The sequence below is a fragment of the Schistocerca piceifrons genome, chromosome 7 (genome assembly GCF_021461385.2).
Source record: "Schistocerca piceifrons isolate TAMUIC-IGC-003096 chromosome 7, iqSchPice1.1, whole genome shotgun sequence".
Lineage (NCBI taxonomy): Eukaryota > Metazoa > Arthropoda > Insecta > Orthoptera > Acrididae > Schistocerca > Schistocerca piceifrons.
In genome coordinates, this window is record NC_060144.1 from 39,046,145 (window position 1) to 39,958,062 (window position 911,918).

Here is a 911,918-nt window from a genome sequence, read left to right on the forward strand (position 1 = left end):
ACACATTACTTGTTTATTTTTGTGGACTGTGCATACCTTCCCATTGTGTGAGCTCCTGACACAGGCAGTGTGAGGTGCACGCTTGAGTCTCAGGAAATGTGCTAGCTGTGCATTTCATTTATTTCAAGTGTCAACTTCGCTTCGCAGTTTCTCAGGATGTAATTGACATATTGCGATGCAACCAATGCCATGATTTTTGTGATTTTTCGTGCTATTGATTGCATATTAAATAATAGGGGGTGTCCATTTAGAAATACACAAGTTAGTGCTGAAAATAGTATTTGTTTACGTTGTAAAATTTTGCATAGTATCTGGTTTCCTAAGCCCCTGCCATACGTTCATGCTGGTGAAAAACGTTTTTGAATATCTATTGTTGTTCCAGAGACATTTGAGGTGGCAGAGTTAGGTGAGACACCCTGTTTAGTAGGAAAAACACAGTATCCTGATTACAGCACAACATGATTTCCAGAAAGGGAAATCTACAGAAACTGCTATCTCAGGCCTAACAGAATCTGTTACAGAGGCATTAGACAAAAGTAACTCTGCATCTCCTATGTTTATGGATGCTTCTAAAGTTTCCACACAATTGCCTATTCTACACTAACTGAAAAACTTGAAAGATATGGCATGTGTGCACATACACTGCAATCGATAAGATTTTATGTCCATACTAGAAATCAGTATGTGACACCAGAATCTGGATGCAGATCTCAAGCCAGGGATATTCAGTATGGTGTACCTCAAGGATCTGTACTTGGCCTGTTGCTGTTCAACCTCAAAAAATACCGTATGCAGATGACATGACATTGGTAAATGTAGAAAAAATCTGAAAACATTCAAGAGAAATGCATTTACGTTGATAAGTATCACTGTACAGTGGCTCATATACCATGAGTAAATCATAAATCTAAAAATACATGTTCATGGTGTTCACAAACAGAGAAGAGGAAGATTACTTAGATATTTTCATAGATGAAACAAGACTGGAAGAAATTACCTCTATAAAATTTTTGGGAACTACAGCTGACAATCAGCTCCAATGGAGAAACTCCAACAGCAATAACACAAGAATTTTTGTATTGCAAAAAAGGGCCATTAAGACTATTTTGAATAAAAAATACAGATGGACTTCTGCACAGCTACCTTCCTAACCTAAAAACACTGATTTTCCATTGATTTGCATATACAAAACAATAATTTCTTTCATCAAAGGCAATACAGTACTAGAAAAAGAATGCCAATGTTCATTCACATAACTCAAGAAATGAAATCCAGCTGAGAAGTATACTATGCACACTAAGAGCTCCTGAAAGAGGTCCACAATAGTCAGTTGTACAACTGATGAAGTATCTTCCCAAGAATTTACAGGTTAGTATGAGTAACAGAACATTCAAGAAACTTCTAAGGGATTACTTAATCGAAAAAAATAAATAAATATATATAAAAAAATTATAGTGTGGAGGAGTATACTGGATGTATAAAAAAGAATCATCCAATTTGGCACATCTGTATTTCTGAAACTAATAAACATGTACGGCAAATTTTGTTTTATGATGAGCAGTAAACTCAAAAAGTTTTTTTTCATACCTTTTTGTAGGTGTTCAAAATGCCCCCGTTAGATGCATGGCATATGTCATTGCTGTATTCAAATTGTTCCCAAACTGCAGAGAGCATGTCAGCTTCCACAGCTGCTGTTATGTGATCACTCATTTCATTCATTGTTGCTGGTAATGGAGACACACAAACAGAGTCTTTTATAAACCCTCACAAGAAATAATCAAATCCAGTCAGATCTAGTGACCTCGGAGGCCAGTAATGTAAGGCTGAATAATTTGGTCCCATGCAACCGATTCATCATTCAGTAATCCTTTGATTAAAAAATTCCTGCACTTCCAGATGCCATTGTGATTGGTGCCCCATCCTGTTGCTAAATGAAGTCATTTAAATTAGTGTCCAATGGGGGAAAAGAAAGTTCTCAAGCATATCAAGATATGTGATTCCTGTAACAGTGTTCTTGGCAAAGAGAAATGGACCATACAACTTTTCCCATGAAACTGCACAAAACACATAAAATTTTGGAGTCTTGGTTCAAATGGCTCTGAGCACTATGGGACTTAACTTCTGAGGTCATCAGTCCCCTAGAACTTAGAACTACTTAAACCTAACTAACCTAAGGACACCACACACATCCATGCCCGAGGCAGGATTTGAACCTGCGACCGTAGCGATCGCGCGGTTCCAGACTGTAGCACCTAGAACCACTCGGCCACCCCGGCCGGCTTTGGAGAGTCTCTCTCATATTGTACAACTTCATGTTGTTATTCTGTACCCCGTATTCTCTCATTATGATGGTTCACATTTCAATTGAAATGGAATGTTGCCTTGTCACTAAAGACTAAACACAGAAGAAAACAGTCATTCTCCATCTTGCTAAGAATGAAATTACAGAAATCCACACGTTGTTGTTTGTCAACTTCACAAAGAGCCTGTAGTAGCTGGATTTTGTATAGTTTCATGGGTAAACATTGAAGCAACACATGCCAGGAGGACACTGAGTACATGCTGAGCTGTTGAACTGCATGGCAAACAGATTTCTGTGGACCCCTTGTGAGACTATGGCAGATGCATTCGACTTCTGTGTCAGACACTTGGGGATGGCCCTGCGATTTTCCTGTATATAAACAACCTCTTTCTTGAAATTGTTCATGACATCGTGCTGCTCTGTGCTGTAGGAAGATCCACACCATACCCAGTACAAAAGTGAAGCTGAACAGTTACTCCCGCACTGTGCAAAACATAGGCCACAAAATGTTTTCTATTGTCCCAGCACCATTTTTTCTAGATCTGACATGGCCACACACTGCTGCTACCTAGCGAGAACCATATAAAACTCGAGATTTTACTCTTTCCAATAGTACATTGTTCACACACATATCTCAAGTAACATGATAGTTATGATTTTTAAAAATCAGCTGATTCTTTTTGTTACACCCTGTATATGTAAATGGGAATGGGGAATATATTGTAATTAGCTGAAAATATTGTAGTATGATGTATCTAAATAACTCATAGTATGTTATTTTATATTACAATTGTAGGTTAAATATTTTGATATATTAGGTTTAAATTGACCATCCTATATTAAAAGTACACATCCTGTAGATAATGTAATTGACACCATCCTATATTAAAAGTACATATCCTGTAGATAATGTAATTGATTTGGACTAAATAAAAATCAATCAGTCAGTCTTTAGGGAAGAATGAAATTTCTCACCTACCATTTCCTCTCTAAAAATTACTTTGCTTTGTTCACCAAGTACATTCTCTCTTATAATAAAGCCGAGTCCCTATATTGATTATTTGAACCTTTCTTGGCTAAATATGATTAAATGGTGGGGGGGGGGGGGGGGGGGTGCTTTATCATTAAAATTTGACCATCATGGTTAGATAAGCCATTTAATTTGGGGCTCACATTGGTTTCATGAAAGGAACAGCTAGCAATAAATTATCAGTTCATGTTCATCATCTTGGATCAGATGCAGGAGCTGGCAGTCATGTGGGTTTGAGGTGTGCTTGCTCGTGTGTGTCAATGTTGTGTGTGTGTGTCTCTCCTTACTGCTGAAGGCTGTAGCCAAAAGCTACATGTGAGTGTTTTTTAATTGTGCCTCTCTGCAACTTGACATATCTTCTTTATGATAAGTAGCAAACTGTCATTTCCTACGTTGTTTAATTCATTTCATGTAGGGGTGACTGTACAATGCAGGTACTCCTATTTAGTAATTCCACAAATCTAATACTGCACAGCATTTAAAGAGCAGTTTGATGCAGCATTCTTTCTTGTCTGTGGTCTCTGGCTTTATTCCATTTTTTGTGTAGATAGACACTCCCTCTTTTCATACATTATTTTTGGATCGAATTGATATCAACATCTAGCCATTAGGTGCATCTTCTGAGTATATATGTCATCCACATGATGTTCTCTTGTTTTCAGTTCCCTGTAGTGATGTGAGAGTAGCAGATAGGCACAACAAAAAGACTGCCAGAAAGTTAGCTTTTGGCCAACATGGCCTTTGTCGAAAATAGACAAAAAACACACACACACACACACACACACACACACACACACACACACACACACACATACAGTCACACAAACGGATGCTGGGGTGGGGAGCGTGAGGGACGATAAACTGCTGCTTGGGGGAGTGAGAAGGGAAGAGGTGGAGAGAGGGTATGGCAGCTATGTGCAATCAGGAGGTTAGATGGAGGGCAGGTGGGCAGTTGGTGGTGGGGGAGGGGGAGGGAGCAAAGAAGGAGAGAAGAAGTAAAAATACTGTGTGCGATGGTGGAATGAGGGCTTAGTAGTGCTGGAATGGGAAGAGGGAAGGGGCTGGATGGGTGAGGACAGTGACTTACTTAAGGATGTCAGGAGGGTTATGGGAAAACAGTATATACTGCAAGGAGCATTCCCCACCTGCAGAATTCAGAAAAAAGCTGGTGTTGGTGTGAAGGATCCAGATGGCACAGGTTGTGAAGCACACATTGGAATGAAGAATGTTGTGTTGGGCAGTATGCTCAGCAACAGGGAGGTCCAGCTGTTTCTTGGCCAGTTTTTCAGTGGCCATTCATGTGGACAGGCAGCTTGTTGGTTATCATGCCTACATAGAATGCAGCACAGTAGTTGTGGCGTAACTTGTACATCACATGACTGGTTTCACAGGTAGCCTTGCCTTTGATGGGATAGGTGATTTTTGTGACAGGACTGGAATAGGTGGTGGTGGGAGGATGTATGGGACAAGTCTTGCATCTAGATCTAATACAGTGATATGATCCATGAGGCAAGAGACTGGGAGCAGTGGTTGTGTAGGGATGGATGAAGATTTTGTGTACATTCAGTGAGCAGTGGAATATAGCTGTGGGAGAGGTGGGAATAATGGTAGGAAGGACATTTCACATTTAAGGGCATGACAAAAGGTAGTCAAAACCCTGGCAGAGAATGTAATTCAGTTCTGCCAGTCCTGGGTGGTAGCAAATCACGTCTGTGACTAGGCGGTGGGTCTTTGGGAGGTGGTGGGTGACTGGGAAGATAAAGTGTGGGAGATTTGTTTTTGTACAAGGTTGGGAGCGAAATTACGGTCTGTGAAGGCGTTAGTGAGACCCTTGGTGTATTTCGAGAAGGACTGCTCATCACTACAGATGAGATGGCCATGATACTGTATGGAAGGGACTGGGTGGCGGCTGTCAAAGTGAAGGTATTGTTGGCAGTTGATAGGTTTGATATGGACAGAAGTAGCAATGTAGCCATTTTTGAGATAGAGGTCAAGGACGCTGGCTTGCTGGGTTGGCTACGACCGTGTGAAGCAAATAGGGGAGCTGGTGTTAAGGATATGGCGTTCTCACCCTCAATCGAGATCACAAAGATGTCATCAACGAATGTGAATCAGATGAGGGATTTGGAATTCTGGGTGTTTAGGAAGGTTTCCTCTAGATGGCCCATGAATCAGCTGACACAGGATGGTGCCATGCATGTGCACATAGCCGTACCCCATATTTGTTTATAGGTACTGCCTTCAAAGGAGAAATAATTGTGGGTGAAGATACAGTTGGTCATGAAGACTATGAAGCAGGTTGATGGTTTGGAATCTGTCGGGCATTGGGATAGGTAGTGTTCAATAGTGGTAAGGCCATGAGCATTAGGGATGTTAGTGTAAAGAGAGGTGACATCAATAGTGATGAGCAAGGCACGGTGTGGTAATGGAACAGGGACTGTGGAGGGTCAGTGGAGGAAATGGTTGGTTTTATACATCTACATCTACGTGATTACTCTGCTATTCACAATAAAGTACCTGGCAGAGGGTTCAATGAACCACCTTCAAGCTGTCTCTCTACCGTTCCACTCTCAAACGGCACATGAGAAAAACGAGCACTTAAATTTTTCTGTGCGAGCCCTGATTTCTTTTATTTTATCATGATGATCATTTCTCCCTATGTAGGTTGGTGCCAAAGGAATGTCTTTACAATTGGAGGAGAAAACTGGTGCTTGAAATTTCATGAGAAGATCCCATCGCAATGAAAAACACCTTTGTTTTAATGATTGCCACTCCAATTCTCATATCATGTCTGTGACACTTATCTCCCCTATTTCGTGATAATACAAAATGAGCTGCCCTTCTTTGTACTTTTTGATGTCATCTGTCAGTCCCACCTGATGCGGATCCCACACTGCACAGCAATACTCCAGAATAGGGCGGACAAGCATGGTGTAAGCAGTCTCTTTAGTAGACCTGTTGCACCTTCTAAGTGTTCTGCCAATGAATCGCGGTCTTTCGTTTGCTCTACCCACAATATTATCTATGTGATCGTTCCAATTTATGTTATTTGTAATTGTAATCCCTAAATATTTAGTTGCATTTACAGCCTTCAGATTTGTGTGACTTATCGTGTAATCAAAGTTTAGTTGATTTCTTTTAGTAATCATGTGAATAACTTCACACTTTTCCTTATTCGGGGTCAATTGCCACTTTTTGCACCATACAGATATCTTATCTAAATCATTTTGCAAGTGGTTTTGATCATCTGATGGCTTTACAAGATGGTAAATGACAGCATCATCCGCAAACAATCTAAGACGGCTACTCAGATTGTCTCCTCTGTTGTTAATGTAGATCAGGAACAATAGAGGGCCTATAACATTTTCTTGGGGAACACTGGATATTATTTCTGTTTTACTTGATGACTTTCCATCTATTACTATGAACTGTGACCATTCTGACAGGAAATCACGAATCCAGTCGCACAACTGAGGCGATAGTCCGTAGGCACACAGTTTGGTTAGAAGACGCTTGTGAGGAATGGTGTCGAAAGCCTTCTGGAAATCTAAAAATATGGAATCAATTTGACATCTCCTGTCAATAGCACTTATTACTTCATGAGTATAAAGAACTAGTTACGTTTTTCACAAGAACAATATTTTCTGAAACCGTGCTGACTGCGTGTCAATAAATCGTTTTCTTCGAGGTATTTCATAATGTTCGAATACAGTATATGTTCCAAAACAGGAAGGTACATTGTAGGTAATAGACTGAAGGTGGTGGTCTATGAAAGCAGAGATTCTCTCCATAGGGACAAAGTAACCGGCCACATCCTGGATGGTTGGGTTTATGGATTTTAGGAAGCATGTAGAAGGTAGGAGTATGGGGAGTGGTAGGTGTGAGGAGAGAGATGGACTCTAGGGACAGGTTCTGACATGGATCTAAGGATTTGAAGAGAGACTGGAGATCCTGGTGGATTTCTGGGATGGCAGGGTTTATATGTAGATGAATCAGATAGCTGGCAGAGTCCTCCTGTGAGGTAATCCTTGCTGTTCGAACCAACAGTGGTGGAGCCTTTGTCGGTAGATAGGATTATAAGGTCAGGATCAGTTTTTAGGTGGTGGATTACAATTCCTCCAGCAAATATAAAGTTAGTTTGCATGGTGAGGGATTTGGGGAATGATGGTTAGGCAAGGTCCAAAGTTAAGAAAGTTAACAGGGGATGATTTTGGGCAGTAGGGGTGGATCATGGTTGGATGGAGAAGTAAACTGAATCAGGCAGGGTTCAACGTTAATCTTTGGTCGAATCTGATTGGTATGGTTGGTGGCGAGAAAGTGTCTCTGCTGAATGGACCAGGAGAAGGGGAGATCTTTAACAAGTGCTGCGTGACTGAATTTGTGAGTGGGGCACAAGATGAGGTCTTTGCAAAGGACTGATGCCTCTGCAGGGCTAAGGGGTTTGGAGGAAAGCTTCATAACTGTGTTCTGGGTCTGTTTAGGTTCTTTATTCTGTGTGGTGGCAGGAGGGAGTTGTTGAGGGTGGGCTAAAGGTAGTAGGTCTGGGAGACAGGGTTTGTCAGCTATGAGGGGACATGGGATAGGTTTTAGAGGTTGTTGTTGTAGAGATGGTGGATAGAGGTAGTCCAAGGCTGGAATAGGAAGTGAACGAGGTGGAGAGTTTTTTGAGGTGTCATTGTGCATGTTGCTCGGGGCAAGAATTTCAGTGTGTGTTATGGGAGCTAGGATTTTGGGACTGCATAGTAAGAGAATTTTACAGATAGAGAGAAATTATTGCGAGGAGATTTAAGTCTGATTGACATGGCTTTTGCAGGATTGTTGGTGATGGTTAAGGATTGGTGGAATCTGAACAGATGGAGGTCACTGTGGAAGGAAGGGTGGCAGTTGGAGATGGGTAATTTGATGGTATGGTTGTCTGGGAGGGTTCTGTGAGCCAAGCAACAATCAAGAACAATATGTTTGACTGGGTTCTGGCTTCAAGTTAAACTGCAACTACTGTGCTGCATTCTATGTGGACATAACAACCAACAAGCTGTTCATCCACATGAATGGCCACCAACGAACTGTGGCCAAGAAACAGCTGGGCCACCCTGTTGCTGAGCATGCCACCCAACATGGCATTCTTCATTTCAATGACTGCTTTACAGACTGTGAAGCTAGATCCTTCCCACCAACACCAGCTTTTCTGAATTAAGCAGGTGGGAACTCTCTGCAATATATTCTATGTTCCCATAACCCTCCTGTCCTCAGCCTTCGTTGGTCATTGTCCTTACCCATCTAGCCCCTTACCTATTCCCATTCCAGCACTACACAGCCCTCTATTTCACCAATCCGCCCAGCCACTTTACTTCTCTCTTTTTCGACTACTCCTTCTCCCCCACCCTCCATCTAACCTCCCAACTGCACCTAGCTGCCGTACCCTCTTTCCATCTCCTCCCTGTTCACTCCCACAAGCAGTGTGTACCATCACCCATCCCTACCCTGCTATACCTCCTCCTCCCTGCCCCAGCCTCCTCCTTACCCCCACCACCTGGTTTCCCCTCCCATCATGCACTGCAGCTTGCAGTCCGGCTTCAGCTGCTAGAGACTGTGGTCATGTGTGTGTGTGAGTTGTGTATGTGTGGTGTCTATTTTTGACAAAGGCCTTGGTCAAAAGTTCACTTCCCAACAGTCTTTTTGCTGTGCCTACCTGTGACTCAACATCTCTACTATATGGTGAGTAGCAACTATCCTTTTTAGAATACTGTGACATTTCTTCCTGGACTTTCTAAATTTATTTTCATTGTTATTCTTTGTATTGTCCAAGCTGCAATATTTTCCCCATTAATTGGTACTACTGTGTCTATGGTTATTAAACAGTTCTGTCTTTCAGAATCAATTGCCCTAAAGAAAGGACTGCAAAGCAGTTGGGATTGGCAGGCACAGATTTGGTTATACTAAATCTACCAGTGAAAGACTTCAGCACAGGGGTGCCCTTTGTATGATATGTATCTCATTTTCTTGTTTACTATTTACACTTGCAAATGGCTTGACAAAGCTCCATAACTCTTTATGAAAGAGGCGTATATAAAGTAATTTTCAAGCTGTTTTTAATAAATCGATCTCTGTCTTTATATAGATCACAGTTTTAAAACTTTAAAAGAATTCATCTTTGTAATCTCTTTAATAGTGGTGTCCTACAATGTTGATTAGTTGTGCCTGTAGTGCTTTTATGGGTGACGCTAGGAAATCTGTCTTTGAGTCCTTAGTTTTAGTGCAAATGTTTTCTTCCACTGATACAAACTATTTATTCAATCTGGAGATCAATAAGTTCATTCTGTTATTATATATGAAACACACACACACACACACACACACACACACACACACACACACACCCCGACCGGTGTGTTCATTTATGAAACAGCTTGTCAAATTCTAAGTAATACACAAAGAGGTAAGAAGAATAACATTTATTTCAAGAAGGAAAAATATAAAATTCTGCAGTACAGTATAAGGATTTAAAATTTTTTACAGTAGGTTGGCAGATTTTTAAATGTCAAAAAATGTGGTTGTGTAACCACACAGCAACTGCATGAGTACATGAAGTGTAAATTCAGGTTTTGGTTTGACAGGGAGTTTCATGCAGAATCGCTTTCTACATATGAGTTGAGGCTGTAAAATAACAGGATTGATGCTATCACAGAGTGAGTACGCATGTGCCAATGATGAACGACCAACAGCTGCAACTGTGAAGCTTTCTCAGTTCAACATGACATCTGTGGTGTCTGTGCACAAATCAGTATGGCCATAGCCTTTGTTTGTGAAAGAGATGTTATTTTGTTTCACCAGAAAAATGATAGGTGTAATAATACAGCAAAGAAATGTTGTGAAGTTTCACATGAAACTTGTAAAAATTCATACTGAAACATATCTGTTACTAAAAGAACTGTATGGCAAAGACTGTTTACATTTATGTGATTTTTCGTGTGGGTCAAGTGTCTCCAAGACAGCCAAGAAGATGCTGAAGATGTGTAATGCCTGGAATGCCCTTCAACATCAAAAACATATGAAAATATTGAAAAAATAGGTAACCTCCAGAATGAAATTTTCACTCTGCAGCGGAGTGTGCGCTGATATGAAACTTCCTGGCAGATTAAAACTGTCTGCCCGACCGAGACTCGAACTCGGGACCTTTGCCTTTCGCGGGCAAGTGCTCTACCATCTGAGCTACCGAAGCACGACTCACATCTGCTACTCACAGCTTTACTTCTGCCAGTATCTCGTCTCCTACCTTCCAAACTTTAAAGAAGCTCTCCTGCGAAACTTGCAGAACTAGCACTCCTGAAAGAAAGGATATTGCGGAGACATGGCTTAGCCACAGCCTGGGGGATGTTTCCAGAATGAAATTTTCAGTCTGCAGCGGAGTGTGCACTGATATGAAACTTCCTGGCAGATTAAAACTGTGTGCCCGACCGAGACTTGAACTCGGGACCTTTGCCTTTCGCGGGCAAGTGCTCTACCATCTGAGCTACCGAAGCATGACTCACGTCCAGTACTCACAGCTTTACTTCTGCCAATATCTCGTCTCCTATCTTCCAAACTTTACAGAAGCTCTCCTGTGAAACTTGCAGGAGAGCTTCTGTAAAGTTTGGAAGGTAGGGGATGAGATGCTGGCAGAAGTAAATCTGTGAGTACCGGACATGAGTCACGCTTTGGTAGCTCAGATGGTAGAGCACTTGCCCGCGAAAGGCAAAGGTCCCAAGTTCGAGTCTCGGTCGGGCACACAGTTTTAATCTGCCAGGAAGTTTCATATCAGCACACACTCCGCTGCAGACTGAAAATTTCATTCTGGAAACATCCCCCAGGCTGTGGCTAAGCCATGTCTCCGCAATATCCTTTCTTTCAGGAGTGCTAGTTCTGCAAGTTTCGCAGGAGAGCATCTGTAAAGTTTGGAAGGTAGGAGACGAGATACTGGCAGAAGTAAAGCTGTGAGTACCGGACGTGAGTCGTGCTTCGGTAGCTCAGATGGTAGAGCACTTGTCCGCGAAAGGCAAAGGTCCCGAGTTCGAGTCTCGGTCGGGCACACAGTTTTAATCTGCCAGGAAGTTTTTTTTTTAATAGGTAACCTGATTCAGTCTGACCAATGGTTGAGTATTCGATCAATTGCTGAAACTGTAGGTACCAAAAAAACCATGTAATACAAATTTTATATAAGTAATGTAAAATAAAAAAAGTGAGTGTGAAATTGGAGCCAAAAATTCTCAAAACTGAAAAAAATAGACACTCATGAATATATTTGTACTTTGAATTCCACAGAAAATGCCCCTAACTTCTTGGAAATTGTGACAATATACCATAAATCCTGGTTTTACACTTCTGATCCGATCCAGAAACTAAGTGCCAGTACATGCACTGGAAGGGTCCAACTTCACTGGGAGCAAAAATAGCTTGAATGAGCAAATCGAGAGAAAAAGCGATGATGGTTTTTTTCTTTTTTTCCCATGAAACTGTGTATACTCACTAGGTTCAAACTATTAATCAACATTACTAACTTGAAATACTTGCTCAATTTTTTGATAAAATAAGAAAAAAACCAGTTGTGGAAGAATAAGTGATGGGTTCTGCATCAAGATGACACCAGCTCGTACAGTATTATCTGTTAAGAGGTTTCTAGTGAAGTACAGCATGTCATTTTTTTTACCACTCATCTTATTCACCTGACATAGCACCACGCAAATTTTATCTTTTCCCCAAGGCCAAATCTGTATTAAAAGGAACAAGATTTCATTACATTGAAGCAGTAAAAGAAAAAGTGACACACTTGATCAAGGAGCTCATGCAGGAAGACTTCCAGCACTGCTTTCATGAATTGAAAGTTTGCATGTAATGTTGCAGCGACAGAGGGAGGGAGAGGTCAGTATATTGAGGGTGAAAATATCTAAATATGTATGTATGTTTTACACCAATAGTCCCGTTATTTTATACCTGCACCTCATACTTCTTAAATTAACCCCTCTTTTTCACAACCACCGTGCTGTAGTATTCAATTGCAGTATCCTTTTTTCCAAGTTTTTAGTACATGAAGAAAAATTAGATCTCCATCCCCAATAACGAGCTTCGAGAAATAACAGTGCTTACAATACAAAACTGGAGAAATTTAAAACTGGAGAACTTGACTGGCATTATATTAATCCTAATTAATGAACTTCTTGGAATTTAATGCATATTTGTATGTTTCTAGACATTCCAGCACTGTATAATACAGAGATTAATTCTTGGACAACCATAAAATGATGGTTATTGTTGCTTCCCTGTCATTTCTATGCTTACAGAGACAGATGAACAATATATGCGAGTATGTATATATTAACGAAAGAACATATTCCATTAACACTTTTTGCTGACATAGCTTAGGTATGTTTATCACAGAATATAACTGTATCCATGCATCGCACAAAATGATAAGTTACAATGAAAGCAACTACATATTTGCAGCTTTTTCAACTAATATTCCAGACACCTTATCACAGTGTGTAATTGTCAGTTTAATGCAACTCATAAAATAACAATGTAAGACACACAAAAATCATTTTTTGAATGATGATATCAAAGACACTGGCTTACTGTACATCATTAGTATACATTCGTGCAGTATTTGTGGAAGTTAAACAAAATTTGACTTTCACTGTTATTTTTTAAAATATAAGTACATTACTGAATAATACTCATTTTTCGTACTATAAGTAGACTGATGATTTTTTCACATAACTCTTGATTTTGTCAATATGCAGTTTCTCCATTTGTCACGATGCATGTACCGTGCCATAGATGAAGGACCACTAAGTTCACTCATTAATTTCAATAGTTTCAAGTATGTTAAATGTGTGAACTAACAAAAAGAATACGAAAATAGTGTAATATACAATGTAGATAAACCCGGACCCTTTTATCACTCCTCACTACAATTGAATGTTTCTTATTACAAATAAGGAAGAGAAGTGTGATGGAAGAAACATACTATAATCAATGTCTTTGTATTATAAAGGTAACAGCTAATTCTACACTGTTGTTACATCATAGCAATAAGTGGCACTATAACTATTATTCTGAAATTAGAAGTGAGTTTACATACAATTGTTAAGAGACTAGTGAATACTTTCTGGGGAATGCAGGTATTTAAATAGTCTTTTCCAAAATACATAAAAATAATTCATACTTTCATCAAATCTGATATATAGTAGTCACAATAACTTATCCTGGTAGTAGGCTTGCCAAATGATAAAGCCAGTTCTACCAGGTTTTTGGTGTTTAGTCCTCATAGACACAGCTTACTCAAGTGCTAATAAACAAAAGGCACTTGAAATTGCTTTACAAGTACAGTTAACATAACATTACACATGTATCAGAAATAACTCATTAAAGTAATACATACTTCTCAATGTGCAATACAAGATTTTTTGGAATTAATTTTTATTAAGTGTTCCCTTTGCTAAAGACCGAAATATTTTTTTTGTTTCTGGGGATTGAACTTTGATGTGAAATGCAATACTGAAGAATCTATTACTAATAAAATGCATCTTAAACTGTTTTAATCAGATTTATGGGATTGTAATCTACTTTGTCATTCATAACTGACTAGTATCTTGTGAATGTTCACCAGAAATTTGTCCATTTAGGACAATAAAATTCTTATCGTAACACTATTGATAAGTTTCAATTTGAGTACAATTTCATAATAGTCCTGTTCGCAATATACAGGATGTAAATTTTAAGTTGACAAACCAGAATAACTCAAAAAATAAACTTCACACAAAAAATGTGTAGAATCCAAAGTTGATTATTTTTTAGGGGGACATCTGCTGGTGCTAAGATCAGCTTGCCATCCCAGCCCCCTGGGGGTGGAGCAGGAGGCAAATTTAAAATTTCGTATGGGAACCCCCATTTTTTATTGCAGAATCAGATTCTACATAAAAGCTATGTACATTTTGTCTTAAACATTTGTCTTGATTCTTGGTAGTTGGTGCTGTAATTCAAGAAAATCCATGCTCTCATTTTTTCATGGAAAATGGTTATGGATAAATAACAATACTTATTTACTTCATAAATTTTGATTTGCTAAAACTAAAACTCTCCCTCTCTCCCCATAGGGTGGGGTTTGAGAGAGAAGAATTAGAGTTTTACAAATGTTGACCCAAATCCGAATCTGTGGAAAAAATTAATATATTTTCACGCAAAAATGAGAACATGGATTTTCTTGAATTACAGCGCCAACTACCAAGAAAAAAAAAAAAAAATTTAAGACAAAATGTATGAAGTTTTTTTATGTAGAATCTGATTCTACATAAAAAATAGGTGTTCCCATTTGAAATTTTAAAGTTGCCTCCTGCCCCACCCGCAGGGGGCTTGGGTGGTGGGCTAATTTTAGCACCAGTAGATGTCCCTCTCGAAAATAATCAACTTTGGATTATACATATTTTTTCATGTGAAGCTTATTTTTCAAGTTATTCTGGTTTGTCAACTAAAAATTTACCCCCTGTAGTACGAATATTTCAGGATATCTTCATTGCGACACCTCCTTCAAAGTTAGTGACATTCATACCTTATAATCAATAGAAAATTACATCTGCATGTGCAGAGAATTAATTCTTAATTTTCTTCAGTAATACAGAAGAGCAAAACTTGCATCAATATCATTAAAAATGTTATCTTATATGATAAACTGATAGGTATACGTGTCATTAGTTTGTGCAGTATGACTACTTAAAATTAAGCTTTTCCTTGTGATATTGCTGCAAAGTTTTTTGAAAACCTGAACTGTTTTTGAGAATAATACAACTTCCATGGGGGGAGGGGGGATTATGAGAAAACAAGGAACATTACACAGATAAAGATGTAAAATGAACTAATTAACCCAAATGCTAAGACCTAGCATTTACAATACCATATCTATTGTCATCAATAACAAAGATTATGGGGAAAAAGTGGACATAATTTATTGTTGTTACTCATATTTATATGTGGTTTTGACAGTATCTATAGCTCACCTGAGAGTAAGAAACACAGTTGAATCAAAGAGAGCTCATCACTTTTCGCAATTATGTAAACAGGTCTTTGTTGTCTCCACATCTGGTAATTCACTTCTTTCTCTAGGGTGTTACAGTTGCAGCCACTGAGTACAATGACCAGGATCTCAGTCCTCATTTGCCTTTGCTTTATTTCCTCTCCACATATTTTATAACAGTTTCTCCGACCCCTTTAAACTTCCTCAATGTACACCAAATCCATGTTCTTAAAAGGTCCAAGTATAGGCAACATATAGTACTAAACATGTCAAACAAAACTCTTCAGCAAGATTTTCCTTAATCTCATTTCCATATTATGACAGAAATTTGACTCTGAGAATGTCAAATTTGCTATTGTTATTTTGGATATGTCACTGCTGTATTTCCAGTTCCTTTCTGCTTTATTTCCTAAATCCTCAAAATAATACGTGTTTTCCGATTTCTCTCCATGCAGCATAATTTTTACACTTTCATTTTCCCTTATTTTCATTTTATCATATTTTCCAGCAGTTTTACTTCATTGAACCATTTCATGCAATTTTTTTTGCCATTTCTCATCAGAAAATTAATATTGTCTGCAAATCATAATTGCATGTTATCTGGCCCCCTCCCCCATTTGCAAACAGTGCTCACTTACATCTTTCAAATATATGTTGAAAGGAGAGGGTGCAAACCACCAATCTTGTCCTATATCTACTGTACCCCTTTATTTCTCAGTAAGATGTAAGATAATGCCAAGAAAATCCTTTTGGAATGAAGTTATTAGTGTATTAGTTTTATTAACCCTCTGACTAAAAAAATATTTTTATGACATACCAGTTAAGAAGAGTTTCCGTTATTAGCAAATCAGAAGCTATATTTGAAGCTGTGGATGTATATCTATGTTTACAATTTCTCATGAGAAAACTACTTTCTGTCACATTATCAAATGGCCATTTAATTGACAAACAATAAGTATCATAATGCAACTGTTCTTGTCAGAATACTATTCACAATCCCTTAAACACTTTTGTTAGCACTCTTGCACAGAAATGATAAACTATCAGCAGTTTGCAAATTAAGTTCATTAATGTCTATTACTGTCTTCATTTAATTTTTGTTAAGTTTTCATGTGTCAATAGAGAAAACTCTAAATTATGTGCCATGCTTTTACTTAATGATATAATAATATAAATATAAGCTATGATGCATAATTTAATATTAACATTCTGCATATTAAGAGATACCTGCATGTGCACAATGAAGTCAATTAAGACAAAAAATGTATACAATATGTTTCTTCATCATGCAACACTACTTAGTCAATATATTGTGTATAAATACATGTTGCCAGTTTACAAAGCAGTTTTTTTCACACTAGTATCGTTAACTGCAGACACAGTCTTGTTTCAGCTACAACTAAAGACACTGGAAGCACTAGTAACACACATTTTTAATAAGCATGATCTGCTGTGCTAAATACTGCAAGAGAATATCTTCTGCAGTACTATTGTAGGCCTTAAGAGCAAGGGATACCCCAATAAACTCCAAACTACAAAACAACATTTTGTGATGTATATTACTAATATTTACATTCATACAAAATACTGATGACTGTACACAAACCTTATGACAGCCAGAATGGTTTGTAACATGGACGATAGAGGAAATTGAAAAGATTGCTTTCATTCACTAAAATATTTATAAAAATAATTTCCATTCACAACTGTATTCATAGACTTCAAAGTATGATATGTAACCTGCATTACAAAACAACTTATTGCCTTATTAAATGAAAACAATACATAATGTGGATTTATTGACATTCCTTAGGTTCACTCAAAATTATCTTTTAGTAATAAATCATTATTTAAAAAGCCATTATTACAATGATAAAATCCATGGTCTTCAAATTGTTGGTTAAAAATGGGGTTATGTAAGAAAACTGAATATTTTCATAACATAATTCTATTTATACAAAAATTTGAATCCTGCTGCAACAAAAATGTTTGTGTACTTTTCGTTCCATACATGTTACAGTGCTTATTGTTCAGTTCATATTTTTATACTTTTAAAGATACATGTTAGGAAAGCTTGATAACAAAAAGGAAGCAAGAAGATCAGTTTTTAATATATGTTACAGATGGCAAAGACATTATTAACACAAAATGCAACAGATAACACATTGATAGTACTAAAATACATACTATAGTATCTGGAAAAGCACGTGATGCTAATTCATAGAAATATAACACAAGTAATAGTAGAAGGTCTTTAGACATTAATAGTGTGAAATGTGGACACCTCAAAGCAGAAGTTTTATTAGTTTTTTGTCATAAAAAAATGACAAGGAACTTGACTACAAGCTGTAGAACTTTGTTTAAAGATTTGTGATCATCATAAACACATGCAGCTCAACCAAGAAATGGCAACGTAAAAGGGAATTAAAAATTAAGAACAAAACTGCAAGTGTCTAATTTAGGGGCTACATTACTAATTCATTAATAAGTAAAATGAAACAAATTAAAAATTTACATTTCACAGGTGAGTCAAGGCCTACAGCAGCACAATGCAGTTACAGACAAGTTCAAATTCTGTTTCAGACACAATACCTTGGTCATTTTGTCACTGTCCCAGTTTTTAATGTCTTGTTGACTGTGGGTATGGTCTGCCTTCTTTTTGAAGGTAATTATGTAATTATGGACATTCAATGGAGCACCACATAAATCAATTGGATAAAAAGACATTAAAGTCTCAGTTAAGAAGGTTGAACCAGTTTAATTTTTAAGGCCTGAAGGCAAAACAGAAGTCATCCCTTCATGTGTAACATTACAGCCTAATAGACATTGTAACCAGAATTACTCTACCTTTCCAAAATTAGTTAAGAAAATAATGAAGTAGAAATAACAGCAGCATTTTCTGCTTCCTGCAAAGCAACAGAACTTTCCGATTTAAGAAAAATGAATTGAAACAAACTTTTGTGACCATGTGAATTTGAAATTTATTCTTCAGCTTAGTATGGTTACCAACTTTACCATTTTTAAATATACAGTGTATAAAAAACAATAGCAGCAAAGCACTTAAAAAACTTAGTCAAAAGAAAATGTAAACTGCAAATAATTTTATTTTATCCCACTATTCTATAATTAGCTCTGAAAGGCGAGAAAATGCAATATTGCATTCCTATTCCCAAATGAAAACCATAAGATAACTTTCTAAAATTACTGCTACCCTCCTACTTTTGTGTTCCTTTCCTGTTATGTGCTGACAAAGGGAAGTCTGATTTGAATTTGACTTTTTATTTGTCCTTGTACTAATAAACAAGTGGGTTAGACATTTGTATTAAAAGTGAAGTTTATGTGTGCATGTATGTCTGATTAGCAGTGACACAGGGACATGATGCAAAAGAATATACTGGCAAATATCTGATTGTAATCAAAATTGTTTGCACAATTTTAAACAGAGGCAATGGAAACTCCAGGCTCAAATATCAACAATGTAAGGAAAAGATAGATTGCTACTTACTGTAAATATGACATGCTAAGGTGCAGACAGTCACAACTAAAAGACAGTTACACTTCAGCTTTCAGCCACAGCCTTTGTCAGAAAAAGAAATACCACACATTCATTCACACAAACGAGCACACCACATGAACACATGACTGCCATCTCTGGCAGCTCAGACCAGAATCTGGGTAATGGCAGTATGTGTGTTTCTTTTTCTGATAAAGGCCTTGGCTGAAAGCTAATGTGTAAATGTCTTTTAGTTGTGCCTGTCTGCAACTTAATGTGCCATCTTTACAGTAACTAGTAATCTATCTTTTCTTTACATTGTCAATTTTAAAAAGAAATTGATTTCACCTTTTATTGCAAGTATGATTTTATGTTAGACTGTGTAAGTCCTTGCCCCATGTTCTGTTGATGATAAGTTGATATTAAGTAGCCCACACAGGTTCACAGGAAGACCTATCTTTGCTGATCTTCCTAGTAGAGGTGGTAACAGAAATAACTTGCTGTCAAACCTAAAAATGTGTTGGTTTGTCTTACACACCTTGAGTAGGCTTCATACTTAAAGTTGCTTACGTAGATTACTAACATCAAATGTAAGACAATAAATTTAGTGCTATATTTTTTTTTATAAAAGTATCAGGAATCTAGTAATGTAGTTATGTAGAGCACATCTCATATTTCAGTGATATGATCTCTCAGTCCTCAACCTAAGTTTTGAGTGTACTGTTCACACAGTAAAATTTATGCCTGAAGTAACAGGGCACCAAATATGCAATAAATATCAGTATGTTGTAGTTAAAATTACATGTGATTGCCACTGTAGTATTTGCCAAGGCAGTAGTTACTGTTTCCATTAGGTGTTTCTGCAGTCTCAATAATGTGAGCAGTGGAGCTAATGTTGTAATTAGGACAAAATATTCATCTATATTCAGAAAATCATGCACTAGGTGCATCTTGATATTTTGTGCACCTCCATGAGATTTATACATTTTTAATATGCTAATAGCTGTATAGTGATATATGTATTTATGTTTTATTAACTGAATGGGTAGTTTTCAAATACAATGACTGATTTCCAAAAGAGATTAATGTTGAAGGACATTGAAATTGAGTTACCTCAGAAATGATGTATAGTCAAGACGCCACACTTTATATATTGTCCTCATAGTTTCAAAAATAAAGTTCTTAGCATAAAGGTTCTCAAATTATCCTATGGTCACTAGAACTGTAATCAATTACTTGATGATGTCAAAGTAATGGGAATGAATATAGCAGCATCCCAAGGAGGCTTTAAACTCTTCGCAAACAGTGCTGGTAATGAAATGTGGAGTCAACAATGATGAGGTGGTTCTGAAAATAGTATTGTTTTGACATTCCCTGTTAGAGTGGAGAAGTGTACATTGTACTTCACAAATATGAAAACTGAAAATACGATTCTTCAGTTGCAGATGAAGTTTGAATGGCAAATTGTCCACCTTAAAGACGTTACACCCATATAACCTCACTAGTTTTGAATTTCCATTCTTCTCATAGTATCGCACACCTGTATATTAATGGAGCAGCAGAGTTGCTATGACCACAGAGAGTCGAATACAGGTGCCTCCATTTGCATGTGTGTTTATATCACACTAATATGACAAGGTAAGTCTGTGTCTGAAAAGTTTTTTGAATGGTCTCAGAAAATAAAGGAAACAGGAGTTGTAAACAAAATCCTTTACTGGCCTTCAAAGCAATAACTATTAGTTGCAACACATTTCTGACATCAGTTGTAAAGCTGTTGGAAACCGTCAGAAAAATGCATCTTGTGGAATCGCTCAAAGTACAATGGTCACACATTGCTGGATATCTACATCATTACAGATAGATTATATAATGGTAAGACAGAGACTTAGGAACCAGGTTTTCATCTGTCAGACATTTCCTGGGCCAGATGTGAACTCTGATCACAATCTATTGGTTATCAACTGCAGATTAAAATTGAAGAAACTGTGAAATGGTGGGAATTTAAGGAGATGGTATCTGGATAAACTGACTAAACCAGAGGTTGTACAGAATTTCATGGAGGGCGTAAGGGAGCAATTGACAGGAATGGGGGAAATAAATACAGTAGAAGAAGAATGGGTAGCTTTGAAAGATGAAATAGTGAAGGCAGCAGAGGATCAAGTAGGTAAAAAGATGTGGGCTAGTAGAAATCCTTCAATAACAGAAGAGATATTGAACTTAACCAATAAGGAATAAATATAAACATTCAGTAAATGAAGTAGGCAAAAAGGAAAACACACGTCTCAAAAATGAGATCAACAGGAAGTGCAAAATGGCTAAACAGGGATGACTACAGGACAAATGTAATGATGTAGATGCTTATCTCACTAGGAGTAAGATATTGCCTACAGGAAAATTAAAGAGACCTTTGGAGAAAAGAGAACCACCTGTATGAATATCAAGAGCTCAGATGGAGAACCAGTTCTAAGCAAAGAAGGGAAAGCAGAAAGGCGGAAGGAGTATATACAGAGTCTATACAAGGGCGATGCACTTGAGGGCGATGTTATCGAAATAGAAGGGCACGTAGATGAAGATGAAAATGGGAGATATGATACTGCATGAAGAATTTGAAAGAATCTGAAAGACCTAAGTCGAAACAAGGCCCCAGGAGTAGACAACACTCCATTAGAGCTACTGATAGCCAGAGCCAGCCCTGGCAAAACTCTACCACCTGGTGAGCAAGATGTATGAGACAGGTGAAATACCCTCAGACTTCAAGAAGAATATAATAATTACAATCCCAAAGAAAGCAGGTGTTGAAAGGTATGAAAATTACTGACCTAACAGTTTAAAAGTCACGGCTGCAAAATACTAACATGAATTCCTTGCAGACGAATGGAAAAACTGGTAGAAGCTGACCTCGAGGAGGATCAGTTTGAATTCTGTAGAAATGTTGGAACACGTGAGGCAATACTGAGACCCTACCACTTATCTTAGAAGATAGATTAAGAAAAGGGAAACCTACATTTCTAGCATTTGTAGACTTAGAGAGGGCTTTTGACAATGTTGATTGGAATACTCTGTTTCAAAATCTGAAGGTGTCAGGGATCAAATACAGGAAGCAAAAGGCTATTTACAATTTGTACAGAAACCAGATAGCAATTATAAGACTCAAGGGGTGTGAAAGGGAAGCAGTGGTTGGGAAGGGAGTGAGACAGGGTTGCAGCCTATCTATGATGTTATTCAATCTGTATTTTGAGCAAGCAGTACAGGAAACAAAAGAAAAATTTGGAGTAGGAATTACAATCCATGGAGAAGAAATAAAAACTTTGAGGTTTGCCAATGACATTGTAATTCTGTCAGAGTCAGCAAAGGACCTGGAAGAGCAGTGAAATGGAATGGACAGTGTCTCGAAAGGAGGATATAAGATGAACATCAACAAAAGCAAAAGAAGGGTAATGGAATTTAGTCTAATAAGGTGATGCAGAGGGCATTAGATTAGTAAATGAGGTACTTAAAATAGTGAATGACTTCTGCTATTTGGGGAGCAAGATAACTGATAATGGTCAAAGTAGAGAGGATATAAAATGTAGGCTGGCAATGGCAAGAAAAGTGTCTCTGAAGAAGAGAAATTTGTTAACATCGAGTATAGATTTAAGTGTCAGGAAGTCTTTTCTGAAAGTATTTGTATGGAGTGTAGCCATGAATGGAAGTGAAATATGGACGATAACTAGTGTAGACAAAAAAAGAATAGAAGCATTCAAAATGTGGTGCTACAGAAGAATACTGAAGATTAGATGGGTAGATCACGTAACTAATGAGGAGGTACTGAATAGAATTGGGTAGAAGAGGAATTTGTGGCAAAACTTGACTAGAAGAAGGGATTGGTTGGTAGGACATGTTCTGAGGATCAAAGGATCACCAATTTAGTATTGGAGGGCAGTGTGGAGGGTAAAAATCACAGAGGGAGACCAAGAGATGAATACACTAACCAGAATCAGAAGGATGTAGGTTGCAATAGTTACTTGGAGATGAAGCAGCTTGCGCAGGATAAAGTAGCATGGAGGGTTGCATCAAACCACTCTCTGGACCGAAGACCACAACATAACATACAGCAGATGAGACCTGTTGCTACCAATTTGGTCTGGAGACTAAGCGATAGTCCTACCACAATGTTCATCATCTTCCCCACCTCCTAAAAAAGTCAGTAGACAAAATCCAGGGTTAAGATCATTCTGATCACCTTCTTCAACAGCAAGAACTTGATCCATCATGAATTTGTACCAAAGGGAGGTAGGGAAGATGATGGAACATCATGCCACCAACTGTCACCTGGTTCCAGATTGTACTCGTAGCATCAGCTCTCATTCCTGTAATAACATAGATATCCAACGACAAATGACCGTGGGTCTTCGAGTGATTCCACAAGAAGCATTTGCTGACAGCTTCCAACAGCTTCACAACTGATGTCACAAGTGTGTCGTAGCTAATGATGATTATTTTGAATGCCATTAAAGGCATTTTGTTTTTAAATCCTGTTTCGTTTATTTTCAGACACCATCCATGAAACTTTTTGGACACATGTTGCAAAAAATATGGAAGCTAGTGACTTTATGTGAGCTTTTAAGTTTTGCTATACACCACCTGCTATTCAGTCTCCCATTTTGGAATTGCCATCACCATTAAGGCAATATGTGAGAATCCTGATATCCACACTAGAGAACAGTCAAGGTCACTGGAAGAACTGTTCCATTTGCAATAATGTTAGAAGACATAATGCAGATAGTGAATGTGACTGTGACAGGTGGTACCACCATCATTGCAACTCTTGCTGGAACATATTGACAGAAGAAAAAGTAGAGAAGAAGGGGAGAGCTTAAGACATAAAAATGTGTAACAAACTCTTCAGCTAAAATATATTTCAATCATGTCTAACATAAAACACTCAATTTTTTCAGCTACTCTACCATGAAACTACAAAAACATGGTGTAATATCATCACTAAGTAATGACTGTCATGCAAACAGTTGTTAGAGAAAGGATTAACTGCAGGAGGACCTTTAACAGCGGTGTGTCCATGAGAACTGGATGCAAACTGCACAAGATGGAGGAACTTATAAGGTCACAGTCCATGATCAGCAATTGTATGTATGTATGTGGTACTTCATTAATTTGCTCTGTAACAGTATCGTAAGAAATTAAACTTTCTAACAATGTTTTACAGCAGTAAGTATGGTGACAGCTTCAATGCTTCTGCAAAGAGTAGCATAACTTTACATACAAAGCAGAGTAAAGAGGACAAAGAAAACTTGGTCCACAGCTCACACTGCTATAAGACAATGTGACATAACACACAAACATCCAAGTTCAGGCAGTACAAGAGCAATTTTAAGTCATTTGGGAAAACCATTTCTGTTGCAACAGGATTTATCAGAACAGTCCTAATTAGCAAATTAAGACAGAGGATATAATACCATATTTGAAAACTATTGTGTGTTTGTTGATATGTGCCAACAGTGCCATAAAAGGCATGTATACTGGAAAGCATATTCTAATTTGGCAAGAGTTGAGTATTCCAACCACGTTTATGATTGTCATCCATTACTGTGTTTGATACAATAAAATATTATTTACCTGCATCAGCTTACAAAAATGACAAAATGGGCTATAATTGCAGATGCTATATTGAGCACGAATGGGAAGAGCTTGATAATGACATACACAAAAGACTGCAGATAGTTAACAGTATCTGTCTAATCTTAGCATGTAAGGTAGCCTAATATTTTGTACTCACATTGAAAAGTTACATATATGCATTTCATCTGCACCGTGTTGAAAGCTTGTTCTCTGTTCTGAATAATACAGTTTACATGCAGATTAAAACAACTGCAGGTAACTTCTCCCCCATAATAGAATTTCACACTGCTTGAACAGCACATTGCTGCCATAAAGCATACTATGAAATGAAACACAGAACAGTTTCAGAATGATATACAGGAACTTTTTGTTATAGTGAAACACTCATTGTTATTAAAGGAATGCTTCACTGTATCTATCTAAATGAATCTTATTGTTAACTATTTTTACAAATTTGAATTTTTTTCAGAATATTAAATAACATAATTTTTAAGTCTCACTGAGTATGATGTGTGCTATGCCATGATATACTGCTGTCTTCGTTCAGGACATACAACAAAACTCCTTTGAAGTATAGCTCAGTTTGAAGCATTCAAGAAATATTTTTTCACTGAATGCGTGAAAAAATACAGTTTCCTTCTTACATTATACTTTGTCACTACTTTTCCTTATACAAATTGCCTAGAGATGGCAAGATTATCTTTCCAGTTAGGTATAAATTCTCATCTATTTTTCAGGTATTCTTTAAAGTCCTTTTTAGGACTTTCTTTAGTCAAAGAACACCTGTACATAGGACATAAAATTGTATTTTATAAGGAACTTACACATTCATGTACATCAGTAACATACACTACCTATTCATATACATGAGCAAGGAAAAAAGTAGTTGACTCTTTTCACATCTAATTAAAAAAAATAGTTACATATTGAGGAGAAAAATGTCTTTATCTCAATGTCCATAAACCCTGTCTAAAACAGACTAAAGAAGACATGTTCCTTAATGCTGACACCTACTTCACCAAATTTATTCACTAAATCATACTATCGCAGATCACATAGTCTCAAGTGGTATCTGAGATACAAGAGGATAGTTACAAACTGAAGCTTCATTTGGAGATTAAAAAAAATTTCCGATGCTGTTTCTGAAGAAGTTCATTTCTTCATGTAACAGCACTTCCTGAAACATATCCAAAAAGAGCCCAGGTAAAATAAACACCAAAGTGAAATATATTTATAGCTTGTAAAATCTGTATGTATTTGATTTTATTTTGAGTTTTGTGGATGTATGGAGGTGAATTTATTAGATACAGAGTAAAAGAACAGAACAATATGAAAAGCCAAGTACCACCAACATAACGTTTCTACATAGGGTCAATCAACCACTTTAAAATGATACTATTATGTGTTTCTAAAGATGAAAGATTAGAAATGAAATTAATGAAAAGTAAAACAAACCATACTTAAGAAGAGAAGGCTAATAATTGTCCAAATTACTGAGCACTGGCATTAATAAGCCATGCTTAAAATATTCTAGTCAATATTGTGAAGGAAAGATTACAAGTTACGATTAACCATTTAGGAGCACACTGATTCAGGAAAGGGAAAGGGATCAAGGAAGCTACACTGGCACTATGAATGATATTAGAACATGAAATTGGGAAACCATATGCCACATTAACTTACATACATAAGTGGATTGAAAGATACTTTTTTGAGAACTGGATAACAATGGAATAGAGCAAAGTGGTACAAATTGGTTCTCATTCTATATAGAAATCAGATGGAAAGACTGAATGCTGGGGACAGCACTGGATGAGATTTGAGAACTTGAGGTAATAAGCAACACAGAAATTACTGACAAAACATAATCCAAGTGTTAATAAGAGCAGAAAGCTAAGTGTGGAAGTGATGGCTGACAAAACAAAGACAGGTCAGAAAATAAAACATACAAAAAAAAAATCAAATGGTGCAAATAAAGGATTAGTTACAGAAAAGAAATCCTGAAACCAAAGAAATTAACGTAAATTAAGGCTAGGTGGGTAGTGAGAACCAAGGATATGTTGTAATGCCAGTTCCCACTAATACTACTACTACTGACCCCTAGATAAAACAACTTAGGAGTACACCTCTTGTCACTCAGTACTACACTGGTCTGGAATGTATAAAACATCTACTCTGACTAGGTTATGACTTCCTAAAATCATGCCCTGAAATGAGGCCCAATCTGTATGACATTTTGCCCGCCATGCCGAGAATATTTTTCATCCCCTCTTGATATCGATAATTCTCCTCAGTGCAGCACTCCTTGAAGAATGGGCTGCCATTCCATAAGAAACCTTCCAGAACCTGATTAAATGTATGCCTGTGAGATTGGAAGCTGTCATCAAGGCTAAGGGTGGACCAACACCATATTGAATTCCAGCATTACCGATGGGAGGGTGCCACAAACTTGTAAGTCATTTTCAGCTAGAACATGCTCTGCAACACGATACCATGTGTTGCCAGTATCCACCCTTTCTGTATGCCCACTCAACCTAACTGACAACTTTGTGGTAATCGTACCACTGTAAAGGATCAAACAGTTTACATTACAGCTGGTACATGGAATGTGACGTTTCACAGTGGCTCTCCATTTCATAGTATATTTTTGCCAGTAAGACAAGTAGATTTTTTAGTGATCAGTGTGCTTGTGAATTAATGGTGAAAGCTAGTTCACTTTTAGTTACAATTGTATAAATAACCCACTAGGAAGTTTCGCACTACTTATAAGGAATGTGGATTCCTTATTGAGATAGCTGTCAGACAGCAGCAAGCAGTTAATAGTCTGTGGTGACTTCAACGCAGAGTTTGTACAGGATTCCGATAGGAAAAAAAGATCTGGAGACCTTATTTGGAACCTAAAATTTTGTCTTATAATTAACTTTCCAACACGTATGGGTAAAGACAGCACAAATACAAATACAAATGCTTTATTTAACATTTGAGCATATTTACATGCAATCAGTGTCATCAAAGTAAACACAATAATAAAAACAATAATAATAATATAAACCTGGGAAAATGTCATTAACTACAAGAAAATTATCCAAGATAGACATGCTTCATATTTAAATAAATGCCAATAACAACGAAAAGTTTCCTAACGGAACAATTACAAATGAATGACAAAGATGTTAAGTAGTGACACAGATAATTGACAATAAGTATATGAAACAACAATAAAATAGTTACACAGTGTGGCACATGAAAAGTTTGTTGTTTAATTTATTGTTCCTTTTCATAAGAAATGTTGGTCATCTGACACACACTCAAGAATCTCTCCAGCAGAGAATATTACTTTACTTTTCAAAATGTTCAAATGTGTGTGAAATCTTATGGGACTTAACGGCTAAAGTCATCAGTCCCTAAAGCTTACACACTACTTAGCCTAAGTTATCCTCAGGACAAACACACACACACCCATGCCTGAGGGAGGACTCGAACCTCCGTCGGGACCAGCCACACAGTCCATGACTGCAGAGCCTTAGACCGCTCGGTTAATCCCCTGCAGCTACTTTACTTTTCTTCAAACTTGAAAGACAAGTTTTAAATTTATTTACTGGCACTGTATATGCATTTTAAAGTAGTTTGTTGAACTAGATAGCACCAAGATTTTATAACTGTTATGAGTCTTTGCAGCATAGGATATAGCACGTTAATTGTATGTCCACTTCCTCTGTTATGGTCATGAACTGTGTTCCTTAGGTCAACTTTACTTAGAAAACACAAAACAGTTGCAAATTTACAGTGTAGGTAATGTCATTATACGTAGTTTATTAAAATAATCTCAACATGATTCATGTGGACTAACCTGCAGTGCACCTTACAGCTTTCTTTTGCCATTTACACACTAATTTTGAACCTACAGAATTGCTCCATAATAGTATCTTGTAACTTGGGTGGGAATGAAAGAACGCAAAATATGCATATAATAGTAGTTCTTTACTGCCACTGCTCCTCTGCTTGTACAGGAGGTAGATGACACTTACTAGTTTGCCACATGATTTCACTATGTCTGTGAAATCCTAATAATTTGACTGTTTTATTATCATGACTGGGAGCATTCAGACTGAATATGTCTTCCATTTTACCATTATTATTCTGCAGTACATTTGCCTCTAATCAAGTAGTACGTCTCTACATTGCCACCGCCAAGCTGTGTTGCATATTTTATAGGTTGGTACCATCTGCAAATAGCACTGCATCACTTTGTACAACTACAGGTAAATCATTTATGTATGTAATGAAAAGGAAAGTCCGAGAACAGATCCTTGAGATACACGCTTTACAACTGGAAGACATTCTGTCATTTGATTATTTACCTTAACTAACTTTTTATATTGTCCAAGTAAGACTGCATTAGGTGCAGAGCATTTTCCCTCACCCTACAGTGATGAAGATTTTGAGAGACCACATCACAAGCTTTCCTGAGGTCCAACGGGGTTGTGATGATAAAATCTTTATTTCAAAACAGTTTTATATTTTTGGTACCATGCTCTCAACTGCATTGACTGTAGAAAGACTGGATCTGAATCCATACTGTGAGGAGGTAGGTATATCACTACATTCAAAATACTGACTCTTCTGTTTATGCATGCAGTATTCTATTATTTTAGATATTGTGGATATAAGTGGTATAGGTCAACAGTTATCTTGAGATGCTATATCTTCTTTCTTACATACTGGTTTAACTACAGATATTTTACAACGTACCATGTAAATGCCTTCCTGTCACCTCGACACCTCCTCTATGTGGTGAGTAGCAGTCTACTATTTTCTCAAAATAATATACTTAGCCTAAGTTTGGATTTCAAAAGTGCCCCTCCACAGAACATGAATCAGATCACACAAAATTTGAATGGTATAATACTGCCAACATTATTTTCTGTAAGTTTCAAAAACATCTGATTGAGCAATTCATGGCATGCTCCCAGAGAAGCTAAAATATCATTTCCCATGACTGGTTTTCATATTACTTAACTGCAAGCACGCGGATTGTTGCAGTAAGAAATCCAAAGAGACAAAATACCATCTCCAGAGTGAGGAGTGAATTTCTACAAGTTTACCACAGGAATCAATATCAGGTCCACTCTTGTCCTTGTTACATATGTAGCATATATACACTGAGGTTACAGAAGTCACAGTGATATGCACATATACAGGTGGTGGTAGTATCACATACACAAATAAAAGGGCAGTGCACTGGCAGAACCATCATTTGTACTTAGGTGTGGATATGATTATGGGTGCATGATTGGAATTAACACACTTTTAATGTGGAATGGTAGTAGGAGCTAGGCGCATGGGACATTTCATTTCAGAAATTGCCAGGAAATTCATATTCCAAGAGCCACAGTGTCAACAGTGTACTGAGAATACCAAATTTCAGGTATTACCTCTCACTATGGACAATGTAGTGGCCAATGGCCTTCACTCAACAACTGAAAGCAGCGGCATTTGCAAGAGAAAAAACAAGATTGTGTAAAATAACAACAGAAATTGATGTGGGACATAAGATGAATGTATCCTTCATAACAGTATGGCGAAATCTGGCATTAATGTGCTATGGCAGCAGACAACTGTCATGAGTGCCTATGCTAATAGCATAACATTGCTTGCAACACTTCTCCTGGGCTTGTGACCATATCAGTTGGACCTTACACGACTGGAAAACTGTAGCCTGGTGAGATGAGTCTGAATTTCAGCTGGTAAAAGCTAAGAGTACGGTTTGAGTGTGGTCCAGACATGATGAAGCCACTGTATTTACATGAAATGGACTGGGTCCTCTGATCCAACTGAAGCAATCACTGACCATCTGCAGCCATTCATGGACTTTGTGTTCTCAAACAACAATGGAATCTTTATGGATGACAGTGCACCATGTCACTAAGCTACAATTGTTTGCAATTGGTTTGAAGAACATTTTCAATGATTTGGCCACCCAGATCACCCAACATGGATCCCATCAAACATTAATGGGACATAACTGAGAAGTCAGTTTGTGCACAAAACCCTGCAGCAGCAACACCTTCATCATTATGGATGGCTATTGAGGTATCATGGCTCAACATTTCTGCAGGAGACTTCTAACAACTTGTTGAGTCCATGCCATGATGAGTTGCTGCATTGCACCAGGTAAAATGAGGTCTGACATTATATTGTCAGGTATCCTATGTCTTTTGTCACCTCAGCGTAGGTGAAGGATATCCTATCCACATCACCCAAAACAGTTCACCACCCACCCAACCTACAGAATATCCCCATCCATCCCATTTCCAATCCTCTTCAGAATCCTGCATACCATGTGTCATTCCCCTGTGGGCCACCCTTGAGCACAACCTGTTCAGATGGCCACCTACCACTTCTTACCAGTAACCAATCACAGCCATTTCTAACCCAAAAATGGCAGAGCCATGTGTGAAACCAGCCATGTTATATGCTTGTCCATCCAGGAGCCAAATATGCTGCACACTACAACACAAATGATTTTAGCAGCTTCCCCATGAATATGTAATTTGGATATTGTCTTCCAGCACAAGTTTCTATGAACTACACAGGTGGGAATTGTTTCTCCAGCAGATTCTGGGTTCTCACAATCCCCATGGCCTAAAATCTCTGATAATCTCTTCCCCATTACCTGACTTTTTCCCTTTCTTTTTATGTAATTGTCCACAGCACTCCTCACCCATTTAGATCATGTACCACCTTCTCCTACCATACTGCCTTCTACCACATGTGGGTGTTCCCCCCCCCCCCCCCCCCCCCCTGCCATCTCACACCCAACCTCTTTCCACATATCTCTCCTTCTCTCTCCCCTGCCTGGCTACTTCTCTATCTTGAGCTCTTACCCTTCTCCACCCCCCCCCCCCCCCTTCTTCTCTCTATATCTTTTAATTGCTGTATCCCCTCAGAACTCCTTTCATCGTGTTGTGCAGCAGCTAAGTAATTTGTCTTTCTCACTCCTGCCTAGCACTATTCTCCTGCCCCTCCTTGCATCATTCCTCCTCTGTCCTCTCCCCACAACCATCAGTCATGGCAACTTCTCTCTAATAATCAGTGTCGTCAAGGCCACAGTAGTGTGTTTTTTTTGAGTGTCTGTATGAATGTGAATTTGCCAAAAGAAGAACAAGAGCATGAAAGCTAATTAATATTGTGTTCTGTTATGTGTGTCTATGCACCACAAATCAGTGTATTAAAGGTATGTGGTTGCCTTTCCTTTATTTTACATCTTGCTATATCCCCTAAATGATCTGATAACATCTGCCCAAGAAGCAGAAATAGCTCTCTGTACTAATGATGCAAGTATTATAATCAAGAGACTTTAACAATTGAACATGTAAATACATCTTTCTTGAAAAATAATAACTGATATTCAGCAAATGGACTGACACTGGACTTAGATAAAACAAAATATGTGTAGTTTATGTACTGAACAATGCCTGACCACACCACTAGAAATAATGCATTAGAGGAAATCAGTAAATGAAACAGAATATTTGAAATCCTTTGGTGTTTATGTCATACTTGTACCTGGGCCTGAGCCTGGACTAGAAGTCACACATCACCAACCTTAAATGTCTAAGCTCTGCAACTTTCATGTTATAGATAACATCAGATTTTAAAAGTGAAACTGTTGGAAAGCTGAATTACTTTTCCCATTTTCATTTGTTAATGCCTTATGGCATAATATTCTTGGTAACTTATCGCCAAGGGAAAAAGTTTCTTGCAGGGAAGCATGTAATATGGTTAATATGTGTTGCCCATTCTATAACCTCTTGTAGTCAGTTCTTTAAACATGTGGATATACTAACAACATCATCATAATACATTTATTCCCTTATGAAGTCTGTAATCAACAATCAATTGCTGTTTAAAAATAACAGCAATGTTCATAAATATAATACTAGAAAGAGAAATGACTTATACTATCCATCAGTCAGCCTCAGTGTGACACACACAGGAGTTAGCGTTATTCAACAAAAAAATCTTTGATAACTTACACAGTAATGTGAAGAATTTAATAGGTAATATAGTTAACTTCAAATACAAACTAGAATTTTATGTGCTTGACAAATGCTTCTTGTCCAGCAAAGAATTTCTAAATGTGTAATAATACAAGTGGGAAAAGAGAAAAATATGGAGAATATAGTACAGTAGGAAACACTGTACCATATGTAAAAACGGTAGTTAAAGAAAACCATGTAAATGGCTAGCATGTTGCAATACCTTTCACTGAGAAAGTGTATTATAATTATACAACTGTATCATTTCACATCACAGCAAAAGGTCACAATTATGATCCATGGAACATGCAAATACCTAATTAAACTAAACTATTTGCAGTATGTAGAAATGGTACTTTTTAAAAACAAAAATGTAGAAATGGGGATTTTAAAAGCAAAACTACTGTACAAAAAAAGCAATTTTTATTTTTCAATTAGTCAAAACAATTCAAGAAGGTAGACAAAGAATGTTATTTCCTTATACCTGTGAATATTAGTGCTCACTCACCTACTTCAGAATGAATATTTATGTGCGAGGAGGTGTCTGTGACAATGGCAGCTGTGCAAGAGCTGCAGAGCTCAGTCTTGATGTACGAGGTTCAATTTCCAAAGAAATTCTGTATAATTCATCATCATCAAGAAGCAAAGAAGGATCCAACAGATAATTTGTCACCTTTGTTATAAGCTCAATTTTATACGGTGTCTGTTGAAAGTGACGGATTTCCCGTATGACATGTGCTATCTGTAATTTTAAAAAAATATTGTATCCTTCAGAAACAAACATTATATGAATATTTATTTACTGTATGATTAAACACACACACACATACTCAAAACTACTTCATCAGTCACCATTTGACATATACTGTTTGATTACAACTTTCTCGACAGATTTTTGTGGTCTTTAGCCTGCATGCTTTCAAAGGCCAGATACCCACCATCCATTGTATCTTCATCTCACTTAGTCTTTTCATATATCCCTTGGAATCCAGAAGAGAACTTCCTTCTTTGGTTTCCCAGTTTAGGGTTGTGAAACTTTCAGCAGGACTATTAAGAATACATTTGGTGATTTGGATTCTTCTGGTCTCATGTGTGTAGTTAAATGGCCTACTCAACTCCATTTCATTTTCATTGTGGTTAGAATAATGTCTTCCAGTTAATTATGTTCTTTGATCTACTTGTTTGTCTTTATTTCTTTCCTAATAATTACCAACATGCATCTCTCTATTGCTCTCTGAGCAAGCCTCTGTTTTTGGCTGCTTTTCAGATTAAAAATCCACATCTAAAGCACTAGATCAAAATTGGCTCTACACATTTGTTGGGTGCTTTCCTTCTCAGAGATACTGGAAGACTGGTTTTCACAATACCATTTAGTTTATCAAATGTACTTCAGTCCTTGCATACCCTTCTGCTCATTTCTTTAGACATTTAATCAACAGTTGCTTCCAGCTGCCCTAAATATAAAAACAGTCAACATTTTTTATTTTTACCATGTTTTGATGTGTTTGTTGTACATTGTTTTAGAATTATTTTAACAAATTTTTCAGGCTTTTTCTCTTAAGTTGTTCCATTTGTTTTGAAGCTCTTCTGTACTACAGGCAAATGATACAACATGATCAGCCATTCAGTGGTGATTACAATATTCTCCATTAACATATTTCCTTCTTTGGTTTCCCAGTTTAGAGGTGTGACACTTTCAGCAGGACTATTAAGAATACACTTGGTGATTTGGATTCTTCTAATCTCACTCATATTTAATTTTGAATTTACATGTTGTAAATATTGATTGTATTGAAGCTTGAGTCAAATGCTTTCTCAAATTCTGTGAATGCTACACAAAGTGGTAACTTATACTCATTGCTTCCATCTATAATTTTGTTCAAGATTGCTAATAGTCCTATTTACTATGTTTCCTAACCTTTTTTTTTTTTTCATTTCATGAAAATCCTATGGCTTACTGTAAACTGGTGACAATTTTAGTGAATATATTATACGTCATGGAGAACTGTCTCATAGATCTACAACTTTTGTGTGGCCTGTCTGTCTTCTTGTGAAGTACAATAATGAAAGCATTGTTTCAGTATTGGGGTGATGCCTTCCTCAACATATATTCTGTTCCTTTTCCTGTTCCTTTCCCTCCTCCTTCAATCATCCCAATTAAACACTGTCCTCTCAAGATACCTTTCCGTTCTTTGTATCTGGAATGAATTTATGCACCTTATGTGGCATTAGTTCTATAATGTAATTATGTCATTTTTCTGACTCATCTCTTGAACTATATTTTTTAAGAAAACTTACAATGCTTGGACGATTCCCTCTATTGTCAGTTATAGTACTATCTGCCGTAACTAATGATAATAGAAAATATTATTATCACCAATGTTTTTATAGAAAACTGTATCCACACTTCAGAATGTATTAAAGATATAACGAGACTTAAATGTTTATTTAATTTTTATTTTGCATCAACTACACAAGCTCGCAGCACACTTAATAACATATCCACGAATAATTAAAATATACAGATAAGTTCAGGATAATAAAACACGAAACTATGAGACTCCACAATGAAAATACTACTACTACTACTACTACTACAACAGCTACTACTACTACTGCAGCTGCTGCTAATAACATAAAAAGTACAGATATTCCAATAGATAACAAATTTTAGAGCACAGATTAACACTGTTAATTAACACTTTATCAAGAGCAAGACATATAATCATGTAAGTAACATCAATGTTGTTACATTTTATTTTTTTCCCTAAAAAAAGCAGCAGTGTCATGGATTCACAATACCATCATCTATTTGTCACTTGTAAATATCAAGTCACTATAACATTGACTTTAGTGTAGATGTGCTCATCATATCAGATCTTTATAACCAGAGGGCAAAGTTAACCAGAGCAAAATTGTGTAATTTTACTGACCAAAGATTTTCATAACAGTTTTTCAAATAGTTTATAATGTGTACTGATTGAAGCTTCTTATCTCCAGTACATTGTTTACTAATAGTACAGTCTTGGTGTATGATCATTCACTTATTTAGTTTAGAAAAGGAAAGAGCAAAACAGTCTTCAACATAGGCAAAAAACTGCAATATTTATTAACTATACGTATAGCCAATATATTTTTGGTCACCGTGCTTGACAACAAATCAACATAGATATATAGTTTCAGACTATTGTACACTGTAATATCAACAAATTTAATTTCGAGAATTATGATACTTAAAATTGAGCAGATTCTTCTTACTATTGCTTTGGAGATGCTTATTCTAAATTTCTGTAATTCTTTCTACAGCACTATAATATCAATAGAGGTATAGGTGAGCTATGGGAAACTGAGTAGTTTGTATGGTTATATTTTGTCTAGACCAAATTTTCATTCCAAGTTTAAAATTCTGTTGGCAGTGATCCAGGATTTTCGAATGCTGGCTAAGCCTTCTGTGAGCAAGTTCTTGATCTTGTCATCTTCCACATCTGCTGCATTAAACTGTCAATTCGATGAAGAATATTAAAGGTAGGTGGTTTTACCAGAAATTACAACAGAAGATCATTACAAAATTTACAGGAAGTCAGCCACAATCAACAATAATTTGTGTCACCAAAGCATCAATGGGTTGAATGAGGCAGATGAGCTCCTTGTATGTTTGGAAAAGATTTACAGTTCTGAAAAGGCCTACCTGAATATCATGTAACCTAAGCACTACAAAAATTAATCAAATGTAGTTACACACAGTAATCTTCCTCATGTAGGCTAATTTCATTACTACCTACACAAAAGGAAGAAAATTAAAAAGAGACAGACTTTACAGATATCAGCAGGGAGTCACTTGCACTTTTGGGTTGAAACAGATGGGTGTGGAAGTGCATGTTCCACTTAAAATAAGTTGAAATAGATTTAATTTGGAAAGGTTGAGCCTTTATTATATGTCTCATATTGCATTTTGTTACAGAATCTGTTACATAATAAAAGAAGTCTGTGGTAATTTGCAATGCTCATTTCGTAAAGAATTTTAATGGATTTGTTATCTACAAGAACCATTTTGGCATTAGTTTGATTTCAGTGACAAATTTATTAAGTCTTAAAGTGAAGGAGCTCTTGGAGATAATAACTCCATAGGTAAATGTTGTGTACATAGTTCCGCATAGTCAGCGCTTGCACAACTTTCCCAATAGAGCGCGCCCCGCTAAGCACAACAGCGCAGGCGCAGTGCTCGTCCATCTCCGCACTACGAGATGGCGCTGTCTTAGAGACGGACCAAATTCTGCTTCCGCTGATCCGCGTATTAATTTGTAATGCAGCCAATGAGATTGCTGCTAACGTAGAACCTTTTCCCCTCGCGGATCACACTCATGCAGTGATACCTGAATGCGCAAGGTATTATAACGAGTGTACAGGCCTCCAATTAGTCAGTCTGCATTAGTCTGTACCAGTCTATAGTCAAGTTTCAGTCTGCGCCTAATAAGATTATCGTATTCCTGTACATAGCCATGGAGAGAAATGTATAGATACTTTGTAAAGTATCAGAGATATGTGAGAATAAGATTAATGTACCAAGACCAAAGGAACTTCAGACTGTCAATTGTAAACAGCATCCAGAATCAAGTTAAGTAATTTCTATCCTTTTTATTATTTTAATAAATGTGTGTGAAAATTAATCAAGTTCTGTTTAAAGTTGGTCACCGTCAATCTGCTACTCTAAGTGTGCAAGTGGCATTTCTATCGTCTGACCTAATGGCAGAAGATAAACACGCCACGATAAGACCACGAGACATATTGCTGACACTCGCCTACTTCGCTAGAGTGACAAGTCAAATAATCTGATGGTGTGTGTACCGAAGGTCTTACAGTATGCACACCACAGTAAAGTTTAAGGGAATCTCATTATTGTCAACACAATAGTGTATGTACTTTTGGAACATGTGTACAAGATACACAAAATATTATCATACAGTATTGACACACTGCTGTTAGTTACATATTCCACAAACCAAACTATCATATCACTGTGATGGTGGGACATATCAATTTAAGAAACATACAATACATATTTTTAAGAACAAAAAGAAATGTTTATATTGCCACATGCATGCCATTTACAGCTGTCTCCTGTATAAATGTCTAATTATTTCTGTTCAAGTATTCCTCTGTGGTATAGAAGGAGGTGTTAAGGAAAAAAATATTTATCTACAGTTGAACACATTTCTGCTGTCCATGAGACATTTTATTTCTAGGGGTAGATGGTCAAAGAGTTTTACAGATGCACATTACCCTTCCTGCACTGCAGTTAGATTAATTAGGGGGTAATGCAGATCGATTGTCAATAACAAATTTCATATGTGAACAAAAGTATGTAAAATATGTAGTGAGGGTAGAGGACAGGTACGATTTAATTAAGGTATGACATGACATGGAACAATAACAATGCTTTATTGCACAAATATTTACACTTAGTACATGTCTGTCCTGCTTGGAACCTAAAAACTTTAGTACATGTCTGTCCTGCTTGGAACCTAAAAACACACTAAGATCTGTGGTCAAGTCACAGATATTTCACTTATCATCATATGTCAGTGATGTATATTGTAGTGCATGAACCCCCCCCCCCCCCCCTCCCTTTCCCGTCTCACGTGCCCCCCATCACCACAGCACCATACTCTCCCCTGAAGGGAAGAGCAAAGAGCAGCAAACAGAAGATGAGAGTGGGATCAGTGACTGCTTCATTGTAGGGTACTAATGTGAATGACCAGTTATGTCGTGAGTGGCATGTTCAAGAGACTTGACAGGACCATTTTTCAAAGTGATTCTGTGCAGATTCACATACAGCCACGTTGTGCCTGGCATTTTCATGAGACATGAGTGGGCCACTTCTTGAAGTGATGCTGTGCCTATGCATGTGACCAGTCCTGCCACAGGTGGCACTTTCGTGAGATACAAGTGGGCCATTTCTCAAAGTCACAGTGGGCATGTAGGAATGCTGAACAGGTAGTATGTGTTGTGGTTGGCAGAAGAGCCAACACCGCGTTACTAGAGGAGGCCAAAATGCATGCGTTTTAGCTCACGTAGGGTGGCGTGAGGTCTGGAACAGGACAAGGAAATTAGAATTTAGAAAAACGGACGTAGCTGGTGGAATACTTAACTTTAATCCATTAATGATGAACGTCGGTCCTGACGGTACATGATTCACAATATCAATAGTAACTGATAATGGCGCCTTGCTAGGTCGTAGCAAATGACGTAGCTGAAGGCTATGCTAAACTATCGTCTCGGCAAATGAGAGCGTATTTTGTCAGTGAACCATCACTAACAAAGTTGGTTGTACAACTGGGGCGAGTGCTAGGAAGTCTCTCTAGACCTGCCGTGTGGCGGCGCTCGGTCTGCAATCACTGATAGTGGCGACACGCGGGTCCCTCATATACTACCGGACCGCGGCCGATTTAAAGGCTACCACCTAACAAGTGTGGTGTCTGGCGGTGACACCACAGTATGGCTGTAGGCAACAGCTTGCAGTGTGTTCACACAGGACACTGGTGGTATGACTGAAGGACAAGAGCTTGTGGAGGCCATATGTGTGAGAGAAACTGATCTGATCAAATGGGCTGCATATGTTGAGGGTGAAGTGTGGTTGACATAAGCTGGTAATTTATCTGCTGGAGTGTACTTCTATGGGCATCGTCTGTGCAGAGGCCAACTGTGGCAGAGTGGGGGCCATGGGGAGGCAGGAATGCAAGGCACCAATGTGTGTTGTGGTTGATGTCTGTGTTGATGGAGGTGCAATGACAGAGTCCACCTTTGTTGTGGTGAACTCATGTCAGGAAGGGGTACTGAAATTATCAGTGGAGGCTGAAGGTGATTTACACAATTGAAAGTGGTCGAAAAAGTGCCTTGTTATGTTTGATGTGTCTAATGTGTCCTGAACGTGGCATTCTAAAGCATCACCAACCTGCAGTAGGTGTGTGGTAATCAAATGTGGAACCAGGTAAACACAGCCGGTGGGATCGGTGCTGTCATGTGAATATCAGCAGCAGGCAATAGCCGAACTACATGGCGATGAGTCATGTTGGAGAGACATGGCGATGGTGGGCTGTACAGCAAGGGCATTGTGCCTGATGATGCCAGCCGTGGAGTTCCCAGATGACAAGCTAGAACACGGTATACAAACGTAAACGGCTCACTACGTATCCAAAGACAGTGACAGTGCAAGTACCGAATAGACCAGGGAATAGGCACAGCTGGGTGTCGGGCAGGCGTGACTGGTCAGTGGGATCAGGGCCAAGTCTGTGCTCCCCTCCTTGATGTCATGAGAGTTGTGTGCCAAGTCTGTGAAATGCTCGCAGATCAGGGCAGGGGCAATGGATATGACATTATTACATTGTAGGAGCAATGTGTCCTTTATAAAGAGTGCATCCAATAACACAAGACAGTTGATGTAATGTTGATGAATAACCAAGAACTCATAAGTTGAGGAGGCACACTGCTTGAGTGTGTCAAAGGTGCACGATAGTCTTTCTGTTATTCCTTTTGAACGGTCAATGATCAGGTAAGGGTGTGGGCACCATGGTGAAAGCTCCTGAGATGCACTGGCCCATGTCAAAGTGCAGGAGTGTGGCATGTTGTATGACCATGGAGAGGTAGAAATGGTGTAAGAAGTTCATCCCTTAGTACGGTTGTATGATGTATTTAAGAGAAAATGTCCACGTGAGGGAGTGAGACAGTGACCGTTGTATGGTCTGGGTCATGGATCTGTGTACTGACTGATGAGCTGGTAGCTTTGTATAGTTCCAATGTCACAGGTTCATTCTTTGTCCACAAGCCATTGAGTAGTTGAGAGTTAAACTTAAGTCAGCCAAAAGGCGATTCATCGGAGCGAAGGAGGCAGGTAGCACAGTTAAAAATATGGTTCTCAGAAGTAGGATAAGTGGAGGTGGAACACTCATCAGAGTCCAAGTTGATGAGAAGGTCACGTCCATGTGGGAAATTGGAGATTTGAAGTCTGGTAGCAGTCATTGTTGGTGGAGTGATAGAAAATCCGCTGCTGTGGGAGCAATGAGGCAACCATAGTAGTCTTCTTGAATAGATGAACCTGCTGCCGGCATTAGCAAGCAGTCACAAGGCAGGCGACCACTGTGCACAATGTTGTCAAACTTTTCCTGCTTGTACATGAAGGAACATGAGATATGATTGCTTGGCATGCAGTCATCTATGTTGGCTGGGTGGAGGGCACTGCACCAAGTGGCGGTGGTGTGTATGTTGCTTGATGCCAGCAGGAACGGTTCTGCTCAGGGGCAGCATGGTTGGTCATGCATTGTGGCTGTGTGGGCATGAATCTACATCTACATCTACATACATACTCTGCAATCCACCATACAGTGCGTGGCAGAGGGTACCTCGGACCACAACTAGCATCTTCTCTCCCTGTTCCACTCCCAAACAGAACGAGGGAAAAATGACTGCCTATATGCCTCTGTACGAGCCCTAATCTCTCTTATCTTATCTTTGTGGTCTTTCCGTGAAATGTAAGTTGGCAGCAGTAAAATTGTACTGCGGTCAGCCTCAAATGCTGGTTCTCTAAATTTCCTCAGTAGCGATTTAAAGAATGCCTCCTTTCCTCTAGAGACTCCCACCCGAGTTCCTGAAGCATTTCTGTAACACTCACATGATGATAAAACCTACCAGTCACAAATGTAGCAGCCCACCTCTGAATTGCTTCTATGTCCTCCCTCAATCCGACCTGATAGGGATCCCAAATGCTCGAGCAGTACTCAAGAATAGGTCGTATTAGTGTTTTATAAGCGGTCTCCTTTACAGATGAACCACATCTTCCTAAAATTCTACCAATGAACCAAAGATGACAATCTGCCTTCCCCACAACTGCCATCACATGCTTGTTCCACTTCATATCGCTCTGCAATGTTACACCTAAATATTTAATCGACGTTACTGTGTCAAGTGCTACACTACTAATGGAGTAGTCAAACATTACGGGATTCTTTTTCCTATTCATCTCCATTAATTTACATTTATCTACATTTAGAGTTAGCAGCCATTCTTTACACCAATCACAAATCCTGTCCAAGTCATCTTGTATCCTCCAACAGTCACTCAACGATGACACCTTCCCGTACACCACAGCATCATCAGCAAACAGCCACACATTGCTATCCACCCTATCCAAAAGATCATTTATGTAGATAGAAAACAACAGCGGACCTACCACACTTCCCTGGGGCACTCCAGATAATACCTCCGATGAACACTCACCATCGAGGACAATGTACTGTATTCTATTACTTAAGAAGTCTCCGAGCCACTCACATACTTGGGAACCAATCCCATATGCTCGTACCTTAGTTAGGAGTCTGCAGTGGGGCACCCGAGTCAAACGCTTTCCGGAAGTCAAGGAATATGGCATCCATCTGATACCCTTCATCCATGGTTCGCAAGATATCATGAGAAAAAAGGGCGAGTTGCGTTTCACAGGAGCGATGCTCTCTAAAGCCGTACTGATGCATGGACAGCAACTTCTCTGTCTCAAGGAAATTCATTATATTCGAACTGAGAATATGTTCGAGAATCCTGCAACAAACCAATGTTAAGGATATTGGTCTGTAATTTTGAGGATGTGCCCTTCTACCCTTCTTATATACAGGTGTCACCTGTGCTTTTCTCCAGTTGCTCAGGACTTTACATTGGGCAAGAGATTCGCAATAAACGCAAGCTAAGTAAGGAGCCAATGCAGTAGAGTACTCTCTGTAAAACCAAATTGGAATCCCATCAGGACCTGGCGATTTATTTATTTTCAACCCATTCAGCTGCTTCACAACCACAGAGATGTCTATCACTATGTCCTCCATACGGGAATCTGTATGAGACTCAAACGGTGGTATGTTTGTACGATCCTCCTGCGTGAAAGATTTCTCAAATGCTAAATTTAAAATTTCAGCTTTTGTTTTGCTGTCTTCCATTGCCAGGCCAGACTGATCAGTGAGTGACTGGATGGAAGCCTTCGACCCGCTTACCGATTTTACATAAGAGCAGAATTTCCTTGGGTTTTCAGCAAGATCTTTTGCTAAGGTATGACGGTGGTAATGGTTGAATGCTCCACGCATCCCTCTTTTTACAGCAGCATGAATCTCTACTAACTTTTGCCTGTCCTCATTCTCCCGATCTTTCTTGTACCATGAGTGCAACTGCCTTTGCTTCCTGAGCATTCTCCGAATTGCACTGTTAAACCACGGTGGGTCTTTTCTGTCCATAACCCACTTTTTTGGCACATACTTGTCCAATGCATGATTTACAATGTGTTTAAAATTTTCCCATAATTCTTTCATGTCCATCGTACCGTAAGTAAATGAAGTCGATTCATTTACTACGTGGGATGCTAACAACTGCTTATCTGCTCTTTCTAATAAGAATACTCTCCTAGCCTTCTTGACCGACTTTTTGTAACCATAGTTATAATGACAACATCATGATCACTAATCCCTGTCTCAACACTGACAGCGTCGATGAAGTCTGGTCTGTTCATGGCTACCAGATCTAAAATATTTCCATTATGCATTGGCTGTCGATTTAGCTGCTCAAGACAGTTTTTGGATAACATGTTCAAAAGTAATTCACATGACAGCTTGTCTGTACCACCTGTAATGAATCCATAGACATCCCAGTCTATACTAGGTAGGTTGAAGTCGCCTCTGACTTATATAGCTTGATCCGGGTACTTTTGCGATACAGAATGTAGACTCCCTTTGAATGATTCTCGTAGGTCATGTTCTGTGTAACTGTGTGTGCAGTGTGCTCTCAAGCATTCTGTGCAGGCCTAGGTGTGACACAGATGGCGGGGAAGCAGAGCCTGTTGATGTCACATGAACATCATCACTCCTGGCTGATGCATTGACATGAAAAAATTGAAATACCATGTGGCAAGGGCCTCCCGTCGGGCAGACTGGTCACCTGATGCATGTCTTTTTAGTTGACACCACTTTGGTGACTTGCTTGTCAATGAGGACAATATAATGATGAGGACAACACAACACCCAATCCCAGAGCAGAGAAAATCTCCGACCCAGATGGGAATCGAACCTGGGCCTGAGAGTCAGACATGAGAGTTAGAAGCGATCGGTCAAAGTCAGTCGGACTTGCCCTCTGCATGGAAGTAAGCATGCTGAAGCTGGTACTGAAGTGAAAGGTCACCAGCATTGTTGTTAGTGGTACAAATGCACTGTTGGTGATTGGTGGAATGTTCTTGATGCAATTGTTGATCCACAATGCCAATAATTACAAATAAGTTGTCAACAATTGTGGACCAGGCTCAAGGTTGTTCAAGGCAAAACTGAGGATCTCCAACATCTGACCACATTGTGGCACAAATGATAAAAATCCAGGCAGGCAGCAGCAGCAAAGGCAGGCTGAATGAAATTACAAATGGTGCAGAAGACAAGTGACTGTGGCAATGTTACCAGTGAGGTGTCTGTGTATGTGCGGATGGATATGTGTGTGTGTGTGCGAGTGTATACCTGTCCTTTTTTCCCCCTAAGGTAAGTCTTTCCACTCCCGGGATTGGAATGACTCCTTACCCTCTCCCTTAAAACCCACATTCTTTCGTCGTTCCCGCTCCTTCCCTCTTTCCTGACGAAGCAACCGTTGGTTGCGTAAGCTTGAATTTTGTGTGTATGTTTGTGTGTCTATCGACCTGCCACCACTTTCGTTTGGTAAGTCACATCATCTTTGTTTTTAGATATATTTTTCCCACATGGAATGTTTCTCTCTATTATATTCATATTGTTATATACTTATAGATATGTCTAACAAACTAAATTATACTGTATTACAAAAATTAATAGCCAGGACTTCTAAGATGAACACATGCAACTGCTTATGTTAAATGTTAATACTGATCAGGATACAAAATCTACTAAATCAACATTCAGGAGGTTAGTCAGTAAGCCAAAACTTTACTATTTTTAGGAAACTCGTAGAGACATTAGGATTATTAGAGGGAATGGAACTAGACATTCATGTAAACCAATATTTAAAGCACTTGCATGTTTATTCTTAACATGCTAATGTGTATTAAAAGAAATGTAATTGGAAATGATAACAGTATTAGAAAAAACTGTGACTTAGATAGAAAAGTAATTTCATTTACTCCCAGCTAATACTTGTTTATACTGAGAAAGATACATGCTATTGGGAATGAAATTATTCAACAAGTTGTCAAATGATATAAAATGTATAGGTGCAGTGTCAGGAGGCTGTGCTTGGGGGGGTGGGGGTGGGGGTGGGGGCGGTGGTGGTGGTGGTAGAGGGAGAGAGAAGAGAAGAGAAGGTGAGAAGACCAGTGGAAGTGTTGGTGGGATAGAATAACTGTGTAGTATTTGTGGGATAGAATGACTGTGCCATATTCGAGTAGTAGCAGGGAAGGGGACAGGTGGGTAGGAAGGATCCAAATGGCACAAGGGCAAAGGCTGTGAAGCAGTCATTCACATGAAGCACTTTGTGGTCATTCACATGAAGCACTTTGTGTTGGGCAGCATGTCCAGCAACTGGGTGCTGTAGCTCTCTTGGCCACAATTTGTTGGTGGCCAGACAGCTTGATGATTGTCATGCCCATGAAGAGAGCAACACAGTATATGCAGCTTAGTATGTAGATCACATGATAATTTTCACAGGCAGTCCTGCTTCTGATGGTGTAGGAGATGTTCTGTGACAGGAGTGTAATAGGCCGCACTGGGAGGACATGAGGGAGGGATTTTGCATCTAATTCTATTACAGGGGTATGAGCCATGAGGCAAGGGGTTGGGAGCACAATTGGAATAGAGATGGACCGTGATATTGTGTACGTTAGTTGGGGACAGAATACCGTTATGGGAGATGGGGAGTATATTCCTAATTTCAGGGCATGTCAAGAGGTAGTTGAAACACCGGTGGAAAGTGTGATCCAGTTGCTCCAGTAGTGGATGGTAATGGTTACCAGAATAGCGTTTGTTTGAGGCTACTCATTGGGTATGTGGGAGGTGACTGTAGAGAGAAGGCATGGGAGATCTGTTTCTGTACAAGACTGGGAGGGAATTTTGGTCTGCGAAAGGCTTAGTGAGATTCCTGGCATATTTTGAGAGGGGCTGCTATCACTGCATATGCAATGACTGTGAATGTCTAAGCTCTATGGAAAGGACTTTTTGGTATGGAATGGGTGGCACCAATAGAAGAGGAGATATTATTGGTGGTTGTTAGATTTGATGTGGACAGAGGTACTGAAGCAGCCATCCTTGAGGCGGTGGTCAATTGTTGGGTTGAGGATGGCCAGGCAAAGTAAATGGAGGAGAAGTGTTTAGGTTCTGAAGGAATGAGGATAATGTGTCCTCACTCTCAGTCCAGATCACGAAGGTGTCATCAATGGATCTGAAACAGATGGGAAGTCTGGGATTCTGGGTGGTTAGGGAGGTTTCCTCTAGATGGCTCATGAATAGGTTGACACAGGCTGAAAACTAAACTCCGCCTAAACAGGCCATGAAGGCCCAATGGTACAGACTAGCCACCATGTTATCCTCAGCCTACAGCATCACTGGATGCGGATATGGAGAGGCATGTGGTCAGTACACCACTCTGCTGGCTGTATGTCAGTTTACGAGACCAGAGCCACTACTTCTTGATCAAGTAGTTCCTCAGTTTGCCTCACAAGGGCTGAGTGTGCCCCGCTTGCCAATAGTGCTCCGCAAACCAGATGAAGGTGTTGGTCCACAGAAGCAGATATTCTCTCTGTGAGAAAACAGTAACTGGCCACTATGTGGCATCTTGGGTGATTGACTTTATGGAGTTCAGGAAGCATGTAGAAGGTAGGTCTGATATCCCAGTTCACAAGTTTGAAGGTCCACTGGAAGGTATGGAACATAATGACAGCTGCTAGACAATGCTACTACACCTGAAGGCACTAGTGACACCACTGCGAGCACTGTCATGAAGACATGTCCACCTCCATGGCCAGTCAGCACCTGCAGCAGCTCTTTGAATTCAGCAGCATAGGAGCTCAACAGTCAATCATGTATTCTCTGTGCTGTTGTACTGATGTGACTTTACATAGTTGTTTTGTTTTAGTATTTGCTACATCTTAGGTATTTGATCTTGGTTTACTTACTGAATTTGTTATTTGTGTGCTATCTCTGTTGTTTGTCTTTCTTGAGTTTCTGTCCATGTGTTTCATCTCCAGTGACTTGCTGTGATGCCCTCAGCCAATCAGCCTGTTCCTACTGGTTCCCAAGTCCTGCAGCAGTAGTTGCAACAGAAGTTCCAACAGCAGTTTCAAGAGCAACAGCAGCAAACTAACTTCCTCCAACAGGAAACTGTGCTTTCATTGAAAGGTCAGGTTTCATAAACCATGCAGGCTGTGGTCACTTACCAGATGGAGAGCCACCCATCCACATTTCCGTCATTTAACAATGCCGAAGAGAATTGGAACACATATTTGGAGTGGCTGGGAAAGCACTTTGCTCCTTTTCATGTTTTGGATGATGCTCTCCAAAAGTCATTCTTCCTTTCTTGAACTTCCCTGAGACACTTTTCTTACTAAAGAAGTTGGCTCTACTCTTGAATCCCATCACACTTATGTCTGAGGAGATGTGTTCATTGCTGTCCAATCATTATTCACAATGATTCCATGTGGTCATGTCATCACATCTATCAATACTCCCAGAAACCAGGTCAGTTGTACCACTCATGGGGGACAGATTTTGCAAGGGTTGAGTTTATGTTGCAGTTTCACTTACAGGAACCCAGTCTGCAGATTCTTTGATTCACAACATAGTGTCCAATTGGCGTCCAATCCAGTAGTACATAATGGAGTTCTCGAACTTGACAACGCTTTTTGAAGAAGATTTTCAAGTTTATGAACTCAAAAGAGTACTGTTTCCTTGGATGGTATTTTCAAAATCATATACTCTGTAGCAAAGGCAGAAAATGACGCATCATGGTTCAACCCCAAGTAGTGGTGCACCAGCTGCCATCTCAGGGGCAGAATTGTCATAAGTTCTTTTCCCAATGGCAGCACCAAGATTTGCTGATTTCAGACATGTCACTGGCCTATGAACAATCTGTTATACTCTGTTAGCGTAAGCAGCAGGGTCTTCCATCATGTCCTGACTGCTTCACAGCACACACTTGTGCAAACAGTATGGATCGCTGGGCACACTGCAGCCAATGTGAGGATGATGGTCACCTTTACACCATGTCACCAACTACTGGGACAGTCAAGTGCCACTCCACACATTCAAGGGATGATGCATGAACGTCTTGCTGTTGTTTCTCAGGGGAATACTTCTGCTACCTAGTTGTTTATGAACCTCACAATCGCAAACCAGGAAATCCAATTTCACTTGGACATACACAATACCATTTCTTTGATTTGCCTCCAAATATATGCTTGTCTTGGTCACCCTGACTTGACCCCAACGACCTGCATGTTGGTTGCATATGGTTAAAGTCTGATTCTCCTCTGCAGTCAATTCACAGTCAGTGCTGCATACAAAAAGTTTCTATGGCTAGTAACTCTATTCGCTGTTGATAGTAACCCAGCTGGTAACATTTTTGGTCTGGGTGCCTTCTTGCTGCTTTGATTCTTGATCACTCACAAGGTTCAGGTCATCTGAGACATGGTTCCCTTCCTCTGTGCCATCTTTGTGCCTCTATCCAAATTTGGCTTGGAGTGCACCATGGATTTCCAGGCTCATATTTCTTTATGTCAAGATGCAGTGTCCCTTTCCTGCCAAGCACAACCTATTCTTGTCTCCTTACAGGTGGTCATTAAGCAAGAACTTGATCATTTTCATGAAGCTGGGGTAACTGAAACTGTTAAAATTAGTGCTTGGGCAACAACTTTGGTAGTAGCCAAGAAACCTAATGTGTTGATATGTGTAGGTTTTAAATCAACATTCAATTCCAGACACAAGTGGAAACCTACCACATTCACATCCAGAGGAATATTTTTCTACGACAGACCTTGCCTATGCATATTTGCAGATCCCACTGGATGAGTAATTGCAACATGTTATGGTGATCAACACTTCCTTTGGCTTATACAAATACAAGTGCTTGCCTATTGGGATCTCAGACACTCAGGCAATCTTCCTAAGGTGCCACGGACAGCTAAACATTTCCATCTCTGCTTGTACCCACAGTCTCAACTGTTTAAGTGTCACGGGCACTACACAATAGGACCATCTGTGCCGACCTTCATGCACTTTTTACTGTTGTATGATTCAGGACTCAAGTGCCGCTAACACAATAGCATATTTTCATGAGCAAATGGAATATCTTGGGCACTTGCTTAACAAAGAAGGGATAAAGCCCACTGACTGCATTGTTCCTGCCACTGACTCTGTACCCCACTTCCAAAATTTACAAGAGCTGCAGGCTTTTTCGGGAAAGGTGAATTATTATTCTAACGTCCTTCCCCATGTGACCCACATTATGCATCCACTCAACCAGCTGTGAAAGAAGAACATTCAGTACAGCTGGACGACTGCCTCCTTTCACATAAATCAAGTGTCTGCTGCACTTGGCATTCTGCCTTAGGTCCTTTTCTCAGTCATGTCCACTGGTTTTGGCTGCTGATGCTTCTCTCTATGGCACTGGTGTGGTGCAAGTACAATGACAATACTGAGCAATCAATTGTCTATGCATCAAAGAAGCTGACACCCGCTCATGAGAACTATTCGCAGATCGAAAAAGAAGACTTGGTGGTCATCTTTGCCAAAAAGAATTCTATGTTTACTGATTCAGGACCAAGCTTACCCACATTACCGACCACAAACCACTAGTGGTACTCACTGTGCCACATTCTCAGCTTTTAGCAAATAGCACAGTGGCTTCAACATTGGGTGCTATTCCTCAGTTGCTTACAATTATACCATTAAACACAAATCCATGGCACAAAACACAAATGCAGATGCTATCTCTTGTCTCCCCTCGAGGCCCAACCCTTAATTTGACCAATAAATAATCTCCTGTCTCCACATTGACATGGAATGACAGCATGCCTTGTTCAGATTTCCCATTACAGCTGTTCACATTGCTCCACACAAGAGTTGCAATCCTGTCTTATGGTGTGTCATGCACTATCAAAGTCCAACAATCAGGAACTCCACACCTGGGCTTGCCTCTCTCACCATTTGTTGGTCATCTCCAATGTTCTCCTACTTCACACAGAGATGGACTCTCATCGTGTCATCATCCTGTCTACCCTGCAACCTCAGGTTTTTGCAACTCCTCACTGTGGGCATTGGGGGATTTTGTTGATAAAACCTAGTCTTCATTCACTAGCCCAGTCCCCATCACCCCTAGAACTGCATTCACCTGCAGTTTTCTGGTCACTTTCTAGGATCTATGTGGCTCACTATCATGGACACTTATCCTAACTACCCATATGTGGTCAGCTTAATGTCAGCCACCAATGATGGCACCCTCAATGGCCTTGTACAGATTTGCACCATTGAAGGGCTTCCCCATACTGTAGCATCAGACAGTGGGCCCCAATTCAGAGTAACATCTTTCAATGAGCTCTGCATTTCCAATGGCTTCAAGCACTTATTTAATCCAACATTTCATGCATCCTCCAATGCTGGGATGGAGCATATGGCATGAAAGTGTAAACAACAAATGAAATTGATGGGCACTTCCACCACAGCTGCACTCATGATGTTTCTGAGCACATACAGGAATCAATGATGACCATAACCATAGCCCAGCACTGCTCCTCCATGGATGTCAGACACATACTCCCCTCCACCTCCTGGCCACACAGCCCACAGAACCCTGAAACTGGCATGAAAAGTACTTTATGCCAGCCCCAGCCATGGGGACATGCTCATATGGGGCAAACACTCATGGATGCTGGGCACAGTGATTGCCACAAATGGGTGGCACTTTATGAAGGATGACACTCCAAGGGCTTTTAGTGCTGGCAATCCAACCAGGTCCAGCCCTGCATACAAACTGTGCCACTGCCATCTGATCAATCAGACTCGGGATGCCTGCCCTTGCCACTGTCAGATCTGCACAGTTACAACTCACATTCCAGGGCACCAGTGATAGTTCCTGATGATGCAGGCATGAAAGTGGAAGTCTCAATGCACCCTCCCCTTTCTCGCCCATCATTGCCCACACTGTCATACCCATTTCACCATGCCCCAGTACATTGACAAGTGTCCCAGTTTCTTTCTCCCAGGTGGCAGGCTTCTGTGTTGAGCGTCAATCAGTTCCAGCAGTTTGTTTTCCAAAGCATCATCTGGGGTGCTTGCAGGTCCATGCACCCATTCCATATGTGGAGGAGGGTGGGGGGTGGGGCAGGATCTGTTATCCCAGCTCAGTGAGTTTGAAGGTATGATGGAACTTGATGACAGCTGCTAGACAGTGCTGCTATGTCTGTGGGTGCTGGTGTCAAAGCTGCAAGCACCACCACAAGGATAAACCCACCTTGATGGCCTACCAGCACTTGCTGGGGCTCTCTGAAACCAGTAGCATGGCAGCTTTGCAATCAGTCATGATTTATCTGCAGTACTGTATTGATTTTGCTATACAGCAATGTCTTGGTGCCAAAATCGCTATATCTTATCGATCTTCGTTTACTCACTGGACTTATTATTCTGCCATGCTGTCTCCACTGTTTCTCTTTCTTAAGTTGTTGCTCGACTGTTTACTTTCCAGCAACTTGCTGTGAGGCCCTCACTAGCCTGTGACAGTGCTCTCGGTGAAGAAGAATGGCCCATACAGTTTTCAATGTGACACGGCACGAAAAAGATTTACCTTGGGGAATCACGCACAAATTCAATGCTTTTGTGTGGATACTTTGTACCCCAGACTTGATAATTATGCCCGTTCACTTTCCCATTAATGTGAAAAGTGGCTTTGTTGCTAAAAATTAAGAGATCAATAAGGCCATCCCCAAACTCATTCAATTGTTGCAACTGTGAACAAACTCAAAATGCTTGTCTTTTTCTTCATCATTGAGTTTCTGAACTAGCTCCAATTTGAATGGTTTCATAGACAGCTTCTGTCACAGGACTTTCCACACTGTCATTGGAGTCATTTCAAGTTCATGGGATGCATCATGCATCGATTTCTTTGGACTCCTTATGAATGTCTCTCATACGCTCTCTACATTCACTCCAGTCACACTGGGATGTCTGCTTCTCTTTGCGAGATACATGTAACCCATCGTAACGAATTTGTTATGCCAGTGGTAAATGGTCTTCCTTGTTGGTGGCTTCTTACTGTACTTGATTCTAAACATCCACTGAACAGCTGTAGCGCACTTGTTTTTGTTGAACTCCAACACACAGAAAGCTTGCTCTGCACCTGAACTTGCCATGTTTGTCACTATTGCTGAGTAGTTGCAAATTACCAAACTACACTGTGGCGGTATACATGGAAAAACTTTCAGGGTTTCTCTTCAAAATGATATGTGTATCATACCTGTACAATGTTTTGTTCTTGTGCAATAAAAAATTGAAAGTGTCCCCAGACTTTATGTACACCCTATATTTATTTACCATATGCGGAGCACTGTTTCAAACATATTAAAGATGCTCAGCTCAAAACACAGTTTGACACATTTTCACCTCACTTGTGGTATGCTCTTTAACGCTGTTGAGTTAGATCATACCATATCGTAGTCTTTCCCACAGGACTGGTAATTTGGTCCACAAAAACATGAATCAGACCAAATCATATTATGTACACCATAGTTGGTGGTTCAGAAGGTATTATGTTCAGTAATCAGTCTTGTGTTGATTCCATGACAGTGCTCAATCAATCACCATGGGGAGGACAATTTCACATGAGAGTGTGATCAAAAGGAACCTCAATGAGAATTACAGCTGCAAAAACTAAAAGGCAGCATGAAAAGGAAACTCAGTGAGTAATAATACCTGACGTACTTTGCAAATGATCATTTTTCATGCAGTTTGTAATGTCGGTACATTGGTGCGTTTTTACACTTTAATTAAGCTTTACTACATGTAGTTATGATGTGACAAAATGTATTTCACTTCAGGTACTTCAGCCAAGATCCATATATAAGCACTTTTGAGCTGCATTATAATCACAAAGAAGGCGATTCCAGTGTGGAAGCATCGCAGTATTCTACTTGCCAAAAGCAACTGAACAAAGTGGAACAAGGTTGCAAACTCAATTATAAGATGACGGTTACATCTTCAAAACCTTGAAGAACTGCGCAGTATTATGCAGTACAGCACAGTTGAATTTCACTGTTGTGTCTAGTGATATAGGTTACAGTGTTGTTTATAATACTTCTACTAAAGTGTTAAATTGTCTTGCCGTTTTTGGTATATCATTATCATGTTGCAGTAAACAGCTAACTAACTCATTATTATAGAACAATAAGAATCTGACACCTGATCCATCTCCAGCATGACAATGAAGGACTAAGTGCATGACTGTAACACATTAATCTATGATCAAAAAAATGTTAACAGCTTTATTTTCTCATATCATGGTCTGTGTCCAACAACAAAATCAGTATAAAGAAACGAAAAACAAACTGGAATGTATGTCTTAAACCACAGTATGTGAATACATGATTGAATCAAAATGTATTTTATTTAAATGTATTTGTTCAAAACATATTAAGTGCAATATAGAAATTAAAATTGCACCTTCATGCATTGGGAAATGAATTCAATAATTATTAATTCTCCCAAGTAATCTAAGTAACTAGGTCCTGCCATTGAGAATTTTGTCATCTTTCCTTTGGTTAGGAAACAAAACGTTTTTTTGCTTCCTGTAAATTTATGATCTGCACACTTAATATGATTTGAGACAATACTCCTCATATATATTAAAAAAGTATGTAGCCAATGTCCATCTGAAAGTTTATTAGAGTATTGTGCAAAAACAGGAAATAAATTGGTGAAAAATTTTTCATGAGTTTTACTAGCAATGTTTCCCCTTTATATATATATTACATATATATTTATGAACAATATGTATTTTAAAATATGTATCCCATATCTGTCCAAATATTTATTAGAGTATCACAAAAATATTTGAAGTAAATTGGTCAAGAATTTATTAGCTTTTTGGTGGCAATGATTCCTTTTTATGTATTATCTATACAATTATAAACCATATATATTAAAGAATATGTAGGCTTTGTCCATCTGAACATATACTGGACCAACATTTTAACATTTAAACTTAATCGGTCAAGCACTTTTTGAGATTTTTATTAAGCATAGTTTTCTCTTAAAGTATTATGTATACATTTATATAACATATATATTTAAAAAATATGCAGTCTGTGTCTTCTGAATTTTATTGCAGCATAGTGTAAAAATTTGAAATTAATTGGTCACAAACTTTTCAGGGTTTTAGATAAAAATGTTTCCCCATTGTGTATTATATATTTATTTATATACCATCTATATATTTGAAAATTGTGAAGCCTATGCCTGTCTGGAAATTTATTGGAGTATAGTGTGAAACTGAGGCCTCAGTTTCCTGAGACTGCAGTCCTATGTGTGTGAGTGTGTATGTGTGTGTTTGTCATCTAATTCTAATGAAGGCCTTACTGGCCGAAAGCTATATTTATGACAGCCTTCTTGTTGTGCCTATCTGTGGCTCAGAATCTCTGCTATATCATGAGTAGCAACTTTCCTTTTCACAATACTGTTACATTCCATCCTGGATTCTCCATTGTTTAAAAAGTGCAAGTTGTGTTTCACATAATTGATATTTTTGGAGCAATCTCAGCTGTTTTTCAACAACATTGCCGCTAAAATTTATGTCATTCATGTTTGCAGTAGTGCAAGAATTAAACTGGGGCAACACAACCAGATTTTAATTTTTTAACAAATATTTGAAAATAATTGAGTGTTTCTATGTTTGCTTTGCTAATCTCAATTTCAGTCCCTGTCTCATCCATGAGTGTCTGGACTCTAGCTTTGGCATCATTACCTGCCTTTACATATGACTAGAATGTCTTTTGGTTTTGTCAGAGATTGTTTGGTAATATTCTGTTGTGGTAGTCATTATAAGCTATATGCATTGCCCTCTTGAAAACCAAATGCACTTCTTTTAGCATCTCCCTCTCTACAGATCTGTCATTTGTTTTACACTCATTACACAATAGTCTCTGCTTTTTTAGAAGTATCTTTAGAGTTACTGTATACCATGGAGGGTACTACTAGGTACATATCCATCAAGCATATGGTCAGCTAATCTCCTATATCTAAGCCACCCTTTTTTACATCAGCAGAGCTAAATGTTTCAAAGTCCTTATTCAGATAGATACTGTTGCCTCTATATAAAACCATCTGCTTGTTTTAGTTGCCCTTTGTACTACAGTAATCAGTGTTGTTACAACTGCCTCATGGTCACTGATACCAGTTTCAGTGAGGATATCATCAAAGAGGCAAGATCTTTTTATTGCTACTAGATCCAGTATATTTTTATCATGAGAGAGCTTCTGGACAATCTGTTGTAGGTAGTTACCTGACAATGCATGTGGTAATGCTTTACAGGACATCTTGTTTATGACCACCATTTATGAAACTATAATTTTCCCAATTGGTTGTTGGATGATTAAAATACCATCCAATTAAGACTCAAAATTATTAAGAAAAGTTTTTAAAAATCAAAGAACATGCAATTATGGCAGAATTCAGTAATTCTAAGAACTAGCTTAAGGCTATGAGGAATGTCATGAAACAAGAGGCAGGACAACTGGCCAAAGAACAGAATAACATCACTGTTGGCTTACATAGAAGACCTACATATGATAAGTCACGGGTAGTTAATGCATTTAATAATCATTCATTAAATATAGTAGAAAATGTACAGACAAATAGTCCAAGAGAAAAGAAAAACCACAGCAGTATGTTGAGAAAGCTATTCACAAAATTCAGTCACATGAAATGTATCACCAAAATCTCCCTCTGAAAATAAGAAAATTATATATTCCCTCAAAAATTAAAACTCATATGGCTTTGGTGGAGTTTCCAAAAGAGTACCAAATATTTGTTCCCATATCGTAATGCCTGTCTTCTCTGAAATATGTAATGTGTCACTAGCTCAAGGCATTTTTCCAGAAAGATTGAAATATGACATTTTGTTAAAACCCTCTACAGGAAAGATTATAGGAGAGATGTCAATAACTACCAACTTGTTTCACTGCTGACACCATCATCCAAAATTTTTGAGAAGTTAATGTATTCTAGAATTGTATCCCACCTGAGCAACACTAATAGCCTTAGCAAATCACAGTTTGGATTCCAGAGGAGTTGCTCAACTGAGAATGCCATTTTCATGTTCACTGGTCAAATTTTACAAAACAGCATTAGTTGGTACTTTCTCTGAGCTATCTGAAGCATATGATTGTGTGAACTGCAATATAATTCTAGATAAACTGAGGTTTTATAGAATTGATGGTACAGCCAATCAATGGATAATGTTAAATCTAACCAAAAGAATGCAGAAAGTTAACCTTAGTAATTCAACTAACATAATCAGAGAAGATTCCTCTGACAGGAGAGACATCACATATGGAGTTCCACAAAGCTCAGTCTTACATCTGCTATTGTTCCTCATGTATGTAAATGATACTCTCGCTAACGTACAACAAGCAGAATTAGTTCTTTTTGTTAGTGACTATAGAATTGTAATCAGTCCAAGCATCTGGATGGCAACAGAACATCTGGTAAACAATGTCTCTGTGACTGGTTTTCTACGAATGGTCTCACTCTCAATTTTAAAAAGACGCAACATATTTAGTTCTGCGTATCTGAAGATACTACACCAATCATATTTGTTACACACAGTGAGCAAAGAATAAATAAGGTGGAAACTTCAAAATTCTTAGGTGTCCATTCTGAAGAGAATTTTGACAGGAAAAAGCACATTTTAGAATGTCCAAAACAAGATAGTTCAGCCATATTTGCACTTAGAATCAATGCAAGTTTTGGGAAGAGCCTTATCAGTAATTTGACATATTTTGCATATTTTTGTTCAATAATGTTCTATGGAGTAATCTTCTGAGATAACTCATTTTTAAGAAAGAAAGCCTTTATTGCTCAAAAATGTACTGTAAGAATAATATGTGGTACACACCCATTATCAAATTAGAGACATTTCTGCACAGAGTTGGGCATTATGACTACTATTTCACATTATATTTATTCCCTCAAGTATACTTCATTCATCATAAGAATAAAACTGATGTAACACAAATGCAAACATGATGACTGGTCAGCAGCTGTAGCAAACATACACTGGCATTGTTACGCTCTTGAAAGTAGGTACTACTTATGTATTAGATATCTTATCACTGTGTTACAGTAAATGAAACTTTACAATATTCTAATGTATTAGCAGCCATGGATACTTTTCTTAAACAGAGTTTAGCTATGTGCTTTTTATTCCGAAAATTGTGTACCATTACAGTCTCTGTACTGTGGGGCACAGCTTGTCATGCTGTTAACACATAGTGTGAAAATGGTTGACACTGCGTCCTACACTATAGTGAAACATATGCTTGTAACACTATTAAAAAGTGGAGGTTGTTCTAAATGTTTTTCACAAGTCAATAGTCAGCTTCGAAGTTTTGAGGAACTGTATTTACTAAAATTAAGGGATGCTTGTGAATTGGATGTATAACTGAATTGGTAGCATTGGTGAATGGTAATCTGGTACAATCCACGATTCAAATCTTCCTTTGGTGTTTCTTTCATTTCATTCAATTCGGAATACCTGCATATTTTAAATGTAAAGTTTATGAAATACTGCCAAAAAAAGAATAGTGCACCCCTTTCAAGGTTTCCAGTACAATCAAGATTTATTGTTGCAGTAGTACATATGGGGTACATGAAATGATTACATTTACAGATCAATAGCACAAGTGGTTCTGAGGTACCAGGTATCAATCATGCTGAAACACCCAATTTAGTACATAGTGTAGCCTCTGCAGGTCACAAAGCGGGCATTGACTCTAGCACCCATCAGCTGTACAGATGGTGAATACTCTCCTGGGATATGTTATGCCATGCCTGCTTGACATGATCATGTAATTCTGTAAGAGTTGTTGGTTGACAAGTCACGCAAGTCACTTTTTGTCCCACCAAACCCCACACATGCTTGTAGGAGACAAATCCAGATGCTGTACTGGCCAGGGAAGTTGCTGCATATATTGCAGAGCACTTTGGTTTTGACAAGCAGTGTGTGGGTGTGCATTATCTTGTAGGAACAACACATCACCTTCCCATTTCAATAACGGCAAAAGAACAGGTCTAACAATATTCTTCATGTACCAAAGGCTGATTAGCACCCCCTCCAGAAACAACAAAGGTGAATGAGAGTTGTAGCTTATCACACCCCAAACCATAAGGGCTGGGGTGGGACCAGTGTGGCTCAGATGAGTGTACTCTATGAGGCAGGACTTATCAGGTCTATGTCATACATGCAAATGACCATGTCTTGCATGCAAGTAGAATCTGCTTTCATTGTTGAAGTCCACAGCACACCACTGTATCTTCCATGTGATACTCTAATAGGACCTGTTGAGACGTGCAAATTGATACTGTGGTGTGAATCAAAGATAGGATAGAGCTGTGCATGGCAGTAGTCCCACCACTAATAACCAGATTGTGACAGTTCTTGTTGATACATCTGGGCTCACAAGTTCTCCTATTGGTGATGTGGTAGCTACAACTGCTGCCCTTACAATACAACAATGCTGGCAGGCATCTGTGCTACGTGGACATCCGGAACGTCATCTATGGATCTAGGAATGTTCACATGACCACTGATACCAGCATCACTGCACAACTGATGCAGCATATCCATTGCACAACTGAGGCAGCACATCCAACTTTCATGGCAGTTCTCCTAAAGGACCATCATGCCACTCAAAAGGCCACACTTTGACTGCTTTCAAACCAACTCAGTGGCTGTAGGAAGCACAAGTGAGTCTACATTGCATGGTTGCTTGTTTGTTTCACACATCCACGTGACACTGATCCTTCTGGCTGTGATCATTTCCTATTAAAGGGTAGACATAGATGGCATCCTGGTAGCTGTGTGGAGGATGCTGAAACCGTTACAAGTACTTCTACTATGCCCCAGGTGGCATATGCCATCGTCCATGTGCACTCAATTTGTTTCTGGCAGTGTATATGCTAATTAACACACATCTAATCATAATTTTTGATGAAAAGTGCATATCTTAATGTTTCTAATTAGACATTGCACACAGAATTCCCATTTTCATTACAAATATTAATTCTTAATTATCAAAATTTATAAATGATTGTTAATCAAGGTTATTTAAATTCAGAAAACATAATAAGTCAATTTTTTTTGCAAACATGAAAAACCAAATACTCTTTATTTAGACTATTTCATTGTTTTATGACACAGATGTGCTCTCAGATGAGCAAGAGTGATAAGCATCACAGAAACATGGAAAACAATAATTTTTATAACAGTGAGCACACCATACAAAAAGCTGCATTCTACAGGAACCCAATAGATCTGATCTGGAGAGAGTTTAAGGGATTTGTGTAGTGAAATGACAAGGTGTTTAAGCTGCCAGACATACTGGAACTATTGTGCTAAGCTAACTGGCCAGTGCTGTTCAAGCTAAATGCACAGAAAAGTAGTTGTCCCATATTATAACCTAGTCGATGTCCATGTGTGTGTAACGCACAGCATAAAACTTATCCTTATTATTGTACTTGACTGTACTCAAGATAGCCTGGCTTCCACTCCACATGAAATGAAATCCAATGAGATATCATCAAATGTGGAAGAATACAAGTTGTAATTTTTACATCAGGTTTACACTTATACAAAGAATAGTTTGTTGTAAAAGGAACAATGATTTATATAATTACAATACCAGAAGGAAAATGATGTTCATTACTCCACATTAAGGTTATCTACAGCACAAGAAGGGGTGCACAGCACTGCAACTAATTGTTTGATTACTTACCCAGTAGTATAAAATGTCTGACTGACAGGAAAGTAAAATCTGAGAGAAATTCCACAGAAGAATTTCTATTATTGTCTTGTGTAAAAGGTGGTGGTTAGGAATTTCTAACTCAAACCTGTATATTTAATAATGAAAATAAAATATTATAAAATAAAATACCTTGTAAATGTTCAGCAGGTAACCATATTAAAAATTAATTTGTGATATGAATGTAAAATGACTTGTTTCCAAATCATTAAAATTTATCATGGGGTGCGAAGTGTAGGCAACCTCCAAAATGATGCACTGTGGACAGCTATTTATTTATTCAAAGTGGCAAAAAATCTACACACATGGCAGCTGAATTAAATATATCATGACCATAAGAAGCAGAATTATACAAAGAACCAAAAAATTAGTTCTTGTGAGAACTCATTGAGAAAGGAAAGAAGACCACAGATCAGAATTCTGCAACTCAATATAGAACCTAAGCCAAGACAAAGGAGAGTAACTGAGCAGAATTGCTAAAGAAAACAAGACTGACGTTATCACATTCCAGGAAATGCACATACTGGACAAGGAACAGCCCTCCGGACCAAAAGTTCCTGGATATTAAATCACTGGAGGCAAAGCCTAAAAAACTCATGGCTCCACAATGTACCTTCACAACAATATGAAACAATATATAGTTGCTGACATTAACACAGAATATGATATAGAGTCTATCTTCCTTGAATTATCAGGGCTAAGAGTAATGTCTATTTACAAATCACCTAATACTAATTGGCCAAATCCACCACTGCCAACTTTAAAGAACCAACATTAGACACTTCAACTGTCATCATATCAACTGGGAATATGCCCCAACCAGTGCAAATGGTTAGGAATCACCTAGAGCTAACTGGACACAAGCTAACATATTAAGGAAACAAGTTGTTGCTACCAGGGGTCTAATGCAAACACCTTACAAGCTACAGCACAAGCACTTGGGTACCCTGACATTGAATACTTTTCTCCTGGTTAGGGTTGACATAGGAATGTCAACAAAATACAGGGTTATTACAAATGATTGAAGCGATTTCACAGCTCTACAATAACTTTATTATTTGAGATATTTTCACAATGCTTTGCACACACATACAAAAACTCAAAAAGTTTTTTTTAGGCATTCACAAATGTTCGATATGTGCCCCTTTAGTGATTCGACAGACATCAAGCCGATAATAAAGGTCCTCCCACACTCGGCGCAGCATGTCGCCATCAATGAGTTCGAAAGCTTCGTTGATGCGAGCTCGCAGTTCTGGCACGTTTCTTGTTAGAGGAGGTTTAAACACTGAATCTTTCACATAACCCCACAGAAAGAAATCACGTGGGATTAAGTCGGGAGAGCGTGGAGGCCATGACATGAATTGCTGATCATGATCTGCACCACGACCGATCCATCGGTTTTCCAATCTCCTGTTTAAGAAATGCCGAACATCATGATAGAAGTGCGGTGGAGCACCATCCTGTTGAAAGATGAAGTCGGCGCTGTCGGTCTCCAGTTGTGGCATGAGCCAATTTTCCAGCATGTCCAGATACACGTGTCCTGTAACGTTTTTTTCGCAGAAGAAAAACGGGCCGTAAACTTTAAACCGTGAGATTGCACAAAACACGTTAACTTTTGGTGAATTGCGAATTTGCTGCACAAATGCGTGAGGATTCTCTACCGCCCAGATTCGCGCATTGTGTCTGTTCACTTCACCACTAATAAAAAATGTTGCTTCATCACTGAAAACAAGTTTCGCACTGAACGCATCCTCTTCCATGAGCTGTTGCAACTGCGCCGAAAATTCAAAGCGTTTGACTTTGTCATCGGGTGTCAGGGCTTGTAGCAATTGTAAACGGTAAGGCTTCTGCTTTAGCCTTTTCCGTAAGATTTTCCAAACCGTCGGCTGTGACACGTTTAGCTCCCTGCTTGCTTTATTCGTCGACTTCTGCGGGCTACGCATGAAACTTACCCGCACGCGTTCAACCGTTTCTTCGCTCACTGCAGGCCGACCCGTTGATTTCCCCTTACAGAGGCATCCAGAAGCTTTAAACTGCGCATACCATCGCCGAATGGAGTTAGCAGTTGGTGGATCTTTGTTGAACTTCGTCCTGAAGTGTTGCTGCACTGTTATGACTCACTGATGTGAGTGCATTTCAAGCACGACATACGCTTTTTCGGCTTCTGTCGCCATTTTGTCTCACTGTGCTTTCGAACGCTCTGGCGGCAGAAACCTGAAGTGCGGCTTCAGCCGAACAAAACTTTATGAGTTTTTCTACGTATCTGTAGTGTGGCGTGACCATATGTCAATAAATGGAGTTACATTGAATTTATGAAATCGCTTCGATCATTTGCAATAGCCCTGTAGATGTCCACCTAAATGATGCAATGAGGATTGTGACAGGAACTCTTAAATCGACACTAACACTATAGCTGTCAGTGCTTGCCAATATTGCCTCTTCAAACCTCTGATGACAACAAGCAGTAACAGATGAATCAACAAAACTCAAAAGATCCAGAGACTTACCTATTCATGAAACATTGAACAACTTAAAACATACTGATTAAAATCTACAGAAATAATCTGGTTAAACACTGGATAACTCACCACAGAAAGCTATGAAGAACTCAGTAGACATCCTTCCATGATCATAAGAATTCAGGAATACAGACCAAACCACCCAACTCCCATGTGTGAACCAATATCAGAACTGACCATGCAATGACCAAAGCAATACTACATAAGAGGGGAATTACCGATGATCAATGCAATTGCAGAACATTGGAACAAAGCCTGGAACATATTTTGAATGACTGTCCAGAGAGAAAATTCATGGGTATCTGGAAACACTTTGTAGAAGCAACAACTGCAGCAGTTAACTGGTTGCAGTCTTTGAATATCCAACTATGAAGAAAAACATATCTCGGAACTTCTTTTTTCTACTGCCAGCTCTCCAGCTTTCTTACTATCTATACAAGTAATTGTATATATAATAAATCAACTAACCAAGTGGCAGCAGGAGAATACAACTATAAAAGCTATTACAATTTGCTCACTTTCATAGCCAGTGACTCCTCCTTTTGGCAGCAGTGTTGAAATGGGAAGGAAGAGCAGTGAAGGAAAGGAACTGGCGAGGTTTAGGAAAAGGGGTAGAGTTTGGAAAGGTTATCCAGAACCCCAACTCATGTGAGTCTTACTGGACAGGATGAGAAGGGAAGTGATTGTTGAGGACTGCACCAGATAAGATTTAGAAAACCAATAGTTTAAAGGTGGAAGATATGGTACATGCAAGACAGGGATAACTGCCAAAACATTGTGCATGCATGAATAAGAGCAACAAACTAAGTGCAGTATATGTGGTAGAAGTGGGAGGGGGACATAAAAAAACAAAAAAATAAAATAAAAAGAAGAAGAAGAAGAAAAAGACAGGTCAAAAAGTGAAAGATGTAGGAAATTAAAAGAAAGTGAAGAAAGGAATATCTGTTGTGAAGAAATGCTGAGACCGAAGAAATTAACATAAAAGCTAGGTTGGTGGAGAAAAGCCAATACACATTTTGACAGTTACCATCCTTTCCATATCAAACTTTCCCTCCCACACAGCCTTGACATTTGAAGCAAACTTATTTGTTCAGATGCAGACTCTTTACAGCAATACACCTCCATTCTCACCTCAGCCTTCACTGGATGTAATTAACCCACCAGGCTAGTTCAAAAGCAGATTTCCCATGCCATTACATCCAATGCTGGTACTGCTGATCCCTCCAAAAAAATATTTAGGAGAAGACCTCTGGTCACTCAATATTACCCTGGTCTTGAGTGTATTAATCAGCTGCTTTCACAAGGCTATGATTTCCTAAAATCAAGCCCTGAAATAAGGTCCATTATTTCAGAGATTTTTCCCACCATACCTAGAACAGCTTTCTGTCACCCTCCCAATATCCTTGTCAGACTCTATATCCTACACCTGTCTCACTGCCCTGTGGCTCCTATGCCTGTGACTGTCCCTGCTGCAAGACTTGCCCTATGCACCCTCATGTTATCTACCAGCCCTGTAACTGGCAAGAAAATACTATCAAAGGGAGAGCCACTTACATCAGCATGACTACCACCAAGTTATCAGTTAGAATGAATGAGCATAGGCAGATCATGTATACTGGAACATACAATATCCTGTTGCAGAGCATGCTCTTCAATATGTCATGCCCTTGGTGCCTCTTTCACCAAAAGTGCTATCTGCAATCTTTCCCCCAGACACCAGTTCCTCAGACCTCCACAGGTGGGAACTGGCACTACAACATATTTTTGGGTCTTGCCACCCACCTTGCATTAATTTCTTCGATCTCAGCATTTCTTCACAGCAACTATTCCTTTCTTTGCTCCCTCATAGTTTTCTACATCTTTCATTTTCTGACCTGTCTATTTTTTGTCATCCCCCACCCATCTCTATCACATACAATGTACTTAGCTTTCCACTTTTATTAACTCATGCACAATGTTTTGGCTGTTATCTCTGTCTTCCATGTACCCTATCTTCCACCTTTAAACTACAGGGTTTCAAATCTTATCTGGTGCAGTTCCCAACAATTAGTCTTTAGTCTTACCTTCTCATTCTGTCTGGTAAGACACATCTGACTCGGGGTTCTGGATGACTTTTCCAACCTCTATCCCTTTTCCTAAACCCCACCAGTCCTTTTTCTTCCCCCTCTTTCTTCCCCTTCTGCCAGAAGAAGGAGTCACTGGCCTAGAAATACACACACACACACACACACACACACACACACACACACACACACACACACACTAGCTTAGCACCTGCTGCTTTGTTTGTGTAGTCTGTATGGTCTGCACAGATCTTTTTTAATCAAATTTTTATGTTGTCCACAAATTGCAGCACCTTCTTAACTTTTCACGCAAATTAAGGCCATACAGGCAAGAACTTTTCTGAATGTACTTCTGATCAAAAAATGATTCTGGTAGCTGGAGTCCCAGTTTTTTGTTTATCATGCTTTCTGCATCCTTGTGCTGATATGTCCATAGGAACATTCACCCCCTAACACATATTTCTGTACATCTAACCAAGAAGTGAAATACCAATTTTCATAGATTTAGCTTTAAAAGTTTTTTAATGTAACAAAATAATATCTTAAAAATTTTCACCCCTGAAGGTGTTGAATTTACAAAAACAGTGAAACACACAATTTTTTTTTCTAATAGAGAAGCTAAACATAAATATTCATAGCTTTAGCTTTGAAATGTTTTTATAATGAAATAATTTCATAAAATTTTTCATCTCACCTTTAATTCCCTTAGGGGGCTGGATTTCCAAGAACAATGCAACATGTATCTATTTTTTAATTTTTTTTATTTCTTACTGAGGAACGAAAAACCAATTTTCATAGTTCTGTCTCCAAAATTTCCCTAATAATGATATATTTTCAAAAAGCTTTTCATTCCCTATTTCACCCCCTTAGGAGAGGAAATAGGAACCAAACCTTCTTAAACAATACCTACAATATAAGATCCACACGCTGTAGAGAGGCACCCTCCACTAGCATTACCAGAAGTTATCGATACCGAAAATACTTTCTACCTTTTAAACAGATTAATATTATCTCAGTTGTTTACTAAAAGAATTTCATATGATTTTGAATACGATATATTTCAGGATAAAATGTATAAAAAATTATTACTTTATTTTCTTTGTTACAATCAATATGTACAAACTCTGTATGTACAGTTAAAACTACTCTTCTTTTAGAAACATTTGAAACTGCGAAATGTTCAGCATACTTTAAATTCCTGTTAATAATTACGCAATCTGACACATTATTAAATTTATTTCTTGATTCATTTATACAATTAGAAATTAATAGAAAGTCAACTGTCAACAAGATCTGTAAACTCTTTGGTATATTCCTGAATGAGATTTTCACTCTGCAGCGGAGTGTGCTTTGGAATATTGTTAGTGCTGCAGAATGTATTAGATGTGGGCATGCCTCTGATGTGATTGGATGTGTTTTTAATTTTGGCAATAACTGTGTAATATTCGATTTGAAAGTGGAGATGTGAAGGCGGTGTGAAGCTGAAAAATGTAAAAAAAGTAAAATCAAGAGAATAACAGGCAATTCTTCAGTAGTTGTCATTTGGAACCTACAATATGAAAAATTTCAGGCTTAAAAATAACACCCTAGATGTGAAGAACTGGTACTAACTATGAGAAAAGAAGATAAGTAAAAAAGTTTACTGTTAATCTTACTCCTCTTGAAGTTTATTAAAAGAGTTTATTTTGAAGAGTGACACTCAACAGATGATGTAAAGGAGGGTAAGATTACAATGCTCTCTAAATTTCAAATTTCTATCCTTAACTGTTTCAGCTGAGTGATGATGAGTCGGTGAGTAAGTCTGGCAAGAAATTATTCCCTTTGGGGTTGAATTTTCATAAACAGTGAATTGTGAATTTATTTCTTTTTTAACTGAGAAGCCAAATACCAATTTTCATAGATTTAACTTTAAAAATGCTTTCACAATGAAATATTTGCATAAAACATTTAACACCCCTACTTCCCCCCCCCCCCCCCCATCCCCCTCCCCCCATTAGGGACTGAATTTCTGAAAAGAGTGACATGCACATTTTTCTTACTTCTAATAAAGAAGCCAAATGTAAATGTTCACAGATTTTGCTTAAAACATGCTTGCATAATGAAATATTTCAACAAAGACTTTCATATCCTATTTCACATCATATGGACTGAATTTCCAAAAACAGTGACACATATATTTTTTATTTCTAACCTAGAAGCCAAACACAAATTTTCATAGATCTAGATTTGGAAATGCTTTCATAAGGAAATAGTACATAAAAAATTTTATATCCTATTTCTCATCTTAGTTTCCAAACACACTGAAACACATATTTGTTTATTTGTAACTGAGAAGTCAAATACCAATTTTCATAGATGCAGCTTTAAAAATAATTTAGTACTTCTTTGATAATGATTCATTTTCAAAAGCTCTGTCACCCGTTATTTCACCCCATGGGGTTAAATTTCCAAACATTCTGAAACACGTATTGCTTTACTCCAAACCAAGAAACCAAATACCAATTTTCATACATCTAGCTCCAAAATTGCCTTATGAGTGACATATTTTCAAAAACCATTTCATCCTATACTTCACCTGCCTTAGGGTTGGAATTTTGAAAAATTCCATCTCATCTTCAATTATGTCTACAGTATAGGGTCAACACCCCCTCCAATTTCTATCATGAGTGGTTTGGGCTGGGCCGTGGTGAGTCAGTGAATCAATCAGCTGGGACATTGCCTTTGCTACATAGAGATGTATCTATTTCTACTGATTTATAACATTTTATCTTATCTTATATGAGCTTAATTGTATACACTTTTAAAATGTAATTGTGTAAGTCATATGCCAAATAATAATGATGTGTTGCGTAAATGATCCATGGAACATATAATCACTGTTCCATTACCACTTCCAAAACTCTCCTGTCTGAGACACACAAATTGGACAAATGGGAACAGTGTTCCAGAACACCCTATGACTCCACAACACTCATTTTGTGATTTCCACTCTGTCATACATGTACATCCAGAAATGTTCCCCTCCATTCACCAATTCCCCTGCAGTGGTACCAAATGGAATCCGTATGCTCCACTTGTTCACTTCACATCATTTACTGTGGTTCAGATGTTTATAATTCCACATATCTTTGTTCCAGAGTTCGCTCTCATCCCCGCCCCCTTCCCACCACTATCTCCACTGCTGAAAATCCTTCTCCTTCTCTCCCCAACTATCCCATTATTCAGACCTGCACTGCCACTCACCATATATCATCATGTAAGGTATGCTGCTATTAAGTTAGCAGCTAACAGCCAGAGTCCCATGTCCTTCACATAGCAAACAAAGGTCAAAAACTCAAATCCGCTGGAAGCCCAGGAAATTAACAAACATCTGTCTCACAATCCAGATCTAATCTTAAATGATCAGATACAGTTTAATACTTCCACTCTTCTAATCTTCACACAATCCTCTCAGTTTTTCATTACTTCCCACACTGTCTATTCCTTCATATTTCTCCATTTTCCTGTATTCATTGAGTTCTTTTATTTTATTGAAATTTCCTATGTAATCCATATAGACCAGAGATACAATTGTTAAGTCTTTCTTTTAATTGGTACTTGTATTACTTCCCATGTTTAATACCTCTTGAAGTTGTCTTGTCAAGTACAGTTTTTCAAACAATGGAAAATCCAGGATGGATATTATGAAATAGCGGAGATGCTGATTCGCAGATAGGCACATCAAAAAACTGTCTGAAAGTGAGCTTTCAACCAGCAAGGACTCCATCAGAAATAGACAAAATACTCACACAAACACAACTCACACACACGTGACCACAATCTCAGGCTGCTGAGGCCAGACTGCAACAGCAGCACATGGTGGGAGAGACAGCCAGATGGTAGGGGTAAGGAGGAGGCCGCAGCAGGATGGGGGAGGGATAACAGGGTAGGATGGGAAACAGGAAAGTACTGTTTGTGGGAGTGCACAGGGATGAAGTAGAGAGATGACGGGCAGCTAGGTGCAGTCGGGAAATAAGACAGAGGGTGGGGAGGGTTGGGGAGACAGAGGGGTAGTGGAAAAGGAGAGAAGTAAAATGACTGTGGGTGCATTGGTGGACTAGGGGGCTGTGTAGTTCAGGAAAGGAAACAGGGAAAGAGCTAGATGAGTAAGATCAATCACAACAGAAGTTTGAGGGCAGGAGGGTTAGGGGAAGGTAAGATACACTACTGGCCATTAAAATTGCTACACCACGAAGATGATGTGCTACAGACGGGAAATTTAACCGACAGGAAGAAGATGCTATGATAAGCAAATGATTAGCTTTTCAGAGCATTCACACAAGGTTGGCGCCGGTGGCGACACCTACAACATGCTGACATGAGGAAAGTTTCAACCAATTTCTCATACACAAACAGCAGTTGACCGGTGTAGCCTGGTGAAACATTATTATGATGCCTCGTGTAAGGAGGAGAAATGCGTACCATCACGTTTCTGACTTTGATAAAGGTCGGATTGTAGCCTATCGCGATTGTGGTTTATCGTATCGCGACATTGCTGCTCACGTTGGTCGAGATCCAATGACTGTTAGAAGAATATGGAACTGGTGGGTTCAGGGGGCTGCTGGATCCCAACAGCTTCGTATCACTAGCAGTCAAGTTGTCAGGCATCTTATCCGTATGGCTGTAATGGATCGTGCAGCCATGTCTCAATCCCTGAGTCAACAGATGGGGACGTTTGCAAGACAACAACAATCTACACGAACAGTTCGACGATGTTTGCAGCCCCATGGGCTATCAGTTCGGAGACCATGGCTGCGGTTACCCTTGACACTGCATCACAGACAGGAGCACCTGTGATGGTGTACTCAATGAGGAACCTGGGTGTACGAATGGCAAAATGTCATTTTTTTCGGATGAATCCAGGTTCTGTTTATAGCATCATGATGGTCACATCTGTGTTTGGCGACATCACAGTGAACACACATTGGAAGCGCGTATTTGTCATTGGCATACTGGTGTATCACACGGCGTGATGGTATGAGCTGCCATTGGTTACACGTCTCGGTCACCTCTTGTTCACATTGACGGCACTTTGAACAGTGGACATTACATTTCAGATGTGTTATGACCCGTGGCTCTACCCTTCATTCGATCCCTGCGAAACCATACATTTCAGCAGGATAATGTACGACTGCATGTTGCAGGTCCTGTACGGGCCTTTCTGGATACAGAAAATGTTCGACTGCTGCCCTGGCCAGCACATTCTCCAGATCTCTCACCGGTTGAAAACGTCTGGTCAATGGTGGCCGAGCAACTGGCTCGTCACAATACGCCACTCACTACTCTTGATGAATTGTGGTATCGTGTTGAAGCTGCATGGGCAGCTGTACCTGTACACACCATCCAAGCTCTGTTTCACTCAATGCCCAGGCGTATCAAAGCCGTTATTATGGCCAGAGGTGGTTTTTCTGGGTACTGACTTCTCAGGATCTATGCACCCAAATTGTGTGAAAATGTAATCACATGTCAGTTCTAGTATAATATATTTGTCCAATGAATACCCGTTTACCATCTGCATTTCTTCTTGGTGTAGTAATTTTAATGGCCAATAGTGTATATTGCAGGGACAGTTCTCATACGGGCAATTCAGAGAAGCTGGTGTTGGTGGAAGGATCCAGGTGACACAGGCTGTGAAGCGGTCATTGAAATAAAGAACACTGTGTTTGGCGAGGGGCGCAGCAAGGGCATGGTCCAGCTCTTTGTTGGCCACAGTTTTTTGGTGACCATTCATGCAGACAGGCAGCTTGCTGGTTGTCATGCCCACTCAGATTGCAGCACAGTGGTTGCAGCTTACCCTGCAGATCAAATGACTGATTTCAAAGGTAGCCCTGCCTTTGATGGGACAGGTAATGTTTGTGATGGACTGGAGTAGGTGGTGGTGAGAACATGTATGGGACAGGTCTTGTATGTAGGTCTATTACAGGGATATGAGCCATTAGGCAAGGGCTTGGGAGCAGGGATTGTGTAAGGATGGACGAGGATATTACATAGGTTCAGTTGGTGCTGAAATACTACTGTGAGAGGAGTGGAAAGGATAATAGGTAGCAAATTTCTCATTTCAGGATACCACAAGAGGTAGTCAAAACCGTGGTGGAATGTAATTCAGTTGCTCCAGTCCTAGGTGGTACTGAGTTACAGGGCAAATACTCCTCTGTGCTCAGATGGTGGGACTCTGGGAAGTGATGGTTGACTGGAAAGATGAGAATGGGAGATCTGTTTGTGCACAAAGTTTAGAGGGTAATTATGGTCTGCAAACACCTCAGTGAAGCCCTCGGTATATTTTGAGAGGGATTCCTCATCACTACAGATGTGACAGTCATGGGCAGCTAGGCTGTATGGAAGAAGGGATTTTTTGATATGGAATGGGTGGCAGCTTGTGAAGGCATTGCTAATTATGCATATAAAATTTTTTGCCATGATTTTCTTTAGTTTTCTGTTTTCTCTTTTGTTCCTACCAGCATATGCAATTATGATGATGTAATGAACTACTGTGGTTTTTAAATGTAAAGATGTAAGTGCGGTTATTTTGTTTGCCAATGGATAAATGTGTTTCTTGCTTTGTAACTGTGGAAAAGTTTGTAAATTTCTTTTTTGGTATATTATTAACTGTGAAAAATGTAGTCAAGAACATTTATAAAGATTTATTTAATTTACAATAATGATATTACATCTGTAGACAGGTGACAGTGATAGCGACATGGACAGTCGTACAGAGGATGTGTAGTAGAAGGTATGGTGGACGATGCACCTGTGAAGCATGCATGGGAAAATGAGATTATGTTTTTATGAAAAGCATCTGGAATTGTATGGAGTGGGATACTAAACTATGAGAATGTCAATTCGCTTTACCATTGTGGTATGTAATGCCATTGCCAGCAAACTTTAGGAGGAAATAAACTGGACTGTGAAAGTGCTGCTAACAAGACTTTGTTGTGACTGACACGAACAGTGGTTTTATGTGAATGAACCTTGCTGGCATTGATATTCAGGGGGTGATCTATTGTCTTTCACTTTCTATCAAGTGTAGACTTTAATGAACTGTGCAGTATCCGACATTCAATGATCTTATAGAAGTTTCAACTGTGAGAACAGAGTGGATATTGTTTACGGTGTGCATCACGTAAAAGAACAATTCTATGAACTGTGTATTTGTGGCTATATGAATGTGACAAACTGTGTAGTAATAGATGAAAGTGTCATGGACAATGCACAAAGTGTAGAAATGTCCACTGTCTATGTAATGTACTTTGCGAGAGGGGAGATGTCAACAACAGTTGCATACCAGCGTCTTGTGGTTTGTTAATCAGCTCTGGGTTACTGACACAGCTGTGCAGAAACTTTGTTCACTCTTCTCCAGAGAAGATTAACAAGCAGAACTACCTGTATCTAGCTCACAACATGGTAACCCGCTAATGTCATGCTGCCCATTGCAATGCTTCGTATGCAATAAGAAGTTAAGGTATTTGGACAAATGCTATCCTCTGATCTAAAAACTTTCTTTCTCTATTATAAGTAGTAGAATAATGGACTCTATTCAAATCAATTTCCTGCTTTGAGCGCGAATCATATATATCAAATTCCAAACCACGTGGGGAATGTTTACACAGTATTAAAAGCTTTGATACTGAATTGCTACAAGTTGTAGTACTGAGAGATGCTGATTATACTAAAAAGTGGGTAGATGTATCGTGAACCCCTCAGGGTTCATTGAAATATTAACAGTGTTGCACGTGATTTATATAATTTTGTCACCTTTTCTAAATTCTGTCAGATATTGTATTTGACGTTTTTAAAGTTTTGGAGGGTATATACACAATTTTGTCGACTCAGGTTATTTCCAAGAAGTTTCTCATAAACAATTGGTTTTTCATTTCATAAATAAAGTGGGATTGTAACCAAATTTGATCAATAGTTTGGTTTTCCAGCTAGAATTTTGGGTGACTTCACAGTTCTGATTTTGATAATTATTTTTTCTACTGGGTCAGGTAATCACAAGCTGTTGAAGTGGAGATATTGCTGGCAGTTGGTAGGTTTGATATGGACAGAGGTACTGATATAGCAATGTCTGAGGTCAAGATCAACATCCACGAAGGTGGCTTGTTGAGTTGAATAGGACCAAGTGAAGCAAATGGGGGAGAAGCTGTTCAGATTCTGGAGGAATGTGGATAGGGTGTCTGCCCATTCCAAACCATGAAGTTGTCATTAGTGAATCTGAACCAGATGAGGGGTTTGGGATTGTGGCTGGTTAGAAAGGATTCCTTTAGATGACCCATGAATAGGTGGACATAGGATGCTACAGTGTCGGTGCCCATAGCAGTACCCCAGATTTGTTTGTAGGTAATGCCTTCAAAGGGGAAATAATTGTGGGTGAGGATATAGTAGGTTGTGGAATGTAGGAGGGAGGTTGTAGGTTTGAAATCCATTGGCAGTTGGGAAAGGTAATGTTCAACTGCAGTAAGACCATGGACATTAGGGATGTTAGTGTAAAGGAACATGGAATCATTTGAGACGAACTGAGCACAATATGGTAAAGGAACAGGAACTGTGGAGAGTCAGTGGAGGAAATGGTTGGTATCTTGTATATAGGAGAGTAGGTTGCACGTAATAGGCTGAAGGTGGTGTTCTCTGAGTGCAGAGATCCTCTCAGTGTGGGCACAGTAACTTGATGGTTGGGATTATGGACTTAAGGAAGCATGTAGAAGGTAGGAGTGCAGGGAGTGGTAGGGGTGAGAAGAGAGATGGACTCCAGGGAGAGGTTCTGGGATTGGCCTAAGGATTTTACAAAAGATGGAAGATCCTGCTGGATTTCTGGAATGGCGTCACTGTGGCAGGGTTTGTATGTGGATGAATCTGACAGCTAGCACAGTCCTTCTTCCAGGTAATCCTTGTGGTCCAAACCAACAGTGGTAGAGCCTTTGTCAGCAGGTAGGATTATAAGGTTGGGGTCAGTTTTTATGTGATGGACTGCAGTTCTTTCTGCAAATATAACATTAGTTTGCATGTTGATGGATTTAGGGAATGATGGTGAGACAAGGTTCAATTACGAAAGTTAACAGGGGGTGATTTGGGGACAGTGGGAATGGATCGCAGCAGCACAGAGGAGTGAACAGTCAGGCACAGTTCAATATTGGTCTTTGGTTGAGTCTGATTGGTAGGGTTCATGGCAAAAAAATGTTTCTACTACAGGGACCGGGAGCAGGAGAGAAAGTCTTTTTCACAAGTCCTGCTTCACTGAACTTGGGAGTGGAGCAAAAGGTGATGTCTTTGGGAAGGACTGATACTTCTATGTAGCTCAAGCTTTTGGAGGAAAGGTTCATGACTGTGTTTTGGGTCTTTCTAGGTTCTGGATTCTGTGTGGTGATGGGAGAGAGTTTCTGAGGGTGGGGTAAATGTAATGGGTCTGTGGTACAGTATTTGTCAGCTATGAGTGGATGTGGATGAGGTTTGGAGGTTGTTTTAGAGGTAGTGGATAGTGGTAGTCCAAGGCAGGTGTAGGAGCTGAACAGGGTGGAGAGTTTTTTGAGGTGGCCTTGTTCATGTTGCTCTAATTCCTGGAAGACAAGAGTTTCAGTGCTCCAAGAATTTGGGGTTGCATAGCAGGAGAATTTTAAGGATGGAGAGGAAGTATTGCAAGGAGATTTGGGCCTGATTGATATGGTTTTGTAGGACTATGTTGGTGAGGGTTAAGGACTGGTGGAACCTGAAAAAAGTGAGGTCTATGTGGGAGGAAGGGTGGAGCCAAGCAACAACACAGGATCAGTATGTGGGGCAGGGTTCTGGCTAGGGATATAGAAACTTATCTATAGTGGGAGGAGCCAGGATCCATGTGGAGGATAAAAATTTGTAAAAATACATAAATAACGTGAAATATGTCTGAAAAAATTCGCAAAAACACACCCAAACACGTGGGAAAAATCACGAAAAGTATGAAACAGATGGAGCAGGGGAAACAAGACAAAATCTGAGGGAGTAGGTCGATAGTGAATGGCGAAAACCAACTGGAATTGGCGTGAAGACACAGTGAGATCAAAGAAAAAATACATAAAGAGATTGTAATGAGGGTTGTTGGTTGATAAGTGTGAAGAAGGGGGACAACGGGTGTGACTAGATTAGGTGAAGTTAGTACGTGCGAACTGGAATAGAGAGGGAAAGGAGTAGGGACTGGGGAGTCGTTGGTAGGGTGACATACAAGTTTGTGTGCCACAGGAGGGTACAGGAAACAACACATAAAAATATGCAAGAGTGATCAGTTCGAAGGTATAGGATTAATAATACCAGCAGGAGTAATGTGGGACATTAGATGCTGCACCAACAATCAGCTCGGTCTTGTAGCCATATGCTGTGCACGGCTAAGATGGTTGCTACAGTGTGGTTTGCAAGGTGACAAGGGAAACACAGGAGAGAAGAAAAAGAAGAATGGGCACTGACTACAGTAATGCATTAGAAAATAATGACAATGGAAAATAGCACCGGGAACTGTTTTTACTTCACCTGGTTCATTTATTTAATGCAAACTGTTTTTAAGTATAACTTTCATGTTTTTCATGTTTGTTCTCTTTATATTTGTATATTATTCAACTTTTTACTTTTTATAAATGCAGTACCATCACACTCTGAAAGATGGCATTTACTGTATGTTCCCTCACATTCCTCCATTTCCCTGCATTTAAATATTTCTGTTTATCTTATTGATATTGCTTTAAGTTCTTCATATACTCTATTGATACAATAGGTAATTCTTTCTTTGAATTTGATTTGGGTATCACTCCATGATTTATACATCCTGAAGTAGCCTTGTCAAGTACTAATTTTATTTTAGTTTTTGATTTTGTTTATTAACCCTCCGTTACATGCACCGCGGACTGTGAGTCCGCAGTTTTATCTTTCCAACAATCACTTATAAATTCAAGATTTCCATTAGCAGCTTTTTCTACCTCCCCCTCCTTCCATAATGAATTATTGGCAACAATTGAAGTTAGTCATTATTGTCAGAAGCAGCAGTCTCGTGAGGTGCGGAGTGTCAGTCCGCGTGTGTGCATTCGTGTAGCACGGTTCTATCATCAGTTCTTTTACGATGTATTGCAGGTAAGGAGGTTTCTTCCTTTATAATATTACAAAACATAGACAGTTATGTTTAGAAACTTTTTTATCTCTTTATTATCCAAACTGTCATACAATTATGAGCCTTTTCATTGACCAATACCGGTTAGTGAAATAAGTCATAGACTTTTTTTTTTTCAGAAGAACAGTGGATGACGATCAGGTTTTGCAGTGGTTGGACAAAGAGCTTGGTAATGAAGAATGTAGTGATCTGGAGTCAATATTCGAAAGTGATCACTATTCAGATAGTGAACAGTCGCTGGACGAAAGTGATTCTATCGAAAAATTTGACTTGTATTTTGGGAAAGACAGTATACAATGGAGCCATCGACCTCTAATCCAAAACAGAAGAGTAAGAAGACCTCAACATAATACTGTCAAGCACTTACTGGCAGTCATAGGCGAAGCAAAAAATGCCAAGCATCCAATTGATTGTTTACAATTTTTCTTCACAGACGACATTTTAGAAGAAATTGTTCACTACATTAATATTTACATTGCTACCATCTGTTCTAAATATTCCAGAGAAAGAGACGCTGCAGACACTAACATTACACAAATCAAAGCTTGTTTAGGACTCCTTTTCATTTACTAGATCTCTGGGCTGCAGATGGTACTGGAGTGGAGTACTTCAGACTTTCAAAGGGCATAAACCATTTTCATTTCTTGCTGATATGTCTGAGAATTTATGATGTCAGAAACAGAGCTCATCGGAAGGAAACAGACAAATTAGCTGCTGTCCAATTCTCGATAGATCAGTACAATGAAAATTGCAAGAAACATTATAGGTTATCAGAACTAGTTACAGTAGATGAAATGCTGGAAGCATTCAGGGGCAGATGTGGATTTATACAATACATTCCATCGAAACCGGCAAAATATGGTATAAAAATGTTTGCACTTACAGATGCAAGGATGTTCTATACCAGCCATTTAGAAATATACTGTGGAAAGCAAGTGGATGGGAATTATCTATGTGATAACACACCTCATGCTATTGTCAAAAGAATGGTGAAATGCATATCCAAATCTGGCAGAAATGTAACATGTGATAATTGGTTCACATCAATTCCACTTGCGTCTGAGTGGTTGGAAAATGACAAGCTGACAATGATCGCAACAATTCGAAAAAATAAACATGAAAGTTCTCCATTTATGACAGTAGCAAAAGATTGTCCTGTGGAATCCAGCATTTTTGCATTTAGGAAGAATATGACACTGGTTTCATATAAACCTAAGAAAGACAAGGTTTTTCTGGTACTGTCTACTTTACATGATGATGACAGTATTGACAGTGATTCGGAAAAGTGCAAGCCGAAAATAATAACATTTTACAATGAGACTAAATCTGGTGTGGATAAAGTTGATGAGATGAAATGTACATACTCTGTGACAAGAATTACCAGAAGATGGCCATTTATAATTTTTTCCTCTCTTCTAAATATTGCTGGAATCAATAGATACATAATTTACAAGAGCAATTCGGATTAAACAATTCCCAGAAAAGACTGTCTAAAAGATCTTGCCAAAGAACTATTGCATGATTATACGACAATGAAGGTCAATCATCTAAGTACATTGGTGAATATCAAGAATCGTATCAAGGAAATTTTGGGATTACCAACAGCCAAAGCTCTTCCTAGACCTCCACAAACAACAGCTCGAGGAAGAAGCAACTTCTGTGATAGACAAAAAAACAGACCAATGAAATTTTCCTGCAATGTGTGCAATAAATTTGTATGCCTGGAACACGTCGGTGCATATCTGCGCAGTGAGTGCAGTGAAAATGGCAACCACCACTAGTGATTTACTCGAATTGACAGTGAGGCTGTAATCTATAGTTTTCTGAAAAAGTTTCTGAACTAATTTACTTGCGATAAGTGTTGGTTAATATTCATTTGGAAAAACAGTGAAAAAACAGAATGAACATAAATTTCAGCAAGTAGAATAAATGTTCTCATTGGTTAATGGGTAAATTATGAGTTAAAATATTTGATGTACACTACTGACTCTGAAATACATGGTGTTTACGATTTCATTGTTTTATTTTTGTTATCCAGACTCGAATATATTATATTTGTCAACTTTAATATCAGAATTGTTCATGAAAATAGTATAAAATGCAATGCGGACTCTCAGTCAGCATGCGTGTAGCAGAGGTAAAAAAAATCGCACGTGTAGTGGAGGGTTAATATAAACTATTACGCAGGAATGGTTTTCCAGTTTTGTGTTTAAGTTTTACCTGTTACTCCCTTAATGTTTACACTACTGGCCATTAAAATTGCTACACCAAGTAGAAAGCAGATGATAAACGGGTATTCATTGGACAAATATATTATACTAGAACTGACATGTGATTACATTTTCACACAATTTGGGTGCACAGATCCTGAGAAATGAGTTCCCAGAAAAACTACCTCTGGTCATAATAACAGCCTTGATACGCCTGGGCATTGAGTGAAACAGAGCTTGGACAGTGTGTACAGGTACAGCTGCCCATGCAGCTTCAACACGGTACCACAGTTCATCAAGAGTACGGAGTGGCATATTGTGACGAGCCAGTTGCTCGGCAATCGGTGAGAGATCTGGAGAATGTGCTGGCCAGGGCAGCAGTCGAACATTTTCTGTATCCAGAAAGGCCCGTACAGGACCTGCAACATGCAGTCGTGCATTATCCTGCTGAAATGTATGGTTTCGCAGGGATCGAATGAAGGGTAGAGCCACGGGTCGTAACACATCTGAAATGTAATGCTCACTGTTCAAAGTGCTGTCAATGTGAACAAGAGGTGACCGAGACGTGTAACCAATGGCAGTCCATACCATCACGCCGTGTGATACACCAGTATGCCGATGACAAATACACGCTTCCAATGTGCGTTCACTGCAATGTCGCCAAACACGGATGTGACCATCATGATGCTATAAACAGAACCTGGATTCATCCGAGAAAATGACATTTTGCCATTTGTGCACCCAGGTTCGTCGTTGAGTACACCATCACAGTTGCTCCTGTCTATGATGCAGTGTCAAGGGTAACCGCAACCATGGTCTCCGACCTGATAGTCCATGCTGCTGCAAACATCGTCGAACTGTTCGTGCAGATGGTTGTTGTCTTGCAAATGTCCCCATCTGTTGACTCAGGGATCAAGACGTGGCTGCACGATCAGTTACAGCCATGCGGATAAGATGCCTGTCATCTCGACTGCTAGTGATACACGGCTGTTGTGATCCAGCACGGCATTCCATATTACCCTCCTGAACCCACCAATTCCATATTCTGCTAACAGTCATTGGATCTTGACCAATGCAAGTAGCAATGTCGCGATACGATAAACTGCAATCACGATAAGCTACAATCGGACCTTTATCAAAGTCAGAAATGTGATGGTACGCATTTCTCCTCCTTACACACAGCATCACAACATGTTTCACCAGGCAACGCCGATCAACTGCTGTTTGTGTATGAGCAATCAGTTGGAAACTTTCCTCAAGTCAGCACGTTGTAGGTGTCGCTCTGAAAAGCTAATCATTTGCATATCACAGCATCTTCTTCCTGTCAGTTAAATTTCACGTCTGTAGCATGTCATCTTCGTGGTATAGCAATTCTAATGGCCAGTAGTGTATTTATTGTTCAACTTTTTACATTGCATTATTACCACTCTGTGAAACATTTCATTTATGTGTGCTTTTGCTTCAATCTAGATGTGCAACACCTTGTCCAATGTGCTTTACAAACATTGTAACTGCTTTGGTGACAATAGTCAGTAAATGTTTGTTAATGGCCTTGTAAGACAAAAATTGGTCAACATAGTAAATTAATACTGTAGAACAAAACAAACTAGAGCTTTTAATTTGTTATGCTGCTATTTGTCTCTGCATTGCAAAATTTCTTTGGTGTCTTCTTCTACACCCTTCTTCTACTGTCCCTCTGTTTCCTGGCCCTGATCCTTTTCTCTTCCTCCCTACTCCTCCTTTGATCTGTTCCTTGTTTACCTCACCTACCTCATTCACTGTTTTCCCTAGGACTGAGACAATTCAGCTATATGAGTAAATAGGTCCTTCGACATAAAAAGCAAGCTTATAAATTGAGCTACTATGGCTCAGTTCAATTATTTTTTAGTTTCACTTGCTCCCTGTCAAATCCATTTTCTATCTTTTCTTTCTGGTAAAATGTATCAAGGACAAACACACAGTTCTTTGCAGTAATCCTACAAATGTATAACATCTAGCAATGGAAGGTCCAGATCTGAATATCAACAATTATGGAAAGGATAGATTGCTACTCACTATAAAGGTGACACACTGAGTTGCAGACAGGCAGAATGTAAAAGATTGTTCACATTAAGCTTTTGGCCAAAGCCTTCACAAGAAAAGAGAAACACACACACATTCACAAAGCAAACACACTTCACACACACACACGTGACAGCTACTTCTGGCTACTCAGGGCAGACTGAAGTGCATCAAATGGGAAACAACAATCCGGGGTGGAGCTGGGAAGAAGGACTCATGGCAGGGTGTGGATGGGGAGGCTGCCTGGTGAGATGAAACAGTGCTGTCTGCCAGAATGTGGACTGCTGGTGGCAGATGGTACTGAGTACAGTGTCAGGAGGCTGTGAGGAAAGAAGCAAGCAGAAAAAAGAGAAGCAGTGGAAAACATTAGTGAGTGCACTGGCAGACAACAGTACAAAAAGGCAGTGGAGGCATGAATTGGTTTGTTTTACCATATCCCTAACTCAGATGATGCAGTTGAACAATTCAAAGAAAACTTGACTCTTATTTCAATAGGTACACCAGTCATACAACTATAGTTAGTAGTGACACCCATCTACCTTTGATATATTGGCGAAAATGCATGTTTAAGGCTGGTGGCAGGCATAAAAAGTCTTCTGAAATTGAACTGAAGGCCTTCTCAGAAAATTGTTTTGAACAATGAGTTACTTAGGAATAAAGAGCTGACTTACCAAAAGGCAGAAGTGCTGTACCATTGACAGATACACAAACAAAATGTGCAGAGCTTTAGCTATGCTTTGCTAGCTTTTGGAGTGACAATCCTTTCTCAAGCTGTAGGAGAAAAACACACACACACACACTCACACTCACATGCACCTGCCTGTCTCCTTGCACTGTGCTCATTTGACAGCTAGCTCTTTCCTACCCCACAATGAATGTACTATGGTGAGGTGGAGGTGCAGTGTAGGGTTGAGTGAGGGATGGAGAGAGGCAGAGGCAGGGAGGGGGTTGGGGGGAACCATCCAGTGGTCTAGTGGCTAGTGGGAGGTGGGGCAGCCATCTGTGGGCTAGCCAGGGATGCAGATAGAGGGGGCAGGTGTCAGAAAGCTGAGCACACAATTTTACAGGTTAGTTTACGACATGGCAGCACACAACTAAGGTAACTCGCTGTCCCCCCAGCCCCACCAAATTGTGCACGCGCGTGCTTGTGTGTGTGTGTGTGTGTGTGTGTGTGTGTGTGTGTGTGTGTGTGTTTGCTAGTTGTGTACTCCCATCTCACGCCCTAATCTGTGAAATCGTATGCTCAGCCATCCAACCCTGCCCCCCTGACTGCACCCGTAGTTAGCCTACGGATGGATCTCCAATCTCCCATGAGCCGCTAGACACTTCCCCCAACCCCGTCCCTGCCCTCCACCTCTCTCCACCCCTCACCCTACCCCACCTTCACCACCACCCAACCCCAGTGCACCCACTGTGGGGCAGGAAAGAGCTGGCAGTCAAATGAGCACAATGGGGAGACAGGATTGTGCGTGTGCGTGTTTGCGTGTGTGTGTGTGTGTGTGTGTGTGTGTGTGTGTGTGTGTGTGTGTGTGTGTGTGTTTCCCTACAACTTGAGAAAGGAATTTCATTCCAAAAGCTAGCAAAGCAAAGCTTTGTACCTTTCGTTTGTGTATCTGTCGATGGTGCACGGTGCAGCACATCTACCTTTTGGTGAGTCATCTCTTTATTTCTAAATAATTCATTATTCTCAACCAGAACTTTCTGTGCATTATAAGCATTATAATTGTTTTGAACAATTAGTTCAAGAACCCAATCAAAGTGTAAATGCTTGTGAAAACAGCGACACTGAACACCGTGACATTAAAACCTACCAAAAATACACCCAAAGTACTTAAAAAAGCAGATAAAAATTTGCTTGACACTTTTCTAAGAGACAGTAACCACTCCTTCCAATTTGCCTATGTAAGCATTGACCATGTGCGATTTGAGTTCAAATGAATAGTATTGATGACAGTGCCACTAAAGCAGAGTTACAAAACGAGGTTTTCAGAAACCCTTCACCAATGAAGACAAAGTAAATATTCTGGAATTCAAATCTGGAACAACTGCCAACATGAGTAACCTAGAAGTAGATATTTCCATTGTAGTGAAGCAGCTTAAATCATGTAATAAAGATTAGGCCTCCAGTCCAGGTTGTACACCAGTCAAGTTCCTTTTGGAGTGTGCTGATACAATATCTCCATATACAATAGCAATGGTATACAACCATTCACTCATTGAAAGATCTGTACCTACAGAATGAAAAGTTGCACAAGTCACACTAATATTCAAGAAAGGAACAGGAGTAATCCTGTAAGTTCCATACCCCTACCACCAACATCGATTTGCAATAGAATTCTGGAAAATATAAATGTTCAAACAATTTATTGACAAATAGTGCAGATTCAGAAAATATCATCATTCTTCAAAAACAACTAGCTCTCTCTTCTCAAGAAGCAGTGAGTGCTATCGGCAAGGGATGTCCAATTGTTTTCATATTTTTAGATTTCCAGAAGGCTTTTGACAAAAGCATCTTTAATTGAATTGTGTGCCTGTGGCGTATTGTCTCAGTTGTGTGATGGGAGTCATGATTTTCCATCTAAAGGTAACACTTCATAGTAAATGATGGAAAGTCATTGAGTAAAACAGAAGTAATATCTGGAGTTCCCCATGGAAGTGTTATAGGCCTTCTTCTGTTCCTGATCTACTTAAACCAGTGGTGGGCAATAGTTTTTGCTTGAGGCCACTTTGAGGAAGCAGAGGTTAGCAGATGGCTACACCTTTTAAAATGATTGCATGCATTAGTTAACTTTGCATGCTGCCTTTTATGATCTCGTTAAGTCATCAGATGATAAAACCAATTGCAAAATGATTTAGACATGATGTCTGTATGGTGCAAAAAGTGGCAGCGGACTCCAAATAATAAAATGTGTGAAGTCATCCATGTTAGTACTTAAAGAAATCTGCTAAATTTCAGTCAGACAATAAATCACACAAATCTAAAGGCTGTAAATTTAAATAAATACTTAGGGATTACAATTACAAGAAACATAAACTGGAATGATCACACAGATAATGTTGTGGGGAAAGCAAAGGATAGACTGTAATTTATTGGCAGAACACTTAGAAAGTGCAACAGATTTAGGCTGCTTACACCACACTTGTCCAGACTCTTCTAGAGTATTGCTGTGCAGTGTGGGATTCACATCAGGTGGGACTGATAGAGGACATCAAAAAAGTTCAAAGAAGGGCAGCTCATTTTGTATTATCATGAAACAGGGGAAAGAGTGCAATGGACATAATACTTGAAATGAGGCAACAATCATTAAAACTACGGTGTTTTCCATTGTGGCAGGATCTTCTCACAAAATTTTGACCACCAACCTTCTCCCCCAATGGGGAAAATACTCTGTTAGTTCCCACTTAAATCATATAGATGTAGAGGTGGTAGGAGAGAAGTGCACAAACTGTAGGGTTGAGGTTGTAGGGACTGTAGGCATTGATTGAGGCTGGGATGATTTTGGGAGCAGAGAATGTGCTGTTCAGAAAAGCTGGTGATGGAGAAGAATTGGCAGTGGCCATTCAACCTGGTGGATAGCTGACTGGTAGTCATAACAATATAAAAAGCTGAACAATGACTGCAGCAGAGCTGGTACAAAGCATAGCTGTTCTTACATGTGGTCCAGCCTCTGAAGGGTTAGGATAAGCTTGTGATAGGGCTGGTATAGAAAGTGCTCGGTGCGTGGATTGGTTATGTCTTGCACCTCAGTCTTCCACTATCAAGGAGTCAGAGGGTCGGGGATTAGAGTCACATAGTGATGGACTAGGACACTATGGAGATTGGGTGGGCAATGATATACCACTTTAGGAGGGGTAGGAATGATCTGGGTAGGATGCCTTACATAAGGGCATGACGATAGATAATCAAAGCCATAATGAAGGATGTGCTTCAGCTGTTCCCAGGTTGGTGATGGGGAGTGGGAGGCTGCTTCTTTGTAGCTGGGTTCATAGAGGAGATGGGAGAGTTGGAGATGTGTGGGGATATGACATGGGAAATCTGTTTGTGGACTAGGTCTGAAGGCCTGTATGTGAAGGCCTTTATGAGACCTTCAGCATTCTGGACAAGTGTACTGCCATGACCACAGATATGTCATTTCTGGGGGGCTAGGCTGTATGAGACGGATTTTTTGGTGTGGAAGAGATGACAACTGTTGAAGTGCAGATACCGTTTATGGTTGGTGGACTTAATGTGGACAGAAGTATGGATGAAGCACTCAGAGAAGAGGAGGTCAATGTCCATGAAATTGGATTGAGATGGACAAAGTGAAATGGACAGCAGATAAGGTGCTGATGTTGTAAAGTATGAGGACAGGGTGTCTTGGCCCTGAGTCCAGATCATGAAGATATCATCAGTGATACTGAATCAGACCAAGGTTTGGGGTTTCCTCTAGACAGCCCGTAAATAGGTTGAGACTGGAGGGTGCATGCCATGCAGGTGCCTATGACTGTGCCACAGATTTGTTTGTAAACTTCCCCTTCAAAACAGAGGTAGCTGTGTGTTATGATATAGATAGTAAGGAGTATGAGGAGTGGGGTAGCAGGTTTGGGGTCTGAAGGACATTGGGAGACATAGTGTTCAATAGTGGCAAGACCATGGGCATGAGGGGTGTTAGCGTATAGGGAAGCGGCATCAACAGTGACAAATAGGGATTCAGAAAATAAAGGGATAGGGATGATGGTGAGCTGGTGAATAAAATTGGTGGAATATTTGATATGGGAGGCTAAATTTTGAACAATAGTTTGGAAATGTTGGTTAATGAGGGCCGAAATCCTTTTTGTGGGAGCATAATAACCAGCTACACTTGAACATCCAGGATGGTTGCGTTTGGATTTGGGGGGGGGGGGGAGGTTCTGGGAAGGATCTGAGACTTCAGGCAGGGATTTAAATTTATGTTGGACTTCTGGGATGGGGTCACTGATGCAGAGTTTATAGGTGCATGAGTCAGCTGATTAGTGGAGGCCTTGTCCAAGATAGTCACTGCAATTCATGATGACAGTGGTGGATCTTTGCCAACAGATAGGAGCATTAAGTCATGATCTGTTTTGTGACTGTGTATGGCTGCCCTCTCTTCTGCTGAAAGGTTCGTTGTTCTTAAGAAGGTATCTGTGGAAGGATGGTAAGGCCAATTTGGAGGTAAGGAATTCCCAGAAGGTGATCATGGGGTAGTTCAGTGGAAGAGGCGTAAATACTTGTTGTGTAGATCTCTACCCTGAAGTCTCTGGAAGAGATATTCAGACATATAAAATATCAGCTGCAGTGTCAGCATTACACAGGGCTCTTGCAGGAAGATATCTGTTTTTTATAAACTAAATGGAGTTATTACTGACTCTAATATATGCTGCAACCAACAATTAATTATTGTGGGAGACTTCAATATCTGTAAGGGTAACTAACATTGCAGAAGTTAATTTTCCCTCTACAGGGAGCCTTATCAATAAATTCACACTGGCATAAGCAGGAGCAGTTTTGTTACTATAAGTTAAATCCTGAGTGTCTGAATGGAAAAAAATTATGCTAAAAATGCATAACATCAATGCATAAATGTCACCTCCAACAAGTGGTTAGAAGTTTGTGAATGTAAACAAATTTAATGTCCTTTCTTCTACCTGCAATATCCCTGTGACTGGCTCAGAACCAAAGTTTAATTCAAGTGTTAAAGTGTCAAAAAGCAGAGTTATCATAAAAAAGTTGTGGCTGATAAACCGAAGCCTAATCCTTCCAGCGTTGCTGAATTTGTCTGAGGTTTTCCTGACTGGTCTTAGTCTTTTCTGAACTGTATTGTTTGTTCTGAATGTTATTGGGATCCCTTGCTTTTTCAAGATGTTTCCTATTCTATGTGCTACTTTGTTATTGTATGTTAGTGTGTACCATTTCTCTCTTATATCTGAATTGGTGTGGTCTGCTGTGTTGTCTGTGTGTACTGCATGTTTCCGTTTTATCTTGTTATACCAAGTATATATTGCTGACATACGAAGTTTACCTTTTAGTATTTTGTTTAATAACAGCTGCTCACATGGTTGCAGATGACATGATGTTTGATAAGTAAAAAATGGCAACGGAAAAAAAGAGCACAGGAAACATGTTGCAAACTGCGCCAATAATTGCTTAAAACGTGTTGTAACAGACAATAAATAAGGTAGTATGAAAATATCCATGGAAAACTATATTTCAAAAGGTGAATAGTAAAAATGTAATAATGTTTTACTGTGTTTGTATAACCATGCTATTTTCTAAATGTTTTAGATTTAAAAACCCCCACTGATGATGGCGTTATTTGTCGCCAAAACTAGTTAGGGATAATAAAGAAATAAACAAATAACAAGGTGTTTTGCATCAAGGCGGACTCAATTTATGATATTACTGTTTTCCCATGCAAACATGGATCAAAATGGAAGAGTTCAAAGATAAAATCTTTGTTACCAAAAGTTATTTCTACATCTGATATTGACTCTCCATCCAAGATAACTTGATCCAAAAATCTCAGTGCTGTAAACTTCAGGTTTTAACCAGATTTCTGTTCCAAGTTTTATGTGAAGTTTACTGCTTTTTAGGAGTTCTCTCGCTCACTCCCAAAGTTAATCCCTAGGATTTTAATATTCTTGCTTGTGGGGAGGTATTTCTTTGGATCTTACACTTATACTTCTAGGTATCCTGTTGAGCAGCAGACTCTCCAACAATTTGTAACAACAGCATAAAGGAGTTATTGGTCTGTAGCTTTCTTGCTTGTCATGTTTTTTGTATGCTTTTCGTTTGGCCATTAACTTTGTAGTTTTAAAAGATTTTGGTAATATTTGTTTGTATGAAACTTGGTAAGCCATTTTTGTGTTGTTTTACCACAGTGAAAAAGAAACTTACGGTATATTCTGTGACAATATGGTGTTTTGCTTGTTTTAAAGTCATTTAGAGCAGTCTATAGTTCTCTGCTGACAAAAGCACCTGGAAATTCTGTTTTAAGCAGTTGTTCTTTATATGGTCTAGCCCAGCATTACAGCTAGGTGTTTTTACATGGGTCAACTGCTTTTCCCAAACTTTTTCAATAGACTCTGTGTTTGTTTGCTAGACATTTGAAAATTCATGTTCTCAGTTATCTTGATCCATATTTATCTGCACACATCATCCAGTTTTTCTAGAAGCTCCTCTGCAATATCAGCGTTACATTTGTCCACATAGGCATTATAACACTCTTCACAGTTATTATTCCATTCTGGAATTTATTAATTTTAGAGGTCTCTTGGAATCCACTTTTTAGATATCACAATGATGGCAATAACACATCTGTCACAATTGTCCATTGTATATGGAGTCCATCTTACAACCTTATCAAGGTCTTATGGGAAGGCAATCCAGTTTGCTTTCTGGAAATTCCACCTTGGTTTTTGAATGAAGCTAACAACAGTTGCACAGGAAAGGCAGAACTGACTATTTGGGAAGTCTCCAAGCTCTTCTCTAGTCATGAGAAAAGATCCATTTAGAGCATTTTCGGTTTAAAAGCAGTCAGGATTGTACTCCCTGTTCCATAATGCTTTTTTTAGAAGTATGAAGTTTAGGTTTCTTTCTTCAGCCCATTTTGCAAGTTTATTTCCATTTTAATCATTGTTGTACTTTCACATGGAATGATGGCTACTAAAATTGCCAAACGTGCAATAAAGATTTTATATCTGCATGTCAGCAACATATTTGGGCTCGTATTGAAGGAGAACAAGTAACAAAACAAAATGCCTTATGTCTGCAGCTAGTGGTCAAGTGGTTAGGGTTGCTGCCTCTAGATCACGGGGCAGCAGGTTCAATTCCTGGCCAAGTCAGGGATTTTCTCCACTCCAGAATTGGGCATTTATATTGTCCTCATCATTATATCATTCAGGAAACTGGTGACAGTGGACTGGGTAATGATTGGGGATTTGTACAGGCACTGATAACCACACTGTTGAGTGCCCCACAAACCAAAATCATCATCATGTCCCAAGACTGAGGTCTCATTGTGAAAGTGATGGGGAAGGAGGAGAGGGAGTGTAATCTCGTAAAAAAAAAAAAAAAAAAAAAAAAAAAAAACCAGGGGCTCACCTGACCCAGGTGATAGTACCCTGTAAGGGCTCCATTCTAGGATTACAGTGAAGACTTTCAGGATAGTGAAGGTGGAAAGACTGGATCTTGGAACAATTGAACTAGCAGAAGAATAAACACAAGAAAAAAATCAGCAATGCATCTGACCTGCAACAAGTAGCAAAGTGGTCAGTGCCTGTTCACCACAAGTGCAGCTGGAAACATGTTCCTCAGAGATAATAAACTCAAAAGTATCTTTAGGGGACTTGAGCCCCTAAATTAACTAGCAATCAACAATGGAAATGGGATTTGTAAGAGATTTTACTCTACAAGACACCCAATCTCCCACTTCCAAGGAAATGACAGGTAGGCATTCAGATTCTGGGGGCCTTCGACACTGTGCAAAGAAAGTTGGAGCATTGTGAAACCTGCCTTAAGCAACAAATACCTATATGAGTGTTGTCCATAACATGAGGTTCCTAAAAACCTGTAGTCACAAGAAACCCTTAAACGCGATCTGACAACAATGACACGTGGCTTCGTTCCCACTCTGCCATTTCCCACTCTGTTGTGCTGTCTGCAATGATCAGTCCTGGCATGGCAACCACCAGAGATGGAGCTCCCAATCGCATCTCATGCCAGCTGCAAATGATGCTCTGCGGTTCATTTTTTGTATCCCAAAGAGACTGCACTGGTCAACATTCATTTACACAATGTGAAGTCTATGGAGACACATGCAGGCAAATGGCACAGAGAATCCAAAGATGGTGGTACAGATGTCCATGATGAACAGTGTACTGGATGGCCATCAGTTGTGGATAAAATGAAAGCAAAAGTGGAAGAAACAATGCTGAAAGATTAGAAGGTGATGGTTTGGGATATCAGCAAGACCAGCACTGACAAAATTTTGACAGACCATTAAGGGTATGCCAAGATCTGTGCAAGTTGGTTCCTGATAATAATTACTGAAGACCAGAGATGGAAATGTGAGGAAGAGGCCCATGAATTTCTTCAGGCATACATAACTGATGAATTCTTGGACTCTATTGTTACTGGGCACAAGACCTGGGTCCATTACACAATAACAGAAATGAAACAATAATTCTACCAGTAGAAACATCCAGCATTGCTCAAGCCATGCAATTTTAAACAAACACTCTGCCAGCAAAGTGATGGTACACATGTTTTGAGACTGAAATGGGTTAATGTTGTGCAAATTCCTGCCAGCCAGTACAACAATCTTGAAACATTGAAGAAGCTTTGCTGCACGATCCAAAAGAAGAGGGTTTCTTGGCTCTCAGTCCAGATCATCAATGAATCTGACCAGAGCAGGGGTATGGGGAGGCTAGGGAGATTTCCTGCACGTTGCCTATAAAGACTTTGGCATAGGAGGGTGCCACGTAGGTCACCATAGTCATGCCATGGATTTGTTTGGATACCTTCCCTTCAAAGATGAAATAGTTATGTCTTACAATAAATTTAGTTCAGTGTATGAGGAATGAAGTAGAGGGTTTGCAGACTGAAGGATGTGCTGAAAGATACTGTTCAATAGCAGCAAGATCGTGGACATAAGTGATGTTGGTGTAAAGGGAAGTGGTGTTTCCAGTGACCAGTGGAGAACCAAGAACCAAGAGAAAAGAAGTGGGGATGGTGGACACTCAGTGAAAGAAGTGGTTGGTGCCTTTGATGTGGAAGACTAGGTTATGGGCAAACTGGTTGGAGATGTTGCTCAGTAGGGGCTGAAATTCTTTCAGTGGGACACAATAACCAGCTAAAATGGATGGTCCTGGATTGTTGGTTTTATGACTTTTGGAGAACATGTTGAATGTGGGCATGCATGTTGACATTGGGGGGGGGGGGGGGGGTGAGGAGGGAAATGGATCGAGGGGAGATGTTCTGTGAAGGGCCTAAGGCTTTAAACGTGGATTGGAGGTTATGTTGGACTTTAGGGATTGGATCACTTTTGCAGAGTTTGTAGGTGGACAAGTCTGACAATTGGCAGAAGCCTTCGGCCAGGTTGTGACTGTAAATCACCATGACAGTGGTGGAACCTTTGCCTTCAGGAAGGGTGATTAGCTCAGGATGTGTTTCGAACTGTGTATGGCTGTTTTTCCCTCCACTGAAAGGCTGGTGTTATTAGGAAGGAACCTGTGCAAGAGCCAAGAGACCAAGTGAGACCAGGAATCTGCCAGGAAGTTTTAATATCAGCACACACTCTGCTGCACAGTGAAAATCTCATTTTGGCAAATGAGACCAAGTTGGAGATAAGGAATTCCTGGAAGTGAACAGGGAGCAGTAGGTAGGAGGCAGGTGTGGGTGGAGAAGGAAGCAGATCACAGTTGGGTAGTGCTATGAACAGGTAGAGGTAGGGTTCAGTGCTGGAATTACATTGGCTTTGGCCAGAGGGGTTGGTAGCCAAGTAGGATTTCGACTGTAGTCATCAGGAGAAGGAGAGTAGAACTCTGACGAGTCCAACGTGTTTGAACTTGGGTGAAGGGCTAAAGGTGAGACCTTTGAATAGGACTGAAATTTCTGTGGGGCTGAGGATTTCAGTGGAAAGGTTGACAAGAGTGATTTGGGATTGTTTAGGTTCTGGATCTGGATCTGAAATTCTGGTAGTAAGTTTTGGGGAGATGTGGCAAGTTGAAAAGTCCAGGTGCTATGAAGGGCTGATGAGGAGGGACACTGTGGGTAGGACAGGGGTTCAACAGTGGTGCCACAAGGCAACAGTACAATGTCAGCAGATTGGATAACTTATGGAGTTGGTGTCTGGAATGCTCTCCCAGGTTCCCACATGCTGGTGAGCAAAGGATTTGATTTCAGAGATGTGATGTTTGTACTAGGGATTGCAGAGTGGCAGTGTTTTGGAGACAAAGTAGAGGTGGTTCTGTGATGCCTGTGCCATTGAAATGTGTTTTTGCAGTACCAGGTTTGTCATGGACATGGTCTGGCAGAATCAGAAAAGGTGAAGATTACTGTGAAAATGGACTTGCACCCACAGAACAGAATTTTTATGATTAGGTCATTGTGGAGGGAGAGGGTGGGAGGGGGATTCCACAGTTTATGCAGCATTTAAGGAACAGAATGTGGCACTGGGTTCTAGTCAGGGAAATCATTGCTTTTCTGAACTAGCGCAGAAAGATGGAGCAGAGGCCCATTGTGGCACGGATGGCCTTGGGAAAACAGGAAATTGGCAAATGAAAGTGATAGCTAGTTATTAGGAGAGATGGATAACAGAAAAAGACACATAAAAATATGTACAGGCACGCAAACTACACACAAATAAGCAAAACAGGCACAAATAAATGAAAATACCTGAAAATATGCAAAACCACGTACAAATATGCAAAGAAAAACATACAAAATCTAGGTTAAAAAAGGAACTGATGAGAGATAGGAGTTCCTGTGGCACAGACAGGTATGGGTAATAAAATGCAAATATACAAAAGGTAGTGGGAGGAAATACCATCAATTGGAACATTTGTAATTATCAGCCAGAAGAATTTGCAGCATGAGATGCTGCGCCAACACTCCACTCAGTCACGTGGCTGTGTGTTATGCACAGACGAGATTGTTTTACAGTGGGTAAGTCAGGGAGCATATGGTTTAGGAGCGACGAAAAAAACCGAGATGGAAGAGAATGAACAAACAATGAGATGAATTATGCTTTAGAGAACAATAACAAAGGAAAATGACAGAGCGTTGCGAGGTGGAAGAAAAGCTGTTAGGCAAAATCAATCAATGGAAATGCCAGGATTCATTTTCCACATCTGGCAATGCTACACTATCTTCCATAACTAATTGGTTCTTTTTCCCACGTTTTTGTACATTTTTTCAGTGTTTGTGCGTATTTTTTAATGCATTTTCACTTATTTGTGCGTGTTTTTGCCTGCCTGTACAACTTTATCTGTTATCCAGCTCCTCTAACATCCACTTAACGCCTTCATTTGACAATTTTCTAAGTCACACCCTGTTTCCCCAATGCCATCCATGCGACAGTGAACTCCTGCTAAATCTTTCAGTACCAGTTCAGAAAAGCATCTCTTTCCCTGGCTAAAAGCCAGTCCCATATCCTGTTCCTTAAATGCTGCCTGAACCATATATTCCCCCCCCCCCCCCCAACTCTACAAGACTAAAATGTAGAATTTCTTTTCTCTGGATCCCACCCCTTCTTTCACAATCACCTATACATATTCAGATTCCACCACTTCCAGTCACTCACAAACCTACAACCACCCCATTTCAATGGCACAGGCATTCCAGGACCGCCTCTACTATGTCCACAAGATAATGCTACTGCACAATCTCTACTACATACATCACACCTCTGTAACTCAATTCCTTGCTTTCCAGTGCCTGGAAGAGAACTACAGAACCATCTATGTAAGTTATCCAACCTGTTGATGTCCTGCTACTGTCTTGGGGCAGCATGATCCAAACCCTATTCTACTCACTGTATTGTTGTTGTTGTGGTCTTCAGTCCTAAGACTGGTTTGATGCAGCTCTCTATGCTACTCTATCCTGTGCAAACTTCTTCATCTCCCAGTTCCTACTGCAACCTACATCCTTCTGAATCTGTATAGCGTATTCATCTCTTGGTCTCCCTGTACGATTTTTACACTCCACGCTGCCCTCCAATACTAAATTGGTGATTCCTTGATGCCTCAGAACATGTCCTACCAACCTATCCCTTCTTCTAGTTAAGTTGTGCCACAAACTTCTCTTCTCCCCAATCCTATTCAATACCTCATCATTAGTTATATGATCTACCCATCTAATCTTCAGCATTCTTCTGTAGCACCACATTTCGAAAGCTTCTATTCTCTCCTTGTCCAAACTTGTTATCATCCATGTTTCACTTCCATACATGGCTACGCTCCATACAAATACTTTCAGAAATGACTTCCTGACACATAAATAAATACTTGACATTAACAAATTTCCCTTCTTCAGAAACGCTTTCCTTGCCATTGCCAGTCAACATTTTATATCCTCTCTACTTCAACCATCATCAGTTATTTTGCTCCCCAAATAGCAAAACTCCTTTACTACTTTAAGTGTCTCATTTCCTAATCTAATTCCCTCAGCATCACCTGACTTAATTCGACTACATTCCATTATCCTTGTTTTGCTTTTGTTGATGTTCAGCTTATATCCTCCCTTCAAGACACTGTCCATTACGTTCAACTGCTCTTCCAAGTCCTTTCCTGTCTCTAACAGAATTACAATGCCATCGGCGAACCTCAATTTTTATTTATTCTCCATGAATTTTAATACCTACTCCGAATTTTTCTTTTGTTTCCTTTACTGCTTGCTCAATATACAGATTGAATAACATTGGGGATAGGCTACAACCCTGTCTCACTCCCTTCCCAACCACTGCTTCCCTTTCGTGCCCCTCGACTCTCATAACTGCCATCTGGTTTCTGTACAAATTGTAAATAGCCTTTCGCTCCCTGTATTTTACCCCTGCCACCCACTGTGTTACTCCTTGTCAATCCCTCATAGCACCCGGACCGTGCCTAGTGGATCTTTTCAACATGCCAAATCCCGCAAAACTCCCTACCAACACTCCAAATCCAAATCCAGCACCTAAACAATCCCAAATCACTCTTGTTAACCTTTCCACCAAAATCTTCAGTCCAACAGAAGTTTCAGTCCTATCCAAAGGCCTCACCTTTAGCCCTACTCCCAACTTTAACCATGATGGACTTGTCAAAGACCTACTCTCCTTCTCACAATACCTGCAATCGCAACACTTCTTTGCCACCAATTTCTCCAACCAAAGCCAACCTAATTGCAACATTGAACCACACACCTTGGCCTGTTCATACCACCATCCAGTTTCCAGTTTTGATTCTATCCCCCCCCCATGTGCGACACCCATTACTTCCAACTTGGCCTCATCATCATTCCCCAGTACCTTCCTAAGAGCGCCAACCTTTCAGGAGAGGAAAGTACAGCCATACATAGTCTCAAAACGCATCCTGACCTAATCATCCGCCCTGCAGACAAAGGTTCCACCACTGTCATGCTGAACTGCAGTGACTACCTTGCAGATAGCCTCTCCCAATCGTCTGACTTGTCCTCCTATAAATTCTGCCAGAGTGATCTCATCCCCGAAGTCCTATATAACCTTCAATCCCTGTCAAAAGTCTCATGATCTTCTGTAGAACCTCTCTGCTGAATCCACTGTCCTCCTCACCCCTTCCTCACCATGCACACCCATCTTCTACATGCTCTCCAAAATTCACAAATTCAGCAGTCTAGGACACCCCTTTGCAGCTGGTTACTGTACCTTCACTGAAAGGATTTCGGCACTCACTGACCAACACCTCCAACCAACTTGTCTGTAATCTTGTTGCCCATGTCAAAGATACTAACCACTTCCTGAAGGAAACCCTCCACCATCCCTACCCTTTTCCTCTTGGATCTCTACTGGTAACTGTTGACATCATTTGCCTTTACACCAACATCCCTCATGCCCATGGTCTTGTTGCTATTGAACACTACCTTCCCCAACGTCCTTCAGACTCTAAACCCACTACCTCATTACTCATACACCAAACTAACTTTATCCTAACATATAATTATTTCTCCTTTGAAGGGAAGGTATACAAACAAATGCATGAGCACCCACATGGCAGCCTCCTATGCCAACCTGTTTATGGACTATATACAGGAAACCATCCTAGCCCCCTAAACATTGGACTGATTCAGGTTCACTGATCTGGACTCAGGGTCAAGAGTTCCTATCGTCATCCCTTCACAACCTCAAACACCTTCTTTCCCATCCACTTCACCCAGTGTGCCACCATCCCGGATGTTGAACTCCTCTTCTCTGATGGCTCCATCCACACCTCTGTCTGCATTAAACCCACCAATCACCAACAGCACCTGCATTTCGACAGCTGCCATACCTACCATACCAAAAAATGACTCCCATAGAATCTCACATTCACATTGACAGAAACTCACTTTCCCATATGGCTGGAAGTCTCACCAAGGCCTTCACAGACAGGCACTATCCCCCAGACATAGTCTGCAAACAGATTTCCCACGCCATTTCCCCACATACACCCAGTCCTTCTGGCACTACAAAACACCTACAAAACAGTGTCCACTTCATGACCCAGTACCACTGCAGACTGGAGCAAGTGTACCACATCCTTCGTCAGGGCTTTGAGTATATATCATCATGCCCTGAAATGAGGGACATCATACCCAAGAGCATTCCCACACTCTTAAAGTGATGTTCAGTTGCCCACCCAACCTCCACAACATCCTAGTCCATCCCTATGCCACTCCCAATCCCAACCCATTGGAATCTTTGTGGAAGAGCCAATTGCACCCACAGGTTGGCATAGGAGGCTGACATGTGGGTGCTCATGCATTTGTTTGTATACTTTCCAGTCCTGTCACAGGCTTACCTTACAAAAATCGAGGCAACTGTGAAAGCACACACATCATATTACAGTTCTGCTGCAATGATTGCACAGTTTTTTTTCTTTTTCATGTGACTACCAACCAGCTGTCCATCAGAATGAACGTCTATGGCCAAACTGTGACCAAGAAAAACACAGACCACCACCAGCTTTTCTGATCTGCGGAGATGGGAGTTATCCTTACAACACATTTTCTGCTCCCAAAAGTATTCAGGCCTCAACCTATGGTAATCTTTTGTCCCCACATCCTCCACCCATCATTTCCCACATCCTCTGTCCTATCATTACCTCCTTTTCCTTGTCCTCCCCCTCCCTAATTGTTTTCCTCCCTCTGCTAATGCACCTACCCATGCTTTTACTTTCCCTGCTCCCCTACTTTCCCATACCTAATTTTTCTCCTGGCACCCCACTTCCCAATATCGTGCCTCACATGCAGTGCCATGAAGAGCACAGGGTGCAGCCAACTGCAGGTGGTGGCTCACATCAGTACCAATGATGTGTGTCACTTTGGATCAGAAGAGATTCTCTCTGTTTTTGAGTGGATAACAGAAGTAAAAGGCTGCCAGTCTTGCTTGCAAGATGAAAGCAGAGCTGATCATTTGCAGCATAGTCGACAGGAACAACTGGGGACCTCTGCTACACAGCCGAGTGGAGGATCTGAATCAGATGCTCAGACGGTTCTGCGACCCTGTAGGCAGCAAATTCCTTGACTTGCGCCAAAGGGTTGTTGGGTTTCGGGTTCCACTGAATAGGTCAGGTGTCCACTATATGCAGGAGGCAGCTACATGGGTAGCAGGGGCTGTGTGGCATGGACTGGGCGGTTTTTTAGGTTAGAGGGTCTCAGGAGAACACAAGAAGGGCTTCAGTCACAAAGGCTGCAGGCTGAACACAGGAAAAACATAGATACAGGTACCATTGGTATAACAGTTGTAAATTGTCATAGCTGTGTTGGGAAAGTACCAGAGCTCCAAGCACTAATAGAAAGCACTGATGCTCAAATTGCTATAGGCACTGAAAGCTGACTAAAGCCTGATATAAGCTCAGCCGAAATTTTTGCGAAGAACGTAACAGTGTACCGAAAGGATAGGCTAAACACGGTTGGCAGTGGCGTGTTTGTTGCTGTCAGAAGTAGTTTAACTTGTTGCGAAATTGAAGTAGATACTTCCTGTGAGTTAGTATGGGCAGAGGTCATTGTTGGCAACCAGAATAAAAGAATAATTGGATCCTTTTAGCGACCTCCCAATTCAGATGATACAGTTGCTGAAAAGTTCAAAGGAAACTTGAGTCTGACTTCAAACATGTACCCGACTCATACAATAATAGTTGGTGGTGACTTTAATTTACCCTCGATATGTTGGCGAAAATACATGTTTAATTCCGGAGGTATGCATAAACTATCATCCGAAATTGTGCTAAACACATTCTCTGAAAATTATTTTAAGCAGTTAGTTCATGAGCCCATGCGAATAGTAAATGGTTGTGAAAACACACTTGACCTCTTAGCAACAAATAATCCTGAGTTAATAACGAGCCTCAAAACCGATTCAGGGATTAGTGAACCAGGGTTGTCGTAGCGAGAATGAATACTGTAATCCCCAAATCCTCAAGAAATAAGTGAAAAATATACCTATTCCAAAAAGCAGATAAAAATTCACTTGACACCTTCCTGAGAGACAATCTCCACTCATTCAAAATTAATAATATAAATGTAGACCAAATGTGGCTTAAATTCAAAGAAATAGTATCAGCAGCAATTGAGAGATTTATACCAAATAAAGTAACAAACGAAGTAGCTGGTCCTGCTGGTACACAAACAGGTTAGAACAATGTTGCAGAAACAATGAAACACACATGCCAAATTTAAACAGATGCAAAATCACCAGTATTGGCGATCTTTTACAGAAGCTCAAAATTTAGCGCGGACTTCAATGCGAGATGCCTATAACAGTTTCCACAACAAAACTTTGTCTCAAAACCTGGCAGAAAATCCAAAGAGATTTTGGTCGTATGTGAAGTATGTTAGCGGCAAGAAACAATCAATGTCTTCTCTGGATGATAGCAATGAAGATACTATCGAAGACAGTCCTGCCAAAGCAGAGTTACTAAACACAGCCTTCCGAAATGCCTTCACAGAAGAAGACAAAGTAAACATTCCAGAATTTGAATCGAGAACAGCTGCCAACATGAGTAACGTAGAAGTAAATATCCTCAGAGTAGTGAACCAACTTAAATCATTTAATAAAAGCAAGTCTTCTGGGCCAGACTGTATACCAATTAGGTTCCTTTCTGAGTATGCTAATGCATTAGCTCCATACTTAACAATCATATACAACCGTTCGCTCAATGAGAGATCCATACCCAAAGACTGGAAAATTGCACAGGTCACACCAATATTCAAGAAAGGTAGTAGGAGTAATCGACTAAATTACAAGCCCATATCGTTAACGTCGATATGCAGTAAGGTTTTAGAACATATATTGTGCTGAAACATTATGAATAACCTCGAAAAAAATGGTCTATTGACACACAGTCAACATGGGTTTAGAAAACATCGTTCCTCTGAAACACAACTAGCTCTTTATTCACATGAAGTAGTGAGTGCTATTGACAAGGGATTTCAGATCGATTTCGTATTTCTTGATTTCCGGAAGGCTTTTGACACAGTACCACAGAAGCAGCTCATCGTGAAATTGTGTGCTTATGGAATATAGTCTAAGTTATGTGACTGGATTTGTGATTTCCTGTCAGAGAGATCACAGTTCATAGTAATTGATGGAAAGTCATAGAGTTATCAGAAGATCAAAACAAACTGCAAAACGATTTTGGTGCAAAAAGTGGCAGTTGACTGTCTGAAATATAGACGGTAGTATGTTGAACTAAACATAATGAAGCCCTCGAGAACAGCCAGCACTGGACAGTCTTCCACACAAACCATAAATCAAGGCATTTCCCAAGGTATCACATTATTTTTACATTATATAAATGATCTTTCACATAGTCTGTCAGACACCAAAAGCCTTCTGTTGGCCAATGATACCACTATTCTCATATCAACTACAGAAGAAACTCTCCAGTCTGCTGTAGATAGAACCACAGAGTAATTAAACACATAGCTTAAAGATAATAGGCTGCTTCAGAATGTAAAAAAGACAGCTGAACTAACTTTTCACACTGTCCAAAATAGAAATCCACTGGTACCACCTATATTACTGGACAATAATAATGTTGAATTAGGCAATGAGACTAAATTATTGGGGCTTTCTATAACTGACACCCTTTGTAGGAAAATGGACATTGATTTAACTAGCACAAAACTCTGTAAAGTAGTTTTATGATCAGATCAATAGAGAATGTTGTAAACATGAGTACACTGATACCAATGTATTTCTCTCTTTTACATTTGACACTTAATTATGGATTTATTTTTTTGGGGTCAAAGTTCTGTGTCAGTTAAGTTATTTAAATTTCTAAAGAAAGTAGTCAGAACAATTTTGTTCAAACAGCAAAGAGAAACAAGCAAACCTCTACTTGTGAAACTGAATATGTTGCCCACCCATGCTAATACATACTAAAAATACTACATTTCACTGAGAAAAGCATTAACAAACTTGACAGAAATACAGATTGGCACAAGATCACAGACCTCTTTGAGACTAATTCCCCACTCAACGAACTTGGACAGTAATGGTGTTAAATGTATGAGAATAAAATTATATAGTCACTTTCCAGCATCAATAAAAGAAATTCAGGAAGTCAATAAATTTAAAATGAATGTAAAATATCTCTGAATAAAACACTGTTTTTACACCATCCAGGAATTTTTGGAATCTGATCTGTCCTAATAAACAAAAGTATATAAAATAGTCATCACTTAAGCTGTTTTCATGCACATCTTATGCTCTCTGTAGAAATAGAAGTAAATGAATTAAAAAATGTTACTACTTGTATATAAAAGGCATCTTGTCCACTACAACAATTACAGTGGTCCAGCCTGAGGTTTGTAAAGAACCTCTACTAAAATTTTCTAAAAACGCTGTATGATATTCATGTTGTATATGTTGTAACATTTTGACTTATATCATATTAAATGTACAAGTTACTGTGCTGATGTGATGCCTGAGACAAATAATAATAAATAAAATAAAAAAATAAAAATAAAACCAGCCTGATGTTTGTAAAGAACCTCTACTAAAATTTTCTGAAAACGCTGTATGATATTCATGTTGTATATGTTGTAACATTTTGACTTATATCATATTAAATGTACAAGTTACTGTGCTGATGTGATGCCTGAGACAAATAATAATAAATAAAATAAAAAAATAAAAATAAAAAAATAAAATCTACTTTCTCCAAAAGCCTCCTAGGAAAGTAATTACATGGATATCACTAAATCTGATCTGTGGTGAAAAACAACTTATCATGTTGCTATATGTAGACACTCTGCAATGGAGGTACACAATGTAAACATTATGGTGAGCACTGATTTTGATTAAATCTAGCATTAAATTCAAGGTTAACCAATATGTAGGAAAAGGAACTAGTACCATTCCAAAAAGTTTGGCATGCAGAAGTTATTTAGAGAAAATGATTATGAAATGCAGGTGGAAAAAAGTTTACATAAATGTTGGGAGCAACTTCAAAAAGAGATGTTGGGAACAATTTCAAAAATACATTTTTCTGATGGCAAAAAGAGACCATTCCTCTTAAAAAGAAATAGAAACATGCCTGGTGGAATTGTGATTGTGATAAATTAATGAAAAAGATACAATGAGCATGAAATATACGTAATGCGAATACAAATAATAAGATTAGCATAAATCTTGTAGAAACAAGGTAAAATGAACGAAAAGTTTTCGAAAGGATTGGAGTACAACATATGAAAGAACAACTGAAATTCCCTTCATGCTTAAAAACAGCAAAGCTGAAACCACTGTTCAAAAAAGGAAATCCAGAATGTGTTTAAAATTATAGACCATTAGCCCTACCGCCTGTATTTTCAAAAATTTTAGAATTTTTTTTTTTTATAAGAGATTGTCTGATTTCCTAAATAAAAATAAAATTCTCTCTCCCTCACAGCATGGCTTCAGGAAAGGCTATCCACAGAAAGTGCAATATTTGAATTTCTTAATGAAATCTATACTAAACTGGATGCAAGTGAGTTTGTGACGGGCATATATTTTGAGTTATCTAAAGCTTTTGACATCATTGACCATAATGCCCTACTGCAGAAGCTTGATCAATTAGGAAATAGAGGTATATCCAATGAGTGGCTCAGGACATACCTATGTGGTCGCAAATAGGTAGTTGAAGTGCAATGTACTGACCATAACAAAATCAGCTACTGCTATTCAGGATATGAAATATGGAGTCCCTCAAGGATCAGTATTAGCACCCATTCTGTTTCTCCTCTATGTCAATGATCCTATGTACAACAAGTATTGCCAAACTACCCTCCAATTTGCAGACGATACAAGCTTCCTTATTAGTGGTAAAATAGAAGAAAAACTAAAAGACTCCGCTACCCAAACAATGAACAGTGTAGAACAGTGGTTCAGATACAACAAGCTAATTATAAACAAAGAAAAGACAGTAGATTTAAACTTCTATAATGTAAAAAGAAGACACCACCCAAACATACAAATAGAATTGAATATTTGCAAAGGAAACTAAGCAAAACCTGTGCCACGATAAGGATCTTAAAAACTTGTTGTAGCAAAGCCAGCCTGTTAAATGTGTAATACTCCTATGTGCATTCTGTAATTAAATATGGCATAATATTCTGGGGCAATGCAACAACAAATATTAAACTTTTCAGGATGCAAAAGAGAATATTAAGAATTATTGAAGGGATAAACAATACGAAATCATGCAGACCCATATTCAAAAAACTGTCAGTTCTTCCTCTTCCTTGCATTTTTATCTACGAAACATCAGTTTTCATCAAACAATATATTGATAGACACCCAGATATCTTATTAAAAAATGAAGATATACATGCACACAATACAAGGCAAAAATCTGACCTTCATATGAAACAGGTGAGAACATCATTGTGCCAAAAGGGCACACTACATACTGGGATAAAGATTTACAATAATCTGCATAACCATATTAAATCAGTAGGTAAACTCTGTAGTTTTAAGGCTGAAGTAAAGGCATATTTAATTGATCATTGCTTTTACCGTCTGACAGAGTACATAGAAGCCAAACAACAAAATAAAGATGCATTATGAATATTCTACTTTGTATGTTGCCTCTAGTGTTTGTTGTATGTATGATTCTTTGCTAAATTACTTCAATATTTAGTCCTTAGGATTGCAATAAAACTGTATTTTATCTTGTAAATACCTAACCATGTCCAATATCCTTGTGGTTCCAGAACAACACAAAATGGGAGGTATACATTGAATAACGTAGGGTTTGAAGGACTAAATAAAATTAAAGAAATAAGACTGAAGTCACATTTTAAGCAGAACAACTTGAAGAATTTTTACAAAACAATCAAAAATAATTTGAAGAAGTACACACTACCAAGTTTACTGTTTATGGATCCAAAAACACAGAAGACTGCATATAATAACAATGAGAACTGTGGAATACTTGTGGACTACTGTGTCCACCAAACAAAGAATTTCAGTTTCATAATTCAAATACAACCAGACACCAAGCTGCTAACAATAGCAAAAATCAGATAAATTATAAAAACAACTTAAAAATAACATAGCAGTAGGAGGAGATAATATAGGTGTTGAATTGAGGAAACACTCTAGTGACATATTATTCTATGTCAAAGACAAAACATTAATGAAACATGAACAACAAAAAGCTTACCATCAGAATAGGTACTGGCATTAACACATCCATTACATAAAAAGGAAAGAAAGCTGATCCTAACAGTTATAGAGGGATATCCCTCTTGACAGTGACGTATAAGATCTTGTCCATGGCACTTGTAAAGAGAGTTGAAGGAATACTTGACCTACAACTAGGAGACTGTCAAGCAGGGTTTAGGAACGGAAGGTCTTGTCCAGAGCGAATACTATATCTAAAGGACATAATAGAAATGAGGAAAATCAGAAACTTGAAGTATGTGATGATTTTTGTAGATTTTAAAAACGCATATGACACAGTTAAAAAAAATGCATTAATCAACCTTGTTAAGGAATGTGGATGCAACAACAAAATAACAGATATAATTAAATGAATTTTAATAAACACAACATCAAAAGTAAAATTTATGGTTAACTGCTCAAACCTTTTAAAATAAAAACAGAAGTAAGACAGGTAGAGAGTTCATCACCCCTAGTTTCCAACTGTGCCTTAGAGAAGGTAGTAAGAGAATGGAGAAAATCCATTAACACTAAGGGTGTTCAGCTAGGAAGAAATCACCATAATTTGTCTAGCTTTTGCAGTTGACGTGGCATTAATTACTAACTCACAGAACAGTGGCAAAGAACAAATCACAGGACCACAGAAACAAGCCAAATGACAGGACCACAGAAACAAGCAGAGAAAACAAGACTAAAAACATCGTTTGAAGAAACACACTTCATGACAAATTTCAGTGATTCTCCTACATATCTTAAAATTCATAACAACACAATATCTAAAACGACTGTGTTAAATGCTTAGAATGGATAACTAGCAATGCACAAAAAAAGATAGCCATACGAAGCAGAGCACACGGCCAGAGAAAATACAGTACATAAAAAGGAAAGGGCATTCCTAATTTTTTAAAAATTTGTCCTGGAAGCTAAGACACTATCAAACAGTGGTAAAACCTGAAATACTTTATACAGCAGAAACACTTAAACTATGAAGATTTGGGGATTCTGAAAAACGGCAAAAATTTTAAAGAAGAATTCTACAGAAAGTACTGGGCCATAGAGGTAGTAGTAATGTTGAATACAAGTTAAAATCAAACAAGAGCTCTATTTGAAAATGGGAAAAACTAACTGACACAATGAGCAAAAGAAGACTACAGTCTTATGGACACATATATCAAATGGATAATAACAGAGTAACTAAGCAGATCTTCAACTTACAGCCACACATCCAAACCCACATGGTTCACCAAAATTGACAAAAATATGAAAAACATTGGAATTATAATGGAAATAATAGATAACAGAACACTTTTTAGAGAAGCAAAGATTTCAGGAAAGAAAGAGGTCTGCAAAAGAAAAAATGTGGACCAAGAAGAAAAGGAAAACACTCTTAGAGGATGAAGGAAGTCTATAGGTAATGAAAATTAAACACAATGAAGCAAAAGTAAAGATGGTTTACTGTACTCTCCAAAAGAGTTATTCGAATAAATAAATAAAAACAAACTAACAACCATACTAAATACAGGCTGTTTGAAATCAAAATATGCTACTGGATAGCATGCAATATCATGTTACTACACCCTGTGAACCATTACTGATTCTTGGATCCTCTTTGGAACGCTGTCTGCATCATGTCACACTCAAGCTTGTTCCACTCATTGACAGCTTCCTGAGGTAATCAAATGGCATGAGGAAGCTTCTGTGAGAACAAACTGCAAGTTTCAACTGAAGTGCTTTTAGTTGGGTCCATGCCAGCACACACCACAGGCCATTTCATGAAGTTGGTTGGTTCTTGTCGGCAGGAGGAAGGTGGAACAGTGTACACCTGCATTATTATCCTGAAAAATGAACCTGTCACCAAAATGTCACCACCATCAGTACTGATACCAGTGCAAAACATGACTGACCCATCTCCCACATGGACCTGTGGACTGCATACCTGGTCACCTTCACACACCTCTATAACAATGATCAGGGATCACATACATCTTTTGCTCATCATTGAAGAGAACCTGGCATCATTGAGTCAGTGTCCATACCGAATGTCCCCTGCCCCACCTCCTTCGAGCACCATGATGCTATGCATTGTACTGTTGTATGTTACAGATACCTAGAGGACAAATTGATCATATGGAGATGTTTGTGTACTGTGTGGATTAACACAGCCTTCACAGTAGGCTCCAAAAAGGCATCACACCATTCTCCTTCATGTACCTTGAAACCATAACTTGTAGGCAGCAGTCATTAGCAAGTTTGCAACTGTAGGCATGCAACCGCTGTTTCTTGAGTCATGGTAACAGCTGAATCACTGTGATGTACACCAATTTGGAGGCAAATTCCCATGTTGACAACTAGTAAAGGGACAATGTGGACACAGTTTCCAGATTCAGCACTGGGCACAAGTCACACTGCCCTTTGCACAACTGGAGGCACAGTGCGTTCTAATGAATGCCACTGCGAATATAAGTTCACATTTACTTCCACTAAGCAGGTGATGGTACATAGTGATTTCCTGTGCTAAATCGAATATTGGGGAAGAGGTATCCAATAATAATAATAATAAAGTTAAAAAATTGCAAGTCATGATGTGCAAATCTCTTTTTGTGCAATTTATATGCAAATATAAATATGCAAATATACGAGGGCGGTTCAGAAAGTAACCTCCGATTGGTCACAGTGCGGGTTGTGGGGGGAGTAGCGACGTCATCTGTGCGTTCACGCACTCAACAGGTCAGTCGACATCAAGCCGTGGTCGAGTGAACGTCGTACCTGCGCTAGTTTAGTTTTTGTGGCAGTTTGAAATGTGTGCTGCAATAGAAAACCCCACCAAATGTGAAGTGCATGCTGTCATAAGGTTTTTTACAGCCAAAGGATATTCTGCAGCAGCTATTCATCATGAGCTTTGTGCCGTGTACGGACCAAGAGTTATGAGTGAAGGAGTTGTCCGTGAATGGGTACGTTTATTTAAAAGTGGACGAGAAATTGTTCATGATGAAGAGAGGAGTGGTAGACCATCATTGGTGACTGACGAACTCGTTCAGACAGTTGATGCAAAAGTTCGTGAAAATCGACGTTTCTCAATGTCAGAGTTGTCTACTGGTTTTCCACAGATTTCTAAGACTCTCTTGTACGAGATAGTGACAGCAAGATTGGGTTACCATAAGTTTTGTGCACGATGGGTGCCCAAAATTCTTACCGACCACCACAAAACTCAAAGAATGGCCTCTGCATTAGACTTTCTGTCACGTTATGAGGACGAAGGAGAACCATTAATAAACAGAATCGTGACCGGTGACGAAACCTGGATTAAGTACATGAACCCTGAGACAAAAGAACAATCAAAGATGTGGGCACATTCAAATTCACCTACCAAACCAAGAAAAGCCTCGCAAGATTTTTCTGCCAGAAAACTGATGGCAACGGTGTTTTGGGATGCCAAAGGGGTGTTGTTGGTTGAATTCATGGAACGTGGTACGACCATTAATCAAGACGTGTACTGTGAAACAATAAAAAAGTTACGACGGGCTATACAGAACAAACGCCGTGGTATGCTGACTTCCGGTATCGTTTTTTTGCATGATAACACCCGTCCTCACTCTGCTCGCAGAACAACGGCCCTTCTTGAGTCCTTCAAGTGGGACGTTATCAACCATCCACCTTACAGCCCAGACCTGGCGCCAAGTGATTATCACCTCTTCATGCATTTGAAGAAATGGCTCGGGTCACAGCGGTTTGATGACGACGAAGAGCTCAAAGATGCGGTCACAGGCTGGCTCCAGGCACAAGCGGGTGATTTTTATGCAGAAGGAATTTCAAAGCTTGTGAAGAGATACGATAAGTGCCTCAATCGCTATGGAGACTATGTAGAAAAATAGTGCAAAGATGTAGTTGTAAGATGTATATATTAAAATATTTTTATTTAACTTGGTGTATTTTTTTAAATCAACCGGAGGTTACTTTCTGAACGGCCCTCGTTAAATATGCTGTTTATCACCTACTCTTTTCAACCTGTACTTGAAAAATATGATTGACCAATGCTCATTAGATGACAAAGGAGTAGAAATTGGAGGAAGAAGAGTAGGGTGCTTGAGATTTGCTGATGACATGGTCCTTCTAGCCACAGGGGAAAAAGAATTACAGGATTTGGTGGACACCATTGCAACTAACGGAAAAAAATATGGAATGAAAATTAACACAAATAAAACAAAGGTATTGGCTATAGAAGGAAATAAGGAAATAAAAATTGTGCTGAATGGAGAAACACTAGAACAGGTGCAAAATTTTAAGTATCTTGGAAGCAGGACAGACACCGACTGGAAGTGCACCACAGAAATTAAAACAAGGATAGCAATGGCAAAAGAGGCATTTTATAAGAAAAGGAGAATCTTCTGCAGCGGTCTGGGCAGAGAACTCAGAAAGAGACTCATAAAATGTCTTGTATGGAGTGTTCTTCTATATGGCGCTGAAACATGGACTATGAGGAAAAAAGACAGAGAAAGGCTGGAGGCTTTTGAGATCTGGACATGGCGGAAGATGGAAAGAATAAGTTGGATGGACAGAGTAAAAAATGAAGAGGTACTGAGAAGAGTGGGAGAGAAAAGACAGTTACTAGATGTAATAAAGAGAAGAAAAAGAAATTGGATTGGGCATATATTAAGAAAGAATGACGGACTGATAAAAACAGTTTTAGAAGGTTATGTAGAAGAGAAAAGGAAGCGAGGAAGGAAGAGATTCCAGATACTGGATGACATGATGGACGGTACAACATACAGCAGCCTTAAGAAGGAAGCAATGGATCGCAGACAATGGAGAGGCAAAGGACCTGCTAATATAGCAGATAACTGATGATGATGATATGCAAATAAATGTTAATGACTATTTCAACCTGTTCTCTGATTCAGAAATTCTCAGACTCCCAAAATGATGCCTTGTGTTCCTTGCACAAGAGAAACATTGCACCAGAGAAACACAATCTTATGCATCACTAAGGATGTCTAATGATCTCCTGAAAGAGGAAATCCCAAAGGGAGTAATTGAGAATCCAGAACTAAATATATAATGTCAGATAGTCACCAAATAGAGTAGCTATCAAATGGTAGACTCAAATATTGAAAAGACTGCTAGACATAATTAGCTATTGCACTAAATCATTCATGAGATGAGACAAAACACACACAATCACACATGCATAATCACACACACACTTGGCTACTGTCATATCCGAGTGCTAAGGCCCAACTATCCATTCATACTGTTGTTATTTGTTATTCCATTCCAGATTTTCCATTGTTTGTTTATCCCATATCTGAAATAGACAAATCCAACACCAAACAATCTAGCAAGTAATAAAAAGCAAACATCAACTGACATATTTTTGAGCTTTAATCAAATAGTGAAGAATCCATCAAGAACATTTGTTTCACAACTATGTGTTGATGCAAGACTGAATGTACTGCTGTCTCTGACATGAATTCCTAACAATGTCTGTATAACATTTTTCAGTTTTATTTTACATGTCTAGTTCCATTGGACCAAACTGAGGAGCAAATCTCCAGTCGCAGAATGAGTTAATAGTTAATAATATTATGAAAAGGGCAGTTGTCACTCACCATATAGCAGAGATGCTAGCAGATAGGCACAACAAAAAGACTGTCAGAAAGTGATCTTTCGGCCACCAAGGCCTTCATTAAAAATAGACAACTTACACACAGACTCATGCAAACACAATGTACACATACATGACCTCAGTTTCTGGCAGCTGAAGCCAGACTGCTAGCAGAAGCACAAGATGGGAGACACATCTGGATGGTAGGGGTTAGGAGGAGGCTGGCATGGGGAGGGAGAGGAATAGCAGAGTAGTGGTGGGGGATGGTAAAGAGCAGCTTGTGGGAGCATACAGGGAGGAGTTGGAGAGAGGGTGGGGCAGATAGGCAAAGTTGGGAAGTTTGACGGAGGATGGGGGGAGGGGAGGGGTTAGTGGAAAAGGAGAGAAGTAAGAAGACTGAGGGTTCATTGGTAGAATAGAGGACTGTGTAGTGCTGGAATGGAAATAGGGAAGAGACTACATGGGTAAGGACAATGACTAACATTGGTTGAGACCAGGAGGATTATGGGAAAGTAGGATATACTGTATGGAGAGTTCCCACCTGCACAATTCAGAAGGGCTGATCTTGGTGGGAAGCATCCAAATGATGCTGACTGTAAAGCAGTCATTTAAACGAAGAACGTTTTGTTGGGTAACATGCTCAGCAATGGCATGGTCCAGCTGATCATTGGCTAAAGTTTTTCGGTGGCCATTCATGCTTGTTGGTTGTCGTGCTCTTGCAGAATGCAGCACAGTGGCTGCAGCTTAGCTTGTATATCACATGACTAATGTCGAAGGTAGCCCTGTATTTGATGATATAGGTGATGGTTGTGACCAGACTGGAGTACGTCGGGGTGGAAGGATGTATGGAACTGGTCTTACATCAAGATCTACTACGGGGATGTGAGCCATGAGGTAAGGGCTTTGGAGCAGAGGTTGTGTAGGGACAGATGAGGATATTGTGTAAGTGTTGGAATACAACTGTGGGAGGGATGGGGAGGATATTGAGTAGGAAATTTATCATACACCGTATGATCAAAAGTATCCCGACACTTGGCTGAAAATGACTTACAAGTCTGTGGTGCCCTCCATTGGTAATGCTGGAATTCAATATGGTGTTGGTCCACCCTTAACCTTGATGACAGCTTCCACTCTTGCAGGCATACGTTCAATCAGATGCTGGATGGATTCTTGGGGAATGCCAACCCATTCTTCACGGAGTGTTGCACTGAGGAGAGGTATTGATGTCGGTCAGTGAGGTCTGGCATGAATTTGGCATTTCAAAATATCCCAAAGGTGTTCTATAGGTCAGGACTCTGTGCAGGTCAGTTCATTACAGGGATGTTATTGTCATGTTACCACTCTGTCACAGTCCGTGCATTATGAACAGGTGCTCGATCGCACTGAAAGATGCAATCGCCATCCTCGAATTGCTCTTCAACAGTGGGAAGCAATAAGATCCTTAAAACATCAACGTCAGCCTGTGCTGTGATAGTGCCATGCAAAACAGCAAAGGGTACAAGCCCCCTCCATGAAAAACATGACCACATCATAACACCACTGCCTCCGAATTTTACTGTTGGCTTTACACATGCTGGCGGATGACATTCGCCGGGCATTCTCCGTACCCACACCCTGCCATCAGATCACCACGTTGTGTACCATGATTCGTCACTCCACACAACTTTTTTCTACTGTCCAATTGTCTAATGTTTACGCTCTTTACACCAAGTCAGGCATTTACTGGCGTGTTGTGTGGCTTATGATCAGCTGCTCGACCATGAAATCCAAGTTTTCTCACCTCCCACCTAACTGTCATAGTACTTACAGTGGATCCTGATGCAGTTTGGAATTTCTGTGTGATGGTTTGGATAGATGTCTGCCTGTTACACATTTCGACCCTCTTCAACTGTCAGCGGTCTCTGTCAGTCAACAGTCAAGGTTGGCCTGTACGCTTTTGTGCTGTATGTGTCCCTTCATATTTGCACTTCACTATCACATTGGAAACAGTGGATCTAGGAATGGTTAGGAGTGTGGAAATCTCACGTACAGATGTATGACACAAATGACACCCAGTCACATGACCACATTCGAAGTCCGTGACTTCCGCAGAGCACCCCATTCTGCACGGTATTTACAAAATACCGTGTCAATGTGGTATGGCCTATATAGGACAGACAACATGTACATTGGAAGAGCACTGTACTGAACATCAACGTTGCACTCGCCTACTGCAACTCAGTAAGTCTGCAATTGCAGAACATTGTATTTATAACAGACATTCAATGGAGTATGACCAAACTTCGATTTTGGCCACAGCAACAACTTTTTGGGACTCCATTATCAAAGAATCTGTTGAAATAGGCATTGCGGGAAATCTAATGAACCGTGACAGTGGTTACCAACTGAATAACGCATGGAATCCCATCATCTCCAAAATTTGCTCAAGATGAAGACACCAGAAGACTTCGATAGCTGCAGCCAGCGACAATATCAATGGCAGCTGAGTATTGAAATTCCACCAGCGAGGGCACTGTCACTGGGCAGTGTGGCCCTTCTGTCTCCGAACTGCAACACATGCATAGCAGTACTATCAGCGCACTATATGAGACAGAGCGGAGAACGTCTTCATCAGTCCTCATCCGGCTCACCTGAAGATGGCTGGCAGTTGTCCAGATGAAATATTGTGCAATGAAGTTTACGATGACCGGCTGCAAGCCTGAAATCTTTCTGAACAGGTTTGATATGGACAGAGGTACTGATATAGCCATCTTTGAGATGGAGGTCAACATCAAGGAAGGTGGCTTGTTGGGTTGAGTAGGACCAGGCGATGCGAATGAGGGTGAAAATGTTGAGGTTCTGGAGGAATGTTGATAGGGTGTACTCACTCTAGAACCAGATCATGAAGATATCACCAATGAATCTGAAACAGGTGAGGGGTTTGTGAGTCTGGGTGATCAGGAAGGAGTCCACTAGATGGCCCACAAATAGGTTGATATAGGATGTTGAAATGTGGGTGTACATGGCATTAACCTGGGTTTGTTTGTAGGTAATGCATTCAAAGGAGAAGTAATTGTGGGTGATGACATAGTTGGCCATGGCAATTAGGAAGGAGGTAGATGATATGGAATCCGTCAGGTGTGGGCACCGTGAGGTAAAGGAACAGGAACTGTGGAGAGTCAGTGGAGGAGATGGTTGTTATCTTTTATATAGGAGGGTAGGTTGCTATTATCCGCAAGATCCTGGATTTTCCATTGTTCAGAAAAAATCATAATAGATGAAATAAATTTACAAGAAACCTATGTGGATGACAAGCTGCTGAATATATATTACCATAATCAATAGCATACACTGGAACTTGCTGTCTGCCCCCGGTAGCTGAGTGGTCAGCGCGACAGACTGTCAATCCTAAGGGCCCGGGTTCGATTCCCGGCTTGGTCGGAGATTTTCTCTGCTCAGGGACTGGCTGTTGTGTTGTCCTAATCATCATCATTTCATCCCCATTGACGCACAAGTCGCCGAAGTGGTGTCAAATCGAAAGACTTGCACCAGGCGAGCGGTCTACCCGACGGGAGGCCCTTGTCACACGACATTTCATTTCACTGGAATTTTCTTATTTTTCTCCCATAAATCCCCAAAAGAAAAGAAGAAATGAGCAGTGAGGAAATTTTTCAGATTAGACTTGAAAGTGTGAGGATTATTGCCAAGAGGTTCTAATTCTTGTGGTAGCTCACTGAAAATTGATGCAGCAAAATACTGAACATCTTTCTACACAAGGGTCAAGGTACCATGATCCACATACAAAATTGGATTCCTGCATAAAATTAACTGAATGAAAGCTGGTAATCCTTGATAATAAACTCAAGTTGTTAACAACATATAACTTCAAAGAAATATACACTGAGAGGCCAATGTCAGAATTCCCAGACTTCCGAATAGGGGTCAACAAGAGGTTCATGAACTTATGCCACACACTGCTGGAATTGCCTGTTTCTGTGCCAAAAGTACTTTTTAAAAAAAGTAGGTAGAGTTACCCCAGAATATAATTCCATATGTCACAAGCAAATAAAAATAAGCAAAGCAGACTGAAATTTTTGTTCAACTATCATTCACTGCAGATGCTGTTCTAATCTACACTACCAGTCAAAAGTTTTTGATCAACTATGAAAAAACATAAATATTGTATTTCAATGTACAAACACATTGTACAAACTAAATACATCAACAAGATAAATATTTTCTCTCTCTATCATTAAAACAGTAGAATAAAGTTTAGAGTTTAGCCTCTTCAAAGTGTGCATCCTTTGCCCTCATAACAGCTGCACAAACTGTTGGTAATCTGGAGATAAGATTCCATACAGTTTTTGCAGATATCGCAGTCCAACATGTCTGTAAATTATTCCATAGATCTTCGATAACAGATGACCTCAGTTTTCTGACTTTCCACTCAAGTTCATCCCATTAGAGCCCAAAGGTATTTAAGTCAGATGACTCATTTAGCCAAATCATGTCCTTAAGTTCTCCACATTTCTCTTTTCTATTGGCATATCTTTAACAAAATTTATAAGCATGTTTGGGATTATTCCTCTAGTGCAGAACAAATCCACGACTAATAAGTCTCTAGCCAGATGGAACCACAATGTTGATCAATATCCTGTGATATCCCTCCTTCTTTAATGTTCCATTGATTCTCACTAGACTATCACCTGCAAAACATCCCTGCATCATGACCAACCCTCCACCATGCTTTACCACTGCTGACACCCACTGACTCTTCATACATTCTCCACAAAGATGACAATGACAACTTCCAAATGCTTCACACTAAGATTCGTCTGTGAGTAACACCTTGCTGCACACTCAAGTTTTTATGATGCTGTACCCACTACAATCGTTTCATCTTACTTTGTTTGCATAGTAAAGGTTTTTCTGCTCCTATACACACCTTTAAACCTTGTTCACAGAGTCGGTGTTACACTGTTGAGACAGAAGGAGCTGCTCGCATACTTTTTACTTCACAGACTTCAGGTGCAGTACGAGTCCTCTGATGTTTACTCTGTGCACATATGAACTGAACTTCCCTGTGTGGTGTTACTACGGGTCTTCCAGATCACAACACACTTGCGTTGACACCAGTTTGCTTGAACAGTTGCAATTATACACCACCGCAGAATGAGCTACACCAACTTTTGTTGCTATCGTCTTACAAGACTAGCATTCATGATGCAAAGCTATATTTTTCAATTTCAGTTTCCTGCTTCCATTCTATTAGAAGGTAATATGTTATGAATGTGAACAAACACACTGCCAGATACACACAATGTACTGAAAACTAATGCAAACTGATTGCTATATAGACAGAAGAAGGAGTGAGACCTATTCCAATGGAACTGTCTTAGGCAAACATACGGCAGTGTTTTTGTGGATATTCATCAGCACCCATCTATGTGAACAAGCAGTCAAATACATGACACAGTTGCTCAGTCTTTACATTTTTATAATTGTGAAACAAATACTAACAAAGAGATAGAGGAGCTGGCCAGTACTTAGCTCAGTACAGCCGATATATATACGAAACAGAGCAGAAAATCTACGTATCCTAGCTTTTGGAACTTTGTTCCTTCGTCAGGAATGAGAGAGGGGAGAAAAGGGGAAGAAGGGAAAGTGGATTCAGTTACTCACAACCCAGGTTATGAAGTAACAGGGGAAATGTAAACAGGGAGGGTAGCAAAGATGGAGGCATGGGTGTCAGAGGGGAGCCAAAGATATTCTACTGTAAGTACTGTGCCAGCTTCCAACCAAAGAGGATGCATACATAAGTAAAGAGGTGTTGTGTTTATCTTTATACTATATACCTCTTTACTTCTGTATGCATCCTCTTTGGTTTGAAGCTGGTGCAGTACTTACAGTAGAATACCTTTGGCTTCCCTCTGACACTCGTGCCTCCATCTTTGCTACCCTTCCTGTTTACCTTTCCCCTGTTGCTTCATAACCTGGCTTGTGAGTAACTGAATCCACTTTACCTTCTTCCTCTTATTTCCCCCTCTCTCCTCCCTGATAAAGGAACAAAGTTATGAAAGCTATAAATGTAAATTTTCTGTTCTGTTTTGTGTATCTATCGGCTGTACTGAGCTGAGGTAAGTACTAGCCAGCCCCTCTACCTCTTTGTTAGTATTTGTTTCACATCTTTATATGAGATTCTCCATTAATCATTTTTATAATAGTTTTATCATCAGAATGATGTATGATAGAATATTCAAAAGCCCTGTTTTAACCACAAATCCATATTGTGGTAGGTGATCAAAAACTTTTGACTGGTAGTGTATTCTAATAGCAAAACTGTAAAACCTCGATGTCTGTCTGTTTGAACATGCTACTCTACAAAACTACTAGACAGATTTTCATTGGGTTACCAAAGGTAACTAAAGCATAGCTTGGGAAACATATAGAAGCTATTCCATCAAAATCAGAATGCCTTATAAAAGTATATTGAAATTTAAATTTTTATCTAAAATCTTCTGCTCAGCTTAGTGGTGTTTAATCAAAATAGCACAGTACACCAAACAACCAACAGTGACATTGTTAGTTTTGTAGTACACCACAGATCTAACAGATGGCACTGTTAGTTGTTTCCAATTCAGTGACAGATGTATTTTTGGGAGTTTACATCAGTGTGACTAATTAAGTGCCACAATATTATCATTGCAAATACAAACTAAAAGTGGATTTACTTGGGTAGGATACACAGATTTACTGATTTTGCTTTGTGTATTTCAAACATAATGATATTGCTTTGCTTCTTTTGATAGGGTTTATTTATACTATTTTTTGGGAAAAATGAATTTATTAAGTTTGCTTTGTGATTTTGGGACCTATTCAATACATTTTGATTTCATTTTTTTTATGAATAAAAATAACTAGAAAATGTCAAGTTTTTCCGAATATTTCAGAATGGCTAAAATATTGATGACTCTGAAGTCCTAGGAATCCAATGAAGATCATGAGGCAAGACCCGCTGCAGATCAAGAACATCAGGCTTTACCTTGCTCTTTGGAAACTCTTTCTGAAAGCAAGGCACAATGTAACTCTCATTGAGAGTGCCATGCATTATCTTGCTCCTCAGAACCATTCACTCACAGAGGCTTAAAATTATGTTCCTCCAATGAAACATCATAGAAGTGGAATATTTGACAGGAAGAGATGCAGGTGAGTAAGTTTTTATACCCTGAATCAAGCTTATTTCCAACAATTTACCATTTCATTTTCAACAAATTCAATTCCCAGTGAGCTTATATTATTCCATGAATACAAACAATGGCCATGGCCAGATGCTGCATGTTGTGGTCATAGACCTTAGTGTACATTGCTTTTTGCAATGTCAGCTCTACATGCCTCTCTCCCATGATAGTGAAGCAAACAAACTCTTTGTTCAAGTCTAGTTCAAACATTGTTTACAAAGCTTTATAAGTCAATACAGCAACACCAGGTTTCTCAGCTAGTGGTAAATATAGGAGCATTCAGTTTTTGAACAAGACCCAGAACATGGGCTTTCGATGACAGATTACCATTTATCTTAACTCCCAGGAATTTGAATTGTTCAGACTTACCAATCATATGCCCATTCTGTGCTATTAAAATGTCCATTTTAGTTGATTTTGGTGTTAGAAACTGTAAAAACTGAGTCTTCCTGTGATTTAGCTGCAATTTATTTTCTACAAACCATGAACTTATGCCTTGGACTGTACGATTTGATGTGTCACACTTAATGTCACTATGCCTGCCCCCCCCCCCCCCCCCCCCCCTTCTCCCACTTCAACATGCCCTTGTCAGGCACAACCTCATAGCTGTTAAATGGTGAATGGCCTCTTGCTGTATGTTCTTGAAGTATGAGAGGAACCAACTGCGAGTTACTCCCCTTATTCCATAATGATCCAATTTCTGCAGTAATATTTTGTGATCAACACAGTCAAATGCTTTAGTTAAATCAAAGAAGATGTCTAGCATTCACAACTATTTTCTTAATTCATCCAGTACCTCACAGAGAAAAGGGAATACAGCATTTTCAGTTGTTAAACCATTTCTAAAACCAAAGTGTAAATGCAACAGCAAATTATGTTGCAGAGTAATGGCCATATATGGGCATTTTAGTGTGAGCCTGAGCAATGTATTGTAGCAGCACTAATGGTGGGTGCGTGCAGAATGTTGTCATCGTAATAATTCAGCAAGGCCAGTACAATGTTATGTGGTAGGTTAGCTTGCTGAAACAGAGAATTCAGTGGTACTTCATTAACTAGTGCGCTAAGGGGCAAGGCTAAATTCCACACTGAGAGTGGCAGTAGTGTTTTAAGATATGACTGGTGGTGGTGCATATGGACAACAAGCACACCACTGTCAACTGTAAGTACTGCCTATAAGTACTGGTCATTTTTGCAATACAATTATTCTGAATACTGTGGCCCAACCAGGATGCAGTAGCATGCTGGACAAGAGGTCACTCATTCGATGCTTTGGCAGGCCAGCAATTCTGCACACTTGTCCCTCCCCAAACTTAGTGCCACATGGTTGCTGACCACGCCAGGTCATCTCCAGTAGCATAGCTGACTCCAGCCAGAGGGCACTGAGTTCGCACACCACTATAAAGACTAATTTGTAGTGATATTCTGGAACTGTAATTAATTTTCTTTCACTGTGTGAAGTCAAGAGCAAGAGCGTTGCCTTGCCAGAATTAGAGATGAAAGGAGTGTCTGAGCCAGAAGCAGTGTGGATATTCTTAGAAAAAACAGTGGAGTTGACAGTGGATAATATGCAGCAACATGAGCAGTTGGTGCTTAAAGATGAACAGTTGGCAGTGCTCCAGGTACCACAGCATGAAGTGGATCCAGCTGCTGCAGAACTGATTACTTCATTTTTTGGAAAACTGTATGAGAATACACAATCATTTTTAGAGATCATTAAAATGTCAGCAGAAATGGGTGGCTGGACAGATACACAGTTATTGCAGGCAACAAAACTGTGACTAATGGGAGAAGCAAAAACATATGCAATGTGTACAGATATACTAACGAATGGAGCATGCTTTGAATAATTTTGGGAAGGGTTTGTGCAATGGTATAAGAAGCAGAATAGTGTGAGATATTTTTGAGAACAGTTGAGAACTTTTGTAAAGAGGCATAGGGAAACTGTAGAAAATTTTGTGGATAGGATAAGGAAATGTAATGAATACACACACACACACACACACACACACACACACACACACACACACACAAGTTGGGGCAGAGTGATGCAGCAAATGCAGTTTTGTTGCAAGAAGCTGAGTTTTGTTGAAATAAGCTGATCCGAGAATGCTTGATGCTTTTCTGAGGGGACTACTAAAGGACATGTCAAGGAGGGTGTGTACATGTGTGCCAAATGATCTGTGTTTTGCTAATAGGTTGGTGATGGAGTGGGAAGAAATTGATATGTCAACAGAAGTACAAGATAGACACAGCGTATTTTCTGTGAACGTTGAGGGTTACAGGTGTATGCAAAATGGGAATTTACAGAGGCAATCTTGCCAGCCACAGGGAGGAGAGGAGATGGAAGATTTCAGCAGTAGAATTTTGATAATGAACATAGCGTTAGACAAGAAGGTGGTAAGCAGCTGTCAAATGCAAGAGGGTACCCAAAGCCCACTAAAAGTCATTCTTGTAGAAATTAGATGCAGCAAATATGTATGCAGATGTGAAATGTGCAGAAAGAGATGTTTTAGGAGGTAAAGAGTATACATTTTAATTGGACACAGGGGCATATGTGTCAGTTGTCAGTAGAGACTTAGTAGGTCAAAGGCAACGGAACCTGCCATGCTGTAAGTTACACTGAGACAGAGATAATGATGTGAGACTGTTGGGATCAAGGAAGGTAGATTTTTGTATTGTGGCTGTTCAGTTTAAGGAGTACGTAGATGTAGTACTGTACATGAGCGAGGGCTACAGCATGACCTAGGAGTCAGACTTTGTATCAACAATGTGTTAAAACTGACCTTTGGCAATGTACAGTAGAATTAACTGGAATGGCATTGCAGCTCGAGAAAACAGTTACAAGAGTAGATCCGGCACAAGAGGTGTCTAGCATATTGGAAAAACCAGTTAAAATGTGTACAACTGCATTAAGGCTTGAGTCACATAATAATGTGCCAGGCAGCACTGAGATGTTGCTTTGGGTGAATGTGCAGCTAGATTTACCTGTGGGTATGTAATGTATTGTGGAGCCTCTGGAGCAGAATGATATACTGGATCTAGCAAGTTGTTTTATTAATAAAAATGTTGTATGTACACAACAGATATATGATAGGACAGTGGTGCACATAAATATAGATGATTTTTGACATTGAGGTAGTGAAGGTAAAGAAGGGGATGTTAATAGTGAGTTTAGACATTCCAGATGAGGATGAGTGGTGTATAAGGAGTGTGAACCACAAGTAACTGCAAGGCACTGTTATGACTGCATTACATATGGAAGTGGAGCATCTAAATATAATAGTGAAAGAATGGGTGGAGGAATTACTGTTAGAATTTGAGGATTTATCTTTTTCATAGTGTTCATTGCCAGCAATGCCTGTGACCAACATCAAACACCAACAAGGAACAAAGCAAGAAAACATACTGTATTTCTAAGTATTTGTAGCCAAGTAAATATTTTATTAACTAGCATTTAGCTGACAGGATAACAGAACAGAATAACAGTCCATGGGACACAATTATAGCAAATGTACCAAAGAAGTGTATGGGTCGGTCTACTGAGATCATAAATAATGTGGGGTAATGTTGGCGTTTATCAACCATGGATATAAAGAGTGATTACTATCAATTGGAGGATGTTCCTGAAGACCAGTTGAAGACAACATTTTTGGTACCACAAGGACATTATCAGTTCAAGACTATGCCATTTTGGTTAAAAATATGCACCTGTATTGTTTCAGACGTTGTTGGTCAGGGTGTCGAGAGGCTTGAAACTGTGGCAGTGTCTAGTTTACATGTACAATATCCTCATATTTGGAAAAGACATACAGCAATGAAGATAATGTCTGAAGGAAGTGTTTAAGAAATTGAAAACTGCATATCTGACAATGAGCACAGAGAAGTACCATTTTTCATTACAAGAGTTATGGTATTTAGGCAATGTAAATACGAAAGACAGAGTGAGGACAGGCCTCAGGCTACTACAAGGTGTACAGTTGATTGAGGAATTCCAATCTTTTTCGAGGATCTTAAATTGCTCTAGAAAATTTGTGAAAGAGGTTGTTGACATAGGTGTGAAATTCATGTGGGGAGAGGAATGTCAGGTGAGTTTGAAGAACTGAAGAGAGTTTTGACACATACCCCATTTCTAGTACTTCCAGACTTTTTCAGAAGGAGTTTATCCTTTCATGTGACACAACTAATCGTGCTTTCGGATGTATTTAAAGCCAGCAGATCAAGGGTGAAGAGAATCCTGAAGCCTACACATTGAGACAGCTGAATGCAGCACAGGAAAACCTGTCTACGACAGAGAAGGAGATGTTGAAATTCAATTATGGTGTAAAATATTTTAGATGTTATCTTTACAGGAGAAAATACTGGATAGTGACTGGCTATGCTGCTGTAAGTGGTTATTGGGACTGAAGGACCCATCTAGCAGGCTGACAAGGTGGCCCTTGAAACTTAGCAAATTGAAACTATGAAACAGAAGTCGAGAAAGAAGCAAGGAAGGGCAGATGTTTAAGCAGATAGGTAGCACTGGCAACAATTTTGGGTCATAGTCTTGCAAAGTGGCTGGCAGTGCAGAGTGCTCACAGTGTCTGTAAACAGTGCAGGATGCAAACACGGTTTAGCAGATGTGACAAACTGTTGTGCTAGGAAGTGCCACTAGAGCCACGAGTAGTAGTGCCGGCAAAGTTTAAGGAGAAGATTTTAAAGGCAGTACATGATTATATGTTACCTACACATGGAGGGTGCAGAGCAAGAAACCAGAGAGTATCCGAGAGATACTGGTGGAGAGGAAGGAAAGCAGATGTGAGTCAATATGTGTGCAGTTGCTTCCAGTGTGCACAGAGAGTGAATACTATAGCAAAGGCTATCAGAAGTATCAAAACCATTTGAAATGCTTGGGATTAATGTATTAAGACCATAAAATCATACATGAGTAGGACACTGATTTATATTAACAATAACAGAGCACTTTCCTCAGTATGTAGAGATGGCTGCTATGCCAAATCAGCAAACAGTGAGAGTCGCACAAGCAGTGGTTAACAACTGGATGTCAAAGTTTGGAGTATAAGATACTATAACTATGGAGTAGGGTACAAATTTCATGTAAGACTCATTGAATGAATTGCGTCTGCTTTTGCATGTGCAGAGGTTAAGAAGGTCCTTCCTCTTTATCCACAAGCCAATGACAGAACAGGCTAAGTACATAGAACAACTGGAAAAATGTTAAATGAACACACATTTTGTGGACTGCTACATCTTCCTTGAAGCCTATTCGTCACTCATTTATTATACTTCTGAGATATCAAAATTCATTCACCTCTTAAAAAATCTTTTGTCCAAAGTTATCTTTGCACACACTATTACCTTAACTTCTCTCTTGTTTATGACTACACTGACACCAGCTACTATTCACTCCATTCCATTAAGCATCAGACTCAATATCTGTTCACTCTTGGTAATTACTGCTATGTCATCACCTGTACCTTGCTGCTTTTCTGTCCACCATAAACAACTCATTCTCACAATCAGATTAGCCCTTTACTTCCATGATTATTGCTTCAATATACAAATTCAATATGTGTGGTGACAAAGAGCAGCCCCGCCTAACATATTTTCTTATTTTAGCCTTGTATCTCATTCCATTAGTGCTACTTTTCTAGTCTGCATGTACTCCTTTGACTGATGCCTAAGAACAAACAATTTAAAAAAATAAATAAAAAATTCTTCCACATTAGAAAAGCCTATAAAAAAGCATATTCCAAATACATGATGGCAATGCACGTTTCCTTAGTCCATCAAATTTTGGGCAAGCAGTTATGCAAATTCACACTCTTTCATTGATATTTGAGTTGCATATTTTCCACACTTTCCTTGGAGTTAGCCAAAAGCTAGGAGATATGTAGAGCCTCTGTTGCTAACAGCAGAGCTAACATTATTTCTCCTAAAACCAAATTGTTCTCATAATCTACTAAGGAATCAATAATTACATTCTTTGAAAATCTGATGGAAGTGTGACTTCAACAATTTTCCCAGTGAACTTAACACTTGATGCTGTTTCTGGAGTAGTTGTTTACTACCATACAACATATTTCCTTTGGACACCTTCCAGTCGTATTCAGTGAGTCATTGAAGACTATATCAGTTGCCTACAATGTACAATTTATGAGTGCACTGCAAAAGTTTTGTTGATGTGTTGTGATTGTAACTGCAAGCCTGGGCCCATTGCCAACAGACAGCATTCTCAGTAGCAGAATTATGACACTGAGAGATATGGTAGGTTGCTGTTTGGCATGGCTTGTAGTAAAATGAGCTGTCTTCACTGACAACATGTCATGAAAATAACTGGATTCAACATGTTACCCAAATGATAGCCACTGTCTTCGTTAATCAGGTTTCCCACCATGTGCACCTCCATGGACTGTTTACTAATGAAATTCCAAAATGAATAAGTAGTAGCCAAAATTATTGTTTTATCATAATTCATTGTATGCCTGGTGGATATACAATGTTCAGAAATGGTAGACTTTGTGGGCTGCAAAAGACGAGTGCAGCACTGATGTTGTACATAATGTTCTTCCAATGTGGATGTGGTCTACTCTATACAGCCCATACAATTCTGGCAAGTTACATAAAATGTTATTAATACTGCCACTACCACCTCTCACATTCAGGTAAATGGTGGTACAAATCCCCACAAAGTCATCCTGATTCAGAATTCCATGGTTTCCCTGAATCACTTAAGGCAAATGCCAGAATGGTTGCTTTGAAAAGAACACACCTAATTTTCTTTCCCACCCTTTTACATGAAACAGAGAATGGGGAAAGAAAGGGAATGGATGTGTGAGAATTCATGACTCCTATCACACACGGCACTGTGGTAATGAAGTGGTGAAAGTTGAATACCTGTGCCAGACTAGGACTCGAATCTGGATTTTCTGCTTCTCATGAGTGGTTGCCCTAACTGCTTCATTCATCTGGACACAGTCCATGACCTACTCAAATTTCCAACTTCTCACATGCTGCAACACTCAAATATACACTATGTGATCAAAAACATCTAGACACCTGGCTGAAAATGACTTATAAGTTTGCAGCACCCTCCATCAGTAATGCTGGAATTCAATACGGTGTTGGCCCACCCTTAGCCTTGCTGACAGCTTCCACTCTCACAGGCATACATTCAGTCAGGTGCTGGAAGGTTTCTTGGAGAATGGCAGCCCATTCTTCATGGAGTGCAGCACTGAGGAGAGGTATCGACATCAGTTAGTGAGGCCTGCCAAGAAGTCGGTGTTCCAAAACATCCCAAAGGTGTTCTATAGGATTTAGGCCAGGACTCTGTGCAGGCCAGTCCATTACAGGGATGTTATTGTCATGTAGCCACTCTGCCACAGGCCGTGCACTATGAACAGGTGCTCAATAGTGTTGAAAGGTGCAATCGCCATCCTCGAATTGCTCTTCAACAGTGGGAGGTAATAAGGTGCTTAAAACATCAATGTAGGCCTGTGCTGTAACATTGCCATGCAAAACAACATGGGGTGCAAGCCTGTGAGCCCTCTCCATGAAAAAGACGACCACACCATAACACCACTGCCTCTGAATTTTACTGTTGGCACTACATATGCTGGGAGATGACATTCACCAGGCATTTGCCATACCCACAGTTTGCCATGAGATTGCCACATTTTCTACCATGATTTGTCACTTCATACAATGCTTTCTCCACTGTTCAATTGACCAATGTTTATGCTCCTTACACCAAGCAAGGCGTCATTTGGCATTTACCAGTGTGATGTGTGGCTTATGAGCAGCTGCTCGATCGTGAAATCCAAGTTTTCTCACCTCGTGCCTAACCATCATAGTACTTGCAGTGGACCCTGATGCAGTCTGGAATTCAAGTGTGATGGTCTAGATAAATGTCTGCCTATTACACATTAGGACCCTCTTCAACTGTCGGTGGTCTCTGTCAGTCAACAGACAAGGCAGGCCTGTACACTTCTGTGCTGCACATGTCCCTTCACATTTTCACTTCACTATCACATCAGAAACAGCAGACCTTGGGATGTTTAGGAGTGTGAAAATCTCACATACAGACATACGACCCACATGACACCCAATCACCTGACCATGTTTGAAGTCCATGAGTTCCACAGAGCGTCCCACTCTGCTCTCTCATGATGCCTAATGACTAATGAGGTCACTGATATGGAGTACCTGGCAGTAGGTGGCAGCACAATATATCTAATATGAAAAACGTATGTTTCTGGGGGTGCCTGGATACTTTTGATCACATAGTGTATATATTTCCCATCCTACCACAACCTGAGCTTGAGCTCTATCTCTAATGACCTAGTCATCAACAGGACATTAAGCCCCAATCTTCCTGCTTTCATTTTCCTAGTACTAATTTAGTTACAAGTCATAGCCATTCCTCTGTACACAAAATGCATGAGTTGCTATTTTAATGACAGCTCACAGTTTAAATTTAGCCCACCTGTACACATTAACTTAAATAAAGAATCTATCATTACTGCATGCAATTTCATCAGGTGAATATACAAAAAACACCCACAGACACACAAACAATGCTTTTTCCATGCTCAAATGTAAGGTTTCAGCCACACTTACCATTCTCATTTTGGAGAAATTTAACAGACCATCTTCTGTGAAGTTTGGTGTTCCCTCTTCAATAAAAGACAAGTCTGTCAGGTACATGCCCAAATAGGGAATACAGGGAGGATCACATCGATGTAATGCATCCCGCAGATTTCGAAATCTTCCGTCTGATGACACAATGTTTTGTAGTTTCTCAATAGTTTGTTTTGTCTAGAATGAAAGCACATGGAATCTAATTTCATTAATTTAATCCACTCATATCATTACCTGAGAAAATCAAATGATTTAACCATTTAATTGCATTCAAAGCACTACTTGAGAAAATCAAAGGGATACATCACTCAAATACATTAGTTATGTACTCACTAGGACTGAATTGCTAGGAGTTAATCTCTCCCACAAAATTTAGAATTACCTGTCCCCACAAAAAAAAGAAAGAAAAAACATATAAATAAAAAGCAGTTTGACAAGGGAGACATAAAAGCATGAGGAAGAGGCAATCTTCTTCTTAGTTACATGATACATGAAATTAGTATAAACATAAATTAAATAATCTAATACATAAAACCCGATAGTTACTGATGAAAAATGAAAAATTCTTTGGTAGAGCTAACAGCCAGATGTGATATATCAAGATGAATGATAAGCATTTCAAACTATACAGCTCTGTGAGAAAATAGTGTGGTTGAAATAGAATAGAAAAAAATAGCAGAGGCACAAATGTGAATGTTAAATCAAATAACTCCAAGCCCAAGTCAAAGATGTATGAATAATGAGACATAAAGCAGTAGAAAAATGTGTATTGCATCATTAAATATATTATACATGTTAAAATGTGATGTAACTACTTTGTTGTATATACTTTAGGATTAAAGGAGAACAAACAGCAGAAGCGTTGAGACATCAACAGTCACACACAACAGATGGAAAACTTGCTGCCTTTTGGAGTTACTATATTTACTCGAATCTAAGCCGCACTTTTTTTCCAGCTTTTGTAATCCAAAAAACCACCTGCGGCTTAGAATAGAGTGCAAAGCACGCAGAAGTTCTGGAAAATGTTGGTGGGTGCCGCCACAACTAACTTCTGCCACCGAATATATGTAGCGCTACACAGGCATGCTTTGTAGGCAAAAAGATAAATAATGGCATCAAAATCTCTGCGTCAGTAAATAAATTAAAAAAAAAAAAGGTGGAAGAAGAGCTTTTTTCCTCTGCCCCAAGTTTTGACCACTGCATTTTGATACATTATCCAACGAAGTAAATACAAATTCCGTATTGTTCATCTTCGAATGCAGCAACATTTCAATGTACTATGAAAATCCGATTGGCAGGACTGTTTGGGATGTTTGTCAATATGGCCAACTCTACGTTCTGAATTTTTTCCTACCTGTGAGATGAGATGGTTGCTAATAGGAACTTTTATGAATTGTGAATCACATGCAGTATTCTCTTCACCATAAGAATAATATGAATATAAACATTTTGCCATGTATTGTTTCGTGTTTGCTGCTATCTCATTTAAATCCTGTCTGCCTAATAAACTACGAAAATAGAGTGAGACAACAGCGAACGCGGAAGAATATACATACCATGTCATGTTTATATTCGTATTATTCTTATGCCTAATAGTGATACAGTCAGAAATGAATCACGGGAATTGACTAGATTTTTAAATCTAAGACGACTCTAATTTCTGTGCAGAATGTAATGAACTAAAGAGGCACCTGCAAAGATTTTCAAAATGAGAAAAATTTTCGCTAAACTTTCGTTCAGAACATCATCTATCATACGCAGTCTATTATTTGGTTCTTGTTGATCATTATCAAAGAAGCAGTAGTGGAACTAACAACAAATAGCAGTCTCTTGATTCACTAATGAGACGATTCCTCTCTTTTTTTTTTTAAAATTGTAAGTGGCGGTAGTGCGCACAAAAGCAAGCCATGCCGCAAACGGCCATAAACGCGCACTATCAGAATGCGACAAACAATGCATGACACAGTACAGTAATGCATTTTCAGCTTAGACTGACGTAAACACATATAACAAAGAAAACGGCACTTATCATATCAAAGAAAAATAAGCAATCAATTCAAACCAGACGAAGCACGTGAAAAAGGAAGGGTACACATATAAATACGGACGGAGTGCCTGACGCATAGCAATGGCTACCTGGTAAACCTTAACTGCTAAGCTTACGACTCGAACCAAATTACTGTAGCTGTATCATCATTCATTCGAGCTAAATTGTGTCTCATATTACAATAGACCAATTTTGTTTCGATTTGGAGATGGCCTAAAACTTTTCTCTCCCCTTGAATTTCGAGTCTCAAATTTCAGGTGCGGCTTAGATTCGGGAAAATTTTTTTTCCTTGATTTCGACTCTCATTTTTCAGGTGTGGCTTAGATTCGAGTGCAGCTTAGATTTGAGTAAATACGGTATACTTTGATGAGCTACAGTGCCCACACAGACACAAACACACACAACACAGCACACATGCACATGCACGCGCGCGCGCGCAGACACACACACACACACACACACACACACACACACACACAAGCCTATGCCCCTACAGGGCGCCAGCTAAACTGACAGTGAAAATGCTATTTTTGCAGCAGATGGGATAGCTGTGGTTGTGTTGGGTGGGGTGCAAAGAGGGTGAAAGAGGTAGGAGGCAAGGAGTGGGGCTCGTGGTAGGTAGCTAGTGGCTACGAGAGAGGCCAGTTTGTTGGCTAGGAATGCAGAAGGAAGGGGTGGCAGGTATAGTGACTGGTGGGAAGCAGCGCACACTGGAGGCTAAGTATGGATATAAACTGGGAGGGGTGATGGGGCAGAGGGAGGGGAAACTGTTGGATGGAGGATGTGGGTACTGTGGGGTTCTTGACATTGAGGCTAGGACAATTATAGGAGCAGAGGAAGTGTAGTTCGGAGACTAGTGGGAAAGAAGGATTCAGAGGGCTCAGGTTGTGAAGCAGCCATTGAAATTGAGCTTGTTGTGCTCATATGCATGTTGTGTCACCAGGTGGTGACAGATTGCTGGCTACTCATCATGGTGGACAGCCAGTTGGTAGTCATACCAACATAAAAGGCTGTGCAGTGTTTGCAGCAGATTTGGTATATGACATGACTGATTTCGCTGGTAGCCTGGCCTCTGACAGGTTAGGATAAGCCTGTGACATGAATGGAGTAAGAGGTGCTGGGTAGGTGAATTTGGCAGGTCTTGCACCTTGGTTTGCCATAGGGATATGATCACTGTGGCAAGGTGTTGGGAATTGGAGTAGCATAGGAATGGACTAGGATGTTGTGTAGGTCAAGTGGGTGAAGGAACTCCACTTTTTGAGGGGTAGGAAGGATCTTGGGTAGGATGTCCCTCATTTCAGAGCAGGATAAGAGATAATCGAAGCCATGGCAAAGAATATGTTTTATTTTTTACAGAACAGTGTGATACTGGATGATGAAGGGGGCACTTCTTTGTAGCTGATTCTGTGTATGTTGGGACGATTGGGCATGTGTGAGGAATGGCATGGGAAATCTATTTGTGGAATAGGTTTGGGGGGTATTGCCTGTCTGTGAAGGCCTTTTTGAGGCCTCCAGCATACTGAGCAAGGAAATTCTTGCCACTGCAGGTATGTTGTCGATGGGTGGCTAGGCTATATGGGCAGTATTTTTTGGTGAGGAAGGGATGACAGCTGTCAAAATGCAAGTACTCTTGGGAGTTAGAAGGATTAAAGTGGACAGCAGCAAGATAAAGGTCAACATCCAGGAAGGATGAAGGAGACCAGGTGAAACACATGGGAGAAAAGGTGTTGAAGTTATGGAGGAAAGTGGACATGGTGTCTTGATCCTGAGTCCAGATCATGAACATATCATCAATGTATCTGAACCAGACTAGGGGTTGGGAGTTTTGGGAGGCTAGGAAGGTTTCTTCCACATGACCCATAAACAGTTTGACAGAGGGACAGGAGTGCCATGTGGGTGCCTATGTCTGTGCTGTGGATTAGTTTGTTTTCTCCTAAGAGAAAAGTAGTTGTGGGTCAAGATACAGTTGGTAGGGTGTGTACAGAATGAGATGGATGGTTTGAAGTCTGAAGGATGTTGGGAGAGTAGGGTTGTCAAATATTTTGAATTCCTTCTTCAAAAAATGAGGGAGGTCATAAAGTTGTGTTTTGGTTAGCAGATCCCAGTTGCATTTACAAGGAACCACAGTTACATTGTTTTCCTTGGTACATAGCTACTTCAATTTTGTGACACTTTGCTGTTTCATGTGAAACACTCAAACTGCCTTCTAATCATTATTTTTGTCTGTACTTCTGCTGTAAGGATAAGAATATATTATAATACCTGTTATCATTTTGAGCCACTCCTAAAAGTTTTTAAGCTAACAATACTCATTTGTAGCAGAATGTCTTTTTCTTAATATCATACAAACAGTGACATTTCTTGTTTTTCTTTTTCCAAGCACAAACAGTTTCTTCCACTTTCAAAATCTGAAAATTTGGTACCATGGCTAGTAAAAGGAAGACAAGGCTGGCAACCATGACTCACATGAGCAAGGTCATAGGAACTGGTTGAGAAACGCTGCTTTCTGAACTGTCAACACTGCATGATGTTCCAATATATGGGCTTCCTCTAAGGGAGCAGAATGGTGAGAATGTCAGGAATTACTCAGTAGCCACTTTTGCAAAGGATATCTATCCAAAAGAACTCAAAAAGTGGCGACTAGCACATAGTTGTTGTGGTGCTAATTTGAAATCTTAGAGTCGCAGTCCTGTAGAAGGTAGAACAAAACTGGGAAAAAGCCAAAACATATTACTTGTCAGAGGAAAACTGGAAGCAAAACAGGCTTTCATAGAAATGTTAGACAAGCTCCTTGCAAGTGTAAGATGAAGCTGTGTTCAGAATTTGAGGGTCCATGTTCATGTAATGCTAACTGTAAACATGTAGTGCACACCTGCTCTTGTTCTAAGTATGTGACTATCTCTGTCAAAGAACTGGTGTTTGTTAGAGGTCAAAGAGAGAAAGTTTGATCTGTTGGATGGCATCAAAGGGGGTTACCAGATCTACCAGAGTGCAGAAAACAAATTAGAAAGTAGAAGAGACAAGAAAATGAGTTCAGAAGAATTGCTGAATATAAGCAGAAAATGAAAGAAGAGTTAACAATGCAGTCAAATGAAATTCTTTTCTCCAAAAAAAGAGGAAGAGGCAACTGATGCTAAAGACAGAGATCCAGAAGTCTCTTTGCACATATCATGTGATGATTCTGATGTACCCTATACTTGAAGTGCAAGTTAGTATAATATGTTACAGTTTCGGACTATCACTCTGCATGCTACAGCTGCCATTACAACAACTACATACTGGATTAATTACTGAAGGAGACTGAAGATTCCTGGTTGATCACAACAAAGTGAAAAGGGCCCAAAAGGAAGTCATGAATCACTTGACAAAGAATTTCATAATCAATGCAGTATAGGCAGGATTGAATGCATCTTCTTTGACAGGTGCCAAGATTCCACTGAAGTTAAGCTACAAGCAGACAACTCAAGTTATCAGTTTCCAAGTTTCCAAGTGTTGTGAAAGAAGAGCATTACACTGTTTGCAGTCAGCCAATTTTATTCCTTAATGCAAGGAAACCTGCTGAAATTATTGCTAATCATCTTGCTGGTGATTTTTTTTTTTTTTAAAAAAAAAAAGAAAGAGAAAAAGAGAAACAGTGCTGGTAAACGTTTGTGGTGACTGAACGAATAACGAATATTAACACTGAAGGAGGAGTCATGCATTGGTTTCATTGGGTTGAGACAAAGCAGAATCATAAACCTATCTGTTTGGTTTGTGCTCTTCATCTTCAAGCCATTTGATCAAACAGTTGGATGGGAAAACTTTGTCTAATAGCAAGTGGAGTGGTAAGTCCAGCAACATGCTTGATAGTGCAACAGAACTTGAAATCAATCCCTCATTTTTAAGAATTTGTTTTCCAGAGCCTCTGGTCCCAACAAGTGATACTGTTGTCACAGATCTCTCTACATATGAGGCATATGATTACAGGATAAATCAGGCTATAAGGACAGGTGCACTTCCAACTGATAAGGCAGTATAGGAAACTGGTCCTGCAAGCCGCTCTCAATGGTAAACAAGTGTAAATAGGATTTGTCACACATGGCTTTCAAAACATAGCCTTAAAGGTAACAACTTGATGTCATTACAACTTTTGGTGGAATACAATGTTGCTGTTTACTATTCCCACTGGTTTACAATCAAATTGAAATCCTCTTGGATGGAAGCACCCCACCACATTCTTTATCAACTGAAGCTCCTAAAATACCAGAAGAAGGCAATAGCAGATACTGTTTCACCAACACTGAATGTTCATTGAGGTTCATATTTAATGACATGATGCTTTCGATACTTTTGTGTATGGAAGACTAAGAAGAAGGCAAAGCAGGGATCCAGAAAATAACTGAACTGAGGAATGAAGATCATGATATACCAGCAGATTCATCTGTTCACCCTAGGAAGACACCTGCAGTAAATCCATATGGAACTTCACTTTTGGAAGTGATAGTCTGGTCAGAAAAAGTATATGAACCTTCAAGTAAATGTAAACTCAAAACATTAGAAATAAGAAACTTTATTCAAGAACCAAGGCAAGTTCAAAAGTAGTCATGTCATGGACAGTCCATAGAAGGGTATGGAAAACAAGGAGCAGAGGCTTCTGTCAAAGTGTGTACTCCTGAGAAATGAGAAGGATACATTAGAGCACAGGAAGCACACAGAAGAATGATTTCTAGGAATGAGTAAAAAAAAATCCGACAAATATTGTTGGCTGAAACTTCTTACATATTTTACAATGTGTTTTCAGCACTTGATAATAGAGACAGAATGTAAAGAAATTGTTTCAGTTCATTAAACCAAATTTTGAGAAAATTTTGCTTTAGTTTATATTAATTTATGCCCTTTTGTTAGAAATTTACATAATAATCAAGTGGAAACTTACCAAGCTAAATGTTTATTAATAAAGAAAAACCTTTTAAAATAGGATGTTAAACATCAAAAAGTTCATTTTTGAACCTCCTCATTCATAAAATGATGAAATTTTATTTTTGCCCCCGAAAATGGCACACCCTATTGGGATAGGTAGTGTTCAATAATGGCAAGGCCATGAACTTGAGGGACGTTGGTGTATAGGAAGGTGGCGTCAACAGTGACAAATAGGGACCCAGGGCGTATGCATGTGGGAATAATGGAAAGTTGGTAAAGGAAGTGGCTAGTATTTTTGATCTGGGAGGCTAGGTTTCTGGTAATCAGTTAGAGGTTTTGGTTAATGAGTGGAAATTCTTTCAGTGGGAGCACAACAGGGTGTCCAGGTTTGTTGGGTTTGTGGATTTTTGGGAGCATGTAGAAGGTGGGTGTGTGGGGTGGAGTTGGGGTGATAAGGAAGATGGACTTAGCTGAGAAGTTCTGGAAAGGAACTATGGATTTCAGTAGGGGTTGGAGGCTATGTTGGACTTCCGGGATATGATCACTCTGGCAGAGTTTGTAGGTGCAGGAGTCAGTCAGTTGGCAGAGGCCTTCCATCAGGTAGGTATACATCACAACGATGGTGGAGCCTTTGTCTACAGGGAGGATGATTGGGTCTGGATCTGTTTCCAGGATTTGTATGTCCTTAGGATGGAGTCGGGGGAAGGATGGTGGGGCCAATTTGGAGCTAAGGGTGGTTATGTGTGGTGGGGGAGGATCATGGCTGGAAGGTTGTATGAGCTGGAAGAGGATAGGTTCAATGTTGAGATTAGGTTAGTTTTGGTGGGAGGGCTTGCTGGCAAAGAAATGTTTCCACTGTAGGGATCAGGAGCAGGAGAGGAGGTCTTTGACAGGTCAAACATGGTTCAATTTAGTGGTACAGCTGAAGGTTAGGCCTTGGGTAGGACTGAAACTTCTATTGGACTGAGGCTTTTGGTAGAGAAATTAACAATAGTGCTTTGGGTTTGTTTCAGTTCTGGGTTTTGTGGGATGTTGGGGGGGGGGGGGGGGATTGGAGGGTGTGTTAAATTGAAGTAGTCAGCTAGACGGAGTCTGGCTGCTATGAGGGGTTCACAAAGAGGTTCATTGTGAGAAGAATGGGTTTGATGGATAGTGGTGCCCCAAGATGAGAGTAGGATGTCAACAGTTTGAACAGTTTATGGAGGTGGTGTCTGGAATTCTCCTCCAAGTGATGAAATGCAGGGTATCTATTTATGAGTTATATAGAGGGAAACATTCCACGCGGGAAAAATATATTTAAAAACAAAGATGATGTGACTTACCATACAAAAGCGCTGGCAGGTCGATAGAAACACAAACAAACACACAAATACACACAAAATTCTAGCTTTCACAACCAATGGTTGCTTCGTCAGGAAAGAGGGAAGGACAGGGAAAGATGAAAGGATGTGGGTTTTAAGGGAGAGGGTAAGGAGTCATTCCAATCCCATGAGCGGAAAGACTTACCTTAGGGGGAAAAAAGGACAGGTATACACTCGCACACACACACATATCCATCTGCACATACACAGACACAAGAAGACATTTGTAAAGGCAAAGAGTTTGGGCAGAGATGTCAGTCGAGGTAGAAGTACAGAGGCAAAGATGTTGTTGAAAGACAGGTGAGGTATGAGTGGCGGCAAATTGAAATTAGAAATTAGCAGAGATTGAGGCCTGGCGGATAACGAGAAGAGGGGATATACTGAAGGGCAAGTTCCCATCTCCGGAGTTCTGACAGGTTGGTGTTAGTGTGAAGTATCCAGATAACCCGGATGGTGTAACACTGTGCCAAGATGTGCTGGCCATGCACCAAGGCATGTTTAGCCACAGGGTGATCCTCATTACCAAGAAACACTGTCTGCTTGTGTCCATTCATGCAAATGGACAGTTTGTTGCTGGTCATTCCCACATAGAAAGCTTCACAGTGTAGGCAGGTCAGTTGGTAAATCACGTGGATGCTTTCACACGTGGCTCTGCCTTTGATCGTGTACACCTTCCGGGTTACAGGACTGGAGTAGGTAGGGTGGGAGAGTGCATGAGACAGGTTTTACACCGGGGGCGGTTACAACGGTAGGAGCCAGAGGGTAGGGAAGGTGGTTTGGGGATTTCATAGGGATGAACTAAGAGGTTACAAAGGTTAAGTGGACGGCGGAAAGACACTCTTTGCGTAGTGGGGAGGATTTCATGAAGGATGGATCTCATTTCAGGGCAGGATTTGAGGAAGTCGTATCCCTGCTGGAGAGCCACATTCAGAGTCTGATCCAGTCCCGGAAAGTATCCTGTCACAAGTGGGGCACTTTTGGGGTTCTTCTGTGGGAGGTTCTGGGTTTGAGATGAGGAAGTGGCTCTGGTTATTTGCTTATGTACCAGGTCGGGAGGGTAGTTGCGGGATGCGAAAGCTGTTTTCAGGTTGTTGGTGTAATGGTTCAGGGATTCCGGACTGGAGCAGATTCGTTTGCCACAAAGACCTAGGCTGTAGGGAAGGGACCGTTTGATGTGGAATGGGTGGCAGCTGTCATAATGGAGGTACTGTTGCTTGTTGGTGGGTTTGATGTGGACGGACGTGTGAAGCTGGCCATTGGACAGGTGGAGGTCAACGTCAAGGAAAGTAGCATGGGATTTGGAGTAGGACCAGGTGAATCTGATGGAAACAAAGGAGTTGAGGTTGGAGAGGAAATTCTGGAGTTCTTCTTCACTGTGAGTCCAGATCATGAAAATGTCATCAATAAATCTGTACCAAACTTTGGGTTGGCAGGCCTGGGTAACCAAAAAGGCTTCCTCTAAGGGACCCATGAATAGGTTGGCGTACGAGGGGGCCATCCTGGCACCCATGGCCGTTCCCTTTAATTGTTGGTATGTCTGGCCTTCAAAAGTGAAGAAGTTGTGGGTCAGGATGAAGCTGGCTAAGGTAATGAGGAAAGAGGTTTTAAGTATGGTGGCAGGTGATCGGCGTGAAAGGAAGTACTCCATCGCAGCGAGGCCCTGGACGTGCGGAATATTTGTGTATAAGGAAGTGGCATCAATGGTTACAGGGATGGTTTCCGGGGGTAACAGACTGGGTAAGGATTCCAGGCGTTCGAGAAAGTGGTTGGTGTCTTTGATGAAGGATGGGAGACTGCATGTAATGGGTTGAAGGTGTTGATCTACGTAGGAAGAGATACGTTCTGTGGGGGCTTGGTAACCAGCTACAATGGGACGGCCAGGATGATTGGGTTTGTGAATTTTAGGAAGAAGGTAGAAGGTAGGGGTGCGGGGTGTTGGTGGGGTCAGGAGGTTGATGGAGTCAGGTGAAAGGTTTTGTAGGGGGCCTAAGGTTCTGAGGATTCCTTGAAGCTTCGTCTGGACATCAGGAATGGGGTTACCTTGGCAAACATTGTAAGTAGTGTTGTCTGAAAGCTGGCGCAGTCCCTCAGCCACATACTCCCGATGATCAAGTACCACGGTCGTGAAACCCTTGTCTGCCAGAAGAATGACGATGGATCGGTCAGCCTTCAGATCACGGATGGCCTGGGCTTCAGCAGTGGTGATGTTGGGAGTAGGATTAAGGTTATTTAAGAAGGATTGAGAGGCAAGGCTGGAAGTCAGAAATTCCTGGAAAGTTTGGAGGGGGTGATTTTGAGGAAGAGGAGGTGGGTCCCGCTGTGACGGAGGACGGAACTGTTCCAGGCAGGGTTCAATTTGGATAGTGTCTTGGGGAGTTGGATCATTAGGAGTAGGATTAGGATCATTTTTCTTCGTGGCAAAGTGATATTTCCACCAAAGAGTACGGGTGTAGGACAGTAAATCTTTGACAAGGGCTGTTTGGTTGAATCTGGGAGTGGGGCTGAAAGTGAGGCCTTTGGATAGGACAGAGGTTTCGGATTGGGAGAGATGTTTGGAGGAAAGGTTAACTACTGAATTAGGGTGTTGTGGTTCCAGATTGTGTTGATTGGAATTTTGAGGTTTACCTCTCCTTCCCTCTTTCCTGATGAAGCAACGGTTGGTTGCGAAAGCTTGAATTTTGTGTGTATGTTTGTGTTTGTTTGTGTGTCTATCGACCTCCCAGCACTTTCGTTTGGTAAGTCACATCATATTTGTTTTTAGATATATTTTTCCCACGTCGAATGTTTACATATATATATACACTCCTGGAAATGGAAAAAAGAACGCACTGACACCGGTGTGTCAGACCCACCATACTTGCTCCGGACACTGCGAGAGGGCTGTACAAGCAATGATCACACGCACAGCACAGCGGACACACCAGGAACCGCGGTGTTGGCCGTCGAATGGCGCTAAATGCGCAGCATTTGTGCACCGCCGCCGTCAGTGTCAGCCAGTTTGCCGTGGCATACGGAGCTCCATCGCAGTCTTTAACACTGGTAGCATGCCGCGACAGCGTGGACGTGAACCGTATGTGCAGTTGACGGAATTTGAGCGAGGGCATATAGTGGGCATGCGGGAGGCCGGGTGGACGTACCGCCGAATTGCTCAACACGTGGGGCGTGAGGTCTCCACAGTACATCGATGTTGTCGCCAGTGGTCAGCGGAAGGTGCACGTGCCCGTCGACCTGGGACCAGACCGCAGCGACGCACGGATGCACGCCAAGACCGTAGGATCCTACGCAGTGCCGTAGGGGACCGCACCGCCACTTCCCAGCAAATTAGGGACACTGTTGCTCCTGGGGTATCGGCGAGGACCATTCGCAACCGTCTCCATGAAGCTGGGCTACGGTCCCGCACACCGTTAGGGCGTCTTCCGCTCACGCCCCAACATCGTGCAGCCCGCCTCCAGTGGTGTCGCGACAGGCGTGAATGGAGGGACGAATAGAGACGTGTCGTCTTCAGCGATGAGAGTCGCTTCTGCCTTGGTGCCAATGATGGTCGTATGCGTGTTTGGCGCCGTGCAGGTGAGCGCCACAATCAGGACTGTATACGACCGAGGCACACAGGGCCAACACCCGGCATCACGGTGTGGGGAGCAATCTCCTACACTGGCCGTACACCACTGGTGATCGTCGAGGGGACACTGAATAGTGCACGGTACATCCAAACCGTCATCGAACCCATTGTTCTACCATTCCTGGACCGGCAAGTGAACTTGCTGTTCCAACAGCACAATGCACGTCCGCATGTATCCCGTGCCACCCAACGTGCTCTAGAAGGTTTAAGTCAACTACCCTGGCCAGCAAGATCTCCGGATCTGTCCCCCATTGAGCATGTTTGGGACTGGATGAAGCGTCGTCTCACGCGGTCTGCACGTCCAGCACGAACGCTGGTCCAGCTGAGGCGCCAGGTGGAAATGGCATGGCAAGCCGTTCCACAGGACTACATCCAGCATCTCTACGATCGTCTCCATGGGAGAATAGCAGCCTGCATTGCTGCGAAAGGTGGATATACACTGTACTAGTGCCGACATTGTGCATGCTCTGTTGCCTTTGTCTATGTGCCTGTGGTTCTGTCAGTGTGATCATGTGATGTATCTGACCCCAGGAATGTGTCAATAAAGTTTCCCCTTCCTGGGACAATGAATTCACGGTGTTCTAATTTCAATTTCCAGGAGTGTATATATATATATATATGGTTATAATAGAGGGAAACATTCCACATAGGAAAAATATATCTAAAAACCAAGATGATGTGACTTACCAAATGAAAGTGCTGGCAGGTCGACAGGCACACAAACATACACACAAAATTCAAGCTTTCGCAACAAACTGTTACCTCATCAGGAAAGAGGGAAGGAGAGGGAAAGACGAAAGGATGTGGGTTTTAAGGGAGAGGGTAAGAAGTCATTCCAATCCCGGGAGCGGAAAGACTTACCTTAGGGGGAAAAAAGGACGGGTATACACTCGCACACACACACATATCCATCCACACATATACAGACACAAGCAGACATATTTAAAGACCAGTCTTTAAATATGTCTGCTTGTGTCTGTATATGTGTGGATGGATATGTGTGTGTGTGTGTGTGTGCGAGTGTATACCCGTCCTTTTTTCCCCCTAAGGTAAGTCTTTCCGCTCCCGGGATTGGAATGACTCCTTACCCTCTCCCTTAAAACCCACATCCTTTCGTCTTTCCCTCTCCTTCCCTCTTTCCTGATGAGGCAACAGTTTGTTGCGAAAGCTTGAATTTTGTGTGTATGTTTGTGTTTGTTTGTGTGTCTGTCGACCTGCCAGCACTTTCATTTGGTAAGTCACATCATCTTTGTTTTTATATATATATATATATATATATATATATATATATATATATATATATATATATATATGAATTATTGACAAAATTATTTAATTGGATGGATAAAAAAATCTACTCACCAAGCAGCAGCAGAACACACACATAAAAGATGGTTATAATTGGTAAGCTTTCAGAGCCAGTGGCTCCTTCTTCAGGCAAAAGGGCTAAAGGGGGGCAGGAAGAAGGGTGATGGAAAAGGACTGGAGAGGTCTAGGAAAAGGGGTAGCTTTCGGGAAAGTCACCACGTGTCAGGGAGACTTACCATATGGGATGAGAAGGAAAAACTGATTGTTGGGAACTGGATTGGATGAGATTTGAAAACCAGAGAGCTTAAATGTGGAAGAGAGGATAATATGCAGACAGAGATTACTGCTTAAACATCATGCATGAGTTAATAAGAGTGAAAAGCTAAATGCATTGTACATAACAGAGATGGGAGTGGGGGGAGGGTGGGGTGGAGGGGTGGAGGGGGGGGGGGAGTGAAAAATAGATGGGAAAGACAATGAAAGATGAAGGAAACTAAAATAGAGTGATGCAAAGAGTAGTTACAGTGGAGAAATGCTGAAACAGGACAAATTAACATAAATTAAGGCCCAATGGGTGGCGAGAACCAAGGACATGTTGCAGCATTAGTTCCCACCTCTCTAGAGTTCTAAGAAACTAGTGTCTGGCGGGAGAATCCAGATATCACATGTGATGAAACAGGTGATGAGGTCATGACTATCATGTTGTAGAGTGTGTTCTGCAACAGGATATTGCGAGCAGCCAGTATACACCTTCTGACTATGCACATTCATCCTAATTGATAATTTGGTGTGTAGTCATGCCAATGTAGAAGGCTGAACAGTGTTTACACAACAGATGGTATATGGCATGTGTCGTTTTGCAGGTGATTCTCCTTTTGATAATATATGTTTTGCCAGTTACAGGACTGTTATAGGTGGTGGTAGTAGGGTGCATAGGGCAAGTCTTGCAGTGTGAACAGTCACAGGGATAGGGAGATGGGTTCAGGAGGAGCATAGGGTCTGACAAGAATATTGCAGAAGGCAACGGAAAGCTATTCTAGATGTGGTGGGAAAAATTTCAGAGAGAATGGATCTCATTTCAGGACGTGATCTTAGGAAGTCATGGCCCTGTCGAAGTCGCTGATTAACACATTCCAGACCAGCATAATACTGAGTCACCAATGGTGTGCTCTGAAGTTGTTTCTTGGAGGGATCAGCAGTACCAGGATTGGATGTGATGACTCAGGATATCTGCTTTTTAACTAGGCTGGTGGGGTAATTACATGCAGTGAAGGCTGAGGTGAGAATGGTGGTGTACTGCTGTAAAGAGTTTGCATACAAACAAATACGTTTGCCTCTATGCCAAGGCTGTATGGAAGGAAACATTTGACAAGCTAAGAATGGCAAGGGTCAAAATGTAAGTACTGTTGTTTGTTGGTAGGTTTAATGTGGACAAAAGTGTGTAGCTGGTGAGGACAAGATCAACATCAGGGAAAGTAGCATGGGGTTTGGAATAGGACCACGTGAAATTTGATTGGGAGAAGGTCCTCACAGATTCCAGGAATTTTAGCAGGTCAATCTCACCACAAGTCCATATGGTAAAGATGTCATCACTGTATCTAAACCAAACCAGGGCTGAAGACTTATGGATCCCAGGAAAGCTCTCTGCAAGTGATCCACAAAAGAGTTGGCATAGGAAGGAGCCATCTTGCTTCCCATGGCCATACCCCTGATCTGTTTGTATGTCTGCCCCTCAAAGGCAAAGTAGTTGTTGGTAAGTATAAAGCTGATTAAGGTGAGTCGGAAGGTCTGTGGATCTTAGGGAAAAGGTAAAATGTGAGGGTGTGTAGTTTGGGAAGGGAGAGGAGTCCTATGGATTGAGGTGTTAGTCCTTGTGAGGGGCCTGAGGTTTTAAGGAGGAACTGCAGATCAGTTTGAATCACAGGGATGGTTTCTTGATGGCAGATGCTGTGTGTAGAGGTATCAGACAGCTGGTGTAGACCTTCACTAACATACATCTTTTGTTCAATTACCACAGTGGTAGATTCTTTGTCTGCTGATATGATAATGATGGAGTCATCAGCTTTTAGGGAACCTAGAGCCTGGAGTTCTGCAGAGGATAGGTTAGGGTCATGTTGTAGGGACCTGAGGAAGGATTGTGAAGCAATGTGGATGTGAGGAATTCTTGGAAGGCTATATATAATGACGACTGCACAGTAACAGTATCTTGCAAAGGGAATGGAGGTGGTTCATGGATGTCTGTGCCATATAGTGTACCTCTGTGATATAAGTCAGGTCTCAGGCAAAGCTGGCTACAGAAATCATGAATTTCATACAATCGTTCTATCATTTTATTGATTTTGGAATTTTTTGCTTGCTAGAATAACAACTTCAAAGTTTAAAAAATGCTCTAAAGATTCAGAAGATACTTAAAAACTGCATAAAGGCACAAGGGATATTCTAATTGCCATAAATATCCAGTAATCCATCAAATGAACACAAAAAGAACTCCTTAAAAATCTGATGCTTCTTACTCACTCATCCACAATTTAATGGAGAACACTCAGTAATAGGAATGAGACCATTAATGGAAAATACAATTACATGTGAAAACAATTTCTACATGCCACGGGTACTGTGATAAGATGTCTCAGACCACGTGGCTACCCTGTGCGGCAGTATCAGAATAGAGTTCAGTTATGTCAACCTGAGAATGGGGCTTGTTATGTTTATGTTTAGAAGGCCAGTAAATAAATACTTTCAGTACCCAATAAGCTGCTTCTCTCAATGAAAAAAACATAGTTTCCCTGTAATATGTTTATTGATTAATTTGTATGTGAGTCATGTAAGTCAACGATACATGTCAAGAGAAAGAAACAACTAACGTACAGTAACTAAGGAGGCATTCTATGTTAGGTAAATTATTATGTATATTACTAACAAAAATTATCACATATATTACTATATGTCATACTACCATGTACACCATATTACTAACAGAAATATTCAATAACTGAAACTAAGATGATTTATGTGTATCATGCCTACACTTGTACTATTAGTTTGTTTTTTAGATCATGCCTAGAATTGGCAAGTATCTGGAATCTACGTTTGCACCAGAATACGTAGTACCACTCTGAACCTAATACTAGGACTCAAAGTTTATGTTGAAGCTATTTTTACATCCCATATAATGATTATGTGTAATAACTAAATAGTAAAACTGATCCAAGTAACACAAACATGGCTTTATTCATACACCTCTAAACAATAATGGCATAAAACAACAGGTCCAATGAAAAATCCACAACAAACTGTTTCATTTGGAACTTAAATGTATGCACTACTCATTCTGCCTTGCCATTTGATTGTGGGTGGAATGGCAGAGCCATAACACGATGAATGCCATGACAGGAACAAAATAACTGAAAGATGTGGGAAATGAATTGTGGACCATTACAGGAAACTACGTTACAAGGCAAAATAGGCAAAAAAAACCTCAAAAGTATATGAATTAACACCTAAGCTGAAGTCAATGCACACTGGAGAATGTAAGGAAACTGGGAAAATGCATCCATGACCTAGAATTTCAAGAAGGGACCCACAAAGACTACACGACTGGGGTGTAGCAGGCCAGGGGGACAGGACACCCTGGGAGCTGCCTGTTCTCGGGCAAACTGATCACAAGCCATCACAAAATCAATGAATCCCTGACCAAAAATCATGCCTCCTAGCTAGCAGTTTAGCTCTCAAATGGCCCAGTTGGAGAAGGCATAGAACCTCATAGCATAAAACATGAGGAATGACTACTCTGGGAAAGGTGTCTTTTGTGGACAACAGCAAACACTGTCAAAAGCAGTGAAGTGATACCTTTAGGAAAAGTAATTGCACAGGAGGCCCGAAGCCTGATCCAGCAGTTAATCTGACCAGCCCTGTTGAACCAACCAAACCTCGTCGTGGAGAACCGGATTGTATGAAATGGCAGCTTCTATGTGTGAGATTGTGATTGGCAAACCCTCAACTGCAGCCTGCATTTCAATATCAAGACACAAGCAAAGGAATTCTTCATAATCAAATTTGGGATAAGGACCCACAGGAAGGCAGGACAAAGCATTCACATTGGCACATTCAGACAAAGGCCAAAAATCGATTTTGTAATTGCAGGGAGACAAGAACAGCACCCAGTGTTGTAGGTGGTGTCATAGTGTTCACAAATTTACACACAAATTCTGGAACCACTCGACCTTCTGCCGCCTCAAACACGTGATATTTAAAAGATAAGTGTGAGAGGGAGGCAATACACTGCGCAACACATGTCTGTGTGTGTAAGATTGACGTTTATCATGGGAAGACAGGAGCTGCGTCAGACAAGCAGCACCAAGAAGTGTTTGCCGGTCGTGTCTTGGAAGCTGTATTAAAAGGACAAGGAGTGTCTGTGTAAAATTTTGTGGTTTTTGGTACTGTGATTATTGTAAGAAAGACAAACGAACAATTGATCATAGACTTTTACTTACTTCATGTCTTACCTCTGAATGAAGCAAGATGTATGTCATGTTCAAACATTATTCAGACACTAAACTGTGTTTAATGAATTCTAATGTTTGATGACTAACTTGACTTGCTCAAGTTTAAATGTTTATGCGAAAAATGGCAATGTTGTTTTTTGTGATGGTTGAAAATATATTGTCATTGAACTGAAAGTATTCGTTGAGTAATCTATTATTTCAAAAGTAGAACCTTTTAAATTCCTATAACAAGCGAGATCTTTGGAGAAGAAGTTTTGGAAGATCGAGCTAGCTGATTATCCAGAGAAAAGGATCAGCTAGACACATCAAGTAAGTCAACTGATGAGAGGGAGGTGCCAATTTTGAATGCAATCCAGTTCATTCAATGAACTGTGGGTGAAGCCAGATCAACAGGGACTAACATGCTTTGAGCGAAAATAATAGTGCATTAAGAATGGCTAGCTTCTAACTGAAATCTAGATCTGCATAATAAAAATAAAAAGGATGACTGATTGCTGCAATCTACAATTTACTAGAATCTGAATTTAGTGAAAAATTAAAATCGTGTGACACTGTATGTAATGTTAAATTTAATTCCATAAGACAGGAAATAAATACTTTGAAAGAGAGCACAGATCAACCTAAGGAAGTAATGTCGATTATTCAACTGAAAATCCCAGGTGTTACTACACGCATTGTTTGTTCGTGAGTAGATAATGTAGGACGAAGATTTAAAGGAAAAATAGCAAACTTTGACATTATAAATGTAAGTAGTTTGGCGGAACCATTTCAACTAATTAAAGATCAAGAAGTTACCAAGAGTATAATCTCTAGAAACATTTCGGTGGTGGCTTTTTCTGAACTTAATGATGCTAGTAATGTTATGGATAACTTGTTGGAAGAATTCAAATTTATCCAGGATAGAGTAGAAATAGAATAACTTTACCTAATGTTGAGTTACCGTGTAAAGTGGTGATTGTTTTGTCATGGGGAGACCTTCACACAAAATTTTCTGAGAGGCACTGATTTTCACTTGCTCAAGTGAGGTTAATAACAGATCCATGGGATCTGGGCGTAATCATCTGTTCCCCAGGGACGTTAACATTCTGTGTTAACAGACAGAGTGACGACTGTCAGATCCCGAGTTGTTTTTGGTGTTTCTTCTGTACTATTTTTCCTGCACCAAATTCCCTTCAAATCTTAAACTATTCTGTTATCTATTAATGAATTCTTAAATTATCCTATAATTTTAGCGTAAAGAAAACTGGATATGACAGAAAAATAATAGACTTAAGGGAATCACGGTTAAACAGTGAATCTCTACACATGAAATGAAATGAATAGAATATAGTATTAATGGAAAAATAATCACATGGTGCTATTCAAACAGAGTGATATCGAGATGACATAAACTGAATAGCATATTTTATGTATGTATAAAATGTAGTGTAAAGTGATTAACTAGACAACTATTTGATCATAGTGTATAACTGTCTATTTTTATAGAATATTTTATACCTTTTATGAGATGAGATGTAAAGTGGAGGGTTTATATTAATTTTGGAAGGGGTGGGCAGTGTAAGTATGAACATGGCTTATACAAAACACACACCAAAAACAACCCTCGCAAACAAGTGTGACTGATTCTTCACTATTTGCTGTTCAATAGGAGTTGCTAAGATTTTTCTTCGGGGACCTCAAGGGTGAAGAGGTGAGAACGTCTGTTATGTAAGAGATGATTAACCCCATACCTCCTGCGGCTTCTCACTCACATAATGGTGAGGTAGGGATCCTGGGGAAGGAGGGTGGGGGAAGAGTTTCCTGTGTTTGGGGCTATCTTCTTTCATTTCTTCGGTCTTATCAACCATTTCTACTTTTTCCTTTCTTACTTCCCATTTGAGTACCTATCTATCTTTCCCTCTTTGCATATTCAACTACTTCTATCACAGAAGTTGTCCTCATTTTTTGTGGTTTCCAATAACCTAAAATTTATTTTATTTAAATAGGTTGAAGACTCAGGCTACACAAACACACTTACGCATACACACAAAAAATATGATTACACAAATGATCTTACACATCAAAAGGGGAGAACTGTCAAGTGTTGTAGGGAGGAAAGGAATGTGTACATCAGGAAAGGATGCACACACTGTCGTTTACTGTAATGGTTCTACAGTGCCTGTTTACAACATTCAATATCACATATGTGCATAAGGGCAGAAGAACTATGATAATTGCATAAGTATATAAGAACTAGAATGATTTCACATCGAGTATGTATAAAAAAGAAGCATGGGTGAGGAAGGAGAACAGAAGCCAGAGTGGTCAGTCTAACAAATATTCTGATGAATTTGAATTGTAGGATGATATTGGGACTCTTATAGCTTGAGTAAAATATATTGAATAGAGTATATAGGCATGGTTAGAAGTTGTTGAGTAAGGGAGGAATGTTCAAATGTGTGTGAATTCCTAAGAGACCAAACTGCTGAGCTCACTGGTCCCTAGACTTACACACTACTTAAACTAACTTAGGCTAAGAGCAACACACAGACCCATGCCCAAGGGAGGACTCGAACCACAGGCAGGAGGGGCTGCCCAGTCTGTGACATGACGCCTCAAACCGTGCGGCCACTCCATGCAGCAGTAAAGGAGGACTCTAGGGTATGAAATGAAGTATTAAGAAGCAAGTATAAAGTGTGAAGTAGATTTATAATATTAGCAGAGAATATTCAATTACAGTGTACATAAAGATGTAAACTATGGCAAGGATCCATGAGGCCTACTCGTAAAGTATAGGGTAGGAGGGGGGGTACACCAAGCATTTATTGAATATAAAAGGCAGATAGGCAGACCTAAGAAAGGCTGACCTATACACTATGCAGACAGGGGCACCAAGAAGGGGATTGACCTGTGCCATAGGAGAGTAGGAATTAAGAGGGGCGTACCTACTAAAACGGAAGGAGGAACTGCACTCATAGGGTCAACCCATATGTAAGGTAAAGATACTGATTTGAGAGGAAAAGGACAGTATTGTGACAGAAGTCACACATTTTGTAGGAATTATTCTGGTAAGTTTGGATTCTATATATCACTAGCATTATTAGGTTTTATGAATGTCAAAAAGAACACATTCATTTTTCCCTGAGGCCCTCCAGATTGCAGACGGCGGTTAATAACGATACTAGCCAGTACAGAGGAAAAAATAGTACAAAAAATTAGAACAAAGGATGAAATATTTAAGTGTCCATGACATCTGGAATTTATGATTGGAGATGAAGAGAAAGTTGTCACCATTTATAAGTAAGAGTAATGCGGAATGAAATCATAAATAGAGGCTTATGTTTTAAAAGCAAAGTAGAGTAAAGAATGAGTGAAAGACAACAATTGGAAGCCTGCTCTAAAGAGTACAAGGATTTATGAAAAAAAAAAGAAATTGTGTATATAAATTTATATAGTAAATGATTAGTTTTGAAATGGGTACTGTCACTAGGTATGATATTAATCTACAGAATGGTTATGTATAAGATACTTTAAGTTCGATCGGAAGGGGGGGGGGGGGAGGGGGAGATATGTAGTGCTTCAAATTTACTTGTAAATTCTGGAACCACTCAACCTTCTGCTGCCTTGAACACACGATATTTTAAAGATAATTGTGAGAGACAGCCTATTTACTGTGCAATACATGTCTGTGTGTGCAGGATTGATGTTTATCGTGGGAAGACAGGAGCTGCGTCAGACAAGTGGCAGTGACAAGTGTTTCCCGGTTGCACCTTGGAAGCTTTATTAAAAGGACAAGGATTGTATGTGTAATATTCCATGGTTTCTGGTACTGTGATTATTGTAAAAAAAGACAAACAAACGATTGACCATAGACTTTTACTTACTTCATGTCTTACCTCTGAACGAAGCAAGACGTATGTCATGTTCAAAAATTATTCGGACACTAAACTGTGTTTAATGAATTCTAATGTTTGATGACTGAGTTGACTTGCACAAGTTTAAATGTTCATAGAGAAATGGCAAAGTTGTTTTTTGCAATAGTTGAAAATATATTATGATTGAACTGAAAGCATTTGGTGAGTAAACAATTATTTCAAAAATAGAGTCTTTTAAATTCCTATAACCAGCAAGAGTCTTCAGAGAAGTTTTGGAAGATCAAGCTAGCTGATTATCCAGAGAAAAGGATCAGCTAGACGCATCAAGTAAGTCAACTGATGAGACGGAGGTGTGAATTTTGAAAGCAATCCAGTTTCGCACTGTTTCCCATGTCGTCAAAATGTTAGTGTGTGCTACCTTGTGAGGCAAGTAGCTGTGAGGGCTAAACAAGGAAACCAAGGGTTTATGGTCAGTAATAAGATGACACTTGGAGCCATACAAAAAACGTGCAATTTCTGGAGTGCATAGACTATGGAAGGAACCTCTTTTTCCATGTGAGAGTAATGCTGCCTGTGAAGTAAGAGATTTAAGAGGCAAAAGCAACAGGTGCTTCAGAGCCATCAGCATATCAGTGTGACAGGACCATGCTGAGGCTATACTGTGAGGTATGAGGCACCGAAACTACATGCTAGTCCGAAGAGAACACAGGAAAACAAGGATAGTTTGGATTTCAACATTTGAAAAGTACGTATGCAGTCCAGACTCTAGCAAAAAGGTAAATTCTTACATAAGAAGGCCAGCAATGGGTGGGCTGATGGGGCCAACCCCAGCAGGATTTTATGGTAGTATGCTATCAGGTTAGGAATGTCTCAAGCTCCTCTGAGGATGAGGTGTGAGGTATAGACATAACAGCAGAGACACGATCTGGCAGAGGTTGAAATCCATCCACAGAACCTCAAATGCCAAATAAACAACAGAAGGTTGAAAAAACTGAGGTTTTGTGTAGTTAATGCTCCCAGGGTGTCTCTGTCCCCCTTGGCCTGCTCCACAGCAACCACAGGAGCGCTTTCATGTAGACTTTGTGGGTCCCTTCTCTAATTCTTCTCAGCTCTTGGTTTTGGATGTACTTTCCCAGTTTCATTACATTCTCCGGCATGCATCGACATCAGCTGAGGTCACATTTTGTACACTTTTGAGGGTTTTTTCCCTGTTGAGGGGTTGCCTTGTAGCTTAGTTTCTGATAAGTAGCCCTAATTCATATCCCACACATTTCAATTGTTTTGTTTCCATCACGCCATTCCACCCTAGTGCCTATGTTCAAGTCCCAAATGAAAAAGTCTGCTGTGGATTCTTCAGTGGACAACAGGATTCTCCATTTTCTGAGCACCCATCACTGCACACCTATTGGGGAGCAGAGCCCGGACAAGTAACTTCAGGGCTGGTAGCCACGCACAATTCTCCATCCTCTGTGGCCTGTGCTGCACCTGCCACACTTGGGCTCATCTGGCCACTGTGAGCCAGGATTGCTGGTGAGAATGCAGGGGATCAATCACATGCCCGAGTGGATACCGGCACTATCATCCATCACTGGAGACACTGTTTTTGTGACTCCATAAGGCCGACGGGCAGGTCTCACAACAGTTTGATCAGTTTCAATCCTGCTCTCTGCCAGAAGAAACCAGTTCACACATGCAGTCACTGTTGCCGGAGCGTGCCCCACTGCCCTCTGCCTCGAGTCCATCGTTGCCTCCTGTGGAGGTGTCCCCATTCTGCTGGCTGCCTCCTCCACGGGCAGTGCACTGGAGTTACAGCTTCCCAGTGCCATGTGCGAATCTGTCTCCAGCCTCAGATCTGTTGCCACCCCGCCATCACTGTCTCACCTACTGTCACCAGTCAGTCCGGCACCGTCTCCCCCGCACTGGGATCAGCTTGCTGACGGCAATGCAGAGATGGTGACAGCACCTTCTCCCTGGTGCTGTCATCGGGCACCGTGCAAGCCCTCACTTCCACGTGTTTCAGCCATACACTCTGGTGTACGCCCGGCACATTGTCCCATTCCTGCTACACACATCTGCTGCTGCTGCTCCAGATCTGACGGACGTGTCTCTTGTTGGGCTGCCAGCATTTCCTCCATCACCCAGGTGCTGTCTTTTGGTGAGGGAAAGGCACATCGTATCCTGCTACTAGTACATGTTAGTGTGCATAATGCAGTGTCGCCACGTGTGTGTACTTAAATTGACTGCCAAATGAATCAGTGTGGGCCAGCCACATGGCACAATCTACGCTGTGTTGTCTACAAGCAACCCACACCTAGACATGTGCGGAGCAGTGCTGATCCCTCTATGTTCTTTCAGTTTGCACAACTCACGTCATTTATTCTGTGTATCATTTATGTTGCACCTCCTGTATCATTCTTTTGTCCTGTTACACGTGGATTCACAAGATGCTTATTTCTGTCATTGTTCAGTGGTTTTATGTATTTCCTGGCTCTCACAGTGAGGCTGTTGAAAGATTACTTAATCACATTTAACTGACCCTTTAAAGAATGTTCTGACGATAAATCTTTTCTACGGTTTTTGCGACTGACCTTAAGCTTGCTTGTGTTTCCTTACTAGAAAAATGTGCACTGTTTCACTGTACCTCAAAATCCCACCAATATGGACTATCAAAATGTGCACATAAAAAACTGGTGCATACTAATTGGGAACTTTAGAATCTCGTTCCAATCAGTTCGAATGCTTCATTCCTCCAGCAAGCTGTGATACTGTGCTGCTGTAAGAGAAATAATTTGTTTCTCATACTTTACACAGAAGCAGAAAGATTCAATCTGTCTGTCTGTTGAAAGAGTTTAGTTGGTTTTCTATCCTATATTCCGTTAAATTGTTATTTCATTTTGATATTCATAGCACAGTTCCTCCTAAGGTCATGAAACAATTTTTGTCAGTGTAAAAATTTCTGAAAATGAAATATAGCATTTTGCTTTCTATCTCCTGCCTTTCGATGCCGGTATGGTCCTTGAGTGACCAGATAAATCACCTTAATGTATTTATTGATATAAGGTACGATCAAAAATTATTGTGATTTTTGTGAAATTGGTATGTCCAATTTTATTTTTGAATTTGCTGAACACTCTCTGCATGGTTCTCTTTGGACTAATTGTGGATACATTCAGATTTTGTTTGTCAACAACACTTTGGCTACATTTAAATCTGTGATGTGATTCTAACTGCTTTCTGAGCAACTATCTTGGATGTTGAACCACAATGGGTATTTCCTTTTCATCACAACTTTGTTTAGCACATACCAATTAAAGGCATATTGTATTACACTCTTTAACTTTGTCCATGTATACTAGACACTTTCAAAAAGCATTCTTAATCTAAGAGCTTACTGGTTGAATGTGACTGAATATGATTTTCAGTTTTTCTCCCCCCAACACTCCTTTTACTATGGAGGAATATCTTTCTACTTTTCGTAATAGTATTATTGTCACCTGTAATCAGTGATGCTGTAATGGCCTTATGACCACTGAATTCCTGCTCTACATTAAGTGAATCAATGTTTGGGTCCATTTGTATAGAGAGGAGATCAATGATATTATCCTCACAATTTGGTTCTCTTTCTAACTGTAATAGGTATTCATTTAGAACAATATCATATGAATCCCTGATTGTACCAGCTACCTTAACTACTTGAGTTTCTCATTCTACAGCCCAGCCAGTAAGTTGATTTTCCCTTAATACTATAACATGATCAGAAATATTATGGGTATTTCCTCCCAGTTTTCCCAGAAATCATCCAATCACCAAAGCTTTGCAGTCTTAAAGTGTCTATAGAAATATTAATAGCAGCAATGCAGGTTCCCATAAATCTTGTTATGAGAGAGAGCTAAATAAGATGAAATAGCAAAAGAGTTTAGTATGTACATGTGCCATGAACAACTAAATTAAATTCTCAGCTAAATATCACATCACTTTGTTTCAAATTTGAAAACTTTAACAGTGCATCTAACTGCTTCATGGCCCACTCAAAATCACCAGCTGGAGCACAGTACATTGTGACTTTTACTGTGCAGTTCCTATGAATTTCTGTTCACACAGCATGCTTCAGTACCTTGGCCATTTTGAACTTTAAGAGTATGAATGGTTTATATTTACATTTCTTCTTAATACATGAGGAAACTATACCTCCTACTTCACTTTTCAGAGTGGTTAAAGCTCTCTGGGTAGCCGTAATTTATAATGTAAAGTCCTTACTCCACATGAGCATAGTAAAATGAAATAAAGATGATCCACTGAGTTGCAGGCAGATACAATAAAAAGACTTTTATGCATTAAAGCTTTTGGCCAAAGCCTACCTCAGCAAAGAAAACGCACACACACACACACACACACACACACACACACACACACACGCATTCACAAAAGCAAGCACATCTCACACACACATGACCGCCATCACTGGTAGTTTATGTAACACTCTTTTCATTGTGGCTGCCTGCAGCTCAATGCATCATCTTTATGGTGAGTAGAAAACTATCCTGTTCCTAATATTGTTGATATTCCAACCTGAAATTTCCATTGTGCAGTACGAAATAAAACTACACAGTAATGCTTAATAGCTAGACAAACAGGTTTCAGCCACATTGTTACACTAGTGATTTATATTATCAATATAATAGAAGGAAACATTCCACGTGGGAAAAATTATATATAAAAACAAAGATGAGGTGACTTACCGAACGAAAGCGCTGGCAGGTCGATAGACACACAAACAAACCCAAACATACACACAAAATTCATATGTCTGCTTGTGTCTGTATGTGTGGATGGATATGTGCGTGTGTGCGAGTGTATACCTGTCCTTTTTTCCCCCTAAGGTAAGTTTTTCCGCTCCCGGGATTGGAATGACTCCTTACCCTCTCCCTTAAAACCCACTTCCTTTCGTCTTCCCCTCTCCTTCCCTCTTTCCTGATGAGGCAACAGTTTGTTGCGAAAGCTTGAATTTTGTGTGTATGTTTGGGTTTGTTTGTGTGTCTATCGACCTGCCAGCGCTTTCGTTCGGTAAGTCACCTCATCTTTGTTTTTATATATAGTGATTTATATTGTAGCAAATAAGCCCTCGGTCACAAATATTAAGTCAAAATTGACCTGGTTTCAACGCTACTATGAGTGTCGTCTTCAGAATTAGACTAACTGTACTAAAACATTAGGTATATAGTACATTAATAAAACTGAAGTTTGTACTGACTCAAAAAGATGCAGTACTTACAAGTCACATATTAAAAAAGATCTCAGCCGGAAAGGCGATGTCATGAACACATGTGCGATGGCGAGCCTCTAAGGGCTGCTCGTACTGTGGACAAGGGTTGCAACAAGACTGAGGTGCCCACTTTAGAAAGTGTGGGCAAGTAAACATGGTGTTGCAACCCTTGTCCACAGTACGAGCAGCCCTTAGCGGCTCGCCATCGCACAAGTGTTCATGACGTCATCTTTCCGGCTGAGATCTTTTTTAATATACTAGATGGCGCTCATAGCAACACCATGTTTACTTGCCCACACTTTCTAAAGTGGGTACCTCAGTCTTGTTGCAACCCTTGTCCACAGTACGAGCAGCCCTTAGAGGCTCGCCATCGCACATGTGTTCATGACGTCGCCTTTCCGGCTGAGATCTTTTTTAATATGTGACTTGTAAGTACTGCATCTTTTTGAGTCAGTACAAACTTCAATTTTATTAATGTACTATATACCTAATGTTTTAGTACAGTTAGTCTAATTCTGAAGACGAGGCTCATAGTAGCGTCAAAACCAGGTCAATTTTGACTTAATACTTGTGACCGAGGGCTTATTTGTTACAATATAATTCTGATATGGTCACTGAACCTTAGAAGCTATGTTCAAAGTTTTACACTAGTGATTTGTTCAAAATCAGAGAAAAGATCACCAACTACATAAAAAAGACTGCTGAACAGAGGAAGACACTCACTAAACAAGTACAAAAGAGTGCTAAACATGAAAAAATGATCACTCAATACTAAAGAAAGATCACCAAAGAAGTAAGGAGCTCACCAAACGATGAAAAATATGACACTTGAGTATTGCAGAAGTAACCATATTGACAAAACAGAAGCAGATGCCTAAAGAGCAGTTATCTCCATCAAAAGAAATAATCACCAGAGCAAAGATAAAAAAGAAATTATGAGGAAGAATGGTTGACCAGTGATTATCATCAAAAGGTGACATTTTTAGTACTGCCAATAGATAGAGGGGTGGGTTGGAGAAAGGGTCGATCATTCAGAGCCCAAGATGAGGGGATAACCCCCAATAATTCCTGTGTTACTGATATGCCCTTTCTTTTTTATCTTTCCCAACCTAGACCTATCCTCCCCATGGAAGAAACTAGGCCCAATATTACCAAAAGCTTCTTTTTTATCTTTCCCAACCTAGACCTATCCTCCCCACGGAAGAAACTAGGCCCAATATTACCAAAAGCTAAGATAGTTTCGTGTACTTTTATCAGCAGTGCTAAACTTCCACCTGCTGAATCTAAGTACTGGTCAGCTATTCTGTCTTGCAGTTTCATAATTTTCTCAAGGGAATTTTCCTTTTGACCATTACAGATTTTTTGAAGGGCATCGTCTCTTTGCTGTTGACTTTAATGTTTTATTTTTCAGTACACAACTGCAATTTTGGAACTATGGCTACTGCCAAGTGCTGAAATTGCAACAATGTATTGAAAAAATAAAATATTACAGTCAGTGGTGGAAAGATGATGTCCTTGAAAAAATTTATTTTGGGTAAGGAAACCAGGCACCAGAAGTTATGTAATATACATCATGAGACTGTAAAGGTGTTTTTGTGTTTCATTTATGCCATATCATTTGTTCTACATTTTGGAGAATTACCATTAAAGATGAATAGTAGCATTACTTCTCATTAATTCTACTTTTGCAATGGTACAAAAATGTGTATGTTTGGCCTTATATCACCTTGAGATGCAGTTTCATCTTTCACCAGTTAATTTGTGAAACACCATTGATTTTGGTTATGTGTCAGTGAATTCTAGGCCTGATTAAAAGATAAAGGCATATGAGAATACCTATCTAAGCAAGAATGTACAATACTTCTCTAATCAGGATTAGGCCCTCCTGTTGTGTATCATTACAAGTAAAGAGAAGTGAACACACAGCTTCAGTCTGGAATAAAAACTGGAAACCAGGTATCAGATGCAGATCACAATATGAACAAAAGCAATGCTAACCATGATAATAAGCGCCTCAAAGGTGATGCCAAATAACAACGGAGACACTCTGTAAGTGATTCTGATTGTGTTCATTGTAGCATCCTTGTTTTTGCTTTTGTATATTAATAGGCTTTGAACAGCAACATTACCAGCTGCCAAGGGTCTCGCTGAGGCCTCTTCAGATCAAAAATTATGCCCCCCCCTCCCCCACATACCTTGTCTACAAACAGTCCTCTCACACCTTGTCTCCTCAGTCACCTACCGTTCCAAACACACATTTGAACTGGGCACAAAGGAGAGCCTTCTCATAACTCAGTACCACCCAAAAATGGAACAACTGAATCACATTATCCACTAGGGCTTTGACTACCTTTTGTTGTACCCTGAAATGAGAAATATCCTCCTCAATCCTCCCACAGTGGTATTCTGCTAACCAACCAAATTATACAATATCCTTGTCCATCCCTATTCCTCCCCCATGATCTGTTCTATGCATCCTCCCAGTACCACCCAGTCCGGTCCTGTCACAGGCATCTCCTTCCCCAAAGAGGCAAGGACACCTGTAGAAGCAGCTACGTGGTCGACTGACTTACATGGAAACATCGTGTGACATTCTAGATGGGCATGATTACTAACAAGCTGTCTGTCCACATGAATGATCACCCCAAACCGTGGCCAAGGGACAGTTGGACTATCCATCACGTAACTGAAAATTAAGCTCAGTTTTCCAGTTGCTGAGTATCCCACACAACACTGTGTGCTTCACTTCAATGACTGCTTCACAATCTGTGCAACCTGGATTCTTCCCACTAACACCTACCTTACTGAATTACTCAGGCAGAAATTCTCCCTATAACACATCTATTATTCCTGTAACCCCCTGACCTCAACCTTCGCTAGTCACTGTCCCCACCTGCCTGCTCTCACTCCAACATCACACATACTTATTATCCCCCCCTCCCGCCTCTCCCAGTGCACCTGCACAGTCATTTTCCCTTCTCTGTTTCCACGTCCCAATGCTGCAACCTAGAAGCCCACCACCTCCAAGTACTACAGGATCAACTAGCACTCCATCTCATTTTGCCACAATCCACCTCCCCTTCTCATCTCACACCTCTTCTACATCACCACTATCCACCCCAGATGAAATCAAAGCTCACTGCATTTAAGTATGAGTGCCCGATGCAGTGACCATGTGTGTGAGCTGCCCAGGTATGAATGTGTGTGTGTGGTCCACATCCCCCCCCATATCTCAGGAAGGACTGTGTCCAACAGTGTAATCCACTGTTGAACTAGCCTGTCTATTATTCAATGCCTTCTCTATTGAGTTGCCATCTCCCCTATTTCACTGTAACATTCCACTCAGGATTGTCCATCATTTCATTTTACCAGTTGCTTACAATGCAAATGTTGTTAGACATTGCTGGCATGAGACTGAAATACTGGCATATTATCCTGCCCTAATGCCGTAAGGTATCACTGGGGTACTTCATCAAACTAAGATTAAATTTTCCAAAACCAACAGTGTGTCAAATGAACTATTTGCGGAGTGAATTGAAGTAGGTCTATCTGAAGCCTGTTCAGAGAACTCGATATACTAACTAATACTTCTTAGTATATCTATTCTTTAATGAAATATCTCTCTTTAAAACCAACAACTCTGTTAAGGGAATCTTTATTAGAAATGAGAACAGTATATGGAAACACTTATAGTTACTCACTCAGTCCAGAAAGTTGTCAAATTAATCAATGAATAATTTTCATTAACTTTGCTGAGACCACGAAAAGTTTGGCCTATAAAAAAGAAATCCATTATTTTGAAAACAACAGGGAACACAGTCACTACAAATTGACTGAATGATATCATTTTACAGCATTGTTGTCACTGGTTGAAGTGAGAGGTCTCCTTAATTTCATTTCTACCACTGTACATTTCAGCCGTGAAGGTACTCTCAAATCTATCATAAATTCGTATCATCAGAAACGCCACACTAGAATGTACAAATGTAATTTGTAAATGTTGATTTACTATGAATTATGTTATAAAGACCACTCGTGAATTTCTGAAAATTCTCAAAAATATGCCTTTACTCATGTAGATATACATTGAAATGAGGCAAAACAATTGTGTGAATGAGGAATCTATTGCAAAAGTTGTATAAAGCACAAATATAGATCACAACTGATGATGTAGCATGAAATGCTATTCTCGCAGTACCGGTACACATCATTTGAATTAAGCAATATATTATGACATATGCGTGAGTTATGAGATAATTAACATGAAAAACATGTTTACATTTTAGATATAATGTTAGGAATTAGATTTTCCACGTGAATATCACTGACACCATGTGCTCTCATTAATACATAAAGGAAATATCAGAAATCGGTATATGTATGTAAATAAATGCACAAAATACTTGGATTTTTCACTTGGACTGTTTGATGACACCTCCTACTTTAGTGTACCAAAGGTGAACAGTCTAGCATCAGTTTATCCCAGTCAAAACAGTGGAAATTGTGAAGCACCACAAAGCACATATTCCACAAATGACAGTGTCCCAGTGACACTTTGTGCAACTGCACTTGGAAAAAAGTATTGTTGCCTTTCAGTTGATGTCACCAGGCCAGAGTCTATTTTTTAATGTTTATCAGTATGTCACGTACAGAAGTAAAGATTTTGTAAATTTCAGCATTATAACAAAGAAGAAAGAAGAAAAACAAACTTTGACACTTTTCATTCTAGAACACTAATTTGAAAGAAGCCAACTCACTAATCCTCTTACTGAATTACTATAAGAGAGGAAGCTTTACTCATCTTCAAATGATGAATAAAAGCATGCAAGCCTCAAATAATGAAACAAAAGGAATCAAATGAAAGGTCATTGCTATACTTGCTGAAAAGATGAGTTGATTACCAATGAAGTTCCAAATCAAACAGAAAACTTGTCATTTTCACTTAAGTGCAAGTCAAATTTGTTTGTACCATTACAACAGAAACACACTCAGAAACAAGGTACATGGATTTCTGGAACCACAAGTAACACTCACGCAGAAATAGCTTTGGAAAAAACAACAGTGAGATCATGAGATATGCAGTTCACAATAAGTTTAAGTTGACTACAGAAGAAGAAGAAGAAGAAGAAGAAGAAGAAAAAGATGTGATCCTATGAGTGAAAAGTAAATTACAATCGGTTTTAGAAGCATGATAAATTTTACACTGTTAAAAGTACTCATGATTATGTCAGTCAATAAAGATGTGGTGCATAAACAAAGCTCTAGACTTTTACTGTTCACCTCCCTTGCAAAATGGTGAGGTAAGCTATTTTTATTTTCTACTACACAGTTATAATGATTAAGAAATTTATCTTCAAATACAATCTTACATGCTAACATCAACAGCTCTGCAAGTACAAATGAACACCATTAATAATTTTTTGGAACAATAATTAAAACCAGGACTGTCAGTAAAAACGGATGGTAACCATCTTGATAATTATAGTTTTAGTACTAAAAACATGCAAAATTAACAAACAATAACAATGAACAAAATAGCTCAAGAACATTACACCAATAAGAATAGGGAGCAGGTAAGAAACTTTCACCAATTATAGAAACACAGACACTATGAAAGATGTTATGTTGACAGATATCACATTAATTACGTATATAAATTAGCTATGTTTTATTCAGTGTTTCTGATTTGTTTTAAGACATTCAGCATGGTAACACTGTTTATTGTGCAAAAATGTTTCTTTAACAGCATGACTGTGGAGGAAACTCCACAGGGGTGTTAAAAGAATGCAATTGCTGAAATCCAAAGCATAATATGTTTTGGCATTGTGAAATGTCCTGGATAATTCTGGAGGTAATTAAACAGAAAAAAAATCTTTCTTTACAATTTCTAATTGTAGATAATTTAATGCTGCTTACTATACACAAAGTTTTGATTAGATTGTTATAGAATGACTTTTTAAGTGCTCCTCAGATCATTTGATACAATGGCTTATCCCAAGTTGACACCCTCAACCACAAATTTTTACAAGGTAGAGAGAACAAGTGAGAATAGTGAACTTAAACAAGACACATTAGTTATATCCAGATAGGAAGGTGTGATCTAATTGATATTAATATCAAAAATTCAAGTCAAAGTCTTGAGTACATACCTATTACTGGATAGATAACAGTACTGAAAGAAATTTGTGATAAGGACAATGACATGGCGCTCAAAATGATACAAGAAAGAAAATATCATACACAGAAAGAAAGTTGAAAGAGTTGTAGACTCTAATAAATAGTGAATATACCTCTAATTATTTCATAAAGTTAGGATGTGTTTGTAACAAAGATGATACCATCATCCAATTATCAGTCACTCATAAAGTCTCAGTAAAATAGAAGACTCAGATAATGTTAGTACAGAGGAAAAATGAAAAAATTAAAGAGACAACAGTGTAACAGGCAAGAGGAGAAAATGTAATAAAGCAGAAAACCATTCACCAAACTTACTACAACTACATCTACATGGATACTCTGCAAATCACATTTAAGTGCCTGGCAAATGGTTCATCGAACCACAATTCTCTGTTATTGTATAGCGTGCGGAAAGAACAAACATTTATGTCTTTCCGTTCAAGCTTTGATTTCCCTTATTTTATCATTCTGATCATTTACCCTATGACGGCCAGTGTCAACAAAATACTTTCACTTTTGGAGGAGAAAGTAGGTGATTGAAATTTCGTGAGAAGATTCTGGCACAATGAAAAACATCTTTGTTTTAATGACGTCCACTCCAAATCCTGTATCATTTCAGTAACACCCTCTCCCATATTTTGCGGCAGTACAAAACGTGCTGACCTTCTTTGAACTTTTTCTATGTACTCAGTATTCTAAAAGAGGATAGACAAGCACAGTGTAGGCAGTCTCCTTAGTAGATCTGATACATTTTCTAAGTGTCCTGCCAATAAAACGCAGTCTTTGGTTAGCCTTCCCCACAATATTTTCTATGTGTTTCTTCCAATTTAAGTTATTCGTAATTGTAATTCCTAGATGTTTAGTTGAATTTACGGCCTTTAGGTTTGACTGATATATCACGTAACTGAAGTTTAACAGATTCCTTTTAGCAGTCATGCAGATGATCTCAGACTTTTTGTTATTTAGGTTCAACTGCCAATTTCCGCACCATACATGTATCTTTTCTAAATTGTTTTGCAATTTGTTTTGATCTTCTGATGACTTTATTAGTTGATAAATGACAGCATCATCAAAAAACAACTTAAGACAGCTTCTCAGATTGTCTCCCAAGTCGTTTATATAGACAAGGAACAGCAAAGGGCCTATAACACTACCTTGGGGAATGGCAGAAATCACTAGTTTTTTACTCTATGACTTTCCATCAATTACTATGAACTGTGACCTCTCTGACAGGAAATCACAAATCCAGTCACATAACTGAGATGACATTCCATAAGCACACAACTTCGTTACAAGCTGCTTGTGTGGTATACTGTCAAAAGCCTTCCGGAAATCCAAAACTACAAAATCTATCTGTAATCCCTTGTCAATGGCACTCAACACTTCATGCAGATAAAGAGCTAGGTGTGTTTCACAAGAATGATGTTTTCTAGATCCATGTTGACTGTGTGTCAAAAGACCGTTTTCTTTGAGGTAATTGATAATGTTCGAACAAAATAATGTTCCAGAATCCCGCTGCATATTGAGGTTAATGATATGGGCCTGTAATTTAATGGATTATAATTTAGTGGATTACTCCTACTACCTTTCTTTAACATTGATGTGAACTGTGCAAATTTCCACTCTTTGGGTATGGATCTTTCATTGAGCAAACTGTTGTATATGACTTAAGTATGGAGCTATTGCATCAGCATACTCTGAAAGGAACCTAATTTGTATACTGTCTGGACCAGACAACTTGCTTTTATTAAGCAATTTAAGTTGCTTCAGTACTCCGAGGATACTTACTTCTACATTATTCATATTGACAGCTGTTCTTGTTTAGAATTCTGGAATATTTACTTTGTCTTCTTTTGTGAAGGCATTTTGGAAGGCTGTGTTTAGTAACTCTGCTTTGGCAGCACTGTCCTCGATAGTATCTCCATTACTATCACACAGAGAAGGCATTGATTGTGTCTTGCCGCTAACATACTTCACATACGACCAGAATCTCTTTGGATTTTCTCCCAGATTTCAAGACAAAGTTACATTGTGGAAACTATTATAAGCATCTTGCATTGAAGTTCGCACTAAATTTCAAGTTTCTGTAAAAGACCACCAATCTTGGGGATTTTGCATCTGCTTAAATTTGGCATGTTTGTTTCACTGTTTCTGCAACAGTGCTCTGACCTGTTTTGTGTACCAAGAAGGATCAGCTCTGTCGTTTGTTAATTTATTTGGTATAAATCTCTTAATTGCTGCTGATACTATTTCTCTGAATTGAAGCCACATCTGGTCTACATTTATACTGTTAATGTGGAAGGAGTGGAGATTGTCTCTCAGGAAGGCATAAAGTGAATTTTTTTCTGATTTTTTGAATAGGTATTCTTTTTGTTTCTTTTTGGAGGATTTGAGTGTTACAATGTTCAATCTCACTATGACAATCCTGTGTTCACTAATCCCTGTATCCATTTTGATGCCATTATTAACTCAAGATTTTTGTTGCTAAGAGATCAAAGGTGTTTTCACAACTGTTTACTGTTTGCAAGGGCTCATGAACTAACTGCTCAAAATAATTTTCAGAGAATGTGTTTAGTGCAATTCCATATGATGTTTTACGTGTACCTCCGGGACTAAGCATGTATTTTCACCAACATATTGAGGGTAAATTAAAGTCACCACCAACTATAATCACATGAGTCAGATACATGTTTGAAATCAAACTCAAGTTTTCTTTGAACCTTCCAGCAATTGTATTATCTGAATTCGAAGGTCAGTAAAAGGACCAAATTACTGTTTTATTCCAGTTGCCAACAATGACTTCTGCCCATACTAAATCACAGGAATTATCTACTTCAATCGACAAGACAAACTACTTCTAACAGTAACAAACACACCACCGCCACCGTGTTCAGCCTATCCTTTTGGAACAACATTAAGTTTTTCGCAAAAATTTCAGCTGAGCTTATTTCTGGCTTTAGCCAGCTTTCAGTGCCAATAATAATTTGAGCATCAGTGCTTATGGGAAAGAGAAAGGAAATTTATAATTCTAGTGATTGTGAGGATGCTATTTTGCAATTAGTAATGTAGGATAACTACAGAAGGAGGAGTAAGCTCAAAATAACCAAATGAGTGAATGGAGATGGAAAACAGAGGAAAATGAGGAGTGGAGTCAGAGGGAGGTAGAGGTGACTAGCACAAGATCAAAGAAATAGTTATAAATGAATCTCACATACAGGCAGCAACCAACAGCATATTTAAGACTGTAATTCTGTACATCGTTACCAGGCTCCTTTCAACATATGTAGAATGCATTAACTAGTGCTTCATTTTCAGTATTCAGTGATATGATACCCCTTCTGCACTTTTTTATATTATTCTAACAAGTCAAGACTTTTAACATACAACATACTGTTTTTGAGACTTTCTCCCAAGTTTTCTTCAGTCTGAATACAGAACTGTTGGTAAAGGCTGCACAGACTTGCAGAACACCATTGAAGTTATGTAAACACCGTGAGATATCAGCTACAGCAGCCCACTTCTCAATAGCTTGAATTCTTGCAGTCATATTTGAGCGTCGAATGATTTCAGATACAACTAACTGTGACACCTAGAAAATTAATAAAAGGTTTTATTAGTCAGAAGTCTGAAACTTACAGCATTAAATGTAATAAAAGCTCGGTAACTGGAAAATAGTATATCATTGTTACATTGTACTATATTGATTGACTTGTCTCATGGTCAGTTAATATGCCCTTGTTTTTCTACACTGTTCTGTTTTTGAGAAGATCCAGGCATTTTGAGTTTCAGCCAGTATAATTGACTAGCTAGCTAATAGTAATTTATGAAAAGCAATATCAGTATGTAATATACAAAATTTTGAAGTCTTCATACCATATTTACACACACAGTTGGAGGCAGAGGCCCTATTGGCAATAGCAAAAATACATTATGCACTTTTTTTGTTCCACATATCTCTCAGCATCTCTTATGGACTCTTTGTTCAGAAAAGTAAGTTCATGATTCAAAACCTTAAAGTCTGGTGAGACATATATTTTATGCAGTCATATTTACAAGCGATTCATTACGTCAAAAAAGAGAAACAGTTAGAGCACAATGTTCTACTGAAGCACCTACAGATGCTGTGCAAGTTCAACACAGACTGGTTTAAGGTTGCACAAAACCAGTAACACTGATGAGCTGTGGGTACCTGTCATCAATATGCACGCTTTCCTTAACATATAATTTTACTTCCATATACATTGAAGCCCCAAAGAAACTGGTATAGGCATGCATATTGAAATGCAAAGATACTTAATCAGGCAGAATACAGCACTGCGGTCGGCAACACCTATATAAAATGGCTCTGAGCACTATGGGACTTAACATCTGTGATCATCAGTCCCCTAGAACCTAGAACTACTTAAACCTAACTAACCTAAGGACATCACACACATCCATGCCCGAGGCAGGATTCGAACCTGTGACCGTAGCAGTCACGCGGTTCCAGACTGAAGTGCCTAGAACCGCACGGCCACACCGGCCGGCCGCAACACCTATATAAGACAAGTGTCTGGCACAGATGTTACATCGGTTACTGCTGATACAATGGCAGATTATCAAGATTTAAATGAGTCTGAGCATGGTGTTATAGTCAGCGCATGAGCGATGGGACACAGCATCTCCAAGGTTGCAATGAAGTGGGGATTGTCCTATATGACCATTTCACAAGTGTACCTAGAATATCAGGAATCTGGTAAAACAACAAATCCTCGACACTCCTGTGGCCAGAAAAAGATCCTGCAAGAACAGGACCAACAATGATTGAAGAGACTTGTTCAATGTGACAGAAGTGCAACCCTTCTGCAAATTGCTGCAGATTTCAATTCTGGGCCATCAACAAGTGTCAGCGTGCAAACCATTCAACGAAACATCATTGATATGGGCTTTTGGAGCTGAAGGTCCACTAGTGTACCCTCGATAACTGCATGACACGAAGCTTTACGCTTTGCCTGGGCCCATCAACACTGATATTGAACTGTTGATGACTGGAAACACATTTCCTGGTCAGACGAGTCTCATTTCAAATTGTATCGAGTGGATGGATGAGTATGGGTATGGAGACAACCTTATGAATTCATGGACCCTGCATGTCAGCAGGGTACTGTTCAAGCTGCTGGAGGCTCTGTAATGGTGTGAGGCATGTACATTTGGAGTGGTATGAGACCCCTGATATGTTTAGATACAACTCTGACAGGTGACACATATGCAAGCATCGTGTCTGATCACCTGCATCCACTCATGTCCCTTGTGCATTCTGACAGACTTGGACAATTCATACAGGACAATGTAACACCCTACATGTTCCAAAATGCTACAGAGTGTCTCCAGGAACACTCTTCTGAGTGTAAAAACTTCCGCTGGCTGCCAAACTCCCCAGACATGAACATTATTGAGCATATCTGGAATGCCTTGCAATGTGTTGTTCAGAAGAGATCTCCATGGATTTTACAGATTTATGGACAGTTCTGCAAGATTCATGGTGTCAGCCCCTCCAGTACTACTTCAGACATTAGTCGAGTCCATGCCACATCATGTTGCAGCATTTCAGCATCCTCACAGGGGCAGTACACCACATTAGGCAGGTGTACCTGTTTCTTTGGCACTTCAGTGTAATATATTTATTGAATTAACATTTTATGTCACTAATTTAACAGATGTGAGACACTAAAAGTTTTGAGCCAGTCTCTCACATAGACAATAAACACTAGTCAAGACACTACCCACTACAGCTGACTTTTATTAGTTCATCTACATCCTCATCCATAGTCTGCAAATTGCTATAAAGTGCATGGCAGAGACTTTGTCCTATGGTACCAGTTATTAGAGCTTTTTTCCATTCCATTCACGTATGGAATGCAGAAAGAATGATTGTTTAATTGTCTCTGTTCAGTCTATAATCAATCTAATATTTTCCTCCTCATCCATACTAAGGAACCAATATGTAGGGGGTTGCAGGATATACCAAGGGTCATCATATGTAGGCGGTTATTGAAACTTTGAAAGTAGGCTTACTTAGGATAGTTTACACCTATCTTAAAGAGTTTGGAATATTAACAATTATGGAAAGGACAGATTCATTCACACCATAAAGATAACGAGTTGCAGACAGGCACAATGAAAAGACTGTTAAAACTGAGCTTTTGGCCAAAGCCTTCTTCAGAAAAGAAAGGAAAACACACTCATATTCACACAAGCACACATACCTCATGCACACATTACCACTATCTCCAGCTCTTCTGACCAGACGGCAATTGTTGCATTTAATGAAAGCAGCAATCCAGAGTTGGGAAGGGACAGGGGAGGGAATGCAAAATATAGGTTAAGGGAGAGAAGAATGCTGTCTGGCAGTGTGAAGGAACTAGAATGGGGCATGACAAGGATGCTAAATGCAGCATTGGAAAGCTGTTGGGTAGAGGGGGTGCGGAGCAGGGGGTGGGGGGGGGGGGTGGGGGGAGGGGATGAGAATCAGAATAGAACCAAAAAGAAGACATGCATGAGAAGGTAGAAGACTAGTAAGTACGTTGGCAGAGAGCGACAAACAATGAGGGCGACAGGAAATGAACTGGGAGAAGATTACAGAGGGGTGACAACGTTGGGTAGACAGTGTGGTTTCAGTAGGCTATCATAACTTAAGACCAGAACAATTTAGGGAGCAGAGAATGTGGTGTGAGGATGACTCCCTTATGTCGAGTTCAGAAAATCTGATAAAGGGAGGATCCACATGGTGCAGGTGTGAAGCAGCCATTGAAATAAGCACGTTATGTTCAGCTGCACATTGTGCATCAGTATACTTTTGGCCACAGTTTGGTGGTGGCCATTTATCCTGTTAGAAAGCTGGTTGGTAGTCATATCAACATAAAAAGCTCTGCAGTTATTGTAGCAGTGCTGGTATATGACATGGCTGCTTTCACAGGTGAACTAGTCTTTGATTGGGAAGGATAAGCCTGTGAAAGGATTGGAACAGGAAGTGTTGGCAGGATGGATAGGGCATCTGTTGCACCTGGGTCTTGCACACGGACCATTGTGGCAAGGAGCTGGGATTGGGAGTGATTTAGGGATGGACTAGGATGTGGTGGTTGAGTGAGCCTTAGAAAACTACTTTGTAAGGGGTGGGAAGAATCTTGGGTAGGATGTCCCTCATTTCAGGGCAGGATCATAGATAATCAAAACCATGACAAAAGATGTGGTTCAGTTCTTCCAGTCTTGGGTGGTATTGGATGATGGAGGGGGCACACCTTTGAAATTTGTTCTTGGAGTGGTGTGGGGGTTGTGGTATGTGGGGGATATGGCACAGAAAATCTGTTTGCAGACTAGGTCTGGGAGATAGTGCCATACTGTGAAGGCCCTTGTGAGACCCTCAGTATACAGGGCAAGGGACTTCTTGCCACTGCAAATATGTTTTTACCAGGTGGCCAGGTTGTGTGGAAGGGATTTTTTGGTGTGGATGGGAAAGTAGCTGTCAAAATGCACGTGGTTGGTGGACAGAGGTGTGGCTGGAGCTGTCAGAGAGGAGGAGGTCAACATCCATGAAGGTGGCACACTGTGATGAGGAGGATCAGGTGATGTGGATGGGAGAGGTGTTGGACTGTGAAAGAAAGAGGATAGGATTTCTTGGCCCTCAGTCCAGATCATCAATTAATCTGAACAAGACAAGGTGTTTGAGGTGTTGGGAGGCTAGGAAGATTTCCTCTAGATGGCCCATAAACAGGATGGTGTAGAAGGGTGCAATGTAGGTGCCCTTGGTTGTGCTGTTTGTATAACTTCCTTTCAGAATAGAAGTGGTTGTGTGTTTGAATAATGTTACTAATGTGTATGAGGAACAAGGTAATGGGTTTGTAGTCTGAGGGCAAGACCATGTGCATGAGGTATGTTGGTGTGTAGGAAAGTGATGTTGGAAGTGTTGAGCAGGGATCCAGAAGGTAAAGGAGCAGTGATAGTGGAGGGTCGGTCAATGAAGTGGTTGTGGGAGGCTAGATAGTGGGCAGTTTGTTGGAGGTATTTGTCAATGAGGCAAAAAACCTTTCAATTGGGGCACAATTACCAGTTGTAAGGGGTTGTCCAGGATTACTGGGTTTGTGAATTTTGTGGAGCATGTAGAATGTAGGTGTGTGGTGTTTTGGAGAGGTAAGGACAGAAGTAGACTCAGGGAAGAGGTTCTGGGTAGGACCTAAAGCTTTAAGCTGGGACTAGAGGTTGTGGTGGACTTCTGGGATAGGATCACTCTGGCCAAATTTACAGATGGGGTTGCTGCTCCCTCTGTCCAACAACCTTCTTCCAATTCACATCCCTTTATCCTCATTTTATCCTCATTTTGTACTGCTCTCTGCCAATGCACTCACTATTATTTTCTCTGTCTTTGTCTGTCACTGTCTCTACATCTGGCAGTCTTGTCCTGCTACCTTCTAGCCTAGTCCCTGCATGCTCCACCAGACAGACCTCATCTCTCACATCACTCACCCCATTCCCTGTTTCATGCTGGATAGCTGCTTTTTTTCAACACAACAATTGCAGTCTGGTCAGAGATTGTGGTCATGTGGGCCTGTTTTAGTAGATGTATGTGTGTGTCTTCCTTTCTTTTTTGAGGATGGGTGAGGTGTTAAAAACCTTTTTGTTATCCCTTTCTGTATGTCAATGTGTCATCTTTATGATGAGTGCAATCTATCCTTTTTCGTAGTTGGATATAATAGAGGGAAACATTCAACGTGGGAAAAATATATCTTAAAACACAGATGATGTGACTTACCGAACGAAAGTGCTGGCAGGTCGATAGACACACAAACAAACACAAACATACACATGAAATTCAGGTTGCGAAAGTTTGAATTTCATGTGTATGTTTGTGTTTGTTTGTGTGTCTATCGACCTGCCAGCACTTTCGTCCGGTAAGTCGCATCATCTTTTTCATAGTTGTTGATATTTCAACCTGGACTTCCCATTGTTTTAGTTTAGCAGTTCAGTTCTTTCAATATCTCTGTAGCACTCACCTGCGGGTCAAACAAATGTGTGACCATATTCATTCAATATCCCCTGTTAGTCCCACTTGGCACATGTCCCACACACATGAGCAATATTCTAGGCAGAGTTGCACGAGTGATTTGTAAGAAATTCCCTTTGTAGAGTGGTTGCATCTCCCTAGTTTTCTACATATATGCTCCTTGCTTTACCCATGGCTAAGCATATGTAATCATTCCACTTCATGTCCCTACAAAGTGATACATCCAAGTATTTGTATAGCTTGCTATGCCCTCCCTATCAAAAAATCCTCAATACAGTCACAAATTTTGCTTGACACCCCACATGATGATATTTTTGACAATCAGTGTAGGTGTGGTACTGAGACAAATACTTTTTGAAAATTAAGAAACACTGCATTTACTTGACTGCCTTGATCCACAGCATTCAGTACGTCATGTGAGAAAAGTTTGAGTTGAGTTTTACATAAATGGTGTTTTCGAAATCCATACTGGTTGTACAGAGGAGTTCATTCCGTTTTAGATACCCCATTATGTTTTAGCTTAGAATATGTGCTAAGATTCTACAACAAATGAATGGGTCAAAGATACTGGATAGTAGTTTTGTGGATCACTTCTGCTACCATTCTTGCAGACAGGTGTGACTTGCATTTTCTTCCTACTATGGGGCATAGTTTTTTGTCCAAAGGCTCTACCATTGCTTATAGTTAACAGAGGGCTAACTCCACTGCAAATTCAGTATAGTATGTGACATGGATTCTATCAGGCACTGAGGTTTTGTTCCATTTTAATGATTTCAGCTTTTTCTGAATACCATTGACACTAAGGTCTATTTCATTCATCTTTTGAGCTTACAAAAATTAAATTAAGGCTATACTCCTGGGTTTTCCTTTGTAAAGCAACATTTGAAAACAGAGTCAAGCCTTTCAGCTTTTGCATTTCTGCAGTAGTTATTTAAAGCATTACACATTGCTTCTTGACAGTGAAACATGTTTCAATCAGCATCTGTCTATAGTTGTGTGCTTTGTTTTATATCTTTTACACAGCAGTCTCTATTTCTTTAGAAGCTTCTCTATAGTGACTGTATACCATAAAGGATCCTTTCCTTCATGAACTGTTCTACTGTGCACATATCCTTACAGTTCTACCCTTGAGCCATAGTTCCTCTCCACACCTGTCTTGAGCTAAAAGTTTCAAGTTTCTCATTGAGATATGACACAACAGCTTCTTTGTCTAGTTTGTTGAACATGTAAATCTTTCTACTTCTCTTGGTTGCCCTTTGTAATTTGGTATTAATTGATGCTATAACTGCCTAATAATCACTTATACCCGTTTTGATGTGGAACTCCTCAAAGACATCAGGTGGTGTTTTTTTTTTTTTTTTTTTTTTTTTTTTCTACGCCTGAGCCATAGTTCCTATACACACATCAGTCCTCAGATAAAAGTTTCAAGTTCCTCATTGTGATATGACACTAAAGCTTCTTTGTCTGTTTGTCTTAGTTCACCTTTGTAATTTGGTATTCATTGTTGGTGTAACTGCCTAATTGTCACTGATACTAGTTTCAATGTGGACCTCCTCAAAGAGATCAGTTCCTTTTTCTGATATTAGATCCGATATATTTATACCATGAGTGGAGTTCCAAACTATCCGTTCAAAGTAGTTTTAGGTGAAGGCATAAAGTAATGTTTCACAGAAAGCCAAGTTAGTCCACCACTAACAAAACTTAATAATACCAATTGATTGTTGAATGATTAAAGTCTCCTCCAGTGATTACAGTATTATTAGGAGCTTATTTAAAAGTGAACTGAGGTTCTGTCTAAGGTTTCCAGTTATATCATGCTGATTGATAGAAGAATCAAAGTATAATTTTATGCCTATTTTTGCCTTGTTACTGAGTCTTGCCTGTTTAATCTTGTGTGCAGCTTCAATTTCTATCTTGATGAATTTGAATTTATTTATTTATTTATTTATTTATTTTTTTTGTGACAAACACACCACCACTATTTTCCGTTACCTTATCCTTTGGGTATATGCTGAAACGTTTCCCAAAAGTCTCATTACCTTCATTTTCCAGTTTTAACCAGCTTTCTGCACTCTGTATTACATGAGATTCACTGGTTGTTAGGAGGTGCTTCAAACTGTGGCATCTTGTTGTGAATATTTTGGCAGTTAACCACTTGGATCTTCATACTTTCCCCTGTGGGCTGCATTTCTGTGGCTCTTAAATTGATAATTCTTGGTTTCCTATGGCTATCATGCCATTCATATAGAACAAAAATTACCATTCAGATGAGTAAATAGTTGAATATCAGCCAGCATTTCATATCCCTTCTCAATCAGAAAGTTATTAATCCACTGAGGTGGCTACACAGGAACATATCAAGAGTGGAGGTGAGCATGATCTCTTATCAACGCCTGGTCATTCCGAGTCAGCTCTTTTCAAGTAGTTACCTGCTCTCATCTTGACTTTAGTAGGCTGTTACCACCTCACGTTTACAGGGAGGATACTATTAAAAGTACACCAACCCATGTGGTGCAGTGATAGGATACTGGAATCACATTTCAAGTCTGCAGCTGGCCATACAGATTCGTGTTTACATGGTTACCCTAAACTATGGAAGGCAAATGCTGGAAACATTTCTTTCAAAATGACATACGAAATTTGCTTACCCATCCTTCTCCATTCTGAGCATGAGCCACATCTACAAGTACATTGTCAACAGGTCATTATTCCTCCATTTTATTTATGAAGAACATGATAAAATGAATAATAATACACAGATTCCAACACTCCATTTGTCCATCTACTGATGTAATCATTACTCATCTTGTTTAAATAGAGGATGCACTTGAGCACATGAGCACATTCAGGCAAAAAATAACAAATAAATGAGGCAGATTCTGTGTTTCTACAGTTTGTCTCATAAGGTATGGCACTGTTATAAGAAATTATTTCCTCCACCACGCAATACCACATTCTGATACTGTCTCCACAAACTACATTAATGGTTCCCATCATATTTTACTAACACAACTCTTTACTACATTTCATTAATAACAAGAACTGCAACATATAAATAATGCAACGACAAGTTCAAACAATGGAAAATCCATGATGTGATAATGACAATAATGAACTAGAAGTTCATGATATGTAGTACATATCATGACTGTAAATAGACCAATTTAATTCACACTTGGACACATTATTCTACATTAAAATACCATGTTGTATGGCTTCACAGACAAAGGATAAGAATGTGTCACCCTGGTCTAACCATACTGGGTGGCAAATGATAGGCTTTTAGTCTTTGGTAAACATCACATACTACAATTACTGTAATGTGTGTATCTGTTGTATTTCAAATCACTTTCTAAATATGTAGACTTGTGACTGACATCAAACATTCAACAACTCACTGGAAATGGATATTCATTGTACAAGCACACAAAGTGATTTATTTTGTGACTCCAAATGGTGCTCCAAATATTATTGCGCAAATGTATGCAGTTTAGTCAACAACACTGATTGATTTGCTATAACAGGTGCAAGCTATAACAGCTTGAAAGTAAAATTCTATCTATTACTAACTTGACGGAAGATCCTAAGAAGTTTTGATCTTATGTTAAATTAGTAAATGGATTGAAGCCATCTTTCCAGATCCTCTGTGACCATGGTAACATTGAAATGAGGATGATAAAAATAAGGTTAAAATACTAAATGTCTTTCTACATAACTGTTTCGTAGATGAAGATTACACTGTAGTTGCACCTTTAAACTTACAGCATGGGGGGGGCGGGGAGGGGGGGGGGGGGGACCACGGATATAGAAGTAAATGACTATTGCATAGGAAAGCAGCTGAAATTATGGCATAGAAAAGCAACTGAAATTGCTCAATAGATAAAAGGCCAGTGGACATGACAAGACACCATGACCCCCCCCCCCCCTTTTTTTTTTTTTTTTTTTTTTTTTTTTTTTTTTTTTTTTTTTTTTTTTTTTCCCTGACTGGTTTGGTTTGATGTCACCCACTATGAATTCCTCTCCTGTGTCAATCTTTTCATCTCAGAGTAGCACTTGCAACCTATGTCCTCAATTAATTGCTGGATGTATTTCCAATCTGCATCTTCTTCTACAGATTTTACCCTCTACTGCCCCCTCTAGTACCATGGAATTTATTTCCTATGTCTTAACATATGTCCTACCACCCAGTCCCCGCTTCTTATCAGTGTTTTCCATATATTTCTTTCGTTGTAATTTCTGTGGAGAACCTCTTCATTCCTCACCTTATCAGTCCACTTAATTTTCAACTTATTCTGTAGTGGCACATATCAAATGCTTCAATTCTCTCCTGCTCCAATTTTCCCACAGTCCATGCTTCACTACTATACAATGGTGTGCTCCAAATGAACTTTCTCAGAAATTTAGTTTCTCAAATTGAGGACTATGTTTGACACTAACAGCCTTCTCTTGGCCACAAATGCCCCTTTTACCAATGTTAGTCTGCTTTTTATGTCCCCCTTGCTCCATCCATCTTCGGTTCTTTTGTTGCCTAAGTAGCAGAATCCCATAACTTCATCCAATTTGTGATCCTCAAATCTGATGCTAAGCTTCTTTCTGTTCTCATTTCTGCTACTTCTCATGAAATTTGTCTTTCTTCAGTTCACTCTTAATCCATTTTCCGTACTCATTAGACTATTCAATTCCATTTGGCACATCCTGTATTTCTTTTCTCTTTTATTCAGGATAACAATGTCATCAGTGATGCTTATGATTGATATCCTTTCGCTCTGAACTTTACTGCCACTACAGATTGAATACTAAGGGCAAAAGACTACACCCCTATCTTACTCCTTTTTTCAATCCGAGCACTTCATTCTTGGTCTTCCACTCCTACTGTTCCCTCTCGGTTCTTGAACATATCATATATTACCCATCTTTCCCTATAGCTTACCCCTGTTTCTTTCAGAATTTTGAATATTTGAATGGTATTTTGAATACTATTTTACATTGTCAAATGCTTTTTCCAGTTCAACAAGTTCTATAAATGTGTCTTGATTTTTCTTCAGTCTTGCTTCCATTGTCTCAAGCAGATCAATGTTTCTGTACCCAACAAATGTAGAAGGAGTTCAGGTTACAATAAAAAGTCTCAAAATGAAACACTCTGCAGGTATAGATGATATACCTGATTTCATTATAAAGAAGTGTGGGGACTTGATTACTGAGCCCTTAACCCACCTATGTAACCTATCTCTTGCTACAGGAACTTTTCCTTCATGTTTGAAAGTAGCAAAAGTAAACCCATTATACAAGAAAGGAAACAAAGATGATGGTTCCAACTACAGACCCCTGGCACTTCTTTCTGTTTTCTCAAAAATATTAGAAAGACTTTTCAATAAGAGGCTAACAAACTTCCTAGAGGTAAATAGCATTCTGTCAGAATCTCAACATGGATTTAGAGCAAACCGCTCAACAGAATCTGCCGTTCACTCCTTTCTATTAGAGGCACTGATAGCTTTAGACAACAAAAAACTTACCATGGGCATATTTTTAGATTTGTCAAAGGCATTTGACACCATAATTGATGACAAATTGCTACACAAGCTAGAAAATCTTGGCATTAGGGGAACAGCTAACAACTGGCTCAGCAATATGTGGAAATAGATCAAGAAAGGGACAATGTCATTAGGAAATATAATTCCAAGCTACTGACTGTTAAATATGGAGAGCCACAAGGATCAGTAATGGGTCCTGTTCTGTTCTTACTCTATGTAAATGACATAAACATAAGCAATGACAGCAGTAAAATATTTCAATTTGCTGATGATACGAGTGTTCTAATTACAGGAAACTCAGAAGAAACTCTTGTAAAAACCATAAAAGAAACCACTGACAGCTAACATGTTACTTTGATGAAAATGACTTAATAATAAACACTGAAAAAACTGTAGCTATGGATATACACACAGCAAAAACAAAAAATCTGATATCACCCAATCTAGAGCTATACGGACAGACAATTGTCAAAACAGCCTGTACCAAATTTCTTGGACTTCATCTACAAGACAACTTGAAATGGAAAACACATATTGAGCAAATGAACAAAAAATTAAGTACTTCTTGTTTTGTGTTGCGTACATTAAAAAATTGTACCAGCTACAACATCCTTCAGTGTGTATATTATGCAGTTGTACACTCTCACCTCCGGTATGGGATTATGTTCTGGGGAAATTCTGGAGATGCCATCAAAAATTCAAAATTAAAAAAAAAAAAGAATTATAAGAATAATGGAAGGGGTAGATAATCGCAAATCATGTAGACCATTGTTTCAAAAAAGGATGATCCTGCCACTTCCTTGAATATATATACTTGAAAATATAATGTGACTTACCAAATGAAAGCGCTGGCAGGTTGATAGACACACAAACAAACACAAACACTCAAAATTCAAGCTTTTGCAACCAACGGTTGCTTCATCAGGAAAGAGGGAAGGAGAGGGAAAGACGAAAGGATGTGGGTTTTAAGGGAGAGGGCAAGGAGTCATTCCAATCCCGGGAGCGGAAAGACTTGCCTTAGGGGGAAAAAAGGACAGGTATACACTCGCACACACACCCATATCCAACCGCACATACACAGACATGTATGTGTATGTGCGGTTGGATTGGAATGACTCCTTACCCTCTCCCTTAAAACCCATATCCTTTCGTCTTTCCCTCTCCTTCCCTCTTTCCTGATGAAGCAACTGTTGGTTGCGAAAGCTTGAATTTTGTGTGTATGTTTGTGTTCGTTTGTGTGTCTATCGACCTGCCAGCACTTTCGTTTGGTAAGTCACATCATCTTTGTTTTTAGATATATTTTTCCCACGTGGAATGTTTCCCTCTATTATATGAAAATATAATGTATTTAAAGCAAAACTTGCATAGAAAAAGACCACTCATCACTCAAAATCACACAATACATAGCTATGATACGAGACAAAATTGGACGTACATGTTCAAAGCGCCAACAAAAGTTATTTCAAAACAGCCTTATCCATCCTAGTATCAAACTATACAATGCCTTACCAGATACCATTAAACACATACAAAACATTGGTCACTTCAAATCTAAACTGAAGTCGTACTTGGTTGATCACTGCTTTTACACAGTAAATGAATACCTACAAAACTAAATTTTTGTGTGTTTACCCAATGTGGTCTCATTCAGAAGAACATTTGTATTTTATCTCTCTGTATATAGCGTAACAACATTTATTTAAGTATTCATCATTCATTGATATATTAATGTGTGTTATTATGTACAACAGTATATTATATGTAAAACTGTTAATATTAACAAAAAATCCAAATATCTCTTGCACATTGTGCAGCTGTAGATGAAATGGATCAATAAATCAAAAATCAAAATCAAAAAGTCAACTACAATGCCGGAACTGCTTCTCTGGAGCTTTTACCTTTCCTAAGGTCAAACTGACTTTCATCTAACAGATACTCAATTTTCTTTTCCATTCTTGTATATACCATTCTTGTCAGTAACTTGGATGCCTGAGCTATTGAGCTGATTGTGCAATAATTCTCATTACTGTTGGCTGTTGCAAACTTCTGAACTGTGTGAAAATATATTTTCCCAGTGTTCTGACAGTATATTGCTAGTCTCATACATTCTACTCACCAGTGTGGATAGTCATTTGTTGCCACTTTGCACAATTATTTTAGAAATTCCAGTGAATGTTATGTATTTCTTCTGTTTCATTTTATCTTAAACTCTCTAAAGTACTTTTAAATTCTAATACTGGATCCCCTAGCTCTTCTCAGTCATCTTCTGCCATGTCATTGGACATGTCCTTCCCTCCTCATGTAGGCCTCCAATGTAATCTTTCCTCTTATCCCCATTCTCCTTTGCTGCATTTAACAGTAGTATTCCCACTGCACTCTTGGTGTTACTGCTCTTGATTTTCCATGTACTGAGCCAGTCCTTCCAATAATCATTTCTTTTTCAACATTTTCACATTTTTCATGCAGCAATTTCACCTTAGCTTCCCTGCACTTCCTACTGATTTCATTCCTAAGTGACTGTATTCCTGAATTTCCACACACACTTCAGTATTTCCTTCTTTCATCAAAAAACTGAAGTATTTCGTGCATTATCCATGGTTTCTTCACAGTTATCTTCCTTCCACTTATGTTTTTCTCTCCAACTTCTGTAATTGACCTTTTTAGAGATGTCCATTCTGCTACAACTGAACTGGCTACTCAGCTATTCATTATCGCAGTATCTATAGTCTCAGAGAACTTAAAGCACACCTATTCATTCCTTACTACTTACCCAATGGAAAATCCAGGCTGGAATAATAACAACATTATGAAAAGGATGGATTGCTACTCATCATATAGCAGAAATGTTGAGTAGCAGATAGGAACAATAAAAGACTGTCAAATGCATAACCCTTCGGCCAGAAAGGCCTTTGAAGAGAGTTGGGTAGCTAGATGCAGTTGGGAGGTTAGATGAAGGGTGGGAAGGGGGAAGGGGGGGGGGGGGGGGAAGAGCTATCAGTAAATGAGACAGGAAAAAAGACTGTGGGTGCATTGATGGAATATAGGGATGTGTAGTGCTGGAGAGGAAACAGATAAAGGCATAGGTAGGTGTAGGACAATTACTAATGAAAGTTGAGGCCAGGAGGGTTGTGGGAATGTAGGATGCTACATGGAGAGCTCCCATCTGTGCAGTTCAGAAAAGCTGGTGTTGGTAGGAAGGATTCAGATGGCACAGGCTGTGAAGCAGTAATTAAAATAAAGAGCACTGTGTTGGGCAGCATGCTCAACAACTGTATGGTCCAGCTATTTCTTGGCCATAGTATGTCAGTGGCAATTCATGTGGACAGACAACTTGTTGGTTGTCATGCTCACACATAATGCAGCACAGTGGTTGCAGCATAGTTTGTACATCAAACACTCACAATTATAAATTTATACATTTGTGTGTCTGTACTCTACATTAAAAATAATATTTCAGAATTTGTTGCCAGAGGGGAAATACATGAACACAACACCTGAGTTATGGGTAATTTAGACATACAATTTAGAAATGCCACAGATTAGCAAGAACAGGAAATTCCCTCAAAGCAAGCCCACTCAAAATGTTCAATAAACTGCCAATTCATGTTCAGTCTATGTATATAATTTTTTAAAAAAAATTATGTGGTACAGCTGGCTGTCAGATCATCCATTTTATGACATCAAATAATTCTTTGAGATTCCTGAGGAGGATATTAGCATTTAAAAGTTTTCTGTACTTAAACATATTACTGTGTGTCGTGGTTAAGTTGTGTGTAATTATGTAGTGTATACAATGCACAATATGCTATTTACAGAATATACTATACTATATTGTATTACGTTATAGTATCGCTTATTGCATTAACTTTTAGAAACTATCATGCTGTAATATGGTACACAGCCACGCTCAAAAATATACTATCATGTGTTGACATTAGTTTATTTTATTATTATGTATGTACTACTACATCCTGTATGATGAAGCCAATATCACTGTAAAACGGCCTATGGTGAACAAAATTCTTGATTCTTGATTCACATGATTAGTTTCACAGGTAGCCTTGCCTTTCGTGGGATAAATTACGCTTGTGACCAGGCTAGACCAAGTAGTGGTGGGACGATACATGGGACAGGTCATGGCATCTAGGTATATTGCAGTGATATGTGCCATGAGGCAAGAGCTTCAGAGCAGGGGTTTTGTAGGGGTGGATGAGAACATTGTGTAGGTTTGGAGGGTGACATAATTCCACTGTAGGATGGGTGGAAAGGATAGTGGGCAGGACAGTCCTCATTTCAGGGCATGACGAGAGTTAGTCAAAACCCTGGCAGAGAATGTGATTCCATTGCTCCAGTCCCTGGTGGTAATGTGTCACGAGAAGAATGCTTCTCTTTGGCTGGACATCGGGATTTTGGGGCATGGGGAGTGACTGGAGATAAAACATGAAACACATTTCTGAACAAGGTTGAGGGGGTAATCACAGTTTATGAAGGCTTCAGTGAGACCCCTGGTATATTTTGAGAGGGACTGATTGTCACTAGAGATGTGATGGCCATAGGTGGCTAGGCTGTATGGAAGAACCCTCTTGGTATGGAATGAGTGGCAGCTGTCAAAGTGGAGGTGTTGCTGGTTTTCAGTACATCTGATGTGGACAGAGGTACAGACACTGCCATCTTTGAGGTGGAGGTCAACATCAAGGAAGGTACGTTCTTGGGTTGAGGAGGACCAGATGATGCAAATTGGGGAGAAGGTGTTGAGATTCTGGAGGAATGTGGAGAAGGTGTCCTCACCCTCAATCCAGACCACGAAGTTGTCATCAATGAAACTAAACCAGGTGAGGAGTTTGGGATTCTGGGTGGTTAGAAAGGATTCCTCTATCTGGCCCATGGATAAGGTGGCATAGGATGGTGTCATGTAGGTGCCCATTGTTGTACCAGAGATTTGTTTCTTCGTGATGCCTTCAGAGGAGGAGTAATTGTGGGTGAGGACATAGTTGGTCATGGTGGTAAGAAAGGAGGTTGCATGTCTTGAATCTGTAGGGTGTTTGGAAAGGTAGTGTTCAATAATAGCAATGCCATGGGCATTAGGGATGGTAGCGTAAAGGGACATGATATAATTGGTGAAAAGCAGGGCACTGTGTGTTACAGGAACAGGAACTGGGGAGAGTCGGTGGAGGAAATGGTTCATATCTTTTATACAGGAGGGCAGGTAGCTGCTTATGAGCTGAAAGTGTTGGTGTACAAGAGCAGAGATTGTCTTAGTGGGGCACAGTAACCAGACACAATGGGGTGCATGAGTGGTTGGATTTATGGTCTTAGGAAGCATGTAGAAGGTAGGAATGCGAGGAGTGCGAGGGGTGAGGAAAGAGATGGGCTCCGGGGAGTAGCTCTGGGATGGGTCTAATGAGAGACTGAGATCCTGGTGAATTTCTGGAATGGGTTTACTGTGGCAGGATTTTTAAGTGGATGAATCTGACAGCTGGAGAAGTCCCTTCCATACAGCCTAGCCACTCCTGATCATCACACATACAGTGATCAGCAGAGTCTCTCAAAATATACAAAGGGTCTTACTGAGGCCTTCACAGATAGTAAATTCCCTTCCAACATTTAAAGGAACAGACCTCCTGTACCTTATCCCTCCAATAACCCCCCCATGTCCCAAAGCCCACTCGTCCAACCACAGAGGAGCATTTCACTCGTGACTCAGTGCCCCCCAGGACTGAAGCAACTGAATCACATCCTCTCGTTGCGCTCTGAAATGACGACTGTCTTACCTACTATCCTTTCAACCCACTGAACTTACACAGTATATTTGTTCATCCCTACACAACCCCCCCCCCCCCCCCCCCCCCCCCCCCCCTCATGGCTCACATCCCTGTGTTAAACCTCAATGCAAGACCTGTCCCATACCTATTCCCACCACTCCACTCCACTCCAGTCACAAGCACTACCTATACCATCAGAGGCAACGCTACCAGTGAAACCAGTAATATGATTCACAAACTATGCAGCAACCAATGTTCTGCATTCCATAAGGGAATGACAAGCAACAAGCTGTCTATCCACTTGAATGGCCACCAACAAACTGTCGCAAAGAAACAGCTGGACCATCCATTGCTCAGCACACTGACTAACACAACATTCTTCATTTTAATAACTGCTTCACAGCCTGTACCATCTGGATACTTGCTAACAGCACCAGCTTTTCTGAATAGTGCAGGTGGGAAGTCCCGCTGTAGTATATCCTACATTCCCACAACCCTTGTGACCTCAGTCTTTGTTAGTCATTGTCCTACACCCACCTACCTCCTTCACTGTTTCTACTCCAGCACTACACAGCCCTCCATTACACCAATGCATCAACAGTCTTCCTCTCTTCTTTTCTGCTGAACTCCCCCTCCCCCAACCTACATCTAGCCCTCTGACTCCACATAGTTGTCTTACTCTCTCTCCATCTCGTCCCTGTATGCTGTCTCCCATCCCTACACTGCTAACCCTCCCACTCCCCACCCCAGGCCCCTCCTTACTCCCACCACCCAGAGTGCGGCTGCTCATAGTCTGGCCTCAGCAATGAGAGACTGTGGTTTTGTATGTTGTCTAATTCTGATGAAGTCCTTTTTGCCGAAAGTTATATGTTTGACAGTCTTTATGCAGTGCCTAGCTATGACTCAGCATTTCCTTTGTACTTCCATATCCTACCTCCTTGTGCATTGATTCTTCCTGACTAGTCTCTATATCTGCTCTCGAACTGAATACACCTTACAATCCAATATCTGATTTCAGAATCACTGGCTGACCATGACGTGAGCTGGAATCTTCCCATATCTCACAGCCTTTTCCTTGCACACCTCCTCCTCTTGTGCAGAGTACTCACTGTTACTGACTGATTTATGGCAAAATTCAATTAGTCTTTCACCTTTCTTTTACCTACTACCAAGCCCTTATTCTCTGGTAACTCTTTCTTCTACTTCCACTCTCTACAGCCATATTACTATCCCCCATGATTATTACATTTTCATCTCCCTTTGCATATCAAATTATCTGTTCAAAACATATACTTTCTCTGTACTTTCATCCTCCAGTTGCAATGTTGGTGTGTATACCATGAAACCCATGCAATTCTACATAGAGTATGTTAAAGAACTAGCTCCTTTCCTGACAGCAATGCACTGTAAGTCATTGGATAAGTGAAGCATTCTTTGTGATTGGAAAAAGATGCAGGTCATTCCCATTCACAAGAAGGTTCATCAAACAAATGCACAAAATTTTAGCCCTTTATCTCTGATGTTGACCTTGTCATGAACCCTCTCTACTGTGCTGGGAAAGTTATCTCCATAAGGACACCATTACAGTGTGGCTAATGGCTGTGTAGTACTTTAGTAGAGCTGGCCATGAGGTCTCCTTTGTTGATGCTGCTGAGTCTGCATTGTCCATGTGGCTTCTCGTTGTCTAGGCCCTTTGCTGCTCTGGGTCCAAGGAAAGGTGTGGTTTTTTTTAATTATATTGGACTATCGAAATCATGACACAGTATTCCACAGTTTATTTGTAACAAAAACACACATTTATTGCCAAGATTCAAAAAACGACTACACTCAACTGCAGCCAAAACTCAAGTGGCCAAAAAGCCATTGTAGACCAAAGATCACGGTCATAAGCTACAAAGAACATACAATTCCAATATCGATTATTGATCGCAACACCTAACTTAGTATTATATTAAGCAAAAGCTTTTTTAACACAACTTTAGTGTATAATATAACAAAATGATGTCTATTTGTCAGTTCCATTACAACCTCTTGTAGAATTTGGAACATGTTTTCTGTTCACACATGATGACATTTCTAGAGATTGAAGATCTCCTCTGTAGGAATCAACATGGGGCTGAAAATAATGATCATGTGAAACCCAGCTTTCTCTTTCCATCTACAAGATGCAGAAGCAATAGATACTGGACCCAGTTTGATGCCATGTTCCTTGACTTCCAGAAGGCATACGGTTCAGTTCCACGCTGCTGCCTAATGAACAAAATATGAGTGTACAGAATATCAGACCAGTGCTGTGAATTCATTGAAGAGTTCCTAGAAACAGAACACATCATCTGTTTCTCAACAGAGAGAAATCTTCAGATATATAAGTGATTTTGGGCATACCTCAAGGGAGTGTTATAAGATCATTATAAGGTTATTACAAATGACTAAAGCAATTTGACCGAATTGCTGCAGTCATATTATGTGACATACTGTCACACGGCTTTGCACATACATAGAAAAACTCAAAAAGCTCTGTGCCCCTCCTACTGATTCTGTATATATCAGGTCAATCACCAAGTTGTCTGATGTTCAGTGCAGCATGTCCCCATAACCCTGTTAAAATGCACTGTCGATGATGCAAGCTCACAGTTTGGTACGTCTGTTAGTACAGGAGGCATAAACACCCTCACCATGACTGACCCATCAGCTTCTCTATTTCATGTATAAGAATTCACAAATATAATAATTGAAATGGAGTAGAGCACCATTCTATTGGCTGATGAAGCCTCCTTTGTAGATCTCCAATTGTGACATGTGCCAATTTTCCAACATGTCCAGATACACATGCCCTGTAATGGTCTTTTCACACACCTTTAAACCACGACACTGCACAGAACTCATTATCTTTTTAAGAATCTGAAAATGTTCTGCACAATATCATTGGGATTCTCTGTTCTCCAGATTCACACATTACAACTATCCACTGTACCATTCATGAAAAATGTTGCTTCGTTACTGAAGAGGAGTTTCTCATCAAACCCATCGTCTTCCATAAGGTGTTGCAACTGTCCCAAAAATTCAAAGCATCCTACTTCGTCATCAGGCGTCAGGGCTTGTATCAATTGCAAGTGGTAAGGCTTCAGCTCCAATTGTTTCCTTAAGACCTTCCAAATGGTCGGTTGTGGTACATTCAGCTCTCAGCTTGTTTTGTCTGTTGACTTCTGCAGACTATGTGCGAGACTCTCTCACATGCAGTCAACCATTTCTTCACTCATTGCAGGTCATCCCGTGCATTTCCCCTTGCAGAAGCATCATGAAGATTTAAACTGTGTGTTCCAACACTGAAGGGAGTTGACAGATGGTGGATCTTTGTCAGCTTCATTCTGAACCACCATTGCACTGTTACAGTACACTCATGTGAAAGCACTTCAAGCACAACATATGCTTTCTCAGTACTTGTTGCTATGCTGCCTAACTGTTCACAGTTGTGCTCTAATGGCAGAAATCTGAAGTGTGTCTGCAACAATATAAAACTTTTTCAGTTTTTCTGTATGAGCACTGTGACAATGTGTCAATTAATGTAGCTAAAGTGAATTTATAATAACCTTCCATTTTTCATAGTATATACAAATGACCTAGTGGATAATACTGCAAGTTCCACGAGACCCTTCACATGTCATGCTGTTGTGCACAAAGAAGTCGCAGTGCTAGAAAATCAAGCAAAATGAAGGAAGACCTGTAGAGAATTGACGCTTGGAACTGGGACTGGCAGTTGACCCTCAGCTCAAACAAATATAGTGTACAGTGCATAACTAGGCAAAAAAGGTCCATTATTGTATGATTACATGTTTGCAGAGCAATCACTGGAAGCAGTTTTATCCACAAAATATCTAGGAGTATCTGTACAGGCTGATTTAAATTTGAATGACAACATAAAACTAATCAGAGGGAATGCAGATGCCAGACAGTGATTTGCTAGAAGTATCCTCAGGAAGTGTAGTTTGCCTACGATGGAGGTTCGACCGATATTTGACCATTGCTCATCAGTCTGAAATCTGTTCCATTTAATACTGATAGGAAACAGAGGACAACCAAACGAGAGCAGCGCATTTTGTTACAGGCTTATTTAGTGAGCACAAAAGCATCATGAAGATGCTCAGTATTGTTTTGTCCTATGAATAACTCATGAAAAGACCATGAAGGTAAAATCAGAGAGATTTGATCTCAGTAGCACCGACACCATTCTTTCTGTGAACAGTTTGTGACTGGAACAGGAAAAGGTGGAAGTGACAGTGGTACTCTCCATCACACACTACGAAGGTGGCTTCCAGAGTATATGTAGATGAAGATGCGTAAGGCATATTTACGTTCATCTGCAGCCACATTAAATGATGTTGCAAAAGCCTCAGACATCAGATGTCGAGAGCACCACACCAATGTCTAAGTGGTCAGGGTTGCCACGAGCTTTGCTCCAAAGAAACAGACATCATGGGATATCTGAGTTCCAGAACCCCATGGCCACACCAGCAGGTGGTGATAATAGCATTCTGGCGAGGCCACCAAGTGGTGTGCATGTTGACAGTAGAGGTTGCTGGAGTATCGCACCTATTCCTGCAAAGCCAAAAATAGGTCAGCTTCTATACTACCGTGAGACTGCTATTCAGGCAAGCGCATGAACTTAGTAAAGCAGTTCCACCACAGAGAGCAACTGACATGAAAATTTCACCAATGCCTCACTATTGACTATGCCACCATGTTCTAGGACAGCCAGCAGCCACCTCATCTGGACTTTTAAGTGTGATCAGTGACATGTTAACCGAAACTTGGTATAAGTTCTCCTGCTTTTACTTTACCAAGACTTTATTTTGTGCTTCTATCCCTACTGGGTGACTTAAACTAGAGTGCTGACTTAGTTTATTTACAAATGCAAGAATTAATGAACGTGTCTTAAGTTGAACTTCAACTTTATTCAGACCTCATGATTCCTTCCCCTCCCCCTCCCCCTCCCCCTCTCCCCCCCTCCCACCCCCCCCCTCCCCATCATCCCTACCCTGCGAAGAGTATTACATTTGCACTTATCAACTGATTAGTTTCATGTATTGAGGAAATTAATTTTCCCCCTCGTTTTTTCCTCTTTTATTCAGAAACTTTAATTTTGTCTGCCATATGAGAACTACTGTTTATTTTCCAATGTGGAGGAACTTTTTTAATTTGAGACTTGAAGAAACTTTACTTCTGTAATAGAAGGTTGAGTCAATAAGTAAGTAGTAAATACCAGAATACTGTATATCATTTTAAATTAAGCACCTACATGTATCTAGAAGATGGCAGCAAATGCCACATGGAAGGTAGCCAGTGGTTAATGATCTGCAGTCAGACAAAGATGACAGTGTGCATCCAACTGGAACAACACAACTTTTGTGAGCTGAGATACTGTCTGCAGAGCATATCCATTGGGAAATTCATTCCTTATATGATTATAACTGTATTTCATGGAAATTCATGTCAATTGGATGGAGGACTACAGCACATGACAAGAAAAAGTCACAAACAACAATCATCCTGACCACCTTGGTGATCCAGTATGGCACACTGTTTCCCAGTCTAGGGATATTTTGCTACCCCCAGGACACAAGAGTCTTATGGGTTGCAGCAATTTATGGAATCAAATAAACTTGTTATATCCTGAGAGGTCACTCATCAGATGTGAATGCTGCCACAAGAATCCTATGCTGCAGGCTTTTAAACAAGTCATCAAACAATGGGATAAGTGTTTTAATTATACAAGGGGAGTATGTTCAAAAAGAAAAGAAATTTCAGACTGATACATACAGCTCTGATGTCTCTATACCACTTTGTGGCCTATTTACTAAGTCATCCTATAACAATGAAGATTTTGTTAAAGTTGTGAGAAATAAACTTACTATATTGTGGCTACATATCTCTCTAGTGGATATCTCAATATAACTGAACATACCTCTGTTCACACTGAAGAAAACAGATTGCTAATCCTGGAAAAGCTATATGATGCTTCATAAGTGTTCATTGAAAATTTGTACCAGACATGAGATTCAAATCCACAAGCTCTTTTTTAATGACTTCCACAAACAAAAGCTCAAAAATCTCACCCAGTATGTTAGCAGAGGGACAACAGAAAGAACAGTTAGATATGGGAACAACACTTGAGGCTACAACAGAAAAGTATGCTGTTTTAATAGGAAATGTGGTTCTTTACTGCTGAACACATGCTTGAAAAAACTGGAGGCACACATATGACATTGAGAATTTGAGTTGGTGTGATATAGTGGATAATTGACATAGTTGGTAAAAGCAACTGTCTACAAAAAGTGAGGGATTCAATTCTGAATTGTGTGTCTTCTAAATTTTCTATAAGGTCACACTGAATCAAATGCTCATGGAGACCACAATTTTTGCACACATTAGCTAGCTATCCAATGCCTAAAAATTTATTCAGTTTATCTTTGATGACTAATAAGTCTCCCTAGCATGTAGTTCAAATAAAATGTTTGTATCACTACCTACTTAGGCTATGTGTAGACTGAAACAGTTCAAGTGACCTGTGTGTTCTTACACTTATTTCTCTAACCACAAAGAGCACTGTTGGAGGTTTCTGTAGCCAGGCTCAGATCTATAAAGATGAAAGTCAGGGTATCTGTCCCAGGTGGCAATTTCAGGGGGCGTCAAATTCACGTCCTTGAAGAAAAATATCTTTTTCCACAAAGCGCCTAGCATCTAGGCTATGTTGATCTATGGATTGTTCATATGATTTTGAAATGCATCCCTGTTGATTTTTTAACATTTCTGAACACATTCTAAGTTGATTTCTGAATGAATGATAAGTTGATTTTTGAAAGCATGCATAATGTATGTGATATGTCTCTGCCAGGGAAATCCCAGTCGCATCTAGAATAAAAACTTTCCTTCAGAAAAAAGGGGATGGGGCTATACAAGCTGAGCTGAAAAACCCAAATGGGTGAATATCAGTCGCTGTTTGTTTATGTGTATGATTGGTTGTGTGAATCATAAGCATTGTTACAATCATTGGCGAAATTCACAGATTCCGACTACCAGTGTCGAAATAAAAGACTAACAGGAATAACAGATACAAAATATTATATATTATCTACTTGGTGTATACCCAGTAAAGTGAAATTTTCACAGAAAATTTTTGCCAGATCATTACACTACTAATGGCCAGTTGTACAGTCACTGGTTGTACGAATACGTAATAACGCCTAAGCAAAGTTGGTGAAAACCAGAGAATAAACAATGGCAGGAATAGTTACAGAATTACTGATCACAAGATGGTTTTTTAGAATCAGGAAGGAGAAGAAATGGGAACATCACACAAATTATATGGAAGAATATGATGATTCCAAATTTACATACAAAATTTGTACTACTATAGTTGAATTCTTTTATCTTGGTGGCTCGTACATGCCCACGCAGACATGGGAGATCGCTGAATTGCAAGTTGCAAATGACGCATGCTCCAAGAGAAGCAGCACCATAGTATAGTATAGTTTGCAAACTTAGTTTAGGGGGGAGCGCATGAAGTAAATCCATCACGGCCGCATTAACCTTTTCGCTGCTACAGAGATGTGCTCCCCGCATTCCGCGCTGTGCGCGATTTTGTCATCACTGCACTGCTCGCCTGTGCTGACACATGGTGTTCTGATTGCTTTGACACACTTATCATTCGATTTCACAAAAACTATTTGGCCCAAAAATTTGATTTTTAAACATCATCTTGACTGATACCTTCCCCCCAAAAATGATTTAATTTTGTTTTGATGTTCAATGCAGTTACTGTACAGCATTAAATGTAATAAACCATTGAATGAAATTTTGAAGAGTTTGCAGAGGTAAAAGTCCATATCGTATATTTTCCGTATGGTCGATTTTAGTTGCCACAATGTTGAGAATGAAATGTGGACAAGAAACCTACATTTCATATAAAATTTACTGTATAACAATACCTCGTTTAATTTAAGTACCAGATAGGTGTCGTATGTAATATTGAGAAATGTTCCGGTAATAATACATAGAAACTAAAATATATTGTCAGTGAGGCGCAGTACGCAAACTATTTGTGTTTATCACAACGGGTAGCAAATACTTGCTAAAACATAGATCAGTTGACGAAAACATTGAATATGATGATGTTGCCAAAGCAGCGAAGCAAAGAACTGCGTCAGACAATCAAGTAGCTTGGCAACGTATGAGCCGAAATTCTGCTCTAAATAATACTTTTAATACTGTCGCAAAGAATATATCTCAATATGAATAGTAAAACAGCAACTGCGTAAGAGAAGATATACAAACAAAACAGATAACATGAATATTGTATGTGTGCCTTTTCATTGTTTTTAATTGCTGTGAAAAGATTAGATAAACCGAAAACTTATTATGATTATAATGAAGAGACAAAGCACAAGAAATGTCAAAAAATTACATTCAAATGAATAAAATTCATGAAGTAAGACACTTCGATATTGTTTTTAAATAAAGAAAATATTATGAACTGAACAAGGTTTGAACTTAGAACCTTTTGCTCATCATTCAAATGATCTCCTGGAGGACTGTAAAATATAACGCAAATTACCTACACACACTTGGTATGACAATGGATTATTCACGTTTCATCGAAGTACAATAGGAAACAAACAATTACTGCTGTTTGTTATTGCGAAAAAGCGGTTCGTGAGAATGATACGAACACCTTTCCTTGCTATTGCCTCAATTGGGAGGCTTATTGCTTGTTTGGTTTAATTAATTAATAGTATATGAAGCAATTGGTATAAAGAATGCTTTTTCCAAACTTTCTATAAAAGAAAGTTTGCTATCAAGACATTGCTTTTGTTCAATTGCTTTATTTATGACTGAACATTTCTAAAATTGAAGCCACTCGTCCATGCTCTGCACTGCAGTTGAGCACTGGCAACGTTGTTGTCTGTTCATTGGCTGACTGTGTTTTGTGATGTCAGATGCGCAGAACGAACCAAAACTCGGCCACCGTCATAAATGACATGCACTATAGTCCTTTTCGATCTGATGGCTGAGAGACTGGAGCATATGAATGAAAGGTAATACTATTTGCTACTCTAAAAACTATTCACTTGTAGTATGTCTAATTTGATATTGGTACTTCATGATTTATATTTTGTCATGTTACTTTTGTAAATGAGGTAGATAAAAATGACCATTTGTGCCAAAATAGTCTTGCTTACTTGGTGTGTTTTACAATTGCTGCAATATTACAAAGGCCTATTTCATTTTATGTAGCAGACAGTGACAAAATATGTGTAATCAAATTGAGGAACCACACCAGTCTTGGGTACTGTTTGTATTAACAGCTTTTTCAGTATTAGACAGTGACATCTTGATTTTCCTTGTAACAAAATATTTGATGAACTTTGATGAGGTAATAAATTCTCAGTAGAGTGAAAAGCCACTCCAAGTTGCAAAATTTTGCTTTTTATTCATCCAACGATTAGTTTCAAGCTGAGACCCTTTGTCACATCAACATAACATAGTCAAAAATGGCATTTCCAAACATGTCAAAAATGTGCAATTAACATTTACAGTGCACACAGTAATCTGTTGAAAATGACATTTCTGGAGATGTCAAACATGTGCCACAAACATTTAAAGTGCATTTTCAGAAATGCCACTTTCAACTATGTTATGCTGATTTGAAAATGGGTCTCAGCCTGAATGAATCACTGAATGAATAAAAGCAAAAATTTGCAAATTGGACTGGTTTTTGTTCTACTGATTAACAGAAGTTGCTGACCCAAGCTACTCCAGCAAGCTGGAAGTTTGCAATAGATTCTTTCACAGAAAGGAAAGCACACCATGTAAAGCTGTAGCAAGATTAGAGAGAGAGAAAAAAAAAAAAAAAACGCTGGGATCTAAGGACTGAAGAAATGTGTACTGTCTTGTTTGTGTCTTGTCTTTATTACTTTTATGTCACACAAAAGAGAAAATTGTTAGCTAGTAGGCAATAAAGAGAGCAAATTTTCTGAAGAGTTCTTATTCTCCCAGTCACAAATAAGCCCACTCAGTATTAATTGTGACTTTTTTTAAATGGAGGTATGATGTCAAACTGTCTGACAGGGAGCAGGAGAGGCACCACAGGACCTTTTAACTTATACTATCCAGAATATAGGTTTGATGGCTTCCATTACCAGCTGTACACGTTTGAATTCCACAGAGCAAAATACAGTGATGTGCGATAGAGGAATGCTGTGTGAAGAGGCGTGGCACTGCACTTTGTCACACTTAAGAGCAAATAACGTGTCTTATATTTCCTCAAACATACATGTTTTGGATATCAAACTCTTCAGAAAAACGTGCACTACGAAATGAACATACTTTTGAAAATTCGATTTGTTTTTAAATTTTTGATGTCCTATCTCAAATGTTGGAAGGGGGGGGAGCACCTGTTTAGAAGTATCATACACCCAGGGCTGTTTGTAGCCAAGATAAACATAAGGCAAACTCCCACCACAGTAGTTAAAATTTTTTAAGCTTACTATCTCTGTAGCTTATGATGTCACAGAAAACTGCATGACAAGATAAATTATTTTCTTCCAACCACTCAGAGGGATGAAAATTTAATTATAACAGGGGACTGGAAAATAATATTAGGAAAACGAAGACAGAGAACATAATTAGAGAACACAGACTGGGGAAATAATTGTAAGAGAAAGCCCTACAACTTACCTTAGAAGATAGGTTAAGGAAAGCCACACCTACATTTCTAGCATTTGTAGACTTGGAGAAACCTTTTGACAATGTTGACTGGAATACTCTCTCTCAAATTCTGAAGGTGGCCGGGGTGAAATACAGGGAGCGAAAGGCTATTTACAATGTGTACAGAAACCAGATGGCAATTTTAAGAGTTGCGGGGCACTAAAGGTAAGCAGTGGTTGAGAAGGGAGTGAGACAGGATTGTAGCCTATCTCCGATGTTATTCAATCTGGGTATTGTGCAAGCAATAAAAGAAACAAAGAAAAATTTGGAGTAGGATTTAAAATCCATGGAGAAGAAATAAAAACTTTGAGGTTTGCTCATGACACTGTAATTTTGTCAGAATACAGGGAAGGACCTGAAAGAGCAGCTGAAAGGAATGGACAGTGTCTTGAAAGGATGATATAAGATGAAAATCAACATAAGAAAAATGACGATAATGGAATGTAGTTGAATTAAATCAGGTGATGCTGAGGGAATTAGATTTGGAAATGAGACACTTAAAGTAGTGAATATGTCTTCCTATTTGGGAAGCAAAATAACTGATGACTGCCACATCAGGGAGGATATAAAACGCAGACAGGCTATGGCAAAGAAAGCGTTTTTGAAGAAAAGAAATTTGTTAACTGTGAGTATAAAATTAAATGTCAGGAAGTCCTTTCTGAAAGTATTTGTATGGAGTGTAGCCATTTATGGAAGTGAAATGTGGCTGATAATTAGTTTGGACAAAAAGAGAAAAGACACTTTCGAAATGTGGTGCTACAGAGGAATGCTGAAAATTAGATGGGTAGATCATGTAACTGATGAGGAGGTACTGAATACAACTTGGGAGAAGAGGAATTTGTGACACAATTTGACTACAAGAAGGGATTGGTTGATAGGACATGTTCTGAGGCATCAAGGGATCACCAATTTAGAAATGGAGGGAAGCGTGTAGGGTAAAAATCATAGAGGGAGACCAAGAGATGAATACACTAAGCAGATTCAGAAGGATGAGGGTTGCAGTAGTTATTCAGAGATGAAGAGGCTTGCACAGGATAAAGTAGCATGGAGAGCTGCATCAAACCAGTCTCTGGACTGAAACCACAACTACAACAACAAGATCGAGAAGCATATGTCCATGAATCAGCATGGTTTTAGAAAGTATTGCTGGTGTGAAACTCAGTTTGCACTTTTCTCACATGATGTACTGCAAACCCTGAATGAAGGGCAACAGGCAAATACTATATTTCTAGATTTCCAGAAAGCTTTTGACATGGTGCCCCATTGCAGGCAGTTAATGAAAGGTATGAGCATATGGAATAAGTTCACAGATATGTGAGTGGCTCGAAAATGTCTTAAATAATAGAACCCATTATGTTGTCCTCAATGGTGAGTGTTCATCAGAGACAAGGATATTGTCAGGAGTGCCCCAGGGAAGTGTGATAGCGCTGCTGTTGTTCTCTATATACATAAAAGATTTGGTCGACAGGGTGGGCAGAAATCTGTGGTTTTTTGCTGATGATGCCATGATGTATGGTAAGTTGTTGAAGTTGAGTGACTGTAGAAAGATGCGAGATGACTTAGACAAAATTTCCAATTGATTTGATGAATGGTAGCAGCCCCTAAATGCAGAAAAATGTAAATTAATGGTGATTAGTAAGAGAAACAAACCCCTAATGTTCCAATACAGCATTAGTAGTGTCCTGCTTGAAATAGTCACACCATTTAAAAACCTGGGAATAATGTTGCAAAGCAACATGAAATGGAATTAGTGCATGAAGATTGTGCTAGGGGACATGAATGGTAGACTTCAGTTTTTTGGGAGAATTTTATGCAAAAGTGGTTCATCTGTAAAGGAGACTGCACATAGGATGCTGGTGCGACCTATTCTCTAGTACTGTCTGAGTGTTTGGGATCTGTAACAGATCAGATTAAAGGAAGTCATCAAAGCAATTCAGGGGCAGGCTGCTAGATTTGCTATTGGTATCTTCAAACAACACAAAAGTGTTACAGAGATGCTCAGGAATGGTAAATGTGGATGACTGGACCGAAGGTCATACCCATGTTGAGGAACACTATTGAGAAAATTTTGAGAACTGGCATTTGAAGCTGACAGCCAAACAATTCTGCTGCTACCAATATACATTGTGCATAAGGACCATGAAGATAAGATACGAGAAATCTGGGCTCGTACAAAGGCATATAGGAAGTTGTTTTTCCCTCACTCTATTTGCAAATTCAACAGGAAAGGAAATGATTACTAGTGGTACAAGATGCCCTCAGTCATGTGCCATAGAATGGCTTGCAGAGTATCTATGTAGATATAGACATAGATGTAGAAGTATGAATGGAGCCATCAGAGGTGGAGATCAGTGTTCAGGAAGGTGGCACATTGGGCTGAGGAGGATGAACTGAAGCAAATGGGAGAGGTGTTGAGGCTGTGGGAGAATGAGGGTAGAGTATATTGTTCTGGGTCCAGAACATGAAGATATCATCAGTGAACCTGAGCCAGACAAGAGGTTTGGGACTTTGCAAGGCTTGGAAGTTTTTTCCACTAGAAGAAGGAGGGGAGGAAGAATAGAGTTTAATGTCCTGTTAACAATGTTGCCATTAGAGCTGGAGCATTAAGATCAGATTGTTTCAAGAATGGGGAAGGAAATCAACTGTGCCCTTTCAAGGGTACCATCTCAGCATATGCCTTGACCAATTTAGGAAAATCACGGAGAATCTAAATCTAGAGAGCCAGAAGTGGATTTGAACCATCATCCTCCCGAATGTGAGTCAAGAGAGCTAACCGCTGTGCCACCTCATACAGTGTTTCCTCTACATGGCCCATTAACAGATTGGAATAAGAAGGTGCCATGTGCGTGCCCACAGTCTGCAGTGAATTTGTTTATATATCTTCCCCTCGAAACAGGCATAGTTAGGTGTGGGGATGTAATTATTTATATGCCTTCAGAATTAGGTGATGGGTTTGGAATTGGATGGCAGTCAGGAGAAGTAGAATGTGTATATGTATTCTAATTCAACAACAGATTTATCAAAATCTAGCACAGTTTTCATTGTTTCTTTTGTGTCACATGCTCAAATGTTTTTCCTTCTATTATTATATTTATAAACTAGCTGAGTACCTGGTGTTGCCCAGGTATGTATTCCAATCCTGTTATTCCATTTCCTCTTCATCCTCTGTCCATCTACTCATCACCCCCTTTCTCATTGTCCACCTCTTCCTCTCCACTATCTCTGTCCATCTCTTGCTTCCTCCTCTCACCCTCTCACCGTCCATCTCATCCTCTTTCCTCTCTACATCCATTTCCTGCTCCCCATCTCTCTGGACTGGCTCTATCTACTCCCTCCCCCTTTTATGTCCCTCTCCTCCTGCCTTCCTCCTTTCTTCAAGTTATCACCCCCATCTCAATAGATGACTGGTCATTCTTACCCCAAAAGTATTTCCTTCCAGTTACTAAGTGATATGCCTACAAAGTTCGGTTGAAATTAATCCAATGACTCAGGAGGAGCTTTTTACCTGTGGATTTGCCAGAGTATGTATATGTGACACATATTTCACACATATTTGGACACATATTTCATCTTTATCTGTAGAGAACTTTGAATTTCATCCTGCACTTTCGTTTTTACACAGCTCAATCTTCTAAACAATATCTCGGACAAAGATATAATTTTGTAGGTGTGTTCAGTGGCCTATTTGGATACTTTCTAAAAATGTGTTCTGAGGCTACAAATCATACACTTTAACACTTTATTAATTCTTGCACATAAAGTGTAAAGAGAGCACACTTTATACACCAAAACAATCATTGAAAACAATAACCTCCAAAGAGATACACTTGTTCAGTGCTTTTTGTGTCCACACTCCTGGCCATGTCGATGCAAGCAGTCAATGCCATCATACATTCTTCTTGAAATCTGAAGGCATTTCACCTGTCTCATATATCTTGTACATCAGGTCGAATAGGTTTATCATGATTGGCTTTCTTGACAATCTCAATAATTCTGAGGAATGCTGTCTGCTCCGTGGGTCTTGTTTTGACTTAGGCCTTTCCGTGCCTTGTCAAATTCTTCTGGCTCTATTATATCTCCCATCTCATCTTTATCTGCTTCCTATTCTTTTTTCATAATATTTTTATGAAATTTCCCTTGTAGAACCCTTCTACATATTCATTGTACCTATTTTGCTTTGCTTCATACTCCCTTACCATCTGTGCTCTTGATAGTCACACAATTACTTTTCATTCTTTTTTCCCAAAGAGCTATTTGTTATCTGAATCATGGGAGATATGAGCAGATTTCTTAAGGACTTAGGTAGAAGGTCACTCACAAGAATAAATATTTTGTAAACTTGAAACAATTATAAATATTTTTGAACCTACCGACTATCTAAGAATAGCTTGCTGGAGAATATAGTAATAACAAGGAAATAAATAAAAAATAAATAAATATTAATCAGGGATCACTGACCAAAAAACTAATGCAGCTAAAGCATGGAAAAGTGAAGGTATAATTTTACCTAGCCTCTAAAAGTAACTGGAGTAATGAAGTCACTGAGTAGCACTGGCAACTGATTTCTGTTTTGCTAGAAATTTAGATTTACATATCAGATACAGATGCCTTTCTGGTATTTCCTTAAGGGACGTATGAAGTTCAGGCCTTAAAAGTTATTCCAAAGCCAAATCTTACCTCATTAAATCTCTTAGTCATGAGTAGGATATGTGGTGCCTTCGTCGCTTTGTCGGTTTTCATCCATGCTTGCCCCAGAAATTCCCTGTGGAAGTATAATTAGCAAATTTATAGTAACTTGCTAATACTAAAAATTTTATTCTACATCACATAACAGAAGGAATAGTTTCTGAATTCATCAGTTCACAACAAATTACTTTTTTCAGCTTACTGTGGTATGGCAAGACTGGTTTATTTGTAAATTTTTTATATTTGAGGTCTGATTTAAAGGTAGAAACATTTCACCTTAGAAACTAAGACAAGTTCTAAATTATTTATTTCAGAAGTGAACAAAAGTGAGATGATTTATTTCATTTCTCTCGTCAAAAGTTTGTCCGTGAAATACGACCTATGCTTTCTAATTGAATTTAATCAGATTAGTGGAGATTAGTTTTGCATGACACGTAAAGACTTGTTTGTCTGAAAAGTAAAATTCAAGGAGAAAACTGTAAAACTGCAACAAGGTAGAACAGATGGCAATCTTCTGAAGGAAAAATTTGAAATACTTGCCAATAAAAACAGTTACAAGCAGGATAAATTAAACCTAGTTTTAAAGCATGTAGACTGATTTCAAAGGAAGAGAAATGAAAAGTACAGTGAATAGTACAATTAGAAATATGAGGAAAGTATAAAGAAGAGAAGGATAAACCACAGAGACAGAAAGAGGCAAATATAAAGATAAAATAGTATGAAATAAATATAATAAATTATACCAATGAGAAAAATGGTTAGTTGTTAATGATGCACACGGGTGGTGGGATGCAAGGAAATATAGATGAGTAAATTCCTACACTGGAATTTCAGGGTAACTGTTATAGGATGGGAAGATCCAAATGGCCCTTGCTAATTTGCACTTGCTAAATTGAAGTACATAATTAATAGTAAAATGTGTGATTTTTTTATCTTACAATTTAAATGTGCTCAAAAAGTGATTTTTTAGGTTCACTGTTCAATTTTCAACTCTTCAGAGATGGATGACATCCACTGTCAATGATAGTTTCCAAGCAAAGTCCTCAATTTGTAATCTTCATCCATGTTTCCAATTTGGTTAGTGTAAGATGATGTTTGTCTGTTCACCAAAGTTTACCTTAGAACTGAAAATTTCAGATGGCTTTAGGGTCTAAAACCTGCCACTGATGATATACTTTCAGTTCTCAATATTTTCTCTCATGTTACCAGTCTGCATCACAAACTACTAAAACTCAAACAATGGAAAATCCAGGATGTAATAATGACAATATTTTGAAAAGGATAAATTGATACTCACCATTTAGTGGAGATACTGAGTCACAGACAGGCAAAACAAAAAAGACTGTTAAGCAACCATGCTTTCAGCCAAAGTGCTTTCTTCTGAAATATACAATACACATGTTCATGCAAACACTGCTCACACACACGTGACCACTGTCTCTGGCAACTGAGGTCAAACTGCAAGCAATCTGGGTGGTTGGGGTAAGGAGGAGGCTGGTGACAGGAGGGGGAGGGATAGCAGTGTAGGGGTGGGGTATGGTAAAGTGCTGCTCGTGGGAGTATACAGGGATGTGGTGGAGAGAGGGTAGGGCAGTTAGATGCAGATGGAGGAAAGGGAGGCAAAAAAGGAGAGAAGTAAAAGGAATGTGGACGAATTGGTGGAATAGAAGACTGTGTAGCGCTGGATTGGAAACAGGGAAGGGGATGGGTGGGTGAAAGACAGTGAGTAATGAAGGCTGAGGCCAGGGGGATTACGGCAATTTAGGATATATTGCACGGAAAGTTCCCACCTGCACAATGGAGAAAAAGCTGGTGCTGGTAGAAAGGATCCAGATGGCATAGATTTTGAAGCAATCATTGAAATGAAGCTGATTCTTGGCCACACTTTGTTGGTGGCCATTCATGCAGATGGAAGTTTGTTGGTTGTCATGCCCACATAGAAAGCAGCACAGTGGTTGCAACTTAGCTTCTATATCACATGGCCCGTTTCATAGGTGGCCCTGACTTTGATGCAATACGTGATGCTTGTGACTGGACTGAAGTAGGCGTTGGAGGGAGAATGTATGGCCAGGTCTTGATCTTGGTCTATTACAAGGGGATATGAGCCATGGGGCGAGGGGTTGGGAACAGGGCTGGAATAGTGAAGGACTAGGATATTGTGTATGTTAGGTGGGCAGTGGAATACTATGAGTTCCCAGAGACTGGTAGGAAGGATAATGGATAGGCGTTACTCATTGCAGGGCACAATGAGAGGTAGCTGAAACCCTGGTAGAGAATGTGATTCCATTGCTCCAGTCCTGGCTGGTACTCAGTCATGCGGCTGGATAGCGGGACTTGGGGAGGTGGTGGATGACAGGAGAGATAAGGAACTGGAGGTCCATTTTCATACGAGGTTTGGAGGGTAATTTGGGTCTGGGAAGGCATCAGTAAGAACCTTGGTACATTTGGAGAGGGTCTGCTCATCACTACAGATGCAATGGCCATGTGCGGCTAGGCTATATGAAATGACTTCTTGGTATGGAATTGGTGGCAGCTGTGAAATTGGGGGTATTGCTGGTGGTTGGTAGGTTTGATATGGACGGAGTTTCTGATTTAGCCATCTTTGAGGTGGAGGTCAACACTGAGGAAGAAGGGTTTGGTGGACTGTGAATTAGCAGGTGAAACAAATGGGGGGAGAACGTGTTGTGGCTCTGGAACAATGTGGATAAGACGTTCTCATCTTCAATTCTCATCATGAAGATGTTATCAATGAACATGAACCAGGTGAGGGGTTTTGAGATTCCTCTAGATGCCTCATGAACAGCTAGCATAGGATGGTGAACAGGCTGGCATAGACTGGTGTCATGTGGGTGGCCATTGCTATACCACAGATTTAACTGTATGTGATATCTTCAAAGATGAAGTAATTGTGGCTGACAATATAGTTGGTCATTGTGACCAGGAAGGAGGTTTTAGGTTTAGAATCTGTTGGGTGTTGGGAAACATACTGTTCAATAATGGCAAGGCAATCGGCATGAGGGATGTTAGTATAAAGGGAAGTGGTCTCAACAGTAATGAGCAGGGCACTGTGTGGTAAAAGAGCAGGAACTTTAGAGATTCGATGGCGGAAATGGTTGGTGTCTTTTATTTAGAAGTGTAGGTTGCAGGAGGTGCTGGTCTATGAGAGCAGAAATTCTTTCAGTGGGAGCACAGTAACCAGCCACAATGGAGCGTCCTAGGTGGTTGGATTTATGGACTTTAGGAAGCATATACAATGTAACATTGTGGGGAGTGGTAGGGATAAGGAGAGAGAGAGACTCAGGGAAGAGATTCTGGGATGGGCTTAAGGATTTGTGGAGCAACTGGAAATCCTGTTGGATTTCTGGACTGGGGTCACTATGGCAGGGTTTTTAGGTGGACAAATCTGAAAGCTGGTGGATTCCTTCCACCAGATAATCCTCGTGGTTCAAAACCACAGTGATGGAGCCTTTGTCAGCAGGTAGGATTACAAGGTCAGGATCAGCATTTAGGTGGTGGGTTGCAGTTCTATCTGGGGATGTAAGGTTAGTTTCTGCAGATGTAAAGTTAGCTTGCATGTTGAGGGATTTGGGGAATTATGGTGAGTCAGGGTTCAAGGTTAAGTAATTTTGGAAAGTTACTAGGGAGTGATTTGGGGGGAGTGAGGGTGGATCACGGTTGGTTTGAGGAATGAACTGAGTCAGGCACATTGGTTTTGGGTTGAATTCATTGGTAGGGTTCATGGCAAGAAAGGGTTTCTACTGTAGGGACTGGGAGTGGGGATAAAAGTAAGGCCTTTGGAAAGGTCTGATACTTCTGTGGGACTAAGGTTTCGGAGGAAAGGTTCATTAATGTGTTTTGGGTCTGTTTAAGTTCTTCATCCTATAAATCAGTTGGAGTGAGTTTTTGAGGGCATGGCAAATATAGGTCTGCAAGGCACAGTTTGTCAGATGTATTGGGATGTAGAGGAAGTTCGGAGCCTGTTGTATGGAATAGAGTAGTCGAAGGCAGGAGTAACTGGTGAACCGTTTGGAGAGTATTTTGAGGTGGCATTGTGCATGCTGCTTTAGTTCCTGGAGGGCAAGAATTTCAGTATGAGAGATGGGATACAATAATTTGGGATTGTAGGGCAGGACAATTTTACAGATGGACAGTAGGTATTGTAATGAGGTTTTGGCTTGAGTTACATGGTTTTGGTGAGGGCTAAGGACTGGCAGAATCTGAACATATGGAGGTCATTGTAGAAGGAGGGGTTGCAGATGGAGATGGGCAGTTTGATGGTAATGCCATTTGGGTGGATTCCATGAGCCAGGCAACAATCATCACCTATTCCATCAGAGGCAGGGCTACCTGTGAATCCAGTCATGTGATATAAAAGCTCAGTGGTAACCACTGTACTGTGTTCTATGAGGGCATGTCAACCAACAAACTGTCTGTCCACATGAATGGCTACCAACAAACTATGGACCATCCTGTTACTGAGCACGCTGTCCAAAACAATATTCTTCATTTCAATTACCAATTCCTAATCTGCACCATCTGGATTCTTTTTCCCAGCACCAGCTTTTCTGAACTGTGCAGGTGGTAACACTCCCTGCAATATATCCTACATTGTTGTAACTGCCCTGACCTCAACCTTCAATTATCATTGTCTCTCACCCACCTATCCCCTTCCCTGTTTCCAATCCAGCACTGCACAATCTTCTATTCCACCAATGCATCCATATTCTTTTTACTTTTCTTTTTTTCTGCCCTCACCCCCACCTTCCATCTGCACCTAACTGTCCCACCTTCTCTCCTTCATGTGTGAGCTGTGTTTGCATGAACATGCATATTGTCTATTTCAGAAGAAGGTCTTTTGACTGAAAACTTGCTTACTTAACAGTCTTTTTGTTTTTCCTGTCTGTGACTTAGTATCTCCACTATATGGTGAGTACCAATTTATCCTTTTCAAAATATTATCATTATTCCATCCTGGAGTTTCCATTGTTTGAGTTTTAGAAGTTTGTGATATTGGCTGGTAGCATGAGAGAAAATATTGAGAAAAGTATTGGGAACTAAAAGTATAACATCGCTGGCAGAGTTTAGAACCCAAAGCCATCCAACATTTTCAGTTTCTAGAGGAACACTGGTGAACAGAGAAACAGTTCAGGGATTTCACAACAAATGACTGAGAGCACTTGGTGCTAGTCAATACCCATTACACATTCTGGTTTTCTTCAAACAGATACCTCATTGTCATTTGCCAAACTGACATTACTTATCATAAAACTTACACCAAAATTATATGTCTGGTGCGTTGCTGGGTGGGATGCAAGTTTGATTTGTGAAGAACTCCTCACCCCCACCCCTGCAAGGTAAAGTGGGAGGGTTGGAGGTGGTAATGGTGGCAGCTGTTATCATCTGCTCCTGCCTGTGTATGCCTTTAGTTGACTGGCACCTTTCTTCTAAAGGTTGTACTTCAGGATTGTCAGTATCCACCAGTCTCATTTTTATTGGCATGACATTTAAAGACCAAAAAGAAAATATCCTTGATTCCTTTACATTTGTCATTTTTATTGCCATCCTGGGTAGTTAATAAAATAACTGAATCACTTTGACAGCAACATAACAAAAAGAAACATATTTGAGGGAAAAAAAAGACCTAATAGGTTAGATTGTTATCTTACAATGTGGACTTACTGCCTTCTGTGCCAAGGCCCTCAGATTTGTTATTAATGATGTTTTTGAGAACTGCAGAAACTAATTATTCCGTCTAGCAACTTATTGGCTACATCTTACCACTGCCAAGCATTCTTACTACGGTAAAACCTTTTTTTTACAGTTTCCAACAGACTGGTCCAAAAAAGTGTAAAATTCAGGAAAGTGTAAAACACAAGAAATCACAGGAAACATTACAAGTGAAAATGAATAAATTTCTCTTCCTGTCATTCTTTTTATATTGTTCAAAATATGAAACAAAACAATTTAAATTTTGCCCATTTGAAAAATGATGAAATAATTAATTATTTTTGTTTCTTTCTAACAGCAATTAGCTCTGTTTGTCTCTTCCCAGGATACTAAGCATCAAACGCAACATCAACACCTGATGCACTACCAATGTACTGCCCAAAAATTTTAACAGCTTCCATAGCTTCTGTACTACTTGGCACAACTGGTTTTTGGTCATAATCATCATCCTCTTCACCACTCACCTCTCTCTTCCCTTGTTCAAAATGTTTGGTGATTATTCTATCTACTGTTTGCACCTCTGAAGTGGCAACTGAAGCATCAAAATCGACATTCTCTTAAAACACAGATGATATGCCTATCACAAAAAAATCTGTAAGTTCAGATGAATCTTCTTCTACTAGTTCCTGTGTGTTTTCTGTGAACTTAAATTCTGCTTTCATAAAACAGTTAGAAATAGTTAAAGGAGTCACATCATCCTTGCTTTGGCTACATTATGCATAGCATATAAAAGTGATATGGTCATAGATATTGAGTCCATGCCATTATCGTGCATAAATACAGCAGTCTGGACAAGTATTTTTCTATATTTCTATTAAAATGAATGGATGAGTTCCTGATCTAATGGCTAAAACTCCTTGTACAATTAGGAGGCAGGAACACTGACTTAATATTTCTGAGTAGCAGACTGTCAGTGGGTGCTGGACATCTGTCAACAGCAGCATAATTCTCATATTTTCTGTCCCATTTTAGCATCGAGTGCATGCATGGTGGATGTGAAGAAGGAACTGGTCATCCATGCAGTGCTGTTGGAATCATAATTAGTGGGCCGAGTTCTCACATTTTTTGAAACACCTTGACTTTTTAAATTTACCGACTACCAAATGAAGTAAACTTCCAGACCCATCAGCATTGATCACAAATAAAGCAGTTACCCTCTGCTTACTTAGTTTCCCAAAATGGCATTTCTCTTCTTTAAAACATCAGGTCATTCTTCATAACATGTTATAAGGAAGACTAGTTTTGTCAATATTAAATTTTTGGCAGCAAACTGAAGAGCCTTTTCTCTTAGTATATTATCATGAAGTGGAATTCCCAATGCTCTCGTGCTTCAAAACACTCTGATATGAGTTCATCTAAATGGTCATATACTGATGGCTGAATATATTTATGCTTTTTTGCAATGAAACCAGACTGTCTCAAACTGTCTCACAGTCTTGTTCAGGGCTGAAGCAGAAAGTCCATGGTCCTTGCTAACTGAACTCTCAATCCAAAATGCGAATATACACTTTGTAGACTCATCATTTTTTCTTCCACAGGAAAACATTTCCTATCTGTTCCAATAATTTTACTCGGAAGTACTGAGTAAATTTATTACAGAATATGCCTTTTACAGTAGTGTCTGTTTGCTTATTACTACCAGTATGGTACTAATTTTTCATGATCCTTGTTAGAATTACAGCTCCTTTGTTGTATACGAAGAAGCAGTCACCATATGGAAAAGGCAGGACCTAAATTTTACTGACTACTGTTAGTGAAGTTTAATCTGATGGCAAATTTTGTTTCAGATTTCTTAATTAAATATGCAGTAATCACTTATATTTTTTAGTGACAAGAACACTTTTTGTCAAGTTCTTTTCATATTTTGGCATGACTCAGAACATCTCCTGTTGACTGTCTTCTGTTTTCAACTGCAGCTTCATAAATGATCAGAAGGTAATGACTCTAGCAGCAACCTTCATTCTGGTCAATGGGCTGTGTTCCAACAGCTTTAATTTAATTTCACCATCATTTACACAAATAACACTACTTTTGGGTATGACCATTTCTATAATGGGCTTTGAGGAATCATTGTTATTTCTGCTTGAAATACATTAATCCCTATTAGGTGCAAGGTCTTAGGTTGGTACAACCTGATGTCAGACACAACCATTCTTCCCTAAAATGTTCCGTAACATGACAATAATGTCTACCCTTTTTTTCTCACACAGGATATCTCTCAGCCGAGTGACCTCCTTGTCAGCAAAAAGCAGTACATTTTGTGCATATTGTTCCGTGTTTACACAGACAGCAAACTTGCATGTTTTAACTAGTATTGCATTACAAGTTTTATTTACTGTAATTGTGTAATGATTATCAGTAATAAGTCTCACATGAGAACTTATATATCTTTTTAATGTGGTTCCACAAAAGGCTTTTACTTCTGTGTTTTGTTTAGACCACTGAACATGATTGGAATGAGAAGGGGGGGGGGACTGCATACATGTTAGCGTGTGTCAACACTCAGCCACCGCCTTTGCGATTATCACATAGGCAGTTAGGCACTGGCTGAATGATAATGCATGTTTTCTCTAAATTCTGATTATGGCCAGCAGTCTAAATAAAACTCGGAACAAAAGTCTTTCATGACACCACATTAAATAGATATTCATGTTTTAATGTGAGACTTATTACTGATAGTAAAATTGCTGTAAATAAAACTTGTAAGACAATATTTAATGTTTCACTTGGTTCAGATATATCCTGGAATAGAAAGAGGGTGGAAATTGTCATCATCTTACAGTGTGTCCTGAGGAGGAATTTTTACATATGACATCAGGTCATTCCAAGTGCATACCTAGGATGGATTAGTGTACTCCACATGGAAGTAACAATTTGTGAAAGCCTATTATAGATATGTCAGTCTTCAAAAGCATTTTTATGTGTATACATGACTGTGAAATAAAAACTGTTGTAATGCAGCACAGTGAGCTGAAGGAAGGTTGCTACTAGAGTCACTATTGTCAGATTGTGATTATCATTAAGGCAGTGACTCAGCATACTTTCCCATCCTCCAAACACTATGAACCAGTAATACAGGATGCCATGACCCAATGCGCCAGCAATGAAAACATTGCTTACTGTGCTAATGGTACATTACATGACCAATAACTTTTCATAGTAGGAATACGATGTACTTTTTGCAGAAATCTGTACGAAACCAGAAATCTGTATGAAAATCAAGGTTAAAAGGTCAGCATTATGAAAAGGACAGTTCCTATTCAGCATATAGCAGGTCTTTGGTTGCCAAAGACTGTGGTCATGTATGTGTGAGTTGGATTTCCGTGTGTGTGTGTGTGTGTGTGTGTGTGTGTGTGTGTGTGTGTGTGTGTGTGTCAGAGAGAGAGAGAGAGAGAGAGAGAGAAAGCAACTATCCTTTTCAAAATGTTGTCATTATTCGATTCTCGACTTTTCATTATTTAATGTTAAAGGTCATGATAATTTCAATGAAAACTAAAAATTTGGGAATTATTGTAAGACAAAATTGTAAATGATGGGAAAGTATTGTACTGAGAAAATAGGACTTCTCTTGGGACTGACAAAAGAGAATGTAAAAAGTTGGAAAACATAAAATACAGGAACATGGGGTTTTACTGTACGTTATCCATGTCAAAAATTCAATTAATAATTTTTAAGCATCTACGGAATGGATTCAATGTGATTCAAAATTTTTCTCATGAATGGAGTTGAGATAATTTTTTTTTTTTTTTCACTTCTCTAATTCAAGTACAATATTTACCTGGAATGTCAAAAATCTTTAACAAAACTGTTTTTATGATTGCTGTTTTTTAAAAGTGTAACTCACATTCTACTGATTACACAATGATAGATACAAAATGTGTATAAAAAGATTTTCTTTGAGGAATTACTTGACAATTAAGATTTAGTAAAACCATGTGCACTCAAAACTTTGATCATGCCAAGTGTTTGTTACAGGACTTACCCATCTCATTTATCAGTTGACAAACAAATGTCAGGAGTTCACTACACTCAGCTGGCGGCTACACGGGTAGCGGAGGCTGTGTGGCATGGACTGGGTGGTTTTTTAGGTTAGAAGGCCTCGGGAAGGTACGGGGTGGGCTGCAATCTCAAAGGGTGCATGGCAAATACAGGATGTGCTTGGATCAAGGAACAGTCGGAATTGTAGTTGTAAATTGTTGTAGTTGTGCTGGGAAAGTCCCTGAACTTCAAGTGCTAATAGAAAGCACAGAAGCTGAAATCATTATAGGTACAGAAAGCTGGCTAAAGCCTGAAATAAGTTCTGCAGAAATTTTTACGAAGTCTCAGACGGTGTTCAGGAAAGATAGATTAGGCAGAATTGGTGGAGGAGTGTTTGTGTCTGTCAGTAGTGGTTTATCTTGTAGTGAAGTCGAAGTAGATACTCCGTGCGAATTGGTATGGGTGGAGGTTATACTTAACAGCCGAACGAAGTTAATAATTGGCTCCTTCTGCCATCCTCCAGACTCCGATGATATAGTTGCTGAACAGTTCAGAGAAAATTTGAGTCTCGTAACAAATAAATACCCCACTCATACAGTTATAGTTGGTGGGGACTTCAACCTTCCCTCGATATGTTGACAAAAATACTTGTTCAAAACCGGTGGTAGGCAGAAAACATCTTCCAAGATTGTCCTAAATGCTTTCTCCGAAAATTATTTCGAGCAGTTAGTCCACAAACCCACGCGAATTGTAAATGGTTGCAAAAACACACTTGACCTCTTAGCCACAAACAATCCAGAGCTGATAGAGAGCATCATGACTGATACAGGGATTAGTGATCAAAAGGTCGTTGTAGGTAGGCTCAATACCGTTTCTTCCAAATCCACCAGAAACAAACGCAAAATAATTTTATTTAAAAAAGCGGATAAAGTATCACTAGAAACCTTCCTAAGAGACAATCTCCATTCCTTCTGAACTGACTATGCAAATGTAGACGAGATGTGGCTCAAATTCAAAGATATAGTAGCAACAGCAATTGAGAGATTTATACCTCATAAGTTGGTAAGAGATGGAACTGATCCCCCATGGTGCACAAAACAGGTCCAAACACTGTTGCAGAGTCAATGGAAAAAGCATGTGAAGTTCAGAAGAACGCGAAATCCCGAAGCGCGAAATTTGGCACGGACTTCAATGCGAGATGCCTTTAATAGGTTCCACAATGAAACATTGTCTCGAAATTTGGTAGAAAATCCGAAGAAATTCTGGTCGTATGTAAAGTACACAAGCGGCAAGACGCAGTCAATACCTTCGCTGCGCAGTGCCGATGGTACTGTTACTGACGACTGTGCCGCTAAAGCGGAGTTATTGAACGCATTTTTCCGAAATTCCTTCACCATGGAAGACGAATGGAATATTCCAGAATTTGAAACATGAACAGCTGCTAGCATGAGTTTCTTAGAAGTAGATACCTTTGGGGTTGCGAAGCAACTCAAATCGCTTGATACTGGCAAGTCTTCAGGTCTAGATTGTATACCGATTAGGTTCCTTTCAGATTACACTAATACAATAGCTCCCTACTTAGCAATCATATGCAACCGCTTACTCACCGATAGATCTGTACCTACAGATTGGAAAATTGCGCAGGTTGCACCAGTGTTTAAGAAGGGTAGTAGGAGTAATCCATCTAACTACTGACCTATGTCATTAACATCGGTTTGCAGTAGGGTCTTGGAGCATATACTGTATTCAAACATTATGAATCACCTCGAAGGGAATGATCTATTGATACGTAATCAGCATGGTTTCAGAAAACATCGTTCTTGTGCAACGCAGCTAGCTCTTTATTCGCACGAAGTAATGGCCGCTGTCGACAGGGGATCTCAAGTTGATTCCGTATTTCTAGATTTCCGGAAAGCTTTTGACACCATTCCTCACAAGCGACTGGGGTATCGTCTCAGTTGTGCGACTGGATTCGTGATTTCCTGTCAGGAAGGTCGCAGTTCATAGTAATAGACGGCAAATCATTGAGTAAAACTGAAGTGATATCAGGTGTTCCCCAGGGAAGCGTCCTGGGACCTCTGCTGTTCCTGATCTATATAAATGACCTGGGTGACAATCCGAGCAGTTCTCTTAGGTTGTTCACAGATGATGCTGTAATTTACCATCTAGTAAGGTCATCTGAAGACCAGTATCAGTTGCAAAGCGATTTAGAAAAGATTGCTGTATGGTGTGGCAGGTGGCAGTTGACACTAAATAATGAGAAGTGTGAGGTGATCCACATGAGTTCCAAAAGAAATCCATTGGAATTCGATTACTTGATAAATAGTACAATTCTCAAGGCTGTCAATTCAACTACGTACCTGGGTGTTAAAATTACGAACAACTTCAGTTGGAAAGACCACATAGATAATATTGTGGGGAAGGCGAGCCAAAGGTTGCGTTTCATTGGCAGGACACTTAGAAGATGCAACAAGTCCACTAAAGAGACAGCTTACACTACACTCGTTCGTCCTCTGTTAGAATATTGCTGCACGGTGTGGGATCCTTACCAGGTGGGATTGACAGAGGACATCGAAAGGGTGTAAAAAAGGGTAGCTCGTTTTGTATTATCACGTAATAGGGGAGAGAGTGTGGCAGATATGATACGCGAGCTGGGATGGAAGTCATTACAGCAAAGATGTTCTTCGTCACGGCAAGATCTATTTATGAAATTTCAGTCACCAATTTTCTCTTCCGAATGCGAAAATATTTTGTTGAGCCAACCCTACATAGGTAGGACTGATCATCAAAATAAAATAAGAGAAATCAGAGCTCGAACAGAAAGGTTTAGGTGTTCGTTTTTCCCGCGCACTGTTCGGGAATGGAATGGTAGAGAGATAGTATGATTGTGGTTCGATGAACCCTCTGCCAAGCACTTAAATGTGAATTGCAGAGCAGTCATGTAGATGTAGATGTAATATTACATGGAATTTACATTTTTACACAAACTGCTTGGATTACCTGTGTGAGCGACCGAGGTGGAATGGTATCTGTAAATCACACACAAGGTGTGATCAAAAAGTAATTTTTGTCTTTCTTAAACTAACTTTGTTTATTCATCAACATCATCAACTTTGCTCCTTCAAAGTGATCCCCCCTCCAGTATAATACACTTGTGCCAGCACTTTTTTCCATCATGGGAGCACTTCTGGAGCTCACTTTTCATTACTGTGTTTAGCTCGTTATTTGATTCAGTCTTTATCTCATGAATGGTGGAAAAATGATATCCTTCCCTGGATCTCTTTAGTCTCAGGAACAGAAAGGAGTTGCAGGGTGACACATCCAGTGAATATGGTGGATGAGGAAATATCACTTTTTTCTTTATTTTGACAAAAAAATCATGAACAAACATTGAGATGTGAGCAGGAGCATTACTGTGATGCAATTTCCATGAGTGGTTTTGGCACAATTCCAGTTGTTTTCCTCAGACTGCTTCATACAAAGGCACATAACTTCCAGGCAGTATTCCTTATTGACTGTAGAACCATTAAGGGAATAACACATGATGAACTATCCCACTGTGATTGAAGGAAACAGTGACAGGAACCTTCACATGTGACCAAACTTGTTGATTGATTTATTTATTTATCTTTTTTTTCGGTCCTGGCTCTTCAGGTAGATTCCACTGTGATGACTGGGCCTGGTTTCAATGTTATACCAATATACCAATGTTTTGTCACCTGTTATAACCTTCTTTAGAGGTTCTGGTTCATTGTCGACTTCATTCAGCAACTCTTGAGCAATGTCTATGGCATGTAATTTTTGGTCAAAATTCAACAATTTCAGAACAAACGTTGCTGCTACATGTTTAGTCCCCAAAACATGCAAAAAATTGCTTGGCATCAGCCAAAGGATGTACTGACATCATCAATAATCTCACTTATGGTGATTCAGCAATTTTCCAGACCCATTTTCTTTATTCCTCCCACATTGTCATCAGCAATTGATGTGCTAGGGCATCCAGCACAGACATTGACTTCAACATCTTTTCAGTCCACTTTGAAATGTTTATAACATTCATAAGCTCTTATCTTGCTCATGGTAGATTTGCCAAAGGCCACAGACATCATTTTGAATGTGATGCTGCACCTCTTCCTCTTTTCAAGAAAAATTTAATGCAAATTGTTTGATTCATCTTTTTTGTAAGTAAAACTTTGCTGAGCACACAAAAACACATATAACTTTTTGATTGTTGACAATAAACTTAACATTCAAAACAGCTGAAAATGCAAACATACATCAGGAACATGAGTACCAATAAGTTAAAAAAAAGGTTGAAAATAAGATTTGTGAAGCCCACAAAATTAAAAAATCCCCATTATTTTTGATCACATCTCATTGATGGCCACTGTGTTTACAGCTCTCTGCTGAAATCACCCATTGGTTCTGTCAAAACTGCTACCATCTACCCAGTGGAGGCTGCATCCTCTAAGCAGAAGAGTGATAATTGGTTTACGATGTGTCTCCAACAGATATAATAATGTCTCTTCTACGCTAAAAGTTTCAGTTCCTAAACATGTATTCAAAACACATTCTGCTTCACTGTAGTAATGGAGTCATTTATTAGTGACATAGTCTCTTCCTTTCACCTCTGTGAGAGGGAAGAATTAAATAAAAATGTGGACAACTGAGAGATGCTGAGGATTCATTCAACCAGTGTATCATGGGGACCTTTTTGTTTTCTACTTTTAGTTGGCGGCTTGATTTAGTTTGAGTCAAAGTTTTCTATGGCTTTTTGAGTTCGACTTGTGGAGCAAAATGGAGAGCTATGGTCTATCAACAGTGGGGTTATTAATAATTTCAATCTGTAGTTGCACTTTGTGTTGACTAGTTAAACAATCAGTGTATCAGTGTATCAGTTGTTATTTCGAAACATCACAAAGTATGCTAAAAGTCATTATAACACAGAAAAAAAGAGGAATCAGTCATGGTAACAATCTATAAGATCTAAGTTATGTTGAAAGGCTTCCCATGGTTAGAAAACAACTGCATTATACTCAGTAAGTTTGCATGTGACTTTTACAGTTGCTTCAATCTCTCATACCATGGAGTCAATTAAGAATAGACAGAAAATACCAAAATGAAGCTGAATGATTATTCAAATGAAAACTATTCACCACATAGCAGAGATTATGAGTCACAGATAGGCACAACAAAAAGCTGGCACACATTAACTTTTGACCAGTGTATCCTTCATCAAAAATAGATGACATACACACACACACACACACACACACACACACACACACACACACACACAAACACAACTTACATACACACGACTGCAGTCTCTGGCCACAGTTGCCAGTGACTGCAATCATGTGTACGTGAGTTGCATTTGTGTGTGTGTGTGTGTGTGTGTGTGTGTGTGTGTGTGTGTGTGTGTGTGTGTGCCATACTGGCTGAAAGCTAATTTGTGACAGTCTTTTTGTTATGCCTATCTGCGACTCAGCATCTCCACTATATGATAAGTAACAGCTTTCCTTTTCATAACATTATTCCATTCCACCCTGGATTTTCCATTGTTTGATTCAAGTGAAAACGTAGAGAAAAGGTAATAATAAGTGTGTAGTGCTATAGAAATACCAAAATCTTACATTAAAGGTACATTTTAAAAGTTATCCATGTTGTTGTTGTGGTCTTCAGTCCTGAGACTGGTTTGATGCAGCTCTCCATGCTACTCTATCCTGTGCAAGCTTTTTCATCTCCCAGTACCTACTGCAACCTACATCCTTCTGAACCTGCTTAGTGTATTCATCTCTTGGTCTCCCTCTACGATTTTTACCCTCCACGCTGCCCTCCAATACTAAATTGGTGATCCCTTGATGCCTCAGAACATGTCCTACCAACCGATCCCTTCTTCTGGTCAAGTTGTGCCACAAACTTCTCTTCTCCCCAATCCTATTCAATACTTCCTCATTAGTTATGTGATCTACCCATCTAATCTTCAGCATTCTTCTGTAGCACCACATTTCGAAAGCTTCTATTCTCTTCTTGTCCAAACTATTTATCGTCCATGTTTCACTTCCATACATGGCTACACTCCATACGAATACTTTCAGAAATGACTTCCTGACACTTAAATCTATACTGGATGTTAACAAATTTCTCTTCTTCAGAAACGCTTTCCTTGCCATTGCCAGCCTACATTTTATATCCTCTCTACTTCGACCATCATCAGTTATTTTGCTCCCCAAATAGCAAAACTCCTTTGCTACTTTAAGTGCCTCATTTCCTAATCTAATTCCCTCAGCATCACCCGACTTAATTAGACTACATTCCATTATCCTTGTTTTGCTTTTGTTGATGTTCATCTTATATCCTCCTTTCAAGACACTGTCCATTCCCTTCAACTGCTCTTCCAAGTCCTTTGCTGTCTCTGACAGAATTACAATGTCATCGGCGAACCTCAAAGTTTTTATTTCTTCTCCATGAATTTTAATACCTACTCCGAATTTTTCTTTTGTTTCCTTTACTGCTTGCTCAATATACAGATTGAACAACATCGGGGAGAGGCTACAACCCTGTCTTACTCCCTTCCCAACCACTGCTTCCCTTTCATGTCCCTCGACTCTTATAACTGCCATCTGGTTTCTGTACAAATTGTAAATAGCCTTTCGCTCCCTGTATTTTACCCCTGCCACCTTTAGAATTTGAAAGAGAGTATTCCAGTCAACATTGTCAAAAGCTTTCTCTAAGTCTACAAATGCTAGAAACGTAGGTTTGCCTTTCCTTAATCTTTCTTCTAAGATAAGTCGTAAGGTCAGTATTGCCTCACGTGTTCCAGTGTTTCTACGGAATCCAAACTGATCTTCCAAACTGATCTTCCCCGAGGTTATCCATACTATTACATATTACAAAGAGCTAATTGTGGAGACTATACGTAAATATGTAGCAACAATGTTAAGTATGTCTGTGTGTGTGTGTGTGTGTGTGTGTGTGAGAGAGAGAGAGAGAGAGAGAGAGAGAGAGAGAGAGAGAGAGATCCATGTTGTGACAATATCGCAGGATATGGAAGATGTCCGAGACCTATGGTAACACATAAAAACAAAACAAAATGATTTCATATTACGGTAAACAGGTTCTACTACAGAAAATAAATTTTGGGAGATATAAATATTACAAAATAATAAGGTTAGAGAAAATAAATATTGCAAAATATGTGTTTACAATAAAAAATAGTCAGGATTACAAATGTAGATTCGGGCATATTTTTGCATTTAACAATACAATAAATGCTAAATTCTTTAGTTCAGGAACTCTTCAATTGTATAAAATAATCCTTGTAATAGGAATTGTCCTAAAAAATTTTTATACAAGAGCTCATCTTCTACCAAACACTTAATTCTTGAAGGGAGGGCATTAAAAATCTGACAGCCAGTGAAATGGACTCCTTTCTGTACAATACTTAGATTTTCCTGTTCGTAGTGGACATCATTATTCAGTTTAAAAATGGATTTTTCTTTCCTTATGAAGCACACCAAAGAGAATATATATTGCATAGTGGATGTAAGGATACCAAGTTTCTTAAAAAGATTCCTGCATGTGGCTCTAGGATGGACTCCACACATGATCCTTATGGCTCATTTTTGTGCACACCGTACTTTTTTAGCCAGTGACTGATTACCCCAAAATATAATTCCATATGCCATAATGGCTTGAAAATAACCATAACAGGCTGCCTTCATGGTTTTCATACTTCTATAAGAAGAAACAATGCATAATGTGAACGTTGCTGAACTCAACCTTTTGAGAGAGAGAGAGAGAGAGAGAGAGAGAGAGAGAGAGAGAGCGTTGTCGTGTTTGATGGCTGATTTGATGCAGCTCTCCACCACATTAGTCTATTGTACATCTACATCTATGCTCTGCAAACCACCATGAGGTGCATAGCAGAGGGTATGGCCCATTGTACCAGTTATTAGAGTTTCTTCCTGTTTCATTCATGTATCGAGCAAGGGAAAATGACTGTTTGAATGCCTCTGCATGTGCAGTAATTATTCCAATCATATCCTCATGGTCCGAGATGAGTGATACATAGGGAACTGTAGTATATTCTTTGAGAAAACATTTAAAACTGGTTCTTGAAACATTGTTAATAGATGTTCTCAGGATAGTTCACATCTATCTTCAAGAATCTCTGTGACAGTTTCCCATGGGAATCCTGTCACCATTCATGCTGCCCTTCTCTGTATGTGTTCAATATCCCCTGTTGATCTTATCTGGTACAGGTCCCATTCACTTGAACAACATTCTAGAACCAGTCACACGAGTGATTTGTAAGCAGTTTCCTTTGTAGATTGATTGAACTTCCCCATTAATCTACCAACGAACCAAAGTTTACCACCTGCTTTACCCACAATTGAACCTATGTGATCATTCCATTTCCTATCCCTACAAAGTGTAACACCCAGGTGTTTGTATGAGTTGGCCCATTCCAACTGTGACTCATTGATATTATAGTCATAGTATACTACATTTTTTCATTTTGTGAAGTGCAAAATTTTACATTTCTGAACATTTAAAACAAGTTTCCAGTCTCAGCACCACTTCGAAATCTTATCATGATCTAACTGAATTTTGATGCAGCTTTTTCAGATAGCACTTCATTATCGATAACCGCATCACTGCAAAAAGCCTAATTTTACTATTGATATTGTCTGCAAGGTTATTAATATACAACATGAACACAAGAGTCCCAAAACAATGTATTCTTTGGCAGAACTGTGAACCACAAACGCTGATTTGCTACGAAATAAAATACGCATCCAAAACATTCATAATGGAAAGTTACAAAAATATAGTTTTCTAAGCATCCAAAAATTCTCAAAACAACCTGTTTCTCCAGTAACCATATGATGAAATTAGAGAACTATTGTTTAGTATGGGGATAGGCCTAATTTCCCCAAAAATTTTAAAAGAGCACAATTGAGTTTCATCCTATAATTAACATTAACAGTACAAGTTTATCGTGGCACTTGCAAATGTTTGAAATTTCACAATATACCACAATAGAAATGGGTACTGATACAATGAATGAAAGATTACACAGAAATGGTGCAAACAGTACAATTTGTGAATCTAGAACTTTAAATTGCCACACAATCCTGTGCACATGGCCTGATGGGATTTTTCAATTAGCTGATTCTGTGCACGCTTCTATACTGGGATGCCAAAGAAGAACACTACAGTATGAGTTCATCTCTTCAAATTGCTAAAATATGCAGGATCACCAAAGCATGTCTTCTGCTTGATGCAGGTAAGAAAGCAGTCTATTCAGTACAAGTTTCCCAAGCTCTGTATAACTACTGCATCATATATCCAGTTGAACCTGCTTCTGTTGCCGAGCGTTGGACTATCTCTACAATTTTTACCCCCAGTTTCCCTCCAGTACTAAATAAATTATTCCTTGAAGCCTCAGGATGAGTCCCATCAACCAATCACATATTTCAGTAAAGTAGTGTCATAAATTTATTTTCTCAACAGTCTCAGTACCTCCTTTAGGTGCTCAATTCAATGCTCCCATCTTATTTTCTATATTCTTCTCTAGTATCACATTGCTAAAGTTACTACTGTCTTCTTTTCTTTTCTGCTTATGTTGACATTTCTCTTCTGTACAAGGCTGCATTCCAGACAAATTCCTTTAGGATGTTAATTCAACTGTATTCAACTATCCCTGTTTTACTTTTGCTTATGTTCATCCTATAACTTTCCTTTCAAGTCACTTTCTATTCCGACAGCCAATCTTCCAAATCCTTGCTGCCTCTGACAGAAATACAGTTATTGTAGCAGACTGAACACAACTTTATTTCATGGAAGCATTAACAACATGAGCACATATTTAAGTAACAATCAGCAGGAGCAAATTATATACACAAAAAGCTGTAGCAGTACACTTAGAGAACGAAGGCTGAGTGTAGATCGGCTAGCCTTAAATAGACTGGTGTCCATGGCAGGCTCTGATGGTTATCTCTCTCTCTCTCTCTCTCTCTCTCTCTCTCTGAGGTGCCCTGTGTAGATGACACAGCACTACTGCATGCATGGCCTTTTGAAAGCACGTGCATGCATCAGTGCACTCTTACTCTCTTAGCAAGATCATGGATTCTTGAAATGTACATACTGGCCTCTTGTCCACTGGGCTCTAGCTAAGCTGGCGTGCTGCAGCCAGTCTGAGATACCTTGAGTGTGAACAATTCTCTGCCCACCTTCCCATGCCAAACCATGTGACAACACTGGCCATGCTGAGGCCATTTCCATTCCATGTCAATCTCAGGCTTCAGCTCTGGTGACGGTGCACGTGGTGCTGATGATACTTGTAGTAGCGGATGCTCAGGTCATAACAGCAGAAACATGTCGATGCAGGAGACTGATACACTTGCAATAAACTTCAGAAACAAGATAAATGACAGAAGGTTGAAAAAATTGACATTTTTCTCAATTACACTTCAACCCAGTCACTTGGAAAAAGGAGATCACAGATTTTTAAATGTTCCTCAGTGGAGGCACTAGAAATACAATGTCATCCAAACTGTTCACACAACCCAGCACAAATGCTGTAAGTTGTTCCAAAAACATCAAAAGATAGCAAGAATGGTGGCAACTCCAAAAGGTAACCACAATTACTGGTATGGTCCAAATGGGATACTGACAACTAATGTATGCTACAACTCTGTATCTAAAGGAAGTTGTAAATAGGCAACCGACAACTCAAGTTTTGACAAATATTGACCACCTGACAACTTTTTAAAGTATTCATCCAGATGTGGTATTGGGTATATATCCACTATGGATTGTGCATTCACAGACATTTTAAAATTGCTACAGAGGCATGACCGGCCTGATGGTTTCTTTACTATATCTAAGGGGGTAGACCATTCACCTGATGCAATAGGCCAAACAATGCTGGATTCTGTGAGGTGATGTAATTCATCTTTGACTTGTTTGTCAAATGCCACTGGAAATCGACTGGCCCAGAAGAAAACAAGGTCAAGCAGGAGATTTCATGGTAACGTGCACTTGAAAATTGTTGGTACACCCTAATGTAGGCAACAACAAAGACGAAAACTCAGAACATAAGGCATCTAACTGTGTAAATGGCACTTGTTCTGACACTAAAATCACATCATCTGAAATGGTAAAACCAAACAACTTAAAAGAATCTAATCCAGAAAGATTCTCTGTACATGTGTTACCTACAACAAGAAATGTAAGGGACTGGACTACTGACTTGTAGGTCACTGGGGCAGAGAAATGGCCAAGTATAGGGATACTCTGTTTATTGTAATTTACTAACTTTCGTGACACAGGGAGAAGCAGAGGGGAGCCCAAGTCCACGTAAGTTTGTAAATTTAATAAGATTACCAAAACTCCTGTATCAACATGCTTGTGCAAAACTTTACAACAAACCATAACTGCATCAGGATCATTGTGCTGAATTTTTGCATTACAGTCAGAAGCAATGTGACCTTTTTCATTGCAGTTATGACAGGTAGCAATAAAACAATAAGGGTAGGACGCGATCATGGAATGCCTACACTGCTGTTTACTGGCCTGTTTATTTTGTTGGTGAGGCTGCTGCTGGGAGTGAGGCTGGCCGCCCTGTCACTGTGCTCGTGTGCAGGCCACCATGACTGTGTCTTCCTCATGTGAACTATCTGAAGCCTGGTGTAGAGGAGAAGGTTGGATTGCTGATAAATCACACCATGATTCAACTTGGTTACCAAGAGCTTGCGACACCTCGAGCAACTGAAGAATAGCTAATACCTTGCAGTGGGGTGGATTTTACACTGGAGGGCACACTCTCACACCTCACGATCCAGAGCTAAACGAATGATATCACCACTCACCATCTGATAAGGATAAGGCTCTTTACGCACACTGCTCTCAAAATGACAATGGTGGCTTAGGATGTGGAGAGCTCAGCCACTCATGCTTGATAAGACTGATGAGGTAGCTTCCTACAGTGGTTAAACTCAACCTGGGATGCAATAACATGGGTGCACTTATGGCAGTATTTTGAAAGAAGTTCTCACATTTGATCAAATGTTAAAGAAGACGGATCCTGCAAAGGAGTGAGCTGACATAGGACTTAATATATTCTTGGAGATATCAATGAAAGCAACAAGGTACACCATAAAACAGCATTAGTAATCCAAAAAGCTTGAAAGTATTGTCGCAGACATTTCTCGTATGCATCCCATTCTTCAATGGACTCATTGTATGTAGAAAAGAGATCCAGATAAATCATTGGGACCACAGAGGGCAAAACAGCAGGCTACACAGGCTGAGGAGCAAGCCAACTAGGGGGGGGGGGGCAACGCACACATAGTGGTTGAAGTACCTGAGTTCAATTGTCCAGCACCTGTGACTAGTGGTGCAGTGCCATGGAGAATGAATCTAGCTTTCGACCAACTGATGTAAAATGTCCTCCATAACACCATCAGCCATTGTGAGAGTAAATGGAGGACCAACCAGAGTAAAAATTTATGTGGAGAACAGAACCACACTCATCGCCAATTATGTTGTAATTAGGTATAAGTGCAACACGACCAGTAGACAGAACACAACTATATTCAACGGAAGTATTAACAACCTGAACACAGTATTTCAGTAATGTCCAGCAGGAACCAGTTGCATATACAAAGAGCTGTAGCAGTACTCATAGAGAACTGAGACCAAGCATAGCTCGGCTAGCCTTAAATAGACTGTCGCCTGTGGCAGGTTCTGACACACACACACATCACTGCAACAGTTGCCACTGACAACTTTTTTATTTCATCTCCCTGAACCTTAATAAATATTCCAAATTTACCCTTCCCATGAGACAAGTGGGACTCTCTCATTCTGGGGTCTGAGTGACCTGCCTTCCCTTTTAATTTTCCTCAAATATACCCATCTCTCCTCCCTGACAAAGTAGCTGTAATTTCTGAAAGTTTTTCTTTCGTACAAAGTCAGCGTCTTGGATGTTACCCAAGCATCTGTACTGTGTCTTGTTTTTACCAAGTTCCTGCTATGCTGCGTTCACTACTTCATCTCTAAAAGCACTCCATTTTTCCTCTGTTGTACTCCTTTACCCAGTCTCAATCAATCTTTCCCCTTGAAACTCATATTCGTCTCTGGTTCTTTCAACTAATCTCGGTTCTATCTCCTTAGTTTCCTATCTCTCTGCAGACTCTTCTGTATTAATCTGCAATACATAACTAATAAATTATTATGACTCTTAAAATAAGTGTTAGCAATGATATAGTAAAAGAAATTGCCAGTGACCTTACCATTAACACCAACAGGTATATCATAAAAAATCAGCATAATATTAGAAACCTTTTGATGTGTATTTACTTTGTAGTTGATAAATGGTTACTAATAGTTTTTCCAATCTGCATACTGCATACAGTTTTCCCCAACAACGAGGTAATATAACAGTAATATTGTTCACTAAAGTCTCTACACACTATGATGGAATGCGCAGTTAGCTACCCCATGTATACATACTTTGGTGTGCTTCACAATTTTCACTTTTGAGCGAGATAAATTAATGTTACAATGTTCATCTTTGGCATGCTGGTGTAGATGATGTCTCACACTGAGTCCACACTCGAACCCTTATTTATCAATAGGTCTCTCATAGTCATCTTTGCAGCTGATCATCCTTCACATGAATCTACTGCTGGACCCCACAGGGCGAGCTCCCAGCACCTTGCTCCTCTATTACATGTTGATAATCACATTTCTCAAGTCATTATAACGATACTAGAAATAGGACAGGTTGCTACTCACAGTAAAGGTGAAACATCAAATTGCAGACAGGCATAATGGAAAGACTGTTAAATATTTAGCTTTTGGCTAAAGCCTTCTTCAGAAAAGAAAAAATTACAGTTGAAGAGGATCATAATGTGGCAAACATCTAACCACACCATCGCAGAGGGATTCCAAACTGCATCAGGATCCACTGCAAGTACTATGACAGTTAGGCGGGAAGTGAGGATACTTGAATTTGATGGTCGAGTGACTGCTCATAAGCCACACATTATGCCGCTAAGTGTCAAACGACGCCTTGCTTGGTGTAAGGAGGACAAACATTGGATGACTGAACAGTGGAAAAATGTTGTGTTGAGTGAAAAATCAGGGCACACAATGTGGCGAACTGATGGCAGGGTGTGGGTATGGTGAATTCCCAGTGAATGTCATCTGTAGTGCCAACAGTAAAATTCGGAAATGGTGGTGTTATGGTAAGGTCATGTTTTTCACAGAGGGGGCTTGCACCCCTTGTTATTTTGTGTGACATTGTCACAGCACAGGATTACAATGATGTTTTAAGCACCTTCTTCCTTCCCACTGTTGAAGAACAATTCAGTGATGGTGACAGAATCTTTCAAAACGATCGAGCACCTGTTCATAATGCACGGCCTGGGGCAGAGTGGTTACACGACAATTAACATCCCTGTAATGGACTGGCCTGCACAGAATCCTGACCTGAATCCTACAGAACACCTTTGGGATGTTTTGGAATGCCGACTTCATGCCAGGTCTTACCAACCAACATTGATACCTCTCCTCAGTGTAGTACTCTGTGGAGAATGGGCTGCCATTCCCCAAGAAATCTTCCAGCACCTAATTGAACATATGCCCGCGAGAGTGAAAGCTGTCATCAAGGCTAAGGGTGGGCCAACTCCATATTGAATTCCAAAATTATTGATGGAGGGGGCTACAAAATTGTAAATCATTTTCAGCCAGGTGTCCGGATGCTTTTGATCATATAGTGTATCATTTTTATGGTGAGTAGCAATCTGTCCTTTTCCTAATATTGTTGCTACTCCAACCAGGAGTTTTCATTCTTTCATTACAGCCACATGTGTACTGAGGACGATTTAGTATCATCACATATCGAGTGTGACTGCAGGTCAGAGACGAACTATCTGTTCAGAAGAAATAATACTATGCCAGCCGGCAAGCACTTCTACTGGGCAGTCATGATGACCCTAGCATATAATTCCCAGAGCCACATTGCAGTCCTTCTCTTGCTCTTATTCTATGAGACATTCAACACACAGTACAATGACCTCACTTTATTATGGATGTAATTTGAACTAATACTCAGGACTGTGTGTCAATGGCTTTAGAAACCTTGGCATGTTATTCCGTTTTTTTTTTTTTTTTTTTTTCAGATTTGATGTCACTTCATCAATCGAGTCATTTACAAATTAAGTGCTTTTCTCACAATCCATACATTTACACATTAAGTGCTTTTCTCATAATAGCTTCATTTCTTCAAACAGATGAGTGATACAGATGAAGTGTTAGGAATGTTGAACACAGCCAAAATCACTCAAATTAAACACAGCTGCAGGGTCTGGTGGTATCCCTGTTAGATCCTAAACATAATTAGTAACTGAGCTTGGCACCCTTTAATTATAATATACTGTAGTTTTCTCAATAGTTGCAAGAAAGCATTGGTCACAGTTTGAGGTGTGCATGGCTCATGTTCATGCCATTTATTGTTTGTCATCTTCTATTATGGTACTGCTGCCTCGTTTTCTTATTCCATTTACTGGCATCACTAACTTCCTGCCTTACTTGCCCTTGAGCATCAGCAGCAGCGCATATCGATAAGTGCACTGCTGTACCATACTCGGAGTGACCTATAGTGTTTCCGGGTCATCGTGTGTCTGGCAGTCAGTTCGAGATGGTCCAGCAGGGACTAGCAGTGCAGTCAGGGATGGAGCCCCAGTGAGGTCGGCACGGCCAGTACCAGTGGGGACGACCATTGGTTGGTTGTTCGGTCAGTCGTCTCATCGTCAACGTGTATTTAGGTCGGTTTCTTCCTGTGCAGAGATGTCAGTTGTGTTACCTCTGCATGGTTTGGTCAGAGCCAGTGTCTCCGGGACATTATCCATCCAAAGGAAGAAAGTCAGTTTGAGACAGACCAGCAGTGCAGTCAGAGATGGAGCCCCAGTTAGGTCAGCTGTCTGTCACTTGGGTTGTCTTCCATTTAAGGGGAGGTTTACTATGTTTTGGTTCAAAAACTCGATTTTTTTAAAAAATTGCATTTTTGGATCCATAAAAGTGTTTATAATCCACCCCTGAAACGGTTTTTCCGAATACGGAACGGAAATGTTTGTTGTTCGTGGTTGAACAAAAAATACACCTGCCTGAAATCGGCCTTTTTCTTGCACGAGTTTTTTCTTTCTGAGGACAAGTTATTGTACTGGTGCTTGGGGGGAAACACACAAAATTCAAATGAAAGTTTGAACGTGTGTGTTTGGAAGTTAGCCCCCAAGCATTTGCATTCTGGTGCAAAGACTGTGCAGATTGCAACTTTCCTGGCAGTGAGCAGCTTCAACAAAGGGTATTCAGCAGTTCTGAAGAACATGACAATGATGGATGTCACCCTAGGACTCTATTCGACATAGTTCGCCAAGTATTCAGACGACCACCAGATTCCAGCAGCCGAAAACCGCTTGTCACCGCCAGAAGAGCAGCTCTGGAGCAGCACACGATGGCCCAGATCGAGCAGAACACCCTCTATGAGGAAGAGGAAGGACTAGTCTATGGACCCGAAATAGCAGATTGAACATAGGTAGAATAATACTGCATTTATATGTAGTCAAAATTTCAAACGCGTTTTTCTCTAAATGACTTTTTTTTATCGTGCGGTATGATAACTTCAAATCTACTGAACCAATTGGCACGATTCTTTGTTTCAGACGAACCTAACTAAATTGTCTAGGAGTTGTACCACTTTCATTCTGATACATCAACTATAAATAGTTTTGCTTGGCCGAAGAAGGAGAAATATCGATGAAAAAAACCCTATTTTTTTTTCAAATGGCCGCCATTTTGTTTCCTATGGTCCAAATAACTTAAGCGAGGTACAACTCCTAAAGAATCTTATATACTTTGTTAATGTCAACTCAATTTTGATTTCAGATGAGCCAGCTGACCTGTGACATACCGCGCGTGGAGGTCTACATTGAAATTTTGTTTCGTTCCGACGGCACTTCCGACTTTGCTCTTCAACATTTCCAATTCGAAAAATTTCCAGTTTGTAGAGGAAATATCAATAAATAATTTGACCAAATTTGAAACTGATATCTATAACACATCCCAAGAAAAAAATTCTCAAAGAACATGCTTTGTTTGGGCCAAAGATAGTAAACCTCCCCTTAAGAAATTGTTGGTCAGGCTGCCTGTCTTGCCTAAATGAGCATTAGTGTTACAATTCCAGGTTGACCCTTGGAACTTCTGAGCTCTGTTCCATGTCTGTTACATAGAAACTTCCTCCATACAAGTTCCACTAAAATTAAAGTGCTAAGGCCTTCAGCTTGTTTAGATTGAATATTTAGAAAATATTTTTGGGTGACACCTCCAGAAGAACCTTCTATGTCAATTTCTTACTTAGGCCTTGCATCTTGGATTTTGAATGTGGCCTTCAGCTGATCTAAAGTTAATCAAAGGAGATCCTATTACAACTTTGAGTGTTTTGCATTCTTGTGTAATATTGTGTGTGGACAAATAAAGTTTGTATGTTGAGTGCAACTGACAGCAACCTCATTTTGGCCCCTTCCCACAACCTAACCCGCTCTGGCCTGCTAGCCCAGGAATTTCGCAGTTATCAACAAAAAGCAACATGATTTGGAAATCTAAAAAAATTCTTTTGCACTGACACTTCTGCAGGGGTAAGAGGAGATGTGGAGCAGAGTTGCCACATCACATATTGCAAGCTAGTTTGGCCCATACAGAACGGCACCATGTGGGTAGACCACACTTTCCAATGTGTGTGTAATCTCCAATTTCATTCAACTTTCTCATAGTCAGAAACTATTTTCTGTGCAAATATGAAACTGGCATCAGAGTTTCCTGGAAGAGCTATAATATGCTATCATTTCTCTTTTATTTACAGCAACAAATTAGTGGCTCAAATGGCTCTGAGCACTATGGGACTTAACTTCTGAGGTCATCAGTCCCCTACCAAATTATTAAGACAATATATGGATAGCTTATGAAAATGTGTTTTCTGATGATGTTACTGAATTTTTGTTATTGAAGTTAGGTCAGCACACTATGTGACCAAATCTTATGATAAACAGCACTTTTGTCTACTCCAGATGGAGATACATCTTATGTTGTTGTTGTTGTGGTCTTCAGTCCTGAGACTGGCTTGAAGCAGCTCTCCATGCTACTCTATCCTGTGCATGCTTCTTCATCTCCCAGTAACTACTGTAACCTACATCCTTCTGAATCTGCTTAGTGTATTCATCTCTTGGTCTCCCTCTATGATTTTTACCCTCCACGCTGCCCTCCAATACTAAATTGGTGATCCCTTGATGCCTCATAACATGTCCTACCAACCGATCCCTTCTTCTAGTCAAGTTGTGCCACAAATTTCTCTTCTCCCCAATCCTATTCAATACCTCCTCATTAGTTATGTGATCTACCCATCTAATCTTCAGCATTCTTCTGTAGCACCACATTTCAAAAGCTTCTATTCTCTTCTTGTTCAAACTATTTATCGTCCATGTTTCATTTCCATACATGGCTACACTCCATGCAAATACTTTTAGAAACGACTTCCTAACACTTAAATCTATACACGATGTTAACAAATTTCTCTTCTTCAGAAACGCTTTCCTTGCCATTGTCAGTCTACATTTTATATCCTCTCTACTTCGATCATCATCAGTTATTTTGCTCCCCAAATAACAAAACTCCTTTACTACTTTAAGTGTCTCAATTCCTAATCTAATTCCCTCGGCATCTCCCGACTTAATTCGATTACATTCCATTATCCTCGTTTTGCTTTTGTTGATGTTCACCTTATATCCTCCTTTCAAGACACTATCCATTCCGTTCAACTGCTCTTCCAAGTCCTTTGCTGTCTCTGACAGAATTACAATGTCATCGGCAAACCTCAAAGTTTTTATATACTTGGAAGGAGAGACAGCATTGGTCGTATTTTTTTTTTTTTTTTTTTTTTTTTTTTTTTTTAATTAAACGCAAAATCAATTTTCGGTCACTTAGTGACCATCTTCAGTGCTGTAATATGTAATTTAAATTGGTAGGCACTGGTGTCAACAAGCTTACAGCAATCACATAAACAGTTGCAGTTTATGTGATCGCTGTAAGCTTGTTGACACCAGTGCCTACCAATTTAAATTATATATTACAGCACTGAAGATGGTCACTAAGTGACCGAAAATTGATTTTGCGTTTAATAAAACAAAAAAATACGACCAATGCTGGTTCTCCTTCCAAGTATACCCGTTATATGGTTGTGGTGCACAGGACACTCCATGGAGTCGCCAATCAACTCAAAGTTTTTATTTCTTCTTCATGGCTTTTAATACCTACTCCGAATTTTTCTTTTGTTTCCTTCACTGCTTGCTCAGTATACAGATTGAATAACATCGGGGAGAGGCTACAACCCTGTCTCACTCCCTTCCCAACCACTGCTTCCCTTTCGTGTCCCTCGACTCTTATAACTGCCATCTGGTTTCTGTACAAATTGTAAAGAGCCTTTTGCTCCCTGTATTTTAGCCCTGCCACCTTCAGAATTTGAAAGAGTATTCCAGTCAACATTGTCAAAAGGTTTCTCTAAGTCTACAAGTGCTAGAAACGTAGGTTTGCCTTTCCTTAATCTAGCTTCTAAGATAATACATCTTATAAATTAAGTGAAATTGGATGCATAATAGTTTGCTTGTATGCCAAGTCCTAAGCAATGGCCTGTATGGGTTTGGTATGAGGAACAGATCACTAGATTTATGTGATCCACCTATTTATTTGTAACATAACAAATGCAAGTGTATAACAGTGAGAAAACTTATCTTAAATAGGCAAACCAGCACTGGAAGAAAGAAAAAAAGCAATACACAAAATGGTTACATCCATATTGCAGCAGTTATTGTGCAGACAGTGTGTTTTTTTTTTGTGTGATGGAGACTTAATTCCTAAAGTTCATTTGGAGTTACATCTTAATAATGGTCTTATTATTAAAATGTAAAAATTATTTTATGTAGCTACTTACCATCATATACCATTCATTCCAAACATTTAGCTAAATCTAACTATGTATCATTATATAGTGACAATGGAGAAAATCCACTGACATGACTCTCTTTGCTGTCACAGATGCTTGAAGCGTCACTGTCACTGTCACTCTCACTGGTGTTTAATGAAAATAATCACCTGCTCCACAGAAGTTTGCAAAACAGAATCATTCTGGCATGTTCTTTCCCTGATGCACTGCATATGATAGACGGGTTCCTTTCAGTCTTCAGAGCTGATTTTCCTAACAGCTTTGCCTTGAAAGCAGACAGTAAATTCATCGTTAATGTTGACAACATAGCCTTTAATTTGGGCCCATTTTAACAGTATTGGGTTGAAATGGTAGTGGTAAACTTGCAGGCTAATGGCTCTATGCTCCTATGTTTTTGCCACCTTGTTGATTTTGTATATGAGGAACTTTGGTTTATGAAGAAATATTAGTTCCATAAGTTCCACCTTTCTAAGACTGTCAATGTTCTGATGCTGAAGCCAATAAATCACCTCCTTTCATTTTGCCACGGTAGGTATTTTCTGAACTGAATCGTAAGGAGTATTATCAAGAACAATTGCTGACAGTTTTCCCAGATTTGGAATTATTGATGTTACAAACTACTTAGTAAACTTTGCAAGGTGTTTGCATGCAAAATGAATGTGTCTGCTCCATCACAAGAAGATATTTCCATTGTTCATTTGGCTGTGACATTCATCCACACCTGTACAACACTGTGACCAAAACTGACAAACATTTCATCAAGTCACACAACTTTGCAAATATTCACACATCAGAACTGCCTTCAAATTGGCATCACCATGCACCTACGTTCTCTCTGAGGATCAGTAGTTTATGGGTCCAGGAATATCTTCAAAGAAAACACAGATTATTCAAAACAGTGAATAATGGTATGTAGCTGCTTTGAAAAATACCTGATTCCCTGAGGGTGACCAATAACATGCTGAGTGTCTACATCAAAATCCATAATCCACCTTCAGCACTTGACAGAGGGTCCCTGCACCACTACTACTCAATTCCTTTGCTGCTCCACTTGCAAATAGAATGAACAAAAAATGACTGTCTACGTGCATCCGTATCAGCTCTGATTTCTCATATCTTATCTTCATGGTCTTTACATGCACAGTATGTTGGATGCAACAGAATCGTTCTGCAGTCATCTTCAAATGCCAGTTCTCTAAATTTTCTCAATAGTGTTCCTCAAAAATAATGTTGCCTTCTCTCCAAGGATATCCATTTGAGTTCCCAAAGCATCTCCGTAACACTTGCATATTGTTCGAACCTATCAGTAACAAATATAGCTTCTGAACTCCTTCCATGTCTTCCAAATCTAAACTGGTACAGATCCCAAACACTCAAGCAGTACTCAAGAACAGCTCTCACTAGAATCCTATATGTGGTCTCCTTTACAGAAACTAGATTTTCCTAGAATTCTCCCAATAAACCAAAGTTGACAATTCACCTTTCCCATCCTCGTATGCTTGTTTCTTAATTATGACTTTTCAACCAGATATTTAAATGACCTGCCTGTCAAGCAGATCACCACTAAAGCTGTATCCAAACACTCAAGTTTTGTTTTTCCTAATCATCTGCATTAACTTACATTTTTCTATATTCAGAGTCATCTTATATCCTCCTACAGTCACTCAACTTTGACAGCTTACCATACACCCCATCATCATCAGCAAAAAACCACAGATTGCTACCCACCCTGTCTACCAAATCATTTATGTATATAGAGAATAACATCAGTCCTATGACACTTCCTGGGGCACTCCTGGTGATAGCCTAGTGTCTGATGAACGCTTGCCATTGAAGACAACATGCTGGGTTCTATAACTTAAGAAGTCTTTGAGCCCCTCACATATCTGTTAACCTACTCCATATGCCCATACCTTCTTTAATGGCCTACAGTGGGCTATTGTGTCAAAACACTTTCAGGAAATCTCGAAATATGGAATCTGCCTGTTGCCCTTCATCCATAGTTCACAGTATATCATGTAAGAAAAGGACAAGCTGAGTTTTGCACAGGTGATGCTCTTTAAAACCACTCTGATTTGTAAGTCATCTGTGCTTTTTTCCAGTCACTTGAGATTTCATGCTGGGCTACAGATTCACAATAAATGCCAGCTGAGTAAGGGGCCAATGCTGTATAGTATTTGCTCAAAAACAAAGTTGGGATTCCATCCAGATTTGGTGACCTTTTTTTTCCAGTTCATTCACTCATTTTTCTACACCAGGGATGCTTATTACTATGTTGTCCAAGCAGGAGTCTATTTGATGGTCAAACAAAGGTATGTTTGTGTGATTCTCCTGTGTGACCAATTTTTTGAATGTGAAATTTAAAACTTCAGATTTTGTTTTGCTAATTTCAACTGCCTTACTAGACCACTTAGTTGTAGAACCACTCAGTCATTTTACATAAGACCACAATTTTCTTAGGCTCTTGGCCAGATCTTTTGCTAAGGTTGACAGTGGTAGTAGTTGTATGCTTCACACCTAGAGCTTTCTGCAGATGCTTGAATCTCTGCTAACCTTTGCTTGTCATCATTTGCACATTCTCTTTTGAACCTAGAGTGCAACAGACACTGCTTCCTCAGCATTTTCCAAATCTTGTTATTAAACCATGGTGGGTCTTTTCTGTCCTTGATCCACTTACTAGGAACAGCAGATCATGATTTAAAATCTGCTTAAACTTCCCCATAATTCCTCTATGTCCTTCTTCCTGAAACTAAGTGATGTCAATTCAGTTCCTAAGTAAGATGCTCATTCTAGCAGAAACACTCTCCTAGCCTTCCTAACTGATTTATTAACTATAGTAACTATAGTTGCTGTAGTGACATCATGATCGCTAATCCCTGTTTTTATACCGAATGTTTTCGATAAGGCCTAGTCTATTTGTAGCTACAAGGTTTTCTATTGTATGTGGGCTGTCGAACTAGCTGCTCAAGCCAGTTTGCAGAAAACGTATTCAAAAGTAATTTGTATGATGGTCCATCTGTAACCCCTTGCAATGAATCCACAGACAACCCAAACTATACTCAGTGGGTTAAATTCATCTCCAATTAGTACTCCATGGTTTGGGTATTCGCATGCTACTGACCATAGACTTTAAATCATTCTAGAATTGTCACAGCAGAAATCACCATATAAGGGAGATGCTGAGTCACAGATAGGCACAACAAAATGACTGTCACAAATATAGCTTTTGGCCAGTAAGAACTTCATGAAAATTAGATGACAAACACACATATACACACTCACGCAAAACACAACTCAGGCAACTGAGGCCACACTGTGAGCAGCAGCACCATTGCATGATGGGAGTGGTGACTGGGTGGGGGTAAGGGGGAGGCAGGGGCAGGGTTGGGGAGGGATAGTAGAGCAGTGGTGGTGGACAGTGTCACGCTATTGGGGAGTGTGGAGGGATGAGGTGGAAAGAGAGAAGGGTAGTGTACGGTTCTGGCTGTACAGAAAAGTTTCCTTATCACTAGCCAGAACCCAATCCCACATACTGTTCCTGCATTGTTGCTTGGCTCATGGAATCCACCCAAATAGGTCACCATCAAATTACCGAGCTCTGGCTGCCACCCCTCCTTCCACAATGATATCCACCTGTTCAGATTCCACCAATCCTTAGCCCTCACCATCATAGTCCTGCAAAACCACATCAACCAAACCCAAACCTCCTTGCAGTACCTTCTCTCCATCCACAATATTCTCCTGTTATGCAATCCCAAATTTCTGGAACCCATAACACACACTGAAACACTTGCCCTCCAAGAACTAGAGCAACATCCACAATGCCACCTCAAAAGGCTCTCCACCGTGCTCACTGCCTACTCCCGCCTTGAAGTACCACTGTCCACCCCGTCTATAACCTCCTCCATGGTCCCTCATAGCTGAAAACCCTGTCTTGCAGACCTACTACATTTATCCCACCCTCCAAAACTCCTTCCCACCACCACACGGAATACAGAACCTAAACAGACCCAAAACACAGTCATAAACCTTCCCTCCAGAAATCTTAGCTCTACAGAAATATCTATCCTTTCAAAAGGCCTCATCTTTTGCCCTACTTCCAAATTCAGTAATGCAGACCTTCTCTCCTTCTCCCAGTCCCTATGGTGGAAACACTTTTTCGCCACCAACCCTACTGATCAGACTCAACCAGTGTTGAACCCTGCCTAACTCAGTCCACTCCTTCAACCAACCATGATGCACCCTCACTGCCCCCAAATCACTCCCTGTTAACTTTCCAGAATTTCTTAACTTCAAACATTGCCTCACCATCATTCCCCAAATCTCTCATCATGCAAACTAACCTTGCATCAGCAGAAAGAACTGCAGTCCACCATCTAAAAATTGATCCTGACCTTATAGTCCTACCTGTGGATAAAGGCTCCACCACTGTTGTTTTGAACTGCAAGGATTATCTGGTAGAAGATCCGAAACGTGAAATAATTTGGGTGAAGGTCACGGTTAAAGCAGGCTCAGACATGGTAATTGGATGTCTCTATAGGCCCCCTGGCTCATCAGCTGTTGTGGCTGAGCACCTGAAGGATAATTTGGAAAATATTTCAAGTAGATTTCCCCACCATGTTATAGTTCTGGGTGGAGATTTTAATTTGCCAGATATAGACTGGGAGACTCAAACGTTCATAATGGGCGGCAGGGGCAAAGAATCCAGTGAAATTTTTTTAAGTGCTTTATCTGAAAACTACCTTGAGCAGTTAAACAGAGGACCAACTTGTGGCGATAACATATTAGACCTTCTGGTGACAAACAGACCCGAACTATTTGAAACAGTTGACGCAGAACAGGGAATCAGCAATCATAAAGCGGTTACTGCATCGATAATTTCAGCTGTAAATAGAAATATTAAAAAAGGTAGGAAGATTTTTCTGTTTAGCAAAAGTGACAAAAAGCAGATTACAGAGTACCTGACGGCTCAACACAAAAGTTTTGTATCAAGTACAGATAGTGTTGAGGATCAGTGGACAAAGTTCAAAACCATCGTACAATATGCATTAGATGAGTATGTGCCAAGCAAGATCGTAAGAGATGGAAAAGAGCCACCGTGGTACAACAACCAAGTTAGGAAACTGCTGCAGAAGCACAGGAAACTTCACAGCAAACATAAACATAGCCAAAGCCTTGCAGACAAACAAAAATTACGTGAAGCGAAATGTAGTGTGAGGAGGGCTATGTGAGAGGTGTTCAATGAATTCGAAAGTAAAGTTCTATGTACTGACTTGGCAGAAAATCCTAAGAAATTTTGGTCTTATGTCAAAGCGGTAGGTGGATCAAAACAAAATGTCCAGACACTCTGCACTGTAGTTCCTTTTCTAGATTGTCGCACAGCTGACAAAATGGTAGATATAGAAATAGACGACAGAGGGATAGAGAAACAATTAAAATCGGTCAAAAGAGGAAAGGACGCTGGACCTGATGGGATACCAGTTCAATTTTACACAGAGTACATGAAGGAACTTGCCCCCCTTCTTGCAGTGGTGCACCGTAGGTCTCTACAAGAGCGTAGTGTTCCAAAGGATTGGAAAAGGGCACAGGTCATCCCCATCGTTAAGAACGGTCGTCGAACAGATGTGCAGAACTATAGAACTATATCTCTAACATCGATCAGTTGTAGAATTTTGGAACACGTATTATGTTCGAGTATAATGGCTTTTCTGGAGACTAGAAATCTACTCTGTAGGAATCAGCATGGGTTTCGAAAAAGACAGTCTTGTGAAACCCAGCTCGCGCTATTCGTCCATGAGACCCAGAGGGCCATAGACACGAGTTCCCAGGTAGATCGAGTGTTTCTTGACTTCCGCAAGGCGTTCGATACAGTTCCCCACGGTCATTTAATGGACAAAGTAAGAGCATATGGACTATCAGACCAATTGTGTGATTGGATTGAAGAGTTCCTAGATAGCAGAACGCAGCATGTCATTCTCAATGGAGAGAAGTCTTCCGAAGTAAGAGTGATTTCAGGTGTGGTGGTGGTGGTTGTTGGGATGTTTAAGGGGGACTAAACAGCTAAGGTCATCAGTCCCCCATTCCGAAAACAGGCGAGACAGAAATGCACAACGCAGGTAAAACCCCAAGGGGAAGGAGACTCCCCCCCAGGCCCTAAAAGAACACAAATGCAGTAACGAACACTACAGACACGAAGACACCAGACAAAAGGAAACAGAGCAAAAGAAGTTGACCGGAGACTGGTTGACTGACCACGACAACAAAAAAGGGAAAGAGTCAACCAACCGACTACACACTAAAATCTGCAACCAAATATGAGAGACTCGAGGACAAGAGACACACAAAGGGAAAGGTGCAGGACCACTCTAAATGGAACCATAAAAAGGACTAGCACGGATAAAATGCAAAACACTGTCAGCCATGGAGGCATCGTCGCATAAAATCAAAGGCAAGGTGCCCGGGAGATTAAAAGACTGCCGAAGGGTGCGCAGTCGGGGACACTCCAATAAAACGTGGGCGACCGTCAGCCGGGACCCACACCGACACAGGGGGGGATCCTCCTGACGCAAAAGATGGTCGAGCGTCAGGTATGTATGGCCGATGCGGAGCCAACACAAGATAACAGACTCCCTGCGAGAAGACCGCAGGGAGGAGCGCCACACATCGGTCGTCTCCTTGACAGCCCGCAGTTTATTCAGGGCTGTCATGCCACGCCACTCAACAGACCACACCCCAAGCACCTTACGGCGCAACACCAGCTGCAGGTCGCGAGCTGTGAGGCCGAATTTCCAAAGCTGGGGCGTCAATCGCCCCTTTGGCCAGCCTGTCAACACGTTCGTTCCCCGGGATGCCAACATGACCTGGCGTCCAAACTAAGACCACCGAACGACCAGAACGGGCAATGCCGGAAACAGGCTCCTGAATAGAGGACACCAGAGGAGAAGAGGGATAGCAGCGGTCGATGGCCTGAAGGCCGCTCAAGGAGTCACTGCAGATGACGATGGACCTACCTGAGCAGAAACGCATATGCTCAAGAGCGCGCGAGATGGCCACCAGCTCTGCAGTAAAAATACTGCAGCCAGCCGGCAAGGAGCGTTGCTCAACATGGGCAGCGTGAGCAAAAGCGTAGGCAGTGCGACCATCAACCAGGGAACCATCAGTGTAGACAGGCTCACAGCCCGGAAATGATTCGAGGAGCGCAAGAAAACGGCGACGGAGGGCCACAGGTGGAACCGAGTCCTTAGGTCCCTGTGCCAAATCCAGACGGACGGACGGCCGGGACAAACACCAGGGAGGCGTAGGTGTACAGACCCGGAAGGGAGGCAGAAGAGGGAATGACCCCAGTTCTGACAGCAGGGACCGGACACGGACAGCTACGGAAAGCCCAGACCTAGGTCGCCGTTTGGGCAGATGGAGGACCATGGCAGGGAAAAGCAGGCGACGATTGGGATGGCCTGGCGAGCAATGCACGTGGACAGCATAGTCGGCGAGCAGACGATGGCGGCGAATCCGCAGCGGGGGAACCCCAGCCTCCACCAGTAGACTATCTGCGGGGCTGGTACAAAAAGCGCCAGTTGCAAGCCGAACCCCACAGTGGTGTATGGGGTCTAACAACTTCAACACTGAGGGTGACGCAGACCCATAGGCCAGGCTCCCATAATCAAGCCGGGACTGCACAAGGGCTCTGTACAATCGCAGCAGCGTGCAGCGATCTGCACCCCAAGACGTGTGGCTAAGGCAGCGGAGGGCGTTGAGGTGCCGCCAGCTGAGTAACATGAGGAACCCATGTGAGCCGGGCGTCAAACACGAGTCCCAAGAAGCGGCAAGTGTCCACCACTTCAAGCAGGTGGCCGTCGAGGTAAAGTTCAGGATGAGGGTGGACCGTCCGACGCCTGCAGAAGTGCATAACTCGAGTCTTGGGTGCAGAGAACTGAAAACCATGAGTCAGAGCCCATGATGCTGCCTTGCGAACAGTGACTTGCAGCCTGCGGTCAGCGACTCCAGTAGTCGTGGAGCTAAATGAGATGCAAAGTCGTCGGCATACAAAGAAGGAGACACCGACGACCGCACTGCTGCAGCCAGACCATTAATGGCCACTAGAAATAAGGAGACGCTCAACACTGAGCCCTGCGGGACCCCATTTTCCTGTATATAAGATGAACTAGAGGTGGCACCGACTTGCACCCGGAAAGAGCGGCGCAATAAAAAACTTCGAAGAAAAGCCGGGAGCCGACCACGAAGACCCCACTCATGCAACGTGGCGAGGATGTGATGCCTCCATGTGGTGTCATACGCCTTCCGCAGATCGAAAAATACAGCAACGAGATGCTGACGTCGGGCAAAGGCCGTACGGACAGCAGATTCCAGCCGCACCAAATTGTCCACTGCAGACCGGCCCTGACGGAAGCCACCCTGGGATGGAGCGAGGAGACCGCGCGACTCAAGGACCCAACACAAACGCCGCCCCACCATACGTTCGAGCAATTTGCACAAAACGTTGGTGAGGGTAATGGGACGATAGCTGTCCACCGCCAGTGGGTCCGCACCGGGCTTCAAGATGGGGACAATAATACCCTCTCGCCATTGCGACGGGAACACGCCTTCGCTCCAAATGCGATTAAATATCGCGAGAATGTGTCTCTGGCAGTCCCTGGAGAGATGCTTCAGCATCTGCGCGTGGATGCAGTCTGTTCCTGGTGCTGTATCAGGGCAATCGGCGAGGGCAGCGAGGAATTCCCTCTCGCTGAAAGGAGCATTGTATGTTTCAGAACGACGCGTGTGGAATGAGAACGGCGTCCGCTCGGCTCGCTCCTTGAGAGAGCGAAAGGCGGGGGGATAAGATGCAGTCGCAGAGCTCTGAGCAAAGTGCGCGGCAAGCCGTTCAGCAATGGCGGCAGCGTCCGTGCAGACAGCGCCGTCCAAGGAGAGCCCAGGGACACCCATAGGGGTCTGGTATCCATAAATCCGCCGGATCCGGGACCACACGAGTGAGGGGGAGACATGGGAGCCCAAGGATGAGACATACCTCTCCCAGCACGCCTGCTTACGCCGTGCAATAACACGACGGGCCAAGGCACGGAGCCTCTTAAAGGCGATGAGGGTCTCGAGAGACGGGTGCCGCCTATGACGCTGGAGAGCCCGCCGATGGTCGCGAAGAGCCTCAGCAATCTCCGGCGACCACCAGGGTACAGCCTTCCTCCGAGGGAGGCCAGAAGATCGGGGGATGGCAGCCTCGGACGCTGAAATGATGGACGTGGTTAAAACACGGACCACCTCGTCAATGTCACCCTGTGGGGGAGACTCAATGGCTGCAGCAGAAGTAAAAGCTGGCCAGTCTGCCCTGTGGAGAGCCCAGCGGGGCAGGCGCCCAGAAGAACGACACTGGGGTAGTGACAAATAGACGGGAAAACGGTCACTACCGCACAGGTCAGGGTGCACCCTCCAGTGGAGGGATGGGTCAAGTCCGGGGCTGCAAAGAGAGAGATCGATGGCCGAGAACGAGCCATGGGCAACACTGAAATGCGTGGGAGCACCGGTGTTCAAGAGGCTAAGGTCGAGCTGAGCCAACAAATGCTCCACGGCCCGACCGCGGTCATCAGAGACAGTCCCACCCCATAGAGGGTTGTGGGCATTGAAATCGCCCAGAAGCAGCAATGGTGGCGGGAGTTGAGCCAGCAGCGCAGCCAAGACATGTCAGGGGAGCTCCCCATCCGGAGGAATGTAAACAGAGCAAACAGTAATAGCCGGAGAGAGCTCAACCCTGGCAGCAACTGCCTCTAAAGGCGTCTGAAGGGGTACTGGCGAGCTACAGACAGAGTGGTGAACAAAGAGGCAAACCCCACCTGACGCTCGTTGACAGGCAGCACGGTTCTTATAGTATCCCCGATAACCACGAAGGGCGGGGGTCCGCAGTGCAGGAAACCAAGTTTCCTGCAGAGCAATGCAGAGAACAGGGGAATCACTCAGAAGCATCCGGAGCTCAGGCAGGTGGCGGAAATAACCGCCGCAGTTCCATTGGAGAACAGAAGCAGGAAGGGACTGGGAGGGCGTGAATGCGACTAAGAGGCAGACAGCGCTTCAGAGCCAACCGCCGCCACCGGGGGAGAGTCAGCTGAGTCCATAGGAGAGGCCCCCAAGGGTTCCGTGAGGGCGAGATCCGCGGCAGAGGCGAGGATCTCCACCTCATCCCCCGAGCCAGGACTATGTACAGCAGGCAGTGCTGAAACCGCCGGAACGTCCTTATTCTTGGACACATGCCGTTCCTTCTTCTCACGTCGGCCCTTAGGGTGAGAGGGCTGGGAGAGCTTCTCTGAAGGAGCGTCGGAGGCTGACGACGACGCAGAAGCCCTACGACCAGCAGTTGGCGGAACCTTCAGCCACTGGCTGACATCTGGCTGGGAAGGAGAAGAAACGGAGGAAGGGAGAGCCCCGAGGGACCCCTTCCGCGAGAGAGGAACCAGCGGAGGCAACGCCGGTGGAGAAGGAGGGGGAGGGATCGAGCCTCCCGGTTGTGGAGCAGACGTCATTCCCGAAGTAAGCGTGGGGGGAGCGACAGAAGAGGGTTTGCCCCCAACTGCTAAGGGGGCAACAGAGGAAGGCTTGCCCCCAGACACGAGGGGGGCAGACAGAGACACACGGCCCCGAGGGCCCACTGTAGGCGGCACAGATGAGGCGACAACCATCGCTCGCGTGGGCAACGATAACGTGGCTGCAGCATAAGATGTGCGAATGGAAGCAGGATACAACCTTTCATATTTCAGTTTTGCCTCTCGATAAGTAAGCTGGTCCAGGGTCTTAAACTCCATGATCTTCTGCTCCTTATAAAGAACGGGGCAATCCGGCGAGCATGGAGAGTGGTGCTCCCCACAGTTGACACATACAGGCGGAGGCGCACATGGAGAATCAGGATGAGAGGGGCGTCCGCAATCTCGACATGTAGCGCTGGATGGGCAACGGGAGGACATATGCCCGAACTTCCAGCACTGGAAGCACCGCATCGGGGGGAGGGACGTATGGCTTCACGTCGCAACGGTAAACCATCACCTTGACCTTCTCGGGCAAGACATCACCCTCGAAGGCCAAGATAAAGGCACCGGTGGCCACCCTGTTCGTCTTGGGCCCTCTATGTACACGACGGACAAAATGGACACCACGTCGTTCCAAGTTGGCTCTCAGCTCGTCATCGGATTGTAACAAGAGGTCACGATGGTAAATAATCCCCTGGACCATATTTAAGCTACTGTGGGGAGTGACGGTAACAGGGACGTCACCCAGCTTATCGCACAAGAGCAACGCTCGTGACTGGGCTGGGGAGGACGTCTTGAGGAGGATGGACCCATTCCTCATTTTAGACAACCCCGCCACTTCCCCAAACTTATCCTCCAGGTGTTCCACAAAAAACAGAGGCTTCGTCATAAGAAAGGAGTCACCATCAGTCCTGCTGCAGACAAGGTATTGCGGTACGTAAGGCTCCCACTTGGCACTAGATCGGCGTCCCTCCCATGGCGCAGCCAACGAGGGGAACGACTGAGGGTCATATTGTGCAGCATCAAAGTCGACTCTACCACGCTTAGAGACGCTGGTGGCCGTGCGACCACCAGCTTGGTGTGATTCATTGCGCTTCATTGCGCCACATCCGCCCAGATGCCACCTACTCCGAATGAGGGCTCTCCCCAAGGGCGCCACCCAGCCAAAGCAACGGGTACCTGGCTGATATCCTGTTGCCCGGAGTCCCCGTGCCCCAGACAGGATGGGCACATACACCTTGGCATGCATGGGGAGGAAACAGCTCTGGCATCTGTAGTGCAATCCCTGCGTGGTCAGGGGGCTACCACCAAGAGGGTACATGACGACCCCACCACAACGGACTGGCTACCGTGCTGGATTTTAGGTGTTGAAAGGGTCCACAGTTGTCGTAGGCGCTAAGAAGAAGAGTGCGCACAAGGCGAGAAGGAGACAACCCAGAAGATGTTGGGCGTAGTCCCCCCCCACACGACAATAGGTAACATGCAAGATGGCGGAGCATGATGGACCAATAGAAAAACACCACATAAGGTGTCCTTCCCCAAATGGCACGCACTAACAATGGACATAAATGACCTTGTGGATAACATCGGAAGTTCACTGGGGCTTTTTGCGGATGATGCTGTGCTATATCGAGAGGTTGTAACAATGGAAAATTGTACGGAAATGCAGGAGGATCTGCAACGAATTGACGCATGTTGCAGGGAATGGCAACTGAATCTCAATGTAGACAAGTGTAATGTGCTGCGAACACATAGAAAGAAAGATCCTTTATCATTTAGCTACAATATAGCAGGTCAGCAACTGGAACCAGTTAATTCCATGAATTATCTGGGAGTAGGCTTTTGGAGTGATTTAAAATGGTGTGACCATATAAAATTAATCATCGGTAAAGCGGATGCCAGAGTGAGATTTATAGGAAGAATCCTAAGGAAATGCAATCCGAAAACAAAGGAAGTAGGTTACACTACGCTTGTTTGCCCACTGCTTGAATACTGTTCAGCAGTGTGGGATCCGTACCAGATAGGGTTGATAGAAGAGATAGAGAAGATCCAACGGAGAGCAGCGCGCTTCATTACAGGATCATTTAGTAATCGCAAAAGCGTTATGGAGATGATAGATAAACTCCAGTGGAAGACTCTGCAGGAGAGATGCTCAGTAACTCAGTACGGGCTTTTGTTAAAGTTTCGAGAACATACCTTCACCGAAGAGTCAAGCAGTATATTGCTCCCTCCAACGTATATCTTGCGAAAATACCATGAGGATAAAATCAGAGAGATTAGAGCCCACACAGAAGCATACCGACAATCCTTCTTTCCAGGAACAATACGAGACTGGAATAGAAGGGAGAACCGATAGAGGTACTCAGGGTACCCTCCGCCACACACCGTCAGGTGGCTTGCGGAGTATGGATGTAGATGTAGATGTAGATGCAGATGTAGAAGGACTCTGCCAGCTGTCAGATACATCCACTTACAAACCTTGCCACAGTGACCCCATTCCAGAAATCTAGCAGGATCTCCAGTCATTCCTCATATGCTTAGGCCCTTCCCAGAACCTCTCCTTGGAGTCAATCTCTCTGCTCACCCCTACCACTCCCAGCACTCCCACTTTTTACATGCTTCCTAAAGTCCATAAACCCTACCACCGAGGATGCCCCATTGTGTCTGGTTACTGTGCTCCACAGAGAATGTCTGCTCTCATAGACCAACACCTTCAACCTATTATACAGAACCTTCCCTCCTACATAAAAGATACCAACCATTTCCTCCTCTGACTCTCCACAGTTCCTGTCCCTTTACTACAGGGTGCCCTGCTCATCACTACTTATGCCACCTCTCTTTAAATATCCCTAATGCCCATGGCCTTACCGCTATTGAAAACAAACCAACAACCACCTTCCTAGTTGCCATGACCAACCATATCCTCACCCACAGTTACTTCTCCTTTGAAGACATTACCACAAACAAACCCAGGGTACGGCTATTGGCACCTACATGGCACAATCGTGTGCCAACGTATTCATGGTCCATCTAGAGGAATACATCTTAAACACCCAGAATCCCAAACCCCTCACCTGGTCAGGTTCATTGATGACATCTTTGTGATTTGGATCGAGGGTGAGGACACCCTATCCATGTTTCTCCAGAACCTCAACAATTCTCCCCCATTTGCTTCACCTGGTCCAAACTCAACCCAACAAGCCATCTTCCTCGATGCTGACCTCCACCTCAAAGATGGCTACATCAGTACCTCCATCCATATTAAACCTATTAACCACCGACAATACCTCCACTTTGGCAGCTGCCACCCGTTCTATATCAAGAAGCTGCTTCCATGCAGCCTAGCCACCCGTGGTTGTTGCATCTGCAGTGACAAGCAGTCCCTCTCAAAAATATACCGAGGGTCTCACTGAAGCCTTCACAAAATGTAATTATCCGACCAACCTTGTACGAAAACAAATATCCCATGCCTTATCTTTCCAGTCTCCCACCACCTCACAAAGTCCCACTGTCCAGCTTCAGAGGAGCATTCCTCTCATAACTCAGTACCACACAGGACTGGAGCGACTGAATTCCATTCTCCGCCAGGGTTCCGACTACCTCTCGTCATGCCCTGAAATGAGAAATGCCCTGCTCACTATCCTTCCCAACCCTTCCACAGTGGTATTCTGCCATCCACCAAACCTAAACAATATACTAGTCCATCCCTACACAACCCTTGCTTCCAACCCCTTACCTCATGGCCATACCCCTATAATACTCCTATATGCAAGACCTATACATCCTCCCACCACCACCTACTCCAGTCCAGTCACAAACATTACCTGTCCCATCAAAGGCAGGGCTGCCTGTGAAACCAGTCATGTGATCTACAAGCTAAGCTGCAACCACTGTGCTGCAGACTATGTCGGCATGACAACCAACAAGCTGTCTGTCCACACGAATGGCCACCGACAAACTGTGGCCAAGAAACAAGTGGCCCATTTGTTGCTGAGCACGCTGCCAAACATGACATCCTTCATTTCAGTGACTCTTTCACAGCCTGTGCCATATGGATTCTTCTCACCAATACCAGCTTTTCTGCATTGTGCAGGTGGGAACCTTCCCTGCAATACATCTTATGTTCCCATAACCCTCCTGGCCTCAACCTTCATTAGTCACTGTCCTCTCCCCCTCTGTTCCCATTCCAGCACTAGACAGCCCTCATTCCTCCATCACACCCAGTCTTTTTATCTCTCTTGTTTTCTGCTACCCCCCCCCCCCCCCCCGCCCCCCACCTCTCACTGTCCACCACCCCTACCCTACTATTCCTCCCCCTCCCTGCCTCCCCCCTCCCTGCCTCAGCCTCCTCCTTACCCCCCCCCCCCCCAACCAGTCACCTCTCACATCATGCACTGGTGCTGCTGCTCTCAGTGGGGCCTCAGCTGCCTGAGATTGCAGTTATGCATGTGTGAGAATTGCATTTGCGTGAGTTTGTTGTCTAATTTTGATGAAGGCCTTACTGGCCAAAAGCTATATTTGTGAAAGTCTTTTTGTTGTGTCTATCTGTGACTCAACATCTCCACTATATGGTGAGTAGCAACTTTCGTTTTCACAATATTGTTACAATAATTAACTTGGCTTTACCTGCACCTGTTATACACTACAAAATAGCTTCAGTTTTACACTCAACTTTGACTGCAATAGAGACAATATTTTTGTCAACTGCAAGGAACAAGCCCCCTTCTAAAGCCTCCTATGACAGTAGTTATGAAATTTTGGCAACTGCAGGTGGTTTCTGTGGCTGCAGGTGTCACAGTTCAGTGGAATGTATGTTGTGCTTTCTGCACAAGACTTCTCTTACTAGATCATTTGTAGCTGCCAGTCCTCAAGTAATTTTACATTTAACACAGTGCAACACCAAATTTATAATGAAAGTGCAATAATGATGTTGGTATCAAACAAAATTTGTGCCTTGATTGATGATTTATTGGCAGGGTGGATGCAATCCTTGATGGAGCGTCACCAACACAAGTAGAGATAACTCTAGGTGTACCCCAGGGAAGGGTAGCATTTTCAGAACCTTGCTGCTGATATTATGTATTAATGACTTGACAGAAAATATCAGTAGTAGCTTCACTTTTTGCAGATGGTTGTGTTTGAACAAGTGAACTATACAAATACTGGAGGTAACAATTTATTGGGTTATACAGGTGGGTCTCATCCTGCCCTATCCTTCATTTGTAATTGTCTCCGACATATTCTCACGACTATGGGAATTATTAGTTCTAAAAGGTACGTAGTACCTCACTTTTACTTTTTTGTGTCTATAGGCAGTGATACATATTTCGCCTCTTGATGGTAAACACTGGATGAAAATCTGTCTCAGGTTTTTTTTAGTTTTCTCAGTTGATGTCTTCTTAGATACAAATAAGTAGTTCATTCTATTTTTCTCTTGCATCCTCAAATTTTCTGATGCAATGAAGATAGCTAGCATTTCACACTGTATGGTGTACAATTTGGTAGAAATTAAATTTCTGGTGACTGACTAAATTTTTGAACCAACACTCATTTGCATTAACACATTATTACAGGACTGCGTTATTTATTTACTTTCTCAAACTGAATGTTTGTTTCATTCATAACCTCTCCTGTGATGTGGTTTCCAAAAATAATACAAACTTAAATGTAGTAATGAGACTTCAAGGTTTATGGATGACCAGTTACCCTATTACTTCCAAAGAGTGGTCATAAACTCATTTTTAAGGTATAGTTTTTCTGTTAATTATACCAGACACTAAGCTGCAAATTTATTTCTATGCTAAAATAAATTTTGACTTGTTATGCATCCCTGAGGATTGTGCCTCTTAATGGGGTTTGTCAAACACAATGTGTGATTGAATAAAAGAATGATCAGTTACAGATGCCAAACAAATAAGAAAAAGTACCTTCCAATATATTGTATATCCTCATAAGCTGTCAAGTTGCTGAGAAAAAGTTCTATACTTGGTTAATGAATTCAAAAGAATTTCAAGCTTTTCTACATCATGAAAAATAACCAGTTAGAAACCAGGAAAACCTGAATGAAATATGTATGATTTCTGGAAGTAAGATATCTGCATTCCAGAAAAACTCTGCTTTTTTTGCTTCAATCGTTGATGTACGGATATTCACCTTCCATCTCACATTGTGAGTTATTAGAACATTTTCAGTAAGAGACAGTAATCCACAAGGAAAAATTACATTATTTTTATTATTAGTGTTGGCAGAGAAATTGAAAAAAATTCAACACTTACTCGCTTGAAATCGAAATAAATATCTGATGATCCACATATGTCATCTGTTCTGCTATTTCAAGAGCTGAAAGTGTTTCTATGTTTTCTTTACTTGGTGTCTGAAATAGTAAAAGGAACATTCAATTATTTATTTCATAACTATTTCTTACTTTAGAATTTATAATGAAAGAAAATGAAACATACAACTTTCAAACAATTGTTAAGTTCCAAACATACAACTTTTCCATTTTTAACTCATTAATAATATATAATAAACATGTTCTGCAAAGTAGCTCTACACAAAACAAATAATACAATCATATTTAAACTCTTTTTTATTTTGTTCTGTAAGGAATTAATTACGTTACTTACACTGGAAGACACAAAACACAAAATTTGTATACAAATGATTTTTATTAGGAGCATTAAAGCATCCTCTTCTACCCACATATTATTCACAATATTAGTAATTTTTACAAACTAATTTTGTGTGAATGTGTTAAATAGGGAATGTCATGTGGAGGAATTCATTTTCAATTATATCTTTCCTTATCATTCTTCCTTACCTCATCCACTTCCTTTATAGCCCTTGTTGCTATGACATGAAATTAACGTGTTAAGAAATCAGAAGGATCAACACCCGGACCTATGCGGATGATGTAATTTTAATAATGCAGTATGAAGAAGATCTGATTCATGTGATAAGAGGTTAATGGAAGAGGCAATGAGAACAGGGATGAAGATGAATATGGACAAGACCAAATCCCTGACAGAATAACAACAGCCCTTTACACATGAATGTAAAATCCTTTGGAAGCATGAAAGAGTTAAAATATCTTGATGCATTACTCAATGAAGGAATGAGACAGACTAGGAAATAATGGCTTGAATTCAAGTAGGAAGCAGGTCCACATTTGCACTCAGAAATCTACTTAAGGCATGGCTTGTATCAAGATCCACAAAGATTAGGATGCACAGGGTTAAAATATAACCGATCCATGCTTCTGCACAGGCAAGATACCTGGACTCTGACCCAGAAGACTCAAAGAAAGCTTCTGAAATTTGAGAGTGCTGTTCTGAGACAAATTTTTGGACCAGTGTAGAATAGAGACAACTGAGGAGAAAGGAAAAATTGCAGACTGCAGGATTTGTAGAAATCCCTGACCATTGTGGCAGTGAATAAAGAGAGGAGACTGAAGTGGTATTGGCACATATTTGTCAAGAAGGCCAAATCACCAGGAAAGTGGTGGAAGAAGACATCAGAGGCAACAGACCAAGGGGAGGACTATACCTGAGATAGATTGATGGGGTCAGAGAGAATATGATTATGAGAGGATTAGCTGCACAAGAATATGTGGACTGAAGAAGATGGAGGAGTCTAATTGGTGAGGCTAAAGGATGACTACAGTTTGTTTAGCCAGCCTTACAAGTAAGTAAGTAAGAAATCAAGAGAGCTGGGAAACACTTCTGCAAGACATCGCATGTTCATTGCATACTCTCCCACCATACCTGTCATGGCATGATGGAAAATGATATCCAGTCCACAGGGAATAACATGTTTTTATTATTGGTGCTGATATATTTCTGTGAGCATCCTTTTCTGTAGATGATGGAGCAGAAAGAACTAAGCTCTTTTGTATTTCTATAAATGCAGTTAGTGGTAACTGTGCTAAGAGATTTTCTACTTGTTGAAAGCTCTAGGTTGATGCACTGAAACAAAAGGTGGGTTACACGTTACTAATGATCATAAATTTTAACAGCTACATGATTTGCTTATTTTACAGCTACTTGTAGCATCCACTCATATTTTATAATATGAACACCTAAAGTTTCAAAGCTACTCCAGTACTCATGTTTCCCAGATTTTTCCTTCTGAAAAACATCAAATTCTATCTAAAAGAAAAATTTGCTTGGAAGTCTTTTCTTGTCTGGCCATTTCTATAATCATTTCTCTGATTTTACATAAATATTTTAATCTTTTTATTGCGCTTTTATTTCATCTTTATTATTTTATTTTATTTGATATTTGTTTTGTATTTCAGTTTACCTATCTTTCCTTCTAAAACCTGGTCTAATGTAATAAAGGGTCTGAATGTCCACTGTTCAAGTTAAATAAATTAATGTCAGTTTAGATGCAATGTGAACTGGTCTGCTAAAGAATGATAATGAGAACATAAGGTAAACTGAAGCACACAGTGACAGTGTACTGATAGCAAAGGCAGTAACTGAGAACATTCTGTGCAAGTCCTACTTGCAATGAAGATGTTGGCACAGGAGATAAAGTTGTGGCAGGCCACATCAAAACAATCAAAGAAATGCAAACAACAAAATTTTAAAAACATAAAAGCAAAAAATGGGAAAATGAATAAGTCCTATGCATCAATGAAATGTATCTGAGATACCTTCATTTTACTAATGTCATTGTACTATTTGCCTCTGCTGCAGATAGACATCAACATTAAAAGAAATTACTGGAGCACATTTGAAAGGAGGCCTACAAAACAGTTAGAATAAGACTACTGTAATATATAAGCAATATACACTCCTGGAAATTGAAATAAGAACACCGTGAAATCATTGTCCCAGGAAGGGGAAACTTTATTGACACATTCCTGGGGTCAGATACATCACATGATCACACTGACAGAACCACAGGCACATAGACACAGGCAACAGAGCATGCACAATGTCGGCACTAGTACAGTGTATATCCACCTTTCGCAGCAATGCAGGCTGCTATTCTCCCATGGAGACGATCGTAGAGATGCTGGATGTAGTCCTGTGGAACGGCTTGCCATGCCATTTCCACCTGGCGCCTCAGTTGGACCAGCGTTCGTGCTGGACGTGCAGACCGCGTGAGACGACGCTTCATCCAGTCCCAAACATGCTCAATGGGGGACAGATCCGGAGATCTTGCTGGCCAGGGTAGTTGACTTACACCTTCTAGAGCACGTTGGGTGGCACGGGATACATGCGGACGTGCATTGTCCTGTTGGAACAGCAAGTTCCCTTGCCGGTCTAGGAATGGAAGAACGATGGGTTCGATGACGGTTTGGATGTACCGTGCACTATTCAGTGTCCCCTCGACGATCACCAGTGGTGTACAGCCAGTGTAGGAGATCGCTCCCCACACCATGATGCCGGGTGTTGGCCCTGTGTGCCTCGGTCGTATGCAGTCCTGATTGTGGCGCTCACCTGCACGGCGCCAAACACGTATACGACCATCATTGGCACCAAGGCAGAAGCGACTCTCATCGCTGAAGACGACACGTCTCCATTCGTCCCTCCATTCACGCCTGTCGCGACACCACTGGAGGCGGGCTGCACGATGTTGGGGCGTGAGCGGAAGACGGCCTAACGGTGTGCGGGACCGTGGCCCAGCTTCATGGAGACGGTTGCGAATGGTCCTCGCCGATACCCCAGGAGCAACAGTGTCCCTAATTTGCTGGGAAGTGGCGGTGCGGTCCCCTACGGCACTGCGTAGGATCCTACGGTCTTGGCGTGCATCCGTGCGTCGCTGCGGTCCGGTCCCAGGTCGACGGGCACATGCACCTTCCGCCGACCACTGGCGACAACATCGATGTACTGTGGAGACCTCACGCCCCACGTGTTGAGCAATTCGGCGGTACGTCCACCTGGCCTCCCGCATGCCCACTATACGCCCTCGCTCAATGTCCATCAACTGCACATACGGTTCACGTCCACGCTGTCGCGGCATGCTACCAGTGTTAAAGACTGCGATGGAGCTCCGTATGCCACGGCAAACTGGCTGACACTGACGGCGGCGGTGCACAAATGCTGCGCAGCTAGCGCCATTCGACGGCCAACACCGCGGTTCCTGGTGTGTCCGCTGTGCCGTGCGTGTGATCATTGCTTGTATAGCCCTCTCGCAGTGTCCGGAGCAAGTGTGGTGGGTCTGACACACCGGTGTCAATGTGTTCTTTTTTCCATTTCCAGGAGTGTATAAGAATTTAAAAATTAATAATGAAGTTACAGTCCCAGATGGTGAGTTTTTGTATGTAGGACAGTTGAAGAGAATGACTTGATGAATGGGAAAACAAATAAGCAGAACAGTAATGGGGTGCATTAGGTAAACTAAACAGAATTTTCGACACAGAGAGGTGAATGTGTGGCATTACTTTGAGAGATAGGAAGAGAAACAAATGGATCAGAGAACAAACTGGAATGGAGATGTAATTATGGCTGTAATGAAAATGAAGTGGAACTGGAAGTGGGACACACAACCAGGTAAATGACAGGTGGGCAAATTAAATACTTTACTGGATTGAAATGGATAAGAAAAGAATGAGATGATGATCTCATGGAGAGAGGGTAGACAACACAAGAAATCATACAACAGTAGTGAGGAAGCATGCTGATGAAGACCATAATACACAGAAAAGTCCAGAAGAGGCCTTTATACAGAAGTGGATGTCAAACTGCTGATGATGATACAGGTTACATAATTATTTCGATTTGTTCTAAAAGCAATCATAGAACACACTTTCAGTTAACAATAGTTACTCATTTTATCCCATCACTATCATGATTGCCAGCAGATTCAGTCTACATTTTGAAATTACACTATGATCCATCAGTCTCCCCATGCAAACAATAACATGCAGGCAGGATTGTTGCAGCCACACAGTTATATGTTTTGTTATGTTATGTTTGTACCAATACTCCCTTGCTCTTCCACCTTGCAACTTCACACATTTCTCTTCTGGTTACTGACACATGTGCTGATATCCAGTTACTCTTATATAAAGGGTGATTCAGCTGCCACTACCTATGGGTTTTATGGAATCCAGAAAAAAATGAACAGGATATTTTTGCAGGATATTTAATGTAGTTAAATTTTGTACTTGGATATGTTTTCACTACAGGACAAGGTTTTTGAGTTATTCAAGAAAAACATGTTTGAAGGTCACTTTTGTATGTTTTCTTGAATAATTCGAAAACTATGCCATCTGGCAAAAACATTTCCTAGTAGAAAATTTATATACATTAAATTTCAAACAAAAAGGCCATGTTCATTTTTTATGTAGGAATAACATTTTGTGCATAGAAAGTGAGAGAATGAACATCTTTTACATGGTTTTCGAAGGCACTCCAGGTTGCATGGAACTCATAGATAGGAGCCAGCTGGATTACCCATATAGAATTGACAGTAAGGAGAAAGGAAGTTGTTTACTAGTATGGACACTAAATTGGTTTTCCTGCTGCGACCATAGCAGCAGCTAATGTAAGAGCAGCAGGTACAGATAGGCTTGCTATGAAAGTTGCTACAGCTTCAGGCACATGAACTCCAAGCACACGAGGCCAGTTTCCTCCAGGCCTCAGCGAAACCAGCAACCAATGCTCCCATGCATCGTACATTGTTTCCATTTTCCCGTGATGCTGCAGGGGACTGGGACATATTTTTGCTTCGACTGAAGCAATATTTCTCAGCAATTCAAGTCATGAATGATTCACTGCAGCAATTTTTATTTCTGCTAAGCGCAACATGGGTAACATTTTTTCAGCTGAAACAATTAGCGCCTTTGTCCACCCAGTAACACTCTCATTTCAGGAGGCGTGCGTTCTGTTAACTAATTCTTATTTTCAGAGATATCATGCAATTGCCTCTAGGCTCAAGTTCCACCAATATCATAAACAGGCTGGACAAACATACAGCCCATAGGTCACTGACTTGCATTGTCTCAGCTGTTAATACGATTTCACTTGTGTCAACCAAGCAGTGAAGATTTGTATGTGGTCTCCTGGATTCGAGACATCATAGTTCAGCTGGCATCCGATTCAGAGGTCCACACAGGGGCATGCTTCATTGCAGGATACACTGAGCATCACACATTAGTTTCAAATTGCAGAGGCTGCTAATGAACAACTCATGGTGAGGCCACAAACTGTGGCAGCTAACATGCCACCATGCATTCCATTCCTGTGTTGTAGGCATAGGATGAGTCCTAGATTGCAGAAACATTGTGATTTTTCATTTCACAAGGTCTCTATTGTGTCCAAGCCTCTGGTCATGTCTCGTCAATGGTCACGGATGCCACTCCCTTCATGCTCACAGTGTTCTGCTCAGTCTCAAGTAGACTGTGATTATTACTGGGGTCCTGCATGTGCTGTGGCAAGGAGGGGCATTTCCACTCAGTGTGCCAAAGCTGCACAACCCACTCCCATCCTGCCCTAAGACTGCACTATCTACCATATATCCACTGCTGTCTATAATCCCTCCAGGCGACCCCTTCATGCGTAAACTGATTCTTGCACTTCACATTTCTCACTACGACATCCACTTCCAGTTGGACACAGGGCCACTATTTCTTACACAAATCAGGTAACTTATGCATGCCTTAGTTTGCATGAATTGTCCTCATCCTTGTGGCACTGGTGGTCTATGGAGATTGTTCTATTTCTCTTTGTCGGCAGTTCTCGATCGTTGCAGCATCAAACACATTACTTGGTTCATTGCTCATCAGAAAGTCCAATAGCTCTGTTTAGTTGTGTGGAAATTTCAAGACAACAGTCAATACCCAATTGGAGGTGGAAACTTATCCTATCTCCTGGTCACAGGATCTCCATGCCAAACTTGCTGGAGGAGAATATTACTCCAATATTGACCTCACTGATGCTTACCTTGTGTCAGCCCTCAGAGATTTCCAAAGATTTCTACAACAGCTGATGCAGCAAATTCCCACCAGCAACATTTGCAAAACCTCCATGTCCTTTTTATGATACTGTGGAATGCAGGCTTGTATTATCATTTGGAGAAGGGCAGGTTTTCTCAGCCAGAAGTGATGTATTTGCTTCAACAAAGAGGGAGTCAGGCATACTGACTGGAATGTCACTGCAACATATTCCTTACACCATCTGAGGAAATTACCTGAATTACAGGTGTTTTTGGGCAAAATCAACTATTATTTAAAGTGTAATCCTCAGATGGTCCACATTACACAACCCCTCAATTTGTTCCATAAAAAAGGGTGTGCCTTACAACTGGAACCCTGCCTGGAATTGGGCTTTTACTGAATTGAAAACCATGCTCAAATCTGCCCCTTGCCTCATGACATACTATCTCAGTTGCACGTTTGTTGTGGCTGGTGATGCATCTACTTATGGCATCAGAGCAGTCTTGGCACACAAGAATGGGAATCAGCCTGAACAGCCTATAGCCTACGCATCCAAGACATTGACCCCTGCACAGCACAAAAGCTTGTAATGGGACACCCTCCTCTACTCTCTCTCTCTCTCTCTCTCTCTCTCTCTCCTTTTTTTTTTTTTTTTTTTTTTTTAAAAAAAAAAAAAAAAAAAGAAAAAAAAAAGGAACAGTTGATACCAGGTATACTACATTATCTCAGCTGTTTAACTAAATGAATTTCATATGATTTTGTATATGATGTATTATATTTCAGGCTGAAATGTATAAAAAGAAATTAATTTGTTAAAAATCAATATGTGCTGGCTCTGTGTGCACAGCTGGAGTTACTCTTCTTTCAGAAATGTTTGAACTTATCAAATATCTGACATACTTAAAATTCCTATTATTAATTGTACAATCCGATGATATTTATTAAATTTATTTCTGGACTCATGTATAAAATAATGATATAACTTGGTGAAGACTCTTCTTTTGTCAAGAAATGTTGTAAACTGTTTTGCTTTGTAAACTCTTTGGAATTCTGTTAGTACTGCAGAATGAGTTCATAGTAGTGGGCATGCCTCCCTGATGGAATCAGGTGTGTTTTTAATTTTGGAAATAACAATGTAATTGTTGGTTTTATGGAAGTGGAGATTGTAAAGTCAGTGTGATGTAGAAGAATGAGATAAAATAAAAAAGTCACAGAAACAGAAATTAATTCATCAATTTTCTAGTCAACTAGAACCCACAAAGTCAAAATTTCAGCCTCCAGAATCTACCACTAGACGCGAGAACTGCAGCAAACAATGAGAAAATGAACATAAGTAAAAAAGATTTTTGTGTATCTTACACCCATCAAAGATTCTGAAAATTTTCTGGTGATGTGTGAGAAGGGTAAGATTACAACTATGGGCATCATCCTGGATCAGTTGACTGATAATGAAGTCTAGCCTGTTGTAGAAGAAAAAAAGACAGTGATTTGTGTCAATTGCAGTATATTTGAATCTCCAATTACTCAAAGAAAGTAGATGGAGAGTGATATTTTTTTTTTTTTTTTTTTTTTTTTTTTGACTCGTGCGATTGCTGGAAAAATGAATAGAGATGAGGGTAGAAGTGATGTAGATGTGAAAGCTGTAGGACCCAGTCAGAACATGTTTCAACCAAGTGAAAGTGTAGTTAGCAAAGAAATGGTGAAAACAGATATTTTGCAGTTGATTTTGGCAAAATTAGGTGAAATGAAGACAGATAACAATACCAAATTTAAAACAGTTAATGACCAGTTAACTGAAATAAAAATAGATAACAACAGCAAATTTAGTGCAGTTAATGAGCAGTTAAATAAGGACAGACAATGACAGCAAATTTACTTCACTACCAGAACAATTAAATGACATAAAAACTGTGAACAATAGTAAAATGGATAGGGTACAATACCAGTTAGACCAACTTAGTAATCTGGTTTTGGAGCTAAAAAATGGGTCATCAGAGGGGTTAAAAAGTCAATGTCTTAGAAAATAAATTTATTGTTTTGGAAAATGAGTAGCCCAATATGCACAACAGACAAAGATTGTTAATGACATCAGTGCTGCACAGAAGGCCATTGTGGAAAAAAATGGAACAGAGCTTAAGTAGTTTTGATAAAAAAATTTAAATGTTGAAAATAGTATTCTAACTAATGTAAATGTTTTAGATCAAAAAATTTTAGTAGTTCAGGAAAACTGTATTCAGAAAAATCTTTATTCCAGCAATGGTACTGCAGGGTCCAACATTCCAATCAAAAGTTTTCCATCAGACAATTTACATCCAGTGGATTTTCTGCACCACTGTAGAGATAGTTTTGTGTCAGACAAGAATGATGATCAAAAAATTTAATTTGTTAAAAGATGTCTTGAAGGCAAAGCTCTGTCTTGGATAAATTTAAATTTAAATCAATGGGAGACATATCAAAGTTTTCAAAAAAAAGTTTTTAAAATAAATTTTGGTTGGAAGCTGAACAGGGGAGAATTAAAAGTGAATTTTTGAATGGTCCTAATTATTGGAATAGGGATGGAACTCTGAAAGAGTTTTGTAAGACTCAACTTAAGAAACTAACACACCTTGACAAACTATTTGACACAATGACATTGATTGATGCACTCAAAAGAAGATTATTAGAGAGATTGCAGTGGTATTAGTGCATGGACTGACAGTTGACAGGCAGGATAGAGCAGTAGAAAGAGGCATGTGCCATAATAATCAAAATAATATACGGTAGATCACAACTGTAATAACTACAGAAACAGAGATGGTGGTAACTTCTATCAGGGTCCAAATCGGTAATAGAGACAGAAATTTTGAACATCTGCAGAATAGGAATAATGGGGAAAACCATGGGCAACTTATTAGGAGAAACAATCATAGAGGTAACTACTAGGGAAATGGTAGTCCAGCTCAATGAAGGTCCACAGTTTGGGGGCGAGGAAACACATCAAGCACAGGACCCCAAATTGACACTTGCAATTACACAATAATATCAGTGTTAACAATGTGGCACAAGTATCTGAAGTTGAACAGAAGGAATACCAGATTTCTCATGTATATTTTGATCAAACGTTTTGGGATACTATGTTTAATTGTAGTGATGTAGGTGCTAGACACAAACCAGAATGTGAGAGTAATGAGAATTTTGATGTAGTGTGTACTAATGATTTCTTCTATTGGTCAGAAAACAGTGTTATTGATGTATGTAAAATATATGATGACTGTAATGGATCTGGATTAGGTGGTATTCTTGATGTCGATGTGAATGAGAGCTGTGAAATAGCTGAGGTTGGTAAGTCTGAATCTGGTAGCTCATTGCAAATGAATGTAGCTGAAGTATGTGACTTTGATGGAGATGAGACTTGTGTCGTTAATGATGTTGTTGATGAAGTAATTTTGGAAGAGCATAATAATGGTATAATGATGATGATGATGATGAATATCAGATATTTGTGGAGTTTAAGAATAATGAAGTTTCAGAGTTGTTTGTGAATACAGATGAGGTAAGTGGTGTTTGTGATGATGTAGGCGAGATTCATGGAATACCAGTCCAGTCAAAGCAATTTTTCATTAACGCCATGCACAATAATGATCCAAACAGTAAAGGTGAGTTATCTGTGAGCCTAGAGAATAAAGGTGAAAACTTTTTGAAGTTTGTATGGGACCAGATTGATGATAACATAAATAAAAGTGCATTCTGGAATAAGTTAGCTGTTGTTAGTCAAAATTTGTTCCCAAATTGATGGAACACAGTGAAAGAAGATCTAATCAGGAAGTGTAATTTTGACAGTAATATATTTTGTTTTCCTTCTGTAATGAATGATGTTGGTTGTGCTATGGAATGCATTCAGTGTGTTCAATCTATACCTGATAACATTTGTAACCAAAGTAATATTATGATACCAGTAAAGCTGATAAAACCCTGTAAAACCATGTGAATGTAGCATTTGATGAAATTTAAAATGGTCCAGTACGTGAAGTGTCTAAAACCAGAGATGATGATTCAGATTTTGGATGTTCTTACATTAAGATTAAGATTAATCAGTGGGTAGGGAACTGTTTGATTGGTACTGGTTGCCCAATTTGTGGTATAAATGAACAATTTAGAGACAAGATCAAGTATAGTAAGAACTTTGTGGAAATGCCCGTTGCAGGTGTAAGGATAAGAGGAACTGTAGGTAGGTAAGCAAAGCAAATTGGTAAAATCTCAGGTACTTTTAACGTTTGGTATAGAAGGCAAAACCTTTGAACATAGATGCATAATGATATCTAGTATATAAGAAAATATTCACTGCATTTGTAGATTTAACAGATTGTATAAATAGTGTTTTGTTTATCATGAATGTAGTATGTAAGACCATGTAATTTCTAGAGTTCTACCTCATCCATTGTCAGAGGTTAAATCTATCCGTAGATTCATAACAGATAACTGTGTTTTGTTTGTCATGAATTTAGTATGTAGGATGATGTGATTGGTAGAGTTCTATCTTATGTTTTAACTGAGTTAAAATCTATGGTACACTAAACAATGTGGAGAAAAATTGTCACAAAATTTTAACCCTGGATAACTAATGACAGTAGGTACCAAAATTACGAATGCTGTGTAGGTCTACATGACGATTATTTAGATTTAGGATGTCCTTACATTAAGATTAAGATTAATCAGTGGGAAGGGAACTGTTTGATTGGTACAGGCAGCCCAATACTTGGCGCCACACACTCTGATTGGCCGTGGGATTGCCCTGTTGCCGGATGCTCTAGACAACACATGACCACGAATGCTTTTCCTGCCGGAGATCACGACATATGAAAGGTGGCCCGCATGCTCAGTGGTAGCGCACCAGCCTTCCACTCTGGGGGCCTGGGGGCAAATCCACCAGGGTCCCAACACATCCATTGTAGTTTAATGATAAGACGTACTGGGAACAAACCTGTCAGCAGCTATTAGTTCACATACAGAAAGTCTTTTACAAATTGTGTTGGCCCTGAAAACGGCCTTTATTGTAGCTAGGACATTGTTTACTTAAAGCACGTGCTCGAACTGGTGACCTTGTGATGGGACACAAGCTCGGTAACATTGAACGATGTTTTGCCGAACTCTTTCAAAGATTCCTGACATTGCCCTGAAGTGACTGGTGGCATGTTGAATGCAATACATTAATTCCTCTTCATTTCTAGGCCTTTCACATCCGGGTTGGCAAACTAGAACCTCAAACAATCCCCACAGGAAAAAGTCCGATGGCGTGAGGTCTGGTGATCGCAAGGACCATGTGCTATGAGCACCTCTGCCAATTACCTGGCCATTGAAGAGTTCATTCAAATATCTGTGCACAGCATGACTATTATGTGAGGGTGCACCATCACGCTGCAACCACGTGCATAGGCGTATGTCCAGGGGAACATCTTCCAGTAGGCCAGGTAGAGCTTTTTGCAAAAAGTGAAGGTATTTTGATCCGGTAAGTAGAGGAGGGAGACAGACCAGCCCAATCAGATGGTCACCCACAATGCCTGCCCAAATGTTGAGCAAAAATCATTCCTGGTGTCTGTGGACATACACGACATGAGGATTTCCCCTTGCCCGATAATGAACGTTTCAAGTGTTGTAAAGGTCATCCCTATGGAAGGTGCACTCATCAGTAAACAACACAATGGTGAGGACATCGAGATGTTGTGCAACATGTCGCACAAACTACTGGTAAAACCCTAGCCTGTGTTCATAGTCTGCCACAGGATTTAGGTCTTGGACAGGGTGGAAACTAAACCAATGGTGGCCGTCATCCCTCAAAACCTCCCAGACTAACCGATGAGTGACCACCATGTCATGTCCAACTGCTCGAGTAATCACTATAGGTGTTTCCTCAAAGCGCTCAAGAACAGTCCCTTCAAATGCAGCATCCCGTCATGTTTGAGGTCTTTCATCATCACCGTGATATCCCGCTAATGAGCCTGTTTCACCAAGTCACCGGTGAATTGCTGTAAATGTTTGCAGGTGTGGGTGGCATCTCACTGGGTACCATTCCTCATACAATGGTCAAGCTTCATGTGCATTACCGTTGGCTACTCCATAAACAAAAACCATATCTCATTGTTCTTCAAACGAATACTGTGCCACCATGCTTACTGTATGACTAAATCGCAGATGACGTGTGTGTGTGCTCCGATGCAAAGCTTACATGTGAATGCCTCTGACATGAGGTGGAGACAAAGAGCAAGACCTATTTGACACTTGTGTGTATCACATTGGGGCAGTGATGGGGCGGGGGACGTTTGTATGTGTGAACTGACAACCATAGCGCTGCCCGTAAACAGATGAACAGCAACAGGGTAATGCCATGGCCAATCAGAGGGTGTGGCAATAAGTTTACATATTTTAAAAATGGTGCGTTTTTGACCAACACAGAATTAGTAATTCTGGTTCCTACTGGCACCAGCTATCCAGGGTTAAAAATTAGTGACACGATTTTCTCCACCCTATATAGTTATGCTCTGTAATAGATTTGTGCTTTAGAATTTGATACGTATATGCCATAAGATTAAATGAGTAGACCTTTTTACAGTTTTGAAATGGGACAACGTTCATAATTTGTACTGCAAAAATTAGGAATAGTATCTTAGTATATCTGTGTGTATCACCTTGTTAGTTCATTTCTTTTTTTATTGCATTTAACTCTGATTATTAATGTTTCATTTGTGAACACTTTTTAATTGCGCCTAATATAAATCCCACATAAATGACTTTTGAAAAATGAATAGGGAGAGCATATTTAATGTGATGCGAAAAAGGTATTGAACAGTGTATTTAGTACACAAAACAATGTTTCAGGATTTGATGTGAATGCCAGACAGGAAGTTACCTATCCACTGAAGCATGTGATGAGAACTCTAGGGAGAAAATTGAAAGATGTGTGCGGATCCAGTCCCCACAATGCTGTATGGCTGCACCCTGCTGGACCAGTCAACTTACAAGAGATCATAGGGGCTGGGTAATGTACTTAAGCATCTGTCAACTAAATCAGCGTTGCAACTGATATTTGTGAATTGTTAGCCAAGACTGCTAAAGACATTGTTATTTCACATGAATGAATGTTTTTTCAAGCAGAGGCATTAACTTCCAATACATTATGTAATTTTAAATTAGTATGTATTTTTTATCAGTTGTAAATGAATCTTTTAGGTCTCTACATACATAGGTTAGTTTGTATGCACAATTAGCAAACAGTGTGGAAGACATTTACTAGTATGGACAATATAACAAGATGTACACATGTTTGCTTGCATACACCGATTTTTGTCCTCAAGCTACTTGTTTATGTCATGATTCAAAGCTTTCTATAACTCTGTTTTATCCTGAGCTTTGCAATATTGTATCTGATTGGACTGGTCAGCAAGATGTATGAGACAGGCGAAATACCCTCAGACTTCAAGAAGAATATAATAATTCCAATCCCAAAGAAAACAAGTGTTGACAGTTGTGAAAATAACTGATCAGTTTAATAAGTCATGGCTGCAAAATACAAACATGAATTCTTTACAGACTAATGGAAAAACTAGTAGAAACCAACCTTGGGGAAGATCAGTTTGGATTCCTTAGAAATGTTGGAACACGTGAGGCAATACTGATCCTACGACTTATCTTAGCAGACAGATTAAGGAAAGGCAAACCTACATTTCTAGTTTTTGTAGACTTAGAGAAAGCTTTTGACAATGTTGACTGGAATACTCTCTTTTGAGTACTTAAGGTGGCGGGGTCAAATACAGGGAGCAAAAGACTATTTACAATTTGTACAGAAACCACATGGCGGTTATAAGAGTCAAGGAGTACAAAAGGGACGCAGTGGTTGAGAAAGGAGTGAGCCAGGGTTGCAGCCTGTCCCAGATCTTGTTGAATATGTATGTTGAGCAAACTGTAAAGGAAACAAATGAAAAATTTGGAGTAGGAATTCAAATCCATGGAGAAGAAATAAAAAGTTTGAGGTTTGTCAATGACATTGTAATTCTGTCAGAGAAAGCAAAGTGCCTAGAAGAGCAGTTGAATGGAATGGACAGTGTCTTGACAGGAGGATATAAAGTGAACATCAACAAATGCAAAATAAGGATTATGGAATGTAGTTGAATTAAATCTGGTGATGCTGAGGGAATTAAACTAGGAAATGAGACACTTAAAGTACTAGATGAGTTTTGCTACTTGGGGAGAAAAATGATGGTCAAAGTAGAGAGGATATGGCAATGGCAAGGAAAGCACTTCTGAAGAAGAAAAATTTGTTAACATCAAGTCTAGATTTAAGTGCAGGAAGTCACGTCTGAAAGTATTTGTATGGAGTGTAGCCATGTACAGAAGTGAAACATGGATGATAAATAGTTTAGACAAGAAGAGAATAGAAGATTTCGAAATGTGGTGCTACAGAAGTCTAGATGGGTAGATGTAATTAATGAGGAGGTACAGAATTGGGGAGAAGAGGAGTTTGTGGCACAACTTGACTAGAAGAAGGGATCAGTTGGTAGCACACATTCTGAGGGATCAAGGGAAGTGCGTCACATAAAAATCGTAGAAAGAGACCAAGGCAGGAATACACTAAACAGATTCAGAAGAATGTAGGTTGCAGTAGTTACTCAGAGATGAAGAAGCTTGCACAGGATAGAGTAAGTAGTATGGAGAGCTGCATCAAACCAGTGCCTGGACTGAAGACCACAATAGCAATAACATGTGACTGGAACTTGAGTTGTGGGCAGATTCATGTTTAACTCCATTTTGGGTGCCCCTGGTCCTCGCAATTTTGTGTATGTCTACTCAAGGAGAGCGTACAACCATCGATTGAGGCTAGATCCTTCTTACAGTTACTCTTTGCATTTAATTGAACTTATTGATATGATTGTGAACTTTATTATTTTGTTGTGTCGAATCATTTTTTGCTGGTTTGTACCCGGTGTGGTTAGGAGTTATGGGTCGGTCCCCACATCGTAAGCTTAGGCCCTAATATTTTTCCTTTATTTTGTTCTGTCATGAGTCAACACATACTTAAATACTCTGGTTTATGTGACTGATTGATTTTTACTACATGCCTACTCATGGTTGCATATATTCTTATGGTCTGTACCCATCATCGTGAGTTTTTTGAGTTGGCTCACTCGTCGTACACTTAGGCTCTGAAATTTTTCTCTTCTCTTTTTAAGACTTTGAAGGTTTGCTTTTATGGATGTAAACTTACAGTTTGTAACTGTAGTAACTTGCATTTGCTCTGTATTTATTTCTATAGTTTAGTGTTGCAATGTTGTAATTTTGACCTTGTATCAATTGTCTTGTGACAGTATGCTCCACAGATCTGAAAATCTGAATACATGTATAGAATATGACTTTTGTAGCAGATATTTTTCTTATGTTTTCTGTAATATGTATTGTATCAGATACTTCTATAAATCTGTATTCTATCTCTTGGCATCATTTTGTACACTGATTGGAAAACATTGTAGTCTGTTACAGAATATCGTAAATGCACTGTTTCCAGATTTTCTGGGGGGGATATTGTAATGGGACGCCCTCGGCTCACTTTACCTTTCTTTTAGAGAAATAGTTGATACCAGGAATACTTTTGAATCTTGTATACAATAACATTACCTCAGCTGCTTAACTAAATGAATTTCACAGGATTTTGTATATGATGTATTATATTTCAGGCTGAAACGTATAAAAAGAAATTAATTTGTTAAAATCGATATATGCTGGCTCTGTGTGTGCAGTTGGAATTACTTTTCATTTATAAATATTTGAAATTATCAAATATCTCCCATACTTAAAATTCCTATTATTAATTGCACAACCTGATGATATTTATTAAATTTATTTCTGATCTCATTCATAAAATAATGATATAACTTGGTGAAGACTCTTCTTTTATCAAGAAAGGTTGTAAACTGTTTTTCTTTGTAAGCTCTTTGCAATTCTGTTAGTACTGCAGAATGAGTTAGTAGTAGTGGGCATGCCTCTGATGGAATTGGATGTGTTTTTGATTTTGGCAATAACAATGTAACCTTTGGTTTCATGGAAGTGGAGATTCTAAAGTCAGTGTGATATAGAAGAATGGGAAAAAATAAAAAAGTCATAGAAACAGAAATTACTTCATCAATTATCCAGTCAACTAGAACCCACAAAGTCAAAATTTCAGCCCCAAGAATCTAATCCGAGACACGAGAACTGCAGCCAACAATGAGAAAATGAAGATAAGTGAAAAACTTTTTTTATATATCTTATGAAGAGACTGAAAATTTTCTGGTGATGTATGGGGAGAGTGAGATTACAAGCCACCAGATAAAGGAAGCATAGGTGATAGTGTTTGCTATTAAAAATGTTCAGTGTTTGCTGTTAAAAATTTTCTTGTCTATCTTTTCAGGACAAAGTTCTCTCTAATTACAGATCAAAAGCTGTTGGTGGCATTATCTGGGCCACACTCCATCCTCCCGGTGCAGTCAGCACAACAGCTCCAGTGCTGGGCACTGTACTGAGTCCAGACAGTATAAGCCCACAGCACAGCATTTGAATGCCAACATGTTAATGTTTCTGCTCACTGGCCTGGACCATGACTCTGACTGACAGGAGGTCCTCTGCTTCCACACTGAGGCTGAGTGGAAATATGTGTTGGATGCCTTCCCCATTACAGTCACTTGTGTCACCACTACCATGCACTGCGATCCTAACTTGTGGCACATCCTCCATTACATGACCCACGGATGCCCAATTTACCTCACCCACTAGTTGGTGACCAAGCTCAGCTCCTGAAAACATATTTCTCACAGGCTGTCACTTGTCACTGATGTCATTATTTCAATCACTAGGACTGAAACACACTGGGTGATCATCCCAGTGGAACTGCAGCATTTGGTACTGAGCTTGCTGCATCAGGGACATTGAGGGATGTCCTGCATGAAGGCGATAGTTTGCCGATACATTTACTGTTGGGGATCAACAGCAATATCGAAAGAATGGTCCGTGACTGCACTGCGTGTGCCCAGCACCAAATAGCACCCCCACAATCTTTCATACTGAGGCTTACACCCCTGCCCCCTGAGACCGCATCTATCTCAGTTATGGATGAGGTACATTTTTGTGATTGATGTGGTGCTCAATGTTGATGCTAACTCAAAATACACCCATGTTGTACCCACAGTGTCCACTACAAGCAACGTCACCATCTCGCAGCCTTGGCCCAGGTCTCTGCCACTGAAGAACTGCCTCGCACACTGGTCTCCAATAATGGGCTGCAATTCACATCTGCCTTCAAAGATTACTGTAAGGTCAGTGGCATCAAATGTATTTCCAGCCCTCCATTCCACCCTTCCTCAAATGGTGAAGCAGCATGTCTCATTTGTACTTTTAAGCAGAAAATGAAAAAAGTTGTCAAATCCTTTACACTTATATTGACCCTCGTCCTGTTATTGAGCACTTATCAGACCATGCTTATAACAAGTTACTCCACAGGCAGCAACCACAGAGCCCACTTCATCTTCTGACAACACACCCTTCAGACTCCATTCCTGTCCCTCCCAGTGATTTATGCCTGGTGCAGACATGTGGTCCTACTCGTATAGGACTGCTGAGGCTCAGATGCCAGTGACAGTAGTGAAGACCCGAGGCTCAAATATAAAAGGGGCTCTCAGATGTAGATGATGTCATTCTTTTGGACACTGAGGGTGGTGTGCATTAGGTGGTGATCCTAGCAGAATTATGCCAATGGATATTGAGCTTGCTGCACCGAGTATACTGGGAGATGTCCAAACGAAGGCCTTAGTATGTCGACATGTGTACTGTCCAGAGATCAATGTAGATATCAGAGGAATGGTTGTTAGCTGCTGAGTGTGCACCTGGCACCAGGCAGCTTCCCACAACCTATCACACCAGGCCTACCACCCAGTTTCTACAAGTGCTCTTTGTTAACCGAGCAGTTTTAAAGAAATGATATTCAAAGTGGTATGCATTGCCAAGGTAGCAAAACGTCCCCAATAATGCACAACATTCACAGATTTATTCACCTTCCTTGTTACATGAAAGGCAAAAGAACTGAAAAGGCAAGTGAATGTAAGGCTTAAAGAGCTTAACTGACAATAGATTGATGTCTTACAAAATTTAGGGTAGCAAAACTGTATGTATAAATATCCAGCATGCCTTCACCTTTCATTTACTCATAACTGAAGCTCGTCTTTTTCTCCCTTTATTTTAGGTACAGCCCTTCTAGTATAAATTTGTACTGTCACAGCCTTGTGATTCACCTGCAGGGTATGCACATTGTCTAAGGGGACACAGTGACCATCAAGTAACAAAATACGTTTATTATATTTTTCGGTCTTGGGTCACATAGTATCATTAACAGTTTTGAATTCTTAGAATTCTTAGCAAGTTATCACAAGATGATCTCTTAAAAAAAGGGCAACAGAAAAATACTATAAAACTAAGTTACAAATCAAAATAACTCCAATAAATAATGATACGGATTTTAATATACTACTTAGTAACACAATATGTGAATGTCTTCTGGCCTGTTGAGTTGATGAGTTACTATGTAACATTTCATGATAATTTCCTAAGAAGTTGAAATTGGTAATAATGCTGTTTCAACATAGTCTGAGGACTGATCTATTCATTTACTGGTGGTTGTGTTTTACATCCAAATTCATCTGGGAATATCAACTGTATACTGAGCATATGTGACTGGGAATATTATGAAAGAATTTTGGAATGTTTATATATTTCACTTTCCACAGACCAATGACAGATCACAAGCGTTATATAATAAGCGTAGTAATTTTGGCATGGAAAGTTCTGGCAAAAAGTAAATAATTGAGGAATACAGGTAACAACTCATCAAATAGTAGAGGTTTGAGTCATCAATAGGCACACACATAAGACTGAGCACATTATTAACTTCCAAATGAATCCCCTTTCAAGCTGGAGTACATGTAAGTAAGCGTCCCCTCTCCGCCTCACCCCACACACAAACACACACAAATTCCAGAAATACAGTTCTACTGGTAAAAGTTCTACTGGTAGAATTGGGTGAGAGGTTATATTGGATGGAGTGATTGAGACAAAGATGGCAGGGGGTGTGAGGGAGAGTTGTGCAAAAATGGCTGACAGCTCCCGGAGGGTGGGAGCACAAAGAAGGGATAGGAATTTGGGAGGGTGAAGCAGCAGGTGCACAGTATAGGAATATAACATATAGGCCTATGAGTTCATGCAGCATACAATGAGAATGACAATGACAAGAGGAGAGGGTCTCAAACCAGGAATGGGAAAGTGTAGGGAAGAGGGTGTGGAGAAATTGAGGGCAAGAGGATATCAGGAATGAAACTTCTGTTGCAAGGATAACTCATATCTACAGAGTTAAGAAAAGCTGGTGCTGGCACGAAGGATCCAGATGGCATGGATCATGAAGCAACCATTGAAACTGAGTAGGTTCTGTTCAGCAGCATGTTGGCCACTGGGTGGTCAATTCTGCTCTTGCCCACAGCTTTTTAGCAGCCTTTCATTCATATGGACAGATGGTTGGTGGTCATGCCCATGTAAAATGTTTACAGAAATTACAGCAGAGCTGGTATATGACATGGCTGCTTCCATGGGTGAGTTTGTGTCTGATGCAGTAGGATACGCATGTGACAGGACTGGAGTAGGGGATATGCACTAGCATCCTACTCTGCACTCTCACCTTCAACAACCTGCCCCAGGACACTAGCTTTACCCCCCCCCCCCCCCCCCCCACACACACACACACAGATTTCAGAATGAAAGGAATAAATTTTCTGCCTTCTCTTTCTCTTGTTTCTGCATCTCTCTACATTCCCTCTCCAGTTTTTTTAAATTATTTTTCTGTCCATACCTTCCGTTTTCTGCAAGTGGTGGTTGCTTGACTGGTTAACTCAATGCACGAAGCTAAGTGTGTTAAGTGATGTACTGTAACGAAAGTTATAATGAATGATGAAAGAGAAGTGATCTGTTGTGCCCTGTAAGTTGATAAGGGAGGATATGATGACTATTGGCTGCTATCCCCCAGGGGGCAGTGAAGTTTTCTTGATATGATGCAATACAAGGTGTTGTTTTATTGAGGTTATTTGTGAGTAGGCACAAGATTCTGTGGTTATGTAGTTGAAGGTAATTATGTGCAGATAAGAGTTCCTGTGTCAGCTGATTTAAATGGTGGTGGTAGCTTAACTAATGCTTAGTTGTTTTAAGTGATAATTGTATGAGAGAAGATGATTCAGTGATGTTAAATGGTCTATTTTATGCTGTCATCCCCAGAGGGCAGTGCAGAGCCATTAACCAAGATTCATTCTACCAAACAGTGAGTTTCCAGTTGAGACAATGTGTTTTTGGCATCATTTAAATTGCAGCCTATGTTACCAGTGAACGCTTATTATAAGCAGAGGCCGCAAGGCGCAAACACATGGACTGGCATAGTTGTCACCTTGCGATAAGCCAGACACACCCCTACACACTATCACTTCTCTCTCTCTTCTTCATCTGGTGTGTCATAAATTAAATCTTATTTTCATTTGATTTATATATCATTTATCGTATAGGTTTTGAGTGAGCATAAACTGTAATGAATTTTGTGGTAAACTATTCCATCATCTTTCATATGATCTTTTGTTCACTACTTTTGTTTTAAGTTGTAATTTTTCTTTAACCAAGGATGTATATATGACAATGCACTTGCTCAGTTGACTATTGCATAGTATGTACTAAGTTTTAAGTGGTTATAAGTAACAGCTAAAATTTTTTGTGAGAAGGATGACTCAGGTGCATAAGTACATGTGTTATGTGGAAAGTTCAGGTATTTTGAAGATTCTGAGGTGCTTACAGTACCTACTCCCAAATACTGTATAGGTCTTTGTCATGTGATGAATGAAGCTATTTGCATTGTTCAGCTTTGTTGTAGAATTTTAGTGTTGTACTGAATTTCACTTGTAGATATCTTTTATTGACAATGCTTTTGTTTTGTCTTTCAAAAGAATGCATCAAGTTTACCTTACTAAAGTTTTTCTACGACGCTACTTATTACAAGTCTGCATCACTGAATGTTTCGTTTTGTTGTCAAACCCAGAATGTGCAGCCCTCTTTGCGGTGTTTATTCCATTTGTCTTTTACTGTCCAACAGATTGTGATACTTCGAATTTTCATCTAGCTTTTCGGACTAATGTCCACTACTTTGCAGATGAGCTAATTCCACTGTCAGTTTAGAAGCATTTATTTCCCTGTTTTCTTTCAAGCTGTCACTAAGAGTTAAAAAATGATTACACATTTTTTGACTCTCACGTCTGCCAAATTGACTGTTTCCCTTCAGTCTCTCTTTACAAAACTTCCCTGACCTGTTTCCAGTGATATTAACATTTACTTTTTTCTTACCTATGTGTTTTACATGGTATATTAAGTCCTGCAGTACTCTATTGCACCTCAGTCCTTCTGTATTGAAATTTTAGCCATTTTGGGACAACAGATTCCTCAAATGGATGGCCAGAGTTTTCTGAATTTTGTAGTTGCTGAAATTCAACACAGAGATGCACTCTATCACCCTATTTCTGCTTTAAATTTAAAACAAGTACTGTAATAAGTCTGGCCTATGGTATTACATGGTATATTAAGTCCTGCAGTACTCTATTGCATCTCAGTCCTTCTGTATTGAAATTTTAGCCATTTTGGGACAACAGATTCCTCAAATGGATGGCCAGAGTTTTCTGAATTTTGTAGTTGCTGAAATTCAACACAGAGATGCACTCTATCACCCTATTTCTGCTTTAAATTTAAAACAAGTACTGTAATAACAGTCTGGCCTAACCCTTGTTTCTGTCATACAACAGTTAAGATTCTTTCATGCACAAATTTGGTGTCACTCTGTACTTGGTGTTTGACCAGCTGTTAGACAGAATTGTCTTTCTCTATTTTTACATGTACTTGGTGTTATACTGCAAGTACATGCCACCAGTTGTGCTTCAACAAACATTTTCTTCGATATTGCTTTAGAAAGCATACACATACTGTGTCGAGTGCTGAAAGTGCCACCTCACCCTCACCCCTCTTGCTCTCCCACTGCCCATGCGCCTACCTCTCTGCTCTTTCCCCTCCCGCAAGACGTGCATTACGCTGCAGATAATACCCCCCTTCATCATCCAACTAGAGAGAAGCACTACTAAAGTTTGTCGACATCACACATGCATGTCTCTTGCTCACCACTGGACAAGCCACCTGCTCTTTTTCCATTGGTCGCCAGTTTCTTTACAAACAACGTGTGCACTTCTGTCGCACAGAACCACATTCTAGCTGTGAATCATTTCATATTTTATGAACTGATGATAAACTTCCTGCATTCTTTCCCTTCCTTTATTGAAGTTTTACAAATAGGTATATCTTTCCTTTTGATTTTCTAAGATTTTGACTATTATTTGATAGTCCTGGCAACTTCCAAGGGAATTTGATTAAAAAATTTATTTCAAAGGTCCAGTAAAATCTTTACGAGTTGTCTCCCAGAGCAACTGCTGCTGTGCCTACGTGACATAAGTTGCCTGCCTTTCAAAACTGAGGCAGTTCTGTCCAGTTGAAGCTGGTGACAAGAGATGCCTTCAGTCCTCTACCAAAACTGCTAGTGAATTCATGCCATCGGTTTTAGCTAATAGTGTGCGTGGGGATACAGGTCACATGTGTGAATGCTGGAGCATTCCGCAGTGCAGAGCACAGTTGACTCTCTCTTTTGTGATCCAGACCTTGAGCAGAACAGGCATCTTTCATGGAAGGCAGAGCCTTCCGACCCTAGGCAAGCCCTTTGTATACCATACACTGAAATATATTCTCTTTATTTTACCTAATTTTCTTGTTCTCTCACATAACAGCAGCCCTGGATACCCACTCACAAGTCCTGACTGCTCGACCATCTGTACACAGTCATCATAAGTTGGATGCAACAACCTTCTTACCCTTCCCCTGATCCATCACCAGCAGATAACATGGAGCCAGGTGCGGAAGCACAAAAGGAAACATGCGTGATGCGTCTGTGCTGCTGCCATGGCTCAGTGTGCAAGGGCAAGCCATTCACGCTTGGTGCAGATTCCCTGCCGCTGCCACTGCCCACCTGAGTTGCCCACTGACAATGTAAATCTGCTGAGTGCAGTGTGGTATGCCATGAAGCCTTGCCACCACACACTGGCCAAGATGTCTGCATTGCAGGTTCTGTTGTTGTCATTCAGGTGCACGGCCCACCTGCTGCCACACTGCCCTGAGGTGTCGACCCATGTTCGCCGCCAGTCAGCTCCCTCCTGCCATCTCCATTAGGGTCCTGGCCTCAACGCCTGGGTTGCGTACTTTTGCCACCATGCAGCCAGTCATCCTGCCACCAATGCCTCTGTATACGGGTACATGTAGCACTCCAGCCCCATATTATGGTCCCAGCAGGCCAGGCCCAGCTTCTCCACCGCTGCCCACTATTTCTGAGCCAGGCGCCAAGGCACAAAAGAAAAATGCAAAGCATCTGTGCTGCTGCTGTTTATCATGGAGTGCATGGGTGCACTATTCACGGTCGGTGTGGCTTCCCTGCCACTGCCGCCACTCCCCTGCTGCTGACGCCGCCCACCTCCATCGCCAATGATGTTGTCCATGTGCTGAGTGCACTGTGGCAGGCCACAAAGCCTTGCCGCCATGCACCAGCAAAGATGGCCGTGACTCAGGCTTAGCTGGTGGTGGCCCACCTGCCACCATGCTGCCCAGAGGTGCCGTCCAACATTTGTCACCACTCAGCTCCCTGCTGCCATATCCGTTAAGGTCCTGGCCCTTGCTCAGGGCACATACTTTCGCTGTCGTGCAGCCCGCCACCGCTGCTTCTGCGTGGCACGATGTGATGACTGTACTGTGAGTGTTGAGATGTACTGAGGCGATGGCAGACATTTGTTCAGAGAAGAATGTAGAGATCAGTAAATTATAGTACACAATTGAATTTTGCATCTTATGCAGTTATCACTTGTTTTTTGGAGGTGTCTTTACCTAGGATGATTTGAATTCTAAATTTTTGTGAGTGTAGTTATTGTGAGGTATGTTGAATGTGTAATTGTTCCTACATAATCATTTCACATGCTTGCTGATTGGGTTGTGATAAGTATTGAGAGTTTTTGATGAATCTCCAGGGATGCGCAGCTTGCACAATGTGTCTGGCAACCACAAAGTCCCCTAGCCGTTCATGGCATTCTCTTCCATTTCGTTTTCATGCCATGATCAACACCTTTTCGTTTCTTCTTTCCTGTATGATCATTTACCTACCCTCTGCAGTCCAGAAAGGTGATATACTCACTGATATCAGTTACCATCTTGGTGTCCACAGCTGGTGTAACTTTCAGTTTCCTTAGATTGTTAAGATTATGTTTTCATTTATGTTTCTATTTGATGTCCACAGAGCATTCCTCCTCACCTGGAATGTCATCAACACTGAAAATAATATAAAACAAATTTATCCAAATAACACAAGTAACTTGGATATGACAGTTTTCCCCACTCCAGGTAGCTTAGATTGATCCTGGTGACACTGCTATTTATGCTACTGACTGACCAATACCACACCAGCAAATGCCTTCAAGCATTGGGTTACACCCGCATCCATGTAGACACTGACCTTGCAATCAGCATGCAATGGGAACAATAGAATGTCTTTTTGTTCTCCTTCTAACAAAGCTGATTCGCGGATACTTAACAGAACCATTGCGAGCTTCAGCTAGTGCATTCCAGCATTGCATACTTTATGAAGTTGCCATCAACAAACTGTTTTATTAACTCATTGCCTTAGGCATGTTAAACATTGTTCTCACCAGTGATGATAGTTTCACCTTCCTCCATCAACAATGTCAAACGATATCAGTTTGATGCACTGATATCATCATTCTACTCATTCGCAGTAACTACCAGTCTTACTTATGGCTGTCAGTTTACTTGTATAGAACTGTTCAATTTTATGGTATGTTGATGCCTTGTAGGAACTTGGTTATCATGCCAGTATAGCTGTCAACCTGAACCAACTAGGACTAATGCCTTTGTCAAGAGGCTTGTATACCTATTTGATGATGAGGTGCTGTACAGTATTTGTTCTACTCATTAGTACTAATGGCACTCCATCCTTTAAAAACTATCCATCTTTATCAGGTATAGTATTCAAATGTTTAGATAACTTATTGTACGTGCTGCATCAAGTGTCCATAATGGCTGACTTAAATTTGGCAGTTTTCAAGAAGAAGAGACAGCCTTACAACAAGTTACCAACTATTTAATTTCCCGCCCAGATAGCAGTGTGTTAGACCACACGGCTATCCAGGTGGGCTTGTACCTATTACTTGTGCCAAGCCTGTCTCCTATCCTAACCCTCTCCTTCTTCCTTACCATTATCAACCCTTGCCAGGGATGTGGAAAAGTCATTAACAGCACAGCTGGTAGAGGAGGCACACTTTCCCTCCTAGGGGCAAATGAGGAGTGGAACCACCGCCTTGTGGTGCAGGGGGATCTTCAAAGGCTGAGAGAGTAAACCCTGAAAGAAAATCCTCAGATGTGTTACGCTCAGCAGGCCAGCAGAGGAGAAAAAGTTGTTATTGCTTTCAATAAAAGAACAAGCCTCAGATTAAAAATACCTAATGTACACAGCACTTCTTATGCTCATGAAACGAATGACGGCTCTTCATGGCCTGAAGAAAAACCAAGGAATGCAAGAAGGTACACCAAACAACAACAGGAAACTAGGACTCAACAAAAAGACAAAAACAGATTGAGAGTGGGAACATTAAATGTAATAACCTTGACAGGAAAGACCGAAGAGATTGGACACATGATGGAGAGGAGAAAGATTCATATCCTTCGATTGAGTGAGACCAAGTGGAAGGGAAAAATCTCTAAATTGCTGAGAGGTGGGTACAAATTATACTAGCAGGGTCACAATACAGAGGCAAAAATGGAGTGAAGCTTGTGTTTCACAAAGAAATTGACCCAGTTACAGATGTAAGCTTTGTAAGTGAAAGGATAATTAGAGCAAGAGTGAACTTGGGAAAGAATAGTTTTACTATACTCCAAGTACGCACCTCAGCAAGGGTGCAGTGAGGAAGATAAAATGAAATTCATTGAAGAACTGGAAGACAAAGTAAGAGAAGATAACATTATGATAATTGGGGATCTGAATGCTCAGACTGGCATGGATAGAAATGGATATGAGGAGGTGATGGGTCCTTTTGGATACGGAAGACGAAATGTTGAGGGTGAAGAAATTTTAAATATGTGCATAAGGAATCATATTTTAGTGAAGAATACATTTTTCAAGAAACAAGATAGCCATAAGATTACTAGATATAGCTGGGATGGCAAATCTAGGACAGTTATAGACTATACATTAACAGACAAATTAATTGGAGGAAAAGGGACACTAAAGTCATACCAAGTGAGCACTTGGATAGTGACCACAGGTTACTAGTAGCTGATCTAAATTATAAGCTGTACAAAGAATGCCAAAAATTAAGGAGTTGAGAAAAGAAGAAAAGAAGAAAAGTTTCCAAAATCTAGAACCACAAAAATTGCCAAAAACTGAAAGGGGTAGGGTAGATGAGGATTGGAACCTATTTAAAACATCAACAGTTAACAGTGCTGTGCGGATATGCAGCAAAATGAAGGGTAAAGTGAAAGACAAAGAAACCAGTTGGTGGAATGATAGAGAAAGAGACGCAATTAAAAAATGTAATATGGCAAAGAAAAACATGGAGTTTGAAAAAAGAAATCAGAACCAGGGGCTGGTGCCAAAAGATCAACACACGGCGACAGCACTGGAGAAAGAATACCAACAAAAGAAACTCCAAGCAAAGAGAATTGTGAAAGAAGAAAAGGAGAAGAGTTGGGAAACGTTCACCAGAAACTAGAGATGGATAGCAACTGGAACCAAAAACTGCTATATGGGTCATTGACAAGTAAAAGATTTGATAGGGAAGACGTAAAAGTGATTGAAACAGGTGTTGGGGGTATTAACAGGGACACGGAAGGTATCAGAGAAGAGATGAAGAATTATTTTGAAATATTACTGAAAGAGGAAGGTGCACAAGAAAGTAACACCAAAGTCATTGAATTAGAGGAGGAGCAGGATCCAATCTCTCGGTTAGAAACAGAGAATTGTCTGAAACAGATGAAAAGTGGAAAGGCGGATAGAGTAGATGAGCTGACAGTGGATGTGATTAAAGCCGCAGGAATCCATGGAATACAATGGTTACACTGGCTGCTGGGGGTGATATGGAAAGAAAACAAAGTGCCGGATGAATGGAAGAAAGGAATTATAATACCATTGTTCAAGAAAAGTGGTAGAAAGAAATGCACCAACTACCGAGGAATCACACTGTTATCACACTGCCTTAAGATAATGGAGAAGGTCACAGAAAAAAGATTGCGGAAAATTCTAGAACACCAATTAGAGGAACAACCGCATGGGTTCAGAAGTAATAGGGGAACAATAGACCTCATTTTCTCCCTCCATCAGTTAATGGAGAAGTATTGGGAAAAAGGAATGGACATGATAGTAGTATTCATGGATTTGGAAAAAGCATATGACAGTGTACCAAGGGATAAAATATGGGAATGTTTGAGAAAACGTAATCTTCCTGATTTATTAATTAAAAAAGTCCAGATGGTGTACGATGGTTGTGAGAGCAGTGTACAAGTAGGAGGTGGAAGATCAAAATAGGTTAAGAAAAAGAGAGGTGTTCAGCAAGGCAGTTCACTCTCCCCTTTACTCTTCATTACACTTATGGACACAATCATGAAAGAAATCAAGGAGGAAGAAAAATGAAGATCTCAGTGCTTTTGTTTTTGCTGATGACCTTGCCACTCGGGAAGAGACAGGAATGGAGGTTCAGAGTAGACTAGATTACCGGAACACGAAATTTAAAAATTTCAAGTTAACTGTGACTAGGAACAAGACAGTGGCAATGAAGATGAGCAAGATGCCCACACCTTCTAACATCATACTGGAGGGGGAGAAGGTTGAATGTGTGGAAAGCTTCAATTATCTAGGAAGCATCATATCACACAATGGAAGTTCCAAACTAGAAGTATTAAACAGAATAACAAAATGATCTAGCTTCTTCCACCAAGTACGAAATGTAATCTGGGAAAAGGAAGTCCCTCTAAGAGCCAAACAGACCCTGTATAAAACTTATCTCCAGCAAATCATGATGTATAGCCTAGAGGCCTGTGTCATAAATAAGAGAGAAGAGAGTCAAATACAAGCATGTTAAATAAGCTCCTTAGGTCAGCTCTACAAAAAGATTAGGAGAGACAGAGCCAGGAAGACCTGCAGGTGACTGACTGCAAAGGAGACGATGAGTGCTTTGAGACTGAAGTGGTTCGGTCATGTGAAGTGGATGCACCCGACTCGAACTCCGCATGAGTATCTGGAGATGGAAGTGCAAGGAAGAAGACCAATTGGGCTGCCTAGAAAGAGATGGACAGACCAGGTTAAGGAAGATCTCAAGAGGAGAGGAGTAATATGGGACGTAGTGGAGAGGGAAAAGCTATACCAGGACAGAAACCAATGGGACCACATCATTCACCAAGTTCCTACCCGGCTCACTGGAAGGAAATCCTGATGATGACCTGTGGCAACTGCAACTGCTTACAACCATTCCCAGTTACCTGGCCTACAACTGCGAAACACATACTCTGGGAAACCAATGACACCCTGGTAATTAGCAAAGATCATCAAACACATGCTACCTTGTATCTCAATGACCTTTAGTCTTGTCCACATACCAATTACTACATGCGTCCTATTTTATCACTTAACACTAGGGTAAAGAGCTGAACTGACGCTATTTCTAGAAGGAACTACCACCCCTCTGTGCCCTCGTGTTGTTCTGAGAATGCATAGACATCGGTTTGGCCCTGGCCACAGTATTATGCTGAGCTAGAGATGCCACCTTGGTATTGCTGAGTGAGAGACATCACCTTCTTCTATATTTGTATCTATCTTGTATTCTTAAATTGCCCCCTGTTGTTCTGACAATGCATGGACCTTGGTTCAGCCCTGTCGGCAATAGTCTAATATAATCCATGTGTCAACCTACCACCCTATGGCCAACTACCACCTTTCTAACTTGTTACCACCCTATGGCCAAGTCTCAGACATATCATATCAACTTCGCAGCCAATGGTCTTTCACTCACTATGAATGGAAGGGCTGGGTGCCATCATGTGAGGTATGAGAGAGGGTCAGTGAGGTAGCGGCCACAACAGTGGGTCACTCTCTTGCCTGCCAGCTTCCTTGCCCTCTGGATGTGTCCGCCAGTTCTTCCTATTGAGGGTGAAATGCTCTTTTCATACCATGTGCGTTCACTCCGTGGCTACAGCCAGTTGTCATGCACATTGTACCCCTAAGTGGTAGGACTTGGGAAAAAGCCCACGTTTTCTATGAAACCTCGCATTTATCATTTTTCATGCAGGAAAAATATCCCCAAATGTCCACCTGCCACCAACCTGACATGCACACTCTGTTCCATCAGCTACCCTTCGCCAACCATCACTCCTGCTCCCCGCCTTCTTTCCGCTGTTACCTATTTCACCAGACACAGAACCCCATCCCAGTACACCTCAGAATTGCGTATTCTTCTGACACAATGTGTGTGTGTGTGTGTGTGAGAGATCGTGCGCACGCGCGTGCACTCCAGCTCGAAAAAGGGTTCGCCCAAAAGCTGGGGATGCTTTCAGTCTTGTCTGCATGCCTATTGACGACTCATCACCTCTATTACTCAGCTAGACATTACTTTTAGTTCTAAATTATTTACACATTAACAGAATTGACTTTCTAATCAATAAAATGATATTTCAAGCACACATACTTACCATAGGAGGTGCAAGCAGCAGATCAAGATCCACCTTACTACTTTCAGGTTCTTCTTTTGTTATAAGTCTCAGAAGCTGAGAAGCTGCTTTATGCTCAGCAGGTAGTAGATTTGGACTGTAGATGATATCATCAAGAAACTCAATTGTAAGGTTCTTGAGACGCTGATCATTTTCAAAATCCTGTTGATAATAGATATAAAAAATTCTGAGTCATGTTCACTCCTTTATATGAAGTAAGTAAACAAAGAGTAGTATTAAACATCATTCTAACTGTGTTATTTCAGGCTTTCCCAATATGATAAATGCTGCTGGGCATCTTGTGCACTGAACTGCAAAATGTTATGGGACTTGACAAGGTCAGATTTGTAGAAACGGAAATCTTATTTTTTCAATATAAAATTTATTTTTATTGATGACCAATTTATAAAAAGTTGACTGTTTTTCATTATATTCAAATCATTACAGTGAGTAACTTGTCAAAAGCACACACTGTGACTTATGTGACTATAGCATAGCCAGTAACAATAATGTCATATGGTTCAATGGCCTGGTGCAAGTCTTGCAATTGGATGTCACTTCACACTTGACTTGTCCCTGAGCCAACACCAACCTGTGCTTTCAGGTGGTCATCCATGTTGCTAACTTTGGTGACCTGGCAAGAACTGATGTATTAGGTGTGGTAAGACAGTTGGTACAGCATAACCAGTGGGCCTCCCTTAAGTCCAGCCCTTCATCCACATCATTGGAGATGGTCAATTGCACAAAACAGGGAACTACATGGTAGGATGGTGTACAGTGTTGATTGCATTTGGCTCTGAACTGTCAAGGCCCAGATGTGGCTGACAGAGCTCTGGTGAAGACACTGCGGCCTTGTAGTATGTACGGTTGGCTCCCGAAAGGCTAAGAGAGAAGGTCCTGATTAAACTGCAACAAAATGAAGCTGGATTGATAAGTGGTAACAAACATGCCAGGAAAAGAACAATAATAATGGAAAAACAAGTCATGGAAGAAAGAGCAGAAGTATAAAGTGAAAGGCAGACTTATATATTGGAATTGGGAAAGTGAGACCTCTGTATCCCCCAGGACGACATAAGATGGTACTAGATCAAACATTGAAACTGATAGCTCCACAGTAGGTAAGGCAGACGAGAAGCAAAACCCTAGAAAAGTGAGAAGACAACATGTTCCATAGCTGTAATGTGGAGAAACATGAACTTCATATAGGATTTGTGATTAACATCAGCTTAACACTAGAACCTCCAGAGTGATCAAAATGACCACAACATGTTTTCAAAATATTATTTTAACTGCATTTTTTGCCATATTGCAATGAGCTTAAGTGATTTTTCCAGGTTGAAGTCAGAATCACCCAAACTAAATGTATCTATTTTTTGAAAAACAAGTTAACGAGGACATTGTTAACAAGTATACTTAGACTGCAAGAGCAGTATTTTGACTGCTGTATTGATTATTGTAATAAAATGTCTTACAACATGTCCTCCTTCCTTTGGTTGAGATTAAATCTGTAGTGTTGGCAGAAGAGCCAACACCGTGTTACGAGAGGAGGCCGAAATGCACGCGTTTTAGCTCACGCAGGCTGGCGTGAGGAGGGAAGGACTATACTGACGTGAGGTCTGGAACATGACAAGGAATTAGAATTCAGAACACGGACGTAATTAGCTTGATACTTAACTTTAATCCATTAATGATGAACGTCACTCTTGACGGTACATGAGTCACAATATTATCTGTTCAGAAGACACAGTAACTGAATATGGCGCCTTGTAGGTTGTAGCAAATGACGTAGCTGAAGGCTATGCTAAAGTGTCATCTCTGCAAATGAGAGTGTCTGTAGTCAGTGAACCATCGCTAGCAAAGTTGGCTGTACAACTGGGGCGAGTACTGGGGAGTCTCTCTAGACTAGACCTGCCGTGTGGCGGCGCCCGCTCTGCAATCACTGATAGTGGTGACACGCGGGTCCGACGTATACTAAAGGACCGCGGCCGATTTAAAGGCTACCACCTAGCAAGTGTGGTGTCTGGCGGTGACACCACACAATCTGTTAACAATCAGTCTCTAAACAGCAATAATATGCACAATAATGAAACTCTTCTAATTTACTTATGTCCATTGTTTGTCTCTCCATCTCCAGTCATATTGTCATTCATTAGCTTGTAGCAACATAATAATCACGGTTCGCAGGTCTCCATTGCTTACTGATGCAGAATTTTTTGCTCTCTTACATGATATTCCAGATGATAAGTCTGAAGCAGAATATGACCTAGATGCAGAAGACCCAAGAAAAGATGTGGACAAAGATTACTGTCAACCAAATGATCACTCTGGAAGCAGTGATTCAGATTATTCTGAAAACGTTGTTCAGCCAGGTTAGTAATAATTACAAAATGCATTATTTACAGGTCAAAATTCAACTTTCATATAAAATTCAGGATTGAGATGACAGTTACTCTGAGCAGACACTTCTAGCTTGAAGTTTACTATTGTTCTATTACAGCAGCAGAAAATGTATCACATAAAACAAGATATCCGAAGGAACAGATCAACGTATGTCTCCCAAAACCACGTGATATGTTGTTGGGTACTGATGGGATCACGGAGAGGACTGTAGCAGTGTTTGGAAAGACCATATCTGGCAGACTGGCGAGTTATAACATCATGAGAGAAAATCCAGGACCTAGACCATATTCAAAATGGTATGTTTCTGATGCCAGTGGAGTGAGAGCATGGCATCTGTTTATTGATGAATCAGTACCAAAAGACATAAAACACTGTATGGAAATGGAGGCAGAACATGTTCTAGGAAATGAATTGTGGAGTGTAAGTTTGGAGAAACTGGAGGCTTTTATTGCATTATTGAATGCCCATGGCGTTCTTGGAGCCAATAGTACTGAACTTGATGAACTGTGGTCTAAAAAGTGGGGCCACCTTATCTTCAGTGATACTATGGGGAGAAATTGCTTTCAAGAAATTCTAAGATTTTTGTGCTTTGACATTAGAAACAAAAGATCAACATGTTTGAAGACAGATAAATTCCCTTTAGTATCAAAAGTCTGGAACAAATTCATTGAAAATTGCCATTTGACCTATATTACTGGTGAAAATCTAACTGTTGATGAACAGCTTTTTCAAGCAAAATAACATGTCCATTCTTACAGTATATGCCAAACAAACTAGATAAATTTGGTACAAAATTTTGGCTTATTTTTTATTATTATTTTCACGTCTAGTATCGTAGGACCAAACTGAGGAGCAAAACTCCAAGGTAATGGAATGTGTCAGTACATGAAATTACAACATAAAAGTAATAACAGATAAAAATAAAATGTTTATGAACCCGAAAACAGTCAAGCCGTAAGTTTAAGTAAAGGCAATCAACAATGTAACAAGAATCATCTTAATTTTTCAAGGAACTCCTCGACAGAATAGAAGGAGTAACCCATGAGGAAACTCTTCAGTTTAGATTTGAAAGCGCGTGGATTACTGCTAAGATTTTTGAATTCTACTGGTACATTATTGAAAATGGATGCAGTATACTGCACACCTTTCTGCACAAGAGTTAAGGAAGTCCGATCCAAACGCAAGTTTGATTTCTGCTGAGTATTAACTGAGTGAAAGCAGCTGTAAACAAGAAACAACAGTAAGGAATATGTATATTGAGAGGCTAATGTCAAAATACCCAGACTCGTGAACAGGGGTCAACAAGAGGTTTGTATACTTACACCACTTATTGCCTGAAGTGCCCGTTTCTGAGCCAAAAATATCTTTTAGAGTGGGAAGAGTTACCCCAAAATATAATACCATATGACATAAGCGAATTAAAATAAGCAAAGTAGACTAATTTTTGTGTCAAACCATCACTCACTTCAGATACCACTCGAATAGTAAAAACGGCAGCATTAAGTCTTTGAACAAGATCCTGAACATGGGCTTTCCACGACAGGTTACTATCTATATGAACACCTAGAAATTTGAACTGTTCAGTTTCACTAGTGATATGCCCGTTCTGTGAAATTAAAAAACGTCAGGTTTTGTTACATTGTGTGTTAGAAACCGTAAACACTGAGTCCCACTGCAATTTAGCGTTAGTTTATTTTTTACAAGCCATGAACTTATGTCATGAACTGCACTATTTGAAACTGAGCCAATGTTGCACACAACATCCTTTACTGCCAAGCTAGTGTCATCAGCAAACAGAAATATTTTAGAGTTACCTGTAATACTAGAGGGCATATCATTTGTATAAATAAATAACAGGAATGGCCCAACACTGATCCCTGGAGCACCCCCCACTTGACCATACCCAACTCAGGCCCCACATCACAGCCATTCTCAACACTGTGAATAATGACCTTTTGCTGTCTGTTGCTAAAGTAAGAGGTGAACCAATTGCGAGCTACTCCCCATATTCTGTAATGGTCCAGCTTCTGGAGCAATATTTTGCGATCAACACAGTCAAACACCTTAGTTAAATCAAAAAATATGCCTAGCATTCAAAACATTTTGTTTAACCCATCCAGTACCTCACAGAGAAAAAACAATATAACATTTTCAGTTGTTAAACAACTTCTAAAGTCAAACTGTACATTTAATAGCAAATCGTGTGATATAAAATGATAAATTATCTTTACATACCCAGCCTTCTCAATAACTTAAGCAAACACTGATGGCATAGAAATAGGTCTAAAATTGTCTGCATTATCCCTTTATCCCTTTTTACAAAGCAGCTTTACTACTGAGTACTTTAATTGCTCAAGGAACTGACCATTCCTAAAGGAAAAATTACAAATATGGCTAAATACAGGGCTAACATGTGCAGCACAGTACTTTAATATTCTGCTAGGCACTCCATCATATCCATGAGAGTCCTTAGTCTTCAAAGATTTAATTATTGACTCAATCTCCCCTTGTCTGTATCACAGAGGAATATTTCACATATCAATCTCGGAAAGGCATTTGCCAGGAGAGTTATATGATTTCCAGTAGAAAATCAATTTTTATTTAATTCACCAGTAATGCTCAGAAAATGATTGTTAAGTACTGTACATATATCTGATTTATCAGTAACAGAAATATTTTTACTATGAACTGACTATATATTGCCAACCCTGTACTGCTGACCAGACACTTCTTCACAACTGACCATATGCTTTTAATTTTATCTTGTGAATTGGCTATTCTATTTGCATACCACATACTCTTTGCCTTCCTAATAACATTTTTAAGCACCCAACAATACTGTTTGTAATGGATTACTGTAACTTGATTGTGACTACTTTTAACATTTTGATATAATTCCTGCTTTGTTCTACATGATATCCTTATCCCACAAGTCAGCCACCTCGACTGCCTTTTACTGATATTACCCTGTTTAGAATGTTCTAATGGAAAGCAGCTCTCAAAAAGCATGAGAAATGTGTTACGGAGCCAGCCATTGTGGCCGAGCGGTTCTAGGTGCTTCAGTCCGGAATCGCGCTGCTGCTACGGTCACAGGTTCGAATCCTGCCTCGGGCATGGATGTGTGTGATGTCTTAGGTTAGTTAGGCTTAAGTAGTTCTAAGTCTAGGGGACTGATGACCTCAGATGTTAAGTCCCATAGTGCTCAGAGCCATTTGAACCATTTTTGAAATGTGTTAAGGAAAAAATTATATTTATCATCTATGTTATTGGCACTATAAACATCTTGCATCTTGCCACTCTTGTTCCTTGACAAGGTTTACAAAACTCTCTATTGCTGTTGGATTAACTTACCTACATAGTTTGTAATTATATGTGACATTTGTTTGTGTACGAAAGCATTTTAGTGTTAAAATTTGTGCATCATGGTCTGAAAGGCCATTCACGCTTTTACTATCAGAATGCCCATTTAGTAATGAAGAATGAATAAAAATATTGTCTATGGCTGTGCTACTGTCCCCTGCACCCTAGTTGGAAAAACCGCAGTTTGCATCAGATCATATTAATTTAGGAGATCTACCAACATCATTTTCCTTGAACCATGATATACAAAATTTATACTGAATTCACCACATATAAGTAATTTCTGGTACTTCCTATAACTTGAATCAAGAACCCTCTCTAGCTTGAGCAGAAATGCTCTGAAGTCAGAGTTAGGGGACCTATAAACAACAGCAACTAGAAGTTTAGTTTTACTAAATTCAACTGCTCCTTTACAACATTCAAATATCTGTTCATTGCAGTGCCATGATAGCTCTATGGACTCAAATGGAATACTGTTTTTTATGTACATAACCACTTCCCCACTCCTCAAGAAACTCCTTGAAAGACAGCTAGCTAATCTGTATCCTGGTATAGGAAGCCTCTGAATTTAAGTGGTGCTCCATTATACCAATAATTTCAGAGCCAACATCTATGAGCAGTTCACTAACTTTATCTCTAATACCTCATATATTTTTATCAAACATGCCAATTCCTTCTCTACTTGGAAACATGACATCCTCTAAAAGTGAGCCCTTAGTTAGAGGGGCTTCCTTTAAGCAGGTATACCTATCAGCTGACTTCAGTCTAAAAAAGGTGCAGCTCTAGCACCACAGGAATTTTTCCATGAGTGATCCCACCATCACCCACACTACACTGTCACCTATAAGCTTTGTCAGCCTCCCCTTCCCATACCTATTGAGGTGCAGGCCATGCCTAGTGAAACCCGATCTACTGATAGACTTAACTGGCACCACTGAAATGTGTCCCATGACCTCTGCCACGAGTGCCCCCTCCAGCCCTGTGTTAACATGCCTAACAGATGCATTAAGATGAGGCCCATCATGATGCTGAAACAGTTGCACGAAATGCACATTAGTGCCACCAGTTTGAGTAGCTATCTTTACCAGGTCACCACCTATATCACATTCCCTGTCCCTACAAGACTGTTCCCTGCTCCACCCACTATCACTACCTGATCATACTTCATAACATTCCTACATAAATCCCTGAGCCAACCCTGCACTAGGCTTCACAATGCTGGTGACCTGGTACTCACTCCCCAATACTTCCTGCAACTGCTGGCCCACACCTCTACCGTGCAAACTACCTAGCGGCAGAAACTTCTTCTTTCTGTCAGACTTTGCAGCTGATCTAGGCCTCCTAACTGCTGAGGACTGCTGCATGTTCTCTACACCTACAGCTACAAGAGGCTCCTCTCCACTCAACTCTGACAGTTGGTCAAATCTATTGCATATATGCAAAGTATAGCTGTCTGAATACCTCCTCCTCCTTGCTGCCTTCTTGCCAACTGCCAGTTTCCATTCCCCAGCAGCCTTCACCCTCCTCAAACTATATAGTTCCTCCTTTGCGGTTTGTAACTGCACCTGAAGGGCACAGATCTTACACTCCTACTCCTCTATCAACTTGGTTATGCGACAGATTCTGCATTCCCAGGAGAGGATCTCACTAGAATGTCCACTGGCTTCCCCACTGCATTCCCCCAAATGAAAATACTTTGAACAAATCCCACAACCCACCACTCACAAACCTACGACAGAGCCCACACTTCTCACGATGGTAAAATCTATACGTCTACATTACCTAAGTTCACTTACACTAGTAGAACTATTTACAAAACTAATAATAGTGGTCTCAAAATTCTCTCTCTATGAAGTAAGCTATTACTTGTATTAATACTATCAAACCACAACTAATAGCAATACCAACAAAACTTCACAAACTCATTAGCTAAAACCAAAAATTCAAGTGGCCACTGGAACACTCAATGAAGTTAATGGGTTCCCTTATTTAGGAAATGACAGATCACATGACCTGACTCTTCCTGAAAGTATTGTAATGAAGTTGATGGAGCCACTTCAGATGAAAGTGCAAAACATGACTATGGAACTAATGTACTAGCATTGTTGAAACAATTAGATGATGCAGAAGAGAAATCCCTAATGCTGTGAAGGCAAAGAAGGCTAATCTTTATGACTCAGACCTCTTCAAACATTCCTGTGGCACTCTTACTGTATTTAAGGGCAAACAAAACAAGACTGAGCTTCTGTATAGCACTTTGCACTCAGAAGTTGGACTTCAAACAGGTCTAAAAAAAAGTCCATAAACAATAGATGTCTACAACAATACAAAATGTGGTGTTTATATAGTGGATCAAATGGCAAGAAAATACACTGTTCAAGCTGGTACTCGTAGATGGACAGTTAATGTATTTTATAATATTCTTGACGTGGCAGCTATCAATTCATGGATCTTCTCAGGAAAGTAATAGGGATGAAGATCACTCATCAGAATCATATCCTGAAGCTATCAGAGTAGCTTTGTACAGGGTACATGGACTCAAAAAGTAACTTGGTGGAAACAGAAGCTGGATCTGGAAACTCGGTGGAAGGAAATAAAATGAGGAGACAAGGTCAAATGAAGAAGTGTAGGAATAAGAAAGTTATATCTGCAAAAAGCACCAAGAGCAAGTGTGTGGTTCTTGTTCAAAGGACATATCTAATTATTGGTATGTATTTCTTGCTACTAAAGATATGTAATTCACACCAGTGAGTGCAAATAAAAAAGAAAAAGTCAGGCAGTGTTTTACAAATATGTTATGGTATATGGTATTTGGATTTGGCAAACAGATTTCATGATTATAAGTGGACTACATAAAATATTACAGTAATTTTATAATAATGAGTACATAATAAATATGTCAGCTTCTTTACTAAAAGAATTTGAAATAAAAACTGTATTTCTTAATTAGATAAAACATTACTAAAAACACATTATTGTTTATAATAAATGGAAAAAATATTAATTTTGAGAAAATTTATATAATTCTTCTTATTTTAGTCTTATGAACCTGAAATACACATTTGAAATGATAATAATGAGAACAAAAATAATAATTTTCATATAGCAGTCAAAATGACTGCATCAGCAGTTCTAGGTAGACAATGTGTTCTGGCAGTTCTAGGGTTAAGCGCCTTGTGATTTGGTTCACATCTATCAGTCCTAAGCTATCAACACTCAGAATATAGGGTGCATTTTCCAATTATTCTATAAACAATGTCCATGCACCAACCAACCAAGCTGAGGAAGAGGAAAGGGACATTTTTTATGAATTTCTGGAAAGAACACGATGTAAAAATAGTCATGAATGATCTATATGTTCAGTGGTGAGTTAACAGGTATTTACACAAACAATTGGACCCTACAAACACACCAGAAGGAACGATAATGGGACAGGGCTCATATTATTCACAGCATCCCGAAATGTGGTTGTGGGTTCCTCACTGTTCTCACATGAAGATATACAGTGGAAGTCAGTCAGCAGGAACATTGTTAACCAGGTTAATCATGTGTTGATTGACACAAGACATAAGTTGGACTTCTTGGATGAGAGAAGACTCAGAGGCCAAAACGTAGATTTGGACCACTTTTTGGTATAGGCATAAGTGAGAACTAGAATCCCCAATGCATGTGAATGAACCTGAACCAACAAACAGAAATATAATGTAAAAGCTCAAGAACCTTCTGCAATTAAAGAGCAATACCAGGAAAAAGTATCACAGGAACATAGAAGGGCTGAAGAGAATGACAACATCGAGAATAGATGGGAAATGATAAAAAATGTATGCAGATGTCAGCCAATGAAAAGTTGGCAACTGAAACAAGGTACATAAGATCTCCATGGTTTCATACTGAGTATGAGATAGTAAGACAGGGAAATAATGTGACCTACAGAAGAACATTACAATCAAACTGTACAAGAGCAACCGTGGAAGTTCTTAAAGAGAAGAAGAGCACTGAAAAGAGAGAGAGTGAATGAAAGCAATCACCAAAGAATGGAGCTTCTGAGGAATCAGAATGAGTCAAGGAAATTTTATAGGGAGGTAAATGCTGCCAAAAACTGTCCAGTGGAAATACTAGCTCACTAAAGGATGAAACAGAGAAAATCATAAGTTAGGGGAGGAGACTTGTGAGAAATGGTACTGACATTTTGATAAACTCCTCAACTTCAGAATGATACCAAGAGATCCCATAGATGTGCTTGGATTAAATGACTCAGATAAAAATTCTGGTCCATCAGCTTTGGACGAGACGAGAACTGATTTGAAGAAATTCAAGAAAAATAAGTCATCCAGAATAGATAATATTTCAATGGAACTGTTCAAATAAGATGTGGACAGTCAGCACAGAGACTCCCAAAACTAGTCATTTCAGTATAGGAGGAAGGAGAAAATTCCCCATCAGTGAAGAGATGGAATTATACACCCTATATATAAGAAATGAATAATGTTGAAGTGTGACAGCTGTTGACAAATTACACTAATCTGCCAGGAAGTTTCATATCAGCACACACTCCGCTGCAGAGTGAAGATCTCATTCTGGATACACTAATAAACTTTGGAAATAAAGTATTCTCCAACATACTTGGCCATACCCTCCCAATTGTTCAGAGATGAAATTGCTCATATCAGTGTGGATTTCTCCCAGAGAAATCAATAATAGTTCTTCACCTTAAAGCAGTTTTTTATTTAAAAAAAAAAAAAAAAAAAAAAAAAAAAAACTGGATTCGGAATTGGCATGCATCAGCTATTCATTGACTACAAATCAACATATGAGAGCACAGACAGAGAACAACTGTACCATGCCTTGACTGAACCAGGAAGTCCTTGAAAATTGTTAGGATTGTGAGAACAAAAATCAGTGAGGAACAGAGTAGTACGAGAGGAGGAGCAATGGCGTGAAATCCACTAAATATGCAAGATGGTGTAAGGCAATGTTGCACTGGAGAAGGTAATGAAAGATGAAAATGTGTTGATCAGGGGAATGAATTTTTATAAATCAGTGCAATTCTAGCTTACGGTAATGAAACAGATATAGGTGCAGAAACTAGGTGGGCAATGGAGAAAATGTTCATTGGACTCAAGCAGGCCAGCATGAATATGGGACTGAATATCAACCAACAAAAAACAAAATACATGGCTGCTGAGAAAGTATGCAAGAAGAACATGCTTCTCTCAATAACACTTGAATGATTATATTTTTGAGAGGGTTGAGAAGTTTAAATATCATGGATTGACAGTCACCCACTCAAACGATATCTCTTATGAAATTAAACTGTGATTGATAGCAGCCAACAGAGCCTACTTTGCTTTAAAAAAGCTATTTCCTCAAGACTGTAGACTTGTTATCAACACATTAATGATTTATAAAACACATAATAGTGTTCAGATATGCCCCATAAACTTGGTCACTTACATCAAAAAATGAAGGAATGCTACCCACTTTTGAGAGAAAGATACTTTGAAGGATCATTGGCCCAACCTGTGAAAATCAATGCTGAAGAAGAAGTACAATCATGAGTAATATGTTATATACAAAGATCCACCTTTTAGAAAAACTGTGAAACCAGCCAGATTGAAATTGGCAGATTACATGGCATGGATGAATGACATATAAGTAACTGAAAGGATGTTAGATGGAAATTCAAAGGGACAAATGGGATGGGGTCAACCATGAATCAAATGGATAGCTGGAGTGACAGAAGACCTACAGAGAAAAGTGTGTAGGGGATGGAAGGCATGATCATTGGAGTGTGATAACTCATGGATAACTATTTAAGGTTAAATAATAAGTAAACTGTTTATGTTCTACTGAGTTTCATTTATTTCAAACTACTTTTGGGTTACTGGGCCAACTTCAGGAAACAACTGATTAATGTCTGAAAGGGACACTGGTTCTTAGATAGCCAAACATTATAAGCAAAGACACAAACCACTTGCATACAATGTTGTACATCAAACTTGTTCCTTAAGGCTGAAATTACAATTTGCACAAAAGACGATATTAAGCACAATAAGTATTTAAACAACAAAGCATTATAGGTAAAATGATTACATTACTAAAGTTTCTGAGCTCTTGAGATTGGCTGAGAGACTGTTAAACTGTAAAGAAGATTTATTAGGTTGCAGGCAGGAACAATCAAAAGACACTTACGTAAAGCTTTTAGCCACAACCTTCATAAGCAATAAACAAACACACACCATTCATATACACAAGCAACCATGCCTCATGCACACATGACTGTGAACTCCAGCGTCTTGAACCAGAATGCAACAATCACGTGGGATGCAAGCAGCAATCTGGAGGGGGAAAGGGAAGGGGAAGGGATGGTAATGTATGGGTGGGGAGAGAGACAAATCCTATCTGGAGGAATGTATGGGGACTAGAACGCCAACACACAGTGTCAGGAGGTTGTGGGGCAGGGACGAGAAGAAAAATGGAGTGAAAAAGATGAGGAGTGGGGAAAGATATGTGGATGTGTTGGCAGAGGGCAGTAAACAAAGAGAGTGAAAGACGAGAATGGTGCAGAGATGATAGGACTGATGGGGTGGAAACTGTTGGGTGGAGGATGTGGGGCAGTATGTTACCATAGGTTGAAGCACAGATGATTATGGGAGCAGAGAATACGTTCCATAATTCCCACCTGCACAGTTCAGAAAATCTGGTGGTGGAGGAAAGTATCCAGATGGCTCAGGTAGTGAAGCAGTCATTGAAATCAAGTATTTTATGCTCAGCTGCATGTTGTGCCACAGGGTGGTCTACTTTGCTCTTGGCCACAGTTTGGCAGTGGCCATCCATCCTGGTGAACAGCTGGTTGATAGTCATATCCATAGAAAAAGCTGTGCAATGATTGCTGAAGGATGGAAGGAAGACTGGGTTTAACTTCCCAAAGACATTGAGGTCATTAGAGATGGAGCACAAACTCAGGTGGTGTCAAGGATGGGGAAGGAAATTAGCCATGCACTTTCAAAGGAATCATCCCAGCATTTGCCCCACGTGATTTAGGGATATCATGGAAAACCTAAATCCGGATGGCCAGACGTGGGTTTGGAACAATGTCCTCCCAAATGCAAGTCCAGTGTGCTTATCACTGTACCACCTTGCTCAGTCAATGGTTGCAGCAGAGCTGGTAAATGACATGACCTCTTTCACACTTGGCCCAGATCCTGATGGGGAAGGATATAGCTGTGACAGTACGGGGTGGGTAGATTGAGCAGGTCTTGCACCTAGGTGTTCCATGGGGATCTGATCCTTGTGGCAAGGGGTTGGGATAGGGAGTGGCATAGGGATGGACTGTGATGTTGTGGATGTTGGGCGGGCAATGGAACACCACTTTAGGAGGGATGGGAAGTACCACTGACAGTATGACACTCATTTTAGGACATGATGGTAGGTAATCAAAGCCCTGGTGAAGGATATGGTTCAGCTGTTACTGGGTCACAAAAGGGACACTCCTTTGTGCCTGGTTCTTTTGTGTGGTGGGAGGATTGAGGATGTGAGAGGAAATGGCACAGGAGATCTGTTTGTGGACTAGAAATGGGGGATAGCGCCTGTCCGTAAATGCCTAGGTGAGACATTCAGCATATTGAGCAAGGGAGTTCTTGTCACTGCAGATACACCATCCTCGGGTGGTCAGACTGAATGGGATAGATTTTTTGGTGTGAAATGTATGACAGCTGTTGAAATGTCGGTAATGTTGGTGGATGGTCTGTTTAATGTGGACAGAGGTGCAGATGGAGCCATTAGAGATGAGGTGGTCAACATTTGGGAAGGTGACACACTGGATTGAGGAGGGCTGTGTGAGGAGGATGGGAGGAAGGTACAGAGGCAGTGAAAGAACAAAGATAGGGTGTCTTGGCCCTGAGTCATGATGATATCATCAATTAACCTGATCCAGACTAGGGGTTTGGCGTTCTGGAAGGCTAGCAAGGTCTCCTCTAGATGACTATCATAGGAGTGTACCATGTGGGTGCCCATGGCTGTGCCAGAGATTTGTTTGTATAGTTACCCTTCAAATGAGAAGTAGTTGTAGGTCAGAACAAAGTTGGTAAGGTTTATGAGGAATGTGCCTGAAGGACATTGTGAAAGATAGTGTTCAATAGCAGTAAGACAATGAGCATGATGGATGTAGGTGTATATGGAGGTGGCATCAACAGTGACAAGTAGGATTCCAGGAGGTAAAGGGGTGGTGATGATGGAGAGTCAGTGAATTGATTGTTGTCTTCGGTGTAGGTGGCTAGATTGTGGATAGATGGTTGGAGATGTTGGTCATTGAAGACCAAAACTCTTTCAGTGGGGGCATATTAACCAGCCACAATGGGGCGCCAGGGTTATTGTGTTTGTGGATTTTGGGGAGCATGTAGAAGGTGGGTGTGTGGGGTGTCATAGGGGTGAATAGGGAAATGGATCCAGGGGAGAGGTTCTGGGAAGGGCCTAAGGCTTTAAGCAGGAATTGTAGATTGTGTTGGACTTTTGGGATGGGATCATTCTGGCAGAGTCAGATAATTGACAAGGGTCTTCTGCTAAGTAGTCACTAGCATTCATAACAGTGGTGGAACTTTTGTCTTCTTGTAGGATGATTAGGTCATGATTTATTTTGAGGCTGTGTATGGTTATTCTTTCTTCTACCGAAAGGTTGGTGTTCTCAGGAAGGGGACCTGGGGAAGAATGGCGAGGCTAAGTTGGAGGTAAGGAACTCCTGAAAGGTAACCAGCAAGTGGTTAGGTGGGAGGGGACAAGCATCACAATTGGATGGCGGTATGAACTACAAGCGGAAGAGTTCATTGTTGGAATTATGGTGTTTTTGGTTGGAGGGATTGCAGAAAAAAAGTGCTTCCGCTGTAGCAATTGGGAGAAGGAGAGTAGGACTTTGACTAGTCCAGCAGGGCAAATTTGGGTGTAGGACTTAGGGTGTGGCCTTTGGAAAAGAGTTTTCACATCTGGTTTCTTCAGCTGAATTCTGAGAGAGGTGTAACAGCTTCTTCAGTGGCACTGATGAAAGATGATGTCGGCAAAGTCTTTTGAGTAGGGGCAAAATTTAGACAGATAATGTAACTTCATCCAGATCCTTATCCATCAAATTTATGACAGGATGTCAAAGAACAGAGTCCACCTGAGAAGACTAGTATAATCAGCTATACTTGGCAACCTGTCTTTTGTAGCCACTTCACGAACCCAGTCAGACTTAGCCCATGTCATGCCATCAATCCAGTCCCATGAGTCAGGAGATGAAACAGCTGCTGTCTTCAAATGCAGATGATACAGGTGTTCAGAAACAATGTCTAACTTCCAATGAGTAAAACGAATTCTTTCTCTGATAACAGCAGAACCAGCTCTATGAAAATTCTATTTACTGCAACGTTGTTGGTTAAGTGAACCAACCTTGCAAATTTTGGAACAACTCCGTGAGCCCAGCACTTCAGTAAGAAACTCAAGGAGATCAATTGTCTTGCTCTCTGGTGTCGTAATTTGTCCAAACAATGGACAAATGAAAACATCTCCTCCACTGTAACACTATCGTTAAGCTTTCTACCAAACCCTCAGCTCCACAGAAGTTTCAGCCATATCCAAAAAACTCATCTTTAGCTCTTAACCCAAATTTACCCTTGCTGGACTTGTCAAAGACCAACGCTTCTTCTCTTGATCCCTGCAATGGAAGTACTTCTCTGGTGCCAATGCTTCCAACAGAAACATTCCTAACTCCAACAATGAACCCTTCCTTTTCCAGTTCGTATCACCATCCAAGTGTGATCCTGCCCCACTCTCCCTCCCACCTAACCACCCACTGGGCACCTTCCAGAAATTCCTTACCTCCAATTTAGCCTCACCATCCTTCCCCAGGTCCCTTTCTCAGAATACCAACCTTTCAGTAGAAGAAAGAATAGCCGTACACAAAATTAAAAGAAATCCTGATCTAATCATCCTACTTCCAGACAAAGGTTCCACCACTGGTTTTATGAATGCCAGTGACTACCTGGCAGAAACTCTCTACAAATTATCAGGCTCCACTACCAATAAACTCTGCCAGAGTGATCCTATCCCAAAAGTCCAACACACACTACAATACCTGTTTAAAGCTTGAGTCCCTTCTCAAAACATCTCCCCTGAATCCATTTCCCTCTGCATCACTATGATACTCCATACACCTACCTTCTGCATGCTTTCAAAAATCTGCAAACCTAACAATTCTGGATACCCCATTGTGGCTGGTTGTTGTGCCCCAAATGAAAGAATTTTGGCCCTCATTGACAACATTTCCAACCAATTGCCTGTAATCTCGCCACCTATGTGAAAGACAACAACCACTTCCTTCACTGACTCTCTATCCCCTTCCCTTTACCTCCTTGATTCATGCTCATCCCTGTTGATGCCACCTCCGTATACACACCAACATCCCTCATGCCCATACACTTACCGCTATTGAGCATTTCATTTCCCAACATTCTTCAGGCTCCAAACACACTACTTCATTCCTCATACATCTTAATAACATTTTTCTGACATACAACTACCTCTCCCTTGAAGGGAAGGCACACAAAAAAATCTGTGGCACAGCCATGGGTACCTGAATGGCATATTCCTATTTGAACATGTTTATGGACCATCTAGTGGAGACCTTTCAAGCCTCCCAGAATGCCAAACCCCTATTCTGGATCAGATTCATTGATGATATCTTTGTGACCTGGACTCAGGGCCAAGACAACCTATCTTCGTTATTTCACTAACTAAATACCTTCTCTCCCATCTGCTTCACATGCTGCTCCTCAACCACCCAGTGTGCCACCTTCCCAGGTGTTGATCTCCTGCTCTCTGATGGCTCCATCCACATCTCTGTCCACATTAAACAGACCAACCACTAACATTACCTGCATTTCAACAGCTGTCACCCATCTCACACCAAAAAATCTGTCCATTCAGCCTGACCGTCCAAGGGTGGTCTATCTGCAGTGACAAGAACTCCCTTATTCGTTATGCTGAAGCTCTCACCAAGCCATTCACAGAAAGGCATTATCCCTCAGACCTAGTCTGCAAACAGATCTCCCATACTATTTCCCCTCACACCCTCAATCCTCCCACCACCAGCCACAAAGGAGTGTCCCCTTCGTCACCCAGTATCACCAGGGATGGAACAACTGAACCATATCCTTTGTCAGGGCTTTGATTACCTATGACCATGCCCTGAAATGAGGATCATCCTACCCATGATGCTTCCCACCATTTCTAAAGTGGTGTTCTGTCACCCACCCAATCTCCACAACATCATAGTCCATCCCTATGCCACTCCCAATCTCAACCCTCTGCCACAAGGATCATATCCCTGTGGAAGATCCAGAACTTCCTACTCCAGTCCTGTCACAGGTTTATCCTACCCATCAGGGTCTGGGCCACTTGTGAAAGCAGCTGTGTCATTTACCAGCTCTGCAGCTCTGCTGCAATCACTGCATAGGTTTTTATATTGGTATGCTTATCAACCAGCTGTTCACCAGGATGAATGGCCACTGCCAAACTGTGGCCAAGAGCAAAGTAGACCACCCTGTGGCACAACATGCAGCTGAACATAACATGCCTGATTTCAATGGCTGCACTATCCAAGCCATTTGGATCCTTCTCTCTACCAGCAGCTTTTCTGAACTGCACAGATGAGAGTTTTCCTTGCAACATATTCTCTGTTCCCATAATTATCTGTACCTCAACCTATGGTAACATACCATACCCACACCCTCCACCCAACAGTTTCCATCCTATCTGTCCTATGATCCCCTCCCCATTCTCACCTCCCACTTTCTTTGTGTGCCGCCCTCTGCCAATATATCCATCAGTCTTTTCCTGCTCCTCTCCTTTTAACTCCCTTTCTCCCCTCATCATTGCCCAACATCCTGGCACAGCACCTGTTGGTATCCTAGTCCCTGCACACTCCACCAGAATTCCCCTTCCCTGCCCCCTCCAGATTGCTGCTTGCACCCCATATGATACTTGCATTACGGCCTGAGGTGCTGGAGTTGGCATCCACGTGTGCATGAGGTGTGCTCGCTTGTGTGTGTGAATGGTGTGTGTTTCACTTTTACTGATGAAGGCTGTGGCTGAAAGTTTTATGTAAGTCTCTTTTAATTGTGTCTGTATGCATCTTAATGTGTTACCTTTATGGTAAGTAACCATCTGTCTTTTCCTACATTGCTTACATTCTACTTTGAGATTGCATTCTTTGAATCTGTTAAAGTGAGCACTCTTCATTTGTATTGTCAAACAAACCAGAGTGGACAGAAGTTAAAAAACAACAGATCACAACGAAACACCAGGCAGAAGTTAGCATCCAAACAACATATTAACGATTTTTTATGGCCCATTCCACTGCAGAAGTAAACAACAAAGAAGAAGTCCAGGAGGTGAAAATCAAGTCAGAAATGAAAAGAAGACTAGAGCCTACTCTTCAAAGAAGTAACCAGGCAAGAAGTACAGGGCTTAACCAGTAAGCTATATGAGCTAGTGGTTGTTTTGGATGGTTCATTCAAGGAGATTTCTATCTTGTGTGTAACAGAACACTGGCTGCAAGAAATACAAAAATGTGCAGTTGGGATTTCAGACTTACAGTTGGTCAGTAGCTTTTGCAGGGAAACATACAGAGGGTATGGAACATGTATATATGTAAGAACAGGTATTAAATCAAAGAGAATTAGGTTTAAAAATGTCTGCTGCATTGAAAAAGATTCTGAATATCGCTTATGTGAACTAACAGATAGTAAAATTATAATTGCATGTATGTGTAGGTCGCCATCTGGCAATTTTGAATTATTCTCTAAAAATTTGGAAAATATTCTGAACTATTTAAATAGTCAGTCAAAATGCATAATTGTGCTTGGGGATTTCAATGTTAATTTCAAGGACAACTGTAAAAAAAGGGCAGAAACTTGTTAATTTACTAAAACCATATAATATGGACATGTGTGTAGAAGATACCACCAGATACAGCAGCAAAAGTGAAAGTACTATAGACCAAATATTCAATGACAAATCAAAATGTGGCTTTAAATCTGAGGTATTGGATACAGGTTTCTCTGATCATCAAGCAGTTAAATTGACTTTAGAGAATCTCATGAGAAAAGTGACAACAGGAGATATATTGAGAGAAGATTACTTAATGATGACAAAATTAGGGTCTTTAATCTAATGTTAAGAAATGTAAACTGGGACATGGAAACCAATAGTTCTGTAGATATAAAATTCAACAAGTTCTATAAATACTGCTATGATAGTTCATCCCCTCTGAAGAGAATGAAAATAAACAAAAAATCTAATTTATGGATAACAAGTGAAATCAAAGAGACATTAGAAAGTCTCAGAATGCTATATATGTATGCAAGGTATGCATTTGGCTGGGTGAACTGACACGTCTGCTCCAGTGTCTACCAAGAATGGTTGTTTCATGTATTGCTCGCTGATGGAAAGGCGATGGCTCTCATCCGATGAGTCAATTGCCATCATCAGTGATCACTTGTCGTTGCTTCCCATTTCATATGGAGGGTTACACTTCCTGATCTCCATACCAAATTGTCTGTGGTACCAAGATAACTTTGTGGTTGACAGTGAGTGCCTACAACCATGTGTTGAGCTATGGCACCGACATCAGTTGGCACTTGCATGTGGAGCTACGACATATGCTGTAAGCTCCGCAAGTTGTGCCTGTAACGATGCAAATGTTGCTGTGATGGGACACTCTGGCTGTGGTGTGACAGCTGCCACACTTGCAGACGAATACATTCCAATTATAAGATTGGCCATCTGTGGGAGCGCATCTAAATCTCCTGCACACACTACAAATAGCGCATCTGCAGGTAGGCATGACATCCAGATGCTCCTCAGTATGTCATAACTAGTGCACTCTTTGCCAAAGGGCACAGGTGGTGTTAACTGTGATGGTGTGTACTCATCGAGCTCTTCTGTGCCTAGCAATGTCTCCAGTCTCTTGGTCTCTGACTGTGACAGGCATTTGATTAGTGTACTTTCAATTGTTGTGCACCGTTCCATGGCTGGGGCGCAGCTAGGATATGATGTATTTTGCTGGCCATCTTTTCATTTAATGCCACAATGATGTAGCTGTTCTTCAATTTGTTGGTGGTGACATGCACCAACACAAACTGATTCTCCAACTGAGCAAACCAAAGCACTGGGCTTTGTTGCCAAAAGGGAAGCAGTTTTACAGATATGCGGGTGACTGCTGGGATCGCTGGCTTGTGGCTGCTGGTTCTGATATGAGTACAGTCTAGGATCCTCTGTAAGTTATGTAAGAAGTATGAGACACAGCTGTCATGGTCATTATGGGGGTATGTCGCATCACTGTAGCCGAAGCAGTCATTTAAGACATCACGTTGGGGTCATCACTAAATGTTGGGTATTTGACAAGATTTATTCCAACATTTACAAAGTGAAACTAGAGACAATGCATAAAATATGTCTCTGTTTACGCATAGGAACCAAAAGTAAAAACAAAGAATAAACAACACTATGACTACATAAAGTCTAACAAACTTATTTGACAAGGAGTTCTTTGCAGTGAGATAATTTTCCACTATCACTGCCACAGGTAACCTCTAACACATTACACAAGCAAACACATGTGGGCCCAGTTACCTGTCATCTGCTAAAAAGTGCAAATATTCCCACTTTACAGATGGCCTTCATTTTCGGGAATTTATGCATGCACAGATACACATGCATAGTTGGAAATATATACTCAGAGCAAAGGGATGCATGCACACTGTGCCAGTATGGCAACACAAATGTCCACAGTGCCTGCTGCCACCTCACACACCCACTGCTGGGTTAGACGAACTGCTCAGAAACCATACACAATGTCATTTAACCTACAATCTGTTATTTAGGATACTATTTAACAACAGCTGGCTCAAGGGATAAGTCAACCTACTACAAGCCCATTGTTATCACCAATCAGTATTGATCTGATGAAGTCAATGAATGGGAGAAAAACTTGCCACCTGTGTGTACATAAGAATATGGTCATTGCCGATCAACATGGTACCTACGACGTCAATTAAGGGGGGAAAGCTATCATCTGTGCATGATATTTAGCCCCTAACCCTTATTAAGGAAAAATGGGACAGATTAAGGAATTGTAGATATTTTACCACCCTTCAGATGCATTCTGGTGGCCACTAAATCCTGACTGCACTGCAAGATAGTCCAAAGACCACTTTTGTGGTTCCTTCTGGACTGTATAAACTCCTCTACATGCCTGCTATGTCCATGAGCAGCCAGATTTGCCGCACACATCAGAAAAACAGGAGAGAGAGATGATGGCAATGCAAGGTGGGAAGACCACCTGCAGACAGGACTTGAACCCAGGGCTGACCAAATGGTGAGCCTGAGATAACAAAAGCAAGTCAGTAACAACCTACGCACATCAAAGTGCAACAAGCTTTCAGCGTATCACTGTCAAAAGTCAAGTACGAGTCTGAATCCAAATCAAGACCAAATATGAAAACCAATACCAAGGCGAAGTCGTCAATGAGTAGTCAGTAGCACAGTGGAGATAGTAATGAACAATATCAGATGAAGTGAATGACTGATTGAGCAGTCAAGATGTGGAGGTATTTACACCAGCTGCAAGGGACACTACTTATGGATGGATTCACATGGCAAGACAGGGCCACACTCTCTAGGTGATGCAGTGCTGCAGTGGCACTCCCCTCTATCGTCCATCAAGGTCCACTTGCTTTGGTAGGCATTTAATTCCTGCACAGTTCCATACCAGATCCCTCCTGCACAAAATTGCTGCATATGGGCTGAAATACCCTGGGTGGTGCCATGGAAGGTCAAATGAAGGTAAAGGTGGAGGTTCAGTCTCGATGACAGTAGGCTGTGGGGAGGAAGAGTGATTAGCAGTGTCCATTGGAACAGTGTTGAAGATGGGCTTGCCAGAGGGAACCACTGATCCACAATGAGTGAAACAGGAGGGTCTGTGCAACCATAGGATGTCTGCAGTAGCTGCCGTGTGCTTGCCATTGTTCACGTTAAATCAGAAGGTGGTGGAAAGGGGAGGGGGGGGGGGGGGGCTGCAGAGGGCATGCTTATGTCTGAGGCCAGAGTTAGTTGTGCTGATGGTGCTCAAACCTCTTTTGCATTTTGGACCAATGTAACTCGTCACCTGAGGTTGGACAGTACTGGGATCAAAGCCTCAGCACTCTCATAGAAGCATGACCCCCACTGCCATTCCAGGAGTGTACCACTGAGAGAGATGCAAGCGAGGTTCTGATGCCAGAATGAGATTTTCACTCTGCAGCGGAGTGTGCGCTGATATGAAACTTCCTGGCAGATTAAAACTGTGTGCCCGACCGAGACTCGAACTCGGGACCTTTGCCTTTCGCGGGCAAGTGCTCTACCAACTGAGCTACCGAAGCACGACTCACGCCCGGTACTCACAGCTTGGAAGGTAGGAGACGAGGTACTGGCAGAAGTAAAGCTGTGAGTACCGGGCGTGAGTCGTGCTTCGGTAGCTCAGTTGGTAGAGCACTTGCCCGCGAAAGGCAAAGGTCCCGAGTTCGAGTCTCGGTCGGGCACACAGTTTTAATCTGCCAGGAAGTTTCGAGGTTCTGATGGTTTCAGCAGATAAAGCAAGGTTTGAGGCTGGTGACCATGGTGGAGCTCCATGAGGCTATGATTGTTAATTGGTGTGGTGCAGTACCCAAAAACAAAGTACAGGCCACTGTAGTGGTGGAGAATTAGATAGCCTTCTCCATTTGCTGTTTAAAAGTACAGACCACCACTGGAGGAAGGGTGGAATGGAGGGCTGCAGATACATTTGATGCCAGTGGCAGCATGGAAGCCTTTGAAAGCTGAGGCCATGAACTGGGGGCCACTGTCAGAGACCAATGTGTGAGGCAACCCTTTGATGACCAAAACTTGGGCTAAGGTCATAAGGATGGCCTTGGCTATGGTGGATGCCATGCACACAACATAGGGACACTTTGTATAAGCATCCACAATGAGCAACCACATCGAACCCAAGAATGGGCCTGCAAAACTGTGATGGATACAGTCCCAAGAGAGGCGAGGAATAAGCCAGGGGACAAAGGACTGAGAGGGTGCCACCTGGTTCTGGGCTGTTGCTGCATAACTGCAGACTGTCTTTTCGATGCCACCATTGATCATGTGCCAGTACACATGGGGGCGTGCCAGGTTCTTCAGGCGGAACATGCCCCAATGACCCTAGTGATACAAACTTAACACCTGATGATGCAATTCCATCACACAATGTGTATCCAAAAGGATGAAATCATCTACAACAGAGATTCAGTGAGAAAGCTGTTTACAATGGCAGAGCTCTGTTATCAATGGAGTGAGATAATGGGGGCAGCTATGGATAACATAAGAAAGGACCTGTTGCACGGTGGAGTCCAAGTGCATTGCAGTGGCAACACATGTGGCTTTAAGAAGAAAACTGTCCAACATATGATGTTGTTTGGCATCAATGTGAAAGCAGCGGATTTCCTGTTGGTCAAAATCAGGGTCAGCACAATCTGGAACATTGAACAATTCACCAGCATTTGAATGCTGGACTGTCGGCTTGTACCAGATAGTATAACTGTAGGCACTGAGGAACAATGCCCAGTACTGGGGGCATTGGGTTGTTTGTTCTGGTAGGTTGGAAAGTGGCCTGAATAATGCCACCAATGGCTTGCGATCCCCAGTTAGTGAGAATTGCATCCCAAAAAGGTAGACATGAAATTTCTTGACTGTGAACACTATTGCCCAGACCTCCTTTTTCGAGCTGGGAATAGCTGCACTGTGCTGGGGTCCGGGTCTTGGATGCATATATTATAGGCCGTTCAGAATCATCTGCATCTCTGTGTGCCAGGGCCACTCTAATATCATACATGGATGCATCGGCTGCCACGACCAATGCACAGTCAGTAGAAAAGGGCATGAGAAAGGGTGCAGATGTCAGCATGGTTTTCAATTTGATAAAAGCTGGTAGCAGTTGGGGGGAGGGGGGGGTCGGCATGTATAAGGGACTTCACTTTTACGCAACTGATTGAGAGGTTGTGCAATGTGGGTTGCTTGGGGTGAGAATTTAGGATAGCAGCTGAGCTTGCACAAAAATGCTTGTAATTCAGGTGAGTTTGTCAGGCAAAGTAAAGAAGTGATGATGGCTACATACTGATTAGTATGCTGGATTCCCTGTTTAGTGAACCAATGCCCCAAGCACTCCAGTCCTGGCTGAAAAAAATCTGCGTTTCTCCAAATGACAATGCAGGCCCACATCCTGCAGGGTCGTGAACAGGGTGGAGAGGTTTCCCAAATGGTGCTGGCGGAAGAATCCTGGGACAATGAGAGGTCTCTTCAAAAAATTCCAGAACATTCAAAATTTCATGCCAATGGTTTGTCAGAGAGAAATGCAGTTGGTATCTGTGAACATGTCTTGTTTTTAAAGTGTAACTGCTGGAAGTTTCATTATTGTAAGTGTGTTATTTATTGTTCAGTGCTGTACTGGGTAGTACATTGTGTCACATAGCACATAAATTTCGAGATGGCAAATTTACAGGAGCAATGCGTCTGCATTAACTTCTATGTGAAACTTGAGAAAACCTTTACTGACACACACCAAATAATGCAGGAAGCCAACAGTGATATGTACTTGAGCTGTACTTGGTGTTACAAATGGTTCATGCAGTTTAAAAACGGAAGTTAAAGATGATCCTTATTCAGGATGCCCTTCGACATCTACCGATGACACTGTCAGGAACGTCAATGAAATTGTGCATGCCAATCGAAGACTGACCGTCTGATAGATTGCAGAAGAATGTAACATTTCAGTTTGATCACATAATGAAATCCTGAGATAGGATCTTGGAATGCATCGTGTTGCCACCAAGTTTGTCCCACAGCTCATGAGTCACAACCAGAAAGACCTTCACCTCGCAATCCATCCGAGAACAGCTTTTGGATTACACAAATGAGAATGAGATGTTCCTTCTTCTGTAGTGGTCAATCCAAGGATTGGTTTGCAACAGCTACAATGGCAGCTTGTCTCCATTCTGTGCGTCTTTCAGCTTTTCTCTTCATTTCTTTATAGGTGTTACAACCCACATCTTTCACGATTTGATCCATGTACCTCTTGGTCTTTTTCCCTCGACATATCCCTCTATGATTGTGTTCAGGAGTCCTTTATGTCTTAATAGATGGACTGTAAATTGCACTCTCCTTTTAACAATGAAACTCCAGAAGCTTCTCTTCTCACCTGCTCTTTCCAGAACTACTTCGTCTGTGACCTTGTCGATACATTTTATTTTGAACATGTGTCTATAGCACCACATTTCAAAAGAATTTAGCTTCTGGTCTTCCTCTGTCCCGAGAGTCCATGTTTCACACCCATAGCATGCCACACTCCACACATATGATTTCAAAAATCTTTTCCTGATTTCAAGGCTGATGCTCTTAGATGTTATGATGTTTTATTTCTTGTTAAAAGCAGCCTTTGCTTGAGCAATTCTACTTCTCACTTCTGCCTTGTTCCTAAGGGAATCATAAATGGTGAGCGAGATGTGGGTCTACAGTTATGGTGCTGAGATAAAGCTTCAATCTTTACAATGGTTTGGGGAAGATTCCCCATGACCGAATAAAGCTCATCAGGTTGCTGAATTTTTTGCAGATACCTTGTATGGTCATCCAAGTACTGACACAAGCCGGAAAATGCTGCACAGCTGTTTCAAAAATCGCTGGAATATTGCAGGTGCTGAGGAAATGCAAAAGGGGAGTCACTTGTACTTATAGAACTCAAATGGCATGTTAAGCAAGACAATATTCACCCAGGCAGATTGGTGAGTTCTTCTTGGCAGGGATCAGGAGAGGTTTCTACGTGCGAAGGAGCATTGATGGTCGCCTTGAAATCCTCACAAAAGCAAAGAGACACATTCAACTACCGGATAAAGACTAGGGGCATGAGCCATGCACTAGATTTGACAGGTTCAAAAACCACAGCTGTCTGCAGACGATCGAGTTCCTGCTTAACGGCAGTTTGTAAGGCCACCAGAATCAGTCTGGCGCATCAGAAACAAGGTGTGGCATCAGGCCGAAGGGTGAAGCACACCTGGAAGTCTGAAGCACACCCCAAATCTGGTCGAAAGAGGGACGAAAATGCCATGCAGAGGTTGTCCAGTTCCTGGAAAGAGACCACAGTGAAAACCACCTTGGCTTCATCTGACACAGAAAATCCAAACTCTGTGAAAGTATTGAAGCCATAAATGTTGGTAGCTACTGGATACTCAGTGATAAAGAATGTCGAAAGCCAATTAACATATTTGTAAGTTCCCGCAGTTGAGAACTGTCCGTGATGAGGAATCATGTCATCTCCATAGGCCACCAAATTGTGTAAGGGTGGGGACATGCCAGGTGAACCCAGTCGGACATAAGTTGCCTGACTGATCAAAGAGATGGATGGTGGCCCCAGTGTTCACCTGAAAATGGATGTTGTGATCAGACATGTGAAGCATGAGATACAATTTCTGGGTGAAGGGGTCGTCCTCAAGGGCTACTGCCTGCAGTGTGTGTACCATGTCCTGGTGTGGTCGCAGCACCAGGTGGGGATGGGTCATACATCTGCAACATACTGAGTGGAGGAGTCCCTCCTTGCCATAGCATGTACAAGAGACCCAGTGATTTGGACTGTCTGCAGGGGAATGAGAGGAAAAATGCTGCGAGCAAGATGAGAGCAGCTCCTGTAGCCATCATTGAGGGACAGCTGGAGGCTCAGAAGTCACTGACACATCGGACAAAGATGAATCATGACATTGCTGCAACCTGGTGGTTGTCCTATGTTTACGACACTGGGATGGTGCGTGTGGTTGTGGCTTGCCATGAGTTGTTTGTTAGCTGCCTTTGCAATTCTGAATGAATAAGTGATGTGCAAGATCTCCTCTAATGACAGGTTACACAGTTTCAATGCCAGTGTGTGAACCTCCAGATTAATCGAACCACGACACATGAATCAAGGAGTTGCATAGGAAGCCTTGCAGCCTTGACAATAGCAAGTAAAATCATATTTTCAGCTGATTTGTTGCTAGTAAGTGACCCACAAGTGATACGACGGTCTGATTTATGGTATTGATAAAATTCTGGCCTGGAGGCAACTGTATTGTACCACTGGGAATAATAATTAGTCAGTAGACCTCACTCTCATGACGTGGTCAGGCATAGAATTTTCAAGGGAGAAAAAACGTGCCCAACGACGCCCATAACAGAAAGGGCTATTGCTTCAATGAATCGCCCATGCTTTGAAACGCTGTGACATGTTGCTTTAGTCAATGCAAATATGTGTCCCAGCCCTCCATAGCATCATTGAAAGGGGAAAATGATGGAAGACAGAATGTGCTTTCAAATGCAGGGGGCACCTGTCCATGGGGAACAGGGGTCTATCACACTTTAAGTTTGTCCACAAAGAGCTGGAGTGGCTACTGTAACAAGTCCATCTAAATCTGCTGCTGGTGCATCAGCTGCTGCTCAAGCAGGCTAAATAGTTTAGCTTCTATACTACAAAACAACTTAGTTTCTGTTCATCATCAATTGCTATATCCGTGAGTAGCCAGATACAGGTGCACACATCAGAAAAACAGGAGAGAAACAATGATGATGCAAGATGAGAAGCCCGACTGTGGATGGAACTCAAACCCATGCTGGAGTTGAGCAACAGGGCTGGTCAAAGGGCAGATGTGACACAAGAGCAAGTCAACAGCAACCTATTCAACAACAAAGTGCAATGAATGTGTGACACATCATTGACAACAGGTCAAGTATGAGCCAAAATCCAAATCAAGACCAAAGAGGAAAACCAATACCTAAGTGAATTTGTCAATGAATAGTCAAGTATGGTGGAGATAGTAACAAATGCTATCAGATGAGGTACATGACTGACTGAGTGGTCAAGGTGTGGCGGTATGTATGCCAGCTGTAAGGGACACTACTGGATGGGGTATTCATATAGTGATACAGTAGGTGAGTGCAGCACTGCAGCGACACTGCCCTCTGTTGTCCATCGAGTTCCATTTGCTCCAGCAGGCATTCAAGTTCTGCACAGCTCAGTACCAGACCTTCCACTTTCCAAAGATTCACTGATTTGTTGTTGAGAGGTTTAAAGCCTACTATGTGTCTTATATATTTAGATAAATCAAAAAATGGAAAATCCAGGATGGAATGTAACGATATTGTGAAAAGGAAAGTTGCTACTCACTATTTCGTGGAGATGCTGAGCTGCAGAGAGTCACAACAAAAAGACTGTCACTAATGAAGCTTTCAGCCATTATGGCCTTCATCAACAATAGACGTAGACATGTAGATACACACACACACACACACACACACACACACACACACACACACCAAAAATGCCCTGGTGCTGCTGCTCACATTGTGGTTTCAGTTGCCCGAGACTGCAGTTGTGTGTGTGTGTGTGTGTGTGTGTGTGTGTGTGTGTATGTCTACATCTACATATAGATAAATCTACTCCAGAACAATTGAGGAAAATATGAAGAGGTTAAGAATTATATTGTCAAAGTTGCCAGGATTTCAGGTTGAAAATAGAGAAGTGTTCTTACATAAAATCACAGGTCCACTACCTGGGCCATATCATTAATGCAGCTGGGGTTACACCACATCCAAGACTGACAGAAGCAGTTGAGAATTTTCCGGTCCCTATTAGTGTTGAAGAGATGCAATCTTTCTTGGTCTTGCTAACTATTACCATTGTTTATTGAGGGATTATGGCACAGTTGCTAAGCAGCTGACAAAATTGTTGAAGAAAGATGGCAGGTTTGAGTGGACAGAAGAATCTGAGGTAGCTATGAGAAATATTAGGCATTTTTTGACAAGTTCACTTTGCTGATTTACCCAGATTTTGAGAAGCTGTTTATTTTTTCCACAGACTTTTCAGATTATATTATCAGAGCTATCATTAAGTCATGATTACAATGGTGGAGAAAGACACATAGCACACATATGTTTCACAGCAAATGTACTCAGCAGAGATGAACTACAGTAGTACCAAAAAGCATTTGTTAACTTTTTTTTTTTAGTAACCTACTTTAAATGCTATTTGTATGTATTAAAATCGACTGTGGTCACTGACCACAGTGACCTTGTGTGGATGTTGAACTTAAATGACCCCAGCAGTCACTTAACTCAGTGGGCATTGAAACTATTGAAGTATGACTGTGATGTACATCACATGCCCAGACATTTACAACAAAATGCTGGCACAGTAAGCTGTAAAGCCAGAGCTGTTCAGACTGATGATTTTTTGATAGACAATCAAAAATAAGCACAGGGAAGAGACATAGAATGTCATCAGATTTATTTACAGAATATGATATTTTATATTGTAAGATTTGTAATATCACTTGGCCCATACTAGGGTTAGGGGTCATGAATCGATCAGCTCATCAATTCAACAACCTTCCTATTTTCATTGGTTCAAAGTTAATATATATCGCGAGGCAGCACGTTTCACCTGCCTGAGTAAAATATTTATTCCTTGACTTAACGTTGCTCCATGGTGAGTGAAGATATGTAAGAAAATCGATATTTGATGGGTCTTTGTTGCAAGACAGGATAATGAGAGGACGTGTATGAAGTGTATGCAAGGAAACAGTCATTGTTAGCTGCCATATTGTATAATTAGTGTTTTTTGAGATTCACAAGTGATATGTAACATTAATGTGGAGTTGAGTAGCACCCATAATACAGTCTGGTGCATTTCAAAGGTAATTTCATGTATTTATTTTTGATCAAAAGATTCTGAGATTAACTGTAATGTAAGGCATGCTTGTATAGGACTTCAAACATTTGGTGGTCAATGTTTGCTGTAGAACCTGCATAAATAACACAGTCAAAAGCATAGAAAAGTGTTTCTCTGTTAAAACAAATTCATTTCACTCAAGACAATCATCAAATGACCAAATGTAAATGGCAGTATCTCAATTTGAGAAGATCTTATAGAAGTTTTCTTTCTCTTATTTCAAGAATTTTACAGGTGACTGCCAGAGTCGGCAGCTGCTTCTACACCATGAAAGTAACTTGTCTACGTGTACAAAATTACTTATGCTGTGGGAGTAGTCGACACCGCTCTGGAAATTGATGTTGTCCTTCTCAGACATTCAAACAGAGACACTACATACACTACTTCAATAACAATGAGTTTAATATTACCAGCTTAAAAACATTAATTTCTTCTTTTGAGCCATAATGTTATACATCTCTCTGAGTAACAGAATAATACCTAAAGAGCTTCAATAGCTATCATGGCACAAGAGCTAGAGAGTTTGCAGGTATGCCATAATGGGTGACATGTCACAAACGCTAGGATACCATCCAACTTCTGGAGGAAAGGTAGACAGACCAACATTCAGAAATATATACAGGATTGTCTGCCTTATGCTCAAAAGGCAGCCCTGCCAAAGCTCAAAATACAAAACAACCCTTCCCAGAATAACAAATACATCCCACCTACCATTGATCACTCCTCCAGGAACATATTCAAGTACCACTTTCAAATTTGACTGCAGAAACTGGTGTTTGTGCCTTTGTCAATGATTTAGTTCTATCCTACAGAAGCCTTGACTATATCTTGTGCAGTCAAGGAGCTAATTTTATATCTGCCTTCTTTTTATAAGTATGTGAATTGTTGCAAATCAAAACTACCACACCACATCATTTCATACAAAACCTAACAGTCATCCTGAACATATCCATTAGACAATTATCTGAACACTGTCCTACTGTGTAAATAACTCACATTCAGAATGAGATCGATATGTTGCTTATGTAGCTTCAGCCGATCATAGTTGTGTTCATGAATCAACTGTGTATCACATGAAGCAGTTTATGGAAGGCATATGAACACTCTGTTCAAACTTGATGAACTGCCACTGGGCATTCATACAGTCAAAGTGAAGGAACCAACCTTCCACCTTAAGGCCTTCTGGAAAGAAGTCAAACATAGTAATTACAAAGCTAATCAAAAACAGTTACAATGCAGCAGCAAAATGTCTATGCTTCTGCAGTACAAACTGGAGACCTCGTTTCACTCTGAAACCCTGTGATTATGAAAGGGAAAACCAAGAAATTCATGCAGAAAGGCCCCTCCTATGGGGAAATTTCCCATGTGAATGCAGAGATCCAATTGTCAGATCACACTGAAATAGTGGATTTTGATCAGTCAAAGCAATACGACGATCCAGTTTACTGCCCCCCTCTTACAAATACTCACAGCAGAGTAAAGACATTTTGAAGACAGTGAGAAAAAATGACAAGTTGTTGCCAGCATAAGCTATGTATGCTTTAAGGAACAAATATCCTTATGCACTGACATCCAGGAATTAATTTTGATTTGTGTGTAGAGTAGACGTTTATATTTTCAGATTTGTGAAAGTGTTGAAAAATGATATATTTGTAAGTAAGATGAATAGTGACAAGGTTTTGAGGTTGTTATGCCATTCTTGTGATTCACTTAAAAATTCTGCACTAGGCATTTTGTATATGCAGAGGAAGCATTGAAGTTAATTCCATTTCATATTTTGGTTGTTCTTAATAGGAAGCTGCTTGTGCTGTCCTACAGTATGTGAGTACAAGGCGTCATATCATAAGTTATAATGATAAGTGTGTGTAACCAAAGCAGTGGTATTTGGTAATATAAATGTTTGAAATGTGGAGCAGAGAAAAATTGTCGAACCAATGAACAGTGACGTTGTAAGCAGTTGTGTCATATAGGTATTGCACAGTGGAAGAAAAGATGTAAAGGTACTACTAGAATACACTAACACGAGAAGTGAATCAATAAAAGTCAGTGGAGTTGGGGAAAGTAGCACACTAATGTGCTATGCTAGATACGGAATGATTTAAAGCTATACTCAGTCAGTTTTGTTAGCATGAAACATAGTATTTCAAAGATTCACTTGGACTACAAGAGATCAAGTTTAACTATTGATACAGAGAGTAAGTCTGAAACAGACAAATACTTTGCAGTGCCAGTTTATTGTACATCCTAAAGAAAATGTAGTCATATGAACAGCTGATAAAGTGCCTCTGAAGTGCTTACCAATGATCAGCTTTACCTAAGGACACATATATTTTATTAAGTTTTACTTTACTACCCACCTATACAGTAGAACTATATACTTTGTTAAGTTTTACTTAAGAACGCACCTATATAATATGTTTTGACCAGTACCAAACACTTTATCAAAGTTTGTTCCTCCATTGCAATCTTTGGAACCTATTACTTTAACTTGTGTGCTAGGCTTGTGAAGTGCGTAAACTGTTTTAGAGACACAGAAGACTAAATTTCCAAGCCTTTCACTTGTCTGTATAGCATGTGTGAGATCATCTTACAACATAGTTTATCATTTGCTCTCATTATGCAGTTCATGGAAAACTCTGCTAAGCAGTTCTGAATTGTTGAGAAGGTAAAATTATACTATTACAACTACTTGTGTCATTTAGCTAAGAAGTAGATGAAAATACACATTTGTAACAACTGGAAAGGGATGGAACAGTTATTCGAAATTTGACCATTGGGACTAAACCAAGTGGAACAACTGCACTTATTCATACAGATAAGTAAAAAAAATTAGGAAACTTTAACTGAAAAGTCAACACAACACCTGACCTTTTTGAATGTCATGAACACTGTATACTGAAACTAGTTTCTTAAACAGACAATAAGTAGCGCTTTTATGGAAAAGAGATACCTGCTTTTATGAATTAGGAAATCAACTATGGGGAGTTCTGTTTTCACTAGGAATGAGAAGTACAGTATTTAATGGGAGTAGAATTGATAGGACACAATACACATAGGAATATTAGTGACATATTCTATAAAATCTTTTGATGTCATTCATCCTGAACTGAGAGCAGATTTATGAATTGAAAAGTCCAATCCAAAATGACACAGGTCTTGCACTATTATGTCAGGGAGAGTGACAGCTCACACCAAGTGGGCCCCAGTAAGCTGACTACAGTTATTGCTCTGAGGTGCACCTGCTGGCCAGAACTTGGGCAACTGGGTCATGCCAGGTACAGTGTGTAAAATTTTACATGGCAGACCTCTCCCTAGTCCAGAATCGGTAGAAGTCGGTAAACGTCGGGGGCTTCGGTAGGCATGCAGTTTCGACTGCTGCCAACATTATGTAGCTGACTGTGTTGTACAAGGTAGCCATTGTCGTCTGCTTCATTATTGTTTTGCGCTGTACTGTTCTGCGTGTTTTTATTGTGCAGTTGTGCTAAACATTATCAAAATGAGAGAAGAGGCAGTTGCTGGCCCATCTTGGGAGTCGCCAACAACCCGTACTGGTAGGCCTATGGTTAGAAGGAAACCAGTATTACGTAGCAATGCTCGCAAAATTATATTGCGTGTGATTGAATGCTGCAAAAGGCAAAGGAAGGCATTGGAAGATTCAAACAGTTTTCCAACAATCATCCTGGCATATCACCACAAACGCCTGGCAAGAAAAGGTGAGTTTCCATTTCAGATATTTTGTTCGCGATCACTTTGAAGGAGCTCCCTATTTCGTCCAAATTACCTTATATTTCATTTTTCCTTGCTACTGTATTGCTTTGTATGGAAACACAACTGGTTACTGTATTATTTCGAAACACATTCATATTACAGTACTTTGCAATCGGATGAATGGTTTGTGAGCGCATAGTAGACATATATGTGTGTGTATATATATATATATATATATATATATATATATATATATATATATATATTTGAAATATGTCTGCTTGTGTCTGTATGTGTGGATGGATATGTGCGTGTGTGCGAGTGTATACCTGTCCTTTTTTCCCCCTAAGGTAAGTCTTTCCGCTCCCGGGATTGGAATGACTCCTTACCCTCTCCCTTAAAACCCACTTCCTTTCGTCTTCCCCTCTCCTTCCCTCTTTCCTGATGAGGCAACAGTTTGTTGCGAAAGCTTGAATTTTGTGTGTATGTTTGTGTTTGTTTGTGTGTCTATCGACCTGCCAGCGCTTTTGTTCGGTAAGTCACCTCATCTTTGTTTTTATATATATATATATATTTTAATATATCTAAAAACAAAGATGATGTGACTTACCAAACGAAAGTGCTGGCAGGTCGATAGACACACAAACAAACACAAACATACACACAACGACATCCTGTCGTCTTTCCCTCTCCTTCCCTCTTTCCTGATGAGGCAACAGTTTGTTGCAAAAGCTTGAATTTTGTGTGTATGTTTGTGTTTGTTTGTGTGTCTATCGACCTGCCAGCGCTTTCGTTTGGTAAGTCACATCATCTTTGTTTTTAGATATATTTTTCCCACGTGGAATGTTTCCCTCTATTATATATATATTTTAAGGTACATGACGATTTCAGTTTCGTTTGCGAACAACATTTAAAGCGAGGTTTACTTCCAAGCCTTTCGTCTGCTTTCGTGTAAGCATGACGCGAAATTTGTAATGCCAGCACTGCAACTGGTAGGCGTGCCTTGTCCCCCCCCCCCCCCCCCCATCCACCCACACCCGCCCCCGCCCCCTCCCCAGCCAATGCTGCTTTTTCTTCTCCCCGCACTCCCCTCACAACTCTGCCGTCTTACAGTTAACACACTGTACCATGCAGCATCGTCTGACCAGTCCTGGGCCCAACTCACATGGCACACTTGGTGAAGAAATCTTTGCATAATGCTAACAATTCAACTGGTGTTTGATTTTTCTAATATTTATCCAATTGGGAAAGTATTGTTTCTGATTCCACTGGTAATGATGATGAAGACCACCAGAGCATGAGACAGATTATAAAACTAATAAGTTTCTAAAGTAAAACGTGTATTTCTATATATTCACCAACGTTGATGTAATATATGGTGCTACAACTAGCATGCTACATAAACCACTGTGCCCACTGTTCAGTGCTGACTGCGTCTCTACTGTTTACTTTGCAATGGAGTGAATTTATTGATTCTTTGGTGTACAACTACATAATAGTATGAAAAACTTTTTTCATTCCCTTGATTGCTACATTTTCATCTTGGTTACATACTGAGGAACTTAAAAGAAGAATACAAATGCCTTGAGTAATGAATGTCTTTTCTAAATTTGGAATTATCCCCTCACCTTTTTCATGGGAAATGATTTTGGCTAAGCTTCTGGCTATTTAGAATATTGCTCCCTACATTTCTGTGGCAACATTGACACATTTGTCAACCTAGTTACAACCCTAGCTGTTGGCAGGCCCACAGGGTTGGAATGCATTATTTGTCATCCATAGCATGAGTAATTAGCGGAGGTTCATATATTAGCAAGGTGCCACTAGGATATGCATTTCACTTGTAGCCAGTTGTGCGGAGCGTAGAGCGAATTCCTGGATCTTACACAGAGATGTCAATGCTACACAAATTTCTTAGATGAAGTTTGTAGTTGTATCTAAGTTCTGTCCATATTTACACTTCATACTAACCCCCCATACCATACTTATAATTGAAGACTGTCCCATGATTTTTGTCTAAGTTATTGGGAGAGATAAATCTGCCATTCCACAGCCAGATGCATCGATTACACATCCTTCTCATGTGAAACACCCAAGACAGTGACTGACATATTTCTGACTGGACTACAATATAACTGTAATTGCTCCAATGCAAATACCAGCTCAGTGAGTGCTGAAAATCCATAAGGAATCTCTGTATGCCTGTTAATTACTGCTTTCTTGAGTTTATCGAATATTGATCTCGTACACGCTTGTGTTTGCAAATTCAGTAACTGACTTTTGCATGTTACCACAAGCCAATCTAATTCCTGACACCTCTAAGTCTAATGTAGTATTCTCTGACATTTATGTGATCATAAATATTTTTCCCATGGTTAAACAGCATAGTACCACAGCCCAGCAGTACACACTGCCTAATGCAGGCACACTGCAATGCACTGCTGAACCATGTATAACAGAGCTTCAGTAAGACACACACTGCCGTGGACCATCTGCCACTACAACAATTCTGTATGACTCATTTAAGAATTTTAATTGCTAAAATCTGTGTGTACAATGAACTGAATGATCATTGCAATATTCCTTACTAATAAGTTGACACTCAAGTAATTTTCTCCTTGCTTACGGGAAGATTTGCTTGCAACCATAAAATAGCTATGTGGAATTGGTACACCAGCTAGTCAGACCACACTAGGACTCAGCCATCATGCTTGGTCAACCCACTCCCTGGAGAGGGTTGTCTGCTGTGTTTGTCCAAACAAAGTCACAGACCGTGCAGTTGCGGGCCTGAAACTTGCCACATGCCTCTCTTTGTAGAACATACTCCAACTGTGTCTTTCTACTGTCATGGTCTTTGGTCAAAGGAAGCCTCCCCAAAACCCAGTACACCACACTATATAAGCCTCACGTTAACCTACTGAATGTATGTGGAGCCATAAGACTAAAACAATGACACTGAAGCAAATTATCAGAAATTTTAGGACATGCAAGGACAGGGAAACAACCCATGGTATCCCATATTATTGCTAGACAGATTGTGTAATTCTAGGAAACGCTTCATAACTAACAACAAAATACTAAAAACAAAACCATGGGTGCAAAAACACTCCATTATATTATAGTAGATACAGTATGTTCACATTCCTGCATCTTTTCCTTGCTACCCAGTGGAAGACAGTGTAAGAATTTACATGGCTGAAATAAACATGAATGTTAGTTCATGAGTGGCCACACTACCACCATGAATCAAGCATGTGACAACAATGGAGAATAGAATTCGGTAAGCTAACCCAGCAAATGGCTGGCTGTGTCCTCTGTCATGCATGCCTATGAGCACCACTTATTCGAACACAACTATGTACATGCATGAGAACAACAATTTTAATTCAGCCACTGACACAAAAAGAGGAAGGTAGCACAAAATCTTTCTGAGAGTGATGTCACATTTTTCAAAGGTTATTGTTATGCAATTATCAGCTACTATACTACATCTGAAACCATGAGTATCAAAGACCAGATCTCCAGTTCAGTACAATAGAAAATAGGGCCTGACAGATAGCTCAAAATAATATAAGCAGGACACTTACAGAATTGAGGTATACAACAAAATCTACTCATAGAAGAAAAAAATAGTGATGAGCTAACTGCTCCCACTGCTGTGGTTATTGGCAGTACAGATTATTTTCATACGTTTCATGTGTACTAACTTGAGGTTATTGAGATTTGCATTGTTTCATATTTTGTGTACTGTATTTTATGCATTTTGCCCCACAAAGGGTGACAGTCCCACTCCCCTCACACCTCAGCCATAATTGTGAGTTACTGTATATCTGTATATCATCTAATGAACTGACTATTACTAAGACTGAGATATCAAAAAATGGAAACTGTAGGTAGGAATATCAAGTGAAATACAAGGTGTATCAAAAAGAATCATCCAATTTGGCATGTCTATAGTTCTGAAACTAACAAACATATACAATGAATTTTGTCTTTTGATGAACAGGAAACTCAAAAAGTTTTTTTTCTCTCCCCTACTTTTTCATAGGTTTTTAGTACACCTCCCTTGACATGCATGGCATATGTCAATGCCGTATTCAAATTGCTCCCACACTGCAGTGAGCATATCTTGAGTTATAGCTTCCACAGCTCCTGTTATGCGATGTTTCAGTTTATTCATTGTTGTTGGTACAAGAAACAATTGTATACAGTCAGATCCGGTGACCTTGGAGGCCAGTAATTTAAGGCTGAATCATATGGTCCAGTGTGACTGATCCATTGTTCAGTAATGCTTTGATTTAAAAATTCCCACCCTTACAGATGCCAGTGTGGTGGTGCCCCATCCTGCTAGTATATGAAGTCATTTGAATTTGTCTCCAGCTGTCAGAAAAGAAAGTTCTCAAGTGTATTGAGATATGTGCTCCCTGTAAATGTGTTCCTGGCAAAGAAAAATGTACCATACACCTTTTCCCATGAAACTGCCCAAAACACATTAAATTTTGGAGAGTCCCTCTCATGTTGTACAACTTCATGTGGTTGTTCTGTACCCCCTACTCTCACATTATGGCAGTTCATCTTTCCATTTAAATGGAATGTTGTCTCATCACTAAACACTAAGTGTGGAAGAAAACTATCATGCTCCATCTTGCCAAGAATGAAATTACAGAACTCCACACACTGTTTTTGTCACCTTCGCAAACACTTTTCAGTATCCAAATTTTGAATGGCTTCATGTGTAAACGTCCATGCAACCCACACCAGACAGACATTGGAGGGGGGGGGGGGGGGGGGGGGGGGCGAATGTTGAACTGTTGAGTTGCACGGAGAAGGATTTCGAAGGATTTCTGCAGACTCCTTGTGAATCTATGGTGGATGCATTTGACGTCTGCGTCAGACACTTGGGGACAGCCCGGTGATTTGCCTTTACATAAACAACCTGTTGCTCAGAATTGTTCATGCCATGATCTAATGCTCTGTGCTGTAGGATGATCCATACCACACCTAGTACGAATGTCATGCTGAACAGTTATTACTGACCTGCACTACAAAAAACATAGAATTCAAAATGCTTTCTGTTGTCCAGACACCACTTTTACTAGAACTGAAGTGGTCACATACTGCTGCTACCTAGCAGGAAGCATGTAAAACTCAAAAGTTTGCTCTTTCCAAAAGTACATCGTTCACACACAATAACATAATAGTTATATATTTTTTTAAATCGGATGATTTGTTTTGATATACGATGTTTTTCATGGCAGTTATGTATTGTCAAGAGTGGGAGAGTATATTTAGTGTGGTTACATCAGGTATATCATTTCTTATTTGTATACTGGGAATAGTACTACATGGGGATTGCATCTCACCTAGATGTAGTTTCACTCCCTCTGATGTGAATCATTTAGTGATTGTTATTTAACATCTATTAAGGGAGCACATATAATACACACTACAGTGGTATGAATTATTCCTCTTGTGGAATTGTGGTACCAAAAAACATGTGCACTTTGACATGTGATGCCACACAATAGATGCAATTGTATGGTAACCATTCACATACACGGATGTGATAGAGAGGTTGTTCCCAATAGATCTGGCAGTACTTACCTTTAATAAAGAGTCTTTACATTGGAGTGACTATAATTCTAGTATTGAGATATTAAACCAGTCTGACAAATGCAGACACAGGATATATTGGGACAGACTGATTTACTATTAGAAAATCTGATGACAATGTCACCAACCACTGAGGATCATGCTGACCCTTAGTAACTTGGTTATTTGCTGATGGACTTGTGAAGAGATATATGTTTGTATCTGCAGTAGAGTTTCTTATGCTAGTCACAGGACACAATGCATGACCACTTGTATGGCCAGTGAGACCCCAGTGGATGTCCTCAGTTGTATGTCATTGCAGTTAATTTTTGAACACCCCTTCGCCATTAACTCTTATGCTCCTGCTGTTTTTCCCTCTTCTGCCAAGGAGAGGCTAGCCGGGACTGACCAGAACAATGCCACTCTGACAGTACCAGTTCTTTTCCCCTTTTCCAGACATTAATCTCTGAACTATCATTCACAGATGCAAGGTGGTCAGTTAGTTTGCTGGACCTGCAGGGGTGTGCATCTAGCACACTGTGATTAGCAACCTCAGGCATCTCAAGCTGGTCATAGTATTTCCTTCTGACTCATTTTCATAATATGATCCACCTACCTTCTGTCACCTTGCTTTCAAACAGAGACACACATGCCTCAAATCCACACTGGGCAATATGCTATCTCAAGTATGTCATAGTGACCACACCCACACAAAACACAAAAGGGTATTGCACACTTTTACTCTGCGGCAAGATTCAGAGGATTCCCTGATGCAAACATCACGTTCTCCTGCTCCTGATACCAACTCTCTTCTGGCGTATTCACATAACACTCTACAACAAGGACTGACCAAGCACTGCTAAAATGAGCAGGAGCTATCAACAGGTGTGGTATCGCAACTACTGTAGCTGCAGCCCTGGCCATCTTCTTGCAGCTCTGTCTTGGAGTAGCAGTGGAGCAAAATCCGTGTGAATATAGTGCACCAATGATTCTGGGGGCTTTGCAGCTTGTGCCATAGGGCTCTTAGTTTATACCTCACAAGTGAAAACACCCTCAGCCATTGCAGCTACTAACATGACTACATAACTATCCATAAACTTCTTAGCTATCTGCATTATAATTTTGCCACAAACAATTAACACCATCTAGCTGTGAGCAGCTATTAGTGGCATTGCAAATGTATCTCAAGAAGATTCCTGTCCTCTGTGTCCTTTCATGGCACATGTTCCTCCTCCCAGTTATCATTAGGAGATGAAATTAACAATCTCCAACAAATTACCTATATTCCACTGCCATTGTCCCCATGTCTTAGGTGCTGTCACTGTTCTTTAGCTGAGTAAATCAGTCTGTCCCAATATATCCTGTGTCTGCATCTGTCAGACTGGTTTAATATCTCAATACTAGAATTATAGTCACTCCAATGTAAAGCCTCTTTATTAAAGGTAAGTACTGCCAGATCTATTGGGAACAACCTCTCTATCACATCCGTGTATGTGAATGGTTACCATACAATTGCATCTATTGTGTGGCATCACATGTCAAAGTGCACATGTTTTTTGGTACCACAATTCCACAAGAGGAATAATTCATACCACTGTAGTGTGTATTATATGTGCTCCCTTAATAGATGTTAAATAACAATCACTAAATGATTCACATCAGAGGGAGTGAAACTACATCTAGATGAGACGCAATTCCCATGAAGTACTATTCCCAGTATACAAATAAGAAATGATATACCTGATGTAACCACACCAAATATACTCTCCCACTCTTGGCAATACATAACTGCCATGAAAAACAGCGTATATAAAAAAAATCATCCGATTTAAAAAAAATTATAACTATTATGTTATTGTGTGTGAACGACGTACTTTTGGAAAGAGCAAACTTTTGACTGCCATGCAACAGGCCCAGGTTTGACTCCTTGCTGGGTTGGAGATTTTCTCTGCTTGGGGACTGGCTGTTGTGTTGTCCCCATCATCATCAGCACACAAGTCACCCAATGTGATCTCAACTGAAACATGCAACTCGGTGGCCGAACATCTCCAGATGGGAACTCCCAGCCACCATGTGATGATGTAGCTTCACACTGAAATAGTTGATTGGGTATTCACAAGTTACTCGTGTGACTTATGACATAACATAAGGTCACTCAACCACCCAGAAGTGTAGTTGAATGACTTGGTTTGCAATAGGATACACTATTAACTCTTCCCCAGCCATCATGACTTGTATATACAGCAAAGTATGACAAACACAGAAAAATACTACACTGAATTACATTTGACAGACAGTCTCCTGTTGACAAGACCCTGTATATGTGGAGGTGTCACTTCTAAGGTAGACCCTGTTTTGTACATCTGACCAAACTCTCTTGATTAATTAACAATTCTTCAAGGTTATAACATTGTAATGACATTACTGATTCATGTATAATGGATGAGGTAATACATATGACTGCACACAGGCACCATTACAAATGCAGACTGTCTTTTGATAATCTATGGATTACTGAAAAATAGTATAAAACAATGTTCTATACATATAGTTTCTACGAAACCCATATTTTACACTTCTGCTGTACTCACACACGTTTTATTGATGGCCTATTTTACTATGAATTTACGCTTTTAATATACATTATTTCACAATACAGCATCATACTGACACAGTGGAATCAAGATGAGTCTGTCTGTCCATCTCTTTGTGTGTCATAAGATGAATTATCATGCTGTCTGGCAAGGATTTGCCCTTTTCCATTTGATTCATGCACATATTCACTTTCTTGTTTTATTTACACTGACCTTGATCATCTCTTTCAGAGCTGTGAACAATTTGAAGCTAAAATGTAACTTATGATTGCCTTTTCTAGGTACTCGCCATTACTGGTGATGCTATCAGTTAGCTTTTAGCAGTCATTCTCTAAGCAAGAGTTTGTTAAGGATCCAAAATTCTTGTGATTGTACTCTTGGTACTACTTTGTAATGGTCGTGTTTATACAATTGCTTATAGGACACTTATACACACACCACAACATATGTAGATTAGCAGGTTATTACACTTCTTTCAATGCAGAGTCAAAAACTAGAATGGAAAGAGTCTGTTGTAGTGGATCTCACTATTCCTGTTATTTTATAGGTAATACTGTCCAACTGCAATCAGTTTCACCATTCTTCTGCATGGCACACTTCTCTGTAGCTGCCTTTCAGACAACCACAGATCTAAGATGCAGTCTTAATATAGTAGTCCCACAACCACTTAAACCGCTATCGCCTTAGACTCATTTAAGGAATTAAATATGTCTTCTTATTTTCTTTTATGGTTCTATGCATGCCCTTTAGGAACTACATTATAGCTACACTATATACTTGCACTTTCTGGGTCCTCAGAACTGACCACGTTGTTGTTTTCTGCATGCTGTTCTGGGTCATCTGACTTAGGATGCTACAAGCTGTAAAAGATGATTGCAATTACCCTCCCAGCTGACTTGATGCCAACATTCTATTTTCCCACTAACTCAATAAATTTTTCCATCATTCGACTGCCAGTCGAGTTTGTCATTATCCGTGCCCTCTATACTACCACTGTGTTAGAAAACACATTTATACTTTCATCAGATCGCTCTACAATGGACTGCTGTACCATACCTCCCTACTACAAAACAATTATTAAATTCGACTCATCATGACAGTGAGATTACTTCCAGCACAATTGCCCCTCGCACCACTGATGCCTCCACATCCCAGCTTTGTCTTACACTTCAAAATCAGACTATGTGCCACAACTTCTGAGATTTACAGTCATAGCTGTATACTTTGACTTACATGTTTCGGAGTTGGCATTAATGTATTCTTTGAAAAGAAACTTTGAAATGGGCACAGCGAAGTCCCTACCAATGAAAAAGATATGTTTGCATGTTCATGTCCCATTTTTAGAGAATGTGCAGAATCACATCATATAATGATTGTTGCTCAACATGTACACAATGTAATTTACACAAAGCTTTACCAGCTAAACCAACTTTACCAGAAAGCAAGGTCCTAAACTCTACATATTTATGACATTCCCAACCTGGCCTTTCCGACATCTGTTTTTGCACAACTTAATACACCTTACACTTCCAGTTACACTTGCACATGCATTTACATTGCTGGTTACCTTCTTCCATGCAGGGTTCATCAGGTACTTTGAAGACTGTCTACAAGGATTCTTCTAACAATCTTTGTTGTTGTTGTTGTTGTTGTTGTTGTTGCTGTAGGCTCCACTACTTCTCATCATTATCTATGAGTCTGACAGTACCATTATTAAATCCTGTGACTGAATGAAGTTATGCCACCATTTCAAACACCATTACAAGCTTGGCAATTTGTGCTAGGATTTGGGGCTATCAGAGCCCACCAATTGCCTGTCATTTTTGCTGACCAATCATTTCGGTTATAAGAAAAATGATTTCAGGTGTCATGTTACCCTGCCTCCACAAAAGTGCTGAGTCATGAAATTTGCAAGCATTCGAAATGACACAGTGCCCCCTGCCTTCTCTATCCTTTTCTTGAGCTGACTCAGTTTTCCACCACTACTGCACAAATGTAGTTCTATTCACGAAAATTCAGTCACTATTCAGATCCTTCACATACTACATCAGGATACTGTGAACACTGACATTTTTAGCATTTACATGAAAGTGCACAGGTAACTTCAAACTTTCCGTCAACTGCCAGCTATCTTGTGAGGAACATTCATTTAGGTCAGTTTAACATTTATTGAATGTGGGACTGTGGTAGGAATTCTTTCATTGCATCACATTGTGTTGAGTGTAATCTAGGCAATAGGACACATGATAACTGGGTGGCACGACTGTCACATTGCAAACTGATACTTGTCAGGACATTCCAAGCTGTTGTACTTTCATCAAGCACTGGCAGTAGTAATGATGAGGTGTTATATCATATTTGCTCTGTTTGTTAGTGTTGTGGATGTACAGTACACCACCATTTCAGGATCACTCACTGTCCTTTTGCATAGTGTTTGAAACATTAGGAAGTTGCCAGTTGCTTGAGAGCATGTGAACTTCTATTAAGGAGATAGGGTAAAAGCAGAATGCTTCATACCCTTTGGGACATGAACAACTGCTTGCCACCTACCAAAAATGATTGCAGAGTATTTCAGACACCATGCCACGCCATTGTGTCAAGCAGCCCTGGTTCAGTGCAGACAGAGCCATATTCAAAACAATATTCAGAACCCTCAATCAGAGTAATGATTATCATTGGAATAAAGCCCTCCATCAGTTTATGTTTTTTGCTGCTGAAAATCATGAGTCCCCTTCACAACATACTGAATATAACCTCCTGGCCACTACCAGACAGATCTGCAGTGTACCCACTTAGTTCAAACAACAATATGAAAAACTTAAGAGCGTGATCCAATGTCAGACAGTCACTGAGTACAAAGAGCTGTCAAAACTAATTGCCACCCTGGAAGTAACCAAGACATTACAGATCCTGTTACACAATATGCAAGCAACTCAGTTAAATCCCAACACTTTATATACTATCATTCAGATGGGATTACAACATAGACTCAGTGCTGACTTATTACCCATCAAAATGTTTCTTCAGTTGCTAACAAACATTTCTTTCCACTTATTGATGACCATGCAGATGATTTACTCTACATGGGAATGAACTCTGCCATATTACTTACTACACATCCGTCAACGTACAATTTTCAAAGTCCCTAGGCATGATGAACATGCAAATATTGCTAACTGCAACTTGTGAAAATTGTGAATTTGAATATTACTACTCTCATTCCTTCCCAGTAGCTTGGACAGCTTCCCAGAAACATGATGCTGTTGTTGTTGTTGTGGTCCTCAGTCCTGAGACTGGTTTGATGCAGCACTCCATGCTACTCTATCCTGTGCAAGCTTCTTCATGTCCCAGTACCTACTGCAACCTAAATCCTTCTGAATCTGCTTGGTGTATTCATCTCTTAGTCTCCCTCTACGATTTTTACCCTCCACACTGCCCTCCAATACTAAATTGGTGATTCCTTGGTGCCTCAGAACATGTCCTACCAACCGATCCCTTCTTCTAGTCAAGTTGGCCACAAACTTCTCTTCTCCCCAATCCTATTCAATACCTCCTCATTAGTTACGTGATCTACCCATCTAATCTTCAGCATTATTCTGTAGCACCACATTTCAAAAGCTTCTATTCTTTTTCTGTCTAAACTATTTATTGTCCATGTTTCACTTCCATACGTGGCTATACTCCATACAAATACCTTCAGAAACGACTACCTGACACTTAAATCTACACTAGAAATTAACAAATTTCTCTTCTTCAGAAACGCTTTCCTTGCCATTGCCAGCCTACATTTTATATCCTCTCCATTTCAACCATCATCAGTTATTTTGCTCCCCAAATAGCAAAACTCCTTTACTACTTTAAGTGTCTCATTTCCTAATCTAATTCCCTCAGCATCACTTGAGATAACTCGACCACATTCTATTGTTTTGATTTTGTTGATACTCATCTTATATCCTCCTTTCAAGACACTGTCCATTCCGTTCAACTGCTCTTCCAAGTCCATTGCTGTCTCTGACAGAATTACAATGTCATTGGCGAACCTTAAAGTTTAAATTTCTTCTCCGTGGATTTTAATACCTACTCCCAATGTTTCTTTTGTTTCCTTTACTGCTTGCTCAATATACAGATTGAATAACATCGGGGAGAGGCTACAACCCTGTCTCACTGACTTCCCAAAATCACTGCTTCCCTTTCGTGTCCCTCGACTCTTATAACTGCTATCTGGTTTCTGTACAAATTGTAAATAGCCTTTCGCTCCCTGTGGTTTACCCCTGCCACCTTCAGAATTTGAAAGAGAGTATTCCAGTCAACATTGTCAAAAGCTTTCTCTAAGTCTACAAATGCTAGAAATGTAGGTTTGCCTTTCCTTAATCTTTCTTCTAAGATAAGTCGTAAGGTCAGTATTGCCTCACATGTTCCAATATTTCTAAGGAATCCAAACTAATCTTTCCCGAGGTTGGCTTCTACCAGTTGTTCCATACCTTATAGGTATACTGACTAATTGGTGGATGGTCACAATGTAGAAACAGCATTTCACTGTGGTTCATTTTATCTGTCTTTTCTGCAATGCAGATTCGAAAGCATCAAAAAATTGGTGCAGAATAATTAATACTTGCTGACATTGTTTCTAGGTCAGACCAGGTCCTATTGGTAGTTCAATAGCAGCTTTCCCCACTGCAATGTCTGTAACAGTAGTGAAGCATGATTACTCATCAACAGCACTGAGATGCCCATCTTGGACTTGTTCGACTGTTCCTACACACATTGCTTTAGGGAGGAGTTGTGGCTACTTGGGACAATTAGTGATCCAAAGGTCTCCTTGACCAGCTGCAATGCTCATTATCATCACTGATATCTAGATTTCTTCTGTGAGCCTGAGTAGATTTTTGCAATCAACAAAAGCTTCACAAATTACCTGAGGCTATAGATTTACAACTGGATCTCATCTCGGTGGTGGCAGTGGAGTACCTGTCTTTTACAGGTAAACTACTTCCCAGAGTGATCTTTATTATGTACAGCTTAGTGAATACAGAACTCTGATTATCCACAGCCCATGCTTGTGGGTGATTCCAGTAAGAAGTGCCATCTGGGAATACAACATTGTGGCTATATTATGTTAAAATGATATATTTGAAGGAATGTGTTCTGTCACAGATAGTTATCCTTGAATACATGTTTCTGTTTGTTGGATGTGTTTCTCATTTGCTATCTTCAGCACAATCTCTTTTGTTCGTGGAATATAGTCTTCTTTATCCGGCAACGATACATATTCAACATTGCAGAAAAAGAATCATCTGAGTCAACTAGTGCCCGTCAGGTCGGTTGTGTGACATCTATGAAATTTCCTGACATCTTGGTTTAACTGTTGACCATGGAGGATTTTTATCTGTGGTGGCCACACCTTCTGTAAATGGTCATGTCCATTAGGTTTCCTCAATTCAGCACTAGGCAAATGGCTGTGGAAATGGCTATGGTATGTGACTATGTAAGAGATACAGGAATGAGCTTCATCCTACAGAAGAGAAAATCTTCTATGGCAATCTCTCTCTCTCTCTCTCTCTCTCTCTCTCTCTCTCTCTCTCTCTCTCTATCTATCTATCTATCTCCCAATGTAGAAATAACGAGTTAAAAACACTAAGATCAAATTTATAGAACTAATCAAACCCAAAATAGAAAAAAATTAAAATCAATAAACCAATGAACAGTAAACAATGTTTTAATTGTACAAAAAGAATTGGAAGCTGATAAAAAAAGATTCTAGAAATCAAAAAGCTAAATCAAGTGTTAAAATGCAAGCCATGAAGAAAACATAAGCTGTTGGTAATACAATACAATACCCCATCAGGTGATTGAACAAACTGAAGCACTTTAGAGCAAAACATCAAGGGAATAAACAAAATGATTTCATGAACAGCATCAAATTATGTTTCAATGCTGAAACAAAAAGAAGAAAAATCATGCATCAAATGTTGGAGGTTAACTACAAAACACAGATGGAACCAATAGGAAGCAAAATGATATTTTTAGGTTTCAGGTATACGGCCAGGACTGACTACTTAGGATTACACACATGCCACAAATCCCAGGATAACAAAGATATTGACTATTTCTGCAACACAGGAAAAGTGGTCTGCTCATAGTATGACAGTGCCCATATTTGTGTGAATGTGTGTTCTCTATTTCTGAAGATGTACTTTGTATTAAAGCTTAATATGTTAGCAGTCCTTTTCATTGTGCCTGTCTGTTACTAAATGTCTCCCCTAAGCAGTGAGCAGCACATATTGTTGTAAATATGGCTTTTAGTGGTCTGTTATCAGACAAGGACTTATGAGTATAAGTAGTTCAAAGAGGGCTGTGAAGATATTGAAGACAACAAATGCCCTGGACATCACAGCATTTCTTCAGCCAATGAAACCACAGAAAAATGAAAGAAATTATTGTGAATGATCACCAAATAACAATCAGAGATGCCACTGAAGAGGTTGGCATGTCAGTTAGCTTATGGCTAAAACCTTTTTTAGATATTTTGAGTATGAAGTGTGTAACAGCAAAATTTGTTTCTTCTTCTTCTTCTTGTGCGGTCCTACAGCTGTCAGTGCAGTCTACATCTCTGTTGCCAAATGTCTTGATCTTGTCATCTGTCCTCATCCTCTTCTATTCCTTTTCTCTCCATCGCTTCTTAGACAACCTTTGGCAACACTTTCTGTAGTCTTCCTCTTCTTTTCCTCCCGAGAACTTGACATGACAGTGGTCTCTTTGCCCATCTGTCTTCTTCCATTCCCTTGACATGCTCTAACCATACTAGCTGTCTTTCTTTGATTTTGTCTGTAATACTATAATGGGTAAGCATACTTTCTCATATTTCTTCATTTCTTATGCAGTCACCTGAGGAAATTCTACATGCTCTCTCAAGTGGTCAATTCCTAAAGTTATACGTCTCTTTTTATTTCTTTCTGTGACTTCCAAACACTTATTCCTGTAACTTGTTATTGGTTTGACTATGGATTTGTTTAATCACATTTTAACCCTTAAACTCATGTTTGGGTACCAAATACAAAGGACCAAAATTGTTTAGTTTTGAAGGGAAAAAAAAGCAGTGAATGTAAGTTGCTCACAAATTGTCAGATTATTTAAAAAACAGCATAGAAGTAATGAAACATGTCATTTTTTGTTTCCATAAATTAAATTAAACCTTATGGGATGTCATTTTACAAGCACAAATGAGATTACATATGCATCGCTGAAAGAGCTAATATTTACCAAAGATTGATGTCCAGAAGTTTTTTGGGATTGGGAAAATCACTGGCTTTTAATGATGATAACATTAATTTAGGCAGATAAACATTATTATTTCAAAAACGCATGAATTCCTGTTATTTCTTAATGTAGCTTGTGTGCAGTCTGTGACAGCATATTATCAATAGATAATTTTGCATCATGGGGTAACAAATTCTATGAGGACCCTCTGAGACTTGCAAAACTAGAGTAAATTCAATTATTGATTGTGGTAGTACACTAAATGGTAAGAAACTCACATCTGGAAGAATATGAAGTTACATTTCTTGTTCCAGAAATGGTGGAACAAAGTCTGTTGAAAGGAAATAACAGGCCAACTGACACAATTCAACTGTACAGCTTGCTTAACAAAGTATTCAACAGAAGTGAGGAAATATACAATGCTGATGATCAGTAAAAACAGCTGGATTTGATGCATGGCCACATAGCATTTGATAGTGCTCACAAAGGTGCATCTACATGAGGTACCTGTGATTTAAGCTACAGTCAAACTACTAATGAAGACACACCATCCGATCACTACAATCTTGAAGATACAGAGCAGAAGGGCCAATTCAAGACAGAAATTGAAGCTCCCTATAGAAACAACAGTTTGCTAATTCTTTCTGCAGAAGAAGAAGCGTGAGTTGTAATAATAAAATAGCAAAACTGATGGTGCTAGGTTTGGATTCCAAAAATGCTGAGATATTACAAGAGGTGAACAACCTTATTGTTCCATACCCACCACCTTTTACACACTACAATAATAGGAATTCTTCTACAGAATAGAAGGAGTTGTAAAGGAGAAACTTTCTAAGTTTGTTTTCAACTTCCACTTTGCCTGTCAGACATTTTACACTCCTGGAAATGGAAAAAAGAACACATTGACACCGGTGTGTCAGACCCACCATACTTGCTCCGGACACTGCGAGAGGGCTGTACAAGCAATGATCACACGCACGGCACAGCGGACACACCAGGAACCGCGGTGTTGGCCGTCGAATGGCGCTAGCTGCGCAGCATTTGTGCACCGCCGCCGTCAGTGTCAGCCAGTTTGCCATGGCATACAGAGCTCCATCGCAGTCTTTAACACTGGTAGCATGCCGCGACAGCGTGGATGTGAACCGTATGTGCAGTTGACGGACTTTTAGCGAGGGCATATAGTGGGCATGCGGGAGGCCGGGTGGACGTACCGCCGAATTGCTCAACACGTGGGGCGTGAGGTCTCCACAGTACATCGATGTTGTCGCCAGTGGTCGGCGGAAGGTGCACGTGCCCGTCGACCTGGGACCGGACCGCAGCGACGCACGGATGCACGCCAAGACCGTAGGATCCTACGCAGTGCCGTAGGGGACCGCACCGCCACTTCCCAGCAAATTAGGGACACTGTTGCTCCTGGGGTATCGGCGAGGACCATTCGCAACCGTCTCCATGACGCTGGGCTACGGTCCCGCACACCGTTAGGCCGTCTTCCGCTCACGCCCCAACATCGTGCAGCCCGCCTCCAGTGGTGTCGCGACAGGCGTGAATGGAGGGACGAATGGAGACGTGTCGTCTTCAGCGATGAGAGTCGCTTCTGCCTTGGTGCCAATGATGGTCGTATGCGTGTTTGGCGCCGTGCAGGTGAGCACCACAATCAGGACTGCATACGACCGAGGCACACAGGGCCAACACCCGGCATCATGGTGTGGGGAGCGATCTCCTACACTGGCCGTACACCACTGGTGATCGTCGAGGGGACACTGAATAGTGCACGGTACATCCAAACCGTCATCGAACCCATCGTTCTACCATTCCTAGACCGGCAAGGGAACTTGCTGTTCCAACAGGACAATGCACGTCCGCATGTATCCCGTGCCACCCAACGTGCTCTAGAAGGTGTAAGTCAACTAACCTGGCCAGCAAGATCTCCGGATCTGTCCCCCATTGAGCATGTTTGGGACTGGATGAAGCATCGTCTCACGCGGTCTGCACGTCCAGCATGAACACTGGTCCAACTGAGGCGCCAGGTGGAAATGGCATGGCAAGCCGTTCCACAGGACTACATCCAGCATCTCTACGATCGTCTCCATGGGAGAATAGCAGCCTGCATTGCTGCGAAAGGTGGATATACACTGTACTAGTGCCGACATTGTGCATGCTCTGTTGCCTGTGTCTATGTGCCTGTGGTTCTGTCAGTGTGATCATGTGATGTATCTGACCCCAGGAATGTGTCAATAAAGTTTCCCCTTCCTGGGACAATGAATTCACGGTGTTCTTATTTCAATTTCCAGGAGTGTATATTGCTGGGTAAGCAACCAAACATTGTTGATGCAGCACTGTGCACTGCTTTTTGTGCTAAAGACAATCTTAATGTGGGGGAATGAATGTCATTTTTCCCTCTGGTATTGTAATTATATACACCACTTTTCCTTTTGAACTGTAGTCAATTATTTACAACAAGCTCCATGAGGGAATAAATATACTGTGAATCAAAAGTCAGAATGCCTAACTCCTTAAGGAGATGCCTACAAGATGATCATGGGTGAGCACAACATATTATTTTTACAGCACTTTTTGTACAATGAAGACAATATGCAAAATATGTCAACTTACTAATTTGCCTCTCCCCAAGATTTGCAAAGATTCTAACTGCAAATGTGGCTGAACTAAATCATGTTAGGGCTTTCAAAATGTGCTTCTTCCAATTTAAATTCTCTTCAATATGGACACTTAAGAATTTTGAAGTTTCCACCCTATTTATAATTTCTTTGCCACATGTTACACATTGGTGTAGTACCACAAGATGTACAGAATTGAATATGTTGCATCATTTTATAACTGAGGATGAGACCATTAGCAGAAAACCAGTCAATGATACTTTTAAGAACTTTATTTGCCATTTCTTCTGTTTTTGTATGTATACTTGGATTGATTACAATACTAGTGTCATCTGTAAAAAGAACTAGTTCTGCATGTTGTACATTACCTGGAAGATCATTTGCATATATGAGGAGCAATAGTGGACATAAGACTGAGCCTTTAGGGAACCCTATATGGGATTTCTCCACAGTCAGAATTATTAGGTTAAATTACTAAGTATAACTTTCTGCATTCTTTTGGTTAGATATATATTATCCATTGGTTGGCTATACCATCAGTCCCATAAAACTTCAGTTTATCTTAGGAGAATACTGTGATGCACATGGTCAAATGTCTTAGATAGATTGCAGAAAACACTAATTATTATTAAATGCTTACAGAGTCTGGTGAGTGAACAGTAAATGGCATCCCCAGAAAAACACTTCTGAAACCCAAACTGTGAATTGCTGAGGATATTATATTGCTAAGGTGAGATACTATTCTAGAATATGTCACCTTCTCAAAAAAATTGGAAAATGATGTCAGCAGTGAAACAGGTCAGTAGCTATTGACATTTCTCTTTTCATCTAACAATGGCATATTTCAGTCTCTCTGGAAAAATACCTCCAGTTTGTTATGAATTACATATTTCACATATAAGACTGGGCTTATTATATGGGAATAAATCTTTAGTTCTCTTGGAAACACCATCTAAACCAGATGAGTTTTAGTTATTGGGAATTTCAGATGGAGAAGTTGTTGATATATTCGTATGATTGAATTTTATGGAACTACTCTTTCAACATACTGCTGTGATTTTTCTCTTGAACTGTTTGTCCCTAGGTTTCTTACTTTATTTACAAAATGATTATTAAATACATTTGCTACCTGTGACTCATCATTTATGGCCCTTCCATTCAGTTCAGTTGTGATGTTATTCTGATCTGTGGCTGGTTGTTCTGTCTCTCATTCCACTATGTTCCATACAGCCTTAAGTCTGTTGCAATATTACTGATCTCTGACATTATGTGCATGTTCCTTGAATTTTTAATAATTTTTCTTAGCAATTTTTAGTAATTTTTTAGTGTGCAATTACTGCAGGATCTATACTCGTTCTTGCAAAAATATACATTTCCATTCACAAGTTACTTTAACTATTCTATTTATAAAGGAAGATGAAAATTTGCTTGTGTCTTCCTAAGAGACAGTTTCTACTCATTCCAGCTATTAAGCATAGACCAGATGTGACTGTGATTCAAACAAATAGTATCAGCAGAAATTGAGAGATTTATGCCGATTAAATCAAAGAGAGAGAGAACTGGCATCCCATGACAACCAAAACAGGTCAAAACACTATTGCAGAAGCAATGAAAAGAAGCATGCTAAGTTTAAAAGAACAAAAAATCAAAATAAGGGATGTTTTACTGAAGCTTGAAACAGTGTGGACTTTAATATGAAATCCTCTTAATAGTTTCATAATGAAACACTGTCTTTTTTGCTATTCAATAATGGAATGGTAGAGAAATAGTCTGAAAGAGGTTCAAGGAATCCCCTTCGAGGCAGGTAAAGGTGAACTGCATTGTAGCCATGTAGATGTAGAAGTAAATGAATGTCTGGTGCAAGGTAAGATACTTTGAAAGGAGGAGCAGGGGTTTATATTTTCAAAAGAAGAGAAGAGGAGATCCAAGAAAACAAAGTCTTAGAGACTAGTACATTTACCAAGTACATTCAGGAAAATACAAGACATACTTCAATGCTGTAGGTTCAAAGAACATAGAAACTTAGGTGATGTGAATGAATCTCAGTTGGGATTTAGAAAAATGAAGACCATTGAAAATGCTATGGACTAGGCACTAAAGGTGATAAACATATCATAGCAAAAATACATGCTTGATATAATGACATACAGTGGCCTGGCTTTTTCTCTACACTGAGGCAAATAGGATGTCTGAGAAGTCTCTGAGTCTTCAGGATTATCGCAGAGCAAAGAAAGCCAAACTGGTCTGCCTGAGGAAAGTAACAGAAAAACAGGAAATACTAGGGTAGAGCTAAAAGAAAATGGTTGAGGTGTAGTGGCAGCATTTCACGCACAGTGTTCAAAAAATAAACTCAAAGTAGCAAAAGTAAAATAATATACATGGTGCTTAAAGTGAAACTGTCATCGACAAACAACCCAACTATATGAATAATAACAGTCTGATCAAGAGATGGGAGGTAGCAGGGTACTTGGGACTGCACATTTATGAGAAACAAAATTTTAGTAAACACATTGAAATATTGTGACAGAGAGTTCTAATTTTGATGAAAAGTTATGAAGAATTAGCCAAGATAAGTTTCATCTGCCCATAGATACCATTAGAGTATATCATGAAGCTTCCATAGTGTGAGTGCAAAGATTAGGGAAATGCACAATAGTGCAGAGAAGCATATTACTAAGAGTTACAGGTGCATACCTGTACTTCTATGGAAGCTCTTCTCATAAAATTAGGAGTATGTCCCCTAGCCCTAGTAATCAGAAAGAAGGAAGCACAATACTAGTTATGAATATTTACAGATACTAGGGCAAAAAGCAAATACCAAGCTAGAAGTCACCTCATGCATAACACAAGAATTGTAGGGGGACCATTACACAGGAACTACAAGATGGCATGTCTATGAGATCTTTCTCAGTGTGTGGAAAAGGTTCATATGAAGTATATTCTATCACTGAGAGGTAGATTCATTTTCTTACAGGATGTGGATCTTACATGACATATCTGAGCAGAATACAACATCAACTAAATGGTAACTGCGACTGTGGGCAATTTGCAAAACCAGACCATATTATTAAACAATGTGTTCACTTCAGGGATGTCACCCAATGAGAAAGAGGGGGAATATAGTATGAAACAGTACACATTAGAATAAGGAGGGTGAGCTGAATATTTATATTGAGATACAAGAGAGGAATAACACTGGTTCAAAATAAAGAAGTAACTATAAGTGAAGATGGCAGTATAGATATGCATCAATCAGCATGTGGCAGGGTGATAGCATTGGGGAGTGTGGGGAATTACTTCTGCAGAGTGTGGGACAGTTGCCTGCAACATACTGGTGTACGACTATAAAACCAACAAACTGACACTTGGCATTTTGTCCTACAGAAGGAACTTCAGAGCCAGTGGTTATATAGTAGTGACAGTGGTATAAAGTTTTTGTATGTCCATCCTTGTGCCTGGAGGTCTGAGGGACTTCGGTCATTCATTACTGTAAGAAAATGAAACACCTACAGCTGTCCTTATGATGTCATTTATTGTGCAGCTACTAGTTTCGGCACTTCAGCACACCATCTTCAGGCCTTAATTGATGCTGAAGGGGTTATCATGATCCAAATATACAATGCATCAGTGACCAACAATTGGTTTATGTAGATTACTTGTGATGTCATCTCTCCAACCATCACCTGACAGTATCCTATGTGTTGCACATTTCCTTACTTACATAGGATACAGAGATATGGGATTAGTTGGTTTCTACACAAATACATTTTTCTTTAAAAAATGAAAGGGCTGCTCCAGAATAAGGACATGTGCACAATTCAGTTATTATATTACACAGCTGTATGTCCATAAATATATTTTCTCATATTAAAAAAAAATGATTGTGCTGGAGCATTTGATAAAACAAGAACAGTAATGGTTATCTGCTCTTCCTTTTATTTACATACATAACCTTTTATCTTTTATTTGCTGCAACACATTCCTATTTTAAAAAAAAATAAAAATAAAAAATAATATAATAACTGAATTGTGTACATTTCTACATTCTGGTGCAGCCCACTCAATTTTTTTTAAAGAAAAACATATTCAGTTGTGTAAACATTTAATCTTTTATCTTTGTATGCAATGTAAAGAAGCATATCTGTAACATGTAGAACATCTTTGAACTGACACTGTAAGCATAATGTACAGTGGAGAGGATGTACAATAGGGAACAGTGTGCAGACTTTTTACAATTCCACCTCCCCTGTAAGTTCAATCCACAGTTAGAAATTCATGTTTTTTAACCTCAATGGTGCCACATAGGAATGCAGTCTTTCTTGGCAAATTTTGATCATGAAGTCTTCTCGGGTTATCAGTTACATCAAGGCACTTTTCTGTGGTGTTCTCAAAATCACCTTTCTAAATAAACAATTTGTATCATTAGCAAAAGATGAAACACAGCATACACTGCCCACTGGTTTGCTAGTGAGAAAAGATGTCTGTACTCTTCACCAACACCAGCTATGTAAATAAACGATTCTCCAACTGTAGATGATGATGTGAGCCATCGAAATGTGTAGTGGCCAAATAAACAAGTTACTGATGCAGTGGACTGTTTGTTTTTATTTATCAACACTAGTGGCATTCATAATGTCTTCCTCTATGGATGAAATATTCACATAGTTAGTGTGTTAATAAATTTAGTTACTAACTAGCATTATCTTGGTAATTAATGAATTAGCTGAAAATTGTTATCTCTTTCTAATAATTGCTAAAAGAAATTATAGAGTAATAGTTTTATATTCAGTAAAAAGTTGTTTTTGTTGCTGTGGTCTTTAGTCTGAAGACTGACTTTATGAAGTTCTCCATGCTGTTCTATCCTGTGTGAGATTTTTCATCTCTGAATAACTACTGAAACCTCATACTTTTATTTCAAAATCCTATATTCTCTGCTAGACTACACTGTTTATGGTCCATATTTCCTCCTTTCAAGACACTGCCCATTCTGTTCAACTGCTCTTCCAAGTCCTTTGCTGTCTCTGACAAAATTACAATGTCATCGGCAAATGGTTGGGTCTTTATTCCTTCTCCATGAATTTTAACACCTCCTCCAAAGTTTTCTTTGGTTTTCATCATTGTTTGCTCAATGTACAGATTAAATAACATCTGGGATTTGCTACAATCCTGTAACATTCCCTTCTCAACCACTGCTTCCCTTTTATGCCCCTAACTCTGGTTTCTGTACAAGTTGTAAATATCTTTTTTGCTTCATGCATTTACTACTGCTACCTTAAGAATTTCAAAGAGAGTATTCCAGTCATCCAGTGGCCTTGTTTTGACATAAATATTTCAGTTCTCTCTCAGTTCTTCTTTCAGATCATATCCCCTCTCTCATTTTCATCTATGTCCTCTTTCCTCTCCATAATAATGCCTTCAAGTTCATTTCCCCTATACAGACCCTGTATATATTCTTTCCACCTTTCAGCTTTCCCATCTTTGCTTAGTACTGGCTTCCCACCTGAGCTTTTGATGTAATACTGCTGCTCCTCTTCTCTCCAAAGGCCTCTTCAGTTTTCCTATATGCAGTCTTTGTATTTCCCCTAGTGAAATATGCTTCTAAATCTTTACATTTGTCCTCTAACCATTCCTTTTTAGCCATTTTTCACTCTGTCAATCTCATCTTTTAGATGTTTGTACTCTCTTTCACCTGCTTTATTTGCTGCCATTTTTATATTTTCAACTTTCAATAAATAAATTCAATATGTCCTGCAGTATCCATGGATTAACAAAAGTTATGGCCTGCTTTATGCAGTTTATGCTACAAAGCATTATTAATTTATTCATTTATAGATAGTTCACATACAGGCCAGCCAGCTAGAAACTAAGCTGATTAAATAAAAAGTTACAATCTGATTTAGTCTCTGCATGTGACAGGCCTATATGTAAACTAACTATAAATAGATAAATAAAATAATATAAAACTTATTAGCATAAATCACATCATTGCTGTAACAATTAGGCAATATTTCCATAAATGAGAATCATATCCAGTTTTTCTACTGTCTTATACATTGCAAAAGTCTGAACTGATTCATGAGCACAGAGCACAGACTGATGGGCTTCAAATATAGCTACCATACCCGAGTCACATGTCTGATTACATTCTGTACAGGAGGACAGACATTTGTGTGACCTCTTCTCCAGACAGCAGGAGAGTGGCTGATTATGTTCCACACATGTTTTGGCTACAGTGTCCTCTTTGAAGGCTCTTTCCAGTGTCACAGGAAAAGTGTACACCTCCATAAAGCAGATAAAAGGGAAAGTTAATGTCATAATTCAGCAGGTATAACGATTAAAAATTATTTGTTACGTCAGAAAATACCACGTTGTCAACTAGAAATTAGAGAAAACTGCATCTTCAAATATTTATTCATTCTACATATATTTAGGTGGCCTGCTAAGCTGTGTCACCCTGTCCAGATGGCTGATATGTGGTACCTGAAATCAGTTTAAAGTTATGTAAGTGCTTAGCAAGAAACAGCTTTTAAAAACAGGAGATGGGTAGTGTAAGAGGAGGACAAGTATCTTATTTCTGAGTAGTGTTTTATGTATAAAAAAAGTAAAAATAATGCTGTCATTAATTTGGAAGTTTTGTTTTGACACCATAGTGCTTTACCATCTTGATGTGACTGGAGGTGGTAAACCTTGTCTTCCTCAGACCTTACACTTGACTTACAGCTAATTGTAGGGGGACCTACAGTTTAATTTGGACAAAAACTTCAGACATTTCCTGCAGTGGTGACTTCTGCCTGTTAATATGTAACATGTCACATTCTACAACTGTGAAGCCTCTCTTTTATGAAAAGATTTACTAAGCATTATGCGTGAATGAATGCAGGTGCAAACACCGAGAAGAGAAATGCAATCGGAGACAATAATGTGGGGATGAAATGCCGAGGAATATCTGAAAAGAACAGTGTTTAGCATGAAAATAGGTAAGCTGGAAAATGTGCATGAAAAAGAATAAAGGTAAGTTTAATATTGAAGCACAAAATAATGTTAAACCACATCAAGTGCCAAACCTCTTCTTTATATTCTTTATGAACACAGATACCATAAGTGAGCCACTTGGATGAGTGAGACCCATATAATGTAAATGTCAAAAGAGACAATATTATGAAAAGGACAGTTGCAACTCACTGTATAGTAGAGATGCGTCTGAGTCACAGACAAGCACAACAAAAAGACAGTGAAACAAAGCTTTTGGCCAAACAGGTCTTCATCAGGATTGGACAAAACAAACACACACACACACACACACACACACACACAACCTTAGTCTCTGGCTGAGAAATATCAAAAGAAGAAATATGAACTACGTATCATGACTGACAGAAAACTAATTACACATTATTAAGCAACAAGCAGCCATCGTTTACTGGCACATGTTTGTCTTCTTTTTACTCTTAACTGTTTTCTTAAATTGTGACATGTTCCATCAAAATCTACTGGCTCTGTGACAGTGGATGAGCAGTTTACAACAGTGCAGTCTTGCACTCTGCTGGAAAACTATGTGTAAAGGGTTTGATATGAAAGAGCTGACACTAAGGCCACAAATTTGACAACTTACGAAACATGTTCAGTTAGTAATAGTTGGATTCAATATGTTCAAAACAGCATCCATTTGAATTCACATAATCTTCAATATGTCCCTGCTTAAAAAATATCTTAACATCATTTTCCATGATGCTGTATAGGATCTCCACTGTTTTTCCCAGAAAAAGTGTGTACAGAACTGCTGGTCCACTGCCACTGAGTTGACCATTAATAATGAAATGAGTCACAGCATGAGCACACAGTTCAATGTTAAAAAAACATTCATGCATTAATATGCTGTGTAAAATATTTTTTTTTGTTATATAAGAAATATATTCAGTAGACATTTATTCTTAGTTTCCTTCCACATTAACCAAATGGTTCAAATGGCTCTGGGCACAATGGGACTTAACATCTTAGGTCATCAGTCCCCTAGAACTTAGAACTAGTTAAACCTAACTAACCTAAGGACATCACACATATCCATGCCCGAAGCAGGATTCGAACCTGCGACCGTAGCAGTCTCGCGGTTCTGGACTGAAGCGCCTAGAACCGCACGGCCACCGTGGCCGGCTCCACATTAATCTTCAGAAAAACTGGTGCACATGAATAGGAACACTGCCTATGTTGATTAAAATTATCAAAGTGGTTATAAAATTTACAGATTGCATATAGATTTGGACATGGAAGGCAGTAATTAATCGTATAATACTAAAAAGTAACACTTCATATGAAGACACATTAGTCTCTTGCCACGTTTCATTAAATTCAAAAGTTAAAGGATTACAGTGTCAAATTATTTACTAACATATAACACAATTATTAGCAACTGCCATGGTAACACTAATTTTCAATTAAAAAATTACTTAAATAATATTGCTTTGTACACATGTGATCATTCTACAAGCACAAAACAAAAATTAAATAGTCACAAGATATTATCTACTGACCTGTGCATGCTTTGATACCCAGTGCCTAAGCACATTAAGCACACGCATGGTGGCAGCAGTCGACATGACCGACTCTTTCCTGCGATTACGTTCACGGCAGCTGCCAGAGGCTGACCTTAGACTGGCATCACCCACACTACAGCGGCCTCTTATACTGCCAGGTCCTCCATCACTGCCTTTGATTACTGATGGTGGTGAGGCATGATCCCTGGGGTTACTTGAAGCTGAAGTTGCAATGGCAAATGCAGCTGCTGCTGTTGAAGTACTGCTCCTAGCAAAAGATGCTATACTTCTAAGTACATTTAATTGAAACCTATGTTCAGCAAGAAGAATGGGAGTGTACAGATCTAAAGAACAGTGATAAAAGTACAATTCCTTTCTACATTGTTTCATGCATTTTAAAAAAACTGCTGTGAAACAGAAATAGTTAAAAACTGTGTTACTATAAGCTGCATAATACTTTCATAACAATGTGGTCCAATGTGAAGAAGATAAATCCCAAGTTCACCTCAGTAAAATACATTCCATGTTCACATAAGCAAGCACTGTATGTTCTGTAGAATAATTATTTCTCCTGTTATTTTCTTGATCCTGAAATGCAACTATTAAGTAGAAACACGTAAAATAAAGAAAATACAACCACTCACCTATAGTTGACTGATACATGGCATATAAAATACACAACAGAAAACACTGTTTCCAGTATCTTTCAACCTCTTGCTCTTTCCACAGTAGACGCACACACATTCACACTTAAACCACATAGACGGACAAAGGAATCTGTGTGTACATTTAGGAGTCTGTGTAGCTGTGTGTGAATGTGTGTACTTGTACAAGAGAAAGAGCTGGAGGTTGAAAGATAGGGCAAAGACTGTTCTATGTTGTGTGTTTCTATGTACTGAACATCAATGAACTATAGGCAAGTGGTTGACTTTCCTTTGTTTTATGTATTATTCCAGCCAGAGATTTCCATTGTTGTTATAATTGTTAAGCAAAACTAACCACTGAGTGCAGTTATTTTACAATAATTGAGAATACCATCAATACTGCAATTTTGGTATTTATTTCCTAAAAATGAATAAAATTATGATGATAGGATGACAGATAAACTATGTTAAAGGACACCACTGTTTAATTTTGGAATGTGCATACACTCATGGAGATGCATATATTTTGGTGTAGAGTTAATGATATTGTTTGAGGTAGTATCATATGCATAAAATAATAATAATAATACCAGAAACAAATAACAAAAAGAAGGCTGCAATAACCTTGAAATCTCCTTGCAAAGCTTACAAAAATGTGAAAGCCCAATGAGACTCATAAATCAGTCAAAAAAGATATAGCAAAACTCAATTAATTAGAGAAGATCAATGAAATAAACAGTATCAAGAGTTACAATGGAAACAGAAACAGGGCAGTGTTGGGAATATGTGTTGATGAGGAAAAGGAAATTGTAAATGTTGAAACAATAAAAATTGACTACATAATACAATAATTAAAAACAGGGGAGGAGTGGAGGGAGCTGCAGGAAAAGATGAAATAAACACAGAAATAATCAAACATGCAGGAAATTCTTTTCATCTAAAAGTTATTCGAAATAGATCATGGGCATGAAAGTGGCTATGCATCAGGTCTCATAAGGGCAATCAAAAGTTTAAAACTTGAAACAGAAAAATTAATAAATACAGAAGAGAAAGGACACATGAGATTAAAATCAATCAAGAAGTGAGATGAGGGGTGTTCTCTTTCTCCTACTCTTGTTAAAATTGCTGTTGACAATGACCTTAAAAATTTACAACCACATAATTATCCAGGAATTAAATTACATAAAAAACATTCATTTAAGTGCATTAATATATGCTTATGATAAACAAATTATTCAAGAAAGGGAAGATGACCTCCACTTGGCAGTACACTGACTCAGACAGATATTCTGGCCCAAGCTACCCGAGCTGGCAGTCATGTGTGCTGGAGGTGTGCTTGCTTGTGTGTGTGTGTGTGTGTGTGTGTGTGTGTGTGTGTGAGTGTCTTTTAATTATGCCTGTCTGCAAGTTAATGGGCCTTCTTTAAGGTAAGAAGCAATCTATCCTTTCCTACATTGTTAAAATTTCTTTGTGTAAGGTGAAAGTTATGGCCTTACTCAATTTAGCCAAAAATAGTAATTGATAATGAAGTCAATTTTTAAATATCTGGACAGTGGCACAAGTTATGATTGTGGGGACATTCATCCTTGAGTGACCATACATCTCTGGCATCAGTGGTGTAGAAGTTCTTGGGACAGCGTAATGTGACTTAAGTGTGAGCTGGACAATGCAGCTGACTACACACTCTGTACTAGTGCTCTATTTAATAAACAGTATTCTCATGATGCAGGTGTGTTGTATCTATCAGTGGCATATAACTGCCGTAATATCTCACTTCCTATGCTGGTGACTCTATCCCAACCACAAAAATGTGCCAATTCATCTCCAAACATGATCATGCTAACTACGCAGTGACACCGCAACCATCATATGCCACATCACCAGGCACGACATCTACATCAATGGATGCCACTCACAGCAATGCAATGAAGGATCAGTGTGGATAATGTGTGAATCCAACTGTGAAAACTGAGTGTGTGGATAATACATTTTTGTAACGTAGCCACAGCGGCATGACACCTCATCAACAATGGTGGCCTACAATGAACCCATTTGTTGTTGTTGTTGCGGTCTTCAGTCCTGAGACTGGTTTGATGCAGCTCTCCATGCTACTCTATCCTGTGCAAGCTTCTTCATCTCCCAGTACTTACTGCAACCTACATCCTTCTGAATCTGCTTAGTGTATTCATCTCTTGGTCTCCCTCTATGATTTTTACCCTCCACGCTGCCCTCCAATGCTAAATTTGTGATTCCTTGATGCCTCAAAACATGTCCTACCAACTGATCCCTTCTTCTAGTCAAGTTGTGCCACAAACTTCTCTTCTCCCCAATCCTATTCATTACCTCCTCATTAGTTACGTGATCTACGCACCTTATCTTCAGCATTCTTCTGTAGCACCACATTTCGAAATCTTCTATTCTCTTCTTGTCCAAACTAGTTATCGTCCATGTTTCACTTCCATACATGGCTACACTCCATACAAATACTTTCAGAAACGACTTCCTGACACTTAAATCTATACTCGATTTTAACAAATTTTTCTTCTTCAGAAATGATTTCCTTGTCATTGCCAGTCTACATTTTATATCCTCTCTACTTCGACCATCATCAGTTATTTTACTCCCTAAATAGCAAAACTCCTTTACAACTTTAAGTGTCTCATTTCCTAATCTAATTCCCTCAGCATCACCCGATTTAATTTGACTACATTCCATTATCCTCATTTTGCTTTTGTTGATGTTCATCTTATATCCTCCTTTCAAGACACTGTTCATTCCGTTCAACAGCTCTTCCAAGTCCTTTGCTGTCTCTGACAGAATTACAATGTCATCAGCGAACCTCAAAGTTTTTACTTCTTCTCCATGAATTTTAATATCTACTCCGAATTTTTCTTTTGTTTCCTTTACTGCTTGCTCAATATACAGATTGAATAACATCGCGGAGAGGCTACAACCCTGTCTCACTCCTTTCCCAACCACTGCTTCCCTTTCATGCCCCTCGACTCTTATAACTGCCATCTGGTTTCTGTACAAATTGTAAATAGCCTTTCGCTCCCTGTATTTTACCCCTGCCACCTTCAGAATTTGAAAGAGAGATTTCTCTAAGTCTACAAATGCTAGAAACGTAGGTTTGCCTTTTCTTAATCTTTCTTCTGAGATAAGTCGTAAGGTTAGTATTGCCTCACGTGTTCCAACATTTGTACGGAATCCAAACTGATCTTTCCCGAGGTCCGCTTCTACCAGTTTTTCCATTCGTCTGTAAAGAATTCGCGTTAGTATTTTGCAGCTGTGACATATTAAACTGATAGTTCAGTAATTTTCACATCTGTCAACACCTGCTTTCTTTGGGATTGGAATTATTATATTCTTCTTGAAGTCTGAGGGTATTTCGCCTGTCTCATACATCTTGCTCACCAGATGGTAGAGTTTTGACATGACTGGCTCTCCCAAGGCCATCAGTAGTCCCGGGGCCTTGCTTCGACTCAGGTCTTTCAGTGCTCTGTCAAACTCTTCACGCAGTATCTTATCTCCCATTTCGTCTTCATCTACATCCTCTTCCATTTCCATAATATTGTCCTCAAGTACATTGCCCTTGTATAAACCCTCTATATACTCCTTCCACCTTTCTGCCTTCCCTTCATTGCTTAGAACTGGGTTGCCATCTGAGCTCTTGATATTCATACAAGTGGTTCTCTTCTCTCCAAAGGTCTCTTTAATTTTCCTGTAGGCAGTATCTATCTTACCCCTAGTGAGACAAGCCTCTACATCCTTACATTTGTCCTCTAGCCATCCCTGCTTAGCCATTTTGCACTTCCTGTCGATCTCATTTTTGAGACGTTTGTATTCCTTTTTGCCTGCTTCATTTACTGCATTTTTATATTTTCTCCTTTCATCAATTAAATTCAATATTTCTTCTGTTACCCAAGGATTTCTATTAGCCCTCGTCTTTTTACCTACTTGATCGTCTGCTGCCTTTACTACTTCATCCCTCAGAGCTACCCATTCTTTTTCTACTGCATTTCTTTCCCCCATTCCTGTCAATTGTTCCCTTATGTTCTCCCTGAAACTCTCTACAACCTCTGGTACTTTCAGTTTATCCAGGTCCCATCCCCTTAAATTCCCACCTTTTTGCAGTTTCTTCAGTTTCAATCTGCAGTTCATAACCAATAGATTGTGGTCAGAATCCACATCTGCCCCTGGAAATGTCTTACAATTTAAAACCTGGTTCCTAAATCTCTGTCTTACCATTATATAATCTATCTGATACCTTTTAGTATCTCCAGGATTCTTCCAAGTATACAACCTTCTTTTATGATTCTTGAACCAAGTGTTAGTTATGATTAAGTTATGCTCTGTGCAAAATTCTACAAGGCGGCTTCCTCTTTCATTTCTTCCCCCCAATCCATATTCACCTACTATGTTTCCTTCTCTCCCTTTTCCTACTGACGAATTCCAGTCACCCATGACTATTAAATTTTCGTCTCCCTTCACTACCTGAATAATTTCTTTTATCTCGTCATACATTTCATCTATTTCTTCATCATCTGCAGAGCTAGTTGGCATATAAACTTGTACTACTGTAGTGGGTGTGGGCTTCGTGTCTATCTTGGCCACAATAATGCGTTCACTATGCTGTTTGTAGTAGCTAACCTGAACTCCTATTTTTTTATTCATTATTAAACCTACTCCTGCATTACCCCTATTTGATTTTGTATTTATAACCCTGTATTCACCTGACCAAAAGTCTTGTTCCTCCTGCCACCAAACTCCCACTATATCTAACTTTAACCTATCCATTTCCCTTTTTAAATTTTCTAACCTACCTGCCCGATTAAGGGATCTGACATTCCACACTCCGATCCGTAGAACGCCAGTTTTCTTTCTCCTGATAACGACGTCCTCCTGAGTAGTCCCCGCCCGGAGATCCGAATGGGGGACTATTTTACCTCCGGAATATTTTACCCAAGAGGACGCCATCATCATTTAATCATACAGTAAAGCTGCATGTTCTCGGGAAAAAATATGGCTGTAGTTTCCCCTTGCTTTCAGCCATTCGCAGTACCACAACAGCAAGGCTGTTTTGGTTATTGTTACAGGGCCAGATCAGTCAATCATCCAGACTGTTGCCCCTGCAACTACTGAAAAGGCTGCTGCCCCTCTTCAGGAACCACATGTTTGTCTAGCCTCTCAACAGATACACCTCCATTTTGGTTGCACCTACAGTACGGCCATCTGTATTGCTGAGGCACGCAAGCCTCCCCACCAACGGCAAGGTCCATGGTTCATGGGGGGATGAACCCATTAATCGTCTTAAATCCAATGAATCCCACATGCTCCTTCGAGTGCCTTCTCGATTCTAATCATCTGTGCAATGCCATGTTCACATCACCCGTGTCTTCCATGCCACACAATGTATTTCAACATTCACAATTTGCCATGCAACAATCAACTATGCATGAACAATCAGCAGCTATCTTTCCTCACACACTTAAGGACACAATGTAACGACCAGTAAATTGACATGTTCAGCTAGTACTCAGCTTGTGGTTCATAATCATTAGCTGCATTTTTCAGAGAACCAGCATTTTCAATGACCAGTCGAACCGGGTGGGCCACTCGGAATTAATTTACGATACCATCAAGTTACCTCCAGCAGAGAGTAGATATGAGACGGCCATACTGCTGTTGTTATAGAGACAATCCCACATGCTAGAACAGCAGCTTCAAGAGGTCATGTACAAGATCAAACTGTGTGATAGTACACCATTATATCTCTGGCACCAGACCTCAGCTTTTCCAGCATTTATATCAGACTCCACACTGTTAAGCCCTGTGGTTGTGAAGCTAGTAATAGACCTATACTTTGACATGATCAAGAATGAGACAGGGTCTATTGGATAGTGCTTGGCTATGGTTGACAGAATGTTCATTGTCATTTACTATAGGAAAAAACTAACTCCGCCCCAAGGTTTGACTTGGCAGTGCACGTGGCAGACCACACCCCTGGTGCTGAACCAATTCATACAGAAAACTATCACAAATGCATGATCTGTAATAATAACATTATAGATCTGGTCATCCCCAACAGAACAGACATAAAAGGCCATGATCATGGCAGATCGCATCACTCCTTGCCACTTGCACAGCTGTGCACACTAGCACACATGGCAACACCATCACACATCCCACACTGGCTACAGATGCTGCTTGCTGCTGGTATCATACGCAGATCAACAATGATGCACAGAAATGCTAGGATCCCTGCCGGTACCCAGACTCCAGGCAGTAGGCACTCTGGCTTGCAACACCTCACTGAGTCACCTCCAACCCACTATGATGTCTAACACACACACACACACACACACACACACACACACACACACACACACACACCCCTCAACTGTTGCTCACGAATGTCTCTTCATCTTGGACAAAGCATCAAACCAATATCTATTAATCACCATGGGCTCTGATGTTAGCACACTTCCATGCTCCTCCATTCTGATTTTTGAACCTACAGCACTCTAACATTCCAGGCTGCCAGCGACGAACATTAGTCTATATGGCACCCTTGCACTCACAATTAACCTGTCAGACACAGACCAGTGTCCTGGACCTTCCTGGTTACCGACATGGTAGAACCAGTTTTGAGAATCTACAATCTACATCACTGGCTGTTTGCCATATGCCCTGCAGTCCATGCTCATTTGCCACCTCATGGACGAATGAGTGCAAGCTGTCTCCGCCTCTTCCACATCTCTACAACTACTGCCCTACGTGCTTTCCCTTAGTAGCACCATCAACAAACTTTCAGAGGACATTCTTCACACACACACACACACACACACACACACACACACACACACACACACACACCAATGTCATACTGCTTGCAACATGTAGATTCAATCACTATGTACAGAAAATGACGAGATTCGATGTTGCATCACTGCTGTGGCCCTAGAGGCAGCACATGAGCAGCTCCACATAGCAAACCTGCCACCCTGAGGTAGTAAATAGCAGTGCACAGTGTCAGTTAACAGTGCTCCTGACCCAACCACCTCATGTCTATGTGCACAGGCTTGTGCTGTTCATGATGGATCTATGCATTGTATAACAACAGACAGACGCCTAGTTCAAAATAAACCACAACAGTTAGCCCCAACAGATCTACAACTTGCCAAAGCCACAGTTAGTGAAAGCCTGCAAGTAGGAATTGTTCACCCTTCAGATAGTTCCTGGGCCTCCAGAATCAAGCATTTTCCCAACAAAGATGGCTCCACCAGATTGTGTAGTGATTACAGAGTCCTTAGTTCCTGTACAGTGCACGACAGGTATCCCATTCCCAACATACAGGACTTTACGTATGTCCTTGTTGGCATTACAATTTTTAGCATGATTGATTGCAAGCATGCATAACTACAAATACTAATACACCTCAACAACATCCAAAGGATTGTCATTATAACTCCATTCAGACTGTTTGTATGCCATACGAGCTTAAAAATGCTGTGCAGACTTGTCAGTGGTTCATTGATGATCTCCTGTTCTGCTTGCTCTTCTGCTCTATGTACCTGGATGACATACTCATCTTCTTTTGTTCCTAGGACAAGCACTCATGGCACGTAAAATGAGCTCTGGCCATACTGCAGGAGGGCGGGATGGTCATTAACTAGGTGAAATCACACCTTTGGCAGGTGAAAATTACATTCCTCAGGCATTCTCTTAACACTACTGGCATCAAACTGACAACTGAATGTGTGCTACTGGTACAAGGCCTTCCTCACCACAAAACATACTGTGACTTAACTACGATTCCTCAGGATTCTCAACTTTCACTACAGACATGTCCCACAGGCAGCTGAGTTTCAGATCCCCAAAGGCAGCTGAGTTGCAGATCCCCTAACAAATCCTTTGAAAGACAAAGGGAAAAAGAAGTTACCTTCAACTCAGGAATAAGAAAAGTGTTTTTGCATGCTAAAAATTGCCTGGCTTAAGAGCAGTTATGTTTGTACACAACAGACATGAATGACACCACAACTGGAGCAGTTCTTAACAGATTATTAATGGTGTGCCACAACCAGTTCAATTTTCCTCCAAGAAACCCTCAGTCATGATATTGAAATGGTCAGTATTTGACTGCGATCTCTGCTGGGCATTATTTCAATGAAGACCTCAAAGGTCATCATGTAACAACATTTACAGACCATAAGCTCTAGGCCGATGCCATTCAGAACGTGTCCACAGATGCCAGCCCCCCGACATTTCCATCACTTCAATGTTATTTAACAATACACGACTAACATCTGACATATGCAATGAACCGAGGGTACCATTGCCAATTATTTCTCATGTCTTTCTGCAATCTCCATACAATTACAAAGTCTTGGCCCAACAGTAAACAAATGATCCAACCATCACTCAACCACTTGCTGATGGGAATACAAGCCTTCAGTTTTAACAACATGCTTTGCTTTTGACATTACTGTGTGATGTCTCTCTGGGAAAACCATAGGCACTGGTTGCCTCAACATGCTACATGAAGTATTTGACAGACTTCACAACCTGAACCTTCCTTGTGCCAGGACAATGTCATTGCTGGTTACAGACCATTTTGTGTGACCTAATGCCAAACATAACTGTTGGCATTGAGCATGATCCCGTTTACCCTGCCAACAAGGCACAATTGGGTGTCACGCTCAATCTATATTGGGCAACTTTCCCATCCCAATAGCACATTTCAAACACATTCACTTTGACATTGTCAGGCCACTGCTCAAGTTCAAAGGATTTTGTTACATTCTCTCTGCCACTGACAGAATGACTCACTGGGTGGAGCAATATTACGGCGGACCCCATTGCATGGACTTTTATCAAACTATGGATTGTGCACTTTGGGATATGTAACTGTATTATGAACAACCAGGGCAGACAGATAAAGTCAGCCCTTTTCAGTGCTCAGTGCTCAGTGCTCAGTGCCTCTATGGGATCATCCATATGTGCACTGCTGCTTATCATCCACAAAGCAACAGCCTGGTGGAGAGATGGCATAGAATGATGAAAGCAGCACTTGTGTGCCATGGCAGCTTGGCAGCTCATGGACCAACATGCTTCCGCAAGTCCTATTAGGCTCATGAACTGTACACACAAACAACCTCCAGGCTTCACTTGACAAAGCGGTGTATGGAGAACTCCTTCCACTCCCTGCAGATTATAACCTGCATGCGACTAACATTGGCAAATTCAGTATTCAACAATTGGTATAACACATGAAAAAATCACAAACACCTTATTTGAGACACTACAAAATGTTCAAACGTGGAACTCCTGCCTTTGGCATTTTGATTAACAAGGAACTTACCACTGTCTCCCTTAACAGCCTCAAACCGGTGTGGATACTGCAAGACAGACACCCTAGAAGATAACAATGAAGCTCACCTTGACAACCACAACATTGACACATGCAATGCCACATGTCAAGAGCTCACCCCCTACCATGTATACAGCAACTGTCGTGCCTACTTCTTCCTCAAAGAGAAATGACCCAATCCTGTTTTGTGAAAGTATCAACCACAAGATGATCAGTTATGCACACTCCCCCACCATCCATGAGAAATGGTTTATTTGGGTCCTCTGCAAACATCACACACAGCCCAGCCAGTCACGCACATCCATGGCACCACAAACACCAACGCTGCCTGGTGCTCCTGCACTTATCGATGCAGACTAGTCACCACACTCCATAGTGCTCCGCACTTCTGATCAGGGGCTCTGTAGGGACATTTGTCCTCGGGCAACCAAAAATCTTTGGCAGAAGTGGGGTGGATACTCTTTGGGACAGCGCAACCTGACTTCAGCACAAGCTGGACAACTTGATTGACTAGATGCTCTGTACTAGTGTTCTGTTTAATAAGTAGTACTCTCGTTATCCAGGTGTGTCATCTCTACTGGTGGCTTATCACTTCCGTAGAATCCCCTTCCTACATTATTATGGTAGTGATACAAATGAAAAACTGCAGAAATTTCAAGCAATATGCAGAACAATAAACTGAACACTTAACTCCAAAATACAAAACCCAAAAGACACAAAATTATTTATAAAATTGTGGCGATACTACGACTGTTGTAAGGCAATAACAACTGGATCAGTAAAAAGAAAGATTTCAGCAAAATTCAAGCAGTGGAAATAAGGTTCTTGAGAAGAATACAGAGCAGCACAAGAGCACACCCTATAAAGAATGAAGTTGTTTGAAATGAATATCCTACATATGTTGTTAACAAGGAAATAACTGAATACAGAGAGAATTTGAAACAATGGATGAACAGAATGGGAAGTGAAAGATAAGCCAAGAAAGATCCTGAACTACAACACAAAAAGAAAGAAAGACTGAGATCGACCAAGGAAATATGGAAATAAATTTTGTGCAGATGGAACATGCAGATGTAAAATCCATGAATGTAAGACAATGATGATGGTGTGGAAGACAAAATGACCAACTCGTTGAGAAACTTGTCCCATATCCAGATTCGTCGTCACCCATGCCAGAAGCAGCAACACATATTATTTCACGTGACTCTTTACAGTCTCCCAATGGATTCACTTGATATATTCCTCCCAGGTCTGCCATTGGATCATGTTTTGTGTACAGCACAATATTTCCTCAAGGCAGCTGTTCAACTTTGTCAGTTTGTTGCTGTTGGCAAGTAGTAACTGCAAGTGTCCACATTGCAATGGTCAGTAAGGAGTCTTATGAATGTTGTGCACACGTGATTGAGTTGCTTGCACATGGATGATGGTAGCACCTTCAGAGCCTTCTGTGCATGTGCCAGGTGATCAGTGTTGCCAATGAACATTGCTGTGGACAAGAGCCAAACCAAACTTGTCGCTAGATAGAATCTCCGCTATAATGTGGTGTAAATGTAATTAGGAATTCGTTTTTCTCTATATTTGATGGTGTCAGGCATACTTAACTGGAATCTTCAGTTGCTATTTAATATGTGATCTGGGTTTTGAATGTGTATTACTGCCTTTATCACAAAGTCCCAAAAGATGAAAGTGGGGATATAATCTCTCTCTGCTCAAACATTATCCAGTTTCCTGAACTGAGGCAATGCTCTCCTATTGCAGAGTTATCCTGTGGGCCTACACATGTATGATGATGGAATTCATCACATTGTTTGGACACATATCACAAGTGTGGATAATATGCATCATTGCACAATCACAAGCAATCTTGTATCCACCTAGACTCCTGAGGTGTAGATTTTCTTTGATGGGACATAACAAATTCCCCAGTTTTGCCAAGGTATGAAAGACACATCGAATGTGTCTGTTGAGGACTCTTCTGATACTTGAGGAAACATCACCAAAGCACAACAAGAAAACTTTGATAGCAGCTGCTTTGATTTCTTCATTTTATTTTCTTGGTCGGACTTGTTTTGACTCAAATGCATGATGAATTTGTCTTTTAGAAAAAAATCTGATACAATCAAAATGAGAAAATGGAAGCTGGATGAAGAATGAAATCAATGCAAATCAATAAAGCTGCAGTAAAGTCACAAATACAATCAACAAATCATCATTAAACTTTCATGGTCACATGCATAGAATGAATTATGCACACATAAACAAAATTCTGAACTTAACTTCACAGATGAAGAACTCAAACAACTAGTTATTAGAACTTAATTCAAACCTGAAAGAAACTGATTTGCATGCAGGAGACTTTCAGGTCAGAACAAAATTTGGAACCATAGTTAACAATGACCATTTTTCTTAGAAGCCTCTTTGACAAGCTACAGAATGGACAGAAAACTTGAACAAGGAACACAGAAAATGGCTGGCTTATCATGAGGAAAAAAGGAAAAAAAAGAAGCATTCAGTGTAAGTTCAAATGAATTCTTCAGTTGGAGGAAGGGGGGGGGGGGGGGGAACTTTTTCTGCCCCAATAGCAAAATATCAATCCTTTATCTGGCATTAGTCATAGGTAAAACTGTAGAGATAACAGAGAAGGCTAAACAGTTAAAAAAATAAAAGGTAGTTACTGACTAATGAAGGTACAGCATAATGTACAGAAAGTTCTGGTTGAGGCTTACCGAAAGGCAGAAGTGGGGCTTTGGTGGGGTGAGGGATGGAGAGAAGCGGGAGGCAGACAGCTGGGCACGCGATTTCACAGACTCACAGATGGGGGCATGAGACAGCAGCACACAACTAGCTGCTAGCTGACACGAATTGGGTGGGGTTACTGGGACAGGGGAGGGTACACACACACACACACACACACACACACACACACACACACACACACACACACACACACACACACAATTGCATGGGGTGACAGTGAGTTACCTTAGGTTTAGACCAGGGAGGTTAGGGGAGTGAAGGATGTGCTGCAAGGAGAGCTCCCATCTCTACAGCTTAGAAAAGCTGGTAGTGGTGGGGAGGGTCGACGTCACGAGCTGCGAAGCAGACATTGATATCTTGCATGTTGTGCTCTTTTCCATGTTGTGCCATGTATTTTTGAAAACAGTTTGACAGTGGCCATTCCCATCTGGATCCTCCCCACCACCACCACCACCACCACCACCACCACCACTAGCTTTCCTGAGCTGTACAGATGGGAGCTCTCTTTACAGCACATCATTCACTCCTGTAACCTCCCTGGCCTAAACTCGCTGTCCTCCCACCTGACTGTGTGTGTGTGTGTGTGTGTGTGTGTGTGTGTGTGTGTGTTTGTGCCCACCCCTGACCCAGTACCCCCGCCCAGTTCATCTCAGCTAGTTGCTTGCTGCTATCTCGTGCCATAGGCTGTGAAATCTTGTGCCCTGCCATCTGCCACCTTCCCCCTCTAACTGCACTCCTAGCTCACAAACAGACGGCTCCCCACTCTTCCACAAGCCGCTAGGCACTTCCCTCAAACCCCCTCCTTGCCTCCCACCTCTCTCAATCCCTCACACCACACCTCTCTGCATCCCCACATCTCCCCAGTTACTCAAACACTCACTGTGGGCCAGGAAAGAGCTAGCCGTCAACTGAGCACAATGTAGGGAGAAAGGCATGTACACGTGAGTGAGACTGTGTGTGTGTGTGTGTGTGTGTGTGTGTGTGTGTGTGTGTGTGTGTGTGTGTGTGAGAGAGAGAGAGAGAGAGAGAGAGAGAGAGAGAGAGTGTTTTTGTGTGCACGTTTTTCCTTCAAGCTTGAAAAAGGAAGTTCATTCTGATAGCCAGCAAAGCTCTGTATATTTTGTTTGTGTATCTACCGATGACACAGCTGGGATCTCTTTACTTCCTCTCTTGTTTTGCCATCTGCCTCCTCAGATTCATTTTTTCATTTTTGACTAATTACCATTAACATACATGAGTATAATCTGCACTTTCATAAAAGAGAGAGGTTGGCCCTCAGTCTTAAGAAATATAGCACCAGCTCTAATTATGTACTTAGTTTTGTGTGTGTAATCAATTCCCTAATTTATTTTGACTATTCCCAGTTAACATCTTTTGTTATAGGGTGAAAATCAGTAATTTTTTCCTGAATTAAATGCTATTGTTGGCTTAAATTCTGCACTAATTATAAGCATTTGGAAGAAGAACTGTTGTGAGGATACATAAAGGCCTGATTTTTGGTCCCGAGACAGCCAGTCCATGGCTGATTTTCAGACAGGAAGTCTATATCAGTTATAGTAATGCGTCAACTGAACAGTGGAATTAGTGTAACATAAATGGGCCATGTGTTAAAACAGTGACAGTGTCTGTTCAATTTATTTGAGAAGTAGTGAACTGTGTGGTTAGGTACCTACTGCTCATATATGTTCAACAGCAAACTATTGTAGCAGTTATGCTGATGTTTGCCTGCACACTATTAATGTGGCTTGTCAAAAGTTAACCAATAGTGAACTGGCCATATAAGTGTTTAATATTGGGGGTTGTGAACTGAAAGTAAAGGACTGTGAAATGCAACTGTGCAACTACATCATTTACAGTAGTCAGTGTTGAAATTCCACCCCCACTTTTTTGCCAGTGTAACAATGTAGTATGTCAACACTGAGGTCTATCAATGAAGAAATAAAGCAGGCAAATGTCACAAGTGCTTCTGCCTTCTGGTGAGTCATCTCCTTTATTCCTAAATAGAAGGTATAGAATAAATCTTTAAACTCAGTTAAAAATTAGTGTTTATTGTAGACTTAAAACAAGTCCAGTGAAAATATCAAAACGGAGAGTAAGTATTTCAAATAACATCTCACTGATACATAGGCAATCATAATGGCACTTTAATTTACTAGTTAGCACATTGCTAGTGACTATAACAAATCAGTATACTGCACTTGACAACTGACTGCTACAAGTTCAGAATATAACAGACATAAAAAGCTTCATTAATGAGAATATTATGAAAAGAAAAGATTGCTACTCACCTTGTAGAACAGATGTTGAGTCGCCAAGAGAAAAAACAAAAAGATTGTCATACATGATGAGCTTTTGACCAAAGGCCTTTTTCTAAAGTACATACACACATGTCTCAGGCTGCCCTGGCTGGACTGCAAGCAACTGCACTTGATGTGGGGAGCAATCAGGGTGATGGTGGTGAGGAGGAGGCTGGGGCAGGGTGGGGGAGGAATAGCAGGGTGGGGTGGGGCAAGGTAAAGTGCTGCTTGCGAGAGCATGCATGGACATTGTGGAAACAGCGTAGTGCAGGTAGGTGCAGTTGTGAGGTCTGACAGAGGGTTAGAGTGGAAAAGGAGAGCTGAAGGGAAGGGGAAAAAGACTGGTAGGTGCATTGGTGGAATACGAAGCTCTATAGTGCTCGAAAGGGAGTACGAAAAGGGATATGTGGGTAAAGGACAGTGACTAATAAAGGTTGAGACCAGAGGGTTATGGGAAATAGGATATATTGCAGGGAGAGGTCCCACCTGTGCACTTCAGAAAAGCTAGGTTTGGTTGGAAGGATCCAGGCGACAGAGGCCGTTAAGCAGTCACTGAAGTGAAGAATGTTGTTTTGGCAGTGTACTGAGGAACCAGGTGGTTCAGAAGTCTGTTAAAATAGTTTTTCAGTGGTCATTCATGTGGACAGACATCTTGTCAATTGTCATGCCTACAAATAATGCATCACAGTGGTTGCAGCATAGTTTGTAGACTGCATGACTGCTTTCACAGGTAGCACTGCCATTGAGTGTATAGGTGATGCTTGTGACTGGACTGGAGTAGTTGTTGGAAGGTGGATGAATGGGACAGATCTTTCATCTAGTTCTATTGCAGGGATATGAGCCATGAGGCAAAGGGTATGGAGGGAGGGTGGAGTATGGATGGATGAGGATAATGTACAGGTTTGGTGCGTGGTAGATTACAACTGTGGGAGGTTTGGGAAGAATTGTGAGTAAGATAGTCCTCATTTCAAGGCACAATGAGTGGTAGTCCAAACCCCAGCAAAAATGTGATTCAGTTGCTACAGTCCTGGCTGGTACTGAGTCATGATGGGTGTGCTCCTTCGTGGCCAGATGGTTGGACACTGGGAGGTGGGAGGTGACTGGGGAGACACAGCACAGGAGACCTCTTTCTGTAAAAGTTTGGGAGGATAATTTAGGTCTGGGAAGGCCTCAGTGAGACCCTTGGTATATTTGTAGAGGGACTCCTTGTCACTACAGATGTGATGGTCATGGATGGCTAGGCAGTACGGAAGGGAGTTCTTGGTAAGGAATAGATGGTATCTGTCGAAGTGGAGGTATTGCTGGCAGGTGGTAGGTTTGAAATAGACGGATGTATTGATACAGCCATCTTTGAGGTGGATATCAACATTGAGGAAGGTCAACAATTGAGTGGATGAGGTTAATGTGAAGCAAATGGAGAAAAAAGTGTTGAAGCACTGGAGGAATATGGACAGAGTCCAGATCATGAAGATGTCATCAATGAATCTGAACCAGATAAGGAATTTGGGATTCTGGGTGATTAGGAAGGATTCATCTAGATGGCCCACAAATAGGTTGGCATACGATGATGCCATGCAGGTGCCCATTGCTGTTCCATGGATTTGTGTGCAGGTGATGCCTTCAAATGACGAGTAGCAATCTTTCCTTTCCATAATTCTGTCGTTATTCCACTCTGGGTTTTCCATTAACATATACCACTGCTAAACAAGATCAATCTACATGGCTCACTTGTAGTTCAGACTGCAATATGTTACACCTCTATTGTACAACATGGATGAAATAAAATACCAAAAAAATCTGATAAACAAAACTGCACTTGAACTATCTATATATACAGAAAGAAGTACATAATAACAGTATCTATCATCAAGGAGATTACATGCACATAAATGAAATGAAGTATCAGAAGTATTTATGAAAGAACCATATTTATAGTATAGTGAATACATGTTTTACGAGGGTACCTTATGGATTGCCGTCTTTGATTTTGTTCATACTTATAGGACTTGAAAACAGTGCAACACAATTAAATAGAGAGAGAGAGGGGGGGGGGGAGGGGATGGAGGGAGGGAGGGAGCAATAGATATGAAGAAGAGGAGGAGGAGAATAAGAAGAATGGAAGATTGAAGATCAGAAGATTTCCAAGTGCTGATACGTACAAATTTTCTGTGCTCATAATTTATTAACAATTTCTTCAGTAGCTGAGTGCTTAGAGTAAAAATCTGTTAACTGGTTTGAATCTCATTAATAGCATTTCTCTTTAATCTGGTAATTGGTTACTTTTATTGAAATACTCATCTTTATTAACAAGTATGTGATTCCATGTTCAACTGAGCCTGAGAGTTTATAAAATTTTATTTACAATTTAATTTATCTCACAGTTTTCTGATGCTAGAAAATTCAGTTTTACTGTACTAAAATAAATTATTGATATTATAAAATTACTGAAGACAAACAACTGTATGGGGAACAATACGTTTTCGTATGTTGAGAGCTACTTCAATTTAGTTATATCCACTGTTGTTATTTCAGTTAAGTTTCAAGAGCAGAATCTTATCTTATGGACAAACTTCAATTTTTAAAGAAAGGTAAGTTATTATGTCTATAGTCATGTGGAAGAAACGTCCTGTTTTCTTTGGAAATTCTCCCACTGGCTCATGTAAATGCCTAACCACTTTACACTGCTGACATGCTACACACATTCTCGCCCCTGGCTACAGTCTTTCTTTATACTGGGCCACACAAATCTTTTCATCACTAGTTTAATGCTAGTTTTTCACTGCGATGGGTGAGGTTACGTATAGTGTCAAAAACAGCTCTTCATAGTTCTCCATGCATAAATGGTCTGGGTGTGAGTCTAAGTGCATCACTCCAAATAAGGTCCTTAGCACTTAACTACTGCACTTGCTTAAGCTGTAGGGCAGTTGACTTGTTTTGCAAATATTCTTGCAGCTGTTTATCTGTAGGTTGCACTGCATTTTAAATAATGGTACAAGAGATCTTCGTAATGCTTGGGGAAAAAAAAATAATAATAATAAAAATAAAAATCAGTTACTTCATTTTCTGCTGCTCTTGTTATATGACTTATGTCTGTTGTAAACTAACCTGTAAATTCTAATTGGCAAAATTGTCAGGGAGAACAATCCTCCTTCAGTTTTCTAGAAGAATGCATGATCAGTTTGTGATTCTTATACACTATGAATGGTTGGGCCTTCCCATAAGAATGAAAGTTCTGCACAGCAAACAGTTCTCACTTGTATGTGCTCCAGCTGGTCTTAGCCTCTGTCAACTTATGAGAGAAAAGACCTAAAGACTTCCAACTTTTCTCAACGTACTGGGGGAGAGCTGTGTCAATCATGTGTTCGCTAAATTCTACTACTACAACTAATGGCAGGTCCCAAATGGTGTGGGACAAGAGATCTGCTTTTTGTAAGCTTGCTTATATGTTTTCAAAGGTGGGCTGCATCTCAGGCATCCATGGCAGGGGATGGTGCCCCTTGGAACTGTTATGGCATTGCTGCCATGAGCAGTGCCTGCATCTCCACTGTTCACAGTAGATATCATTGGTAGAAGTTAATGATCTCTAGGAATATTCTTAACTGCTGGATATCCAAAGGGTGTGGTATGTCCTTAAGACATCAATCTCCTCTTTTAATGGAAAAATGTTGGCCACCAGAACTATATGACTGAGGAATGTTACCTGATTCTGGTGCATAACACATTTTTGATTTATTTAGTATTAGATCATATTTATGTATTCTGCTGAACACTGTGCTGAGGTGCTCTAATGTAATGTTACCACTCAGGAAAATATCAGGATATCATCAAGGCACATGAAGGCCTCTCATTTACAAAATTCTGCCATGTCTGTGCCGCATTTTTTTAAACTGAATGGCATATGTAATATTAAGGACTGGGTAGCTGTCCGGATGGTACATGTGTTTAAAGTGCAGTAACCTTCACAGGCATTCCAAGTGCTATCCTTTTTTTTTCTTTTTTTTCCCCTTGCTAGATGCATTGGTGATGCTCACAGTCTGTCTGATCTGTGTATGATGCCAGTTTGCAACATCAATTACCTAATCAGCCACCAACTTCTTGTCTGGTTGCTGGTACAATCAAGCTATGGGATGAAGCAATGGTAGTGGTAATGATTCTGGCTATAGTACCTGTGATCCCTCCAGTGTTCATCTTAGTCCATGCAGTACTGAGATTTATCTCCAACCTTTGGTGAAGAATAAAATCTGCTCCAAATATCGGCTCAACCACGATTGCCAGTGAATTTTCCACTTGTACTTTCTACATAAATCCAGGTCAACTATCAACGTATGTTATTGTGGGTGAAATGTTGGCTGCTGTAAGGTGAAGGGGTATGACTACCATTTAGCAGAGGTCTGCTTTCCTGTCCTTTATGTACAAAGGGTGTGGTAATGTAAACAAGCTTCTCTGGTTCACTGTGTGTGTATGTGTGTGTGTGTGCGGAATGGCACAGAGCCATTCACCCTATGGCCCAATCTCCAAAATGCCTATGATACTATCACACTAGATTTTGTTGCTCCCTGTGGTGCCATTTGTCAGTGTGCTTGATTCTGTTGGTAGGATGGAAGCCTGCCTTCTTCTTCCTACCTGAAATGTGTCTGTTTATCAACTGTCAGTGCTAACAACAGCTTGTGCAGTGTGTCTTTTACAAAGCTGTGTATTAATGCCAATCTGTGACTCCCTCTGTATAGCAGTAGTCTCCTCCAAGCTAGCTTTGTTAGCTACACTGAAGTATTCACACGTTCTATCATTGTGTGCACTTGCCTGCTGCTGTAAGTAGAGAACTAATGTCAGTTTTCTCACACGCCCCCATGGCTGCCTTCATTGGTAATGGTCACTGTGTCAACCAACATGACATAGTGTCACATTACACAATGTTTCTTCTTCAAAGGTGCTCTTAAAGTGGCATCAGAACACTGTTACCATTCTATCATTGATGTGATCACATTGCAATACCTGCTACATGTGTTGGTCCAAAGATTCGCACATCTGACTGACTAGGGTTCCTCTGAAATGGAGATATTGTTGATGACAGGGAGATTCCAGTACAATATCCAAAACTATTGTCCCTGCTGTGGCATCTAACCTGTTAATCACAACAGTAAATTTCATGTGATCACAGGTAATTTATTTATTTATTTACTTTTCATGTTAATGCCAAATCCAACATCATCAATCCCAGTAAGAACTTCAGAATCTGCCCTTCATTTGCTGAGTACAAACTGCATTACATTCAGTGGTAAAATTGCTTGTGGCCTGTCTTGTAATTTGCAGGGATAAGTTTATGACCCTTCACATCATGATTTGAGTTTGAAGACCATTAAAGCTGTATCTCCATCTGGACTTGTTTGACATTATGACACAAAGTCTCTTTCTGTACATTTCCTGGGGTATCTGCACTGACTTGTATTTCAGGAGTCACCAATTATAGGATTTCTCCATAATTCAATCGTTCAACAATACTTGAATTAAATGGTTTTTATTCTCATGATTAGGAAAATGCAACTTGATAACCACAAGTAAACTCAGAACTGTCAGACTAAAAGGAATGAGAAAACATTAGTAAAAAGAAGAAATATATGCATTTTTAAACTCTATCAAAAGTATATGCTTCCCACAAGACAATTAGCAGCTCAGTTTGCAAACTTCTCATATTCATATTTAAAGGGAACAAAAAACAATTGTTCAAATGATCACCAATCAAAGTTTAATTTATTTCTGTTTATATTTCTTGTTTATTTTTTATTTTTTGACTGTCGAATGATTGCAATGGATCACCCCAAATACAAATGTAAATTAAGAAATATTGGATCATAAGTCTTAAATAAAAATAACATCTTTTTTTAGTTCTTAATTACCGTTGTATGAAAAAATTTATACAGACTTGCAAAATGCCTTATTGCTGAAGAACAAAAAAGAAACATAAGCATATGTACACAGTAACTCTTGATTCGCTGGAAAAAAATTAATTTTTCTATATGATGTTTCGAATTTTTACACCAAATTTTAATTTATTGTGAATACTGCGAGTTTCATGCAGTTTGGAGATCTTTTAATGATAAAATAAGATTTCTCTGAGTTTTATTAAGAATTGCATCTTACTGCTTTGATGTCTGGGCAATAAGACAGAACACACTATAAGAGAAGGTATCCTAATATGAGTATTTTGCAGAACTGACTGTTTCTTTCAATGTCAGAGAATAACAAGTGTCACAGTCTACTTTTTATATCACTGGCTGGCTTGGCTGACACAACAATAAATCTGTACATAATTAACTGCATTGTCACAATTCTAAATAATGATAATGTTACTGTCTTGACAATTAGATTAAAATTTCACTTTATTTAATTAATTAACCAGTGCAAAGAAGGAAATGATACATAGATCATTTGGATAGTCAAAGAGAAGTACACAAGGAAATATCATCAATACATTCACAAATACAACATTTGTATGTGTATTTCCTTAATTTTCAATATTACTCACTGATCCTTTCAACTATTTGTAATATTCTACTGGCTTGTAAATTGACAACCAACAGCTCAAGTGATTATTAAATCAATGTCAATACAGCTGAATACAAAAGAAATATTTAAGCGCAATAAGTATATAGTTATTCTACTGTAAATTACTGGTTCAGAAGCTATAACTAATGTGTTAACTATGCCTACAATACTGAAAAATGTAAGTATTCCAAAATACAATTTTTATAAGGGAAAGAGAGAGAACAATTTCAATGTGAAAACTATTTTTTTTTTAAATCTGTGTAATTTTTAAAAGCTGTATAAGCATTACACAGTTTAAAACTGAAGAGGGATGAGAACATATGAGAACTTACAGGAGTTACTAATATGGCAAATATTTTTTCCTTTCAAATATGTTGTTGTTGTTGTTGTTGTTGTTGTCTGTGTGTGGTTTGAGGTTTTCGGGCACTAAACAGGGTGGTCATCAGTGCCCAAATGCATAGAAACAGGAACACATGCGGTGAAGGGACGAAGACGGACAGCGAACAAGGAGAACGGCTAAAAGACACAGACCTGATGCAATTCCAAATCCTCACATACAGAGGCAAAACAAGAGGAAAAGAAACACACTAAAAAAGGAAAGGAAACACAAGGAAAAGAGAACAGAAATCAAAGTTAAACAAGTAGCTAATCGTGACTGGCGGACCTCTTACCTAAAAGCTGGGTGAGCCAGTCACTCAGCAGCACATTAAAATCCTCTCCCTAAAATCTGAGGCAACAAATTGGACAGGACACAAAACCGTAAAACCTTAACCACAGTCGTTGCGTCGTCTTGCAAAATAGAGGGCAAATCCGGTGGCAAGGAAACCACCACCCTCTGGTCATAGAATAAAGGACAGTCAAGTAAAACGTGGTGGACAGTAATCTGGATGCCAAAAGCACTGCAGATTGGGGGGTCCTCCTGCCGGAGTAAAAAACCATGTGTTAAGGGACTGTGCCCGATGCGCAGGCGAGTGAGGAGAACCTCATCCCGCCTGCATGACTGGTAGGACGTGCGCCATGGCCGTGTGGTGGCCTTGACCAAACGCAGCTTATTTTCACCAACTGCCAGCCACTCCTCTTCCCATTTACGAATAACACGAAAATGCGAAAGGGAGGTAACAGCATGGAGGGGGACGGCACATTCAACAACGTGAGGGAGGAAACATGCTTCTTTGTCAGCCACATCCGCCAGTTCATTTCCCCTAATACCCACGTGCCTCGGCACCCAGCAGAAAGAAACCTCCTTCCCCTGCCGTTGCAGGTGGAGTAGGGCATCATGGATGTTCTGGACGGCCGTATCCGCTGGGTACAGGTGTTGCATGGTCTCAAGGGCACTCAGGGAGTCAGAACAGATGAGAAAGTTAAGACTGGGAACACATCTCATCTGCTCCAATGCCCACAAGATCGCAAACAATTCGGCATCAAAGATGGTAAACGCCGCAGGAAGCCGTAACTTGACGACTCGATCAGGGAAAACAACAGCACAACAAACAGAGTCCCCCTGTTTAGAGCCATCCGTAAATACTGGTACATGGTCGGGATGCTGTTTTAAAATATTGTAGTAGTTGTTGTTGTGGTCTTCAGTCCTGAGACTGGTTTGATGCAACTCTCCATGGTACCCTATCCTGTGCAAGCTTCTTCATCTCCCAGTACTTACTGCAACCTACATCCTTCTGAATCTGCTTAGTGTATTCATCTCTACGATTTTTATCCTCCACGCTGCCCTCCAATGCTAAATTGGTGATCCCTTGATGCCTCAGAACATGACCTACCAACCGGTCGCTTCTTCTTGTCAAGTTGTGCCACGAACTCCTCTTCTCCCCAATTCTATTCAATACCTCCTCATTAGTTATGTGATCTACCCATCTAATCTTCAGCATTCTTCTGTAGCACCACATTTTGAAAGCTTCTATTCTCTTCTTGTCCAAACTATTTATAGTCCATGTTTCACTTCCATACATGGCTACACTCCGTACAAATACTTTCAGAAACGACTTCCTGACATTTAAATCTATACTCGATGTTAACAAATTTCTCTTATTCAGAAACGCATTCCTTGCCATTGCCCGTCTACATTTTATATGCTCTCTACTTCAACCATCATCAGTTATTTTGCTCCCCAAATAGCAGAACTCCTTTACTACTTTAAGTGTCTCATTTCCTAATCTAATTCCCTCAGCATCACCAGACTTAATTCGACTACATTCCATTATCATTGTTTTGCTTTTGTTGATATTCATCTTATATCCACCTTTCAAGACACTGTCCATTCCATTCAACTGCTCTTCCAAGTCAAATATGTTAATCCCATACATTATTAAATAGACAAAGCTTTAAATGGAGAACTCTAAAATAAAGTTTGAACTGAGCAAAAACAGCCTTCCTAACAATATCTAAAACATATATTCATTATTGCACAATGTGTGTAATTTATTCACCATCCAGTTGAAACTAAGACAATTAGAGTGGGCAAAAATTCACATACTTTGCAATTGCAAATCATTACACAGGAAAATTATATGAGATGATAACTGCTTAACAGGGAAGCATTAATTACCAAAGGAAAATGACAGGGAAGGGAGGGTGGAGGGAGGGACGGAGGGAGGGAGGGAGGGAGGGAGGGAGAGAGAGAGAGAGAGAGAGAGAGAGAGAGAACTGTAAATGTATACAATAGTGGATTAAGTGCTTCTTTCTCCATGATTACTGAATGGATACAGAAACAGTCAGAGCACAATTTATTTTTTTTAAATTCATATGCAGTGTTGATGTTGAAACCTGGACTAGTTTAAGGAATGTACATAGTAGTTAAGGAATGGTCCAGTATTTTTGTGGAGTGTCTCTGCAGATCTAGATTGACCGGACTACCGAATAAATAAACAGATTAGACACGTGAGGCTGCTGGGAGCTAGAGTGAGACAGCAAAAGAAACACCACTGTTAATATATCCTAGTTATAGGTTTTTAAGATGGTATTTAATATGTTGCTATTATCCATTATTACTTGCATTGGACATGGAACATATAAAGCACATAGTCCCAAAAATTTGCATAGTACTCTTGTCCATTCCAGCTATATTTCCCTTGATCAATGCAAGGACACTGAATGATGTTCTTGCCAAGTTCTTGAACAATTCTACTCTCTACAGTACTTCATAATTTTATGCCATGCAAAAGGAACCAATCACCTTTTCTTTGTGCATATATATTTTGTTGCCAATCTGCAGGAAAAGTTTTTGCCATATTTATCTGACTAGTATCATTTTGAAGAGTTTTTTTTTTTTCTATATAGATATTCACACTGACAGAGAAGTTTTACTTACACTGTTTTGTAAACTTAATACTTACAGTTTTAACTGGTACTACACCTTTCTTTTTCTAAATACTCCATCAGTGTACAGAAGCAGTGCTTTTTTGTGGATTTAGTTAATGCATTGTAAAGTTTGATGTCAGAATGGATTAAACCTCACTGTAATAGTTTTATATCTGATGCTGTACATGTATTCCACTGAAGAATATTTAAATTTATGAAGTGTGTTACATGAATATTTAATGCAGAAAATATTTTATTGTAACCTTAAATAAGTATGCCCAGAAAACACTTTCATAAGTGTACTTTAACTTGACTTGTCCAACATCTTATGCAAAGATGTTTTTGTAAACAACAGTGCCAATAAATAGAACACAATACAATTCAATTTGTCTTTTGTGATAGCTGTGTGCATTTGATAACAGATGATGCAGGGACTGTTACTGTTTGATTTTTGTTTTATAATAATTACATTTTCAAGTAAGTAAACATGTGCAAATAGTAGAGTTTTATTCTTTTTTCTAAATATTTGCTTCCATCATGAGCTTCAGTCTACCCCTTGCATTTCTTTTTTAATTGTCATAAACATAACACAATGTAATGGGAGTATTATGTTGTTTATGTTTTGTTTACAAAGCATAGTACAATATAACACTCTTATTTAACTGTATTATGTTTTGTAAATGCTTGAAAATGGCTTAATGCCAAACCTGCAATTGTAAAATAAAATTCAAACAGCAGAAAGCAAGATGATGACAGTCAAAAAATTTATAGAAGTGGTGAACCCATATTACAAGAAAGTATTTCTTTCCATTAGTCTCGTTCCGTACTCTAAATGATTTCAAACTTGCTACATGGTTTCCTCAAGATGTTTCTGTTGTGGTCTTCAGTCCAAAGACAGGTTTGATGCAGCTCTTGGCACTACGCTACCCTGTGCAAGTGTCTTCATCTCTGAATAACTGCTGCAACCTAAATCTATTTGAATCTGCTTACCCTATTCATCTCTTGGTCTCCCTCTACAATTTTTACCCCACACACTTCCATCCAATACCAAACTGATGATGTTTTAATATGTGTCCTAACAATCAGTTCCTTCTTTCAGCCCAGTTGTGCAACAAATTTCTTTTTTCCCCAAATCTATTACATGCTTCCTCATTAGTTACATGATGTACCTGTACAATCTTCAGCATTCTTCTCTAGTCCCAGATTTCAAAGGCTTCTATTCTCTTCTTGTCTGAACTGCTTATTGGCCATGTTTCACTTCCATACAAGGCTACACTTCAAAAAATATCATCTTAACACATAAACTTATATTCGACATTAACAGATTTCTCTTGCTCAGAAAAGCTTTTCTTGCCTTTGCCAGTCTGCGTTTTCTATCCTCTCTACTTCACTCTTCCCTCGATCCATAAATGAGTAGAGCAGAATGGCAGAAAGGTATAATGACTTGTATTATATGGTGTACCCTTTGCCATGCAGTTCGAAGTGGTTTCCAGAGAATAGATGCAGATGTATTTTGACTATAATTTGTCATTTTTACCATCCAAACAGCAAACATCAAGTACCTTTAGTCTCTCATTCCCAACTCTAATTCGTCAGCATCACCTCATTTAATTCAGCTACATTTCATTACCCTTATTTTGCTTTTGTTGATGTTCACTTTATATCCTCCTTTCAAGACACTGCCATTCTGTTCAACAGTTCTTCCAAATCTTTTGCTGTCTCTGACAGAATTACAATGTCATCTGCAAAACCTCAAAGCTTTGATTTCTTCTCCCTGAACTTTAATTCCCTCCCCAAATTTTTCTTTGGTTGCCTTTACTGCTCACTCAGTTTTGCTGAATAACATCGCTGATATGCTACAACTCTGTCTCACTCTTTTCACCAATCACTGATTTCCTTTCATGTCCTTCAACTCTTGTAACTGCAATATGGTTTCTGTACAAGTCACAAATAACTTTTCAGCCCATGTATGTTACCCTTGCTACCCTCAGAATTTTAAAGAGTGTATTCTACTCGAACAGTCTCAAAAGCAAGAAATCTACAAATGCTATAACCATAGCTTTGTCTTCTTTTATCTATCTTCTAAGATATGTCATAGAGTCACTATTGGCTTGCATGTTTCTACATTTCTCCAGAACCCAAATTTATCTTCCCTTAGATTGTCTACTACATTTTTTCCATTTGTCTGCAAATAATCTGCATCAAATGTTTTCAACCAAGATTTATTAAACCAACCATTTGGTAATGTTTACACCTGTCACCACAAGCTTTGTTTGAAAGTGGAGATGTTACATTGTTCTTTAATCTTCATTATATTAGGGTCTGCGAATGTGATGAATTTTTTGAATTATTCTGTAATGTCTTAGCTGACATTCTCTTTATTTATAGTATGATTGTACAATTTGAACCTTAGGACACTTTCAGGTATCTAAAACAGAAGCATAACTTATAAATTGGATGCATCAATATTACTTACCAATTTAATGTAGGAACAAGTCAAATCCCCAGATATACTAGGAGGATTATAACTTTCTTTATGGACAATTCTTTAATGGTGTATTAATCCATGTACATCTTTGCTCATATGACTGCATGTAATTGTCATAAAATAAATTAAAAATGGTTTTTTGTTATTTTTGAGCACATTACTTTTGAGAAGTTGTTGCAAAGCTTTTATATATAAAGTAACTTTTTTCAACATACTTACACTAGGAAGATTTAAATTCTGTTACAGAAATTCCTTACTTAAGGAATATGTAAGATCTTTGTAACAACTATTCAAGAGCCGGCCGCGGTGGTCTAGCGGTTCTAGGCGCTCAGTCCGGAACCGCGCGACTGCTACGGTCGCAGGTTTGAATCCTGCCTTGGGCATGGACGTGTGTGATGTCCTTAGGTTAGTTAGGTTTAAGTAGTTCTAGGGGACTGATGACCTCAGATGTTAAGTCCCATAGTGCTCAGAGCCATTTGAACCATTTGAACTATTCAAGACTGACTGCTCCCACAATAATACAACAAATAATTATAAGTTATTTTAAGGAAATTATATAGTCATATTTACAAGAATTACAAATTATAATTAAATATGTGAACAGAGACATACACTGATCAGCCAGAACATTACGACCACCAACCTACTATCAATATAAACCCATAAAAATGACTGCTAGTCAGACACATGCACGAAGCATGAAGTATCAGTGTGCATGCTGTCTGAGTGTAGAATTGGGAAGGCAAATGATCTATCTGAGTTTGACCAAGGGCAGATTCTGATGGCCCATAGGCTCACCACAAGCATTTCAGAAACTTTAAAACTTATTGGGTGTTCAAGGAGAGCTGTGGTGAGCGTCTTCAACATGTGACGAAACCGGGGAGAAATCATGTTACAATGTCATGAGGTTGGGTGGACACCCCTCATTATAAATGGGGGGTATAATAGGCTGACCAAACTGGAAAAACAGTACAGGTGGCAAACTGTGGTGGAACTAACATCAGCCTTTAATGCTGGGCTGAGTAAAAGTGTGTCTGAGCCCATAGTGCATGGAACACCCCTAAGGATAAGCCTTTGCAGCCGATGACCCATGCAAGTGCGAATATTAATACCATGACATTAGCAACTATGACTGAAATGTCTCTGCAAAGTATCAGTAAAAGTTGGATGAATTTGTATAAATGTTTTTTTGTATTTGTAAATAGATCTCATTACTTTACTATGTGGAAACATTTAGTACATACTCATTTTTATCACTCAAAAAATCTATAGAATTTGAAAATACTCCTTTTTTCCTCCAAAAATGGAGTAGCTTAAAATTGCCTTGTTTCTTCCTCTCAAAAAATCTTGCAATCCCCCTCAGTAGTGTGGAACATGAATATTATTTGGAATTTGATCATTATCTGAGAAATAAAACATATCCAGACACAGTTAAACCCCCACATCCAGACTAAGTACAAGCAATGATTAATACACTTTTGAATTATAATGTGGCTGTTGAGAATCAAGATGTGGCAGAACTTTGGAAGTATGCAAATGTACAAACTATTCTGAATTTACATAATCGTCTTATTGGCATTGGAATACTGAGAAATTGCCATGAGAAATTGCCAGAGGAATGGAATGTTGCAATAATCCATCTACTACATAAGAAAGGAGATACATCAGATCCAAATAATTGTAGAGGTATATCCTTGCTGGATACTACACTACTGGCCATTAAAATTGCTACACCAAGAAGAAATGCAGATGATAAACGGGTATTCATTGGACAAGTATATTATACCAGAACTGACATGTGATTACATTTTCACGCAATTTGGGTGCATAGATCCTGAGAAATCAGTACCCAGAACAACCACCTCTGGCCATAATAACACCCTTGATACGCCTGGGCATTGAGTCAAACAGAGCTTGGATGGCGTGTACAGGTACAGCTGCCCATTCAGCTTCAATACAATACCACAGTTCATCAAGAATAGTGACTGGAGTATTGTGACGAGCCAGTTGCTCGGCCACCATTGGCCAGACATTTTCAGTTGGTGAGAGATCTATAGAATGTGCTGGCCAGGGCAGCAGTCGAACATTTTCTGTATCCAGAAAGGCCCGTACAGGACTTGCAACATGCTGTCATGCATTATCCTCCTAAAATGTAGCGTTTTGCAGGGATCGAATGCTAAACTTCAGCATTATTCCTCCATCACTAAACCAGTGGCAATATATGCAAGTGAAACACTATTTAAACTGAAAACTCAAACAACGGCTAATTAAGTTCCAGAAAGTTGATAGAAGAATACTTTGAATGATTATCATCTAAAAACACAAATTAAACTGTCAGTGGAGACTCTTGCCCAGTTCACTCGTTTACCAAAAAAGTGAATCCACTGTTGATATGATGTGAAAGAAGGGTTGCGTCTTTTGGCCACATTCACTTACAAAATTTTAGACTCCTGAAACAACTTTTTGATGGCTTTTGGGAACAAAAAGATGAAAAACAGCTGGGTTAAAGAAGTACAAATGGGTCTGAATGAACTGAACATTACCAAACAACAAACTGAACACAGAGACAAGAAGCTACTTCTGAAGAACAAATACATATTACTGATATTCAATACATCACAATGGAAATAGTATGTCACATCTGCAGAATGAACTGCGAGAGGATTCTGAATGAAGAAGTTTTGGGACAGGAAAAAACTGCTGACTGCTAAGATCTAAACTTAGACTCTGAGGTATAATGTTTGATTTTAGTGGGCATAAGCTATGTAAACAAATAAATAAAATAAATCAATATGACAATCATATGCTGTCGTAATAGCAAAGCCATATGTGAAATAATATACTGTTGAAGAATTGTCCTTAAAATAAGTTGTAATCCTCCTAGTATATCTTGGGACACCCCACAGGAATTAATAAGTGCTACTAATGCATAGAATGTATAATGCTTCTGTTTTAGATACTTGAAAATGGCCTAAGGCCAAAATAGTACAGTCACACATGTAATAAAGAGCACATCAGCTGAAGTCATCATGGAATTATTCAAAAAATTCTTCTTTAAGTCTGAGAGTATTTCCCCTGTCTGATACACCTTGCACATTGGATTGAGTAGCTTTGTCATGCCTGGCTCTCTGAAGGATATCAGTAGTTCTGACAGAATGTCATGTACTCCAGGGGCCTTATTTTAACTATGGCCTTTCAGTGCTCTGTGAAATTCTTCTTGCAGTATCATATCTTCCTTGTCATCTTCACCTAGTTCCTCTTCCCCTCTATAGAATTTCCTTTAACTTCATTTCCCTTGTATAGCTCCTCTACATGTTCCTTCCACTTTTTAGCTTTTCCTTCTTTGCTTACTTTTGGTTTTCCATTTGAGCTCTTGATATTCATACAGCTGCTTCTCCTTTTTCCAAAGGCCTCCAAAATTTTTATTTCAGCAGTACATATCTTTCTCCAGCTTACACATGTTTCTACAGATATGCATGCAGTTGTCCGCCGGCCGCGGTGGTCTCGCGGTTCTAGGCGCGCAGTCCGGAACCATGCGACTGCTACGGTCGCAGGTTCGAATCCTGCCTCGGGCATGGATGTGTGTGATGTCCTTAGGTTAGTTAGGTTTAAGTAGTTCTAAGTTCTAGGGGACTGATGACCACAGCAGTTGAGTCCCATAGTGCTCAGAACCATTTGAACCATTTTTGCATTTCTCCTCTAGACAGTCCTGGTTAGCCATTTTGATATTTCTGCCAGACTCATTTCTTAGACATCTATATATCCTACACCTGCTTCATTTGCCAATTTTTAATGTTTTCTCTTTTTGACAAGATACAACACCAAATTTCCACAATTTGTGAGCATAAACAAAATATATAGTCTTGAGATTATCATATTATATGCAGTTCCTTATTATTTGTATTATAAAACATTTTTTCAACATTTTTCTCTTTGTATAAACTATGTGTGTATGCCATTTCATGTTCTGTTTTATTCATATACCAACCGATTTTGTACTGTCCACTTTTCCAGTTATTGTGTTTGTTTATAAAATAACTTCTTTTGCTACCAGTCACAATTTTCTTATTATTTACATTTTGCATGGTGCATTTCAGGAAATGATTCCCATTTTCAAGTGCATATTTTGAGTGCTATGCCATTTATTAGAGATGTTTTTGATGTGTGTATTGCTACTTTGTTTTGTTGTCTTTGCTGTAATATATATAGACACAACAAATTTTTAATTAACAGTCAATCTCTGTATAGAGTTAATTGTGAATTTGAAAATAACTTCTACTTTTGGTTATACTGTGGTCAAGTTGTGCAGAGATAGGTGTGAGTTTCTGTACAACCTGTATCATGTCTGGTAAGAAAAAAGATTATTTTACAGATAAGACTATTGTTTTTAAGGTAGCAGGTTGTCACCAATCATTTCTAATGGATAAGATCAAATTTCCAGTTATTTTTCCATTTATTTCAACATAAGAAATTCACCGTTTGCATCAAAGCACTCTCTTATATTCTATGTAACAAAATCAATGCTTATTTTTTTCTCAAAAAGTTTCTTTGTTTCTTTCTGTAATTAAGACATAGATATCTTTTTTTAAATTGGTATAGCTTTCTGTTAGTACTGTTTATAACAAAATGATTTACATATACTAAAAACATTACTGGACCAATACACTACCTAGGGGAACTTCGTATTTGACAGATAATAAATCTGACTAATGAGTACTGACTGTGGAATTTACTTCAGGTGTTACCTCTATGAGGTGTTTTCTTACTGATAGGTATCAGCTAACTCAGTGATTTGTAAAGGGACACCATCTTCTAGCATTACCTTTCTTTAACAGAAGAAGTCGATACCAGGAACATTTTTGAATCTTATAGGTGAACATTATCTCAGCTGTTTAACAAAATGAATTTCATATGATTTTGTATATGATGTATTATATTCAGGCTAAAATGTATAAAAAGAAATCAATTTGTTACAATCGATACATACTAACTCTGTATGTACTTCTAAAATTATTCTTCTTTTAGAAATTTAGAATTATTAATTACACAGTCTGATGCTAATTATTAAATTTATTTCTGGATTCATTTACAAAATAGTGATGTAACTTGCTAAAGATTCTTCTATCGTCAAGAAAGTTTGTAAACTCTTTTTGTTTTGTGAATTCTCTGGAATATTGTTAGTAACGCAGAAGGAGTGGAATTTTTTAACAATGTAAATTTCTGTTTTAAAGTGGAGATTGTAAAGACAGTGTGACATAGAAGGGAAAAAAAAAAAAAAAAAAAAAAGAACTCATAGAAACAGAAATACCACAGCAGACTTACTTAACTATTATCAAGTCATTTGGAACCCACAAAGTCATAAATTTCAGCCTCAAGAATCTACCGTTAGATGTGACAAAATGCAGCCAACAATGAGAAAATGAAGATAATTAAAAAAGTTATTTGTAAATCTTACTCCTCTCGAAACTTTCAAAATAAATCAATTAATTAGAAGAGCGTAAATCTACCAGTGAAGTGGGGGAGGATAAGATTACAATTTTCTGCTCCCCTAGTACACCAACTGTCAATCTTGCTAAGTAATTTATCATGGCTGATGGCATGAAAGTCTTCTGATAGCTCTGGAATATGCTCACAGAATGTCCATGCTTATCTAGTGCCACAGCATTTTGTACAGAAAGGAAAGACCACTCATTCAGATGAGTCGTTCATCTAATCCCATGTTGTGATTCTTTATTTTATATTTACTTATGAAATTAGACAGCCTTTATAAAATGTTTGTTCCAGAATTTTTGAAAATACAGGATGTAGAGAAATAAATCTGTATTTTTACATCTCTTTCTGGCTTTCCTGTTTGTGAAGTGGTTTCACTTTACTTATTAAGCACGTTTTAAAGTTCCCAGAAGAAGGGGACAAAATTGCAAGTCAGTTAGTGTTTCAGGGACTGTGTCTGCACATTTTTTACAACAAAATCTGGTATATTATCTATTCATGTTGAGTGTTTTGGTTCTGGAAGCTTGATTTGTTGCTGTGCTTAATGCATATTTGTTAGTATCAGAAACATTGTTTGATGTCAAGTATGTGTCATATTTGTGCAATATATTTTGCTCAATATGTTTTTCTGATACATTTATAAATAAATATTGAACTCATAAGCTGCAGCTTTCGGTTTGGTGATGGTTTCTGAATTTTCAACAATTGTTTATTGTTAATTTTAATTTTGTTTTTTCCAATATTCCAAAAAGCTTTCATTTTATTGGTTATGCTTCTTATGTATCTAGAATTTTCCAGCATTTTCACACTTTTTGTTATCTTACTGCATATTGTTTTACAGCTGTTAAAATATCTAGGAAACTCAGGTGCTTTTATGACACATTTCAGTAATTCTGCACAGGAATAGTTTCTGTACACATGATTTTCTAATACCTGGAGGGATCCATTGTTTGCGTGAATGGTTTTTAACCTCCAAATTTTAAGATAAAATGTCACATTAAAATTACACTTAACTGGATTTATAGAGATACTGGTATTTCCTAGATATACTCCCAGTACCACAAGTTTGATCCCACGACTCTTTAAAAATAATTGCTGAACATTGCTATGTTTGGCCACATTGGTCTCCAATTTCTCCAGTTCCCATCTTTAATACTACTTCTTTTTAAAACTGTTGATTACAACTAATAATTGTATGATCTACTGTAGATGTTGCCCGACAAGTTTCTTGTGAGTGGGGAGGTATTGTGATTTACAAGTTATAAGAAATTAAGAGACTCACTAACTCTATTCTAACTTTATAGTGTTCGCTAAAGTTTATATTGGAATCATCACAGTTGGGAAGGGGAAAGACAGGCTGGTTTGTTGGCAGAGAGCACCAGACAATGACGGTGTGAGGACATGAGGAGGTGATAGGACAGAAAGAGTGGAAACCAGTGGGTGGAGGGTGTGGGGACAGTAGGCTTCTGTAGGCTAACGACACGATAATTTTCGGAGTGGAGACTGTGTTGTAAGGATGACTCCCATCTGCACAGTTCGGTAAAGCTGACGGTGGAGGGTAGGATCCAGATAGCCCATATTATGAAGTGGCCACTGAAATCAAGCACATTATGTTTGACTGCATGTTGTGCCAAGGGTGGTCTACTTTGTTCTTGGCCACAGTTTGACAGTAGCTGTTCATCATAATGGACAGCTGCATTGGTAGTCATAGCAATATAAAAAGCTGTGCAATGATTGCAGCAGAGTAGGTATATGGCAAGCTTGCTATCACAGGTGACCTGGGATCTGATAGGGAAGGATAAGACTCTGACAGGACTGGACTAGGAAACACTATGTTAGTAGGTTGAGTAGGTCTTACACCTGGATCTACCACAGGGAATGTAATCCCTCTGGCAAAGGGGTTGGGATTGGGGTTGGTGTAGAGATGGACTAGGATGTTGTGGATGTTGAGCACGCAACACAACACTATTTTAGGAGAGGTGGGAAGAATTTTAAGTGGGACATCCCTCATTTCAGGGCATGATCAAGTCCTGACAAAGAATGTGATTAACTTGTTCCAGTCCAGGGTGCCACTAAGTGATTACGGGGTCATTCTTTTGTATCAGGTTTTTGGGGTTGCTGGGAGGATTGAAGGCGTGAGGGGAAATTTTGTGGGAGATCTGTCTGTGGACTAGGTCTGGGGGACACTGTCTGTCTGTGAGGGCCTTGGTGACACTTTCGGTCTACTGGGCAAGGGACTGCTTGTCACAGCAGATATGCCAACCACCAGTGACCAGGGTGTATGTGAGGGATATTTTGGTGAGGAAGACATGGCATCTGTTGAAATTCGGGTACTGTTGGTGGTTGGTGTGTTTAATGTCGACAGAGGTGTGGCACACAGCATCGAGGAGGACCAGATGATGGGAAGAAAGGTATTGGGGTTGTGAAGGAATGAGGATAGGGTGTTTTGGCCCTAAGTCCAGACCATGAAGATATCATGACTGAACTTGAACCAGAATGTGGGTTTGTTGTTTTGGGAGGTTTGAAAGATATCCTTGAGATGGCTGGCAAACAGGTTGGCACAGAAGGGTGCCATGTGCATGCCCATCATGCCCACCAAATTCCTCAGCTCCACAAAGTATCTGTCATATCCAAAAGTGTCACCTTAGCCCTATACCCAAATTTAACTTTGCTGTACTTCTCAAGGCCCATCTCTCCTTCTCCTGATCTCTTCAATGGAAACATTTCTTTGCAACAACCCCTCCAATCTAAGCCAACCTAATCCCAACACTGAACCCTGCCTCTCCCAATTCGTACCACCATCCAACCATGATCCTCCCCAGCCACCTAATCACCCCCTGGTTACCTTCCAGGACTTCCTTTCCTCCAACTTGGCCTCTTCATTCTTCCCCTGGTCTCTTCCTAAGAATATCAACTTTCAACAGAAGAAAGGATAGTCATTAACAAACTCGAAACAAATGCTGACCTAATCAACCTCCCTGCAGACAAAGGCTCCACTGCTGTCATGATTAATCACACTGACTACCTGGGAGAAGGCCACAGCCAGTTATCTGACTCCTCCACCCACAAACTTTGCTAGAGTGATCCTATCCCCACAAGTCCAACATAACCTAAACCCATGTTTAAAGCCTTAGGCGCCTGCCAGAATCTCTTCTCTGAATCAATTTCCCTCCTCACTCCTATGACATATGGCACACCCACCTTCTACATGCTTCCAAAAATCCACAAACTCAACAATCTTGGAAGCCTTTTTGTCCCCCACTGAAAGAATTTTGGTCCTCATTGACCAACACTTCCAACCAGTTGCCCATAATCTAGCCAGCCACATCAAAGATACAAACCACTAACTTCACTGACCCTTCACCATCCACACCCCTTTACCTCCTGATCCTGATCATCACTGTTGATGCCATTTCCTTATATGGTAATATCCCTCATGCCCATGATCTTGCCACTACTGAACACTACCTTTTTCAACATCCTTCATGCTCCAAACCTACTACCTCATTCCTCAAACAACTTAATACCTTCATCCTTAACTCAAAAGTAATTCTCCTTTGAAGGAAAGGTATACAAACAAGTCCACAGCACAGCCATGGGTGCCTGGCTGACATACTCCTATGCCAAGCTGTTTATGGGCCATCTAAAGGAGATCTTCCAAGCTTCCCAAAACACCAAACCCCTAGTCTGGTTCTGGTTCATCAATGATATCTTCACAATCAGGACTCAGAGACAAGACATTCTGTCCTCATTCCCACACAACCTACACTATTTCTCTCCCATCCACTTCATATAGTCCTCCTCAATCCAGTGTGCCTCATTCCTGGATGATTACCTCTTCCTCTCTAATGGATCCATCCTCACCTCTGTTCACATTAAACCCATTAACCACCAACAGTGCCTTCATTTTGAGTGCAATCACCCCTTCAATACCAAAAAACATCTCCCATACAGACTGGCTATGCAAGGGCAGTATACCTGCAGTGACCACTCAGGGACAGGGTCAGCATATCTGTAGTGACAAGAACTACCTTGCCCAGTATACTAAGGTCTCACAAAGGCCTCCACAGACAGGCACTACTCACCAGACCTAGTCCACTAACAGATCTCCCATGAAATTTCCCCATCCACCCTCAAACCTCCCACCACCCACAAGAACCAGCTACAAAGGAGCAACCTGCTTCATCACTCAATACAACTCCAGACTGGAACAAGCGCACAACATCCTTTGACAGGCCTTCGATTATCTATCATCATGCCCTGAAATGAGGAACATCCTACCCAAGATCCTTGCTACCTCTCCAAAAGTGATGTTCTGATGTCCAAAAAACCTTCACAACATCCTAGTGTGGTGTAAGCTGCTGCCAGCAAACCGGCTGACAAAGATGAAACACAAAAATCAATTAGTAGCTTGCCTATCACAAGAGAGGCCAGAGACACATCCACAAGCAACACACTGCCAACACCCTCTCAACAGAATGTATTTAGGCTGCTGCACTGACCAGATGGCCTCATTAATTCAATCGTCCAGTTTGGTGTCTGTCAGTATACTTGCAAAATGGGTTTAATTCGTCACAGGCTACGGCAGTACATAGCGACCAGATTAGTGTATATAGCAGGACTAGTTTATGTGAACCAGAATTATACTTTACTAGCATGAATATTGTACTTTGCATAAGTCTGCAAGTTGACTATTACTGATGAGCTCGTACCACAACACATGGACTCTATTCAAGTTATGTAAAATTGTTAATTCATATAAATAAATAAGCATATTAATCCATGTGTGCATTGTGTTGTAGAAAGAGGATACTGGCCACCCTCCATTGATTCCTTGTGGTTCAAGACTCTACAAAAATCTGATGTTGGTAGGAAGGATCCAGATGGCACAGAATATGAAGCAGTCACTGAAGTGAAGCATATTATGTTGTTCGGCATGAGACATGAGGCATAAGGCTGAGAGCAAAAGAAGAAGAATGACTTATTGTGCAAAAGTTAAATATTTAGCAGTGTTTTCATTGTGCCTGTCTGCAATTCAATGCCTCCTCTATGTGGTGAGTAGCAATGTATTCTTTTCATATAGTTGTTATTCATCCTGTGCTTTCCATTGTTTAAAAACAAAGGTACAGTATGGATAACTTATCATAAAGAAACTGGTAAGAAAATAATGAACAGTGAGGTATTTGCTGAAAGAAAGATTGAGAGGACGGGCATGATGTAAATAGAAAAAATAATAAGAAATCTGTTGGAGAGAACATATTTTTAAATGAGAAAAAACTTTATCATGCCCAGGCGGATGGCAAGTAACAAGTGTGTCATGCAAAGTCAGTTCAAATTTCAGCAGTTCTGACAGAACTAACAGTGGAAAGGAGAATACAAATTATCCAGGTGGCGGAATAAATATTGAAAATAGTACTGTTACATTACACAGCATATTCCACGATTTGTTACTAAGTAGCCTTCAGGCACACAAATTTTAGGCTTAGACATGGGAAGTGAATAAGTTAATAAATACTCATGAGCAACTGAATTACAGATATCTGCTGTGTTGCAGAGGGAGTGCTCTGATCTTCACAGCAAATAGTATTATTCTGTGACCAGAATACTACTGGAAATTTAACTCGCCATTACCAGGATAGTCCAATGGAGGGTGGAAAACCCCAAAACATTTGGGCATTTAAAATGTTGGCAGATCATGACTGCCCAACGTGTCAGTCACTCCATCTCCAAGGATGTGCAATAATTTGGTTTTTACACATAATTACATAAAGACTGTTTAATGAGCACCCCAATTTGGAGAAAACCACCAGAACCAACTGTCATGTTAGAGCATGCTGACAACAAGGGGGTCATCAATTAACTGTTATGGAGTGTAACACAGATAGAAACACCATGAGCAACAAATCACTTGTCAACACAATGTCTGCTGAGCAGGCTTACCATTCAGAACTACCTGCTCTGCACAATGTATAGAAGGCTCATATGAATACCTATTCTCACCCATGATAGATGGCACAGAGATCATCACAGGCACAGAAACATTGCCAACAGAACCTTCAAACATGGAAAAAGGTGACCTGAATGCATGACTTGCAGTACACATTGGTACATGTGGAGCACAAGTACAATGAACATCACAAGAGGCTTCTGATACACATACCAACATCTCTCACGGTTTAATAGTATGGGATCTACTATCTGATAACTTGCACCTGACGACCTGCAACAGTCTGCAGGTGACCTGTACCCTACATTGCTCTGCTATGTATTGGAGTAACACTCCATGGACATGATGATGCTTTTACCTTAATCCTATGGAGAACACAAGAGATGTCATCAAATGAGAAGTACAGCAACTTGAACACAACCACAATAAATCTTAGTGAGTTGTGGGCAATGATAAAGAAGTTGTGGATGAACATGATTTGCCAGCTCCTTGCATCTCTTGAATCCTACACCCTGCCATGTCACCATCATCAATGAGGCAATGGGGGATACTACATGCTTCACAGTTAGTGTATCTAAATCAGTTTCTCATGAGCATAAAACACTGGGAAAACTTACATGGCAATGAAAATATTCTTTGTATGCAATCACAGCTCACATCCTTTCTTCTGTTCACATCCTTTCTTCTTGATATACCAAATATCCCCCCCCCCCCCCCCCTCTCTGCCACTCTCTCTCTCTCTCTCTCTCTCTCTCTCTCTCTCATTTTCTCCCTATACATTATGCCATTTCCTGCAGCAGGAATAAGGTACATGATACCAGTACCATGCACAGGACTATTCTACAAAAGGGCCACTCAATCACTCAACTGGTAAGAACCATGGGATAAGAAGCCTTGTTTATGGGTATCATAGGAATGTACATTTAAATTAAGGAGATTATGAGAATGGTGGAGGGGAATGGTGTGAAACATGAGAAGGTTTTTGGGCAGTACTGATTTCATTTCAGGGACAAATTTAAGAGAGTCATTCTTCATGTAGCAGTTAGCGCATTGTGGCCAGTGGTGGAGATGTGTAATACTTGGAGGGTTTTTCTCATGATTTGATGGGATGTCATATGGCTTGAGTTAACAGATATGGATACACACAAGTGCAATTGTACAAACATAGAAAACAAAAATTCATAAAACTGCTATACTTTTCTAATGGGGTAACTGAAAGTTTGCAGAATTAAGCTATCCTGGGCAGAGATTGCGCAGAATGCAATTCCTCCCCCCCCCCCCCCCCCTCCCCTCCCCTCCCCACCCGCCCTACACGTAATTCAAACTACTTCTTGAGAGATATGGACGACCTCTGGCCCCACACAGATAGACTTTTTTGCTCATAGTGATTTTATTTGGGTTAGCTGTTTTACTCTCTCTTCATTTTTTTAAATTGTGGTGGTGGTAGGCAGAGTGGGAAAGGGGAGTGTGGAGAGGGTGTAACTGAATAATGCAGGGCTCTGAGATACTGATTACTGTTTGCGAAAAATGACATATGAAGTGTTGTGTTGTTGGTGACTGTTTATCAAGATGATGCTATGGGAGAAGCTCAAGTGTATCATTGGTATTCTATTCCAAAAATTGCAAAATGTCAACTGATGAGAAACTTCATTCTGAGCATCCCAAAGGACAAAAATGTTCAGAAAATTCATGAACTTGTGCATGAAGACCAATCATGGACAACTGAACACATGACATAATTTCATGGAACTCACCTCTGCAAATCTTAACAGACGAGTTAGGTTAAGAAGAGCCACTGACAAATTTTTTCCTTGTGTTCCATTTGTCCAGCAAAAAGAGGGCAAAGTCTAATATTGCTGTGTTTTGAAAGCACTTCTCCAAATGATCCAGATTTTTTTTTTCCATTGGTCATTGTTGGTGATGAGTCATGGTGATATGGGTATGACCCTGAAACCAAACATCTGCCTACCCAACTGAAGTCACAGTCACCGTGGCCAAAAGAAAGCTCATCAAGTGAAGTCAAAATATCAAGATGATGCTTATTTACTTTTTAATGTGTGGGGGATAAAGCATTAAGGGTTTGTTCCAGCAGGTCAAACTCTTAATCAAATTTTCTATCTGGATGTTGTGAGAAGATTGCACACTGGTGTGCATGAAAAAGAGGCCCCATCTGTGACAGATGGAGAGGCCCATTTTTCAACCTTGACAGTGCTTAAGTAATTGACCAAAAACAGCATGATTGCATTGCCACACATTTTTCTTGTCTGATGAAGTTCCTTGTGATTTCCTCTTGTTGCCATCAAATCAATATCCTTTCATGCATATGAAGAGGGCTTGAAAGGATATTGATTTGATGATATAGAAGTGGCCCAGAAAAGCAAGAAAGGAGGTGTCTGACATCACTGTAAATGACTATAAAAATATTTCCAACAATAATAAAGTGTACTTTGAAGGTGATGAGATTCTTTCATAAAAAATGTGTAGCTATTTAGCTGTCTAAAAAAAGTAAACATTCACAGCTCACAAAAAAGCTTCATGAATGCATCATCCTCTATTGACTGTATACAAACTACAGAAGTTATTGTTTTGATCAAGCAGTAGTTTGACCAGGAGAGAAAGCAAACAAAAATGGCTTCAAAAATGATTGTTTCCACAAATTTCAAAGTTAACGCTGTAGATTTTGGTGTGCAAAAGATCTTCTGTTTCCAAAGTTTAACGGCTATATCCAGTTCACAGGACTACAGTAATAAGCTAAGAAAATGTTAAAGAGTGCTGATAAGGATTTAAAAGTAGACACAAACATAAGGTAAGGCAGAAAGTGACAGGTCCCAATGAAATTGTAACCTTATTGATGATAGAAAACTGGTGATATGACTATTGAATTTTCCCATATTGGATGTGCCACTATTTATACAATTGCCACAGAAAAGCTCAGGTATTGCAAATTGAGTGCAAGGTGGGTTATTCTCTTCCACAACAATGCATGTCCATACACTACTATCTGTACCAAGAATAAGACTTGTCATTTCTGTTGCATAGTTGCTTGTTGACCAACCACCTTAAAGTCCAGAATTTACACCAGTGACTGCTCTCTCTTGCTGTACTTGAAACAATGGCTTCATGATCAGTGGTTTGAAAGTGGTGACAAACTCAAGACCATGGTCTTTAACTAGTTGCAGGGCCAGATGTACATCTTTATGAAGAGGATTCAAGAAGTGAGTGCAGTATTACGAAATCCACTTATAAGCGAACGATGATAACATGGGAAGGTGAAGTAGGAAACTAAAACTGCTAACAGAATATAATGAATACATTTTTAAGGACAAATGGCCATTTCATTTGATTACTGATTTCTTAAATTGTAATTTCCAGTAATTTCAACATTTTTCAATTATTAATTTTGTTTAACCCATTTCTTAGCTTCAGAGCAATGAGAATAATTTCCACTTACATCAAAATGTAAAATAAAACAGTTATTGTTCAAGTATGTAAGTATTAGGTATGACCGAGCTGTCATTTTTCATATTTTTTGCCATTGATTTCTCTGAATAGCCCCATTTTACTAATAAAACTGTTTCATAATTGTGGTTAGATATTGGAAGCACTACCTATCCTATGAAAAGCACGCGTATGTGCGCGCGCCCCCAGACACACATGCTCGCACGCACGCACGTGCGCACACACACACACACACACACACACACACACAGAGAGAGAGAGAGAGAGAGAGAGAGAGAGAGAGAGAGAGAGAGAGAGAGAGAGAGAGAGAGAAGGAGGGAGAGAAGGAGGTAATATTGTTTAATATTCTTTACTATACATTCACAAAGTTCTTTTGAGCAAGTGGCTTTGGTGTATCCCCCTATGGAAACAAACTAACAATAAATTTTTTTGTTTACCTTTTAAGACTGTCCACAGTATGATGAATTAGTAACATAATAGAGAGATAATACAACTTAATTGTCCAAAGTAATAAAAAATGTGAATTCAAATGAAATGTAACACTTTTATGAAAAGGAAAGTTGCCACTCAGCATATAGTGGAGATGCTGAGTTGTAGATAGGTGCAACAATAAGACTCTCACAAATAAGCTTTCAGCCAACAAGACCTTTGTTGATAATAGAAAATAGATGACACGCACACACACCCTCATGCAAATACAACTCATACACACATGTGTGCAGTCTCTGGCAGCATGGGAGTGGCAACTGGGTGGGCATAAGGAGGAGGCTGGGTTGGGGAGGTGGAGGGATAGTAGGAAGGGGAGGGGGACAGTCCCATGAAGTACTGCTGGGGAGTGTGCAGGGATGGGGTGGAGAGAGGGTAGGGCAGCTTGGTTCAGTCGGGAGGTTAGTCGATGGGTAGGGGAGTGGGAGGTGGGGGGTGAATGCAGCAGGAAGGGAGAGAAGTAAAAATATTGGGTGCATCGGTGAAATGAGGGCTGTGTACTGTCGGAATGGGAACAGGGAAGGGGCTGGATGAGTGAGGACAATGACTAATGAAGGTTGAGGCCAAGAGTGTTACGGGAATGTTGGATATATTACAGGGAGAGTTCCCACCTGTGCAGTTCAGAGAAGCTGGTGATGATGTGAAGGATCTATATGGTGCATGCTGTGAAGCAGTCATTGAAATGAAGGATGTCGTGTTGGGCAGCGTGCTCAGTAACAGGGTGGTCCACCTGTTTCTTGGCCACACTTTGTTGGTGGCTATTCATGTGGGCAGACAGCTTGTTAGTTATCATGCCCATGCAGAATGCAGCACAGTGACTGCTGCTTAGCTTGTAGATCACATAGTGTAGCCCTGCCTTTGATAGAATAGGTGATGTCCATGACCAAACTGGAGTAGGTGGTGGTGGGAGAATGTAAGTGACAGGTCTTGCATCTAGGTCTATTACAGGGATATGAGCCATGAGGTAAGGGGTTGGGAGCAGTGGTTGTGATGGGATGGACGAGTATATTGTGTAGGTTCAGTGGATGGTGGAATACCACTGTGGGAGGGGCAGGAAGAATAGTGGACAGTGGGATATTTCTCATTTCAGGGCAATGAATTCAAATGAAGATAGAGGGAAAATATACTTACCGCAATAAGATGCATGAGAAACCTCATAAGCACAAACAAAACACAATTTATCTAGGGAAACTGGGAGCAAGAATACTTTCCATTCTTTCCATTAATAGCAGAAAGAAAAAAGAAGAATAAGTAGAATCTGTAACACAAAAAAATAGGAAAGGAAAGGCACATAGAATCCAAGGGCAAAGCAGACCCAACAGGGATATTATCATTTAACTACAACAAAAGGTGACAGTAACATGAAGCAGGCAAAAAAGGAAACACAAATTTAAAAATGAGGCTGATACAAAGTGCAAAATGGTTAAACAGGTATGGCTAGAGGACAAATGCAAGACTGTAGAAACAAGAAACATGTATGACTAGGCAAAAGATAGACGCTAAATATAGAAAAGTTAAGCAGACCTTTAGAGAAAGAGAAGCAGCTGTATAATTATCAAGAGCACAGGTCACAAGCCAATAATAAGCAGAGAATGGAAAGCTGGAATATATAGAAGAAAAGAGGAAGTAAATGGAGATGAGATGGGAGATACAATGCTGCAATAAGAATTTGAGAGAGAGCATTGATAGATCTAAGTCAAAACATGACCCTTGGAGTAGAAAACATACTCTCAGAACCATTGATATCCTTGCAACAGTCAGCCATGACCAAAGTTTTCCACATGGTCTGCAAGATATATGAGATATGCAGAATACTGAGAGACTTCAAGAAGAATGTAATAATTCCAATTCCCAAAAAATCAGATCCTGGCAAATGTGAATATAACTGAGCTATCAAACAATCGAAAATTCAGGATGGAACAACACAATATAAATTAAGATAATGTGCTACTCACTACACAGATGAAGCACTGAGTGGCATATAGGGACATTTAAACGTGGACTGTTTGATGTTATTCAGCTACTGGACAAAGCCCTTTTCCAGATAAAACACATAAAAACATTCATACACCACAACTCTCACACATATGGCCACTGGCACCTCATCACACAGAAAAAAAGACATAGGGATTAAATGAAATCCCCAAACCACCTTCCCTACCCTCTGGCTCCAAACCTTGTAACCACCCCCGGTGTAAAACCTGTCCCATGCACCCTCCCACCATCACCTACTCCAGTCCTGTTGCCCGGAAGGTGTACACAATCAAAGGCAGAGCCACGTGTGAAAGCACCCACGTGATTTACCAACTGACCTGCCTACACTGTGAAGCTTTCTATGTGGGAATGACCAGCAACAAACTGTCCATTCGCATGAATGGACACAGGCAGACAGTGTTTGTTGGTAATGAGGATCACCCTGTGGCTAAACATGCCTTGGTGCACGGCCAGCACATCTTGGCACAGTGTTACACCGTCTGGGTTATCTGGATACTTCCCACTAACACCAACCTGTCAGAACTCCGGAAATGGGAACTTGCCCTTCAGTATATCCTCTCTTCTCGTTATCCGCCAGGCCTCAACCTCCGCTAATTTCAAGTTGCTGCCACTCATACCTCACCTGTCTTTCAACAACATCTTTGCCTCTGTACTTCCGCCTCGACTGACATCTCTGCCCAAACTCTTTGCCTTTACAAATGTCTGCTTGTGTCTGTGTATGTGTGGATGGATATGTGTGTGTGTGCGAGTGTATACCTGTCCTTTTTTCCCCCTAAGGTAAGTCTTTCCACTCCCGGGATTGGAATGACTCCTTACCCTCTCCTTTAAAACCCACTTCCTTTCGTCTTCCCCTCTCCTTCCCTCTTTCCTGATGAGGCAACAATTTGTTGCGAAAGCTTGAATTTTGTGTGTATGTTTGTGTTTGTTTGTGTGTCTATCGACCTGCCAGCGTTTTTGTTCGGTAAGTCACCTCATCTTTGTATATATATATATATATATATATATATATGTCTGCTTGTGTCTGTGTCTGTATGTGTGGATGGATATGTGCGTGTGTGCGAGTGTATACCTGTCCTTTTTTCCCCCTAAGGTAAGTCTTTCCGCTCCCGGGATTGGAATGACTCCTTACCCTCTCCTTTAAAACCCACTTCCTTTCGTCTTCCCCTCTCCTTCCCTCTTTCCTGATGAGGCAACAATTTGTTGCGAAAGCTTGAATTTTGTGTGTATGTTTGTGTTTGTTTGTGTGTCTATCGACCTGCCAGCGTTTTTGTTCGGTAAGTCACCTCATCTTTGTATTTATATATAATTTTTCCCACGTGGAATGTTTCCTTCCATTATATATATATATATATATATATATATATATATATATATATATATATATATATATATACTTTCATTTGGTAAGTCACATCATCTTTGTTTTTAGATATATATTCCCTACGTGGAATGTTTCCCTCTATTATAACCATATCATTAATTTGAACCCAACAATTACGTTTGTTATTGTCGCTGTTGCATTTCGAAATCTTTCCTGTCGTCTTACTTTCTCTTTATTTTCTCTTTCTGTTTTTACCATTAGTCTCACTTTGTATTCACCTTCCCCTTTTTACCGTAATACAATTTTATCCCGCCTATATATACTCAATAATACGTAACCCACTTCCAAACCATAACCAAAAAAATTTTTATTTTCCGCTTTCAACACTACCGCTGCTATAAAATCCACCGTTTCTAGTTCAATAACAGCTGCTTTCACGTATTAAACAACCATTTCGGCTAGTTCTAATAACTTTTACTTTATTTCCACTTCCATTTTTCGCACATCACTGATCATTTTTAGCCGCTCCCCACAGGTTTTAACGTCATTATTTCTTTGTCAGACAATTGTTAGCCCCATTTTCGTAATCTTTCACCACAACACCACTCCTTTTAATACATTTACACGTTTTTTCGAAATTTTCCCGAATTTCTCCGTCCTTTAACGTGTTTTAGCGGCAACACAACCACCCAACCTTCATGCACATCGCTGTCTACCAACCCAAGTTCACCACAGGATCAACTTAACCAACACTTTTTCCCCTTTTTTCATACCAGATCTCCAGTTACTTTCTAGTTCACCCTTATCTCTCCCCATATATTTTTATCTTTCATTTTCATTTCAACCTCATGTTACACTTTCCACCTTCTAATACCATGTCACCATCGCAACACCCCCACAACGACCCCATTAAGTTTTATTTACATTCCCTTCGCAAACATGCCTTCACCCTAGCCAGATTACGCTCGCATATTTTATTTTCTCAGGCTTGTCGGACATTTGGCATAATCCCCAAAGGCCTCACACTTAAAGTTCCCATCTCTGGCTGCAACCCTTCTTTCCATCAGTCCCTATACCAGTTCCAAACTGAACTCAGCCAATGAACACACCCGTCAACTCCTATCCTTAATAAAAGTCCTCAATCTTTCCTCTCCCACATCCACACCGGCTATTCAGAGCATCCTCCTACAGGCCAACCGCAAATTAGAACAGCATGCCACCCTTCACCTCAAAAAACTATCCAATCTCCTGGTTTCCCACCTCCGGAAAGGCAACTCACTCACCCTTCACAACCTTTCCAGCAAACCTCAACCACCTCTCATTGCACACAAACCCAGTCTCTCCCATCTACTCAGTCTCCCACTTCCAGCTCCACTCCCTCCAAAACCTCAAAATTCCAAGCAACACAATCTGTCACCACAACACCCTGATTCAGTAGTTAACCTTTCCTCCAAACCTCTCTCCCAATCCGAAACCTCTGTCCTATCCAAAGGCCTCACCTTCAGCCCCACTCCCAGATTCAACCAAACAGCCCTTGTCAAAGATTTACTGTCCCACATTCGTACTCTCTGCTGGAAGTATCACTTTGCCACGAAGAAAAATGATCCTAATCCTACCCCTAATGATCCAACTTCCCAAGACACTATCCAAATTGAACCCTGCCTGGAACAGTTTAGTCCTCCGTCACTGCGGGACCCACCTCCTCTTCCTCAAAATCACCCTCTCCAAACCTTCCAGGAATTTCTGACTTCCAGCCTTGCCTCTCAATCCTTCTTAAAAAACCTTAATCCTACTCACAACATCACCACTGCTGAAGCTCAGGCTATCTGTGATCTGAAGGCTGACCAGTCCATCATCATTCTTCCGGCGGAGAAGGGTTCCACGACCGTGGCACTTGATCGTCGGGAGTATGTGGCTGAGCGACTGCAAAAGCTTTCAGACAACACCACATACAAAGTTTGCCAAGGTAATCCCATTCCTGATGTCCAGGCGGAGCTTCAAGGAATCCTCAGAACCTTAGGGCCCCTACAAAACCTTTCACCTGACTCCATCAACCTCCTGACACCAATGACACCCTGCACCCCTACCTTCTACCTTCTTCCTAAGATTCACAAATCTAATCATCCCGGCCGCCCCATTGTACCTGGTTACCAAGCCCCCACAGAACGTATCTCTGCATACATAAATCAACACCTACAACCCATTACATGCAGTCTCCCATCCTTCATCAAAGACACCAACTACTTTCTCGAACGCCTTGAATCCTTGCCCAATCTGTTACCCCCGGAAACCATCCTTGTAACCATTGATGCCACTTCCTTATACACAAATATTCCGCACGTCCAGGGCCTCGCTGCGACGGAGCACTTCCTTTCACGCCGATCACCTGCCACCCTACCTAAAACCTCTTTCCTCATTACCGTAGCCAGCTTCATCCTGACCCACAACTTCTTCACTTTTGAAGGCCAGACATACCAACAATTAAAGGGAACAGCCATGGGTACCAGGATGGCCCCCTTGTATGACAACCTATTCATGGGTCGCTTAGAGGAAGCCTTCTTGGTTACCCAGGCCTGCCAACCCAAAGTTTGGTACAGATTTATTGATGACATCTTCATGATCTGGACTCACAGTGAAGAAGAACTCCAGAATTTCCTCTCCAACCTCAACTCCTTTGGTTCCATCAGATTTCAGATTCACCTGGTCCTACTCCAAATCCCATACCACTTCCCTTGACATTGACCTCCATCTGTCCAATGGCCAGCTTCACACATCCGTCCACATCAAACCCACCAACAAGCAACAGTACCTCCATTATGACAGCTGCCACCCATTCCACATCAAACGGTCCCTTCGCTACAGCCTAGGTCTTCGTGGCAAACGAATCTGCTCCAGTTCGGGATCCCTGAACCATTACACCAACAATCTGAAAACAGCTTTCGCATCCCACAACTACCCTCCCGACCTGGTACAGAAGCAAATAACCCGAGCCACTTCCTCATCCCCTCAAGCCCAGAACCTCCCACAGAAGAACCACAAAAGTGCCCCACTTGTGACAGGATACTTTCCGGGACTGGATCAGACTCTGAATGTGGCTCTCCAACAGGGATACAACTTCCTCAAATCCTGCCCTGAAATAAGATCCATCCTTCATGAAATCCTCCCCACTCCACCAAGAGTGTCTTTCCGCCGTCCACCTAACCTTCGTAACCTCTTAGTTCATCCCTATGAAATCCCCAAACCACCTTCCCTTCCCTCTGGCTCCTACCCTTGTAACTGCCCCCGGTGTAAAACCTGTCCCATGCACCCTCCCACCACCACCTACTCCAGTCCTGTAACCCAGAAGGTGTACACAATCAAAGGCAGAGCCACGTGTGAAAGCACACATGTGATCTACCAACTGACCTGCCTACACTGTGAAGCTTTCTATGTGGGAATGATCAGCAACAAACTGTCCATTCGCATGAATGGACACAGGCAGACAGTGTTTGTTGGTAATGAGGATCACCCTGTGGCTAAACATGCCTTGGTGCACAGCCAGCACATCTTGGCACAGTGTTACACCGTCTGGCTTATCTGCATTCTTCCCACTAACACCAACCTGTCAGAACTCCGGAGATGGGAACTTGCCCTTCAGTATATCCTCTCTTCTCGTTATCCGCCAGGCCTCAACCTCCGCTAATTTCAAGTTGCTGCCGCTCATACCTCACCTGTCTTTCAACAACATCTTTGCTTCTGTACTTCCGCCTTGACTGACATCTCTGCCAAAACTCTTTGCCTTTACAAATGTCTGGTTGTGTCTGTGTATGTGCGGTTGGATATGGGTGTGTGTGCAAGTGTATACCTGTCCTTTTTTCCCTCGAAGGTAAGTCTTTCCGCTCCCGGGATTGGAATGACTCCTTACCCTCTCCCTTAAGACCTACATCCTTTCGTCTTTCCCTCTCCTTACCTCTTTCCTGATGAGGCAACAGTTTGTTGCGAAAGCTTGAATTTTGTGTGTATGTTTGTGTTTGTTTATGTGTCTATCGACGTGCCAGCACTTTCGTTTGGTAAGTCACATCATCTTTGTTTTTAGATATATTTTTCCCACGTGGAATGTTTCCCTCTATTAAAATATATATATATATATATATATATATATATATATATATATATATATATATATATATATATATATATATATATATATATATATATATATTCTTTTTTACCGTTAAAATATAGTACTGGTAAATGTTTGAGATCATTTGGAATAATATCTTAATAGCTACGTAGATGACATGATGTCATTTGTTTACTCTTAGAAAGAAAAAAAAAAGTGTGTGTTAATTGTGCATTTATGGACGGTCAGTGTCGGGATCAGTGATTACGATTCCAGAAATAATTGACTGGACGAAGTTCAATTGCACAGAATCGTGTAAGGCAAATTACGACCTTAAAATTGGTTGCAGATGTATACAGGTCAATTTCTTGACAGGCTAGTAAGTGTTGCGGTATTGAGACTGCTTTCACACCGCCGATGGTTTGCTTTAAACTCACAAAAATACATTTTATGCGAATTCTTAATTATCGCGAAAGGGGAGAACATATGATGAGCCATTGTGGAGGATGTAAGTTTGGATAAAAAGATCATTTTCAAATTCCAATATAAATCCTGTTGATCTAAGTAGCCTAGCAACCCAAAAGCTCATACGTGGTTATCAGCAGAAACAATGTACTATTTTTCATGCACACGTTTACACCCTACATCAAGGTGTGGATGATTTGTGAGCACGAAATAAACATTTGAAAGTATTTGATTAAATAAAAAGGAAAAAAATAAAGAAGTTTATTCGTATATTTTATTATAGTGGTGTAGATCCTTATGTATTATTAATATTGTGACAGACTGATCGCAAGTGCTCTCATTACAAGTTAAGTTTTGGGCCTGATTAAGAGTAGCTGGTTCTTAAAGTCTCAAAGGTTAAGGGAAGAATAATATCACACTTAAATAATGCAGCATCGAAACCCACTATCTTTACACTATATTAAGCTAGCTATTCCAGAATCAGGTGATACCGTGGCCATGTAGTTGTGTGTTGTCGACAACAAATAGGTAAACACTCACATAAACATTTCTCATGCTCTGATATTGATGAGGGAAGGAAGAGACGACTACGACGACATACACATATACATATACAAACGTTATACCTAGCGCCTTACAATACAACAACACAACATATGTTACGGTGTAAGTGCCATGAGTGTCTTTTGCTCAACCACGTCATTCCAGCTCTCCAACAGCATGGATGTCCAAATGGGGTCATTTTTATGCAAGATGGCATAAATATTCACACATTGCAAATTCAGTTAAGCAGCTGCTGAAGTGCCATTTCAGAAATGCTAAAATTATCAGCCACCATTTCCCTAAAGCCTGACCGTACCGATCACCAGATGTTAATCTGTGTAACTTCTGGCTCTGAGGCTATCTGAAAGATGTTGTGTTCAGTGTTCAGATTGTAAACTTAGCTGCATTGAAGGCACACATTGTGCAACTCATTCTGAATGTGATCCCAGAAACCCTTCGATCAGTTGTGAAACATGCTGTTTCTCAATTTCAACTTGTTGCAGATAACGGTGGATGCGATACTGAACATTTTTGCGCCAATTACACAGAAATTAATAATCCAATTTGATTCTAATTGATGCTTTTTATGCAGTTTTTGGCCTCAGGACAATTAAAAACTTATGTGAGTGATGCTTTTATGCAGGTTTTGGCCTCAAGACAGTTAGAAACCAAATTTTCCCATCTGATGTGTTATGACCTTGCTGTGGTGGATGGGCTTATGCAACTAACAGTATCACAGCTGTACATGCATGTTCACTGAAAAGTATAGTTTGTTTAACGTCAAACGTACACCTTAGGCATAGTTGTACAATTCGTTTGTGATTTGTAATTGACCAATATTAAATTATGATGCTTACAGCACCATCAACTGCCCTCAAAGTTTGACTGATGTAAGACATACCTCATTCACATGGGATACGGTAGATACCAGGTTTCCTTAAGCCCAGAGCATCTTTGACTGTTCCAAAGAGCACCCTGCTCTTATCAGGTGGGCAGAACACATTTCTGATTTTGTGTTGTTTTCAGGATCCTGATGATCTTAGCACATAAGGGCTCTGCATAAAGTAGAAAAGCTACCCTCCTGGTCTCTCCTTCTTGTTCTTCTCTCATTATACCAGGTCATCTCGTGGAATGTAGCACTTTGTAGATGTCCCTGTTTGAGTACCCATTGCCTGTAAACACTTACTGTAGATGTTCTAACTCTGCTGCCAAGCTGTCTGAGTCAGACAGCATCTTGGCTCAGTGTACAAGTGTTCTCAGTACCCCATTCTTCTGTGCTGGATGATGGCAGCTGTTAGCCTGTAGATATACGTCGGTGTGTGTTGGTTTCCTGTACACACTGTGGCCTTACCTGCTGCTGTCTTCCTTTTGATGAGGATATCCATGAATGGAGCTGACCATTATTCTCTAGTTCCATTGTGAACTTAATGTTGGGGTGTCTCTAGTTCAGATGGTCAAGGAACTCATCCAGTCTTTTCTGACCATGTGGGCAAATAACGAATGCGTCATCAACATACCTGAAGAAAAGGCCAGCTGGTAGGTAGCAACCATAAGTGCCTCCCTCCATTAACAGATTTGGCACTACCAGAGATAAGGGGCTACCCATCACCACTACATCAGTCTGTTCATAAAATTATCCTCCACATAGGAAGTATGTCGAAGTTAAAATATGTTCAAAAAGTAGTGGCGATGGGTAGCCCCTTATCTCTGGTAGTGGAAAATCTGTTTATGGACAGCTGCCCACCAGCTGACCTGTTTCTTCACGTACGTTGATGACACATTTGCCATTTGGCCACATGGACGGAAGAGACTAGATGAGTTCCTTGTCCCTCTGAACTCAAGACAGTCCAACATTAAATTCACTATGGAACTAGAGAATGATGGTTAACTTGCGTTCCTGGATGTTCTGGTGAAAAGGAAGACAGACAGCACATAAGGCACACATTGACTTATATCTATAGGCTGACAGCTGTCATCATTTGCCACAGAAGAACAAGGTACTGAGAACATTTATTCACTGAGCCAAGATGCTGTCCAACTCAGACAGCTTGGAGCAGAATTAGAACATCTACAGCAAGTGTTTACAGGCAATGGGTACTCAAACAGGGACATCTGTGAAGTGCTATATCCCACCAGATGACCTGATATACCAGGAGAAGAACAAGAGGGAGAGACCAGGAGGATAGCCTTCCTACCATATGCAAAACCTATATGTGCTAAGATCAGCAGGATCCTGAAAAAACACAAAATCAGAAGTGTGTTCTGCCCACCTGACAACATCAGGGCACTCCTTGGAACAGTCAAAGGAAACCTGGTATCTACCATACACTATGTGAATGAGGTATGTCTTACATCGGTCAAACCATGAGGACAGTTGAAATAAGGTGTAACGAACACCACAGACATGCCAGACTATTACAGGCCATTAAATCAGCAGTAGCAGAAAATTGCTTGGAACTTAAGTATGCCATGCATTTTGATAAAACCAGGATCCTGGCTCAGACCCCCAGATTTTGGTATAGTGTGATTACTGAATCTATCAAAATCAAAATGACAGAACGTGATCAACTGGGAAGCAGGATACCAGATCAGTATGGCATGAAATCCAGCTCTAGAATTCTTAAGGAAGCAATGGAAAAATGTTCCCTTCTCCGATAACCAACATCAGACAACAAGGGGCATAATTAAGAGGATCAAATCTCTCATGGAGAACCAGGTGACAACTACATCCTCAGGAGACAAGTGTAGCATTCATGGACAAGAGAGGGAACAATACCAACAACCCAAAACCTCAGGCACCACACATCCCAGGAGCTGACACAGTACAGAACTCCAGACAGTGGTCATCACCAAGAGACACTGCTGCATTGTGCATGGACAGAATATGCAATCACCACATGGCCTGATTTGGCAGGCACCACACCTTGTAGGGGTGTACCAAATCCACAACGCCAGGAAAACAACAGAAATGTAATAGGAACCTGGAGTGGTCACCAACAGCATAAGAAATGTCTGTAGCATGTAGATAGTGATGGGACAATGCCTGGTAGTCGCGAAACTAGTGTAGAATGCCTTGGTATGGCTGCCATCTGTGAAAACTTGCACGGATGGAAGATGGAATCCTAGAGATAATTAGCACTGCCAGAAATGGCCGTAGAAGCATGGACAGTGTAGGGAACACTTGGCACCACCCAGGCTTAAATATGGGACACGGTCAGCTTGTCCACCAGACAATATTGAAACATTGTGTTGGGAAGACTATTGGGTGGAAGGTGTGGGGTCAGTGTAGGTTACTGGACATTGAAGCCAGGGCCATTATGAAGGCAAAGAGTGTCTACACCTACATCTACATCATACTCTGCAACCCACCTAATGGTGCATGGCAGAGGGTACTTTCAGTACCACTACCTGATCCCTCCAACCCTTTCCACCCATGAATAGTGTGTAGGAAGAACAATTGTTGGTAGCCCTCTGTATTGGCTCTAATTTCTCACATTTTCTCCTCGTTGTCAATACGAGAGATGTATGTGGGGGGGAAGTAATATGATGTTTGATTCCTCCTGGAAAGTGCTCTCCTGAAATTTCAATAGTAAATCTTACCATGATGCACAATGCCTCTCTTGTAACGTCTGCCAGTGGAGTTTGATTAGCATTTCTGTAATGATCTCTCACCAGCTAAATGATCCCGTGACGAAACGCGCCGCTCTTTGTTGGATCATCTCTATCTCCTCTATTAGTCCTACCTGATAGGGATTCCAGATAGAGAACAATACTCAAGAATCAGATGAACAAGCACCTTATAAGCCACTTCTTTCGTGGATGAGTTACATTTCCTTATGATTCTTCCAATGAATCTGAGTCTGGTGTCCCACTATCTGTTTTATATGGTCATTCCACTTAAGGTTGCTCTGGATAGTTACACCTATATATTTTGCAGCAGACACTGTCTCCAGTTGTTTGTCATCAATAGTGTAGCAGTACAGTAGTGGATTTCTTTTCCTATGTATGCACAATATGTTACATTTATTTATGTTCAGGGTCAACTGCCAGAGTCTGCACCATTCATCAATTCTCTGCAGGTCATTCTGCAAAGTCTTACTATCTTCTGGCGTTGCTATTTTGGTACAAACAACTGCACCGTCTGCGAACAGCCTTAAAAAGCATTCAACGCTTTCTACTAGATCATTTATACAATTTGTAAACAGCACAGTCCTATCACACTTCCCCGTGGTACTCCAGATATTACCTTTACATCCGTCAATTTAGTGCCATTAAGAGCGATGTGTTGAGTTCTGTCTGCAAGAAAGTCTTGAATCCAATCACAGGTCTGCTCCGATACTCTGTAATCTTGTAATTTTTTCATTAAACAGCAATGCGTGACAGTGTCAAATGCCTTACTGAAATCAAGGAACACAGCATCAATCTGAGCACCACTGTCCACTGCACTGTGGATCTCATGGAGGGACACAGCAAGCTGAGTTTTGCAGGATCTCTGTTTGCGGAATCCATGTTGATTTTTATACGGGTGATGTTCATTTTCCAAGAACATCATAATTCTTGATCATAAAACATGTTCCATAATTCTACAACACACTGACATCAACGATATAGGTCTATAATTGTGTGGATCTGTCTTACAGCCTGTTTGTTGCCAGGAAGTCTAAGACGTTACCCTCATGCACTGGTTCTCTAACTACCTGCTCAAGGTAATTTTCGGACAAGACATCCACAATAATGCCACATGATACCCTGTCTCTGGCACCAGTTTTGATGGCATAACACTCCCAATCTATATCTAGCAAGTTGAAGTCAGTCCCTATTCCAACAGCATGATCAGGAAAATAACTAATGATATTCTGCAGGTTCTATCTGAAGCATTCTAAAACTACAGATCCTGACCCAGGTGGTCTATAAAAGCATCCAATCACCATTTTTGACAATTATTTGATACTCAGTTTCACCCAGATTGATTCACATTCAGAATCCATTATAACCCCACTGTATGTTGCAAGGGTAACTCCTGTCTGCACAAGTCTGAAAAGCTGGTAGTGGAAAGAAGAATTCAGATGAACCACGTTGAGAAGCAGCCATTGAAACCAAGCCTGTTTTGCTCAGCTTAATGTTGTGCCATAGGGTGCTCAACTTTGTTAATTCCAATTTTACTCTGCATGCTCACATTCTACATGCATCCCAAAATCCACAGATCCATCAATCCTGGATGGTACCTCTGAAATAATTTCTGCTCATTTCCCAAACCTGAGCCTCCCAAATCAAAGATACTAACCACTTTCTTCACTTTCTCTCCACCATCACCACCTCTTTACCCCCTCGATTCATATTCAATCACTGTTGATGCCACATCCCTATACATCAATGTCCTTCTACATCTACGTCTACATCTATGTAATTACTCTGCTATTCACAATGAAGTGCCTGGCAGAGAGTTCAATGAACCACCTTCACGCTGTCTCTCTGCCATTCCACTCTTGAACGGCATGTGGGAAAAAAGAGCACTTAAATTTTTCCGTGCGAGCTCTGATTTCTCTTATTTTGTCATGATTATCATTTCTCCCTATGTAGGTGGGTGCCAACAGAATGTTTTCGCAATTGGAGGCGAAAACTGGTGATTTAAATTTCATGAGAAGATCCCGTCACAATGAAAAACACCTTTGTTTTAATGATTGCCACTCCAATTCACGTATCATGTCTGTGACACTATCCCCCCTATTTTGTGATAATACAAAACAAGCTGCCCTTCTTTGTGATCTCTAAATATAAAATGGAACAAACTAAATAATATGCTAGTAGGAAGTATAATGATACTATGTAAACAGAATGACTTTAAGATGGAATGAACAGAAAAGAGAATCATATTTAAGAATAATATAAAGTGAAGTAACTGATGAATTAAATACTTGATTATGGTGTATAATTTTCTATTTAGTATAGTATTTTATATCTTTTGTGAGATGTAAAGTAAATGGGAGGGTTTGTATCACTTTTGGAAAGGAGTGTGTAGTGTAGGTACAAACATGACTAACACTACACACACACCACACCTTTCAGATGACCCTCGCAGATAAGTGTGGCTGATTCTTGACCATTTGCCATCCCATAGAGGTTGCTAAGATTCTTTCTTTGGGGACTTTGAAGGCGAAGGTGAGAATGTCCATTCTGCAGGAGACATTTAACATCATACCTCCTCCAGCTTCTCACTCAAGTACTGGCGAAGTAGGGATCCTGGGGAAATGGTGGGAAGGTTTTTCCTGTCTTTGGGGCTATCTTCTTTCATTTCTTCGATCTTAGCAACCATCTCTACTTTTTCCTTTCTTACTTCTCATTTGAGTACCTATCTATCTTTCCCTCTTTCTATATGCTACACTTCTTGAAGTCCTTCTCATTCTCTGTGGTTTCCTATATCCTTCAACTTATTTCAGATATGAAGGTCAAAGAATAAGGTTGCATGAACACACATCGACATACACACAAAGAAACACAAAGACACAAACAGGAAAAGTACAGTTCGAGAGCGAGTAAGTGCCATCAAGTGTTGTAGGGGGAAGTATGTGTACATGGTAAAACATGAGCACACGGTATTATAGGTGATGGTTCTACAGTGACAATTCTAAAAATATATATGTATATGAATAAGAATTACTTGACAACTTGTTGAATAGAGGGGCTCTCTGATAACCTATGGAAAGACACTATACCCTTTGATACATATATATGATACGTAACTAATGATATATAGAAGTATGGTAGAGAGGTTGAAAAGTAAAGGAGGACTCTAGGATATGAAATGAAGTATTAATGAGCAAGATTGGAGATTGAAGAAGATTTTAATTTTACCGGATAATATTTAGGGATAGCAGAGATGAAGATGTATACTAGGGCAATGATCCATGGGGCCTACTCACAAAGGATAGGCAGTGGGGCAGAAGGGAGGGGGGAGGGGGTGGAGGGCGTGCACCCAGCTTTTAGTGAATGGAAAAAAGGGCAGATAGGCAGACCAATGAGAGGCTGACCTATACTGTGTGGACAGGGGCACCAAGAAGGGGATTGACCTGTACCACTGAATATAAGAAGAAGAAAGGGGCGTACCTACCACAACAGCAGGAGAAAGGTTACCCATAGGATCAACCCATAGGTAAGGGATAAGTACTGTTCCTAAGGGGAAAAGGACATTATGGTGATAGAAATCACATATTTGGTAGGAATTATCCCGGTAAGTTTGAATTTTTAATACCTCTAGCATTATTAAGATTTGTGGATGTTAGAAAGAACAGTCCCATTAATTTTCTCCAGAGTTTCTGCAGACCACAGAAAGCTGTATAGGATAGTACTAGTCCATATGAACAAAGGAAGGAGTAGCTTGAAGGATTAAAGGTAAAGGATAAAATGAGTGGAATTGAAAGAGGGAGCTTATCCTGGGAAGTTCAAGAATTTATAAAAAATACATATATGTGTAGAATTATGGAGTAACTGAATATCCCAAAGAAGTGGATTGTTATTAAGTATGATGCTAATGTACATACTGAATATGTATAAAATATAGTGTGTTTGAGCTAAGAGAAGGGATATGTAGTCCCTCGAGAATTTCGACACAAATTCTAGAGAGCCTCCGCTTTCCACCATCTCGAACACCTGATATTTTTGTACGATCATGAGAAACAGGCCTGTGTCTCCTGTGCCATAATTATGTGTGTGCAGGACTGGTGTGTATCGGGCAGTTGATCAGTGCGTGCAGGTATCTGCAGTGCTCGCCTCAGACGTTACACACCCTGCACAAGGAGCAAGCGCGCCATACTCCATAGTGGTGCAATGTCACTCATTATTGAGAACAGTTGAATGTTGTTGAAAGAAAAAAAGACACTTATCTGAATTATTCACTTACTTTACTGAGGTCTGGATGGTGGACTAACTTGAACTTTGAAAGATTTATAGTACTGTATTTATGATAAAGAATATGTAATAGTATCTGACGGACCAGAAATTGTTGAACTTACGAAAAATGATTCTTGTATGTGAAAACTGTTGTGTGTTGTGAAAATATAGTGGGATTGGGTTCAAAGTATCTCAAGTGTGCAGAGTTATTTTATAAGTAGAAAAAATTCCTCCAAAACAGCATCTTATCTTCGGAGAAGAAGTGGAGCAGACCATCACAGCCAGCTATCCTGAAAAGATGGTCGGCAAAGCAACTTCACATAAGTTCAATAATCAAGGGGGAGTGTGAGTCTTGCACAACACCACCACACTGTTCCTTCTAATCACTGGAAACCACCAGACTGTGTTTATGGAATCATATGAAACATATTAATTGTGAACTGTAAGCAATTTTGTGGGAGCAGTTAAAAATTATATTCTCTTACAAGATGAAAGGTAGAGTAATGTCTGTGATACATTGGTTTTGTCAATGAAGAAGAGTAGTGATGCTTGGTGTAAGCTCTTAACTTTATTTTGAGTCCAAGAATAAGGGACAATTTAAATAAATAATTAAATTTACATGTGATGTCATGGTTGCTTTGTGTAATGAGTACCATCAAAGATTAAAGCACAACCAAGTTCCGAGAGATGAAGGCATTACAATTCAAGAACTTGGGTTTAGTATCACAGGACGTGTGGAAAATTCTAATTACTATTTAGACAATATGATTACAATTGATGAATTAACACCTATTTTTACTGCATGTATCATAACACCATATTTCATATTTTGTACAAATTAGTACTTAGTTGTCATTGCAAGGATTAGTCTTGTTAAACCATGTTTTAGTATATAGGCACATTATTCAAATGAGCAGCACATGAAGATTTTGAGACTTGATTTCAACACATCATTAAAACACTTATGTTCACTAGTATGGTATACAACTACCTTGTATGTATGATGATGTTTCTGGGAATTTTCCTTAACTAAGGAAATAATAATCATTTTTCTTCCTCTGTTACCAATCAGTTATTTTATTTCAGTTGGATAATCTGTGTGTGAAGCAAGGTGAAACATCTCTCTCACGCGTACACAATGAGCACTCAGTGCCTAAAGCAAAACAACAAATATGTGAACAGAAAAGAGTTGCTTCTGCACCAAGTGAATATTTTATTACAAATGTTAACAGGATTCAACATTGTTTGTATTTCTTGAAAATAAGTCTTCCTGCTATAACACACAGTGTAAAAAAGAATAGAAAAGACCATTCTCTAGGAATATTAAAGTATAAGTACTGTAATTCCTTCGACATAACTGCAGAGCAGAGTAACTTGAGTTAACTGCCAATGTGTGACTAGAGAGAATTGGGGCAGTTTCTACCAGTTAGAACAATCAGGTGAATTATGCCCAATTCTGTTGAGTTTTTTTTTTTAATTGATCAATTAAAACAAAAACAACTCTCAATCACTGGGAAGAAAGAGTTAAATTATAACTATCAGCTATGGTAGTAAGATTAGACCGATTGTCTCTGTACACTTGTAAAAATTATGTGTGCTGCCTATTTTAAAAGAAAAATGTACCAGTACTAAGCAAAGTTTCAAAATACAACTCTTAAATTTTAGGAAACAAGAACATCTTGAACCAATAACACAGTCAGTAAATGTAAGCCACACCTCCTGGAACCTCATTAACAAATACTATAAAACACATATGAACACAGTAAGGAAAGCAATGAACATCAGACATGAAGGTCAACTGATACAAGACCAAAAAACTGTTATGAAAAAGATCAAAGGAGGAGGCGTCAAACTAAAGACCAATATCACTGATTCCTACATTTAGTAAAATTTTTGAATCAATGGTACTGGCACAGCCAAGTGCCTGTTTCACTAAAAACAATCTCCTCGCAGAAACCTAACATGGATTTAGAACCAATTTCAACACCACAGCAGCTGTCATGGAATTGTTGCACCACATCTATAGTTACCTAGAGGAAGGAGAGCACACTTTAGGTATATTTTTAGGGCTCACAAAGGCCTTCAATATGTTCAACCCTGTACTTCTCTTGCAGTAACTGAGGGCATGAAATATCACACGCATATACTTGAACTCCCATATACTTACCCAAAAAACTGTAAACAATACACAAGCATAAACTATCAGAATGGGACAAGAAAAATCAACATTCAGTCTATCACTGAAACAGTAATGTAGTGTGCACTGCAGGTGTCAATAGTGGTACCATTTCTTTTTCTCGTGTGTGTAAATGTTATTGTACAATCATCTATTTCCCATAAAATTACTTCTGTAACTGACATGTTCCTACTGTTTTAAGATGATAATGACAACGATATATTTTTCAACACTTGCGATATCTGAAGTGAATGCAAATTTCAGTAACCATGACCTAAAGGTAAATACCAGAAAAAATCACACTTATTGGAATTCGAAGTGGGCAACTCATGCCACTGATGTGTAGGAAATATTTGTTGAATTACACACACAGGCAGTGAAGACTGTACATTCCTTGACCAGCACTTGGATGGCAACCTTTGATGGGAAAAGGCCATGTTTGCTACATATGCAGCAAAATAAACAGTGCATTTTACTTGTTTATCCAACTGTTCAAAATTGTATGTGATAAAACACTAAAAACAATGTAACTTGGGACAATTTCCTCATTTGCAATTTATGGGATAGAGCTGTGGTGGTTTGCCCAGTGGCAGAATACTGTTACTGCAAAAGAGAGTTGTTAGATTGACACATGGTCTGGGTTCCAGGGGAATCTGTCATGATGCCCTTATATTTAAAAAAATCTCACTGTATACTTACTATATACAAGGTTATTACAAATGATTGAAGCGATTTCACAGCTCTACAATAACTTTATTATTTGAGATATTTTCACAATGCTTTGCACACACATACAAAAACTCAAAAAGTTTTTTTAGGCATTCACAAATGTTCGATATGTGCCCCTTTAGTGATTTGGCAGACACCAAGCCAATAATCAAGTTCCTCCCACACTCGGTGCAGCATGTCCCCATCAATGAGTTCGAAAGCATTGTTGATGCGAGCTCGCAGTTCTGGCACATTTCTCGGTAGAGGAGGTTTAAACACTGAATCTTTCACATCACTATGTGTGAAACTTGCCCACACGCGTTCAATCGTTTTCTCGCTCACTGCATGCCGACCCGTTGATTTCCCCTTACAGAGGCATCCAGAAGCTTTAAACTGCGCATACCATTGCCGAATGGAGTTAGCAGTTGGTGGATCTTTGTTGAACTTCGTCCTGAAGTGTCGTTGCACTGTTATGACTGACTGATGTGAGTGCATTTCAAGCACGACATACGCTTTCTCGGCTCCTGTCGCCATTTTGTCTCAATGCGCTCTCGAGCGCTCTGGCGGCAGAAACCTGAAGTGCGGCTTCAGCCGAACAAAACTTTATGACTTTTTCTACGTATCTGTAGTGTGTCGCGACCATATGTCAATGAATGGAGCTACAGTGAATTTATGAAATCATTTGTAATAGCCCTGTATATGGGGTGTAGCGTAATTCAGGTCATAAATATATACAGTTGAAAGCACATTATGCTAGAAGCAAAAAAAATTCTAGTACACATGGGTTCTAAAATGCTTATTTTAAGAGCCCTTCATATTTGACACAGTGAAACATTTTTCTTCTACTGCTGGCTCTTTGTTTCCCATATTTTGATAGGTGATATTATAGAGCAAAACAAGAAAAATAATCAAGTAAACATGGGCTCTAAAGTGCACATCTTTAGAGCTATGAGCATGTGTTCATCTTTGTTGCTGTGGAAGACATCTCTTCTCCTGAACCAGTGCTCATAACTCTTAAGGTATGCATTTTAGAGACCATGTAAATGTGACAATTTTTTGTTTTATTTTGGTCCATACTACCTCCTCCAAAATATGGAAAGCAAAAACCTCGCAGTAGACAAGATCTGTTCTGTAGTATTGGAGCTGAAGAACTGCTCAAAGATCCTAAGATATATGTTTCTCCTTTTTTTTTTTTCTTTTTTGTAAGCTGTCATGGTGTCACACCCAACTGTTATGATACACATAATCACAACACAAAGAAGAAGCACAGTTATTACAGGAAAAGAACAGAATTAAAAGTAACAGACCACAGATAACATATCAGTAGCTCAATGTGGTATAACAAAATGCCAAATTCAATAAAACCACATATTGGGGATCCATTCAAAACAAAATCAATACCTTTTTCCTAAATAAATGTCTGTATTCACTGAAAGAATTCTAAGCTGTATGTATTATATTATTAGGTTAACACCTTTTTGGTTAAACCTTTATACAAAAAGTTATACATATTACACCTTTGTATCAATATGATGTGTTTGAAAACCATTGTTTGATGACGACATGCATAAAGAAATACAAATACATAAATAAATATTTTGTGATTCTCCTAGTAATTAGTACATTCTTTCAGTATTACAATGTCCTACAACTAATATGCATACTTTTCTTGAATAATATATTTGCTCGCAATGTAAATTCTGATACACATGCCAGCTACAGTTGGAATAAATGTATGTGTAACTTGTATATTAAATAATCATACAGTCAGATTACATAAGCACTAATAAAAAAGGGTTTTATTCTATTCACTCTTTACCTACATATGTATTTTTTTCTAATGTACATTTGTAAATAGTTTTATCAGTCCACCCGACATTTACTGTTTGGTAATGTTTATTGTATATTTTACCCCCTGAAATTGATTCATTACTAATGATACTGTACAATTTGTAGAAAAAGGATAGTTTGCTACTGACCACTTAGCGAAGATGCTGAGTCACAGAAATGCAAACAAAAGACTGTTACACAATTAGCTTTTGGCCAACAAGGCCTTTGTCAAAATTAGACAACATACAAACATGCACACACTAGCACAAACACAACTCACACACACATGACCACAGTCTCTGGCAGCTGGAGCCAGACTGCTAGCAGCAGATCATTATGGGAGAGGCAACTGGGTGGGGGTAAGGAGCAGGATGGGATGGGGAGGGTGAGTGATAGCAGGGGATGTTAAAGTGCTGCTTGGAGCATGCAGGGACGAGGTGGAGAGTGGGGCAGCTAGATGCAATTGTGAAGTTAGACGGACGTGGTGGAGAGGGGGGTTAGTGGAAAAGGACAGAGGTAAAGAGACTGGGTGCGTCGATGGAATAGACAGCTGTGTAGGCTGGAATGGGAACAGGGGAGGGGCTAAATGGGTAAGGACAAGGATTAATGAAGGTTGAGGCCAGGAGGGTTATGGGAACATAGGATATATTGCAGGGAGAGTTCCCACCAGCGCAATTCAGAAAAGCTGGTGTTGGTGGGAAGGATACAGAGGGCACAGGCTGTGAAGCAGTCACTGAAATGAAAAACCTAATGTTGGGTGACGTGTTCAACAATGGGATGGTCCAGCTGCTTTTGGCCACAGTTTTTCAGTGGCCATTCATGCAGACAGACAGCTTGTTGGTTGTCATGACCACACAGAATGCAGCACAGTGGTTGCAGTTTAGCTTGTATATCACATGACTGATTTCAAATGTAGCCCTGCCTTTGATGGAATAGGTGACGTTTGTGACTGGACAGAAGTGGGCAGTGGTGGGAGGATGTATGGGACAGGTCTTGCATCTAGATCTATTCAGGGACATGAGCCGCAAGGTAAGGGGATGGGAGCAGGGGTTGTGTAGGGATAGATGAGGATATTATGTAGGTTTGTTGGGTGGTGGAATACTATTGTACGAGGAGTAGGAAGGGTAGTGGGCAGGACATTTCTCATTTCGGGACACAATGAGATTTAGTCGAAACCCGGGTGAAGAACGTTATACAGTTGCTCCAGTCCTGGGTGGTACTGAGTCATGAGGGGAATGCTACTCTGTGGCTGGACAGTGGGGCTTTGGGAGATGTTAGGTGAGTGGAAAGATAAGGCACAGGAACTCTGTTGTCGCACAAGGTTGGGAGGGTAATTACAGTCTGTAAATGATTCAGTGAGCACTTCAGTACATTTTGAGAGGGATCGCTCATCACTACAGATGCAACAGCCACAGGTGACTAGTCTGTATGGAAGGGAATTCTTGGTATGGAATGGGTGGCAGCTGTCAAAGTGAAACCCTCTGTTCCACCAATGCATCCAGTCTTCTTACTTCTCTCCTTTTCCACTAATCCTCCCTCCCTCTCCCGCCCCCTTCTAACCTTCTGACTGCACCTAGCTGCTCCACTCTCCATCTCGTCCCTACATGCTCCCGGCAGCACTTTACCAACCCCACCCCTACCCTCCTATCCCTATCGCTCCCCACTCCAGCCTCCTCCTTACCCTCACCCGGTTGCCTGTCCCATAATGCCCTGCTGCTCGCAGTCTGGCTACAGCTGCCAGAGACTGTGGTCATGTGTGTGTCAGTTTTTTTGTGTGTGTGTGTGTGTGGGTGGGTGGGTGTTGTCTTATTTTCACAATGGCCTTGTTGGTTGAAAGCTAATTGCGTAACAGTCCTTTTGTTGTCCCTTTCTGCATCTCAGTATCTCCGCGGTATGGTGAGTAGCAACTATCCTTTCCATTATTTTGTTAACATTCCATCCTGAATTTTCCATTGTTTGATTTTTATAGAATTTAGGTAGTTACAAATACTAGGTGTACTTGAAAAGACAACACAAACAGTTACTCTTTCAAGGAGCAACTGAAACAAATTTAGAGCCATGCTGATGTGCTGATTCAACTGGGCCTGTGTAAACAAATTTCTGATGCATAATTTTTTTTCTGCTGCACACTTATTTTGGCAGAATCTCATGTATAAATCTTATGCGTGAAATCCTGGTGTGTGTGTGTGTGTGTGTGTGTGTGTGTGTGTGTGTGTGTGTGTGTGTGTGTCAAATGTAACAAATTGAGATTCACCTATTGCAGATCATCATACATATGCTTAGTGAACAACACAATACACAGTAATTTTAGTATGTGGTTTTTTATATGGTAAGTTTTGATTTTCAGCTTTAAGTTTTGCTTGATGAGATGTGAGACAGTGTAGAAAATACTGTAATAGTACGAGAGAAGGAAAGTGTCTGTGTGGCTACTGGTGACAGAGGCCTTAATGGCCAAAAGCTATGATTGTGTGAATCATTTTATTGTGCCTATCGCAGCTCAGCATCTCCGCTATATGGTGAGTAGCAACTTCCCTTCTCTCATATTGTTACATTCCATCCTGGATTTTCCATTGTTTGAAATACTGTAATAGCATTTTTGCCCATGGCTTAAAAAAAGATAAACAATTTTTCATGTAGTAAAGATGTATTAATTACTACTTTTAGCTATAAAATAGGATTGTGTATTTTGCTTTCATTAACTATGACTTATGAATGGAAACATCACTGTTGTAAACCAATGAAATGGTACATGAATTGCACTTGAAATTTATGTACGGTATCTAAATATTAATTGTTAAAAATACTCATCATGTAATATTAACACCCATTATATTTGTTACAAAATTAATTATGAAAAACATGTTTACGTCTCCTGCTGTGGACTTAAAAGATTTTGTACAGCTTCATTTATTGCAAATTGCTTAAAATACTGTTGCTAATAATACTTAAAATTGTTTGCATTGTCAAAATATCATGTAACTGACTGTGCCTCTACCTGAAACTGATTGGCAGTTGGAAGCTGATATTGTTTGTTAATGAAAAATGATGTAATGAAGAAGTGAGGAAGCTGCCAATAACTCAGGAATATTGAAAATGAGTACAGGATGTGGGAATGTCATTTGTTATGCCCTAAGAACGCAACATATTTCCAAGAGAGTCACACCAATAGTTCCTACAGCAAATGAAAATTATGTGATAAATTGAACAACAATGTTGGTCACCTCCAGCAGAACAAGTTAAGTATAAGGTTCCAAACAAATGTTTCGTGCTCCAAAAAGCTTCAGCTAATTACCTGTAATTCTTTCACATTCAATGTTGGGTATAATGCAAAATACAAACACCGAATCTTTAAAAAAATTAATTATGTACTTTTAGAGAATAGGAATGTACCAATATGAATGATGAAGTACAACAAACCAAGTCAATTTTCCAGATACTGATACTGTCAGGTCATCAGCTATCATCATAACAAGGAATGTACCAGTCCCTGATGCAGCTATTGATGGGATACATACAGCAGGCAGTTCTGGGTCACACTAATACAAAACCACTCACAAACCATGACTATATGGAGAAATCATTGTCCCCCTTGTGCCATTTCCATCTTTCCAAATTCATCAAATGGGATTATGATGTGGCATCTTATACGCACACAAATGCCTTCTAAGGAGCTTTGAAATGTCTGGGAAGATTTCAAGAAGATGTGTGGGGTGCCAGGTACCCTCTTCTCCTGGCATACAGAAGTCAACACCTTGCACCAGCAACGTAGGCTACATGCAACTTATATTTATGATCATAGAAAGTATTTGTTCATTCTTTTCTTTTGTTTCATAATTACTCAGCTTGTGCCACATAACCAGTTGGACATTAATCAGCTGTGCTAGTATTAACACTGTGTTATGTTGAACTCTCCCTCTCTCTCTAAGAACTTTATTCATTTGAATATTTTATTGTGAATCTTACTCTGTGATCTGACAAAGAATGGGAAACAATAAATTATCACAATGTTTGTGCACCTACCTACTCATCATCACTTCTTCTGTATAGTATGCAGTGACATGTAATCCTTTTTTTTAAACTCAGTAATAGTAAAAATATGTTACTGTCAGAAATTTATTTTTCCAAAGTTGATGAATAAAGATTGTAATTGATGGTGGAAAATCAGTGACAAAATTATTCGTGCCATTTCACACTGTGAAAGTGATCAAAAATATGCTGTATGTGAGCTCAGGCAGTTACAAAGGTATATTCAAAAGTAAAAGCAATTATAGGCAGTTTGAGGTACTGCCGCAAAATACAGTGACCAGCATGTGCTGCCCAGTTGTTCTAAAGGACCATACACACTTTGAATGTAAATACAATGAACTACGTGTATTATTGAACAAAAATACTGAATTACAAACAATCTAAATTGATAACTAATTGCATTATATTCAGATACTACACAATTAAAGAAAGCAATGGGTATTAATATCTCTACTATTATCATGGTGAAGATGAGTCACTAGCAGCAGGATCAAGACAAAACACAATGAGGAGAAAGCAGTGCAAAGCAAACATTCATGAACACACTCTACTTACCACAATACTTCTCGTCCGATGCTGGACTCACATGAAACACCAAAACATGGTGCCACAGGTAGAGCGTGGGAAACATACAACCAATTAGGACAGCAGAATGAAATGGGATTTGGGGCATACAAGAAATGGAAGAAGAGCAACATTTAGATGTTGAAATAATGCCACAGAGAATAACATCAAAGTCTTTCATTTTTCATGCTGTTGAAACAACACGAACTAAAAAAAACACCAATTGCAGTCACATCAAAGTCATAAAGCCAGAGACTTAAATGAAAGCACAGCAATTAGCAAAACACCGGCATTTGACAGGAGCAAAAATATAAAATAACTTTTGTTAAGTTATGTAACACATCACAACTATCAACATTTATCACAGACAATTTTATGATAATTGTGCGAGTTACACCTGATTCTGCGAAGGGAGCAACACTGCTTATTTGTTCATATTTTATTAGTGCAAATGCAGACAAAAATATTTTACATATCATTTTGACTTCTGGTAAAAGTTCTAATGAGGAAAATAAATGGTGGTGATAGTAAATACACAATTTCAAATTACTTAACTGACCTTCTCTGTGATTGTCTGAATGACGTGATGACTACTCCTGCCTTGCTTGAATTCTGTGGAGAATCATGCTGGAAACTGGCTCTCTGTGAGGCACTGCCTCCACCACCATCCGTATCTTGCTGCATGGATCGGCGGCCTGTGTAATAACTCTGAAATATATAATTTAAAATCAAAGTCATTATATGTTTGCTGAACTGTCATATTTAACACATATATTTTTAATTGATTCAACTGTTTGTACTTGGTGAAATACTGTACAATGTATCAATAAACACAAAACCCTTGTTAGAATACCAACAATGATACTACATACATTACATCTCAGAAACTGAATCCCTTGCTCTTCAGCTGCTGTAAAAGCCTTCCAGACACCACCTCCATATGTCATCAACTTGCTGACATCCTACTGCATCTTGTGGCACCACTATCTCACCCCTATCGTACCCACAGTGTTCCACCTTGCCAACCCCTAATAGCACGCAGACCCTGCCTAACTGATCTTTTCAACTTGTGACATCCCTCAAAAATCCCTACCAACACTTCACCAAATCCAGAGCTGAAATAGTCCCAGAACATTGCTGTTAAGCTATCCACCAGAATCCTCAGTCCACAGAAGTTTCAAAGGCCTCACCTTCTACCCTACATCCAAATTTAACAATGCTGGACTTGTCAAAGACCTATTCTCCTCTAAATCCCTGCAATGGAAACACTTCTTTGCCACCAATCCCTCCACCTCCAACACCAACCTAATCCCAACACTGAACCCTGCTCTCTCCCAGTTCATACCACTACCCAACCATAATCCTCCCCTTTCCAACTAACCACCCTCCAGTCACCTCTCAGGAGTTGCCTACCTCCAACGTGGCATCACCGTCCTTCCCCAAGTCCCTTCCTAAGAACAACATTTCAGTAGAGGAAAGGAGAGCCATGCACAACCACAAAGCAGATCTTCACCTAAACATGCTACCTGCGCCCTAATGTTCACTATCACTATGACTAGTGACTACCTCGAGAAAGGCCTTTGCCAATTATCTGACTCCTCCACCTATACGCTCTGCCACAGTGATCCAATCCCAGAGGTCCAATATAACCTCCAATCCCCATTTAAAGCCTCAAGCCCTTCCCAGACTCTCTCCCGCAAATACATTTGCCTCCTTTTCTCCCATGCCACCACACACACCCGCCTTCCATGTGCTCCTCAAAATCTAAAAACCAAACATTGTAGCTGGTTAATGCGCTCTTGCTGAAAGACTTTGGCCCTCATTGCTCATCACCTCCAATCAACTACCCACATTCTAGACTCCCACACCAAAGATACCGACAATTTCCTTCACTGACTCTCCACCAAACCCACCCTTTTACCTCCGGGATTCCTACTCATCACTACTGATAACACTTACCTATACACCAACATCTCTCATGCCCATGATCTTGCAATTATTGAACACTACCTCTCCCAATGTCTTTCAGACTCCAAACCTACTGTATACACCTTAATAACCCTATACTAACACACAACTACTTCTCCTTTGAAGGGAAGGAATAAAACAAATCAGTGGCAAACTGAGGGAACCCACATGGCATCTTCCTATACCAGTCTGTTTATGGACCATCTTTTGGGAACCTTCCTAGCCTCCCAACACCCCAAACTCATTGCCTGGTTCAGGATGGTCTCTTAATAATCTGAACACAGGGTCAAGACACCCCATCATTCCTTCACAACCTCAAAACCTTCTCTCTCATTCATTACATTGGCTCCTCCTCAACCCAGCATGCCACCATTCTGGACATTAACCTTATCCTCTCTGATGGCTTCATCTACACCTTTTCTCACATAAAACGCACCAACCTCCAAAAATATCTGCATTTTGACAGCTGACATCCCTTCTACACCAAAAAATGCCTCGCACACAACCTGGCACTACCCACAGGCTTTGCCTGTAAAATGATTTCCCCCAGCCTCCCACCATTTCCAAGAACCAACTACAAAGGAGCACCTCCTCCAACACCAAATACCACCCTGGACTGGAACAGCTGAACCACATCCTTCATCAGGACTTTGATTATGTCTCATCAGGCCATGAAATTAGGGAGATCATATCCAAGATCCTTCCCATCCCTCCTAAGGCGGTGTTAAATCTCCCAGCCACCCACCACAACATCTTCATCTGTCCTTATGCAACTCCAAGTTGCAGCCCCTTGTCACAAGGATCACACCCCTGTGGAAGACCCTTGAGTGAGACCCGCCCAATCCACCCACCCAACAATTCCTATTTCAGTCCTGTGACGTGCTTGTCCTATCCAATTGGAGGCTGAGTCATCTATGAAAGTAACCACATCACATACTCATACCAGCTCTTCTGTATTCACTGCACAGCTTTTTATATTGGTATGACTACAAACCAGTTGCCCAGCAGGAGGAATGGCCACTGTCAATCAGTGGCCATAGTTGATTTTAGTGCCTGCTACACAACCCAGGCCATCTGGATCCAACCACTCAACCACTAGCTTTTCTGAACTGTGCAAATGGGATCTACCATACACATTCTCCGCTCCCAAAACTTTCCCAGCCTCAACCTACAATGACCTACTGTTCCCCCACCCAACTGTTTCCATTCCTTTTGTCGTATAACCTCCCCACAACTCACACCCCCTACTCTCATTGTGCTTGCTCTCAGCCGATGTACCCTCGAATCTTTTTCCCTCTCTGCTTTTCTGCCACCCCCCCCCCCCTTCCTCTCCCACATCCATCCAATGCACACCTTCCCAGGCAGCACTTTTCTCTCCTCCCACCTGTACTCTATCTATCACTCCCCTTCCATACCATAGTGCCACTTGCTGCTTTCATTTTTCAACATTGCACCTGCAGCCGGGCTAGAGCTGCCAGAGATAGCAGTCATGTGAGTCTGAGCTGTGCTTGCTTGTGTGGATGTGTGTGTGTTTCCCCTTCTTTTCTGAAAAAAAAGGCTTTACCAAAAGCTTTGAGTGTAAAAGTCTTTCAATTGTGCCTGTCTGCAACTTAATGTGTCCAAATTCTAGTGAATAGCTTTTATAATTGTTGTATATAGTATTACCTAAATGTACTAATTTTTGCCTTGTTTCACATTTTTGTTTATTTTTCATCACCTTTGTTTTAGGTTGTAAGCCCATTTTACAGTACACAACTGATTCCAAAGATGACAACCAAGCAAAGCTACACATGCCAACCTATAAACCTTTCATTTGTTGACTTAAACTATCAAAGTTCTCTCTGTTGACAATTCTGATAGTTTTAATTGTACAACCTTACAACATTCACTTTTCTTTTACTCTAACTGTAAATAATCATTCACTGGAGTTCCTTCAACGCACATAAAGCACATGTTAACTGATTACATACATGCCTAACTTGTTGAATTAAATAGAGTGTGTATTCTATATAACCACGAAAGTAAAGTTATTGCTGTACAAGGCTCATTAAATTAAAAACAAAAGTCACAAGGATCATTACTACAATTCTTATCATCATCTTCAGCATGTATCAATGACTATCCAGACAGTGTAAGACGTGGGGAGAAAGTTCTCTTTGCCAATGACAGCAACATCCTAGTCACTGATAAACCTTCAGAACTCCTAGTAAAAAAAAGCAAATGAAGCCTCAGTGATGTTTGCAGTTGAGCAGTGTGTAATAAATTAATGTTGAACACAAATAAAACAAACAATATGCATTTCAGCATAAAGAGAGACAGTAACTCTGTCACTTTAAGCATAGATGATTACTCTATAGATCGTGTAGCAAATACTCTAAGAGTGTCAGCATCAGTTTGTAACAGCAAATGTGTTGTGGTGACATATTATGTCTCCACCACAGTTGTTGGCTATGAGACTCTTTTCTGGGGATTGAAGGCACAAAACATGGAGACAGTTTTTACACCGCAGAAAAGGGCCATAAGAATAATAACTTATCCTGTGATAAGCAGGAAATCCAGGTTTGAGTCCTGGTCTGGCACAAATTCTCACTGAGGTCATTCCATTCTACAGCTGATGGTAGTCCCTACTCGCAACTGTGAATTCATTTGAGGTGTTTCATAATGGCCGTGGTTGCCACAGTGCCTGTACCTTTGAACATGCATGTCCAAAGGAACTTTGCATTGTAATTGGAATAACACAGGCACTGCAATATTGTATTTATCTATCGATACTGAGAAAGTCGGGTGATGCTGAGGGAATTAGATTAGGAAATGAGGCACTTAAAGTAGTAAAGGAGTTTTGCTATTTGGGGAGCAAAATAACTGATGATGGTCGAAGTAGAGAGGATATAAAATGTAGGCTGGCAATGGCAAGGAAAGCGTTTCTGAAGAAGAGAAATTTGTTAACATCCAGTATTGATTTAAGTGTCAGGAAGTCATTTCTGAAAGTATTCGTATGGAGCATAGCCATGTATGGAAGTGAAACATGGACGATAAATAGTTTGGACAAGAAGAGAATAGAAGCTTTCGAAATGTGGTGCTACAGAAGAATGCTGAAGATTAGATGGGTAGATCACATAACTAATGAGGAAGTATTGAATAGGATTGGGGAGAAGAGAAGTTTGTGGCACAACTTGACCAGAAGAAGGGATCGGTTGGTAGGACATGTTCTGAGGCATCAAGGGATCACCAATTTAGTATTGGAGGGCAGCGTGGAGGGTAAAAATCGTAGAGGGAGACCAAGAGATGAATACACTAAGCAGATTCAGAAGGATGTAGGTTGCAGTAGGTACTGGGAGATGAAAAAGCTTGCACAGGATAGAGTAGCATGGAGAGCTGCATCAAACCAGTCTCAGGACTGAAGACCACAACAACAACAACAACTGAGAAAGAGACTTTCAAGTATAATGTTTGACCTGTATGGGAATACATATAATGATTGTATGAGTACAGGTCCTAGACATGTGGCTGGCGACATATGGAAGTTTGGGCCTGACCGTGAATCGTGCACGGATAGCCAAACAGTACGGCGACCACTCATGATAAGCGGGTAATCCGGGTTCGAGTCCCAGTCCAGCACAAATTTTCATTGTCATCATTCCATTCTTCAGGTGATGGTAGTCCCTACTCACAATTGCATGTCCAAAGGAACTTTGCACTGTAATCAGAATAACACGGACATTACAATATCATATACTACAGCACCTTGTCACATCTCTTTACATGATTATGGTTTACTTCTTTCACAAGAATCACAATTCAGGATGTATAACGCATGACAGTAATAGTTGTTGCCTTAGTTTTTCAGGTAGCCAGATGAGTGTGGAGTCTGGAATTGAGGCAAGGGACACACTTGAGGAATCATCAGTGGGTGTCTTAGTGTGAGCACCACTGAAGAGTTGAAGAGTGGAACTATGTTTTACATTGCAAGTGATCGGAAGCAGTCCAGGAGTCATAAGCAGGTGGTCTTAGTGTGTGGGCAGTGAAGAAGGAAACTATGTATCATTCAGCACGTTACCTGAAACAGTTTGTGTGTAAATGAAGGAATATTATACAATAGAGAATTACTAAATGATGTAGTGCAGCTGTTAGGACACTGACCTCATATCTGGAAGGATGGAACTGCTCTGTCTAGTCACCCGGCTTTGAATTTTGCATAGTTTTTCTGGATCACTATGGCAAATGTCTGAAAAATTCTTTAACATGGGCAATAGCCAAACACTTATCCTGTCCTCATAGGTTACCAGTCATATACTCTTAAATCATGTTTTGCATGCTGTGTGTTATATTTTGGCTTATTGATTGGCACTGTATTACCTTGACAAATCCTACACCACTGTGAGATGATCCTTGGATCAATAAAGATAAATAAATACATCATTATTTACTGATTGAATCACAGACATTGGAAGAAGATTTGGTTGATAAAATTCCATAAGACTTAAGAGGAATCAAACAGGTCAGTAACATTACAAAATTAAGAGTTACTGAATGCAAGACATATAACATCATAACAGGATGAAATGAATTATGGTATTCTACTGGCTGTGATGGCGTGTGTAAGTTGCTGATGTGTTAGTCCTTCAATGTTCACTCACACAAACTAATGCAAGTGTACTTCAAAGCAGATAAAGCCAAGACAATTGTTTCTGTGCAGGTTGCAGAGTATGTGTGAAGTACTAATCATTCCTTCTTTAAAGAGAGCCTCAAACAATTAAAGGAAGAGCTAACACATCGATACATTAGCACTTTTTCAAGTGCATATAAATTTTGCTCCCAATTTCTCTTATTCTATCTATCTTTATCTCTCACTCTGCGCTTACATCATCTCTGGACTGTAGTTTGCTTAGTGTTTAGCACTATACAAATCTCTGAGTTGAATTTAACTAAGTTTTACCAGCTACAACTGTAGGTTGATTGCAGTCTATGTTGCCTTCAATACTGTACCATATGTCACAAAAGATGTCTTCAGTGTTGACAAAACTGTCGTGTTTTAATGATGCTTACTTAATAAATAAAATAATAAATGGAAACTGTGGATGAATTTACTGCAGCAGATTATGACAATATTATGAAAAAGGATAGTTGTTTCTACCATATATCAGAGATGCTGAGTTGCATATAGGCACAAGAAAAAGACTGCCTAACAAAGCTTTCAGTCAAACAGGCCTTCAACAGAATTAGAGAAAACACACACACACACACACACACGCACGCACACACACAACCACAGTTGATGGCTGCGAAGGTCAGACTGTGAGCAGCAGTGTGTGATGGGAGCAGAAAACTGGGGAGTGGGGGTAAGCTGGAGGCAGGGGCAGGGAAGGGGTGGACTAGCAGGCTAGTGATGGAGGACAGTAACATGCTGTTCATTTGTTTCTGCTTGTATCATGGAACCCCCCCAAATGGCCTTACCATCAAATTACCCATCTCCAGCTGCAACCCATCCTTCCGCAATGACCTCAATCTGCTCAGATTCCACCAGTCCTTTACCCTCACCAACATAGCCTGCAAAACCATGTCAATTAGGGCCAAATTTCCTTGCAATACTTCCTCTCCATCCATGAAATTCTCCTGCTATGCAATCCCAAATTCCTGGATCCCATAACACACACTGAAACTCTTGCCCTCCAGGAACTAGAACAGTATGCATAATGCCACCAAAAAAACTAATAATAATAATAATAATAATAACAATACTCTCCATCCTACTCCTGCCTTTGAGTACCACTATCCACCACCCTGCCCATATAGCCACACGGTCTAACACGCTGCTTCCAGAGCGAGAAGGCATGCCGGTCCCTCCCTGGTATGAATCCACCGGGCAGATTAGTGTTGAGGTCTGGTATGCCAGCCAGTCTGGCGGTTTTCCATCTGCTTCAGTGAATGCGGGCTCGTTCCCCTTATTCCGCGTCAGGTACACTATGTTGGCAATTGATGCGCAAACACTGTCTCCACATATGCGTACACCACAATTACTCTACCACGCGAACATTGGGTTTACACTCGACTGGGGTGAAACGTTCCAGGGGGAGGGGGGGGGGGGGTGTCCACTGGGGGCCAAACTGCACAATAACCCTGGGTTCGTTGGGGGGGGGGGGGGGGGGCGGCGGTGAGGTGGGTGGACTGCTGCGGCCTGTTGTTGGGTTGTCAACCACTGAGGGCTATGGTGGGATGAAGCCTCTCCATCACTTCTAGGTCCCCGGTTCAATACATATTACCCAATACACACCACTATCCACCAGCTCTACAACAATCTCCAAACCAAACCCACATCCCCTTATAGCTGACAAACCCTGCCTTGCATACCTACCACATCTATCCTACCCTCAGAAACTCCCTGCATCCATCACACAGAATCCAGAACCTAAACAGACCGAAACACTGTTGTGAACCTTCCCTTCAAAATCCTTAGCCCCACAGAAGTACCAGTCCTTTCCAAAATCCTCATCTTTTGCCCAATGCAAAATTCAATCATCCAGGACTTGTTACACATTCTCCCCTTCACCCAGTCCCTACAATGGAAACACATTTTCGCCACCAACCCTACCAATCACACTCAGTCTCTGAGCACTGTTGGACCTCACCTGACTCAGTTCACTCCTCCACCCAACTGTGATCCACCCCCACTGTCCCCAAATCACCCCCTGTTAACTTTCCAGTACTTCTTAACCCTGAATCCAGCGTCACCATAACTCTAAAAATCTTCAATGTGCAAGTTAACCTTACATCCCCAGAAATAACAGCAATCCACTGCCTAAAGACTGATCCTGACCTTACAATTCTACCTGCTGACAAAGGGTGTACCACTGTTGTTTCGAACAAAAAGCATTACCTGGCAGAAAGACTCCACCATCTGTCAGATTCATCCACCTAGAAACTCTGTCACAGCGCTTTATTATTACCCACTGATTGTGGAAGGAGGGGTAGCAGCCGGAATGGGTAGTCTGATGGTAAGGCCATTGGTGGGATTCCATGAGCCAAGCAACAACACAGGAACAGTATGTTAACATCCCCCTCACCTATCCTGGCTATCCCTCCCCCTCCCTGCCCCACCCTCCTTCTTGCCCCCACTGTCCAGATTGCTTCTCCCACCATGCACTGCTGTTCGCAGTCTGGCCTTGGCAGTCAGAAATTGTGGTCATGAGTGAGTGAGATGTGTTTGCTTGTGTGTGTGTGTGTGTGTGTGTGTGAGAGAGAGAGAGAGAGAGAGAGAGAGAGAGAGAGAGAGAGCTGTCTAGTTCTGATGAAGGTCTATTAGGCTGTAAGCTTTGTTTGACAGTCTTTTTGTTGTGTCTATCTGTGACTCAGCATCTCCACAATTGGTGAGTAACAACTATCCTTTTCATAATATAGTCATTATTCCATACTAGATTTTCCATTGTTTGATTTTACAGTAGATTATGATGGACAAAAACAATTTGGAGGTCAATCAGAGCTCAAAAGATCACATCAATGTGAGCAAAGATCACAACTAGACAATGAAATCAACACTGCAGGTCATGTCCCTGATATGTCATACATGCAGAGCATTGTCAGAAATATGCACAGATACTTAGATGCACATCCAAAAGTGAAAATGAACAAAATGGTAAACAGTATTAAACAAGTAGACAAATATTTTATGTTGTAAAAGACACTTATGATGGGGTAAGACACTCATATTTTGTGCGCTTCACACATTTTTACTTAATCTCAAAACATTTATTTTCTTGATGAATTGTAAATGAAACTGTGAGTGATTATTAAGATCTCTGTTATTTATTCAATAGTTTTATACAGAAATCCATCACATCAGTATCAGAAAACGTAGCTCTAGATGCTTTGTTGACATTACCTTTCGGTCTGGAAGAAAGAATGAAAGACAGGGTATCACTTGAGCATCTGACAATACATTATTTGAAGAGAGTTAAATATGAAGAGGAAATAGTGCATATTTTGGAACAGTTGTGGAGTTTCCTGAATGTGGATGTATTCCCAAGATTGATGAAGTCTTATTAAGGAAAGGCAGATTACACGATAGTTGAGAAGTTCTACACAGTGCATCATAAAATATTCTTTACAAGGAGACAAGGTTATTCACAAAATTAGGAAATCCGTTGTCCTGAGAAGTCTGTAGATATTTTTTTAGATTACACTTGTTTAAGATACAGGCATGCAGGATACAGATAATGCCAACATAGCTGAAGGAAGTAGTTATTACTAACAATGGTAAAGAAAATAAATGAATGAGTCTAGTTCTGCTACAAATGTAAGAAACGTGAAAGTGAGCAACTGTAATATTAAACATTCAGTGTTTCATCAAAAGAGGTTTAGGAATTAATCAAAGATGGACTGTAACAATATTATGACAAGGAAAGTTGCTACTCACCATATAGTGGAGATACTGAGTCACAGATATGCACAGCAATTAGACTGTCATAAAATAAGCTTTCAGCCAACAAGGCCTTTCTCAAAAATAGAAAACACACACACACACACACACACACACACACACACACACACACACATATGAATGCAATGGCATTTTCTGTATATGTTTAGAAATTGGCACTGATGAGTTTTTATGACCCACTACCTGCTACAAAAATAACTGGAAATATGTATTTGCTTGTACTGAACATTTTTCAAATTCTGAGAAATTGTATAGTTTAAGAAAAGCTACAGCTGAAGAAGTCTGGCGAAAGATGGATCATGGCTATCTTATAAATACTGGAAGGACTAGGGCAATATTGTCTGACAATAGTATTTAGTTCACCTCACAAATTTGGAAACAAAGCCTGGAAGACCATGGTGTGGAAATGAAATACTTTTTGGCTCACCAACTATCTATTAATCCTGTGGAAAGATGTATTGAGGGGATTAGGACATCATTGCAGGTATATTGTAGTAGTTAGCACAATGTATGGGGTAAATATTTCATGTGCTTTGAAGATGTCATGGACAGTAAAGTACATGAGTGTACTAGATTGGCGCCATACGAAGTAGTGAGTCAGTGCAACACTTGTTAATCAAGATAATTCATTTTCCACTTAGAGGTAGCCTATAGAAAGACTTCAAACAAGAAAAAGCTGTTAGAAATTGGGAGAAGCCAAGAAGAAAAGACATGACAAAATAATAAAACCTGCAGAATTTGAAATTATAGATCTCATTTTTGTTAAGAGGGAGGAACAAAAAGTCCAAATCAGTTTACAAAAAGATACCAAAAATTTTTTGAAATTTACAGGGGATCTAACCTTGTGCCAGAGACACTAAGTCCAAACACATACCATTTGGTCTATCCAAAATCTAAAATGAAATTTGCCTAAAGACAAGCAGATGATACATATTAATACAATACTGTAAATACTACTTGAAATGTAATGCCACATTATTTGTTTATGTTTTCTTCCCAACTAGCTGAATCGTGCCTATTATTTTATTAAATTAATATCTTGCCAAGCGAGTAAATTCAGGTAATGGAAGAGTGATGAGTTCTGTAAGTGAACTACTGCAAATGAGAAAGTATACTGAATATGTTTCCTATTTCTTGTGCACCTGTAAATTTTTAAAAAATTCTTTTTATAAAAGCTCCATTATGTTGCGATCTTTAGATGAAACCTCAAATGTGGCCAATATAGTATTGTAAATTTTGAGTGCTGAATGTTAACTTGTGGTACTATTAGTTGTAAGAGGATATACAACCATTTTGAAGTTTACTGAAATATTTCAGTGTACCAAGGAAGATTATAGTTTAATGTCCCATCAAACAGCAAAATCATCAGAGATGGAGTACAAGCTCAGACTAGAAAATGATGGGGAAGGATACTGATCATGCCCTGCTCATAGCAATCATCCCGGCATTCGCCTGTTGTGATTTATGGAGATCACAGAAAAACTAAATCTGGATGGCCATACTCGAGTTTGAATCATAGTTCCCTTGAATGCGAGTCCAGTGTGCTAACCAATGTGCAACCTCACTTGGTATTTCTGTATAGAGCAAGTTTCTTTGAGAGGGAGTAATAGTGAATATGTCTATATGATTTGACATATCATTGTGATTAATTTTCTTTGAAAAATTTGGACAGAGTAATGGAGAATATTAAATGGAGAAGAGTCATTACACTGAGTATTTTCACAGTGATCCAGGGTATAGCCCTCATGAATATAAAAGGACAGGCTTAACAGAGTAACATATCTGTGTTTTGTGGATGATTTGCCATTTTGTGCTGGATGGCAGCACCAGGCCTAGATCAAAGACAGAAGAGTAGTGAAGAAAGAGTCATTTCACACTTATCCAGTTGCTGGGCCAACAGTGTTGGGGGAAGGGCTATCATGTAGACACTGTTCACATCAAAATGGCTGCTATGTAAAGGACACAGGAACAACCTGTACTGATGATAACATTTGACATAGAATTAAGCAAAAGTATCACAGTAAATTACTAGTGTGGATGATCTTGCATTGATGCCTGAAGAAAGAAAAATAAATAGGATGAAATGGGGTCATCCAATCAACTTGAGAAAACATGATGTTAGGGCGTTCTTTATACTTATTGACAACTTCAGAAATGGTTGTGAAAAATGCTCCAACTATTTTAGGATGAGTGCGCAAACTTTTGAAAATGTTCATGTAAGAATAAAGCATTCAATTCAATGCAAAAAGGGCCTGCACAAACACCTTCTGCAACCATTCGTTGGAATCAGTTGAAAATTGTAAAAAGAATCTATAACTAGAGGGCAGAAAGGTACATAGAATGTACATTTGGAATAATAATCAAGAAATGGAGCAATAAACTTGGATCCTGATTTTGCTGTTGATATTGTTAAGGACTGTGTGGTTTTACACAATTTCGTTATTGTAACAGACTCTCATGTGAGACTCTTACAACACAGAGGATACTCTGTTCATTATTGGGTTTCAAAGTAAGATTAGATGTTAATGCATGCAAAAGGGAATTTTAGAAGATACCATCCTAAATAATGATGATGGATTATTTTTTAACACCACCTTTTTCAATTAACTGACAGTATTCTAAGATTTAATGTGTCAACAAAGCATTAAAAATGGAAATTTTATGCATTGTATTTAATAAAACAAATACTCATCCAGCATCCCTTCAAAACCATTTTTGAATATCTTTAAATAAGCAAGTCTTGTAAATATTCCATCATTACGATGTCCACGATTTTTGTCCCATATAATGGGTTGATCATGTGCTAATGTAATTATTAGATCTGTGTTTACTTCCACTATGATAAAAATGGTTAAGACGTGTTGGAACAAGTATAAATTCAAATGAGAATGCACAAGCAGCAAAGAGTGGAACAGCAATTGTCAAACACAACTAGATGTGAATGCCAACAATGGCCCACTCCATTGGCAAGATTGATTTGCTGTCACTAGCAGCTAGGTGTAGCAGTGGGATTCCCACAGCAATAGCACAGCAGCCTTGTTCCCTTTAATTGGACATGACATTTGCCAGGCACGTATGAAATGTCACATACAATGTGCTTCCCAACAACTGTGTAATGGCACTGTTGACATGACAGCCACTTAAGTGTGAAATGACCAAAAGGGTGAGAAGTTTGGCAACAGAAGAGTAACTCAATGTATCTTATGCTATGATTTTATTTCCTCAACATTTTTAGATGAAAAATGTGTCATTACTGAAACAAAGCAAGTAGATATTACAAACTAAAACAACACTGAAATTGTGCTTATTGAGCAATGTTCCCTAAATTTATTGAAATAACAGTGAAAATGCATAAATTGTTATTATTGTTCCTACATCTCCATTTACACACATACTCCACAAACCACTGAACGGTGCATGGCAAAGGGTAACTTCTACCACTACTAATCATTCCCTTTCCTGTTCTACTTGCAAACAAAGAAGGGGAAAAATGACTGTCTAAACGCCTCTGTATGGACCCTATTCCTTGCATGTTATCTTCACGGTCCTTACATGAAATGTATGTTCGTGATATGTAGTCGGCCTCAAATGCAGGTTCTTTAAATTTTCACAATAGTGCCTTGCGAAAGGAGCATTATCTTCCAACAAGGCCCCAACCAGGGACACCTGTTTGAGTTCACAAAGCATTTTTCATGCTGGCTGAACCTACTGGTAACAAATCTTGGAGCACAACTCTGAATTGTTTAAATGCTTTCCTTTTGTATGACCTGGTGGGGTTCTCAAACACTAGACAATACTTCAGAATGGGTCACACTAGCATTCTATATGTCACCTCCTTTATGGATGAGCCACATTTTCCCAAAATTCTCCCAATATAATGAAGTTGGGCATTTACCTTCCTTTCTACCAACCTGGAGCCCTCATTCCATTTTATATCACTTTGCAACATTACACCTAGATACTTAATCAATGTGACTGTGTCAAGGTGCACCCAACTAATGCTGCGAACAAACATTACAGGGTTGTTTTTCCTAATCATCTGCGTTAACTTACACTTCTCTATATTTAAAGCTAGCTGCCATGTTGTTGTGGTTTTCAGTCCTGAGACTGGTTTGATGCAGCTCTCCATGCTACTCTATCCTGTGCAAGCTTCTTCATCTCTCAGTACCTACTGCAGCCTACATCCTTCTGAATCTGCTTAGTGTATTCATCTCTTGGTCTCCCTCTACGATTTTTACCCTCCACGCTGCCCTTCAATGTCCTACCAACCGGTCCCTTCTTCTTGTCAAGTTGTGCCACAAACTCCTCTTCTCCCCAATTCTATTCAATACCTCCTCATTAGTTATGTGATCTAACCATCTAATCTTCAGCATTCTTCTGTAGCACCACATTTTGAAAGTTTCTATTCTCTTCTTGCCCAAACTATTTATCGTCCATGTTTCACTTCCATACATGGCTACACTCCATACAAATACTTTCAGAAACGACTTCCTGACACTCAAATCTATACTCGATGTTAACAAATTTCTATTCTTCAGAAACACTTTCCTTGCCATTGCCAGTCTACATTTCATATCCTCTCTACTTCAACCATCATCAGTTATTTTACTCCCTAAATAGCAAAACTCCTTTACTACTTCAAGTGTCTCATTCCCTAATCTAATTCCCTCAGCATCACCCGAGTTAACTCAACTACATTCCATTATCCTGGTTTTGCTTTTGTTGATGTTCATCTTATATCCTCCTTTCAAGACACTGTCCATTCCGTTCAACTGCTCTTCCAAGCCCTTTGCTGTCTCTGACAGAATTACAATGTCATCAGCGAACCTCAAAGTTTTTATTTTTTTTTTACTGCTTGCTCAATATACAGATTGAATAACATTGAGGAGAGGCTACAACCCTGTCCCTTGTCTCACTCACTTCCCAACCACTGCTTTCCTTTCATGTCCCTCGACTCTTATAACTGCCATCTGGTTTCTGTACAAATTTTAAATAGCCTTTCGCTCTCTGTATTTTACCCCTGCCACCTTTAGAATTTGAAAAAGAGTATTCCAGTCAACATTTTCAAAAGCTTTCTCTAAGTCTACAAATGCTAGAAATGTAGTTTTGCCTTTCCTTAATCTTTCTTCTAAGATAAGTCGTCAGGTCAGTATTGCCTCACACGTTCCAACATTTCTGCAGAATCCAAACTTATCTTCCCTGAGGTCGGTTTACAGCAGTTTTTCATTCATCTGTAAAGAATTCACGTTAATATTTTGCAGCTGTGACTTACTAAACTGATAGTTTGATAATTTTCACATCTGTCAGCACCTGCTTTCTTTGGGTTTGGAATTATTGTATTCTGCTTGAAGTCTGAGGGTTTTTCATCTGTCTCATACATCTTGCTCCCAGATTGTAGAGTTTTGTCAGGACTGGATCTCCCAAGGTCATCAGTAGTTCTAATGGAATGTTGTCTACTCCCGATTTGGGTCTTTAGGGCTCTGTCAAACTCTTCACGCAGTATCGTATCTCCCATTTCATCTTCATCTATATCCTCTTCCATTTCCGTAATATTCTCCTCAAGTACATCGCCCTTATATAGACCCTCTATACACTCCTTTCACTTTTCTGCTTACCTTTCTTTGCTTAGAACTGGGTTTCCAATAAAGCTCTTGATATTCATGCAAGTGGTTCTCCTTTCTCCAAAGGTCTCTTTAATTTTCCTGTAGGCAGTATCTATCTTACCCCTAGTGAGATAAGCCTCTACATCCTTACATTTGTCCTCTGGCCATCCCTGCTTAGCCATTTTGCACTTCCTGTCGATCTCATTTTTGAGACATTTGTATTCCTTTTTGCCTGCTTCATTTACTGCATTTTTATATTTTCTCCTTTCATCAATTAAATTCACTATTTCTTCTGTTACCCACGGATTTCTACTAGCCCTAGTCTTTTTACCTACTTGATCCTCTGCTGCCTTCACTACTTCATCCCTCAGAGCTACCCATTCTTCTTCAACTGTATTTCTTTCCCCCATTCCTGTCAATTGTTCTCCCTGAAACTCTGTACAACCTCTGGTTTAGTCAGCTTATCCAGGTCCCATCTCCTTAAATTCCCACCTTTTTGCAGTTTCTTCAGTTTTAATCTACAGTTCATAACCAATAGATTGTGGTCAGAGTCCACATCTGCCCCTGGAAATGTCTTACAATTTAAAACTGGTTCCTAAATCTCTGTCTTACCATTATATAATCTATCTGATACCTTCTAGTATCTCCAGGATTCTTCCATATATACAACCTTCTGTTATGATTCTTGAACCAAGTGTTAGCTATGATTAAGTTATGCTCTGCGCAAAATTCTACCAGACGGTTTCCTCTTTCATTTCTTACCCCCAATCCGTATTCACCTACTGTTTCCTTCTCTCCCTTTTCCTACTCTCGAATTCCAGTCACCCATGACTATTAAATTTTCATCTCCCTTCACTATCTGAATAATTTCTTTTATCTCATCATACATTTCATCAATTTCTTCATCATCTGCAGAGCTAGTTGGCATATAAACTTGTACTACTGTAGTAGGCATGAGCTGTGTGTCTATCTTGGCCACAATAATGAGTTCACTATGCTGTCTGTAGTAACTTACCGGCACTCCTATTTTTTTATTCATTATTAAAAATACTCCTGCATTACCCCTATTTGATTTTGTATTTATAACCTTGGGTAGCTCAGATGGTAGAGCACTTGCCCGCGAAAGGCAAAGGTCCTGAGTTCCAGTCTTGGTCTGGCACACAGTTTTAATCTGCCAGGAAGTTTCATATTAGCGCATACTCTGCTGCAGAGTGAAAATCTCATTCCAGAAAATAGTAACTTTCCATTGCTTTATTATTCAACATTGCAAGAAGAACAGTGTGGAACTATAGCAAACAGTGAATATGGACAAAACTCCTCTGGCATTTGATGTGCTAAGTAACAGAATTGTTGCCATGAAAGGTACTAAAACTGTAATTATATAAAAAAAGTGCACATGAAAAAATGCACTATACTGTCATCCTTTCATGTTGTGCTGACAGTACGAAACTTAATACAATGATCATTTTAAAGCACAAAACAATGCCATAACCTTCTGCAGTACTGTCAGGTGTTGTTGTACACATACATGACAACAGTTGGATGGATGAGATTGGTATGAAACTGTGGATTAACAGAGTGTGGGAGAACAGGAAAGGCATGATATTGAACAAGAGTTCTCTTCTTGTGCAAGATCAGTTCAGTAGTCATTTCAAAAATTCTGTGAAAATGAAACAGAGACAGGAAAACACAGAGCTTGCTGTGATTCCGGGAGGTCTTACTTCGCAATTGCAAAGTGTTGATGTCTTGATAAATAAACCATTCAAAGTGTACACGAATGAGGAATGGAACAAATGGACGATGGATGAAGCCCACATGAATTCATGCCAAACAGATCTTTAAAATTATCTAAAATCACACAACGGTGTCAGTGTATGAAACAGTCATGTTCTAGAGAGAGAGAAAAAAAGATTATTGCTAGATCTTACAAGAAGTGTGCCACTATTGTTACATCTTTCAAGAAGTGCAGCATTAGTAATTGTCTCTCAATGGCAGCGAAGACCACTTATGTATAAAGAGGGTGACAATGACGATGGAGGAGGAGGAGGAGGAGGAGGAAGAAGAAAGTTCAGGGATTTTAATAATCAGTTCCATTTTACAAACTAAGATTTTTTTAAAGTCTGGTTTTGCAATCTAATTATAAAAATGGTAAAAACATTATTTAAAAAATTGCTTAAAAATTATGGTGCATTTTGCAGTCCATAGCATATTATAGTCCATAAAACACGGTAACTAGTTGTTCAAGGCAGTTTTTGGAAAACATGTTTAGAAGTAATTCACTAGATTGTCTCTCTGTACGACTTGCAGTGAATCCATAGACATCCCAGTCTATGGTACAGTAGGTAAAAGTTGCCTCAAACTAATATTGCATTATCTGTGTATTTCCATCCTACTGAGTGTAGAATTTCCTTTAATGACTCTACAACTTTCCTCGTGGAATTCGGTGCCCAGTAAAAACATCTAACAATGAATCTGACTTCACCTAGAGCTGTTATATGCATCCAGATAAGCTCATTGTCACACTAAAACAATATTTTATATCTAAAAACAAAGATGATGTGACTTACCAAATGAAAGTGCTGGCAGGTCGATAGACACACAAACAAACATTTGTAAAGGCCTAGACAAATGTCTGCTTGTGTCTGTGTGTGTGCGGTTGGATATGGGTGTGTCTGTGAGTGTATACCTGTCCTTTTTTCCCCCTAAGGTAAGTCTTTCCGCTCCCGGGATTGGAATGACTCCTTACCCTCTCCCTTAAAACCCACATCCTTTCGTTTTTCCCTCTCCTTCCCTCTTTCCTGATGAAGCAACCGTTGGTTGCAAAAGCTTGAATTTTGTGTGTATCTTTGTGTTTGTTTGTGTGTCTATCGACCTGCCAGCGCTTTCGTTTGGTAAGTCACATCATCTTTGTTTTTAGATATATTTTTCCCACGTGGATTGTTTCCCTCTATTATATCCATAAAACAATATTTTTATCAACTGCAATGAACACTCCCCCTCCTACAGTATATAATCTGTCTTAGATATATGTTCCATGAATTGCTCAGTATTCTGGAACCTACTTCAGGTTTCAGCCAGATCTTGATACCAAGAATAATTTGAGCAGCAGAAATTTCCTGGGAGGCAGGATATTCAAGAATTTTGTTACGAATACTTCAACAACTTACTGTTAAAATTTTGGCAGTCAAACTGTGTATGATTTTGATTTCTGCATATCAACTGGTGAGCATTCATCGTGGGACCAAAAACTACCACTTAGTCTAAAAAAAGTCCATGTGCACTCTACAAGAACTCCACGATCTGAGTAGCTGCTTCTTTTTTGTAGTTCATTTGAGATCTATCAAGGGGAGTCCTACAACTCTCCGCCCTATAACACACATCCAGAAATGTGCAGCCATGATCACCACAGAATTAGTGGAGCTTCCAGCTTAGACCCCCCAATTGGTTCCAAAACAAAGTCCCAATCAATTCTTTGTACTATGCTGCAAATTGTGAGCTTTGCTGGCACCTTGCAAATGAGACCAGAAGTCTTCACCACTTCTACCAGTCACACGTAGAAACTGAGAATGTCCTCAGAAATCAAGTGGCAGGATTCACTGATGCTGATATGACCAACAACTTGCAGACTACTGCACCCTGCACGCTTGACAGCCACAGGAAGGGCCTCTGGCAGACATACCAAGTGCACATTGGCATTATTTCTGGCCTTGGACCCTATTTCCCTAAGGGGCTCCATAATGCTCCTAATGCTGGAGCTCCCAATTACTAGAAAACGGATCGTACCATTTCCCTGATCGGAATCTGCTGAAGGAACAGCCACCTTCCCACTCATAGAGTGAATGAGTGAGACTGGGCAGCCAACCTACATATTGACTCTCCACATCAAGCGATGTGACTGTGTAACACCCCCCATTTATCCAGCAGCAAGCTCAGATCCCCTGCATCAGGTATGCCCTGATGCGTCCTATGCAACACACCAGTTTCTCTGCTGCCTCCAAGCCATAAGCCATGCTGCTTGTTAGTCTCCTGGTGCTTCATCAACAAGGGGTGACAACTGACAGCAACAATCAGGCTGTCGTACTCTTTTCCGTTCTATCATGATGATAAAGCAGAAGAACAGGATTGATTCGATTAACAGTAAAAGTGTCTTAAATGTGGTTAGTTTTTCAGACACCTGTGTTTCACTCTCCTGAAATTTCCTATGTACTGTTGATTGGAAAGAGTATAATCATTGCCTATTTTGAGGTGATGCTCAACAGTTTATTGTAAGTAGCTAAATAAAAAATTACCAGATATACAGCAACCAGTCGCAAAATCATGTTTTATTTATTCACTTTTGCAAATCGATTTCAACTGATTAACAGCCATCATCGGTGCTTTCAACCAATATGTATCTTGAGTAGTAATACTGTCTTCACATGGAGCCCACCATTCATAAATAAAAAATGTTTATTAACATAGTGACTCGAGTGTATTCGGCAATTTATAATATGTATTGGACACACTATCATGCAGTATAGTCATACAACTCAATATTTTTCAGGGGGTTTAGTACATAACTTTGATCTTTTTTCCTCTCTATTTCATTTTTGTATTTCTTATTTACTCAGATTGATTACAGAGGAATATTTTGGCAAAACTAATTTTTGTACAGCAAAGAATTATTTTCAGCTGGCGACAAGAATATTGCCTAACTTTGGAGTGACAGAAGTTCGTTTTTGGATTGGTATATTGCATAAGTCTACTTAATCCTGTTACGTGAACCAATTGATCATCAAGCATTCTGTAACACACTGCAAGAAACAAGAATAGATTTTTCCCAGAAAATAATAATATGCTGTTTATAATCTTTCAGTCTACACTATGTAGGTACAAGAGTAAATTTTAGCAGGGAACACAATTACTGTAAAATTTGACAAGATCAATATACAGTTTTCTTTTTTCATATACATTGTTTAACTTTAAAAATATTTCATTCTCCTCAGTTTTTTGTTAAATGGTTTTCACTGTATTTTAGTGTAATCTACATATATCCAAATCAACCATATTAAATAATTAGTAACTATTAAAGTGCAAGCACAATTTTAGTTAATGCTAAACAAAGAAAAATGAAATAATTCTGGCATAAAGTAACACAACAAATGCACTTATCATCTATGAAATGGGAACAGAGCTGAGCTTCAAATTAATCAACAAATCTCAAATGACACACACCTGTATGACACCAGTCGTGATTGAAGCAGATCTGGATGAACATGTGGATGCTCTATGGTCCTGTGGTATAGGTGGAGCTTCGCTACCAGACTCATCAGATTGATCCTGCTGCTGTTGTTGGGAAGAGCCCTTGCGCTTTGACTGAGCTTTCAGTTTCTGTTGTTCTGACTGTGATTCTCTCCTTGCTGTCTGTGGAGGTGGTGCAGGTTGTGGTGGTGGAGGAGTTGGTGTTGGTGGGTCTGCTACAACACCACTCCCAGCCTGTGGGTCTACAATAGCAGCTGTATCCATCTCTGTAGGTGGTGTGGTGATAGATTCTTCCTCCTGAGTTCCCTGCTGAGTACTGTCCACATCTTGTGGACTTGGCTCCGAATTACTGGAGCCAACTAGTGTCACAGTACTCAGATTGCTTGGTGAAGAAGGTGCACTGACTACTGTGTTGTCTGTGGAATATCAATCATAAATTAACTTAATTGTCATGCCATGCCACAAAAACACATATAACTATACACAAATAATTTAATTATACCTTAGATAATCCAAGATTTTAAACATGGCTGCAGCAGCAACTGTTAAAATTCTTCACAATAAAGGATGGCAGCCAAAAATGAATGTGTCTTTCTATTCAGGAAATGTACTTCTGATGAAGGTATGTTTATATGTACCGAAACCTTGGTCAAGAATTTTAATAAAAAAATTCTATCCTACAACTGTTTTTGGCTGCCATCCTTTATTGTGAAAAACCTTAGATAATGTTAGTGGGATTTCACCACCCATCCCATCTACATAATGGTGACTATAAAGACAACTTTAGTTGGAATCTGCCACCCACCCAATCTACATAATGTCCTAATCCATCTTTGGCCCCCTCATCTACTCCAAAAGCTTTGCTGATTGTATCACATCCCTATGGAAGATCCATGTGTAAGACCTGTCTTGTACATCTACACAGAACATCCTATTCCAGCCTCTTCAGAGACTTACCCTATCTGATCAGAGATTTATCCACCTGCAAAAGCAGTTACACTGTATACCAGCTCCGTTGTACTTTCTGCACAGCATTTCATGTGAACTTGACCACCAACCGGCTATATACCCTACTGATAGCACCATCAAATTATGATCAAGAGCAGAGTTGAGGACTATGTGACAGAATACAGAGTTGAGCACAAGGTGGTCAATTTCAATTGCTGCTTCACAACCTGTACCATTTGGATGCTTTCCCCAAAACCAGTTATCTGAATTACATAGATGGGATTGTCCTTGCAACTTATCCTGCAATCATCATACCTTCCTGCCCTCAATTTCTGCTAGCACATGCCCCATGTCCACACAAAAGATATAGAACTTACCAGAAAACAAGAATACATAATATGTATATATAGGGAAAAAACACACCCTGTTATTCTTTTCACAGACTTTAACTGAATTGGTAATGCATAGGATAAGCAAAAATTTGGCCCATGATGCTAACTTCACTCATCCTGCACTCAAACCTTCCTACTTATAGTCTTCCTCTTTCTCTGTTCTAGTTTCCCCTCTCAACTCTTTCCTGTATGTTAATGTGTGCTACACACAAGCCCCACTCCATGTGGCCTGAACGAGCTGACTGGTGTCACTTTACTATCTGGTTCATCTGATGCTCTCCCTCCCAGATGTCAGATACCTTCAACTACCTACCCTCCCACTTCCTGTGTCAGTTCTCCCTTCGCCCACTTCACCAGAGACAACCTGTAACAATAGGTGAGCTGCTTCAAATGAGTTGCCTTGTGATCTTCAGACCCAAAATAACTATGTAAAAATTGTCTAAAAATACAGGTTTTAACACTATAATACAGATATGATTTCTTTCAATATTTTTTTCTTTAGTATCAAAGAATGGAAAATCCAGGATGGAATGTAACAATATTATGAAAATGAAAGGTGCTACTCACCATATAGAGAAGATACTGAGTCGTGATAGGAACAACAAAAAGCCCGTCACAAATAAAGCTTTTGGCCACTAAGACCTTTGCCAACAATAGATCACACACACACACAAACTCATGCAAATGCAACTCACACACATGATTGCAGTCTCAGACAGCTGAAACAACACTGCAAGCAGCAGCACCAGTACACAATGGGAGCAGCAACTGGGGGAGGGGGGGGGGGGGGGGTAAGGAGGAGGCTGGCTGGGGCAGGGAGTGGGAGGGATAGTATGGTAGAAGCAGCAGACAGGGAAGTGCTGCAGATTAGACAGAGTGCAGTGAAGGGTTGGGGGGGGGGGGGGGGGGGGGTAGGCAGCAGAAAAGGAGAGAAATAAAAATACTGGGTGCATTGGTGAAATGAGTGCTGTGTAGTGTCGGAATGGGAACAGGGAAGGAGCTAGATGAGTGAGGACAATGACTAATGAAGGTTGAGGCCAAGAGTGGTACGGGAATGTTGGATATATTGCAGGGAGAGTTCCCACCTGTGCAGTTCACAAAAGCTGGTGTTGGTGGGAAAGATTCATATGCACAGGCTGTGAGGACGCTATTGAAATGAAGGATGTCATGTTTGGCAATGTATTCAGCAACAGGATGGTCCACTTGTTTCTTGGTCACAGTTTGTCTGTAGCCATTCATGCAAACAAACTGTGCTGTTTCCCTTTGTTACTATTTTCTTTCGTGTAACTACACTCAATGTCCATCCTTTTTTTCTTCTGCACTGCACTGCACTCCATGCTCTTCTTACAAGCCACACTGTATCAAACACCTCAGATGCGCACAACAGAAGCTACAAGACCATGCTGATTGTTGGTGCAGCATTTTATGTCCCACATTACTCTGGCCAATATAATTAATCCTAACCTTTCAAATTAATAATTCTCCCTGCATCAATCTCCCATAATTTTGCGTGTTATATCCTGCACCTTTCCGGTGCCACAAAATCTTGTATCTCATCCTATATCCCCTCCCCATCCCCAATCTTTCTCTATTCTGTCCCAATTCACACTAATTCCACCTCATCCAGTCACACCTGCCGTCCCCCTTCTTCACACTTATCCACCCTCAGACCTGCTACCCACAGTAACATACAATTTTATTTATTATTTATTCTTTATTTTGATCCTTGTGACTTCTCGCCAGTTTTAGTGGGTTTTCAACTTTTGCTATCATCAATTCCATCAGATTTCTTCTTGTTTCCCCCTTTTCTATCAACTTCATTCTTTTCATGAATTTTCACATGTATTTGGTGTCTCTTTGCAAAATTTTTTCAGATGTAATTCTATGTACATAATTACTTGCATGTTTCCACCACCATAGATACTCGCTCTTTACATCTGTGTCGATACAGAAAAGTTTTCTTACCCTAGCTAGATCCCAGTCCCACATACTGTTCCTGCATTGTTGCTTGGCTCATGGAATCCCCCCAAATGGTCTTACCATCAAATTACCCATCTCCAGCTGCCATGCCTCCTTCAACAACGACCTACACCTGTTCAGATTCTGCCAATCCTTAGCTGTCACCAACATAGTCACAGAAAACCATATCAACCAAGCCCAAACCTCCTTGCAGTACCTTATCTACTTCCGCAAAATTCACCTGCTATGCAATCCCAAATTCCTGGAACCCATAACATACATTGAAACTCTTGCCCTGCAGGAACTTGAGCAACATGCCACCTCAAAGAGCTCTCCATCCTGTTCACTTCCTACTCCCACCTTGGACTACCACTGTTCACCACATCTACAACAACCTCCAAATCTCCCCCACATCCCCTCATAGTTGACAAAGCCTGTCTCGCAGACCTACTATGCTTACTGCACCCTCCAAAACTCCTTCCCACCCCCACACAGAATCCAGAACCTAAACAGACCCATAACACAGTCATCAACCTTTCCTCCGGAAGCCTATTTCCACAGAAATATCAGTTCTTTCCAAAGGCCTTACCTTTTTCCCCACTCCCAGATTCAATCATGCAGGACTTGTTAAAGACCTTCTCTCCTTCTTCCAGTCCCTACAGTGGAAGCACTTTTTGCCACCTACCCTACCAATCACACCCAACCAAAGGCCAATATTGAACCCTGTCTAACTCAGTTCACTCCTCCATCCAACCGTGATCCACTCCCACTGCCACAAAATCACCCCCTGTTAACTTTCCAGAATTTCTTAACCTTGAATCAAGCCTCACTATCATTTCCCAAATCCCACTGCATGTAAACTAACCTTACATCCACAAAAAGAACCACAGTGCACCATCTAAAAACTGACCCTGACCTTATACTCCAACCTGTGGACAAAGGCTCCACCACTGTTGTTTGGAAACACAAGTATTACCTGCCAGAAGGACTGCACCAGCTGTCAGATACTTGCATCTACAAACCTTGCCAAGTGACCCCACTCCAGAAATCCAGCAGAATCTCCTGTAACTACTCAAATCTTTAGGTCCATCCCAGATCCTCTCCCCAGAGTCCAATTCTCTACTCTCCTTATCATTCCCTCACTCCTACCTTTTACATGCTTCCTAAAGTCCATAAACCTAACCACCCAGGATGCCCAAATGTGGCCAGTTACTGTGCCCCCACTGAGAGAATCTCTGCTCTCCTAGACCTACAACTTCAACCTATTACCTGGAACCTACCCTCCTATAAAGATGCCAACCATTACCTCCATCAACTCTCCACAGTTCCTGTTCCTTTACCGTATTTCCCTGCTCGTCACTACTGATGCCACATTCCTTTACACTGACATTCCTAATGCCCATGACCTTATTGTTATTGAACACTACCTTTCTCAATGCCCAACAGATTACACAAACCAACAATCTCCTTCCTAGTCTTCATGACCAACTATATACTCATCCACAATTACTTCTCCTTTGAAGGAATTACAAACTTATCTGGAGTACGGCTATGGGCACGCACACAGCACCATCCTGTGTCAACCTATCCATGGGCCATCTAGAGGAATTCTCCCTAAAAACCCAGAATTCTTAAAGCCCTTACCTGGTTCAGATTTATTGACGACATCTTTGTGATCTGGATCGAGGGTGAGGACAACCTATCCACATTCCTCCAGAACCTCAACAATTCTCTCCCATTTGCTTCACTTGGTCCTACTCAAGAGGCCATCTTCCTAGATGTTGATCTCCACCTCAAAGATGGCTACATCAATACCTCCTTCCATATCAAACCAACTAACTACAAGCAATACCTCCACTTTGACAGCTGCCTACCGTTCCATCCAAGAAGACTCTTCCATACAGCCTAGCCACCTGCAGTGATGAGCAGTCCCTCTCGAAATATACCAAGTGTCTCAATGAAGCCTTCACAGACTGTAATTATCCTCCCAACCTTGCGCAGAGACAAATCTGCCAAATGTCTCTCTCTCAATCTTTCCAGTCTCCCACCAGCTCCCAAAGTCCCACCATCTGACAACAGAGGAGCTTTCCCCTCACAACTCAGTACCACCCAGGACTGGAGCAACTGAATTACATTCTCCACCAGGGTTCTGACTACCTCTTGTCATGCCCTGAAATGAGAAATATCCTGCCCACTATCCTCACCACCACTTCCACAGTGGTATTTTGCCATCCACCGAACGATATACTCATCCATCCTTACACAACCCCTGCTCCCAACCCCTTACCTCATGGCTCATACCCCTGTAATACACCTAGATGCAAGACCTGTCCCATACATTCTCCAACCACCAGCTAATCCAGTCTGGTCACAAACATCACGTATCCCATCAAAGGCAGGGCTGCCTGTGAGACCAGTCATGTTTCTCAGGTACCTTCATTAGTCACTGTCCTCACCCATCCAGCTCCTTCCCTGTTCCCATTCCAGCATTACACAGCCGTCATTCCACCATCACACCCAGTCTTTTCACTTCTCTCCTTTTCCTCTGCTACTTACCCCCCCCCCCCCTTTCTCCCCACCTCTTCAATGCACTCTGTCTAATCTGCAGCACTTCCCTGTCTGCCGCTTCCACCATACTATCCCTCCCCCTCCCTACCCCAGCCTCCTCGTTACCCCAACCCAGTCTCCACTCCCATCATGCACTGGTGCTGCTGCTCCTAGTGTGGTTTCAGCTGCTTGAGACTGCAGTCACGTGTGTGAGTTGCGTTCACATGACTCTGTGTTTGTGCATATGTGTGTCTATTGGTGACAAAGGCATTAATGGCCAAAATTTTTATTTATTTGTAACAGTCTTTTTTTTTGTGCCTATCTGTGACCCAGCATCTCTGCTATATGGTGAGTAGCAACTTTTTTCCTCATAATATTGTTACATTCCATCCTGGATCTTCCACTATTTGATTATTTTGGAAATGATTGCCTTAATTTTCTGATCCAATTTCACTCACACGATCACAGTCATTTGTGTAGCTGATTAGAGAGAGAGAACATTACAAGCTGTAACATTTAAATGCAGGCTGATTTATTTATTTATTTATTACTGTTTATTTAAGACCCCTTAATGAGTGAAGAAAGTTTAGTTTACAGTGCTCTGTAGATAGTCAAATGGCAGTGATGTATGTGCATTGTCATAGTCAATTACAAGAAAAAGGAAGACAGCAATATCAAAATAATTGTATCACCAACGTCAAAGTAACTAGGAACAAAACACAAGTTTGAATAGGACAATAATGGGTAGGAGGCTGTCCATGGTCATTTTAGATTAGATTCGGCATTCTTTGCATTCCATCGAACCATTGTGATGGAATCCTCCAAGCTGTAGCACATATAACAAAACAAGAAGACACAATACATATTTTAGATAAAGGAAGATTCCACAAATACTAGTTGAAATGGGCCTTGGGGATGTAGAATAAGTCAAACAACAAAAGTGAAACATATTTTCATTTAAGAGGTAATACCAAGACTGAGTTTCCACAAATACTGACTGAAATGGTTCTGATGGATGAGGAGTAAGTCAAAAAACTGACAGATATTTTCTTTTGAGAGGTAGTACTGAACTTGTCACAAAGATGTAAATGTATAGAAGCTAAAGAGAAAAAAGAATCAGGTAACATGAAGTGAGTGAGATAATTTTAGGCTGTTGTAGCCACAAATCATAAAACAGGAAAAAATATACAACATTTCTTTACATTGATCAAATTATTGCCCTGAAGGTGTGCAGAAATCAGATTTTACTCAACATTCTCATAATTTGAGATTAATAATGTAAGGGTCGATCAAAAATTCTCTGTTCAATGGCCATACATCCAAAATCTGTATACCAATCAGGCAGAATTGCCCTTAACCTCAAGGAAATCATCCCATCCATGCATCAAGTTGAAGATAGCCATTTGGTAAAACATGGTTTCTGCTGCATAAAGGCTCTATAATTGCTGGTTCACTTCCTCATCCAGCAGGAATTGTCAACCTTGGCGCATCACTCCACAATGGTGGTTTCAACAGACATGTTTCCCCATACACATTCTTCATTTCCTGAGGGATGTTTACTAGCGTTTGCCCATCAGCAACTGAGGAAAGGTCTGCATGTACCTGATAACAATGTTACCATAGTTCACATTTCCTGTTTTACCACCACATTTTGGAAAGACACTCTTCTCTTAAACTGATCTTTCTTAGCAGCTAATGTTTTTATGGCTGTTTGTTGGTGAATAATGGACAGCTTTTGGACCAAAGTGGCTAAAATCTTTCTGATGATTGTTCTTATTTCATGAAGTGAGCTGTTCATTTGGAAAAGATGTATATTATTTATGACAAATTTCATTATGTAATAAATGTATTGCAAAGTGGTAATTTTATTTTTGGGAAATTGCAGAGAATTATAATTAAAATTCAGAAAGCAAATTTAAGAAACTAAATATCATCAATTTCATATAACTTAATTGGTTTAAGGAGCACACACCATTAAAGTTCCCAAAAGGCATGAATGTTATCTGAACCACATTCAATTGGCATTTGGAGCAACTTCTCAAGGCAACGATGGGGGCCATGAGATACTGCATTGCCCATGCTGCCCAACTGCAATGCCAGCTTGGCACAAGCTACAGCCACTTGCCAGGAACCTGACTCTAGTACCTCTATGACAGAGTTTGTACTGAACCGCAACAGAGTTTGGTGCGAGCTACATTTTCTGTGGCCTTTTCTTGCGTTTCCCTTCACACCTCTTAAACATTAACTCTATACTAAAATCTCTGTTCTTGTCAGCTTAGTATCTTGTGTGTCCTGCACTGCAGGTGTTGAAGTAAGTCAGTGGTAGCTTACAACGGCCTCCCCACAGTAGTAGCTCCTGTCAGATTGGATCTACAGTCAGACTGCCTTACACCTGTCTACTTGGCTTACAAAATTTCCTCATAAATCTGTCATTTCTTACTAAAATCCGTATCAAAATTCCTGCTGTACTTCCTGAATTAGTCCAATCACACAAACAGTAATTGCAGAAAATGAATAACTTATACATTTATAGTGGAAGGTACTAAGAAAAAGAAGAAGAAGAAGAAGATAGAGTACACACTTTTGGACTACGAAAACTTTAGTTTCATTACCCTCAAAAGGATCACTTATGACATTGTACAATGAATGTAAGTGAAACATGCTAGCTTTTTTATTTTTATGCCATCTGTGTCTCATGGCATCTGCACTGAAAATAAAGATTTGTTTAAGCACTCCAGCTGTTCTGTGGTATACTCCACCACTCTGAATTTGATATCAAGTTGTAATAATAAGAATCAATTTCTCCTGTCTGTTAGTCATCTTTCTTTAGACATATTCTGTGAGCAAAGCATTTAACAGTTCTGAACTCTATATGTGATGTCTTTTCAAAGGTAAGGTGCAGGGAATTGGCTATGAATCATTCATTAATGTCAATGAAAATTATGTTATCAGCTGTTTCTTTAAATTATACTTGGTTTCTAATGAGTCCGAGTCTCGGTCAGGCACACAGTTTTAATCTGCCAGGAAGTTTCATATCAGCACACACTCCGCTGCAGAGTGAAAATCTCATTCTGGAAGCTCATTCTTGTTCCACAGAGTTCTCAATATCAGAATACTTTAGAAATCCAAACTGTGACTTTGACACTGTATTATTTGTAGTCAGATAGTTTAGAAACCCACTATATAACACCTTTTATAAAACATTTGAGAATGTTAGCAAAAGTGAAACTGGATGAAGTTTGCTGATACTTCTTTGTCTCCATTCATATACAGAGGCTTATTCGCATTATATCTCAGCCACTGGGGAAATGGTTGATCTCTGTATTTACCAGTTGTAATAGACGAAAGTGTAAACAAAAAAAACGTTAAGTCAGGTAGGTCAGACAGTGATATGGAACATGCTTCAAATACAGCAAGATGGAGCATCTCCATTTCCTCTATAATGAAGGGCTATTTATCCCCTTCAGCAATTTACTTGTCAATTACATCTATCTATAAAATATAAAAAAAAAAATATTTCACACACTATCTTTTCATATTATTTACTCTATGGATAATAATTTATATTTTGCTAACTACCATGGTTTAGTCTCTTTTGATGAATAATTTTTATTTTACAGATGAACTAGATCTTTAAAATGTGTTAATATCATATGCACTAAAAATTTCAATACCACTAACAAAGGCACTTATGTTGGAACATTCATCTATACTTATTTAAAGTTATCTAAGAAGGTCATTTCAAAACTCCTGCACACTGCTCATGCACAACCATTACGGTCGCATAATCAAGTTGAAATTTATGTCAGTTCTGAGTGAGACTTTAAGCGTTACAATCATATATGTGTTTGCTGGTTCACATGGCTGTGTTGTGAGTAATTCAGTTTTAAAATGGAAGCTGAAACCAAAGCAGGTCAGGTTACATGTTGTGACCAGCATTCCCACATCAAAACTGAATCCCTACATGGAAGAACCCAAGAGAAGTTTACGATGTTTTGAGGGAGGTGTGTGAGAATAATGTAGTGAATCACAGCACAGGCCATCAAGTGCAACAGACTACATGTCCCAGATTATTGTTAATAATATTTTGAGAGGGGATTGACAAGAGGCCAGTTTACAAAATCGTAACTGAAAAGTTAAAGATGAGAAAAGTTACTGCCAGAGGGTTCAACATGATCTGAGTGAAAAGAAGAAAGCAGGTAACTGAAAAGTTAAAGATGAGAAAAGTTACTGCCAGAGGGTTCAACATGATCTGAGTGAAAATAAGAAAGCAGGTTGCAAAAAAATGCCAGAAGAATTGCTTCAATGTTATCGAACAGAAGAAAAGCAGTTTCTGAAAAGGTTTTCTGCACTTGATGAAACCTGGATATGAGATTTTGAGCCATAAATAAGGTCTCAGATGTCACAATGGAAAAGTTCAGACTGTAAACAGAAAAAAAAAATTCTGCTACCAACAGTCAATGGTGAAACTGATGATGATCCTTGCATATTACATGAAAAGAGTCATAGCTACAAATAGAGTGCACCAGAGGACGTCCGTAACAGGCGCATACTAAAAGCTGTTTCTGCAAAATGTTTTGCACCCAAAAATTTGTCCAGGAAGGCTTGACATTCTTGCAGCTGGTGTCCTCATTTTACATGATGATGCATGACTGCATATTTCCGTCAGTGGGAGAAATAATTCCCCACCCTCCAACAGTCCTGATATGAGACCAGCAGACTTTGATTTGCTACCCAAACTGAATTAACAACTTTGTTGGAAATGTTTTGATACAAATGATGAAGCTTACAGTGATCTGACATGAATAATCTGACAACTCAACAATGAAGATACCCTATGCAGAATACAGAAGTTGTAAAAACATTGGGAAGCTGCTATAAGCAAGAATGGATATTACATTGAAGGCCTATAAAGGTAGTTTGTAAACTAAACTATTTTTTCAGCTATATTTTACAGTGTACAGAACTTTCAAAATGACCATCATAGTTGTGTATATAATGATGGTGGGGTCACTCATGGAAAAATTCCTGTGTTAGAGCTGCATCTTTTTTAGATTGAAGTCAGCTGATAAGTATACCTGCTTAAAGGAAGTCACTCTAAGAAACTACCTTCAGAGGACATCATGTTTCCAAGTAGAGAAGGAATTAGCATATTTTGTCAAAATATAAAAGGTATTAGAGACAAAGTTAGTGAACTGCTTATAGATGTTGACTCTGACATTATTGGTATATCGGAGAACTATTTAAATAATTTGACAATTCAGAGGCTTCCTTTACCACGATACAGATTAGCTGGCTGTTTCAAGGAGTTCCTTGCAGAGTAGGGAAGTGGCCATGTGTGTAAAAGACAGTATTCTGTTTGAGTCCATAGATGAATCACAGCACTGTACTGAACAGGTATTTCAATGTTGTGCAGGGGCAGTTGAATTTAGTGAAACTAAACTTCTAATTGTTGTTGTTTATAGGTCCCCTAAGTCTGACTTCAGAGAATTTTTGCTCAAGCTAGAGGGGGATCTTGATTCACTTTGTAGGAAATACCAGAAATTAGTTATATGTGGGGACTTCAATATAAATTTTGTATATGACAGCGCAAGAAAAAGGATGTTGGTAGATCTCCTAAATTCATATGATCTGATGCAGATTGTATTTTTTCAAACTAGGGTGCAGGGGAACAGCAGCACAGCCATAGACAATATTTTTATTAATTCTTCATTACTAGATGGGCATTCTGTAAGTAAAAGGGTGAATGGCCTTTCAGACCATGATGCACAAATTTTAACACTAAAAGCCATTTGTACTCAAACAAATGTCACATATAATTACAAACTATGTAGGTAAGTTAATCCAGCATCAATAGAGAGTTTTTTAAACCTCATCACGGAACAAGAGCGACTGGATATTTATAGTGCCGATAACATCGATGACAAATATAATGCCTCCCTTAACACATTTGTCACGCTCTTTGAGAGTTGCTTTCCATTTGAATGTTCTAAATGGGGTGCAAGCAGCAATAAGCAACCTGGGTGGCTGACTAGTACAAAAAAGTGGGAACTATGTCAAAATGTTAGATGTAGTCACAATCAAGCTACAGTAGCCTATTACAAACAATATTGTAAGGTGTTTAAGTATGTTATTAGGAAGACAAAGAGTATGTGGTATGCAAATAGAACAGCAAATTCACAGGATAAAATTAAAACCATGTGGTCAATAGTGAAGGAAGTATCTGGGCAGCAGCACAAGGTCAACAGTGTAAAGTCAGTTTGTAGTAAAAATATTTCTGTTATTGATATGTCAGATGTATGTACAGTATTTAACAAGCATTTTCTCAGGATTGCTGGTGAATTAAATAAAAATTTGGTTTCTACAGGGAAATGCCTTGGCAAATGCCTTTCCAAGACTGAGGTCTGAAATACTTCTCTGTGATACTGACAAGGGGGAGATTGAGTCAATAATTAAATCACTAAAGACTAAGGACTCTCATGGATATGATGGAGTGCCCAACAGGATATTAAAGTACTGTGCCGCACATGTTAGCCCTGTACTGAGCCATATGCGTAATTTTTTCTTTGAGAATGGTCAGTTTCCTGAACGATGAAAGTACTCAGTACTAAAGCCATTTTATAAAAAGGGGAAAACGGATAACGTAGACTATTTTAAACCTATTTCTGTGCCATGAGTGTTTGCTAAGGTTATTGAAAAGGCTGTGTATGTAAGGATAATTGATCATTTTATATTACATAATTTGCTATAAAGTGTGCAGTTTGGTTTTAGAAGTCATTCAACAAATCAAAATGCTATTTTCTCTTTCCTCTGTGAGGTACTGGATGGATTAAACAAAAGGTTTCAAACATTAGGCATAGTTTTTGATTTAACTAAGGCATATGACTGTGTTGATCACAAAATAATGCTCCAGAAGTTGGACCACTACGGAATATCAGAAGTAGCTTACAACTGGTTCACCTCTTACTTTAGCAACAGACAGCAGAGAGTCATTATTCACAGTGTTTAGAATGGCTACGATGCAGGGTCTGAGTGGGGTATGGTCAAATGAGGGGTGCTTCAGGGATCAGTGTTGGGGACACTCCTGTTCCTTATTTATATAAATTTAAATAAATAGTTCTAAAATATTTCTATTTGGTGATGACACTGGTTTGGTAATAAAGGACGTTATGTGCAACATTGGCTCAATTTCAAATAGTGCAGTTCATGGCGTAAGTTCCTGGCTTGTAGAAAATATACTAATGCTAAATCACAGTAAGACTAAGTTTTTACAGTTTCTAGTGGACAATTCAACAAAACCTGACATTTTAATTTCATAGAATGGGCATATGATCAATGAAACTGAACAGTTCAAATTTCTAGGTTTTCAGATAGATAGTATACCATTGTGGAAAGCCCATATTCATGATATTGTTCAAAGACTTAATGCTGCCATTTTTACTATTCAAACGGTATCTGAAGTAAGTGATCGTTCAACATATTTTGCTTATTTTCATTCGTTTATGCCGTATGGTGTTATATTTTGGGGTAACTCTTCCCATTCTAAAAGGATACTTTAGGCTCAGAAACGGGCATTTCGGGCAATACGTGGTGTAATACGCAAATCTGTTGTCGACCACTGTTCACTGGTTTGGGTGTTTTGACATTGGCTTCTCAAATAGTCTTTCCTAATGTTTCTTGTTAAAAATATCAGCTTAGTCTCAAGAATTAGCAGCTTTCACTCAGTTAATACTCAGCAGAAATCCAACCTGCATTTAGACCACACTTCCTTAACTCTTGTGCAGAAAAGTGTACAGTATACTGCTGCATTTAGTTTTGAAAAGCTACCATAAGAATTCAAAAGTCTTAGCAGTTATCCACATGCTTGCAAATTGAAACTGAAGAGATTCCTCATTGGTCACTGCTGCTATTCTGTTGAGGAGTTATTTGAAAAATTAAGCTGTTTCTTATGTTATATTGTTGATTGCGTTTACTTATGCTTGTGGCTTCACTTTTTGGATTCATAAACATTTTATTTTTGTCTGTCATTACTTTTATGTTGTAATTTAATGTACTGACATCTTCAATGACCTTGGAGATCTGCTCCTCAATTTGGTCCTACAGAACTAGAAGTGTAAATAAAAAAAAATTAATAAATATCTAGATAATAATGTATACTGCTTAAATTCCTCTCTAAAAAGGAAGGATCAGGTTAAATTATATTTACTTACTTACTTATCGCGAATGGACCCAGAAGGATCACGCAAAGCTTTCTGACGTCGTTTCTTCCATACTTCTTTCATTCGTTATCCATGTTTTCTTTTTCTTTCGTCTGTCCATTTTGTTCCTGGTCTCTTTAGTGCTTCCTTCTCCGACAATACAATCCACTTTTCCACCTTATTTCTAAAAGTTTTTCTATCTTTGACATCTTTAAGTTCAATATTTGCTTTTTGTAAATCTAATTTTACTTGGCTAATCCATGGTGTTGTTGATTTGACTTTTTCTATGTAAGTGAGAATTCTGTTGGTGAGTCGTGTGGGGGGAAGTCTAGTGACATGTCCATAAAATTTTAATCTTCGCCTTCTTATGTCTGCTGCCAGGTTTGATATAGTTTCTGTGGTTCTTCTTGATTGTATCCGGTATCCTTATTCTGTTAATTTTGGACCTAAAATCTTTCTCATAATTTTGCGTTCTTCTTTTAGTATTTTTTCTAAATCACATTTTGTGTGGAGTGTGAGCGTTTCACTAGCATATAGTGCTGCTGGCTTAATTACTGCGCAGTAGTGTCTGATTTTTGTGTTCGAGGAGATGCATTTTTTATTGTATATTTCATGTGTCATACCATATGCTCTCTTCATTTTCTGTTGTCTGATCTTCTGTGCAACTTTCTCTCCTCTGGTTGGCTCCAAAATTTCACCTAGGTATTTAAAATGTTTTACTCTATTTATTTTTCCATATTTTGTGTTCAAACTGTGTATATGGAATTTCGTACAGAAAAATTCTGTCTTTTGAAACGAAATTTGTAAACCTACTTTATCCGCGCATTCCTTAAGGATCTCTATTTGTTTGGTGGCGATTTCTTCATCATCTGCAAGTATGGCCAAGTCGTCCGCGAATGCTAAACACGATATCTCCACGTTGTCTTTGGTTCTACCAAGATGGATTGGTTTCCAGTAGGATTGATTTTTTAATTCTTTTTCCCATTCCTTAATGACTTTATCCAGGACTATATTAAACAGAAGTGGAGATAGCCCGTCACCTTGACGTACTCCAGTTTTTATGAGAAAAGGTTCATAGATTTCTCCCCTGAATTTAACTTTAGATACAGTGTCTGTCAGTGATTCTTTGATAAGCCTTAGTGTTTTGGAGTCAAGTCCAAGTTCCTCTAAAATGTTAAACAAAGATTGCCGGTCAATTGAGTCATAGGCTTTCTTAAAATCTACAAATGTACAAATTATGGGGGCATTTCTAATTGCTTTGTGTTTTAATATTGTCTTTAAATTAAATATTTGTTCTATGCATGAGCGACCGGGGCGGAAGCCTGCTTGATAATCACCAATTTGGCGTTCCAGCTGCTCTTGTGTTCTTTTCAGCAGGCATGTTGAGAGAATTTTGTAGGTGACTTGTAAAAGTGAGATTCCCCTGTAGTTATTGACATTTGTTCTGTCTCCTTTTTTATGTAACGGGTGAATAAGGGCACATTTCCAATCCTCTGGTAATTTTTCTGTTTCCCATATTTTTGTTATTATTTTTGTGAGCTCTTGCAACGTCTTTGGTCCTATACAAGGAAATGTGTGATAATTACACTCCTGGAAATTGAAATAAGAACACCGTGAATTCATTGTCCCAGGAAGGGGAAACTTTATTGACACATTCCTGGGGTCAGATACATCACATGATCACACTGACAGAACCACAGGCACATAGACACAGGCAACAGAGCATGCACAATGTCGGCACTAGTACAGTGTATATCCACCTTTCGCAGCAATGCAGGCTGCTATTCTCCCATGGAGACGATCGTAGAGATGCTGGATGTAGTCCTGTGGAACGGCTTGCCATGCCATTTCCACCTGGCGCCTCAGTTGGACCAGCGTTCATGCTGGACGTGCAGACCGCGTGAGACGACGCTTCATCCAGTCCCAAACATGCTCAATGGGGGACAGATCCGGAGATCTTGCTGGCCAGGGTAGTTGACTTACACCTTCTAGAGCACGTTGGGTGGCACGGGATATATGCGGACGTGCATTGTCCTGTTGGAACAGCAAGTTCCCTTGCCGGTCTAGGAATGGTAGAACGATGGGTTCGATGACGGTTTGGATGTACCGTGCACTATTCAGTGTCCCCTCGACGATCACCAGTGGTGTACGGCCAGTGTAGGAGATCGCTCCCCACACCATGATGCCGGGTGTTGGCCCTGTATGCCTCGGTCGTATGCAGTCCTGATTGTGGCGCTCACCTGCACGGCGCCAAACACGCATACGACCATCATTGGCACCAAGGCAGAAGCGACTCTCATCGCTGAAGATGACACGTCTCCATTCGTCCCTCCATTCACGCCTGTCGCGACACCACTGGAGGCGGGCTGCACGATGTTGGGGCGTGAGCGGAAGACGGCCTAACGGTGTGCGGGACCGTAGCCCAGCTTCATGGAGACGGTTGCGAATGGTCCTCGCCGATACCCCAGGAGCAACAGTGTCCCTAATTTGCTGGGAAGTGGCGGTGCGGTCCCCTACGGCACTGCGTAGGATCCTACGGTCTTGGCGTGCATCCGTGCGTCGCTGCGGTCTGGTCCCAGGTCGACGGGCACGTGCACCTTCCGCCGACCACTGGCGACAACATCGATGTACTGTGGAGACCTCACGCCCCACGTGTTGAGCAATTCGGCGGTACGTCCACCCGGCCTCCCGCATGCCCACTATACGCCCTCGCTCAAAGTCCGTCAACTGCACATACGGTTCACGTCCACGCTGTCGCGGCATGCTACCAGTGTTAAAGACTCCGATGGAGCTCCGTATGCCACGGCAAACTGGCTGACATTGACGGCGGCGGTGTACAAATGCTGCGCAGCTAGCGCCATTCGACGGCCAACACCGCGGTTCCTGGTGTGTCCGCTGTGCCGTGCGTGTGATCATTGCTTGCACAGCCCTCTCGCAGTGTCCGGAGCAAGTATGGTGGGTCTGACACACCGGTGTCAATGTGTTCTTTTTTCCATTTCCAGGAGTGTATATTGGGTTGGTGCATATGTTTGTAGAATTTTTCTGTAAGTTGTATAAACACATCAGATACACATAACAAAGACATTAGTCATCAATAATACATTCTTCTTCGCTATTTACAACAGTCTACCAATGATGGGATAACTTTCCCATTCTCCACCTGTAGAAATCATGTGATTTAGAGGTGAAGAACTCATCAAGCCATGTTTGGAGTGCATTTGCACCAGAAAAGGAAGATCCTTAAAGGTTGTTCGATAGAGAGGAGAAAAGGTGAAAATCTGAGGATCGTTGATCAAATGAGTAAGGTGAGTGTGGAATGACTTCACTACCCAATTACTGTATAGTACTTTTTGTCACTCTAGCAGAATGTGAGCAGGCATTATCGTGGAGTAGCATCATTTCATGGAATCTTCCTGGTCATTGTTCTTGGACTACATTGTGTCTGTAAGACATCTCGTTCGTTGACAATAAATGTCAGCAGTGATGGTTACATCTCCAGGAAGTAACTTGTAATCCACCACACCTTTGTTATTCCACTAGATTCATAACACTACCTTTTGTGGATGTGTGAAAGTCTTGGTATAGGGAGTTGCTACTTTTCTGGGGCTCATCAATTCCTTTCTTTTCCTAATGTTAGCATAAAGACACCATTTCTCATCACCAGTAATGATACAGACTAGAAATGTTCGGTGTTGTCCAAGGCCCAATTGATGATGAGCAAAGAGATGTTCACATAAGGCCAAATGCTGATTTTTGTGATTCTGGCTTAGAGCACGCAGTATCCATGAACTCAATTTTGAACTTTCCCCGTTGCATGCAAATGTTGCATGATAATCAAATGATTGCAGTTCATCACATCTGCCATTTCTCAAGTACACTGACATGGATCACTGTGGATTAATGCATTTAAACAACCTTCATCAAACCCCGAAGGTCTTTCTGAACATGGAGAGTCCATGTCAAAATGATGCTCCTTAAAACAGGAAAACCATTTTCTTGCCATGCTCTCTCCAATCACATTATCCCCACACATGGTGTTTCTGGCTGCCTCAACTGTGTCACCCCTCTACTGAACTCAAATAGAAGAATATGTCAGAAATGTTCCAATTTCTCCACTCGGCACTCCATATTCTAGTGCTCACAGCTCCACTCACTACCTCCAAATGAAAAAATGACAATATGTAAACTCAAATAGTAACAGCACACTACAAATCAGAAATTACAATCAATAAATAAACCCATAGCAACCAGAGTACCAACATGCAAAACTACAGCACTACATACTTATGCACCAACCTATACATTTGATTCATTAAAATTACATGACCATAAAATGCATGAAATAAATATATTTAAATAATTTTAAATTAGTTGTGCAAATCCTCTTCATCTAACACCACATATACAGAACAGTGAAACAAAGAGGGAGCAGCATCATGGAGTCATAATAGTGGCAGTTTTCGAGTTTTGGAGAAATGGATTTACCAATTTTTGATGCAATATTGCTCCGCATGTAATATGAGACATTGAAGAGGTAGGTCATTTTGCTATGTACACTCATCACACTCTTAGTTAATAAGTTAATAAATTAAAATAATGAACTGAAGAAATAATGTAGATGTGTGTAGAATTTCATTACAGTAAATTTGGCGAAAACAGCACCACGATCTGCGGGAAGAATCATGAGATACTTGAATTTAAATTCAGTTTAACGATTCAAATAATGTGATGCAGTGTTGAAACTGCTGCTGTGGAGCAAGTTTATAGTGGTCACAAAAATTGAAGTCAGCATGACAAGGATTCAGACAATGATTTCAAGAAGTTTCAGAGGTGGTCAGCTGAGATGTGTTAACTGTTGCCTAACAAAAAATACTGTGGTTTACCAGAAAGCAATGCACCACATTTTTTTCTCAGCCAAAAACAATTCCACAAAACCAAAATGTTATGTATATATTTTTGAAGTCACTTGAGTGAGCATGCAAAGTTACCATCACTTCTGAAAGATAGCATAGCTGCAGGACAGTTTCAAAATGACATCTGTAGGTGCTATTCATTACAAGCAGTGTGCCGTCATTGAATTTCTCACTGCAGAGGAAAAAACTGTGGGAGAATATTTACAAACACTTGTACAAAGTCTATGGAGCATCTGCTGTAGAAAGAAGTACAGTTAGTTGCTGGGCACAGAGGGTGAGGTCATCACAAGGTGGTTTGGTGGAGCTCCACGATTTGCAGCAGTTGGGGAGAACATCCACAGCTATCACACTTGACATGTTGCTGTGGGTTGATGTTGTCATTCATGAGGACAAACGCATTCCAACTTGGCAGTTGGTGCTGCATCTGTCAATCAGCAAAGGAAGTGTGAATGCAATTATCCACACTCTTGGATATTCAAAAGTGAGTGCAAAATGGGTCCTGCAGTGTCTTATGATGGATCACAAATCGCACAGAAAAAAACATTTGTCTCAGTTTGTTGCAACATTTTGAAGCTGAAGGGGAGGCCTTCTTGTCACGGATTGGGACAGGTGAAAAATGTGGGTTCATCATATTGAGCCCAAAACAAAACAACAATTGATGGAATGGCAACATTCCCACTCCTCACAAAAGAAAAAAATTAAAACCAACTGCATCCACTGGTAAGGTAATGATCACCATATCCTGTGACTGTGAAAGTGTGATTCTCATTGATGTGATGGTAAGAGGTGGTATCGTTAATTCAGAAGGATATACCAACACATTATCAAAACTCAAGATGCACTTCTGGGGTTTTGGCACCACAGCAACCCAGGAGATGTTTTGCTGCTACACAAGGCCCCACAAAAGTCTGAGAACTGCTGAACGCATTGCAAAACTGGGTTAACTTATTCACCCTACAGCCCTGACCTAGCCATTAAAGGATGCCAGTTGTGGAAGACATTTTGAGGACAATGAGGCGATGATTCACACAGTGAAGCACTGGCTCTAGGACCAGGACAAGGATTTGTACTGACAGGGCACACACGTCCTTGTTTCGTGCTGGAGAAAGGCCATTGAACATGATGGAGACTATGTGGAAAAATAGGGTGTGTAGCTAAAACACCATTCTTTCATGGTTGTAATTCTCATTACGTTCAATAAAGAATTGTTGAAGAAAATAAATGCAGTTCATTACTTTCTGGGCAACCCTCATACTTTGCCGAAGTGGACACCCCTTTGGTACAAACTGATGGAAGAATACAAGGGATAGCAGAAGGGAAGAACAAAAATAGTGCACAATAAAGTTACATACTGTCACAGTTATAGAGTCGGTGAAATTCTGTCAGGTATAGTTCTGAGTGTGACTTCGATGGAGCAATAGATTTAAACTATTACTATACTAAAGCACGAATAATTCTTAAAGTGGATTGTGTGATGTTTCTGGAGCCCAGTACAGGCAGAAGTGGAGGTGATGTACCACTGTTAGAGGAGAATACAGCCGGGCTCGAGATATATCAGATATGCAGCAAATGTCAACTCCACAGTTCTGGAATAATAAGCTTTGTTTATGTTCTTATTAAATCAACAATGGCTAATCTAGTAAAATTACTTAGGAAGTGAATTTGTTTGACATTTACAAAGTATATTTTCATTTGTGTTAGACCATAGTACATAATGCACAAAGCTTATGTGAGGAAAGATGCTGAGACTCCAATTTACTTCAGTAAGTATGATGCTTTGACAGTTTCATTCTTCACTGTCTCAGGGTTGTGATTTTATAGTTGCTGATGACCACTTGGTTGTGACAGTTGGGTCAGTTTAGTTTTGTGTGTCTTAGGGAATATTGGATTATTGATTGCCAGCAGCTCCTAAACTATCCTGACTTTGTGGTCACAATTCCCATGTGGCAGGTAGCAACAATCATATGCTGCAAAGCACAGCAGAGTTATGACAGTTTAGCAGTGTAAATGCATGCATGAGTGACTCCCCCTCCAGCACCAGCACCATTGGGAAGGCCCGCCTCCGCAGCCAAGTGGCCAGTGTGCCTGACTGCCAGGTGGGGGCTTGGGTTTGATTTATGGTAGTCCCAGGTCAGAGATTTTAACTGCTTGGGGATTTGGTGTTGTGTTGTCCTCATCATGATTTCATCATCAGCAGCGCACAAGTCACTGAAGTTGTGTTAAATAAAAGACTTCCACTTGGGAGCCGAATAATCCCACATGGGGTTTCCTGGCCAATAATTTCATACGGTCATTTTATTTCAGTGCTGGGAAGAGAGGATGAAATTCCAGTCCATTAGCTCCATAAACTTGGCTAAAAGCATTTTTAACACTGTGCTGTTGATGTAAATAATGTACAAATACAAAACTGGAGGACACTGGGACCCAACAATACATTTATATTTTACCAGATGTATTTGTTTTTTATTTATGAGTGCACACTCTACCCCCAAGGCCTTTTATCAGAATTCATATGGTGAAGCTCAACACACTAGCAGCTGTTCTACAGATCAGGTATGTTTGACCGAGCAAGGATGTGTGGTTGGGCTTCGAAGAGGTAATGCCAGCAGGCAGGTCTGCTATTCAATAGAACTCGCACCCATGTTAGATTCTGCTTTTCGATAGAGGCTGTTGGTTTATGGTATGTCATTCATGAGGGCTTGGACATGAGTTATATTCTCTCATTGCCAACCAGTGTGTTTTGTTTTGATTTTCACCAAACAGTTCCAAATAAAATAAACATAAAGTATGAGAGAAAGTGATGGAGAATGTTTCAAAATGGTGCATTGTGGTGTCAGGTAATGGTGTGGAAAGAGACAGTATAATTATTAATCAAGTATGTAGTGTGTAGAATATTCTTCACGACTAAGTTCTGAGTTTGTAAACACAACACTAAGCAGTATCAACTGGCATTTAAAAGGTGCTCTGCTCATGACAGGAAGGGAGAGTGAGGTGATGTGTCGGATACTTTAGTTGATGACAATAACACCACCAAGGAGGTCATAAACATGCAGCCACAGGTGGTTTCAGCCAGCAGAAGGAAGATGCATCAGTGTCAAGAGAGGGTGTTATGGAGCAGCAGTACAGCTGTTCCACTTAGCAACAGGGATAGCAGGCATGCCTGTAGATGACATGATGCCAAACTCTTCAAAACCTAAACCCTCAAATTCTTTATCAGTTGTTGGGCACAATAATAACTTTACATAACAGAATGGCCAATATTGATAGACACCCAATAGATTCCATTTCACCCAGTGAAATAGATGATATAATTGACGAGAATATAATTAAGAGGGAGTTATGCAGTACAGAAATTCTGAGTCCTGATATGTACTCAACAGGAGATTTGCATGAAGAGTAAATGAGGTTAGCACCTCCAAGTATTGTATTGTTAGAACAAGTGGAAGTTGAAAAACTGCAAATCAATCTGAGCTAATTATTATGAAACTAAAATTGGATGTAAAGTGTGACACTGAACAACAATTTGCCCTAATACCAGTTGCAATTAAAGCAGCTAGTTCGTGCTAAGTTGAAGAAGGTAGTCTAAAAGAGCAGATTCAGATCTTAGTGACATGTTCAAAAATTGTGACGCACAAGTTAATGAATCTGAAAGGATGTAGTGAAGAAGTTGTAAGCTAGCAAAACTGTCAATCACACTTTCACTGATCTTGAGTAGGCAGTGGTTCAAGAATCTAGTAGTATCAATGATGACATTACGAGTGAGCAGAGCAGTAATTTAAGGAGGATACAACCCTGACAATTTACACACTGGTTGACGAGCAAACAGCATGTTTGTTGTTTCAAACAGAACAGCTGGTGCATAACTGAGTAGTTGATCAGAAACTGGTCACCGCCAAATTGTGGATTTCAAAGTCGTTAAGAACTATATTACGGCATTCACCTGCTACTTCATCAGAGGCTGCATTTATTCACTGTCAGAAAATTTAATTATTTCAATCAGCACAGAAATGTACATTCAAAACATTTCATACAGGAATTTACGCATGTGTTGCCAGTATCGTAGTCTGTACAAGAACAAGTTAAAAATTGAAAAACAGCCTCAGTTACAAAGTTATTTAGCTTCAATTATGCATTTTGCCCTTTTGGGGCATCATCAGATTGTCTGCAAAACAAGAAAACAATCCGTCAACCCCAAATAGAGGGAAGGGCAGAGTCCTATCTTGTGTGACGACACGAATAAACAAACTATAACATATATTAAAACTTATGGAAAGGTAACTGGATATAAAACCCATATACACTATGTGATCAAAAGTATCTGGACACCTGGCTGAAAATGACTTACAAGTTTATAGCGTCCTCCATCGGTAATGCTGGAATTCAATATGGTGTTAGCCTTGATGACAGCTTCCACTCTTGCAAGTATACGATCAATTAGGTGCTGGAAAGTTTCTTGGGGAATTGCAGCCTGTTCTTCATAGAGTGCTGCACTGAGGAGAGGTATCGAAGTCGGTCAGTGAGGCCTGGCATGAAGTCGACGTTCCAAAATGTCCCAAAGGTGTTCTATAGGATTCAGGTCAGGACTCTGTGCAGGCCAGTCCATTACAGGGATGTTATTGTTGTGTAACCACTCCACCACACGCCATGCATTATGAACAGGTGCTTGATCGCACTGAAAGATACAATTGCCATCCCCAAATTGCTCTTCAACAGTAGGAAGCAAGAAGGTGCTTAAAACATCAATGGAGGCCTGTGCTGTGATAGTGCCATGCAAAAAAAATGAGGGCTGCAAGCCCCTCCATGAAAAACACAACCACACCATAACACCACTGCCTCTGAATTTTACTGTTGGCACTACACACGCTGGCAGATGACGTTCACCTGGCATTCACCATACCCAAACCCTGCCATCAGATCACCACATTTTGTACCATCATTCATCACTCTGCACAACGTTTTTCCACTGTTCAATTGTCCAATGTTTATGTTCCTTACACCAAGCGAGGCATCGTTTGACATTTACCAGCCTGATGTTTGGCTTATGAGCAGCCACCCAACCATGAAATCCAAGTTTTCTCACCTCCCACCTAACTGTCCTAGTACTGGCAGTGGATCCTAATGCAATTTGGAATTCCTATGTGATGGTATGGATAGATGTCTGCCTATTACACATTACAGCCCTCTTCAACTGTCGGCACTCTCTGTCAGTAAACAGACGAGGTCAGCCTGTACGGTTTTGTGCTGTACATGTCCCTTCACATTTCCACTTCACTATCACATCAGAAACAGAGGATCTAGGGACGTTCAGGAGTGTGGAAATCTCGCATACAGGCATATGACACAAGTGACACCCAATCACCTGACCATGTTTGAAATCCGTGAGTTCCGCGGAGTGCCCTATTCTGCTCTCTCATGATGTCTAATGACTACTGAGGTCACTGATGTGGAGTACTTGGCAGTAGGTGGCAGCGCAATGCACCTAATATGAAAGACGTATGATTTTGGGGGTGTCTGGATACTTTTGATCACATAGAGTATCATAGAACCCTAAAGAATTAGAGGTGGACATAATTAAAAGAAAGAAATTGTGACAATAAACCACCATGTGTATTAAGAAGACAGGAAATTTCAAAAAGTTTAAAAAACCATATGTTACCTTAAGCACACAAGCAGACATTGCCCTCACAGCGACGCATAGGACCATGCTCACAAAAGTATGAACACAGTATCAGCTGTGCACAGCTGTTTAATGCTGACAGACTAGAAAACACAAATGGCATTATATGTTTTTGTCTATTAATTTGAATGATGGAAAATCCAGGATACAATGATGGCAATATTATGCAAAGGACAGACACTACTCACCACATAGAGGAGATGTCGAGTCACAGACAGGCACAACAAAAAGACTGCTGAATGTGTGGTCTCTCAATCAAAGAGCCTTCTTGTAATGTAGAAAACACACACACATTCACACAAGCACAACTCACACACATGAGTACCATCTCTGGCCACTGAGGCCGCACTGCGAATAGCTGCACTTGATGGGAAAAGCAGTCTTGATGCTGGGTGTAAGGAGGAGGCTGGAGCAGGGAGGAGGAGGGATAATGGTCTGCCGTTTACTCCTACCACCCAGATTGCTTCTCCCATCAAACCCCTTTGCTCGTATTCCAGATTGGTGGCCAGAGATGGTGCTCATGTATGTGGGTGTTGCACTTGCTTGAATGTGTGTGTGTGTTTTCTATTTTAGAAGAAGGCTTTTAGGCTGAAAGCTCACACTTTTAGCAGCATTTTTATTGTGCCTGTGACTCAACATCTCCTCTATATGGTGAGTAGCAATCTATCCTTTCCAGTTTGTTTAATCATGTAGTCGTAGAATATAGGACCATGTGCCTCATTCTATTTGTTCTTATTAGACTATTTACTTGTTTTGTAGACAATCTGACAATGTTCCAAAAGGGTAAAATGCATTATTGAAATTAAATAACTTGGTAACCCTGACTGGTTTTCAATTTGAAATAATTTGAAATGATTGCTGTATAAGCCAGCCAAAATGGAATGGAAATTTTTTTTTACATGGACTTGCCTTGTCAAGCATCCATGGTGGCAGTGGCCTCCCTTCAGAAAACTAAACTGGAGATCATGAAGGCTTCTAAGAACATAAAATTTAATAGACAGTGTCTCAGTGAGCAGCTCATCCCAGCATATACTCATGACCACTTTCGAATACATCGAAACAAATACCCATGCAAGGATTTATGGGTATGTGTGAAGAGGCTCATTGTCAAAGAAATTATATGCCTTTATAAAGAAAATTATAGGCTAAGTATTTTAGCTTTCGGAGGTTAAATCTTCTACAGTGAAAATATGGTCTCAGGATTTCTTGGATGAAATGATCAAAGTTGTGAACTTTTTGTTGAGAAAATAGTCAGTTGATCATGCAGACAAATGAAAATAAATTACAAAAGTCAAGGAAAGTTTACTGTTGCCAAGTTTGCAGGTACAATAGGGAAATTAATGTGTATTTTCCCATTACTGAGTATGTCTTAAATCTGATGGAGACAGATTTTAGTATGAAGGATTGTAGCTTCCTAAACAATGATATTAAATATGAATTCCAGTCATGACTACATGACAGGATGGTTACATATTTGGTGGCACATTTTAAAAACTGTGCCTGAGGCTACCACTTACAACAAGTTAGAATAACTTAAAAAATGATGTGTATGGCCAGTGACCTGATTGAAAAGACTGCCCATAAAAATCTAGTAATAAAAACCAGGTGATTTTAAATTCTATTATCAAAAATTGAGGTCAAAAGGACTGTTAATTTTTTGTGCTGATAAGGGTAACACATCAGTCGTCATATGTAGGAAGGATTAAATCATTAAGACATTGGCCTTTTTTGAGGAGAACAACATCCAACAAATAGCTTATGATCATACTGGAAGGTATATTAAGGAGATCAAAACCTGTATAGACAGTTGCTCAAATATTTTTTGTCTTGACCTCATTCTGAAAATGACAGTGATGAATCCTAAGACACCAACATTTCATGTCCAAATTGAGACTTATAAGGCTGTGTTTCTGATTCATCCAATAATTAATGGTACATAGAAACCAGACAAACTTGCCTCTAAATACATGTTGCAGTTAGTACAGAAAACATTCATCTATGTGGAAATTTTGCAAGTTCTAATAAAATGGAGTTGGTTCAACTTTTAAGTGGCAAAGCTTTCTCACCTGAGTGCAGTTTTCTCCCTCTCTGGATATTAAAGGCTTGTATACAAATGTTCTTTAAATGAGAAAATACTTATTATATACAAAAATTTTCTTAAAAAAAGGAAGATGGCCTCAAACAAAACAAAATAATATACACACATCACAAAAAGTTTTGCATCACCTCACTTCCGGGAGTTCCAGAACCTGTACAGAAAATTGGAACAGGAGATCAACACAAACATCATTTACGGCCTTTTTATTGCTCATGAAAACCACACACTGCATGTTGTACCACCATAAAGTGAGACCTTTAGAGGTGGTGGTCCAGAGTCCAGATTGCTGTACATACCAGTGCCTCTAATACCCAGTAGCATGAGCTCCTGCATTGATGCATGCCTGTACTTGTCATGTCATACTGTCTACAAGTTCATAAAGGCACTGTTGGTTCAGATAGTCCCACTCCTCAATGGCAATTCAGAGCAGATCCCACATAGTGGCTGGTGGGTCACGTCGTCCATAAACAGGCCTTTTCTATCCCAGGCATGTTCGATAGGGTTCATGTCTGGAGAACATGCTGGCCACTCTAGTTGAGCAATGTCATTATCCTGAAGGAAGTCATTCACAAGATGTGCATGATGGGGGTTTGAATTGACCTCCACGAAGATGAATGACTCACCAATATGCTGCCGATATGGTTGCACTATTGGTCAGAGGATGGCATTCATGTATTGTACAGCCATTACGGTGCCTCCATGACCACCAGCAGCATATGTCGGGCCCACATAATGCCACCTCAAAACAGCAGAGAACCTCCACCTTGCTGCACTCACTGCACAGTGTGTCTAAGGCATTCAGCCTGACTGGGTTTCCTCCAAACATGTCTCCAATGATTGTCTGATTGAAGGCATATGTGACACTCATCGGTGAAGAGAACATTATGCTAATTCTGGGCGTTCCATTTGGCATGTTGTTGGGCCCATCTGCACCATGCTGCATGGTGTCGTGGTTGCAGAGATGGACCTCACCATGGATGTCGGCAGTGAAGTTACCCATCATGCAACCTATTGCACATAGTTTGAGTCATAACATGATGTCCTGTGGCTGCATGAAAAGCATTATTCAACATAGTGGCATTGCTGTCAGGGTTCCTCTGAGCCATAATCCGTAGGTAGTGGTCATCCACTGCAGTAGTAGCCCTTCGGTGGCCTGAGCGAGGCATGTCATCAACAGTTTCTGTCTCTCTGTATCTCCTCCATGTTACAACATCACTTTGTTTCACTCAGAGACATCTGGATACTTCCCTTGTTGAGAGCCCTTCCTAGCACAAAGTAACAATGCAGACGCGATCAAACCATGGTATTGACCCTCTAGGCATGGTTGAACAACAGACAACACGAGATATGTACCTCCTTCCTTGTGGAATGACTGGAACTGATTGGCTGTCACACCCCCTCAGTCTAATACATGCTGCTCATGCATGGTTGTTTACATCTTTGGGTGGGTTTAGTGAAATCTCTGAATATTCAAAGGGACTGCGTCTGTGATACATTATACACAGTCAACATATGTCCTCACGAGTTCTGGGAATCGGGGCAATGCAAAACTTTTTTTGATGTGTGTAATAGAAGTAATCACCTTACTCAGCCTGCTTTTCTCTTACAACTTCTATTTTAATGATCAGTATTATGAGCAAAATAGTGGTTTGGCCATGGGCAACTGCTTAGCAGGGTGTCTTACAGACATTTTTGTCAATCATTTGGAGTGTAAATATTGTAGGCAAAGTGGTAATCTTTCTCATCAGGTCCTCCTTTATATCAACAATATCATTATTGTCTTCAATGGCCCACTCTCTGACATTCTATTACTAGCTGAAGAATTTAGTGCCTTACACCCAAACATTGTATTCTGTTTTTACTTGCGAAGAATTAGACCATAACAGGATGATTCTTAATTATTTAGACCTGCAGCTTCAGGTTGATGGGAATAGGATTCGATTTGACATTTATCGTAAATGCATGACTAGTGACTCTATAATTCATGGCTCCCATGACATCCTCAACAGGATAAACTGGCAACAAAGTAATCAGTTTTTGAAAATATAATGTAATTGCTAGATAAAAAAACCTACTCACCAAGCAGTGGTAGGAAAACATACATATACAAGGTATTATGTACGTGGTGGTTCCTTCTTCTGGCAGAAGGGTTGAAGGAGAATGACGAGGGGTGAAAGAAAAGGACTGGTGAGGTTTAGGAAAAGGGCTAGAGTTCAGAAAAGTCACCCAGAACCATGGGAGTTCATGGCACACTTATCAGACAGGATGAGAAGGAACGACTGATTGTTGGGGACTGCACAGGTGAGTGCTGTGAGATAATCATGAGAGTCGAACAACTGCATGGCCATTATTATGGGCAACAACAGTGGCAGCAGGATTTTAAATATAACACTGGCAGACTATGTTTAAGTAAGGAGTATGAATGATGTGCAGATAGCAGACACCACAGATGACCTTGGTGATATTGAGGAGCTGTCAGTGAGAGAAGGAAGTCAGTAGATTAGTTTGGCCAAGCAATGGCCAGGGTGTTTTAATGAATTTGATAGGAGTGGGGAAACCAGTATCCTAGATGTGTGTGGGAGGGGGCCAACTGCAGTAAGAAGTATAAGTCCTGTGTGGTGTGACCTTCACAGCAGTACTTCATGCCAGCATGACACTCTTGCCAAATTTCATCCCATGGATATGATCAGGATTGCACAACTTTTTGATAAACAGGAACTGACTGAAACATGAATAATAAGGAATAACAATTCACTGAGCTAGCAAGTCTGGGAACTTTGTGCTCCAAAACAGCATATGAAAGGGCATTATCCTGCAAGCACAATTGGATCGTAAGTGAAAGACCACAAGCAAGCAAGTACATTACGAAGTGCAACAATGCCTCTGGAGGGAAGTGACATTACCTATAAATTTGTTTTTAATGGAGATTCAGGATTAAGATTGGACAATGATCACAGAATGCTTTTGGGCTCCCAGCCAAGTGGGGCAAAGCCCAGCATCTTTGTAAACTGTCGCTTCATGGCAGGATTCTAAGAGAGTTTAAATGCCCAGCTTTAAGAAAGATAAAGATGGAAAATTTGATTGCTACACCCAAGTTTGAAACAAAAGCCATAATTAAAGACTTATTGTATGAAGAGCCAGTACCTATCCCAGCTAATGTAAATCCTTTTGTAACAGCAACAGTACATGGTTTGGAGATTAGGTTATTAGTCGACAGCAGTTTACAGATTCCAATGACTTCACATGAATATTTTACTGCCTTGTCAAGGATTATGGATGTGGCAGTACTGCTAGTCTCTGATGTTAAAATCTTTGGTGTTACAGGAAAACTGTCCAAAGTAATCAAGCATGAAGTCACACTACTTGTGCAATGTAAGGAACTTGTCATAGAGAACATATTTTACATGTTTCCAAAACTAAATGTTAACATGAGTATAGGTACATATTTTCTAAATTGCGATTGTTGTGATATAAATTTTGAGTTGTGCTATACAAAAATTTATGTTGAAGGGATTTATGCAACAAACCTGTGAAGGTAGAAGAACCTTGGGAACTCAACATCCAGAAGAGGGGGACAGAGAGCAAGTGGATACATCAGTTCAGGTACAGAGAATTTGCAGAGACAATAGGCAAGGGAATCAGATGATCAAAGAGCAAGAGCAGGTTAGGGACAAGATAAGGGAGAAAGTGGATGATATGAACATATTATCAGATACACAGAATGAAACTTTGAAGAAGATATTGATAAGGAATACTAGTGTGGCGAAGGAACCTGAATGTCACTTGGAAATGAAGTCTTATGAAATGTATGCAGACATATCCTGTGTCTTTTTTGCAAAGAGAAGTTGTGCATACAGAGATAAACTGGTTGTTGTCATGGGGTGATATCAAATGAGTGAGTAGTGAATAGATAATTCCACTAGGTATTGTACTGAAAACAGCCATGAGCACAGCACACACCTTGCATTACATGCTCATAAACTATGTGATAGAGGGGAAAAAGAAACCGAAAGGTCTGTCTATGTCTGTTGATGAATTGCTACAAAGGTCCCATGAGGAAAATTTTTGCCATTTATGGATGCGATATGGGGCTCCTGGAATCTTAGCTTAGCACAGAAGTTCAGGAAGTACACAGCATTCCTTCATGGGACTCATATTACCAGTTCTGTTGCTATGCAGGAAGGAGGAAGGAAACTGAAAGTGAGCAAAACAGAATTAGTTAAAAGTGAGACAAAGTTGTCAGTGCATGTGATTAATTTGGAAGGCACAGCACTGGAAGAAAGCAAGCTGAGAGCAATGCAAGAAATTCCCTGTCCGGAAAACAAACAAGCAGTTGCAGCCTATGTTCAGTCTTTTTGGATTTTACAAATGATTCATCTCCAGACAGGCTTTTAACAACCCAGTTGTAAACAAATTACTCAAAAAGAATGCAGTATGAGCTTGGACAAAGTACTGTGAAGTAGCATTCCAAGGGCCCAAGTTGCAGTTGCTTAAAAGCAAAATTTTATACCATCTGGACTCCTTTATGTGATCAGATGCTTGTATGTAAAGTACTGCTGTCAAGGTCTTCCAGATGGAAGCCAAAGAGTAGGAGTGCAATTACTGTGTGGCCAAGCAGAAGGCACACATGTATGGTTTTCATAAGTTAGAGGGCTACTTACTGGAAAGCTGTACCATTGCTTTGATAGGTCATATGTCACTTAGTTTCATGAAAAGGTGTCCCATGGATGTCCACACTCAGCAAGATGGCCTTCTACCTGCAGCAATTTGACATTGAGGTCAGGTACATAAAAGGCTGGGATAACATTATTGTGGATGTGCTATCCAGGTCCACTGTAGAGGGCGATGAGGACAGCAAGTGCAAAGTTCTGAGGGACTACAAGAATTGTTTATGAAAGAAATCTGTGAAGAAGCTGCAGTTCAGCGAATCTCTCATGAATTTCATAGGGAACAGAATCATTATGACCACTTTAAACATGTGAAACAAGTTTGGAGTCTCAAACACATGAAGATGGAGGTCTACTACAAAATCCGTCAAGGGATACTCTTTTGATAACGAAGGAAAATTCAGGAAAATTGGAAGCTGTGTTTCTTGAAGCAATGTGCTGGTGCTCTACTTGACCTGATTCCTGAAAGCTATGCCCACTATGATGTTCACAAGTGTATAGCCAAGTTACAAAGAGACAGTGAATTTCAAGAACATGTGAAGGCAAGTGCAAAACTGGCTCACGGCATGTGATCAATGTCAAAAAATATGCACAGATTCTGTACCAATTTAGGCCTTCACCACAGCATTCAAGCAGAAGCACTTTGGTAACTGATTGCTGTAGATAATTTTGATACATTGCCTTTGTTTTTGTAGTTTAGAATATGTTTTCAAAACATGTGAAATTCCCTCTATTGTTGGACAATGGTCCACAGTTTACAGCTAATAAGTTTCAAGAGATACTGGAGGGGATTTCACTATCCTTCCCTCAGGATAATCCCAATGAGAGGGCATTGAAAGAAGAAAATCAGTAGTGTCAGACTTTCTGTCACAGGTGTAATACCAGATGGCAAACATTATTTTGGGATTTGAAGACGTAATCAACAATCTATAGCATGAAACTATGAGATTTCAGCATGTAAATTCATGCTGGGCCAAAAAATCACAAATATTACTGGGCAAACAGCATCTTTTTAATGAGCCAACCCTCATACGAGATAAGACTGCGAAGTCAGCAAAGGAGCAGATGTCAAAAAGGGCCAAGGAGAGGAAGAGAAGTTATGACAATCAGAGCAAGCTGACCAATTTTGAATCAGGGATTTGGTCTTGGCAAAGACGAAAGAGAGATAGAAGAAAGTGTCACAAGAAATTAAGAAGTTTCTACTGGTGTGTCATGGACCCATTCTTGTGGAGAGTTCACCACATCCTATTGTGTATAACTTCATCTACCAAAAATCTTGAAGAGATTTTGGATTAAGAAATGTTCTGGAAAAGAAACACTGAGCAAAGTGTCCTAAGATAAAAGTGTTACAGGTGCTTTGGGAAGCTTCACAATCAGATGCACACCTGAGCTGTATAGGCCAATTCTTCCTTTTCTTATTCTATTATGTTGCACTCCTGCTTACTCTACAGTTGTTGGTCTCTATAGTACTTATTTAGGCTTCACAGAATTTTTCATGATAGAGAAGTTACTGAACAGGCAAGAAAATATGCCAAGTAAGTTAAATCAGAACATTATCAAAGTAACATCAAGAAACACAAAATATCAAAGTTAGATCACTCTGAAATCTCATTGGGAAATTAATGAGGCTGAGGTGAAGTGAAAATGAGGCATAAATCTAGTGAAACCAGGATACTGCAAGCAATGCTTCAAGATATTTATATCTTATAGTGTTTCCACGTATTAAGATAAAGAAGTTGAAAGAAGACTACATATAAAGAAAGTGTAGCTTGAAACTTAGGTTACAGTATGGATTGTAGAATGTGTGTGATAGCAAGGTGTTTGTGTCAAGGAGATTTGAGTCAGTGATTAAACTGTAACTGTTATGATGTAAGCTAAGGAAACAGAGATAGAGCAGCATAGAGTGCCAGAATGACATGAAGTGGAAGCAATGAGCATGTGCCGTGGTTTTGGTAAATTATGGACTGAGATAATCCAGCACCAAAATATGGATATGTTTTTGAATGGACATAGTTCTAAGTTTGTGAAGGTGGAAGAAGGCTAAGCAGCAGTGAGCACCAGAAAGGTAGCGTATATATCCAGTATAAAGATCTGGTGGTTGAATATAATGTGCCGAGTTCCAGCAAGAACGTGTGATATTCGGTCTACAAAAAAGATCTGTGAACCTAGGCCACAGCTGAGTTAGAGCAAACAGCAGTGTTCATGAGTATGGAAGTGGCATCATCGTAGATGTTGAGTGTAGCAGTACCCTCATTTGTTCCATGCCTACTGTTAGACCTGAAAGTAAAGGCTCAAAGTCACTTTCCCCATGTCTTTTCGGCTGCCATACCAACAATAAACCAACATTAAGTATCATAACAGCGTGAAACTGAGTAGTGAAGATTAGCCCAAAGTGTCAGGTGATGTGATAAAATAACAGTAAGCACAGTCACAAAACAACTTAGCAGCTGGGCACAGAGTAATCAGCTTGCAATAAACAGTAAGAAAACCATTGCTCTAAAATTCCACAATGTTCCTAACAAGGACATGTTAATCCCATCAGTCTCTATCAATGATGAACCAATTGGTAACAATACTGAAACCAAATTCTTAGGACTTTGGCTGCAGAGTAACATCAGATGGAATAAGCATATTGAATATCTCAATGCAGAAATGAGCAAAACATGTTAGCTTCTTTGTTCATTAAAATCATGCTGTGGTGAGAAAACAGTATTTAATGCATATCATGCGTACTTTCATTCTCGTCTTAGATATGGGGCCACCTTCTGGGGAAACTCTAAAACAGCTACTAGCACTTTTAAACTACAAAAAAGGGCCATTAGAATCTTGTTTGGGTGCAAACCTAGAGACTCTTGTAAACCCCTGTTTAAGAAATCTGGTATTCCTCCATGACCATGTGTATACATTATGGAAACCCTTTTGTTCTTTAAATTAAATGTAATAGGTAAGGACTGGAGACTGCAAAAAAACTGTGATATACATGATCACTTTACCACACAAAACAGAAACTTACATATGACTCAAATCAGCACAGCACTTTGCCAAAAAGGTACTTTTCACATGGGAGTTAAGCTTTATAACAAACTTTATGAAAACATAAAAGCACAGATGTCAATACATTTGGAAAATCTCTTAAGTCATATTTACAGCATCACTGCTTTTTCTCCATTGAAGAATATTTAAATTTATGAAATGTGTTATATAACTACTTATGTGTAAAGTTTATTATTTTAACCTTAAATATGTATGCCCTGAAATGACTTTCAGCCTGTATATTTATAACTTGACTTGTCGAATGTTTTACGCATAAGCTGCTATGTAGACAACAGGACCAATAAAAAATACAATACAATACAATACATACGTTCCATAAGAGGATGGTTTTATAGAAATATGATATATCAGAAATGTTTTCTTAAAATCCATAGTGTTAAGTATTATGGTGACTTCTAAGACATTGGAAGACCTAGTAAAGGAAATGGAAACATCAGAAACAAAGGCTCTAAAGTCAGCAAAATATTTGGGGTAAGAGAAAACAGCTGAGAGCAAAATATGCCTGCATTGTGGGGTAATAACAGAAAGAGAAGTTTATCAAACTGTTACTCAAAACTCACAGAAATTTTAAAAGCAATGGGGGCAGAATTAGGCATGGCAGTGGTGGGTCATTCCACTGTAGTTATTGAGTTAGTGCCTGGAAGTGGCACCACACCAGGGTACATTTCTGTATTTATAAATTATGTATTAGTCGTGGCCAAATTAAGTACCTGCTCAGCTGAAACAAGCTTGAGGATGGCCAATGTTTGTATCACGGGTAAGGTTAAGACCTATGACCTTCCAGCATGTTGAAATAATTGTAGGTCAGCAACTTCTGTTAATCAGTACAACGAAAAAGTAGCCAAAGCTGCATATATCACTTTTTTTATTCATTCAATGACTAGTTTCAGGCTGGAATCCATTTTCAAATCACTGTAACATAGCCAAAATGGAATTTCCAAAAAATGCAAAAACTATGTTAAAAAAGTGAAAATGAACAGTTATAGCACATACACATTTTCTTGAGTTATCTGTATGGACTGTAACTATTTATTTGCACATTTCTGACATGTTTTTCGCATTTCTGGAAATATCATTACTGACTGTATTATGATGATTTGAAAGTGGGATCCAGTCCGAAACTAGTCGTTGAGCAAATAAAAAAAGTAAAACTTGCAGCTTTGGCTGGTTTTTCATTGTACTGAAAGTTAAGACCTATATCTTGTTTCATGAAGTTGTTAATAAAACATCTGCACAATTAGCTGATGGTTTATGGCAAAGGTATAGTAGCTTGATGTACAAAGCAAATCAAATAGTGGACTCATTATCTGACAGGATATGCTAAGTAAATGCATAGACTTACAAGCTAACACAAAAGTCAGATGCAGATTGTGTCATGCTTTCAGAAGAAGGAAAAAAGGCTTTAGACATTTTCTTGTGAGGGTTTTCCCCAATATTTTTCATGGCAGATGTACATGGAAAACCCTGAGAATTTAGCTGCAGCACTTCACGTTGCCACACACTTGGAAGAAGTAGATAACACAACAAAAATGTGCAATGAGTGGAAGATATTTATATCTGTCAAGGAATGTTACCGTTGTGGTCAGCAGGGGCATTCGAAGGCACAATGTCACCAACCACATTGCGACAATTGCCAGTGCCTCAGGCACAAGGCTACAGGTAGTGAATCCAAAAAGCAGTGCAAATATAATGGGAACAGGAAACCATCAAACACCAACTGGAAAGTTCTGTCCATCAAGAAACGTTTGCAATAAACAGCATTATAGTAAAAACACACACATCCTGGTAGCTTCGGTGAATAATAAAAAGTATACATTTCTAAGGATATTGGGGCACATGTATCAGTCGTGGGTCTGGACATGTTGGACAAGAGCAAACTTAAAACCCTGGGATAGACATTACAGGCAGTAGGGGATAGATTCAGCAGGAACAACACAGCTCAAGTTTAAGGTAGGAAACACATGTATTCGTGAGCACATGGAAGTTTGCCAACTGTGGGACAGGAATTTTCTGCAGTAGTTGGATTAAACTTCATGGTTAGGGATCATGTGGAAATCTATTTTTTCCAAGCAACAGTTGAAATCAACAGCAATTCGTTTCTGATGGGTAAAGCAGTTGCAAATGTTTCTATGTCACAAGGTATGCCCATTGCTAAGGTAGTACCAAATAAATTGTTTACAAGTGCATTAAAAGTTGTTTGGAATGACAGAGCACTGGCAGGCACAGGGAAGCTAATTTAGGTTCCAGAAGATCTCAATATACCAAGGCAAACTTTATGTTTGATAGAACCAATGTCAGATAATGCCATTTTAAACGAATGATATTATTTTATATGAAGAAGTATAGCACATGCAATGATCATAGATGGCCAGGTTATGGTACATACAGGCTAGGACAGTTTCACAATAAACAAAGTGAGTCTTCCAAAGGGTTTAGTAATAGCTATACTAGAAGTACCTGATGAAGAAGACAACAACAGCTCATAATGCCAAGTGAACCATCAGCAGATCCGTCCTGCATGGTGAAGTCAAGTCATTTAAAAGGTAACAGTCAGTCATAGAGCCACTGTTTGTGTACAAAAATTTGGTTAATTCAGAAGGACTGTTGCCAGCCACAGGCATAACATGGCATTGGATTCTGACGTGCAACCATACACCAGTGTACTGCAACCAATACAGTTTACCAAAGCACCTCCATCCATTGACAGAACAGTTTATAGGCTGGCAGTTGGTAGAAGGCATAAAGAACACAGTCAGAATCTTTGGCCAGAAAATATAACGTGTGTACTGAAAGTCATCTGATGGAACAAAATCATACTACTTCTGTTTTGATTCCAAATATTTAAACAACCATACAACATTTATTTACACATCAATTTCCATAGGACCAAATTGAGGAGAAAATCTCCTAGGTCATGGAACATGTCAGTAGTTGAAATTGCAAAATAAAAGTAATAAAAGATAAAAATAAAATGTTTATGAACTTGAAAAAAGTCAAGCCATAAGTTTAAGTAAATGCAATCAACAGTACAACAAGAATCAGCTTAATTTTTCAAGGAACTCCTCGACAGAATAGAAGGAGTGACCCATGAGGAAACACTTCAGTTTTGATTTGAAAGTGTATGGATTACTGCTAAGATTTTTGTATTCTAGTGGTAGCTTATTGAAAATGGATGCAGCAGTATACTGCACACCTTTCTGCACAAGAATTAAGTAGTCAGATCCAAATGCAGGTTTGATTTCTGCCAAGAATTAACTGAGTGAAAGCTGCTTATTCTTGGGAACAAGTTAATATTGTTAACAAGAAATGGCAATAAGGAATATATATATTGAGAGGCCAATTTCAAAATACCCAGACTCATGGATAGGGGTTAACAAGAGGTTTGTGAACTTAGACCACTTATTACCTGAACCGCCCGTTTCTGAGCCAAAAATATCCTTTTAGAACAGGACAAGTTACCCCAAATTATAATACCATATGACATAACTGACAGAAAATAAACAAGGTAGACTAATTTTCATGTCAAACGATCACTCGCTTCAGATACCATTTGAATAGTAAAAATGACAGCATTAAGTATTCGAACAAGATCCTGAATGTGACGGTTTCCTATCTATCTGAATGCCTAGAAATTTTGAACAGCTCAGTTTCACTGATCATACACCCATTCCATGAAATTAATGTTCGATTTGGTTGAACTGTGTGTTAGAAACTGTAAAAACTGAGTCTTACAGAGATTTAGCATTAGTTTCTTTTCTACAAGCCAAGAACGTATGTCATGAACTGCACTATTTGAAACTGAGCCAATGTTGCACACAACATACTTTAATGCCAAGCTAGTGTCAGTAGCAAATAGAAATGTTTTATAGTTACCCGTAATACTAGAGGGCATATCATTTTGGAACAGGAGTGGCCCCAACCGTACCCCACTCCGACCCCACATCACAGCCAGTCTCAACACTGTGAATAATGACCTGTTTCTGTCTGTTGCTAAAGTAAGAGCTGATCCAATTGTGAGCTACTCCCCGTATTCTGTAATGGCCCAACTTCTGGAGCAATATTTTGTGATCAACACAAACACCTTACTTGAATCAAAAAGCATGCCCAGCATTCAAAAACTTTTGTTTAACCTGTCCAGTACCTGACAGATAAAATATAATATAGCATTTTCAGTTGTTAGATGACTTCTAAAGCTGAACTGTACATATCGTTCAATATAAAATGATCGTGGGAGATGGGCAACGGCACAAAGTAGGGGACTGCCTATAGGGGCGATGTACAGCGGGGACTTCGTGTGCCCCCGGACCGCTACGGTAGCTGGGAAGGCCCTATGGGAACCCTGAAACGTGACGGCTAACGGGGCTCTGGTGAAGCTGCGATAGGCCTAGCAAGCCAGTAGTGGATAAATCAACTGCTTTTAAAAAGGGAATATGCCTCGGATCACGGAACGGATTTAAAGAAAACCGACCAAGCAATGGAAAAGGATTACGAGATGGTTTACGACTGGGCACCTTAAACGTAAGGACTCTAACTGAGAAGTTAGAAGAAATTGTAGAAATGATGGAAAGGAGGAAATTGGACATCTTGGGACTTGCTGAGACTAGGTGGAGAGGAGTTGGTGAAAAACCACTAAGTAAAGGATGTAAACTGTACTGGATAGGGAATGGGAGGGGAAGAAATGGAGTGGCAATAGTGGTCAGAGAGGGTCTGCAGGAGGAGGTGGAAGGTATCAATGATCGAATGATAAAAGCCAGAGTACGAGTGAAAGGAAAAAGCATTGAAATCATCCAAGCATATGCCCCACAGGTGGGGTGTACAAAAAAGGAGAAGGAGGAATTTGAAGATGACATGCAAAAGCAGCTAAATGGAGGTAATCAGATTATAATAGGGGACCTCAATGCACATGTTGGCACAGACAGGAAAGGATTCGAGGAGATAATGGGACCAGAGGGCTGTGGGAACCGAAATAGAGAAGGAAAATTGTTGCTGGAATTCTGCAAGAGGAATGGGCTGGCGATCGCAAATTCCTGGTACAAGAAGAGAAGTAGCCACAAAATAACTTGGTACAGTGGAGACTGGTCCCAAACTTCAGTAGTAGACTATGTACTAGTGGATAGGCAGATGATGAGCAGCCTCACAGATGTTAAGGTCATTCCATCTGAGGCCTTAGACAGTGACCATCGGTTGTTGGTAGCCACCCTGAGAGAGAAAAAAGATAGGAGGGCAACAGATATACAGGAGAGAAGGTTGAAGACATGGATGCTGAAAGAGGATGAACGGAGGACCCAGTACCAGACACTGATCAGGAAGAAGCTGCCAAAGGAAGATCAGAGAACAGTGGAAAAAGAATGGGGAGATTTGAAGAGGGCTCTAGTTGAGGCAGCTGAGACTGTGTGCGGAAGAACTAGCACAAAGAGGAGAAGTAAGGAAACCCCATGGTGGAACAACATATGTAAAGAGGCAGTACCTCGAAAGAACAAAGCCTTCAGAGAATGGTTCCAGACCCGAACAGAGGAAGCTAGGGTAAAATATAAGGAAAGCAAGAAAGCGGCACAGACCATAGTAAGGGCAGAGAAGAAGAAGTGGATGGAAAAATGGACAAGAATGTTAGAAGAGGACAGTGAAGGGAACAATAAAGTACTTTACACCATGGTAAGAAATAGGAGGAATGACAGAAGCGAGTGCCTGAGGATCATGGATAATAATGGAAGAGTTGTGGAGGAAATGCATGAGCTCAAAAAGATTTGGAAGGAGTACTTTGAAGATTTGTTGAATGCCGCCAAGCGGGTAACTAACAGCGATGGAGAGCCTAAGGCAGCATACAATTATAATAGTGGGGAAATTGATGATCTAACTTGGAATGAAGTGGAAGAAGCCATAAAGAGGATGAAAGGGGGCAAGGCACCAGGTTGGGACGAAGTAACAGTGGATATGATACGAGCAGCAGGAGAAGTAGGAACCCAGTGGCTATACACAGTGCTGAGGGTGGTGTGGAAGGAGAACAGAATTCCTGAGGATTGGAAGAAAGGAATTATAGTCCCGATCTTCAAGAAAGGGGATAAAAGGAGATGTGAGAACTACAGAGGAATCACCCTGCTATGCCACTGTGGAAAAATCTATGAAAAGATCCTGGAGAAGAGAATAAGAAGCAGTATTGAAAGTAGACTGCAAGAGGAGCAGTATGGTTTCAGACCGGGAAGATCAACAACGGACCTCATATTTGCGGTAAGGCAACTGCAGGAAAGGCACTATAAGTACGGGAAGGACTTAATCATGGCCTTTTTAGATATTGAGAAGGCGTATGACAGTATCTGTAGGGACAAGCTCTGGGATGTGCTGAACGCAAAAGGGATAGATGAAGAGATAACACGAAAAGTCAGAAAAATGTATGAGGGAAGTGAGAGTTGTGTGAAAGTGGGGAGGGAACGTACTGCATGGTTCAAGCTGGAAAATGGGCTGCGACAGGGAAGTGCACTTTCGCCTTTATTGTTTATTATTGTTATGGATGAAATCCTACAGCAAGTATCAGATGCAATTGGAGATCATAAAATGAAAGCAGTGCTTTTTGCCGATGACCTGATGTTATGGGGAAATTGCGAGAAGGAGGTGCAAGAGCAGTTAGATGTATGGGAGGCAACGGCAGCACAATATGGAATGCATTTCTCTGCAAAGAAAAGTGAAATAATTGTCACAACAAGGAAGAAGAATAGGCCAAATGTGGATATAACTTGTGGAGGGGAAAAACTACAAGTGGTAGAGAACTTCAAGTACCTGGGAAGCATGATTGAAAGCAAGGGGGGAAATGCAATGGAAATAAATGAAAGGTGCAGAAAAGCAGGGCAGTTCTACAAATGTATTAGAGGGCTTATTTGGAGCAAGGAGGTGCCACAGTAATCCAAGGGAATTATATACCAAACCTACTTTGTCTCCATATTGGCATACGGAAGTGCGACATGGGTAATGCACAAAAGCGACAAAAGTAGAATACAGGCTAGTGAAATGAAGTTCCAGAGGAGCAGGTTGAGTGTAACAAGACGAGACAGATTGCAAAATGTGTATGTGAGGGAAAGACTAAAGGAGGAACCAGTACAGGACAGGATAGAAAAATCAAGACTGCAGTGGTATGGACACATGAAGAGAATGGATGAGGGAAGAATTCCAAAGAGGATGTTTGATCTGCAACTGGAGGGGAAGAGGCCCAGAGGAAGACCAAGAGATAGATGGGTAAAGGGAGTGAAGGAATGTGTGACGAGAAGAGGAGAGAAATGGACGAAGGTGGAAGAGGGGGAATGGTGGAAAGACAGAACACGATGGAGAGGCTTGTGTTCCCGACAGACCCAGCCAGTGGCTGGAAACTGTCCAAGATGATGATGATGATGATAAAATGATCAATTATCCTTACATACACAGACTTTTCAATAACTTAAGCAAACAACTGATGGCACAGAAACAGTTCTAAAATTGTCTATGTTATCCCTTTCTCCCTTTTTACAAAGTGGCTTTAGTACTGAGTACTTCAACCATTCAGGAAACTGACCATTCCTGAAGGAAAAATTACAAATATGGCTTAATACAGGACTAACATGTGTAGCACAGTAATGTAACATTCTGCTAGGCACTCCATCATATCCATGAGAGTCCTTAGTCTTCAGTGATTTAATTATTGACTCAATCTCCCCCTTGTCTGTACCACAGAGGAATATTTCAGACTTCAATTTCGGAAAGGCATTTCCCAAGGGAGTTATACGATTCCCCGTAGAAACTAAATTTTTATGTAATTCACCAGAAATGCTTAAGAAATGATCATTAAATACTGTACATATATCTGATTTATCAGAAACAGAATCATTTTTGCTGCAAACTGACTTTATATCGTCGACCTTGTGCTGCTGACCAGACACTTCCTTCACAACTGACCATATGGTTTTAATTTTATCCTATGAATTAGCTATTCTATTGGCATACCACATACTCTTTACCTTCCTAATAAAATTTTAAGCACCTTACAGTACTGTTTGTAATGGGCTACTGTAACTTGATTGTGACAACTTCTAACATTTTGATATAATTCCTGCTTTGTTCTATATGATATCCTAATCCCACTAGTCAGGCGCGCGGGCTGCCTATTACTGCTAGTATGTTGTTTAGAATGTCCTAATGGAAAGCAACTCTCAAAGAGCATGAGACGTGTTAAGGAAGCCTTATATTTATCATCTATGTTTTGGCACTATAACCATCTTGCCACTCTTGTTTCTTGACAAGATTTAAAAAACTCTCCATTGCTGTTGGATTAACGTTCCTACATAATTTGTAAATATGGGTGACATTTGTTTAAGTATAAAAGCATTTTAGTGTTAAAATTTCTGCATCATGGTCTGAAAGGCCAGTCACCCTTTTACTAACAGAATGTCCATCTAGTAATGAAGAATGAATAAAAATATTGTCTATGGCTATGCTACTGTTCCCCTGCACCCTAGTTGGGAAAAACACAATCTGCATCAGATCACATGAATTTAGGAGATCTACCAACATCCTTTTTCTTGCACCATCATATACAAAATTTATATTGAAGTCGCCACATATAAATGATTAATGGAAAATCTCATATTAAGATGTGAACCAAATACTAACAAAGACATAGAGGGGTTGGCCAAAGATATTCCCTCTGACAACCATGCCTCCATCCTTGCTTCCCTCCCTGTTTACCTTTCCCTGTTGCTTCATAACCTGGGTTGTGAGTAACTGAATCCACTTTCCCTTCTTTCCTTTTTTCCCCTCTCTCCTCCCTGATGAAGGAACAAAGTTCCGAAAGCTAGGATACGTAAATTTTCTGTTCTGTTTTGTGTATCTATCGGCTGTACCGAGCTGAGGTAAGTACTGGCCAGCCCCTCTATATCTTTGTTAGTATTCACCACATATAAATAATTTCTGGTACTTCCTATAAAATGACCAACACATATCCTATTTCTAATATAACCAAAACTTTGGAAAACCTGGGATTATGTTAATTCTTTTCGACAATGGACTTACGGAGTGGTTATCACAAAACTGACGTGTGTCTGCAAGACAAGCAACAGACATCATTTACAGCACCTTGTGGTCAGTATCAATTTCACAGAATGCCTTTTGGTTTAAAAAATGTGCCTGTAACATTCCAGCACTTTTTAGATGGAGTCCTTCAGAATTTGAAACTTCAAAAATGTATGGTCTATTTGGATGACATCACAGATTTTGCTAAGGATTTAAATGAACATTATAGTGCATATGGGAAGTTTTTAAAAAAAATGGAAAGTCAAGGTTGGGATATCAACAATGTTAGGAAGGATAGATTGCTGCTCACCATAAAAATGATACACTGAGCTGCAGACAGACGTAATGAAAAGACTGTCACATATTAGCTTTCTGCCATCCTTCTTCAGAAAAAATAAGTGCATAAACATTTACACAAGTAGGCACACCCCACACACGTATGACTGCCATCTCTGACCACTGAGCCAGACTGCAATAGAAATGTGTTGCATGTGAGCAATGATCTGGAGCAGGGTGGGGAAGGGGGATGGATAGCCCTGACGAAGGATGTGTTTCAGCTGTTTCGGTCCGGGATGGTACTGAGTGATGAAGGGGACAATTCTCTGTAGCTGATTATTGGGTGTGGTGGGGTAATTGGGGGTTTGTGGGGGTATGGAATGGGAAATCTGTTTGCAGACTATGTCTGAGGTTTAGTGACAGTGAAGGCCTTTGTGAGACTTTCAGTGTCTCAGTGAGCTCCCATCACTGAAACACTACACCAAGAGATTTCCAGGAAGGTGTATGAGCTGGTAGAGGCTTTAAATCTTCAGTGGCAGACAACCAAAGCTTCCTCAGCAGCTGGAAAGGTGGACATAGGCTGCAGAAATTTCAAAATCCCCAGTTGTTGTGATTACTAGGCTACTGGCCACAGATCCTAAGCCTGTCAAGAAACGTGTGATTGTTGTTGTGCAGTAGCATTCCTGCACTAAACAATATCACAGACAGGTGTCTTGTGAAGAACATGCCACATCACTACAAATACTGTGGCAATAGGGGAGTTGTGACAGGAGCAGGATCATTTAGTTTGGGGGCTTCTAGTGACTAACCGGCACATAGGCAACAAATGTGTGATTGCTGCTTTGCTTGAAGAGATGCTGTATAGCAAACCATATGCTGCATTTGTGTTTGAGCAAGCCTATCCAGGAGCCACTCTGCTCATTCCAAATGGAGAGAGGGCTATAAAAGGTTTCCTAAACGTAATCGACCTAAACATTAATGTGACTGGTAAGCCACTCTCAGAGGGTACACTGTACGTGAACAACATAAAAAAAATAAAGATGAACTTTGGTACTTGGAGCATCTAAAATCTAATGAATAATGATATGGTAAATTGACAAGGTGAATAGCTATCATTTCTCAAGAATTTAGATGATTTAAGATCAATATTGCAGCACTGAGTGAAACTAGAGGACCACGCAAAGGACAAATCAAAGAAGAAGGAGGTGGCTACACTTTCTTTTGGAATGTAAATAAATTCATGAACTCCACATTCATGGTGTTGGCTTTGACATCACATATGAACTTGTTCCTCAACTTGATGAACTGCTTTCTGGCATAAACAAAAGATTCATGAGCCTATGCCTCAAAATCATCAATAATCACGTTACAATTATCAGTGCTTATATTCCAGGCCTTGCTTGTGCAAAAACATTATCTTGGGAGATGTCAATGCATGAGTCAATAGAGAAAAAGAGGGGATAGGGAAGTGCAGTTCTAATGGAACTCCTCTGCCCATGAAATGCACAGAGCACAAACAAGTTATAACTAATACAATCTTCAGGCTGGAGGATAAATTGAAAACCTCATGGCAACATCCGTGGTCAAAATAATGGCACGTGATTGCTTATGTAATGGTGCTTGCTCGAGACCAGTGTGACTTCATAATCACAAGAGCACTTACAAGTGTTGATGATTGCTGGACGGACCACTGATATGGTCTGTGATGACCCTTCACATTCACTTACAATGTATGACAGAGAGAAAACCTGCAAGATCTAAAATGAACACAGACTGTCTTAAAGGTAGCAGCAATAAAGCAAAACTTCAGAAACTCTTACACAAAAGGGTACCAGATAAATATCCTGAAAATGCTGAAAAGACACTGGATGACACTGAATCATGTCAACTGCTGAATAATCAGTAGGATACTGCAAAGACAAACACTAAGACTGGTTTGATGAATATGAGCAAGAAATTAAGACACTACCAAACAAGAAGAGAAAGACTCACCAGGCTTGGCAGAGCAGTTCTAAGTGAATCACCAAGAAAAGGTAATCTCAAGAAGTAAAGGTAGAAGTGGAGGGGAATACTCATGCTCTGAAAAAACTAGTGGGTAATGATATCTAAAAAAAAGGAACATCCAGGAGAAACTAGCAACATTCAAGCTTTCTTAAGCATGATGCAAATTATAAATGTCCCAATAACTCAAGGTATAAATCCACTTAAATCTAGAGATGGCCCCACTCTCCTGAAGAATAGCCATTCCATTAGCACACAGTGGAAGGACGATTTCCACAAACTCTTCAATAAAGATGCAGCGATCAACAAAACAACACTTTCCACAATTCTACAAGAATCCACAACCCTTCATCTTGGTGATGGCCCTTCTCTACAAGGAGTTTATAAGGCTATTAAGCAACTCAAAACAACAAAATCTCTCAATTGGCTGGAATCCCTGATAAATTTTTCAAGGAAGGTGAATCTATCTCACTGAACACAGACTAGTTCTCATTGTCAAAATAAGGAGCATGGAAGCTATTCATCCTGATTTCAGAGATGAATTGATAGCTATCATTTTAAAAAAGTCAACAGAACTGACTGTGGTAACTATCACGGAATAACCTTCTATCTACTGCTGGAAAGCACTTGCTCAAATTCTAGCCACCAACCATGTGATACCTCTTCCTGAAGACTGCTTACCTGAAAGACAGTGTGGAGTTTGACCTAATCACAGTACCTGAGATATGATTTTCTGTGTCAGACAAATGCAGAAGAAGTAGAAAGAACAGCATTATCCTCTGTACATGGCATTCATAGATACAGACAATGACTCAGACTCAGGCAAACAAGATGTTTGTGGAACATCTTAGCTAAAATACACTGTCCTACATTAACATTGTTAGACTGCTGCATGATAACATGAATGGTGTGGTTCTTGTCAACAATATTTCTGGTGAGAATTTTGAAATCACAATGGATGTGAAGCAAATAGCTCCCACTTTGTTTTCAGTATTTGTTGGAACTACACTTCATCTTGTCAACAGGAATCTGTTGAAGGGTACAGAAATAAAATACAAGATTCATGGGGATTTGTTCAATTTCAGTAGATTACATGCCTAGACTAAATTATCCACCACAAGCCATCATTGAACTTCAGAAAGCAGATGAAGAAGATCTACAAGCAATCCTAAATGCATGTATGCATATATGAGCATTAGACTAAGTCTTAATGTCCAGAGGACACAGACCCTTCATCAACCTGGCTTTTGTCATCTTCAGATAAAGGTCTCTGATAATCATAACATCAGCATTAACACCAATCTCTATGTATACCAAGCTACTATTTTACCATGTTTCACGTGTAGATGAGAAGCATGGACTACTTCAGAAAGCACATATAATGTCTGGAAAAGTACCACCAGTGCTGCCTGAGGAGGATCCTAAGGGCAAAATGGCAACATCAGCACACAAATATCTGTGTCAGACAAATGCAGAAGAAGTAGAAAGAACAGAAATATCCTCTGTACATGGCATTCATAGATACAGACAAGGACTCAGACTCAGGCAAACGAGATGTTTGTGGAACATCTTAGCTAAAATACACTGTCCTACATTAACATTGTTAGACTGCTGCATCTTGGTGATGGCCCTTCTCTACAAGGAGTTTATAAGGCTATTAAGCAACTCAAAACAACAAAATCTCTCAATTGGCTGGAATCCCTGGTAAATTTTTCAAGGAAGGTGAATCTATCTCACTGAACACAGACTAGTTCTCATTGTCAAAATAAGGAAGAAGCAAACACTACTAACAGTGAAGCCATGATCATCAAGCATCAAGCATTGGGAGGGCCAATCATTCATATGCCTGAACCCATCTACCAAAACAAATCACGTATTCCCAGTTAAAGGGTGGTAAAGAAAACTAGGAAGACCACAGAAACAATACAAAGAGGTATTAAAGGGCAATACAAAAAGAAATAAAACTGGAACTGTTAAATGGGAAACTGCTGCTCTTAACCATCCAGTATGGCATCACAATGTCTGGAAAGGAATTCATCACTTTCAGCAACTGATGCATAAAATGAAAACTGACAAGCATGATGCTAGGAAACAATAGGAACTCCTCAAGATAAGCAATGCCACATGGCCAGTCTCCACCAGCACAAACAATACTGAAAAATCTGCAACTCCAAAATTATCCTCTACTGTCATTTAGGACCAAATAGAAACTGAGTTTCAAAGAAGACAATCACACTCATCACCCATCATTATAAGCAAAGACAGAGTGAGAACAGATCCTTGTCTAACTTAAGTTATGAGTGGTTCCACAAACAGTAAAACAATTACAATCATTTCGTGGGTTAGCAAATTATTACTGAATGTACATCAAAGGGTTCGCATAACCACTGACTAGATTACTAAAAAAGGGGAGACACCAGAATGTTGAGCAGCATTTCAAAATTTAAAGATGATATTGACGTCAGATTCCATATCAGGTTTTCTCGATTTCATCAAAGAATGTATACCATTGTGCAATGCAAGCAATACTGCTTTAGGCACCATTTTAACTCAATACGTGGAAAAATCATCCCATGGCATATGTGTCTCATCAGCTAAACAAGGCTCATCACAATTATTTGACTACAGAAAAAGATATGCTAGCTGCAATAAACAATATTTCATATTTCTATATAATGGAAGGAAACATTCCACGTGGGAAAAATTATATATAAAAACAAAGATGAGGTGACTTACCGAACAAAAACGCTGGCAGGTCGATAGACACACAAACAAACACAAACATACACACAAAATTCAAGCTTTCGCAACAAATTGTTGCCTCATCAGGAAAGAGGGAAGGAGAGGGGAAGACGAAAGGAAGTGGGTTAGGTTAGGTTAGGTTAGGTTAGGTTAGGTTAGGTTAGGTTAGGTTAGGTTAGGTTAGGTTAGGTTAGGTTAGGTTAGGTTAGGTTAGGTTAGGTTAGGTTAGGTTAGGTTAGGTTAGGTTACCCTCTCCTTTAAAACCCACTTCCTTTCGTCTTCCCCTCTCCTTCCCTCTTTCCTGATGAGGCAACAATTTGTTGCGAAAGCTTGAATTTTGTGTGTATGTTTGTGTTTGTTTGTGTGTCTATCGACCTGCCAGCGTTTTTGTTCGGTAAGTCACCTCATCTTTGTTTTTATATATAATATTTCATATTTCTGTTGTCATCCATATGCCTGTAATCAATGAAGTGGTTAAGGAGACTAAAAGAACCTTCAAGTCAACTAAGAAAATGGGCACTGAAGTTAAGTGAGTTTCAGTATGAGGTAGTTCACAAGCATGGTGTTAAGCACAGAAATGCGGACACTCTTAGTCAGAAAACTGTGGTGTCACAAGTATCTGCATTATGCCTAACATACTGAAAGAAGGCACAAGCAATGGACAAAGAATCCCAGTTGCACAGCAAGCAACCTCAGTTTCTTATGCATGAAGGTTTACTGCATAGGTCAATAAAGTGTAGACTGCCATCGTCCTTCCCATGGGACTCAGAACTGAAGTGTTATGACACGAACATGACCATTTACTGTGAAAGATCAATTGGCAGATGAATTACAGAGAGATTTTGGTGAAGAACATGACATGGTGATGTGGAGCAATATGTTAGAAATTGCTTCCCTTGTGTTCAACACACAGATTTATCTTGCCACAAAATACAGGTACATAGGTTACCAGATTCAGAGGAGCCATTTCAGATGGTAGGAACAGACTTTCAAGAACAATTTAATAGGAATGTAGCAGGGAATATGTATGTGACGACTATGATCGACCACTTTTTGAGATATCTACTAATGACAGCACTATCAGATCAAAAAGGGAGGATGGTAACTCAAGCCATGGTTAACAGTTGGGTACTTAAATTTGGAGTACCAGAAACTACAGTCATAGACAAAGGAACTAATTTTATGTCTGATCTGATAAAGCAGTTACGTTGTGTGTTACAAGTGAATCAGTTGTGTACTACTCAATTTCACCAACAAGCACATGGTCATATGGAGAGAGTCCTCCATGCCATAGCAAAAATGTTAAGTTAGTACATGAGTCACCAACACTTAGACTGAGATATGTATCTAAGTTATGTGATGAGTGAGTACAGCTCTAAAATCCACACAGCAACAGGTCTTTAACCAAACAAAGTAGTATATGGGTGAAAGATGCCTTCACCTTCTGGCATGATACAGCTGATGATAGGTTTCAAGGATGGTATCAGGTAATGGAGCCAACAATTTGCCACAGTGGTAACACCACTTTTTGTCAGGTCATTGAAATTAAGCACTGTCGGGCATGACTAGCACTTGGACGGGTCACCATCTGAGTCTGCTGAACACTGTTAGCAAGTAGATGTAAAGGGACAGCCTCCTCTAGCATTACTTTTCCTCAACAGAAATAGTCGATACCATATATATTTTTCGAATTTTGGACAGATCAATATTATCTCAGCTGTTTTTCTAAAAAATTTCATATAATTTTATACACAATATGTTATATTTCAAGCTAAAGTCTTGGAAAGGGATTACTTTATTTTGATTGTTACAATCAATATGTGCTAGCTCTGAACGTACAATTAAATTTCTTTTTTATAAATATTTGAAATTATGAAATATCTGGCACACTTAATTTAAGGAAACAAAAGAAAAATTTGGAGTAGGTATTAAAATCCATGGAGAAGAAATAAAAACTTTGAGGTTCGCTGATGACATTGTAATTCTGTCAGAGACAGCAAAGGACTTGGAAGAGCAGTTGAACGGAATGGATGGTGTCTTGAAGGGAGGATATAAGATGAACATCAACAAAAGCAAAACGAGGATAATGGAATGTAGTCGAGTGAAGTCGGGTGATGCTGAGGGTATTAGATTAGGAAATGAGACACTTAAAGTAGTAAAGGAGTTTTGCTATTTGGGGAGCAAAATAACTGATGATGGACGAAGTAGAGAGGATATAAAATGTAGACTGGCAATGGCAAGGAAAGCGTTTCTGAAGAAGAGAAATTTGTCAACATTGAGTATAGATTTAAGTGTCAGGAAGTTATTTCTGAAAGTATTTGTATGGAGTGTAGCCATGTATGGAAGTGAAACATGGACGGTAAATAGTTTGGACAAGAAGAGAATAGAAGCTTTTGAAATGTGGTGCTACAGAAGAATGCTGAAGATTAGATGCGTAGATCACATAACTAATGAGGAAGTATTGAACAGGATTGGGGAGAAGAGAAGTTTGTGGCACAACTTGACCAGAAGAAGGGATCGGTTGGTAGGACATGTTCTGAGGCATCAAGGGATCACCAATTTAGTATTGGAGGGCAGCGTGGAGGGTAAAAATCATAGGGGGAGACCAAGAGATGAATACACTAAGCAGATTCAGAAGGATGTAGGTTGCAGTAGGTACTGGGAGATGAAGAAGCTTGCACAGGATAGAGTAGCATGGAGAGCTGCATCAAACCAGTCTCAGGACTGAAGACCACAACAACAACAACAACTTAAAATTTATATTATTAATCACATAATGTATTACCGTTTATTATGTTTATTTATGGATTCATTTATAAAATAATAGCAATAAACTAATAGAAGTTCATTTGTCAAGAAAGATTGTAAACCCTTTGGAATAGTAAGCAAGCCACTGATGTGATCGGACATATTTTTGTATTTTGGATGAACAATGAAATTTCGGCTTTGTTAATGTGAAAATCCAAAAGACAGTATGATATAGTAAAATGTGACACAAATAAACACTGGAGAAACAAAAATTCTGTTCAAACATTCTTCAAATTTATTTAGATCAACTGGACCATGAGAACCTAAAATGTGAAAATTTCAGCTTGCAGAATCAGACCCCTAGACATGAAGAACTGGAGCCAACTACATATGAGAAGGTAATAATTAGTATATTGTAAATCTTAATCCTCTCTACTTTTCTGAAAAGACTTTACCATCAACAACAGCAGTGGCAACAACAAAGGAGGAAGGGGTAGATTACACAAGGTACACCCAGCTCTTGGGAGTACAACTGCGGAGCTACTTGACTGAGAATTAGCAGCACTGGACATAAAAACTGACAATGGCCAGAAGAGCAGTGTGCTGACCACATCCCTTCCATATCCACATCCAGTGACACTTATCCGCTGAGGATGATACGGTGCTGGTAGGTACAACTGTGCCTCCCAAGACCTATTTGGACAGAGTTAACAGGTAGTGTAGATGACTTCACTAGTCAACGTCAAGTTGGAGGAGCAGATTCAAATGGGAATACTGCATGTTATCAATGAAAATAATCAGTTTCTGAAAATATACTGTAACTGGACAGATACAAGGTCTACTCACCAAAACACATGCATAAAGGTACAGAAATTTGCAAGCTTTCAGAGCCATTGGTTCCTTTTACTGGCAGAAGACCATAGGCCCTGAAAGCTTGCAGTTTTCTATACTTTTATATGTATGTTCTGCTGTCACTGCTTGGTGAGTAGATTTTTTAGCGATCCAATTACATGATAGTGCATGTTAACCTTCTAAGGGTACTGTCAGTGCATTATGCAGGTACCTTACTATTAGCCCAGAAGAAGTAGTTATCACATGGAATGAAACTGGCACAGAATGTACCTTATGGACTCAGGTCCAGGCATAAGTAATAGATTATCTAGTTATATCTGTTTAATTTTATATTGGGTTACCTAGCTTAATATTATTTTATTTAGTTTGCTATAATACATGGAGTTTTCATTGACACACACATCTTCTTCCTGAGGAGGCAAGGGATTCATGACAATTTCTTTCTCCAAGGTGGTGTTGAAGATGATGTTAAAATATCTCTCACAAGTACATGAGGCAGAGACAATTAAGAATCAACCCTTGAAAACAATGTATTTGACAGCAGATAAAGAGGATATCATGAATTTAAAAAATACACTACATGTGATCCCCTCCATGAACCATGGACCTTGCCATTGGTGGGGAGGCTTGTGTGCCTCAACAATACAGATGGCCGTACCATATGCAACCACAATGCAGGGGTATCTGTTGATAGGCCAGACAAACATGTGGTTCCTGAAGAGGGGCAGCAGCCTTTTCAGTAGTTGCAGGGGCAACAGTCTGGATGATTGACTGATCTGGCCCTGTAACACTAACCACAATAGCCTTGCTATTTTGGTACTGCGAACGGCTGAAAGCAAGGGGAAACTACAGCCATAATTTTTCCCGAGGGCATGCAGCTTTACTGTATGATTAAATGATGATGGCATCCTCTTGGGTAAAATTTTCCGGAGGTAAAATAGTACCCCATTCGGATCTCCGGGTGGGGACTACTCAAGAGGACATTGTTATCAGGAGAAAGAAAACTGGCATTCTACGGATCGCAGCATGGAATGTCAGATCCCTTAATCGGGCACGTAGGTTAGAAAATTTAAAAAGGGAAATGGATAGGTTAAAGTTAGATATAGTGGGAATTAGTGAAGTTCGGTGGCAGGAGGAACAAGACTTTTGGTCAGGTTAATACAGGGTTATAAATACAAAATCAAATAGGGGTAATGCAGGAGTAGCTTTAATAATGAATAAAAAAATATGAGTGCAGGTAAGCTGCTACAAACAGCATAGTGAACGCATTATTGTGGCCAAGATAGACACGAAGCCCACCGCTACTACACTAGTACAAGTTTATATGCCAACTAGCTCTGCAGATGGTGAAGAAGTTGATGAAATGTATGATGAGACAAAAGAAATTATTCAGGTAGTGAAGGGAGATGAAAATTTAATAGTAATGGGTGACTGGAATTCGACAGTAGGAACAGGAAGAGAAGGAAACGTAGTAGGTGAATATGGATTGGGGCTAAGAAATTAAAGAGGAAGCCACCTGGTAGAATTTTGCACAGAGCATAACTTAATCATAGCTAACACTTGGTCAAGAATCATGAAAGAAGGTTGTATACATAGAAGAACTCTGGAGATACTAAAAGGTTTCAGATAGATTATATAATGGTAAGACAGAGATTTAGGAACCAGACTTTAAACTGTAAGACATTTCCAGGGGCAGATGTGGACTCTGACCACAATCTATTGGTTATGAACTGTAGATTAAACCTGAAGAAACTGCGAAAAGGTGGAAATTTAAGGAGATGGGACCTGGATAAACTGAAAGAACCAGAGGTTGTACAGAGTTTCAGGGAGAGCATAAGGGAACAATTGACAGGAATGGGGGAAAGAAATACAATAGAAGAAGAATGGGTAGCTCTGAGGGATGAAGTAGTGAAGGCAGCAGAGGATCAAGTAGATAAAAAGATGAGGGCTAGTAGAAATCCGTGGGTAACAGAAGAAATATTGAATTTAATTGATGAAAGGAGAAAATACAAAAATGCAGCAAGTGAAGCAGGCAAAAAGGGACAGGAAGTGCAAAATGGCTAAGCAGGGATGGCTAGAGGACAAACGTAAGGATGTAGAGGCTTATCTCACGAGGGGTAAGATAGATACTGCCTAAAGGAAAATTAAAGAGACCTTTGGAGAAAAGAGAACCACTTGCATGAATATCAAGAGCTCAGATGGAAACGCAGTTTTAAGCAAAGAGGGGGAAAGCAGAAAGGTGGAAGGAGTATATAGACGGCCTATACAAGGGTGATGTACTTGAGGACAATTTTATGGAAATGGAAGAGGAGGTAGATGAAGATGAAATGGGAGATATAATATTGCGTGAAGAGTTTGACAGAGCACTGTAAGACCTAGGTCGAAACAAGGCCCTGGGAGTAGACAACATTCCATTAGAACTACTGACAGCCTTGGGAGAGCCAGTCCTGACAAAACTCTACCATCTGGTGAGCAAGATGTATGAGACAAGCGAAATTCCCTCAGACTTCAAGAAGAATACAATAATTCCAATCCCAAAGAAAGCAGGTGTTGACAGATGTGAAAATTACCGAACTATCAGTTTAATAAGTCACAGCTGCAAAATCCTAATGCGAATTCTTTACAGACGAATGGAAAAACTGGTAGAAGCCGACCTCAGGGAAGATCAGTTTGGATTCCGTAAAAATGTTGGAACACGTGAGGCAATACTGACCCTACGACTTATCTTAGAAGAAAGATTAAGGAAAGGCAAACCTACGTTTCTAGCATTTGTAGACTTAGAGAAAGCTTTTGACAATGTTGACTGGAATACTCTCTTTCAAATTCTAAAGGTGGCAGGGGTAAAATACAGGGAGCGAAAGGCTATTTACAATTTGTACACAAAGCAGATGGCAGTTATAAGAGTTGAGGGACATGAAAGGGAAGCAGTGGTTGGGAAGGGAGTGAGACAGGGTTGTAGCCTCTCCTCGATGCTATTCCATAGTGTATTGAGCAAGCAATAAAGGAAATGAAAGAAAAGTTCGAAGTAGGTTTTAAAATCCATGGAGAAGAAATAAAATCTTTGAGGTTTGCCGATGACATTGCAATTCTCTCAGAGACAGCGAAGAACTTGGAAGAGCAGTTGAAAGGAATGGACAGTGTCTTGAAAGGAGGATATAAGATGAACATCAACAAAAGCAAAACGAGGATAATGGAATGTAGCCGAATTAAGTCGGGTGATGCTGAGGGAATTAGACTAGGAAATGAGACACTTAAAGTAGTAAAGGAGTTTTGCTATTTGGGGAGCAAAATAACTGATGATGGTCGAATTAGAGAGGATATAAAATGTAGACTGGCAATGGCAAGGAAATCGTTTCTGAAGAAGAGAAATTTGTTAACATTGAGTATTGATTTAAGTGTCAGGAAGTCATTTCTGAATGTAATTGTATGGAGTGTAACCATATATGGAAGTGGACGATAAATAGTTTGGACAAGAAGAGAATAGAAGCTTTCGAAATGTGGTGTTACAGAAAAATGCTGAAGATTAGATGGGTAGATCACATAACTAATGAGGAAGTATTAAATAGAATTTGGGAGAAGAGAAATTTGCGGCACAACTTGACAAGAAGAAGGGACCGGCTGGTAGGACATGTTTTGAGGCATCAAGGGATTACCAATTTAGTATTGGAGGGCAGCGCAGAGGATAAATTTCGTAGAGGGAGACCAAGAGATGAATACCCTAAGCAGATTCAGAAGGATGTAGGTTGCAGTAAGTACTGGGAGATGAAGAAGCTTGCACAGGATAGAGTAGCATGGAGAGCTGCATCAAACCAGTCTCAGGACTGAAGACCACAACAACAACAACATCCACCATTAGTGTTATTAGGATACTAGCATTTATTTGTGTAGTTTACTTTTGTCTACAAAGGAAAATCACTCATGGAAAAGATGCAACCATTCATGAAATTCCCAAGGAATGGTTTCGTACCAGTAAGTATGGGAGTTTAGACGACATAATGCATAAAAAAGCAATCTAGGAAGATAATATTAACCTAGGGCAAGATTTCTGTGCTCATTAAAGGAAACAAAGGTTAAGGCCAAAGGAAATGGAAATTTGTAAGGCAGTCTTCTAGCAGATAAAATTTGGGATGAATTATTAAATTGGAAGAGAATGTTATGCACCAAGATAGTGAGCGAATGGGAGAGAGAAAATTTTTCCAAATCCCTACAGATTGGCATTGCTCAGGCACATGGAAGTATTAGCATGAGCCAGCCATTAAGCATAAGCATTTTGACACAGTTAGCCAGTTACCAAGAGTGTGACATCAACAATTCTGTGTTAGAGTATGACTGAGGTCAATGGAAGACTGTTATATAAGTGTAGGCCAACCTGCCTCCGTTACTCTCATAAAATTATGCAAGAAGTACTTGTTAGGATACAAAATCTCTCTGATATTTGACGAAGCACTTATGATACTGGAACATAATGATGAAGCCAATAAAGCAAAACTGAAGATCACTGATGACTCATAATGAATGAGACCAATTTGGACATTACAAATTCTGTATAGCAAAGCCACTTCTCAACACCATAAGGACTCCACCCTGATAGCTTAGAGGGAGTTAATCAGTAGTAGGACTGATGGCATTCATGCCATTTGCACTTGATTCTCTCACCATTATATTGTAACATCTTGTGTGGAATTCTTCCAGTATTGGCCATACTCTTGCTGTCTGATGTTGTTATCACTAATACATAGCCATGGATGACTACCAACCAGCATCAAATATGAAGCTGCCGTTGAGGGGTGGTCCACAAATCTGCCAACATCATTCAAGTTTTGGGCCACCTGCTTGAAACTTCAGCATCATTCAGATTAGATGGGCTACAAAACTGGTGGGCCATGATCAGTGTTCAACATGACATCATGCCATTCTACATCGTGGTTCATCTGATCAGACAACACAGGCAGTGACCTGACAGAGACCAAGTACTCTCATGACGACACCACACAGGTTTCTCAGTTTCCATCCAGATGAAACCGCAAAGGTTTGCAGACAAGGAGCAGGGACCTCTAATGTACAGATACAAAACTGGAGGACACTGGGCCTCAACAATATATTTAGATTTTAGCAAATTGTCTGTTATTCATTTACAAACGTACTAACTTCCCCCAGGGTGTTGTCATCTTAGACCAAGTCTTTTATCAGAGTTCACATGGTGGAGTGCACTGTACTAGCAGCTGCTCTACAAGTAACATCAGGTAAGGTTAACATGTCTAGGATACACGTTTGGGTTGGACTTTGAAGAGGCAGAGCCAATAGGTAGGTCTGCTATTCGATAAAGCCTCACACCATGTTAGAATCTTGATACAATCAGTTTGTTTATGATATATTGTTGGTTAGCGTTTGGACATCAGTTAGTTTATCTTGTTGTCAATTGCTGTATTTTGCTTTGATTGCCACTAAATGGTTCTAAATTAAATTAACATGACATATGGGAGGAAGTAGTGGAAGAAGTTTCAAATGGTATATGGCATTTTGGACTGTGACAGGTGTTTGCCACACAGCGAACTGTAATTTGTTATGGCTTAGAGAAAACCCTGGAGACTAAACATACATATGTTGCTGTCAGCATTTTCAATAAACTTACATTAAGACATCAGTTGAAGAAAGGTGCTAGCATATCGAGCTTAGCACAGGAATATGGAGTTAGAAATGCAGCAAAATTAGACATTAAAGAGGACAATGACATCATTATAATATTCGTGGGTTTACTTGGAAAGTAAAGATGGAAGCTTGCACAATAAAATCCAAATGATCACAATGGACAATGAAACAATTACAAATGTCATCAACAACCAAGTCATTCTGGATGATGAGAAAGAGCATAACGACAATGACTGTGCTATAAAAGGAGCATCCAGTGAGGAAACTTCTTACTGTCACTGCCCTGTGATGAATTTTAACTGGATAAAACACAAAGAAAATGTCATACTGCCTATAAAATGCTGACAAGATTTAACTGTATGACAAAGAGTACACACACACACACATAAAAGATACCTGGAACTAACTTTAGGGCCTCTCTGGTGCAAATAGAATTATTGTTATCTATTTTATTTTCTAAAAATAAGGAAATAATCATTCTTGGAGATTTTTAACTGAAAACAACAAGAAAGTAGAGCTCAAGCATCTCATGAATTCATATAATCTTATTCCAGTAGCTGACTTTCCCACCACAATCACACCTGAGTCAGTCTTTGACAGACAATATTTTTATAGATTTAAGTAGGCACCATTGCTTCACTGTCACCCCTGTCTTGAAAGGTCTGTCTGACCATGATGGACAACTCCTCACTCTGCATGACAGTACACCCCTCAAGAAACTAATCCCCACCTGGAAATTTATTAGGATAATGACTAGTGATTCGCTTGAAGTCTTTAAACACAAACTGCAACAGTTGCACTGGAGCCCAATATATAGGGTGATGATGTTAATGCCAAATTTAATATATTTGTAAATGAGATCTCAGTCTTATTTGAAGAGGTATTCCCAAAAAAATTTGTTAGAAGCAAAACTGGTACATCACAGAACAAACTCTGGATCGCAAAGGAAATCAAATAATCACGTAAAACAAAGAGGGAACTTTACATTGCAACTAGAATGTTTAAGGACACTATGAAAACTAACCATTACAAAATGTACTGTAACATACTAAAGAAGGTAATACAAAAATCAAAAGCATTGTATTGTGATCAAGAAATTGATAACTCTCATAACTAAATTAAGACTATCTGGAACATTTTTAGAAGGGAGACAGAGAAAGCCATAAGAACTTCTGAAGAACTCAAACACGAAGGTAATGTAATAGATGATCTTGATAACATAGCCAATATTTTCAACAGCCACTTCTTGTCAGTTTCAGAACAAGTAGGATGCAAGGGCTCTGTTAATGAAGTTTTGAGTCATATGCAAAAGACTGTACACGAACATACAGGTAAAATTCACATTAGACCTGTCACAGCATCTGAAATTAAAAGAATAATCATCTCAAGTATTCTTATTCCACTGGGGTACTTAATATCTCTAATATTATAATAAAACAGTGCTGTGCTGACATTGTTGATGTACTTAGCCAAATTTTTAATGCATGCTCATAACAAGGAACTGTGCGTGACAAGACTCAAATGTGCAGTTGTATAACCCCTCATCAAGAAAGGTGACAAAACTGAAATCACAAATTAGGAGCCAATTTCCCTTCTAACGGCCTTTTCTAAGATACTGGAAAAGCTTATGTATTCAAGAATTTTGGAACATCTAAGTAAATATAACATTCTCAGCAAAAGTCAATTTGGATTCCAGAAGGGAGGTGAACTGAACAAGCAATTCATTCTTTCACAAATAAAGTTATGGAATCAATTAATGACAAAATCGTAACAACTGGATTATTTTGTGATTTGTCCAGATATTTTGAGTGTGATACACCATATTTTAAGTTTGAGCAATGATGTAGGTACCATACCCATGTAACATTCATAGTCATTTTCACTGGTTTTTAATTTGTTGTCACTTTCTATGTGTAATGTTTGGTTACTCTGTCACTATAAGTGGTTAGAATCATACCTCAAAGATAGGAAGCATAAAGTAGTAGTAGATAGTACCGATGAGATCCATAGTGGCCTGGTTTCATTTGAATGGAGAACCATTAAATGTGAAGTGCCACAAGAAACCATTCTTGGTCCTCTACTGTTCCTAATATTTATAAATGATCTACCTCAATGTACAATGTTACAACGCTTTTTTATGATTTTTTCAGATGACACCAACATTATGATTAATGGTCATACATGTGAAGATCTTCAAGGACCTGTTAAGAATATTTTTACCAATTTAGTGAAATGGTTTAGTTTCAATGGACTCTCGTTGAACTTTAATAAGACTAATTATATTCAGTTCATTGCAACTGCTAAAACAGAGCAGGAATTCACTGCGAAATGTGGAACAGAGTCAATAGAAAGAGTTGAATCAACAAAGTTTTTATGCATTTTAATTGACTCTAAAGTCTCATCATACAATAAATCTTCAGAAGAGACTCAGATAATCGATTTTTGCCCTACATGTTCCCTCTGAGAGCAGTAACATACACACAATGAAAGTAGCATATTATGGATATTTCCATTTTCTTATAACATATGGTACTATATTTTGGGGACACCAAACACTAACAAACTACTACTGGCCCAGAAATGTGTTACAAGAATAATGAGTGGTGTTGACTCCAGATGTAGTTGTAGAAACCTTTTCCGGAAACTAAAAATTCATACTGTCACGTCCTAGTACTTATTCCCTCTTATGGGGTTCATCAGCAAAAATACTGAGTTTTATAAAAGAAATAGTGAATACCATGGATATGACACCAGGAGAAAGCATTATTTCCACAATGAATGTTAAAACCTGACCATGGTGCAAAAGGGTCTGCAGTTCTCAGGTGCAAAAGTTTTTAATGCTCTCCCTCCAGATATTAAAAACAAATTTGACAATCATTCCTCCTTTAGGGAGCATCTGGAACAATTTCTACTGGAAAGGTCATTTTACAGTTTAGAAGAGTATTTTAGCCACAATGAAAAACCACCTAGGTCTGTGGACCAGATATTTTGAGTGTGATACTATGGAGTTTAAGTTTGAGCAATGATGTAGGTACCATACCCATGTAACATTCATAGTCATTTTCACTGTTTTTTAATTTGTTGTCACTTTCTATGTGTAATGTTTGGTGTACTCTGTCACTATTACCACATATGTGTATAGCAAACATGTAGTATTACCTTTGTTTGATTGACTGCTTTACTACTACCTTTGTATTGATTGTTTACTGACACACTCTATATCCTTGTAAGTCTATCAAAGTTGGGTCGATGGAGTAAGAAATAAAACACACACGCACACATGCACACACGTACACACACACACACACACACACACACACACACACACACACACACACACACAGAGAGAGAGAGAGAGAGAGAGAGAGAGAGAGAGAGAGAGAGAGAGAGAGAGATTCACAATAAATAAATAAGAAGACCTGTCTTCAACTTTCTTCATATTTATCTTGGGTATCCTCATAATTGAAATTCTTAATCACATAAAAGTAAATTAGATTTTGATACAAACATGCAAACAGTCTGTGGTTAAATAAAGACATTACAGAAATCAAAAATACTGCTCAGTCTCTAGTAATAAAAAAGAATTTTATCTTCTATTTTAAGTTTTGCATTTTTGTACAAAATTTTACGTTATCATGGATACTAGCATTTTCATGCAATTAGTGATTATGGGGAATGATTCAAAAGTGATGGTCTCTAATTTTGTTAGAAACAGATAGCATTGTTTATTTTCATAGGCATTTACATTGTTTTAAAGCTTAAACATTGATCTATTTTTCTACATAATCTTCATTTTTATCTAAGCATTTTTGGAGACAGTGCTCCAATGGTTGTACCAAAATGTCTCAGAACTTCACCACCAACCCACCGAGGAAGCAAGTAACCTCTTTTTCGACTCCATCATCTGTCCACAACTGTAATCCACCTACCTGTTTCTTCAGTGTTGGGAAGAAGTGTTACTCCACTAGGCACAAGGTCCAGACTGTAGGGAGGGTAGGGAATGACAATGAAGTCAAATCTGTTCAGCAAGTCATAAATTTGATAGCTGGCATGGGGTCAAAGATTATCATGAAGCAGCAACACTCATTTGTTCAGCTTCCCTCTCCAATGGTTTGGAGTTTACACTTTCTTGGCTTGGGTTGTTTTCTTTTTGGTGTATAATGAAACATCCTTTTTTGTCACCTGTAAAGACTGAGTCCAAAAACTGCTTCCTCTTGTATCCACACTGTTGAAGAAATTTGGGGGCAAAGTTATAATGTTGCTACTTGTCATCTTCTGTCACAATTTACGGGCTGCATCCCACACAAACCTTGTGGTGTGTCAATTTTTCAGACAACATTCTTTCAACTGAGCTAGCAGAAATCACAGGAACACAGAGAGCCAGTTCACAAAGGATGACTCTTTGATCTTTGAGCAACAGTCTCTTGACCTTTTCAGCAGGAAATCTGATACAAACGGTCTTCAATTCAGTTCATTATCATGAATGTCCTTGTGACCAGCAGTGAACTCCCTACAGGCTACATTATTTGCAGACATGTTGAACAACCATAAACTTTTGGTAATAAACTTCAAGCAAATAGAGATGAATGTCTATAAGTGGAGCCCTTTCCACATTTAAAAACTGGAGAACTATACAGATTTCAGCAGATAGCAGTGACTGGGACTTCCAACATGGATGGGTCCTAGACAAGCACTGAATGGCAAAGAGGAGTGAAGAAGGTTGGGACTGAGAGTGGGAGAGCAGCTGTGGATGCAGTGTTGCCAGATGCTGCCTACCCCTTTCCTTGTGGATCTACCACCTAGGGAACCTCATGTTTGAACTAACCTTCATGAAAATAAAAATAGATTGCCTTTATTGGGAAATTATGACTCTGCATTTGTTAATTACTATTTTTCTTTGATAATAAATAAAATATTTAAACAAAAGTAAAATAAATATGCTCCTATTAATAATCTATTCAGTAGACTTGCTACATTTGCTACCAATAAAAAAGAGTTTTTGCTTTGACTTCTCAACAAAATTGCAGTATGATGGCAACAATTTAAGTTGTTCATAATTGTAATCCACAGGTACTTAGTTGAATCAACAACCTTTAAATTTATATGGTTTATCATGTAACCAAAATTTAACAGAAAGTTTTTAGTACCCATGTGGAGGACCTCATTTTTTACTGTGCAGGGTCAACTATCACTTCTCGCATTTTCCAATTTGTATTGATTTTCTGATGTCTTCATGAGCCAGTAAATATAAGAAACATCTACAAACAATCTAAGAGTACTGATTAAATTGTCTCCTAAATTGATTATATAGATCAGGAACAGCAAAAGACCTATCACACTTCCCTGGAAAGGGGGTGAAATTGGGAGGTGCAGGTGAGGTGTCACACATTGCTTATGCTTCACTCAATGACTCTCCACCAGTTACCAAGAACTGTAATCCAGAAATCACAAATTCAGTCAGAGAATGAAGACAATACTCCAAAGGCATTCAATCTGATTAGAAGCCGCTTGTTACGAATAATGACAAACGTCTTCAGGAAATCTAGAAATCTGAAATAAATTTTAGATCCTCTGTTCTGATTACTTCATCTGAATAAAGAGCAAGTTGTGATTCACAAGAATGATGTTTTCAAATTTTGTGATGGCTGTGTGTCAATAGATCATTTTCTGCAAGGATTTTGATGTTCAAACACAGTATATGTTCCAAAATTGTACTACAAATTGATGTCAGTGATGTGGGTTTATAATGTAGTAAATTACTTCTATTTAGTTTCTTGTGTATTGATGTAAACTGAGCAAGTATCCAGTCATTTGGTATGGATCTTTTGTCATATGTCTGTTACAAATAAAACTATTTCATCATCATACTCCAAAAGAAACATGACTTGCCCTTACTGAGTGACTAAAGTTGCTTGCTACACCGAGGGTTCTACTACTAAGTAATTCATGTTGGTAGCTGTCCTTAATTCAGTTTCTGGTATATATACTGTACTTTTTTGATGAAGGAATTACAGAAATCTGTGTGTAGCAACTGTGCTTTAGGGACACTGTTGTGAGTTAGATTATCACTGCCATTGCATGATGAAGATACTGAGTCATACCACTGGCATATTTAAAAAATGATGAGAATCTCTTTGGATTTGCTGCCAGGATTTGAGAAAGATTTTAGTGCTTGAAACTTATAAAAGTATCTTGCACTGAAGTCATTAAACTTCAGTCTCCTGTAAAAAATCAGAAATCTTGGAGATTTTACACTGTTTTAAATCGGGCATACTTTCTTCATTAATTATGCATCATGACCTCATTTGTGTACTATGAGGAACCTGTTCAGTCTGTTATCTGCTCACTTAGTATGAAACTCCCAATTGTCATCAATACTATTTCTCTGAATCCAAGCCACAGCTGGTCTACACTTACATAGTTAGTTTGGAAGGTATAGAGAATGTCTCTCAAGAAGGCACTAAGCAAATTTTTATCTGCTTTATTAAAGAGATATATTTTGTGTTTAGCTTTGGCGGATTTGGATGTTACAGTATTCAGTCTTACTACAACAATCTTGTGGCCACTGATCCCTACATTCATCATGACGCTCTCCATTTGCTCAGATACTTAGAAGGCAAGAGGTCTAATATGTTATTACAACACTGAGCCCCCACAAGCAATTTACACTTCATGTGAGTTTCAGAATTAATTGCTCAAAATAGTTTTTGGAGAAAGCATTTAGTACCACTTGTTTTGACCACAGGCTCTGCTGCTGAGAAAAATTCCAGTGTATTCAATGGGGGATGACCACATTCACAGCAGTATGAGTGGCTGGATGTAATGTATTTGCATCACTTATAGTGGAGAGTAAATGTGGGGACTGCTTGTCTGGCCTTTCCAGATCACCCTACATACGGACAAGTGACTGCTACTTACACAGGACATGAGCAAGCTTTGGGAGGGGATGTTGCTAGTTATCAGGAGCTATAATGTTAGGCACATTATGGAGCCCTTTGGGGAAAATAGTGTTCCAGGATTTAAGAAGTTCAATGTGCACTCTGTTGGCACCTGGGAGGCAAGGTTGGGCTCATCTGTGATGTATAGGAGGCTGAACACTGAGTGTGCTGGGTGCACTCATCTTATAGTTGTGGTTCATGTTGTCACCAATGATACCTGTCCCTTGGGTTCTGCAGGCATCCTGAGTTAATGCAGGTGACTGGTGGAAATGGTGAAGACTGCTGGTCTCATTCAAAGGGTGCAAGCAGAGCTTACAATAGCAATGTCATACCAAGACTTGATCTAAGTTCTTTTGTTTGGAGCCGCGTGGAGAGTCTCAACCAGAAGCTTTGTCTATTCTGTGACTGTTTTGACTGTGTATTTGCGAACCTGTGTTACAGAGCACAGAACTGTAGGATTCCTCTTCAGGGGACAGGAGTGCACTACACAGTGGAAGCAGCTACTCAGGTAGCAGAGTATTTATGGAGCACACAGGAGGCAACAGTTTGAGGTCCCCTGATGAACACTTGCCAGAGGGAAACCAGATTGCATACTACAAAAATTCACTTTTAATGTCAACATTTTACTATTAAATTGCAGAAGCATTCATAATAAAGTCGCTGAATTTATTACCCTCCAGGAAGGTTGTTATACTAAAACTATACTTGCCACTGACAGCTGGCAAGAACCTAAAGCAGAAATTTCTGATATATTTAATGAGGAATGAAACATATATTGAAAAGACAGTTTAGACAATGTAAGAGGTACAATGTTCACTGCAATTGACAAATATATTGTGTCTTTCAACACTGAAATTGAATCCGACTGCAAAGTTATCTGGATGAAAGCAACAAGCCTACACAAACTCAAGTTAATCATGAGATGTTTTTACCAGCCATCCAATTCTGCCATAACAGTTGCAGAAACATTACTGTAATATCTATGCCAGTCTACTTGTCCACATTTTATAAATACTTTGCCCCTCTCAAGCAGCTTAAGGTGTCATCAATGAATAGCACTGAATAGACATCAATTTTCACGATTCTGTTCAGTTGTCGGTAGCTGATGCAGAAAGGCAGTGTGCCATCCTTCTTCGTAAGGACCATAAAGAGGACAAAGGACTCACTGAAGGTTCAACAATGTCATCTTGCAACATCTTGTCCACTTACTCCTGGATTATTCATCATTCAGCCAGTGATGCCGCCTACAATCCATGGACGATCTCCAGTGTCGATGCAGTGTTTTACCTTGCCTACCTGGTCTGTCTTTTCTCCACTCTGAATCTGAACCATCCAAAAACTGATGTAGAATGATCTGATTGGTTGTTTAATAATAGTTTAATCTACATCTACTCTCCATATCTACATCCATTTACATACTTGGCAGAGGGGTCCTTGTACCATTACTAGTCATTTGCTTTCCTGCTCCACTCACAAATGGAGTGAGGTTTAACTGACTGCCTATATTCCTCTATACATGCCATACTTTTTCTTACCTTGCCTTCTTGGTCCTTATGTGGAATACACATTGGCGGCAGCAGAAATGTTCTGCAGTCAGCTGCAAACGCTGGTTCATTAAATTTTCTCAATAGCGTTTCAGAAAAGAATGATGTATCCCCTCCACAGGTACTCATTTGAGTTCACAAAGCATCTCCATAATACTTTTATGTTGAACAAACCTACCAGTAACAAATTTAGTAGGATGTCTCTGAATTGTTTTGGTGTCTTCCTTCAGTCCAACATTGTGGATATTCCAAAGGTCTCCTAATGAACCAAAGTCAACCATGTCTTCCCTACTGTTGTCCATATGTGCTCATTCCATTCCATTCACTTTGCATTGTTATGTCTAGATATTTAATTGGCAAGACCAGATCAAGCAACACACACTAATATTATATTCAAACGCTAAAGGATTGTTTTTCCTACTTATCTGCCTTAATTTACATTTTTCTACATCTAGAGTGAGCAACCATTCAACACAAAAAATAGAAATTCTCTCTAAGCCATCCTGTATCCCTTTACATTTACTCAATGACAATACTTCTGTGTACACTATACAAAATCACCAGCGAACAGTTGCAGATTGCTACTCACCCCATCCATCACATTACTTATGTACCAGAAGGCTATAATTAAACTTTCCCTATTTAATACATTATAACATGGAAACTAAATCAAACTTGGTAGCATTACTGTCAGGAGTATGGGCTGCAGGATTTCCAACCGTCACAGTGCCACTGTCCAGTTCCAACTATGCCCACTAGGTGCCGTGTTCAGTCATCATGATTCATAGTCTCCTACACCTGACCAGTTGCAGTGCACTTATTGACATGTCAAGTCGGGTTTGGTGCAGCTGCACTTCGGGAATATTGCTGGTTGAAAGGATAACAGAACAGTCCTCTTTCTCCACCTGCTGTGTGGAGCATGATGAAGAAGTTCAAACCAACTGGAGAACTGAGCATCACTCCGAGAAGAGGCCGACGACCTGTTGCACCATATGTGGTTGATGAAATCACTATTGCTATGGCAGACAGCACTGTGAACAATTCCCAATCATCAGGTAGTGCACATGCTGTGTCACGACAGTTGAACATCCCGTGGTCCACTGTATGGAAGGTGCTTCAAACCATTCTCAAATGGTATCCCTACAAGATCTGTTTCGTATAGCAGCTTGCAAACACGATGCATAATGACGTTTTGACTTTGCCCTCCACTATCTCTGTCTGAGTTGACAAGGGCTGGCCCTGGACCATCCTGTGGACAGATGGAGCTCATTTCTCTCTGACGTGTGAGATGAACACACAGAGTTGCCGATGGGGGATCTTCACCTCCAGTCACTGTGCAAGAAGTTCCTCCATATGGTGAATGTGTCACTATATGGTGTGGCTTCACAGCTACATTCATCATTGGCCCATTCTTTTTCGAACAGGCTGGTGCTCAATGATCACAGATGTGCAGTGTGACTGCCCAGCATTACTATAATATGTTTTGTCAGCCTGTCATACCCACCCTACAGGAGAGAGATGCAGTGAACTTAACAGTTTTAATGCAAGATGGGACCCCATTACACATCACTCATGAAGTTCACCCATTCCTCTGGAACATATTTGCAAATGATCGAATTAGCTGCTGATCATTTCCAAATGCTTGGCCAGGATGATCACCTGATCTCACTCCCTGTGGTTTCTGGTTGTGGGGTTACCTGAAGGACAGGATTTACCAGGGGAACATTCACAAATGTGCTGCTCTGAAGCGCAGCATATCAAGAGAGGTAGCCAGCAGACTTACAGACATGCTTCATTCTGGTGTGCAGAATGCAACCCTGCACTTTCAGTCACTTCTGGACACTGATGGGCACCATATTGAGCCCCCTTTGTAGTAGTAATGGTACTGGTATGTAATTGTATGATGCACCATAGCAACACATTAAAAGTGTTTCAGTTGAATTGATTCCACATTATTTCTCTTCCCTGTGTCCTTGACATTAACGCTACGAAGTTTGATACTCGTATGGTAATTAGTTTCCATGTTATAATGTGTTAAATAGGAAAAGTTTAATTACAACCACCCAGTACATCACACTTCCCTGGGACACTCTTGATGATACTCCTGTCTCTGATGAACATTCACTGTCAGTGACAATTTACTTGGTTCTATTGCTTAAAAAGCCTTCACACTGGTCATGTACCTCGCAACCCATTCTGTATGCTCGGACCTCCATCAAGAGTCTACATTGGGCAGTGTGTCAATCCAATGCACTGTCTGTAATGGTTGTGGAGCATGATTTATCATCAATGGCACAGGACACCAATCCTGGATTGGTTTGGCTGTTTCTACGTACATACCTTTAGGGATGAGTTGTGGCTGCTCATGACAATTAGTGATCCAAAGTCTTCTTAACTACATATAATGCTCGTAATCACTGGTGATATGTAGATTTCTTTTGGGAGCCTGAGTAATTTTTTTACAATCAATAAAAGCTTTCCTGTTTAATTGAGCATCTAGATTGACAATTGGAAATCACCTCATTGGTGATGATAGGATAACATCTTCAATGACAAACGACTGCCCAGAACAATGTTTATTATGTGTCCTTGCTGGAATAGCTTCATCAATTTGGAGCTCTGATGTTTTGCAGTCTACCATTGCTTGTGATGCCTGTAAGAAGTTCCAGCTGAGAACAACATTATGACCACATTATGTTGAAGCAAAAAATTTGAAGGACAACATTCTGTCATTGATAGTTATTCTTGCAACACATGTTTCTATTGCCTGGAAGCGTTTCTCATTTGCATTCTTCAGCACAATTTTTTTTTGTACCACAGAGCATAGTCTTCTTTAGTCTGAGACAATAAGCATAGTGTCTGGACAGGTTGACTGTCGATGAGGTATCCTAATATCTTGGTAACTGTTGTCCATGGCGGCCTCCCCTCCATAGATGGTCATCTCACTTAGATTTCCAGAGTTCAGTGGCTTGTACCTCTGTGCAGTGATAGGTGAACAGCTGTAGCATTTTGGGGAACAACCTCGTCAAAGTGCAGCAATGGACTTTATCCCACAGGTCAGCTACAATCATTTGCAGTTGGCTCGAATAAATAGATGTGTTGTGATGGTAGGTGTCTGGCTGCAAAGTAATCATCAAAACTCATATTTTTCCTCAGCAGTAATGTGCAATGTGACCAGGGCATCCACAAGGAGAACATTCTGGTGTGTTCTCCTCTGTCCTCCGAGTGTCTGTTCTTAGGTGGGTCATTATGCTTGGCAGAGGAGTTGGTTGTATCTGTGCTGGTTGGATGCTGGGTTGTTGTTTGATGGTTACAGCATAAGTCTGAGTTGGCTGAACCTGTTCTTCCTGGCATGTACCACTTGTGGTGTATTCAACACCAATGCACCCATTTGTAAACATTCACTATTACCTCCTGATGCAAGGAGTCGGCATTCATGGCTGCCATCTTTCCATATAGTGCTGTATTTCTTCTCTTACTACAAGGTGCATAAGAGAAAGAAGGCCATGGTGTTCCTCCGCAACTGCCACAAGGACCACATTTGGGAGTTCGTCATACTTCTTTTGTCTGACTCTTTTTCTGCTGCATTCCCTCAATGCGCTGGCACCACATGATGAGTTCCTTGGTTGTTGTGATATCCATTACCGATCTTATCTTCCATAACGCAAATCATCAAAAGTGAGATTTTATCAGCTTCTGTCATGTTCAAGCTCATAATGTAATATAGTACCAAAACATTCTGTATGTAAGAGTGTGTCATTTTCCCATGTCATTGGCCTAAGGTTTCCAATTGTTCTTCCATTAAGTGGACTTGTTCCTCTATCTGCAAATGTTTCCTTCAATTCAGCCTGGAATTTGCCCCAGATAATGAACTCTTTGTCATTCTTGAACCACCGCTAGACTGTACTGTTCAAGTAAATGTACACATCTGCCAAACACATCACTTCATTAAACCTGTTGTATTTGGTGGCACAACTGAGTCCTTTCAATCATTTTGCCGGGTCCTGACCACCGACTCCAAAAATCACTGACATATGCCCGATATGTAACTGACTTGCTATTTTGCAGTCAATCGATCTTAGAAATATACTGACCCTCCTGTATATAAAAACTGTAAAAGGATGGACACAGAAAATTACAGACCAATATCCTTAACATCAGTCTGCAGCAGAATTGTTGAGCTTATTCAAATATAATAAATTTCCTTGAAACATGAGAGCGCGTGTCTACAAATTAGCAAGGAATTAGAAAGTATTGCTTGTGCAAAACTCAGTTTGCCCTTTCCTCACATGATACCCCGTGAATCATGGGTGAAAGGTAGTAACAGGCAGATTCCATATTCCTAGGTTTCCAGAAATTGTTTGACACAGTGTCCCACTGTAGAGCCCTAATGTAGGTCTGAGCGTAGGAGTAGGCTCTCAGATATATGAGTGGCTCGAAGACTTCTTACATAGTAGAATCTAACACATTATCCTGGTGTTTATCAGAGACAAGGGTGTCACCGCGAGTGCCCCATGGAGGTGTGATTGGACCACCATTGTGTTCTAGACAATAAAAGATCAGATAGGTAGGGTGAACAGCAATCTGTGAAAGTTTGCTGATAACAGGAAAATGTAATCATTCAGCAACTGCAGGACAATACAGGATGACTTAGACACTATTTCTATTTGGTGTAATGAATGGCAGCTTGCTCTAAATACAGAAAAAGGTAAGTTAAGCCTTTTGAAATGCTGCTGACTTTCACTCGGGAATTGTCTATGACAGTGCAGAAGTGAGATTCCGGTGCTGTTTAACCCAATCACACTGATTAAACATCTAGGTGAAAATTGACACAATGATATGAAATGGAACAAGCACATAAGGATGGCTGTAGGTATGGTGAATAGTCAATTTCAGTTTATTGGGAGAATTTTAGAAAAGTGCAGCTGTTCTATAAAGAACACCAATTGTAGAAAACAACATGACCCACATTTGATACTGCTCAAGTGTTTGGAGTTCTGACCAGATTCAATTAAAGGAAAATATCACAGCAATTCAAAGATAGGCTTCTAGTTTCTTTTTTTCTTTTCTCTCCTTTTTTTTACTAGTGGGTTTGATCAACATATGAGTATTACAGAAATGCTCTGTGAACTCAAACAGGACTCTGTGGATGACAGACAACATTCTGTTCACAAGACACTGCTGAGAAAAGGTAGAGGTGCAGGTGAATGTAGAACAATTCTACAATTCCACATTGCAGTTCATGGAGGATCACTGCCCATCGAACATATGCCGGTGTGAGGTGGAGTTTACACCATTAAGTTAAGTAGTGGTTTAGACTTTGTACATATGTACTGTTTGTGTTTTCCTTTTTTTCATTTATTAATGTTTAGCTATGTTGTTCTTTTAATCATTGACAAAGGTCTTCTTAGGCACTTTTGGGTTTTATTGTTCTGAAGAAGGTGTAGTTATCTACGCCGAAAACTAGGTTAACACTAAGTGCTTTTTACGCAATTGAGGCGGGTTTCTAGGTTTTAATAAGTTAAGTTATGTTTCTTTCCCTTTTAGAAATAAAGTTTCTATTAATCTGCAAGTGTTACATACAGATCATTTTGTATTCCTGCCATTGGCCATTGCAACTTTTCTCCTTCCTTATTTGTGTTGGTGCTGACTCCCAAAATAGGGAACACAACATTTGCTGCCATGTATTAAAGAACAAATGATGCTTTTGCTCTTCACCACTCCATCACAGAACATCACCAATATTTCTTTCTTTTTTTTTCCAGAGGAAAATTGCAACTAACTTTTGTTACTTGTGTACCTACATTGCTTATAATTTATTTGTTGGGGTGCTTCTCACATCAAAATGGCCTCTAACCTGCCTCCTATGCCACCTGCGCCTGTGACTCCAGTTGCTGCTGGCTTTGATCTAATGCAGTTTATTCACTTTCAGAATCACCAAATGTCACAGTTTATGATGGCAGCCCAGCAGCTCATTAATGCACCAGCCAGTGCATCAACTCCATTACAACAGCCGGCCACATCCACGACACTGCCTCTGTGCATTCCACTGTTCCGAGCTTTCAGTGAACAACAATAAGAATGAAACATGTGATAAACTTGGTTCAATGCTCAGTATGCTACATATCAAGCGCAATACTGTGAAACTTTCTTTTTTCTTGTCAATGACCAGCACAGGAGTTTACCTCCTCACTCAGAAGTTATTCCTGACTAGTAGGTCAGAGTTATTAGTTTTTGAAGATTTCGTTTCCTTCCTCACCAAATGTGAGGAACAGGTACAGGTTGCTGAAGCTTGTAACACATTCTTTCAATTGTGGAAAAAGCCAGAATGGACACACCATCAGCAGGTCACTGAACTTCAGAGTTTGACAGGAGAGCACCATTTTCAATTTAGCTGTGGACAGTGCTACACTGACACAACGACTCGTGATGTCATTACATACAATGTGCCAGGCAGTAGGATTCATGAACAAGTTCTCAAACATTCTGATCCTACTTTGAAACAAATGTTACAAATTATTGACCATCAGGACTCGTGTGACAGTGCCATAGAAGATTTGAAGATAGCTCCCATTTGCAGTGTAACACAAAGTGATAAACAAGTACAGCTGAAAATCCAATTGACCCCACCACAAACGTTTTCAGCTTGGCCAGCGTCTCAATTGCCATGGCAACAAGTGCATATTGACCTTGCTGGTCCCTTCTAGAACACTTGTTGGCTTATTGTTGTGGACTCTTTTAGCAAACATCCGTTTGCAGTGTCCATGAACTCTACTACATTGTGTAGTACCATTCAGGCTTTGTTATCCATTATCTGTGGGAAAGGTTTCCAAGAGTAGTTGGTTATAGACAATGGGCCACAGTTTACAGCTCAAGACTGTGAACAGTTTTGTACAGCCAATGGTATAACTCACCTCACTAGTACTCCGTTTCATCCTCAGTCAAACGGAGCTGCTGAAGAATTCATTCACACCTTCAAGCAACAGATCAACAAACTACGTGTCTCCCACATGTGGGAGCAAATGCTGTTCTTCTTTGCAACCAACTGCTCCCAGCCCTGTGATGGTCCATCACTGGCGGAGCTTTCTCGTGGACAATACCATCGCACACTGCTCCAACTACTGCATCCACTGCACCACTTGGTGCATGCCACATTCCACAAGTATTGTTTTGTGCCTAACGACCTTATTCTTTTCAGAGGTTTTGATCACACCAGGCGCTGGAAGAGAGAAATCATTCTTCAAAATTTGGCCACTTGCATGTATTTAATTCAGGTTCTTGCTGGGTTGCTGCGCTTCCATAAGAACCAGACTCAAGCCTGTCGATTGCAAGATTCTTCTGCAGTTTTAACGTCCTCACATTTGCATCATATCGGGATCTTGTGGCTGGTGTGGCTGCCACCGCAAGGCCTCTTTGGCACTGCCTGCTGATCTGATGGAGCCAGATCAATCACCTTCACCACCACAGCAGCTCACCTTCCTGGCACGCATCCCAGCGCCCTCCATGGACTTGTCCTAGTCATCGTCATTACATCATCAGCACTGTCATCTCTGCCCTCTCTGTTTTTCATTGGACCAGCAAGAGGGTAGGCGCCTTTTTGGGTGTTATCTGAATGATGTCCCCTCTGGGCACAGGACTGATGTTAGGGCATGGCCAGGGGCTCAGTGTCAGTCCCAGTTGTGGCTTCAGGCTTCCCATGCCATTAAGCTTCCTGCACCCTCACCCATTGTCGTAAGATGGCTCCCTACATCACTAAGGCACAGCTTGTGCAGTCCTGCAGCACTGACTGCACACCGATCAGTGCAATGCCACAAAATGGCTTCAAGAAGGTGCTGACCTGTGCACCAATGGAAAAAGTAGGCAGTGCCACACCTCCAGCAAGACAGAGTTCAGCATCCCCTGTCCGCACTGACTTAACCACCTACCATTCACTGGTCAGCCCCAAATTTGTCACAGATTTTGACAGCATCAGTAGTGAAGTAGTGAGTAATAGGCAGGTGATAATTAGCCTACATTCGGTGAGTAGTAATAGTGTGCAAAAGTAATTGCATGTAAGAGACATAGGAAGCAAATCAAGCCACCTCATAATGCAAAGATAAGTTGTGTTTCCTTCCATTTTAAAAATAAAGTGTTCTATTAACCTGCAAGTGTTATATACAGATCATTTTAGATTCCTGCCAATGGCCATCACAACTTTTCTCATTCCTTGTTTGTGTCAGTGCTGACTCCCACAGTACCTGACACAACATTTAAAGCAATAGTTTACCCTCAGACAGACTAGCACTGTTACACTATCTCAAAAATTTTGTATCTCTTATTCAAGTTGCAACTGAATCAGTGTTTAAGTGTCTGTTACAAAAGTGTTCATTTTCCAATACTTAAACTGAATACTTGGGACAAGTCACTGATATCCACTATTCTCATCCCAACTAAGAATTGAGAGGCCGTCTGGAGGTTACATTCTCCTATAAATGTATGAGACCTACAAGCTGATCATGGTAAACTAAACTTCTACACAAAATTAATTTGAAAATAGGCACAAACTGCTTCTCTTTTGCATAGCTTTCAATCCAAAAATTCCCCTTTCCAATGAAATGAAGAATTCAGCACTCATTTAAAAAGTTGAAACATGCTTTCTTTAGTTTTATTTATTTTTATGCACAAAAGCATGTAGTGCCTGATCTGCCAGGAAGTTTAAGTGCCTGTGTAGTTCCTCAAGAATTTTGACGCAAATTCTAGAGACCCTCGGCTTTCCACCATCTTGAACACCCGATATTTTACGTTTGAGCATGAGACACACAAGAGTGTCTACCTCTTGCTGGTTTTCTGTGTGCGCAGGCTCAACATGTGTCAAGAGAATGCTACAATGTGGGCGGTTGATCGATGTGGGCAAGTGGTTGCCGTGCTCGCCACAGAAACTACAAGCCCAGCGCAAGGAGCAAGCGTGCCTTACTCCATGACGGTGCTATGTCAGTCATTATTGTGAACAGTTGAATTGTGTAAAAGAAAAGAAAATACATTTACTTGCCAACTCTCTAGAGTTGCAGATGGTGGACTTGCGAGGACCTTGAAAGGTTTTTGGAACTGTATTTATTGTAAAAGTATGTAAGAGTTTCTGAAGGACCACGAGTCATTGGGCTTACAAAATATGATTCATTTATGTGAAAACTGTTATGTGGTGTTCTGTTTGTAGAAGTGATATATAGTAGGATTGATTTAAAAGTATCTTGAGCGTATGCAATCATTTTAAGAGTAGAGAAAATTCCTACAAACAGCACCATATCTTTGGAGAAGAAGTTGAGCAGATCATTGTAGCCAACTATCTGGAAAAGAAGATTGGCAAAGCACCTCCAAGTAAGGCCAATGATGGAGGGGACGTGTGAGTCTTGCACACCAGCACCACATTGCTTCCTCTAGTCACTGGAAACTACCAGAACATGGTGACCAATATGATCAGGACTGGAAAAGGAGGAATTTTTGAAGTAAATGGAGACTAGAAGACATTGAGAGTTGCCATGGCAACCAGTATTAACAAGACTGAGAAACTGTTTCGACTAATTGCACGCTGTCCAATAAACCAAAGGAAGAAAGTTGAGAATGCAACCCAATATAAGATGGAAAAAAGTAATAACATTAGGAGAACAGAGAGAAGATTTCAACTTTATGACTAAGGAGTTTTTGGTGTGGGGAGGAAGTATTTCTCACCCACTCACATCATGCCTACGCAGACTCAGTAACCAACCAACATCAGCACAGTAACCAGCCAATGATGCCAACGCAGTAACCAGCCAATGATGCCGACGCAGTAACCAACCGACGATGATGCAGTAACCAGCCACCGATGCAGTAACCCGCCACTGTTGCTGATTACTATGGCTGCTGTTCACCGTTGCTGACTTCGTGTCCGTTCGCTGATGCCAATGCTGCAACCAACGTTCGACGCTGCTAGTGCCTGTGCTATTCAATGGTGCCAATTCTACTCTCGCTCACCTAGACAGCGAGAATTCTATGCCAGGTGAGCGTGAAATAAAAACTTTATTATTCTAGTAAAAAGTGTTATAAAATACAGTGGGATGAACTTTTACTGTGTAATTGTCATAACTGAAATCAGTATTAGATGCTCACAACAGCTAAAGTCTATAGAAGCATGGATAGTATACAACAAGTTGGAGATACATCGGAACCAGCCATGGCTATGAGAATTGCTAAAGAAGGGCCTGACTGGTTTGAGGCAGTGAATTTACTTAAATCCCAAAGAGCAGATTCAGTGGCTCTAAGAAAAGAACTGAGTGATCAAAATGCTTCTTTAAGAAAAGAACTAAATGCTAAGTTAGATGCTCTAAATTCTAAGTTTGATGTATTAAATGACAAAGTGGAAAATTTACAATTAGATTTAAAGAATTAATTAAGAAATTCTTTAACTGTCCAAATGAATCAAATGTTTACAGATTTTAGACAAAAGCAGGATGATCAATTTCAGAAGTTCACCCAGAAATTGGAATTTGATATTGAAGACCAGTGTAACAATATAGAGTCTGAATTTAATCAAAAATTAGAGTAATTTCAGAGTGTGTGTAATGTTACATTCGATGCAGTGAAACAAAGACTACATATCTTAAATGAGAGTGTAGAAAGACAGGGTAAGCTGATCCCTATTGTCCAATCGCAAATTGTAGGTGTCAAAACTCGAGTCGATGATGTGGAGAGAAATTTTAAAGAAAAGCTGGCAACCTCAGGCACCATAAATATAAGTGGTCTGGAGGAACAGGTAGAGGAAATAATTGACCAAAAAGTTGCTCAGAGGGTAAACCCAGACAACATTCCAGCTCATCAAGGTTCAGAACTTAATGATAACAACAAGGTTATAGATGACTCATGGAAAGAACTCAAACTTGTCCATGACAAAGCAGAAAATAGGATAACTGTACCTGCTGTTGGGTTACATAGTAAAGTGGTGATTGTTTTGTTGTGAGAAGACTTTCACACAAAATTTAATGAGAAGTATTGGTCCGTAAGAAAGTGAGTGAGGTTAATGTCAGATCTGTTAGATCCCAAGTTGTATTCGGTGTTACTTCCATATTCATTTTCCTACACCGAATTCTCTTCAAATCTTATAGTATCCTGTATTCTATCCTCAAATGCTTATACTGTCATATAGTTCAGTTACTTTGGCATACTCAACTTGATGTGGCAGAAAAGCAAGATTTGCAGCAAATCAGTGTTCTTGTCATTATACAAAGTCTTACTTGTTTTATGGGTGCTGTGACTCCTGGTTGTTATATCGAATCAGGGCTGAAGCATATGGTAATGTCTCGTAATATCTAAGCCAATAACACATTTTGCTCTAGTCAGCAATAGTCTCTAAGTTTTGCCTGCAGTGGATTGCCGATTAGGTACATCTGTATTTACATCCCAAACACTTAATACCTGATATAGTTATAAGTTAACAGCAGGCTCCGCTCTAGTCCCGATGTAAATGTGAGTTGACAGCACACTCAACTCTAATCATCAAGGGTCTCGAATCCGATGATAATAAGGTTTTAATTTTGTATATGGGTGTTACTAGGAAACATTAGTTTGACAAGAGATAAAGATTTAGAGGAAACATAACATAACACATAATATAATATAAATGCCATCCATGTATATTTAGGCTCTATTTTTGCCTAAATTAGTCTTTGTAAGTAATCTCTTCACCAGTTTTCCATACAAACCTGTGTGTAGAGGTATCGATGAATGGCGAGGGATAAGAAATTAACAAAAAATGGTGGAGAATTGGACCCACTAAGTGTTTGAAAGTATTTAAATCAACTTCAGTGGTTAGATGTGGTTAGATGGTAGGGAGTTGTGCCCGCTAGGACATTTTATGATGTCCTCCTCAGTTATTCCAGGGGCACTCTCGCCGGTCTTCGGGACTTATCCTGCGGTCTCAATTGTAATGTCGACAGGAGCCGACGCAGTCTCCACGTATAGTTAGGTCATATTTTTGCCTACCCAACCAGCATATAATAAGGCCTTATTCTGACCCAAGCTATTCTTGGAGAACAATCCCTTCTCCAGTTTGTATACGATGATGGAAGATACGGTATAGTATGAATAATTATACATTTGTGATAATATGATACATAGTTTTATACTTAATAAAGAATATTTTATACCTCTTATAGGATGTAATGCAGAAGGGAAGGTTTGTATCGATTTTAAAGGGTTGGGTAGTGCAGGGACAAAATGACTAACACTACACACACACACCACCTTTCACCCTCACAGACAAGTGTAACTGATTCTTCACCATTTGCCATTCCATAGGGGTTGCTAAGATTTTTCTTTGGGGACTTAAAGGAGAAGGTGAGACGGTCCGTTCTGCAGGAGAAGTTTAACATTGTACCCCCTCCTGCTTCTCACTCAAGTACTGGCGAAGTAGCGATCCTTGGGAAAGGGGGTGGGAAGGGTATTCCTGTCTTTGGGCACTCCGTCTTCAGGCCACGAGTGGCATACCGGGACCATCTGACCGCCGTGTCATCCTCAGTGGACAATGCGGATAGGAGGGGCATGGAGTCAGCACACCGCTCTCCCGGTCGTTATGATGGTATTCTTGACCGAAGCCGCTACTAATCGGCCGAGTAGCTCCTCAATTGGCATCACGAGGCTGAGTGCACCCCGAAAAATGGCAACAGCACATGGCGGCCTGGATGTTCACCCATCCAAGTGCCGACCACGCCCGACAGCGCTTAACTTCGGTGATCTGACGGGAACCGGTGTATCCACTGCGGCAAGGCCATTGCCCCTGTCTTTGGGGCTATCTTCTTTCACTTCTTCGATCTTAGCAACCGTCTCTACTTTTTCCTTTCTTACTTCTCATTTGAGTACCTACCTATCTTTCCCTCTTTCCATATCCATACACTTCTATCGCTGATGTCCTTTTCAATTTCCGTGGTTTTCTAAAACCTTCAACTTATTTCACATAAGTAGGCCAAAGAATCAAGCTACATGACTACCCATATGCATACACACAAAGAAACACAGAGACACAAACAGGAAAAGTACAGTTTGAGAGCTTGTAAGAACCATCAAGTGTTGTAGGAGGAAGTACATGCACATGGTAAAGAATAAGCACATGGTAATATAGGTGATGGTTCTACATTCACTAATTCTAAAAATATATAAGTATATAAATAAGAATGACTTGACAACTTGTTGAATAGTGGGGCTCTCTGATAACCTATGAAAAGTGAGTATCCCCTTTGATGCATACATATCGTAAGTAATGAATGGTGTATAGAGGTATGGTAGAGAGGTTGAAAAGCAAAGGAGGACTCTAGGATATGCAGTGAACTATTAATGAGCAAGATTGGAGGTTGAAGTAGATTTTAATTATATTGGATAATATTTAGTGAAGGATAAAGGGGGAGTGCACCCAGATTTCAGTGAATGTAAAAAAGGGCAGATAGGCAGACCAATGAGAGGCTGACCTATACTGTGTGAGCAGGGGCACCAAGAAGGGGATTGACCTGTACCATAGATAGGAAGAAGGAGAGGGTGCACCTACCAGAATGGCAGGAGAAAGGTTACCCATAGGATCAACCCATAGGTAAGGGATAAGTACTGTTCCTAAGGGAAAAAGGGCAGTATAGTGATACAGATCACATATTTGATAGGAATTATACTGGTAAGTTTAAATTCTTAATACCTCTAGCATTATCAAGATTTATGAATGTTGGAAAGAACAGGCTCATAAACTTTCTCTAGAGTTCCTCCAGACTACAGAAAGCTGTCTAGGTTCGTACTAGTCCATACACACAAAGGAAGGAGTAGCATAAAGGATTAAGGGTAAAGGCTGAAACGTTTAAGGGTCCATGACACCTGCAACAATTTACAAGTGTAACTGAAAGAGGGAGCCTATCCTGTGAAGCTCAAGAATTTATGAAAAATATATATATATATATATATATATATACAGGATCAATCACTATGACTGCTCGAGTATTACATTCAAATGGGTTGCCCTCATAATTTGAAATCAGTTTTAGATGCAGTAGTACACAAATACTATTTGTAACACAACAGCCAGCAACATGTTTTGACACCATTACATAGTGGACACTGTGGAATCATTAGAAGTAAACAGCTATTGTACCAGCACTGTATGTGGCTTGGGCTTCACAAGTGTACAGAACAGAAGACCGTCCAATGCATGTGCAGATAACTGGACAATGTGGGCACCAGAAATTTTTCAATTGGCCTAAACGTGATGGTCCTTGGCAACACATCCATGCTGATTTTCCTAGTCCTCACTTGGAGTGTATAGTGGATAATTATCATCACTGCATACAATAAACATCAGTTTTTGATTCCAATGAAGTCTATGACTAGCACTAGAACAATACAAGCACTCACTTCTGTGCTTTGTGTAGAAGATTTGCCATGAACAATCATTTTGGACAATGATCTGCAGTTTTCTTCACTGGAATTTCAACAAGTTTGACAACAAAATGAGATTCATAATACCTGAAATGAATCATTCTCTTCTCAAAAGAATGGTGAAGCCAAAGGTTTTGTTCACACTTTCAAGTTTCAGATGTCCAAACTTTATGCTTTCCACTAGACGGAAAATGCTGTGTCGTAGATTCTCAGCACTTTTTGCACTACATCTCTTTTCATTATGCTCTGCTAGCAAAACTATTAATCAGTCACTGTTGCCAAATTCTGCTGCATCTATTTCTTCCTCAATGTCCTGCTTCAGATGCCAGGCTCACAACAAAGATCACTACAAATGACAAAGTTTTCTGTCATCCTTTTAACAGGCCTCAAAACTAGGAATAAAATATCATCATTCTGACACCTGTCTGAGGTCATTATACCATTTGCAGCGAAACAGGCACCCACTGACAAAATCAAAAGCAACAACATTTTCATGATTATTGTGACCCTGCTGTATATTTTCATGTTTCAGAAATACAGGCTGCATCCCAGACTGCTGCCTGCAAGCAGCCCTTGCTGGTGCCTGACATTCAGTTGAATGGGTCATCAGAGAACCCTGCCACAGAGATTGACCCAAGCCCACCTATGCGCCCACTGCCACATCTGCAGCTGCAGCATCTTGCACCATTCACAGAGATGTCTGTCACAGACATCAAGACTGCATCAGCAGTATAGTTTTTGCTGTCTACAGCAATGTCCGTGGTACACCCACCTGTGCTCATAGGTGGGTGTCCTACCTCTGGTTTTTTGGCAGATGTTACTGGCAGTCATGAGGCAAATGTCAGGACGTGGACTGATTGGTGCAGTCTGAGACTTAGCCACAGCCAACTCTGTCAGCACCACCATGGCACAGAGCTCCAGAATGTCCTCCTCTGCATGCGTATTATGTGAGCGAATCTTCATCGTCTGCAAACAGAGCATTACACACCACTCATATCTCTGCAGAATAAACATTTAAACCAGCCACTGCAATCTCCAGAGAAACTCAAGAATAAAAAGTTGTGCATGCTTAATTCTGCATATATTGTAAATAAATACATTTATGTCTTAATTGATCTGCAGTGTTCAGCGTGTTCTTGAGTGTTGATTTACCTCATTACTCTGATGGACACAACACTACTGCCGACTTTAAACATGGATTTTGGTCAACATATTGAAGACTAATTGAAGTTAACAACAACTTTAATTTTATGAGTTAGGTACTTATTCAAAATGAGACTGCAGTTTTCCTTGAACCCTTCAGCCACTATCATCACCTGCTTTGGTGAGGGGGAGGCGGTTGTCAGTGAAAGGAACCAATTATTAACTTAATCCAATGGTTGAGTATAACCTCTATCCACACTAACTTGCAAAAACAAACTACTTAAATTTCACTGCAAGATAAAAGACTTCTCATAACAATCATTATTCCACCACCAACTGAATTTAACGCTTTCTTTCTGAACCCAGTTAGGATCTCTAAAATCTTTGTATGAAATTATTTCTGGCTTTAGCCAACTTTTTGTACCTATAATAATTTCTGGTTCAGCAGTTTTTATGAGCAGTTGGAGCTCTGGTTTTCCCAACATATTTACAACAGTTTACAACCATAATATCCATTTTTCCTAAGTCTATCCTCCTGTTTAGAAAACTGTCTGATCCCTTAACCCAAGTTCCAAGTTTTTGTACTTTTAAGATTTGTTATTGACAAGTCCTTGGAATTTCACCTGCTGAAGATAAATACTGCCCAGGTTTTCTATACCCTAGTAAATTTGCTGCTGTATCTTTTGATAAAGTTATATTCACTAGCCAGGTGAAATATAAAAAGCTTGAAACACACTTGTGGTACCATTTGATGACTATTTCTAGATGGTTCACTGTAGCTAACCTCATAAACCAAATGTCAAATGATGAAACACTTTCTACAATGTAAATTAAAAGACAATCTATGACCAGCATAGTAACAGGCAGCTTAGTAAGTATCATGAACTGTAACATAAAATGGTTAAGTACAGTGGGAAACCTGCATTGTTTACCCTCTGCCAGGCACTTAGCTTTGAACTGCAGAGTAATCATGGAGATGTAGGTGTAGATATTTTAACACAAGAGCATACAATGAACTACATTTAAAAATGACTCATTCAAGAATGAATACAGTGCAAGATATTTCAGAGGAAGTAATTTTCCACTGGTAAGAATCAGTGATCGCAATATCACATTAAACAAATCATTTATTTCAAGAAGTAAATAAATGTAATCATAAAATTAAACTATTTGCATCAGAACGCCACACCTTCACCAGACAGTACATGTGAACATGGAAGCACATATAACCTGAATAATGATCTGTGGCATCTTCAACTATAGTTGCAGCAAGCAGATATCTAGAGCCATTACATTACAAGGTGGTCACCGGTGACTTTCTGGTAGTCCCATCACGTCCTACAGGGCTGAAGTTAGGCACTCTAGGAGAGTGTCAGAATACAGTAATGTTGTGGAGACGTTCCTTTAGTACTCACTCTGTTTGTAGCCATACACATCTGATCTGTTGGGAAATTCTCATTGAAAATTCTGCCACAGAAAATAATAGGTTACCACAGGATGTCAGTGCACAACACTATACAGCCTATTTCCCCTCATCACAGAAATCATCGGTAATACAAGATGCCCACAACTGTCTAACACCAGCAGTGGTACAGTGAGCTATGCCATACGAAACTTGTGATTGAAGCCCACACAAATGACCTCCATACACATAAACTGCTATCATCCATCTGATTCTAGTCTGCTACAATTCTTACCTTTTCACAGCACAACTTCAAAAGGATATGATGTGTGTCAGTGTCAGTGGCAAGATACACACACCTAGACAATTAATTTCCTTCCACAAATCATAAGAAAATGTCCAGGAAGACTGTAGTATGTATTAACATTGTTGTTATCTATGATTGGATGATGGTGAATGACGTTATGAGTATGCTTTAATGTGTTAGTGAAACAGATGATCATCTCTTGGTAAGTTCTGGTGGGGTGTCTAGAACCCAGCCATAATATGTGTCATCATGTAATCATGCCTACCTAAACAAGTTGATCTGAAAAACCTTGTGCATGATATGGGAATAAAATGAAGCTTTCTTATCCAAACAAATAACATATCCTGAGGCCCATCCTCTGTAAAATTCTGTATGAAGCACATACCAGTCTTTTGCAGCAGATATATAAAAGAAATACATTTCATTCTACTGCCAGCTGTAAGCATCATTTATCATTATTAGGTACTCTGATGACTGTTGCTAACATACTTCAGGACACAAGTTTCAAATTCTTGAGGTTGGAATTCACATACCCATCCAGCCATCTAGATTTTGGGTTTCCATTGTTCCCTCAAAACCCCTACGATAAATGCTCGACTGGCTCCTTTGAAAAGGTAATGGGTGAGTTCTTGCCCATTCTGAACTTGTGATTCATCTCTATCATTGATAAGGCAATTACTCCCTTAACTTCCTCTGTAGTTACCCCTTTTTCCTCCTGAAGATCTTTGATAGTAATTACACTTCCACATCCTATCAATAACAGAAACATATGTGAATAACAGCAACATCTGACAGACTCTTTGAAAGGCCATATGACAAGCTCTACAGAGCATAAACATTGACTTATATGTTATTCCTATATTTCATATGTTACTACAAGAACATATGCCAGTGTGCATAAAATTTGACAATATTATGAAAAGGATAGTTGCTACTCAACATATAGCGGAGATGCTCAGTCATGGATAGGCACAACAAAAATACTGTCAGAAAGTAATCTTTTGATCAACAAGGTCTTCATCACAACCTCTGCAGTCAGAGACTGTTGTCACAGTGTGTAAGTTGCATTTGTGTGTGTGTGTGTGTGTGTGTGTGTGTGTGTGTGTGTGTGTGCGCACGCGCGCGCACTCGTATAGTCTGTTTCCAATGAAGGACTTGTTGGCCAAAAGCTTTCTGACAGTCTTTCTGTTGGGCCTTTCTAGGATTCAGGGCCTCCGCTATATGGTGAGTAGCAACTATCCTTTTCATAATATTCTTATATTTGAAGTATGAATAAGAGACTGACTGCTAAAACAAATACCTTACGACACAGTTACAAACCTGTTAATGTTTCAGCACTGGAAGACACAGCAATAGTTTTAGGAATGGTTAAATGTTTTCCATCATCTTCAGATTCAACACGAATACTAACACTTTTACGAGGAGTAGAACTAGGAGATGGTGACTGTTGTTGTGTAGGACTCTGCTTAACAATTGCTGGGGCTTCTTTAATCTGTGTCAGCTCTCTCTGCTGTTGGTCTTCTTCAGTTGATACATGGGAGTCTGAAACAGAATGTCACTCAATGCAGGACATGCCAATTTCTAATCAGTACATATTATAAAAGTAAATGTACAATGTGCATGCCACTAAAATGTACAATGTCCATGCTGCTGAAACTCAGAAATGTGTCCCAGTACAATCAAGGGAGCTATATCGTGTGGTATCCCCTATCCATTAAAAAGGTTCCCATTTTTACCTGAAGGGTGTGCATTTGAAGATATAAGGACCGAGATTTGGGAACAGTATGGAACATTTGAGAAGATTCCAGAATGTTCCGGAACATCCCAGATCATTATGGAACATTACAAAACACTCTCGAATGTGGTGGAATGTTCTAGAACAATGCGGACCATTTGAGGCCTTTTTGGTATGTTCTGGAATTTGCCACTGGTGGGGCTACCCATTGGTAGAGGTATAAAAAGCAAGACCTGTTGTGAGTTTGAACACCAGTTTTTTATCAGTTACGAAATGAGGAACCATTAAAGTAGTGCAGTGAGTGAATAAAAACAAACAGTGAAGTGTGAGTAGTCACAGTGATACAGTGACTGAATAGAAGTCTATAATAAAGTGTGGAAAGTGTGTAAAGTGTACTTAGTGCATTTGTTAGTAAAAAGTTGATTTGATTTATATTTTAGACAAAGCCCAAATGTAAAACAGGAGGAGATCTTGCCACTTCTGAAGCAAAATGACAAAAACAAAAAGAACAGTAAAAAAATTAAACAGATTAAGAGCATGTTTAAGTTCCCAATGCACAAGAAGCAGAGACACTGAAGAACAATTAAATGAATGAATTGAAGAGTCTAAAATTGTGACATGATCTTACAATAAATGACTGAAAACTCAAGCCAGCCATGAAAATATCACCCTACTAGAAGTGCAGATGAGGACAAATAAATAGTACAACCTAAAAAGTGAAGCATTCCACTATGACCCGACAAAAGAATGTAACAAACAGAAACATGTCGTAATTGGAAAAATGGATAACATTAGCCAATTTTGCAATGTGAAAAAAATCAATAGAGAAACACCAGGATACTGTTGTACAAATGGAAAAATTCTATTACCACCACTGGAAACATCTCCGCAGGAAATTTTACATTAGATGACTGCAAAAACTCCTGAATCCAAACACTTTCTTCAAAATATAAAAGCATACAATGTCTGCTTCCAAATGACTCCTTTTCATGTGACTTCAATCAATACTAAGAGAGATGACTTTGATTATGTTTTCTCCATCCAAAGACAAATCTATCACATCAGCAAGCAAATTTATCTAAAATGTAGGAAAAGACAGATTGCTACTTACTGTAAAAAAGACATGTCAAGTTGCAGACAGTCACGATTAAAAGACACTCACATGTAGCTTTTGGCCACAGCCTTCATCACTGAGCACACACACACACACACACACACACACACAGCAAGCGCACTTCATGCACACACGGCTGCCAACTACAGCATCTCGGGCCAGAATGCAACATCACGTGGAATGCAAGCAGCAATCTGGAAGGGGTGGGAAAGGGAAAAGGTAAGGGGAAGGGATAGTAGTGTACAGGTGGGGAGAGAGATGAACCTCTTTGCTGACAAAGGCTATGGCTGAACAGCATTTGTCTCTCTTCCCACCCGTACAATACTATACCTTCGCCTTCGCCTTCGCCTTCCCCTTCCCCTTGCCTTTCCCCTTCCCCTTCCCCTTCCCCACCCCTTCCAGATTGCTGCTTGTATTCCACGTGATGTTGCATTCCAGCCCACGATGCTGGAGCTGGCAGTCATGTGACATGCGGTGTGCTTGCTTTTGTGTGTGTGTGTGTGTGTGTGTGTGTGTGTGTGTGTGTGTGTGTGTGTGTGTTTGTGTTTGTGTGTGATTACTGATGAAGATTGTGGCCAAAACCTACATGTGAGTATCTTTTAATCGTGCTGTCTGCAACCTGACGTATCTTTTTTTACAGTAAGCAGCAATCTATATTTTCCTACATTGTTGATATTCCTACCCGGAGTTTCAATTGTTCAAATTTATCCAAACATTGTTCACAACTATACCGATCCAGACTGGCAACTAAAAATAACTTTCAGCAGTATCAACTTTGATATTCAAAAGACAATTCCCGGTGAAGAGAGAATATACAAATTTATTGACATAATACTAAATGTTGAAGAAGATGTGAGGTTCCCTACAGAATTTGTAAATTCTTTGCAAGTACCAGGTATGCCATTACACCACCTTTGACTTAAAACTGGATCTCAAACCATACTACTCAGAAATCTCAACTCACAAAAACTATGTAATGGAAAAAGGATGATCGTCAAACAGTTATCGAATAATGTAATAGAAACCTAACTTATGGCTGGGAAGTTCAGAGGACACACACTATTTATCCTGAGAATACCACTGATCTCTACTGAAATGTCATTTCAATTTAAAGGACTGCAATTTTCAATTAAATTAGCCTGCAATTTTACAATTAACAAAGTACAGGGATATACTTTAAAATATTGTAGCATCAAACACAAGTGCTTCTCTCACAGTCAACTACACATAGTTTGCTCTCGAGTAGGAAGTTCGGAAAATTTGTACATATATATACCCTGGATAAAAAAATGAAAAATGTCATTCACAAACAAGTATTGTGAATAGTCAGAATATGTTTTCAATAATTTTTTTTACCGCTTAGAATTTAAAGTTTATCCTTTTATTCCAACGACCACACATTTTCATATTAACTCCATGAGCGAAGCCATGTATCCCAGCTAGTGGCAAATATACAGTAATAAAAAAAAAAGAAAAGAAAAGAAAACTCTGCAACCAGTCTGTAAGAGATGTTGAATTTCCTTAATGGTTCCTGTTTGTTTAGTAAATATTCATATTCTTTCTTCCTTGCATAAAAAGCTGTATTAGCTGTATTATTAATAACCATTAAAATATATCTCAAGTTTATATATGCAAGATAGTAATTATCTAATATCTACAATTTACATCAAAATCTTCTCAATAACTATATTTTTTATTGCAGAAACAATTTTATTTAACTCGTGGTAAAAAATACTCTGAAGAATGAAATAAGGTATTAGTAAGAGAGGAGACTGTCATAACAGTTGGACAGAAAAGCTTATAAGACATAAATCTTAAAATAAATCTTCATGATAATCTGAATTAACTGTAAATTTATATTTCTCACAGTGTAGTACAATGAAACACTATAGTTTTATTTGCTGATTTTACAATTAATAACACTGATCAAAAATGTCTGTCAATGTTATGGCCTCCTGCATCCTTTTTCAAGACAACTGAAACATGTTGATTCATAATCTGTAAACCATTTGTGTCTATTACCTACTGTTCTTGTGACTTGTAGCATAAATTATTTGTATATATATAATGTTGTTTGAAGGCAAAAAATACCTAGGAAGCAGTTTCACTTGAGCATTTATAACTGCATGGAGTGCTAATAAACATGGCTTTAGATGTAATACATTTAGGGAATGTATACATACGCGTATGGAATATACTTCCTTAAATTAGGATGCGATTCTTTTAAATTTCCTGGCTGTACACTTACATTCATGCAGGCCATTCAGCTTGTGGCACTGAAGCAACCAGCAATAGTCAGTTGACATTGCTGCAATCCATCAGTCTTGATAGAGTGATTCCATCTCTAAGATGTTCTGATGAAGTAGTTCACTATACTCATGAATAACTGAAGCTAGGCTATTGGGGAAGAAGCCAAGATGTGAATTGAGGAGTTGAATTTTGGAAGACATGCTGCAACCCTGCTGCTTGTGTACATACCCAGAGCAAGAAAATTAAATCGTTTAATATGTGTGCTGAGTAGCTTAGTTTGGATTATTATTAGTGGCGTTTCTATAGGTGTTTGTGAAGTTCAGCATTATTTACCAAAAAGGGTGGTAGCCAGAATCGGAGACACTGGGCAGAGATGAAGGAGTACAATCTTCTTGTGTTTCTTCATCAACTGTGTATTCTGCAGGCATTCATGATCTCTCTTAACCCAGTTTAGTATTCCTGCCAGTGGACAGCGCAATGGAGGCACATGAGCTGGCATGGAGAATGCAGTGGATTGGCACACAAATCTGTCATGTGGAGCACACATGATGCGTAGTATAGGCAGACCTGCTGACAGAAGTATACACCTGCGAGTGGCAGTAAGGCAGACGGGCCAGTGCTTACACCGAGTTCAACTACCATGGGTTTCACCTTGTGCTTCACGCTGAGTTGTTGTTGCCAAGTGTTTAGTTGATAGTTGCCCATGCTAGCTGCATGCTGAGTTTATCCCCATACATATCTCTAAGAGGTTTAGGACTTTCTGCTTCACATAGGTTGACTCACACTCTTGAGGTCCTGTTCCTAGGTTGTTAACGAGTCACTGACAGTATACTGTAGTGGCGCTGTTGTCATCAATTATTAAATTTGCATTGAAGAACACCCTTATACATATGATGTCACTCTTTTTGTTTCTCTTTTCCTAGTGTTAATTTTGGGCCTCCATGGACTCAGAATTTCTGTAGTTTTGTCAGGAACTGCTGCAGTTACACAAGGAAAAGCAGCGGCAGCAGCAATAGATGCAAGCACTGATGTACCATCAAGGAGGATTGGCTTCACACCCTTGCCGCACTGGTGGTGGGCCAGATGTCTGTTGTGCTATTTTTTTCTCTGCCCCTGATGCCATTTGCCAGTTGCCCATGTTAGCTGCATGCTGAGTTTATCCCCATACATATCTCTATGAGGTTTAGGACTTTCTGCTCAACATAGGTTGACTCACATGGTGAGTTCTCATTTCCTCTTGAGTCTACAGAAAGTTTGGGAGTATTACCTACGTTGGTTCTTGTTGCAAAGCCAGGTAAGGCATATTGTCAATCCAGCTGATAAGGCTGCATGGATGTTGTCACATAGTGTGGGTTTGTATAAAGTTATCCAAAATTTGAAGACCTGCACCAAGCCTGAGAAACTCCCCATTGATGAAGTTTATATGTTTCAGACACATTATTTCAGACATCAAACCCATACATCGTTTAACCAGCACCACAAGTGCCCTAGGCAGTCATGTGCAGTTTAGATTGTAGATTTTCAGGGTGTAGTTTTTGGTGAAAAAATATGCTACCTCTAATATAGACTTACTCATGCAGGACATGATTGCCTGGTTAGCACCTGATGCTGAGGTTCAGCCTAGGGTGCTGAACTTGTCCCACCTTTCTTTGGCTGGCATTGTCCAGATTGTGAACTTGCATGGGCTGATGTGGCAACAAGGGACATCCGTTCTGATAATTGGCAGGTGGCTCAATTAGGTATACATCGTAAATAGCTCCAGTGCCACTGAGGGTATACTGGGCAGCCTCGCCTCCCACTGAGTTGCATTGTGTTGCCATAATTAAGGATTCTGGTGCAGTGGCCTCATGGAAGCCTGTCTTAGCCTGCATCAAGTTTGACAGCCTTGCATCCATCACTGTGTCACAATCCCGACTCATAACAGTTTTGGGTCCTCAATGTCATTCCCCTTCTGCTTACTGGGTGAGCCAGTGGTTCCGTCCTGATTGTCTTTGTTGGATGATCGATGAGACTGCCCACACATGGAGGTCATGTGTGGGGTATGCCATCAGACAGGCACTTTGGCAACTGTTTGTGATAAGTCTGCAAGCCATGAGTCAGTCGCCAGACACCCTGTGCTTTTGCTGGACTCTGCGGTCATTCTCAATGCACTGCACAGTTTGCTCTGGCATATTTTGCTGGCATTGATTGTGGATGGGCAGCCAACCAAATTTCAAGCTGACACAGAAGCAATGGTCAGCCTCATTAATTTACATATGTACAGGCTCTTGTGAGTTCCAGTGCTACAACACCCACATATCAGTTAGTGTCTTATAGTAAACAGTGTATTCCTTTGTGGGGGCAATTCTACATCTCCATGCATTATAAGAATGTGGAATGGTAACTTACACTGTTAGTGCTCAGTTCACTATTGACTCAAAGTATTTTTGTGCTGGACGTTTTCTCTGTTTAGTATTCCAGATAATTAACGAAGTTCATTTACTGTCTCAGTTTCTTCCTGTTCATGATTTGCACTACTTACTGTGGTCATACAGTCCACTTTTGAGAATGTCTTTGGTTGGGCAGCAAATTTCAAGGCACATTTCTCTTAAGCCGTCAGCGGAACCTAAATTTTGCCACCCCATCCCATTCCCTTCATCGCGCATGATGAGGTAAAGTTTGAGATGTAGTGCTGGTAGGATCAATGCATCATTTCTCCTACTTCATCAATACAGTGGGTCAACCTTTTGATGGTGATTCAGAAGCCTGATGGCACTGTGTGCCTCTGCAAAGATTTTAAACTGCCGGTCAACGTGCAATGTGTCTTTGATTCGTATCCCATTCCCAGCCTGGAGAAGTTGGCAGGGGGCCAGTATTTTTCACACAGTGATTTATGTGATGCCTACATGCAGTTGCCACTGGATGAGGGTTCCTGGACTTTGTTGATCCCCAACACCCCCATAGGGTTGTGCAGTGGAACTACTCACAAGTGGAGAAGTAGATGCCAGATATTCTTTTGGAGTTAGTGTTCCATGTTTTTTTGTATGTATCATCACCAACCTCAAGCCACTGGTTTCCTTATTTGGCCCCCCAAAAAAGCTGACTCATAGGACTGCTCACTGACTGCATTGGTGGTCCCTCTTTCTCAATAATTATTGTTATGAAATTCATTACCACCCCACCGCCCAGCGCATCAATGCTGATTCTCTATTTTAGTTACCGGTGGGGCCTGATGGAGAGTTTGATTGGTAGGAGTTTCCCCACAATGCCACGAGAGATCAGGATTGCCACAGTCACTGTCATGCTTTCCTGGAAAATGTTTTTGGTGGTCAAGGAAGGCTGGCTAGAGCACATCTCTTTGGGTGTAGATCTCGCATATCATACAATTTTTTCATCTACATGGGCGACTCATTATTGTCCAGGGGGTCCTAATGCTTGGCACTGAGGATCAGTGGTGTCAAGTGGTCATCTCTCCCATGCTGCACTCTCGCCTACTGCAGTTGCTGCATGCAACATGCTGGGGAATGACTCACATGAAGGCACTGGCATGACTTCACATCTAATGGGTGGTTACCAAACAGCTGGTGCGAGCCTGCAAGACCTGTGAAAGGAACTAGGTTGCATCACCACACAAACTTTTGCTCTGGCCTGGAGTGCCTCAGAACAGGGTGCACATCAATTTCACAGGTCCATTTTTTGAGCAGCATTGGATTGTTGGTGGTTGATGCATTTTCCAATTTCTGGTATGTGGCCAAGCTGTCCTCCACCTCATCAACCAGCATAATTCATGTATTGTAAATTATTTTTGTCACTGAGGGGATCCCCAAGGACCCTGGTGTCCAATAATGAAAAGCAATTTGTCATGGGAGTTTGAAAACTTTTGCATTTGAAATGGCATCTGGCATCTGACTTCCGCCCCTTCCAGCTGGACTGCTAACTGGGAGTTGGAGCACTTCATGTATGATGTCTCAAGTCGTAAGTTGCAGCAGTGACACTGGCAGAGAAGTGATATGCACCAGAGCCACAGCAGAGTGGGCAGTTCCAAGTCAGCTCGACTACCGAGAAGACCACCTTCTACTTGTGTACTTCACACGACATCACCTGCTTCTAGCAAGTCCACACCAGCCCATCATCAGTGAATATTCTAGTGGACAGGAACTATGCAGTCTTAGCTTCTGGCAGGATCTGCTGCCTGAGCCAATTTGTGCAAAGTTGAGTATTCATCCATAAATGAGTGTGTTCTTGTCACTAATCATTATCAGTGTTTCAGAGTTCTCCCAATTCTCCTCTTAAAGTGTTCCCTCAGCACACTAAAAATAGTTAAGTGTGGCAACAAATAACATCTCCTTCTGTGGTTGTATCAAAAATTCGATATAACAGCTGATGATGCAGAAGGCGAGGAAGGATACGATCTCCACAAGTTGCAGGAGTAATTTTTGCTTTTGCCCCCTTGTTATTTGTTATTTATTACCTGATATTTCTTTGTATATGTCTAGTACATTCGTGTATGAACCTTTGACTCAGGATGAGCACTACTAATGAGATGAGTGTGTTATTTTGTGTGTGGCATCTAATCCAGATTCCTTACAGGCATGGCTTCTACAGCACAAGATGGTTTTCTAACACATGTTATTCAGTTGCAAAGCAACCAAATCCAGCAGTTGCTGCAAGTTGTGATGCAACTTCATCAGCATTCCATAATTCCGCAGTTTGAACGAACAGCACGGGGATTGGACAGAATACTTAGCTCAACTGATGAATCATACAGAGGCACACCAACTGCTAGGTGCAATACAAAGAACAAAGCATTTTTTCTTTCCATAGTGAACACGGAAGTTTACAGGTTCATAGTGAAATTGTTTCCTGACAAACAACCACAACAGTTAGAGTTTGAGACTTTAGTTAGCAACTTAACGACTTACTTTGATGAACAAATCCCCATGGCTGCTGAAAGTTTCAGGTATTTCTCTAAAAATATTTATGACGACATACTTTGTGCTGCTATTTTGAAACAACTTGATCCTTCTTTAGCTACAGTGTCACAGTTAATTAAGACTTAGGACACTTATGATTTAGTTAAGTCAAATATTAATGAACTGCATAGTGACAGTGTTGGCAGCACTGCAGAACTTAAACAGTGGTGTGTCCACCTGGCCCATGTAACACTGCATGCGACATGTGACATCTTTTTTTTTTTTTTTTGTCATCAGTCTACTGACTGGTTTGATGCGGCCCACCACGAATTCCTTTCCTGTGCTAACCTCTTCATCTCAGAGTAGCACTTGCAACCTACGTCCTCAATTATTTGCTTGACATATTCCAATCTCTGTCTTCCTCTACAGTTTTTGCCCTCTACAGCTCCCTCTAGTACCATGGAAGTCATTCCCTCATGTCTTAGCAGATGTCCTATCATCCTGTCCCCTCTCCTTATCAGTGTTTTCCACATATTCCTTTCCTCTCCGATTCTGCGTACAACCTCCTCATTCCTTACCTTATCAGTCCACCTAATTTTCAACATTCGTCTATAGCACCACATCTCAAATGCTTCGATTCTCTTCTGTTCCGGTTTTCCCACAGTCCATGATTCACTACCATACAATGCTGTACTCCAGACGTACATCCTCAGAAATTCCTTCCTCAAATTAAGGCCGGTATTTGATATTAGTAGACTTCTCTTGGCCAGAAATGCCTTTTTTGCCATAGCAAGTCTGCTTTTGATGTCCTCCTTGCTCCGTCCGTCATTGGTTATTTTACTGCCTAGGTAGCAGAATTTTTTAACTTCATTGACTTCATGACCATCAATCCTGATGTTAAGTTTCTCGCTGTTCTCATTTCTACTACTTCTCATTACCTTCGTCTTTCTCCGATTTACTCTCAAACCATACTGTGTACTCATTAGACTATGCATTCCATTCAGTAGATCATTTAATTCTTCTTCACTTTCACTCAGGATAGCAATGTCATCAGCGAATCGTATCATTGATATCCTTTCACCTTGTATTTTAATTCCACTCCTGAACCTTTCTTTTATTTCCATCACTGCTTCTCGATGTACAGATTGAAGAGTAGGGGCGAAAGGCTACAGCCTTGTCTTACACCCTTCTTAATACGAGCACTTCGTTCTTGATCGTCCACTCTTATTATTCCCTCTTGGTTGTTGTACATATTGTATATGTCCCGTCTCTCCCTATAGCTTACCCCTACTTTTTTCAGAATCTCAAACAGCTTGCACCATTTTATATTGTCGAACGCTTTTTCCAGGTCGACAAATCCTATGAAAGTGTCTTGATTTTTCTTTACCCTTGCTTCCATTATTAGCCGTAATGTCAGAATTGCCTCTCTCGTCCCTTTACTTTTCCTAAAGCCAAACTGATCATCATCTAGCACATTCTCAATTTTCTTTTCCATTCTTTTGTATATTATTCTTGTAAGCAGCTTTGATGCATGAGCTGTTAAGCTGATTGTGCGATAATTCTCGCACTTGTCAGCTCTTGCCGTCTTCGGAATTGTGTGGATGATGCTTTTCCGAAAGTCAGATGGTATCTCGCCAGAATCATATATTCTACACACCAATGTGAATAGTCGTTTTGTTGCCACTTCCCCCAATGATTTTAGAAATTCTGATGGAATGTTATCTATCCCTTCTGCCTTATTTGACCGTAAGTCCTCCAAAGCTCTTTTAAATTCCGATTCTAATACTGGATCCCCTATCTCTTCTAAATCGACTCCTGTCTCTTCTTCTATCACATCAGACAAAACAAATCTTCACCCTCATAGAGGCATTCAATGTATTCTTTCCACATATCTGGTCTCTCCTCTGCATTTAACAGTGGAATTCCCATTGCACTCTTAATGTTACCACCGTTGCTTTTAATGTCACCAAAGGTTGTTTTGACTTTCCTGTATGCTGAGTCTGTCCTTCCGACAATCATATCTTTTTTGGTGTCTTCACATTTTTCCTGCAGCCATTTCGTCTTAGCTTCCCTGCACTTCCTATTTATTTCATTCCTCAGCGACTTGTATTTCTGTATTTCTGATTTTCCCGGAACATGTTTGTACTTCCTCCTTTCATCAATCAACTGAAGTATTTCTTCTGTTACCCATGGTTTCTTCACAGCTACCTTCTTTGTACCTATGTTTTCCTTCCCAACTTCTGTGATGGCCCTTTTTAGAGATGTCCATTCCTCTTCAACTGTACTGCCTACTGCCCTATTTCTTATTGCTGTATCTATAGCGTTAGAGAACTTCAAACGTATCTCGTCATTCCTTAGTACTTCCGTATCCCACTTCTTTGCGTATTGATTCTACCTGACTAATGTCTTGAACTTCAGCCTACTCTTCATCACTACTATATTGTGATCTGAGTCTATATCTGCTCCTGGGTACGCCTTACAATCCAGTATCTGATTTCGGAATCTCTGTCTGACCATGATGTAATCTAATTGAAATCTTCCCGTATCTCCCGGCCTTTTCCAAGTATACCTCCTCCTCTTGTGATTCTTGAACAGGGTATTCGCTATTACTAGCTGAAACTTGTTACAGAACTCAATTAGTCTTTCTCCTCTTTCATTCCTTGTCCCAAGCCCATATTCTCCTGTAACCTTTTCTTCTACTCCTTCCCCTACAACTGCATTCCAGTCGCCCATGACTATTAGATTTTCGTCCCTCTTTACATACTGCATTACCCTTTCAATATCCTCATACACTTTCTCTATCTGTTCATCTTCAGCTTGCGACGTCGGCATGTATACCTGAACTATCATTGTCGGTGTTGGTCTGCTGTCGATTCTGATTAGAACAACCCCATCTCTGAACTGTTCACAGTAACACACCCTCTGCCCTACCTTCCTATTCATAACGAATCCTACACCTGTTATACCATTTTCTGCTGCTGTTGATATTACCCGATACTCATCTGACCAGAAATCCTTGTCTTCCTTCCACTTCACTTCACTGACCCCTACTATATCTAGACTGAGCCTTTGCATTTCCCTTTTCAAATTTTCTAGTTTCCCTACCACGTTCAAGGTTCTGACATCCATGCACCGACTCGTAGAACGTTATCCTTTCGTTGATTATTCAATCTTTTTCTCATGGTAACCTCCCCCTTGGCAGTCCCCTCCCAGAGATCCGAATGGGGGACTACTCCGGAATCTTTTGCCAATGGAGAGATCATCATGAGACTTCTTCAAATACAGGCCACATGTCCTGTGGATACACGTTACGTGTCTTTAATGCAGTAGTTTCCATTGCCTTCTGCATCCTCATGTCATTGATCATTGCTGATTCTTCCGCCTTTAGGGGCAATTTCCCACCCCTAGGACAAGAGAGTGCCCTGAACCTCATGTTCAAAGACAAATAGTGGCACACTGTGCTACCAGAACACCAGTACATAGAAAAACATAGCAAAGTCCTGCCCAAAGTTCTTTAGTTGCCATAGGTGAATCAGTGCCCAAGTTGCAATGTGATTTGTTATTTTTTCAGCAAAAAAGGTCATGTTCAACCAGTGTGCACAGAAAAGCTGCATGGACAGCAGATTCAAAAGCAACATGCCATAAAACCAGTTCAAATCAGTAATGCTGTCATGGCACAGCAAGCCACAGAGCAGTGCAACTCAGTGGCTGTAGTAAATGCTGTGAAAAGCCGCCCAAGTACAGAACTTAGCAAACACCAGTCTGGTGATTTTCTTGTGCCAAATGAGTCACACCAATGCAAACACAGGTCCACAACTAAATCCTTGCCCACATCAACATTGTAGTAGCTCACAGAAACAGGTAAGAAGCAATAGTTGTCCCTTAGATATGGAATGCTGTTGGGACAAGATGTTTGTTACTTTGACAGTAGCTGAGAAAGAGGTCAAATTGCAACTGGACACTGGTGCTTCGGTTACACTTCCGAACAAACTTAATTATCAATGATGACCAATACTGGGTCCAGCTATGCATATGTTGTCAGCTTACAATAGACAGGAAATTCCAGTTTTAGGAACTTTCAGTATGACAGCTACTTTTCAAACTGTAACGAAGACGATTGCATTCACAGAGCCAAATTTTCACAGAATATTTTTGGCTCAGATTCTTTTGGCATTTCCAGATTGTCAGTTCCCAAGCCAGTGCTGCAAATTTCAACAAATGTGCCTACAGACAATCTTCAAACTCTGTGTGACACATTTAGTGAACTTCTTGGCAACTGTCTCGGTTGTGCAAACAATTATTAAGCTCACATGCTACTCAAAGACAATGCACAACCAAAGTTTTGTCAACCTATACAACTACCCAACAGGAAACAGGTCTCTGAACACTTACTGCAATGGCAAGCTGATGGCGTCATCAAGCCAGTCATTGCAAGTCACTGGTCTTCCCCATTTGTCGTCCTTTGCAAACCTTCAAGGTGTCTTTGTCAAATGTGAACTCTCAGTGATAAGACACGTACCCTTTGCCTCGCACAGAGGAACTGATGGACAGATTAGACAAGGGTCATTATTTTTCCAAGACAGACTTGGCAGACACTTACCTCCAATTGCCTTTGGATAAGTACCCAAAGAAATCTTTAGTTATTAACACTCATCTTGGGTTATTTTAATTTCAACTCCTGCCCTTCAGTAGTGCCTCAGCACTGGTGATCTTTCAATGTTTTTTTAGGACAAGTGACTGTCAAGGTGCCTCCTCGCTCAAATTATCTGGGTGACATTGTTGTGGTTGGCCATTCTGCAGAACATTTAGCCAATATAAAATGTCTTTCTCAAGTGCTGTTATCGACAGGCCTCAAGTGTAACAAAGACAGGTGCTCTTTTTTCCAGGCAGAAATAGAATATCTAGGACACGTTATTAATACACAGGGTATTCACACCACCCAGACTGATTTATGAGCCATCAAATATTTGCTGGCTTCCAAAAATCTAAAGGAAACATGAGCAATGTTAACCAAACTGAACCACTACTTCAAATTCATTCCTCATGCCCCTCAGATTGCAGCTCTGCTTCAGAAGTTTACATGGATCGAGGAATGTCAGTTGATTTTTGATCACTAGGCACTACTTAGTAATGCGCACCACATACATTTTGATCCAGCTAAATTAGTAGTGTTAGCAGTTGACGCTCCTTCTATTGGTCTAGGTGAAGTTCAGTTGCATCATGTTGGAAAATTTGCATTTGCCTCCAAACTTCTGCCTAAAAGCAATATTCATCATTACCTCTAGGGACAGAAGTTCTACTTGGTCACCGATTATAAGCCACCCACTTCACTCTTCCACCCAACCAAATGTGTTCCACTACACACATAACAGAAATTGAGGACCATTTTTCCAAAACCCGCTTTATGCAAAAAGTAGAATTTTACAGGAATCGAATTTATTTATTTAAAAGCAAGTTTACAAGGAAAAATTGTTTACTATTAGCAAAGTTTGTACAGTTTTGAACATGTTTTAGGATGGTATCTGCACATACATAAAATTTTTGATAGTTTATCAACCACTGTGAGTAGAAAAACAGTTTTCTTTTTCAAAACACCCTTTTATGCTGAAACTAGATCAGTGCTATCTAAATATTAAATGGCTGTTTTTAACATTCAAGTTTTGGAGTAATATTTTGCTTTCTCTTCTAAACAAATTCAGGGGACTCTTGGTCCTCATAAATTCTCTGTGAGCTGTTATGACCTACATGCTCCTCACCACTTGCAGATTTTGTGTCATCGTAGAAACTTGCAGCATCCTTAGGAACAGTAAAGGAACGCATTAGCTTCATTACATCCTTCTTCTTTTCTGCACTCACATGTTTTTTCTTGGGAATAATCACAGCATGTTTCATGGCTTTGAATGAAGTAATGTTCTTCCTCAATACATCACAACATACCTCTGATCCAGAGAAATAAGTAGTTTTAACAGCACATTGAATCTTACCACTGTTATGTCTGTATGTTATTGCTCATACATCAATCATTTTGAAAGGCAAGGTACACTTAATATTTCCTTAGAAATCTGCTTGAAGTCATAAGAAAACCAGTCTTTTCCCCACGCAAGCACCTTTCCAAACTTTGCTAGAATACTCCTGTATTCATTAGGTGATATGATCTCTTCTTTCTTCCTATATTCGTTCTCAACTCTACCAAATACACAATCTGGCGGCATGAAACTATGTCCGTGAATAGGGAAATAGTGGGTAAGTTCAGAGAACACTTTAGTGTGTTCCATAAAATGTGCCAGCTTACAGAGCATTATAGAATTCTTGTTCTGGCTGGTGCACGAGTCTGAAAAAAGCTAAAGTTTCAATCTCCTCTTACCAATATTTCTAGTTCTCACTTCTAAATAATTTAAGAGGAAATGTTGTAGTGCAGAAGTGATTTCATTTGCACCTCTTCCAGCTTCTATTTCACACCAAGTATAGTGAAATACGTTGTCATTATCTTGTTTTGGGTTGTTGACACATTAGTTGTTATTATGCAACAGTTGTCTCTATTAGCCAAAGGCCAAGCGGAGGTAAAACGAGACTTATCCGTTATACAAAATTAACTCCAAAATCAATTAGCCAAAAATCAAACAGAATTACAAAATCAATTAAGAGCAACCTTTACCGAATTAGATCAGAGATTAAATACCCAGACACAGGAAATAAAAGAACAGGCAGAATGGACCGAACAGAATCTTATTGCTCAAATTGAGCAGGTCCGCCAACAATGCCAAGAAAACAATAGTAAATTAAAAGTGGAACTAACCAAATATGTATCCGTCAAAATTGACACAATACAAAAACAAGTAGAATTGTTTCCTCAAGTAATACAAGCTCAAGAGGACATACAGTGTTCCGTAGCTATGATACCAGAAATTATAGAATCCCAAGATAATCTAAAGAAGCAATTTGACGAAGTGAAGGAAAAACAGACGACAGTGGAACATAGAATGAATGTACTTGCGGGAAAGTTTTCAGAAATGACATTAGAGCGACACAATTTTCCTTCAGAAACGATAGAAGAAACTGTGAAAGTAGCTTTACAGTCAATTTCGGAGAGTTCCGAGGAGAATTTTTTCAACAAAGGATTAAAGGAAGTTCGTGAACAACTTGGCAAAGAATTCTCACGTTGGAAAGAAAATATAGATATATCACTAAATCTCTTGCAGGAGGATTTAGAAACAGCGAGAAGTAGGAAACAAAATTCTCAATCTGCACGTGACATTCCGTCCACGTCAAAATCCAATGTAGACAGAACTGGTACGTCACAAGTTAGATTCGATAGAACGGATAGCCACAGGGAAAAGTACGAACAGGATGATTTTTGAAATCATAGTACCGTTGAGGAGAAGATGATTAAACTGAGACAATTTCAAATCTTTAACTCTGACAAAAGGAATGTTCATCCTGTAGTCTTTATTCGAACTTTCAGAGGTCTATTTCCACGATCTTGGACAGAATGTCAAAAGATTAGTTTTGTATCTGGATCTATACGAGAATCAGGAGCATTGTGGGCATCCAAACAAACATCTTCTTGTAAATGTTACAAAGAATTTGAGCAGGCTTTTCTAGCAAAATATTGGTCTGCTGGAATACAAGAAAGACTTAGGCAGGAAGTATTATATCCTGAGCCTTTCTCATTTTCTAGAGGATCTCTAAAGAGATATTTTGAGAAATACATTAATAAATCTTTGTATTGGGATGTACCGATTCCTTTGCCAGATATACTTAGGATACTCAAGTCCAGACTACCCACCAGTATAAGGAATCAGCTGTTATATATAAATGATAAGGATATAGGCTCATTTATGACTACGCTTGATCATATTGATATAATTGAGGAGGACAATAAAAGGGCAAGAGAAATGTCATATCAAAGAGGAGCAATAGAAGCGACTCCGAGCTGCAACTCGAATGGGAATGGCAGTAATGGTAGCACTAACAATAATCATAACCAACTACACTCTCTGAGGAGACTTAGAAATGGACAAAATGCAAACAATAATTATTACCATAATGGAAACTTTAGTAATGGTGCAGCGAGGGGTTATTTTAGGAACAGTAGAAATTTTAATTGATATAATCCAATGTATGGCAACACAGGACAGTTCTACCAACACCAGCAGAACAACAACAATAATTACACGAATCAAGCAAGACAACATAGAACGAATTCACCACAACAACCGATAATCACTGAAGTAGCTGAAGAGACAAATACCAATCGGACCAACAATCAGCCAAACTAAACATGACCGCATCGTGCCCCGGAGGAGCGGTCAGGGGATCTGTTAGGGGCGAAACAGTAAAATTACAATTGTTAAGATATAATGATGGTGAGCTGTTGACTGAAGAGTTAACAAAGGAGTTAATAACGTGTCATAATGACAGAGCGAGTGTTCCGCTATCGGAAGTATTTGTTGAAATAGAGGAAGTTCCAACGAATGTGATATTAGACACCGCCGCTTCCGCCAATGTCATCTCAGGCGCTCTTTTTAGGAGAATTATTAGGAAGAAGAAGGTACCAATTTTGCCGGTACAAACTGCAAAATCATCGGAGCTGTTGGAGCACACTCTGCCAATGCCAAAATACAAACACAATTAGAGATGAAAATGGGAAATGTAGCAATAAAATGCACGTTCCTTGTAGTGGAGAAGTTATTAGTGGACTGTATTCTTGGTATTGGGAGTATGCAGGAGTACGATTGTCAGATTGATTTTTTGGAAGGAATAGTTAAATTTAGATTAAATGGAGAAGAGATAGCACTGGATTTAAATAGAAAGGAGACGGTGCACGAAAAATATTGTCGCGGTGCCATAATTCAATTAATTGACTCTACAAACGGTCGTTGAAAGGAGCTTTCAAAGGATTTGATACAACAGGAGGACTTTAACCTAACAACAATGATAAAAGCTAGTGAATCAAATCAGTTTACCGGAGAACAAAGGCAGCAGCTTCATTATTTGTTAGAGGCATATGAAGAGATTTTTGATGAGAAACCAGGAATTATTAAAGGGTATATTTGTCACCTACAAGTGAAGCCGCATCAGACTTACTGTTACACGCAGTATCCGATCCCCTGGCTTTTAAAACAATCTGTTCAAAGGGAGATAAATAGAATGTTAGAAGGAACTTGATTGAGCCATCAACTAGTCCATATTGTTCTCCACTCTTAGTCATGTTTAGTCAGAGTGAAAAGAACTTCCGGATAAACCATCTGCCAAAGTATGAAGACCGGAATTTTAAATGGGAGGAAAAGATTCGATTTGCACTTGTCAATTTAACTAAAAAGGCAATACAACGGAAATTGACATATGATAAATGGATTCACCGGATTCAGACATTTCATCTTGGAGAAAAAGTTTTATTGAGGCGACACATCCATTCCTCGAAACTGATGAAGAACATAAAGAAATGGAATCTTATTTATACCGGACCATATGTTATTGTAAATATACCAAATCCTGGATCATACTTGTTGGCATATCCTGAATCGAAAAGAATAAAGGGATTATTCCCGCATAACGATATTAAGAAATTTTTTGAAGGATCGCAAATCTGTGATACCAAATATGGAGAAGAATTTACAGTGGAATTTGACTACGAGTCGAATGCGTATATAAACATCAAGATGTTTATGTCATTTAGAGGTTAAGAGACAGTGAGATTACTCCTGTGATAGGTTAAGAGACAGTGAGATTACTCCTGTGATAGGTTAAGAGACAGTGAGAGTACTCCTGTGGTAGTTTAGCACAAAATTTTAAGATAGGTAGAAGAAATTGTTAAATACTAGTATTTTTAAGTGTGGACTATGAGCAGAAACCATAGTGATATACAATGAAAGTGCATCTACATTTTCTCAAGACACGGCACTTATGTGAGAATTGCGTGTGAAACTTGAACAGTGCGGGATATGTAGGTAAATACGCTGTGTGTATGATGTGCGCTGTTTGCGGGAGAAAACAAATGAACTGTGAAATGGAGCAACAGTCGATAATGTCACTTCTGCAAACAATTGAAGAAAGTCTCTGGTTGCGCGAGAGAAAATTATTATAATTTTTAGATTTTTCATTATGCCTTCTCTACCAGGAGAATTAATTTTAGAATTTTAATTAACATTTTAAGAATAGCTGTTTGTGTCTTTCATATTATGGACATAATTGTTGAAATATATTTCCATAAATGTTCATGAGAGGATGAAGAAGATTCTGCGAGTGGATGATTTGTTAAATGAACATACGTCATCATTAATGATATTTATTTACAGGTGGATCTATAAGTCAATTAATTATAAGAATAATGAAAATTTTTCAGAGAATTTTTTTCTAGAAATAATTCCTTTTGTGGAGTCAGTGTCATATGCCTATGTTTAAAATTTTTCATCAGGTGTAAACTTAAATTTTATCCATAATTTCGTAATTGAAAGCAAACCTTGGACAGATTCAATGCTCTACTTCCACCTGCACTATAACAAAACGAAGATTAGAGAGGGGAAAAAAAATAAAAAAAAAATAATAAAAAAAATTGAGAGGAATACATTTGATATGAGCTACAACAAAATTTAAATGCCCACGGTCTATTTGGCAATATTTTGGACAATCAGCAGTTGTAATTGGTATTGAGGACTACAAAAAAATTCGCAATTGTCAGCACTGATGGATGTTCCAGTCTAGTACAGATGGAAGAATATAAGAATCCACTCCGATTTTGAGTTCAACGATGAAATATGGACTTTGTTGCCTTAATCCACTCTCTTCCGGGATTTATTCAGTCAGAACCTTTTCTTATTCCACTTTAAACCTGTTCCATGTTCACATCCCTGACCATCTGTCCCTGAGATCATCTTGTTGTTTCTACGGCACATTACCAGCTTCTGTCCTGTACCATAAGCCATCACCTGTCCTCCGTGCCGCCTCTACCAAACGCTGTACGTCACCTACCCGCTGTCCGTACCCAGTGTTCCTGTTCCATCAACTTCACAACGAGATCGCCGGCTACACCGTCGAAAGAAGAATTTTGAAAAATTTTTTGGAGCAATATTGAAAATTTTTTTTGGCTATGAGGCACTTTTCCTTCGATCTAATCTATGGAGCTTCTATATATTTCAAAATTACTGGATTAAGGCTTTCCTGTCTTCTTTAATACCTGAGCTGGGGTCTATTCTTCTGGATTTTCCAGGGTTTCCCTGTGAAGGCCAGTTCCCAAATGGGTAGACCTTTTTCGTAATTACACCAATCTACATATTCCCTGGTTATGTACTCGGGATGTGGGTATGCCCCGGTACATGTAAAAGCTACAGCTTAGGTATTCTTGTAACTTACTGTCTTAACATGATACCCATACTCTCTGTAGTAAAATTCTATTAATTCAAAATATTCCACTTTTGAATAAACACCCCAACAAATTTTTCCTGTTAGTTCGCAAACTGTATTATCATTAACTTTGCTCGCTGCGAGGGGCAATTGTAATATCTCTTTATATTCGATGAATTATTCTGATACAGTTCTAACCTTGAATGACGTTTACAAATTTTCTATCTTCATACTTGCAGAATCCATGCGCAAAATAGTTTCATACAATAGCTATGCCATGAGTGCATAATTATTCTTTGAAGTACTCTCTCTGGTGGTTGTTAGAAAAAAAGCTTCCGAGATTGTCTTCGTGCCGAGTAGCCTGAGCTTGGTTGGAAGAACTGTAATCCGATTATTGAGATTTATGACAGAAGATAACTGATACGAACTGTACGATTAAAAGGGAAATATATATATATTTCTCCTTCATACAAAAGGTGGTTAAACTTCATCAAAGCCAAATATCCGCTTGATCTGAGGTTTCCCGACTGATTATACAACGCTCCCAAAAATTACGAGGCATTTTATTCGTACAGATTAACAGACTGCCGCAAAGCACAAGCCTTCAGAGAAGAAGAAACATCGCCTGATTTCATTCTAACAAGTAAAATTTCTGAATGATTTTGAGTGAATGAGCTATGACTGTGTTTCATATTATGAATGACTGATTGCTCGAACGAATTGAGAGCTACATAATCACGTAGATAGGAGGAAAAATTACAGATGGACGCCCTGACTGAAGACATGATTTCAGGCTGTACTTCTTATATGGAGCAACAGGCACCTTCACCTCAATGCCTTTCTGACTGGCCATGCCAAGTGGTCCATGGAAATGCATCCAGACTGATGATGCTGGACCTTTCTGGAACACACAATGGCTTATTGTAGTGGATGCCTTCAGCTGTTTTCTCTTTATTGTTCCCTTGAAGTCTACAATGTCATACAGTATTATCAGAACATTTACTTCAATTTTTTGTATTTTCCATTCAGGGCTATCCAGAAGTGTTAGTGTTTGATAATGGATTGTAGTTCACCTCACAGGAATTTGAACAATTTTGCATGGCCAACGCAACTGAACATGTGACCACAGTGCTACTCTATCCCCAATCAAATGGTGAAGCAGAACGTTTCGTGTGAACATTCAATGTGCATATGATTACAGTCGATGAAACTCATTCATGGGAGCATTCCTTGCAACTCTTCCTGTTCGCCTGCCATGCGATGCCTTGAGGTGGACCTTCCACATCCGAACTCCTGCACGACCACTGGCATCCTGGCATCCTGCTTCATCTGCTGCACCAACAAGCAAGGAGTAAAAGTCAGTACAAAGATTCTCATTTTCAGATCCAGGATGCAATACTCTTCAGGACCTTCTGGCGCAGACAGCAATGGCAACAGGGCAATGTTTCACATATCCATAGACACAACATGTTCTTAGTTTCTTCCCCTACATGGCTGCTACTCAAAAGATACCAGAACCAGCTTTGCACTCTGAGACTTTGTGATCCTGTCACTGCGTTTCATTTTACAGATTCAGCATACATCCAGGAGCCAGAATAGTGCCTGTCTGTCACAGACCAGATGGCATCTCAGCCAGAGGCATTTCTCATGGAGGTGGACACGCCATAATCCCCGATGTCATTATCACAGCATCCAATGTCACTGTGGGCAATGCCTGTGAACCCTGCTGCCTTCCTCTCCAAGGGGAGGTCCTCCGACATTTGTGACTCTGGCCTTGGATGTAGGTGTGTGTCCTCCCTGCAGTTTGCCAGGCATAGGCAGTTCAAGTCGACTCCACTACCTTCTACTTGTATGTTTCGCACTGTATCATCTGCTTCTAGTGAGTCCATGTGAGACCTTCTTCAGTGAATATTCTAGTGGGACAGAAATGTTTACTGTCCTCCTTATGTCCTGGTATAGTAGTTGAACTTCAGGATCTGCTGTCTGAGGCAATTTGAACAAAGTTGAGTATTCATCAATAAATGTGTATGTTCTTGTCACTAATCATTGTCAGTGTTTCAGAGTTCTCCTAATTCTCCTCTTATAGTGTTTCCCTCAGTGCACTATAAATAGTTGAGGGTGGCAACAAGTGACATCTGCTTTGGTGGTTGTATCAATAATACAATACAACACCATGCATATCTTCAAACCCAAATCGGAATGTCAGTGTCTGCCTATTACGGCGACGGTGCACTATCGAGTTTTCTGGCTACATACTGGGGATGCCAGTCGATGGGTGCACTACAGCAGAACATTTGCATCATTGCCAACATCAGGATCTCCTGGACTTTTTTGCATTCAGAGTTGTATGCCACAATCCATTATGACCAGCCTGGTTTCCTCCCAGGGCTGCCATTTGGGCCCGGTCCTTTGGCCAGCAGCAGGGGTGGCTGCTGAGTGTCGTGCTGAGCCACAATGGTCAGCAGTTATATGAAGTGGGTGCCAGCAGCGAACAGCTGACCCATGCAAATCAGCTGCACCTGCACCCTGTTGTAACACCATCACTACGGTCTTCCGGCCTGTCAGCCAGCAAGGCCAATCACAATGTCATTCTGGGAGCAAGCTCCTGCTTGCAGCAGCACGCTTCGCTGTTGTCATCCCCTACACTGTTCTCCCATTGCTTGCAATATCAGGTCCCAGTGGGCCTTGCACCTGCCAGTGTGAGGCCCACCGATTTTGACCTGCAGTTCTCGTTCTCCTCCTCCTCTTCCTCCTCCTCCTCTTTCTCCTCCTCTGCCTCCTCCCCCACACCACCAATGGAGGTGGCCTTGCCTCCACTACTGGCAGTGAACAGCCTCCCTCCCTCAACCTCCCCTCACCCTAGCACCGGTCCCCATTTGCCCTTCCGCCAGAGATGGCGGTGTCAGCATCTACTCCTTCAGTGATCAATCCGCTGTCATGTTGTCTGGGGGTCTCTGGTTTTGCATCTGAGATTGTGGCCTGGGCCCAGCCATTTTTGGCCCTAGGTGGTGTTGTCAGGGTGGAGGGATTTAGTTTCTGTGTTAACAAAGATTGTAAGAGAGGCAGATGAGCTGACATGGGTAATGTAGTGGACTAGTGTGGAAACCTGCCACAGATAGTGCATACGTCGAGTGAAAAGGGAGACCCACTGACGGAGGTGTTTATCTGTTGGCAGCAGTAGGCCACGTGGTAAAGTAATTACACCAAGTTTGACTACCACAGCTCTCGCCTCACACTATGTTCCAAGTTGTCACTGCCAAGTAGTCAGTCGACAGCTGCCTCCGCAAGCTGCATGCCCAGTTTATTCCCGTTCACATCTCTGTGAGGTATCACACTTTCTGCTCCCTATAGAGTGACTTGCACAGTTTTCATCCAGTGTTCTGTTCCCCAATTATCATCAAGCCACCATACACCGTGAAGTACCTGCATTGACAGTGTAATGTAAAAGTGTTGTCACATGTATACAGATACTAAACTTGCATTATACTATTGCATGGGATCCACTATCCTCACAATTTGGTAAATTTATTGTTATTATTATTATTATTATTATTATTATTATTGTTATTCTAGCTTTGTGGCCAGATGCCTTTCCCACTGCCTTAATCAAAGAAGAAAGCTGTGTATTGTAATGTCCCCACAGCAAATACCCTCTACCACGCACCAATTAATCATTTTCAATCAAACCACCCACATTCATTCACTTTGGAAAAGTTATATGATCTGATTTTCTCGCAATATAGGCGGTGACAGCTTGTCGACGCCAAAGTATTTTCTAGTGCATTTATTCTTTGAAATAACAGAGATGCATGTATGCATTCTCCATGGTTGTTAGAGGGGAACTAGGACAGCTTCTGGAGTATCTGTGGATGGATTGACATGTTTCTGAGAGATACATATTCTGCTTTTCTTCTCGCTAAAGCGAGCCAATTAACATTTGTGCCGCTAGCGGTTTGTTTTGAAGAGAAAGAGATTGTAAAAGGAAAATAATTAAGGCGTGGAATCACCGGAGATCTGGACATGTAAAGGAGATGGATTTAATACACGATTTCCTCCACAAATAAGGTTTGTGACTCTTTTGTTCTGGAGTGAATGAACGAATGAGTTTTTTCTGAATCATTTGTTGATCACGTTGGCCCTGTAATTAGTGGGGAAGTTTCAGTTGTGTCGAAGAGAGCCTGCAATCACTAAGTCTGTGTTAAATCGTCCAAAAAGGCTTCGTACACATCTGGAATTCGCAATCTTTCGTAAAAGGAACAAATTGTCCAAATGATTGATTCTCCTGACTGACTACAGTGTTTAACAGTAATAATAAATGTAAGGATCTCTTACAGCAAGCCAGTCGCTGATTACCAAGACGAAGGACTCCACCAAAGATTCTATTTGGCTGATTCCTTTTATCACTATACCACATAATAAAATATTATATTAAAAACTGTACACAGATAAAGGAGAGAAAGAGAGAGAGCAAATGAAAATAGAGATAATACTAATAATCCTCCATTAGTCTAATTTTTCGCCTGTCTTATCACGGATCAGCCAAGAACTGGGAGGGCCTTACTTTACTGTATAGACGTATGTGTGAAGGTGAAGGGATCTTAAAGACAACAGATACACGTCTATACAGACAAGACATTACACAGAGATAGCGGCTAGCTGCATTGATCATCTATTCTTAGATTGAAGAGACGGCAACTTATTATCCGAACATTAAGATGTTAAAATGGCCAATCCATGACAGGACACATTTTTGGACGTTGCTAAAATAATTTTGTTCTCTGTTTCATGTCAACTACAACGAGCTAACCTAACTGACGCTTGGAAAAGAGAGGAAAGACTCGCAGGTGATATGATAGGATCCACATATAAAGGCGAAAGACAGCACGCTGGCCGCAGAGAAAAGGCCAGATCTATATTTTTATTATTAAAGCTTGCTAGTACTGTTGAGGTATACGCTTTTTTATTTAGTGTTATTCGATATTTGAACATTGATTATTTGTGTTCATGTTAGATATAGGAAGTGTTTTGATTGACCTGTCCCAGTTGCATTTATCTGTATGTGTACATTAAGAAATTAGACACAGAAGTACTCTTGTGTGAAGGAAGTTACATTTAGTGACAGTAGAACATTTATATGGTTTTAACTAGGGCAATGTTTAGGATGAGTCAAGCAGAGCAAAGCAGCACGCATCAGCCTTCAGCTGTTAGCACTGATAACGATGCAGTAAGAAGTGTTGTACGACCGATGGCTACAGATAGCGCAACAGAACGCCCTGTAGACATGGCTGTGGGTGTAACAGCGAGTACACAGCAGGGATTATATCCATTGGTAATTATCATGAGACAGATGCAAATGATAACCAAGAGCATGAATACTTTGAAAACCGACATTAATGCGAAATTTGCCTCAGTTACTGAAGGGAAGGAAAATCTGAAAACTGACATTAAAGCACAATTAGTGACAGTCACTCAAGCTCAAGAAGAGATGAAATTAGTCCAGACTGAGATTAAGCAGCAGTTACAAGACAGTTTTTCCGAATTAGAGCAGCGGATAGAGGCGAAGACCAAGGAACTCAAAGATCAGGCCAAAGAGATGGAATGATAATTAACTGCACAAATAGAATTGGTGAAAGCACAACGTGAGGAATCTACTCAGCGTGTACATGTCGAAATGAAGGAGTATGTGGCTATTAAGATAGATACTGTATGGGAACAAATGGAAATGGTTCCGCAATTAGTACAAAAGCAAGACGCCACGGCATGTGCAATTGCGCAACTTCCTGAATTGGCACGTACACAGACTAACATAAAGGAAAGCGTTCAACATCTGACAGAGTGTCAAGACGTTATAGACCACCAAATTAACGTATTAACGGGTAAATTATTCGAAAACACATTAGAAAACAAAAGGTTAATGTGTGAAAACATTGAGCAAAATGTTAAGGCAGCATTCCAGAATTTATCTGGCAAACAGGAAGAGAATTTGTCTGTGAAAGGACTTGAGGAGGTGTGACAGCTCTTAGGTGCTGATTTTGAGCATTGGAAACAAACGATAGAACAGTCGATGCGCGCTTCACAACAAAGCTCAGAACAAATGAATACAGAGCAGCAGCAGAAGTTGGCAACAACTATAAAGCCAGTTACTGCCCATTCGCACACAATACGACTTGTGCAAGTAATTCAAACATTAAATTGCCACAAGCTGGTTGTTCGCATCAATTCTTATCTACCGGAGATTACGAAAGCCTTTGCCATGCTGAAGAAAAAATGATAAAGCATCGGCAATTCCAGACTTTTAACCCTGACAAAAGGGGGGTCCATCCAATTGTTTTTATTCGAAGTTTCAGAGGAGTGCTACCCAGAAATTGGTTGGAGTGGCAGAAGATCAGTTTTGTTACAGGATATATACAAGGTTCAGGGGCGATCTGGGCCTCGGACATGACTTCTGTTTGCCCGACATATGACGATTTTGAGAAGGCGTTTTTAGCAAAGTTCTGGTCAGAAGGGGTACAGGAACGCCTAAGGCAGGAGGTGCTCTACCCAGAGCCTTTCTCCTTTTCGAAAGGAAGCCTTAGAAGGTATTTCGAAAAATATATAAATAAAATGAGATACTGGGGCAGATCTATGCCCTTGCCAGACATAATAAACATACTTAAGGCAAGACTACCAACTAGCATCCGGAATCAATTGATTTACGGCAACGACAAAGACTTGGAGTTGTTCCTTACGATGTCAGACCATATAGATATTATTGAAGAGAACAACCAGAAAGCCCGTAATAACAGATTTTAATATAGGGTGATAGAGCCTCCACCAAACGGTAGGCAAGGTGGAAGTATGGGTTATACCAATGGCGATCAATCGACACTTAAAAGGCATGAACAGAAATTGCTAAATAATGGAGGAACCCCTCAAAATCTCAATAGTAATCCCGGCAATGGTCTTGCGAGGGGCTATTCAAGGAACAACAGGAACGGGAAAAGACACAACCCCATGTGGGGGAACGAAAGAAATTTCAGACCCCAAGCCTGGAATAATAACAATAATAGAAATTGGAATCAACCGAGAGGAATGAATTCAAATAGCTAACATCAGTGGGGACGGACATCTATGAATCAACAGGTATTTACCGAAGTGATGCATGATGTCAACCAGCAGACAAATCAAAATCCAACAAACTCATAAGGACCCACTCGTGCCCCGGAGGAGTGGTCAACAATTGGTTGAGGAGCAACAGGATACATGCACTCATGCTAACATATAATGATGGAAGATTACTGGCAGATGAACCACAAGATGAGGATAAGAAACAGGTGGCAGTAGCCGAAGTGCAAGTCATTATGGAGACCGTACCTATAGTGGTGGTTTTAGACACAGCTGCAACCACAATGTTATTTCGGAGGCACTATTCAACAGGATCATAAATATAAGATGAGTACCAGTTTTTCCAGTTCAAAATTGCAGAATAATAGGCGCCGTTGGGGCTCGATCGGCTAATGTAAAGGTGCAGTCAGTACTTGGTGTGGAATTCGGAAATGTATCAATATTAAGCACATTCCTTGTTGTGAAAAATTTGGTAGTCGACAGCCTACGTCAATGCGGATGCAGAATAGATTTCAAAACAGGAAAAATTTGGTTGAATGTTAATAAACAAGAAATTGAGTTGGAGTTGTAAAAAAAAAAAAAAAGAGCCTTACGAGAAAATATAATTGTGGGATCAGTGTGCAAGTAATCAGGACGACCCAAAATTCTAAACAGCACGTCATTAATGAGTTCCAAGTCAAAGAAGATTTTGGTCAATTAGTGTTTGAAAAGTTAAATGAATCAGACTGCATTATCGAAGATCAGAAGAAGCAGCTCAATGAATTATTCTTAACGTATGAAAACGTTTTTGATAAAAGGCCAGGAGTTATTAAGGGATACATATGCCATCTCTACGTTAAGCCGCACGAAACGTATTGTAGAACTTTCTATCCTGTTCCCTGGAGGTTAAAGGCTCAAGTTCAAAAGGAAGTAGATCGCATGTTGAAATGGGGTTTGATCGAACCCTCTACAAGTCCATACTGCTCCCCATTGTTAGTCGTGCCAAAACGAAATGGGGCTGTTAGTCTGGTACTCGATGCCAGAGAAATAAATAAAATCATAATTCCAGTGAGGACACATCCGGAAAACATAGACGACCTTATACAACGGTTCCAGCATGTCAAATACACTCCCGGAAATGGAAAAAAGAACACATTGACACCGGTGTGTCAGACCCACCATACTTGCTCCGGACACTGCGAGAGGGCTGTACAAGCAACGATCACACGCACGGCACAGCGGACACACCAGGAACCGCGGTGTTGGCCGTCGAATGGCGCTAGCTGCGCAGCATTTGTGCACCGCCGCCGTCAGTGTCAGCCAGTTTGCCGTGGCATACGGAGCTCCATCCCAGTCTTTAACACTGGTAGCATGCCGCGACAGCGTGGACGTGAACCGTATGTGCAGTTGACGGACTTTGAGTGAGGGCGTATAGTGGGCATGCGGGAGGCCGGGTGGACGTACCGCCAAATTGCACAACACGTGGGGCGTGAGGTCTCCACAGTACATCGATGTTGTCGCCAGAGGTCGGCGGAAGGTGCACGTGCCCGTCGACCTGGGACCGGACCGCAGCGACGCACGGATGCACGCCAAGACCGTAGGATCCTACGCAGTGCCGTAGGGGACCGCACCGCCACTTCCCAGCAAATTAGGGACACTGTTGCTCCTGGGGTATCGGCGAGGACCATTCGCAACCGTCTCCATGAAGCTGGGCTACAGTCCCACACACCGTTAGGCCGTCTTCCGCTCACGCCCGAACATCGTGCAGCCCGCCTCCAGTGGTGTCGCGACAGGCATGAATGGAGGGACGAATGGAGATGTGTCGTCTTCAGCGATGAGAGTCGCTTCTGCCTTGGTGCCAATGATGGTCGTATGCGTGTTTGGCGCCGTGCAGGTGAGTGCCACAATCAGGACTGCATACGACCGAGGCACACAGGGCCAACACCCGGCATCATGGTGTGGGGAGCGATCTCCTACACTGGCCGTACACCACTGGTGATCATCGAGGGGACACTGAATAGTGCACGGTACATCCAAACCGTCATCGAACCCATCGTTCTACCATTCCTAGACCGGCAAGGGAACTTGCTGTTCCAACAGGACAATGCACGTCCGCATGTATCCCGTGCCACCCAACGTGCTCTAGAAGGTGTAAGTCAACTACCCTGGCCAGCAAGATCTCCGGATCTGTCCCCCATTGAGCATGTTTGGGACTGGATGAAGCGTTGTCTCACGCGGTCTGCACGTCCAGCACGAACGCTGGTCCAACTGAGGCGCCAGGTGGAAATGGCATGGCAAGCCGTTCCACAGGACTACATCCAGCATCTCTACGATCGTCTCCATGGGAGAATAGCAGCCTGCATTGCTGCGAAAGGTGGATATACACTGCACTAGTGCCGACATTGTGCATGCTCTGTTGCCTGTGTCTATGTGCCTGTGGTTCTGTCAGTGTGATCATGTGATGTATCTGACCCCAGGAATGTGTCAATAAAGTTTCCCCTTCCTGGGACAATGAATTCACGGTGTTCTTATTTCAATTTCCAGGAGTGTATTTGATGAGCATTGATTTGCGAAGCTCTTATTGGCAAGTCAAGCTGGATGAGTCATCAAGGAAGTATACGGCTTTCATTTATCCTGGAAGAAGTTACCAATTCACCGTAGTTCCTTTTGGACTCAACATTAGTGCTGGAATCTTTATAGCAGCTCTAGGTTATGCACTAGGCCAGGAACTCAGAAGCAGGACAACAGTGTTTGTTGATGATTTGCTTATTGCATCGAAAACTTGGGAGGAGCATATTACCTTACTGAACCGAGTGTTGGACATGTTCAAAACCACGGGAATAACTGCTAACCTAGAGAAATCCCATTTTGCAGTAAACAGAATCAAGTTCCTGGGGCATATAATTGACGCAAAGGGAATTTTACCAACCAAGAAGAAGCTAATTGCAATTAGTAAGTTTCCAATACCCAGGAATAGGAGGCAATTAAAAGGATTTATGGGGCTTGCCTCATTTTTTAGAAGATTTATAACAAATCAGATGATGAACGCAGCAGCTCTAAATAGTCTGTTGAAGAAGGATGTGCCCTGGCTCTGGTCATTAGAGTGTAAAGAAGCATTCGAAGAGATAAAGAAGCAATTAGTAAATGCACCGCTTTTGTACCATGTGGGTATTGGAGCATGCCTTTCCCAAGTACGCAAAATAAATGGACAACTCACCTTCTGTCCTATTGTGTTTGCTAGTCGTGTTTTGTCCAACTGTGAATGAACTTACACGACGACAGAATTAGAGGCTCTTGCGGTCATCTGGGGATTTAAAAAATTTCATAATTATCTATATGGGTCGAAGACTGTCGAATATTGTGATCATCAATCATTAACATTTTTAGAAATGTGTAAACTGTTACACCCCAGACTGGCTAGATGGACTCTCGCTCTGCAACAATACCAATTTAAGATCGTGCATGTATCAGGACAGCAAAACATTATTGCTGACGCTCTATCAAGGTCACCACAGGGTTTGACTAAAGAGATTGAAGTAAATAATAACTCAGAATTCTCTGTATTGCTGCTGCAGGAAAATCCATATAAGACATACTACGTCAATTTGTGTGCGCATATGGCACAGTTACAAAAAAGAGATGCTCAATGGGGAAGTGTCATTCAAAGGTTACAACAGCAACCTTCAGATCAGATGGCAAATTATTACAAGCTGGTAAATGGCGTATAATTTTTCCGCTGTGGAAGGCCAAACAAAGTCCCTTGGTGTGTTTGTATACCTGAGGCGCAAATAGAGAAACTCGTATGGTTCACCCATGTAACCTGGGGACATTTCGATGCAACAAAATGTGCAGACAAGATAAGTGTGTACTGTTGTTTTCCCAACATAAAGTGCAGAGTGCATGAGGTCTTGAAGAAATGCATAATCTGTCAATAAGCAAAGCCGGGTTTAAAAGGGAGTAAGCACCCATTATGCTCTATATTAGTCTGAGAACCAAAAGAATTAATTTCATGCAATCTGTGTGGACCGTTACCTACTTCAAGAGGAGGTGTTAGATATGTGTTGGCATTTCTTGATGTGTGTATGAAATACGTAAAGCTATACCCGATAAAGGCGGCTACAGCCAAAGTAATTGTAATAAGATTGACAAGAGATTATCTTCCACATGTTGGTATACCTAAGGCGATAATAAGAGACAACGCTAAGATATTCACGGAACTCCGATGGAAACAGGCTTTGTCTCAAGTCGGTGTGAAACACATACTAACAGCATTTTACCACCCACAAGGCAATTTGGTTGAGAGAATTTTTAGAGAGTTCAATCGCTTTATGAGGACCTATTGCCATAATAAGCAGACTGCGTGGGCAAATTATGTGGAAGAATTTGAGCAGACATACAACAACATGCCCCACTCCTCAACTGGTTATACACCTCATGAATTGATGTTCGAGGCAAAAGAAGAAAACTTCTGGACTGAACATATGCCCAAAACTCAGGAAACTGAGATGCCTTGGGAAGAAAAAATAAGACAAGCCATCATAAATATGATGCAAAAGGCTGATCAGAGAAAACAACAATATGACAAATTAATCAAGAGGGTACAGGCGTACCACGTCGGAGAGAAGGTACTAGTCAGAAGACATACCAAATCATCCTTAATAAAGAAGAGTATAAAGAAATGGGAGTTATTATATACTGGATCATACATCATTCTACAAATTCCGAACCCTGGGGCTTATCTGTTAGCATACCCAGGATCTAACAAAATTAAAGGGTTATTTTCCCATAATGACTTGAAAAAATCTAATGAAGATTAGAAGATAGGGATGAGTGGTGTTGTGAGTGACAGAGATGAACGCTCGTAAAAACATAACAATAAACTGAGTGTGTTTAGTGTTAGAAAACTTTAAACTGAAATAATTAATCAGTAACACAGATTGTAGAAATAGTGAATAACCATAACTATTGAGTGCTGTAAAGAAGATAGTGGAGATAGTCTTCACCTGTGTTTGAGTAAACCTAGAACTTTAGCATTGCTAATGTCATCAAGAATTATAAAGGATCTGAATGACCTTCAAGAAGAAAGAAATATTTCCCGAAAATGACGCTGCATAATCAAAAGAGGTTCCCAGTGAATGTTCATATATAATTTCAAGTGCACGCTTAGATGTGTAAACGTGTGAAGTGATGCGTTTAGGCAGTGAATCATGAGTGACAGTTAACACCGCAAAGATAATTTCCCATGCAAAACAATTGACATCGGCGCGAGAGTTAGAATCGATATAGACGACACAGATATGCTTTGTAAGAGACTCGCATCAAACGCGAGGGGAAACGGATTGATGCTCAACTTCAAAAAAGTGTCATAATTAGAGGTTAAGAGTTCTTGATTTATTGTTGAATGTCAAAAGAAGTTAATATTCATAGAATTAGTAGTTATTTAATGGGTCTTGTTCACTTTGGAATTTTGTTTGAAAATCCATTCCCGTATATGTGCATGTATGAATGCTGGATGAATCAGAGAATAAATGAAAGAAGTGAATCCACATTCCTCGCCACTAATAACTTTTACATTACAGCAATCAAGTGGAGAAATATATGTATTTAGGATAAAATTTTATGAGTATAGATAAATGATATGACTTTTCAAGGAAATGATGGATTATGTCCTTGTATAAAATGAACCACACTTTCCATTATTCGATGATTTGAATACAAAATCTACTGCACGTTGCATGAATCCTTCAAATTACGAAGAGTAAATCACTGACAGAAAATGTGTCAGAATTTTTGGACTTATAAGCACAAGTGGTGATTAAGTGATATGCGAAGTCCAAAAGAAAATTCAAACTAGAGTAAATATTATGATGTTTTCGGGAACAGCATTAGTCAATTGATAAATGGAAAACTTAAGTCAATGGATAAATTCCTTGCAGTACATCATAAGAAAAAGGATGCATGAAGCCATAGGGATTTTGTTTTCAAAAAGGAGAATCTTGGACGGTGCAACCTCACCAGTTCTTTTACAGGAAGAGTTTCCCTTTCGGTCATTGCTAATTCTTTTGGAGTGAATGTTGCATGTAAAATCTGGTATCTCTGTCCCTTCTACTCTTCCCATTGTGGGCCTCATAGGAGACCGACTACAAATTAGGACGTCGGAGACATGCAAGATCTGGGGGAGTTTCAGCACCGCAAGATATTGTCCTAGAGGCACAAATCACTCTTCTCCAAATTGTTATATAAATCTATCCCTATCTTTCCTTTAGAGATCAATTTAAAAATTATTTTTTCTCTTCTGTAAGCTTTCCTATCATCCATGTACCGCAGGCTGGGGTCTAGACTTAAGAGGTTTTCCAAGGTTTCCCTGCTTAAGAAAGTTCCCAAATGGGTAGACCCTGATAATAGTTTCATGAAAGATCATCTTCCTTGGTTGTGCACAGCAGACATAACACCTTGATGCACATAAAAGCAATACAGCCGTGGTACCTGTCTCTTCATTTCTTCTGTTTTCAATGTTTCTTTTCTTCGTCTGTCTTATACATAATTTTTTTTTTTTTTTCAATCGGAGGACTGACCCTCATCACTTCCGGGTTACCCACACTAATAGACAGCTTGCGAAGTGTGTTTGGTAAATCAAAATTAGGCTCACAAACTTCGCCTTGCTGCGAGGGTCATTGTAATGTCCCCACAGCAAATACCCTCTACCATGCACCAATTAATCATTTTCAATCAAACCATCCACATTCATTCACCTTGGAAAATTTATCTGATCTGATTTTCTCGTAATATAGGTGGCGACAACTTGTTGACGCCAAAGTATTTTCTAGTGCATGTATTCTTTGAAATAACAGAGATGCATATATGCATTCTCCATGGTTGTTAGAGGGGAACTAGGACAGCTTCTGGAGTATCTGTGGAGGAACTGAAATGTTTCTGAGAGATACATATTCTGCTTTTCTTCTCGCTAAAGCGAGCCAATTAACATTTGTGCCGCTAGTGGTTTGTTTTGAAGAGAAAGAGATTGTAAAAGGAAAATAATTAAGGCGTGGAATCACTGGAGATCTGGACATGTAAAGGAGATGGATTTAATACACGATTTCCTCCACAAATAAGGTTTGTGACTCTTTTGTTCTGGAGTGAATGAACGAATGAGTTTTTTCTGAATCATTTGTTGATCACGTTGGCCCTGTAATTAGTGGGGAAGTTTCAGTTGTGTCGAAGAGAGCCTGCAATCACTGAGTCTGTGTTAAATCGTCCAAAAAGGCTTCGTTCACATCTGGAATTCGCAATCTTTCATAAAAAGAACAAATTGTCCAAACAATTGATTCTCCCGACTGACTGCAGTGTTTAACAGTAATAATAAATGTAAAGATCTCTTACAGCAAGCCAGCAAATGATTACCAAGACAAAGGACTCCACCAAAGATTCTATTTGGCTGATTCTTTTTATCACTACACCACGTAATGAAATATTATATCAAAAACTGTACATAGATAAAGGAGAGAAAGAGAGAGAGCAAATGAAAATAGAGATAATACTAATAATCCTCCATTAGTCTAATTTTTTGCCTGTCTTATCACGGATCAGCCAAGAACTGGGAGGGCCTTACTTTACTGTATAGACTTATGTGTGAAGGCGAAGGGATCTTAAAGACAACAGATACACGTCTATACAGACAAGACATTACACAGAGATACCGGTTTAGGGGTAGTGTCTTTGATTCATAATCAAAAACGTCTTCGGTCCCGGGTTAGATATCCGCCACTGCCTAAATTTTGATAAATAATCAGCATTGGCGGCCGAAGACTTCTGGCATAAGAAGTCAGCCTCATTCTGCCAACGGCATTGTCAAAGAGGGCGGAGGATCAGACAGAGGTTCAGGGCACTCTCTTGTCCTAGGGGTGGGAAATTGCCCATAAAGGCAGAAGATCAGCAATGATCAATGACATGAGGATGCAGAAGGCAATGGAAACTACTGCATTAAAGACACGTAACGTGTATCAACAGGACATGTGGCCTGTATTTGAAGAAGTCTCATGATGATCTCTCCATTGGCAAAAGATTCCGGAATAGTCCCCCATTCGGATCTCTGGGAGGGGACTGCCAAGGGGGAGGTTACCATGAGAAAAAGATTGAATAATCAACGAAAGGATAACTTTCTACGAGTTGGGGCGTGGAATGTCAGAACCTTGAACGTGGTAGGGAAACTAGAAAATTTGAAAAGGGAAATGCAAAGGCTCAATCTAGATATAGTAGGGGTCTGTGAAGTGAAGTGGAAGGAAGACAAGGATTTCTGGTCAGATGAGTATCGGGTAATATCAACAGCAGCAGAAAATGGTATAACAGGTGTAGGATTCGTTATGAATAAGAAGGTAGGGCAGAGGGTGTGTTACTGTGAACAGTTCAGTGACCGGGTTGTTCTAATCAGAATCGACAGCAGACCAACACCAACAACGATAGTTCAGGTATACATGCTGATGTCGCAAGCTGAAGATGAACAGATAGAGAAAGTGTATGAGGATATTGAAAGGGTAATGCAGTATGTAAAGGGGAATGAAAATCTAATAGTCATGGGCGACTGGAATGCAGTTGTAGGGGAAGGAGTAGAAGAAAAGGTTACAGGAGAATATGGGCTTGGGACAAGGAATGAAAGAGGAGAAAGACTAATTGAGTTCTGTAACAAGTTTCAGCTAGTAATAGCGAATACCCTGTTCAAGAATCACAAGAGGAGGAGGTATACTTGGAAAAGGCCGGGAGATACGGGAAGATTTCAATTAGATTACATCATGGTCAGACAGAGACTCCGAAATCAGATACTGGATTGTAAGGCGTACCCAGGAGCAGATATAGACTCAGATCACAATATAGTAGTGATGAAGAGTAGGCTGAAGATCAAGACATTAGTCACGAAGAATCAATACGCAAAGAAGTGGGAAACGGAAGTACTAAGGAATGACGAGATACGTTCTCTAACGCTATAGATACAGCAATAAGGAATAGCGCAGTAGGCAGTACAGTTGAAGAGGAATGGACATCTCTAAAAAGGGCCATCACAGAAGTTGGGAAGGAAAACATAGGTACAAAGAAGGTAGCTGTGAAGAAACCATGGGTAACAGAAGAAATACTTCAGTTGATTGATGAAAGGAGGAAGTACAAACATGTTCCGGGAAAATCAGGAATACAGAAATACAAGTCGCTGAGGAATGAAATAAATGGGAAGTGCAGGGAAGCTAAGATGAAATGGCTGCAGGAAAGATGTGAAGACATCAAAAAAGATATGATTGTCGGAAGGACAGACTCAGCATACAGGAAAGTCAAAACAACCTTTGGTGACATTAAAAGCAACGGTGGTAACATTAAGAGTGCAATGGGAATTCCACTGTTAAATGCAGAGGAGAGACCAGATAGGTGGAAAGAATACATTGAATGCCTCTATGAGGGTGAAGATTTGTTTTGTCTGATGTGATAGAAGAAGAGATAGGAATCGATTTAGAAGAGATAGGGGATCCAGTATTAGAATCGGAATTTAAAAGAGCTTTGGAGGACTTACGGTCAAATAAGGCAGAAGGGATAGATAACATTCCATCAGAATTTCTAAAATCATTGGGGGAAGTGGCAACAAAACGACTATTCATGTTGGTGTGTAGAATATATGAGTGTGGCGAGATACCATCTGAATTTCAGAAAAGATGGCAAGAGCTGACAAGTGCGAGAATTATCGCACAATCAGCTTAACATCTCATGCATCAAAGCTGCTTACAAGAATAATATACAGAAGAATGGAAAAGAAAATTGAGAATGCGCTAGGTGACGATCAGTTTGGCTTTAGGAAAAGTAAAGGGACGAGAGAGGCAATTCTGACATTATGGCTAATAATGGAAGCAAGGGTAAAGAAAAATCAAGACACTTTCATAGGATTTGTCAACCTGGAAAAAGCGTTCGACAATATAAAATGGTGCAAGCTGTTCGAGATTCTGAAAAAAGTAGGGGTAAGCTATAGGGAGAGACTGGTCATATACAATATGTACAACAACCAAGAGGGAATAACAAGAGTGGACGATCAAGAACGAAGTGCTCATATTAAGAAGGGTGTAAGACAAGGCTGTAGCCTTTCGCCCCTACTCTTCAATCTGTACATCGAGGAAGCAATGATGGAAATAAAAAAAAGGTTCAGGAGTGGAATTAAAATACAAGGTGAAAGGATATCAGTGATACGATTCGCTGATGACATTGCTATCCTGAGTGAAAGTGAAGAAGGATTAAAAGATCTGCTGAACGGAATGAACAGTCTAATGAGTACACAGTATGGTTTGAGAGTAAATCGGAGAAAAACGAAGGTAATGAGAAGTAGTAGAAATGAGAACAGCGAGAAACTTAACATCAGGATTGATGGTCATGAAGTAAATGAAGTTAAAGAATTCTGCTACCTAGGCAGTAAAATAACCAATGACGGACGGAGCAAGGAGGACATCAAAAGCAGACTTGCTATGGCAAAAAAGGCATTTCTGGCCAAGAGAAGTCTACTAATATCAAATACCGGCCTTAATTTGAGGAAGGAATTTCTGAGGATGTACGTCTGGAGTACAGCATTGTATGGCAGTGAATCATGGACTGTGGGAAAACCGGAACAGAAGAGAATCGAAGCATTTGAGATGTGGTGCTATAGACAAATGTTGAAAAATAGGTGGACTAATAAGGTAAGGAATGAGGAGGTTGTACGCAGAATCGGAGAGGAAAGGAATATGTGGAAAACACTGATAAGGAGAAGGGACAGGATGATAGGACATCTGCTAAGACATGAGGGAATGACTTCCATGGTACTAGAGGGAGCTGTAGAGGGCAAAAACTGTAGAGGAAGACAGAGATTGGAATATGTCAAGCAAATAATTGAGGACGTAGGTTGCAAGTGCTACTCTGAGATGAAGAGGTTAGCACAGGAAAGGAATTCGTGGTGGGCCGCATCAAACCAGTCAGTAGACTGATGGAAAAAAAAAAAAAAAAAGCGGCTTGCTGTATTGATCATTTATTCTGAGATTGAAGAGACGGCAACTTATTATCCGAACATGGAAATGTTAAAGTATGCCACCTGTTTGTGAACCATATAAACATTATTTGAATTTTAAAATTTTCCCGGTGAATTGACTGTTCAAACAAATTTCGGGCTTGCAGCTGGTCGTTGTTCAATACATTGCATGATATTTCAACTGGGCACCTGCCAGTCATCTTCAGGTGAGCCGTCGCAGACTGGTCTGCTTCGTCTTCATGCTCTACATATTACCTTAGCATTTTCTTACATGGTCCTCATCAATATTGTATCTTAAAGACATGGTTTATCAAAATCCATACCACATACAAAAAACTTTGCTGCACAGAACTCTATTTACTACTTATGGCTCTTTGTTCATACATTTCTTTCATCCATCAACTTACTGTTTTCATTTGAGGTTCAAACAAATTGAATTTTGGTTCTACACATAAGGCAAAGAAGGCATTAGCCCCAAATTACTTGCCTATAAATAACCGATATTCAGAAAACTCTATACATTGCAAAGTTGTTAACATATTCCACCCTGTAGTGAAATTCTAACAGGGAGACTCACATTTGCGGTGACTGCATCTCCAGTGACCCCTAGGAAAACCTTGTGAATCATAACTGTGGCTACGATCACGGTCACGATCACTCATTTCAGAACCATAACCTGGAAAATTATCAACCTTGTAGTTACATAAATATTTCTCCCATGAATAATTTTGGTATTTAATTATTATTTTTAACTGTGTTAGGTGGTAGTTAGAAAGACATCTAGGACTACAAAACTGATTAGATAAATCAACAGTAAAAATTTACATTCTCTACAGGGTGAGCCTGAAATACACCAACAAAATTTCAGAGGTTATTCAAAGACATTTTCTGCACATTTTGGTATAAGAAGCCTGTGATTTCCAGTGGCTTGTTATGGAGTAACAATGTAATTATGGTTTACTCGATTTGATACCCCAACTACATTTGCTTCTGGTGAAAATACCTTCACAGTAGTGAACAAAATCACCAACAGGTACAACAGAAAATGCAGTGTAATGCAGAAGTATTGTGATGTTGTTGCTATCAATGTGGGAGCCACACGGGACTCGCATTCAGGAGGACGACGGTTCAATCCTGCGTCCGGCCATCCTGATTTAGGTTTTCCGTGATTTCCCTAAATCACTCCAGGCAAATGCCGGGATGCTTCCTTTGAAAAGGCACGGCCGACTTCCTTCTCCGTCCTTCCCTAACCCGATGAGACCGATGACCTTGCTGTTTGGTCTCTTCCCCCAAACCAACCAACCAACCAATGTGGGAGCAGTTGAGCACAGTGTTGTTGTGTTGTTCTTCCACTGCCTTCAGTGAACCCATACTGCATAATGCTTAGCTGCCAAGGCTTCATCAGCAAACCTGTCCATACTGTTGTGTATCACTGTTAACATACAACAATGGCAGAAAAACTAACCCATTACAGAACCAAGCAGTACTGAATGCAAGCTTGAGGCCAAACAGTGAAATGGGCATGTGTGTTGTCACCAGCAAATACGTGAATGGCTGGAACAAGTTTGTTTCCAAACAAGGCCCACAGCACTCCCCATTGAAATCTGCACTTCACTGTTGTGCAAATATTTTCAGTGCAATACAGATAAAAATAAGTGGCGGTAAGAAATTAAATGAAATGCAATAACTTTGTAATAAGCCACTAGAAACTAATGATCCTAAATTATTCACAAAATATCCTTGAAAAATATTCAACATTTTGCCTGTGGATCTGAGATTCACCCTGTATATTACAGGCTTCCATGCTATTTTTGGTTACCAAATTACTTTATTGCAGCTTTCACCAAAATGCACTGAGATTGGTATTTTAAAATTGTTGTTTAAGGAAACCCAGAAAAATTTCATATCCACGCAAATGTATAAACAAGAATAGAAGTATGTCAGGGTGCACAATTAAAACATAAAATTAGGGTATATGCTACGCACAAGACTAAGATTTGGTTTGTTTGTGGAAGTAAAGGGACCAGACTGCTATGGTCATCGGTCCCACAAGACTAAGAGAAAGTAGTCAGGTGCAATATTAATAGTTACAATTAATATTTTTTGTGTACTACAATAAATATTCTTACCGGAGACTGAACTTGCCCCACTGGTCCTTCGTGGTGAGAAGCTACTTCTCCTGCGGTCATCATAATGATGAAGTGTGGTGTGATCATCCCTGCCACTCAGAACATCCAGTGACCTACAACACAGTCAGGAACTTTCCTTAATCAAAGATGCGATAACAGATGAGATCAATGAGATAATTGTTGGTAGTTCATGTTCATTTTTAATAAGAAGCAATTTGTGATATACTAGCCAAATACTTACGCTTTTCTGTGTAATTTAAAGAAGAGGTTGTGCATACCATCCTTCAGTGATACTGAATGCGAATTCTTTACAGATGAATGGAAAAACTGGTAGAAGCTGACCTCAGGGAAGATCAGCTAGGATTCTGCACAAACATTGGAACATGCAAGGCAATACTGACCCTACGACTTACCTTAGAAGATAGGTTAAGGAAAGGCACACCTACATTTCTAGCATTTGTAGACTTGGAGAAAGCTTTTGACAATGCTGACTGGAATACTCTCTTTCAAAATCTGAAGGTGGCATGGGTCAAATACAGGGAGTGAAAGGCTATTTACAATGTGTACAGAAACCAGATGGTAGTCGCAGGGTACTAAAGGTAAGCAGTGGTTGGGAAGGAAGTGAGGCAGGGTTGTAGCCTATCTCCGATCTGTATATTGTGCAAGCAATAAAAGAAACAAAAGAAAAATTTGGAGTAGGATTTAAAATCCATGGAGAAGAAATAAAAACTTTAGGTTTGCCCATGACACTGTAATTCTGTCAGAGACAGGGAAGGACCTGAAAGAGCAACTGAAAGGAACAGACAGTATCTTGAAAGGACAATATAAGATGAAAATCAACAAAAGCCAATTGACGATAATGGAATGTAGTCAAATTAAATCAGATGATGATGAGGGAATTATATTAGGAAATGAGACACTTAAAGTAGTAAATAAGTTTTGCTATTTGGGGAGTAAAATAACTGATGATGATCAAAGTAGAGAGGATATAAATTGTAGACTGGCAATGGCAAGGAAAGAATTTCTGAAGAAGAGAAATTTGTTAACATCGAGTATAGCTTTAAGTGTCAGGAAGTCGTTTCTGAAAGTATTTGTATGGAGTGTACCCATATATGGAAATGAAATGTGGATGATAAATGGTTTAGACAAGAAGAGAATAGAAGCTTTCAAAATGTAGTGCTGCAGAAGAATGCTGAAGATTAGATGGATAGATCACATAACTAATGAGGAGGTATTGAATAGAATTGGAGAGAAGAGAAATTTGTGGCACAACTTGACTAGAAGAAGGGATCGGTTGGTAGGGCATATTCTGAGGCATCAAGGGATCACCAATTTAGTATTGGAGGGCAGCGTGGAGGATAAAAATCATAGAAGGAGACCAAGAGATGAATACACTAAACAGATTCAGAAGGATGTAGGTTGCAGTAGGTACTGGGAGATGAAGAACGTTGCACAGGATAGAGTAGCATGGAGAGCTGCATCAAACAAGTCTCTGGACTGTGATAGAATTACCTAGTTATGGCCAATTCATTTTCTAAAATTTTTACATGTAAATTGACTGAAGGAGTAACAATAATGGGTTTATGATGCTTTTGCAATGTGAGAAATTCCTACAACAGTAACAAGTGGGGGAGCCTTAAATGTGGCACAGAAGATTAGGATCGTAGCAATCACAACACACACAAGGCATTGAGCTGGATCAAATTTCCTACAGCTAAGACCGCCCTCTGAACCAAGTATGGGAAGAATGCTATAATTCCCCAATATTATCAAGGCATTCAAGACCACACACGTATTCATTAAAAAACTGTACGCCGAAGGGTCACCTTATTACAACATTGCCTACAGATCTTGGAAATGATTTTGGAAAAGATGTTCAGAATGGTCCTATAACATGATTTGAAGAAGAACAGCATGGATTTACTTTGCAGGGAGGCAAATAATGGAAAAATATTGTAGAAAGGATAAGACCTGATAACAGTGTTCTTCAATTTGGAGAAAGTGTATGTGGGTGTGCCAAAGTATAAAATTTGGACCTGCTTGGGAAAATGTAATGACCCCAGTTCTCTAAATACAAAAATTCAGATTCTGCTGGACATTATGAGTCCAGCATACAAATAACTGATAAAAAACAGAAGTGCTTCTGAACAACAAGAGGTGTGCAACAGGACAGTTCCCTTTCCCACTACTCTTCATCATACTCAGGGGTATCACATCAAAGGACATCAAGCAAATGGAAAAAAAGGGTCTTTATGCCTTTGTATCTATCCATCACATTAGCATTTGGAGTGAAATCAAAAGGGAAAAGGGGGGGGGGGGGGGGGGGGTACACAGAAAACTGGATCTGTGGAACATCAAGTTAAAAGAGTTTGGGTTAACTGTGAGTGAAACAAAGACCATGGCAATGCAACTGAGCAAACAACAGCTCTGTTATTGGAGGGTAAGAAGATCAACCATGGACATAATTTCATATGTCTTACTTGCATTCTGACAAGTGAAGGAAGTGTCAACCTTAAGGTTCTCAACACTGTAACCAAAGGATAGAAAATCTTCAGTCTAGAACGAAGACTTGTGTGGGGTAAGAATGTTCTTTTAAGAACTAAACTGACCACATTCAAACTTTCCTTTCTTCATCATGTGCTACAGTACAGAGAGCTGTGTCATGAGCAAAAGACATGCAAGTTCAAAGCTTCTGAATTGGAATTCCTTTTGTCTGTCCAACAAAAGAAAACCTACCACAACAGAAACAGATTTAGGCAAATTGTTCAGAAAAGTACCACACAATGTCCTGGAAGGAATCCCAGGTGATGATGATGATCCACATAGTGACAAATACATGAATAGAAAAGGACTTGACAGCCTGTTCAAGCTGTGCACTGCACTAAAATGGTTCATTAGTGATAGCATAAACTGGTCTGGATCAGTGCATGAATCAATATGGAGGAACTCTGATGATATACATACAGAGTTATGACTGCAAAAAGTTCAAATTCATTCCTTTTATGAGACACAGTTCATAAAATTACACCATGGCTTATGTCTCCTTGCTAGAGTCTTTCAACTACAAAGAACCTTCCAAAAAAACAAAACAAAAAAAAAAAAAAAAAAAAAAAATGGAAGGAAGAGGGAGATCAAGAGATGATTACAGTAAGCAGGTTCAGAAGGATGTAGCTTGCAATAGTTATTCAGAGATGAATATGCTTGCACAAGATAGAGTAGCATGGAGAGCTACATAGAACCAATGTTCAAATGGAAGACAGCGACAACAATAACACGGCAACTCCATGGAGTTGAATGCTGTTTTGGACTGGCAAATTGGTATTTTGCAATTCCGCAGTCTAAAAGTACATTTGGTCACAGAAGGAATGCTGTCAGTTATTTTATCATATATGGTTCTGCACAAGGTGGTAAACACATTAATGATGAAGATTAAAAAATTCATGAAGCAAAGGATAGTGGAGTGAAAAACAAATGAACAATCTTGAAGCAGTGATATCAATTGTCAAACAACAAGTTAAAATGTATCTCCTTGAACCCATATCAAAGGCAAGCTTGGCTGACGTCATAATGTAACAAAATTCATAAAGAAATGCATAAAATCTGAAGCCCATAAGAAACGAAGATGACATCAACCAGAAAACGTTAGAAAAAGATCCACTAAAATATCAGGCAAATCAAGAGACAATATCAGAAATATGTAATCAACTCAATAGAACAAAATTACAATAATACCAATTCCCAAGATTATTACAAAATCTTTGGAAGATAACTGTGAAAATGTAGCACCATATTAAATCTGAAAATGGGGGACAGAAAAATGGAACATTAAAAACATGGAAAATGCCAGAATCATTCAATAAATATTAAAACTCTGAAGAACATAGGATACTTTTAAAAATTAACCCAAACATCCCAGTAAAGATTAACCCTGAAACTCATAAACTCCCTACAATGCAAAAGATGGATGCAGCACTCAAGGAGTTGAAAGACTACAAGGTATTCAGAGAAGTACAGGTTTTCACAGAAAATTAGAAATGTGCCAGACACACAGTTTTGTGACCTCTGCACAAGGCTGCATAAAAAAATTTTGGGCAAATGAAAAGGTCCATGAACATTGACTACAGTTATAATCCACCCACTCCACACTCAAAAGGAGATAGCCACCCAGATAACTGGAGAGGTATATCTCTCTTAAAACTGTACATGTAAGATTTCCTCCAGGATTTAATATGGTAGGATTAGACAACAACTAGAAGAAGAAGGTGAATTCTGGGAAGGCCTCAGCCAATGGAGCAGCTGTGCAGAACAAATAATCAGTTTAAAATTAGTTGTGGCACATTACTGCAAACAAAACAAGCCTCCTGCAACAACCTTTGTAGATTTTAAAAAGAAATATGTAAATAAATAAATTGTAGTTATGGATTTCAGTTCATCCTGGATGAATACTTATTACCAACCACAAATACTACGAGAACAATATGTACTGGCATGTCAGTGTAAGAATCTCATTGTCCCTGAAGAGAGTTTTTGCAAGAGATTCAATTATCAACTTTACAAAAAAATCTTGCTGCAGGTGTCTACAGTATAAATATCTTTCTGACCTTAATGCAGTGCTCTAGAAGATTATGCCATAAGGCAGTATAGACTGTACGTATCCCAGACTCCCATCAGAAAATCAATGCATTAGGAAAGATTTTTAGGTAGAAAGCAGAAAGAATTGAGCTTTTGATTGACACATGTTAGTGCCACCCCATTTTAGTATCCATCCAGAAAGCTGAAAATATCACACATAGTGCCTCAATCAACATGTGCCAGCTGATATTTTCAACATGCATGTCTTTTACAATCATCTGGCTTTGCCTAATATGGGTACAACTATGAGTTAAGCTGTTCGCTGTGACACAGTTTTAAGCCTTTATCAGTATACCAGTGTTATCAGCAAATATCACAGATTTTTGATGAGCCCTCCTATGTACCTTGTGAATCATATATTTAGGCTAAGAGCAGGTGAGGACCTACGACCAAACTTTAGATGAAATCATATTTAATATTTCCCCAATCTGAATTTAGTTTCATTCCTGTGATATTATTTGTTAATGTCACTCTCTGTCTTCTATTGTTAAGATATGAGTCCATCAGGGATGCTTTTAATATCATAAAATTTTAGTTCCCTAGTATAATTTCATGGTCTGCACAATCTAAGAGCTAGGCAAGATCGCAGAAAACACCCTTGTGCTAAATGTCTTGTTTTGTTCTATTATAACTTAATTTTTTTTACATTTGTATTACTTTCTCTGCAGAGAACTCTTAGAGGTCGTTGTTGTTATTGTTGCTGTTAAAAAGTTAATGACACAAAAGTATTGTGTTATCAGGCACATTCTCTCTAATTTTTGAAATATGAGGAGAAAGGATATGGGTTTATAGTTAGAGATCATTTGCTAATCTCAACTTTTATAAATAGGAATTACTAGTGCATATATCGGTCTTTCAGGAAGTACCCTTTAACTCATCACCTACTCACAATGGCAACCCAGTTAATACACCTATGACTAGACTTCGTTACTTTCATTGAAATAGCATCATACTCATACAAGTTACAGATTTTCAGAGATAGAATAATTATTGTAATCTCTTTGACAATTTGCTTAGAAAAAGTCATGTCTCCTGGTGTAGTATGCAATGCCTTTCTAAATACTCCTAATGGCTTTGCCACTGACTGATGATTTTGCTTCCTGTGATTTCAGTGACTGTTAGGAAGAATTCATTGAATTCACTGGTCAATTATATGAGTTTAACATCATCTGAAATAAATTATGAACTGATGTGCTAAGCTCTTCTATTCTTGTTGGGAATGTTATTTGTGGAACAAACCACAACTGGAAAATCCAGGATGGAATGTAACAATCTTATGAAAAGGAAAGTTGCTACTCACCATATAGCGGAGATGCTGAGTCACAGATAGGCACAACAAAAAGTCTGTCACAAATAAATAAAGCTTTCGGCCTTTAAGGCCTTCATCAACAATAGATGTAGACACACACACACACACAAAACTGCAGTCTCAGGCAACTGAAAGCACACTGCAAGCACAGCATCAGTGCATGATGGGAGTGGAGACTGGATGGTGGTAATGAGGAGGCAGGGGCAGTGCGGGGTAGGGATAGTATGGTGGAGCTGGATGACTGTGAAGCGCTCTACGTTAGATGGCAACCAGGGGAGATGTGAGGGGGGGGGGGGGGGGGGGAGGGGTAGCAGAAAAGACGAGAAGTGGAAAGACTGATTATGATGGTGGAATGATGGCTGTGTAGTGCTGGAATGGGAACAGAGAAGGGGCTAGACAGTTGAGGACAGTGACTAATGAAGTTTGAGTCCACGAGGATTACAGAAATGTAGGATGTATTGCAGGGAGAGTTCTTACCTGCACAGTGCAGAAAAGCTGGTCTAGGTGAGAAGGATCCATATGGCACAGGCTGTGAAGCAATCATTGAAATGAAGGATCACATGTTTGGCAGTGTGTTCAACAACAGGGTGATCCACTTGTTTCTTGGCCACAGTTTGTCAGTGGCCATTCAGGCGGACAGACAGCTTGTTTGTTGTCATTCCCACACAAAATGCAGCACAGTGGCTGCAGCTTAGCTTGTAGATCACGTGACAGGTTTCACAGGTAGCCCTGCCTTTGATGGGATAGGTGACATTCATGGCTGGATTGGAGTAGGTGGTGGTGGGAGGATGTATGGGACAAGTCTTGCATCTAGGTTGATTACAGGGGTATGGGCCACGAGCTCATGGTTTCAGAGCAGGGGTTGCATAAGGATGGACAAGCATATTGTGGAGATTTGGTGGCCAGTGGAATACCACTGTGGAAGGGGCAGGACATTTCTCATTTCAGGGCACAAGGAAAGGTAGTCAATACCCTGGAGAAGAATGTAATTGAGTTGTTCCAGTCCTGGGTCACACTGAGTTACGAGGGGAATGCTTCTCTGCGGCCAGACAGTGGGACTTTGGGAGGTGGTGGGAGACTGGAAAGATAAGGAATGTGCCTTGTCTTTCCAGTCTCCTTAGACCATTACATGAAATATCCCATTTTCCCGTAACCCTCCTGGCCTCAACCTTCATTAGTCACTGTCCTCACCCATTTAGCCCCTTCTCTGTCCCCATTCCATCATTACAAAGCTGTCATTCCACCATCACATTCAGTCTTTTTACTTCTCTCCTTTTCCGCTACTCCCACCCCCCTCCCCACCTCTGCCCTGCCCACCATCTAACCTGCAGCACTTCACAGACCACTAGCCCCACCATACTATTACTCCCCCTCCCCAGGATTTTCATCTATGCTGACGATACTGCAGTGGCTGCTCAAGGAAAGACGTCCGAAGAAGTAGAGGGAAAGAAGACTTCTGTGTTAGATACGCTTGGCTCCTACTACAAAGCCAATCATCTAAAGCCAAATCTCAAGACTCAGGTGTGCTCATTTGACTTGAAGAATAGAGAAGCCCGGTGGGAACTGGACGTTACATGGCAAGGCAAACGACTGGAGCACTGTTCAACACCAGTATATCTGGGTGTTACCCTTGAATGAACACTGTCCTTCAAGAAACATTGCCATAACACCAAGCTGAAAGTTAGTTCACGGAATAACATCTTGAGGAAGCTCACATCCATCGCCCAGGGAGCAAGTTTTCCCGTCCTGAGAATTATGGCAGTGTGTGTCCACTGCAAAATATGCTTCACCTGTGTGGAGTGAATCAACTCACACCAAACAGGTTGATATTGCAATCAATGAGACCGTCCGAGTCTTATCAGAATGTATGAAGCCAACTCCAGTCGATAAAATCTACCTGATTGTTGGAATAGTTCCCCCCACTATTAGAAGGGCTGTTGCTGCTGATGTAGAGAGGCCTAAGCACACTTATGATCCCTGACATTCACTGCATGATCATCAGGCTGCAGTCCATTGACTGAAGTTGAAAAATAGCTTAATCGCCAGGACTCAACCCCTAGAGTGAACACCAGAGTCTAACCGCATCACCAGGTGGAAGATCAAGCTACCACCTGATATCCCTGTAAAGGAAGAGCTATCTCCAGGAAATGACTTGTCCTACACTAACTGGAGATTGCTCTATCATCTTAGGGTGGGCGTTCCTCTTTGCAACATGTGAAAATGGGGCATTCTTCCAGCTGATGGAGATACATCCTGCAAGTGCAGAACAATGCAACATCCGGCCCACCTGCTAATTTGTCCTCAACTTGAACAACCCTGCACAAAACATGACCTGATTGAAGGAAACAACAAGGCCATCAGAGTTGCTACCTCCTGGAAATGCTGACCGGATATGGAAATGAATGAAAGAATGACTGTGGGAAGACCATACACTGTCAAAAATGCTAAATTATATTCTTACAAATCTATTATGTAAATGTAGCAGACAGCTCTTCAATGCAGAACTTGTTTAGGTTTCTAGCATGGAACTTCATTCCACTTTTTGTGTACATAGCTACTTCCATCTCCTTGACTTATGGCTACAATAATGGTATAATAAGCTGTATCCAACGAAAAGCATCTGTACAGATTTTGTGACTTACAAGTCATATGCTGTTATGCATAGCACTTGTAGAAATACCTTCTCATTTCGCAAATTTCATATAATGGTCTAAAAACTCATCTTTCAACAATGGAAAATCCAGGGTGGAACACAACAGTATTATCAAAAGGATAGTTGTTACATACCACATAGCGGAGATGCTGAGTCACACAGGCACAATAAATCACAAAACTATGTTCTTCATTTCATTGACTGATTCACAGCCTGTACTATCTAGATCCTCACCACCAACACCAGCTTTCCTGAATTGCGCAATGGGAGCCCTCCTTGCAATATATCCAACTGTGAACTGTGGATGAAGCCCGACCAACAGGCATTACATGCATTGATCAAAAATGATAGTGCATTAAGAATGGCTAGTCTCTAGCTGAAATCTAGATCTGCCAATAAAATTTAAAAATGACAACTGATAGTTGAAATCTATTATTTACAAGTCAATATAACAGGCACTGAGTGCAACAGCCTTCTGACTGGAAGGTAACCTGATGAATATATCCTACGTTCCCGTGACCCTCCTGGCCTCAACCTGCGTTAGTCATTGTCCTTACCCATCTAGCCCCTTCCCTGTTCCAAGTCCAGTACTTCACAGCCCTCTTCTCCACCAATGCACCTGCTGTCTCCTTTTTCACTAATCCTCATTACCTATTTAACCTCCCGACTGCACCTAACTGTCCAGCCCTCTCCACCTCGTCCCTGTATGCCCCACAAGCAGCACTTGACTGTCCCCCACTCCTATCTTGCTATCCTTCCCCTCCCCACCCCAGCCTCCTCCTTACCCCCCCCCCCCCCCCCCCCCGCCCTGCAGCTCCCTGCCCGTCTGGTTGCTTCTCTCATAAAGTGCTGCTGCTTGTAGTGTGGCCCCTCAGCATCCAGAGAATGTGGTAACCCAGTGCTGTTTTCCTTTGTTACTATTTTCTAATACATTACTATACTCAGTGACCATCCTTTCTCCTCTTCTTTCCTATGTTTCTCTTGTCACCTTACAAACCGCACTGCATGTTCTATTTACAAGCCACACTCTATCAAATGTCTTGGCCAAGCACAACACATGGCTACAAGATCATGCCGATTGTTGGTGCAGCATCACATGTCCCCCATTGCCCAAATGATATCATTAATTCAATACTTTCAAAGTGATTACTCTTCCTGCATCACTCTTGTATATTTTCATGTGCCATTTCCCATACCATCCTGTTCCACACAGACTTGTATCTCATCCTATCTACCCCCTCCCCCCCAATTCCTTCTACTCTTATTCCAGTTCGATGTTCGCACATACCACCTTCACCGAATCTACTCACATCTGCTATCCCCCTTCTTCACATATATCCACCCACAAACTCGCTACAATAATTAATTTATTTCTTCTTTGAGTTCACTCAGTCTTCACGACAATTTCAGTTGGTTTTCTCTTTTTAATATCGGTCACTTCCTCAGATTTCATCTTGTTTGCCCCTACTTCACACCTTTCATCTTTTCCTATGTTTTGGGTGTATTTTTGCAAATTTTTCGGTTGTATTTTTACATTATTTATGTATTTTTATGCATTTTTATCCTCCACCATAGATCCTTGCTCCTTCCATCTGCATCAATACAGAAAAGTTTCCTTACCCCTAGTCAGAACCGAGTCCCACATACTGTTCCTATATTGTTGCTAGGCTCATGTTATACCCCCAAATTACATCCCCCCCCCTTCCCCCATCAAATAACCCATCTCCGGCTGCCACCTTTCCTTCAACAATGACCTCCATCTGTTCAAATTCCATCAATCCTTGACACTCACCAACACAAGCCTGCAAAACCACATCAATCACAACCAAACCTCCTTACCTCCTCTCCATCTGTAAAATTCTCCTGCTATTTAGTCCCAAATTCCTGGACCTCATATCACACACTAAAACCCTTGCCCTCCTTGAACTAGAGCAGCATGCATTATGTCACCTCAAAAAACTCTCCAGTCTGTTCACTTCCTACTCCAGCCTTAGACTACCACTGTCCACCACCTCTACAACCTCCAAACCTCCTCCATGTCCCCTCATAGCTGACAAACCCTGTCTCACAGGCCTACTACATTTACTCCATCCTCAGAAACTCCCTCCAACCACCATACTGAATCCAGAACCTAAACAGATCTAAAACACAGTCATGAAACTTTGCCCCACAAGCCTTAGCACTGCAGAAGTATCAGTCCTTTCCAAAGGCCTCAACCTATGCCCCACCCTCAAATTCAATCAAGCAGGTCCTGCTAAAGACCTCCTCTCTTTCTCCTGGTCCCTACAGTGGAAAAACACTGTCACCACCAACCTTACCAATCAGACTCAACCAAATAGCAATGCTGAACCCTGCCAGACTCAGTTCACTGCTCCATCCAACTGTGATCCACTCCACACTCCCCTAATCACATTCGGTTAACTTTGCAGAAATTCTTAATTTCAAACCTTGCCTCCTCATCATTCCCCAAATCCCTCAACATGCAAACTAACCTTATATCCATGGAAGGAACCGCAATCCACCACGTGAAAACTGATTGGTGTAATGAATGGCAGCTAACTCTAAATATAGATAAATGTAAATTAATGCAGATGAATAGGAAAAAGAATCCCGTAATGTTTGAATACTCCATTAGTAGTGTAGCGCTTGACACAGTCACGTCGATTAAATATTTGGGCGTAACATTGCAGAGCGATATGAAGTGGGACAAACATGTAATGGCAGTTGTGGGGAAGACGGATAGTCATCTTCGGTTCATTGGTAGAATTTTGGGAAGATGTGGTTCATCTGTAAAGGAGACCGCTTATAAAATGCTAATACGACCTATTCTTGAGTACTGCTGGAGCGTTTGGGATCCCTATCAGTTCGGATTGAGGGAGCACATAGAAGCAATTCAGAGGCGGGCTGCTAGATTTGTTACTGGTAGGTTTGATCATCATGCGAGTGTTACGGAAATGCTTCAGGAACTCGGGTGGGAGTCTCTAGAGGAAAGGAGGTGTTCTTTTTGTGAATCACTACTGAGGAAATTTAGAGAACCAGCATTTGAGGTTGACTGCAGTACAATTTTACTGCCGTCAACTTATATTTCGTGGAAAGACCACAAAGATAAGATAAGAGAGATAAGGGCTCATACAGAGGCATATACACAGTCATTTTTCCCTCGTTCTGTTTGGGAGTGGAACAGGAAGAGAAGATGCTAGTTGTGGTACGGGTACCCTCCGCCACACACCGTATGGTGGATTGCGGAGAATGTATGTAGATGTAGATGTAGATGTAGATCCTGACCTTATAATCCTACCTACTGACAAATGCTCCACTACTGTTGTTTTGAACCGCAAGGATTACCTGGCAGAAGGCTCCACCAGCTGTCAGATTCATCCACCTACAAACTCTGCCACAGTGACCCTGCTCCAGAAATCCATCGGGATCTCCAGTCTCTCCTCAAATCCCTAGGTCCATCCCAGAACCTCTCCCTGCAACCCACGTCTCTGCTCACCCCTACCACTCCCCACACTCCTATCCATCCACCCATGATCCCCCACTGTGGCCAGTTACTGTGCCCACACAGAGAGAATTTCTGCTCTTGTAGACCCATACCTTCAGCTTATCACCCACAAACTATTTCCTATATATAGGATATCAACCATTTTCTCCATCGACTCTCCACTATTTGTGTTCCTTTACCACATGGTGCCCTGCTCATCACTACTGATGCCAACTTCCTTTATACTAACACCCCTAACGCCCATGACCTTACTATTATTGAACAGTACCTTTCCCAATGCCCAATGTATTACAAACCTACAACCTCTTTCCTAATCACCATGACTAACTATACCCTCATCCACAATTACTTCTCCTTTGAAGGCATTACTTACAGAAAAATTCAGGGTACAAGTGTGGGCACTCACATGGCACCATTCTATACCAACCTATTATGGACCACATAGAGGTATCCTTCCTAAACACCCACAATCATGAACCTCTCACCTGGTACAGATTCACTGGTGACATATTAATGATTCTGATCAAGGGTGAGGTCACCCTATCCACATTCCTCCAGAACTTCAACACTTTCTCTCCCATTCGCTTTACCTGGTCCTCCTCAATCCAGTGTTGACCTCCATTTCAAAGATGGCTTCATCAGTACCTCCATCCACATTGAACCTACCAACAACCAGAAATACTTCCACTTCAACCATTGGCACCCATTCCGTAAGTCCTTTCCATACAACCTAGCGACCCATGGCCATCGCATCTGTAGCAATGAGTGGTCAGTCTCGAAATATATCAAGGACCTCAATGGAGCCTTCACAGATTGTAATGACCTTCCCAACCTTGAACAACAACACATCTCCCATGCCTCCTCCCAAAGTCCCACTGTCTGGCCAGAGAGGAGCATTCCCCTTGTTACTTAGTATCACCCAGGACTGGAAGAACTGAATCACTTTCTCCACCAGGGTTTTCGCTACCTCTTGACATGCCCTGAAATGAGGAATTTCCTACCCACTATCCTTCCTACCCATCTCACAGTGGTATTCCACCGCACACAGAACCTACATAATATCCTCATCTGTCCCTACTCCAGCCCTATTTCCAACTGCTTGCCTCGTGGCTCACATCACTGTAACAGATCTAGATGTGATATCTGTCCTGTGTCGCCTCCCACCAGCATCTACTACAGTCTGGTCACAAGCATCACCTATCCCATCAAAGGCAGGGCTACCTGTGAAAGCAATCATGTGATCTACAAGCTAAGCTGCAACCACTGTGTTGCATTCTACATGGGTATGACAGCTAACAACTGTCTGTCTGCATGAATGGCCACCAACAAACTATGGCCAAGAAAGAGCTGGACCACTCCATTCCTCAGCACACCACCCAATACGATGTACGTCATTTCAATGACTGATTCACAGTCTGTACCATCTGGATTCTTCCAACTAACACCACCTTTTCTGAATTACACAGGCGAGCACTCTCCCTGTAATATATCCTAAGTTCCCTCAGACTCCGTTAGTCATTGTCTTTACCCATCTAGCCCCTTCCCTGTACCTATTCCAGCACTACACAGCGCTGTATACCACCAACACACCACTGTTTCCTTTTCTGCTGACCCCTCCCCTCACACCTACCCCCAACCTTCTCTGTCTAACATCCTGACTGCATCCTTCACATTATCCAACTTTTGGAACTATTAATTCCTTACTTGGAGGGGAGAGAGTGATAATTTGGGGAAGGTTACAAAAATGAAGGACAGGTCACTCAGCCCTCATGATATGGGGTAACTACCTGCTATGAGGATGAGGGGAAATAAAGATGAAGGAGGAGGTATCAGAGAGAGAGAGAGAAAGAGAGTAAAAAGTCAAAGATAGCACATGGGTAAGCACTGTGCTAACAGCAGCCCGGAAGTGGTGCGGTCAGAATGAAAAGTAGAGAGATTTGAGTAAGGCAAATGAGTAGTGCAATTAAGAAGTAGGGGAAAAATAGAAAGAAGGGAAGGAATAAAACAAGAATGAAAAATTAATAGCAATAAAAATAAAGGAAGGAATGTGTGTGTAATTGCGCGTCTGCATGTGCGTGTGAGCTCGTGCATGTAAAATAAAAGAAATTTTAAAAAATGAGAAAAAAAGAGGGGCAATGTATATGTTAATTGGGGTTATGCCTAGAAATGCAGTGATGTGCTGGAAGCCAACCTCCCATCAGCAGAGTTCAGGGAAACTATTATCAGATGAGAGTATCCAAATCGCCCATATGGGAGGATCCAAATTGTCTGTGTGGTGTAGCAGTTACTGATGGTCATTTAGCCATGCTAAAGAGCATGCTTAGCAACTAGGTAATATGTGTCTCCAAGGCACACTTTTCTTTTACATTTATTCATGTGCTGAGATAGTTTAGTGGTGCAGTGGACATATGTTAGTTGATAAACAACACGTATGGGTTCCTGCCGCCAATACTAGTTTCCACGAAGACTAGCAAAAGGGACATGTCCTTCAACATATCCTCCTGTCCTCTCTCTTTACATTACCTCTCTCTTTTCATTATCATAATATTTTTCATTTGCATATACACTCCTGGAAATTGAAATAAGAACACCGTGAATTCATTGTCCCAGGAAGGGGAAACTTTATTGACACATTCCTGGGGTCAGATACATCACATGATCACACTGACAGAACCACAGGCACATAGACACAGGCAACAGAGCATGCACAATGTCGGCACTAGTACAGTGTATATCCACCTTTCGCAGCAATGCAGGCTGCTATTCTCCCATGGAGACGATCGTAGAGATGCTGGATGTAGTCCTGTGGAACGGCTTGCCATGCCATTTCCACCTGGCGCCTCAGTTGGACCAGCGTTCGTGCTGGACGTGCAGACCGCGTGAGACGACGCTTCATCCAGTCCCAAACATGCTCAATGGGGGACAGATCCGGAGATCTTGCTGGCCAGGGTAGTTGACTTACACCTTCTAGAGCACGTTGGGTGGCACGGGATACACGCGGACGTGCATTGTCCTGTTGGAACAGCAAGTTCCCTTGCCGGTCTAGGAATGGTAGAACGATGGGTTCGATGACGGTTTGGATGTACCGTGCACTATTCAGTGACCCCTCGACGATCACCAGTGGTGTACGGCCAGTGTAGGAGATCGCTCCCCACACCATGATGCCGGGTGTTGGCCCTGTGTGCCTCGGTCGTATGCAGTCCTGATTGTGGCGCTCACCTGCACGGCGCCAAACACGCATACGACCATCATTGGCACCAAGGCAGAAGCGACTCTCATCGCTGAAGACGACACATCTCCATTCGTCCCTCCATTCACGCCTGTCGCGACACCACTGGAGGCGGGCTGCACGATGTTGGGGCATGAGCGGAAGACGGCCTAACGGTGTGCAGGACCGTAGCCCAGTTTCATGGAGACGGTTGCGAATGGTCCTCGCCGATACCCCAGGAGCAACAGTGTCCCTAATTTGCTGGGAAGTGGCGGTGCGGTCCCCTATGGCACTGCGTAGGATCCTACGGTCTTGGCGTGCATCCATGCGTCGCTGCGGTCCGGTCCCAGGTCGACGGGCACGTGCACCTTCCGCCGACCACTGGCGACAACATCGATGTACTGTGGAGACTTCACGCCCCACGTGTTGAGCAATTCGGCGGTACGTCCACCCGGCCTCCCGCATGCCCACTATACGCCCTCGCTCAAAGTCCGTCAACTGCACATACGGTTCACGTCCACGCTGTCGCGGCATGCTACCAGTGTTAAAGACTGGGATGGAGCTCCGTATGCCACGGCAAACTGGCTGACACTGACGGCGGCGGTGCACAAATGCTGCGCAGCTAGCGCCATTCGACGGCCAACACCGCGGTTCCTGGTGTGTCCGCTGTGCCGTGCGTGTGATCATTGCTTGTACAGCCCTCTCACAGTGTCCAGAGCAAGTATGGTGGGTCTGACACACCGGTGTCAATGTGTTCTTTTTTCCATTTCCAGGAGTGTGTATCATAAACAATTGTTTTCTGTATTTCACTTCCTTTTCTATATTTGTTTTCCTCTCTTACCCTCTTGCTATTATATTCCTTCTAGTTCTTAATTACACTGTTCATTTATCTTCCTCTAAAGCAACTAGAGTGAAACCCCACTTTTACACTTTTCAAGGGACTTCAAAAATAGGTGTAAAATGTGGAAAAACGTAAAATGTGCAAAATAACATTCTAAGCCGGTAAAGTTACGTATAGGATACCCTGTTGCATTTTTGCACTTTATGTATGATATATGTACATAACAGACATCAAAAGCTTGGCTTATTATGTAATAAAGGTTCATTATCTAATAAAAACCACTGATGTAATTGGAACTGATAACTGTCTGGGAAGTAAGAAGGTGTGACTCAATTTCATACACCATGATCAATGTCATTGAAAGCCTGCAGCTGTCATTCATTATTTAAATAATGAAATACTGCACTAGTTATGTATTTTTTCATGCTTAGTATAATGCCTCATCAGCACATGCAAACTATCACTCACACTGTTTGTGTAACATCACAAAAAATACATACATAACTACTGTAATTGACAACACAATAAATTCTTGGAACATGTTTTGCTCAGCATGAAAAAAATACGTAACCAGTGCTGTGCTTAAACTAAAAACATTTGAGCAAGCAAAGTGAATGACGGTGTCAACTAGCGCTACAAGTGGCCAAACGCCGAAACATGCTAAATATGGTTCAGCAAAGGTGTCACAATGATCACAACAATCATGAAACTGCATTTTGCAGTAGAGACGGTTTGGAAATGGTTATTATTGGCCATGATATCTTTATTTGAATGAACCTAGTTACTCCCATCAGCCAGCATGCCTTGCAGAGCTCGGCAGAGGCAGGAGATACGGTATGAATTGTTCCAACTTTTACATGTTTACCCGTTCAAATAACTGAGTAGTGTGCCCTGGTGTCAAGAAACTTAACCACGTAATATTTGTAAATGCTGCTGGACGGCCAACATCATGCCAGCATCATTTTTTTCTCCAGGAACATTTTTTCGTAATGCATAAACCAAGGGAAAATTATAAAAAAAGTTGACACAAATCAGGTGCAAATTAACATTGTAGACATAGGAAATTTGATGGGAACAATAAAAAATGTCATAAATGGTGGGAAAACATTAATTCCAGAAATGTAAAAGCGGGGTTATACTGCACCTCTCACTATGCCCCCATGATCTGTGGTTTGATACTGGTACAGTACATAATAAACTATCTTTGACCCCTATTGTTTTTTTCCTCACCCTCACAACATGTAGGTCCCTCTTATCCTGGGGTATGAGTTGACTGATTGAATGTTTTATGCAGGCAAACAAACAACAGTGGTCTTGGCCCACTGTTGCAAAAATGAGTTTATTGTTTGGTTTCTCTTGTTATAATTCTAATAAACCTAGCTGGTACCTCTGAAGGGTAGTAGGAGTATTCTGTGTCTTCTGGTCTCCAATACTTCGCAGTGCAGGGTTAAATGTGGTGAGGTTTCATCTCCCTCACTGTATAGACTACGCTTAGAGACTTTCTTCTGTATGCCTATCATGTGTAGGTGTTCCTTAAAGCTCCCACAGCAAATCATCAGTCCTACCTCAAATTTAATCTATGCCCTGTTGATGCCCAGGATTACAGAACTTCTCCTGAAACATGGCTTCAACATCATTAGCTAGCAATGTTTCTGTTTTTTTTTTTAATTTTAGTCCAATATTCAGTGTGCTGCATCCTAAATCAGCTACATACTTTTGACATTAACATTGCCTTAGTGATGGTTAGGACAGTTTCTAGTCCAACAAATGGCATCATCACACCTGCTCTGGCCAGGCTATCAGCTTGTTCATCGTCACTGATCCCTGAGTGACCATGGAGCCATAGCAGTTTTACTCTGTTGCTTTCCTCTAGGCTCACTAGGGCTTCATTGTTTTCTACAATGGTATTTGATCTTATTGCAGCAGATGATAAAGAGATTTCATAGCTGCTTGGTTGTCTGAATGAATGCAGGTGCCACGATTCTTGTAGCACCTACACATATTCTTCTATGTGCACACTCTGATGGCAGATATTTGCACCTTTCTTAGAGAGATTACCCTAGGCTGCACCTCATGTATCCTGGCCCAAACACATTCATCTGATTTTGATCCCTTAGTAGACAGTCTATGTCTCATCAGCAGTATTGAGGTTCATTCTCTCACTGCTCCCTACTTCCAATTAAGCCTTGAAAGATTTAGTGAAGCAGCTGGAAGCTGTTATATAGTCAGCTGGCATTTCCCTGAACATTCCTATATTTACAACTTTCATTACACTGAAGTGAAAAAAGCCACGGGATAGCAATATACACGTGTACAGATGGAGGTAGTATTGTGTACACAAGATATAAAAGGGCAGCACATTGGCAACGCATGGGACATTCCATTTCAGAAATTGTTAGGGAATTCGACATTCTGAGATCCACAGTGTCAAAGGTGTGCTGGGAATACCAAATTTCAGGCATTACCTCTCGCCACGGAATGCGCAGTGCCTGACTTCACTTAATGACCAAGAGCAGTGGTGTTTGCTCAGACCTGTCACTGTTAACAGACTAGTAACACTGTGTGAAATAATCACAGAAATAAATATGGGATGTACAACAAACATATCTGTTAAGATATCAATTGAAATTTGGTCTTTATGGGCTACGGCAGGAGATGACAGATGTGAGTGCCACTGCTAACAGCATATCACCTACAGTGGCTCTCCTTGGTTTGTGACCATACCGGTTGGACCCTAGATGACTGGATAATCATGGTTTGGTTAGATGAGCCCCAATTTCAGATGGTAAGAGCTGATGGTAAGTTTTGAGTGTGGTGCAGAGCCTACGAAGTTGTCAATTTGGCACTGTGCAAGCTGGTGGCAGCTCCATAATGGTGTGGACTGTGTTTATATGAAATGGAAAGGGTCCTCAAAGTCCAACTGAACTGATCATTGACTGGAAATAGTTACATTCAGCTACTTGGAGAGCACTCACAGCTGTTCACGGACTTCATATTCCCAAACAGCAATGGAATTTTTAAGGATGGTAATGTGCCATGTCACAGGGCCGTAATTGTACCTGACTGGTTTGAAGAACATTCAGGAGAATTCAAGCGAATGATTTGGTCACCCAGATCTTCTGACATGAATTCCATCAAACATTTATGAGACATAACTGAGACACCAGTTTGTGCAAAAAATCATGCACCAGCAATACTTTTGTTATTATGGATTGCTATAGAGCCAGCATGCCTCAGTATTCCTGCAGGGGACTTCCAACAACTTGTTGAGTTCATGCCACATTGAGTTGCTGCCCTACTGTGGGCAAAAGGATGTCCAGCATGATACCAGGATGTATCCCATGACTTTTGTCAGCTCCAGTGTATAGTAAAGCGGGATTCTAGAGTTCCTAAAGGTTCCCAGTTATTTCCAGTTTTTAACCTGTATGCTTCTGCTGCCACCTCGATTGTAACTGAAAGGTGTAATGGAGGCATGTCCAGCATGGTTTCCATCTCAGTAGTGGGTGTGCTGTTAATTCAGTCTGTTATAGCCAATCATGCCAGTCACTGCACCTTGCCAAGCTCCTTAGCAGCTACTTCTTGTTCTACTTTATTCCACCATAGTGTAGCTGCATAAACTATCATAGGTCTTATCACAGAGGTGCAGATCCAGTGAATGTTCTTTGGACTAAGACCCCAGTTTTTTTTTTCAAAGGCTCTTCAGTGCACATAAGGGCGCATTTTGCCTTTGTACACACATTCTTAATGTCCATCCTGGTTTTGCATCCAGGGTTAACCCTAGGTACTTCACTAGCTTCTCTACTGATAGAAATTCATTGAAAAGCTTATGATTCTAGCAAATGTCCTGGATATGCTTCCTCATAAACAGTGCTACAATAGTTTTCCTGGAACTAATTCTTAGATCTTGTTTAATAGACTCATGTTTGCACAATGTCCACACATGTTCAACAGATAGCTCCAACCGGTGCACCCTATATTACTTAAAAAAAGAGAATCTTTACAATACTGTAACGAAAATTTGACTTATCTTACCCTCAGTTAGGTGGTTGAGGTTCTGGTCAAAATTGTTATATGCCCTTCCGCCCCCCCACCCACCCCTGTGTCCCACGCCCCTTTCTCAGCCCCCTGCGACTATGGCTACTACATTTTGTAGAGGATCCATCATAGTGACTGGTACACCGCAGAAAAAATAAATGTTGTTTAATTGTGATGCATGATTTGATTTTTATTCGGCCCTGTTGATTACATATTACACAAGTAGTGTATGGTGTGTGTCAAAGAGGACATTTCAAGTGAAATAATATGGTATTACTTCAGCAAATTAAACATCAATAAATACACTATTTTATTTATTTTATAGTAACACTGGTTGCATGTTTAAGTGAATGCTTAAGAGTGTCCAGTACATGAAAGTTCACATCTGTATCCTAATGACGAAAACAGATTTACGTTTTATCATCATAAGTTAAAACACAAAAATTTGTCTCCACGGCATAAGTGAATATGTAACATTTTTTTCATTTAAGTGTTTGTTTTTAGATTAGTGGTTTTCCCCTATTTTTACACTAAAATATTTCTTATAACTCTATGAATCCATTTATTTTATGAAAAGTTTGATCTGTGATGAATGTTTTTAGTTGCCTATTGAATATCTGTAATTATTAATTTCATATTTATGTTTATAGGAAGCTTATTGTATACTTTTATATGTAACTCAGTGATGTCCTTGCATAATTTCATGAGTGTTGCACAGTGTTGGTGGAAATATTTCACCTGTCTTGTGTCACAGGCATAAACGTCTCATTTTGTCTGAAATAATCCCCTGATGCCAGCTATAACCATCACCAATGAGTGAGTATATATGTTACTATAAGAGTAACGTGGTGGGAAAATCCTAGAATTTTCCTGTAAAACATAACATTTACCATCACAGTGTGGTACAAGTTAAAAATTTCTTATGGTATGCATAGCTATGCATTCAATCCTCTACCAAAAGACATTGGTAAATTTTAGGATTTACCTATGCAAACTGGTAAAACATAGTCATTAAAAAATCACCTTAGCAATTATTGAAACAGATCGTATTCATTGTAAAATTACATTATTTAAATATCCTTGCATTCCATTGTGATTACAATGGAAAATGTTACATATTAAAATTGGTGAAAAATGTTATACAAAAATGATAAAATATGTTAGTTTTTGTTACAACAATTAGAATTACATAATATGGAAGATGATGTGCACACATATTTTTTTAGTTGAACACATTCTTAAGCAACTGCACTTGTTGAACACTAGTTCCAGTGAAAGATGGTTTGCCAGTCACTTCCTGGTCACTAATTTCTTCTCTTCCTACTTCTTGGGCATGGTAAAAATTGTCCTTGCACTATGTAAATTGGTTCATAGCGTACAATGACTTCCATCTGCCAGCTTTGGTACCAAGATGATAAAATTTGTCATCCTGATTATTTATCACCACTGCTGTTATTGATTTTGCACCAATTTTTTCCCAGTCTACATCTGATACTTTAATTCTCCCATTCTCTTCAGCTGAAGGTTTAGGAATTCTGTTAAATGAGGCTCCTTTCCCTTTATTTGCTTGCAGTCACTTTATTAATATTGGTGGAAGTCGTCAGAGCCTCACCACAACCATCAGTCAGTGCTGGTGTCTTGGTATTAACTCTCATCAAATCCTGTGTCTCTGGTGCTTCTTCACCACCTGCAGCCACATGTTCTACCTGTGTTCCTTCTGTTCTTGCATTTTATTCACTGGAATCAGTTCCTTGACAATTACTGCCCTTTTTTGAGAAGTAGTCATTATAGTGTTCAGTATTGTTTTCAAAGCTTTACAATGTTTACATTTTTTATTAAATCATATGGAATAACTGAGCTGGCAATGCCCATTTTCACTGGAACACTAAATATTGCTTCATATGACCTGACCCCTTCACAAGGTGTCATATTTTTCACTGTTTGCACAAACCTTAACCCTCCAGATCACTTTGAAGTGTTATTTGTTTCCATCCAAATTTAAAACATACTTTCAGTGTCTTGATTTGCTCTTTCAACTGATTCCTGAGACTGACTGTGCCGCAGCTTCCCATGGACTAACTTTATGATTCTACAATCCACATAAACTTTTAATGACTTGGTTACAAAACTCTCTATCATTATCAAAATGATGAATATTTGGGGCACAAAGATGACGAAAATGTACAAAAGATGATATGCTACTTCATTCACCCTTTTCAATGTAAGTGCTCTGAGGATAACAAATCTTGTCAGATGACCCTGGTATACAAGTATGAACTTCAACTGATTGTCTGGGTTTGTCTGCATGCCAATTAAGTCAATTTGGCATCACGAATTCATTTCACTGTGTATGATAGGTTTCTCTGCAACATCCCTTTCAAACGTTTTTAGTTTTTTTCTAATATGTTTCACATAACCTCAAATAAGTATTGATTGATTCAACATTCATGTTCTTGTATTTACAATACAGCTGCATAATAATCTGAGTTTGGCCACCGTGCCCTATAGCAAATTGGGTCTCCTCTATTATATTAAATGGTTCACCAAAACAATCATAATAACAAATTTCTTCTTTTCAGCAGACACTGCTGCTATGAGTTTTTCTTCACATCCAATGTTCAGAACATCTTTCCACTTTAGATGTCTGTAGTGAACAGATGTTTTATTGGTGACAGTTTTTGCATTTTTCACTTCACTTAACAGAATATTATATTGCTCGGTAGTTACATAAAAATTGCTGTCCTTCCTCTTACTCAGCAATTCACTTAAAAGTTCATAAAATCTGTTAGACATAACATCACTCATTCTGATGCAAAGCTCCACAAGATACAACAGAACTAAAACATGTCACACAATACATGACACAGACCAAAGCCATGCAGTGGTGAGTGGACTGAGAACAAAAAATTGCCAACAAAGAAACTTACCACACTGTGATGGTAAATATTAGGTTTTACTGGTAAATTTTATGATTTACCAATCATCTTACTTTTCCAGTAACATATGTATTGATCTGTAATAGTAAACATCCTCAGAGATTTGAAGAGACTCCTGCAGGATGATCCCATATATTAATTTCAATGTTGATTTTTTATGTTTGAAAACCTTTCCAACTCCTGATGAAAATATATAAAACATGAGAACACCATTATTTATTTCCCCATCAAAAAGATGAGAAATGACTCTGTGTACAAAGTATGCCAAGTTATGTTTCTTGACCAGATGATAAATTTGCTCTTTACATCTTAACTGACTGTCCATCTCAATGCCTAGAAATGTTTTGTGGGGGGGGGGGGGGGGGGGCACATGAGTTTAATTAATTTTCTGATTGTTAATATCCATTTCAGGAAGTTGAATTGTTGTGGAGTTGGACCATTTGTTCACAGTATCATAAGGAAAATATACTATTTTCCTTTGTTACTGATTGTAAATGGTAGATCATTAATGTAGATTAAGAAAATCAGTGGCCCATACATTGAGGCCTGGGGAACTTCATATTACACATGCCTCCATTAATACAACTTATTCCTTCCTTTATATCTAAAAACAAAGATGATGTGACTTACCAAACGAAAGCGCTGGCATGTTGATAGACACACAAACAAACACAAACATACACACAAAATTCAAGCTTTCGCAACCATCCTTTTGCGTAAATAAGATTCTAGCCAAGTGAAAAGTTTTCTTTGATGCCATAGTGTGGGGATCTTTTTTCAACAATGTGTTATAATTCTGCAGTAAAATGCCTTAGCAAGGTAACAAAAAATCCCACATGGATATTTTCTAAAATTTAGTTCACTTAGAATCTCATCTGTCAGGCTAAATATAGTTCCCTTGATTGACATTCCCTTATGGAGGCTGAAATGTGTAGGTGTCAATAAGTCAATTTGTGTAGTATGACTATAAAGCCTGTCATACAGTATTTTCACAAATTCTTTTGGGAACACTGGTAGCAGAGAGAATGGGGTGACAGAAATATGTTCCTTGCTCCACTTTTGTGGAGTGGTGTAATTATCACATTTTCCTCTAGCCAGAAATACCCCAGTCTTCACTGACTGGTTACACAAATAGCACAATATATGGCTGATGAAGTCTGTATACAATTTTACAATCCTACTTGGTACACCACCACATCCAGAGGACAGAGCTTTTAAGTAACTTCATGATTTTTTTCAATTTCTTTAGGAGTTATGCTTCTGAAATTAAGTGTTATGTTTGGTGCAATTGGCATGTGATTAAGCAGCTCTGTGGTAGAGTATTAATTATAGTTCACTTTTTCTTCAACTACAGTGAGAAAACATTTATTGCACTCTGAAGTAGCAAATTTTTGATTATTCTGGTCCATTACTTTTGTATCTCTACTTGTTCTGATTTTTTGTTCCTATTTGTCTTACTTTTTGTGATGTTTCATATTGTTTGACATGTTAATTTTCTGTGGATAATGCATGTGGTTGGCATTTCTGATTACACATGTTAGTATTCTTCAGTATGTAATGTCCCTATGTAATGTAAAATGATTGTAATATTCCAGCTGCGAGTAACAGTGATGATGCGCTACCGAAATTTGATATGACAACGCTCTTTGCTCTGACGACAAAGCTCTTTGCTGGAAAAAAAAAGAGGAGCATCTATGTTTTCTTGTAATTGCTGGAGATAAGTTTTGAATATAGAAGTAATTTGAAGTGCAGAGGTCAACATGTAATACCGATCATCAAGAGTTAAAAATTGAATTTGTGGATAAAAGAAGGTAAATATCATTTACAAACCTTTATTAGATGTTGGAGCCTCGGACCTTCATAAAAACTAGTAGTGTGTTTAGCAATATGGTGCATAGTGATTTCTTCACAAATTAACAATACAGGGTGAATCTGCTACTATCACAGTCCGAACGACACACAATATTTCACCATCAGCTCATATGTTTAAGACGTTCCGTAAGCGACAAGTCTGTTAGTCAGAAGATATCATACTGCCACTGTTGTTCAACGTTATCATTCTGAAAGTGTTTCCACAAAAGAAAATCTTACTGCAACTGTGAAAATTCTAGCTGCTAAGGGAGACGATGTCTTCATCACGAGATGTAGCAGTTTTCTCCGACTTTGCCTGGCATTCTCTGAGAACCGAAGAAGCAGAAACCTCCAACTGCCAACTCATCCTGTACCTAACCCATTCTCTCCTTACAGCAGCCATGAAGAAAATACATTCATCTATAGTCAATTTTTTTCACAGAATGTTTGTATTAGACAGGTAAAAATTTTATAATGTATGCATCTCGGCGAAAAAATTCAAAATAGAGGTTTTTAATGCAGTACCTGTCTTATCTTTGTCAAAGACAAAAGTCAAAGAGCAAGGTAATTAATTAATTTTTTTCTTTTTACGATGTAGCAGTTCACATTTTATAGTGACGAGCAACTGACAGGACTGCTTGCAAAGTTAAGGAACTTGTTAGGATTTTGTATCATTTCCACGTATGTATGATAGTGATAAAAAAGATTACTATAACATGTGTTTCTGTGATGCATACCCTGTACTTGTTCGAGTCCACAACGGGGACAGAGGGGCTGGTAGACTGAAGCTGTATGGTTCATCTCAACAGATCATCTGAATGTCCAGGCTGCAGGCAATCTAATACTGTCCTTTTCTGTAGAGTTTCGCTATTTCTATTAGTTATACATGTATATTTAAAAAATTTCATGTGTAGATTTGTATGTTTTATGTGTGTATTCTGAAACTATGTGGGTCGTGTGAAGATTTTTTTGTTTGGTGATTTATGGCTAGGACACACGCCCAGTCAAGAATGGAAAGGGAACAGAATACAACAGACAATATTTAATCAGTTGAGGATGTCCGTTCCACTGATATTTTAGTATCTGTAATGACCACAGCTAGGACTGAGGAGTTTAACACTAAAGATCTGTTAATTAGTATATCCCAAACAGTGCAGATGTTAACAGCAAATCAACAATTGATGTCTGCTAAAGTGCAATCCATAGCAATTGAACAGTCTAGGATAGCTTCCGCACAAGAATCAATGGCAGCAGAACAAGACAAAATTTCTGCTATAGTTCATACTGTAGCAGTAGAACAGGCAAGTGTCTCTGCTAAACAAGACAGCCTCGTTAAGCAGCAGGAGACACTAGTAACTGAACAAGCAAATATCAGGCTAACTATGCAAGAGTATATTGCTATGGTTGAGTCATTGCCAACCAAACAAGATTTTGAGAGTCTGAGATGCAAAGTCGATCATTTGAGCATTCAACAAAGTGATCTTCCTATGGTAAAGGCTAATATTAAGCTGTCCCAGGAGAAAGTTCCTTAGGAAATCTCCGAAGTAAAAGATGTTATCACAACCATAGATTCTCTTGTGTCCAAATTGGAACTTGTTAAATCAGATTGTGTCACAGTTATAGAAGAGTGTTAATGAACAACTGCAATGAGCTGTGAAAAATGTTCACCTGGCTAATGTATCAGTTCCACGATCCAGATTGATAGTGATGTGACAAGCCAAGAATTTGGTCAAGAGTTCTCTAAGTGGAAAGACAATATAACAAAATCAGTTGAAGAATGTTCCAAGTCACTAAAGGAAATAAGAGCGAGTGGTAATGACACACACACACATCACATTTTCCAACAAACTGAAGCAAAATGTGACGAATTCAGCATCAGTGATGAGTAGCTCGACGCCTACGACAAAAAGTGCACATGTGGTGTCTGATTATTTATGGCAATATACCACCCAACAATGTATATGCACAAATGTTGATGGAGGAGATGCTCCTAAAGCACCGGCAGGTCCAAGCCATCATTTTCATTCACAGGTTCAGAGGTGTTTTACCCTGTGCATGGACTGACACGCAAGAGATTTCTTTTGTCACTGGCTACATACAAGGGGAAGGTAGTTTATGGTGCACGGATATTATGGAAACCTGTGGCACCTACAAGGATTTTGAGTGAGGGTTTTTGAGTAGGTATTGGTCTAAGGGAATTCAAGAACGACTGAAAAAAGAGGTTTATAATCCAGAACCATTTTCAGTCAAGAGTGGGAACTTGTGTCAGTACTTTGAGAAGTACCTGAATAGAAGTAGATATTGAGATACTCCAGCCCCACAAGTGGATATTTAAGGCAAAGTTACTGGTTGAGATACATGAAAAAGTCATGTATGCTCCCGAAGACAATGTTGAAGGCTTTCTCTCTGTTGTCCACATCATCACCCTATTAAACGAAGACTCAAGAGCTACAAATCATGGGAATCGGTCATCAACAAGTGTAAACAAGAACTTTGCATATCACCCCAGACCAAGTGGCAATAATAATAGTAGAGCACAGCAGAGCTCAGGCTTACAAGCTCAGCATAAAAAACAACAGCTGAATGGTGGCCAAAGATTGTATGTCAATGCAGTGCATTTACAACCTCACTGGGTGAAAAATAAACCTAAAGAGTGAAGATTCAACCTGATGCAAACTGCAAATCAAAATAACCACAACCTACATAGTCAGAATAATCAGCAATTCCACAGGAATAATCTGAATTGGCAACCACAAAATATGAACCAGCAATCGCTGAATATAAATGACTGGAGAGAGCAACCACCAGTGATTACAGATGTCATTAATGAGCCTAGAACCCATCCGTTAAACTAAAGACGACTGGATCATGCCCCGGAGAAATGGTCGGCTGTGATGTAAGGGGCTCTGGCAACAGAGTTGTTATGTTCCAATGCAATGATGGAGAGGGACTAGTAGATGAGCGGAAACTACCAGTCATTCCTGTGTGTAATTGTGAAGTTATAGGTGCAGTCAGTACAAGGGCACACAAGGTAAAGATACAGACTCTTAGTGAATTAAGAATAGAAATGTAACAACTTTATGCATGTTCCTTGTAATAAATAAATTAACAGAGGACTGTATTTTGGGTATTGAGAGTAATCAGGAAAAGGACATAAAATTCAACTTCTCTGCAGTCTGTGCCTCTTTTAAGATTGATGATGAGAATGTATGTGTGTGTGTGTGTGTGTGTGTGTGTGTGTGTGTGTGTGTGTGTGTGGAGCTGATCAGAGAAGACTGTAGCCACAGAGGATATTGTCGGGGTTCAACTATTAATCTTGTAAGGTGTTTCAAGAAGAATCGGAGATCAAATGCAGAAGAGGTTTATCAAGTATGGACATTAACTGATTTTATTTCTCAAAAGGCATCTGAATCTAACTGTTTGGACGATCGGCAGCAAAAACAACTGGCAGACTTACTGCAGCAGAATATCAATGTCTTTGGTGAAAAACCGGGTATAGTGCAAGGCTATGTGTGTAATTCAGAAGTGTACCAAAGTTTTTATCCTGTACCTTGGTGACTATGACAATCTGTCGATGAAGAATTGCAATGAATGTTGGGTTGGAAGTTGATTGAGCCATCCACAAGACAATACTGTAGTCCTTTATTGGTTGTCCCTAAACCAGAGGGACACATCCACAATCATCCAGAAAATATTGATGAGACTATACAGAAGTTTCATGGCATGAAATTCTTTTCAACTTGTGATCTCAGATTTTCTTACTGGCAGATAATGCTGAGTCCTGAATCGAGGAAGTACACAGCATTTGTTTATGCAGGGAGAAGCTATCATTTTAAGGTTCTTCCATTTGGCTTAAATTCTAGCTCTGGTGTGTTTATCCAGGCACTGGATGCTGTTTTAGGACCTGAAGCGCGTAGTCAACTTACGTTTTTTGTCAATGATATTGTCTTTGCTACATATTATTGGGAAGAACACATTAACCTCTTGGCCAGAGTCATAAATGCATTTAGTAAAGCAGATGTGACAGCTAACCTGCAAAAATCTCATTTTTCACTCGAATGAATCCATTTCCTTATGCATATAATAGACAATATGGGAATAATGCCGGATTCAGCAAAGGTGAGCGCCATCAAGAATTTTCCCACACCAGCAAACACGAAGCAGTTAAGATCTTTCATAGTAATGATGAGCTTCTATAGACGATTTTTAAACAAACAGGTGATGAATGCAGAGCCCTTACACCAGCTTCTACAAAAAAATGTACCGTGGAGGTGGACAAATGACTGTGAAGTTGCATTCCAGCTTATCAATGACACACTTGCAGATGCAAAATTGTTTCACCACCCAGATATTACTTTGGAGTTTGGTTTGATGATTGAATCATCGAGTGTTGATTTAGGTTGCTGTTTGTTTCAAATCAAGGAAATCAATAATCAGCCAACATTCTGTCTTACGCAAGTAGCATGTTACCATATTGCGAGTGCTCCTATACAACCAAAGAATTGAAGGCTTTGGCGGTTGAGTGGGCATTTTGAAAATTCCACTATTACTTATTTGGAGCACACACTACAACGTACTGTGATCATCAATCTCTCACATTCTTGCAACAATGCAAGCTGCTTCATGCTCGTCTATCACACTGGACCTTGGCTTTACATGAATATAATTTCAGAGTTGTATACATAAAGGGACAACATAACCAGATCACAGACGCTTTATCCAGACTACCTGAAGGTTTGGAGAACATTAGCACTGTGGAAGATGAGGAGAAGCAACATAGGATCTTGCTGATAAAAGATTTGGAATCCAGGAGATATTATTTATACATCTGTAGTAACCATCTCTCCTCCAGCAACGAGATGGTCGTTGGTCTATAATTTTGAATAAACTGAGTCAGCCAGACCAAGGGCAGCTCCAAAGATTTTTCAAAATAGTTGATAATGTTTTATTCTACAGAAGGTCTGATACTTCAGGTAAGTGCTGTGTATGTATACCAGAAGATTACATGGAAAGGCTCATACTGCACACTGACTATGTTTAGGAACATTTTGGCGTACATAAATGTGCAAGCGAAGTAGGTAGCTACTGTTATGAAGAAATGCAACGTTTTTCAGCTGACTAAGCCATGTAACTAAGGTACACAAGATGAGATGCACTCAATCATTCCACATAAGCTCTTAGATCTGGTCTCTGTAGACATCTGTGGGCCAGTTCCGAGGGCAAGAGGAGGTAATAAATACATGATTTTTGGATATGTTTTCTAAGTATGTAATGTTGTGCCCAATCCGATTACCCACCAGCAAATCCATTATCAAGAAATTGTTCTCTTATTTTATTCCATCCGTTGGGAAACCAAGAACAATTCTGACACACAGTGCAATGATTTTCACATGTTATACTTGGAAGAAGGCTTTACAGGAAACAAATATTACACATGTCAAAATGTCATGTTACAATCCCAGAGCAAGTCCCATTGAATGTGTATTTAGAGAGTTAAATCATTTTATGAGAACCTACTGCTCAACGAAGCAAACCAAGTGGATTGATCTGTTGCAAGACTTCACTATAATCATAAATAACATGCCGCATACAACTACTGGCTATACTCCAGAAGAATTACTCCTAAATACTGAAGAAAATAATGAGCGGGTGCAAGCATTACTGAAGATACTCTGAAATATGATCCTGTGGGAAGAAAAAATTCATGATGCTTACCTCAACATGAAAGAGAAACTCCTTATTAGAAAGAAGAGTCACGACAAATGATTAAAGAGAAGACAATATTATAATGTTGGAGATTTGGTAATATTGAGTTCTCATTCAAGATCTTCACTTCTGGAGAAGTGGACCAAGAAGTGGCAAAGAATATACCATGGACCATATGTTGTTATAAAACTGCCACATCCAGGTGCATATCTGTTGGCATACTCAAAGGCATTGAATACAAAGTGTGTGCCCTCACAAGGACTAGTTCAAATGGCTCTGAGCACTATGGGACTTAACATCTGAGGTCATCAGTCCCCTACAACTTAGAACTACTTAAACCTAACTAACCTAAGGACATCACACACATCCATGCCTGAGGCAGGATTCGAACCTGCGACCATAGCGGTCTTGTGGTTCCAGACTGAAGCGTGTAGAACCGCACAGCCACACCGGCTGGCCCATAAGGATTTAAGAATGTTCTATAAATAATTCTGTGTATTTCTTTTTATATGTATGCCATGATCTGTGTAACTATATGATCTGTAAATACACACATCAAAAAAAAGTTTTGCATCATCCCAGTTCCCAGAACTCCTGAAGATAGATGTTGACTGTGGATATTGTATCACAGACACAGTCCCTCTGAATGTTTGGAGATGTCACTAAAATGGCCCAAAGACGTAAAGAACCATCCATGGGCAGTGCCTATTGCATGGAGAGGGTCCAACAGCCGATCAGTTCCAATCATTCCACCAGGGAGGTGGCACATGGCTCATGTTGCCTGTAGTTCAACCATGCCTAGATGGTCAATACCGTGATTCGATCGCATCTGCATTGTTACTTTGTGCCAGGATGGGCTCTCAACTAAGGAAGTGTCCAGACATTGGAACGTGAACCAAAAGGGATTTTGTTTGGACATGGAGGAGATAGAGAGAGACAGGAACTATCGATGACATGCCTCACTCAGAAGCCCAAGGGCTACTCTTGCAGTGGATGAACCCTGACAGCAATGTCATCATGTTGAATAATGCTTTCTGTGTAGCCACAGGATGTCGTGTTGAGACTCAAACTTTGCACAATACGAAGCATGATGTGCAACTTCACTCCCAATGTCCATGGCGAGGTCCATCTTTGCAACCACGGCACCATGCAGTATGGTACAGATGGGCCCAACAACATGCTGAATGGACCCATCAGGATTGGCATCACATTCTCTTCACCGATGAGTGTCGCATATGCCTTCAACCAGACAATTGTTGGAGACATGTTTGGAGGCAACCCAGTCAGGCTGAATGCCTTAGACACCCTGTCCAACGAGTGCAGCAAGGTGGAGGTTCCCTGCTGTTTTGGGGTGGCATTCTGTGGGGCCAATATATGCTGCTGGTGGTCACAGAATGATATGGTAATGCCATCCTCCAACCGATAGTGCAACCATATTGGGAGCATATTGACGAGGCATTCGTCTTCATGGACGACAATTCACACGCCCATCGTGCACTGCTTGTGAATGACTTCCTTCAGGATAATAATATCGCTAGCCTAGAACGGCCAGCATGTTCTACAGACATGAACCCTATCAAACATGCCTGGGATAGATTGAAAAGGGCTATTTGTGGATGGCGTGACCCACCAACCACACTCTGAGGGATCTGTGCCAAATCATCGTTAAGGAGTGGGACAATTTGGACCAACAGTGCCTTGATGAGCTTGTGGCTAGTATGCCACAGTGAATACAAGAATGCATCAATCCAAGAAGATGTTCTACTGGGTATTAGAGGTACCGGTGTGTACAACAATCTGGACCACCCCCTCTGAAGGTCTCACTGTATGGTGGTACAACATGTAATGTGTGATTTTCATGAGCAATAAAAAGGGCGGAAATGATGTTTATGTTGATCTCTATTCCAATTATCTATACATGTTTCGGAACTCTCAGAACCAATGTGACGCAAAACTTTTTTGATGTGTGTAGTAGTTATGTAATTTGTTTCCTACGCCAGGTGTTGATAATATGCCACCATTGTGTGCCATGAAGTGGTGTTCAAAAACGAGTGAACTTACAATCCAGATGTAGGGATATAACTATGTGGTTTAGTTATGGTTACTTTTTCCGCAAGTTTCTGATTTTGTGTCTCAGTGTTAAGTGAGTTTTGTGGACTCTTTCGTCTGAATAGAGTATCCTATTCATTTTCCTGTTCTTTTGTCCTTTATTAGTCTAGTGTTTTTTTTGTTTTTTGTTTTTTTTTTTTTGTTTTCTGGGCTGCTAAGGTTATAAGTGCATGCACACACACACACACACACACACACACACACACACACACACACACACACACGCAGCAGCCTGTGTCCTGACTGACAATGAAACTTCAAAGGAAGTGTTGCCAATTGACGGTGATGTTGTTTTTGCGGTGTTAGGCATACTAGTGTTACTATGCAGAGACAGAGATCCATCCAGCTCAACCGCTAGTACACATGTGACTGTTTACACCAATCTTCTCTGAAGATTTCTAGTGTCATTTTTTAATGTAATTGTGGATACTCTGGACAACGTATCTGGTGTTGTGAAGATATCTCAGTGTTCATTGTTTTCACCGTGCTGTGACCTTTTTTTTTTGATTGCTGGTCATTCTGAGTGCAAGTACAAGCATGAACCAAAGTGGACTGTTTATACACAGGAGCGAGTTGGGTAGAGTTGAATTCAGATAGGCACTGTAATTTGACTTTTTGTCCTTGCTCATTCTTTTGTACCTTGTTGCATGTCGTAAGAACTTCTATCCTGGTCCTGTGAGGCCTTAGCAGTTCCATACCAGCCTCCAGTCCTTCAGTAACAGCTTCGTATCCAACCAACTGACGAGCCATCACCACCGACCACCACCATTCCACCCTGATGTCTTGCACCTTCTCACCATCCTGCTGTACCATCAGCATCGCACTGTCAATGTCGTACCATTCTCACCGCATCACCAACATAATATCCATAATCTTGCATTGTGTGAATAACTCCATTTTCAAAGATTCTAAACTGTTCTGCAAACATTTAAATGATTTTCTGTATTTTTCGTTTTTTTTTTTTTTTTATTCATGCTGAAAACCAACATCTTTGATTCAAAATTCCACTGTTTTGCTAAATATGATAATTACAACCAGTCTGGTGAGGCCCATTGGGGAGTTTTGATCTTGGGTATCCTCTGCCAACCATGCCCGAGAAATTTAGTATGATTATTTATGCCAGCCGGTAGTGAGAGTTGCCAAGAAATCTAATGATTTAATTTCTATGTGGTCACAAAAAATATTTTTGTAAATTAAAAAGAAATTTGTGACCAAGAGGAGCCATGTAATGTCCCTATGAAATGTAATATGATTGTAATAATCCATATGCAAGTACCAGAGATGATGTGCTACCATAATTTTATAGGACAATGTTCTTTGCTCTGACGACAATGCTCTTTGCAGAAAAAAAAGAGAAGTATCTATGTTTTCTTGTAATTGCTGGAGATAAGTTTTTAATATAGAAGTAATCTGAAGTGCAGAAGTCAACATGTAATACCGATTATCAAGAATAAAAATTGAATTTGTGGAAAAAAGAAGGTAAATACCATTTACGAACCTTTATTCAATGATGGATCCTTGGACCTTCATAAAAACTATTTGTGTGTTTAGCAATACAGTAGATAGTGATTTCTGCATGAATTAACAATACTGGGTGAATCTGCTACTATCATGGTCCGAACGATGTGCTATATTTCGGCATCAGCTGTTAGTCAGAAGATATCGTACTGCCACTGTTGTTCAACCTTATCAATTCTGAAAGTGTTTCCAGAAGAGAAAATCTTATGGCGACTGTGAATATTGTAGCTGCTAAGGGAGGCGGTGCCTTCATCCCAAGTTGTAGCAGTTTTCTCCGACTTTGCCAGGCATTCTCTGAGAACTGGAGAAGCATAAACCTCTGACTGCCAACTCATCCTGTACCTAACTCATTCTCTCGTTACAGCAGCCATGAAGAAAATACATTCATCTACAGTCAAGTTTTTCACAGATTGTTTGTATTAGACAGGTAAAAATTTGGACTGTATGCATCTAGGCACAAAAATTCAAAAGAGAGTTGTTTAATGCAGTACCTGTCTTATCTTTGTCAAAGACAAAAGTCAAAGAGCAAGTTAATTAATTAATTTTTGTTTTTGTTTTATGACATAGCAGTTCACATTTTTAGTATTTTTTGTAATGCAATTCCACTGCTATGTTGTGCTAGTCCTCTGTTCTATATACAGCTCCCTCTTTTTGGCACATGATATTTTAATATCAATTGTTAACCACTCTTTCTTTCCACCACACACTTGTTTGATTTAAATCAGTCTTTGGGGGAAACAGGCTTCAAAATGTTTGAGAAATAAGTTCAGGAATGAACTGAATTTCATTTAATTGAATCAACTATGGGTTCTTGGTGAAACATTGTAAATTAACCAAACAAACACTAAAACAGTGTTTGTTTCGTTAGTTAACTGAATTTGTCATTTTATGTGCCTGCCTCGTAAACTACCTCCCATTGTTCCTGATGTAAACTAGTTCTAAACAAAGTAGTAGATTCAGTATTTATTGTTCTAACATTTTTTACTTAGTACGACCATTTAGCATTTTTCTACTGGCAGGTTTTAAAGTTGTCATTTGACCATCATGATCAGACAGATGATTTATTACAGCCTGTGTTTTTATTAAACTGTAATCTGTGGGGTCAAGGAACAAATTATCAGTCATTGATATTTGCTGTGCCCTTACACTCTTGTTGGGAACTACATAATTGAGAGTAGTTTGAAAACAGACAATAATGATTCCAGCTGTTTATGACTGTTATTATTTGAAAGGAAATTAATGTCACAATCACCACATACTATTATCTTACTGCTATTCTTATAAAGTTTTGTAAGAACTGATCCTAGCCAAAAAAGGAACTTCTGAGTGTTCCCCATAGGTGCCCTGTAGACTACTGAGTTTCTAGTTCTTATCTGATGGCACAGCATTCAGTTTGCTGTTCAATACACTACTGATTTACATCTATGACTTGTGCCTAAGAGTATTGTGCCTGTAAATTGCCATCCCCACGTCTTACGCAGATCCTGCATTAGTAAGAACCACTTTTACAGCTATTCAAATGTATCTGATTAATTTCTGTAGCTTATAGATGTTGTCCAGTTAACCAGAGCACATAAGCAATAGTTTCATCTGATGCAACTGTTTCCTGAAGAAAAAGCAGCAGCTGTTCTTTTTTATTTAAAAGATTTCTTATATTTCAATGAAATATTTTTATGCGATGCAGATTATGTATTTTATTTCTGACAGATTCATTAATGTTACACTGACATGAGCTAAATCATTATCAAAATGTACAACATTTACTCTGAAACTTTCTCTTCTCCTTAGCCAAAAAATGCTTCTCCAAGTGTTAACTATTACTGGAATATGTTAGTGTGGTCATGTCATCTGAGCTGCCAAATAGACCAATGAAATCCTTAAACAGCAGATTACCATTTTCCTCCACACGAACATGCTTTCTTATTTGCGATAGGGGTGCACCTGCTTTGACTGCTGTGATTTAAAAATTAGTTTCTCTTTTTGTAGTAGTCTTGTGTGTGATATAAAAGAATTCCAAGGATTGTTATGACTAGTTTTTGTTTTACAAACTTTTTTTCCAAGGCCATTCAAATGAAGACTACGTGTGGTACCAAATCTTTGACCAACGCCAATGATATCCAGAGTTTTTATGTTTATAAACCATTTGCATCTACTCAAGAGCTGTTGATTTGTAGCACTGATTTTCTGGTTTACACATCACCAAGTCATACCAGTGCAGAATGTTTACAGACACAACTTTTGTCTGCCCTAGACCACACAAGCTGTTAGTTTTTTAGTTCTTGGCAGGCTACTGATGTTTTATTCTTATACATGTCATTTGAGCTGCCAAATAGACCAATGAAACCCTCAAACATCAAATTACCATTTTCTTCCACACTAACATGCTTTCTTATTTGCGATAGGGGTGCACCAGCTTTGACTGTTGTGATTATTGGCAAGAATCACACGCTTCCTCAGGCCACTACAGTCCAAATCATATTGGTGGATATTTTGAGGAACAGCAAGACAAAGAATCTGAATATGTTCACTTTGAGTTTTAGAAGCAATAGTCTTTCTGAGAAGTGTTACTGCAGCACACAGGATTTGAGTATTTGCAGTATGATGTACAAAAGCACCATCATCAATGATGTCACCAAGTACTTCAAGTCTGTTTGTTGACAGGATACTTGTGGACCTATTTAATATAATAGTACTTTGTAAGGTTGTTGTTTCATTTCAGTCTACCTCTGCACATTGAAAGTGAAATTTTGTCTCACACTTTACACTTAGAATATCATTTTTAGCAGTTTTCCAGCATTTTTCCACAAGTCCTAGTGTCAATATCTAATAATAGTTCACTATAGCTTTTCTTATCACATTCATTATTTTGTTTCATGAGTTTGCCATTTTTACGAGGTATGTCCACAAAATAAGTTTCGTTTGGTTATTTAGAACAAATGTGTACAGCTACAGAAAAAATATTTATTGTACAGAAATCTACAGCTGCTAAACTACTTTTCTACATAGCTTCCGAAATTTTGTAGGCACTTGTCATAGCATGGCACAAGTTTTTGTATGCCTTCTTCATATAAGGTTTCTGCCTGTGTATTCAACCATGTGGTAACATGTTCTTTCAACTCGTCATCATCATTGAAATGTTGACCACCAAGGACAGATTTTAGGTGTAAGAAGAGATGAAAGATGCTAGAAGTGAGGTCCGGGCTGTGCGGAGGGTGATCAAGCGCATTCCAGTGAAATTCCCATAAGAATTGTTTGGTCACATTCACCATGTGAGGTCAAGCATTATCTTGGAAAAAAACAACACCCTTTGACAGTAATCCTTGGCACCTGTTCTGTATTGCGTGGCGCAATTTCTTAATAGTCTCACAGTAACCATGTGCATTGATTGTTTGGCCTCATGGTGAGAAATCAATCAGCAAAATGCCTTTGATGTCCCAAAAAAAGGTGAACATGACTTTTCAAGGTATCAAGATTTGCTTAGGTTTAGCCTTCATTGGGGATGAAGTGTGCCTCCATTCCATTGATTGCCTTTTTGTTTCAGGGGTGTCGTACAAAAACCATCGCCTTCCTCCTTGTAGCATGTCAAAAACTGAAGTGCACTGTTCATACTTTTTCCGAAAGAACTTTGGGTACCCAAAATGAGCAAAGTTTTCAAAATTTCAGTCTTTTAGTAACAATTTCATTAATTAGTGATTGTGAGATTTGCGGAGCTTCCATAGCAGGGGCACTAAGTGTAAACTTGTGGTTGTGCTTAATCTTCTCCCTCAATTGTGTGAACCAGTTCATCAGTAACCACAGACAGGCATCCACTTCATTCTTAATCGTGCACTTGATCATGTCCTTCATTGAACAGTCTGACCCACTTTCTAACCATTGAATCACTCATAGTATTTTGTCCATACGCCTCGGCAGATTTGCTGATGAATTTCCTTTGATTTAACTTTCTTTGCATTTAGAAAACGAATGACAGATCTGATTTCACAAGCGGCGGCATTTTGAATTACGGCTGACATTATAAAGAAGCACTAAAAAGCACACGTCAGTTGCAGAGATCTGAAAATGGCAAACATATGTTCTCCTTGAGTCAAAGTAACTGCCGCACATGCTCAGAACTGCAATCATAGTGCTGCCGCGGATATAAATAGAAACAGAACTTACTTTGTGGATGATCCTCGTATATTTTGACACGTGCAACTTTTCTAACGGCATGACTGTGGTGTCACCGCCAGACACCACACTTGCTAGGTGGTAGCCTTTAAATCGGCCGCGGTCCGTTAGTATACAGCGGACCCACGTGTCGCCACTGTCAGTGATTGCAGACCGAGTGCCACCACATGGCAGGTCTAGAGAGATGTACTAACACTCGCCCCAGTTGTACAGCCGACGTAGCTAGCTACAGTTCACTGACAAATACGCTCTCATTTGCCGAGATGATAGTTAGCATAGCCTTCAGCTACATTTGCTACGACCTAGCAAGGCGCCATAGCTTTGATAATGTGAAGCCTGTATCATCAAGAGCGATGTTATACAAATGTGGATTAAAGTTAAGTATTCCAGAAGCTACGTACTTTTCTTTATAGCATTCATTACGTATCCTGTTTCAGACCTCACGCCAGCCTGCGTGAGTTTAAGCGCGTGCCTTTCGGCTTCCTCATTGTGTCTAGGCTGTCTTGTCTAGACACAACAATGACAATAGTTTTGACTTTGCAGTCCTTCTTTAGTGTTTTACCTAGACCATATTTATTATCCTTTTTGCAGCATCATAGCTTTCATTTTCGATTTACTTTTACGCACATGAGATGATACACGCTTTCTGCACGTTATACCCTTTATGGCACATGTCTTGCAGCACCAAAATTTCAGCATCAGCTATTATGATTTGTACAATGGTGTACTTGCTTCCTGTGCAATTTTGTTTCCACAGTTTTGTGACACCACACTACTTCTTCAGAAACTATTTGACAGTAACATACATGAAAAATTTTTACACATTAAGTACTTTTTATAGTTTCTGGTTGCATTTTTTCTGGGAATTAAGATTTCTGCAATTTGTACTCCGTATTTCTGTCACCATAATGTGGTCAAAATACAGTATATTGTATTCTGTTTTGTGAAACATACAAATGTAGGCTGTAAAGGTTAAAATAAAAGGGTGTTGGAGTGCTGCATTTTTTTTTATGTTGGTAACCAACTAAGCTTGTGAGAACATTTTATCCTTCCTTGGAAAACAATAACTATCATAAAATATTTAATTCCATTTTATTTTGTCCACTTATGACATGCACGCCATTAGAGCTGCCTACTTTGGATATTTCAATTAATTAATGATTCATGATATTACATACTGAAGTGACTCCTCACTAGAAAACAAATTATTATTGATCCATGGGAGTCACCAGAATTACAAGCACTATTCGTATGCACTATCCTGCAGGAATCTCAACTAGTAGCGGCAAACTCTTATGACTGCACAACACTACATATTTTACTATAATGTGTGTCTTGTTGGAAATAATAACAACAGTTTCATAGCCATAATATAGAACAAAACCATGGTCTATAAACTAAACTGGAACAACCATATTGCTGGAGATTAAAACTGAAGAAAACAACTGCTCTCCTAAATGCTGGAAGTGTGAGAAGAACTGGAGTAGCATGCAAGAAAAATGAAGAACTTATGCTGAGAACTGCATTTTAACTATAGTTTGGTATACAATATAGAATTTATAATGTGCATAACTGATCCAGTATTTTATCTTCTACAAATGTTTATACTACTTCACTGTTTATTGCAAGTGACAGAACAAAACCACTACTTACATCACTGATCCCACTGCTGTCTGTGCCTCAGGTGGATCTGAATTATAAAACACCTTCTTCAATGCTTCAAGAACCGTTACCCCATCTGTGAAAACTCTGTATGTAAGCAAAAAGGTGTTTAGGAAATCTATGGATAGGAATCTGAGATCAGTTAAACGCTCCAATAGTCTCTCAGGTGTAGCATACCGGATCTGTGGTACCTATAAACATTCAATGAAACACAATACAGAATTAGCATTCTTCCTAATTAATAATATGAGAAAACTAACCAGTTTACACATATAATACTTTCCAAGAAAAGTGAAATGGGAGAGTATAATTACAAATGTTCAGTAGTAATGCAAGACAGACTGATGGGAAGTTACACAAATGTTGGTAGCTTACTGAATATAACACACATGCAGTGAAACTCAGCAATTAAGAACTTTGAAACTGTGATGGTATGGTGCCTCTATAAACATTTCACTTGGATATTTAAAACTGAACCTGTTATTTCAGTTAGACAGTTAGTTTCATATATCATAAATAGTTACCAAGATTTTAATACAAATGTAGAAAAAGTCAGTTTCCAGGCATCACACACGATTTAAGACTTTGTGGCTGAATAAAACTATGTGCTGGACCAAGACTCGAACCTGGGACCTTTGTCTTCAAGGGCAAGTGCTCGACCAGCTAAGCTACCTGAGCACAACTCGGAACTGTCCTCAAAGCTTTATTTTCAACAGTACCTCATCTCCAACTTTCCAAACTTCACAGAATCTCTCATGCAATATTCTTTCTTCAAGTAGTGTTAGTCTTGCAAGATCTGCAGGATATCTTCTATAAACTTTTGAAGATAGGAGATGAGATACTGGTGGAAGCAAAGCTGTGAGGATGGGTTGTGAGTCATGCTTGGGTAGCTCAATCATTAGAGACTTTGTGGCTGAATAAAACTATGTGCTGGACCAAGACATGAACCTGCGACCTTTGTCTTCACAAGCAAGAGGACTTGCTCGTGAAAGGCAAAGGTCTCAATTTTGAGTCTCAGTCTGACACTCAGTTTTAATCTACCTGAAAGTTTCATATCAGTGTATGCTCTGCTGCAGAGTGAAAATCTCATTCTCCACATATCATTTGTTTGTGTACATCGCCATATGCAAAGTAATCATAGATTACATACAGTATAACCTGGCTTTCACATTCCTGGAATTAACGTTTTGCCACTATTTATGAAATTTTTTATTGTTCTTGTCAAATTTCCTATGTCCATATTGTTAATTTGCACCTGATTTTGCATCAACATATTTATAATTTCCCCATGATTTACACATTATGAAAAATCTTTATGGAGAATAAAATTACACTGGTCATGCAGTAGTGTTAACAAATATTACGTGGTTAAGTCTCTACGCAGTGGATTTGAACCGGTAAATGTGTAAAATTTGGAACAGTTGATGCCGTAACTCCCACCATTGCCAAGCTCTACTCGGTGTAGGGAATGATGGGAGTAACTAGGTTCCCAGAATGAAATTTCCACTCGGCAGTGGAGTGTAAGCTGATAGGAAACTTCCTGGCAGATTAAAACTGTGTGCAGGACTGAGACTCGAACTTGGGACCTTTGCTTTTCACAGGTAGAGCACTTGCCTGTGAAAGGCAAAGGTCCCAAGATAGAGTGTAGGCCTGGCACACAGTTTTAATCTGCCAGGAAGTTCCAGTAACTAGGTTCATTGGACTAAAGATATCATGACCAATAACAACCATTTCCAAGCTGTCTCTATTGCACAAATGCAGTTTCGTCATTGTTGTGCTCATCATGATATGTTTTTCAAATCATATTTAGTGTGTTTCGGTGTTTGGCCACTTGTAGTGCTAGTTGACATCATCGTTCACTTTGCATTGCTCAGATGTTTTTAGTTTAAACACAGTGCCAGTTACTTTTTTTTTTTTTTTTTTTTTTCATGCTGAGCACAACGCGTTTCAAAAATTTATTCTCATTGTCAAGTGCAGTATTTGTGTATGTATATTTTGTGATATTAGATAAATAGTGAGAGAGAGAGAGAGAGAGAGAGAGAGTGTGTATGTGTGTATGTGTGTGTGTGTGTGTGTGTGTGGTTTTCCACATAACTGAGGAGTCACAGTACCCAATAACCTCAAAAAGACCACTACAGTGGAAGAGACACAAAATAACACATATTCAGACACCACACATATTTACTTGACAAATAGAAAAAATTTTCAAAACACATCATGCCAAGTGTGAAAAAAATATGTCTCTAGTGCAGTATTTCATTATTTAAATAATGAATGACAGCTGCAGGCTGTCATAATAAATTAAGAGAAACCAGAGTTTGCACAGAAATATTTAAGTGTTCATTTTTCCCACGTGTTATTCGAGAGAGGAATGGTAGAGAAGTAGCTTAACGGTGGTTCAATGAACCCTCTACCAGGCACTTCATTGTGAATTGCAGAGTAATCAGGTAGATGTAGCTGTGATGTAGATGTCACCATTGATGCCATGCAAAAACACGTGCCAACAGGCCAATAATTTGGTACACAAGTGCCCCCCCCCCCCCCCCTCCTCCCATCCCCTCCCAATGGTAGGAGTTGAAGCACATCCCACCTTAGGGTGACGGGGATCACACTTCCTAGCTGACAGGCCATCTGTAGCTAAGGGAACAACACCATCACATACTGAGAGACGGTGAGGGAGAGTAAAATTGTGGTATAGTCAATGCCCACACTGTGGCACCTGCAGCTGCGTGGCCACGGTCTTTATGTCACACAGCCAACGGCTGGCACGCCTCGCTTATGCGCAGCTCTGCACAGCTGTACAGCGCAGGCATGGGCCTCACACATTGAGTGCCTCCACACTGTCATGGCAAACTCGGCCAGCATCCTCCCCAGAGATAGTTACGTGAGGTCGCACCGCCAATCATAGCAGGACATGACTTGGTTACAGCGGGCATATTCCTCTGCCATTCGCCCTATATAGCCGCATATGCCGCCTTGCCTGGCAGTCTCGTGTTGGGCTACCTACTTGCTACATCAATGTCGCACCCAGGAATGACGCTACACTGTGCTACGACTGTTTACCATACATAACTTGGATTCTGCAGCCCAGTCGCTGCTCTTGATCAAGCACCAAGTTGTGTTAGTATTGTGGAACTGTTGGCAATAAACAGAATTTGGAACTCACGCCAATCGTCATTTGTTGTTTCTCCAATTATGGATACAACAAAAATAGTTACACAAAAGATCAGGAGCGCTGCCAGGATGCCTGTCCAGCCAATGAAGGAGTGCAAACTAGTTATACAAAGGATCAGAACCTCTTTCTGGAGGCTTGTACAGACAACTACACTAAACAAGGTGAACAACTTGACACAAAACTATACTGGCAGCGACAGCAGCTGCATTTCAAGAGTCTGTGTTAGAAAACCCTTTCACTGTATGTTGCGCCTTAACATCTAAGTGAAAATGAAGGACTGCTTCCTGATCAAAAGTAGGATCTGGCCCCACCAGCAGTCGGAATAGGACATCAGTGTTAGCATGCTGCATGGTAAGCCGAAGATGCATTGCACAGTTTTAGCAAGACAGAAACAAGGTGTAATGCTGGGGGCGATGTGCAACTTTGTGGGGCAATGAAGCAGAATGGTTAAACCATGAAACCAAGGGCTTCTGGTCAGCAATGAGGTGGAACTTAGATTCAAACACAAACACATGAAACTTTCTACTTGGGAGCAGCACTGCTGAGCAGAGTTGAGCATTTTTGATGAATAAGCATTTGGAACCATCCTCATATCAATGTGCTAAAATTTCCCCAATATGGGAACCATCCTCATATCAATGTGCTAAAATTTCCCCAATGTGGGAACCATCCTCATATCAATGTGCTACAATTGCCCCAGCGTGCTACAATTGCCACGATGTGCTACAATCATCCTGAGTCCATACTGAGAGGCATCCATAGCCAAAACCAGGTAATAGCCAAGATGGAAAATAGCCAAACAAGGAGCAGAATGTAATTCAGATTTCAAAAGCATGGATGTGTGCTCACAGGCCAGCATCCACTGAAAAAGGAGCATTCTTCTGAATCAACTTGTGGAGGGGATGGGCCAGTGTGGCTGTACATGGAATAAATTTGTGATAGTAAGTAAGTTTACCTAAAAGTGCTTGAAGTTCTTTGATATCTGTAAGGCAAGGCACAGCTTTGACCACAGTGACATGACGACGTAAATGTTTAACACGTTTCTGAGAAATCTCAGTGCCCAGATACACAATGGATGGCTAAAAAAAGTGTGACTTGACCAAATTGCATTTGATCTCTATAGTATGTAAGACTGTGAACAAGGCGCTCAAGTTAAGTAAATATCTTCCGTGGATGCACATATCATGATGAGGTCATCGAAATAGCTGATGCACTCCAAAATGGACATTGTTAGTTGTTCCAAAAATGCTGAAAAACTACCCACACCAAACAGGAGGTGCTGAGATTGGTATAACCCAAAAGTTGCATTAACCACAATGAGCTGTTTAGAACTGTATGCAACAGAACCTATAAATAGGCCTCAAATAAATCAGTTTTGGAAGAAAACTGGCCCCAGTGACTCCAATAACTAGTCTGCACAGGGCAAAGGGTAGGTGTCAATGATAGACTGAGCATAAACTGAATCTTTGAAGTCACTGAAGTGAAGCTGATCAGCTGGATTTTTCCATTCACTCAATGTAATAAGCTGTATGACCCCAAACAACATCAGCCTGTCCAGTACTGCTTTTATGTGACCATGCCAAGTCATGGAATAAAGTGCGCATGGAAAAACACAGCCACACCAGTGGGTTCTGGGTAATGTGGACTGTGAAGTTAGTGACACAACCTAGTCCATCCAAGAAAAGAGATGGGAAATCAGAATACAGAGAATCTAACTACTGGTAAGGGACCTAATCAGAAATGAGGTAGACAGTATCTGACATGGAAAAACCAAAAGCACTCAAAGCATCCAGGCCAAACAAGTTTGCAGTGTCAGCACATCCACTACCATCACCTTAAGAAATAGACATCTTCAGAATCACTCTCTACATGCATAAATACATAAATGATTTGGTGTACAGGATGATCAGTTGTTTGCTGGTGATGCTGTCATGTACGGTAAGTTGGCAAAGTTGAGTGGCTATAGGAAGATACAAGATGATTTAGACAAAATTTCCAGTAGTGTAATGAATGGCAACTAGCGCTAAATTGGGGAAATGTAAGTTGATGTGGCTAAGTAGGAAGATCAAACCTGTAACATTCATATACAGTATTACTAGTGTTCTGCTTGACACAGTCAAGTCATTTAAATACCTTTGTGTAGCAGTGGAAAGCGATATGAGGCGGAATGATTAAGTGAGAACTGTGGTAGGGAAAGCAAATGGTCGACTTCAGTTTACCGGGAGAATTTTAGGAAAGAGGATACCACTTTTAGGATGCTGATGCAACCTATTTTTGAGTACCACTCAAGTGTTTGGGATTTGTATCAGGTCAGACTGAAGGATGACATTGAAGCAATTCAGTGGTAGGCTGCTAGATTTGTTACCAATAGATTCAAATAACACTTTAAGTGTTACAGAGGTGCTTCAGGAACTCAAATAGGAATCCCTAGAGAGAAGGCAATGTTCCTTTCAAGAAATGCCATTGAGGAAATTTAAAGAACTGGCATTTGAAGCTGACTGATGAACGAGTCTACAGCAGCCAACATACATTAGATGTAAGAATCGCGAAGATAAGATATGACAAATTAGGACCATATGGGGGCACATAAGCAGTCATTTTTCCCTCGCTCTGTTAGCGAGTGGAACAGAAATGGAAATGACAAGTAGTTATACAGGGTACCCTCCGCCATGCATCATATAGTGGCTTGTGGATCATCTATGTAAATGTAGATGTACATGTAAAACTGATTAAAAGACTTGATACTTCAGTCCGAATATGCCATTTAAACATAGAAAGAATTATCCGAGCTAAAAGCAATACCTAGCTAAACTCCTTCGATATTATGATTTTGATGTAGTTCTAATCCAGGAAACACAAGCTCCAACTATGGAAGTTGATGTGTTGGCAGAAGTGCCAACACCGTGTTGCTAAAGGAGGCCGAAATGCACGCTTTTAAGCTCACGCAGACTGGCGTGAGGTCTGGAACATTTAAAGGAGTTTATAGTAGCAATTAAAGTACGTAGTTGATGTAATACTTAACTTTAATTCATAACTGGTGTACATCGCTCTTGACGGTACATTAATAACAATCACGATATAATCTGGTAATGGCGACTTGCTAGGTCGTAGCAAATGATGTAGCTGAAGGCTATGCTAACTATCGTCTTGGCAAATGAGAGCGTATTTGTCAGTGTAGCATCGCTAGCAAAGTCGGCTGTACAACTGGGGAGAGTGCTAGGAAGTCTCTCTAGACCTGCCGTGTGGCGGCGCTCTGTCTGCAATCACTGACAGTGGCGACTCGCGGGTCCGACGTATACTAACGGACCGCGGCCGATTTAAAGGCTACCACCTAACAAGTGTGGTGTCTGGCGGTGACATCACAGAAGTCCTGCATAAAAGCGGTAGGACCCATGGCTACGATCTTATGGGTGCTGGATATCACAGTGTCAACACCTATTTAAGGAGCAATATCAAAATACTCACCTCACTTTAACAAATACAGAAGATGAGATCCATTATGTCTCAATACAAGTGGTGGAGACCATTATAAATAATATTTGAAAGCCACCAAATGTGCCGGAGCCACTGGATGTTCTGCCAATTACTGCTCATCCATTGATTTATGCTGGAGATTTTAATAATCACCATGGACATTGGAACTATGCATGTGACAATGAATGTGGTACTGTGTTCAACAACTGGGCTGAAAATGAAAATTTATATCTGGTTTATGAAGCCAAGAATTTGGGAAATTTCAGATCAGCCACTTGGCGAAAAGATTACAACCTGGATCTCTTCTTTGCGTCCCTGAATTGCAGAGGGCACACAACACCAATATCTTGAGAAGTCATCCCTAATTTCCCACACAGCTAATGAACAACACAGCAAAACTGGTAACAGCGATATTGCAGACGACCTCCTCCAAAGTTTTGACACAGCTAGGAGAGTACAATTGTGTGAGACAGTAGAAAATGTAAACTTCAAACATTCAAGTAGAAAAGCATGGAGCCTTCTGCATAAAACTGACAGAGACTCCAATAAACTTGATCAGAAGTCTGATATTTCAGCTAACCAAATTGCTAACCATATAGCTGAAAAATCCTATGAAATACAACATACTTCTAAAATAAAATCAGAACTCACCTCTCTAAAAGCTCAGTGCCCAAGTTTGGGAATTCTACTTCACAATTTACACTGACTGAATTGGATGAGGCCTTGAAACAAACTAAACATGGTAAAGTACCTTGTCTGGGTAATATACAAGTGGAATTGCTGAAAAATGTGGGTAATGGTGTAAAAAAAGGCTGCTCCACTCCTTCTCCAACATCCTAGAAAATGGATCACTGCCCAACGAGCTAAAGGGAACAAAAATAGTGGCAATTTTGAAACCAGGTACACCAGCTGACCAGCCTCTAACTTTCAGATTAATTTCCCATTACAGCTGTACTTATAAACTCTTGGAAAGACTCATTTGTAATAGAAATAGTGGCTTCATTTTGGAGCAATCCCAGCTGAGCAAGCATGTTTCAGGCCACAGAAAAGTTGTTGTGACTGGGTACTGGTTCTGACAACCTTCATAGAGGCTGGTTTCCAAGAAAATGTGAAGACATCTGTCACATTTGTAGACCTAACCACAGCATATGACACTCTAGAGAGAAGGGATGATATACCAAATTACTAAGAACAATCTGATGCTGAAAAACTGGAACCTTCATCAACACCATGATAAACAATAGATATTTATGCCAAACAATAGATATTTCTGCTGATCAGCTGCCAAACCAACTTTATCAATGTCCACTTGAACCACATTATGTGCTTAATAACTGGGACAACCCTACCAACACTGATATACTGGCTTTGTTTGCTGAGCAACTCTGTTCACCCACAATCTGCAGAAGTGAGGCCTTGCTTAGGGAATACCACAAGCCACAGGAGAACCTGGAATTACCCGTACAGCAAGACATACCAAGTCTATGAGGAAATAGACTCCGTACAAGGAACCCACCATTATGACAAGCTGAACAGCTAGATGCCAGTAATATCGAAGTGAGAGACTGGTGCATCGGGACTGTCAATCTGAAGAGCATTATTTGTTCTGAAAGTATAACTGTGATACTGCTGACGCAGAACTCAACAGGCAACTATGGGTCAAACTGAACAGAGCTCACACTGGGCATGGTCGATGCACAGACTCACTTAACAAGTAGTGTGCTGCAGAGTCTCTGGTTTGTGACTATGGGTCTTTAAACCATAAGCTCAAGCATGTTAGAGATGAATGTCAATAATGTTCCTATCAGGGAAGTTGGAGAAACCTCATGAAAGCAGACGATACAGCTCTTATATTGATTAGGAACTCAGATATTGACAATTATTTAGTTTTATATGTAGTTTTATTTTTCTGTATTCTTGTTATATACATGTATTAATGTTTACTTGTACTTTTACAATGCATGTGAGGCATTCAAATAAATAACCAGAAAAGTCAAAGGATGAACCACTGCTTTATATGTAGTGAGAGCCTCAAAATTGGAACAGGCTACTTGATGTAACTCACCAAACATTGAGTAACCAGAGACACTGCTGGGGATTTCACAGCCACATAAGTTTCTCAGTTCAGTCAAGTCACTGTTGTACCCAAGTCCATTTGTAGTCTGCACAACTTGTCCATCACAGGCACTTTGATAAACAACTTGTTATGATTCATAAGCACTGGAGACACACTATTGGCATCATGTCCATGTCCGTAAGAGGGGTCTGGGAATGACACAGAGGCAGTAAATGTCTTTTTTTCCTGCAACTGTTGCAAGTTGCCAAGCACTTAGGGCACAAGGCCCTGTTATGTAGCAAGAAACAGTATAAGCAAGAAGGCAGCACAGAGCACTGTCATTACTATGTTATTGCTTTTTGGCACTTCACTGTTCAGGGCAGTACGAAGGCCACATCATTCTCCCCTCATCCCCCCCACCCCCTATGTGAACTGACTGATGACCAACGACCACTGCGGCAATGTCACACCAAACCCACAGCGCAAATTAGATACCATGAATGATTGAGTATTATTTAATACTTCAGCCAAAGACGGATTCTTGCACTGAAGTGCACGTTGATGCACCTTCTTGTCAGGAGCCAAACAAATGGTGGTGTCACAGACCACAAAATCAGCATAGAAATCATGATGAGAACCAATAACACACTGACATTTGTGATTGAGACTGTGGAGTTCAGCCCAGTAGGACTGATGGGGCTGTTTATGACAATGAAAGAACTTTAACGCACTGCTTGCATTTACGATGATAATTTTACAACAACCTGCACATTTTTTCAAGCGAAAGCAACACAGATTCCTACAATGGGGCTAACTGGTATTACAACTGGTAGATCCGAGGTGGACTCCAAAAAAGGAACAAAATCGTACAGATGTTTGAATCAGTGACATCAAATGCTAGTAAGCACTGCCGAAGCTGCTTCTCATGAGCCTCCCAGTCTCCAGCTGCACTGTCATAAGGGGGAAGGGTGGTGGGTATGCCAATAACATGGGACCAACAAATTTGCTGTAGCAAGCATAAGAACCTGCTGCTTCTTGAGTAGAGATTTGACTGCTGCCTCCACAGTCAGAAGAATTGAAGGAACAACCAGCAGACTTAGCACACAGAAGTGAACACCACACTCATTGCTAATTGTGTTGTAATGTAAGATACAAAACAACAGTACAGCCACAATGAAGCAAAGTTTATACTTCTTCCACACAGAAGCGAACAACAGATGAGAACATAAACACAAACAAAGAAACAATCTAAGTACTGACACAAGCAGTTGCTAACAATAAGAACAAAATATGAGAATGAGTGCATGCTGCACAGTGCTTATAAAGAGGAGGGTTCCACTAGATGACACTGCAGTTGCCTTGCCAGGTGCACAAGTCATGTGGCCCACTGCAGGCGGTCTCAGGTGCCCAGCCCACACAGATGTTGGCCGAATATTCAAAGTGTAGCACACTGGTGCCCTCCTGCTGCAGCAAATACCCAAAACGGCTTCTAGCACGCATACAAAAGCAAAAGAAAACTTGCTAGCTTGAGCTTGAGAAAGGATCGATCCCGAAAGCTAGCAAGTTTTCTTTCTCTCCTGAGTGTGCCTGTCGACAACTCAATGCTTCTGCTACTCTGTGAGTGGTCCTCTTTAATCCTAAATAATTTACATGTAAATAGTATTCCTTGATACTACTCATTCCACTGCCAAAAAATACTTAAATTTACCACACACATTACTGATTTCTAATATTATATGCATCTGCAGAATAAAAAAGAGTTGTCTACTTACAGTGATGTATTTCACTAATAGTTGAGGATTGGCCATGTCCATGTGCAATATGTACATGGTTTTGCAACTAATTACCTTTTTCATTTGATAACATGATTCACTCTGAACATGTAGTATTCTTTTCCTCTTTTCTTCTTTTCTTTATTTATTCTCATCATCAATTTTTCTCCTACCATCAACTTTTCCACAAACCAAACCTTCATTTCTAGACATTGGCAAATCTATGTGATTATGTTGCCTCCACAAGAAAAAATGTGGTATTTCTTTACTGAATCATCTGTTAGCATATAATGAGACTTAATCAATGTCATGCCATGTATAATCATGAAAACTCTTATCTTCACAACACAGCAGTCCTACTTCTGCTCCATGGTGCTAATGTTCATGTATCTTCCACTTATGCCAAGAAAACTCTTTTACAAATATATGAAAGTTGGTACATTTCAAGCACTGCATGCAATCTTTGTTTTTCTAATATGAGAGGAAAGGAAGTTCTTGCCAAAATGTAGGCACCTTACGGATTATTTCACAATGCCCACTCAGGTGATGAAAGTCATGGGATAGTGAAATGCACATAGCAGTAGCATTGCATAGACCGGGTATAAATGGGCAGTGCATTGGCAGAGCTGTCATTTGTACTCAGGTGATTCATTTGAAAAGGTTTCTGACATGGTTATGGCTGCTTGAGGAGAATTAACAGACTTTGAACATGGAATGGTTGTTGGAGCTAGATGCACGGGATTTTCCATTACAGAAATCATTAGGGAATTCAGTATTTCAAGATCCACAATAACAAGAGTGTGCCAAGAATACAAAATTTCAAGCATTACCTCTCATCACAGCCAACACAGTGCCTAACAGCTTCCACTTAACGATCAAGAGCATCAGTGTTTGCATGGAGTTCTCAGTACTAACAGACAAGCAACACTGAACAGAAATAAATGTGGGACATATGATGAATGTATCTGTTAGGACAATGTGGTGAGATTTGGCTTTAATGGGCTATGGCAGCAGATGACTGAAGCAAGTGCCTTAGTTAACAGCACACCATCGTCCACAGTGCCTTTCATGGATTTGTGACCATATCAGTTGGACCTCAGATGAGTGGAAAACCGTGGCCTGGTCAGGTGAGTCCCAATTTCAGTTGGGAAGGGCTAATGGTAGGTTTTGAATGTGGTGCAGACCCTAAAAAGCCATGGACAAAAGTTGGCAATGAGGCACTGTGCAAGCTGGTGGTGGCTCCATAATGGTGTGGGCTGCATTTACGTGGAATGGACTGAGTCCTCTGGTCCAACTGAACTGATCATTGACTGTCAATGGTTATGTCCAGCTATGTGGAGACCATATTCAGCTTCATGTTCCCAAATAATGATGGAAGTCTTATGGATGACAAGGCACCATGTCACAGGGCGATTGGTTTCAAGAACATTTTGGTCAATTTGAGTGAATGATTTGGCCTGATCAAACATTTATGGGACTTAATTGAGAGTCAGTTCATGCACAAAAGCCAGCACCAGCAATACTTTTGCAATTGTGGATGACGATTGAGCCAGCATGGCTCATTATTTCTGCAGGGGATTTAAAATGATTTGTTGAGTCCATGCCATGTTGAGTCACTGCACTACACTGTGCAAAATGAGACCTGACACAATATCAGAACATACCCCGTGGCTTTTGTCACTAAGTGTATTTCTACAAGCTATGGTTGATCCTGCCAGTGTTTTTTAGGACTTACCTCTACACTAACTGAGACACATCTTTGCTTTCCATAATGCGATGTCAAATATATATTAGTCCCACCATCTTTCCATTCCTGTATCAAAATCGTGTATTGTTAATACAGTTTTTATGTAAATATTGTTATAGTATAATGCCATTTAACTGAGGTCATGAACATAGGTTCCAACATGGTATAATAGTACCTAGCACTGAGTATTAATATAAGTAGCACAGAAGTTTAGTGACTCATAGGCTGTAAACTGGCAAGTTTTGCAACTTGCTATTTAGATGCTTGCAATTAATAATATTTGCCAGTACCTCAAGATATGTTATTATTGCAATCAAACAATGGAAAATACAGGATGGAATAATGACAATGATTCTTTTGTTCAAAAAGATTTCGGGCTTACAGCCGGTTGTCGTAAACTTCATTGCACGATATTTCAGCTGGACAACTGCCAGCCATCTCCAGGTGAGCCAAATAAGGACTGAAGAAGATGTTCTCTTAAGTGGAGAGCCCCCAGTGTGTTGTAAAATCAGTGGAGTTCTGTATATGATGTGAACATTTGCCATAGTTCAGATCATCTAGTAAGTTGTGATATAGTTTCCCTTTCCACAAATCTGGCGGATTCCTTGATTCCAGTTGGTCAACAGTTTGAATCAGACATCACTGTTTTGTTTCGACATGCTCTTTCCTCAACTTATTTTATGTTTAACCAGGAATATTTTGAACAGTCTGACAATGTCACCATGGGCAGCCCTCTGTCTCCTCTGGTGGCTAACCTTTTTATGGAGGATTTTGAGGAGAGAGCACTTGAATCAGTGGTTTGTAAACCAACTGTTTTTTGGAGATATGTCAATGATACTTTCATAGTGTGGCCCCACAGAGAAGAAAAGTTAATCGAGTTTTTTCATCATCTTAACTCCATACATGAGAATATTCGATTTACTACGGAACTCGAGACAGATGGCTGCCTTCTATTCCTGGACGTTTCGGTTAAACGGAAGAGTGATAGCTTGGTGGGACATTCTGTCTATCGTAAGTGCACTCACACTGATTTGTACGTGCATTCTTCAAGTTGCCATCACCCATCCCAGACCATGAGTGTACTTGAAACCCTTGTGCACAGAGCACAAATGGTGTCGGATGCAGAGAATTTGCCTAAGGAACTTGCACATTTAAGGATGGTGTTCAGAGACAATGGATACTCAACCTGGCAAATTAACAGGGCCTTCTCAACTAGAGCCAGGAACTGGGAAGTGGATAAAGAAGATAACGCGCCAGCCAAGTCCCTAGTTTTTCTTCCCTTTGTTGGAAATATCTCCTTCAAGACAGCAAGGATTCTTAATAATTTTCATGCGAAAGTGGTTTTTCGTCCACCTTCTAAGATTTTAGATTTGCTGGGATTGGTGAAGGATGATTTGTTAAGGCAGAAGGCGAGAATTTACAAAATACCATGTCAATGTGGTATGGCCTATATAGGACAGACAATGCGTACAATGGAAGAGCATTGTACAGAACATCAATGTTGTACTCGCCTACTGTAACCCAGTAAGTCTGCAGTTGCGGAACATTGTATTTCTAATGGACATTCAATGGAGTACAACAAAACTTCAATTTTTGCCTAGTCAACAACTTTTTGGGACTCCATTACCATAGAATCCGTTGAAATACACAATGCGGGAAATCTAATGAACCGTGACAGTGGTTACCAATTGAATAACACATGGAAGCCCACCATTTCCGAAATTTGGTCAAGACAAAGATACCAGGAGACTTCGATACCTGCGGCCAGCGACAATACCGATGGCGGCTGAGTATTGCAGTTCCACCAGTGAGGGCGATGTTGCTGGGCAGTGTGGCCCTTCTGTCTCCATGACTGCAACACATGTGCGGCAGTACTATCAGTGCACTATATAAGACGGAGCACAGAACGTCTTCATTAGTCCTCGTTAGGCTCACCTGAAGATGGCTGGCAGTAGTCCAGCTGAAATATCGTGCAATGAAGTTTATGACAACCGGCTGCAACCCCGAAATCTTTTCGAACAGTTGATTCACCGAGAAAATTTCATATTTTACAATGATTTTTTTGTTTTGTCTGCCTGTGACTCAACATCTCCACTTAGCCATCACAACAATATTCTCTCAGGTAGAAATATTTACAGTGTATTTTGGTCTACACTCTTGATTTGTTTGGGTTAAGCATTCAGGACAATGTACTTTCTGTTTCTTACTTTGATTCTCAAGACAGTGTTGCTCAGTTACATTCAGAATTTCAGGATCTGTTTCCTGAGGGTTTAGACAAAGCCAATAATTTTGTTGTCCATGTCACAGTGAAGGAAATACACAATCACATTTTCTTAGACTTTTCCTGCTCCTCAGGCTGTTTGAGAACAGGCGGGTCATGAATTAACTGCTTCGCAAGACAGTGGGGTCGTAGCACCCATTACTGTCAGCCAGTGGGTGTCCCCTCTTGTTTTCCCCAAAGAAGCCATATAGCAGACTCTGTTTGTGTGCCGATACAAAAAAAAAAAACCCTCAAACAGTCATTGACAGTTATTTCTTGCCACTTGCGGAAGAACTGACAAATAAATAGGGTGTCAATCATTACTTTTCCAAAACTGATTTCCGTGGTGCTTACTTTCAAATGGCTCTGGATGAGCAGTCACAAGAGGTCTTTGTCATTAATACTCATCTGGGTCTCTTCAAATTTTTGAGATTGCCATCTGGCAGTGCTTCTGGACCTAGCATATTTCAGTGCTTTCTGGAGTAGTTGACTGCTAGTGGCAATGGGATTGAAAGTTTCTGTCAGATGCTGAGAGCATTCATGTGGAGTCTGGTGGACCAAATGGAGGATACCCAGTGACTCACACCTCCAGCAGCTCTGGGCTACAAGCGCCTTCTGCCACAGTGATATTGGACAGCTGGTGCCAACCCCACGCACCTAACTCACACTTGGAGCCTCTTTGCTAAATAATGCTACACAGATACAGCCTAATTGCAGTTCTGACACCACTGTTTGTGCTTTAGTTCAGAGAGTTTTTTTCCTTGTTGACACTGAGAGATAGACTCCTTCTTGTTATATTATCTGTAATGAGTCTTCATATGCTTAGAAAAATACAACTTAATTAAATCTTATGTTTACTGCATGAACTTTGTTAGTAATTATTTCTGCTCCTGTCCAGTTTTCCTCTGTAGCCCACCTCTCCTTATCATTGAGAACAAAATCACACACAACCGAATGTTTTCATTCTGTCATTACAAGGGTAGTTGTAGGGAAGGTAAATGAGTGACTACAGTTTATAAGGAGAGTTTTAGAAAAGTGTAGCTCACCTATAAAGAACATTTGTACAACACATTCTCGAGTACTGAAAGCCTGTTTGGGATCACCAACATTTCAGATTAAAGAAAAAAATCGAAGCAATTCAGAAGCATGCTACTAGGTTAATTACTGATAGATTTGTTTCACATATAAGTGTTACAGAAATGGTCCCTGGAAGGAAGATGACATTCTTTTTTTCATGAAACACTTGACGAATTTGCAACTGACTGCAGGACAATTCTATTGCAACCGATGTACATCTCAGTTAAGGATGGTGAGACAAAATAACTGAAATTATGTCTCACGTGAAGGCACATAGACAATTATCTTCCCAACACTCTGTTTTTGAATGGAACAGGAAAGGGAATAAGCAGCAGTGGCACAAGGTACACTCCACAGTGCACCATATTGTAAGGTGGAGCCACATAGTAGGGGATTCTATCGTTAATTTATTTCAAAAGGTTAATTTCATTTCTCATTATGGTCCAGCATTAGCAGGCAGCTTTGGCTGCCTGTAATTTTCTCGTCTCACAGTCTGGCAACAGCAAGTCAGCACTGGGGTGGGCAATCTCAATTATGTGCCTCCCCCATGTGATGACGAGGTAACGCTGCCTAGGTGACGCTGACCAGGCCATGCTTCAGAACTTTCCATGCCACCCCCACGGGTTTCTCGGCTTCTGAGCAATCAAGGTGGAGGGAGCCGCTGGATGTACTCTGCCACCCGTCAGAGAGACTCTCTCTCTGCCGCCTGCCCTGTAGCTGTGAACACCACCTGCCTCTTCCGGTGCTACGGCACCGTGAACTTTTGTCTCTGTAGCTGCCACGCCATTTGGACTTGTCCAGCTAGCTCCACACCGGTAACAAATGTACAACCCATGACAACTAATACTAATTCTGTCACTAATACAAATGCCACAATTTCAGCTAACATGGTAACTGTAAGTAATTTTCCTGCGGCTTCTTTCATTTCCACCTTTTCTGGAAAGTCCCATGAAAATGTGGTTATGTTCATAGAGAATATTCGGAATGTAGGTCGCACTTGTGCCTGACCAGATAATCTATTGGTCAATGTAGCCAGACTGAAGTTGATAGGGGAAGCACAAATGTTTATAGAGACAGTGGAAAAATTGCGTGATATGCACAACTTTGAAGTTTCGGCCCACGGATTAACTACGTGTTATTTTGACATCAGAGGTACCGGATATTACCAAGACCAATTATCTACTCTTAGGCAGAAACCTGATGAGGATTTTGACACAGTTGCATAACCCCTATGAGCCATAGCTTGTTGTATCTACCATCTCGGCGAAAACGCCAGCGAGAATAGGATTTTGCGCTCAGAAGCAGGAGCTCGAGCTATTGATGTGTTTGTTCGTGGTATTGACCCCCGAACTAGTTGAGAAGTTAAAGCGACATCCCCCATCTCTCTGTTTGAAATTGTTTGTTTGGCAATAGTACGTGAAGATGTATTGCACTTCTGCGCTGCTGCACCATGTCCGCCGGATCCATTACTGGTATCAGCGAAGGAAGTATTTTGTCAGCGTTGTGGGAGACCCAACCACACAGCCATGCGCTGTCACGCATCGTTCTACACTATTTGCCAGACTATAGGCCATCTCAGTAATGGTTGTCCAACAAAGTCACTATTTTCTAACCAGATGCGCATTCGTTGCCGCAACGTGGGGTCGAATCAGGAAAATGAGTGGGGGGCAAGTTAGTGTGTCATTTGTAGATTAAAATGATTGAAGGGTGCTGCAACCACCCCAATTTCATATTAGTGGCCTTGGAGAAGAAATAATTGTTCCGGCAGGTTCATGCTTGATGAATCTGCAAATAGATGAGAATAAATACAGTCAGGAGATGGAAGTAGTGAGGCTAAAGATATGTGATTTTGACATCATATTAGGGAATGACTTCTTGCACCATTATCAGGGGATTGTGAATTAGCAAATGTGAACTGTGCAGTTTCATGAAGCAGTTCATCATTTTGGCAGTGCACCAACCCAACAGAAGCAAGGAAGCTGTAAAAGGCACTGTTCACAGTCTCCCATGAAACCATAGATGTGGGCGATAAAAACCACCGACTCTTTAAGGATAAGAGGCGGAAGCAGAAAAATTCTTTGGATAGATGTCAAGAATTGGAAGCAACCAAAGACAGACATTCTGGTGGATGCGCTCAGCCACAATGATGTGTTAGATCATCAATCAGTGCATATTAAAAGAAGTATTTGCTGACCATAAAGAAAACAGAAAGGTTTTGCAATACCGGTGCATATAGATAACTTTGGTGTGAAAGATGTTGTAATACTGAGAGGTACTATTGTTGCTAGTGGAAAGGAGATTTTGGAAGAAGTAGGAGGAGCCAGGATTCACTGAAATAAAGATGAGATGGGACAGAGGAGAAAGAAGTTTCTGGTTAGAAAAGTGCGTTATGTAGTGTCACCATTATGGAATCAGTTGACCGTGAAGTCAAGTCATTCAAGCATTGAAGAGAAAAAGATGTTACAAACCGGTGAAGCTCGGCCGATCATGCAAAAGCCGTATCGTATCCCGTATCATTTGCAATCAGTAGTCGAAGATATGATTTAGCAGCAGCTGGCAGCAGGAATCATTCAGCCCTCCTCAAGCTTAAAGGGCGTCTCCCGTGGTTGTCATGTTGAAGGAATGGTGAGAAAGCATATTGTCTATGTGTCAATATGAGGGCGGGGAATCGAGTAACTACTCTGGATACATACCCCCTACTGTGTATTGATGAAACCTTAGACTGACTAAGCAACTGTAAGGTTTTCACCACCATTTATTTGTGCTCTGGATATCATCAAATACCCGTCGCATCCCAGGATGACCATAAAATTGCTTTTGTTGTACCTACAGGACTATATGAATTTGTAAGAATGCCATTTGGTTTGAGAAATGCACCCGCCACTTTTCAAAGATTTGCAGATTTTTTACTGCGCAGGCTGAAACCCACAACATGTTTAGTATATTTAGACGATATCATCATTTTTTCCAAGACGATGAAGGAACATGCTGAGAGACTGAGGGATGTATTGGAAAGGATGAAAGGAGCTCATCTGAGTGTGAAACTGGAGAAGTGTGCATTTGCTCAATCGCAGGTACAATATTTAGGGCAAGTGAGTAAAGTGTCAAAGCGGATCCCCATTTGACCACAGCAGTAAAGCACTTTCCAGCACCAACAAATATCAAAGAACTACACTCATTTTTGGGCCTTGCAAATTATTACAGACTTTTTGTGAACAATTATGCTACCATTGCTAAGCCCCTGACTAAGCTATTGAAGAAAGGAGTTAGTTTCACCTGGACCAAGGAATGTGATGAGGCAATGCAACAAATTCAACTTGTTTTGACTAGAGCTCCTGTACTAGCCTACCCAGATTTTGAAAAACCATTTATTCTGTTGGTAGATGCCTCAAATTATGCTGTAGGAGCCATTTTGTCACAAGAAATTGGTGGAGAAGAGCAACCAATTGGTTCTGTGTATTGACAGCTCAACAAAGCACAATTAAATTACAGTACAACTAAGAAGGAACTTTTAGCACTCATGTTTGGCGTAACATACTTTCGATGCTATTTGTATGGGAGGAAGTTTATGGTCATTACAGATCACGCCGCATTACAGTGGATATTGATCCTAAAAGATCCTCGTAGCAGGTTAACTCGTTGGGCTTTAAAATTGAGCGAATTTGAATACGAGGTAAAACATAAACTGGGCAAGTTGCATCACAATGCCGATGCATTAAGCTAGAAAGTTAGAGTGAATGTTACCAATAATGTTTCTATTGAAGAATTGAGGGAAGCACAGCAAAGAGATGTTGAATGTCAGAAGTATGAAACTTTGCCTGAATTTTCTGTCGAAGATGGGATTTTGTATTGAAAAGCCCCACTAGGTAAATGGGTAGTAATCCCGAAAGAATTACGTCCGAGGATAATAGCAGCATGTCATGACAGCCTGCAAAATGTGTGATAATGGTCTTCGTGCCACAAATTGTCAAATAGCTGCCCATTATTTCTGGAAAGGCAGACAGCGAGACATACAAAAGTATATACAAAATTGCTTGCCCTGCATTAGGAGGTCATTGCCGCCTCGAACAAAGGTACCTTTGCAACAAGTGCCAGAAGCCACTTGTCCCTGGGCCTTGGTAGGTGCATATATAGTTGGCCCTTTCCCTTTGAGACCACAGAATAACAGGTATATATTGTCAATAATAGACCATTTTTCCAGATTCTTAATTCTTGTCCCCATAACAGATACGTCAGCAGAAACTGTAGATTGAGCATTTGTCCCCTACCTAGTGTTGCCATATTGAAGTCCTGAAGCTGTACTTACAGATCAAGGCACGAATTTTATGTCAGCATTATTTACAGAAGTCTGTTGACTGCTTCAAATTAAAAAGTGGAGAACAATACCGTTTCACCATAAAGAGAACAGACGCTTAGAGCGAGTCCACTGCACCATTACGCACATACTTTCTTACTATGTCAATGACTCTGATTGGTACAGGTATGTCCAACATGTCACATCAGCATATCATAGCTACGTCCATGAGGTCACAGGATACTCCCCTTATGAAGCAGTATATGGCCGACCAATGAATACGCCTTTTGAGATTGACAAATTACCCTCAGGAATTAAATCTAAGGATGTGAAAGGTTTGGCATGATGTTTAAAAGCCATCTGGAAGAAGGTAAGAGGGAACAATGCAAAATCTATGGCTCAGCGATTAAAAAGGAATAATCAGAAAGCAAAAATGCCCGAGTCCAAGGTAGGAGTCTTAGTGATGCTGCGTAACCCAGTAATAAAGAAGGGAAGGACAAAGGCGTTTACTCCTACATATGAAGGACCATACCATATCATGTGGCTTACTTTGCCGGTAAATGCAGAAATTCAGTTAGCACAATGCACTTCATTTCGACAGGTTAAAGTTGTATAAGGATTCCGAGACACCTCCACTTGACAGTGAAGCAGAGTCTGTTATATCATTAGCTCCAGTCAGGAAGGCAAGAAAGAAAGTAGTACAACTGCCTAGAGCACAGCCTAGGTATGCTCTAAGGTCAAGACATCCCTATGGGTTATGGTCCAGGGACTAGTTCTTGCATGCCATGTATTCAGTCTGAAAAGTCTTTAGTGAAGTAAGAGAATTAATTGACGGGAAACCGCCGTCATTGCTAAGTATTTATTTAAGTTGTGCATGTTATATGTAAGTACCCATAATTGTTGGCAACCATTTGTAATAGAATTTAGGATATCACATGTTAAAGAAAGGGATTGGAGTTTTTGTAATCAATCTGTTTTACATCATTTAATGTCTCCAGTAACATTGTCGTAGCGGTAGAGAACTGGAAACACAAACACTCATTAGAAACAGAATTAAGGGGAAAAGTTGTCATTGTCAATGGAACACACAGAGTTAAGAATCAATTAATTTTTTATATGTCAAATGGAATGACACTTCGCCTGTTGATTTAGTGAACAATGAAGAGGAACAGCTGTTAAAGCTTTACCATGAAAACATATTAGTACACCACTGGCCATTAAAATTGCTACACCACAAAGATGACGTGCTACAGAAACAAAATTTAACTGACAGGAAGAAGATGTTGTGATATGCAAATGATTAGCTTTTCAGAGCATTCACACAAGGTTGGCCCCAGTGGCAACACCTACAACGTGCTGACATGAGGGAAGTTTCCAACCAATTTCTTGTACACAAACAGCAGTTGACCGGCATTGCCTGGTGAAACGTTGTTGTGATGCCTCGTGTAAGGAGGAGAAATGCGTACCATCACGTTTCTGACTTTGATAAAGGTCGGATTGTAGCCTATCGCGATTGCGGTTTATTGTATCGCAACATTGCTGCTCGTGTTGGTCGAGATCCAATGACTGTTAGCAGAATATGGAATCGGTGAGTTCAGGAGGGTAATACGGAACGCCTTGCTGGATCCCAACGGCCTCATATCACTAGCAGTTGACATGACAGGCATCTTATCCGCATGGCTGTAACGGATCGTGCAGCCACGTCTCAATCCCTGAATCAACAGATGGGGACGTTTACAAGACAACAATCATCTGCACGAACAGTTCAACAATGATTGCAGCAGCATGGACTATCAGATCGGAGACCATGGCTGCAGTTACCCTTGACACTGCATCACAGACAGGAGCACCTGAGATGGTGTAATCAATGACGAACCTGGGTGCACGAATGGTAAAATGTCATTTTGTCGGATGAATCCAGGTTCTGTTTACAGCATCATGATAGTCGCATCCGTCTTTGGCAACATTGCGGTGAACACACATTGGAAGCATGTATGCGTCATCGTCATACTGGCGTATCACCCGGTATGATGGTATGGGGTGCCATTGGTTACATGTCTTGGTCACCTCTTGTTCGCATTGACGACACTTTGAACAGTGGACATTACATTTCAGATGTGTTACAATCCGTGGCTCTACCCTTTATTCGATCCATGCGAAACCCTACATTTCAGCTGGATAATGCACGACTGCATGTTGCAGGTCCTGTACGGGTCTTTCTGGATACAGAAAATGTTCGACTGCTGCCCTGGCAAGCACATTCTTCAGATCTCTCACCAATTGAAAACGTCTGGTCAATGGTGGCCGAGCAACTGGCTCATCACAATACACCAGTCACTACTCTTGATGAACTGTGGTATCGTGTTGAAGCTGCATGGGCAGCTGTAGGTGTACACGCCATCCAAGCTCTGTTTGACTCAATGCCCAGGCGCATCAAGGCCGTTATTACGGCCAGAGGTGGTTGTTCTGGGCACTGATTTCTCAGGATCTATGCACCCAAATTGCAAGAAAATGTAATCACATGTCAGTATAATATATTTGTCCAATGAATACCCGTGTATCATCTGCATTTCTTCTTGGTGTAGCAATTTTAATGGCCAGTAGTGTAACACATATTCGTAACTGCCATTAGCATAGAATCAGTGACAACATGCTGCCCTCTACCTACCATTTGAAATACACTACACCACACTACATGTATGCTTAGGCTAAACGTTCACGCACTGATAACAACACTGTTACAAGGGAAAGAACAATTTGAACACCGGGCTAGAGAAACGGTAGTTTCGATTAACAAGAATACATACGTCTAAACTAACCAGCCAATATGTTACTTTGAAAGTAAAAGGAGCCCTCCCTAAGTGCTATTTATTGTTTTCTTAATATGCCACTGGAGATACAACAAGGTAAGATTTCATGATATTATGCGGTTCTGTATATCAAATGCAAAAGAGAAAGTCATGTGGTTAGTGCCAGGCAAGACTGACACCCACAGTTTGTTTACAAATTGCAAGCCTTGCCCCTCCCTGCCGTCTGGTGACACAACAACCCTAACTCCCCTCCCTCCTCCCCGTAGGCCTCCCCGCCAAGTGAGCGACCATTAGAGCGACCCCCCCCCCCCTTGCTGTGTAACGTGTACCCAGCCCCCACCACTGCCACTGGCACAAGCAGTATCTGCAACTCTCCCCGTCTTAGCTGCTTGGACTGACCTCTTGTCTTCCTCCTGCACAGACACTCCAGCCCGCACCTCTCCCTCCCCCTCTTCCTCCCCATGGACCACACATCTCTGCCGCATGGATAAGCTGCCACACTACACTTTCGTACGTTCATACTGTTGCAGTGTAGCCAGCAAATCCAAGAAGATAGTTACAAAACTAAATCCACCAGCCTAATATTGCCCTACTGATTGTACTAGTTTTACCCAGGGATAGAAAGCTACTCATGTCATCTATTTGAATTCTCAGTAAAGAACAAGAAAAAAAGGAAAAAATGTTTTTTTTAAAAAAAAAACACTGACTAATCCACCAAGATAGGAGACATTGGGATCTCAAATCAGTCCACAACTATGTTGTATTGGCACCCTCGCGGTTAATAAACAGATCTATATGGCATCAAGGAAGCCGGCCCTTGCCATGATATTTATTCTCTAAGTGACCGCTGTGTGGGAAACATGTCAGCCAAAAGGATCGAGTTTGAAATGCCATCATAAAATAAAGTAAAGTAGAGTAAAAACTGAGTTAATACGAACCCAGAATAAAAGTTCTAACTGCATACCCCACTGTCAACCTCAGAAGTTATTAGCCCCAAGTTTCAAGTAAACAATATTTGAGAGAGCCAAGTCATCATCAGAACCCATGCAGAAGTATCAAAATTTATAAATTACATACAGTTTAGAAGAACAGAGTATCTAAGTGAGTAAATGACTCATGATAGTTCCATGAACTTTAACGATTGAGTTATCTGAGTCCCGTGAAAAGAAAATCCTTCATGAATAACTGTCGTGAACAACATAATCTAAGTCTGGGAGAAATTTAGTGACCGTGCAGAGGAACTTGACTCGGCACACAGCTAGGTAGGCTGCTCGGCCCCCACATACAAAGGCCCTATTCAACCCCCCCCCCCCCCCCCTCCCCCAACCCCGTCAGGACCAGTCCCAGCCATCTGCTTTGTATCCAGCCCCAGGCAAAAGAAATGACTGCTGAGAAAGTCCACCTCCCTGCAACCCTGAAGTGTCCGAGCTGTGTCGCCTAGTGCAGTAAACAACATTAGCGAAAGCAAGAAGTACCTGAAATGTCTCCGCCTTATGTGCGACTATTTTTACCTTCGCTAATACTACTACTACTACCGAAATTAAATTTCAATTTGTTGCCACAGCATCACTGAGAGTGTTTAAACGTACCTATTAATCAGGAGTTGTAAAGACGGGAGAGATAAAAGCCCCAACTGAACACCATGCAAGTAACCATTAACAGAGTAACAACCAGAGTAAAATATAGAACTACCATATACTTCAGTTTAGAAAGAGACAGCCACTACTAACATCGAACCCATGACCTGCAAAGAGTTACTTGAGAAGTCATCTATGCCTCTATCTGTGACATTAGGTATATGAGTTATATTGATAGTCACCATTAAGTACTACAAAATAATCACTGAACCCGCCTTTTGCAGAGAATTATTCTAGAGTTATTTAGAGCTCGACACACTGCCAGTAGGACAGATCCCATGGTCATGGCTACCAGCACTGCTCTCGCACCGGTTAGAGCCAGTCATATCTGTAATATCAGCACTCTGCAATCATACCAGCGTGTCACCTGCTGCATCTCCAGCACCCCAAGTAACACTAATTCTCAACATGGAACTTAAAACCACTATATGATGAATATTTTGAATACATTTATGCACATTTTCAACACTAAGGGAATTACCTTCCTTCCTATACACTCTACACATAATGGACTCTAATTTTATTCAAGGACCTAAACGCCGACAGGTAAGTTTTGTCGACGCCATCGAGAGGCAACCAGTATCGTCGAACCAGTGTTAACAAGTATTAGGAAGCAGGTAGGTGAGAGTCTTAATAAACAGAACAGCAACAATAACCCAGCACGATTGGTTAGGAGGTTGCCAACAACCCACATTACGTAGTTACAGGACAAGGAGTACTTAATAATGCAGGAAATATCATACAAAATGTTTAATAATATCAAGGAGGATAATGGCAATTATTGATCTGAAAACCAAAGGAGACATGGAACTACCTTAAACTAAAACCTTGCTAGAAGAAGTATTCACGTGATACTGTACTATTACACCACATTACTCATAACATTGGAACAACTTAACGACAGCACACCTGTAGGTAGACATACCAAAGACAAGTCAATCAATATGGAGACACAAACAAGAGCATAAAAAGGATAACAGAGAATACTTACACTTATCTTGCTACAAAAGGTAACTGGAAAGTAAGGGAGTTTTGTGTACGGGAAATGGTATTTTGTGCTTTTGCTTGTATTGCAGTTTCAACACTGCTTGTGTCACTGCGATGGGTTGCCAATTACTTATGTCTATCTACTATTTTAATTAATCATTTTTTTCTCTGTTTTATTATCAATTACTTAGAAAGTTTTGCTAGAGTTTTGCCAGCACCAGTAATTTAGTATTTGTGTCTATGAACCTAGTGTAGCCATGAGTTAATTTGTTGCCAAGGTAAGTTTCTGACTATCGCCGATTATTTAAGTGTTGACTCATAATGCTCTAGATAAGAAACTATTTTGAAAAAGGAACCTAAGATGTAATCATGCCTTATTTCATTTGTGTCTGAATGCCTATTTGGTGGGACATGTCATATGCCTTCCCACTGTAGATAATGTAAACAGAGTGACTAACTCCCACAGGGCAGGCGACTTTGGCTGTACATCTTGTTTGTTAGGCAAACCAGAGAACAATACCCGCAAGGGCATGCACCTTGCGTGCTGTGACCGGCAATCGTGTGCACCCCTAGCAGTCTATGTTGTTTCTTAACTTTTCAATTTCACGGCATAGTCCGTCCTATTCACTATCACTTTTTAACTTTCAACAGAACAATACCCGCAAGGGCATGCACCTCGCGTGATGCAACCGGCAATCGCATGGATCCATAGCTGTCTATGTCATTCAGTTTCGTGGCATAGTTCTTATCTGTTGATATAGGGGTATCTGATGAGAGGCCAGACAAACATGTGGTTCCTGAAGAGGAGCAGCAGCCTTTTCAGTAGTTGCAGGAGCAACAGTCTGGACGATTGACTGATCTGGCCTTGTAACACTAACCAAAATGGCCTTGCTGTGCTGGTACTGCGAATGGCTGAAAGCAAGGGGAAACTACAGCTGTAATTTTTCCTGACGTCATGCAGCTTTACTGTATGATTAAATGATGATGGCGTCCTATTGGGTAAAATATTCCGGAGGTAAAATAGTACCCCATTTGGATCTCTGGGCGGGGACTACTCAGGAGGACGCTGTTATCAGGAGAAAGAAAACTGCCGTTCTACGGATCGGACCACGGAATGACAGATTCCTTAATCGCGCAAGTAGGTTAGAAAATTTAAAAAGGGAAATGGATAGGTTAAAGTTAGATATAGTGGGAATTAGTGAAGTTCGGTGGCAGGAGGAACAAGACTTTTGGTCAGGTGAATACACGGTTATAAATACAAAATTAAATAGGAGTAATGCAGGAGTAGGTTTAATAATTAATAAAAAAAATAGGAGTGTGGGTAAGCTACTACAAACAGCATAGTGAACGCATTATTGTTGCCAAGATAGACACGAAGCCCACACCTACTACAGTAGAACAAGTTTATATGCCAACTAGCTTTGCAGATGATGAAGAAATTGATGAAACGTATGATGAGATAAAAGAAATTATTCAGGTAGTGAAGGGAGATGAAAATTTAATAGTCATGGGTGACTGGAATTCGACAGTAGGAAAAGGAAGAGAAGGGAAAGTAGTAGGTGAATATGGATTGGGGCTAAGAAATGAAAGAGGAAGCCGCCTGGTACAATGTTGCACAGAGCATAACTTAATCGTAGCTAACACTTGGTTCAAGAATCATAAAAGAAGGTTGTATACATGGAAGAACCCTGGAGATACTAAAAGGTATCAGATAGATTATATAATGGTAAGACAGAGATTTAGGAACCAGGTTTTAAATTGTAAGACATTTCCAGGGGCAGATGTGGACTCTGACCACAATCTATTGGTTATGGACTGTAGATTAAAACTGAAGAAAGTGCAAAAAGGTGGGGATTTAAGGAGATGGGACATGGATAAACTGAAAGAACCAGATATTGTACAGAGTTTCAGGGAGAGCATAAGGGAACAATTGAAAGGAATGGGGGAAAGAAATACAGTAGAAGAAGAATGGGTAGCTTTGAGGAATGAAATAGTGAAGGCAGCAGAGGATCAAGTAGGTAAAAAGACGAGGGCTAGTAGAAATCCTTGGGTAACAGAAGAAATACTGAATTTAATTGATGAAAGGAGCAAATACAAAAATGCAGTAAGTGAAGCAGGCAAAAAGGAATACAAACGTCTCAAAAATGAGATCGACAGGAAGTGCAAAATGGCTAAGCAGGGATGGCTAGAGGACAAATGTAAGGCAGTAGAGGCTTCTCTCATGAGGGGTAAGATAGATACTGCCTACAGGAAAATTAAAGAGACCTTTGGAGAAAAGAGAATCACTTGCATGAACATCAAGAGCTCAGATGGAAACCCAGTTCTAAGCAAAGGAGGGAAAGCAGAAAGGTGGAAGGAGTATATAGAGGGCCTATACAGGGGCGATGTTCTTGAGGACAATATTATGGAAATGGAAGAGGATGTAGATGAAGATGAAATGGGAGATATGATACTGCGTGAAGAGTTTGACAGAGCACTGAAAGACCTAAGTCGAAACAAGGCCCCGGGAGTAGATAACATTCCATTAGAACTACTAACAGCCTTGGGAGAGCCAGTCCTGACAAAACTCTACCATCTGATGAGCAAGATGTATGAGACAGGCGAAAAATTCCCTCACACTTCAAGAAGAATGTAATAATTCCAATCCCAAAGAAAGCAGGTGTTGACAGATGTGAAAATTACTGAACTATCAATTTAATAAGTCACAGCTGCAAAATACTAATGCGAATTCTTTACATACAAATGGAAAAACTGGTAGAAGCCAACCTCGGGGAAGATCAGTTTGGATTCTGTAGAAATGTTGGAACACTTGAGGCAATACTGACCCTACGACTTATCTTAGAAGAAAGATTAAGGAAAGGCAAACCTATGTTTCTAGCATTTGTAGACTTAGAGAAAGCTTTTGACAATGTTGACTGGAATACTCTCTTTCAAATTCTGAAGGTGGCAGAGGTAAAATACAGGGAGCGAAAAGCTATTTACAATTTGTACAGAAACCAGATGGCAGTTATAAGAGTCGAAGGACATGAAAGGGAAGCAGTGGTTGGGAAGGGATTGAGAGAGGGTTGTAGCCTCTCCCCAATGCTATTCAATCTGTATATTGAGCAAGCAGTAAAGGAAAGAAAAGAAAAGTTCAGAGTAGGTATTAAAATCCATGGAGAAGGAATAAAAACTTTGAGGTTTGCTGGTGACATTGTAATTCTGTCAGAAACAGCAAAGGACTTGGAAGAGCAGTTGAACGGAATGGACAGTGTCTTGAAAGGAGGAGATAAGATGAACATCAAAAGAAAGCAAAACAAGGATAATGGAATGTAGTCGAATTAAATCGGGTGATGCTGAGGGAATGAGATTAGGAAATGAGACACTTAAAGTAGTAAAGGAGTTTTGCTATTTGGGGAACAAAATAACTGATGATGGTCAAAGTAGAGAGGATATAAAATGTAGACTGGCAATGGCAAGGAGAGCGTTTCTGAAGAAGAGAAATTTGTTAACATCGAATTTTGATTTAAGTGTTAGGAAGTCGTTTCTGAAAGTATTTGTATGGAATGTAGCCATGTATGGAAGTGAAACGTGGATGATAAATAGTTTAGACAAGAAGAGAATAGAAGCTTTCGAAATGTGGTGCTACAGAAGAATGCTGAAGATCAGATGGGTAGATCACATAACTAATGAGGAGGTATTGAATAGAATTGGGGAGAAGAGGAGTTTGTGGCACAACTTGACTAGAAGAAGGGATTGGTTGGTAGGACATGTTCTGAGGCATCAAGGGATCACCAATTTATTACTGGAGGGAAGCGTGGAGGGTAAAAATCATAGAGGGAGACCAAGAGGTGAGTACACTAAGCAGATTCAGAAGGATGTAGGCTGCAGTAGGTACTGGGAGATGAAGAAGCTTGCACAGGATAGAGTAGCATGGAGAGCTGCATCAAACCAGTCTCAGGACTGAATACAACAACAACAACAACAACGGTTCCTTCTACCCACTTTCATCTTTCAACTTTCCATAGGACAGCATCTTTTGGAGTTTACTATCTGGGCATATTCTAACGAAAAATTATTCAGTCCATGTGGACTAACACAGCTAGACTTTAACATTTCATGTTGCAGACGGGTCCAGGAGAACAGTGTTCTGTCCTCTCTGATGATAGCTGTTCGTGCACTCACAGATGTGAACCACGTCTAGCCTGCAGCTTAACTGCCAGTAAGTCTCAGTTCAAGACCTGTGCTTTCTTTGATATTGTTCTTCCATTGCATTTTCCGAAGGATCACCGACTACTGAAGCAGTAGTATATAACTGTATGATGTGTCTCAGGACAATGTGATATACCCAAGGACTGATGCGAGTTTTAGGCAACTAGCTGGGCCTGATGAGGCCAGCACTAAAGAGTTATAGAGACATAAAATTTAATCGCAAAATGGTGAGAAGATGAAGATGGAAAATTTGGTCGCTCAGTGAAGTTTTCTTTCGTGAGAGATGTCGAGTTTTAAGAAGAAGTATGTAGCAGCTATCTTGGAATTGCAGTACTGTCACATAAACAGTTAAGTAGGCAATACCGTCGTGTCAACGATGCGCCATACATTCTACCTTCATAAAGGAAAAGCCCATCAGAAATTACGCTGCACTTAGTCTTTTCTAGCTCAACCCCTTACACTTTCTGTCTCCACTGTGGAAGTTTCTAGATTCTCATCAAGTTTTGTTTTACTCTTCTCGTTCTCAATGATGTTCGCATTCAATGGCACAATTTTCATGTCTGAGAACAGGAACCCAAATCTAGTAGACAAACATATCTATTCACTGGGTGCATGAACCCATAATTAGATGCCTTATAATTATTGTTTTGTTGGTCATCATTGAATGAACCATATCGATTGCACTCATCTATCCTTTTTATTCAGTAATATTATACCCCTTCTGTGACATTTATATTTGTCACTTCTCACTCTGAACCACATAAAAACGTTCATCGGGTGCATGAGCCCCAAAAACGTGAAGTTTTCATTCTGCAAGTAATCGAGAGGTCAAAGTACAGTCAGCCCAGTAAACAGCATCAGTATTCCTTATTGCCCACTCATTCTTAGACCCACCACTTACTTCCAGTATAGTGCAGACATGGAGTGCAAGCAGCGGCGTTGAAGTCATCTGCCGCAAGCCACTCTGACGTAGCCACTGCACTGACCCTAAAGTCATCTGCCGCATGCCGCTCTGACACAGCTGCTGTGCTGGCCCCCAGCCGCATTACTAGTGCTACCAGGATATTAACACTTCATTGTTATGAACACAATTTCCAGTTGCAGACATATGGGATAGAAATCTTGAACAGTGGATTTCTAGCAAACAGTTCTTATTGTGATGTTACCATGCTACTTATAACCTTTCATGCCAGCACGGCTTACTCTATCAGTATTCACACCCACTTACCTATGCTTTTCTACCTGAAAGTTCATTCATGATTCCTTTGTCAACTTAATTACCTGCTTTATCTAATATATCCATTGATCATCTTTTAACATCAATCGATGACCTCTTAAAACATGAGATAGGACAAGTTTCTTATGATCACCTATTAGCACACTTAAGTGAATGGCAGACAGCCACTAAACTACATACAACCATTATATCCAGTCTCACGGTAACCCCGGTCACTGCTATTGTTATTACTGTACTGATGTGGATCTTGTATAAGAAGGGGTTTTGCAAATGGTTATGACCGTCCCCTCCAATAGACCCAGAACCTCAGCCTCATGGTGAATATTGCCCATGATTTGAAAGAAAAACCCTAACAAGGCATGTGCCCTCCTTTAGTTTTAAGAGTTCAACTGTGTTATCTACCAATGTGAAAACTTATGCAGCATAGTGAAGTGCTCCCCCAGTGTTAACCCCCTGTTTTAAATGTGTGTGAAATGTGTGAACCTCCCCTCATACTGGTTGGTTGGTTGGTTTTGGGGGAAGAGACCAAACAGCGAGGTCATCGGTCTCATCGGATTAGGGAAGGACAGGGAAGGAAGTCGGCCATGCCCTTTCAGACGAACCATCCTGGCATTTGCCTGGAGCAATTTAGGAAAATCACGGAAAACCTAAATCAGGATGGCCGGACGCGGGATTGAACCGTCGTCCTCCCGAATGCGGGTCCAGTGTGCTAACCACCGCGCCACCTCGCTCGGTCCCCTCATACTCCGCTGCACTGAGTTCCAGTGAACAGACCTGGCCACTGCCATGTCCACTTCCAGCCGGTAGCTTGTGCGCTGCCTGCTGAGGACAACACAATGCGCCGCATCATGCCACTCAGTCCTGCGTGTAAGTTCGGTGGTGATATGTATGCTCTTTTAAAAATCAAAGACACTTGGCGTGTATGCCCAATTCAAATTATTACTTTCTCAGATGTTTTATTCACACTTGCTAACTCATGTAATTTTGTTTTGATGTTTTATACTGTTTATTCCTTGTTCTTGTGTAAACATAACATTTTTGAAGTGTGTAAACCCCTCTGTGACCCCTAAGAGGTCTTCAAAGTCTCTACACCCACCCCTAGTTAAAGGCCCCTGCTGTCTTCTGTGGGAACCTTTAACAATAATGTCTACTTTGTTTTGCAAAATAAAATTGTCTACATTTAAATAACAATTACATTGAGTGAATTCACATACGTTCTCCGCTCCCACGGAAGGGGGAGGAGTGTAAGGTTGAGCCAGATAGTAGGGAATTCTATTATTAATTAAGGTTAATTTCATTCTCTCGTTGTGGTCAAGCATTAGCCGGCAGCTTCGGCTGCCTGTAATTTTCCCATTCCACCATCTGGCAACAGCAAGTCAGCACCAGCATGGGCAATCTCAATCACGTGCTCCCCTCGTGTGCTGACGAGGTAACATTGCCTAGGCGACGCTGACCAGGCCACACTTCGGAACTTTCCATGCCACCCCAGCAGGTTTCTCGGCTTCTGACCAATCAGGGCAGAGGAAGCCGCATGGCCGTGATGGATGTATACCCTGCCACCCATCAGCGAGGCTCACTCTCTGCCATGTGCCCTGTAGCTGTGAACACCGCCTGCCTCTTCCGGTGCTGAGGCACCATGGACTTCGTCTCTGTAGCCGCCACACCATTTGGACTTGTCCAAATGGCAGACACCACTATTCATTAACTTTGCCCAGGTTTGATGCGAACTGTGCATCAGCTAGCACTATGCTCTGGCTCACCCTCACCTCCTTAGGCCTGATTCATGTTGCCCGTTTGAATGCATTTTCAGCCAATAAATAGCCTTGTCACACAAAAATTGTCCAACTAATTTATTTATGCCCACCGCCTTAGCCGTCCGGCAATCTTGAACAATATGGTGGCTTGCAGAGTGTATGTAACAGGTGTGGATGTTGATACAAAGAATGCTTAGATATTATGGGAATTTCTGGCAGAATGTAAATATTTCAGGAGACCACTCACTGACCGGCAGAAGAATTTAGACATCAACAGCGCCACATGAAAGAGAAAGGAAACTTGCTAGTTTTCAGAATAAATCCTTTTTTGAGCTAGAGTACACACACACACACACACACACACACACACACACACACACACACACAAAAGCCACAGCTGGCACAATTTTGGGGCAGAGAGGAATGTGTGTGCACACAGAGGATTTATTCCGAGAGCTAGTAAGTTTTCTTGGAGTAAAATGTGCTTTCCAATCATGTTCATTGCTGATAGATATCAGTTCTTGGCACAACAAACATACTGGCATACCTTCTGCATGATGAAAATAGAATTCAAGTTATCTTGAAATTGATAACTTTCTGCAATTATCTTCCATTTCTTTCCTTTTCTTTAGTTATTAAAATTTACAAATGATATTCAGACCTGTCAAACAAAACCACCTTCTGCTTCACAGGCACTAACCAGACTAAAATGTCATTACAAACTTTGAACAAAGTACAACAATAAAGTACGAACTGAACTGGAAAGTAGAAAATGAAATCCTTACTGGTATTTCACACTTAATTCACATTGTCAAATGTGTATACAGATTTATACTGATTTGGGCCCCAGTGTTTTTGTACTCCTGGGTTTGATATGATAGCTAATGACATTCAACTGAAATGACATCTTACTGAAATTTCTATTTGCTTTTAGTCATTCTACCAAGAAATAATTTTGGAGGCCACTGTAGGTAATACCATATGAGGTCTGTTCAAAAAATTCCAGAACTTTGTCCACGTAATACTCTCCTTCACAACTGATACATGACTCCCAACACCGTTTCCACATCTGAAAGCAGTCTTTGTATGCCTCTTGCATGATTGCGTGAAGTGCTGTCTGTGAATTTTCTTTTATCTCATCTATCACTGTAGATCTTCATCCTTTCAGTGGGCTTTTCAACTTTGTAAACAAAACAAAAAAAATCCACAGACACCAGGCCTGGGGAGTATGGAGGAATGATGAATAAATCCTTCGAAGTCAAAGAAAACTATCAGCATGACTTTGACATTTGATCTGACCTTAGAGAACCTTTCCTGACCCATTGTGATGATTGAACATTGGTCTCAACATCACAACTATAAACCCACGTCTTATCACTAGTTATGATTCTCTTAAGGAACATCTCATTCTCATTCACACAATCCAAAAGTTCTTCACAGATTGTGAGGTGAAGGTCTTTCTGGTCTTGACTCATGAGCCGTGGAACAAACTTGGTGGCAACACAATGCATTCCAAGATAGTGTATCAACATTTCATGACATTAGCCAACTGAAATGTTACATTTTTCTGCATCTTTCAGACAGTCAGTCTTTGATTGGCACACATAATTTCACTGACATTCCTGACATGAGTGTCGTTGGTAGACGTTGAAGATGTCCTGAACAAAGGTTGCCTTTAACTTCTGTCTGGCCATTTTTGAATGGTGTGAACCATTTCTAACACCAATTATGGGCTAAGTACTCATCACCGTAGGCTTCCTGCATCATTTGATGTGTCTCTGTAAAGGTTTTCTTGAGTTTCACACAAAATTTAATGCAGATGCATTGCTCCTCTAACTCTGCCATCTCGAAATTCACAACTCAACATTCTACTCAATACAGCACTGAACAATAACTAACAGAGGTACAATGAAACTTCTGGTAGTTACACACAAAAAACACAGGTGTGTCGAAGGATGGCATCTGCATTTCACTCCAACATACCACTGACATGAAATTATGAATGATCTGGAGTTATTTGAATAGACCTCATATTTACCCAAGCATAAGATGACCCTGAAAATGATCCTCTTTTGTTTAAGAGGCTCCATGAGAAAATTTTATTTTTATTCTATTTTCAGTAACTAAAATCACAAACTGTTTTACTGATATAAAGTATCTCTCTAGATAGTTAACACTACATTTATACCAAATTTATGGCATTTATTGTCTGTCTACAATTTTGTAAAACAGCGAAAAATAAAATAAACAAAAGAAATAGTTTACTTCAATTTTTACATTCCATTCCCTTTTTGTTTAACATGTTGTACAACTATTTTTAACTAAAGTCAGTCACAGAGTTATGTCTGTACTGCTCATAGGTCAGTAATGCATCAGTTTTACTTAGTCAGTGGTATGATACTTTCACATCACCAACGAGAGGCAATAATAGAGGCAACGAATTTCTAGCACTGATATTCAGACCATTCTCTTCTTTGGTGTTTTGTCTAATATTGACTGTTTTTGTAGAACATGTCATGAATTATTATGTTGTGGTTAGTTTGGAACCTAATACCACAGTTTATATCACTGCAAGTGAAACTAGCAGCAATTAAGTTTATAATCTAAGCTGTCAGAATAATTTGGCTGTTTCTTCCTAACATATTAAAATTTCTGAAGTGGACATTAGGATGGGACCTAATAGGACAACTTAAACTTTAGTGAGTGAAAACAACAAAATTTGCAATCTTGGTTGTCATGGGTATTTGGCTGTTTCTTTCAAATATGTCATGATTTCCAAGGTTGTGGTTACGATGGAACCTAAGAACACAGACACTTTTTCCAAATACACAGTGAATTTTATGTGAGAATGTGACAATACTCCTTCGTCTCTTGCTTCCAAACATGTCTGCCCAATGCTCTCTCATTGGATGCACAGATCCAGCAGCTCACTCATCCCTTTTCATTCCCTCCATACTTCATGGTGAGCACTGATAACACTGTTGCATGAAACATCTAAGTAAGTCACTGGTCCCTATCTAAGACTTTTTTTGTTTCCTGCATATATGTGTAGTGTTATTGAGTAATTATCCAATTTTAAAGTCACTTCAGTTCTGAGTAGAAATGGATTCAGGCGAACTGTGGTTTATGCATGGCAGACGTTCATAAAAAGCCAATGTGTGCAGCATTCTACAAGTTGATAGAATCATTAAATTTGCTGCCATTTCACCACTCCCCTTCTCACATTTGCCCTACTTCTCAAGCAAGCTGGTGTTACTGCATTCCCTTCAATAATTCTGAATTATAAAAAATTAATCTACATGTGACTTCAACTGGCAAAGCATCATTAGTAACTGTAAGACAATGCTACATTAATATAGTACTCAACATAAAAAGTTTAACTCTCCAGCAATAGTTTATCTGCAAATACAGGGTGAGACAAAAAGGATTTAACAACTTTAGAATGATACAGAACTTTGTTGAGGTAACTTAGAGAGTTGGTAGATGTGCCATTTTGTAGCAAAGAACCTCAGGTTTTATTCAAATAGTGTATCAGTTCCCCATTCCACCACCATGAGCGCCAGCATAATGCATAGTTAAAATGGCTATTTGTGCGTTGTGCGTTTTGGCTTTATGAAATGAACATTAACGCCACAGATGACCAAGATGGGATGGTTTACTACCAGCAAGACAATGTACCACCTCATTTCCCCATGGAAGTTCAAGGTTTCCTCGATAATCGCTTCCCAGGTCAGGGAAGACTGTATATGTTTCTCCCCTACCAAACAATTTAACCAACCTGAAAAATCGAATCTAAACCACCACTGTAACAGTTATACTCAATTTGTTGCAATAAGTGTGAGAAGAAATTGATTGCTGGAGGAATGTTTGCCACATCACAAATGGTAGCCACATCGAACCAAAATGACACTTTTATTTGAAACTTGTGGTTGTTTGTGATAAAATGACACACCTTCCAATTCTGGAAGTTATCTCGATAAATTTCTATATCATTACAAAGTTGTAAAGGCCTTTTTGACTCATCCTGTATACGTTAACCCCATATTTTTCAAATCAGTAGTTTGGGGAAAGAAAACCCTTATTTTATAATCAGGTAAATATGGTAAACAGAAAGGGAAATTATTAAAAATGTTGCTGCAGTTTTGTATGACTGATAATGCTTCACAACATTCTATTTAAACACTGTGTCTCACATACTGTAAATGCTGATGTCTATTGTACACATAGAATCTGCTAACTGTTAAAACTAGGAGACATGTTAGAAAGACTGCTTGTGCTGTGACTCATTAATATTATCACTTTTACAAATAAGGTTGCTTCCTCATGTGTTATCATTTCTGTGATTGGTACATAAAAACATTTATATTAAATGAAATAGTTTAACAGATAACAACCAATAAATGAATAGGAAAAGCAACAAGCAATGGTTAGGCACAAAAACAAGAGACTGAAGATGAAGACTACAGATTAACTGCAAAACTTATGTTCTTCTTCGGAATACAAATGCATAGACAAAAACCAACAAATCATTTTTAGTAACTATCAAAACTGATAACATGTACAAAAAGTCAAACACACTTACCTTGCATGAATTAAGAGTTCGGCTGAAGCGAATGTCAACATCATCTTTGAATAATTTGGGATCATTCTTGATGGACTGGGGCATTGTGACAGAAGATGTGTCTGACATTGAACTGTGCAAGAGATCATTAAAATGAACGTTGTCCATACACTGAAATGTAAGATACATCAGAAATACTTGAGATTTTTAATGTTTTAATTTTCTTATATAGCTGATTTATTTACTTAATTGTATGAAATTTTGTTTACTGATTGCACACTTCTACTTGGCCCCTGAGTTGAGGAGGCTGGGTGTGGAACATTGAGATTGGTTCATAGCACACCAGCTGCTGAGACAGGCCCTGCCTCCTTTTCCCAGAGCAGTATAAAAGAAATGGAAGCATATAAAGCAAATTAATTTGTAATGGATTAATTAAGTTTTGGGTGAGTTGCTAGAAGGACCAGATACAGTCTACTTGGTAATTTTTGTAAATGATATCAATAATCACCATATAATGCCCACAAATCAACATTATATTCATAATGGCTGCTTATTGTTAGGGTGCACAACACTGTTAGGTAGCTGAGGGTGACAGTGATCTTAAACATCCTGTGGCAGCTCCAAGTCAGCCAACTTTCACTGATCACAGAGGGGCAAGCAAAATGTGTTACCAATAGTGTGCCACTCGTCTTGCATGTGGGTAGGTTTCTTTACTTTAATTAATTTTCAGAACTGCTCCATATTTTTTTTTCTTCTGGCTTTCTGTAGAAGTATAATCTCTTTTATCCACCACATTTTACGGACTATAAGATGCACCTTAAGTTTCAAGTATCTTTTTAAATTATATTTTTATCATTTTTATTATTAGAAAGCCAGACTAAAAAAAAATTCTTAGTGTATACAACAGAACTGATCATTGTGATGTCTCCTGGGTAGCCCTATAAAAAATTAAACTAGATCTATACCAGATGTGTAAATGTGAAGTGTAAAGAAAGTACAAAACTGAGTGTATTTCTGACAATAAAAAGCATAGCTAATATGACAGATACTTATAAACCCTACAACTCATTAATAGGGTATTTTTGTGTTAAAAATGTTAATAAAATAAATATTTTACTATCAGAAAATAACTATACAATGTAAAGACATTCTTTGTAACCATGGAAATCCTATCTCATTAATGTTAAAAAAAGACTTGGTTCAAAGGTATAAGCCTACTTTTGTCTCTGCCATTGAAGAATTAAGTTGCTTAGCTGTTCCTACACACTAATTATGTTATGTATGTATTTTCTCTTACAATGTATGGTAAAAAGCAAATTTCTCCTGTTATTCAAAACCTCTCACTCCCTGTGGAAAAATTTAAGTGAAAATAATTATTTAGAGTGGGGTTTATAGAAGATTGCCCATTTGGCTTTCTTTTGTCACGATGGTGCACAGGTGACCATTATGTGGAATTTAATTAAAATATTAAATATTGGGCTTCATCCTCAAGTTAACACAAAAAATACTTTGAATACTGAAAACAGTTTTCAGGCTTTAGTATTTGCAAAGTTCATTTTATTAGAATTTTTATGGAACTGCATAGATAAATTTAACTGCAGTAGGCAATAAGGATTAGGTTTGCTTCACAGTCTCTTTAAGTTCACAATTAAATTTATTTCTGTCAAGTAAATGCTTAACCAAACTGAAGCCAGTGTGATACAAATGAAATTATTTATCGTGAGCACAAATCCTTACACTACGTAGGAGGTTACATCATCTCTCTCTTTGCAACAATTAATTTATTGGGCAATACCAGTAATAGTTTCGTGCTACTACTGATTATCTTTGAGCTAGTTGCGAGACTGTATAATGTAATTAAACAATTGCAAACAAAACTGTACCCATTTTTCCTAATATTTTTGCCTGCATACCAACTCTGATTATCGTTAGCGTATATGTAAGCTGAATTTATGAGTGTGCAGAATATGCGGGACACCAACAGTGTATTAGATGTCCTTTACCTTTTTCCAAACAATCCTGACCACATTTTACATTACAATTAAAATACTTTAGTATCAAAGAAGAGAGAGAGAGAGATGATATACCTTTAAAATCCCTGAAAACTGTCATCTGAACTTTCTTCTTCTGCTTCTTCTTCCTCTTCATTGTCATCTTTGTCCTCCTCATTAGTAAAATGGTCATCACTGCCATTGAGAGCGTTACTTATACCACTTCTTGAAAGATTTATCAAAAATGTTTTCTCTCACTCTAAGCCATGACTGTGTTATCCACTGACACATATGTTTGGTTGAATGTTGTCTTAAGGCTCCCTTTGGTGTGAATTCAGGTTGGGTTTCATCCATCATCCGTTTGTTCCATTCCGCTCTGACTTACACCTTAAATGGTTTATTTATTGACACATCTAGAGGTTGCAATTGTGAAGTAAGTCCTCCTGGAATAATGGGAAACTCTGTATTTCCCCAGTCTTAAATGATGATGATAATGATGATGAATTTCTCTTTCACATAATTTTCCAAATGACAGCTGAACTGATCTACCACAAGAAGAGAACTCTTTTCAGTTGGGGGGTAGTAGTAGAGGGGTTTTGGGGGCGCACGACAGCAAGGTCTTCAGCGCCCAACTCTTTTCAATAAAGCACCTTTCCTTCTTTCCCGCTCTCTGTTAATCCACAATTTCATACCAGCCTCATCCATCCAACACTTGTCATGTACGTGAACAAAACACCTGGCAGTATTTCAGAAGGTTTTGGCATTGTTTTGTGCTTGAAAATGATCACTGGATTAAGTTTAGTACCATCAGCACAACATGAAAGGATGACAGTGTAGTGCATTTTTTTCATTTTCACTTGTTTTTATAGTTACAGTTTTAGCATCTTGCATGGCAACAGTTCTGTTACTTGACACATGTCTGAGGAGTTTCATCCACATTCACTATTTGGCTTAGTCCCACACTGGTTTCCTTTCAGTGTTGAATAATAAAGCAATGAAAAGATAATATTTTCTCTTCATACTCTTGTGGAACTTTCCAAGATATTTTGGTTTTGGTCCATGTACTAAGTGCAACCATGCCCTTAAAGTATGTTAGGTTCCACTGTAGCACTAACAAACATGTATTTGAATCATTTTTGTATTAATTCCAGTGACATTTTGAGAGTGTCCTTGATCCCTTTGAATACATCATTTTCTAGTTTTGGTCATTTTATATTCAGTCCTCTATTTGCACATTTAGCCTTCCTCATTTTTTGCAGTTCTTCTTTACTAGACTGCCAATTGTAAATGGGTTTTTTCTGTTGGTGGAGGCCTGAAATGCTGCTCAGCTGCTCTGTTCCATGATCTTCTACATATGCTATTACTTTCAATTTATAACCCACATCATATGAATACCTTCTTTTTTTTAACATCGCAAAACTAGTTACTAACAAAAATATTGTACTGTTACTGATAATACAAATCACTTTCAATTCATGTTCACTAGCACCATAGGCTGCAATGGCGCATCAAAGGCTAGACAGTGTTCTGGGTTTATGATGGTGGAGCGGGAAGGAGACAGCGTTAGCAAGCTTGTGAATCCCTACAACTCATGTTTGTTGCATCAGTTAATTGCTGCTGCCAGTTGAATACACTGTTGCCAAACAGACATAGGTTCCAAACGCCATTGAATATATGGTCATTTTTAAGACTGGCAGGAATTTTAAAACAAATGCTGGATATTTTTATATTAATTTTGAGTATAAGTTGCACCTGAATTTTGGAGGTAATTTTGCAAAGAAAACAGTGCAACTTATAGACTGTAAAATATGGTAATCGTTTGATGGAAATCAACTTGTCTTCATAGCTGAAATCATTAACCATAATGGAGTGGTGGTATTTAAGAGAGGAACTATAAGTTCACTTACTGATGGTATGAAAATTTTTCACTAACAGAATTTGGCCATTAAGTAGTGTTTTTATTTATCATACTGTGCTCTATGTCTTACAGAGTAAGAGTACTCTTAAATGTCATTTGTTTGGCAGATAGGGATGACTCAGCAGTATTTCTAAAGAACATATGACCTCTCATGAATTAAGACATTAATTGAAGACAATATCTACAAAATATTCCAAGTGATTACTATTGCTTGTTTACAGGAACAAGCGAAATATTTTTATGAAACTGTACTATATGGCATCAAGTTTCACTTATTCCCTTGACCATCATAATGCTGGAAAATCACTATTTAAGAGACTCTCTTGGAAAATATTATTTATGTTTGCTATTTAGTATACTAAAGAAAGTTTGCGTGAGGTAGACAGAAGTGAATAACATAATATTTGGATGTCTGAAATTTTTTCTTCCATCATTGAAGACTATTTGCAGCTTTCTCAGTCACCAAGCATAGGGTGCAATGTTCTACACAGCTGAATGGAAAAGTAGATTCATTCAATAAGTGCATGGAAATTGGTACGAGAAGCAATTACTATTTCTAGTTTTGTGAAAGTAAGATGTGCATCTTCTTTACCATATCAAAACTTCATAAAGATAGTTGACTACAACTTTGTCCTTGCACTGGTAAGAAGCACGGTCGGTGCTTATGTTTCTCTATTGATTTTAATTCATATGTCTGCACGTACTTTGTAACATTTTCCATCTCAGCTGTGCCAAATCAGTATGTTTTGTCAGCTATATATGTGTATCTACTGGGTAACACCTGTGTAAGTTAATAACTATACTTTGCATATTATAATTGGTACAATGAGATCTACGCCTACTTTCTAGCTACCCTTGCTTAGCCACATAGTACCTCTATCTCCGTGGTGGAAAAATGCACTTGTACAGGCGTACAAAATATTACAGAAAATCCTCACCTCCCTGTTTACACACACATGCCAACCAGCAGGAGAGGAAGGCTTCATTCTCATTACCCACGCTGGAAACTGCAAGGATGTTAGTTTGGAATGGCTTTAATACTAATGACTGCTGGAGATATACGCATCAGATTAATGCTACAACAAAACAACTTAAGATCTCATGCATATTGATCAAGAACTGCTACGCAAGATCTGGTCAGCTCTTAACCAAATAAGAACCAATCCCGGCAGATGTGCCAATTCTCTGCACAAGTGGAAGGAAATAACTCCTCCAAGTTGTGAGCGTACACTGAAAAGCAGACTGCTTATCATTTAGTACAAGAATGCCTCTGAGAACATTTCATGGTTATCCAACAGAGTTCCTGCTGATGACAGAGGGGTCAATAGACTACACTTGTGGCCCAGGTTATTCTTTAGTGTACCTATCTTATGACAGGTTACAGCTGGAGGTTCTCTATCACATACTGTTCTGAGCATTTTTTCCTCCATTTGTTTGTAGGTTCATCTACATTTAATATCATCCATCATTCAAATTCTGTTCCACCTCTTCCTCTCATTTTTCCACTTTCTTCTTTATAATTCATTATTGCAGACAATTCCTGTGCAGTATATGTCCCACCCAAGATTTTTTTTCTTTCTGAGCACTTTGCATTATCATTGTTCTTCCCCTCTTTTATTCATCACATTTTCATACTTAAGTCAGTCAGTCCACTTCACCTTAAACATTCTTCTCCATGGACACACTTCAAAACTTTCTAAATATCTTTCTTCTTTCTTTCTAACTGTTTATGTTTCACTGCTGTACTGATCCTTGCACAACTGTGCACAGTACTAATATGTTCCAAAAAGTCACATGAAAAAATGTGATTATTTAGGTGGTTATATCTCATGTTCTATTGCTCACAGAGAGAAGGGGTCAAGTGTTTCGGATAGGCCTTAGCCTAGTGACCATTTGTACACCTGTCAGAAGACTGGCCATCCTGTAGCTATCCTACAGTACAGTGACAAAATTTAAACATTGCATACTTACTCTAGCCCAGGCAAAACTGAGCTATTCAGTAGGTTCTTATGCAATAGATGTGATCGAGGGTGGATCTTGGGTTGCTTATAAAACCCCCATTTGTTCATTGATGTTTCCTGAGAAAACTAAAAAAAAACATGATTTCTGGGTATCAAAAGTACCATCTGTGGTGATGCATCTATAATGCCCATTCACGCCAAATCACTGGAATTTTTGCCATATGTTCTCAGGGAACCTATAAACTTTTTTCGATATCATTCTCCATTACCAAGATCCCTAGGTTCAAAATTACCGTATATATTCGTATAAAGTATGCATGTAATACCCAGTCTGAGGCATAAATGTTGTTTTAAGTGGCATAGTGAACAAATGGCCAGGGTTCTGGGGTCATATCAAGAGTTATGAAGTCACCAAACCGCATTTTTAATCACCATTTTTTCATCATTCAAACTTTATGACGCACTGTCTCTGTACAATGGGCACTTCATGCTATACAGTCTGACTTGACCTAGAAATTATTTGATAGTACCATCTGGCAGCATAAACACCTTACAAAAAATTATTTTGTCATACAAAGTTCTTTGTACTTGCAGATCAAACACTGCATTTTTGGATACTCTGTAGGTGTTGCCTAAAAATGTGCATTTTTATGTAACACAGTGTAAAGTGAACTTGTATAGAATTAGAGACAATTTTGTGTTAACTTTATAATATACATACTTACTTGATTTTTATATGTTCTCAAAGTGTGAAGATATGTGGAAGCATATAAATAAACTGTCAGCACTTTACTGACCTGCAGAATTTGTTTTATATAAGCAGCAGACCCTGCTGTAAAAGGGAAAAGAAGGGAACTAGCTACAAGATACTTCTGTCACAGCATAAAAGAAGCAAATAGGCTCCCTTTTAAAAGAGTCTGACGAAAGAGTTGGGAACCAGCTGCCTCAATTGTCATCCTGCCTTCCTCACCAAAAATGTTTGTGAGTGGACATATTCATGCTTTCTGTGCTGAAAGAGAGTAGCATAGAGACAGTGGCAGTAGAACAAAGAGGAGGCATTGTCAGTGGGAGAGAAAGAGAAAGGAGACAGTGATGGCTGGAGAGAGAAAGTGGCAGTGAAAGAGAAAGAGAGATGGTTGAAGACAACAGCATTGGCAGCCAAAAGAAGTAGAGGTAGTGATGGTCAGTGACAGTATATGAAAAGAGAGAAAGATGGAGACAGTAGCAGTAGCAGTGGGAGCAAAAGAGAGAGGAGGCAGTGGAAATGAAAAAGAAAGATGGGTGGAGACGATACATAGGGTTGGTTGGACTCACTCCCCCCCCCCCCCCCCAATTCCCCCCCACCCACCCCCCCCACTCCCCACCCCCCACCCCCACCCCCACCCATCACAACCAGCAAACTTCCACAAAAAATGTTTGCCCACTTTCCCACATTCCTTACTCCTACATGTTAAAGTTTCCCAATTTAGGGGTCAAAACCCTGAGCAAACTGTCCCTGAGAGGATATAATAGTGAACAAAAAGAAAGATAGCAGCAGATTGTGAGTAAGAAAGAAGGAGACTGTGGCAACAGGAGCAAAAGAGAATGGGACAAAGACAAAGGCAATGACAGTTGGACTCAATGAAAGTTGGACTTGCCAGCAAAAGTGGCAAAGAAGGAGACAAAGGTAAGGAAGATCAAGAGAAAGGGTTGAAGACAGCAACAGTGGGAGGGGCAGATGAGAGAAAGTGCCAATCTGAGAGAAAGGAGACAATGGAAGAGAGACATATAGACAGTGGCAGTGAGAGGGAGATGTTGAGTATGAAGACTTCACAACAAGACTGCATATAAGTATTCAGAATTTTCTGTGTTAAAACAGCACAAATTTGTTCACATGCCAAAATTTTTGATGAGGAAGGTGGAATGAGGATTGAGGGAGCTGCCTCCCCACTCTTCTGTCTGAATCTTTTAGAGAAGGGCATATTTGCCTTTTTTGTGATCTGTCAGGAGCATTACCTTAGTCATGACTGAAATACTAACTGTCCTATAGTCTTTGCATTGCACTTTTTGAGTAAAGGTACTAGAATAGCCTTGAATAGATCTCACGACCAAATTCCTGTGTCATAAATTTTGTATACTACCTTAGTCAATTTGGGTATTGAATTTGGACCTACGATTTTCAGTGCCTCAGCATAATGTTTTCACAGAGCTCCTAAACTGCTTTCTCCAGTTCTCCTTTTAATATCTTAGGGCCTCTGTCTTCTTCATTTTGTTGCCCCTCATCTTCCAAAACCTGCCTGGTGTTATCTACCTGTGCAGCATGGCCTGGGTATTAGTTTACAACTGTAGATAACTGTAAATAGTAATTAAATTGATGTATCCATAAGCTAAATAAGTAAGTAAATGAAATAACTAACATATTCAGGTCAAGGAAAATGTGATTCTGCTTCACTGTGTGTTATGAAAATAGAGTATAAGATACATAAGCTATTCATCTAACAATAAATATATCAATAGTAAACATACTGAACAAAATATTAGCCATTCCCACAATACAACACACTAATACTGTGCACATTGCCACTAGCACAGATAATGGCCTCAAACCACTTTAGAAAAGAGTCCACAAGTTCCTTCAGGAAAGCCATACCCAGCTGAAACCACTCATTGATGATTAGATCCTGTAGAGCTACCAGACTGTGTTGAACTACTGTACATTGCCACAGTGACCTAGACATTTTCTATGGAATAAAGATTAGGAGATAAAGCAGCCCAGTCAAGATATGATATAGTGCCAGAGTGTTTGTCAACCAGGAATGTATGCATGCAGCCCTGTGAACATGGCTGTGCACTCAGCATCTTGCATCATTTGAAACGAGGCAGTATGGTGATTCATAAGACCACACTACAGCCCTCCAGTCAGCAACTATCCAGTATCTATGTCATTTGACCCTTTGAAAATGTGCAACCTTTATGTGACGCCATGAGAGATGGCCTTTAGTGACGTATCTGAGTATAAATGTGCACTGCATGCAACTCCCTTTGCAGTGTTTGCTTGGATACTGATTGACATGTAGATGCATTCACTGACAGTCATAATTCCTGTTGTATTTGAAACCAACTGTCTCTGACAAGGCTCTGGTCCCTGTTGGTAAGGACAATGTTCTTATGCCATGTAACAAAGTTGTGAATACTACGCCATTCCTTGCAGTCACGCTGGATAGTTCGTACTCATAAACCAATAAATGAAGTAACTTCAGTCTCAGTGTAGCCATAGATATGTCCAAATATGATAGTTGTTCTGTCATGTATCCACATTGCTCAGTCTTAGTACATTGATTCTGTACAACTGACTAGCATATACACACCACTTCACTGCCATGACTCAAGTTAGTGGTGGAGGGTCACATGACCACCTAGCATCAGTTCAATGCCACCTACATCACTCCAAAGCAACTAGTGTGCTCTTGTAAGAGAGAGACTAATAGCTTTCCAGTGAGTTTAGTATAATACACTTCCCTACCACAAAATATAAGTACATCAAAAGAGAAGGGATGGATAAACTTTATTTTAATAAAAATGGCTTACTGGTGGAAATGAAAAAGTATGTCACGGGCATTGGTAATGTCTTTGTACACTTTGGAAACAGTAAAATGAAAGAATTAATAATAGATTGCAATCACAACACAATAATTCACATCAATGTTGTAATAAATGATGAGGGTCTCAAAAAATACTTTGAAGTAAAGGGAATAATTGTGATCAGATATTACAATATTTTTAGACTAATAACACAATAATAAATGTCTGGAGATCACACTGTCAGCACTTGTAATACAAAAATGAACTCTTTTTGAACAGCTACGCAACAAATGAAACATCTATATTTGAATGAATGACCTGGCTGATGTCACTAATCCATGCTGCCTTTTCCTGCATGTTAGGGGCAACCAAATGTACAGTCACTGGCTGTTGGTTGCCTGTTTTCATATCCAGGATTATCTTGAAATCTCGATTGTGCCAGTGAACACTGCTGCCTGAGGTCTCACTAATACCACTTGACTGGCTTGACATGGAACACACCGACGACTCTGAAATTTATTGATGTTATAAATGACATGAGTTACAAGAAACAAACAATTAACAACTTAAAAACAGCAAGTAAATATGAGTTACTTGCTTATTTTGTTGAATCTATACCATAAACCATGCACTTTCATTAATTTTTAACATATACTGTGTGTGTGTGTGTGTGTGTGTGTGTGTGTGTGTGTTGTATTCACACAAAAAATATACTTTACTAGCAAACAAAATAACAAGTAGCGATTTTTAGCATTATGCCACAAACATAATGCAAAGGAAAATACAAATACAAAGTGTGTGTGAAAAGTAATGAGACTGACAAGACTGTAAGCAATCTGGCAATGCTGTGTTGTTCTACTTGTATAGACCAGTGTGTTCATCCTTTCCAGATGCTCAGTCCAAGTTTCAGTTATGTACAATAATCACACGACTTCTTAGAGCACCATCAGCAAAGCTGCATTGTTATTGTGTGTTACAAAAATGAAATAACAGAATTTAGAACAACTTTATGCCATCATGTTTTGTGTTAAACTTCGGGAACCTATGAGTGTCACCTTGGAAAAGTTGAAATAGGCGTATCTGAAACATTCCTGATCAAGAGCACAATATTTTTATTGACACAAATCATTTTTGGAAGGCTGAGAACATATTGACAGTATTTGCAGTTGTGAATACGCGCAATCATCAGCTGTATAATGAAATTATCACAATGAAAATTTGTGCTGGACCGGGACTCGAGCCCATGCTTCCAAGCAACAGAGGCAGTGCAATATCACAGGTATCTGTTGACAGTGGATAGCTTATTTCAATTGAAAATTGTCTCCCCCATTCAGTAATATACATAATGATGTATGAGTGCAGGGTGTACACATGCAGTTGGCGACATAGGGAAGTTTTTGTCGAGTTGTGAGGTGTGCTTGGATAGCCTTATGATAAGTTGCCCATGAGTCGTGGTAAAAATTGCAGATCTTCTACATCCACACGTATTATAGAAATCATTGTGTGTATATACAGAGCTACCCAAAAAGAAGGAACAGGTTTCAAACATTTATTGATTCCAAACTACGAAAGATAGAACAACAATTCCAATGTTCCTGGAAAGAGAAATGAGCCGTGGTAAAAATTGCTGTTTTGAAGAGCGCACCGCAGCACGTAGTGTGAAGCAGTCACCCTCCATTTCTGGCTGTGGCGTCGCTGTGGCAATCACAGCTTTGGTGTTCCCTCTGGTGGGAAAGGGTAAAGGTTGCCTGTTCATGTGCATTTAAGGGGCACTATGAGCTCGCCAGTCAGTCAGTCTGGGTCAGTCTCTCATCCCCAGCTTGCTAGTCTGTCTCTCGTCCGCATTTTTTAGGTAGTTAGTGTCTGTCCGTCGTTCGGAGTGCTAGTATGTCTGTCATTCCGATCAACCTTTAAAGCCAGAAAATGAGAGTCTTTCCACTTCGGCAGTAAGAGAACTCAGCGAGTGGTCGCCCGGTCGGGGCTTAGTTCCTGCATCTGAGTCTGCTCGTTAGGCCGCCAGTCTGCTCGAGTTTGCTCAGGCAACGGTCATTGGCGGTTGGATCGATCGGTTGGTCAGTCGCGCACTGAGACACAAGAAGACTTGTCCGTCTTGAGCATCAGTGCATGTGAGGTCGCCACGTGAGTCCAGTGGTCCATGGCTTATTACAAGGGGTAGTGACTATGCAGTCGACTCGGGAGCAACAGGAGTCAACCCATGACATCAGTCTGGCCGGTGCGAGCTGTGATGCAGTGAGACAGGAGATCGGCGCGCCTTTCTGCGTCCGTTGAAGTGTCTGGCAGCGGACGGTTCGGGAGAGCGATTTGGGGGTGCTGCGCCAGGTCTTCTCGAGAAATCACAGTTTATTAGAAGTTAAGTGATTCGTGATATCTTGTTTGATTTACTCTCGTTAAATTGTACTTGTTTTCTTGGTGAGATTACCAGCCGTTTTGCTTTGGGGTCGTCCCACCATTCTTTGTAGTTTGCCCACCCGCAGGAAGGTGGTTGTTTATAAATTGGGTGGTCCGTTTTTCCCTTGTGCAGTAGGGGGGGGGGGGGGGGTTAGAGCAACCTGTAGTTCGGGTTTTTCAGTAATCTCCCTATCAATCAACCGTACGTCAGTAGCTGCCTCTCTCATGTTTGTCGGATTTGGTGTGTTAACGAATTTATTGCTTGGAGTGTAACGGCCTAATGCCTGAAAAATGTTTTGATCTTTGGAAACTTTGATATTACAGCCTATGATCTTGAGAGGCGGTATCTGTGTACTGTAGAGCATCTTAGCTATTGTTTGGCCAACCTTGTAGAATTTTATATAAGATTGCATTTCATGGGCCTTCATTTAAATGATGATTTTAGTATACAAAGTTGCCACCCTTTCACCATAAGACTTTTCTTAGACGTTAAAATCAAGTTGCACCTTCGGTGGCTACGTGTGTTGCAGATTTGCACCAGTGTACTCTTTCAGAGGCTGTTGTGAGCAGTCGTAACTATGGCCGCGTCAAAAGGGAGCGGCAAGGTTCTCTGCCCTAAAGCTCATACAGTCAAAACTTGTTTCTTTCTGCCTCTGAATAAATTGTAACTTTGTTATTTAGAGGGTGTTTTCTGATTATAATGCTTTTAGGCACTATTAAAGTGAAGAAAAATTCCCATTTGTTAAAAGGAATTTGGTTATGATTTCATCAGTTACTCCCTGGCAATTGCTTCCATGCTTACATAGTGTGATTAAATGTGTTAATGTTCTTGATGAATCGCTAGTAAATAAAATAAATTCTTAAGAATATTCTTTGAAAATAAATCACAGTTCAGCCTACTTGCAAAAAACAGGAAATCCCAATGTTTTTCCAAATGAAAATTTTTTTCTTATTACAGTGGAGACTCAATTAACTGGACTAAAGGTTGTTTTAAGTTATTACGTAACTGAAAATCTGGATAATTGAATTTATGAAGAAAGATTTTTGTGTTATTACATCTAGAAACATAACCCATGTCACCTATATATGATTACCTTTTAGGTATGTTGTCATATGGTTATCTTTCCAGGATTAATACATAATGTTAGATGTTTATTCAAACAAGAAAAACAAATTAAACTTATTAAAATAAAAAAAATCAATGTTTGTAAAGAGATTAGAGATACTTTTCATACATACATACATTTTCTTAATATTACTAAAATACTGCAACCTTAATTGTGGAATACCTAGCGAAAGTCACAGAACGGTCACTGTAGTTTAATTTTGTTTAAGATATTTTTAACTGTCATCTGACATAAACAATTTTCTCTCTTCATTGCTGCTACACCACAAATTCATTGTAACTGTAGTTAGCACACAGTAACACACTGCTTTTTGAACCATTTTTTGTTTCTCAACCATTTGAAAACTGTTTCCATGGCATGAAATACATCAGCCTGAGATGGTCCTGCATCACTTTCTGCATCTATGTTTCCTTCTGTTTCAACTTCTTGCATTTATGCTGTTTTCTTGCCACACAGAGTGTGGACTAGACTGTCTGTTCATGAACTAAACAGCACAGAGATACTTGCTTGTGGTAGTCTGTCTGGTTAATCATGGATCTGTGTAACTGAGGTCTGGATAATCATGTCTCTACTGTACATTTATTTGGTTTGTGGTAAGGAACTGCCCATCATGATCAGAGAGGCTGTTTATAATATTTTTCACAGTTATTATATGCATCCTCCTCTATGCATATGTTATCTATTAAAGTACTAGAACTAGATATAACTCTAGTTGGACTGAGTACCACTGATGTTAAGTTGTAAGAGCATGTCAGGTGTTCAAGATCCATTCTGTTTTTATTTTCTGTTAAAAGAACACATTAAAATCACCCATTATGATGAATGATTTAATTCTTCTAGCCAGGTGTGACAAGAGTGATTCAATATGTCTCAGAAAAGCATTCAGATATCCAGCAGGTGCCCTTTAAGTTGGCAGTACAATAACTGTTACGCTGTCTGAAGTTATCTTGATGCCACACACCCCAAAGGGGTGCTTAGCTCAGCATTTTCTTAAATCTAGAGATTTTATGTAATACATAACATCTTTAAAAAATTGCAACACCACTATTTCTCATTCTAGATCTACAGTAATGAGAAGCTAAACAGAAGTTTCCAATCTGCAACATGTGGATTTCATTTGTGATATGATATTCATAGATACACAGTATACATCAAGTTCACTTCCATATTCTTCATCTTTTCGATATATTAGCAGTTATTCTATTTTATTCTTCAGGCCTCTTATATTCTGATGAACTATGGACAAAGTATGAGACTTATTTGCCATTGAATATGTACATATGTTAGGAGTAGTTTTTCTCAGTACACTAGTTAGTTCTGCTTGGGACACACGAGAGAGATTTTCACATGGTTTTGACAACTTTTCCCTCATGTGAATCACTATAAGAAAACGCTTAGTTATCTTTCTGTTGTGTATGGGACAGCTATGTCTTCTGCTACAGTTGCTGGTTCTGCTACTGATGGTACTGCTGGTTTTTTTCCCCTATCCTGGAGATGGTGTTGTTTTTGCTGCTGGTGACATCAGTCCCACACACGTTATTATGCTATTTTTACCTCTGCTTTCAATAATTTCATTTACAATTTCATATATAAATTTCTTCCTTCATAATTCAGATGCATTCTGTGCCTAATATGCTGGCATCTTCCAGTTTGTTGCCTACATTGAGGAAGCTGTGCTTTCTGAACAAAGAACTTATATGTTTTATTTTAATATTACTTTTCTGTACTTCTTTGTTCACACATGAGTGATGCATAAGTTACATCTATGTGGTAATGTTGCAAAAATTGCATTATGTTCTTTATTATGTTATATGAACTTATTTAGTTCTGATAGTCAGTTATTTGCTTTGTTTTTTGCAACTTCATTTGCCCCTGCAATACACACCACATAATCATTTTTTGTTGACATTTTGTCATTCAGATTGACACTAATAATACTTTTCACTGTTGCTCCTGGCTTAACAATACCTGTTGCACAGCATTTCCTGTTTTCTTTGAAAAGTCTTTTCATGTTTCTACCATGGCTGTCTGTTAAAATTAACACACTACTTTCATTCTTGTGACGATTTACATTTTGGTTGACAGTGTCTTCCACATTAGTTTCATTATTATGTGCAATGGGCAATATGTGGAGTTTCTCACCATCGCTGTCTTTCCCAATGCTAAATTTAGACCTTGTTTCACCATTCTGTCAACACAATTTGTTAGAAACTTCATTTTCAGTTACTGGTATTGATTCAGTCTCTTCACTCACAGAAAGAACTTCTAATTTGTTTTTAACCACCAGTTGTTCAATGTGTTCACTTTCTTGTGATTTTTTTGTGTTCAAACTTCTGTTTTTATAAGAAATTTTAATCCATTGCCAGTTTTTAGGTGAAAAAAACTGGATTTTTGTTTGCCTAATGGCTCATTCACTTCTTTTTGAGGTTTAAATGTGCCACCACTTAGTGTGCTATTGATTAACTGAAGGCTAGAAACATGCTTGTTTAACTTCACGATTTCATTCTTACAATTTGCACAGTCTTTACTTTGATAATATTTTTGTTTTTTGCAAGAATACTATACACTTGCACACACAACGCTGCCAGTTTAGCTTGCACACAACACTGCCAGTTTAGCTGAATACCTTTTCTGCTAATTTGTGTATGCTACATTTTGCCTAGCAGTGCACTGATTTGTTAATACAATGTATGTATTGCATACCTAACAGCTGGTTTTTGTTAATGTGTACTTTCACACATTCCATATCTCTGCTGAAGGTTTTTCCTACATAATTAGGTGTATGGGACATAGTGAATGAAAGAGTGCAAGCACCCCCCCCCCCCCCCCCCCCCCCCAGAGACACACACACACACACACACACACACACACACACACACACACACAGAGAGAGAGAGAGAGAGAGAGAGAGAGAGAGAGAGAGAGAGATTGTTTTACTTCAATGCTACCTGGGATGAGTAATTGTGTTCGGGAGAGAGGGTGGAGTGACACATGGGTGGAAGGCTGTAGTGTGGACTGTGCTAGGTGGAGCCAGCCGCACTCTGTTCTTCAGTAAAGTATCTTTTCTTCTCTCATACATTCTGTTTGTCCATAATTTCATTCCAGCCTCGTGCATTCAACCCTTGTCACATACATCAACAATGACATCTGGGGGTACACCAGAAGGTTTCTGCATTGTTTTGTGCTTGAAAATGATCACTGGGTTAAATTTAGTACCATCAGCACAACACGGAAGTACAAAAGTGTAGTGCATTTTTTCATGTCCACTTGTTTTTATTGTTACAGTTTTAGCATCTTTCATGGCAACAGTCCTGTTACGTGTCACATGAAATGTCACAGGAGTTTCATCCGTATTCTTTACTTTGTTTAGTTCTACACTGGTTTTCTTTTGATGTTGAATAATAAAGCGATGGAAAATTATATCTTCTCTTCATTCTCTGTGGCATTTTCTGAGATACTTTGGTTTTGGTTTGCACGAAAAGTCCATGATGCTTCATAGGCCTGTAGCACAAACCAACTCCATCCTTAGAGTCTGTTAAATTCCACTGTAGTGCTAGCTTACGAGCATGTATTTGAATCATTTTTGTAGTAATTCCAATGGCATTTTGATTGTGTCCTCTAATCCATTTCAATACATCACCTTCTAGTTTTGGCGATTTTACATTCAGTCCTATTTGGACATTTAATCTTCCTAATTTTTTTCAGTTCTTTTTTATTAGACCGTCAATTGTGAATGTTTTTTTCTGTTGGTGGAGGGCTGAAATGCAGATCAGCAGCTCTGTTTCAATGTTCTTCTGCATATGCTATTACTTTCAATTTAGACCCTGCATGATACAAATACCTTTCATTTTTTTACATTACGGAACCAGCTACTAATAAAAGTATTGTACTATTACCGATAACATAAATCACTTTCGATTCAAGTTCACTGGCACCATAGACTGCAATAGCACATCACAGGCCAGATAGTGTTCTGGGTTTCTGATTGTGGGTCAGCAGGGAGACAAGTGTTAGCAAGCTTGTGAATCCCTACAATCATGTTCGTCGCATCGGTGCACTGCTGACACCAGTTGAATCCATTGTTACCAGATAGAGATAGGTTTCCCTCAACATCGCATATATGGCCATTTTTAAGAATGGTGGGAATTTTAAATCAAACATTGGACATATTTATATTATTTTGAGTATAAGACGCACCTGAATTTTGAAGGCAATTTTTTCAAGAAAAAAGTGCATCTTGTAGTCCATAAAATATGGTAATTGGACATGCAGAAGTCAACAATCAACAGAGCAGTTCAACAAAGCTTGAAGAAAATCAAATGACAACTTCAAGAAAATTTCTGATTAGGCTTTCATATCTTGTATGCAGTAACTATTTGAATGCAATTTTTGAACTGACAGTATTGACCTCTAACATTACTCATAAATTTTTCCTGATGATTATGGGAGGCAAATTCAGTCAGAATTCAACTGCATTTCATTAAAGAGGTCATTAATGAGGCACAATTAATTAATTAATTAGTGTAAAGAAAACTTATGTTAAAGTGACATGTTCCACATCATTACGAAATATTGTATTCATGATCTATGGAACAAGGATTAATGTATGTATGTATGTATGTATGCATGTATGTATGTGTGTATGTATGTATGTATGTATGCAAACCTTGCAGGAAGAATTTTACTGAATGACCTGAGTGGCTACCATTTCTAGCAGAGAATAAAATATTTGCAATTTTGAATTTTTATAAACCAGCAGCTTTTTTTGTTCACAAATTCAATTTGCATTCTCTGATTTATCTCTATTGCTGAGGAAATATGTCACTCCCAAAAATTTTCCGGCACTTAATTTTGTGCAAAACAAACGTTACATGAAATGTAGTCACATTGTGAATACGGACAGCCATCAGCTGCATAATGTAATGGCTAGCAAACCCAGACTTCCCACTTATCACGAGTATTCGGCTGACAGTTAGGCTATCCGAGCATACCACAATGGCCAGACAAAAACTTACATATGTCATCAACCATGTATCTACAACCTGCATTCGTACATCCATGTCAATTTAAAGGGCACCTGCTGGATAACTGAATGTTTTCTTGAGACATATTGAACCACTCTTGTCGTACCAGTCTAGAAAAACTATATCATTCATCATAACGGCCAACTTTAATGTGGCATTTTTAACAGAAAATAGTAACAGGACAGATATTGAACACCTGATGTTCTCTTACAGCTTAGTATCAGCGGTAGCTTAGTCCATCTTGTCACAGCCAATTCTAATATGTTAACAGATACACTATGTGATCGAGAGTACTCAGACACCCCCAAAAACGTACATTTTTCATATTAGGTGTATTGTGCTGCCACCTATTGCCAGGTATTCCATATCAGCAACCTCAGTAGTCATTAGACATTGTGAGAGAGAAGAATGGGGCACTCTGCGGAACTCACGGACTTCGAACGTGGTCAGGAGATTGGGTGGCACTTGTGTCATACATCTGTATGCGAGATTTCCACATTCCTAAATGTCCCTAGGTCCTCTGTTTCTGATGTGAAAATGAAATGGAAACGTGAAGGGACATGTACTGCACAAAACCATACAGGCTGACCTCGTCTGTTTACTGACAGAGACTGCCGACAGTTGAAGAGGGTGCAGCACTCCATGAAGAATGGGCTGCCGTTCCCCAAGAAACCTTCCAGCACCTGATTGAACGTATGCCTGTGAGGGTGGAAGCTGTCATCAAGGCTAAGGGTGGGCTAACACCATATTGAATTCTAGCATTACTGGTGGAGGGCACCACAAACTTGTAAGTCACTTGCAGCCAGGCGTCCGTATACTTTTGATCACATAGTGTACCATATGTATAGCTACAGATCCATATAATAATTTAACTGTGAAAAATATTATAAATGACCTCTCTGATCATGATGGACAATTCCTCATCATAAAGCAAATAAATATACAACGAAAAGTACATGTCATTTGGAAAATCATTAGGACTGTAAACAAACACACCAGGGAAACTTGGAACATCAACTACAGCATGTGGACTGGTCTCCTCTATATGTTGCTGTTGATATAAACTCCAAATTTAATACATTTATCAATGATGTTAGAAGTTGGGGAAAAATTTCCTAAAAAGTTAGTGAGGGAAAATGTTCAAATAAGGTCACAGTCCTTGGATTACTAAGGCATCAAAATATGTTGTAGAACAAGAAGGGATCTTTATGCAGCAGCCAAGAGATCAAATGATCTGAATAAGATTAGACATTACAAATTGTACAGTAAAATTCTTAAAAAAACCATAAAGGCATCAAAGAAGATGTTCTTGAAGGCGGAAAATGATAATTCAAGCAATAAAGTAAAAACTACCTGGAATTTTGTAAAGAAGGAAACAGGGAAAAGTGCATTTTGCAGCAAAAATATGTAAGTAAAAAATGAGGATCATTTTGTTAGTGATCCAAAAACAGATGCTGATATAGTCAAAAAATATTTCTTAACAGCAACAGAACAAATAGGATTGCAAGGCTCCATAAACCAAGCCATGAATTTTCTGCAAGCCAGTGAACCTAGCACAGTACAAATTAATAGCAGTCATTATTATGGGTTTTGAATAAGTCATTAAATCTTTGAAAAGTAAAATCACTACTGGAATTGGCAACACATGTAGCATATTATTAAAATACTGCTACAGCCATATATGTTAAAATCCTTTGCCACATTTTCAATGCATCAACTAAGCAAAGACCAGATCCTGAAAGGCTAAGTATGCAGTTGCGAAACCTCGGTATAAGAGGGGGAAATAATGCAGACACCGAAAACTATCAGCCAGTCTCACTACTAATAAGTTTTTCCAAAGTTTTAGGGAAACTAGAGCATGCTAGGATTGTGAAGCACCTCAGTGAGCATAAATATCATCAGCAAAAGTCAGTTAGGATTTCAGAAGAGATTATCAACGGAAGATGCAATTTTCATATTGCCTCCAGTGTTTTGAGGTCCAAAAAGATGAAGATGGTTAGAATATTCTGTGACCTATCAAAAGTGTTTGACTTTGTTAGTCACCAAATACTTTTACACAAAGCTACATATCTAAGTGTAACTGGTGCAGCACAGAAGTGGCTTTATTCATAGCCTCAAAATAGAGAAGATGTACTGGATAGAGGAGAAGGTGTCTCAGCATCATCAGAATGGAGTGCCATCTCATATGGAGAGCCTCGGGGCTCCATTCTGGGCCCCATACTTTTTATTATTTTTATTAATGATCTACCTCTTTTTACAGAGAATTGTAAATTCATCATCTTTGCTGATGATGTTATGCAGCTTATTAATGTTTCAATAGACAAACTTGAGGTGTTAGCTAATAAGGTTTTTGGGATACTGTGAACTGGATTAATGTAAATGATTGCCTTAACAATAGTAAACAAACTATACTCAATTTCACATAAACTCTGAAGGTAAATAAACAGGTCAAATGCTTGATGACCAGCAGAGAGCTAAGGTGGACAGTTCAAAATACGTGGGCTTGTAAATACTGACAGCAAATGAAACTGGTCAAACAACATCCTGGATCTGAATTCCAGCATGCTAGAGTAGCTGCGGGTCAGCAACTTCTGTTAATTTGTAGAACGAAAAACCAGTCCGAAGTTGCAAATTTTACTTTTTTATTCATTTGATGGTTAGTTTTGGGCCAAGATCAATTTTCAAATCACTGTAACATAGTTGATGATTTGAGAAATATGGAAACCATTAAATCAGCTTATTATGGTTATTTTCATGCCATATGACACATGGACTCTTATGTTGAGGAAATCCGCCACTGCTACAAAAGAGCCATAAGAATGATGGGTGGAGTCCATCCTAGAGCCACAAACAGAAATATTTTTAAGAAACTTGAAATCGACACACCCACTCCTCAATATATATCCTCCCTGGTGTGTTTCATATGGAAAACAAGCCCCTTTTCAAAACTGCTAGTGTGTAATGGTGTAGTTTTCACAGCAGCATTTCACTTTATTCATTAAACTGTCTTTGTTTTATTTCCTCAATGTTTATCTTATAACTTTTAGGACATTCTCTATTTTGTTCAAATGGCCGCGCGTACTGTATGCCAGAGTGAATATACCGAAATGAAACTCAGTGAAATACAAGTTATTAATTTATTGAATATTCATTTTTACTTACAAATTTTCGCATTAAATGTTGAAAGTGCCCCCCTGTTGCTGAATACACAATTCAATTCGTCTAATCATGTTTCCAAACACAAGCTGTCACATTTCTTCTGTAACAGGAGCAGTGAAAGTGGATATTGCAGTTTTCAATTCATTGATGGATTTTGGATGGGTTTTATAGATAGTTGCTTTCGCTGCATCCCAGAAGAAAAAGTCAGGTGGTGTTACATCAGGTGATTGTGGAGGGCAAAGTCCCTGTGAAATTATGCAATCACCAAAAACATCAGCAAGCAGTGACATTGAAACGCAAGTTGCATCAATCATCTTGTTGAAAATAACTGTTCAGCATTTCACTTAACACAACTCCTCCTATGAATGGGTACAGAATATCACTGCAGCATTGTTGTGCGTTTATTGTTTTGTTGAGAAATATGGGACCCACAATCCGACTTCTAGAAATTGCAATCCAAACTCCTATTTTCACAGAATGAAGTGGTTTCTCATGAATACACAATGGATTGGTGGTACTCTACATACAAGAATTTTGTGAGTTCATGTACCCAGATAAATGACACCACGCCTCATTAGTGAAAAACGTTTCATTAAGAATACCCTTTCCAATTTGTTGAACGAAATTTTTGAACCACTGACTATAATGCAGTCTCTTGCAATGATCAGTATTTTTCAGTTCTTGCATAACTACGACTTTTTATGGGAAAAGTTCTAATTTGGGCTGTGTGGGCCGTTCCAAAACTAATGTCGATTTCCTGGGCAAGTTTTCTTACTGACTTGTTCGGACTCTTGGACATTTTATCAGAAATATCGAGTAGTTTATCCTCAGACAAAATGCTAGGATGACCACTTCTTGGTGCATCTGTCACTGAACCTGTACTTCGAAATTTGTTAATCAAATCTTACACAGTGTCGCAATGTGGGAGTATTGTCTCCGGGAAAATTGAATGAAATGTCTGACAAACTGAAACTGTGTATTTACCACCAGCCTTGAACACTTGTTTGACTAAAACCACATGTTCTTCAATGATTAGCACTTTAACAGTGACAAAAATGAAACAAACGAACAAAGGAACTAAACATAAACGTACACGTCAACACATAATGACACACACCAACAATACTACTGACACTGGCTGAGATAAGCAAAACAGTGGAATGTTGGGAGAGTCCACTAGAAGGAAAGTAACCCGGGCAGGCGAACAATCATATGGCGGCTAACAATCATACGGCACTGTGGAGAGACTTTTTGAACACCCCATATATACATAGTCTTGTTTGTTTGCTTGTTTTGTTTTATTTGGCCTCCAGAGTTTGTACTCTATTTAGCCATACATGTTTACACAGGAAACATAATTGTGCAAAGAAAACAAAAAAAATGCATATTTACAGAGTAGACATCTCAAGCTTTTACTTCAACAGATGTTTAACAAATAGAGTAATAAGTAATCAATATAATGGAAGGAAACATTCCACGTGGGAATTTCCTGATGAGGCAACAATTTGTTGCGAAAGCTTGAATTTTGTGTGTATGTTTGTGTTTGTTTGTGTGTCTATCGACCTGCCAGCGTTTTTGTTCGGTAAGTCACCTCATCTTTGTATTTATATAGAGTAATAAGTAAAGTAGACATATTTATGTAAATAATTCACAATACTTCTTAAATTTAATAATAACTGATACAGATAAATGAAAATATAAATCCTAGAGATTTTTCCCCATATTCATAAGAAAATGGACAATTGCTTTATACAGACAAATGTCTTTGGATACCAAAGGGGAAGATGTTGGTTGAGGGAGACAGTAACCCATACTCATCAAAGTCCTCAGAAATTTTGATGGTTCATTGTCAAATTTGGAACACAAAAACAAAATATGGTTTACATCAGCTTCTGATCTCGAATCACCTCCCATAGATCCATCCAAATGAGTCTTGTGACATAATATAGGGTGTGTAAAAACCATGTATACAAAATTTTAGGGAAGATAAAAATACTTATTTATGTGACAAAAATGTTACAAGAGCACTGTTACCTCACTAGGGGTCCATGAAGGTTTTGTTGCTAGTGATGCTTAGTGACAGTGTTCAACTTGCTATGTAATGAATACTGTTTTGGAGAAGCTGATGAACTCCTATGTATTTTTTTGTGAGGAGAGATGAACTGTTTAGGGTAGGAGACACCAATTGACAGTCCAGAAAGTCACATTGTTCATTTGGCTGAAGCTGTAGCCACTATTTGTGAAGCACCTGGTTGTTTTCAGTTTGTTCGACAATTATTAGGGTGCAGATGCAGCTGTGCATTATGTAAGTGGACAACATTCTCAGCAACATCTTAAGAATAATATTCATTACACAACAGTTTCAACACCATCTCTGAACACCACTAGCAGCAACCATTCTCAGCAACATCTTAAGAATAATATTCATTACACAACAGTTTCAACACCATCTCTCAACACCACTAGCAGCAAAACTTTCATGGGTTTTCAGCAGAAAAACTGTGTCACTTTGACTTTTTGTCAAAAAGTGTTTTTGCATCTCCTCTGAACACTAAATTTTGAATACATAATCTTTTTGTACCATGTATGCACATACTAATATTATAAATGCAAAAGTAACTCTGCCTGTTGCACTTTCATGATCGCCGAACTGATTTTGATTAAATTTGTTATGAAAATAGTTGGAACATTGAGGAAGGACATAGGCTAGTGTGTAGTATAAATATTTATTGATCTGAAGACTATAACATAAAATATGGAACAATAATTACTCTTTGAAAAATGCAGTTTATACTTTGACTTCTGAACTTTATCATATTTGCAGATATGCTTCTATTGTTTGATGTGGGTCTGTATAATATAGTTCAATGTAATGAATACACTACTTATATGATCCCTGATGCATGTGATCCATACCTCTAATATCAGTTTCAAGCCCAACGCATTTTAGCTGCTGCGAGTCAAGCATCTCTTATAGCTTCTGAGATGCCTGAAGACTTACAACAATGACATCCTTTAAAGGGGGTGTGACAAATAGAGAGTGCTTTTACATGAAAAATGTATCAGAAGCTTTTAGTGAGGCTGCACTTGATTATGTCACACAAGTGCAGCTGCATATAACAAGCAAAAACGTGAGTGCAGCTGACATGATGGGACATTCAAACATTACATAATAGACGCTATACTGAACTACTATTTATTTTCATTCTTCACCAGTTATACACTAGCCAATAATTTTAGAAAGTGAACATTTTATTTTCGTACTAACACCATCAGTCATCATGACAAAACTATTCATAAGCATCAACAGCTCATGGTCTTTTGGAAAGCATTGCTGACCCTAGATCATGGTGCAGTGGGTTCGATATCCAGCTGGGTCAAATTTCCTCCATTCAGAATTGTGTGTGTGTGTGTGTGTGTGTGTGTGTGTGTGTGTGTTGTCCTTATCATTTTATCATAATTGACGGACAATTCGCCGAATAGGTGTCAAATAAAAAGACTTAAGTGGCCGAACACCCCAAACTGGGTCTTCTGTCCAATAAAGCCTTAAGCACATCTCACTTTATTTTATTGACATGCAAGTGCTGCTATGGGTAACAGCTAGTGTAGTATAAGTACCTCATGCAACTGTTTGTGATCCTTAATCATTATTTTTAAGAGGAAACACAGAGACTGTAGCAGAAACTAATAATCTTCATTGCTTTATCTGAGAAGCAATATAAAATCTGTCCACTTATGACAGACTTCATGATACTGAACAATTTTTGTAAACTATTTCATAATTAATCAATTACCAAACCTGTTGAAAAGCATTTAGTATCTATCACTGCTATGGAGCAGTCAGTGACAAATATTGAGCTTCAGACTTCATATCTTTCATAATGAATAATTATTAAAGTCACATAAAGTTCTTATACCTCTAATAACCTCCTTTTCCTGAGCTCAAAACTGTTACCTATGTAACATATGGAGATACTAATGAGTAAGCTGCACTCTCCCCCACCACTTTTAGAAAGTTCCAGCACAGCTACCTCAATATGCAGATACTGTAGTGAAATTTAGCACCATATATGCATATTTAGTTCTTTGTATACTTGTTGTTGTTGCTGTTGTGGTTTTCAGTCCAGAGACTGGTTGGATGCAGCTCTCCATGCTACTCTATTCTGTGCAAGCTTCATCATCTCCAAGTACTTACTCCAACCTACATGCATCTGGATCTGCTTAGTGTATTCATCTCTTGGCCTCCCTCTACGATTTTTACCCTCCACGCTGCCCTCCAGTATTACATTGGTGATCCCTCGATGCCTCACAACATGTCCTATCAACTGATCCCTTCTTCTGGTCAAGTTGTGCCACAAACTTCTCTTATCCCCAATTCTATTCAATACCTCCTCATTAGTTATGTGATCTACCCATCTAATCTTCAGCATACTTATGTAGCACTGCATTTCAAAATCTTCTAGTCTCTTCTTGCCTAAACCATTTATCATCCATGCTGCACTTCCATACAGGGCTACACTCCACACAAATACTTTTAGAAAAGACTTCCTGACACTTAAATCTATAATCGATGTTAACAAATTTCTCTTCTTCAGAAACGCTTTTCTTGCCACTGCCAGTCTACATTTTATATCCTCTCTACTTTGACCCTCATCAGTTATTTTGATCCCTAAATAGCAAAATTCATCTACTACTTTAAGTGTCTCATTTCTGAATCTAATTCCCTCGGCATCACCTGATTTCATATTGCTTTTGTTGATGTTCATCTTATATCCTCCTTTGGAGATAATGTCCATTCCATTCAACTGCTCTTCCAGGTCCTTTGCTCTGTCTGACAGAATGACAATGTCATCAGCAAACCTAAAAAATTTTTATTTCTTCTCCATGGTTTTTAATTCCTACTAAAATTTTTTCTTTTGTTTCCTTTAGTGCTTTGAACAAGCACTAAAGGAAACACAAGAAATACAGATATACAGATTCAATAACATAAGGGATAGGATACACCCCTGTCTCACTTCCTTCCCAACCACTGCTTCTCTTTCATGCCGCTGGACTCATGTAACTGCCATTTGGTTTCTGTACAAATTGTAAATAGCCTTTTGCTCCCTGTGTTTCACCTCTGCAACCTTCATAATTTGAAAGAGAATATTCCAGTAAACATTATCAAAAGCTTTCTCTAAGACTACAAATGCTAGAAACATAGGTTTGCCTTTCCTTAATCTATCTTCTAAGATAAGTCATAGAGTCATCATTGCCTCATGTGTTCCAAAATTTCTACAGAATCCAAACTGATCTTCCCAAAGGTCAGCTTATACCAGTTTTTCTATTTGTCTGTAAAGAATTCATGTTAGTATTTTGCAGCCGTGACTTATTAAACTAACTGTTTGGTAATCTCCAAACTTGTCAACACCTGCTTTCTTTGGGATTGGAGTTGTTATATAATTCTTGAAGTCTGAAGGTATTTCACCTGTCTCATACATTTTGCTAACCAGCTGGAAGAGTTTTGTCATAGCTGGCTCTCCCAATGCTATCAGTAGCTTTAACAGAATTTTGTATACTCCTGGGACCTTGTTTCAACTTGGGTCTTTCAGTGCTCTGTCAAACTCTTCATTCAATATCATATCTCCCATTTCTTCTTCATCTACATCCTGTTCCATTTCCATAATATTGTCCTCAAGCACACTGCCCTTGTATAAACCCTCTATATATTCCTTCCACTTTCCTGCTTTCTCTTCTTTGCTTAGATCTGATTTTCCATCTGATGTCTTGATATTCATACAGTTGGTTCTGTTTTCTCTGAAGCTTTCTTTAATTTTCCTGTAGGATCTACCCCACCCCTAGTGATATATGCCTCTACATCCTTACATTTGTCCTCTAGCCATCCTCGATTAGCCATTTTGCACTTCCTGTCGATCTCATTTTTGAGACATTTGTACTTTTTTTTGCCTGTTTCATTTACTGCAGTTTTATATTTTCTCCTTTCATCAATTAAATTCAATATGTCTTCTGTTACCCAAAGATTTCTACTAACTGTCGTCTTTTTCCTACTTGATCCTTTGATGCCTTGACTATTTCATCTCTCAAAGCTACCCATTCTTCTTCTATTGTATTTCTTGTCAATTATTCCATAATGCTCTGCATGAAACTCTCTGCAATCTCTGGTTCTTTCGGTTTATCCAAGTCCCATCTTCTTAAATCCCCACCTTTTTTGCACTTTCTTCAGTTTTAATCTACAGCTCATAACCAACACATCGTGGTCAGAGTTCACATCTGCCGTTGGAAATGTCTTACAATTTAAAACCTCATTCCTAAATCTCTGTCTTACCATTATATAATCTATCTGAAACCTACCAGTGTCTCCAGGCCTCTTCCACGTATACAACATACTTTCATGATTCTTAAACCAAGTGTTAGCTATGATTAAGTTGTGCTATATGCAAAATTCTACCACGGGGCTTCCTCTTTCATTCCTTACCCCCATTCCATGTTCACACACTTCTTTTCCTTCTCTTCCTTTTCCTACTATTGAATTCCAGTCCCCCATGACTATTAAATTTTCGTCTCCCTTCAGTATCTGAATGATTGCTTTTATCTCATCGTACAGTTCTTAGTCTCTTCATCATCTGTGGAGCTGATTGGAATATAAACTTGTACTACTGTGGTAGGCATGGGCTTCATGTCTATCATGGCTACAATAATGCATTCAGTATGCTGTTCGTAGTAGCTTACCCACGTTCATATTTTTTTATTCATTATTAAATTTACTCCTGCATTATCCCTATTTGATTTTGATTTTGTATTTGTACTTTGTATAGTATATAGATCATTTTAATGTCCTGATATTGTGTTTGCTGTTGTATCTGCAAATGTTATTGTACAAACTGAAAGCTTTCCTGGGTTTGACTTGCACTGTAAATCTCTAAAGATCTGGGGATACATCCATAGCTGATTTAAAACAACATGTCTCACCTGAACAATGCTTTATATCATGAACTTTTATGCTGGAAAATCTGAAAAGGGAAATGCAAAGGTTCAATATAGATACGGTGGGTGTCAGTAATGTGAAATGTACATAAGGCAAGGACTTCTAGTCAGATGAGTATAGGATAATATGAACGGTAGCAAAAAATGGTATAATGAGAGTAGGATTCATTATGAACAGGAAGGGTGGGCAGAGTGTGAGCTACCACAGACAGTTCAGTGATACGATTGTTCTCATCAGAATCAACAGCAAACCAACACCAAAAAACAATAGTTCAGGTATACGTGTCAAAGTTGCAAGCAGAAGATGAAGAGAAAGTATATGAGGATACTGAAAATGTAATTCAGTACACAAAGGGAGATGAAAATCTAATAGTCACAGGGGATTGGAAAGCGGTTGTATGGGAAGGAGCAGAAGGAGGGGTTATGGGATAATATCGCCTTGGTACGAGGAATGAGAGAGAAGAAAGACTAATTGAATTCTGCAATAAATTTCAGCTAGGAGTAGCAACTACTCTGTTCAAGAATCACAAGAGAAGGAGGCATACTTGAATACTGGGAGGTATGGGATGATTTCAGTTAGATTACATTATGGTCAGACAGAGATTCTGAAATCAGGTACTGGATTCTGAGGTGCACCTAAGAGCAGATATAGACTCAGATCACAATTTAATAATGATAAAGAGTAGGCTGAAGTTTAAGAACTAGTCAGGAAGAATCACTGCACAATGAAATGAGATATGGAGGCCCTAAGATGAGACAGTTGAAGTGCTCTGAGGCTGTACATATTGCAACAATGAGTAGCTCAGTAGGCAATTCAGTTGAAGGGGAATGGACATTTCTGAAAATGGAAATCACAGAAGTTGGAAAGAAAAACATAGGTACCAGGAAGGTAATGCGAAGACACCATGGGGTAACAGAAGAAATACTTTAGTTGATTGATGCATATATATATATATATATATATATATATATATATATATATATATATATATATAGCTGAAAGGAACTGTTTGTGAACTGGAAACGGTGGATTTTATAGCAGCGGTAGTGTTGAAAGCGAGAGTATATATAGGCGGGATAAAATTGTATCGTACGCGCACAAAAATGTTCAGGGAAATTCAGGAATACAAAAATACAACTGGCTTAGGAATGGAACAAATAGGAAGTGCAGGGGAGTGAAGGTGAAATAGCTGCATTAAAAACATGAAGAAATAGAAAAAGAATTGATTGTAGGAAGGACTGTCTCAGCATACAGAAAAGTCAAAACAGCTTTCAGTAAAATTAAAATCAAGGACGATAACATTTAGAGTGCAATGGGAATTCCACTGTTAAATGCAGTGGACAGAGGGAATATATGGAAGGAGGGCACTTACATTCTCTGTGACTCAGAGGGTTTTTCTAATGTTGTGACAGAAGAAGAAACAGGAGGCAACAGGGAAGGGCTAGGGGTCTGATACTAGAATCAGAATTTAAAAGAGCTTTGGATACAAGGTCAAATAAGACAGAAGAGAAATAAGACAGAAGAGATATAAAACATTCGATCAGAATTTCTAAAATTGTTGGGGGAAGTGGCAACAAAATGACTATTTATGTTGGTGTGCAGAATGTACAAGACTGGCGATATACCATCAGACTTTCAGAAAAATGTCATTCTCACAGCTCCGAAGATTGTAGCGGCCGACAAGTATCAGAATTATTGCACAATCAGCTTAAAAGCCCATACACCCAAATTACCAACAAGAATAATATACAGAAGATTGTAAAAGTAAATTGAAGATCTGTTAAATGATGGTCAGTTTGGCTTTAGGAAAGGGATAGGCACCAGAGAGGCAATAATGGAAGTAAGGATTAGAATTCAAGGTGAAAGGATACCAATGATAATATTTGCTGATGACATTGCTATCCTCAGTGAAAGTGAAGAAGAATTACAGGATCTGGTGAATGGAATGAACAGTCTAATGAGTGCAGGATACGGACTGAGAGTACATCAAATACAGACAAAAGTAATAAACAGTAGCAGAAATGAGAACAGCAACAAACTTAACATGAAGTAGATGAAGTTAAGAGATGTCTGCTACCTATGTTGAAAATAACCCTGCAGCAAAATAGCACACGACGGACAGAATGAGAAGGATGTCAAAAGCAGACTAGCACTGGCAAAAAGGGCATTCCTGGTCAAGAGAAGTCTATTAGTATCAAACATATGTCTCAATTTGAGGAAGAAATTTGAGGGACTGTACATTTGGAACACAGCATTGTATGGTAGTGGAACATGGATAGTGGTAAAACTGGAACGGAAGAGAACTGAAGCATTTGAGATCTGGTGCTGCAGAAGAATGCTGAAAATTAGGTGGATTGATGAAGTAACGAATAAGGAGGTTCTCCGCAGAATCAGCAAGGAAAGATATATATGGAAAACACTGACAAGAAGAAGGAACAAGATAACAGGGCATGTGTTAAGACATCAGAGTATAGCTTCTATGGTACTAGAAGGAGTTGTAGAGGGTAACCACTGTCAAGAAGACAGAGATTGTAATACCTTCAACAAATAATTGAGGATGTAGGCTGCAAGTGCTACACTGAGAAGAAAAGGTGAGCACAGGAGAGGAATTTGTTGTGGGCCGCATCAAATTAAACTATTCAGAAGACTGATTGAAAAGAAAAGAAAGAAAAGAAAAATTGCTTTATATTCTACATCAAAATATAGGAGAGGAAGGCAAGGGAATAACAACTAGAAATGATCCCTGACCAGTAAAGAACTTTGGTATTCAAAAACATGCAGATTTTCAATTGTTTATTAATATCCTTTTCATTCTAAAAGCAACAACAGTGACACATCATTCATCTCGTGTTATTTCTTTTGCTTGTACTGTTATTTCCATGAAAATCTTAAAAGAAACTGTGAAGTCTTGAAAATATTACAGACTGTTTGCTAGCCTACATCTGAGAACCAGTAACACACTGCTATCTTCTTCACTATCATAACTTCACTCACCATAACTGGCCTACTATCAGAAGACGCAATACAAACATCCCATAACATTTTATTTACTATGCTTGCAATTTGTTTCCCACTGCCTACTGATTTGACCGAACACAACAAAATATTAAACATAAGTCTCCTCCATGATATTTTTCCTTTTCGGTCTTTAACATATGAACATGACAAACAGATACTGTGGGGCAACTGTCAGAAAACAAGACTAGTTATATGTGTCTTACAATACCAGTAAGCAAAAATACATACCATCATCATCATTTGCACCATGTTCACTGGGATCTTCAATAAGGATTGCATCTGCCAGAGGAATTTTTCCAATTTCTGGAACAAGATGTAACCGCCCACCTGATGTCCTGTAACAATAATTTATTATGAAAACGTATTAGTATTCGTCATTGTGCACAATGACACATTTTTTAAAATACAAGAATGGAAAAAGTAATCATATTTTACTACAGATAATAAACTTAACAACGTTATACAAAAGAGGTACTGGTATTTCAATAACAGATAGCTTCAGCACAACTAGTTACATTACCCAGAGGGATCAGACATGGTAACTGTAAACGATTTGAGAAGTTTTCACTTTGATTTGACGTAATTACTGACTTGCAAAATTTAAACAACCTACTTTTGTAATTTTAAGACATAATAGGTCTGAAATACAAACTCTACACTTGGGTTCATCAGTCTATAGATTATAACTGACATCATAATAGGTTTACATTTACACTATGTGCTCCCATTTTTAAGTCGGGGTTAAATGGAAACTGCTATCTCAAAGTGTGGTTTGGGTATGGATTTTCCAGCTGTGATAACTTTAAACCAACATTGTTTAGCAAGTTATGGATGTTTTCCTGAATAATAATAACAGAGTTTACAATTGTCCCAACCAATATGTATTATAAATTCCAAAATGTGCAATTTTTGAAAGTAATTTATTAAATATTTCAACATAAGCTATATTTGATAGTAATTCATCAAATAATATTGAAACCGGGGTAATAACATACTTCTTGTCAGCACACATAAATAAAACATACAAAAACAAAAATATGTGACTATGTTTTTTTTCCCCACTGGGATTTAACAGAACCAAACACAAATTTGTCAAGGGATTGTACTATGTTAGGTAAATGACTCAGCAAGCATACTAAATGAATATTATTTCACAGAACCATTTTCAATAGTCTTAGACTGAAATGGTTAGCATGCACATCAAATGGCAAAACAGTGCACTTTGACAGGGTAATAGATGATTTGTGTGGCATATTTGTCTGTGAGAGATAAAAGCTGTAGTGAACCACTGATAAAACTTAGGCTCCTCCATCCACCCATTTTTTGAAGCAACAAAAAGCACCCTTCGGTAGGTACTACCCAAAGTCCATTGAGCCTGAACTGCACCACCATTATATACAAGTTGTGCAAGTGTCATTTGCAGCAACAGGCCAAAATAATTGTTGATTCCATACCTGTTCCAGTAGAAGCAGCTTTCGCTCTTGCCCAAGAGCTCTTACCCTAGTTGGGTTGCTGCCAAATCCAGATCCATCATATCTGTAGGCAAAGCATTCTTTGTCATTAACATTTGGCCTTCATAATTAATGCAAATGACTCATTTCACTGCAGAAGGTATAAACTATATATGGATCTCTGGCATTCTTTTGAGATTTTTGAAGGAGCTGAGATTTCTTCTTATAAATACAGGGACCATGTTTTGTACAGACCTGACACTAACTCTTACCAGGATGACCACCTTTAAATGGAGTCTTTGATGAATTCTGTTTAACATATTGTTGTACCAGTGACCTAAGTTCCTTGTCCTCACATTCCCATTTCTGCATGAGCAAATAAACAGTTGGCAGTGTACCTTTAATATGTGGAGAAAGAGTTTGACGACAGCCAAGGTCTAATTTATTTCAGTGATACCCTCTGACCTAGAGAAGAAGTTGGAATAAAGTTATACAAATTCTGTGTGAAGGGCCATATTTAACTTCTTTTTATTCTTTAATTCTTGATTGTCATAAAATATCACTTCCACCATTTTATTGAATAGCATACATTTTATTCAGTGGCATATGACTAAGTCTGGGAACCCATATGTTGCTTCTGCATTCCTAAATGTTATAACTTTACATATAACATCATGCACTACCCTTGACATATCATTTACAGTGTAACTACAACCTCAACACTTTTAATGTAGGTCCTTGGCATTTTTTCAAAACCTGATAGGAGATAAAATCACCTTTTTTATTTTGTTTTTCAGTTTATATTCAGTATCTACCCCCTACCCCTAAAAATTGCAAAGTGGAGTAATTGGGAATCACCCCGCTTTGTAATTTTAGGGGGTAAATGTAAACATGCAATGATTTGTATTTAGCTTGAATTTAAGTAATTTTATTATTATAATCTCCTTTGTAAATGCAAAAAATACCTTAATTAATGTTTTCAACTTACCACTAAATAAAGGAAAAATATAATCTTTCTTCTTCCAAAATATGGAGGTAGAAAACAGCTAGACACATCAACATAAAAGCTCAATAATTAACAAAATTTAACAATAAAAAAGAGAGAGGAATGTCACAATAAAAAATGATGGCTAAAAACAATGTTGCCTACAATAACACCAAACATCTCTTCAGCAAAATTCTATAACTGGTGTTATCAATTACCCTTATTTTACAAATATTCCAAATGACCCTGCTACATGTGTGACCCAGAAAGCACTGTAATGTCTATGCAACACATTGAAATATGATGGAATATGTTGCCAACAGTAAAGAATCAATAAAATTGTATGAGTGTATTCAAAACAAATTAAATATTTACAGACAGGACAAAAATGAAAAATGTGCTTACTTCTGTCCTCAAGGTGTAGTATATTTGTGACATAGTAAATGCTAGAACAATATAAACAAAACTGAATAATTACTAAAACATTTGTATTTATAATGTGAAACGCATTAGTTGCAGTACCATTACATGCCATTTATTCTCTGAACATTTCATAGTGTATAATGAATATGAATACAGTACACTACTTACTGTAAATCTGCAATGTTTTCTACATGTCTCAATGCAACTGTTTTAAAAATATTTTTCTGTAGGCCTATTATGATAATTTTAAAATAAAGCCCTACATGAAAACCTAAATGCCAACAGTGAAAATAAAAAAAAAACGTTTTATTTATTTCAGTTTCATGTATAATTTACGTTTTTCTTATTTTGGCTAAACAGGAGAGATGTTTGGTTCAATTCTCTTTGCAAGTTGATTAGGGCCATATTGTACTTTAATGGGAAATCAGAAGTGAGGAATAATTTTTTTCTGTTTAAGTTGGCTACATAATGCGCTTTACATTGGTACTGGTTTTCATATTATTAATGAAAACAGCTTTGATTGTGCAACCATATATATGATCAGATATTATATTATTATTATTATTGCTATTGTTTAACAGTACGTGAAACCGGTAATAACGGTAACACTTCCTGCACACATGTAAAAGTGGTTCACTACTTGGCCATTGCATGTTTCTTACAGTGCACTTAGTGGCATTAGTGGATATTAACATGAGAGTTTTGCTAAGGAAAGTGTAAAAATAGGGCAAACTGCAACATTAATTACACTTTTTTTACTATGTTATTATTATTATTATTGTTGTTCTCACAGGCAACGTGCAATACAAGTGCCTTCTCGTTATCGTCAAGCTGCCAAAGTTACTTTTTCTCTTATGAAAGAATCAAACTTCCGTTTTACACATCGCACATTGCAATCTAATGTACGATGTTTAAATGCCGGTACTGACCTTGTGGCAAGGATCAGGTGATTGGAGAAGAGAAAACACTGCCTGAGAGCTTCCTTCTCGCTCTTGAAATTGGTCAGACGGCTTCGTGATGACTTGGGTTTGTCAGAAGGTATTTGTATGAGGCTACCTGCACAAACAGACAAAGTACGTTACTAGAAGCCTTCAGAATACTGCATAACAATCAAAACGGAAAAGAACACAACACTGCAATTTTATGACTGCTGAATGTCACGTTGTTAATCTTACTTTTTCAGTTTTCTTTCGCAGATTTGTTATTTGAATACAATTGCGTAGAGATTTGAGGTTATGGAACGATCCGTACGAGCAATCTGATGTTCCTTCAATATGACTTCGGTCGTCTTTCAGAGCTTTCGCGTGTTATCTTTTCTCAATATTTGTGCACATCATTGCAGCGGGGGAGGGTAAAACTCCCGACGCCGTCTATCTCCTTAGATAGGCAACCTGTAGGATTCTCACTCACAATAGACCGGCTTTCCGTGCTCTAATCGTTTGGTATCGGAATCTGTCTACTAAAATGCCAATGTGTTGTGATACACGATTCTTTGAACTTAACAGAATGAATAAAACTGAGGCAGACATGCCGCGACTTTGAGGACAACAGAAAATTAAACTTGTTTTACGAAGCGCATGCGCCCCATTCCCCTCCCTTAGTTGCTACAGCGCGCGCGCCAGCCCGCCACATCCGAGATCGAATTGTTGGCACTATATAGACAAACACCTTTGACGTTTAGTTCCATGAAGGAAGTGGACATGTTGAGTTTTACACAACCTCTCGCAATGTAAATACATAAACGCAGTTCCAAGAACTACAAAAATATGGTACAATACTAATGCGAAGTGTTCGGGGTTTTGAAACAAGGCTAATTATGCTATGGCGAGGTATTACTGTGATTTGCGGATGGTCCGTAGATCTATGGAGTGAGCGTACCCTACTGCGCATGTTGTCAACATCAAACAGGGCTTGTAATGTAATTTTGGGTCGAGGCTGCTAGTCTACAATTTGCGATAAGAGCGAAACTTGAATAGCAGACATATTCGCCTTTTTTTATATACATTTCTGCACGTTTGAGATTAGTAACAACAATGGTGCAGTATTGCTATTGCTATGTACGTGAAGAGAAGTATGCGAAAGGACGATCAGCTATTTTCAGTATTTACAACAAATATATAATTCTAAATGCCACATAAATACGAAACACTTTATGTATAGCAAAATACTGAGACACGGTATTATAAAGTTTTGTATCGTAGAGAATTTCTGTGAATTTATGGCCATGTGTTTTGCGAGACAAGTGCTAGATAAATTTGCAAGTGCGCTTGAGTAAACTGCCATAGCCAGTGTATACATAATGGTGCTATGTTTATATGACGATAAAATTTATACATTAGAGGCTGATTAATTTCCTCCAATTTATGCAGGTTCTAAAAACCTTGTGCACGAGGCAGTTTCCTACACAGTGTCATTGTAATGTAATTAAACAGAATATATTAGAGAATATGAATCACTGCTATAGAAAACATACAAACGTATCGTCGCTTCTTTTATTACTCCTAAAGTCGAGAATTTATCTAGCACTTTTTCTTTTCTATTTTGTGCGCACTGTATGTTTTTACTTTTCTGATGAGATGGCGAAAAAATATTATACATATTTTACTCGTCTATAAAATGCAAAAAGGTAAAAAAAGAAAAATGATATTGGACAAACAGATGGGGCAAATCGCTTATCGTATTTTTTATAACAATTTCAGAGTTCCAAATGCGTGGTTTTTTTGTGACACATTGGCGCCGTCTACAGTGTCACTCTAATGAATTAGTACAATGAATATGTGCAGTAGACAACAATGTGATGAATAAGTGCAATAGATAACATAAAAAACGTTGTTGGCTATCACTTCTTATACTGTGATTCTTGAGTTTCTCCCGGCGTATTTGATAATCAAAATATCCACGGGTGTGCTGTCGGTCTATAGTGTCCAACGGGCACAATATTTCGGCGATCATACATGTCGCCATCATCAGGTGAACTGACGGACTGAGCTCCTGTGAACGTGCCGGCGCGGAGATCCGTACGCTATGGCTGCTCAGGGGGAACTGGGTTCGGTCAGCAGCACACTCTAATTTCTTCCTCTGTCTTTAGAGGTTGTTTTCTGCGAAGGTTTTTGTCCCATGCTGCTGCCTGCTGCTCACATCTTTTACTTTCCCCTCTTTGGGGAAGTGTGTGTGGGGGAGTTTGTAGCCTTTCGGCTTTTACTCCCCTGTGAACGTGTGTGTGTGATTTTTCTAGTTTTTTGGTGTCTGTGACTTGTGATGTTTGTTGTGAGTGAGTCTAGTACTTGCCTGAGGTAGGCGAAAAGATTGGTGTTATATGGGAAGGAACTGGATTAGGGATTGGGTTTTGGGATTTTCTCTTCGACTTAATCGTCGAAGATCGTCATAGCACCAATGACGACCTCATAAACCGTGACTGTTGCTATAATCTTAGCAAGGCTTGGGAACCAGCGATCGGGTTAATCAAGAGTAAATCGAGCAAACGTATAGTTGTGACGACCACGGCGGACAGAGCCATCACACCGACGTCATCTCAGACGCCGTCGCAAACTGTTCCACCGCGCGACGGTGGCGCGGGGTGCGGACGGCGGAGGGAGCGCGCCGCGGGCGGAGGGTATTTAAATCGGCCGCCGCCGCGACCGAACCCAGTTCCCCCTGAGCAGCCATAGCGTACGGATCTCCGCGCCGGCACGTTCACAGGAGCTCAGTCCGTCAGTTCACCTGATGATGGCGACATGTATGATCGCCGAAATATTGTGCCCGTTGGACACTATAGACCGGCAGCACACCCGTGGATATTTTGATTACTTCTTATACTGTTACCGGAAAGCCTTAAATAAAATGGAATCTGAGGTGTGATACTGCCATAGCCAGTGTATACATACTGGTGCTTTGTTTATATGACGATAAAATTTATACATTAGAGGCTGATTAATTTCCTCCAATTTATGCAGGTTCTAAAAACCTTGTGCACGAGGCAGTTTCCTACACAGTGTCATTGTAATGTAATTAAATAGAATATATTAGAGAATATGAATCACTGCTATAGAAAACATACAAAAGTAATGTCGCTTCTTTTATTACTCCTAAAGTCGAGAATTTATCTAGCACTTTTTCTTTTCTATTTTGTGCGCACTGTATGTTTTTATTTTTCTGATGAGATGGCGAAAAAAATATTATACATATTTTACTCGTCTATAAAATGCAAAAAGGTAAAAAAAGAAAAATGATATTGGACAAACAGATGGGGCAAATCTCTTATCGTATTTTTGTAACAATTTCAGAGTTCCAAATGCGTGGTTTTTTTGTGACACTTTGGCACCGTCTACAGTGTCACATGAATTAGTACAATGAATATGTGCAGTAGATAACAATGTGATGAATAAGTGCAATAGATAACATAAAAAACGTTGTTGGCTATCACTTCTTATACTGTTACCGGAATGCCTTAGATAAAATGGAATCTGAGGTGTGATACTGTGGTGAAAAATCACAATACAATAGCTCTACAAATCTTTAAGCCAACTTCAGTCCTTGATATCAAATTAACCGTGTGTACGAAGTTTCATTGTCCTTCTGAAGGTGATCTATCTGTAGCAGCAGTGAAGTAATAACACTCAAAATACGCATGGGTGCTCGAGAGTCGACAATAGTCTAGAGACGGTATTGAGGCGACCAAGGAGTTGGGCGCCTCCATTTATTCTTTGAATTCACCAGTTCTCAAGATTTGATTTTGTTTCTTAAGAGTAAATACATGTACAGTTTTTGTTCGATACGACTAATAATATAATTATTGTAGAATATAGAAAACTGCTGTGCTACGTTGGTTACCCCAAGCTAAGAAGAAGAAGACTATACTACAAGTCCCAACAAAATCATTTTAACACGACGATGTTGGAACAACGTGAGTATACGAACCTACCATCGCCTACTTCACAAATGTACGAATTTACTACGTCAACAAGAAGCGCAACTACAGCATTACGTTTACCGAAATTTTGGACTACACTACCAAAAGTATGGTTTTCAAGAGTGGAGAACATTTTCCAGCAATATCATATAAGCGTGACGGCAACACGTTAAGCCGTATTTTCGCGAATATGGACCAAGAGCTAGTGAAGACAGCGCAAGATCTCATCACGAAGTAGTTCTTGAGCAGTCTTCTCAAACTTTCGAAGATATAGTCACTAAACGCTTGGTAACACCCAAGGAGCAACGCATGCCGCATGTTTTGTTTGACGAAGCATTTAGAGATCGTACTCGTTTAGAATTGTTGTGACATTTGCGCAACTTCAAATGGTTCAACTGGCTTTGAACACTACGGCACTTAACATCGGAGGTCATCAGTCCCATAGAACTTAGAACTACTTATACCTAACCAACCTAAGGACATCACACACATCAATGCCCGAGGAAGGATTCGAACCTGCGACGGTAACGGTCGTGCAGTTCCAGACTGAAGCGCCTAGAACCGTTTGGTCACAGCTCCCGGCTGCGCAACTTCTCAGACTTTGAAACATTACATACCATTTGGTTCAATAGTCTTCCAACAAGTATCGGACAAGTACTGGAGCGCACAGCCGGCCGGAGCGGCCGTGCGGTTCTAGGCGCTGCAGTCTGGAACCGAGCGACCGCTACGGTCACAGGTTCGAATCCTGCCTCGGGCATGGATATTTGTGATGTCCTTAGGTTAGTTAGGTTTAATTAGTTCTAAGTTCTAGGCGACTGATGACCTCAGAAGTTAAGTCGCATAATGCTCAGGGCCATTTGAACCATTTTTTTGAACTGGAGCGCACGACTGGCGGTAAAAGCAGGTCTTTGGTGGCAATACCGACAAGAAGGAAGCGCGCCGCAGTTAATGGGGATCCAAAGACAGATCCCGTGAGGACAGCACAGGAGAGTTGAAAGTGGAGTGAAAGCTGTGCGTACGGAGACTAAAAGTAAAGACGAAAATTTGTTTGCAACCTTGAGAGACTTACAGCTTCGCTTTATCATATTAGCGGAAGAATACATCGTTAATCGGCGCCCGAGGGAGGCGTGGTTTTCTCGACAGTACGATCGCTAACCACATTAAGCAGAGAGGATTCACCAGCGTGGTGCAGGTTCGGTGAGCGAGCAGAGAAGTGCAAACAGCCATGCAGGGAACCAAACGCCAAGAGCGGCCGATAAGGGGCGTTATTGGACGCCAACGACGGTCTTACGTCGTTGCAACAAACTTCAGCTACAGACAGGAGCAACATAACGTGACTGTCACATCAAGTGCTACCCGACAAGACTGTAACACTAAAGAGATGTTCAATCTTCTCAAGGACGCACAGAATGGTAAAGTATACGCACTCTACAGCGGATCAGGTGTTAGTATTGTGCCACAACATTGTGTAGCAATGACACAAGTCAAGCAGATATGTATGCTGAAGGCAGCAAACGAGATGACTATACAGACATTCAGGACAGCTCGACCATCAGTGAGACTTACTCCTGACATTCAAGGAGTGCAGATTCTCGTCATGGCTGCAGTGGATCACCCCACCTTCGCGGTGGATTTCCTGGAACATTTCAAGTTAAAAGTTGATATATACAATCGACAACCAAGCACTAGTGATTTCTCACACAATAATTCTGATTTCAGTGTGGTGGAGTTACAAACAACAACAATTCTGGCGAACGACAGTGACACATTTCAACGAATAACGCACGGCTACCCGGAACTACTTACTGCGATGACACGGTGGAAGGAGTGCCAGCATTCGACAATGCACTACATCAGAATGGTATCCTGTCCGCCGGTCTATGAGCGGCCCCACCGCCTAGCACCGGAGGAATATGCAGCAGCCAAACAACACTTTCTCAGATGGCTCGATGTGGGGATTGTACGTTGTTCGGACGGCCCCTGGGCGTTGCCTTTTGGTGAGTAAAAAAGGTGGTACTTGTAGAGCCTGCGGTGACTTCAGGGCGTTAAATGCCACTGGGCGTTATGCAATCCCAAATATCCAGGACTTTACGGCATGTTAAAGGGTACAACAGTATTCAGTGGGATACGGCGTTCACCAGGTACACCAAGATTCCTACGGCCTCCTGTGATATGCCTGAGACAACGGGTATAAAGCCATTTGAGTTATCTGAGTTTCAGTTTATGCCATTCTGGCTACGCAATGGCGCACAGACGAGGCAGCTACTTTCAGTCAAAATGTCCTCCCCCGTAAGGGAGTAACATAACGTTTGTACGAGTGCAAGTTGTGATGCACGAACGATGACATATAGAAGACTAGGTCTAGCCGTGAGTAGTGCACGCATAGCCAAAGCAGTTAAGACCACTCGCGTAAAGCGGGAAACTTAAGTACGATAAAGCTGATGGCCGTTCGTGTTAACAACTACGAATACATTCAATGTAGTAACTGCTTAACAACACGGGCACTGCAATACCTCTATAAATGTGAGAACGATAAGGAAATTTTGTACTGAACTGCGAACTGAATATATTTCTGTAATAACGATAAGATGCGTTATGGAATCCTTTTTCTTTGTACATCTAATGAATTTTTCTAACACTGAACTCTGCAGGGAGGTACAGTTCCTTACACACCTGCTGTAATGACTTAGCCTACATCTGAAAGGTGCAATGTGCTGTTTAACTCTTCCAACACACATGACTTTCCCCACCATGTAAACGATCGTATTTCCCACGCATATCTTTCGGTTGTGCGTCTAGAGTCTTTCCTGGTGTTTACAGAGTCTGTGCTCTTCGCGACGTGATATCATGAATAGAAATAAAGGCTTTACCAGAGACGAGATATCTCGGTTATGTTGCAGACACGCACTTATAAGAATACGCATTGTCATGGAACCTTGCGTGGTCCAAATCTCGTCTAGGCCTACTCTGTCTTATCGCGTTTATAGACGTCAGTGTAAATAAGTTTAATAATTCTGCTCATCATAACTTCTCATTCGATTAACTTTTTTAAAGAATCTGTGATCTGTTCAGCAGACGCATTTTCAAAACAGTTTAATAAACGCAGTGTCTTCATTTCATCGAACATTCTACTGTAGCTTTTTCTCCTCTTAGAAGGCATCTCTGTGTGGGACACATTTTGAATGTCATCTACGTCATCTTCCACAATTTCTGTATTATCGTCTCGCAAATAAACATCATCCACAGAGTACCAATTATGAAAACACAGATTGGGAACAATAAAAACAGGGTTGTACAGATTAAAAGAAACAGATTCGGAAACATGTGGGAATGACAGTCATCATTATCGCTTAGCATTTTTTCCGTTAATAAAAATTTTCAGATCATTGCTACACATCTATCAGTGTTCTTGCGTGTAATGAATGCTGTATGTACATTTACATGTCTTCAGCTATCCATCCTTAATCCTAATTCATTTTCGACAAAAATGTGACATCCATCATTTTTTCCATCGCCTGTTCAATCGATTAGGAGTAGCTGTGAATTAGAATTCCATTAACCGATATTGGTGCAGTTGATTGGATGCATGAAATTAGTCAGAGATGTTTAAACTACTAACTGAAGGAATCCACTCTTATCAAAACCTAAAATAAAATACTCTCCATGAAAAAAGTAAAACAGTGCTGCCCTTTGGAGCCAATAAGTTCTTAAATAAAGCGAAATTAATTATAAGTACTAAGCATAATCATGCCAGAACGTGGTTATCAAACTATAGTGTCCATGCATTGTCAGTGTTAACATTTGTTCAGCCGAGGCTTCCTGGTACGTTTTTTTTCAACTTCACCTGTCTTTTCTTTTTGTTATTTTTAAATCGCAGTACCTTTTTCAGGAATTCGAAAAATTAATGCTTGAATGCCTACAATGAAAACGGTTGTCCTGGATTTGGGCATGAGCACACATGGTACAAGTTTCATTTTTCTTATTTATAGTCATCTAAGAAAGTTCCTTTCTTGTGTAACTTCTTTTAGAAGTTCGTGTCATTGTTTGGGCCATCTCTCTCTTGCGAGTCTCCTACCTATCGGATGTTTGTTCCTTTTTTTATCATAGTGTCTTGTTTTTTGTTTCATCTAAAGAGTACATTACAGACGAAATATAAAGACAAAGCCCTTCATGTATGAGATGTACGAATTTTATCGTTACATGGTTCAGGCGCGGTTCCGGATAGGCTGTTGGAAAGCTATCGTTACATCGATACTTCACCAAAAAATCGATATGTGTCGGCGATTATTCAACGATATATCGATAACGATATGACAATATATAATGACGATATTTTAATTGTATATTATATTTTTTCCCAAATTTTCGATAAATACTTGAATTTGTTCTTTAGAAATTGTAGTGGAACATAATTTTACTTTCATTATGTGAAGGTGGCTTACTACGTTTTGAGCTTTCATCAAGTCCAGTCTTCGTCTTTGACTGTGAGAAGCAAGTATATATTATGACACAAATAAGAAGTCCGATTGCACGGGGGGGGGGGATGGTGTGAATGGAATAAAAAGCTATCTGATGTGAAGAAATAGCACACCAGTTGCGTTAAAAAACAATTTTCAACTTTTTACGTAACTAGTGTGCTATTTCTTCACATCGGCATTATCCAAAAACAGCTGCTGAAACTGATGAACAAAAATCTAAATGATAAGATCGGTCTATGAGCTGAGGGGAAATGCTGAGGTAAACGTTGCTCAGCGCTACCAGCAGAAACTGCAACGTTTAACACCACCACACAATTTTGACAACACAATTGCGACGACGCTGGCGTTTGCAGAAATGAAAAAACAGGGAAGTCAGTTTCGTCACCTATCTGATTTGTCTGGAACACTTCAAGTCGACATGAAGAGTTCCAGACAAATCGGACATGTGACGAAGCCGAACGACGGACCTCTCGGACACCTTTTATTGTGCCACTTTCCTGCAGTTACCATTGTTAGCAAAGTGGTTATCGCCAACTGTGAACGTGCATCGCTTTCCTTTCAATTCTTGCTCTGAAGGGAGTAAGCAGGCTGCTAACTTGTTGATGTACAGAATATCAAATAATAAATCTATATTTAAATATACAGCTCTAGAACTGGCAGTATATTTACTGTGTGTAGCCTTTTATCTTTCTTTCTTTCTTTAGGCGGTACGTCGATATTTTTTTCGCCAATATATTGGTGATTTTGTCGATATGTCGAGAGCCTATAATGATATGTTTTAAATATCGATACATCGGGTTCCCAATATTATTAAAAATAGTGAGGAGTCAAATGTTTATAAAAACCCTTGAGCTAGCGACCAATTTTCTACGTACCTTCTGGAAGAACGGGGATACTGTAGCTATCCTATAGTACAGTGTCAAAATGTGAACATTACACATGTCCCGTAGTCCAAGCAAATTGAGCAAACCGTTTGATTCTTTTGCATTAGGTGTGGTGTTGAGAGGGTCTTAAGCGGTTTATGAAAGGACGACTTGGTCATGGGTGGTTTCTGAGAAAGCTTCGAAAAACCATGAATTTTGGGTACCAGAAGGAATGGCCTAATCTAAAATTTATAATCATGGCAAATCGTCGAAATTTTTATCATATGTTCTTAAGACGATGGTGTGTGCTTTAGTTTTCTTAGGTCTGTCCACATTCGTTCCTTTTAATTTGTGTCAGGGCGCTGATGACCTCGATGTTGAGCGCCCATAAGCCCCAACACACCACCACCACACTAAGACGATGGCCTCGGGGAAACTTGAAACTTTTCGCTAACGTATGGATTCAAAATTACCATACATATACACGTAAAATATGCACGTAATATCCGGTCTGAAGAGTAAACGTAGTTTTACATGACATAGTGGACACATGGCAAAAGTTCTAGGATCATCGCAAGGGTTCTGAGGTCACCCAACTATTTTTTTTTTTTTTATCGCCATTGTTTCCCCGATAAAATTTTATGACGCACTGTCTCTATATAATGGGCACTTCACGTTATATACGCTGACATCACCTGGAAATTATTCGACGCTTTCCCCTGGTGGTGTAAGCACAAAAAATTATTTCGTCACACGAAATTCTTTGTATTAGCAAATCAAACACCGCAATTTTTGATGTACTGTAGATACAGCTTAAAATGTTGTGCATTTGTATGCAACTTGCATTCAATGGGAGACGATTTTTTGTCAACCGTATGTTCTGCGTACTTATTTGATGTTTACACCAGGGCTATTTGGAAAGTAAGTTCCGATCGGGCGCGAAATGGAAACCCAGTGAAAGTTCGAGGAAGCTTTGCAGAGATGTGCCGGGTAGTGTCTAGCGTGCCGGTTGATCACGGCACGTGGCTCTGTTCAGTTCTGAGCGCTCAGTGAGCGCGCATAAGTGGCTAGAAAATATTCTCTCTGCCAAGTATGAGGGGCTGGTAAGAGATTTCGCTAGATGTTATGTAACCCACACACCGGTAACCCTCAGACGTTTCCTTGTTGATAACAATTCTCGGCCGCACTCTGAAGATGCTCCAGCAGCACTTTCGATGGAAAGTGTTTTACCACCCACCATACAGCCCGGACATGGCTTTCTCTGATGATCATCTCTGCTCACATGAACCACTGGCTATGAAGATTACATTTTGGCACAGACAACGAGCTGTGGACCAGCGTAGAGAACTGACGGAGGTGTGGGAAATTTGGCACAAAGCTACGACAAATAGCTATGTCGGAGCGGTGACTGTAGAGAAATGGCTGAAGGTATAGTTAACTGTTGCAAATAAAACAGTTTTGATTTTCACGTTGTCTCAAAGTATGCAAATATGTTGACGTATGTACATAACTCTCAATACCTCACTGAGCTGCAGGTTTCGTTTTATATACGCAGCACACACTGCTGAAACAGCTACGATATTTCTGGCTTTGAAGCCACAAGATCTTTGCCAAGATTCGCTCCATAGTTGGGCTGAGTTTGTAGTAGATTAGTATGATTCAAGAGATGGCGTGAGAGGAAGGCTACAGACAGCACAGAGAGTACCGATTCGGTGAGAAATTGTGCCAGTTTAGTATGAGGATAATTTGACGAACTGCCGACACAGGACCCAGCGCGCCACATTTGTTAAGATTCATTTATTAATATTAGACAAAGATGATATTAAAATGGACATCTTACACTTGATGCGTTTAGTGAGGGAAACACAAAGGCAGGCAGAAGTAGAACAATGTGAAGATAATCAATGCAGTTATAAAGCATTAAGGATAATTTGTAGTCATATGGAGGCGGATCTAAGCATATTTTTACCATTAGGGGCAATGTTAATATTAGAAAAACTAACAGAATTTTCACTACAAAGAATCAAAAATGGAGATTTCTTTAATTATTGGGTGCTGAAGAACATGAGAGGACGACAGTATTCTTGAAAAGGTACTAGGCGAACATGATCATAGCATGAAGTGACTCTCTAATGAGACATTATGGAGATTAATAATGCTGTTTCGAATACAGATAAAGTCAAGCTAAAAACATTTCCAGTGTCATTTAACTGAAGTCGTTGTAAACAAAATAAAGGAAATAAATAAATACTGACAGTCCCGTGTGGAGTTGATAGTCTCCCATCGGGCGCCTCCCCAGGTGGCAGATAGGGGAATGCTCTCCAGATATGGAGGGTACCGGGGAAATAAAATACCCGGGGTGGACCAAAACTATCAACCGAAATCCACTAACGTCTGCCTGGTATCCAGGGGTTAGGGGTCAGCGTCTGTTCGCCTAGATGGTGCGGCTGCAGCAACCTTCTTGATCTCAACAATCAAGTCGTATTCCTCGTGATCTCTCCTCGGAAGGACCACCACCAAGTTAGTTTTCAACTTGAAAACCAAACATGATGATAACACAAGGAATGAATCCACTACCCCGGGCACCAGTCGCAAGGCTGGCTTTACCTGGTCATCGGATTCCGGGGGACCAGGAGCATCATGTTACGCCTAAGGTTGAGAACCAGACGACGTCCAAATTATTACACATAAAACAAAGACACTTCACCGGTACACTTAATACTAATACTCTTTTCAAACTGGGCAAGATCAAACAACTTACAGACGTGCTGCAAAAATTCCAGATCAAAATCCTTGCAATCCAGGAAACACGATTTACGGATGAAAACCATTTTGATACAGACAACTACAGGATCTACAAAGGAAAACCAGCAGTTAACACTAATGAGAAAGGACTCAAACAGTTTGGCACAGCATTTGCAGTCCACAAATCTATCAGCGACTCTGTCATTGACCTCCAGTCTGCCTCAGAACGTATATCAACGCTCTCCGTCAAATCGGCCAACAAAGCACATACCTTGATCAACGCACACGCACCCACAAATAACTATTACAAGAAGAACCGCCAGAAAGTGGATGACTTCTGAAATGACCTTGAAGGGACGACAAACAAAATTGCCAAACACCATGTAATAATCTTGTTAGGCGACTTTAACGCACAATTAGCTAAAGAGAAAAAATACAGGAAAATCACCGGAATCCATACAGCTCACAAGAGAATTAACAAGAATGGGGAAAAATTGATAAGCTTTTGCGAAAATTTCGGCCTCGTAATTATGTCAACACAATTCAAAAAACCCAACAAGAAACTGTATACTTGGAAGTCGCCCAACACAATGTTGGGTGAATTCCAGATAGACCATATGGCCATCTCCAAGAGTAACACAGCAGAAATTATGAATGCGAAAACGAGAAGAGGATTTTTTGACTCAGACCACCATCTTCTACAGATAAAGACCAGATTACAACCCAATAGAAAAAAGCCAAAACTAAAAAAAGTGCTGAGACCAGACCCCGAATACATAAACCTCAACAAGGAAAACATCTTACAGGAAATTAGTCAGACAAACACCACAAACTGGACAGAACTTGTGGACGTCCTCAAATCCACGATGAAATTGGGTCAACCCCCAAGAAGGAGAAAACACAGGTGGTGGAATATAATATATGACCAAGCAATAGAAGAAAGGACCAATGCCTGGAAAAACTTCAATAGTCACAAAACATCAGAAAAATGGCAACAATTTCTAGTAATCCAAAAACAAACATCGAAAACTATTCGGAGGGAAAAAAGAAATTATGACAAACGGTGACTTGATGAGATAGAACAAGACTTTAAGAAGAACAACAACAGAAATTTTTATAAGACGTTTAAAGAACATATTGCAGGATACCAGCCACCCAATCTTTGCGTCAAGAAACCGGATGGTTCACTAGAAACTAACACGAGGAATAACTGCCAAATCCTCGCAGACTATTTCAACAAACTTCTCAACTGCGAAAGACCTACAGAGGATATTCACTACGAGACGTCTACACCAAATCCTGACACTAAACCGCCAACCATCAACGAAATAGTAGAAATTATCAAGACACTGAAAAACAATAGAGCCCCAGGAGAAATGGAATTATTACAGAACTATGGAAACTAAATGATGAAAGATTAACAGGAAAAATTCACAAAATCATATTAAACGTTTGGGAAACAGAACAGATCCCTTCTGAATGGAAATGCGCACTCATCCATCCACTTCACAAAAAAGGGGACGAAACTGAACCAAATAATTACAGGGGTATCTCACTCGTACCGGTCACATATAAAATCCTATCAAAAGTTCTCATAAATAGATTAGAAGAACAAGCTGACCCACAAATAGGAGAACACCAGGCTGGTTTTCGGAAGGGACGATCATGCATAGAGCAGATCTGGAATCTGAAAATGATTCTCCAGATGAGAAACACCCGAAACACAGTGGTCACTTTTGTAGATTTTAAAAAGGCCTACGACTCAATAGACAGAGTAGCGCTGTGCAAGACGCTGGAAGAATTCAGCATTGACAGAAAGACAAGAGCAATCGTTCGGGAAACATAAACTGACGCAGTCTCCAAGGTTAAATTTATGGGGGATATCTCGGAACCACTTGAAATCCAAACTGGAGTGCGACAGGGTGACGGACTTTCACCATTACTCTTTAAGATCATTCTTGAAAAAAACATCAGGACATGGGAAAATGAAGTCAAAGGAATCTAAATTGGCATTAGAAAAGATAATAGATTCAATGTGAAGTGTTTAGCTTTTGCGGATGACCTTGCAATCCTCACAAATAATAGAAAAGAAGCCACTAACGCCATAGAGAAGTTACACGAAATCGCACAAAGAACTGGCCTGCAAATCTCATATGAGAAAACCCAGTACATAGAAAGAGTGCCACAAGACAAATTGCCTATTGTGACAATCCATGGGAAAATCGTACAAGTACCACATTTTAAGTACCTGGGAGAAATCATCCAGCCATCAGGGATCAACCTAAAGGCCAATGAGGAAAGAATAAAAAAACTACAGAAAGCATATAAAATCACGTGGAACTATTATAACAAAACGTCCATATCCATTAACGCAAAATTGAGGCACTACAACACTGTCGTACTTCCGGAGGCACTGTATGCATCTGAAACAGCACAAATAGTTGGGCAAACTAAAATCAAAGAAATAGAGAAACAAGAAAGGAAAATTCTAAGGAAAATTTTTGGCCCGATACAAGAGCAAGGAATCTGGAAGAAGAGACCAACATCAGAATTATATAAATACACACACAAGATTACGGATACAATAAGGAAAAGAAGAATGCAGTTCTACGGACATATCCACAGGATGAATGAAAACAGAATTTCAAAGCGAATTCTTAAAGTCATCAATTCAGGCAGGGGAAAAACAAAATGGATAAAAGAAGTCGAAGAGGACCTCAGACAAGCACACATAACAGTAAACGATGCAGAAAATAGAACTGAATTCAGGAACATCATCAAAAAATATAAATTTGACACCACAACACAGAAGAGACCAGGATGCAAATGGACAGCGGAGCGAAAGAAACAACACAGTGAACACATGAAGAAAATTTGGGCTCAGAAAAAACATAAACAATCATCATAAAGGAATTCAAGTTCAAACGCTCTCTTAAATGGGAATAATCGAAAATAATAATAATAATAATAATAAATACTGACAGTATTTTAACTGTTACGTTCAAGACGAAGTAGGCGAAATTAGTGAAGGAAACCTGCTACAAAACATAGAAGAAAACTCATTTTGGAATGAAGATTTCATAGACACAGAATCTAACGGGCATTTCAAGTGAAACGGCGGAGGACTCGTATGGGTCAAGCTAGGACGTTGTCAGCTGATATGTGCCAAATGAAAACAGTACTGACCAAAATAGTATTATACTGAAGCAAAACCAAAGTCTGTCGCCACAAACGAAAGATTGAGCGAGAATGTCGCCGAATGCCAGGAAAGACTAACGCAAGAAACAAATTAAAAAGGTGATGCCTATAATGATGTAAACGGCAACTGTAATGAGCAACTCGAAGCTAACGCAGCCTGCAGTAATCAGTTAGATTCTGAAGTTAGTGAAGTTGCTACTATGCAAAGTGAATTTAGAGACACTAGTGTAAATCATGAACCAGTTGTTATGTTGAATCAGATCTGAAAGCGAAACAAAAGTAACGCTGATTGGCATTGAGTTATTACATACGAAAGTTAACGAAATTGGTAATGAGCAAAGTAATGTTAGTGACTCTTGTAATATAAATGGCACATAGCAGTGCGCTAAAAAGGGCTTCGTCACTCAGGTATGATTCGATGTTGACACCATTATAGCTTATGTAGAATCATTTAAGGAGGATAAAATGAGGCTGATTGCAGTTAACAGTGAGACGTTAGATTATGAGGGAAGTCAAACACTTGGAACATCAAGTGAGGCTAGTACACTTTGTCATAAAGATAATCAAAGTAAGCACACTACTACCGTATCAGTAACTGAACAACACTGTTCAGTCAACGGTCAGAATGTTAATCTAGAAGCAGTTAGAAAAGACGAAATTAATGGAAGCGAAGTTAGTGTTGCACCTTCAAACACTAAAATTAGTGAAATAGTTGAAACAAAAATTGAAGTTAGTGAACTCAGTAGCACTGGACATCTACTTCAGGGTGTACCAGTTGATTCACTGTCTAAAGAAACATATGACCCTAGCAGTAATATTTACAATGTAAAATTCGTTTTTAAAGACAATGGGGATATGATTCGAGTTAATTTGAGAGATGCTGCGGAACAAGTAAATAAATGTACGGAAATAAATGTAATGAAATAGTGAATGAAACTATGACTACTAACGGTACTAAATTTACCAAGGGGGGGGGGGGGGGAGGGGGAGGGTTACATTCAAAGTTAAACCGCAATGTGATTGGGGAAAAGGGAGCATGTAGCACTAGAGAATGAGCAGTTAGAAAGTACGAAATGAATGTAAATGAAGTTGGTACTGCAACACTAAAATTTGTAAAGCTGTTGAAAAAAATAATTGAAGTTAGTGAACTTAGTAGTATCGAAGATCCACTTCAGGATGTGCCAATTGATTCATGGTCTAAGGAAACATATGGGCCTAGTAGTAATATTTGCATTGTAGAATCTGTTTTTAAAAACAATGTGGATGTGACTCGAGTTAATTTGAGAGATACTGTGGAACAAGTAAAGAAATGTAATGCACCAGTGAATGAAACTGTGACTGTTACATTAATAGTACTAAATTTACCAGGAGGGTTAAATCCAAAGTTAAGCCACAACGTGATTGGGAAAAAGAGAGTATGTAGCATTAGTGAAACTGACGTAGCCTGCTGTCCACTGCAGATAAACGTCTTGCTGTGTCAACAAAAGGGAATATGCGGTTATTGTTGACCTTCATGCTTCTATTAGGGGTAAACATTCCGATTACGTGGAAACAACAAAACATATTGTAATGAATTGTGTGTGAATTTAAAGTCAGTCAGATAAGAAAAGTAGACGCTGGGTTGTTTATTTGCAAGTGAAAGCAGTAAAAGGTAACAGTATATGCATTTTGTTGCATTGCAACAAATAACGTCTAAATATAAACCTCAGAGGGCATAGCACCGTTTGCAATACTTGGTGTCCAACAACCACCAGGCACTTGAGATATTGGCAATATTATTTAATTTTCTTTTCATACTGCCAATCTTTTTCATTCATACAAAATTCAATCTATAAACTTCATTATTTGTTACTATCATTGATAAAAATTGAAGTTCTAACATGTGAAAGAAATTTAATGAGTAGTAAGTGGCAGAATGCACAGAGTAAATTAAACTGACGTGAGATAACATGTCCTCTCTCAAATGGAAGTTATTAGGTGAACATAAAATTAGAATATTGATTTATGACGACGTTATGATAAAATGTGACAATGAAAACATTCATCTAAAATTTGAAATAATCTGCGTACCTAAACTGTATGTAACTGGAGAAAACAGCAAGCAGGAGCAGGTATAGATTAAAGAGAACATTCCCTCGCTTGAATTAGCAGTAAACATTGGCCAGCTGATGGAAAAAAGGTTGAAATATTAATACTCTGAAGAATATACACTGGGACTTGCTTTTTATTACTAATAATGAACACGTTCACAATGAACACGTTCACACGAAAGATGTAACTGTGTGTTCAGGTGGGGTACTTACTGGAGTATCCAACAAGTACTACCAGCTCCTTCACTAGACTTTTACCCATCTATGCACACTCCATGCAAGCATCGTGGTACTGTGACAGGAATTCCATTGCTGTTGCGTTAGCTGAATCCTGGTTTTGACACGTTAAACTGGTACTGGCATCAATCTGCGAAGTCGACGTTTCGTATGGCATATTGTAGTGCGGTTGAAGAGGACTTTTCCGCATTTGGTGCCTTAATATCTGCATCTCCTTACATTCTGCTACGATGGGTGGTAGTTGCTTAGTTATCCGATATCTTCTGCAGACACAACTGGATATTAATTCGCAGTATTGTCGTGAAGGGGCTCACATTCGTCGAAATAGAGTTGGAGGAGGAATTTCTTGCATAGGTAACTTCGTCATAACTTTCACGGTGGTGCATTTGCTTCAACCAATAAAGCATTGAATGGGGTTCACATGGGCTCCCAGTAACTATACGGAAGGCTTTGCACTGCATAGTATCGAACCTTTGGAGCACGCTGTCTGTCGCTGATCCTTACATAGAATAGGTGTCCATAATCAAAGTGTGTCGTTATTAGGAACCGGAATATGGTAAAGACATCTCTTGTCCGCCGAAAACAGCCCTGCCATACTGCAGTCGTAACCCTAATGAGATTGCAGGCCTTTACACATCTGGTAATGATATATCATCGATAATCATCCCAAGATAGCTGTTATCGGAACTGGAATAGTATTTTGCCCCAGCCACATTGTTTGGGAAGCTGGAATCCTATGACGAGTAAAGATCATAAGAGTAGACTTGCTGCAGAGATTTCGAAGCTACTTTCTGTACACCACTCACGCAAATGTATGAGCGCAGTTTGCATTTCAGATGACAGGACTGAAGAGTACTGGCTTCGGAATATACGCATAGGTTGTCTGTGTGTTGTAATATTTGGATGTCACTGGCAAAGAGGTCATGAAGGTCTGCAGTATAGAGATTGAATAATGAGAGACCCAAGACAAGCACAAGTCTTCTGCTAGTTTTCCTGGGTTCCAGAGTACTTCTGTGTTGCAAAATGATTGTCTTCCTATTGCTCGAAAAGCTTGCAAGGTTATGCATAAGTGGTTTTGGAATCTGGAGTTTCTTCAGTTTTTTTCCCAATAACTGACCCGCAGACTGTCATATCCATTAGTCTTTTCTATGAATGCAATTATCATTCAATAATTCTGACAGAAATTAGGTGTATGTCAGTAATTAACTGTAAAAGAAATTTAATTGTCCCTTTTCTTTCTTGAAATCCAAACTGTTTTTCTGGTAATAGTTTGTTGTTTTCACACCTCCATTCTATGCATTGCTTAATAATCCTTTCCCCACTACTTTTGCCGAACACAGTTGTAATGTGATAGACTGATATGACTCGGGTTTGTCAAATCTTATTCCCAATTTTTGGATGGCGCCAACACGACACGTATTTTGTGGGGTGATTTTGAACTTTTATGTCATTACACCATGGCAAATTTTGAGCAACAGCAGTTTGCCTTTGTGTGAGAAATGTCATAGCATTATGCAGTCAGTATGATTCAGGAGAGCTGCAGTACCCTTCTCATGAAAGTGTGCGATCTGAAGTTTTTCCAGCGAAGAGGATTGTGTAATGACACTGTTAGCAGCAGGGTATGGCGGTGCCTGGGCGTTTTGTTAGTGTGGGTTGCATATGTTCAGGGGCAAACTGCTTTGATTTGTGACCCCCTTCCACTACCCTTAACCTACTGTTCTACAAAGTGCTTTGTGACACCAGTGTGGGTTGATTTATGACCCCTGGGGATAATCCGTCGTTCTGAGAATCCCCACATCCCTCCCCATCCGCCTCCTCCCCCCCCCCTCCCCTCTGGGAAACACTCTAACCCTTCCTCACCTCCCTCAGCGAAACAAGCACACTTTTGATATAAAATTAATTAAATCAATCAATTAATTATCCCTCCTGGTAAATCCCTCAGCCTTCCCCCCCACCCCCCAACTCCCATCCTGAAATTGGTGGGAAAATGGTGCAGTTTGTGCTGGAGGGGAAGAATCTCATGATATGAAACTGAAGTCAATGTCAGTTGTGCAGCAAAGGGTACACTCTTTTTTTAATATAATAACCAATTTTCAGCGGTCGAATCTCTTTATTTAGCGGGAAAAGCTCACATCTAGTAACTACATGTTCTAATTATGAAATTACACAGCAGAATTATGTAATTACACAGCAGCAGATTGGAGAGGTTGTCTTGTTGGGAAATTTACATGTGTTGGCTCATCCTGATACGCAGGGATCGACTGAGCTAGTGCACAGTGCCACCACCAGACAACGTCCCACCACATACTCCTCGACCCTTATCTCCCCATCCCCTCCCAGAAAAAAAGTAGTGGGAGAAAGACTTACTCTGGGCTGGAGAGGAAAGATCTTGGTTTGTAAATTTGTGGTAAGTTCCTATGGGACCAAACTGCTAAGGTCATCGGTCCCTGGGCTTGCACACTACTTTATCTAACTTAAACTAACTTAGGCTAAGAACAACACACACACCTATGGCCGAGGGAGGACTCGAACCTCCGACGGGGGAGGAAGGATCTTACGACCAGAAATTAAAATCAATGCCAATAATATATTGGTGCATATTCTTTATTTAATCAGTTTGCTGGAGACAGGGCACCTCCACTTTGGTGAGCTGGAATGAAGTGCAGTATAGAAGCCATCGTTTGGGGTCTCTCGCGGATGTTTCTGCCGTCTGGGCGCCGCCACAGAGGTCTACCTACAGATCACAATACTAAATACCAGCACCCACGGACCGGATGCATACAGTTGATCAGGAATTCCAAATTCGTTCTTTTCTCTGTCTCTCTCAATAGGCTACTTCCTGTTTGTTTGTTTGTTTGTGTGTGTGTGTGTGTGTGTGTGTGTGTGTGTGTGTGAACCAGCATCTCCAAACACACAGAGTTTTCACCTCCTCGCAGAATACTGCGTTCCTATTGGCTAATGCTGGGGACAAAGGCAGAGCTGAAGCAATTTCGATATCAAAAATTAGGAAAATAGTCCATTTGAACTACCCTATCAAATTAAATAGAAAAGCACAGTGCCATTACAAACTATTCGCTGTTCTGCAATGGCACTGTGCTTTTCTACTGCTGAATATGCTTCTCCAGTCTGGTACAGGTCATCTCATGCCAGACAAGTAGACATTGCTCTCAACGAAACCCGCAGGTTGATCACAGGTTGCTTAAGACCTACCCCAACTGTAAAGCTCTACTGCCTGGCTGGAATAGCGCCACCATGGATACGCAGAACAGTGGCTGCCAACAAGGAGAGAGTGAAAGTGGAACACGACAGTGCCCATCCACTGCACGGACATAATCCACCACAGCAACGGCTGATATCGCGAAAGAGCTTCCTGAGAACATCCGAGAAGCTCACCATTTCACCAGAGAAGGCAAGGCTGGAGTTATGGAAGAAGTCTACGCCTCACCTGCAGACGCCAGAAGCTGAAGAACTACCACCTGGACACAACGAGAGCTGGCTGGTGTGGAAATCTTTAAACACATTACGATCAGGAGTTGGACGATCCAGAGACAACCTGAAAAGAGATGGGGCTTCATAACAGAAGATACGTCCTGTGATTGTGGACAAGAACAAACCACAAGCCACATGCTCCAGTGCCTTTTGTGCCCTACATCCTGCACGAAGATTGATCTCCTGCAAGCCACTCCAAGCGCCTTGGAGGTTGCAAAGTACTGGGCACATGTAATATAAACACAATTTGTGTATATATATGTACATATTTATTGATGTGTATGGCTTCTGTAAATTTGTATGTTTCTGATTCGAGAATAATAAAAATAATTGTTTAACAATTTACAGGGATCAAATAGATCAGTTAAAACGCTCACTGCCACCTTACGATCATCCTTCTTCGTAATAAAAACATATTCAACGTTTCAGTATAACATGCAGACATTAAGCAAATCATGTAATTAAACGCCACAGATACATCGTAGCGCTAAATATATCTGAGGTCTTGTATGCACCAACGTTTGAGAACACACGCCCCTGCTTGACGGCAACGTTTCCACTAAACACATCTGGTGAAGACTTCCAACCGATCGCACACACTCTCGAACGCAAAGAGCACGCAATCCGCCGACTGCCAGAAGACGAGGTTGTGGCGCCCCGCAGCGGGCAGGCGTCGGTGAGGAGACAACTGCAAACGTATCGGCGATGCCAGCAGCTGCGCGCTTACCTCTGGTATCCACAAGCTGGCCCTACTAACTGGTAAGGCCGGTATTACATTATCAAATTTCTTTGTCAAATATATTTGTCAAAAATCTTTGTCAAAGATATTTGATGGTGTAATGGGGAACTTTGTCAAATGTCGTCCAATATTTGATCAAATCTAGGGCCTCGCTGTAGATTTGATCAGAGAAGTCGCTTGTCTTCTGTTCACTGCAATGTGACATGTTACCACATGGAGCGCTAGCATCGCTGCAGCGTTCTGTCGTCTGTAGTGTTTTTACAAACATTGCCGGTAAATATTGGAGACCTGACCTGACCCGACCTGTAGCAAGGAATCGGAGTGTTACAGTGAGCCTGTCTTCTGCAAATGTAGCAGTTCTTAAGTGAATATTGTGCTTTGTGATATGAGGATACACTTCACTGAGCACATACAGAAATGTATGCTCATCCATTCTCAAGTAATTGATGTACGACTTGACGTCCTCCACTATAAGCTCACATAACAACTTTTGTTGAATGCTTTTATGGTGTCGTCGTAAAACCCACGGCATCACCCAGGTATGTTTCCTTTTTTTCCCCCGCTTCTCATCCGCATGTGCACACAGTGCAATTGTGGTACATGAAACTGCAGCGGTTAATAACAAGTTGTTGTTGTCAGCCATCTTGAACTTTGACGAAAAATATGACAGTGTAATACCCCTTCTAGAGCTACATCAAAGATCTTTGTCAAATATATTTGACGGAATATTTGATCACAACTTTGATCAAATCTCTGACAAAGAAATTTGATAGTGTAATACCGGCCTAAGAGGTCGGAGAGACTGTCACCAAGAAGCCAACCAATCACTTTGCATGGGGAAGGAGGGGGGGGGGGAAATAATCGTCCAGCGAAAACACCACTCATTATGAATCTTTTCACATAATACACACGTCTGCTTCTGTCACTTCTCTGATGGCAGAATACTTAGAGGAAATATAGGCTTGTGATACTGTACAGGATTTTCACAACAAGTAACGATACTTTAGCGATGTGAAAACGTGTGTGTACCTCGATTTGTTCTGTCTTCAAAAACAACTATTACGAAAGAGTGAAAGTTACATTTTGTGTGAGGAATTCGAAGTGTATGGTCATCGACCTCTCTGTGTTCGGTATGGCTGGCGTGTGGGTGCCGGAGAGGTCGTGTAGCAGCTGGCATGACCGATACGCGTGCACGTCTGACCGGCGCTACGAGTCGAAACGATGTTTACCCTAGGAAGCCCAAGCCTTTTTTTCTAACTTGCATGCCTAAGTGGGGGGAGGGGTCCCACAGGTATTAAATACGTTTACTGACGAAAAATTACAACTTTCAAAATGGTTTATGTATTATAACTAAGGCATCGGTTTATAAATGTTAATAATTGTTATAAATATTGGATTGAGTGAATAAAAAATTGACATATTACAATACAAAATACGGATGTGTTCATACACAATAGACTACTCTGAGGCCTCAACTTCAAGGCAAGAGACACACTTCATAATTTTTTCTGAATGTGTGTTACACATGTGTTTATGACACTGTCCACAATACTGTTTTGGTTTACTTAGATTGGTGTACTTCTGCTTCTTTATTTTAGCTTCTCTTACACAAATATGGCACCGACCTTTCCCTGCAGGCGGCTGACGTGCTTCTGTCGTCACTTCTTTGATTTTCTTTTGTAGAATAGTCTCCATTGATTGTACAATTTGGTTAGATAACCGTCTTGCATTGGCACTTCTTTCTTCTACCTGCAATTTCACTAGTTCCATCCCAGCTTGCAGAAGATAAAGTTTCCGTTTGTTGTGTTTCTTTTAATTCCATCTTAGATGTTGCTGGATGAATATGGTGGTTGCATTGATAGCACAAATGTCGATGAGAGAGTAAAATACGGATAGAGGCCATCTCTTTGTTCCCCTCTTGCAGGTGTACATATGCGCCATTTGATCAACGGTATCAATTGCACCTTTGGTGCAATTATAATATGCATTTATCTCGGTTTTATTCTTCTCTCCTCCAACAGTGCCTTTATCTTGGTGCATTGTTGGCAACATCAGTAATTTTTACTTGGTTTCGTTTTTCCTATGTAGAACACCAAAGTTACTGGAGGCCCATCTGTTGGTGGGTCTGTGAACAAGAACATTGATGAATATAGCTCTCGATTTGACGTGTTCTTCATTATCTCTGCAATACGCTTCCTGTTTGACTGGAGAGTTCCTACTGTAGTAACTTTGTAGTCTTGGTGTAACTCTTCCGCCAAATCCACTGATGTGTAGTATCGGTCTGTAGTAATATTTCGACCAGTATTTTTCACAGGTGCTACCAGACGTTTGACGACAGCTGCTGAACCCCGTTCTTCTTTCGACAAATTTTGAACATTACCTGCATAGGGTTCCATATTCAAGACGCATCTGTCAACTGCATCGGACATCATGCGTATAAGGATGCCATACTTGCCCGGTTTATCCTTCATAAATACTTTGAAGGGGCAGCGCCGTCTAAACAAGCTTAGCATCTCATCAATGGTGAGGTGGACCCCCCCGGTTTATACAGTAGTGGAAACCTATCATTCACTTTGTTGAAAACATCACGGATTGCTGTGAACTTGTCTGCTTCCCTTCTTAGCTGGCAGGTACTTTTGTCATCAAACCTGATGATTGCAGTAAGTTCCTTGAAACGTTCTCTTGCCATAATACCCTTGGAAACTGGCCGACACATTAGGTCTGACCAAAGATCGTGTACACTGACAGAATTGCCCTTATTTGGCTCCATAAGTAACAGGATTCCTATAAAGGCATACAATTCTTTCTCATTAGTCAAAGTAGCATTTCGCCTAACTGCCTGTTCATTTGAATGTTTTACAATAACATCCACGATGTCAGGCGTAAGAAGTACCTTCAAGGCTTCTCCAGGTGAATGGCAAACACCAGCTGGAGTTACTCCTGCCTGCTCTCTTACTACATTAGCAACAGACCTCCGAGGAATTCTAGGCTGTGTGGTTACGTACCTTCTTCCAGACGTGGCCACAATAACATCCTGATGGTCACTGCCTGAAGCTGCGCTATCTTCATCTTCTCTAACATCCACATCACTTTACCGATCTGAATCATACTCCATAACACCATCCTCATATTCACTTTCACTCCCAGAGTCAGAATCTTCATATAAAATTTCATTCAGAACTCTCTCTAAAGACGAGTAACGTATTCTTTTAGTCATTTCTAAGTCTGGTGTGAACAGTAGGGAACTGCACTAACTCACTGCAAGTTTACAAGATAAATAACAGCAGACTGACATCAACAATCACTTCCTCTGAAAGTAAACTGATTGTTCTGAATATCAAGAATACCAACCAACAAGAAAGTAACTTGCATTTTTGTAGAGATGAGAAATATGAGATCCTACTAAGGGAAATTTTCTATAGAATGGAAGCCTAAGGCCCTAACGTTTCATAAAATAGCCAACAAGCAATAACTCAAAGGGAATATATAGTATGAAAGTTACTTGGGCAAAAGCAGGGGACATTCAACGAATCCCCCCTTAGGCATCCTAGGGTCAATTACTGTGGCGGACGGCGCAAAGCGGCTGTCGGCTGTCGGCAAATGGGGCGCTCTTCACGTTCGGGTGTGTGTGTGATCGGTTGGATCTTTCACCAGGTATTTTAGTGGAAACGTTCTGCTGCAGGAGGGTGCTTGTCTTCTCAACCTCAGATATATTTAGTGGTAGGACCTATTTCTGTTGGAAATTCAAAAATGGATCTGAGCACTATGGGACTTAACATCTGTGGTCATCAGTCCCCTAGAACTTAGAACTACTGAAACCTAACTAACCTAAGGACATCACACACATCCATGCCCGAGGCAGGATTCGAACCTGCGACCGTAGCAGTCGCGCGGTTCCGGACTGAGCGCCTAGAACCGCTAGACCACCGCGGCCGGCTGTTGGAAATTTAATTACTCATTTTGCATATTGTTTGCGTGATACTCTCACATTGAAAATACGTTTTTATTACTGTTCCGCATCATTGTAAGGTGCTGGTGAGTGTTTTAATTGATCTATTTGACTCCTGTAAATTGTTAAACAATTAATTGTTAGAGTAGCGCAAAATGGACTATTTCTCTCTGTTTTTGGTATCGAAATTGCGTCAGATCTCCCTTTCACCCCAGCATTAGTCAATGGGAACACAATATTCTGAGATGAAAACCTCCATCTGCGTGTTTGGAGACGTTGGTTTACACACTCACTGACAGAAAGTAGTCTCTTGAGAGAGACAGAAAAAGGAAGTGAGTCTGTAAATTCCCAGTCAACCGAATGCTACCACTTGATGTTTTGTTTATGGCTGCAAGATGAAAGGAGGCCAACAACCGGTCCATGGTTGGTGGTATTTAGTACTGTGCTCTGTATTTCGGACATTGGCTGGCGGCGGCCGGACGATAGCCACACGCGTGAAAGAGAAAGAATGGCGGCTATTATACCACACTTCATTCTGTTCCTCGATGTTTACAGTAATTACGTTAAGGGGAGGATGGGGGTGCCGTTGTGAGCTCTACCCATGTAGGGGAGCCCTGTCTCTTCCAAACTGATTAAGTATCAATATGTTGTTTGTTGTGGTCTTCAGTCCTGAGACTGGTTTGATGCAGCTCTCCATGCTACTCTATCCTGTGCAAGCTTTTTCATCTCCCAGTACCTACTGCAACCTAAATCCTTCTGAATCTGCTTAGTGTATTCATCTCTTGGTCTCCCTCTACGATTTTTACCCTCCACGCTGCCCTCCAATACTAAATTGGTGATCCCTTGATGCCTCAGAACATGTCCTACCAACCGATCCCTTCTTCTAGTCAAGTTGTGCCACAAACTTCTCTTCTCCCCAATCCTATTCAATACTTCCTCATTAGTTATGTGATCTACCCATCTAATCTTCAGCATTCTTCTGTAGCACCACATTTCGAAAGCTTCTATTCTCTTCTTGTCCAAACTATTTATCGTCCATGTTTCACTTCCATACATACTCCATACACTCCATACGAATACTTTCAGAAATGACTTCCTGACACTTAAATCAATACAGGATGTTAACAAATTTCTCTTCTTCAGAAACGCTTTCCTTGCCATTGCCAGCCTACATTTTATATCCTCTCTACTTCGACCATCATCAGTTATTTTGCTCCCCAAATAGCAAAACTCCTTTACTACTTTAAGTGCCTCATTTCCTAATCTAATTCCCTCAGCATCACCCGACTTAATTAGACTACATTCCATTATCCTTGTTTTGCTTTTGTTGATGTTCATCTTATATCCTCCTTTCAAGACACTGTCCATTCCATTCAACTGCTCTTCCAAGTCCTTTGCTGTCTCTGACAGAATTACAATGTCATCAGCGAACCTCAAAGTTTTTATTTCTTCTCCATGGATTTTAATACCTACTCCGAATTTTTCTTTTGTTTCCTTTACTGCTTGCTCAATATACAGATTGAACAACATTGGGGAGAGGCTACATCCCTGTCTTACTCCCTTCCCAACCACTGCTTCCCTTTCATGTCCCTCGACTCTTATAACTGCCATCTGGTTTCTGTACAAATTGTAAATAGCCTTTCGCTCCCTGTATTTTACCCCTGCCACCTTTAGAATTTGAAAGAGAGTATTCCAGTCAACACTGTCAAAAGCTTTCTCTAAGTCTACAAATGCTAGAAACGTAGGTTTGCCTTTCCTTAATCTTTCTTCTAAGATAAGTCGTAAGGTCAGTGTTGCCTCACGTGTTCCAGTGTTTGTACGGAATCCAAACTGAAGGTATCAATATACAGGGTGCATAAAAAATCATACGATTTTGTAAATATATATTCCTGAAACTAATAAACATATACAATGAGTTTTGTTTTTTGACAAACGGGAAAGTCAAAAGTTTTTTCATACCTTTTTATAGGTGCCAGTATGCCTATACTGAGATGTGCGCCATATGCCAATGCGGCAATCATATTGTTCCTGCACTGCAGCGACCAGGTCTTGAGTTACAGCTTCCACAGCTGCTGTTATGTGATTTTTCAGTTCATTCATTATTGTTGGTAACGGAGGCACAAAAGCAGAATCATTCATAAACCCCCATAAGAAATAATCACATATAGTAAGGTCAGGTGACCCTGGAAGCCAGTAATGTGAGGCTGAATCATTTGGTCCAGTGCAACTGATCTATCGTTCAGTAGTCTATTATTTAAAATTTCCCGCACTTCCAAATGCCAGTGTGGCGGTGCCCCATCCTGTTGTTAAATGAAGTTCGAATCAGTCTCCAACTGTGGGAAAAGAAGGTTCTCAAGCATATCGAGGCATGTGCTTCCTGTAACAGTGTTCCTGTAACAGTTGCCTTGGCACTAAACGCTAAGCGTGGAAGAAAACCATCATCCTCCATCTTACCAAGAATGAAATTCCAAAACTCGACACGTTGTTGTTTGTCACTTTCACCAACAGCGTGCAGTAGCTGAATTTTGTATGGTTTCATGGGTAAACATCGGCGCAACACACGCCAGACGGACATCGGGGGCATGTTGAGCTGTAGAGCTTCAAGGCGACCGAATTTCTGTGGATTCCTTGTGAAACTGTGGCGGATGTGTTCAATGTCTGTGTCAGACACTCGGTGTTGGCCCAGTGATTTGCCTTTCCATAAACAAATTGTCTCTCGGTATTGTTCTCGCGATCGTCTAATGCTCTGTGATGTAAGAGGATCAACACCTACCTAGTACGAAAGTCACGCTGAACAGTTATTACTGACCTGCACTGCGCTAAACATAGAACACAAAATGCTTTGTTGTCCCGACACCATTGTTACTAGAACTGAAGTGAGCACACACTGCTGCTATCTAGCAGGATTCATGTAAACCTCGATAGTTTGCTCTTTCCAACAGTACATTATCCATGCACATATCTCAAATAACATAACAACTATGATTTTTTTAAAACGAGTTATTCTTTTTGATACACCATCACACTGATTTAAATTTAAATTTGCCAGGAACTTTCATGTAAGCGCACACTCCATTGCAGAGTAAAAGTTTCATTCTGGAAACATCCCCAGCCTGTGGCTAAGCCATGTCTCCCCAATATCCTTTCTCCCAAAGTGCTAGTCTTGCAGCGTTCGCAGGACAGCCTCTCTGAAGTTTGGAAGGTAGGAGACGAGGTACTGGAGGAAGTAAAGCCGTTAGAAAAAATTGAGTCTGGCTCGGGTAGCTTAGTTGGTAGAGCACGAAAAGCAAAGGTCTCAAGTTTGAGTCTCGGTCCGGCACACAGTTTTAATCTGCCAAGAAGTTTCTTTTGCATAGGAAGCGTTTATTCCATACCGCGCCGATGTTGTTGTTTCTTCCGTTTCCCGGAGCGCACTGCGCCAAAAAGGTTTGTTGTGTTTTAACACTGACTGCCGACCATGTGAATGTGCCATTTCCTAAATTGCCAGCGTTTTTTATTAATTTTTTATATTTGTTTTACAGAAAACTAGATTTTTATGAAAGCCTGTATCATCATCATCATCATATTCTTCTTCTTCTGCAAAATATATTTACAGCTCCTTCGATTATTTAGTTTTTGTTCCTTATATTTCAAAGGATTGTAAGGTTTTACAAAAAGTATAGAAGTTTATGGAAATGAAAAACATATTTCATTGACATTTTAGGCCTCATAATCTGCAGTTTTACATTCAGTAACTGGAAACTGGTATCTGAAGTCCATAATGATAAATTGCTAGAGAAAATATTGAAATAGTATAATTATTTGTGTGATGTATTCTGAAACACGGTTCTTTACACACTACTATTTTGCACTAGCTGCACTGGTGTGTCGTATCTATACTTGCACACTTCCCTATTTGCTTTTCTTTCTTTCGCTGTCCGTACTTCGCGCAACCTCTGGATTCTTCCTTTACATGATGGAGACGGTATTTTTTACCAGGAAATGCTTTTCTGTAGGGAGTCTACTTGAGACTCCCGACGGAACTTGGTCTGGGAGTGTCTTTACACATTGTCAGTTCTGCACATAATAATTCTAAAAATGTAAACAAAAAATGTTATTACTTTTTACCTTATTGTTCAAATTCATGCGTTCACCAAACACATATTGAAACAATGAAATGGGAGGTTTCTCCAGTATTTTACTGTTCTGTGTTCAAAAGGCCCATATGACATCCTCTGATAAGATAGATCAACCACAACCTATTTTTTGTCGTGCTCCAAAATACAGACAGGTTTCATTTTTTCCTTATGCCCCATGTCGTCGTAACATATCATTTTTACTTGATGTCTCATGCTTAGCATGTATAGATTCCTTTTATCTTCCCAGCATACCTTATTCGTACAGAAGATCTCCTCACCTATTTGTACATTAGTTGATTTCAGTGCCTGAGGCATTCCCCTCCTGGTCTTCATCAAAGTTCTAACAAAGCCTGCTTTCTTCTTTTCTCTCTTGCAAGAATATGACTTGTATAAAAACGATCAGTGAATAATGTCTGCTGACTGATTACCATAGATATTAAGTCCCATAGTGCTCAGAGCCATTTGAATAATGTCTGCCCCTTACCTGCTACGGTACCAAATCGGTTTTTCACAATGTCAACCATAACATTGCTTTAGCAACAGAAAATTTGAAAATTCTGTATGTAAGTAGAGTTAGACCCTGACAGCATATGTAATTCCATTCCATATTTGCTTGGTTTTTGGGGCATGTATTGCTTGAAATAAATTCTGTCTGTATATTTGCGCATATCTTCATCTTGGTTAGGCAGATGCACCTGCAGAAACTATAAACACATGGTTTCAATTAGAGGGCAGACCTTGTGCAATTGGTTCCAGTGAATTATCATTCAAATGAAAGTTTGACACAATCTGCAGGAATCTATTTCTGTTCAGTTGATTTGGGCAGTTGTTAAAAGACACACAAGACCCTTGGCTCCCCTGATCTTGTATAAAGGTTTTTTGGCTGATGCTCGTGTGGAAAATTATAGCCAGGATTTTTTTTATTTCCACTAAAGTGACACTGTCGCCAGACTCATACATTGTACACACCAACGTGAATAGTCATTTTGTTGCCACTTCCCCCAACGATTTTAGAAATTCTGATGGAATGTTATCTATCCCTTCTGCCTTATTTGATCTCAAGTCCTCCAAAGCTCTTTTAAATTCTGATTCTAATACCGGGTCCCCTATCTCTTGTAAATCGACTCCTGTTTCTTCTCCTATCACATCAGACAAATCTTCCCCCCTTGTAGAGACTTTCAATGTATTATTTCCACCTATCTGCTCTCTCACATTTAAGAGTGGAATTCCCGTTGCACTCATAATGTTATCACCCTTGGTTTTAATATCACCGAAGGTTGTTTTGACTTTCCTGTATGCTGAGTCGGTCCCACCGACACTCATATCTTTTTCGATTCTCCACTTTTTCATGCAGCCATTTCGTCTTAGCTTCCCTGCACTTCCTATTTATTCTATTCCCCAGCGACTTGTATTCCTGAGTCTCTTGGGACAGTTTTGTACATCCTCCTTCCATCGTTTAATTGAAGTATTTCTTCTGTTACCCAAGGTTTCTTCGCAGTTACCTTCTTTGTACCTATGTTTTCCTTCCCAACTTCTGTTATCACCCTTTTTAGGGATGCACATTCCTCTTCAACTGTTCTGCCTACTGATCTATTCCTTATTGCTGTATCTATAGCCTTAGAGAACTTCAAGTGCATCTCGTCATTCCTTAGTACTTCCGTATCCCACGTCTTTGTGTACTGATACTTCCTGACTAATGCCTTATACTTCTGCCTACTCTTCATCACTACTGTGTTCCGATATGAGTCTATATCTGCTCCTGAGTACGCCTTACATTCCAGTAACCTACCGGTAACAAATGTAGCAGCTTGCCACCGAATTACTTCGATGTTTTCCTTCAATCCGACCTGGTAAGGATCCCAACCACTCGAGCAGTACTCAAGAATAGTTCGCACTAGCGACGTATGTGCTACTTTCTTTACAGACGAACCACTCTTTCCTAAAATTCTCTGAATAAACCGAAGTCGACCATCTGCCTTCCCTGGCGCAGTCCACACTTGCTCGTTATTCCCGGCAGGGTCAGGGATTTGCTCTGCCTCGTGATGACTGGGTGTTGTGTGTTGTCCTTAGGTTAGTTAGGTTTAAGTAGTTCTAAGTTCTAGGGGACTGATGACCATAGATGTTAAGTCCCACGGTGCTTAGAGCCACTTGCTCGTTACATTTCACATCGTCTTGCAACATTACGCCCAAATATTTAAACGACGTGACTGCGTAAAGCAGGACACTACTAATGCTGGATCTGAACATTGCGGGTTTGTTTTCCCTACTCACTCGCTTTAACTTACATTTTTCTACATTTTGTGATAACTGCCATCCATTATACCAGCTAGAAATTTCGTCCAAGTTATCCTAGATCCTTGTCCATACACTCTACTTCCACACCTTATTGCACACCACAGCATCATCAGCAAACAATCGCAGATTGATACCTTCTCTCTGATGAACGCTCGCTGTCGAGGACAACATGCTGTGTTCTGAACGTTAGAAGTCTTTGAGCCACTCGCATATCTGGGAATCTATTCCATATGCTCGTATCTTCTTTAACAGCCTGCAATGGGGCACTGTGTCAAATTCTTTCTGGCAGTCTAGAAATATGGAATCTGGCTATTACCCTCCATCCATCGTTTACAGTAGATCATGTGAGAGAAGCGCAAGTTAAGACAATGCTTTCTAAAACGATGCTGCTTCGCGGAAGTAAGCTTCTCATCCTCAAGAAAATTTATTATATTCGAACTGAGAATATGTTCAAAGATTCTGCAGCAAACCGATTCTAGGGACGTTGGTCTGTAGTTTTGCGGGTCCGTTCTATTGCCCTTCATATATACCGGAGTCAAGTGCACTTTCATCCAGTCGCTTGGGACTTTACCCCGGGTGAAGATTCGTGATAAATGCAAGTTAGATAAGGGGCGATTGCTGTGGAGTACTCTTTGTAAAACCGAGTTGAGCTTCCATCCGGAGTTGGTGACTTTATTCTCAACTCTTTCAGTTGTTTCCCTACTCCGGAGATGCTCATTATTATGTCGTCCATGCGAGAGTCAGTTCGATGGTCAAATGACAGCATGTTTGTACGATTCTCCTGAGTGAACGACTTGTTGAACCGGAAATTTAAAATTTCAGATTACGTTTTGCTATCTCCAACAGTAACACCAGACTGGTCAACAAGTGGCTGGATGCAAGACTTAGATCGGCTTTACGATTTTACATAGGACCAGAATTTTCTCTGCTTCTCTGCCAGATATTTTAGCTATGGTATGAGGGTGGTAGTAGTTGTAAGCTTCCAGCAGAGATCTTTTCATAGATGCACGAATTTCCAATAACCTTCACTTGTCATTTGCGCGTTCTGTTTTCAACGGAAGTGCAAGAGCCTCTACTTCCTCAGCATTTTCCGAATTTCCTTATTACAGACAAGCTTTAAGAGAGAGAAACGCATTGCGCATGTCAGTGGAAACAGAGGGTTCAAGCTTCTGACACAGCTGCTCTGTTCTTTGTTTGTAGCAACGTGGCGACTGCACCTCACGAGAAATCATTTCGTGTGTTGGAATTTGCGCCAAGTCAATTCAGTGTGGAAGTGCAACGTTCATTTAGCTGTCGATTGAGAAAGAAGCCTCCTCTGCAGAAGCAGATTCATGACTGGCATACAAAATTCTTGGAAGCATATGCAAAGGGCACTGTTCTGCCGAGCACGTCCGCTGAAAATTTCGAGCCCTCGAAAGTCCATAGGACGGGCGGGCCAAGAACTTCAGCTTCCTCAAAAGACGGTTTGGCATGCTGTGAAACGACTCCTGCATATGAAGCCTTCCTTACAGGTCAGTTACTGCAGCAAGTGCGTCCCGCCGACCATAACAGAAGGTACGAATTCTGCATTTCAATTCTACAGTATATGACAGAGCACACTTTTTCAAGATGATTCATATTTTCCGACGAACCGACGTTTCAGCTACCTGTTAAAGCAATATTCCACTGGAGGTCTTTAAAGAGATTCGCGGAAAGTGAACGTGTTTTGTGTGATTTCTGTTCACAAAGCTTACGGACTTTTCTTTTTTGATATGAATGCCATACCTGGAATTGCTGCAGAATGAACACTTTAAGGTCTGGGCCTTAGTACGACATTCTAGCACACGAGACTGGGTTTTTTGTCGTTTTTCAAAAAATCGTAATTCAGGAACACTTAGAGATAAATCATTACAGCTTTTTCGTTTTTACCACTGTAACTTAAACTTTACAATGAAGTAACACATTATAGTTACCAACTTCACTTACATTTACACTGTTATCACAAGCTGATAGCTGAAACAAGGAAAATAAAAAAGTCTTACAGTAGGATTTACTGTTGGTAGAAAGAATATGGCACTGGATTATGTTTTATAAAAACAAAATGAAAGGTATTTATTTTAAAAAATTACAATGCACAACTAAATTACATTACATTTTGTATAAATCATTTCTATACGTAACCATTTTCATCTTCATGATCAGGAGCAGCTTGCTCTATATGCTGGGCTGTCTTCACACCATCAGTTTGATCTTCAGTTTATGTAAATTAGTTGTATGTAGGATTTGCTAACATGTATTGTATTATTTACCTAAATACCTAAACAAGTTATTACATAACACTGGTCAAAATTGTTTACTTTTATTACAGTCTACTGATTATTTATAAGCACACAGAGGGAGTGAGAGCAATTACCATTCCGAAATTCGCAATCTATTGGACGCGTTTCCTGCTGAGATGTCAAGTCAATATCGTTCTGAAGTTCTTCTGTAAATAAATAAGTCATATGCACAACTGGATAAACTTGTATTATCATTATAAGTCAAAAATATATTACTCGAAATATACATAGCAAACGTGTATGAGCAGCCTACTGTTTCTTACATGTTTCAATGTATCACAGTCTACATTCCAGTAAATATGTTATAATTACCTGTAGTATCTCTATCATCTTCAGAATCGTCACTAAGTTCTCCTTCAGAACCCGAATCATTGAACAGAACATCCAAAATTTCTCCATCTGTAAGTCTTCGTCTACACTGTGACATCTTGCCGCCACTGTTAATGCATGGATGTGACAGAATCTATAGAAGCGAACATTTCTCCAGTTGCTATCTAGCGGATTTTTCGCATAACTAAACCATCAAGCTGCTTAACGGAACACACGAACTGCGAGTATAGCCCGTAGTTTGTTTTCTATGCATTTTTATACATCACTTCGGGCATAGCTCGTCGCTCGTCGGCAACGCTCACTACAGGAACTGCGGGCATAGCCCGCAGCTAGACCGCAAAGTGTTAAAAATGTAAAATGTTAACACCTTCACGCGTGTAAATTTCTGGTTTAATTTTCTTTGTGCAGCCAGTTTGAGCGTTACATTAGGCCCTCTTCAAGTCCCCTGAGCGCCGTGTAGGAAGAATTCCATCTCTGGTCCAGCATTCAGTGACTGGCACCCGCAGACAGCCCTCCGACTGCCACTTGCTGGCTGTCAGACAGTCGGCTTTCGTCAACCTGTAGGCACCACTTCAGTACCTGTGAGGGCGCTCTGCGTGTGATCCACATAGCCACAACTTGGCGGCGGATCTGTGCGCAGTGTAGACTTTTGTCCCCAAAATTGTAATTTTGCGCGTAATTCAGCTCCAGTTGTGGCATCACTTCGCTCCCGCACTGTGACGCACCTGTCATCCGCGCCGAAGCAGAACTGAATCTGCAGGAAACAAGCAACGTGTACTCTCACCTGACAATTTTCTACTCTCGTTTGGCAGCGCTTTCAGCGTAGGGCGATGCGTGTTACTAACGAGAGTCACTCCAAAAGAAATGCACACTGTTTTTTAAAAAATCCATCTTTTATTCTATATGTTTTAAAGTTTTACAGTGTGTAGGTTCATCCACATAATTTCCATCCCTCTCAACTGCCTTACGCCATCTTGGAACCAGCGCCTGTATACCCGCACGGTAAAATTCTGGACCAACCTGTTGGAGCCACTGTTTGGCAGCGTGCACAAGAGAGTCATCATCTTCAAACCTTGTTCCGTGAAGAGAGTCTTTCAGTTTCCCAAAGAGTTGATAGTGACACGGAGCCAGGTCAGGACTGTAAGGCGGGTGTTTCAGTGATGTCCATCCGAGTTTTGTGATCGCTTCCATGGTTTTTTGACTGACATGTGACTGTACATTGTCGTACAACAGCAAAACATCCTGCTTATGTGGTCGAACACGACTAAGTTGAGCTTGAAGTTTCTTCAGTGTCGTCACATGTGCATCAGAATTTATGGTGGTTGCCGGCCGGGGTGGCCGAGCCGTTCTAGGCGCTACAGTCTGGAACCGCGCGACCGCTACGGCCGCAGATTCGAATCCTGCCTCGTGCATGGATGTGAGTGATGTCCTTAGGTTAGTCAGGTTTAAGTAGTTTCAAAGTTCTAGGGGACTGACGACCTCAGCAGTTAAGTCCCATAGTGCTCAGAGCCATTTGAACCACTTTTTATGGTGGTTCCACTTGACATGATGTCCACAAGCAAGAGTCCTTCGCAATCGAAAAACACTGTAGCCATAACTTTCCAAGCAGAAGGTGTGCTTTTGAATTTTTTTTTCTTGAGCGAATTTGCAGTTTGCCACTCCATTGATTGCTTCTTCGTCTCTGGTGAAAAATTATGGAGCCATGTTTCATCATCTGTCACAATTCTTCCAAGAAATTCATCTCCACCATTCTCGTACTGTTCCAAAAGTTGGCTGCATACCGTTTTTCTTGTTTCTTTGTGAGCCACTGTCAACATCCTGGGAACCCACCTGGCACAAACCTTTTTTAACGCCAACACTTTCAGTATTCTGCAGACACTTCCTTCCCGTATCCCATCGTAGCGTGACAGTTCGTTCACTGTGATGCGTCTGTCAGCAGACACCAATTCGTTAACTCTCTGCACAATGTCTGGAGTGTGTACAGTACGAGGCCTGCCGCTGCGAGGACAATCCTCAATATTGCCGTGCCCGCTTTCATCACATAACCTGCTTTCCCACGAACTAACTGCACTGCGATCGACAGCAGCATCTCCATACACCTTTTTCAACGCCTTGTGGATGTTTCCCACTGTCTCGTTTTCACAGCACAGGAATTCTATGACAGCACGTTGCTTCTGACGAACGTCAAGTGTAGCAGCCATCTTGAAGACATGCTATGATGCCGCCACCCACGGGAACAGGTTGAACTAATTTTGAAAGCAATCGCGAAGGATGTATCTACAGACTGTAAAACTTTCACACATACAGAATGAAAATTGTATTTTTTTACAAAAATAGTGTGCATTTCTTTTGGAGTGACCTTCGTATATTCTCAAGTCCCTACGTATAACATCATTGTACTGCACACTAACCGAGTTGTATTTTAAATAAGTACTGTCTCTTGCGAGCATTGGTAACTAGTAAGATGGACTTCTTGCGTTCGGAATAAAAACAGCAAAAATTAATTAATCACTACACAGAATAATGTCAGAATGTGAGAAATAAAAACTAATACTGTATTGTAAGGAAAAACAGGAACGAATAAATAATTTCTAAGAAGTGTGTAGTGGTTATAATTAAACTTCCGTTACTTGAAAGTGCCGCAATAACAAATCAATGATCGTAGGACGATGTAACTAATCGGAAACGTTTGTAAGGAGATGCGGAACAGAAATAAGGAACAAACCATTGAAAAAAAAAAATTCCTTTCCAAATGAGAAGGTAGCACTATTAATTGTATGCACTGTGTCCTCTCCAGGTTACAAAGGTTGCACGATGCTACGACCACCTGCATCCAGGACAGCCGGAAACCGCATTATAGACTGCTGCACCGCTGCTCGAAACAACGGCGCACCTCGCGACGCTCAGCTGCCGCGACGCGGCTCCGGCCGTCTGCTCGCAGGTCGCGCGCCACGTCCAGCAGTAACTTCTGCAACAATTTGTGCCGCTACTGGACGTCGCCTTCTCGCAGGAGCAGTTCCCTAGTCACCACTTAGTTCCAACTTCCAGGTCGTGTTGTTTAACCACGCTGTCGAAACAGGACCTCTCCGTATTTCTCTAATAAGTCCATACTCGCGGAGAACAGCACCACCCTCACCGTTGCTTTGATAAAACAGATCTACGCGCTGATCACCTGCAAATGCGTCGCACACTGGTACTTGCACTTGAACCCTACCTCGCCGTACCAGTACTGGCGCCTAACGGCAAGTCGTGCTGCCGTCATTACGAACAACGCAGCTCCTGCTGTACTCAGTCTGAACACCATTCCTGCCCACACAGTAAACAGCGGAAGTTTAATTATACAGGGTGATTCAAAAAGAATACCACAACTTTAAAAATGTGTATTTAATGAAAGAAACATAATATAACCTTCTGTTATACATCATTCCAAAGAGTATTTAAAAAGTTTTTTTTTCACTCAAAAACAAGTTCAGAGATGTTCAATATGGCCCTCTCCAGACACACGAGCAATATCAACCCGATACTCCAACTCGTTCCACACTCTCTGTAGCATATCAGGCGTAACAATTTGGATAGCTGCTGTTATTTCTCGTTTCAAATCATCAATGGTGGCTGGGAGAGGTGGCCGAAACACCATATCCTTAACATACCCACATAAGAAAAAATCGCAGGGGGTAAGATCAGGGCTTCTTTGAGGCCAGCGATGAAGTGCTCTGTCACGGGCTGCCTGGCGGCCGATCCATCGCCTCGGGTAGTTGACGTTCAGGTTTCATAACTAGCCTTTTTCGTAGGACTCTCCATACAGTTGATTGTGGAATTTGCAGCTCTCTGCTAGCTCTGCGAGTCGATTTTCCTGGGCTGCGAACAAATGCTTGCTGGATGCGTGCTACATTTTCATCACTCGTTCTCGGCCGTCCAGAACTTTTCCCTTTGCTCAAACACCCATTCTCTGTAAACTGTTTATACCAACCTTTAATACACTACCTATCAGGAGGTTTACCACCATACTTCGTTCGAAATGCACGCTGAACAACTGTCGTCGATTCACTTCTGCCGTACTCAATAACACAAAAAGCTTTCTGTTGAGCGGTCGCCATCTTAGCATCAACTGACGCTGACGCCTAGTCAACAGCGCCTCAAGTGAACAAATTTACAACTAAATGAAACTTTATAGCTCCCTTAATTCGCTGACAGATAGTGCTTAGCTCTGCCTTTTGTCGTTGCAGAGTTTTAAATTCCTAAAGTTGTGGTATTCTTTTTGAATCACCCTGTATATAGGTTTGAATATCCGCGTGCAAATATAAACTGCTGATGAAATGTTTCTGCTCGGTGACGTAAACTCTTGTGTTAATTAAATGAGCTTTTCCTCGTTCCCATATGTGCAAAATACTCCTCCATTTCAGAGAAATGAACTATATCGCGCTCTTTTATTTTCTGCCTAAGTTGTGTATCTACAACTTCCTCTATAGTCTGCGAATCCTGTTAAGTGTGAGGCAGAGAATACTTCCTTGTATTGGAGCCTATTTCTGGTCCATACGCGGACGTGGCGTGGGAACAAGACTGCCTCAGCGCCTGTGTACGAGTCGCTGTTCCTATTACTGATTACATAACTTACCGACAATTTTTTTTTTCAAATAGTATCCTTAACGTGTGACGCAGTGTGGTGGATCCTACAGGTTGTGATACGAATGTATGAACAGCACTTTCTCACATAGTCCATCCACTGCACACATACCTTGTATTTTGTAGCATGTATCTACGAATGTAAAATTGAGGCGCTAACATCGCATGTCCTTAAAAATTAATGAAAATTCCTTCGGAAAATCGTAGATAGTTTCCACAGCAGACCACTAATTGCTTCATTATTCACTTCGAAACTGCAAACGAATTAACTACATTGTAACACAGCAGCTGCTATGTGATGGCTACTACAGTTCTGTAGGGCTTACAGTGTATTATTATTATTAGCGCCCGTAATCAGACACAAAGCATTGGCAGCGTAAAGTCTTCCAATATCTGCCAGTTTAGAAGTAAGAAGTTGAGCAATGAAGTGTCTTACAAACAGTAAGCATAAATGTAGTGCACTCATTTCAATTTGGTTGTGAAGCAAGTGTCAGTAAAGAGAAGAGTATTGCCGAAGTAATTTTATTTTGTAACAAGTGGCAATGTGGAGAATAGGCAGCACTTCTTGATGCACTAAGAATTCCTTCAACACTGATTAAAAAATGGTTGTTAGAAATAAGCAGTACAAGTTGTCCCGCTGATTCATAAGTTCGTGCTTTTAAACAAAACGAAACAAAACAAAATATCTTATGTCTTTCATCATTTTAAAAATGAAAGTGTTAGAAGAATTTTTTTTTCTCTTTAAAGTTTATAACGGTCTCATATAGGTTGGGAACCTCTGTGTTAGATACGTCTGTACGGCTCTGCATGTGGCATCGCATCTGCTGTCTCGTACGCCACAGAAGTGTTTTATATTTGTACTTTAAATGAAGTTCTTTTCAAAACCATCCGTGCTGGAAACGAAGGAGAAATGTCACGAGGAAATGTCACTCAAAAACTTAAACAATTTTTAAGATTTTGTTCCCAGGTGGTAAATGTACAAAAGATCCTCTTGCTACGCGCCATTCCATAGCATAAATCATTTTGGGTGTTGGGACGCGTTATTATAAACACTAAAACGACTATACCACCGACTTCTTTGCAGCGGTTCTCTTCAGGGAGACGACCTGATGGATTCTGGAGATGGTCTTCCCTGTGTACTGTTATTTTGGTTTGTCACAAGACTTTCCTGGAGGCCATTGGACACTTAGAAGTAGAGATTCACATGAAGGGATGGCTTTAGGGTGCCTGGTTCTTGTGCTGGTGATTGCTAGGCAAAAGCCAATCGGCAGCTGTACGCAGGGGTAGCGGGACGTTGTTGTTGCCTCAGGACGATTTTCGCGGCCGCTTGTTTACAACACTTGAGTCCGGGTCGCACGGAGCTGCTCTCTGGCGAACACACTGGGATATTGGCAGCCGGCACGTTGATAACTTTAGCCATCCTCTCTGTTAGCGCAGTCGGGGAACTTAATTATTTCAAGTAGAGTCTCTTATTTTATATTTTAATGGCGCAGTACGCTCAATTATTTCAGTCATCTCTCCTATATTACGTTTATAATGACGCAGCCCAACACCCAAAATTATTTGTTTCTAACTGATACTGGACATGAAAGAGTACAATTTATGTCTGTAACTTACTTCATTTCTTAAAGAAAAAAATTGGTGACAAACTGTTTCTATAACTATGGTTACTGACTCATCGGCCTCTGTTCCTCGAAAAGCTGGTCGTTGCGCTTCTTTACTGGCTTTACTAGTTTGACAGACAATTTACACTCGATGTCCCACCTTCCACAGACATCATCACCTTTCTTCCAAACATTTCCAATTAAATTTCCTGAGTAACTCGCACATCTGTTACGACCGTAACATCGCAGTGCTGGAATTCATCGATACGCGCTTTCAGGCCTACCCTATTAAGGCGACAGGCACGGGGGGAGTATTCTAGAATTCCGGTTTCCGTTGCTAGAGTTCTTTCAGAAATTTAAGTGACTATTCGCCTTCTCGACTACTGACGTGAAATGAATATTTGGTTCGCAGTACGAACCCTATGAGTAAATCGTCGAAGTAAGTTACTCCTGTTACCATGAGCGCTGTAATCGCATACTATTTTTTTTTTCGTTCTGTTGCTGAAGGGAATTATTTTGCATTCATTCACTTTTAAAAAGACGCAGTCCAAGGTTTTTTCGAAAGAAAAGATCCTGGAAAGTTTGCTAAAAACTCGTTATAATTTCTTCACTACACCCAAAACCATTCGAAGCCAGAAATTTCGTTACTTATGAGAACATTAGGGAGACAGAGTGTGCCAACTTTTATGAACTGGAAGTTCTTTTCAGAACTCCATACTTAAAATCACACAGTTCTCCTAAGGCCTAAGCACGTTTGTGTCAGTGCATTGTTCCCGATAAGAAATATATTTTCCTTTTGCAATTTTCTGGTACAGTTAGTCCAGAAGACTTTCACTAGTTATTATTTTACGCTTTTTAGCTTTATCTTTCAGAAGAGTCCGTTTTCATTTCGCAAGACAGCGGCCGTTACATATGCGGCAGATGTAACATAATTTCCTTATTTAGTCCAGGACCACCGGTTTTCACCACAACATTGCACGCCTGTTCCTTTGTGGCGTGAAGTGTCTGAACCACATTCCTCTTGCAGTAATAAATCGGCGTTTAAAATCAGTTACATTCTTTATAATACGATCTAGAAATTGTTGAGAAATTATTTCTTTTGATTGGCAGTCAACAAAGCGACACTGGACTCGCACGATTCTTTCTTCTAGGTATTCATTCGTGTAAAATGTACCCTAATTTTACCTCTATTACGTCTAAGTCATCTGTTATTCCATTCATCAATCGGCCCTCATCATGTTGTTTATTTTCTCGGTATTTACACCTGTGATTGGAATTTTGGAACGTGCTTTTGAGAAGTGAGGGGGACCAACATTGTAGAGGGAGACCGGGGGACGAATATACTAAGCAGATACAATCGGATGTAGGTTGCAGTAGTTATTCGGAGATGAAGAGGCTGGCACAGGGTAGATTAGCGTGCAGAGCTGCACCAAACCAGTGTTCCCGCTGACCTCAACAGCAGCAGCAGCAGCAACAACAACAACAAGAACAACAACAACGACGACGACGATGACGACGACGACAACTTTATGTATATCATGTAGTCTCCGAATTGAAGGCACAAGAACAATGTTTATAGATCGTACAGAAGAGAAGTAAGGATATTCTCTTTCAGCTGCCCATTTGTCCACCGTTCAAAATATGTAAGCAGACAATCCTACAGAGATCAAAAGTTCAGACAAATTTCTGTTAGCAATAAACCATCAACCACAAAGGATTTTTCACGGTTCCGTATCTCAGTTTATCCATTCGAATAAAATGAATACAACACTAATATTTTCGACAGCCTTATATATATATATATATATATATATATATATATATATATATATATATATATGTGTGTGTGTGTGTGTGTGTGGTGTGCGTACTGTAAGACCTTCAGTACACACCCTATCAGATTATTTGACTTGTTGACTTGTCGCTCTAACGAAGTAGGCGAGTGTCAGCAATATGTCTCGTGGTCTTATCGTGGCGTGTTTATCTTCTGCCGTTAGGTCAGACGATAGAAATGCCACTTGCACGCTTAAAGTAGCAGATTGACGGTGACCAACTGTAAACAGAACTTGATTAATTTTCACACACATTTATTAAAGTAATAACAAGCATAAAAATTACTTAACTTGGTTCTGGATGCCATTTACAATTAACAATCTGAAGTTCCTTTGGTATTGGTACGTTAATCTTATTCTCACATATATCTCTGATACTTGACAAAAGTGTCTATACATTTATCTTCATGGCTATGTACAGGAATATGGTAATCTTTTTAGGCGCAGACTGAAACTTGAATATAGACTGGTACAGACAAATGTAGAACTCGTACAGACTGGTACAGACTAATGTAGACTGGTACAGACTGGTGCAGACAAATGCAGACAGAGTAATCGGAGGTCTGTACACTCGTTATAATACCTCGCACGTTCGTGTATCACTGCGCGAGTGTGATCTGCGAGGAAAAAAGGTTCTACGTTAGCAGCAATCTCATTGGCTGTGTTACATATTAATACGCGGATTGGCGGAAGCAGAATTTGGTCCATCTCTATGGCAGCGCCATCTCGTAGTGCGGAGACGGACGAGCGCTGCGCCTGCGCTGTTGTCCTTAGCGGGGCGCGCTCTAGTGGGAAAGTTGTGTACGCGCTGACTACGCGGAGCTATGTACACAACAATATATAAAAGAATTATGCAAGTCAAACTGAGATTCCACTCACTTGATCGCTAAGGATAAGGAGAAGCAGCGTTTCGAAAACAAATCTTTCTCGATCTCAGCATAATCACTCTGATAGTACGAACAATATTTTCCTTGTCCCAGTAAAGGGAGACTATTTATTTATGTTCCATTGTCAAGTTTTTTTTTTGTTGCCATTTACTCGAGTGCGGAACCGGTATTCAATATTGAGCGTGACTGTCCAAGGCGTAACGGCGACAGGTTGTTAGACGAGGAAGAGAGAGCTACCGAACGTCGGCAGTGAGTGCAAGTGACAGCGGAAGGGATAGGCGGCTCCGTCCCTATCCAGAGACCGCAGCAGCGGCCGCGAGGAGCCGACATTTCGCCATTTCCGTCGCCGGAATTTGCTTTATAAGCTCACGTCGTGGCCAGTGCCTGATCAGCTGATTTTTCAGACGTAGCTATAGATGACCAGTGTAACTGTACGTTTGCATATCATATTTATTCTCCGTTAAAATGTTAGTTTCAAATGTAAGTTCGACTCGTGCCAGACTTAAATGAAGGAATGCACAGTAGAGACCGCCACCAGCGGATTCCGCCGCCTTTTTGTTGTCAGACATTACACTGCGTTTTGGATACCATTTGTAAATATTTCGAGTTCTGCACATTTGAATGCTGTGCAATATGTTAAAGCTACTTGGGAAGCAGTGTTAATTCTTCAGATAAAGTACAGAATTTTACACCGAGGAAAGTACCATATATTTTTATAACTGCAGTATGGACCGTAAGTCAATTGTCACTTGCAAAGACTTTGTTTTGCCTAGCGTACTGGTACACAGTTGTGAACTTGACCAGAGTGTAGTGCTCATAACTCAGCTAACATTAACAGTCTCAAGTTTTTGTACATTGTTTGTTGTTGCCTTAGAAACAATTAAAAGACAGTAAAACTGCATTACGGCGTGTATTTGTTTTGCAAACGTAGCGAAGACATGAAAACGATTACAGTGATGTTCCTGGTTTGTTCTGGAAAGTTTTCCAATAATCCATCCTCGTTCTCAACAAGGTATTCAGAAATGAAGATTTGATGCGACTGTGTCGATAGCGAACCTTTCTCGCTCAGGTAAGGCTCAGTTTGTTATAAAATAAGATAATGTTGCCGCGTAGTGGTTTGTGTAATCACCGGCTAAAAATGAAAGAAAAGCGTCCGAGGAGTACGGAATAGCTAGAGCAAGCCAACGAACGACACACAAAAATCTGAAATTCAGACCGTACAGGCCGACTATACTTCTGGGCCTAAATGCAGATGATCCGGACAGGTGTACGGAATTCTGCGAGTCGTACGCAGTCCGTCAAGAAGCCGATCGCAAATTTCGGGTCTAGTTAAGCAGGGGATATAACCCGTCGGCTTTGAACAATGACGTCATACATTACTCATAGATAATGATGTCTTCACTTTCAGCCGTGGATAATAAAACAGTTCTGTGTTCCGGATAAGCGCTATCATTGTACATTAAAATAATTGAATGTGATTTTAACAGAGATCGCTACATATTGCTCAAAATGTTCTTCATGTGCACTTATTTAAATAATTGGTTGTTTGCAATTCATTCGGTACTTAATTTGATTCTTAGTGATATTGAGGTAATTTGGACTATTAGTTTTTTTTTATTTTACGACAATTTTTAGTATCTCATTCTCATTTGTAGGTATGGATTTATCTGTTCCGATGAATCTGGATGATTTGAGAGAGGCTATGGGCGTAGACATGCTGGCCACGATTTCTTTTTTACAGATGTGTGGTCCCGTTGCCGAGAATGTTCGATGTCGTGAGTGCGGCGAACATGCGAGCCTCACAAGTGTATCTCGTCGCCATACTCACGACTTGTTCGTATGGCGCTGCAGCAAAGATCGGTTGTGGCGGTCCGTTAGACGAGGGACGTGGTTCGAAAAATCTAAGCTCGCCTTGAGAGACATTATGAAAATCACGTATTGCTGGTGTTTGAGATATTCTGTATGGCTGTGTGTACATGAATGTCGTGTGAGTAAGCGTACAGTTGTGGATTGGTACTCTTTTTGTAGGGAAGTTTGTGGGGAATACATGAAATATGGGGGGCCGTTGGGAGGGGGGGGGGGGGGGGTCGGGTGTTATCGTCAAAATTGACGAGTCGCATTTTGGCAAAAGGAAGTAGAACAGGGGGAACCTCCGGTGGGATTATGGGTTTGGGGAGGCTGTAGCTTCAGGTCAAGAGTGTGACGATGTAGTATTTAAAGTAGTACCCAATTGAAGAAAGGAAGTTGCAGAGGGTTCCACTCTAATTTCAGATGGTTTTTCTTCATATAGGGATTTAGGGGAAACGGGTTATCATCATCTCGTAGTTAATCACAATATTGAGTTCAGATCATTATCCACAAGGGCTTGCACAAATAGCATACAGGGTTATTGGTCAGCCGTGAAATCTCTTGTAGATAAGGGGAAACGCCGTCACTTAGACGAATGTTCATGGAGTAGTATTCCGCAAAAATATTGCCCGTTTAAATGTTTTGTTAAACGGGTTGGGCAAATGTACCGTGCGAAGTATGTTAGCTAATTTCACATTAGGATGGGAGGGTGGGGGGGTGAATGTGTGTGTGTGTGTGTGTGTGTGTGTGTGTGTGTGTGTGTTTTCGTAATGTTCTGTTTGTTGTGTATGTGGGTATGCGATTTTTGTTGATGTCTTTCTAGGCGATTCGGTTCTTTTAAGAAGTTCCCGTGTGGTTAAGTTCAGATTTCCGTTTTTTTTTCTTTTACTGCATTTGACTATTTTGACGTATTTCATTGTTGTATTACAATATGACGTATGTTTTCGTGTACTCCAGTACGTAACAGAAATTTCGCAGCTGTCGTTCTTCTTCCGTTTCCCAGCACTAGTATCAGTACGATTTTTTCGCATCTGTACTAGCAATATTAAAGGCGGAACGCCCGACACAACTAAAATTTGTATCTCGTCCTTCAGTTGACCTTTACACTGACACTATCTATTCGAAAAGAACGACATATGTAACAGTGATGAGATTTACCAAAATATGTCAACCGGAGAGCAGGATAAAAATGTTGTGCATAGCTATATAGCTCAACTAAAGAACGGGATACTATTGTCACTGCTGTGATCAAAACTATAACTTTCGGTCGATACTATTAGCATCGAAGACGGAAAAAAAATTATGGTCCATAGTGAAGTACGGGATACAAATTGTATATGTGTCATCTTATTGCCTCTTCGCGTAGTTCAGCTGAGGTACAGGTTACAAATGTAAAGTACTTCCATTTCTACGTTTTCGTTAGCAGTGTTCGTTAGTAGCATAGGTCAACGGAAGTATGGGATACAAATATTATGTACGTAGCTCCTTCTGCCATCGGTTGTACTACTATCTACGTAGCAACAGACTATTAGTGGTAGCGGAAGCGAAAGAAACACACGTAAAATTTGTATCCCGTGCTTCAGTTGACCTATATAGTTCAGCTGAACAACAAGATATTAATACTAACGAAAACGAAGAAATCGACGTACGCTAAACTTGTATCCCGTACTTCAGTTAACCAATACAGTTCGAATGAGGTTCGAGATACAACCCATATATATGCGACGTGAGGTATTCTATGCTACCAATATTCCATCCGTTTTCCCCTTCATTTTCCACATTAATAATACTATAAAAACACGCGATATCCTTAACGTGAAAATACTACTTGCCTTGATATATGTCAACTATATTTTTCGTCTCTCGTATTCCTTTGTTTCTGAACAGTCTTGTCAGCTCTTTCATCTGTGTAAAAAATGCTGTCAGGGCAATTCAGACGTCATTGGTCAAAGCCGACGGGTTGTATCCCCTGCTTCACTAGACCCCAAATTTCACAAAATCATTATTTGGAACGACGAATCCAGTTTTAAGGTGAATGGCAGAGTGAACAAACACAGCTGTGACCACTGGGATTCTACGAGTCCCCATACGTTGATGGAGACGGAGTTGAACTCTGCTGGCATGAGTGCATGGGCAGTGATGATCAGCGGTGGGTCAATCGGGCTCTCTTTTTGTAACGGAGCAGTCAGTTGCCTAGATACGCTTCCAGTAGTGTTGTTAGAACTGGACAATAATCCACTTTTCGAATATCTTGCAGCTGGTTAAGGAAAAGCTGATATTTCAAAAAGTTGGTGCGCCCCGCTTTATGGAATTACTATGAGAGAAATGAGGAATGGATTGGCAGACAAGGTGCTATTGAATGGTCTCTACGATCCCCATAGACTACATGCATGCATTCTTCAGGGTGGAGTATACAAAAAGAGTTTTATTGCGTCAAGATTCGTGATGATGAGCACTTCAAGGAACGAGTCGAATCACAATTCGAAAACCTACGGTCCCGGTAGGTTGGCGACAAAATTTGTAAATCACTGTTGAAAAGATGCAGTATTTATTTAGAGAAGCATGGAACCGACTTAGAACATCTTTTGTAGGTTCAGTGAACTATAGGAGCACTTTGCCGGCCGCGGTGGTCTAGCGGTTCTAGGCGCTCAGTCCGGAACTGCGCGACTGCTACGGTCGCAGGTTCGAATCCTGCCTCGGGCATGGATGTGTGTGGTGTCCTTAGGTTAGTTAGGTTTAAGTAGTTCTAAGTTCTAGGGGACTGATGACTACAGATGTTAAGTCCCATAGTGCTCAGAGCCATTTGAACCATAGGAGCACTTTGTGTTGATAATAAATTTTTATTTTTATTTGATTACTATTGTTGCACCAACTGCAAATTCGCCACCCTCTGTTCGTAACATGTGGACAAGTAAGCCACACTTGGTACCCTGCGCCCCATCTTGTACTATGAAACAGAACAGGTTCTTCTACCATGCAACATGTGATACAGGAAAATGAACTGAGTTTTTTCAATGTCTTAATCATTTTACCTGCGTGAAGCCTCACATTATCAGGAAAGGAACAGAGATCTTAACGTAATCTATTTAAATAAATCATCATTTACTGTCTAGACCGCAATTTACATGAGACAGTTGAAACATGCTGGCAAGTTTCGATTTTGAATAACAATCATTCTCAGATCTGTGAACCATCAGAAAAAGAAATCACCTCTGAAGTATTCTTAACAAAGTAATATAAAGCTTAAAAACGTTACAGCCGACACAATACATTTACGAGGAGCCTGTCCCAGTAGTAAAATGAACACACTATCAATTTGCAGAGTTGTAAGGATACTAATTTAATGCTTTCGAAATAATCTACCTTTCAAATCGTAAATGCAGGTGTGTATGCACTGAACAGTATCAATAGCGAAATGCGAAACCATGTTCTGCCGAGTGGTTAAAGCGCAGTCCTGTCACATTAATTTCCGGATTCCCGGCGGTGTCAGGGATTTTCTCTGCCTCGTGATGACTGGGTGTTTTGCGATGTCCTTAGGTTAGTTAGGTTTAAGTAGTTCTAAGTTCTAGGGGACTGATGACCATAGATGTTAAGTCCCATAGTGCTCAGAGCCATTTGAACCATTTGTCACATTAACTAAGCTCGCCCTGTTTCCGCCACAGGATGCAGAATGTCCTTGAGTTTGTACTCTCCAACTTCCACTCAGTTCCAACTTAAACTGGATCAATCACATGGACAAAGCTGAGAGGGCGGGGCAGAGACTGAAGGAGAGTTACAAGATGTGGATGGGCTCTCTCAAACAACACTGGAGTTTTGCTGTATAGCGTCCTTTGCAGATGGGTTCGATAAACTGACTTGTTTTGAGATATGAGGATGCCACGAATATGATTTTCCAGTAGCTTTAATCATTAAAAGACGTCTCCATAGGATCTAACACAAGTATGTGGTTGATTGAATAGACTTGATTCCAAATCACATACAGTATTTCTGCCACAAAGCATAACATTACAGATCTGAAAAGTCAGTGTAGTGTTCATGGGATTTTGTACATTTTATATGACTTCAACCTAACATTGAATTCTTAAGTGGTTCCTCACATAGCACAACCATCGCAATCAACCATCATCGTCCTTCACCTATTATCCCATGGATGTATTGCAGAACTTTTGTTACACTGTCTACGTGGTATCGAGATAGAATGTGTTACAAATAGTGTCTGTTAGCGTGGGAAATATCTAGCAGCGGCGTGAGAGACTTGCAAATATTGGATTAATACCACGTGCCTTAGATGAATCACTCTCTAAATTCGGTGTTAAGGGTGATTTTATTACAAGCTTACATGACTGGCAACGTGCACCCCCACTTTTGGCCTGTGAATACACACCACGCGATCATCATCTATATTCAGTGTTGCGATATTTGTGTGAAAGACCACTTCATTCGGAAGCAATACCATACCTCGCTTTATAAAGCATGTATAGTTGCTAACATGGATATTGTTAGTGATACTTGTGTGTGCTTGTAGAACAAAGACTACTTTTTATACAGGGTGACAGGAACATGGTCGTTGCAATCGTGTTTTTAACACTGGTGCCACTCGCAAGAAAAACAAATGAGGTATGTCCATCCATCACAGATTTTGCTCAATAGTGTTTGGTGCCTCGAGCATTCAGTTATCTACATCTACATCCATACTCCGCAAGCCACCTAAAGGTGCGTGGCGGAGGGTACCTTGAGTACCTCTATCGGTTCTCCCTTCTATTCAAGTCTCGTATTGTTCGTGGAAGGAAGGATTGTCGGTATGCTTCTGTGTGGGCTCTAATCTCTCTGATTTTATCCTGATTGTCTCTTCGCGAGATATACGTAGGAGGGAGCAATGTACTGCTTGACTCTTCGGTGAAGGTATGTTCTCGAAACTTCAACAAAAGCCTGTACCAAGCTACTGAGCGTCTCTCCTGCAGAGTCTTCCACTGGAGTATATCTATCATCTCCGTAACGCTTTCGCGATTACTAAATGATTCTGTAACGAAGCGTGGTGCTCTCCGTTGGATCTTCTCCATCTCTTCTATCAACCCTATCTGGTATGGATCCCACACTGCTGAGTAGTATTCAAGCAGTGGGCGAAGTATTAAACTTTCCGCCATGTGCAAAGAAAATGGCTATGTCTGGTCATAAGGGAAGTATGAATTTGATGTCTGAGACTGCGATTTCAATGCAATGATAGCCGTAAGAGGGATGAAAGATTTCGCATGGAAAATTATGTCCAGTCGTAAGAACTATATCGATATTGGTATTTTCATAGCTACCACCATCAGGAGGATGTATTTTTCGATACTTCGCTCATTATCAAATATCAGAATTTGGCTGCTATCATAATATTTGATAGTAGTTATAGTGATAAATATGTGGCTGTATTCCTAGGCCGACACCATTTGGCATGCAGGACGCATGGTGGAAGTAGTCTCTGGCCAAATGAATGGGCATTTCCAGTATAAGGCTCTCACAAGTGGGGGGTATAAAGAAAAGTTCTGGCCAGCCACCTAGTCGGTTCTTGCCAGCAGCTGCAGGGGCCAGTCCTAATGACCTAATACTAAGTATGCATTAGGCTGTCTCTGTGATCATGTGTGTTGCATGTTATCCCCATGGAAAATTGAGCAGTTCAATATGAATCACTGCCAAGTGTTGGCATTGGACATATTGGTAACATCCAAATTCCTACCACTCCAATTATACCCAGATGCCCTCCATGGCTGTGGTGGTGAAGTCTGGCATACACGCATGTCCATGACCGCGGAAGCTTTCTCCGGACTCTGAGCATTGGCACCAGCAGTTTACGAGGGGGCGGATGCACTGCACGTGGATGTTTGGGAGGTTGGTTGGGCTGTATGTGTGGGTGTTTTCAGCGATCTCAGGCATCTAGCCTTGACAACTACTGGGGTCGTGCTTTCCAATACATTGCAGTGGGTTCTGTCCTGCAGTGGCATTTGTTGTTGTTACTGTCGTATTGTGTGGCTGACCCACCCCCCTTCTCCTCCTCCTGTTCCTCCTCCTCCTCCTGCTCGTGCTCATTCTTCGTCATGATGTAGTTGAGAGAAAACCAACTTAGGGGTTACATAATGCTATAAAAACCCAATCGCACCACCAAATTCCCAATTGATCAATTTACTGTTTTCGACACTGGTATTGCGACCACACACACTACTCCAAGCCCTCCACAGACTGTTTAAGGACAAACCAATCTGCAGTTTGATTAAGGACATAACATGCAAATAAGCTGAAATTTGAAATTTTCAGTTACATCAACCATAGTGGACTTCCTACCAAATGACCTTACTGTACCAGTATCCACCGATAGGAGGCAAGGGGGGGGGGGGGATCTAGTAGTGTTTGGAAACCAGGTGGTTGCAGGATCTAATCCAAATATTCCAATCCTAGCATCCACCCACAGGAAGCAAGGAAAGACTGTCCCACACGAAGGATATCGATTTAATTAATTAGTCAATCAATCTGATTGCATGAGGGAATATTTCCAAGACATCCACAGAGGAGGGTTACCAGGTAAATGCTGCTTTGTTTGCGGATTTATCCCACCATGACCCATAGCAGTGCAGGTCTGGCAGTGGCAGATGACAGGACATGAGAGAGAGACAGAGAGAGAGAGAGAGAGAGAGAGAGAGAGAGAGAGAGAGAGAGAGTGAGAGTGAGAGAGCAAGCATGTGTTTCCACAGGAATTTCTCGGGTATCAAATATCAAAGGGTTGCTGCTACCTGAAGTTTATCCTCCAGTGATTAGTGCGACTTTCAGCTGGCAATGCAGTAGCTGACAGCAGTTGTGGAACCTGCACATGTGGGGACACTGCAAGCAGGCTGCTCAGCAGATGGCAGACAGGGTGTGCTTCACGACTGGAAGAGTTTTAACAGTCTAATTACTTTTGGTGAGTCGTGGTGACGGTAGTCCTTGTGTGATTGGAGTGAAACAGAGACGCAATTGTTTAAATTTTTCATACCACCTTATCACTCTCAAAATGTTTAAAAACACAGTATTCCATGTACTGCAGTCAATGTCCGCCACTATTCCTAAACTGTAATCCACCTAAACTATATTCCAGACACTGCCTCACATCTCATAAATTGTTTAAATAAACAATATTCAACATATTGTCTTGTCTACCAGAAATTATTTAAACAATATTACATACACTGCAATAGATTTCCCCCCCCCCCCAATTTCTTTAGATAAATACTAAATTCTGTACATTGTTTTTTATCCTATAAATTGTTTAAGTAAACAATATTCCACACATTGGTTTGTCTACCTGAACAATGTTCCATACAGTACAATCGATTCCCTGCTAGGCAGCCAGTGAACTGAGTCTTTTTCCCAGCAATTTACAGGTGGAGGATTGGAGGGGAAAGGATGGGGAGTGGGATAGGACAAGTTATTTAATGATTAGTGTAACCAATTAGTCCATAAAATTAATAGAGTGGGAGGGGGTATTTGAATAACTTAGGCCTGAAAGTGTACTTCTATTGGAGAGGAGAGGGGGTGGTTGGAGGTTTCTGGAAGGGTTGGGGTGGACGAGAGGGAGGGGGAAGGACAGGGGGGGGGGGATTCTCAGAGGGCCATAAATAAACCCCAAAAGGTTTAGCAGAACAATAGGTTCAGGACCTGTCAATCAAAAGAGAACAATAGGGATGCCCTAGAATGTATGCTTGCCCTTGATGTAGGAAACTCGCCCTAATAATGCGCTGTGTCTAACCGATTTTAGGAATAATAGTTAAAGTCATGTAAGCTAAACTAATCTCGGAACGATTGTCTTTTTACTACATACTAGACAGTGTGAAAGTGGTCGGATGCTATTGCGTAACACGCATAAAAATTATTTTAACTTTGGTATGTATGTCAAAAAAAAAGCGTCACGAGTGTCATTCTTGTAATCTGCTGAATAACAACACTACTTACGTAGAGTGACAGAGTAATGTGTTCTAGCCAGAGAGATAACACAGGACCGTATCCACTTGAACTCTGGCATACTTCAGCCTCTCCTCCTGACCACTCTCTCCACGCCCACGCCTCCTCCCGTCGCTGTCCACTGCCTCCCACCCTTCCTGCACCTGCCCACCTCTTACTCCTCCTCTCCCTCTATCTGACCATCACCTCCTCCTCATTCTATTTACCAATCTCTTCCTTGTCTCTGGCCAAGTCCCCTCCACCCTCTCCATCCATCTATTCCTCGCCACTATATGCTGACATCCTGCTGCCCTTCTCTGTTTGTCCATATCCTTGAAACCCCTCTCTCCCCATCCACTTCATCCTCCCATATGTGACCATCCCCTCCTCATCCCTTTCTCTCCGTTTTTCTTGTCTCTGTCTACATCCATGTCCTTTTCTGTCCATCTCCTTCTCCTCATCCTCATCCTCGTCCTCCTCCTCCTCCTCCTCCTCCTCCTCCACATCCTTCCTTTCTTTGTTCATCTCCCCCCTCTCTCACTATACGTCTCCTGCAATACTCCCCTCTCTCTGCTTAGCTGCGCTTGTCCACAAATGTATACGCTGGCTGCTGGACAGCGCAGAATGTGTGTCAGAGGTTGAAAAACCCTTTTTTACCAATGTCTCTGCTCCTAAAGGAGTTAGGAGGGTCTCACCCTCAGACCTGATTCTCAAATAGCAAGCAATATGTGTACCAAATTTGGTTGAAATCGATCCAGTGGTTTAGGAGGAGAGGCAGCACAAACACATACATACAGACACCCTGTTTACATGTACGAGTATTAGAGAAACATTTGACATACCTTTAGAATGATGCTCGAAATTATGACAGCAAATGGGGTGCATCAAATATTTCTGTAATTTATTTCATTATTTACTTTTAGACAAATTGTTTCACAAAACATTTGGCTTTTTTTATTTTCCAACTCTGTTCAGAAACCATAGAACATAATGTGTTTATACATCGACAGGTATTCTCTTATTGTTAACAATATCCAGGGTGTTACAAAAAGGTACGGCCAAACTTTCAGGAAACATTCCTCACACACAAAGAAAGAAAACATGTTATGTGGACATGTGTCCGGAAACGCTTACTTTTCATGTTAGAGCTCATTTTATTACTTCTCTTCAAATCACATTAATCATGGAATGGAAACACACAGCAACAGAACGTACCAGCGTGACTTCAAACACTTTGTTACAGGAAATGTTCAAAATGTCCTCCGTTAGCGAGGATACATGCATCCACCCTCCGTCGCATGGAATCCCTGATGCGCTGATGCAGCCCTGGAGAATGGCGTATTGTATCACAGCCGTCCACAATACGAGAACGAAGAGCCTCTACATTTGGTACCGGGGTTGCGTAAACAAGAGCTTTCAAATGCCCCCATAAATGAAAGTCAAGAGGGTTGAGGTCAGGAGAGCGTGGAGGCCATGGAATTGGTCCGCCTCTACCAATCCATCGGTCACCGAATGTGTTGTTGAGAAGCGTACGAACACTTCGACTGAAATGCGCAGGAGCTCCATCATGCATGAACCACATGTTGTGTCGTACTTGTAAAGGCACATGTTCTAGCAGCACAGGTAGAGTATCCCGTATGAAATCATGGCGGTGAGTCGAGGAAGTACAGTACATACTGACGAAACTAAAATGAGCTCTAACATGGAAATTAAGCGTTTCCGGACACATGTCCACATAACATATTTTCTTTCTTTGTGTGTGAGGAATGTTTCCTGAAAGTTTGGCCGTACCTTTTTGTAACACCCTGTATAGATCAAGAGAAAGTAGAAAAATTTCGATTTAAGTCGTAGTTTTATATTTATTTTATTTTTCAACATAAAATAAAGTATTTCACAATTTCTAGACCAATACAATATTTTATGCACAGAACTGCTACGCCTTGAAGAGATGAATTGTTTGACGCTTCATTACATAAGTAGTAGCAGCTGTTAATGATATATTTCAATTTTACCCTCTGATCACTGACTTAGTTTTCCTTGATTACCCTGACTACTTTATGAAGTGAAACATTCTTTCTCAACATTAAATCTCACGCTAGTCACTTTGGTAGCCATTTGTCCATACGCGACTTTTCATTTTCCTGTGATATTTCAAACAAAAATCAAGTGTGTAGTAAACAGGAAGTCTTAGTTTCTCTCCGCCCTATGAGACTTGCGAAATTAGTACCTGTACAAACTAATCCCGCCAAGCTGAAATCAGCTATTTCTTTCGTACTATTATGTGCATTACATGACTTACCTGCCTTAGAAGAGAAACAAATTCAAATACTTGTTTTGATTATTTATTACAGTTTAGAGTACGCGCACGTGGCGAAACACTGCGAAAACATTTTGAAAGTGCCCGTAAAAATGACACACATATTTCTCATAGAATCCCAGGTGATTTTAGTTGATGGATGCTCAGAAGTACTAAGACATTATTTGATTAATCCCATCAATAATAGTGAATAATTTCGATTTTGGCAGAAAAAGCAGTGGGCACAGCAGGCAAGAAACAAAATCATGTGTATTCTTGCTAATGATGTAAATCTAAGGAAGTCTTCTCCAATAATGTTAGTTCAACAACCAGTATAACGTGTAATAAGAGAAAGTCCAAAATTTGGGGAATGTTATCCATACAGGCCCATAAATTACAGGAAAATAATTAATTGAAAGAATAGGGCTTACAACGGGACCGGCGTAAATGGCGAGTAAACATAAAATCTGGGAAAGTAAAAGCAGATTTTACTTCAGTTGTATTATGTAAATCTGCAGGCTTTCGTGGCCGTTGTCGCTGAAGTTAATATCACCTGGGTTGTTATGTAGTGTCATATTTCTTCAAACAATCTACGGGACTCGAACTCGGGATCTCCTGCTTACATGGCAGACGCTCTATCCATCTGAGCCACCGCGGGCACAGATGATTGTGCGTCTGCAGGGACTTATCCCTTGCACGCTCCCCGTGAGATCCACATTCCCAACATGTCCACACCACTACATTCATAGTGCGCCTAACAGATGTTTGCCCATCATACTCATTACTCGTGGCAGATTAATCTACCAAGTCCCGTACGAGTTCGGGCATAGCGTGTACGTTCGCACACAAGAAGGTCAATGGCCGGGAAGCCATATTTTAACTATATATGACGGTAGTATGTGTTCCTGAACGAACAGTTACCGTGGATGACCATGCATCTTTGTTAGAAATTAATTGATTATTAAATGGACACCCTAGCTGCAAACAGTCGTTGATGTACTTCATTGGGGACATGTTGAAAATGTGTGCCCCGACCGGGACTCGAACCCGGGATCTCCTGCTTACATGGCTCAGATTGATAGAGCGTCTGCCATGTAAGCAGGAGATCCCGGGTTCGAGTCCCGGTCGGGGCACACATTTTCAATATGTCCCCAATGAAGCACATCAACGCCTGTTTGCAGCTAGGGTGTCCATTTAATTATCAAATAAACTGTCTTGTGATGTACCCTTTCATACCTCCCTGGCTCCTTAGCAAACTACAGACAAAAGCGGTGTAATTTTTTTTTTTTACTTACAGCCGATTTTTATGGCTCCCTATTGTAAACACTATGTTAAAAATCAGTACAAACAAAACTATTCGCAGTCGTCCGATATTGTATTCCGAAGTGTAGCTTACTGCCCTCGTGAAGGGTTGTTGCTGCCGTAGTGTGCAACAGAGATGAACAGCAGTGCTGTGTGACTGTACCTGTTCTACTCTATACAGGGCTAAGACTGACTCAGGCACGTCTGCAGGTTTTCATGTCCGCAGGGGCAAAAACTTTTCCCCATTCATGTGATTCAGGAAGTTTGAGGTCATTGTTATTTACACATCATTTCCTCCACTTTAGTGCCTAGTCAGTGTTATAAACAGTTTAATCGTCATTTGGACTTGCTGGTCTCGTAATTCCCGCGTTATCAATTAAAATTATTGGATATAAGGTCCTCCTGTCACGCAAAACACCGTTTTTCCGTGTGATTCAGACATATTTCAGCATCTCTGTGCTATCATCAGTGGGATTTCAATTAAGAAAACCACTGATTACTGAATTACTGAAACATTTTTGGGTCACACAAAAACGGCCACTTGCAGAACAGGCGGATCTTATATCCGATAATATTAACAATATAACTGAAGTTACAATCTTCTAGGTTGTTAGGCAGCGTCATATTTCTTCAAGCAATTGACGTTTCGACCCCTTCTGTTGGGAACTTCTCCACTGTAGAGGAGCACTGTCAGACCAGTGTCGTTTTCTCTTATAAAGGGGAGTTTTCCCGCGCCTGTGCTGGAGAAGTGGAAATATTCGGTAAAAAATTTTGGCTACCATTGGTGGGCCATCGGCATTTGATAATAAGAAAAGTTTCCCACCGCTAATGCCGAAGAAAGGAAAACTGACTCAAAAAGTTTTTGCTAATGCCAAAGAAGGGAGAGAGTGGTAAAAAAAAGTTTTAGCCAATACCTCTCTTCCTCGGCATTAGCGCTGGAAAAATTTTCTTTCTATGCAATAACGATAACCTACCAACGGTAGCCGAAGATTTTTACCCAATAATCCCACTCCTCCAGCACAAGCGCAGGAAAGCTGCCCCTTATAAGAGAAGGCGACACTGCTTTCTGACTGTCACACTACAGTGGACGGCACAGGATCGTAAAGAAGATCCTAGCAGCTAGGGTGTCCATTTAATTATCAATTAATTTCTAGCAAAGCTGCATGGTCATCCACGGTAACTGTTCTTTCAGGAACAGATACTACCGTCATATACAGTTTATTTATCATTCTGTAGTAACGTATTTATTGGAGAATTTCGGTTTTCTTTTAAGAAACAAAAAATGGCTAGTACCCTGCTGGAGACCTGATAACCTGCAGGAAGACGGCGTAAACCTACTCACCAGCGTCAAGTTACACTTCCAGTCGAATCAGTGAATGTGAAACGTAGGAAACTTGTGTGGAATGTTATACCTGCTTTATTTGATATACCACATAAGCCACCAGAACTATAGCCGAAGGGAAAGCCTTACAGACGTGATAATAAAACCAAAAACATTACAACTGTTTCACAACATAGAAGAAACCAATTCCAAAATTGTAGCCACATCTGAGTCAAAAGCGGATGGAATCTTCAACACATTCGCTTTCGAAGCAAAAGTTATTACATTTACAAAAATATTCGTTTATTAGAAAGTCGAGTGAAGTGTAAGACTGTGCGAAACATTAGAACACATAAAAATTGTTAAGTGTCAAAGTAAGTTGCTACGAACAGACAACAGAAATACGAGTGTGTGCTTCTCATTTGTTTACATTATCTTGCTTTCAGCGGAGTAAGCTGGAATTATATACCTAGTCGATAGTATTTTTCCATGAATAATTTGTAGCTTACATCGCTAGCTAAATCGGTGAGATTCGGCTTTTTTTTTACATGATCGTACACGTCTCTTGATAATTTAGTAATGCTTGGAACACAAAACATAACTATTTTGTTAATAAAATGGAAAAGTAACTAAAAAGAAACATTAACCTTACGGCTGGATGTGTTGCCGTTGGGAGCGCTAGTGTCGTTCCAACTCTCAGACGGTAAAAACTTTCGCATCAGTCAGGGTCGCGTCTGTGCTTTTGAAGGGCTACTGAAGTCAGTTAGTTCATGATTAAAGAAACTGTTAGCAATTTTAGCTCTACGAGGTGCAGTACAGTTACTTATGCAATATATTTTATTTTGTGGTTAGCAATTAGACTTTTCCTTTACAGAGTGAACTGAACTGAATGTACTCTAATTTTGTTTTCAGCAGTCGAGTGCAGTGTGCAGTTTCTTTATTAACTGCTGCGTGGAACTGGGACACGTTTTGTCATTTGGTATTCTTCAGAGATTGACGACGCCCAGAGCGACAAGACACGATCAACAATAATGAGATGCGTATCCTAGTGCCCCTGTCATGACGTTAATGCTGGTAAATTAATGTTTCCGGAGGATTTTTATTTTAGGAGCCTAAAAGCGGTGGCTCACTGGATAGAGACTACAAAAACTTCAAAGGCATCCGCAAGGCAAGAACTGTAAGTATGAAATTACACAACGGAAGAATGAAGAGCCAAGTCTGAAACAGCCGGAGATTGCACGCTTGTGAATTTCTGGCTGTAGCACTATGTACGATAAGCCCTAAACACACCAACAACATTTCGGAGGTTGTCCAGGAAAATTTTCTGCGCCGGCTGGAGTGGCCGACCGGTTCTAGGCGCTACAGTCTGGAGCCGAGCGACCGTTACGGTCGCAGGATCGAATCCTGCCTCGGGCATGGATGTGTGTGATGTCCTTAGGTTAGTTAGGTTTAATTAGTTCTGAGTTCTAGGCGACTGATGACCTCAGAACTTAAGTCCCATAGTGCTCAGAGCCATTTGAACTCTCGTGTAGATATTTGTAGCGCAGTACCGATACAATGGTAAGTTAGGGCAAGATATCAAACGGAATGCAGTTGCCCTGTAATATGACTCAAACGAAATCTGTATTCTGTGACTCAGTTCAACTCCCTCCAGTACCTTAGCAGTGGAGGTAGCGTTTTATAATTCCATGCGTTGATTCCCGTGTTCATTGATTGATATCTGTATCAATGCCCGGCCATGCATTGGAGTGTCAGCGTAGGCAGCTCTCGGCTCTAAGCTTTTGGCTTCTGGTGGAATATATCTCACTGTTAATCTTTAACCTGTTTCACTACTGCTGACCTCCCTGCTCGCTTTACGCAGTCTTCCAATTAACTGTGGTTCCCTGTAAGTGCTAGCGAAGTTGACAGCCACCCACGGTCGACACTAAGATATGAAATAAATCCATTGCTGCTTTTACTTCTTTAGTTAAAGTCTCCTAATCAGAAAATGCGATACGTGAACAGTAAAAATGCAACACATGGAACAAACTTCGTGCGATTTACAGACAATGGTGCACGGCTTCCCAGACGACTGTGTCAACAGAAAGGTCATCTGGCTACCAAGTTAAATAAAAATAAATTTGACAAACCGTGAAAACCAGCGGACACTCCACGACAGGATAGGCGCTAGGAGGGGTAGAGGGGGGGGGGGAGGGAGGGAGAGAGAGAGAGAGAGAGAGAGAGAGAGAGAGAGAGAGAGAGAGAGAGAGAATCGTACACGTGTGGTGTAACTTACATTACTTGAATGTAGCTATTAAGGTTAACAGTGGTGCAATGCGCCCCTCTACAGCTACACGCACAACATCCAATCAGTAAAGTGTTACTTTAGAAAGGTGATTCACTCTTGTTAGTCATACGCTTGGGCATACGTAGAAATTTTTCCATTTGGCAGTTAAACGTTGATGTCTGTTTTGATTTGGTGAGTTTTGAAACCTGTCCTATCCCAAGAAGAATATAAGACTTACTGTAGCTCAAAAAATTGATATAACCCTCAGTATTTTTAAGATAGAATACTTTGATACCTAAACAGCAAGCATATTTCAATACAGTATGCAAAATTTCATCTTTTTATGTTATTTATATGAATATAGATTTTTGTTTCAGCGATCTGAAACTACATTCTCATCTGATTAAATTCGCTATATCCAAAGAGTCCGGAAACAAAGCTAGAAAATATTCACATAAATTAATAACATTCTCATTGTGTTACAATGAAATGGAATTAAAAATCTGGAATAGAAAAAAAGTCAGAACGATTGAGAAAATTCTGTTGCATATCAACAAAAATAACCAACAAAAATGCCAGATTAATACTCCTTGAAGACGGCGCTCAGAGAATAAATTTCAAAACGAGCTTCTTCAACTTTGATGCCATCTGCTACAACACACTGTTTTTTACAGTACTTCACGTTTGATCAGGTTAATGGATTTATTGCATTACTTTCATAGTTTCTATTTGTTAATGTTCACTGGCGTAAATGCGTTCTGAGTTTTTCGGATTTGTTAGGTAAAGTGAAGACTTGAATCGTTATATGAATTTGGGATACTACCCAAAGTCACCCTCATATTGGTTGGTAGAACAGGTTTAACAAGCTAGGCAAGAAGCAAGGCATTTCTCGCCTCCCCAGTTTACGGCCTGTCAAGACGACTGCGGAATTTGTAGCGCCGTGACTATGAGTTCTTCGAGAAGTGCAAACGCCTTAGGTATGCAGGAGAACTTCTGCGACATCTGAAAGGTATGAGATGAGGTACCGGCGCAAATAAAGCTGTGAAGGCGGACAGTGGGTCGTGCTTGAACAGTCCAGTGGGTAGAGCAATTGGCCACGAAAGGCAAAGTTCCCAGGCTCGAGGCCTGTCCGGTACACAGTTTTAATCCGCCAGGAAGTGTACAGTGCTGCAATGAAAGAAAGCATGTCCTCAGATTCCATCCTCACCTTCCTTCGCCGCTCCCTCCCCCCTCCCGCCCCCTGCTTGCTGACGCCTAGGTGACATGATGTGAAATTATTCATTTTTGGGGAGATCGTGCTTCAAGAGTTATTTGAAGATTTTGCAATACTGAAATGTGGACATTATATCTAATGCTTGAAGAAATGGAGCAACCAACCACTTTTTACACAACTTTATTTATACCAAGATGCGTTTATAACTTCACGCTCGCAACCTTTTTCTCGTTAGCATTTCAAACCTGCAGCTGACTTTTAGTCTACCTTTTTGTCACATGGCTAATGCGGGGCTGAATCAGTGTGTGGATTCTGTGCTGTGCATCCAGAGGCATAAAAGGAGCTCTAACTTACAGAATCAAAGGCAGCACGACGTTTGAAATGCAGTCGGCATAAAACGTTGTATTAACTAAGGCAGCGGCATCAATGTGTTGCGCCAATGCAAGATGGGTGAAAACCCGAAACGCGTTTTGTCGTAAATAAAGCTGTATGAATAGTTGCTGTTTGCTGTATTTTCTCAAGTAATTCAATCGACAGAGACGCCTGTCAATCGCCATTTTTATGAGTAACATGCTATTATATTTATTAACTTTTCCGTTTAAGTGTAGCTTCGCTCTGTCACTAAAAAATTGTAAGTAAAAAACAATTATCGTTTGCTCTCTTGTTTGGAAGCATACTTTCACAGTATGTATTGCGTTTCATCTTCTCGTTTACGTGAAGTGCCAGTAATGGTTCTAGTCGTTATTGTAAACGACGTATGAACACACACCACTTAGATGTTTGCGACACTGTAAGTTCTCTTCTTGCTTTGTGAGTTGACTCCTTTGCGCTACGCTCAATACATTCCGTGATTCGTGAGACGCCTGTAAATTAGGACAAAAAGACAATTTCATCAGATTTTTTGTTCCACTGACCAATGATCTACATTGTTGAGGGTGAAATATTGGAATAACATGTAAGCTGAATAGCAACGGTGGATTCAGTTTTACTCTATTTACGTATGCAAAAAATGCTCCAGCATCGCCAACTACCTACAGAGTGAAGTTATGTCGCACTAGTAGAGAAACCTCTTGGTCGACTTAGCGTTGGTAATCTGAAACTTCATGGACACTGTAGCTGCATCGTTTGAAAACTTCAGGGTGTCCATTTTCAAATGAGATGTAGCTCATCCAATTTCAGTATGTGATTCAGTAAATATAGGTATTTGAAACCGAGTCTACCTTTTTGATTCAGCTGGCGTATTCGAGCAGTCACAAAAAAATGAATTATCAGTAATAAGGGAAAGAGTAAAGCATATAACGAACACGGAAGGCTTACGAAAATGGGCAAGTTCAATACTTTGTTATCATCTCCAGATGTAAGACTCTGGAAATTTAGAGGTGTAGGCCTACCGTATGAGAATAACATAAGGAGTAGAAGACATCGCTAAAATATTAACAGAAATTTTTTTGTAATTTGGAGAGTTAGAGCAGGAATGGTGACAAATTAGCCACCATAGTTCATATGAAAAAGTCTTGTGCCTTATAGACTTACAAGATAAATAGGGAGACATCAATATTCAACAGATGCGAAGTCACGAACCTTGCCTGACGAAGACCTGGTTCACATCGAGTAGGATGTCGCAGCCCTCGACGATCATTCGTTCCACAGCCAGATTCTTGCGCAGATTTTCCGTCTCACTGACCTGGAACCAGAATGGAGAATCTGTTTTGCTACAAGGAAAACATTAAATTCGAAGTCGTTTACATTTGAGCTCCGGAGTTAGATTTCTATGTAGAGAGAAACAACTTTCGCCCTGCCGTTGCCACAAAAACGACTTATACGACATTTGTTTATTTATGTCCTAAAATGCCAATAATTTTAGGAAATCTTAAAGGGTTTGCTCTAAACCTGTTTATGATATGTCGGTTTAACGATGTGCCAACCTAGTCACTATGTACCCTTCTCACCAGGATATAAGGCCTTCTTCAATCTATTCTAATAGTTGTTCTCATAGTATATATCATTGATTGTAGCTGCTCTTCAACTTACACAGTCTTACATAAATTTTGTCGTATGGGTGCAGTGGAAGAGAGATTTGTTGTTCTCCTACAAACATCACGACATTGAGTAACTGTAAAATGTCTCAATGAAGCTTCCATATAATGGGTAACATTTTAATAATTTTGTGAAGAACGAAAATTCAAGAAGTATTTTCAGTTGCTAATTGTATGTGTTTAACTGACAGTAAAGGCTTTTTGAGATTTTTTTATATATTTCTATTTCCTAGTTAGACAACACTTTTCTATAAACATATTTTCTATTTTTCCTGTCTTCTCATTGAGAGATCTTGCATCTACTTGAGAGCTTGTGCCTAGATGTAGGATTTAAATAAGAACAACCAAAATCTTCAATTTCTTTACAGTTAAAATATTTTTTGTTGGCTTATCACACATCATTTTTCATCCATAATAATATTTTAGAACGTTCATCACTTGAAACTCGTTTTAAATGATTCTTATAATATTTAGATGTGATACGTTTTCCACAGGCACAAAGCACCTTATTATACCTATTTTGTGATATTTATTAACACATCGTTATATAAATGTGAATGCTTATACATCGTATATTTATGTGAGTGTAAATTATGAATTACCTTCTGCAATTCACAACTTATACACCTCTTGGACTTGATTGCTCCCAGTTAATATAGAAAATTTTTGATTAGACACAAATAAAATTATTTAATAAAAACAATGGAATCATTAATTTTGTTAAATATGGTAACACGAACTCCGAGGAGATTTTTATTAAGACCACATCATTATATTGTACAAGAAAGAAAAATTAGAAAAAGTTTTGAGAAAGAATCTGAAAAAAAACTGGAGTTGGTTTTGTATTAATTAATCATCAAGACAACATTAAGTGATATCAGAAACATTATTAAATTTTGGGAGAAATAAAATGAGAACTATTTTCATTATGGAAAAACTGTTTATGCCTGAGCAGAATACTTTCTGACTGGAGCAAAATTGTCTGGAATGCAAGAAAAATTTAAAAAAAATTACAAAGAGGTTTTAATTTCTATGGTCATCCAATAAATATTTAAGCTGTACACTTCTTAGGAACACTTTTAAAAATAATATTAATCATTATCCGTTAAGTTTTGTTAATGTTATGTTTCTTCTATTTGCCTTCATTTGTTCATTATAACAGATTTCAGCAAAAGTGTGAAATAAGTAGACAATTATTAGCAGTGATAACATACATCAACAATAAAAAAAAATTTACCAATACATGAATCAACCAAACAACAGAAACTCACTTGTTATATTTCAATTTAATGAAACTAACGAAAGCATTTTAAAAACGCTGTATATTAAATGGAGGCCATCACAGATCAACTGATCACTCTCACTCCTGACTAATCTTCTCACTTGCACTTGCTACAGCTTGGACTTGTTACTTATTCATTCTTCAGTCTTAATATTTCTGCTTCTGAAAGTAAACTAGCTTCCTATGCGGCGAATAGTCCATATTTATAACGCTGCGCATCGAAGGTTCTCTATACAAGAAAACTGTAGAATATTTCCTCGAACAAATGCGAGACAGAATAACGTATTGAGCTCACCAGAATGACCGCGACTTTTCTCGTAGGTATGTGTTAGCTATCTATGCGCCAGACGCGCGTGCTACATAGGAATGTACAACTACTCGATAACTCGATTCAGTCGATCCCAGTAGCGAAAGAAACGAACGAACAAAAAGCGTGCTGGCTGGCTGGCGGAGGCGGCGAGGGTGGCGATGCGGGAGGCCCAGCAACTGGGGGGTCCGCCACTGCTTAGAGATGGACTCAAAAAAAAAAAAAAAAAAAAAAAAAACAGAGGGATAAGAGATGTGAAACAGGGGATATGAGAGAGAGAGAGAGAGAGAGAGAAAGAGAGAGAGACAGAGAGAGAGAAAGAAAGAAAGAGAGAGAGAGAGAGAGAGAGAGAAGTTGAAAATCCCTCTGAGAGTTTCCTTCGTGGGCTCAAAGGTTGGGCTGAAATTTGTTAATAAATATTTTTTCTATTTAAATGGAAGCACTAATTCAAGCTCAATAATGCAAGCAAGTAAATGTTTTGTATAACATTACTGCTGTGAATTTTTGAGTACTAGATATAGAGAGAAAAAAAAAATGTATGCAGCCCAATGATGACTTTAGATTTACTTTGCCAGACAGATATTCTAAATTAATTTGTGGTTGGGATTTTAATGAATTTCATGATCTGGAATTCACACCGTGCAATACTATCCAGAATTTCTAGTTTAATTTTTTAACTGAAAATAGGCCCTATTATTACAGTATTTTTCCCGATGTTTTTCGGAGCTCTGCAGTACTAAGATGCCGTCCCTTCTTGGTTACTTTCCCTGGGTTCACAAAAATATGGTCACGATTTTCCGCCTGGTCGACTCAATGTGCCCACATGCTAGTAGGGACTCAGGTACGGAAACGAGCGTCACGGAAGGTATAAGTGAAAATCGTCGATACCACTGACGGTGCAATACCTGTACTTGTTACTAAGATGGTAGTGTGCGCTAATTTCATAGGTTGTACTCATGGTGAGGACCAAAACAAGAAAAGTCTAATTAACATAGGATCTAAAATGTATACGTTAAGAGCTACGAGAACTTGTTCGTCTTTGATACTGTGGGACACAGTTCTTCTACCGCAAACTTTTTAGTTTCCATATTTTTAAAGGTCGTAGTATGGACGAAAACAAGAAAACATGTCCATTAAATATGGGCTCTAAAATGCATATCTTACGAGCTACTGTGTATGGTAACTTGTTCTATAGAAGGCATGTATTTCCACTGTCAGCACCATCACAGTGTTAACTTTCGACATGATCGTTTCCGGAACAGGGTCCTTTAACTGAAATTGATGCATTTACCGTTCTCAATTATCCCTCAAAGTTTATGGCATCGTCACGGAATCACCATGTATGTAAACGATTTAAGACACAATCTGAGCAGCCATCTTAGACTGTTTGCGGATGATGCTATCAATTACCGTTTAGTAAGGTCAACAGAAGATCGAAACCAATTTCAAAATGATTTAGACAGGTTATCTGTATAGTGCGGAAAGTGACAGTCCATTGTAAATAATGAAAAGGGTGAAGTTATCTGCATGGGTACTAAAATCTGACCCAGTAAATTTCGGTCACATGATCAATCAAATAAATCTAAAGGCTGTCAGCTCAACTCAATTCGTAAGTACTACAATTACGAACAAATTAAATTGTAACTCTCACATAGATAATGTTGTGGGGAAGGCGAACCAAAGGCAGCGTTCTGTCAGCAGTATACTTAAGAGAAACAATAAATGTAGTAAAGACTCTGCCTACACTACACTTGTCACTCTTCTCGTGAGTATTTCTACGTAGTACGGGGTCTTTAACAGAGAGGACTGAATGTAGGATATCAAAAATCTTCAAAGACGGGCAGCTCGTTTGGTATTATCGCGAAACAGGAGAGGGAGTACCATAGTATAGTAAGGGAGTTGAGATGGCAATAATTAAAACAAAGGCATTTTTCGATGTGGCGGTATCTTCTCACGAAATTTCAGTCACAAGCCTACTTCCCCGAATATGGAAATATTTTGTTGACTTCCATCTGCATAGGGATAAATGATTATCGAAACAAAATACGAGAAATTAGATCTTGTGTGGAACGATTCAGGTGTTCGTTTTCCCGCCAGCTGTTCGAAAGTGAAATTGTAGGGAGATAGTCTGAAGGTGGCACGTTGAAGCCTCTGCCAGGCACTTAAGTGTGATTGTAGTCTAGTCATCTAGATATAGGAAACTGCTACGAGGGAGTGGCTGCATTCACAACCAAACGATTTCTCTCATGAGGTATCTGTGCACTTCCTGCATTCCTTTATTTGCACAATCCATACCAATATTATAACGCGGAAATAATTCTGTTGGTTACATTTCTACAACTAAACCGTTGAGCCAATTTCCATGGAATATCGTATGGAGATAGCTTGACTACTGAAGAATATAAGCTACGTTAGAAAGTAAAAAGAAAATATTGACCCCTAAGAGGGCGAAGTAAGGAATGGAACATCTCTCTTTTAGTTCAGTGAACGGAAACTGTGCTAAAAATTGTTAGATTTGTAGCATAATGTCCACGTTGTATAAACACAGCCATTTCAATAGCACACGCACCCCTTAGCAGCGATATTGCGCGTGCCACCGCGTCCTGCACTGTGGCAGCCATGCCTAAACGAACAGGCAGACACGTGAGCGCAGCTGATGTAATTGTACGTACAACAGCTTATTTACTCACCATCGCTCATCGTAACAAAACCACTGCCACACGAGTGCAGCTGTTGGGGACAGCTAGTGATAAATCATTAGAGATTTTACTTGCATCATTCTCATAAGTAAAATTTTATAATAAAATGTGGCAGTTTTCAAAGGAATTTCGTTCTGTACACATAATTAAGTCGTTCTTCAAAACTGACCCTCTCATGTCACCCAACTTCAGAGTGTGGCAAAATCATCCTCATTTAGTTTATTCGGAAATGCCTTCACAAAAGAAGACTAAGTAAATATTCCAGAATTCGAATCGAGAACAGCTGCCAACGTGAGTAACATAGAAGTAAATATCCTCGGAGTAATGAAGCAACTTAAATCACTTAATGAAAGCAAGTGTTCTGGTCCAGACTATATACCAATTAGGTTCCTTTCGGAGCATGCTGATGTATTAGCTCCATACTTAACAATCATATACAACCGTTCGCTCGACGAAGATCCGTACTCAAAGACTGGAGAGTTGCACAGGTCACACCAAGATTCAAGAAAGGTAGTAGGAGTAATCCACTAAATTACAGGCCCATAACGTTAACGTCGATATGCAGCAGGATTTTGGTACATGTATTGTGTTCGAACATTATGAATTACCTAGAAGAAAACGGTCTATTGACACACAGTCAACATAGGTTAAGCGTCGCGGCTCGTGATCTTGCGGTAGCGTTCTCGCTTCGGGGTCCCGGGTTCGATTCCCGGCGGGGTCAGGGATTTTCTCTGCCTCGAGATGACTGGGTGTTGTGTGTCTTTCATCATCATTTCATCCTCATTCACTCGCAAGTCGCCGTAGTGGCGTTAAAGAACGCGTGGAGCGGCGGCCGAACCGCCCAGCGAGGGAGGGGTCTCCCGGCCACCAATGCCATACGGTCATTATTAACATGGGTTTAGAAAATATCGTTGTTGTGAAACACAACTAGCTCTTTACTCACATGAAGTGTTGAGTGCTATTGACAAGGGATGTCAGAACGATTCCGTATTTCTCGACTTCCGGAAGGCTTTTGACACCGTACCACACAAGCGGCATGTAGGGAAATTGCGTGCATATGGAATATCGTCTCAGTTATGTGACTGGATTTGTGATTTCCTGTCAGAGAGGTCACAATTCGTAGTAATTGACGTAAAGTCATCCAGTAGACAGAAGTGATTTCTGGCGTTCCCCAAGGTAATGTTAAAGGCCCTTTGCTGTTTCTTATCTATATAAAACGATTTGGGAGACAATCTGACCAGCCTTCTTAGGTTGTTTGCAGATGCCGCTGTCGTTCATCGACTAATAAAGTCAACAGAAGATCAAAACAAACTGCAAAACGGTTTAGAAAAGATATCTGAATGGTTCGAAAAGTGACAGTTGATCCTAAATAACGAAAAGTGTGAGATCATCCACATGAGTGCTAAAAGGAACTCAAACTTCGGCTGCACGATAAATCAGTCTAATCTGAAATCCGTAAATTCAACTAAATACCTAGGTATTACAATTACGAACAACTTAAATTGGAAGGAACACACAGAAAATGTTGTGGGGACGGCTAACCAAAGACTGCGTTTTATTGGCAAGACACTTAGAAAATGTAACAGACCTACTAAGGAGACTGCCTACACTACGCTTGTCCGTCCTCTTTTAGAATACTGCTGCGCGGTGGGGGATCCTTACCAGATAGGACTGACGGAGTACATCGAAAAAGTTCAAAGAAAGGCAGCATGTTTTGTATTATCGCGAAATATGGGAGAGAGTGTCACAGAAACGATACAGGATTTGGGTTGGACATCATTAAAAGAAGGGCGTTTTTCGTTGCGACGGAATCTTCTCACGAAATTCCAATCACCAATTTTCTCCTCCGAATGTGAAAATATTTTGTTGACACCGACTTGCATAGGGAGGAACTTATCACCAAGATAAAATAAGGGAAATGAGAGCTCGTACGGAAAGATATATGTGTTCGTTCTTTCCACGCGCTATACGAGATTGGAATAATAGAGAATTGTGAAGGTGGTTCGATGAACCCTCTGCCAGGCACTTAAATCTGATTTGCAGAGTATCGATGTAGATGCAGATTTGATTTGTATGTCCTGTTCCAGTTCAGGGTTTTTCTTCATTGTACTGACGCAGTTTACTTTTGCACTGACTGTAAGGAGCAGGACTATGGAAGCTTAGCCTGTGTTGGCCAATTTTTCCCTTAACACTGATTTTAAGTGGTCCTTATTCTTCGTATCGGGGAAGAATTTTTCCCTGATCGATACGTTTCCTGATCCATACGTGCCCAGAAAGGCCAAATAGTGGAAAGTTTTGTATAAGATTTCTGGCAAGTTTTGTGTATATTACTGACGGCGTTAAATTCGAATTTTCAAAGACCCAGCAACATTTAGGCCCAGGAATTGGTCAAAAATGGGGAAAATTACAAAAAAATGGTATAACTCGGAAACGAGGCTGTTTTCCGCAAAGTTTCCCACAAGAAAAGGTGTTACTGAATTTCTCCATTATAACCTCCCCACCCCTGTGCCCATACCGTAGTTTGCTGTACACCTATTTCCACATTCCATCCTCCTGTAGAGCCACATTGTTATTGCAGTGGTTGGTAGATGATGACTGCCGTGGTGGAGAGGTAAGATGCTTGTGAGATGGCATTGACCTCCCCCTCCTGATACAGAGTACATCTACATCTACATCTATACTCCGCGAGCCACCTTACGGTGTGTGGCGGAGGGTACTTATTGTACCACTATCTGATCCCCCCTTCCCTGTTCCATTCACGAATTGTGCGTGGGAAGAACGACTGCTTGTAAGTCTCCGTATTTGCTCTAATTTCTCGGATCTTTTCGTTGTGATCATTACGCGAGATATATGTGGGCGGTAGTAATATGTTGCCCATCTCTTCCCGGAATGTGCTCTCTCGTAATTTCGATAATAAACCTCTCCGTATTGCGTAACGCTTTTCTTGAAGTGTCCGCCACTGGAGCTTGTTCAGCATCTCCGTAACGCTCTCGCGCTGACTAAATGTCCCCATGACGAATCGCGCTGCTTTTCGCTGGATCATGTCTATCTCTTCTATTAATCCAACCTGGTGCCGGCCGCGGTGGTCTAGCGGTTCTAGGCGCGCAGTCCGGAGCCGCGCGACTGCTACGGTCGCAGGTTCGAATCCTGCCTCGGGCATGGATCTGTGTGATGTCCTTAGGTTAGTTAGGTTTAAGTAGTTCTAAGTTCTAGGGGATTGATGACCACAGTAGTTAAGTCCCATAATACTCAGAGCCATTTGAACCATTTTTTGAATCCAACCTGGTAAGGGTCCCATACTGATGAGCAATACTCAAGAATCGGACGAACAAGCGTTTTGTAAGCTACTTCTTTCGTCGATGAGTCACATTTTCTTAGAATTCTTCCTATGAATCTCAACCTGGCGCCTGCTTTTCCCACTATTTGTTTTATGTGATCATTCCACTTCAGATCGCTCCGGATAGTAGCTCCTAAGTATTTTACGGTCGTTACCGCTTCCAATGATTTACCACCTATGGCATAATCGTACTGGAATGGATTTCTGCCCCTCTGTATGCGCATTATATTACATTTATCTACGTTTAGGGAAAGCTGCCAGCTATCGCACCATGCATTAATCCTCTGCAGGTCCTCCTGGAGTACGTACGAGTCTTCTGATGTTGCTACTTTCTTGTAGACAACCGTGTCATCTGCAAATAGCCTCACGGAGCTACCGATGTTGTCAACTAAGTCATTTATGTATATTGTAAACAATAAAGGTCCTATCACGCTTCCCTGCGGTACTCCCGAAATTACCTCTACATCTGCAGATTTTGAACCGTTAAGAATGACATGTTGTGTTCTTTCTTCTAGGAAATCCTGAATCCAATCACAAACCTGGTCCGATATTCCGTAAGCTCGTATTTTTTTCACTAAACGTAAGTGCGGAACCGTATCAAATGCCTTCCTGAAGTCCAGGAATACGGCATCAATCTGCTCGCCAGTGTCTACGGCACTGTGAATTTCTTGGGCAAATAGGGCGAGCTGAGTTTCACATGATCTCTGTTTGCGGAATCCATGTTGGTTATGATGAAGGAGATTTGTATTATCTAAGAACGTCATAATACGAGAACACAAAACATGTTCCATTATTCTACAACAGATTGACGTAAGCGAAATAGGCCTATAATTATTCGCATCTGATTTATGACCCTTCTTGAAAATGGGAACGACCTGCGCTTTCTTCCAGTCGCTAGGTACTTTACGTTCTTCCAGCGATCTACGATAAATTGCTGATAGAAAGGGGGCAAGTTCTTTAGCATAATCACTGTAGAATCTTAAGGGTATCTCGTCTGGTCCGGATGCTTTTCCGCTACTAAGTGATAGCAGTTGTTTTTCAATTCCGATATCGTTTATTTCAATATTTTCCATTTTGGCGTCCGTGCGACGGCTGAAGTCAGGGACCGTGTTACGATTTTCCGCAGTGAAACAGTTTCGGAACACTGAATTCAGTATTTCTGCCTTTCTTCGGTCGTCCTCTGTTTCGGTGCCATCGTGGTCAACGAGTGACTGAATAGGGGATTTAGATCCGCTTACCGATTTTACATATGACCAAAACTTTTTAGGGTTCTTGTTTAGATTGTTTGCCAATGTTTTATGTTCGAATTCGTTGAATGCTTCTCTCATTGCTCTCTTTACGCTCTTTTTCGCTTCGTTCAGCTTTTCCTTATCAGCTATGATTCGACTACTCTTAAACCTATGATGAAGCTTTCTTTGTTTCCGTAGTACCTTTCGTACATGATTGTTATACCATGGTGGATCTTTCCCCTCGCTTTGGACCTTAGTCGGTACGAACTTATCTAAGGCGTACTGGACGATGTTTCTGAATTTTTTCCATTTTTGTTCCACATCCTCTTCCTCAGAAATGAACGTTTGATGGTGGTCATTCAGATATTCTGCGATTTGTGCCCTATCACTCTTGTTAAGCAGATATATTTTCCTTCCTTTCTTGGCATTTCTTATTACACTTGTAGTCATTGACGCAACCACTGACTTATGATCACTGATACCCTCTTCTACATTCACGGAGTCGAAAAGTTCCGGTCTATTTGTTGCTATGAGGTCTAAAACGTTAGCTTCACGAGTTGGTTCTCTAACTATCTGCTCGAAGTAATTCTCGGACAAGGCAGTCAGGATAATGTCACAAGAGTCTCTGTCCCTGGCTCCAGTTCTGATTGTGTGACTATCCCATTCTATACCTGGTAGATTGAAGTCTCCCCCTATTACAATAGTATGATCACGAATGTCGATGCGTCGAGTCGTTTGGCACGGTAAGTAGTCATTTTCAGATATGTGTAAGGGCTATGTTCTTTTCAATCAATCGAACTACAGTTCCAAATCTGTTGTAGTGTTTGACGGTTACCCCGACAAGTTGAGCACCAGCAAAAAGAAGAACAAGCGAGCGAAAAGGTCCCAGAAAGACAGCTGTGTAGAAATAATCTTCAGCGTAACGACGGCGAAGCGTATGGATCAGGAAAAAATTCTTCCCTGATACGAAGAATAAGAACCACTTAAAATCAATGTTAAGGGAATAATTGGCCAACACAGGCTAAGCTTCCATAGTCCTGCTCCTTACTGTCAAAAAAGTAAACTGCGTCAGTACACTGAAGAAAAACCCTGAACTGGAACAAGACATATAAATACTTCAAGATCTGATTGTGGAGAAGTATGCCATAGTGGAGTGAGGTAAACGATTCCTCATTAAGTTGTGTGGCGGTGTAAGCAGAGTGTCTCTTAACCACTTCAGATACATACACCATGCGCTTCAGCCGCCAGCACCCGATGTTATGACGACCTACATCGTATGCAAATGCAAAAGTGTGTTTCATGGCTATTCTTAGTGTCAGAACAGAAAGGAGGGTACCAACCGCACTCTCCAGCGTAGCTGTACGCGCCTATTTGTGACGCAGAGAACGCCGGTTAGCCTGACAGTCAACGTAAAAATAGGTAAATGTCGTGTGGTGCAGTGCTTTCAATTGGACGCCGCTTCGGCGACTTGAGTGTCCTCAAAATCAACGGCACATAGTTCACCCGGTTGGTCACCTACCTAAGTACTAGACAGGCCAAAACTGCAACAGAATTGACGAGTTATTTTTGCGTGAATTGTTAATTTTTTATCATCTGAAGAAGCATCGTCAATTAGTGTATAAGTTACAGTTACATCTATCTTGTTGACAGATTAAATTCTGATTTTTCTTGCCAAAACAATAGCATGAATTACACAAACTCACAGTGCAATAGCTACTGTGACAGAATCTTGAAACACAGTGTCTTGTTACACAACCAGTAGCTCAGTGCCTTATGGAAAACCTCACTGTGTTGGTTTCGTCTGACATAAGACGAAATTTCACGTTTATTTTCTTACTAGTAAATTCTCTTTCCACTAGCCATCAATGTCTTTTCAAAAATTAGAGTTCTGGATTGAAAAAGTAATTAAATTAAAACTATAGTTCTGGCTATATCGACATAGATAAGAAACCAGAGGTTGAAAATACCGCTTCACTTGTAAATTTCTCCTATGATCACGACCGGTTTCGGGCTCTCATAAGCCCATCTTCAGGTGTCGCAACTGTGCTGCGGCCCCAAGCGGCGCAGTGGACGTGTACAAGGTGCGGAGTGCTAGCTATGAGCGCAGAACAGGGAGTACACGTCCACCGCGTCCCACGGGGGCCACAGCACAGTTCCGACAACTGAGGATGGGCTTTTGAGAGCTCGAAACCGGTCGTGATCATAAGAGAAATTTACAGCCGAAGCGGTATTTTCAACCTCTGGTATAATGCCCAGTTGCGGATGTTCTTCCATCAGGATTGTTTATAGTTAAGAAATGGCTCTGAGCGCCATGGAACTTAACTTCTGAGGTCATCAGTCCCCTAGACTTAGAACTACTTAAACCTAACTAACCTAAGGACATCACACACATCCATGCCCGAGGCAGGATTCGAACCTGCGACCGTAGCAGCAGCGCGGTTCCGGACTGAAGCGCCTAGAACCGCTCGGCCACAACGGCCGACTACTGTTAAGAAAGTTCCATATGTTAACGACTTGGTAAAATATTCTTCTCTTTGCCAAAATCTAATTTTGGTACCTGGAACGGTTTAGCAGATGTGAAGTATGCTATGAATGTTTCATTCTCTGACAGGTGCAGTCGGAATTGCATATGGTACATAAATTCCAATTTCTCGAAACTGCAGACAGATAGAGACCTCCAACCACGTCTAAAGAAAAATTCAGTGTCCTAGCTGAATTTCATTTCCAATAACCTATGGTGTAATATGCACCACATGCAGAATCATACCGATCCATATTTCTCATTGCTAACTTATTCGAAAATCGCCGGCCGGTGTGGCCCAGCGGTTCGAGGCCCTTCAGTCTGCAACAGCGCGACTGCTACGGTCGCAGGTTCGAATCCTGCTTCGGGCATGGATGTGTGTGAGGTCCTTAAGTTAGTTAGGTTTAAGTAGTTCTAAGTTCTAGGGGACTGATGACCTCAGATGTTAAGTCCCATAGTGCTCAGACCCATTTATTCGAAATTCGCGCGGTGTTTATTTACATGGAAATATCACACTGGATATGACCATTAGTTAGATGATGGATACTTCACCATAAAGCCAACACATGAAGGTATAAGTAACATGAAAATCAATTTCTTTTGCCGATTAGTTTGTAAAATAGAGAAAGATTCCAGAGCCTGCGCCTCGATTGTGTCATCAACATGCGCGACAAAAGCAGGCAAACAGTGTCTCATTCATTCTGGCTCCCTGGCAGGTGCTGGGTTGCACAGGTCGGCGCCAACATCCTGATAATACTGCGTGTTGCCTCATTAGGTAACTAGCGGACACTTTCCATGCTGGATCACGCCACTTTCCACTGCACCCCCCCCCCCCCCCCCCACACACCTGCACACGTAGCCCGTTTTCTTTCTGTGCACAGTCTTACAGCTTTCAAAAAATAGGCCTCCAGTGTTCGAAGCTCCATATTAAGTGCATTATAGTTTGTAAGAATGTCAGTCACCTTGATTTGCAAAACTTGTTAGAAGTAGCCGTGTTGAAAGTAGAGGAGGAACAAATGACTGAAATGAGGACTGCTACAGACGAACGATAGCCATACTTCACGGGAGTGTTACAATAATTTCCCATTGTGAAATACTGTAAGAAACTGTGCTGGCGTAAGCTGTCGCCAGTACACCGGTCAGCAAAGATGTAGCGCAAAGATCGATAGTAGGCACTGGATCAAATGCACCTATCATGACAGAGGCCAGAGACATACCGACAAGCAACATCTCGCCAACGCTCTCTCGACAGCAAGTATTGAGCCCGCCATCACTGACCGGAGGGCCTCACTGACTTACTCCTAGATTAGTGACCACAGCGGGACCACCGGTGAGACTAAAGTTTGTAATAGCAAGATAACTGATACTGTCTGCAAAAGGACTATTACAGGAGAGATTGTACCACAACACATAGACTCTATTCCAGTTAAGTAAAAGTTCATGTACATAAAGAACCATATTAATCCCTGTGTTCATCTGTATTGTTGAAAGAGGATATCGGCCACCCATAGCAACATCCTCTCCCATCCTTCCTTGCGGTACAAGACGGCACAGAAACACTGTGCAATGGTTTCAAATCCATTTATAACAATGATAGGCAAATAATTTTTATTTATTATCTGGTATGAACTGAAATCAGTGATCTAGTATCTTCCTTAGCTGTAACGTACACATATTCCCATTTTGCAGTAAAGACAAGAGCAGTGGTGCAAAAGTGTGAAGAAATCAAACTTCTTAGAAATTTCCTTAAAGTTATCATGTCAGTTATATTATATTACAATAATTATTCTTATTAGTAAAAAATTCCAAATAAAATATTATTATTTCATTTGTGTAAATGGAGCCGGTCGAAGTGGCCGAGCGGCTCTAGGCGCTTCAGTCTGGGACCGCGCGACCGCTACGGTCGCAGGTTCGAGTCCTGTCTCGGGCGTGGATGTGTGTGATGTCCTTAGGTTAGTTAGGTTTAAGTAGTTCTGTTCTGGGGGACCGATGACCTCAGATGTTAAATCCCATAGTGTTCCGAGCCATTTGAACCATTTTTTTGTGTAAGTTATTTAAGGCTTTCTAATGGTATGATTGATGAAAGTTTTCGTTTTGCTGTTTGGATGAACATCAAACTATATTGTATGGTGTGGAGTTGGGTTTTGGTGATGGCTCCTGAAATTATACTAATTTCAACATGCACTGCACACTATCGGTTGGTCTGATGAAGAAATGTCAATGAAATCTATTTTGGGGGAAATTATATCCTCTTTATTTACATACATAGTAAAATTTGTCGGAAACCGCATCGTTTCCGGGAGAAAAACCCAATAAATGCCCATCATTTTCGTTTTTGGCCAATTTCCGGGCCAAAATCATCTTTGGATTTCGCACTGTTCTTTTTTTTTCTTTATTAATTTAAATTCACTCCAAACTGGGCGGGCTGGCAGCAGCTTAGTACGCTGCTCTACAGCCTACAGACTTTTTTAAAAACGGAAGAAGAAAAGAAACAAGAAAAACAGGCGATAAAACGGTGACTTAAAGCGTAAAATGGCGGAAAAATGCGGAAAGTTTTTCGAACTGCAAATCATCGAAAATATATAGAACGCTTGTCGAAAAAACTTACACAAAACTTTCCACTAAGAATATCATTTGACTGGACTATATTACACGATTTTTGGTGTTACATGTTGACGGCATAGAATGAGTTTAACAGACGCTCTTATTCCTGTGTGTTAATAAGCTTGTACTTCTTTTTGTAAGACGTTATTAGCAGACTAGCGTATTTTGAGAGAGCAATTGGGTTACTGGATCCTTCACTTTCTCCTTAGACCATTCAGTGCCCCTGTTTAATACTGTGTACGCTAGGTGTCAGGTCTGCACAGCTGGTTACTGCTACGTCCGCCAGATGTCAGGCATAAGCTGCTGACCGGAATTCGGCCCCAGCACGCTCGTAAGGCGAGTCTTTACACTCAAGGTATCAGTTTCAGTTGTGGGGTGAACGTATCTCGGTCGTAAAGTCAAACTCGGAATCTGTACATCTGTTTATTTTCAGAAAGAACTTTTCCTTACTTTAGTGCACTTTTCTCTTACGCCTGTAGAAGACAGAGAGAAGAGAAAGTCAAATAGTGGTAGTTTCGCAAGTAAAGCGCTGTCACACTTTGAGGCTGTTATTACACTATGAAACGTGTATTAATGATTAAATAAACCAGTGGCAATTTAAATTCTAATGCTCTACTTTTTCGTATAACACTGTATAGAGCAGTGCATCTTTGAACGGTGTTTTGTTGTTCAAGGTGGTCAACAACTTAATTTAGCACACTCATAGCTGAACGTCTAAGACAGCGTAATTTCAGTGAGAAGTTCTTATAGCTAACCCTAAAGTATAGTTCTGTGGGCTGAGTTACTCTCGGCATTTGTTTTCTTAGTAAGGCATAAATGCATCTCTAAAAATGGCTCTGAGCACTATGGGACTCAACTTCTGAGGTCATCAATCCCCTAGAACTTAGAATTACTTAAACCTAACTAACCTAAGAACATCACACACATCCATGCCCGAGGCAGGATTCGAACCTGCGACCGTAGCGGTCTCGCGATTCCAGACTGTAGCGCCTAGAACCGCACGGCCACTCTAAATGCATCTCTAATCGCGCACTTACGCATGTATGGTATACTTCCTTTGAGCACTTGGCTTCTCCTTTCTTTTGCTGTGGCGGATACTCGAATCCTAATCCCCTTGGCATCCTGGCATCCTTTTATAGCCTCCACACCAATGTTGTTCTATATTTTTTTTTAAAGTACACTCCTGGAAACTGAAATAAGAACGCCGTGAATTCATTGTCCCAGGAAGGGGAAACTTTATTGACACATTCCTGGGGTCAGATACATCACATGATCACACTGACAGAACCACAGGCACATAGACACAGGCAACAGAGCATGCACAATGTCGGCACTAGTACAGTGTATATCCACCTTTCGCAGCAATGCAGGTTGCTATTCTCCCATGGAGACGATCGTAGAGATGCTGGATGTAGTCCTGTGGAACGGCTTGCCATGCCATTTCCACCTGGCACCTCAGTTGGACCAGCGTTCGTGTTTGACGTGCAGACCGCGTGAGACGACGCTTCATCCAGTCCCAAACATGCTCAATGGGGGACAGATCCGGAGATCTTGCTGGCCAGGGTAGTTGACTTACACCTTCTAGAGCACGTTGGGTGGCACGGGATACATGCGGACGTGCATTGTCCTGTTGGAACAGCAAGTTCCCTTGCCGGTCTAGGAATGGTAGAACGATGGGTTCGATGACGGTTTGGATGTACCGTGCACTATTCAGTGTCCCCTCGACGATCACCAGTGGTGTACGGCCAGTGTAGGAGATCGCTCCCCACACCATGATGCCGGGTGTTGGCCCTGTGTGCCTCGGTCGTATGCAGTCCTGATTGTGGCGCTCACCTGCACGGCGCCAAACACGCATACGACCATCATTGGCACCAAGGCAGAAGCGACTCTCATCGCTGAAGACGACACGTCTCCATTCGTCCCTCCATTCACGCCTGTCGCGACACCACTGGAGGCGGGCTGCACGATGTTGGGGCGTGAGCGGAAGACGGCCTAACGGTATGCGGGACCGTAGCCCAGCTCCATGGAGACGGTTGCGAATGGTCCTCGCCGATACCCCAGGAGCAACAGTGTCCCTAATTTGCTGGGAAGTGGCGGTGCGGTCCCCTACGGCACTGCGTAGGATCCTACGGTCTTGGCGTGCATCCGTGCGTCGCTGCGGTCCGGTCCCAGGTCGACGGGCACGTGCACCTTCCGCCGACCACTGGCGACAACATCGATGTACTGTGGAGACCTCACGCCCCACGTGTTGAGCAATTCGGCGGTACGTCCACCCGGCCTCCCGCATGCCCACTATACGCCCTCGCTCAAAGTCCGTCAACTGCACATACGGTTCACGTCCACGCTGTCGCGGCATGCTACCAGTGTTAAAGACTGCGATGGAGCTCCGTATGCCACGGCAAACTGGCTGACACTGACGGCGGCAGTGCACAAATGCTGCGCAGCTAGCGCCATTCGACGGCCAACACCGCGGTTCCTGGTGTGTCCGCTGTGCCGTGCGTGTGATCATTGCTTGTACAGCCCTCTCGCAGTGTCCGGAGCAAGTATGGTGGGTCTGACACACCGGTGTCAATGTGTTCTTTTTCCATTTCCAGGAGTGTACATTCTCTTTACTGTTCCACTGTCTTAGATGCTCTTGTATCCTTCCGTGCCGGCCGTGGTGGTCGAGCGGTTCTAGGGGCTTCAGTCCGGAACCGCGCGACTGCTACTGTCGCAGGTTCGAATCCTGCCTCGGGCATGGATGTGTGTGATGTCCTTAGGTTAGTTAGGTTTAAGTAGTTCTAAGTTCTAGGGGACTGATGACCTCAGATGTTAAGTCTGAAAGTACTCAGAGCCATTTGAAACTCCAGGAGGGACTTCTTGAATTTCCCCAGCGTTTACTGGTCCAGTTCTATCGCCACCCTCCGACACCATCGAAGCCGCCACTTTCTCGGTTAATCTCTCCATATCCGCTTTAATTTTTTTCATTTTTCTCACTTCCCCGTAGTCTCAATTCCTCAAATTTATTTCCTAGTTCGCGAATGGCAGCGTTGTTCCCTTCTACTTTCTTCCTAGCTAATTCACAACTTTCTACGTGTTTGATGAATTCTTCGTGTTCACGCTCACATCTTTCACTCAGTTCCTGGAATTTATTTTCTAGTCTTTCATCTCTTTTGTTTCATTTCGATCGCAATTAATCGCTACCCTACCTCGTCAATAGTCGCTTTTATTTCCGCTGAGACCCCCTTTTTAATTTCAATATCTAACTCTCTATTTCTTTATCTTGACCTTTCCTTCGCTTCCTGAATGTTTGAATCCATTTTTCTTCTTAGCATTTCAGCCAAATCGGCCAGCCACGTTGTGCACAGATATACGTTCACTGATGTATTCTGTTCGCTAATTGTGGTTTCAGCCTCGTCCATACTCGCACTTCTGAGATTGTGCCTTTGGTGTGAAACATTATTAACCGCGATTGGAACAGACTGTGCATCACTTAAGTTTAAAATCGTCGCAGCACCACAAGAATCCGGCTCAATCAGATTACTTGCCTCGAAATGACCCTTCATTTTCTGTACTCTCCTGGCTAAACATGACAAGCTTCGTATCTCCACCATTTGCCTCTGTCTTCATAGCATGTTCACCAAGCGTGTTACCTAATTTCTCAGCATCTAACTTCTTTTTTCTCATAACGTTGTTAGAGCAACAGTGCATGTCTATCTTAGAAATAACACAAATGAGAACTAATACCCAAAAATCTCTCACCTAAATATACGGAAAACAGTTGAAAGGTGGCTACACTGAGCCACTGCGCCAGAGACTGCGCCAAAGAGTATTATTCTGCCGCCTCCACAGTGCTTGTCGAGAGGTCGTGGTAGTCAGTGCTTATCGAGAGCTCGTAGTAGTCAGTGCCTGTCGAGGACTCGGGGTAGTCTGTGCTGAGATGTTGTAGTGAGGAGTGTTTGTTGAGATGTGCTAGTAGGCTGTGCTTGCTGAGATGTGATACTGAAGAGTCTTGTTGAGATGTGGTAGTAGAGAGGCGGCGTGGAGATATATTGTAAGGATTAGAGTGATTTTCATCAATATAAATGAGGTAACAAACTCCGTTTCTTTTTTTTCATTATTTCGGTGTCCTAAATAATGCGTCATTACAGGTTCAGTCAACAAAGCATCTGGCGTGTGTTCTTGTATTAGAGTGTAATTCTGCTTTCCTTGAGCAATTATAGTGTTTCTAATTTTCTTTTATCACGTCAGTATAATTGGTATTTAAAAATTCTTGTCTTGTTGGAGAAGAACCGTGCCAGATGTGTACGTTGAGTCACACTCCCACACACAGAACAATTACACTTGTGCTTTGGTTTAGTAGGTTTTATAGTTGCTGGGGACTTAATTAATTAACTGTGTTAACGAAAATTTTCTTTCATTGTTTGTTGTTATTCTATGCAGTCAGATTGCGTACAAAAACTAGTCAGGGCCAACCGTTTACGAGACATTCTGTAATCGGACTTACAGCTACCAAAAACCAAAAATATTCGCATTTTAAATAATTAAGCCCCCATGCACAGTTTCTAAATTTGTTATCCAAGTTAAACTAAGGCATTCATCACACACAACCTAATGCAAGGAAACGAATCAATCAAAACCTCAACACTTAAAATCCACCAAAATGACATAAATACCCTTCTGACAAAAATAAAAACAATGTAGCTATTGCCAATAGGGTAACAGTGCTGTTTAACCACAATAAAGAAATTGTGTAAAGCCCGTCGAAAAGCAGGTCCTTAGGTTAGTTAGGTTTAAGTAATTCTAAGTTCTAGGGGACTGATGGCCTCAGATGTTAAGTCCCATTGTGCTCAGAACCATTTGAACCATTTTTTTCTTCTTCCGTCATCATTAATCGTAATGACTTTTCTGTACGAATTTGTCGCGCCGGTTTTCTATGATTACTTTCCTGCTTACAGGACGAGAAACCTACGTGAATTGAACTGGAGAGATACTGTGCCTCCTCATGGGCCTCTAGTTGGTCTCGTCGATTAGTGCAGTACAGTACACATTTAATAAATAAGTTGGGGCATGTCTTGTGCTGGCAATGTGTCTGGGACACTCATATCCATTAACTGTTCAGTCATATATGCTTATGTTCTATACGAATATACTTTACTGTTGTTATCTTTGTACAGCTTGCCCTTCCAACTAGGCCTGCTACAAAATAAATTCTCTCATTAGATTTTTCTGACAAATGCTGTTATTCTTCTATGCACATGAACATGAGGCACCTAATGCCCAGAAAGAGGGCGCAGTGACACATCAGACATGGCCATTAAAATTGCTACACCACGAAGATGACATGCTACAGACGCGAAATTTAACCGAAGATGCCGTGATATGGAAATGATTAGCTTTCCAGAGCATTCACACAAGGTTGGCGCCGGTGGCGACACCTACAACGTGCTGACGTGAGGAAAGTTTCCAACCGATTTCTCATACACAAACACCAGTTGACCGCCGTTGCCTGGTGAAACGTTGTTGTGATGCCTCGTGTAAGGAGCAGAAATGCGTACCATCACGTTTCCGACTATGTTAAAGGTCAGATTGTAGCCTGTTGCGATTGCCGTTTATCGTATCGCGACATTGCTGCTCGCGTTGGTCGAGATCCAATTACTGTTAGCAGAATATGGAATCGGTGTGTTCAGGTCGGCAATACGGAACGGCGTGCTGGATCCCAACGGCCTCGTATGACTAGCAGTCGAGATGACAGGCATCTTATCCGCATCGCTGTAACGGATCGTGCACCCACGTCTCGATCCCTGAGTCAACAGATGGGGACGTTTGGAAGACAACAACCATGTGCACGAACAGTTCGGCGACGTTTGCAGCAGCATGGACTATCAGCTCGGAGACCATGGCTGCGGTTACCCTTGACGCTGCGTCGCAGACAAGAGCGCCTGCGATGGTGTACTCAACGACAAACCTGGGTGAACGAATGGCAAAACGTCATTTTTTCGGGTGAATCCAGGTTCCGTTTACAGCATCATGATGGTCGCATCCGTGTTTGGTGACATCGCGGTGAACGCACATTGGAAGCGTGTATTCGTCTTCGCCATACTGGCGTATCACCCGGCGTGATGGTATCGGATGCCATTGGATACACGTCTCGGTCACCTCATTGACGGCACTTTGAACAGTGGACGTTACTTTTCAGATGTGTTACGACCCGTGGCTGTACCCTTCATTCGATCCCTGCGAAACCCTACATTTTAGCAGGATAATGCACGACCGCATGTTGCAGGTCCTGTACGGGCCTTTCTGGATACAGAAAAGTTCGACTGCTGCCCTGGCCAGCACATCCTCCAGATCTCTCACCAACTGAAAACGTCTGGTCAATGGTGGCCGAGCAACTGGCTCGTCACAATACGCCAGTCACTATTCTAGATGAACTGTGGTATCGTGTCGAAGCTGCATCGGCAGCTGTACCTGTACACGCCATCAGCTCAGTTTGACTCAATGCCCAGGCGTATCAAGGCCGTTATTACGGCCAGAGGTGGTTGTTCTGGGTACTGATTTCTCAGGATCTATGCACCAAAATTGCGTGAAAATGTAATCACATGTCATTTCTAGTATAATATATTTGTCCAATGAATACCCGTTTATCATCTGCATTTCTTCTTGGTGTAGCAATTTTAATGGCCGGTAGTGTAGAACCAGGCCCTACTAAGTTAATTTGAGTCCTACACGACCTCGCTATTTCTGCACGGCAGAAACATCGATGTTGTCTTCACCATGAGGAGAAGAAATGCAAATACCTCGATGGAGCTGCGACAGCAGTGTATGAAAAATGTGAAGTTTAGTCACTCCACGCCGTATTCCCGTCACTAATGACTCTGATGTTGACGGGGTGTCGAACTCTAATCTGCCCTCCTTTCACTCACCGTACGGAGCGAGGGCTTCGGGCGTGTCCCAGTTTTACTTGCCGTACCCTCACGACCGTTTTGGGAAATGGAATATGTGAGCAGTAAAACTGTCACGCACTTTACTACGAATACTGTGTTTTTTTTTCCTAAATCTATCCATCAGTGTTTTCCGATAACGCCGTGATCTTTTTTTCACTGCTTTTGTTTTCGCTTTTCTGAGAAGTCCGTTGTGTTTAGAAACGGGCTATGTCGGCTTGTTGCGTGCTTCTGGTTTCCTTCGACCTGTTCCGACAGCATCACTCTATAAGGCGTTTAAACGCTGGAGTTGTACTCTAAAGCTGCTCACATTAGCATGCACTGCATGTTCTCTGAACCTGATAGACAAAACCATGCATACTGTACTAGTGATTTATGTTTCTGTTTAACTACATATTTCTTCGAAGAATCATCCCCAAGTGATCTATTTATCCAGAGTTAAAGAGGGCTGACATTTCACTGCAGTAGAAGTACTATCTTAGTTGCGTTACAGTTCCTTACACTTGCGAAGGGACAATACTTTCATTTCAATCAAACATTCGTCTGGCTTCCATCAATCGTTATTTGTTCGATCCAGTCATATGTGTGCGGTATAACTCGTATAATGCGGTGCATTGTCGGGCTCCTTTCTGAAATTTAGGAAGAGGCAACTGCCTGTTCACTTTTATTCGCTATCTGCGAAATGTCATTTCTGAAAAAAAAGCCTTCGTGTGGGCTCGCATCCCTCTAATTTTATCTTCGTGGTTTCTTCGCGAGATATATATTGTGCGATTATATGTAATTAAACTGTAGCTACTCACAGGGGACCAATGTGGGTTGTAATTACCTTACGGCAGCGAAACTTGGCAGATCCGCTACTGTGTTAATGCGGAACCCATTTAAGCTGGAAAAGAAATTAGTTGCAATTGTGGCCACCAGGTGTAAATCTGGGGCTGTACTCTGTTTGTACGACGGAAGACACCCACGCTGTCATTTGACAAGCAAGTATGAAATTGAGGAGATCGTGCGCTGTTAGTGAAACTATTTTAGAGTGAACGACAGCTATAATTCTGCTGCATTGAGGGAGTATTGCCGGCTGGAAAGTCTGAAGAGGGGCCCGATGACATTAAATGGTTTAAAGAAGATGATTAAGAAATTCAAAAACACGGGTGATCTCTGTGTGGCACCTGCAAGAGGACGGCGTCCCATCCCAGTGGATGTTACTGGCGACGTAGCTGTTGGTGTAACGTGCCCCGTATAGCGTCCCCAGTGCCAAATTTTTATCATGTAGCCGTAAAATAATAATTTCTCTGTGTAGGTTTAGATTGCAAAGAAATAATTTATGACAGAATGATCTAAAGAGACGTCTTCATTACTTCTTCTCTTGTCTTTATGGTGTACAGACGGACATCTTGCGAGTGCTGGCAAATGTAAGCATATTTGTATGAGTTAAGCATATAATACACTGATTTAATATTATTGTGCACTTTTAATTTGTAAGAGGTGATCCCGATTTCATGTCCGCCTTACTTGAATTAACCTGCATTCAAGTAATTTACAGCTCAACAATCGCAGCGGCCGATGCAGCCAACGACGCCATTACGTGGCGATATTAACTTATGAAATATTAGCGGAAGCGGAAAACTCGCCCGCTATTAGCATCATATTAATTTTTCTCCACAGCCGCACGAAGTTGCAGAAATACTTAGCTTTAAGATTCTTATTTTCAGTACCATAGCCGAGAGCCAGAGCCAGGACTCCGACTACAATACAATGGTTAACGGAGGTAAGAAAAATACTCTCGCGCGTGTGTGAGCCGCAATTTTAATTAATAACTAAAGATTTCTTGCTTTAAAGTGAACTGACTAGCCGAGGAAATTAATATGAAAAGTTTATTGCATTGTTTAACTTAAATATCATTTTCATTAAGGCCCACCACGTAAGTCGGCAACAATCAAAAAATAATAATAACAATAATAATAATATATTAAATTACGACGGCCGACGGACGCGAGATTGGCGCCCAACGTGGGGCCCGATTAATATGATTCTATTGTATTGAATGTAATTATGTATGTGTCTAATTATTGTAAAATATTAATGCTTATATGAATTCTTTTACATGTACAACAACAAAACCACACCCTGAGGAGATCTGTAGAAGAAAAAGTGTAGAAAAGAAAAGGGATTACGATAAAGAAAAATAAAGGTAAGGCCTATTGTGCAAGCATCCTGTGTAGTAGCTCTGTGCGGAATATCGAACCCATGTGCACATGAGATACCTTCAGAGTTTTGTGTATTTATGTGTTTATTTTTGGAGGGGATAATTATTTGTTTTGTGTATTTATGTGTTTATTTTTGGAGGGGATAATTATTCGTGTGTGTATCAGTGTTAAAGATTTGTCAGTGGCTTAAAGTGAATTTATTATGGGTAAGATAGGACAAGCTAAAGCATCCGTACCAGACGAACAAAATTTTGTTAATATGGAAAGTGTGGGTCATTTGCAATACGTAAACGAATCCCAAGCCACCGCCTCGGATAACATAATTTCCGGAGCGGGGGGCGAGGATCTGTGGACGGTGAATGACGCTCCACAGCAGGATGGGAATAGAGTAACAATTCCACTGCCAGCGCAGGGGGGCCAATCGAGTGCTAGATTAATAGAATTTCTGCGCAGGTTAGAAGAAAGAGATAGGGAAAAAGAAAGAATGTTAGAACAGAGGGAAAAACAAAGAGACGAAAAACTGGCTCAGATGTTTCATGAGCAAGAGCAACAAAGAGAACAGAAAGAAAGGGAAAAAGAAAGAATGTTAAAACAGAGGGAAAAAGAAAGAGACGAGAAACTGGCTCAGATGCTACGTGAGCAAGAGCAGCGCAATGAAGCTAAACTAGATAGTATCCAAAGCGAACTTGCCGAGATGCGGGACGCTTGCAAAGAAATCCCCGATCTTGTGCAAAGCTTAGCCGGCGAGATGGAGAAATTACAGATATCGCAGGCTAGGCTTGAAGACAATGTCCAGACTCTAACCAACCGCGTGGATAATGTGGAGATAGATGCACGGAAAAGTATTGACGCATATTTGGAAGTGCAAGCTCAAAAAGTAGAAAAAGAATTAAATGAATGGCTAGAAGTAAAGGATCGCGAGATATCTGCAAAGATTGAAAGCGATGTAAAAACAGCTGTAGAACAAGCGACTGCGGCCGCGAGTGTAAATATTGACGCTAGCGCTGCCGCACTACATGCCGAATTGGCACAGATCAAGTCCCGTGTGACAGCGGAGTTGCCAAATTGGCAACAGGAGGTCGCGCGAAGACTGTCTGCGTTGGAAAGCAATGTAAACAGTGGCGGACAGATAATGAATCCGACTCCGCGTACTGATTACTATAATAACGCTGACGGTGGGCAGGGTACGAGTGCGCAACCGCAGCCTAATGCGAATTATGAGCACGAACAACATGCGATACCGTGCAGCGCACATCACGAAGTGATGAATGTCCCAGAATGTAGCAATCAGAGGTGCAAAAAAAGAGGACAATGTAATAAAACACATGACATTCCAACCTTTCAATAGCGAAAAACGAAATGTCCACCCTGTTGTATTTATTAAGAGCTTCAGGAATGTGTTTCCCAGGACATGGACGGAAAGACAAAGAATACAGTTCGTGGTCTCCTTTATTCAAGGTGACGCGGCACTGTGGGCCACCGACGTGTCCGAAAAATGTCTAACGATGCAACAGTTTGAAGGTGCATTCTTGCAAAAATTCTGGTCCGATAGCGTCCAAGAAAGACTACGAAAGGAGTTGTACAGTCCAGAAATGTACAATCCTAAGATGGGAACGTTACGCAAATATTTCGAAAAGTATATAAACAAAACCAGGTACTGGGACGAGCCAATGTCCGATCGTGACATAATCAGATTGATAAAAATGAAGTTGCCCAGTGAAATTAAAAGATATTTCATCAATGTGCCGGAATACGATTTAGAACAATTCATGGAAATAGTGGATTCTGTTGACTTATTGGTCGAAGATATGAAAACCGAAAACAAGTGGAACCATGCAGGCTGTAATCAACAAAAAGCCGATCACAATAGCAGCCACAGTAACGGTAGTAACTTCGTACCAAATGATAACGGGAATAGGCAAGAGCACCGGCAACAGAATCGAGGCACAAACAATGGCAATGGTTATAACGGCAACGGTTATAATCGTCAAAATCGAAAGAGACATCATGATGGACGCATGAGTAATGGATATAATGGTAACGGCAATCCGCAATGGCGGAACAACCGAAACCAGTGGCGTGGTCGTAACGAACCGACACCACAGTGGCAACAAAACACAGCGCCACAATGGAACGCCAACCCAGGTCCGTCACAGAATATGTCAGGGAGTTACAACCGACCACCGCAAAACCAGAGCCATACACAATATCAAAATACACCATCGGGGAGGCAGGGCGGCCAACCCAACAGTAGCAACAACAACAACCAGAACCACAATGTGAGGTTAGTGGAAGTGACAGACAACTGTCAACCCACTAATGCTCATCCGTTAAACTAAAGACAGCCACAATACGCTCTCCGTTGTTGGCTGCAGGATGGTGTAGTGAGGGCACATTCACGGATGACAGCCATAAACTTTGTATGCTGAGATACAATGAAGGAACAAAAATAGAAAAGGAACTTGTAAACATACCGCAGAAATGTAACCGAATCGACAAAAGTGTTGTGCAGGCTATATTGCAAGCAGATATATATGGAGCACCAATAGAGATAATAGTCGATACCGGTGCGTCAACCAATGTCATGGGTGCAAATTTTTACAAGTACTTGAGTCAAAATAATAGAATACCAGTATTGCCAGTGAAGAATTGTCGCGTAACAGGTGCAATAGGTGCACAATCTCATATCATAAAGCACCAGGTGCAAGTCGAGTTTACGGTAGGAAATGAAGCAATGAAAAGCTCGTCCCTAGTAGTTAAGGGATTAGGTGTTGCTTGCATCCTGGGGATGGAATTTTTACGCCAGAGGGACGCAAAAATCGACCTCCTGTGCGGGGAAGTAAGCCTTATGAATGAGGATAGACGTGTAATTTTGCCATTGTTGAGGACACGGGAAGTGCACGGTAAATATTGCCGGAACTTTCAGTCGAGATTCGAAGGAATACAGGTAATGAATTTATATTCTGACGTAAGTACAAGACAAGCATATTATAAAGAATTTATTACTGAAGATAAAGAGGAAAAAACGAAACTGATAGCCATGAAAGTCAGAGAGTCAGAACATTTGATTGAAGCACAACAAAACGAATTGACTCAGCTACTTACAGATTATGAGAATGTGTTTTCGGAAAAACCAGGTGTTATCGAGGGCTACACCTATAACATCGAAGTGGTACCTCACGATACTTTCTGTCACGCAAACTACACCATCCCGTGGTCAAAGAAGGAGGCAGTTACGAAGGAAATAAGAAAAATGCTTGGTTGGGGGATAATTGAACCATCTCTATCCCCGTACAGCAGTCCGCTCGTGGCCGTAGCGAAAGCGGACGGCAGTATACGTCTCGTGCTTGATGCGCGCGATATTAACAAAATAATTGTACCTTCAGAACGCGACCAGAAAACCTGGATGAACAGATACAGAAGTTTTATGGAGTTAAATATCTGACCTCTGTCGATATGCGTTCGTCGTATTGGCAAATCCCACTAACTGAATCATCAAGAAAGTACACTGCCTTTGTGTTTGCCGGCAGAAGTTACCAATTTAAAGTTTTACCATTTGGATTAAATGTTAGTGCAGGTGTCTTCATTGCAGCGCTCGATAAAGTATTAGGACCGGATTTGTTGGACCGAGTAACGTTGTATGTCGATGACTTATTAATAGCTACTCCCGATTGGGAAAGCCACATGGACACGCTGAAATGCGTACTAAAAAGATTTTCTGAGGTAGGCGTAACAGCAAACCTCGCAAAATCCAAATTTGGCAGGGAGAGAATAAAATTTCTTGGTTATGTAATATCACCTACAGGTATTGTGCCCGATCCGAAGAAAATGGCAGCAATTGAGAACTTCCCTCCTCCTAGAACCAAGAAACAGTTAAAGGCATTTCTGGGTCTAGTGTCATTTTTCAGACGATTCATACCTGACCAGCTTTTAAATGATAATACCCTGTTAAACTTGTTGAGAAAGAATACACCCTGGATATGGAATGAACTGTGCCAGCAGTCATTTAAGCAAATACGACAAGCCCTTCTAAATGCTAATCTACTGTCACATCCTGACATGTCAAAGGAATTTTGCCTTGCTACAGACGCCTCCACTGTCGGACTAGACACGTGTTTATTTCAAATCGATGAGGATGGTGGAAACAAGAACATAAGAATAATTGGTTTCGCAAGCCGAGTGTTGTCAAGTTGTGAACGATCATATACAGTCACCGAACTCGAAACACTAGCAGTAGTATGGGCCATGAAGAAGTTCAGATACTATGTGTACGGAAAAAATGTAAAAATTTTCTGTGATCATCAGGCCTTAAGTTTTTTGCTGACATGCAAGTTAATGCACGACAGGTTGACTAGGTGGGTGCTTGCTCTGCAGGAATATCAATTTCAAATAATGTATATAAAAGGTTGTGACAACGTAGTGCCTGATGCTTTGTCACGGTTGCCGCAAGGTCTGCCTGAGTTAACAACAATACTAGAACAGGCAACAGAGTACAAAATTTTAGTTATGAAAGACCCTACTTGTCGAAAAAAGTTCCTGCAGACGTGCAAGCAACTGCCTAGTTTACAGGACGAAGATCCCGCCTTGGGAAAAGTCAAACAAGAACTCCTATCTTCGGGTGGAAATCAGATAGGTAGCCATTATTCTGTGCAAAATGGGGTATTATATTACCGGAAGGATGTTAACAAGGACTTGTGGTGTATCTGTGTACCGGAAGTATGCATCAGTGATTTAATGTGGCACGAGCACCTTTCGTGGGGACACGTGGGGATTGAAAAATGTAGAGCACTTCTCGCAAGACAATGTCATTTTAAGAATATGAAAAGAATAATTCAGAATGTTGTAAGGACATGTGTAGTTTGTCAAAGGACGAAACCTACAAATCTGCCCACTGTAAGTGAATTGCACCCTGTTGTCCCTAACAAACCATTACGACTAGTTTCTGTTGACATTCTAGGGCCACTACCCACTGGCAGAGGTGGTGTGAAATATGTATTTGCTGTATATGATGCCTTTTCCAAATTTCTAAAATTGTATCCTGTAAAAGCTTCAACGGCCACACCCCTCATTCAGAAATTACGAACAGATTATTTTGTTAATGTTGGCAAACCACAGATCATATTATCTGATAATGCCACCTATTTTACTGGTCTCAAATGGAAAACGTTTCTACAAGAGCAAGGTATTAAACACATTTTTGTAGCTCGATTTCACCCGGAGAGCAGTCTTGTAGAGCGTACCTTTAAAGAGTTGAACAGGTTCATGAGAACTTACATTCCGAATCGCCACACCAAGTGGGCAGAATACGTTTCGGCTTTTGAGGAACTCCACAATAGATTACCACATTCAGCCACCGGTTATACTCCACTAGAAGTCATGTTTGGAAAGAATGAAACCGACAGCTGGCTGTCACCATTACCAACTGTACCACGACAAGTTGTACCTCACGAACAAATTATAGCTGAGACTCTAAATAACTTAACGAGGTGCGCGGAGCGCCGAAAGAAGAAGCATGACAAGAAAATAAAGAAGGTAACAGTGTATCAACCAGGCGACTTCGTGCTAATAAGGACTCATCCCAAGTCATCTCTGTTAGCGAAAAAGAATAAAATATGGCAACTGGTGTATGCTGGGCCCTACAAAATCATAGACATACCACATGGATGTAGCTATTTGTTGGGTGACGTAGAATCGGAAGAGATTAAAGGACTCTATCCATATAAAGACTTAAAAAAGTTCGCTCAGTAGAGCAACTTTTACATATGTGAATAATAGGTTAAGTTTATAGTGTATTTTTTTGTGGGTAAATGTTCAGATTTTAGTGTAACATTTAAAGACAATGCGGCACACAAGATTAGTGCGATTCAATTTGGTAGATGTTAAGGAATAATAGTATTTTTAAACAATTGCATTTTGAAAAAAAATGAACGTAGATTTAAGAATATTTTAAAAATTTCATGTTGAAAAATGCTAAAAAAAATATTAAAAAAAATTCAATAGCATGTAATGATGGCAGAATTTTTCATTAGAGTGTCATGAATATTTTTGAACTGTAGTAGTAATGAAACTTATGAAAATTTAATATTATAATGTATATGTTGTTCCATGTATTTATGTCTATACCGATCTTGAAATATGCTCAAGCATAATTTACTTAACAATATGAGTGCAGGGTGTACATCACCCAAGGTACCTCATGTGTTGTGGACAAGGTACAAAGCAAATCAGTAAACGCGATTACCGCTAAGCACTGTTAAAATATATTGCCATCTGCTAAGGCAAAGATTTGCACGAATTTGTAGTGTAAACAAAAGTCACAAATCTAACATTAATCTAGGAACTTGCACGCTAGGCCTAGATTATAAAATGTGTACAATAATTCGAGAGGCAAAGTTTTGTAAAGTCGAGCCTGGCTCTGGAGGGCAAGTACGCAATGAGTGGGCAGACATGACATGGGGACTTACCTCAGATGAGACGGAAATACAATTGTATAGTCAAAAAATCTGAAGGCAAGTACGACTCTAAGTGGAAAATGAAAAGAGACAATTAGTGCAAGAGGCTGGTAAAATCCAGCACGAGCCAAAATCCAGTTCAGACTGAATGAAATACATTAGTGTTTGTGAACTAATCGAAACAGTTACTTTAAGCAGTGTGAAAAACTGTGAAGGTGAAACTGTGATATGGACAGTGAAGTGCTAGTATTGAACGTTCAAGAGCGGTAAAGACGTCAAACGCCAATATTACGCACGAAAAACTGTGAATTTGCTTATAAACGTGAACTGTTAACGTGAAGTGAACCCACAGTCAATATTTTTGGGACAGACTGTAATTTCCGTGAGTACAACAATGCGAGATTGGAATGCGATGCGTGGACTGTTGCAAAACAGCGACCGCAGAAACGGCGAATGTTTGTGCTAAGCTCGTATTGGGACACTCACCAGTGCCTGCGAGTGCGGCGAAAACATAAATAATTTTATCAAGACAAAAACTGACGTGTAATGGAAACAGTGGCACATCAAAACTTCATTCACGGGAGAAGATCCATGTCATGTATTCTGCAAGACAGTGCTAGCTTGACACTCGGAAACTGGCGAAAACTTAACAACAACTGCCGCACTAATAAATGCTTCTTTCCCACTAACGTAACCATCTGCAGCGGGAAACAAATATTACGTTGGTTGTGTGTATGTTTCATGTACTACGTCGGAGATGCGTAGCAGAGCTGACTCCTGCCAACAAGCGCGGGAAGCGGATATCATCCCACTCCGCCACGCCTGGCCGAGACAGAAGCGCATCGCCAACCGTGCAGCCGATCAGCTGATTCTGACGTTCCGCGACGGCAAGACACACGCTGGCGTCGAGCGGGCGTTGACCTCTCCGCAGCCGCCGCGAACGCCGAGCACCGAACACACCAACCGACGCCGTCGCGAGCTAAACGTCGCGGCGTAGATCATCAACGACACCGCAATCAATTGTTATAATGACCTCATTTTTTCCATAGTGCAACAAAAATATTAGTATGCACATCTTGTACTCCAATGACATCCCAGAAACATTTAAGTGAAAGTGACCAAGTAGTTAGTCTGTCCCCCCGCCGAGGTTTTCCCCAGGTTTCCCTACGGCCGCGCCAAATGGGGAGCGAACAGTTGACACCCCTGGGACTTCAAATATTCCGGACTAACTCGTGATTGTATACCTTTGAACACTGCAAAAGTTGCAACCCTAAGAAGAAGCAGCCAAAATAAAACTAGTTTTATTCTATGTCCTTTTGTACATGACTGCATACGTAACCAATTGTATATTATATTGTTATGTAGATAACTTCATCTATATTACACTTTGTGCGCAACACACCTCAGTAATTTAACGATTTAAATATACGATGTGACATATATAGACTGTGAAGGAAAAATCTGCGTGTGGACACTGTGGCCATGAAAGTAGAAATATTTATGTCAAAAAAAAAAACACGAACATTTTTTATGACATAAACATTTCGGGGTGCAATATAGCGTCCCCAGTGCCAAATTTTTATCATGTAGCCGTAAAATAATAATTTCTCTGTGTAGGTTTAGATTGCAAAGAAATAATTTATGACAGAATGATCTAAAGAGACGACAAGATACGTTCTTTTGTTAATTTTTTAGTAGTCTTCATTACTTCTTCTCTTGTCTTTATGGTGTACAGACGGACATCTTGCGAGTGCTGGCAAATGTAAGCATATTTGTATGAGTTAAGCATATAATACACTGATTTAATATTATTGTGCACTTTTAATTTGTAAGAGGTGATCCCGATTTCATGTCCGCCTTACTTGAATTAACCCAACAATCGCAGCGGCCGATGTAGCCAACGACGCCATTACGTGGCGATATTAACTTATGAAAAATTAGCGGAAGCGGAAAACTCGCCCGCTATTAGCATAATATTAATTTTTCTCCACAGCCGCACGAAGTTGCAGAAATACTTAGCTTTAAGATTCTTATTTTCAGTACCATAGCCGAGAGCCAGAGCCAGGACTCCGACTACAATACATTGGTTAACGGAGGTAAGAAAAATACTCTCGCGCGTGTGTGAGCCGCAATTTTAATTAATAACTAAAGATTTCTTGCTTTAAAGTGAACTGACTAGCCGAGGAAATTAATATGAAAAGTTTATTACATTGTTCAACTTAAATATCATTTTTATTAAGGCCCACCACGTAAGTCGGCAACAATCAAAAAATAATAATAACAATAATAATAATATATTAAATTACGACAGCCGACGGACGCGAGACCCGGTTAAAGCTAGCGCTTGTGTATCGCCACGAAAATCGTTCATCCGATGACGGTCTCTTTTAACACTCGTGCAGCAGCTGAAACCTCACAATCCGCAGCACATCTCTGAATTTGCTCTTCGGTTCCCGTTCAAATGGCTCTGAGCACAATGGAACTTAACATCTGAGGTCATCAGTCCCCTAGAACTTAGAACTACTTAAACCTAACTAACCTAAGGACATCACACACATCCATGCCCGAGGCAGGATTCGAACCTGCGACCGTAGCGGTCACGCGGTTCCAGACTGTAGCGCCTAGAACCGCACGGCCACTCCGGCCGGCTCGGTTCCTGTCACGGATCGAAGATGATGACATGAGACTGTGAGGCTCGTCATACACTACAAGATGCAGTGAATACACTGAACTTCCAAATCTGGGGTACTGTTCAACGGCTTGTTGCGCAGGGACAGCCATTGTGACTTTGTGATGTGAATTCATAAGCATCTTCATTCTCTATCCGTACTTCTTTAAAGAGGAGGGACCCAGATGGCATGTCAGGTGTACCGTGACTCTGCACGTTACCCAGAGCTGCTTGCACACCGTGTCATTCCTGCTTTGTAGCGCAACTACTGTTTTCGTGGAAAATGGCGCAACAGCCCACGTCGTTCGCCATGTGAAAGTCCTGCTTATTACAATCTTCCAGAGTTTTCCAAATGCACGGACTGCAAATCACCTCATCTGAAACAGAATCGCGTAACATTTGTAATCTGGTCGCGAAGCATTTTACGTAGATGTCCAAAAATTTTTCATTGGGTTTTGCGTGCGGAAGAAATTATTAGCTTTAGACCGTTTCAATACACGCTTGACGTGCATTAATTTTCGTGCTAGGCGCGTCTGCAAATATTAGTTAGGAATCAGCTATAAGGGTGGACACGCGTAGCCGCTCTAAGAGCAGTTCGAGACGCAGCTAAATTTAAGATACCGTGCCCTCAGCAGAAGCTTCACTTCAGTAGTCAGAAAAAGTGTAGATCAATGTAAACAATGTACCTGTCTCACAGAGTGTTAACGACCCAAGCATATGGTTCTGCCGTGCGGTTCTAGGCGCTTCAGTCTGAATCCGCGAGACCGCTACGGTCGCAGGTTCGAATCCTGCCTCGGGTATGGATGCGTGTGATGTCCTTAGGTTAGTTAGGTTTAAGTAGTTCTAAGTTCTAGGGGACTGATGACCTCAGAAGTTGAGTCCCATAGTGCTCAGAGCCATTTGATCCATGTAGTTCTGCGTACTTGATGTCAATGGCGCTGCTGAAATATTACAATCGGAAAGTGCACAACCGCTGTCACCAGTCAGCTCTGAGAAACAATGTGCGACACGGTGTTCCAAAAGTGCAGACAACACACTTGCTGCATCCGCTAACGGCATGGTTCAAATGGCTCTGAGCACTATGGGACTTAACTTCTGAGGTCATCAGTCCCCTAGAACTTAGAACTACTTAAACCTAACTAACCTAAGGACATCACACACATCCATCCCCGAGACAGGATTAGAACCTGCGACCGTAGCAGTCGCGCGGTTCCAGACTGTAGCGCCTAGTACCGCTCGGCCACTCTGGCCGGCCAAATGAAGAAATTTCGGATGATAGTGACACGAAGCAGAGTAATAATAAATTTTCTTGGTAAGGATAATCATACTACATTGATGGAAGACGTTCGTTATCCTCGTGTCAGAACTGGGTACGTAATACTGTATCACACATTCCAGATTTGAGGGGAACTGCGAAGAATGAATAAGACAGAAATAGAAATATGGCATAACTGCATAGTGCACTATCCTCTTTGGGAATATCTGACTGTAGATGAGATGCTCAACCACTTTTAAGGACGATGTAGTTTTCCAATCTACATTCCTTCCAAACCTGGCAAATACTGAACGAAAGTCTTTAATCTAGCTGATGCATGAACATCTTACACCTTAAATTTGGAAGTTTGTTTAGAAGAACAGCCAGAATGACTTTATAAGCTGAGTAACCGCACTGCTAATGTTGCGAAAAGGTTGTGTGAATAGGTCAAAGCCAAATGAGGTTGTGTTGTCTATAAGTACAACATAATTCAATGTCAAGCGTTTTTGTATGCCCAGTCAGTACGAAATAGGAGAGAAAGGCAAACTCGGTCTAATTACACCCATTTCTGCGCTGTTTACGAGACCGTTCGCCGTTTCAGCTGGAAGTTCCCCTGTGATGTGCAAATGTATCTGATCGACCTGCAAGGTGATTCCCGTTATCACGACAACTCCTTTTTCGTTAAAACTGTCCAGGGCGTGTACATTGCTATCCTGAGAGTTTCCACGCCTGCCAGGGCAAGCACAAGAGCCGAAATTTTGGTTCTCCCTGAATTACTAGTTGCCTTCTTTTTTCTGATTCTTCAAGTTTCATTTACTAGTTGCGTTTAATACCTACTGTAGCTGGTACGAGCTGTATTTTGTACGACATATGTGACTTAAAACTGAAGAAACTGCAAAAAGCTGGGAATTTAAGGAGATGGGACCTGGATAAACTGAAAGAACCAGAGGTTGTACAGAGTTTCAGGGAGAGCATAAGGGAACAATTGAAAGGAATGGGGGAAAGAAATACAGTAGAAGAAGAATGGGTAGCTTTGAGGGTGAAAGTAGTGGAGGCAGCAGAGGATCAAGTAGGTAAAAAGACGAGGGCTAGTATAAATCCTTGGGTGACAGAAGAAATACTGAATTTAATTGATGAAATGAGAAAATATAAAAGTGCAGTAAACGAAGCAGGCAAAAAGGAATACAAACGTCTCAAAAATGAGATCGACAGGAAGTGCAAACTGGCTAAGCAGGGTTGGCTAGAGGACAAATGTAAGAATGTAGAGGCTTATCTCACGAGGGGTAAGATAGATACTGCCTACAGGAAAATTAAAGAGACCTTTGGAGAAAAGAGAACCACTTGCATGAATATCAAGAGCTCAGATGGAAACGCAGTTCTAAGCAAAGAAGGGAAAGCAGAAAGGTGGAAGCAGTGTATAGAGGGTTTATACAGGGGCGATGTTCTTGAGGACAATATTATGGAAATGGAAGAGGAGGTAGATGAAGATGAAATGGGAGATATGATACTGCGTGAAGAGTTTGGCAGAGCACTGAATGACCTGAGTCGAAACAAGACCCCGGGAGTAGACAACATTCCATTAGAACTACTGACAGCCTTGGGAGAGCCAGGCCTAACAAGACTTTACCATCTGGTGAGCAAGATGTATGAGACAGGCGAAATTCCCTCAGACTTCAAGAAGAATATAATAATTACAATCCCAAAGAAAGCAGGTGTTGACAGATGTGAAAATTACCGAATTATCAGTTGAATAAGTCATAGCTGCAAAATACTAAAGCGAATTCTTTACAGACGAATGGAAAAACTGGTAGAAGACGACTTCGGGGAAGATCAGTTTGGATTCCGTAGAAATATTGGAACACGTGAGGCAATACTGACCTTATGACTTGTCTTAGAAGAAAGATTAAGAAAAGGCAAACGTACTTTTCTAGCATTTGTAGACTTAGAGAAAGCTTTCGACAATGTTGACTGGAATACTCTCTTTCAAATTCTAAAGGTGGCAGGGGTAAAATACACGGAGCGAAAGGCTATTTACAATTTGTACAGTAACCAGATGGCAGTTATAAGGGTCGAGGGGCATGAAAGGGAAGCAGTGGTTGAGAAGGGAGTGAGACAGGGTTGTAGCCTCTCCCCGATGTTATTCAGTCTGTATATTGAGTAAAGGAAACAAAAGAAAAATTCGGAGTAGGTATTAAAATCCATGGAGAAGAAATAAGGTTCGCAGGAGAGCTTCTGTAAAGTTTGGAAGGTAGGAGAGGAGGTACTGGCAGAAGTAAAGCTGTGAGTACCGGGCGTGAGTCGTGATTCGGTAGCTCAGCTGGTAGAGCACTTGCCCGCGAAAGTCAAAGGTCCCGAGTTCGAGTCTCGGTCGGGCACACAGTTTTAATCTGCCAGGAAGTTTCAAGAAATAAAAACTTTGAGGTTCGTCGATTACATTGTAATTCTGTCAGAGACAGCAAAGGACTTGGAAGAGCAGTTGAACGGAATGGACAGTGTCTTGAAACGAGGATATAAGATGAACATCAACAAAAGCAAAACGAGGATAACGGAATGCAGTCGAGTTAACTCGAGTGATGCTGAGGGAATTAGATTAGGAAATGAGACACTTAAAGTAGTGAAGGAGTTTAGCTATTTGGGGAGCAAAATAACTGATGATGGTCGAAGTAGAGAGGATATAAAATGTAGACTGGCAATGGTATGGAAAGCGTTTCTGACGAAGACAAATTTGCTAACATCGAGAATAGATTTAAGTGCCAGGAAGTCATTTATGAAAGTATTTGTATGGAGTGTAGCCATGTATGGAAGTGAAACATGGATGATAAATAGTTTAGACAAGAAGAGAATAGAAGCTTTCTAAATGTGGTGCTACAGAAGAATTCTGAAGATTAGGTGGGTAGATCACACAACTAATGAGGAGGTATTGAATAGAATTGGGGAGAAGAGGAGTTTGTGGCACAACTTGACAAGAAGAAGGGACCGGTTGGCAGGACATGTTCTGAGGCATCAAGGGATCACAAATTTAGCATTGGAGGGCAGCGTGGAGTGTAAAAATCGTAGAGGGAGACCAAGAGATGAATACACTAAGTATTTTCAGAAGGATGTAGGTGCAGTAAGTACGGGGAGATGAAGCAGCTTGCACAGGACAGAGTAGCATGGAGAGCTGCATCAAACCAGTCTCTGGACTGAAGATCACAACAACAACAACAACAACAACAATGTGACTTGTGGCATTTCTTAAGCGACATCATCTTCACCAAATCTCGTGTAGCTTCAGCAGCGTCCTTTTTATGAGCGCCGCGTGCTGCTGTGAAGAGAACTGCTCGGCTGCAGAGCACGGGCGTGGTACGGAGCGACGCCGGTACCCACCTCATCGTGCATCTGGCGCGACAGGTTCTCCAGCTGCTGGCGGGCGTTCTGCAGGCTCTTCCTCTCCACGTGGTCGTGGGGCGTGTGCGCCAGCAGCTCGTGCAGCGTTATGATGTACCTGGGCACCTGAAAAAGTATTGCTGTTAGACCAAAGTGCTGTGTGTGTGTGTGTGTGTGTGTGTGTGTGTGTGTGTGTGTGTGTGTGTGTAAATTACCGTTACAAACTTCTGGGACTTGTAGATGGGAGCGAATACGTAAAACTTTGAATAGCAAACCAAGTCCGCTAACTTCGCCCAACGACGCTATAGGCCTAGGGCGTTAGAGTTATACGCGCCGTGCAAGGTGTCAGGCAAATCCAACACCTTCCATGAAAACCCTGACATGATAAGCAAATCCAGTAGTATGTCACATAGCTCCGAATAAATCGTGACATTAAATTAACCAAAGTAATACGAGTAACGAGTGAGCAAATGGAATACCACAGACTAACACAAGAATGCCTAAATGCATGTCATACCTTCCCACCGTGAGACAGACGCAGTTCCGAGGGGAGAAACGAGAACAGAAGCCGAGAGCAGAACCGATAAGGGACGGACACCCACGTCGCCAGCTAACCCTTAAGACCACCCCACAGCCCATGTTAAAAGCTAGGGCCCTCCAGAAGAACAGTATAGATGTTACAAGAACACAAAAAAGGGCCACACCACCCGCAAGTTTTAGCGTGAGACTTTTTCGCGTCTCTGTTACGTTAGGACCACCCCCCCAGCCAATGTTAAAAGATAGAGCCCTCCAGAAAAACAGTATAGATCTTACGATAACGCTAAAAGGACCACACCAGCTGCAAGTTTTAGCGTGAGACTTTTTCGGGTCTCTGTTACGTTGCAAACTTTAAAAACATTGCCCCACCACGAAAAGTATAACGTTTCTCATTGGATAGACAGAATTTTTGTAGGCAGAGCTTAAGGTTAACACTGAGACCCTGATTGAAAACACAGCCAGATAGTTTTTTTAAACCAACTTCGGTAAACTGTAGTAAGGAGAAGTTAGCAGAGAGTTGCTTCAGGGTTGCTTCCGAGACGGCAAGGTGAGCGGAGCTGTGCTGCCTGCCGCCCCCTGACGAACACCGACAAGGTAATGAACACACGCGATGCCGCATAACAGCGCATAAAGCTTCACTCAGAACTGCAGAAGTCTCATCTGTTACACCCCCTTTTTGCGTAATACTAGTGTCGATCGTCAATTAAAGCTCATGGTGTTGACATTTGCCACTTGAAGTAAAAATCTGAAACGCGATGATTTTTCTGTCATATAGTTATTGAGAAGCCACATCAGCCACTGTAATTTACGACAAGTTAGATAAGTAATTAAAGATAATTGAGGGTCACTGTAGACCATTTTGATAGTTTTCTCTCTTGTGAAACTTAATTTAAACCTAGATTATAGATGTGATATGGCATAGGTCATTCTTCGATCCATTGTAGAACTTGGAAACCCATTCAGGGAATATTCGTTCACATTTTTGTTGGACGCAGTTGGTTTTTACCATCCTGTATTAAAACATTTCCTTTTATCAATAGTGCAATTTATAAACAATGATTTCTGAGTAGAATAAAATTTACAATGGTAAACTTAACTGCTTTTTCGACGTTATTTTACCAGCTAACTAAAAATAGGAAAGCCTTGAACCCCTTCCACTAAATTTAGTTAGTATTAAGATTCTTTTACAGGGAGTGCAGTGGAGCTGACGCTGAAATCATTAAGTATTTGGTTATATCATCGCTAGTCTCACTGAACTCTTCTGAATTCTACATGTCATGTGTGGTCTGTCGTCTCCTTACCAGCAAAAGGTCCCAGGTTCAAACTAGTCAATTCCCTAAAAAACACGTTCAGAGCGTCGTTGCGCGAAAGTGGTAGGGAGACACGATATAGAACAAACAGACACCACGCAGAATGTTAGAGCCGGCGCCTGTAAAGGCATCTATACAGGGTGAAGCGAAATTCGCTCACTCGGGCTTCGCAGCGCGACTCCTCACCTGCCAGCGATAAAAAAAAAAAAGGTCTGTCACGAAATTTCGTCCGACGAGTACATCCAGCAGAAAAAGGACGTTAAAGAGTGGCAATCTGGCAACACTGTAACCACATGAATCTTCCTGGCAGATTAAAACTGTGTGCCAGACCAAGTCTTGAACTCGGGACCTTTGCCTTTCACGGTCAAGTGCTCTACCAACTGAGCAACCCGAAGCACGACTCACGCCCCCTCCCCACAGCTTTACTTCTGCCAGCACCTCGCCTCCTACCTTCCAAACTTTACAGAAGCTCTCCTGCGAACTTTGCAAGGGGCGTGAGTCGTGCTTGGGTAGCTCAGCACTTGCCTGGGAAAGGCAAAGGTCCCGAGTTCGAGTCTCGGTCCGGCACACAGTTTTAATCTGCCAGGAAGTTTCATATCATCGCACATTCCGCTGCAGAGTGAAAATCTCATACTGTAACCACATGTATGGTAACTACCCCTGTCAGCACACCATTCTCGTGCTGGACACTTGTTGCAGTGGATAGAGTTTTGGGTTAGCATGCAATAGGTCGTTGGTTCGTTCGTGGGTTGAGGCCTATGTTTTTTATTTGGTAAATGTAGTGCAGGTGCTATGGTACCTAGCGTCTTAATCGTCAACAGCGATTGTAGCGGGTCTTCTAGAAAACACTTGCACTTACACACTACAGTCATAGAAATAGAAGATAGGTCAGCTTTGAAAGACGCCCTTTTCATGTCATGGAATTTCACAATTACCTCACATCTACTAGATGAGAACCCTGGTTTCTTTGTATTCTCCTCCAATGGTCCCAGAGATTAGAAGCAACAGTGGTGTCACCGCCAGACACCACACTTGCTAGGTGGTAGCCTTTAAATCGGCCGCGGTCGGTTAGTATACGTCGGACCCGCGTGTCGCCACTATCAATGATTACAGACCGAGCGCCGCCACACGGCAGGTCTAGTCTAGAAGAGACTCCCTAGCACTCGCCCCAGTTGTACAGCCGACTTTGCTAGCGATGGTTCAATGCCTACATACGCTCTCATCTGCCGAAACGACAGTTTAGCATAGCCTTCAGCTACGTCATTTGCTACGACCTAGCAAGGCGCAATATTCAGTTACTATATGTCTTCTGAACAGATAATATTGTGAATCATGTACCGTCAAGAGCGACGTTCATCATTAATGGATTAATGGTAAGTATCAAACTAATTACGTCCGCTTTCTGAATTCTAATTCCTTGAGAAAAGGCGTTGGTCCGATGACTGCCGCGGCTCTGGATAAAATGATTCGGAAATTCGAGAAGACGGGTTCTTTTGATGTGCAGCCTGGTAGAGGGAGGAAACGAGTCGACGTCAGTGAAGCAGTGGCCACAGAATGTTGGAGGAGACGAGTGATGGTGTGCAAACGTGTAGTGCACGGAGAATTGCCCGATCATTGGCCGTACCCGTGAGTATGGTGCGTAAAATCCTACGAAACGCCCTTCTTTGCTATCCATTCAAAATTACCCGTGTGCACGAGTTGCGTCCTGTTGACCTGCCAGCAAGACAGACTTTGTTTCAGAATTTCTTGCTGGCATGGAATTGGACGATGATTGGCTGTAGAAGATTTTGTGGACAGTTTCTGACAGGATATATCAACAAACAGAATTGTCGAGTATGGGCAACGGAAAATCTGCATCCAAATCAAGCAGTACCACTTCATCCTGAAAAGGTCGCTGAGTTGTGCGGTTTTGCGCCATATTTTTTTCGAAGAGACAGGTGCTTCCGGTCTTGTTACCTATACCGTCGCAGGTAAATGCTATGAGTGTGTTTTGCGCAACTACGTCATTCTAGCTCTCCAACAGCGTGGATGTGTGAATGGGGTCATTTTTATGCAAGCTCGCGCATGTACGCACATTGCAAATCCAATTATGCAGCTGCTGATGCCATTTCAGAAATGCTAGAATTATCAGCCACCATTTCCCTACAGCCTGGCCATCCTGATTATCTTATCTTAATCCGTGTGACTTCTAGCTGTGGATCTATCTGAAACATATTGTGTTCGGTGTTCTGATTGTAAACTTAGCTGCACTGAAGGCACTCATTGTGCAACACATTCTGAATGTGACCCAAGAATCACTTCGATCACTTGTGGAACATGCTGTTTCTCGATTTCAACCTGTTGCATAAAACGGTGGACAGCATAGTGAACATGAACATGTTTTGCGCCAGTCACACAGAAATTAATCTTCCGATTTGATTTTGATTGATGCTTTCTATGCGGTTTTTTGGCCTCAGGACAATTAAAAACCGATGTCATTGATGCTTTTTATGCGGTTTTTGGCCTCAGGACAATTTAAAACCGATTTTTCCCATCCGATGTAATATGACCTTGCTCTGGAGGATGGGCTTACGTAACAGTCTGAAACCTGTACACCCATGCATACTGAGTAGCAGAGTTTGTTTAACGTCAACCGTACACCTTAGGCATTGTTGTATGATTCATGCGTCATTTGTAGTCGACCACTATTAAATTATGATGCTTACAGCGCCATTTATTGCTACATTTTGTAACTATTTATTTTTCTTCTGCCGTACGTTTTCCTTCTCCGATAATATTCCGTAGCAATTTGACGTTATTCTGACCAGTGGTGTTATTTCTACAGCGGTTTGAAAGTATAACTTTAATTATAATCATCCTACACTGTTCAATTTTGGTCGATTTAGACATTTACTGCTTTAAAAATTCACAAAAAATTAAGAACAGAACAAAACTTTAGTCAAAATAAACCAGTTTAATTACACAAATTACATAAAAGGCAATATTCTCTCCATAAAAAGTTGTTGGCCTACCACTCAATTTTCAACATATTAAAAACATTTGAAGAAAAAATTAAAATCATAATAAATGCTGAAAAAAGTTTAGTGAGATACTTGGTTTTGCGTATTATTGACAAGTTTATTGTAATCTGGTGAACAATTTGTCAGAGCCAACCTTACGCACCCTGAAAGATGAGTATTAGTTTATTTCTATATTTCTACACTCAGGTTTATTATGTTTAACACTGAAAATGCTGCTGATGCATAAGTTTTTTTAAAAAAAAAGAATCCGTCACAGACACTACCACTTTTACAATGTTAGGATAGGTTTTTACACTCATTAATTTCCAAACGTTTCTTCCTTCATTGTACTAGAAAATTTCTTACTCTTCAAATCACTAACAACATCTGCTTCTAATTCTTCATGAACTGTTCTAAAATGGTGTCCAATATTTCTTTTTTTAGGCATGGCACCATTGCATATCAAACATAAAAACCTATCCTATGCATTACAACAAAAAATCAGTTCCTTCCTACTCACGAAGAAGTGGTATGTTTTCCTTTGTTTAGATGGACTCATTTTTCACAAACATACTACTAAGCCAGAACCATCGCACTATGGTGAGACATAGCAGAGGTTATGTAGATAACTTTGTGCTTGGACTCCCTAGTTCTGATCGGTAGTACTCGGCAGTAGTCAGGAGATTTTGCAGCGTAGTGGTTTGGATATGTTTGTTGCCATCTGCACAGCATAACATTCGCCAATGTAGTATGCATTGTAGCCGAACTGTGTTGTCAGGGTGGTGTGTGGTCTTGCGCTATTTTGATCACGATTGTTTCAAAAATGAGTGAGACAGTTTTTGGCATGTCAGTACAAACAACAATATCAGTTTCGATGACAGAGTATTGAAATGATCGTTATCTCCATCGTGCACATTGTTGTTTCTTGAACCTACTGGAGGCGCAGCTTATTTTCCTCCCCCCACCCCCACATGCCTCCGCACCTCATCCTGCATCAAACGCTGAGCATTCTCCCTGCTTGCCGCAACCACCGTGCAGAACGCGCGAAATTACACCCAGTTCCCAGCAGGGGTGTCGAGTGGCAAAACGCAGCGGCAGAGTCGTGGTTGCCATGAAAACGCCCTGAGCAGCCCGTCATAGCCGACTCTGCATCGCGGTGTGCCCATGTCGAACTGCAACCTCTGCCACATGGTGCGCTGCAGGTCCATGGCACTAATCACAGATCGCGGTGAGCGTCACGTCAGGTACAGGATCCTCAGGCGTACGAACTTGGGACGAAACGCTGGTGTGGCAGCTACGAAATATACTTATCATCCGATTTGGTGAAAAAGTTTGATTCTTTCGTATTTTACACACTGTTATCTTCACTCAATAAAGGACTGCATTTCTTTTCGTTATTCGTCGTGGTTACTTGTTGTATCGCTTAAGTACTACACGAAATTTTTTTGGATGTGCAAAGGTAAAATCGCATTGCGTAACTTCGTGTATAGTTCGTTCTGGGTAATAGATTACTGCTCATGGTATTTAGCCAACATACCGAAATTGTTTTTAAGGTTGAGAGCAGAACTACAGCTATCACCGTTCTCGAGATATTGAATGACTGGCTGTATTGTGGCCGAGTGCAGGTCACGCTGGTGCGACACGTACTCCACCCTGATCGTCATAAACTAAGTGGTCATGTCAGCCACAAATTTCGTAGACGATTCAAGAAATCTAAATGTGGTTTTTTGCAAATGACACCTCGTAAAGAGTCCCAAATTTTTTCCATAACAAATACTCTTAAACCTTCTTATCTGTCGAAATATGGAAGCAACTACTTTTTTTACAATAGATCGATGCACGTTTTTACAAGGCGTCTAACAGCGTGTGAAATGAGATGTACAGTGACATGGAACACATTAGCGTTTACAATACATTACACAGACCTACAGAGCTTATACCGAAACTAATTTGCTTGTATGTCATAAGATGTAATTACTAATTACAGGGTGACGACTATTGAACTATATGAAATGTGCAAAATACGGACACGCATTCTTTACAGACGAATGGAAAAACTGGTAGAAACCGAAATTGGGGAAGATCAGTTCGGATTCTGTAGAAATGGAAAACATGAGGCAACACCGACCCTACGTCTTATCTTAGAAGATAGGTTAAGGAAAGGCAAACCTACGTTTCTAGCATATGTAGACTTAAGAGGAAGTTTTTCGCAATGTTGACTGGAATACTCTCTCTCAAATTCTGAAGGTGGCAGGGGTCAAATACAGGGAGTGAAACGCTATCTACAATTTCTACAGAAACCAAATGGAAGTTATAATAGTCGAGGGGCATGAAAGGGAAGCAGTGGTTGGGAAGGGAGTGAGACAGGGTTGTAGCCCATCCCCGATGTTATTCAATCTGTACATTGAGCAAGCAGTAAAGGAAACAAAAGGAAAATTTGGAGCAGCAATTAAAATCTATGGAGAAGAAATAAAAACTTTGAGGTTTTGTGGTGACACTAATTCTGTCACACAGCAAAGGACCTGGAAGAGCTGAATGGACAGTGTCTTGAAAGGGGGATATAAGATGAACATCAACAAAAGCAAAATGTGCTGAGGGTATTAGATTAGGAAATGACATACTTAAAGTAGATGACTTTTGCTATGTGGGGAGAAAAATTACTGATGATGGTCGAAGTATAGAGGATATAAGATGTAGACCGGCAATGGCAAGAAAAGCATTTCTGAAGAAGAGAAATTTTTTTAACATCGATTATAGATTAAAGTGTCAGGAAGTCTTTTTTTAAAGTATTTGTATGGAGTGTAGCCACATATAGATGTGAAACATGGATGGTAAGTAATTTAGACAAGAAGAGAATAGAAGCTTTCGAAATGTGGTGCTACAGAAGAATGCTGAAGATTAGATGGGTAGATCTGGGTAGATCATGTAACTAATGAGGTGGTACTGAATAGAATTTGGGACAACAGGAATCTGTGGCACAACTTGACTAGAAGAAGGGATCGGTTGGTAGGACATGTTCTGAGGCATCAAGGGATCACCAATATAGTACTGGAGGACAGCATGTAGGGTGAAAGTCGTAGAAGAAGACCAAGAGATGAATACACTAAGCAGATTCAGAAGGATGTAGGGTGCAGTAGTTACTTGGAGATGCAGCAGATTGCATAAGATAGAACAGCATGGAGAGCTGCATCAAACCAGTCTCTGGACTGAAGACAGCAACAATATGAAATAAAATCGTCGTAACTTCTGAAAGTCCTTGAAATCTTAAAACCGCAGTTTAGTTCCTGTACAAATTGTACATAACCATGTGTCACCCTGTTCCATCACTAATACCTCCCTGTATTTCAGCTAAGACTGTCAAAAGCTTTCTCTAAAGCTACAAATGCTGTGAGGACAGGTTTGCCTTTCTACAGTCTGGCTACTACGCTAAGTGCCAGGATCAGTGCTGCAACAAGTGTTCAGTCATTTCACAGGAACCTAACATTATGCTCATGTTAGTTTCTGTAGCCTCTGCTTCACCCGTCCCCTCTACATATGCCTTCCACCTTCCAGCCTTCTCTTCTTTGCTTAGTACTGGTTTGCCATTTGAGCCCTTAATATTCGTACAGTTGGCTCTATATGCCCCAATTTTATTTTATTTTATTTTTTGTCATTTACCTTTTCCCAGGTACTCTTGATTAGCGATCTAAGATTCCTGTCAATGCAAATTTTCAGACGTCTGTGTTCGCTATGATCTATTTAATTTGCTGCATTTATATATTTTCCCCTATTGTCCATTGAATTCAGCATATCACGTGTTATCCAAGGATTTGTACAGTACCTTTTTCGCATTAACATTCTCTGATGCCTTCACTACTTCTTCTCTCAATTGTACCTTATCCTCAGTTTCAGTCAGTCGTTGTGTAATGATCCATTTACCATTATTGACAAACTCTGGATCTTAACTTATTCAGGTGGTATTTTCTTAATTTGCCACCTTTGCTATCTCTTTAGATGTAAAGCACAGTTCATAGCCAACAAATAATCGTCAGTCTACATCTGCACCTGGAAATTTGTTACAGTTTAAAATCTGAAGACTGTTCTACATATATCTTCTCCTTTTAGAAGTCTTAAGCGAAGTGTTGGCGATTATTAATTATGTGCTGTGTTATATTCCACCAGGTGGCTTTTCCCCTTCATTCCTTCCCTTGAGCCCACGTTCTCCATTTTCTCCTGATATCCCTGCTATCGAATTCCAGTCATCATATTTTGTCTCTCTTAACTGTATGAATATTTTATCTTATTATACGTTCTTTCAATCTGTTCATTGTCGGTATTGTTAGGGATATTAACTTGTACCCCTATGCTAGGTGGCCGTTGGATTTGTGTGTGTCGTGGCTATGATAGCGGCAGTTTAGAGATGAAGTTGAGTATTGTGGTACTACTACTTTGATTGTTTCAGTACCTAACAGTCACCATGTTGTGAAACACAAGATCTTAATATAGCAAAAAACGCCTGCCGCATGGAAGGTAACGAATTTTCATTACAGGAAACTGCCTTTAGGTACCGTAAATTGCACTGCTAAATGCTTTCATGAGAGTCACTGCAAGTTTTTGATTTGGAGCGATGTTGTTGTGGACTATATAATGAGTAATAGAAGACTTATGAGCAGTAATTCATCGAATCTGAAATAAGAAAACATGTATAACGAAATATGTGAAAGAATATATCGTGAAGTAAATAAAAATTTGGTATGGCTTCACCCAACTTCGTCTTTGCTTCACGCAGGTTCACCGTACGGTCAATCGAATGCACCGCGCTTTTCAGTGGGTTCTCCCCCCCCATTGGCTGTCCGTCAGTGGCTGCCGCTAGCTTCCGCTGCTTCCAGTTCCCCGAGCCGCCGCTGCGGCGCTGCTGCGCCGTAGTTGAACTCGGGTCTTATACACATCACGCGTGGTTTCCTCACTATAGTGCGTTTAAAGTTAAGTTGCGACTTTTGACAGTTCAGTACGGTGCGAGTGGAGGGACGAATAGTGGCTAGCGTGTGCTTGCGCAACACCTGGCAGGCTCGCTTGACTGCGTGAAAAGCAAGCCGACCGATCTCCGATCTTTCTCAAACGATTTTAAAGAAACTATTCGGTAATAAACTCTCATTCTCGCACGTCTTATAGTCTAATTCTCCAGCTTCATGATAAACCACCTTCCATTTCGTTACTGGTCATATTTGTGATATTTCGATAGCATATAAACTACTGCAAGAAATGTGTCGCTATGTATTTGTGTTTGATGAGTATTAGGTTACATGTTGCTGCGTATTAAATGTAGATAATATATTAAATTATTCTTCAAACTTTGAAAGATAGCACTGTCTGTTTCCAGTGTCGAGAAAATGGAATGCATGTAAAGTGCTCTGTGAAGAAATCGTGCGTCAGTGAAAAGAAAATTACGATGAAATACTCAAATTAATCTTATCTCACATATGGTCTGAGGTATCGAAACAAGACTCTGACAAATGAATGCGCGCAAAGACGAGAGTGTTTCGCCATGTGATTAACATAGGAAACTTCCATATCTACCGCGACATTCAGGCAACTACAGATGTTTTCAACGAAATAAAGTAACTATTGAGGGTCATCGATAGCTAGTGAAACGAGAACTGCTGTGGGTTTTCTAACAATTAGTAAATAAGTTACACGTTTATTTTCATACTGACAGTGGATCACTTCATAAACTATTTGCTGACTTGCCCTCATTTGTTAGTTTAATAGTACACTATTTCAGGACTCTATCGCAATTTCAACTGCATTAGAATTTTACTGGCGTGAATATTTCTAAACATTGCTATGTTTTGGCAAAAGAAGCAGATTTCAACGTGGCACCAATATAAATTACGTATTCCTCAAAACTCGTCACATTCCTTCATCAGGCAATGTCTCCTCAATTATCTTCTTGGATTGGCTGACAATTCAAGAGCAGTTCTGCAGTCAGCATTTCAACCTCAGTGAACGTAAACTACTTGTTGTTTTTTGTCACATTACTTTTCACCTAGGCCCGTATGCTTTCAATCGGATTTAAATAAGCATGATACGGTCGAATCCCGATTAAACTATGCCCTCTACTCTTAGCCAATTCGTCGCCATGGTAGCGTGAATTTCTCTCGTAACAGTTGTATGATAGTTGCGTTCATAGTCTTGACTAGAGCATACGACAACGTGGGCTTGTCAGTGTTATGCAAAGAACTGGAGAAACTTCAGATTCCTAAACCACTCGTGCGAAACATTGTAAGCTTCCTGAGCAAATAAGAAAACAAATTTGGTAAACATTTTTGGAATACAGTGATCAATAGATTATTATATTTTGACTAAAGTTCAGTCTTGATCACATCATTTATGTTTCAATGATATAGGTAACCGGTTTCGGTTATTTTTACATAACCATCATCAGACCTGTGGATTAATTTTAGGAAAGACTAGAAACCAATCTTAAAATGAAAGTGTCTAATGACGTCAAAATTTAACAAGATAAAATAAAATTAATTATACCCATGGCTCCCTTAGGATGGTAGGCAGAGCTCTCCTCAGCTGCTACGAAGTTAACTGATGGTTATGAGTGCTGAGCACAAGCTTAAATATGCAGAGGCTCCACCTACTTCCTGTCACACTACTTCACAACTGCCAATCAGCGTTCATAATATGACGCCATCGTCAAAGTATAAAAGTAGGAAATACACTAATAACATAAAATTGATTCATTTAAAATGTCTGATTAACAGATAGTTAGTATGTGTACAGCTTATTTATATTTTACATAAAGACAGTAAACTACGATGTGTATTAGTTGTGCCCTCTATGGGCAACCTTAATACTATTACAGTGTCAGTTACATCAAAGATGTGAAAGTCCTTGGAGTTGTGGTATATATCGATTATACCTAGTCGCCTACATCACAATTGCATCTTTGTTGGATGCTGTAGAATCGTCTTACTTTAACTGTAGTTTTCATAGCAATATTCTTTATAGCAGTAGGGTAGCAGCCAAGAGTACATTCCGCATTATGTATGTCTGAATAACTGATGAGACTGCTGATTAAATTTTTAGAACTCATCGATCTAATAGTTTTTATAATAATCAATGTCAATTTAATAAAATTTTTATATGTTGTACAGCATATTTTACATGCATAGCTTTTGCCATGGGTATAACTAGTCTTATATTTTAAAACAAAAGAGTAGGTGCTTTTATTATAAAATTTCATCAAAAAGTTCATAAAAATATTTTTCGCGAAAATCTAATTGTTCATTGAGCAGCATTGATGATTTGGTTTTCAAATGAGCATGTATCTCGATTTCTTCTAAGATATTCATAAGTAAGCCTTTATTTGCATAATGAAGAACTTGTAAATTCTGCTCTATTGTCCCTCAGCATGATTATTGAATGCTATATGATGGCCGAATACACACTTTGTTCGTGAGGTACCCGACGTATGTTCTTTGTACCTTACTGCAAAATTTCGACCTGTTTGGCCGATGTATATTTTCTCACAGTCTCTACATTGGATCTTGTACACTCCTGATCTGGTAAATTTTCCATTATCTTTACTTACGGTATGTCTTAATTTTTGTTGTAAAGTATTGTCAGTTGTAAATGCTATTGTTATTCCAGAATTTTTGAATAAATTAGCAATTCTATCTGATATGTTTCCCATATATGTCATCTTCATATATTTTGGATTACCTATTAGTGGAGAACTTTGTGATTGTTGCACTTTATTAAAAATGATATCTACCTGTCGTGTGTCGTAAGAGTTGGTTTTTGCAATTTGTTTTAAGATGGTCATTTGCTTTTTGATCTCATTAGCTTCTAGCGGTAATTTTAGTAATCGGTGTATCATAGACTTAATAAATGCTTTTTTATACTTGTCAGGATGACATGATGTGGTTGTACGTTTCCTGTATATGGTGAAGAAATGTTTCCCATTGTTATTAGTTATAGTGAGATCTAGGTAGTTAATAGATTTTCGATTTTCATGCTCAACCGTAAATTGTAACTTTGGATGCATACAGTTTAATTTTATAGCAAGCTTCTCAATTTCGTCTTTTGAACCATTATAAAGCAATAATGTATCATCTACATATCGCTTGTAATATATGATTTTATTTGTGATATCAAGGTTATTTTTCAGGAATTGCGTCTCAATGTGGTTCACGAAAATGTCTGCAACTGTCCCAGCCAAAGAATTGCCCATTGCTAAGCCATCTTTCTGACAATAGATTTTAGTATTAAAAGAGAAATAATTGTAATCTAAAGTGCATTCAAGCAGTTCTATAAATTCGGTTATTTCGTCTTGAGTCATATTTTTGTATTGTACTAAGTTATCCATAATTATATAAATCATCTCATTAATGGGTATATTTGAATACAAATTTTTAATATCTAATGAGACGAAACTTGCGCTAGTTGGAATGTCTATATTGTGGATTTGTTGTGCTATTGCTGGTGCTATTAAATACAGAGTGTTTCAAAAAGGACTTTACAGTTTTAAAAAATTCATATAAATTTATTGAAAGGAGATGTATAGCTGGGTTTAGTGTTATTTTGTAGGGAAACGCATCAAGTTTTTTTACCTTAAACTAAAGATGTTGTATGCAGCTTCCGTTGGTTATCCTGCACACATCTCATCTGATGTCAATTTCATCCCAAACTCGCTGTATCATTGCAGGTTTAATTTGCTCAGTGTCAGAGTAAATTCTTGCTCTAAGTTCAGTTAGAGAAGGTGGCACAGGAAGTACAAACACCATATCCTTGATGAATCCTCATAAAAAGAAAAACAATCGAGTGGTGTCAGGTCTGTGAAACGTGGGGGCCATGCAATTGGCGCATCACGACCAGTCCATTGACTTGGAAAGCGGTCACTGGGAAAATCCCGGACTTCAGCCAGGTATTGGGATGGTGCATCATCTTGCATGAAGAAAAAATTGCGTTCTTGGTCATCCTCATCGACCTGTGGTATCAAAAACTGTTGTAATATATCCAGGTACACTATACCATTGATGGTTCTCTCACGGAAAAAATGGGGGTGTACACTTTATTCTTGCTCATTGCACAAAATATCGTTCAGTTTAGAGCTATCACGAACATGTTGCATGTTTGATGTGAAATTTCACTGCCCCAAATCCTACCGTTGTGTGTGTTAACCTTCCCACTTAAGTGAAAAGTCGATTCGTCAGAAAAGATGATTTCGTCCAAGAAATGTTCATCCTCATGTAATCGATTTAACATTTCCACACAGAAGTTCTTGCGAGCAATTTTTATCTTTATCTTTTATTGCTTGTACGATCGTCTATCTGTACAGTTTCAAATGCAAACGGTTTCCCAACATACGTCAAACAGTCGTATGTGGGAGTTGGAGTTCGCGAGATGCACGCCAGGTCGATTTCGTAGGAGTGTTGACGAAACGTTGTCTCACTCGCTCAACGACGTCGTCAGATGTGCTTGGACGACCTGATGATTTCCCATGTGTTACCGAGCACTCTGTTTCTATAAAACATTTATGCCACTCATAAATCGTAGGCCTACTAGGGGGATCTTTAGCGTACTTGGTACGGACATTACGCTGAACTGTTACAGCCGACTTCGATTCTTCAAACCAAACACACAGCTAGGACGCTCGGGTCCACTGAAGACAGCCATCTTTAACGCAACTGACGCTAGCGGTCCTTACGGTGCGATTCGGGACTAGCGAACTACGCGAGACAAAACTTTATGTATTTCCCTACAAATTGACACCACAGTCACCCATGTAGGTTGTACGAATTAATTTATATGTAGTTTTAAAACTGTACAGTACTTCTTGGAACAATTTGTAGGATAAAAACCCTCTCATCGATATGATACCCACGATCAGAAAACCGTTGTCATCGGGCTGGCATGAACAATGGTCGAGGATATTTAAAATAAAATTAAAAAAAAAATGTTTCGATTCCAAGAGTACCGTGGCATAATAAGAAACAAACGTCGAGGAGTTTCGAGAGAGTTATAGCGTGGTGGAAATTTCATCATTGGAAGTTCAGCAAACTCCTCTATCTGCTCAACCCAAGCGCCACCCCTTTCTGTGTTGGCGGAGATGAAGAAAATCCAAATCACCTAATCCTGCGATGTTCTAGGAACACTTATCACATAAACATACTTGCAAGTAATCTTCAGGCCATCAATTCCCCGACAGCCTCCAAATCTTGTCATCCAGCGATTTAGCATCATATAAAATCCTGTACGAATTCGTCAGTAGTGCCAAGATTCTGATACAGCTCCCTGCACTGCCAATCTCACGCTCATGGTAATTTGAATGCCAGGGGCAGACCAAAGCACAATTAACTGATTGTATTCCCACGTGCTACTCAGCAGGATGTGGAGCACTCAGCCTGATTGAACCTGGACTGTCCCAAAAGTGTGCCAACGGCGATTTAGCATTTCTTATTGTGTTACCAGTAGGACTTACGACATAGTACCTCTGTGTATTGTGTTTCAGTATACGGCGGACATAAAATCCATTTAACGTCGAAATAAAGATAGAAAATAATTGCAGGAAATATTTATTCATATTCTCATAACGTTAGACTGGGACTGAACATTAGAAATATGAACTAGAAAAACAAAGCAGAATGATTGAGAAAATGCAGTTGTAGGTCAGCAAAAATAACCAACTAAAGGTAGAGAAAGACTTATCCAGCTTTAATGCCAACTTCAACATATTTACACGACTGGCTCGAAATCTGAACAGACGTCAAATTTCAGATGTAGAAACACGCCAACCAACTTTCGTTAATATTGTACAACTCCTCCTTGGTGTTGCGATTTTGTCCGTCAGTGTATGAATGATGCATAGTCAAAATTATTTATGTTTGCTGGAAAAATATTACCGCCTTACAAAGGTAAAGACTATGTAACCACAGATGCTCTGTCGAGGCTTCCACAAAGATTATCTGAGCATTGAGATCTGATTGAACAAATGTCCGATTTTAAAATACTGTTAATGAAAGTATTGCCTGGAGATGTACCGGGATATGAGAACTGATCCTTGTTGGAGCAAAGTTAAACAGTAAATAACATAAAAGCCACGACACAAAGTCGGCCAGTATTGCGAGATACGTTACAATGTTAAATTTCATAGACAAAAAAAAAAAAAAAAAAGATTCAATCGTCTCGTGTCTACGCATTCCTTATGTGTACTGCCATTATCTTATATGGTGTACCTACCTGGCATGGTAGCATTTCGGAGTAGAATAATGTAAGAAGAAGATCGCACTGCATTGTTACGTTCCTTATCTACATAGTCGCGTTCACCAGAACTGCATCCTGTGGCTGTAAACGACAGGCAGCGCCCTCCGACAACGCCGAGAATGTCGCATTGTTCAAGAGCAACAGGTTAGGCAGATTCTGATTTCGAAATTTTACCCCAAATCCAACGAATTTTAGGGCCTTCGACCGACTCATTAGGACGTACATTCTCCGCCAACAGAGCAGATTGGTCGAGTTCGTTGCCCTCTTTAAACAAATAGTGAATAATTTGCCTCATGCATCCACACACGACTCCAGCTGAGGTCAAGTTAGATATATCAGGGTGTGAAATGTGAAGAGAGGAAAACGTAAGCCATGCCCTCATTTCCTTAACAGCCGCTGCACGTCTTAGGGTCCTCACTTCTGCAAAAGGAAAACAAGAAATGACAGTTGCTATACACTGGTCTTTATAAGATTATCAGAATGTCAAATGAAGGATTCTGTCTCACAGCCTATCCGGATTCCAGTAAGATTGAAAGGTTATATCACCAGACAAATTAAAAATATATGTGCAACAGAGTTTTGTACATAGTTTCTTAATTGTAAATAATTTTTCTTCTGTTTATTTATTGTATTTATGTCATACAATTTATATGTATTTAGTACCATAAGACATGTTCACTGTTTGAATGTAATAAATATGGGTCACAGCAAATGTGTAAACACTAAATGTTGACGATTTTCCTATCTATTGCATTTAGTAGTAAGTTTTACAAAGAGGTCGAGACGCAACTAATCAGAATGTAAATAGTTTTCGACTGACAAACTAAAACCCTAACTGGTCTTGTACCTGTGAAGTTATAGGCATTTGCCTAAAGCACAGACAGTGTATTCTGCAAGAAGAGATTATTTGTAAATAGTTGCATAAATTCTAAATGACGAGACATGTGTTTCCAAGCTCCTGTAGAAAACAGTTCTGCGAAAGTGATATTAATGAAAATGGAAACGCCTATTTGGCATCCTGCACTGACGTGCTCAGTAATGATTACGTTAAACGTAAAGACACTGCCTTAGTGGAACCCCATGATGTGGTATATACGTATACAGGGTGTATCATAATTAATGGCATAAACGCATACAGTTTAAAGTACACGATACTAGAAGCAAAAAAGTCTCACTGAACATAGGGTCGAAAATGAATACCTTAAGAGCTAAGAGCAATTTTTCCATCTTCGATACTGTGAAGCAAACCTCTTCTACTGAAAACGCTTTGCTTTCCACATTTTGGGAAGTAGTAAAATGAACCAAAACAAGAAAAAACGTCCAGTAAACATTTCCTCTAACATGCATACCTTAAAAGTTATGAGCAATTATTCATTAGAAGAGTTGTGTTTCCAAGTAGCGAAGTTGAGCACGTGCACATAGTTCTTAAGGTACGCATTTTACAGCACATGTTTACTGGACATTTTTTCTTGTTTTGGCCCATACTATTACTTCCCAAAATGTGGAAAGCAAAGCGTTTTCAGTAGAAGAGATTTGCTTCACAGTATCGAAGATGGAAAAATTGCTCGTAGCTCTTAAGGTATGCATTTTAGACCCCATGTTTACTGAGGATATTTTGCTTCTAGTATCGTGTACTTTCAACTGTATGCGTTTACGCCGTTGTACTACATGTGATATAGTAGAAATGAGAAGCCAGTCACACTAGTATTAAGCTAAGCTACTGTTTGCAATAAATATTTTAAGAGATTATTAAGAAAGCATCATGCCATATAATCTTTTGCTTACAGAATAACAGAAGCAAATTATTTTTTTTGGCCGTTGTACAGGCAAGTTTTCCATTTCATAATATGCAGGTAGCAAAATGTCTTATTATACGATGTAATGCGAGTTATGAATTGTTCATAGAGTGTTTCACTCGAATGCCGAGCCCTTCATCCCTTTCGCGATCGCGGATTTTTTTCTTTGTTACGGTTTCCTTGTTACATAAGATACGTGATCGAGTAAATGATCATTTATCGCGTATGCGCATAAAACAATGGCATCCCAAATACTGGAATTTAAATGCCTGTTATTCCATGTATAAAACAAAAGGAAAAAACCTAAAATTATTTGGAAATATCTGGCCATCTACTTTCATACGAGAATTACGAGCGTAAATGATTAAACAAAAAACAATGGTTTTGTAAATGAACATAATGACACACTGTATTCCATGTAATACAAAAAATCTTTTGTAAAAGTACTGCTGAGAAAGTTTTACAATCTGTTAAGCTACTGAAGCAAGGATCTCCAAACTTTTTAGTCCGCGGGCCACATTGACTCCTCCACGAAGTCATAAGGGCCAAGATCTACCTGGTGGGATTAAAGCACCCTAGCACTCCATGATCACCGTAAAGTAAGGCTAAAGGAAAGATGAAATCGCAAAAATCTAAGGTTGTGGGAATAAATAGCACTGAAACGAACTACGATTTTTATTTAATTACATACACTCCTGGAAATTGAAATAAGAACACCGTGAATTCATTGTCCCAGGAAGGGGAAACTTTATTGACACATTCCTGGGGTCAGATACATCACATGATCACACTGACAGAACCACAGGCACATAGACACAGGCAACAGAGCATGCACAATGTCGGCACTAGTACAGTGTATATCCACCTTTCGCAGCAATGCAGGCTGCTATTCTCCCATGAAGACGATCGTAGAGATGCTGGATGTAGTCCTGTGGAACGGCTTGCCATGCCATTTCCACCTGGCGCCTCAGTTGGACCAGCGTTCGTGCTGGACGTGCAGACCGCGTGAGACGACGCTTCATCCAGTCCCAAACATGCTCAATGGGGGACAGATCCGGAGATCTTGCTGGCCAGGGTAGTTGACGTACACCTTCTAGAGCACGTTGGGTGGCACGGGATACATGCGGACGTGCATTGTCCTGTTGGAACAGCAAGTTCCCTTGCCGGTCTAGGAATGGTAGAACGATGGGTTAGATGACGGTTTGGATGTACCGTGCACTATTCAGTGTCCCCTCGACGATCACCAGTGGTGTACGGCCAGTGTAGGAGATCGCTCCCCACACCATGATGCCGGGTGTTGGCCCTGTGTGCCTCGGTCGTATGCAGTCCTGATTGTGGCGCTCACCTGCACGGCGCCAAACACGCATACGACCATCATTGGCACCAAGGCGGAAGCGACTCTCATCGCTGAAGACGACACGTCTCCATTCGTCCCTCCATTCACGCCTGTCGCGACACCACTGGAGGCGGGCTGCACGATGTTGGGGCGTGAGCGGAAGACGGCCTAATGGTGTGCGGGACTGTAGCCCAGCTTCATGGAGACGGTTGCGAATGGTCCTCGCCGATACCCCAGGAGCAACAGTGTCCCTAATTTGCTGGGAAGTGGCGGTGCGGTCCCCTACGGCACTGCGTAGGATCCTACGGTCTTGGCGTGCATCCGTGCGTCGCTGCGGTCCGGTCCCAGGTCGACGGGCACGTGCACCTTCCGCCGACCACTGGCGACAACATCGATGTACTGTGGAGACCTCACGCCCCACGTGTTGAGCAATTCGGCGGTACGCCCACCCGGCCTCCCGCATGCCCACTATACGCCCTCGCTCAAAGTCCGTCAACTGCACATACGGCTCACGTCCACGCTGTCGCGGCATGCTACCAGTGTTAAAGACTGCGATGGAGCTCCGTATGCGACGGCAAACTGGCTGACACTGACGGCGGCGGTGCACAAATGCTGCGCAGCTAGCGCCATTCGACGGCCAACACCGCGGTTCCTGGTGTGTCCGCTGTGCCGTGCGTGTGATCATTGCTTGTACAGCCCTCTCGCAGTGTCCGGAGCAAGTATGGTGGGTCTGACACACCGGTGTCAATGTGTTCTTTTTTCCATTTCCAGGAGTGTAATTTTGATTGGTGGACGTACCTGACCGAAATTCTGGCGTATTTTATTCTGGCAAATTTCACCGACAAAAAAGTATGTCACTGCATATTCTTCACGAAAGCGTCCTGCAAAGTTAACGAAATCTCTAAATCATTGTTTGCAACACTATTACTGCAAGACGTAACAGAGGTAGAGTATGTCAACGCATTGTTATTTCAAGTGGCGCAACAATAAGTTTAGTTATAGCGAGTAGCAGAGCCAGAGCATATATTTGATAGTTCTGTTGCGTGATTGTGTCTATGTTGCGAGTGTCTCACGAGTTTTTTAGTGTTTTATGCGCTGTACTAGTAGGTGAGACGACGAAGTGTGGACAATTCAAAGTTTGAATTCGAATAGACAAGGAAAATCTGAAAATCGAAATACGTATAGCACGACTTGAGTGGTTTTTAGCCGTATTTTTTAGTGGAACTACAGTGTAATTGTGAGTATTTAATTTAGTAATTAAAGTTCCTTAAAAATAAATACATTGCATTTTGTTTAGGCAGACTGCTCCCTAGTTTTATTAGTACTAAATAGCACAATTTATTTTCAGGCTATAATCTTTTGTGAAGTTCTGTACAAATATGGAAAAGAAACGAAAGGTTGACAGTGAATGTAGAATTTTTAAAGAGCAGTGGGGATGTGAATATTTCGTGGTGGAGTCAAGCAACACACCAATGTGTATTATTTGCAATGAAGCAATATCGGTCTTCAATATAAAACGTCGTTATGAGACTAAGCACTCTCAGAACTACTCCAAGTTTACAGGATGCGAACGATTAGAAATGTATGAGTCTCTGAAACGCCAGCTAAAAACCCAGCAGTCGCTGTTTAAGAAAGTAAATGCTGAACAACATGCAGCAACTCGTGCTAGTTTTCGTGTGGCTCATTTAGCAGCGAAACAGTGTAAGCCATTTACCGACGGTGAATTAATTAAGAACTGCATTATTGGAACAACAGAAGAAATGTCTCCAGAAAAAGTTAATTTATTTAAAAACATAAGTTTGCCGGCAAACACTGTGGCTCGAAGAGTAGATGACATTGCACAAAATATATCAGCACAACTGCGTGACAAAAATCAAGGCTTAGACTGGTTCTCTTTGGCCGTGGATGAGTCAACAGATGTATCAGATACTGGTCAACCCCCCAGGGGATCCACAACTCTTTTGTGGATACGTGCGTAGCGAGCACGGGGCCCCGAGCTAATGTGGCCTTCCTTCCTTTCCGGGCTGCATACTTTCCCTTTCCGCATCCTTCCCCATCCCCTGTCTTCACCCCCCCCCCCCCTCACCTCTGGCTCTTTCCTTCACTTTCTCCCCCTCTGGGAGTATGGTTTGCGCCTACGTCCGGAGACGGACGCTTGTAAATGTACCGCATTCTTCTTCTTCCTTGCTTGTCTGTCTTCTTCCTTCCTTTGTCCTTCTCCTTTCCTTATCTCTTCTCTTTACCCTTTTCTCCGCTGCGGCGTTTGAGACCCCCTCTTCTTTCCTTTCCCTTTCTCTTTCTTCCTCCCTGTGCGTGTCTGAAGGCCGACCCACGCACTTCCATGCGTAGCCGGTGACGGGGTAACGCGTAATTCCCCGCCCCGGGTAGACAGGTAGGACACGTACGTACCCCCTGGTAAAGGCCAGGCCCAGGGAGGGGTGATTACCCGAGCTGATACCTTCCGAAAGTGCCGATTGGTCCCTCCGTCCGTTTGTCGGGAGGTGTGACCTGAGGTGTGACCAATCACCTAAGGCGGGTGTGCCCTCGGTGAGGGCCCCCACAAGGGAGGAGCGCGCCATCGGAGACGCCGGTAATCATGGGGGATTCTTCCGCAATGGTTTCCTCACCTTCCACTATGTCTGCTCACAAACGTAAGTTCACTGAGTCTCAGCCACAGACGGTTCTTCCATCGTTGCCACAGTTCCTTGTTGTTTCTCGGTCTGACGAAGGTCGCGACTTTTCCACGGTCAACCCTTTCATTATTCAGAAAGGTGTCGACGCAATTGCGGGTCCTGTAAAGTCTTGTTCCAGATTACGGAATGGTACCCTGTTGTTAGAAACACACAGTGCCCTCCAGGCTCAAAAATTGCTGCGTACTTCTCTGCTCCACACCTTCCCTGTCCGGGTGGAACCGCACCGTACCTTAAATTCCTCGCGTGGAGTCGTTTATACACGCTCCCTCGATGGATTGTCTGACGAAGAAATTCAGCACTACCTGTCTGACCAGGGCGTCACCGCTGTTCGTCGGGTTATGAAAAGGGTTGACTCGAACATCATTCCAACCCGCACTGTCTTCTTGACATTTGACAAAGTTCAACTTCCATCAAAAATCAAAGCAGGCTATGAGATAATTTCCGTTCGCCCTTATGTCCCAAACCCTACGCGTTGCTATCGATGTCAGCGGTTCAATCACACCAGCCAGTCCTGTTCCAATCCGGCCAAATGTGTTACGTGTGGCAAGGATGCCCATGAGGGTGCTTGTCCACCTCCATCCCCACACTGCATCAACTGTATGGGTGACCACGCTGCTTCCTCTCGAGATTGCCCCGTTTTTAAGGATGAAAAGCTCATCCAGGAAATAAGAGTGAAGGAAAAGGTGTCGACCTTTGCTGCTCGAAAGTTACTCGCCAGTCGACAGCCCACCGTGCCTCAGAAAGGAAAATACAGCACTGTCCTTGCTTCTCCTCGGCCAACAAAGGAGGCGGCCACGCAGACTTGCGACCTCACATTTAGTACCACGGTCGTCAGATCAGCCAGCGCAAAGATCGCCCGCTCAACCTCACCACTTTCGCCTGCCCACTCTATGGCTCACCCTTCGTCGGGTTCTGCTAAATCTCGAGCCCAAAAGTCAGACGCCAAGTCTTCGAAAAAAGAGCATTCTCGTGAAGAGTTTTTACGTACTGCAACTTCACAACCATCGGTTCCTCCTTCATCTAAACATCATACCTCCAAGAAGGCTACGAAGAAACACAGTTCCTCTCCTTCTCCGCCAAGGCGTGCCCCAACTACAGCACCACCTGGCGGAAATCGCCCTCGGCCATCTTCCGTGTCGCCGAGGCGCACTGCTGGTGGCCGGTCAACTGGCCGATCGTTGGTGGCAGGAGCTGCTCCTGACCAACCTATGGATCAGGATCTTCTGCCTTCGACTGAATGCCATTCCATGCTGTCGGTCGCAAGCTCTGAGCAGTCGTTGAGTTGACAGCACCCTTGGTCACGTTTCTCCATTTTCTGTTCACCCTATGTCCATTATCCACTGGAATATCCGCGGCATTCGCGCCAATCAGGATGAATTGTCGATCCTCTTACGATCCTACTCGCCGGTCATCTTCTGTCTTCAGGAAACAAAGCTGCGTCCCCATGACCGCTTTGTTCTCCCTCATTTTCAGTCCGTCCGATATGACCTCCCCTCTGTTGAAGGCACTCCAGCCCATGGAGGACTCATGATTCTGCTCCATGATACTCTCCATTATCACCCACTCCCCTTAAACAGTTCCTTCAAAGCTGTCGCCGTCCGTCTTTCCCTTTCTGGATACACGTTCTCTCTATGTACGGTATACATTCCATCGTCTACACCTCTGGCACGAGCTGATCTCCTTCATCTTCTTGATCAGCTTCCACCCCCCTATTTGCTGGTTGGGGACTTCAATGCCCACCACCCGCTTTGGGGATCTCCACATCCTTGTCCACGTGGCTCACTATTGCTAGACGTCTTCCACCAAGCGGATCTAGTCTGCCTCAACACTGGGGTCCCCACGTTTTTGTCTGCCTCCACGGCAAATTTATCTCATTTGGACCTTGCGGTCGGTACTGTTCCGCTAGCCCGGCGCTTCGAATGGTTCGCCCTTGATGATACACACTCGAGTGACCACTTTCCATGTGTCCTTCGACTGCAGCCTCAACTGCCATATCTGCGCTCGCGACGCTGGAAGTTTGCCCAAGCCGATTGGACACTTTTTTCGTCTCTAGCGACATTCGATGACCGTCGCTTTCCCAGCGTCGACGATGAGGTCACACATTTTACCGACGTTATTCTCACAGCTGCGGAACGTTCAATACCACGCACCTCCGAATTGCCCCGGCGCCCCCCAGTTCCTTGGTGGAACGAGGCATGCCGTGACGCAATACGTGAGCGGCGACGTGCTCTTCGCATTTTCCGTCACCATCCAACTTTGGCCAACTGTATCCGATACAAGCAGCTCCGTGCGCGATGCCGTCGCGTCATCCGCGGTAGCAAGAAGGCAAGCTGGCAATTCTTTATTAGCTCATTTAACACCTTCACTCCCTCCTCGGAAGTTTGGAGTCGGCTTCGACGGTTCTCAGGCGCGCCTAGTTTCTCCCCGGTCTCTGGGCTCACTGTCGCGCATGATACCTTAGTGGACCCCGTCGCAATTTCTAACTCATTGGGTCAGCACTTTGCTGAGATTTCGAGCTCTTCAAATTACCCGCCAGCGTTTCTCCCGAAGAAACGTGCAGCGGAAGTGCGACATCTTGCTTTCTCCTCTCAAAATCGCGAAAGCTACAATACTGTTTTCTCCATGCGCGAACTCCAACATGCACTCTCTTCTTCTCGCTCCTCCGCCCCAGGACCGGATGGTATCCATGTCCAAATGTTGCTGCATTTATCAACCCATAGCCTGCGCTACCTCCTTCGCCTTTATAATCGAATTTGGACCGACAGTACCTTTCCCAGGCGATGGCGGGAAGCTATTGTCGTTCCCGTTCCGAAACCTGGAAAGGACAAACATCTCCCCTCTAGCTATCGCCCCATTTCTCTCACGAGTAGTGTCTGTAAGGTTTTGGAGCATATGGTGAATTACCGTTTAGCTTGGTGGCTGGAATCCCGCAGTCTTTTAACACCAGCCCAATGCGGATTCCGACAACATCGTTCTGCCGTTGACCATCTTGTTGCTCTCTCCACTTATATCATGAACAATTTCCTCCGGAAACGCCAAACGGTAGCAATATTTTTTGATCTGGAGAGAGCATACGATACCTGTTGGAGGACAGGCATCCTCCGCACACTGTTCTCTTGGGGCTTTCGAGGCCGGCTGCCCCTTTTTCTTCGCGAATTTATGGCAGAGCGCACATTTAGGGTGCGGGTGAACACTACTCTATCCCGTATTTTCTCCCAAGAAAACGGGGTACCCCAGGGCTCCGTGCTGAGTGTTGTACTGTTTGCCATTGCCATTAATCCAATTATGGATTGTCTCCTTCCTGATGTCTTGGGCTCCCTCTTTGTGGACGATTTTGCGATCTACTACAGCTCTCAGCGGACCAGCCTTCTTGGAAGACGTCTTCAAGGATGTCTCGATCGCCTCCACTCGTGGAGCATCGAAACCGGCTTCCGTTTCTCACCCAGTAAGACCGTTTGTGTTAATTTTTGGCGACGTAAGGAGTTTCTTCCGCCCTCCTTACATCTAGGTCCTGTCAACCTTCCGTTCTCCGACGTCGCTAAATTCTTGGGTCTTATGTTTGACAGAAAACTGTGCTGGTCCTCCCACGTTTCCTATCTTTCGGCTCGCTGTCTGCGTTCCCTTAACACCCTCCGTGTCCTGAATGGCACCTCTTGGGGAGCGGACCGAGTGGTCCTTCTCCGCCTCTATCGCGCCTTAGTGCGCTCGAAATTGGATTATGGAAGCATAGTCTAGTGTCTGGAGCTTTTTACACCAGCCCTGTGGAAAGCCTTTATGCTGAGACTGCTGAACCTCCGCTATCCAATCGGCGGGCAGTCCTTCTGAGTCGTTATGCTAGCCATTTGTCTTCCATGCCTGCTAATCCAGCCCATGATCTTTTTTTCGACGCCTCCCTTGATGTCGGGTATGCAGGCCGCTCCTCCTCCCTACTACCCCCGGGAGTCCGCTTCCGTCAACTGCTCCATTCTCTTTCCTTCCGCTTTCCTAAAACCTTCTTGACAACTTGGGGTACAGCACCGCCTTGGCTCCGTCCCCGGATCGACTTGCTCAGAGACCTATGTCAATTTCCCAAGGATGGTACCCCTACACTTGTTTACCGTCGGGCATTTGCTGCTCTATGTGCACAAATGACGGAAGCCACATTTATTTACACCGATGGCTCGAAAACATCGTTAGGTGTAGGGAGTGCCTATATTGTTGGCGACACCCCAAATCACTTTCGGCTTCCCGACCAGTGTTCGGTTTATACTGCGGAGCTTTACGCTATTCTCCAGGCTGTCCACTACATCCGCCGCCATCAGCGGATACAGTACGTAATCTGCTCAGATTCTCTCAGCTCTCTCCTAAGTCTCCAAGCTCTTTACCCTGTGCACCCTCTGGTCCACCGGATTCAGGACTGTCTGCGCTTGCTCCACCTGGGGGGCGTCTCAGTGGCGTTCCTCTGGCTCCCAGGACACGCTGGTATCTGTGGAAATGAGGCGGCCGATATAGCGGCCAAGGCTGCAGTCTCTCTTCCTCGGCCAGCTATTCAGTCTCTTCCGTTTACCGATCTACGGAGCGGTTTATGTCGCCAAGTTGCTCATTTATGGCATGCGCATTGGTCAACACTTCCCCATAATAAATTGCGGGAAGTGAAAGCGCTTCCTTGCGCATGGACCTCTTCCTCCCGATCGCGTCGTCGGGAGGAGGTAATTTTAGCTAGACTCCGGATAGGGCACTGTCTTTTTAGTCATAGACATCTTTTAAGCGGTGATCCTCCCCCACTCTGTCCCCACTGCTCTCAGCCGTGGACGGTCAGACACCTTTTAATTGAATGCCCCTATTTTAATCCGTTACGCTCCCGTCTACAGCTATCGCCTGATCTATCGTCGTTTTTAGCAGATGACACGCGCTCAGCTGACCGCGTTCTACAGTTTATTAGTGACAGTGAAATGACGTCAGCCATTGGAAGCCTTTTTTTTGGGGGACAACCAACCCCTTTCTATAGTGGATTTTTAAGCATTCCTTCTGCCTTTAGTTTCTCAAATTTTATGACTTTGTTCCCATTGCTGCTGATTTTAAATTTCGTTTTTTTCCTGTTTTCTACGTCACGGGCTGGGCGCTAATGACCATAGAAGTTTTGCGCCCTAAAACCACAAAAAAAAAAAAAAAAAGATGCTGGTCAAGTACTACTTTTTATTCGAGGGATTGATAAAAATTATGAAGTGTATGAAGAGCTCCTTGATGTTCACAGTATTCACGGGACAACCACTGGCGAAGATATTTTTAAAGGAGTTGAAAGGGCAGTTCAGAAAAACAATCTTCAGTGGCAGATATTAACATGTATTACAACTGATGGTGGCAAAAACACGTGTGGGAAAATTAAAGGTGTTGTTGCTCTCCTTTCTAAGGCCGTAGAAAATGACGGTGGCTAAAAACCATTAGTAGTGCATTGTGTTATTCACCAACAGTCTTTGTGTGGAAAACATTAAGATATGTCAGTTTTAAAGCCAGTTATTTCAGATGTTAATTGTATCAGATCTCATGCACTCAGTCTTCGCTAGTTCCGCGAGTTTCTTGAAGATATTGAGGAAAGCGACTGGCCATATTATACTGCAGTGCGCTGGTTTAGCTGCAGTAAAGTTTTGACCCGTTTTTTTGAACTCCGAACAGTAATTGAAATTGTTTTGAACGAAAGGAATCGCCCTCTGGCTGAGTTACGGAACGGTGAGTGATTAAGGAAGCTAGCATTTTATACAGACTTAACTAAACATATGAATGACCTTAATTTAAAATTGCAACGTGAAAATCAGCTTCTGCCTGATTTATACACGCATGTTAAATGTTAAGTCCTTTCGACACAAGATTGCTTTGTTTCAATCTCAGTTGAACAAAGTATGCTTTACGCATTTTAATACATGCCAAACATTCAGTCAGCAAACTGAGATTCCGTTTCCTTTAACTTTCGCAACTGAAGCTTTGGGCACTTTAAAAATTAACTTTGAAACACTTTTTTCAGATGTCGATGAAAATTCAAACGATATCAAGATATTTAAAAATCCCTTTGACGTCGATATAGAAGCGTTACCCGCAGAACTTCAGTTTGAAATTATTGATTTGCAATGTAGCAACTTTTTTAAAGAAAAACATTCAAAGTCAACATTACTGGAATTTTATAAGTGTTTTCCATCCACACAGTTTCCAAATTTACATAAATTTGCCCGTGGCTTATTTTCCGCTTTTGGCACTACTTATTTGTGTGAAAAAACTTTCTCTAAAATGAAACATGCAAAAAGTATTTACAGATCAAAATTAAGTCTTAAGTCGCTGATGATTGTTGTTGTTGTGGTCTTCAGTCCTGAGAGTGGTTTGATGCAGCTCTCCATGCTACTCTATCCTGTGCAAGCGTTTTCATCTCCCAGTACCTACTGCAACCTACATCCTTCTGAATCTGCTTAGTGTATTCATCTCTTGGTCTCCCTCTACGATTTTTACCCTCCACGCTGCCCTCCAATACTAAATTGGTGATCCCTTGGTGCCTCAGAACATGTCCTACCAACCGATCCCTTCTTCTGGTCAAGTTGTGCCACAAACTTCTCTTCTCCCCTATCCTATTCAATACTTCCTCATTAGTTATGTGATCTACCCATCTAATCTTCAGCATTCTTCTGTAGCACCACATTTCGAAAGCTTCTATTCTCTTCTTGTCCAAACTATTTATCGTCCATGTTTCACTTCCATACATGGCTACACTCCATACAAATACTTTCAGAAATGACTTCCTGACACTTAAATCTATACTCGATGTTAACAAATTTCTCTTCTTCAGAAACGCTTTCCTTGCCATTGCCAGTCTACATTTTATATCCTCTCTACTTCGACCATCATCAGTTATTTTGCTCCCCAAATAGCAAAACTCCTTTACTACTGTAAGTGTCTCATTTCCTGATCTAATTCCCACAGCATCACCCGACTTCATTTGACTACATTCCATTATCCTCGTTTTGCTTTTGTTGATGTTCATCTTATATCCTCCCTTCAAGACACTGTCCATTCCATTCAACTGCTCTTCCAAGTCCTTTGCTGTCTCTGACAGAATTACAATGTCATCGGCGAACCTCAAAGTTTTTATTTCTTCTCCATGAATTTTTATACCTACTCCGAATTTTTCTTTTGTTTTTTTACTGCTTGCTCAATATACAGATTGAACAACATCGGGGAGAGGCTACAATCCCGTCTCACTCCCTTCCAAACCACTGCTTCCCTTTCATGTCCCTCGACTCTTATAACTGCCATCTGGTTTCTGTACAAATTGTAAATAGCCTTTCGCTCCCTGTATTTTACCCCTGAAAGAGAGTATTCCAGTCAACATTGTCAAAAGCTTTCTCTAGGTCTACAAATGCTAGAAACGTAGGTTTGCCTTTCCTTAATCTTTCTTCTAAGATAAGTCGTAAGGTCAGTATTGCCTCACGTGTTCCAGTGTTTCTACGGAATCCAAACTGATCTTCCCCGAGGTTGGCTTCTACTAGTTTTTCCATTCGTCTGTAAAGAATTCGTGTTAGTATTTTGCAGCTATGACTTATTAAACCGATAGTTCGGTAATTTTCACATCTGTCAACACCTGCTTTCTTTGGGATTGGAATTATTATATTCTTCTTGAAGTCTGAGGGTATTTCGCCTGTTTCATACATCTTGCTGACCAAATGGTAGAGTTTTGTCAGAACTGGCTCTCCCAAGGCCGTCAGTAGTTCCAATGGAATGTTGTCTACTCCGTGGGCCTTGTTTCGACTCAGGTCTTTCAGTGCTCTGTCAAACTCTTCACGCAGTATCATATCTCCCATTTCATCTTCATCTACATCCTCTTCCATTTCCATAATACTGTCCTCAAGTACATCGCCCTTGTATAGACCCTCTATATACTCCTTCCACCTTTCTGCTTTCCCTTCTTTGCTTAGAACTGGGTTTCCATCTGAGCTCTTGATATTCATACAAGTCGTTCTCTTATCTCCAAAGGTCTCTTTGATTTTCCTGTAGGCAGTATCTATCTTACCCCCAGTGTGATATGCCTCTACATCCTTACATTTGTCCTCTAGCCATCCCTGCTTAGCCATTTTGCACTTCCTGTCGATCTCATTTTTGAGACGTTTGTATTCCTTCACTGATGATTATCTCTGCCAATAAACTTGATCCACAACTGGAGGTTATTATGAAAGGAAAGTTACATCTACATGAAAGTCACTAATTATCACTAAGATATTAAATTTCTTTATGTAAATACTCTAACACTGTGAGTTTTCAACATATAAACTACAGTTATTTTTATACATGAGTTACAACTAAAATATTCAATATCATTAAGTACACCAGGTATTGTATTTTCTTTAAATTGCCTTTAAATAAAAATATTTTATACGATTTACTTGCTATGTTTATTTACAACGTAATCAAAGAAAGTGAAACCTAGCTTAAGAAGAATCTTCCATAATGATTGATTGCTAAGGCTAGTCGCCGAAGTGGCGTCCATTTGAAAGACTTGCACCAGACTCGTGAGTAGAATAAAATGCAAAGAATTTTTTTACTTAAAATGTTTTCGCCAAACTAGTCTGTTAACCGTTCTTTTTTTCCCGCTATCGCACGGAGAATGATCTGTCTGTTTATTGTGTATAGCCACAAGTTTAACCATGACCTTCCGCTTTGTAAAGATAGAGCTCCGACAATGTCGCGGAGTATTGATCGCGATAGACCTCGAAACTCAATTGTTGGCAGTACAGGTACCACATCAAATATTTAGCGGGCCGGATACCGAGGATGTCCGGCCAGCTAACGCGGCCCGGTTTGCCGTAATTTGGAGACCCTTGTACTAAAGAGACTTTGTGTAAGTTTCTACGTGAAGTTATTAGAGTCGGACTTGTGCAGGTAAACCTAGTGTTGCTTTCACTCGAATTTGAACGGAAAGGTAATGTGTGGGGCGGTCGTGCAAGCGAAGATGCTACGCGGTGCACGCTGGCAGACATTAAAAAAGACATCTGAAAGTTCACAGTGGCTATGCACTAATCTCTGATTAACTGGGAGAGACGTGAAAATCAGTGACGAATCGAACACTCCTCGTCTTCTGTATATCCTGTATTTTGCGATAAACAGTCGCACTAGCAAAAACACGTGATACAGGTCCAAGCCGCAGAAATGAAATAGCTTCCTGCTAATACAGCGAATGTCAATAATGCCGCCATCAAACCCAATTGTCAACTTGTATCATGTAATGTGAACTGCATGTGATTGCTCTAAATGCGAATTACGCGCCATTACACTGCACTTCGCTGGCTTGTTTCTAATGTTGAAAGCTTAAGCTTCTAAGCAACGAAATGTTCCACGTGAAATACCTGACGAAAAGTGTTATTTGTAAGTACATAATGTGTTGCATCCAGCAAAAAGCGTTATTTTATCGTGGCAGTCGGCGGCGACTGCGAACAAATGAGAACTAAGGCTGGCCATGGGGAGAAGAGCGGTGCGGGGCAATAAGCCACGCCTCCCTCTCGAAGGGCTGCCATCCTACGTCCGCGTTCTGTGCTTCCACGGAAACAGACCTGACAAAACGGTCATAGGGATCGCTGATCCCTTTTGTTTGGGTGAGAGTAGCATTCGAATCCCATTATGCACTAGGATTAGAATCTTCACTCATTTCAAAATGAAAAAAAAAGCGCTCTGCAACACAAGGCAAATTGGAGTAACAAAGCATTTGGTAGTGGCTACAGCACAATAGTTTGCTGTGATTGGCAGTGGTAGTTTAGGCGTGATCTCTACCGGTATGTTACGCAACCACAGTTCAGAACACTCCCCAATTAAAACTGCCACGATATAGTGTCCGTATAGTATCAGCTTCTGGCTAAAGAAGAAACTGTGTGTCCCCACGGATTCAGAAAGGTTCAAATGGCTCTGAGCACTATGGGACTTAACTTCTGAGGTCATCAGTCCCCTAGAACTTAGAACTAATTAAACGTGACTAACCTAAGGACATCACACACATCCATTCCCGAGGCAGGATTCGAACCTGCGACCGTGGTGGTCGCTCGGTTCCAGACTGTAGCGCCTAGAACCGCACGGCCACCTCGGCCGGCCCACGGGTTCAGGTCTCTCTCTCTCTCTCTCTCTCCCTCTCTCACACACACACACTTTATTTGTAACACGAATGTACTAACCGACTTCATGACAGGGGAGCATCGGGTGTCAAGTCTTATTGAAAACCTGATACTGCCCCTACGATTGTTTGACGTATGCCTTGACGAGCAGTTAGAAGGAGGACACGCCAGCCGTCCCGCACCGGCGCGGCGGTCCCTGATCGGAGCCACTCAGCCCGGCGGCCGAGTTGTCGCTAACTGGCAGGAGCTGAACTGCTAAGGTCATCAGTCCCTAAGCTTACACACTACTTAACCTAAATTATCCTATGGACAAACACACACACACACCCATGCCCGAGGGAGGCTGAGTGGCCCGAGGGAGGACCTCCGCCGGGACCAGCCGCACAGCCCAAGACTGCAGCGCCTGAGACCACTCGGCTAGTCCCGCGCGGCCGTCCTCAGGTCTAGACACTAGCCGCCGGCTTCGACCTGTGACGTAAACGCTGCTGCGACATCGCGTTTTGGCGCGCCGTTTGAACTGAATTTCTGTGTAGCTTAACATTCAGTTGATCGTAATCTCGTTGGTTTACGCAGAAAGTAATTTGTTAACCTTTGCGCGGGATTTAAAATTGCTTTTGAAGTATTAGTAGCACCGCAAAGTATGGAGACAAGTGCAGGGCCAAGTTGTGCTCCTCACTTTGAAGATGTGGGAAAAATAGTGGGAATGAGGAACAACACATTCCTCGCGTTCATTTCGCTATTGTTAAATTGGTCGATGAACTGAGAGCTAAAGAATGTCATCAGTTTTTCCAGACAGTATAATTTAATTACTTGCTAGTGTGAGTGTAGTGTTTGTGGTAATGACATGACATAGTACTATGTTTCGAAGAAAGGTACGAGAGATTTGTACACGTGGCGCTGTGTGCGGCGTTCTATTCGTGGAGGGACGTGGTTCGAGAAATCGTGGCTTCCTTGGAAAAGTATTTTATTACTTTCGTACTTATTTTTATTTAAAACCTCCTATTTGGCTTGCTGCTCATGAGACTAAAATTGTTATAGACTGGTATTAGTTTTGCCAGCAAGTTTGCTCGGATTTACTTATGAGAAAGGGAAAAACTGGTGGGCCGGGGATTATACAGAAACTGACAAATCGCAATTTGTAAAAAAAAAAAAATAAATAAAATAAAATAAAATAAAAAAAGAAGGGGGTTGAGAGAGGGCATGGTGTTGTTCGTGGGTGTGGAATGATTCTTCTCCAGGTATGATTTTTAGTTACTTAATGTCAGGACAGCTAGTACTATGTTCCAGTTAGTAAAAAGTTATAAACAGATGGCTCAGTCATTGTCAGACGGATGAGCTAGTAATAATGCATTAGACGAAATTGTGCACATTCATTTGGCAGCAAATCATTCCGTTCAATTTAGGGGGGAAAAACAGGAGCATGTACAAACACAATTGAAGGGTATTGGGGGCCAATAAAAAGTATTATTGGGCGAGGGAAAAGGAGAATACCGGTATTGCAAAGTCATTTAGATGAGTATGTCTGGAGGAGAAATGTTCCACAAAATCGGCGCTTGTTCCAAGGTTTTGTGGTCGGTGTGGGAAGGATGTACATGACAAAGAAAGAGAGTTAAATTTCTGTTTTGGAATGATGGACCATTTTTCGTTTTTTTTTTAAATTTTTTACAGTTGCTTTTATGTCGTTAATTTTGTTTCTTGTTTTAATTGGAAATATTTCGAGTGTTTCAGTAGTTCATAGATAGCCTTGATTTCTTGGGCGTCACGCATTGGGTATACTAATCTGCTATTGGAAAATACTGGTGCATGCCCTTTTACTGTAATTTTCAAAAAATGGTTCAAATGGCTCTGAGCACTATGGGACTCAACTGCTGTGGTCATTAGTCCCCTAGAACTTAGAACTAGTTAAACCTAACTAACCTAAGGACATCACAAACATCCACGCCCGAGGCAGGATTCGAACCTGCGACCGTAGCGGTCTTGCGGTTCCAGACTGCAGCGCCTTTAACCGCACGGCCACTTCGGCCGGCTGTAATTTTCATTCCTATACTAACTTTGTCTAACGGCGACTTGCTGTGTAGTACTTCTTGCATTGTGTGCTGATGTCGGCAATTGTTTGATGTTGGTTTAGCGAATTTGTAGACATCGATTGAGTACATGTCGAGGGGGAGGTGGAGTGAAAAGAGACGTATTTTTTGGAATTATTGGATTAGTTCTGAATTTGCGAGTGAGTGGTTACATTGTGACTCAGTAGAACAGCTTAATGTCACGATAATAGATTGGTGTAGCCGGAGGTCAATGGAATGTAGTGATTCGGATGTGAGTTGGCAAAGCCGACGAATCTCACGGCGGAAAAAGGTTCTGTGGTGACACTGACCTTGTGGCGTGACGTCTAGGTTGGCTTGGAATGCAACAGTTTGGTACGAGTTGGCAAAGCCAACGAATCTCACAGCGGAAAAGATTTCTGTAGTGACACACTGGTCTGTAGCGTAGCCCGAGGTCTAGGTTCTGACGTTCAATACAGCGGTAGAATGTGTTTTTGTGATAGGGCCTACTCGATTCCTTTTTAGTTCTAAAAACTGTTTGTTTTGCGACGTTGTTAGTGTTTTTTTACTCACGCCTAGTGTCTATTACGTTGAAGAAATCCACATTTATATTATGTCTCATCGGACATAATATTTACGACGTCTGTCTTATGTTTTTACGTCGATCGCAAAAGCCAACGACTTGTATCAAAGACTCCTCTTTATCCCAAACCCCGACGACGTCATTTTACTGTTATGTACAAAATGTTTCTCCAAGACTAAAATTCCACAAAAAAATTGGTGTTATTAAATAAACAGAAAGATTTAATCTCTTTATTTATCAGTTTATGTGTGGAAAGAACGCAATTTTGAAGACGTTATGAACAACATTAATGTGTGTAAATAGTGAAAAGTGTGTAAACTTCGAAATTCTGTATGTACAGTAAGCATGACTGTGACTTGTGCACGCGTTACGGAGTATAAAATTTTGAGTCAAAGCACTAGATGTGTAGAGCGCAAAATGACGTCCCTCGCTCCATTTTTTTCTCCCTTCGTGGCTTTTTCTTTCCGCGAGCCGCTCCCAGTTAGGGAAGGACAGACAACACAAAGCGATGTATCAGCCAAGAACATTAGACTGTTCAGTTCTCATCCAGTACTGAAACATAAAACATAATTTTGTTTCCATTTGCATACCGTACTTATCAATGAAACAGAAGTTGCTACATTTGTAAAGTTTCCTTAACAATTCATTCATCAAATATTTTATTTTCTATTTCTTGTCCTACAATCTGTGTTTCGTTAGTAAAAAGTAACATGAAAATAATTTGGTGGAAGATAATTTCCAACCCTTATTTTTTTTTTTTTCTGATACTTGTAGTGTAAACTATATGCACATGAACTACAAGTATCCCAGGGGGGCGATAAACCGTTTCATTATATTTTTGCCCTAATTTTTATTGACATAATGTAATGACCCCCCCATGAACCATGGACCTTGCCGTTGGTGGGGAGGCTTGCGTGCCTCAGCGATACAGATAGCCGTACCGTAGGTGCAACCACAACGGAGGGGTATCTGTTGAGAGGCCAGACAAACGTGTGGTTCCTGAAGAGGGGTAGCAGCCTTTTCAGTAGTTGCAAGGGCAACAGTCTGGATGATTGACTGATCTGGCCTTGTAACAATAACCAAAACGGCCTTGCTGTGCTGGTACTGCGAACGGCTGAAAGCAAGGGGAAACTACAGCCGTAATTTTCCTCGAGGGCATGCAGCTTTACTGTATGATTACATGATGATGGCGTCCTCTTGGGTAAAATATTCCGGAGGTAAAATAGTCCCCCATTCGGATCTCCGGGCGGGGACTACTCAAGAGGATGTCGTTATCAGGAGAAAGAAAACTGGCGTTCTACGGATCGGAGCGTGGAATGTCAGATCCCTTAATCGGGCAGGTAGGTTAGAAAATTTAAAAAGGGAAATGGATAGGTTGAAGTTAGATATAGTGGGAATTAGTGAAGTTCGGTGGCAGGAGGAACAAGACTTCTGGTCAGGTGACTACAGGGTTATAAACACAAAATCAAATAGGGGTAATGCAGGAGTAGGTTTAATAATGAATAGGAAAATAGGAATGCGGGTAAGCTACTACAAACAGCATAGTGAACGCATTATTGTGGCCAAGATAGATACGAAGCCCACACCTACTACAGTAGTACAAGTTTATATGCCAACTAGCTCTGCAGATGACGAAGAAATTGAAGAAATGTATGATGAAATAAAAGAAATTATTCAGATTGTGAAGGGAGACGAAAATTTAATAGTCATGGGTGACTGGAATTCGAGTGTAGGAAAAGGGAGAGAAGGAAACATAGTAGGTGAATATGGATTGGGGGACAGAAATGAAAGAGGAAGCCGCCTTGTAGAATTTTGCACAGAGCACAACATAATCATAACTAACACTTGGTTTAAGAATCATGAAAGAAGGTTGTATACATGGAAGAACCCTGGAGATACTAAAAGGTATCAGATAGATTATATAATGGTAAGACAGAGATTTAGGAACCAGGTTTTAAATTGTAAGACATTTCCAGGGGCAGATGTGGACTCTGACCACAATCTATTGGTTATGACCTGTAGATTAAAACTGAAGAAACTGCAAAAAGGTGGGAATTTAAGGAGATGGGACCTGGATAAACTAAAAGAACCAGAGGTTGTACAGAGATTCAGGGAGAGCATAAGGGAGCAATTGACAGGAATGGGGGAAATAAATACAGTAGAAGAAGAATGGGTAGCTTTGAGGGATGAAGTAGTGAAGGCAGCAGAGGATCAAGTAGGTAAAAAGACGAGGGCTAGTAGAAATCCTTGGGTAACAGAAGAAATACTGAATTTAATTGATGAAAGGAGAAAATATAAAAATGCAGTAAGTGAAACAGGCAAAAAGGAATACAAACGTCTCAAAAATGAGATCGACAGGAAGTGCAAAATGGCTAAGCAGGGATGGCTAGAGGACAAATGTAAGGATGTAGAGGCCTATCTCACTAGGGGTAAGATAGATACCGCCTACAGGAAAATTAAAGAGGCCTTTGGAGATAAGAGAACGACTTGTATGAATATCAAGAGCTCAGATGGAAACCCAGTTCTAAGCAAAGAAGGGAAAGCAGAAAGGTGGAAGGAGTATATAGAGGGTCTATACAAGGGCGATGTACTTGAGGACAATATTATGGAAATGGAAGAGGATGTAGATGAAGATGAAATGGGAGATATGATGCTGCGTGAAGAGTTTGACAGAGCACTGAAAGACCTGATTCGAAACAAGGCCCCCGGAGTAGACAATATTCCATTGGAACTACTGACGGCCGTGGGAGAGCCAGTCCTGACAAAACTCTACCATCTGGTGAGCAAGATGTATGAAACAGGCGAAATACCCTCAGACTTCAAGAAGAATATAATAATTCCAATCCCAAAGAAAGCAGGTGTTGACAGATGTGAAAATTACCGAACTATCAGCTTAATAAGTCACAGCTGCAAAATACTAACACGAATTCTTCACAGACGAATGGAAAAACTAGTAGAAGCCAACCTCGGGGAAGATCAGTTTGGATTCCGTAGAAACACTGGAACACGTGAGGCAATACTGACCTTACGACTTATCTTAGAAGAAAGATTAAGGAAAGGCAAACCTACGTTTCTAGCAATTGTAGACTTAGAGAAAGCTTTTGACAATGTTGACTGGAATACTCTCTTTCAAATTCTAAAGGTGGCAGGGGTAAAATACAGGGAGCGAAAGGCTATTTACAATTTGTACAGAAACCAGATGGCAGTTATAAGAGTCGAGGGACATGAAAGGGAAGCAGTGGTTGGGAAGGGAGTAAGACAGGGTTGTAGCCTCTCCCCGATGTTGTTCAATCTGTATATTGAGCAAGCAGTAAAGGAAACAAAAGAAAAATTCGGAGTAGGTATTAAAATTCATGGAGAAGAAATAAAAACTTTGAGGTTCGCCGATGACATTGTAATTCTGTCAGAGACAGCAAAGGACTTGGAAGAGCAATTGAATGGAATGGACAGTGTCTTGAAAGGAGGATATAAGATGAACATCAACAAAAGCAAAACAAGGATAATGGAATGTAGTCTAATTAAGTCGGGTGATGCTGAGGGAATTAGATTAGGAAATGAGGCACTTAAAGTAGTAAAGGAGTTCTGCTATTTGGGGAGCAAAATAACTGATGATGGTCGAAGTAGAGAGGATATAAAATGTAGGCTGGCAATGGCAAGGAAAGCGTTTCTGAAGAAGAGAAATTTGTTAACATCGAGTATAGATTTAAGTGTCAGGAAGTCATTTCTGAAAGTATTCGTATGGAGTGTAGCCATGTATGGAAGTGAAACATGGACGATAAATAGTTTGGACAAGAAGAGAATAGAAGCTTTTGAAATGTGGTGCTACAGAAGAATGCTGAAGATTAGATGGGTAGATCACATAACTAATGAGGAAGTATTGAATAGAATTGGGGAGAAGAGAAGTTTGTGGCACAACTTGACCAGAAGAAGGGATCGGTTGGTAGGACATGTTCTGAGGCATCAAGGGATCACCAATTTAGTATTGGAGGGCAGCGTGGAGGGTAAAAATCGTAGAGGGAGACCAAGAGATGAATACACTAAGCAGATTCAGAAGGATGTAGGTTGCAGTAGGTACTGGGAGATGAAAAAGCTTGCACAGGATAGAGTAGCATGGAGAGCTGCATCAAACCAGCCTCAGGACTGAAGACCACAACAACAACAACACAATGTAATGACGGGTAAAAACTAAAACCATGTTTTAATTGTAAAGAAGAACACGATTTTCATACATGCTCAAAGATTACATTTAACATGTCGATACTTCCAGAGTTGTCGTTAGGAGCTCGATCTGAACAGATGTAAGTGTCGTAGCAGTAATTATATTTGTTCGGTAAAGGCTATTTAAATCTGTTGTGACGGCTCTGTTATTGATCCAAGCCATTACCATGACTTTTAATCATGTATATTACGATTTTTGAATGCAGTAGTAAGAAAAATAGGCGAGGTCAACGAGTATTGTTCGGATACGAACGATCGGACATAGTTAGTGCCTTTGAATAAATAATATTCAATTGAGTGCCCGAATATCCCTGAGATATTTATTCCGATCATTTCTCGTCGGTATTCAATAATTTGCAGTTAAATCTGTTTCCGAACAATGACGTCTGCCAGACTACTCAATGGCCCAATACAGCACCGATCTGCAAACACACAGCAAGAACGTGGCTTTTTATGAGGTAAAGTGCGTTATAAAAGCGGGGAATTTTCTATGACGCACTACACTGTGCTCTTCTTAATAAAACGAGGAATGCCTTCATGTAGCGGCTCTTGTAGTGTTCTAAACTGCCACGTTCGTAAACTTAAATTCTTGGCGCAGCTTTGACAAACAATTCACTTTATTTAATCCTCTCTACGAGACGTGGCCACAAGGCAGTCAGTATGTTACAGGACAGGACATCATGTTCGCCGTTGACCATATAAATTATTTATTTCGAAATACTGCAAAAGATTTTGCTTCAGCATTTGTAAACTTTAAAATCGTCCGGCGTGTGTACATGTCGGAGGATTTTAAAGTTTGCAGTTACTGAAGCAAAATCTTTTGCAGTATCATTTGGTAACGGCCTTAAGGCGAATGTGACGTCTTTTAACAAATTCGACATGACCGTGAACCCCGAGCATCAGAAATTAAGGAAGACAACGTTTGCGCTTTTTAATTAAAGGCTTCACTACAAGGAAACGTTGCCTAGCGCTGTTGTTTGACAACACTTTCGCCATCTTTTAAAGTCAGATCCCACAGATGGAATTTTGGTATTTTTTGTGTTGTTCGTAACATCGAGGAAATTTCTGTCTCCACTGAAACCTTTTTGTGTTGTTCATAACATCGAAGAAATTTCTGTCTCCACTAAAATCTTTTTCGTGTGCTTTGTCTTGTTCTGCTTTGAGGCATCTACTCGAACCTTGGCTCCACACACCACTTTGTCCCTCGTTCTGTAATTTTCACAGCATTAACTTAACTGTTTCTTGTCAACATCTGCTTGTATGTTCCGTCGTTCAGTAGTATCACACGTTTCTCGTTGTCAGTAACATTAATGATGTTAGGCCGGCCAGAGTGGCCGAGCGGTTCTCGGCGCTACAGTCTGGAACCGCGCGACCGCTACGGTCGCAGGTTCGAATCCTGCCTCGGGCATGGATGTGTGTGATGTCCTTAGGTTAGTTAGGTTTAAGTAGTTCTAAGTTCTAGGGGACTGATGACCTCAGAAGTTAAGTCCGATAGTGCTCAGAACCATTAATGATGTTAATAGCAAGCGGTTACTTTTCATGAAGATATTGAAACAAGACAATAGTTACTGACATCTCCACTCTCATTCTTCTTAAAGTGGTTTTTAATAACGGCATGTTTTACTCTCTCTGGAAAAATGCCGTGAGTTTGTGACGCACTACAAATTTCAGATAACACAGGACTTATTATAAACCCACTCCGTCTACAGGCCACAAGTGGCCCATCGGGACCATCCGACCGCCGTGTCATCCTCCGAGGAGGATGCGGATAGGAGGTGCATGGGGTCAGTACACCGCTCTCCCGGTCATTATGATGGTATTTTTGACCGAAGCCGCTACTATTCGGTCGAGTAGCTCCTCGATAGGCATACGAGGCTGAGTGCACCCCGAAAAATGGCAACAGCGCATGGCGGCCTGGAAGGTCACCCATCCAAGTGTCGACCACGCCCGACAGTGCATAACTTCGGAGATCTCACGGGAACCGGTGTAGCCACTGCGGAAAGGCCGTTGCCACAGGACTTATTATATGGGAACAAATCTTTGTTGCCTTATTAGAAAAACCATCAAATGCATATGAACATTTACTTTTGAGAGAATCTATAATTTTCTTACTTTTAGAAGGAGAAGTTTGTGATACGTTCATATGACAGAATTTTATGAGAGCTACGTTTTCAACACCCTGCTGTGATCTTTCTCTTGTACTTCTTGTCCCTGTATTTTCCACTATATTTAAGAAATGACTGTTAAATATATTTGCTATCCATCTCTTATCATTTATAGCCCCTCCGTTTGATTCAGTAGAGATATTATCGTATTCTGTGGCTGGTTGTACTTCCTCTCGTATCGCTACGTTCCATATACCCTTACGTCTGTTGTCAGAATTACGGATTCCTGACATTATTTGAATGTTCCGTGATTTTTAACAACTTTTCTTAGTAATTCTGAGTAGCTTTTGTAGTTTGCAACTACTGCAGGGTCTCTACTTGTTCTTGCAAACGGATACATTTCCATTTTCCTTTCACAAGGCACTTACATCCTTCTAGTAAATGTAAATGTTGTGTGACCGTTCGCCAGGTGCAAGTCTTTCGATTTAACGCCACTTCGGTGACTTGGCCGTCAAATCCTTTTAGTAATCCATGGTCTCTTACATCGCTGTTGAATGTCTTTTCTGAATAGTTTAAGTGGAAAACTGTTTTCAAATAATGTTACGAATCCACCGTGGAGGAGATTAAATTTTATGTTAGCATTCGGCCGGCGTGGCCGACCGGTTTTAGGCGCTTCAGTCTGGAACCGCGCGACCACTACGGTCACAGGTTCGAATCCTGCCTCGGGCATGGATGTGTGTGATGTCATTAGGTTAGTTAGGTTTAAGTAGTTCTAAGTTCTAGGGGACTGATGACCTCAGATGTTAAGTCTCATAGTGCTCAGAGCCATTTGAACAATTTTTTTGTTGGCATTTGATACTTTGGGTATTTTCATAGACCATCTGTTGTTTCTTATCTATATAAACAATTTAGGAGACAATCTGGGCAGCCGTCTTAGGTTGTTTGCAGATGATGTCGTCGTTTATTGTCTAGTAAATTCATCAGAAGATCAAAACCAACTGCAAATCTATTTAGATACGATATCTGCATGGTGCGAAAATTGGCAGTTGACGCTAAATAATGAAAAATGTGAAGTCAGCCGCATAAATACTAAAAGGAATCCGTCGAAACATTGTTACACATAAATCAATCAGATTTAAAGGCCGTAAATTCAATCAAATACCTAGAAGTTACAATTACGAACAACTTGAATTGGAAAGCAGACACACAAAATGTTGTGGGTAAGGCGAACCAAGGACTACGATTTATTGGCAAATCGCTTAGAGAATGCAACAGGTCTGCTGAAGAGACTTGCCTGCTCTATGCTTGTGTGTCCTCTTTTGGAGTACTGCTGCACCGTATCGGATCCTTACCAGATAGGATTAACGGAGTACATCGATAAAGCTCAAAGAAGGACAGCACGTCTTGTATTATCGAGAAATAGGGGGGAGAGTGTCACAGACGTGATACAGGACTTGGGGTGGACGACATTAAAACAAATGCGTTTTTCGTTCTCGCGGTATCTTCCCACGAAATTTAAATCACCAACTTTCTCCTCCAGATGAGAAAATATTTTGTTGACGCCGAACCTACATAGGGAGAAACGATCATCATAATAAAATATGAAAAATGAGAGCTCGCACGGAAAATCTAAGTATCCGTTTTTGCCGTGAGCTGTTCAAAATAATTATTTTGTGGGTGGTTCGATGAACTCCCTGCCAGGCACCTGAGTGTGATTTGCAGAGTAGTCATATGGACGTAAATGTAGATTATGAGTTTCATCACAAGTCATTTCTTGTGAACTATTTTTAAAAACATTTGTCCTTAAATTACCAAATATGCAGCAACCAGTCGCAAAAATCATGTTTTATTTATTCACTTTTGCAAACCGATTTCAACTGATTTACAGCCATCATCGGTGCTTTCAACCAATATGTGCCCTGAGTAGCACATATTGGTTGAAAGCACCGATGATGGCTGTTAATCAGTTGAAATCGGTTTGCAAAAGCGAATAAATAAAACACGATTTTGCGACTGGTTGCCGCATATTTGGTTATTTTATGGTTTACGGTCACTGCACGACTTGGGAACCACATGGAGCCCACCATTCATTTGTCCTGAAGTTATTAATTATTCTATGTGATTTCCACTAAACAGTATCCTACTGTAAGATACTGTGTTATTTATCCTAACTAACTGTGCGTCACGACCAGACAGAGCACTGTTTTACTGTGTAAACACTTATTTTCATGCTTTTGCTCCATCTGTGCTGGGAAGGTAATTACTGACATCAAATTGTAGGATGCAAATGTTTGCAGATCATTTTTCCTACCAGAATTCTTTAGAAAATCTACATTGAACATAAAAGAGACTATTAATTGCTCGCTACTGTCTGATAGATAGCATAGTAGCCAAAGGAGATTCCCCATAAGCATTTCTAAATTTGCCAGTTGGTATCTATATACAGTTACAGTTAAAAGTGGAATATTTTTCAGTAGCAGTTCGCAGGCACACACTTCTATGTGCTGTTCACTACAATATCTACATGTCTCCACGTTTTTTAACTTGTGGTCTTCTTTTCCCATACTAGTGCTGCATGAGTAAGATACTAGTTTGTACTCTTTTGTATGTAACTTACCTAACTCTGTGCTCATAGTCACAGAATATCCCTCTCTTCTAAACAGACAAGAAGCTCTTGTACTTTATTAGTCAGTCCTCTAATATTTTGATGAAATAATATAACCTTTCTTTTCTGTGTATTCTTAAGCATTTTGTGGGGCTCTTTGGTTATTTTGGCTTATTTCAAAACAGGGTGCCTGACTCCTGATTCTAATCTAAGAACATATACCCCTCTGGCTACAGTAACCACAGAGATCTTGCTTTGTGTAACGGTGGCCGCACACAAATTTCTTACAAGAAGCACAGCCAACCTATCTTTCCCTCTCCTATTCGGCGCAACGTCACCAGCACGCGTGCGAGTTATTCGCGCACCTAGACCTGGTCTTGAAGAGAAGCGAGTTTGCTGCACGGCTGAAGGCTCGCGCGCGCGGGCGCGGGCGCAGGGTTCAGGGCGCGACGCTTGCCGGTCGGCAGGCAAGGGCGCTAGCCGGGAACGGGTGCAGCAACGAGCTGGGAACCGGGCCGGTTGATGCTCGCATTGCCTCTGTGCAGAGGAGTGTCAGACAATCTAGAAGATCGCTAAGTTACAGCTCTCTCGACTTCGACGATAAGTCACAGTTACATATAAAAGCGAACCTGAATACATCTGCGATTTCAGACTCGAGGCACATCCAATGGCACAACAGCATTTCAATATGTTTAAAAGAATAGAAGTTAATATTTCACAGTAAATAAACATTTAATCAGCGAACCTCTGAATTGCCAACTTTTAATCGCTTCATGTGGTTTCAACAAACGTCATCTCCAATGATATCATTGCACGACAGCTATCGTCTCTGGAAGCTACATATCTGTAGGCCTATCTATTTTGTTTCTCGATTTACAGCGTCTTTTATATCCTTTTCATTACGCAAATGTTTGTCAGTCTGGTACCGCGCGCCGGGGAATTTGAATCCGCGCCAGTCGTCATGGACGTCGAAGACCCATAGAGGTCTCTGTACCATGCGCCGTAAGCTGTGACGGCGCGCGCCTCCTGGCCCGCATTTAGAGTCAGGGCGCCGCAGTGGAACACGTGGTTCCAGCGGCCAATAGCGGCGCCTCCGATACCGTACTTCAGCGCCTGCCTCGCGCTCAGCCAGCGCCCCCCCCCCCCCAAATTCTATAAGTCCCTCCAGACCCTTGAGCGTCATGCACTCCGCCTCGCCTTCCGTATACGCCTCGCGTCCCCCACGCGGATCCTCTATCATCTCATTCCTTTCCCCCATCTGCTCCTATTCCTCGAACATATCCGCATCCTCTACACCTCCCGCCGTCTTGAACCCCCTCACCCCCTGGTTGCTCTCCTCCTCTCCCATCCCCGCCCCCTGCCACGTCTTCACCGTTGTGTCCCCCCTACTCTCCATCTCTACACCCTACATCTCCTTTCCCAAGGTGGCTTTCATCAACTCCCCCTCCCAGATGATGCCCTCTCTCCCTCCATTTATCCTTCCTATCAGCTATGATCCTCACCCCCCTCCTTTCCTCCGTCCTTTCCCTGGGCTCCCTCTTCCTCCCCCCCTTCCATCCTGTGTTTTCTCCCCACCTACCCTCTCCCTATCTCCTTTCTCTCCCCCCCCCCTCCGAGTCCTTTTGTCCTCCCCTCCTCTGCCTTCCCCACTCCCTGGCACGTCTGCTCAGCACCCCCCGCTCTTATGTATCCTCATCTTCCATAGGCTCCTTTCCCCCCTCCCCCTTTTCCTCTCCTTCCCCCCCCTTTTTTCCCGTCATCTGACCAGTATCCCCCCACCTTCTCTCGGGTGTGGTATGTCATATTTGTGCCAATTTTTTCGTGCAGTGTTTAAGTGAGTGTTCAATGTTGTGTGTCTTTCCACAGTGTTGCGAACAGAAATCATGCTGTCGCTGGGTGTGCTTTTTATATCTCTTGCGAACAGAACCCAGACTGTCGCCGTGTTTTTTAATTGTCTGTCTATTATTTTTCTGCTTCCTGTGTATTTCATTAGCATCATCCACCCTGTGTTTTATGTTTTAAGCTCCGGAATTTTCTGCCATTTTATCTTTAAGTCACCGATTTTATCGCCAACTGTTATTATTTTTTTATTATCTTCATCTTTTTACAACAAATTCTGTAGGCTGAAGAGCGGCGTAATAAGCTGCTGCCAGCCCACCCACTTTAGGGGGAATCGAAACTCAATAAAGGAGAAAAAAAAAAAAGCTCAGTCAGCCATCTGCTCCTGTTCCTCGAACATATCTGCATGCTCTACACCTCACGTCGCCTTGATCCCCCTCACCCCCTGGTTGCTCCTCTCCTCTCCCGTTCCCGCCATCTGCTGCACCTTCACTGTTGTGTCCTCCCTACCCTCCATCTTTACACCCTTCATCTCCTTTTCCAAGGTGGCTTCTGTCAACTCCCCCACCCGAATGATGCCCTCTCTCCCTCCATTTATCCCTCCTCTCAACTCTGATCCTCACCCCCCCTCCTTTCCTCTGTCCTTTTCCCTGGGCTCCCTCTTCCCTCCCTTCCATCTTGTTTTCTCCCTGCCTAACCTGTCCCTACCTCCCTTCTCCCCCCCCCCCCCCCCCCGAGTCCTTTTGTATTCGTCTCCTCTGCCTTCCGCACTCCCTGTCACGTCTGCCCAGCACCCCTCTTATGGGTCCTCGTCCTCCATCGGCTCCTTTCCCAACTCCCCCCCTTTGCTTTTCCTCTCCTTCCCCCCTTTTTTTATTTTCCCATCATCTATCCAGTTTACCCACATCTGCTCTCAGCTGTGGTATGTCACATTTGGCAACTTTTTAGTGCAGTGTTCCACTGACTGTTCAGTGTTGTTCGTCTTTCTCGTGTTGCGAACAGAAACCATGCTGTCGCTAGGTGTGAATTTTATGTCTTTTGCGAACAGAAACCAGACTGTCGCCGTGTTTTTTAATTTTCTGTCTATTGTTTTACCAGTCTGCTTCGTATGTATTAGCATCATCATCCCTTTGTTCTATGTTTTAAGTTGCACGATTTGTTTTCGCCATGTTACCATTTAACTCTCCGATTTTATCGCCTGTTTTTATTCTTTATTATCTTCATCTTTTTAAAACAAAGTCTGTGGGCTGAAGAGCGGCATACTAAGCTGCTGCCAGCCCGCCCCCTTCCAGGGTAATCGAAACTCAATAAATAAAAAATAAAAAAGCTCAGCCAGCAGTCTAACATCGCACGCGTCTCACGGCATATCGCCTCAGACAGCGTATCGACTTTCGTGTTTCTATTCCAGTGGACGTGGTTGTCTTGTTTGGTTCATTACTCTGTTGTCCGTTCTTGTTGTCGTAAGGTCCTCCGTTGGTCGTGTCCGTCCTCTCCCGTTGTATTGTTCGCGGGCCGCTCCGCGGGTCCCGCAGCGTTTCCGTCACTACTAACCCGCGACCGTTCCGTTCGCCGTTGCAACAGTCAGAACATTGTATTCGTCACATTTACACAACAAATAAACACACGCCAATACCTTAAAATTAGCGTTCTTGTATTTTTACCTAATGAACGGTTTACTATTTTGCCAGTAACGTTATTCAAATGTCTATTGCAAGTGCTATTAGAAAAGTGTGCTAATTTATAATTGGTCGGTAGCATGTGGTAGTGGTCACCATAATTGAAAAGAGGCTGCTGTTAAGAAAGATTAAATAATTGTTCAAATAACATTTAGCGATAAACTGTAGTAATTTAAGAGAGCACACTTACGCAAAAATTAACCAACTATTGCTTATAATTATTGTAAAAGATCTTAATGTAACCAGATATTTATAACATATCTTTTATTTAAATATTGTTATTATATATTAGTTTAGTGTACGAAAGTGATCAACTTGAATCAAATTATGTCTGTAGACCTTAAGGACGATGTACACTCCTGGAAATGGAAAAAAGAACACATTGACACCGGTGTGTCAGACCCACCATACTTGCTCCGGACACTGCGAGAGGGCTGTACAAGCAATGATCACACGCACGGCACAGCGGACACACCAGGAACCGCGGTGTTGGCCGTCGAATGTCGCTAGCTGCGCAGCATTTGTGCACCGCCGCCGTCAGTGTCAGCCAGTTTGCCGTGGCATACGGAGCTCCATCGCAGTCTTTAACACTGGTAGCATGCCGCGACAGCGTGGACGTGAACCGTATGTGCAGTTGACGGACTTTGAGCGAGGGCGTATAGTGGGCATGCGGGAGGCCGGGTGGACGTACCGCCGAATTGCTCAACACGTGGGGCGTGAGGTCTCCACAGTACATCGATGTTGTCGCCAGTGGTCGGCGGAAGGTGCACGTGCCCGTCGACCTGGGACCGGACCGCAGCGACGCACGGATGCACGCCAAGACCGTAGGATCCTACGCAGTGCCGTAGGGGACCGCACCGTCACTTCCCAGCAAATTAGGGACACTGTTGCTCCTGGGGTATCGGCGAGGACCATTCGCAACCGTCTCCATGAAGCTGGGCTACGGTCCCGCACACCGTTAGGCCGTCTTCCGCTCACGCCCCAACATCGTGCAGCCCGCCTCCAGTGGTGTCGCGATAGGCGTGAATGGAGGGACGAATGGAGACGTGTCGTCTTCAGCGATGAGAGTCGCTTCTGCCTTGGTGCCAATGATGGTCGTATGCGTGTTTGGCGCCGTGCAGGTGAGCGCCACAATCAGGACTGCATACGACCGAGGCACACAGGGCCAACACCCGGCATCATGGTGTGGGGAGCGATCTCCTACACTGGCCGTACACCACTGGTGATCGTCGAGGGGACACTGAATAGTGCACGGTACATCCAAACCGTCATCTAACCCATCGTTCTACCATTCCTAGACCGGCAAGGGAACTTGCTGTTCCAACAGGACAATGCACGTCCGCATGTATCCCGTGCCACCCAACGTGCTCTAGAAGGTGTAAGTCAACTACCCTGGCCAGCAAGATCTCCGGATCTGTCCCCCATTGAGCATGTTTGGGACTGGATGAAGCGTCGTCTCACGCGGTCTGCACGTCCAGCACGAACGCTGGTCCAACTGAGGCGCCAGGTGGAAATGGCATGGCAAGCCGTTCCACAGGACTACATCCAGCATCTCTACGATCGTCTCCATGGGAGAATAGCAGCCTGCATTGCTGCGAAAGGTGGATATACACTGTACTAGTGCCGACATTGTGCATGCTCTGTTGCCTGTGTCTATATGCCTGTTTTTCTGTCGGTGTGATCATGTGATGTATCTGACCCCAGGAATGTGTCAATAAAGTTTCCCCTTCCTGGGACAATGAATTCACGGTGTTCTTATTTCAATTTCCAGGAGTGTATTTGTGTTGGGGATGGCCTTCAGCCGATGAAAATAGCGGAACATTATGGGAGTCAAGTGGAGACTGAGACTTCTCGAGTGCGGAGCTCAAGGCAGCAGCTCTGGACATTTTATGTTGAGATCTTGAAGAAGGCAGACCTGCTTGTGGTAACGAGTAGTATTCGGTTGTGAAGATGTTTGATTCTGGGCAGTGAATGGCTGCTACAATACTCTAAGTTTTGAAGGGACTTTATATTACGAGAGGTCTGAATGTACTCCGTAGCAGTACTCTCGTCGTTTGATTTATGAAACTGAAAAAGAGTTACTATTTTTCGAATCGTGTGTTAATTTGTGGAACACTCAACTATTTTGAGCTGCTGAATCTTTAGTGTATTGCGGTCACGAAGTGGACTTACACTACTGGCCATTAAAATTGCTACACCACGAAGATAACGTGCTACAGACGCGAAATTTAACCGACAGGAAGAAGATGCTGTGATATGCAAATGATTAGCTTTTCAGAGCATTCACATAAGGTTGGCGCCGGTGGCGACACCTACGACGTGCTGATATAAGGAAAGTTTCCAACCGATTTCTCATACACAAACAGCAGTTGACCGATGTTGCCTGGTGAAGCGTTGTTGTGATGCCTCGTGTAAGGAGGAGAAATGTGTACCATCACGTTTCCGACTTTGATAAAGGTCGGATTGTAGCCTATCCCGATTGCGGTTTATCGTATCGAGACATTGCTGCTCGCGTTGGGCGAGATCCAACGACTGTTAGCAGAATATGGAATCGGTGGGTTCAGAAGGGTAATACGGAAAGCCGTGCTGGATCCCAACGGCCTCGTATCTCTAGCAGTCGAGTAACGGATCGTGCAGCCAGGTGTCGATCCCTGAGTCAAAAAGTGGGGACGTTTGCAAGACAACAACCATCTGCACGAACAGTCTGACGACGTTTGCAGCAGCATGGACTATCAGCCCGGAGACCATGGATGCGGTTACCCTTGACGCTGCGTCACAGACAGGAGCATCTGCGATGGTGTACTCAACGACGAACCTGGGTGCACGAATGGCAAAACGTCATTTTTTCGGATGGATCCAGGTTCTGTTTACAGCATCATGATGGTCGCATCCGTGGTTGGCGACATCGCGGTGAACGCACATTGGAAGCGTGTATTCGTCATCGCCATACTGACGTATCACCTGGCGTGATGGTATGGGGTGCCATTGGTTACACGTCTCGGTCACCTCTTGTTCGCATTGACGGCACTTTGACCAGTGGACGTTACATTTCAGATGTGTTACGACCCGTGTCTCTACGCTTCATTCGATCCCTGAGAAACCCTGCATTTCAGCAGGATAATGCTCGACCGCATGTTGCAGGTCCTGAACGGGCCTTTCTGGATACAGAAAATGTTCGACGGCTGCCCTGACCAGCACATTCTCCAGATCTCTCACCAATTGAAAACGTCTGGTCAATGGTGGCCAGGCAACTGGCTCGTCACAATACGCCAGTCACTACTCTTGATGAACTGTGGTATCGTGTTGAAGCAGCATGCACAGAATACACTTGTCACTGACAGCGCTATGAAAATTGGGCGCTAAAGAAGAACTGAACTATTTAATAGTAACACAAATAAAAAGAACGAGACTTGGCGAACACTAGACAGCAGCTCCGAACAGGTATTGCAATGTTTCGTGAAACAAGAGACTAGAAAATTTGTAAAATATTTTATGTGTTTATTACCAAAACACAGATTCGTTGTCTGTGCTGAGTATGATTCTCAAGTGTAAGAGTAGAAGATTATTCACGATCGGCTAAGGTGTGCGTAATACGTTTCTGCAATTATGGCATCTAATATTTTGTATGCTGATTACAATGCTGGTTCAAATGGCTCTGGGACTTAACTTTTGAGGTAATTAGTCCCCTAGAACTTAGAACTACTTAAACCTAACTGACCTAAGGACATCACACACATCCATGCCCGAGGCAGGATTCGAACCTGCGACCGTAGCGGTCGCACGGTTCCAGACTGAAGCACCTAGAACCGCGCGGCCACAGCGGCAGGCTTGTGTAAGCCAAAGTACCATTATGTGTATCCTGCATGACAAGCGCTACTACCGTTATCACTTTGAACATCTGTTTAGACATGTATGCGATGCAGCTCTGCAGTTTGTCCCGGCACGATTTGATGCCGTTGCACGCAAGGTCATAGGATCTTTCTTCCTCACTTTCCAGTCAAGAATCCGTCCCTAAAGTCTTGTCTGTGTTATTAATATTTCTGTATACTTTCCAGAGTTCGCCAACATTCTAGAAGGAACATTATGGGCAGTTTCAGCCGCTTCAATAGTCGTTTTCCAGGTGCTTCGTCGACTTCCCATAAGAAGTCCATTGTTGCGATGCCCTGTTTTGACAACCATATCCTTGAACCCAACCCTTTCTGTTGCGAACTGAAACCTTCTTCATAAATAGGGGATAGAGAGCTACCATTGGACCGTAGGGAGTGGGTTGCCACATTGTAACATCTCACATGGATAAACTACGCTGATACATTTTGTGCATATTGTTTTTATTGCAGTCTACTGTCGCATTTGCCTCTAAAATGATCACCAATTTGATTCAGATTTAGATACTCTTCGCATCACTTGTAGTTGCATAGCGACCCAATTGTTTTATTTGCTGTACCCAATGATTTGTGGAGGTTGTAGACAACACACAAAACTGACGGACGGCAGCAGCTTTATGTGTTGTCTACATCCTCCTCAAATCATTGGGTACAGCAAATTAAACAGATCGGTCGCTCTGCCACTACAATTGTACTGAACATATGTAGTTTCTTTTTGAATCACGAATCCCGTTCGGTAACAGAATCAGTCACCATCATCAAATAAAGTATTGTCCTCTCGTGGCGACTGTGGTCTGGATCTGTTACATTTAATCTAGTTAATTAAACTGAATCGCCTGTTTGAAAACTTCCGCTACTTCAGACAAAGCAGAGGTAGATAACACTTCAACAGTATAAGTATGCAAGTCGTGGTGTAATTATTCAACGAAGAAAAGAAGAATTACAGCGTATGACAACAACGTGTCATTCGTACAATGCACTTCACATGTGTCAGTTTCTGTGAGAGGAGAAGATGGTTTCTATTCAGTGTCAAACAAATGAACGCAAATGCGGGTGGAGAAAGAAACAGAAAAGTAACTTACAAGGAATTTTATGCGCATTCCTATAATGTATTGCTTAGGTTTTAGTTGATATGAACGTAAATGTAGAGCCATAAAGAGTGATATAATTATGCCTCGAAACAAAGTAAGGTAAAACAATCATCAATCGGAAGATTGCTTTAGCAGACATGGTCTTGTTGGAGCTGGTACGGCCAACCAGTTACAGGGGAGCTGCAGTTTAACTTGGAGCAACTCGTCATTTTTCGCATAAACAAACCTTGTCAGAGATGAAAGAAGTGATAAGTGATAGATAAAAATCCATAGCGAGGGTATCGGATTTGTACGGTGGCGCTTTACTGCTGAGCCACAAGGAAATTACGTACAGAAGCGTACAGTCATTTGACACACGGCAGCGCTGACGAATTGGAAGACGGTTGACTTTATCGTTAACTTAGGAAGTCCCTGACACATGCTTGTCTACCCACAAGAGGAGGAGGAGGAGATTAGCGTTTAACGTGCCGTCGACAACGACGTCATATATGACGGAGCACAAACTCGGTTAGGGAAGGACAGAGAAGGAAGACGGCCGTAGCCTTTCGAGGGAACCGTCCCGGTATTTACGTTAAGCGATTTCACATCGCGGAAACGTAAATCGGGTTGGCCGGACGCGGGTGTGAACAGTTTTCCTCCCGAATGCAAGTCTCCTGTGCTAATACCCACAAGATGCTATGACCTAGGTGATACGGAATGTTGTCAGAAAGCGAATGCAAATGAAGCGAAGCGGTTCTTTTTAACCTAGTATTAGAATAACAATCAATTGTCCCGGGTATACAGACTTGCATGCATATCTTCTTATTCTTTGCCGGGACTTTATTTTTTATTTTCTTTTGCTAACCTACCTAAGAATTAAAGGTGTCCCGCTTGGCTATTTGGGTCTATGATGTGACGCATAAAGGCTATCGGCTCCTACTGCTTAGGGTGCAGATTTCTGCTGGCTGACATCGCAATTCGCTCGCGAACAGAAATGGAGGTTATGGGGAGAGACAATGGTAACCCTCACATTTGAACTTCTCAAACCAAATACAATAAGACAATGGTAAACCTGATCTACGCTAGGTGGTGTAACGAATTCATCTTACTGATGACAGATGGCAGCACAATGTTTATTTGTTTCTGTGGGAACCCACATACGTTGGTAAGAAACAATGGTAACACACAAATTAAAAATGGAGCCAGCAGCAGACTGCATTGAGGGAAGTTCTGATATTTTTTTATTTTAAGCGAATTTTGTGGTGATTCCAGTGAGTCTGACTGTTTTGATGATGACATTAATGATCCAGATTTCAGTTTAAACAAGGAGATGGAAGATTCTACTTACATTAATTCTACTGCAAGCCAAGTAATTTTGTTTTCCACATCATGTTGTTATTTGCTGGTTACCATTATCTTTGCGCTAGATAGTTACGCTACGTATTTCATTTCCGTATTTAACTTTTTTTACAAGATCTTGATACGAAGATAGTCAACAAGTCTTTTAATGCAACTACATTGTCCTCTGTAAGTCATGGGATGTTTACAAAAAGAAATATCCTCGTATTTGTGGGTTACCATTTTATTCACCTTATCATTGATGAGGTTACCATTTCATTGGTTAACAGCAATTTTTTAATGTTATACTATCCATACAAAAATATTTTTAAGAGAGTAAAGAGAATCGCAACGGAACTGACCCTGGAATAAAGACGTCACAATGAAAACATCGAGAAAAAGAAAAAAAGCTAGTGAACAAACAACAGCAGAAGAAACTTGCAAGAAATAGTGGATTTGAATACACTACAAAAGAAAGTACAGTGATCCAGGCGAGAAATTTAGTTGGAGCTTCCTGTAAATGTTCTATAAAGTGTTTTGAACGGATTGGGGAGAAGTTTATACAGAGTACAAACAAGTCATTCTGGAACATTGGGGACTTCAGTAGACAAAATGCTTATTTGTTTGGTTCTAGGTGGCAAGAACACATAAAAAGAAGATACATAGGCAATGAAATTAGCAGGCGTAACAACACTGTACGATACAGTGTTATAAAAGATGGCACAAGCACTGATGCCTGTAAAGTTGCATTTTTAAGCATCCATGGTTTGCAGCACAACAAAGGTAGGCTAGAAAACATACAATTCAAAATGCGAACAGGGGCTACTACTCCACCAGAAGACAGAAGAGGCAAACACAAGAATAGACCACAAGCCTACTCAGAGAAAGATGTGCAATTAGTCAAAAACATGTAGAAGGTATTACGAAATACAAAGTCACTATAGTAGAAAAGATAATGGTGAAAAATTCTGTGTGTCAATGGAATATTCCATATAAAGTTGCTACAACCATTTTAAAGATGAATACTGTCCTGATATGAGAGCGAAGCCTGTATCTTTTGATAAGTATGATCGCATTTTCATTCAAGATTTCAATATTTCATTCAAACAGCGAAAGTCAGACACTTGCCCAACATGCGATTCAAATGAAATTCAACTGATAGAAGCAAAAAACGACCTCGAAAAATTAAGAGAAATAAATATACAGAAGGAGTTACACCTCAGAAAAGCCCAGGCAGGTCACGACAATAGAAAAGGGCAAACAGAGAAGCTAGTTTTTGGTAAAGGCATTCATGTAATAACTTTCGATCTACAACAGGCATTGCCCACTCCTAAACACTCTACAGGTCCAGTGTTCCATAAGAGGACACTGTGGACATATAAGTTCAGCATTCAGCCCTGCAATTCGTCACTACATCATTTCTTTGGGATGAAAAGGTAGCATCAAGGGGTTCAGAAAAAATGGGCAGCTGCTTACTGAAGTATTTTGAAGATCACAATATACGAGGGAATAAGTTAATTGCAATTTCAGACAGCTGCTGTGGGCAAAAACTGTAACATTGTTTGTTCGGATGCTGCTTACAGCAAAAGGAAGATTTTCCACCACTGACCACCACTTCCCACTTCCTGAACATTCCATGTTGGCAAACGATCGAGATTTTGCTGTTGTGTAGCAATATGTTCGCCGACATTTGTAATTTGTATATGCCCCTCAAGACTGGGTGGACGTGTTGAAGAAGTGTGGCCAAAAGCGACCATTTTCGGTCCACGTTATGTCAGAAGGTTTTGTTTGCATCAGTGACATGAGATCTACATTTAGTCAAAAGAATATCTCAGTAGAAGAGCACAAGATGTTATTGCGAGATGCTGTACGCCTCGATGCAGATGACCCAGAATATTGTTCATATCAAATACATTTCATGGAGAAGACTAGCAGAAAGTCAATTTACACAAACGAGGTCGCCTTGCGACCTTAGAAGGAACCATTCTTCAAAAGAAGTATTCCGGGTCAGTTCCAACTGACTCGAAGGAGAAACAAGACCTCACATCTGCACTGAACTGGACGCACCTATTGATCCAAATTCTACAAAGCAATAAAAACTAAGGAGACATCTACAAATGAGGATGGGTATGTAGATGCATATGCAGACGAAATGTGAGAATTTTCAGCTGTCCTGTGTTTGTTGCAGGAAAACAATGGTATTTCACATAATATGTGCACTACAGATAGGAAAAAATAGATTTTTGGACATTTGAAACTTAAGTTTGTATTTTTTACACTGATTTGTGTGCTTAAGATGTTGTACAGTGACTACCAGTTGCATAAATAATAAAATATTAATAAAGTATGTATGAAATATGTTTTTACACTTTCCCAGTTGAATATCTCCATTCACAGCTAATGTGGGTTACCATTATATTTCCCCATACCCTTCAAGTATTTTTCCCCCAAGTTTATTCTTTTCGCGTGCGCTCTAAATTTTCCTCACCCGCGAGACGAAAAGCATTTCGGCTTGTTAAATGAGGTGTTTGTCACTGTCCAGCTGCCAGAGACGGGCTGTTAAATTATTCGTTTCTGTCAGCGGCAGACTAGTAAATTACTGGGCACTGTCGAAAGCGCGGGTAAAAATTACTTCGGAAAAGTGCCTTAGGAACCAGGTCGTTCTCACGAGCTACACGTCCACATTCCTCAATCAGTCTTGCCGGTTTCCCGCATTTCTGCAGTTCCGCTGTCGTCTCTCTTATAACGCACTGCCAGGATTCATTGCAAAGCTCCAGATATGTAGCCTACCCACTTTATACCTTTGTCGAAAGTTTGATCGCACAGGCCACGTGCCTGTTTCTGTTTGCTACGATGTTTGAACTTTGAGTTCATTGGAAACACAAACGCCGTCCGTCACAAGAATGAGATACCGCCTTTTTTTTTTGGTTTTAAATTGATGGTCTAAATTCAGTGAAATTTTCACTCTATGTAGTTTACCTGGATGCAGTTTCTATATGTCTCGATGCAATACACTAATTGTCATTAACGTTGCAGCACCATCAAGGATTGCAAATAACGAATTCCTACCCCATGAACCATGGACCTTGCCGTTGGTGGGGAGGCTTGCGTGCCTCAACGATACAGATAGCCGTACCGTAGGTGCAACCACAACGGAGGGGTATCTGTTGAGAGGCCAGACAAACGTATGGTTCCTGAAGAGGGGCAGCAGCCTTTTCAGTAGTTGCAAGGGCAACAGTCTGGATGATTGACTGATCTGGCCTTGTAACAATAACCAAAACGGCCTTGCTGTGCTGGTACTGCGAACGGCTGAAAGCAAGGGGAAACTACAGCCGTAATTTTTCCCGAGGGCATGCAGCTTTACTGTATGATTACATGATGATGGCGTCCTCTTGGGTAAAATATTCCGGAGGTAAAATAGTCCCCCATTCGGATCTCCGGGCGGGGACTACTCAAGAGGATGTCGTTATCAGGAGAAAGAAAACTGGCGTTCTACGGATCGGAGCGTGGAATGTCCGATCCCTTAATCGGGCAGGTAGGTTAGAAAATTTAAAAAGGGAAATGGATAGGTTGAAGTTGGATATAGTGGGAATTAGTGAAGTTCGGTGGCAGGAGGAACAAGACTTCTGGTCAGGTGACTACAGGGTTATAAACACAAAATCAAATAGGGGTAATGCAGGAGTAGGTTTAATAATGAATAGGAAAATAGGAATGCGGGTAAGCTACTATAAACAGCATAGTGAACGCATTATTGTGGCCAAGATAGATACGAAGCCCACGCCTACTACAGTAGTACAAGTTTATATGCCAACTAGCTCTGCAGATGACGAAGAAATTGAAGAAATGTATGATGAAATAAAAGAAATTATTCAGATTGTGAAGGTAGACGAAAATTTAATAGTCATGGGTGACTGGAATTCGAGTGTAGGAAAAGGGAGAGAAGGAAACATAGTAGGTGAATATGGATTGGGGGACAGAAATGAAAGAGGAAGCCGCCTGGTCGAATTTTGCACAGAGCACAACATAATCATAACTAACACTTGGTTTAAGAATCATGAAAGAAGGTTGTATACATGGAAGAACCCTGGAGATACTAAAAGGTATCAGATAGATTATATAATGGTAAGACAGAGATTTAGGAACCAGGTTTTAAATTGTAAGACATTTCCAGGGGCAGATGTGGACTCTGACCACAATCTATTGGTTATGACCTGTAGATTAAAACTGAAGAAACTGCAAAAAGGTGGGAATTTAAGAAGATGGGACCTGGATAAACTAAAAGAACCAGAGGTTGTACAGAGATTCAGGGAGAGCATAAGGGAGCAATTGACTGGAATGGGGGAAATAAATACAGTAGAAGAAGAATGGGTAGCTTTGAGGTATGAAGTAGTGAAGGCAGCAGAGGATCAAGTAGGTAAAAAGACGAGGGCTAGTAGAAATCCTTGGGTAACAGAAGAAATATTGAATTTAATTGATGAAAGGAGAAAATATAAAAATGCAGTAAGTGAAACAGGCAAAAAGGAATACAAATGTCTCAAAAATGAGATCGACAGGAAGTGCAAAATTGCTAAGCAGGGTTGGCTAGAGGACAAATGTAAGGATGTAGAGGCATATCTCACTAGGGGTAAGATAGATACCGCCTACAGGAAAATTAAAGAGACCTTTGGAGATATGAGAACGACTTGTATGAATATCAAGAGCTCAGATGGAAACCCAGTTCTAAGCAAAGAAGGGAAAGCAGAAAGGTGGAAGGAGTATATAGAGGGTCTATACAAGGGCGATGTACTTGAGGACAATATTATGGAAATGGAAGAGGATGTAGATGAAGATGAAATGGGAGATATGATACTGCGTGAAGAGTTTGACAGAGCACTGAAAGACCTGAGTCGAAACAAGGCCCCCGGAGTAGACAATATTCCATTGGAACTACTGACGGCCGTGGGAGAGCCAGTCCTGACGAAACTCTACCATCTGGTGAGCAAGATGTATGAAACAGGCGAAATACCCCCAGACTTCAAGAAGAATATAATAATTCCAATCCCAAAGAAAGCAGGTGTTGACAGATGTGAAAATTACCGAACTATCAGCTTAATAAGTCACAGCTGCAAAATACTAACACGAATTCTTTACAGACGAATGGAAAAACTAGTAGGAGCCAACCTCGGGGAAGATCAGTATGGATTCCGTAGAAACACTGGAACACGTGAGGCAATACTGACCTTACGACTTATCTTAGAAGAAAGATTAAGGAAAGGCAAACCTACTTTTCTAGCATTTGTAGACTTAGAGAAAGATTTTGACAATGTTGACTGGAATACTCTCTTTCAAATTCTAAAGGTGGCAGGGGTAAAATACAGGGAGCGAAAGGCTATTTACAATTTGTACAGAAACCAGATGGCAGTTATAAGAGTCGAGGGACATGAAAGGGAAGCAGTGGTTGGGAAGGGAGTAAGACAGGGTTGTAGCCTCTCCCCGATGTTGTTCAATCTGTATATTGAGCAAGCAGTAAAGGAAACAAAAGAAAAATTCGGAGTAGGTATTAAAATTCATGGAGAAGAAATAAAAACTTTGAGGTTCGCCGATGACATTGTAATTCTGTCACAGACAGCAAAGGACTTGGAAGAGCAGTTGAACGGAATGGACAGTGTCTTGAAAGGAGGATATAAGATGAACATCAACAAAAGCAAAACGAGGATAATGGAATGTAGTCGAATTAAGTCGGGTGATGCTGAGGGAATTATATTAGGAAATGAGGCACTTAAAGTAGTAAAGGAGTTTTGCTATTTGGGGAGCAAAATAACTGATGATGGTCGAAGTAGAGAGGATATAAAATGTAGGCTGGCAATGGCAAGGAAAGCGTTTCTGAAGAAGAGAAATTTAACATCCAGTATTGATTTAAGTGTCAGGAAGTCATTTCTGAAAGTATTCGTATGGAGTGTAGCCATGTATGGAAATGAAACATGGACGATAAATAGTTTGGACAAGAAGAGAATAGAAGCTTTCGAAATGTGGTGCTACAGAAGAATGCTGAAGATTAGATGGGTAGATCACATAACTAATGAGGAAGTATTGAATAGGATTGGGGAGAAGAGAAGTTTGTGGCACAACTTGACCAGAAGAAGGGATCGGTTGGTAGGACATGTTCTGAGGCATCAAGGGATCACCAATTTAGTATTGGAGGGCAGCGTGGAGGGTAAAAATCGTAGAGGGAGACCAAGAGATGAATACACTAAGCAGATTCAGAAGGATGTAGGTTGCAGTAGGTACTGGGAGATGAAAAAGCTTGCACAGGATAGAGTAGCATGGAGAGCTGCATCAAACCAGTCTCAGGACTGAAGACCACAACAACAACAACAACCTTCAGGGCGTGCCGGGTACATTAGGGGCAATTTGTGATTAAATTTCTAGGTAAGTTGGGAGTATACTGGCATACGGAGCTGTTGCTTCTGGCGGCTGCAAAGCCGCCCCGTCCATCCGGTCGAGCATCGGGTCGAAACGAGTTTGGGTGACAGATGTGAGTACGTCGTTCCGTGCTGCTTTAACGCCACGTGAATCGTGGCGTGTCAGTCTCTCGTCAAACCGTGACCGGATGCTTTCACTGCGTGAGAGGGTCGCAGGACGTTCCGGTCGGGGCAAGAGTCGAACACCTTCTGTGTCGACTTAGGTCAGGACAGAGGGGCGAACATGCAGTCTCGCGTCATCTTGCTGAAAGATAACGCCACTTAGATATCAGAGAACACAGCCATTAGTCTCAGCAACTGGAAATACGAGGGCAGTTCAATAAGCAATGCAACACATTTTTTTTCTGAAACAGGGGTTGTTTTATTCAGCATTGAAATACACCAGGTTATTCCCCAATCTTTTAGCTACACAACACTATTTTTCAACGTAATCTCCATTCAATGCTACGGCCTTACGCCACCTAGAAATGAAGGCCTGTATGCCTGCACGGTACCATTCCACTGGTCGATGTCGGAGCCAACGTCGTACTGCATCAATAACTTCTTCATCATCCGCGTAGTGCCTCCCACGGATTGCGTCCTTCATTGGGCCAAACATATGGAAATCCGACGGTGCGAGATCGGGGCTGTAGGGTGCATGAGGAAGAACAGTCCACTGAAGTTTTGTGAGCTCCTCTCGGGTGCGAAGAATTGTGTGAGGTCTTGCGTTGTCACGAAGAAGGAGAAGTTCGTTCAGATTTTTGTGCCTACGAACACGCTGAAGTCGTTTCTTCAATTTCTGAAGAGTAACACAATACACTTCAGAGTTGATCGTTTGACCATGGGGAAGGACATCGAACAGAATAACCCCTTCAGCGTCCCAGAAGACTGTAACCATGACTTTACTGGCTGAGGGTATGGCTTTAAACTTTTTCTTGGTAGGGGAGTGGGTGTGGCGCCAGTCCATTGATTGCCGTTTTGTTTTAGGTTCGAAGTGATGAACCCATGTTTCATCGCCTGTAACAATCTTTGACAAGAAATTGTCACCCTCAGCCACATGACGAGCAAGCAATTCCGCACAGATGGTTCTCCTTTGCTCTTTATGGTGTTCGGTTAGACAACGAGGAACCTAGCGGGAACAATTGTGACAGCACTACCAACAGAGATGTCAAGTTGAGCACTGAGTTGTTTGATGGTGATCCGTCGATCATCTCGAACGAGTGTGTTCGCACGCTCCGCCATTGCAGGAGTCACAGCTGTGCACGGCCGGCCCGCAAGCGGGAGATCAGACAGTCTTGCTTGACCTTGCGGCGATGATGACACACGCTTTGCCCAACGACTCACCGTGCTTTTGTCCACTGCCAGATCACCGTAGACATTCTGCAAGCGCCTATGAATATCTGAGATGCCCTGGTTTTCCGCCAAAAGAAACTCGATCACTGCCCGTTGTTTGCAACGCACATCCGTTACAGACGCCATTTTAACAGCTCCGTACAGCGCTGCCACCTGTGGGAAGTCAATGAAACTATACGAGACGAAGCGGGAATGTTTGAAAATATTCCACAAGAAATTTCCGGTTTTTTCAACCAAAATTGGCCGAGAAAAAAAATGTGATGCATTACTTATTGAACTGCCCTCGTATATCGGCTGCTGTCCGTGCGTGTCTCGTATCCGATGCCGCCAGGTCTCTGTCCCGTGTGAGGATGACAAACGCAGTCTGGTGACGTTCGTTCCTCCCGGAACCACCGCGCAGCAGACGTCCGTCGAGATTCTGTACGCTGAACTGGGAAGGCGGCGGTTAGCACTGTGGACTCGCATTCGGGAGGACGACCATTCAAACCAGCGTCCGTGGTTCTTCTCTGATAAGCTATACGTCACAGCGCTTGTATGCTGTAAATGGTATGCTTTACAGAAGAAGCACTCTGAAACGTAACTATTGTTTCACTTCATTTGTTGTTTCTCTCTTTAAACAAATTTGGTATCGTTAATTAAGACTTCAATAATTTTTCTGACAGGTTTGTTGTCATACTTCTCTCGATGACTAGGAACGTTGGACTCTTTCGTGTTATAATCATGTCACGCTCCTTTTCCCCATCTTACAATTTTCCGTCCTGGTTCTTGTGAATACATGGAAGTTTGAATGTAATATATATATGTATATATATCGAAATCACTGTTATCTATGGGTAGTAGGAGTAGTGTAGGGTAGTGCCAACTTAGCCTGTTAAGTAAACTTAAGCAAAGGGAACAGGTACCAAATATATCCTAATTTAACAGAGTAGGAGCTGTTAGGTTGGTCACAGCAGAACAGACACCTCCACCACTCGGTTTGAATGGGCGGGCGGTTGAGCAGGAAGTGTCGCGCCTGATATGAAGACGGAACGGGTGGAGTCGAGGTGAACTGCTCATCGATTGATAAGAAAATATGTAAGAATGTAATATTTTGTTGTAAAAAACGCTCACAGCGGTTGGGTTAGAATCAATTCAGATGTCAAAGCTTTCAGTGAAGTTTTAATTAATATTATTTTGATGAATTTGACTGCAAAAGTTGTGCACCTAATCATGAGGCAATTTGTAATGCGAGACGTCAGTTCACGGTCATACGGATATTACAAGGTTGTTTTGGAATGTTTCAGTTTGTGTAAAACCTCATGCTGTTGGTAAAACGTCTTGATTTTGGTTAATTACGTCCAGATATTAAAATTTGTCTTTGTATTTTGTACTTGGCCATATGTTGGCGGAATTTATTTTGGAGCTGCTTATCATGTCAAAACATCGCCGTTGTGTATTACCGGCAGTGTTTAATATTCTATGGAGTGAATACGGTTTCAAGGATATAAATTTTGTGTAGTAATTTTAGTGGGTTTTGTTGGGTTTTTTATGACGTGTGTGTGTGTGTGTGTGTGTGTGTGTGTGACCACATGGTCGCAGGATGTACTTCGTGCCCTCGTAAGTAAGTTCGACCTATGTTCTAGAAACATTTCATTACTAGGGAGGCTACTCAATTCGATTCATTCAAGTGATGTTCCATTTATATGGAAATTTACTTTAATTTAGAGCGTATTCTTTGTGAGTGGTACTTAGCCACGTGGCTACGCCAGTGGGAATCAGAGACAAAACTTGTGCAATCAACTACCCTCCTGTAATATTTAACGCACTGCGAGATCGCGGAAAGTAATACGAGTGAATTTAGGGATCCTTTACGTCAAGATTTAATTCAATACCATTGCGTTTCTTTGCAAGTTGTGTCTGAACACGTGGGCATTCTTTTTGTAACCTGTAAGTCCCCCCCCCCCCCCCCAGCCTTCCCCCTTTTATTGACATTTTGTTGCGATTTGGATTAACTATAAGTTCATTGAGAATGATACTAGGTGAACTACGAACGATATAAATTTTTTTCCGGTAATTTTCGGATTTGTAGAGATTTTTCTTTGTGTTTCCTGTTCTCACACGTGTGAGTGATGCTTGCCATTCAGCAGGATTATTAAAGTTCTAGTGGTCCAATTTAATATCTCGTTGAACTCGTTAAGTCAACCCGATGTTAAGTATGCCTGGTGCGCTGTTTAATGTAGGAAATGCTAAAAAAAATTTGGAGGGATTTCGTTGTGATTTAACTTAAGCAAACATACCTGACATAAGCGACTATATTGCACTAAATACTGATGTGAACAAGATTGACAGTGTGTATTTGTGTTGCCATTTGATTAGAGATATTACGTAGTCACTGAAGAGAAGTAAACGAGATGAGATCAAAAGACCTTTGCTTACATTGCTGACCCCTTTTTTGCATATGCCTGTGGTCCAAGGGGTAGCTTGGATCATCTGCATGCGTATGTATGTGAAGCGCGATGTTTGATCATGATATGTTCAGAGTCATACCCCTTATCCTAACAAAAACTCATACGTGACAATAGACAGTCGTAGTGAGATCATAATGATAGATTGTTACCTGGACTTCTACCCTCTGTAAAGTTAGATATTGATAGTGTGTGAATGTTGTGTTTTTCTTGCTTTGAAACCATGAATATAAATACAAATCTGGAACAAATCCCCTTTAATGCAATTACAATTGAAATTGGTGTGTGTTTATGCTGTGTAAATAATCTAGGAGAGAATTCTATTAAAGGCATGCTATGGCAAGTTCAAAGAATTTTGTACCATGGGCACTCGATTTTTCTCTTGCGTTATCCGTTGCTGTGTTCTACTATATTAGTAAATTTCCAAATTTTCACTGAGGGCTCACATTGAGAGAGGTTGTAAATAAATTGTCGGGCTTACTCACTGAACTGCTGGTGGACGAGTTGATAACTATGGGATACAACGCGCCTAAATATTAAGATCAAATCTGTCAATGTGTAAAGATTCTGTGTTGTATGAACAGATAAAAGAAAATAAGGGCAGAGTATTATAACATCCGCGATATATATATATTTTATTACGAGTGGAATATGAGTGTGTGAAAAATTATGTAAATCATTATTTCTTAAAAAGATGATAATTACGTAAAACAGAGACAATATTTGTCTCACATTCTCTGTTAATCTATGTCATTCTTTTCTTTTGTTTTGTACCCTTTTGTCGTCTTCTTCTGATGTACATCGCCGACGCAAGACGCGAATCGATTTGAGGTCTGTTAAATGAAAAACATTTAATGTAAAATTATTGTAGTTTTATGTTGACTTGCTGGTAAAAACAAATGGAGCCAAATGCGTTAAAACTATTTATGATTAATTATTGAAAATTCACTTCCTATTTTAATTATAATTTTGTATTAATTGCTTTATTCTAGCTGCAAGAAGCGCAGCCATTGTTAGTTGCGATTATATAGCAACTTCGTCTGTACTTCTAGTTGAAAATAGCATGGGTTTGTGTTAAACTAATTTTCAAAACAATTAAATATTTTTTTATTGGTGGCATCAATTTAAATGTTTTAAATGATTTATTGGGAAAAGGAAAATCTTAATTAAAAAGGAAATCCTCTATCTTTTGTTAGCCGCCATTTTAACTTTTATCACAGCGGCAAATTTAAATTATTTGAAACTGTAAACTTTCAATTTTCCGATGTGTAAGAAATAAATGTGCACCAGTGGTATGGACTCTATTTATAAAAGAAAACTTAATCGAATCAGATTGCATTTTCTAAGAACAGTGCTGATGGTATTTATTGTTGAACAAGATTTCATTGCTGATGTATGTGGCCAAAATTAAACTACGCACGAATCACGGAGAAAAATATTTTTTGGTAGCATACGTCAGTGTTGTGTGTGGGTGGTATTCTGTGGTTCCTTTTCATGATCAGTTTGCTAAGAATAATTAAATCCATCGAAGACAAAAAAAATGATAAAGCTCTGATGTACAATCTGTAATTTTAGTGATATGAACACAGCGTACAGTCAACATTATTACACTACGTCAGGTGGAATTCTTGTGCAATTTGAATAAAATAATTATCCAGGAGAAGTTGTAAGTGCTCTATTTGATTCGTCCGTCGCACGAGGTCTAGTACTAGTAACAGCAACTCGGTGGACAGGTGTCAGTGTTCGTGAAAAACAATATATACAAATAATAAGTTGTTGTGGCAATTTATGCCTGTAATAAATTACAAACTTTTTGTGGCTGCTGGTGCAGCTATGACACATATACATCAACACAAAATAATCTTATTGTAGTTGCAGGATATGTTAACAGCATTATTCGAAAAAATTACTATCCAGCAGAGGGAAGAAAGGGCTAGAGAGAGGCAGGAACAAGAAATTAAAGACCACGAAAGGGAAAGGAAATTAGTTGAAAATATCAACAACATATTTCTTAAAAGAGATGAGGAAACTGTCCGCCAGATCAATCAAACTTTAAACGAACGGGATAGTTCAATTACTAATCATGTGAAACAAGATATCGATGCAGTGAAATCCACGATCGAACCATTAGTGAAAATTCCAGTTAGGTTAGCATCCTTCAAACTGATGTGGATAAACTTGAAAATAGATTCAAAGCTCTAGCCACAGCTGTCGAAACATTGCAGGAAGATATTCCTTCAGAAATTCATAGGCAAGTCAAAACCGAGATAGCCAGAGCGATGTATCCTGAAAACAGTAACCCACAAAATCTGTCAGTATGCAGCAATAACAACACTGATGCGGACAGGCAAACGTACACAAAACATTCTACACCGAATCTTGTTGTACCGCAAAGAAAACCAGAATTTGATAAGCAAATTATTTTGCCACAGCAATGCGTGACAACAAGAAACAATCATGATAACGAAACAGAGTATACTTGTAAAAAGGTAAATGCAACACCTGCAAATGATAGCAGTTCAATGCAACTAACAACTCTGATGCATGAAGAGAGTCCATCAAGCATCGGCAGTTTCAGATCTTCAATGAAGAAAGCAAAAGAAACGTACACCCTGTTGTATTTATCCGTAATTTCAAAAGTGTTCTCCCAAAATCATGGTCAGAAGAACAAAAGATACAATTTGTGGTATCACATATCTCTGGTGATGCGTCATTATGGGCATTAAATGCCGCAGAAACTTGTAAAACCTTTCATGACTTTGAAAAGGCGTTTTTAGATCAGTTTTGGTCGGCGTCTATTCAAGAGCGACTCTGTAAAATAGTATACAATGCCGAAGTCTATTATCCGAAATCAGGTTCATTAAGGAAATATTTTGAAAAATATGTTAACATGACCAGATACTGGGATGAGCCAGTTACCACTAGAGATTTGTTACGAGTACTAAAAGCCAGACTACCAATCCACATTAGAGAAAAGCTGTTCAATGTTACAGACACTGACTTAAAAGAATTTCTGTCTGTAATCGATTCCTTGGATCTTGTGCAGGAGGATGCCAGAAAAACTTCTGATGTCACCAGCAATGGAAACAGTCCGAACAGAAAGAATTCATGGAATTCAAACCAGGGAAGTACGGGCGAAGCTAGTCCTAAACAAAATAAAAATAAATCTTATCGAAATAGCAATTACAACAATAACGGTAATAGAAACCAATACAACCAAGACTGTGGTTACAAGGATAATAATAAAAAGGATTATAGGAAAGCCAAAGAATACCAGCAGCCGAATGGTAATCCAAGGCAGCATCACAATCAGAATTCAAATTTTCATAATGACATTAATAACCGAAAAAGACGGAATGACCACAGACCAAACAGTCCGTATGAAGATAAGCCAAAGAATATGCGCGGAGATAACGAGTATTTGCGGTATCCAGGACCAACCCATTGGCAACCATCGCAAGGTTCTTTTAATACAGGCCAGCCGGTAAACTATGTCCAAGCTATTCCGATGTCAAACAGCCAATATCCACCGTGGTGGGATACAAGGAGGCCACCTCCAATTACAACAGAAAATTCACAAAATGTGAAAATAACAGAGGTACCTTCTGATACCAAACAAAATTCACAGAAGCCGACAAACTAATTGTGGTCCCTGTAGGCCTTCGCCAGGCGACCAAGGGCAACAAGGAAGGCAATAGGTCGAAGAAGCACAATATAAACATGATTCGATATCAGGATGTAAATAAATTAGAAGATGAGCTATATCAAGAACCTGTCATTTCTGATAAGATAGAAAAGGAAATAAGTCTCAACGGGAGTATAAATGGAATACCAACTACAATTCTGCTCGATACAGGTGCAAATGTATCCGTAAAGAATATGCAATTTTTCAAGAAGGTTTCGCAACTAGGAAAATTACCAATCTTACCCGTCGGAAATTGTAAGGTTATTGGAACATTGGGAAATAAGACACAAACCTTAACATTCCAGACACAGGCGGAAGCTACCTTAGGAAATGATCGCTTGACATGCACGTTCCTATTGATAGATAACTTATCCAGTGGTACTTGGACTTGAGTTCCTTCGGGAAAAGGAAGGTATAATTAATCTTGCCCAGGGGACGTGTGATCTTAATCACCAACAACGACCGATAACTTTGATGTTGAATCGGGTGTTTGGTGCAAACCTTCCATTAATGCAAAAGGTACACCTTTCTGTCAGTAAACAGAAGATGTTAATGTTGAACCAAGAGCACCCGCAGATACGTAGTCAAAACCGAAATAACGATGTATCCAACGATGCGAATGACACCGTGGCAACAATACAAGAAAAAATAAATGAGACAACTTGCATTAATACTTCTGAGGCTAAGCAATTGGCCGAATTATTGTCTTAATATCATGAAGTACTCGTTGAACAACCTGGTATCATAAGATTATCAATACAAAATGAATGTATTGTCTTGAAGCCCCTTGGACGGTTTTCATCCCGGTTTTCCGATTACAGCTAACCCGAAATGGGGGGGAGGGGGGATAAGATAATCCAGGAAGTATCCGAAGCAATTTCCGAGGCAATACAATCACGGAGGTTTTTTTATTGCTCAATTCAAATTCAATTATCTGTGACAAGTTACATTGAAGTCAAATATTCGGACATTAAAAACAATGACTCTTCTTGGATTATGTGGACTGATAAAAAAAAGGGTGATGAGAAATAAACATGATGAATAAACTATTTTTTTATCAGCCCAAGGGGCAATATAACATCCGCGATATATATATATATATATATATATATATATATATATATATATATATATATATATATATATATAATGAGTGGAATATGAACGTGTGAAAAATTATGTAACTCATTATTTCTTAAAAAGATGACAATTACGTAAAACAGAGACAATATTTGTCTCACATTCTTTGTTAATTTATGTCATTCTTTACTTTTGTTTTGTACCCTTTTGTCGTCTTCTTCTGATGTACATCGCCGACGCAAGACGCGAATCGATTTGAGGTCTGTTAAATGAAAAACATTTAATGTAAAATTATTGTAGTTTTATGTTGATTTGCTGGTAAAAACAAATAGAGCCAAATGCGTTAAAACTATTTATGATTAATTATTGAAAATTCACTTCCTATTTTAATTATAATTTTGTATTAATTGTTTTATTATAGCTGCAAGAAGCGCAGCCATTGTTAGTTGCGATTATATAGCAACTTCGTCTGTACTTCTAGTTGAAAATAGCATGGGTTTGTGTTAAACTAATTTTCAAAACAATTAAATATTTTTTTATTGGTGGCATCAATTTAAATGTTTTAAATGATTTATTGGGAAAAGGAAAATCTTAATTAAAAAGGAAATCCTCTATCTTTTGTTAGCCGCCATTTTAACTTCTATCACAGCGGCAAATTTAAATTATTTGAAAATGCAGACTTTCAATTTTCCGATGTGTAAGAAATAAATGTGCACCGGTGGTATGGACTCTATTTATAAAAGAAAAATTAGTCGAATCAGACTGCATTTTCTAAGAACAGTGCTGATAGTATTTATTGTTGAACAAGATTTCATTGCTGATGTATGTGGCCAAAATTAAACTACGCATGAATCACGGAGAAAAATATTTTTTGGTAGCATACATCAGTGTTGTGTGCGGGTGGTATTCTGTGGTTCCTTTTCATGATCAGTTTGCTAAGAATAATTAAATCCATCGAAGACAAAAAAAATGATGAAGCTCTGATGTACGATCTGTAATTTTAGTGATATGAACACAGCGTACAGTCAACATTATTACACTACGTCAGGTGGAATTCTTGTGCAATTTGAACAAAATAATTATCCGGGAGAAGTTGTAGTTTGAACAGTGCATTATACATATGTATATATTGTCAGTGTCATTTACAAAATCAAATCAATGCAACTGCTAAAAAGAACAGAGTGAATTCAAACCACAGAATACCATAGACTATCGTATCATCCATATTCATTGCACTTTTCGATGATGATGATACACAAAAACCGCCACAGTATAACCGCGCAACACTTTCCTGAAATTCCCTTAATAAACCGAAGCGACTGTTCGTCTTTGCTACTACAATCCTTACATGCTCGTTCCACTTCGTATTACTCTGCAACGTTACGGCCAGATATTCCTTACATGAAGAAATTAGATGGCGATAATCCTGTCTTACTATCGCACAAAACAGTCAAGAGAGACCAAAACGAGGATGTGGAAATAGAGTTCCTCACGACATCACTCAAATGTTCTACTAGAAATTTTAGAAACAATTAAGCAGTTCATCTAAGAGGATCTTGAGCTGTGGCATCTACAGTTACATTCACGTTTAGGTGAAGTTCTGCATATCCATTTAAAAACATTTCTCAAAAGCCGTATGGCAGTATGGAGGCCCAGTATTTGCGTCACCAACTCGAAGACGCTTGGTAAAAGTATGATCACCAAAAGTGAATGCGTACGAGGAAGACGTGCAAAGAATGCGACCTAGGTCCCGAAATGTCAGGCACGCTGGGGCTGTCGGGAAACTTTCTATCGTCGCCAGGGCGCCTGCTGCGACGACTGTATGCGACGCTACAGAGCTGTTATGCAATGGTTGTGCCATATACCTCGTCTAACTAAGGTGGAGCGTCAATGAATGGAACGTGTCAAGCAAACGAAAACATATGTGAGAGCATTATACTATATACTGTGATTTTTAAGACTGATCAGTCATCTGTGAGCGCAGTGTCGACGGATATGGCCATGTGCACAAGGTGCTTTTTAATTGTAAATGTTTTGTTCAGACAAATGTTTGTACAATGTGCTACATTTTATTCACCATTATGATAATATAGCGTAACGATCTAACTCACAATTTTTGAACGGCATAAGAAGACAGCTGTATCTGTCGAAACCGGTTGTCGGAAATAAAGAAGAGTTTATGCGATTTCGACTATAGAAAGCTTTTAACCGAGTAAAATAGATCGCTCTTTCTAATTTTTCAGCATGAGAAAATTCAGACAGTAAATTTTTAAGCCTAATTTCTGATACAATAATTATTACTTACAACGTGTTTGACTTTCAAGAACCTAAATAAAATTACGCAGTGAGGTCGGCAAATGGTGCCTAACCATGTCTGGGCATAAAAAAGAATAGTCGTTTACATCATAGGCGAGCCCAAATTTCCAAAACAGGTTTCACGGTGGTTGTGAATTGATTATGCAGATCTTGACACAGCAGTACAGCTAAACTTGACACTTTGGAAAGCACCCTGAAGCAATTCAAGCATCACGGTCCGTGTACGACATTGAAATACATCTACATCTACATTTATACTCCGCAAGCCACCCAACGGTGTGTGGCAGAGGGCACTTTACGTGCCACTGTCATTACCTCCATTTCCTATTCCACTCGCGTATGGTTCGCGGGAAGAACGATTGCCGGAAAGCCTCCGTGCGCGCTCTAATCTCACTAATTTTACATTCGTGATCTCCTCGGGAGGTGTAAGTAGGGGGAAGCAATATATTCGATACCTCATCCAGAAACGCACCCTCTCGTAACCTGGACAGCAAGCTACACCGCGATGCAGAGCGCCTCTCTTGAAGAGTCTGCCACTTGAGTTTGCTAAACATCTCCGTAACGCTATCACGGTTACCAAATAACCCTGTGACGAAACGCGCTGCTCTTCTTTGGGTCTTCTCTATCTCCTCTGTCAACCCGACCTGGTACGGATCCCACACTGATGAGCAATACTCAAGTATAGGCCGAACGAGTGTTTTGTAAGCCACCTCCTTTGTTGACGGACTACATTTTCTAAGGACTCTCCCAACGAATCTCAACCTGGCACCCGCCTTACCAACAATTAATTTTATATGATCATTCCACTTCAAAATGTTCCGTATGCATACTCCCAGATATTTTAAAGAAGTAACTGCTACCAGTGTTTGTTCCGCTATCATACAATCATACAATAAAGGATCCTTCTTTCTATGTATTCGCAATACATTACATTTGTCTGTGTTAAGGGTCAGTTGCCACTCCCTGCACCAAGTGCCTATCCGCTGCAGATCTTCCTGCATTTCGCTGCTATTTTCTAACGCTGCAACTTCTCTGTATACTACAGCATCATCCGCGAAAAGCCGCGTGGAACTTCCGATACCTCTATACAAGTAAGTTTTTCTAATTAAAGACGATGTTTTAATACAAGTGGATCGATAACTTACCAAATAATTTTACCTGATCAAAATCTGAGGTCAGATTTGCAATCTACGAACCAAATGTTTTGACATATCAGCCGCGTGCTTCTCAATTTTCATTTTGTCCTTTTCGCAGTGGTTTTTGTTTCTGTACGTTTTTAATCCTTCTGACCCAATGTCACCTTGATCCAATCAGTATATTATAAATACGGTTTGTATAGGAACAGAATGAGTAATCTGTGATCATCCCTGATTTTTATTTTTTTTCCATTTGATTCCACGTGCATTATAGCCACAAGGTCTTACTGGGAAAGCCTTTCGTTGTGGCCGATCGGTTGTTGGGGCTTCAGTCCGGAACCGCGCGCCTGCTACGGTCGCAGGTTCGAATCCTGCCTCGGGCATAGATTTGTGTGTGATGTCCTTAGGTTAGTTAAGTTTAAGTAGTTCTAAGTCTAGGGGACTGATGAACTCAGATGTTAAGTCTCATAGTGTTTACAGCCATTTGATCTTAATGGAAAAACAGGTCTGGCTGCAAGATCACTGCTGCCCTTTCTTTTAGCACCACAAAGGGGTCACATTTAGAGTACATTGAGATCACACCTACGGACGCGAGCAACGATCAGTGCAGCCTTGGGGGTCGTTTCCGGTTGCATAAGGACCACTGCCTTACGCTGACTTTCAACGCTCAGCCACGTAGCTCCTCCTCTGGTGAGAAGACAAGAAGACCGGCTGAAAGAATAATCTCCAGCGTCCCATCCACGAAGATATTCCCTGGTTGAGAACAAACCGACTTCTTTCCAGAAATGAACCCCTGCGAGTCGCCAGCAGCTCGCTGATAGCAAATAACATTAGATATGTACTACAAATGCTCCTCAAGTGCGATATCTTATTGACCCTCTTCAGAGATCCAAGGGCTTTGAACTTTCATAGCACGAGTGGAAGAATATAAATCGCATCCGAACATGACATAGAGTGTGTGCTTATAACCTGCACAAGAGGGGTAGGTAGCCATTGCCAAGTTGTGACGGTTGAACACCGAAGCAGATCGCAAGTCACATTGTCGAGCAGTGTAAACTGAGAGCTTATGTGGGTGGTCCAAACGACTTTGTCATGACCACAGTGGAACCGCAGCTGTTAAAGGCATGATGTTAGGAAGAACTCCACAATCAGCTAGTGACATTGGTATTCATTAAGACATTCTGAATGCTAGAGGGGGTGCAGATTATGAAGTAGAAAAGCTGCCAACTAAGTATTTGAATAAACATTTCCGACATCCTACTAGTTTCAGTATAAAAAGTAGGAAACAGCTTATAAACAATTTGCAGGATGTATTTATACAACCAACCACACTTATGATGACATGTGATGTTAGTAACACATATGTTGATATACCTATTGTTCAGTGCAAAGTACTATCGCGGAGAATCGGCATACCTTTTCGGAGAAATCATCCAAGCATGTGGAAGAAATGCTGGATTTAATGTACTGTCTGCCATCGGGTTCCCCTAAATGGCAGGCAGCACTGCATAACAGCCACGCCATGAGGGAAACAAACCAACAGCCAAACAGGTGAAGACATCAGGTAAACACGCCGAAGATTCCAGTCGATTAATAGGAACCTTTCCTTGCAGAGGTCGCCGCGACATACCCGGCCACGGATTTCTACGCTGGGTTACTATTGGCTCCAGCTCACTATATAGGCCCGGCCAGTCGAAGGCAGACCAGTCTTCGTCCGCTGCTAATGGCAACCGCTATAGCAGAGTCTCCGAGAAGATATCACCGAAGCCGCTGTACTGCACCGCCGATCGAAGTACCAGCCGACCGAGAGGAACCACATCTCCGGCTAGATCGACGGACGTCTACATCTATTGTAGAGCCAGCTATTGTATTGTAGAAGAAGTTACATTCAATGAACTGTTGGAGAATACAACAGTGGCGACGAGTAAGGATTCGAGAACCCAAAGAAGATGGAACCACAACAACAACAAGCACAACCACAACTGCAACAGCAGAATCTATCAGTGCAGCAGGTACTGAATCAACTTTTTCAACAGTTCGCGATACTGCAGCAGCAACTGATTGCGGAAATTCAAAATCTTCACCATCCACCGACACCGCCAGCATTCCCGGCATTCGGTGAAGACGTTGAAGATTGGGAAACATACGAAAAGACGATTCGTCAACACTTCCGGATTCATCAGGTATCCCAGGAAAATGATCAGAGAGCCTATTTTCCTTCTTGGAATGTTTCCCGTATGTATGTACTCCTGACGAAACTCCAGCCACGTGATCCTGACAGTCTTACCTTCACTGCCATATGTGAGTGTCTCACCTCCTACTCCGACAATGTGCTGCTGGACTCCAACGTTTCACTCGGAAGTGCAACTTTGTCACCCGCATATCCCGGGAATCTTACGCAGATGACACGGTCTGGGATCACCTGATCCAAGCAGCCCCGTACGCGACTTCTTTCCACGACGCCTTAAAGTTGGAGGACCCGTCGCTAGATCACATCATAGAACTTGCAATCAGCTGACCGCAGATTGGAAACGTGGGCCGACGTCGCAGCCATCCGAGGAGAAACTTCCGGCGTCCAGGAGGACGTCGCGGCCATATACGCACCTTCACGCCACACTCCCCAGCGCAACACCTCAGCATCTTCTCGGCGTACGGAAAAGAAAAAAAGACAGTCGTTCCAGGAAGACAACCAGCAGCTGCCGCCGGGCCAGCAACGCCGCCGCAGGGAACCCCTGCGCCTTCCATCTTGTCTGGGATGCTACTCCCAGCATGAACACGAGGATTGTCCTGACCGCTGGGCGACGTGTTGCCGTTGCGGTCGGGACAGGCACGTTGCATCTGTCTGTCGCTCTGCCACGGCGCCGATCTCCAGGCGCTCTGACACCGAGGCGTCCACGGACATCAACCGAGTTGTGTCTTCGGCGTCCCCCAAACTGTATGTTGATGTCACCATATTGGGTAAGCCAGTTCGAATGCAGGTCGATACAGGGGCTGCGGTATTCCTGCTCAATTACACTACCTACACCGTTTTAGAAGCGCCAAGCCTTCAATCGGCTCCTTGACGCCTCCTGACGTACAACAGACAGGAAATCGCTTTGTTGGGGCAGTTCACGACGGTTGTTTCGTACAAATCTGTCAGTCATACGATTTCATTTCTTGTAGTCAACAGTCCTGATGCTACCGATCTGTTTGGATTGGATGCTTTCCAAATGTTCGGGTTCACAATCGACGATCATGTACATCTGGTTTCTCCATAGGTGCCGTTTCCCGAAGTTGACTCTCTCTCCACCGAATTCCAGGATCTCTTCTCCCCCGGCATCGTGCGAGCCAAAGGGTTTACAGCGACCCTCCACCTCCGGCCGTCAGCCCGCCTTCGATAGTTCCGGGCGAGGCAGGTCCCCGTCGCTCTCCAGCAGCCACTGCACAATGAATTGGACCGTCTGCAACAGGAAGTGGTGCTACGGCCCGTTCAGTTCAGCGCCTGGGCCACACCTCTATTCATCGTCCAGAAACCAGGCAGGCGTCTCCGTCTCTGTGGGGACTTTCCGGCGACCCTCAGCCCCCTGCTCCAGGTGGACGACTTTCTGCTCCCTCAGCCTGATGATCTATTTCGTAAATTGGCTGGTGGTCGTTACTTAACCAAAATTGATCTCACTGAGGCGTACCTCCAGGTTCCTTTGGATGAAGCTTCTCAAGCCCTCACCATTCTGAATATGCCCGCCGGCCTGTTCCAAGTCACACGCCTCGTTTTTGGCCTGGCTAGTGCCCTGGCCATTTTCCAACACTTCTTGGAACAACTTCTGCAGGACATTCCCGGTTGCATTAATTACCTCGACGACATTGTCGTTGTGGGCCCTACTGCTGCAGCCCATCTTATCAACTTGCGTCAGCTGTTTCTTCGACTCCGCCAGGCTGGGCTAAAATGCAATAAGGAGAAGTATTCCTTCTTTCAACCTTCTACTTCCTATTTAGGACATGTGATTTCACATAAAGGCATCTCTCCGTCATTTTCCTATGTGGGCGCGTACACCACCTGCCTCCCCCACGAGACATCCATCAGCTGAAATCCTTCCTTGGAGAAATATCGTATTACCGGAAGTTCCTTCCGTCGGCCGCTTAGGTGGCGGCCCCCTTATATTTTATGCCTCCAAAATGTCCCCTTAAGTTGGTCCCCGGCCTGTGAGATGGCCTTTTCCACCCTCAAACGCCAGTTGCAATCAGCCTTCTGCCTGATGCCATATGATCTGTTTCTGTCATTGCTCCTGGCCACAGACGCCTCTGATTATGGGGTCGGGGCTGTCCTCTCCCCACAAGCTTCCGGATGGGATGGAACATCCGGTGGCTTTTCTATCGAAGGTCCTAACTGCCACCCAGCTGAAGTACTCTCAGATCGAAAAGGAGGCATTGGCTATCATATTCACCTGTTCCAAACTCATGCCTTTTTTATATGGATGGACCTTTCATACCGTCACTGACCACAAGCCCCTCCTCTCCCTGTTATCCCCGGAGGCCTGGCTTCCTACGAAGACGTCTCAGAGGCTTCAACGATGGGCCCTGTTCCTCTCGCAATTCCGTTACACCTTGCATTTTAAGTCCACATCCCAGCACGCCAACACAGATGCTCTTTCCCGCCTTCCTCTTGGTCCTCGTGTTCCAAGTTGATGAAGCGATCCACAACACCCTGCGCAGGTTTCCCATCACGGCCTTCATAGTGGCAATTGCGACCATGCGTGACCCATTGTTGCGCCGTGTCCACTCCTATATTCAGCGTGGGTGCCCCAGCCGTGCCCCCACCTGCGACCAGCAGCACCTTCGGTTCTTTTCTTTCTGTCTGCCGTCAGCTGTCCTATTGTAGGTAGACCCTACGTCCACTCCACGTGTGGTCATTCCCCAGCATCTACGGACTGAAGACTTGTCTCTTACATCAAGGCCATTGGGGAATCGCTCGCACCTAGGCGTTGGCCCAGTGTCACGTCTTTTGATTCAGGCTTACCAGGAACGTCACTCACATACTTCAGAATTGCTCCACATGCGCCCAACAGCTGTCCCAGCCCCCTCAAACCTTCCTCTCTTGGCCTAAGCTGGCAGGTCCCTGGGATCGCATTAATTTGGACTTCGCCAGCCCCTTCCTGGGCTACCAATGGCTTCTCGTCACCGATGCATTTTCACATTTTCCGTTCGTTATCCATTGTACTAGCACCACTTCGGAAGCAACCCTCACTGCTCTCCAGAAAGTTTTTTCCTTGGTAGCGTTGCCGCTAACTATTGTTACTGATAATGGCCCTCAATTCCGGAGCCAGGAATTTGCGACGTTTTATTCTGCCAATGGCATCCAACACGTCATCAGCCCGCCCTTTCACCCACAATCGAATGGCGAGGCCGAACGCCTCGTCCGGACATTTAAGGCCCAAATCACAAAATATGCCTCCGCCCACACTTTGGACGAGATGCTGACATTGTTCCTCAGTTCCATTCGGTCGACGCCCATTGGCTCCCATAGTCCGGTGGAACTGTTGCATGGCCGGCAACCTCGTACCCTTTTGCACCTCCTCCCAAACAACAGGTTCCGACTGCACAGGCTCCCTTTGTCCCAGGGTCCCTTATCTGGGCGCGAGGTTTCGGCCTGAGAGCCGGATGGATTCAGGGGGTGATTGTCTGGCGGCGAGGCTGTCAGCTCTTTGACGTCCGCATCACCGACAAAATGGTCCGCCGGCACCGCAACCAACTCCGGCGCCAGTATCAGGGTTTTCCGACCGCCTCTTCTTTCTGGGTAGCCGCTCCGCCGCCTTCTTACGGCTGCCCGGATGTGCTCCCTTCCACCCATGGTCGGCATGCAGGGGCGCTGAACCCCGTCCAGCAGCAAAAGTCGTCTCCACAGCAGCTGCAGGCTCCACCAGCTCCTCTGCCGGCCCGACTGGCTGCGCCATCTGCCATCGTTGTCGATGCTCCCATGCCCTTGGCACAGCCGCCACCGATATCACAGCCTAGCCAATGACGCCCGCATGGTCCACTCTCCAGGCTGCATCCTGCAGACGTCGATGAACCTATGCCCCTGGCGACGTCGCGGCTGGCTCCGCCCGTCTGGCCCACCATGCCCTACTCTGTGGGGGCGAGTTTCCACCGCCTCCTCCATGAGGCCGCCTAGGCCGAGCAGGGCAATGTCGCCCTCCTCTCCTCCCCCCAACCCGCCCTCCCAGGAAGGGAAGTGTGCACTGTCTGCCATGGGGTTCCCCTAAATGGCAGGCAGCACTGCATAACAGCCACGCTATGAGGGAAGCAAACCAACAGCCAATCAGGCGAAGACATCAGGTAAACACGCCGAAGATTCCAGTCGATTAATAGGAACCTTTCCTTGCAGAGGTCGCCGCAACATATCCGGCGACGGATTTCTACGCCGACAGTTGTTATACATAGTTACTTCACCCAATCAAATATAAATCCACAACATCCCGAGCCCCTTACTTGTGAAGCTCAAGTGGCTGAATATGAGATTATACAGTATACAGCGTATTAAAACGGTAACAACCCAGAAATTGTTAACGTAATTAATAGAATTAAGCTGCAAAAGGTAAAATCAGAGGCAGATTTTATAACACTTACACCAGCCGAACAGTCAAAGGAATGCTGTTTTTTGTAGAATATCTGGGCTCAATATCCGGAAAATCTGGTAGATGTATGAGATCTAAAAACATTATTCCATAGTATTCTACATTTTCGGATCCAGGCAGAAAACTCAGGCACAAGGAAAAAGCGGTGATAAATAAATAAATGTAATGAAGCGGGTGTATACTGCGTTACATGCAATAATTGCCCTAAAAATATATAAGACAAACCGATATGTCATTTCCAGTAGTATTTGAGGAACACCTTAAGTAACTCGCGATCTGCATTAACAGCGTACTTACACGAAGAGGGCCACAGCATGACAAGCCCTTCAAAAAATTTAAAAATAACTCATAAAAATGAAAAAAAGCCATATTTGGGATATGTTAGAGGAAGTAGTAATTTTTAGGTATAAAAACGAAAAGTACAGTTCACGTTGAATAATCGATTCGATTTAAAGCACCATAGCATTCTGGCTTATTTTGATTGTTTGTATGATTAGATGTTAGTGCGTAATAAAACTCTGTGTTACTGTCGATTGTAAAGGTAGTGACCCAGCGCTCCTGGTCACCAGTACATGGCGTCACACTGTCCACATAGATAGCTTCCGTTACGACAGCCAGCTACTTGTCGTTCGTGCGGGCCGCTTTTGCATTGGCTTCACCGAGCTAACCCTGCTACAACACTGGCAAGGCACTGCCACCTGATACTTTCCACATAGTAATTTGCATAATGTTGTCACCAATCATGTTAGCAGTCACAATTTTTTATCGCCAATCCGGCCCTTTTTTAAAGACTTTGCCGCGCGGAATGGCCGTGCGGTTAGAGGCGCCATGTCATGGATTGCACGGCCCCTCCCGCCGGAGGTTCAAATCCTCTCTTGGGCATGGGTGTGTGTGTGTGTGTGTGTGTGTGTGTGTGTGTGTGTGTGTGTGTGTGTGTGTTGTTCTTAGCATAAGTAAGTTTAAGTAGTGTGTAAGTCTAGCGACCGATGGCCTCAGCAGTTTGGTCTCTTAGGAATTCAGACACATTTTAACATTTTTTAGCGTCCTTTCACTACAAAATATTTTCGTTTTTTTCTTTTTAGATTCAGGCAAATTTTAACGAATGGAGCATGCCTTCTTTACCTTTCGCTCGTCATGGTACTGACGATATTCATTGAATAGTAAATTTTGACTAGGATCAGTCAGTGTGCCTATGATATTTTAACGTTGTGAGTATGTTTTAGAGATTCCTTTATTAATTCTAATATCCACGAAATGTGGTGACACTGTACTTGGCTTTTTATCATGTAGGTTGCACCTGATGATGCGACTTTAGGCTACGAAACCGGCTGTTTTTTTAATAAACATCAATTTTACCAGCTAATTGAGGAGTTCTTCCTAACGTCATGTATTTTTAATGTTTTCCTGACTGTATTTCACGTGTAGTGCTATGAGATAAGTAAATAAATAAATTAATTAATTTTGTTCCACTGAATCATACTGAAAAGTGGCTTTCGATGTCATTCGAAGTCGCACAAATGATAACTTGAGTCACAAGACGCTATGTAATTCCGCAGTGAGGCTCGGCTGACGCCAAAAGAATTAAGTTGTAAGCCATCGTGCTGAAAGAAGTTTCCACAGCCGAAAGTGGGCACCTGTGGCAGAATCTTATAGTGAGCTGTGGCACCTTCAGTTGGGAATGTGCATATTCTTTTCTTTTTACCGTTTACAATTATTGTTGGTTTTTCGAGAAGACTACTTCCATATTTTTCTATGTTCCCGACTGCAATTCGATCGTTTTCATTTTCTATTTCTTCTTAACCTGCCACATATTTGCTGCTTCACTGTTCTACAGAGCTTGTGCCATTAGTTTTGCCTAGGCAGTCTCTTCTGATTTTCCCTGGTGCAGCATGTAATATTTCCACACGTGCCCCTTGCACTCTTGCAAATTGCAGTGAGTGGCTGCTCACAACTACCAGTGCCGCTGGCTATGCGGTAAAAATACCAGGTTGTTTATAAATTAGTGATGCAAAAGTAACTTTTAATTGTGAAATGGTAAATAACTTACAGAAATGTTTGGTACAGCACTGAATGCCGTATATCTTCAAGTTTCACTTACAAATGTTCAATGTGGCTACCTCTTGTAACACGACAAATGTCCCGTCTGTAATCAATTTCCAGCCAAATCCTATAGTCTTTGTGTATAGCGGCAACTGCTTGTGTTACCCGTTGTCGCAGGTCTTCGACACTTACCAGAAGTAGAATAACTAACACTCTGTAGCTGAAGTCCATTGCGGTTAAATGATCGTAGTGACCAGGATATTGTTCCACCACGTCCAATCAAAATCGGCGCATTCCCAAGGAGATACGCAACAACTTCAAGGAATAAATTCTGTGCCAACATCCTGTAGTAAATAAGGCCTCTGATATTGTTCAAGCGCGCCCAGGTACGATACGCCAACTGCAGTTCACGTGGCAAAAACGAGACTGCCGGCCTATCCTCACCAGGTGTCCTATGTGATACACAGCCGGTTTCAGTGAAACGATCGTACCAATTAATAACAGTTTGTCGTTGAGGCGATGGGTTGTGATATTTGGTTCTGAACTCGCTCTGAACTGCAGTAGCGTATTTGGATTCATGATACCATAAACAATAATGTGCAGCTCGGCACCGTTATATGGCTCGACGAATCCAGTTGGAATAAGTCATCGTGCATGAGGCCTAGCGGGAACGTCAGGAACTAACAGTGTTAGGCAGGAATAAAACTTGAAGATATACTGCATTCAGTGCTGTATCAAACATTTGTGTACTTATTTACCTTTGTGGTATCGGTAGCTACGATGCCACGGCGTAGGTTCAAGTTCGTAGGTTGGCACTACGACACCGACACCGACGACAGCCTCCCCTAGCCGGCGCTGTGTAGCTCTACGAGCGCCGCTCCGGATTCAGTCCATTTGATCAAGAGCAGACGACCAAGCAACTTAGCTTCTACTTCATAGGGGGCTAGCCATTACAGACTTTGTTGCTTCAGTTACTTCAATGACAGTTTGTCCTACTACTAGTGACTATTAGCGTTGATGCCTATCCAGCTTCGGACCTATGTGCTCTTCAGTGCAAAGTTACGTATGTCATTGACTACTATTCTCTATTAAATGTTCTGTAAAGTTAAACGCAGTACCGAAGCACTTCACCTTTTCCTGCTCCTACTGACTTCCACCATTCGGCCTACCCTTCAGTTTACAGGAGCAGACCCACACGCCGCCTTCCAGGCGGGATACAAGAACCTTTTCACAATTAAAAGTAACTTCAGTATAACTAATTTATAAACACCCTGTCACCTTGTACGCAGTCTTAGAAACGCGACCAGATGCTTCACTTGCTTCATTTCTTTTCTCACAAAGCATGTCGTTCGAAGTAAACAGCAGCAGCATTCAACTAGACAAAAAGAGCAATAGCCACATTCTCATGTCGATCTCTTCTTCTTTTCCGCCTCACATTTTCACTAATTCCAGCGCTGAGATGCATTTTGCATACATGAGCCTATATTTAGCGTCTTTCGTTAGTAGTTGTGTATGGCTTGCGATGTGTACACTTTGAAACCTAGATGTTCAGTTAAGTATTGCAGCATCCAATAGTTTTTCTTAGTTGCGGGATGGTAGTTTTCGTCTGGTTATAGCAGCAATGTTCTGCCTTGCTGTTCTGTTCTCTCTACACCCATATGACATTGTTCTCTCCACAGACGTACCCGTGTGGCAGGATGTCGATAAGAGTACATTCTCTACATCTGTCAGTCGGCCAAGTGAATTCCGTGAAGTCTTTCTTTCGTTGCTATTGTTTAATTAAATATATTGTGCCAGGAGGATCTTATGTCGCCGGCCGGGGTGGCCTAGCGGTTCTAGGCGCTTCAGTCTGGAACCGCGCTGCTGCTACGGTCGCATGTTCGAATCCTGTCTCGGGCATGGATGTGTGTGATGTCCTTAGGTTGGTTAGGTTTAAGTAGTTCTAAGTCTAGGGGACTGATGACCTCAGATGTTAAGTCTCATAGTGCTTAGAGCCATTTTTGATCTTATGTCGGTTCCTAACACTTTCTTGTGGACGTTCTCCTAGATTATGTTCCAGTCCTTAGAGGGATTCTTTACTTTCTCACGGTTGACTCCAGTGGTACATGTGGCCTGGTGGAAAGGAACGAGAGGGGAGTGAAAATTGCAGAGTTCCGCCAGAGATTCCGACCGGCTGTAGCGAGCTGCCACATCGAAAATCACGAGAGATGATAAGAGCTGGAGATACAGGCAGATAGTAACTTTAAATGATAATTAATTGAAACCCTCGGTTGCCGACAAGTGTTGCTGATATAACTCGATGGGGACAGCTGAAAATGTGTGCCCCAACCGGGACTCGAACCCTGGATCTCCCGCTTACATGGCATACGCTCTATCCATCAGCGCCACCGAGGACACACACGAGTAGCGCGACTGCAGGGACTTATCCCTTGCACGCCTCCCGTGAGACCCACATTCCCAGCTGTCCAAATCTACATACGTAAATAGATATTTTCCCATCCACTCATTACTCGCGCCCACTAAGGTGACGATTCCCGTAAAAGCTGGGCAACCTGTGCACATTCACGAGGAGGGGCGGGGGGCGTGGGCGTGCAAGGGATAAGTCGCTGCAGTCGCGCTACTTATTTGTGTCCTCGGTGGCGCAGATGGATAGAGCGTATGCCATGTAAGGAGGAGATCCCGGGTTCGAGTCCCGGTCGGGGCACACATTTTCAGCTGTCCCCATCGAGGTAACACCTGTCGGCGGCTGAGGGTTTCAATTAATTATCAATTATTCTAGAGAAGCTGAACTGTCACCAATGGTATCTGTTCTTCTTACTTACTATCTTCATATATAGATAGCAACTTGTCTGTAGCGCTGTTGCACAAAGGTTTAGAAACCAACTCCTGAACTGCAAAGCATACTCAAATACGGACATGGGCTCAGCCATTGATGTAGTGATGTAGTAGTTATGAACAGAAGGCTGAAATTAGGATTATAAGATGAAACACAATAGGCCCACAACAAATTTCGGACAGAATGAGACAAAGTGGAAATTTTCCGAGGCAGGCCTGTGTAAAACTGTCGGTGACAGTTCAGAGGAAACCCCAGGTGTAGTTTATCGACGAGAAAAGCACGGATGACTCAGAAATACTCCACTATATGGAAGGAGTAATGAAGACTGGTAACGAATTAAATCAGGTATACATAAAGCAGCAGAAAAGATAATTAGGAAAGCTTAACCCAAAAACAAGAGGAAATGGATTAAAGCAGATGTTTTTCAGTTTACCGTAAACAGAAGGCTATGCTGAAAGGAAACTGAAGGCAAAGAAAAAGCTAAATAAAAAAGAATAAGAAATTTACTCTATAGAGAAGCTAGAAATGCAAAATAAAGTTTTCTTGAGGAAATATCCGGAGAAGTGTTAGAAATGAAAGAACTGATATTGCCTACAGAACCACCAGTCTTTCGATTTCTTTAAAGATCTTCGTACCTAGTCTAAGACACATTTTCACTTGCTACATAACTGCTAAATTGCTAATACCTGTAAGCCGTCTATATCATGTACCAATTGTTCTGCGTCCACCCTTAGACGCCTTAGCGTCTCAGCAACCTTCTCTTTTCTTCAACTGGGAATTATCCTTTTTCCTTATGTTTCTTGGAAAGCTGTATTTCACGTGCACCACAAATATACAGTTTCACTAAAATTTCCCGTAACTACAGCGGATAGTTGGAAGAAACAATTTTATTTCGTTGAGGAACGCTTGTATCCTACGTGTGAATCTGCTTTCCTGTCGGTCTTGTTTGATTCAGCCAAACTGTCTAATTCTGCTTTAAAGATAACAGAATTCCATTAGTTTCTTAGCGTGTCTGCGAGACTTACGATGTTTATGTATATTTTATTCTCGTTTCTGCTAATTTTGATTACTTTCGTATTTCCTTTGTTTATTCTTAGCAAGAATTATAAATGCCATTCATTTTGTGATAGTTTAATGTAGAATTAATTCTTTGTTGTACAGCGCTGAGCATTTGTAAGTTACGTATCGGGAATACTAGCAGTATCAACAAGGAGCTGCAAACTTATTCTGCAGTCAGATGTAATATGAGTGCTGCCATATGCGTTAATATTATCTGTGGACTGTTTTATTATATTTTTCAGATTTAAATTTTTCAAATGGTATTATTACCGGTTTAAATTTAGTAGAGTCGTTGTGAGGAGATTAGAATGCTTTAGATAGTAACTCGAGTTGACGAGTTACTATGTAAGGTATTCGAATTTCTATAAATTTAAACCAGCAATGATACCTTTCGAGTAATCTAAGGCTGAAGAATATAATAAAAAGTTTACAAGATAGCAATGCACGCGTTAAGGAAACTGAGATGTCACTTCATTTCATGGAAGGACCCCTTTGGTTGTCATCCGCGGCACCCTAACAGCACAGCGGTCCGTCGACGATATTCTACTCCTCGTTTGTTTGCCCATCATGGTAAATCATCTAGGCCGTACATTTCAGCAAGATAATGCCCGCCCACAGCGAACGAGAGTGCCTACTGCTTGTCTTCGTTCTTGCCAAACCCTAAGTTGGCGAGCAAGGTAACCGGATCTCTCCCCAACTGAGAACGTATGGAACATTATGGGCGGGACCCTGCAACAGGCTCTGGATTTTGACGATCTAACGCAAAAACTGGGTGAAAGTTTGCATGTTATCACTCAGGAGAACATCCAACAAGTCCATCAATCAGTGCTATGCCAAATAACGGCTCGCATAAGGGCCAGAGGGGGACCAACGCTTTACTCATTTTCTCTATTTGTCAAGGTTGTTATTCTGAATAAATAATCGAATTTTGCTGAAGTTGTCATACATGTAAGTCACATCTCCCGATTTCTGTTCCGTTTGGATAATCCCTTCATGGTGGGTCTTTTTCTTCTTTTTTTAAAAAAAGTGTATGAAGTATTAATACGAAAATCATTAAAAGTCTGAGGGTTTGTCAGTTAGCAATGGAGAGATCCGTGCCGCAAATTACTAGGGAATATTCGAAAACAAATGAATCAGACTGGATTGAAAGAACGTAATTTATGACTGAAAACAAAAGGGCGTGGGCCGAATGTATCTTCAACGGAGCAAGTAAGTGCTTTTTGGAGTCCAAGAGATAACAAGTCTAGAAAAGGTCTTATTCGAGATGCCACGTGGCTACCTGTAGCTGAAGATCGAGATACACAGAGGAGCGTGGACAAGACATTCAGCCAACAGTGGATGTCAGTTGGCCGATGAGTTGTTCGAGTGTGATGTCTGCTAAACTAGTGAAGGCTTACGCTAAATTCGAATGTTAGTTATTTCGTTGATACATCACACTAAAGACGGGGGCAGAACAAGTGTTTGAAAATGTTTTAAGCCTCAGAACATTCGTTTATACAAAAGCTGGAACTTTTATAATGGCAACGATTTATTTACAGCTCGTACAAAATAGACACGTATTTCAAATTTTTACTAACCTTCAAAGTAGTCACCAGCATTGTGTATAACCCGTTGCCAGCGATGTGGAAGTCGTAGGATACTCTTAGCAGTGCCAGTTGTGTTGACAGAGCGATGCGGTCTATTGCCCGACGAATTTGTAGCAGTTCAGCCGGTCAGAGTGGCCGACCGGTTCTAGGCGCTACAATCTGGAGCCGTGCGACCGCTACGGTCGCAGATTCTAATCCTGCCTCGGGCATGGATGTGTGTGATGTCCTTACGTCAGTTAGGTTTAAGTAGTTCTAAGTTCTAGGGGACTGATGACCTCAGAAGTTAAGTCCCATTGTGCTCAGAGACATTTCAACCATTTTTTGTACCAGTTCTGAAGTAATGCCGTGAAGAGTTTCCTTCAGTTTAGAAATCGAACAGCATAGAGACAGAAGTAATGACACTTTCTGCAGGACCTGGCCATCATTTTGGAGGACAATGCTCAAGCACGTACAGTGCAAGCTGTTACTGATTTGTTTGACAGATGGGGCTGCTAAGTGCTATACCACCCACTGAACTCCTCTGACTTAAGCCCTTTATCTCTAAACTGAAGGAAACACTTCACGGAATTCCCTTCAGAACTGCTACAAATTGGTAGGGAAATAGACCGCGCCGCTCGAACTGTCAACACAACTGGCACTGCTAAGAGTATCCTACGACTTCCACATCGCTGGCAACGGGTAATACACAGTGCTGATGACTACTTTGAAGGCCAGTAAAACTTTGAAACACGTATCTATTTTGTACGAGCTGTAAATAAATAGTTGCCTCTATTAAAGTTCCAACCTTCGTATTTGTGAAACATAATGCTCACCTCCGTGAGTTATATACTTGTCGCGGCCTCGTAAATTCCGTTCTAAACTCGCTTTTAGTCTAACTGTTAGTTCAACGTTTTCTGCGTGGCTGATACTGCCGCAACCAGGTGTGTATCGCCGGACGCAGCGCGCTCTAGTGGAAGATGTAGCGCTGTCGTTTTTGTGGCAGACAAAGAGACAGAAACAGCACCAGCCTGCGACTATGTATAGTTCGCTTACTGACCTAAAGCCTTTCGTTATGGGACACTTTTCACCTACAAGTTTCTCCGTATATCATTGAGAGAATCTGCAGAAGATCTCTGTTAGGTAGTCACCTTTTGTAACATTACAGAGGAAGGTTGTACACGCCTTACAGCGAAGTTTCAAACTTGTGTCTCGCAAGGGGGGGTCGAAGATGGGGTTTCGAAAAAGTGATTAATTTTATTGCGCAGGGTATACGTTACCGTAGATCTTTTAAACAGAAAGCCGTGCGCAGTAGTTGGAAGTAAGGAGAGGTCACGTCAGTTTACATTTACGTTGATAGAAGTGATCCACAAAACTACCGTCCAATATCGTCGACATCGATTTGTTGTCGAATCCTAGAACATATCCTGAGTTCAGGCATAATGACATATCTCGAAGAGAATGTCCTCCTCCATGATAATCAGCATGCTCTCCGAAAACATAGATCGTGTGAAACGCAGCTCTCACTTTTATCACTTGACACAATGAAAGCTTTGGATCAAGGCTGTCAGGTAGATGCAGTATTTCTTGATTTTCGAAGAGCATCTGCCTCAGTACCACATTTGCACTTATTATAAAAAGTAAGGTCGTACGAGATATCAAGCGAAATTAGTGAATGGACTGAGGATTTCTCGCTATGGAGGACGCAGCAGGTCATCTTGAATGGAGAGTCATCGACTGACGTAGAAGCAACTTCGGATTTGCCTCAGGGAGGAATGCGGGGAACCTTGCTCTCCATGCCGTGAATTAATGACCTTGCGGACAACATTTGCAGATGATTCAGCCGTGTAGGTTGAAGTACTGTCTAAAAGAAGCTGCATAAGTAATCAGTCAGATCTTCATAAGATCTCAAAGTGTTGCAAAGATTGGCATCTTCCTCGAGATGTTCAGAAATGTGAAAATTGCGAATCTCAAAATACGAAAATTGATAGGATCACACGACTATAGTATCAGCGAGTTACGGTTGGGCTTCGTCAACTAGTAGAAAAATATGAGTGGAAACATTGTACCGGTATGAAATGGAATAAGCGCATTGGTTCAATTGTGAGTTGAGTAGCTGGTGGACTATGATTTATTGGTAGAATATTACGGAAATGCAGTCAGATTGCTTACAAATTACCCGTGCGACCCGTCCTAGATTATGGCTCAAGTGTGATGGATAGGTACCAAATAGGACTGGCAGGGGATATTGAGCGCACACAGAGAAGGGCAGCGCGAATGATGACAGGTTGGGTTTGACCTGTGCGGAAGCGCCACAGAGATGTTGAAGAAACTGACCCTGCTGATTCTTGAAAATAGACACAACCAAAACCGAGCAGTCCTACTTACAAAGTTTCAAGAACCAACTTTAAATGGTGATATCAGTAATATACTATAATCCCCTACGTATCGCTCCCATAGGGACAGTGAGAAGAAGATTGGAGTAATTACAGCTCGCACGGAGGCATTTAAACAATCATTCGTCCCTCGTTCTGCATGTGAATGGAATGGGAAAAGTCGCTAATAACTACTAGAGGGAGACGTGTCCTCTGCTATGCACTTGACAGTGGTCTGCTGACTATAGACGTGGATATAGACGTATGTTATATGCTGCAGAACTGCTAAATTGCTACGTTTCACCCGGTACTGAAATAGTCCCTGACCTTTCCAGTGATATAAAGATCGGGTAATTTGGCGAACCAGCCAGGGTATGATAGACTGCTTGGCCGATCGTCATATTAGGAAGGGTGCCGCCCTGCGAACAAGGACGTTGCCATGTTGGAAGACGGGATGAAGATGTGGAAGAAAGGGTGACGTTTGATCACTGAGAATGTTGAAATAAACATCGCGGGTCATGAACACGGTAACCTGAACGAGAGGGCGGATGCCTCCGTACCAGAAACGCCCCCAGAACAGCGCAGAACCACGTCCGGCCCGCGCCACGCCCTCCAAGTACTGTAAGCGCCTCGCTGCGCTGTTGAGGAAGCGAACCCGCGACTCGCCGGATCACGCGACGCTGCCCGCTGAACACGTGCTGCTTTACGTACAGCCGTCGGTAATGGTCTTATGTGAGCTATGCGGCTGCAAGCTGATTCACGGACGGCAGCAGTTAGTGTCGGGTTTGAAACTGACCGTCACTGACAAGGCGTAAAACTTGTTTCTGATACCTGTTAGTTAGGATCTTTTTACGATCACTGTTATTGCGAGGTGTTACGCGATTGCGAGTGGTACAACGTCCTTTGTAGGCGCGTCGGACAGTACGTGTCGACAGACCAACAAATCAGGAAACTTACCTCACGTTTCGGTCCTGGGCATGTCCAAACACGTTAACTCCACTTTCCCATTCAGTCCCATGCACTGCTCCAAAGCGGACAGATCGCCCTTTTAAGAGGGAAACTAATATTTTTACCGTGAGCTTACAATTCGTCGGTCGCAACTCGAATGTCTGCTGCCATAAGATGCATACTCCACGAATCTAATACCGAACGAGGTGGTGCAGGGATTTCTGCAAGGCCGGGACGCCAACCCTCTTTGGATTACTCAGGATGAGCTTGCTCCTAAAGCAAAAGAGGAGATGGCCGAGAAAAAGACTGATTTAGGGTCGCTTTGCTTCTAATTCTTGCACTGTCCGACCTTCTGCGTCGTTCATAAGATTATCGTTGCGATGAGACGCTAAATCTTTTTTTTCTGAAGCCATCACCACCAACGGAGTCTCTCGACGTGCTAAAAATGCTTCCAGACGTAAAGACTGCAGCACGTCACATCCTACAAATACGTCTAAAAGCTGGTTAGAATAAATGCACTATATGGAGGCGAAGCGTCCTTGAGATCTAAAACTTCCATTCAAAGCTAACTTTTACGTAGCCATTTCCAATTTTTCAATTACATTTTCACTTTATCTCGCGAGTCAGCCAATGCTCAAGCTGTGTACCGATAGTATTCTGCACCAAAGATCGATCCCAGGCGCTAAGTTAACTGGTAGCATCTGCAGAAAGTCGTGTGGCAATAAGCTGCCAGTAGAATGCTCCAATGATAGCGAGGCTCGGCCTCCTTCCACGCTGCCTGTGAGTTTCAAAGTCACACTGGCTGCGCGTGTGGGCGCTTCGGTCTGTTCTCGCCTTCCTGCGTCGAACGCAGAGTGGCAGTTATGGTAAGACGGTTCAAATTACTGAGGTCATCTGCAGACACTGGCTTTTTACAAAGCAATTTCGATGAGGCGGACGTATGGCGCCCAGTCTGTACACACAGATTTTCAGTTATTTAAGTGGTCGAATTGCCACATTGGTTGCGAGAGGAGAAATGCTCGGCATCGCCTCTGCTAGTTGGTTGTCTTACGGAGTCTGATACAGAACACGTTGTCAGTTATTCGATCCGAAGAGTGGGTCAGTTAATTAAATCACTCTCCCATTCTATTTAATTTATAAAATATTTTGTGTCGCATGTGGACTTGATAAACCGCTACAAGCATTTCTGATTTATATCACGTGTTTGTGCGCCTCACACGAAACTACGTATCATTCTCTAAATGTGTAAATCACATACTTTCTTCCATTTGAGCTTCCTTCACCATTAACTTGATACTTGCTGCATGATATGACATTGAATCTATCGGTGTTACAAGGTCGCAAGTTACAAGACACAGATTTGTTTCTGATGATTGATGCTATTCCTAACCTTTGGGTCACACACACACACACACACATTCACACACACACATTCACACTCATATAAATATATATACAGTTCTGTGCATTAAATTTACAGCCAAAAGTAAGTTTGCCTCAGTTGCTTGTCCGAGAGATGCTGTACCAGTTTTCTTCAATACTTTATCCAGCTATTTCTGCGCAACTAATCACCTTCAGAGTGATTTTCGCATTGCTTTCTAACACCTGATGGGCAGCCATGAAAGTTCAACTTCGCTGCGATCTTGACACACATTTTTCAAATCCACTTGGATTGCATTACTGACTCTCTGTCTGTTTTCATTATATTCCGCGGTTTTATGTGTGTGTGTTCTACTCAAATAACCCATATTTCATATTCAGATTGTTTTGTGTTTCCTTTACACTAGTAAAACCGATTCTAGAAAAGAATAAAAAAATAATTAAAAAAAATTTAATCAGACGCTAGCTCAATTTAAATATAGTCTCACCTTTCTTGAATGTTGTTAAATGTAACGAATCCTTAAATATCGTGCATCGCCAGTTTGGTTTTAATGAGTTCTTGTAGTCGAAATAAAAATCTAGCTATTAAAAAAGAACCGCTCACATAGACATAAATCTATGAAATTCAAGCTTGACCGGAGGGTTACCGTCTTCCGGACTCACCGCGCTCATAATTCACGAGTACCGCAGGTAGTAAAAGACGGTCTCGCCTCTGTCATACATTGTGGCGTTAACTTGCGCAGCACGGTTGTAAATGCAGATTAAATGCAAAAATAACTGTTGAGAGTTACGTACATTCTCAAAGCTGGCGGCTAATCACATTTTTTGTCCAATTACTGTTTTATTCGAGAACTGTTTTAATGAACTGTAATTTCAGTTTGCACTAATTGTGTATCAGGGTCATTAAGATTTATTCATCACGTGGGGTACTCGCTTTGGGTTTTCTAGCATGTGCATTCTCATAACTCGATTTATATGTTTGTCAACCATTAAAGATTTCAGGTGGGTTCTTTTAGATGTATGACGACTCACACAAGTGACGGTGACTGACTAGTCATATTTTCATCTGCTTAGGCTGTTGCTCGAATCATAAGTTGCCAATCTGCAGGGCTTCCTAGATTTTGCAACAATTTTCTAACAATCGTTTCTTCTGCCAATGTCTTCAGACAGCTGCCGACCTGATCGGCTGTATAAGTTGTGACGGGGGGTGGTTCAAATGGCTCCAAGCACTATGGGACTTAACATCTGAGGTCATAATTCCCCTAGATTTAGAACTACTTTAACCTAACTAACCTACGGACAGAACACACATCCATGCCCGAGGCAGGATTCGAACCTGCGACCGTAGCAGCAGCGCAGTTCCAGACTGAAGCGCCTAGAACCGCTCGGCCACAGCGGCCGGGGGATGGTTTTGAAAACACGTGTGCAAACTATATAAGAAATTCTAGGGATCACCACGATGCCCTGCAACCTGCAGGAGGTGTTGAACAAAGTTTCTTACCAGCTTCGTGCAGTCACGTTAAACCCTCAGTGTGGACGGCCGAAATCATTCGGAAAGACCGGTCTGCACTCGAATGGCGTCATATTAAGAGAAACAAGTTGTGCGCGTGTATGCACGTCACTAACGGGTTTTCCGCACTCAACTTTTGTCATCTGACCGTGCAAACGGACGTCAAAAGTATTCAGGTACGGAGACCAGACGGGTAATACGAATCGAACGCCTTGTTCGATACACTGAAGGAGGAAAACAGTATCGAGGTGCGTCAGGATCATTCGGAACTAGTCAAGACTATCGTTTAGCTGCTGCAGGTTTACTCATAACTGCAATGATACGTTCTGTAGCGGAAGACAATATGTGTATGTCCCAAAGAATAGCAGATACACCTCGCCTGCGAAGCACGTTGGGAACGCGACCGTCGCACTCCTTAAAACTAAATCGGTCCTGCTGTTCCATGGCTGACTGTTATGTGAAGCCAACGGATGAGTGTTTTGGTTACTGATGATACAATTCGTTTGGTATCTTGCACAATACCAGTTTATTAAAGTTATAAGTATTGTAAAGATAAATACCGAGTTCATTTAAGCCATTGGGTATTGTTGTGGCTAAGTCAGCAACAGGATAGTCGGACTATAGTCAACTTAGCACTTTGCGAGCCAAATCATAATTAGTAACAGTAGCCGAAATCGTAGAGCGCCAGAGAATAGCCGTCCGAAGAGGAATCATAGGAATAGCGATATCAGAATTGGGTAACAGCAGTGAAGACTTTCAGTAGCTTCATAGAAAATTGCGCACGGGACCTGACCCATCAAAACATGACGTGGTGGGGTGGGGGAGGGGGCGGGGGTGAGCTAGCCGGCTCACAACCGCCCTAAAGAGTGCTTCTACGGGGCCGTCAGAGCTGACAGTTTCACTCGTGTGTATTCAATTAGAATCCATCGTAAAGTGGCGTCACTTGCGGGAAAGGAATCGCGGATAGCACCTTCGCGCAGGTGCTGACAATAACAGTTCCATACGATCAACTGGCGCTGACACAGATTGATAATTTTGAACACCCATTAGTGCAAACCTGATTGTACCTCTCAGACAATTAAACAGCAGTTATTGTCACGACATTTTACGAATATAATTATGTAGCCACCCTCACCTTACCATTCGTCCGTTCATGGTATACAATCGTGACGTTTGCCTGAGCTCTATTCCAGTGCGCGGCCAATTTTCACAGCACAAACGACTCCATAGAAGCTGCCGACAACAGACCTTTTGTTCTTCACCTGTTGTTTACTTCTCTCCTATAGGGGACAGGGTGGCAGGATGCAACTTTCGAGGAAAGAGTAAGGGTACCGTAAAAATGGGCAAACCGTAGCTGAGGCGTTACTCTGAGACGACAGTGAGCTCCACCTTCTATTCTGAAATACTGTGCCCTTCAACATATAGCTCAACTGCGTTGCGTTCTCCCAAAGTGCTGCCATAAGAAAAGGAAGCTACAAGTACGTGGATTAAAACTGAGCTGATCACAAACCCATTTTGATTTCAGATGGAAAAACGCCTTTGAATTTTTTTGGGAACTTTCTGATACTGTCGATAACTTTGAAGAACTGACTAACTGCGGCTAATTCTGTATAAGATATGTTTTCTTCAGCCACTGAAAAGCGAAACAGCGTATTTCCTTAGATTATAGAGGTAACTTTGTGACACAACATAAGTGATGACATTTGTGGCTGGTTTAGTAACAGCATGAAGCTTTATTCTGCATTATAGCTTTATTTCTCAACTCAACACACAGTCGCTCAGACTGTTGTACTATACGTGTCATAACATTGTATTCATGCTGAAGCCGTTAGTAAATGTCTAACAGTTTGAACTAATTACTTTGCCTAGAGAATATTGTGTTAATGTAAGTGCTGTCACCTGTTTTTTCCTCATAGACTTCCACTGAACTCATGCGTAAATAATTGTGTAAGTTTTTCTGATTACCTTGCCTAGAGCAGTTAAGGTTTTTAATTATTATTTTTTCACTGAGGACATGTCTCTAATTATTTGGATTTTAATAAAATTAGAAAAATAAATGGCACGAAATTAGCAAAATATGGCAGACAAAACTCCTAAGACTGTGTAAATTTGTAAGAAAGTTAAATGTGTGTGTCGTAAAGAAACGCTACGTAAGCTCATCTTTCTGACAGATGAATTTCAGTCTACTTTCCCAGTCTTTCACTCCACGGCACAATCTTCTCCTGAACCGGGGTGGGGAGAAGGCGGTAACTTTATGAGAATTAATATTCCGTTTTCTGAATACCTCACTGCGCCTAAAAACTTCGTTGCTATCAAAATTAAAGGACAAAGGTTATAAAATTCCATACATATGAAAAATAAATGTTACTGCACATATTTGTATAAGATTGCGTTGCAAAAAGTGCTGAAAGTGTCACAAAGCTGCCCAGTTTTACGACAGTAGCAATTAAGTTTTTATTGAATAACATTAATTGAGTGATGGAGGCGATATGAGGCCTACGGACTGAGCATTGTGGTTGTGAGCGCACATGTTAACTGTGGATAAGTGATTTTGTTGAAGAAGGTAATGGAAAGGATGTTGTGTGAACTAGGCTGTAGAACGTATGTGGGACAGGAACTACTGGTTGGCCTTGACATTTGTCCATGTTTATTTAAAATGACATTAGTGCCAGCCTTCGCTACCAATATAAGAATCCCAAAATTTAACTTCGCTGGCTGTATTTTACTCCAGGGTAGTCAGTCTATGTCTTTATGTAACGTTTGAAATGATAGTTGAGCTTGGATGTAATAAGCAAAAACTTTATTTCAGTTCGATTCACAGACAACAACAAACTGGCCATTAAAATTGCTACACCAAGAATAAATGCAGTTCATAAACGGATATTCATTGGACAAATATATTATACTAGAACTGACACGTGACTACATTTTCACGCAGTTTGGGTGCATAGATCCTGAGAAATCAGTACCCAGAACAACCACCTCTGGCCGTAATAGCGGCCTTGATACGCCTGGGCATTGAGTCAAACAGAGCTTGCATGGCGTGTACAGGTACAGCTACCCATGCAGCTCCGACACGATACCACAGTTCATCAAGAGTAGTGACTGGAGTATTGTGACGAGCCAGTTGCTCGGCCACCATTGACCAGGCGTTTTCAGTAGGTGAGAGATCTGGAGAATGTGCTGACCAAGGCAGCAGTTGAACATTTTCTGTATCCAGAAAGGCCCTTACAGGACCTGCAACATGCGGTCGTGCATTATCCTGCTGACATGCAGGGTTTCGCAGGGATCGAATGAAGGGTAGAGCCACGGGTCATAACACATTTGAAATGTAACGTACACTGTTGAAAGTGCCTTCAGTGCTAAGAAGAGGTGACCGAGACGTGTAACCAATGGCACCGCATACCATCACGCCGGGTGATACGCCAGTGTGGCGATGACGAATACACGCTTCAAATGTGCGTTCACCGAAATGTCGTCAAACACGGATGCGACCATCATAATGTTGTAAACAGAACCTGGATTCATCCAAAAAAATGACGTTTTGCCATTCGTGCACAGAGGTTCGTCGTCGTGTACGCCATCGCAGGCGGTCCTGTCTGTGATGCAGCGTCAAGGGTAACCGCAGCCACGGTCTCCGAGCTGATAGTCCACGCTGCTGCAAATTTCGTCGAACTGTTCGTGCAGATGGTTGTTGTTTTGCAAACGTCCCCATCTGTTGACTCAGGGATCGAGACGTGGTTGCACGATCCGTTACAGCCATGCGGTTAAGATGCCTGTCATCTCGACTGCTAGTGATACGAGGCCGTTGGGATCCAGCACGGCGTTCCGTATTACCCTCCTGAACTCACCGATTCCATATTCTGCTAACAGTCATTGGATCTCGACCAACGCGAGCAGCAATGTCGCGATACGATAAGCCGCAATCGCGATAGGTTACAATCCGACCTTTATCAAAGTCGGAAACGTGATGGAACGCATTTCTCCTCCTTACACGAGGCATCACAACAACATTTCACCAGGCAACGCCGGTCAACTGCTGTTTGTGTATTAGAAATCGGTTGGTAACTTTCGTCGTGTCAGCACGTTGTATATGTCGCCACCGACGGCAACCTTATGTGAACGCTCTGAAAAGCTAATCATTTGCATATCACAGCATCTTCTTCCTGTCGGTTAAATTTCGCGTCTGTAGCACGTCATCTTCGTGGTGTAGCAATTTTAATGGCCAGTAGTGTACTATGAAATATGCCGCGGCAACAGTGTTGTCGTCTTAACATTAGGCAGAAACAGTACAGCGTCAATTTGAAATTACTTTGTCCTGTAGCTGCCGAAGTATCCGCCTGCTGCACCCGCAAGTACTGTGTGAAGAGTTGCCACCGGCGGATGGGCCTGCTTCTAACATGGTGACCAGTGCGTGACACTGCTAGGGCATCAACTGCTTTATTGGTGTCATCTGATTTAAATTAAGTCTCATTTAACTAAGTTATGCTAATGGTTAATCGTATGGATAGTTCAGTGTATTCATATACATTCGGAGTCCCCCCGCACATTCTATTCGAATGCTAAAATGGAAACGGAAGGGCTTAAAGCGTACAAAAACAATAATTATTAGAAAATTGACGAAGAAAAAAGAGACTTATTGCGATGAGTATCAGACGATTCCATTTGAAGAGGTTTACGAAGCTGAAATTAGATTCTGTCTAAGCAAAGTATTACGAGAGTTGTCGATGTTTTAAGAATTAATAGAAATTGAACCGTAATCTTTTAAGTAAAACTATTTGTTATAGTCTTGCTATGTTGACCCCGTGCTTCGATTATAATACCTAAAGTACTTCAAAAGGGATTCCCAAGAAACGCATCGCAATAAAGACGAGCATCACTCCCCCATGCAAGACTCGTTGGGGGGGGGGGGGGGGGGCAGCTGACGGAAGCTGCTACTCCCCCTCCCCCAACAGAATCTATCGCGCCACTGTGACTACAAATAACTTTTCGTAGTGTTAGGCACAATGTCTAAAATAGAAACGGAAGCGAAACTGTGTATTCCACAGTGAGATTTGATGTAGTAAGTATACGTAAATAAAATGATTAGTATGAATAGAATTTTCAGTCATGTGTTCTCACCAAATGTGTCTGTTATGTTACAAAGGAACCGACTATAAACTAGGTAAAATGTTGGGTTATACTTTACGAAAAATTTTCTTGTGAATCAATCGAATAGATGTAGGTATACAGCTCGCGATCCGTCTTAAAATGACAAAAAGCGTGGGTAGTTATTCAGAAAAGTATCACGGTATGTAGGAAGTGGCAGAAGTTCAGCTGGGTAGCAGCCTGCATTTGGGATGGAGAACGCGGAGCTCATTATAGTTGCAGAGTCTGTGGGACTGTCATTTGGTCTGTGGGAGAGAGTTAGTTAACACTGTACTCGGATATCAAGTGTGTTAGGAGAAGAAATGGAGGTACCATGTACGTCAGCGGCCTAGTATTTTTAAGGGTGGGGTATGCAAAGGTTTTGGCGCTTAGAGTTTGCGAGAGACGGAAGGCCACCAGAGACGTCAGCTCAAGAAATCGAAATACCGTAATGACCTGGAACAGCATAAGGCTTAGAGAAGGTAGTGGCGGAAGTCGAGGCAGATTACAAAAATGTGAAGGGAGTGGACAACACAGGAGGAGAGGAAGTCTATGCCGTATTTGTAAAAGTAGGGATGAGGTGGATGAGGGTGTTGTATATATGGAGTTTGGCCTTGACAATTTGTTCAGAGAGTTGGTAGTTTTGGTCTACATGTACTATCATGCTCGAAAGCTTCCGAAGGACCTGAATTACCATTCGGGTGACTTGCGAGCAGCCCACATAACGTAACTGTCTTGCAAGTCTTTTAATCTCGTGTCGGTACAGCCATTTGACTATAGACAACGGTTACCATAAGTGACCACTAAAATATTAGGAAAGCCTGACACAGTCCAACACGCTTGTAAACTCTACTTATTACAAGAAGTTACATCTACAAAGTGTTACTACTGTCATTAATACCTGACAGAAATAATGACTATAACACTAACACCCCAGTCGTTCTATTATCCTTGTTCTCTACAAGATTTTCCAATCATCTATTAAACGTCGCTCACTTGGTAAGTGCTTTTGCGTAAACTGATTAATGACCTCACCACTTAACAAAAACCACGATTAACAACTTCAAGCGCTCTATCGAAGACCTTACCATCAACAACATATCACTATTAAATTTCATTGTATTCGTGATGGCACCTTGACCTACGTGCAGTTCAAAAACCACATATCGTACATTTTATCTAACACAATGACATTAAAAATCAAGATACAAACCAGAAATGACATGTGTATGTTGGGTGGCGATTCAGACAGAGCAGCTAATCAGATTGTTATGTAACTACAGACGGAGGGCATATAGCGAATTTTGTCGTCTGTCACGAGATGCTTGAAACTGCAGTACGAGGAAAATGAATGATATCTGCCTTCCAGAGATTCGAACCCCCCACAAATCGCCTTTGTTTTCTAGTCACGAATGGACAATGAGTATAGGTTTCTGTCACCAGAAGCGAGATTTCTGCATGGTGAACTGGAAATGACCTCATGAAGACTACAGTGGTGACTGGGAATCGACCCCGCAAATGTCCTTGCTAACTACACAAGAAGACACTTTAACTACCGAATTATTTTTTACCAGTAGCTAGGAGTGGTATGTTTGAAGCTGAAGTGATGTGACGAAAAGTTGTGTGTCTCTCTAGGAGTCGAAACCGACACATGACGTTACTGAAAGTGAATAGAGAGACGTTAAAAATCAAAACAAATTTCCACCAACAGTTACATTTGAAAGTCTGAAAGGACATTGTTAACATTTTTGTTTAGAACCAGTAATCGATTCCTGACCCGACCCTTACGTGCAGAATTTGAGGAGTTTGGAACCTTTTGCAAGCAATGAAGTGATGGCGCTCTGTGATCGCAAAGGGATCAAATCCCGTGTAACCAGAACTACTGTATTCAACATCTCAAGCTGAAATAAGAGGTAGAATAAGTGCCCTGTAGGCATACATGGGGATTCTTTCGTTAACTACATTAAAAATACTGGAGTAAGGAAAGTGACACTGTTTCTACATTCTGCCGCCCACGCTTCTGTCGTGGCCCTGCCACATCTGTAGTCAGTAGCGAAAGCACATCACGTTTAATATGAATTTGGAACCACAATGGAATGGCATGTTTTTCGTTTGGCATAAAAAGAGGTAAATAGGTGTAGTAGTGGCTATTAAAAACCAACGCCTCCAGTGGGATCGGAACTCTAACCCTACGTATACTAACACAGTAGCAAGTCGCCGGACCACCAAACAGCTCGTTCAGCTGAACCATAATGTTGTCGTAGCACAGTGCGCCACGGTGAGAATTGTGGCTTTCTGATTCCCTGCACTGAACTATTTGATTTTGAAGCACCAAAACAAAAGCACGTAACGGCCGTCTACACACACTGCCAACGCTGTAAGAGGCGGAAGTTCCCACAGGAAGTGTTGCTTCCGCTTGGGCTACTCTCGGTAAACGACGCGCAGTGGAAAAGAAAAGCAGATTTACTGAACCCGATTCTTCCGTAATTTAGTAAACTACAACTCGTCGGTCTACTGACAGTACGAATTTGTTGGAAGCTCGGAAATAAAATCGCAAAATTCGTAACACGACGGTAACAGCAAAACCTAGAGAAAACGTTTCGCGAAGAGCTGGTGGCTGTCTGCCCTGATCAGAACAGTTTCTTCTCCACCGGCCTACGCCCGCCTGCCGCCAGCACAGGTGATCGCGACGGATGGCGCCTTGTGCCCAAGATCTACAGCGGGCGTTTGCCGACTCATATCGGCAAACATAAAATTACGTATTATTGTAGTCTGTTCTTCAGTGTGAAATGTTTGTGTTCACCGTGCAGTGACAATGTAGTAACCAGTATTCGCGCAGCCTATGACGTAATCTAACACTGCGGGTAAAATTTACCAGTAAAAAGGAGTTTGGCGCATAGGTTTGCGGCGATTTTGGATTTAATAGAAGGGCGAAGTCAGGAAGCTCCAACATCTGTGCCCTGTACGGGGTGAATGTTATCGAAGAAATGATGTCGTGTCATACAGAACGATTTTAACGTGATTATTTGCCACTTCCAGCAAACCGCACCGCTTTTCGCCTCCTGCGAGATTAGGACCTGTTACCAATAAGTCTTCGACATAGTTTTCACTGACCTACCGACCTATCGCAGCACTGTCTGCTCCCTCATCGTGGTAGTGATAGCTAAGAGAGAGAATTCGAAATAGAGACAAAATTAGTTGTAGTATCTGAGTGGAATGATCTTCCTGGACTAAAAACATATATTTGATAGTTAGGTGACACTCAATAGGTGAAAACTGTTCACAATGTTTAAATGAAATACGAAGACAGTTTCAAGTGAATTTAGCAGGCTGATTCTGTGTCACCCAAATGAAGTATCAAGACAATCGCAGAGTTGCAAGACTTACTCTGAAATGTTGCCATGTCCCAATCATCCTCATATCAGGAAGTAATAAACACACCAAAAAAAGTTTTGCATCACCCTGGTTCCCAGAACTCCTGAAGATAGACGTTGACTGTGGATATAGTACCACAGACACAGTCCCTTTGACTGTGCAGAGATGTCACTAAACCCGCCCAAAGATTTAAACAACCACGGATGAGCAGCTCCTATTAGACGGAAGGGGTCCGACAGCCGATCAGTTCCAGTCATTCCATCAGGAAGGAGGTATACGACTTGTGTTGTCAGTAGTTCAACCATGCCCAGACGGTCAATACCGCGGTTCGATCGCGTCCGCATTGTTACTTTGTGCCAGGAAGGGCTCTCAACAAGGGAAGTGTCCAGGCGTCTCGGAGTGAACCAAAGCGATGTTGTCCGGACATGAAGGAATTGTCGATGACATGCCTCGCTCCGGCCGCCCAAGGGCTCCTACCGCCGTGGATGACGGGTACCTATGGATCCTATGGATTTTGGATCGGAGGAAACATGACAACGAGACCACCATGTTGAATAACGCTTTTCGTGCAGCCACAGGACGTCGTGTTACGGCTCAAACTGTGCGCAATAGGCTGCATGAAGCGCAACTTCACTCCCGACGTCCACGTCGACGTCCATCTTTGCAACCACGACACCCTGCAGCGCGGCACAGATGGGCCCAATTACATGCCGAGTGGACCGCTCAGGATTGGCATTAGGTTCTCTACACCGATTAGTGTCGCATGTGCCTTCAACTAGGCAATCATCGGAGACGTGTTTGGAGGCAACCCGGTCAGGCTGAAAGCCTTATATACACTGTCCAGCGAGTGCAGCAGGGTGGAGGTTCCCTGATGTTTTGGGGTGACATTTTGTGGGGCCGACGTACGCCGCTGGTGGTCATGGAAGAGGCCGTAACGGCTGTACGATACGTGAATGCCATCCTCCAAGCGATTGTGCAACCATATCGGCAGCATATTGGCGAGGCATTCGTCTTCATGGACGACAATTCGCGCCCCCATCGTGCACATCTTGTGAATGACTTCCTTCAGGATAACGACATCCCTCGACTAGAGTGGCCAGCATGTTCTCGAGACACGAACCCTATCGAACATGCCTCGGATACATTGAAAACGACTGTTTATGGACGACGTGACCCACCAACCACTCTGAGGGATCTACGCCGAATCACCGTTCAGGAGTGGGACAATCTGGACCAACAGTGCCTTGATAAACTTGTGGATGGTATGTCACGATGAATACAGGCACACATCGATGCAAGAGGACGTGCTACTGCGTATTAGAGGTACCGGTGTGTACAGCAGTCTGGACCACCAGTTCTGAAGGTCTGCCTGTATGGTGGTACAACATGCAATGTACGGTTCTCATGAGCAATAAAAAGGGCGGTAATGGTGTTTATGTTGATTTCTATTCCAATTTTGTGTACATGTTCCGGAACTCTCGGAACCGAGGTGATGCAAAACTTTTTTAATGTGTGTCCATTTCGACAGCCGACGAGTTGCGTGAGAAGGCTAGCTATCCAGGAGTTCAGATTACAGGTCAAAGAGACAGCAGAAGCAACTCGCAGATTGTAAAATACATAAAATAGGAAAATTGTTAGCAGTGTTTGTAACTCAACAGAAACATTAGACATTAAGAGCAAGGGAAATGAGCTGGATGGCCTTCCTCTTCGTACAGGCACGTGCCATTATTATATAGGGCTATTACAAATGATTGAAGCGATTTCATAAATTCACTGTAGCTCCATTCATTGAAATATGGTCACGAAACACTACAGATACGTAGAAAAACTCATAAAGTTTTGTTCGGCTGAAGCCGCACTTCAGGTTTCTGCCGCCAGAGCGCTCAAGAGCGCAGTGAGACAAAATGGCGACAGGAGCCGAGAAAGCGTATGTCGTGCTTGAAATGCACTCACATCAGTCAGTCATAACGGTGCAACGACACTTCAGGACGAAGTTCAACAAAGATCCACCAACTGCTAACTCCATTCGGCGATGGTATGCGCAGTTTAAAGCTTCTGGATGCCTCTGTAAGGGGAAATCAACGGGTCGGCCTGCAGTGAGCGAAGAAACGGTTGAACGCGTGCGGGCAAGTTTCACGCGTAGCCCGCGGAAGTCGACGAATAAAGCAAGCAGGGAGCTAAACGTACCACAGCCGACGGTTTGGAAAAGGCTAAAGCAGAAGCCTTACCGTTTACAATTGCTACAAGCCCTGACACCTGATGACAAAGTCAAACGCTTTGAATTTTCGGCGCGGTTGCAACAGCTCATGGAAGAGGATGCGTTCAGTGCGAAACTTGTTTTCAGTGATGAAGCAACATTTTTTCTTAATGGTGAAGTGAACAGACACAATGTGTGAATCTGGGCGGTAGAGAATCCTCACGCATTCGTGCAGAAAATTCGCAATTCACCAAACGCTAACGTGTTTTGTGCAATCTCACGGTTTAAAGTTTACGGCCCCTTTTTCTTCTGCGAAGAAAACGTTACAGGACACGTGTATCTCGACATGCTGGAAAATTGGCTCATGCCACAACTGGAGACCGACAGCGCCGACTTCATCTTTCAACAGGATGGTGCTCCACCGCACTTCCATCATGATGTTCGGCATTTCTTAAACAGGAGATTCGAAAACCGATGGATCGGTCGTGGTGGAGATCATGATCAGCAATTCATGTCATGGCCTCCACGCTCTCCCGACTTAACTCCATGCGATTTCTTTCTGTGGGGTTATGTGAAAGATTCAGTGTTTAAACCCCCTCTACCAAGAAACGTGCCAGAACTGCGAGCTCGCATCAACGATGCTTTCGAACTCATTGATGGGGACATGCTGCGCCGAGTGTGGGAGGAACTTGATTATCGGCTTGATGTCTGCCGAATCACTAAAGGGGCACATATCGAACATTTGTGAATGCCTAAAAAACTTTTTGAGTTTTTGTATGTGTGTGCAATCAAATAATGAAGTTATTGTAGAGCTGTGAAATCGCTTCAATCATTTGTAATAACCCTGTATTTCTGTTTTTGTCTGTAAATGATAAGAATATTCATCGAGAATTATCGAGGGTTAATTTTTAGAATCGACTGCTAAGTCAACTTTAAATAGGAATATAATTAGCGATGTTTCTATTGATGGGCTCAATGACAGCAAGTCTTTAAATAAAAAGAAATTAAAGTACTCTAGAGTGGTGTTTATACACTGCGATCAGCAGCAACATCTATGGTACGAAGCGACGCCGTAGATGTACAGACGATGCTAGAATGTAAATACCTCACAGCAGTATGCGCTATGCTTACTCCTTCCTGTAGACGATTTAATTTCTTCGTAGCAGACAGATTCCTTATTTTGGAGATGATAAACGAGAATTGCAGGCTCTCAAACTAATATGCACCTCATACATTCCCACTGCTTCACTGACCCTCAACTTCTATAGAGGATTTGCCATAAATTATGATCCCACTCGCATAATTACAAGAATACTTTGTTGTCTTTCCGAATTCGAAATAAATTTGGTAATTCCCTTTGGATCTCATTTTTCTTACGAAAATTGTATACTACCGAACATAATTACCGAGCCCTGCGTCCATGTATGCCCTAGGACCTCTAATCTGCCCTCGCCTAGGTAAACCACCTACTATTTGATTCCGTGAGTTCAAAACGGCCCCTGAATTAGTTTGTGATCTATTCATTTTTACCGGTCAGATCTGTAGATACAGCGTGATCGGCTTTTGTATCACCTACGAACTTTCGCCTCTAAAAGCACTGCTTTATAAAGTATCTTCCCCACCGTGAATATTAGAACAGTTTACAGAAAACCCTCACATCAACTAGAGAACAAATGACAAATGTGGCATCTTAACATTAATAGCAGTATACAAATGAATCCATCCAGCTTGCACACCGTAAGCTCCTAGCTTGTTTAACTCACTGAAGCTCTCACAGCTCTTCCTGTTGTTAACTGAAATCATATTTCAAATAATGATAATAAACAAATCTGGAAGATTTTCTTCTCCACCATCCTGTTCCTACAGAGTGATTTGTTCCACTGTGTACAAACTTTAGACACTGGTCGATGAGAAGATACGCAAATGAACTTATGTCCGGAAATGCATAGTTTCCATGCTAGAGACCGTTTATTCAATCATACTTTGTTACAGAGACTGCGGTCTAATTCGCGTCGCTGTACCACGCAGCCACAGTTACATTATGCATGGTTTCCTCCTAGACGGTGGTACTGTTCCTCATAAGTCATGCCCTAGCCCCTTCTCCTCCTGCCACAGTGCCTCCTAATGTTGTGTCCGATTCACTCCTTTTGCCGACTCACCTTGTAGTGAATGTGATACAGCGTTATACACAATGGTTCCGTGTTCGAATCGAGAGTTTGCCGACATGGTGTTTACTTACGGGAATACAAATGGCAGTGGACAGCAAGGTTGTGTCAGGAGGCCTATCCCCGCCGACAACAACCACAACGTTCAATGTTTGCAACAGTGTTTCACCGTATGTCTGAGACAGGGTCGTTTCAGCAAGCAGGAAATCATAAAGGACGTACCCGCAATGTCCGGACACCATATTTGTAGGAAAATGTGATTAACACTGTGGAAGCCGACCGCAGTATCACTACCAGGCAGTTGGCCCGCCAGTACATTGTATGCCAGACGACCGTGTGGAACATTTTCCATGACAGTTGTTACTACACTTATCGCTTACAGCGTGTGCAGGGCTTACTGGCGACAGACTTCCCAGATCTCGAGCATTTTTGTCACTGATTTCTTCAACAGGCAACCACTATTCCGGGATTTGCGTCATCCATCGTATTCACAAATGAGGCCACTGCTACGAGGAGTGGTACCTTCAAGTTTCACAACAGTCATCAGTGGGATAGTATGCTGAACCCCCATGGTATGGTGACAGCGAATCACCAGCATCGTTGCAGCCAGGATGTGTGGTCGGGATAATTGGAGACCGTATTTTGAGACCAGTCTTCCTTCCAGGTCGCCTAACACGCCGGAACTATGGCGCGACTTTGCTCCTCTGCTGGAAGAAGTGCCACTGATGACTCGAAGTGTGCCACCTCTGCAATGTCCCCAATACGTTGCAAATGTCAGGCATGATGAGAACAATCTTCTAGTTAATTATGAGTGCATTACTTCGGGCCTAGGTGAATTCGAATATGAGCAAGTTGTTGGTGTTCGTGTCTTGGTACCCTACATTATTAGTGGGGGCTGGTATTAATTCCGTTTCAAATGAACATGGATAGGTCTCAAGGCCAACTATTAGTTTCTCTCCATATAACGCCCTCCCCATTACCTTCTTCAGCCAGAGTGCTTACCCACAGTCATCAGGAGCGGCCACAGTTACCATCTTCAGAGTGCAGGGCTAAAGTCACCCTCATCACCCTGTCAACGAATACCTCTTTCACCTGACGAAAACTAAATTTTGTAATGCCGCAACGAAGGTAGCCGAAGTATTTGATGTTTCGAGAGGCACTATACTGAACATTTACGTCAAGTATAGGGAAATCGAAAATACATTATCCATTAAGTCACAATGCGCACCGAAGTGTATATTGAGAGATCGTGACAGATGGTCATCGAAGAGGATGAAACGTCCCCTTTGAACAATTTATACATGACTGACCTTAACCTGACACACAATACTTTGTTAGCGCAACGCAATCTGACTTTCAATAATTCGTACAAAAGAATGGGCCCTGACTAACATTAACCTATACCTTTGACAAATCACTTACCTCACAAAAATCTTCGCTGCTCAAGCTACTGCAATACAGCGAGCGCCACTACTGCCAGCTAAATAAAAGATTCAAACTACTGAAGGCACTAACTACTGATAGGGATAGTTAGCAAATGAAAGATATTAATAGAGAACAAACAATGTATTTACCTTGATATCATCATATATAAATATACCAGTTCATGAAAAATTACAAAACTCCGCCATCTCTCTCCACACATCCACCACTGCTGGCGGCTCACCTCCAACTGCGCAACGCTATGCGCTGTTCACATCCAGCTGCCTAACACTACAATGGCGAGTATTACAACAATGCAAAGCAGCCACAAACTGCACACAGCACAGCCAGTGATTTTCATATTGAGCGCTACGTAACATTGCCAATAAGAAAACATAAACAGCCTACTTACATAGAGAAAACATAAACAGCCTACTTACATAGCCCCCATGCTCCCCACAAAAAATTTTTACAAGGAGTGTGACGAAAAACAAGAGGATCGCAGCAGCAAAGGGCACTGCAGAACCGAACATCGCACTCGTGAACCCTGTCAGCACCAAGACAACACAAAGGGATCTCCGTTGTCAGGGAACTGCAGGACGAGCTGGCATTCGTGAACTATGGAGCAATGGAAGAAAGTTATCTGATCAGATGAGTCCTGTTTCACACTGCTTCCAAATTACGGCCGAGTTTACTTCCCGAGAATGAATCATGATGGGGGTTCAGTGATGATTTGACCAGCGGGTCATGGTATTTTATGGGCCATATGGGCATTCTGCTAAGCCGCATTAGGCCTACTGACAAAGATTGTGTGAACTTTTTGTACTGATCAGGTACATCCTTCGGTACAATGTTTGTTTCCTAATGGTGATGCCATGTTCTAGGACGACAGGGAACTGGTTTCGTGAGCATGAGGATGAGTTGTTGCATTTCCCCAGTGATTTGTACATAGCTCCGCGTAGTCAGCACGTACACAGCTTTCCCACTAGAGCGCGCCCCGCTAAGCACAACAGTGCAGGCGCAGAGCTCGTCCGTCTCCGCACTACGAGATGGCGCTGCCATAGAGACGGACCAAATTCTGCTTCCGCCGATCTGCGTATTAACATGTAACACAGCCAATGAGATTGCTGCTAACGTAGAACCTTTTCTCCTCGCGGATCACACACGCGCAGTGATACATGAATGCGTGAGGTATTATAACAAGTGTACAGACCTCCGATTAGTCAGTCTGCATTTGTCTGCACCAGTCTGTACGAGTTCTACAATTGTCTGTACCAGTCTATAGTCAAGTTTCAGTCTGCGCCTAATAAGATTACCATATTCCTGTACATAGCCTTCAAGATAAATGTATAGACACTTTTGTCAAGTATCAGAGATATATCTGACAATAAGATTAACGTACCAATACCAAAGGAACTTCAGATAGTCAATTGGAAATAGCATCCAGAACCAAGTTAAGTAATTTTTATACTTGTTATTATTTTAATAAATGTGTGTGAAAATTAATGAAGTTCTGTTTAAAGTTGGTCACCGTCAATCTGCTACTCTAAGCGTGCCAGTGGCATTTCTATCGTCTGACCTAATGGCAGAAGATAAACACGCCACTATAAGACCACGAGACATATAGCTGACACTCGCCTACTTCGTTAGAGCGACAAGTCTAATAATCTGATGGTGTGTGTACTGAAGGTCTTACAGTACGCACACCACACCCAGGCCACTACAGTCGCGAGACTTCAGTATTATTGAGCCTTTCCGGTCTACTTTGGAGAAAAGTGTGCACGAACGCTGTCCGCCTAAATCATCGTTATCTCAGCTTGCCACTATTTTGAAAGAAGAATGGTATAAGGTGCGCTCGAAAGACATACACCGTATTGGCCACGATAATGTGTTGTATTGGTGGTGATGGCATTGTTCAGTCCACCTGCTGTGTCGGTGGTACATTGTCTGATAAGTAGTACCCGTGTGCTGCTTCATTTTAGTCAGTGTGCCTGGATGTCTTTTGTGAGCTGCTGATCAGATTACACGAGGTACAGCGTGCGCCGCCGCTCACCTGGTGCATAGGGTAGGTGAGGAAGGTCTCGAGCGAGCGGCCCTGGCACGCCGGCTTGTTCTCGAGGCGGGCCAGCAGCTGTGCGAACGGCGCAGACTGCTTGCACTCCGTCAGCACCTGCAGGCTGTAGTGGTGGTTGCGCACGTACTCCTGGTAGATGCTCAGCATCGGCAGCAGCATGTCGAACAGGTCGCCTGCGCAACACACAAACAGCTTGCTATCATATTAAACTTACCCTTTTCATTACGTCCTGACACTCAACAAATAATTAGACTACTGACCATTAAAATTGCTGCACCACGAAGATGACGTGCTACAGACGCGAAATTTAACCGACAGGTAGAAGTTGCTGTGATACGCAAATGATTACCTTCTCAGAGCATTCACACAAGGTTGGCGCCGTTGGCGACACCTACAACGTGCTGAAATAAGGAAAGTTTCCAACCGATTTCTCATACACAAACAGCAGTTGACCGGCGTTGCCTGGTGAAACGTTGTGGTGATGCCTCCTGTAAGGAGAAGAAAAGCGCACCATCACGTTTCCGACTTAGATAAAGGTCGGATTGTAACCTATCGCGATTGCGGTTTATCGTACCGCGACATTGCAGCTCGCGTTGCTCGAGATCCAGTGACTGTTAGCAGAATATGGAATCTGTGGGTTCAGGGGGGTAATACGCAACGCAGTGCTGGATCCCAACGTCCTCGTATCACTAGCAGTCGAGATGACAGGCATCGTATCCGCATGGCTGTAACGGCTCGTGCAGCCACGTCTCGATCCCTGAGTCAACAGATGGGGGCGTTTGCAAGACAACAAGCATCTACACGCACAGTTCGACGACGTTTGCAGCAGCATGGACTATCAGCTCGGAGACCGTGGCTGCGGTTACCCTTGACGCTGCAACACAGACAGGAGCGCCTGCCATGGTATACTCAACGACGAACCTGTGTGCACGAATGGCAAAATGTCATTTTTTCGGATGAATCCAGATTCTGTTTACAGCATCGTGATGGTCGCATCCGTGTTTGGCGGCATCGCGGTGAACGCACATTGGAAGCGAGTACTTTGAACAGTGGACGTTACATTTCAGATGTGTTACGACCCGTGGCTCTGCCCTTCATTCGTTCCCTGCGAAACCCTACATTTCAGCAGGATAATGCACGTAGAAATGTTGGAACACGCGAGGCAATACTGACCTTACGCCTTATCCTAGAAGAAAGATTAAGGAAAGGCAAACCTACGTTTCTAGGATTTGTAGACTTAGAGAAAGCTTTTGACAATGTTGACTGTAATACTCTCTTTCAAATTCTGAAGGTGGCAGGGGTAAAATACAGGGAGCGAAAGGCTATTTACAATTTGTACAGAAACCAGATGGCGGTTATAAGAGTCGAGGGGCATGAAAGGGAAGCAGTGGTTGGGAAGGGAGTGAGACAGGGTTGTAGTCTCTCCCCGATGTTATTCAATCTGTATATTGAGCAAGCAGGAAAGGAAACGAAAGAAAAGTTCGGAGTAGGTATTAAAATCTATGGAGAAGATATAAAAACTTTGAGGTTCGCCGATGACATTGTAATTCTGTCAGAGACGGCAAAGGACTTGGAAGAGCAGTTGAACGGAATGGACAGTGTCTTGAATGGAGGGTATAAGATGAACATCAACAAAAGCAAAACGAGGATAATGGAATGTAGTCGAATTAATTCGGATGATGAGGGAATCAGATTAGGAAACGATACACTTAAAGTAGTAAAGGAGGTTTGCTATTTGGGGAGCAAAATAACTGATGATGGTCGAAGTAGAGAGGATATAAAACGTAGACTGGCAATGGCAAGGAAAGCGTTTCTGAAGAAGAGGAATTTGTTAACATCGAGTATTGATTTAAGTGTCAGGAAGTCGTTTCCGAAAGTATTTGTATGGAGTGTAGCCATGTATGGAAGTGAAACATGGACGATAAATAGTTTGGACAAGAAGAGAATAGAAGCTTTCGAAATATGGTGCTACAGAAGAATGTTGAAGATTAGATGAGTAAATCACGTAACTAATGAGGAGGTATTGGACAGAATAGGGGAGAAGAGGAGTTTGTGGCACAACTTGACCAGAAGAAGGGATCGGTCGGTAGGACATGTTCTGAGGCATCAAGGGATCACCAATTTAGCATTGGAGGGCAAAGTGGAGGGTAAAAATCGTAGAGAGAGACCAAGAGATGAATACACTAAGCAGATTCAGAAGGATGTAAGTTGCAGTAAGTACTGGGAGATGAAGAAGTTTGCACAGGATAGAGTAGCATGGAGAGCTGCATCAAACCAGCCTCAGGACTGAAGACCACAACAACAAACAATGCACGACCGCATGTTGCAGGTCCTGTACGGGCATTTCTGGATACAGAAAGTGTTCTACTGCTGCCCTGGCCACCACATTGTTCAGATCTCTCACCAATTGAAAACGTCTGGTCAATGGTGGCCGAGCAACTGGCTCGTCACAATACGCCAGTCACTACTCTTGCGGAACTCGTTTTAAAGCTGCATGGGCAACTGTACCTGTACACGCCATCCAAGCTGTGTTCGACTCAATGCCCAGGCGTATCAAGGCCGTTATTACGGCCAGAGGTGTTTTTTCTGGGTACTGATTTCTCAGGATCTATGCACCCAAATTGCTTGAAACTGTAATCACATGTCAGTTCTAGTATAATATATTTGTCCAATGAATACCCGTTTATAATCTGCATTTCTTCTTGGTGTAGCAATTTTAATGGCCAGTAGTGTAGTTTCCAATCTTCTCGAAGCACGGTGAAGAGTCATTCCGGTAGTTCACAGCACCTATTGTAGACATCGAGAAGTGAACAAATGACGAGTGTTAATATTACGAGATTTTGTTCATGTTAACTATTTTTGTCTTATTACGTCGCACGTTAACGGTGACCCGTCCAGAGCAGAAACTGAGGGGCCCCCACCACGAGATGGCTTCACCCCCTGTCACCTACTGAGGCAGCAAGCAATGGCACCGGCTCGCGGTTGTCGGACATCTGGAACGAACTAGGCGTTCTTACCCGCTCTCGGCGCGCCGGTTGTCGAAGTCCTCCGCTTACAGTATCGTGGTGAGTGCCATCCAGTCTTTCTCAAAAGATTTTACAGAAACCACTCATTACAAAAAAAATTTGGTTTTCACATTACTTATAGCTTTACATGACCTTCGTGGTGAAATGCCCGTCGTCTCAAAAATGGCGACACTCATTGTATACATTTAAGTAAGACACCGTGCGAAGATCGAAAAATTTTCAGTGAAAAATAGGGTTCGCTACGATGTTGTCTTTGGCTCATATTACACCATATGTTGATGTGAAATGTTGATGTGTATGAAATTAAGTAATGTATTGAATTCTTCTTTAGACCTGGGAGGAATGTTCTACCTGTCTCCAATCTAGAGAAAATGTATTTTATGTAACATGTTCACTTCCGATCGAATGCTCGCTAGTTTGAAATATAGTCCATATCTCTTAAACCATTCGAGATATCGAGACCTTCGCAAATGACATGAAATAAAAAAGGAGAGAATTCTGCCAAACGAAACTTTCTTATCTACGTCGATATAGCCAAAGCTGTAGATTTTTTTTTCTCTTTTGTCCTGTAATTTTTTTTAAACTTATCCATAGCTTGTTACAAGAGAAATGGTTAGTTTGAAAATAAATCTGAAATTTCTTCTCTCGTGTTACTGCAAACAAACACAATGAGGTTTTCAGCAAGGTATTGATCTCTGTGGTCCCCTATTGCTTCGTTAATAAGATTTAAAGATTCTGTCGCAATACCTACTGCAGGGTGAGTGTGATTTTAACCTTAATGAGTAATCTCAAGTGTTTCTTAAAGTAATGACTATCATGTTTTCGTAAGCTTTTTATCCATAAATAAACATGCATCAAATTTGGTTTTCTAACAGAATAACACTGCATTTTTGTTGCAGAGTAGAACTGACACAATAAAACACTTTCGTAATTTTGAAGGTGTGAACATATTGGCTACTTACAGAACCCTGCCAACTATTCGTCAATTTTAACATCACTGATGAATTAAAGAAGATTCACTCGCTCACTGTGTGCAAGGATAGGAACAGAAAGATGGTACGCTATTTACTGTATTTTTCCATATGTCAAAGAGAACCAGTGTGAAGAAATAACATTATTTGGTAAGACTGAGAACCACATATTCATTTTTATACACCGGAATGCAGGATTCCATTAGAATTGCATCAGAATTAGCGATCTGTTTTCATTTGACTCATTAAACATTTTTCCTTCAGAGAAGTCTGTTCAGTACAAATTCTGAGTAATGCATACGGCACATCTGTCTAGATGCCACGTTACATTTTGCTATGTTTACCAAAACACAGCAGAAACTGAACAAAGAGATGCCAATCAACCAAAGGCGAGAACCCGCCGCCGTTGCAGCAGAAGCAATCTGACAATGACGGAAATACACGATCGGATTATAGTGTGAATCGCAGGTGCATGATTAAGAACTACTGCACAACCCTGTTCTTGCAGTGTTAAAGAAGAAGTCTGGTAAGAGAGAATTATACTCTCGCTGTGTATCTTAATAATAAACTATCTTTCCATTTACGCCTAAAATCATTATCTTTTTCCGTATCTGTTTTTGTTTGGCAAAAGAAATTAAGTTTAACGTACCATCTCGATGAATGTACCGTGTATTACTCAACACTCGTCACTGACGACAGTTTTGGAAAAAGGAAGTCTAACAAGTCAGATGAAAATTAATCGCCAGTTCTGTTGTAATTTCAGGGGAATCCTGTAACCCAGTGTATCTTTACCAATGAAGCTGGAACTCAAACTTGCCATCTGATTTTATTTATACACTCCAGTTATCCTTTACATATGAAAAAGTACAGTAAATAGTGTAGTATCTGTCCGTTCCAGCTCCTACCCATGGATTGGAGTTACGTGGCCTTTGCGTAGTAGATATTTAGTCTAATTTTCATCAACATTGCTTTTGTCGGCTAAACCAGACTCTACCATCGCAGAGTGAAGCGGCAGACAACTTGAAGCATATCCAGGTAGGTGGACAGATTGTTTAAAAGATAGTGAGAGCACAACCCGCCCCACCACAGGTTGCCCTGTATCAGGGGCAGGCACGCATTCAAGGGCAAAGCTATTGTTCACCTTTGATTGATAGGTCCGTAAGCTATTGTTCTACTAAGTGGATTGTGACTCCCTAGGGTTAATTCACTAGCTTGGTAGTAAAGGATATTGTGTGCAATAGTGCAGTTCATGATTTGAGTTCATGGCTTGTAGAAAATAAACTAACGCTAAATCACGGTAACACTCAGTTTTTACAGTTTATAACACACAATTCAACAAAACCCGACGTTTTAATTTCACGGAATGGGCGTATGATTAGTGAAACTGAAAAGTTCAGATTTCTAGGTGTTCAGATAGATAGTAAACTGTCGTCGAAAGCCCACGTTCAGGATCTTGTTCAAAGACTTAATGCCGCCATTTTTACTGTTCGAACGGTATGTGAATTGAGTGATCGTTCGACACGAAAATTAGTCTAATTCGCTTATTTTTCATTCGCTTATGTCGTATGGTATTATATTCTGGGGTAAATCTTCCCATTCTAAAAGGATATTTTTGGCTCAGAAACGGACGGTTCAGGCAATAAGTCGTGTAAGTTCACGAAACTCTTGTCGACCCCTGTTCACGAGTCTGGGTATTTTGACATTGGCCTCTCAATATATATATATTCCTTACTGTCATTTCTTGTCAACAATATTAGCTTATTCCCACGAATAAGCTGCTTACACTCGGTTAATACTCGGCAAAAATCAAACCTGCATTTGGATCGGACTTCCTTAACTCGTGTGCAAAAAAGGTGTGCAGTATACTGCTGCATCCACTTTCAATAAGCTACCACTCGAATTCAAAATTCTTTGCAGTAATTCACGCGCTTTGAAATCGAAACTGAAGAGTTTCCTCGTGGGACACTCCTATTCTGTCGAGGAATCCCTTGAAAAAGTAAGCTGATTCTTGTTGTATTGTTGATTGCGGTTACTTAAAGTTCTGGATTGCCTTTTTCGGGCTCATAAACATTTTATTTTTATCTGTTATTACTTTTATGTTGCAATTTCATGCACTGACAGTGGTGGTATGTTCACGTGCTACTGTCGTAAAAATGCACCGAAAGTGGTAGGACAGTGAAACCACCACTAGGCGGTAATTGGTTGGACATCCACATCTCTTCGCAGAACGGAGGCTCGTCTGCTCTGTAAAGTAGGATACATGGTAATCTGTGGTATTTCTGGCTAAAGAGCACAATTTTGGTGCACGCACAAGTGTTTCGGAGCACACCGTTCATCGTACATTGTTGAACATGGAACTCTGCAGCAGAGCGCACCCACGCGTCAATTACGGTTGCAGTGGGCACGGAACCATCGGGGTACGGCCGTCAATCAATGGAAACGTGTCGGCTCTTCAGGTGAATCACATTTCTGCTACACTACGTCGCTGGTCGTCTCCACAAACGCCTTCATCGAGGTGAACGTTGGTTCGTAACCTGCAGCGCGCCACGGACGCAGGCTTGTGGCAGCAGTATTACGCTATCGGAGACATTGGAACCTGTGCTGGTAATCGAAGACACTCTGACAGATGCGAACCACGTGCAACCCTTCTTGCTTGATGGCTGCCCTAGCGGCGATGTCATCTTGCAGCAGTATAACTGTCGATATCTCGGAGCCACAACTGTGCTACAGTGGTTTTAAGAGCACTATAGTAAGTTCCCGTTGATATCTCTGCGACCATATTCACCTGATGTAGATCCAATGGAACTCGTCTGGGTCGTTATCCGGAGCCATCACCGCGTACGCAAATAGGAGTCCAGAAACCTATCAACAAACTGTCGGATCCCTGATACGCAGAATGTGTGATGTATTTCGTTTCAAAAGCGGACAGTCAAGCTACTAATTAGATTGTCGTAATGTTTTGCCTCATCAGTGTATGTCTCTGTTATTAACTTAGATTAAACACATACAGGGTGTTACAAAAAGGTACGGCCAAACTTTCAGGAAACATTCCTCACACACAAATAAAGAAAAGATGTTATGTGGACATCTATCCGAAAACGCTTAATTTCCATGTTAGAGCTCATTTTAGTTTCGTCAGTATGTACTGTACTTCCTCAATTCACCGCCAGTTGGCCCAATTCAAGGAAGATAGTGTTGCCTTCGGTGCTTGTGTTGACATGCGACTCATTGCTCTACAGTACTAGCAACAAGCACATCAGTACGTAGCATCAACAGGTTAGCGTTCATCACGAACGTGGTTTTGCAGTAGGTGCAATGTTTACAAATGCGGAGTTGACAGATGCCCATTTTATGTATGGATTAGCACGGGGCAATAGCCGTGGCGCGGTACGTTTGTATCATGACAGATTTCCAAAACGAAGGTATCCCGACAGGAAGACGTTCGAAGCAATTGATCGGGGTCTTAGGGAGCACGGAACATTCCAGCCTATGACTCGCGACTGGGGAAGATCTAGAACGACGAGGATACCTGCAATGGACGAGGCAATTCTTCGTGCAGTTGACAATAACCCTAATGTCAGCGTCAGAGAAGATGCTGCTGTACAAGGTAACGTTGACCACGTCACTGTATGGAGAGTGCTGCGGGAGAACCAGTTGTTTCCGTACCATGTACAGCGTGTGCAGGCACTATCACCGGCTGATTGGCCTCCACGGGTACACTTCTGCAAATGGTTCATCCAACAATGTGTCATTCCAGTGCAAATGTTCTCTTTACGGATAAGGCTTCATTCCAACGTGATCAAATTGTAAATTTTCACAATCAACATGTGTCGGCTGACGAGAATCCGCACGCAATTGTGCAATCACGTCATCAACACAGATTTTCTGTGAACGTTTGGGCAGCCATTGTTGATGATGTCTTGATTGGGCCCCATGTTCTTTCACCTACGCTCACTGGAGCACGTTATCGTGTTTCATACGGGATACACTACCTGAGCTGCTAGAACATGTGCCTTTACAAGTACGACACAACATGTGGTTCATGCACGATGGAGCTCCTGCACATTTCAGTCGAAGTGTTCGTACGCTTCTCAGCAACAGATTCGGTGACCGATGGATTGGTAGAGGCGGACCAATTCCATGGCCTCCACGCTCTCCTGACCTCAACCCTCTTGACTTTCATTTATGGGGGCATTTGAAAGTTCTTGTCTACGCAACCCCGGTACCAAATGTAGAGACTCTTCGTGCTCGTATTGTGGACGGCTGTGATACAATACGCCATTCTCCAGGGCTGCATCAGCGCATCAGGGATTGCATGCGACGGAGGGTGGATGCATGTATCCTCGCTAACGGAGGACATTTTGAACATTTCCTAAACAAAGTGTTTGACGTCACGTTGGTACGTTCTGTTGCTGTGTGTTTCCATTCCATGATTAATGTGATTTGAAGAGAAGTAATAAAATGAGCTCTAACATGGAAAGTAAGCGTTTCCGGACGCATGTACACATAACGTATTTTCATTCTTTGTGTGTGAGGAATGTTTCCTGAAAGTTTGGCCGTACCTTTTTGTAACACCCTGTATATTACGTAAGTTTGCGAAGCAGACTTGGATGAAATATTACGTCTATTTTTATTTTAGCGCATAGAGGTAAATATTTCGTTGCGTTTCAAAGCAGAGACAGAATATCAAATATAATCTGCCATATTTTGAACAGTAAAACGAGCAAACCCTAGATAAACATTTAAGACGCAAAGAAGAATGGGCAGGTAAATAATGCGTTCAATATGTTCTCATATAAATTGGATGTGTCGGCAGATGTTAAACCGAAAATATTCATAAAAAGGGACGTGTTGTATTTCTTCTTGGCCACAAAAAAAATCTAAATTTCACTAAAGAGACACAAATACCTTCTCACTAATCAATATAAAACTCACTAGAAAGCCACATAGTTAAGATGAAAAGCATTATAACTTAATTTTGCTTCATATTTACTTTCCCGCGCTATAACTGATAATGCATCAGTGCTAAGAACACACTTGTAACCACGGAGGAATTAGTTTACGTAAAATGTCACGAGGATACATCAACTGGAAACGTTCGAAAATCATTACATCAAGAGGAGCTGGGCATAGTCAGTTATCAGCCAATGCAATATTCGATGTGCATTAGCTTGATAATGAAGTGAACTTGAGTTAGTCTTCTATCAGATTACGGGCTGTGCCGCTCAATATTATCTGATGCAGAATTTGCGCTATTGTGACGGCCATCATTCGTGACCCAAAGCTCATTCTGGTAATTATAGCCATTACGCCTAAATCCAACATCACCAACAAACTGCGTGACTGTGAATTACTAACCTGCTGCTACAGTAAGTGGATGAGGCGTTAGATAACAAATAACTCCGGACATTTACGATGACGAGATGGAAAAGTCTTGGCCTGTCACAGTTATGGAGTAAGTATCCCGGGCACTTCATTTTAGTTACGTTCACATACGCTTCGCAATGACGTAAGTAAAAAAATCAGCATCTGATTTATATTTTTGTTTATACGCTTTGTTGACGCAGTCTTGGTGTGCATGGTCTGTTCACTGGAATACCTCGCCGTAACAAGATTTCCGGTTGTGCATGAATCACAGTAAGGGGTGATCACCGATAAATGTTGGTAAGGTTCTTCTCCTTATTGTGGACGATTCATAATCGGAGGGCAATCACTGATGAGTGTTGGGTAGGTTTCTCTGAGCAGTGAAATATCGGCCAGCCGAATTCAACGTGGTTGTATTTCTCCTTGCAATGATCAGCGCAAGAGGGCTGTATTCACAGATAGGAATATACAGACTGAGATGCAATTAAAAATGAATCGTAAACGTTATATGCCTCTTTTTGGAGGGATGGAAACTATGAAATCGGTTTTTAATTGGATGATGACTTTTCTGTCTCTATTTCTGTGTATGCGTGCCGCTACTGAATGTTTCAGACCGTCATGTAATACGCGTGGAGTCAGTGACTTACTGGAAACAAAGCTCTAGCTTAACCCTACCAACTTGGCACGAAGCTTTTAACATTTCGCTGAAAACTCTGTCACTGCCAGAAGCATGATCAGTTTCTAGTGAATAACGATCTCAACCAGTGGTGTGGACAGAAGTTGCTGGAGTAAATCTAATTACCTTGAATTTGTTTGCCCCATTGTTTGTCGCCACTCTACTGAAGAAGTTATTGAATTTTGTCGCTAATGATTTCACTGTGTCGTAATTTCTGTCACAGCTGTTACAAGGGAACTCAGTTTCATTCGCTTCACTGTTTTGTTTGTTTCCTGTTCGAAAATCTTCCAGTCTACTTTTGATTTATCCGTAGACTGTTTCATTTTTTCTCTGTATTACTGTGTTATGCTTTTTTGATAACAGGCAACAGAATACCACAGCACATGCAGTCATCTAGCCTTAGCTTTTCATTATCTCTAGTAATGAGGCAGAATAATTCCTTCTTTGTTCTTGGCATCAAATATTTTGATCCCACCATTACATCTATTTTTAAAAACCATTCCCTTGTTTGTTTTATTAGAAAACTGAACTCAAAATGAAGAAAGAATGTAGTACAGAAAAACTTAATTTTTTCATCGACAGTGTATGGTTCAAAAATTTCTTTCTTCTGCTCATGTCACAAATGTTCTGTAAACAAAGTGCCAGTCATTACGTATTTATTACTCACATACTTCATTTCGTGTGACCGAGCGGGCTGGGGCACTGGTCAGCAAACTGAACTCGCATTCGGGAGGACGACGGTTCATAGCCCCGTCCAGCAATGCATATAGGGTTTCCGCGATTTCCCTTAATCGCACCAGGCAAATGCCGGAATGGTTCCTTCGAACTGGGCAAAGCCGATTTCCTTCCCCATCCTTTCGTAATCTGAGCTTGTGGTCCGTCTCTAATGACCGCGCTGTGACGGGACGTTAAAGTCTGATCTTCCTTCCTTCCTTCTTTTTATTTCGTGACATTGGCATGTTTTACTGTTAGCAACTAACTAGCACTGTAACATAAAACTTGTACTATCGCTTTTACATTGAAGTGACTGAAGGTTATGGGTCCTTATACAAGTTGTTAATGGCTATTGAATCTAAGGCCTTCAGCCGTCGTTGATACATTTACTGTTGGAAATAAGGCAAAGTGGCCATGACCAACTAAGGGTTCCTACGAACACTATTATCATGCAAAAAACCAACAATGTGGTCTCAAGTGAAGTCTGTGTGACATTTCCAAGACTCCATCTCACTGTGTGATGATACGTATTTTCTGCTAGTGTCCTGAAAACTGCCACATGATGGTGTGTTTTCAAGTAGTCTGTTGAGGTCAAAGAGCAACACACGCCAACGGCAACGAGAAGAGTGCTCGATCGAGAAGCGCGGAGCCTAATTAAGTTTATCAGTCTCTTAATGCAGTACATTAAGATTTTTATCGAACTGCACAGCAGTTGAAAGGTAGCTGTACCTTCCGCAACTGTAGATTATCAGAAATTATACGTTGTCTACGTGTCTGACGGCAAATTCTTGTTTCTGCACATGTAGACAGACACATCTCTGTCTTCTCCCTTGCTTGCAATTCACTGACTTGCACATACGTACATACCTCTCTGCGTTTTCGGTAAGCTTGCTGCGTGCTCTTGTAATATCTCTTTATATTCTACTAACTATCCCTGCACAATTCTATGAGTGAATTACGTTTCCTACTTGACCATCTATATACTCGCAGAAAAGTAGTACAGTACTATTACTATTCCATGAGCGCATAATTAATATTTGTAATATTCTCTCTGGTGTGTTGAGAGGACTTCTAGGATCTTCTCCGTGCCGAATAACCGCATTAAATAATTGTAATTTTGCTATCGAGATAACTGGAAGAAAGAGATTGAAAATATATTTTATGCTACGCAATAAAATGTATACTGAGCATTTACACCAAAGGTGTGTAAGGAATTTCAATATATATGTATTCTCTAATTGGAAATTTGCACGGAGGTGTCGTTTCGTTGGTAATCAGAAGCAAACTTCCGATGAATTGGAAACGAACCTGCAATTATTAGATGCAAGGGCTCCATTATTGCATCGGATGATTAAACTCTTTCAAAGCAAACTTTCCGCTTGATCTGAGGTTTCCCGACTGACTACACAACGCAAGAAAACCAGGACATTTTGTTTACACAGGATTGCAGATCGCTTCGAATCATCGAGACTGCGGACAAGGAGAGTCATCGTCCGATTCTGAGTAAACAGGTAAAGCTTAGTTATAACTTTCTTGAACGACTGTGATGACTGTGATATGGCTGCTTATGAATGAGATCATTAATGAAATACTAATAACTAAATTTCCTCCTCACCAGCAACCAGTATAAACACAATATTAATTAAGATTATACTCTGTCAGAAGACTCCACGCCGGCTATAGGCTCGAACAGAACCCGTCGGCCTGAGGCAATATGGTGGGAATTTCTGTCAGTGCTAGTCACAGCTACAAACGTGCAGTCAGCAATACACACTCACAGGATGCGTAATTATGAAAAAGATTGAATCACTTTTTTTGAACAAGGTTTAACTCTTGCTCTTTAGTTGAAATGACTTGATTTGCTCGCGCTTATACAGGGTGTTACAAAAAGGTACGGCCAAACTTTCAGGAAACATTTCTCACACACAAAGAAATAAAACATGTTATGTGGACATGTGTCCGGAAACGCTTACTTTCCATGTTAGAGCTCATTTTATTACTTCTCTTCAAATCACATTAATCATGGAATGGAAACACACAGAAACAGAACGTACCAGCGTGACTTCAAACACTTTGTTACAGGAAATGTTCAAAATGTCCTCCGTTAGCGAGGATACATGCATCCACCCTCCGTCGCATGGAATCCCTGATGCGCTGATGCAGCCCTGGAGAATGGCCTATTGTATCACAGCCGTCCACAATACGAGCACGAAGAGTCTCTACATTTGGTACCGGGGTTGCGTAGACAAGAGCTTTCAAATGCCCCCATAAATGAAAGTCAAGAGGGTTGAGGTCAGGAGAGCGTGGAGGCCGTGGAATTGGTCCGCCTCTACCAATCAACGGTCACCGAATCTGTTGTTGAGAAGCGTACGAACACTTCGACTGAAATGTGCAGGAGCTCCATCGTGCATGAACCACATGTTGTGTCGTACTTGCAAATGCACGTGTTCTAGCAGCACAGGTAGAGTATCCCGTATGAAATCATGATAACGTGCTCCATTGTGCGTAGGTGGAAGAACATGGGGCCCAATCAAGACATCACCAACAATGGCTGCCCAAACGTTCACAGAAAATGTGTGTTGATGACGTGATTGCACAATTGCGCGCGGATTCTCGTCAACCCACACATGTTGATTGTGAAAATTTACAATTTGATCACGTTGGAATGAGATGGTTCAAATGGCTCTGAGCACTATGGGACATAACTTCTGTGGTCATCAGTCCCCTAGAACTTAGAACTACTGAAACCTAACTAACCTAAGGACATCACACACATCCATGCCCGAGGCAGGATTCGAACCTGCGACCGTAGCAGTCGCGCGGTTCCGGACTGAGCGCCTTAACCGCGATACCACCGCGGCCGGCCGTTGGAATGAAGGCACATCCGTAAAGAGAACATTTGCACTGAAATGACACATTTTTGGATGAACCATTTGCAGAAGTGTACCCGTGGAGGCCAATCAGCTGCTGATAGTGCCTGCACACGCTGTACATGGTACGAAAACAACTAGCTCTGCCGTAGCACTCTCCATACAGTGACGTGTCGACGTTACCTTGTACACCAGCAACTTCTCTGACGCTGACATTAGAGTTATCGTCAACTGCACAAAGAATTGCCTCGTCCATTGCAGGTGTCCTCGTCGTTGTAGGTCTTCCCCAGTCGCGAGTCATAGGCTGGAATGTTCCGTGCTCCCTAAGACGCCGATCAATTGCTTCGAACGTCTTCCTGTCGGGACTCCTTCGTTCTGGAAATCTGTCTCGATACAAACGTACCACGCCACGGCTATTGCCCCGTGCTAATCCATACATCAAATGGGCATCTGCCAACTCGGCATTTGTAAACATTGCACTGACTGCAAAACCACGTTCGTGATGAACACTAACCTGTTGATGTGCTTGATGCTGGTACTGTCGCATGTCAACACAAGCACCGAAGTCAACATTACCTTCCTTCAATTGGGCCAACTGGCGTTGAATCGAGGAAGTACAGTACATACTGACGAAACTAAAATGAGTTCTAACATGGAAATTAAGCGTTTTCGGACACATGTCCACATAACATCTTTTCTTTATTTGTGTGTGAGGAATGTTTCCTGAAAGTTTGGCCGTACCTTTTTGTAACACCCTGTATATGTTCATTGATTATTTTTGCTTTTGTAACGAGCCACTTCCGACGTAACATTGCTTCAAAGTTGTAAAGTTTGACTCTTAAATCATTGCCCGTACAAACGTGCGAGTTTTGTAAGTCGAAGTCACTACATTTCTTATTACAAACAGCATAAGTCTGCTGAAATATCTATAGTTTTTTACACTACAGCGACCTTGCGCGAAAGCGGTAGTGTTGCAAAATGCTTTGCCTATCACGGTAACCATTTGATTTCTGTTTCCGAAAGTATATGACAGATGTGTGAATCTTTCATACAGTCCTCGAATTAGGACGGTGAACAAGAGTGTTTCGGCACCGAGAGGAGTGAACATGCTCGTAGAGTTTCGAAATGTGGAAACGCGCCTCCACAGTTAACAGGCGATGTAGTAAATTTGGAAGAGAGCGAAAATTTTGTGCCCATTCTCGCGACGGCGTCTGCAGGAACTGCGAGCGCGCCGACCTAATCCCGCTAAGAGGTGCGCGCCGCCGCCTCTGTTTTGCCGGCTGCCGACGTCGGCTGCTGGGGCGCGCTGCGCTCACGTGACGGCCCACCTGCCGCCTACCAGTTCGCAGGTGGTGGCCGAGTTTAGCGCAAGACTTGCACAGACGGGAAAGAAGGATCCCATCTTCGGGAGACCACGATTCTCTGCGGTGGAGGACGGGGGGGGGGGGGGGGGGGGGAGGGTTGCGCACATTTATTTATTATGAAAATCACGTACAGTACTCGTACAATGAAACAAAAACGTGCTCTTTTTTATGCTCTAGTTTAGACTTGAGACTACCGATGACACAAAATGGTTCAAGTGGCTCTGAGCACTGTTGTTGTTGTTGTTGTGGTCTTCAGTCCTGAGGCTGGTTTGATGCAGCTCTCCATGCTACTCTATCCTGTGCAAGCTTCTTCATCTCCCAGTACTTACTGCAACCTACATCCTTCTGAATCTGTTTAGTGTATTCATCTCTTGCTCTCCCTCTACGATTTTTACCCTCCACGTTGCCCTCCAGTACTAACTTGGTGATCCCTTGATGCCTCAGAACATGTCCTACCAACCGGTCCCGTCTTCTAGCCCAGTTGTGCCACAAACTCCTCTTCTCCCCAATTCTATTCAATACCTCCTCATTAGTTATGTGATCCACCCATCTTATCTTCAGCATTGTTCTGTAGCACCACATTTCGAAAGCTTCTATTCTCTTCTTGTCCAAACTATTTATCGTCCACGTTTCACTTCCATACATCGCTACTCTCCATACAAATACTTTCAGAAACGACTTCCTGACACTTAAATCAATACTGGATGTTAACAAATTTCTCTTCTTCAGAAACGCTTTCCTTGGCATTGCCAGTCTACATTTTATATCCTCTCTACTTCGACCATCATCTGTTATTTCGCTCCCCAAATAGCAAAACCCCTTTACTACTTTAAGTGTCCCATTTCCTAATCTAATTCCCTCAACCCGACTTAATTCGACTACATTTCATTATCCTCGTTTTGCTTTTGTTGATGGTCATCTTATATCCTCCTTTCAAGACGCTGTCCATTCCGTTCAACTGCTCTTCCAAGTGCTTTGCTGTCTCTGACAGAATTACAATGTCATCGGCGAACCTCAAGTTTTTATTTCTTCTCCATGGATTTTAATACCTACTCCGAATTTTTCTTTTCTATCCTTTACTGCTTGCTCAATATACAGATTGAATAACATCGGGGAGCGGCTACAACCCTGTCTGACTCCCTTCCCAACCGCTGCTTCTCTTTCATGCCCCTCGACTCTCATAAGTGCTATCTGGTTTCTGTACAAATTGTAAATAGCCTTTCGCTCTCTGTATTTCACCCCTGCCACCTATAGAATTTGAAAGAGAGTATTCCAGTCAACATTGTCAAAAGCTTTCTCTATGTCTACAAAAGCTAGAAACGTACGTTTGCCTTTCCTTATTCTTTCTTGTAAGATAAGTCGTAAGGTCAGTATTGCCTCACGTGTTCTACGGAATCCAAACTGATCTTCCCCGAGGTCGGCTTCTACCAGTTTTTCCATTCGTCTGTAAACAATTCGCGTTAGTATTTTGCAGCCATGACTTACTAAACTGAGCACTATGGGACTTAATATCTGAGATCATCAGTCCCCTAGAACTTAGAACTACTTAAACCTAACTGACCTAAGGATGTCACACACATCCAGGCCCGAGGCAGGATTCGAACCTGCGACCGTGGCGGTCGCGCGGTTCCGGACTGAGGCGCCTACAAGTGCTCGGTCACAACGGCCGCCACCGATGACACACATTCATATTATTAAATCTCATCTTTGCCCATGTTTCGATTCGCTGAGAACAAAACTGAAGCTTCTGACAAGTACAGAGGTTGAAGAACGTCTTACTCGTACAGTGCTGGCCATCAAAACCGCGAGTCCACGAAGGCGGCATGTAACAATCGTCCATCTGAGGTGAAGTGCACTGCACGTACAGGTACAGAAATGTTTAGCATTTAAGGGTAGCTGCACAAAGTAGGCGCACGTTGCACAAATACAGTGATTCAGAAACCGCACACGAATGCTGTACGTTTGTCAGAAGCTGGTGAAGCGGCCCGCGTCAGGAAGAAAAGCGGCTTTTGAAAAACGACATTTTGTCAATGAAGTGAGTAATTTGTAAAAATTTTCTTTTGTTTATTTATAGACGTAATCACATTCTTATGACACAGTCGTAACCGGTTTCTGCAATACAATGAGCATATTCAGATTCTACAACAATACTGTATGTATTTCGTAGATATTTAGTCGGATTACTAAGAAGCCTCCCGAAGTTAAGCGCTGTCGGGCGTGGTCGGCACTTGGATGGGTGACCATCCAGGCCGCCATGCGCTGTTGCGGTTTTTCGGGGTGCACTCAGCCTCGTGATGCCATTTAAGGAGATACTCGTCCGAATAGTAGCGGCTTCGGTCAAGAATATCATCATAACGACCGGGAGAGCGGTGTGCTGACCCCGCGCCCCTCCTATCCGCATCCTCCTCTGAGGATGACAAGGCGGTCGGATGGTCCCGGTAGCCAGCTCGTGGCCTGACGACGGAGTATTAACATGCCTCGCTACATATTGCACATATTTTTAGGTTTTAATATAAATTTTCTTTTGTATTATAGACTCTGAAGATGGTCATTGTACGGCCGAAAAGGGTTATGACTGCGACAGAAGAAGTTTGATTGGGGAAAACTACCTACCGAGCTGTACGTTTAAGCGACGCAGTGAACAGCCGGGTAAAGATCTTTGTTTCGCTGTTGAGTAACGTCAAGGGAATCGCATTTACCTAGGCTTGGAGGTAGGAATTAGGAAACCATCGAGGAAACCATCTGCAATCAGCACGAAGGGTGATATAGTGACATAAGGTCTTGAGAAATTTCCGTCCACACTGGCGCCAGAAGAGGACGAGATGTCCGACAGAACTCCAGTGGGAGGCCATCAGGGCCTTTTCGTAGAACCTGCCTGGATAGCGTGTTGTACTTCGTCCCCCGGTAGCAATCACATCCATCGTCGCATCGACGGGAACCGAGACAAAGGATAGTCTGGAGATCGTCGTAATGTCGGCAGGGCAGTGAGTGACGTTGTTCAGAGTACTGCGTAACGCAACGAGGATGGAGGGCAGACCCGATATCCTGTTGGGCATCAGAATGCTGTCCATATCACTCGCAAGAACATTAATCAAATTCCTCCGACGGTGCCATGATACATAGATGGACGCTCTTGCACTAACCCATCGTGTGTGCGCACCCTGACCATGCCTCCTTCAAGGTGGCGGCGAGATAGGAATGTAAGCTGTGCCTTGGCACGTTTCGCTCTGGCGAATGCGGCATCATAGTACATTTCCGGAGAATGGTGAAATAGAATTCCTGAGTCCGTCGCCACCACGCTGCAACCTCCCTTCCATAACCAATCAAGGCCTTGTGGAGAGCAGACTTTGCACAGAGCACCAACCATGACAGGCCAGACTGATAGGCATCGCGGCGTCGACGACATGCTGCCCACGTGGTCTCGATGAGCGGCCAGCAGTCCGGTGAAATAAGGTGGATCGTGTTCGGTTTTCATGGTCCATGGCCGCGCCACACACTTTGGCGGCACTGACTGATGGCGCAGATATATGCGTCATGGTGAAAGGTGGCTACACTGAGCCACTGCGCCAGAGATTGCGCCAAAGAGTATTATTCAGCCGCCTCCTCAGTGCTTGGGCAGAACTTGTAGTAGTCAGTGCTTGTTAAGAACTCGTAGAAGAGAGTGTTTGTTGAGATGTGCTAGTAGGCAGTGCTTGCTGAGATGTGATATTGGAGAGTTCTGATTGAGATGTGGTAGTAGCGAGTCGGTGTGGAGATATTGTAATGATTAGAGTGCTTTTCATCAATATAAATTAAGGTAACAAACTACTTTTCTTTTTTTTTCTCATTATTTCAATGTCCTGAATAATGCGTCATTACAGGTTCAGTCAACAAAGCATCTGGCTTGTGTTCTTGTATTAGAGTGTAATTCTGCTTTCCTTACGCAATCATAGCATTTCTATTTTTTAGTTACTTCAGTATAAATGGTATTTAAAATTTCTTGCCTTGTTGAAGAAGAACCGTGCCAGATGTGTACGTTGAGTCACACTCCCACACACAGAACAATTACACTTGTGCTTTGGTTTAGTAGGTTTTATAGTTGCTGGGGACTTAATTAATTGTGTTAACGAAAATTTTCTTTCATTGTTTGATGTTATTCTATGCAGTCAGATTGCGTACAAATACTAGTCAGGGCCAACCGTTTACGAGACACAGCGTAATCGGACCTACAGCTACTAAATATATTTGCATTTTATTTAATTAAGCCCCCATGCAATGGTGAGAGAACGCAGTGGGCCAGACTTCAGCAGCCTGTACGTCACTGACAATATCGCAGGCCAGGTAAACGGGATTGAGTCGGCTGGAAGATTGGCTAGTGAAATGCATAAACCTCGGACGATCGCCATGAACATGCAGGTGCTGGAGAATTGTCGCTAGCGCCGCTCACTGAGAGTGGCGTGGCAGTTGGTTTTCGGGTGCCTGCGTGCGGTTGAAATCGCCTCCCATTATCAATGCATCCTGAGGGATCCTGACGCCACTAAACGTTAGAGCGATACCTCTGCCATCACGGAGACAGGCTGAGCAGTGCACGGCTCGTGTTAATGCCATTTATTATTTGTCATCGTCTATTACCGTATTGCCGCCTCGTTTTCTTATTCCATTTACTGGCGTCACTAACTTCCTGTCTCACTGGCCCGTGAGCGGCAGCAATAGCGCGTATCGATAAGTGCACTGTCGTGGTACATCTCTGGAGCGACAGATAGTATTCCCGGGTCGTCGTGTGTCTGGCAGTCAGTTGCAAACGTACCAGCAGGACACTTGGGGACGGACCATCAGTGTAGTCGGGACGCAGCAGCAGTGAAGTTGGGGGACGGAGCGCCGGTGAGACGCCGACACATGAACTGTCCGACGGAGGGAGATGGGAGCGGGACGACCGTTAGTTGGTCGTTTGGTTGGTCGTCTCATGGGCCGACATATGCTTGGCCCTTTCACCGTTTCCAGGCCTGGGCAGTCGGTCTGTTGGCGTGGAGCAGCGACGAAATCTCCGTGGCTCGTGTCTAGCCGGGGCCTGGCGGCGTCCACGCGCGGTGGTAGTGTGAGGGGCTGTTCCCATTGCTACGAGCTCCGTGGCTCAGCGATCCCAGACACGAAAGATAAGTTATCATGTCGCTTGGTCCGTTGACTGTTGGTCGGTTGGTTTGTCGTCGGATCGTAAACGGTTGGCCCGACTGCCTATCTCACCTAAGCGAGCGTTAGTGTTTGAATTCCAGGCCGTCCCTGTAACATCTGAGCGCCCTTGGGTGTACTGACTTTTTTATTGGTTCTTGTTGTTTGTACTTGTATGGCTTCTAGCTGATTTTTTTAAAAATTAAGATTGTTTTGCCCTTAAGGCGTAAGATTCTTAAGGGCTTCACCCTCATTTAAAGAATTGTTTCACAAAAGACCTTTGGCATTTTAAAGGTTTTAATGTTGTTGAATTTTAAGTTTTGGACCTTCAGCCGATTTTGAGTTTGAGCTGTTTTGCTATTAAGGCCTTCAACCTTAATTAAAGAACTGTTTCACGTAAGGCCTTTGGTATGTTTAAAAAAAATTAATGTTATGGAGTTTTACCTTCAGCCGATATGAATTTAACTTGTTTGCTCTTGAAGTGTCTGATTCTTTGGGCCTTCAGCCTAACTAAGGAACTGTTTTAAGATAAGGCTTTGCCTTTTAAATTTCTGTTTTGGTTGAGTTTTGCCTAATTAAGAACTGTTTTACGTAAGGCTTTGTGTAAAAAAAAAATTGTTTAGCCTTAAGTGTTAGGCTTCCAGCCGATTTTGAATTTAAATTGTTTGCTCTGAAAATGTCAGATTCTTTGGGCCTTCAGCCTAAATAAAGGACTGTTGTAAGATAAGGCTTTTTTAAGTTATTGGCTTTCAGCCGTTTTTAAATTAAAGTGGCTTCCAGCCGGTAATTAAGTTCCAAAGATTAAAGTTGGGTGTTTAAAAAAATTATTTTTGGGCTCTTGTAATGTTTGATCAAATAATAAAGTTGTAGGTTAGAGTGTAACTGACAGCCCCTTATTTTGGCACCTTTCCACAGTATAAACTACCTGTTTTGTCCTGCGGGTTTACACTGGGCGTTTCACAGGCAACTACATCAGCGAGGATATCGTCAAGTAAGAGAATCACCACCGCACTATCATTAGCGTAAGCATGAGATACATGTGCTGCAAAACCATGGGGAGCACAGAAAGTTGCAACATGCACCTCCTCACTCCTGAAGGGGAGCTGCGTCAACGTCCACGGCATACAGCACGTCGCGGAGTAAAACCAGTTTGTGGAGTACGCGAATGGTATTGACATTGACTCTGGATATGGTATAAGTCTTGAAGGCTGCCATCGCCAGAAGGACAGGCGATTCAAACACGGAAGATCAGAGGGAACTCCCTGATAGGCCCCCACGGAAGGGCAAATCACTGTGACGGGGAGGAAGCCGACTCCACCAAGCGGGATCCATCGACCTGTACACCTCCAGAATGTCCATCCTCAGCATCGGCATCATCCGCCCAGGAGACAGAAGTGTCACCAGGAGTATTACCAGAGGTGCGTCCACAGGTAGCGTCAGACAAAGAAAGTGAGGCTATCGCATCAGACGCAGGCGGGGGAAGGTCGATGTCCGGAGGCGGACGCCGACTGGAGATGGAGGCAGGGAAGGGCAGCGCGTCTTCAAGTGTCAGGACGTCAGAGGACGGGGCACAGTCAGTAGCACGGTCGTCATTCTGTGCAGACTTGCGATGGCCGCAGTCATCAGACGGGGTACGGCGTTATCTCTTCCGTTTCCTCGGAGACCGTTGCTTCCTAACATGCTGTTCCGTGTCAGAAGGCGGGCGGCTGTCGTCCGACATGGCCCAGATGGCAGAAAGGGTGGAGGTAGGTACAGCTCCATGATCAACCACCATGGGGTCGAGACAAACAGCTTGTGCCTGTGACAGTCATCATTCATTTGTAGTGCATCCGGCAGGTGTAGAAGGGACAGGCGAAACTTCCGTCTCGTCGTCGAGAGGAGCCGACACCGGTACCGACTGATTCACAGGGGCGTAGCAGGCAGCACCACCGCAGACGCGTAAGACAGAGGTAACACAGTGGACGCGTGCAGGAGTTCAATTTTTATCTGACGGGCACGACAGAGGACACGGTACATTTCTAACGTCTTCCACGTCTCAGCCACGCGGACTGACGACGTTGTCGTAAAGTCTAAAAGCGGCCATCACAACATGCGATGGTTCTTCAAACAGGAGTTCGAAAACCAGCAACGTTCGGAGGCCAAAACCAGCGCGATCAGCCACGACAGTCCCTGTATGTCCATCAGACTACCGGAACTTGAGATAATTAGCGTGACGCTGCACAACGTCGGCGTGGATCTCGTTATTCGCCGGCTTGATGTGCACAGTAGTACTGAGGATCGAAATATGTATTCCGAGAACATCTTGTGGCGGGAGGCGCGTTTCCTCACGTATAAAATGTTCAACCTCGAAGGCATTCGGTCGTTAGTGATCTAACGGAAAAGTTAATTTAATTGTCGCTTGGCGGTAAGAAAACGCCACGACGATCAATGAAGTCGGGCTCGGAAACAAGCCTCTAAGCGGATGTAAACAAACGCGCGTTCGCTCGCAAACAGCACAGCAGGCGAGACGTAAACAAGGCGTGTGCGCCACATCACAGCCAAAGGCTGTCTGGCTGTTGCGCTATCGGCGCTCTCGGCGGAAAGAGTTTACCATGCGGGTACGTAAGCGGCACCTGTAAAAGTTTCTTTCCTCGATTTTTGGAAAAGTGTATGTTTGCGGGCCCTATACCGGACGATGAAAAATTTTCTATTTACAATTATCTATCGATCCCGCCAATTTGGAGTCGGCTGCTCATCAAAACCTTTAGGGGTGATTTTCAGAAAAACAGGGGGGTGTTGAGCCAAAATATTTTAGAGTGCTTCGTTTTATGTCGTACACAAGCGAACTGCTAAATTTAAACCGAATCGGTTGGCCGTGTCTGAGGCCTTCCCCTTGTAAGTGCATGTTCACAACAGAAACAGAATATTCTCCTAAGAAGAGGGTGAGATGTGGTGGCTGTACGCCACAAAAAGCGAAGCTGATTGCATTTTCTGGCAAAGTTATGCCCAGTATTTTCTGGACTGTCTTCTTATTTACCGTGTTATAAAAGTTATAATGATAGCTGGTGACGACTTCCGGATGAAAACATAGTGAGTGACATTAAGGAACGGGTTAAAAGTATGGAAACATCAGAAACAAGACGCATTACCATGCCCAATACGCGTAAGAAACCCGCTGGCACTCAAAACAGCTTAGAGTCGTCTCGAAATGGATACAGAGAGGTCCTCTATCGTTCTCATGGGGATCTTATACCATTCTTGCTACACAATAGCTGCAAGTTCCGACAACTACGATTGAGTCGTAACGTATCTCTGGAGCGGTTAGAGTGGAGGCTATTCTTGTGACTGCGCTTTGCCACGGTGCGTCTGGTCGCTATCACCTACTTAGGCGCGCGTGGAACGATTCGAAGGCGAGGTGCCTTCATCGATGCGTCCCCCTATCCTTCACCTCTACACCATTTCCTTTCCCAGGGTGGCTTCCATCGATTCCCCCTCCCGGATGATGCCCTCTCTCCCTCCATTTATCCCTCCTGTCAACTCTGATCCTCACCTCCCCTTCCTTTCCTCTGTCCTTTCCCTGGGCTCCCTCTTCCCCCCCCCCCTTCCGTCCTGTTTTTTCCCACCTACCCTCTCTCTGCCTCCCTTCTCTCTCCCGAGTCCTTTTTGCTCTACCATCCCTGCCTTTCCCACTCCTCCTCGCGTCGGCCCAGCCCCTCCCCCCTTTTCTATGTCCCCTCCCTCCAACGGCTCTTCCTTTTTTCCTTTTCTCTCCTCGCCCCTTTTTCCCCCTCTTAGGTCCACGTCTACCCCTCATCTGCCACCGTGTCACCTGTATAGTGTTGTTATAAGTGAGCATTCAGTGTTGTGCGTCCTGTGTCAGTGTTGGGAATAGCCACCATGCTGTCGCTACTTGCGTTTTTTATCTCTTGCGAATAGCAAGCAGACTGTCGCCGTGTTTTTTAATTGTGCCTGTCTCGTTCTTGTGTATTTTCATCCGCATCGTCACCGGAGTGTTTTTATATTTTAAATTCTACAACTTTCCGCCATTTTACAGTTTTTTAAAATGGCACCGTTTTATCGCCTGTTTTTCTTGTTTGCTTATAGTCTCATTGTGTTTTTTTACTTTTCTGTAGGCTGTAGAGCAGCATATTACACTGCTGCCAGCCCGCCCCCCCCCCCCCTTCGGGCGGGGAGGGTGGGGGGGGGGGAAATTGAAATCCAATAAAGAAAAAAAAAGTTTCGAAGATGAGGTGTCGCAGCAGCGAGACGCGGTGGAAATTACACCGGTTATCGAGAGAGGGCAGCGACCCTGTCAGTTGTCGTCGTTGCAGAGATGGTCGCGCCGAGGTAGCGGGTGGGCCGTACGAGCCCGGAGTTTGCGGATGCAACACTCGTGAGTGGACGGCGCGGCGTGAGATTTGGCGCCAACAGCGGAAATGTGGCCTCGCTGCGTCTGGAGGACAGTAGTCGTGCACAGGCCCAAGACAACCGACTGCGTCCTGTCAGCAGGCCGAAAGACTTCTGCCTGCCTCTGCCACCTTCAGCTGCTTTAATTGTGGTGGGTGAGTAGTTTTCTCATCCAGGATCGTTCTTGCAGAATTAACTGTTCAGTGGCCCTTTACGACTTTCGCGCCGAGCGGTGGTACCGCAAACGTCCTGTCGCGTTTTGTGTGCGAGAGTTCCTCGCCCTGTAGGTGCCGTGTTGCTTACAAGTACTACCTGTGTTTACTGCGTAATTTACTAGGTCTAACTTACGAAAGCTATGCAAATTGTTCAAACGGTATAGAGCTGGCGTACGGGAAATTTTACTGGAGTAATGTCCGTTTATTAAAGATTAATGCCTGGTAAGGTTTATAAGTGCGACTGTCGTAAAGCCTGTTATGGGGTTTGAATTATGTTGTATTGGGTAGCAGCGTGTGTAGTCTTAACTGTGAGTCAGTCAAATTACTATTTACGGTTCCTCGTGCGGTAATCGATTACATACTGGTTACCTCTGCTCAGCTGTGTGCGGAAGCAGCTCACATTATCCAATGTCGTTTTAGTTGTAATTTTAAAGGTGTAATGTAATCTTAACCCTACAATGAGCTGTGCTTTTACTGCTTTACGCACTTATAGAATATTTCAGTAAACCTCTTACTTAAATCATTTGGTGGCTAAAGTGCCAATGAAAATGTCCAACGTGCTTTAAAGTATCGAAATTTACTTTAAGAACTTCCGGCTTATCAGTGTTTGCAAGGTTAATATCTGATTAAACATCATGCATGCATAAGGTTGGCTGGCTACACAGTTGGCGTAAAAAGGGCCACGTCCTTGCGGTTCGTTTGGTGTGTTGTAGAAGGAACTTGTTGTTTTCTAAGGTGGCTGGGCTACGCGTCACGAGCTGCTGCGTGACCAGTACAGCCCAGTGAGTCTTCGACCGCGAAAGTTTTTGTTGTACAATTGGTACAGATATTCTACCTTTAAGAATTTCTTTTTCCGATTTAAAACTGTAGCTTGTAAATAATGTTTTTGGTGTTTTACACAATTCAAAACACTTCAAACCATTTCGGAGCCGCCAGGCTTGTTACCCCTTTGTCAGATAGTTTTGTCTAAAGTATTTGCATCGAACAAGTAGAATATATGTAAAGTCTTTTCTTAAAACATCCTGTTTTTTTAATTAAAAAAACCAAAGCTATATTTTGCAACTAAGCTATTTCGCAAGCAAGAGCATAACTTGAAAGTTTTTTTTTATTTTACTAAAGGAAGTCACTGGAATTTGGCGTAAATTAAAAAAATATTCTCACATGTTACGTTTGTTGCTTTGCAACAGTTTCCTGCAGCCGGCCGAAGTGGCCGTGCGGTTAAAGGCGCTGCAGTCTGGAACCGCAAGACCGCTACGGTCGCAGGTTCGAATCCTGCCTCGGGCATGGATGTTTGTGATGTCCTTAGGTTAGTTAGGTTTAACTAGTTCTAAGTTCTAGGGGACTAATGACCTCAGCAGTTGAGTCCCATAGTGCTCAGAGCCATTTGAACCATTTTTAGTTTCCTGCAATTCTGAGTTTATCTAATATTTGAACAAATAGTATGATGGAATATCATTGCCTCTGCACAACTAAGAGAGCTGGTTGTTTCTGTGGTGTCACCGCCAGACACCACACTTGCTAGGTGGTAGCCTTTAAATCGGCCGCGGTCCGTTAGTATACGTCCGACCCGCGTGTCGCCACTATCAGTGATTGCAGACCGAGCGCCGCCACACGGCAGGTCTAGAGAGACGTACTAGCACTCGCCCCAGTTGTGCAGACGACTTTGCTAGCGATGGTTCACTGACAAATTACGCTCTCATTTACCGAGACGATAGTTAGCATAGCCTTCAGCTACGTCATTTGCTACGACCTAGCAAGGCGCCATTATCATTTGCTATTTATCTTGTGATGCATGTACCGTCAGACCGAAGTTCACCAATTATGGATTAAAGTTAAGTATTTCAGAAGCTACGTACTATTTTTGCTACTATAAAGACCTTGTCCTGTTCCAGACCTCACGCCATCCTGCGTGAGCTTAAACGCGTGCCCTTTCGGCTATCTCATAGTGGCTTGGCTGTCTTGCCAAGTCACAACAGTTTCGATGCCCGGTAAATAAAGTTTGTTGTTGAGAATCCTCTATGGCCTTGGTCCTTCGGTTCCCAAGCAGCCTCGGGACCTGCTGGCAAATTGCACAATGCACTCCCAACTACACAGCATTGATAGCGGCAAGATATCTATCACAGCTGTTTAAAGATTTTAGACAAGCTCTGAACTTCAATAATATCAATGTGACATAAAATGTCGTAGGAGGGAGGCGACCATTATTTTAATAATCAGTAGGTCTTCATTCAAGTTGACTGGGTCGCAATGGTAAAAGTCAAACATCTGGCAAGAAATGTCTTTGTTGCTCATACGACGAGTTTTGGAACTTAGCCACAGTCACCGCCATATCTACGTACATTAATCGCTCGTGGATGTCTGGTAATGAGTAAATTCCGAAACCCGGCACATGAGCAATAAAGTCAACCCAGCCTGATGTTTTACCACTGCGGCCCAATCAGCCTGAATGCAGAACTACTGGTTGTTTTAACTTCAAGTCTGGCGTCAGATAACAAATGACAAAAGAAATATCTTTTTTTACTTGATATAAATACAAATGAACAATTTTCGGATTCTCCCCTGCGGGTCCCGGGGTTAGAATACGTTCGAGATATTCGTGCCTGTCGTAAGAGGCGACTAAAAGGAATCTCACACTTTTCGGCCCTCGTAGTTCAGGTCCCATTCTATGGTTTGACCTGCCACTTTCGAAATTCTACAGAAGTGCGGGCCATATGGGGAAGGACGCCTTACGTAGTGCACGAGTTATCATAGTGCCCTAAGATGTGATCTTCTGAATCTCTTGTCATGGCTTTGCATCTCCACCTGCCATTCAACTACTTGGGCGATGACACATTCCAGGGTATGTCATCTCCTTCCGTTGCCTCCTGTCCTCTTTCACCCCCATGACACTATTGGATTTCTCTGCGCTCAATATCCAGCACAGCAGCCAGTCCGTTGTGGTGGCGCCGTCATGTACCCATTTGGTGGTAGCTCCCTGACAACACAGGGATCGCAGTGCTGACGCCTGAGCTGTGAACTCTCCACATATGCCAAGGAGTAGATGCTTGTCTTCCTGGGGCATCAGGACTCCCAGCAATGGCCATCATGCAAGATGGCCTTTGCTGTGGCTCGGTGGCACCTGTGGGGAGAGCCCCTGATAGGAGTGGGTGGCATCATGGCGGATGACCCGCAATGAAGCGGACTAAGTCATCTCTCGCTGGTGACAGTACGGCACCAACAGTCTCTAAAAAGAGCAAGATCGAATACAATGCCGACAGCTATGACCCTAAATCGTTTTCCTCCCCTGCTACACCATGGGAGGAATGTAGGGCTATAGAACGGAGAGAGCCATATTTGCCTCGGTTTTTAGCTGTAGCAGGACTGGTGTGGACTCCTTACACCTGCTGTGACGTTAACCATACGTCCCTCCCCCTATGCGGCGCTTTAAGTGTGGGAAGTTCGGGCACATGTCTTTCCTCTGCACATTCAGCGCCACATGTCGGGGCCGGCCGGAGTGGCCGAGCGGTTCTAGGCGCTACAGTCTGGAACCGCGCGACCGCTACGGTCGCAGGTTCGAGTCCTGTCTCGGGCATGGATGTGTGTGATGTCCGTAGGTTAGTTAGGTTTAAGTAGTTCTAAGTCCTAGGGGACTGATTACCTCAGAAGTTAAGTCCCATAGTGCTCAGAGCCATTTATGAGCCACATGTCGGGACTGCGGACGTCCACTGCTCCCACATAACCATGTGCGCCTCCTCCCACTGCGTCAACTGTGGAGAGCACCACTCCTCCTGCTTGCAAGACTGCCCAGTACTCCAAAAGGTGCGGAAAATCATGGAGGACAAGACCCTGGACCAGTTGACTTACACAGAGGCTAAACGTAAATTTGAAAGATTACACCCCATTCTGTTGACGTCGACATATGCTGCAGCTACGTCACCATCGCCGTCCCAAGTGCCAGTGGTTCCTCACTCTGTGCCACGATCAGTGGGCCCTCTGGGCCACCAGAATACATCGACCCCCTTAGTGGTGGGGGCCAAATCTTCCTCCATTGTTCCCAAACCTCCACCCCCCCCCCCCAAACGCAAGGGACATTGGTCCCCTCCCCCGTGTCAGAGAAGCAATAGCCTCCTCCAGCTCATCTCATGTGGAAAGGATCCCTTGGGGCCATCTCTTCCAAGGTCTCCACTAATGCCATGGCGGATACTCGCCTTGGCTGAAGGAGCCATAAGCTGCTGGACGAAGAGCTTTATGGTCTTCCTCCATGCCTGAATCTGCTTCGGAGAAATCTTCGCAGCAAGCCCTTATAGAGAAGCGAGAGAGAAAGAAATCTAAGTAGTAGTCCACCCTCGGTGGATCCAACACCGCCACACCTTATCAATTCTGCCTCTGAGGATTCGGTGGCCACCTGGCTGAGTTAGGGCAACTCATTGCCCTTCAGGAAACCTGGTTCCCGGAAATGCGGACCCCTGCTCTCTGTGGCTATTGGGGATATTAAAATAACCGTAGTGACTATAATAGAGTGTCAGGTGGAGTTTGTGTCTATGTCTTGAACTCAGCATGTAGTGAACCTGTGCCCCTTCAACCCCTCTTGAAGCTGTGGCTGTCAGGATAAGGACGACACAGGAAATAACTGTCTGCAACATATGTCTTCCTCCAGATGGTGCAGTACCCATGAATGCATTGGCTGCACTAATTGATAAACTCCCTAAACCTTTCCTACTTTTGTGAGATTTTAACACTCATAACCCCTTGGTGGTGGCACCATGCTTACTGGCCAAGGCAGAGACATCGAAACCTTACTTTCTCAGTTCGACCTCCGCCTCTTCAATACAGTTTGCCTCCACACCCTCCAGTGTGGCACACAGCACATATTCGGCCATTGGTCTCTCAGTTTGCAGTCCTGGCTTTCTCCTATCTATCCACTGGAGAGCACATGACGGCCTGTTTGGTACTACCCATTTCATGTGACTGCCCCGGCGGCAGGCCCACGGACGCCTGCCCAGATGGGCTTTAAACAAGGTAGACTGGGATGCTTTCACCTCTGCTGTCACCATTGAATCTCCCCCACATGGTAACATAGATGTGGTGGTTGAGCAAGTAACTACAAGGATCGTTTCTGCAGGGGAAAAGACGATCCCTCGTTCTTTAGGGCGTCCCTGGCGACAGGCTGTCTCTTGGTGGTCGCCATAAGTCACTGAGGCAATTAAGGAGCGTCGGCGAGCTCTACAGCGGCATAAGCGGCACCCTTCCCTGGAGCACCTCATAGCCTTTAAACGGCTCTGTGCCTGCGTTCACCAGCTTATCAAAAGACAGAGTGTTGGTCGAGATACGTCTCGACTGTTGGGTGCCATACATCACCTTCCCAAGTATGGGCAAAGATCAAACGAGTTTTTGGGTACCAGATCCCAACAGTTGTTCCCTGTATTAACATAAATTGCGTGTTATCTACCGACGGAAACGCTATTGCAGAGCACTTTGTTGAGCACTACTTGTCGGAGAATTACCCCCCAGCCTTTCGAGCTCTCAAATGGTGAATGGAAGGGAAAGTCCTCTCATTCACTACACGCCTCAATGAACCCTGAAACTCCCCATTTACAGAGTGGGAGCTCCTCAGTGACCTTGCACAATGACCTGACACACCTCCAGGGCTAAATATCCCTCGTATAACTTCAAGCGACATCTCCTCGTGACCTTCAACTGGATCTGCTGCGACAGCGTGTTTCCATCATAGCGGTGCTCAAACCCCGTAAAAACCCGCCTGATGTGGATAGCTATCGGCCCATCAGCCTCACCAAAGTTTTTGTAAACTGCTGGAACGTATGGTGTGTTGGCTTTTGGACTGGATCCTGGAGTCACGTGCCCTTCTGGTTACGTGCCAGGGTGGTTTCCGCCTGGGTCGCTCTACCACTGATAATCTTGTCCCTCGAATCTGTCATCTGAACAGCTTTTTCCAAACGCCAACACATTGTTGCTGTCGTTTTTGACTTACGAAATGCGTATGACACCACCTGGCGGCATCACATCCTTGCCACATTATACGAGTGGGGTCTCCGAAGCCCACTCCTGATTTTTATCCAGACTTTCCTGTCCCTCAGTACTTTCCGTGTCAAAGTTGGTGCCTCCCACTCTTCCCCCCCCTATCCAGGAGAATAGGGGTCCTGCAGGGCTCTGTATTGAGTGTATATTTTTAGTGGCCATTAACGGCCTTGCAGTAGCTATAGGGCCGTCTGTCTAACCCTCTCTGTATGCAGACGACTTCTGCATTTCTTACTGCTCCATCAATACTGGAGTTGCTGAGCTCTAGCCCACGGCTTCCAGTTTTCAGTTGCAAAGTCGTGTGTTATGTACTTATGTCGGCGTCGTACCATTGATCGGGAACCAGAACTTTACCTTACTGACGATCCCCTCACTGTAGGGAAGACATTTTTAGGACTGGTTTTCGACGCCCGATTGACTTGACTTCCTCACCTTCGTCAGATTAAGCGGGAGCGCTGGTAGCACCTCAATGTCCTCCGCTGCCTGAGCAACACCAACCGGGGAGCGCCCTTGTTCAACCCCGCCTTGACTATGGGAGTCTTTTTTAACGTTCGGCGGCGCCCTCAGCGTTGCGTTTACTCGAGTCTGTGCACCACTGTGGCGTTCGCCTAGCGACAGGAATTTTTAGGACGAGTCCGGTGACCAGCATCCTTCTGGAGGCTGCAGTCCCTCCATCGCAGGTTAGGCATGCGCAACTGCTTGCCAGTTACGTTGCACAAGTTCGTAGTTCACCTGCGCATCCGAATGACCGTCTCCTTTTCCCACCCACGGCGGTTCATCTCCTACATCGGCGGCTCAGATCAGGGCTTACAATTGCAGTTCGCGTCCGATCCCTTCTATCTGAATTGGGAACTGGAGTCCTTGCCTTTACCACCTATACTCGAGGTCTATTCGCGTGCGTGTCCGTGGTATACACCTAGGCCGCGGCTTCGCCTGGACCTTTCACATGGCCCAAAAGGACAGTTCGCCCCGTGGCTCTCTGCTGTCACTTCCTCTCGATTCATGACATGTACCGAGGCCATGAAGTGGTTTACGGCGCCAGCTCGATGGCTGACTGTCACGTCGGCTTCGCGTATGTCCCTGGAGGACATACTGAACAGCATTCCTTACCCGATGGCTGTAGTGTTTTCACTGCAGCGCTGGTGGCTATATCTCGTGCTCTTGAGCATGCCCTGGGGAGTTGTTTCTTCTGTGTACTGACTTCTTGAGCAGCCTACAAGCTATCGACCATTATCCTTTGGTGTCGACCATGCCCTGGAACGGACCGTTCGATCAGTGGTGTTTGTGTGGACCCCAGGACACTTCGGAATCTCAGGCAACGAACTTGCTGACAAGCTGGCCAAACAGGCTACACAGAACCACTTATGGAGATCGGCATTCCAATAGTTGACCTGCGTCCGTTTTTAGGCCACCAGGTTTTTCGGCTTTGGGAGACGGAATGGCATAGTCTCAGTACGCACAATAAACTGCGTGCCATTAAGGAGACTACGAATGTGTGGCAGTCCTCCATGCGGGCCTCTCGCAGGGACTCTGTGATTCCCTGCCGGTTCCGCATTGGCCACGCTTGGCCGACCACGGCTGCCTCCTGCGCCGTGAAGACCCGCCTCAGAGTCGATGCGGCGCCCGGTTGACAGTGGCCCATATTCTGGTGCACTGGCCCACTTTTACCGCCCCGCGTCGAAATCTTCGGTTACCAGACTCGTTGTTAATTTTATCTGACAACGCCTCATCGGCTGATTTAGTTTTACGTTTTATTTGTGAGGGTGGGTTTTATCATTTGGTCTTAAGTTTTAGCGCATGTCGTTTGTCCTTCTGTGCGCTCCATCCTAGTGGTTTTAGGGTGGAGTTTTTAATGTGTTGCAGAGCGGCTGGCTTCTTCTTATACTCATGACCAGCCAGCCATGGTAATGTATTTTGTCGTTTTAATGTCTTCTACCTGTTTCTTGCTTTTCTGTGGTTTTCTTCTCCCCTTTTGTCCATTTGAGTGTTTGTTGCCCCTCCGTCTTTTTTATGGTTTTTCCTCTCTCCATTTTGTGTTGTCAGTCTCACTTGTTTTATTCTCACCCTTGTGGCATTCTTTCCTTCCGAACTAGGGACCGATGACCTAACAGTTTGTCCCCTCCCCCCGCCCCTCCCATTTAAATCAACCAATCAACCTTTTTTTCTTTCCCTTGGGTAATTGATCTTCTGGGAACAAGGGAACGATGACATCGCAGCTTGCCCCCCCCCCCCCCCCCCCCCCGCCGTCCCTTTTAAACCAACCCACCAATTTTCGGATTTTTTCTTTTACTTGTACTGTGAAACTACTTCTTTCCCAGTTTCATGGTTCTAGGACAACGGGATGTACTCTATGGCTTCTGATGAGTTAGCGAGTGTCAGAATATATGACCTACTTGACCGTACCTTCTGACTTGATTGACTAAGAAGGTGACGTTGATTATCAAGCTGCAGCAGGCCTTAGTACGTGCCATAGTTTTCAGCTTGACACCACTACCTGTCCTGAGGAAAAGTGTTCTTTACAGTCAGTCAGACAGACAGACCGGCGGACGGATCCTATAAGGGATCTGTTTGTACCGATTGAGGTACGAAATCTTAAGTATATCGTCTTTGACCACTACAATACATCTGTCAGCATCATTATTTAAACAATAGAACAAACGAAGGATTTGAAGTAAGAACTGTTGCACCGATACAACAACTTGGGAATGTCCCTTTGACTTTCATCTCTTCATACGTATAAAGAAATTTTTACCACGAAAGTTTTTTTTGAATCCGATGTAGTGGTTATGAAAGATCCATAATTGCGGCTCTGCGATGAAATCGACGCACTCGGAAAACGTTTGAATGAAATGGAAACTATGTCGAAACTATAAGCCATTGTATTACCTAAAAACGGTCTTCAATTTTAAAGTGGACTACTGGCACCGTTTCACAACAGAAAGGTTTTCTATGCGGACACAATCTGCAGCTGGCGTTACAACTCACTACGTGCGAAGGTGGTGTGCTTTTGGAAGAGGGATGAGGTCTTCTGCGTATTTTTATGCCCTTAATCCTCGTGCGTGTGCGTGCGTGCGTGCGTGTGTGTGTGTGTGTGTGTGTGTGTGTGTGTGTGTGAGAGAGAGAGAGAGAGAGAGAGAGAGAGAGAGAGAGAGAGAGAGAGAGAGCAAAGACGCATGACTGTGTGATTGAATGTAGTTTGGAAATTTTCGCAGGTAACTATAACCTGTAGAATTATATGGTAGTTCTTGGCAACATGAGATAGTGACCGGGGGGAGCAGAGAAGATTGTGTGCACCACTGCAGCCCGAGCTATCGTGTTAGGGCCGATACGCTGGCCGCAGGCTGTCGGGTGCGTCTGCACTCCCCCCCCCCCCCCTCTCGCCACCCCCCCCCCCCCGTCACCACCACTATTGCTCCCAAGTGAGCTGCCGCATAGCAGTGCCTGGACTAGGTTCTCCTGTGATGTTGAATCCGATCGCCTGTGTCTTTGGACCACTCTGTATATTTTGCGGTTTTCGTAATGCCTTACTTTGAATATTCGTGATGTTTAACGTTTTCTTTCAGGTGTATCACGTTAGGGACTAGGGAACATTTATTATGTCTTACTAAAAAAAGGCATTTGAGGAAACGAGAATTCCGCGAGAGCGCTTTGTTCTGATTAAAACAGCCACGCCGAGAACTAGAACAATGCGGCAATGTCTAAACATACCCTCATATTACTTTTGTTGTGAATTTTGCTTGTTCACATAGGCTTTATTCTATTATTAAATTCTCACTAGAGTCATCTTGAAAAGCATACATTATGGCGTAATTTTATATTTCTCTCATTTGTCAAACCTTGCTAACTTATTTAAATGTATTACGGTTGCTGTTCTGGTTTCTGATTAAGTACTTGAAAGAACACTTTGAAGCGACTTGTTACTTCATCTTGATATCAGCAAGCTCTTTCTTTTCTCTATCTTTCCTTGAATAGTTAAGTGTAGATGCGTGGCTAAGTGAATTTCAATCCACCGCAGGTGATCAGCCAAGTTTCACTTCCTCAGACTAGGATTGTCCACAGATATTCAGCAGAGAATGAAGGGGCCGGCCGGTGTGGCCAAGCGGTTCTAGGCGCGTCAGTCAGGAACCGCATGACCGTAACGGTCGCAGGTTCGAATCCCGCCTCGGGCATGGATGTGTGTGATGTCCTTAGGTTAGTTAGGTTTAATTAGTTCTAAGTTCTAGGGGACTGATGACCTCAGATGTTAAGTCCCATAGTGCTCAGAGCCATTTGAACCATTTTTACAGAATGAAGCTTCTGGAACACAATTTTTCTGGGTAACATATTCAAGTGTTTAACATTGCAGGATCACAGGTTAATGTAAGCACGAGACAAGCCACTGCAAATGTGAAATGCTGATACATTAATCACTGGTGTAACCGACAGAACGTTGAGTACAAGCATGCGGACGTGCATGCATTGTATCGTACGAGTGCCGGATGTCAGTTTGTAGCATAGAGCTCATGCATGTTGCACTTCACCGGTCAAACGTGGACAGTAAATGCTGTTTGTGGATGACACAGTAGTTGTCGTCCCATAGGTACTCAACTGGAGACAGATCTGCTGATCGAGCAGGCCAAGGCAACATGTCGACACACTCTACAGAACATGTTGGGTTCCAACAGCGCTTTCTGGGCGAGCGTTGTCCTGTTGGAATGCATCCCCTGCAATACTGTTCATGAATGGCAGAACACAGTCTGAAAGACAATTCTGCAGTCAGGGAGCGTGGAATAACCATCAGAGTGCGCCAACTGCCATACGAAATCGCACCCCAGGCCATAAGTCGATGTGATGGTGCAGTGTGTCTAGCAAGCAGACAAGATAGTTCCCATCCCGCAACTAGCCTTCCCGTAAGCAGCACACGGGCCATCACGGACACAGAGGCAGAACTAGCTTTCATGGGAAAATACGAGACCTCCACCTTGTCCTCCAATGAACTCTCGCTTGACACCACTGAAGTCCCAAACGGCGGTGGTCTGCGGTCAGTGGAACGCACGCTACGGAGCTGTGCTTGAAGTAACCGATCTGTAACTGTTCATTGTGTTATTGTTGTCCCAACTGCTGTTCAAATTGCTACTACAGAGGCAGTACGATGCGCCACAGCCAAACGCCGAACACACTGGTTGTCCTTCACAGTAGTGTCACATGGCCGTCTCGAGCTCGATCTTCTTGCGGCCGTACATTCTCGTAACTACTGCTGCCAGCAATCTTATACAGTGGCTACATTCCTGCCAGGCTTTCCTGCAGTATCGCAGAACGAACATTCAGCTTTTCGTAGCCCTATTGCACTATCTCGTTCAAACTCGGTGAGGTGTTGATAATGACGTCTTTGTTGCCTTAAAGGCGTTCTTGACTAACATAAACTCGACACGCCTAGTTTCAAAGGTAACTAACGGGCACGGCAGTTACATCGGGTATATAAAGCAAAGCTGATTTCTTTCCTCATAGTGGATGATGATGATGATGATGATGATGTTTGGATTGTGGGCCCCCAACTGGGCCCGTACAAATTCCCAACCTTTGCTCAGCCCAATCTCGCCACTTTCATGAATGACGATGAAATGATGAAGACAACACAAACACCCAGTCATCTCGAGGCAGGTGAAAATCTCTGACCTCGCCGGGAATCGAACCCGGGACTCCTCATAGTGGAGCTACTAACGACACTCTCACGCGACTTGCGTGAGATTTGGATGACATCGTCTTTCAGATATAGCATCACGCATACCAACTTTACCTTATGTCACACAACTGCCTCTTTTTTTCTCTCGCGCCAGGGTAGTTGGAGCGCGTGGCTAGCACGCACACGACAGGCGTCGGTCCACATCCACAACGATGACTGCTGGCTGGGCCGTTTCTTTAAGACTCTCCTGTGTCCGGCGCCGACCCCTGAGTCTCGCTATTCTTCGGAACACAGTTCTAATGTAACTTCTGGTTTTTTGTGAAGGTTAAATGCTGATTATTGTTAGGGAACCACTCGATTATTTCTGGAACGTGCTCAGAAATGTTCTTAGTGTAAGTGTAAGATTTTCATTTGCTTCCTGTTACTGTAAATTGTTCACCTTTACTGTACTTGGACAAAGCTGGTTCAAAAATGGCTCTGAGCACTATGCGACTTAACTTCTGAGGTCATCAGTCGCCTAGAACTTAGAACTAATTAAACCTAACGAACCTAAGGACATCACACACATCCATGCCCGAGGCAAGATTCGAACTTGCGACCGTAGCGGTCACGCGGTTCCAGACTGAAGCGCCTAGAACCGCACGGCCACACTGGCCGGCGGACAAAGCTGAATGACCGCCCTGCACAAGTAGTGAATAAGATCGTTGACTCTGTGTTTAGTTTTATCTGCGATTCACTTGCTATATAGTCAGTTGTGCAGCACTGAGGCATTCTTATTTGAGGCTGCTGGAACCTCCAGGGATAGACCACAGACAATGTAGACCGCTCACTTCCGTATCTCTACAGTATCAAGGTTTGAAACCAACACCTAAGTCACGTGATTCGGGGCAAAAGTTTTTCACGCAGAATTGGTTTTCTGGCCATTCCTGAACAAAGCGTGTGCAATGTTCTGTTGTCCTTCTGAAACAAACGAAATAAACTTGTATTTATGATGTCGCGCTTCCACATCCGAATAGCTATAGAACATGTCATTTTATTGTTTACGTCAATGCCTGGGTTCGGCTATAAGCGACGAAGACTGTAACCGTGGGCACCACTTCACAAAACGCGCAGTAACCGAAAGTGTGAGCTTCCTGTCCCGAATCACGTGACTTAGATGTATGTTTCAGTATAACGACTTCATGCTCAGTCTATGTTTCCTACGGTCTATGTCCCCAGCATCCACTACACAGTGATGGTCATCACCAACACGCCACTTTTACGGGTTTCGGTGTCACTCCGCCTCCATGTTATTTATTTATTTGCTATTGCCTTTTAGTCTGTTATCTACATACTAGAACAAATCAAATGTTGGGCATGACAGGCATGAATATACCACATAATATTTTAACATAATTTCAAATGCATTAGCCGGCCGCGGTGGCTGAGTGGTTCTAGGCGCTCAGTCCGGTCGCTACGGTGGCAGGTTAGAATCCTGCCTCGGGCATGGATGTGTGTGATGTCCTTAGGTTAGTTACGTTTACGTAGGTCTAAGTTCTAGGGGACTGACGACCTCAGACGTTAAGTCCCATAGTGCTCAGAGCCATTTGAACCATTTTCAAATGCAGTAGTGTAACTACGCACTGTAATGTTTAAGAGCTGAAAATCTACATAGAATATCTACGTAAAAAGAAAAAAAACATTAATAATTTTAAAAAATAATCATGAATAAATGTGCGCATTGACATATGTCTGTCAGGGTGTCAGGAAGACTTTCGTGGGCCTCCCCGAGGCTCATGTGCTCACTGCTTCCGGAGAGATGCTACAGGTGGCTCTGTCGTGACGTGTGTCGTTATCATGGAGTATGGCCTCGTATTGGTTGTCTCTCTGCCACGTACGCTTTCAGTTCGGGAGCTGATATTTTGGTTGTCGCTGAGTTATGTCACAGTTCCTCATTCCTTATTCGATGTGGCTCTTGTGTACAGTATCTGATTTACCTTAACATATTCACACTTTTTCAGCCAGTATTGTGCACATCTCTTTCTTCCGGCTAGGTGTAATGGTAATGCATAACATCACCAGCAGCGTCTTCGTCCGTGTTGTTCCCCACACGCCTGTCGGGCGCAGGTGTAGGCCTACACTTGCCTGTGCTCGCCGAATAGCTTGTGCTGACCTTACTTTCCTGGCTCTAAGAGCCCAAACGTTCGGCCCATAGCAATTAACAGTGAGTAAGTTTGCGGAGACGTGCGTTATTATTGTACTTAGTGGCAGCAAAAAAAATCACATTACAGGCCTCCACAATACTTCATGGATTTACTGCGTATGGGTTTATTATGTGTAGTTTCTTAGGGGACTCGGGAAATCATTTTTGATTCTAGTTTATTGTTCCCCTCGAACTGTCAACTCTCAGAAGCCTGTCAGTGGCAGCTCCCACAGTTCAGTACCTCAGAGACAGAGCGACTTACCCAGGACGAGCGTGGGCCAGCTCTCCATCCGCGACGTGAGGCCCTTGAGGAAGATCTGGTGCAGGAAGAGCACCGTTTCACTGTTGAGGAAGATGGAGTTGACGTCCTCGTGTGAGCAGGGAGGCTTCTTGGAGCTGGCCGCCATCTTGAAAGGCCGCAGGAAGCACGAGACGAGCACCTCCATCTGCTCCATGTACTCCTCCTCAGCCTCCACCATGCGGAACACCAGGCTGCAACACAGACCGGGCTTCGAAAACGACTCCGAGGTTACCCAGCGCCAGTTAGCTAACGAACGTGCTTACATAAAAAGCAGAGCGAGTTGCGGGCACAGAAAAATCGCAAATAGAACAGTAAAGCCATTAAGACAAAATACTTGTTATATTCTTTTGGATCACAGGTTACAACCCGTACTGTAGGTCATCTTGAAATCCAGATTAGTACGAGTATTAACGCGAATCGCAGCTTGCTAGCACTGCGAAACTTCACAGAAAATTAAAAGGAAGGTCAGCGTTGGTCGTAATATTGAAGTTTTATTGATAGCAGAATCGATAACTCATTGTGATCGCTTCTCAGTTTTGGTTATTGATAACTTGATACCAGTGTCTGAGTTTAATGTGTACAGCACCGAAGATGATCACTATGTGACCGAAAATCGATTCTGCTTTCAGTAAAACATTAATATTACGACCAACGCTGACCTTTCTTTAAATTAAACATATAGTCGTTGTGCACACAGCACTCCATGGAGTCGCGAGTCAACTCCACAGAAAACATAAAAATTCTCATTGCTGTTGTCTTTAATTACAGATGGTGGTCAGGTTTCCAGAAACTACAGATCTTCAGTAACGAAAGAGAATACAAGAATTTCAGCCAGACGATAGGAGGATTATAAGGGAATATCTGCAATGAAACAACACTTTGCAAATATATTCCAGACAGTGTGAACACATACAATGAAACTTGTGTAAGAGACAGAATTCAAAACAATGAAAACAGAACAGAAACTTATGTCGGATAGTCGCCTCATTTGGTCGGTTAAGATGGCGAATGGCGCAATGATAGCACCGAAGAGAAAATCTCAAAAGCATTACAAGATTTTTCAAGTGTTCGTGAATTACACGGATAGTGAGTTTCCGAAGTAAAACTATCCATGTATAAACAGAGAAAAGGCATCAGGAGGTGATGAAATTTCGTGGAAGTGGCTTAAGTTGGAGGAAAGATCTTACAAAAGGTATCTTTAAAAATTATTTAAAAACTTTTCGATCAAAGATGACGCCGCAAAAGAGGAATAATTTTGTAAGTATTCCACTTCGCAAGAAGCAGACAGACAATATACAATAATGAATGGGAACTGCCTGAACGATGCCAAAGCATACCCAGGAAGTGACGTTATATGACCACAACCTGATGATTTGGGAAATAAGTGAAGTATCGAGAGGGAAAGCTGAAGAGAAATTAAATATACTAACTTTAAAGGAGTTAGGTAAAACATTCGAATGGAATACAGCTCTATAATCATTTATGTGTTGCTCAATGACCAAGTGTAAATATTCCAGCTGGACGCAACTTGGGCGCCTATTGTGTCCCTAACCTTCTTCAGTTTTCCAGCTTGGTAAACGGAACATTCAGTTTAATGTGGAACACGAACTATGTGTCTTTTCTGGCGAATTTAAATCACTGCCAGACGAATACAAGATAAGGGAAAGTTCTGTGGTCCAACTGAGATTCTATCCCGTGCACTTTGCTTTTCAATACGCCGCTTTATCGCTCCGCCACCACGCTAGATGGGAGAACACCTAATGAGGAAATAAGCATAAATGGAAGCGAATAAAAATGAGGGACAATCTCATGACAGCAACAAAAGAAGTTGTGGGAACAGAAAATCTAAAACCATCAGGGAGATATCGGTAACTGAAAACATATTGAAGAAGATGGAAGAGCTGGTAAAATAGAAGAATAAGCATAACAGAGAAGGAAAAGTGATATATAGATATTCGAATAACGAATTAAGAAGAGAAACAGAACATGCAAGCGATAAATGAGTGAAAGGGAAATTTGAAGAAAATGGCTCTAAGCACTATGGGACTTAACATCTGAGGTCATCAGTCTCCTAGACTTAGAACTACTTAAACCTAACTAACCTAAAGACACCACTCACATCCAAGCCCGAGGCAGGATTAGAACCTGCGACCGTAGCAGCAGCGCGGTTCCGGACTGAAGCGCCTAGAACCGCTTGGCCACAATGGCCGGCAAATTTGAAGAAATTGGATAAATGGAGGAAAGTACAAAATCATATATAGAGCAAGGATGAGTTGTATATGTCATGAGACGCCAATGAAAAGCGACACTTGCGTCCAGTTGTTTCCATGGCCCATGTTCAAGGGGAGTAAAAATGAAAGTATTGTGAATGTTCTGTTCGAATTATATTAATGAGTCTTTGTGATGGGACTCTGAATGGAAACTTAAACGTATAGCTTTTTACTTTTTGTGAAATACGGCTCAAACAAAACAAAATCGTAGCAAATACTAGTGAAAGGGTGCCTGAAGTATGAACCTGCATGCAGGCTTCGTTACTCTTGGCGAATTCCAAGTTTCTGCATGTAGAAGCCGCATGTTCTCAGGACTACAGCGACATCTGCACGTACACCGCTGTCCCCCCTCCCCCTTCTCTACCCATCCCCCTACCCGCCCTTTGTCCGGCTCAGATGGATTAGCGGAAGCTGAGCACTAACTCAGCACAGTAAACCACCTGCGCCCTTGCGGCTCGCAAATGAACTCTCTGGTACCCTGCTCCTGCAATGTCTCCCATGTGAGTATATTCTCGGCACGTTGTTCAGACGGCAACCCTCGGTACAGCCATTATCACAACACGTTATGTTACTGCCTGGATATTAAAACCTTTATCGTAATTTATGTGTAGTGGAGTATAATTCCCCATTTGTGGCCCATATCGTCGCTAGAATGATATGGTGATGGTCTCTGCTGTCTCACCTAAGATTCGTCAGGCACATTTTTCTCTGGTGCTTTGGCAGATATTTTCAGTTTTCTTACCGCAGTGTTTATCTGCGGTTGGACCAAACAAATCACATGACGTGTGAAGCTGTGTGTTGATGGAAAGTTTCAGTTTGTTTCCCATTTCAAACAAAGTATTTTTAAAGTGGAATTTTACATAAACATTAGATAGAGTGGTCCGAAATTAGTCTAGTCCGATACTCGTTTTATCGATGTGTACACTGAAGCGCCAAAGAAACTGGTATAGGCATGCATTTTCAAATTCAGAGACATGTAAAAACGTGGAATACAGCGCTGCGGTCGGCAACGCCTTTGTAAGACAACAGATGTCTGGCACAGTTGTTAAATACGTTACTGCTGCTACAATGGCAGGTTATCAAGATATGAGTTTGAACGTGGTGTTATAGTCGGCGCATGAGCGATGGGTCACAGCATCTCCGAGGTAGAAGTGAAGTAGGGATTTTCCTGTACAATCTTTTCATGAGTCGACCGTGAATATCAGGAATCCAATACAACAGCAAATCTCCGACATTGCTGCAGCTGGAGAAAGATCCTGCAAGACCAGGACCAATGACAACTGAAGAGCATCGTTAATTTGCAACTTCCAGAGTAGGTAAAAATCTATGAACTATATGCATCCAAACTTTAACCATACAACTCCTTGTAATAGAACCTCCTAATGTCACTGTATAAGATTTTACTGTCTCTCTTTCTTCTGATATGTCGAAAAACAAATGCCATCTGATTGCTGGCATCCACCATACTACATACATGTGTATCGGTCCACTGGAGCAAAGTGGCCGGTGATTGAAGTCGCTTACACAGGCCTGTGTAAGGTTTTATTTCACAGCCTATCAATCACAAGAGAGGATTGCTGTGTTGTTCTTTCATAAGCAGTCTGATGCATTGCTTTTCTGCTGTAACACATCCAAGCAGTGAATGACTACAGCTTCATACACAGCCATAAATTTTGTTTTTCTAACGTGATTTATAGGTCTTTGTCAGGTGCTGTCAGGTATTAACACCTTTCGATCCATTGGCTCTTACATAAAGCTGGACATCGCATGGTGTAAACTGTGCAGCTCCCACAATACGCAGGGTGGTAGGTATAAAACTTAGGGACGATGTTTTTTATTGACAAAAACGTAGAAAACATTGCAACATATGGAAACTGGAAGAGTTTGCAGTATTGTGGAGTGTTTGCAAACATTTAATCCCATGTTTCACAGTGATGTGGTAGCAGAATGTCTCGGTGTTCCTTTTTGAAGAGACAAAGAGCACAGATTCTTCATATTGCAGCAATGTACATGATTACTGTTCTGGTGTTGACCATACCCAGAAGGTGCTGTTCAAACAACTCACGGGGTAGTAGAGATAAAAAGAGGTACTGTAATCTTACTCGTCAAAAATGTGGTGGACATCACAGCATATGGAAACAGGATGAGACTGCAACATTGAGGAACATCTCCAAACAAGTGCCTGAATGTGATGACCTCTACATTTAACCAACAGTGACAAGTAGCAGATATCCAGTGTTCTGCCAAGTGTTCCATCTCAAACAAGTGGTATCAATCAATCATTATGTGTAATCAACAGCATACCAGTCAATGGATGGGATGGAAAAGACACCGCTGATATGGGACGATATAGGCTACTGTAATAAGCACTGCAGTTAATAGGGCGATCAGTTTTAGCAGTTTTGCTAGTTCTTCAATAATTTTAACACCACCCAGTGATATAGCAGAATGCTTCCCAGTTTCTCTATCATCGCTAAAACACTCCTCCACTACTTTGCGAGTACCATATGCTAGAGTGTGAACGCAGATAGATGACTGTGCAGGACGCCCCTTTGGTCATTTGCCGGCCGCGGTGGTCTCTCGGTTCTAGGCGCGCAGTCCGGAACCGCGCGACTGCAACGGTCGCAGGTTCGAATCCTGTCTCGGGCATGGATGTGTGTGATGTCCTTACGTCAGTTAGGTTTAAGTAGTTCTAAGTTCTAGGGGACTGATGACCACAGCTGTTAAGTCCCATAGTGTTCAGAGCCATTTTTTTTTTGGTCATATACACCAAAGTACTTCAGACAGCGTCCTACACTGACGCAGTTAAGAGCATCTACATATTTCTAGCACATCGATCATTGTGCATAATGTGCAGTTATAAATGGCCATCTTCCCCTGTGTGGATGGCAGTAACAGTGTATTCCCACATTCAAAGGATAAAGTCGATGATTGAAAGATCTCCCAGCATTGTCAGTGACCAACCCTCCCAACAATATTGATGCCAATTAATTTGCAACTGACCAGAAGTATTAGGCTACTATATTGACTGCATTTGACGTCTCATGAAGGAACAGCGTTGGCTGTTGAGCAAAGACTGTTCTGCACCAATATTTCTCATGGCACCTATGCATCTGCACAATATCTCACCAGATGCATGCATGTCGAGGAAATCTATAGTAGACATGGGGAATGTTGTGTATGATGGAGCTCCAGATGGATGTAGCCTAAAACATTTTATGTAAATCAATTGTGCTATCAATTCTGGAGTATTATTCCAGTAGCCGGCCGCGGTGGTCTAGCGGTTCTTGGCGCTCAGTCCGGAACCGCGCGACTGCTACGGTCGCAGGCTCGAATCCTGCCTCGGGCATGGATGTGTGTGATGTCCTTACGTTAGTTAGGTTTAAGTAGTTCTAGGGGACTGATGACCACAGATGTTAAGTCCCATAGTGCTCAGAGCCATTTGAACCATTTATTATTCCAGTATCAGGAGTCAGTACCAATAAGATACCAGCAAGAGGCAAATGACCGTAGAGCATAAACACATGCACTCCTTAGGCGAAAAGATTCTGTTTTTAGAAACGCTATAATGTTAAATCCATATGGTTTCTGAAGTATTAGTCATGCGGAATGCAACGCTCTTTACACTCTTGTAAAGGACATTTATGTCCAACATTCGACATACAACCACCCAGCAAGTTTACTATCCTGATAAACTTCATGATGATAAAACTACTTCCCCCTACACTAGTCTGGGGTCCTAGGAAGTGACCAACCTGTTCCTCCTTACGAAGGTATCTTCAGTGTCTGTCGCCACTTGAACTGCTTATAAACAAACTTTAACAAAGTCGGCAGACTGCTGTTCTGTCTCTCAGGAAACTGACGGATTATATACGTATTGTTAAGTTGGAAATATACGTACCCTCATTCATATTTCCATACCTGTCATGCTTATTAGTAGTAGTTGTGGTTTTTTTTTTGACAGATGTGGCCATGCCTCACTGGCAAATAGGGCGAGGAAAAACGAAACGAATATTTTTGTTAGCTGATACATTGAGTTACCACCCACGCCCTAGTGAATGAAAATGCTCACAAAGAAACAGCGACTTCTTATGAGGGAGTAAACATCACGATCAGTAGCCCATCAATGAAACAGTCTTACTGCTGTTTACAGTAACATCACCATCGCTCTGGAAGGCTTCGTCTTGCGCACAGAAGTCATGGTCTGATGTTAGGCAGGCATGTGTAGGATAAATAGCAATTTCGTCCTGACACTACATCTCTAGAGTACTCCCTCCTGCTATTAAGGCAGATACATGTGGAATGAGACTACTCTCCTACAGAAGACGCTAGGGAATGGCTTAAGCTTGTTAAACACAGATTCATCTCCTTAGTGCTTATGGAATAATATTGCTTGTGAGAACCAACTTGTAATTTGGTAATATCTACATTTGACTACTTGTCTGAGGTCACTGTCCTGGACTGGGGTACATATGTTCTTCCTACTTTAATATAGCGTTTCTGTGTTATCCTTATATCGCCTTTTTTGAAGAATTTGTTATGAAAACCTACACACTTTACAGGGGGAGGGGGAGCATTGAAACTAAATGCAGACAGACCACAATTTTTCAGCTTTCCTTGGTCTAGAGTGTCCTGGCGCCACCAATCCACCTAAATCCCCCGGATTTCTTGGTATCATTTCTATAATTTTATATATTCTCAGGCAATTTACATAAGTCTCCTAGATTTTTACGATCTTGCATATTCCGTCGTATTTCCCCCCAATTGTACACATTTCCCATCAGTTTGTTGTAACTATATCAGGTTGTGCTCGGTTTATACCTAATTTATGTTTTTTACGTATTTACCAATAGTTTTCTAACGTATATGGTCGTATTGCTGACATACCAATGTGTTGTTTGATTTTACACGAGTATATTTTTGTGTCTTATACACCAGCCCACTAATATGTTCTAAGAATTCCCCTCTTCCTGACGGCCTACATTTGTGCATTTTGGGTTACTGCTCTGCCTCTGGATGTGGCTCACAATCTGTGCCCGGTTTTTCGGCTGTGGGCGGGGTCAGGGAGTATGCCAGGGTGTGGGAAGGAAATGGGCGTGAGCCTCAGCTTCGTCTCAGGTCTCCTCTTTCCCAACTTCCTTCTTCCCCGATCATTGTTCACTCCTCTCCACTACACGACATGAGGTGATTTTTTTTTCTTGGTGGGGGGAAAGCAATAACAACTTTCCTTCTGATGCCGACAGCATGGTGCGGAATCCACGGACCCAGTGGAGCACACGTCTGTAGTCTCTGACCTGAGAGCACCCCCTCTCGCCGCAGTGCCAACCGCACA

General features: G+C 40.8%; 1 protein-coding gene, 1 long non-coding RNA gene and 1 pseudogene across 2 annotated transcripts; 1 reads left to right on the forward strand and 2 right to left on the reverse strand.

The window, feature by feature from the left end:
- Positions 1–33,052: 33,052 nt before the first annotated feature.
- On the reverse strand, positions 33,053–904,494 carry LOC124805408 (ras-specific guanine nucleotide-releasing factor 1-like). The gene is given in 22 exon segments (XM_047265969.1): positions 33,053–33,268; positions 123,365–123,562; positions 159,810–160,007; positions 192,190–192,274; positions 238,773–238,870; positions 269,288–269,467; positions 329,202–329,472; positions 397,603–397,623; positions 398,171–398,319; positions 418,831–419,273; positions 503,684–503,884; positions 542,381–542,479; positions 543,933–544,045; positions 584,056–584,255; positions 621,118–621,267; positions 630,846–631,036; positions 652,478–652,584; positions 656,038–656,164; positions 719,590–719,692; positions 756,892–757,017; positions 865,405–865,598; positions 904,278–904,494. Coding segments are annotated over 22 exon segments (3,687 nt in total).
- Positions 35,943–53,048, forward strand: LOC124805086. Its single transcript, XR_007017392.1, has 3 exons — positions 35,943–36,051; positions 52,329–52,440; positions 52,580–53,048. It is a non-coding gene; the product is annotated as an uncharacterized LOC124805086 (long non-coding RNA).
- LOC124709228 lies at positions 497,759–497,876 on the reverse strand (annotated as a pseudogene).
- Positions 904,495–911,918: the final 7,424 nt, after the last annotated feature.